Source organism: Oreochromis niloticus, linkage group LG12, assembly GCF_001858045.2.
Source record: "Oreochromis niloticus isolate F11D_XX linkage group LG12, O_niloticus_UMD_NMBU, whole genome shotgun sequence".
NCBI lineage: Eukaryota > Metazoa > Chordata > Actinopteri > Cichliformes > Cichlidae > Oreochromis > Oreochromis niloticus.
In genome coordinates this window covers 24,968,311-26,121,743 of record NC_031977.2, presented here as the reverse complement: position 1 = coordinate 26,121,743, position 1,153,433 = coordinate 24,968,311, and the positions used below count along the sequence as shown (strand labels likewise).

The 1,153,433-nt window shown below is 39.6% G+C and overlaps 54 protein-coding genes, 12 long non-coding RNA genes and 1 other non-coding gene across 151 annotated transcripts; 28 read left to right on the top strand and 39 right to left on the bottom strand.

The window, feature by feature from the left end:
- Positions 1–12,057: 12,057 nt before the first annotated feature.
- On the bottom strand, positions 12,058–41,054 carry pi4kab (phosphatidylinositol 4-kinase, catalytic, alpha b). 2 transcript variants are annotated; one of them, XM_005473534.4, is made up of 55 exons: positions 40,835–41,054; positions 39,134–39,250; positions 38,463–38,556; positions 38,066–38,154; positions 37,892–37,964; positions 37,544–37,806; positions 37,315–37,381; positions 36,418–36,566; positions 36,234–36,299; positions 36,022–36,118; positions 35,697–35,888; positions 35,489–35,589; positions 35,241–35,370; positions 34,398–34,527; positions 34,198–34,293; positions 33,890–34,073; positions 32,251–32,354; positions 31,860–32,028; positions 31,717–31,767; positions 27,988–28,096; positions 26,984–27,120; positions 26,758–26,891; positions 26,567–26,649; positions 26,409–26,479; positions 26,193–26,317; positions 26,023–26,104; positions 25,704–25,787; positions 25,354–25,443; positions 25,068–25,187; positions 24,182–24,196; positions 23,943–24,035; positions 23,691–23,847; positions 23,451–23,578; positions 23,205–23,363; positions 22,737–22,888; positions 22,181–22,288; positions 21,959–22,086; positions 21,639–21,797; positions 21,469–21,548; positions 20,656–20,855; positions 19,887–19,977; positions 19,112–19,279; positions 17,801–17,854; positions 17,590–17,710; positions 16,768–16,897; positions 15,817–15,960; positions 15,639–15,709; positions 14,724–14,830; positions 14,513–14,617; positions 14,294–14,419; positions 14,071–14,191; positions 13,621–13,780; positions 13,454–13,543; positions 13,266–13,349; positions 12,058–13,150 (listed from the first exon to the last, which is right to left on the bottom strand). In XM_005473534.4, exons 1-55 carry the CDS (start codon positions 41,030–41,032, stop codon positions 13,099–13,101), a joined length of 6,408 nt encoding a protein of 2,135 aa, XP_005473591.1. In that variant the 5' UTR covers positions 41,033–41,054; the 3' UTR covers positions 12,058–13,098. The 2 variants fall into 2 exon arrangements, with proteins under 2 accessions (XP_005473591.1, XP_005473592.1); XM_005473535.4 differs by lacking the exon at positions 24,182–24,196.
- Positions 28,372–31,287, top strand: serpind1 (serpin peptidase inhibitor, clade D (heparin cofactor), member 1). Its single transcript, XM_003451025.4, has 7 exons — positions 28,372–28,530; positions 28,696–28,963; positions 29,224–29,867; positions 29,952–30,100; positions 30,225–30,349; positions 30,489–30,633; positions 30,765–31,287. Exons 2-7 carry the CDS (start codon positions 28,704–28,706, stop codon positions 30,954–30,956), a joined length of 1,515 nt encoding a protein of 504 aa, XP_003451073.1. The 5' UTR covers positions 28,372–28,530; positions 28,696–28,703; the 3' UTR covers positions 30,957–31,287.
- A 115-nt stretch (positions 41,055–41,169) lies between the features above and the next one.
- snap29 (synaptosome associated protein 29) lies at positions 41,170–45,223 on the top strand. Of its 2 annotated transcripts, none has more exons than XM_003451026.4 (6): positions 41,170–41,308; positions 42,878–43,114; positions 43,254–43,447; positions 43,778–43,863; positions 43,948–44,052; positions 44,147–45,223. In XM_003451026.4, exons 2-6 carry the CDS (start codon positions 42,878–42,880, stop codon positions 44,302–44,304), a joined length of 780 nt encoding a protein of 259 aa, XP_003451074.1. In that variant the 5' UTR covers positions 41,170–41,308; the 3' UTR covers positions 44,305–45,223. The 2 variants fall into 2 exon arrangements, with proteins under 2 accessions (XP_003451074.1, XP_025767841.1); XM_025912056.1 differs by lacking the exon at positions 41,170–41,308 and adding an exon at positions 41,390–41,551.
- Positions 45,224–47,764: 2,541 nt separating this feature from the next.
- si:dkey-178e17.3 (somatomedin-B and thrombospondin type-1 domain-containing protein) lies at positions 47,765–62,162 on the bottom strand. 2 transcript variants are annotated; one of them, XM_005473533.4, is made up of 5 exons: positions 61,648–62,162; positions 53,307–53,489; positions 52,773–52,863; positions 49,643–49,801; positions 47,765–49,080 (listed from the first exon to the last, which is right to left on the bottom strand). In XM_005473533.4, exons 1-5 carry the CDS (start codon positions 61,895–61,897, stop codon positions 48,975–48,977), a joined length of 789 nt encoding a protein of 262 aa, XP_005473590.1. In that variant the 5' UTR covers positions 61,898–62,162; the 3' UTR covers positions 47,765–48,974. The 2 variants fall into 2 exon arrangements, with proteins under 2 accessions (XP_005473590.1, XP_005473589.1); XM_005473532.4 differs by having other exon boundaries at positions 53,307–53,492; positions 61,648–62,161.
- A 4,464-nt stretch (positions 62,163–66,626) lies between these two features.
- Positions 66,627–88,827, bottom strand: si:dkey-178e17.1 (tricarboxylate transport protein, mitochondrial). The gene is made up of 9 exons (XM_003451027.5): positions 87,964–88,827; positions 78,199–78,306; positions 76,348–76,447; positions 71,640–71,778; positions 70,548–70,632; positions 69,966–70,070; positions 69,549–69,664; positions 69,354–69,427; positions 66,627–68,990 (listed from the first exon to the last, which is right to left on the bottom strand). Exons 1-9 carry the CDS (start codon positions 88,073–88,075, stop codon positions 68,876–68,878), a joined length of 954 nt encoding a protein of 317 aa, XP_003451075.1. The 5' UTR covers positions 88,076–88,827; the 3' UTR covers positions 66,627–68,875.
- A 420-nt stretch (positions 88,828–89,247) lies between these two features.
- On the bottom strand, positions 89,248–119,182 carry cltcl1 (clathrin, heavy chain-like 1). Of its 6 annotated transcripts, none has more exons than XM_005473528.4 (33): positions 118,771–119,182; positions 110,935–111,142; positions 110,364–110,366; positions 109,068–109,336; positions 107,212–107,373; positions 106,855–106,968; positions 106,592–106,765; positions 106,190–106,387; positions 105,662–105,862; positions 105,399–105,551; positions 105,149–105,271; positions 104,497–104,634; positions 104,229–104,393; positions 103,890–104,070; positions 103,629–103,792; positions 103,417–103,542; positions 103,166–103,308; positions 102,199–102,433; positions 101,993–102,115; positions 101,749–101,894; positions 101,494–101,677; positions 100,722–100,914; positions 100,477–100,634; positions 100,175–100,339; positions 98,467–98,742; positions 97,692–97,841; positions 97,451–97,582; positions 95,771–95,881; positions 95,090–95,260; positions 94,638–94,859; positions 93,963–93,989; positions 91,334–91,409; positions 89,248–90,918 (listed from the first exon to the last, which is right to left on the bottom strand). In XM_005473528.4, the coding sequence occupies exons 1-33, from the start codon at positions 118,810–118,812 to the stop codon at positions 90,791–90,793; spliced, it is 5,061 nt and encodes a 1,686-aa protein (XP_005473585.1). In that variant the 5' UTR covers positions 118,813–119,182; the 3' UTR covers positions 89,248–90,790. The 6 variants fall into 6 exon arrangements, with proteins under 6 accessions (XP_005473585.1, XP_025752680.1, XP_005473586.1 ...); XM_025896895.1 differs by having other exon boundaries at positions 93,969–93,989; XM_005473529.4 differs by lacking the exon at positions 110,364–110,366.
- A 1,661-nt stretch (positions 119,183–120,843) lies between these two features.
- si:dkeyp-117b11.1 (B-cell linker protein) lies at positions 120,844–133,561 on the bottom strand. Of its 2 annotated transcripts, none has more exons than XM_019366186.2 (19): positions 133,376–133,561; positions 129,893–129,918; positions 129,747–129,820; positions 129,623–129,660; positions 129,154–129,244; positions 128,993–129,060; positions 128,879–128,894; positions 128,681–128,752; positions 127,701–127,729; positions 126,667–126,706; positions 126,483–126,558; positions 126,248–126,278; positions 126,032–126,068; positions 125,842–125,944; positions 125,413–125,450; positions 125,113–125,156; positions 123,155–123,223; positions 122,667–122,825; positions 120,844–122,525 (listed from the first exon to the last, which is right to left on the bottom strand). In XM_019366186.2, the coding sequence occupies exons 1-19, from the start codon at positions 133,376–133,378 to the stop codon at positions 122,409–122,411; spliced, it is 1,131 nt and encodes a 376-aa protein (XP_019221731.1). In that variant the 5' UTR covers positions 133,379–133,561; the 3' UTR covers positions 120,844–122,408. The 2 variants fall into 2 exon arrangements, with proteins under 2 accessions (XP_019221731.1, XP_003451076.2); XM_003451028.5 differs by having other exon boundaries at positions 129,747–129,781; positions 133,376–133,558.
- Positions 133,562–135,147: 1,586 nt separating this feature from the next.
- plat (plasminogen activator, tissue) lies at positions 135,148–147,706 on the bottom strand. 3 transcript variants are annotated; one of them, XM_005473527.3, is made up of 15 exons: positions 147,560–147,706; positions 142,637–142,724; positions 142,189–142,312; positions 141,845–141,979; positions 140,907–141,017; positions 139,137–139,311; positions 138,849–138,940; positions 138,582–138,756; positions 138,384–138,469; positions 138,224–138,286; positions 137,899–138,103; positions 137,659–137,795; positions 136,798–136,938; positions 136,506–136,654; positions 135,148–136,400 (listed from the first exon to the last, which is right to left on the bottom strand). In XM_005473527.3, exons 2-15 carry the CDS (start codon positions 142,697–142,699, stop codon positions 136,233–136,235), a joined length of 1,824 nt encoding a protein of 607 aa, XP_005473584.2. In that variant the 5' UTR covers positions 142,700–142,724; positions 147,560–147,706; the 3' UTR covers positions 135,148–136,232. The 3 variants fall into 3 exon arrangements, with proteins under 3 accessions (XP_005473584.2, XP_013130350.1, XP_003451077.1); XM_013274896.3 differs by lacking the exon at positions 147,560–147,706 and adding an exon at positions 144,355–144,669; XM_003451029.5 differs by having other exon boundaries at positions 135,150–136,400; positions 142,270–142,312.
- A 4,728-nt stretch (positions 147,707–152,434) lies between these two features.
- ikbkb (inhibitor of nuclear factor kappa B kinase subunit beta) lies at positions 152,435–178,186 on the top strand. The gene is made up of 22 exons (XM_003451030.5): positions 152,435–152,615; positions 154,599–154,720; positions 158,525–158,619; positions 162,256–162,376; positions 165,700–165,769; positions 167,723–167,811; positions 169,153–169,242; positions 169,328–169,452; positions 170,076–170,183; positions 170,271–170,400; positions 170,624–170,818; positions 170,921–171,035; positions 171,181–171,304; positions 171,392–171,543; positions 173,013–173,074; positions 173,163–173,263; positions 173,366–173,415; positions 173,530–173,629; positions 175,148–175,295; positions 176,477–176,565; positions 176,865–176,958; positions 177,045–178,186. The coding sequence occupies exons 2-22, from the start codon at positions 154,616–154,618 to the stop codon at positions 177,102–177,104; spliced, it is 2,223 nt and encodes a 740-aa protein (XP_003451078.1). The 5' UTR covers positions 152,435–152,615; positions 154,599–154,615; the 3' UTR covers positions 177,105–178,186.
- A 1,065-nt stretch (positions 178,187–179,251) lies between these two features.
- Positions 179,252–189,321, bottom strand: vdac3 (voltage-dependent anion channel 3). 4 transcript variants are annotated; one of them, XM_005473525.4, is made up of 11 exons: positions 189,177–189,320; positions 185,836–185,951; positions 184,490–184,561; positions 184,194–184,243; positions 183,705–183,707; positions 183,084–183,236; positions 182,526–182,578; positions 182,208–182,435; positions 181,946–182,096; positions 180,327–180,384; positions 179,252–180,227 (listed from the first exon to the last, which is right to left on the bottom strand). In XM_005473525.4, exons 2-11 carry the CDS (start codon positions 185,945–185,947, stop codon positions 180,136–180,138), a joined length of 972 nt encoding a protein of 323 aa, XP_005473582.1. In that variant the 5' UTR covers positions 185,948–185,951; positions 189,177–189,320; the 3' UTR covers positions 179,252–180,135. The 4 variants fall into 4 exon arrangements, with proteins under 4 accessions (XP_005473582.1, XP_003451079.2, XP_005473583.1 ...); XM_003451031.4 differs by lacking the exon at positions 185,836–185,951 and having other exon boundaries at positions 189,177–189,321; XM_005473526.3 differs by lacking the exon at positions 183,705–183,707 and having other exon boundaries at positions 189,177–189,319.
- A 1,430-nt stretch (positions 189,322–190,751) lies between these two features.
- On the top strand, positions 190,752–194,416 carry enkd1 (enkurin domain containing 1). 5 transcript variants are annotated; one of them, XM_019365821.2, is made up of 9 exons: positions 190,752–191,083; positions 191,402–191,486; positions 192,200–192,424; positions 192,583–192,758; positions 192,846–193,001; positions 193,078–193,220; positions 193,350–193,486; positions 193,779–193,928; positions 194,009–194,150. In XM_019365821.2, exons 2-8 carry the CDS (start codon positions 191,402–191,404, stop codon positions 193,916–193,918), a joined length of 1,062 nt encoding a protein of 353 aa, XP_019221366.1. In that variant the 5' UTR covers positions 190,752–191,083; the 3' UTR covers positions 193,919–193,928; positions 194,009–194,150. The 5 variants fall into 5 exon arrangements, with proteins under 5 accessions (XP_019221366.1, XP_005473581.1, XP_019221367.1 ...); XM_005473524.4 differs by lacking the exon at positions 193,779–193,928 and having other exon boundaries at positions 190,757–190,995; positions 192,200–192,355; positions 194,009–194,416; XM_019365822.2 differs by lacking the exon at positions 193,779–193,928 and having other exon boundaries at positions 190,757–191,083; positions 192,200–192,355; positions 194,009–194,416.
- Positions 194,417–194,649: 233 nt separating this feature from the next.
- On the top strand, positions 194,650–200,310 carry polb (polymerase (DNA directed), beta). The gene is made up of 14 exons (XM_003451032.5): positions 194,650–194,883; positions 195,205–195,262; positions 196,293–196,359; positions 196,743–196,817; positions 196,940–196,998; positions 197,127–197,176; positions 197,472–197,523; positions 197,827–197,881; positions 197,972–198,044; positions 198,127–198,197; positions 198,282–198,368; positions 198,512–198,579; positions 198,894–199,033; positions 199,223–200,310. The coding sequence occupies exons 1-14, from the start codon at positions 194,823–194,825 to the stop codon at positions 199,315–199,317; spliced, it is 1,011 nt and encodes a 336-aa protein (XP_003451080.1). The 5' UTR covers positions 194,650–194,822; the 3' UTR covers positions 199,318–200,310.
- An 805-nt stretch (positions 200,311–201,115) lies between these two features.
- On the top strand, positions 201,116–203,439 carry dynll1 (dynein, light chain, LC8-type 1). 2 transcript variants are annotated; one of them, XM_003451033.5, is made up of 3 exons: positions 201,116–201,263; positions 202,017–202,155; positions 203,026–203,439. In XM_003451033.5, the coding sequence occupies exons 2-3, from the start codon at positions 202,024–202,026 to the stop codon at positions 203,161–203,163; spliced, it is 270 nt and encodes an 89-aa protein (XP_003451081.1). In that variant the 5' UTR covers positions 201,116–201,263; positions 202,017–202,023; the 3' UTR covers positions 203,164–203,439. The 2 variants fall into 2 exon arrangements, with proteins under 2 accessions (XP_003451081.1, XP_005473576.1); XM_005473519.4 differs by having other exon boundaries at positions 201,116–201,267.
- Positions 203,440–205,501: 2,062 nt separating this feature from the next.
- rpl6 (ribosomal protein L6) lies at positions 205,502–212,141 on the bottom strand. The gene is made up of 7 exons (XM_013274885.2): positions 212,127–212,141; positions 208,107–208,253; positions 207,906–208,004; positions 207,519–207,662; positions 206,097–206,145; positions 205,779–205,963; positions 205,502–205,684 (listed from the first exon to the last, which is right to left on the bottom strand). The coding sequence occupies exons 2-7, from the start codon at positions 208,251–208,253 to the stop codon at positions 205,532–205,534; spliced, it is 777 nt and encodes a 258-aa protein (XP_013130339.1). The 5' UTR covers positions 212,127–212,141; the 3' UTR covers positions 205,502–205,531.
- Positions 212,142–217,214: 5,073 nt separating this feature from the next.
- On the top strand, positions 217,215–217,878 carry LOC112841792 (uncharacterized). Its single transcript, XR_003213162.1, has 2 exons — positions 217,215–217,539; positions 217,735–217,878. It is a non-coding gene; the product is annotated as an uncharacterized LOC112841792 (long non-coding RNA).
- A 1,017-nt stretch (positions 217,879–218,895) lies between these two features.
- Positions 218,896–226,039, bottom strand: acaa2 (acetyl-CoA acyltransferase 2). The gene is made up of 10 exons (XM_003451035.5): positions 225,875–226,039; positions 222,768–222,934; positions 222,544–222,672; positions 221,498–221,614; positions 221,257–221,404; positions 220,973–221,148; positions 220,568–220,697; positions 220,403–220,473; positions 219,558–219,712; positions 218,896–219,459 (listed from the first exon to the last, which is right to left on the bottom strand). The coding sequence occupies exons 1-10, from the start codon at positions 225,888–225,890 to the stop codon at positions 219,378–219,380; spliced, it is 1,191 nt and encodes a 396-aa protein (XP_003451083.1). The 5' UTR covers positions 225,891–226,039; the 3' UTR covers positions 218,896–219,377.
- A 161-nt stretch (positions 226,040–226,200) lies between these two features.
- On the top strand, positions 226,201–229,639 carry mrpl40 (mitochondrial ribosomal protein L40). The gene is made up of 5 exons (XM_003451036.5): positions 226,201–226,406; positions 227,407–227,490; positions 227,684–227,839; positions 229,028–229,109; positions 229,226–229,639. Exons 1-5 carry the CDS (start codon positions 226,345–226,347, stop codon positions 229,451–229,453), a joined length of 612 nt encoding a protein of 203 aa, XP_003451084.1. The 5' UTR covers positions 226,201–226,344; the 3' UTR covers positions 229,454–229,639.
- lg12h22orf39 (linkage group 12 C22orf39 homolog) lies at positions 229,616–232,086 on the bottom strand. Of its 2 annotated transcripts, none has more exons than XM_003451037.4 (3): positions 231,932–232,086; positions 230,446–230,613; positions 229,616–230,356 (listed from the first exon to the last, which is right to left on the bottom strand). In XM_003451037.4, exons 1-3 carry the CDS (start codon positions 231,962–231,964, stop codon positions 230,225–230,227), a joined length of 333 nt encoding a protein of 110 aa, XP_003451085.1. In that variant the 5' UTR covers positions 231,965–232,086; the 3' UTR covers positions 229,616–230,224. The 2 variants fall into 2 exon arrangements, with proteins under 2 accessions (XP_003451085.1, XP_013130340.1); XM_013274886.3 differs by lacking the exon at positions 231,932–232,086 and adding an exon at positions 231,312–231,875.
- Positions 232,087–232,547: 461 nt separating this feature from the next.
- Positions 232,548–237,141, bottom strand: ufd1l (ubiquitin recognition factor in ER associated degradation 1). Its single transcript, XM_003451038.4, has 12 exons — positions 236,990–237,141; positions 236,663–236,795; positions 235,629–235,661; positions 235,422–235,543; positions 234,871–235,001; positions 234,703–234,775; positions 234,386–234,454; positions 234,236–234,304; positions 234,112–234,162; positions 233,943–234,031; positions 233,117–233,201; positions 232,548–233,020 (listed from the first exon to the last, which is right to left on the bottom strand). The coding sequence occupies exons 1-12, from the start codon at positions 236,990–236,992 to the stop codon at positions 232,946–232,948; spliced, it is 933 nt and encodes a 310-aa protein (XP_003451086.1). The 5' UTR covers positions 236,993–237,141; the 3' UTR covers positions 232,548–232,945.
- Positions 237,142–240,119: 2,978 nt separating this feature from the next.
- Positions 240,120–249,917, bottom strand: dhx37 (DEAH (Asp-Glu-Ala-His) box polypeptide 37). 2 transcript variants are annotated; one of them, XM_005473515.4, is made up of 27 exons: positions 249,710–249,917; positions 249,415–249,530; positions 249,154–249,323; positions 248,551–248,663; positions 248,082–248,442; positions 247,839–247,987; positions 247,647–247,739; positions 247,437–247,533; positions 246,977–247,090; positions 246,680–246,896; positions 246,274–246,372; positions 246,120–246,190; positions 245,899–246,034; positions 245,733–245,809; positions 244,655–244,887; positions 244,429–244,540; positions 244,234–244,340; positions 243,399–243,587; positions 243,100–243,224; positions 242,689–242,805; positions 242,433–242,605; positions 242,224–242,338; positions 241,749–241,886; positions 241,575–241,669; positions 240,879–240,952; positions 240,654–240,751; positions 240,120–240,568 (listed from the first exon to the last, which is right to left on the bottom strand). In XM_005473515.4, exons 2-27 carry the CDS (start codon positions 249,515–249,517, stop codon positions 240,492–240,494), a joined length of 3,453 nt encoding a protein of 1,150 aa, XP_005473572.1. In that variant the 5' UTR covers positions 249,518–249,530; positions 249,710–249,917; the 3' UTR covers positions 240,120–240,491. The 2 variants fall into 2 exon arrangements, with proteins under 2 accessions (XP_005473572.1, XP_005473574.1); XM_005473517.2 differs by having other exon boundaries at positions 249,777–249,904.
- Positions 249,918–250,732: 815 nt separating this feature from the next.
- On the bottom strand, positions 250,733–253,979 carry gp1bb (glycoprotein Ib platelet subunit beta). Its single transcript, XM_013274893.3, has 2 exons — positions 253,548–253,979; positions 250,733–252,080 (listed from the first exon to the last, which is right to left on the bottom strand). Exon 2 carries the CDS (start codon positions 252,066–252,068, stop codon positions 251,454–251,456), a length of 615 nt encoding a protein of 204 aa, XP_013130347.1. The 5' UTR covers positions 252,069–252,080; positions 253,548–253,979; the 3' UTR covers positions 250,733–251,453.
- A 1,704-nt stretch (positions 253,980–255,683) lies between these two features.
- Positions 255,684–280,673, bottom strand: septin5a (septin 5a). Of its 2 annotated transcripts, XM_013274892.3 has the most exons (12): positions 280,520–280,673; positions 280,360–280,373; positions 262,740–262,830; positions 262,303–262,389; positions 260,777–260,900; positions 260,530–260,664; positions 260,243–260,360; positions 259,985–260,086; positions 257,620–257,716; positions 257,365–257,500; positions 257,159–257,261; positions 255,684–256,809 (listed from the first exon to the last, which is right to left on the bottom strand). In XM_013274892.3, exons 1-12 carry the CDS (start codon positions 280,563–280,565, stop codon positions 256,747–256,749), a joined length of 1,116 nt encoding a protein of 371 aa, XP_013130346.1. In that variant the 5' UTR covers positions 280,566–280,673; the 3' UTR covers positions 255,684–256,746. The 2 variants fall into 2 exon arrangements, with proteins under 2 accessions (XP_013130346.1, XP_003451139.1); XM_003451091.5 differs by lacking the exons at positions 280,360–280,373; positions 280,520–280,673 and adding an exon at positions 265,358–265,684.
- Positions 280,674–282,083: 1,410 nt separating this feature from the next.
- On the bottom strand, positions 282,084–307,177 carry zgc:63587 (septin-2). The gene is made up of 12 exons (XM_003451040.5): positions 307,022–307,177; positions 299,996–300,051; positions 299,450–299,549; positions 299,272–299,358; positions 298,848–298,971; positions 297,481–297,615; positions 297,027–297,144; positions 286,639–286,740; positions 286,282–286,427; positions 286,042–286,125; positions 285,894–285,951; positions 282,084–282,902 (listed from the first exon to the last, which is right to left on the bottom strand). The coding sequence occupies exons 2-12, from the start codon at positions 300,020–300,022 to the stop codon at positions 282,837–282,839; spliced, it is 1,047 nt and encodes a 348-aa protein (XP_003451088.1). The 5' UTR covers positions 300,023–300,051; positions 307,022–307,177; the 3' UTR covers positions 282,084–282,836.
- A 1,683-nt stretch (positions 307,178–308,860) lies between these two features.
- Positions 308,861–310,664, top strand: cldn5a (claudin 5a). The gene has a single exon (XM_005473513.4). It carries the CDS (start codon positions 309,136–309,138, stop codon positions 309,784–309,786), a length of 651 nt encoding a protein of 216 aa, XP_005473570.1. The 5' UTR covers positions 308,861–309,135; the 3' UTR covers positions 309,787–310,664.
- Positions 310,665–324,479: 13,815 nt separating this feature from the next.
- On the bottom strand, positions 324,480–332,929 carry cdc45 (CDC45 cell division cycle 45 homolog (S. cerevisiae)). The gene is made up of 18 exons (XM_003451041.5): positions 332,688–332,929; positions 332,517–332,576; positions 332,034–332,126; positions 331,644–331,781; positions 330,461–330,607; positions 330,306–330,364; positions 330,172–330,220; positions 330,015–330,076; positions 329,870–329,920; positions 328,197–328,316; positions 327,953–328,084; positions 327,760–327,858; positions 327,518–327,679; positions 327,279–327,417; positions 327,114–327,197; positions 326,884–327,002; positions 326,295–326,371; positions 324,480–324,824 (listed from the first exon to the last, which is right to left on the bottom strand). The coding sequence occupies exons 1-18, from the start codon at positions 332,736–332,738 to the stop codon at positions 324,760–324,762; spliced, it is 1,707 nt and encodes a 568-aa protein (XP_003451089.1). The 5' UTR covers positions 332,739–332,929; the 3' UTR covers positions 324,480–324,759.
- A 1,042-nt stretch (positions 332,930–333,971) lies between these two features.
- On the bottom strand, positions 333,972–344,183 carry plpp5 (phospholipid phosphatase 5). The gene is made up of 8 exons (XM_003451043.4): positions 344,004–344,183; positions 342,025–342,165; positions 341,821–341,929; positions 340,514–340,604; positions 340,336–340,399; positions 340,125–340,249; positions 339,494–339,664; positions 333,972–338,092 (listed from the first exon to the last, which is right to left on the bottom strand). The coding sequence occupies exons 2-8, from the start codon at positions 342,093–342,095 to the stop codon at positions 337,923–337,925; spliced, it is 801 nt and encodes a 266-aa protein (XP_003451091.1). The 5' UTR covers positions 342,096–342,165; positions 344,004–344,183; the 3' UTR covers positions 333,972–337,922.
- Positions 344,184–345,995: 1,812 nt separating this feature from the next.
- On the bottom strand, positions 345,996–374,838 carry nsd3 (nuclear receptor binding SET domain protein 3). Of its 4 annotated transcripts, none has more exons than XM_013274878.3 (25): positions 374,160–374,838; positions 371,352–372,208; positions 368,267–368,515; positions 367,996–368,158; positions 367,740–367,894; positions 366,106–366,735; positions 365,866–366,031; positions 365,649–365,749; positions 365,141–365,186; positions 364,902–365,032; positions 364,016–364,141; positions 363,779–363,905; positions 363,486–363,686; positions 361,103–361,282; positions 360,295–360,441; positions 357,444–357,600; positions 354,882–355,084; positions 354,675–354,787; positions 354,432–354,578; positions 354,218–354,340; positions 353,558–353,674; positions 352,813–352,954; positions 352,594–352,700; positions 352,281–352,485; positions 345,996–351,365 (listed from the first exon to the last, which is right to left on the bottom strand). In XM_013274878.3, the coding sequence occupies exons 2-25, from the start codon at positions 372,162–372,164 to the stop codon at positions 351,100–351,102; spliced, it is 4,815 nt and encodes a 1,604-aa protein (XP_013130332.1). In that variant the 5' UTR covers positions 372,165–372,208; positions 374,160–374,838; the 3' UTR covers positions 345,996–351,099. The 4 variants fall into 4 exon arrangements, with proteins under 4 accessions (XP_013130332.1, XP_019221341.1, XP_013130333.1 ...); XM_019365796.2 differs by having other exon boundaries at positions 360,295–360,318; XM_013274879.3 differs by having other exon boundaries at positions 365,866–366,028.
- LOC112841788 (uncharacterized) lies at positions 373,076–375,731 on the top strand. The gene is made up of 2 exons (XR_003213153.1): positions 373,076–374,078; positions 374,826–375,731. It is a non-coding gene; the product is annotated as an uncharacterized LOC112841788 (long non-coding RNA).
- A 2,576-nt stretch (positions 375,732–378,307) lies between these two features.
- letm2 (leucine zipper-EF-hand containing transmembrane protein 2) lies at positions 378,308–390,074 on the top strand. Its single transcript, XM_003451094.5, has 11 exons — positions 378,308–378,595; positions 379,045–379,113; positions 381,682–382,240; positions 383,777–383,920; positions 384,905–385,042; positions 385,157–385,360; positions 385,807–385,926; positions 386,475–386,594; positions 386,920–387,018; positions 387,361–387,429; positions 388,806–390,074. The coding sequence occupies exons 2-11, from the start codon at positions 379,067–379,069 to the stop codon at positions 388,860–388,862; spliced, it is 1,557 nt and encodes a 518-aa protein (XP_003451142.1). The 5' UTR covers positions 378,308–378,595; positions 379,045–379,066; the 3' UTR covers positions 388,863–390,074.
- A 1,219-nt stretch (positions 390,075–391,293) lies between these two features.
- Positions 391,294–394,370, top strand: LOC100701750 (uncharacterized). Its single transcript, XM_005473512.4, has 2 exons — positions 391,294–391,625; positions 392,406–394,370. The coding sequence occupies exon 2, from the start codon at positions 392,416–392,418 to the stop codon at positions 393,721–393,723; it is 1,308 nt and encodes a 435-aa protein (XP_005473569.1). The 5' UTR covers positions 391,294–391,625; positions 392,406–392,415; the 3' UTR covers positions 393,724–394,370.
- Positions 394,371–395,371: 1,001 nt separating this feature from the next.
- LOC102081988 (uncharacterized) lies at positions 395,372–401,829 on the top strand. Of its 2 annotated transcripts, none has more exons than XM_013274866.3 (2): positions 395,372–396,758; positions 400,317–401,829. In XM_013274866.3, the coding sequence occupies exon 2, from the start codon at positions 400,324–400,326 to the stop codon at positions 401,458–401,460; it is 1,137 nt and encodes a 378-aa protein (XP_013130320.1). In that variant the 5' UTR covers positions 395,372–396,758; positions 400,317–400,323; the 3' UTR covers positions 401,461–401,829. The 2 variants fall into 2 exon arrangements, with proteins under 2 accessions (XP_013130320.1, XP_005473568.1); XM_005473511.4 differs by having other exon boundaries at positions 395,372–396,766.
- Positions 401,830–403,516: 1,687 nt separating this feature from the next.
- LOC109194497 (uncharacterized) lies at positions 403,517–407,251 on the bottom strand. Its single transcript, XR_002064060.2, has 2 exons — positions 406,998–407,251; positions 403,517–404,741 (listed from the first exon to the last, which is right to left on the bottom strand). It is a non-coding gene; the product is annotated as an uncharacterized LOC109194497 (long non-coding RNA).
- Positions 407,252–407,390: 139 nt separating this feature from the next.
- Positions 407,391–424,531, bottom strand: rassf2b (Ras association domain family member 2b). Its single transcript, XM_019365724.2, has 11 exons — positions 424,121–424,531; positions 419,116–419,267; positions 416,759–416,832; positions 413,893–413,968; positions 413,478–413,629; positions 412,303–412,415; positions 410,667–410,809; positions 410,300–410,453; positions 409,484–409,605; positions 409,215–409,312; positions 407,391–408,988 (listed from the first exon to the last, which is right to left on the bottom strand). Exons 3-11 carry the CDS (start codon positions 416,809–416,811, stop codon positions 408,919–408,921), a joined length of 981 nt encoding a protein of 326 aa, XP_019221269.1. The 5' UTR covers positions 416,812–416,832; positions 419,116–419,267; positions 424,121–424,531; the 3' UTR covers positions 407,391–408,918.
- Positions 424,532–426,709: 2,178 nt separating this feature from the next.
- Positions 426,710–464,946, bottom strand: slc23a2 (solute carrier family 23 member 2). 8 transcript variants are annotated; one of them, XM_005473503.4, is made up of 16 exons: positions 464,649–464,946; positions 448,670–448,718; positions 445,673–445,887; positions 443,030–443,128; positions 441,566–441,682; positions 440,753–440,910; positions 435,630–435,718; positions 435,425–435,492; positions 434,363–434,544; positions 433,305–433,425; positions 432,462–432,618; positions 432,168–432,315; positions 431,943–432,048; positions 431,556–431,823; positions 431,240–431,335; positions 426,710–430,788 (listed from the first exon to the last, which is right to left on the bottom strand). In XM_005473503.4, the coding sequence occupies exons 2-16, from the start codon at positions 448,716–448,718 to the stop codon at positions 430,523–430,525; spliced, it is 2,139 nt and encodes a 712-aa protein (XP_005473560.1). In that variant the 5' UTR covers positions 464,649–464,946; the 3' UTR covers positions 426,710–430,522. The 8 variants fall into 8 exon arrangements, with proteins under 8 accessions (XP_005473560.1, XP_005473562.1, XP_005473561.1 ...); XM_005473505.4 differs by having other exon boundaries at positions 445,673–445,884; XM_005473504.4 differs by having other exon boundaries at positions 464,653–464,946.
- Positions 464,947–466,951: 2,005 nt separating this feature from the next.
- On the bottom strand, positions 466,952–529,337 carry kcnip3b (Kv channel interacting protein 3b, calsenilin). 7 transcript variants are annotated; one of them, XM_019366100.2, is made up of 9 exons: positions 529,199–529,337; positions 507,176–507,350; positions 495,840–495,842; positions 474,985–475,109; positions 474,792–474,861; positions 472,844–473,022; positions 472,141–472,245; positions 471,673–471,735; positions 466,952–467,994 (listed from the first exon to the last, which is right to left on the bottom strand). In XM_019366100.2, exons 1-9 carry the CDS (start codon positions 529,202–529,204, stop codon positions 467,947–467,949), a joined length of 774 nt encoding a protein of 257 aa, XP_019221645.1. In that variant the 5' UTR covers positions 529,205–529,337; the 3' UTR covers positions 466,952–467,946. The 7 variants fall into 7 exon arrangements, with proteins under 7 accessions (XP_019221645.1, XP_005473553.3, XP_019221647.1 ...); XM_005473496.4 differs by lacking the exon at positions 495,840–495,842; XM_019366102.2 differs by lacking the exons at positions 495,840–495,842; positions 507,176–507,350; positions 529,199–529,337 and adding exons at positions 481,841–481,843; positions 492,037–493,491.
- On the top strand, positions 480,488–485,774 carry LOC112841841 (uncharacterized). Its single transcript, XM_025897070.1, has 2 exons — positions 480,488–481,648; positions 482,489–485,774. The coding sequence occupies exons 1-2, from the start codon at positions 480,739–480,741 to the stop codon at positions 485,203–485,205; spliced, it is 3,627 nt and encodes a 1,208-aa protein (XP_025752855.1). The 5' UTR covers positions 480,488–480,738; the 3' UTR covers positions 485,206–485,774.
- LOC112841843 (uncharacterized) lies at positions 485,404–490,306 on the bottom strand. The gene is made up of 2 exons (XR_003213236.1): positions 485,634–490,306; positions 485,404–485,500 (listed from the first exon to the last, which is right to left on the bottom strand). It is a non-coding gene; the product is annotated as an uncharacterized LOC112841843 (long non-coding RNA).
- Positions 508,250–509,584, top strand: LOC106098661 (uncharacterized). Its single transcript, XR_001224941.2, has 3 exons — positions 508,250–508,353; positions 509,185–509,232; positions 509,496–509,584. It is a non-coding gene; the product is annotated as an uncharacterized LOC106098661 (long non-coding RNA).
- On the top strand, positions 517,424–520,034 carry LOC112841842 (uncharacterized). Its single transcript, XR_003213234.1, has 2 exons — positions 517,424–518,613; positions 519,485–520,034. It is a non-coding gene; the product is annotated as an uncharacterized LOC112841842 (long non-coding RNA).
- Positions 529,338–538,958: 9,621 nt separating the features above from the next.
- On the bottom strand, positions 538,959–546,145 carry LOC102080856 (uncharacterized). 3 transcript variants are annotated; one of them, XR_001224932.3, is made up of 5 exons: positions 545,934–546,145; positions 543,644–543,699; positions 542,795–542,866; positions 540,964–541,637; positions 538,959–540,868 (listed from the first exon to the last, which is right to left on the bottom strand). It is a non-coding gene; the product is annotated as an uncharacterized LOC102080856 (long non-coding RNA). The 3 variants fall into 3 exon arrangements; XR_269679.4 differs by having other exon boundaries at positions 538,959–541,637; XR_003213235.1 differs by lacking the exon at positions 542,795–542,866 and having other exon boundaries at positions 538,959–541,637.
- A 2,722-nt stretch (positions 546,146–548,867) lies between these two features.
- Positions 548,868–552,082, bottom strand: pcna (proliferating cell nuclear antigen). The gene is made up of 6 exons (XM_003451046.4): positions 551,690–552,082; positions 550,667–550,764; positions 550,510–550,577; positions 550,227–550,421; positions 549,528–549,651; positions 548,868–549,431 (listed from the first exon to the last, which is right to left on the bottom strand). Exons 1-6 carry the CDS (start codon positions 551,908–551,910, stop codon positions 549,355–549,357), a joined length of 783 nt encoding a protein of 260 aa, XP_003451094.1. The 5' UTR covers positions 551,911–552,082; the 3' UTR covers positions 548,868–549,354.
- A 946-nt stretch (positions 552,083–553,028) lies between these two features.
- zgc:152830 (putative aminopeptidase W07G4.4) lies at positions 553,029–563,590 on the bottom strand. The gene is made up of 16 exons (XM_013274876.3): positions 563,432–563,590; positions 562,582–562,623; positions 562,405–562,495; positions 560,000–560,148; positions 559,788–559,896; positions 559,374–559,501; positions 559,207–559,306; positions 558,945–559,020; positions 558,773–558,858; positions 557,980–558,084; positions 557,669–557,744; positions 557,474–557,592; positions 557,305–557,388; positions 555,857–555,914; positions 553,618–553,799; positions 553,029–553,524 (listed from the first exon to the last, which is right to left on the bottom strand). Exons 1-16 carry the CDS (start codon positions 563,440–563,442, stop codon positions 553,390–553,392), a joined length of 1,551 nt encoding a protein of 516 aa, XP_013130330.1. The 5' UTR covers positions 563,443–563,590; the 3' UTR covers positions 553,029–553,389.
- A 287-nt stretch (positions 563,591–563,877) lies between these two features.
- fahd2a (fumarylacetoacetate hydrolase domain containing 2A) lies at positions 563,878–572,557 on the top strand. 3 transcript variants are annotated; one of them, XM_005473495.4, is made up of 8 exons: positions 563,878–564,007; positions 565,049–565,314; positions 565,565–565,781; positions 566,833–566,892; positions 566,982–567,144; positions 569,170–569,278; positions 569,768–569,855; positions 572,089–572,557. In XM_005473495.4, the coding sequence occupies exons 2-8, from the start codon at positions 565,049–565,051 to the stop codon at positions 572,149–572,151; spliced, it is 966 nt and encodes a 321-aa protein (XP_005473552.1). In that variant the 5' UTR covers positions 563,878–564,007; the 3' UTR covers positions 572,152–572,557. The 3 variants fall into 3 exon arrangements, with proteins under 3 accessions (XP_005473552.1, XP_003451095.1, XP_005473551.1); XM_003451047.5 differs by having other exon boundaries at positions 563,946–564,070; XM_005473494.4 differs by lacking the exon at positions 563,878–564,007 and adding an exon at positions 564,460–564,590.
- On the bottom strand, positions 572,294–755,670 carry gpat2 (glycerol-3-phosphate acyltransferase 2, mitochondrial). 12 transcript variants are annotated; one of them, XM_013274873.3, is made up of 25 exons: positions 755,558–755,665; positions 752,737–752,812; positions 746,274–746,339; positions 615,423–615,529; positions 612,038–612,148; positions 611,734–611,804; positions 611,529–611,639; positions 610,970–611,092; positions 607,574–607,673; positions 604,392–604,525; positions 604,112–604,211; positions 601,066–601,251; positions 599,663–599,761; positions 598,882–598,964; positions 592,606–592,736; positions 592,435–592,505; positions 592,013–592,173; positions 591,803–591,906; positions 587,734–587,915; positions 587,101–587,178; positions 586,292–586,417; positions 578,966–579,086; positions 577,517–577,585; positions 577,081–577,136; positions 572,294–574,672 (listed from the first exon to the last, which is right to left on the bottom strand). In XM_013274873.3, the coding sequence occupies exons 4-25, from the start codon at positions 615,495–615,497 to the stop codon at positions 574,556–574,558; spliced, it is 2,409 nt and encodes an 802-aa protein (XP_013130327.1). In that variant the 5' UTR covers positions 615,498–615,529; positions 746,274–746,339; positions 752,737–752,812; positions 755,558–755,665; the 3' UTR covers positions 572,294–574,555. The 12 variants fall into 12 exon arrangements, with proteins under 12 accessions (XP_013130327.1, XP_013130328.1, XP_025767748.1 ...); XM_013274874.3 differs by lacking the exon at positions 755,558–755,665 and adding an exon at positions 755,409–755,474; XM_025911963.1 differs by lacking the exon at positions 752,737–752,812 and having other exon boundaries at positions 755,650–755,670.
- trnas-uga (transfer RNA serine (anticodon UGA)) lies at positions 662,432–662,513 on the top strand. The gene has a single exon. It is a non-coding gene; the product is annotated as a tRNA-Ser (tRNA).
- On the top strand, positions 685,575–688,739 carry LOC112848310 (general transcription factor II-I repeat domain-containing protein 2-like). Its single transcript, XM_025911965.1, has 2 exons — positions 685,575–688,544; positions 688,729–688,739. Exon 1 carries the CDS (start codon positions 687,409–687,411, stop codon positions 688,333–688,335), a length of 927 nt encoding a protein of 308 aa, XP_025767750.1. The 5' UTR covers positions 685,575–687,408; the 3' UTR covers positions 688,336–688,544; positions 688,729–688,739.
- Positions 755,451–769,691, top strand: LOC109204563 (uncharacterized). Of its 2 annotated transcripts, XR_002064057.2 has the most exons (4): positions 755,451–755,513; positions 759,269–759,313; positions 769,291–769,434; positions 769,536–769,691. It is a non-coding gene; the product is annotated as an uncharacterized LOC109204563 (long non-coding RNA). The 2 variants fall into 2 exon arrangements; XR_003222367.1 differs by lacking the exons at positions 755,451–755,513; positions 759,269–759,313 and adding an exon at positions 764,350–764,433.
- Positions 769,692–772,261: 2,570 nt separating this feature from the next.
- adra2b (adrenoceptor alpha 2B) lies at positions 772,262–778,042 on the bottom strand. The gene is made up of 2 exons (XM_005473479.4): positions 777,063–778,042; positions 772,262–776,886 (listed from the first exon to the last, which is right to left on the bottom strand). Exon 2 carries the CDS (start codon positions 776,861–776,863, stop codon positions 775,286–775,288), a length of 1,578 nt encoding a protein of 525 aa, XP_005473536.1. The 5' UTR covers positions 776,864–776,886; positions 777,063–778,042; the 3' UTR covers positions 772,262–775,285.
- Positions 778,043–783,281: 5,239 nt separating this feature from the next.
- dusp2 (dual specificity phosphatase 2) lies at positions 783,282–786,156 on the bottom strand. Its single transcript, XM_003451100.5, has 4 exons — positions 785,560–786,156; positions 785,177–785,295; positions 784,804–785,023; positions 783,282–784,246 (listed from the first exon to the last, which is right to left on the bottom strand). The coding sequence occupies exons 1-4, from the start codon at positions 785,945–785,947 to the stop codon at positions 784,029–784,031; spliced, it is 945 nt and encodes a 314-aa protein (XP_003451148.1). The 5' UTR covers positions 785,948–786,156; the 3' UTR covers positions 783,282–784,028.
- Positions 786,157–789,274: 3,118 nt separating this feature from the next.
- Positions 789,275–799,411, bottom strand: izumo1 (izumo sperm-oocyte fusion 1). Of its 10 annotated transcripts, none has more exons than XM_019365830.2 (13): positions 799,234–799,411; positions 799,074–799,143; positions 795,958–796,182; positions 795,710–795,784; positions 795,468–795,551; positions 795,325–795,345; positions 793,989–794,078; positions 793,612–793,739; positions 793,248–793,398; positions 792,283–792,451; positions 791,774–791,851; positions 791,335–791,687; positions 789,275–791,038 (listed from the first exon to the last, which is right to left on the bottom strand). In XM_019365830.2, exons 1-12 carry the CDS (start codon positions 799,378–799,380, stop codon positions 791,630–791,632), a joined length of 1,296 nt encoding a protein of 431 aa, XP_019221375.1. In that variant the 5' UTR covers positions 799,381–799,411; the 3' UTR covers positions 789,275–791,038; positions 791,335–791,629. The 10 variants fall into 10 exon arrangements, with proteins under 10 accessions (XP_019221375.1, XP_019221376.1, XP_005473531.1 ...); XM_019365831.2 differs by having other exon boundaries at positions 791,517–791,687; XM_025896971.1 differs by having other exon boundaries at positions 791,005–791,038; positions 791,162–791,687; positions 795,958–796,116.
- A 75-nt stretch (positions 799,412–799,486) lies between these two features.
- On the top strand, positions 799,487–832,599 carry LOC100695152 (myogenesis-regulating glycosidase). Of its 3 annotated transcripts, XM_025896968.1 has the most exons (8): positions 799,682–799,843; positions 800,654–800,859; positions 801,621–801,674; positions 801,829–802,107; positions 820,616–821,147; positions 822,771–823,575; positions 823,668–823,777; positions 829,165–832,599. In XM_025896968.1, exons 1-8 carry the CDS (start codon positions 799,730–799,732, stop codon positions 829,510–829,512), a joined length of 2,448 nt encoding a protein of 815 aa, XP_025752753.1. In that variant the 5' UTR covers positions 799,682–799,729; the 3' UTR covers positions 829,513–832,599. The 3 variants fall into 3 exon arrangements, with proteins under 3 accessions (XP_013130341.1, XP_019221374.1, XP_025752753.1); XM_013274887.3 differs by lacking the exons at positions 799,682–799,843; positions 800,654–800,859 and adding an exon at positions 799,487–799,638; XM_019365829.2 differs by lacking the exons at positions 799,682–799,843; positions 800,654–800,859 and adding an exon at positions 799,490–799,643.
- LOC109204577 (zinc finger BED domain-containing protein 1) lies at positions 825,980–827,166 on the bottom strand. The gene is made up of 2 exons (XM_019365838.2): positions 826,683–827,166; positions 825,980–826,593 (listed from the first exon to the last, which is right to left on the bottom strand). Exons 1-2 carry the CDS (start codon positions 827,130–827,132, stop codon positions 826,201–826,203), a joined length of 843 nt encoding a protein of 280 aa, XP_019221383.1. The 5' UTR covers positions 827,133–827,166; the 3' UTR covers positions 825,980–826,200.
- A 7,439-nt stretch (positions 832,600–840,038) lies between the features above and the next one.
- On the bottom strand, positions 840,039–841,556 carry LOC106098657 (ly-6/neurotoxin-like protein 1). Its single transcript, XM_013274865.3, has 3 exons — positions 841,398–841,556; positions 840,433–840,540; positions 840,039–840,333 (listed from the first exon to the last, which is right to left on the bottom strand). The coding sequence occupies exons 1-3, from the start codon at positions 841,441–841,443 to the stop codon at positions 840,185–840,187; spliced, it is 303 nt and encodes a 100-aa protein (XP_013130319.1). The 5' UTR covers positions 841,444–841,556; the 3' UTR covers positions 840,039–840,184.
- Positions 841,557–847,398: 5,842 nt separating this feature from the next.
- On the bottom strand, positions 847,399–858,506 carry LOC106098658 (retrovirus-related Pol polyprotein from transposon 412). The gene is made up of 4 exons (XR_001224931.3): positions 858,213–858,506; positions 850,502–857,738; positions 847,828–850,027; positions 847,399–847,724 (listed from the first exon to the last, which is right to left on the bottom strand). It is a non-coding gene; the product is annotated as a retrovirus-related Pol polyprotein from transposon 412 (long non-coding RNA).
- A 4,787-nt stretch (positions 858,507–863,293) lies between these two features.
- Positions 863,294–864,523, bottom strand: LOC102078513 (lymphocyte antigen 6G-like). The gene is made up of 3 exons (XM_005473472.4): positions 864,366–864,523; positions 863,641–863,748; positions 863,294–863,537 (listed from the first exon to the last, which is right to left on the bottom strand). Exons 1-3 carry the CDS (start codon positions 864,409–864,411, stop codon positions 863,389–863,391), a joined length of 303 nt encoding a protein of 100 aa, XP_005473529.1. The 5' UTR covers positions 864,412–864,523; the 3' UTR covers positions 863,294–863,388.
- Positions 864,524–887,954: 23,431 nt separating this feature from the next.
- LOC100703360 (uncharacterized) lies at positions 887,955–913,034 on the top strand. Of its 10 annotated transcripts, none has more exons than XR_003213246.1 (7): positions 891,092–891,402; positions 891,484–891,663; positions 895,857–896,559; positions 896,643–896,843; positions 896,938–897,049; positions 897,353–898,019; positions 910,819–910,955. XR_003213246.1 is itself a non-coding variant. In XM_025897078.1 (4 exons), the coding sequence occupies exons 1-4, from the start codon at positions 891,123–891,125 to the stop codon at positions 896,896–896,898; spliced, it is 1,419 nt and encodes a 472-aa protein (XP_025752863.1). In that variant the 5' UTR covers positions 891,092–891,122; the 3' UTR covers positions 896,899–901,886. The 10 variants fall into 10 exon arrangements, 1 of the variants encoding a protein (XP_025752863.1); XR_003213244.1 differs by having other exon boundaries at positions 896,643–897,049; positions 897,353–897,418; positions 897,809–898,019; XR_003213240.1 differs by lacking the exon at positions 910,819–910,955 and adding exons at positions 911,989–912,096; positions 912,223–913,034 and having other exon boundaries at positions 896,643–898,019.
- Positions 913,035–916,231: 3,197 nt separating this feature from the next.
- Positions 916,232–920,416, bottom strand: LOC109204635 (uncharacterized). 2 transcript variants are annotated; one of them, XR_002064158.2, is made up of 4 exons: positions 920,205–920,416; positions 918,397–918,507; positions 916,810–917,086; positions 916,232–916,289 (listed from the first exon to the last, which is right to left on the bottom strand). It is a non-coding gene; the product is annotated as an uncharacterized LOC109204635 (long non-coding RNA). The 2 variants fall into 2 exon arrangements; XR_003213248.1 differs by having other exon boundaries at positions 916,245–916,289; positions 916,804–917,086.
- A 15,478-nt stretch (positions 920,417–935,894) lies between these two features.
- LOC109204513 (uncharacterized) lies at positions 935,895–937,641 on the top strand. The gene is made up of 3 exons (XR_002064008.2): positions 935,895–936,490; positions 936,908–937,015; positions 937,142–937,641. It is a non-coding gene; the product is annotated as an uncharacterized LOC109204513 (long non-coding RNA).
- A 1,293-nt stretch (positions 937,642–938,934) lies between these two features.
- Positions 938,935–948,393, top strand: LOC109204602 (DNA mismatch repair protein Msh3). Of its 4 annotated transcripts, XR_002064106.2 has the most exons (10): positions 938,935–939,212; positions 939,295–939,412; positions 939,898–940,181; positions 940,273–940,482; positions 940,660–940,776; positions 940,874–940,991; positions 941,089–941,228; positions 941,546–941,712; positions 947,133–947,325; positions 947,710–948,393. XR_002064106.2 is itself a non-coding variant. In XM_019365956.2 (9 exons), the coding sequence occupies exons 1-9, from the start codon at positions 939,066–939,068 to the stop codon at positions 945,814–945,816; spliced, it is 1,395 nt and encodes a 464-aa protein (XP_019221501.1). In that variant the 5' UTR covers positions 938,935–939,065; the 3' UTR covers positions 945,817–945,908. The 4 variants fall into 4 exon arrangements, 3 of the variants coding, with proteins under 3 accessions (XP_019221501.1, XP_019221500.1, XP_019221499.1); XM_019365956.2 differs by lacking the exons at positions 947,133–947,325; positions 947,710–948,393 and adding an exon at positions 945,723–945,908; XM_019365955.2 differs by lacking the exons at positions 947,133–947,325; positions 947,710–948,393 and adding an exon at positions 941,843–942,220 and having other exon boundaries at positions 939,298–939,412.
- Positions 948,394–952,727: 4,334 nt separating this feature from the next.
- On the top strand, positions 952,728–954,082 carry LOC109204601 (lymphocyte antigen 6G-like). The gene is made up of 3 exons (XM_019365953.2): positions 952,728–953,087; positions 953,495–953,602; positions 953,728–954,082. Exons 1-3 carry the CDS (start codon positions 953,039–953,041, stop codon positions 953,877–953,879), a joined length of 309 nt encoding a protein of 102 aa, XP_019221498.1. The 5' UTR covers positions 952,728–953,038; the 3' UTR covers positions 953,880–954,082.
- An 11,753-nt stretch (positions 954,083–965,835) lies between these two features.
- Positions 965,836–967,375, bottom strand: LOC109204418 (uncharacterized). The gene is made up of 2 exons (XM_019365262.2): positions 966,926–967,375; positions 965,836–966,401 (listed from the first exon to the last, which is right to left on the bottom strand). The coding sequence occupies exons 1-2, from the start codon at positions 966,984–966,986 to the stop codon at positions 965,836–965,838; spliced, it is 627 nt and encodes a 208-aa protein (XP_019220807.1). The 5' UTR covers positions 966,987–967,375.
- Positions 967,376–984,237: 16,862 nt separating this feature from the next.
- msh3 (mutS homolog 3 (E. coli)) lies at positions 984,238–1,045,161 on the top strand. Of its 3 annotated transcripts, none has more exons than XM_005473467.4 (24): positions 984,241–984,552; positions 984,638–984,752; positions 985,238–985,521; positions 985,613–985,822; positions 986,000–986,116; positions 986,214–986,331; positions 986,429–986,568; positions 986,934–987,100; positions 992,739–992,848; positions 993,023–993,137; positions 993,741–993,825; positions 995,923–996,032; positions 999,120–999,252; positions 1,002,422–1,002,609; positions 1,004,184–1,004,352; positions 1,004,574–1,004,638; positions 1,010,946–1,011,062; positions 1,011,289–1,011,396; positions 1,013,767–1,013,881; positions 1,014,338–1,014,495; positions 1,027,135–1,027,321; positions 1,042,717–1,042,849; positions 1,043,007–1,043,175; positions 1,044,794–1,045,161. In XM_005473467.4, exons 1-24 carry the CDS (start codon positions 984,406–984,408, stop codon positions 1,044,873–1,044,875), a joined length of 3,342 nt encoding a protein of 1,113 aa, XP_005473524.2. In that variant the 5' UTR covers positions 984,241–984,405; the 3' UTR covers positions 1,044,876–1,045,161. The 3 variants fall into 3 exon arrangements, 2 of the variants coding, with proteins under 2 accessions (XP_005473524.2, XP_003451150.2); XM_003451102.5 differs by having other exon boundaries at positions 984,242–984,552; positions 984,635–984,752; XR_003213134.1 differs by lacking the exons at positions 1,042,717–1,042,849; positions 1,043,007–1,043,175; positions 1,044,794–1,045,161 and adding an exon at positions 1,023,788–1,023,884 and having other exon boundaries at positions 984,238–984,552; positions 984,635–984,752; positions 1,027,135–1,027,267.
- LOC112841780 (uncharacterized) lies at positions 1,000,567–1,010,989 on the bottom strand. The gene is made up of 3 exons (XR_003213135.1): positions 1,009,936–1,010,989; positions 1,008,966–1,009,016; positions 1,000,567–1,001,193 (listed from the first exon to the last, which is right to left on the bottom strand). It is a non-coding gene; the product is annotated as an uncharacterized LOC112841780 (long non-coding RNA).
- Positions 1,045,162–1,046,369: 1,208 nt separating the features above from the next.
- On the top strand, positions 1,046,370–1,089,251 carry rasgrf2b (Ras protein-specific guanine nucleotide-releasing factor 2b). Of its 2 annotated transcripts, XM_013274899.3 has the most exons (29): positions 1,046,370–1,047,049; positions 1,061,219–1,061,325; positions 1,062,718–1,062,865; positions 1,066,009–1,066,098; positions 1,066,201–1,066,337; positions 1,067,633–1,067,749; positions 1,067,921–1,068,000; positions 1,069,854–1,070,047; positions 1,070,152–1,070,261; positions 1,070,344–1,070,462; positions 1,071,972–1,072,132; positions 1,072,257–1,072,323; positions 1,072,791–1,072,927; positions 1,073,418–1,073,500; positions 1,073,827–1,074,075; positions 1,075,762–1,075,860; positions 1,077,723–1,078,207; positions 1,079,934–1,080,056; positions 1,080,804–1,080,893; positions 1,081,309–1,081,415; positions 1,083,135–1,083,247; positions 1,083,424–1,083,484; positions 1,084,551–1,084,654; positions 1,084,933–1,085,017; positions 1,085,130–1,085,327; positions 1,085,687–1,085,766; positions 1,086,182–1,086,299; positions 1,086,392–1,086,460; positions 1,087,047–1,089,251. In XM_013274899.3, the coding sequence occupies exons 1-29, from the start codon at positions 1,046,774–1,046,776 to the stop codon at positions 1,087,137–1,087,139; spliced, it is 3,900 nt and encodes a 1,299-aa protein (XP_013130353.1). In that variant the 5' UTR covers positions 1,046,370–1,046,773; the 3' UTR covers positions 1,087,140–1,089,251. The 2 variants fall into 2 exon arrangements, with proteins under 2 accessions (XP_013130353.1, XP_005473522.1); XM_005473465.4 differs by lacking the exon at positions 1,075,762–1,075,860 and having other exon boundaries at positions 1,046,371–1,047,049.
- Positions 1,089,252–1,093,928: 4,677 nt separating this feature from the next.
- LOC100703906 (creatine kinase U-type, mitochondrial) lies at positions 1,093,929–1,100,899 on the top strand. 3 transcript variants are annotated; one of them, XM_003451051.4, is made up of 10 exons: positions 1,093,929–1,094,045; positions 1,095,877–1,096,039; positions 1,096,341–1,096,539; positions 1,096,629–1,096,724; positions 1,096,829–1,097,050; positions 1,097,163–1,097,248; positions 1,098,791–1,098,914; positions 1,099,166–1,099,300; positions 1,099,420–1,099,545; positions 1,100,623–1,100,899. In XM_003451051.4, the coding sequence occupies exons 2-10, from the start codon at positions 1,095,900–1,095,902 to the stop codon at positions 1,100,737–1,100,739; spliced, it is 1,245 nt and encodes a 414-aa protein (XP_003451099.1). In that variant the 5' UTR covers positions 1,093,929–1,094,045; positions 1,095,877–1,095,899; the 3' UTR covers positions 1,100,740–1,100,899. The 3 variants fall into 3 exon arrangements, with proteins under 3 accessions (XP_003451099.1, XP_005473521.1, XP_019221777.1); XM_005473464.3 differs by lacking the exon at positions 1,093,929–1,094,045 and adding an exon at positions 1,095,277–1,095,502; XM_019366232.2 differs by lacking the exon at positions 1,093,929–1,094,045 and adding an exon at positions 1,095,638–1,095,716.
- A 13,667-nt stretch (positions 1,100,900–1,114,566) lies between these two features.
- LOC100704176 (corticotropin-releasing factor-binding protein) lies at positions 1,114,567–1,121,788 on the bottom strand. Its single transcript, XM_003451052.4, has 7 exons — positions 1,121,649–1,121,788; positions 1,121,400–1,121,487; positions 1,120,431–1,120,588; positions 1,119,251–1,119,461; positions 1,117,895–1,118,049; positions 1,115,383–1,115,503; positions 1,114,567–1,115,082 (listed from the first exon to the last, which is right to left on the bottom strand). Exons 1-7 carry the CDS (start codon positions 1,121,727–1,121,729, stop codon positions 1,114,928–1,114,930), a joined length of 969 nt encoding a protein of 322 aa, XP_003451100.1. The 5' UTR covers positions 1,121,730–1,121,788; the 3' UTR covers positions 1,114,567–1,114,927.
- A 12,660-nt stretch (positions 1,121,789–1,134,448) lies between these two features.
- Positions 1,134,449–1,139,038, bottom strand: LOC100704442 (homeobox protein orthopedia B). The gene is given in 4 exon segments (XM_003451053.5): positions 1,134,449–1,135,429; positions 1,135,432–1,135,810; positions 1,138,125–1,138,519; positions 1,138,850–1,139,038. Coding segments are annotated over 4 exon segments (933 nt in total). The 5' UTR covers positions 1,138,887–1,139,038; the 3' UTR covers positions 1,134,449–1,135,307.
- Between the last annotated feature and the right edge of the window lie 14,395 nt (positions 1,139,039–1,153,433).

Below are 1,153,433 nucleotides of genomic sequence, written 5' to 3'. Positions count from 1 at the left end.
GTGACTTACAGATACTGTTCATCTGTGTTTTGCTAGTAACAAAGTGTCAGGAAATACAATTTCAAATTAGTTCTTTGTTAAGTTGTTTGTTATGTGTGGACACATCACTGGTTCATCCCCTTTTTATGCTTGAATGACTCATAGCCAGTGTTAAGTGTCTTAACAAACAAAAGAAACACATTCTTCTATAAATGGTCAGTCACTGTGAGTGGACTGAAAATAAGTGAAAAAGCAGACAAAGACATTTTTTTCAAAGACCTTGAGAAAGCATGGTGAACTATTGCACGAGACCACATGAAATCACAACTGTCTGAATGTCACAGTAACCTCATTAAAATATCTTGTTCAGAAGCATGACGATGTTATACATGTTCTTCTCATGAATCTGAAATTAAATCACACCTACTGGGTTTGTTTCCTCGCATTTTTCTTTATCCCTGATGACTTAAATGTTCAAAATAATCCTTTTTTGAAAATATACCCAACTGTCCAGCCAGGCGACAATCCTAGAATCGCAACAACTACTGTATATGCCAGTAAAGTCACGTTACACAGATTCAGCAACCATTTTCTTAGATATGTCAGTTCAGTTGCTTATTAAGGCAAATATCCAATCAGCCAATCATATATCAGCCACTCAAAGCATTAAGGCATGTAGACTTGGTCAAGATAGCCTGCATCAGAATGGGAAGAAAGGGGTTTGAATGTGTAGTTATTGTTGATAACAGAGGGAGTAGTCAGAGTATTTCAGCACCTGCTGATCGCTGGGATTTTCCCACACAACCATCTCTCGAGTTTACAGAGAATGGTCCGAAGAAAAGAAACTATCCAGTGAGCGACTTTTCTCTGTGTGAAAATACGTTGTTGATGTCAGAGGTCAGAGGCTGAATCATCAGATTGCTTCAAGCTGATAGGAAGACAACAGTAACTAAAATAACCACCTGTTACAACCAAGGTAGAAAAGCAGAAGAGCCTCTCTGAACACATAAGCATCAAACTTTGATGCAGAGGGGCTGCTGTAGCCCACAGCAGCAGAAGACCACACTACCTCCCACGGACGGACGGATGGACGGATGGATGGATGGACGGATGGATGGATGGATAGATAGATAGATAAATATCTGATATTATAGGGCTGGTCACACTTGCTGATGATCAGTTATGCAAGTGCATTTGATTACTTACCCTCTTAATTCCTAAGGAAGCAGTAATGAAGTACTTTTCGCAGGACTCTATGCACTCCTGTGATGAACCTTCTCTCTCACGTGATTGTATGTTAAAGCATGTGTCATGTGTCTTTCTTGTTTGTGCATAGTGTGTTCGCATGTTTGATGTGAAAGAGAGAGATAAAGAACTATTGCCTGCTCCATGACCCCTCTCATGTAAACACGGACACACTCCAAAGAGGTGCTGAATGGCAGTGATTATGAGAGAGAGCTTTATGTCACACACACACACACACACACACACACACACACACACACACACACACACACACACACACACACACTGGGAGCTCTGCCAAGGAGGGAAGACCTGCAGAGTGGCTTCCCCTGGCTGGCTGCCAAAACTCCATTAACAGGCAGGGGAGGAATGGAGTGTCGAAGTGGGCTAAGGAGGAGCTGAATAGCAAGGAAGAACGGAAGAAGAGTTAGCAGAGGTGAGGCCAAGTGAGAGGGAAAAATTATTTACTGGAAAAATAAAGTATAGAATAAACTTCTGTGTGTTTGTGTATGTCTGGGCTTATAGGATTAGAAGGATAATGGGGCTAATTACTTTAATCTGATTAGTTTAAAATCAGTTCCTGGTTTCCATTTATCATAATTTATCACAACATATAATTAACTTTTATCATTTCAATCTTGTATAAATTTTATTTGAAAGCCTGCCAGAGGGAGAAAATCTGAAAACTCACATCTTTTATGAACTAAACTTTTCTTTCGGTCATGTTGACTAAAAGTGGATAAACAAAACAAACGTATTCATGTGTGACCAGGCACCATTGTTAGTGTGGACATGTCAGTTAAATGGAGCTGAATAGCTGAAAGTGTATCTCTGGCTATAAAACCTTGAGAGAACTACAACACAACTAAGAGGAGTTGAGCATGACACACTTTGAAACTGAGTTTTTGAGAGACTATACAGGACAAACAAGAATAACTGAAGAAGGATCTTTGTCAGGATCACGTGTTGTTTGCCCGGTCACGCTTCTCCTTGTCCTTTGCCCGTCTGGTCTCTTATCAGAGAGCGGCTCAGCTTGTCAGCTGGCTACAGATGACCATGTGATGACCCCTAAAACCTCCAATCAAATCATGTATGGCTGTATTTGCCCCAGGACCACAGTCAGCTGGGCAAGCTCATCTTCCATTTATGAATCCCCTTAAAACAGCTGAGCTCAAGTGAATCGAATGGCTATCACCAGGACACCTCAGGTTATGGTCTTACCAACAGATCATAGATAACTTTTAAAAAAAAACAGAACAATATTGTCTTTTATACTCGGGTCTATCATTTTTCGGCCACTTATACATATAGCTGTAAAGGAAAGCACTCAAGGTATGTCCCTCACTAAACAGCATATTCAGTCTGGAGTCCTCTTATGTCAAGGTGACATGAACATGACAGTTTTATTTATAGAAAAGATCCTTTTAGCAAAAATGTGATGGTGAGATGTTTGATTTGGAGTCCTTCCAAAGGGTTCAGTTAGAATATGTTCAGTAGGATCAAAACATCAGCTCAATTCACGCCAGTTATATCCTCTTGACAAATATGTTCTGCCAAGAACTACTCATGTTTATGTTTACCAATGTGGTGAATGTAGCCACCATAACATCAGGATTCATGTCAAACAAAACAATCATAGCCCTAACTATAAGCCTTATTAAACCCAAACAGGCGATTTACACAGGTTTCTTGCACAACATCATGCACACATTGTTTGAGAGTTGTCTGCCATAGTGGTTGTGATGCACCACTAATTGTAAGAGAAAAATGTGTATTCCTCAGCTCCTGGGTGAGTGGTTCTTGGGGGTTGCTTAGGAAATGCTGGGTGACATCAGTCACAAAGAAGATAAGGAGATGAAAAAGCTACTTACAGCATCATTTTCAGCCTCATTCAATAGGTTTTCAATAGAGTTTTTAACCTGATTCCCTTCCTGATGCAACACCAAAGGGACACACACACACACCTCGTCATTGCTTTAGTTGTTTGCAGATTGCTGCGTACACCTGTAGTTCCCATGAAAACGCTTACTTGTCTGTGAATTCTCACTACTAGCTGTGCGGTAGTAAAATTTGTAAAACTTTACAACTGCTTTAGGAGAAGCTGGCAAGTGTTTGCAGACAAGTCAGTGTTTTCCATGCAAAGTTCTGGCAATGAGCAATCAAAAGGAGATTCTCACCAGCTAGCGACTAGTGGATGTCATTGTCATTGGGACCCAGCCTCTAGGCCTCTGTGACTGAGGTCTCATTGACCTAACCCAAGTTAGCATCATGTGGTTAGTGGTCATGCAATTGCAAAACCTCAATCAGGAAAACTTTGACTTTCTTACAGCTGACACTAGGACCCTATGAGGACTGACTCCATTGTGGCCATTAGAGGAACTGCAACCGTGGGACTTGATTTTCACAGGAAATACACAGCTGACTATGGGAATGGTTTTTTTTTTTTTGTCCTTTTTGTTTTTTTCTTTAAATGCCTGTTCAGTGATTCGGTCATGGAGCAGGCACTGGTGCACAGAATTTTTTATAGATTTACTTAATTAAAGCCTCAGTGTTGGGCAATTGTTTTGCAGATGCAATAATCTACCTTGGGTAACAGTAATGTAATAAAATGAAATATAATATCTAACTGTGTGTTTAAACCAATGACTGTAGAAAACTTTTTCTACAGTCATTGGTTTAAACAATTACAAGTGAACTGAAACTAGTACAGCAAACAGTCTGCAGGACAAGCAGATTCTGCAGGGGTAACAGAGGCTGACTAAATCAGACTAAATTACCCTTTTAAAACCACAAGACCAATGAAGGAAACAGATAATAAGCTCAACTAACAATTACAAGACAACACACAACAAATCACAGCTATGTCTGGATCCACAATCAAACTTTTCAAAGAAAAATGCCACATTTTAAATAAAGTTTAACCGTCTTCAGACCAGATGTGGAGGACACCACCAATTATTCCTCACAATGTCATAATCCATTGTTTACTGGTAGCTATCAGAGTAGCTTCCTTTGAACGAGGACTGGAGCACAATAGCTTTATTGCAAGGTGTCCCATTCTGTTAAGTGAGAAAAGGATGACCAGATGCTCTTGGAAAAGCAGATGTCTGACAGGTATCTCCTCACTACCAGAATGAGCCCTTTCATTTGACAGCTTGTGCATTTTGTTGTTTTTTTCCCCACTTATCTGATGCCATAACCAGAGCCATCAGTGGTATTTGGGTGCCTCTCCTCGACTCACACAACAGGAAAATATTGCCTCTCTTATAGGAAACAGCTCTTGAGGATGCTAATCAATATAAATGGTATAACTGGAAGAAGAATAAGGAAACATATGTTCCAGCTGTCACCCCAGATACAGTATATGCTTATTACAGTGCTATGCAGCAAAATACAAGCTCTTTGGAGATGTTTAACCTGCACGCTGTTCTTCCACCATCCCTATAAACCCGGGTGTCACTGAGCTTGCCTTGCAGGTTCCCAAGGGTATTTATATTTTATCAGCCGTTTAAGTATAATGTCTTAGTCATAAACTGTAGCCGTGCTTTTATCAACTCCATACCTCATGGGATTTAGGTGATGTTGACTATAAATAAAAATGAGGCTCACCCATTTCCCCACTTCTTTTAAAGAAGAAAAAAAAAAGACAAACAGGACAGGAAGTGCTTTTCTTTCATTGGTCCCCTGAACAGTACACATGCAATACAAGCCTTAACCACTCTTTCTCTGTGGTTGTGTTTGTAGGTGAATGGATTTGAAACTCGGGTTTATTTGATGCTGTTAATCTGCACTGACAGAGTGCAAAACAGAATTTGACCCATGTAATGTCCTTTTTAATCAGAGTTAATTGACATAGATAGCCCTTCATCACATCTGCATATGCCCTTGTCAACCAAACATGAAGCTTGCAGTTTGAGTCCTGTGTGCTTCCATGTTTGCCTCCAATTGCACCTCCACTGTGAAAAAGTTATAAAGAAAGAAATGTTTCAATTGGGAATAACATGGGTAAAACGAGCCTTGTAACTATTATAGAAATCCCACAGAACTGCTCTCTAAACATCTTCTGTTGCATATTAAACTGTGTACTGTTGTCTTCAAGCTCCTTTTTTGGTTAGGCCTGCACAGTTATGTGAGAACTTTGTGCCACTGGATGGTTCAATTAATATACAGTAACCAGTTTCTCCTTTTACCCTCCAATCTCCTCCCTCCCCTGCTGAGGGGAAAAATGTGTCTCATTCCAATTTAATGCATGGCCAATTCCCACCTCGACAGTGCAGTAATTAAAATCTGAACGCAAAGCCCCATTCATCAGTGGAGATGACAGAGAGACGAGAGGTGGGGGACCGAGGGCTCTGTGCTGTACCCTTGAATTTAGGAGTCCAAACTAGCTCGGGAAGAGTAGAGAAGTGAGCAGGAAGGAGCTGAGGCCGATTTCTCCACACATGTGATTCATGTTGTTTTCAGTTCTGTACTCATTCCTGAAGCGACCACATGCCCAAAGCGTGTTTGTGCGTGAAAATGAATTTGTGCATGCACATAAACATGTTATATTCCTCTGTGTAATTGGAGCTGTGCTTATGCTTCATCCTCCAGTACCTGCAGTGTTGTCGTCTCATTAGCGTAGCACCCAGGAGTTTAAAGCCCCGCCCATCATTTCAGTAATTTCTCCCCTTCCTTATTATGGATCCCCCACCTTTTGCACCCCATGGCAGATTTTCTGTTTTGACAGAAGCCCTGCTGTGCCTGCTTTACACACACACACGCAGACACATACAAACACTCAGAGCACAAACACTGCATGACCGTGACCCTCAGGGAGACCTGTGCATATCCACAATGTCCTACAGGGGTGTGGGGACACCAGTGTGTGTGTGTCATTGTTTGCTGTCTGTGATTGCGCGTGTCGCCACCCAGCAGCTGTTTGCATGTTTTATCCTGCTGTCTATCTGCTCAAGGTTGGGGCCAGCTCTGGCGCCTTGGTGACATCACAAATCTTTAAAAAAAAAAAAGAAACTGCACAACAAAAATCTCCTGTAGTAGATTTTTCCATCATTTTTAATAAGACATGAAAAATCAAAGAGGACTTTATTCAACAGGAATTAAATTATGGGGAAGAATGTGCACTGCAGCTTTTTAAACCGCACAAAAGTTTCCAAAAGAAAGATTTTAGATGCAGCCATGCAGTGTCTTCAGTCCCAGTGGTGGTGGCATATGTCCAAGGCTTTTACGCCACCCTTTCTCCCCCCTTCTCTCTGTCTGCTCCTTTTCTCTCTATCCTGCAGTGGACTGCACTTGAGCTTGAATGGTCAGAGCGGGATAGGCAGCTGCCTGGTCCCTGTGCACCAGAGAGAGAAGGACAGGAGGGGAGAAGGGGGTGCACAGATTTTAATGAGATGCACAGTGTCAATGGCCACTCTCTCTGAAGAGGGCAAGAAGAAAAGGGTGCTCTCTTTTTCTCTCCACTCCCCTCTCCTCTGTGCCCCTTCCTTCCCTCTCTCTGTATCTCCTGCCCTCCTCCCCAGCTGGCGAGGGGCTTTGTTAGGCGCCAGATGATACCCCAGATGCCCCAGCTCAGCCGCCCCTTTTTAGCTACATTCACCAGCCTCCCCTCAGGTCAGAGGTCACCACCGGGCATCTGAATGGGTCTCCGTGGCAACAGTGGCCATGGTGGTTGAGAGAGTGGCAGAGGGTTTTTGTTGTTGACTGGTTATGGACAGTGCTGAATTAATCTGATCCAGGCTCTATGGGGAAAACTGAAATATGATTTGGGGCAAGAAAAACAAACAAACAAAAAGTCATTGTTTTGCTGCAAAAACATCTTTATTCTTATTTAATGTGGAAATTCGTTTAGGTCGTAGCAGTTAAGCGGAAAAGGAGAGTAAGGTGACAGAGACAGAGTGTTTTGGAGAAGCCTTGCATATTTCATACCCAGCACCTAGCTTGTTGGGATGTACTAGAGTTTATATGCCGATGTTCCTATACACTGATCCTGCTCTAGCCCTCTGCTGGGTAAATATATCCAACGCATGATGCAGCTGCCCCAAGGCAACTAATAAAATGCAAAATGGGTCAATTAAAACCTAATTTTAATGACTGAAGAAATGCGGATTAATTCTGTTTTTACAGCCATGAAAGGTTTTTTTTATTGCAGGGATCTGAACAAAAAGATGGACAACAGGTTATTAAAAATGGTGCAATTTTAACAAAAGTATTTTTAAAAACACATGATAACTACAAGTAACTACATGAAAAGCAAGACTTCTTGCTGGGACTGGAAATTCTTACAGATACTTGTTTGTGTGACTGTTTTGTTTTGTTTTTTAACAAAACTTATATGAAAGCACAAAGGCAAACTTTGATTTGTTAGTCATGGTTTGATATTTTGATATCAATACAGACCTCAAAAAGAAGACAAACCTTTACGTATCACAGATTTTTTTAACCCTCTTAAAGAAATGATTTAATCTGATTTAAAACTTTTACAGATAAAATGTGCCAGCTTCCCTCTGCTGTGACTCAAGTAGTCGTGCCGCAGTTCTTCTCCTACCCTCTGTCGGTCACGCTGTCCAAACAGATCAAAGGTCACATGATAAGGAATGGGTGAACACTGGTTTCCATTCAGCAGCCCAACAAATAGCGTTTAACACGTGGGCATCGAGAGAGAAAAAGAAGCTTTGGCTCCAGTGTGTGTCCTGACAGGCGTCTAGGTAGAGGAACTTTTTCAGCCACTGATTTGTTATGCAAATACAGTATTTTCTACTAAATACAGTGGAATATACCATTGTGATGGATTTAGTCTGACTGTGCGTGCTGGCTGTGTGTGCATACACATGTATGTTTGTGTAAATGTTTGTTACCCACAGGGAAACAGTGACTCTGTGCTTTTCTTTAGTCATCACAACCTTAGATAACAAAACTGATCAGCGTCAGCAGCGCAGAAGAGAGGCTGCCCCTGCAAAATCCAGCCTCATACAAAAATGTGACCAATTACAAGGAGTTGATTTTTTTCCTTCTGATAGTTTACTTAGCTGACAGTTTTATTAGAAAGCTTAAGCACAAAAGTCTTTGCAATGAATGTTACCTTCAGGAAGGCTTTATAAATAAGTTCAGTTTTTTAAGAATGGCATTAGACAAACTGTAATTGTAGTTTGTAGTGTTTTTAGGGAGCTGTTGACTATTTTCCAAATATTCAGTTCTTGTATACTGCTGTACATGCAAGTGTAGGCCTGTGCAATCCAAAGATGGATTGGGAGGTTTGATAATAGCTTATTCATTGTAAACGGCAAAATTAGTGACTTAATATATATGCAAATTACAACATGTGCTATTAATAGACCAGCTATCCATCATTGGGGAAATTTAAACGGAAGACCTGCTTGCTGTCCTTTTAAACACCTATAATCTGAGCTAAGTCACGCAAACATCAGGGTGCAATGCATTTTGAAGTTGCACACAGAGATAATTATGAATGCAGTTTTTCTCACCCCAGATAGATGGGAATAATATTGAAGTTTCTGACTAAACTCAATGGCTTTCATCTGTTTCTATTTCTTCTATTTCTTCAGTAATAATTTGGTCTCATGGTCTGTGAAGTTGGTAATATGATCCAGTAATCCATTCGAAGCTACAATGAAGGGCAGATACTATAGTATTTATTGGAAATTTCAAGGATAAAAAAAAAAGTAATAATAAAAATTTAAAGAAATGTGACTTTAGTGTGGCACTGGTCCCACTCTCCCATGAAAAAAAATGAATCAGCACTGCTATTCACCACCCTGCAGCCACTATTCCTGATTAGCTCCAGCTTCTCATTAAAAGGCCTAACTGTCTGCTCTGGGCATTTGGACAAATAGCCCTTTCTACTCAACTCCACTCCTCACATCTGTGATGGCTGGAACAATTCAGAGAAGAGTTAAATACTGCAGAGCACATGGCGGGCATGCAGGGTCGCTGACGTTCAGGAGGCATGAATGTGTCACAAGGAAGCCTTCAGAGAGATACAGAGCCACATCATCTGTCTGTTTACAGACAGACAAAAGAAAAGAAAATAAGATTTCTCTGTTAACACATCACAGGGTTTTCACCAGTTAGAGGGTCATCCAGAAAACCACAATGTGTGGACAATTTCTAACATGTGCTGACATTCTTATACCAATCACTCCATCACAAGTAGCACCTAATGGCATTTAGCATCCACAGACTAACACATTAACTCAACTGCACTTCATACTGTCAGCATCAAAATACATCCAGTGTGAAATCCGTATCTAATGCTCAAAGCATCATTCTCTTTTTGTGATTTTCCCCATTTGCACACATAAAACAAACAAAAACAATATTTGAATGAAAGACAGGTTGTGAGAAACAGACGTGTACCAGTCTGGTGTCATTTATACCCATGCACTGAGTAATAGATGGATATCATGATGGCTCTTGGGTGCAAAATGCAACAATATAACACCAAATAAAACACAAAACAAAAAGCTAAAGACAACTTTTCACTAACTTTTCTAAAGGGTCATTGAACATTTTGAAATCTTGTCTATTCTGATTTGCATTTTGCATTTGTTGTTGCTTTTTCTTTCTTGTTGTGTTTTCTATAATAATGTGTTTGGGCCAATAAATAAATGAAAATAAATGAATGAACTCATAGACCCCTTAATGTTGCATCTATATATATATATATATATACATACAAAGATCCTAAATTTGAATGTCTTGTGTCAAATCACTACACCTGTATGGCCAAGATGTGTTGCAGTGATGCAGCAACATCAAAATGACATCAGTGTGTTCCCTCCTGTGAGTCAGTACACAATCAAATTTTAACCAAACAGAGTGTGAAGAGTACACCGACATGTAACCATCAGCACCTTTTTCCCCACATTGAAATATGTAGACGTTTGATGAAAATCACTGCAAAAAAAGAAGCAGAAAAAACTAAGCAAGTGTGCTATCATGGGATCTTTGCTACACTCACTCACTCCATCTGACTGGTTGGCCTCCAGCGTGTGCTGACCCTGGGCTGGTTCGGCTCTATCACTCCCATCTGGTGATGCAACCAGCAGCCCACTCCAAATGCACTCTAAGCTGCAGTATATAAAGGCTGCCTGTTAAAAGTTGAATAAATGAATAAGTCACATAAGCAGACTTGGCTGAAACTTCATTTCTAAACAGAAAATTTTGATTTTTTTTCCAACTTCATCTTTTATTAGCTGTTGAACTATTGTTTTTGACGTATGTGTTTGATTATTCACCTAATTTTTTTTTTAATCCAAGTGCTGCTGTATGAATCTGAAGTAAAACCTTTGAGTTTGAAATACCTTTTGGGCTTGTCTGTGTTTATTATACTCTTATTCCAGCATCAGTCTGTTTAATGTAACATGTTTGGCTAGAGTATTTCATACACTTCATACAACAGAAACAGGAGTGTACAAGTTCACCTCCATTTAAAGTCAAACTGCTGTCAGAGGGCACCATGTTCTCCAAAAGCTGAGTCTGTCAGCGCATCTCTAAATGCTTGAAGGCACACTTGAGGTCATTTTTATCAGAGGGAAAAGATTTGGTAGCATTCTTGTTATGTCTTGTGCCATGACAGCCATCCTCACAACACAAGGATGAATATTACAGTTACTGATAAGGTGTCACAGAAATCAGCAGTATCTTTTTGAGCAGCTCAAGAACTTGGACACAGATTAAATGATGCCAGTATGTGCTGCCCTCTGGTGGATGTACAATCAACTGTTAAATCAGGGATCTTTAACAGAAACAAATCACAGATTGTCTCATGATCACAATACCATTCATTGGCCACAAAAGTGATGGTTTCATGATAAAGTGATTATCCAATACTCGGTATATAGCACGACTGTCAACTATGATATATTCACTGCATTGTGGTTAGTGTGTATCTGTGATCAGTATTACTAGATTGTGGTCTGGACTTTGGACATTGCGAAACCTTGATTGTTTTCTTTTTCAGCCACTGTGTTTCTGGATATTTTATATGAGGTGTTTGTGCTCATATGCTGTTTGGCTTTCACCAGGTGATGTGCTGTGCAAATGGCCAAATGTCTCAACTTTGTTCTCATCTGTCCTACAAGAGGAGGATTTCTCAGATGTAACTTTGCAAATCTATGCTGTTCATTTTTAGAGATACATTTTCTCCTAGGAACCAAATAAGCTGTACTTATTCGATCTTTTCGTAATTGTACTTTAATGAACGAATAAAAGGCTGATCGAGGCTTTTTAAGTCTGAGATGCAGCTCTTGGGGTTTATGCAGTTTCTTTACTGACCTTGGGACGAATTTGCTGGGACATCCACTCCTGGGAAGACTGTGGCATTGTGTTAGTACACCTCAATGCTCCAGACCAGCAAATTGCCAAAACATGTGGTTTTATAGAGGTGGTCACACTTACTTGTGATCAGTTAATTAAGTGCATTTTACCAGGAGCACCTAGCTGCTACTTACTCTCTTAATTCCCATGGAAGCAGTCAGTTTTTAACAGGACTGAATAGAGTTGTTTTCACATGACTGTATCACTCTGACTCACTTCCCCTGCTGTTGGCTTTGTCCGAATTATTTCTTCAGTGCAAGTTAATTAACTTCTGTCCACTTGATCCTCTCTCGCTTGATAAGTTCTACCTAAAGAAGTCATACTGTAGCAAGTCTGAGCAGTCAAACTGCATGATAACTCAATTTAAATATAAATATTGGCATTTTGCACCAATATGATCATATACTGCTCAATATTTTGTTTCAACTTTACAGTACCACCAAGTGTAACGCCTTCTGTTCTGGTCAATAAGAAGTTTAACAAGGTATCAAGAAATACTGTGTCTTCAGTGATAATTCTTTATTTGATTTCATATCTTATGCATTCTCATTCAAAAGGCATGAAGATAGAAAAGGAGACAGAAAATGGGTCATGGCTATAAATATATAAAGAGGCAAAATCTTTACAACCAGTAACAATACATGAAGGCTTAAGCTGACCGTACAGAAATGGGGCACAGCACTGTGGATTACTAAAATATTTTTGAACAAAAGCCACATTGGACACAAGCTACATGGTAGTTAACATTTAACTTCATGCAACTGCCCAACAATTAAGCTGTGCCTTACCTTCACAGACAAACAATAGAAAAGACTGATTTATAGCCATTTATTACCCCTCCCCATTTGACAATGCTAAATATACAAATCTCAGCCCCAGTGTTTCCCAGAACATGTGAGCATCATTTCTTCTGTTGAAAGTGGAAATATGAAAAATACATACAGTGTAACTCAAGTCTATACAGTCAAGTCTCACTGTAAATACAAGTACCATGCCACAGATCAAAGTACTCTGACTGGTCCATTAAAAAGAGAAGCACAGTAGTACAGTCAAGTACGAGATGACAGAATAGGCCACAATGGTCAGAACTGAAACTGGTCTACTTTAGCTACTTTAAGTATCCAATTACATTTCAAACCCCACCTAAAAATCAACAGAAAGCACATTCACGGACATTATAAATTATTTAAATTTGGCACAAACGCTGATAAAGTATTTTACTTAACGTGCAGATTAACAAGCTTTTTTTTTCTAAGTACACAGAAGTCAAGATGCCAGTGCAATAGAATAATTATTAAGAATATAATTGATTTTCATTTGACATAATAAATAAGAGAAAACACAACTAATGTAAAGCAAAAATGTTTTCATAATTAAACAAGACGCTAAAACAAACACAAGGGACAGCAGCCAACAATCAGCAAAAACAGTGAGCCACAATCTTCATTGGTGAACATCATCAAAGGCACACACGCAAACTCACGCACGCACACACTATGTACCAGCCAGTATATGCACATGCTTAGGCACGAATGTTTAATATGGGATCTGGTTTTGGTAATACTGGATCATGTCGTAGGTCCTACTCCTGTTTAACACAAAGGAAAAAAGAAGAAGGATGCAATCAGAAATCTATATATACATATTTTATTTGTTTTATTTTTACATATATACATATACATAGAAAAAAAAAATCTACCAACCTGTTGCTGAGGAAGCAATTCTGGATGACTTTGATGATGAAAGATGCTGCATCTTTTTCACTCAAACCTGGGTTGAATCGCTGCCTAGATGTGGGGAAACAAGATTTTTAACAACAACAGCAACTAGCATTGAAGGTTCTAATCAGCTTATTCATAGCAGCACAAAACGCAAAAACATTCTCACTCACTTGAGCAATTTGATGGTCTGTCCTCTGAAGCAGGGAAGACCAGTGTCCAGCATGAGCGTGACCAAGGAGACGACTGCATCCATGTAGGGCCTGATTCACCACAGAAACTTGTCTTAATGTTACATGTTACCAGTCAAAGATCAGTTATTATTTTCTTCAGCACTCACCTGACAGCCAGGTATCCCCTCACGCACATCTCCATGAACCACTTGAAGGGTGTCGCCTCCATCTTTCCACCCATGATCATCACCATTTCATCGGTTAGCTTGATATCTGGCTCCCAGCCGAGGTTTCCACCGGGAGAACTTTCAAACATGAACCCAAAGTCTGGAAACAAATAAACACACCGATGCACTTTCAATAAATTTATATGACTTTGTTAAAAGAGGAGTTTGGTGGGGAAAAGATAATGTCATGTAACATGCACATGCACATGTATGAACCTGGCCATGGAGTAAGATCATAGAAATACATTTCTTCGCGTTACAAGTAACGCGTTACTGCCCATCTCTGTTAGTGAGACACAGTTCATGGGGAAAAACTGGCAATTTTACTTGAAAATCAAAAGAAGCAACCGAAATGACAGTTTCAATAAGAGAACCACACTGAATACACACCAATGTGAATAAGGTGGCCCTGGCTGTCCAGCATGATGTTGCCATTGTGTCTGTCTTTTATTTGCAGCAGGAAGAGCAGCAAGCTGTAAGCTGCCATACTGCGAATAAAGTTGTACCGTGCCTGAAAGGACAAGCGTTGGAGGGAATATGAAAAAATCTGTCAATAAGAAATATGGTCTTTTAACTTTCAGATGACTAGAAAAACCTAAGATTCAGTATTTACCTTCTGGAAGGCCAGAGTGGATTCATCTCCATACTGGTTCCTGAAATAGTCGTACATCCCAAAGTCTGTCTGTCGGCCCAGTTGGTCACGAGACTTGCAGTCAGGGATGCACTCAATCACTCCACACTGTGGCACAACATCAGAAAGAGGAGGAATAAGAGGAAGTATAGATTTGCACATTCAGTAGTTCATGTAAGGAAGGAGTTGGTGTGAACTTACTCCTGGAGCAGTGGCCACCACCCTGTACGGAAACACATAGAGATCGAGGCCCACCATCTGGAAGATGTTCTTAAAGAGGCTGATGATCTGAAGGGCCAGCATGTCCTGTGAACACAAATCAGCAAATAGTAGAGAAAATTAAATCTGGCTAAAATAGAGATAGCAATGATAGTTGGGGAGAGGTTAATTATCAGAAGTGTGAAAGTGAGACCTGTCTGCAATCATCTCCAACTTTGAAGATGGCTGCCTGCCAGCAGATCCTCTTTGCCTCCTCTTCACTCTTCCTCTCATCCACCGAATCTGAGCGACACAGCAGACCTGAGGGAGAGACGTTATGGCGCACTTTTAATCTGAGCGTAACTTTAATAAATATTTGTACAGCAGTTTTAAGGCACATTAAAGATAAGCGTACATATCTAACAAACAAACACACAGTCAGACACATGATTGTACACTCATCCTTCAAACAGATTCACACACACTCGCATTAGAAGAACAAGAGGCAAAAAATAATGGGCAAAAGATTAATGAAGAGCTAATCCTTAGAGATTAGTTTTCAGCAGTCATTTAAAACAAAGCACAAATTTAGCCGAATCTATTAGATTTAACAAATATTACAGTTATGTATAAAGAAAAGAGATATGGACCAAGGATTAAGCCCTGGGTGACTCCACATACTAGTGGTGCTGATGACGACATACAGATGTTAATATGAATTCTGATGTGTCTGTTGGATAAGTGTGACGAGAACCATGTGACCAGTTTCAGAAGTATTAAAACTACTCTGTATCCCCCGTTCACTCAGAAATTGTATTTTGGTCCTTACTGCGCTTGAGCTTCATCATACAGAATAATGCATGTTTAAAGTTTGAGTCTAAGATTTGCACCAATAACACAAATTATCTGAAAGCCAATCCTGGTCCGATTGATCTAACTAAAGCAAAATTAAAACCCTGCATTACACCCTGAAGAGAGACATTAAGTGATGCAGGACTAATCTTGTAACCAGTAAACACTTTATGATTGGAGGAACTTCAGTTAATTTCTAACTAGTTAATTGAAACACACATTGTTGTGCACACCAGGGCAGCACATGTTTGAAGGAGCCCTTTAACATAACCAGTACCTTCTTTTTCCAGCTCAATGACTCCACACCTCTTAACTTTGAACTTGGCCAGGTAGGGAGCCTTGGCAGCACTAAACAAAAACACAAAGAGTAGAAAAGCATATTTTTACACTTTAACATTTCACTGTGTTTTATTTTAATTCTTAAAAATTTTAAAAATGTTGGTTGTTAGGCCCACCTCTGCATAGGAGTACCAGATTTGTAATCTATATCCAAAACTATGGCCTCTGGGTTACTGGGCAGATAACAGCCAGGCTGGACTTTGATCTGTGACATGGCTTCCAGACAGGCCCTCTTCCTCTCCTCTCCTTTGGGAAAGGGTCTGACAAGGACAAACAAAACAACTTAAACACACAGAGTTACAACACTTCTAGGTTTATTACCTCTGTTACTTAGAAAAGCATGCATGGGTATCTCCATGAATGACTCCAGATCATATGTGACAGCCAGGCTCTGCTGTCAACCACAGAGGGGAGCCGCCAGGGTAGAGTCTTGAAGTCAGGGGACAGAGGCTTCTCCCCTGGCTTGTTGCAATTAGTGCTGTAATAAGGGCAGAGGGGAATTTCCCAACCTCTAGTGGGCTGACAAAACACTCTCTGTATCAAGGTTGTCAGAAAACAGCTCATCAGCTGCAGAGTGTACACACTGGTGGACAGGCGGTCAGGGGCTGGGGAAACACAGCATAGGCTGTTTTCCAAAATTAAGTATGATGGGAGTGACAGCGAAGCAACAAATAGACAAATAAATGAACAACAAAGGGATTTAAAGAGCAAAACACTGGAGTCAGGGGAAGGAACAAAGCTTCTTGGCTCATGGGAATAAGTGTTATCACTTCATGAACACTTTGCAGATTACCAAGAGGGAATGGATCTTTTTAAACAGAAAGGCTCAACTCCAGCAGTTACTTTGAAATCTCTGAAAAAAGTCAGAACATTAACTTGATATTTTTTCATCTTTTGTCTCAGATGTTCATGAGTTTTGAGATTGAGGAACATAGTTAAGGAAAAAAGAAAAAAATAATAATTTAAGGAAGCAACACTGTAGCAAAAGTTCACTTTGGAAACGCCCTAAAACGTAAACCATTTAAAATTCATAAAAGCACAGTGAAATAAATAGAGTGTTTTCATACTTAATAATGGCTGACACATTGGTTATTTCATTGAAGAAGTCAAACTCCCTCTGGTAGAAGTCTTTGGCCGGGCCAGACAGTGAATTGATGATCTCCTCAACCATCTGTTCCAACAGTTCTCCTATGTCCGCTGCAGGAGGACAGAAGATCTTGAGTTTTTGCAACTGTAGCAACATATTGCAATATTTACACTGAACATTTCACATCTGGTAGTTGCAGCAACCAACTGGTCACCCAGAGGTTGAACATGCAATACTTTCAATGGCAGATTGCCTGCTGAAGGTTGCCCAACCTCCAGACAAACCGGTGAAGGTTTGCAATTAACTTCAATGGAAAATGCAGATAGATTGCCAAACCTTGCAATCAATCTGAGTCAGTCTGCACCCATAACCACCTGACCAGTTGCCAACTGGTTGTATTCTGGTTATAATCCTATATAAAAGAAAGGCTATGCATTTATGTCATTTTGCAGTTAAATCATCATCCTGCAGAAATCTGTGAGGTTCTGTAGTTTATACGATAGCAAAACATTTGTAGTTTTTGAAGATGTAACACAGGTAACCACTGTATTCTCATAAAGAGATTTTATGTGATTTCCAAGTTGACCCAAACTGACAGAAGACTGTCTTTACTAACGTTTTATCGCCATCTTGAGGCACCAAGATGCTTTGGAGAAAACACCAGACTGTGAGTGGTCACAGACGTGGTCTGGTCCATTTCAAAAGGCAACAAGATTATTGGTCATTGCACATGGTCTAGACCCCCTGCTTTTTTTATTCTGAGTGTAGCATAGTGAAGAAATAGTGAAGGTGAGCATCTCACGGTCTTTTTGGTTTCCTTCCTCATCCAGGTATATGTTGGTCTTCATGTTCCAGATGAACTGGTGAGCCAGCAGCTGAGACTTCTGAGCAGCCCACAGGATGTACTCTCTCACATAACCCATCTGCACCAGGATGCAAACAGGGAAAGTCGATCATTTATTCATGTTAAGAGGGCTCTGAATAAGAAAAGACTCAGAAAATATGATAATTACCTTGTCATAACGAAGAGCTTGGACAATTTGAGGAATGTAAAACAAAATGGCATCCTAAAAAGAGAATAAAAACAAAAAAGTAATTAACACAACAATTTAGCTTATTACAGTAAACTTCACTCAAATGTCATTTCTAATCATGTTTAAATTGTAAAGGAAATTTGTCAGGGGAAACGAAGGTACTTTCCCAACCCTTTTTCAACTGATAACCTAAAAACCGTCTATCATGCACATAAATCTTCTTTAATATCAATATTAGAAATAAAATAAAACTATAAATTTTCTGTAAACTGCATCTGGACAACCATTAGCCCACCACTACTCAATTGTAACTGTAGCTACTGTATTTAAACTGTTATTATTTATTTTTTTTAAACTGATAACATAATTTGTCGATCTATAGCAGCCATTACCAAAGTCGGGCCGTGGCCCACTTAAATCCAGAAAACCGCATGGGGCCCACCCAATCTTCAATCTACACTCTTATCAACATACAACATAAAGTGATGTGTTTCCTTAAAAAGGAACACAGGCGGTTGGCTATAAATTGCTAATGCTACCGAGTTATATGCAAAGTTTTAAAGCTAATGTGTGACCCACCTGCCACAGGGAGGTGGATCACACATTTCACAAACCTCAATGAAAGAGCAGTAAATTTAGATCAGAGTAATATCACAAACTACCTCCTATTACCAAAAAAACATTTTTATTCACTTTTTATATAAATAAATGAATAAATGTTTATAAATCTACATACTTGTAATTTCTCTTATTAATCGTCCCACCAGGAGACCTCACCCCACAGTTTGGGAATCATTGATTCATACAGTTAACTTACATGATCAACTAGCTACACATTTGTTCATCCTCCATTTAAATGTACTGTTTTCCACTGGAAGTTCAACTTCTACCACCATGTTTGCAGATGTGGAATTGATATTTGAAGGCCCTGTCTCTCTCCTATAATTTCTATGGTTAACCTACACGGTTATCCAACACTTTAATAACTTATTTTAACTGTTTATCTGACCTTATTAACTGTTTTCAAGTTTAATTGTTTGCCTACAGTATCAGATGTTATTTTCAACTGTTAGCCATAAATCTCAGGGGGCTGGTTTAACTATCCACTCACTTTTTAACCATCTAGTAAACAGCTATGAATTTCCTGTCGCTGCCCATTTGAATACTTTATCAATTTGTGTTAGTCAAATCTTAACTTTTCTTGAATTAACTGTAACAGCTGGGTTCATCTTCACACCCATGTGAAAAAAATGAAAATAATTGAAAAAGAAAATGAAAATAATAACATACGGGAGGAAAGGAGCGGAGCACTTTGACCCCATACTGGGCTGTGAGGGGATGAGGAGGGTACATGGACGAGAAGTAGGATAGTCCAGTTGGCGGGTCTGCTGGAGCCCAGCACAGGATATGACTCAGCTCTGGAGAGTCAGCATCAATTGTGTGCCATGTCACCAGAAACTGTAGAAAAACATCAAAAAGTGTTAAAATTGAATCCACATTTGCAACATTACCATGATAGGTCCCATATAATGTAACACAGGATCAGCCCTGATTGTGTGCCAACTATCTACCAGAGGAAACTGTGTTTATTAGTTACTAAATTAACTGGAATAAACAAAGAGCATTATCTGCAAAATTACAGTGGTCTTTGGGGAAAGCTGTGTTTTGCTTCCCCTGCTCCTTCTTTAAACAGGTACAAGGCTCATTAAGAGTTCAATCACGCAAAACTAAACACAAAGGACTGGAGAGGGCTGGAGGGAAAACGATTACTCAATAACACAACAATTTCTCATGTGACACTATAGCCACTTAAAAAAAAAACCTAAGTGACAAACAAAAACTTTTTAGTTTGTTCATAAAATGTGTTAGTTTCATGATGCCAGTTACTGTGTCAATGGTCATTTGTGATTTGTTCTGGATGTTTAAGCCTTTACTGAAAACCAGCTGACTTACAGCACACATGATATTTGCTCGACACTTTAAAATAAAAGCATCATGAATGAAACCAAACAGACAATTGTCACAATCCACCTGGTGGTTTGTGAAGACAGGTGGTAGACCTCACCTTGACCGCCTCAGGAACGTCACACACAGCAGCTGGATCCATTCGCACTAAACGAGTCACCTCAGAGACAATAGCCTCTGTGTTTTTGAATCTGAAACACAATAAATAAATAAAATTAAATAAATGGCTAATGTCTTTCCATAAATGACACTTACTTTATTTCAACAACAAAATTATTTGAGCTAAACAAACAAAGTCAGCCATCTGTTGTTGTTTCATGTTATTTTAAAGCAGTTTCGTGGCCAGTGAGTTTTTTCCCCTTGTTGTTTTATTGATATTTTGATATTTGTTTACCAATAACTAGATTTTTAATTTAGCAATGGTGAAGACGAGTGTCAGAGGTGACTTGCGACAGCAAGAAGTGCAAGAATGAAAGGGAAGAACTGCCATCATGTATGGTTTGGAAACGATGGCACTGACAAAAATACAGAAAGCCAAGGTGAACATGTGATGTTAACATTTTTAGTGGGACCCCAAGATGGACAAGACTACAAATGAGCCTATCAGAGGGACAGCTCAGTTTAAGCATTTTAGAGACAAGGTTAGAGAGGCGATGTTGAGGTTTGGACATGTGCAGATGGTGGATACACGGCACAAAGGATGCTGTAGCATTATTTTGTTATTTCGGAATTTAAAATAAGATTTTTTTATTTATGCTTTTTACTTTAACTGTTTTCTGTTGAATACAAGCATTCAAGTTTTTCAAATTAGACGAAATGTATTACATTTATGAAACATAGGATGCAAGGCATTTTGATTTTCTGTGTACCTGGCAGGCAGCTGGAGGGCAAGGTAGGGTGCTATGCTCCACGCTAGATTGACGTTGTCCTTCCACTGTTTCTCCGTCAGACTGATGTATTTGGATCTCCAGTTAGCAATACTCGTCTCCACTGACTGTTCTGTAGTAATGGCAAGCTCTTGAGTGGATAATGGATTGTACCATATTGTCAGCCGCTCAATCTCACTGGCCTGGAAAGAAACATACAAGTTTAGATCAGTTGGATTTCACGTAATTTGCATTATGAAGTTTGTGAAACATAAAGTAGCTTTTTGGTCACATCAAGCCCAAATTAAAAAGGTGACCTATTATGCTTATTTACATTTGTTATTATTGAACTCCACTTGAATGATTTCCAGTTCAATTTAACCCTTATTTATGTCATTCAAGTTTATTGTCTGCCTGAAACAAGTTCCTCAATCTTCAAGCCACCCTCCCTGCAAGTCAACTTCTTCTTACTGGCTGCCCAGTCAGAGAGTTTGAAGAGCAGACAAGTGGAACTGCTGTGCCACAACTGACCATATTAAGGCTACCCGCTGTCAGTGACATCATGCAGAGCCAAGAGTAGAAAAAAATGTCTAAAACCTGAGCTTATGGCTCATAGAGAATACTTGTATATACTCTGACTTCAGGATTTTTACATTTTATTCATGTTTAATATAATCATGCAGCACTGTAACAGAAAATTCTGAAAAGCATAATAGGTCCACTTTCAACTATCTATTCATAAAAAGAAAAATACACTAAAGCATGCGCTTCACTTTATTACCACATATTTGTGAATAATAATACTTGTTGAAATACCAGTAAAGCCAGAAGAAGAGTCCTGCGTTTCATGTAATACTTGTGCAGCTGGGTGCCTCTATTGCTTTTTTTAGACAGTCCTGAAATGTATAAAGAAAGAGTGGTGAATAAGAAGCAGAGTCACTGTAACCAACTTCGCATGTATAATTTTAACACACTGTGTGTTTTACCTGATTTCTTGGATATGGTGGACATCCCTGATGACAGAGGGTATGTGTTGATCCATCCCTGAGCAACCTGCTGCCTCTGACCCACTGCTACATCGAGACTGCTTCGGCTGTCTGTCACTGCCACGACAGACAGGCTGTTCACAGACATGTCTTGGGGATCTGTGTAACAATAAATACCAAACATAAACTTTAAGAAAATAATACTGATAGATTAAAATCCTGTGACTGTTTTTTTCTGTTCAAAGCATCAGTATAACATCACAGAGTGATGACAATAGCTGTACAAAACAGTAATTAATTAATAATTACTGAAGATATACCTGGAGGAACCAGCTGGTTGGCAGTCAGATATTTCTTGTCAGACTGCAAGCTGGCATAAAACTTGATCATTATACTGATGTCTTCTCTCAGCCTTTTATCTGTTTGAGTGGGAAATCTGGGAGCAACGCTACACAGAAACAAACATAACAAATAAGTCATTAAACAGCTTTAAAGACACTAAACAGAGTTTTCTTCATCGCAAAGAAAACTAGTTTTATTACCTGAAGTAGTCAAAAGCTGTGGAATAGATTTTCTCTCGCAGTACGTTCCTGATGGTAGCATTTGTCACCACATCAGCATGCAGAAGATTCAAACCAAGAGTCAACAGTCTGAAATAAAACAAAGGGATGATACAAGAGTTTAGGATTATGCATTTGTCATTGCTGCTGATAGAATAGAATAGAATAGAATAGAATTCAGCTTCATTGTCATTGCACATGTTACAAGTACAAGGCAACGAAATGCAGTTTGCATCCATCCAGAAAGTGCTTTAACAATAATATAGATTTATTACAGAATATGGATCTATTATAGGTATATTACAATTTACACAGTATGAAGGTATGTTATGAATATACTATAGCTATAAGTATGTACAGGCTATAGCTGTAGTGAGTGTACAAGCTATGTACAGGCTATGAACAGGTTATACATGTGGTTAAAAATATGAAAACTATACAGATTGTAGATATACAATTGCGAGTTTAAATAAACAGTTGTAAATAGTTGTATTTGTAAACAAATACTGTGATTGCCACAGTATTTCAAAGTAAACACCTGAATCTTGGTCCAATGGCAGCAACATGTTTGTTAATGCTGCTTTTTGATCCTCCTACATTCAGAGACAGAGATCTCTGTAAAATGGCGGTGAAAATCTCCACTTGGTCAGCACTGGAGTACTTGGCTATCTCGAACCTCTGCACCAGAAACTTGAAGAAGGAAAGAAAAAGAAAATGTTTATGTTCCCAACCTTTACCAGTTTGTAGAAACAAATAAGCTTTGTAGGTGATGAGATCCAAAATTCTTGGGCTGATATAAAAATAGATTTAAAAACTGATCAGTATTGACCTACAATATGCTGGACTCACTCAGCACTGTCTTTAATGAGATATCTATCCACTAAAAGTCAGGACAAGTGATGAAAAACATTCAGCAAAGAAACAGTTCAAAAGCAGCTAGATGGCAGCATTACTTAAAAATAAACCTTAAACAGCAAACAACACAAGTTTATTCTGTATAACTGACCTCTATCCAGAGGAAGTGAGGGACGACATCAGGAGCACAGGGTGTAGGTTGACTCTCCTCGGAGACAGCCAGAGGGCCAGCCTCGACCTTAGCCTCCGAGAATAAACCCATCTTCAGCTCTACTGTCATCTGCCAAGCTCCTGCCATTTCACGCATGAACTAAGAAGAAACATTAAAGATAATCAACTTAAACTAAACATGCATTCATGTAATTATTTAAACGATTTTAAGAGAAGTGACACATACAGGCACTTCCACCCCATTGTGCGCAGCCAGTAGCCATTCCCAGCAGGCAATGGCAGTTTCCATGCCATGTTCTGTAAACATCTTCAGAGGAGACCAACAAAGATGGTGCAAGAGCAGTGGATCGCAGTCTGAAAGCCAGACATGAAAACAAGAAAATTATTAATGAAAAGTGAACTTTATATAATAATTAAATGCATAAATAAATAACAGGCTTGATTTAAGTGAAGCAGAGCTGCTCACTTTTGGTAGTTATAAGGAGGGCAGCCATCTTGAACATGGCCTGGGTGAAGGCCTCGGGGTCTTTTTTATCCAGAGCACTGGTCATCTGATGGATCATCAACTTGTTGAGATCCGACTGGCTGTGAGTCGCCTCTGAGAACTGGATCATACCAGCCACCTAGACAGTACATAAAAAAGACAGGAGATAGCATCAGAGAGCAGGAGAGGCTGTGCTGTGTAGCTGTGCTTTTAAATATTCCCAATATAGTTTACCTCTCCCGTGTACCGGTTTCGCAGATTGAGTGACGCCATGAAGTTGGAGTAGTCTTTTTTCACACATGCTGGTCTCTCTGTCAGCTGGGTGGTCTGAAGGGGGGAAAAAACACAATGTAACTGTCGAACAACTGCGTCGAAACTATGGAAGCATGAGCGACAGCTTTAATGTCACACTTGGATATACTGAGGGTGTCATGCCTGAGGCCTTTTTCTCTGTATTTAGTGATCAGACCAACCTGAGGGAAAGCAGCCTATGGTTGGGCACATGGTGGAAGACAGTACCAGCATAACCAGTAAGCCAAATGGGCAACCAGCCAGCCAGCCAACCCACCCACCAGTCCATTGCAGGTAAGTAACCAGGTAACCAGCAAATCCGTACACAGGCCAAGCAACCAGGTAGGTAGTTCGGTGCAGTTTAATAAAGACAAAATACAACAAATGAAGCAAATGAAAAGACAGATATAGCAGAATGCAGGCCCAAAGAACATATAAGAAATGCCTAGCAAGCAAAATAATGTCACACAGACTAGTAAGCATGCACACGTGAACATAGACTTCTACAAATTTTTTAAAGAGCTACAAAATAAAACACACAAGCTATATGTGCACAACAAAAAAAACAACACGAAACTTTTTCTGAATACAAACAAAAAGCCAACGTCTTTGGCAAAGCTGCTAAATTGCACATGGCATGTTAAAAAGCACTTTATGTTGGACAGTTGTTAATGAGCATTCAATCAACAAACCTGGGAGGCCATTTGGAATTAAACATTCTTAGTTTGCAGTTTGTTCCAAGTACAGTATGTTACCAAAATGCTCTTGCTCTTGTCATCTACTGCCCTCTAAGTATTCTGACTACATACATCTTTGGTAAAACCGTATCTTTGCACTAATTTGCATCTAAACTATATATAAAAAAATACCGTATTGGTTTAGTGAACGTTATCTTTCTGCAGAATTGCTAAAATGCAGTAGATTCTATCTCACCATCAGTTTGGCTCATTTTGTCTAAATTTATCTTGACATTTAATCGGGGGTTAAATCCAATATTTACAGTATGATAACTGCGGTGATCGGAAGGATTTGTGTGAAGCCATGGATGGAAGTGTATCTGTGACTCACGCCTAGTGTAGTACTCTGTCTGTTGTAGCCTGCAAAGTGAAGTATGCTCTCTGTGGCCATTGCAAGGCCAGTGTGCTGTGACAGTCCTGACACCCAGATCTGATGCTTGTTCAGATACTCCTGCAAGAAAAATCCAAATAACAGATATGACAAGAATCATTTACAGTCACTTATGCCTTGTTTACTCAAAGTAAACACTCCTTTTCAAAACAGGTAAAAGTTAATTGCTTGCTTAAAATAAATTAATAGAGGCCATCTATTAAATAAAAACGTAAAAGAAACGAACCTGTAGGTGAGACTTTGTGACCGAAGGAGCCCATTTCATTGCTTCTTTCAGGATCTCACCACAGCGAGCAGCAAAGTCTTTTACTATGCTCTAAAAGGAGTTGGGAAATAAAGACATAGTGCTACTTTACTAAGAACAAGAGTGGCGGACAATCACTGAGTAAAATAAATTGTAGCACAAACTAAATGCCATTTGTTTATTTAATTCCTACAGTTTTTTCAAGAGCCCAAACCTCAGTCCACCATTATAATACAGTTTACACTTAAAAAAGAACTCTCTCCCTACTATTGTTGAAGCCCATGCTATGCTGCCCTCTAGTGGTCAGAAGTGTAATAACAGGCCAAACTCACCTCTCTGGCTTCATATGTGTCAGGAACAGTGATCCTGTATGGGGTGTCGGGAATGTCATAGTATGGCTGGTCCTTGTGAATGTCCTAAAGTAAAGGAGAATACATTTTGTTCACATGAAGTCTATATTTGCATCTATTTAAACACTTCTATGAGATCTCATCAGTTTCCACAAAAACAACTTAAAACCTCTTTTATTCGACCACAGCACAGCGACTTGCTGACTCTGCATTATGTTATCGGTACAGGGACCGAGAACCAGGCACTCAAACAAAGAACCTGGCACTTTGTCTATCACATCAAGCCTCTCCTCATACTCACAGCACTTAGTGACAGAGAGAGTGTCTGCAGAATATCCAACATGGTCTTCAACACACGACCGCTCCAGAGTAGATGAGGGAATCTGGTTCAGATAGAAGGACATAAAAACGCTTAGAAAAAATGATAAGCGAGGAAAAAGCAGACAAGGTAACTAAATGATTTCTACTCACGTCTCAGCCAAACCAGAGAGGTATTTGTCTGCTACTCTGCGGATCCTCTTGTGGGTATGATTGAAGTTCACCAACAAGAATTGGGCATGACGCTCTAATTCCTCTTCGTGTTCTTTGGTCTTTGCCTGAAAGCATAAGAAACAAAATGATTTTTTAAAATCTGAACTAATTAAATTTTGCAAGCTCCACATATTTTACTATTTAAATGCCCCCTACCTTCTCAGCCATCATCTGAAGGAAAACATCAAATACCTTGTCGCCAACACAAATGATGCACTGCATCATGCCTGCAAAAAAGGAAAACTGAGAAAATGGGCTCCATATATTAAAAAGACAACAGGATGATTAAATTGATTCGGGCACAAAGCTCTCACCAGATTTGTCTTTCTGGATTGCTTTGTCTTCAAAGTATCGAAACATGACCTGGAACCTATCAGGATCATTGGACCGCAGCATCCTGAGAGAGATAACAGGAGGAAATTACATTTTTGCACATTTTGACCTCACTTAAGCAATCAAAGGTGAGAAAAGACAAGGAAATTAAGCTCATGCCAATAGAGCTGACCTCATGTATTCTAATCGGTAGACGGAGAGCAGGTATGTGGACATGGCAAAGTCTAGCTTGTTAATGAGGGCAGACCCTTCAGGAGGTGGGTCAAGGAGATTGCTGATGGTTGACCGCAGTTCACTTAACTCTGCCTGGAGGAAAAAAAGATTTGAACACCTAAATATTAATTCTGGTATTCCTTTAATTAAAAAAAAACAAATCAAAACTATTTTGAACACTGTACCGGGGTGACGGTGTCGTTTTTCAGAGCTGAGTTGTACTGTAGCTCAGACCGCAGAGGTTCTCCACTGGGGAAGGTGAGAAGAGGAGACTTGGTAGCAATCTCACACACACCTTCATACCACTCCTCTGGCCAAAGCCCTAAAAAGACAAAAGATATTTCAAGAAATATCCACATATCAACACAGCCATGGCAGATGTACCAGGAAAAAAAAAAACAACCTTTCTTCAAAATAAGCTGAATCCATTTTGAACAGAATTTGGAACGTTTCTTTTATTTTTAGATATTACTTAATTTAACATCTATTACTGATCAATTTCGCTGATTTATCCTCAAAGTTTGTGCAACAACTTTGTTTTCAGAATACTTTATTAATCTCTAAGGAAATTATATACAATCATGTTTAATAATTTCACTGTAAGCCAACAATTTCATTCTAAATTATAACTGTTAATGTATTTCTTTTAATAACTTCTGACTACTATGTACTACTGACTATGCATCTATTACCTTTCCCTTCTAGATCTTGTTAAATTCTACTCAGTTCTTCACTCCTTGCAAAGTTAATTGAGCTAACCACTCCACATACCCCTGGCTACTGCAGAAGCACCTCCTAGTACTTCTGGTTAGACACTGACACAGACCTATGAATCTTATGTTTATGGTGAATCTTAAAATTAAATTAGGTTTGTGACAATTGATCTATCTTTATATTTTTGGTGTAAAATCTTCATGATTATTATATTTCTTGTAATTCTGCTCGTACAAGTCTAAGCAAACAACTACATGATCTATGTTTTACAAATGAAAGCCACAGATGCCTTGAGATTCCAAAACATCAGTGCTGAACACGGCAAGGAGCCTCATCATGGGAGGAGCTTAACCCCATAAATGCCAACTCATGGCACGAAGCTTTGAATATCACTTCACATTCATGTGATAGGATATGGTGCTCAACCATTCTTCTGTATGCAAAGCATATGAAAATTACTTAATTCTTTGCTTACCTGATCCTTCCACAGCGAAACCCATGACCACTGAGTACAACCAGAAGTCCCTAAACAGCTTCTGGAGGCGGGGCTTGGCCTCTTTGATTGGTGGAAGCCTCCTGGTCAACTATGAGTCAAAAAAAGTCAGACAAGACAGATAATTGCTCTAAATCAATAACTGTTATTGCTTAAATCAATAATTTTATGCAAAAAGTGAATATAAAAAACAAAATACTGGTACTCCCTTTGAGTACAAAAGGTTATTACACACTGGATATTATGCATACTAACAAAATGTAAGGCTTACAAATAAATTAAAAGCTGCAAACAATGTGTTACTGAACTACAGGACATTTAACTGTTAGTAAAATATATTCTTAACAAGTGAGCAGAATGGTGAAGAGTTAAAGGTTGGAGTCAGTCACAGGACGTTTTGGTCTGTTTGATCTGGTTTATTTGTTCAAGAGAAGCCCACATCAAAGTTCAGTGGTGTATTCAATTCTTTGCTCTTAGTCCTACAAACAGAAGCAACAGAAGGCTTTACACCACGACCCAGTAAAGGTAAGACATTACCGTTATTACAGACAAACTGCTGTTTTCTTTTAAAAACTAGGTTAAATTTTTCAACAGCAAGGAAATTATTTCATATCTACAGATTTTTAAGCATCTAATTGAATCAGATCTATTTAAAGTGGTCGTGCTAAATATGCATTTCCTCTGCCTCAGCCATTAGGATGTGGGTCATCACTCTCATCTCAGCAGTCTGTCTGCTGGCTAGTCCATCTCTGGCTGGAATCAAAGATCTCAGCTCTCACTTCAGTGACCCCAAACCGGACCCCAGAGGCTTCGAAGCAGATGGCACAGTGGACATAGAGTCCCTACCCTTGGAGTACCACAAGGAAAACACTGTCACTAATGACCTATTTGATGGCTTTGAGGATGAAGATTATATTGACTTTGATAAGATCCTAGCAGCAGGCAGTGATGACTACATGTGAGTATTAGTGAATTTTTTTACTGGGGTGGATTGTTTAAATATGTTTTTGTAAAAATACGTAAAGTGTATATTAACTAAAGTTCGTTTACAACATAAACACTTGTACGCTTGTGATATTTTTCTTGGTAGTGTTGATGATGTAACTGTGTATATGTGTATACACATCAACTATGGGACACATGTACAAACCACAATAAACAGTTACTTATTACTCTACTTTTAAATGGTTAGATGATGAATCTAAACATGTCTTTCAGTGAAGGGGATGAGGTCGATGAGATTGCCACACCAGCCCCCGACATTGACATCTTTGCCGAACCCTCTGACCCAAAGATTCGCCGTGCCAGACTTCTGCGACTGTTCCACGGTCGTTCTCGCCTTCAGCGCCTCAACATGGTGAATGGCCGTTTTGGCTTTAACCTCTATCGAAGTCTTCGAAACAACGTCAACCAAACTGACAACATCCTGCTAGCACCCGCTGGGATCTCCATTGCCATGGGGATGATGTCTTTAGGTGCGAGATCTGAAACCCATGATCAGATCTACAAAGTTCTGGGATTCGCTGAGTTTGTCAACGCCAGTCATCACTATGACAACACAACAGTGCACAAGCTTTTCAGGAAGCTGACACACAGGCTCTTCAGGAGGAAGTTTGGCTACACATTGCGCTCTGTAAATGATGTCTACGTCAAGAACAGCATCTCTGTGAAAGACACTTTCCGGGCAGAGACAAAGAATTACTATTTTGCAGAGCCTCAGTCAGTGGACTTCAGAGACCCTGCCTTTCTGGCTAAGGCAAACCAGCGCATACAAAAGCTCACTAAAGGGCTGATTCGGGAACCGCTGAAGAGTGTGGATCCAAATATGGTGCTGATGCTGCTTAACTACCTGTACTTCAAAGGTGAGAGAAAAAAATATGACATGCTTTCAAAAGACCCCTATGATTTCAACATGGCTGTTTGACTTTATTTGTTTGACTAAACAGGAACTTGGGAGCAAAAATTCCCTAAAGAAATGACTCACTATCGCAACTTCAGAGTTAATGAAAAAACAAATGTACGTGTGCCAATGATGACAAACAAGGGGAACTATCTAGCTGCTGCCGATCATGAATTAGACTGTGATGTCCTACAGGTGGGTGGCCACATACTGATTCAATGCTGAGTGCCAATCTTCAACAAAAATGTTCTCACAAACAGGGACGCGTAAACAGTTTAACCTAACAGCACCACAAAAAGATCAAATTTCCTTTTTTCAGCTCCCATACACAGGAAACATCAGCATGCTCATCGCCTTGCCAAGGAAGCTCACTGGCATGAGGTCCTTGGAGCAGGAGATCTCTCCCACTGTCGTCAATAAGTGGCTCAAAAACATGACAAACAGGTCAGCAGCTGAGTCACTAAAGTTTTTCAGTAGAGGATCTTTTAAAGCTACTGGTTTATGGGGAAAAGTGGAAAAAAAGTTTGGATATTGTTGCGATTTAAAATGATTCAACTATGACAAACTTCTATGTCCCCTTCAGGACACGTGAGATTGTGCTACCTCGGTTTAAACTGGAGCAAAACTATGACTTGATTGAAAACCTGAAGAAGATGGGCCTCACTGGCGTGTTTGAGGAGACTGCAGATTTCTCTGGCATGACCTCTGAAAGAGTTTCCATGAACTGGGTGAGTAATAGCAAATCGCTGACAAATGATCATGATCTGTGATCCATTCAGTCACCTGGACATCTTATTAACAGCATACAATACTTCCTGCTGTTTCAAAGTAATGTACAGATTCTGATTTCTCTCTGTAGCTGAAGCACCAAGGAATCATCACTGTGAATGAAGAGGGAACAGAAGCTGCTGCTCTGACTCAGGTGGGCTTCATGCCGCTCTCCTCTCAAATTCGCTTCGTCGTCGATCACCCCTTCCTCTTCCTGATCTACGAGCACCGCACGGACTGCCTCGTGTTCATGGGCCGGGTGGCCAATCCCTCCCAGAGCTAAACAAAAAGTTGTGTTGCACAGCTAAACTATTCATGACAAGCCTGCTTAGAATGACCGACTAGATTTGGCTGATTTTAGAAGTTGACATCAAGTAAAGAATATTTCATGCGAGTATAGCCTCCAACTGAACATTTAAAGTTCTCCCTTACATAACTCAAAGCACAGAGTGTCTCTGAATAACTCAATAAATGCTTATCTGTCTGTTAATGTTTTATCTTCTGCAATGACACTAATGTAGAAGCGTGCTCAGAAAACAGAATTTTGAAAATGTTCTTACTCTAAGGCTGAAGTGAAACAGTCACTTCTGTGAATAAAGCTTAATCTTGTAAAAAAATTTTTTTTTTTTCAACAAAGGGGGTGCTCTAAAAAAGAAAATTTCAACTTTACTATTTAAATATTTAATGTGTTAAGACCTAAAACTATTACTATTAATGGAAAGTACTAACTAGCACACAAGTGGAGGACTATATATACACTAAAAAAATATAAACTGAATGGATTGTATTATAATATTACTGTAGGCGCATAATGTTTGGGGGGGCTTAAAGCAGTAGCATTCAGCATTGAACTATAACACCGATGTCTGTACTGCAACTGACTTGGTAAATATTTGTTCATACAGTTAAAACCTAACTAACACTTTGTATTCCCTTGCAAGAACTCAAACATTGATGTAGCTACCTCAGCTAACCTATGTACGGGTATTTTAACACTTACAAAAAAAGCCATTAAAGGGAAACCCCCTTTAACGGCTACTCACCACAGCAATCACTGGAATGAGAACTCCAAGATTTCCAGCACTACTTGATGCCTAGGGCGATAGAGAGAGCTATTAGCATGCCATCAATGTGGCTGTTACCAATTTCCTCTTGTGTTTGGATGTTTATGTGAGGAACCATGTACCTTTAGTGCGGGGCCCTTGTCAGAGGCCCTCTCGCTGGCTCTCTTTCCTTCAAGGCCCAGTTGAACAAACAGTTCTAAAAGGTTCACCAACAGTTCGTCCACAAGCTGCTCCCCCTGCAGGTTGGCTGCAATGTTGGCAAGAGCATTTATCACTGCCAGAGAGCAGTGCCTTGATGGGGAAACAACAGCACAGATGGAGGAAAAAGTTAAACACAGCTGCAGTACATATAGCCATAAATGTAACCAAGTTAAACATGCCTGTAATAACTAATCAGGCAGAAGTATAACATAGAAGTCTTCTGTTCATAACTGATGGCAGTGAGTAACTGTAACTTTAAACACTCTTGCAGCTGCTGGTCACTCGTTGAAAAATGTGAGAGCAGATGCTGACCTGTAGCCATGATCTCTGTAGTCTTTGGTGGCTGAGTAGACCACTGAACTTGCTTTCACACTGATCTGCTGGAACAGATTCCACACCTCCTGGTAGATGTATTGCTACAAACAAAGAGACACATAAGGACATGTTTAAAAGCTGAAATGTAAGAACCAGTGGGAGAATGTCAAGATAACACGGTGCTGCTTACAAAAGTTACAATTTTCTCAACAATAAACATTAGTGGTGATAAAACGCAAAAGATCTATATCAGTTGGGCGTTTTGGTGAGATCTATTTTCAGTACTTTTTTTTTTAAGATGTTGTTTGTCAGAATGAGGGTGGGCTTTTTGTCCAGAGCACCCGATTACACTCCAGTGGAGTGTCATTAGGAGTCTTGGACTCCTTTCTTAATGTTTAAGTGCACTGAAGAAATAAACACCAGCTGACAAGTTTACAATAATTACGATGTGTCAGCATCTTTAGCAAAAGGAACTCGAATTAACGCCTCTGTATTCCTCTACCACCAAATCAAGATGCAGTTTACATCAGGGTAAACTCAATCGCCACTTCATTAGGTATACTTGTTCAACTTCTTGATAACATAAATATCTAATCAGTCAATCACATGTCAGGAATTCAGTTAATTTAAGCATGTAGACACTGTCAAGATGGCCTGTTGACTGAGCATCAGAAATTTGATTTAAGTGATTCGAACATGAAAAGACTGTTAGTGCCAGAGAGGCCGATCTTGTTTCGAAAACTGCTGATGTACTGGGATTTTCCCCACACAGCCACATCTGGGGTTTATAGAGAATGGTTGGGGGAAAAGCAGCAGAGCAGCAGTGATCTGGGTGAAAATGTTTTATTTATGCCTGGGGTCAAAGGAGAATGGCCAGTCTATTTTGAGCTGACAGGAAGGCAACAGTAATTCAAATAACCACTCTTCACCAACCAATGTATGCCGGAGACATTAAACCAGCACATTAAACCTTGAAGTAGATGAGCTGAAAGAGCAGAAGAAGGTGCGGTCAGTCACAAAGAGGACACTGAGGCTATAACTGGTACAGGCTAACTAAAGTTGGATGTCAGAAGACTGGAAAAATGTTTCCTGGTCTAATGAGTCTCAGTTTCTGTTGTGACATTTGGATGATGTGATCAGAATATGGCATAAACATCAGTCAGACTGGTGGTAGTGACGGCTTGTATCATAGATGTGCAGCCAACTAATCTTTTAATGGGTCAAAATCTCTGAGTAATGTTTTTAGCACCTTCTTGTATATTTGCCATAAATAATTAAAAACAGTTTTGAAGGTAAAAGGGGACCAACCCAGTACTAGCAAGGTGAAACTAATGAACTGGCCGATGAGTTTATATGTACCACACATTTTGTAGGCATTTAAGAGGGTGGGACCAAATATTATGTAAACAGCTCAGTAGCCCATCAAATATTAAGTATGGTCAAAATCTCCCTTTCTGTCTGTGGTGTTGAATAATGCCAAGTGTCAAAAGCTGAATATTATAAAGCTGAGATAGATTTTGTTAGGCCAAGCATTTCACCTATGGTGTAATTTGTTAGATAATTATTTACTCCTTTGCCTATATGCCATGAAGACATCTAAAAATTGGGAGCAAGTTTCTCTGCAATGTGTACATACATTTCCTGTAATGACCATACAGCCAAGCTGGTCTATGATGAGCACATCCAGCTGTGAAGGAGGCTGGCAGAACTTTTGCTGGAGGATCTGCAGAATATGCTCCATGACTTTCGGAGTGTCTCTCAGAGCTACTGCAATGTGGCCAAGTGCTCGAATGGTGTGATCTGGAATTAGATGGGCATCCCTGGAAGAAATGAGATTATTCATTTTTAAAGCAGTTCATCAGGGTATCTGTGTCAAGGACTTGGATATCACTTGGGTGATTCTAAAGCCTAAAGTATTTTGTTTTTAGTAGAAACGTTGCTCACTTGTCATTCTCCTGTGAAATGTATAGACGGTTTGAAAGACTAGCCAAGAAAGCCTCGACTATCACGTTGTCCATCGTCAAACCAGCTTTCAGACATCTGACAGAGAAAAGGACAAAAAGGTAAAAACAGAATGTTAAATAAAAACAGTTTAATTTTTTTTTTATCTCAGAGGAGCAGTGCTAGGTGTGTTTGTATCCAACCTGCAGATGTTGTCAATGGAAATATCTCTGAGCTGTTCATACATGGAAGGCTGGTCTTTCCTGTTTGACAGTAAGTTGAAGGTGGACTGAGAGTGCTCATTGGTCACATTTATCCTAATTTCTCCTGTGCCTGAAAGAAGTGTAACAGCAGCACAAACACATAAATATTAGCGCAAACAGAATACAAGTTATAACACTATGTAAAACAAGATGCTACATGTGAATAAAGGAAGAGCCAAGTGTAAAATCTAAAGAGCGCATTTTGTAATTTATAAATTAAATGACTTATCTATAGAAAAACAGCACTCTGTGTTCAGAAAAAGCAAAAATCTATACCCTGAATTACATTTACAACTGTTCTGAGTCTGTAGCCACTCATCAATGAACAGTTTAGATCAATGATGGTTGTGAGCTGGGCGCGACAATGACATTGTTATTGATGCATATTTGTCTTTGTGCTCTTAGCAACATGACTCATGTCCCATTTATCTTTGCACCAACTGTGCTGTTCTTTGGATAAGATAGATGTGCGCTGGATGCTGTTTTCAAAGTGGCAATTGAAATATTAATTTCACTGTACTTTCAGGCAGAACTTGCATGTTTACCACAGCACAGTCATAGGAAACTTAGGTGCTATTAACCCGTTTTCAACTTAGAAAACATCCTTTCTGTGTGAAGACTTAGAAGAGACTATGCTCTTTAAATAAAACTATATTTATTTGCTGTGAAAAATAATCCTAAATATGCTTCATGGTGTTTTTAGAGCAAAATTCTTATGAGGATAGGAGTTTTTAGTCTTAGCTCAGAGGTGGATTTGAAGAAACCAGTTTACACAGCAAGTACCTGTGCTGTACTGGTTGTGGTACTTGTAGAGTTTTATAAGAACAGGAGAAGGAACCACCAGGAAATCCTTGAGAGAGGTTGTGGCAGAGTGAGCAACTACTGGAAACCTTTCACACAGGCGACCCAGGCCCTGAAATGAAGTAGAAGACAGTCAGAAAACCATTAAACCAATGCACAGCACAGAAACAAAATGTCCAGAACCTTCTGTAACACTGTACTTTTCTACATTTGTAATAATATTATTATACCTGTAGGCAACAGATGAGCAGAGGCATATGGGCAATGATGACTTTACTGGAGGTTTTTGACTGCAGTTTCTCTGACAGTTTGGTACACAAATTCTCAGCTCCTGAAGAAAAAAAAAATATGACAGCATCAGCACCAGCAAACACATCCAGATCCCTCTGATTATGACGTCTGAATATACACTGTTCACTTTCTGCTGCAATTCATTACCTTGCTCATCTTTAACGGCCCACACCATAAGGTCCACGCATGCAGCATTGGCTTGGCAACGAAGCTTGAGGGGGCTTTGTTCCCCTGGCAGCCCTCCAGTGTCATGAAGAACCCTCTGCAGCTCCGACTGACTGCTGCTAAACTGTTCCAGTACAAAATCGTGCACTTCCCGCACAAATGTTGGCTGCAGAGCTTTAAAAACATAAAGAGAGAATGAGTATTTGTAAAATAGTGTTCAGCACAAAATTGGCTGGCAAACAGAACAATAGCAACAGCAGGGCTGCCTGCTGTTAATGCATAATAAATACACTCTCTGTTGTTTTACCTTTCATGTAATATAGTGTGTCCCGCAGCATTTTGAACACACACACATAGAGAGGGTCACTGAAGGTTTTGTAATAGAGGTTGATTCCAGGATTAGACTTAACAACAAACAGAGGAGACATTGACAGAACAGATTATTTAACTGATAAGATCCTGTGTCTAACTTTGAATTTACCAATTATAATTTTGCACAGACAGCGGTCATATGCTTACCTCTATGACTTCTGTCACAGTGGCATCCAGAGTTTTCAAAAATGACTCGGACACAAACTTCTTCACCTGCAAGCCAACATTGCACACAACTACTGTAAAGGCTCAAGATACATAAACTGGATGAGAAGCAACGGTAAAAGATTTAAAGAGCTGTAAACGGTGTATGGGTAGTAGGCTACTGCACCATGGCAAGGAGCTGTCGGAGCAGATCCGCAGGCACCTCCACCTCATTTTCTCCTTCCCCCAGGAAGAGTGGAGATACCGAGAAACTGGAGCTGACTGTAGAGAAATAGTAGTCAGGGTCGACTGTGTTGCTGTCTGGAAAATAGGCACCTGAAATCAGTGGGAGCAGAAGAATTATTAACAAAAACAAGTAGGATGAAATATGACCATTAGATCTCAGCGGGTACTATTTCAATAATATAGAAATAGTTCATTTTGTAAAATAGGGGTTTTTTTGTTACACATAATTCTACTGAATTTACATTCCATAGCAACAATTAAACCTTTCTGTGTAACAGATTAGGGCTTGTAATACAGCAGATTATAAGTGCAGAATTACTGAGATAAAACACTTTTTGAGTCTGTCCCAGACAATAAAAAAAAAACAAAAAAAAAACACATTCTCTAAAGGAGTTTGGAATGCTAGCATAGTTAACAGGAAATCTGTGGAAATACAGCAAATGTCACAAAACTCTAAATCTGACCACAAACAACAGCATGAATTGGTATTTCCAATTTTATAGGGTAATAGGGGATTGGAAATACCACTTCGGGCATAAAGCAATTAAAGGCCTTAGTATCAATCTGGCATAACGTAGCAGCTATAAAACTCAGCATGAACCCAAACAAAAAAGTCTAACCACAGTTACAACGTTTTTACTGTCAGGCTTATTACAATGTTACAGTATGGGGGATATTGCAGTTCACCCTAACAAACCTAAAACAAAGTGCCCAGTTGTTACATAATGCTGACAGACAGCTGATAATAACAAGCTGAGCTGAATTACCAGACTATAGAGTCAAACTAAAAACTAAGACACAATTATTTTTAAAGTAACTTCTGTTTCTTCAGTTTTACCTTCCAAGTAATGTGGACTAGGAGTTGTAGGAGAGCAGGGTGAGTGGCCTCCTGGATCTGTACTGATCTGTTTGAAAGCACATTACACAACTTTAATGGGTAACGAAACATACCAACATCATTGAATAATATAAATTAACAAAGCAAATAAAACTATTATTGCTCTGGATTCTCCCCTAATTATCCTGAACAAGCAAAACACGTCTTGAATCCGGCAACATGTACCGACCTGTGCAGATGAATCTAGGTTGGTCCCGGTGCGTCTGCGCAGAGTATCACTCTGGCACACTGTAAGCAGTGAGGACGGTAGAATAGAACGAAAGTCATTGAAGGATCTGCGCCGTACACCCTCTGTTTCCTCTGTAACGCATCGTGCCTGAGGAGAATCTTTGGGGAACAACTTGGATAACAGAGCTTCATCTGTGTGGCTGTAGCGGCCAAATGCCCGAGTCATGCCAAGCAGGCTGGGAACAATATACTTGCACAGGAAGACTGCAGACAAAAAAGAGCAGCGTTAAGGTTCTTTTTTTTGTTTTAAAAGCAAAAGTCAGAATGTTTGTTGCATTTCTATCTATACCTTTGTCATGATTATCCGGTGTTTGGCACATATCCTGTAACGCCTGCATGACCTCCATTATAGTGTTTAAGATCTATAGGGAAAACAGTGCAAAAACAGTGAGTTAGCACTTCAATGCAATGCACCCCAACCCTGAGAATAATATAACGATTTATCACCACTTTTTAAACAGACCTCTTGTCTTGAGTCTGGATCCCTCTGAGCCACATCTGACAGAAGAGTCACTAGACAGAAGCTGAAGTTTTCTGCTACAGGGAGAAATTCTGAGGAGCAGAAAGTTACACAGATACAGTTGAATTGAATGCCTCATAAGGTTGAACAAAAGAAAAGAAATAATGATAAGCAGATTTGCCAAAAATGTAAACATCAGATACAGAGCAACACAGCATTAAGTGGAACAGAAGCAGCAGTTCACAATATGCAATTCAAGTATAAATTAACCCATCTGTCCAGTGTAATACATCTCAATACAGTACAATTAATTAATAAGAATTGCTAGAAATTCTACTGCCACAAGTAAAAGGAGTCTATTGTAAAACTAAAAGCCTCACTATAAGAGGATTCTTCTTACCCTTTCCTTTCTTTCCTGAGCTTTCTTCGATCCATTGGACCCGTGGCAGCCCTCTCAGTAGGCTCAGCAAGTAAGAAACAAGTATGTCTTTGTGCTGCAGGAGTAAAACAAATCATTACACACCACAAACAAGTGGACTCGGCAGCATAAAATCAGCACTTTTGCATGCCTGACAAGCACTGACGGATCAAAACAACGAGGTTATCTCACACAAGCAAATCTGGGTCAAAGAAAGTGTATCACAGCTTTAAAAATAAAAGTAAGGCATCCAGCACTATGCTGTCAGACAGAAAGGAAGCTTTCCCAACTGTGTCTAAGTGTGATGAGGTTAGCGGCTTACACGGCTAACTGCATGTCTAATCGCCAGCTTAATCAGATTATGAGAATAAGCTTATCACAGGGATACATGTAGAGTCCGAGGAGAGCGCAGGAGCAAACGTGGACTAATAGTTCTAATACAATATTACAATTACTATACCTGTGAAACAGAGTTTGATAAGCAGTTAGGAAAATAGAAAATTGGTATTGTGTCAATATGCAATGCCAATACTTCACTATCTAATGACCTAAACTATGAAATCTTAAATCTACTGTATTACCATAACAGCTTGAAGTAAAATGAAAATACTGTATTCAAAACACTCCTCAGCCTTTTACTGACAACCACCCACCTGTAAGCCAGATTCCACCAAAAACACAGCCAGTGCAATAACAGCATCTCTGCGACGCACATCCAGAGTGAACACACCACGGACTTCCACTGGACACATACATTGCAGCTTCTGGACCTAAAAGGCCAAAAAAGAATATTAAAGTAACAGTCCAGGCTGGTAATATTCACACATTAAGCTGATTTATCTCACTTGACAGCCCAGTGTGTTTGTGTCACACAGCATATGAAAACATAACACTACAGCATTAGACAATATGTCAAGTGTTAAAAACTGTTTGTATAGAAGCTTGTTTCTGCTACTGAAAAACAAGCATGTGTTACCATCCATAAGTCAAAATTTGGGGGTTATTTTCTCAAGTATTACCCTTAATAACTTGAAATTTCAAGTCATTTTCTAATAAGTATGAGTTACTAAGTAAAAGTTTTGAGATAATTACCAAAAGTTTTGAATTACAGATAGCAAAATACTTTTTTTCAGTTGTGGAAGCAAACTTCCAGATGTTTCAGAGTGAGTGTATGTTCAAATGAAAGTAATATTTGTTAAGACTTGCACTGTTCAATTAAATTCAACAACACTAATAGAGAGAAATCCCCAACAATCAGACAACCCTCCCTTATGAGCAAGCACTTGGCGAAAGCAGCTAGGAAAAACTCCCTTTTAACAAAAATAAACCTCAAGGAAAACCAGACTCTGGGAAGGGCAGCCATCTGCCAAGACAGCTTGGGGGTGGGGGGTGGGAAACAGGACATAAGACACTGTGGAAGAGAGCCAGGGCTTAATAATAACTAAGGGTTAAAAGTAAAGTGAGATATAAACACAGGGACAGTGAAAAGAAAAAGAAGAAGAAACATGGTGCATCATGAGAAGCCTCCAGCACCTTGCCCTATTACAGCTTAACTAAGGGATGGCTCAGGGTCACCTGATCATCTACCCGATGACATCTGGAATCTGTACACTTTTATGCACACTGTGTAACCCAGCAAGCCAGAGATATTAAGATACATGCATTTATGATATCAGATAAACTGCTAGGCAGTTTCCTCCCTACAGCTCAAACACACAGTAGAACTGGGAATTACATAACATAACCCATAATAGCCCTTAAAGTTACAACACTTGGTGACAGCTTATTGATAATGGCTTCATATGTTCCCCTCTAATACCCTTTACTTTCATTTACAAAATGTACCCATTGTGTTTTGTTTTGTTTTTTTAAAAACCTTTCCTATATTGGCAAGACCCAACTATCAATCTGCAACAGGTTTCCAACTATATAACACATGTAGGCGGATTTTGATAGCAGTAAAGACAAACAGAGCAGCCTGTGAATGAACTCCTGTCTCAAACATTTCTCTGTAAACCTGTTTGACTGCAGTGCCGATCAAGCTTGACCGCTCTGTCCGTCCGATGCAGTAACAGGCACCACACAGCAACGCCACTTTCCTCTGCACTGCCCACTTTTCTGCTTCAGGGTTTTGGACACCACGGCTCGCGTTTTAGAGATTTCTAACCACGGAGTCGCGCACACAAACATACAAACATAACTGTTAAATGTTAGCTTGGTTGTCATGTCGTTGATCAAAATAAGCCACCGCCTGTGCGGAAGCGCAGCTACACCCTGAACAACCCTGCCACTGCTTCTAATTACTAACATGGTTAATTATTGCGTGTTTTTGGAGCTCAAGCTTGTTTTCTCACCTTTTCGACCGGTGCGGGGCGGTGTGCGGCCAATGAGCGGGCCAGCGACAGGACTGTATTAAAATAAAACCCCCTCGTACCACCTCCCATTACGGACATGTTTACCCCTACATTAAACCAGCGCAATTCATCGCTGAGAGGAAACAAGCGAGCGGGGCTGCCTGGGAAAGCCGCAGTACGGCAACTCAGCAGGGACATTTCTAACAGGGGCTCTTCGTTACCGTAGCAACTCACTCACAAAGGGCTTGAAATAGATCAAATTAAGCAAATGTATGGATTGTATTTATATTATTTACATTACAACCTGCGTGGGTTTTTATCAGTAAGTAACCCCAATATCGCCGTGGTGTGCGTTTCCTTTACGCAAGATCAGCTGTCGCGACAGTGTGTGTGCAACGTCATCAAACGCGATAGGAAGAGTTCAGTCAGCTGATAGAGCAACAACAGCGTCTGCCACGGCTCCTGTGGTCAAAGGTTCGTCTGTTAAGTTAATCGTTCTTTTTTGTGTCTTTTTTTTTTTTTTTTTACACTTTCGTTTTAGACAGCATTTGTTCAATAAGAGAAAATTGCCTGTGGTGACGCTTGCGGATGTGGTCGTTTTAGTTGACTGGCAGTTAAGCTAACAGTTGACTAGCAAACCAACACCCCGGCGATACATCAAACATTTCTTGACTTGCAATACTGTTTTATTTTTCTCCTCTTAATATAACACAGCAGGTATTGTTGCAGATGATTAATGTGAAATATGTTGACAAGCCTAACTGTTGCTCGAATTACTTGTTGGACAACGTTGAAGTTAGCCGAAGCTAACACGCTGGAGCTTTCGTAATCGCACGAGTTCAGACAAGTTTCGAAATGAACAATTAACCTTCTTTTATCAACAAAAACTTATTGTTGTAATGAAACTAATTATTATCTAAATAGCAGATGTATTATGTTACGCATCGTTTAATTACCGGTATTCAGCTATCCGATCCCAAAATATAGTACATAACTTTTCTTCCCGACGAGGTGCGATCTATCCATCGATCTATCCATTTTCCTCCGCTTATTCAGTTCATGGAATTCAACATGTTGTGCCAAAGAGTGGACTTAAAACTACTTGGTAATCAAAATATTACCAAAACAATTAGCTTCGAAAGCTGGCTTAAAAAGCAGGAGCAGTGTCCTGTGTGTTAGCTCTGCATTTCTCCCTATGACTCGTGAGATGGGTTCCAGTCTAACGCATGACCCTGAATTGGATAACCAGAAGAAAATGGATGGAATGGCTAGATATGTGTGCAGATGCCTGTGCTTAACTGAGCCTGGTTCTGCCGGAGGTCTCTTCCAGTAAAAGTTGAGGGCAGGGGAGAGGAGGGGATCCCCTCTGCTTACACGGAGGGGATCCCCTCTGCTTACACAGAGGGGATAATTTGGGTTATCTCTCTGCTATTATAGGCTTTACCTTTCAATGTAAAGCACCTTGAGACAACTGTTGCTTTTGCGAAATTAGTTGAAGTCACAATAAACAACACTCAGACTGTTTGAAGGATTTAATCAGTGAATAAGTGAATTTAAAAGATTATCAAGTCTTGGGAGACAACGTTTAAGAGGCGTGGTTGAGATGGTTTGGATATGTGCAGAGGAGGGATATTAGATCCATTGGACAAAGCATGTTAAAGATGAAGCTGACAGGCAAGAGGAAAAACAAGAAGACCACAGAGAAGATTCATGGATATAGCGAAGGAGGACATGCAGAGGGTTTATGTGGCAGAAGAGGATGCCAGGGAGAGGGTCAGATTGTGGCAGATAATCTGTTTAGGGAACCCATAAAGGGAGCAGCTGAAAAAAGCCAAAGATCATCAAGACTGGAACCAAATATCTAATCTTTTATTAACCTGTTTATAGTTTTATTGTGTTCCAAGAAGTTGTTTTAGTTTTAAGCAATCTAAAATCCATTATTTACAGGTAACAAAAACATGTAACTTGATGATCATGTGATACAGTTGAAAGGCTTATAGTCCTTTAGCTAAAATTACCAAAACATTCGTTTTTGCTCCACAGATGGCCTACCCTAAATCCCACAACCCGTTTGCAGATGATGACGAGGAGGAGGATTTCAAGCCTAAAAGTAGGGGGTTTGACGACGAGCCAAGTGACAGCGGGTTGAGTGAAGCAGAGAGGAGGCAGAGATGTCTCCAGCAGGAAGTGATGCGTACAGCGCAGTCTGCTGTGGATAGCAGTTACCGCTCACTTTCCCTCATCTATGAATCAGAGAAGATGGGTGTGGAAACTGCAGAGGTATCTTAAATGAATAAGGTTCACACTACTGTACAAAGAATTGACACTGTCTTTGAAAAGGCGACAATCAACAAAGAGTTATTTTTAAAGGCCCCGTCTTCCCATACCTCATCCTGAATTAGTCCCTTCTTGTCTACAGGAGCTGATGCGACAGGGTGAGGCTATAAAGAGGACAGACAAGATGCTGGATAACATGGATCAAGACCTGAAGACCAGTCAAAGGCACATTAACAGTATTAAGAGTGTGTGGGGCGGCCTTGTCAATTATTTTAAGGGAACGCCAGAGACAAAGCCACCACCTGAGCAGCCAAAGGGCTACAAGGCCAGTGAAAGGTAAGTTTGTTTTTATTCTCTGTGTCAGTGAGGTGTGGTAGCATCATCCAGTTTTAATTTCTGCATGTTTTAACTCCTTAACAAATCAAAGAGTTCTGTGATATAGAGGAGTTTCAATATATTAAAGTTTGATATGCTGTTATGTGTAGGGGCAAGTTATCATATTTTACAACAAAGCATTAAAACAGTTACTCTGAATTTGTGTTAAAGTAATGTTAACTTCTTTTAGAAGTTCAGGTAATTCATTTTTGTTTTTTACTTTCATGCGTACAACTTGTTATTGACCGTCTCTCCCTAAATGTTTGAACAATTCTTATCTGACTTTCTCAGATTACAGACTGCCTTGGCCAGCAGCAGAGAAAATGAAGATAAGTACCAAGCTAGCCACCCCAACCTAAGAAAACTGGATACGGGAGGTAAGTGTTGGAACAAGAACCTCAACATTACGCTATCTTCCCACCACTTACTGGCTCTCACTATTTCTTATTTCATTGTTTTAGGATTTGGAGCTACTGCATCAATAGATGATGGCTCATCTCAACAGAATGGATACCCTAAGAACATATACCTGAAGGAGGCTCACCAGACTCTTGACAAAAATTTAGGTAGGGAAATGCTGCACTTATTTAGTTACATAACATGTTTTTATATAAAGTTTGTCTGCTGTAATTGAACTGATGTCTTTTGTGAATGTCTTAGATGAGATGTGTGTAGGCTTGGGTAGACTGAAGAATCTTGGACTTGGTCTGCAGTCTGAAATTGATGGGCAGGACGACTCCATTGATGCTCTGCTAAATAAAGTGGACAAAATGGATACAAAGATCCACAACACAAACCAACAGATGAAAAAACTGTAATAAACACTTGGATTCAACTCAAGGAAACCAAAACTGACCGCCGATCATCCTCTCACCTGGGCCTCCATTTTTTTTTCTCCACCTCCTTCTTTTAAAGAAAAGACTGTTCACTGTTTGTTTTGGATGTCACTGTCTGTCTCTTTCTGCACTGGAGTTGTTTATTTTCTCTGTTAAGTTCCTCTCAAACTCTGTCTGAATGTATATAGTTGAACTCTTAATTGATTCCATTCTGTTTTTATTGATCACCTTAGGTGTTTAATTGGCTATTGGTTTGCTCATCATTCGTGCTGAACAAACAAATTCTGTTACAAATGAGGAAATTAATTTTAATGATTAAATATTCACTTAAAGGAGAGTAACTGGATCATTTTGTGTGACATTCATATGTCAGTGCTAACTGTGATTCCTAGGCCTGCCACTCCACGATTATAAAAAAAATACAAGCAAGCAGCTAGCCTAGCTCAAGTCACATTTGCCTTATGTGTAATTTGTATGTACGGTAGACTAGCTTTTGAAGCTGTGCCAAGTCCATGTCACCACTGGCACCGCTCACCATGTGAAGCTTCCCTCTGACATTTCTGAAATTTGTTTTTGAAGTTTATTCTTGTTTTTGAAGGATTTGATTAGCCTTATATAAATCCTGTGTATTTATGGTTATTCATTGAATGCTGCATTATTAGACAAATAATGTGAACAAGCTCATGTTAATATAAAAACTGTCAAAGAAGGAATATAGCCCTCATACTAATTATTGTTGTATCTTCCATTTCTGAGTAAAAGAACCACTTTTTTTAAGTAAAACACAAAGCTATACTACTAAGGTGATTAAAAATATGGTTTTATGGTTATGTCTTATTTTTGCCATGTTTATCATTTATTGTAATCAAGTCTGCATAGCCAATAAAGTGTATAGAACAAGTCTGAGATGTCCTGTATATTGTTTGTTACAAGTGAAGCAGGAAGCCCAAAGCACCACAGAGTGGCGCCACATTCCCAGGAATTAATTTCTACAGTTTCATTAGATTTTTGGGTAGTATGTGTCTTACTTTTCCATGGTCTGATAGCAAGAGAGAGATTTGGTTTGTTTTTTTCAGATTAAAGAAAGGATTTTGTTAGGAATATATATAATCTATTTGTTTCCGTTTTCCTAATTTTGTCATTTGAGGATGTGTGGGAGTTTGTTGTATGACTGTGTACCACTTGTGTCATGCTCAGCCGTCTATTCATTATCATTCCTCTGTGTTAGACCAGCTGCTCCTACAGAGGCACCAAGCATTTATTAGGATAACTACTAATTACAGTACATGCATCCTGAAACCACAGGCAGGCTATATACAAAGAAACGGAGGTACCAGCTACCCAAGGGCCCCAAGCTGAAACTCTGCGCACATGTAGTGCACACATACAAACCAGTAAACAAAGCAAATGGAAAGTTAAAGTACTGGGTAACTGTGGCATCATTTGCACAAGACATAGGGAAGAAATCAAGAAAAAAGGCAAGGAAAACACTATGAAACTTGGCAATTAAATGGAATTAATATTTTATGTATGTGCAGGATGAAATGTTGAAACAAAGTTTTATTATCATCAGGGCAATGTCAAATGTGAAGTTAAGATGGTCGTGCAGTAGCAGAAGAAGGGGCCTCAGGCCAAGTCCAGCGATGCCACCAGTAAACGGAAGTCACCTTTGGGTTCCTTCCCTTTACGCCCTGCACTGGGGCCAGGAGGGCTTTGAACAGCTGTCTTGTCAAAAGTAAACAGTGGCCATGCTGTGACAAAAGCCACCAGTGCTGGAATGCCCCCCTTTTGAGTGGCTGTAATCCCAGAACACACTGCTGTCGGAGCCCATCAGGCACCGGGCCAGAGATGGGCCTTCCTGCCCTTTGCAAAGCGGGTTAGCAGCAGTAGCAGAGCAGCACAGGGGATGCACTGGTCAGGCAGACAGCACAGCCGCTGTTGTAGTACGAGAAAATAAAGAGTTGTGCTGACGAAGGGGAGTTTAGTAGTGAGCTAGGGAGAGGAATCAGGGAGGAGAGCAGAGAAAGGGGGGAGGAAGGCTGGAGAGATTGATGGAGGAGGTGAAGTTCAAGTACTTCTGACATGAAGTAGCCATGCACTAGTTTTTTTAAGGAATTGATGTGTTGGATTCTGGTTGTTTCACATCACTGAGAGCCAAACCAGCCTGAGCTTTTGTACATAGAGATTTACTTGTACATATGATGGCACTCATAACATCGATCATATTATGACCATTCACCATTGTAACAGTGCTGCTCCAGAAAAGGTTTGCAACTCGAATAATTCATTCGTCAAGACCCAATATGTGGTTTAAGTGTTCCCTTGATTATATTTTATTTTATCTTCTTTTTTTTTTAAAGCAATACATCTATAGCCATCAATATATTGATCTTCTTATCCATTTATCTAATCCATGCTTACGTGAAGGCTGGAGCCTATCTGAGCTTCTACAGCATAACAGGTCTATCACAGGACTAACACGGAGAGAAACATTCACCCTCACATTCAGACCTACAGGCGATTTAGCATCACTAATTAAACCTAACATGCATGTCTGGGGACTAGGAGGAAGTCAGAGTAACTGGACAAAATCCATGCAAGCAAAGGGAGACCAAGCAAACTCCACACAGAGGGAATGGTTACAAATAAAGTTAGAATTATGGGGAACAAAGAAGCCTCTGATAATGTGGTTTAATTGGTATTATTTATGTGACATGTGGTTGGAAAAAATTTGAAAACTGTCAAGAGTGACAAAAAGCATTCGTTTTATAAACATGAAGAGTTAAGTTAAGATAAGATAAGATAAGATGACCTTTATTAGTCCCACAGGTGGGAAATTTGTTTTGTTGCAGCCTTTCAGAGTGAATCTCAAGGTTCAAACATCCCTTTCTCCATATACACTTAACTAGTCTATATATCACCTAAACGAGAAGGCAAACTGGCTATCAGAATATGCCATCCACAAAACCAAACCAAATACCAATATGAGGATACTTTTACATATGACGTAAGCTGCCACATCTGTCATGTTTCGTCTATGTATATATATATATATATATATATATATATATATACACACACATATCATTCCCAGAATTTACAGCACAAGAACATACCCCAAATTTCTGTAGAGTGTAACAAGAAAACATGATTATACACATTAGTTGTCATTTTGCTTGTCATCATCCCATTTACAGCCCACACAAAAATGCCAAGAATGCCAGAAAATATGTTAATGGACATGTTTGAGTTGAAATGGTGTGAAATGGTGCTTGTAAACTCAGGAATATACTTATCAGTGTCATGCTGATGCTAGTAGTTACTGCACAGGGGAGAAGTCAGATATGTTAAGGGTGTGTAAAGGAAACAGTGGCAAGGTTTTGCAAACTGAATGCAATGATGCAGTGAAATCCACACATTAAAGAAATACAATAGAGGGAGATATGGTGGTATAGTTTTCTTTATTTCACTAATGGACAGTGTACAGGAAATGCTGTGCTGCACTTATAAAATTACCACATGGTTTGTAATAAATAAACACACAAACGCAGACATGGGGGATGTAAAGAGAAAGCAACAGGTTTCCATAACATGACTGCACCTGCCTTCTTCTTAACCCAACAGCAAACGAGATGCAGGAATTTATCCTGTGTCATTTAACTCAAGAAGGTAACACTGTAGTTAGTCTGTATTTTATTTGAGGGAAAACACCAAGTCAACAGAGACAACAAAAACAGAACTGAAAAAAGTAAAGGAACTGTAGGGAGTGCTGGGAGGAGATTTGGTTAGTTAATAATATAGGAGTTGGCTGTTCACGATATTTATCTTGGATCATACTCTTCTGATAAAACTCCCCTGTGAGCAGGGTGAGCAATCATGAAACATTTTTTAAGTCTTGGACACAAGACAGACAGAACCACAGTGAATTCGCTTATATGGCTCTTTTTCCTCTCCAGCAATATTAAGTCTAAACAGATGTGATTGATCTCCGCTATGAGTCATGTTACTGAAAACATCTGTGACTGACCACCAGAAGAGGCAGACATGAAGGAGACTTGAAATCTAAGCACCTGAGAATCAGTACCTGATATTCAACTTTGCCTTTTGGGATAAAAAAGATACAACATCGAAATACTGAGCGAAGGATCCCAGTTTGGATACAACTTTGATGATCAGTTTTAGTATCTCCAAAACCACTGATGACTTAGGACTGTTTGGGGATAAATGACAGATGTCTGTTGTTTACACTGTTGGATACAAATTATTGAAGCTATATAGACACATATACATTACATGAACCAATCATAAGTAGAAAATGTATAAAGCAAAATAATATATTTCTATATTTATACATTATGCATTAGAAAATGCACTTGCATTGATGGAGGTAGATAGCAAAGACTCAGAGGTAAAAAGGCAAATAGATGCTGTGCTTTAAAGGAGAATTACGTGGCTGTAAAATCAGAAGTTGAATGCAAGAATTTATGTGTGCTTTAAGAGTTTATACAGTACAGAATATGAGGTGAGAGAAAAAAGTGGCAGGATGCTGCTAATATCCTTGAGTTACCCATCCAGTAATCTGGATTGGAGGGTCTGGCTTGGCTGGCAGGGCTCTCCTGCACTTGGCAGGATGCTGAGAGTAGCGTGCCGCCTCAAACAAAGAGGAAAGAGTTGTCAGAACACTGGCAGCGCTCAGAAGAAAACTGTCGAATCCAGGAACCGTGACAGCCCGGGACTGAAGCTGCTGACCAGAAGGTCCTAAAGAACAGAGGAGCCCATCAGGCATGTAACAAATTCCTTTTAATTCCATCTTAGCATATTTTATTATATGATAATTTTATTTTGACCACATAAAATAGTCATTTTAATGAATATTCTTTTAAACAATGCCTTAAATTCATACTCAGTAACATGTGGGTAAGTTAGAAGGTCACTTAGATTAGGCAGAATTTTTCTCCCCAGTCAAGAAGTATTAGAGAAACTAATATATGCATTTTAATAGCTCTGCGTATTTATAAATATGTGCTGAATGGTGTTTTTAGTTCTCTGTGTTATCTGTGTGGAAGAACTTCTTCAAACATGACCACCCTATGAAAGTAAGTAACATGGAAATTATAAATGTAAGTGTACAAAGGCAAATGAATGCGCATGTATTTGGTATATCACTGGGGGTTCCATAGGTATGCCTTTACTGAGCTAAACCAAAGTCATCATTAGGTATATTCTTGTCTTTAATCTGAACGCAGAGTCAAACTTAAGCTTGAGTTAGGAATGTAATGGATGAACATATCTTCAGTTATCTTTCAGTTAGCTTGTTTACCTGGTGCCCCTTACACCATCGCCTCCACAGCGATCTGACTTTGCCATGGCATCACTTTGACACTCTACACAGACAGCAGTCTCTCTCATCAGTCGAGCGGTCCACAGTTTGAGTCTACATGCCGCGCTAGCCTGTTTCACTTGCAGATGCACACAGTAACTGCGAGCAAGGGTAGAGAAAGGGAAAGAAGGTGTCAAAGTAGAGGACTCTGTTTACCTGCATTTATTATCAAGTCACAAATATAATGCTCAAAGGCAAATAATATATTTGAGACTCAGAAACACATCAATCATCCAGTCAATCACATCATTCATGCTCACATATGAAACCAGAGCATTTCAAACAGAAAACACAGATGGAAAATGTTCAGATGAAGACACAGGGGCATATGCCAGTTTTAAGCTTTCCAGTTTCTGAAAAACATCCTGCTTTGTTTGAAGTTACACTAATGGTACAAACAAAGTATCTCTTCTTTGAATTAAGAGGTTTTACATATCAATGCATAATAGAAAAATCATCTGGTCCTTAGCTGATCTTAAAATTAATTAAATACAACCTTAGGTGAATAAAATGTGACATATTACACTCTGTCTTTGTTTATTTAACAAAAATAAAAGCCAACATGCGGACGCACTGTGTGATAAACTTATAGCTTTAATGTTTCCATAGGAATTAAGAGGGTAGGTAGAAGCTAGGTCCTGCTAATCAAATGCATTTGATTAACTGATTACCAACAAATGTGACCATCTCTATGAATGCAGAATGTTTGGTTGTTTGCTGGTCTGGAGCATTCAGGGGTGTTGTAGCACAATGATCTTAAAAAGGAGCAATTGTTGCTGCCTATCTGGAAAGGCCATTTTCAAACAATTTGAAGTCCATCATTCTGCATTGATTAAGATTTTTCACAAGTGAAAAACAATCAAGACAGTTGCCAGTCTTTCCAGAAGTGGACATGACAGCAAATTCACCCCAAGATCAGACTGTGCAATGCTTAGAGAAACTGCATCTCAGACTTAAAGTTCTCAGTTAGAATCTTAAATGTTAAAACTCATGACAATACAATCAGAAAAAGACTGAACAAGTATGGATGGTTTGGAATAGTTGCCAGGGAAAAGCCTCTTCTCTCCTAAAGGAATGTGGCAGCATGGCTTAGTTTTGCAGAGTTGAGATGTTTTGCACATCTAAATGCAGCAAATCAGCACAAACGCCTCATACCAACTCTCAAAATATTGCTCCTAAAAATGGTTCCGCAAGCTATTAAATCGTGGGGTGTGCTTATTTTTCACATTTTGCGTCTTCTAGGTGCTTGTTAAATAAATAATGACATGGAGTAATATCTCATGTGTTGCTGTTCATCTGACACTGTATTATTCCCTGATACTTAAAACTTTAAAATTCGAAAAAGTGTACTTTACTTCTATCGTGACTGTATCTGGTGACCCAAGTTTAATACTTTAATTACTTGACAAAGTAAAAATTTGCTGATAAGTAACACAAGTGATCCACTTGTGTCTTGATCGCCTGGATTATCCCATTGTAATCACAGCTCAGTCTGCACACTAAAAGGAACAAATAAAGTCTTGTTTTTCTGATAACTATTTATTTTGCCACTGATTCAGTCAGGTGTGACAAAATATTATCCAAATTTGGGGGACTTGTCAAAGAAAACATGAAGTTTCCTTTTATTCCTTCCTCAGATTTGACAGTAATATTTCAAAATGTTGTAAATATGTATGAAATCCTTACTCTGTTTGCCTGTAAGACATAAAGTATATGTCTGCATGTCTGTAGTGGGATGTCCTTACTTTGTTTCCTTAACTTTTCCACAGTGAAACCTTCTGTTAAATACTTGTTCTTTTAACTAAAATTGCTGTCTTAAAAATTCCAGAGAGATATTTTTTTCTTTTCTTGAGCTTTTACAAGTAAAATCTGCATAACAGCCTTGTGTTACTGCCCATCCTCCCTTATTATATAATTACCTTGTCTTAATGTCCAGTCTCTAATATCCACTAATATCCAGATTTAAATATACATCCAAAGACAACTGATCATCATTCCACTGCTGTCACTGTTAACCCTCACTTCTTTAATTAATTTCAAAGACACCACTATTAATATACCAGATGTCTGTGTGAAATCGCTCTTACTCTGTAAAATTCATGCTGAATCAATGCCATTTATGAGTAATGCACTCCCAGTCCCCTGATGTTTTGTTTCAGTCGAAACAAAAGTATCCAATGTCCATTTTAATTACTGAGAAAAGCTGTAAGCTGTCAGGAAGCCAGCTCGGATTTTTTTTCCAGAGAACATCCTGAGAACATTTGTAATCAGCTCAGCTCAAAGATCAAATTTATACAGCGAAGGTTTTTCTTTTTAAATGGATTACGTCTGACTTATCAGGAAAGGTCAGCTCCTGATGCAAATATTCAATGACATAGTTCATGTTACACAGACAAAGCAATTTTGAGGACGTGCTTGCTATAGCAACCTCAGTCTTTGCCAGTATTCCCTAATCTTTTGGAGCTCAGAGTTGACCTTTAAAATAAGGAAAAACTGAGGAAAAATCTGGTATGAACCTGTTGTGAAATCCACCAGCCTTGGAGCTAGCAAAAGCAAGAAAAATGTTGAATAAGTGCCTTTATTCTTGCCAGAGTGAGATGCATCTGAAAGTTTGCTGGCAAGAAAAGAAAGGTTACTGTTTGTATAATTACAGTGATGGTATGAACTCAAATATGCATATTAAATTTTTTATCAAATGGTCTACAGCGGTGCTGACTGACCTGCCAACTATTTTGTAATTCACTAAAAAAAAAAAAAGATTAAAGAAGTTCCAGCTATAATCAGTGCTGAAAAAAATCTTTCAGATACAACCAAAGCACTTGCAACTAAAATGTAGTTGAAGCTACTGAAAGTAGTAAAATATAAAATCTTTTATGCAATTTTTATGTAATAATTTGCCAGACAAAGCCGTTAACCCTGACTCACAGGCTAAAATAACTCGAGTAAATTACCAGAAATTTAAAAAACATAAACAAAGGGCATCTGTAATCACCTGCCTCTGCACTGACAAATCCTACACTACAGACATGAAACAAAGCTGGTATCTTGCAGTTTGGTATTAAGGCCTTACCTGGCCTTCTCCTCCTTCATCAGCATGTGTGGTCTCCTCCAAGGGTCCTTGAAGTTCCTCTTGAAAGAATTAGGCAAGATTTTTGCGACTTCTGGAAGTCAGGTGTAAGCACGGGCAGATGAAAATTAAAAAGAGGGCAAATACATCTAATAAGCTGTTGCATCCACTAAAGATCGTACATATAAAGGCATCTCATGTTTAATCTGAGCAGCTCAGCTCTAAGGTAAAGTGAGTTCAGCTTTACTTGTAAGTTTTCAAATGGAAAAAATTTGTTTTCCTGTCTTCAGCTTTTGGAAAAGTGCACAGCTGAAGACAGAATAGAAATATCCTTTATTATCCCTCAGTGGGGAAATTCAGGTGTTCCATCAGCAAAATGACAGGTAGATGGGGCATGCAGACTCAAGATCTGCTTCTTATAGCAAAAAAACCTTAACAGTTGTCCCAAATAATACCAAAGCACCTGTTTAATTTGTAACAGTGCTAGCGAACTGCACTCGGTAACATACATAAATGCAGAAAAAGTCAGGCTGTCACCTTTCGCGGTGCTGCATATGGCGTTGTTCCCAAAGCATCCTCGACGTTGTTTGAGATCAGGACAGGGTGTACCTCCATTTCTAGGGGGAACAGATACTTGGCGACTCCTTTCCGTGCTACCGATTCCACATGAAGATGTGCATGATGACCAGGGACCCCATGATCCCACCACACAGTCAATGGCTGCTAGGGAATCAGAAACCCATAGATTAGCTGAAGATTGCAAGAGTTAAATGAATTATACAGATAGATTCTTCATAGATTCTTTAGTGTTACTGGTTGTTTAATAAAGTTAAGGGATTCAAGATGAGATTTACATTTATTTAAAAAGACTGAGGTGTTTCAGAAGAAAATTACCCTTCTCTATGAGTTAGCAAAACAAGAGGTCTAATTATGAAAAAGCATTTATCTGTAGTCCAGAGGGAGCTGCAAACTTTCCCCTAATCTTTGCTGTCATGTAGCATACAGCTTAAAGTGTAGCTGCAACAGATGCCCTGATATAGACTTTGATGCCAGTCCACTGAACATTTACTTAGGTAGGTAGGTGGCGAGTGACTGGGTCACTACCATGTACTTAGTTCAGATCAGCCTAACCCCAGACTCAGGAAGTCTGCAACTGAGGTCAAATGTGGGGGGACCATTTAAGAGGCTAATTTTGCATCCTGTTCTCTCTGGTTTCCCTCTACCCCACGCTTACACACAAACACACACATGGACGCCCGCGAACTCAGCACGCCACATAAACACAGCAGGCTCAGTAATCATACTTCCTGTTCAGTAGGCTGATTTAGTTAATTACATCAAGCAAAGAGGAAGCTGTATCACTTAGATGACTGCCTTGATCAAAGCCCCAAAACTCCAGCAGTAATCAAGAGCTTTTCAGCACAGAGATTAAATAGGAGCAGACATTTTAATAGTCTTGTTTTTACAAGGAAGGGCATACTTCACAAACACATAAACAAATCAGGTAAGTTCAACACAACAGTGAACAGCTGCAAGCATGTATACACCATAATATTTTTAGAAAGCCTGACATTTGTGGTTTAGAGCTTTTTCTGTTTTCATCCTATCCAATAAAAGTTTGAGACAATAAGAGCAGGTGCACCCAGCTTGAAGCTTGTAGACGTTGGTGGTGAAATTACAGGGAATGGGCGGATAAATATACCATAACTGAATCTAATCCTCCCTCCTCATTTAATCTCCCTTACACTGTCATTATAATAGACACTCACCCCACAATACAATGTCGTGAGTGAATAATTATGTGTGTGAACACGAGACAGAGAGAGAGAGAGGGAGAGAGTGCTTTCAAGATGCCGCCTGTTTGGTTCATTCCCATGGTCCTGTTGGGGGTTCGGAGAGGAGGGGGGGCAGCTGCCTCAGTGACACAGCCGATCCACAAAGCCACAGTGGAATCTCTGCATTCCTGCACATTAGTGCTGCCCACCTGACACTCGCCTTTCCCAGATCACCACACACAGCAAACAATTTCTGTTTGATAAGTCATCCACTTAAACTTCTTCTATCCTCTCCCTAAAATATACAGACATGCTCATTTCCCTCTGTAAACGTGATGAGATACATGCACTTTCTTGAAAGATTACTCAGGGTGGGATGGCATTAGACACTACAACCCTATCAGCTTCCTACCCTTGCCTCCTCCACCTCTTCTTATCCTTGCTCCTGTCTTCTTGCCTTTCCTTCCCGCTGCTACATCCTGTGACGTTCACGGGCAGCTTTCATGCCGCTGTTTTCCTTTCTCGTGGTGGGAAAAACACAAGCAAGGGGTCCAGTTGAGGTATTTGCTTCATAGCAGAGCGTGCAGTGAAATCAATAGGGTTGGCTAGTTCCCACACCCGGAGGAGAAACAGCTATTATCCCTGTGATCGACACCGACGTACACATAAGCAGGACTAAGGCCCTGTCTGGGAGTCTCAGCCATTTGGGCTGATTTGCCAGAGGTCAGAAGGCAATTACCAAGCTGTGGTGGTCCCTCAGTCTGCTTCTGGCACAACCAGTGTGACAATTCCACCACCCACATGTCAACCCTGCTGACAGTCTGACAGCCTAACCCACATAGTCACTCTTGTCTCCTGTTTGCATTGTTAATGAGAAAGTCTTCAGTTAGAAAGCATGCCACCACCTCTGACCTCTGACCCCAATACAGGAAACAAATGGCACTTGTTCCCAGCGTGTTCAGCTTTTGTCTTTTGGAAAAGCTGATATTTCAACAGAGTTTCTGAGATAGATTTTAGATGTGTGTTTTCTTATCTTTGGAGTGCAATTTAACTGCATTATTCTGTCCAGGTTAAATCTATTTTTGAAATTTAACTAATGATATTTCTCTATTTTCTGTTCTCATCAAGACTATTTTTACCAGTTTGTCGTGAGTGTCATTAACATGGAAAACAGGGAAGTCGTCTGTTTCAGTGAACCAGCAGCACCAGAATATAAATCTGGTTGCTGTCAAAGTTTAAAGTGAAAGGACTTTGCTTGTCTATGACTAATTTTTCAGGCAGCAGGCAAAGCCTCAGACAGCATTGAACTAAACAGAACCAATGACCAATGATCCAACATAAGCACTTTTATCTCTCAACTTCTGCCAAACTCCAGTCACTCTTGTTTCAGTGAGATAATAGCCTTTTGGGATGGCATTCCTTTGCCTTTCCTTTTATTCTCCTTGAATTCTACCTCCATTTTAGGGTCTCAGACCTGCCTGCCCAATTTGCTTTATCTTCCACTCCTTTTATTACTTTGTCCCCCACGCTCCCTTGTTCTTCCCCCCCATCTGTCTCCTTTTTTTTGGTTCTTAGCTTCACTCACTCACCCACCCCCTCCCTTTCCTTCCAGCCCCATCTCTTCTCTGATGAGACCCAGATGTCCAGCTGCTGTGGAGGACCACTGCACCTCAAAGCCTCCATGGTCACCCTCCCTTCCCTGTCTGGGTCTCGGTCCCATCAGACAAGCCTTATAATCTTCACCAAAACAGGAACCTCAAGCCTGTTAATAGGAGTTGAGAAGACTGGACTGAGCCCTAATAGCAGGTGAATGTTTCCTATATACAAGCAGGAAGGGCGGCCATCTGCTGCAAACGGCTGGGAGTGAGGGGAGAAAGACAGGACAAAGACATGCTGTGGAAGAGAGCCAGAGATTAATAATAACTCATGCTTAAATGCAGGAACTTGTATAAACACATAGTGAGTGAAAAAAAAGGTAACTGAAGAAGAAAAACACAAGAAATATAACAAGAAAGAAAAAGAAGAATTACAGTTAGAGGCTTCACAGATAAGGCGATCTTTGTCTGTCTGTGAAACACGATTAATATTTTCCTTTCAGGAATGGAAGCATTAACAAAGTTGGGTAGATTACTAGTGTAGTTGCTTCAGTTGAGCTTCAGATCTTCGGAACTGGAAGTGCTGACAAAAAATAAATATTATCTTTGTACTTTTCGTCAAACAAAAAGGTTCTCTGTGTGAAAATGCTCACTATTTGTTCACCAACACCATTAGTCTGACAATAACCTTAAAGCTGCAGTGGGAGGAAGTCTAGAAAAAGGGGATAATGTATCGAAATTAACTTGACCTTTACCTGATGATGGGTCGACAGAGTAAAACACAGTAATCAAACTCTACAGACAGCCAAGGCAGGAGTTTCCCTTTTCAAGCCCCCTTGGATTTAGTGACATGAATATGCACCTTCATTTGTGCTTATAGTAAGTTAGTGAAAACTGTTAATGCCCTTCAAGCTCAGCAGTGTTTTCCTGTCAAGAAGAAGCCAGATGCTGGACATCAGATTTGCAAAATGTAGCATGTGAGTGCCAAGAGGTGTCTAAGATATTTGTCCCAAAAGAAAAAATCCAACAGCTGGCCCGTTTCACTCTACATTATGTAAAGACATTCCCTACTAGCAGAACAGAGAACATGTGGGATGCAAGGAAGAAAAAGAGGGAGCGAACTTAGGTGGAAAGAGGCAAACATTGTGGCATGACAACATACTGCACAGTGCCCTAGAGAGAATAAAGAGAAACAGAGAGGAGAGAGAGAGATGAATGATGAGCAAAAGTCTCATGTACCAAATGCAGAGGCTTTAATGTGTTTTCCTGTTAGGGTGAGAACTACCAGAGGCTGCAGTAGGAGACGAGAGAAGTTACCCCTTCTTGCTTCTTACTGCTCAAAATGATCTTTAGAGTCAATGAAGAGGAATGGGAGCTTATCTTAATGGGAACCATAGAGTTAAGCCTGAAAATGATGTATGAAAAGCACTTCTATAACAGGAGACAACATCAAAGTCCTTCTAGAAGCAAGTATTACCGTGCTTCAACCATCCTTTAATGCCTCTGAGACCTTATTTTAGCACTTGTTTTGGGGCATTATCCAGTTTAATTTCATACATGAATGGCATAAACAGAGAAATCTGACAAAACCACCTTAAAAGGTGTGCTGATTTTGACCAAAACAAAGTACGTCTTTAAAAACCCATTTTCTTCTGGTAGTTAAATATCTATCACAATCTTTGCCAATGCAAAAACCTTTCAAAGATTTCAAATAAAGATTTGGCACGTCTCTCTAAAATATAATAAAATATAAGCAGATTTTCTGAGGTGCTAATGCCAGAAGCAAACGCTCATTATTCCTTGGTTCTTACTGTGAGATGTTTTCCTTTCAGATAAACATTAATTAGTGAGAGGTTTAAACTTTTACTTTTGTTTGTGGCTAGAACAAGAAAAATGGTGACCAACAGCTCGACCTGCTAAACCAGCCAAAAGATGCCAACAAGTAGTTTTTGCTGTGAGGTGTAAATTTGGAAATTAATAGCCTGCAACTACTGACGTTATATAAGCCAGACTGATGACCAAAACATGAAGTTCATAAAATAGAAAAATCATGTCAGCTTGCTATATGTTATAATTTCAATCCCAAGAAATACTACACGAAGTTGGAAATCTCATCTAAGCATAAATCCATAACTCATTCTTAGCCTCAAATTTAACCAGAAACTGATTTTTGAGAGTTTCCATCTGCAGAGATTCCTAGAAAACATAATATATTTTAAAGTTTTAAATTTAAAAAACATTTTCTATCATCCTTTCCCTCTACAAAGTGAACTGATAAGGCAATGGTGTGGGGGTTTGCAGTGTCGCCTTGCAGTAAGAAGGCCCTGGGTTTGAATCCAGTCTGGGGCCTTTCTATGTGGGGTTTGCATGTTGTCCATATCTCTGAGTGTGTTCTCTCTGGGTATCCTGGCTTAATCCCACAGTCCAAAGACATGCATGGGTTCAATTACTTAGTGATTCAAAACTGGCTCTAGGTGTGAATGTGAGAATGAATGATTGTCTGTACTTGTATTAGCATTGCAACAGATTGGTGACCAGTCCATAGTACATCCCACCTCTAACCATTACCCACCTGTTAACTGATTAACAGATGGATCCGCTATCTAGTAGTGTAATTTACTTTAACTGTTTAGTCCATCTATAATTATTCTATATTTGGTTTATGTTTAGCTTGTGTGTCAGTTTTATATTAGAGTGCGTTGTGTTCACAACTGTGCTTTTTACAAGCTGCCCAAAAAACCCACAAACTGTGAGGCTGATAAAGTTTCATTCAGCTGAATGAGCCTGAAACCTGGAAACATCTGCAGGGAAATCACAGTGAATGAAACATGGTGCTGGAGGTATTACGTTTATAGATATCTACTGCTCTTTCAGACAAACACAATAGTGCAATCACTATCAATTCTCTTAACAACAATAAAGCCTGTGTTGTGCCCTTGCTCACGGGTTGCTTTTGCTCAATCATTACTTTAACTTGTACAGTGTCCTTCTGTGTTTACACACAGTTCACACTCCTGCCAAATCCTTCATTTTAACAACATCTCTGAGTGTTTATATCCACGTTTCTTCTGTGTCTGCTCTGATGTCACCCACTCAAAGCACTGTGTTGAGCTCCAGCAAACAGGAGGTAATTACAACCTCCAATAGTGTCACACACAAACTGCTTGATGTGTTGCAGAGCTGCGGGATCAGGATCAGCTCTGAGTGTTAAGTGGGTGAGGACATATCAGGGGGCTAGGATGGAGCTGAGCCAAGCCTGAAGATAAATGCTGTTTTTACTGTAAAGATTTTCAGGTTGCATACAAAATGTTTATTGGTCCATGTGGGTTCATTCTTATGTTCAGACTGTGAAATAAAAAAAAAAACACTGCACAGGGCTGATGTGAGCTGTGATAAGAGCTGAGATAAGAGGCTGTTACAATGACGGCTCCACACTAACTTGAGCTGATTTTCTGTTAACATTCAGCTTGTCAGACACATGGATCTGGTTTGTGAATGGCAAAATGATGTTCCTGAATGGCAATCTAGCTGATTGTTAAATTAAAAAGAGATCGGGGTCTGTTCACAAAGTGTTGCTTCCTCTCTTGCTTTCAAAAAGTCTCATCTCTGGTTTTACAAACACTGTAGAGTTTATTTATTTAGTAAAAAAAAAAAACAAACAAACAAAGTCCCATTTTCCACTTTCTAATGTTGCCATAACAATAAAAGCAGCTTGGCACTGAGAGCAAAGCCAAAAGAAAAACTCATGTGTATGTTAATCTTAACTCTTTCATGTGCAATTTAAAGTAATATACTGATGTTTATGAATACTTTAGCTTATCTACCCCCATTTAAATTACAGTCCAACATTTCCACCAATTTGCAGTGAAGGACCACATCACTACAACAGCACTGTAAACAAAATAAAAGCAGACATGGTGCTCAAGTGGATTGCTTCACTTAAGCATATTTCAAGACAAACAAACTCAAGTCTAATTCAGCCTAAATTTACATTAAAGGACTTTAAAATCTGTGTGACTGATTGTTACTGAAACTCGATTGTAATTTAAAGTAAAGAATCCTGAAAATGCAAAAATGGCTTAAACCTAATGATGCAAAAGGATTGAAGATGCAATCAAAAAAGAAGAATTTTAAAAAAGAAGAAGAAAAAACACTCCCAGTGTTTGGAAATAAGCAGTCCTCTCTTTTCTAAGCCCCTCCCACATAACTAGAACCAGCATATGCAGGTGCTTCACACAGGCTTAAAAGGGGAGTTAATGCTGACCTTTGGTTTCGCATTGGATTCAAAATTCTTCTCTCTGCTAGTTTACTAATATGTCTTCATTCCTGAATAATCCTCTTCATGCTTCATGCTACTTTATGCCACCAGCCTGATCTGTTTTAAAGACATTGAGTGAAGTCTCCTGTCATGGCCTAGCTTTCCTAAAGCCCAATAATACAGCAAAGATAAAATGCTGGATCCTTATTCCATTTTAGATCCCTTGTATTACCATATGCTCCTTAACTGAGCTTTAAGCTGTACAAAAACTAGTGTAGCTCTGATAACTGCAGTATTACAGCTAAAATTAATTAGCAGGTGTTTCTGGGCTCTTTATAGTAAACAGTGAGGTCTAATGAAGTGTATTACAACTGCCCTTGTGTTACTTGTGTACATAGTTTTAAGTTAGTGATTCAAGTCCGGATGGGACAGCCTATTCACATCACAGAACAGATAAAACACTCAAACCAGCTTTTATATAATAGTGGGATTGCTCCACAGTTTAAAAGCTCTTTTCCCTTTAGGACTGACCCTGCAAGTGTACTTAAGAGGGTCACGTTCTCAGGGTATTTATGCCAGAGAAATCTCTTTGTGAACTTGAGCAGTGCCAAATACTTCACTATAAGAGTTGCTTTTGTTACAGGTCAGAGTGTTTCCTGTCTGTCACATCTAAGACACAGCTCCACTGTAATTCTGACCATCTTTGGCAGTCTGTTTCCATGGTGTCTGTTCACTCATTTGTCCATATATAGCAAAAGCCTGGTTGATGATGGGGGGCTACGCACAAATAAGTTTTAAGGATTAAGCAAATAAGTGTTTCTAAGTTAAGGTCATTTTTCTTGCTTTAAGACTAAACTAACGTTGTTATGGTCTCTCAGACCACTTAATGTCCAGGCTGTGCAATGTGAAGCTGTGATGTGAAGGTCATGGGTCAAAACTACAAATGTAAAACCACACCAGGCAGACAGTAGTCACCTCTCGCTGGTCACTTAAAACAAAGAGCCATATTGGGCATATTAAAAACAGCTACGTGTAGTATGTCTCACTCCCTATATGTCACCTCAGTGGCAGCCATCCCTCCCCAAAACTAAACAACAATCAACAGCAGCAGTCACTGGATAGGATTCAAAACATATATACACTACATACCCTATTTCTTCCTCGCTCTTTGAGCTTTCAAACTTCAAATAGACAAAACTGCTGTTATCTGATATCAAATGTCAGCGAGCACAACAGAGCAAACAACTCACCAGATATTTGGCACACGCTCTGATAGTCCTCGCAGCAGTCTCTTGTTTTATGACAGTAGGTATCGCAGTAACACACTGTTTTCCTCCTGGAGTACTCAAAACATTCGTTGTTCCGGCCGGTGCAGCAGTTTGGGCTCTCTCTCTCCCTGCAGCCCGCTTCAGCCTGTGGGACAAATTCTCCACAGAAAAATGCCAAAAATCCCCAAACGACAAAGCCAAGACGCGCTGAGCTCCATCCATACGCTCCCATGACGGAAATCTTTCTGGGACCACTTGCGCCACACACGCTGCTGCTGCTCTGTGCTGTTGTTGCTTTTTAAAAATAATTATGAAAAAATAATAATAATCAAATAATGTTATTAAGGTAAAATGTGTGTTTTCTATATAAAATCCAAGTGCAACATGGTCCTGCTTATGCAGAAAACGAGGTGTCTTCTGTGTGGACGCCTGGACGAACAAGTGATGCGTAAAATTTAAGTGGAGTCGTGCGCGCTCACTAACTCCTCTTTTAGTGAGCAGGACACCGCCCCCACGCTACTGTTCGGTACTTACAGACTTACAACACCAACCTCGCTCTCTCTCTCTCTCTCTCTCTTGCTCTCTCTAGCTTGTGTGTCAGGTTTCAGATACATAAATAAATAAATATATGAGTTTCAAAATATTGTGGCCCACTGCTGCTGCCAAGATTACAATGGAAAAGCAAAATAAGCTTCAACGAGGGCCAGTATAAGGTCTGAAGTCAGACACATTTCAATAAAACAGCTACATACACCTGAAATGAAAAATGCATGCTACGTGATTTCTGTTGCAATGAATGTAAATATTGTGTAACAGGTTTTTGTCCATATCAGCTCTTCCAATCACAAAATCAAATTCAGCACCACGGACAGCGGCCTGGTCGTTTTAATATTACGTTAAAAATAAATCAAAGAGAAATCAACATTCAGTCTGCTGCCACTGTGCAATTTGACGAGGTCCTTTTGAGCCGCAGCAACAAAATAATGTCCACTCATGCCGAAGAGCTAAGTGCATCCATCCCGCTGAGAGAAAGACTGAAGAACAATGACATTACTTTCTCTTCACTGGCTCTGGGTGGAGAAAAACAGCCATGGCGGATACTGTAAAAGCACAAATGCAAAGACAATAGCTTTCCTCCACTTTAGTTAAGGTCACAAACGTATAGAAAATGCTGGATCTGGAACTTTTTGTTCTGCTTTTGAATCCAGCGGTAATGTATCTGATGTACAAATCTGTATGAAGTATTCTAAGGAGTTGCGAGTCCTGTTTGGAGCTTTATTAATTATTCAAGCTTCATGTTCTAATATTGCTTGTTTTAATGCATTACTTTATAGTCATGAAAAGATTCAAACGTGTGCTTTGGTGAAATATTTAAGGAAAAAGTTGTGTGTGGGGTTGGGTTTAGGGGGGGCAGTAGAATAACATATAGTAAACATGCGCTAATTCTTTGGAAATGTTTTTTATTAAACAAACTCAGTTCGTTTAACCGCCTTCAAGTTGCAAGTTGGCAACGCAGTCAAGCTACCTTCAAGAAACAATATTTTTTTATTGTTTATTGCTCGTTGCCGAGCAGCAGAAAGGCAGAAAAAGAATAAGATGGTGTTATGATGCCGCTCCTCATAAAGCCCTATTGTGCGCACTCGAAGGGGTTGGGAGGGGAGGAGGGGAGGAGGGGGTGTTCTCATCATTGAAGTGTGTATGCGTGTTTGATAAACAGCACCCCCTAGTGCTTAAAGCAGATGAAATGTCTAGGATACGGCACTTTAGTTCATTTCCTTAGAACTATATTAATGTATAATCACCAACTTGAATATTCTGTTTTTGTGATAAAGGAGCAAAGTTTAGTTTCTTTCAGGATAATGAAAAACAGCATTTGGCTGTCAATGTTTGTTTTAGGGTTTGTTTGTTTGTTTGTTTGTTTGTTTGTTTGTTTGTTTGTTGCCATGAGAAAGAAATCAGATATCCACTGTGATTGAAAATGAGTGTGAATCTGTGTGGAGGCCAGAAATGCATGATGTGTAAGACAAACTTATACAATAATGAGAATGAATTAGGTACAGTAGAAGCAGGAGTAAAAAAAATAAACAAAGTCCGAGAGAAATGTTTTTAAATCCTGAAATTAGGATAGCATTTAAAAGAAAAATTAAAAAGGAAAAAGAAGGGGAAAAACAAAAGAAAAAACATGAGAGACAGAGAATACCACAAGACTGCACAAATGAGAGAGAGTTTGTGCAGTCTTGTGAGAGAGAGACACATGAAACAAAACTAATCTTCAAAGTAACACAGGGAATAAACCAAAGACAAATACTAAACACAGAGATTAGAAGGATCTCAGTAGACGTGAAAGAAACAGGAACAGTCTTTTTTCTTTTCTTTTTTTTTAACCTGTCCCGTTTGGTTCTTTTGCCATCAGAATTATTGTCTAAAGGCGAAGAAAGATGCCCAACGGATTTACTTTACCAAATGGACCATCCCAGCCTTGCCGTAATGGTCTATTTGATTCACCTTTTATTGTTTATTTTATTTTCACTTGCTGAATACGGGACAGACTTGACTGGGGGAAAGAAAGGGGAGAAAGAAAGAGGGAAAGAAAAACAGCTGAGAAGAGGGACGGGGGGAAAGGGCAAAAAACCAAAAACCAACAGAATAAGCAGACAAAAAAATACATATATCGATCACCTGGATCACCTGTTGAGAAAGAAAGAAGAAAGCAAGCAGAAGAAAACGAGAGTAATAAACAACATCACAATGATCTATGGGAATATGACAGTAAATACTAAATATTAAACATTATTGTGCAGCACGTAAGATCGACAGCGCACAGTGTGCTTTGAGGTAAGAGCCAAAAAGGGTGTAGTTTGTGTGTGATCACCTGTGTGTACACCTGTGAGCATGGACGCGCTTGTTTTTTTTAAAAAGGTTCCTTCATGTAATGATCTGCTAGAGGGTGTGGGGGGCCACTGCCCCGTCCTCCAGGGCATGACGCAGGTATGGAGGAGATCAAAACTCCAGACGTCCAGAGGCCCCCAGAACACCAGAGACCAAGGAAGACCAACAGAGGGGCAGCCGCGTCACTATCCCAGAAAGAGCTGAGGAGAGTCCCAGATGAGGGGTCACTCAGCAGCCGCGGAGCAGAAGCCAGGGGGGTTGCAGTGACGTGCCCGTGAGCTCCGCCGGCAGCCAGCTGTGCCTGAGTGACCGAGCCCCGGGCCGAGAGGCCGAGGGCACCCCGCCTCCGAAGTGGCCCGAGCGAGCCCCAGGCTCCAGGCCCCGATAAGCAGCCGCCAAGGAGTGAGCCGGTGTGTACCTGGGCGCCCACCCCCGTGTACCTGGGCGCCCACCCCCGAACAGGATAGGATAGCATTTAAAAGAAAAATTAAAAAGGAAAAAGAAGGGCAAAAACAAAAGAAAAAACATGAGAGACAGAGAATACCACAAGACTGCTCAAATGAGAGAGAGTTGGTGCAGTCTTGTGAGCGAGAGACACATGAAACAAAACTAATCTTCAAAGTAACACAGGGAATAAACCAAAGACAAATACTAAACACAGAGATTAGAAGGATCTCAGTAGACGTGAAAGAAACAGGAACAGTCATTAACAAGACATGAGAGAGAGAGAAAAAAAATGATCAGTAGACTAGTCATAAGGTAAAACCAGGAATCACAGACTCAAAAGCACATAAACTAACACTCACTCACTCACAAAATACTGGAATAATAAAATAATCAAATAGAAATATTAAGGTTTGAGAAACAAACAACTTAAAATTCTAACATAATAAGAGAACTGAAACAAAAACCTAAAGTGAAGTTATTCACAAAGTATTCAAATCCCAGAAACGCAAAACCCCAGGACCATGACAGCGAGGTCAGAATTGGATTGTACGTCACATTTATTTAAAGTCAGCGTTTCACACGTGCTTGTCTAGTAACGTAAAATAGTGAGTGTATCGGAATATCCTCAAGATGTTTGCACACAGCTTGCATTCCTTCCACCTACTGATACTGAACAACATCTCTGGAGACGCCGTTATCACACTCCAAGGAGACCTTCAGTGTTTGTGCACACTAGTTCCTCGGCCTTTCTGATGTCACCCACTAAAAGCTCTTTGTTGAGCTTCAGCTAAGAGGAGTTAATTACAGAGTATGAGAGAACATGGACAAACACCTTGATGTGCTGAAGGACTGCAGGATCTGGATCAAGTGATGTCCGGGAGTAAAGCGTGTGAGAAAATGTCAGGGTGCTTCGATGGAACTGAGCCAAGCCACAACAATGTTTATACTGTAAAGATGTTGAGGTTGCACAAGTAGGAAGTCAAGGAATTATTATGTTACAAACACAACAACATGACACAATTAATGGATTTATTACAGTACTGCATTAGAGCTTCAAGTTTAGCTGGACTCTCAACTCTGCAAAAGAATTCCCCACAGTGAGTACTTTTGTTACTTTGTTGCTTGAGTTATACTTATGAGTCCTTCTACTTCCTCATTCAAACTAAAATTTAAGTCATCTTCTGCAGAGAGCTGTGCATTCCTGAGGCACCAGTGTTTTGAATAATGCGTGAGAAAGAGAGTAATGAAATGAGAGAGAGAGAGGGGGGGGGGGGGGGGGGATAGTTACAGTTCACTGTACAGGCACAATAGCCAAAACTAGAACAATGAGTTCCTTGTTCGATTGCTCCCCTACCTGCCCCCCCATGGTTTGTCCCGATGTTATCTGCAGTAAGGAAAAGGGCAGAATAACAGTCGAACGAGTGAGGGAGGGCAACAAAAACAACCAGACTGCATGCTTTCAAGGTTTCAGATGTTTATTTTAATTAGTTTTAAAATCCCCCTACGACAAACAACTTTACATTAAAGCACAGACATTAAGGAAGGGACATTTATTGCACAAGCTTCATCAACATGACCCCCCCCCCCACACACACACACACACACACACTTCCATATACACAGCCTTGGAATACACTGATTTATTATCACAGTATAATGTTCTCTCGGTTGTCTGGCAGTGGTGAACACGAGTACTTTGTCTGGTTGCGCAGAAAATACATAAATAATAATAATAATAATAATAATAATAATAATAATAATAATAATAATAATAATATTTTCATAAATACTAAATAATGTATTTATGAATACATTATAATTATATGTTTTCACCAATAAACACATCCGCAAAAGGCACATGGAGTTAAACTTTGAATGAAACATGGCACTGAAACAGAATGACGCTGGAAACTGATTTCCAACAATCATCCAACAATTTGTAGAAGAAACAAATACTGCCCAGAAAAAAAAGTCACCACCTGGAATGAAGCAAATAGTTAGGAGCTTTCCATTGGACAGATAGTGAAGTTTCAGATGGCAACAGGTTGAACCCTAATTGACGCAGTGAGTAATTTCTCTTTCTTAAAGAATCGTGTGATATCCTGTGGTCGTGAACTTGATTTAATGCCACTTCAGGGGGATAAAGATTGGACTCTGGAGCATTGTAAAAAATAAATAAATAAAGTCATGTTGTCCGATGAGGTCCCCGTTCCAGAGTGATTGGTGCACTGGGGTAAGAAAAGAGGCGGATGAAGTGATGCATACATCATGGCGAATGCCTCGCACGGGGGCAGTGTTATGATCTGAGCAGGCCGAGTTTCAGCAGCATTACTTGCCCAAATAATGAGGTCAGCACATGACCTGAACATCCTCCAGGTTTTTCCAGTAATGTTTGTTTCTTTCCTGATAGCACGGACAGATTCCAAGATGACAATGCCAGGATTTGTCAGTCTCATATTGTGAAAGAGCAGGTCAGGGAACACAAATCATCGTTTTCACACATGAATTGGCTGCAGACTCATTGAATATCTTTGTGATGTTCACAGTGGCCTGAAACTGCTATCATCAATACGAGATCCTGGCAAAAAAAAAATTAAACCAACCCTAGATAGAAATAGATGCTGTGATAAGCTTATCAAAACCATGCACTGATGATTGCATGCTGTTATCAAAGCTAAAGGCGGTTCAATAAAATATTAGAGTTTGTAATTTTTTTTTTTTTTTTTTGGGCCAAGCAGTGCATTTAGCAGAAATATTTTTGTTTAAGTAAAACTGTATCTAATGTAAACAGAACAAAAATCCGCACTTGGTGGAGTCAGGTTGGTAAAATATGACCCAATGAGAGGTGTTGTTTCCACTAAAAGCAAAAGAGAGGCCTGATGTTACTTACTCTAAATGACTCATTGTGTCTTTTAGACTCACAGTGATATACAAAGCAATTAAATAATTTTCTAAAATCTTAAAAAAAAAAAAAAATTATACACCCAATTAAGAAAAAAAAAACAACATAGTGGCACAGATTAACAGCAAATATTCTCTTAATTCTCTATTTAATATTTCACTTTCAAAAATTATGTATCTCACAATACATACTCATATTTACTCTTTTCTTAAAATAATTAGGTTACTTTGCTTTACCCTGAACAGAATTTCATAACATAATAGGTTTGACATTTGGCACAGGAATTAAAATATATAACATTCTTTAAGTTATTAATAAACTAAGTTGAATCTACACTGTATAAAAATACATGGCAGGTTATAAACCAATTTTATTTAAGGCCTAACTATGGAAGTTGCTGCAGCTTGTGTGACTGCAAACTGCAACCAGTTGCTCTGTGGCTCCTCTGGACTTTTAGAAGAGACCGAGAGCAACGCAAACTCAAGAAAATCCAGCATGACACCTGCATATTTGCAGTAAAACAGCTGTGAATGACTACAAATAATGCTCTTCCCTGACAGAGGCTTACAGAGGAAGTAAACCAGATAACTTAAAATAAAGGTGCTGTTGCCGCTGGCCATGCCATAGTATTTTTATATACATTTATAAACTGGTGATGCATCTTTAGGATAAAGCTTCTTTTTTTATTATTATTTAATTATAATTTATCTTTCTTTTTCTTCAATCTTGTCGGGGAATGTTGATGCTGAGCATCACTTACACCAGGTGTAGGTGACGCCAGGCCCCCTTTTTCTTCTTTTGTCTCCGAGTATATTGACTTCCTGCTCTGCATACAACACTAATCTAAGTTCAGCTCTCTTTTTCACCCCTTCTGCTGTTGGTTTCATGACACAAAAGAGGCCTGCTGAAGTCAGATCTATGTCTGATGCTTGTGAAGGAGGAAGTTGCCACCTTCTTCATATGTCCAACCACCTATTCTGTCTTCCAGACCATATTCAGAACCTTTACGACCTCCTCATAGATGATGAAAACTATGGCCACATCAAGACATACACGGCCAAGCCGGGGAACTGTTCCTTTATAGAACCTGTAGAGGGATAAAGAAAGAGGGAGGGGCATGTAAGACATTAATTGTTTAAGGGGGGAGCCATATTTATCTGCGGTTAGGGTTACATTTTCCAGTATTTTTTTTAGGCTTTTTTTTAAAAAACCATTTGGCATATTTCTAAGAAAAACCTCATTTGTTTTGTGTTTAAGTTTAGAATTTTTCATTCAAGTTCTTCAGAGTAATAAACTAAAGCCAAAAAGCATTTCTTATACAGTGTTGACAGTATAATTTGTGAACTAAAGAAAAACACGTTGTTTTTTTAAAGCTGTGCTGTTTTCAATCAGCTGTGAAACCAACACTACAAGCCAAACCAAACGAAATAAAACATGGAGGTGTACTTACGCTGCCAACCCTTCATATCTCAAGATCTTCATGGCACAGTCCAGCGTGCTTTTATATTTATGTGCTTCTAGACCCTTTAGAAAAAGCACAAGAGCATTAGTACATCTGTCCACGGGTTGCAAGTTTGTATAAAAAAAAAAAACACAAGCAAGTAAGAAAAAGCTTGCAATTTGTAGGATCTGTTGCATTATGTACCTGCATCCTTGTCTTGATGACATCTAGTGGAGTGTTTCCAAATACACTGGCTGCTCCTGCTATGGCTCCAAAGAGTCCAGTCACCAGTGGATTTATTGCTTTGTTGGGGTTATCACCTTATGAATGTGACAGAGCAGTATGAATGGTGGGGTTAGCTCTAAATCAGAGTTAGTTCTAAACTCATTAACATGAAGAATACTAATGTGCTAATTAACTTCACATCATAAATATTAAAAGCAATACTCTATATATCAATCTCCACACACTATTATCACTATGCAAAACAGGCTTTGGAAACCCAACTGGGGTTCAAAGAACTGCACAAAGACCATTTACAGAGTTGGTCTCCTTTTATTAAATATTGTTTATAGTAATAACAAAGAAATGAACAAACTAGCTGTACTCATGTACACGCACCTTTGTACCAGTTCTTGAGAGAAGTCATCACGAAAAATCGAATAGCCTGGTTGGAGCCTTGCTTCAAGACTGTTGCAGTTAGACCCTGATATGTCCCTCTTAATCCTGTTCAAACAGGAAGCCAGAGGGCAAGTTAATAAAGCCTTCTTCAATTAAATTTGACCGCACATTGAATTGAAAAGAATCTGAATACCACAGCCCAATCCCAATTTCCAACTTAAGGGCTAAGAACTAAAAGCCTCACCATCTTAACTGACATCACATCTGAGTGTTTGAGTATGAGAGGCTGTAAATGTGGGGGACAGCACTTCAACACATATCACATATTACCCTAACCCAGCCTATCTGAACATCTTTTCAGAGTCTTTAGACACTGGACTTGTTTGTTTACATGTTTACATTTTTAATGCTGCAAGACTTTTCCTGGCGACCCTCTGACATACGTATATGTCTGATGATGCAGACAATGATATGAGAGTGAATATTGTTGTTGATCCTTGACCAGGGTCAGTGTTTCCCACTGCATTACTCTAACCAACCAGCAGATGTCAGGTGAATGTCATGCATGAAGCCCACGTTTACCTTGAGCCCTGACTATCTCTCTGACTCCGTGGAAGAATCCCTTGTATTTGGGGTTGGCTGAAGTCTGGTCATGAATGAATTTAACCTTGGGAGATTAAAGACACAAAAATACAGATGATACATTTTACAGATGTGGGAGTGAAAACTGAAGAGGTTTAGTGTAGTTCTCTTTCAAAGAATATTTCTCTAAAAGATTGGCGACGACATGGCCGCGCTTTCAGATAACTTTAACCTTCAGTCAGTGGTTTTCAGCTAGTTTTACTTCATAGGCCACAGACACAATATGACAAAAATCATGATGAGAATAATTTATAATGCATTTTTAACAATTATTCACAGACTTTGATAAAATTGTGGCTATATCAAACTCATCTTTTTAATTAGGGAAGTTTTCTTGATCTTTAGTAATAATGAATCCAAACCCCCTCAAAAAAAAAAAAAAAAAAAAAAGTGTGAGGTGAGGTAATCCTGCCACAGCCTGCACAGAATGTGGCACATTAACTATTTTATCTCAGTAATCTTTTAATAATCGCTGGAAGCCAAAATTGCATCTGAAATAACCTCAGTCTCTCACAGGGCTGAAACAGTGAAGCAGAACACCACACACTCTCACATCCACACAACCAAACCTGTCTTTGAGCTGTGAGAGGAAATCCTCACAGACACAGAGACAACATGCACACTCCCCACAGAAAGGCCCCAGCAGACAAAGATTACAACCAGAAACCTTATTGAGGTTTCTCAGGTGATGTGAGCTCTAACCGCTGCACCATCATGCTGCCCACTTTCTGAAAACGGTCACATTTAACAAACGGTCCATTTAGACAACAGATGATGAACATGCTGAGATGTCCATCTTTGCAACACTGAAATCCCTTTAACATGAAGTGATTTTAAAATGCACAAATATCTCTTATCCCATTTAGTAAAATTTCATTATTTGCACTTTATAATTTATAGATTAGAATTCACAGTGGACTAAAGGCACCAAACTGTTGCACTTTATCTTAAAGTTTTCATACATTTCCGTACATTGACACTGTTGCTCTCTCTATATTTGAGGGTCAGCTCAGATGAGCTTCAGTAACACACCTTGACTGTTTCCATTGGGCAGACCACCAGAACAGCCTCCATGACCCCAGCTCCAAGCCCACACAGCAGGCTTTTGGTGCTGTCCAGTCGACCGGACTCATCCTTGGCGTGGTTACTGAGGAACTCAAACACCCCAAACCTAACAAGTAGAAAAAAAGCCAGCAAAGAATTATGGGAAAGGTAGACATAGGAGTGTCTGAAGAAAACTGACTGAATAACAAAGTTAATCTCACTTAATAACTAGATGTGGGCAATCTTTGTGATTACACTGGAAACTGTGAAATAATTTCTTTTACAAATACTCAGATTATTTCAGTCTTTAACGTGGCAACATTGCAAGTTCAAAGTTGATTTAAGAAATTAAACTACCCACTGCAGTCAGATTAAATCATGATCCAACGTTTGTGTTTACTGAAATTAAGTAAATGTCAAAAGATTTTATTAAGTACATGACAGTACATGACAGTAAACTAAATAAATTCAAATAGATGGTAATACTGCAGGCAAAGGTAAGGGTTTTCATGTCTCAGTGAGCACAGATGAAAGTAAAAAGCTTCTTCCAACTCAGATTTTTGGAGAAAGCAAACTGCTGAAACAGCCTAATGTGTTCAGGCCTTTTATTTTATCGTCCTGCATCCTCATTAAAGATGAACCAATAAACTGCAGAGTCTCAGTAACCAATGTGTGACCAGCAACAGCTGCCATGGAAGCCAGCCCAGCTACAGAGAGGTGTGGTTTGTGTTTCTCTGCAAATGTTGTGCCAGCAAGTCCTTTGCAAGAAAGGTTATTTATAGATGGAATTGAATTGTGGCGGCGGGAGGACACTGCCTGGTACATTTAGCAAAGAGGAGGGGGAGCACAGACATTAGGTCTTGATGAATGCTTTGTTTTCCTCTCTTTTCTCAGTCTGCTTGAACCATTTACCTGCTGTTGTAACAGGTCTAAAAAAAAAAAAAAAAAAAAAAAAAAAAAAAAAAAAAATTTAAAAATTAGACTCGCTTCATCGGATTTTAGTTTTCTTCTCCATCTGCCTTTCTAACCAAGACTTACTTCTGCTCATTAACTCTCCACATCTGTTCCTGTCTCACTACTCGCACTGATTCAGATTGCTTTGAAAGACAGGCTCCCCACTATAAACTGAATCCTTAGCAGCACCTAACAGTACATAAACATAAATTCCTCTGTCTTTTCTCACACAATTTGCTGACTACAAACACCGTTTTAGCTTAGGGCGAATTAGAATATAAAGCTCTTCCACACAGCATGCTAGAATGATGGCAGAGCACTTAATAACTAACCTTGTGAAACAAATGCTATTCATTAAAGTCTGCCGAGGAGAAATATGCTACTGTCAGGCTCTCTCCTTTGCCAATTTACTCTATAGCCTCTCCCCGACTCATTTAACAAGTGGACTAAACTTTACAGTCAGAATGTGACACATCGTTTGGCTGACATCCACAGTCACAGATGAGTCATCCTAGATAGTGGACTGCTGCCCAGTCTTCGTTAGGGGGTCGTTTTTATAGGGTCACTTTTTTCTGTCGAGAAGACGAACGAAAGGAAAGGAAAGGAAAGGAAACAGAGAAGAAAGAATGCTTATGCTGATATGGATGAAGAGCTAAGGAGAGATAAAGGTCAAAAGCTCTCTTGCATGTCCCTCTCTTACCTCCCTGACAACCTTCCAGCATACTCCATGGCACATGATGATGCACAGGCAATCAGTTAATGGAATGAGCGGGCTGGAAGAAAAGGAGTGATGGAAAAGGGAAGGGGAAAGAAGATGGAGGAAGTAAGAAAAAAAAAAAGGTGGGGGGTAGAAAAACTAGGCAGACCAAGCAGTGCTTAATAGAAAAGTGTCAAGGTATTCTCCATTAATCAAAACGAGCTTTCCAAATCTCAGCAGCTTTTAATTTCTCATATTCATTTTTCATTTTTTTTTTTAAACTCAAGTATTTATTTTCTTCAGTATTTTGAAGTCACTGGTTTTCCCTCTGATCCTTTTAAATATACCGATTTTCCTTTTGGTCTTAATGGTTGCAGATTTAATAATCACTATAATAATCATTATTATTAGACATTTAAAGGCGTAAGAAGCTTAAATGAAAAAGACCAAAAGACATGTAGACAATGCCCGACAAAAGGCATTTCATACACATTTCTATATAAAATGTGAACACTTGTATCCAGTTTTAATTTTCAAAGTAGGCTGATCACAAGAGCAGAAACAGAAGATGACCTTACCCATCATAAAAATCCAAAATATCATTATCAGTTTGTTTAGTCTCTTCTATTTCAGTATCAAGTAGAAAAAGCATTTTTGCAGTACCATTTATGTGTTTCAAATCTGTCTTTAATTTTGGCCTTTTTGTGATTTTTTTAAGCATTTTTAATATTTTTTCTTTAAGGCTGACAAAGTATAAAAAAAGTTAAACAGCTGATAATAGTCAACAGCTAAATGGGTCACAAGCTTAAAAGACTCCTGGCCTAAATGTGTATACACCACAGAGAGCATGTTATATGAATGCTAATATGCAATGTGGCCATTTATAAAGATTTGTAAACTTCACTGCACAGTAGACAGAGGGTCTGTCCAAAATCCATATACAAATAACATCATACTCCTTTATAACATTTTTATGGCAATGAACGGCTTTTCTCCACCCTGCCATATTCCCTCAGAGAAAATTCTCCTTTGAGCTGAAACAAAACCATCCAGACTCGCTTTTAAAATGACGCTAAAGGCTGATTGACACACACATACACAAACATATACACTGTGCATCAGCATAAACACACCCAAGTCTCCCTCTTTGTAACCCTATTGAGACCCTGTTGGAGTTTGAGTGGCATCTTTGCTCCGCCTGGCTGGGCCTGTCTCTCTATTGTACAGACACACGTTACCCTCCAGCATAACTAACACACACACACACACACACACACGCATGCACGCGCGCGCGCACGCACGCACGCACACGCCAGACAATTTTGTTGTTAGTTTTTTGTTCTTCATTTTAATCTTTTTGCCTCCTATCCCCTCTCTCTTTTCTTTATTTTGTGTGTGTATACGTAGGTATGTACAACCATCTTTATGAGGATCAGTTTGAGTTTTAGACCACTGGAGTGAGGACACAATGAGGAAGTGAAGATTTTTCATTTTCCCACACCCCTTCAAAGGGCTGTTTGAGGGTTAATACTTTCATGATAAAAGGTAAGAGTTAGGTTTCCATTAGGTAAGGCACTAGGGAGTGTAAAATGTCCACAAATGTCCTCACAAAGATAGCTACACAAATGTGTGTGTGTGTGTGTGTGTGTGTGTGTGTGTGTGTGTGTGTGTGTGTGTGTGTGTGTGTGTGTGTGTGTGTGTGTGTGTGTGTGTGTGTGTGTGTGTGTGCACACACTTGTCTGAAGATAAATGTCACTGCTACAAAAGAATAACATAATTATACTGAAGGCTAGTGTGGCATTTATGCCTTGCCTTGTGGGTAATGGACTAGAATAATTGGAGTGTGTGAGTTAGTGGTTTCAGGTAGAAGATCACAGCGGCCTAAGCTAAAAGGCTTCCTTTCATTCCACGTTCCTTCAGTGCATGTATATTTGTACATATGTACTCTCTACCAGTTTGTGATTATTAGAATATAAGCATGAGATCTAAGATTTTAATCAACAAAAAGTTAAAAGCAAAAACTTTTTTAGAAAGTTTTGAGTTCAATTGTCATTTCTGTCTGATATCAAGACAAATGTCAATGAGAAGAAAGAGGAAAAAAAGCTCTTTAAAAAAATGAGACATGGGTTAAATTAAAATGATTCTTATTTTACGTTCTTATTATTCTTTATAGAATGATGCAAGCGATCTGAGGAAGGGGTGTATCCCATACATAGCATAAAAGCTTGGTGTAGCTTCTAGGTCTAAAAAAAAATGAAGCCATTGAGCAAGTAACTTAAACCTCCATTCTATCTAATAGCCAGCGGGGGTGATTCCTCATGTTGCAGGTTACTGTTGTATAGAAGTCTATGGGAAAACAGCCCTCAGCTCGGTTGCTCTCTAACCTCAGTAAACCCTTTCCTGATGAATTTATGAGCTCCGTCTTTAGTTTCAGAAAGGAAGGATAGTCCAGGATACGCTCATTGTCTTACTATGCTGTCAATCCACCCTTTGCTTGTCAGGTGCTTTCAAAACACCATGACGAAAACGCTCGGCTCTAGGCTTCAAAACAGGACCTTCATAACAAATGGTCACAATGGCTACCTCTGCCTTTAATACTGTGTACAGTGTACACATGCTCAGTTAATTAACAAAGTGAAGGTGTCTAAAATGTGTCCTCTAAAACAATTCCTTCACACTAACTGCTGTATCATGTGAAAATAGATCTGCCGACCACACATCCTCCTAAAGACAATCAATTTTTTTTTAAAACAAACAAAAAACTGTGGTTTTATACAATGATGAGGAGGAAAGGAGAACTAAGAGGTGCAGGAGGAGGAGTATATACAGCATCACTGCGATTCCATTTTTGATTCCATTTTCTTACACCGTAATAAAGTAGAAGTGCAGAAAATCTGCAAGCAGCATTTACTGTGTTGTGACTGTGGGCATTGCTCTTCACGTCAGCCATATTTTAACTTAATAAACTGAGAATATTGCATCACAAATTATGCTCAAGTAAATGTATTTGCCTTGCACATGATAGACCTCTGCTTTATAACGTACCTGACAGCAGATTTGGGTATGGATCCATACAGCAGAGAGCTGAGCCCTCTGTACAGTCCTTTGATACCGTGACTCTGTACTGTCTGTTTCACACAGTCACCTAAGGCAGATACACAAGCACATGCAGCAAATATTACAGAATGAACATGATATGCATATTTGCATACAATACAGTTTGCTTTCTAATTTTTCAAATATAAAAATTCTACAATTTCTTTGTTTTTCAGGCTGAGTGCATTAACCCTTTAGAGAATACACCAAATACACTTGTCCTTTACACCTCAATCCACAACATCACAAAAGAGCATTTAGCAACAGTAATTAACTATAATATATACATGTGCCACATAAGCTGAACCACAGGCTGATATTTTCACAAAATCTGGTGTTTTACTTTAAGTTTGTTCCTGGCTCTTGGCTGCATCAGTCCAGCAATCAAAGTTCTCCAATGAACCAACTGAACAAGAAAAGCAACAGCTGTCTTGAGTGCTCATTAGCACGGTCTCCAATCCTCAAAGCCTCAAATGATATCCACAGATCCTGGGTGTGTTTGTGTACACTCGTATGCACGGATGGCGAGTGTGCATTGGTCTGATCTAAGTCATATAAACAAGCACAGTGACAGCCTGCCAGAATCACTAATGTACCTGGGGATGATGGGTAATTAGATAATGAGCTCCCAAGAGTGTTGCTTTTATTGGATTATTGTATGTTTATGCTCTCCTGCTGCAGAAATACTGTTTATTTTATTAGGTTTTGCTGAAAATTTGAATAATAATAATAAAGAATATTGTTTTTGAGCCTGTAGTAGATGTCTGCCACCAGATTAAATCCTGCACTCCCTGGTCACTTCATTAGGTACACCATGCTAGTGTTTTGACTAGCTCAAATGCCACGAATAGAGTTATGCTACCAATTTTATAAATATTAACAAAAGCTTAACAGACTCAATAATAAACATAATGTCTGTAAGTACATATCATTGGTGTAAAGCAGTCCATTGATGGGTTGATGAAATGTGTTGCATGTAAAAAACAAACTTTCAAATGATAACGCAACCAAAAAGAACCAAACAGGATGACATGGGCCATGCATGCACTGTGGTCATAAAAGGACGGACATGGTCAGACTGTTTTATGTGAAGTGTCCCATCATCTTTTGTCAACTACCCTAGATTAATCCCAGAAAGTTGATTTTGTACATCTGGACGTTGAAACTGAAGAAGCCACTTGGATGACTGACGAAGAGTAACAGAATCAACTTTCTGGGATTTCCTTACCTGGATGATTGAGCATGCATCAAGACATTTTACTCCAGATTAAATTCATATTGTAATTTGGGAGTCTGTTTTCCCCCAATTGAGTTATTGCTGTCACTTCCTGTTTTATTCTGATCGTTACTCTTTTTCAGTGTGTAGTGTTTAGTTGTCCTTCTCCTCCTTATTTTCACCTGCCTCTCATTACCCTGCTGTGTCCACGTATGCCAGTTACCTTCATATTTCTGTTACTGTTCCTGTGTGTCTCTAACAGTTTTTGAAGTGCTTTAAGTTTCGAGTTTCTCATCATTTAATGACTTTGTAATCAGCCTAAATAAACGTTTGCCTTGTGCTTACATCTACCTGCTGATGAGTCTGTATTTATGTCCTCTTCTCTCATAATTCATGTCATTCTCATGTTTGGTTTGAACTTCAGGAGGTTGACCATATTTACATGCTCAAATGCACTGAGCTGCTGCTATGTGATTAGCCGGTTAGATGTTCACATTAATGTGTGACTGAACAAGCATATCCAATGAAGTGGCTGGTGAGTGCATTCCACTCATTTTACACTATTCCACTCACTGCATACAAACCTATTCCTCTATATTTTGGTGGATTAGCTTTCTCATCCAGCTGTAACTGGGTCTTGACATACTCTGTGGGAAAGGTGATGCAGATCTCTATGCCACCTGCGATTCCACCTGGAAACACAAAAGAAATCAGACCCAATCATCATTCATTCAGAGAACATGAAAGAACAGCCACAGACGAAAGTGGCACCAATTAAAAAGTGAACACTGAAGAAAGAAAACCAGCTGCTGTGTCTGTTTGGGTGCAGCTTTACTGAGCCTTACTCAGGCCGCCGCTCCCCTTAAGAATTACAAGGTACGCCATTACATCATGGATCATTACAGTGACTCCACAAATGGCTTTCCCTCCATAAACATTAAAAGCACTGCTGTAGAACGAAGAAGAGTAACGAGCTGGGCAAAAATGAATCAACTGTTCCTGTCTCAATGAAGAATGAATAAACCAGAAGGAGGTTGTGCAAGAAAATTCAGCTCCCACTTACATGTTTGACTATTTTCTTTACCTAAAGCATTAAGTGAGTGTTTGGAGAAAGAAAAATAGGCAGAGAGAAAGCAAGAAAAGGGTGATTCTTAAGTGATTCTTGCAGGGTTTGGCCTGAAACCAGCCAAAGACAGTGAGTTACTGCAAGTAGATGAGGACAAGTGTTCAAAGCCAAAGAATAACACAGATGAGTCACAAGGAAAGGAGGAGGGATGGAGAGACGGTTGACATTAATTAAATTATCCACTCGGCCTACAGGGAGGGGTTCCATTACCGAGGCCAAGACCCTCCATTAACTCAATGACACAGATGAACACACATGAACAGCGTGCACGAGAGGCACAAGCAAGTCACGGGTTTGCACGGACACTTACAGAAATTAGTGCTTGAAAAAAAAAAAAATCTAATCAGAAATGAGAAACCTCTTACAGTAACACATCTAAATTTGAGCAAAGACCAAAACTATTTCCCCAAAGACCACAGGAATCCAACAGAGTGAAAATCAAATCATCTCACTCAAAGTGAAGTACTGACGTCATACAAAGTGCAGGAAATGGACATTTTAAATCAGTATTGGGTGTGACGACCATTTGCCTTTAAAACAGCATCAATTTTTAGCATTAGTTGATTCACTCGTGTTGGGACACTAGGCAAATCAGCATATCATACTAGCATATCAAAAATAGTGGTGAAAATACAACAAAATACATTATAAGAACCCAGAATCATGACATTTCATATTGATATATTGACCATAACAATGAGTAACATGAGGGTCCCCGTATTCAGATTCTGTAAATATGGGAGAAATTTTTAGTAAGGAAACCTTCCTGGTTTCCAGTCTAGTTTCTAGCCTTTAGTTCAAGTACTATTCACCATTTATGTGCATGCTGTTGACCTTTGAGCTTCAAGTGGGTGCCTCTTATAGAAAAAGTTAGCAGCACATGTACTTTTTTCACAAACTTTGTGGTGTTTAGGTTTTATTGAATCTGCTCTTATATCCACATTTGTCTGGTGCATGTCACTGAACCTCAAAACATAAAAGTAGACTGCAAGGTATCATCAACGTGTGCAGCAACATTGCACATGAGCCTAGGACTTCCAAGAAGGACCAGTCAGTCGTGGCTAATCTTGGCCCTTTTTCTGAGGAGCTCACGTTGCTTCTGTTTGACTGCAGACACAGTATACCAGCACAAATGACAAAGACTAAACCTTATCTGCCTCGGCTGCCACTGGGCTTTTAAATAACACACTAACTTTATAATATTGCTACTTTATTCTGGAATTCTACATTTTTAGTGTGTTTTCATGTTTCATTTATTGTTTATTTAAGACTGTGTACTTGAAACCTTCTGTGTGACTTCCTCTGACTGTACAACAAATTGCCCATTAAGGTTGATAAAGACATGTTTGGTCCTTGAATGTTTAATCCACCAACTATGATTTAAACTTTTTATTAGCTTTAATATTTTATGTGCTTTTATAAACAATGAGCTGGAAAACAAACGGGAACCTAATACTGGCTGAACCAGAAGCCATGAAAAACTGACAGATGGGTTGCCACACTGAGGACAGGGTTATCTTATAGTTATATATGAAACAGGCGATTGTTAATTAACTTTTCAGCAATTTTAGCAATTTTCCATTTAGCTGCCCTTGTTTCTCAGGAGTCTGCTAAGCTGAATGCCAATGCAGCTGCCCATCCTGAACCAAATTCTAACCTCATCTCTAAAATCAAGCATGACAAACTGTCCTCAGATCTGAAAGCCAAACACAAGACTGCCACACACAGATAGACATACATTTTAATCAGGAGGCTCGTGAGCTCTACTGCTGCTAATCCTGCTGGAGTAGTAAGTAATCGTACGCCAGCTGAGGTGTAACAGAAATCACATGAGCTTTACAATACTCCATTCATCTCCATTTAGCGACATCCATCCTGATCCAGGATCAGTGGGCCAGTGTGTCTTGGGCAGAAGACTAAACAATCAACATTATTCTTCTGCTTTGTGCCAAGACATCGCTGCATGTAAAACCAACCAGCACTCACTCAGAACACAGCGACTCAGCAGCAGAGACAAACACAAGATCAATCCTCATCAGGCACAGCGCCTGCGGAGGAGAAGCTGCCTGTTTGTCTTCTAGTCCAGTTTGCAGCATATACCCAGTACTGAGACACACGCGTGCCTACACACACATTTACAGATGACACCCTAAACAACTCCTGTGAGCTGCCAAAACTGGGTTACATGAGAAAAATGGCCATTAATCTTTATCTTCCCAGGCTCGCTCTCCCTCTCCTGCTCTTAATTTTTCTCTCGGCAGCACCTTCCTTCCTCTCTCCTCATCCCCCCCGACTACTCTTCTTCACTCTGTGTCATAAAATCGATGCATCGATATGGATCTCTGACACTTAATATTACAAGAAAAGAAAATGAAAAGAGTAAGCTGAACCCAGAAGAGGGTAAAAAAAAAAAAATGGAGTGCCTGATACAAATATGCTTCTACAGACTGTTAAAAACTTAGACTAAACAGCAGTTTAATAAATCAGACACAGATGTGCCATTTCAAGGTAACACTGTCACTCTCTGGGCAGAGAAGGTAAATTTATAACTTAATCAACACCTCTCCAATTTCACAGATGGGCCCTGCACAGTTGAATGCCTGCATAGCCAAAAATGCGTGGGACAAAAATCTGAAAATTATATGCATATGAGGCAAGAATACACTCTTGTAACACTTCTGAGGAGGATTTCCCTGAAAATTTGGATCGTGGTTGCAGGAATTTCCATCCATTCAGCTACACCGGTGCTGTGACTAGGCTCAATCAGCCATCTGGTTTCAAATTCATTCCAAATTAATTAATTCACACCAAATTAGAACTAGACCACAAACCAGACCCGACAGCCACCTGGTGCTGAAACATTTGCACATTTATTATTATCACAGTAATCCACCCAGACATTGTTAGCTATACAGTTACCTTTGCCCATCACTACTATACATATAGTATTACAGGTTCTGCCCGCAAACGTCAATGAACTGATCCAACTTTGCAAAGAAGAGCAGTGGGAAACTTCTCAACAGCAATTCCTCAACCTCAATGACTGCTAAAGCCAGTGAATCATGGGCTGTAATTAGTTTTGCCATGTACTGTAAGCTTCTTGCATTTTAGTTTTCCTGGTGTTAAAAGAATTATAATACAGTGTATTATGTTGCGTGTTTTGCTCATCTGAGGTTGCATTTAAATGAATTTAGAACCTGAGATGTACCAGATTATTTTTTATGTCCTGATATTTAAAATCTTAGAATTGAAAGGGAGTTTTCTTATTTCGCATGACTGTGTATAAAAATCCTTAATTGATATCAAAAAGCCTCAGGAGCCCCAAAACAGAGTCTGTTCACAATTATAGACGATAAAGAAAAGGGTTGTATCCATGGGAATAAGAAGATGGAATAGTTAAGGTAGGTTTCTTTTATAGAAGAAATGCTGGCACTCCCAAAGAGGTTTTGTGCATTTTCCCCAGAGGGAAATCACCAAGATTGTAGTACAATTTTTTTTTTCAGACATTTTGACAAGTGAACATCATTTCACTTGCAGAAATAATAAGATTTCTGTTAATTAAGGTAGCATAGGCTTGCTGTCTTCATTATATGTGGTACAATAGTGCACAGTCACCTCCAAAGGCCCATTTAAGCCAGGAAAAAACCCTTCAGGTGCTTATTGACTTATCGTTTAAATGACCCACCATTTCAACTCCACCTACTTTTGAACTCATTGTTTATGTACGCATTGACAAACTAATATTCACGAATGAAAAATGCACACATACACAAATTGACGTCCATTGTTTGTAGCACAGAGAGGCACAGAGGAAGCCAGGTGAGAAGACAGCCAGAGCCAGCTGACAGGGAAGAGCAGCTTCTGAAATCCTGTCCTGTCTGCCACAGTGACTAATGAGCACCCAGCACATCTGGTCCACTAAAAAAAAAAAACAAAAAAAAAAAACCTTCCTTTCTAGTTAGGAAGGCTTGGCAATCTGGCATGTGGCATGTTTTACGTATATGGGAAGTACCGTTTCCTTCAGTATTTATATTTTTTCACTAGCAGTATAGGGTTAGCTCTTCAGCCTGCTGCACTAAATCACTGATGCAGTAAAAGCTAAAGACAATAAAACACACCCAAAATAATCTGTGTCGGTCTGTGTGTTTTGCAGCAAAATGTATTATTAATTCGGATGTTCTTTATCAGGATGGTTATCGGTTACTTCCAATTCTCTGGTGGGGAGAAAACATGGGAAAGAGTCTGAGGGAAAGCTGTTTTTACGGTCAAATCTCCAGTCAACATGGAGAACGTAGCCAGAGGACTGATGCACTTCAAACAGGAGGTGTCATATTAATAGTGCTGCGATATTTCTGTTTGACTTGCGCAAAAGATGAAAAGAATAATTCATCTGACGTCTGGCCTTTTAGGCTTCCTCTGTCCTGGATAACACTCTGTAATTCTCCACTGATGCTTAATTATATGAGGGGGATGTTGATTAATTATACATAGGAGTCGATTCAACTGCCTAGAACCCTGCAGCATGAAGGCTGTACGCTTCTTTACATGAGCAGAGCAACTACGCACAGGTTGTTGTGACACCCTGTACATCTGGAGACAAGGCTGAATTTGTATTAGTTATGTATTTATGTTGAATGACAACCAACTTTCAGCATCAGTTAAAGTAACGTTTGCAACAGTGTCAAAAAGGCATTAGGTGGTTGATGATGAAACCCAACTTCTCAACCAATCTTTGACCTCAGGAAACAGCTTCCTGATGAGTTTATGGTCTTACTTGTTTAAAGTCTTGTTTGATACAACACAATGCACGGCCCCAAATAGAGACAGAAAGGGGGATAGAAGGGGACGATCTTGGCTATCTTTACATAGCCTGCTAATTTGCTACTGTATAAATGTTCTGTACTCTCTGATTTCTCAGTGATCCCCAGCCTTCATCTGTGATCCCTGGCTCCAATGTGGCTTTGATGTTGAACTAATGGCTTTAAAATGGAACGCAGTGTCAGAACAGCTTTGTCACTCTTTCATACAGAGTCTATGTTTACAACCCATTTAGATTGTGTGTGTTTTGGCATCTTTACACTCATTGTTTTGTTTTATTGCTCTCTTTAGTGTGCCTTCCACACGCAGGCAGCTATTTTTAAAAGCCCTCTACACAGCAAAGGACCAAGAGCAGACAAAAGTTATAGGTATCGCCACATACTGGAAAATTTTGCTGCTAAAGAGCCGGATATTTCCCTCAGGACCCGTCTGAGAAAATAGGATATGAAGGCCTTTAAATTATTGTTTTGAGCTAGCCATTTTTCATCAGGGTATTTTTGAACCCAACACATTAGTTGTAAATTAATTACCCTGCTATAATTAATATAGCATATTTAACTTTGACACAAATTTATAGCAGCTGCATGTTGATGCTGAGTGATTTCCTCAGAGAGTTTTCAAGAATCTAAAGGTTCATTTCTACACGAATGAAAATGTGTGGCTGATGGGTCGATGAAATCTATGTAAGACCTTTAGTGTGTGTGATCTGTAATTCTTTTTTTTTTTAACAATGTGGTACTAAATCAGATCTGCAAAACAATCAGAAACACAACAGCAAAAACAAAACATGTAATGTTAAGCTGACCATTAAACTGGGGCTCTGTATTTGAAATTATTGCAGTTTTTTTCTGTGATGTTTATTCGCGTGAGCGGGAGTGCAAGCTGTTACAGTGGGGGTGGCTGGGGGCTGAACAGACGAGTGCACTGTGATTTATTGTCTCGCCTCCTGGTACTCAGGGTCTGCAAGCAGCAACCACAATGGATGGGAGGGGACACTGTGTGTCGCCTGTGACGCGAGGAAACGGGGAGTAAGCCACAGTTTGATGAGCCCTCTGAGCCTGAGAGCAGACAGCCACTCAGAAACCTTAACTGGCTGCCCTGAGGCTGGAGCGAGAGTGATGGAGGAGAGGAAAAGAAGGGGGGAAAGGAGGAAATGTGATATTAAAACTATCAGAGAAATACCCAATCCATCAGGAAAGCAAGAAAAAAAAAACGTCCTCATTCCTACTGCGGGTCAGAGTCTGCTTCTTCAGAGCAAAAAGGTTATTAATAAAAGCTACAACAGCGCATGAAATCACAACAGCCTGTAAATCAGGACCAGAGAGGCATTTAGACCGCGCTCTCCCTCAGGCTTCACACAGATAAAATTCTCCCTCCTGTCGTGTCTCAACTTCAGTCATCACCAGTGGCTGTGGAGAGAAGAGCTGAACAAACCAATGGGAGCAGAAAAGAGCTCAAAGAAAAAAAAAAATACCCCGCTTCTCTCAACCAGTCTATGCGGGCTCTCTAAGCCATTAAGCTTTGACCTTCTGCTTCTTGCTTTGTCTACTTTTGAGCCTTTGGCCATTTATGTGAGTGACTTTCTCTGTGTACACAGACATACTGTTAACCAAGAAGGATACAAAGTAGCATTAGCATGACAGAAAACCAAAAGAAAACCTATTTAGAGCTGTTTAAACTATTATCTTTCCTTTTTGGTATCTCAGGTCAGAATCACACATTTTATATCTACTGCTGAGTCATCCCTGTGACGCTCTGTTGCACCTTCATTTCTAAACTGTAGACACAGAGTGGTAAGCCGCTGGTTTCTACACAGGATGCACAAAGTTGAGACAGAATGCAACTGTGCGGCTGTTGCAAAACTAGACAGACAGGCCTGACTTGAGCTAAACAGCTAAGGGAGCAGGGTACAACACTGGGCCATATCCAGTCAATCAGGCTGCACAGGAGTGACGGGGGAAGGCAAAGATCTCACCACGACCTCTTTTCCATTTCTATGCAGCTGACAGGACATCATGAGATTTTTTTCCTCCTCCTCTGACTCCACCTCCCACCCTACCACAAAATCTTAAACTATTTGGCTGTTTTTGAATTGACAGCTTCATTAGTCAAACTAGTGACACGATTCAAACTGATATAAATTAGCTTTAAAGTGCACAGGAAAAAAAATACCTAAATAGCCTTAAATGTGAATCAGAGGTTCCCAGTTCCAAAATAGTTGGGAAGCTGTGTAATATACAAATAAAAACCGAATGCAATGGTTTGCAAATCTCATTACCATATTAAACCCATAGTTTATTCACGGTAGAAAAGGAAAAAAGAAGAAATTAAGGTCATTTTGAATTTGATGGCAGCAACACATCTCCACAAAAGTTGAGACAGTGCCAAATGCTCCAAAAGTCCTAAACTGATAAAAGGTCTGGACTGCAAGAGTGCCTGCAGTTCAGCACCCAGGCTCTTCTACTATGAAGCCATGCTACTGTAATAGATCCAGTACAAGGTTTAGCATTGTCTTGATGAAATTTGTATGTATGACACATCCACATACCATGAAATTTTGATTCCTCTGATCAGAGAACAGTTTTCCACTTCGTCTCAGTCTATTTTAAATTAATTTTGGCCCAGAGAAGCCATAGGGTTTGTGGACCATGATCACATATAGCTTCTTCTTCTGCATGAAAAACCTTTAAGCTCTATTTGTGTTCATAGATAATGATTTCTAGAAGTGTTCCTGAGCTCATGAAGATCACAGGCACCCCTCAGATTTTCACCCTTGTCCCTTGCACACAGATTTCCCCAGATTCCCAGGATCTTCTAATAATAAGTACTGTAGATGACGAGATATTCAAATTCTTCACAGTTTTACATTATTCTGAAATTGTTACACAATTTCTAAGATACTCTTTTTTTTTAATCCAGTCTTTTACTGACCTGTTGTTAATTACTGCAAAATGTTTCTCCAGCTATTTCTTTGTATTGTCACTTAATTTACCAGCCTTTTGTGTAGCCAGTCACAACTTTTCGGAGGTGTGTTGCTTACATCAAGTTTAAAACGAGCTAATATTTTCCACAACATTGTAAGATGTCTCACATTAAAGCTTTAACATGTTTTCTATGTTATATCTGGCTTTATGACATTAACATTGCATTCTGTTCTTATTTACACAACATCCCAACATTTTTGGAACTGAGGTTGTAACTTATCACATTTACATTTATTTAAAGTCTTTCAAAAACAGCAGCTGGTGTTTTTAAATCTACAATCATAGTTCTGAAGGAATTCTTTTTAAAACATTCAGTATGCGACAACTGCAGCAGCTCAGGGTTGAAAAATCAGTGTGAGTGCTGCCAAATATCAGCATGTAGCCTTAATACAGGAGCACCTCAGAGAGGCTTTTCATCAGCCGGAGCTGCTGCAGCCTGATCATCATCACACAGGGAGGTCGAGGGGTTTGGGGGGAGGCAAAAGGAGACAACTCGGTACAACTCAAGTCTTGTTGAATTGTAAGTTCACCAGATGATCTAGGTATCAGTTGTGTGGAGGTAATCAACCATTATTGACCTTTTTTTTTTATTAGATGTTAAACCATAACTCCCAAAAAACTCAATATTGATTGATAAACCATTCAAATAAATTGTCAGTTGCAAGTACTGAGTAAAAACAAAATGACAGAATACATACAAAAGTAAGACTAGTGGTGTACTTTAATGAAGAACATACAGCCTGAAGGCATCTCTTGTGCTCTGATGGCCCACTGCACAAACTCGAGACTCTAAATGGCTCCAGTGTGCGTGTCAGGACGACTGCCCACTGCCCCAACAGCAGCATTATGTTAAGTGCAGTGAAGGTGATCTTTAGATAAGTAGGATAAAAATCAAGTCACTGCAGTGGGTCAAACTGACCAGAGCATGACAGCACAGATGGATTTGATAGCACAGAAACACCGAAGAATAAAAGCCTCCTTTTGTAGAAGATTCAAGCGCCATCAGATTAGAGTGGCTTTAAGGACATACAGGCTATAACTTTGTTAAAAGATCGTTTCCTTCAATCTTACGCTCTACTGCCTAAACTGAGACACATTAGTGCAACTCCACGTCCATGCAAGCAAACGTGTGACGTGTCATTTAAAGGAAAGCTTTTATCGGAAATACAAACCAGTGTGGTAATCCTTTGGCTCATAATAACTTATTCTATTCCCCAACATAGTGACATTTCTGCAAACTGTAGCGCGTCTTTGCTCGCTGACTTTTTTAAACCTCCCTGGCTTCTGACTCGACAAAGTTTTGCTTCATACCACAGCCAAGTAGAAAGAAAGAGGCGTGAATGCTTTCTTGAACTGTGACTCACACCAGAGTGGCATTGTGTCCATGTGCGACTTTTCCGTGTGGATTGTGATGCGCTTACCTGCCAGAATCGCTTTTCCCGGGTGAGTTAATTTCGCTTTCCCAGCCGGCGCCGCTGCCGCCAGACACCGCGGTCTGTGAAAGGGGCTGATAAAAGTGCCTTTTCCCTGCATAGTTTAAACGCAGTAAAATTCTAAAAACAAAGCTTCAAGTCTAGTGTGGCTCGCAGTTTTTTGTTTATTTTTGTTTTGGGTTTTTTTCGTGTCCAAGTAGAGTGTAGTAGCGCAACACCTGGACGCCTTCAGTCTGAGGAGCTTTCCTGGATTCAGGTGGAGACTCCGGCGGATCTCTGTGTTGACAGTGGGCGGATACTGGAACTGTCAAGGAAGTTGGGCTCTTCTATATCCAATAAATGTTATTTGTAACCATGGAAACCCCGTATCACGACGGTAGTACGTAAGAGAGCAAAGCAAGCCGGAAGCACAGAAAGGGGCGGATAAAGACTTGTGTCCGTGTACCCAGCTGAACTTTATAATGTCCAATTAAAGCGAATGAACTTCAACATCCACCGAGCGGTCAGTGAACGTTACACCGGGTGTGCAGCTGTAGCTGTAAGAGCGCAAAGCGAGAGACTGGCCACTTTTCCCCCACACAACAGAGGAAAAAGGGCGGGGCACAGCCTCTCCTCACTGTTTTCCTCCAAACAGATGATTACAGCTGAGCGAGGAAAACAGAAATAGGCTAAATGAGTCCTTTGTTATTGTCTGCTGTGAAAATGGTGCGCATTTTTAACATCGCCGGCCAGTTACAGGTCCAGATAGTCCAACCACACCCTCTCCAAACAAAGAGGCTCGGAGGCACAGACAGAAACCATCAGTCAGATAAATGACAGCTCGGTTACCAAAATGTCAGAGTCCAGCGGAGGATGGAAATACCCTCTTTGGCAAAACAACACAACAGGGAGGGGAAGAACCCTCCAGAGCAGTTAGGTTTTCTTTTTTTTTTCCTCCATTTTTAAATCAGTTTAGTGTAAGTTACCTTTCAGAGTAGGTTCGTCCATTTTAGTATTTTTTTAAAGCTTATGTTTTGTGTTAAGTCACATCCAAAAAGGAGAAACTAAGCAGTTCAGAATAAACACTTTGAAGGTATTCACAGTGAATAATCACGCGCACCAGTGCCTCTGCGAGCGTGCTGTGTTGATGAGAAGCAAACACATTTCCACTCATGCATTTTAATTCTATCCGTCCACTTTGTTTTCATAGTCTAGCTCTTAATTTTTGTTTGATTCAACTAAAATGTTTCACACCTAGTGTCTCCTGATGTAAAATAACAATGCACGAACACACACAGTGTGTAAACTTTATTCCTCTTTCTGTATGCATGAATTGTGCAGATAAAATAAGCACCTGGTTTGCATCTTAGATTATTTGCATTTTATCTTTGACAAATCCAGTGCCGGGACCACACGGGCCAGAGCTCTGTTCATCACACGGGGACGGTCACATGAAATAAACTCAATAACTCATCTTTTGTTACCTTGAGCAGCCTTACCTCAAGATTTTGGCGTTTATTCATCTGCTGTTTTTGCATTTTGTCATTTTCTTACAAAAATCATTATGCTTTTTAAGACTACAACAACACACTATAGACAATACATATTCCATAATACTTTGATTAGTTAGGTATTTCAATATATTTAAATTATACACTGTTTTCAGTACAATAATGACACTTGAACCAGCCGGCACCAGGACGTGAGCTAACATTCCCCTGTTTTCATCTCGAGCGTGATGGAGCTTCACCACACTTTTGTTTTTTTCATTAGTTGGATGAGAAAGTTTCATCATAAGTAACTGGTTTTTTTTACTCAACATTAGTAATACTTCATATACTTTAGTGTAACATGAAAATTGTGCTCCTGGTTGCAGCATTATAGTTTGGCAGCACATGCACAGTCTACATTTCGCCTTTCCGTTTTCACTTTCTTTCTTTCTTTCAGCCTTTTTGCCACAACCGTTACCGAAACTCCAAAAAGTCGACTGATGAGATCAACCGCTCTGACCCAGCAAAAGGTTTGCAGCCGCAAGGGAGTGGAGATATCATTGAGTGTGTCTTGGTTTTGGTGACGAATCCCACAAAGGCTTTAGAGGCTACACGCATACTCCCACACATACATACGCACACAGAGACTGTAACCTCATAAAACAAGTGTTCTTAGTCCATAATACAGCAAACAATTTGTACCTGTTGTGAAAGGACAAATAAAACTATTGCACAGTAACTGTCTTTCTAATCAGAGCATGAGACAGTTGCAAAATTAAACATGAACAAATGAGCCCGTTTTGTCGCCTCATCAGAATGTGTAAGGCTATGACAGTGCTTTAGGAGTAAGGTGCCCCTGAACTCTGCAGTAAAGTCTCTTCTTCAGTGCTAAAATTAAAAATTAAAAAGAAAGAAAGAAAAAAAACAGAAAAGAAAAAAGCTGCTCTATGGTTAATAAAGTCTACATGGAACAGCAACAGGACAGAGTGGTTTGGCGCAACTAATGTTATCTTCAGTATGCTAATACCTCTAGGAGCTGAGAGGTGACTTCATGCCGTGTAGATCAGTGATGCAGTTATAATGTCTGAGTGGAAAAGACAACGGGGAGGGTCCGACAGACTTGATGCCACCCTTCTAAACTGGGTGTGGAAAAACTAGAGACAAAGTTTCTATTGCAGTTTCTGTGAATTCACGTGGAGCCTCACTGGGAAATGAAGGCCCAGTGAAATTTCAGGAGGCTGTACGCCGCCAGTCAGCCGGTTGAAACCCAGAGCAGCAGTGTGGTTCAGGGTGGTTGGATGTGTGTAGGGAAGAGGGGTGGAGGAGAAGGACGAGTTGGGGGGGATCTACATGCTGAAGCCGTAAGCAGGCTGAGCGGGGTAGCCTGCGGCAGCGGCGGGAGGGTAGCCGTAGCCAGGGTACGCTGGCTGGGGAGCCACTGGAGAAGGAGAGGCAGTCAACATCAGCTGCTGACCTGATCACATAAACAAAAACAAACACAGACAAAATTAAATTTTCCCTCTGTCTTTATAAGACAGTACACATGACTGGACTGTTTAGTTGAACTGACAAAGTTGTTTGTTCTATATCAAACAAAATTATGGGGCTTTTTTTTTTCCTCCACTCAGGTTTTCTTTATGTGCTGCTCAGTGAGCCTGTAATTCTTTTGGTGGTGTAAAGCTAAGACTAGAGCTAATTACACAGCAACAGCTGCTGCTGGTTTCAGATAATAACAGAAAACGCAAGCGTGTCCACTTATTATGGGTAAACTAATCAGCTAGATTATATCATTGTAAAGTATAGCCCAGGCTTCATTTGGGGAAATCATTTACTTTATCCAGGAACAACAATGTTCATCCCTCAGTGAGCTGTTCTGCCTGTAAACCTACCGAACACCATCGTCTGAGGCTCTGTCACTTCCTCTTCAGTTTTTCTTTGGCTTTCTGCCTCCTCCAGTTTGTCCACCTGAGGGCAACAAAGAAGAGAGGACGGATTAGACATCACTCACACGCTTACTGTTGAAAGAAAGTCTCAGTTTATGGATTCTAGGTATCGTGCTCAATCGGTTTTTCATATTTCATAGATTTTTGGCAAAAACTTTGCAAATTCCAACATAAACTCTAATACCTGAGCTTTAAAAAAAAAAAAAAAAAAACAACAACACACACTAAGGCTTTTATCCCACATCAAATTAATAAACACTGACAAACACAAGCAGTTAAAGAAGATATATGATCTTCATCTGTGAAAGACAAAACTACAATCACCACTTCACAGTGCAGCTAAAGGTGAGAGAAGATGCCATGCAGGTTTGGTGAGAATTTCTAATGAAGCTTGCAGTAAAAATGTTAAATGAAAATTTAAGGGTCAGTTTACCCAAATCACATTAAATAAAACAAGTTAACCTTTTATCACATCTAGTAGCATCAAATGACTTGTGACACTCCTGCTATCACCCCAATCCAACAGGTTCTGCTCTGAGCTTTAGTATACCATCTTTCATTCAAATACCATCTGTGATTCAAAGCTGTTGTTTTTTTATATTCAGCAGTAAATAATTTGCCTTTCAATAAGTCTTAACATGGTCTGCATATTATGAATTCCAGATAACAATGAACAATGACAAATTTGGAAAGGTGCTAATTTTCTAAAAGCTCAGTGCTTTATGCACCAGGAAGAAAGGTAGATTAACATCAATTCAACAAAGCAGCAACAAATCCAAAATTGCATCACAGCTCGACAATTTTGATATTTTATTTTAGTGATTTGTGTAAAACTGACCCTTTAAAAAGAAGAATTAAAGTAAGGTTTAAGGTTAAAGAAATATTTTAATACAAGGAGAACAAAAGCTAAACAGTACGTTCCTAAATTCCAATTTTGTGCCATTAAAAGTGCTACAAGATTAAGTGGCAGTCACAACTTCAGCGTGCACCTGATTCACGGCTGCAAGCAGACCCTCCTAACTGAGTGTTTGTCACTGCTGGCCTAAAAATCAAGCTAGAAGCTCGCAGGTCAAGCTCATCCTTGTCAGGCGTACAGTAATTGTGAATTGTTTGTAGCACTAATCCTAATCCCTAAGTGCAAAGAAGTAATCAGGCACTGTGCTTTAACTGTGGAGAAGGCTGAATACTGAAGGTTTATAATGGAAGCTCGGTCAGCGCAGATTCATGTTGAGTCAGAATTTCAAGAAATAAACATTTCTTAAAAAGTTGGGACAAAGGTGTAGAGAAAAGAACATGATATTTACATATACAATGGTATCACTGGGGTAAGCTGCCTGTTTGACATGCATGTACTGAACTACTTCATGTGAGGCGGGGTTGGGATTTCTCTACCTGATTAGCTGCTCAAACTGGCTGTTAGATTCTATCCCAACCTGTTTGACCAGTACCAAAGGTTTACCTACAACAAACCTAAACTGAAAAACTAAAACTAACTGAAAAGACTTTCACAAACTGAGGAAAGGGCACTACATAACCTTTGAGGTTATTGTTTGCAGCCCTGCACTAATTTCAACAATAAAAACTAAAACAAAGTGACCTTTAGTTAGAAACATGGGGGTGCATCGAGCAAGTCTAAAGCTAAAGCAGCTTTTTCTCTGTGATTGTCTTCTTTTCTGGGCTTTCAAAAAGCCTCCGTCAGATGGAAAGATCACAGTGTTTCAAGGCTTTAAAAATGCCACTTGACACAAGATGCAGCCCCAAGAGAGAGAAAAGTTAGAGGTAAGAGGTATCTGTTAGGCCAGGACAGGCTAATCCTGGTCCTGGAGAAGAAAAAAAAATAAATAAATAATAGTGCACAGGCTTTGGCTCCAGAGTTTTTGCTTTAGACTACATTTACCTTCTTGCACTTGACAGCTAGAAAACACTTTCTAATCTACCAAACGTTCCTTTACTGCTGTATATTTACCCCAAATTAAGATGCAGACTATTTACTCAATTATAATACAGTCACTCTTCACTTTAACCAGTAAACATTATCCATTAAAAATTGTTATGTTTCATCTCTGTTGCGTCAGATTTGTGTCAATGTCACCAAGTCATTATTATTTAGGCTCTAAAGTACACTTTGGAATAAAAGGAGGTTAAAAATGTAATCATAAAAATGTTCATTTCACCTGGTCTGGTGGTGAGAGGCTATTTGTTTTAGCTTCTGATTATACTAACTCATATACTACTGCCACATTTAGCCAGATGTTTTTTTAATGTCTACACTGAAAAGTAGTTCTTTATTTCTCATGAACTTGTATCAAATGGCTAAAAAACAAGAGAAATAAATAACTAAGATTAGGGCTCACTGGAAGAAAATTTTAAACCTGCTTAATCTGAACATGTACTGGCACAAGTGGAGCAAAAGCCTGCACACTATTACAGTTCTCCAGGACCAGACCTAGTTAGGCCAAACTCAATCTACAGTCCATGCTAGGTTCCTACATCGGAAACCTAAGAGATAAGTTACAGCAAAAACAGACAGACAGAACACAGAAGAGAATTTTTTTTAATAAAAAGGGCCAGAGACCGTCACCTTCGCTGCAAACTCATCAACCTGGAAAAGAACCCAAAGACATGACCTCACATATCTGCAGGTAGCACTGGTAAATACACTTTAAGGTCAATATGAAAATTTACATGTTTCGCTCTGGCTTGTAGTGACTTTTTAAAAAATCCATCTAGATTGTTTTGATGGAATTTGCATGGTTTGGGAAATACAAGCTGTGGTGACATCGTCGCTTGAAGGCTTGAATGTAACAGAACTAAATGACACTTTTAGTGTCTTGTGGTTCTTAAAGTGCCAAAAAAATTCATGCGACAAACTCGACATTAACACCTTTTCCCAGAAGTGTTGACCTAGTTGCACAAAATAATTGCACAAATCTTGTTGTGAGCACTTTCATATAGGAAATATCTTCTGCTGAGCAAACTACACCGGCTAATATAGATGGACAAACAGCACTGCAGGCCAGAGGGAAAAAAAATGGGCTGAACTGTCCCTTTAAATATTATTACTTAAGAAGGCCTTAGTCTCTGCCTTCTTGTCTCACCATATATGTTTGACCTGTTTCTCAGAAATCGCAGACATATTAGATTACATCAACAACACCACATATTCTTCTTAAAATTACACAATAGTGAAATCTATTTTAGTGGTAAAGTTGACATCAAACATCTCCTGGTATTGATTGTCAGCACCAACCTTTGTGAGGTACTCTCTCATGACTTGGATAAAGTACGGCATGGCAAAGTCCATTATGTTGTGCCTCCAGGCCAGCTCCAGCACCACGTCAGGGTGCAGGAGATCATAGGAGGCAAACAGGCAGGCAGCAAAGCACTCCTTCCTGCCCTCCTCTAGGAACCACTGGAGCAATGTCTCTGCCAGCTCAGCATCCTTAGACTCCGCTGCATACAGCATGGCATCCTAGAAGAGACAAAAATGTAAAGTATCTGATTCACATGGCTGACCGAGTAAAAGATAAAATCCTTTATCTTCAAGTGTGAGAAATTAGCCAAAAGAATCATTCCTGTGAACAGACGCTATTTGCATGTGAAGTAAGCAAACACTGCCATCTATAGGTACATTGAGGAAATGGAACCTTTTAAAAGTCTCCTGTATTTTTAAGAGCTTTTCTATTTCTTGTTTTTCATTACCTTGTATAGTTTGTCCTTCTTGCAAAGCTCCACGCTCTGTCTCCAGCGGTTGTTGCCCTTATACAGATAAGCAGCAATACGCCTGAACTCAATCAGTTCATGCTTTTCTAACCTCTGAGCCAGCCCGATGGTGTCAAAGTTGTCATAAGCATCAATGGAGGCTCTCAGTCCCTGTGGATTACACACGGATAGAAATGCATTGCATTTGAGATCCAGAGGTAACAGCGTCCTGGGCACTGCTTCCTGTACCCATTTACACCAGTATGGGGTCTATCCTCAATCCATAACTGGCTCTGTGGATTTCAACATAAAGAGACTGGTGCTGGTGTGAAAAAGCAGGCGTCATCACAGCGAAACAAAATTGCTAGGTCTAAAATTGGAACCGCTGATATCAGCGAGAGGGGCTAGAAAATAACCTGTGATTTACAGCCAGGCAATAGATTGTGTCTTTATGATTTTCTTTACACAGATATTACTCTTTCTTTAGCTTTGTAGCATTTAATTGTCATACTTGTTTGAATGTTTAAAAAAAATATATCCATAATGCTGGATAGATGCTTAAAACACAGTAAATAATACACAAGCGACAAAAAATGGCAACAAATAGGTCACATATTTGAGCTCTTTGTGTTTTACATCATGTGTTGTGATCAGTATAAGTCACAGAGCGGGCTGGCAAACCTGGTAGTCTTCCTCCTCTGTCAGCAGGTTGTTAAGAGCTTCATTGACAGACTTGTTATTGTGATTCTGCACAGACCTCAAGTAAGGCTTGACCAACTTCAGCTGGTTCATCTAAGAGAGAAAAAGCAACCCATGTCACACCATATCAGCGATGGGTCCAGTTTATTTAGAAAAACACATTTTATTTAATTTATGTTTTAAAAAGTGAGGCTGGCCATGCTGGTTGTTACTAGAGATGGACCGATCCGATATTACGTATCGGTATCGGTCCGATACTGACGTAAATTACTGGATCGGATATCGGAGAGAAATAAAAAATGTAATCCGATCCATTAAATCTCAAAAAAAGCACCTTACAAAACTTGCGACAGGGCGTAACTCGGCTCATAACCGTAGCACGTGGGAGCAGTGTGCTCACGTGATAGAGCGGCTGTGTGTATTTGTAGCCTCGCTACCAAACCAGCATTTCATCTCCGAGGAAGTTATCCCAGAGAGAAGTAAAGCAAGTGTGTAAGTTCATCTCTGAATGTTTATAAAGCATTCCCGTGTTAAGCTTAACAACCGATATATGGAGCGACTGCCTCTTCTCCCTCTCTCTCTCTCTCCTGCTGCTACTTCAATCATGAAACTGATCAATGATCAGCTGATCGGCTTTTCTGTCGAGAGTCCGTCTCTCTTCTTTGTTTTTGGCCCACTTTGCACCAGAAAGAGGAAACCAGCGGCTGAACAACAGCAGCACGTTTAACCTTGATAAGCTGTTGTTAGAATTTATTTAATATTACTTTCTACACCAGGATCCTTTTCTACGTAGCTGACGGCTGGTAACTGTGCAGGGGCGGATCTAGCAAAGTTTAGCCAGGGGGGCCGATAGGGCATTAAAAGGGAAAAGGGGGCACAAAGACATACTGTTCTTCCTTATTCTCATTTAAAATATCTAGCTTTTAATAAATAATTATCTGAATCTTACACCCAAAGTTTTAATCTGATGTAAAATGTATAGAAGTCCATTACTGTATATAGTAACTGTTAAGTCTAATATACCCTAGTAAGCTATAGTACTTTTTCCTTTGGGAAGATGCCATCTGTGCAGTCTGCAATTCTGTTGAAGAAAGATGTTGAATCTATTTAATTATTCTTGAAAAATAATTTATTTCTGTGCATTTTTTTTTTTCTCTTCACACTGCATCAAATTAAAGTTGATTATGTCAATTAAGCATCATGAGGTGGAGGGTGGGGGGTGGTTCCCTATTTTTTTTTTTTTTTGCTGGGAGTTTGCAACCCTATTAGTTAGCAGAAATATTAAGCAACCTAAGTACTCTTTAAAATACCAGAATAGGGAGGATGGAGTAGGTTTAAGTTTATTAGATTGATCAGTGTTGCTGAACTATGAAATATTTTGGGTGCAGTGTATTTTTTTTTTTTTTTTTTTTTTTTTTTAAAAACATACAGGTATAACAGAATAGCTTTAGTGTTGTTTATTTAAACTTGAGTATGAACGTATACAAAATGCAGCAAGATATTAAAAAAAAGTTTTATTGATTAAAAAAAAACAAAACAAAACAAAAAAAAAAAACACCACACTATATCGGATTAATATCGGTATCGGCAGATATCCAAATTTATGATATCGGTATCGTATCGGACATAAAAAAGTGGTATCGTGCCATCTCCAGCTGTTACCTTGCTAAAAAAGATGACAGCCCGGCTGTGGTCCAACCGAGGAGACAAAATGGTCAGCAGATCATTCAGTAGGAGGGGTTTGTAATCCAGATAGAAGGAAAGAGCCTTATAGTAGAGCTCCACGTTGGCAACCTAAAGGATAAAAGAAAAAAAAGAAAGAAAAAAAAAACACAATAAATGATCAAATGATCATTTAAGCAGTTTGTGAAAATGATAAACATTTAAAAATAGCCGTGTTTACCTTTGCAATAATATCTTTGAAAAGCCCTTCTTTCCATGCGTCAGTCGGATGAGTCATCATAGTGATGACAGCGTTATCATATTCCTCGTATTTATCGTAAAGGAAAACCAACTCTGCCCATAAATGAGACTGCTCTGCAGCACGAAGAACCTGGTAGACACAGAAAACATTTATTACTGTCAGAGATTTGTTTGTCTGGTCTAATAGATTTGATATATTTGAAGTAAAATGTCTTGAAGCTTTGAAAGGCTGACATCAAATAGATGATTTATTTTTTATGTAACCTACTCTTTTTGAGAAGCAGGAAGAAAAAAACAAAAAAAAACACATCACCAGACTGAGCCAAGAAAATCATTCATATCAAAACATAATTATTTTTTTAACCATTTATATAGATGCATTAATATGCATCTTTTGAAATAAGCAAAATATTAAAATAAAATAGTACTTTCATGCTTTTAAACATTTTAAAAACTCATTTTTTTCACCTTCCTGACAAAAGATATTTAAAGTTTTTAAAGGGTTATTTGAGGGCAAGATGACAAACAGTTGCATAAAGCTGGTAAATGAAAGAACTAGCTGTAAAAGACAGAAAAAACAAGTCAATTAATTTTCTGTCTGCTTCTCTTTTCATGGCGCTGATGAGAAGCAGAAATGTTCACTGAGTAATGAATCAAAAGATTTCATGGCACACAAGCAACCTCTTTGATCTGACAAAAGAAAGAACAGTTTTGAAACGGGCAAACGCGCACACATAGTAACAGAAACACTCTACCTTTGGGATGTTGACTCTGGACCAGAAGAGCTCCAGGTGCTCCCTCATCTTCTGAGGTTTGAACTTTGAGTAGAGGATGGCGAGCTCGGTGAACATACCCATATGGGCCCGCTCCAGACCCAAAGCAGCCTCAAGCAGAGCAATGAGTTCCTCAAAGTACCCGCGGTCCTGGTAGTAGCTGATAAGGTCCTCCAGCTCGTCAGCATGGATCACAATGTGAAGGCCGCAGATTTGTGCCAGACGAAACTCCTCGCCGTCCACGCATGCAAAACATACCTGAAAATAAATTAATGCATGAAACTGGAGACAGCCAACGATAAACGCACTTCTATCATTCATATCATCATGTTTTGCTACCTTTTCGTGTAATCCTCTAATCATCAAGAATCTGTCATTTTTTACATGAAGTGACTATATTAGAAACACTGAGGTGACCTGAATTAAAAGCTGTAATAATAACAAAAACTGCAGCAAGAAAATCACTCAATTTCAATTTTATATGCACAGAAACAAAACAAAAATAATAATAAAATAAAAAGTCATAAAGCTGTTAAATCAGCCCCTTAAGTAGTTTTACAAATCTCGTTTATGATGCCTAGGCTCAGACTGCTGGGTGGTCATAACGCCTTTCTCTCCCTCACTGCTTTCTGTTTTTTTCCCCATGCATTTATAAGCGCTATTTATATTTATATCCACTATTGCATGTCACTGACATTATGTTTTGTCCTGTTTTTGTTTACCATCTGTCTATCTTGTTTGTAAGGAACCGTTTGATCATTGGGGCTTCTGTCTGTAATGTCATAAAAATAAAGTTCCTTGAAATGACTACTCTTGAAATTGGGCACTATATCGATTCAGTTATGCTCAGTATAGCATTATGGCGTTGTTTCGTGTCTTTAGCCCCAGGTCTTTTAAATTAATCAGACAAAGTGGAGACCTGTAATTACACCGGATATTCCAAAGTGGTGCAACACGTTTGGACAAGCTGTGATGCACCTCAGACAAGGAACAAACCAAGGCAGTAATCACTTTTAATCTTTTTTCTTTTTTTTGGGTTTGTCTCTCTCTGCATTTTGTCCTTTTTTAAATGCGTGTTTTCTGCCTTAAGACACTGTAAACTTAGAAATGTTTTTGTCTTCTTTGTTGAGCATACTGAGTTTGCATGTAATGAAATGTTCTATACAAGTAAAATTGCTATATTGACACCTGATTATTGCATATTTCTATGTTTCTCTTTTTTTAATTCCCTGGTTTGGGGTACAGATGCAAATTAGCCATTTTCATCAAATCTGGCACTGATACACTGATATTCATTATCCTGCATGCTCCTTATTAAATAAAATAAATAAATAATTAATGAGCATAAACTATAGATTATAGCAGCCATGTGCAATCCGTGGCTGTTCACGAATCCATACATTATTATTATTTTGCTGAGAGACAAATCAGACGAATCAGACACTCCAGAAATAATTATGATGTAGATCCTGACGTGAAGGGCACTTACAAGTTAAACACACCTACTATATTATCTCCTGCACAGCAGCAGACTGCCACCGTGATGTGCAATCTGTTTTAATAGTGTGTGCACAAAATTTAAATTACTTTTAAGCCCAGTTAAAGGTGGTAATTTACCCTAGAGTATGATAATAGATTAAGAGAGTCAGACTATTTCATAGTCAAATTCTTGGTGCGCAGAGGCGCTTACCTCCTTCCATGTCCGTGTGCTGTTGGCTTTCCTGGCGCTGTCCACAGCTGCCTGGTACTCTCCCAGGTGGACTAATGTGGATGCAAGTCGAGCAAAGTTGGACACATTGTTATACAAAAGTTTGGCTGCTTCGTACATACCCTCCTCATAACATCTATCGCCCACCTGGAGAGGTAGAGATCAGATGATGAATATGCAGTTAACAATCATTTTCTGGCAAAAAACAAAAAGCACATTCTGCAACAGCTACACAACCCTTTAACACTACAGCTGGAACTTTTGTTGTTGTTTTTTTTTTTTACCTGCTGTATGTGAGCATTGTTGGGCCCGCTGACAAATTCTTCCAGCTCAGCCAGACGGTTAGTTTTAGCTAAAGCAAAGATCAGCTCCGTCTCCACGTAAGACTCTCTGGCTTTCTTCCGAGCCATCTGTAGAAACTTCACCAAATCCTCCCAGTTATCTAGAAACAGCAACACACTACAGATCAGCTCAGACCCAAGACTGATAAACATCATTAGCATGTTTTACCTGTAAATCAAAAACGTACTGTTCTTGCTGGCTGCGTTGACCACCTCCATGTACGCTGACGGGTCAACGGCTTTAATATATGAATCAATAGCTTCCTTGACCAGGTCTCTGTGCAGCTGGGCTCTTGCTAACTGACTCCACACTGCAGGCTCATTACAGCGCTCAGCAAACTCATAGGCACGGTCTAAGTTCCCTATGTGCTCTATCAGTACCTAGAGGGATACAAAATTCAAAAAAAAAAAAAATATAAGAGATGGTTATAATCTGTGAGCCAACATGAGAAAATAATAGAAAACAGTGGGACTAGCATTTTTAAGGCTCATTTGTTTTCACTATTACGTAGAGGTGCTAAATTCACAGTGATTAAGAGACACTGATGAAACCTGCTATCATTGGCAAATGACTTTGTTAGTTTAGTTAACGGGCTTACCCACAAGAACTTTTAATGGCCCAGATTTAGGAAAGGTAACTATCAATTCATTCATTAATCCACTGATTTTCTTAAATGTTTTTCTAACTTTGGTAGGAGAGCCCAGGAGATTATCCCAGTTCTTACAGGTCGAGAGATGAGGTATACCCTGACACATGAAATATAAACATCCCCAACTAAAAATGTTGCAACAAATTATTTTACAAAAAGAAATGGAAATTTTTACTTAATCGAGTAAAATAAATGCACATATTAATGTAAATTTTTATAGAGAAAAAGTTCTGTGATTAGAAACTTTAGCTTACTGTAACTTCGACCTCCAGCATTAGTGCAGTTTTAGCAGGATTATGTTTGTTTTTACCTGAATGGCTGAGGTGTTCACATCAAACTTCTTGAAAATAGCAAACGCCTCTTCAAAGAGCTCGTTGCTGATAGCAATGTTTGCAATATCTGGAGCATCGTAGTTGTCTAGCCTGTTAATGTACTCCATCACACGAGTGCGATCTGCCTTGATGGCTGTTAAAATAAGCAAGTTCTGCAGGTTTCTGCAAAAAATAAAAAAGTTAGAAAAATGGTAAATGATCACCATGCAGAATAAGCTGTGAGCCTGATGTACCTGTGTTCACTGAAGACTGAATTATCAAGTACGATTTTCTCCAGAAGTTCAATCAGCTCATTGGGCAGGTCTGCGGTCATGAAGGCCTTCACTGTGACCGACACCTCCTCTGGGTCTTGGGTTTCTGACAGAGCTGTCTGCACCACCTGAAAGGAGGAAAATCGAAAATAAATGTTGAGAAAAAAACCCACACAATTCATGTTTGTGTACTTTACTTTAAAAGAAGAGTTGCAGGATCCCTTACCTGGTCGATGAGCTGTCTTCTAAAAGGATTGTTTTCTTCTAACACATTCGCCCAAAGCTCTGGATCTTTCCGCCGTACCAGATATCGAGCCTCACTCTTAAATAATGAATTCTCATTGCACACCTGACATGAACAAATAGTTTAAATAATTATAATGAATGCGTTTTAAACTATGACACTAAAGCCATACATTGTGATCTACATACTTTGATGAGCTCCAGATCACACTGCCCTCTCTCATAAGCCACACAGGCCAGGTGGGGGTCTCTCTTCTCACAGTAGCGTCCAACCACGGCGCTGTCATAGAACGGGTTCTCCTTTAGGAAGCGCTCAGGTGTGTTGTTGCTGTCAATGTAGATCTTGGCCAGGGCGTTATGGGTAGCTGGCTCCTCGCATCCTTCATGGATACGAGACTCCAGCCATGGCAACAGAAGTTTCAACCTGATAACAGAAACTGTACGTTAATATAAAGCTTCATTACATAATACCTAGGAGAAGCTTTTAAAATTCATTTCATGGCAAGGACTGGTAAAAGCACACATTATATTTCTAAGATGATGCTACACTGTAGCTTTTTCCTGTGATGTAATGCACAGCCAGAAGACTAGATGGCAGCATTGTCCACTCAGCAGGCCAATTGATTCATGTTTTAGGGTTTCTCACTTTCACATTTGTTCATACAGACTACATAGCTTCATTAAATGAGAAAAAGTTATTCTGATGGTTGACACTGAGGTATCGATGAAACATAATGACAACCTGAGAGAATCCACACTAGAAATCACCTTTGGTGTTAAAATTAATATTTTAATTTCAACTTCATGAATGCATTAAACTAACAAGTATGCACTGAGCAAACACAAAGATAAATGTCTGTATATTTATATTCATGTATTCCACTCCTGTATCTGAATGCTTGACGATTTATAGGCATCAGCTAAAGAGATCATGATTCTTTACTATTGTTTATTGGAAAAGAAACAATTTTCAAGTTAGTATTTGTTCTTTTCCTTCAATGACTGGAGGGGAAAAACACACATAACTAAGTGGTTCAGGCAAACCGCAAACATGTCTTGCAATCTGATCTATCATTTAATCTCATTCCTACAGAAGTTAGATTTAACAGCTTTTATGTACCAGCATGATACTTGCGCATTTACCCTTTAGTCTTACCTGTTCCTTTTCTCTACCTCGTCCACCAGCTCATCAGTGGAAAACTGCCCTCTGACCACCATGATCAGGTTCTTAATAACATCCTCAGAACAATCCACATCCAATAAACCACCAATCACCACTGGTAAACGACTGGGGTTCACCTGAAAGCAAAACAGAGAAAGCAAAATAGAGAAGCATCATACAGCTCAATAACGATAACTAGATAATAATGAGATTATGTATAAAGTCACCCGAGCTGTAGATCTTACCTTCTGTACATAGATTTCGATGTATTTCTGCAGACTGTTGCGGTAAAGGTAGAGAACCAGGTCGTGGACAAAGTCAAAGCGATCGCACACAATGATAAGAGGAAGCTGGTCTGTTAGCTTTGCTTCCTAGAAGCAGAAGAAACATGAGGTTTATTATGAATTAACTGTGGGAGATGCTAATATCAGAAAAATATGCTAGGGGATCTTTATACCTTGAGGAAGTTTTTAACCCTGTCTGGGTCGTAACAGTTGCTTTCTCTACAGATTCTCTCCACTTCTTTGATCTGGCCGGTCTTACAGGCAGCCTGGATGTATTTAAAGTGAACATCGGGCTCTTGGCTGAAATTCACAATCGACCCAAGGAAGTAAAACAAGCCTTGTAGAGAGATGAGAGGGGAGAAACAACACGGTGGTTGAGTTAATCTACTGTGAATTAAAACCTGCAGAAAATGGGGAAAAACAATTGCACCTACCTTCATAACTCTTGAAGGATTCAAAAAGCTCCACTAACGCTTGAGTTCCCAGCTGTTCGTGGTATTTAGATGCTACCTGGACACACAGCTGCAGGTTCTGCCTGATATTAGCCGACAGCATGGCCCTTAAACACTCTAAAGAGTCTTCAACTGACAAGGAGCCAAAAAAGTTCACCAGCCACTAAAAAGAAAAAAGAAAATGGGGTGAAAGTGAGGCAACATGTTGAGCACAGAGGAAAATGGAGTCATTTCAGGAAGCATTTTCACACATTAAATAGTAAAATGAAGCCGCTCCCAAGAGAGCAAAATACAAGCATCATTGCCCTTCTACAGCCATACCTCAGGGTTGAGCAGATGTGTGTGAACCACGGCTCGTTTGATATCGTACAGGTCAGTGTAGTGTTCAAGAGCTCTCTGTAGCAGTCCTGCCTTCTCACACAGCTGAGCAACATGGGCACGGTCATAGTGCGTGAACATCTGGTTCCCAAGGATTGCATCTGCTACCTAAAACAGTGCATACGCACACATGAGCAAACACACTGTATTTAACATTATTAAAGCCAAGGTTGCTCTTTGTAAGCAGGAGAGTCTGAACATTAACATTCACCTGGGGGGCGTGTATTAGGTTCATCTCAAGAAGACGTGTCTGTAAGTGACCTTCTGCTGGGCGGTTGTTCTTTAAAGCATCCAATAGGAAGGAGGTGCACTGCTGGATCAGACTACCCTCCATAAACACATCAACAATCTACCAAAGAGCATGAGAGAAAAGAGCAGTCAAAACACAAATAGCTAGACAAAGTTCTCCCTTTTTTTTTTTTCTTTTTTTTTTTTTTATTTCAGACCATCTGTGAACAATGATTTGAGTTAGCATGCAAAGGTTTGAGTTGCAAACTATTAAACACCACAGGCCCGGTAGCCAGATGTTTCTGTTTTGCAGATGTCCTTAAACATGAAAAGTTCACATCTGAAAAGCAAAGGTCACCTTAACACCATCACTTTTCATAAAGTCATCATATTCCCTGTTTGAGATTAGGACAGAGCGGAGTGATGATGTGGCTTTAAAGGGGGGAGCGGGTGACTGACTCAGTGAATTCCTGGCATTGCTGCCACATCTGGAATAACACATATGCAGGCTCCCACACTGGGCACTTTGTGCGTTTGCGTGCATGTATAAGGGTAAACAGGCACATGCATTTTAAAGGGAGCACACAAGCAGGATGTCTCCAGTGAGAGAGGCGTTCACGTTTGTGCATGTTTACCTGGTTGATGTTGGCCAGTGGTTCCTCATCCTGGACCAGCATCTGAGCAAACTGCAGACCCTGGTCTGGATTCACACGCATCACATTCCTCAGCAGAAACACCCAGTCTGGGGTATATCCCACCTACACGAATGCAGAAGGATAAAAATGCACTTTCAAGCATCAATGCAATGCTATAAACATACTGCATGCCTGCTATTTGTGCAATGCTCAAAATTTAAATGGAAATACAATAAGCCTTCTTGATTACCTTTTTAGCATACAACACTATCTTCTGGAATTGGCCAGTCTCTGCAAAGCACTGGATGACCTTGTTGGGGACATTTGCTCTGAGGTACACACTAAGAGCGAGAGTGGGGTCAGAGGCCTTCACCAGGTCTCCCAGCTCCTCTGAGCACTCCAGCTACAACACAACAGGAGGAAAGCTACTTCACTTACACTGGTCACTGTAAAATAAACAAAATAAATGTATATCTACAAATCTGCCTCATTTCTTTAATTCTCCAATTATACCTTGTCCTCTTTCAGCCATTTCTCCAGTAGTTGCTTGCGGCCCTGTTGCAAGACGGGCCTGCACAGCTCCAGAGACTCAAACTTGTTGAGCTGGCCCTGGTCCAGAAGAATACCAAAATACTGCAGCAGTGGAGAGGCTTGACCCGGCTGGGCCGGGACACTCTGAAACTTGCGGATGGTTTCTGCTGTTCGCAGGATACCCTGAGGCGAGGAAAGACATCAAAGAATGAAGGAATTATTAGTCGTAGAGTAAAAAACAAAACAAAAGCAGATTCCATGGAATGTTTTAAAGGAGAACTTAATGTTTATTGCCGTGTTTTCACATGAACATATATGGGATTCTTTTTGTGTTTCGTTTTTCAGTGCTGAATCACAGTGTGTGTAACCGTCATAGTTTTAAGCACCAACAGAAAAATATTTGACAATTTGATTCTGTGCAAATGCAAGACTCCTTATGCAGTTCTCACCCACACGTGGTTCATATTAGCATAGGCAAGAATGACAAAACAGCAGCAGAGACAGGCGTACCTTGGGTGCTGATGCAGCAACCTTCGCAGCCTCTGAGTAACTTCCCTGGGCAAACAGAGTGTTGAACTTCCTGGCAAAAAGCTCCTCTGCCCCAGCAAGGTTTGACCTGACAGCTATCCTCAGGGCAAGATCGGGGTTCTGCAGCACGTTGGTGGCATAGTTTACAATGTTCTCCTCTTCCACACATACTGACAAAACCTATAATAAAAAAGGAACAGATAATAATTAAGAACTGCACAGTAAAAATAACTAAACTTAAGAAATGTGTCCAGTTAACAGTACAGTTTAAGAATGTCTGCCAAGCATAGCTAGCCAAAAAATTACAGTCAAATTATCCACTATGAATAAAAATTTCACTTGACAATTTGTTCTGCACGCACTCACGGTCCGTTTGCTTCTCACCTGTCCCTTCTTATTGACACCAATGATTCCCGAGGTGGCTTCGTGAGGAGCAGTTACAAAGATGGTCTCAGCACTGATTCGGTTCATGTAAATACACACTCCAGACTCCAGGTCGTACAGGTGAATGTAACCATACTTGGTGATCAAGTATATTACGCCATGCTTACTACCAATCTGAGGAGAATAATTAGAAAGAGAAACATTCAGGAGTGACCCATAATGTGGTGAGCAGAGTACAGTAGAAGAAATCTCATTTTCTTTACCTGCATAGCAACAGGAAAGTCTGTCTGGGCCTCTGGTGGGAAAAACACATCCACAGCTTTCTTAGCAAATGGCTGGTTTCCTGCAGCTGGCTGACCAACTTCGATGATGTGTAACTGGTAGAAGTAAACCAAGACAACAGTAAAGCAAATGAGACCAAAAAGAACATCAGAGTTGAGGATTTGTACATTAATAAACTTTCCTGATGTTACCATATAGGAACTTCAATTTGAACCAAAAGCCATGAAGCATAAAAGTTATTTCATATGATTCTAACATAAACATTACTCTTTCAAAGCAGTTTGCTTAGCAGCTAAAAACACAGATAGCATTCATGGGTACATTCGAATGGCCTTCACCTTTCCCCCAGCCTGTGAGCGCACAGCAAAACAGAAGAGAGTGGAAGGTTTGGCATTTCCCTCCACTTTGAACTCCCCGAAGGCAGCAGCATGGCCCTCGATGGGCTGGGACACTTTCCTGTCAACGGAGTACAGCTGCATTGCTCCGACCACACGGTTTTGCTGGAGGACAAGGAAAAAGAAAAAAAGGGTAGGGGAAAAAAAATTGATGTGTTCAAGTCATTAAGGATCAAAGATACAGGTTTAAATTTCAGGCAGTGTGTTTGTATGTGTATGTGAACAAATGGTAGGTATTATCTGTGCATTTGGTTAGATATGGGTAAACAAACTGTTTGCTTAATTGATTTACATATACATATAAAACAAGTTTACTTTGAAATATGTATGCATGTTGTCATACTTTGACATAGTCCTCTAGATCCAGACTCCTTTAGAAAAACAGAAAAAGAGTGGTATATTGATTTTCTTATTGAGATTCAGCAAGTCAGCAATAAAGACATGTGTCCATCCATTTTTCTTTCACCTATTCAGGGCCAGGTCACAGGGTGCAGCAACCTAAGCAGAGAAGCCCAGACCTCCCTCTCCCCAACCGCCTCCTCCATCTCATTCAGGCAAGCAAAGAGATGTCATCTTTTCAGTGTGTCCTACTCTTTGACCTCCTCCCACTATGACATGTCCAGAACACCTTGCCCAGCAGACACACAGGAGGTATCCCAGTCTGATACCTAAGCTTGATCCTTCAGACAAAACCTATTTCTTGTGCTCTTCAGTTATTACCAAAAGCTTGTGACCATAGCTGAGGGTAGGGGCGTAGATCAACTGGTAAATGCTTCACTTTTACACTCAGCTCTGTTTACCACAACGGACCGGTATAACATCCTCATCACTGCGGATGTGGCATCAATCCATCTGTCAGTCTCCCGCTCCCCTCACTTGTGAATAAGAGATACTTAAACTCCTTCACTTGGGACAGCAACTCTGACCTGGAATAGGCACTCTACCCTTTTCCAGCTGCAAACCATGGCCTCAGAGCTGGAGGTGCTAATTATCATCAATGCCGCTTCCCACTCGGCTGTGAACCACTCAAATGCAATCTGTAGGCCACCACCTGATGAAGCCAACAGAACCACAAGATCCACAAAAGGCAGAGACACGATCATGAGGCTAACAAAGTGGAAGCCTCGGCTACTCCTAGAAATTCTGTTCATAAAAATCATGAACAGAATCTGTGACAAAGCGCCCACCGGGAACGAGTCCGGCTTACAGCCAAAAAAACCCAAAAAACATCCAACTCTTTGTGTAAGAGAAGGATAAAATGCTGCGAGGCTGGTTACAGCAGAAATTTCTGGGAAGCTTAATTGTTAGAATTTCATGCCACTGTTCTCAGAATGTGTGTCTTTTATGTGTTCGTGGACACTAAATTGTGTTTTTTTTTATGACATTATACACCCTTATTGGCATAATACAATGGCATAACAGCTTGATCTCTTTATCCTCCCCTTCAGTCAGCAAACAATAAATCTGGGAAGTGATGAGGTTCCAAGTTTATTGGTTCCTGTAGACAGTAGATGATCCAGTCATTGGTTAGGAATGCAGAATTTTTTTTTTTTTAAGCTAATTCACTGTTGCACAATAGTTAAAGGTTTCAAAACTTAGTATGGTAAAAACAATTTTTTTTTGCTTTCCAGTGTTTACCTGCGTACAGCCAAAACCTTCCAGCCCAGTGAAGAGAACAAAGGTTGACCTCAGATAAAGTGTTTTTTGTGTGATCTTTTGTCCAATAAGGCAATAAACAGGGATTGGAGAGATAAATATTCCTTTCGCAGAAAATGTTTATATCATCTGTGTTTTCATACCTGTGCAGAAATCCCTATCAGCAGTAACCACTTCTGTTGTTCGTCAGTTCTGTAGTTAATGATCTGACATCCCGCCAGACTGGCGTGCCGATCGAATACTTTGGTCGGTTGGGAATCCCCCTCCATGCTCCAGTGATAGACGGCAGTATCTGTCACCAAGGCCACGGTGTTTACAGAGATCCACTTCCAGAACATGACCTCCTCTGACATGGTGTGAGCCTTCATCTTACTCTTCATCTCAATGTTGAAGATCTGCAGCGTCTTGGCAGCTGAGGGTCGGTAAAGAAACAGAGAGACGTGAGACGAAACAGGCAAGAAAGAAGTAGTCAAATAACTCCAAACAACAAATTAAATAGCTGTTCTAAGTAACACACAGACCCGCAGATGAACACGTCTGCCTCGAAATAGTTAGAAAATAAATAGTTCCAATTAAAAGTAGCTCTATTTATTCAGAGAGGAAAAGTTTTAATAGCTTGTTCTTTTGAGTGGCGAAGACCTAGTTTCTGCCAAGACTTGATGATTTTCTTTAATGTAACTACCGTTCCATGCTGTGAGCACCACTGTAATGGGGAACTGAGGGAGTTTTCTGACACAAGTATTCAAAACTCGTGTCAGAAATAAAGAGCAAATAAAAATTATATCTGAACTGCTCGATATTGTTCGTAAGCCAGGGAAGCACCACTCTTTACTGAGTGACCTGACCCGCAGCTACAGAAAGCAGACGGCAGCTTTTGAAGATGTCACAATTGACTAAACACAGATACAACCTCCATTTACCCAAAAAACTTAATGAAAAACAAACAGGTGATGTAATGCATGACTCATGTAAATACTAGAGCTGCTGTACAAACTTGCAAACTGCCATCAGCACGCACACAGCCTTTACGATACATGAATGGCATCCCTTATGTGCAGGAAGGAAAGATCTGAACATCGATTACGGCTGCTGGCACACGCTCACACAAGCGAGCAAAGGTGCACAAAGAGTGCCCCAGCTCCTCTCACTGTATAACATCTGATGATGCATACCACACATACACTCTACCAGCATACAAGTCATGCTAACACATAATTCTCATAAAAGTAGGGCATTTGCCAGAAGATTAGGCTGGGGTGTGGGTGTGCGTGTGATATTGAGGTGACTTTCTTGTAGCCGTCTGTGTTTTGATTGATCAGTGGTCGAAATAGATGTGCATAGTTAAAAGGGATACAGGGGATAGCTTTTATGAGAGAGACATGGCCAGTGTATCATCACAACAGTGTGCCAGACGGGTAGACAGATAGAAAGCAACTCACCATCTGAGAAATGACAGAAAGCAAAGGAGAAAAAGCAAAGTGTCAATCAGGTAAGAATGAGAAGACAAAGATAGACCATAAGGAAAGGGGCAAACAGGGAATACTGTCCTTAAAAGGAGGAGGGAGGCAGGGGGAGGAGGGAGAGAGAGAAGCATTATAAGCAAATCATCCTGATCAGCGCTTGTGTTTGTGCTCTAAGGGTTAGTTTCAGTGACAGGTGATCAATTTTCACAACCAATTTACTACACTCGGGTAATAGACGTGAGTGCACTCAGCATATTTACAACATTGACAGGCATTAATCTTTGCTGCAGCTTTCCCACAGCCTTTCTAGTGAATGGCTAAATCTGTTAAAACTAAAAGCAAATAAACAGTGCAGAGGCCATGCAGACTTCATTCTGGGACTTTAAACAATAATACAATACTTTGCGCTTAATATAGGGCCACCAGTAATAAAAGCCAACAGTTTTGACTCTTTCTTTTGTCTCTCAACAATACAGTATTTCTCATCTATTGGCTACTGCTGCCTAAATGTGTTGTGTCATTTCTATATGCGTCATCATCATCATACCTTTGAGGGCGATCACTTTGCTGGCGGGGTTCATGATGGCACTGTCGGCAGAGATTGGTCTCCTGATTGGGTTGGTGGGATCGGACATGTCCACAATCACCACCTGGTTCTGCTCGCCCACCTTCTCACGGATGCAGATGAACTTGTCCGACTCCATCGTCAGATAGCTGAACCCAATGTTGGCTGGGTTTACGCCCAGGTTCTGCAGCTAAAAAACAGTTTTGAGTAAGCTAGTCAGTAGCTGCAAACAGATACAAGTACATTTTCAAGTGGCTAAACAGTTTATAAAAAATGATAATAGATGCAATTACATTTAAAGAAAGAGCTTTCTTTAGGGGTACGACCACAGGCATGTCTTAACAAAAACACAGAAAACAAAACGGGTAGGAGCTAATGATATATCATAAGTATACCAGGTGACAGAGCTGTAGCTAGTGATATATATGACATGATTGTTTGCTACCAGTTTCATCTAGAGGAGCAGGAACCTGTCCCCCGCACTAAAACACAGGTTTGTAACACAGAGTTAGCTTAGAAGAGCAATTACAGTCTCGTTTTTGTGATAAACATGAAGCTAAATTCAAAAGGCGATTAGCTTAGCTTAGCATAAAGAAAGGAAATTGAGGGAAAACAGCTAGCCAGGCTCTGTAAAAAAAAAAAAAAAAAGTGTAACAAGATGCATACACAAGCCCTAAAAGCTCCTAGATTCATTTACATACATAATATGAACCATGTCTTTGTGTTGACAGTTCACTGTCGATCTTTCTTTAAGTATTTATATGTTAGCTAAAGTACATATAATAAACAAACACTGAAAACACCGCTTTTTAGTAAGCACTGTTAATTAACTGGAAATTGTAGTTTATAGTAATTTGAGTGGTTGGTAAGACTACAAAAGGTCTATATAAATGCAAATACACTGTAGTACATTAATTATTATAGACTGTATTATAGCTGATAAGAGACATTGCATTCTGTTGGCAGACACACATTTTGTATGTATATTTAGTATACACAGTATAGTGCATTTTGTAATAAAAGTAATTAAAAATTAATTATTGGTCAGTGAGCCCATCCTCATTCGCAGGCGAACAGCTGCTGCCAGTTTGTGAGAAATATGCATAAGGTGACACAAAGCTATAAAACAGAATTACATTTCATTCTCTTTATTTTCATTTTTACACAGCATCCCAACTTTTACAGAATTGGGGCTGTGAAAGCAAAACTCAGCCACAAGCACAATATTCCTGCTTTAATACTATGCTTTTGTTGCAACAACTTAAAATGTGGTGAGAAAATATATGTGGGAGCAGCTGCCATTTGCTTTTTAGGGGAAGAAAAAGTAGTGATTGATGGATCAAAACAGGGACTTGATTAAAATAGCAGCAGGTCTGCTCAAGTTTTCCAGGGATACTCTTAAAGGTCGTTTTCCCATACAGGAGGTCTGGTCGGTGGTACATGGAGCCAGGGGACAAGCGTGGGCACACAGCTGGATATTAACTAAACAGAGCTTTATTTTAGATTTATTTTACACACGCTGGCAATAATTTCCAGAATTTCCTGAAGGCGTTAGAGAGTTTTTTTGGGGGGGGGGGGGGTTATAAATAGTAATGCTGTCATTGTACTTATCATCACATCTCACATATCTACTACTTAATTTTATTAAAGGTCGACTGGACCTTGACAGTGTATTTAATCATCCTTTTAAGCAGCTAGCTGTAAATAAAGTTTCATTACCACTAAAAAAAATTTTTTTTTTTTTTTAAACCCAAGAGATTCACTAAAACCAAGTACACATAAGAATATTTTAATAAAGCACCATCAGCAAATTCAATTCATTAGCGCATTTATTTTCCTAATGAGAAGAAGTCAGAAAACACAACAACACAAAAATTTGCACTGCCTCAAAACTAACAAACATGAAAAAGTCCAGTTTGGTTGAATAGAGGAATTACTGCACACAATGTCAAACTAACTGAACTGAGAGGACAGACAGAAATATGCACTCTCCCTCTGATGACTGAACTGACTGCATTATGCAGTCTGAGGCAAGCGGAAAGGAATCCTTACGCTCATCACAAGGACTGTACTATCTCGCAGTTGGCTGATAGAGCAGGAAAACAAATCATGACCGCTGAGCCATTTAAATCATGTCATCTCCAAAACAGGAAGGATGCAGCAGTCTTCAGCCTGGGGTGATCAGAGGGGCTGCTTCCAAGAAAATAGAATTTTCCTTAATTAATTACATCCAAAATATTTTTAGATTTTCACTTATACCAGGTGATAACTTTAGGATAGGCTACACATGAAAATACTGATAAGTGTACAGTGGTTTTTTAGGGGGGGAAATGCATGCAGTTATCACCAAACACAGTTATTAGTTTTTTGGCCTCTTTTTTAGATTTTTGTTGTTTTTTTCAAGACCTACAGTCCTGTGACCAATCAAAAGACAGAACTGATGCAGACCACGAAATTCAGTTTCTTCCCTTAAAATGCTCTGCCACAGCAGCCACCTTCAGTTGCTTCTTCTTTGTGGATCTTTCTACCTTCAGTTTTGTATTTAACAACTGAAAATCTGCTCTGCTGAGTTGAGATCAGGCGACTGACTTGGTCACTGAAGAAGAATTTCATATTTCTTTGCCTTGAGAAACTCTTGGGTTGCTTTTGCAATATGCTTCAGGTCATTATCCATCTGCACCATAAAGTATCATCCAATCAGTTTTGCTGCATTTGGCTGAATGTGAGCAGAGAGTATATCCCTATACACTTCACAATTCCTCCTGCTGTTTCTATCAGCAGACCCATCATCTAGTAACCCAGTTCCACTGGTAACCATACATGCCCATGCCATAACAATGCCTCCATCCTCGTGTTTGATAGAAAATGAGGTATGACTCCTCATTCTCCATACTTTTCTCTTCCCATCATTCTGGTACAAGTTCATCTTGGTTTCATTTTCCTTTTCTCAAGCGTAACCAGTGTTTTGCACCCTTTTGTAAACCCTGTATTTCCATTCATGAAGACACTTTTGATTGTAAATCTTAACAATGATACGTCTATCTCCTAGAAAGTTCTCATGACTTTGTTAGATGTTGTGAAATTCTTGAGCTGGTCAGTGCATTCATTCTTTTTAAGAATGTACCAGATTGTTGATTTGTCCTGAAGTTTAAAACTTTGTGCAGCAAATCGTGTTGCTGCACTCGAATTTGCATAAAGCAGGCAGCCTCACTTCATCCAAGGCCAGGGGCCGTAACAGTTTCTGATAGGCTCATTTTGGTTTTATCAACATCTCTTTGGACTTCATATTAAAAGTTCCAGTGAAAAGCAACTAAATGAAAGTTCAACACTTGTCTGCCTAACTTGTCATCTAATAATGAGGAAACTGACCTCACTTAATCAGGCACAAATTGAGCCTCTGAAAACTGGGCACTATGTATGAAAATGGCTTTAATTCTTAAACAGTTAATGCAACGCATTTGTTGAAAATGCTTTTCTATTAGCCACAAACCATATCAAAAAACAAAAACCACAGCCAGATACATTCTGTTTGGGACAGCCAATCATAAGAAAGCTGCTTTAAAGGTAGAGAAACGGAGTTAAAGCAGCTTGGTTCATGCAAAGGATCACCTTTGGGGTTGTGCCAATGTCCAAGGAAAGTCCAAGAATAAAAATATGGAGCTAATTCCCCTTTCACAACATTACAGAATCAACTTTTAACTGAAGCATGTTGCAGTTTATGATAAAGAGACAAATATTTCACTAAAGAGCAATATTCAAGTGCTGCTTAACCGTGGAACAATTTCTTTTAGCCAAAGAATTAATGAATTAATGAATTATGCAGTTGGCATTTTTAATGTTTATTGTCCCAATGATTAAATAATAAAGGATGAGAATAATAATATTTTCATTGTTTACGGCATCTTGTAAAGGCCACAGAAAAACCCTGGGGGAGGAATGGAGCCATATGCTGCATCTCTTCAAGACTGCCAAAACCATCTCTGGAAGCAGAGGGGAGGGAAGTTACGATAAAGTTAACGGAGGAAAAGATAAGGTTGGGAGTGAAAGGAGGAGCTCAAGACACTGACCAATATCCTGTTGGCAACGAAGAGAGGGCGCGAACCATTGTAAATAAGAGAAGTCAGAGTGATGTATGTGCCTCTTACGAGAAATGAAGAACAATGGCCAAGAGGTAGGAAGGTATGTTGATTCTAGTTCCAGTAACACAGGCCTCTGGCATTTTACAGTACGATTTAGGGTGGAGAGACTGGCTCGCTGTAAGAACACTCCCCCAGCTGATTCTTAGTCGAATATGCCAGACTAAAATCCCACTTCAGCTTCAACCTGCTGTCTCCAGTGATCCATTTAAATACTAACCAGTGATACACTGCAGACTCCTCTAAGCAATCTTCGCTGCACACATGAGACGATAAAAACAACGCATTAATACGTTAATACCGCAGTAACAAAAGGCAGGAGATCTTCACTGATGAAGCAGCATTGACGGTATTTGGTGAGTCATAGGCTGGGTGGACATCTTGCTGAGGCTCTGACACGTTGAATCAGCAGCTGATGGTTTTGGGCTCATGAAGAGATTACACAAGCAGTTTTTTTTTTTTGTTTTTTTTTAAACAAATCGAAGAATGCAGGGGGGGGGGGGGGAGCGGAATTTGCTTGCAAAGCGCGTAGCCTTTATTTTAAGAAATCAGAGTTTGTGTTTTGTCTTGGTCTCTCCATCTTTCTCTCCTCTTGTCCCCCCCCAAAACCAGTCGCACCCTTCTTAACCCATGGTCTACCGCGGGGTTTCTTCCTGTTATCAGGGAGTTCTTCCTTCCTGCAGTCGCCAAGTGCTTGCTCATGTGGGATCATCAGATTGTTGGGATTTTCTCTCAATTTTCTCAAGTGCCTTGAGAAAAGTGTTAGTGTGAATTGTCCCTATATAAATAAACCTAAAGTATATAGCTATGGTGATCATGAACACCTTAAAGTAGCAATGGATTCTATTAATATTCTAACTTCCAAGTCAGAATAAACACACAGATATTTATCTCCGATTCTAGTATGGTTTGTAGAACAATCCGCACTTGTAGTTAATCCAAATTTCAAAGTTCACAACCCATTTGAAATTACAGAAAGACACAATGTGAGTGTTGTATGTGTTGGATGACTGCTCTTTCAATGCATTCATGATTGAATTCCGGTGACTGAACACAGACGCTCAGCCTTGTCCCTGCCAGCCACTGCTGCGGTCACAGATGTGTCCTGTTAGACTCGCTTAGACTGTTCTGTCATCCTGCTTCCCATCCTGATGCAATTTGCCAGGCTTAAACGGGCCCTGCTTACCTCAGTTGTCTATCAAACACATCCGGTGGTTTGACATGGTGGCGTCATTTCATTAGTACAAATACAGCAGGTTCACTACTCCCGACTCAGCTAGACAGGACAATTTTCAGGCATTTCAGAGCTGCAGGAAATCTTTGCACTTACACAAGCTGCTACAGTACGTAGGCTGCTGCACCGACAGCCAGCAGCAGAGCCACAAAAGCTGTAAATGACTCTCGCCTTCATAATTCACCAGACCATTCTCAGTCCCTCATTTTTGTCTCCATCATAATCCACAGAACCCAACTCTGATCCACCAATTACTGCTTTGATTTAACGACAGATTCTGCCATGCTCATGCACAGTATGGTTCTAGAATCATAAAGCAGAGTAAAGAGAATTTACCCCACAGCTTCGTGACAGTGTGAGGCAGGTAATCTATAGCTGGCATTAACACTACAGAAACCCCAGTCCTTCATCTTATATGTCTGCACTAAACAGAGGAACATTAAAGTGATTTTTTTAATGCTCATTTATCTCAACAGTCATCTGGTTGAAGGTTTGAACAGTAGGTGGGTGGAGCTGCACATTCGCAGACCTCTTTTGAAACTTGTGCCATGTTATCAGCATTTAAATAGTATATGCATGACAGAAGATGAGAAAAAGCATAATCCGGCCCATTTAAACAACAGTTTTAAGTGGAATAGTCAGGATATTATGGCATTTGCTGTACTCTGTATATTATGCAAGTGCTAGCTCAACAAGCTGGTACCTCATCACAAATCTAAATCCATGTTACACTCATGAACCTCGGCCCAGACTGCAGACACTGAGCTGTAAATACCAGGCCAAGGAAAAGAAAAAAAAAGCTAAACAACTTGAGGCCCAAAGTCCTGGGTTTGCAAATTCCAAGCATTTTTCACTCTGCTGGAGCCACCTAGACTCACAGGGAGATACGACTGTAGCAGAGCTGGGATTTCACGGTAGAGGTGAAACATAAAGCTGCGGGCTGCTTATCGCCGTCTCAAGGCCTGATTTTCTTAAGACATGTATAAAGGGAAAGGTCTGTGCTGTTGTGAGCAATCTGGACTAATAACCAGACATTGCCAGGTACTGCACTGTGCTCCATCAGTGAGCAGCAGTGTACCGCTCCTGTCAGTGAGGAGAGGAGCCTGCTAGGCTGCAGGCTCTTTTGGCTGGCAGTTTTTTGGTGGATAAAGGATCTTTGGCTGAGAAAGTGGGGCTACTGGCCAGAGGAAGGGAGCAGAGGGAGAGAGAAGGGGGGTTGGGACTCTGAGCTTTTAATTTTTTCTAGTGAAAGGCCATTTCACTGCCTGCTGTTACCATAACAACAGGCTACAGACCAGGGGAGGTGGAGGGGTGCGTCACAAAGTTTCTCTTCTGGCTGCAAGACACCAAGCACTGGGGCTGCTACGGGACAGCGATTAAAAGTCCATAGCAGTGGAAAAAAAGGGGGCCATAGTGCAAATTGTTCCCTCGCAGACGACTAAATCACTGGCTGCTTGTTTTCTTTTCTTGTCACAGATTGTAAAAGGGCATTTGTGTTGTGTGCGCGCGTGTGTTTTCTCCACCATGATCAGGGTCTATTGAGCTTGAGTTCCTCTGATATATTGATGCAGATTGCTTTGAAGCTGTACAGATGCTCCCTAAGATGCAAAAAATACAATAAAATAAATAATCACCAGCTTGAGTTTGGAGACACATTAAATCAATATGATATTGACGCTGCAATATGGAACTAGATGTCATATTGCGTTTTGGTCATATCGATCGAATGATGCGTTTCTGGTCTTACAGGCTTCATTACAACTGATTGAGCCAGTTTCCAGAACTTATTCAACTGCCGAGTGAATCCAAACATAACTGCTCTTTACGTTCCCCTGTACACCTACATCCAACGAACAAGATCTAAATAAAGCGCACAGTTTCATGTTGTTACATGAAACACATTACGGTGATTTTTATCAGTTACGCCCAGCTGTGTGCAAAAGCTGGGCATTTTGACAGACACTGGTTGGGATTTTTGCTCCTGAAACTGGGAGTATTTGGCTGCAGGACATGACAACAACATGGCAGCAACAAAGATTGAGAACAAGTGCCATTCATTTCTCAGATACAACGTAGCCACGAACAGCTGAGCTCAGTTGTCACAAAGTGTCAAAACACCGCAGTCAAAATGACAGCGGCGTTTATAACTTAAACGGGAAAAACTGCGGCGTATCCCCCAATACACACACACACACAAACACGCACAAGCACACGTACCGGTCCGCATTGGGGCTGTATACGATCTGACTGTTCAATTTTTACAAGTCATCATCTGCCCGGCAGGAGAGAACTAGGCCTGTAGCTATATTGAGCACCACCCCGCAGCCCTTTTTCAGATTCCATTTAAATGCGACATGTGCTGTGTGTGTGCGGACCCACAAGGGCGAGGAGTGGCGCAAAAAGAAAGGAGCTGGAATGAAATTTGGGGCTTTTTGTATGTCTGCTTACCTGCAGATGCTCCTGAAATCGTATCGGCAGTATCTGAGCCATTTCTGGAGGGTTTCTCTGCCCGAAGAGTCCGTGAGGAAGGAAAGGGGAAGGGGACAACAAGAGGATAAAGGTGGTGTTCTTCTTTGTGTGCCCTAAACGCCCCAAAAGTCAAACTGATGGGCAGTAGTAGGTAGTCTGGGTGGCTTGCGTTGGTATCACACGAATCCAGTGACTGCTCCCATTCAGTAGCCCCCCTTACACCAGTCCTGAATCAAAAACTCCGCACCTCCGCTAAGAAAACTAGTCCACTTCAACTACTACTGAGTCAAACCATCTCCTCCCTGAGCCTTGTAAGGATATGGGCAGTCTTAAAAGCCCGAGCTTACTTATTGAAACGGATTACTTCACATGTGACGCCCCACCCTTGGATTTTTTTTTTTATTATTGTTTTCTCTGAGCTGTCAATGAATTCAGTTGAACGCGCATTTTGTACCCCTCCGCCGCAGCCCCTTCCCCCTTCCTTTCCACCAACTTCGAAATCAGGGCTCGTGACATGCGCCCCACCTTTGCATAATTACCACACAATCACACACATGCAGTCATCTTTCTATAAAATGTGCTTCTGAATGGATGATCAGAGGACTGCCGACCTTTCAAATCGTGCTTTTTCCAAGCAGCTTTTTACGTCAGTGACCCTCTCACATCATCACCGTGGTGCATGGAGTGCAGCAAGATGTGCACAACTAAAAAGTACATTTCAGTATTATGTTAACGTCAACAACCTTTCTGGCGTGTCATTAATGAGAATGAGTCTCTGAGGGTGAGGAATGGAAAATGTGGTTTCTGCTTTATTTAAAAGTCAAAACCATTTACACCATAATATCTGGGTTTGTGGTTTCTTTGAAACATAGTTCCTTTGAAAAACAGCAAAGCCTCATTTACATTTCAGACCAGACATGAATCAGTATAACGTGCAGTAATATGAATATCATTTAAAATCCCAAAATACCTGTTCCAGAAGGTTAGTCTTGCTCCATGTAGTATTTACTAGTGAAATATTAAAACTTAAAATGAGTAGCATTGAAAAATATGAAAATAATAATAATACGTGTTTTAAATGCAGATACCACATGTAAAACTTATCTGATTTTAGTCCAGTCCATGTATGAAAGTCTATGACATCCTAAAACTAAATGCAAAAATGACTGGGGGAAATTTTAATAGAAGTTATTGTTAGCTACTTTTCAGTGGCTGAAATGATATATTAGACCATTTCTCATACCAGCAGTCACCCTGTAGCAGAGCTTAAAGATTAAAATTACACTCACTGGTTCCAGGAAGTTATTTAGCAGATTTTACTTATTTATGCAAATATTTCTATTTGCAGTCCCACAAACATCTGTGTTTTTAGCCACTGCTGTGACATTACTAGACAACATAAAGCATTTTAATTCCCTTAAAAACATTAGTCAGTCGGTCAAAATTAAAGAGCGCAGAAACATGATGATGCCTGGACTGTTAAGCTAGGATATGAGTGTCATATGTAACTGCACCACGTATAGGCGCATTACATACATAGGCTAAAACGTTGCATTGCCTCTAATCCATGCAATGCAGGTAATTTCAGTGTTTCATCTATAATGTAAATTGACACTTTTGTTGATAAATCACATACTAATGATTCTTCTTTGTCTTCTTCTTTTGGCTGCTCCCTTTAGGGGTCGCCCCAGCGAATCATCTGCCTCAATCTAATTCTATCCCGAGAATGCTCCTCTGTCAACCCTCTGCATGTCCTCCTTCACATCCATGAACTTTCTCTGAGGTTTTCCCTCTTTTCCTCCTGCCTGGTGCTTCATATTCCGCATCCTTTATCCAACATATCCACCATACCTCCTCTCCACACATCCAAACCATCTCAGCCTAGTCTCTCTAACTTTGTCTCCAAACTACTGTCACGCTGATGTATTCATACCTAATCTTGTCCATTCTGCTCACACCCAATGAAAAACTTCTCCAAGTCTGCCACGTCCAGCTTGGCCTTCTGTCTTTTTATCAGTGCCACCATCTCCAAACAATACATAACACATCATAGCAGGTCTCACCACCATATTTTATTCTTTTATCTACAATATTAGAAAGAAACACGAATTAGACAAAAATCTGTGAGCAAGCACCTGGTGAGTGTAGGAAGGAAAAACACCGTAAAAGCAGGAAGAACCTTCAGTCCAAAACCAGACTCAAGGAGGTTCTACACACAGTTGGAGACAGAGTTTAATCACTGATAATGGTTAAATGCAATAGTGGTGTATAAGCACATTGAAAAAGAAAAGCTGCAAGTGAAGAAGAAAGTCTCAGTGCAACATGAAAAGACCCCCCTCCACACACACACACACACACACACACACACACACACACACACACACACACACACACACAGCAGGTCGAGTCTATTGCAGCACAACTAAGACATGGTTCAGGGTCACCTGATCCAGCCCCAAATAAAAGCTTTATTAAAAAGAAAGTTTATTATAGCTTTAAAAGTAGAGCTGTCTCACATATGCAAACTGGGAGCTGGGAGACTCCTGACTTCTTTATACAGTATCACACTAATTATTCTACCAGGTGGTTTTAGGTTTGGTTTTATGATTAACCCTCACAGGAAGCATGTGAAACCACCAGTGTGTGGTCGGCAGCTGCATGCAGCTCTCATCCACCCACAGAAACCAGGATATACCACAAGCAAAGATTTTAAACATTCAGGTTTCTGAGTTTACTTAAAGGACTTCAAGTAACATCAGTCATTTGCAATGTACTTAACTCTCTGAAATAATAACAGAAATCACAGAAACTCCAAATAAAGACTTATTTTCAGTTATGGGATCTAGGGCAAATCATGGTTATTAAAGACGAATAGTAAACATAGATAAGTGTATGAGGAAGTTAAGAAAATGATCAAATGTAAAGTTTTTGTCTGTTTTGCACAAATTTCTACAACAATACACTGAAAAGGCAGAGTACAGCATAATATAATAGGTCAAAGTCATTAAAATAACCAAATGGAAAGATACACACTTAAATTAAAACTCGTAGTGCATACAGATATTTATCTCAGTGGTGCATCACACATAAGTATTATGATATGAATGAGCAGGAAAGATATATATATATATATAAATATATATAGATAGATATATTAGCTGCATTCTGTGAAGCTCTTGAGACATTTTAATGCTTCATAACAGCAGAACTTTGCAGTTTGTATTTTTTAAAATGATGACAGTAAGGCTAAACATCCTCACAGCACGACTGGTACAGAAACTGAGTGGCACAGTTTCCTTTTTTAAGAGCCTACCATCAACAGTTAACTATTCATTACGATGACAATATGGTGCAAACAGGCACCGAAGTTGATGAGCTCTGAACTTCATGCTATCTTGAGGCAGCTGTGTGTCACTGAGGATTTTCGACACCTCTGTGCGCTGAAAGTTACCCTGTCTCCTTTCACTTATTTAAAACGAAAAAAAAAGTACTTTTGCTGTGTTATAGATTCCATAAAGATGAAACTGCATTTCTGGGATTGACACCCAGTAGCCCTGCAGTGAGTGACTGTGCCATTATCCTCATGATTCGTCTGAACAGGTAGTTGCAGTGTAGTTTTAAGTGCGTACAGGGTGGGTTAAATGTGCTGTGTGCTTGGCCTGGCTCTTGCTGTCAATCAGCAGCAGTTGGTTATTCTTGTGGTAAGAAATCATTTCATCCAGGCTGTTGAAAGTCTAAGAGTAAGCAGAAGATAAAGAGAGAAGTGTGATTAAATTATGCCTGAAATTCTTCATAGGCTACAGTAACTCCTGAATTTTTCTATCCTGCTTTGTCTTTTCCTTCCTCCATTTAAAATCAGTCTTATTTGCTTTCACCTCTTCGTTCTTTTTGCCTTCCTTTCCAAGAGCATAGGCTTTAGTTTCCACCAGGAAGCGAATGGGAATGTTGTACACCTTCTCCTGGTAAAGCACAGCAAGGGTGTAGGGCTGGTGCGTGCTCTGGGCAGAGCTGTATCGGATGAGAAAGGCACCGTCCTGCAATGAGGAGAAAGGGAGGAGAGGAGGAAAATCTAATAAATAAAACTAGATGTAAAAGAACATCTTAGGAAACTTTGATAGATATGAAAGAATGCAGGCTATAACAAAAACTGATAAATGGATGAATCTTGGAATGAATTGGGGGAATGTAAAAAGACTCGACATGCATCAGGGAGAGTAAGTGGAGGAAATGGAAAATAAATCACTGCCATGGAGCCCTGAAGCTGTCTGACTCAGGTTTAGCTTTTGTTTGAGTTTTATGTTTGAGTTTCAGCGAGACATACCATCATTATCTTTTTATATCACTTTAAAACTACCAGGTTTACCTTGTTGATTCTCTGTAAGAGATCCTCTGCTGTCTTTCTGTTGCAGTCACCAGCAAACCATTCTCTATCCTGAGATATAAACATACAGCAGATATATCGATAAGAGAATCAAACCCACTTCAATGGAAGATTGTTTATATACAGGGAGTGCAGAATTATTAGGCAAATGAGTATTTTGTCCACATCATCCTCTTCATGCATGTTGTCTTACTCCAAGCTGTATAGGCTCGAAAGCCTACTACCAATTAAGCATATTAGGTGATGTGCATCTCTGTAATGAGAAGGGGTGTGGTCTAATGACATCAACACCCTATATCAGGTGTGCATAATTATTAGGCAACTTCCTTTCCTTTGGCAAAATGGGTCAAAAGAAGGACTTGCCAGGCTCAGAAAAGTCAAAAATAGTGAGATATCTTGCAGAGGGATGCAGCAGTCTTAAAATTGCAAAGCTTCTGAAGCGTGATCATCAAACAATCAAGCGTTTCATTCAAAATAGTCAACAGAGTTGCAAGAAGCGTGTGGAAAAACAAGGCGCAAAATAACTGCCCATGAACTGAGAAAAGTCAAGTGTGCAGCTGCCAAGATGCCACTTGCCACCAGTTTGGCCATATTTCAGAGCTGCAACATCACTGGAGTGCCCAAAAGCACAAGGTGTGCAATACTCAGAGACATGGCCAAGGTAAGAAAGGCTGAAAGACGACCACCACTGAACAAGACACACAAGCTGAAACGTCAAGACTGGGCCAAGAAATATCTCAAGACTGATTTTTCTAAGGTTTTATGGACTGATGAAATGAGAGTGAGTCTTGATGGTCCAGATGGATGGGCCCGTGGCTGGATTGGTAAAGGGCAGAGAGCTCCAGTCCGACTCAGACGCCAGCAAGGTGGAGGTGGAGTACTGGTTTGGGCTGGTATCATCAAAGATGAGCTTGTGGGGCCTTTTTGGGTTGAGGATGGAGTCAAGCTCAACTCCCAGTCCTACTGCCAGTTTCTGGAAGACACCTTCTTCAAGCAGTGGTACAGGAAGAAGTCTGCATCCTTCAAGAAAAACATGATTTTCATGCAGGACAATGCTCCATCACACGCGTCCAAGTACTCCACAGCGTGGCTGGCAAGAAAGGGTATAAAAGAAGAAAAACTAATGACATGGCCTCCTTGTTCACCTGATCTGAACCCCATTGAGAACCTGTGGTCCATCATCAAATGTGAGATTTACAAGGAGGGAGAACAGTACACCTCTCTGAACAGTGTCTGGGAGGCTGTGGTTGCTGCTGCACGCAATGTTGATGGTGAACAGATCAAAACACTGACAGAATCCATGGATGGCAGGCTTTTGAGTGTCCTTGCAAAGAAAGGTGGCTATATTGGTCGCTGATTTGTTTTTGTTTTGTTTTTGAATGTCAGAAATGTATATTTGTGAATGTGGAGATGTTATATTGGTTTCACTGGTAAAAATAAATAATTGAAATGGGTATATATTTGTTTTTTGTTAAGTTGCCTAATAATTCTGCACAGTAATAGTCACCTGCACACACAGATATCCCCCTAAAATAGCTAAAACTAAAAACAAACTAAAAACTACTTCCAAAAACATTCAGCTTTGATATTAATGAGTTTTTTGGGTTCATTGAGAACATGGTTGTTGTTCAATAATAAAATTATTCCTCAAAAATACAACTTGCCTAATAATTCTGCCCTACCTGTACATGACCGCCCATTCCTGAAACAAACCTACAGGGTCTGTGTCTCCTTCGACAAGTGAATGTGTAAACCACTACACTAAGAATGATATACGTGTATAGAGAGAGATTTTTTTCCTTAATAAGAGACTAATTGTTTTGTTTTGTTTTTTGTTTTGGGGTTTTTTTTTGGGGGGGGGGGGTTCTTTCGAATTCAGGATTTTTGGTTTTCACATCATTGTATAAGTATTTTTAGCTAAGTAACAGTTCACCTCTTACCTCTAGGCTGTTTTGTCTGGTCACCCTCATACCACCATGGGAGGCTTAAAACACATAAAGATAAGTTACTTGTCAAGCACAAGTTCATGGGAAATCTGTATTTGGCAACAGTCAGATGTTTTGCTGGTTGGTTTTTTTTTTTGTTGTTGCTTTTTTTGTTTTCTTTTTTCTTTTTCTTTTTTTAAGTATGATGAAAACTGTGTTTGGATTACATCAAAGTGCAAATATAAATATACTCAAAATGATCATCAGTTGTCCCTTTGGATTTAATAGAGACTTAAAAAAGAAAACTGAGCTTACCCACAGGCTTAGTGTCTGGTATTGGAGGATTTGGAGGGCTGGAAAATAGAAAAGAAGGCTAACATTAGACACTAACTGAGATGCACACACTTGCAGGTCTTGTGGATGGGGGTCAGCTCTAGTGGTAACCTCAGGATCAGGTGCTGTGCCAAAATGTGATAATCCACCCCAAAAATCATTGCCTGTATTTAAACTGTTGTAAATTACTTGTTGGCTTACAATCTGTGAAATACACATCAAGTATATCTATCATGAATGACAGAAGTCCTGTCACAGTTTTTGGCATATATATATATATATATATATATATATATATATATATATATATACATATACATATATATATATATAGGTGTTCCCAGAATGTTTTAGTCACAAATTGTACAGTATATATAGATTCACAAATTCTTTGTATTTGTCAGCTCTTGCCTGGCTTTAGGTTCCTTCATGTTTGGTGGCAGATGCGGCTTAGCACCAGGAATTGGTGGAGGTGGTTTTGCAAAAGTGGGACGTCTCTCTTCTGCCGAAGGACCTATAGAAGCAATGTATGTACTCCTTATATCTTTTGAGCGTGATCTGTCTGGATTTATTTAATTAGCAAGGAAGATGTGGTTCTGACCTCTTTTTCTGTCCTCTAACGGAGGCAAAACAAAATTCTGAAAAAAGGGAATAAATGTTACTGCTGTGTCATACCTGTAAGTTTAATTTCAGACACTGGAAATGGGAATATGGAATTTAAAACTCAGCTTGTATCATGACAGCTTACTTTAAATCAGGACCCAGCTTAGCATAAGATAATTAAAGATGAAGCACAGAGATTAATATACACACTCACAGACTTATCTCTGGGGATTGAAGGCTTCTTTCTGCAGACAGTGAGAGGGCTAATGTTTATTGCATATTTACTAACCAGGACTTTAAAACATAATGTCCCTATTATAAATACCATATTTGCATTAAAAAAACACGCACATCATTGTCTAGAATGCAAAGCTATAAAGACATATTGTATCATAGCTTGCCTGCAAATAGGATGAAAGCTGCTTTGAAACAGAGTGAGATGAACTTACAAGGGTATATGAGCAGGTGCCGGTGTCCTGGGAGACGGAGGCATCTTCATGGGCCCACGCGGGGGAGGAGAGCAAGCTGGAGAGAGGGGGGAAAGTAAAAGTAACTTCTGGTTTTCAAACACTTTCATACAAACTTGTAATCAATGCCTCAGAACTAGTGCCTATGTAGTGTGTTTGAACTTACCTGCTTCTGGTTCTAAATAAAGGTCATCATCATCATCCTCCTGTAATGCAAACCAACAAATATGATATGCAAAGGGGCATTAACCTCCTCCATACAGAAGAAAACATCAAATTACATTCATGCAGCTGTGCAGTGAGCATTTGGCTTTTGGTATTAGTGACTTATCTAAGATTTAATGTTCATGTAAATGTTTATCTAGGCATGGTTAGCTCTGTTGCTTCACACTAAGACAGTCCGGGGTTTGACTCCACCATCTGTGTGGACTTTGCATGTTCTCCCCATGTTTGTGTGGGTTCTTTCTGGCTACTACAGACAAACATGCAGTCAGTGGGTTTAGGTTATGTGGTGATTCTAAATTGCCCATGGGTGTGAATGTGCGTGCAAATTGCCGTGTCCCGTGACACACTGACAACCCGTTCAGGGTGTACCCTGCCTCTTCCCCTATGATAGCTGGGATAGGCTCCAGCCCAGAATACCCATCCATCCAGAAGAAGATGCATGGGTATTGGTAAATTTATGTGTTCTTGTTAGTGTAGCAAAAGACAACCGACTGCTCATAAAAGGCCCTTATGAAACAACAGCCCCCTCTGAGTGCAGACATGTCGTGGGTGACTCCTTGCACCTCCTACACAAACACTCAGACTGAGATGGAAACTCTTTTGTGTGTATATTATTACACACAAAAGAGTTTATATCTTCTATATTGTGTTTAGTATTAGTATATGCAGGCATACACTATTAAAACATCCCTCGTTTAAAGTGAGCCCTGTAGGAAGAGAAAAAAAAAGGTGCCCTCATTCTTTGGACTTTCCGGTAATCCAGGTGTGACTGATCCAGCTGGCCTAACATTCAGCTTCATGGCCTGCTCAGCTGTCCAGCCAGCATCAAATGCAAGTGTGACTAGTTCCACTAGTATTACAAATATAATGAGACTTAGGCTTCTAATCAACCAATCTGTTAACATCACTAATTCTATACATGACACCTGTCACCCACTTGCCATGCAAAAGAAAACATAATAATGTTAAAGTCACCGCTTCTTCAGTCGGATCCAGGTACACATCTGAAATGCAGAAAAAAAAAACTACTAGTGATCTGTGTTGCCATATCACAAATATACAGTGGTGATGCTTACCAGCATGTGCACACAGAATGAAGCACCCATTCAGTAAGTTAATAGAATAATCCTTAAGTTAGTCGTCTGTTTACGACACAGCACCAGCGATGAAAGTGACTACCACAAATCTATTTACCTATGAACATACTTAAAATACACAATATTCAAATGAAAAATAGGCCTGTTTAAATTTTCAGATTTTTTTTCTACTTCACTAAATATTAGCATCAACATGCTGGTCGTTTTCCTGTTTTACACAGCAATCTATGTCAGCTGAAGCTCTTTATTTCCATAAGAGATGCATCAATACAAACTGGGGTGAGAAATGGAAAAACTCCTTCTGCTTAAAAGCATTTTCCTAACCCAAAATTATTAAAAGAAAACACCGTATGTAATATGATTAATATAATACTGAAAAATATCCACAATTTTAAGTATCTAAACCTATTTGAGTGAATGTATGTGAGTGTAGATTGAAAGGGGAAAAAAAGAGATATTCATAATTTTGAAATGCGGAAGGTTGTTCTGAGCCCTGCAGTTTTTGGTTTCTTGCATGTTATTTTGTAGTGTTTAAGGTGCAGCTCAGTGGCACTACAGCAGGTGGCACTCTCCTCTTTGTTTTGGTCTCAGGTGCAAATTATGTTGCTGCTGGAAACATCAGGCACAGGCTACAAGTGTTTAGCAACCTGAGTTTATCAAGCAGCTTCTGGAAATACCACATGGCTAATAAACTCATAAACATATTATAGTCTTCATTAATATTATTATTATTATAAGTAGTAGTAGTAGAAGCACCCATATCACTCCTTAAAGAATCTTCCTCTCAGTCAGTTTTCACTCAGTTACACTCTGGTGCACTCTTCCTTTAAAATAATACTTTGTGTTGGTACTGATTACCTTCCTCTACAGGGACTGTCTGAAGCGGCATCTTCTTCCTCCCTGGCTTATCACTTCTAATGACCTCAGGTGCTGGAGAGAGATAAATGTATTTATGTGATTCATTAAAGTACACAAATGAAAGCATAAAAATGCAGGAAATGAAAAAAGGACTGATGAGATTTTTAAAAAATCATCAAACAGAGGTGAGTTACTTACGTTTGCTGATGGCATCCTTCCGTTGCAAAGGTTTCCGAATGAAAAAAACAGTTACAACATGGTAAAACATCTAGGTTGACAGGCACAAAGAAATAGACGCTGAGCTTGTATTACCGAGAATTTGCTTGGTCTGGGTGGAGGTGCAACCTGCCTCGGTGTTACACCGGATTTGGATGTCCTCTCTGCAAAAAGTAGAAAGAATTTCAGGGGAAAAGACAGTTTTTCACTGTCTGTGGTATCTGTGCTGAAGTTTGCCATAAAGACTCAGATGTTACCCAGATAAACGTTCTCCTCCACTTCTCTCGGTGGCACTTTGACAGCCGGTCGCTCACAGGGAGGAGCTTCATACATGTCATTGTCATCATCCTGCCGTGAGAAAATGTTGTTACTCTTAACAATCTTAACAATTATTTCCAAACAAACTATAGAACTTTCAATATTTTAGCAGTATGGCTGCCATGAGATAGACTGCTGTTCTGTTCAGTGTGTACCCTGCTCTAATATTGTAAAGCTATTTAGTTTTATCATGATAAAGCATTGCTACGTATTGTTATTATTGAGACCGGGATGTCTGCTTGATTGTGAGTCAGCTGCCTTCACAATACATATTGCTTTTGGCCTACTCAGTATTTAAATCCTGCCCCTAAAAAATACCCAAGACTTGAATGAAAAAGTACAAAAATATAACAAACCTATTATAAACCACACACACGCAATTTAAGAACTTGTTCTCTTCCTACTTACAAATTCATCCTCCGGCCACCCATATGCTGCATTGTTATCTGTAGGACACAAACATATATGAATAAACATAAGAGATGTACAAAAGGCATCAAAGCAGCTTTAATAAAGTGGAACCAAATCCCACCCGTCCTCCTAGGAGGAGCTGGAGGTCCAGTGTGTCTGAAAGGAAGAAGGGAGAAAAGGCATGGACAGTGCATACTTTAATACAATAAGCTTGTATCAGGAAAGAATGAGAATGAATGAGATTTCTGTCTTGGTCATTATACTCACAGGTTCTTCAGTTTTCCAAAGAAACTCTGAAAAACACCAGAAACCACAGAAATTAATAAACAAATACCCAGATTTCATGAGACGAGTAGATGCAGAGAGACAGAAACACAGATATTTAGCTGTCTCTATGTGACACAGCCCATTATTCTTAAACTGCATGCCTGGCTAATACTGATTTACTTTTAGTTACTTATCAGCTTCATCTGTCTGTCTGAGTCAGTTTCCCTCTTTGGGGAAGGTCACATAACAATGGAGCTTTATTTGTTGCAGAAAAGGAGACAAAAACACAGTAGCACCTGAAGTATCACTGTATCATTTTAAACAGGATGTAAATGCTTCAAAATGTTTGTAGCGTATGTTTTTGTGGTGTAATTTACTCTCAGAGATATATTAATCTTTTATCTGCCAATATAATATATGAAAGTATAATGAAAGCATACACTATAAGACATTTCCTGTTTTTTTCTGTACACATTAGATAATTATTATATGACATCATTTGCTTGATAACCTAAAGCTGGTTTTTCTTCTTTCCTGAAACATGCCGCCTTTATTGTCCATAAAGCCCATGATTACAGAACACCGGGCTGTATTCACAGTTTCCACCACCCTAAACATAAAGTCACATAAAAAGAAAGTTTTTACAGGGCAAGTATGAGCACCTCTGTAAAAGCAGAAGTTCTGGCAGTTTGTTTCTTCACAGTTTTCAGGTTTGTGTTAACACAATGCCACGATCTTCCCAGACATGAATGTCCCAGCAAATTCACTCCAAGGTCTGACTGTGCAAAGCTCAGAGAAATGGCCAAATCCCAGGAGCTACATCTGTGACTCAGCAGGTGTCAGTTTTCATGATAAATGTCAAAGTTCATAACAGTACAAATTTAAAAAAAAAAAAAAAAAACTGAACACACACGGCTCATTTGGAGGAGTTGCCAGGGAAAAAACCTTTCTTTCTTCTTTCTTCCAAAGGATATTGTGAAATAATGGACCAACAAGACCAAAGTGGCGATCCTATAATGCACAGTGCCACATTTGGGAAACCAAACACAGCACATCAGCTCAAACAACTAACTACTGGAAGTGTGATGGTTTGGGTTTGAAGTGAGTTTCAAATTGCCGTGAACAGAGAGAGTGCTGACGAAAAAACAAAACGTTGCTGCAAAATCAAAAATGTCAAATTCAACTGACATTTGCCGCTCCCCACATGGACAAGCAAACTAAGTTTTACGGTCACATGAGACAAAGATTTAGCAATTTGGCCACAATATTAGGAAGGACATTTGGAGGATGAATGTGAGGCTTTCAAAACTAAGGACACTGTACCACCTGTCAAACACTTTGTGCTCTGGGGCCATTTTGCGGACAGTGGTTGGAATAATAAAGAATGAATTCTTCAACTTCACTCCAAATCAAACAGCAGACAGTTGAAACTTGGTTAAGCTGGGTGTTCCAGCAGGACAATGATCCTCAAAACACAACAAAACTGGTTTTGGACTGGATAAAGCGGGCTAACATTGACCTTCTGATCGCAACCCAACTGAAAATTTGTGGGCAACACTTAAAAGCCAGGTCTGTGCCAGGAAGCCAGCTAGTTTAGACGGACTCCACTAACTCTGCCGAGAGGAGTGGTCAGCCTTCCAAACAGAATATGCTTGGTAATGGTTAACAAAAGTATCTGGTTGGCGTCCAGCTTGCTTTGGAACATTTAACCAAATACCAGTGGGGTCTATCAATATTTCTATACTTTTGACCCTGTGTGCATTAGAATAAATTGGACTTTTGCACCCAATTCTTCTTTTTTAAAGTCATTAAATGTGTATGTTATACAATCATTCCCACCTGAAAAAAAGAGCAGTTTAAAAAAAATCATTAAAAGGCCAAAATTACCATGACATTCATGCCCATGATGAGGGTATGTCAACTTTTCCCAACTGTACCCTCATGAATGATCTGTCTGGCTTTTGATTGCTGCTACATCTTTTTAAAAATAAGCTTTGAAACAAAGGTGTACTAAAAATATTTGTGAAATTCAAGTTTATGTGTAGCTGTTTACAGCTGAGGTTACAGAAGACGGTGGAATTCACTACAAAAGTAATATCAGGAAGTTGAGTTTGTCCTAGTGTGTGAGGCAGCTGTAGAGGAAGTGTTGATGTAATGTAAATGATGATAAACAGGCAGGGAGAGATCGCTTTCTGTCTGTGCACACAACACCTCAGAAAACAGGTGTTTCAGTCCTGATAAATGAGGAGCAGGGGAAAGGTGATAAAAAAGGAGAAGTACATCACTAGTCAGCTATTCACGGCATTCTCTCTAATCCCAAGCATGTCTACATTTTAAGGCTGAGTTCGGTTACAGTAACAATGCTAAGATTTGTCTTAAAATAAGAGCAGTGTTAAAACGCTACCCATAGATGAGAGATTTTTAAAAAGCGGAGCACTTGAAAAAAGTGGTATCAGAGTCCGTGGGAGTAAACAGGAGGAAAGAGGAAAAAGTTGCGCAGCTGTGGAGCGAAATCTGATGCAAACAAGGACTAGACACGCATTATTCAAATAATACACTATTCATCTGTTATCACGAGCAATTATATTTGATAGGAATTAAAAAGTAGTTTTCATCTCAGAAACTATCTTCACAAACAGGTGCCATGAAATTTAACATTTGTTTAAGGGGGAAAGATTATGTTCTGCCTTTTCTGCACTAGTTATATTGCAGTCACACATCAACAGCTTGTTTGTGTTTAATGTTTGTTAACGTACGGAAGAATGTACCTGCAAGAACTGTTTGCTAAAAGCAAGAGGAACTTGAACCCTGTTGAATCACATATGCAAAGAGACTTTTTGTGTTGCCAAAATACTTCTGCAGCTCCATATCATTTATACAGTGTGAGCAGATAATATGTTGAGACATAAAAGAGTTAAACGTGCAAAGATTTCAGTTCAAACGTTAGCCGGTGTCTCTACAAGAACCTCCGAGAGAGTTGGCAACATATCCACTAAACTGTATAAAAGATCACAACAACAGTCGTTTAATTTTTCTCAAACCAGGAAGTAAAACTGAAGCGCAAATTAAAAATAGCACCAAACCCAACTGTGACTCAGTGTTTGATCCAACAAAATCTAATAACTTCAGGAAACCATCAAGCGACGCACAAACTTGTTTGATTTGCCAGGGGACATTTATTTGGTCGTTACAGATGCCTGCAGATAAAAATTTACCTTCAGCTTGTCTCTAAACGTTAGTTTTCTGGGATATTTTCATTGTTTACCCTTTAAACTCTCGTACAATCACATCTTTAAAATGATCTCTGCCGTCGTATCTTTCCCACGCGCCGAACTCCAAAGAAGAAATAAAGGTGAGATAAAAATAACTACATGGAAGTTTTACAGTGGGCCTCGACAACACCTGCTCACTTACTTCTCACTCCACCTAAAGTTATCAGACCATAAACCAAAATATGACAAATTTAATTAAACCGTACTTTACCATTTTCACGACTTGGGGACGCGTCTCACAGCTCAAGTCATGAGGATATGTCTTTGTTTCGGTCCTTGGATGCAAATGGCTTTATAGATTAAAAGCGTGCGAGCCAGAGACAGTGTGAATCAGCTCTAGCTGGTCTCATTTGCATTTCCTACCTGTAACAGTAAGAGAGACAGCCTCACCTGCTGCTCAAATGTCTCCCTTTAACTGACCTGCTGCACAGCTCGAACATGGCTCCAAATTTCCCTACCTAACAGTCTTATAACCAACTGAAATAGCTGATTTGTTGCAGGCAGCAAAGGACATTCTCTTTGTATGCTGTAAAAATAAAATATTAACACGGTATATATGCATTTAATGAAGCTATTACGCCTAACTAAATGGTAGGACCTCTCTTAGCATGTGATGTTAGAGATACTTTTATTTACTTTATTGAACCTCCAGGAGACAAAATGCTGGCATCATAACTTTAATGAAGGTATCATTTCTTCTGTATTCTGTATTTTTTTAACTAGGAAAGTGAAGGTTTAAATAATGCTTCAGTATGTTTGATGAATCATCACTCACATTTGGTGTGTAGTAATACACTGGATTATTAAAATACAAATACCTTTACATTGGTAAAAGTAAAATATAGCTTGTAAGAGTAAAAAATTACATTTGCTTCTGTAACATAATGAAATCAAATCACATAATAAATTCAGTTCTTGTGTCATGGATTCAACAAGGTGCTGGAAATGTTCCTTAGAGATTTTGGTCCATGTTTACAAGACAGAATCACACAGTTGCTGCAGATTTGTCGGTTGCACATCCATGATGTGAAGCTTCCATTCGAAAGCATCCCAAAGGTGTTCTGGTGGATTGAGATCTGGTTACTGTGGAGGGCATTCAAGTACAGTGAGCTCATGGTCATGCTCAAGAACCCAGTTTGAAAGTCTGAGCTTCATGACATGGTGTGTATCCTGATAAATGCAGCAACCAGCTGGGATTGGTAAACTATGGTCATAAGGGGATGGACATGGTTGACAATGATACTCAGGTGGGCTGTGGTGTTTAAAAAATTCTCAATTGGTACTAAAGAACATAAAGTGTGCCAAAAAAAAAAAAAAAAAACAGCAGCAGCCTGAAACATTGATACAATGCAGGCTGGATCCATGCTGTCATGTTGTTTGTGCCAAATTCTGACCCAGGTATCTGAAAGCAGTTTAAACTCAGCAGATCAGCCACATTTTTCCAGGCTTCTACTGTCCCAGTTTAATGAGCCTGTTTCCAGTTCCTAGTTGACAGGAGTGGCATCCAGTCCTGCTGTAACATTCCTGCTTTAAGGCTCCACGTTATACTTTCAGAGATGCTCTTCTGCATACTTTGGTTGTAACAAGTGTTTTTTGAGTTATTTCTGACTTCCAGGTTGAAGCAGTTTAGCCTCTGATCTCTGTTAACAAGGCGTTAATGTTTGGAGGACTGCCGCTCACTGAATTTCTCCTTTGTGGACCATTCTCTCAGCAGTTTATGAAATACTCAGACCAGCTGGTCACAACTATGTCAAGTTCAAAGTGTCTTAAATCACCCATCCCAGTGCTTGTTTAGAAGTTCAGCTAATAGTTTTTATCAGGTCTACATGCCTAAATGTACTGAGTTGCTGTCCTGTGATTGGCCAAAGAGATATTTGTAGCCGTTGAACAGGTGTACCTATTAGGTTGGCTGTCGTTATCTATAAATGAGATTGAACATACGTATTTTCCCCCAACAGAAAGAAAAAGATGAGCTTAAAATGATCTATTTCAAATCTTATTTATTGACAATGGTATTACTGAATATGGTAATACCATATTCAGTAACAATTGAATATGGTAGAAAGACAATAACAATTATCAAGCAACAATAAATTATCATGTGGCAATACAGGGATAAGTAACATATTTAGATTTCTACAAAACAATGTAAAACAAACACGAACATTAATTTAATACAAAACTTCTAAAATCCAGATTCTCACAAAAGACATGCGTTTCTTACAGATTTGAGTTTTGGAGTCAATAAGCAGTATACACTATATAATATACATACAAGATGGGCTCAGCCCAGGTGCAGCTGAAGGAGGACTCTTCCTAAGACACAGGTTTCCTGAATGAGGGATTATCTCCTGTTACCTTCTCCCACAAGTTCAAATCTACAGCGCAACGCAGCAGAGTGCCAAACTATTAAAATATGCAAAAACAAGCAGAATCTGAACCAGCAGATTGTGGTTTGGATGAAGGCCCTCTTGTGAGCAAATGCAGAACCTAATTAAGTAAATGTAGCTCTCAGCTATAAGATAAGTCTCCTGACAAATAACTTTAAAAATGCCCTGTGGAGAAGGAGAAATATCCCCGTGTGTTTTACTGTACTCTGCAAAGTAAATGTCTCCTTTGAGGGAGGATTAAAAGTGCTTTTGATTTTAAGCGTGCCACTGTGTCATCTTTGTATAAACCAGCATAAAGTCAACCACAAAAAGCAGAGGGATATCCATATTTTTTTCCTATTTATCTAGATAGGTTAACTGCCAGTGCTCGGGGGGGGGAAATCAGCTTTAAAATGTCCCAGAAAGAAGGTAAAAAATGTGTTTTCAGTTCATGTTTTCACTTTCACACTGAAGACTGTAACGAACATAAAACCCGGGAGCACAAAAACTCCTGATTGAGGTCTTTTGTGTGTGTCTCTGTAGAAATGGCCATTATCACTTAAAGCTTTCTGTCTGGTGGGATCTAGAGCCAGCCCTCAACAGTCCAGTGGGTGTCTCAGTCTATCAACTTAATGATAAACATATCTGTTCCACCCTCTGCGTTTAGTCTCCAGCATCTCATTTGCATCTTCTTTTGATTTAAACCGGGTTTGCTTTAACTATGTTGTTAATCCAGTCGATGTAATTGGTGACACGGGTGTAGACTCCAGGTTTATCTCTCTGCCCACACCCATCGCCCCAGCTGATCACACCCATCAGAGTCATCCTGTCTTTGTATCTGCAGACAAGCGGGCCACCAGAGTCTCCCTGTAATTGAATCCAAGAAGCAAATTTAAGGGAAAGTGTAAAGAAAAAAGAGTTATAATGTTATGAGCATGATTTAACTGTGAGGATAAGTGTGGGTGTTCTCACCTTGCAGGCGTCGTCCAGGCCTCGGGTGTCACCTGCACACAGCATGTTGGAGGTAACTGTGCGTCCAGACAGCACCCCTGGGACACAGCGCTCTTTGGGCCACAGGCGAACATAACCTCTCTTAACACGCTCAGAATACTCTGGAGAAACTGTGAAGAGAGTGTTGCAATACTTTAGATTGCCTATACTGCCCTCTGCTGCTCAGATACTTAAAATGACACCAACTTGTCTGTGCGATAAGTACAGTAGTAGCCAAAAAAAGTGAAAAAAGGCTATGATTTAGTTTTCTTACATTCTGCGTCTTTTCCGTAGCCTGAGATCTCACACTCAGTCCAGTCGGGCAGCACCAGCCCACGTTCGGGCAGACACGCCGGAAGAACCTCTGGAGAGTTTACAGCACAGATGCCAACGTCCGTCTTAAGCTTCAAAATAGCTGCAAATGGAAAGTGACCAAAGGAAAGTCAAGGCTGGGAAAATGTGGGATGGAGACTGAGAGCTGAGTTAAAGTTTTAACAAGCCTCTGCTGCCCACTTAAGCTTCCATATCATTACTGCTGAAGGAAAACAAGTTCACAAAAGCGTCTCATTCTGTTTTCATTATTAACATTGAAGTATGACTAAAGTAGCTTCAACTCTCCACACAAACAGTTTGACTAAGAGCTCTTTTTTTAGTCTGGCAATGATTGTGGGCTTTTAAAGAGGACCTTGATGCATCTTTTCAGGTCACACTCTTAAAATTAGACATTTTTGGCCCCTTTCCCCCTACCTTCTTGCAGAAAGCTTGAAATACAGGTGGGAGGGGCTGCTGTGGCTAAGACCAAATCATGCAAAGCCAAAACCTCAAAAAACTGACCAAAACTGAGCAGTTAAAGAGGTTTGAAGGAGTATTTGTGCATACACTGAGATTACTGGCAGTTCAATTGTATATTTGTGTCTCTGGATTAAGGTTCAACACAAAGCGATACCTTTCTTTGCACCGACTATGAAATTAATCTTAAATTTATGCACTGAATTGAAAACCTAATTTGGGCTCGGGGTTTATGCTGCTGTGTGTAAAAGTTTATTTTTAAACTTTTATATTAATAAATGAAAAGTGAGAAATAAAGTTAAAACGATTGGATTATTGTTTCTGTTACAATGAAATGTTCACTCACCAATGTCATTGTCGTATGTTTCCTTGTCATATTTCTCGTGGATCCAGAGTTTCTCGACGCTGAAAATCTGCTCGCTGCTGGAGTTCTGTTTCCGAAACGTTCTCCCCAAAATTACTTGCAGTTTATTGACATCATTTCTGAAAAGACAGAGAGCACACGTTTGTTTGCTATATGGCAAACACGTTCAACTAGTGTTTAGTGTATGTGCGTGCATGTGTGAAAGCTGGAAGTCAGTGCTACCTTTCTTCAAAGCAGTGTGCAGCAGACAGGAGCCAGCAGGAGTCAATGAGGATTCCTCCGCATAGATGAAAGTGCTTTTTGTGACGGGGTTGGTAAAAGTTAATGGCTGCCTGCCACGGCTGCTCCGTGATTTCACTCGCTCTTCCTCCAAACATGCGGAACGATGGTTGGGATAAAGTGTTGTCTAAACGCTTGCCACATGTTCCTACAGAAGAGACACGTTGGAGAATGATGGTTGAACAGCAGTAGGATTAATCAACACCCAGAAGGAAGGGGACTTTTGGTTATGTCTGAGCTGTTTTCACTGGCTGTGAAGATGTCCTACCTCTGTTATTGTTATTAGTGGTGGGAGCACGCGGGTCAAGAGTGGGCATAGGTGGACGTCTCGCTAAAGAAAAGAAAACTATGGTTATCCTCAGTCTTAATATTTAACTTCTATCTTTATTATCGCTGCCAAATGAACTCATTGATGTAAGAGAACTCACAGCATTTTGGTACGTCGCACAGCTCCCAGGTCAGAATCATATTTTTGTAGGTGTGACACCATGGACCTGCATCATTGTCTGGATTCCTGTTGAATAAAAAGAGAGAATTTTTTTTATTTAAAAGGAGAAAATATAAATAAAAATCTAATGTACTGTGGTTATAAGGGAGTTTTAACAAATAGGTGCTGGCCTGTGTACCTGCAGAAACTGTGGCTGCCCAGTCCCAGCTCCAATGCGTCCGATCTCCAAGCATTGTACATCTTGCGCTTGACAGCGGGAGAGTCCCACGGGAGGCAGCGAGAGCCACTCTTGGTGACAGATGCTGTGCCTCGGTATTGCTGGCCAGAGCCCAGCGCACATTCTCTGTGCTTATCTGCTCCAAAGAGTACATACGGACAGATGTATGTAAGCCCACATTTAATGGTACTTGATCTTTCTACATGTTAGGATCTTGTAAATTTATACCTTCTGAACATTTGGGCAAAGAACAGAAGTCCCATTCAATCTGTGTGCCTTTATAGATGTAACACCAGGGAGAGCTGTCACCGTCAGGGTTCCTGACATAAGGAGAAACACAAAGACAATAAGGGAACATCTTCATAGCTTCCGTAAAAGACTCGGATATTATGTTTACAAGTCTACTCCAGTACTTGTTAACACCAGGCCACCATCTTTCAAGACAAACACTCCCAGTCTTGTTATTTTTTACAGGTAGCAAATGAAATATTCACACAGACGCTCCAGCACAGGTACCTGCAGAAGTTGTGATTGCCCAGTCCAAGGCTGATGGCGTCTGTTTTTCGAGCTGTGAACCTCCTTCCTCGCAAAGACGTTGAGTTCCAGTTGATGCACTCTGCTCCTGATTGGCTGACACTCGCGGTGCCGCGGTACCCTTCAGCCTGCCCCACAACACATTTCTCATTGGTGTCTGTTGGAGAGAGAAACAGACAGTGGTAGTCATTAATTTATATATGAGACTGATATTAATGTAATAACTGGTCTGAGTAATTTGTTCCGACATAATATGTCTTGTTTTGGGAGTTTTTTCAGTTGTTTTTTTTTAGATTTGGAAAAGCTTTAGACTATTAAAAAGCTTTTGGATAAATTATGAAAACATTGTTATTTCTTACATAAGGCTTTAAATTTGTGCCCTAATAGCATTTATATTGCAGTTTTCCAATTAGTGGTTTTAAAACAGTGACCAAACATAACCTATGATGATTGTAAATGCATCAGATTTATAGCCTGGCCATATTAACTCTTAGTTTTTTCACTAAAATCATTTGCCTGTGACCGCTGAAGTTCAGATAATTATTCCACTGAGAGGGTGGAGTGTCCTTCAAGTGATTAAAAGTGGGCCACAGAAACAAAAACATTCATATCCCAGAATGTCTTTCCATCCTTTATGATCCTTATGTCTTCCCTCCAAACCACAGGCCCATGACACCAGTCGCATGAGTCACACAGTCAGACTGTGATCTTATCAAGAGTCACTAACAAGCTTTAATCAGGCCACCAGTTTATGGACACACCCGAAGTCACTGCTGCTTTAAAAGCACAGTTCAAATCAATCATATCTGTTTTCCTTCAGCCTGTAGTGCTATCTGTCTATTTTAGGTTGTTTAGGTGTGACCTGTCCAGTATTGGAGACTCTGGTTATTGAAATGTTCCCTTGTCCTAAATGTAAGTGACACTCGCCTTATAGGCCTCATAGCTGTAAACAAAAAATTCAAAAAGTCAATGTCTCTTTCCAGAAATCGTGACTTTGTTGCTCATGAACATCTACAAATTTCATGTAAGAACACATTACACCTACAGGAGCTGCTGGGCCATGGAAACCCATGCCATGAAGCTCCTGGTGCACAGTTTTTATACTGATGTTAATACTAGAGGAGGTTTGGAGCTCTTGAATTCAGTAATTTCTTTAGAAAGAATTTTTTTTCGCAAATGTTTATAAAGAGTCTGCATGGCTTGCTGTTTGATTTCATCCACCTGTGTCTATGAGACCGAAAACACCTGAATTTAAAGCCAACCTATAAACACCGATCATATAAACCATCGGTAGTGTCCCATGATAAAAGGTCTACTCTTGTGACAGAATAGTAATAAGGAAGGAAATACTTAGTGCAACCACCCTTGGTTGAGCTGTGTTGCAGCTTCTTTGGTTTGGCAACAAAATTCAGTAGAACAAAAAGTTTTCACAAAAAAGTTTGTGGATTTCTTTCCGTTTTTTTATTTACCTATCACCGAGGCCACCAAAAAAGTATTACTGGTGAGTTTTACGTTGAAAACTTGGAGTGAACTATTCTTTTACAGCTTTTTCATTGTTGCTTTTTTCTGTTCTGTAATTGCAAACTGAATATTTGTGGTTTTGGATTGTTAATTAGAAAGAATAAGATTTTTGGCACTTTTGAAATTTAAATGAAAACATAATGAAATGATATTAATTGTTATTTTTATATCTCTGGTCGTTCGCTAGCTGAAAAACCATGGCATAGATTTAGGTGTTCCTTGAATACTCACTGATCTCACACTGAGCCCCAGTGAAGCCTTGGGGACACTGGCAGATGTAGTCTGAAGTGTACACGGCTTCCTTGCAGGTTCCTCCATTATAACACTGAGACACGTAGCAGTCTGGAAGAGGCAGACAGAGAGCCGTTTAGTCATCCACGCGTCATCCACTAACAGTTTAAATAGTTGGTATATGATGGATGGGGAATGACCACTGTACAGATTGGGTTTGAGGCTTGTGTGTCATATACTACAGTCAAACACTGAGGATTATGCAAAAGTCTTTGTGCATAGTTCACCCGGACTTTCTTGTTACTTGTAGTAAATATCATCATAGTTTCTTTTTGAAAGTTTTTATGTCAGGTCAAGGATTTCTCTGTAGAGCAGAAGTGGTTTCATGCCATCTGCAGTCCTCGTTTTCATTTATTATTTCAACATTTCCTAAAGGCCGACGCTTAGAATAACAGCTCTGCTGTCACTCCCAGTGGTATGAGCTCACAGATGTTGCAGTTTGGCAGACTGAAAATGTGGTTGTAATTTGACCGAGGGAGGGGTAATCAGCCTTCATAGAATTCGTCAGTGGGGGTGAAAGTACGCACGAGGGCATGTCTGGAGAATCTAGTTCAAATAATCTCAGACTAAACTACGCCCACTCAAAAACACAGAAAACCCAGCAGCTCTTCGTTTGGATGCACTGAAATAACAGGGATTTGGACACATAACCGAGGCAAGCCAACAAAAAATAATCATTTGAGGTTATAACAGCCCGTTAGAGGTGAACTGAAGTTATAATAGAAGGCAGAGGGCAGTGAGGGCAGGAAAGAAGACTGACAGACAGATGAACAAACAGTAAATTTAAATTCTGCTCAATGGAAACAAAAAACTAATTAGAAAAGTCAGTCAGACAGTCTCCTTGTGTTTGTGTGTATGCGCATCCATGTCACACTCACTGATTACAGGCACAATATGGCAACGCGCTCGTCCTCCTAAATCGCAACGGCAATACTCCACACGCTGTCCCTTCCATTGTAGCCATGTGTCCCCAAAACTACGCACAGCAGACGTCTCAGTATCCATGCAAAGTACTGAAAACACACACACAAACATAAGCATACAGCCAATAAAATGATACAAAACACACAGAAAAACATAACTGTCATATTGTTAGAAACATAAAAACACAGGAGGGAGGAACACAAACACGTGGCTGACAGCAGAAAATGAAAAGACTGATGATTATGAAGAAGATATTGGTGTTATTAGAGGAGATGAACAAAAGTGCAATGAGGCTCACAGGAGGTGTCAGTGGAAGGTGAAGACTTCTGGACATGAATAATCAAAAGCGTCCCTCTGGCTGGCTGCCTGTAAGGCTCACCTCTGTAAAAACGAGTCCCTCTCTTAGTGCGGAGAAGCTCCACCTGCAATAGAAAGGACCAGTAAAACATGGAGCAGACATGCATGGGAACTGGATGAACGGCTTCAGCCTCCAGCTCAAGCAACAGTCAGTGTATGAACTTTAAATTAGACAATTTAAAAAAAAAATGCTGATGAATGCTGTCGCTTGTCAGTGGCACACTGTCATACAGCAAAAACACAAATTCAAAAACATTAAACGGGCTAAATGTTTGCTCAAGTGGATAATAAACCACAGGAATTGGAATGTATTGAAATAAGCCCTTGTAAAGTATGCAGGATTTTCAGTAGGTTGAAGACAGCTTATGGTACGTTCCTGCAGTACTTACATTGTCCGCTAGGCAGCAGCAGAGAGAAGAGAGGAGCACTATTAGTTCCAGTAACCTGGTCATGGTTTTTCCAGAGGTCTTCTGTTTGCTGGAGTCAGAAAACACACGCACATATTAGAAGCAGTTTAATATGGACATATGGATGGATCAGGCAATAAACCACAGACAAAGAATAGCATACATTAGCAGCTACGTGACTGTGTTTACAGTGGTTTATGAGAAATATAAAAATTATGAATATTTATTTCCTAAAGCTGTGAAATAGGTCACAAGTAAAGACAAAACCGACTCCTTCTTTTTCCACTTTCTCTCAAAGTTATTGTGTTCTTTGCATATCGAGACATTAACCATCGCTGTCACTGTCACTACGTACACACAGTGAAAACACTTGCAGCTGTGAAAAACGGAACAATTCAGATCACTTCAAATATTCGACATTCAGTCAGGTGACTGACTTGAAAGTGAGGTCATGCTAATCTAAGCTTTTCTCCTTAATTTGTCACCAATACTAAGCCAACAATCACAGGAAAATGATGAACACTGGTCATCTTCTCCCAGCTGTACTGTAGTTCCTTCCTCCATCCCTAAGCCTGTTTCTAAGAGGAAAGGGTGGGGGGAGGTGGGGTAGCTGTGGGAACCTGGGGGTCATTCCTTGTTTCTTGAAGTCGAGCTGACTTCTTGACTCAGAGAGGAAGTTTTAGCAGCATTTGCAGAGCTGTCTCATAGGAAAGTGAATGAACTCAGTGCTGACCTATATTCAGTTCACTTATTTTTACCTTCCTATGAGGCCATATCATCCTATTTATTTAAAAATTTACATACCACAAAAGACTCTATTATCACTATCTATCATTTAATCTACTTCTTTCCCATTGGGAATAAACAGGACACAGATAAATTCTCTAAAAAAAACCTAAAAGATGAAAGCATGATCGCCACATCAAATAACACAGTCCAGACAGCCCTTGAGTGATGAAACGCAGCACACTAGAAAAACAGTTTCTGAACCATCCTGAGAGCTTTCCTGCTCTACCAGAGCAAAGCAGCAGTTGTGTGAGGACAAAGTGACTCAGAACTTCAAAGGGAAGTTGAAGGAAAAAACAAAAGACCAAGAAAAAGTAACTACATTTATATGTCCTTTTTTTTTTTTGATATCCCACTCGCTCCATTTCTGTTATAGAAGAGTCTAATTATGCAGAAAAGTGGTAGAGAGGAGCATCTGTAGCTCCTCAATCAAGTGTGAGTAAACATGAGTCACAGAAGAAGGAGGGGTGAGTAGAAGCAGGAGTAGAAAGAAAGAAAAAAGGACAACACTGGACACAATTTCCTGAAAAGTTAAAAAATATCCATATAAAGAATTTCCAAGTGATTTTAAAATAGTCCAAAAAATCTCTGACACGAACAAGCAAGCAAAGACCCAGACACATCTGCATACATTTTTGCCCTCTCTTGTCTTTTGGCTTGTTCTTCACTGAATCACCTTCTGCGGTTGGCTGAGCTAATAGAAAACTGCATTGTGTTTTCATATATCAGTATATATGAAACGCCCACACACACACACACACACACACACACACATACACGCACAAAGTGCTCAGGAACGTGGAGCTAATCAACACTCCCACACACAAAGATTTAGTGTTCATTCTGCTCATTGTCCTTTGAACAAAGACTCCCTCTCGGAGTTTGACTCTGAAAACACAAATTCACACACTCACCATTAAGAGCTCAGGTCTCCTGGAGGCTGTTCTTGACTCTGACAAATAAAAGCCCCGTTGTCCTGTGCTGTAACCCCCCAGTGGAACCTCACTGGCAGGGTGACAACAAAACACTACTTTCTTTTTTGTTTCCTTTGTGCAGCTGTTCAGCTCAGTGCAGTCGCCCCTCTTTCTCTCTCTGGCCCTGTCAGCTTAAAACATATGTTTCCTGCTATAACACAACCAGCACAAGCCCTATGTATTTAGGAAACGGGCGTACATATCAACACACGCAAGCACGAAAACACTTGCCGACAAACACTCATCGGATGTTAACATATGTGTATCCACCCTTTCTAGTATATCTTTCATGCGGAGGCCCAATTGGGGGCCATAAAAAAACAACATTCCTTTGGTAATCTTACAATACAATTATATGTTTTTATATGGTCAGTTTTACAACTTTTAATGCATCTATGTGGATAATAATGCAGAAGCATGGACAGCCCAGACATTTATCTGTCTGGGCTATTTTAATGTGTTTTTAACTGAAAAATGGCTATTTTAAAAGGAAAATATCTGATATGACTTGTGTTTGATAATTTTTCGTTAAAAGTTAAATGTTGTAATAATAAAAGTGCAAAATATGGCATCTTAATACAGTAATGCAACTAATTACAGATATCTATGTATTCTTTGGTCCACTTTGCAGTAGCAATGATCTTATAACAGTTTATAACCCTAGCTGATCTAAAACAGTATCCTAAGCAATAAATAGCAGTAAACTCTAAATGAGACACAATACTTTCTGGCACTGAGAGGCTTAACACACTGGTCTGATACACCCAGACTTTTAGTAGCTGAAACATGTACAACCAAGTATGCACTCTGTGGAGAGTGTGGTTCCCCTAGTTAGTAGGTCAGTTATGAATGGAAGAAATGAAAGCATTTTCAGAGTAGCAACAGTCAGACTGTGAGTCATAAGAGCTGCAATGAGTTGCAGCATGTGAAAACAGCAAACATATGCAGCAGATGATAAGATGCACACAGACACAAACACGCACATAGAGCAGTTATGTTCGGTGTTTTTAAGGAATCGGTCTTAAGTGCTGGCCACGGTCTTTGACATCAGATTTTCAGCAAAAATGAGTAGGAACTGAGTTTGAAAAGGGTCATGCATGCTTGTCTACTAGAGACAAAGCTGAAATGTTAAAGTTAGAGAGTGTGAAGGAACACAGTTTACACCACTGTGCGAAATTCAAATTTACTGAGTACTTTGGAGCATGACTGTGGTCACTCTTTCCGTCTCTCATCTACACAAATATCATACTTGATACTTAATAAAGTAGTGAAGAGTGGGAGGACTGCTCACACTGGTGCACCTGGGAGAATTAGCAGAGGAAACACCTTTACAGCGTAAACATTTACAGTTGTATTTCTCTGGTATTTCTCAGAAAAGGTTCTGGAACTTTAAAGCGTTGAACAGGTCTGACCTGATGGTATTGCTGAACCTTTACCATACTTTCAGTAGGTATTATTCTTTTGAGTAAGAGGTTTGCATGCGTGTAGAGTGACTGTTAGGATCTGTCATGGCATGTGATGTCATGTTGGCAAGTAAGGTGTTTAGAAGGTATTATGCATTCTTTACTTGGGGGATTTCAGTCAAGCTTCAACAAACCAGCTGTGATCTGGCTCCATAAACTCCCACAGAACAGAGAGCAGCATTGTTGCCTTCCCTCTGTGTGCAATATGACACTTTGCAATCTTTATCGGAATGAAACCCAAGCTCCTAAAATGAAAAAATGCAGGTTATGGGAGCAGTTGCTGATGTTAGAAGTGGCGAGACAGTGGAATCTGAGGCAGCTATGCAGGACCGGATGCAAGGATGAAGACCTCAGAAAGAAAACGAAGAAGGGCAAAAAAAACGGGAGGGTGTTCTGGGGAATTAAATCCCAGAGGTCAGCAGAAAGAGAATGACTCCTTCTGAGTCACGCCAGCTCAAGGTCAAATGTAGACATTGATGTATTTTACATCCAGTCTCGAGGCCATTGTGTGAAGTAAACGAAGGTTTGGTCAGAAAGGAAGACTACAGATATATAAGAAGGGTTTTATCCAGAAGCAAAGTATTACATTTTCCAGTTTTTTCTGATTTTCCATCAGAGTCTGACCCCAAACCGTCCTCTGCCTAACCTGCACTCCTACCTTAAAGCTGTAAGACCCCAGGTGCTGATCCTATGACTCACAAACATCAGTGTAAGGCAAAAATCCAGCTGACCACACTGCCAGGAAAGCAGATACTAGTTACAAACTCCACTTTCTCTCAGCACACAGCAGTACAGATTATCAGTGCGATGGACAACATCAGCGCTGACAGATGATAAGGAGGAGAACGATCTCAGAGCGTCAGCTCAGACGCAGATCCAGCTCATTAGCCCCGCTCGGCTTGGCTCAAGCTGGTACACAGAAACACATACTGAGGCATTGTGGAATGCAGCTTGATAATACACACACAGTCCAGCAGCAGAGCATGATATCACCATGAACAGCAATTTGTGTCAGTTTTAATTACGCAAATTGAAAAGTACCGTATGTGATTTTAGACTCCCACCAAACTTAGCAGGTGGAGGAGGAACAGAGAGCTGGTGAGGTCAGGGTGAGAAAAGTATGAGATGTTCCACATAAATGACTTCATAGGCTGCAAGATAGTTTTTTTTTCTCACACAGCTTACCCAAAACTTGTATGAGTGGTGCTGCAACATGCATGACATTAAATAGACAAAGAAAAAAGTCACACCTTAACCGACATCCTGTATTAGCTGAAACACTTGTTAGTAGAGTTTTGGCTGTTTATGCTGTACTATTATTCTAATTATTTTAATCTATGGCATCATATAGTTTGAAAGAGACACCTTAATATATCACTATCACAAGACCACACACACACCCGCTAAAAAATGTTCAATTCCTTTTGATTGCTTTTTACAAAACATGATAATTAAGTCCAATTGACACGTTTAGTTGGAACCGCGCAAAATCCCTGCAACACTATTATCATCGTCATATAAAGCGGATTCAATTAATTGAATAACTTTTAATAATTACTGTTTCATAATAACTAGCGAGAGGGAAATGTAGTAAAACTGAGTTTGTTGCAGGAGAATCCTCTGATGCATGTAAACCTCCACCGCGGTGACATCTTAATACAAAGGAGGAAAAAAGCTCTTACCAGACACGAAATCTTCTGAAAGAATCTCTTCTCGGTGTCTTTGCAGTAACTCTGAATGTTCTTGTATTTGCCGCCCGGACTGAGCTGGTTGTCCCTCAGCTCCAAGTTTATAACGAAGCCCTCCGGTCCGACCGGTGCTTGAAGGTGGGAGGGCTGACGTCAGGGATGTCGGCCCCGGCCCGGATGATGCTTGATGATGCAGCCTGCTGGGCGGGACCGTTCCAAGTTAACAAGTTTTCAAGTTTTATTCCAAGGTATTTGATGAGGAAATCTGCATTCGTCATTTCTCTCAACAGAAATACATGCACGTTTGCATGAAATAGATCAATATAACCGACATGTTATTGTTTTCAAATATATGCCTATTTATTATTTATAGGAGAACCTTAATGTGTTTACATTTCAGGACAACACATAAAAATCGACCCCCACCAGTTTGCCTACAAGGCAAATAGGTCCACAGAGGATGCAATTTCCACTGCTCTCCACTCCGCTCTGCGTCACCTGGAGAATCCTGGGACATCAGTAAGGATGCTCTTCGTTGATTTCAGCTCGGCCTTCAATACTATCATCCCAGACATTCTTATAGACAAGCTGGTAAACTTGGACTTCCCCCCCCTCCACATGTGCATGGATCAAAAACTTCCTCAATTGCAATTATTTTGGTCCCAGTCTGTTTCAATGTTTCCTACACATACACCATGTATATAGTTCCACTCACATATGTATACATATACACTGCTTGTTATTCTATTCTATTCTATTTATTTATTTATTTTTATTTTTTCAGCCTTATTGTATATTGGTTTCTCTTCTTCTTATTTTAGCACCTTTGTGGTCCAGCTACCCAATTTCGCTGTGCAAGAAACTGCACAATGACAATAAAAAGCTCTAAGTCTCTAAGTCTAAGTCTAAGTCTAAAATGCGTGTGTAACAGAAAGAGAGAGACATATGCACGTTATAAATGTTTTTAAACATTTTTAATAGATAGATGACATATTTAAAGGATGTAAAGGATGTATGTTTACATACAGTGAATGCTATGCAAATGTGTTGCTACCGCATTTTTAGTCTATTTGTTGGAGTGCAACCAAACCGAACAAAAACTACTGAAGCTTTTAAGCAGACGTGTTAAGTGACAAAACCACTAGTAAACAGCTCGTTCTTCACACAGTAGGTCACCTCTGGGAGGCTGTGATGGGTTGTGGGTGGTACTATATCACTGTGGCTAACCACCTGGCACCAGGAGCCCTTTGTTACAACCACAGGCCCCCTTTATTCAACCCATCCCTTCCTCAGGAAATCAATCATTTAGCCTGAAAAGTGGTTCCATGTCATTTTCAGAACACTTAAGGTTTTTATTTTCTTGGAATAATTCATGTTCATTGTTTTTATTGGCTGTTAAATCTACATTAAATTGCTGAAAATACAGCAATTTGGGGTGTAATGGCTTAGGGGGGAAGTTAGTTTGGCGTCTGTCCCACTTTGTCTCCATCTGTGTTGGATTACAATTAGCTTTCAAGTCTCGTTAAGGAAAATCACAAACAAAGACACACATTACATATAGAGAACACAATCTACTACAGATGAATCGGTCAGAAGTTACATCAGGTCATGTTACACCACAAGACTCTTATCTCCTTGAAATTCTTATAAATTACTATGAAACTGACCGATTAAGGCATTCTTCCTCTTTCGTGTTAAGTGATGAAAAAAAAATGTTCTTATTTTGTTTGTCCTTATTTACATTGTGCCATAAATGGTAAGGTATTTGTAAACCATGTAGAGTAATTGTAGCATCTGCACAAACCACTGTTTTAAACATTTTAGTTTGCTGTCTTAATGTGTGGGTAGATGTTTTTATAATTCCTGGAGCTCGGATGCTCCAAATCCACAATCAGGGTATCGAGTGTCACATAAAATGAATACGAGAAGGTTTCTCGGTGAAGTGTATGGGACACAGTTCACAGTTACTGATTTTCCCTGGCAGCAAACCTGAGATAGAGTGAAAAAGACGACTGTGCAAAACTTAATTTTATTTGCTTTTTAAAATAATCTGGGGCACTCTGTGCTGAGAGCAACCATCAGTTACAAAATTTTACTTTTAACTGATGGTTACAAATGTTATTACATTTTAGCAAATATTAAAGAATACAAAATATGACTTTGCACACATCAAAACTTACTTGCTATCAACTAGATATTACATTTTTCACTTGCCATGTTTTTTGTAAATATTAACCATGTACCTAAATTTTCTCTGACTTCCAGTGTTAGTAATTCAATAGTCAAGAAGTAATTTTAACAAGCTGAGGATACAGCTGTTTCTAAGCCCAGACAGACTTGCCTTAGTAAATGTAACTCATATAACAACTTGTTATAGCCAAGGTATGGTGAAGAACATCTCTGAACAGACAGCATGTCCATTCTGGAAGCAGATGGGCTACAGACTTTTCTGTCAACAACAACAAAGCATGGATCCATACCACCTTATATAAAGGTTGTATCAAGGGCTAGTGGTTATATATATAGTGTGATGATATTAGTACCACCCAAACATCATTTAAATGCCACACCTTACTGAGTTTTGCTGCTGACCATGCACAGTCCTTTAAGTGTGTACCCAGCTCCTGCTGGGTCTGTCCACAATGATAATATACTATGTCACAAAGGTCAGATGATCTCAAAAGTGACATGACAACAAGCTCTCTGTACTCAAATGGCCTCCACAGGCATCAGATCTCAGTCCAACAGAACACCTTTGGGATGTGGTCGAGATTCTCATCATTGATATGCAGCCAACAAATCTGAAGCAACTGTGTGGTGCTATCATGTCAGTATGGACCAAAATCTCCGAGGAACATTTCCAGCACCTTGTTGAATCCATGAACAATTGAGACAGTTGAGTTCTGACCACAAATTTGTCCAGTAAGTAGCTTAAGTTATTTAGCTTAGCTTGAGGCTAAGCTAGCTAGTGGCAAGCTTGGTTAAACGTTTCAAGAAAAAGTTTCAAGAATGGGATTTAGACAATAAAATATATAAAAGATCAATTCAACCATTTATATTTTTAAACATATATTTGTGTATTTGGTATGACAGTTGGCTTTAAAACACAGAGTACAGCTGAAACCGACTGCTGAAAGAAACAGTAATAATATATTACTGAAATCTACATTCAAGCCACTATCACAGGCTGTGCTTACATGACTAAATGTAGCTAAATAACTCAACAAAATTCTTTCATTACAAGTTCCATTGGTTCATTAAGCCTTTTTGTATTATCCTCACTACAGCAGAGGTAGCAGCATCGTAATATGTTAGTTTAAACAGGAACAATTTTTATAAACACTTCCAATCTGATAAGTGAGCCATACCCACCTAAAGCTCACGTCAGAAAAAAACAGATATATTTTACCAAGTAACTCAAGGGGATGTTTGGTTTCTATATTAAGGGTCGGTTTTCACATTACTCCATGCAAAAACAACAGGTGATTAAACAGAAAAAAAAACATCATTGGTATACTCTGGAAACTCTGAAGTGCATCTTCTCCAAATATAACACCCGTTATATCAACAATGATGTTGCAAAGTCAGAACATCTGAAACACTGAGATGAACACTTTAACAGACGTCAACAAGCTGATTTTAACTGATCTAAAAATATCCAACTTTACGATAGTAGGCCTGCCCCGACTGGAGCAACCCAAAAATACTAAAACCTGTAGTCTTATTGATATTAACTGTTTTTAAATGATCTATATATTCTGTTTTGTTCTGTGATTAAACTGGGCCCTGTATTGCTATTAATTATTTTGTTGTAATTATTCTTAGTTTAGTTTTGTCGCTTTATGTCTGTAAAAGGCGCTTTATGTATAAATATTACTTTTTCTGTAATTTTTTTACTGCACAGAATCTGAGCATCTGGATTTGATTAAAGCTCTACAAGGGCAAGATCCAGACAGAAAAGAAACCAATGAAACTAAAGAGGGGCAGCCAAGAAGGAGACATGCAGTAGGTTAATATGAGCTGTCAGGTCGTGATGCAGATGAGAGGGGAGAGTCAAGCAGTTTGGGAAGTTTGATTCTACAATAATGCTGCTGTACCCTTAGCAGTGATATCATATATACATTCATGCAGTGGTTCAGTGTTTACTGCCTCACAACAAGAATGTCCTGTATTTGAAACCGGGTCGTTCTTCTTGTGTCAGCGTGGGTTTCTCCCACACTCCAAAGACATGCACAGAGTTAAGTTAATCAGCAATTCTAAATAGAGCGCAGGTGTGAATGTGAATGTAATAGCCCTGACAGATCCAGGTGTACTTATTTCTTGAATTATGACAGCTGGGATGGCCTCGCCCACAAGAAAAGATGGCCATTGTTTTTGAAAGCATTTGATCAGCAAGATTATTTTCCAGAAAGATGAGCAAGGTCACATTCTTCCTCGATGACCCCGTATTTCATTTTTCTAGTTAAAGAGAGACACTGAAGTGACCTTTGTGGGTATGACTGTTTGGACGCCACATTGCTACTGTAGAAAGACACAAATGATGCCACATTATTAATGTACATGACGGAATATGATTTAAGAGTTACGATAATTCGTCACTTAAACATTTAAACTAACTTTTAAACTAAAATAATCAATTTTTTAAAAATGTAATAAGTTTTTTTTTCTATTGATGTAGTATTTGTTTCTAAATTGAGTGACTTTCTACAATTATGATATGGGTTTCTTAATTTAATTTGGGGGAATTAAAGAAAATTTCCGTTTAGTCGTGATTAAACTCATAATGTATGGTTTAAAAGTGCATAAACCTACCAGCAGGACATAATCCGAGGACTTTCCCTACAAGTGGGCGGGTCTGTTTCTTCGTCAGGTTAACAGGAAATATCAGTATCAGGAAGTTGAGTGTTTGGAGATTTGTTGTGTCGCCAAATGTGCTGCAGTAGTTTTTATTAAAGTTTTACTCATTGAAAGCTCGGATACACACAGTAAACCTGCCGTTTAAACACAAAAAAGGCGTGAAAACGCGTGAACGCTGCGTGTGGAGTCTAAGGTAGGACTTAGGAGTTGAAATGTTGACGCTTTTCTCCTTGAAAATAAAACCCGAAGACTAGTTCCAGCTCATTTTATATGAACAAAGAAGTACAAAAGAAAAGTACATTTTTGTGTGTCGGTGAATAATATTTTTATAATGAGTAAAAGGTTGGCGGTATATTTACTGTAAGTCAGTCTATGAAGCTTAAAACGAAACCCCTCAAGCATGTAGCGCCCCTGTAGTGTTTAATGGGCCTCTTAATAGTCTGCGACTATATGACAGCTAGTTTTCTTTATATACACGTAGCGGGCTTTTTTTTAATAAGCTGGACTCGCCTATAGGAATGTTTATATGTATGTTTAGTCTCTTTTATTGCAGCTGCTGTAAAACATAAACTCAGTGTTTATGTAGTTTCACAGTTTGGAGAGCTTTTATCTCATCCATCAGACCCCTACAGTCACATTTATAACAATACTGATAATACAATAAATTCCCAATTAGATTTTTTTTTTTCATTTTTTATAATAGGTTAATTAGCTTATGGGAATTCATACAGCTTTTTGTTACTTTTTTTTGCTTTCTAGAAGCCACCAACACTGTTGTTTCTGTTTCTGTATACACGTGTTATCACCTACAGGACAAACACAGCATTTCTTTTCTTACTTTCCCTGACCAATAGGCAAGTTACTCATTTTTACCAAATTAATGTTTTACTCTTGGACATTTTACTCTTACTCTTTGGACATTCGCTGCTTTTTCTCTCATTTTTAGTCTAGTCCTTGTACCTGATCATTTTCAGGGGAATGTTTGGTTTGTTAAGCCACTTAACAGTGGCCTATGAATCATTCAAAAAGGCACCTAACCCAGAAATGAGCCAGTGTTTTGTTTACATATAACATAGCAAAGAACTAACTTAAAATTGTATATTCAGACGCTAAAGGTCTTTTGCAAAAACACATTTGTTCCCATTCCTTTAGATGAATTTACAAACAAAACAAAAACAAGGGCATAAATGTTGGGGATAAAATGTTTATATAATGTTTTTGCATCAACCAAGTGATTCCCAAACACCGATCAGTCAAACGGTTGGCATATTCTGGCATAGTGTGCAGTGTGTTTGAGGAAACTGGACAAGTGGAAGGCAAAAGATGAAGTTGCAAGACTAAAACTCATGTTCTTAGAAATGGGAAATAGTCCAGCAAAGACCTGACACAGAAGCTGCGAGATGCATCCTGACCTTCAGTCGATCCACCTAATGTTCACTGACGCCTCATCAGAAATGGTCTCAGTGGAAGCGTGGCTATTCTTAAGGAAGGGAAATGGGGAGAAAAGGCCAACACGAGAACTGAACTGAAAAGTTAGTGGCAACAGCTCTGACGGAGTGATGAACCAGACCTGAAAATTCTAGTTCCAGTCGTCGTATTGAGTGTCTACAGCCATCTATAAAACACGGTGGAGAGTCAGTCATGGTTCTGGGCTGCATTTAATGGAATTATGAACACAGACAAGTACTGTCAGACTTTGAGCCATCACACTGTACCATCTGGAAAGAATCTAATTGTCTATGGCTTCGTTTCTTTCAGTAATCCCAAACAGTGCTAATGCAGGAAAGACAGACCTGGGTAGAAAAACACAAGATAGGAAGCTTTCAAGATTGTTAGAATCGTAGAAACTGTTATGTTATTTTGTATCTCTATGTGTGTTTGCATGTTTCAATCAATCAATGCACCTATTATCAGTTTTGCTAGCAAAATATAAAAGGTTGACTCAAGACCTTTGCATGTTCCTGTACAAACCAGAAAACACTGTAGGTCTCAGAGCTGAGAAGCTTGAAACAAGGCTTTTTTTAGGCATTCGTTCAAGACGAAGCAGTTAGTTATTTGCTTGAGTACTGGTTGCATGCTCAGACAAATGCATACTCCCATGACATTTTTCAGGACAAACGCAACATTTTAGCCTTAGTAATGGGTCATGACGGATCCACTATTTTTGTTGTTTTAGGTGTAGGTGAGGAGGTCATGAATCGAGTACCCCTGCAGCAGCCGCAGAGCTGCGGGCCCTGGGAGCTGAAGGAGCGGCTCGGCACCGGGGGCTTTGGGAATGTCACAAGATGGCAAAACAAGGTATTCACTCCACATACTTCTAGCATATTGTTACATCTTTGAGAATCTTATATCTTTAGGACATAATAGACAGGAAAGAGGATGTTTGAATAACAAACTATTACACTGACAAGATAATTCAACATGTCCTGCTGGAGTTTCCGGGAAGCCATCGGCTCTTACCACTGCTGATCAAATTTTAAAGTTAAGGTTTTGTTTAGATGCAAATAGTCATTTTAAAATGGAATCAAAAATGAAACTTCACTTGTGTGTTTCCCTCTTTGTGTTTAGTAAAACTTTAAAATGAGGAAAACTTCCTCAACCTGCTGAGGCAAATCTTCCTTGTTCCTCCTACAGCGAAAGCTCATGTAAACAGTATAATGACCGTGGAGGTGGATTAGCTGTAGGGTACAAATTAAACTCATCTTTTAGCTAATGTTTGTTTGTATTTCACTAAGATGACACTCGTGGAATTGTGTGAAAGAATGTATAAACAGCTCTCACTGGATTATTTTGATACTACAGAACTCTTGAGGATAAAAATATTAGGTCCCCTATGAAATTCTAAGTATTTTAGTTTTTAAAAGAGTAAGTAATTTTTAAACTTGCTAGTTTTCTTCAGAAAGCATAATTTATTTCTATTTGAACAAAACAACTATTATTTCATTAAAAAAAACAATTTATCATGGTCCATATTGTTACCACCCTGAAAAACGTTTTAGCAAGCCATAGCACAAACCAGCATTGTGCAGTGTGGTGCTTTAACTTTGTAACTTTGTAATGCTCAATTTACACACAGTATAAAAACTTCAGCGAGGGTTTAAGCTGTCACTTTTGTTTTTGGCATGATGCTTTCCAAAGTAATCAGTTGTCATCATAAAGAATTGGTAATGCTCACAAAGCAGGAGTTAGATACACAAAGTTATCACAGCATTCCCAAGTTTTAATAACTGGAGTTAGAAGTATTATCCCAAAATTTAAAGAGACCAAACAGTTCAGAACAAGCCCGACAGAGGTTGGAAGTAAAAGGTTTCAACAATTCTGGAAAGAAACTGAGTGAGAGATGTCTCCAAAAACCCCAGAACAACGGTGAAGACACTCCCGAATGACTTCCCAACTCAGGAATTGTAGTCGGAAAGAAGATATTCAGTAGAACACAGGAATTGACTGTGAGGCTACCATGTAAAACTCAATTTTTCACCTTCAAGCCAGACTGACATGTGCCAAGGACAAGCTGGAGAAAGATTATGACTAATGGAAGCTCAGAAAGTGTTATTTATAAAATATGGGTCTGATGAAAAGAATGAAGGTCTTTGAACTGAACAAAAGAGCATTTGGGATTTCACCTTTGTTCAGTCCAGGAAGCTCTTCTTTGTGCACAGCCCATGTGAAATAGTGTCTGTTGTAATGATGTCACTCTAAGTCACGGGATGAAAGCATTTGAAAGTTACATCACTGAACAAGAGGGCACTCTGTGAACATGACAACACCCGATTAGTAGGTCTTCCTTTTCCTTTCTTTAAAATTGTGCTTTAGCTGTTCTGTTGTATGACTCTCATTTAATATTGTCGTATTTTTAAAGCTGGCTTTGAGCCAGTAAGTATCGTCATGTGACTAAAATCCACAAAAGAGAGTTAAAAATCATTTCTGTTGTGGTTTCATTATGAAAGATTTCAGCACTTCTCATTCGTTAAATAAAGAGCTGTCCAATTCTCTGTTGGTGGCTGTAATTCAGGCTTTTATAATTGTTTTCCTGAAGCTGCACCTGTATTTTGCAAAATGTGTATTTCATAATATACACTCATTGGCCTCTTTATTAGTTGCACCTTGCTAGCACTGCTTGGACCCAATTTTGCCTTCAGAGATGTTTTAACTCTTCGCGGCATAGATTCAACAAGGTGCTGGAAACATTCCTCCGCCTTTTTAGTCCGTGTTGACATGATGGCATCATGCAGTTCCTGCAGATTTGTTGGCTGCACATCCACAATCCACGTTCCATTCCATCTCATCTGGAAGGTGATGTGGAGGCTGTTAGAGTTCTTGAACTCATTGTTATGTTCAAGAAATCCATCTTAGATTTTCTGAGCTCTATGACAAGCAGCCTTCAGAAGATTGTACACTGTAATCATAAAGGGATGGATCATTAGACTGCTTGTCTTCTGCTGCTGTAGCCCACCTGCTTCAAGGTTTGACTTGTGCTGCTTTTAGAGATGCTCTTCTACATACCTTGTCTATGATGACTAGTTATTTCTGTCTCCTCAACATCACATTAACTAAGAATTTAGACCAGAAAACTGCTGCTCACTGGATATTTTTTTTCTTGTTCTCTGGAAAGTGGGAAAATACAAGTAGATCAGCAGTTCCTGAAATACTCAGACTTGCCCATGACAAATAAGTCACGACAAAGATGATTTACTTCCATTGCTGTTTACATTAATCAGTGAAGCATTCAAGAAAAGAAGTTTAGCATTGTAATCACAGTGCTAATCATCGGTGCCACTGTAAATTGACCTTTAGGAGGGAGAATGATTTAGAGGACTCTCGTGGCAGTGCCGCTGTGATGATTAAACTTCCTCTGCAGGAAAGGTTATGTCTTCCTGCATTGGTGACAATACTGTTGGCTAATAATAGCTCATATGGGAAGTGAAACGCCTCCATGAGAAACAGGTAGGAAGAAGTTGTTTCTCATCATTTTTGGGAAGTGATTTAATATAGTGTATGCTCTGTGGTTTGCAAAGGTGTAATGATAGTTGTGTATTTTTCCATTGTTTTAGTCTAGTCCATCCAAACAGGCTCACAGGCAGGCTAGCCCCAACTGACAGTGGGCATCCATACCTATGGCCAATTTTTGATTCTTTTACCCCTTTTCCCCTCATTTTTTTCTGTTTATCATAAAGTAGAAATGCCTGACCATTGTGTTTTTTGAATACAAACTAGTCATGGTAAAGTATATAATTGACATTGAAGATCGCACAAAGGGTTTTGTTACGTTCATTTCCACTAGAGCAGCTTTGCATGATTCACACTTCAGATGAAGCTTTTTTCTGTCTTTTATTTGTATGTCCACTTTAACTCTGTAATGCCATGTGTATTATATTTGATACATGAGTTTTTGAGGCTCCTACGTCATTATTGTGATTTTTATTTTTTAAACCTAATCCCAACAGCATCATGTTATTATATCAATTCCAAGAAAAGCTGGATGTAGCAAATAATACAAGTTGATATAAATTATATGAATTAAAACTCATGTATCCAACTTGATATTAAATCTATTTTTTTAATTTGTTAGAAGGTTCAATAAACACTCTAGTTTAACTTTAGTTTCAGGTTTAATGGTTCAGACTTTGTAGGTTTAATGTATTATCCTGATGTATTTATAATTTTTTTATTTTGCTCTTACTTCTCTTTTCTCTTTCCTTTTTTTCTGTCCTAACCACTGTTTCTTTCTTTTTTTTCCCCCCTTAAGCTTTTTGTCCCATGACACATGAACTCTGAACATTTCAGGAGAATCAGGTTGAGACATTGTCTGCAGTTGCTGCCTCTGACATGTAGCACAAATTAGGAAACTATCTGAGTCAGCCTCATTGCCAATACTGGAAGTATTTTATTTTTGGCAAGGTTACTGCCAGGTTAGCGAATGTTGAGGCACTGCAGAGATAACATCTCAAATCTCAACATCTCAAATGAATTGAGGACCTCTATTGGATATTGTGTAGAAAAATAAAAGGGTAAAGTTCATGCGCGAAAACGGCTTTTCAGTGTAAATCAGTGTAATGTCCTCTGAAATGATGGAAGTCTGACTTTGTGTCTGTCTGTTTTCAGGACACAGAGGAGCAGATTGCTATAAAGCAATGCCGCCAAGAGCTGAGTGAGAGAAACAAGGAGAGATGGTGTCTGGAGATCCAGATCATGAAAAGGTCAGAAGCTGGGTTTGAGATTATGTTGAGTGGTTATAAGTATTACAACTCCATCCAAGTCCTATACAGAAACTATAACTGATTTAAAATGTGATCAGTCACCTGTTCCCTTGCAACTAGTTTTTTTCCCCACCATTGCTTCTTGGAAGTCCCAGTCTGACTTGCATTTGTGTGCAGAATGAGCAGCAAACTGTCAAGGAATCTTCAAGGAAAAGTCTCTTTTTCCACAGTGATGCATCTCAGTTTGTGACACATCAGTTTTTAAGAAATTGGTGATTTTCCCGTGCAAACTGAAACAGTTTGGCGCGTTGGTTTAAGGCTGTTCTTGGCATGTTAGCCTGGTTCAGTCTGACATGTTGCCGTGACTCACTTTGGTACATTCCATGACAAACTGGGTGCTTATGAGTTTGACATTTGACTTTTATGTACCCATCTGTTTAACAAGTTTCTCAAAATATAAAAACCAATTTTGTGCCCCGAAATAGTAAAAATCACACATTAGATAATTAGAACAGCATGAAAGTGAGTTATTTTGGTGACTTTGGTTATTTCTGACGTCCTAGGTGCCACCTCCTCATTTTGCTCTGCTTTGGCAGGCATTCTCTTTCCACACCAGAAGCCATTCTGTTAATGGCTTCGGTTTTGGTGTCATGTCCCTGGATGCCAGTTTATGCGAGGTTTGATTATGTTTTGAGATGTGAAGTGCATGTGCTTTTTGTCATTTGGTAGTGCAAACACGCGCATAAAACCTTATTTTTTTCCCCCCTTGTCTTGCTTTAACAAGAGTGTTGTTTTCAGACAGACTCGGTCACAACCGCAACCCTTCCGTGCTCCCACGCTCAACTTGGGGAAAAAACCACTGGGTAGGGGACAAGGCAACCTACCATTATATTATTACAGCTACTTAACACAGATTTGCACACGAACATCTACTGAAAAACACATCACTTTGTTTTTGAGTTATAATGTGTTTATAGAGCTGGTATTCTGTTGCTTTTGCAAATGCAGAATGTCTTTTTAAAACCAAGGGAAAAAAAACATTTCCAAAATCTCATGCAGGCTTCATCCCACTCTTCCTCTCATTGTGTATTTTTTTTCCAAACGTTTTCTCAAATAGAATTAAGAACGAAATGCTTTCCAGGTCATATATAGTAATAATAATAATAATACCTTTATTTGTATAGCTTTAAAAAAAATACCCCCCCCTCTCCCAAAAAAAAACAAAAACAAACTGTGCCTTACAGTTTGGATAAAACTATACATTAAACGTAAGTTCACCTGCCCCAACCGACAGACACACAGTCAAACATACGTTCTTACATTCAGTCATACATACACACATACAGACACACAGCAGTCTGTTAAAGATTACAGAAAAGCTGAGCTATAAAATGAGTTTTCAGCATCTGTTTAAAACAAACTGCTGATTCAGGCTGACAGAGGCTGTTACAAAGTTTTGGTACGACAACTTCAAAAGTGTTGACCCCTCTACCTTAGAAGAATGAAGAGGTTGTCTGCTGGAATAAAGTCTCAGGATGTCTGCTATCTGTGCAGGAACTTGGCCATGTGGATTTATGTTATTAATACAATTTTAAAATTAATTCTAATTTTAGCTGGAAGCCATTGAAGACAAGTAAGAGTAGAGGTGATGTGAACACTGGCTTGTTTTTGTTAGCAGCCTAACAAAAGAGAAGAGTCAGTGACAGTAAATAAGTTGGGAGAACGTTAAAGCATGTACTTTTTTCTTAGTTTAAAGAAACAAGACTGGATGAGCTTGGAGATGCTGGTTAAAAATAATACCAAGATTCTTAGATGCTGATTTGATATTGCTGGTGAGGAGGCCAGGATAATGACTGACCACTTAAGAGAAGCTGAACACAAGAACCTCGGTTTTGTCACAGCTGAAGACACCCAGTCTTTAGTGACAGTGAAGCTGAGGTAGGAGAGGCTGCTGAGATTGTTAACCTTGACAGAAAAGTATAGCTGTGTGTCAGAGATGCCTTTGAAGATGTTAAATAGATGGCCTAATGGTAACACATAAATTAAAAGCAGAAATGATCCAAGGATTGAAACTTGAAGGACTTCATATGAATCCTTGTATTCCCAGCAGCAGAAAACATCCTATATTAAAGCAATATAACTATACAGCTGAAGGTATTTAGTTTTGATTATTTATTGCTTTAACTGAACACTTTCATACGTGTGAGGGGGGAAAAAGCAAGTTATGAACTCATAATAACAGTCATTTATTATTTCAGTGATTGCTATCAGTCTTCTGCTATTCAAGTTCCTACAACACGGATTACGTGCAGTACATAAATTTCTTGGTCAATCTGATATCAGTTTGAGTCTGTTATCTTTACACGCTCCTTTGCTTTTTTATCTAATTAATACCGGAGTCAGAGGCAATCTGAAACACATTGTTTCAGTGACACATTATGAAACCACAAAGCTTCAGAAATGGCAGAGGAGGAAATTGAATCAGATCAAAAAGTAAGATTTTTAATGATCCAGAGATTGTGTGATGTAAACAGTTTTGAAGGTTTTGTTATTTTGAATGCAAGCCAAGTTTTAAACATTTTTCTAATAAAGTTTAAATGAAGAACAGCACAACATATGGTAGCGTAGCGAATGTTTTCTATGTAAGACAGGATATGGTAAAAAAGCAGTTCCCAGGCAAAAAAAGGCTGAAACAACAGATTTTATTTTTTATAGATATCACAATGCGTAACTTCCTTAGAAATAGCTGCCATGAACCTGGAAATTAATTAGTGCAGTCAGTCAAAACATTGGAGCGTAATTCAAGATTAATCTCTGTATATTTGCTTGGTTCTTACTGGATATTATTGGTGCAGTGACGCAAGACAGGGAGTTTATTTATGAAGTTAACTGCATGCTTGAATAGGCTGGGCTGAAATGGGTCCCAGCCAATGGCTGTCCAAGTCTGATGGGGAAAAATGTTAGGCTTTGGAAGTGGATGCAAGATAAAGACTGATGTGAACCCAGGTGTTTTTGCGTTGTGCAGGGGAAAAAATGAAAGCAGAAATGAGAGTTTCGTATGAGGAAAGGGAAGGATGTTCCAGAGCTCTCAAATGCACAATTGAAGGCATTTGCTCAGACACTGAACCCGACTTTAACGCACTTAACCAAAACCATAAAAGACTAGATTTATTTCACCGAACATGGAAAAAGAAATGAAAAACTGCAAATGAATTAATTCAACTGAAAGCAAAATGGCAATAGCACTTTGTAGAGAGTTAAATCTTTCAATGTTCGCTGAAACCTTTTTCACAATTGTTTTTGAGATTGTTGATTAAATAGTGATTAAAATGTTGGCATTTTATTATAGCTTAATTCTAATATCCCCTTTTACCACCGACAGTTTATAAAGAGATACAATTAATAATGAGCAGAATTGAGTTTACCTTATTGGTGCCACCCTCCACAGCACTCCCAATTTCTTATGAAACCCCCTTGGGAAGATCAATTGCCCTTCTCTGATTTGTCATTTTCTTTTGTCATCAGATCAATTTCAGGAAAATTTTAGCAAAAGATGATTTCTTGTGGTTAAAATTATAATGAATTATATTGCTATAATACATTGTACAGTTCTTCTAATTAGTTTTTCTCACTTAGGTTGGATCATGTCAATGTGGTTGCTGCCCGAGAGGTTCCTCAAGGAATGCAGAAACTGGTGGCCACCAATGATCTGCCATTGCTGGCCATGGAGTACTGTCAGGGTGGAGATCTGAGAAAGGTAAAAGCCAGTTACGTTTGCGCGTGTATATGCATATACAGTTATGTGTAAAAGGAAGTACAGCCTCTTTCAGGCCTAATGTTTTACACATCAAGATATAATCTGAGTCATCTGGTCCTTAGCGGGTCTTAAAGTTCAGATGAACAACAACACATCTCACACAGTACTGTGCAAAAGGCTGAGCCACCAGTGTAATGTATAGACATACACTGAAATGCAGTAAAAAAGGCAAAAAAAAAAAATAGTTTTTACAACTCTAACAAGCCTGAAAGTCAATATTTGGTGTGACTACATTTATGCTTCAACATATGTGTTTATGCAATAGGCTGCTAGTACTAAGTGCATGCATTTCGAATTTCAAAGTTTTCTATGTGTAGACATAACACAGGCTGACATTGAATGGATTATAGGTCACTGTTAAGATGTCAGGTACAAGTGCTGGACTGATAAGGCATCAAAAAGTTACCTGTGTCCATAGAGAAACTCTGAAAGACTACGAACGCGGACTACTGCTGAAGAACACGTCTAAAAGTATTTTAAAAGTCTGATTCCTTCAAAGCAAAATTTCAAGGGTTGGATCAAGACTGTTGCACAACACCGAATTACATCCTGCCATTATTTAAGCAAAATGTAGAAGCTGTATGTGTAAAGAGAATGTCACAAGAATGGTGATCATTTTAGCTTGTTTTGGTACCGTGGGACCCGAGCACCTTGCAGTCACTGAGTTTACAAGGAAGTCCTCTGTATACCAGATAATTCAACAATCAAATGGGAAGCCATCTTTCTGACAGCAATGATCGAAAGGATAGCAGGTAATCAAGATAATAAAGAATCAAGGTTTGCAAATGGCCCAGTCAAAGTCCAGATCTCAACCTGATTGAAGTGGTGCAACTTTCAGAGAGCTGTGTTTATCAAATGTTTGAAAACCTCAATGTACTAAAGCAAGGCTCGCAAAATTTCAAAATCTCTGGTAGCCCTTCGGGCAGGCACTCTTCAGTTTTTGGTAGCCCAAAATAAATTTAAGTAGCCCGAATAAAAAAGAGAGCAATTTTTTAATGTTTTGTTTCCTTTACAATATTATACATTAAAGTATAATATTGTAACAGAAACAAAAATTAATCAGAAAGTTGTTAAAATACAAATCACAACAACTGTATAAAAATCACAGTCATCAACTCAAATACTTGTTTCTAATTGAACAGAAATTTCTATGAACTTGTAAGAACTGTGTAGAACATGAATCAGTCTGTGTCAGATCCTGAATCTGAAAATTCCACTGAAGTCAAGGGTAAGGGGTGAGTGGAACCAAGATCTAGGCCATTTGCTTTTTGAAGTTTGCAAAGACTGCTAAATTTTGACAATGGTAGTTCACTCTTTGCAACATAGTACGCTTTTGAAAGATTTTTCAGGACTTCTGCTTGTGCTTGGTTTATTTTTAGTATGTTTTTTGCAATTGCTGTTTGTTCTGGGAAAGATATTGCAGACTGAGCAATAATGCATTTCTTGCATTTCTCATGGTCTTTCTTAAAATTACTGGTCCCAGTTACAAAGGCGCTTGTCGACTCAAATGAAATGAAACTCACAACACACCTGGCAGAACATCATGTTATTTAGCTTGTCATATTCCAGCCACATAAATTCTTTTGTCCATGAAACCAAAAAAGCTGAGCTTTCTTTTTGCCTCATAGTCTGATTTGTCAAAACTTTTCCGTTTTGTGGTAGGCTTTTATTTGGCTGCCCCTTCTTCACCCTGACCTGTCTTATTTGGCTCAGCAGAACTAAAATACCGGCGTAAATCCTGCTGCTTTTACACAAGTACTTACATAACGGTCAGCGATTCTCTGCGCAATCAACCTCTCACATGTTTAAGCTTGCTGTGGGAGATTTCACTTGTCACGTTTGAATAGTAGCTAATGAGTGATAAGACGATGTCAGAGGAACTGGTGCGCAATTAATCGTCACTCACCAATCAGTGCCGCCGCTCTCTACACACCGTTCGCGCGATCGCAAAGTGAAAGTGAAAGCAAAAAACAAGCGCAAATTCAAACGCGATTTCAATATGTCACATATTGGCAGAGGCTCATCGATGCCAATGACATAATTACTCAGCTACATTTTCGAAAGAATGCAAAAGCACTGACATATATTTTCCCTTCCTACGATAGCCCGACGGGCAGGGCTGAGATAGATTTTGGTAGCCCGACTGGAAAAATCGCTAGCCCCGGGACGTCGGGCTAGCGATTTTGCGAGCCCTGTAAAGCAAAATCTTTAAGAAAAGCAGGGCAGAATTCCTCCACAACAATCTAAGAGACCAATAAAGTCATACAGAAAACAGTGATTTCAATCATGGGGTGTACTTAGTTTTCCACACACTGGTTCTTCAGTTTAGTGTTTGTTAAATAAATAAAGACTTAGTATAATATGTTATGTGTTGTTCATCTCAGGTTGGATTTACATATTTTTTTAGATAAAACCTTGGAACTCCAATGGGTTGTACTTTCTGTTTCATATGACTTATGACTTGATATGATGTGGTTTAGGTCACTAGATTTTTTAATAAAATTAAATAACTGTGAATGGTTATCTTCGGTTGGTAATATTTTTTCTCATTCTTAATCTGAGGAAATATATGCTTGTCTTTTGAAATCTTTTGAGTCACATGTATGTATCAAGTTTAGAAATAATGCTAGTAGCACAAATTTAAAATGGCAAATGTAACAATTACTGTACATGTATGTTTTGTTTTTGTTTTTTTAATTTCTGTTTTAAGTCTGATTTATTTGGAAAAACAGCTACTCAGCTGTTTGCTCTTCATTCTGTGGGATAAATCTGGTGCAGTTTTTCATTTGAAAACAACTGAGTGTTCACCCCAAGGCCAGCAGAAGAGGAAAATGCCAACCATTGCAAACCGCAGTGTCATAAAAATTTCAAAGCATCCCAGATGGTCGAAAACTAAGCAGATGGAGCGCAAAACTGCGCCATCCTCCTTTGTCAGGCTTGACACAAGTTACCAGCAACAAAGTGCTGTAAAATGTTTTGTTTAAAAGAAAGAAAGAAATCTGCTTTTACTACCAAAATTGTGATTTGTACGTTTGCAAAAGGGCCTGAGAGCCTTTTGAAAAAGATTGGTGCTTATATGTCTGATCTCTCATAAAGATAATGTACTTAATGGACTGAAAGTAGTTTTTTATAGAAGGATAAAGAAGAAAACATTCATGAAAAGGACAGAGTAATGAAATCTTGCCTGTGTAAAGTTGCATTGCTTTCTGCTCCCTGGTTCATGTCACTGAGGTGTCGAGTTTCTGTTTTTGTGCTCTCTGCAGTATCTGAACATTTTGGAAAACTGCTGTGGAATGAGGGAGGGGTCCATTTTGATTCTGTTACGGGATATTTGTAAGTATTTGGTTTCACCGCCATCTCCATCATGACTACGCTAACCTTTTAAATCGTCAGTGTGAAAGACTGATAGATTAGCTGGGAGTGTGATCTGTTCTCTGTAGTAGGGAGGAAATGGTGCTGGTGAGCATCGTGATGTCATTACTGACTGTAAACCGCCATCCTCTTAGTCACCGTGGCCAGAGATCATACTCATAGCAGGGCTTACGTCAACAATCAGACCCCCATGCTCTCCGGTTTAAACATTATACATGAGCACTAACATCAGCATGCACTCTGTGTTTGTCTCTGTATAAACGACTTTGAGCTAAGAAACAAATAATATCGATTAAAGACATCTCGAGTGCATATTTCACTTAAACACGTGCGCATAAGTGGACACAGACATGCAGAAACTCCTTTTCCTGTGACCACTTTGTGGACATTTCCTGATAATGAGTGATCCACTTGTGACCCAGTCATGTATATCCACACCCACAAAGTCACACTCATTCACACGCGCTAACATTTAGATGCCCAAAACTTATATGTTCCACTTCATTCACCTCTCTTTGTTGACACACACGCAGGTTAATCACCCTTTGACTCACAATTAAAAGTGATATTAGAGTTTCAGCTGTGCTGCCTGTTAGGTTTTAATCTTTTACAGCTGATGTTATAGACTTGTTCAGGTGTTTCAAGACTACCTAATTAAATTGTTTATTGAACTATTTCATTGGATAGAACAAAGAACAAAGAATGTTTTTATTGATCTTTGGTGGTTTAACTTCTCACTTTGCTGTAGTAAAGTATGAGTGTGTCCCAGTGTGTGTCACACATTTCAGACCAAATCCACAGCATGTTCCAAACATGCACTGCAGCCGTGAAGGTTATGACATTAACAGATCTGATTGTTTGGCATTTTCTGAAGTTTAAGGCTACAGATTTTTAAGCTTAGCATTTTAGGTGGCTGCCATGTGGTTTTCGGTGTCAGATATGACCTTGTTTGGTAGAAAAACAAGGTTTTTTTTTTTTTAGAGAGCTGCATAAATTGTAAATCTAAAATTCACAGCTCCACATGCCTTCTTTTGGTGCCAAATTGGAGGTTAATGAATTATTAGAATTTGACTAACCAAAAATTCTTGGATGGGCTATACCTCTGAGAATACAAGTTTTATTTGTTGAATAACTCCAATGAAAATCTCCCCAAAAGGCACCAGCTCTCAGTTACCCACAAAGAGCAAGACCACAAAAAAGATTCATAGATGTAGTGAAGGGGTCACCAAACGTTACTCCTTGCTTCACTTTTCAGTCCTGGAGGTTGTTGAGCAGTGAAGAAAACTGCTTATCAGTAAAAATGCAGGGTGTGTGTAGGAATGAAATTCACTAGACCTTTTCAACTAAAGAGGAAAGTAGCTTTTAGGAAGTTTGCATTACGTAAAAATAATGTGGCTCAAACCCAGTCCCAGGGGGTCACAAGCTAGTGTACTCCCAGTGCCGGTCCCAAGCCCAGATAAATGGGAGGACCCTGTCAGGAAGTGGTAGAATCTGTACCAGGTCATATATGGAGATTCATTCACTGTGGAAACCCCTCGGGAAATAAAGGTACTTTGGGCTGCTCCCTTATGTACACAGTTTGGACCTCACCACCTGAGAAACACAGTTTCGTGATTGGAATTATCTGTTATCACTTTTCATATGCACAAGTTTGAATATACACTTTTAATGTGTTTAATATAATAATGTTAATTAATGCAATACCAACTAAAAGCCTCTCAGTTTTCATTATAGTTCTGTCTTCCATACAGCACTGTACTCTTACATATAAAAGTGAACCATGAGCCTCTGATAAACTTACTAACATTCCTCTATATCTTCACATGCTGTGCTTTTTTCCATCAGTTGTAATGCATGCAACTCCAGTTTTACATTCTTACTTAATTGTGACTCTTGCTGCTTTTTGTCCCTCAGCTTCAGCTTTAACCTACCTCCATAAGAAGAGGATCATTCACAGGGATCTGAAACCAGAAAACATTGTGCTGCAGCAGGGAGAGAAGAGAGTGAGTTAAAGACCCAGTGAAGCCCTTTGGTGGGATAAATGCACCCAAACCACATTAAAGACGCTTTTTGCCTCTATGTGGTTTGTATTGAATTAGTACAAAACACTTGCCTCTGTTATTTGCACATTTATCCTTGTACTGAATATTTAATGTGGAAAAGTCCACTTTTAAACTTGAACTTGGAGTTACAAGGAACCTTTGGGATCGTCTTACTGCTTAGCTTCCTCTACGGGCCTCTCTTTTTTTTGTCCATTATGTAATAAATCATTGCTTGTTATCCTCCTCCGCCTCTGCAAAAGGGTACAGGAAAGTCAAGAATGTTATATAACCGAGTTCAGACATATTAAAGATGTTATAGATCCATGTTTATGCAAAGACTATTGTTTATAGAATCCAAGCCAAATTTAAGTTGGCTCGGATTCTGTTAAGTTTATAGATTTGCATGAACACTTGTTTTCCTCATGCATGGTAGAGAAACTGTAAAACCGAAATACAGACTTGGTTTATGGCTTGGAAGTTATTAAGGTACAAGTTGTTGATTTTTCTCACTCATGTAGTCGCTCAGCATTTAAAGGAACATTTCAGCATTTTGGGAAATATGTTTATATTCTTTCTGTCAGAGAGTTAGATGAGGAGTTTAATGCTGTACTCATATCTTTGCATTAAATATGACGCCAGCTGGCTCATAATACTAGAAATGAGGGGAAACGGGAAGCCTAGCTCTGTTGGATACTAAGAAAATCACCACTAATGACCATGTTATACATTGTTGATCCCAAAAGATATGCAGTGTCAACATTAATTTGCAGTTCTGTGAAGGTTGCATGACTATTTCTTGGATTTGAGCACTTATCAGACAGCCCCATATGAATGTGGTAATGATGCACAAAAAAGGCAAATAACTTTAATTAAACTATTCCTTGAGTGGAGCTATTATGCTTTTCCCTTTCGTTTGGCATATATGTACTGCCATTAAACATGGCCAAATGAAATTGTGAAGTCACTGTCTGTAAAAGTAATCCCTGTGATCTGAACACTCCATTTTGCTCTGTAAGACATGAAAGAGAGGGTATACCTTTACTAAGGACCATGTCAGGCCCACCCACCTACATCCTGTTTAAACCTTCTGTTTTTAAGGAAGCAGCGAATGAACAGAAAGTTTGCCTTAAATGTTTCAAACAGTGGATGATCTGTTTACGATAAAGAAGTGTTATTTTGAACTGTGAATCATACAAAGGAACTCTACAAGAGTTCAAGAATAAAAAGTATGTAGGTGTCTGTCTGTAATTATAAGAACAAATGATTCTGACTTTTCTTCTTTCCTCTCTCTCCTAATCTCAGTTGATCCACAAGATTATAGATCTTGGCTATGCTAAAGAGTTGGATCAGAGCAGTCTTTGCACATCATTTGTGGGAACCCTGCAGTACTTAGTAAGTACTAACAGCTAAAACAGTTACAGCACCCTCCTCGTCACATTTAGCTGAACCTTAATGCTTTTTCTTTCACTTCTTTCAGGCTCCAGAGCTCATAGAAAGGCAGAGGTACACGGTCACTGTGGACTACTGGAGCTTTGGGACTTTGGTGTTTGAGTGTATCGCAGGATTTCGGCCTTTCCTGCCAACGTGGCAACCTGTTCCCTGGTATTACCACATTTGAAATACTCCTATATCTGAACCAAGTTGTCATTTGTTCTATATTTGCATCAGTTAAAATAAGAAAGCGTCCAAAAAATGTTCACCATTTCAGCTTAATATATATAATATGACCAATTAATCTCAAATCAAAAGAAAAAGAACTTGGAAACAGTGGAAGGAAATTTTAAAACAACAAACCTGCAGAACCAGGCTTTCACTTCTTTTTAGTCTTTATTTTGGCAATCTGGGTCCATACTCGAGCTTAATAACTTAAACAATGTTGTTATCTAGGGTTAAGCAATGGTAAGCTTTGTTGCAGATAAATATTATTTTTCCGTAACAGGATTTTAACACAGTGAAGATAAAAATAAGTAACAACTGTCAAAGAATTGCAGGATGTCAGTTGTGCCAATACCAGTGCGGCTTGTTTCTCACTCTTGCGATGAATGAATAACACGAAACTCTAGGGAAGTCTGCTAAATAGAGAGGAAAAATACTCTTCCCATTACTGGAAAACCTACGTGTTAGTGTCTGGTTGCAACCAAAGTGAAGATAAAATAGAAAAAGTACTACACTTAAGAGAATAAAATATTAAACCAAATTGTATACAATTGATTTTATGTTTTTAGGCACAACAAACTCAGGCAGAAGCAGGACAATATTATTATCGTCTACGAGGACCTCACTGGGGATGTCCGCTTTTCCGAACACATCCCTCAGCCCAACAACCTGAACAGGTATGTTCATATAGGGCAGACACACACACATGAAAATGCTGAATTTAAACTCATATATCTCAGTCTAATGCAATAACTGTTTGGCAGTCTGTTATTAAAGAAGATGGAGAGGTGGCTGAAGCTGATGTTAAAGTGGTCTCCTCAGGAGAGAGGCAAAGACCCCAGTGCTACCCCCAGCGACTGCTTCTCCCAGCTGGAGCTCTTATTGCAAATCAAGGTTAACAGAGAAATTCATTGATTTATTTGACTGATTTATACAACAATGTGCCTGCATTAAATAAATAACCTCAGGGACTCATAATAGTGCTATAATTAAAGGAAACTTCTGCTCAAATTCTACAGGATGTGAATCTTTAAAAATAATAATAATAATTTATTATTTATTTATTTAACATTCACTTGTTTAGTCTTATGCTTTTGGATCTCCTCTGTTCCCTCAGCTGGTTCATGTCTTGAACATGTCGTCTGCAAAGATCCTCACTTACTCAGTATCCGACGATGAGACGGTGGCCAACCTGCAGCTAAGAATAGAAAAGGATAGCAACATCCCTGCAGCCAATCAGGAGCTGCTGCTTGAGGCGGGGTTGGCCTTGGAGCCTCATGCGTTGGCCACACAGTGCGCCGTAGATTACACTGTAATGTCTTAACAAAATAAAAACACTATCCTTTCACAGAATATTCTACATGTGATTGTGATAATGTATTGATTTGTTGCTTTTGTTAATGTTTGTCTTTAGGAGATAGATGGAAGAAGAACAGACTTTCCTCTGGTTTTCCTCTTTGATCGTTCCTCTTGTGTTTATGAACCTCAGTTTGCTCCTCGAACTCTCCCTGAAAATATCCGCTTTGTCCGTAAGTCCAAAGATAAAACATATTTTATCTTATGATATGATTATGATTGTGTCATTTCTGTTGCTTTCACTTTGTTTAAATGTTACAAACACTCATATGTGAGTCTATCCTTCTGTCTCTCTTTTTTGCCGCTCTTTTTTCCTAGAAACCGACCCTAACTACGTTCTGGCTTACAGCCCTCTGAGGAGGACTTGTGGCCAAGCTTGGCACACCATCCGCTCTCTCAAGGAAGATTGGCAAAGACTGCAGCAGGGGCAGAAAGCTGCCATGTAAGATGTACACCAGCGCACATGCAAACCTCCTCATAAACATGCTTCTATTTAGTAAAAACAAACATCTTATCCTTTTTCTTTCAGCATGAGTCTGCTGAGACACAACTCTTCACTGTCCAAACAGAAGAATGAGATGGTGTCCATGTACCAGAGACTCATTGCCAAACTGGATTTTTTTACCACCAGCCTTCACATAGACATGGATAAATACCAGGAGCAGACAGCCACAGGGATTGGTACTGTTACAACATTATGTTGGTAGATAGTAACAACTTTACACTGCCACTACCAGGACTGCATTAATCTATCCTTAAAGAGGCAGCTTTTTTTTTTAACTCTCTTTATGAGCAGTCAGATTTAAGATAAGGAATGTATTATAATTACTAGCAGAAATGCTGTAGTTAGTATTGGTCAATAATACATTGGCAGTATCTTTTTATTTATTTTACAGTTATTTATAATTGACACTTTGAGACAGCTAATAAATATAAGTATCTGATAATGTGGATTTATAGTAAGAATGGACCGTAGAGCACAATTGTCAGATGAATCATCCTTACATGTTCTTTCACTTAAGCTATTCAGGATAAGCATATCCCAGCTGTCATGGGACAAAAGGCGGGGTACACCCAGTCTACTGCAGGCCTGCAGACTGTGCCATTGCACAGATAGAAACAACCACGGGGTGCACCACCATGCTCTTCTAGGTTAAAGTGACTTGATGTTAGTGCTGTTTGACTGATTAGCACTTCTTCGAAGGGGGGGTTTCCCAAAAACCTGAAATTGTCCATTTATACTTGAGACAAATTTTTACAATCTACATAAAGGTTTTGTTATCCAGTTAATTTCTGTCAAATACAGGTAGTGGAAATAAGCTTCATGCATACAGGGCTTGCCCTTAGGGAGCTCGGTCATTCAAGAGGGGCTTAGAGTAAAGCTAATACTCCTCCACATGGCAAGGAGGTTGGGGGTGAGGTGTTTCAGGCGTGTCTGGGAGAAGTCCTGGGACACAGCTGGATTGGAAACAACTCAATGTCCCCAGGTAGTGATACACGGTTTAGCGGCAGAAAATGAATGGAAAGATAAAATTGACCAGTCAACAACTAATGAGAGCATAAACACTTCTTAGTTTCAATTAAGGCCAAATTCCAGAAGTTTAGTTTCAGTTATTTGACTTCAACAGGAAATTAAATTAATATTTTGGACAACAGTGGTTAATTGTTGTAACACAGCAGAATTTTTTTACTTGTGATTTCAGGATTTTGTTGGGAACATGATGATCATATTAGAATGTTGTGGGGGATGTGTCCCCTTCAGTGTGTGTATTCATTGCATGTATTGAAGCTGGAGCTTGGTGGTGTCTATAAATGTCTCGCTGTCTCCAAAGAGATATTATCAGTGAGATATTATGCAGACACGTTACACTTGTAATGAAAGATGAGTTTGAGGATCAGTATACTCTGACCCATGAGTACTCTATACTTAAGTAATCATGCAATAATGTAGTACAGAGTATTCAGGGCTGGGAATGTCAGTATTCTGGCAGCGTCACAGCGGGTGTGAGATAGTCTGCAGTTATTTATGGCTTAATTTGGTTGTCTGTGGCTTTTACCTCAGGGGGAAACATTTATCCAAACTTGTCTGTCTAGAACAATGCAGTTTGCCACTAACTAATGACTAATGTCTTCTTACATTTTTTTTTTAGCATCAGACAAACTGCTGGGTGTGTGGAGAGAGATGGAGCAAACTGCTGTCAGCTGTGGTCAGGTAGATTTGATTTTTTCTCTCTGTGCATGTGTGCATAAAGAGTATTTATGTGCGTTTCAATAAGACTGAAACGTGTGGCTGTTTCTAGGTTAAGGTGAGTGAGTTGGAGGAGGAGATGATGCAGCTGCAGCCAGACATAGTGGATGTGCAGCGGCAGCCATGGAGGAGTGGAGAGGCCTTGGATACACTGTAAGTCTGAACCAAGCTTTACTGTAAAAAAATATATAAAAATAACAAAAGCAACTTCTCTGTGATCTTGGATCCTGCTCGCTTCCCCTCTTTGATCCTCAGTGAAGGAAAAGCCATGGAGCTGTTCCGAAAACTCAGAGAGAAGCCCAGAGGTTTGGACTATTCATGCTTCAGTTCACTTTTTATTTAACAGCGGTCACAGCATCTCCTTGTGAAAATAAACCTCCTTTGACATTGTTTCAGTTTGCTTCCTTTTCCTTCCACAGACCAGAGGTGTGCAGGAGACAGTCAGGAGGTGGTGCGTCTGGTGGTTCAGGCTGTGCAGTTCTATGAGAAGAAGCTCAGAGATTTCTACACACACCTCAGGTAGTCAAACACATTTTTTAAATCATTAAACAATATGCACTGGTGAGCTTTCATTTGGGAACTTTTGCTGTTAAACTCATGATCCATTATTTGGTGTTGAAGAGCAAAGTTGGTATCAGTTTTCAAGGATACTTATCATATATATATATGATTTATTATTATTATACTGAGTATTAAGAACAACTTTGCCTCCATGTGGTCCCTGTTATTTACATTAAGGGTACCTTTTGAATACAGTGTGTCCAAAAATATCCATTTTCTTCTGCCTATCCGGGGCCTGGTCACAGGGGCAGCAGCCTAAGCAGAGAGGCTGGGAGAACACAAAGGCATTCCCAAGCCAGCTGAGCAATATAATCTCTCCAGGGTGTTGTGGGTTTGGCCCGGGTTCTCCTCCTCGTGGGACATGCCCAGAACACCTCACCCAGGAGGCATCCTTGTCAGATGCCCGAAACACCACAACTGGCTCCTTCTGATGTGGAGGAGTGGCGGCTCTACTCTGAGCACCTTCCGGATGGCAGAACTCGTCACCCTATCCCTAAGGGAGAGGCCAGGCACTCTTCAGAGAAAGCTCATTTCCACCCGTTGTATCTGCAATCTGGTTCTTTCGGTTACTTTTGGTTACCTAGAGTTCACGACCATAGGTGAGGGTAGGGATGTAGGTTGACCGGAAAATCGAAAAGGCTTTGCTTTTACACTTAGCTCTTACTTCACCACGGCAAACCAGTAGTGTCCATATCACTCCAGCCAAAGCACTGATCTCCCCCTCCTTTTTTTTTTTCCAAAAATATTCTGCATGACTTTATGTAGCCAGCCATTGGTGGCTGTCAAACTGGACCCATGCAAAGGTAAAGATGAAATAATGTTTAATGATGAATCAGTTCTGTGAAGCCTTCTGGTGCTATGGCAGTCACTATGTTTCCATGAAGCCCAACACTACTACCAGAATTCTAGCAGAATTAAAATGCTCCACAAACTCAGCTCAATGAGAAAAAATGATCTCAAACTGATCAAAATTTACAGTTTATGAAAACTGGTTTCAAACCTTAAACCTTTTTATAAACCAATCAGAAGAATAGCTGTTTCATGTGAGGACAACCTGATTACACTCAAGCTGTTTTGCTTGTGCACATAAATGGGGATGTGTGGCAAGCGTGGCAGCTTCACAGTTTAGTTTGAATACAAACTCTCGTGTAATTAAAGAATCAACAGGAGCTCAGTAGTGACACCTACTGTGCTGAACAGCTGATACACATAAATATTTGGGGTATTAATCAAGCAAAAAGACAAATACACTACATATTCGTCATTTTTATGCATGCCCTATGTTCCAGTTATATGTGTCAGCACGTTAGCTACACGGGTGCTTCACCTGCTTTAATGTGCAGAAGTACCTGCATTAAAATTGTATTTTAAGAGCATAAGCAGAGTGTAAGATGACAGATTTACAACACCTAATTGTGGACATACTGATATTTTTAACAAATAAACTTCAAAATTCTGTTTTTATGTGTTATGCAGTAAGACTGCACTGTGCCGCCAGCGTGTGATGGAATTACTGCCGAAGGTGGAGGGCGTGGTCCAGAAAATGGCGGAAAGCGAACAAGTGCTGATGAGTCTGCAGGAGAGACGACAGAGGGAGCTGTGGAACCTGCTCAAAGTCGCCTGTGTGAGCAAAAATGACCTGTTCACAAACACAGAGACACTTCCAGTTCTGATCATATACACTCACCAGCCACTTCATTAGGTGCACTTTGCTAAAACTGACTTAGAATTACATTTTCAGAAACACTGGAGATTTTGGTCCATGTTGACATGAAAGCATCGCACACAGAGTTAATGCAGATTTGTCAGCTCCTCATGATCCATGATGTGAATCTGCAATTCTGAGATTTTATTGTGTTCAGTAAATACATTTGACATGATGTGAGCTTTGTGATATGATGCATATCCTGCCTGAAACAACATACTCAGGTAGACTGTGGCATTTAAACTATGCTCTGCTGATGCTATGGCAAGATAATATCCCCCACACCATTACGCCAACAACAGCCTAAACAATTCACACAAGGCACGACAGATCCATGCTTTGTTGTTTATGTCAAATTATGACCCCACTACAGTCACAGCAGAAATCAAGACTCAGACCAGGCAGCATTTCTACAATCTTCTGTTTAATTTTGGTGAACCCGTGCAAATTGCAGTCTCAGTTTCCTGCTCTTAGCTGACAGGACTGGCATCCAGTATATTTTTCTGCTGCTCAGTGTGTTGTACTTTGAGAGACGTTCTTCTGCATACCTTAGTTGCAACAGGTGGTTATTTGAGTCACTGTTACCTTCTTATCAGCTGGAGAAGTCTGTCATTCTCCTCTGTCCTCTGGCATCAGCAAGGCATTTTCAACCAGAGAACTGCCGCTCACTGGATATTTTGTTGATCAGACCATCCTCTGTAACCATAATCGTTGTCTAACTGTAAAGTTTTGTGGGAAAATCCGGGTGGATCAGCATTTTCTGAAATACTCAGACCATCTGGTCTAGCTCCAGCAAGCCTGACACGTTCAAAGTTCCTTAAATCACCTTTCTTATTCATTCTCATGCCCAGTTTAAACTTCAGTAGGTTGTCTTAAACATGTCTAAATGCAATGAGTCGCTGCCATGTGATTGGCTGCGACTTATTTATGTTAACGTCAGATGAATAGTTGTACTTAACAAAGTAACCACACTAAATTCAATTTGCTTACAGCCTCGAGTGGGCAGTATATGTGTAATTTCTGTCTACCGTGATTATCAAGAGTGTTAAATTTGCTTATCAGCTAACATTGACTAAAGTCCATCATCTTGTCTTACACAGAGTAAAGTTCGCAGTCCAGTGAGTGGGAGTCCTGATGGATTACGTACCCCGTCGTCAGTACTGACTCCCAGACACAGCTTACAACAACTGTGAGTGCACTCACACACACACATACACGTGAGCACTGGGATGTGAGGGTAGGCATCCATTCAGACCCTAAAATTAATGATTGTAATATTGTTGGGGGGGTGTAGGCTTACTTTGAGTTTACATTTATTTTTACATGCCTATACATGATAACTAACCAAAAGAATTTTAAACTAATTACATATTGTGGGATTTTGTTTAAAGACAACTTTTCAGAACATCTGAGATAGCACAGACACATTACAGGAATCCTAATAAAGTCATCAGAGGCATGCATGAATAACTTTGGGTGTGTTTGCAGTGATGAGTCTCTTGTGGAGGAGAACAGGACATTTGAGAGCCGCCTTCAGAGTTTGCTGCATGACACCATCCAGGAATCTGAGAGCAGTATGGAGGTGTGCAAACAGACGCATAGCAGCTGCATGGAAGTTTTTGTGATTTCTTTATTGTTTAAAACAATCGCCTTTTGTTTTCGTCCTAGATGCTGAGGGAGTGGACGTGGCTGCGTGGAGGCCAGGATTTCTCCAGTGACCTCTCATAAACTGAGTTTCTTTGTGGATATGTAGTACTCTGCTGCCTCTGTGTGGATGGGCTGTCAAATTACATGTGGGATGTATGACGACAGTCTGAAGTGGACATGTAGCAGTTTAAAAAAAAAAAACAGTGAGATTGCTAACACCTTATTGGCTTTGTGAAAAAGAATAATTAAATCTATGTTCAGGATTAATGTCAGAGAGATTAATTGGAGTGGGATCTTCCATCTTAAACAGAACATTCTGGCTGTAATTCCAGGAAAGATTAAAATCTTAATCTCATATTACATATTCATACATTCCTATAGGCTTACGGTTTATGAAGCACCTTGCACAGTTCTGACCTTATATCTGCATACAACATAATTATTGTAAATAATCTTTTGCTGGATTTGTAAGAAGATCTCTTTCTTAGTTTCAGAACTAATTTTGTTTCATCGTGATTGTTGGTCTTTGGAAAACACAGATGTTATTCTTAACAAATGTGTGCCTTGAACTGCGTGTTCATATCTGGAACACTACTTTTTATATCAGGTTTTATTTGGTTTAAGGATGTGATTTAGAATTGTAAAGAGGTCTGTTTTAACCGTTTGCTCAGTAACTGTATGAATGTGTTTTTATACCCACTTGCATGGGAATGCATGGGAAGATGAGGAATATCTTCAATAAGAGGAACACGTGTCAAATAAAGCACAGTCCAGTATGCCAAGAATAACTGCAAGTGTTTTGTTTATACTGTTGAATTGTTTTGACATGCTGGGTATATTGCAGTATGGCAATATTTTATATATTTTTTTAATCATTACCTTGAAAAAATGAAAAATAAGTCAAATGTGTGAATTTTACCAAAACTGTGAATTACCACAAAACCAACATATTACTCTGGTCTGGTACTTTGGCCTCACCACAATTGTTTTCACATTTTTCTTCCCGTTTCCATCGTAAGCCTAACAATTAAAGGTAGTACTGTAAAGATCACACAAGGTGATGCTTATTATAAAGTATCTCAGAATTCTTTTGTGTACAGACTTTATGCTGTTAAGATTGTAAAAATGTCAAACAAAATTAAATCTTGACTCTGGTAAGCAGTTTTAATGTGATCTGGTGTTTTCTTTGTTTCATTTCCAAATAATTTGTTTGGACAGGAGGGCACTGATGGCCTTCACCGTTTTATTGTGATTAAGAAAAGTAATATACAGTCATGTGGATTAGTGCTTGTCTGCAGTCCTGTGGAAACAAATTGGTACATCCCATGATTCATTACTTGTAGAACTTTTAGCAGCAATAATTTGTAACCTCTAATGCGGGTATTCCATCTTACTTCCTTTAGTAATCTTTTTCTATACAATTGTCAGTCGCTCACATTCTGGAGGAACTGAGTATGCAAACATTTGTTTTTGCACAGCTCTCTGTGCATAGATCTCAACTTTGATTCTTTGGATCAGTGCATGACTGGATTTCAGCCAAGCTTTGGCTCGCAGAGGTCCTCACGTGTTACTCTAGAATACTTTGTTATACACAGATTTATTCAACTTGATGACTGCAAGCTTCCCAGGTCCTGTGGCTCCATCACAAGCCCAATTCATCACCCTCCTATCACTGTGCTTGACAGTTATGAGGCGTTTGTGCTGAAATGCTCAGTTTCGTTTTCCCCAAATGTGGTCCTGTGTGTTGTGGCCAAACATCTCCACTTTGGTCTCACTGGTCCAAAGAATACTGTTCCAGGAGTCTTGTGGTCTGTTTAGAAGTCACTTTGCAAACTTATGTGCCACCAAGAGAAGAGGATTTGTCCTGGCAAGTCATCTATGGAAACCATACTTGTTCAGTCTTTTGCCAATTGTACTCCAACGTTGACATTTAACATAATAACCGTCCTGCAGAGTCTGAGATGCAGTTTGTGGATTTGTTGCAATTTCTGTGAACATTGCAAGGTCCAACCTGCAAATGCCAAAACATTTACAGGGGTGGTCAAACTTGCTGATGATCAGTTAATTATGTTTATTTAATTACCAGCACTTGGCCAATACTTACCCCTCCTACTTCCTATGGAAGTAGTACGGGGGTACAGGACTGCAGAGTCCTGTGAAAACAATTTTTCACATGACTAACATCAGTGGAGAGAAAAAAAAACAAACAAACCACAAGACACTAAAAATCTGTTTTAAAGTCTTTATTTCATTCATTCAATAAAGTCAGTTTGAGGTCCTAAATGATGGCTAACTTCCTATACAAAGCACAGCACAGGTAAAGTAAAATGTAGTGCTCAAGGTTTAACAGTTACAGGACACAAAACATGACAAGACAAAGAGGTCATACAGACATCCTAATTTTTTGACCAAACAAAACCTGAAAAATAAACTTATAGGCAACCGAGGGCTCACAGTGTTTTACTGTTTTATTTAGGTCTAATGGTGGAAACAAAGGCAGTCCACTCAGTCAGACACATGACCCGTTTTTTTCCTGCTTATTTCTCTCTAGCCTCTATTGCATCAGTTGTCAATATGACAATGAAAAGTCAAAAAAAAAGGAAAAAAACCTTATTAGCATTTAAAGCGTGCAACAAAACTACAATATACCTTAACAAGCACCCTCTAACAATCTCACTAATGTCTAAATCCCAGAGTATCTGAACAAAACCTTCATGAATAACACAGAATGACAGGGTGCTTCAGACACAATACAAAGGTTTGACACATGCTATTAAAAGTGCACTTTGTCTGGCCAAAGCAGCCGAGATGTAGCACAGTATTTAGAGAATGGGGTATTTGAATAAACTGGCTGCAAGACTATTGTATGCGGTACTCTGGTAATATATGCTCAAAACTGATGTGTGGGTCATGTCAATAACACTGTGAAATACTTGATTGCTTTAGAATTACAGTACTAGAGGTCTTGGAGGCTGTTTGGAGTTTCAGGGTTAAGGCCAAAGTGTGTGTGTCTCAGAGGGAAGATGTGTTGATGCGTTGCTGAGTGGGGCCATAGTGGTGTATTCTTCTCCTGCGTTTGCTTTCCTCTCCTCTTGCCAGTCCTGTTCAATCCTTACGCCTCCAGCTCGAAACCGAGGCCGATTTTGTGTCCACCGGCGTTCACGTTCTTCCCGTCGATCAGAGCAGAGAGGGTGAGCTTCACTCCTGCGGGAAAGAGCATCACATCATGTAACCATACAGATGCTCTTTAGGCTGTTATCACAGAAAACATGTTTTTTCTTTTAAAGAAGTCAACCAGCTAACCTGGCCTGAGTGTTTGTGTGTATCCAACTCCAACGAGGCAGGCGTTGTTAACCTTGGCCTGTGAGGAGAAACAGATCATCAGGTGAAATAGTCAAACACTGCATTAGGAGAGTAGATAGAGTAGGTTACATAATATGGAGTTTATCATAAATATGAATATCAATCAGCCTCAGGCAACTGCTGCAGAGGAGTAAGATAATGATGTTCGAGAAGCACGCAGCTGTAGGGATGACTCAGTAGGTAGCTTGTTCTAGATTCAAATATTTGAACAACTATTGGATGGATGCTCATTTTAAAAAAAAACAAAAAAAACAAAAAACAACAACAACAACAACAACAGAATGGTATCCAGTGACTTCCTCCGTATGCATTTTAGAGTTGTTGTAAAAATCTCTTGATGATTCTGGGAGGGGTTAAAACCTGTTTATCCTTTTTGTCATTGAATTTGTTTTATTAAGAAATAAGTATGGACTGTAATTCTTTTTTTAAATGTAACTTATTAATTCAATTCAATTCAATTTTATTTATATAGCGCCAAATCACAACAAAATATTAACAACAATATAAACATTTTTTGTGAGCCTGGTGTGATCAATCAACAGATGAAGACTTTCAGTGGCACCCCTTTACTCACAAAAAAAAAGCAAGGATGCAATAAATAAATAAATTAATGCATTTAGGTAAATTCATGAGTGAATTAATGAATTAATGCTAATAAAAATCTGTTCAGTGGTCTTTGGTCGATATGTGATTATCAGAATATCTGAAGTCCCTAGCAGGAGGTATCTTTAGAGCATTCACATTTTGCTTAATCATATCCTTTATTTTATTGTCAAATATCATTCATTTCAACTCAGCTTACTGAGTTTGCTTCTTAACTCATTATTTACACAGTCCACACACAATGGTTAAATAATAAATAAATAAATACAATTTTATTTGTATAGCACCTTTCAAGATAAAAGTCACAAAGAGCTTCACAGACCACTGAGTCCACAGATCTCAAGCTCAGAGTTCCAGAGTCTGGGCGCCACAGTTACAGAAGCTCTGTCACTTTTCATTTTCAGCCTCACGTTCTTATTGCTTACTACCCAATATTATTGTGCCGAAACAGTAACTACCATAGCGGGCATACTGAAACACATCCATTCATCAATCAATTTTCTTAGCTGCTGGAGCATATCACAGCTGTCACTGAGCACATGGCAGAGTACAACCTGGACAGGTCACCAGTCCACAGGGCCAACTCAGAAACAGACAACCACTCAAACCTTCAGCCAATTTAGCAACACCAACTAAACTAACATGCATGTCTTTGGACTGTGACCGGAAGCTGGAATACCCAGAGACAACGCGTGCACGGACATAAACAACATGGAAACTCAACACAGAAAAACCCCAGCCAGACAGCAGATTTGAACCCACAACCTTTTTGTTATGCAGTAACAGATCTAACCACTGCAGCACTGTGCCACCCCTGAATACTGCTGTACATTTAACTCAAACCTCCAGCAGAGTCCCACAAAAATTATAGCGTGATTAGCTAGCAGTGAAAATGTATTATTTATTTATGTATTTTAGCATGTTAGACGTGTGCAGGATGTTTTGTCAGTTCTCACAGAGAGGGATGCATCCTTATCCAGCTGGTATTTGGCTCCAAGTCCAAAGCGTGTGTTATTGCTGCCTGCTGTCCAGGCCAGGTTGACGGCTGTTTCCAGGTTGCTGTTCACCTTTTGGTAAATGGAGCCACCGAACTCTGTGCCATCATTACTGAAATACAAACACCAAACACAATTTAAGAACTGAGGAGAAAAAAAAACAAAAAACTAAACTTAAAAAACAAGGTTTCCTGCTTCTTTGTGGTATGCTGTAGTGACTCACACGCTGGTATGAAGTTGGAAATCACCAGCCTTGTATCCAAGGGCAAAGTTGTTCTTGATGAGTTTAGATTTGGCAGTGTCGAAAGCCATCTGGTAACCAGCCAGCCAGCCCTCGAAGCCAAGCACGGCCGCTGTGTGGACAGTGGGGCCAGCCATGTCGAAGTCCAGGTCACAGCCCACATTCACAAAGTCCCGCTTGTAGCTGGTCTTCAGTTTGGCGCTCTTCTTGCTAAAGATCGTAATTATTAGCATGCTTATTAGACACATGTACTATTGAGAACATTTATTAAAAACCCTGAGAACAGAGGGTTACTCTTACCCAGTGTTCGGCACAAATGATGTGTCCAGACCGAGCTTCAGGCCGTTAGCCAGCTACACATAGAAACAAGGCTTTAATACATTAAGTACTGAAGTATAAGCCACCACATATTATTAAACCTTCTCCTTATTTTCTGTCATACGTATATGTTTTAAAGAGGTAGGTACTCATCACCATTATCCAAACACTCAAAACTTTGTTTTTTTCTACTCTTTGATGTCTCTAATATTGTCATCACAGACACAAAGCTTTAGCCATGAGACACACACTTGCCATCCAAATTTCTTGTCATGAGGAGCAACCAATCAATAATAATATTTTTTTTTTTTTTAATTAAAACAAAAACACATTACTGGCAGCTCAGCCTCCTAGTAGATCCACCTATGGTATGAATTTCAAAACCCTACGTTTCCCCTAGTTATCAAGATCTCACATTCACAATATTTTCAGAAAACATGACCTCTGACCTCTAACCTTGAGGCAGAGGTCACTCAGATTTAAACACATCTGAGATTTGTAGTAGATACACCTATGTTATTTTGACACAACCCCCTTCACCTGGTCCTCCAACGTGATTTCTGTTGTTAGAGTGTTGTCAGTGTTCCACTTCTGGTTGAAGGTGAGGCCCAGATCTTTCATTTTGTACTTGGTCTCCAGGTGGCCTCCTGACCTCCCTGTATCTGTGTTGTTGGAGCCAGAAGTGGTGAACTCCTGTAGGAGACACGGATCAAGTAATGAGGGGGAAAATGGAAGATGAGGTGGAAGGGAAAGTAGAAAGAGACATCAGAGCACAGCTAAAGACACTAGAGGCCGGGGGAAAACGGAGACAGGGATAACAAGCATTACGTTTTTGGCTTTTCCTCTGCCAAACAATCCCTCACAGGGTTGCATGACTGGTTATTCAAAAAAAATTTAAAAAATAAATCTACGGCTTTAAGATGCAGAAGTGCGTTGGGAAGGTAAACTGAGGACTGTGAGGGAGAGGCTGGTCATGAGTGTTTGACGATCAGTGCTATTACAGCTGCGGTTGGGATAATGCTGTCACTTAGGTGAGCCATTACTGCAAAGAAATAGTTGGCAGAAAGCCTGCACACAAACAACTGCTATCACTCTTGCACCCTGCAGTGCACCTGCGTTTAATGATTACATATGCACACACACTCACTCTTCCACTCTTACCATCTGACAGGAGCATCCAAAGAAGAAGCAGAGAAAAGAGAAAACAGAGGAAGTTGGGAAAACCACAGTCTACATGTGACAGTTTAACTGCTTGCTGGGAAAATGAAAACCAGAGCTACAAAAAGTAAAAGTGGATGTCTTTTTGATGCTGTCTGAGTGAGGCTTAAAGCTGGATCAGATTTGGAAAACTGTATGCAAGTGCTCATTTGTGGTTTTACTATGGTAGCCGGTTTATGGCAACACAGATACATGGCACATCTTGGTGAAACTCTTTCCCTTCGTGATAGAACAAGCTGCTTCAGAGGAAAGAGTACGGAATAAACTTGTTCAATGGAGTGTTTCTCTGCTGACTGTATGTAGAGGCACATCAGGCACTCTGACATGAAGACCTCCAAAGCCTTGAGTCAGACGTTTGATCTACATCTAGGTGCTTAGAAAGACGTTTGAAACTAAATTTAAAACACATCCAGTGACAACAGTAATACTTACAACTCCACTTTGAGACTTGGTCTTAACATCTAGTTTCAGTATTCCATAGCCTGTGGAAAAGAAATTAGGATATTTTAAAAAAAAATAAATAAATACATATATATTACTAAGAAGGGCTGTAAAAATAATCTCTCTTTGCACTGGCCAGAAAAACAATAGACACCTGCAGCACAGAGCACACGAAGCATTCTCGGAAAATCAGTCCTGCACTATAGTTTCTGCCCAAACAGCTTCAGTATGATAGCAACAGAAGAGCAGCAGTTAAATATGCATGTTAAATAGATTTCTTCACTTACCAAAGCCTTTACTGAAGATATCTTTGGCAGATTTCCCCAGATCCGAGTATCCAGGAGGGACGGCCATTGTGCCTGAGGAAAGAAATGTACAAATAGTTTAATCACAGCAGTGACACACACACACACACCCACACATATGTGCACTTTTCATGTAAAGAGATACTCCAGCAATTTAGAAATATACTTTTACAATACTGGGGAAATTGCAAGATTTAAAAGTCTGTCCAGCAGAGCACTAAATATCCAGATTTCTAGCTTTCCAGTTTGGGTTAAAGTACAGATCTGTTGGATCACATATTTGCCTTTCATACCTCAACCTGTGAAACATTTGTGCCATGTAGAATAGTACAATATGAGCTTTCAAGCGTTACTGAAGCACATATTGTGTAGTTTTTCAACAAAGATTAAATGGATACAGAAACAACAGCGGAGTGTCCCTTTAAATCAAGATGCTAAAACAAAATGAATTTTAGAGCTCTGTACTTTCATGGAAGCCGTGCAGTGCAACGCAAATAGCACTTCTGAGGCCATACACACATGCTGACAGCACCGCCAACAGCATTTTCGATCAACCATCTACTCACCAACAATCATTACACATCAATACAAGCCAGTAGGGGGGCTGTCTGGGTGCTGGTTATATCCAGCTCCTCTCCTCCCCCTCTATCTTCCACAGAAACCCTATTGATTGCCTAGCAGCAGTACATGAGCAAGCAGCAGAGGTTGTTAAACTAATGAAACTGTTTCCCTAGTTTAGGAGGTCAGTAAATATACAAGTCTTTTTTCTTTTTTTTTTTGCAACAGCTGTTGCAGAATGAACAAATACAGCATCATTACTGTGAACAAATATCAACATAGCATATTTTTTGCAGACTGCGGCCAGGTCACTGCAGCAGAGCCAGCACAAGCAGCGGCTGGTTTGGTTACTCAGCAACTACCACTCCTGCACACCACTGCACTGTACTGTAGTGTTTCAGAGGCATCAGTGTCCCCTGGGTCTGTGAAGAAGACATTTTTAACAAGGTGACAGCCTTGGCATTGACTTGTATCCTATAAGTGTTTAATATTTTACTACAAGCACACCTTTTTGTGGTTCCTGCTCATGCACCCCTCACCTAACTGGTCTCTTCTACAGAAGATAGCTGCATTTCCTAACACATGCAAGACTGGGCCACTGCAGACAGATCAAATGCTGTCACTTGGGGGAAAAAAAGATAACGGAAAGCAGATGAAAACTGCTTAGACCCAAAGAGCCCTTCTCTCCCTGAAATGAAGCCAACATGCCATCCAGGGACCCTGATGATAATCCATCTGTGTTTTTACATGTAACCCCCCACCCCACTCACCATGTCCCTTTGGTGCGTGGCTCTGACACGTCACACAGTGGTCTTTGTTTTCTGCATGTTTGCCTTTTCCTGGCATGTCCTGCTGCAGTACAATCCCAACATTCTGTGCCATGACTCTTCAGATGAGAAGTAAAAGGAGCGACAATGGGAAACTTTTGGCAAGAAGTCCTTCACCACTTTAATTAACAGCATCATCGCACAATACAAACTCTTGTTTGAAAGTGGCTCACAGCATGTTACAGCTACTGTAGCCATACTTAACTGATGTAAACCAGTGCACTCTGTGCACTGCATGCAAACCAGGCCTGTGTGTAGATGTGAAAAGATCTTTTGAAATGGTTTTTCCTCCATCCCCCACACAAAAGTACAAAAAACAGAACACGTCACGAAAGTAAATCACACAGGTAAATATGCACTTTAATGCCAGGTTCCTTAAAGTCTGGCGCATCACCTGCAGAGATCTATATTTACAATAACCCCTCTCCAAATGCACCATTTATACACAAAGATTTTAACTCAGAAAAAAAACGGCTTTCAGTTCAAAGTATTTCATTTATAATATTTAATATTCATGACTAAAGAAGCGATAGTGAGACTTAAATTGGGCCTACTACCTTTACAGGGGTAACCAAGGTTTTAAATAAAGAGGTCAGTATCTGTAAAAATTAACTCCTGTGAGCCAAAAGTTCTGGTTTTAGACTGTTCTAAGCACTTTGTTCTGTATGACATGGGAGAGGGGATAACTGATTTGCTATTTAAATCTTACTGTGTTCAAGAGGGAGCCAATCAGGAGAAAGCTGGCTTAAATGGGGAAAAGATGCTAAAACATATGAACTCAATGTGTGCACCAAAGCCCAGTTGAAGAAAGTGTGAATCATGCAAAGCTATTTAACAGAGTTCAGGGGGGAATAGCAAATGTAGTAGACACCAACTTTTAGGCTGATATGGCCAACTTTGGGATAAATCCAATAGTAAGTGTCTTTTTTTTTTTTTTTGGTGATATGTCACAAATGAATGTTCAATATTCACTCACCCTCCTCTAGCTTTCTAATATTTTCTATCAACCCCTGAGTTAAAACGCTGACTCTTAAGCTAAAAAAACTCTCCAACTTTTGGGATAAATAAAGCTTGCGTTATCTTCCTTCATTTTCACATAATACAAATGTTGAAATATCCAGTCCATCACCGGTGGTCTCAATATTCATTTCCGAGACACTCAGCAACTACGTGGCAGACCACATGCAATTCCCAATCTGTCTTTGTCATTCCACCCGACAGACAATCCTTCTCCACTCTCTATCCCCTCACCCCCTTCTCCGCATAGTCCATTTTCCCCCCCTTAGTTTCCTCACCAAGTCTCAGCTCTAAATTTAGCCCATGTGAACATGACACTGAATTACATGTGACTTGGCTTTCAACATGTGTTCTCCTCCAGGTTCAGCCTATTAAGACCCCTATATACATTTTTTTAACAAGTATTGCACTTTTATTGTACCTGCAAAAACATCCACCACTCATCGTAATACTTACAATGTGCATACGTTATTATACGCAAGCTGTAGCCAGGTGATAGAGTGGAGTGAGCGCAAAGGTCAAGATGACTCCACATAAATGACATGGGAGTATTTGAACACAAACAAAATGTTAAATGACTTAAAAATCCATAGAACTGTCCAACGCAACATGCTTTGAGTTCATACTGCTCAATTTGTGAGCAGCACAAATTCCCAGTATTTATGTTGCACTCTTTCAGCTGACTAATTTGAGTGTTGTTTCTTCTCTTAAATACACTGTGAAATATAAAAACATCTAAATATCTAATCTGAATCCAGATTAACTGTGGAGAAGACCAACTTATATATATTACAGATTTTTAACCTCTTAAGTTGAACTGACATCGTCTGCAGGATTAAATGAAAGGAATAATTCTGACATTCCCATCCAATAAAAAGCCATAAAAAGGTGCAAAATATGCAATTAGGCAGTTGCACAACTCTAGCATAGCGTACAGATAACCAAACCAAGATAACTGTGTGTGTCTGTTTGTGTACCATAATGTAGGGAATGTGTGTGAGAGATAAGGTGAAGTGCAGTCAAGTTATAGCTTAAACGTAAAGTGAAACATGCAGTTCTGTTCTGCATCAGAGTCACTTTTAATGGGTTTTAATGTGTACAGTGACAACAAAAAGACTTCTGCTGTGTGTAAGCAAGTGTTTACAAGTAGCTTTAGTTTGTACAATGCTTGCATCATCCAATAGTGGCATTAATATACCTTTTAACAGTGACACAATAAGGCATTTAAAGGCCATCAAAAGGCCCGTGGACAGTAACTCTCTTTCAAAGAAGAGCTCGGGCAATGGTGAAATTCTGAAACTGAAAATGATCTTCTTTATAGTTTCCAGCAGTGCTTTTCACTATCTAGTTAACGACTTAATTTAAATACAGCACTAGACTTTGCACCAGCTCCTGCTACATGTGCTGCAGAAAGTGCTGAGATAGGTGTGAACCACGTTTACTGAACTACTCTGCTAAACACACCATGTGAGGACACCACTTCTAAATTAACCCAGGCATCTTTTTTTTTTTATTTCTGCATAACACACACCGATGCCAATAACAATGAACAGCAATGATTATCCAAATATCGGCTGATAGCACTTTTCACTGATTGCTTTATCCAAATAACCTAATAAAACTCTGTCTCACCAGGCCATTGGCAAGGATAAGATTCTATAATTAAACAGGAAGGAAAGCCTGAACAACAGGTTACAATCAATGACAAAAGATAGCGGTGCTAGTTGTTAATGTTCTTTTGTGTTTCTTAACAAACACACAGATAAGACTTTTAAAGTAGATTTATGGTCTCACGTCCCCCTGTCCTTAGCGAACATGCTCATGACCAGATGCGTCCACCGTTTCATATACATCTCCTTTATTTAAAAGCACAATCTCTATTTTAAGTTGTGTATTTCAAATGTTGCAGCACAACAGTGCAATAAATCCCACTTATTATCGCTCATAAAAATTTGTTTTGTTGTTTTCGCTGCATGCCGTCAACACTCGTGGTAAGTTTTGAGAAGAGGGCTAAACTTCAGTTTTTCGAGGATGTTTTATGATAGTTAATTTTGGCTAACTATGGGAACACACAGGCCTGAACTGGCATTAAAACCTTGGCATAGCCGTCTGCGGCGGCTACTCCCACCCTTGTGTGACTCATATCTCACTAAAAATCATGCGGTTGTTGACAACAACTACCATTGCAGGAAAAAAAATCGCAAAACAGTACCTTAAAAAAATTTAAAAATAAAATAAGGGACTTGCAAAAGACTCTTAGAACTCACCTTTATTTTTGTAGCGGAGTGTTGCAGAGTTTAAAAGGACTGCTCGCTGCAGCGGAGCACAGTGAAGAAAGCAGAGGAAACCAGACTGAGCAGGCGCAGGTCAGACCTCCAGCAGAGGGCGGGGCCGTTGTGCAAGTGACATTGGGCACTAAATCTCTCTTTTATTATAAAATGTTTGCAATATGCACATTGTGTCCATGACGCACACATCCCTACTCATTCATTAGAGAATAAATTAATGCCCAGCAGCTGTTCTATTTGAAATAGAGAAAAATATGTTGATATGAAGCCGAAAAATGTAACAGAGAGGTCTAAGAGGTTAGTAATTCCAGTGTATATAAGAGTACACTGGAATTACTAAATATTAAAACACGGCCATCTTCATACATTAAGAGAAAATGGAGGGGAGAAAGGATATATAATTATAATGCCTGAGGGAGAATAGACAATAATTTAGAGATTTCAGTGTAAATGTACCAGCTAACAGAAATAGAGGGAGTTTGGTTGGAAGAATCTGATCAGATTTAATGCTTTATTACACACACCCCACCCACCCTTTCTGCTGAAAACCAAAATCCAAAACCCAATGTACAAACTGCTACCATGTTTTGGGTTTTTTTTCCTTTTATTAAAGACTATTGGACACATGGTGATCTGTGTGATCTTTAATTGTGAAATTCCCTGAGAAAGTAAGATTATATGTTTTTGGGTTTATACCTTCAGAATGGAGATCTGGGTGCTAAAAATACTCTTACTGGGAAATGGATATTATTACAGGAGAGCCCAGTGTACATGGACGGAACCCACAAAGGGCATGTATAAAATGGAGATCATAACAAAATTTTTCATTTATCCATCCAAATATTTGTTTTATCCTGGGGAAAATTGATCTGTTCTTGGCAATTATTATTATAACAATAATAATAATGATAACATCTGAAAAAGAAATAGGGAAGAAAATCACTGTCATATTTGGTGAAAACTGCATCTGGCTTTATTATAGTACTCTGTTTATATAAGTGTATACTATATTAAAAAAATAGGGTTGCTACACTGAATAATTGTTTCTATAATTCCACAAACACTAATCTTTCATATTTTTTGTTATAGTTCATTTACTCCAGTAACAAAGAAATGTGGTAAACATACTCTCAGTCCAAGCACCTTAGTGAAAAGTTTTATTCATATTGTTAAAGCCTCTGTAGTGCTGAAAAGAGGGAGAATAATAACTGTAAAACTGCTATATTTACTAGAAGTGCACTCTGGAGTCAATGACAATGACCTCTAGCTAATGTCCCCTTCGAATGATTGGGTTTGTAACCCTGAGTTAGGCATATCAGGCAAACTGGGTACCTCCTGTGTACTTACGCTGCATGCTCTGACAGATATTTGGTCATATTTATATTTATTTTTGCATTAGCTAAGATTAGGGGGATTGTTAAGATTTGAGTGTAGCTCGATAATTAATTAGAAGAGAGTACTGCTGATCCTGAAAGACAACACGCAGGGTCACTATACCTCCTTTACACAGAGCGACAGGATTAAGGGTTTAAAACTGCAGGAACCGTTGGATTTAGAGGTTTTAGTTATGATTACAGTTATTATTGTGTTTTAAGAAGCCCTGCGCTTTGTCTTTGTCTTATTCTTTCAGGAATTTGATCGCTATATACGCTTTTCGATGAATAATATTTGCCCGGCTGCTCTATTTCTGTGTGCGCCTGCTCCGTTGCCATGGTGAGGAGTACTGCAACAAGTGCCGAGACCTCGGCGTCATCAGCGTGCGTGAAAACACTCAACTGATAAACAACAGGGGACGGAGGTAAATAGATTACCGTCTCTTCTTTAGCCTAAATGCAGCTGGTTGCAGCGACGTTAAGATTACCTGCAAGTTATTCGTGACTAAACAGGTGCGTGTTTTGTATCTTATACTGAATACGTCGAAAGAAAATGTGTTGAGGGGATAACTTTACAACGAGGTAATTAACAATAGCAATAGTTAGCCTTTAGCAAGCCCTGAAACAGAGGAAGAACATGTATTTCCACTACTATATTCTGAAGAATCACTATATTCCGATCAGCTGAATTAGGTACAGAAGCTGCTCTTCTGTATAGTCTATATGAGTTGGGTTAATTACTTTTTATTAGAAAGGTGCAGGCCAAATTAAATCAGCAGTCTTACGTGTTTTTAAGTAACACTAGCAAATAATTCACAAAGTCTTTTTCAGATGTGTGAGGGACCTTCGTCTATATCTGGGCCAATTCCCCCGGATCCTTCTCTGTTTCCCCAGTACTACAAGCGACCAGCTTCAGGTGGGGTGCAGCCACGTGGCTGTGGTGTAATAATTAATTTAGAGTAATAATTTTTTTTTTTTTTTTTTTTACACAATCCTTTATTTACATATTGCAGCATTGAGATATGGGTTGGGGGGGTTGTGATGGAAGGATAGCAACTAAAGTGAAAAGGAAAGTTTATAAGATAGTAATGAGACCTGCTATGATTTATACTTTGAAGATGGTGGCACTAACAAAAAGACAGGAGCCAAAGTTTGAGGGTGCACAGCTGAAGATGTTTGTTTATTATAAATGAGTCCATCAGAGGGTCAGCTTAGGCTGAATGGTTTGGAGACAAAGTTAAAGAGCCATAGGGTGAGTTGGTCTGGATAAACCAATATTTTTGGTAAACTCAAATAACCATGAAAATTGGACTTAAGAAAAGAAAACTAAAAAAACTATAATTATGATCAAAATTAAATACACTGTGGATTTTTGGTGTTTGGTGTTTTGTTTGGTGTTTTCTAGGACAGGAATGACACTGAAACTAATAAAAACTAAACTGAAATGACCAGGCCCACTTTGGATATTAAAATTTCAGTAATTTCAAATAAACTAAAATGGAAAACTAAATATTTATAATAAATCACAATAAAGGCTTTAAAGCCACCCAAAATACTTAAAAACTGCAACAAATACAAAACTCTAATAATTCTAGCTCAAGTTTATTTTATTTTTCTCTTCTCCTCCAGCTCGGGGTCGTTTAGAGGGAAACCATGATGGAACTTTGGCCCTGCTTTCAGGGCCCCTTGCTCCAGATCCTGTGTTGTACCCAGGTTGCTACAGTGCTCGTACCCCAGCACAACACCCCCGCATCAGCCCCAATGCTACCCATATCCTGGAACGAGGTCGGAAAGGGATTGTAGGGGAATTACTAAAAATAGACAGTGTTTCTATCTCTCCTGTTCCAAAACAGAGTAAGTGGGGGTTTTTTTAACTACTAGTTATTAATATTGAACACTGACGTACTAGCTTTTGGCATTTTTTAGCATGTTATTATGGAAAGCATGAAAATAATGAATTTGAATGATTGCATGTGTTAAAAGGAAATTAAGACAGTCTTTCTTACCCTCAGAACAGCGAGTGATGCATGATTTTGGTAAAGAGAATGTCCGTCGACTGCGAGAGATCCAGAAACGCTGCAAAGAGCAGGAGGCTGGGAGGGCACAATCACGCGCTGTTCCAGTTAAAGCTCTTTGGACCACCTCAAAATACCAGAATGTCCCATCCAAGGTGATGGCTCAGCTGCAGGCAAGAAGCACATCTGTGAAAGATGCCCATCCGTGAGCACTTTATTTTTCCTCATCAGGTTTTGACCAATCTGTTTCTTTTATGAAGGTTTCCAGTCCAAGTGTTAAGCCACAGTGTCAAAACTTTCTGAAGGCGCATTCCTGTGGTGGGTCTGCTTCCCCACAGAGGCCACAGTCCAAAACTTCACGTGTAGCTGAGCAGCGTCGGGCCTCCTGCAACTCTACACAGGACCTGGACTTGCAAGTGAGATTTGCTAAAGTTTTATTAGAAGTTCACATCTACATTTTAAACATGTTTCTACAGATTGTTTAAATTGCAGTTACAGGTTCAAGGTCAGACAATAGACTTCATAAAACATAATGCCCGGACTGCAGGAAAAACTGTGCTTCGGAGGTCCCAGTCACTGACAAACCTCAGAGATAAGCCTGTACCCAGTGCAGTCAAGGGCCAGGTTCCTCAATAGTGAGTGTTATTGAAACCTTCAGTGTCAGTGTGCTTAATGCTCATGATATTTCACCACTAGATACTTTTGACCTTTTTGACACCCTTGTTTTTTTTCCTCTCTGCCCTTTGACATTGACACTAATATAGCCTTCAGGAAAGGAAGGAGCAGTGGCGTAAAGAGAAAGAAGAAAGGAGGAGGAATGCTCCTGATCCTACGATCCCAGCTGGACACACGTTGATGCCTGAGAATAAGAGACAGGAGACTCTGAAGTCCTTAAAAGAAAGTATGATTCCTCCCTTACATTCATACATGTAGATAACTGCCACGGGAATGCCCAACACTGAGATACTACACAGTGTTTTTAACTGGTAGATTAAGATTTAGCTGGTAGATTAGTCTTAAATCTAGTGATGGGATGTGCTGGCCCAGTCTTTGGACTGTGTGTTGAGAAATCCAGGAAGTCTTTTATGAAGCACGTATCAAGGCTTAGTTGTGGTTGGATCACCACCTTTAAGTTGAAGAGACAAATTATTTTTTTCTAGTAAAATTCTTTTCTTGGTTTGATTTTTCATCAGTTTGGCCAAACAATCTGGACTATAAATATGGCAAACTAATCCACTGCTGTAGGAAAAAAAGGGGGAAAAAAGACTGGGCTGTCAGTCTGTTGAAAAGCCTATTATTTCTTCCTCCAGTGCTCAGCCATCCGTCACAATAACAGCAGCTTAGTAAGTACAGTAAATAGTACAGAATGAACATCAGTAGTTGCCTCACTAATTATGTGTTTCTGACATTTTTTTTTCTTCAGCCCACCGCTCCCTGGTGACGGAGCTGCTCTCCCTGCCTCTCAAAGCTGACAATCTGAGTATTCGCTCACGCCGGGCCCAACTTGACTGTAGGCTTTCTGAAATTGAAGAAGCCATAAAAATTTTCTCCAGGGACAGAGTTTTTGTAAAAATAGATTCTTAACACACGAGGAAAAGGAGGGAAGGAAGTGGCTAAGTAAATGTATTGCTTTATTGAGATTAACTTTCATTTTTTAGTTGCATTAGATAACATTACGCTGTTTGTTGTGAAATTATTTTTAAAATGTGAATAAATCATTTTGTAAGCTTATTACAAAATACAAAAGAGCATCTTTAGGCATCATTTGCTGAGATGTGATTTCTTTGGTATGGATGTGCTAATGATTTATAATAAAGAACATTTTTGTGAAGTTACTGTGTACGTACTTACATAATTTTTGTAACTTGGAATGTTAAAACCTACCAAACAATGCACTACAGCTTTTTTTAGTTAATTTCATTGCATGAATAAATATAGAAATACACTAGAACTCAGTAATTTTCGATTGTTCCGATTCATTTTGTGTCATATTTATTTATTATTTATTATACTATAATTATACTAGTTGAAGCAGATGTGAATGTTGTGGCTAACGATGACGTTTTACGCACGCCCCGCCCCCTCTACGTTATCGTTCATTGTTTGGCGTGAGAGCTAGCCTAAGCTAACGTGCTAGTAGGAGGCTAGCTGGAAATAAAAAGAGCTTCAGGCTCTCGTGCCTACATAAACGCCCATATATCTCTCCAGTGTTTATTTGAGAGACTGTCAGATTCAAAATGAGCAAGAGGAAAGCGCCGCAGGAGTCCCTAAATGAGGGAATAACAGACTTTCTCGTCGGTACGTTAAGAGATTGTTGAACTCAGCTAACCGTTGCTAGCATGGAAGTTGGGTTCTGTTATTAAATATAAATACCAACCGTGCTGGTAAACTAACCCTGCACGAGTAGCGGGTATCAAAATATTCTAAATATAGAGTTGTAGTTGTTGCATCTAGTTATCTGGATTGCTTACACGTGTGATTTGGTTCGCTCGCTATCTGCCTTGTCATTTAAATGCCTTCTACCTTCAGCTGAGTTGGCAGAAGATTAAGTAGCAGGAATAAAGTAGCATGAGGGAAATGTGAAGTCTTGCCTTGTCCTAACACTGCCTCTGTTTCCAGAATTGGCCAACTACGAGAAAAATGTCAACAGAGCAATACACAAATACAATGCATACAGGTAAGCTCATAATTATGTGAAAACCTGTCCCAGTCACTGGTCTTCATAAAACAAGCGTTTCAAGTGTATTACGTCCACTCGGCCATAAATGATGGTGTTAGTACAACGCCCCCATATAAGTCTATTCTTATATGACTAAGTATAGACTCATGTTAAAAGAAACATTCTATTGAATTAGAATGTCTTTAAAACACTTTCAGTTAAGAGAAATAACTCTTTTTTTTGTTGCTTAAAAACTACATTATTAGAGTGAACCCCACATGATCGGATAAGCAGCACTTCACAGGAAGAACTCCCTTTTAACAGGGGGACCTCCAAAAAGACCTCCAGTAGAACTAGGTTCAGGGAGGACTGACTGTCTGTAGTGACCTGTTTACAACAACAGGAACTTGTAGGTAGTAAAAAAGGAATCATTACATCCATTAGTGCTATATAACACATAAAGTGATAAAAGAGGTTAACTGAATCATGGGAAGCCCCAGAGCAGCCTGAGCCTGCATCAGCGTGACTAAGAAGTGGCTCAAAACTGATACCTGATCCGGCCTTGTCGTTATCAAAAAGGAAGTTTTAAGTGGAGAGGATGACTGTCTCTTCAGGAAAAAACTGGAAGCTGATTCCACTGGAAAGGGGCTGATGGCTGAAATCTTTACAACTTTGTTACTTAGGATCCAGTAAGCCAAGTAAGCCTCCAGTCCGAGAGTGAAGGACTCTGCTGACGTAATAGGATGGAGCCCAGTCATTCATTTAAAATCAAAGGATTTTAAATTTGATTTTGTATTTAGCAGGGAGGCAATTGAGATAAGCTATAATAGGAGAAGTATGATCTAGTGTTCTAGTCCACCAGAAAAGCATAGAGTACAAGATAAACTTCCTGGATTTATGATTAGGTTTTTGCTGTATGCTGTATCATAGCATTGTCATGTTTACACTTACGATCTAAAAGAAATTAACCTAAAGAAAAAGTGGCCTAATTCAATTTTACATATGTTTTTTGCTATGACTTACACGGTCCCTTGTTTTCTGTGCTTAGGAAAGCAGCATCTACGATTTCTAAGTACCCTCACAAAATCAAAAGTGGAGAAGAGGCCAAGAAACTGGTATGTATGTGTATGTATGTATAAGTTGTCATAGGCAGACTGATAGATAAAAAATATAAATGAAAGAAATATCTTCTTTCTTAACAAAAGAATTGGCATATAGAACTGGAGATTTCTCTTTGCATGTTATCAAATCAGAGGTCATCTGTCATCCTCTCCATGTGCTTTAAAATGTGTGACTTTCACTGTCACAATGACATTGTTAAACCTGGCAGCGCCCCCATCATTATTTATCTGGCCTACCACTAATGTGCTCATGCTGCTGTTTATGTGATGGCCTCTGTTGTAGCCTGTTTGTCAACAGCTTCTCTGCACATCTTACATAATCACTGCAGATCACACTGCTGAGCAGCACCCTCATGATTGTTGTCACATTTCAATAGGATGGTGTTGGAGCTAAAATAGCAGAAAAGATTGATGAGTTTCTGCAAACTGGCAAACTTAGGAAACTGGAAAAGGTGAGTCTAAGAGATCACTTTACTGATGTCACACTGTAAAAATAATTTTTTAATAGTTATTTTTATGTCTATGTACTGAGTTATTACACAGACTGATGCGCTACATTTATATCTTCCAACAGATCCGAAACGATGACACTAGCTCTTCCATCAATTTCCTCACCAGAGTTACTGGAATTGGGTATGTTGTTTGGTTGTTCACTCTGCACGTATGATAAAAAATTATATGTTCATATTCAGAATTAGAATATAGCAAGTGTATTATTGACTTTCTGTTGTAATATTGTATGTGCTTTATTTTCACTTCAGACCTGCTGCTGCCAGGAAGTTTGTTGAAGAAGGGGTGAAGACTTTAGAAGGTTTGTGTAGCATTTGCCTCAAATTAAAATTGATACATATTTTGTATGGTTAGTATAATTTTTTTTAGCTCAGTGCCGTGAGCAGGCAGCCACACGCCACATGGCTAGAACGCAGCAGGCAAGGTTCAAGCTGACCTGTGGCCCTTTGCTGCATTTATTTCCCTCTCTTTCTCTCCAATTTCCTGTCCTCTCTACTTACCATCCAGAAAAAAAGGCAGAAACCAAAAAATAAGTAAATATAGAATAAATTCCAATGAGAAGGATTCTTGATTTTGTTTTTTTGTTTGTTTTTTAGATTTGAAAAAGATCGAGCACAAGCTAAACCATCATCAACAGATTGGCCTGAAGTAAGTGTGACTAAATGTTCTCCAGATGTTGTCTTGTAGGTTCTTGGTCATCCAGATCATGGTTGTCTTACGGTTTTTCAGTTCTAAAATATCTGAGTGAGAGTCGCATGGTATTACATAATACCTGTGACTTTCCATCAAATATTTCAGAACTGAAGAAGACTCTTGGATCCAAAACGTCTTCACAAACCTGAAGAAGTCCAGTTGCCTTCTTTTCAGGAACCCAAGATCTCTAAATGTTTTATGTATTTTAATATATTGAAAAAATGTTTCAGATATTAAAGGTTTTTTTGCTGTCTTTAGGTACTTTGAAGAGTTTGAGAAAAGGATTCCAAGAGCTGAAATGGAAAAGATGGAGGTGATCAAGCATTTTTATATTTCTGATATCTTCAAATTATTTTTTTTCATACAGACTGCCCTTACACTGTGATTTCTTGTATTTACCCAGACTCTTATTCTTGGAGAGTTGGAGAAAGTTGATCAAGAATATATTGGAACAATCTGTGGAAGCTACAGGAGAGGTACTCTTATAAAGTTACTGGTCCATAGGTTGTAGGTTGCAATACCACTTCAACCTTTTTTAATACTGTTCATAACCTCCAGGTGCTGCATCGAGTGGTGATATTGATATTTTGCTGACCCATCCAAACTACACCTCTCAGACTGAGAAGCAGGTAAGACTTAACTCCATCACTCAGGTTAATTACAGGGTGACGTGTCTTTTTAATCTTACTTTTTCTTCTGTTTCTTTTTTGCAGCCAAAGCTCCTTCATGCCGTGGTTGATCATTTGGAGTCCATCGGGTTTGTGACTGACACACTGTCCAAAGGAGACACCAAGTTCATGGTGAGGCCTCTTGTTTATTTTCTGTCTTATTGAAGGAGGTATGAGTTTGATGTACTGATTTGTAATGTCGTTAGTACTGTAACTACACCCAGTCGCTGTAGCGCATGACTGTGGTCATGATGTTCTGGATCTTGTTTTTCTAGGGAGTCTGCCAGCTGCAGCAGAATGATGAGGATGAGGAGGAATACCTTCACAGACGTATTGATATTAGGTGCCCTTCTTTAAATTGGTCATTTACATTTGAAACATTTATATAGGCTCATGGGATTCATTTTGTTGCTTCAGGATTCTTTGTCAAGATTATGTGTAATCATAATTAAGCACTATGCTCTTATGTGTAATTTTGTGTATTTATGGGATCTATTTGTGATCCTGTAATTAAAACATTGCCTGTACTGTTTTTCAAGTACCAGGCATTCCCAGTTATTCAGCACAGACAGTAAAGAGGCAACCCTATTTTTGTATTTGATATTTTAACATGTAGTTTGTTCCTGCTGACTGACAGTCTTTTATTTATTCTCAAAGGTTAATTCCCAAGGATCAGTACTACTGTGGAGTTTTGTATTTTACTGGCAGTGACATCTTCAATAAAAATATGAGGACCCACGCACTGGAGAAGGGCTTCACTCTCAATGAGTACACTATACGACCACTGGGGGTCACTGGTGAGTGTTAGGCCCCAAAAAAGAAAAAAAACAAAACAAAACACAACAACGACTAAAACCACAGAAAAAAAACTGAATTCCCTGAACTCTTCTCCAGCTCTGAGCAAAATGTATATCATTCGTCACCAACGAGTGATTCATACTATAAGCTTTTAACATGAGCTGTTTTCCTTTGTGTTTCTGTTGTAGGTATGGCAGGGGAGCCTCTGTTGGTGGATAGTGAGAAAGACATCTTTGATTACATCCAGTACAAATACAGGGAGCCGAAGGAACGCAGCGAGTGAAGCAATACAGTTAGACCTGGAATTAAAGCCACAGTTCTCCTAAAAGAAAAGAACTAAAAAAAAATAAATGTTTCCTGGTGTGTTACTCTTTTCCCTGCTTAGCCATGACATTTATAGAAAATGATGTGAAACCATTTTAATTAGTGTTTGTTTTAATTTTTTCTTCCCCAGTCATGATATTGTGATATAAATATGACAATGCTTTGAAAGAAAAAAATTACCTGAGGTTTAATTCTTCACAGTCAGGCATTCGCATCAGTTTTTAAACAGATTTTTAAAATCATGTTCAGTAGTAATTTATTATGTCTTATTTTACCTCATATGTACCTTTAATTTTTGACAAGCCCAAAAAAAAGGATAATGACCTGCAAGAAGTAATTACTGTTGACTGGCTCCTGTTACATTTGTTCAACATCACAAACGATGAAGACTGTGGTCATCAGAGCGTTCTCCTCGACAATGGTGCTCTTTAACACTTTGCTTTAGTTTTGCAAGGTTTTTAAATTATAGTTTTTTACATGTTACTGTATTTTTGTCTTCTACTTTGGGCAGACCAATTGGAAATTATAAGGAAACATGCAAGGAATGTATGATTCACACGCTAGGCTGGTTATTTACAAATACAACTGGTTTGGGACAAAATTGGCATTGAAATCTTCTGACAAATTAGTTGTTTTGGTGGGGTTTTTGTTTGTTTGTTTGTTTGTTTTGCTCCATTGCTGTGTGACTGCACTGGTAGAGTTAAGTAATCTAGATTGTGTGAAACAAATCTATGTAGTGAAGGTTACCATAATCATATCTTCAACGCTTTTGTTTTTGAAAGGGGATAGACTAAAGATGCATAACTTGAATATTTGAATTAGGATAAAACTTAACAACTTAATATTTTTTTACATGTTTATACAAACGTGTAAGAAAAAAAGGATCTGTGAGGTTAATGCAAATTGTTCATTTTCTGTATGTATGAGTGAAGTAAATGGAATACAAAAACCATATTTGTATTTTATATTTATTATAACATTTAAAATCTGTAATGTAAATCACTAGGTAATACTTCATATACCATATTCATATAACCCTTGGGATATAAGCTGAAAGTCATATTTTCAACAATTATGGTTTGTTTACTGCTGGGACATTTTTCTGGGTAGGTTGCATTTACCAAAAACTGTTTTTTATGGGCTATTTTTGTTCATTTGTTTTTTCCCCTTCTATACAACAGGGTTTTTTGTTTTTGTTTTTATTTCTTAGGTTTTAAGTTAAATTATGTTAGGTTAATGTAAATATGAGTGAATAATTTTGAGACATATTATTTTTCTTATTTCTTATATATATATGAATATAAACTTATATTTATAATATAATTAATATAAATAATATAATAATATATATAAATATATATTTATATTTGTTATATTTCTCTATGGCATTAAAAAAAATTATGTCGTAACGACGATAAGACGACTAGAAAGACGTTTAAAGTACTCTGGCATTACGGTTTTTGGTTTGTTTTTTTTTATTTCTCTTACAAAACAATTAATTTAAATGACAGAAAAATACAACTTTCTACACATGATTGTGATTTTTTTTTTTTATTGTTTTTTTGTGTGTTTTGTTTGTTTTTGTAAAAAAAAAAAAAAAGGTAAATTAATTGGTCGTAAATCCTAATGGTGGTACAAGTTATTTACAGCGATTGCCATGGCAACGGCAGCAGCCGCAAGGCATGATGGGTTGAAATAAAATGCAAGCAGAAATACCAGCAAGATAGGCCCAAGTCAGCCAATGATGGCGCTTTGTGCATTAATATCAGCCAATCGGAACACGTCGAGCCAGCAGTCTCTTACCGCTACACACCCACATTACTTTTGTGTCAACCACTTCGCGGGAGTTGTCACTTCAGGAGCGGTCGTCTCTTTAAAACTAGACAAACAGTATACGAGAGACTAGTAGGTAAATCAAGCAATTCGCATGCAGAAATTTGTTTTTAATTAATTCTCTTGCAAATGAAGCCGTGATGTTTGCGTGTAAGGTTAACTGATGTTTGTTCCTTTTTTCTTCTTTTTCGGGATGAATGATCAGCTAGTTATGGTGCTTTAGCTAATTAACGCATCATCATCGTTTGTGCATGTGGCCATGTGTGTGCTAGGAAACCACTCTTCTGTTGACACCTTACTTCAGATTAAGTACTATTTTTGACAAACGTTACGTTTTAACGGGAGCTGTGGATGTATTATTTTGATAACTTATGCCCCGAAGCGGATAGCGAGAGGCGTCCGTTCTCGCTGCTTTCTAACGTAGGGCAGTTGAAGCAATGTGGTTTAATTTGTGCAGTCTGATTTCACAGGCTTGTGGCTGAAATCTCGGAAAATGTGAGACTATATAATCGCAATGTTCTGCGTATCCATAGAAACTACGCAGAGCGCGCGTCCAGCGAGCCTGCAGCTGATTGAAGTTATGCAACACTTGTAGAAAAAGCTAGTTCAAATATTATGTATCAGGTATTATGTAATACCGGCGTCGTCTCTAAAATAGGCGTTTTTCCCCTTCTTATTCTGTCGCTACAATCTTAAAGCAGTTGAAAGGGAGTCAGACGATGATGAGGACTCTTAGGATGCTCAGGCTCTTCAGTCAGCGGTATTGTGTGCGTGCCAGTGTGCCTGTGAGGATGATGAATTCACCGCTGTGTTTTGGTTTCCCAGGGCAACCATGTCTGACAGAAAGGCAGTGATCAAAAATGCCGACATGTCGGAGGACATGCAGCAGGACGCCGTGGAGTGTGCCACTCAGGCCCTGGAGAAGTACAACATCGAGAAAGACATCGCTGCATATATTAAAAAGGTAAAGCTAAACAGAAAACATTTTTAAAAAGCACAAACTAGGCTGTACTTAAGCATGCAGGCAAAATCTAGAAGAGTGAGGCTATTTTTGCACCCATCCTGTGCATCATTGCAAGTTACACACCCTGCCTGGTATTTGCAATTGTTTCCTCTCTTCCTGAGGAAACCTGTTCCTCTCCAACTGTCTGTCCTTCAGAAGCCTCATGCCCACATTCTTTAGCTCTGTGGTGTAGGGAAAGAAACCAATATCATGAGGAATTTGGGTTCAGTGATTTCTTGCAGCTCTTTCTGTATATGTTTATATCTGACCAGATATTTTACCTTGAATGGGTGGAAAATGTGACTTAGCCTACTGTGACAGCTAAGTTTAGATGACTGTACATTTCATACATATCTCCGTACAATTTTCCAATTTTTCCATACATATTCTGTACATTGTTACCTGTATATACAAACTTCAGTTGCTTATGTTCATAGGACATCCTTGTGTCTTCCTTTTATAATTTATTTTCCCTTGCTGTAAGAGCTCTGTAACACTGAAATTTCTCATCTGTGGGATAACAAAGGTTTATTCTATTCTATTCTATTTCTCCAGATTCAGTGCTTTCAGTTACCCCTGCCCAATGATAGAGGGAAAAAATTAAATTTCTTAATATTTTTGAAAATAATCTGAAAATATGGTTCATGATATGGTCAGGTAATTTTCACTACAATCTAATGAGTGCAAGAAATCTTCACCTGTTTAAAAAAACAAAAAAAAACATACTTTTGGCCATCATCTTGTCTTATATAGGATTTGCAGGAAGTGTCTGCACCACTTAACATTTGTGCACTTTAAAAAAAAAAAAAAAATTTTTTTTCTTCCACCCAGGAGTTCGACAAGAAGTATAACCCAACCTGGCACTGCATTGTTGGGAGGAACTTTGGCAGCTACGTGACTCATGAGACGAAGCATTTCATTTACTTCTACTTGGGTCAGGTGGCCATTCTGCTGTTTAAGTCTGGCTGAGAGAGGAGGGGAAAGCGTTTTCCCGACACCAGCTGACCATATACAATACGGACTGACTCCACAAAAGGCACTTATCATTCCTTGGCAAGGGGCCGCTGCCTTTTTCTGTGCTGCTTTCTACTTTGTTGTTTTTGAAGATTTAAAACAAAAAAACAAACTAAAAACTAAAACGTGGCCATGTTAAAGAGATGAAACACTTGTATTTATTTTTGTCTTGTTACATTAGACATGTCATTTTTTTAATTAAAGTGTAGCTGTTAAGCTGTTTGGGTCCAATGCCTGCTGTGGTCATTTCACTCCATTTCCGCTTTCAGATTGGAAGCCACATCTATAACCCCTGCCATCAACAAGATGATCATGACTTGTGCAACTCCCGGTCTCTTTCCAGGATGGTGTAATGGGGTTACATTTGTACAGGATAAGCGTTTTCCAATCTGTGCTTCCTCAGGTCTTGACGTGACAAAGCGTCTTTTAGTTCATTAAATCCATTAGAAAGAAATGCAGGATTAAGTGGTGTGGTACAAAAAGTCTGACATATCTGAAATCTCTGGGCTTGTCCTGCTAGACTTCAGTGCAGAATTTGTTAGCATTGATCACAATAACAGAGACTAGAACACAAACTGCGCTACAGTGGTTTGAATTGCATCTAACTGACAGACATTGAATTTGGACATGTAAATGATGAGTCACAGAATTCAACAGGGATCTGTTCCAATGCATTATCCTTGGATAATACTGGTAAACATTGCATACAGATCCATTACTATTCAGGTGCCACCTAGCTTTAATCATAAAGCCAGATGTTACAAATCAACTGAAGTACATGTTTTTAGGGTTTTATTCTATATTGACACAAAAGTGAGGCTAATGTACTCAGTCCTTAAGTCTTAGAAACATGTCTATATTTACTCTAAATGACATTATCTTGGCCGCCTTGACCGCACCCAGGACTTTGATCATTATGTCCTCAAATGTGCATATGTAGGATTGCTTTTTAACATTTGTCCAATATTAATAAAAGGGTGGAAACATCCTGTCTCAGGTAGGTTCTCATCGAGACTATAAAGACGGCACATTTCTCCCATGCTGGCTTCTCTTCATTGGCACCCCATCAAATTTAGAATCAAATTTGAATTCCTTCTTACATACAAGGTCTTGAATAATCAACCCCCATGCTTAGCTTAAAGACCTCCTAATAACTTATTATCCTAACAATAGTTCATCCCAACAGATGACTCCTGCCTTACTTGTATTTTTAAAAGTAGAATGGGACCCTTTAGCTGTCAGGTCCCTCTGCTGTGGAAGCAGCTCAGAGTTTGGAATTAGAAAGACACCATCTTTACTTTTTAGTTTAGGCTTAAAATTTACCTTCTTCATAAAGCTCTTAGTTTGGCTGAATCAGTTGACCCTGAATCCTCCCTTTTCATTGACCTCTTTGGCCTTCCACTCACCTGGTAGCTCACAGGTGTCAAACTCCAGGCCTCGAGGGCCGGTGTCCTGCAGGTTTTAAATGTGTCCTTGATCCAACATAGCTGATTTAAACGGCTAAATCGCCTCCTCAACATGTCTCGAAGTTCTTCAGAGGCCTGGTAATGAACTAATCATTTGATTCAGGTGTTCTGACCCAGAGTGAGATCTAAAACCTGCAAGACACCGGCCGTTGAGACCTGGAGTTTGACACCCCTGTTGCTTCAAATTCTGGTGAATTGCGGTTAAAGATTTTCTCCTGGTCGAGAGAGCGACCAGGAGAAGATTGAAGTAGGGGTGTATCATACAAAAAAAGAGGTGGTGAATAGTTTGGAGAACATTACGGGCAAGACTGAAATGCCAGGAGGGAGAGAATATATTGTTAAATTGATGCTAACCATGAGACCATGGAGGATGAAAAGAGGACACGCAAAACACACACACACACAAAAAAAACAAAACAATAGGCGATATGGAGAGATGATCCACTGTAGTGACCCCTTAAGAGTACAGCTAGAACACTTCTCTCCACATCCATATCATCTTGATCTCACCTTATGGCCAATTAACATTAGTCGTCCATAAGCTGAACTCACTCCTAATCCTATTCATCAACCCTATCCCCTGGCTTCAGTGTTTGTGTCAGTCTCCAAACCACAAACATAGCTGGCCTCAAGCTCCTTGGTAAACATTCATTTTTATTGTTGCTACTACGTTTTTAAATCACACCACTTCTGATACTTCTCCACCCTTTATTGCTTTGGATAGTTGACCCATGTAGATGAACATGTATATTACAATGTGCTACTGAATTGGCCATTATTAAGGACCATATGCAAAGAATTTAAGTAAAAACCAGAGGAGACATGGCATGAGGCGGTCACTGTTTATTTCAACACATTTAGAAAACCAGCTTGTGTGGGTAGACGCCATTAGACAGGAAGAAGGAAGAGCGCAGGTACCCTTGCAGCTGAGGTACTTTCTTGATGAGGGGCAACAGCTGAGAATCAACGGCTTTCTGGTCCTCCTTCCTCTGCTCTGTCAGCTGGAATTTCTGTACGTGAAGAAAACCAACGAGTCAGACGTCTTTAATCCAAAAGCTCATTTCAGTACAGTAAAAATTCATTTTAACAGAATATATACATTACCTCTTTTTCTGTATCAAAGATTTCTCCCTCCTGGTGACGGGGCCTCCTCAGCTTCTTCTTCTTGAAGTAGGCATCGTTGACGGTTTTGGGGATCTTCATACCAGAGATGTCAATTTTGGTGTTTGTGGCAATCACAAACTTCTGGTGGGCCCTGCGCAGGGGGACTCTGTTCAGGGCAAGAGGGCCTGTGCAAAGGAAAAAGATTACAACAGTTTAAAAGATATTCAACATCTTTCTTGTAATTTATTAAAGGTTCTACTGCGATGTGCATAACTGAAGTAATGACAGTATTTAAAGAATAACAAAACCCATCCTTACCGGTGACGAGCAGGAGACCACTGGAGAGCTGCTTCAGGAAGACCACACGCTGAAATAAAAAGTGTAACTTGAGCATTAAAGAATTAAGAATTAACATTACTGCATCCATTGCTCCATATATCCTGTGTCACCATGAATAAGACCGTTTTAACATTTTAACTAAGGTAGTGGGTAGACCAGTTTAATAAGCCCAGTAGGCTTTAATGGCAAGTTATTAAGACTGGAGAAAAGAAATCTATTTGACGTGCTCTCCTAATTTTAATGAAGGGCCTCTCTGCCTCTCAGTTCCACAGCTGAAGTATTATTTAGGTCAGCCGCAGTTTGAAGTGTGTGGGAACGCTCGCTTCCATAACTCGCCCATGCAGCATTCAAGAGTAGGAGGGACAATGTCTGTGGTAGTGAGGGTGTGATTATGGTGATGTACCCAGTGTGTTTGATAAACAACCTTCAGCAGGTTTATTTTCAGGGAAAATTTATCTGATACGATGCGTTTTGCATCTATTCACTTTTTTAAAAAAAAATTTAAAGTTCTATCATAATTCATGGCAGAAAATAATGTGCAACAGATCATTAGCAAACTATGCTGAAATATGCCTCAGCTCGGGTTCTTTTGGCAAAGTCCATTAACTGTGGACTGAGTGCATCACTGGCGTGTTCATGCAGTGATGCAGTTCACGTTCAATGTAGTTTATATTTAACATCAACTGCCTGCTGACCTATAAAACTGTAAATCATCATTAATATTACTATGACAATTCTTCTATATTGACCTAAACTATGAATTAGACTTTTGGTGATGCAAACAAAACATGACCAACACCAAAGCTCTCACTGCTATGGATCCTTCATACGGCATGAAGGCAGTTTTCAACTGTGGAGGATTTGTTTTTGCTCTTCTAGAGTAACAAAGCCAACAGATTTACATGATATCACATTTTTCATGGCTCAGAATGGGCCTTAGAGGGAACCACAAATAGGTACTAATCTAACTTCCAGTGATATTTCTGTCCATTTGAAAAACAAAAGTGTCCATTATGGTTCAGTATACGAGACCCACATTAACAAAACTCATGACTATGCCCTTTGGTGTTGACTAAATCCTCTATGGGTGCCAGTTTTTGTTTTTGATTACATAATACCTAAATAAATAAATAAAACACCTTGTGATTCTAGCAAGTTTAACTTATGGCAAGCAGAGCTGATTTGGTCCTAAAGCAAGATCCTTGCTCTTATGACACCCAGAGTGGACTTTCCATTAAAGAAAAACCAGGTGACATGAAAACAACTGAATATTCATCTGTAATGTGACATCATCAACTGATGCTACAGCCTGAAAAGGTCAGCCTGTGCAAAGCTGAAAGTGCTCCTGCTAATTGATGAGACTGACTCATTATTGAGGCATATGGCAGAAACTGTTGTCACCTTTCCACGGTGGCGTCCAGTGAGCAGAATGAGGACAGTTCCTGGTGTGATGGAGGCACGCAGGTTCCTCTTGTGCTGGGAGAAAGGCTTGATCCCATGGCTCTTCAGTTTACGGGCCACGTCCTCTGTGGGGTAGTAGCGGGGCTGTCGGAGTAGAAAATAAAACTTCAGATTCGTGTTGTATGTTGTTGTCAATATATAAACTTTATGGACAAATGTTTGCCTCAAAAAAACCACAACATGACCACAAGGCAATAAACGTCACGCACGATTAAAAACACTGTATGCGTTAACTGTGTCTGTGTTTGAACAGACAGAATTCCAAATTTTACCTACCTACATAAAACAAATCTTAATAGCAAGGACAAGTGTATATGCATTACTCACCATCTTGCGCAGTTTGACAACACGAGTGCCTCCATTCTTGTCTCCTCCAACGGTTTTGACGACAGTGGCCTTGGGTCTAGTCTTAATCTTCTTTTCCACCTGAAGGAGAACAAATTACCATCAAAACAAGTGGCAAAGAAAAAGTGGCATGCCTTTGACCATTATTAAACGATTTGTGTGGTGTCAAAGGTCTGCCCTTACCTTGGTCTCAGTGGTCTTGGTCTTCCTCTTGTACATGGCCCTACGAGCATACATAGCGGACCGGGAGTAGCGACCGATGCCCCGGGCCAGAACCGGGTTCCGGCTCCCGTGCTTCTTCTTCTTGGCAGCTTTGTCTCCCTCTGCCATCTGACACAAAGCAAAAAGAAGGTAGATGTTTGTTAGTGTCTCAGATGAGCAATGATTTATGATACCACAGTGATGTTATGGGAATATGTTCCTAGGTCTATTGCACTAACAACAGCAGAACAGCAATGTATTAAGACCTTAAACTCTAAGCTGTTGTGCTGCTAGCATTTCTGCACAAACTATTAATAAGCACCAGTAAACACTGGGAAACTATAAAATACTATGAAACTGATTTGGCTGGTTACTACCAAAGAGCCATCATAAATGCAGAAGCATGACAAGTAACGCTGGCTAGCCGTTAGCAACTTAATACAACTTTCTGGGCTAACCAGCCGTTTCTCGTCTTCATTTTCAAGAAGACAAAATTGATTTCTTAACATTTCCAGGTTTTAATGAAATACCCAAACATCGACAGCGAATTAGTGGAATGAATAAAACCGAGGACTGAAGAAAGACGACACGTTTCTACCACCAGCCTTGCTAACGTTACAGGCTGTACGGAGGCTAGCCGGCGGCCTAAACCCGCACATCTAAACATATCTAAAGTAACACGAAGAATAAATCATGGCAATAATGATGTCTACCGTATAGTCTAAACATAATGAATCGTCTCATGATAGTTGGAGAGAATATTTTTTATTCTCTAACACGGATGAAAGCAGATTTCTTTCCCACAGTAACACGAAGGCAAGGCTGTCTTACCTTTGCTATGAAAAAAAGACCGACATCCGGGCATGTGACGTATATAAGGACGCTGGGCAATGGCGTTGACGTAATTACGTTGTTTACATGATGTGATGGTACTTGTAGTCCACATAATGATTTTTTGTTGCTATAGCCCCATTTCCACAAATACCTCGGATCGACTCGGCACGGTTCGCCACGGTTTTCAGGGTTTTCCATTAGGTCATAGCACCTGGTACCAGGTATTTTTTAGTACCTGTTCTGCCAAAGTTCCAAGCCATCCGAGCGGGTGATAAATTGTGACATTGTCAGACTGCATGCCACTGATTGGCTGGGTCACAGGCGTTACTCAATGATTAATAAGATCGTTTCGTTCACGAATATCAACACCGCCATTTTTGAAATCCAGCAACGAGGGAAATAGCTACAAAAAACCAATCCCGTGTTCCCCGAGTCTGACGAAAAGACACAGAGCAGCAGGTATATTCTTGACTGGACGTCCACCTTTGTTGTAGCATTCATCTCGCATATTAATTACGTCTGGAGACCATGCACATTTCGAGGTACTACACTGTAATGGAAAATCATTTGATCCAAGTCTAGTGGCGAGTCGGCCCAAATAGGTTCTAATGGAAAAGGAGCTTATGTAGCATAGGCGAGTTTAAACCCTTCTCCATCAGAGCACCACAAAAAAATAACTATATTAAAACTAGTTATAATTGCATATTTTAATATTCTTTTCTGACTCTGTATTCAAATGTTATATTTTCCTAACTTGTCTGCTGGCAACAGTACAGGACAGACATAAACCTGAAGACAGGTTTTATGTCCAGTATTGTTGATGTCATGATGTTACAGTGTGCTTACAGAGGCATTGCTACTTCAACAGTGTGGCTTGTCATTAATATCCTTATAAGACTGCACCAGAAAGAAGAGTGTCACCAGAGTCACCTGCAGTGGACTCCACTCCGAATCAGTTGGTCCCTCTCCGCTGCCTGCCGCAGACACCTCGAGACCTGCCGCGGATTCCATGCCTCCACCTGCCGCGGACACCAGCATGGAATCCCCCTGCCAATCCTCCAAAGGGTGCCAGCCACCAACCAATCCACACTGCAGCAGAAAACCTGCCAATCCACCCCGCCGCCGGCCGCCTGCTAATTGCCACAATCCAAGCCACTTGAAAGGTCCCGCCTTCGCCCCGTCGTTGGCCTCTGGTCCTGTCGTCCATGGGTCTTCTCTGTAATGGTCGACCCCTAGACCCGCTGTGCCTTCTTTGTTGGGTTCCAGATCACAGTTGTGTCTGCCGGTGGACTCGTGACCAACCTCCTGAACAGTTGTCTCTTCCAACACTCTTGTGGTCAGTGGTGTTTGGTCTACCATTAATTTTCTTCTTTTTCACCTGAAGCAGAACAAATTATCATCAAACCAAGTGGCGAAGAAAAAGTGGCATGTCTTTGATCAATATTAAGTCATTTGTGTGGTAACACAGGTCTGCCCTCATCTTGGTCTCAACTATTGTAACCTGCGAGTATTAAGACCGCAAACCCTAAGCTGTACTGCTGCTAGCCTTTCTGAACGAATTATTAATAAGCACCAGTAAATACTAAGAAACTATAAAATACTATGAAACTGATTTGGCTGGTTGCTACCAAAGAGCCATCACAAATGCAGAAGCATGAACACTGTTGCCAACTCCTCAATAAGGAAAATTGCTATTGGCTGTCCTAAAAATCCCTAGAAGTTGCTAAATGATGTCATCGCCTAATTTGCATAATTGGTCATGCTTATGTAATTGTAACGAACACTGTAGGCCAGAGAAATAACATTGTGGAAGAGACATAAAGTGAGTAAAAAAACACACTAAACGCATTTAGAATATATTTAAACTACAAATTAAATTTCTTTTAGCATTTTTTTTTTTTTTTATGTCACAATTCCAACCCTCCTCCTTTAACTGGGCTTGGGACCTGCAAAAGTGACCCGAAATAGGCACTCTGGCGGAGTTACTTTTAGTGTGTGTGTTTGTGTTTTTAAGTAGTTTTAAACCTTGTGTTCCACAAAAAGTAACTGTAAAAGAAGAACTGACAGCGTTTCAGTTAGGGCGGGAGCAGCGGCTTCGCCCATGCGCTATTGCAGTTTGGACGCGTAGGCATACTTGCCAACCTTGATACCTCAGAATTAGGGAGAAATTCAAAAGGGCTGTTGTGTGGGGGGTATACATATACATATATATACAACAAACTTGAATTTTAAAATGTTTATTTATCGGATAAAATAAGTTAAATGTCACCGTTGTTATTGTCCGGCCGGAAACAGCGGGGGTGTCCAAATTCAGAGCCTTGTCCAATCAGGGGACGCTCTCTGTTGAGGAGAAAAGCATGAATTTGTTTGTATACGGATTATCCATTGTTTAAATGTCCCAGGCAGTCGAAAAGAAGGCAGAGCTGTTGAGAAATGCTAGGAGCTAACTGGGTGCTAACCGTGTCATTCAAATACATTAACTGTCGCAATGTTGGCAAAGAGAGGAAGTGACGTAAGATTTGCACATGCGTGGTACCGATTGTGTTTCCGGGTAGCAACAGTGCCCACGGCAGCACCCACTGCTTGTTGAGAGTAAGAGCGATGCATGCTTTCATGTCAAAAAGTCATCATAAGTCTCCAATAACACCAGCAAAAGTCGCCAGATTTGTTGCTAGTCGCTCTTTAGAAAAAAAAGTCGCTAAGGGGGTCTGAAAACTCGCTAAAGTTGACAACCCTGACCATGACAAGTATCGCTAGCTAGCCATTAGCAACTTAATACAACTTTCCCGGCCAACCAGACATTTCTCCTCTTCATTTTCATTAAGACGAAATTAATTTCTTAAAATTTCCATGGTTTAATGAAGTACCCAAACACTGACAGCGAATTAAAAAAGTAAATAACAAAGAGGACTGAAGGAATACAACACGTTTCTACCACCAGCCTAGCTAACGTTACAGGCTGTACGGAGGCTAGCTGGCGGCCTAAACCTGCACATCTAAACATATCTACAGTAACATGACGAATAAATCGTGGCAATAATGATGTTTACCGTATAGCCTAAACATAAAGAATCGTCTCATGATAGTTGGAGAGAATATTTTTTATTCTCTAACACGGATGAAAGCAGATTGTTTTCCTACAGTAACACGAAGGCACGGCTGTCTTACCTTTGCTATGAAAAAAAGACCGACATCCGGGCATGTGACGTATATAAGGACGCTGGCCAAGGGTGTTGCCCAACGTCGTTACGTTAAGTTTACGTTAAGGTGTGATGGTACTTGTAGTCCAAATAATGATTTTCTGTTGCTATAGCCCCTTTTCTATAAATACCTCCTCGGATCAACTCGGTTCGGTTTGCCTCAGTTTTCAGGGTTTTCCATTTGGTCAGAGTACCTGGTACCAGATACTTTTTTAGTACCTCCTCGGCCACAGTTCCAAGCAATCTGAGAAGGTCCTAAATTGTGATACTCATGAGTGTATTCATGAGAGCATTTTGTTCATGAATATCAACACCGCCATTTCTGAAACCCGGCAAAGGGGGAAATGGCTACGAAAAACAATGCCGTGTTCCCCGATTCTGACGAAAAGGCACAGACAGAGCAACAAGTATATTCTTGCCTCGACGTCCACCTTTGTTGTCGCGTTCATGTTGCATGTTAATTGCATTGTGGGATGCTCAGATGCCACACCGCCCTCTGCTTCTTGGACCAAGCCTGTTGGTCTCTCTCTGCCGCATGCTACAGACTACATGCCAGTACTTGCCATGGACTCCACGCCGCTGCCTGCCACGACACCAGAGTGGATTCCACCTGCCAAGGGTCTCCCGAGGGTCTCCATCTCAATTGCTGCCAGCCACCAATGAATCCACGCCTCAGCAGGCCACCTGCCAATCACCGCAAGCCACCAACCAAGCCACCTGAAGGGTTCTGACGTTTCCGGTGCTGTCACCCATTGGTCTTCGCTGTAATGGTTGACCCCTAGACCTGCTTTGCCTGCTTCGTCGTCTTCCAGATCACCATCGTGTCCACTGCTGGCCACGCGACTGGCCTCCCGAACTGTTGTCTCCTCCAACAGTCTTGATGACATTAGCCTTCGGTCTAGCCTTACTCTTATTCTCCACTTGGAGCAAAACAAATTATCATCTAAAAAAGTGGCAAAGAAAAAGTGGCATGTGTTTGATCCATATTAAAAAAATTGTATGGCACCACAGGTCTGCCTCTTGGTCTTAGCGGTCTTGATCTTCTTCTTATATATAGCCCTGCGAGCAGACCAGCAGTAGCGACCGATGCCCCGGGCCAGAACCGGGTTCTGGCTCCCTCGCTTCTTCTTCTTGGCAGCTTGGTCTCCCTCTGCCATCTGACACAAAGTAAAAAGAAGGTAGATGTTTGTTAGAGTCTCAGATGAGAAATGGTTTATTGTACCACAGTGATGTTATGGCATTACGTTCCTAGGTTTATTATTCTTCTAACACTGGTTTTTAGCAGCAGGACTCCAGCACCAACTACAGCAGAATAGCAGTGTTTCAAGATCTCAAACTCTAAGCTGTAGTGCTGCTAGTCTTTCTGAACAAACTATTAATAAGCACCAGTAAATTCCAAGAAACTATAACATACTATGATCTAGCATTTTCTAGTTTATGGAGTTTGTTACTTAATATTTAAAACTTTCTGTTCTTTCAAGTTTCATGATAATTTTTAAGTCTTTTATTAAGTATGTTTGAATTAGTCTTCAGTTCCTTGTGATTTTTAAGTTTCTCTCTCTCAGTGTCTCGTCTCCTCCTGTGGTTAGTCAGTCTTATTTTCACGTTTGTTTGTTTTTTTCATCTCAATGATTGGTGGTCCTTTTGTGTCTGTTTAGTGTCAGTCACGTCCCCATGTCTGTTTCTCGCCTGGCCCCAGTGTCAAGCCAGTGTGTCTTAGTCTACATCTCAGTTTGTTTCCTGTTTTATTTTAACAGTGTCTCGTCCTGTGTTCTGCATGTTCAGTTTTGCTTCCCCTGTCTTATTACAGGGAGTGCAGAATTATTAGGCAAGTTGTATTTTTGAGGAATAATTTTATTATTGAACAACAACCATGTTCTCAATGAACCCAAAAAACCCATTAATATCAAAGCTGAATGTTTTTGGAAGTAGTTTTTAGTTTTAGCTATTTTAGGGGGATATCTGTGTGTGCAGGTGACTATTACTGTGCATAATTATTAGGCAACTTAACAAAAAACAAATATATACCCATTTCAATTATTTATTTTTACCAGTGAAACCAATATAACATCTCCACATTCACAAATATACATTTCTGACATTCAAAAACAAAACAAAAACAAATCAGCGACCAATATAGCCACCTTTCTTTGCAAGGACACTCAAAAGCCTGCCATCCATGGATTCTGTCAGTGTTTTGATCTGTTCACCATCAACATTGCGTGCAGCAGCAACCACAGCCTCCCAGACACTGTTCAGAGAGGTGTACTGTTTTCCCTCCTTGTAAATCTCACATTTGATGATGGACCACAGGTTCTCAATGGGGTTCAGATCAGGTGAACAAGGAGGCCATGTCATTAGTTTTTCTTCTTTTATACCCTTTCTTGCCAGCCACGCTGTGGAGTACTTGGACGTGTGTGATGGAGCATTGTCCTGCATGAAAATCATGTTTTTCTTGAAGGATGGAGACTTCTTCCTGTACCACTGCTTGAAGAAGGTGTCTTCCAGAAACTGGCAGTAGGACTGGGAGTTGAGCTTGACTCCATCCTCAACCCGAAAAGGCCCCACAAGCTCATCTTTGATGATACCAGCCCAAACCAGTACTCCACCTCCACCTTGCTGGCGTCTGAGTCGGACTGGAGCTCTCTGCCCTTTACCAATCCAGCCACGGGCCCATCCATCTGGCCCATCAAGACTCACTCTCATTTCATCAGTCCATAAAACCTTAGAAAAATCAGTCTTGAGATATTTCTTGGCCCAGTCTTGACGTTTCAGCTTGTGTGTCTTGTTCAGTGGTGGTCGTCTTTCAGCCTTTCTTACCTTGGCCATGTCTCTGAGTATTGCACACCTTGTGCTTTTGGGCACTCCAGTGATGTTGCAGCTCTGAAATATGGCCAAACTGGTGGCAAGTGGCATCTTGGCAGCTGCACACTTGACTTTTCTCAGTTCATGGGCAGTTATTTTGCGCCTTGGTTTTTCCACACGCTTCTTGCGACCCTGTTGACTATTTTGAATGAAACGCTTGATTGTTTGATGATCACGCTTCAGAAGCTTTGCAATTTTAACACTGCTGCATCCCTCTGCAAGATATCTCACTATTTTTGACTTTTCTGAGCCTGTCAAGTCCTTCTTTTGACCCATTTTGCCAAAGGAAAGGAAGTTGCCTAATAATTATGCACACCCGATATAGGGTGTTGATGTCATTAGACCACACCCCTTCTCATTACAGAGATGCACATCATCTAATATGCTTAATTGGTAGTGGGCTTTCGAGCCTATACAGCTTGGAGTAAGACAACATGCATGAAGAGGATGATGTGGACAAAATACTCATTTGCCTAATAATTCTGCACTCCCTGTATGTCTGATTTGTTCCTCCTGTGTTCCCACCTGTCACCCATCCTTTCGTTATCCTGTGTGTATTTAAGTCCTCAATCTCCCTCTGCTCATTGCTAATTTTTGTATCATTGCAATAAAGCTGCCTCTTTTGGTTTATTTCTCCCGCCTCTGAGTCCTGTGTTTGGATCCTACCCTTGCCTGCCGCATAGCCTACTATGACAATAAGGAAGTAATGCCGTGGCACAAATCCATGATGCAGATTTAAAACACACTTTAACTCAAATATAGCAAAAGTTCAAACTGTTCTGATAAAGCGGGGACATTGCTGTGACTTATAAAGCGTCCGCTTAATTTGATTTTTTCTCTAAATAGGGTCCAAAACATGCTGTTGTAGCCAGTGATGGGAATAACGGTGTTACTAACGGCGTTACTTTTTCAGTAACGATTAATCTAACTAATTACTATTTCTATCGTTACAACGCCGTTACCGTTACTAACAAGAAAATGCGGTGCAGTCGCAACCGTCAACAAACAGACGGTTGAAGCTGTGTTCAGCTTACCGCACGTAAGTAATCTGGGCGCTACAGCTTTAAGCAGCTGCGCGCGCTCCCGCGGATGGCAATCATGATCACTTTTTGGCGCAACACCTGGAGCTAGGGGGCAAAACAATCGCATGAGTGCTGCTGTTTGACTGAGGAAGAATAAAGTAGTCGTGGTAAGCCAATCACACGACCACTTTAAGATGACAAAGCAACAAGGTGATAGTTTTTAAAAATTGTGCTAATAGGCCACGTAAAACCAGAGTCATGATAATCAATATATACGCGTGTTTTTTTCCTGAATAGTTTCGTCATGTTTACTGTCCCTCTAGGACAGCGCTAGCAAGCACTCTCTGCTTATGACCAAAAAATAAAATAACAAAACAAAGAGAGCGCGAGTTTTGAGATGTGAGAGATTTGTGACGTTTAGCATGTTTAGAGTGTGTAGTTAATGTGTTGTCTTGTGTAGTTAGTGTGTAGTGTTGTGGATAGTTTTGTGCTGTGTGTCAGAACAATGAGGCGACTGCTGTCTCCAGGTAAAAAACAGGATGAGTGATACACCTGCTGCTGTCAGACCTGCAGGTATCAGGCTGTGATGTTCTCCTTTATAGTGGACAGAAATTATTTTTTTGGAGTGGCACAAATTATTTGTGCGGCATCTTATTTAATGCAGAACACCTAATAGTTTGAAGTGGTTATTAAAAAAAGGGTAAAAGGTAAATGGCTACAAATAACTTTGTTGTTTTCAAAACCTGTGCATAGGATTTTAAAATTGACAATTTATATTCGCATTTAAAGTTATGAAATATGATTCATTAAACATGTTTGTGGTTGTTACAGTAAAAAATATAACTTTTTCTAATTGGATTTTGTGTTTTTTGCCTGATTTTAGATCAATTGTGTTAATACAGTATGTCAAAATGAAAACATAACTGTAAATTCAGACATGTGAGGTTGTGCTGAAAAGGATGATACCAAACAAGGCAAAGTAAGTAGTTTTTAAAGGTGAAATTTAGAGGGAAAATCAAAAGTAGTTAAAAATGGCCAATTATACCCTGGACCCCAGAGGGTTAAAAAAATTTTTTAACGTAACGCTATAGTTACTTTTCAAGTAATTAATTACTTTTAAAATCTTGTAACTCAGTTACTAACTCAGTTACTTTTTTGAAGAAGTAACTAGTAACTATAATTAATTACTTTTTCAAAGTAACTTGCCCAACACTGGTTGTAGCTTAAATCACTAGAGTTTATTAGCAAGGACCTGACTTTATTATTTTAGTTTGTTAAAAATTTCTATTCCTCTTGTGGCCGAATTTGGCTTCAGTGTTTGTAAGTCAGTGTCCAGCAGCAGTCTGTATTCAGTTTGAATATTGCTGTAAATTGATATGGATCAGTTTATGCCTTTTATTAACTGTAACATTTAACTTTTGGGTGACAGCACAAGGGAACAGAGAATGAGAGAGCAAGATGAAAACGGCAAAGAGAGAGAGCAAAAATAAACAGGTAAGGGTGGATGTGGTGAAATTCACCAAAAATTATAAAGCTGTCTGTAGCTGCTGTTTTTCTACATTCATTGATGATGATTTTACATAACTAAGTAGTGTGCTGTACTGTTATCAATTATGGATCCCTAACCTGCTCTTATAATAATTATCATAAGATTATATTTTTCTTTTTTTCCTATGAATATAATTCTAGTTGAGTGGGGAGGAAGAAGAGAGAGATGTTGTACAGGAACAGGAAGGAGAGAGCAGATAGTAAAGTTAGGTGAAAAAAAAATATTTTTCACAAACTAATTCTTTGTGTATTTCAAGGATGCTCAGTAGCAAAAAAAAAAAAAAAGTCAGTGGACGTTGTAAACGGAGCATGTTGATATAAACAATAGCATTTTTTCACTCTAAACATGTGTCAGAAAGGATGGCTGCCACTACATTGATATGACGGACTACAAATCTATTCTCCACTAGTGAAATTGGGGTACATGATGCTGTGTTCTGAGACTGCATAATAAAGAGAGTGTTTGTATAAATTCAGAAACTTTAATAAAAAGCAACTCTATTACCAGTTTGCTTCATGTACAGGTCTATGGACTGGTGATTTTCCAGTGTCTGTTCTGAATAATGCTATTCCATGATTCAATAGCTTGCAGAATCTCCTTTAACAGTAATAATTTGAACTAATCTTCTTTTATGTATGACATATTCAGTCTCCCGTGTCAGATACCTGTGGAAAAAATGTTCCCTACCCTTCTTTAATTTATCACTTAACTTCATTGAATGCACAGCCCTATTAATTCAGTCTGGTTGACATATGGACTTTTACTGAACCATTCCAACAACTTGATTTTTTCTGCCAGTCTGTTGTAGTTTGTCCTGTTGCATGAACCAGTTTCAGTGTGAAGGCTTCACATCTGACAGTAGAATACTGAGGCATGCACCTCCTCTAGTTTCTCCAGGGGGACACCAAAGCGTTCCCAGACCAGCTGAGAGATATAATTTCTCCAGCATCTCCTGGGTCTGCCCTCAGGCTTCCTCCCAGTGGTACATGCCCGATAATTCACCCAGGAGGCATCCTTTTCAGATGCCCAAACCACCACAACTGTCTCCCTTTGATGTGGAGAAGCAGCGGCTCTATTCTGTGCCCCTTCCGGATGGCCAAACTCCTTACCCTATCTCTAAGGGAGAGGCTAGCCACCTTTCAGACGAAGCTCATTTCCGCTGTCGTTCTTTTGGTCACTACCTACAGCTCGTGACCATAGGTGAGGGTAGGGACGTAAATCCCTTGACACCAACTAACCCAAAAAATCATATAGAATATTTTATTCAAGCAGCAGTAAAATACTGATCATGAAAACACATCTTTTTTTCTTTCTTTTTTTTAATTTGAGATTCTTTGACACAGAAGTACAAGATCAGTTTTTGCTGGAGCCATCACAGGTAATTTTCTAGCATTAAAACTTAACATGTTCTCAATCTCTCTGCTATTAAGGCAAATTCCAGTTCCATCAAGTCTCATTCTGTCCTACCACAAACTTCACTGTTATTATATGCTACACACTGTACCATCATCAGCACTGAATTTTAGGCACGTGCTTGAAAAGTCTTTTGCACTTTTGTGAAACAGGAACAGGCATGTCAGTGAGCAATTAGCACTCAATCTTTACTGGACTTCCAAGGCAACTCAAGACTGAAACATTTAGTGCACATGTTCTGATGCGAAAATGTGGAAAAATATCTCTTTTACAATGTATCATCTGCATTTTATTTAGGATTTGAGTGGACTGTGTGATTGTGTGTAGGTCATTCTTCTGCAGGAAACCTATCAGCTGGCAGGTTCTTCTCTCAGCATTTTTCAATGATGATGGCGATACCCTGACCACCGCCAATACAGGCAGAACCAATGGCATACTTGCCTCCTCGCCGCCTGTCAGAAAGTAAATAATTATTCAAAGTCACTTCAAATAATGTGCAGAACTCTTCTCATTATATAAGATAGTGTTCACCATTAAATGACTACGCTACCTGAGCTCATGCACCAGGTGAGCAGTGATGCGAGCTCCAGAAGCACCGAGAGGATGTCCGATGGCAATAGCTCCACCGTTAACATTGCTTTTCTCCGGGTCGAGTCCTAGAGCCTTGGAAACAGCCAGATACTGAGGAGCAAAAGCCTCATTGACCTGTGAAAAACAACAAAAACACCTGAGTATTCACTTCACAAACACAATCACAAACATCATAAATCACAACAGGCTGGTTGCTATGTTATATTTTAAAAAAGCATTAAAAGTGATCAAAATTAGACACATGCTTAAGGTTAAACCATTTTATTTCAACTTTCAAGTATTCAAAAACATTAATATTAAAGTATTAAAGTAATATTAGAGTATTAAAAAATAATAATTAGTTTAAATGATGTTAGTTTGTCCAATGACTTTCAAGCCTCTGAAAGTGTGGGATTATGTGGGGTTTTATAGTTCAGTGTCTAATGTCAACATTTAATCACAACTTAATGGTTTGATTTAAAATCCATTGTAGCGATGTACAAAGGCAAAACTACAAAGAATATGTGACTGCCCAAATACATATGGGCCTAACTGTATATATGTAAATTTTACTCATAATAGTGGTTTACAGATAGTGGAGACACGGATCCCTTTGTGGCTGCGGCAGGAAGGACACAAATCAAACATGTGCTGCTGACCTCTTGTCAATAAGGAAGCAGCCAAAAACAGCTGTGTGCACTTTCACCAACATATTAGTTTTAGTTTCCTTAATTAGTTATAATGGAGTATTTTTATGTTGTTGCATTACTGCTTTGTATATGACAAAAAGCATGTAAGTATTTATTTCACTGTATGGGAACAAACCTCCACAAGATCCATGTCTTTGAGAGTCAGACCAGCTTTCTTAAGTGCTTCTGTGATTGCTGGAACAGGACCTAAAATAAATAAAGTAAAAAGAAAGGTTAGGTAATCATTACTTTTAATCCAAAGGTGCCCAGATTACACCTTTCAGAGAGCACTGTTGCTAACCTATTCCCATAATGCTTGGGTCACAGCCTGACACGTGATAGGCCACAATTCTGGCCAGAGGAGTGAGCTTGTGTTCCTTCAGAGCATCCTCACTTGAAATCACCAAAGCAGCAGCACCATCAGATACACCCTGGGGATAGAAATGATAGGTGCAATTAGGAAAGAGGAGGAGGTTGGATAAAATTTATAATGAACTATATTTAAATGTATTTTAAGTGTGAGTGTAAAAAAACATCCTGGAGTGATATCACACACAAAAGAATAGCAATAAGGGACTCTAATGCATCAAAAAACAAACAAACAGTGGTCTGTTTTTCCCAGTGACCACGGACCGTCTGACTTTGCTAAGAAAACCCGATCATGTCAGATTGTTGAGAACAGTCGGCACCTCTAGCATAAACTCACTGAAGCGTTAGCAGCAGTAACGGTTCCTCCCTTCTTAAAGACAGGAGGTAGTTTGGCCATCTGTTCCAGAGTGGTCTGAGGCCGAGGGTGCTCATCATGAGTCATGGGCACTTTGCCTTTCTTAGCTTTCACCTCAATGGGAGCAATTTCTGCTGTGAAGTAACCACCCTCATGAGCTGTAAACAGAAAGCAGTAAAAGCTTAGAGTTTAAAACATTAACTGAGTATGAGGGTGAATTAAAAGGCAGACCGTGAAAATATATCAAAAAACAGGGTCTGCCTTACCTGCCTTCCACCTTTGTTGAGTCTGATGTGCGTAGTTGTCACAGTCCTCTCGGGTGATCTGGTATTTCTCTGCCAGGTTTTCTGCTGTGATGCCCATCGGGGTTTTAATATGCAGGTCAGTCAGCCCCGCCCACAAAGTATCCTCTAGCTGGTAGGCCGATGAAGGCAGGTTTAATACCAAATCATTGTAGTTGTGGTGATGTACATTTATATCAAGTGTTCATAGATTTGATCTACCAACCTTTAGATCGACGCCAAACTTCGTACCAAATCGGATGTTACGGACAGCATAGGGAGCCTGGCTCATACTCTCTGAACCTCCACACAGGACCACCTCTGAATCCCTGAGACAAATCTCCTACAAACACAAAAGGTGACAGGCTTTTTGTTTTTGGAGCGGCAGAAGGGGGGTAAGATACATAATGATCATTTTACTGATGGTTTTTGCACACATTGTCTTAAACATATCACTTCAGTTGCTTTCCACTTATATACATGACAGGAAAAGATCAGAAACTTTTAATCTTCCTTTTTATTTGGGGAGATACAATACAGAACGAAAATACATCAGCGTATAATTCATCCAGTGAATTATAGTTGTCATAGTGCAGCACTGGGTTGTTGTGTTTGGGTCATTTCTGTCTTTCTCTGGTCTTGGATGGGTTGTGGAGGCTGTGCCCTATGGGTGGAGCACGGGTTCCTGCTGCTCACTGAGCACACCAGTGGCTCATTGGTCTCATCAGTGGCTGGTATTTAAGGGGCACCTGAACTGTTTGCCATCATAAAGTAGTAGACAGGCTTGTTTTGGTTATGTCTACTGACTTTTTCCAGTGTTCTCAACTCTGTGTCTCTGTGATTGTGTGCTGAATAAAAGGCTTCCCTAAGTTTGCTCACCTGCCACCTTCAAACAAGCATTCACCACAAGGATTTCTTTCCATCTCGCATTACCTGCCTGTCCACAACCAGGCAGGTAATGCCTCCCACCTTACTTATCTCCACTCCTAGTAAGAAACTTAGAGATTCCTGGAGTTATCATAAAGCTGATGTGAAACCACCTCTTACATTGTCCTGTATCTTACTCACTCTCTCTTCTCCTTACAGAGAAGCTGCAGGGCTTCTTTTTCCCTGCAAAAAGTAGTACTCTCTAAGTGTCACTGTTACTACTTTAAAAAAAATCAATTTTCTTGTTTATATTTTGATAGGAAAACATTCAATACACTGTTTTCTGCTTTGAAAATCCCTCCTTTATGGGTCTTAGAGTACTATTTTCATCAGTTTAGTGCTTACCTGAGCGCCATTAATGATGGACTGGAAACCAGATCCACACAGTCTGTTCACGGTGAGAGCGGGCACTGGGATGGGTACGCCACACCTCAGACCCACATGACGAGCAATGTAGGGTGCATCAGCTGAGCTCTGAACGTAGGGAAGTGGATCAGAAACAAAATGTAAGATACAGTAGTCAGATCATTTATAATTAATCCTTTCAGTGTTGTATGTGTGATCAGTACCTGCATGACATTTCCTATGATGATGCTGTTTACAAGCTCTGGGACCACACCCCCTGCAGCGAGGGCAGCTTTGGCTGCATGTTCAGCCAAGTCTGTTGCACTGTGATCCTTCAGTACTCCACCATAGGTACCAAATGGAGTTCGCTTGGCAGCTACAATAAATACACCTAGGAAAAAACGAGCATTTTAGTTTGGAGTTAACACCACCCACCACTGAGCTACAGCCAGATTGTAGCGGGGGACAGAGAGAGAAGATTTGTGAAGGGATAATTAGCACTAACGCAACATGATTTACAGGGTGTTGAAATAGAGCTGCGTCTGATTTCTTGTTTTCAATTCTTTGTTGATGTTGATGTTGAAGTTAAAGTTCCTGTTTAGGTTTTCTCCTATAGTGTTTCTGTTGTTATTTCCTGACAGTGACTTTGATTTATTCCTTCATCGCTGTGTATGTATGGTTCACTAGTGAGTTTTGTTCTTCGTATTTTCTGATGTTTGGTTTTATGATGAGTACATGTAGCCACGGTCTTCCCTGTGTTTCTATTTGCTGCTTCCCTCTGTCTCATTCTGGTCACTTTTGTTTAATTGTCTTGTTTGGCTTATTAAATGTTAGTATGACCCTCTCTGTTACTTCCTATTTTACTTTAAAGGATTGTTTTCTTTCATGTTGTGAGTCATTTTTTCATCCTGTCTGCAGTCCCCTGATTCCCCCCATTGTTTTCACCTGCTGGTGATTGTGTTCGCCTTTGTTCCGCTCCCGCATGTTTCTCATCAGTGATCTCATTCTGTGTATATATAGCTTTGTCCTTCTTTTCTCCTATCTGTTTGGGTTGCTTTGTACAGAGGCCTGAGGCCTGTATAGCAAAGTAGGAGTTTGTCTTACCTGGTTAATGTCAAGATTACCCTAAGTTTTTTGTGTTATAACGGTGGATCAAGATGTTAGGTTTTGTGCAGGGAACTAAACCTGCTCTGGTGTAGGTTATGTTCCATGATAAAGATCAACAGGTGCTACCTAGTGACAAAATAATTCTCTATAAAAAATACTGTCATCATTCCTGGATCCTGGTCCTTCTGTTTCCATGTTGATCAGTAACTTTATTATTTCTTCCTGTTGGCTGCTGGTAACTTATTCATGCTTGTAGAACATTTGATTTATAGGAATGAATGATTCTAAAACAGTTCACCTATTTGTAGCCTACTCGCTAAGTGTATTTCAAATTTGTATGTAGACAAAGCCTCCATCTGAATTCTGTTTCTTTCATTTTTACTTGCTCTCAGACTAAATGCCTCTGAAGCAGCAGCTGAAAGAAAATCTAAAACTGTCACTAAAACATTAATTCAAGCTAATATTTACTTACTACAGCTGGAGCCCTGGTGAGGTTTTAACAGTCTGAGAGCAAGTAAAGAATAAATTAAAACAGAATTCAAATTTGGAATAAACTGAAACTCGGAATTTAGACCCATCTGCACACAGGGATCTGAGAAATCTTCCAGGAATAGTGATGCCATTTCATTTCATACCTGTCCTCTAATCTGAAGTAGGTTTTCAGGAGCTACTCTGGCAATATACCCTGTAAGAGATTCACCTTGGTGCAGAAAACCTGGGGTTAAACCTGAGGTTCCCTGGCTAAGATGAAATCCTGTTTTGTAGCACGGGCCTCAGCTCCTGTCAGGTTGGTGTATGTTCTTTTTTTTCTCTTTAAATTCACTGTTTCTGCATTTGGGGCCTGATTGATAATCTGCCAAAAATTGATCTGGAAGTCACAGCAACATTTTTGAGAGGAAAAAAAAAAAGGGTTTAAAGTTCACAGTACCTTAATAGGAATGATCTCTATTTTGAAATGCTGCACTGATGGACCTTTTTTAGTTTTAGAGGGACACTGAACTATCGACTAATGTCTGCTACGTGTCAGGAAATGCGGGATGCTTTGACCTAGAATTGAGTTTGCAAATATTATAGTAACACCTGACGCATACAGCTGGAGTCTGTTTAATGTTGAGTAATATGTTCCCTCCACTCTGAATGGGGGCACTGGACCAAACTCAGAGATTTGTGAATTAATAAAAATGTATTTATTTATAAATCCACTATAAAGCTTTTTTGACTAGTCATTTTGTTTACCTTTTTGAAACTGATAGGTTTAAGCAGAAAAGTTAAACATAAAATAATGCAATGAATTTGCAGCAGAAAGTATTAAAGAGGACTGCATAAGTGGTTAATTAGACAACAGTAGTGACAAGCTGTTGAAACTCTTTGGTTATCAATACTTTCGTGGATAATTACTTAGTGTTTAAATGGAATAATAACTCAAAGGAGTGATTGAATGGCTGGGCATGTAAGATGGGGGAAAAAATGTTGGGAGCTGCTGATATGTTGCATATAAAATGGCTCAATGACCAGTAATCCAAAGTCCTTATAGATAATTTCTTTAAACATTTACTCCATATTCATGATGTAATTGCCATATGAGGAAAAACTCAAATGAAATACTGCTACCCAACTTTTTTGATGTTCTATCCTTTTTTTCGATGATATATAAACACATAATATGGAAAAATACGAATAGCAAAATCAGGAAACACAATAATGCAAATTAAGTAATGTATGTGGAACATGCAATGTATATTTGTAATCTATTAAACAGATAATTAAAACAGATTTAAAGCACGGTTTCACCTTCACTTAGGTAAACGCATCACAGCATATGCTACAGCATATACCTTCAGCTGTAATATTCACACACATGAATATTACAGCTGAAAGCTGTAATTTTCTAAACCAAAAAAGTGTGGGCATAACAAAAGCAAACCGGTGTCCTCAAAGTTGTGAAAGGTTTCTGATTAAATGTTCAAATACATGTTTACAGTTTTGAGTTGAGTAGCAGGAAGGAGCAGCTGTTTAAATAATACTGCCACCATCTTGTCACCTTTCGCCTACATTGCAGTGAAACTATGTGGAAACGAGCCTTCTTTGCATATAAAATGAATAAAAAGGTCGATTTTAAAGCACTGTTGCACAGCAGTGTGACCCAGATACTTTCAAACGCCCCACCAGAAAATCCCGTCCCAGAGGTCTTACTGCTGAAATGAACTGAATGGTGTTTGTTTACCTCTGAGAAGTGCCATGATGCAGACTCAACAATCCAGCGATGACCGGATCAAAGTTTTAGGCTGATATCTCGCTGCGTGGAGGATATAAAAGCCTGAGACCACTGTGACCTTTCCCCCAAATACTGCAGCTCGGTAACGTTTTACTCCTCCATGAAGATTCAACAAAATATTTACACATAAATATCTACACAACGCAATGTTACTATTTTTTTTTACTGTTTATCTTATTGTTTTATTAATTAATATATTAGCGGATTATCACATATCCAATATCTGTCTCTGATTTTTTTTTTTCAAGCTTTTTAAATAAGCGAAAGTGCGGACGTTGAAGTGTGCGCCCGCCTGTTTGAAGCGTCATCTTTCAGCGACGTGTGTGTGGGGGGCTGTCACTCCAGGGGACGACATGTGAATGTTTGTTGTCCTGGACCCAAAACTGAGTTAAAGGAGGAAACGGAAACGTAATTAAAACATGTCTTTGGCTCTTTCGCGATGTCTTTGCAGGGTTTTATCGCGGCAGGCCATGCCGTCGAGGTGAGTGATTGATGTACGATGTGAACGAAGTGCGTTAGCTGTGTGGAGCTAATATAGCTAAGGTTATTCAGTGCTTTAATAGAGAAGAAGTGTGCTTGTTCAGTAACAAAGGTGATGAGCAGAGCTGTCGTGACTACAGAGGGATGTAGCTGTTGAGAGTATGGTTTCATGCTGAGAAAGAGTACAGATGCGATCTTTGCTTTGATACTGTTGATGGAGAAGTATAGAGAAGGTCAGAAGAAGTTTCACTGTGCATTTATGAATCTAGATAAACCATATGATGGGGTGCCAAGAGAAGTACCAGGGTGGTGCAGGACATGTATGAGGACAGATAAACAGTGGTGAAGTGTGCGGTAGGAATGACAGATGGGCTCGACCTGGATCAGCATCAGGGAACTGCTCTGTGCCCCTTCTTGTTTGCAATGAAGATGGATAGATTAGGTCAGTCAGGAGTCTCTGTGCACTATAATATTTGCAGACGACATTGTGATCTGTACCAAAAGTAGAGAGCAGGTGAAAGAGAGCTTGGAGAGGTGAATGTCTGCTTTGAAAGATGGGAAATGAAAATCAAAAGCAGGACAGAACACGTGTGTGAGTGAGAGGCAGACAACTGTGCTCATGAGGCTGAAAAGAGCAAAGATTGTGAAGGTGGATGGTTAAATACCTGGGGTTAAACATCCAAAGCAAATGACAGTGCACAAAAGAGATGGAAAAAGAGAGTGCAGGCAGGGTGGAGATGAGCATCAGGGGTGATTTGTGACAGAAGTGAAAGAGAAGGTTTACAAGATGGTAGTTGGAGAGTGGCATCAATAAAAAGACAGGAGACTGAGCCGGAGGCGACAGAGATGAAGATGTTAAAATTTTCACTGGGAGTGGCCAGGATTGAAAATGTTTGTAGACAAGCATCTTATTTGCAGCAAGGATAGTAGCACTCTTAAGACTGTCTTCTTCAAAGAATATACAAACTTAGTAGAGAAATGACCTGTACTCTATTCTGCAGCTCTCTGTTGGGAGAACATCACCATCTTGTACAGAGTCCTTGGTTTGCACCAGTGATGACCCTGAAGACATCTGCTCCACTGAGGTATGATTCAGGCTCAGGCTCACAAACCAAGTCATGACCGAGGTTTACCACAATTGTCATTTCATCAATATTTTAAATTAAAAACTTAATCCACCAATGTTATGATGGTTTGTGATGCTAACAGTACTTCTCAGCAAAGCTCTATCTTGTGGCTGAATATATTAACATAGAGGTGTGATCTGTGTTATTCAAGAGCTGAGCCAAAAAAGAAGAAGAAAGTTGACCCGAGAAGGGAACAGATGTTGAGAGAGCGCCTGAAAAAGAAGCTGAAGAAACTGGAGAAAGTTCCACCTGAGCTTATCCCCATAGAGGACTTCGTCACTCCAACCAAATGCTTGGATGAAACAAGGTGGAGCTCATTTCAGTCTATGTGCATAAATGTCATTTGAGATAATGAGGTCAAATTTGTATTGAAACATTAACTTACAGTGCTCAGTATGATAACACACATTAAATTTCTTCTTGTCAGCAAATGAACTAAAGCTGCTGGGCAGGTATGGATCATCAGAAGCAGGGCATTTTTTGAAGATCATTAGAACGGATAAGCAATGTGATTTTATTCCTAAATAGATCTGCTTGATCAACAGATCAAGCAGCTCTATAAATCCAATGTGTAAAATTAATGTGTCATGGCTCATACCACGGCATCCTTTGAGAACGCTGTGCTCCACAGCCAGTGAAGAAAATCTGAGCTGATGTCAACTCTGATGATTTCCACATCAGTTTAAAAATATTTTAATCTTATGTGTTTAAATCAGCTTTGTTGGATTGCACAAACTAATGAAAAAAAAAAGTCAAAAGCACTTATTGTGTGCTTTTTAAAAAAGTTTTATTATTCATGACATCTCACAGGTCAAGAATGGATTTGGCAATAATGCCCCAAGAGTGTTAACACAAACATTATCTATGTCAAGATAATGTAAATACTACTTTACTACAATTCTACAGGTCTCATTTACCCCATCGGATGCAGTTTTATCTACCCCGAAGCATTTTTCAACATTCATACACACTCCAATAGGTGCATTAGGGGCAATTTGCCAAGAACATTTTGCTGACTGGAGGAATCACAGACTGATCCTTTTGCCTTCTTTGCTAGACGACCAGCTCTACCACCTCAGCCACAGCTCATTTTCACAGAGAAATTGCCTTTGCAAAAGGTGGCTGAAGTTCTGAGACGTGATTGTTAGCTGATGTCTTCATAAGATAAGATAAGATAACCTTTATTAGTCCCACACGTGGGAAATTTGTTTTGTCACAGCAGGAAGTGGACAGTGCAAAAGTTATGAAGCAAAGATTAGAATAAAATAAGAATAAATACAGTACACAACTGTACATAATAGAATAAAATAAAATACTATATACAGTAGAATAAAATATACAATAAGATAAAAAGATAATGGTTTTATCAGTCTTTTTGCATTGAAGCTCTGGGACATTAAAACAGCTTTGAAACTTTTAAATTGCTCATTTGAATACCTTTCTTGGATAGAGCTTTTAAGTCCTTTAAATTGATGTTCATAATTCTCTTTCAAAGGGAACGCACTGCTCCAAGGCTGTCATTTGAAGAAAGTGAAGGTCGAGCCCTGCTGCTGAAGGAGTGGTGTCGATACAAACAGGTTACCACTTACCTATCGCACCTGCGTCACTAAAGCTTTTATGGAAAATGTTACATCTGACCCTGGCTCTCCATTGCATGCACTTAGTGGGTTGTGTCTGTCTGATGTTCTTGCAGAAGCAGCACATGGCTGAAGTGGAGGCTGTTGAACTGGCTTTGGAAGCACAGAGGGAGGCACTGGAGGAGCTGAAGCTGGAGTCTGAGGAGCTGTATCGGGCAGCGCTGAAGCCTGACCCGCTTCTTATTCCCTTTGTTCACGAAGGTCCCACATATACGCCAGCAATACCCAATTATGACGCTCCTGATGGGAAATACAACGATATCACTAAAGTTTACACACAGTGATAGATGAGGAATGGCTGTGTAGTTTAGTGTGTCTGAATGTTATTCACTAAGCAAAAATGCAGCTTCTGCGTCTTTATTCCTTCATTGTCATTCATTGTGTGAGAGTTACAGTGAGTTTGTGTCACATTAATATTTCTGTCTATAATAATGAAAGAAATCGAATAAAAATTTACATCTTTTTATTGATCCAGTTTCCAGAATCTTTTTGAACATGTCATGTTATAAGGCAGAAAACTGCTACACAACTCTGGATTCTGTCATGTCAATTTTTCAGTAAGATTAAACATCCCATAGACCTGACTCCAGCATCAAGAGCTACATAATTAACCTTTCTTAAAGTCAATTCATATGCTTAGCAGCTGACAAATACATATAGGCCTACCAGTACCATGCAAAGACCTGGCTCTTCACCTTTTTCAAAGAGAATGAAGCAGATCACTGATTACATGGATTGATTATATATCCTGTCAAAATAAGGATAATATAGAGCTAATTTTCACAGAGTCTCCGAGTGCAGTCGGTCTTTGTGCTTAAGTTTACACAAGCTTTGCAGAATTAGTACCTATGACACACCAGCCTGCCTGGAAAGAGATCATATTCACTGATAAAACAGAGGCTGAATCCTCATCGCTGACCACTAGCTGCTGTTAGACATACTGTACATATCATTTTACATACAGCAGTTCTCTGAATACAACTCATGACAGCTCGTGATCACAAGAATGTCCAGGCTCTTTAACTGAAACACAGCATGTTGTCAAAACTCGATGTTCAGGAGTCCTGAGGCTTCTCCTGGTTCAGTGGCACGTGCCAGTCTCTAGGAGGCTCCTGCCTGAGCTGCCACACTGGAATGAAGTTTCTTTGCTCTGCCACTCGGATTTTCTCACTTCTCCGCAACGCCTCCTGCAAGACAGATACAGTGAGTGTATTTATACAGCCTGGAGGGGATCACAAAGTCACCCATTTAGGACTTTAATTTCTTGCTGTTCCACCTTAGCCTCGGTGCCTCTATGTTTCTCCCACTCTCTGCAGTTATGGTAGTCCTCTTTCCACTGCTGGCAGGACGGCACGGTACCGTAAGTGTAGTAGTGGTGAAAGCAGTTTTTTAAACTTTTGCAGTGTCTAAACTCACTCCAGTAGTCTTCACATGCCCGCGGTGGCTGTGGCGACAAAGCAAACAAACATGAGAATAAAACTTTAAACTTCTGTTGGGATTCTGGTGACTGACATCAGTCGAGGTCTTCATTGTCTCCCCTCCAAAGGATGAAAGTAATGCAAGAGCAACTGAGGATCAACCTTTGTCCTTCACCTAGGCTAAAAATACAACCTCATTTCATACTGAAAACTCACCACGATGTGACATCTTTTGCGCATGCGGGCCGCTTTGAGCGTTCACACTAGAGCGCGTTTGCTGTCGCATTTTATTTGTAGTGTGAACGAGCAGACAAAAAAATCGGATTTGATCAAAAAATCGGAATTGAGCATTAAGACCTGCAGTGTGAACGTAGCCTTTGTTGGGTACACCTGTCTAACTACTTGTTACTAATAAAATAATCAACCAATCACATGGCAGCAACTGAAAAAGAGGAAATATACAGTGAGGGGCAGTTCTCTAAGCAAAAATACCTTGTCAACGTCAAAGGAGAATAGCCAGACTGATTCGGACTGAGAGGAAATCAACAGGGACTATCAAAAGTACCACCAAGATATGCAGAAGACCATCTCTAAATTCACGGCATGTCAAACCTTGAAGTAACAGAAGACCACACCGAGTGCCGCTCCCCAAGAACAGGAAACTGAGGCTACAGTTTGCACAGGTTCAACTACACTGGGCAAAGGAACACTGGAAAAACGCTGCCTGCTCTGACGAGTTCGAATTTCTGCAGCGACATTTGGCTGGTATGGTGAGAAGTTTATTGATGTTCATCTCACATTTCTGTCAGCAGCAAGTGTGTGATGCTGTCGTGCCAAACTGGAAATCTCTGATGAATGTTTTCAACACCTTCTTGAATCTGTGCCACGAAGAATTAACGCAGTTCTGAAGAGAGTCTAACCCAGTACAAGCATGACGTAATGGCCGGTGAGTGTTTAACCTGAGTCTCTAAAGTGTTCAACATTGAAACAGCGCCCCTCTGCGGTCGTATTAAGAATGGGCTGACCCTCAGTTTGCTCAGTGGCTGATTTGACTTTCCAACTACACACATGCTATTTTTAAATTTGACCAGCAAGCCCAGATATTAGTGCATTTCGTGAATCAAAAAATATACTTCGCCTCCTCGGATCTTCTTTGTCTGACACTGCTAGATGCTACAGAAGAGTAAATTTGCGGTTTAGCATCTAAAGCTAATCACCTTGCGACCTACATCATCAGGATTTGACTTTGATTATTTTCAGTCTTCTCATAAACAATGCAAATCAAATTAACTAAGGAAAAGTTATCAGTAACGAAATTAATAACGTAATATCTGGTTTAATTACCCTCCATGCGATTTCTCCCACAGCCCTGTCCATCGCTAGCTGCGACAGCTTTAGCAACTGTACTCCTTCCGGTTTTAGTTTTCACAACAAAAGCCCTTGCCGCATTTCTGTAGCACTTATTTTGAAAATACACGAGGCCACGAAGCATCAAAACCAAAAATGTGTGCATTGCTGAAGGTCGTCATTGTGAATTTACAGTTTATTTAAAGATATTCTGCTTTTAATGGAACGAAAAGTATAAATTATTTGGAACAATATTTTTTCTGAAACAATTAAAATGTCGGTTTTCTCAAATCTGAATTTGTAGTTACTATTGCTGATTGAGAGCTCAATCATTCATTATTTTACCCATTTATGTAAACTCACCAATTCCAATAGTTTATCCACTAATCATCTTCTTCATATATAAATACTCGACTCAAGTGATGTCACAGAAAGAGCATAATACCTCAAAAAATAGGTCTGAGTGCAATTCATTTCAAAACACCATTTTATTTCTATATAAATAAAGCAAAAGAAAAGATTCCTAAAAGTCAGGAAAAAAAAAACCTTCAAACATAAAATTATTCTCAGTATAATCAAAACCAAAAGCTCCCATTTTATAGTAACACTGGGATTGTGGATAACAGCATATTTAAAGTGGATTGTAAAAATAAAAAAAGAATTATGGAAAAGATGGGTCTGCGCAGAGTCGGAGATCATTCAATCTGATATAAGAACAATAGTTGCTGTCATTTTTTCATGTTCTTGAAGAGACATTTCCTGAAAATCAGTCACTCTGAATTTGTGAATACCAAATTAGAGCTGACATTTTAGGCTGCTCAGATTCTTTTGAGCAAAATATTACTGTCAGACTTTTAATTACATGCTATAATCAACTGCAAAACCTCCATTTCAAAAGGGACAGGGGCAAAACCCAACGCATCTGAAAACCAATACTTTAATACACCTGCTGAAGGTGAAAAGAATAAGATAGGTCTGTGCACATAAGTCAGACTCCCCGTTTGTATCTCTTCAAGGCTTTCGGCCCTTCTTGCGTAGTGACTGCCCTTGTCCAGAGAAGGCGATGAATCTGTTCATGGCATCATCCTGAGAAGATTTAGAAGAAAATGGAAAAATATGGCATGAACACTAAATATAAGACTTTAAAAATTGCCAGGAAAGAAAACTGTTTGCATTACTTACATCATCCACAATTTTCTTGGGCTGAGGCCTGGAGTTTCGAATGAAGGTGATCCTGCCAATTTTGAAGTCATAGTTGGGAATCCCTCTGTGTGACGAAACATTAGACACACAACAGCTTGGGAAACCATTGTCTGCGTGGTGTAGCTGTGTGCTGTCACCAGAGCACAGCTTAAAAACATATGTAGGACAATACCAGTGTATAGTTACATTGGTATATTTTATACTTCTTTGCTGTTCAGTACATCTTAGTAGAGACAAACACTCACCAAAGCTGTGCAACGCCATGTGGACCATTCAGAAAGTTCAATAACCACTCCAGTTTTTGTTTTTGTTTTGTTTTTTTTTAAAGGTAAACAAAGAATTTTCTGACAATTATGGTATGGTTCAGGCTTTAGCATTCAGGGTTAAGACCAGGGTACCTAGTTGCCTTACAGCATAAATCCGGTATTCCTCTCTGTTTTTATGAAGCATAAAAAAAATATACATAAAAATGCTCAGAACTCAGACAATTTAAATATATCTCCTGACAAACTCATGTGCCTCAAGATGTCACATTCTATGTCTCAACTCAGCTCACCAACTTACGCCTGACCAAACCTGCAACACAGGTAGCCCTGTCTGAGATCTCTAACATAGCCTAATAGATATAATGGTTCCTGCTTGGGGCCTTTAATATACTGAACAGCAGCAGTTTGAGCTGACTGTCATTCCTCTCCTAATCCCTTTCACAATATGCTGTTAAATAAAGGTGTAACATTCCCTGTAAAAATAGCTTGTCTTAACAGTTGAGCTAATTTTATGGGAATGTGTAAGACACTCTTTTCACCTTTTAATGTCACTTGGGGCGATGGGAGCAGGGCTGGGTTCAATTCCTTTAGTTTTACCATCCAAACGATTACCAGAACCGGTGAAAGCCTGAAAATAAAGCACAGATTAGAGATTAAATTATGTTCTTTAAGTACTTATAGTAGTAGTACACATTAACTTGAACTCACTCTGAAGCCTGTGTCCATGTCAGCATAACTGCTGGGATCTGTTTCTTCCTCCTGTCAGAAATACAGTTTTATTACATTGTTCAAAGCAGAAAATGTACAGTTACCATGATGGTTTGCTCCTTACTGTTGGTTCATCCTGGTGATTAGGCCGTCGTTCAGGCTCTTTGTAACCCAAAGGAGCATCAAAATCCACCTGAACAACAAAGTAACAGCACATGAGCAAGCAAAGCAACAGAAAAATTCACTGTGACTGTAGTGAAGTCCGGGATCTTACATTCATATCACACTCGATGATGGATACTGCTTTATCTGGTTTGGTCTCCATTACTCGCAGCTCATATATCTGAAACACACAGATTACCTTAGCCTCGAAAACAAACCACACACAAAATCACACGTCACACGTAGGCTGTAACAGAGTATAGAAGCACTTGATCAAAGCCATCCATGACCACATTCATTATAGGCATTTTTTATGTGTTTTCAAACTTTAAAACTGCAGAAGTCTCCTGTTTAATCTTCCAGGAAACTCTCCAAGAACAACCCTTGGTCACATATAATTACAACAATGATTTAAAGAAACTGATTCACCTTTTCGTTGTAGTTAATGGCTATGACGTCACCAGTTGTCAAGCATGCAAAGTTTCTCAGTGCGTTCTCCAGTCTGTAATGAATGTTAACCACTTATGTTAAAACATAAAGTGTCAAAAAAAATAAAAATTTAAAGTTCAAATAAACATTTCAGCCTGTACTCCTTACACTGCTTTGGGGTTTGTAATGTCCAGGAAGTCGGGGCTCTGAGGCTGGAACTTTGAGTAAGTGGCCACCATGAGGTTGACACTTTCCACCTGAACGAGACCGCCTTCCTCTAACAGGAGATTCTGCATCATCTGCAGCGAACAAAATACAGCAAATGTCACTCGAGCCTTCATTTTTTTCTATTTCCATCCATCTATCAAGTCATGGGGGAAAGAGTGCAAGGTGGGAGTACTCGGGGAGAACCTATGCAGATAAAGGAAGAACATCCAAACTCCGCACAGAAGGCCTGCAGCCAGCTGGTATATTTCAACCCTGAATCATTGTGCTGTGAGAAGATAGTGTGAACCACAGCATCGCCAAAGATTTTAATCAGCAAAGAATATTTAGTTCAACATGTTGCAAATACCAACAAATTTGGATTTTTAAACTCATACTTCTACAACATTGTTATCCACTTCCACACAAGAAGAATAAGTAAGTGCTCCTCCACTGCTGACAGGAGACAGTTCAGCCTGTGTGATGGTGACATTAAACTCATTACTGTTTCTCACCCAGTGAGGTAGGTAACAGATTCCCTCGTCTGCCACAAACTCCAGGACACCACAGTGTGTCATTCTGTCTGAGTTCTTGTTGGTCAGCTTGAACAGCATTGGATAGGTAATGTTAAGCCTGCCTGAACAGAGGAAAATAGAGCAATGCTAAAAACAGGATGTAAACAGGACATTTAGTAAGAAGTTTTTGAATAAACGTGCGCTTACTGAGCTGGTCGAGAGCTGAAGGTGGCATTATTACTGAAAAGAAAAGAAAAATAACAGTTACTTTAAGGAAAATATGTGTTTTCATAAAATATGTTGAAATACGATATGCAACTTTCACCTCATACATACCAACATAAACTTGGACATTTTGAGGATATTGTTTTTACAGTTGTCTTTTCTAACAAGTACCACAAAGCAGTAAATAGTTAAATAGTTAACTTCAGATATGTTTGCGGTACCGGATGTATGTTTGGACAAGGGAGCTGGTTACACCATGTGGATGTTGGCACATATTACACCCACAATACAGTGGTGAATGCAGAAAATTAGCTACATGTAAACCTGCCAAACATTACACCATCGCTCATCAAACTCTATGTCCAATTTGACTTCATCAGACATTTGAGTTTTCACAAGTGCTTCAGGAGGAATCCTAGTCAGATGGCTGGACGTCCTAAACTGATGTGAAGAAGTAGAAGGCCTACCCTGAGGTCCTTCCCAATGACTAAGTTCCCCACCTTATCTCTAAATGAGAGCTTAAACACCCCACAAAGGAAACTCATTTCCCCCAGTCTCTTAAATGTACTGGACTGATGATGCACCAATCTTCCAAAACACATTCCCTTTTTGATGTTTTAACATTGATGGTGGAGAGCACTGTCTAACATACTGAACTAAAACAACATGTTCAGAGTGACTTCTGAAGGATGGGAGTTTCATTTTCTTCCATCAGGATTAAAATGTTTAATCACAAGATAAAAGTCAGTCAGAGCAACTCTGTATTGATTTCCAGTGACCTTTCCCTCTAAAAAGCAACTGTGGAACCAAACTATGACATCAAGCAAAACAGAATCACCAGATCCTGTATTTGCAGAGGTCAAAGATTAAGGTCTTTATTTAATTCTTCACCTATACATACTTTAATTTGAACGAGTGGTATGGGAGAAAATACTGTACTTCAATATCTTTTGTTCAGAAACCTTGAATTGGCCGCCTGTCTAAACCAACATGACCATTCTTTGAATGAGACTAACTTTTGCCTCCTTTCTCAACATCGGAGCGGTCGTTGGGTCCAGCCAGCATGGACACCGAATAGCAACGATACTGAGTGGAGAAACGGTTCTGAAAGCCCCGGGCCAGCTGGTGCTCGAACACATGGAAGGAAAACTGTGGAACAAACATCAGGCTTGTCAGTCAAACTCAGGTTACTTCAGAGCAAATAGATAACAAATGAATTGTTCAGGACAGTGGATCTTTATGCTGTGCTGTAGTTCTGTTGCTAGCCGCTAGCTAGCTAAAACTGCAGCAACTACGATTTGTTTTGATACAAAGTTACCGGCGAGAAAAACCACAGTGCTCACCATGTTGACTGTTTCTGTTCCTCGCTGCTAAACGCCCGCTTAATGATGTTTGTTTCAGATTTTGTTTCAGTTTTCTAATTTAATGACAATGCATACTACCCGATCCGTACCGGAAACCCGATCGGTACCCCGCATGCGCGAAAGGTGTCTACTTCCGGTCGAAGCGTTTTACGATAGTTACGGGTCAGAGCAGTAGCGGTTTTTGATACGGGCGACACGGGCGGTTGCCCGGGGCGGCATCGTGGTGGGGGCGGCATCACGGGCATCGGCAAAAAAAATAAATAAATACAAAATTGCTGTACTCATGCTGCCACCGACGTCATGCCAGCGCATTTTGTGAATGGCATAGGCACCGATCAGTTTTCTATCGCCCATTTGCTGGGAGCAAGGGCGCCCTCCGTTTGCTAGGTGCGCCTGCTGCTTGCGGCACAGGGAGGAGAGGGCGGGGCGGCGGGGGATTCTCTGGCTGGCTGGAGCAGCATCTAATAACCAACTTGCAAAATAAAACAAAATAAAAACAAACCAACAAACACGAAAACACCAGAAATTATGATACAGACTTATAATTTGCACCGATGTTTTTTCGAAATTCTATACGCGAAAAGTGAGCGCGAGAGCCCTCGGTGCGCCTGCTTGCTGCTGAAGTCAAAGGAAACTTTATTGTTATCTCCACTACATACAGTCCAGTATGTAGAGAGACGAGACGACGAGGCTCCAGTTACAGCAGAACAAGTAAACAAACAATAAATATAAGAAGAGCAAGAAAATAAATATACACTTTAGGACTCGGGGTAAAGGGATCAATAACAATTTATAATTTACAGTTTTAAGATTTGAAGTCTCTCACACAACCTGTCGAAAGGGGAGGGGGGCGGCTGCTTCCAAATAGAGCACATGTCATTCATCATGTTGTAAATCCAAGCCCATTATGTATTCATGATTTGAATCCTGGGTTGTGCGAAATCCCAGAAATAAACCCTAGACAAAGTGACTCTGTGAACTAAGGTGTAGGTTTATTAGGTTATCTTGTGGTGATCCTCGGGTTGGGGGATGGGTGTTTATACTGGAGTGGAAGATTAAAACCAATGGAAGATGGACAAGAAAAGTTCAAAGCCACCAGGTGCTCAGTTTAGAAAAAAGAGAAAAGAAGAGGAGGAGAAACGAGCAAAAGATACAGATAAACAGATGTGTCATTGGATAATGGCAGGTCACCCTGAAACAATCAGAATCAGAATACTTTATTAATCCCTAAGGAAATGATGTGGGTTACAGTTGCTCCAAGAAGAAATGGTAAAAATAGTAACAGTAGCAGACTAAACTCCAAACAATACATTATGTTACAGATTTTACACATTTAAGAAATAGCACTAATATATACAGATCACTCAATTATAAATATCAAGGATTAATAGAGGTGATTATAAATAAATATTCAGAAGATTGACAAGAATATTACAGAGTAATAAAGAGTGTGTATAAAAAGGGTGCAACTATTGAAGTGGGGGGGCGCCAGAGGGCGTGTTCGCCCAGGGCGCCAAACAGGCTAGGACCGCCACTGGGTCAGAGTATCTGTTAAGATGTTAAGAATAATAAATGTCTCTTAAAATGTTTCCGATAATGAAACATTTAATATAATGTAGACAAAAACAAAAAAATAAAAAGATAGTTACGGATCAGGACTCCCCGATCCGTACCGCGCATGTGCAGGGGTTTTCTTCTTCTTCTGTTCGTTTAATGGCAGTTTACTCCCCAGTGTTCGAGGATACCGCCTCCTGCTGACCGAGCGAACGAACCCTATTGTAAACTGAATTAGCGTGATTTCAAAAGTGTGTTAAATTTCATTTAGTGATAGTCGAGTGTGTTTATGCTTGTCTGTGTGGAGAGGATTGATTGGAATAGTGATGATGATGTCCACTATCACTGTCAATTGTCAGTAAACACATCATCTGGCTGATGAATCTTCATGTGAGACATTACAAAGTCTGTATTATTAACTCTGTAATTTGGCGCCATTCTTCTTATTTTACGGCGCTGTTGTTCAATCGGGGGATGCTCTCTGTTGAGGAGAAAAGCATAAATTTGTTTGTATACGGATTATCCATTGTTTAAATGTCCCGGTGGTCGAAAAGGAGGCACAGCTGTTGAGAAATGCTAGGAGCTAACTGGGCGCTAACCGTATCATTCAAATATATTGAATGTCGCAATGTTGGCAAAGAGAGGAAGTGACGTAAGATTTGCGCATGCGGGGTACTGATCGGGTTTCCGGTACGGAAATGGAAATCAAATGGGATGGCAAAATCACAGCCTTTAAAAAACCACATATGCAGGTGTTACATATGGTTAAAATGACTCAAATGCACTAAGTATATACATATTTCATATAAATATAGTCTATAACTTAATTATTTTCTGTAGCCCACATAGTTGAACATTTCCGTTTCATAAAACGTGAATTTTGATTCTATGTACTTTATAGCCTGTATAATTAATAAATATGTAGCTCGATAAGTGTAAAATCCAGAAAGCAACACACCATGGGGCGGTTCATTTACAAACACAAGTCTAACTTAAGTTTCACACTGTTTTTTGTGTGTAAAATCTGAAATGCCCGTGGTGTTGATTTAAAATGTGCTCTGGCACAATTCTAGGCATCGCTTCCTACTGACAACAAGAAAAAAAGCCGGTCTGCACTTTGGGCTGAACCATTTGTTAATGGTGGGTGGGAGGAGGGTAACACCATGCAATATATTCAGTTTTAGAATTTATATTCAGGGTTAACTGTAGCTAGGCTCAAAGTGTTAATGCTGTCTTATTTTAATAAACAACACTGTCATATACAAGACTAGGATGGCACTTAGGGTGGCAAGGGAACATTTTAGGGTGGCACATGCCACCCCATGCCACCCTTCTAGATCAGCCCCTGGTAGTGCTCTTTTTCAAGTTATTTAACACAGCTTATTCAGAGCTTTCATTCTCAACCACTCCCACCCAGTAAACATCCACTTGCTTTAACAGTTTAATGACTCTGACTCCATCCTAGAGTTAGAGTAGACCAAGTTGACATCAAGTCTTATTTTCCTCATAAGCTGGTAATAATCCTCATGACAAATAAAATGCCATACAGTGCAAAAGTGGTTCAGTTGACCTTTAACCTTCAAGCACACGTATTAATAAGCATGAAATCAAATACAAGCTTTTCTCACAGTCACAGTGTTTATAAGTCTTATGAAGACCAAATCAGACATATATAAACAACAGCAGCACACTGATGACAAGTTAAAAGACATTTCAACTGTGCCTGTATATCTACTTTACAAGTGGTACAGTAAATAAAATATAAAACTAATACTAAGGCAGTGTTGTGATATTGTAAACACCCTTTGATTAACCATAAAAAACAGACACCACAGTCAAAAGATTTAGGCTCTGCCAAAATGTAGCTCCATGTGATGTCTCCGGTCAAGAGTCTGTTGCATTGTCTCGGTTGTTTAGACGCAGGCTTTTATAGAGGAGGCCAACTTTTAGCTACTTCCTGGTGCACAGATTCAGGTAACCACTGGCAGTATGCAGTAAGCAGAACTGGAGGAGGAGAAAAAAACATTGTACAATTAGATGACAAAACAACTAACCAAATCAGAAGCAAAGTAAGAACATTAATGCTTACATTTCTCTTCAGTCTTCCAGACAGAGTGGAGTGCCTCTCTGCAGTCAACTTTCTTTGACACCAGTGGTCCCAGGAAAGCCTCTGTCCTGGGCTGCAACCTAAAAACGGCAAAGACATGACAGTAAAAGAAAAAAACTCCTTGAGATGTGCTTGTTTATGGAGTAAATGAATTAGGAAATGCAGTAAAAAGGGAATAAAAGTGTGTGTGTGAGAGCACCAACTTACTTTGCCCATGTTTTCAGCATGATGGAGGGGTTTGAGAGCAGGTGACTGCTGTGTTTCTTTAGTGCAGGACAAACCTGTTAACCATAGAAAGTACACATTACAGTGAGTGAGATAAATGTTCCTGTCAGGTTTGTTCATTGTGCAGTTCGTGCTAGGTTTCCCGTGTTTTTATTTATTTATTGCTGTTTTTGTCACAAGGATAACTATGGAAACCAAATGGATTTACGTCCCTATCCTCACCTATGATCGCAAACTTTAGGTAGTGACTGAAAGAACGACATTGTGGATACAAGCGGCAGAAATTAGCTTTCTTAGAGGGGTGGCTGGCCTCCCTCTTAGAGATATGCTGAGGAGTTCAGCCATCTGTGAGGGGTTCCGAGTAAAGCTGCAATTCCTCCACATCAAAAGAAGCCAGTTGAGGTGGTTCAGGCATCTGACAAGAATGCTTATTGGGTGAGATGTTCCGGGCATGTCCCACCGGGAGGAGGACCAGGAGAGATTATATCTCTCAGCTAGCCTGGGAATGCCTTGGTGTTCCGCCGGACAAGCTGGAGGAGGTGGCCGGGGAAAAGGCGGTCTGGGCTTCTCTGCTTAGGCTGCTGCCCCCGCGACCCAGCCCCGGGTAAGCGGAAGAAAATGGATGGATGGATGGATGAACTACAGGAAGGGTTGTTCAAGATAAACAAAAAGCAGTACCTGTCCCTCCAGGAGAAACTTGGCAAACAGCCTGTAGCGCTCCAGGCCCTCTGGATACTCCATCTCCACTGCAGGCAACTGCCAACCCACACGGACTACAGGAGAAACACAGCAGTTAAGCAACTGTAGACAGAAAGAGGTTTCAGCTCTAGTGCTCTGCTGTGGAGAACTCACAGAAGGTGCTTGAACGGTGGCATCTGATGGTACCGGTAGAAGAACAGAACCACGGGGACGGCGACTCCAGCGGAGAGCCGAAGTGACAGTACTGCGGGAGAAACTGTGGGACCCACTCTGCTTCTACAGCTGAAACACCTGACAGGAATAAAGGAAAGGCATCAGTCTGCAAATCTTGTTTCAGTAACCCAGCGCCACTTTATTATCCTTTAATTAGGGATTAAAGATATTTAGAAAATAGGTAAAAATGATTAAAAACAAGCATGTAAGCAGCCATACAATCAGGACTGTGCCACAGACTATAAAAGATGGACCTGCAGATTCATGCAGTAACAACCTTTTAATCACAAGGTAGTCCCTTTTATATATTCAACTATAAAAAGTTGTGACACACATGTAGGAATCAGACACATCCTGGCAGTCAGTTCGAATTAAGAGGACACATGTGATTTTATTCCCTTTCAGTCTCATTTACCTCTCATGTACATCTTGCTGGTCTCCATGATCTCCTGGTAGACCACAAACTCTGGCAGCGTTTTGAACAACGCAGAATTTGGATGAATGAACACCGGCTCATCCATAAGAGGTGTCTATGTGTGAAAACGGATAAAGATGAGGATGTGAAGAGACCCATAATACAGTATATACTTCTAATATTCAATTACAGACCTCAAAGGGACTTACCTTGTATGCATTCTTCCATTTTGGGTCCACCAAATCCTCTCCCTGGGCACGCCTCGCAAGATGGTCTCCGAGACCAGCCAGAACAATCTGCCGCAAGCAAACCACCTGGTGCTCCGTCGGTGGAGTCATCTTGGGATCCACAAAGACTCCCACCTCTGGACACACAGCGTTCACTGGGAGGAGGGAAGATAAATAACTTGCAGCTGTGTTTCAGAAGCAGACATGTTGATTATCTGAGTTCGCTGTGTCCATGTACCTGCATTGGTAAGTTGTCCTCTGAGCTTTCTGATCTCCACCATAGCTTTATACCTCAGCCCACTGTTCTCACAAAACCTGGGAGTACAGCCAGCAAATTCACAAGCACCAACAGCACCTGGACACACAGGTATGCAAGTTATTAACATATGTAATATATTCAAAATTTAAAAATTAAGATTTCATGGACCCCAGTTAAATCTGTCTCTGTAAAAATTATTCTAATGAAGAGCCTCCTGCTGTTTCAGTTTCACCTCAAAATTCGGCTTGTTGCTGAAACCTGGAAGAAATGTATGGTTTTGGAGCCATACAACACACTCTTTAAAAGGTAAGCATGCAATCTAACAGACTTCCTAAAACACTGTTGTACAATACTGACCACTAGTGCAACTTGAACAAAGAGTAAGCTCACCCAGCATAATCATGAGGTCTCCCAGCAGGAGCGAGGCTCCTTGCCCAGCCCACAACCTCCTCATTTGGGTCAGCCGAGCTCGACGTTGGTTGAGCTTGGAGCTCTCATCTTCACTACGAGCAGGTCTGAGGAAAAAAAAAAATTATAACTATTAAAAATAAATAAAAAAATCATATATACGGCTCGAAAACAGACTGAGCTTGAAGGGTATTTCAAGATTTCATCCAACATTTAAAGTTAATCTCATCTATATGTGGTGACCTGCTCTTCCAAAGCATCAATTTTTACATTTTTCTCACCTGTCGAGGTCTTCAAAAATTTCCCGAACTGTCATGGCTGCTACCACAGCGATGACGTATGGCAGACAATCCTGCTGCTTCCCGAGCGCTAACATTTTAGCGTAACGCGGCGCCACGGGGAACGACGCCATCGCTCTGCCCAGAGGGGTGATGGGACAGCTCAGCTTCGCTCGCTGCATGTCTTTCAACCTTATAAGAAATAAACAGTTTACAACTTTGCACAAGACTGTTTTAAAAATGATACCTTTTCCCTTTTTCTAAACTGTAGTGAGTGTTTACTCAGTGTGTTCAAGAAAGACTTACAAGTAAAAATATTTGTGTTTTCAGTTCACCGAGCTGATAAAAATCAGACCTCAAGTTTCTTCCTGTTAAAAGAGAGTTTTTCCTTCCCACTGTTTCCAAGTGCTTGCTATAAGGCGGTCGTGTGATTGTTGGGGTTTTCTCTCTGTTATTGCACGGTCTTTTCTTGAGGCGACGGTTGTTGTGATTTGGTTTAAATAAAAAAATTAAATTATTATTGAATTAAACTGAATTTTATACTTTTATTAAAGCAAAAATCCTGATAATGCTCAAGTGTCCATTTAAACAACATTATGACTCACTACAGCTGCTCTAGACGGTGAAGGCTAGTCATCAGCTAGGAGCTAAAATGCATGAAAGTACGTAAACAACAATATCAATACCTCCTGGATTCTGCCCAGTATAGATTTCATTTTAATTTTTTCCATGTCTCCATCTTTGAAGTGAAAACCACCCTTTTAATAAATATGTTTTGTGTTCTAAGAAAAAAAGGGGGCCTCATCAATTACAATTAAATTGAACAGCAAAAAGTTACCTTCCAGTACAGGGAGGCTCTTCCAGAGCTCCCAGCGACACTAATAACTGCTCTGCTGCAACTAGAGCCTCAGTAGAGGGTGGTGTGGGAAAAGGAAAATTGACCACCTGCAGAAAACACAAAATATGACTCTGGTTAAAACCCTGTGATCACAATTTTGTTCCCCTTTAAGACAGCACTTCAGATTTTACTGACTTTTTCTATGTTGAGATCTTTCATCTGTAAAACCAGGTCCTCCACAGGCCTGCGAGTGATCTCCGCCTCTGAGAACAAAGTGAAGTCTCCAAACACTGCAGAGGAGTACAACCTACAGAAACGAGGAGAAACAGCAGTGAAAATCCTTGTCGTGTAAAAAAAACCCCTCAAAAAACAAAACAACCTCTTTTTAGGGTTTAGGGTTACGTAGTTTAACAGCACTGACCGGTAGCAGTGTCCTGGCTCGGTTCGTCCCGCTCTGCCAGCCCTCTGATTGGCTGAAGCCTGTGAGGTCCATGTGACTTTAAAGGACGACACTCCGGTCACTTTGTCGTAGAAACGCTTCTTAACTCGACCGCAGTCCACCACGTACTTGATCCCGGGAATGGTCAAAGACGTCTCTGCCACGTTGGTGGCGATGATGCAAAGACGGGTGCCAGGAGGAGGAGGCCTGAACACCTGCAGCCAACACGAACGCACATACATGATGTCATCATAAAAGCATCATGAGACTCCTCAGCTACTGAAAAAAGTCTGAAAAAAAACTCAAAGGGTGTATAAAGCTACATTTTGTTTAGAAAAGTCAGTAAACTGGAGCTTTTAGATTTCCTAAACCCTTCATCTTGCACATAAACCAAATGAGCAGAATGCACTTTACACACTTTGCATTAATAATAAAATAATAATTAGTGTTTACAATAAAACTGCCCTTCACCGCCACAGCATGGATGATGTGTGCACAGCTTTCAAATCTAGTTTTATGTCACAGCCTGGCAGGAGAGCCAGCTCAAACCCTGGTTTGTGAAGGTAAAGCATGGCTTTATTTACTGTGCCTCAGGTATGGATAACAGGCTCACCAAATGCCCTCAACATGTCCACCTCAGATTTGTGGGAAAATAAGATAAATTAATAAGAATTCTACAAGATTCCAGGTTCATACTGTCATTAGTTTTATCAAAAAGCAGTTTTCTGTAGCAGTTTATCAATTTGAGACAATAAAGTAACCCTTAGTGTAGGGATAAACAGAACTGTAATGGCAATTTGCTAAAAGCAGAAGCTATTAAGTGGCTTCTATTAGAAATTATAGTGGCATGCACTTTAAATCAGGAAGTTTAGAGTTTAAATTTTAAAATCAGTTTCTGCTTGAGAAGTAAAGATTCAAAGTATTGTTTTATGGTGAGTCTGACAGACCAGAAGCAAAACCAAAATGTTTATTTTACTTTATTGCACAAGCACTGGCACTTCTCTTGTCATGTATGAATTTTTTTGTATCAGTTTGTTCTGTGATAAGATATTAATCTCACCTTAGCCTGCTGCTCTGGGGCCAGCAGAGAGTAGAGTGGGAGGACGTAGAGCGGGATGGACCCGTCCGCCTTCTCCTCTACGGAGAGGAAACAGGGCAGAATTTGTAATGTTGCTCATCTGAAACGCATCCACCTGGACTGTAGAGAGTTATTCAGAGTGGCTTACCTGCATCAGCAGGATCATCTCCAAGGTCAAGATCGGAGTCTCCATCCTCCTCGTCTCCGATCCCCGCCTCTCTGTCCTCATCACCTTCATCCACTGGCAGGGCGGAGTAGTTATCCAAGTCGATTCGGGGTAGAGACTGGAGACAACAGTTAAAACACTTCTTTTCAATATCTGTTGAGGACTGAGGTGGACAGAATATATTTTTTAGAAAGTTGACTTACAACAGTCTTCTTCTGTTTGGCCTTTTTGAACTTCCTCATTGCCTCTGAGGTTTCGGCTTCCTCATCTTCAGCTGGATACAAAACTCAAGTAAATACACAGAACCACAGTCCCAGCTCAGATAAACGTCAGAGTGTGAGGAGGCCGACTGCTCACCTGTGGCTGTGTTACCCTTCCTGAAGGGGAAAGCTTTCCTCAGTCTTCTGCAGAGACTGTGAACTTCAGCCTGACCAGTCAGAAACACCAGGATACCACCTGAAATGCAAAACATGTTATAAAAGAAGTGGGGACTGTATCTGTGGAAAGACTGAACTCTAACTGCAGTTTACCCGAATGAGACGCACCACAATTCATTTTTACAGGAAAATATAGATGCCACCTTGTGTAGATTCGAACCCAGGGCTTTGAGATGGCCTTACGCGAGTCGCGTGGTCAGCCCCTTAAAGAGGCGCCCCATCACCCATATATTATATTTTCATCATGTACTCAGTTATACTTTCATCAAAATCCCCTCTTTGTTCACCACTTTTTGTAGTAAATAAACATAAACACTAAAACCTACCTGGAGGCAGCATCCGGTGGATTTTACAGGTCTTGTGAAAAGCCTCTCCAGTGTAATCCTCCAGCGGGGTGCGTTTGTTGAAGTGGATAGTCACGGGGAACTGACGAGCATCCACCTTGATGACGGGCGGAGGCGTCCGAAACAGCCGCTGGTTTTCTGTGAAGTCTTCAACCCGCAGAGTAGCGGACATGATCAGGAGCTTCATGGGCATGCCTTTCTGCAGACAAAGAAAGGGTTGTTTCTGTAACAACTTCTCTGTTTTTTTTCTGTAAATCAGGAACATTAAGATATTCCCACCTTGTTCCTGAGGGGGACGATACGAGACAATAATCCGATGAGGATGTCGGTGTAGACGCTCCTTTCGTGTGCTTCGTCGATGATGATTGCGCTGTATTTCTGGAGCAGAAAATCCTGCAACACAAAATAGTCTGTGACAAAACTGCAGAAAATTAAAGTAACACTAACTCCATGTTCTTTTATCCCTTTACTGGTTCTTCAAAGATGCAATAAGTAACTTTAGAATTAACTGCAAATATTTTTTGACCTTTAATTCAGAAAACAATTCAAAAACTATTTGTTACTACTGGTTAATACAAATAACATGGAACTTTCCTCATTAGAACTGACTTAATTGGTCCAAACTGATGAAATCGTTTGTGAAAAATGAAAAAGGCGGGGTCATCCCCCTGGCTGATCCTCCACCTCCATCCTGTTGTCATATTATTTATTAGATGACCCAGTAGAAAGCAGATGATACCTTCTGAATCTCCTTCAGCAGAACACCATCTGTCATGAACTTTATCTTTGTGTCGCTCGTCACGTTCCCTTCGTATCGAATCTGGTACGACACGACCCTGATCACAGACACACAAACACATAATTAACAACACAAACTTATATTTTTAAACTGCATGGTTTTTTGGGTTTTTTTTTTTTAATTACTGTGAACACAAAATGGTTAATTTACTGTGTGGGCAGGTTCATCTCTTTGGCCACTCTGTGGGACATGCTCACTGCTGCTACTCTCCTCGGCTCTGTGATGCCGATCATCCTCCCGTCACTGCAGGAATCAAGAGTGAGAAGGATGACGCGAACTACACACGCTTTTTTCCTCCAATGAAACATTTACAAAGGCAACACCATAAAGCAGACAAACTACCTGGCATAGCCGGCTTCATACAGAAACTGAGGCACCTGAGTGGTCTTTCCACTCCCCGTCTCTCCACAGATGACGATACTGGGATTTTCTCTCACGGCCTCCATGATGACCTGCTCCTCTGCCAGAACGGGCAGCTTTAGACGAGCCTCCTGCAGCAACATCATAATGCAGAATTGAAGAAAATGCACAAAAACACCTTTCTAAGTTCTAGTTTGCAGGATGCTTTTACGGTCAGGTGCTCACCTGTACTTCTGGTGATCTATCAACAGGAATGAAAATAGCTGGTTCAGATGGCTTCTTCTGAACTTTCTCCTGATCTGAAATCTTCTTCTCTTTCTCTCCATCTTGCTCCACCTTCACTTCACGTTTGGTCTCCTGACAGACAGAGCTGGTTTCCTTACATTCACTCATATCTGTGGTGTTATTAACTTCATCCTCCTGCTCATCTTCATCCTCATCAGATGATGTGTCCACATCACTGCTCTCCTCTGCCTTCTGTTCTTCATCATCATCATCATCATCCTCCCATTTTCTCTTCCTGTTTGCTCCGCTGACGCTGCTGATCTTTGGGCCAGAGTCTTCATCCTTTACTTCATCTGCTGACCTGAATAAAAAAGAAGAAGAAGAAGAAGAAGAAGAGATGCTTTTACTCCACCGAGAAACAATCACACATGTTCTCCATCTTGATTAACACGTTGTGTTGTGCTCTTACCGTTTAGCCTGGTAGAGCTTTTCTCCTGTTCCCAGTTTGGAAGTGGTGTACAGCAGCTTCAGTTCGGATTCTGGAAGCTGCACCTCAGCCAGTTTGGCCAGGATCTCTGCTCTCTGGACAGAAGAAAGAGCAGCATGTAAACGGCATGTGAGCTTGACTGTTAACATTCAGCTCTCAAAGAGCAGGGAGTAATATAAAATATCACTACATCACAAATTAAAGTTAAAAAAGAACAACTGAAAAACAAAATTATTAAACCACAAAAAAACCAGAAAAGAAATGTAAATGACGTTAAATAAAATATTAATGAGAAAAATCTAAGGTACAGTAAAATAATAAGAACCACATCATATTGTGTTCAGTACTCAGCTTCTGTATCTAGAGTCAGAGTACTTATCGGCACATAACACATATCTGCTCCCCTTTACTGAGGAAAATCAAACATTTTCACATCTTCAGGATTGACTTTGACTTCACTTTCATCATTTTATAAACCAAATCACTGTCACTGGATCACTGTCACTATAGTAACCAGTCTGATTATTAATGTCGACATGAAATAGAAAAGCCTCACAGAGAACTAAATGTATGAAGATTCCTTACCTGAGCTTTCTTCTCCTTGCGCTCCAGGACCTTCTGCAGCTCCTTCTTCTGCTTCTTGGTGAGGGGCTTCTTCTTGGAGATCGGTGGCAGCGAGGATTTATTCTTCTTGGATTTGCTGGATGGGAGGACCAAGGCGTTGCTCTCATCTAAACCTTTCAGTATGGACCCATCTGATTCATACAAACAGAAGAGTCAGGGTCACAGAATGCACGACATGGGAAGTGTCAAAGATGTTTTCTCCTCTTCATGTTTCCCACCTACCTTTGAGCTCCACAACAACTTCTGTCTTCTCTTCATCTGCAGATGGCTGAGGGTCACTTTGCTGTCGCCCCTTCCAGTTGTGTTTTTTCCTTAGTTTTCCCATTTTAAACTTAAGTCTGTAGGTCAGTAAATAAAAAGCTATGAACCCAAAGCCACCGGTTATAATGAGAAAGACCAAAAAAGTCTGAAACACTGTCTGCTAAACATCGACAGCTAACAAGCTAACTTTATCGTTAGCCTAAAATTGTTATTAACAGAACCGATTAAAAGTTTATGAACACCTCCAAAGACAAACCTTCTTATCTGAACAGCTGCATTTGACTTTAAACACCTGGATCCAAAAACTGGAGCCCTGCACTAACCTCACGTGTAAACATTTGAGTGTTCATCAACCAAACCGGTCCGTCGCTAAAAATTCGACTCCGTAGAAACGTTCCGCTATAGAAAAAGTTCGACGTCCCGTTGTTTAGTGATCCTAACTGAAGGGAAAATATTGTTTATAACCCAAACAGTATGACCTATAGTATTTTTTTTTCTTTTTACAATAAAATTAGTGAATTTTTATTTAATCAACTCAAAATACTTACATTTAAAGAAAGTATATGGGTCTTTTTTTTTTCTCTTATGGGGTCAGCCACTATCAGAAGACAAAAACGGGTGTTTTAGGCTTATGTTGATGATAATGATTTGGTCCTAGTGATTAAGGTCGCACATGTTTTGGTTGCAATAATCAAATGTAAATTGATGTTTATTTGATGCATGAATGCAAAAATCATCCAAATTGTGATGTGACACATTTGAATTTCTTCTGATGGCACTTTTTAAAATTTTTAAAGCTGTATTTTTGTGGCTCTAGAGGAAACATGGGTGCCAAGAGAGAAATAGGACGTATATGAGGACAGTGTTGAGATCACAGGGTGGAGACTAGTTTCAGGGGTGATTTGTCACAGAAGGATAGCAACAAGAGTGAAAGGGAGGGTTTAAGAGATGGTAGTGAGACCTGCTATGATCTGTGGTTTGGAGACTGTGACACTGGGAAAAACACAGGAGATGGAACAGCTCAGGTCGAGAGGTTTTGAGGCAAGGGTTAGAGAGATAAGGCTGAGATGGTTTGGACATATTTAGAGGGGGGATAGTGGATATACTGGACAAAGGATGCTGAAGATGGAGCTGGCAGGCATGAGGAAAAACAGAAAACCTCAGAGGAGGTTCATGTATGTAAAGACAGAGGACATGGAGAGGGTTGGTACGATAAATAAGGATGCTAAGGAAGCAATGAAATTTGTAATACAATAGTAGTTGTGAAAAAAGTGTATAATGTTTTGAAACAATTAGAAAAATTTTTAATCAAACCATTTGTTTTGTGCTTAAAAGTTACACAAATATGACAAAACATCAATCAGAATAATTTGTTTTGCTTTGTTTTCTTACAAATTACACAATGTATGAACGTAAAATGGCAAAAGACATCATGAGATTTATCCTAAAATAACACTCAAAAGAATAAACAACACGAAATTGCCCTAAACAGATACAAACAACATATCTGCCCTTCATTTGGTCTTCAATTATGCTTAAATCCAGATAATAAGAACACATGGATTATTATTTTATTTAAAAATCATGAAATATGATTTTTAAATAACATTTTGTAGATAAATCAGGTTTCATACATCATTTGATCAGATACGTGCAAAGAGAAAACACAATGATATTATTAACACGTTAGTTTATTTACTCTCAGATAAAATAATCTTTGTTTTTATTTAGTTTATTTTACAGTGGTCTACTGTGGTCTGCAACTGGACATGTGACAAATTAAAGGGAAAAACTATATTCAAGCCTTTCAGATCTAAAATCTTCCTCACAAGTGCTCTCCTGAAATGAAGCTGAAACTTGGTGTGTTTAATATATTTATGTTTCTACATATCTGAATATATTTATTTTCAGGTTACTCCTTCAACTTGTCACCTGAACTTTAAATCACAGTGACAGAGGTTTTATCCCTGGTGTTCAAATGCTAATCAGCCCTTCGCACATCACGGCTTTAAAGGCAGGTACTCGTTCTCCCTCTGACCATCCGCGGGGGTAAAGCTCTCCTCTGTGATTCTCTTTGCTTCTTTAGACACCTTCTCGAACCTCTTGAGGAAGAAGATGAGAGCCACGAGCAGAGCCGCCTGCACGACCACAAATACAAGCAGACACACTTGCGAGGCCAAAGCCAGGTCACAGTACCAGTAGTGGCAGGAGTCCAGCACCTCCTGCTCAGTTAAATACGCCACCAGCCGACCTCTCAGTTTGGGTGGGGAGCTGCAGTTGACCCCCACGTGTGATCTGCTGCCAGCAGGTTGGCGCAGCAGCCAGGCTCGCAGGTAGAGGATGCCGCAGTCACATGCCCAGGGGTTACCGTGAAGAGAGACGGAGCGGAGGGAGGTCAGATCGTCCAGGAGCCCGTTAGGGAGGGTGGTCAGCAGGTTATTGTGGAGACGGAGCTCGGAGGTCCCAGCAGAGAAACTGGAAGGCAGCGAAGAAGCTGTGAGAGATCTGCTGCTGCAGTCCACCTGGCTGCCGTGACAGGAGCAGAGATGGGGACAGGCGGAGGACCTTTGACCTCCAAACAAGAGGAGAAGACACATGAGCAGAAACATCTTCATGGTTCCTAATCACTGCAGAGGAGAGAGGAGGAATCAAGGGTTAATTAGAGTGAGTTGAACTGTAAAACTCCCCTTTGTATGTGTCGTGTGAAACAATCTCTTCGCTGTATATTATTGAAACCATGAAGATCATTAGTGTGTTTATGCAAAACTCATCATGCGGTGACATAGAAAAAAAGTCAAAAATCCACATTGTGCAAAAAGATAAACTCTTCTAACTGAAGGCAGTAAAGCATGCATAAGAGCTGTTCAGATCTAAAGGGCTGGACTGATGATGAATCTTTAGATCTGATGCCCACACCAGTGCCAAAGGAAAAAAATCAGACATACATGAGCTTATGGGTTTTTTCTATATAACATATATGCAATTTGAAGGTTCAAAGAAAAGGATTATCAGCAAAAACAGAGCCAGCAATCAGTACTTAAGGTTTATTTTACTTCAGTCCAAAGGTTATTTAACTGCACAAGGAGACGCACATGAACCGAAAAAACTCTGAGCTGCTGCCCCATGGAGGAGTGCAGTCCTTGTATAATGTGTGCAAACTGAGTTCAATTAAGGGACAAAAGAAAACAGGAGCCAATCGGTGAAGAGAAAATCAGGAAAGGACACAAGGTAAAAGACATGAGGTGTGGATGAGTGCTCAAGGTTTTGGTTTAAATATCTTGAAATTGCGTCTTAATAACTTGATCTTTTGACTTACTCAGAAGGAACTCAACATTTTGAGATAATGACTCAAAAACTAGAGTTACCTCTGGCTGTCATTTTTTGTGTGTGTCACAAACAAGCCTCCACTGCAAACTCATAGATCCATCTCAACGGAAATTATCAGAAGACAGAAAGTCCTGCAGTTTTACTTGTTGAAGAGAAATGATGATCTCTGGTTTGCTGTGAGGCTGCAGTTTGTGTTGTTGTAGCTAAAAATGCATTCATGTGTGCATGTGTTTTAATTTTACTGGTCACAGTATCTGCTTTGTATTTGATCATACATTGTTTGAGCAGTTTGTCCTGATTAATATGACATTAGCAGTAAATTTCATGCAGACTTTATAAAATTAAATATGTAAAACTGCATGTGATGTATTCATGATCTAAAACTAGGTCATAATTTATTTAAACAAATTTAACACATGAACATTACAAAATGACCACATACGTTTAGAATATGGTAATAATGAGGTCATCATGTGTACTCATAAATAACAAATATTGTACGTTTTACAGGATAAATGATTAATTGTGGATAATTTTAGTCAACTGCATTGACATTGACAGGAAACACCTCCCTGCTGATGACAAGCTGCACAACCCGATTGCTGTTTTCACACATTTATACTAAGTACAGTACACGGTACAGTAAATGAAAACAGAACACAGTAATTATATCAAATATCAACTTAAACTTTAAGAGGAATAAATTAAACTGATGATGTTACAGCAGACCTGAAAAGTCTAAACAAGGTCTGAGGAGAGTCTTTTACCTTCAGTGCGTCGCGTCTTCAGCAGATGACTCTGTTTTTTACAGTTGCTCTCAGAGTGTGTGCTACTGCCAGCTGGCTCTCACTGATAAAGGCTGCTGTCAAATTATGAGCTCAGGCACGCACACGCCTGTGCACATGCACGCACAGAACATGCACACCAACATGGAAAACATGTCACCCACTATGTTTTGATGATTTAAATCCTAATAAAGTTCTAAAAAGAGCTGTTTATACTAGTTAAAGATTTTCTTTATTTTTAAAGTTTATGAGTATTTTTACACAGCAATCAATTGTCGGCCTTTTATTGAGGTCACATGAGGCTAGCAAAATTATTTTTCCATCATGACATAAACGGAGAATTTAAAGTGAGGACAATAAAGTTTTTGATGACTTATTTCCACTCCACCCCACGACCCTCTCGAGTCTGCAAACTGCAAACATGTATTAAATATGTGTATTAATTTGAAGTGTACAATTCTTTATAATCTACTTTTATAATTTTATAGTCTATTTTTAGATTGTATTTTTGTGTCATAATGCACACCAGACATGGAATGTATTAAATCTAATATTAAATATTCCAGATGTTGATTCACTGAGTTATTGAGTTTGAGTATTTCTAATTTATGCTCCCACTTCTGAGAGTCATATATTCCTGTCATGTGTACTAATAAATCCACTGAAATCTAATAACTTCAGCTTTCAGTTATTTGTCAACTCGAATCACCTCAAAGGAGCACATAAACTCTGAAAAATAAAAAACACATTTTTTTTCTTCTGTTTTAAACTGACTGACAGCAGTTATGTACAGTCATGTGCAAAAGAAAGATATTCATAGGACTCACTGTTGTTGAGGAATTTGGCCCACTCTTCTTTACAACATAGTTTCAGGTCATAGAGCGTTCGTTTATGAACAGCTTTCTTAGCTCCCACAGCATTTCTGGACTTCACCGCACCTTTACAAAACCTTTATTCTTCTGTCATATGACCCATTTTCAGCCAAGCTTCAGTTTAACTTTAGAGTACTTTTGATATTAGGAGGAGTTCATGACTGACTCAATGAGTGCAAGGTGTCCAGGTCCTGTGGCTGCAAACCAAGCCTAAATCATCACACCTCCATCACCGTGCTTCACAGTTAGTACGAGATGTTTGTGCTGATATGCTGTGTTTACTTTTCTGCAAACACAGCACTGTGGATTATAGCCAAGCATCTCTACTTTGGTATCATCCATCTAATTGACTTTCCTTCAGCGATCTTGTCATTTGTTCAGATGCAGCTTTGCACATCTAAGCTGTGCCATGATCCTTCCTGAGATGAGATGAGATGAGATGAGATGAGATAGCCTTTATTTGTCCGTTGCAGGTCTTTTGCTCCTGGCAGCCCTTCCAACCAAGACTATGCTTGTTCAGTCCTTTTCTAATTGTACTGTCATGAACTTCAACATTGACGTGCTAACTGAGGCGTGTAGAGTCTGAGATGTAGCGCTCGCGCTTGTTGTAGTCTCTCTGAGCAGTGAAACCCCAGTTTGACTTTGGGGTGTTTATATGCTTAAAAACAAATCTGAGGTAGTTGTAGTGATCTTGGATAGTTCTGTTTTATGCTCATACAGCCTTTTGGAGAAGCAAATATTGCAATTTTACTCCAATTAGTTTGCAGATACAAATCAGTAAGACAAAACACAATTAACAAACAAATGATTAGATTGTGAATTCTTTTGAATTATTTTAGGTTAAGAAAAGACATTTCATGCTACTGAGCTGACTAAAGCAGCTAAAATTCACTCTGTCACCACCGCAGCATTCAACATGATCACAATAACGAGTGCTTTTACCTTTATTAAAACACCCTTATTTTCCACTGTGACACTTAATAATAAAACAATAATATAATAACTGAGCTCTTCTGAGATATTTCTGTCCTCCCATATCTGCTTGTGTATTTCTGGCCTGACCAGCAGGAAGAAGATGCTGTGTGCAGTGCAGAGGGAGAATGGCTGCAGGAGATAAATATGAATCAGCAGATCAAGTCCTTGCAGCAGCTCCAGCTCTGAGTCCTGCTGCTCGGACTCTGACGTGAGGAAGTGAATGAGGATGTCGTGCGAGAGTCTCCTAAAAAACAACACTGAAGCAGCGAGGCCAGACTGACGACAAACTGGGGTTTATTTGTCACACCTTTGTAAATGGGACACAGACTGAGCTCACAGCCTTCAGGCAAAAAATATGTACAGCTCATCAGTATCAGAGACTACACACACACACACACACACCTACACACACGCTCTCTCATACTGTGGACACAACTTTGGTGGCATAATTCACTTCCAAGAAGAGATATTTAAACAGAAGCACAAAGTAGTGGCTCCTTGTTACTGATCCTGTAGTGGTAACAAAGCATCCTGTAGGCCACGATCCATCAAATTCAACAACAGGGCATCGGCTAAAAAGCAGTAAAAATAGGCCCACAGCAGCATTTAGCGGATATGAGTAATGACAACATGCTTGCACATGCACCCTGCACTGCACAGACTCTCGTTATCTCAGAGGCTCGCCATTCATTGTAGCCACTGGCAAGAAGTGCATTTTCAGCTCATTCGGCACATTAACAAAATGCTGGAAGAGGAGCAGAAAATTTTCACCGGCTGTATGCAAATAAATGCCAAACAAAGGTATTTTTGAGCAAATGAAGAAGAGCTAAAATCAGATTTTAGTAGACGTAAATTCACTGTGGTACCTTTTAAAGGAGTTTTATGGATGGATACCTGGTAATATTAAAGGTAATATTAAAGAAATGTAATGATCATTCACACACCGAAACACACCATCGCATAATAAAAAACAATATCCATGTTCAAAAATCTAAACATCACCAAGAACCTACGTTTCATTACAAAATATGTCGCAGCAAACACCCTGACATTAAATCCAAAAAGTTTAGCACTGCATTTATAAATTAGATACACTGATTATTAAATTATGTGTTTATATCTTATATGTTAGGACCACAGCGAGGGGCTCAAAGTGGGAGAATGGATAGTTTCAGAGGAAAAAAAAACACCCTCCAGGAAAACAAACTATACAAAAGCACCAAACTGAAGATTAATGTACAGCCAGAGTTGCCACTAACGCTTGATAACCATGTTCAAATTCTGGAGGTCTCACTGTCGTTAGGGAGAGAAGCAGCAGGTGGCGCTGGGGCACATCACTGCTCTTTGTCGTGCATCTGCTGCTGCATCTTGTTCAGCATCTCCTGCATCCTCTTCAGCTGGAGACAGAGAGGAGAGCAGATTAAAAACTGTCTGTCACGCCTTTTATAGAACGTTTAAACATTAAACCAAGATGGCGGCATTCAGATCACATGATACTAAAAAAATAACCTTTTCAAAACAGATTAAAAACAGCTGCGGATTTAAATATTTTGCTGGGGCACTTTGGTTCTTTGTTGGTTGTTTTATACAGCAGACATTTTCACATCCGCAACAGAATCCAACAAAATTGTAACATGTTAAATCCTATTATGGCGCACATATATTCAATTACAAGACATAAGAGCTTGTGTTTAATATCACCTGTAATCATATTTTTTAAAAACAACAACAAAAGTTGCTTGGTACCTCCTCATCTTTCATTTTTATCAGTTTCTCAGTGTCCACATCTGGAGTGGAGAGCGGCAGGATGGGGATCGGGCTCTCCATACGGTTGTCCTGAGCCAGTTTACTGAGAGATGAAGAAAATGGAGAGAACAATCTGTAATCAGCAGCAGCTATTTAAGTTGTTTGCTACACATTCGCACTTGCTCACGCTTTCATTCCTCACCCACCTGGTCATCTCCTGTATGCACTGCGCTCTGTAGTTTTCATAGTGGACGTCGCAGGTTACGTCTTTGAGGTCGTGCATGTGGGAACGAATCAGCATGTTCCTCAGTTTCACAAAGTCACAGTGCGATTGGTTTTCCACTGTGCAAAGAAGTACGCATCATTAACTTTATTAATCCAGTCAAGACATGCAAACTATTTCTAATTTGGAGTCAGGCTGAATAAAGCTGAACAGACATGGAATATATGAGTATGCATACCTTCGACGATCCCCCAGGGGTAAAGTCTTCCCCTCACTCTTTGTCCACGAGCCTCCACCACTGTGTTACTGCCAATCACAGCGAACGGGGTGCACTCCTGCAGAAGGAGACGCGAGGAAAGGTTGTTATTTCAACCCCTCTCTGCTCCGAGAAAGCTGTCTGAGCATGCTGGTTCACACTGACAGAGTTATACACGCTCACGAAAGACCCCTGAGCTGCTCAAGACAACTGTGACTCTATTTGTTGAGACAGGTAAAAGACTGTTAGCTGTTTATTTTCTCTGCACTGACTTTCTCAGCTGATCGGTGAGTTCATGCTCCAAGCCCGCACCTATCTCCCCTGAGCTGCTGCTGCACTTTAATTTAAAAGGAAAGTAAATGTTTAGGAGCCCAAAATTCCACAGAAACACACTTGGGCCTCATTCCATTAAGTCATGCAGGTAAATTTAGGTTAATGAACTTACATTTTAAAGGAGATTAGGTGTGTTTTTCCTTATTTTCATTTAGTATATGTGCAAGTAATCCAAGCTTCAGACTCTTTTAAACACCCTGTTTCAGATGTTTTTTCTACTCTTGGCTGTGTATTATGTCAATAATAGAGGATACTTCAAGCTGCAGGTGTGAGCACAGCATCCCACCACATACTTACTGTTCAAACATGTGCTTGTGAGGGGCAGCCAATCAGAGATAAGCTGTCTTAACGGGAGGATGGTCTTAAAGGTAAGGGAGCTAAAATGAGTTGTTTAAGACTGAACTTTAAACCGTATTACAACATGGTGGAAGAGAGGAGAAGAAAGGCCCCTTTAATCAATCTGTCTCCGAGTTTTATGTATACACCGTATATATCATTCACTTCAGATACTTTCTGCCAGCTGAAGGCTTCTCTGTATCACAGGTTTTGCTCAGCTTTCCAAAACGCACCATCCAACTATCACACCCACTTCAAAGTCTGGCAGCATCTCTAGATCCATCTCCATTTTCTTCACAAAACAGCTTTTATCATTTTCCATCATGCTGTGGAGATCTTTCTGAAATGTGCTCCTGTGTCCTTGTTTGAATCATTTAATACGACCTATTTTAACAGTTACAGTTTATTAAAAACAAAGACACAAAACATTGCTGTGAGCAGCTTTCACAAGCACTTCCAACCTGCCAGCTTAACAAGTGCAGATTATCCAGAGGAGCTGAGATATAAATTCTGATGCAGCTCAGCCTTTTAGCTGCTTTAAGGAGGAAAAACAAAACTCCATTCACTTCCACCGAATGCAATGGAGGTCCAAGATTTAGAGGCAAATACCTTCAAGTCCTGCTACATGTATCTTAAATTTGGTTTGCATGCTTACAAATTTCCAATAGCCACCAGAGTCAGGGACGGTTGCCTGCCGTCACATCTTTTCTTGGTGGTGTTCAACTGGGTCACTAGAACAACTTATGTCAGGTCTGGAGGACCTAGAGTTTGCAGATGTATGTCTAAAAAGTGTTTAAAGAGCGGCAAGAATAGGTTGAGGGACAGGCAGTGAAGGACGTCAATGAATTCATCTGGCTTCAAAGCAAAATCAGCACTTCAGGAAGTACAGAGGTTGACGTCAAAGCCCAGTCTTTCTAGTGCTTCGATAGAATGACAAACGAAGACCTGCGCAAGTGGGCAAACTCTAAGCTTAAGTCCAAGTCATGAGAAGGACATGGTAATAGTCTGGACACACCTCGTGGAAGAAACAGTCAAATGTCACTCGACAATCTCTTGACTGGAACCCAAAAGAGACTAAGAAGAGGGCGCTGCAAGCAAACATTGAGGTGAAGCCTCATGTATGAACTAAAAGCTGGCAGTCACAAATAGAAAATTGCCAAAATAACAGCCAGAGAGGTGAAGACTGTCAAAGCCCGTCCTCCTCAAGGAGTGAAGATTATGCTAAACTAAACTAAGCATGCCTGTAAACCAGAATAGGCAAAGCTGAACAAACTAAACTAAACTACAAGTTATTTTCCCAGAGTTTTTAACTGCAATGAATAATCTTCCAGAGAACAAGAAGTTTGTTTAGTTTTAGAGTAAGTGACATACCAACTGTTAACTGAGCATATTCCATCTATTAAGGAACACTGTGACAGTGTGTTGAAAGATCTGGAAAGACCTCATGTTTGTTTTAAACCATAAAGTTCAAATAGAGGTAATAATTCAATAAAAGGTTACCGTTACACTATTCACTAAAACGACTGTTGGTGGTCTGCTCCACTCTGCATGGATGAAAGCCATATGGTTTGCATTTTTTTCTCCATGCATTTGTTAAATAAGAAGTGCGATGATCTGAATCTGTAACCACAGGTACAGTAAGTCAGTAACTCACAGGTATGTGAGTCCCCAGACTCACCTTCAGCTCTTTGTCCAGCTGTTTAAACTCCTCATCCTCGTCAGAGTCGCATTCAGGGAACTGGTACACTTTGATCCCAAACTTGTCTATTTCCTCTCTTATCTAATCACACACACACACACACACACACACACACACACACACACACACACACACACACACACACACACACACACACACACACAAAGAGAGATCATATTTCATTCAACAGCCTGCGAAGCAAACATCTTGATTTTGCTTCGGAGCTCTTTGACTCACTCTGTCTTTAAGCTTTTTTATCTCGTTGGGCGTGAGGCAGTCGGCTTTTGCGATGAGTGGAATAATGTTCACTTTTTCATGTAGAGCCTTCATAAACTCAACGTCCACCGGACGAAGCCTGCGCAGGGAAAACGAGAGAGCAGGAGACTCAAAATCGTGGTTTTAATCATGACTTCTTTGTGTACGCAGGTGTGTGTGTGTGTGTGTGTGTGTGTGTGTGTGTGTGTGTGTGTGTGTGTGTGTGTGTGTGTGTGTGTGTGTGTGTGTGTGTGCGTGCGTGTTATTACCCATGCCCAAATGGAGGGATGAAGTAGAGGCAGCAGTGTACTCTGTTATCCTGGATGTTCTTTCTGTTCAACCCGCTCTCATCCCTGAAATATTGCTCGAACTGCTGATCTATGTAGTCTGTGATCGGCTTCCAGCTGGGACAAAAAAGACACCATAGACCACGTTAGCTGCTCTTGCGAGGTCCCGGGAATTCAGTCAAGCAGTCTGAATCGGACACAAGCAGATGAGCGAGTGTTTTACGCTCACCATTCATTGTTGTTCACAGCATCTCCAAACCCTGGCGTGTCCACAATTGTCAGCTTAAGCTTCACTCCTTTTTCCTCGATGTCCACGGTGTGTTTGATGATCTCCACAGTTTGATTAATGCGTTCTGCAACGTAACAGCAATGAGGAGGAGAAGACAACTGAAGTAGGAGGTCAGCGAAAGTGTACAAGAGCCCGATCAACAACTCATTAAAATGAGCTAACACTTCTTTTTTTTTAACCTTTCAAAAACCAAGAACTATAAAAAGAAACTAAGCAGTAACTTTGTATTGTTCATTAAAGATATTTATTAGAAACTGTACTTATTTTTATGAATGAAAATATTTATGGCAGAAAAAGAACTACGGCTACGTCTCCAAGTCATGAGCGCTCTCTTCCCTCTGTGTGTTTTAACTACATGTAAACGATAAATAGACTTGTTCTTATATAGCACTTTTTGACTGTACTTTAGCACTTAAAGCACTTTATACAACATGTGTCATTCACACAAGGACATTTTTCTATGTGTAAGTGCTTTCTTACTAACGTTCACACTCCAATGAACACATCCAGAGCGACGTGTGGTTCAGTATTTTGCCCACGGCCGCTTTCAAATCAGACTGAATCAGCCAAAAATGGAACGATGGGCATGAGCACGAGTACCCTTATAATTGGGGTGCTATTAAAACAGCTGGCACTCATTCAGCTGTGCTCCCTTGTGTGCAGTTTGTCCTGCTGCCATCAGATTACGGAGAGGTTACTCATCACTGGGACGCTTGTATATAACTTAGAGTACCCAGAGTTTGTGGTCTGCTGACTGATGGCTGTTAAACCTGAGTAATGTAACTGGCCTGTGTGAGTCCATCTGAGACAGGGAGAGGAAGTAATTGTTGACACATTTAAACACTTTGTTAGACACACTAGTTTTAGGGGTGCTACTCACTACTATAGTTTTATGTTGAAGAGGCAGGCCAGCAAGTTTAGGACTTTATTTCTTTGGCCGCTGTTAAGTAGAACAGCTTGTAGGCTTCATCTAGAGATTGCTTTGTGTTTTATTTATTTCTAAACTACTCCATCTGGTCGGTTAATGCGACCTCACTTTCCACCGTCTGCTGGGGTTGTGTTATGGCCCCTCAGCCTCTATAGCTACTTCCAGGTTTTGGTGGCTGCTTGGATCAGGGAAACAACCTTAGCAATCATTCTCTCTCTTTCAGGCTGTTTGGATTTGTTTGAACTTGTTGTTCTTTAGCTTTTGATTTATTTTTTGATCTATCCACACATATCAGTCATGACATATTTGACGTTGGGAAGCGTGGTCTCTATATTTTCTGACAGATGTGACCAAAAGTTAAGTCTGTCATATTCATATGTTGTTGTTGCACCCAATAAAAAAAACTAAGAATAATTAAAATAAATGAACACACATGGGGAATTAAAGGTGGGGCTTTTAAAGGTTGCATTAAGTATTCAGCAAGCAGTGGATTCATTATGACTGCTGCACAGAGATAATAAAGAGACCAAGGACTCACCCTCAGCGTTCAGTAGCTTCCTGTCTTTGTAGAGATCTGTGAGGAACAGGCTGTTAACAAGAGTGGATTTTCCCATACCGGACTCTCCTGCAGGTCAGACACAAACACACACACACACACACACACACACACACACACACACACACACACACACACACACACACACACACACAGATAGTTATCCTGTGTGTATATTTAATTATGAGATATTAATAAAATGAACTCAGCTGCTAATTTACTAATGTAGTCCTGCAATAAATCCATCCGCCATGATGACTTTATCAATGAGAATAGGCAAAATATTAGAAACAGCTAAATGACTCTAAAAACAACTCAAGCAAAAACTGGTCCATGTGTGCCTAAATTTGTTTTAGCTAAGTGCACCTATTAAATAGGCAGCTGAGTGTAAATTAGGCAAGATTCAGCATGAAACGCACCAGCCACCATCAGCGTGAAGTCGAAGCCTTTCTTCACAGACTTCCTGTGGACCTGGTTAGGCAGAGTTGCAAAGCCCACATACTGTTTCTCCTGGAACACAAAGAAAAGGAGACAGAGGTGTTCAGTGTGTTTATGTTGCACTTTATCTCATCATACGGCAGCTGTCAGGTGTGTTGTGACATCTGCCGGTGTCTGAGCTGTAAGTCTCATCATCAGCCCAGAGATGAAACACAGATGTGTTTCTGCAATATAAGAAAAAATCTTGGCAGAATCATCAATCGTGAAAATAATTATTGTCTTGATAAATTATTTATCTGCTTGGTCACTCAAAAGTATAAAAAACAAATGCTTGTTTAATTTCCCAAAGCCTCTTCAAAATTCCCATTTCGTGTCACCATCAGGATAATCTAAATCCACTAAGCTTAATTTAAGAGGGCAAAGGATCTGCAGTAGAAGGCAACTATTGTTAAATTTAAGTGTGTGTTCTATACTTTTGTACATGTACACAAACAGATATTGTATTTTTCAGTTGTTGTGTTGCCCTTGGGGCTCTGGCACATTCACCCTTGTGTTTTATCATTATTAAACTGCTCTTTTGAGTTTTGTTTTATTAATTATTAGCTAAATTTAGTCTTAATTTTGGTCTTATTTTTTTTAGTTTAGTACCGTTAGTTTACCCACTGTATGGCTGCGATTTCTCCCTGTTTGGTTTGGTTTTGCTCAGGCTCCCATATTTGTGTTCAGTTTTGTAAGCAATTATTTCTTTTTAAGTTTTAATAATTCTTCAAGCTGGTGCAGCTTTGCGTCCATCTTATATGTTGGATTTCCCTCAGCCATGGACTAAACAGTAATATATGAGTTATTTTATCAGTAAAGTGGCTGCTTGGGTTAGTGTGTGTTTTTATAACACACTGTCATGTGTAAGCCAATATGGCTTAAGGGGCTTCATCAGTTACCCAGCAGTAAATACAACATTTAAAATTAGCTCCAGTAAAGCGATGTGCATGATGTGTAGTGATTAACACATTTGCCTTACATGTGAAAGATCCTGGTTCGAGACCAGGCGGACGACACAAACCCAGGTGCAGGGGTCACAAGCTAGTGCCGAACCCAAGCCGAGATAAATGGAAGGGTTGTGTCAGGAAGAGGATCTGGTGAAAAATCTGTGCCAAATCAAATATGGGGATTCATTATGTGTGGCGATCCCTTTGGTAATAACGAAGGAGCCAAAAGTATTGTGAGAAACGGGCGTGAAAACCTTTGAATTCAAGTGTTTTTAGTCCCTTTTTCACAGGTGTATAAGATAGACAGACTGCTTTGACAAACATGGATGTGAAAGAATGGGTCACTCTAAAGACCAAACTGAATTCCAGCATGGCACTATAGGCAGGAGGTCAGTTTGTGACACTTCTTCCCTCATAGACTTTCAGCTGATTGTGGAATTTTAGTGCAAAGTAAAATTGTTTAGGAGCCACAGCAACACGGCCTGCTCTGGCATTAACATCAGCACAGAAACTGTGTACCAGGAGCTTCATGGCCAAGCAGCTCCTGTAGCTGCAATATGTAGGCTGCCCAGAGTTTTACCAGAAATATTTTAGTTGAAAAACAGTTTAAATAATGAACTAATCCAAAAAAATCAACAACTGACTTTCTATTATTTGACTAACCGAATAATTGATCAGTTGTTTCAGGCCTACAATAAAACACCAAAAAGCAAAAGGTCAAAAACAGACAACTGTAAGAGAGCGCTGAGGGAGTGTAATGTGAAGACAAAATGGATCTGGCAGAGGCAATAAAATCGCCACAACAGACGGACGAGGTCTATAATACAGAAAATCTACAACTGCACGGAAAAAACACGTGCAGCTGAGAATAACCAGCGTCTCAGAGTTTCCACTAAATCTCTCAGAGAAACACAAAGAGAGCCACGGGCTACCAGGCTCTTGCTGTAACGCACAGCAGTGACTCCAGTATCCCGCTGCATCTCAACGTCATCTTTACACCACAGTACAACACGCTGACATGTGTGGACATAAATACACACTCGAGGCCCGCGGAGAGCATTCACGCACGGACAGAAGCTGCATTCAAAGGACCTGAAAAGCTCTTTTTTACTCTGCAAACACACGAGCCAAACACACAGTCAGTGTACTCATACGCTGTCATAACTTGTCATAGGCATTTCCGAACCCCCCCCTCGGGTGAGGATCTCATTTATAAAAACACGCACACACACACACACACACACACACACACACACACATAAAAGAAAACCCACAAGCTGCGCAATAAGACAAGACACTTGCCAAAGAGCCAGAGGTGTAAGAATGAGAGAACTGCTGAGAAAGCTGCACATAAATCATTGAGTAATCTCAGCTGCAAACCTGAAGCTATGTAGAAAAATTGCAAATGGAAACTGAACTCAAACAAATCCACAGAAAGCAGCAAAAACAGCAAACAGATGCTGACACAGGGTCTACAGGTGTGGGGGTATTTCTAAACTCATCCCGAGCTATCTGCTGCTATTTTTCACTTAATATCTCTGTAACTTTCTGATTTCTTTTCCCAGTCTTTGGCTTTTCTTCACACATTTCTTACCATAAATCCAACTCTTTACCTTCTGTCTGGCAGTTCTCACTCGTGGGCACAGCAGCCGTTCCACCAGTTTTTCTTGCAGCATGATGGCATCCATCCTAAACCGCTCCGACACTGACGGACCAAAATAGCCGCTGGTCTCAGAAAGTTAAAAAACAGCCCAGCGGGGAGGCGGAAAAGCAAATTTGAACGCTCTAGACCTTGATAGCTCTGTCTGTAACACACTCCTCCTGTTTATGAGCTTTAAATGTGTTCCTCCTGCTCTCCTCTTGACTCCCTTTCTTTTCTTTTCTCCTTTGTTTCTTTATTTCTTTCTCTTCTCTGCCCTACAGCGGTCTTACACTCCCTGCTCAGACAGGTATGGAGGAATTCTCGCTGAGAAAGAGAGAGAGAGAGGGAGCGAGAGAGAAGTGGCAATTTGAGGGAGGAAACAAGGGAGGGATGGAAGGAACGAAGGTCTAAAAGAAACTCATTCATTCGGCCTGTATTCCCTCCCCCAGCTTCAACAGTACAAAAATAAATCCTTACACTGAGAGAAATGACTAACAGCTCACAGGGAGAGAGACAGAGGGGAGAGAAAGTGTACTACATCGTAAGATAAAGAAAAATAAAAGAACTTGTTTGAACTTGGCAGTGACAAAAGTTGCAGTGCAAACAAATGATAGCTGCGAGTTCGGGCCTGCAGAGTAACACAATCAGATGATCGAGCCACTTGTCAGTCAAGTGAAAGCTCTGTATCTGCTGCCTTTGCTATTAGCCGAGGCATCTGTGTTTTACTGCAGGTTTGCAGTGACAGTCGGTGACGGAAGAGGACCAATACAACGAGTAACGGTTTTACATTATGATTAAATATTCTGCATTCAAACTCATACGTAAGTGCAGTGGTTACAGCAAAATTAGATAGATAGATAAATATTAGATAAAAGCACTCCAAAAAACACACTTGTGACTGATATTTCTACATCATTCACTCAGTATTTGAATATTTTACTGGTCTGACGAGTCATGAGGTGAAAGTTTTACTACATAAATGTGCAGTCTACCTTTTTAAAAACAAAAAACTTGTTGAGTTAGGCTAAACTGAACTTTTTATAAGGATTCAAATCCAAATGTTGCCATGAGGGAGTCACTGTGATTTTGATGCCTGGCCTGTCAGACCCTTCATGCGTGTTTTTCCCTGGCTCTCTTTACACATGTTTCTTCTACCTACTCTGAGCCAGCTGAGTAAAGAGTACAGTGAAGCAGCTCTACCGGTAAAATAACAATACAAGAAATGACATTTGATAAGAATCTTGCATATTTTTATATTTTAAATTGTATTTTGCAAGTAGCACAGCAGTAACTTAACTACAAGACTTTAAATTAACAAACAGAAGACCGGTTAAATGCAGTTAGCAGTGGTTATGTGTGTGTTTTCAAGCACTAGAGTAGCATTAGAGAGATTCAAAAACACTGGAAACACTCAGAGAAAATTCATGTTTGGGAAAGTCCAACTCCTGACCTTAAACCTGCTGAATAACCAAAAGGGCAGTGCAATAAGGACCAAGTCTTTTTCTGCAAAGAGGAATTTAAAGGTTTTACTTCAGACCGAAGGACAAACAGCAGCACTGTAATTAAATCATTTTTAACCACTGTGTTCTACAAAAATCACATTTTATAATCAATCAGTGCAGATTCCCTGGTAACTCTGAAGGTTGGTGCAGTTTGAAGTTCATGTGCATCGTGTAAAAGCACATAAAAATATAAAACGCAGACATAACCAGATTCATTATCTGCCTTTATTCTAAGGACAGCAAGCCAGCTTCTCGCAGTGGCTTCACATTTACTGTACACACACACACACACACACACACACATACACACACACACACAAGTGATATCAGAGTTCTGATCTCTTATCAAGAAAGGCCCCCAAACCCCCCAAACTGTCACATGCTGTGTACTTTAAATAATTCAGGTTTATTTTTTAGGTCAGTGAATATGCTGTATACCCACGGTGTGATTTTCAGCAGGAACATGCACATACTTATGGGCTGCTGCTACAAACTGCCGGTCTGGACTGAAATAAGAAGGATGTAAAGAAATCACTGGGCACTGTAGGAGTGTGTCTGTATTTCTGTGTGTGTGTATTTGTGTGTGGAGATAAACGAGGTACATTTCATGGCAGAGGCTGGACTCGATTGATTCCAGATGTGACTGTGGTGTGTGTATGTCAGCGTACGATGGGATGGGTGTGTTCGACTTGTGCATGACGTGGGCAGCAGAGCTAAAATGCTCTTTCAAATAACAGAAGCTAGGCTTTTAAAGACAAATACTGTTTTTTTCCCCTGAAAAGGAATGCCTCGCAGTGACGCCACGTATGGCGTGTGAGCACCTCGCTCCATGCCACAGGAGGGAGACAGAGGACTGAACTGGGATAAAAAGTTAATGGTTTCAGCTTCTTGGTAAGTTTTCTCAGCTGAGAGGAAGCAAATTGAAACGTCACAAATGGCAGATGAAAAGTTTACGGTCATTGTAGACAGAGAGTGTGTGTGTGTGTGTGTGTGTGTGTGTGTGTGTGTGTGTGTGTGTGTGTGTGTGTGTGTGTGTGTGTGTGTGTGTGTATGTGTGTGTGTGTAGGGCAGAGGGAGGCCCAATCAGAATAAAAGAAAGGAACAGATGTCTTGAAATGCTCTTACAATAGCCAGCCCCCCCCACCAGCTAAACCCCCCACCGTCAGTTTTCACAATGGCCAGCTGTCCCTTTCTCTCTCTTTCTGTTTCTCTCTCTCTCTATCTCTCTCTCTCACACACACACACACACACACACGCAGACTCTGCTGATGTCACTTCACAAAATATTCATTTAAACTTCTTGCTTTATTGATTGCTGAGTAAAGTCAAAGGTCTTGTATAATCTTTTCTTTCATGTGCTCATCTTAAGGCTTGCTGCCGCTTGAACTTCATGAGTAAAACCTAATAAACACTTTAACTGAATATTACAAAGAAGATTCACAAGTTAAACGGAGTCCATCCGAAGCCACAGTATTAGCTTTATTTAAAAGGCAAAAAAACCAGAACTTGTATTAAAAATATGACTGAGGTCAAAAATATCAGCGTTTATTTTGAGACGGTATGCTCAGATATTCTCACTAACAAGTCTTGACAACCAGGTAATAAAGAAAAAAATCAAAAAGCATTCACATCTTTAAAAAAAAGACTGTTTTGGACCGAAATAAAGTGTTACGCATAGAGTTATTGCCTAAGATGACTTAGACCTCAGAGAACATCAACATCCGTGTATCCTCCCTATGGAAGCGCAGATGAATATGGTTATATATGATTTTTTTTTTTAAAAGCTTACCCTTGATAATCCAAAGGCAGTGATGATGTCTGTAAATTGAATGTCCTGCTAATTTTTCAGTTTTAGTAGTAAAACTGGGAAACATCTTTTGAATCTTCAGTTTAAAACCACAAATCTGAGAATATTTGGCATTTTTGCTGTTTATGTTTAATTCTTTTTAACTAACAAGAAGAAGAAACTTTTTGGCTGTCAGAATATTATTTCATGGGTCTAAAAAGGTTGTTTCTTTGCCAGTATGGTGGACGATCCAGAAATTAGCCACTCACTCAGCAGGCAGCGCTCAACTTCCTCCTCTCAGTCATACAAAGCTGTCTTTAAAGGAAGTAACTCTCAAAGGCTCACAGCAGTTATCTCCTCTGCCACACAAACACATGAAATCGCATGTCATCACTCTGGATGTGGCTGAAGGAGGGACAACAGTTGATGAGAAAACAGTTTTGCTGATGAAAACTTTAAAAATCTAAATTCATCATGAAAACTTTTTCAGACAGCAGAAACACAGATTTCTACCATCACATTTCAAGCTGCTTGTTTTTACAACATCATGATTATCCAGCATATGTGTGCAAATGAAGGCTGTAGCATCTTCCTACAGTACATACTGTAGGGCCGTTATTTATACCTTGAAGTAACAGATATGCAGCGGTCAAAAACCACTTATAAAAACAAAGCTTTAGAAGGTTTATTATGTTTAATAGGTTTTGAAACTATAAAATCCTTGGGAAAATATTTGCTGAGGTCAGATCATGAGGTGCAGTGGTTGGTTTCCTCACTGACTTCTGTACAACAGACTTCTTTTGAAACAAAAAGCCTCCCTGTTGGTCATGAGAAAAAAATGAAAGATTTAAGCCTCTTCTGGACAGATGTCACTTTTCAGTTATTCCAAACTTTTAAACAGAGAATGTTTAAACAGCAGTCAGTATAAAAGATCGACACACAAACCCACTGGCATGCCTGGAAATTTACCCTTTTTGCAAAATAAGAACTTTTATTTACTTTGACCTGAAAGAAGCGACTGAGTCCATACACTCATAAGGAAACTGTTTACTGAGGTCACAGAGGAAAAGCAGTGAAGGCTATTTTCCCATAAACTTCTACAGAACCAGAAGTCTTTTTGCAAATCACCCTCTGGTGGTCATTTACTAAACTACAGGTTAGAAGCACTTCTGCACTGACGTATCCAAGCTAGCATGGGGCAGGAGGCGAGGGTACACCTTGGACAGATCACCAGCCTCTCACAGGACTAACACACACAGAGAGATAAGTAACTATTCACACTCTTAAATTCAAACCTATGACCAATTAATCAATAAATGCACTGATAAGTGAACTAAAGTAAAATCTTTATGTTTTTCAGTGGAGACTGAAGGTGGAAGGACCAAAGCACTGACCATAAATTATTGTAAAAATGTAGATAACAGATTTCCTAAGTTGTTAGAGAAAAAAGAGAGCGTGTATCCACTTAATTTCCACCCTTCTTGCTCAAAAATCTGACAGCATGCCATGATCTTGTGTAGTGGTAATAACCCGGCTTTAATTCATGTTGTGTGCTTCCAGCTTAAAGTAGCCAGACGGCTTGTGATGGAGCTGTGAAGAGTCGTGACCTTTACTGTTCACTCCTCTCCAGCTCCCAGCCATCCCGCTGACACTTTCAAGCCATTAACACTGAACGCTTCCTCTAGCACACTGCCTGCCGACCGGATGGTAGCCCAGTAAAGTGAGGCAAAGAGGGAGATGAGGAGTAGGAGGGGTGAGGGCGGGTGAGACAAAGGAAGAGGGGTGCAAAAAAACAACATGAAGATGGACCCCCTCCCTCCTTTGTTTTGTCTCCGTGGAGATGCAAAGGCCAGCATGCCCCCGGCTATTTAGCATGCTAATCTGACAGCATGTAAATGCTCAGGCAGTGATAAAAATGTTTCAAGGACATTTGGCCGCGGTTGCCCAGTTTTAGTTTTAGCATCAGCTCATTCAAAGACAAATGAAACTTGGCTATAACCATATTTGGTAAGTAATCATGCTGAGGAATGTTGGAAACTGTGCATTATAATTAAGTAACTTCTGATGCTTCTATAATTTTCTTTTTGTCAAGAGATCCCATGAAAACACAAACCAACAAAGAAAATGTCTTTTTTTTGTACCATAGATGTATACAGATGTTAAAAACACACCAATTAGCCAAACATGTTGCACTGGTCCTCATATACATTTACAGGATTTCACCTGCTGTAAAGAGTCGCCGACAGACCTTTTCCACATGTTTGAGAAAAGCTGGTTAAAGAAATTACACTGTCCCATTAAAGCTATGTAGAACCACCTTTTAAAGGACTGAGTGTGCTGAGAAGGGTGAGAAGAGTCAGATTGTGTTGCTTTTGTTAACGATGAGAAGAAAATGCTGATATACTTGTTTTACGTATTAACTGACTGACTGCATTACAGTATATCCAATTATAGGTTACAGGTGGGATCCAACTTCCGGGGCAGAAATGTCAACGTCAAACTGTCAAAAGTTGCAGTTCGTCCAGTTGCCACTTGAGGCTGGCTCCTAAATTTAGTCAGAAGACTCCCGTGTTAGACTGTCCAACTTTACAGCATTAAACTGAAGTCATGGTTCAGCTGGGTACCGTGCTGTCAGTCCGGGATGGCCCGTCTGCCTGCAGAGGCGCTCTGTTGTCAGATGCAGGCAGTGTACAAAGTAACGACCTATAAAAGCAATGAAGTGTAAACCCTTTAAAAGAAAGTTTACAGCCTGATACAAGAGACAGTTTTGGCCTCAATATAGTTGAGGCAAAAACTTCATAACAACCCCACGAGGATGAGTTTTTTTTAAATATGTCAACGATCTGGATACTGACAGGGCTTCATTTTGGTGAGTGAAATTCCAGTATTTTATTAGTTTGTTTTTTTATTTAGCTTAAGGGTTCTCCTTGCTATGGGAGTGTCCCACTCTTTCATTTAAATAAGGTAACTCCTGGCTTCAATGAACTAGCATAGTTGTGGCCAAAATGAGTCCAAATCAGTGTCTGATGCCTTGGTGGTTACATTTAACTTTTATACACTTGTGGGATAACAAGCACACACTATTGTCCTCTTGGAATATTAGTTTATGCATGCTGTGATATTGATGAATAAAGTTTTCAGAGAAAAGTTTTAAGATTAGACTGGATTTGTTTCAAGCACACAGTCAAGTGCAGATGATTCTCCTCATTAGTTGTAGCCCTGGGAGCTGCAGGTGAAAAAAATCCTGTCAAAAGGCTGCGTTTTGGGGAACTGATTAACTGATGTCACTAAAGTGGAGTTTCAAGGTGAACACAGAGAGGAAGTGTCAAGGTGCTCAGACACATTGGAAAAGCACAAAGAGTCACTAAGATCCTCAAGCAAACTCAGCATGATCATGATCACATGATGTGATGCAAAACCACAAAGATGAATGAGCTGTGACCTTTTTTAATTGTTTCCAGGATAAAAAATAATCTTTCACGTACAGAAAAAAATGGAATTACACCACCACAAAAATAACCTCATACTTTAAATGGAATTAAATCATTTCAATGTTTTCACTAGCGAATAACTCCATTAACCGCATGTGGTTCATGACAGTATAATTAAGATATTTTTGATGTTTCGAGAAAGGTTACAAAATATTCTTACTGCCAAGGTCCTGATCCCCATTACCAAAGAAGTTAATCCCAAACATAACCAGGTCGACCGAATACTTTAAAAGATTTCTCTCAAAGACTCAAAGATATCTGGGTCAGCTTCCACTCACTGAGCTGTCCAAAAAATGAGCTGAGGCTGAGCTGTAGCTAAAACCCAGAGAGGAAAACTGACTGCACACACAAACACACACACATGCACACAGGCTAATGGATCACTGGCAGTACAGGCGTGTTTGCTGCATGAGAAAAATGAAAGTATGTGCATGAGAACTCACTGCAGGGCATAAACTCCTCAAACACCTGAACAACAACAGCGCAGGTAATAACTGTTACAGAGGGAAAATAACTTCCCGGAGCAGAAACACACCCAGGCTGCCTGATCTGTTTTTCAGGATCTAGATTATTCTCAGTTATCAAACATAATGGTTTACACACTCACCGGCCACTTTTTAGATACAGCTAGTACCAGTTTACTTCAGAACTGCCTTATTTCTTCATGCCAGGAGGTGGAAACATTGCTCAGAGATATGACTTGATTGCATCGCGCATCCATGATCTGCATCTGTGGCGATAAATCTAAAAATAATGATCAGTTATTACTAAGGAGCCCAAAGTGTGCCAAGACAATATATCCACCTCCATTACAACATGGTCACCAGCCTGCACTGTTGATACAAGGCAAGATGGATCCATGCTGCCATGTTTTTAACGACAATTTCTGACCGCACCATTTGAAATTCACAGCAAAAATCAAGAACAGGCAATCTTCCCAATCTTCTATTGTCCAGTTTTGGTGAACCTGCATGAATCACAGGCCTGCGAGATGCTCTTCTGTATGCCTTGGTGGTGGCAAGTGGTTTTTTTAGTTAAGTTTCCTCCTTATAGGCCTCAAAAAGGCGTTTTCACCAAGCGAACTGCTGCTTATGCCATCTTTTATATACAGTCTATGGCCATGGGCTACAGGTAGCTTAGTTTAACATGAGACTCTAACTGTAGAAAACATTTAAATTGGCACTGTCTAAAATTAACCTCAGCAGCTCTAAACTGATGCATGTGCACTGTTACATAACATGTGTTTAAGCTGTGTTATCGGCTTGATTATTTATTGGCTGGGAACAGTTCTTTTCTGAGCTGTTTGTAATTTGTCTGAGGCAATACAAAGTTTGGCACCGAACACAAGTAAAACCAGTATAATCGTTTCTATACTTGGCATGCAAAATATTTTAGTGAGCATTAGCGGTCTGGGTTGGTTTCGGTGGCAGTTAGGTTCTGTCAGGGTCAAGGTTACCTTATTTATACCTGTAGGTAAGTTTGCTTTACAGAAAAATGATAGCACACACACACACACACCTATTTAAACCTGACAGACACATATTTGGTAATTAGAGAAGATGAATCAAATAAAACAGTTCTTCTTGAGTTCAGTGATGGCAGCAGGGACAAACCTGTTTTTATAACGCTTGGTTCTGCATCTTGGAGCTAGAAACCTTCATCCCGAGGGAAGGAGCTGAAATTCGCCCCGTAGAGAATAGGAACCATTATTAAGAATTGATAAAGCCATCCGTTGTAACTATTTAGAGGACAGCAAGGCTCTGTGACAGAGGTCTGACTGAACCATGCCACCAGACAAAAAGATAAAACGGACTCAATAAAAGAGATAAGACTCCTCACACCACTGAACCAATCATCAATGACTGGATCGTAGCTAGTTTCACCCTCTTTCAGTAAGCTGACAATAACAGAGTCATCTGTATATTTAATGATGGCCCTGTTTTCATATCTGCTCAGACACATGTTTGTATAGAGTATGAATAATCAGAACGATAAGACACACTGGGTCAGTCAGAGCCCCATTTATTCTGACTCTTTGTGACCTGTCAGTTAAAACATCTAAAATCCAGTCTACCAGGTTTTTCCTGATTTCAAACTGTTCTAAAACTCTTTTGATTAAAATATGGGGCTGTATTGTATTAAAAGCAGAAGAGAAATCGATGAACAGAAGTCTTGCAAAAGTCCCTTTACTCTCTAAATGTTTAAAAATCAGATTAAGTAGAGTCAAAAGCACGTCCTCCACTCCTCTATTGGGCCTATATGCAAATTGCATTGGATCCAGCTCATGTTCAGTTTCTTCCATAATCAATTTCTGATGATTTTTCCAAAGACTTTCATCGCGACTGAGATGAGGGCAAAAGGTCTGAAGTCATTTAGAACTTTTGGACGACTAGATTTAGGGACAGGAGCCACGACAGCTTCTTTTCAAAGAGAGGGCACAGGTTGTATTTGCAAGGATTGATTAAAAATAACCTGAAATATAGGACTCAGTTCTTTAGCACAAAATTTAGTTAGGCGGCCACTAATGTTATCAGGACCCTGGCGTTTATTCACATTAACTGTATGAAAGGCTTTTTGGTCATCGCTGAGCTCAATGATAAAGTGCTGAGTGTCTTTCAGTTTCTGTTTCAGTTCCAAAATATCCTTGCTAAAGTCAGAAGTACTAAAGCATGCAACATATTCCAGGTGTTTGCAGAATCTCTGTTTGAATTAAAACCGTCTAAAATGGTCTGGCTGCTGCTCTGGGGATTTTGAAGCCCTGCTATGGTTTTCACACATGTCCAGACCCCAATTTTTTTGAATCAGATTTGCTTTCAAGAAAGTTTTTGTAACTCTGTTTTGCTTTCAGGATCTCGATTTTCAGGTCTTTGGTAGCTGACGGAAAATCAATCACCAAAGTCTGAAAGGCAGACTTTCAGACTTTCAGTCAGCCACCAAAGACCTGAAAGTCTGCTCGTCACCTGCAGACATTCAGGCCGAGAGAACTCTGGCTGGTGAATGAGGGGAAAAATGTGGTAGGAAAACAACACAATGAAAACCTCTCTGATGCTTTCTGTTTAATGACTGATAAAATCTGTGACGTTTGGGGCACAAAGTTTGTTTCTTTTACCGCTGAAGCTGGTGATTAGGAAAAAGTTTGAGAATCACTGCACTAGCCTTTGACCAAGGGACTATTTCCCTACATGTCAAATGGTTTCTTTTAGGGGAAAATGTTGTGCCCATATGATTAATAGAAGCTCAAGGCTTCATGCATCAGCTGCTCCCTCCTTTTCTTATCTGTTGAAGAGCTGCAGGAGGCTTAAATTTCCACGTTTAACACCCCGCTCGACCCCCCTCTCTGAGCTGCCTGCTCCTGCTCTGCAGCTGGTCCTCAGTGGGAGCAGCGAGGGTCCCATCTGTGGCAGCGAGAGGGTGTATGTTTACAGACAGAGGGAGCAGGTGAGAGAATTAAGTGAGATTGTGCCTGAAGTGAAGTGACACACATGCACACACATCTGACTCAACATCTGTTCACTGCTCACATCTCCTGCTCGGGGGGGGGGGGGGGGGGGGGGGGGGGATCATGTGATCTCTGAGACTTTACTATGAAGAAAGTTCAACATATGCACTCTTTCTCTGTGTGAGCCGCCTCAACAAAACCTAAAACACCAATCAGAGATAACAGCGGTGGTTAGCAATTTTCTCCATTAACCCAGGCTTTCTGCTTCAGTCTTTGAGTGCTCTCACATAAAAGAGGGCAACTGGGTACTTACTCACTCAAACCAGAGGCATTATCAGATGCCTGAGGAAAGCGGGGAGGATCATCAAGGACTCCAGTCACCCCAGCCATAAACTGTTCAGACTACTTCCATCGGGAAGGAGGTTCTGCAGTATCCGGTCCCGAACCAGCAGACTGAGAGACAGCTTTTTCCACCAGGCCATCAGACTGCTGAACACGTCATAGACACCTCACCTTCACTACTTGAACTTCAACATTATGCACTCCACACTGTACATTAATGCCACTGTTTTGCACATGTCCAGCTACCAACCTCTGTATATTTTATATATTTTATTTTATTGTTTACTCTATTTAATTTGTAAAATATGTATACATACACACACACACACACACGTAGAAAAACATATTTAGTATACACATCCAGTAATGCATATACTCTTATATATTGTACATATATTTATTACTTTCAGATTTAGCCATTCTTATATTTTGCTTGTTTAACGTTATTGTATTTTTGCACAACTCTGTTGCTTGTGAAGCTCGCACACAAGAATTTCACTCGCATGTACTGTACCAGTGTACCTGCACATGTGACGTAACAATAAAAGTGATTTGATTTGATTTGATTTGATGGACGGGTGGTAAAGATCTATGACCCAGATATATATAATAGTGCATATATATATATATACACACACACACACTCATATATATATATATATATATATATATATATATCTTTATTGTAGGGGCAGCATGGTGGTTAGCACTGTTGCCTCACAGCAAGAAGGTCCTGAGTCAGGCTGAGGTCTTTCTGTGTGGAGTTTGCATGTTCTCCCCGTGTTTGCGTGGGTTCTCTCCGTGTACTCCGGCTTCCTCCCACATTCCAAAGACAGTGGGGATAGGTTAATTGGTAACTCTAAATTGCCCCTAGGTGTGAATGTGAATGCAAATGGTTGTCTGTCTCTATGTGCTAGCCCTGCGGCAGACTGGCGGCCTGTCCAGGGTGTACCCTGCCTCTCGCCCTAAAAGAGCTGGGATAGGCTCCAGCCCCGCACAACCCTGACAAGGAAAAGCGGAAGAAAATGGATGGATGAATGTTTATTGCACTACTTGGTGCTGCCGTTAGAGTGAAATAAAATGTATTGATTGAACATTCCTTGTGATAAACAGCCGACAAACGGACTGATTGATTTTCTAATCTGTGCTTTAGCAGCTGCAATTCCAGCTGTGCAGCAGATTACACCTCAACAGGCTACAACACACAAAATCTCTGTGTGCAAACTCATCCTGCACAATCAGGAGTTGAGTAATCAAACTTGGCAAACAGGAACATTTTTGGGCCTTGAAGATTCTTATTTACGTCAGGTATCATGACTTCATTGTGCTGCCCCGAGCAACCAGATACAAATGGGCTAAAATTATTTTTTTGTAGCATATATGCACTTACAACACGTTATAAAAGCATAATATGAGTTTAATTTTACGATAAAAACATGCATTTTATATCCACAAAACTTTCGTTATGTATGGTAGATCATCATCATTATCATCGTGTTGCCTAGCAACCACCCAACACCAAATCACAGACCATACAGAATACAGTAGCAGTGGCATGTACCACCCTCCTATTCTCCCCTGCTGCTCCTGAGCCACAGTTACTCTGGGGCTCATCATGCCAGCATGTCTTCACTGATTAACAGCAAACTTCCAGGAACAGAAGCAAAACAGGACAAGCAATCATCAAAACATCAAAATCAGTCTAATGAACAAAACAGTGAACAGCTACTAGTGTGGGTCATGGTGAGACCGATTTACTAACTGATGTTTGAGCTCAAATCGGCGATACATCATCTATGTGTCACTCCATCAGGGTGACATCATCCAGCTGACTGCTGGTCAAACTGGGATTTTTTTTTCTTTTTTAATCTTTGATGAAAAAATGCTCAGTGAATATCCATCCACCTACCCACCCACCCACACACGCACACGCACACAGACTAATCACCACACAGGACTGTGAGTAGGTCAGATGGCGTCGTCCACTCCTTCATATTGGAGGAGTCATGAAAACTGATTTTTTTAAACTGTCTCCTGGCAACACACTATCACAGCCGAGGAAGTGAGCATTCAGGGTGACGTGAGGGGAACGTGGAAAGAGAAACACGAGAGTCGGATGGGAGTTTTCTAAAAATATTGATTTTAAGATTGATTATCAGTTACGGCTGTTTCTGCAGTTATGATCTCAGCATTAAGTCAGTCATACTGAGAAGGATTACTGTGCTTTCCAGCTCTCCCTCCTCTTCCTCCTCCTTCGCAGCATGAATGATCCAGAATAGGAGATATTTTTCTCATCAGGGTCAAAGTCAGCACAGAATGTGGGAGTGGAGAGTGAAGTGACAGCCAAAAGCAGAACTCACAAGGTGTAAAAACAGTGTAGTAATGAATATTTTTATCAAGAGGCTTTTTTTTTTTTTTTTTTTACTGTTTATGCACATAACGTAAACCATCCTCATCCAGGTTTTCCTCATAGTCTGTGTTGGATCTGCAGTACCGATACCATGTGACCATCATGAATTTAACGACTGAACTGGATCCAATTGGGAATTTTTGGGAGAAAGCCACTCCAACCTGTTCAGCATTTTTCTACAGCACTGAGGAGGGTGGAGTGTGAGGAGGGTGGAGTGTGCAAAGGGAGGGGGGCGGGGGGGGGGGGGGGTGTAAAAATGAAGATAGAAACCATCTCTGGTTTTGGTTTCAGGTGGTGGAACATAAACAAGCACATTTACACACATTCTATACTTCAGACGATATGCAGGTGTACTTTTACAAGTATTTTCTGGCCATCCTTGGGAGAATGGCGTGCTCTGTTTTGTTTGGATACCCTCCAATTTGCTATGATCATGCAGACAAGTCGTCATAATTATTACTCCAGAAGCATACCAATTGCACTGGAAAATAGTTTAATGTGAATAAATACACGTTCATGGTCCAATCTAGAAAGTGAAGTCTTTGACATCTGGGTTACTTAAACTGATTTTACATTTGTTACAGGAATTGGCACTGAAATGCAGTGAGACAGCATCAAAACACTCTATAAAAGCAGAGAGATGACAGAAAAACATAACCCTCTGAGAGTTATTGCTGTGCATAACTGTACCCTTAAATATAAGACCTCACTGATTCTTCCAAATCCGGGTCAAAGTATACATAAAAATAAAACTAAAACTAATAGTCTTACTTGAGTATAAATTTTCATTTGTTTCAGGGGGAACTCAGTAATAAGATAAACCCGATCTGCTTTAATGTCACCTGTGTGATGTTATATTACTCGGTTTTACTAAAACTACTAATTCAAGTTGCTGTTCTGAGTGAGGTGTTTCAACTTTGACTAGCAATCTAAACAGTAACACAATTACTGTTAATCAATTCAATCACAGGGACGGAGCCAAGGCTTGGCCTCCCCACATAACCAGTAATAAGAGCCTATTAGGGGGCTCTGAGCACAGTCCACACATACAGACAAAACTGGACTTAGGTAACTACTTTTTAAGCACATCTTTTTTCCTCTGACTGTTGTACCCAAAGAAACACATTTTAACAGTTTAGATCATTCATAATTAGTAATCATTTTATACTTCAAGTTGTTTTTCCAGTTACAAATTAAAACATAAGAGTTCCCCTGATGAAACTATACATGGCACTCATGCCCGAAAGACCAAATAATAATAATAAAAAAAATTAATATTTCACAAATGTTCATTTCTTGCAATGGGATACTTGAATTTTGTATAAGAAATAAATTGGGCTTTTTGCTGCATGTGGTTCCTGCTTTACTCACACACATGTGTAACCACGCAGTTACTCCTGCACTGTCACCTTACACTATCTTCAAAGAGGAAGAAGAGGAGGAGGGTCATCAGAGAGCCGACCTCCCCTGCAGGCTCATGTGGCAGCTGTTTTTAGCTGAACAATGGTCAGTAAAGGTTTACTAAAGGCAGCCAGCAGCGGCGACTGTATCCACGAGTCCTGCTGACGCAACGCTGACAATTAGGTCAGCCCATCGCCCGATTCAGTGACCGAAAAACCAGAATAAATGTGGAGGCAGCAGAGAGTCGTGGAGGAGAGGATGAGGAGGAAGGATGCTGCCTTTTGGGTAACATCACGTTGGCTGCTCGCCTCTTGTGGCGCCGGCCTGCTCCACATATGCGTCTAAAAATGACTCTACCCCCCCTCCTCTCAGTGTCAGTGTGGTGATCAGCTCAGCCTGTGATGGCACGGCTACCCTCAGAGCATCGTGCGATTATTAATCTGACGCGCACATGAGAAAAAAAAGCGAAAACAGGGATCTGAGAAGCAAATACTAGTGATGCTGCTGGAGCCGAGCTCTCCCAGTGCCAGAGCTCTTGCATCGTAAAACATCCTCAACCACAACAAATATCGCAAATAAATACAATAAATGATGATTCCTACCTCGATGCTGTCCTCTGTTAGCCATCATAGGATTGGATGAGAGGGGGTTGCAGGTGCAGGGATGCAGAGCGACGCCCAGAGAGACGGAAACATGGAGACATCACTGCACTGATCACATTTAAACCCAATCCGACGAATAAAAGCGAGAAAGCACGCTCACCTGTCTTTACCGGGATCCGGCTTTTGTACCTTATATTGGACGTCATGTTCACCGTTCTCCTCCCGAATTTCACCGAAGCGACGGCTCACAGACAGCGGACCCTCGCCTCCAAACCCCCGGACAGACAGGAGGAGGGCGGGCCGAGCTGACACGACACATGAAAACCACTCCTTCCTCCTCCTCCTCCTCCTCCTCACAGACTCAACCACTCAGCAGGAGGATGCTATGAGTGTCAAAACCTCAGTAATATCCGTTATTAAGTAACCCTCACTTCTCTGTGAGCCTTAAAGCTATTTTAGGCTACTTACGCTTGAAATCACTGGACCCAACACATGAACACATATTTACCTGATGAACCTACAAAAGTTTGCCTTGTTTTTAGTGTCTTCAATGAAACGATTCATATTTTTGTCTCGTTTAAGTTTTGTAACCTTTGTACCTTTTATTTATGTTTTATTTATTCACCTTGGAAGTCCTCAGTCTGACCTAAGATTTTACCATTTATATCTATCTGCTCCCCTTGTGGTTATGTGTTTGAGGTATGTGCAGATTACACTTTTACATAAAAATTTATTCTAGAAAGAAATAAAATTGATAAATTCACAAAGCTTAATAGGATTTACTTTTCGTACTGCTTGACTTTGTGCCAGCAACTTCATAATGAAACAAACAAAAAAAAAACAATCAAAGAAAATGTCTAAAATGACTACCTCTGAAATTTGTTCCTATGCCTGTTCTCATGGCGAAATGGTTGCCCCACAGTAACAAGGTCCCTAGTTTGAACTTCCTGTTTGTCTGGGACCTGCGTGGGCTTTCTCTAGCTTGTTGGGTTAATTGGTGGTTTCAAGCTGAATGCGTGTATGTGAGAGTCTGTTGCTGTCTCTCTGTGTTATCCCTGCTTTAGACAGGCGACCTATCCAGGGTGTACTGCGCCTCTCACGGTGTTACAGCTAAAATTAGCTCCTGCTCCCTAAACAAACTTAATTTGAATAAGTGGATAAGAAAATGGATGTTATGAGAGTTTCTTGTGCAAGACAGATATGTCACATTTTTTTCTACATGTTACATAGGAAACCAAACTGAAAACACAGACAGTCACACATTTTAGAAACAGTAACACTGCCAAGTCATATCGATCATGAGTCTTAAAGGTACCCCCGGCCCCCAAATGAGCAAATGTCAACTTTTGTTCTCTTAACAAATTTTATTTGAGAGAGGAAATACAAAACATGTCGACATCTAAAAATAAGTCTTAACTGACACATTGATAAGAAATAATGGCACGAGTGACAGCACGATTAAACGGCAGTGCTGGGGAAATGTTAAGGTCTGCTGTTCACAGAGGGCTGGAGGGAGTTTACACACAGCTTAAACTGAAATGAGTGAATACAGTAAGTTGAAAAGCTGCACATGTAGTGTACAAGCCGACCGTTTTACACATGAAATGATGTCACCGACACAAACATGGGAACATTGTAACTTACAGTACTGATTGATTAGTTTTCAGTCTGAAGTTATAGTTTGGCACATTAAAATCAGGTATTACAGATAAATTAAAAAAAAAAAAAACTATGAAATTCTAAAGCCTGGAGGGTTTGCATTAGTTTTAGCTGTTGGTTATACAATAAAGTCTCTAGTCTAACACATTTAGGAAAACCAGATTTAAGAGCTTTCCTCATCATGGTTTACCACACGTATCTATCTCTGTGGTAATATTTATAATTATTGCATTATCAGGCTGAAGCAAACAGGCACTAATGGTTATTCAGAGGTGAAGGTGATGGGTGAGTGATGAGTAACCAACAGAAAAAATGAGAAGCAAACTATTTGTACCTTTAAGTGAATGAGTTCAAACCCGATAGCAGAATAAATGGAAAATAATGCATTGTAAAGTTTTGACCTGTGAGGTGAAACTCACAGTTTGTATATTATGTAAACACGTGTGTGACGGTAAAACTACTCGGTACCACTGTCACTGTCAACGCTGAGGATAACAACTAAGAAGGCTAAATAGCAGATAAATGATAATCATCCAGTATTCAAACATTGACTTGTTTTTTACCCACTCCCACAAGGAGACTAGTTTGAATGTGGAGTCTTGAAGAGACAGAGCCGCCAAACAGCCGATGGATGGAAGAATGGAGGGAAGAAGAAGAGATGGTAGTGTGCACATAGATGTGGTTCTGGAAACTGGCTCCTGGTGGGTCTGCAGAGTGGCAGGGCTGGACAACTAAGTGTATGCATGTGTGTGTATGCTTTATGTGTACGTGTGTGCTGGTGGCTTGGATCACAGTGCTTCCCTTCACCTCCGACCCTTTTAGTCGTCCGACTTCATCTTCATCTGTGCCTGCATCTGCGCGATCATCTCCTGCATGCGTCTCAGCTACAGAAAGAGAAAGAAGATGAAAATAAAACCCCATTGAAGTTTTTTCAAGCAGTGACCACTTTCACATCAGTATGTTTCATTTAGTTTGGTCAGATTTAGGCAACCAAACTATCGATATAAACTTATCAGAAGGTCGTGGTCTGGGGTTAAAATACACACATATCTGCTGATTCAGTCAGCCTTCTTAGAATATTAGCCTGTGGCGAAATGTAATGTGCGACTTCAAGACCTGATGTCTGCTTCAAAGAATACTTCTCCTTTTTTGTACTGGGAGGACTGTAATAGCCATAATGTCACAGCCCAGGAAACAACACACACCCAGAAAATATTCATGTATTAACAGAAAAGAAAAAACAAGCCTTATTTCTCTTTAATAATAAAATATTAAAATTGTTTTTAAGCTTAAGAAATATCACAACAGTATAATTCACTCAGTATTTAACTAGGCTAAAGCAGCCAACTAACTGCCATCTGAAACAGCGCACAGAATAACATTTTGTTTACACAACAAAACAATTATGTGCTTGTTTAGTCACCATTTACTTAAATAGAGAGTATTTATATCAGCTATAATATAAAGAGCTTAAAAATAAATAAAGCAAACCAATAAATGAATAATGGCTACATGGGAAATGTTAAAGAGTAAAAAGCACTAAAACGAAGCCAATATTTAAAACTAACATTGAGGATGCACTACAGAAGGATCACAGGTGTTTTTATTAAACAGCAGCTCTCCTGTTAATATCTCTCGCCCTCTTGTGGCAGAGCACAGAACTTCAAGCAGTTCAAGCCAGATTACTTTTCCTCAGTAGGTGAAATATGGTTGTTTCTACAGAACTAAGAGACTGACATGTCTGCTACTGTACAGTATTATGTTGTCTAAAACAAGGGAAGATGGCATCTTGCTGCAACTGAATTACCCATTTAAAAAGTCTATATTTAAGTCTTCGTGTCTAAGTTTACCTTTGACATTTTGGCTTACAAAGCTTTAGTTTAAGCCTCCTGTGGGATGTTAACTCTACCCTCAGCTCTGACTGTAAGGAAAATAAACCCTGTAGTGTCAGAAAATGTATATTTAACCCTAACCCTAAGAATGTATTGAGCTATCCGCTGAATTTGCCTGAAAACTTAAGAAAGACAAATTTGACATTACTGCACATTGAACTGACCCGCGATGCATTATCCGATCATTGAATGTGACACAACTCAGAACTCCTAATCAGTTCTCAGTTGACGACTATTTCCAAGAACCTCTCAAGTAAATAACAATTACTTATTCATTTACTCTGGGACCTTTTAGGAATCTAGGGAGTATCACAGGTCATTGTGATATTTCCTCCCAGCAAAACCTCTCACGACATCTAAACAAATCAGCCAAACAAACGATCCCTCTGGCTTTGTGGCTTCGGTTCCTAACGTTACTGAGGTTGTTCCCACCATAAAAAACACCCAGGCAGGAAGTGATGGCATATCCTGCTTGGAGACATTGTTTACAAACAGCTCTGATTGCACTCCACCTGCTCACTATGCCTGCCCTGCGGCAGTAACAGAAAAAGGCCAATCAAAGGCAATCAGGAAACAGGTTATGACCTGATGACATGCAGGCTCAGCGGCCCATAAGGTTAACAATGCATATCGAGTGAAAATAAGAATGTTTTTGCGTTCCAACATACAACCAGACAGAAAAACAGGCTGCTTTCCTGGTTTACATTTGCAGCTTCTAAAACTGTGGTCATGACCTTTGAAAGCACGTTATGTTACAGTGCTGCAGGCTCAGTGTGATTCTGCATTTATACCTGAATATACACCGAGTGCCAGAGCTGACTTATTCAGACATCAGATCCTCGTGTGTTGTCTGAACATCATGTCAGCCATTTTTCACCCTGAAATATTCTACTGAACTGTTTTCAAGATGAAACGATCAACTGAGCCTTTCTACATTTACAGATTTATAGCTCACAGACATCATGATTTCACTGGGAAATCAGGCTACTTTATGCTTTTTATTTATGCTTTTCATCTGTGTAGTTCTGTTACTTTAACAAAAAAGAAAAAAGAACAATGATAGAAATCCTTTTTTTTAACCTGGAAACACACACATGAAATTATGTTGTGAGTGCTGAATTGAAAGCCTGGAACATTGATTTAGTTTGGACAAATGTGAAGCACTGTAAACAGCCTTAGCCTTTATTGTATTAATAAAGTTTCATTTACTTATTTTACAAAAAAGACAACGATTATTAACCTCTATGTTTAAAAAAAAATTATAAATCCTAATTCTTTTGATTTTTGTTAGCGCTAAACACACAATGAGGAATTGGAAATAAAGTCCTTAAATATCACAGACCTACAACTTAACAGACAATTCATTCTGGTAAAGATGAAGATGTTTTTGACATGCGTGAACTGTGGGGTGAGTACTGTTACATTTTATGTAAAATTGTATTTTTCATTTTTCATTTTTTGTAGGTGTTGTTAATCATTGCTGTATTATATAAAGAATATATATCTATTTGTATAGATTGAAATTTAAATTTTAACAAATCCAGTAGGGTACAATGTGGATTACAATTGGGGTCTTAAATTATTTACCAAAGAATTCATTACATGCCCCATAAATGTTCCTTTTAAAATTCCAAGTTAAACGAGTACAGTCTTTGGTGATTATAAGCAGCCATAACAACATTACAGTATTCCACATAAACCTCAAACCGAAGGTTTACAGGTCAGATTATTTCTCTTTAAAACTGAACAGGTTTCTATGTCGTTTGCAAAGAAAATGAAAATTTGTAAATATACTTGTTATGATGTAAGACTGAAATGTAAGTATTTGCTAAATTATTCACACGTGTCTGTGCCTTAAATGAGTGAAGTGAAAAAGCGCCACAGACTAATATTATTTAATTCTATTTCAGACTGTTGAGGTCTGTGTGTACTGCTATTCACTTTTATTGCTCAAATACACAAATCTGCTTCGTGTGTTTTTACCTCTGCCTCCTTCTGTAGCAGGATCTGGTCCTTATCCAACACATCCTCATCCACAGCTCTGCAGGACAAATGAAGCAATTAATATTATACTCCTTGAATGAAACAGGAATAGCTAATGTGTGTTTTGCTATATCAAACAGGATCCCACCTGCCCGCTCTCTTCAGCCTCTCTGAGCGGAAGTTCTCATAATGCAGATCCTGAGTTACCTCTTGGAGGTCTTGCATGTGGGTCCTGCAATAGACAGACACCAATCACATCTTCAAACACTAGAGGGCAGCAGAGCTCAGAATTTAACTTCATCTCTGGCAGCGACAAGCTTAACATGGTAAAAGTTCTGGTTAGGTTTTAAAAGACTTTACTTTTCAAATTATAACCAAAGATACTCACACAAGCATGGTGCGCAACTTCAGGAAGTCATTGTGCTCAGGATTCTCCACCTCTACTACACCCCAGGGGTACAGACGACCACGGATCTTCTTCCCCTTCACTTCGATAAGCTGGTTGGAGCCAATGACAGCAAAGGGAATGCTTGCCTGGGAAAGGAAGTTAAATGTTAGTGGACACCCAAAGTCAGAGGAAAGGCTATGGAAAGACATGTGGAAAATAAAGGTATCAGAGAGGAGCAGTTCCAGTGAAGGGAAGCAAAGATGAATGGGAAGAGAATGGTGTATCACTGAAACAGCAGAGAGAAATGGCGGACCTCCTATGGTAACAGCTGGCATTAGCTGAGTGTCCCTCTCTCACCTTCAGGACTCTCGTCTGCTCTTTGAACTCCTCATCCTCGTCAGAGTCGGCATCAGGTAGCTGATAAATTTTTATCCCTTGTTCTGCAATCTCATCCAGGATCTGAGAAGTGGAAACGAGAGAAACTGAGTAAAGAGGCCATGCCGTGGCGTCACTGTGATCCTGAACTCTCCCACTGTGATGGGAATCTCAACTCGAGCCCAACAAATGTGCCACTGCAAATACTACAAGACGGGTCAGCTTGACCTTTACCAACAGGGTACTGCAGCAGTCCAGAAAGCCAGATGTCACCTCATTTGAACCGTAAAATGTTCACATTGTTGCTAGCAATGAGGACCATTTCATTTTTTATTAAAAACTCTAATCATATATCCTAACTAAAGCAAAATAAACTAAAACAACATCAATGCAGCTGATAACTGCAGCTGACCACTTCAGCTCAGCATATAGGTACTTCTGCAGTTCATCCAAACACATTTTCTCTGGAAAGACCAATGTCAACTTGTTTTTCAGGCTGTCTGTCAGCATGATTATGGAAAAAGGAAAGAGAAAAATATTTCAATCTTTATGCGGATGCTCTTTTTAGAGCTGACAGAGGATCTGCTCTTAAAGCACCCGTCTAGTCTTAAAATGGTGCACTGGTTCATAGTGCATTCACAGTAAACTGTGAATTATATGTAGAAAATAACAGCCGCTGTCCCATAAACAGAAAGTAAGGAAGCTCTACTGAGTAATAGGAGGGTGTGAGTGAGCACCTGTTGTTGCAGCAACACATTTAATTAAAGACCCCTGTGGAGGAGAAGGAGTTGAAACAGAAAGGTTAGACAGGTGAAAAAAAAAATAGCCTGTGTGCGCGTCAAACTTCCAAAGAGTCCGAAACAAAGATCTCGCCCTCCTTTATTTCTTCTCTGACCGGTGAAGAAACAAGCTGAAACAAAGGAGCTTTCTTCTCTACTACCGCTGGGACAGATGTCAGTATTTATTATTGTAAACATCAAAGCTGCATTTTGCTTTTGTGTTCCCGAGAGGAGAATTTTGAAAACGACAATGCAATCTTGTGTAATGGTGCCAAAAAATGTCAAGCGCCGTTTTCCTGACTTTTTTGGGGACTTTCAAGTACTATAGTGTATAATAGGACAGTGGTGAGTCAGCCAGCAGCCTGGGAAGTGAGTGCAGCTTTTCCTACAGAGCGCAGCTCCTGTTTAAGTCCTTGTTATGGCTGTCGCTTGTTTTCTCAGTGAGCTCTGCGCGCAGTGTATGTGAGATAGTGTGTGCGCGGCGGAGAGTCGGGTATTGTTGTGGGCCAGATCTAAAAACAAACAGGCTTTGCAGGACCGAGAGGAGAGCGTGACACCAGGCTAGAGCCTCAGTTTCTCCCTCATGTACTCAAACACCAGATTTACAGGGACCTTCTACATGGAGGCTCGATAAACATCACTCTGGTGGGGGAGCGCACAGAGAATTTTGGGAAACTATGCACTCAGCGGGAAAATAAACATGTGTGACACAATGACAGGAAAAAAATGAAACAAACAAATCCTGTAAAACAAGTAGATGAGATTAGACACAAATGCATATGTGATATGTGATAAAATAGAAACAAATCCAACCAAAAAACGTGAACTGAAGAACCGATAAAAACAGAATAACACAGATTTTTTACAAATGCAAAGTACAATTAAATATCTACAAACCTGATCTAGTCATTGCGCAAACACAAGTCTGTTGTCTGCCATCATCTGTTTCCAGACCTTGTTAATCTTAAATGGCTGTTTACCTGAATTATTCTGTTCTGTAACGTGTGCTTAGCACATGCTGAGACCTATAATCAAGACCGCTAATGGATCATGTGATTTCAAAACCACCACTCGCTCCAAATACCTGTTGTCTCCTGCCGATTTACTGTACACAATGTAGGCCTTAATCCCCAACGCTACACCAGCCTCTCCTTCTCGTAATTGAGTATTTTAGTTGGCACGGGGATACTGGCAGTGGGAACCAAGTTAACTTTATGACCATCATGTCAGGCCATAATACGCCACACACACCCACCCCACTGTTATGATTGGCTTTAGTGGTTTGTTCAATGCTGTCAGAGCGGCAGACAAACAATGCAACTCCAGACTCTGCCTGAGCATTAATTAGAAAAGGAAGCCAACAATTTATCATTTTACATCTTTGGCTTACATCACAGAATATGAACTGATGTTTGTAGAAAGACTCCATCATGCTCGGCAGCTCTGAGTCCAGTGTGAGGGTATGATATGATATGGTACTTTTAGGTTTGAAGATAGGTTAGAAATGGGACAAACGGCAGGTGAGTCATGCCAGACGTGTATTTACAGAGAAAAGCTGGTATCACTCAGTTCTTGAAATAGCAGTATGAAATATACTGTAACAGTTATGTACAGCCCAAATATAGCATACCCACAGGTCTATACATAGATATAATTACACAGGGTGTAGTGGTGGGAGATGTGACTAAGCACTTTTTCAACTGCAAAGCAGGTTGAGCCAAGACCTCCAATCATAAAGAAACAAGATGCAAACCCATCATTAGAGGGATTACAGTTTCATCTCTTAACCTGCTGAGGGAAAAATATTTTCAAGATTTGTTCATTCTTCTAAGCTAAGCAAAAAAAGAATATGAATGACTCAAACACCTGCCAAGCTATGAACAAACATCACTGAAAGGAAACAAACACCAGCCAAAGAAAAGAACACAGAAACAAAAAAGGGGATTGTGTAGTTCTGACATTCAACAGGTGACTGCATGCACAAGCAAACACTCCCAACTATTAAAGGTTTTTTCGTGTGATTGCTGAGGATAGAGCTGAGTCTCTTGGTTTGGTCTGATTTGTATCCAATAAAGTCAAACTGTGGCATGGAACAATACTTGGAAGGAGAAACATGGAGCAAAGTATTCTTGGGAACTCAACAATGCAGACATAGAAGGAAAACATTACAGAAAGCCAAAAGGGATTAAAAAAAACAAAACCGCATTTCAATTCCAATCAACCCTGACCAAGTAAGAATCGAAAGACTAAAGACCAGACCAAGAGCACTTCAAATAAGGTTTATGTAACCTTAAAGATGCATGCCAGCTTCTTCAAGGGATCTACGGGAATAAAACAGTGCATCCCTGCCATTAGAAGCAGGACATCCGAGCAGCTTTCAAACCTTCTTTCATACCAGAAACAGCTTAAACCTTATGATGCACTATTCCAATTTCTTCATTGGAGACTGAGAGATTTGTTACGACTGACCCACATGGAGGGTCGCTGCTTGTTATGAGATTAAAGGACAGGGGTCCCTTTTTTTCAAGGCTGAAGACATTATTAAAGGAAAATCCACAGTGTGCCTCTTGTAAGACTCCAGTAGGTCCAACTGTGTGTAAACTACTGCTTGCTCTACACCTTATAAAGCCATGCACTTACTTTAATGTTGAATTTTTACTTTTCTGAAGGAAAGAGCTAATATAGGAGTACTGTAAAGGTCTTCAAAGGTCAACTGGAACTAATACTGGCATTGGTATTTAGCTGTTCATTTTAATAGTAAAAAATGTTAGAATCAAGGTGAAAATTGTCAATGTATTGTTATTTGGCGAGCATCTTTTATTTCACCATCTTTGTGTACTGGTGCCACTATACAAATTTCCTTAATACATTACAACCTTATATAAGAGATGCTTGAAGCAAAGACTTAAAAAAAAAAAAAATTTTAATTAAAAAGGGCATTTATTTTTTATTTCTAACAACAAACACAAATGTAATCAGTAAATGTGGTAAAAGATGAGCTATAGCGGATTTTCACACTGGATAAACAAATATTATGGTCAAAAACATATTTTCTGTTAATGTGTTTCAAGTCACAGTAAATCTCAGCAAAACAGAGTACTGATGGGTCTGATGATGGATTCCTACTTTCTGCATGACAAACACGGAGAAATATGAGGAAGCAGCAATATAGTCTTACAAAAAAATAAAAGGGACAGTACTGTTAAACAACACCATGATAAATAATGGTCAAAAAACTGATGTCTAGAAAGGTATGACCCCCTTCAGACTTTTCCAAACTCATAACAAGACTTCTAATTCTCTCTCACAAAATCAAAGCACATGGCTTTTAATTAAATATGTCAACAAATATTGACACTTGTTACAGAGTACTGAACTCGTTGTATCTTTGTAATTAATATTCCAGAAAACATACCTTCACATATAAACTTCCTTCTATTTAGCTTCCAAATACAACCTCAAGACACATGAAACCGAACACTTTTGTCTTGCCAGGAAACGCCTTTCAGCTAACCGGCTCTCTCCTGCCTGCAGGGAGTCTGAGGGGGTGAGGGAGCCCCAACAATACCTGATCTGAGGGGGTCGGAGGGGGATTTAGATCTCATACCAGCCATCTAACCAAACGCGCGCACACACACACACACACACACACACACGCACACACACACCTAAGTACTAACATACTGTGTTCAACTACTATAATCTGGCGTCAGTAGCAGGAACAGAGCCTGTATGTTACGTGCATGGAGCCTTGTAGCTCAAGGAGGTCAGTGATTCACCAAAGTAAAAGAACAACAACAAGACAGGTTAAAAAAGCCATTCTGACCGGACAATCTACAGACTAAATCCCTCAGAAAGTTCCCTTAAAAGTACAAAACTAATTGTGACACACAGTAGCACCAGTAGAACACCACAACACACACAAACACTTTCTAGAAATATTTTGTTGGTCCAGATTTGAATGTTTTAAAGTGAGGTACTGATGTAAAGTACAAAGGAAGTCCTACAATCATAGTACCAAGAAGGTATCGTATGAGTAATAATGAACACACAAACACACACCCACCCACACTCCTATTGTCTGGGCTAAGCATTAGTACAGTTAAGACCACCCACCTTTCCTTTGATCAAAGAGCATACAGAGAGATACAATTGAGCCATTCACGTAATCTTGTATTTATGTGAGATTTAGAAGAGGACAGGCACAACCACAAACCAAGTTTTGTGACTTTATTTGCTAATCAAAAGGGACTCAACAGCTTCAAGTGACTCATCAGCAGTAAGCCAAAGTCCAGAAATGATCTTTTCAGATTTTTAACGCTACAGTTGACCCACACTTTCTTCACTTGAACGCAATTAATCGTGTGTAACAGAGTTGTGTGTTCCATGAGACAAAAGGCCTATTTATTATTTTAAAATCTTTGGAGATGGGGAACGTGCCCTGGCACAATGACCAAAGGACGGCATAAAAATAAATATATCACCCTGTTTGAAACACTGGAAGGAAAAGGACCAAGCACAAGCTGATCAGGGCCTAACACAAGGAACTTGCAATCACCCCATAACCTCACTGATAAGGTACCAGTCTAAGCCTGCACAATAAGAATTTAAATTGGAGCTCATCAGGAAACTCACATAATTACATATCATTAATCAGGTGTGTATAATTACTTCAAAAATATGTTTTTCTGACTACTAATCATGCTTTGATTTTGCCATTTAACTAAACTTGGTTTAAACGATTAAAATTCGAGAGATAAAGTTTTAACACCAAAAAAAAAAAAAAAAAAAGAGTTGAACAAGTTAAGTATGATCACTGTTTATGAAACATACATTTTTTTTTAACTTTTAATGAAACATACATTTTTGTATTGAATTTATTCAATAATTCTTTTTTTAATGTATTATTTTCTTTCGCCTTTATTTTGGTGACATCTAGTTTTACAGGTGTTGCAAAAAGAATCGGTGTAAAAAGCTGCAGCTTCAGCCTTTTCAGTCAACTATCTGGATTCTTTCAGTTTAGGTCAATTTTTTGTTGTCAATGTTTATTTAATCTGGTTTCTGTGTCTGGTTTCTGTCACTTTAAAAAAATATTAATAGTGATGCAAATAAAAACAGTCATTATTATTACTGACTGTGTCAAAACTGGTAACGTGCACCAGTGGAGAGCTTATTCACAAAGTAGGAGTATGGTGGAAGAGTTGGGGACATGGTAGTAAGTAACAAAATGCTCTGCGAACTGAGACAAGGGCAAACAGAAGGATAAGGAGAAGAAAGAAGAGGAGATGAGGAAGACATGAAAAAGAGGCTGAAGTATTGTTTGCGGTCTACAGGCTTGCGCGAGAACAGAGGAGGAGCTGGGTTCTCTGGCCTTCACTGACCTCTGACTTTAGTCTTCACACAAAAGGAAAGAAAGCTCACACAGTCACAATCAGTTTAACACAACTTTCTTACGCCTTTGCCTATAGCAAAGGCATCCTTATCCACTCTTTTACCTTTTAGTGCAAATTCCTCACACTTTAAATATGCTGATCACTTCCAAAAATCACAGACTGGGATTTTAGATGTTTTCCCTTCGTTCTGGGCAGTGTTTGTTTTAGGCACATTTAATCAAAGGATGAAAACAACACAGAGCGACTCGTAATTTGTTTGTGAGAGGTAATTCATCAGTGCAAGCAGCTGGCCCAGTTTTTAGTTACGTTCACATAAATCTTGGATTTGTATTGGTCTTTTAAGCTTCCTCTCTTTTAGTGGAAATTTTATACAAAAAAGGTGGTTGTTGAAATCAGTCAATTTTAGTGTTGTAGCTACAGAAGGGAAAAAAATAGAAATATGCGCTCTATTTTTTCGATAAGAATAAAGGTCTTTACTCTTTTTTGCTCATCTGGATTCCACTTTATACCAGCTGTGTACCGTCCTCTTCTCTCAAACAGAAAACAACCAGTAAAGTACTTTCAGGCTAAATCCCCACACAGGATATGACTTTAGGGTCCCAGACTGTGAGGATCAGACCCTCAATATACCCTCCTCAGGGCAAGTTATGAGCTAGAGACCACAATGACTCTGGTGAAGGAAATTGGCATTAGAACAAAAGTTAAAAAAAAAAAAAGAAAAGAAAAAGAAAAAAAAGAGGACAAAGATGAAGGGTGAGAAAATAATAGGCTGGTGAAGGAAGCACTGCCAGGAAAGGAAGAAATGGTTAAAAAGCAGGCAAATGACGAGGGGTTTGGTGAACGATGTGACGCTTGTTCAATTTGTTCTTTGAGCCTGAGCTGTGCTACTTGTGTCTTGTCAGTGGAACAGTCTTGACACGTTGCAGGAAATTTATATTGTTCTATACAAGCTGTTTCCCACTAATAATAGGGGAAAGGACTGTACAAGCCTTTGAGGGAGGGGAAACAAATTCTCCAAGCGGTGAGAAACTGCTCTGCAAAAAACAAACTAATAAATTGTGTGGGAGAAACACTGGAGGTTATCAATCATTCTCCAGCATTCAGCTTTCTGGCAGGTTCTTGGCTGATAGTGCTCTGACCTCAAAGGAAGGCCTTGGTGCCGTACTGTACAGGACTGTACAGCAGGAGTCAGGCACGTATACCTAAGAGCCACTTGAACTAATCTGATCAACCCAACAAATACTCACGTCCATTTTCCTGAGAGACACTTAATAGAGATTAATGGGCATTACTATGGCACGTCAAATTTCTAAACATGCAAGAAACCAGATTACTGGGTCAGATATGTGAAATATCCTGAATTCAGTGTAAATTAGTCATCATTTTCATTCCAAGATAATTTCCTATGTAACGAGTGATGAAGAGATCTGCTGCCCAATTTCAATTTGGACAATTTTGGACCATTTTACTGTCCCTTTGACTATTTGAAAAAGAACGTTTGCGATTTCACCAGGACTGCCAAACTTGTACAGAGTAAACATCAAGTCCTGTGTCCATCTGAACTGAATTTGATGGCAATGATCCCAACACCAAGTAGGACTTTCAGGGAAAAACAGGTTGAGCATCTGAAAGCAGATGCGCCGGGAGCTGAAGAGAGGTACAAAAGGAGGCAACGTTGAAGTGCATAGAGCCCACACTGAAATCAGATATGGTTTTTGTTTTTTTTTATGGGCAGAGATGTGGAAATTCTTGATCTCACCCAGTACATGATTCATTTTAATGTAACTCAAAATGCTGGAAAGCAGCAGTAGAGTTTATGTGCTTCCACTTTCTAAAAGGAGTCTCTTGTTCACTGGTTCATCAGTTAAATCAGTACAATTCTGTTCAACTTCAACTGTGTTGTAATATTTAGTAACAAGGATGCACATCCACAGACACTTTGTAAAAAACAGACAAGTAATAACTTATCAAACTATGAGCGACATACAACAAGCACATACAAAACATGTATCTCTTCATTAGGAAATAATGTGCATCTTTAACCCTTTATCTAAGACCAAAGACTGTAATATTGACTCTAAAAAGTGCAGTTTTGCAATCATCAAAGTAGGGCATCCTTGTATATATGAAATACACAAAGCCCACATAGAAGCGCCACAGCAGTTTAGTCATTTATACAAAGATGGAGATAAAAGTTGTACATGCCCAGATTGTGAACAAACAAGAGATAGTACGAATAATATGCCTTCCTAAGAGACACATGGTGCCATTTTTAAATGTAGGGAAGATAGCTCACTAATCCTCTATATTTCCTGTCAATAATAGCTCGTCCAGGGACTCACTATCTTTAGATAGTTATTAAAAATGTACTGAATCCTATGTAACTAAAACAAAAATGATAAACCGTCAATATGTAAAATGGTTTCAGTGCAGTAAAACATGTTTTCTTCATCACTTTAGATGCTATAGATCTTACTGGGTGTGGGTATGCATGAGTTTGACAGTTTTGTTAAACTCTGCAGCTAATTGCTGCTCATTGTACAGTGGGAATTGTCTGTTAAGGGAACACTTAGCAGAGCATGTGAACAAACTGAAAGTTTAGCCGAATGGAGGTCAGATGAGAGTGATACTGTTACAGTATTTCCTTAGAGTCCCTTACTATTTCTCACTTCACTTCTCCTGGCTAAACTTTTATAGTAAATGGAGAAAAATACACACAAAATTAAACAAAAGTTGAGCCAAAACTCTGATAAAGACAGCTGACCTGCTGAAGGCTGGCAGCTGGAGCAAAAAGCCAACAAGCTTGGGGGTTTCCTTCAGCTTGAGGTGGGGGTCAGCAGTGGCAGGAAACATGGTATTTTTAATCTTAAGTGCCAAAGGAACAGACTTGAGGTTTGAGTTGCAGTTAAGTGCAGTTATTGAGTTTTCATGTGCGCCCACTGTTAAATCCTGCTGTCTCAGCAAGTACAAGAAGAAATGTCCTGAATGACCAACTGTAACCTTCTATTTGCTAAGATACTGCATCGGTGATTTCAAGAAATTTAACAGCCCAGGATTTTAACAAAACAGATTGGCTGGTCGGGAGAACAAAGCAGAGCTGGACTCCGGTCAGCCGATCAGCCTGACGCCTGCCAGACCACCGGCTCCGAGACCTGAATGAGAAGCAGGTGGGAGGTCTGGGCATCCGGGGAAGGTGAGGAGACAGGCTGACTTTCAATTAAAGAGGGCTGACAGAAAAAAAAGTTATTAGCAACTGAGGCACAATATGTTTTTTTTAACCAGGCTGCAAAGAGTGGGTCTTTTTCTCACTTAATCATTTCAACTACAAAAAGTGCTAAAGTTCAAAAAGAATTTCTGATGTAACTGATGCAACATTTTTACATTAAAATCATAGAATTAATTACTTAAAAACAGAGAAAAGGCCATATTATCAACCAACTAGTTCCAATTTTCTCTGAATTGAGACAAAAACCACAGAAATAAGGAATACTTAAGCTGTCTCACAGATATAAAAAAGGAAATAAGACGAGGAAATAAGACAAGGAAAGATGAGGAAAATCCTACTAAATCATCTTAAGTGTGAGACATTATCAGCTGAACACACTGCTGTGAAGTGTGTGTGATGAGTGTTACTATGATGTCCTTCCCCTGTGGACAGCAGGAAGCTGAGAAGCGTGCAGGCAGGCAGGCAGACACTTGGGTCAGGTTCAAGAGGAAGTATCTGGGACGTGTTGAAACTGGATGAAATGTGCTTCATCTAAATTATATATGACAAACTTTCCTCAGTCCATCCCTCCTACTGTTTCCTCTCTTGGTTCGTCCCTCCCTTTACTTTGAAACAATCTGAATTGTTATAGTATATCATCAGAAACAAAAAAACTTAAAGCCGTTCATCAGCGCAATTACAGAGAGAAATGCACGCATGCCGTCTCACACAAACGCAAAAAGGTCTGACACGCTAAGCTGCCATTAAAGACAGATAAGCTATATACTGTTTTGTTCCAATCTATGATTATAAGCCACTTTCTAATCTGGGCGTACACATATATCTGCTAATTGGATTATCAGCGTCTTTGGTAAGTGGCATTTGGGCTTTGTGGTAGTATTCAAATAAAGATGATTACATGTGGTATAAATACCATAAAACAGACATTTTAGGATTGAAATTATGTGTCTGTGGGTGTAAAATCAAACTCACCCTCCTCTTCAGGCGATCCCTCTCCCTCAGAGTCAGTGTGTCAGCCTTGGCAATGACTGGGACTATATTGACTTTGCTGTGGATGGCCTTCATAAACTCCACATCCAGTGGCTTTAGACTGGGAAAGAAGCAAGAACAAAGAGGGCAATTAGGACACAGTGAAAAACTGTTTTGAAATGACAAAAATGATAAAAATGGACAAAAAATAACTGCCTTTCACAACATATGACAGTACTGAGAAACAAAGGAGAACTGAAATGTGTAAAAGGAACTCAAGTTAATCAAAAACACTGATGCTAAAGATGTCATAAACAGCAAGAGTTGTGTAGTTTTGAAATACCCAAATTAAGGAAGTTCTGCTTTAGAACCACCAAACATGATTAAAAGTAGTGTGTTAAGTACAACAAGTCAGCTCATTTCTGGTGCCTTTAGTGTTGTGTCGGTGCTTACTTACCCATGTCCAAACGGAGAAATGAAGTAGAAGCAGCAATGCACTCTGTTGTCCACTATGTGTCTGCGATTCAGCCCACTCTCATCATGGAGGTACCGTTCAAATTGATTGTCGATGTACTGGATGATGGTCTTAAAGCTGAAATCAAATACAGAACCCCCCGTCCCAAAAAAACATTTATCTGCACCAATAAGGAATTTGTTGGTTTTAATACATAACTTATTTTCACTCCAAGTTAGATTTTCTCATACACAAAGAGCAGCTTAGAACTGTAAAACACCTGTCATGAGGTTAGAAGGGTCAAAGTGAAGAAATAGTTTCTCAGAATAAGGCCAGGAGATACTTCCACTGAATCGAACACACAGGATGATATAGATCTTCAGAAACCTGCTTTAACTCCCACAAAGACCCTTTAGAGTGTAGTTTTATGTCAGGCAATAGATCACTGATATTATAAATCCTCCCCGTTTATGACTGAATGAATGGATCATTTCCAGTTGAAGGGGTTTATGTCCCTGTAAGAGCTGGAAATTCTATGGAATCAACTTAAAATGAAATGTTTCGTTGCTGTAATTGGCACACCGTCTCAACCTCCCTAACAACAGCAGCGTTACGTTTTAAAAAGGAAAGAAGGAGAGCAGCCATTTTCACACCATCTGTTTCTGACTCATAAGATAAAGAATGTAGCTGACGGCTGCAGTTTTATATCTTCTAGCCAAACAGTCAAATATGAAAATCAACTCGTAGAATGAATATCATTCCTATTTCTGTCAGTGTTAAACAAAGAAACCAAACATATATAATGTTATTATGTTTAAAATCATGTACTTCTATCAGTTTTAACTTTTAGTTCATCTCAGTTCAGTAGTCCAAACTGTTGTCTGATATTTACTGTATGTCTTTAATTTCTAAATAGCTCTTAAAATTTATTTTCATTTATCTACTTTTTAACATTCATAATCTAAATGCTAAAAAAGTGACAGACAAATCTTACAGAAAGAACTTAAAGGTAAGTGAAAAAACTTTTCCTTTTCGATATTAAGTGTGGAGTTGTTATGTAGAGGACCCAAGAATGTAAAACTACAGCTATGCCAGCACAATTAACAGGAAACGTATCCCGGACAGAGAGCCCACGTTGACAGTAGGACGCCCCACATACCGACACATTACAGACGCACACACACGAAGTATAATAGGAGACATGGGGAATGCAGGGGGAGGAGAGGTAGGAAATAAGGAGCCTGAGAGAAAACTTGGGAAAAAAAAAACGCGCATCGGGGACAGGTGGGGAGGATAGGAGATCACGCTGCGCACGTCTCAAGTTGTTCTAACTCCCCCACAACAACAAAAAAAACATAACAAAAACACACCAGTCCTGGCTGTTGATGGCATCGCCGTATCCAGGAGTGTCAACTACAGTGAGACGAAGCTTCACTCCCCTTTCTTCGATTTCCACTGTTGATGCCTCAATCTGCACTGTCCTCTCAATTTTCTCTGTAAAGACAAATCATAAGAAAAATTGCACCAGATTTGCCCCAAACTGTTGGTTTTGCCACATAAGAGAGATATGTGTTTTCTGAACTGTGAGGGCCTGGATAATTGTTGTCAAGCCAGAGCCCAAGTCCTAATCTAAGTCAAGTCATAAGTAGAGCAGGGTCACATTTTGAGACTGCAGCATTCTCAGCATTCCTCTTGAAATAACACTTTGCTGGAGACATTGCAGGAGAGCCTTTTTCTAATATTAAAGTGTGCATGAGTGTGTGTGTGCGCATGTATGGGAGTGTGTGGGCATACCTGCAGCACCAGGGATGTAACGTTCAGGGTAGAGATCAGTGAGAAACAGGCTGTTTATCAATGTGGATTTGCCCAAACCAGACTCCCCTGAAAAACAGAGACTAAACTATAAATCTCTACTTTCAAGAGAAAACATATGGACTACCTCAAACTTTTTCTGGTGCACCCGACCACTCACCTACAACCATGAGGGTAAATTCAAACCCTTTTTTCACTGATTTTCGGTGCACTTGGTTTGGGAGGTTAGCAAACCCTACATAACCTGCAGCATCTGGAAACTGTAGCACAAGAAATACAAATATTCAAATAAGCTGCAAACTAGTCAGAAGTATATGTGATGTTTTGCATTTAGGGTATAGCATAGTATTAGTATGTTACGTGACATTTTTCTGCTTGTTTCTTTCACCCGATAAATCCTCTAAACAACTCCTGCCTCATCATTTTATGAAGTCTAGGTGTAAAGTTGAAGTGTATAAGAGAGAGATTGATGATGATGATGATGATACATATCACTGAGAAACTTTAAACACACAATAAAGTCAAGCCATGAAACAGTTGCATTTAAACAGGATATCCTCTGTGGATGCTTGTGAAGGCGTGTGTGTTTGAGATTACAAGTACCATGGCCTTTAATCACCAGATCCTTATTAGAAAACCACCCACCAAAAATCTGTCATAGTTTAATCTAAACTGTGATGTGAGGAACTTTCTGCCATTTACTCACCTTTCCTTTCTCTCCAGACTGAGACATCGCTACTGTTTATGTGATGTCTGACAAGCCTGCAGGAGGGGGGGGAAAAAAGATAGAGTGGTAAATGACATTACCTAAACTTTCCTCCTGCTACCCATTGTAATGATTCAGATAACGTTTATGCATCATACATAGCTATTCAGTTGAGTGATATATATATGTATATATACACATACAACTTTTACAGAGTGAAAGGTTTTATCAAATTAATAATAACATTTTAATAATAACATTTTTTGTAGCCTAAAAGCTCAACGAGGCCTTTGTTTTTCCTTATGTTTTAAAATGTTATTGCTGTTGTGACTTACACCCTTATGGTTAAATCAGTTGTTCAAGTTAAAGCCTGAAAAAACACTGATATCTGTTAAACCACCATAAAAAAAGTGGCATATTTATACTGGATTTATGCTGCACAGCTGAAAAAATACCCATTTAACTTGAGTCTTCTTCGATTTTCTTATGAAAAACAAAATGTAAAAAAGAAATAAATTCAAATCTGCCAAATCATAAATGTAATCATTTAGTTTAAAATACTGATATAAATTTCAAAACAACTGAAACAACTTTTTGAGTAGAATAATTAATTATGTTTTCGAGGTTTTAGATAATGCACCAACATCCATGGATGGATGGATGGCAGTAATGTTGCCACAAAAATTAACCACCATATCATGAAAAAATATATTATAAAGCTGTGCTGTCACATTGATTTGTAGGATCCTAATAACCTCAGAGAGCTACAAAGAAAGGTGGCAAAAAAAACCTGTAGTAAAAGCAAAAACTTTGATATTTGACCATTTCTTTTTATGCAATTAGAAAAATGCAAAGCTTATACCTTATATCTTTGCAAAAAGACCAAAACATGTAGTCCAAGTTCAGATGCCGATGGCCACACCATTGTTAACACTATCACTCTCACTGCAGAGGTTATAAAATCTGCACAAGTATCTTCCCAGACTCTCATTAAGCTGTTACATTATTGCCTGCTCATTGCTCCTGGCTCTCCCTATGACCCTGAGCAGACGATAGAGCAACAGCCTCATTTGATAAATTCACTACATAATGACTGAGCAGGAAGAACAGGCTCCATTTTATCACCAACACACTGGGTCTTGACAGGTGGAGTGTGATAAGCATTAGAAAGAGGCAGGCTCCCATGTGTTGCTAAACGGAGATGCACTCTGCTTATGTAATCTTTGCCGGTGGAAAGACGTGGCATGGGAACCTGATTTGACCGTGGCATTTGACAAACACATTTGCGGTCACCTGGGGAACCATTTCATACTGTTAAATGTATTAAATGTATTAGTTGGGAGTAGTCTGTATCTAGATCAAAGTGGGCAGCGATCTGTCCTGCTGACAGGGTGGTTTCACAAAGCACACCAGGAGAACAATGGCTGTTTATCCCTTCGGTTCCTGGAGCCTTTCCTATATAGGGCAGCTGGGCTTACAGAGAAGGGGAAACACGTGCCTGAACCCTGAAGACATTTTAAGACCAACCGCATGCAGGACAGTAAGAGGGAGACTCAAACCATTTAGAATGGAGCATTGCTGAATTAAGGTGAAGGGGCAATCCAAGTGATCAGAGACCATATGAGGCCTTGTCCTTAAATTCATCAACTTAAAAGCAATCTCCACGGAAACCTTGAGTCCCTGGATTCATGTGGATGTTAATTGGATGAGTGCCATCCGCATAAAAATTGTCGACAACCAAGCACTCAACAATAGCACTCCCTGATGACAACAGCCTCCTCCCTGCTGTCATACCACTGCTCTGAAATTGCTTGAATTACACTATAAAGAACCAGAAACCTGAATCCAGCCTCCAGTCTCCAGATACCAATCCAACCCATCTATGCAGCCATAAAGAAAGGTAATTCTGTTAAAGCACAAAATGAGATGATAAACCAAAGACTTGTGCTGCCGCCAACCCTCCAACATCCTTATACAGACTTTGTGGGTCTCAAATAGGACCCCAATAAAAACATGACCAATGAATCAAGGCACCAACATTAAAAGACACCATGTGTACTCACACAATGGTGAAATGAATACAGCCTCTAATATAATTGCATCACATAATGCTTTGGAATGAGAAAGGATGACTGGAACAAGCTAAAGATTCAAAGATTCCAACCTACACTTTTGAGCTCCCAAGGATGTACTCTTTCAGACACAGAGGCCAAACCAAAATCTCCCATTGCCTAATCCCTGGTGGATCAGAGCTACTCTGGCTGCCCCGGAGGAATAAATACAAAATTAAACTAGAAAAATTTGCATTTCCTGCGAAAATACTGTGTGGATGCTGTAAATTAAATAAGTGGTTTAACATTTACTATAATGATTTTAGTGTATGTACATATGTCTGCATGTACCCTCTCTCTCCTTCTTAATAGGTTGGCCAATCTGAACATTGTCACACATACAATTATTAACATCTGTATATTTTTTAATAAAGAATTATCCTAAATCCATATTCTTTTGACTTCTGTATTCATCATTCCCTTGTGAATGTAATGATACATTGTTTGCAGAGGTTTCATGTGTCACAGTCAATGAATGTCGCCCATATGTAACGTCCCAATCGCAAATAATCAAATCCATGACAGAATTTTGCTCAAGTCACCACTAAATACAGAGTGAAGGATTTGGAAACAGGCCTGGCAAAAACCACCTGCTTTTTATTATTTTTGCAAGTACTGTTAAAAATGAAAATTTTTTGAATACATTAGGAAGACAGGAAAATTTAATAGACATCCAATCAGCGGCCATACATCCTGAAAGAGTAGCAATACATTCAAGAGTTCTGAAATGTTACCCTCATTGTGGCGCAAAGCATCAAAAGCAGCTTTCTGACCATGACTGGTAGTGTTAGAGTATCAGCGCCTGTTTTTTTCCTAAGGAGGCTAATGAGAGCTAAACACTTTTACTGAGGCTTTAGTCTCAGAAACTGCATGAAAGGCCAGCCAGCACATAAATATTGCTGGCACAGTGCTGCCATGTTTGGAGCATGTACACATCACCCACAGTTTGAGGAAGGTTGAGCAAATCCACAAAGACACTACACACACTAAACACCATTTGTTTAGGCTTCTACCTGCAGGCAGGTGCTTCAGAAGTAGACAGCAAACAGATCGTGACACAACTGAACCTTTTTATGTGCAATATGTTTATTTCAGTCTTTTCATTTTAGAATTTATTTGATCTTATTTTCCAATGCAACATTGGACTCTTTTCCAAATATTGTAAGTTGTGGTTTGAAAAAAAATTAAACTATCGTGGCTGTCAAATGGAGATTGGTCACAACTCATGACCTACAAAATCATTTGTTTCAGGCCTAAAAACACAACAATGGCCATTATTAATGTGTTTTTACTGTTAATGAGTATCTGAGTTAAAGCAGCAGCCCACACAAGTCCACTCAGTTGTGTTGCACACATACACACACTCTAAGTGTTATTCTTCTTCAGGCTCTGTGGGAACCAGCATTAGACCAGCAGCAGATTAATTAAACCGGTCCAATATCTCAGTTGTAATCTCTCAAAGACAACACTACAGGACAGACAGGCGGGAGGCACACTTCAATAATACACTCTTAATAATGGCCATTTAATCGGCCAGGCTGCTGAGCTGCTTACATACACATACACACTGGCATCAGCGGGCCAGACATGGGGGAGATTAAACAGTTAGAGCCAAAAGGGAAAAATGCCACCTTAGAAAGCCAAAGTTGTTGGCATGTAATGCATTTACAGTTGATTTATTGGCTGGAGTGAAACCACGAAGGACCAGCAATGCTAGAAGAACTATTCACCTTCCCTGACAGGCAGTGTCAAAGGTCTGCAGACTCGCTCTTCTTGGATTAAGGCTTCTCTGAACTTATTAAAAAAGATGAAATAATGATTTAACAATGTGGAGACTTTATGAACTCAGTAGCATAAGAACAAAAATGGTAAATTACTGGCAACTGATCAAAGCAACAGGAACCTCAGAGCAGCTGAGCATAATAAAGTGATGTTTGGCAAAAGACCTCCACACGTAGACAATACAACACACAGAGAAGGGGGCTTGACTGTAATTAAGCAGCCCTTGGGGGTCTGAAGGTAGGAATGGTGGGCCAAAGTGGTGTAATAAAGACATGATACAGGCTTTTAAGCTGTGGTTTTGGAAACACTTTAAAAATATGAGCCCACAGAGAGGAAAAAAAGCCACAATTGGCGGAATAAGAAAGCCTTTCGACCACAGGGAAACCACCAGGACTGTTCATAACACACACAGAGCTTAAAGCTTAGGATGATTTATGACAATGAGGACAACATAGGAAATTACTGAAAACAAGTGGGAGCCATTCAGTAAGAAAATATTATCTTTATAATACTCACAGCTGCTGTACACTGGTGCACAGTTAAAGGTGCAGGTAATATAACCTGTTGCTCATTTCCTCCCATTAAATCTCCATAATAATATTTGTAGAAAGCCTTTTATCGAATCACAACACAAATTCCACACTGACTGACTGTAAAGTGCATTAATTTTTAAACTTTATTTCAAAATAAAACTACTTTCTCCAACATCAGAAGGCACTAATCTTCTCTATAGTTGTCTTACAATATATTCAGCCAATATTAGCCAATCAAAGATCTGTCTCTATACATTATATGCATAAAAACATCATGTAGAAAAAGATGTTTGGGTTAATTTAGAACTGCTGTAACATAAAGTCACGAAGTCCTGTTATGAAGCTTTGAGCGTTTTTACTGTCATCATTTTGATGTTTTGAAGCTGGAAGTTAATTGGCTAATAGCTTGAAAATTGCAAGGCTAATCCTTCTTTCTGACACTTAAAATCATCAAAATTAAAATTCTCTCTGTGTTTCCTTAGGCCCATTTTCCCATAGACCACTGTAGGACTGATGTTTATTGGAAGTCTTTTTGACAGCCAACTACAATTAAGGGAAACTAACAGGCCTGCTGGCATTTAGAAATGCTGCAGGTTTAAGGCTTAATTTTTCACACTCAAAAGGTTTGCTTCTATTTCATACAAATGGTGGTGTAAAGTCATGCTGTGTATTAAAGGCAAGTTTCTAACTAGCTGTACATATAAAACAAACTGAAGAAACAGCGTTTATTCTGGGTTTCAGCAACACAAAATAAGGAATATCTTAATAAATCCAAGAATAAAACAAAAACCTCATCCAGATAAGCCTGAGCTTATGGATAACATGGGTAAATTAAACATATGCCCTCAATATTTGAAACTTGAGGCATTCTTAACAATAATTTTTTTTAAAGTCAGGGATGGGGGACTCCAGGCCTCAAGGGCCTGGACACTGGCCCTTGAGGGGTTTTAGATAGCACCCTGAGTCAACACACCTGAATCAAATGATTAGTTCATTACCAGAAAATAAGGAAAGGTATAGGTCACTTTAAAAACTAATACAAACATTTTGTTTATAAATGTGGCAATCCACATTGATATAATTTGCTTATAATTTGTTTTGGTAACAAGACAACATTACTGGGTCAACTTATTATCTTCAAAAATGTGTCTGTTTAACTTTACATCAGTGTGTTTGGCACTGTAGAAACTGTTAAAACTGTGTTCTCCTGTTTATTCAAATTGATCTTTTTAGGACATTTCAAAAAGACATTATTGCAAAAAATTCACATTATGCAAAAAATTCACATTATGTAAAAACAAAAACAAAAATCACATTTTGACACAAGTCCAGCTTAATTGAAAAGTATCCTGCAGTTTCACATCAGCGGTACCTACAGTCCCATTTGGCTCTGCTGGTGTGAATGAAGCTTTGTCTTTCCATTCACACCAGCAGCACAAAACGATCGGAAACATCCCTGTGTAGTTTCAAACAAATGTGATCCCTGTTGGACTGTGTTAGTGAGATAAAGTCGGAGGAAGGGGAAAGGTCAGAGAAAGGTGAAGGTGCTTGATTTGAGCCATGGGGCGTCTTTCATTACGGGAAGATGTTGTTCTTTTAATATCAAATTGATCTCTGTCCAGCTGGCCATGAAGCCTACTTGTTTTCTGTAGTAAGGGGCAGCTGCCGCCTTGAGATTACAGCTTGCAGAGTCTGCCATAGTGCTCACCACTTAACAAGAAAGGAAGTGAAATATGCATGTTTTCCACAGAGTCCAAAACACAACAAAGATGGATGATAATTCTTCAATAGTGGCCCTCAGCCACATCTTAGACAGACACATAATGAAAATGTGTTATCGTTTCCCTCTGTTATTGTTAAAGATGTCTGAAGGCAAAATTTACTTTTCTGGAAATGTGCTTTATAACCAAAGGTCACGGAATAATCGCATGTTAGAAACCAAGTGCAGAGGTCAGGAAGGGTACACAAGAGGAATCTGGAGTAAAGTTCTTTAATGGCGCTGATTTATGAATTGATTAAGCCTGGTGAAGTGTAGCAAGCTTCCCAGCAGTTGGGCCATGGGGTAATAAATGAGGTCAAAGCAGTGTGTAGCGCAGCTGTTCTTCAAAACATGAAGAAGGGGAAGTGTTTATTTGGACAGTTATGTCAAATAATGAAGGAGAATTTAATATAATGCTTTAGTCACTGGCCAGGGGGAGTCTGAAACGTGTGTGAAGGCCTCAGTGTCTGTAACAGTCAGATGTCCACCACACCCAGTCTGTCAGACACTTACTGAGTTTTCCAAACATCTGCTACTGGAACAATGACTTTGCAATTTGCCTGTACCCAGCTTAAGTAAACATAGTAGTTCCTTAAATAGTTTCCTCTTTAAAAACGTGCTCGATAAACCGACGTTGGGTCTAATAAAGCGATGAAACTGTGTTACATGTCAAACTTTAGCATGCAACAGTTGCTACCGCGGCTGGTGTCATATTGCCAGCTAGGCTTCAAACTGATTGTCCGGTTTGTCTCCCTTAGGGTTCCATCGACTAGTCGCTACATTGCTTAAAGTTAAAAATCTATATATCATAATAACAGCAAACAACCGAGCAGTACCTTACCTGTCCGTACCTTTGAAATGCTATTAATCCACCGGAGCGTTTCGCTTCTCTCTGCTGTCCCAGCCCAGGAAGGGAGACCCGGAAACCGCTTCCCTGAGTCCGCCCTCGTCCCAGTGTCTTTTCGTTACCAACGGCTACCGTACAGCGCCACTGACGCCATTTCGGCTCAACGTCTTGAAAGGCGTAAGTAGAAATGTATCATTAGGCAGAACCAATATGGTTACTTCAGCGGGACAGTTTCTTTGGTACTTTACCTTGTAACGGTTTTTCTTTCTTCCGTGGAAAACGTTAAATATACAACTATGCGATAGAAGTTGTAACTATCTTATTAAAAATGTTATAATGTATCCCAAGAATTCGCCGAATTATGTAATCTTATGTTACCGATGAGAGAATATTGTTATTATTAATTTATCTCAAAGTGGGTAAATTCTGCTAAAAAAAAAAAAAAAAAAAAAAAAAAAAGGTAAACAAAGTTACAGGCTAACAAAATTAGTAGTACTCAAAAAATAAAATTCAATACGAGAAAAGAAATATCTCAATAAAGTTAAAAAAAACGAATTTAAAATAAAAGTAAATTAAATACAATAAAGCAAAAATAAGTATATATTCAAATAAATAATTTTTTTAGCATTTACATTTTGAATTAAATTTACATTTTTAATGTTTTATTTTACTTCATTATACAATAAAGTAAAACAGGAAAATAGATGTAAATATGACTTATAAAATGTAGGGAAAGAAAGCACAGCAAATATCAAATGGCATTAAAATTCATTAAAATGAAGTGCGCAGTGCAATAAACTGACATTAAAAGATAAAGAAGTGTGTTTTTTGCTATGTTTGTGAAACTTGTGAAAATACAGTGAAAAATAAAAACCCAAAATTGATCCCACTCTTCATACTTTCAGAAGTCATCCAGTGGGTCCCTGGGCCTACCTACAGTGTTGTAACACATTTACTAATTTTTTTTTTTTTACAAAAATAAAGTACTTCTCTACTTGTTGTATTTGTTATTTAAAATCCCTCAGCCAAGACAATTCTTTCACTGAGAGTTACATTTTGGTAGTACCACCTTAAGCAGATTAAAAGTTCTCCCAAGTTCAAATAAAGCCTGCCACACTGAACATATCCTGGAGTAAAATTCCACTTTGTGCTGGTAGGACTGTATGAATCCTATGTGAGGCTTTTAGAATTTGAAATCTGCCTGCGCCACCAAGGGCACTTGGAAAAGGAAAAGTCAACTCATTGCAGTCACTGGGCGCAAACCCTCCAGTCCAAACACTAAACATATAAAATTAGCTGCCACGTACATAGTTTATGAATTTCAAATAAGCTATTTAAAAGTGCAAGTTGACTGCAACTGATTGATTGAAGGTGAAGGTGAAATTAAGACAAAACAACAGTAATAAAGAAAAGCATTTAAAAAAAAGCTCTTGTTGTGTACTTGTTAGACGTTGTTAGACGTATTTAAAAATCAGATCTGTACTTCTTTTCTGACTAATGGGTTAGACAAATATAATATTCCTATGAGAATAGGTGTGAAATGATAATTATACCCAACAGACAAGTTGCATTATCCTCCATGTCTGAAGAATCAATAACAAGTGCCGTGATTCATCACACCACTACACTTCAGCTGTTCCACAGCGTTAACGCGCACACAGAGGTCTGCCATAAAATCTCTTCACCCCTCTCCCGCCCCCTCTATTCATTGTAAATAACTGTTCAAACGCACAATGCGCTCTGGACCGCTTTATTCAGTCGCTCAACTTCCCTGCGTTTTCATTGGTCCCTTGAGGATGCGGACACTGCGGATTGGAGGAAAGTTTCTCTCCGAGTCCACACACCCCCACCTCGCAGATATTCGTGGTCCGGTGAGACTGTGATTCCAGTTGTTTTCACATCCCCTCGCTAACAAAGAGACTGGAAGCTGCTGCCTTACATCTCTGCGTAAATGTAACGAGTGATGCGAGACTAACGACTCACCCTCCTGTATCGAGTTGAGAAGGAAGAAGACAAAAGCAAAAACCGCACTTTGCTTTCAAGGAGAGAAACAAGCGGAGAGTTTAAGCACCTTCACGCGGACCTGACTGAACATAACAAGAGTGAAAATGGTGTCGGCCGGACTGGAGATTTTGGGACTTTCCATGTGCGTAATTGGCTCGCTCCTGGTGATGGTTGCATGCGGGTTACCTATGTGGAAGGTGACGGCTTTCATCGAAGCCAACATCGTGGTGGCTCAAACGCTCTGGGACGGCTTGTGGATGTCGTGTGTTGTGCAGAGCACGGGGCAGATGCAGTGCAAGGTGCACGACTCCGTCCTCGCTCTCTCCCACGACCTGCAGGCTGCCAGAGCGCTCACCATCATCTCCTCCGTGATGGGCGTGCTGGGTCTTATGGTTGTGATTGCGGGGGCACAGTGCACCAACTGTATCCGCACTGAGTACATCAAAGCTCGGGTGGTGAACGCCGGTGGGGTGATCTACATCCTCAGTGGGCTGTTTGTGCTCGTGCCCCTTTGCTGGATGGCCAACAACATCATATCGGACTTTTACAACCCGCAGGTGCCAGCGTCCAAGAAGAGGGAGATCGGCGCTGCGCTCTACATAGGCTGGGCGGCCACAGCGCTGCTGCTGATCGGAGGAGCGCTGCTGTGCTGCTCCTGTCCTTCCAGCGGGAACTCGGGATATTCAGTAAAATACGCACAGACCAAAAGAGCTGCCACGCAGAACGGGGACTATGACAAGAGGAATTATGTGTAGCTATGTGGCTCACAGCAGGTGACGCGTAATAGTGAGCCTGCCGCTTTTGAAAAAACTGTTTTTTACGGACTTTATCTTTGCACCAGCAGTTTGTTTGTTTTTTCATAAATTTGAACTTTGAAAATCAGTGGAACCACCTCTATTGTTTTTACACTGGCCCTTCAATACGCTCGGACCACAGATTCCCACATCCTTTTTGTGTCTGTCTACAGGAGATTAAACAAAGACTATCAACTACAGGAGGTAGCTCACGACGTAAAAAAAAGAAAAAAAGAAAAAAAAAGAGTATCTTTCTTAGGTACCAGCTTTGTAAATTCTCGAAATTATTAGTATTTTGAATTGTTTACTGCTGTAACTAAATGTTTTTTTCTTTTATTGAGGAACTCTAGCCACCGAAAAATATAGGCTCTTCTTTTGCCTTGATGTGCATTGTCAGCACAACCTTGTACAGTAACTGAGAATGTTTGCACTCCCACGCGTTCAAAGACCAGTTTCCTTTAGGGGGACAATTGACAACAATGTCAAAGTAAAATGTTGTGTCAAAGCCCTCATAAATCTCAGATAAGCTTTTGTTTTGCTCAGAAGTTAATAGGAGGGGGGTGGCTTTGAGGCTTGCTCTTATTTTGGACCTGTAGATTCTGGAGATTTAGCCTATATGTGACATGAAAATGTGCAACAGATGCAGTGTAGGCTACAGTCTCGAGAACCTGCAACTTTTCCCTTCATTGTCCCTGCAGGAAGTCTTTTGTTTTTTCACAATTTCCAGAAATAAACTTTGTTTTCTGTTATTGATGTTTGATGTAATGATTCCATATTCATGTATCTGAAGATGCAATACTGTTTCATTTTATTAAGATTAAACTGAATATATTGTATGTAATCCTCATTTGAAGTGTTTTTTTAGTGCTAACGTCTGAGTTACGATGGTCTGCAGGCAGGAGTGCCCTCCATGGCTGTGTGTAAGGGTTGCCGTTCCCATCATGAATCCATAAACCAACCCCCACGGCGGGAGAAAGTATTTTGGTTAGCCATAGAAATCCAGATGACAATGCCCATTCAGCCAGAGTGGGGCTCTGCTGTTCAACTCACAATACCCCCCACCCCCCTTCAGACCACCTCCCCTCCCCTCCTCATCCGCAGTCAGCGAAAGACGTTCAAATTAAAGCTGTGGAGAAGCTGCTGCAATCGTTGTCCTGCAAGTCATTCCATTCATTCATTCATAAGTCTTCACATCTTCTTCCACCAAGGTGCTAAGATAGGCGGGCTCTATGACAAATTGGTACAGAGCAATTAGTTTACTTACTTCACAGGCGAGGAATTTACTCAAACACTGGGGATTACTTTGGTATATTAAGGTAGTAAAGTTACAGTCCTATTTAAACAGTGGGGACAACAGGGGAAAAATACACAAGATATTCCAATAACAGCTCTCTGATTTAGAACTGTGACTGGATTACAGAAGCTTATGCATACTTGTTTTGCTGGTGACTTAAGAATCTTAGCAGGTCATATGCCCTCTTAAAAGTTCAAAATATGGCCACGCACAGAGACTGCATACAGTCAGGATAGAGGGCGATCAGTGGACCTCTAGTAACACACATAAGAAATACTTCATGGTAAATTAAATTATCATCGGAGACTCAGGGTGCCCACAATTGTAAGTTGAATATGCGGTTAAGAAGACAACAAAGGTTTCACAGGGAGTACAGCAAGTTTCCAGCATTTTCAACCATATCACAAGGTCCTCATCTGTAAGTTTGATAGAATATTTCCATTTCAAGGTCTACTTACTTGCATTTTCTGAAAGATGTGAAAAAAGCACAAGTTCAATAAGAAACTGATAAAAAAAACTGCAACTGTGAACCCCCGCAAAGGCTCTGTCACGTTTAGTTTTTAGTCTTGATCCCAAGTCCAGATCAACACCTGAGAGTCCTGGTGAAGTGCGCAAAAGTGGGTGCTTCATCATGCAGACTCCCAAAGAGAAAAGCCTAAGCTTTGAATTGCATTCTTAAATTAATAGGGAGCTAGTGCAGTGAGATCGGCAGAAGTGTGATGTGAGGAGCTGAAGGATGGAGGAGCTGGTAAGGTGCTTTGCAGCAGCATTTTGTATGAGCGCTAGACAACGCAAGGAGAAGGCAGTGAGCTGCAGTAGTCAAGGCAAGAGGAAATAAAAGTATGAATAACAAATTCCATCTCACATTCAGATATGATAGGACTGCGTTTTGTGACATTAGTCAACTGATAAAAATTAGAATGAACTAGACCCTTAACATCATTCAAATGTTCAGTGAATTCAGTGAAAACTCCCCATAAAACTTCACTCCAAGATCTCTGATAGCTGATTTAAGATAACCAAAATTACTTTTTCCCCAAACGGTAAATTGTACAGCTTTTATTCATTAATGTCAGACTGAATTTCTTTGGAAATTGGACTATGAATCCAACAAAATGACCATGTTTTTTATGGCAACCTAAACTTTTAGTCTAAATAATAAAATGGGAGTAATTTGTAACTTTAGTAACTGTTAATCGTACTTTCATATTTACCCATAATTGTACAGGTTATCATAACCTAATCTACTTGTATTAGTTGGAATGTTGTTGCACAGTAAAACATGTTCTACTAGACAGAGTAACATAATCAGGCTAAGACTGGCTTACAGTAAGTGCTCACACTTTGTGGCCTGCATGGGTTTTCCTACACAAAGACACTCCCGGGAAGCTGCAGTGTGCTCTGCCTCAGTGAGATGGGGGGGGGTTTTTTCAGATTGTTAGTTCCACTCATCTTCACAGAGGGTGACGAAGCACAGTGTGTGTCTGTGTGAGTAACGGGTTAAGTGAGTGTATGTATGTGTGAGTGTTGAAAGAGCTGGAATGGGGGTGCACATTTAAAAAAAGGCCCTCATTTCTCTTAGGAGGGAGGCAAATGGGGCCGGCGACGTCACTCAATGGACGCTCGCCATTGTAACCAGCCAGAACCTGCAGTTGCCTGGCTACGGGAGCCTATAATGTGGTGGTATGGATGAGCCTAATAAAAGGCCTGGCTAGCAGACATTCCAGTAACTATGGACACACACACACACACACGCACACACACACACACACACACACACACACACACACACACACACACAAACATACGCACAGCCTATCCACAGCAGTCTGGAAGATGAAGGAGGGATTTACTTAAAGCCTTTAATGGTCACTGCAAAAATGGCTGAGACAGCAAAAACATATTTTCTTCATTGTGTTTCATCCAAAGAGCAAATGTTGCCATATGTTTTGAAACATGCACACAAACAAACACATGCGAAACGGATGACACAGCACACGGAGAACAACTCAACTTGACCTCCGAGTGAGCGAGAGGCCATACAGTTAAGGTCGTGTCAAAAGGCGGTCAGATTGCTCGCTGATTTCAGATTTGTGTCACGAATGAGCGACGTGTGTTTTTTAAGCGTTGAGTTAAGAAGTTGATTCTCATGGCTTGAACCTTGACCTCTGGAGCTGGTCACGGGTCAGGCGAGCTGCAGATCGCCTCCCTCCACTGATCGGGCATGATCTAATCGAAGCCGAGCCTCAAACTTCGGATCAGGGTCACAACCCTCAGTCTGAGCTCCTCACACCAGCTGATAACGGCTCTTGGAACGACTGGTCACTTTAAAACTTAACATTACAGGACAATGATATCACAAAGCCTCCAAAGCAGCGTAAACGAGTCACGAAGCAAGAGAACTGAGTAATGCTTTTACTGACTGAGTAAGAGTTGCACCAGAGCCAGCAGGTGCATACAATCTACAGACCTCCCAGCTGGACACAGCTTACTCACAGACAGCAAAGCCAAGAGTCTGCAGGTGGTTAAACGTGGAGGACAAATGTGGCTTTGTACATAGAGTTAAAGACCCCATGAGTCATTTGTTTGGGAAACAATGAGAGAGCTAGATGGAGATGGAGATCAGAAAAAAAAAAACCCTCCACGTTCTTTCCTCCAGTGTGTCCACAAAGTTTACAGCTTGACTCACGGCTTTTTGTCAGAGTCCAGTAGCACGACCAGGCTTCCTGTGCAGGGGGACAGCAGAACAGGAAACAGGAACAGGAAGGAACATGGAGGGTGCGGAGAGGAGGAGGAGGAGGAGTAGAAGTGTAATGTGTGTGTGTGTTTGTAGATGGAGCCCTGTGGTTTGGGTAAACTACTCCCTAGGCTTCAGTATTCACACAAACACAGGTACAGATAAATGTATGAGTTTGCATATGTTTTATGCTAGGTTAGTGGTTTCACGCAATCCTAACATATAATTGCTCATCTGTGGGTTGAGAACAGCCATTCCTCAAACATTGAAATATCCATCTGGGTTATGTAAAAGTAAAGATGTTCGATTTGTTTACTTTTTGCGCTTCACAGAACAGCAAAGCCATTATCACATGTAAACAAACATCAGGTCAAATCTGGAAAATAGGGACATGTGATTTGTCTTTTACCGGGAAAAAGACAAATCCCTTTATCTCTTTACCCCTTGAAAGATAACTAGAAGGAACCCTTGAAACGTTTTTCTGAACTAAGTGTTTCAGGCCTGCTTATTGAACAAAAAGACTGGATGTGCATAAGAAGTTAGTGTGGGTGGTCTCTGCCTATGCACCTACCTGGAAACTACTAATGGTGGTCAAGTCACGTCTTTATTGGTAAATACTGAGGTGTCAAACTTCGTCATTAAGGGTACAAGGGAGATTATCAAATGTTGCTTTTATGAGGAGAAGAGTTAAAAATAAATTCACCCATTTTTATATTGTAGGGGCTATGTCCAGCTTTTAAAATGAGCATATTGTATTCATTTCCTGCTTCTCTTTTAGGCGAGCTTAACATAATTCAGAACTCAAAATAATCCTTTTTTTCTTGCAGTGGTCCAGCTCCTGATCTCATCCTCTGCCCGAGACAAACTATTTTAGTTCCTTAATCTTTAAGGCCAGTCTCCCTTTGATCCAGCTTTCTTTTGATTGGCTGCATGTCACAAACAGAAGGTCCTAACAACAGAACTATGTGCTCAGAGCCACAGACAGCATCATATACCTCAAACTGTTTGCAGAAAAAGAACCTGTATGAACATATATACAGACACATGAAAAAGAAAGTTATCACAGGACTCTATGGAGTCAAAGTTATTTTGCTTCATTGAGTTTTGGAAGTATTTGTTTTTGCACAGCTCACTTAAGATGAGCCACAATTTTTCAGTCAGGTAGAAGTCTGGACTTACTTGTATCACCTCGATTCTTTTTATTTTCAGCCATTCTGTTGTGGATTTGCTGCTGTGCTTGGATCGTTCTTCTGTTGCATGACAGTCTGGGCCAAGCATTAGCTGAAAGCTAATGACAGCTGATGAGAGGTGAAATATCTTCAAGGAAACTTAAAGAAGTCCAGACGCTTTTCTTTCCAAGCTCCTTAGACTACGATGATGTGGAGGACTGAGAACCTTCACAGACATCAGACAGACATCATCACATTTGACTTCATGATACTTTAGAATACAGAGGAGTTCATGGTCAGCTCAGTGCTGCCAGGTGCCCAGGGCCAGTGGCTGCAAAACAAGCTCAAATCATCACCCCTTCACCACCATGTTTGACCGTTATTATGAGGTGTTTGTGCTGTTAGGGTTTTCTCCAAATCCGGCACTGTGCATTATGGTCAGACATCTCTACTTGGGTCTCAGCTGTCCAAAGGACACTGTCTTGTGGTTTGTTCAGATGTTATTTTGCAAACCTGAGCTGTGATCTCATACAAGAGACTTTCTCCTGGGAAACGTTTCAAACCATAGCCTGTTCATGGTTCTTCTAATTGCAACGTCATGAACATTTAATGTGCTAACTGAGGTTGCCAGGATATGAGCTGAAGCTCTTGTTTTTTTTGCAGAATCTTTAAGCACTCTGTTTAAGCACTTGTATTGATACAGGTACAATGTTATTTGAAATCCCAAAACTTCTAAAACTTTCAAAATGTATGAAATATCTCAAATATTTGTAAGGAATGATTTTGCGACTTAAATAAAACACTCAAGATTTTTGTATTTTGCTCAATTTACATTTGATAAAGCTCAGATAAGGTTGTGGAAAACAGATTTAACATGTTTTATTTAATAGGTTTTTAAAATGTTTATCTACGATATAATTCAGGGAGAATTTGACCTCCAAATTCCACTGATGCATTTACTTTATTGATAATATATTTTAATCCTTATGTATACATCATGTAAAAACTATGTTGACTGCTGTCCCATTTTAAACAGGAATACTGTGGCATGTTTGAAAAATCAGAAGATGCATTATGTAGGTCCATAACATCAGGTGGTATAATTCAGTGTACATGGATGAAGAAATACCAAATCCTACTGGACAAGAACTTTCAGTAACTATTACCTGCTGGTAAATGTATGATAAAGTGAATTATTCTTTCAAATCTGTATTTGCTTGATGTGTTAACAAGCAACAGGTCGATCATATCAATTAAAAATATATCACAGATTATTCCCACTTACCCCTCGAAAAAGGATCTAAACCTTCAAAACTTTAACCCTTCAAATCTCAATATTTACAAAAAGGCATGCCAAATATTTAATCTCACTTTCCCAAAAATGACACAATATTTAGATTTTCATGTATAATTTAAGACAAGCCAACAACATTTCTACAGCGAGTGTTTTCTTAAAAGTGCGATAAACAGAGAGCACAGGGATGGTTTTATCTCAAAAATATGAGCGAGGAGAAACTCAAACAGGGAGTCTCAACTCCTTCCATGCCAGTCTGAGTGAGATCATGTTTCAGTATATCTTCAGAAGGACATTTTAAATACCTGGACACATAAAAACGTCATCACACACACATACAAGTAGGTAAGACGGATGAGATAAAGTGGTGAATGACAGCCCTCTGCTGAGATGAAGAGGAGTGCTGGCAGCATGAGGAATGTCTGGGTGTGATCAGGAGACATTTCTGATTTGGCATGGTTAGCAAAACGTATGTGATGTCACCACCAGCACTGTTTATTACTCCCATTGCTATAAAGGGCTGCGATACAGGCAGTACTTTAGTTTTGGCTTCTATTTGGACTCCTGTTCAAACATAGGATATGGCAATCAGTGGTTTAGTAAACAAACACACTATCTAAACCACGTACACAAACAGGATCAGGATTTAGATGCACTAAGTGCATTGTTTCTGCACTAATTACATCTTGCAGGAAAACTTGGGACTCTTGGAAAGAAAAAACCTGAACCTGATATGAGGAAAAATTAAAGGTAGAACAAGGAAACTCATGTTAATATGTTTTTTTTTCTTCTTTCTCTTCCTGAGCTCTCTGTCTGTGTTCAGGGGACCATAGGTTATTTTGAAGAATGAAAGTTGTTCTGCTTGTTATCCATTAAAGGGTGTCCTGCATGACTGAGCCACCCACCACAGGGAATGGCAAAAAAAAGACACTCTCATCACACCCGACTGTGTTTGAGCCTGCCCTCCTTCAACTTTCCTTCAGTTTTTCTGCTTGACATCCCAGTGTGCAAACACACAAATGCAACAGGAATGTAGTGCTGATTAGGGTTTCCTACACAATGCTAAAAAAGAACATCCTGTGGAAGCATATTTACACATAAACAGACCTTGTATTAGTGTAGTTATCATGTTTATAGGCTAGATCTGTTACATTATTGTCCACAAGTCCTAAGACATCACTCATTTCTTTATATTTTGCTTGGAAAATGGGTAAAGATGCATACATAGAAATGCAGTATATAAAGCAGATTTTCAATTCTAACGAGCTTAAAAGTCAATATTAAAAGTATGACCAGCAAGTTCTTTAACACAGCCTGCACTGTCTTAGGTAAGCTATCTGCAGGCTTCTTGAAGGATGTTCAAGGCTCTTCTTCTTTGGCAGCTTTTTCATTCTCTGTCAAGTTGATCCCACACTGCTTTAATAATGTTGAGGTCGAGGCTCCGAGGAGGCCAGTCCACAACTGATAGTGCTCCAGTGTGTGTGTTTTTTATCCAGGTGTGCTTTAGCTGCATTGGCAGAGTGTTTGGGAACATTGCCATGCTGAAAAATGAAGTGGTTTCCAATCAGACCCTTTTCAAATAGTACTGCGTGGTAGACAAAAAGCAACCTTTTTTTTTCTGCATTCATAATTCCATCAATTTTGACAAGATCCCAAACACCACTGGCCTCAAACCATGACAGACACTTCACTGTGTTTTACACATGGCTGCAGACACTCATGTTGGGCCTCTCTCGTGACCTCTTCTGTTCATACTGACAGAAATTTGACCAAAAAATTTCAAAATGTCATCACTCTGTAAGCTCTGTTTTCATTGAGCTTCAGTCCAGTTCTTGTGTAATTTGGCATTCCTCGACCTTTTCTCCGGCTCCATCTTCCTTAGTTATTCAGATCATTTCTAATGAGGATTCAATAAACAGTAGACTGATCAACTGAAGGCCCAGAAGCACCTCTCAGGCCCTGCGTCATATCTTTGCTGCTAATCTCTTTTGCTCGAAAGCATTTTAAAACAAAAGAAGAGAAGAGACCAATTCAGGAAATAACACCGCCAACTGTGAGAGGGTTTGAGGAGGTTAAAGGTCGTAGGGGTTAGGGATCATTAAGGGCAGCTGTGGGCTGACATGGTGAGATGAAAGCAGCAGAAGCAGTGCAGGAAATAAAGGTTTCAAGGTGATGATATTTGCACTTTTGTGGAAAATCTTTGAGCTTGTGCAAAAAGTTTGTAAAGGACTGTGGATCACGATCTGCTCACGGCATAACGGAGAGACTCTAAGTCTCTGGCTGTCCGGAGGATTGTCAAAGACAGAGAAGGCACAGGAGTAAAAACAGCTGGTGCTCCTTTTTTATGGATTTTGATTATTTTGTGCAAATTACTGAGAGTTTATTTCAAGAAAGGGCACGAAAAGGTGATTAAAAAGGAACTATTTATGGTATCAACCAGCATGTAAGTAATTAATGAAACAACATTTTGTTTTTATATAGGTTATCATTGTTAGAAAGACAAACTACTCAGCTGATAAAAAGTCTGAATCACCAAAGTAATTAGAATTTACTAGGATCAGGAATGCCTATACATCAAGCGGACCAATAAATAAATGAAGTCCAACACAACCAGAGCCACCGGTATTTGTGTACATGTCAGCAGATAAGAAAGAAGTATGAGTGCAGAAATGTCAAACACACTAAAAATTGTGCCGTCAGTAATGTTTATGTGTGTTACTGATATGTATATGTAACTGGTTACGTGAATTAAAGTTTATTAAAGGATTAGCGAGTTTTGTGGATTTTTTAAATGTAGATCATAACAGTGGATCATAAAAGTCAGAAAATACTGTATCAGCCCCCCCACACCCCACCCCTCTCCCATCGCCCACATCATTACTCCACCAACATCCCACAAAGCCCCACTAAGCAGCTCAGTCCTGTTGAGGCAACAGTACTGTTTGTGTGAAGCCTTGAAAAATTTCTTCTGCACATTTACACATTGACTGTATGGTCCTGCCTTTGGGGAGCTGTTTTCCTCAGTGTGTGTGTGTGTGTGTCTGGTCTGTAACGTGCCACATTCCTCATATGCAGAGCAGCGTAAAGGGCAGTGGCCCCACTTCACCAGAGGTGCAAGAGGGGGGTGGTGGAGAGCAAAGTGATTGATGGCTAAGGGGGAGAAGGCCAAACAGGTGGATGCACCCTGGAACATCCAGTGAGCAGATCTCGTTATTTACTACTTTGTCATGTCTAATATGTGCATCCATCATTGTAACAACATATAAATAACAATATATAAATGTATAACAGACAACAGAGAAAGGTGCTAGCAATTTATAATGCAGCCCATGATGTATTGTGTAATTTCCTGGAAATTACCATGTGATTTATCTGAATTAGGGGGGAGTTTACAGCAGCTTCAAATAGTGATTTACTTGTACAGCAGAACAAGGAGGGTAAAAACGGGACGTTTTAAAAGATAGAAGAAACAAATTATACTGTAAGTATTTCAGTAACTTTGGGGTGTTTTTACTTTACTTTCAGTTGCAACGCTTATATTATTAAGTAACCTAACAAATACAAACATATGTAGAAAATTGAATTTTTAGTGCGAATGAAAATCAGAGCAACTGGAATTATTATTATTAAATTACACATTTTAAATTCAAATATAAGTCATTTTAATTCAATGTCAGGTGGCACCAAACATTTTTAATTACAATGTAAAACTATGATGTCAGGCAACTCAATGATACACCCCATTCCCCTAAAAGTGTAATTACCGTGTAAGATAAGAGGTGTTAGGTTACTCAGTGATATAAATTGTCTTTAGTAATTCTCTGTAATTACAATGTTTGATGGAGGCTACTCGTTAATACAGCCCGCTCCCCAAAACGTACAGTGGAATTACAATATAAACTGGAGATGTTATCCTACTTGAAAATATAACACGGGCTGCAAAAATTTATCTGTAATTACAATGTAATATGGGACGTTAGGCTACTCATAAAGTCTGCATGTTTTTAATAAATCCTGTGTAAATACGATGGAAAATGGAAAAGTTAGGTTACTCTGTAATATAGCCTGCACCCCTAAATTCTTTCTGTAAATACAATGTACAATGGGGAAGTCAGACTACTCTATATTACAATTCATGCCCCTAATAACACGTTGTAATTATTTTTCAAGATGGGGAGGTTAGGCTACGCAGAAATAAAGTCTGCAAACTTACAATCCTGGGTAATTATGATGTAAAACTGGAAGGTTCAATTACTCAGTAATACAGCCTGCAACCCTAAAAATGTGGTATAATTATAGTGTAACACAGAGAAACCTTCTTTCTTCTAAAACACCTCAAAGTTAATAATTACTGGATATACTTATATGTACTTATAATGTGCCCATTTTCCTCAAAAACAATATTACTTCTCAAAATGTAAATTCTGTTCTTGTAATTCAGATTCAGTTATTGTGGTTGAATTGCAATGCAGACACACATCAGGACTGCCTGAAATATGGACATCAAAATAATATAGAATTATAATGTGAGATGGGGAGTTTATGCTTCCCAATATTACTGTAAAAAATGATTTTACAGGCTACTTAAAAATACATCAAAAATAATTTATTTTAAAAATAAACATACAATTGTTCCGCTCTTCTTCTCATCTTCTACTGTACCTAAAGATAATTACTTTTTGGTACAAAAGAATTATAGGTACTCTTACATGGAAACATTTTTGGACATTTTTGTTCTACTAAAACGTACAGCTCTTCTTTAAACTTGTTAAAGAGTTCCACATAATTAAACAGCATAAAAATACAAAATAAAACTAAATAAATAAACTCAAAGACAGCGGTGGAAGCAAAAAGGCCGCTGAAGCAATTTAGGATAATTACATCTCTTAAAATAAACTACTCTGCTTCCTCAGTAACAGTTTGTAACATTATTTCTTCTGGATAACATCACTCTGCTGTGACTGTAAACAGTGTCATTATGGATGTAAGTAATTCTCAACCAGCCCAGGGAAAACAGCATGACTCGCAGATACTGACTTAAACCAAGGTGATGTACACGCCCTCCTGACAATACCACTGTTTGCCTTAACATCCTCCACTGCAGCATGTTTCCGCCCCGCTGCTGCCACTCAGTCCGGAGTTTCCTGCGAAACCACCCAAATTCCCTTCACCCTGAAGTTCATGATCTTATCCTGATCCAGGAGCGATAGGGATCTAAATCACCCCGCTGGGAGCAGCTCAGGCCTTTCCCTTCCAGTGAGTCTCAAAGGCGGCAGCAAGTCACCACCAGGAGGCCTGGCCTACATTCCCAAGTGTGGACCAAGGCTGTGCTCTCACCTTTGCCCCACATGAGCGGGCTGAGCTCAGGAGAAGATGTTAAGTTTAGTGGACCTGGAAATCATAGAAATAAAGTAAGAAGAGTTTTGGTGGAACCACAAGTTGTGCGTCAGCAAAACAAAAAACTGGATTAAGATGAAAAGACTGTTATCAGTTTGGATCCCTTTCTCTGCCCCTTTCACTGACCACTGCCAACAGCAAACACTTTGCCAAGTCTTTGTTTCATGATACAAGACTTATGACTTCCTTATAATGCCTGGATTTTTCAGGACTGGTCCCAGCAGTTTTGCAGCCCCCTGCCTCCTGCCTGCAGCTGGATGGATAACCTTCCACCAGAGGGTTTTAAAAATGTGGTAATTCCTTCTAATATGAGTGAAGTTTAAATAGACTAGGAGTGGAAAAGGGTTCCTTTGGTAAAGCCTCAAGCCATGCACCACAACAAACTCACTAACACTTAATAACAAGCTAGTGTTATGCTGACTGTGTGGTGGCAGATCGTGAAAAACTGACCTTATCTGCTGCTGATGTTTTCAGGACTTCAGCCTGAAACTTTTCATAATCATTCATATCCAAACTTTAGCTTTTCTGCTCTCTAGACAGCAAAGAAATAGCCAGCATACTTGGGCTGTAACCACAAGTACTGCAGGACGAGCTTGTTGATTCTGGTAATCTGTGAGGTTTGTTATATTCCAAGGATTTATTGGGCTTTTGCATAGCAAGTAATCTAAAATCCACTATATCCACCTTGTAATAAAAAAGTTGCAGGTTCTTTTTAATTTGCTCCATCTCCCTCAGAAACCATTTGTATGAAAAGATTTTACTGTAAAAGTGATTAAAGTAATATATATTTTAGATACAAAAAGCAGAAATTTCAAATATGAAAACTTAAATGTATTGATTAACATTTACTTTTAGTTTTTTGTTAAATATAATATTGTCCCTGAAACAATAACCACTGAAGATACGGTTCAACTGTGCTGCAACATATGATACGTGACTTCATCAGATGTTAGACATTAAAAAGTGAGTTGCATACATTCAAAGTCTGCAGCGTTTTTTTCAGTTCATTGCGGTTTGTGGCCCTTTGTTTATGCACAGCTCTCACAGGTCTTACTGCGGTAGTTTGAGGTCTGGACTTTAGCCGAACCATTGCAACCTTCATTCTTTGATTTTCAGACATTCTGTTGTAGTTGCTGCTGTGCTTGGGCTCAATGTCCTGTTTATGACTCAGTTTGTGCCAAGCTTTAGCTGTCACACAGATGACCTCACGTTTGACTTTAGAGTATGTAGGTATACAGATTAGTTCCTGGTTAACTCAGTGCCTGCCAGGTGCCCAGGTCCTGGGATGCACAACAAGCCCAAATCATCACCCCTCCACCACCGTGCTTGACAGTTGGAATGGGATGATTGTGCTGATACATTTGGTTTTCTCCAAACATGGCCCTGTGCATGTTTGCACAAGTCTTGAGGTTGAAACTTTGCAAACCTAAGTCTTCCTGCCATCATCTTTCTAGACAGGAGGCTTTCTCCTGCTCTTCTTTTCAAACAAACCATTCTTGTTCAGTCTTTGTCTAATTGTACTGTGAAGAACTTTAATATTTAACAGTCAGAGTGGCTCTTGGGATTTTTATTTTTTAATTTTCTCTCGACATTGCAGTTTGACCTCGGGATCAAATTGCTGGGATGCCCACTCCTTGAAAAACCGGCAACTGTCTTGACAATTTTCCTCTTGTTAAAGTTGCTCACTTGGCCATATAACCCATCTCAGACTATTGGGCTTCTCATTCTTGATGTCTTACCTGAAGGCTACAGACCATCAAACTAATACAGCTCTGCTTATAAAGATGTACACAGTTAGTTTTTAAAGTGCATTTGATTATGGGCACCTGGCTGCTACGTACCCTCTTAACTCCTATGGAAGCATTAACAGTAATATGTTAAACTTCAACACTGAAAGGTGTTTAAGTTCCACATATGTTTGAGTTAAATAACCACAAAATACTGTAATAGTAGTGTTTTTATCAGTTGGTACATCCTGGGTGGGTTTTTTTTTTTTTAACAATAATTGCTGTATTAAAGTTTTCATTATTTCCAGAGTTTCTAACTGTTAAATATTTGCCTGCCTGTTCTTTATTCTGACACATAAACATTTTGGATTTTTAAAAAAAAAAACCCTGTTTTCTCTCTGTTTATGCACTCCTGTACAGACTCGCCCAGCTGTTGTAATATAACAAAGTTATCTCCATTTATTGATATTAAATAAATAATGCAATGTACTGTCTGTTGACAGTCAAGTCAAAGTAAGTGCTTCTTTCACTGAGAAGTGGGGATAAATAACTCGAGTCCTTGTATGTGTACTTGAACATTAAAGCTGATTCTAAATACCGATATACCCGTCAGTCTCTATAAGACTACAACTACAATATGGCAACTAAGGACACCTTTATGGGTTCTCAGTAAAATTATGCCTTGAGTTATTTAAAAATATGAGACTAAAAACTATTTTGATGTTCAAAGTTGCCATTCTGCAAAATTGAAACAAAAACTTACCTCACGTAATTATTTTGTTTATCTTCTCAGGAAAAAGAAAGCAAAACCGGCTGGGCTTTGAAATAGACAGCTGACTTTTCTCAGGCCGCAGCAAAGCCAAAACATACTGAAAGTTCAACAAATGACACCTGAGGAATGCTGGATTTTCTGTTCATACATTAGATAAGGTAAAAAGAAATTAAATACTGCAAGAGTATGAAAAAAAAGTTAATAACGCCTGATCATATAAAACTGTACATTTTACAGAGGAAAAGCCATAAAAATCAACGCGTCTCCATTATATAAAACGATTTATTAAACATGTTTAAAATGTGAATGACTTGAACTTCTCACATACGGGAATAAAAGACATAAATTTAAAAACAACACATTTACAAAAACGCTGTACAATATACACATAAAAACCACTTAAAACCTTAAAAAACAAAACCAAGGATAAAGTTCTGGTGCTGGTGACATTTTACACGCCTAACAGATGTGACCAGCAGCAGATCTGTTCAAACCGAGAGGGTGGGCTCAATCTGAAAAGTCCCCCTGGGAGAGCTTCGGTTGCTCATGAAAGGAGAGTGATGAGTGCATCCAGAAACTTGCTCCTGTCCTCAGTCTTCAGTTCAATTACTGCAGAAAGAAAAACACAGATAAGGAAGAAAAACATGCCAACAGGACAAATCATCCAGCAGCATTCTGACATCCTGGGAGGAGATTTTCTGCTTGCGATTTTTAAAAAGATGGCGGACTGGATAAATATTCGAAAATATTCTTTCACATATAAGACATGACAGATTAAAGTAAAACTCCTGACTAACAGCATCACAACTGACAGTTTGGGTGGGAATTAGGGGTGGGTTTTGATTATCGATTTATCGATTAAAATCGATTCTAGCTTGGATAACGTAAAATCGATTCATTAAAATCCTGAATCGATTTTTTAATATAAATTTATTTTGCCCGAAATGCCAGAATCTCAGGTTAAACCTCACAAATTTTCAACAACCACCAAACAGCTAAAACAGTAAAAAAGAGCAGGTACACGGATTCTGCACATCCGCCGACGGATCAGAATCAGTGAGATGTCGCCTTTCTCACCCGTGTCCGTGCCGAAAGCCGACAGCTCACTGATTCTGGTGTTTCGGCGGGTCCGCGCTTTGTGTTTACATGCTTTTTGCGTTAGATTCTGAAGCTGCAGGTTTTATCTCTCTCCAAACAATATTGACTGAACCAGCAGCAAAAGAAGATCCAAACAACGCTTCACATAATCATCGTCATGAATTCACTCTGACTTTTGCTGTTTTGCTTCCACCACGATAAAATCACACTTCATTCACAGTGCTCTCTCTCAGTATACTTCAAGAACAGTTTCCCGTCTAAAAATCTGTTTTCTGCATTATTCGCTTGCTTGTTACAAGCAAGTCTACACAAGTTTACCGTTGTTTACAGCGCTGTCGGCCGCTGTTTTTTTCCTTTTACTTACTTCTGAAAAGAAAGCCTCATTTCTGCTGTTCATACTGAACAAATTTATACTTTAAATTATGCAAAATTGCAAAACGCTTAGCTTCGTCTCTAATCAAACCTCTGTAACTTTGCTCTGCTTCACTTCAGCAGCATCAGGTAACGTTCATATGTTGATTAATGGTTTTCTTTCGTTTTTGATCTACTGCAGAATATTTTTATAAAATCCCAGGCCAGGAAAATCACCTTCATGTTTTTCTGTGTTTTATCCTCAGTTACTTTGGCACAAAGGCATCTGCTGTGATGCTTACACCTTTGATAAAGTCTCGCAAGTGTCAGTTTTCTTTTTATAGATATAAAAATATGGAAATGTACTGACGCATGATCTGAATTATAATATTTCTGACTGTCTGAGGCAAAATTTCCCCAATTCGAACCGAATCAAATCGATTCAGGACCTTGTGAATCGGAATGGAATCGATTCTAGAAATCAGTGATGATACCCAGCCCTAGTGGGAATGACAAGACCAACAGATTGCACATTAAACAAAGACAAGGCTGACACCTAGTGGCCACATTGCAGACATGCAAGAGCAAATTCACTGACTGAAAAAAACAGAACACATGACTGTTTCTTACTTGAAGTGTCAAAGTGGTCGTGAAGAGTCCTGGAGCTGGTGCTCTCTGCAGCTTTCTCAAATGCACGACCAAAGAAACTAAAAGGGCAAAAACAAACGCAGAGGAAGAAATGAGGCAATGTTGTTGTATACTGGTAGAAAAATGTGAAAAGGAAATAAGAGCCACTAGTTGTTATTTGAGTCCCACTGTGTCATGCTCTGATTTGGAAAATATTCACGCCTTTATTTAACTGTGTCTGAATTATTATAATTCAGCGTTTGCTGGTCTTAACAGAACCTGGAACGTCTGCAGGTTGTTGAGAACGCTGCTGCAAGGCTTCTAACTTATAACTCTTCTCACATATCACATCCACAGGCTCACCATTAACCTCAGAGACCACTTGAAGATTCTGGTTTTAAGTTTTAGAGCATTGCATGGACAAAAATCAGCTCACATTGGTGAACTTTTACATCCGTACATCCCCAGCAGGCTCTGAGTTGTTGTGATTGGGTCCTGCCGAGATTTGTGGACTCTGATCTCTTTCAAAAAGCAGCTAATTAACCAGAGACGCAGGTTGAGGAGGAGAGAAATCATAAACTGAGAAACTTACTTCTTCTTGTCGGACGTCTCAGACTCTGGTGGGATTCCCACAACAATGACAGTTCCCTTCTCCACATCCTTGGGGGCAGCGATGACGAGGGGGAGCAGTTTGCAGCGTTTATTCCTCGTCTAATTGGCCAAGACACCGTGAGCAAAAGAGCAGAGAGACTTCAATAACTATAATTTCAGTGAGCCTCCTTCTACACTGTGAATCAGTCCCGACAGCGTTCAGACACTCACCGAAAGGACAAAAGCCTTCAGGAGGTACTTGCAGAGCAGCGTTAGCGCCATGGGCTTGGAGAACAGCTTCACGTCAGGTGTTCCCTACAAAGACAGGATGTGAATAGGATATACGGCTAAATAAAATTGAAAGCATGCACGTCTCAGGCATCCAAACACTCGCACCTCCATGAGGTAGCAGTAGAGGAAGGGTCCCTGCGACAGGATGAGATTGGTGCAGATGCAGCTGGCGACCGTTTGCTGGATGGCAATCAGCTTCTTCTTTGCCAGCTCAATGCCCGAATGCAGACGATCGATGTTGCTCCTGCACAAACAAAACGAAAGAAAAAATAAAGGAAGACATTTTTAAAGGAAATGCAAGCAAATTAAGTCTTTGAACAGTGACCTTAGTTTCCTTTGCACACCTGGAAAGGGCATCGAGAGCCTTGATGAAGGTGTCAGTCTCGCTGTCATCTTTCTCAGCGCTCTCCAGCAAGGCAGCAGTAGCGTGCACCATGTCGCTGGCCAGGAAGCGGTTCTTAAAGCCGAAGTGAACGCCGAACGTCTGGATACGGATGTCCTTCATACTGATGAAGAGGAGAAATGAGAGTAGAACAGGGAAAAGCAAACTGGATGAGCAGTCAGTGTTTGCCATTCAAATTCATACCCGTATTTATTGGAGGACTCCTCAATGACGTCCCTCAGGTTTTCTTTGATCGACATATCCATGGAGTTAAATTTCTGACGCACTTGTTTCAGCGGCAATCTGTAACGCAAATTTTATTTAATACAACAAATTCCGGCTCAACAAAAAGAGGAAGTTCGGTAACACACAAAGCATGGATTTGAAAGCACTTTACCCCATGTCTGCTAAAAACTCCTGGAGTTTCTTTTGGCCATTTAAGGTCCAGAGCTTGAAGCTGCAGGAAGTGTAACATGAATTACAAATGCTCTCATACAGAGACCAGTGCTGGTAAAGGGTAAGACGAAGACTGAAGAGACAGTTAAGGCTCTGACTTTCAGGAATTTTCAGCACTTGTGTGGCAGAAATCAGGTGGAACATAAAGATCTGTAAAGGCAACAAGCCAGATGAGTTAAGGATACTCGTATTCAAAGGAGATCCTCATACAGTCGATGGAGAGCGAGTTCTCCTCATCCTCGTTTCGGTGGTTATGTCGGGAAACGTGTCGCTGCATAGTGGCGATGTCGGTCACATACTTCATACTAAAAAAGAAAAAAAGAAGCGAGGCAGACAAAAATAATTCAGCAGAAATATTTTTTTTTAAAGGGATCAGCAGTGATTTTAAAGAACAGTTTACACAAAGTTTCCTTGTATTTATATTTCAGACAGAACCCAAAGTTCAATGATTGGTAAATCTTTGAAATATTATATTTGAACAATAAAGGTTAAAGGTAAAGTGGAAACCTATCCTATGGTCTGAACCATCTCAATTTAAACCTCTTTTTGGAAACTGTGCATGTTGAAGCCTCAGATGCAGGTTCACCAGCACAGAGTCCAACATGAGGGGTGCAACACTGCTCATGATATAGCCAAGTGACATATCTGTGATATCCATTAATCCTGAACAACACATGCTTCAGCTGAGGCAGCGTTTTCAGTAAATTTCAGTAAGTCGGTGCTCAAGCACATTCTGCACGAGCATGGCTCCATCGCTAAAGAGTCCATGTGCTGAACTTGTCTGCTTCCAGTCCAATAATATCTCTAAGGAGGGTTGATCTACCAATTCCTTTTTTTATATATCAAGTAAGACATGGAAACCAGTTCATCTCCTGAGAATCTGCTGATGTTTTTTTTATTATAGTAACTTTAATATATTTAACTCAAACTGAGTCACGGCACTCAAAGAGCACAGCATTGGGTCAAAATTTGGCACCTTATTTCGAGCCCTCATAACATCACAGGCGCAGAACAATGTGAAATTTTCAGGCCTTAAATGCTTAAAAAGAAAAAATCAAATCATTTTTATGTCCACAAAAAAGGGCACAGAAGGAATCTCGTACAGAGACAAAATATGGATAAAAAGGAGATCTTCCCCACGGACGTCAAACTCATTTTACATCACAGGCCACAAACAGCTTACTTTGATTTTAAATGGACCGCACCAGTTAAAATTCCCCTTTGTGTCAGTGTAAAGAAATGTAACTGCATATTGAATCATTGCAATATCTTAATGTAAGAAAAATTGTGCAATTTCAACAGTATGGCTCAGCTTTTTCTACACCCCTGATATAACAAGCCACCTGTCTCACATGGTGACACGATCCTTGTTTAGCCAGGGCACCGTTTTTGAAGTTTTGTCAGTTTGACAGACAAGTTGGTGCAGTTTTGTCATTGGGATTATGTTATATCCCAAAACACCTAAACAGCTTGAAGTTGGTTCTGGACAAAAACGACATTTTGGCTTCAGATTTTTTATAACTGGAGTGGGTGGTGTAAAGGAGCTCAAAAGTCAGTTTTCCCCAGAAAAAAATGAGTTATCAGTGAGCTAGAAAAGAAAAGACCCAAAAAGCATCAACCTTATGTAATTTGCAAGCCGGTAAGTCTCAAAATTTCCGTAGTACAAGATAAAAACTTTGCATGCTTTCATTAAAGTAAAAGAAAAAAATACGCTCAGATTTTGACTGATTTAAGGTTTTAAATGGTTTGACAGCAACTGCTTTCAGCTGTTATTTACATTTTTCAATGTCCTGAGCTTTTGGGAAATTGGTTTATAATTGTTTTGATAATAGTTTTGAAAAACTGAGGGCATCCTTACTTTGTGATTTTATCATGAACCCACTGGTCTGTCAGCCCAATGATGGCCCACCTGCAAAGAAGAAGCAGTGCACATCTAACAGACCGTATAAACTGTATCTCAAGAATGTTTGCCATGAAAGATGACATCTCCTCAGAAAGCTCACCACAGCATGTCCTTGGTATCTTTAGTCAAAACCCACGCAAGCTCAAAAAACATCATCGCAGCCTGACAGGAAAACAAATGAAAATTCAGGAGTTCATTCAGAATTTCAGGTAACATTAATGTTCCTATATTACTCATGTGAGGTTGTCAAAACTCACCGAGGTGCCGTGATATTCATACTGCTCATAGTCAAACAGGATTTCCCTCCTGTGAAATTAATGAAAGGTAAGCTTGCATTCAACAGTTGTGCTGTGCAGAGAAAGAACCAAACAACTAAGTAAAAACACTTCACCTTCGAGCCTCCCACTCCCTCTTCGCTCGCTGCCTTTCAATTCTCCTTTCGACAGCCCCCTGCAAACACAGGACCACAGCCCCAGTGTAACAGCCTTAACAGTTCACTCTACCAGTTCATTCCAGCGGGCAGCACCTACTCGGTTTAATGCGTACCTCATCAAATCTCCTGCGTTTCCCAGACGGCTCTGAGCCTTCATCGCTCTCATTTCCAGAGTCTTCTCCTTCCTCATCTTCATCTCGAAAGATATCGTCATACGACGGCACGCCGAGGTCGTCATCCTGTTTGATGAGCAGCTTAATCTGTTGAGCAGAAGACAGAGAGTTAATGTAACGCTCACTTCCACAAACAAGTGGGAGTATTGTTAATCTTACATGCAATGAACTTCAGGTGCAAATGGATCATTGTTTACAGTGAAATGCATAAAGATAATGAACTATTTGAGGTTTTGTACCAGAATGCAAATACAGTACAGCACAATAACACAAGGGTGCTTCCATCTGTAGTCCTGATGGGCAAAAAGGAGACTTTATCTACATATTTAAAGGCCCCTACGCTAACTTTGCCCGCTGGACATTATCAGTCACAGAAATTAAGAAAAATCTTATACTTAACTAGCTGGGCACTTTACCGAGATGCTGGAGAGAATGTGGAGTAAAAATGGTTGATTTATGTATTTTGGACTTATTTTAACAACAACTATTTCTAAAGTTTTGGACTTTGATGCTTGTAAAGGTTTTACATTTCTTTACCTTGGCTATTCTCCTGTGGACTAAGCAATGGTCACAAACACCTTCTGAAGAGCCTGGCTCTACAGGCAAACTAGTGGTTAATATTGTTAAACACACACATACCAGTGGACAGACTATACACATCGCCAAACAGAATTGGAGGAAATGTGTGTGTTGTTATTTGGCTCCTGAGACAAACTGATGAGACTGATGAGGTGAGAAGCATGTTTTTTTGGGGGGGGTTTTAATTCACATATACAGAATTGTTTTTTCCCCCTTCTGCTTTAAAATAATACATCAACTTGGCCTTTCTTTCATCTTGCACTCCAAACGTCTCCACTACCATGCTCACTATGATGGCCATCATGGTTCGAAAACTTTTTACGTCCCCTTTAGCTGTAGGGTCGAACACTGCATCCACATCCTCATCAAACTTCTGCCACTGAGCTGAGTCCTACAGCCCTGACACCATCTGATCCTTCTCTTCTCATGCCTTGAGTGAATCCCTGTGCCACTCTGAGGCTCTGTGGGGTAGACCCTAGCCCGTGAACTTATGTGAACTTATTAGTGGGGATGTAGCCTGATTTAGCAAACCATTGCACATCACCTGGGTATCATTGTAGACATTGACCACATCTACAGGCCGGTGAGTGTCACAGATGAAGAAGATGGAGTCATCATCTGGCTGCAGCATCTCAAGGAGGTCAACATTTGCTCCGCAGTTGATGAGAACAAAGTATCGAAACTGCAGCACAAAAATCAGCCAACACAATACACAAGGTTCAGTGTTTACTGTCATATATTTATATACAGGCTCAGAGTAGTGTACTACAAAGCTTTCCTCTTCAGGTTCTCAAGCAGAAACACATAAAAAAAGCAAACGTTTCCATGGTGATCTCAAAAAGCTAAAAGAGAGACACCTTCATACTGGCTTAAAATAACGTGTTAACGTCAATCTCGCTTTGCAGCACAGCCTTCTGGTCTTATTTAAGTATACCTGCTCTTTGTGTTCAAGGAAGGCAGTGCCAAGGTCCTGCCAGCCTGTAACTGGCACAAGTGTATACTGGATCTGGTCACAGTGAAACAAGGCCTAGTGAAGACACAAGCAGTCAGTGTTTACATCAGCTTATAATTACTCTGAACACAGTAAAAGTCAAAAAAGCTCCATAAACTGCAACAGGCACTTACTGAAACCTACTGTCAGTACTTTTAAATATTCCCAGTTAACACATGAACAGATGGTAACCTCCCCATTACGACAGTACGGTTGGGTGTCCATAAGTCCATAATAACTAGAAGTATTTAATCAGCGTGCTCTCTGTTTACCCTCTACAATGACCTTAGTTTAAGAGCGCAAATATCCGTCATCATGCATAAAAGCCACTAGAACAAGAGAGGCAAAATAACAGGGAAAAACAATCAAAGACTGTGCACGCAAAGGCTACAGGAGCTGCCGCTTGCTAACATTTTATTGTCTTACCTGCAGTATTTTACAGGCGCAGAGAGCGTCAATGTCTGGTGCCACCAGGAGTACGACTCTCTGTAAGTAGCACGAGAAGGTTTATAATGTAAGCGATTTCAGTTTGCGATGTCAGATGTTAAGTTTCCTAGCTGCTAGGCAATGTTGGCTAATGTTAAGAGTTAGCCTTACCTGGTTGGCGACAACTTCATAAAAATCTTTTCTTATGTCCGCGATGAACATTTTCAGAGAAGTCAGTCGATTAAAACTATTGAAATAAGACGAGCCTAATCTAATCACCCTGAGGTGGCATAAACTGCGGGTTATTTTGGTTTGCTGTCAGGCTCGGAGCTTTGACAATACACACACAGCGATGCCGCTCTGTTCCCTGTTGGAAATGTGGCGCCAAATCTACACGTCACTCCCGACCAATCAGAAAGAAAAGAAAATCAGCAACGTCAAACGCCGGAAGTCACGCCTACCAGGTTGAGAAAACAGAGCAGTGCTGGGACTAAAAAGAGCTGAAATAAAGTTATAGCTTTATTTATATTGATTTGAAATATTTATTAATTTATTTAAAACGATGTCATAACGATGTTTTTATAATATGTGTAAACTCCTTTAGACTTTATTAAGAACACAATATTATTTTAACATTAGCGTTTACATTTATATTACCTCAAGAGTGAATTTATAATATTATAAATAATTATAGATGGTAACCTCTCTCTACTTCTATATTTTGGAGAAAGATATAGATTAAACAATTTAATAAAAAAGCAAAAACCTCACAGAGTTAACTATGATCTCTGTACCATACTGTTTTAAGTCTGTAAAAATTCTAAAACAATGACTTATGCACACACTTCACACATTCACAAAATTGTAGAGTTTCCACTGTGTGGTTACAATAACAGAAAAAAATGTGGATTTATATGAGAGGTTCACTTAACCGAGCATAAATTTATTAATGTAAATCTGGAGCTCAGTAGTGACACACACTTTACAAATATGTACTATTAAAGATGTTGTCATTGGCATAGCTATAGAAGTGGCAGTCATCACACATTTTTACACTTTAATGATAAAAGCTGTTATAGACTGAAATTTTAAGAAGTACTTCATTGATTTAGATTAAAACATATTGGAAAGGATTTTGCCCCACCTCTTTCCACTTAAATATTATATAAATGTATCTCATGAGCTTGTCTGGCAAAAAGCCTTGAAAGAAAACTTCTCCCGCAAACTCACAAAACAAGTCGAACTGAATTCTATTATATATATAAAAAAAAAGGTGTGTTCAATTGTTTTTTTGTGTGTCACTACCTGAATCTGATTTACACACCCTAACGTCTGCTAAACTATCCACCCACCAACTGTCCATTACACTGGGAAGTCATTACTTAAAATACCGTAAAATAATTTCCAAAGAGGAGACTTGTTTCTATATTTTTGGCAACCAGCAGAACTACATGCTTCAGTTTGATTTTAATAGGTGAAAAACTACAAAAAGAGAGGTGGCACGCGTGACAGCTTTGATTAGAGGTTTAAAAATCTGAATTATTACCACACACAATATGTAAATACATACAATATCCAGGACATTATCTCCCAATACATCATCTACAAATACTGGTGTGTCATAATTTGATATGCACATGCGTTTTAAACTCATTTATTAATCATCCATCATCACATACAAACTCAAAACCAGGACTGCTGACTCCAAAGAAAACACACAAAGGACAAGAGATCATTCAGTGTCATGGGGAGATTCATTAAAAGCATCACAACACAAACAGCACATAAGCATAAGCAGAATGAGCTGTACGATCATGGCATGAACAAAGCAAACAGTAAAGTCTCAGCAGAATCCCCCAACATCACTCTGAATGCCCTGAAATTACATAAATTAACAGAATGGATGGAAGCAATGACAAAAATATGTGTGAAACATGCAGGATTTTATGAAAACGCAGCAGCCTAATGAACTTTTTTTGCCTTAAAGGGACAGTTCACCCCAAAAATCTAACTTACAGATTTTTCCTTGTTTATTCATCAAGACAATTCTAGTACGAGTTGGTCAGATTGGTAGAAATCAGCTGTAGAAATCTTTTTGTCTTTATGGTGCTTGACTCTGTAGCTTAGAGATCCCCAAATTACATTTTAAAATTCAGATTTTTTTCTTTGACTATGGACATTTAGCTCCTTTTATTTAAGATTATAGACACCACTACAGGCTGGAGGAAAAATGTGTATGTCCGACTTCAGGGTGAGTCATACCTTCAAAGTTTACCCACAACTTTGCTCCCATTTTCATCCTAACCACTTCTAAAGTTACAAATATTAAAAATTCAAGTAAAATCCTGCATTCCCCCAAAAGTAAACATACTTGTACACCAACCCCAAAACATCTGTCAAAGAAATTCAGATACGATTTCTCTCCTCTTGTCTCATTTTGTAAAAATTTGACATTATCCACACACGTCTTCACTTTTGAGTCCACCAACAATTAATCCACTGAGTAAAAGGAAATGACACGTTTCTTTCTGAGGTTAAAAAAAAAAAAGCAGCATGCCATATTCACTGTGTAGTTTCTTTACAAGTGAATACACTGGAAACAAAAACAAACAAAAAAAAAGGTAGATTAAGGAAAAAAAGTTACATGACAGAGAGCATACACCATAACATGCAGCATATACTTCATTCATAAACTGAGAGGAACGTAGTAAACAAAGGCACAAAATTCATCCGCTTTCTTTATGCCAAGTTTGGTCTGTAACCACTGAGATCCAGCTGCTTTTATGCTCGGGTTAACCGTGCAAAACTTTGGCCGGTTCAACACACAAACAGAAAAAAAAAAAATACATTAAATAAATAAAAACTCAAAATACGCCCGAACCACAAATTGTAGTGTTAAATGTCTGAGATTACGATCGAGGAGTTTACATGCCGGAGAGAAAAACCTGACCAGCAGGAGCACTGGGAGGGTAGCACCATCGCCTGGAGAGGTTAAAACAGTACCTACAGTACCCCATCTACAGTAAGCCTGAGAAGACTCGTTTAACTCGCTTTACAGTTATGGTGACTTGGAATAACGTGATTGGCTGAGCTGTCCTGTTACACCAGAGATGATTTTATCATTTAAAGCAAAGCAGGCACTGGAAAAACTGTGAGAAGCGTAAAGCAGCACTGCTACATCAGGATGTTAATATTGTGGAGAACTTTTTACAGAGAAGTTATTTAAAAAAAAATCAAAAAATGGGAACATTGAACATATATTATAGGAAGACAAAGTTTTAAAGCATTCGATAAAGTAAAAATAAATAAGCGTGATCAATGTGTTTTACGTTAACTTGGCTTTAAATGCAAGAGGAGTGCTTAGTTGTTTGCACTAATGAAAGTTCATTTAACAGAATCACTTGGAGGTGTTATATACTTTTAATCACTAAACCCAATATATGTTCAAAACCAAAACAAATACTGTTTTCCTCTGTGCCACAGAGCTTCACTGCTGTCCAAAAACTACTGGAATGTTATATGTTTATTCATCCGCAGCTGAAAATAGTCCCTATTAATTGCACTTTTGTTTTAACAACAGTGCTCAGCAGTTTAAGAAGGTTTTACCTATAAAGTGGTGACTTTTTTCAAAGTTTTACATCATCAAAGCATCAAAACACCACAGAAAAGATGGGAAAGTCAAAGTAATATTTAACTTCTTGATAGCTATGATTTAATCATGGGACCAGCCAACATCAAGCCAGGCTTAGTTTAAACTGAAAGGCTGCTGCTGCCACTGCACTTTATGGCAGCATAAAGTTAATTTCACATTCTTAATTTGCAGGTATAACAAAGACAATCCTGTGTCTTTACCCAATTCCTTATCAAAAACAACAAAATTCTACCACAAAGTATCTTAGTGTTGTGATATGCTATAACAGGCATCACGACAGATGCAGTTTTACCCAGAAACCCCAAGAGAGACACGGTCTGGTGGTCACTAGCATCTAAGCTCAAAGGTTCCATTACACTGGATCATTTAATCACATCTTACTGTCTGTGTCATCTTGTCATAACATGCTTCTCTGAGGTTTTACTAGGTGTGTTTGTGCTATTTTGATCTGTGAACAGACAGGACAGTCAAGGACTTTGACCCCTAACACACTGATGTTTGCTCCCAGTGTTTGTTTAAGCCTGAGCCAGCTCCAAAACCACAAAGACCGAAACAGATGGTGAAAAATTCTCAGGCATTGAGTTTCGATTCTTCTCACAAGAGGAGGCGTCTATGCACAGAAATGAACCTCAGAGTGCAGTTAGCTTCCCTTTAAGCCTCAACCCTACTTCTTTACAAAGTTGCAAGTTTATAAAACAATCACAAAGTGATTCTCACATGAAAAACTCTTTCACAGCAGCTGAGCCAGAGACTGATGAGTGGTGGACTATTTGTACAGTGGCTGTGTAGATAACCTGCTCAGCTGTTGTGAGTAAAGTATGTGATCTATAGGCACAATACACAGAGTGTGCAGAGCTGGGCCACGTGGAGAACAGCATCATGATAATGAGATATCCCATCTGTACCCAGCAAACATTTCGACACTGAATAACTGTCACGGCAGAATTTTCAGACATCAAGTCACAGTTGGAAAAATACATGAGATTAACTGACATCATTGTTGGACTTTCTAGTAAGAGAAAGCTTGTGTTCAAGATTTTTTTCCTCACTATCTCCTTATTGATGAGAATAAAACAAAGAAGTGTCTCGAGAGGAGGAATCAGGAGAAAAAATAATCATGTCAAGTGTGACCTCTTTCTTTTCCTGAGCTTTCCTGAGTCTATGACACTGACATCGAGGACAGGGAGGGGATAATTGTAAAAGTTCAATGCATAAAGTTCACTGTGCCACAAATGAAATACAGTTTAGATGCAGAAAACTGTAAAAATATAAAGTGTTTTTGCAGTAACCCAATTTATTATTTCTCACTTTGCAAGAGGCTGTCTGACCTTGCCTCTATTCTACGCTGAAACAACACTGACATACATCTGTCTACGGTTTAGTTTTTGTGGTCGTACTGCGACCTCTTTTGACCTGGGAGATATCATCTGGGTTTTGACCATGTTTGCTGGGTAATTACGGGACTAGAAAGACAACTGCTAATGTGCTAGTGTAGCTCTCAAGGGTTTCAGAAACAATGCAGGAGAAAATTTGAACCGGTAATTGATGCAATTTCATTCCAGAAAAGAAACTGTGTATCATGTCTCCCTCTAAAAAAAAAGAAAACCCAGAGAATACATTGACAATGATTAATGATCAACTTAAATACCGATATGCTGCCCAGCCCTAAAGATGTGAAAACCAGTATTACATGGATTACTGTGCAACCCAGTTTAAATGACACCAGCAAAGAGGAAAATGCAGTTACAGCTTTTCTACATGGGCAGGATGTAGGTGGAGTTGGCCAGCTTGCGCTCCTGTGCGGCAGGAACAGTCTCTCTGTGACGCAGAGGTCTGTGGCAGTCTGGGTCCCGAAGAGGAGGGTAGTGCTGCCTGTAGCACAGCCAGGCGAAGGCGAGACCCAGCAGAGACCCCACCAGCACATCTGCATAAAGGAGACACATAACAACACAGATAAGAACTTTTACTAAATTAGTCCCTTATTTACATTATGCACTATTGTACACTATTCATAGGTTGGGTTTTTTTGTTGTGGTTTTTTTAAGGGAAAATGGACATAACTAACACAAGCACCTGGGTTCATCATGCGAATGTGAAAAGTTATCCAAACCTACCTGGAGCTTTGTGAAAAAGTCATTGCCCGTAAACCTAAAGTGCCACATTTCACACCAAGAACTGCAATCAAGCATGTGTGATAACTGACAATGAGTCTGTCACATTGCTGTGAAGGTGATGTGCCCCACTCTTCTTTGCAGAATTGCAATTAAGTCACATTGAAGGGTTTTCAATGATGAGGAGCCCGTTTAAGGTCATGCGACAGACGTGAATCAGATTTAAATCCAGATTCTGAGTAGGTCATTCCAAAACCTTCCTTTTTTCACATTTTCTGGTAGAGAGCAGAATTCATGCTTCCATCAGTCGCAACAAGTTGTGGAGGTCCTGACGCAGCCCCAGACTATCACACTACCACCACCATGTTTAACTGTTGTTATGACGTTCTTTTTACGAAATGCTGTGTTAGTTTTATTCAAGATTTAATGGGACTCAAAAATTTCAAAAAGTTCCTCTTTTGTCTCATCAGTTCACAGAATATTTTCACAAAAATCTTGGGGATCATTGGCAAATGTGAGACGAGACTTTGTGTTCTTTTTGGTCAGCAGTGGTTTTCTCCTTGCCAGAGACATCCTTAGATGTTTTTCTGGGTTCTTTTGAGTCATTGATGCAATCTTGGAGTAATTTTGGTAGGCTGGCCACTCCTGGGAAGGTTCATTACTGTTCACCAAGTTTTCTCCATTAGTGGATAATGGCAAAACACAAAAGCAAATACATGTAACATGTAACAAATTGTAAGGAATAATCTATGATGGATAGGGCATAAACAGGAAGAAAAAGTGTTGACTCTTAGTTACTAAATAGTGGAAAGGGGGTGGGATTAAATAAGCTTATGCTTCTTCCTACTTCTTTTTTAACATGCAAGTTATTTATAAATATTACTGTATTGTTTTCCTTTTGTTTTGTTTTGTTTGTTTGTCTCTTTTTTCTCTGTTGTTGTTAGACTATTTTAACATCATTCAAAATAAAGATACAATACAATACAATGGCTCTCAGCATCATTTGCTGACCAAGCCCATAGATGTCAATGACTTTGTTTCTCAGCTGTGTCTTCACTTTGTCAGACATTTTCTATTTAATAGGTTGTTTTTTTAAAACAACAGGTCTGGCAGTAATCAGGGGTGGGTGTGGTAGTGAACTTGGCCTTCAAAAAATCTGGTCAGTTAATTAATAACTTATTTTGCAGTGTTCAGACCAAGCCCATTTAACCGACCTTGCCAGTGGTGTTTGTAGTCACAGGTTCTGGAGAGAGCGATCACAGCTGCAATGAGTAAAGGAGTGAGGAAGGCACACAGCCGCCACGCTCGGCCTTGGCCTGCTGCAGTGAAGCAGCGCAGCTTTCCTGCAATGTAGAGCGCTGTGAAGCCCAAACCTGCAAAGGCAACTGCAACAAAAGAGAAAGAAACGGAAGGGATGAAAGAGAGCCAGAGGATGTTTTATGCAACAAAATGGGAAATCAGAGCTGAAATTATAGCACTGCGCTGAATCCCCACCAGTTAATGATGTGGTCTGCACTACTCTGCTATTAAGAGGCTAAAAAATCTCATACAGTTCCTTTTCTTGAAACAAAGGGCAGAGAGACTTCAGCTGCTGAATTCTACCTCACTGAGATGTGTAGTTGCATTTCTGATAAGTTTTTATGCTCATAGATTTAAGGCAGTACTATAACTCAAGCATGACTCTAACAATGAAATAAGAGCCTAAAGGCTATTACACACTTGGATACATGTGCATTGAGATATACGCCCCCCTGCCTCACTCTGTGCCTCCATTTACTTTTCTTGTTGCCTGCTGATGAAAATGTACCAGCTCTGCAGCCATAATTGACCATAACAGCCTCTTACAGGAAGAATGCCCGCTGGGAAAGCTCTTTCTGCCTTCCATGATGACATCTGGGTCACCACTGCATCGCAGCTCCAGATTCATCTGACCGTCTGGGAAACAGCGGTAGAAGAAGTCTGGTCGTGGCCTGAGGATGTGACACAGAATGAACATGGAGGACAAATGTGTGCTTCTGGTTAACGTTGAATGTGCTATGTGATGTAACCTGCTTACCTGCCAACTACAAGTTTGATGACATTCGTGAAAACCCCGTTCAGCACTAGAGTCAGAGTCACAGCTGGATGACAGGGGGAAAAAGAACTGAATCATGAAAAAGATAAGTCAACTCAAAAAGCCAGCCCACACATTTAAATGCGACAAACCAAAAAGCTCTTCTGCATGAGTTTCTTACCCAGTGAGGCTTCCTTCAGATCGCCACGCTCCGACTTATTCAGGAAGGTGAAAGCCAGGATTACAATCAGGGGGGTGCAAACCGCCACACTCTGTAACAGATCAACAAAAGAGGAGATCATAACAGTAATAATTGTAAAAACTCTCTATCTGAGACTGGACACACACACACACACACACACACACACAAAACTCTCCACAGACTTCAATATTAAAATGTCTAACGTTACAGCAGTGAAAAGCACATTTACAGCCTCTATGGAAAGTTTACCCCTTTAACAACACCTGCTGTATGATTGGTGATTTACTTATAACTCATAAATATGGTTACTGGTAGAATTTAAAAACATGGGGCTTTTTTTTTGGTAACTAAACTAGATTTCGCCACTGTTTTATTTATTTTTTGCTACTTTTGCTACTATTTTTTGCTTTATTTTTTACGACCTTTTAGATCATTTTCAAAATCATATTATTGGACATATCAAATACTCCATTGTGCAGTACAGCTTTTGTCCTATGCTGCTGATTTAGGACTCCTAAAACTTTCAGGATAATAGACCAACCATTTTTAAGGAAATCAAGATATTTACTCAGACCATAAATTGGAAATTCATAACCAGGATTTACCCAGATTGCAATGGGTCAACATCTTTATGTTGACTATTTATGACAAAAAAACAAGTATGCAGTGGATGTATGCAGTCGTACTCTGGAGCTCTTACCCAGACCTCAGCAGTCATCAAGAGTGGACTGCAGAGGTCTGGGTAAACTTATTTCTTCTCCACACTCCACACCTCTAAAATTTTTGAGGCAGTTTATCAAACTTCTCAAAACTCCCCCTCTGCAGTCACAGAGGGACTTTACGATTTTTTCCACGTGCCGTACTTGTTTAAAATGATTTCCCCTTTTACCCTGTGAGAGCTCAGTCATAATCAGTAAATATTAACTCTACGTCATCAGAACAAACAACTGTAAACAAAAGATTTACATGATCATATATCTACATGTGTTATAGCTACATTCTTGATGTGCGTCAAAACATATCAAAACTAAAAAGACAAGATGTTCATTTAATATGTAAATTAGCCATCATGTGGTTTAATTTTAAAGCTAATAAAAATCCAGAGAGATATGATATATTATGAATATTTTTCTATCACAGAAATATGAACTTATGGGAGTTAAGGTTCTTAAAAGAAACGTTACAATGATCCTAAAAAAACGGCAGAAAGTTAACCTGTTCCAATAAAGTACAAAAATGACCAGAGGGATTTTATTTATTCCAGTTTATCAAACAGCTATACTCACAAACATAAGAGAGGTGGGTACATGGTCCTTCTCCACGCGGTGGAATTTATACAGCCACATCTCCTCTGCCTGGATCTCACGGTAGAAAGGAGGAAGCTGCTCCGTCACACTGAGCAAAGCACAAACGGTGTTAAGGTGGTGTTTGCCCACAACAAAACAAAATGGTTGCATTCAGATGTCGTGCCTGTCCCAGGGATAACTTACAGGAACACCACCAACAGCGCCAGCCGGATGGAAATTTCTGACAGGAAACCACGCAGCAGCCTCCTCTTCATTTTGTTTCTCGGAGTGGACGTCAGTCAACAGCAAACATCTTTACTCCACCATCTTTTAACTTAATTGGGACTAAAGACAATGGAGAGCAGAGTTTTAGTTTATCATACCTTTAATTTAGATGTTGAAAGAAAAACAATGAAACCTAAACGATGAGAAGATTATTGATTTTTTTGGTAGATGGTTAGCAGGTAAATAGTTACAGTGATTTATGCAAAATACTTTAGTTACATGTATGTGCATTACAAACAGCTGAATTTATTCAGCTTTATTCTTTTGAGGTGGTTCAGTTATTTCCTGGGCACCTCCTATGTGAGGTGTTCCAGGAGGAGGCCCCAGATCAAACCTAAGACACCCCTGAGATCTCTGTTTTTGTAAAGATGAGAAACACAAACAAATATTTCTACAGAAAAATAATAATTCTGAACTATGGAAAGACAAAGTTTCTAAGTAGTGAATCCCAGGACTGATATTTCTTCTTATGTGCTTTCTACCTGTGAACTGGTGATACTGGTTAATACATCTTGATGCATGCTCAATCATCCAGGTAAGTAAATCTCCGAAAGTTGATTCTGTTCGTCCAGATGAACAGAATCAACTATACTGGTTAATATTTTGGGCTGTAAGTCTAGTTTTAACCTTAACATCTACAGCCAATCACCTGCCTCCATCTCCCCCTATCCTTACCATCCTCCTCTGTCACACCAAATTTCCTTCACTACAGCCATGAAAATTCCTTTGAAGTATTCCTCTTTTCCTCCTGCATGGCAGCTACATCTTCAACATTCTTTGTCCAGTATATCCACTATTCCTCTTCTGCAAATGCCCAAATCATTTCGGCCTAACCCCCTAACTTTATCTCCAAACACTCAACCTGAGTTGAACCTCTGATGTACTCATTTGTAATCCGTTCCATTACTCCCAATAAAAATCTTAACAACTCTACCACCTCCAGTTCAACCACCCGTCGTTTGAAATTAAGTTAAAAGATAACCCTGTTTACCAAAATGAGTGCATGAAACGTCGCATGAAAGGTAACAATTCCAAGTTTCTCAAAATAATCACCATTAAAGCAAAGCTACTTACATTATTTATACATCCTATATACAGAGAAACAGCAAATATAAACACCGTACTACAGTAAATATATGGAGCCCATTAAGTCCTGTAAGGTGATATTTTTTATCTTATTACTTGTTTGCTTAAGAGAATCACTTGCTCGAAGAGATAAATAACCTGTTTGCACAAGATAAAAACCGTTGTGTAACTTGTGTCCACAATAAAATGCTCTCAAAAGCCAAATAACTTGATTACCACAAGATTAAAAACAACTCTATCTTAAGGGACTCCATAAAAATGGGGTGTATGTAAAATGATCTTGACACTTAACATCTGGTGTTGGTCTAAAGGAGGAGAAAATAATCTTAATAAATACATGAGTGCACCATTCATTTGAAATCACAGGCAAAACGATGTCAAATGCGCCTATTTGAGCTTATCATTTAAACAAAAATCCCAAAAAAATAATTAGATGAATCCCCTTTTTTACACATCGTATGTCCTCATAGATAAACACAGATAAAGATAAAAAGGCAGTTTACATTAGTATTTACACTGACCACGTCTAAAATGTGGCATAAAGGCCAACATGCTGCACCTGTGCCCTCCACTTCCAGATGCTCTAAATATTAAAGAGCTTCCATTTGACCGGATATAACATAAACGCATTAAATTATAATGAGTCCCGTCGGTACAGAGGAAAATGAAATAAAAATGAGCTTTATTTAAGTGATCTGTACAAAGTATACGTTAGCAGACTAAGCTAAGCTAAGCTAGCAACATCTGTCATCATAGACATCTGGCCGATTTCCGCGTTGTCAAGCAAATTAACAAAAATGAACATTACTAACCTTAAACCGGAAGCTGTTCTTTATCTTTTTATCCTCATAGTTTCATCTTCTTGTAACATAAAGCAGGCCTCTAACTCTTCTGTGTCTACCGAAGGTGGAAGTCGCGCATTCTTAGATTTGAGAGAAACAGGGATGTCACGGAGGAGGAGGATGAGGAGGAGCGCTGCGTGAAGCTAACGGACACCGCGCGCGCGTCTGGTGTGAGCTTTCGAAATAAAAGCCTTAAAAATTAAAGTGTTATGTTAAATGCGGCTCAGTCCAGTTGTACTCTAGATAGATAGATAGATAGATAGATAGAGACACAGTATAAAGGTATATTCAAAAAAGCGAGTTGTAGTGAAGAATTGTGATTGTGTAGTTTACTGTGTACATTTTTTTTTAAAGTATATAAAAAAGGTGGCCAGCAATTATAAAACTGAGGTATGGTGACAGTTTATTACTTTTTCCCCTGTGTATTATTTAGTAACATGTGATCTTTAATCAAGGTATAAAAGTGTTAATTCAGTAATTTTCGATGGATATTTCTTTTTTGCTGTTTTTGTTTTTAAAAAAAATATCTTTCGTTTACTTTATTTCGCGAGGGGTGGGGGGGATGTAATGTACTCATGATATAAATGCTTCAAGATGATCACATTGACTCAATGTGATCTATGTTCGTTCCATGTCCGTTCCAAAGGAGAAAAAACATTTGCTTGATGTTTTGTAAACCGGAAGTTATCGCAGATCACTTTTTTCTGCTTGACACGTGGGATGCAAGAAGCCACGTCACGTTACGAATTGCCACCTAGAGGTTTCAGAAGATGTCTGCATGATTCATTGCCTAAATGTTTGTTTCTTAACTGCTGCGTCTTCGTAAAATACTTCACTTTTTGCATAAATTAATAAATTGGTCTTTGTGACTTTGGTTAAATCTTGTTATCAGGCACCAGCCTGATTAGGGTTGATTGAGACTTTATATATGTATATAACTGAGTCTTAAATCTGCCCCTTACGAATACTCCAGTCTGGGTCTTCATATCAGGTACACAGAACCTTAGATGAACAATGAAAAATTTGCCAAAATGCAGAAGCTGTATGTGGACAGACTTAGACACACCATTACTGCTTCCATATTATCTCAATACAGCTGTTCTCTCTCAGACTTTTAGGCTTACTTGTGGTTCCTCAGATATTTAAAAGTAGAATGGGAGACAGAGCCTTCTGCGTTCAGGTTCTTCTTCCATGGAACCAGATCCCAGTTTGGATTCAGGAGACAGACCCCTCTCTACCTTTATGACTAGCCTTAAAACTTTCCCTTTTTGAAAAAAAGCATATAGTTAGGGCTGGATCAGGTGACCCTCAACCCTAGGCCGCTGAGGGGATACATTGTTCTTCGTCACTCACCTCTTTTCACTCTCCATGTATAGGGGTGGCTGTAGCTCAGGTGGTAGAGCAGGTCTCCCACTACTTGGAAGGTTACATAGAAAGCGCATAGGAAAAAATGGGTGAATGAGGCAAGTTGTGTAACACTCTTTAAATGATCAGATAGTGGCAAAAAAGTTATACAAGATCCATTCCTCAGTTAGCATGGTAAAGGTTAAAATTCATAACAGCATGTGCTGCCAGGAGGAAGTTGAAAATGTTGAAACAAGTGGAGATGTCTGAACACAGCAGGACGTTTGGAGAAATCCAAACACCTTATATCAAACATGGTGGTGGAGGGATGATGATTGGTGCTTGTTTAGCAGTCAATGAGTCAACCATAAACCTATGTTTACCAAAGTACTCTAGGGTCTAATGTAAGGTCATAAATAAAGCTTATGACCTTGTGTTGTTGTTCATATGAGTTTTGTTGTGTAAAACCTTCGAACTGAAAGACGGTGTACTTTGCCTTTGCCACGACTGTATAATAACTCCACTGCCGAGTGGTAAGATTTTGCCCCTGGATGCATTTCACTCTGGTTCACTGTGTTCTCACCAAACAATTAAAAAAAAAGAAGCCACAAACAGTGGGAGTGTTTCACTGAGACAGAGTACAGCTTTATTAAAGTCAAACTTCAGGCATGTCTGAACTCTTCAAACTCAACTTTCGAATGAAAAAGGACAGAATCAATATCCTCAAATAAAAAGACAGTCATGTACAAAAAGAGTGTCGTCTCAACAGTCACACACATTTAGAAGCAGAATTTTACAGGCAAAAAGAGCACGCCACAGTAACAAGATCCTATGCAAGTTCAATGCAAACTATTTACAAGTTCTTCAACAATAATGTAGTATGCAGTAACACAGGTTGAACAGTAATTAACATGGTATTTTGTGTTCATCCACTTTTTAATTGAAGCAACACCAAGAGAGATAGATATGACCCCAGTTAGAGTTACTGTAAGCAATTTTACTACAAGTAAAAAGAGATGATGAGTGCTTATGAAGGTGAATTTATTTATTTATTCCAACACTATTTGACAGCATGTTAATTAAAAAGAAAAACAAAAGAAAAACAAAATGACAGTCGGCAACATTGCACAAAACACAAAAGACATCACAGTGAACTGAAACATGCCCTTTGACACAGAAAAAGGGGGGTGGAAAACAAATCAAATCAAATCCTCCTTGGGCGTATTTAAGGGCCACTTAAATGAGAGCAAACATGCTGTCTCTTCAAACCAAAACATACACACCAGACAGTTTCTGAAGTAACTCAGATGGACACTTAAATAATACTGCTGCTGCGTCAGGCAGGAGGGCCGGGAGAGGACAAACTGGCACAAAGAAATGAGCGCGATCATGCGATCTGCAGGTGCAAAGGAAAATAAAGGCCGTTCGGTTTTGCAGAATCTCTGTGCAATACAATAAAAACAAAACAAAAAAAAAACCCAAACAAAAATAAAAAACATTGGCAATAAGTCGTTGTCTGGAAGCATGCAGTTCAGCTAAACAACAGAAAAAAAACAGAAGCTTTAAGACAAGTTTTATCATCACAAATGATCAGACTTTTGTTTAAGCAGCTAACACGAGTCAGGGATGCCTACAGTTCAATAATCACACACGTACGAAACCTGTGCTCAAAAAAACCCAAACCTAAACAAACAAACAGTACATCAATAAATTAAAAAAAAAAGAAAATTCAAGTTTAGACGCACAGACCTTTTGGAGTACACAAATAGGTGCTTTAGTCATGGACCTACTTGATTATCAAGGAATACAGTTGTAAAAATAAAAGAAAAACTAGGAGGAGTGCTTAATTGCATTAAAAAAAAAAAAACAAATACAACTATCCCATTTTTTTTTCTTTTTTTCCCCCACCTTCCAGGAATCCCACCTTTAAAAAAGGCTTCCTGAAAGGCTCAAAACAACAGGAATTATAGGAAAGAAACTGCCGAATGCAGAAAAGTGAGAGACTTTAACTTGAAAGTGGCAAAAAGTTCAAAGTTCAAGCTTTTCTATGCATTTCTGAATGCACATCAGTCAATTAAAACATGAGTCTCACCCCAAAAAGTTTCCCTGTGGTCGAATTAAATCTGACTTTAACGCCCCCGTTTTCACAAATATCTGACGCGCTGCGGTCGGACATTAAAAAGTCAGGTGATTATCACGGCGAGTGAGTAGGCATCATGTGTCCTGCCTCAAACTTTGCCTAAACTAATCAGGTCTTGTGTTGTGTGCCACAAGCGAGAAGCAGTGTCCAGAGTTCGTTCAAGGCCTCACCCTTAAATTGAAATCCTGCAGCGCGCAGAAATCAGACTTTTGCATATTAACATAATTTGTCAGTGACCGGGGAGTATTTTCAAACAACTAAAACACATGTAGTACGTCTTATTTTTCTGCATTCGGAGGCTTTCATTCTTTCTCCCTCATGATTTACAGCCAGCTGCCAGTTTATTAGGAAAAACCAACAACAACCCACATTGCTATCAGGCCTGAAATAAAATGTTAAAGAAAGCTATAACGCTCAGCTTTTGGTTTTAGAGGCATCAAATTTTTTAGAGCAGGGTGTCAAACAGAAGGCCCGGGGGCCAGAACTGGCCTGGCAAAGACTCCAATCTGGCCAGCTTTGGAAATATTGAGGGGATACACTTTTTGGACTTTTAACTGTATTTTTACAGTTACTAAGTATCAAAGTGGGCTCCATGTGGCCTTTGATGTAAAATAAGTTTGACATCCCTGTTTTAGAGGCCGGAGAAGAAAACTGTCCATTTAGAAGCTATAGTGTAACAAGACGCTGGAGACAATCCCAGCTGGTGACTGGGAAAAAGGTGGGGTAGAGATCATCCTTTCAGATATTTACCCCAGATTAATCTAGCACCATCGACATCTGAACGAGTTTACGACGCATGCAATCCCACTAGGACTGCACATGCTCCTCAGCTCAGTAAAGAATGCCTTAAACAACAATATAAAGAACATAATGTCATTTTATCTCACTGACTCAGTTTTTATTAGCAGTTAAAATAAAAACATTCGTCTGCGAAGACAGATCTCTCTTAGTGATGTACCAGTGTGGGTAGACTGAAGTCTCAACAACACTCAGGTAAACAAGAAAAAAACAAGACATGAGTGTCAGCACCTTGAAGCCCTGGATGTTTCATATCATGTCTGAAAAAGGTTCAATTTATTCTGCTGTCATCAATATCAGTGGAAAAATAATGAGCATTATAACCTTCCTCGAAGTTTTATCCCAGTTCTTAAGTCTTATCTAATAAACAGGCAACTGAGTGTTTAAAAAGACCCTAAATCACCTATATTGATTGGAAACATTGGCACCATTTTACCCTGTTGCACTTCTTTTTTTCTTTTTTTTTTTAAAGAGAAAACACATCTTTTAAGGGCACAAAAAAAACAAAACAAACATCAGTGTAACTGAGGAAGAACACAAAGCAAGGCGCGATCACAGAAAAGCTTCCTTCAGTGACAACCACCTGAGTCCGGGCTGCAAAACCTGCTCTGAAACAGAAACCTTACATTCCAATACTGAAGTGCTTCACACTGCTTTTAAACACCAATTACAGTGAGTCACGACACAGGCTGATGAGCAGCGGCTGTTACCGGATGTGGAATCATTACACCAAATGTTTAAAAAAAAACAAACAAAAAAAAAAAAAACAAGAAAAAGAAAGAAAATACAGGTATATTACGTAAAACTCCCCATATGTTTTTTAAGCCTATTTCCTTACAGAGGGAGACAAATTACTGCACTGGTGTTTGAAAAAGAAATTGGTATAAAATGTGGTGCAATAAATACAAAAATTTGAGATTTGACGATGAGCGATTAAAAACACTGTACAGAAGTTTGTACATTATACTGGACTGAACTGTTGTTACACCATTACGTCTCCATATAAAGCCCAGCCTTAAGAGTTTTCTCCAGCTGGAAAATGAAGAAGTGTCTCTGGAGGACACTGAGGACTTTTTTTTTTTTTTTCTTTTTTTTTTTTGTACGAAGCTGGGTTGGCAGTCTTTCCTACTTGTGTGCCAAAGAAAAATTTAAAAGAAAACAAACAATAAAAGAAATTTGAAACCAAAAAAAATAAAATATAAACAGCATTTAGGCCACTTTCCTCAGAAGAAACAAGCCACACCCAGCACTCACCACGTTTCTGACCGAGAGGCAAAAAGTTACAACACAGTTTAACTTCCAATAATACAAGAAGAAGAGGTATCCATTTTGAAACACTTGTCATATGTTCTTTTAATATACATTTCTGTATACGTATGACCTAGCTAAGGTGTGTAGCAATGAGCCGTGTGAAAGTGCTTTTCAGAAAAAGTCTGGCAAGAAAAGAACCCAAAAACCCAGAAAACAAAACAAAAGCCGTCACAGTACGCCGAACCGAAACAACCGAAGTGGACTGCATCTGGGCAGTAGTAACTACAGCTAAAAACCCAAACTTAAGGCTTAATAACAATACTTTAAGACAGCACCAGTGATCACAAGCTGGGCCCCTCCATCTACTTTGCAAATAACTAATTGGAGGAAACATGAAAACATAGTTTTAAAGAAAGAAATGTTTTTTTAAAAAGGATCTGTCTTGGGTTTTTTTTTTTTCAATTATTATTACAAAAAAAACAAACAAACAAACAAAAAAAGCTTTTCCGTCTTCCAAGAACAATCAGAGAGGCGAGGCTCCGCCCCCTCCTGATCTTTTTAGTATTTTACAATATTGTGAGCCAATTATGTACAGAATGGCGAGTGAGACTGGCAATATGAAAATCACAAGAACTTCTGAAATGTCATACCATTTCACTATATACCATTATATTTCACCTTAATAGGACTATTTTCACAAGGAGGTCTGCGTAATGTTCAACACCTAAACAAACATAATACACCACTCACTGAGATGAAGTGAGAGAATCTGTCTGTAAACATTAACAAACATAGATACTGTATATAATTATATTTATCTATACCCATAAGCATATTAAAACCATGTTTAAGGAAGGTTGGAATGTAGTGTGGTCCTGGAAAAAAAATTAAAATTGCACAAAATTGGTCATTTCCCCGCCGCTCCTTTTCTCTAACAGATAAAGAGGATGACAGATCACGAGAAAAGCTGGCTCGTCTCCATCCTAAAGCCACCCTGTGTGTGAGACCACAGCTTACAGCAGGTAAACAAGGAGAGGAGCAGCTTGGTGGTGATGGAGAGCTTCAGCTCCCACATCCTTTTCCTCCTCTCTGCCCCTTCCTCCACCTCACTCAGTGAGTTCTTCAAAGTGCCAGGAACTGGAGACGTGACGACGCTTACACTGCTTTTTAAAAAAAAGAAAAAGAAAGAAAGAAAAGAGAAAAAAATAGTAGTAAAAATTTAAAAACAACATAATGAGGTGGTGGCCTGGGCCCTCCGGTGGGCGCAGGCGAGCTGCAGAGAGTGTAAGTAGTGGTGTTTTATGGCAAGAGAGGAGGGAAAACGGTGCCTGATGATTTCTGGTCACTTCTCCTGCTGCCGCCACAAAACAGCGTCAAGGTGTTCGTCAGCGTGTCTCAGCTCTGAGTTGCGGCCATCGCATGTGTCAAAAAAAAAAAAAAAAAAAAGCACTGTATTCCCTGTTGTAGTGCACTGCTTCGGATCAGAGGTGGATTGGAGCACACTTTGCAGGGAATGAGGTATTAAGGGTTTTATCACTCCGTGGCCGGCTGGCCTGACTCCGGCTCCTCTTTGACTCTGACGGGGCTCTGAGCGGAGCGCCGCTGCTGGGTGGAGCTGGATTTGGCCCCCAGGGGACTGAGTGGGTTGTGGCTGGAACAACAGAGGCGGTCGTCCAGGGAGGAGGTGGTGAGCGCCCCCGCCTCGTGATCCCGGCAGAAGGAGCGAGGGCAGAAGTCACAGAGAGACGAGGCTGGGTTGCTGCAAACGCTGCAGTCATGCCACGGGCATTCCCACCGCCCTGGAGACAAAAAGGGGTTAATTACAGACGCTAGCAGAGCGCCAAACAGGAGTACTTATTTGCATCAAGTCTGTGAACTGAAAATGGAGATTATTTAAAAATATATATCACATATAGACCACCACATCTGCAGTCCACTTGAAATGTCAATTACAACTCTGATCATCACACTTCGTGTTTTCTTTGATTAGGAAAACTGGTGTAAAGCATGCGAGCCAGATTACAAATGAGTATGTGCTGATCTTTGATATAGGCCCAGGACGAGCCTTCCACCAACCTGTTAACTGTGACACTGCTGAGAGATCGTCATCTAGGCACTAATTCAGCACAGAAGTCAAAACAGACGGATGAAGGTAAAAAGCCTCCAATCAGTGTAACATCTACCTCCTCCGAGTAGCTTAATTTTTATATTTTCTATTACATTTCTGATAAAAACAAAAGCTTTAAAAATAAATGGAGTGGATGTCTCTCCCTGCCTCCTTCTGACACTTCTGCATCCTGCATGTGTCCCAGCTACAAATGCCAAATGGAAAGCTCAACTGTGATGTATAGGGAGAGCATACAGGGGTGGGTGGGAGCAGTGACTTAAATGCTGTGCACCTGTGTCGTCTTCCTGCTGTGCTGATTTTTTATGTCATGGAGTGAACTGATTTTTGAGGACAGGTGTTTCCAACCTCAAAAAGAGATCCCAAACAAAAACTTGAGCTGTCAATGAGATGATTTACAGAACAGGAAATTCTTCTAATATCCTGTCCTAATACATCTGCTTTAATTTCCGGTACATTACTGATAACTTAGTATTATAGAGAGGGTTTGAAAGTATGGACAGACAACTGCAAGAAACTGACCTGCAGAAACATTTCAGGAGCAACACAAACTAAACAAAAGCATGTAGAAACTCATGTCTGTCGTTACCGTATGGCGGTTTGGTGAGGTTGAGACACAGCAGGTGATATGCTTTTGGGCAGTCCTTCCTGTCACACATCACCAGCTCGCCTCCTTTTCCGCAGCAGAAGCAAAAGTACTCGTGTGTGTGTTTGCCCTCCGGCCGCAGTTTCCGCTTCTTCTGCTTCATCTTTGCATTCCTGGCCTTTTCCTCTTTCTCCGTCACTGCAGCACTCTGCAGGAAATGTGATAAAACAAGAAAGAGGTATCAAGCACAGGTTCCAAACTTGGCTGCTCCTTCTTAGGTGCTCTGAATTTTAATGGGGATGACAAACGTCCTCACCGATGGCTGGACCCCAAGGAACCCAGAGCAGTTGTCTGATCCACAGTGACACGACGTTCTCCTGTTGCCCACACAGTGCAGATTGTAGTTAAACGTCAGCTCTGTGCCTGCAGGGACACCAGGGAGAAGAGCAACATTAAATAGGAATCGTCTAACTTGCTCTCAGTGCATTTAATATACATGAAGGAAAACGCGTGTCAGTGCTGCAGATTAACTCACCAGCCTCGATGTCACAAAGGGCAAAGATTCCAATACGAACGTCGCCGTTTACCGTCCACTTTTGGGTTTCGCAGTTTGGGCTGCAGCTGTGGTTAATAAACCGAGAGGAGTTTCCTTTTGGGCCAGCGTCGATTACACGATCCTACCAGGAAGAGTATTAAGACACCACAGTTTAGGAAATGTTCTTCTGTAGATGATTTATGTATCAGGGATGTTATGTGAACTGACCCCAAATTGGACAAAGAAATGAATGGATGAACAAATAAATGGGAGGGTCAAGGACTGATAAATTAAATCAACGAGGAAGTGAAAAAAACAAAAACAATTTAAGGTCACCGAAAAGTATGTTGGAGTCTTTTGGGGCGTTTCTAATGGATTATCTGACTAATATTACAGCTTGTTGTATGTTACAGACCATAGTAGATGAGTGACATTATTCTGTTACTTAGCACTAACTCTCTCTCATTTGCCAGGTGTCACGTGAGTGTTAATCAGCAGTGCCATGCATGTAAACCTCACCAAATTAAAAATACAGTGCACACAAAGAGTCATGTGTCACACGTGGAGCGCTCGAGGAACATCGTACAGGTTTAAATTCAGTCTGGGCTTAAGAAGGCTCACGTTAGCTTCTTGAGCTGGGTGCTGCTCACCTCAGCACACTGCGGTCATTACTGTTCAGTCTATGGTTATCTATTGTTGTTAGCATTGTGTATTCTGAGTATTCAGTAAACGTCACAGATGTTACCTTGGTGAGGGTGAGCATGTAGAAGTTGGTCACATGATTTTCATGGGCACGTTTAATTCGCTGCTGGCACTCTTCTGAGTCTATCACCTCTCCCACATACTCGGTCACAAAGTCACCCTGCAGGAAACAACAAACAACACATTTGTATTGTTTTAGGTATCACACAGACACCCTTACTTAAAAATTACTTATTGCTAGGAAGCAGAATGACAACAAATAACAAACACACATATGAGAACCACTGATTTGCTGAACTTTTACACTCTTGTCTGGCAGATGAAACTGATTTCTAAGTTTAAATACATACACCCACGGAAAGATTTATGAATTTACGCGTCTGGAGACTGCTACAGCACTCAGATGTTTTTGTTTGTATGCAGAAGAAGATACTTATACCATAAATGAACATATGTTAACAAATAACACAGACACTAGGGCATTTAAAAGCTTTTCTGCAGGGTAGGCAGCTTGGAAGATTAATAAGAAGAGCTTTTATTGTAATCTATTCAGCTTTTTATTTTTCTGTATTCTTCTGTGTTTAATTTGATTGTTAAAGTAGTTTAAATTGGTTTATTTAACATTTCAGCTTGTAGTAAATACAAATCAGATGTGCTGATGGCTCTTCAGATGAAAGGTCTGCATTTTAAGTGCAGCGCCCACCTTCTTCAGTGCCTGGTTTGTCCTGAGGCCCCAGCCACGCCCTTCCGTCTTTATCACTTCTGTTTCTGCATACAGCCGTTTGGAGAAACACTGATTCTCACAGCTGTCTCCTGCAGGGCACACCTGATCACAGGAGCAGAACCACAGAAAGTTAAAAGTTAGATTGTATTACCTGACTCACAAATGACATAAAAACCCAAAGATGCATGCAGACCTGTGGGTGACACTCGTACTGCAGCATGCGGTTGAGACACTGGGATTCCAGGCTGCAGGGATGCTCGTCTGCTGGCTTGCAGTTGCATCGCTGAATTTCTGACAAGTCGGCCACGTGCACCTGAACTTTCCCCACAGGCTTGTTGGACTGACAGGAAAACACAGCAGCCACAGAATTAGTAACAACCCTGAAGACTTGACGATCAAAACTTATAACCAGCTTTTGGTCTTTCCATCTGCTCACCTTGATGAACTTGTAGGGTGGTGGTTTACGAGAATTGCGGTCCTGTTTTAGAGCCTCCCTGCTCTCCCTCTGTGCCTTAAGCTCCTGAAAGCGCCGGGCTGCTTCTTCCAGAGCTAAAAGATGAATAGTGACTCAGAAAATCATCTTTCCTTTGGCTTGAAGTGAAATCACAACAGATTAGAAGGAAGGATTTTATGAATATTTTACCTTTCTTGAAGGTTTTGTTAATATTGATCTGTCCTGTGACAAAGTTCTTGTCATTCTCCACGTATGGGAAGACGCGGCCTTGGTTGATCCAGTAGTAGTCGTGGGAGCCAAAGAAGAAAACCGGGAAGTCACCAATATCGTGCCGAAGACTCTGAATGTTTGATGGCACCAGACGAGGGTTGCAGATCTCTGCAGGCCACCACCTGGCAGGCAAAGGGACATTATTAGAAAAGCAAGGGCAAAAGTGAACATTAAAACCAGTTATTTAAAAAACAGAAAAAGAGGACACATAATCTAATTTCTTATATTTACATGGCTTCTTATTATTTTGTTATAAAACAAAAGCAAACAGTATACCCTCCCTGCGATCTTATAAACCCTTTCTACAAAGCCTCGACCAGGCGGTGCAGGACATTTTATAGCGGATGGCTGGATCAGTGGTGTGGTGTTCGGTAGTAAGGGGGTATTTAAATTGTTATATTATAATTTTTTAGGCTAAAAAAATGCTAATTTTACCACAAAAATTATTAAAATCTAAAAAATAAAAATACCTATAGGCCACAGAAGCCTGTGATATGAAATTCCACAATCTAAATTTACAGATAAATCCACGATGCAGCGAGTAATCAAATTCAGAGCTGTTTCATCAGCAGATTAATAATTATCTGTGTGCACACCTTTAATCTGCCAGAAGATTCTAAACTGTGAGACAAATATTGAGCCTGACTCGCAGTCAGTGTGAGAGCGAAAAGCACTGCTCAGTGTTTCCTGAATACCTGCATTTATATTATCACATCCTGTTTCCCCATGAGGTGTGAAAACAATGTGCTACACCGAGTTTAAACAGACCAAGACCAACAATCTGCATGCACGCACCCCCCCGACATGTTTGCGGTTCTCAGGCTCATATTAGATTTCTTCCTGCTGAAGATGCAAGTAAAAAACAGATCGCTTAAACCACTGACAGCTCAGCTAAATAAAATAGTCTAGTTACAAGATCCTCTATGATAGGGTGGGATATATTAGGCAGCTGGTTAACAGTCTATTCTTAAAACGTATGTGTTAGAAGCTGAAAAAACAAGGTTGTGTGAGTAAAGAATTAAAGAGACAAACAGCAATGTACGTCTTGTTTTGTGTTGCCTGTACACAGCATTTACCAACAGAGGCCCATGGGAATACAAGCAGGGAACTATATTACTGTCTCTGATTATACTGAAGAATAAAGGCTGTCCTGTGTCGCTGATCTGCCGGATGAGCTACTGTAGCACAAATAAGTGAAAATCTTAATGGTGGCCATGACAGACTGATGAATAAAACAGTCAGCACTCTCAATACACCTTTATCTTTAAATTCCAGCTGCTCTGCAACAATTTTATACTTAATTAAGAGCACTGGTGACTGGTTTCACTATTTTGGGAATAGTTTGAGGGTCAACACAGATGATAACTGTTAGTGATTACTGAGTGGAGCAGCTCTTTAGTTAAAGTATGACAGAAAGGGGGAAAACACACAGAGGGCATCGCAGCGCATGGTCAGAGTGCCCGTGCTGACCCCTGTCCACAGCTTTAAGCACCAGCAGTGGTCATGTGAGCATCAAAAATGGACCATGGTTGTCGGGTCTGATGAATCACGTCTTCTTTACGTCATGTGCACGGCTGGGTGAGTGTGTGTTGTTTACCTGGGGATGAAATGGCAGCAGGATGCACTATGGAAAGAATAACAGCTGGCAGAGACAGTGTGATGCTCCTATCAGTGTTTTTTGTATTCATGTGGTTGTTACGATGACATGGAACAAACACTGTGACCAGATACATAACTTCATTGCAGGCGTTCACTCTGATGGTGTTTTCTAGCAGGAATGGAGAATGATTGATGATGATTTCTTTTGTCTTCTGCTTGGTTTAATTTTAGTGTCTTTTTTTTTTAACCTTTTATAAATAATACTTGTAAAGGACTTTGTAACTCTTGAGAGGAAAAAGTGCTAAATAAACAAATATTGCTTGGGTCTCCAAAGTCTCTAAATCCTCATTCTGACTGAGCAGCAACTTCTGCAACTTGCAGGACTTAAAGGATCTTCTGCTAACGTCATGGTACCCGATACTAAAGGAAACATTCAGTGGATTCTATGAGTTGATGCGTCAGACATGTGTTGGCAGCACTAGGGGGACATAAACGGTATTAGGAAGGTGGTTTTAATATTGTGGCTGATTGTTGGTCTTCATTTTTTTTAAGGCTCTGGACAAAAGATACTTGAACAGTTTCAGCTTCTGTGGCAGATTGAAATTATCAAGACTATAAGGATTATTATAAGAAAGGAAACAGTAGTGCTTGTCATTACTGGGTTTCTGGACAACAGTGGAGGTCTACGACACAGAGACTATACATGCAATCAACTTTGTGTTTTGTTTTGTTTTTTTGTTGTTTTTTGTTTTTTTAAACAGGATTAAAAGGTAGAAACCATGCACTGAAATCTAAACTATCACAATCCTATCCTTTAAATGCATCCATACCAGAAAGTGACAGCTGCATAACCCTCAGCTGTCCACAATCTGTGCTTCCTACCTGTAGTTGCCTAGTTTGACCCAGACAATTTGTTTGTAGTGAGGTTTCTTCCCTGCCCTGCAATCGCTGCAGGACCACGAGCCCTCCGGCATCTCCATCTCCAGACACTCCGGGTGGAAGGAAGCTGGGCATGAGTCGCAGCACAGCAACTTGCCTCCTACATTTGTATGGATGTTTACATGTGTGTGTGTTTGCGTGTGTGTTTGCGTGTGTGTGTTTGGATGTGTGTGTGTTTGCGTGTGTGTGCGTGTGTGTGTGTGTGTGTGTGTGTGTGTGTGTGTGTGTGTGTGTGTGTGTGTGTGCATGCGTTGTGGGGAGGGGGTGGGTATGCAAAGAGAGGAGGAGTGCATGATTAGGTGATGCACCTTAACAGCTGGTCAAACTCTGAATCTCATTTGCAGACAAGCCTATTAACTAAAAGTAAAACTAGTACAAAGTCTATAAATACAGAATACAATTGTGGTTTTCTAGCATCTAATGTGGGTTAAAACAGTGTTCTTTATGAAGACATTCCTACCACGATAACACATGGTTATTAATCTAAATGAAAAACTAAGGCTAGGACCTTCAGGCCTGGTGAAGCCTCCTGTAACAGCCTGACTGCATGAATGAAATGGTTGGAAACCCTGCATGAGTTTCCTGGTTTGGGTATAGCATTTTATTGCAGCGGTTACAGCATGTCTGGCAATCAGATTCAGAGCACTGTACCAAGACCAGTCTTACGGGAAATACATGCGGCAGCACCGGAATAAAAATCAGCCAGCAGGTTAACAATGAATCAGGGTTATACTCAAATAACAAAGTACTGGCAAAAAGCCGGCATGCAGTCCAGCTCATAAAGCAAACTTTTCCCATCACACATACCACATTCTGCACAGACCAGCTTGCATGGAATCAAATCTTTGCAGTATTTCCATTTCCAAAATGTAATTAAAAACAATGCAATAGCAGAATTATAATTTTTTTAAAAGAAGAAAAAACCCTGTAATTTAACCTCCATCACCCGGAAACAATTCTTTGCTTAATTGTACTAAATGATTAGGATTATATTCCATCCAAGGCAGGTCAAAGCTCAAAAACATGAGGGGAGCCAAAATGTCATATTGTTTGAAATTTTCAGTCAAAAACAAACTTAGTTGCAGTTGCCATAAAAAGAGGTGACGCCGGACGAGGTCTTTCAAATCAAAACCAAGCCCAGAGTGCTGAAGCAGAGAAGCAATGCGCCTCCAGCAGCGAGAAGCTCCACAAACCACAGAGAGAACCTGAACCAACCCAGAGCGTCCGTCCCTGCATTGGGACTTCATACAGCGATGCTGCAGGTCTGAGGACCAATTGTATTTTACCAGCAGATAAACTGATTTATTTTCTTTATAACTGACTATTTTAGCGAAGAAGTTTGTATATTGGTTGCTGATGCACAACCAATTTTATGATGGGCCTCATGCAAGAACCACTCATACAAACAAAGCAGATCTACGATAAATAAGAACTTTTCACGTTCAACAGGATGAGTGAACAAAATTCATGAGCTGTTCAGATCAGTTGTGTTATGAAGAGATTTTTCCACATTAGTCTGACTTTTAGCTTTGCACTGACCATCCTTTATTCTGTAATTGACTTAAACTAAGACGAATAACCAAATATCTCTCATCCTGCTGAACAGTATCTGTGTTTGCGACACTGCTTCCTCTGCGTTGCTTCCCATTGTAACTTTGCAGAGAGAATTTGTCACATCATAGATGCCCAAATATTCAGCCAAAGTCATAAAGCTATAAAGAAGCATCTTCAGCATCAAAAAGAAAACATCCTGACACCTCAGAGTCGGTCTTGGAAAGTCTGCAAGGTTTCATTTACTCTGGAAAACACTTCTTTTTGACTCTGAGAACAATCATAATTTACAAAACGACATTCATGTTTTATTCAATATGACCCCAAAGAAGTGAATGAGCCAGTAAAGTCATGAACGCATTTACTTTGGTACAACCAGAAGTGTCTTTGCAAGCATAGGAGCTGCTCTCTGATGACCATTACCACAGAAGACATGTTTGGCTTTACTTTTCAGACCCAGAAGCTACGTCCATCTTTTATAGAGTCTATCGTAATAACATACTTAGGCAGATGAGATGTGTTATTTCAGTTACGTCGCCATCTCTTTTAATTTTGTTGATTAATGAACAAGGACAAAGGCACCTTTTTCATATCTTTAATATGAATACGTAGCCATGAGGCCTAGTTGTACAGCACAGTGACAAAATCCACGGATTGATTGCCTTAAATATTACAAATTTTGCATAAATGAATAAATTCAATCTACATAATTGCACACCAAACTCCAGCGAGTTGGTAATCCCCCACTCCAGGTTCATCAGTTAAAGAATCACCTTTTTTGTCCTATTATTGTATACAAGAGCACAATTTCTGCCTAATCTACTGCGCTATTATTGTGTGGCAATGAGTCAGCAGTACGCAGCTACACAGAATTGGTGTACACTTGTGCCTTTCTAGATGTAATATGTTTCAAAGACCAATTTTACAATAATTTTACTTTTGTGACTCTGGCTTCTCATACGCAACCCTTCCATGAGAGGCTTGGGATGAGAGCACAAGACATAATTCTTGCATGAGGCCCACTGTTGTTTTGTTAATGTGTTAGGGAACTTGGCTGAAGTTACTCTGCGTCACTCTGCGTTAAAATTAACTGCATGTGTAGTCAGTTAATTAACTTTGCACCTCAAGGCTTTGAAATGAAAGATGTGTACAAAAAGGGAGGGAGGGGGGTCAGAATGGGAGCAGGCACAACACAAACACAGACCAGTGGGACAAAGGAGAAAGAGAAAAACTGTTCAGTTACCTTTCCCAACATTCTTTTTGGTAGCTGACGAAGGAGAGGGAATCATAGGTAATTTCAACTCAGCACGATTTGACTCAGTCAGAAGGTAGTGGGACTTATAGGCATATGAACTTAATATGGTGTCAGTAAGGTCTTGCACTAACAGCCCTACACAAGACACACAGGAAGAGACGGGGGTGAGCCGCAGTCAAACTCGAAAATTACCCAAAATTTACAAAAAGAGAAAGAACAAACACGCGTGCACAGCCACACGAACACACATACTCACACACAGTTGTAACACGCACAAAAAACAAAACAAAAAACCAAGTAAAACAAAGTTGGTCTCAACAGAAAGAGGCCAAACAGTGCACTCAACTTGAAGTTAAATGTGAGGCTTAAACAAACTAAAAGTCACAAAGAAAAAAGGATGTTTTCTTTCATCGGCACTCAGGACAGACGTGGTTCTTTTAAGTGGAGTGCAGTGTAACAGCCCGAATCGTTCATAGTATTAGTATCGTGATGGAAAACAGACACAGCACTGCTATCCATGAACAACAAAGCCAAACATGAAACGTGTAATATTAAAGATACCTAAATGAGATGTTACTGCGTCAAAAAGAGGTTAAAAGTGTAGATAAAACAAACAAACAAAAAAAAAGATGACAATATGAGATGATGCAGGCAAGAAGAATCGATCTTGTATTTCGCCACAAGATTCAAATCGTCTGGTGTAATTAAGAACTGCTTGTGTCTGCTGCATGGGGCGAGAGGGAACGTTACTCCTTTGGCTCGGGGGTTGTCAGTGTGTACGGTGGGGAAAGCTTACCTCGGGCACACAGGAAGCACCATCCCACGTTGACGGGGGAGGTGAGGAGGCCGTTCTTCTTGGCGCTCCCATGGTTGCTGCAGATCATGATGTGGTGAGTAAGGATGACACTGCCTGCCGCCACGCAGCTGTCGCTGGTATGATAGGCCAATGGACAGCGGATACAACGAATCAGACGACCTGGAGGGGAAACAGACGAGAGGGAGAGCAGATTTTACCACAATCATGGTATAAATTTGCCTTTATGTCTTTGGCCTTGTGACGTTCTCCAAGAAGGTCAAGGAAAAATGATTAGGTAGGGGGTAATCATTTTGGAGTAGTCAACTGTACTCTAGGGCTGCTAAAAAATAAATACATAAAAAAAAAGAGGTGCACATGGTGTGGGTCTTTATGACTGTTATTGCAAGCACTAATGTCAGTTCCTGCCAGCGTGCAGTCTCCACCAGGGTGCGGACAGAGGCCCTCAAGCCATCCTGAAGACATGCACTGTAGTCACGTGAAGACACTGCTGGAAGTAGACAGGATGAGGGGTCCTTGTAGACCCGAGATGAACTGTTCTGTTTTATGCAGATTACCTTCTTTTCGTGATCATCAAAAAACAAAAATGGAAGTATAATTGCAATCCAATTAATCACTCAGCCTAACAACACATATCTGCTCGCTTCCTTTTACTGCTGAGATTCTATTAAAAACAAATAGGTCATATTCCTTTAATGGGCTCCAGCTGTAATTAAAGGAAAGGAAAAGGAAAAACACAACCGACTACAGAGGCTTCAGCTTTTTTTAAGTTATTGAAATCTATCTTCACAGTACATAAACAACAAACAGAATTTGACAATAAATTTTCAACAGGGCACAAGAGAACCTGGAGATTTGTGCAGTATTTACTCAGGTTAAAAAGGAAAAAAAACTAAGGTAGAGAAAATGGTAAGGTTACTTTTTGAACCTAAACTGTTTTTTGTAAGAAGCCATCTGAGAAGCTCAGAGGGGAAATGTGACTTTTCAACATCTAAAATACAACAAAGTGTTACAAAAACACAAAAGATCACAAGTCAAAAAGATTGAGAGTGACTGCTTTGGGCTGTGTAGACATATACTGAACAAAACAACCACGAGTTTCTCCTGCTGGAACTGGATTTAAAATAAGATCTTCATAAAAAGTTTTCTCCACTGTATTATAAAGACTGATGGCCTGCTGTGCCTAAGAACTATTGATTTTTATGTATTTATTTTAAACAAAAGCTTCAACTATTTGCAAATGTATCTTTTTGGTACAACTGCTCTCATTAACATTTTCACATAAAAAAACTATATAGATATTAAACGTGGATTAAAGAACCAGAGAAACATTATGACTTGAGAAAAATCCAGTAAAGTAACAACCTAAAACGATTTGACTCCTATCAAAGTTGCACAGGTCCTCACATCTGCCCATTCTCCTGCATCCATCTACACTCATATTGATCTTAATTATGTGAAAAGAAATCAGTGTTATTTGATTTTTCTTTGAATCATAAAGTTTTTTCCCACTTGTATACAAAATATAATTCACTGAAAATTATTCTTTCAGTCCTTTTCAAAGCAATTTCATGTAAAACCGGAGCAGTGTCTGGTAGGTGTTAGGTATGATTTTTTTTCCAGCCTGTCCTGTCTTCCTACTTGGATTACTTTCACGTCTGATGGCAAAGGTATAAATCAGTTAATTTTCCTGTGGGGTTCCCTGACATACTGGGATTGTTGTGGAGGGCTGCAACAACACAATTATAAAGAAATAAAATTAAAACGGAACAGAATTGAGTTCCACTTATTGTTACAGTCTTCCACTACAGTCCCAGTTTCTCATGTGGCCCCTTGGGAAAATTAACCACCCACCCCTGGTATAAATCATAGTTGTCGATATCACTTTTAGCACCTCTGCATCGAAGCGCATCTTTTCTCATTTGCAGATATTTCCTGCAGGATACTGTACGATCGCCTAAAGACCTTTCCAGGAGCAAGCCAGTTTACTTTCTCCAGTGCTCGACAGTCTCCAGGTACTTCTCACCAAACAGAGCAATTTAACTTTGAGATGAAGAGGATGTTTATGCCAAGGCTGTCACCAAGTATTCTTCATTAAATCTGGCACAAGTTCTCTCACAGTCTGTTTTCTCTGAAGTAGACACTCCTATTTACTTCTAATGCACTTAACTCTTACATATTTCAACGAAGAATCTCAAGCTTGATTTCAATGTGAGCTTTGTTCTATTAGTCAGTCAGTATCATCACCTAAGGAGTCTAAACTCCATTTTAATCACACTTTTTCTATCTATCACCAGCTCACACCCCTGCAGACTTAACCACGAAATTACTGAAGGCCACGGACAAAAAAGGGAAGCTGTTCTACCTTTACTGGCTCGTTGTGGGTCTCTCTCCAGGCAGCAAGTTGAACAACTGTGCTGAGGGCAGCTGAATCCTCCGCCTGGGCTGCTGGTGGTTCCCGGGAGTTTACGGACACAGTCCTCGTGATAGTAACAACCACATCCAGACACAGAGCAGCGCGTCACCTCCCTGCCCACTGTTTTACAGCTAAAACAAGGATGGTTCCCTAGAAAAGGAATGTCAGAGAACGTGCTGTAGAAAAGAGCGAAACACTGCAGATATGATGGTAAATATGCAGTTGTGTTTGAATTCACTCACCTGTTCTACATTCTGCGCAGGTAAATCTTCCTTCAGGTGGGGACGACAGACCGAGACACTCCATGTGAAACTGCCTGTTGCAGTCACCTTCACATACCATCAAACCATCTCCGTACACCTCGCAGATCTACACAAAAACACAGAGAGTGAGGCAGTTAAAAAATATACCACACAACTAATGCCTGTAAATGTTTAGAAGAAAGAGCAGAACTAAGATGAATCACGAGCAACGCTGACCTGGCACACAGTGTCCCTCTTGCTGGTGCTGCTGTCCTGACGGGACAAGCCAGAGTCCACAGACTGAGTATCTGAAGCGTCTGCATCTGCTGCTGCTGGACTATCAAGACTCTTCCCAAATAAGCCCTGAAGCAGAGATGCACTGAATGTAAACCAGAGTGTTTAACCAATGCATCGGGTGTGCAGACATTTTTTTTTATCTTACACTGGACCTTTGTGCATTGTATCCTCATCAAACCGAGCTGTTTAAGCTCCTCTCCCTTTACCCTACTTTTTCCTGATGGGCTCGTAAACAGAAGGTTTGATTGAGGTGGTGGAGCTTCTGCGCGCACAGCCAGAGCTGTGCACCTGAGACGACCAAATTAGGAATATCCACTCTCAATATATATATCAAAGAGTAGGAAAAAACTGGCAAATGAGCAGCCTCAAGTCTGAGTTTGAGTTTGCAGGGATTACTTGTACGTGGGCCATCATCATAACAATACATATATGACAGGTATGACAAAAAGAGTATCAACTGCTTCAAGTGTCTTCTTTTCTTCAGCAGCAGAGAAGCCAAAGAAAATTATGAAAACATGTAAATAATTAAAAAAAATAATCACCCTTGAGAAGGTGAAAGCTTAAGAAGTGCTCAGTTTTTGTTTTAAAAGGTGCAATGTTGTGGTCTAAACAGGCCTATTGCTTACGGGACTAAAAATAAATTAATGCAAAAAGAGCAAAATGAATCAGAGATGATGAAAACATAACTGAGATCAAATTTTGCACTATGAACAGTAAACATCTCTGCATGCATGGAAATATTGTATGGATATTTAGCGTCTGGACCAATGCAGACAAATATTTTGTGTGCTGAAGAAAAGCCCTCTATCATGCCATTCAAGGCTACCTGCGGGTCGTTGAGGCCTCTGGAGTCTGAATCAGACGTGTCTCTGTACTGAGATGAAGCCATTTCGACATCTGTTGATGCTCTGCTTCGCTTCTTCAGGGGCTTGCACGCATCTGAGATCTCACTAGCTCCTACACGATCACATGGGGGGGAAGAAGAGACAGATTTTGTCTTTCTACAAGTACAAAGAGCTTCCATGACAAATGATTTACAGCGGGCATGAATGAATGATCACTCACCTTTCTGTGAACCTGTCCTCAGCATGGTCTCTGGAGCCATCTCAGCCTGCAAGGAGATTAAAAGTGCAGGTTCAGGTTATCTCAGGTCTTCTTAGTTTGGATTCTAAGCTGTCTCATTCAATTTAATGAAACTATTCCTGCACAAAAATTCAGGAAAGTTTGCAAAACAAATCTGAATCTAGCTCAAAACATGCATACCTGGATTATTTTGGAAGACAGATACACAATTTCACAGTTCACCTGCCAACTCCTGCGGTGTAGGAAAAATACAGCTGCCCAATGCTCTCTCATATTACAAAATCCTTTTAGCAGCGTTTTAGCATCTGATAAGCTTTCAAACTGCTAAAGCTGTTACGTGAACAGAAGTGCTAGGCTCATATTTCAATTTTTACTTTATCATATTTTAGTTTTACTAAAAAAAAAAAAAAAACAGAAAAGAAAAATCTATAAATGGAAAAGACAGGGAGAGAAAGGTATGGCATACTGATTCCCTGTGGAGGACTAATACCTGCTCTTTTTTGGTTTTCTTCTTAGGGACGAGATCGTTGCCTCTCTCTGACTCAGACCTGCTTCTGACACACCGCCGCTGAAGCTTCCTCTCTTGAGAACCTAACAAAACAAAACAAAACAAAATACTAAGCTGCATCTCTTTCTGACTTTGTCAATTTACTCCATAAAATTGAGAACTGGAACAGAAACACTCTGCATGTCTGTGTTTCGCCAACCTTGTGGACTGCTGTGGTGTGATCCCGGAGATGAGGTCTGCTGCAATCCTCCCTCTTCACTCCTCCGACTCGCTGGGGAATCTCTCCTCTCCTCTCCCTCGTCCTCTCCTTCATCCCCATCTTCCTCCTCCTCTGGACTCGGCTCAGGTTTAGCTCTGCTGTCCTGCTGAAATCAACATTTGGATATTAGCTTACAGGATGTTTCTGTTGTGTACATCTTCTTCTGTCAGTTAGACCAACCTCAGGTGAGCAGTATCCCAGGTCGGGCTGCCTGCCTTCTCTCTCCACCCTCTCCTCCTTCTCTTCTTCTTTGTCCTTCTTTGGGGAGGGAGCGGCTTTTTTCTGGATAAGAGGCCAGTCACATTTTGTGATCTCGACATTCAGCCTCTTCATTGTGATAGAAAGAGGCAGCAGCTTCCTGGCAGCTGCCGTTTTCCACGTTTTGACCGGAGGCGGAGAGTCCTGCTGTGCTCGTGCATCACAGCCGGCATTCTGTTTCGGTGAGCTGGTCTTACGTTGGTCCCCCCTCTGGTTCTTATCTTCACTTGAGGGCTGGGAGTTTGCGTTGTCATCTGTGTTTGAAACACTACACTGTCTCCGTGGTAGCTGCCGTCGCGGAGGCTGCTCTCTATCTGGTGACTTCACATCTCGGTCCTCCTTCTTACTGATCGAGCTGCTTGAGCGCCGGCTTCGTTTCTCAGCTCTGATGTTGGGTTTCTTGCTGGGTGGGGCTTCATTAGGGTCTGGGTCCACGTAGATGAAGGTGTAGTTGTCAATTCGCTCCTGTCTTGTCATCAGAAAAGCATCCTCAGCGTGACCGACGCCCACCTCCCATTGAGAACGTTCCCGCTGAGGGATAGGCTTCATTAGCTGATGAGAAAAAAAAAGAAAACTCATGAACTTTGTGGAGAACTATGCATTCATGATTTCGGGTTTTCAGGCTTTTCAGGGAGTTTTTAGAACAATAATGTAAAAAAACAAAACAAACATGACATAAATTATACAAGTTAACTAAATAAGAATGATTCACAATGACTGAAATGTTCCACATACTACATACACGACTAAAAACAAAAGAAGAGGTGTTCGGATCCAATAATTGGTATTGATTCGATATTGGTCAAAGACAGTGGCTAACACATTGAGGAAAATATAATCAGATATCCTCCATTAGCCAAAACTACATGGTAGAACCTCAGTTAACAGCATGCCACAAAGACAGATGTGATAAGTAACTGAGATTTAAAAATATCTGATTGGGTTAAACTGATGTCTTGAGCTCAGACGTGTCTCCATGTAAATTTATTATTGGCTTAGCTGTGCAAGAGGGCAAAAAGACAGCATCAGATTACTAACCATCAGCATGGGAGATGGAAAAGTGGCAGTGAGACATCCCCACTATAAACACTGATGTTACATAAAGCTGTCTTATAATCCCAGTGAGGATGGGATGTCTGATGATGATGTTATGTGAAGAGGACAGCTCAGAATATGCCTTCATTAAGAGGAGGAAAAAATCTTAAAAAATTAGACTTGCTCATTATTCTTTCAAACTAAGTATCCCAATTTTCACCCACTCAACAAAATCAAACATTTTTAAATGTGTGCCAGTGCAGAGGTCTGAAGCCTGAGCTTTTAACTCAAAAGGCATTACTTGCACATACGATGACCTCATTACTTGACATTCTTTAATATGAGCATCCACCATTGTAACAGTGGCTGAAAATAAGGAAAAGCATAGCAGGTCCACTATATGGTTAATTCTGGTTAAAGATTTTTGAAACGATCATTTTAAATGCCGAAAACAACAAAAATTCTGTTTAAACAGTTTGTTTTCTTTCAGTCTTAAAAATAAATCTCCCATCTGTGCATACTTTGTGTCTCTCTACAGGGTTTGTGGTTTTGCGAAGTGTCTCGGCCTGAAGCTCGTCAAACTGTTGCTTCCCCTGGTACATGACTATCCTCTTCTCGTGGATCCACGCTCGCTCTGCAACACTGCCAAAGAACTGGACGTGATATTCCCTGTGACCTGCACGGCAGCAGAGGAAAGAAAACAAGCTGCGGCACTTCTGTCTTTACACATTTACACACTTAAACACTTGAACAACAAAAATGTTTAAGGGATTTTACCTCTGGTGTTGATGCGAGTGTGGACCTTCATCTGTGGGTCTGAGGACACCATGCAGGGCCACCAGGGGTAGGTACCCACCTTGGACCACACCAGATCTCCTATTACAAACTCCTTACAGAAGCCTGTCTCCTGGATCACTGATGGATGATGGACCTTAGGAACCTAAACACAAACAAGTCACTGTTATGTTTTCAAATTGTTTACTACAAACCACAGCGGCTGATCTGCAACGACTTCAAACTGCTTTGGTGAGTGAACATGAGCTCTTGCCTTTGGCGTCTTTGGTTCGGTTTTAATAACGGTCTTCGGAGGCTTTTCTGTCTGCACCGGCGGTGCTTCTTTTGGCAACGGCTGGACGTGGGTGTCCTCTGTCTGGCCTGTGGTACCTGGCTGTGTTTGGCTCGTGTCCAGGCTCTGTTCCTGAGCTTGCAGCAGCAGTCTTGCACTCTTTTTCCTCTTCTCCTTCTTCCTCTCATGTCTGCGCTGCGCCTGAGCGGCCTCGTTCTTCTGAGACTCTTTCTGAAGACGAGGAAATAAACAGAAAGAAGTCAGCGGCGATGAGACGGCAGTTAATTTTGTTGTGTTTTTATAAAAGAAACAACTCAGAATTTCCTCAGATGTCTGCTGCTTTAGGGATTTTGAAGAATAATTAAAAGTAAACTAAGATGTGCATGGTGTAATAATTCCATTAAAAAATAAATGGACTGATAAGATTTCCAATTAATATGCAGAGTTATTTTTCCAAGGTGTCTTGGGATTTAAACAGGACATTTTATGTTCATTTCTATCTCCATAATTTTATTCTTGGACTGCAGCAGAGTAGCTTTATGGTTAAAATAATCCCTATTTATCTAGTACTGAGCCTGAATATACTCAGTTTATTTATCATCTGTCATTTGGGCTCCCTCTAAGTTAACTTTCTTCTGATTGGCTGCCCCTCATAAACAAAAGCGACCTTCACACTGCCTGATAATAACTTAGTGATATCCACTCTTTTCGAGATCATACGGAGTAAAGAGTTAAAAATAAATTTACAAAATAGAGCATTTAGACCAGTCTAAGTGTGAGCTTTTGGCTTACAAGTATTTGTTAACAAACTGACCTCAATGTCTGACAATGTCCATGACAACATGGCAACATGGACATAGGGAAAAAAAATAAGGCATTTTTAAAGGACACAATGTCTCTAAAATGGAAAGAGAATTGTGTTTATGCAAGTTTTTCCTTTACTGAGCAGAAGCACAGGGTGCAGAAAAGCCAAAATGTAATGTAAAGTCCCACGCTGTATGTGGACTGGCCGAGCTTACGTGTTGGGTGACTGTCTAAAAAAGTACTTGCGACAGCATTATTACAGTTTTTAAGTTTTCCACTTGCTTTTTCTTTCTGTTTGGTTTTGAACATTTGTTTTCAATTCGGTACTATCCAAAGTGAGTTTGCCTGTTTCACTTCAGTTTTTCATAGTTTTCGTCTTTTTAACTGTTACAATAGGGGAGGGCATGTTCAAATTAGGCACCAAACTGACAAAGACTAATACCAAGGACATTTCCTGCCATGTGATTTCCAAGTAGACAAGTTTAACTCTGTTCTGTTTTTCTGAGGCCTAGTTTTTAAGCTTTATATAAGTTAACTAGAACTGCTTTTCCACACCCAGTTTTAGTTTAGCTTTAGTTAACTATTAACTGTCATAGTAGAAGACACACAATTAGTTTATGTAATAATTAAAATAATCGTTAATTGAGGTCCCCAGACTGAAGTTCTGAAGCAAATTAGTTTGCAGCACCTCTGAACTATGTTTCACACGTCTTTCTCCGATGTAATTATCTATAAACCAAAGGAATAACAGACACGGGACGCAGCGGTTCAGATTAAAGTTAGCGTGTGCTTTCTTCTCAGGCACAAAGCTTGACCAACAAAGCCTTTAGGTTTACTAGTATGCACATTAATAAAAACATACAAAGTTCAAAGCAAAGTTTTAAAACAAGCACACACAGCGAGAGTTTGTTAGGACAGCCATAAAGATTTGTGAAGAAACGTTTGCTCGTGTTAAAGAGGACTGCCAAACACGAGCAAACGTTAATAAAAAACCTGACAATAAAACAATGTGAAAACATGAGATGCTTGTTATATTTTGATAAAGTTTCTTTATCTGCATTTTTTTATTCGTGTGAGAAAAAACAATTTAAAGATTTTTAATTTAAAACAAAAGGAGCAATAACCAGTTAATTCTGTTCTTTGACAGGCTGAAACCAGCATTAGTTTAATATTTATCCATATAAATTTCCCTAAATAATTAAACTTGTGCTTTTTACTTGATCTTTACTCTTCCTAGAAAGAATGGAAAAAAAGAAAGAATGAAGAACTGTATGCAACACTGAACAAACTGAGCTGAGGGTCACCACAGTTATCTGGTATTCACATTAGCTATGAACAGGATCTCTAATCGTTTTCGTTTTGATCCTCTAATTGATTATGTTGCTAATCATTTCAACTCTAACATCAAGTAAGAAGTTTTTTTTTTTACTTTATATAAATATAAAACATTAGTCCTTCTCTTTTTCAGAGAGACAGTACAGCAGATTGGCCGCAACCTCAACCAGAATCGTTCAAATCTGGTAAATTTTATTAAATCCTCTGGCAGTAGCTGACCAGAGCTAAATGATTATAGTATGTATGGATACATTATATAAAGACTGGAAAATGCACTTTCACCCCGTGACCGCCATTTGAACAGCTCTTGTTATCTTGTTATCCAAACTTTGATTAAATTAAAGGGGCTGATCCTGATAATGTGCAGCCTTTAAGCTTCTGAAGAGTTTTTAAACTCATCAATAACCCACGTGTTGTCATGGATGGCCCATTCCTTCTACACTTAATCAATTCAGATGGTAAGTGTAATTCCAGCTGCACTGTCGTCTCTTGATTTTGCTGCTCATAGGCTTGGCTCTTTATCTTAGTCGAGAACACCCGGGCTGATTTTAGTACTTCAAAGTTTTAGTTTTTGTAGGAATGGCTAACTATAAAGTCTAGTTTGTGGAAAAATTAGCTTAAACGTTATAAATTTTGTAATTATTAATGCAATTTTTTTTAAATACATTAAACTCTGGAGGATCAGAAGTTCTGCAGCTCTGTTCTACCACATGAAAAAAATGTTTGAAGCAATTTTGAAAAGGAGATAGCAGTCAGATCATGCATCTTTTTCATTATATGAAATAATAAGAAAAGAAAAAAAAAAACACTGTGCGCACCTGTGCAGATTTCCACATTTCCACCTAATCTTCTGCACTAAAAAGCATCTTTGGAAGAATAAACAAAAAGGGTAAAAAGAAATGCTGCCTAAAAGGCTGCTGGCAGTTACCTGCAGCTCTTGCAGCAGGTCTCCGCACAGCGCAGACTCGAACAGCTCTTTGCCGTTCTGATACGTCTTTATGATCTTCAGCTTGATCTCCGGGGAGCTGGTTTTCTTCAGGACCCCACCAGAAGCGCTGGATGGGGCGTGCGTGGGTTGAGATGAGGGGGTGTTGTCCACAAGTGAGGGGGGAGGACTGGACGAAGGCAGGTGTAACGGGGGAGGAGGGGGCAGGTTGTGAGTCATGATGTGAGGTGTCTGGTGTAGGTGATGCTGGGTGGGCAGGGGTGGCGGTGGAGGACTCTGTGGGTGCGAGTGGGTTTGTATGTGAGGTGGATTTGAGTGGATGTGGTGTGAATGGTGGTGGTGATGGGGATGATGATGATGGTGGTGGAGGTGTGGGTGATGTGTGGACAGTGGGGGTGAAACAGGAGACAGAGGTCTTTCCTGGAGACCGGGACCTCTCAGGACCGTCCCCTCCACCGACATGAGGCCGTGGTCCCCGTAGCTCCGTATGGCCCCGTAGCCATTAGCAGAGCCGTTGGGGAACTGCGAGTACATGGAGAATTTAGCCTGCGGTTCGTATATGCCCAAACCCGGCGGGTAGCCATTGGGGACCTGCGGCATGTCCTCCGAAGCCGATGGCGGGTACGGAAACTCTGCATCCAGGGCTGCATCGTAGGAGGGACCACCATCCTCACCCGGGTCACTGCCGGTGTCGCAGGTGCCTTCCTGTCTGATGTTGGCGGAGTCAATGAGCTGAGGGGGTTGCTGAATTGTATTTCCCATGATCCCTTGCATGAAAGAGAAGGAGAAATCCATTGTTGGGCTCCTGCATCCTTAACTGTCTTTTTCTTTGACTGGACCTGCCGACAGAGGCACACACAACTGAATGAACCGCAGGAAAGCTCAACAAGCACACAGCCAATCATCACAAAGACCTTAGCTTCTATCCTTCAGGAATTATTAACACAGAGCAACAGATTAACACTGCACACATCTGTGTTTCTGGGTTGGGCCTTTTTTATTTAACTTTCTAGCAGTGTATTAAGCAAACCTGTTTGCAAATTAAAGCTTCACTCTGAAATCCCAAATCGTCACGCACTGACACTTGGTGTCACATCTGAACCCACGGTTACCGTTTTTTTAAGCCTCATTTTTCAGTGTAAAAAGGCATATTTAAACACAAACAATAATCCTTTCTCTAAATCGAACCAAGCAGATTTGGTGTCTGAAACTTATCAAGCTGCAACTGTAAATGAAGAGAAACTAAGAGCAAAGACAGAGTTACATCAGGTTTTTTGGCTCCCACAGTAAACACAAGGACTGTTTATTATTATACGAATAAAATAGCTCGAAAAACATCAGAATAACAGAGTTTATTTTGTCTTTATGACCACTGATCGGGGCTTTGGTAAATCTCTTTCTCGCTGCAGATAAACACACGGGACTGTCATAAGTTCTGGAAAGAAGTCAGCCATCTACCGAATGGGTTTGCCATGTATCAGCTGTTTTCTGGTTAAAATATCTGGAAATTTCTGCTTTAATATAGTGTGAAATTTCTAACTCTGACTTGTAGAAACACACACCTCTCCTCCCTTACAAACTCAGGGTTAGCTGACCATTAACTACACAACTTTAATTATCACTTCAGTGGCAGTTTCACCAGGCTCCTACTCCTTAAATCTAAGTTTTTTCAGAGTTTTAGAGCAGCAGTTTGAATTATGTGGGATTTTTTTTTTTTTTAAACAGATGCACTGAGGAGATCTGCAGAATACTCATTATAATGATTACTGTGATAAACTCACAGGGTGGTCTGAATTGCAGACCCCATAAATCCCCATATTATCATCACAAACTCGGGTCATCTTCGTAGTGTATACTGAGAGGTCGTGCAAGCTTCTGTTCACAAGCTTTAGGTGATTTTTATGTGTTTATTTTCATCAACACAAACACATGGTGGCCTGCTTGCACAAAACAAAACAAAAGAGCAGCTACCAGACGTGGGTTTGACCTCATGCACTGGACACTTTTAACCGCCAGAGCTGATATAATTAATCAGGTTTAAAGTGTTGAGTGGACAATCTTCTCCTCTTGTTGCGGTTTAACTTGTTAGCAGCTTTGCGAAAGGTGAACAACGGTGATGTAAACATCCAAAAGGTGTCATCCGGCGGTCACTAGTCTCCTATAAGGACTTGTAGTATAACTTGGGTGTATATATAGTGTGGCAGAGATAAATAGCTGGCTATAGATGTTTTATTTTATTCCAACATAACAAAAAAGACGAGTGCATGCATGGGCATAACAAGGTTTCACTGACTGATCTTACAGCTTCCTGCGATGTTAGCTTAAAGCTACCTGGCACCAAAGGCATCGAAACGGAAATACAGGAGCCGTTTAAACGGTTAAAAAGCGAGGCACACGACGGGGATGTGGCTGTTTGTCTTTCTGACACACTCGGGGACACATTTCCATTTATTAATGTTTTCTAATCCATCTAAGCGCACATGAAACAAGATGAAAGGAGGTGGAAGGGGAGGAGGGGGGGAGAAAGCTAACGTTGGGTAGGCTAACGCTAACGCTGCCAATATGGCTGCCTGGTACCCCTTTAAATCAAATTGTCTGCCGTGATTATACCTCCATCACTGACGGTTTGTGGGGGGGAAAAAAATGTGCCCGAAAACAAGCTGGCTACGACTGAAAACGAGGAGATGCAGCATGCAGAGGCGGCCAACAGTGAGCAGCAGCACCAGCAGCAGCACGGATTTTGATAGCGAGTCGAAAGATGCAGGAAAATACACAAAAAAATGTCAATACCTTCAGCGTGTCCCATTCTAAACACATACACCAGCCAGCAATGCTTCCTCGTTTAATCTACAGGAGGAGGAGGAGGAGGAGAAGGAGGGGGGGTACAAAAATAATAAAAAAAATAATAATAATCCTGTGATGTTGGTAAAGCTCAGGCCTTTCCCTTTTCGTTTTAACGCAATTCTCCACAGAGAGGAGGAGGAGGAGGACTCTATCTGGTCGCTGCCCAATCCCAACGCGGGGCTCTTCGTCAGTGTGAGGACCCGAAAACCTCAATCTGATCGCAACCCCCTTCCTGTCCTCTTCTTCATAATAATCTCTAGCACCCTCTTCCTCCGGTTTAACAAAAGCGCTCTGCCCTTTTTTTTTTTCCTTTTAAATTCTCGGTGGATCCAGATCCTCAGCTCAGCGCCAAAATCACACTGATGCAGCCTGCAAGCAAGGGTCACCAGAGGCACCCCGGGAGCTGTAGTTTATATCTTACATTTGGTTAAACAGGAGAAAACAGCGTCTGAAATGCACGGAAATAAAGGAGGAAACGCATGTGTGGGGGTTTCAATTATTATTATTTTTTTTAATGGGCTACACAAGAACATTTTTACTGCTCGTATCGTGGATAAACACTGTTAAATATTTGATTTTTTTCTCATTATTCTTATTATATTTTTATCTCAGGGTCCACGGCACGATGGAAATACTGTATCTACGCTTGCAGCAGGCTCTCCGATTGGCTTTTATGCGCCTCCTCGCCTGATCTGCTTCTCAGGAGGGAGGAGGTGGAAAAAAGAAAGAGCTGTCACTCTGCCTCTTGTTTCTTGTTCCTGCATGTTGTTCCTGCAAGTGTTATTAGGAACACTTCTCTTCCTTTCATATGTCAAGGATTTCGTTCAGATGTTGGGCGCAGCAAGAAAGTGCCAGGTTTAAATCCAGGGTGGATGGATGTTCTCCCCAAATACAGGGGAGTCCAAACACATGAATAACACTTTATAATACAGTCCTGTAATTAAATGTAATTTTAATGTATTTTATTTGAAATTACAATGTAATTTATTATTGTTATTATTTACCTACAAACACTTAAATATAGGCAAAAACAATATTTTCCCATCTTACATTGTAAGTACACACTGTACTTTTTGGAGGGAGGGCTCTATATTATAGAGCAGTTTGACTTTTATATGCTTTATACTGTAAGTAATTTTAAGTTCAGCGTAAGCGTAACATCCATCATGCATAATAATGAATATTAAATAATAATGTAAAAAAATAAAGATGTAAAAACACAAGATTTCATGTTTAACACAACAGCTGCTACTAAAATAACTGTTCTTTTTAATTGATTTGTGAATAAGCTGTCAAATCTGTAAAGGCTTTTGCAAAGACAATAAGTGTGAATTGCAGCTTTCTTATCGTTGAACATTACCTTGTGTATTGATCTGGTCACTGTTTGTCTGCCAGATTGTGCTCTGTCTCCAGTTTCTACCATGCAAATGCTTCCTTAGAAAACTTCAGTCTATCCAAACTTTTGTGTATGAGAAATCTCTGTCACTTGGTTCAATTAAAAACCAGTGTGCAACTTAACCAATGTCTGTGTAACTAAAATTTCAACCTGGTCTTTGTCATTTCTTATTAATAATAAACATAAAAGATAAAATAATGGTATGTCAGGTGTGAAGTAGAGCATGGCCACTGAATTAGAAAAACAGTCTGGCTTCTGACCTTCTCTTCCTTTTGATCCGTATTTCCCAGAATCAGCACAATAGTTTAAGAAACAGAGGTTAAAGGATGGTTAGAGGATGTCACTACCTAGAATCACCTGCACTGATATTTAAGTTATTTATTCTCCAGGATATAGTTATATTGTTACTTCGTTAGAGTTATTTGATACTATATTTTGCACTATCCTACCTACTGTATATTACTGTATACTACTATTCTTTATTGTATATATTGTATATCTTATTCATCTGTTCCTCTGTCTCTCTTGCTGCTTTGAGCATGTATATGACAAAAGAATTTCCCTCGGGATAAATAAAGTTATTCTTATCTTATCTTAAACTGTGAGGGAACTGAAGGTGCCCGAAAACTGATCAAGTGCTGCTTTTTTTGTTTCATTTACTGAACCATTTAACACTGACCTGTGAATCATTAAAGCATAAAACAGGCCCCAAATACAAAGGATAAACCAGTGTTGTGTCTAAACATAACAGAAAATTTAACAAAGAACTAATTTTAAAATATATCTTCAAGCCCTTTGTTAGTAGCAGCCTGTTGCAAAAACACATTTCCCCCCCCATTTCTTTAGCTGAATCTATTAAAAATGTAAAATATAACACAGTTTAACAGATATTTTTGAATCAACATGATTTCAAAATAGCTATTACCTAAAAAAATGTAAAAAAAACCCAGAGGAAACTACACGAGTGTAGGACAAAATAAGTAGGCATAACAACAAATCAAACTAACAAAACTATCTACAGCAGATAAGGAGTATCTGAGCGACTTCACACAGCACCTATGGGATGCATCTGATCTATCTTCTGGTCACTGAAGCCTCATCAGAGATGGTCTCAGTGGAAGAGTCGCTGTCATGAAGGCATTCTCAAAGAAGAGAGAGAAAAGGCTGCGGTTTCATGAATTACACAAGAACTGGACTGAAAATCAGTGGCAATAGATTTTATGGACTGATGATTCCAAAGTTGAAATGTGTGATTTAAAACATCATCAGCATGTAGCGAAGAGGTCAGGAGGTACAACAGTGAGTGTAAAACACATGCACTCTATAAAACAGAAAAGTACGGTCTCATTTTGGTCCACCATGTAATTCAATCTGGAAAGCATCTGATTAGCAGTGGCTTTATTTTAGCATGAATCGAATACAAAAGAATTACTCTTTATTATTTTGTTGTACATATACCATGGAATTGTGGATGCTCCATTCGACTACTGTGCAAGAAATATAAATAACCCAATGGATAACAAGCACACACTTTAGTAAAACCCACAATAAAAGGCAAACAGTCAAACAGTCTGACATAAATATCAAGCAATACTGATTAATACTCGACACTGTGGCAACAAGGTGTCTCTGAGCGACCAGTGTAAGCAAAAGAAATGACCGCTGCAACAAAAAGTTGTTTCAGAGTAATCATGTGAGTAGGTCTGTGCATGACTCAATCATGCATTAGTTAACTTTAAAGCTCGAGGGACAGCTTGTTTGGTGGCTTACTGCAGCTTTAAACACTAATATACCAATGAAGGAGAATTCAGAATCAATCCAGAGTTGATTTGATGTGAGAGGGAAAATTGCTATCAGTTGACAAACAAAAGTCGTGTTTTTCTGAATTAACAAGACCTTAAAATTGCAACAAAAAAACCCAAAAATAAAACTAATGTAATGAGCAGTACTGGCTCACTTTCCTAGTTTAATTTTGTTTTATGTAAATTAAAAGATTAAAAGATGGGAAATATTGATGTCTTTGTCTAATGAAGATATGTTTTAAATGTATCCTCTTATATCCTGAAGACATGTCAGTTCAACTAATCCTGGAGATGTTGGATTCTTGACTCTTTTCCACCTTTTGTCCACCTTTGGTCCTTCTTCTCCTTCCTGCTTCATTGTTACACCTGCCTCTTTCTCATTCACACGCATGTATTCTTTCTTGCTTCTACTGACTTTCATTCCTCTTATCTCCAGAGAAAACCTCCACCTATCCAGGCTCTCTTGCACCTACTCTCAGTACAAGTTACACTGTTGTCTGCAAACATTATAGTCTACAGAGACATCACAGCCCCTTCATGGAAACAAGAAGGGGCCCAGGGCAGATCCCTGATGTAATCCCAGCCCCACCTTGAATTCTTCTGTCAGTCTTACTGCGCACCTCACCACTGTCTTGCAGACTAGTTACACTGATTACAACACATTCAATATGAAATCGTTTGACAGTATCAGTATGAAATTAAAGATTGTTTCATTTCATTGATTTATATGTGCTTTTTTAAATGTCATCTAGTATCCATAAATCATAAAAACTTAAAATGAATAAATAGAAGAAGGAAGGTTAACACCCTGTTTCACTGAGCAGAAGCTTTTTTTTTCGCCCACGCAGTCAGCCATCGCTGCTAGCATAGACGATCTTTGGTGCTTCTCACACAGCCTTTACGCATGTCCGGTGTAACCTTTCAGTGCAGATGCCTGTGACGGCTGCACAAACGCACAAACACACAATACACTGTCAGTGAAGAAGCTCAAGTCTGTCGCGTCTGAGGGCGCTTTCGACGGAGAAACCCACCGTAAATGGGTTTATCATCACACCGGCCGTTACTTTCGTCGTTCCCTTCTACATCGATTGAGTGCCGTGAATGGATATTATTGTCGTCCTTCCGAGAAACCTTACAACGCCCTGTCCGCTACGGCAGCCATAGCTCGGTCATCGACGCTGGAGGTTGGTGGGCTGCCATTTGGTTAGCACCGGCCGGCTAAGCTAACGCAGCTAACCGACTATATTAGCCGGTTAGCTCAGTTTAGCTAAGCGGCTAGCCTAGCGTAGGGTTGTGTATCTCTAGTGGAAATTTACCCTGGGAATTTACCCCTCCTGGTTTTGGTATCAAGTTACGTCCTTTTATTACTGGCTTTAAAAAGAGGCGGAGTAAGGTTTGGGTTCATTTCTTAAGGTCTTCTGTTAGGTTAGATTATTTTTTTAGGAAAACAGGTAGAGTTAAGTCTGTGGTACCTCTCAGACGAGTAGTCACGTTAAAGCTGTTGTTACATAATATCGGGCTCATTTGGTGTCCCGTCGTCTTAAAGCTAGTTTTAGCACTACAAGGTAGTTGTCTGTCTCACTTCTGTTCCCATAAGAGTGAACTCTAACCTCGGTGTTTCTCCGTTTAACAGAGTACTGTAATCTGCCCCTACAATGGCAGTCTTTAGTCACCAGGTGCTCCTCGCAGTTACAAGATCAAGGTAAGTCAGCTGGACACGGTTTCTTTGACTTTTGCTACCTAACAGTTTTACTTTTACTCCTGCTCGAATACGTTTGCTTATTGGGAGCAAACTGTGAGTCGGGGCGTGTTGTTGGGCTCTGCTACAGGTAAACAAAAGTGCACGAGCCAGTGCTGGACAAGGATCGATGCTGATACCGAGTTAAAACAACACATTTAAGCCTGGATAATATTTACACTTGCTTGAGAAAACGCTCAAATTAATCAAATTAACTTATAAGGGAGCAAACTCACAAACCTGAGGATAAACTTTAAAAACAGAGTCTAGAGGGGAAAAAGAAGTATGAGGAAAAACAAAAGCGAAAAGTAAGGGAAAGAAACCCCACAACAGAAAAAAACATTACTTAAGGGTCAAAAATACACAAGGATACACACATTTATAAGGAAACATTTTTTTTATATAGTGAAGGAAATATAGGCTTCACGTTTTAAGGTTTAGTGGAAAAGTAAAGAACACAAACATTGTCGAGACACAAACAGGACCATCATTAAAGCAGACAGAAAACTTTAAACTCAGGCTACTCTAAACTAGTTGTCCTCTGTTCTGAATGCTCCCGTGCAAAAAACAACAAAAATGCATATGTGCTGTTTCAGTGTAAACGTCACTCTCATACAGTGGCACCAAAATAACTTCACGTGTCACTGATAGTCATTATCAGTGCTCTGCTGCAGTCTGCTGTGTTGCAGGAGAGTGTAGTCATACAGTTATATAGTTATACAGTGGCTGCTGTATAACTATATAACCCATTCTTGATCCAAGAGCAGAATGGGCAGGTCAGTTTGTTTGTAAACTTTTTTGTGCATCCTGCAGGTACACAGTGTGCATTTAAGAAAAATAAAAAAAAAAAATGTAAGAAGATGGGTTGCCACTGTTTCATGTGCGTACATACCAGAGGGGGGAGAATAACATCCTCTTCTAATATTAGTGTTAGATGAACTGATTTTGTGTCTGGACTGCTAGAACTCTGAATGAGTTTAGGTCTTAGACGAGAGTTTTAAGGGTGCTTAGATAAGTGTGCAGTTGGTTACAGTTCCCATTGTTAACTCAAAAGCACTTGAAGGTGTGTAGTCATCAGGACAGCTTCTCAGAGGGTGGTTACCCTCAGGCAGTGCCTAATGTATATTTAGTAGCAGGCACTGTTTGAGGTTGGGGGAGTGTCCTGGGGCCAAACTGTGACCTCATGTTTGCTCCCCAAACTGTGAAGAGTCCATTCTTAAACTGCATTAATATGTATTTGGTAGCAGAGGCTCTTTGTGGAGGTATATGGAGGTAAACTGTGACCTCAAACAGTGCTTGGCACTTACACAAAAGCTTCCAGAAGTGAGAAAAGGCCTCTGCATTCATGTGTGTATAGTAGCAATGATGGTGTTTGGAGGAGGAAGTGGTGTTTCATTACAGAGGTTCATTGTAATGCCAGGGACTGCAGGAAGATTCAGTATCCCTCTGAAAGCGTTACTAAAACAATAAGTAATTTTCAGAAACAGATGAAGGTTTCCTAGAAGGAGCTGAACGAGTGATGTGGTGATTCATCAAAATATTTTTAGAGGGAATGTGAACGCAGACATGTGTACAATCCTGCGAGCTGGAAGTAGTTTCTGTTCGGCTGTTATTATTATGGGTGTAGCTGCTGTTTAGTGACACCTTTATAGCTGATAAACGATATGTTGTATAAAAGGTAAAATTTGAGATCACTTCCCCTCGTCCCCGTTATTATACAGAATTGGTTAATAGGCTCTTTTATTTTCTTTTTTTATTAAACATTAGCTCTTTTCAAGTTTTTACCGGGGTACCTTGTTGTATTTCGTGACTTCACTATCCTGCTAGTTCATACCAGACATACTAGATTTAGGATAATTAATAATAAAGAGTCTGTCTGACATGGGAGCTGAATGACATCAGAGGTTGCCACAAAATTAGTTTGACCTTACTGGTTAACAACAGTTCCACTTTCAAAATAAGAGTCCAGTCTAAGAGCAGTAAACATGGGTCATTTTGTGGGGGGTGTTTGCACAAATTCCTTATTTATCAGAAATTTATTTATTTATTTTTTCGTCTTTACGAGTAAATGTTCCACTCGGAAAACATCTACATTTAATTCATCACCCACTAACTTAACAAACATCATTTAAATGCCACAGTGGAGCTTTTAGAGGTTTTAAAGCTTCACAGACGGATAATTTTAGATCTAAACTTTATCTCCTGTGTGGTAGTGCAGTCAGTGTCCACACCACAGTGCAAATGAAATGAGCCTCTTATTGAAATTTGAAACATTCTCATATTGTAAAGCTATCCGGTCGGCCCGGTTGGACACTTTGAGTCCACTTCTGGATTGCTGCCTGTATATTTGACTCCCTGTTCTGATTTAAATCCAGAGGAGTTCATTTACAGTAATCTGAACCGGAAGCTATTCTGTGTTTGTATTCAGTAACATAACGTTGTGTTATTGATGGTCTCATCTGTCACTAAAACACACATTTAAGGAGAGTATTGTCTTTCTAAGCAGTTTATTTACTTTTTCTCTGCCAACAGGGGATCATATTTGTTATCCAAGAGGCACAGCTGCTCCTCCCTGTCTTCCAAAGCCTATCTCCACGTAGTCCCTCCTTGCCACGTCTCACCTTCGTTCCCACTCAGGTCTTCCCGTTATGGTCACCATCACTGTTTCCGTGGCCACCCCCTTGGTCGTAGCCACAGCTCTGTCCTCCTCGCCCGCTCCCTACACAGCTCAGGTGTTTGGCTCCAGGACATAAAGCAGGAGGACACTAAGACTTCACCACCACCACCACCTGCTGCTGCTGCTGCTGCTGCTCACGATGCTTCTTCAGGAGATAAAAAGGACTCTCAAGCTGCTGCACCTCAGTCCCAACCTCCATCAGCTGCCCCTCCAGCACCAACCGCCGCCGCAGGCACCGTCGCTCCCGTTAAGGACAAGGCACTCGTGAAGAAGTCTCTGTATCAGAGGTTCGTGGATGAGTTGAAGCATTACTACAACGGTTTCCGGTTACTCGGCATCGACATCAAGATCGCCGGCAGGATGGTGTGGAGGCTGCTGCATGGACAAGTGCTCACACGGAGGGAGAGGAGAAGGGTAAGGGAGCTTAAATGTTGGATTAGTCTGACTAATTTTAGTCTTTGGGGTTTTCAAGATTGTAGCTCGAGTTTAGTTTTTATTTTTTGAAAATGCTTATGTTTAGTTTCCATCTCACAGCTTTGAAGCCGTCTTTCCACAGCTCTGTTCTGCATAATTTGCAGGCTGCTGTGTTTATCCTGCTGTGATGTGCTGTAGTAGACTGCAGTCTGGGTGCAGCAGTAGTTTGTCTGGTTTCTACTCATTTTCAAACACTCAGCTTGAGAGTCATCCAATTCCCTTCCACCACCACCCTTTCTGTCCTGTTATTGAGATTCATTTTACACCCAGCTCACTGGCTTTGTGTCAGAAGGAGCTGAGAATGATAGATGTGAGGTTTTACCGTCTTTGTTCAGTGACTCTGATAATCCCGAATGACGTTAAATATAATCTGTGGTACGAAATCCTGCCGTTAAATGTCCCGCTCTGACTGCCTGACCTGCTGTGTGTTAAGGATTGACTGTTTAAACACTAATCCCCAGTGTAGTTGGTGTTTTGGGATTCAGAGAAATATCACGGTCTGTATTTTATCGAGAACCTGTACACGCCTATTTACTCCTAAAGCTGAAGCCATTTAGTGTGCTAAATAAGTGTATATATATTTTTTCTTTTAATTGATGTTTTCACCTAACAGCAGCACTACAGAGGTGTTATACGCCTGCAGAATGTCTGAATATATACACAACTCGTGTTATTTCACAGCTTGTCATGTTATTAAACCTCTAACCAAGAAGGTTCAATTGTGAGCACATATATTATACAGGATTGATTATAGGAAATAGCCAGTTCGACTGACAGGCTGATGGCCGTTTACGTCCTCACGGTGCCAGCAAGTCTACATTAATATTGAGAGAAACCGTCAGTTAGTTTACTTTACCTGATGAAATGTGTAGCGCTGCAGGTACAGTTATTGTTGGTTAAGCTGTGAAACAGCCATGGTCACACATGTCCTCCATCTTGGACTGCAGCTGGCAGTCCTTATTCTTCGTGCCATAGCAACTTGTGAACTAGTTCTGCTGCATCACCAGCCACAGTTGAGCATGGAAGAGAAAGTAACTGACTAGATGGGACCCATAAATTTGCACCTTATCACAGATGCATGGGCTACGTCCACACTTTTGCAGGTATTTTGTTAAACTTCTGTGCATATTTGCATGAATTTTAAAATTCAGTTTCTGTGTTTACACAGAAACGATGTCAAAGGTGTGTACCTTTATCTCCTTTTACTTTTGATGTCAGACTGTGTGCTGTATTATCATTTGTGGGCTTGGTTAGTGTACGTCTGGACGTACCCTCAGTTGCTGTCAGACAAATATCATATTGGTGCATCCCTGACAGTTAAACTGTATATTGTGATCTGTGCTTTTATAGGACCGCTCGTCCATGGCTGCCCCTCTTCTGCCTCTGCTGTAGGACCCACAGTCAGCAGCACCAGAGCATAAATACTGGCCTGTTCCCACGTTGTCTTACACCCTGCACTGTTTCTGTTTGTTGCAGCTGATGAGGACCTGTGCTGACCTTTTCCGTCTGGTGCCCTTCATGGTGTTTATCATCGTCCCCTTCATGGAGTTTCTTCTTCCTGTCTTCCTCAAACTGTTCCCAGAGATGTTGCCCTCCACCTTTGAGACGGAGTCCAAAAAGGCATGTGCACACACACACACACACACACACACACACACACACACACACACACACACACACATACCCGTACACACACTCTGCTGCCTGAGTGAACTTAGATTAGGGTTCATTGGGATTATATAACCTCTCAGACGGGACTGCAGCAGGCTGCTGACTTGATCTAATGTTGATTGTTTACTCTGAGACACGTGACTGGCATTTATAAGCAGTATGTAAACCCTTAGTAAGTGTTTTGTTTTTTAACATGTTGTCAGCTGACAACCTTTGAACTTTTTAGGTGTTAAGTAGGTGCATCTGTCAACAATTGTAACTATTCCTATGACCTGTTATGATATCAGTCTGTTTCTTTAACTGCATCATCGTTTCTGATGTGTTAAACGCCGTCTTCCCTCACACACTGAAAGTTTCTGTTGTGTGCACTGTGTTTGCTCTGATCCTGCGTGGCTGTTCTGGAGCACAGCTGAATGATTCAGAGATATGTTGTCACGCTGCTGGGCAGCTTGGAGGTGTCTGCTCTCTGAAACTAAAAGTTAACAATATAACGATTAAAGAAAAGAGTAAAACAGCGTTAAAAGCAATGTCGGGGAAAGTCCAAGCCAAACGCAAACTCAACTTACTGTGATATAGATTTTATTATTTGCAGTAAGCAAAATGCTGTCGAAGGGAAAATGTGGGCCTCCTTTTTATTGAGCTGTAAAACTATTATCCTAAACATTCTTCCTGATAGCTATACTGAAGCATAAATTAGTTTAGCATAAAAAGCTCTATGGTTTCCATATAATATATATATAATCGGTTAAACACAGCCACACATAAGCAGTGCAAGACTGTTTTGTTTTGTTTTTCTCCACTTCTCAGATAATCTTCTCGCATCACTCTGATCTCTTCCCCAAAATGTTTTCCTCTCTAAACTTTAAGGACATAGCTGCTTTAGCCTCTTTGCTTGTTGCATTGCATTTTTAAACAATTGTCGTCATCCTGCAGGAGGAGAAGCAGAAAAAAGGTCTGGCTGCGAAGCTGGAGCTGGCTAAGTTTCTGCAGGAGACGATCGCTGAGATGGCTCGAAGGAATAAAGCAAAGTCGGACGATGAGGCGCAGCGCTTCTCCAAATATGTTCAGGAGGTGAATGACAGCAAACTGTTTTGCTCCAACGTTGTTACTGATCCGCTGTCACGTGTTTGAGGCCTGACTGAAGAAGCTTTACTAAAGTAATGAGTCCGTAATTTTCCATTTCAGGTTCGGGGCACAGGAGAGCAACCCCAAACGAAGGACATCGTCCGGTTCTCCAAGCTGTTTGAGGACGAGCTGACGCTGGAGCACCTGGAACGCCCCCAGCTGGTGGCTCTGTGCAAACTGTTGGAGCTGCAGCCTATTGGCACCAACAACTTGCTGCGCTTTCAGCTGATGATGAAACTCAGAGCCATCAAGTCGGACGATGAGGTGAGACTGAGCACCGGCACCCGAAAGCTCGTTACCACAAGTTTACAGCTGTGACTGGGAGAGATACACAAAGGCTGTAAAGCTAAACAACCATTAATCATCTCAGGTGACATCACAGGCTGGGATTAATCATCTGCCAGTTATGATCAGATTATCCTTTTCTCTTCTTTCCTGCTTTACTTAGTCTCTGATGTTAGCTGCTACTGCACATAAAAATAGTACATCTTTAACAAGAAGTAAATCTGTAATAAATGTCTCTGACTTGACTTGTTTGAGATCAGTTTTACTGCAGTGTTTCCTTTTAAGGCAGAAAGTTCTGAAACACCAAATCTATCCTCTTTTTACTGTGCTGCATATGTACACAGCTGCTAGACATAAGTTGATCAACTTAAGGAGTAACTTTTCTCATGCTTCAGTTTTTCACTTCCTCTTTCATCCCTTCACAGATGATTGCGGCCGAGGGTGTGGCGGCCATGAGTGTGTCAGAGTTGCAGGCAGCGTGCCGCAGTCGTGGGATGAGGTCTCTCGGTCTTACTACAGATCAGCTTCGTGAACAGATGCAGCAGGTGAGCAGCCGGTTTTTACAGTGTTTTCTTCAAGCGTTCAGTTGGGAATCGCCCACAGACAATGCTGTTTGAGGTCAGCTGGAGCAGAATGGTTCAGATTTGCTCTTGAAGACAAGTTTATCTTAGAGAAAAATGAGGAGTACTGTAGGACATGATGGTAAGTTATTGGCCCAGTTATTGGATCCCCTTTTCAGCCTGTTGAGGCTAATATTCACAGTTTTCCCAACTTTGCAAAATAAATGATTACAAATACAGACATCCAAGAATATAAATGCACTGAATGGATTTTAATTGGAAAAATAATAAAGGAAAATGAGGAAATAACAGAATAAAATAAATAAAAGAGTTATTGGCGTTTACAACAACACAGATCTAAATTAATGAGACAATCTCACCACCGATTTTTCCATCCAGTTTTTCAAGTCGGGATCAGGTCGACGTGTGATCCAAATATCAGAGCTATTTAGAAAAAAAACCCTTTTAATCAAAAGCAAACCTTTTATATCTTCCCAGTAATCTCTTTTATTAAAGATTTTTCTCTCACCTAGTGGCTGGACCTGCACCTGAATGAGAACGTTCCTCCATCGCTGCTGCTGCTCTCCAGAGCCATGTACCTGACAGACCTCAAACCCAAACCCCACGTCATCCCGCCTGTTCCTAAGATCGAGGTTCGTCCTTTGCAGACAATTTAAAATCCTACAACTTCATTCACTGACCTATCACTCCAGGCCAGAGAAAGCTGCACAACGCTTAACACTCCAGCTGTTTAAAAAAAACAGGATCATCTTTGCTCATCATGATGGATATAAAAACAGTTTTAAATACAACCAAAGGAACAGAGTAGAAAGTAAAAAGCTGGAAATATAAAAACAGGTTTTGAATGTGAAATGGAGCACATCTGAGAAAGGGAACGATAAGCAAATTAAACCAGAGCAGTTTATGATGTTAGACGTGTTCTTCTCACCTCGTATTTGTTTGTTGGTTGGTCTGCAGAAGGTTGCTGCTCCTCCAGAGGAAAACCCAGGAGCAAATACAGTCCCAGTCAGCAGCGACAGGTTGGCAGACCCTGCACTCATCATCAAAGATAGACCGGTCAGTGCACGCCTAACAAAACCAAACACTGAACCACAACAACACACATGAGCACGAGATCAGATGAACTGTATTTATGACACAGGAAATTGGGCCAAAGCTGCAGGTCTGCAGAGATTTCCTCCTCAAGACCAAAACTTAATTTTCATGCTGGAGGAGCTCTGCTGCCCATTCTCAGGCATACTTGAGTGCATGGATATTTTTTGAGATATAACGGACAAAATAAATTACTAATCTTCATTTATACCTCCCAACACATGACATAAAGCCAGTCAGTTGTATCCATTATTATTTTCTAATGATATATTTATCATATTTTTCTTCTCCTCTATTGATTTTTAGGCAGAGGAAGTGAGAGACAAAGCTCCATCCGTGTCAGACAAACCTCTGACTCCTGCTGAAGTCCTTCAGGTGAGTGTCCACAGAAACCTAAATGGTTTCCAGTAATTTCTTCCCACTTTGGTCTCATTCATCTGTCACACTGACCTGAACATGTGGTTGAGGTGCTCTTATGGTGGAAAGAGCTGAAATACACTGGGGACGGAGAGTAGAGCCTGATAAATCTGTTCGGTAATCATTGAAGCAGAATAAAACATCATAGACACAGAACAATAAATTAATCCGTGAGGGTTAAAAATATCTGAAAACGACCTGTGACTGTCACACAGTCACATTTATCTTTTAAAGTCAGTCCTCCCAAGACGTGTAAACACATTTTAAGATTCTTTGTAGGGATTTTTTTTCATCTTATTTTTAGCATCTTTCAAACGTTCATGACGGCCATGAGTCCTGGTCGTTTGATTTCTCCTTTGTTTATTTATGTTTTAAAGACGTGAAATCATTTTTATCCGTCATGATAAATCGGTGAAACATGTTAATGGCGCCTCTCTGCAAACTCTGGGCCTAACTGAGCGCTTTCAGAGCTGATTAGTGGTGAAATATTCACTCCTGGCTGCTGATTCGAGGTGTCCTTTAAGGTCCAGAGAGATTGTACTGTGCTGCAGTTTGTGCAAGGTGTGAGTGATGTCAGGTGATGAGCTTTTTCTCTCACCTTTCAGTTGTGCAGAGCACCGTTTGCTCACCCTGCCCCCAGAGTGAGGCAGTCTAAAAATAGCATGAGTGTGGGAAACCATAAGAACATACCTAAGGGGAGATGGCCAAATTTAAATTTGACCCTAGTGGGTTATCTTGTTTATCAGGCCTCACATTTATTAATTAGCATAGTTGAAGTTTGTGCCTTAGGTTTTAAGTTTTTTATTTTAAAGTTATGACATTTTAGACACTGAAGTTATAGGGATGCACTGTTATTTGGGTGTATTATTATTATTTTTTTTGTGCAGATGTTTTAAAAATATTTTTTCTACATTTGGAAGATCACAGAAATCATGGGATCCTAAATAAATACACAAAGATGGAGACATCTTTTTACCTCTTTCCTGCAAACACCTTCCGTTCTCTATGGATTGTTAATGTGTCACGACTAGTGTGTAAAAGGCCAAGTCAAGCCACAGGTCTAGGTGTATGGGCTTCTTTATCTACCCACAGCTCATGGCCGTAAATTGAAGTCTTCAGAATTACATATTCTTCAACGTGTTTGCCGTGTTTTCTCAGTGTCTGGACACCATACTGCAACTCATTTGACCCAAGCAACAACGTCACTGTGTCCACTGTTTTTCTTGGGTCACTGCAGACTTATTAACAGCATTAAGAAGGAACTTGTTTTGTGTCTTGATACATGTTCAGTAGAAGATGATAATGTTTAAACGCTCTTCCAATATTTTCCACAGGCCAAAGCGGCAATAGAAGGAACCCAGAAGAGCAAGATCAGTGCGAACGGCGTATGAAGATGAGCAGGAGAGCCTGGAGCGAGGGGAGGAATGGACGGGGCTAAAACCCCTTATTCTGTTTTTGAACCAGCATCTCATCCAGGAGTCCTGCCCGCTCCTTCAATCTCCTCACTGCAGGTTCGGCGGCTTCACCTCAGCAGCCTTGACTCTCAGCTTTGTGCACTCCGATCTCTGACACTCTCCTAATGTGCTACCGCCCCGGCAGTCAGCTGATGGCTGCTGATTCTGTGACCTGAAGTCATTTCCTGGTGAACTGTTTGTGACGACGATGGTTTCTCCTTTTGTACATTTGTAAATATGCTCATTTTTGTTTTTGTGTTCTGTAACTGAAGCAGCAGCAGCTTTGTACAGTTTGGTATGCGCATACCAGGTTTTATTCTGTTTTATTTGCAGGCGTTTTTAACTCCTCTGCCGGCTGGGTGAGGAGTCATCCCTTTTTCTTTTCTTTTTTTTTTCCCCCCAGCAGCTGCCCCACCTTTGTTAAATTTCAACTGTAGGCACCAGAAAGATGTTGGTGATGTGCTGCTGTTAAATGAAGAGTGGCCGCTGAAAGGACGAGCTATTTCAAGTGTATTATGTTTTAACACTATGATGCTAAAGAGTCTTTAAACGAAAAATACTTGATGTCTGTATATAAGCCTGAAGCCACACATGAAATGATTATATTTTTTGGTATCGTGGCTGATTTGCCCAAATGTCTAACATCATTATGTCCCCATATTTACTGTCATCAAAGTTGGAAGGTTTCTCCAGTTTTGTGTGTGATGCTTCAAATTCCCTGTAATCATTTAATGGAGAAGCAATCTCTTCATTTTTATTTGTTGTTGTTTTTTTTTTTCTTTTTACCCCACTCGTTGCTGTTTATCCGTAGGCACCTCCTGGAAGTGGATGCCATAACTGAAAGGACATTTTAACTCCAATGATTACTGGTAAAGACTTGTTTCACTGGTTTTACATATGTGCCTAAGGTTAGAGGGTGATATATTGAAATATATTATTTTGGTTTTTCAGTCACCTCTGTGTTTGAAGCGCCCAGTTGCACCATTTTCTCTGTAGCAGAATGTCTCCTGTTTGCCCCCTTTCCCGTTTGATCCAAATGAATCCTCGACTTATAATCAACAGTGTTGTTACTGATGGGAAAAGCAGACACCTTTTCAATCAGCTCTACATCCTGCGCTGAAGGAGATCAATAAAAAGACTCAAAACTTACTTTGTCTCTCTTTTGTGCTTCAGTTTTTAATGGATGTGAACTGCTTTTTGCAACATTGTGTCAGCAGTAATGGATCAGTGCTTTCTAAAGAAGCCTGTAGTCACACCTAACTCTGGGGTCATAGGTCATGATAGGTGTACTGCAATGCCAGTTCAGCATATCCAGGCTATCTTTGTGTTAGCAGCTTTGACAAACTATAAAACCCAGTTAGAGATTAAGGGTATCAACTTTTTCTCTGCCCACTTCAGAGACGTTACAGTCATTAGTCTCATTAATTCATAGCTTTTACTTCTTTCAGTGTGTTGTGAATGAGTGCTAGCTAGTTACACGAGCTCTGAAACTTTGTTTTAATTGATCTAGTTTAAAGGTCACTCCATATTCAGGATTTTGTCCTGTAACCTAATCAAGGAGAAATTAAATCACTTTAGTTTGTGTTTCTGATCAGAGTAAAATTCTACTGATTTAATATTCTTGCTGGTAGATGGCCTGTAAATAGACTTGGTTGCAAATTAGGATCAAACATAAAACCACTTACAGGTGTAGTCAGAAGTTGACATACACTCATCATGGGAGCAGCTGCCCACATGGAGGAGCCAAATACCTCCTGAAGAAGAATTTTATGGTCATACAAGATCAGAGTATTGATTTTTTTTTTTTTTTTTATCACAATGAGAAGAGGTATGTTGGAGGTAAGGTAAGGTAAGGATTTCAATATTTATATAATTTCCTGAAGCCTATCATGAGAGACAATGAACCTGCTGAGACATTTGACAGTTTCATGAAGTTCTGCATGAATAATCGAACAGATCTTGTGCCTGTCAGCAATGAGGACCTGACGCTAAAGTGAACTACACACAGTGACAAGAACAGATCAGATGAAGCTCAGGAAGTGCAGAGAGCTTAATGCGATTGATGTCAAACAGCTCTTAAAGAAAAAGCTGGAGCTTAAAATCAGAAGTAGAGACTATAGAGGTGTCTGCCAAGGCTTGTGTCTATAGTCACCAGCATTACATTGATGCTGCTGGGGAGTAGCATCCAAACAGAGCTGCTCTGAGGCCTTCATCATAGCAGAGAGCGCTACACCAGCATGGTGTATCAGTCATTTGGACCTCACAAACCAAGAGACAGTACTCTTCTCCCCCCGCAACACCCTCACGGCCCACCAGGGGGCAGCATCCCACACTTCTAATCCCTGGTTTAGAAATTTGCAGAACTCGTAGTCAAAGGAAATCTAGATTTATGGTTTTGAGAAACATCCCGATAACTTTTGATTAAATTATAATTAAAAAATCCAAAACCTTTCATCTAATGCCAACATCTGTGGATGGATGACACCAGTGTGAGCTTCATAGCTACGAAGGAGATCAACGACATTTTTAAAAGAGATTGAGAGTGATGACAGAGTGCGTGTGTGAATGTCTGTGGTGTATTTTGGGAGATGGTGAGGGGAAGGGGGTTGAATTTTTTGTCGCCATGGGGACAGGAGGGGCTGACATTTGAAGTTTATCTCATACACACGCAGTGCTGCCGTGGACTCGCTGGAAGCACAGGTCAGTATGTGTTTGTGTGCTTTGGGGTGAATTTGTCTTAACCTAAATGTTTTACACGCTATGGTGTCCTCCCGGCTCTTCTCAAAGAGCAAACAGAGCCAACGTGTTCATGATACGTGCTTGACCTGGTGAGAGACTTCACCTTTACGTGGACATCAGGTGGTAGATAAGTTTTGTGCACTTCTTGGTTTTCCTTTTGGTGGAAGGGAGCGATTCAAGAAAGAGTTTTGAGCTTTAAAAACAGCTAAAAATATGACTGGCTGCTGAAAGACTGCTCTATTTTAAGCCCGCCAGCTTTAACGGACCTACAGCTTCGTATTGATAACAGTGGGGCAAGAATGTGTCGTGTAAAAGCACATGACGGTTGTAATTGATGCAATGCACTGATACAGTTACATGCAGTTGAAATATTTTTTTAGAGGTTTTTCCAACTTCACAGTTAGGGTCATGCATTTCAAATATTTTAAGGTTTCAGTGAGTTAAATGTTTTTAATTTATAATAAATAATCATAAGACAGCACTGCACAAGTACGGATCAGTGCTGTTAAAGGCAGAGCTGTGCACATAAATTTACAATAAACAATCACTAAACTCTAAGCAGTTATGGGGGTTTTAGTCAAAAATAGACTGCACACAAAGAAAAGGAGGAGGACTCCAGGTGTGAAAAATGAAGCCTCGTAGAAGTGCCTTAAACCTGCGGTTTTTAATGGCCTGCAGAGGATAAATAATAATGTTACTCTTGTCTTCCTGTTTGCTTTCTTATCCGACTTCTCTCTGCAGTGGTACAAAGATGAAGCCGACACTTATAGCCGTCTTGTGTCTACCTCTTCTCGTCATTCACATTAACCCTTCACTGGCTGCCAAAAGAGGAAAGTTTCCTCAGATAATGAATGTTTTTAAGAAGCCTTCAAAAACAAAACCTAATCTGGACACTAAGTCTAAGACCCAACAACCCACACAGTTCAACCAAGGAGGGTACCCTCAACAACCGAGCAGACCAGGAGGCTACCCCAACACAGGAGGTTACCCTCAACAACCAAGCAGACCAGGAGGATACCCTTACCAAGGAGGTTACCCTCAACAACCAGGCAGACCAGGAGGATACCCTTACCAAAGTGGGTACCCTAATCAAGGATTCTACCCAGGGTATCCAGGACATCAAGCTGGTGCTTACCCAGCACCGGGCTACCCATACAGGGGCAGTTATGGGGGTTATCCAGGTGGATACATAAACAACAACCCAAACAACAAAATCCTAAGTCCTCACTATGCCGGCAGCTTTGGGTATGGGGGTTATGGTGCTGGTGGCGGCTCTCCCTTCTCAAACTATGCAAAGGCACAGGGCTTTGTTCCCTCTGATAAATCCAAAGGTTTTGGTCGCAGAGCAGCAATGGCAGCAGCTGGAGGCGCTCTGACAGGAATGGCCCTGGGCTACGGGTTAGGACGGTTCCCCCGTCCTCACTTTGACTTCCACAGCCCCCGGGAGGAGTATTACTACAACTACTACATGTACAGGAAGTATGGTATTAGATCTACTGATACAAATGACTTCAGCAGAGATTACGAATACATTCAAGATGACGTAACATTTGATAGTTTCATGAAGTCCTGCATGAATAGGGCAGATCTTCTCCCTGTAAAGAATCGAAAACCAAACCTCAAACCAGCTGCGACTACATCTAAACCCCCCACAGCTGCTACTGTGAACTCCACCACAGCATCAATTACTGCTGCTCTTGGCACTGCCAGCAGCACCACAAGTAACAGCACCGCAACGAAAAACTCCTCAACCGATTCCCCTGCAACTCCTCACCCTCTGAATAAGTCTGAAGTCAATCCTGCACCTGCAGCTTCACAGCTTCTCCAAACTGATGATGATGACACAGTGAGCATTGTGGAGATTGGTTACCCAGCACTGATCACACAGGTTAAACTCAAGAGGTGCATCGAACTTTACATCGTCAATGATGAAAGGAACTTGAAGAAGAAGACCAAACTTAAAAGCAGCAGTGGGGCGCAAAGACTGGAGACAGATGTGCGAGAGCTTTTCTCCATCATCACCAGCATTATAGTGATACTGCAAACACAGCTGCACTAAAGCCTTCTTTACACAGAGAAACCTGTATGATGTGTCGCTCATTTGGTTTTTGATCTGACCAAATGAGTCTGCGATGAAACACTCACTACCCACATGCAACACTTTCACAGCCCACCAGGGGGCAGCATAGCAGACTTTTATGATCCCTGGTTTTTGTATATGTTTGCACACACTAGAAATGCAATCAAACTCTAGATGTTTGGTTTTGAGAAACATCTCAATGAGTTTGGAGTAAATTATAATCAACAAATGTAAAAGTTTTCATCTAATGATTGACTTTGGGTCATAAACTGTGCATGAATGACATCAGCCTGAGCTGAACTAGCTGAGTAGAGTATGCTTTAACTAAGATTGTAAATAAGTTAAAGTTTCTAAGCATGTCAGCATGCTAGAAGCAGGATGAAGCTGAAAACACTAGTGTGAGCTGCAGATGGACTCTCATTGTATTTACTGAAGAAAGCTGATTGGTATCAGCCCTAAAGATGATCCATTCTGATCTATTAATATATGATGGAGTCAAATATGTCAAAGTCAAAAATTTTCCAAAGTCATGCAATGGTCGGATTGGAGTCTTCACTGGACTAATTCTGGCCAAGGGGCCTTATGTTTGACACCACTGCAATAAACAGTAACCTCGTGAGATTGAAGTTGCACCTTTTTCCTCTGTAGTTTCCTCTCCTCTCCTGTTTGATTCAAATGAATCCACAGCCTTTATAATTAATTTTTAAGCTTTCCAGTTACCATGTTACTGTGCCACGTGCGTGAAGCGTGCATCGCTTCTTAGTTTCAATAGCACACTGCAACATTGAGGGATTAATCTAACACACTAAAGATTTTCTTTTTTACAGACTGAGCAGAGAGAAGTTGCTCGCTGTGTGTGCACTGCTGAGACAAAGAAGCTCATTTCAGTTAATTTCTGCTCTGTTTCATGGAGTCCTCCATGTAAAGTGCAGATTACGCACTTGTTTTGATAACATCTCTGCTCGTAAATCCAGGAGATTTTTTACGTCACAAGACGCTTTCAGCTCCTACAGATGTTTGTTAATATGACCCTAAATGTTCCTTCTTCTTTAAAAAGCCAGCTTTCGTAATGAAGGGATATTTGGCGAATTGAGGGGAATTTAAAACTGCTGGCTAAGGGTAAACATCAATATTGAATTCCCCTGCCCAATCGGACATGAGTGTCATGTTTAGCCGGATATTCTCTTTAAATTGCTGTCTGTCTGAGTGGTGTCCAAAAAACAATGTGGGCTTCATAGATAATTGGGAAACTTTCTGGAGGAAACCTGGTTCTGTTAGGAGAGACAGCATCCATCCCACTGAATGGAGCAGCTCTCATTCCTAGAAATCTGGCCAAACATATTAACACCACAAAATGTGACTATCCAGAGTTGGGACCAGGAAGCAGAGTTGCAGTCTTACATACCTCTCTGCAGCTTCTCTCCTTCTGTTATCCCCCCAAAACCCCATCCCCTGACTGTGTCAGCTCCCAAACAGACAAAAACAAACTAAAAACCAGCAGAAACCGACTTAAATATAAAAAATCACAAAGAAAGAACAATACAGCATCCACACCTGAACCAAAGAGTAAAACAGTGAAATGTGGATTATTAAATGTTAGGTTTCTTTCTTCCAAGTCTCTGTTAGTACCTGAGTTAATAATTGATCAACAAATCGATTTACTCTGCCTTAGAGAAACCTGGTTGCAGCAGGATGATTATGTTAGCTTAAATGAATCAACAGCCCTGAGTCATTCTATCAGAAACCTCGAAGCACAGGCTGAAGGGGCAGTGTGGCAGCAATTTTCCACACTAGCCTATTAATCAAACAAAGACCAAGCCCCCCCCGAAAGGAGACACTCCCTGTTTTTGCCACACAAACATGATTCCTCCAGTGACCAGATGAGAGCTTTTTAACCGCAAGTGGTGAAAGTAAACACTGTTTTCTCCATCATATCAGTACGCCTCTTTCTACAGTCTACTTTACAAATAAACACAAGAGATTTTCAGGACACAGATAAGCAAAGATAACTGTTCATATACAAAATAATTTACATATCAAACATTTCTTTAGATCAGGTGGAAATTGGAAAGTGGATCTTTTTAAAATGCCATAAAGACAATTTTTTAATTAGAGTAAACAGAAAAGAAACTGAACAATGTCGGAGCCCTGGTGATGGAGCGCAACTTACTTAATTGTTTCTGGGTCCAGCTGTTTCAGTCCACTCATTTGGTAATTACGACACATGCAGCCAGACTTTTTCACTCATTTCAATCCAGTCCTTATACCTGACCATTTTCAGAGAAATGTTTTTGTTTGTATCACTGCTCTATTAATGATTCAAGCATAAAAAGGCACCCGAGTGCATACTTTCACAAACAACAACGAACCAGTTTAAAATGTTATATTTGGGCACTTTGTTCCTTTTTGACAGGTATAATAGAATAACTGCACTAACAAGCTGGCTCCCAAAGAGCTATTAGCTGCAAAATAGCTTATTCTTAAAAAAAAAAAAATATTAATAATATTAATAGGAAACTGGACAAGCAGAAGGGAGTTATTCCGTCCCACTGTCGCCAAGTGCTTACACTTGGGTCATCTGATTGCTGGAATTTTCTCTGCATTATTGTAGGGCCTCTACCATACAATATTAAGGTCATTGTTGTTGTGATTTGGTACTATATGAATAAAGTTGAACTGAAAATGGAATCATTTATTCTTTCAGTATGAGCCAAATGTACGGTATATGACAAAACGTTCAGTAAAGCAGACACTTAAAAGCTGAACCATAAGTACACGCTGTGGGCCCTTATTTGATTATTTTTCCATTTCAATTTCCCCGGTGGATGCCGAGAATTGACTCCACCCCAGCCCTGCCCCCATCATCTGTTTCTAAGCCACCCACATCTCTCGTGCGGCCATATGTCAGACAAATGAAACTGTTAAAACCATAACCGGAGAGGTACGAGCGCCGCGGACATTATCGAAGACAAACAGGGAGGAAGAAACTCATCTAACTCACGGTCACCACACAAGTGAGGCTGTAAGTAAAGTAGGGCAATTAATGTTTCTACCTGCGACCTGTGATCTGTGCGCGCTTCACGTCACCTTGAGTAAACAGTCTTTATAAGCTTTATAACCGAGTATCAGTCAGTGGTTATTGGTGGGCGTGTTCCGGTGAAGTTTTCCCCTTTTAATATGAATTTTAATATGAATTAAATGCTTTATAATGCAGTTATAAATACATTCTAACAACATGTAACATATGTTTTAATTGTTTCAAGGAACAAACTTGTTATTGCCTCCCATATAGCAGCTGCTCTTTAACAACAAGTTACAGGGGAAGGCTTCACATACAGTTAAAAAAAAAAAAGAAGTTATATTTGTTACAAAGTCAGCTGGCCTCTTGAAGAACAGTGAGCGTTTGACATTATAAAGGTCGCTTTGCCCAAAACCAATTTAATCTTTTAACTTATGGTAGAAATGGCATAAAATAGCTTGAGATCATTCACAACAGATATGCTTGACGTACGTTTCACAGATTAAAGGCAAACAAGTCATTTAAAACCATTTAAATACAATCACATTTTGGCACAACACCAGAATAAATAAGACTTAATTTAATAAATTTAAATAAGGCTTAATTTTAATTGCTGAGTCACAGCAGCCGAAATGTTAAACAAGATCTGACAAGACAATTTAAACAAGAGTTTAAAAAAAAAAAAAAAAGTAGGTATTTGTGTGAGAGGCGGGGAAGATTTTCGGTATCCAAAAATGCTCGAATAAATAGTTAAATAAACCCTCCTTCTCCAGTTTGTCCACAGCCCTTCCTTCCTTCTTCTTTGTTACTTTCACATTTTATATTAGTTTATTTTTTGCCTTCTCTGTGTGGTTTTACAAAAACGATGGCTCATTCCATTATTTCAGATACTGATCAATTAGCATCATGCCTCTCAGGCTGATCCACAGTGGAAATCCATTTTGGGGCGCCACTAAGGCGCCTGTCTAATGGAATTTTCTTTTTCTTAATATTTTTTTAAGCCAGACCTTCTCAGGCTTTGTGGTTTTATCATGTCATGTCTGACAACAGACTGAGTAGTATTCAATTTTGTAGTAACAAATTACAAAAACAACTGGACAGACAGTTAAAATAAAAATTTTTTAGTTGTCATATATTTTATGGTCATTTAAAATGTGAACATGCTAATATAACCCGTTAGCTGATATATAATCGTATATGACTCCTATGAGAAAGTATTTGCCTGCTTCCTGATTTCTTAATTTTCTCGTTTGTTTGTTTGTTTTTGTATATTTGTCACACTTTAATGTTTAAGATTAACAAACAAATTTTTATAGTAGACAAAGACTACCAGCGTAAATATAAAGTATAGTTTTTAAATGATGATTTCATTTAATAAGAGGAAAAAGCTCATCAAACCCCCTTGTTTAATCATAAATCACCTTTGATCAATAGATTTTTTGGAACCTGAGTTCAATTTCATTAGCCACACCCAGGCCTGATTACTGCCCACCTGCTGAATCCAAAAATCACTTACAGTACAATACAAATTTATTTGTATAGCACATTTAAAACCAGAGGTACACCAAAGTACTTCACAAAATCCAGTAAAAGCAGTAGCAAAAAAGACAAATGCAAATAAGCTAGCAGGTGGAAAGCATTGATTAACCAAGCATACAAGATAAGCAGATATCAAAATAAAACCTCAAAAGTAAAATCAATACAAAATGCTGTTCAACAAAACAGAAGAAAAGAGGTTACGTGAGAGTACACTTACAAGAAGTGTACTCTAGATAGCCGGGAAGGCTAAACCAAATAGATAAGTTTTCAATCAAGATTTAAAAGTCTGGATCGAGTCGGACGCGCGAATAGCTTGTGGGAGATTGTTCCAGAGGTTAGGTGCAACTGAAGCGAAAGCACGGTCACCTCTGGTCTTCAGCCGTGACCTAGGTTGCACCAAGAGCAACTGGCCTCATGATCTCAGTGCTCTCCTAGGAATGTACAGGCTGAGAAGATCAGTAAGATAGCTAGGCGCGATATTATTTATGATTTTAAACGTAAGCAATAAGATTTTAAAATCAATGCGATACTTAAATCGATGGTATCTGACAAAATGAAGCAGGTTAAAAGATCTCAAAAAGCAACACACCATGATCTAAAGAAGCGGCTGAGAAACAAAGTCATTGACATCTATGAGTCTGGGAAGGGTTACAATGAACCAGCGTATCAAAATTACTCCAAGAACACATCAAAGACTCATCCAGGAGCTCACAAAAGCAGGGGCATAATTTCCAGGAGGCTTAAGGGGGTTATGACCCCCCCAATAATCAGACCCAACTAATATAACCCCCCCAAAAAATTACGAATTACCTTGCATAACCACATCTAAAGAACTGCAGGCATAAACTAACACAACATTTCACAAAAAGACCATCGTGCCAACAGTCTAGCATGGTGGTGGTAGTGTGATGGTCTGGGGGTGCTTTGCTTCTTGACTTGGATGACTTGCTGTAGTTGATGAAACCTTGAATTCTGCTCTCTACCAGCTCTCTACCAGAAAATCCTGAAGGAGAGTTTCCGCCCATCAGTTCATGCCCTGAAGCTCAAGTTCATTTTCATACTTGTATTTAATTTCGAAGATCAAGGTGATAAATATGTGCTCGTATCAACCTTTTTTAAAAACCAGCTTTCAATTACAGTTCTTTCAATTAAAACAAGCAAAACAGATGAGAAAATAACAACAGTTTGAACTACACCCTGCATCGTTACATGATCACACTCTGCCTCAGCATCACTTCTAGTATCATATTTCTGTGATGTGATTTGCAACTCAATAAACAGCTTGAAACTCAACACTGACATTACACAGCACTGTGGAGATGTCACTAATTACAGTCTCCAAGGTTCAGGTTCTGCATCATAAAGCTATCAGCACTGACATTGGCAGACTCTCAGGAGAATTTTCACTGTTTTTCTTTTGTTACTGAAAGCCTAAAAAATAAAACCCTGTTGTGTTTCCACATGTCTAAGCTGCTCATTTGCTTTCTTGCAAATCTAACATCTCAAAAGTGGCAATTAAGCACCAAAAATACAATCCGGAAACACAGAGATTGATGAAACAATCAGACAAAAATGCACCTCAGAAAGTGAATTTTCTACTGTGCAAAACAAAATCCAGTGCATACATGACTGATTGCAGCTGTCAGCGTCTCTGCTCCAGCCTTCCTAATTTGCTCCAACACAATTACAAATTTAAAAAAAATGCTGAGATAGTTTGCACTCCAAAAAGGAGGAACAGAATAAGACCACAGAGAAGGTTGAATGTGGTGAATTTAGTGAAGGAAGACATGCAGAGGGTTGGTGTGACACAGGACGATGTTAGGGATAGGAGATGGAGGGAGACGATCTTCCCCTAAAGAGAGCAGCCAAAAGAAGAAGACATGTATGATTTTAGGTTTCTGCTGCTAACAGCTCTCTAGCACTACAACTGAAATAATAAAGTGATATTAACACTACATAAGTACAAAATTAAAAGTGATATGCTCTAAATATTATCTCATATTTGTCTCCACAGAGTGAAGATGAAGCTCTATTCATTGTCCATGCTTTGTTTGTCACTTCTCTTGCTTAATACCCCTTTCTCGCTGACCAGGAGAAGGGGAGGGAGAGGAAAAAGTTCGGGCAGCAAAAAAGTCTCTTCGGGCAGCCACAGTGGCACCAATACAGGATACAAACCCAAAACAGACTCCACCCCTCAGGGTGGCCATCCAAAGCAAAACAATCAGGGCAGTCCTGGGCAGCAAGGCAATTATCCCAGACAACCAGGTGCAGCAGGCAACCCTAACCAGTATCCGGGACAAGGTTCTCCGTATGGAGGGTACGGAGGGAGTTATGGAGGGTATGGAGGAGGTTATGGACAGTATGGAGGAGGTTATGGAGGAGGTTATGGACGGTATAGAGAAGGTTATGGACGGGGTTCTCCTTCTGAGAAATCCAGAGGGTTTGCTCGCAGTGCAGTAGTAGCTGCAGCTGGAGGTGCGGTGGCAGGAACGGCCCTGGGCTATGGGGTAGGACAGTTCGCCCGTCCTCACTTTAATGTCCGCAGCCCTCAAGAGGAGTATTATTACAAACACTACATGCACAGGAACCATGGGTCTAAAACCAATACTGATAGAAATGCTAAAAAAAATACTAATACTAATACCAATACTACTGAATACAGCAGCGACAAAGGAGGACATGCCGTATTTACTCAACCCGTTCAGAGTTATGAAGACTACATGGATGCCTGTATGAAGAGGTCTGACATTCTGCCGGTGAAAACTCAAAAGCCCCAAAACAAACCAGGTACAACTGCCACAGCTACGACCAAAACTAACACGTCTACTCCCGTGACATCAGAGAGCAACGACACTGCCACAGAAAACCCCTCGACTCCTACCCCTACAAGTCCAGGTCCTCCAAATCAGCCCGAAGAAGATGACACGGTCAGCATTGTGGAGATTGGCTACCCGGCACTGATCAAGCAGGTGAAAACCAGCAGATGCTTGGAGTTGTACATGGCTTACTCCATGAAGTACATGAGACAGGAAGGGCCCAATTACTGGAGTACAGGAGGGGTAGAAGGATTGGAGATGGGCTTTCAAAGGCTTTTAGCAGTAGTTACAAGTGCTATACTGATGCTACTTAACAGCAATGTACCTGTGCTGCTGCACTGAGATGTTCATTTGACATTATGGAGAATATGTTCATGAATAAGTAAAGATGAAAGATGATAAGATGAAAAATAACTTGGTGGAAAGGAACCTGTAATCCTTTCTTTATTTTGTGCTGATGTCTGCTTTGAGATTTTATACTTTATTTTATACTTTATGCTTCATATAAAGCAAACATTGATGGCACAGATGGCACTGACTTGTGATTACAGGAGGAATTATAATGGTTACAAAGCCTTTTCCTGTAACTGTAAAACAAAATGAGCTACAGAGTTGTTTCTTATGGGAGGATGTGAATGTTTTCATGAATCCTAAAGGCTTGCACTTTTCCCCTGTCATGTAAAATAAATGAAATACCTTTAGTAACTTGTACTTGTGCATATTTCATTGCATCAGAGCTGATACAAGCGGCAAATGAGTTTCCTCCGAAGGGTGCCTGGCCTCTCCCTTAGAGATAGGGTGAGAAGTTCAGCCATCCGGGAGGGGCTCAGAGTAGAGCTGCTGCTCCTCCACATCAAAAGGAGCCAGTTGAGGTGGTTTGGGCATCTGACAAGGATGCCTCCTGGGCGTGGTGTTTCGGGCATGTCCCACTGGGAGGAGGCGCCGGAGCAGACCCAGGACACGCTGGAGAGATTATATCTCTCGGCTGGCCTGGGAACGCCTTGGTGTTGAAGGAGGTGGCTGGGGAGAGGGAGGTCTGGGCTTCTCTGCTTAGGCTGCTGCCCCCACAAACCAGACCCGGATAAGCGGAAGACGATGGATGGATGGCTGGCTGGATGTTGTTGTATCATATGTTGTATTTTTTTAAATGAAATTTTTAATGTTCATATATCTGTTTTTAGGCCAGTATAATGGGTGTGCCTTATTTGGGACAGTTTGTTTTAAATCTACAGTTTGTGCTCTATAATATTGGGGAAATGACTATTTTAATTTTAGCTGTAGACTAAAACAGGTGACAAAGGTGGCTGACTAGTTACTGCACAATATTCCACTTCTTGGCCTTCAAAAACTTGTGGATTGCTTTCCAAGTATGTACAAAGCCCCATCCAGTCACTTTTGTTTTATTTTGTTAAAACTGAGCAACTCAAGCTACATCCTCAATAAACAGGAGTGACTCTGTGTCAGTAAAAGCCGTAAATACCCATCTATCACACTGACTCTATGGGATCATGAGCCAGTCCAGGCCTCCTCCACACCATTATTGTGTTGGGTAATGACATACTAATGACAGGAAAGCACTGCAGAGGGTCATCAACACAGCCCAGAAGATCACTGGCTGCTCTCTGCCCAGCCTGGAGGTCATTGCAAACTCTCGGTACCTCAGCAGAGCTGGCAATATCATCAAGGACTACTCTCACCCCAGCAATCAACTGTTTGAACTATTACCGTCAGGCCGACGGTACAGGTCACATAAAACCAGGACAAACAGATTCAGGGATAGCTTCTTTCCCGAAGCTATCACCATTGCAAATAAGCACAAAAACAATTGAACCTGCTTAGCCATACCATACTGTCACTGTCATTATATTATGCTGCTATTCATACTGTCATACTGTCATTACATTAATGCTGCTATCCTGTAAATATCATACTTACTTTTGTTTGAGTACTTATGTTTGTTTTATTGTACCTTTTATATCTTACTATTTTTTATTTATTATATTTATTATTGCATTTTGCACCAAGGGAGTGGCACTCCAATTTCGTTGTACCCTGTACAATGACAATAAAGGCTATTCTATTCTATTCTATTCTACTTTTCTCTTGGGGAATATTCTACACTAAGCTAGATGTTGTGATGGGTTTTTCTTTCCCATTTAAAGGATCATGTGATCATTCAGCTCTGTCTTACTTTGTAGATTTCCAGACATTCAATGATCCCTAACAAATTTATCAAATTGTGTGATTTGCCACAATCTAAAGAAACTTGACAATCTAAAGAAACTCAAGAACAAATGAGAAACAAAGTCACTGACGTCAGTCTGAAAAGGATTACAAAGGTTCCTAAGGCTTAATGATAACCTAAAATAATCTAAAATGAAGCAGTTAGCATGGAGAATAAATGTCAACATGGAGCTTTATCACACATTTATTTTACATTCATAACAGTATTAAATATTAAAGAACAGCCTTTAATAAAATCTACAAATGATCATAAAACATTTAATTTAATTATGGAAATATGTCAATGAAAGCAATACTTAAAAATATAACCTATATACGATATACAGCATAGACAAAATTATGTAACAATGAAAAAAAATATTTAAATTTGGTAATTACAAAATGACATTAACATCTAATCCTGACATGGTTCCTTGAGGTAGACTTAACTTAAAACAGATCTAATTAATTCCTGCTCTATCTTTACAGACTGTAGTCATCATCATCACTGCCATCAGCAAATGTATAAAAACAGTGGCCACATTAAGAGAAGTCAAAAATGGGACAGGATAGCAACATCACATCAAATCAGATTACATTTCGTGACTTTAATAATGATTTTTGACCGTGTGTTTTCATATTCAGTGTAATGGCGTCACATTAATAAGTCAAACTCGTCTTATTGTCCTCACAGAGGGTCACTGAAGTGTCCACAAAACAAATTGGCAACAGGTTTGTATTTCTGAAAACTCAAATTTCAGTTGAATTGTGACTTTAAAATGTCCCCTTTACAGTAGGATGGGTTATTTTTGAAAGGAGGGTTTTTTCTGGTGTGTTTGTAAATCTCAGCTTCGTCTCCAGTGCTACATGAATGATACCCAGTGGCCCATGAGCAGGGACATTAGGGAGCCAATGACAACAATGATGCTGTTGTAGATTGGGCCACTGGATGCTCCGGTGTAGTACTCCACATCACCAGAGCCCTCTGGCTCATAGCCAGGGCGGGGGCCATAGCCGTAACCACCTCCGTATCGTGGGTATCCATAACCTCCTCCATACCCTCCATATCCCCCATATCCACCGTATCCTCCAAATCCTCCGCCATACCCGTACCCATACCCAGGACGGCTCAAGGCAGATCCGAGCACGGCTCCTCCTATTGCTCCTGCAGCAGCTGCCCCAGCTACTTTCCCGGCACTGGGGCCACTGCTCTGGACAGGCGGTGGTCTGTAAGGCTGACCTCCCCACCCCGGCTGTAGCCTCCTCCTGCTCCTCGGCTGAACACACCACCACCACCACCACGTCCACGTCGGGCCTCGGAGCCGGGTAACAGTGTGGCCAGGAGCAGCACACAGAGGGCCACTGTGGAAAGTTTGTGCATTTCCAACGTGATTTTCATCCTGTCAAAATAAGATTATAGAAACTTTATTAGGAGGACTGAATTGGTTAATGAGGTTAATGAACTTCATTAGTAACCGCTTTTACATTTTTATAGACTTGCTTTTACTTCTATTACATGTTACATCATCTTTCAGTTGTGTTGTTAATTTTTTTGCTCAGCTTTGTTCTGTCATTGGCATTTAAAAAATTATGTATCCATTTTGTTATTATAAACAGGAAAATCTCATTTTTGTTTCTGCTGTTGCTGTTTTAGACTATTCATATTAAATACATTAGCCAACAAGTACCAACCAAGGATTTCTTTTAAATTATTTAAAGAGAAAATATTTATTTGCATTATTACTACTTGAATTACTGGTGAGTACTTAAAGCAATTTTTTAAACTATACTTTATACGTTATATAAAATGGAAAGGTTCTTGAAGTCACACAAACGCAAACACACTGATGAGATGTTCTCAGTGCAGCTTTAGTCCTGCTGTGTGGTATTATTACACTGCTGATAAATTAGGAACAGCACAGATCACTGCTCTTAATCCAGCTTTGAGAAACAAATCTTACACAAGCACTGTGGCATGAGTGCTGAAGCAGACAAGGGCTCAGATCAGACATTAGATATTTTCTAATGCACCTCAGTTAGGATCCTGTAGATGGGCTCTGTTTCTAAATCTATGGATTAGCTCGTTTTTGTTGGGAAGAAATTCATATTTTCTTAATTCTGAAATCTGACTATTTTTGACCTAACCCCAAATTATGGACAGGCTAAGACATAAGATAACCACGTAAAAAGAATTAGAGAAAGATGACACAGGCTATAAAAATAATGTATTAACAAACATCCAGGCTACATTTATATATGAGGTTTAGGTGTAGGTTATGCACCATAAATACAATATTATTGATATATTATTATAAAATATCCAACATTAAAATGATGTAAACTCCAAAAAAAAACCTAGTAAAAGCATCTTGCATTAAGTATGTCACTGCTATAATCAGTACTAACAAAATATTAGTGAAGATTGGACTATATATACAGTGTGGTAGGACAAGTGTATTGTTAAGTACTGTGAAGTCTAAGCAGGTCCTGTGTCTAATAATAATCTCAGTAATGAGGTGAACATGAGGACTAACATTAGAGTTAGTGACTTGTTTGTGCCACTAAAAAGTATCTCAAAATCTTAATAACTCAACTTGAAATATTGAATCATGTTGAAATATTGAGATAAAAGTGGGTGGCAATTTCTGTTTTTCTGTGGCAGAAACACGCGTCAAAACATTTACTCAAATCTGTACACTTTTGATGTATGTATGACTACATGAGTGGGTTTGTTTCACCCTGAAACATTTTAAAAAGAAATATTGTACTTTTTACTTTTATTCACCAGCTTTATTTTAATTATGTCTTCTCTGGATGAGGATTTATATAGATCATTTTAATAAGTATGTTCTAGAATTTTAAGAAATACTCTCCAGTATTTAAAACACCTAAAGCAGTTCCACCTTGACCAACTACGTCACTGAAGGACGGCTCACATATTAGAGCATCGATAACACCAATCCACTAATAAGGATTGCTATCACTGAATCATAACTACCTCTGTTTTTCAAACTTTAAATCCAACTCAAAGCAAAGTTTAATCTGCTCCACTTAAATTCTCTTTTAGCAGTCATTCAGTCTATAAATCCAGGTTGGTTTTATATTATTAAGTATCCATGATTAAAAGAGAACTTAGATTTGACTTTTTATTTTTTACAATCCTTGTTTGTACCTTGAGATGCATTCATATTAATTGTAATTAGTACTACCATGTGTTGCTAGAGAATTATGATTTGACAAATTCCAGTCTTTGTACGCTGTATGCAATTTTTATATTACATTACTTTGTGTAGTACTACTAATTCTTTTACAAAGAAATGAAGTACATCTCCCACCACTGACTATATGACCATGACATCATTAGCTCTGTCAACAGACGGTGTACACTCTCTAATCTGTGTCCTCTTACAAGGTAACTCGAGCTATAATTACACTGGGTCAATTAGTTTGAGAATAATCCAGTGACTCTCAGATTACAGCTACACTTTCTAGAGATAAGCTCTGATCTGTGCAAATATATTTTTTTTCAAATATCCCAGAAATAAGAAAAAAAGGCTTTAACTCACTGAGCCTCATAGAATAAACATCCTACATTTTAATATAAATTAGTAAGATGAAGGAAAAATAGAAAAAAATAGAAATAAAAAAAGTCTTACCTGCTAAATTAATATTTCTTTGTGTGGCAGAGATTTAGATGGTATTCCTCTTCTGGAAGCTGAAGCCAAAAGTGATGTTCACAGCTCAGACTCCTCTTCTTGTCTGTAGGAAAGTATGTTTGAGGGCCAGCCTGTTATCCCTCAGACAATCTCAATCACCTCATTGGCTGACTGTGCAGTAAGCTGCTGGTGCTGCCGACATCACGCATAAATACCCGAGAGCGCGGGCTTAACATTTGCGTTTCTAATTTTATCTGAATTATTTAACTCTGAGTAAACAAACCAGAACGTTCAGCGAGCTCTCCCAAAGCTTCTGCCATCATCTGCCACTGAAAACGAATTCAGCATCGTTAGGTAAGAGTGACCGCAAAAAAAACGGATGAGGGCTACAAATTCATTTTCCCCAGACAAATTTTTTATTAAATAACAATCATTGTACGAAAACTTCCACAAAGTAGTGGCAAGAGTTAACACTTTAAAGGCTAAAATTTCTTCATTACTTTGTAAAAGACACAATACAAAAGCAGGCAAGTCTTAGGAGTCACTAAAAACACAACATGCATGCTCTCACACAATCTTCGGGGCGTCGTCCACGGCGTGTCAGAAATACTGAACTGTCAGGCGGAAGGAGACAAAGTGCTGTACATGTGGAGGCAAACCGCACTGCTTAGAAATGCTCATTCGTACGTTTAAAAACATTCTCCGTTAAATTCACAGTCTTGTGGGATTATCGTTTTGTGCTTCTCGTCTCTGCTGGATGTAGATGTCAAAAAAACTAAAAAAAAAAAGCTAAACCAAAATGAAAACAAAACATGAAGATTTTGTGCAATCTGGTTAATGTCAGGCAAACCTTTAGACTAAGACATGAATGTGTGTAGGAACAAAACAAGTAGCTCAAAAAAAGTGGCATTATTCCAAGGAATAGTCTGTTATTTTGGGGAACTTCTGGATCTAACTTCATGCTGAGAGCTTGGCTTCAATGTGACCAGATCTCATTTAAAGCTCAGTGAGCAGGACAAAGACCGGCGCCACCAAACAGAAACACGGCAGTTGAAGTTTTGGGGGCTTGATATGCAGGAATCACTTCTCCATACTCTTTCACCTGGGCTTTTTATGCATTAAATTTAATGAAATATGTAAGGTTAATTTTTGTCACCTTCAGACCACTCCACATTTACAGGATGGTTGTTCCCTGTGATTCTCAGTCTTACCTGCTGCCTACACGTAAAATGCCAAACACTGCGTGTAACTCCATTATCACAGTCACAGTCTGTAGTGAAATTCTCAGTGGCAATAAAAAGGAGAAAATCAGTTCATTTAACAACTTCTCAAACAGGAAGTGAGTGGCATCAGTTTTTTAAGGTTGTGATCTTTTTGCTTGGGTCCTTGCAGATTTCACATCAATGAAATGAAAAAGGTCCTAAATGTTTACATCAGCTTCAAAGTATCCCACCAACTTTGTGTGTTTTGTGCTTGGAGAAACCTATATAAAAGTCACTATAAGATGACATTTGTGCTTTAAAACGATTTTGAATATTTCCTGCAGAGAAGGCAGAAGACAGGTTACATTTTAGCCTCATCCTGCAGGCTAACAGACTAAAAAAAGGTTAAAAAACCACAAACAGGAGACGTTTGTCCGAGTGCTCTGTTCATGGTAAAGAAAAGCAAAGAAAAAAAAGTGTGAGTGTTGCCATGACTCTCAGTATCACAGAGATGGTCACACTCAACACGTGCACGAAAGAGCAAACTGTGGACTGACTGATTGTGGGATGTGCTGAGGGAGGACTTCAGAGGAGCAGGATAGTTGGTGAAACATGTACATGTTGCTCTTGTCAGCTGATTCTTGGTCATTCTCTTGGTCACGGCTTGGCAGCTGTGGTGACAGTTTGGTGTGGGGTTAGGGGGCCCTACCATGAGCAGATCACATACACTTTGCCCCCTCCGGAAGACACTGGAGCTGCTTCTCGATTATATTCCGAAGATAGTTATACCTGAAGGTATGAAGACAGAGGAGGACCAAATCTGAGGATTTTTTTTAAGAGCCAATAAAAACACATGCACATCCACATTAGACTGGGGGCAGGTGGTGGGCTAAAAATAGTTTAAAAATAGCTTGTAGGCCTCCACTTTTCATATTTATTGCAGCTCATGAAAGTTAAAGATGTTAAGATTATGTTTACTGAATGCCAGGACAGATTAAAAATGTATTTCTTATACCTTCTCCTGAGTTTCTGCACCTCTCTGTCCTCCTCTTCCTTTAGCTTGGTGATGAAACTCTGGAGGACAGGCATCTCAAACTTGATATACTGCGCCACCTTGTGGAAGCAAAGAGAATTTTAAGGCCAAATCTCAAAGATAATTGAATATTGGAAACACAAGTGCAAATACTTGTGCATATACTTTATTCATTTTACAAGGAAAAAGTAACTGTAAAATGATTAATACATGTTCATTTATAGCTATGAAAAAAGAAAATGGTGATTTACATCATATGTGACTTCTTCTCCGAGATCTTCTTCCATGAGGAAAATTTTGCAGACCTGCTCACACGGTCCCTGCATGACTCTCAGCAGCAAAGGATAGTCAGTCCGCTTCAGTTTCACTCGCTCTGAAACACCAGAACATACATGGAGTGATGGATTAATAACTATAACCCATTTTATACACAATGTCCTCACTCACATTGTTTGCCTTTGGGCTACAAGATACATATCCATATTTGTATTCCACATAGTCACGAGTTCATGAATAATTTAGCACTGACATTCAGACTTTACAGCTGGATCTGATGCAGAACTTAATCAAAAACAAACAGCAAGAGCACTCAGTAGTGTGTGGGGTAGTCTGCCATTTGTTACCACAACATAATCTGCAATCTCATCAAACATCTTCATCATCATTTTGAAAGCATCATTACTTTTCAGTTACACTTCTGCTAATTGCTGTTTGATTACTGACTGCAATGTGTTTCTTTCAGCTCAGAAAACCCAGTGAGTGAACAGAAATGGAATAATGACAACACAGATTCTGTGTTGAGTTTCCAAATATCATAGCCTCTAAAAAATTAAAAATAAATTATAAGCTTTATAGAGACCCAAAAAGGTTGATCCTGTTCATCTTGACGTAGCATTTTCAGCTACGAAGCTTTATAGAGAAGCTCTGTGTTGTAGCTTTAGTTCAGATTTGATTGCACCACCAGGAATAATGCAAAAACTTCCAACTTTAAAAGTAGTAAAACTCAAAGTAGACGATAAAATTAGATAAAATAAAATTAGTGGACTAAGGCTGAATTCTTAACCCACCTCCACTAGCATGGACCAGATAGAGTGCAAAATCATCTGGGCTGTTTTCGATTTTGAACTTGTTAAGGAGAACTCGTAGCACCTTCGGCGTGGTCATACAGCTGTTGATGCGAACGTTAGTCACCGACCCGTAAGCAGGCGTAAACACTGCTGTCTGAGGATGGAATGGAAAAACATTTTAAATATTAATTTAGGTTCAGTTAAACTTGTTGAAGCTAAAACCTTTACTCTTTTCACTTTTAAACACATTTTCTCAAGAAAAATGTAACTAAAACCTGTTCCCAAATCATTTGCTTTAAAGCGGCACATAAATGAACTAACCTAATGAACTTTATTTGATTATTCTGCAAGTTTTTAAAAGTTTTACTTTATGGTTGTAGAAGTGTCCGTTGATGGAGAATCGATGGCGTCGGATTTTCCTCTGGTCACTTGGCGACCTTCGCTGGCCTCGCCTTAAGACCCCGGCATCGCTCTTTGTCCTGAGGAGCTGAGCGGAGCTCTCACTGTCCTCTGTCAAGTCAAATGTTGAACCACCTTAAATTACGGATTATTCAGTGTTCTTAACATTTTCATTTAGCCTTAAGCTAAGATCACAAAATAGTGAAAGAAAACCATAGTTTTAGAAATAAACATCACTTATACAGAACTGTAAACAAATTTTCTATCTTTCGCTTTAATGTGCAAATTTTATTTTTAATTCAAAATGTGTTTATAGCTAGATTCATTTCACCTCAATGTGATCCAACTTTTTTTCGCCAAGATGCAGCCAGTTTAAAAACAAAATATTCTTAGTAAATGACTGATGTTTGAAGCTGCTTACTTGATTCTTATTAAAGCCAACAGAGTAATGTCAAATGAGTAAAACCAAAAGAACAGGTAGCAAAAAACTGAGAAACAGCTAAAAAAAAAAATCTATAAATACTGAAACAAGTGTGAGCCCTGGATCTCCTTCATACCTGCTTCAAGCCCTGGGGGGACGGGGCTATGGCTCCCCACACTCCCTAGCAGATCGTTACATGGAGAAACCTTTTGAATAAAAGCATGCTGATCCACACAGGTGTGCACACAGGTGTACACTTGGGTGTTCACAGACACAAACTACACCTTTCTTGGCTGCCACCTCAAAGCACATTGTGCGCTGTCGATCTTGCGTGTTGCACAATAACATGTAATATTTAGTATCTACTGTTATCTACTGTTAGCTAGTTTATTGTGATGGTGTTGTATTTATTATGTTGCTCTTTTTTGTTTGTCTTCTCTTCTGTTTTTTTATCTCTATACAGGTGATCCAGGTGTTTTGTTTGTTTTTCTTTTTTTTCCCTCTTCCCCCCTTTCTCACCATCTCTTCTCCCCTCTATGTTTCTTTCTTTCCCTCTCTTTCTTTCATTCTTTATCCCTGCCCTATCCCCCAGTCATGTCTGTCCCATCTGTAACAACCGAAAATCAAATCAAATAAATACATAATTATAATAAAGGTCAATCAAATGGACCAATATGGCAAGGCCATGATGATACACTTGGTGAATTAAATCCGCTTGGCATCTTTCTTGGCCTTCAGACAACAATTCTGATGGCTAAAGATCCAAACGGGACAGGCAAAAAAACCCAAACAAACAAAAAAAACCCAAGAAAGAAACAAGAAACAAGTGTGAGCAAACACGTTCAAATTAAGATAAATCTAATATATCTGATACTTCCTTTTTAGATAGGAAATAGATCAGATGGAACTAAAAAGATTTTCCTTTAGACTTTGAAATCAAAGTAAAAGTAGAAGCTCTGCCATGGCTCGTGTAATAATCTGAATAACTGTACATATTTCTCATACGTGTACTCACACTTGTACCTGTACTGGCTTTTTTTGTTCTAATTTACACCTTTGGCTTAATATTTTACTCCTACTTTGTTGGTTATATATAACCACATAGATACAGTTTGAATTATTTAAAATCTAAATCAATGAAGTCTGAAAATATAAATGTATAAAACGAAAGACCAGAATTTACCTTCTGCCTCCTCTTCAGTCACACCGTTGTCCTCTGGTTGGCTGTCAGGTGGCGTCACTTCCACTGTGGGTGAGCTCTGCTGAGTCTGTTGACCATCTGTGGTGGTGGGAGAACTTCAAACATGGAACAGGAGAGAGTACATTTATGGGGTGAAGGAGAAGAACTGCAAACTGTCAAAACCGTAAACATACAGCTAAAAATATTTTTTCAGATAAAAACTGCACCTTCAAATGATAACTCCCATCATGCCTTTATGACCATAAACTGCAGTTTCTCAAAAAACTATTATCCTGATATTAATCTTAGTGTGGACTAACAGCCACTAGAATCTTTCATATATAAAGGAAACTGTAAAGCCATTAAGTTTAAGAGCAGTCCAGGTCTGCACAGCTGAACTAAAACTCCCTCCACACCATGTATGAATCTAGAGGGAGATCTCGATTAGTTTGTGAGATTTTCCTTGAGAACACCAGTTTTTCTTTTTTCACTTTGGTATGTATTTGTGATGCCATCGACAGGCTGGTCTGTCCTGACTGTAGTGGCGAGTCTTATTATTAGGTTTCCTGTAGTAGCTGTCATTTTTAACCTGCTGTTTAACATACGTCATATCTGGGTTGGTTAGTTTCAACTTGTGACTGCTGTTCCTCTTTGCCAGTGCAGCTGTTCTTTTATTTATGAGTTGTGACAATGTTTCCTGTCATAATCAAGCAAATTTCAGAAGATTCTCACAGCAATATGGCTTCTTATGAGGGTTTTTTGTTGTTGTTTTCATGTTAACATCCAAATGGCAGCTCTATGCCTGTGAGGCCTGCTATCCTCTGAGCAAGAATAGCTTCTTTTGATAAATGGGATTACAGAGCTGAAAATGGCGCTTAGAGCCTATTGACATGGACTGATTTGCAATAGCTTGCAGTAAGATCCTCAATTAAACCAGAAGTGTGGCTTAAAAGATTCACTTTTGCTTATGGAAAGCTGCCAATTTGTATCTTATTTAGGAATTAAACTCTATTTACATGGATTTAAATCTCAAACCCTAATTACACACTTTTAAACATTAAATACCCGCTTGTCTTTCATTGGACAAACTAGATAAAATCTATATCTGCCCTCACTGACCTCTCTGTATCACCATTTCCGGTCACTGGGGTGTAACTGGATCTGTCTGGAGCTCTTACCCTTGACTGTCCAGATTGCAACCCGAGTGCCAAGACGTGGAGGAGGGGGGCGGCCGGATTCGCTCGTGGTCATCCTGCATCTGTAGCCTGATTGGTCGCCGGAGGCCCCAAAAGATATTCAGCAAGCCCTCAACAAACAGTTCCTCTTCTTCCTGTTGGAAGACACGAAAACCGATCAATGCACACAAACACACACATACAGTAAATACACACAGACTGGACAGTTGTTACTCCTTAGGGATAGAGGGTGTAATGAGTGGGGTATATTAAATTCTAGTGAACTAAGAGCAAAAGTAAAAACAGGGATAAGGCCTCAACACATTAAGGTTCTTCTGTTGAAATTTAAAACAATAAAATAAGATTAAACACATTCACTTACTCACTCACTCACTCACAGAGAGATGCAATTACTCACTTCTCTGTGCCGCAGCTGCAGATTCTGCCCTTCATAATAGAGGTTGTAAGTTTTAAGATGTGACAGGACTGTTGCCCTGAAGACAGAAGTAATTAAAATCATTGGATGGAAACAAAGTTTAAAGGAGATTCCCACTGATTTTATCCCACCTGAGCTGTAATTCTGCATGCACCGTGCACACATTTTTATAACATAGTGTAAAAACATTTTTAACAACACTAGATCAAATTTTAAGGATCTTCATGGATCCCAAAAATGCATAACAACATCACTAATGGAGTGACGCAACTATATCTGAAAGCCAGTTGGTGCTAACATCACTGGATACAGGTCACTGCTCTGACAATATTTCTGGTACTTAATCACCACTTTGGTAATTTTGGATTTCACTTAGTTTCAATGGTGGTGAGTTGAAGGCAGCTGAGCAATAAGCAAACAAAAAGAAAACTATTCTAGGAAGTAATTCAATGCCACTGTGCAGGTTCAGGTTGTAATATAGCCGTGTAATAATATTTCACCTCCTGTGTAATGTTCTCCTCAAGGTTGATTCTCCATTAACATTACTTGATAGCCACTACTACATTTAAGTTCTTTCCCACTATTAACCAGATAAGAACCAGATGAGATCAGGATTACAAGTAAGTCACAAAATTGAGATTTATATGTAATTTTCAGATCCCGTCCTTGGTCTCATTAGCTCTTATTTCTTTTTTAATGTACAGACAGAGGAAGAAAGAAAGTGGGTGTAGCAGTTTCTTGGTGTAGTAAGATAAGAAGCATGTCTGAAGCATTTAATGTCTGTTCTTGGTAAGGCTGAGATTCAGTTTCAATTGATAATTTCTCATCAGCTTAATAAAGCCATCATTAAAAACTTTGGAAAGATATTTATCTTTGGCTGTGTGAATAAAATGTTGATTTGGCTTTCTGTTGAGAGGTTTGGGGTTTCAGTAGATGCAAGTGTGTGATTTCCTGTCTTTGTGTTAACCCTGTGAGTGACTGGTAACATGATCTGTGTAGTGCTGTTTATTATTCAGTCATCTTGGCAGGATATCGTGTCTTGTATGCTTATAGAAGTCAAATGTAATTTGACAACTAACTGACAAGCAGTTTCAGGACCAGGTGAAGTCCTGTTCCCTTAATATTTCAATGTCTCTTCACTGAAACTAGGGATGCAACGATACCAATTTTTTCAAACCGATCCGATACCGATACTTGGATCTGAGTACTTGCCGATACCGAGTACAAAAACCGATACTTCTACCACACACAAGTTAAACTTAACCAGTAGTAAAGAAATGACCCCACACAACTCTTTAACACAAACGAAACGTTTACTGAACGTAAGGGCAGAGACAAATACTGTACAACACATCCCTTTTTTAAACTCAAATGATATTCCAATTCCTTAACCAAATGAAATACACTGTATAAATGAAATAATTCCCTTTGAAATTATATTAAACAACCCAACTTATGTTATCACCTTTTGGTAAGTGACTCACTAATATACACTCCAAAACACGTTATATAAATCCACTAAACATACAATATTCACACATGGGCCCCACACACACTCACATTCACACTTGTTGCAGGCCTGTTTGCTGCTCACGCCGGACGATGGAGAAAAATCCTCTTCTCCCCAGTAAGAGCACAAAAGTCTGACTTACAGTTCAGCTGATCGGTAGGTCGCCGTTCACCAGTCCCACACTAAATCCACTCCCTGCGGACCCGATGCTGTCTCTGCTACAGCACGTTAGCGAGTCACTGTCCAGCTCTCCGACAGTCCATAGCGGCTGCCTCCGAGGCGCAGCCAAGCAGTCCGGGCTAGCCTGTAGCCTCGGCGGTCGTAGCTGGAAACACAGCACGGTGGTGCGACCATTGAAACAAAAAGTCACTTCACCCACACTCTGTTGTGAAGCTCTCACACGGTCAGCTTTCTAGTCACACACTCTTTTGTGCTGGTTAACCTCAGTAAAACTAGCCGAGTCTCTCACTTTGGTTCAGCTAACCTCGTGCATCTCCCCATGCAAGGTCCCGTTTTATGCTACCTTCACAGGCCTCCAGAAAATTAGAACTCTGAAAAATATTTTAACTCCCTTCAGAGTTACATACCATAAAATAATACTTTTATGATTAACGTAACAGTTTGATTGCTCTAATTACCTGTATTTACCTTGCGACATATTACAGGGCAAATTATATTCAGGGTAGAGTTACATCACATAACATCAACTGTGAACACCTTATGTTACCGTGGCGTTTAAGTCCATGGGAATTATGAGTATCGGTTCATGGTATCGGTTAACTTTTACGAGTACGAGTACGCACACATTTTACAGTATCGGCACCGATACCCGATACCAGTATCGGTATCGGTGCATCCCTAACTGAAACCCTAAATAGGAGTCTCACAATACAAGTGAATGTATATGCATGTAGGCTGAGTAACTGTAACTTTATGTTATGGAGAAAAAAGAAATCTTAATAGTTTTCAATGTGCATTATTTATCAGTTTTATTTACTGATTGGTCAGACTTTGGAGAATATTTTTCAAAAGCCAAAAATCACACAGTTTGTGCCCAAACGTTTGGTATTAGGGATACTTGTTGTCATAAAGAAAAACCTAGATTTCAGATAATGAACACTGCAAACAGTTAACAGGCTGAAACCTTTAAAACCACAAACATCCCTATTTCACATCGTCTTTTTTAAATTAATGTTTTTTTAAAACATACCAAAGATGAATAAAGGCTACTCATTTGTTTCCCTGTTGTCACTTACTGTGAGTTTATAATCTGTATAAACATAAAAACTTATGTATATGTCTGTTTATACGAGAAACAGTGCGGGATGGAAGACTTACTTGCTGACGAACTTGTTCTCTCCGATCTGAACCCCGTACTGTGTATCATCCATTCTCAGTGAGCATGAGAGGAGCTGAGACACAAAGAAGCCACACAGAGTTAATGTCTCATGACTCCTCATGACCAGCAGCGAGCACAGAACAGAAGTGACAGAGTGACTGCAGGAAGAGGAGGAGGAGGCAGAGCTGCAGACCGTAAACAATAACAAGACGATGATATCTGCTTTCCTGGCAACTACTTCCCTTAAGATAGTTAAACCACCACCACTGTGTCCCTGTACTAAATCAAAACATATACTATGTGAATGAGGGGAGCAGCTGCTCTCCTCATTCTCTTCTTCGTCTTACAATGTATTTTCTCTTTCCTGTGAGCTCTTTCACATAAACAAACGCTGCACATTTGCACATGCAGCTGTTTAAATGGCACTCTGCCACCACCCTGCAGAGTTTTCCTTCCCTCTTCACTGAGTGACAGAGTGTTTCTGTGTGAGTTTGGCAGGATAGAAACCTCCGGATGAAGAAGGACAGGTGCAGGACACATGGACCACCTGCTGCTGCAAATTATTTCAGCTGCCTAAGCATTAATCTCTGAACATGCTACTGGTGAAACACATTATGTGCCCTTCATCTGTCATATAGCACACTTTTCTTTTCTTTTTCCTCAGAACATAAAGACCAAAAAATAAAGATGCAACTGTTGCAGGGTTTATCCTTAAAATAGGCCTTTGGTGTCAGAGAGACTTACCAAGATTAGTTTGCATGTAGATGAAGCAATGAATCTTTGCTTTGAATCACCTTACGTAATACAAAATTGAGCATTTTGCTGCTGTTTTAGCAATTTCATGAGCAAAAACACATTTTATGGTTAAATGTAAATGTAACCCCACCTAAAAAAAGGTTAACTCTTTGAGGTCTGAAATCACTGATGACATCTGGCCTAGCCCACAAAAGTTATTCCCCAAAGAGAAAGTTCATGATAGTTACTTAACAAGCCTATGCTATAAGAAACAATCTTTTTTAAAGTAATTAAAATAAGAATTCTCTTTGGTTCTCTAACCAAACCCTGTGTTTTTGAGACATGCAAAAGGGATATTTTGGAACAAATTTCAATGAAGAATGATATTTTTGTTAACCTTTGACCTTAATAATAATAATAACAAAAAATACATAATATGATTGCACAGGGTCATCACTGATGCTGACATAGACCTTAAAAACACATTTTCTTCTGGGGATTTTCCTCTATATGTAGGAAGACCTCTGCTTTGTCATGCAATGTGCATGATTTTTTTCTAGAGTGACATATTTCAATAAGTCACAACTGAATTGAAACAACATTTACTGCAGGTCTCAGCTTAGCCTCTGAAGAGAATGAATCCTATTGGTTTAAATGATCACCTGTTTAAGGCAGAGATTGCAAAAAAAAATAAAAAAATTAAAAATTGTTACAGACATTCATGATGACCTGATAATACAGCTTCAATTTCTGTGTGACTTTACACTCACACTGTCATCAGGTCACAATTTAAGTCTTCACTCTTTAAGACACCTACACTGTGTTAGATTTAAGTAACATTTAAGTCCACACTATGCAACAGTGATGACCTACGAAATTACAGCTATACCTACAGCTGCTATTCCTCTCCTGTTTGTTTTGCATCCCTTGCTGTCTCTTGTTTTTCTACCTGTAAGGTGATCAGGTCACTTTTGTGGCAGTCCCCAGAGACTCCTTGACAGTAGTCCTTGTTCTACTGTGGAGTGCCTCTGTGAGCTGGAGGCAGAGAGATGGTTCATGTGGGTGAGCTAACTGAGACTACGAAGCAGAACAAGGACTCCCAGCTACAATACAAGACGGTGGAGTTTGAATCCATCTACTGGGTAAGCAATTCACTGGAGACAGCTTATTACTGCTCCATTGTTATTTGCAACAAACTCTAAATTTGTATGACTCATGTATATCAAGAAAACCTGTGTGTAGCCTCTTTTCATATTCCTTTTAGAGCAACTGTGATCTGAGGTGGTCTGCAGGCTGATTCCAGCCCCAGGTGTGTACTTTACCCATACCTGCCGTAGACTTTTTTGTTTTGTGTTAACACTGAAATCGTTTTACCGCTAATTAGTTACTGTTAACCCCTGTTTACAGCATACTCCCCACAGTAGCGTTAAATACACATGATTTACTGTAAACAGGCCGAAACACCCAAAACCATTTTGGACATTAGTCGAAAGGCCTCGGTTTAAACTACGTTCCTGTTACATAGCCAGTGCCTCTGTAACATAACAGCCAACAAAATATGAAATATTAAGAATAGATATGTATATATATATATGTATTATAAGACAACAATGGATCTTACCGTCGTAAAGACTATGAGCTGTTGTTGAGTCACCAAAGAAGAAGCCGCCTATGAGGAGAGGCAGCCAAAGTTATAGGCAGGCAGATTCTGTTTGTATCCTCAGGTATTAGCAGGTGTCAGTGATCCAAGAGGGTCTTTTCTTCTGAATGTGACTGCGAACAGACAGGGAAGAGTGGGGACGTTAAAAGGAAGTGCTCCCCTTCCGTTAAATCACTTCCTCCTTTACTCAATCAGCCACACAGGAAGCCAACACTGGCCCTGACACAGCTTAAAACTTCCTCAATTCAAGCAGCACAAATGAATTATCCGCTTACACACACACGTGGACGAGCCTCACCCTGTTATCAATCTTTAAACTCTTGGATCAGGCACATACTTCCACAGTTTAGTGTAAACAGAAGCAGCTTGAACACGCAGCGCTGATAAAATAAGCTGAGGCTGTCAATCTCCGAAATAAAAAGCCTCAGTTAATGTGGACAAATTAAATATTTAACGCCAATCAGCTCAGCCCCACGCCAGGCGCTATCAATATTTCATCATCTATATTAGCCCTGTCAAGAGCTCAAAAGCTAAGCACTGACCTACACAATGGAAGACATTAGCCTTTATTATCACGGTCAAAGGCAGCGGTCTGCGACGGACATGTGGCCAGCTGACAACACAAAAACAATGCCATAATTGTCTGAGATCAACGTGAACTTTATGCCAACTAAACTGGCATCTGATAACAAAATTGATCCTTCTTTCATGAGACTTCAAGCTCCAGAGAAAAAGATCGACTCAGACATGTCACTTTTAACGCTGCTGAGAGGGCAACATTAAAAATGTGAGCCATACTCACTGCTCATTCAGGGTGAGACACCCATTTTGTTCTTTTCACTGTTATTTTAGAACAGTGTCGATCATCTAATACGAGGAAACATTATTTAATTCAGGGGTTGCAAATGAAAAACTAGATGAATACAAATGATCTTCTTTTGGCTGCTCTCTTTAGTGGTTGCCAAAGTGGATCAGATGCTTCCATATCACCTTGCCTCAAGCATCCTCCTGTATCACACCAGCCCCTCTACATGTCCTCTTTCACTGCATCCATCTTCTCTGAGGTCTTTTCCTCCTGCCTGGCAGGCTCCATATTCACCATCCTTTGTTCAGTGTATTTGCTGTCCCTCCTCTGCATGTTCAATCCATCTCAGCCTTACCTCTCCAACTTTGTCTCGACCTAAACTGTCCTTCTGAAGTATTCATTTATAATGAATACATTATTAGAAATTAATACAGCATTGGTCAGTCATTGGGAGTGAGAGCATCTTCAACTCTGCCACCTGCCTCCTTTTTTCAGGGTCACTGTCTACAAACTATAATCATAGTACATCTCACTACCATTTTATAAACCCTCCCTTTCACTCTAATCACTCATCTCCACCCACTGCACCCTGGCTACACTCTCTTCTTCACTTCTGTACTGTCGCTTTAGATAATTGACCCCACCTCCACTATGAACAACACTTATTCTTTAGACATTTTATTTTTAGTTTACCTGGCACCTTATTCTTTTCATTTTGCTGAATTATGATAGCGGTGGCTAAACTGATGCAAAAACTAATCTGCAGCTGGGCTTCAAATTCACTTTTACTATAGTAAAATTATTAATTCAATTGAACTCAATTCAATTTTATTAATAAAGCGCCAAATCACAACAACAGTTGCCTCAAGGCGCTGTTGTTAGACTGCTATATTTTTTTAACCTTATTACTACCTTAGTCTACTTTTAATGTGTTTCATTTGCACAAACAAAAAATGTGATTCAAAATTTCAAAAGAGGTCTAAAAATGTTTAACAGACTTTCTTTTTCGCTCCACGTCAAGTTCTTACTCTGGTATTAAAAAAAGTGAACAATATTCATTGTTTTAGTTTTATAACTCTATAAATGTATCAAAACATATTACTGTAATGGGAATGCAAGCTAAAGCACCAAATAATCATAAGCAGCCCACTGCAGAGTACTCACATGTTATTTTTTGTCAAAATAAGGCAGCTCTAGAATAGCAGGCCGTAACATGCTCAGAGACCAGATTTCGGTGCAGTTACTTTTTATTATTAAAGCTTATATAAATATATATAAGCTTTTTATTAAAGCTTATAAATTACCCTATTTAACTGAAACATCTCCAAACCATTGATCGTTTTTGTCTGTTATAACAACAGATTCTTGTGTTAGTATAAATGCTCTGCAGGATACTGTGGCTGCAATAGCAGAGCCAGCAGCAAATGTAGCCAGACTGACCCACAGCTGACCTAGTCCTGTTTCAGATCGGAGTGCTCTTCTGTGTCCAAATGTAGAGCTAATCGACCGTCTGAAATCCCCCGTGCCTCATTACAACCTCAGTCAACCCGCAGCCTCCATCTTCCCCCTCTTTCTATATATATTTATGTCTCATCATCGCATCAGCTTTTTTATACCACAGTAACTCTGCTCTCTGCTGCTTTCTGTTCACAGTTTGCTGCTTCATGTTTCCTTCTGAAAGACTAGAGGCTATCTAACACACTATTACAAACCAGGAACACAACTTCCTCCAGACTTTCTTTCCCCCCCCGGCTTGTTTTCTGCCCTCTTGCCCTGCTCCCTCTGAACCTCCTCCGTCAATGTCTTTGGCTGAAATGCTCGATGAATAGCTCCTGTCCTCTTCCCTTGCCTTCAGCCTCCACGTTACCACTGCTCTGCCTTGCTATTGTCATTATTGTCATAGCAACACCAAAAACATCTGAGCACCCGAAACTAGTTCACAACACTGAGCCAAAAATAGTGTGTGTATGTGTGTGTGTGTGTGTCTGTTGGTCTCTCCTGCTCCTTGTTAGGCTTACTGGGCTTGTCAAAAAAAAAAAAAAAAACCACCACTGTGAAGCATGACTTGAATCCGAATATGGCTCCCAGATTCCAAATAAAGACGGAGCTTTTCTTCCCCTTCAGCAGATGGTAGACCTAAAGTTTATCGGCTGCTGGTTCGTTTCACATAAAATCAATCAAATCTGGAAGAAATTCCCATCTCCCTCAATCAAAGCACACCCACTTTTTTGTGAAATAATGACGCCATGCAAAGTTTAAACATGCTACAAATATTTTCCTAGTTACGGTTCTTCAAAGTACATAGAGCTCGGTATAAATTTGGTGCAATTTTCCAGCACTCTGGTCTTTCGTAACTTCAAAAGTAGAGACAATGAAATTACATTTTCAGAACTGAAACACACACTGACGCTTTGTTCAAAACTTAAACCAAATTGGTTTTATGTCCACTTGATGTGCAGAGCAGTCTCACCAGCTCTGCACGTCAATATCATCGGATATATCAGAGCTTCGACAGCCTCAACTTAATGTCTATTATGCAGTGCGGGGGTATCAAAAAATATAACTTGTGGGCCAAAACCAGCAACCCAAGGGATCTGCTTTGGCCAAGAGGATGGCTCTGGAAAATTTGAAAATTGCAAAGAGGGAAGGCACAAATGTTATAGTTTTACCTGAATTTTTTTTTTTTTTTAGGTTTATGGTTTTCTTACTGACTTTCTATGGACTCTGATCACCACGTTCCTGCGCGGATGCACCTTCACTTCTCTTGCTCTCTGTCACTGATAGTCCCTTTAATTGCTCAGAGGTTCAGAAAGTTAAGGTTTGTCATTGTTGTTCCAAGTGTCTTCAAAAGTGACACCACAATTATCACTGTGTTTTGGTGTAGTTCTGAGTTGTTATGCAACTCCTGATTCCTGAACAAATGTGTGTGCGACACTAGATTTTAATTATATATCAAAACAGGAGACTGCTGCAGGAAAGATTGGATGTTATAAGGAAAATAAATTAGTTTTTTGTTTCAGCCTAGTCTGTTATAGAAGTTTTTTTTTTTTTTAACCACCTACATGTCATAATTTTGGATTACTATTTTAAAATTTGACTTATTAACTCAAATTTCTGAGAAAATAATTTTAAATTTCAAACGATGGCCTATTGTGAGTGTGTGTGGGTATTTATCTAGCTATTGTTCGGGTGAAGACTGGGGCTGTGTTGTCATTGATCACATAAGCATTGACTATTGCAAGGGCCGTAAACACCCGGCTAAAACTTTCCTAAGCTGGTGTCAAAAACAATAAAAGCCTCCAGATGAACTGGCACTCAAAGCACTTGAGATGTCAGAAAGGGCTATGAGAACTTGAAAAGACCATTTTGATATTTGTAATGGTCAAAATTTTAGAGAATAACTCAACACAAATCAATAAGGGAAACCTAAAGTTGACTGGATATCAATCGGGTACTAGCTACCAAAACTAAATATGGTCCAGTATTTGTGAAAACATTTAATTTTAATGTTTACATTGTGATTTAAGCTTATCTAACTTTGTGATCATTTTACGAATCGTTGCTGCCAAACCTCTTCTTTTTCATCTTTAAAATCACCCAAAAGTTGAAATCAAACGTCAACAAAACACTTTAAAAACACCAGAAACCACCATGGTGGATGGATTTATTGCTGGTATATATTAAACTGCAGTTTACAATATACTGGGCAAGTGAGTGCACATTAATATTCACTTTTTTTGGGACTGCCTCCGTCTATCCGGCCCTATTTTCTTGTTATGTAACGCGTTTTAAGGACACATCTTTATGCACACTCTGGTAGAGACTCAATGGAGTAGTCCTATCATTTGCTGTTCAAGATTTAGGCTAGAGCATCATGTTTGGTGCCCTGATGTTTCCTCAAAAATGCCTCATATTCGAGGTTTTTAGTCTGTGTGTGTCCCCTGCGCTTTTAATAAATAAATAAATCTGCAATTCGTCCTGCATTTGATGCTGTCGAAACACTAAGACTTCATTTTTATACAGGCAACCAAAGAATCCATCTGCAACCAGCCCGTATCGCCACATCTACCGCTCAGACACATCATCATGATCAGCCTACTCAGCCACACCGACCCCTCTGTCTGCTTCGTGCCGACTTTTGGAAGTCTTCTCACGGCTCACCTAACACAGGTCTCCTCGGTCCTTTTCTTCCGTCTTTCAGTCGTTTATCCTCAAGTGAACGTTAGCCGTTAAAACTCCTGGGACAAGTCGCTCGTTCTCCTGCCGTTGGACACAATCAGCGGGGCGCGTGCAGCAGTGCATCCAGGAGCTGATAGGAGGAGGAGGAGAGCGCGAGAGGTCCATCTGTTGTGGCGGAGCTCGCGGCACAGCAGCGTCGCGGGGCCCCGGCAGGGAACCAATCAGAGGGCGAGGCTGACGTGTCTTTGTTCACGCTGCGTGAGGAGATGAATGAGAAGTGGACAACAATGGCAGAGCAGAAGGCAAGGACATTATTCAACAAACCCCAATTTAATGGAGCACGACACAAAAGTACAATGTCCCACGTCAAACTCTGTCCACGCATGTGCAACTTCATGCTAGTTTATGGCTAAAAGTCGGGCTCTTATGGAAGATCAGATCTGCCAAAATACAATAAACTTTAAAAAAAAAAAAGTATTTAATTATTTATTACTGTCCAAGTCAAAATTTCGAGTTATGCATCTCAAAATTTCAACTTATAAGTTTGAATTAAAAACTTACATTTTGAAAACAATACCTTCAAATTTATTTTTTTAAATAAATAATTTTGGTGTCAGAAACAAACTTCCATACATAATAGCTCCTTTTTATATGAAGACTAAAAATTTTGTTTTCTTTTCCATTTTTCCTTAATAAAGTACTGTTGTAGACTTGGTGTAACCTCCAGTGTCCTCGATCATCACAACATGGACATAACCCATTTCAACTTCTAGCCATCTTCATGATCTGAAAATCTTGTGGTCCACTGAAACATTTAATCAGAACTTCACTCATCATACAAGCCAAAGAGGAACTACTTCCTGTTTCATGTTTTCACTGATTCCCTTTGACAGGGAAAACAGCCAAAGGGAAGCATCTTCCTTCATGCCTTCACTCTGATGATAAAAATGAGCAATTTTTAAAATCTTATTATTACTGAAACTTTAAAAAAAAAAACTGAATAAACTAGTTACAACCATTTTTCAATAAAAGACAGTCCTCTGTTTTTTGTACATGTATAAAACATAGACATAACCACCTGCTGAACTATAGGAAGCTGCCTGCACTCACATATTTGTATATTGTTTTGTGTTCGTTATTGCTTCCTTTACTGGGCTGTTCTGTGTGTTTTACTGTGGATGTGGCCACTCTTTAAAAGCTGGTTCACTCAGTCTTCGGCCTCTCTCCACACACCCTGCACCATATGGCTGGGTTCAGCCCGATTTTAGTTTTAATGCAACTGTTAAAACTACGAAAAACATGTCAGTTAAGTATTGTTTCCTTTTGGTTACAAAATTGGTACATTTTGGCTAAAGCCATTGTTCCCATTACTTGTCACAATTCATGAATTAGAACATGAGTATTTTTTTCTCCTCATTTAATCTGGAAATTGTTCCTTTGAATGTACAGCAATGAAAATTGAAGGTAATTTTCTTTCTTTCAAAATTGTTTCAGTTCATAGTTGCAGTCTTTCGTAACTGACTTTCCCCCCTTCTACAAATTAAAATGTGACCCAGACAGGAAAAACAGATTCTAGTTGTTTAAAATAATTAAACTCTTTAATTACATTGAGAAGACCTAAAAAAAAATAAGTAAAAATAAAATAGTGCTGACCAAAGCTCTGGTTAGAACTACTCAAATATTCAAACAGGTTACCTCTTCAATAAAATGAATTAAATATTTTTATTTTAGTTTTGATCATCTTTGTGGGTAACACAATTTAAAGAAAATGTCTCAAATCTCAGTACATTTTGATATTTTATGCTTTTTGATGTTAAAGACTGAAAGCTTCGTAGCCCATGGGACATCTCAATCTAGAGATACTCTGTAGTTACATTACTGGCAAATGAGACAAGGGTCTCTCAGTCACCATGTGGATTGTGTCCAGGATCAGATTACTTAAAACCAGATTTTGACAGGCGGTGCCTCTGTTTGGGGGAGGGGGGTTGGTTGCATTTCAGCTTTCACTACACAATGACACTGTTCTTTAATCTTTTAATTTCAAACTTTAGACCGTGCAACGCTTTTCTATTTTTTGTTGTTCATTATCACTTCAGTTTCCCGTTGCTAGCAAACAGGAAGTGCCCCCAATGTGGTCTTTTGCTGCTGTAGCCCATCCTGCTTGAAGGTTTGACATGTTGTGCTTTCAAAAATTCTCTTCTGCATAGCTGTGTTGTATTGACAGGTTGAGTTACTGCTGTCTTCCTATCAGCTCAAAGCAATCTGACCCTTCTCTTGTGACATCAGAAAGACATTTTCACCCAAAAATCTATCACTCTGGATATTTTCTCTGTTTCCGATCAGTCTCTGTAAACCCCAGAGATGATTGTGCAGGAAAATCCAGTAGTTTGAGAAATAATTAGACCAGCCTGTCCGGTATCAACAACCATGCAGCATCGAAAGGCACTTAAAATCACGCTCTGATGCTTAGTTTGAACTTCAGCAGGTGGTCCTGACCATGTCTACAGGCTTAAATGCATTTAGTTGCTGCCGTGTGAGCGAAAAGAAAAGAAAAAAAAAGACAAGACTAAATTCATTCAGTAACATCTTATTAAATAGTTTTAGGAACAAAGAATAAAACATTTTGTTGCTACAATTAGTTTACACAATTTATATTCCAGAATGTTTAGCAAACTTTACTCCATTAAATATACATTTGTGTTTTTACATCTATTTAAAGTTTCTCAGCTTGTTCTTGGATTTATATTGGTAATGTGTTAACATGGACAGAAAGCAATGTTAGAGTAAAAAAATACAATATGAAAAGATCATAAACAGGATTCCACCAAACCACAGATTTGAAATAGGGTTAAAATGTATTTACTTTTAAAATAAAAAGCACAAGAAAATGGTGCGCTTTCCAGCATGATCTAAGATTAAAAGTTATGATTCGTTTCTTACAAATATTTGCTTGCAAAAACATAAAAACTATGTATAAAAAAAAAACATTTAAAAAGATAGAACACTTAATACATAGAAGTATAGTCTCCAGGTAATGACCCCTTCAAAATAACTGAAAGGGATTGATGTCTTTGTGTTACGCACCTTATGGTCACCTTTTTAAGAGCCATGTGAATGTAATTCAAACCAGAAACACAATGTTTTTATTTTGTTTTTTACTGTAACTGGCTGCTTCTGTCACAGCTGTGCGAGAGGTGCATGTGTACTAAATCCTACAATAAGACAGGACTACAGTAATAAAAAACTGGAGGAAGCTGCCATGAGGCACAAAGACATCCCATGTTCATCTTCACATTAAGCGATAAGGCAGGTTTCACTCAGCTGCTTGACAAACAACAGGCTCTTAATAAGGTGACCAGCGGGTGTGTCCTCCTCCTGCATTCAGAAATGGTGACATAAAAAATTCCAGAGGAGAAAAACGAGGTACACCAAACACGAGGACACAGATGCATCTTCACTGCAGGGTCAAGAGTGTGCAAGGAGAGACTGATGTGATGGGAGAAGTGCTGGTTGCATGAACATGATATGACACAGAAAACAAGGTCACGAGTTGTGTGCATGCCAGAAATTTACTACAGCAAGGGCCAACCCCCCCCCCCCCCCCCCCCCCCCCAAAACTACCTCTAAACTACCCTCCATCTCTGTGGAAGCTGCTTAAAAGTCTGACTTTGATCACTGCCAGCTCCCAGAGCTAGGTTACATAGTCACGACACATCAGCTGGAGTGCCAACAACACACTGCTTATTTTACCAACCATCTGGTAACGTCCCTTTGCAAGTCAGCCAATAATTTAAACGAGGGAGATGAGGTTTTAGATTTACAGTTTCTGCACACATCAGTTGTCTCTAACCCTGGGCTCTTTCTACCCTGGATGGTCATTCAGTATTTTGGAAAAATCAGTCTGTGACCTCGTGAGGAGTTTCAGCTGTATAGTCAACGCAAATTATATTACTGTAATTGCATATTTTATTTGACAAACAAATGGAAATCTATAAAAAGGTCCCAACACCTCTAACCCTACCTAAAGGGTGACACCCCTGTAGATATTAAGGGTCACATAATTAATAACTATGGTTTATTTTGGTGTAACAAAGTATGAGACGTCACCAAATCAGAGTAGTACGTCATAAATGGAGCTACAGCTGGACCTGTTGTCATTAGGTCATTAATGTTCACACCTCCTTTAAAATCTTCAAAAGCACTCTAGTACTATTTCAGGGCTCCAGGTTAGTGCGTATGAAGTCATCTGGACCCCAGTCTTCTTGGCACCATTACATGTGCAAACAGTACTTCATAGTAAAAAGGCCCTGATCTGTAAAATCGGAACTATCCAGTTCGACATTTAAAAGTGTTCATCTTTTGCTTTCAAATACAACATGATAGAAATGGAATGAAATAGAAGCAGCTTTTATATTACGTCAGAAACAACCTTTTTAAAGCCTCTCTCGCCAGGTGATCTTCTAAAAGCACCGATTGGAGCTGGGGCGGAGGGCAGGAGTAGCTGTCAATCGTTAACGGTCTTTACAGGGCTTCAACAAGTAAACTAAAACACACTAAACATTCTGAAAGGGATGCATAAACCCGTTAGACTTTCTTTTTTTTAAAACCCCCATAAATAAATAAATAGCTTTAATAAGAGATAAAAATGGGAGAATCTGGAATGAGACTAAACTAATCAGGTCTCTCAGTAGCAACAAATGTCAATGAAAAGTTTTGGTATATGGTAACAGAACAGCAGAAATACAAATAAAGAGCTTTGAGCGTTTTGGTTTTATAAAAATCTCAAGTGGGCTACTCTTTATTTCTATGCATCATTTTTTTATATTGCTGCCAACTCTGTGGTAATTTTTTCAAAAGCTGCTCTTTATACATAGAAGCAGCAGAGGCACACAGTGTGGTCAGAAAAGAGTGGCTCTGTTTTTGGGGTGGGGGGCACGCCTGGGTTAATACCGTACAGACTACAGATGCTTTGAAACTTAGTAGGAGATGAAAGAGAGCGCGTATTGATGACTGAGGGAGAGCAGGAATGTGAGGGGAAAGTCATAACCGCAGTTAAACAAGTAAACATTGATACGTTATGACTGTCTGGGAAAAAAAGAAACCCCCCAAACTGCCACACTGCACATGTGAGCTGATCAAGGGCACAAAAGAAAGAAACTGTTAGATTTATATACTCTATATTCAACAAAATACACTGTCCTTACCTCCCAGTACAATTATATAGCCTTTAGGTAAATCCTACCTTAATATACATCCACAGTGACCTCAAAACTGTGAGAGAAGTCCCACACGGAGCCGTGCGAGAACGCTTATTCTCGTGTCGTCATTCATCAGTTTCATATATACTCACACAAGGTCTCCCTGACAAGGCCACATGTCCGTGTTACTGTGCGCATTAATGCAGCTCTTATAAATGCTCTGCCGTCACCATGACGATAGAGGCATGTCTCATTAGTTAAGAGCCAGCATGTAAAGTAAATAAAGGGTAGCAGATTTAAATTAAAACTTTAACGAGCGTGTTCAGGAAAGGCAGAGTTTTGGTCCTGTTAACAACTGATGAATAATACTGACATAATCTAAAGAAATGTAAACCAGTATGTTGCTGATTTTTTTTCTGCCCAGTAATATGGGAGAGGTCTTCTGAATATTAGCACTCCATTATGAAATAATATGGGATGTGAGCCTCTTTAGCGTGAGTGTGTTTTACTGGAGAATCTGTGAAGTGACATTCTAGTTTTAAACTCAGGAAGGAGGTAGTGCAAAAATAAATCTCACAATCACTTCACATGGCTAAGGGGACCTGACAAACTACTTCCATCATTCTCCATGACCCCCTGTCGTGCAATGAAGCGCTCGTGCTAGATCTACAGTGGCTGCTGGTGTGTGCATGTGTGGTTGCATAACAAATCCAGAGGGGAATGATTCCTAACGTGATCCTCAAGTGCCATATTTCAATCTACTGTGCTTTGAGAAGAATGTATGCAACATAATTTGGGCTATCTCAGTTAGCAGCAATCACGAGTGAGTGAACGATCAGACATTTAACTCCGACTGCCTGACATCCATCTGTCTCCTTCTGGATTACTCCATACACACATGCACACAAACAGACTGATCTCCACATGGTGACATCTTTTATAGCATGCTGTGGCTTGCTATAGCATGCTTAAAATAGCATAGTGGGAAGTGGGAAGAGACTGATACAAGCTATAGAAAATAAACGCATATAGTGACAGGGTGGGAAGGGGGTGGGGTTGGTGCATCACATTTTCTTCCACACAATCCAGTGCCGCTTCTGTCCTCCACTCCCACATTATGTTAATTTAGTGTACCATCCCTTGCTCCCCAAAATTCAACCATTTTAAGGTTTCTCCAGCCTGCTGGTTATACCCGACTCTCTCCCAGTGCTGCGCTGCCCTCCCCTCCCTTTGCCCCATCCCCGTGTCCCATTCTGTTCCTGCAGGCTCCCTGTAGCCGCCCCCAATGGTAGCCTGTGAACGTTGGGCTGATGGGGAAGTTCTTGAAGATTGGGTGTCTGCGGATGAAGTCCATTCCAAACGGCAGGTCGTAGGATCTCATCCCTTCCAGTTCTGCTGCACTGAGACCAGAACCGCGTTTCAGCTTCCTAATACCTCGTTCTTCAGGAGAACCTGAGGACAGAGAGATTAATAATGAGTTCACAATTAAAAGTCCAGGCTAACAAGGAGCAAGGTCCACAAGTCTTCTGCTGCTGCTGTGACTTTCGGATGTTTCTGAAGATGGAAAAAAATTCGTAAGATGCGCCTCCGCCCATTCATCTTCAGTTGATTTTCCGGGTGGCAGCAGGCTACGCCCAGACGACTCTCTCACAGCCATGTCTTCTTCCACCATTCCCAGCATGACCTCAAGGATCAGACATAGGACCACCCCCACATGTAGTGCCTTGTACGATACCTGTACCTGCTTGGCAGTCACAGCCACATGTTATGATCATCTTCCTTAAAAACTTTTTGCACACTCCAACAAACTAACATCACTTTCTCATGCAGCAATGACTTAAAACACTATTAAATGTGAAAACAGATTCATTCTTGTTCAAACTAGTGAAATTAAAAACCTTACCAGGGATGGTATTGTCCAAAATGAAGGCGACAGACCCTCCGACGAACATTGCAGTGGTGAGGAGCACATTTAGCACTTGGTCAATTTCAACAATGCCTGAGAAAGACAGAAGTCGTGAATGTAGTACAATTTGTTTTTAAAATTACAGCCCTGACACAAAGTTAAACTGATCCAATCTCTGGACTGGAGAAGTCACTGAACTTCTGATTGATAAACAACTACTTCCTGACCCACAGCACTCTCCTACTGTTATTGGTGCTCCTTGTAAAAGTGAAAATGAGTGATTGAAAGTTTAATTTCCCTCCCGTGCACTCACCGGTGACCAGTGGGTTCTGTTTGAGGTAGCTCGGCAGCATCAGGCCAAAGAAGATGGAGAAGCCCAAGACGAAGAGGTTCCTGGAGGAGTTGAGGTCGACAAACTGCAGGTTGGACAGTCCCACTGCTGTAATCATACCAAACAAGGTGCAGAACAGCGCTCCCAGGACTGGATCAGGCAGAGAGGCAAAGAGGGCACTGAATTTACCCACGAGCCCCAGCAGCAGCATCATGGCAGCTCCATACTGAATCACACGCCTGCTGCCCACCTGGAGAACCAATTAAGACTTTTAAAACACCTTTTTAAATAAAGAGTAGGTAACATGAATACAGAAAAAGTAAATAAAGAATTAAAAAACAAACAAACAAAAAAAACATAGCGTGTTACCTTTGTGATTCCCAGGACGCCTATATTTGGACTGGAGGAAGTAGAGCCATTTCCTGTCCCGAAAAGACCATCCAGTACACAGGAAATGCCTTCTATAAATATTCCCCTGCAGAGACAAAAAACCATCATAATTATAGTTTGGACCAGAGAGTAAACTGCCTGGGCTGTTTGTGACAAACTACTGAAGTATGAGAGCGAATAAGGAGGTGGAAAAACAAAGGTTACCGGTTGATGGCGTGGATGGGAGGCGGAGGAGCACACGACAGCCGAGCGCAGGCGTAGTAATCTCCAATTGACTCGATGATGCTGGCCACCACGGCGCTCATCATACCAATCACACCTGCAGCCGTCACCGTGGGAATGCCCCACTGGACTGTAGAGGTAAAACATGCTGGTATTTTTATCCATCATCATGCTTAATGCCAACTTTAAAGTTTCATATTATATTTCTATAGTCAGTCCACTGCATATACACAATTTGTAGACCCCCCCCCCCTTCCTCTTCATTAACACACTCACAGGGGTAGGGGATTTTGAACCATGGTGCTACTGAGAGGATCCCTTGACGTGCGTCTGTGCGGGCGTAGAAACCGTACTTGTCCTTGTCTGGTGGGAAAACGTCGGTCACAGTGAAAATGAAACATAACAGCCACGACACGAGAATGGCCATTATGATCTGCATGAAAGAGAAAAGAAAAAGCTTATCAGACTTTTACACAATATCAAAAAACATGAAAAAAAACAACACCCTTTACCCTTTTTTTGTATACGTTTTTATTACTTCTCTCCAGCTATCTGTTTATATGCAGAGTATGTGAAAGAAATCATGACCTTTTGAGGTATATGCATCAGTTTATTGAATTAAATTTGCCTTGGTTATACTTAGACCTGTTTATCATAGAAGCTAATAAACTAATACATCAGGAGGTGAGTGTTTGGATCTTCTTTGGATACAGCTTTGTTCACATCATGCTGTCTGACTTCACATGTGGACTAAACCATTCTACACATTTGGACTAGGAAAAAAAATTATTCATTTAATGATTAGTTTAAAAGGATTGCAGCGTAAGACCTGAGGCCAATAAAAAGGCACAAAAGTAATTTGAGATCGTTTCATGAAAAAGGTATAAATTAAATTAAGAGCAGCAAATAAAGAATTTAATGGTGTTTTTAATGACTTCACCAGCAGGGGGAAGAAAGAGACTGATTTACACAGTGCTCAGACACCACCTGGGGAGAAGGACATTTGCTCTGCTGAATAATTTGTGACTTACAAGACAGAAAAATCTTAACACTTGGAATGAAAGCAAAAAGTCCAGACACCGTTTGTATACAGGCACTTACAGCATGTTGTGTACTTACAGGAAACATTTTGAAGACCTGGAGCCTATAGGATGTCCAGCCCTTCTTGGCTTTGTAGATGGGCAGAGGAAAGTGAACATTTCTGGCATACTGAGAGAAGAGCAGCACCAAGAAGATAGTCCTGCAGACAGAAACAATCCTCCTCAGTTAATTGGTGACATGTTATACCACATATTCTCTGTGTGACAACCAATTCTGCAAACATATTCCTTTAAGTCCTGCCTATGTCTGACAAGGACTCCAGAGGCTTATGAGCCAATCAATTATCCTAACGGCCCAAGAAATTAGTCGTAATTACAGGCACAATACCTCAATCCCTGTGGGCGAGAGAAGAGGCCCTCGAGCTACAGCGTAAACAGCTATGACACAGCAGAAGCTGATGTCACACCACCTGAACATCACATTATGAAGTGTATCATCCTTCATGAGTCAGCCCTCTGTAGCTTCACAGCCCACATGATCCAGGGTAAGGTGCTTTTCTAGATTAAGATTTAACGTAGTCATCTTAGCCACTGAGGTCTGGCTTTAACTTAGAGAAGCCCCACCCACCTGCTGTTTCAACCCTCTGTCTGTGAGGGGCAGCCAATCAGAAGAGAGCTGTCTTAAAGGGAGAGATGCTAGGACAGAGGATGAACTGAAGAGCTGAACCAAAGTTGAGTATGAGCTAAATAAGGATTTTTGTTTTTTTAAACTGTTAATCATGCAAAGCTACTCTAGTAGAGTATAGGAATATAATTTCTATGGAACTGGAAATCACCAAATTACAGCACAGCTGTCAAAAAAAAAAAAAAAAAAAGCTAAATGTACCTCTAAATGTATCATGACAAAATCATTTAAAAGGAAAATTATGTTGTTCCCACAGCTGAAAACAAAGAAATTCAATTTTTAAAAAAAACTGCTAAGTAAGTCAAAATTTTGAATCATCTCAACAAATTCTGAGATACTAACCCGAAATTCTGACTTAACGATGGCATTTCCTTCCCCATAGACAAGCAGACTCTAGATAGTGTCTTTTTAAAGGGACTGTTATTGAGGACACATTGTATGTCCGTACTTACAGCATAGCAATGCCCCAGTGTTTTCCAGCCCTCTCTCCTGCAGCCTGGAAACCAGACAAGCCGATAAGGGCCACGGTGGGGGTGATGGTCAGAGGTCCGATGTATTTCAGGAGCATCCCGGGGAGACCCAACATGCCGATGCACACCTCAACCATGGATGACACAATGATGGCACCTTGGATCTGTCAAATCAAAGTTGTAAAATAACAAGGTCTGTTTAAATTTTCATCATTTTTAATTAGCAACACAAGAATGAATATCTATCCATCCATCTACAGATATCCGTCCATCCATACATACATATATAGAGATAGATATAGATAGAGAGAGATAGAGAGAGATATCTATGTCTCTCTCTATGTCTCTCTCTCTCTCTCTATATATATACAGTTTTATACGTGAGACTGTTGTGAGACTGCTCACTGTCAGTTTGCTTAGCATGTATTAACCAGGTCTGTTTACACTGTACTTACACATATCAGTACTTAACCATTACACAAAAAACCCCTCAAATTTATGAATCAAAAGCAAACACTGTGATTGTATAGCACAAGGTAACAGGATCAGCAGCACTGACAGCGATAATCCTGTTTGCCTGGTCTTTCTGTTCTCCTCTGTCACATTTTATCAAACGCCTGTTCCTTCATTCAACAATCTGATTCAGTCTGATCGAGTTTCGCCCCATTCACGTGTCACATAACAAACAATTACTCAACCGGCTTAAGCAAATGCAAAAGGTTAAAACAAATTAAGAGCATGTGTCACACAAACCCTAACCCTGCTGACATATAGAAAACAGTAATGTCTCTATTTTAGCAGCATATATACGATGTTCAACTTTTCAAACATTAGCTTAACAGACACACTTTCCAAATTTTGTTGTTCATAAATGTGATTATTTTTATTTTATTTTATTTAAACGCAGCTCAGCAACCTACAGTAAAGTCGGTCACCTCTTCCCACAAAGATGTGGTTTGGAAGGATATTTGGGAGTCATCCAACAGTGTGAGTGCGCGTGAGTGCGTGCGTGCGTGTGTGTGAGAGCGTGTTTCTTTGCCTTACCTCTCGTATCCTAGGCTGCCAGATGTGCTCTGTGTGGAGGAGCTCTGTGCCGTTTAATGCTGGAATATCTGCTTGTGGAAAAAGACGAGGAGATGAGAGATCAGAAACCAACGAATCACAGATCATCTTTGCAAAGCTTTCACACTGAAAGCCAGACAGATCTGAACGGTTGTAAAGTAAAGATGGGTGACAGTCCTCTCTTCACCTGTGTTGTTGCACTTCCATTTTTCCAGTGACAGGATGGCTCTGGCTGGTGCGAGGAAGGCGAAAGCACTGGCCTGAAACAAAGGAAGCCTGAAAAACATGAAAAGCTCACTTTAGATACTGAGAATTTTTAGTTTAACACTTAAGCCAACTAAGCCATCTGTTTAAGAAATAAGAACCATTTCTGGTTAGTTTTGATGTACTGAAAACAAACATGACCTTTTTAAAAATGTATTTATTGACAGTTCACAATTTAAAAACACAGAGTAATTCAGCCTCAAATCATAATTTACTTGCAGCCAAATCTGCCTGTCTAGGGTGAGATATCCCATCTGGATGAGGTGCTGTGAAACACTTTAACTAGTTGCACAAAATTTCTTGACAAGGGTCAAAAACAGACTTGAAAAGTCAGTTTCATGTGAGCTAAATTTAATCAAAGCTGGATAAATCATTTAGGAAGTCTGACTGTTTAAAAAAATAGTCACATTGGGGACATTTTTGCCAAAATCCAGGAGGTCACAAGGTATTTTAGTCATATCTGGTTCAATTAAGAACTTCTGATCTGTAGCCATAGCAGCACAATCATTAAAAACTAGACTAGACCAAGTATCATTTTTAGTTTCAGTGAGCCAAAATTAGACCAGTGTTCACAAGTATTCCCACATGCTGCTCCACCTGACCTTGATTTCCATTTTTTTTTTTTTTTTTTTTTTTTTTTTAAATCACTGACAGTATTGCATGAGAATACACCTGGACTGCTGCTGACTAATCTAAGGACAGTTAAAAAGAGGAGAGGGTAATAGGAAGGAAAAAGGACATGCTTCTTAAGAGGAAGTGAGAATTCATAAGAGCTAATTATGAATTGGCAGCACATCTGTTTTTTTCGACTAAAAGTCAGTGTTTTATGTACAGCTGCTTCTTGTCAGTGCAAATATACAAATCAATGAAAAAGAAACTCCAGAAAATTAAATGTGGGCATCAAGATTGATGGTTGGCTCCATAAAACAAAATATTTTGTAACTCAACTTTATCCCAGTGTTTTTACATTTTTCATGTTTATTATAATTGTTATTGCTGTAATGTTTTCCTTGCTTTTCATTTTTAAAATCAGTTTCTTCATGTAGGTTTTTGTGTTTCAATGTGTAACCTTAAAACAAATCACTAAACATTATGTATACAAGTCTCATGTTTGCAGGTAGCAGCTGTGCACACAAGCAGGACACTTTGGGTAAAAAGAGAGACACTTTCACCTTCCTGGAAAAGCATTTTTGCCCTTTTTGATTGACCTCACTTGGCACGATGACTCAGAAACCTTCACTGCATATCACCCCCACCCACTTTCCACCTCTTTACAGCTCTGCACGTGTTCTTTTGCGTCATTCCTCAGTACACATCTTCAAACCTTTTCTTTTTTCCCCCCTCGTCCTGCATTCAGTCTATCACTGTGGATACAATCGAGCCAGTCACTCGATAGCTGAAGAAATCTGAGCAGGGATAAAGAGGTCTGTAACCAGGCTTGTTTAACAGGTTTGAATGTGCAGTTAGAGAAATAATCAGGTGAAGAAATATTTAAATGTTGAGCACCAACACGACAGCTAGTGAGCAGAGAGAGGCCAGAGGACTGATGGTTCTGATGGAAGGTTACTTTAAAACAGCCTTTGTCAAAACTGTTTATATAGATATGTATAAATAATCAGCCTACAATAACAGTTTTTGTCTGATAGGCTTTCCATGCTGATCTGCCTCTTTCTTAATCATTGTTGTTAGGGAGTTATCTGGTACATTATAAACAGCCCAGATGTGATGGGTTATGACTCCTGCAGATACACTGTTGCGGTCTTTCCCCTTTTCCCCCGCTCTCATCCTCTCCCTCCCTTAGTGGTTTCCATTCAGTGGCATTTCTCTGGAGGAACTAATCCACTGAGAGATGGACAGATAAGCACCGTCTGTGACATCGTGGCAGTACTGCCTGAGAGAGAGGAAGCTGCTGGTATGGCAACAATGACGGGCTTAAAAAAGAAAAAAAGAAAAGAAAAAAAAGACCAGACTGTTGGCCTTTTTTGCCCCTTTTTTGCGTTGCGTTCTATTTAGATTTCCCCATCTTTTCTATGAAAAAGCAAAAACTGAGCATATGATTTATATTTTAGATGTTCTGGAGCACTCTACTACACAATCATTAAATATATACACTCTACATATTTAATGATCCTTTTTCTGGCATTTATAGCATCATGTAGTACTGGAGATATAAAGTTTAGATTTTAATTAAAACTCATCAGTTCACTGCAAATTCATTTTTATTTGTACAGAAATTACTATAACAACTAATGAGCAACCGAAAAACAAAAACAAACAAACAAAACAAAACAAAAATCTGTCCATTTCTTCTGATATCAAAAGCTGACAATAACCTCATCTCAGCCCGATGCTGAGACTTTACAGTTTTGTAGTCTCCAGATCCGTTCCAGCACAGAAACATATCAACATTTGAACTGCAATGAGGACTAAACTCAAATGTTAAAATGCAAGTTGTATAGACCGTCTGCAGTAGTTTGCCTCAGTGTCCAACAGGGGGCAGCTTCTTCCCTTTCAGCTTGACCCATTATATGTCCACATGACCTGTCTATAAAATAAGTTGTGGAAAAAAAGACAAGACAATGGGCTAATAAAATTACCAATAAACAAAGCTGTTTGCTCAGCTTGCACAAATCAGTGACAAATTCAGGACTCAATCACTGAAAATATGACAGCCCCAGTTAATTTTTCATGTATTACAGTTAATAGCGGAGGAACTGGCCAAATTTATCAGCTGTAGATGCTATTAATTCATTAGTTGTCAAAAGGGTTTTATCACAGGGTTTAATTTACTTGGAGTTGTGCTGTTGTCCAGTGACTCCATCCCTAAAGACTCATTTTATGAAAGTACAGACCCAGAAGAGGAGGACAACCAAAAAACAAGGATAAAAACTCATCAGAACTGAAAACAGTCAGCATGACTTTCTGCCTAGTCAATACATGGCCAGCCACCGAGTTTCCTAACATACAATCATGGACCGATTTATAATTAGGGAACACTTTCCCAGTTCCAGACTTGCTAAAACTTTCTAAAAGCCTTCTAGAAACATTTCTCAGATTTTAGTTCATGAGGACATGGTAGTATCTTGCAGAGATCACAGATTTGCAGTCAGCACCTTAAGGAAAGTGTCTTGTTTGATCACATCCCAGAAGTGGACTGAGATCCGGTGACTCCGGAGGCTATTTCAGTCAAGAAAACTCACTGTTGTCTTCAAAACAAACAGCCTGAGATCATACGAGCTTCGTGACAAGGTGCATTAGCTGGACAAAAGCAGCCATTAGAAGATGGTTATTGTGGATAGGATAACAATAGGGTCAAATACAACACTGAGGTAAGCTGTGGTGCTAAATGATCTTCAGCTGGACTTGAGAGGCTCAAAGTAAGCTATAAAAAGGGTCCGCACACCATCGCATCACCAGCAGCATCCCTAAATTGTTGACAGCTCATAGGTGAGATCCATGTTTTCATGTTTACGCCAGAGCGGTGAGCTTATGAGAGTGTTGCAGTAGAAATTTACCATCTGAGCAGGCATAATTTTTCCTAATCGTCCTTTGTGTATCACTCCTAGAGCAGCCTTCTACTGCTACAGCACATCAAGGATTGATGTGTTGATGCTCACATGGCCACCTTAGCTCTAACAAGTAACCTGTGACTTTCTCTCAGCTCTATCCCTTCTGGAAATTTTTTTTGTTTTGTGTGTGTGTGCGCGCGCGCATGCGTGTGTGCGTGTGTGTGTGTGTGTGTGTGTGTGTGTGTGTGTGTGTGTGTGTGTGTGTGTGTGTGTGTGTGTAAAACCCCAGTAAATGAGCAGTTTCTGAAATACCCAAGCTTCCACCGAAGTCACACAGCTGGGTTAAATGTCATCAGTTCCTCATTATGTTTGGATGACTAACTGCCTCCCTAATGTGATTGTTTGATTAGAGATTTACAGGTGAATACGTGTAATGTGATGACTGTATATCTTTTTTCCACAAGGTGCTATTTTTTAAAATAAAAGGAGGAGGCAGGACAACTTTTACACACTTTTTTCTTTTCCATCAAAGTATCAATAAAGGTCATTGAGTCAGTGTTAAAATGAACAGCCAGTGTGTGCGTCTGTCTGGGTTTATCTGAGTGAGGTGATTTGGCCGGTGTTCCTGCTGCTGTGCAGCACGATAACGAGATCAACAATCTTCCACAACAGGATTGAAAGATTAGGTTTAATAATAAAAAAAAAAAAAAAGAAAGAAAAGAAAGAAAGAAAACGAGCCAGGGTTCTCTTGCGCAACTGCTCCTTCTTTATGAAAGAAAAACAGCACCTCTTGCCGTCATAACTCAACTTTCAATAAAACACAGACCCCAGAGATGTGATAATATCCATGACAACAGATAACATTTTATACCAGCCATTATTTTCTGGCAAGTGATAGGAGTGATATAACCTTAAGAGTTGAATAAGGGTGAATCAGCGATTACAAAACATACCTCACATTAAGCATGTCTGATTTTATGTTCGTCGTAAATAACAAACAAAAGTAGAAAGTGCAGAAATAGTGCAGAGGGACCGTTACCAAATGAAGAGTTAAATTTTTTGTATTTTCAGAAAAACAAGTATGAAGACATGGAACGCGACACATTCTTGAAAAAGTGGGTCAAAGCGAATCATTCCACACATCTAAACTGGTAAACAGGCCATCCCTCCTGGAAAAGTCACTACTGACCAATACATGCCCGAGTTTAATCAGTTATTGCTTCTGTGTTTTTCACATTGCTTGGCCAGAAGTGATGCAATAGAAGAACCACATGTTGTCTCAATTTCATAAAATATTACAGAAACACACAGAAAACAGAAATTAAAATGCTACTCACCCATATTTTGATAGAAACTACACATAAAAGATAAATGAATCTTGTATGTGGTAGTACTTATCTATGTGGATGCAAATTGGACTAATCAGCAGCTCTAAATTAAAAAGATGTAATGCATTTACTCAGTTCATGTAACGCCTAAACACACTCAGTTACTCAGGGATGAGAGACAGCAGGGGAAGAGGGGTGTGTGTGCATACCTGCAGCCCAGTGTGGTCTGTAGCAGGGTGGTGATCCCCACACAGAAGAAGATGGTCCCTATGAGCTGACTGGTTGCCCACTGATCAAAGCCGACGCACATCGCCTCAGAGAGGAGGAACGGCACCGCGATGGTTCCACTGAAACATGTCAAGTAGTGCTGGAAAGACAAGAAAGTCGTTGCTGTTTTTTTTTTTACACCATCTACTATAGAAATTTAGTCCACCCCCTTCCCAAAAAGCCCCCCAAAACAAAACACAAAACAAACGTTTAGTTTTATAATTTGGATCCTCACCATCACTCCTTTAGGCTCATAAGTGGAAAATGGAATGGAAAATATCATGAGAAGTCTCTGACCCTCAGATGAAACTACCTGCATTGTTTATACGGTTACCATATTCCCAGAACAGATGTTTCTATTTCCCCATTTAAAATCAGGGTACCCGTCATCCAATTCTCTACTACGGGAGTGGACAATCCAGTTCCACTCCCACCTTGCTCCACCTGGAAATTCCCAAATCTAAAGAAAAGCCTGTTTACCTGTGCAAACCACTCAAACAAAGAAGTCTCAGGTGAACTGAACAGTTATTTTCATTTAATCTTTGCATTTATGGATCAGCTAACCATTCTTAACAGGCAGATTGTTAAACTGATTTATATCCTGGGCACAGTTGGACTAAGGGGACAGAAGAAAAAGAAAAAATAGATGTCACTGACATGAAACATAGCTTAAAAACAATCTGCCACACCCTTATCATAGAGTGTGTATTTGACATTCTCAGTCCATATTAAAACAATTTAATGTGTAGGTTTACCTGTAATCCCAAGAGCACACAGAGATACCAGGGTGGGGTGTCTTCAATGGTGTAGATCATATCCGACCTCCTTGCATCAATACTGTCTGTACTGTCCAATGTCTCAGACATTGAGCTCTACACACATAATGAAACACAAACAGTATTATTATCATTTTAATCCACACTTTTCTTTGCATCAGTGCATGTACTTTTCATAGGATGTACAGGAAAATAACTGCCACATGTTGCGTTAGTGCAAGAGACAAACGTGTCAGAGCAGATTTGAGGAGAGCACCGTTAAATGTCTCAGACAGAGCTCAATGAAACACAAAGAAACTGTATCCTTTTAATCTACACTTCTCTTTACATGTATGCTATATGATATGCACAGGAAAATAACTGCTACATGTTACGTCAGTGGAACATGTCTGAGCTGATCTGTGGAATTTTATGAATAGAAAAATACTAGAGGTGGTAACATTCCCTCTTACAGAAAAGTGCAGTGTCATGGTGACATCAAGAGCAGAGAACCGCAGAGGAAGATAAGGAGTCAATCTGATGAGTTGGTCTTTTCTACTAAATAGCTCATCAGCATCTTTCTGTACTACAATTAGGTTAAAGTTTTTGTGTAAACAAAAATAAACCAGGAAAACAGAACAACAAAACTTAATTTTTCTAACTTCTATTTTGGAGATTAGAACTGAAAACAACAGCATGTTTACAGCAGAAGTTTATACTATAAATAGTGAATCACATGAAAGGGTTTTACTTGTAATGATATGGCTTTTGTTTTCAGGGAAAACCCATGAATGGATACTTATCATAATTACAGGTTTTAAGCTTCATGATTGTCACTTACTGTAGAAATGGAGGTCATAGCTCACTTTGGCTTGTTTTTGTAAACAATGTAAGACATGGGTATACATTCCCTGATCTACATCCTGTAGCTACGGCATCAGTGCAAATTCAGCCTTTTATGGGAAGAACATTTTAGAGAAATAAAGACTTCTTTAAGATTTGCATACCCTTTTTAAATAACATTTTAGGTCAGCATTTTTAGAATAGATAAAAACTTTGCTTACTTATTTTTGTTGTCTCAAAACAAAAGGTGAAAAGCATCTATTAAAACTTACTGGATGTGATTATTAATGAAAATAAAGCAAACTTTGCTACACATCACAGAGACATCACTAGGTCTTCAGCCCAGTGCAGCATTGAGGGCTGTTTGCTTCATTATTAAATCAGTCTTTGATAACAATCTCAAGTATGTAGGTGAAAGATGAGTTGGGAAAAAAAAGGGAACCACTGAAATTGTTTTACTGAGTGTGGCTAACAAAAACCAGAGTCAACAAAAGAACTTTATGAGTAAGCTTTTTGAGTCATCATGCCAAAATAGCGACTTGGCTCTTTCAAAACCATCCCTTAAGATGACTACTAAAACTCATGGGGAATTCACTTTGACAGTTTTTACTCTGAAGTTACCTTTTCGCCTCCTTGATTATCTTTAGTGTAGATGGCCATCAGCTCTGTGTTCTCAGTGTCCTGGTCACCACTGGCGCCGCTGACTCCATTTACCACCACCTAAACAAGTACAAAGAGTTTCACGTCAACATTTTATTATCCCAACTTGCCAGAGCATGCAGGAAAAAACAAAAATCACAGTTTCTGAAAAGCAGGTTTGGCACAATGCTCATACCTTTCGCTTTTAATGTAGGTTTTGTCAGCCTGCCAACATGCTAGCTGAAGCAATGTCATTATTTGTGTGTGTGCCAGTCTATATGTTACGCAGTGTGGAAGACCGGATGCACTTAAGTCCCATGGACATGGACATGTGCTTCCTACTGTATGCAAACTTGTAACCATTCAAACAAATTTCAATAATTGAATATGTATTTGAGGTTTATGTACGAGATTGTGGCTTTGCTGCATTTGTTCTTAACCTAAATGCTGTGGCAATCAGCAACGAAGAGGAGAGAAAGCAGTAGTTTGCATAGTCAGGAGAGTATGCAAATGTTTCCACCAAACCCAGAGTTTTTAGTCCACAGTCCTCACATGCAAACATATGGCATGCATAGGCCTCCAGATTAAACTGAGCGGTGGAGTGGATATTGAAGGTTATCAGGGAAACATGCCGGATCACCAGGACAATTAAATGCACACAAAATGTCAGGCTCATGTTTTACTTCCCTTTGTGTTACACTGAATAGCTTCAGTAAATGTCTCCAGAGAAAGTTATTTTAAAAAGGGAACAAAGCTCATCTAAGTTTCTAACAGGAAACCAGCTGGCTCCGTGGTCACCCTCAAAGTTCTATGGGAGGATTTATCGGAGTTTTATACCTTGCTTAACCTGTGTCACCTGATTATTTAAACATTTAAGAGTATTAAGAAGCCACATGAAAATTAATTTCATGTTTTTCCCCCTCTTTTAGGACATGAAAGGATGTTTGCTCGCACTATTTAAATCTTCACCAGTTCCTGAAGGAAATTTCAGGTTCTTTTTTGTGTCTTTTTTTTTTTTTTGTCTTTGTGTGTGTTTTTTTCTTTTGTTTTTTACGTTTTTCATTATATGGAAATATTCTGGAGAAGTGCCAAATTAGAGTTGCTTTAGGGAAAAAAAGATTCTGCAAATACAATTAAAACTTTTTCTAAAATGAAAAAGTACCTTATTCAATGTGAACACTTTTAGACTGTATGGAAACAATATGGATATCGTTAACTGTAAACAGTCATTTTATATTGCATGCAGGACAGGCTGGGGTCATTTTTAACTCATGCTGTATGTGAAACTTAATCTGCAAAGCTGTGTAAATAATGGAGAGTACATGGGGTTTCTTACAAGTTACAAATTATTTTACTTTTATTTATATCTTATGTAATTTTATGATTTAGTTCCAATGTATAGCACTTTGCGTCAGCTGTGGTCATTTTTAAGTGCTTTATAAATAAAGATGATGATAATTACAAATAGTCAGTCCTTCTGTTACCTGGGGCCTTGTTATGGGACCAACATATAGGTAGTCCAAATGTCTCTCTCCTCTCCAGTCTTAAGACGCCTCAAGGGGATCTCGGCCTGTCCCCAGACCTCATGACCTGATCCCTGCACATGTCGGGGATCTACCCTGGTTCAAAACCAGATACATGTGGTAACTCTATAATTAACCTTCCTGTGTGAAGTGGCCATAAGAAAATCATTTGTAATTTTCACTAATAAAGGTTGGCCATATTTAAGATGAAGCATTAATTAACGGTAGGAGTTCTTTTAGTAGTCTTGAAGAAATGGGGGCTAAAAGACAGTGTATGTGCAAGTATTCACCTCAAGGCAAAAGTTCATACTTCATACTATTCTAAATGCTCTGATTTCGACAGTTTCGTTGTTTTGGTTGTGCAGGATTAGCAACTGCAGATATCTGGAACATGGTTATCTCTCTGCACAGACCTGACCGAGAACAACAGTTCACACTCTCCTAATTGCAAGGGGCAGTCAATCAGTTGGCTTAGTGTTAAAGAATCCCAAATGGCTTTTATTAAGGGCTTCAGTAAGATAGAGTATAAAATAAATAAGAATTACTTTAATCTTTGAATCATCCAACGCAATTCTAGTAGACCAAAAATATAAATTTAAAAAGGAGCATAATAACTTCTCCTGTAAGCACAGAACATGACCAAATCTCCTGCAAGAAGTAAAACATGTATGAAAAAGAACCTCTTAAAACACGCTATGTTTTAATTTAATGGGAGCTAAAAGAATTAACAAGCATATTTGTGTGGAGGAAATCAGGTTTGATAAATGTCTCTGTTATGATTTTGCCCACTGACCTACATAAGGCAGCGGCCTGGTGCCAAGAGGACAAACAGAGGAAACGGAAGGAAAAAGTATCGGCAGCAGCATGCACTAAGTGGCCATGAAGTAAGAGGTTCGTGTGTGACTGTCTGCTCCAACACATTCCAGACAAAAAGCAATGCCAAATATGATTGCGTGAGTCAGAAAAGAGTGATGTGAGGAGATGTAGGACGATCGGAACTATGAGGTTACGTGCAAACCCCTGTCTTTGTCTTCATTATACAAGCTTGCTTTAGGTGTGGCTGTGGTCTCTGTGGGAACATTTTATTTATTGTTGTATGTACCGGAATAGGGTAGAAATTTGCCCCATGTTTGCACTCCTCTTCATATTTTCCTCCTTCACTGCTGCTGTCCATTGATTTGGAGGTGGTGTTCTTCCCCACGCCCATGCTTGTGTCTTTGTCTTGCTTCTCGCTCTCTGTTCCTCCTTGGTCTTGCTGTGGTGTGGTTTCAGATGAATCTTTCAGGGTGATTACATCGTTTAGGAGTGCCTCTTCTGCTTAGAAAACGAGACAGATAAGGAGGGATTAATATTTGATTTATTTAAAAGGGCAACATTCCTGTGATAAAATCAGGGCACTGCAGGGGCTGATGGGTCAAAATGTCTGGTGGCATATCAAATTCGCAGACTTTATTTTCTTTTTTCTTAGTCTGATTCACAATAATAGTGCTTTTACTATCTGTTTGGGAACAGCAAAGACACAATTAAAAATCTTGTGTTGATTCTAATGGATTCCTTCCTTTTTAGGTTTCAGAGAACATCTAAATGCCTTTTTTGTCTCCTGTTGCTTTCTTGTTTGCCAAACAGATAGTGAAAGCACTTTGAAAACTCAAGTAAATTAAACTGTTCACTAAGGGATCATGAGCTTTTGTTCAAGACATATTTAACTAGCTAGGATATTGCTTTTTCACTTCAAGATCTGCATTATCAATACCTGTTGTCCTTTGAAGAACCAAGACAAAGTTAAGAAGTTTTGTAAAAGCACAAGAAATAATGATGACATGGGGCTAATTAAGTAAGATCCTCTTATCAGAGCTTTATAATCTGTTTACATCCTGATAAGAGAGTTCACAGATGATTTGGGAAGTGAAAACTATCCAGAGGTCTGGAAATCAGCGTGTGCTGCAACACTCAGTGCTGTAACTGTTCACATGTAACTTTATGCCACTCCTACATTTAGGGATTTTAAAAGTAATTCCAGTTCCAAAGCTACTTTTAAAAATCCAGAAGACACAAATATTACCCTTTTTGAACTTTGTGGATCTAACAGAAAGTTTATCAGTGTGATTGGTTTTCTGTCTAGTTGACAGAATATTTTTTTCCTGCAATTCACTTTGTTTTTTTTTTTTTACTTGCTTTTACATTCATATGTGAAAAGTTAACCAAGTCTTGTTCTAATATAATACCTTATTGTTTCGTTAGTCAAACAAAAACAACCCAAGACTGCTCTGGCCATTATACTGATAATTTTTCACTATATTAAGAAAATGATCAGCTTAACCTGCCTTAATCAAAACAGCCTGCACTGACTGTCAGTAACCAGATAACTTGTGAACTAACAAGGGATACATGTCAAACAGTAATCCATGCTGCAAACAGGTCTTGGACAAACAAAAAGAGGCAAAAAGAGGAGAGCCCTTTAAAAGAAAAATAGTATTTGATAACAACAGGAACAAAAATCAATGAGCGATGATGCAGGAGGCAGAAAGAGAAGGAGTTTTAGCAGGCATGGTGCACAATACGTACTAATTTTTGAAATCAATGTCATTTCAGTTTCGATCCCTTTTTGTTTATGCCTAAACTGGTTTACAAATTTAAACGGTGCATTTTGTGGTCAACTGACACACCCCTTAAGGCATTGAAATGCATTAGAGGATAAAATCCTGCGAGCATTTTACATGTGATCTATCAGCCAAAAGCCAGGTGTTCATGTATTCACATGTCCCTGCATATGGTGCTCTGGCCTGTGTAGAATTTTAATTAATATGCATGAACTGTCTTGTTGTGACAATAACGTACGTAAACATATATAAATTACATAAGTGTCACAGATGTACACAGATGTAAGCATAGGTTTCTGTTGTGATAAACTAGAAACAAACTCCAGATGCATATTTACACGTCTTCATAACTGAACAAAAATAATAATAGTGACGTTCATTAGGACAGCTGTATTAATGAGCACACGGACAAATTCTCACTGAGTGAAAACTGCTGTATACATCAAGTCTGATAAATGAGTGCCAATGCAGGAAATGAAGATCTCCACACAGGAAACAAAATATACCCACCAGCACTTTTTGTAAGTGTGGTTTATGTTGCCAGTTGTCATTTTTGTAGTTTGTTACAGCTTTTTAAACTTTAGTGAAGTGATATTGCATGACTGCAGCTGTATGTGTCACTGTTAAGGAGGATAGACACGCTATAATTACTAGAAACCAAAGTTTTTTTATGGCTTGGTTGATCCTCTAACTGCACTTTTAAAGAAACCAGTCCTCGCTGCCATCTGTAACAAGCTAAGGTAGATGTGTGGCTTTATCAGGAATGTTTGACTAGACCTTTGATCCTTTCCACTGCCTTTATCCCCACTTTTTACACAAAATATGTGTAATAGACTTTGCAGTACCACCTTGGTCTAAAGAATTATGGTTGAAAAGCAAATTTTCATTGAACTTGTACTTTTTCATCTCATCACTCACTAGAAGACAGTACTATTGGCATGAGCATCCTGGTGACTGCATTTTGTATATTTCTAAATCGCTACATCGGGAAAAGAAACCCTCAAATTAGTATTTTGCATATATTAAGATTTTCAAAGACATTCTAATATCAAGTAACACCTTATTTTTTTATGATAAATCATTTCTGATCACTAGATCTTGACTGGAGTATGAACTAAAACAATTATTTTGATGCATTTCCTGTTTGCTCGTTACCTGAATGATCTGAAATTTTAACAGGATTTAACAGCTCTACAGGAGTATCGTGCAGACACTCATATTGTGATACTGGTCTCAGTTTAATACTGTAGCTAGATATAGTTTTCCAACCATTTGCTCTATGAAAAACTACATGCTGACATTTTTAATCAAACTGTTATCAAATGTCAGCAGCTGTCCACGTTGCTTGTGAATCCCGTTTTTTGTTGCGGCTCATCTTCTGTTTTGGATTTTGTTGCATTTTTCAGTTTGACATTTTCAACCTAAAGCCCTCCCAAATATCCTCTCCCACCCAGCCATATTCCTGCTTGCAGTGTAAGATGTTGGGATAGTTGTAATACCTAGATGACACATCCCATCACTCCTGCCAAGCTGGGCGGTTGGGAGCATCTGTGTGGAAGGAGCAAGAGAGGGGGAAAGGAGGAGGCAGTAGAAGAGAGGATGTGAGGGGAGGAAAAAAAAAAAAAGAAGAGGGGGAGGAAGCACAGAGAGAGACACAAAAGGGTCAAGGATAAGGAGGAGGAGGGAGGTGAGACATAAGTTAATTTGACAGATAGCATTTAATCACAAGCAAGAGTTATTAGTGTGACTGATGTGCCGATTGTAATTCAGACTCTCAGCTGAAACATGGCTTCAGGAAGGCGGCAAGAGCTGAAGAGTATTGCAAGCCTTCTGGCTTTTCAAAAAGTGCACGTCTTAAGCACCTTAAATTGGTCTTATGAGAAAAGTGAGGGCCCAGCTGAAGTTTAAAGACACTTTAAGCACACTCATATAAATGTATGTAAAAGCTATCTCAAACTAGTCAGACAAGTTTTAAAGAGTTAGGACCAGATTGTAATTTAAATTGTAGAACAAAAATCTCCATCGCCTCTGCTTAATGACTCAAAAACATCTAAGTCGTACAGAGACAATAAGGCAAGTAATTCTGTCCAGCACACTTCATTGTGTAAGGATAACTTTATGAAAACCTGAATCTTAATGTCCTGGCTGTTATTCTTATAGGTAATAACTCAAAGAAAATATCACCAAATGTGGCAGCACTCCTCATTCTTCTTGGCATGTTGATTTTCATTTCAGAGTCATAAATTTTTAAGCAGGGGCTTAGATTTCATTACCTTGAGGTTAATGGTGGGACATTTGTTATTGTGGAGGCCTTCTACTTAAACACTTGAAATTATGAATGGATAACAATTTGTTTCTGATACTGAGGCCATTATTAACTCTGCTTATAAGTCTAATTATCTATTAATTATCTTATTCCTGTGAAAACAAAAAGGTTTCCATTGTGAATGAAACTGTTTTATAAGAGTCTGACCACAGAATAGAAACAATACAGGGGAAAAATAAAAATAAATAAATCTTACATGTGAGTCAAGTGTTCCCATCAGGAGCTTGAAGTAATCGTTCTGCATCATACAACCATATGTCACCATTATCAGTTCCTTTTATCACTGCCAATCTTTGAGGCATATGATGATGGATTAGATAATTTGCTTCTTAATCTTTACCTCTACTTGAGGCTGTGACTTAACACGATGACAGGAAGGCTCAACAATAATCTTCACAAAAGCAATTCATTCAGCTCCTTCAACACTCTTTACCTGCAGCTCTGCCTTTATTTTTTCTCTTGCCGATTATTACCAAGTTTAAATCTTCACTAGACTCTTCACACTCAATTATCAACATTTTGTTAGGTACACCTGTTCAACTGTTCGTTATCAAATATGTAATCCACCAATCACATTATATCAACTCATTGCATTTAGGCATGTACACATGGTCAAGACGACCCGCTGAAGTTTAAAATGAACATCACAATGGTGAGTTGCATAAGTGGTTTTGGATGTTGCACGCTTGTTCGTGCCAGACAGGCTGATCTTAATATTTCAGAAACTGACGATCTAATGGGATTTTCCCCACATAATCATACCTAAGGTTTACAGATATTTAAAAAAAAAAAAAAAAAAAAAAAAAATACACAATGAGCAGACGTTCTCTGGGCCAAAGTGACTCGTTGATGACGTCTAATAAAGAGTGTTTTTCCTGGATCAGCATCAGCCTTCCAAGGGGAGACTACTCAAGAAAGCATAATCAATAAGGCAGTGATTCTCATATCTGTGCATTTTCCTGACATTTGATAAACAAAGTGTTCCATTAAATCATTTTACTAAAAGCTACTAGTGATTTTCCTTTGGCTCTGTTTAAAATCTGTGGGCACTACAAATTTCCTCTATGCAAAATATTAGCTCAGTGTTATCACAGAAATCACTGCCATAACTACAAAAATAAGAACATCATACTAAACCACTATCCCTTAATATTGTCACATGATGAGTTATTAATCTAAGCAATGAATACTACATACAACACAAGAAATGACGGCACTTGATTAAGCTCAGTGCTGCCCAGCCTATGACTCTCTCAGTGCTGTGAATCATCTCTGAGATGTGGAATAGAATAGAAAGTATCCCAGCAGCCTGTCTGCCGGTGATGATCGGGAGTCTGTCGTTCCCTCATCTCACCCCCACCACAAAAACAAGAGAGACATGGGGAACTGGAGTGAGAGAGGAGAGAACCGAAACTGAGTATATGCCATTACACAACAAAATCAAAATCTGCAGTTTTAGAATCATGAAATGTCACATTATGTAAAAGCAAACATAACAGGACAAAAACAGGGAAAGTATTCATGTTTGTAAGAGAGACTATGTTAGAGAGATGGGAAAGCAGTGAAGAAAGAGTGAGGCAAGAAGGAACAAAGACAACTGTTGTGGTTATTTTAAATCATCCCAAAATACACAAGCTGCTGGACATTTGAAGGATCTATAACCATGGTAACTCGATCTGCAGATCCACTGCAGGCCTGTGCCATGTTGTTCGTTTCCACACCAGATGTTTGTGTTGGTGCTTTCATCTCCAATTTATGTGACAGCATGCACATGTGTATGAGGACCATCCCCTCCAGATGTTAGTCTGGGGGCTCAAAGTCTAGATGACATTATGCCTGCTGCAGGACAGCCTAGTTCAGTTCAGTCTTTAGTTCAGCAGCAAGCACTAAACTAATTAAAGTTAAACTGCTGCTGTTACAACTACAGTTTAAAGAAGTAGCAACCCCTTATCAAGGATTCAGTTTGAAACATCAGAAACAGCCAGTTATCGCTTTTTTTCTTAAAAATACCAACTGAATAAACTTCAATGAAAAACATCACTTCAGATGTTTAAAACACAAAAAAAAACAAAAACGAAAAAACAGAACAGACTTTAATTAAACTATTACAGACTGGCAAAGGTTTTTTAAATAATTTTCATCTAATTTAAAAAAATGAATACAGATTTCCAACACGGTCCAGTCAATGAGTCAGTCTGTGCTGATGAGTGCAGCTCATTTGCAACGAGCTGATTGTGTACCTGTGTTATTTGGCAGTTAAATTGCAGTCCTGCAACAATTACTATTTAGGGATTTTTATTTATTTTTTTTAAATCTCATTCTGAAAGTAGTTTATATGAACTTGCCTATTGTGAATTTTCCTGCATCCTATTATGCAATATCGGTCAGTCTTTTACTTTTCATTGTCATTTCCTTCCGTGAGCACTGGTGGGTTGAAGGACAACAGTAGCACTGTAGTTCTGTTATTTTTTTTGTGTATTCTAATCCATGAGGTGCTAATGAAAACAAGAGTTTTAATATCTCCTCAAAGCTTCATTGTTTCCTAATGAAACTAAAGAAGCCTTCTTTGAACAACTGTATAAAAAAAAGAAAAGAAAAACAAGCAATGATCGCATATTCCCATCTGCATTTTGTTGTCAGAGTCTTGTTACTTAACATCTTGTAACTGCTTCAGTAGATTTTGTTTTTAAAATGCACTACATAAATCTGGAGGAAGCTATTAGAATCAGAGAAAACAAAACCACAGGAGGTGCACAGTAGCAAAATTTTCCACAACTGTAAGAAAGCCAGCAGACATAATAGGGACTGTAACTGGAAACTACTATTCATTGCCCAATGAACCCCAAAACCAAAACCAAAAACCTGAATAAACGGAATTGATAGAATTAAAAGTCGTATATCTGAGAATGTGGAAGTTAAATTTAAGAAACTCTTTTTTGCTTTAATCTGCAAATATATGATCTGTTAAATGTAAATGCTGTTTGTCTGGTTTTGTAATCTTCCCGCAATGTGAAGCACAAGAACGTCTTTTGTAGTTGTCATGTTATCATGAATCCAAAGTTTCACAATGCAAAAATGTACAGTCATGTATGACGCTGCAAAGCTCCACCGCTTCTCAAGCTTAATAAAGAAAAAAAAAAATTATCATGTCAAACTTAAGCTGCTGTGAAAGTATTTGGTACCAGGAAAAATAAAGCTGCAAAAAATGTAAAAGTGAAGAAAATGAAGTTAAAAGTTAAAAGTCTTTCTGATTTGGTAAACGGACTGGTTCTTGTATAGCCCTTTGCTACGCAAGCACCCAGAGCGCTTTAGTTTTTAGGTCTTTTACACACCTAAAAACTCATCTCTACTCATCAGAACTGGATACTTGCAAGTTCCTTCCATTAAAAAAAAATAAAAAAAAATCTTTTCATGCCTTATTATTTAAAGTTAGTCATGTATATGAAGATAAAGAACAGGGGATTTTCATTTGCATATACAACTGTCCCTCACTTGTCCAACGGATTAAATTTAAAATTAACATAAGTTTATATCTTTTTATAAAACTTACAGTAAAGCAAGTGCGTGTCAACTTGAATAATGCCATCTTAAGTTTACCCGTCTCCTCCATGCTTTGCATATGTATGAGACGCATGGAGCAGAGTGTACAAGAGCAAGTACATGGAGACCGTGACTTGCTACAAATCTAGTTTCCTTATAAACAGGTCTGACAAGCGGAGCTTAAATGTATGATTGTAGAGGCTCCATTGTAGCTTTATTATTTTGTTGAACAGAAAGAGGTTTTATATTGAAGAGGCTATGATGTAGAACCATCTTAGCTACATTTGTGTGGTTTGCCTAAGTTGCTCTGCAATGTTGAAAAGATCATGGCAGATGGTAGTAGTAGGAAAAAGTGTGCAGGAGGAAATAACAATTAAAGTTGGGTGATATGTAAAAATTTTCCAACCGACAATCATCAATCCAATAACCGACGATAGCCGATATATTCGCAAATGCACAGACTTTTTGATGGGCGGAGCAATGTAATCATGCATGGACTGATTTGCGCATTTAGAATACAGAAGAAGTCCAAACAAGAATGAACTAATTGCCAAATTGCACACTGGAGGGGAAGGTGCAGACAGAAATGGACCGTTTCCTCAGCGAGGAGTTCGTAGATGGAGATGATACACTGGCTTGGTGGAAAATGCATGAAAAACGTTTCCCATTCATGTCACACATGGCACGGAAATATGCCATTATACTGGAAAAAAATATAGTGGAAAAAAATAAGACAGTTTCTCTTTGTTTCTCTCCCCACCATTGTGTTTTTTTTTATTTAAATAAAAAGGTTTTTCTTTTTTTCTGAAAATAGGCTACTGCCGTTCTTTCTTTCTGTTATGAGTTTGAGTAAATGAATCATATAATTTCTTATTTTAACCTGAAATTTTATAAAAAGAGATGGATTTAGCTTCCAAGCACTGGAGACCAATGCCTGAACACCCAAATAGCTCCCATTTAAAATTCCATGTATAGTACAAATTCTTTTGCTTGAAACGCCTAACCCTAATTGCTACAGTGCATTTCTAAAGTAAAAATGCTCCACCAAAGGTTTGATTGCTGGTTTTGTTCACCACATGTTCTAGAGCATTCACTACTTACAAAAGATGCATGCATGTTGTCATGAGGCAATGAGGTGGCAGGCAAAACCTTACATGACAGGGTACACGTGAGCATTTCTGATTTCACTATGAGGGAGGGGTGAGGATTGCAAAGAGACTGCAAGGACATGTTTACATTGGTTAACTTGCTGCCAGTGGAGCAGAGGTGAGTAGACACAGGGATCCCTCAACAGTAGAGTAACAGGGACAAAATGGCTGTAAATACTCCAGAACCGGTGTCTCTAAATAAGCAGGTTTGACTGATGATCAGAGTTTGATGAGTCACAAAGATTGAAAAAAACTCAACTGACAACCATAAAAATTAACACATGATGAAAGGTAATTGTTTCAAAGAGGTCATTTCAGGTTTCATTTGAAACCTGGACCCGTTTGCTGGTTCAGGAAACGCAGTGAGCTTACCTGTGTGCTTTTATCTCTTGGTGCGACAGGGGAGCTGGGTATTTCAGGATTTCATGCTACAGTAGCATGGCTCTTCTGCTGTTAACACTCGCCTCATCAGACCTTAAGTTACCCAGAGGCTGCTGGGATACTTCCTGTCATATAGATGACTCACTATTTTTTCCACTCTGTTTGTGTGTTGTATGTAGTTTTTTGGTTTTGTTCTGGTCTAAAATATAATAACCTCTTCTTTTTTCCCCTATACAAGCAGATACTAACCTCATGGAGAACACCACCATTTCAAGTTGCTGTAAAATTTCAGCTGACGTGGAAGTGAGGAAAAAAAAAGAAAAAAAAAGTGTTTCTTATTTCCCTGTTCATGAGAATTATAAGGGAAGTGGCTTAATTTGTATTCAACTGGTTTATCTACAATTAAGCCATCTCAGAATTAATATTCTGGGATGTCTATTGTTCAGGAGACATCCTGTGTCTAACATTAATCTGGAGGTAGGCGCTTTGAGGTTTGGCTCCTCATACTGAACTGTAGTGTTTTATCTGGACATGCAGTTTGCTAATCAAGTTCATTAATTATTCTCAGCTGGCCTTCTAATCCAAATATGGCTACAGAAAGGGCCAAAGCTATCAAAACATCAGTTGCACAACACTGAAAAATACATCTTGAATGACAAAACCACTAAGCAAAAACATCTTTGCTCAGTGGCTTTTTCACATCATTATGCCATCCAACAAGTTCAATCAATGGTTTGAATAGCTACAGGAATTCTAAAATGCTGGAATTTTTGGTTTTACTTAAACGAAGGTCAAAACAAATAAATAAATCTGGGGACAGCTTCTATTCAAACTGATGTCTTTTATTAACTCATTTTTTTGCTTTTGCAGATGCGCTGTAGCAGCTAAAATGTGAAGCTTTTGTGACTTTGGGGAGTTAATGCAAATGTCCACCCTCCTTCTCCCAACTATGATTCAGCAAAATTCATCTAAGTCCAGTCTGTTCCAGACTTTCACCAAAACAAATCACATACAGAGAGTGGAATCTCTCTTTATATACGTGGAACACTAACTGACTTTACTCAGTTTTAGTGGTCATTTGGTTCAAAGACATGGATTTTAAGGAAACAGGGAAAAAACCCCATCATGGCTTTGTAAAAGAAGGGAAACCTAGTAAAAATCCACATTTTCTTTTATACTTCAGTTAAACAGCGGAATGGAATCCCATGTTGTGCTGCACAAACCTGTTTCTCAGTTAAAAACAAACCAACACAGCAGGACAGACGGTAACATTTAGATCAAGAGATGTTCCCCATTTAATTGCATTTCCATCCTGTTCTCAAAGCATCACCTACACCCACACAGCATGCCACCAGCAGCATATGAACAGATTTGTTACTGTAACTGTACACTTTGCTTATAGGTCATTCCACCTCCTACAGCCTCAGGCATTTTTCCCACCAAGCCCTGCAGCGATAAAAACTAAATGCATCCCTTGTTGCTTAAAAGGTGATGCAATCCTTTAAGTCTACTTGATCCAGAGTCTTGCTGGACCTCACAGTAGGACAACCAGTTTCACCTGCTCATAACAGTGGAGACCAATTACCGTCGTTTGGCCAACTGTACGGTTTCATAATCAGCTTTGAAAAAATAAATTAAAAAACATGCATGACCTGGATTTTTACAGAAAGTTATCCAATTTCATTAAAAGTGGGTCATCGCAAAGAAAACGTAACTGAACTTCATTACAACACTTTACAACAACAAAAAAGGAGTAAAAAACTGGCTGTGGCCTGACACATTTAAAAATGTGCAAATCTGGGTTATGAATTAGCAGGTGGGTGCAGTCTGCATAGGTTGGATAATGATACTAATTTAGTAGAGGTCAAACTCATTTTCATTGTCTGCAAAATATATAAATATTGGAGAAAAAAAAATTCAACTGTATGTACAGACACAGCACCAAACCCAAAGAACATTTACAATCATTCTGTAATCAAATATAAACAAACTGTCACAGGACTGCTTTTGTACAACATGAACTTTTTCACAATTCATATAATTCTTGGAGGATGTCAACTCTAGTGATGGGCACAGAGTGCTTTTAATCTTTTGAGATATCTTTTTTTACACTCCATGTTAGAGTAGTACTCTTCCTGCAAAAGGGAACCCTCTGAGTGATGCAAGTGCACAGCCATCTGTATGGTCTACATCTAAGCACACTGTTGACACATAAGCAGCCAGCATATTTTTACATTTCCATGTGAACATCAGCTGTGAAAGTAACGGTTGGAGCTAAAAATAGAACAAAATAAAGAAAAGGAAAAAAAAAAAAAACGACAGTGAAATCCAGGCTTTTTTGAGCCCAAATTCAAAACATTCAACTCAGGAATATGCACCTACAGGAATATGTTCAATGTGCGTAATCTAGATTCTTCAGCAGGGATGCATCACGCTGGCAACAAAGAAAAATTTGCCATAAAAATAGCAAATTTAAACCAATAAGACAACAAGGCAATAAGACAAGAAAAAAAATCAGAGTGTTAGTTAATTGCTCTCAGTCAAAATTTCAACAGTCACAACTTTAAGTTAATGCTTGTTTGTGGATACATTTTTCCTTTGTCTTATTGCCATAAGCAAATGAAACAACTGAAATACAATCATCAGAAAGGCAAAACTCAAACTGTGTGTTGAAATCTGCACCGATGCAACGCTGCTGTTCTGAGCATTTTGGCAGGTGGACAGCTTAAAACTGCAGCTTCCAGACATGAAGCGTTATCACTACATTACTTTCATTCTATTAGACTTTTGTGTGAAATGTTGTCAAAATTCATGCTGCATGTGTTTGTTTGAGTTAAAACTTCTATTTGGTATAGCATTTACAAGAATGATGATAATCTGACCGTAACCTCAGGTCTTCAACAAACTATTTCATTATAGTTTAAACATAATTTATCTACAATTCCACCATTAAGACTAAAACCATCAGAGCTGTAACATGTGACTAAACCTTTTAGTGGTCCCCCCCACTCGTTTCAGAACTCGAGGGGACCGATCTTTCCAAGTCGTTGCACCCAGACTGTGGAATGCACTTCCTCTATTTCTACGGTGTTTGGACTCAGTGGAGACCTTCAAAAAGCAGCTAAATACATTTTTATTTCAAAAAGCTTTTAATTAGACCAGGGTTTTTATTATGTATTTATGACTGTATTGCGTTTTATTAAATTTCTTGTGAAGCACTTTGTGACATATGTCTGTGAAAAGCGCTATATAAATAAACTTTACTTACTTACTAATTATCAGTCCCTCCTAAAAATGACAACAGACTTACAAACGGTTATGCATTTTCTGTCGCACCCCTAACCAGTTCTTAGGAATTACTAATCACTTTGGTAAGTGTAACCTTTTAATATTAACAGGAATTTAAAAACACACCCAGCACTGCAGAGCGCACACACAAACACACAGACACACTTTGCAGAGGAAGTTTTGCATGCCACGTGATGCATGGTGGTGTAACATGGGAGGACACGTAACACATGCGCTCAGAGAGATAAGGAGATGCTTTTTTGGAAGGGAGATATGAAGACCACGAGTCTCCTCGCAGACGGGGATGCTACCAGAGTGTCCCTGTCTGTGAGACGGGGATAAAAGAGCCTTACATTGAGCAATTAAGGTAACCAGAAAAATGCTTAACCAGCTTTCATTGAACAGACTCTTCTAAAAACCAAGTTAATAGGATTCATTAAATTATTTTGATTATTATTTACTTATTTTAGCCAATTTAAGGCAGAACATTGGACATTTAACAACATGCGGGCTTCTATGACATCAAATTAAATATAATATTGGGTCATGACGTGACCTGGTGGAAAGTTTGAACTCAGATGGACCACTTCCATTAAGCAAGCAGACCGTAAATCAGAGGTCCTCTTTAGTATGGCGCTACCAGTCCATTCATCATTTGTCATGCTGCTCATTAAATTTTTATGAAACTTACAGATGACGTGGGTTATCGCTCTGTTCCAATAGTTACAAAACTGGTCAGCCCGAGGAAATGTCACATGATTTAACACAAGTGTGACAAAAAACTGGATGAATGGTGGATAAATCAATTTTTTATCTTGAAATTTATTCAACTATATTTATAATAGCACTTTGTTTTGGAGCTGAGGCTAAAAGTACAATTAGTTATTATTTTGTCAAGCATTACTGTCTGCAGCATAAAAAAAAAAAAAAAAAAATTACTTACGCTCCATAAAATGTCAGAAAACAGTTTGTTATGAATATAAAAGTAATTTGCTTTGCTGGACCTGCACAAAATCCATTATACTAAGAGAAAACAGTCATTTTGTAGATAAACTAGTTGGATGTTGCGTCAGCTGTACTAACAGATAATCATAAAGATTCTGTCCATAAAAATTATGAACAGAGTGGCTGACAGAGGGATGGCAGAAGGCTACCACTTTGGTGTCCTCAGACTCATCTCTTATTGGTTCAGATGATATGGCTAAATTGGCTTTATCAGATGGAGACCTCCAGCTCACACTAGAGTGGTTTGCAGACGATTGTGAAGTAGCAGGAATAAGAATTCCTACCCACCTCCAAGTCTGACGCCATGCTTCTCAGTGGGAAATGGATGAAGTGCCAACCTTGTGTCAAAGACCAGTTGTTTTCCAAATGGAAGACTTTGAGAATCTCAGGGTCTTGTTCATGATAAATGCTGACAGATGAATTGAGGTTGTATCTGCAGTGATGCCACACCGGTGTGTTGTGATAAAGAGAGTTGACCATAAAAGAGAAGCCGTCGAGTTACCAGTCATTCTATGTCCCTAAGTTCATCCATTTTTACGAGCTTTGGGTAAAGAATGAGATCACAGGTACAAGCAGCAAAAGTGAGCTTTCTCCAAAGGGTGATTGGCCTCTCTCTCAGAGATAGGGTGAGGAGTTTAGTCATTCTGGCGAGGCTCAGTAGTGCCGCTACTTCTCCTCCACGTATATGCTGATGCCCCTGAAACCTGGCCCCAGATATGTGATACAAAAAAGGATGGATAATGGGGGACAATGAATTCTGAAAAATGTATCCTCCATATCATGTAGGAACTGAGTGCCTCGATTCATAAGGATATGTGGATCCACAGATATTCTCCTGAGATTTCCAGGATGATGTCTCACAATATGTCCTATTCCAATTTTATGTACATTTGTGAAGATATGAAGCAAATTGCCCAAGTTCTCCACACTAAACAAGAAATACGTACTAACTTTTTCCAGTTCTGATTTGATACCGTACTTTCAGGTAATGGCTGACAAGTATAAGCAAGTACTACCCATTGTCATTGACATTTGATCCAATTTTTTTGAGTCAGGAACAAAGACCCTGCAAAAGATGAATATAGGTATCACACAGTGATGGCCATTAAAAAAAATGCAGGTTATTGGCATTTTTCAGACCTCAAATAGTGTTTTATACTGTCTAGTTAAGGACAGAGACAAATATCAATCCCTATAAAGAATCTTACATGAAGGAAAAACAAAAAAAAATCTTAGAACCAGATTGACTTCAAAGGGTTACTGAAGTTTAGTTTAAATCACTTCCCAGTCTGACCAAGCCCCAACTCTAGTAAAATCTTCATGCAAAGTGGTCTATAACATTGAGTCATCCTGCTAAAAACAGATGAAACCAACTAATTGCATAACCTCGTTTGTGAAGGTAATTTAACACACAAGGGTGTCTTCAAGTGGGGTGCAAGTATTATAAAACTTTTCCAGCATTAGCATCATTTGAAGTACAATGTATGCACAAAAAGGTTGGTTTTAAGGGATCAGTATGGATCTGAGAGGACCTCTACAAAAATAATCTGAAGTTGTGCATCAGGTTTCAAGTTCTAAAATGTTTATGTAAACCATTTTACATAAATTCACACAGATCAGTCATTTCAATACTCAGGATATATTAGAAAGGAATTGGTCTTCACTACACGAACACTAGCAACTAAGGAAAAACAAATTACACAATCACCAATAAATCAATAAATGGCTCCAGTAGGCACTTCCATCCACACATCCCTCCTCCCCCTTAGAGAAAATCTTTGGGGGAGAAAAAAAAAATCCATCTAATCCTCATTTTATTTTACAACTCATTACATCAAGCCAGATGTGACCCAGAAGACAAAGAAAGGTAAAACAGCACAAATAACCATCATCAACAGCTGTAAGGGTAGGCAGACATACACAAACAAATTCGTCTGTGAGGGAAATTTATGGACATTGCAATTTCAAAACAATCCTAAGACAGAACAACAGCTCAGAAACAATGCTCCACTAATGCTAAACATAATAAATTATTCACATAAGAGGTTAATACAGCAGGGTATGTTTTTCAGTATTTGTTACGCAAGATTCATATGGGCTGCCATGCTGGTTTTACCAGTTTAATCCACATCTTATTCAATTATATCAAACAAACAAACGGGAATTTAGACAGCTGCACGTGTAGCTGTCAACTTTATAAAAAAGGTTCTTTTTATTTCTTTTTCTAGCAGAAAATCAGTGTTAAAGCTATAAATAAAACAGAAGTCAACACCACACAAGCAGACACATTTACACAGTACAGCAGGAAGGCGCAGCATGACCCAGCACTACAGTGTAATCTTAGTCACATGCTGCCTACACCAAACAGGGCCAGAATCTGCGACCCAGTTTTCCTTCATGAGTCTTGTCCTGGACCCGACATTCTGTTAGGTGAGCCACTGCTCTTTTCAGTGTGACTAAGATGAAATGGCTTAACGGATTAAAAGGAACAATGTCCAGGATGACTGCAGTTTAGTGTACAACCTTAACTGAACTGCAAATAAACCACATTGAAGTTAGAGAAGTACAGGTGGCAGTACCTTATTTTACAGTAGCATCGAATAAATAGACAGAATGTTTTTTGCATGACTCACAGTTGATATATAAACTAATGGTAGCACCACTGCTGTCCATGAACAACCTGTTCATGGACAGCTAGTTATTATTTTTAAATATAACTGACAGATGAGAGAGGGGTGGCTCTTTCTGGGAACACTGGCAGGAAAATTTCATCACTTCATCCACTGCTCTAAAATAATCTTTTCCATCAATTTCCATCTTTCTTTGTTTTCCTTTTGCTGTTGACAGGACTCGTTCTTAGCCATTTTCCTCCTCCTCAGCACTTTGTAGCATCTTTGTTTTCCTTATTCATCCTTTGTTTCCTTGACGTGATCGTGACCCACCACAATTAACTCTCAACCACTGACCTTTGCTCTTGCCAAACAACCAGAATCACCAGTTTCCTCAGTTTGGCCTATCAGTCAGGCATTCCATCTTTAAGGTTTTTTGAGGATAACGGATGACAGAGCTTCAAAGGGAACACCTGGTCCCAACAGCCTGTCACATATATTTCTATTTCAAGTGCTCCACTTTCATTTGGTCCCCAATATGAATATATATGACTGGCTAAACAGCTTCCAGAAAAATCTGTGGTCACAAATGGCTTTTGATCTGTAGCTCCCCCTTTCTTTCAGACAGTCACTGCTGCACTCACTGAGCTCCCCCCTCTCCATCACAGCACCTATGGGTCAGTGGCTCATACATCTGCCCCAAGGTTTATTAACTGCCATCTGTTACATCTAAAAGATTGAAATCATTATTAGGGCTGGGCCATATCATACTTTACCAATGCATGAGTTAAAATTACCTAGCACGCAAATTAACAAGACAAGCCCAAACACTTAGAGCAAGAGCTGCATGTGAGCTTCCAATAGCCACTTAGTACCTAAAAAGGGAGCTATGTCAATAGTATTGAAGTAGTTTGCCTGTTTACAAGAGGTCAGACCACAAACAAAGCACAATTCTTTGCCTGTTTCACCTCTTGAGGGGGAGAAAAACAAAACAAATCATATAGAAAAACAAAAACACCACAGACAACAAGTACAATCAAGCAATGACGGCATGCGAGGAGATATTAGCAACTGGTGCTGTGTGACCCAAAAGTAAACGAACCAATGGCACATCACTGGAGCACTCGCTAGGTGCACTCAATATGACAGGAACAAACATTGGATGGAAATTACGGATGTAGTTAAATGGTGGAAAAGCCGGGCTTTAAACAGCTAGGTAAAACATCCCAGACTTAAGCTGCATCATCGCATATGATGCTGTTTCACTACAATTGCACTGTAATAATGCTGGTTTTGGCACTCTGATAAAGCCAGACTTCAGTTTAGGTAGTCTGTCATCGATGACTGTAGATCACTGGGAAAGTCGAAAACACCCGTCATCCTGTGTTGCAAACACCAATAAAACTTAGTATTTTTTCTATATTGTCATAAATATCATTATAGTAAATTTCCTTAAAACCCCTATTATCTATGAAGAAAATGGCTGATTTTCCTCTACTAGATAACATTCCTAAGAAAAACCCTTTAAATACTCTTTAGCTCTATTTGCACTTCTCAGTTTTTCATAATTTAAGTCCTACAACTACTTAATTACACTTGTATGGGTTTATTTTGGGATTACATACATGTGTGTTAACACAGGATAAAACTCCTTGTGTATGCATCCTTTTCTTTTCCATGTAGTGGGTCAGACAAATCTTGAGCTCAAAAGCAGGTCACCTCAATTCGATGCATACTACCTGTGAATATTCATCACCAAGAAAAACTGCTACACAAAAAAATAAAAGAAAATCAAAAAACTAAACTAAACACAGCTGAAGAAAAAAAATGTCACAAATCTTGTCCACTCATGTGCTGTGAAAACTACAGGTTAAATGACACAGGATAATACTTTGCATGTAAGGGTGGTGCAGGGTGTGTACTACAAGCACTAACAGACTGCAATAAGAATGTTCAAAAACACAATTTTAGAGGGGGAAATGAGGCTAGAGAAACTGTTTATTTGAGGACAGAACACAAATGTGCTACTGTCCATTTTAGGTAAAAGTATTTATTTAAAGCTTACAGAAAACCAGTTATGTTACACCATGGCATTTATTTGTTAAATAGAAAAAATACACTAAACCCCCTGCTTAAAACAGCAGTTGCATTCTCTGCTTTGTGGAAGAAATTTATATCAAATGAGTCCACAACCCTGTCAATGCTGGCGTTATAACTAATGTCAGCAGTTTGAAAGAATAAAACGGCCAAATCTCAGTCACATTACAGATTAAAATATCTAATGGATTGCATTACTGTGACACTTCTCATGACAATCGTGGCTGATCTGAGGACCCCGATGTTGACAACCACAAGTTGAAAGCATTACGTTCACAACAAAGCCCGGTGTTAGCAGGTGCAATTGTATCAGAAGTCCCTGCTCTGAGAATGGCAGTTTCATTTGAAATGTTAACTGATCAGAGAGGAAGATAAAGCAGTCGAGCTGCTACCTGGAATCTGGGTGTTAATACAAAGTAAATTTCATAATGCAATCCTAAATAGCCATGTCACCTCCAGGCACTGCCCATTTGGCTTTTGGGTTGGGTTTTTTTTGGGGGGGGGGGCACTTATCGGTCATGTGATAGATGCACATGTACTGTGAGCATACACCCACCTGCCTAGCCACGTTTCTAGGACACTGCCATCATAAATTGCCAGTAAATCATAAAAGCCAAATGTGCATTAGTGTAGCAGTTAGTGCTACTTGATTTATTAAGGGTTTTTATGCATGCCTATCTGCATTATGTTTTGTGTGTTCTAAGAGTCACAATAAAGCCCTCATTATCTAGAAACCTTGATACATCTGCCCTCAACCTCATACTGATAAGTAACGGTGTAAAAAAAATACGAGCTAAGGAGGAGAAAGGTGACTAGTACTGGAAACTAAGGGAAGCCTGGCTATCTGGGCCTTTATTTTCACGGTCATACTTCCATACTTCCAGCATCAGCATCGCCACGGTCACGCCGGCCCACGAAGTCCTCTGAGGAGAGGGAGCTCACACGCCTCTAACAGCTAGCTGTTATCTTCTGCCAACTCCAGCCCCCAAACTGAGACGGCGTACAGAGTGGGAAACCAAAGCAGGGGTGCCTAACACTCACAAGGCACTGGAATTAAAAATAAAGTGGCACGTTTTGCACTCACCTACCTGATGAAAGAGAAGACGGAGTCCACTTCCCTCCTCGGCTAACGCTGGCTCGTCCCCGTGGCTTGTGTTGTGGAAGCTGTGCGAGGCGGGAGGCACGCGCAGGCGACAGTTGAAGGCGGAAAGTGGCTCACACGCGCGCAGCGGAGATTGGGAGACTGTCCTTAAGCCCAGTTCCTCCTAGACGACCCGCTTCCCCTCGGTTTCGAAACAGCTGCGCGTGGACAGATTTCGCCTTTCATAAAGCCACGGAATGACGCTGATCAGGACGCATGCCCACATCGCCCGTGACGTCGGGTGCCTATGTAAGCTTTCGCCCCACCTTAACCAATCAGAAGCGACTTAGAACGTGACGCAGCCCAGACTCCCTCCCTTCAAGGACAGGTTCTGTAATTATAACCCCGCTTGTATAACCTGGCTGTAAGTTTTCTGCAGCCTCTTAAACAATTAAAACGAGCTTTTTGGGCTCTGGGCTTGTATTGTGTATTTAGGGTTATGTATCACACCACAACGCCACTTGATAGTTGCATATATAGCTCGTAGCTCGTATTTGGGTCATGCAATCATTGGGGCAGTGCACATGTGGGACAACATTGGGTAACACGGCAGCAGAAAGTGGTGATGGGAAATAAATACGTAGATGAATATTGATATGTTTTCAGATGGAACTGCGTGTTTTACATCGCTAAATTTACTTGAGGGCTAGACTTACTGGTTATTTTTAATAAACTACATAAAACAATTGCATAATTCTACTTCTCTGTATGTTTAAAAGTCTATGATTTGTCGTACATAATGTCTTTTAATTAAGTCTTTTAACATATACAAGGGAAAGATCAGAGGGAAGAAACAGAAAACAAATATAAATTTTTAAAAATTTGTGGAACCAAATTGTATAATACAAACTGCGATAAAGGAAAACCCGAACCCTATGGTGTCTGCAGTGAGGTGGGGCTGGGTGTACACTCCACCTTAGAAAGAATGATCAAAGCAAGTCTATACAAAGCTGAGCGGATGCTGATCAGTAATGTCTGCGCCACCCATAGGGCAAGAAGAGACACTGAACGGTTTGATAACTACAAAAATCACTCTCCAGATCTTAACTCAGTTATCGCACATTTTGGCACCATTTTTTGTCAGACATGATCATCAACAAAACGCAAAATGAGGGGGATATATGATAAAAGAGTGATGCTAAGGGAGACTGACGTTTTTCTGAGGGCACATGTGGCTCCAGATCTCTTCTTTTTTTTTCTTTTTTCTGCACTTTCTTTAAGCAGTTTCTATTCTATTACCAACAAACACAAAGTATTTACAACTACTAATGCACTAAAAGTGCCACCCCAACCCCCCAAAACACAACTATATTAATAGCTATATTAAGGAGCTATTAAAAGCTAGTTAAGCCATGGCTGATTTTGACAATCATTTAACAATAGTCCATCTCCTCAGATCAAAAAATCACCTGTGGACTTATCATGAGATCCTTGCTTTTGCCATTGTGTATGCTTCTGTTACTAATGTATGCGTTTTAATTCAAAAAAGCATAAAATAAGAACAAAATAAAGCAGATCTCAGCTCAGATGTCAGACTGAGATCCCTACTGTTGCACCTGGTATTTCATTTTATGTTTGTGGTCAATCAAATTCCCACAAAGTAACTGTCACAGCATCATCCAGTACCATTTAGACATTCAAACCTTTTCCCTGGGCCACTTGCCTGTTTTGTCAAATTGATAACTCATGCTTACAACTGATAAATATGTCTAATTACTGACTTCAATCCCAGCTTTGGCCCTCAACCATGTCACCCATTACAGTGATGTTGTACAAACTGTTTACCCAAAGCCTTGAATGTTCAATCAATAAATATGCTGCTGAATTAAATACGTTGATGTCTTTTGACATTGTCTTCCCTTTTGTGTCAACTTGAACTACTCTGCACATTAATAAGCACCACTTAAAATAACAATTTTACTGTATTCAATTCTATTGTTTAAGTGGGTGGGTTTGACATCATCAGGTTAGTGGTCACTCTGAGGGATCGTATCAAAGTATGAGTGTGACCCCTTTCAGGCTGAGGAATGCATTATGCATGCAGTAATAGACAGTATGATCAAGAAAGACTGGAGGAATAGCCTTAATTGCATAAACCGGGTCACACAACAGGATGCTCCAAAGCCAGGATGTAACACTAAATACAGAGGAATAGAAATTGTCTTTTTATAATGAAAGTTTTTCTGAATAATCATTCAGATGGTTGAATACAGTGAAGGGATGCATTAAAGAGAAGAAGTCACACCTGTAGACAGCATCTTTAATTTCCTGACATCACAAAGGTCCTACTGTAGTGTACATGACACTGTGGCACTGTGGAGTCAGCATGCTCACAGATACTGAAGAAAAAGTCTTAGTTTGATGTGTCTTTCTTCACGGTTCTGCAAAGACTAATTTTTGCAATCTGACCAGCTAAACATAATCTTCCAAAACAAAAATAAAAAAAGGAGAGAAACATTTAAATATCCCAAATTCCAACGACGCTTACTGACCATTTTTTTTAAGTGATTAACACTGAAATTTCTTTAACAAATATTGAGCACTGGTCCTATTCCATCACTTGGTGGAGCACAGATTAGACAAACACAATGCATTAGATATAATTATTAACTTTACATGTATATACATACACACTGGTTTTCATCAGTGGTATATCAGGTGCAGGTATCTACAGTGCCTTTATTTCAGGCACATATAATACATAGTCATAAAACTGTAGTGCAAGCTAATTCCACATGACATATCTGATGACAAACATGCTTTAGTTCATGTCTTTTTTTGTACATCACTGTGATTTTTTTATCCATCCAGTGCTATAAAAACTCTGAGGAAACAACAGGTTTTTCCATATGTGAGTGTATATACTGTATGTTATTGTTAAAGCTTGTATCCATGTAGTTTGTCCATTTCTGTGAGCCTCTTCGTTCCTTGTGGTTTTTGTCCGCTGATCAAAGCACAATCAGCATGTCTGTTGAGCCACCGAGGACAAAAAAGTCATCCAAGAATGTCTCCTTTGACATGAGGCAGTTTTTGTAATCCCGAAACAGTCACAAGATACCATTAAAAGAGTGTGGCGAGAAATAGAAAAACTCTAGTCCCAGCATCTTCACAGGAGCTACATTATGTATCAGGGTGTCTTACGTTATTGTGGAGTCTGCGGCATTGGGTGGGGTGCATGACTTTGCTCTGTTTGTATGTGAGTTGTGCTAATGAAGGAAAACAACTGAGGACGTCCAGATTCTTATATCACATTTTCAAACAGCTGCATGGAGTTCATGATGTTCTCGTCCTGCAAAACAAACGATAAAGAAAAAACATCTGTCAGCAAATTCAAAAGAAAACAAATGTTCAGGCTGATTAGGTCAAAGTTTAAGATATAACAAATGGCCACGGTGGCACTGTTTATAGCCAAAAGCACTGAGTCATTATCAGCAACTGTGGATATAAATCTTCCACCATGTCATGTTTCTTTATAGGGGCACAGATTAGAGACTGAGCTTGTTTTTACAAATATCTACTAGACAACTAATTTCAGTTTTTTGATGTCCTTGATAGAGAAGAAGACTGAACTCAATCAACTGAGGCAATGCTGTAAAGAAGAGTGATGTGAGACACTGATAAAGTCATGCAGAAAATACAGAAAATGAAATCTAGGGTGTACTTAGTTTTTCACAGGACTGCTTAGAGCCCTAGAAAAACTTTCTTTTTCACCAAACGTTATATTCAATGACACTTTGAACTGGTGTTTGAGATCACTAACTAAGGAAAAAGATTTACTGAGGTCATCGATCAAGTCATCCCCTGGTGGTAACTGGCATTCTCATTGCTTTTTTCAACCTAGATGCTAAATCCATCTATTACACTCAGCCTGTAGGGGAAAAGCAGCAGCATTCAGTCTATTGCTTGTGTTAATTCAAAGTCCTCAGATTGTAATTCTTTTGCACCTTAGTGTTATCGGTATTTTTTAAAAATTTGTGTGTAAATAAAGCATGCTACAGTACATCTACAGTTTGAGTAAAATAACTGGAAAGCTCTCTGCTCGTTACGTAAATGCACTGGCTTGAATTTTCCATTTTTATCTCTGTTGATTGAAGCATGTTAAAACAGCTGCAGAGCTGCATCAGAGGCTCTGACCAATATTTGAGTTTGGGGTAAACAGCACACACAGATGGTCTCAAAATAAATAATGACTAATAATCTAAAAACCCAGTGTTTTACAGCAACCAAAACACAAGATAAGTCAGTGTACATACTTTGACCTCAAATACTTGTGAAGTCAGTAAGAAAACTGACATCCATGAAACTGTGCATACAATCTAAAGCAAATTTTGTGGTAAAACAGTTAAGAAACAGGGTCAAAAGTCAAATAATTCCCTCATTACATGTTTTAGTTTACTTGCTGGTAGTGTGTGCCAACGCTCAATACTACCCTTTATCAGGAGATAATGGCTTCCACTGTTGCCCAGTTAACATTTTACAGCTTTTGGAGGTGTGTTTTAAAATGTCCTTCTTTTTCAGTACAGAGATATGTCTTCCTGGCAAAGCCCACTGACTTTACTGTAATTTGATATTTTCAATCTAAGAAAAAAACCCAAACTGTGTTTATATCATAGTTGTCTAGCACACATAAAAAAAATCTGAAAATGTAGTCTGCCCAAATAAGTAGACGATGAGTAAACACTGTTTTAAAAGTATTTAGCAGGGGAGCGTTTGTTAACATTGTGTAGATACTGACTGTGACAAATTAAACACCAGGAGCAAAATATAGCAAAATACAGAGGAAGTGCTTTCCTTCAGAGAATGTTCATGATTAAGGATATTAGTTTATAAACATTTTTCAACCAAAATAGTGTACTGATATGAGGAACATCTGTTTCTGGTTATCAACTGCAGAGATATCTTTGAGGATGTGATGCTGGGTTTTTATCACTGACTTTTCTAAGTTCATGATTAGGTATTAAAAAAGGAAATTAGGTGTAATCAGGTCTCTTTTCCTTACAGTATTTACTGTGAGAAAGAAGTGGAGACACATATAGAAGAACACAGGATTAAAGGTGATTCAAAAATAAACACGCTATAATTAGTAAAGGGAAAGTCCGCATATAAATTTCACCCAGGTTAGGAGGGAACTGAGGAGGATTAATGGCAAGAAGGCAGCGGGCCCAGATGGCATCAGCTCGAGGGTTGTCAGGCCCTGCGCGGACCAACTGTGTGGGGTGATGGAGCACCTCTTCAACCTGAGCCTGAGGCTGGGGAGAGTCCCACAGCTCTGGAAAACCTCCTGTGTTGTACCAGTGACAAAGACTTCACGCCCCAAGGACCTCAACAGCTACACCTGATGAAGACCCTGGAGCGGTTGGTCCTGGCTCAGCTTCAGCGCCTGGTGAGCTCATCACTGGACCCACTTCAGTTTGCCTACCAGCCTGGCATTGGAGCGGATGATGCCGTCATTCACCTCCTACATCGTTCCCTCGCTCACCTGGAGACCGCTGGGAGCACTGTGAGAATCATGTTCTTTGATTTCTCCAGTGCCTTCAACACTATTCTTCCCACGGTCCTGAAGGACAAGCTGGAGAACTCTGGAGTGGACCATCACCTCACTACCTGGATTTTGGACTACCTCACCGACCGACCACAGTATGTGAGGACTCAGGGCTGTGTGCCGGACAGGGTCGTCTGCAGTACGGGGGCCCCACAGGGAACGGTTCTGGCTCCGTTCCTCTTCACCATCTACACTGCAGACTTCTCCCACAACTCCACCCAGTGCTTCCTGCAGAAGTTCTCTGATGACTCTGCAATAGTCGGCCTCATCACTGATGGGGACGACAAGGAGTACAGAGGACTGACTCAAGACTTTGTGGACTGGTGCCAGCTGAACTACCTCCAGATCAATGCCAGTAAAACCAAGGAGCTGGTGGTAGACTTCCGCAGGCACAAACATCCTCCACTGCAACCACTGAACATCCAAGGTATGGACATCGAGGCTGTGGACAGCTACAGGTACCTTGGTGTTCATCTGAACAACAAACTGGACTGGACTCATAACTCAGACGCCCTCTACAGGAAAGGGCAGAGCAGGCTGTACCTGCTGCGGAGACTCAGGTCGTTTGGAGTGGAGGGCCCACTCCTGAAGACCTTCTATGACTCTGTGGTGGCCTCAGCCATCTTTTACGGTGTGGTCTGCTGGGGTGGCAGCATCTCTGCTGGGGACAGGAAGAGACTGAACAGGCTGATCCAAAGGGCCAGCTCTGTTCTAGGATGCCCTCTGGACCCAGTGGAGGTGGTGAGTGACAGGAGAGTGGTGGCTAAGCTGTCATCCCTGTTGGACAACATCTCCCACCCCATGCAGGAGACTCTGACAGCACTGAGCAACTCCTTCAGTGGCAGGCTGCGGCACCACGGTGTGGGACGGAGAGATTTCGCAGGTCTTTCCTCCCCACTGCTGTCAGACTCCACAACAAAGACTTTGGCAGCTGATCAATAAGACTGCTATATGTGTAATTCTTTCTCTGACAAAGTTGTACTTTTGTATTTTCTTACTCAGTTGTATATAGTATTTGTATTCTGTTTTATTCTATTGTATATATTATTCTATTTTTATTCTATTGCATACAGTATTTTATTTTATTTTATTGCATTCCAGTGTTTTCTAATTTCTGCTATATAACTTTGCACTTTTACTGTAACAAAACAAATTTCCCACCTGTGGGACTAATTAAGGTCATCTTTATCTTTATCTTTAAATACAGAATATGATAATAAAGACTAGAAAGTGTGATATTCCTCGAAAAAACAACATGTCAGGGTTTACAATATGTGTGAAGGCAGATAATACTAGTCAGTGTGAGTGACGTCATGCTGTTGCTGACATTGAACCAAGAACCTTGATCTACTGCAATACTGTTTGTGTTCATGACTAATTGTGATTTACACTGACTGGTGTGTGGGACAAAAAAGTGTGCGTCACCTTCTGACAGGTCTCAATGAACTCTTCAATAGTCACTACACCATCTCTGTTCCTGTCCATTTTCTGAAAAAACAGAAAAAATAAGAAGAGAAAGCGGATATTAGTGGGACAATATTTAGGATATTTAACTCTTAAGAGGCCAAAATGAGTGAGTAGGGTCATTTCTAACCCAATTATATTTTACAAAGTAACACTTTTCATAAATGGCTCTATTTGTGTTTTTCATACCTAGACGTTTTTCTTTATCTATGACAGATATTCTAAGATGCTCTAATGTAGTTATGTATGGCTTACAATAGCTTTTATGGAAAAGGGAGTCAACCTGAGTCATCACCAGTCTTTTCATCATCACTTTGGGCATTAGTCATCTGCCTCAAGGCTAAATCTTACTACCCCTGAGTCTGTTATCCATGGCTCACTGAGAAAACTACAATCTAGAAATTATATTTAATTGTGTGGATTCAGAACCTGAAAGAACTTGTCGACATGTTCAGAGGGTGCTTCATCCCGCACGCAAGGGTAGGTGTACCTCCCCATCATGTCATAGATGGACTTCATAATTGCCAGCATTTCCTGAAGAGAAGCAGAGAAGGAAAGGGAGTGAATATAATTCACACTTAAAACAGCCAACTGTTTCAGTGTTTTGTTTACCTACTATGGATTTTAAAAACTCTGTACTATATGATTAAAACAGAAATTTAATTTAGTTGTCCCGTCCTGGCTGTGTTTAATAAAAACAAAAAAAAAGCCAATCTCTAAAAAAGATGAGATTGTATCAGGGTGGATAGAGACAGACAGCCCTTGAGGCTAAAACTAATTCATACCTGCAAGCAGGTAACAGCAGTCAACTATTAACATAAATACATGTCTTTGCACTGCATGAGGAAACTCACAAGAAATAATTCTTCAGAAAAGAAAGAAAGAAAGGAAGAAAGGAAGTCCATGTTAACCAGCACTTTAAAATGGAACAAACATTGGCTTTCACTGAGCAAACAGTGTGTGCTATTTGTTGATTACCACATATGTCTGTTTACTTTGAAACTGCCAAAGGCACAATCATCATTCAGGTCACCTAAACAGTCTTTGTATGTAACAAAGGTGACAAAATATGAGATTTGTCTTTGTCTTGTTGTCAAAAAATTATATATCTTACACATACGCGCACACACACCTCTTTGGTGATGTAACCATCCTTATTAATGTCGTAAAGGTTAAAAGCCCAGTTGAGCTTCTCGGTGACCGAACCTCTGAGCAACACCGACAGGCCGATGACGAAGTCCTCAAAACGGATTGAACCGTTTCTGTCCATGTCAAAGGCGTTGAACAGGAAGTGAGCGTAGGTGGTTGCATCTGTAGATGAAAGAAGACGTGGATTTAATGTAGTGCTTTTAACAAAGCACCCAAAAACAGCAAAGGAGAGGGAGTCATTATCTTAGGGAAGAGGCTTGAACCTCATGTTGGACTCTTCAGCACTATAATTATTTGCTTTAGACCCTTTACTTATTATAGATAATATAATGCTTCTGTAAGCCCATTCTTGCAACTGTCTGCTTCAGTCCTCTTTCCCTCTGTCCAGTTTCAATTTGAATTCTGCATAACAAACACTGTCTGTTTAGATTATTTTATGCTTTAACTAGAGCCTAAATTTTTATTTTTCTACTTGAAATTTGACTGCTTTTACCAGCAAAAATGTTCCATCTTGGTCAACTCTCTGTTTTCTTGGGCATAAGAAAAAAAATCTTCTGCAGTGATATCTTTCATACTAGTTTTTAGACAGGCACATAACTAAAAACAAGTTGAATTTTTTATTACTTTTGCCCACTTTAGTTAACAAAAGACAATTAGAATTACCCAGATATGGCCCAAAAGATTTATATAGATGTTCTGTTTTGATTTTTTTAATTACTCTAATAAATTGTGAGTTGCATATCTTGTGATATTATTATAGTTGTGGTCAGAAGTTTACAAGCACCATTAGTATGAAAGTAATGATAATTTTGGGCTTTTAATGATTTCTTTGAACTGTTCTTGTCCAAAGTGGAAAGAGCGTTTAATTTATTTTGGATTTAATGCACAAAGGGTCACATATTTGGTAGAGTTCATTTAAATTGTTTGGTTTCCTGGCGCAGACCCAGCTTTCAAACATTGTTAACAAATTTTCATGATTGAAGTTGGGACTTTGGAAAGGCTGTTCCAGAACCTTGATGTTAGCCTGCGTTTTCAATTCTAAAACTAGTTTTCCTGTTGCAACACTGTTGGTGCAGTGTTCTTAGGTTGTAAAGCTTCGCCTTCAATTCAATTCAGTTTTATTTATATAACGCCAAATCACAACAATAATCACCTCAAGGCACTTAGTACTGTAAGATGAAGAACCTACAATACAGAGAAACCCCCAACAACCAGACGACCCCCATGACCAAATATTTTGGCGACAGTGGGAACGAAAACCTCCTTTTTAACAGGAAGTAACCTCCAACAGGGGTAAGGGGAGGGAGACAAAACACTCTTCCAAAAATACCTCATGTCATTGTGCCCAAATAGATCAATTTTTGTGTCACTTCTCTCCAGAAGGCTTTGGCTTGTCTGTGTAGTCAACACCCTTTTACATCCCTTTGGCAATGTAAAATGTATTTAGGCAATGAAGCTGGTGTTTCACTGGTTTCCAGTTCATAGCAGGCTTGAGCACTGATGGCTCCTGGGTTGCTCCTGAGCATCCAAAGCAGCTTCCTCTCATCTGAAGGTGGCAGTCTGGGTATTCTTCCAGACTTTGGTTTCAGATTAATTCTGACACACTGTGTATTTAATACTATTAAATTATTTTAATAGGGCAGCATTAAAGCATGATAAATTGAACTTTCAATTGGATCATTAGCAGCATGTGGCTCTTGTAGCTAAGTGCTTTTAACTCATTTCCCCTTTGACGCCTACTGGGGTAACCCTTGTTTCTCTTTTCTGAATGGAGGCATATTTCAGGCCTGCTTTCAGAACAAAATAATTGGGTGTGCATCTTGTTTAAATCTTATTTAAAGTTATGAAATATAAATCAGGTGTGGAAAAATATGACCCTCGGTCCCTCACTAAAAAGGACAGAAAAAGAGGAGATTGTTTTAATGTCTAACCTCCTTGGGGAAAGAACTGAGAATAGATGGACTTGAATGTCTCCTCATCAACCAGTCCGCTGGGACACTCCTGCTCAAGAGAGGAGGAATAAGGAGATATACATGTTAGAATAATAATTCAGCTCTATATAAAGCATAGTAATAATAGCAAAGCAATTAGGCTGGTCTCAGCAGAAGCAGCAGCTAGACGCACGTTCTTGAAGCCTCGATACAGAGACTGAAGCTCCTTCCTGGTGAACTTAGTCTGAGCCTGCAGCTGGTCCAGCCCCTCTGGCTGGTGACGCACGGTCGACAGCTCCAAATCACTGTCGCTGCTGTCTGTGGGAGGAAGAGAGACAGAGAGAAAGGGATGGATAGACAGACAGAAAGGAGGAAAAGTAAAGAAGGGGAGAAGGAGAGAGAAGTGATGAAGGGAGGGAAGGATGGAGAGAAAAAAGAGGGAGGATGGGGCAGACATTGAGTGAGAGGATGCAGGTCAACATTCGGAGATGGGGTGTGGGCGGGTTCACACATTCAACAGGAGGAGGCATAAGAGGAAAATGTTCGAGGTTCAAAAGAGAGAATTATCAGAAAACTGTGGAGGAGGAAAAGGCAGGCGAACAAGGGAGTAAAATAAGAGGAGGAGGTACTTTCTTTATGGTGGACATGTCACCAAACTTGAAGGGTCATTTTATGAGAATTCAATCACTGCATCCCACGTGACCCCATCAGAATCAGATGATATTGTTGGTCAATAATGTATGAGTAGTTGAGCTACAGGCCCTTGAAATACATAAAAGGAAGGTTGAAATTTATCACTTTTTATTTTGCCTTGTTTAAACATAGTTAAAAACTACAACCAAATCAGTTTAAATCTGGTTCAAGCATTTAAAAATGAAAGGCCATTAAAAAGCACTGAATTCCAGCCAATCCCTATGTACTTCCAGGGCCTGTAACTTGGAAAATATATTTATAGTATAAAGGCAAAAGTTTGCATGCCTTCAGTAAACATAAAAAAGTTATTGTAGAACAAAAATCAGCCTATCCTGAGGGTGGAGGTGTGGGAAATGTTTCAAATCTGGCTGGAGCGACTTTCAAAACAAAAGCCACCACAGAAAACCTAAGTTTGATCATTTAGATCAAAGACACTTTCTCACTCAAATTAAGTGTCGCGGCATTGGTTACCATTGCACACTAAGAGAAAGCACTGCACTGCTGGGCAAAAAGAAAACACTTTTAAAAAAGGAGGGAAGTTTTCTCCGTTTGGTTGGACTAGTGTTGTTACATACTCACCATCTTTAGACAGAGAGAACAGAGGTGGAGGAGGTGGACGGGTGTCGACACCGAGATGGAGTGAAAGAGCGTAAATGGAGAACAGTGGGAGAGCGACAGTAAGAGGAAGAAAAAAAAACAAACAAAAAGAAAACACGTCAAGTCAGATCGGACGCTGTGAGGTTTACACGATGGGTCCAAAGGAGAGGACTCGCATAATATTCGGATAAAACACCCAGCAGAGCGGGGAAATATGATACACTGTGAAACATAAACCCAAACCACAGAGAAGGGGATTAAAGCTGGGAGGTGATTGGCTCTTCAACATTTCTTTACAGTTCATTTATTCTTGCACAATGTGAGAAGAAGATGGTTTCTGACCTTGTCTGTATGGGTAAAGTATCTAAAACATGGGATGATGGTAAGTATTTCTACAGAAAGTACAGGTCTGCATATCAACCTTTTCGTTGTAACAAAAAGGCTTTTTTTACTGTACCTACAATCCTAAATTGAAACAGTGGCATCTGATTGGCGGAGGCATCTGTTACCATGGAAATGTTAAACCCAGGGCTCAAAACCTCAGAAACTTCAGAAACTTCAGACACATAACACAATCTACAAAATACACTGAAAACTATTATAATACATTAAGAATGAAAATGACAGAATTCAATTTGCTGGGATTTGCAATGCATTATGTAATAATGTAAAGTGTTAGGCATAATTTTAGAAAACTATCTTAATCATTGATTTACTTTTGGATAAAAGTAAATCAGTTTTTCTTCTTTATTTTACTCCTCATTTATTTTTTTTAGAGAGGTTTTATGCAGTCAAAAAACCTGTGCCCAAAATGCTTACTTTTAGCTCTAATTTAATTACATGGAAATGTTCCATGTATAATTTGTTACATAAATAAAAGATAAAATGTCAAATTTAATGGAATCTGAATTTACTTGATAGGTAAAGATTCATGTATAAGTACATTTTCCTTCATGATTTATTATCTGAATAAATAAACCTTTGAATTATATATATCAGCTGCATTTAACTCAAAATTATTGATTCATTGAGGGTGAAGAATCATGTTTTTGAGGGTGCTTAAACATGTTAATGTCCACTAAAGTCTTTAACTGGCCTAAGTAATTGCTGAGCCAATCTTTCACGTACTCCCATGGCTAGAGAAGTACCCTGGGGGTACTTGTACTGGTACTGGGGAATCATTGCTCTAACAGAAGTGATTTGTGTAGCTACTGTACTATACACACTCTGAGGTACTGGGAAAGTAGTTTTTTTAAAACATGTGTCAATTTTAATGTCACTAACTGTCACTAAAACATGAGCCAAACTGCTGCACTGGTATTACCATGACTGTTAATTCTCCCTTTACTGCCCCAGTGCTGCAAATACTCACCAGACCACCAAATATGTATTCATGCCAAACGGAAATTAAACTATTTACTCCTGTTTGAAATTAGTATTTCAGGAATCAGTAATACACTGTGTATATCTATAACTGCCATTTTAAAAGATTTACATATTTCAAGCTTTGGGTTAAAAGAACATACATGTGAGCAATTATTACCAGAGGTTGACAGGGACTGACTGTCAGCTTACATCAGTTATTCCGTTTACAGCCTTTAAAATGATGCCTGTGTAAAACCAAGCCAAAAAAAGAAGTCTTTATTGTTAACACCATCTGTGGTTGTCTCATGCCTCTTACAGCTATGTCTTCTTCTACACGTATCCAGATTGGGTCAAACACATTCATAACATTCGCAAATTGCTCCGTGTCTTTCCTCCTCCTCACTTCCCCTCTCCTGTGGTATCTCACCGGTCTCAGTGATGTCGATCAGGCCCAGCAGGTGCATCAGTTTGAGGAACATGATCACCAGGCAGACGATGCCAACTGTCTGGAGTCCCTCCGTCTCCCACCTTACACTCATCTTCCCCTCTTCTTCTATCTTGTCTTCTCTTGTTCTTTTCCTCGCTTATTACCCCTCTATTTCTACATCACTGGACTCTCTATAGACACCTGTTTTAATCCATCTGCCTCTCACAGTCTCACTCTCCTCCACTGCCTTTTCCTGTCTTTGAAACAGTGTCAGTCACTCATCACTCTTTTTTTGTCACATTTTTTTCCTGATGATTCTTTATTTAGCTCTCCCCCTCTGCCTTTTTAATTGACTGCTTCTTCTTTTTTTTTCTTTTTTTACCCCGGTGATCTGTCGTGCTCCAATGAATGTTACAGGATTTTTTCCACAATTAAAAGCAGGGTGTGATGGTCCAACTCCCTCATGAACGTCAAATGCTTCAGATGAGAGTAAAAAATCCCTCCCAAAAAATCTGGATCACCACGTTAATCCACAGGAAATCCAATCACACGAAGAGGAAGCTCAAATATTCTCACACCACATAGATTAGGTTTTTGGCAAAAAGCTGAAGCTGGCTTGGGATTTCTCCAGTAAATATTATTCCTGTCGTCAGTGATAATAATAATAAAAAAAATATCCAAAATTCACAAGGAGGTGCATCAGGAAAATCCACCACAGAACAAATGACTGATGCTGTGCAGCTTCCTCCTCTATAGCGTCTCTCCATATCACACTTTATTCTCTGCTAATTAACCTCTGAACTCCTGAGGAAGCAGAGAAAGTTGCATTTCTCCCATTTCCATCAAAACAACCTCAACACGAGACCGGAAACACATCAAATCACTGCAGGACGGCTTTAAATAGGCATGGCTGACAAAGATTAGAATGATTTCTGCTAAATGTGACAAGCAGAAAAATAATTTGCCTTTAAGGACACAGAGAGGGTGGTGACAAAGGTCAACAGGTGTCCTGAATCTCATTTTCCCAGTCAGCTACGTGATCCACTTTCTAATCGTTCCCCTGTCTCTCTTGGGATCTGCAGCACAGATTTAATGCCTCAGTGGAGTCCTATCACACACTCGTTCTCATGTAATAAAGAAAAACAGTGAGAGAAGGCTCCCTCAGGCCCTGTGACACTTGTTCAAGGCTCATTTTACTGTCTGCCTCCCTCTAGTGGAGACTAAAGAGACAACATGCACAGAGTCCATGATGTAATATGAGGATGTAACTCCATCACAGACTAAGAAATAGCTTTTCTCTCCATTCAAAGTTATGTCCATGCAGACCTTCTATAATTTCCTTCTCATTCAATTTGAAACTTTAACAATAAAAGCCAGTGATAAAGAGTCTACCATTAGTGGATTTTATTAACTCCTCACATCATAAGATGCTGCTTCTAAAGCATATTGCTCTAAATAAACAGCATTAACTGAAAGTGACACTCATCTGACATCATTTGGTTCTCAGAGCCTGGAGGATGCAGCCATTAAAATAAGAAAATAATAATTAAAAATGACAGCTCTTACATTAAGCACATACCGGGCTGATTGATGATGCCGGAGGTGACCAGGATGGACAAGATTAGAAAAAAGTACCTCAGAGGAACAGCTCAGGTTGAGCAGTTTGGACATGTGCAGAGGAGGCAGAGTGAATATACAGGAGAAAGGATGTTAAAGATGGAGCTGCTAGGGAGGAGGAGAAGTTGAAGACCACAGAGAATATGATGGAGGATCCGCAAAGGGCTGATATGACAGAGGAGGATGCTAGAGATAGGATGGAATTAGAGGATCTGTTGCGGTCTGATAGTTCCCTCAACTCATTCGCACTTTTATAATATTGCTGCTCAAATTCACGGCAGGCTAAAATGACCTTTAGGCCACCGGGAAATGTTTTGGTGCTTCCACTTGCCACTTGTAAGGAAGAGGACTTCCTTACTAAATGTATTTGTATTATATTATCTGTATAGCACTTTAGAGCACACCTTTCACTTTATTAAAAGCACCTTATCAAGCACTTTATTTAGCATTGCACTTTAAGCATGGATTTGCACAGTAAAACATTTGCACACAAGAAGTTTAAATATTTATTGATTATTTATTGGGAATTTTAAAATCAGTTGGTAGCCTTGATTCAGATCCTGCACAGCTGCTCCTCATCAAGGAATGTGGTGGTTGTCTGTTAGGAGAGAAGAATGGTGATTGAGATGATGATTAAGGTTTACCAGTAAGGAAAACTAATGCAAATGTGTGTGTGAAATCTAGGAATAAAAGTGGTGCAAATAAGTGTTGTTAAGATAATGATTACTCACCTTTCTTGCCTGTGTCCTCTTCAGGGTGTTTGGGCAAATGTTTCCCCGGGGGTCCAGACACCATTTAAAGGTTCCGGGAGAGACCATTGGTAAAGAGAGTGTGGTGAATCTTTTTGTGCTTGGGTTTCTGGGTTTTTATAATATTGGGTTTGGTGTAACATTAAAGTGTGAAATATTTATTAATATAAAAATGTGAAATGTATTTATGTATTTATTTATTATAGTTGATATATTGTATACTGTGGTGGAAGGTTGGGATGTAAGAATTTACCTAAGAGTGGAATAATGGTTTAGTCTGTGACAGCTGAACATATTTAAGGCTGCTGGTTGTCATTAGAGGAGGATATTTTGTGCTGTGAAGAAGCTCGAAGTGAATTGTTGTAAGGAGAGCTGTATGGCAAATAAATGCTTTGTTCCACTGCACTTGCCTTAGTCCGTCTCACTGTGTTTCCAGCCGCTAAGGGCTGCCCTATTACAAGTGGTGTCAGAAGTGTGTCACTCATGCCACAGTGAGAAGATGATGACAAGAGGTGGAAGAAAGCCAGGCCAAGAGGAGCAGCCTGATGAAGGAGTTGGAGCTTCATCTGAGCTAGAGGCCATGGCAGCAATAAGCCCTGAGGACAAATTGGAGGAGTTGACAGGGTTGGTGAAATCTCTTATGCGGTCTCAAGCAGCCAGAGACCAAAAGTGGGAGAAGGATTTGTCACGTCAGGAGCAAAGGTGGAAAGGCATGCAGCATCAATTTCAGCAAATCCAGCTACAAGTTAATGCTGTAATTGATAAGCCTGATCCACCAGAGGCGCCAGCGCCCCCTACAACATCTGACGAACAAGAACATGGATTCAATGGTGAAGACATTCCAGTGGCCAGTGGGTCCAGGTCTTTAATTGAACCAAAACTTTTTCCTCTGTCACCAGAAGATGACATTGAACATTTTCTGACTACATTTGAAAGAATGGCAAATGTGTGTCGATGGCCTAGAGATGAGTGGGCTATTCGTCTGGTTCCCCTGTTGACAGGTAAAGCCCGCACAGCCTACATTCTTATGGATGTAACAGACTCTGAGAACTATGATAAAGTGAAAGAAGCAATTCTGGCAAAATATGAGATTACTGCTGACACCTACAGACGCCGCTTCAGATCTATGAAAGTTGAACCAGGTGAGACGCCACGTGAACTTTATGTAAGATTGAAAGACCTGTTTTCAAGATGGATTAAACCTGAGAAATCAACTGTTGAAGAAATATCGGAGCAGATAATTCTGGAGCAGTTTTTAAGAATGGTTAACCCAGAGCTGGAAATCTGGATACGTGAGCATGATCCGAAGACGGCAAAGGAAGCAGCTAGCCTCGCAGAGGTTTTCACTTCAGCCAGAAAAGGAAGCAAGAGCACCTACTTCAGCCGGGAGACCCACTACGCCCAACCAAGTAAGTCCATTGGGGGTGAACAGGGTTCTGGTCAAGTTCAGGCTAGAAATCTTTCTAGTTCTAGACAGTTCCCTTCCCATAGACCTCACAATGTGAAGAAATCCTTTAAGTCTTCAGTTCAGGATATTAAATGTTATCACTGTCATAACTTTGGCCATACACAACAATTTTGCCCTGCCCTTAAGTCAAAACCATCTCTTTTGTGTGCAGTTCCAAGACCAGCCACAGAGCCAGTAGGAAAGAAAGCTTGTACTGTCCCTGTTTTAATTAATGGGCGCAAAGAGGAAGCTTTGCTTGACTCTGGGTGCTTCCAAACTCTTGTACACTCTAGCATAATTTCAGGAGAAAAGCTAAGTGGGGTTGGGGCTACAATAAGTTGTGTGCATGGAGATGAACACAGGTACCCTACTGCTGAGGTTTACCTGACAGTGGGAGGTCAAACCTACTTGTTAGTGGTAGCTGTGGTTCCCAATTTGCCATATTCAGTGATACTTGGTAATGACATCCCCACTCTGTTTGATCTAATACATCAGTCAGATTATGACCCTCAAGTGAGTGCTGAGAAAGACATTCAAGGCTTAACTGATGAATCTGGAGGCTCACTTCCTCTAGATATGACAGTTGAACCATTTAGACCCTGTCATGTAGTCACAAGAGCACAAAGTGCAAAGGAAATGATGCAAGAGCTACCCTTTTTTGAGGAGTCTCTCGAAACAGAGCCAGGGAAGATTAGAAAGTCTAGGGCTCAGAAAAGAAGAGAAAAGTTCAAAGGCTCAGGGGAAAAAGGTACAGCATTGTTTCCTAAGCCGAATAACCAGCTTGAGTTTGACGTTCCCTCAGATTTAGGTGCACTCCAAAGAAGCGACCCTACTCTAAAACCCTGGTTTGAGAAGGTAACAGAGGTAGAGGGGGCTAGTCAAGGTCAGGTGAGCTGTCTTGCAGACACTGTTTACTTGATTAAAGGAGGCATCTTGTACCAGAGAAAGGGGATATGCGAAGCTGTAGCACTCCCACAACAGTTCAGAAACAAAGTTATGGATTTGGGTCATTCAATTCCATGGGCAGGTCATATGGCTTTTCACAAAACACTGAATAGGATCAGCAGCCGTTTTGTTTGGCCAGGAATGTATGTCCAGGTTTCTGAGTTTTGCCGTTCCTGTGAAAAATGTCAGTTGACCTCAGGCAAAGGAGTAGTACGAGCCCAGTTGCAACCACTGCCAATTATTGAAACACCGTTTGAGAGGCTAGGCATGGATATTGTGGGCCCTTTAGAGAGGAGCTCCACAGGTCATCGCTACATATTAGTCATATGTGACTATGCAACACGGTTTCCTGAGGCCTTCCCACTCAGATCAATTAAAGCCCGTCACATTGCTAATTGTCTGCTTCAGCTTTTCTCTAGGGTAGGCATACCAAGAGAAATTCTGACGGATTGTGGAACGAACTTTCTATCCAAGTTGTTGCAGCAGGTTTATAAGCTGTTAGGGATAAAGGGACTTAAGACCACCCCTTATCACCCCCAAACGGACGGGCTAGTGGAGAGATACAACCAGACTCTCAAAAGTATGCTGCGCAAGTTTGTTTCTGACACAGGTGCTGACTGGGATCAATGGCTGCCATACCTTCTGTTCGCCTACCGGGAGGTCCCGCAGGTTTCCACTGGTTTCTCGCCTTTTGAACTTTTGTACGGCCGCCAAGTGAGAGGCCCCCTGGATCTGCTTAAGGACTGCTGGGAGGACCCCAAAGCAGAGGGCGAAAACATCGCAGCCTACGTCATCACCATGAGAGAGAGGTTGGAGAAAATGGCATCATTGGTGCAAGACAATATGAAAGCTGCACAAAAACATCAAAAGACATGGTATGATCAGAAGGCCAGGGATAGGGTCTTCCTTCCAGGTCAGAAAGTACTGTTATTGCTTCCCACCAGCGATAACAAGCTGCTGACAAAATGGCATGGACCATATGAGATCGTCAGACAAGTGAGTAAAGTCACTTATGAACTGAATATGCCAGAAAGAGTTAAAAAATATCAGACATTTCACGTGAACTTGTTGAAGGAATTCCACAGCCGACAAGAGCCGGTCCATCAGTTACTGGTGCGTTCAGTTAAGGATGAGGAGGTGACTGAGAAGTTCTTTCCAACTAACATTCAAGTTTGTGCTTCAGTTGACCTTTCTCATTTGTCTCATACTGAGCAGGCTGATATTAAACCACTCGTGGACCAACAGCTCTTTCGAGAAACACCAGGCTTCACATCACTGGTTCAGCACAAGATACGGGTGAAGGAGGATGCACCCGTTCGACAAAAGAGCTACAGAATTCCAGAACGGTTGGTGCCAGTGCTGCAGAAAGAAATAAAACTGATGTTGGATCTGGGAATCATTGAGGTGTCAAGTAGTGAGTGGTGCAGCCCGATTGTTTTGGTACCAAAGAAAGATGACACCCTGAGATTCTGTATTGATTTCAGATATTTGAATGCAGTATCCAAGTTTGATCCCTACCCAATGCCCAGGGTGGATGACCTGCTAGAGAGAGTTGGATCAGCAAGGTACATTACGACACTCGATCTGTGTAAAGGATACTGGCAAGTGGCTTTGGCACCAGAAGCGAAAGAGCTGACAGCCTTCAAAACTCCTTTTGGTATGTACCAATTTAAAGTCATGCCATTTGGGCTTCAAGGTGCACCAGCGACATTCCAACGATTAATGGACCATGTACTGAGAGATGTGTCAGCATTCTCTGCAGCATATCTGGATGACGTGGTGGTGTACAGCCAGTCCTGGGAAGAGCATGTCATTCACCTACAGAAGGTGCTACACTCCATCAGAATGGCTGGACTGACTATTAACCCCAAGAAGTGTTCCATAGCCAAGAGAGAAGTGGAGTACTTGGGCTTTGTGGTTGGCTCTGGGAAGATAAAGCCGCAGGTTGGAAAGATTGAAGCAATTCAGTCCTTCCCAGTTCCGACAACAAAAAGGAAGGTGAGAGGTTTTCTGGGTCTAGTAGGCTGGTACAGGAAATTCATACCTTCTTTTGCAGAGCGATCCACTGCACTGAATGATCTCACAAAAGGCTCAGCCCCCAACAAAGTGCGTTGGACAGAAGACTGTGAGCAAGCATTCAGAGACCTCAAGGAAGCAGTTTGCACACATCCAGTTCTACACAGCCCAGACTTCAACAAGCCATTCATCTTGCAAACTGATGCTTCGGGAGTTGGCCTTGGGGCTGTCCTTCAGCAAGAGGTGGATGGTGAAAGAAGGCCTGTGGTGTTTCTGAGTCGGAAACTACTCGACAGGGAGACGAGGTATTCGACGGTGGAGAAAGAGTGCTTGGCCATGAAATGGGCTATCGAGGCCTTGAGGTATTATCTTCTGGGACGTCACTTCACTCTAGAGACGGATCATCGTGCCCTCCAGTGGTTGAACCGCATGAGGGATGCGAATGCCCGCATTGCAGGATGGTATCTGTCTCTGCAGCCTTATGACTTTACGGTCCAGTATAGGCCAGGGAAGTCAAATGTGGTTGCTGACTGTTTATCTAGGATGACAGAGGACTAAAGCACTTCGCGCTTAGGAGAGGGAGGAGGAAATGTAAGGAAGAGGACTTCCTTACTAAATGTATTTGTATTATATTATCTGTATAGCACTTTAGAGCACACCTTTCACTTTATTAAAAGCACCTTATCAAGCACTTTATTTAGCATTGCACTTTAAGCATGGATTTGCACAGTAAAACATTTGCACACAAGAAGTTTAAATATTTATTGATTATTTATTGGGAATTTTAAAATCAGTTGGTAGCCTTGATTCAGATCCTGCACAGCTGCTCCTCATCAAGGAATGTGGTGGTTGTCTGTTAGGAGAGAAGAATGGTGATTGAGATGATGATTAAGGTTTACCAGTAAGGAAAACTAATGCAAATGTGTGTGTGAAATCTAGGAATAAAAGTGGTGCAAATAAGTGTTGTTAAGATAATGATTACTCACCTTTCTTGCCTGTGTCCTCTTCAGGGTGTTTGGGCAAATGTTTCCCCGGGGGTCCAGACACCATTTAAAGGTTCCGGGAGAGACCATTGGTAAAGAGAGTGTGGTGAATCTTTTTGTGCTTGGGTTTCTGGGTTTTTATAATATTGGGTTTGGTGTAACATTAAAGTGTGAAATATTTATTAATATAAAAATGTGAAATGTATTTATGTATTTATTTATTATAGTTGATATATTGTATACTGTGGTGGAAGGTTGGGATTTAAGAATTTACCTAAGAGTGGAATAATGGTTTAGTCTGTGACAGCTGAACATATTTAAGGCTGCTGGTTGTCATTAGAGGAGGATATTTTGTGCTGTGAAGAAGCTCGAAGTGAATTGTTGTAAGGAGAGCTGTATGGCAAATAAATGCTTTGTTCCACTGCACTTGCCTTAGTCCGTCTCACTGTGTTTCCAGCCGCTAAGGGCTGCCCTATTACACCACTACTGCCCGCTTTAAAGAGGACCTGCTATTTCGATTTTATTGATTCACAGTTCAAAGAAATCTTTTTATCTTTTACCGTGCCTTAGTGTAGCCCCTCAGCTCATCAGTGATCTGAAACAAACAGCATTAAAGCTCCTCTCACTTTTAGTTGATTGCCTTCTGATTGGCTGCCCCTTGCAAACAGAAGGCAGGCTGATATTATAGAGTTCCAAGAGTAGAAAAAAGTGTCTAAGCTAAAGTCTAAATCCTGAGCTTTCCTTTCAGAGGAATTAATTGCACATACGCTGAACTCATTTGAAACTTTGGCCATATTAGATAAAACAAGAAGAAGCACAGTAGGTCCTGTTTAACTGAAAGCATTTACTAAATGTACCAGCTTTGGGAAATTGATGATATGAATCATAAATTCTGAGTAATTTATTAAATTGATCTAAAGAGCTTCTAAGAAACATGAAAATGAGCAAAGAAACCAGAGATGAACAAAGTGAATACTCACTTCCTCCTTATCTTTTCTTACCGTACACTGACGCCACTTGCCACTTAAAATATCCAACACAAACCGCCAGTAAAACACCAGATACTGGTATCAGAAAGCCCCGAAATAGGGCTCATACATCTCTAAAGCCAAGGCTACCTCTGGCATCGATTTCATCCCAAAATAGGTCCAACCTGGACTGATCCCAAAAATCGACATCAGAGAGCACCGGCCTGAAAGGTCAGTGGTTTGGTTTTAGATCACATCACTTAACTGGACTATAAGCATACACACATGTACACAAACACACACAACAAGTGCCAATGAGTGAATATTTTTCGTAGGGTGAAATCAAAGGAGCTTTTGTTGAGTGCTGATGATATAAATAATTCATCAAATAGGCCACGGCATCTTCTGATTAATAAGCGACCACTAATGTATTGCTGATGCTAAATGTGGGATGTTTAGCACATACACGGTACCAAAATGGATTCTGAGATAGCCTCCTGATGTGGTTTAAAACATACTTTAATAGATATTTGCCTGTCTGGTTCCCCCATGAGATTATAATCAACTCTGTTGTGAAAACACTGAATAAATTAGTATTTAAAAAGCCTGTTGTACTGTATTCTCATCAGAGCCAACTACACAAGTTTTCCAGATCAAACAAAGTGTCTTTTATAAATTCAACTTAAACTCAAAACGTTGAGGCAGAAAAATGTGAAAATAACATTAATATCTTAAACTGCAAACACAAAGACAGAAAAGAAATGAGGCGACATAGAGATCGATTAATTCCAACAAAACCTCTTGGGTTACATCTAAGGAAGACCAGTTCAAGGACCAGTCCTGCTTGTCATCCAGATGTGTAGGGATTGCACCAGTTGTGACTGAAAAGAGGTGCAATTCCAGACAATTTACTCTCAATTAATATTAAACTAGTTGTTAAAACATCCATAGTACTTGTCTTTGTTGCTGCTGTTTGAATCAACACACTCTTGGACCTAGAAAATCTTTACCACCTCATACCACAATACCTGTATTCACTTTAGATTTAACCTTCTTTTGACTGCATTTAACTGGATTTGAGAGGACAGTACGTCTCTGAACACCTCAGAATTCATTAGGTTGCTTCTGTCCTGTGTCACATCATCAATAAACACTAGTGTCCCAGTACCACTGGGAGCCATGCACGCCCAGGCAATCACACTGAATCCGCCGTGTTTTACAGATGATGTAGTATGCTTTGGATCATGATCTGTTCCACACCTTGCCATCATTCTTGTAGAGGTGATCTTGGTTTCATCTGTCCAAAGAATATTTTTCCTAGAACTATACCGAGATTTTTAGATGTTTTTTTTTTAACAAAGTACAATCGAGCCTCTCTATTCTTGAGTTTTATCAGTGGTTTGCATCTTGCAGTGAGCCCTCTATATTTACTTTCATGGAGTCTTCTCTTCATGGTAGACTTGGATATTGCTATGCCTAACTCCTGGAGAGCGTTGCTCATTTGGTTGGCTGTTTTTAAGGGGTTTGTCTTCACCATGGAAATGATTCTGCGATCATCCACCACTGCTGTCTTACATGGACATCCAGGTCTTTTTGTGTTGTTCAAGTCACCAGTGCTTTTTTTCTTTCTCAGGATGTACCAAAGTGTAGATTTTGCCACTCCTACTATTGCAGAAATTTATCTAATTGGTTTTTTTTTTCTGTTTTTGCAGGTTAAGATTGGCTAGTTTCACCTGCATGGAACGCTTATTTGACTGTACCACGTCTTTTCACAGCAAAATCTTCCACATGTAAGCACCACACCTTAAATCAACTCCAGGCCTTTTATCTGCTTAATTGATAATGACATAATGAAGCAATTGCCCCCACCTGCCCATGAACTAGCCTTTAAATCAACTGTTCAAATAGCGTTAAAAAGATGGTGGCACATGTTAAGCTGAAACTCCTAAACCCTTCATCCAGTTCAAATGTGGATACCTTCAAATAAAAGCTTAGAGTCTACACATTATCTCCATCATATAACTTAAATTGGAGTATGTTTCAGTAAACGGGTAAAAAAACAAAAAAAACAAACAAACAACAACTTGTGTCAGTGTCCAAATATATATGGACCTAATGACCTAATGTAGAAAAAAACTTAAAATCCATCCAACTACAATAGCAGATATATTAGCAGATATCCACTTTCTGTATCGGTGATGATGCAAACATTCCAGTGACAAGTACTTAAAGATGATTAAGGCAATTAGAAGATGATCCAGGAGTGGGATAATGACACTGCAGTTGGGAAAGTCTTAGTGGGAGATGTTGAAGTAGGTAGTTAAATGCACGAAGGCACATGATGGGAATTTTGGAGGCTACTCAGGGATGGCCAGTGTCCTTCAGGGTCCTGGAGGAGTACTCGGGGCTCCATATTTAGGCAGTCTCAGAGAAAGCTTGTTCGATACTTTATGTATAATTGATGTGAAGTAATGCTAAACCTGGGTGTAGGCCCTAGTATTGGAGGAGGAAGAGGCAGGGGTGGTGTTGGAGGAACTGAAGACAGTAGAGATTGAGAGGAGTGATAAATTATGAAAGAACATTACTAGCGTTTTTGTTGAATTTATTACTTATGATGCCGAGCCATATGAGAGGCACTAATGTGCCGACTGGAGCCTTCCGGCTGTAATTGTCTTGGCACAGTGACTGTAGGGCACTCTGACTCTCTGGCCTTCAGCCCAAAACTCTAGTCAAAGGGAAAAAATGCATCATTCAAAGAGCAGTGTCTGATGTTTCTTTTGCTGTCCTAAAGGTACAGCAAAACTGTTTTCACTGTTAGCCCTTCAAGGCTTCATGAAATATCAGGCATAATAAAAGCTCATTAAACTTTTCAACTCTGAATATAACATTAGAAAGATATGTTAAAAGCCCCCAAATATTACAGCATCTACAGAATTTTGGAAAAAAAAGCAAACAAACATTAGAAGTACTTTAATGGGATTTTTCTACTTCACAGACAAAATGTGAACAAAGACTCAACAGAGACGATGTAGTCGTGACCTTTTTTCCACTCTTCATTCAGGCTTTTTTCAAAGACCCTTGTACATGGAGTGTGGTAAATAAGGCTGCTGAAGTCTGTCAACATGATGTCAATTTCTGATTAAAACATAAAAACTAGGACGTTAATGCTTTTGAACATTGAAGTGAAAAAGGTCATGCACGTTTATCTTATTTGAAAAAAGCACACAACATCTAAGAGTTCAATATGTTCTGTCGAATGGGCTAAAGTTCCTCCTAGCTGATGTGTCTGACTCATACACGGTATAAAACTTCGATGTAGCTTCCAGATCGGAAAAATAAAGCCAAGGCAAAGTGTCTAAAAGCTGTATTCAAGCTGAAAATTACCAGAGGGAGATGGCTGTGGTTTCAAAAAGATATCTGGCAGTATGGAAGTCTATTTCTGTCTTGTCCTCTGTAACCTCCCTCACCTGTTTCCTGCTCAGTCACTCATTCTGAGTCATATTAAACCTTAAAGCAAAGGTTCCTATGCTTTTGTCACTTGAAGGTAATAACTAAAAAGAGTAATGTATAAAGCTTAATATTGTATGGTGGTTATTTACACTGCTCTTCTACAAATACTACCCTGGGTAAATGTGTTTTTTTGTTAAGAGCACATTAGCTGTGCCACCTAGTCATAAAGAACTTGAAAAAAAAACTGAACTGCAATAAATATGAATTAAACATTTTGATAAGTTAATTTTCAGTATCTTAAATTACTCCTGTACACATGTTTCATAATTTGTGAACACATGTGCTTTTACCTGTGTGTCTGCTCTTCATCTGTGTCTTAAAAAAACAGACTTTTATCTCATTCACCCTGTTTGAATAAAGGATTCAATAATATTTCTGTTTTCCTTACCATAAACATTTGATGATGCTTATGGTACAGCAAAGACTCCGATCAGTGAATGATTAGAGTCATATATATATATATATATATATATATATATATATATATATATATACACATACATATATATATATATATATACATACATACATTCTCCTACCGCTAAGGAGAACCTGTTTATTGTTATTGTAAGAACATTTATTTATTATTTCTTACAATTCAAGCTCATACAGTCAGGCTTGTAGAAAAAGTGAGACATATTGTTGAAATTGCACTCCTTATATTAAAATATTAACGTGTAGTTGAAACATCTTTACACTCATAGAAAGAGGACTTTCATTGGTCTGGACACCTTAAGCTCATACTCGCCCATGATGTAAAATGAATTTGACATCTCTGATCTGAAGGGCTCATCAGCTACTAAACACCACAATTATTTTGTCTTTGCATCTATGTTTCATGACTTGCGTTTGTACTTTTCTGTGATGTAATCTAGACATTATAATATAAACCAAAATGAACTTATCTTAGTTTGTTATAAGAGGCAGTGTGAACATCACTATTTGATCACTCTCCAAATGATTCACATCCACAAAGAAAGACTACAAATACTAGAGTTTAATTTAAATCCTTTAGATATGCTTAAAAACCAGCACAATGGGTCCTCTCGGTTATATTTGTCCATATATTATTTTCATATATTGTCTATAAACTTATTAATACTTAATAAATATTACTAATCAATTAACATGTAAGCAACAAGTTGTAACTGTTGACGAAATTTCAACTACTAGATAAGGCCCTGTGGTGACAAAATTCAAATGCAGAAAACTGTTGATTGGCTGATGCGTACAGTTAGTTAAAGATACAGTGATTAATACTGGAGTATTATTTCCTGTGTTAAAAATAAGTAATCAGAAGTCTTGGATAAGTCCAGCTGTGTTTACTAGGAAGCAGAGATTAATCACAGAGAAATCTGATCGTGCGGTGGCGGCCTTTAAAAGTCCAAAAGTTCTTAAATGTCAGTTTTTCATGAGTTCATCCTGATAACTTTTTCTTTTTTTGGACAGCCCTTTTACAAAGTTTGTTTTGCTAAACTCTCACGGGAGCAGTCTATCTTTATTTTCATAACCAAATTTGGAAACAAGCAATATTATGTAAAGATTTTTGTAGAAGCGTTTCCATAATGGCATGCAAGACCAGAGTTTATTACATAAACCTTCGCATTAAAGCCTCATAACTTAGAATTTATACGCAGTATACAAACATTTAATAAATGATTTATAGCACACTATAATGTAAGCAGGTACAAGTGTTTATACATGCCCACGTAAACAGTAATAACTCAATGAGTGGAGGCTGAGGTCTTATAAGTTCAAACGGCACCATGATACAACTCAGCGGTCTTAATGTAAGGTTATAATTGTTGATTGATTATTATTAAACACTTTTGATATTATCATATAACTAACCTACAGTGCAATGCACTCAGGCAGTGCTTAAAGGTGTATAAAAGTGTACCCAGCAGAGGCTGCAGGTGGGCCGTTACCTTCAAATGAGGACATCGGCTCCAGGATCCCAAACTGCTTGAGAACTGCCATGAAAAGGATGATGACCACGCCAATGGCGAAAAGCTCCATGCCCTGGATCCCCATGACTTCAGAACAGGCAGGAGCCCACTCGGGGCCAACCAAGCCCCCGGGGATAGGTGAAAGAAAACTCGGGTTGATGCGAGTTAGCGGTCTATTCAACAACAACAGGGATGAGCCAAGAGGCAACAGGAACCGGCCTGGTTAGTGGGTGACTGCATGAAGCTGTCTCCAGGCCCAGGACGCAGCATGAGAACCAGCTGGATGAAGGCTCCTCTAATGTCAACACTGATGCTGAAGTGGAAAATATGTGGAGGCTGACATATATGGAAAATCTTCCTCTCTGGACCCATGAGAAAAACTGGGAGCTGTGTCACAAGCCATTTATTAGATCAGGTTAAAGGAGACTTTTAGAGCTCACAGTGGAAAAGACACACGTTACTACTCAGCCTCTTAATCTGGCTACTATCAGTCTTCGCTGCGTAGCGTGGACTAATAAATCACATCTTGGTTTTAGATTAAAATGTCATTTAGAAAAAGCAAAACAATGCGGTAGACTTCGGTGTCCATTTTCATGAGTTTGCACTCATTTACTAGGAGAAAGTCAGACTGAATAGGACAGGCTTATTGAACAGAACATCCGAGAAGAGAACGTGAAAAACCCAAGTCTTCTCATCTTCCATGCCATAAAACGGCAAAACAGCATTAGAGATCATAAATAAATCACTCCATTACAATTGCTAAACCGCATGAGCAATCTCTAAAACCTCAGCTCTGGAAACAAAAAAACAATGCAAATGTTTTATCTGCAAGCTGAGAACTATCTGACTCTCTAACCTCAGTGGTATCCACTTTAAACGGACCGTCCAGTCAAGACGGAAAAAACTGAACTTTGCTCAAAATAAAAAAATCTGGATGAAACAACAATCTGCCCCGAAACCATTTAAACAACCAAACAAACTGATGGGGCTTACGTGATGTTTAAAATCATTTAAACAACCACTTTTTGCTGCTCTCGTACTCTTACAGTAGGAAGTAATCCTCACGTCCACCATTCAAGCTTAAATTGAGCGTTCACAGTTCAGTTTAAACTTGGCATTGCAGTCCACTCTTCATTGTTTGGCCAAATCCAAGTCCAGATATGGAAGAGTATGACCCCTGAGAGAACATACCCAGAGCAGCAGCAGCAGCAGCAGCAGTGTCCGGGAAGGGAAATCCTGAGAAACTGAGAGTAGCTGTGAGGAATGAAACCTCCCCCCTCAGTGTCTGCCTCACTCGCATGCACTTTCCCACCCCTCTCCTCTTTCTCTGCAGCTTCCTGAATTAATCTGTTGCTGTTTCTTGCTGCAACTTTTCACCCCTCAGCTCAGTTGCTCCACCTTAAACCTTGTGCACATCCTGTCCTTCTACTTTTTTTGACTCCTCTGGGTTCCTCCTTTTCTTCCCTCTGTCTATACGTGCTATGGAGCTTTCAGCCTCCTCCTCCTTCCCTCTCTGTCTCATTCGTTGTTCCATAACTATGGCCAACAGCAGACTTTCTCCCCCCTCTATTGGGATCTTTTTATCCATTCTGCATTCACCTTTTCAGATCCAGGAAGGCTTAAAACATTTTGGGGAGCAAATTGCAGTAATGCTCATCTTGAAGAGCCCTCGATAAATGGCCTCTGATAAAGAGCTTTATACTGTCAATAAATAGCTGCTATCCGCATGTCTCTTTGCGGCTGTTTTGCATCTCTTCCCTGGTTGTTTTTCTTCCTTTTCTGGCTACTTTGCGTTTCTTTGTGACAATTTTGCACCTTTTTAATAAATATTTTGCTTGTTTTTGCAGATATGCTGTATTCCTTTTGAACATTCACCGTCTTTGTTGGAGTTTTTTGTAGTCTTTAATTGTTTTGCATTTTTTTGTGGCTACTTTGCATCACAGTGTTTTAATTTCTTGCATTTTTCAAGATGTTTTCCCTTTTTTGTGGTCACATTTTGGTCTATTTGGCATCTGCTGTAGGTGTTTTATTTTTCTTTGTATTCATTTTGTGTGTGTATTACTTTTCTTTGTGATGTGTCTGTACCTCTTTCCAGTAATACTACATGTTTTTTGTGGTTATATTTCTGTGTATTTTTGCAATTTTTCATAATTTTTTTGGGTCAGACTGTTTTTGTGTTCATTTTGCATCTTTTTACAAAATGTAATGTTTATGTATCTTCTTGTCATTTTCAAATGTTTATGCACATATCTTTTTATAATAGTTTGTTGTGTCTTTATGGCAACTTTGTGAGATGTTTTTATTATTTTTCTCATTCTGGTACATGTTTTAAGTTATTTTGCACCTTCATTTCACATCTTATAGCTTTTGCTATATTATTTCACCAATCCACATATGATACACAGTACACCCTCAGCTGATCCTGTTTGTAGATGAGGCCTGGAGTCAAAAACTACAGGTTGAGCAAACACAGAGATCAAATAGGAACATCAGCCTCTCTGCACGTGTAACTTCTTGATCTTTCCACTTATCTGTTTTACTCTGAATCAGACATATAATAAGTCCTAATTATGCATTGCTAAACCATTTTAATGATTACTGGAACATGGTCCACAGTTTGCCAAGGATAACATGGAAAAATATAATTGAGTGAGTGAGTATGAGCGTGCATAAGTATGGTTGTGTGAGTGTGTGTTTAGCAGGTCAAAAGAGGATAACTGATGACTCTGCATTTGCTAATGCATCAAGATAAGATGTGTGTGTATGTGTGTTTGTGCGCGTTATTGTATTGACTTGGATGGAGAAAGGAGATGCAGATGGGACGCTGGAGCGGGAGAGATCAATATCTCTGTGGTGAGGTGGTGGAGATCCCCTCTGTTTTTCCTGCATCTTGTGAATTTAACCAGAAAAACCGAGGTCACCTATCACTGACAGAATCACATCACTGGTTACTCTGTGGTAGGATTTATAATGAGGGTCAAACTTACATTTTTCACACAGCTTTGAAGGAGAGTTTGACAGGAGACAAGCAATCATGAGCTAAAATTAAACACACACACACACACAGCATGCATGTATCTGGGCTTGTGTGTATACTTATGAATAACTGTGTATGGGTCTATTCTGAGAAAATATCAATGCTGGCAGATGTCCGTGTGTGTGTGTGTGTGTGTGTGTGTGTGTGTGTGTGTGTGTGCCAGACCATTAGGACACTAACAGGGTTTAAAAGGTAGGCTTGTTGCTGATGCTGACACAACAGTCGGTAAATAGGGAGAGAGGACCCAGACTGTTTCCTCTGAGTCAGACATATCAGCAAAGATCGACTGAGATTGGAAGACACACTTAAATAACACTTAAGCCACTTCAGTACAATAGCTCTAAATCACAAGAAATGACTCCTTGCTTCACAAGTTTTAATATTTACATAAGAAGTTTGACCAGCAACTAAAATTAGAACTTCAAGCTACAGATTAGAACACAGATCTTACTGCCTGTGAGCTGACGTTGCTTACCAGTGCACCACCGTGCTGCCCTCAAATATGGAAGCAATACCTTTTCATAGATTATAAAGAGAAAGAAACATAATTTACATGTAGAAATCACTGGTTATTTCATTTCTTACACCTGTTCCAATCATAACCCATGCATTAAGCTATGTAGAAATGATTAACATGAGCTGTTGAAGTTCAAACTGAGCATGAGAATGGGAAAGAAAAGTGATTTAGGTGACTTTTTATAAAGATGTTTGTTCTATACTTTTCGAATGTTTCATAATTTTGTACCATCTCTGTTCAGAAAAAAAGAGACGGTCCGAAAAAGAGTGTGAAAATGGGTGAAAGTGCTTTGTTGGTGCTAGAATAACTGCTCGTTACAACCTGGTATACAGAAGACTCACAACACGTCGAACCTTGTAGATGATGGGCTACAGCAGAGAGAGACCACACTGGGTGTCACTCCTTTTAGTTAAAAGTAAGAAAACTAGAAGCAACTTCACTAACAGACTGATTCAATTTCTAAAAATACACGATATCTGTCTGGCAAATAATCATATTATCATTACTATTTGTCATTTCAACTGCTGTAATAATAATACTGTAAGTAAGTAATAATGTGACATCGTCTGTCCCTACCTGAGCGGTGGTACCTGGCTGCACTGTGGCCACAGTGAGAGAGGCAACTGGGCCGAGAGAGGCGCCTCCTGGCCTCCACAGAGAGCGCGGCCATCACAGCTCCCATTATCAGCTGAACTGTCACAATAGCAAGAGGTCTAACAGGAGAAGATCCAGATTTTAAAGGACTAAATGTAAATGCTCGGTCGTGGAGATCAATGCTAACAAAATGCTTTCAAATGTCTGAGCCGCCCGCCAAATTTGACTCCGGGCACTGAAAGTCTCAGCTCAGCCTGAGAGGAGGCAAACGAGCAAATCTCACCTACTAACAAAGGCAACTGGAAAAAGCGACAGGTGAGAGAGACTTCTGTGTGTGTGTGTGCATGTGTGTGTGAGGCCACATTTGAAAATCTGTTTGAGTTTGTGACACCACGTCACAGCGAGAGAGGGAGATAAAAAAGAGAAAAGGATCAAACAGCACAGCAGAGCTTCTGACCTTTCACATCACACATGTAGCAGACGCCCCGACATTTCTTTTTTTCTGCCTGTCTCACTCCCTTCCTGTCTTCAGATCGTTCCCCTCACAGAAACATGACTTCGACTCCTACTGTCTCACAAATTTCTGTGGCTCTGGAAAGTCAAACAACTCCCCAATATCTGTAGTACCTCCAAGAGCATAAGGGAAAGTTTTATGCTTGTTTCTTTTGTGTAAAGAAACCATAATGTCATGCTGTTCTGCAATTGTGTGCATGACCAGACTCATGCACACAGATGCTCAGACAGTAGCTGTACCCCTGAATTTAACAGACTGCAAACAAATCTGGTTGCTGTAGAGTTTTTCCAAGTAAAACAGCAATTTTTCTCCATTTTCTCCAGCGATATTAACTCTGTTTTAAACATACCTGCAGATTTCCTAAACACACGTGTTAATGGATAAAATAACGATTTTGTAGTTATCCAGGAATGCCATAAAACTGCTCATGTATATCTAAAAATGTAATCATAAAGGAATATAAAGACAGGTGCAGATGTTCAGCTGTTCAGATAGAAACGAATGAAGCAAGTACGGAGTAAAAATCTGAGCTACAAGGGAACAATAAAAGCAAACACACAGTCCCGCTGCATGTAAAAAAAATATGACACGTTTTACAGGTCCACTAACTCTTTGCCCTTAGTTTGCTCTTACAGTATGCTTTGAGTTATTATCCATTTCCATCCCATCATTAATAAACACTGCTGGCACATTTCCACTGGCAGATGTTATGGCATGTGCCACACATGTCCATGCCATAACATTACCTGAGTCATGCTTTGTTTCATAAGCTGCTTCTTTCCTCTTCCATACTTTCTCTTCCCATCATTCTGGTACAAGTTAATCTTGGTTTCATCTGTTCGAATGATTTTTTTTTACAAACTACGCAGACGGAGTCTAATCTGACCTTCTTGTTCTTGAGTGTAGCCAGTGGTTTGCACCTCCATGTAAGTCTGTATTTACATTCATGAAGGTGAACTGAGACTTTGGCAATGACACGCCAACCTCTTCGTATTATCGAGATGGTTAGATGTAGAAGCTGTTTTTCTTTAACCAGTTCTGTCATTGTGCACTTTAGATTTCTTCTGAAGTCTTTGAGCTGAGCACGTATAATCTTTTAAAGAAAATACCAGATTGTTGAGATTTTGAGATAAGTTTGTGTTTTCAGCCTCCCTCCCTCACTTACATCAACATTTCTTTGGACATCACGTTGACATACCGAATGCAAGTTTAACATTTTTAACAAACTCCTGATTTTGCTTAGTTTAGCTAATTAAAGTCGAAAGTCTGCACTTGATAAATATATATATTTTGTTTTTGTTTTTTTAACTTCTACAAATACGGAGAATTAAATAGGCTAATAGCTGATTTTCTTTAGACAGAGCTAGTCAAGCTGTTTACCACCTTATTTTTTATTTGACTCTTCAGAACAGAGCTGATAGGAGTAAATTCCAAAATGTAATCTCATTTTTGTCTTGACTGCATTATAATGAAATACTCTGGCTTTTATAGGAGAGTATCTGCTTGGTTTATCTCTCCTAAATAGAAATTATCTAATTATTAGCAAATGGAAAATTAAATAATCTAATTTATTAAAATTTGTCATTTCACAGTTTTCCCACCAAAGACAAGGTCTCTATCAGTAAATTTAAGAAGCAAAGTTATAAAATTATAATTTTTTGCCCATAAAAAGCTCTTTTTCTGACTGTTGTCATAAAACTAAATTTGAACTGAGGAATGTATTTGCCATGTTATATCCACTCTGTCCACCAGAGGGCGTCAGACACCAAACAGCAGAGAAGAGCCACTCGTGTTCTTTCACTGACACAAGAAGAAACTGGAGATATTAGATCAAATTTTGATTAGATCAAATTTGTATTTGATCTGATTACTGCCAGATCATAGACAAGCTTACTAAGCCATAAATGAAAAGGAAGACACTGTGTGGTTTGTCACACACAATAAGGAATAAAACAATGCAAGAAATCGAATTTGTAAAGCCTGCATCTCTGAATCCACCCTGCTATTCACTGTACGTTCATGAACATGAGTGGAAATCTGCGAATGCAAGAAAATCTTTAAAGGCTGTGCACAGATTTTAAACACCCTGCTGCTCAGTCAGAAGAGAGCTGACTAAATCATCCAAGTATCTTTAATGCTCGTTTCTTCCCAAACAACCTACCCCAGGGACATAAGACGAAAACTTTACTGCACATTGCACCGAGTTTTGACAAGAACTGCCCTCTACACTCTCAGTAAACAGCACCCCAGACATTTAAACTTGCTCTACGGCCTCTCCAACTCCAAGAGCTGCAAAAAACATATAGTGGCCATTGGGGAAAAAGATGGCATCTCTTTCACGCTTTTTACACTCCTGCTGTCTCTGCCTCACTACTTCAACTTTTTTAATGTTCCAATTAAAACTAAATCCAGTCTTATATCCATATGAGATAATCTCCTTTTCATAAAACCACCTCAGCCTGGCAGGTTCAAAGCCAGGCCTGGATGTGTGATTAAAACAGGGTCTTAGTTTTCCGCTCCCCTCGCTCTGCTAAGGTTGTTTTATTTTTAAATTCCTCTAGTTTCTCTTTATCCACCACCAAAATATCCTCTCATATTCCCTTTCCTACCGCTGGCTAGTGGATCACTGGAGACCTGAGCAGAATTTGGTTAGAAATATTTAAACAGGGAACAGCAGCGAGTTTAAACTGAGGAGGAGGCAAAAGAAGTTTTTCATCCATCATCCAGAGTAGTGTCTTGTCACTGTTCTGATATCCTGAGGTGTCCTCACCTGTTTGCACAGAGTTTAGGAACAGAAAGGGAAACAGCAAACATAATGAGTCTGAACAATTTAACAAAGAAGGTGATACAAAGAGAATTGATAAAGAGGAAACAGCGGGCTGGAAAAGCGAGGCACACCAGGTGCTGATTCAGCTGGTGGTGGCTTGATGACGTTTGCTGGACGAAAGGACAGAAGAGGAGGACAGCAGATAGACTTACATCTAATCAATGCTGATGGAAGGACATAGAGACACATTCACAAAGGACAGATCAATAAAAAGGAGAACAGAAGAGTAATAAAAATCAAATTTTGGAGGTGCCAATGTATGCTTAACACAAGAAAAAAGAGCACTTCTTGATTCTTAAGTCACTGCATATTTTCATCCTTTAAGTACTTGTGGCAACATTTTTAAAACAAGACAGACACATGCACATATTCAGCCTGTTCATAAAGTCAAACAACCAACACAATCATACCGTTGATGAAGTACTGTACATCAAATATCTATCCATTTATCTCTGCTTATCCACTTCAGGGTCCTGCTGAAGCTGGGTCGGGGTCAGACTGTTCACACTCACATTCAAGCCTACAGCCAACTTTAAAGCCCAAATGACCTGACCCTTTTGCCTGTTTTTGGACTGTGGGAAGAAGCTAGAATACCCGGAGATAACCCACAGAGACAACCCCAGCTGGGGGATTTAAACCCAGGGTCTACTTGCTGCGAGGTAACAGTGTTAATCACTACACCACCATGCCAGCTTCCTTTAAAGAGGAACTTTCAACTTTTGTTGCATAAATTAAAGACTTCAGCCTCTGTGGTTACAATCATAGCCTGCTCTTTTTAATTATTATCTACATTTAACTAGCAGCATTTGTAACTTTACATTAAAGTTAGGCAGTTTATCTCAGTGGTCCTAAACTAGGGATCAGGTCTCAGGATAAGTCAGTGAGATCATTATTAAGAGAGAAGAAGAAGAGGAGGAAAAAGACAGCCTGCTGCACCAATTCTGTAAAAATAATCTCTTATTTGATATCTTTGGATCCTGAACTATCATCAAAACATCTGAGAGATTTTAGAGTTTCTGTAGAACTTCTAGAAAAAAAGGTTTTACTGAATTAACCTAAATTTAAAACGTCTCTATGTCCATCAGATAAATGTGAAGGAGTACAAGTATAGACAAACATATAATAAAACTACTCAAATTAAAGCTGAAAACTGGACTTTAATACTTGTATTACAATAATGAAAAGCATGCATGTAGATTTTTTTAAACTGTAAATAAATAAACAGAGTAAATGAGGACAGAAAACAAATCAGCTTTTGTTAATAATCTGCTGAATGGAAAATGCACGACCGAACAAAAAAGAAAATACCTTGAACTAGCGTCCCGGTGATGAAGCCAAAGAAGCAGCGCAGCAGCTTGGTGACTTCCTTTTCACAGTGTGCCCTGCATGCATTCATCATCCAAACTTTGGCCAAATGGACCACACAGTGTAAAAAAGAAATGCTGATCTTGCAGGAAAAACCAGGAATGTGATAAGACACAGAGAAGTCTTTTGATATAAAGGTTGTTTCATTTGTCCCACTTTGCTTACAGGTGATCTTCACGCCCTCCTCCTCCTCTCTCCACTACCCTTGGTGTCTGAGATGAGGTGACTCGAATCACATGATGCAACTGGGTTTCTGTACCTGAAACCACCATCGCTTTCCTTGAACACGACCCAGTCTGACAAACCACAAAACCTCCAAAACCTCCTGTTTCAGCCGTCATCAGGCCACATCGTGGTCACCGGGACCACCGTGTCAACGTGTACAGTCACGGAGAAAGAAATCCCAATATTCTACTTAGCTCCCGCCCTCATTTTCCTCGTTTCCATATCTAATCCGACTCATATTACACTTTTCGTGTTACAGTCACTGATATCTCTTTGTCTTTCAGTTTCACTGATACAGCCTTCTTATCTCACTCTTCTTCCCTGGTGTGAGAGTAACTTAAAGTACAGATTAAACTTTATGCTGACTGAAATTAAAGAAGTCATGCACGCTAAAACAGAGTGGAGCTGTACAGTATAGCCCACTTTATTTATAGGAACTGTTTATTCATGTTTTTCCTGTTTTATATCACTTTAAATTCAATATCTTTAGGCTACTTTAACCAAAACAAGCAGCATGAAAACATCACAGCACACTTTAAGTTTGTTTAGCAGCTGAAATGTTAATTTTCTTTTTTTACGGACAGGATATTATGAGTTTATGACTTCATAAATCACGAGAGGCAGGAGTATTCCCAGAAGAAAATGTTCTACAAATCAGCCTCTGAATAATATATGAACAAACCTCTACGCTCAGAATACAAACGGGATTAAAACCGGAAAGTCTGGTTTGTGCAGCCTTGAGCGGAGTGCAGATTTCCATTGATTTTTATACATTTTCATTAGAAACTGCTATTTTACATTAAAAAATGTAAGCAACGATAACACAATGGAACTTACAGTTTATTATATTTATTTTTGTATTCAAAGTTTTCTGAAATTTGCTGTTTGGATGTTCAAATATATAAAACAAGCATTAAATGTCTAGTGTGCAGGTTCTTTACACATGATGAAGAAGACATGTTATGGAAGCTAAATAAAAAAATCTGAAATGTTCCAATGAAAAAAAATCTCATCTTAACATCATTCATTCATTGCAGATATCTGCCTCCCACCAAGTGTAAGCACTTAGCTTATTATTAGTCTGATTAATCTCAGGAATAATCGTAGAACACAACACATTTGTGAAAAAGCCTTTGTTATCTGGCTTTAATCCTTTCTTAACCTTAAAAAGTCCAGTCAAACTTAATCAAGCTTGAACACATGGTTCATAAAACTAAACATACTTCATTTGATTTATTCACAACTTCACCCATTGAGTGATATGTAATCCTGAGCTAATCTAGCTATAACAGGAGATATCTGGAGTGATTAAAAACTAACTTCATGACTCACTATTGCAACAGAAACATATGCTCAAACATTTTAGCATCCCCTTGGAATACAGTGGATGGATAAGGATACTGTGCAACCTACACATTACACTTATAGGAGCTAATGGAAACGTAGGGCCATGGAAACGTATTCCATGAAGCTCCTGGTGCAGTTTTTGTGCTGATGTTAATGCCAGAGGAGGTTTGGACTGTAGCCAGAGCATTGGCGACTTTTACATACCTACATTTGTGACTGAGTTGCTGTGGTTGCTGTGCTGTGAACAGGTGAATATCTAGGCAGACTGCATGGCTAGGTGCTTGATTTTACACACCTGAATTTAAAGATTAAGAGGTGTCGCTCAGTAATTTTGTCCACATTGTGTACTGTTGTCTGAGTGCTTTGTAATGTCTCTGTATTTACTTGATTATTATTATTTTTAAGTGCTTTGCTGTCAGTTTTGTGAAGATATCTTTTGTAATTTGCGTTCTTTATCAAGCTGCAGTGCACTAAGCTCTCAGAGCCACCACATAATTTGGATGATGTGTACTAAGAATTACCTCTTCAAATTCTGAGGTAACACTATTAAATAAAATTTTAAATGTAGTTATACACACAAGGAGCAGATTGATCTTAAATATATTTAAATGTCACATAAACAATGCCATCTACGCATAAAAGTTGAACACGAGTGATGTCAGCCACTCGTGTGTAAAGTCCCATTTTAAAAGCTTGAGTTGAGAACATTAGTCGTAACTCTCTTGGTCTGTTTTAAAATCAACCCTCAAGAAGACGGGAGGATGTGATTGAGAAACCAAGGAACACTGAACAATTATTCCTGAGAGACTTACAAACCAAAACCTACAGTGTTTTATTGATTATTTTACTCTTAATAGGAAAAAGATTCACATAATGTGTTATGTACTGTATTGAATAAGACTTTTAACTAGCACTTGAGGCCATAAACGCAGTAGGAAAATAATTACTGAGATAACAAATTGAGTGAAAAGTAGGGCCATTTTCCTATAGATTGCTACGCAGTCAGACATCTTTTTACAACCAGGAGTCGCCACCTGCTGGTCATTAGCAAGAATGCACGTTTTAAGACAAGCAATTTTCTTCACTTTTCATACACATAAAAATATGTCCTACAAAGCTCACCTGAGTTAATATCTGCATAAAACATGCTACAACCAAGAACAACGAGCAGGAAATTCAAAGCCAATCGCTAAAAAGTTTCTCTTTGAAGTTTCAGCTTTACCAATTTAAAACTAATACTGAATACATACATCAAGACTAAACATCAGTGATTGAAACATTACTACATTACCAACTTATATGAAGTGGAGACTATTTAGACAACATCTAGTGCCAAAGCCGTTTAATGAGGATTCCTGGAAGAACAAATCTGCTGGACAGCAAATGTACTGCATCGTGCAGACAACAATTTTCTGTTATTATAGGTTGAAATTAACCCAAATCGTCCGATTCTAAAACCAAGCCCACAGCCTAATAGTAAAGGGTTTGAAGGCCTGATGGTTGTGAAATTCATTAACCTCTAAATGCTGCTTCTTCCCATACACTGAGAGCAATAAAGACTCCAAATAAAAGTATGAAAGAGTATCCAATATCTGAAAGAAACACATTTATGTACACTGAAATGATCAGTGTTATTCTTAAAAACACAATGTACCTGAAAATAGAAATTATTAAACCCACTGTCTGTAGTCCTTCGTGTCCAGCAGTGTATAAACTGCAGTTATCCTGCTCAGACCCTGCACACTGTCTCTAACTCTCCACACCTAAACTACACCCACACCACTGATTCACATCTCCGTCTCTGCGCTGCTATTTTTAGCTGCTGGCCATTATCGAGGTAAGGGCTTGCCCACTTCCACTGCTGATCTCTCTCTCTTTTCCCTCGACACCGCTAAGATGAAATAGATCCCATCACAGCCCCACTTTTCTTTCTCTCTCTGTGATTGTTAGTCCTGTTCTTTTTTACTCACTGCGCTCCTGTTTCATGCACACAAAGAGCTTTTTCACTGATCTCACAGCCAGAGGCAAAGAGGCAAAGACCTGAAGGATTACTTGAATCTGTTAAAGATTGATGAAGTGCATTAGTGCACATGAAGGCATGTAAAACAAACAAACAACCTCAGAACTAATAGATGTAATTTGGTTGCACAGGGGCTTGGGTGGAAACCTTCAAGGTATAAATATCTGTGCTAAATCACTGGAAGTCCCTCTGCGCACAGTGGTGGACATTATTTTTATTCTCTGCTGGAAACAACCAAATATTAGATTTATAGTTAACTTTCTATTTTCATTTAAGCAAGCATGATTTAAAAGCAGAAATACCACAAGTACGAGTTCTTCAAATGTGTCCATGTGGATAAAATTGTCCTGCAAAAGGTTTTAGAGAAAATGTACAAAACAGATCTATGACTGTGTGTGTAGCTCCCCTAATGAGCTTCACCACTGATTGCATGGGCTGGCCAGAGGAGGCATAATTGGGCATAATTAACGATGGCTATGACCTGAACCTGTCTCTATAAGCCAAAAATATATATATATATATATCCTGGAACAATGATGCAAAAAAACCCAAAAAAACCCCATATTTTTCAGCATCTCCACTTCCAGGCAATATAAGTTTTATCCACTCAGTGATGAAAAGTGTTTTCAAATATTAGAAATCGTTTTGTCAAAAGCTTTGATTACATTTTTTAAAAAGTGAAGAACTGCTGCCACAGCCAAGAGAGGAAGGGAGGAGGAAACACCTACTTGATGGAGAGGGTGGTGTGTGTGTGTGCATGAGTCAATGTCCTCCTAGTGTACCATTACATTACATTACAGCGTGAACTGAGCTCAGACAGGTCACAGCCACACACTCTGCCTCATTGTGTTATTTAAATTTAAACTTTAAACGGCTTTAAATTTAAACTGATTGGACACAGAAATGCATGCCTCCAATCATAAAAACAAACAAACAAACAAAAAAAACAAATGAAAATAAAGTTTAGAAGCAGAATACAGTTGGGGACAAATCAGGTGTTATGAGGCAGGGATGAGGAAGGAGAAGGAATAGAGACAGAAGTGAAGTAAGGAGAAGGATGGACAAGGAGGAAGCCAGGGGTAGGACAGACAGGTGATGAAGGAAAAGTGAAGGAATGAAAAAAAGGAGGGAGGAAACCAGGAGTAAACAAATAAGAGAACAATAGAAGGCAAGTAAGTCAAAAAGGAAGTAGAAGAGGCAGCAAGGAAGGAATAAAGTGCATAAGGAAGAAAGATGATGGTGATTAAGAAGTGACAGGGAAGGACAAGAAGAGGAAAGGAGGTCATGAAGTGCTGAAGAATTGGCAAAGAAAGGAAGACCCAGAGGAGGCAAAGCCCTGATGAGAGCACACTGAGCTGATTTGGGTTTCTTCTTCTTTTATAATAAATATCCAGAACTAAACTATGGATTTTATTTGCACCGTGGAACATTTTTTCTTACATTAGAGCTATTTTAAAACCAACAAACATCAGATAATATTTTCTGCCATCCACAAGCAGGCTTTAGTAAAACACATGCATATGTGTATAAAGATTAAAATTAAAAGCTGGAAAATCTTTCCGTCTCTTTTCCTCCCTGCGGGGAAAAGATTAACTGTGTACAATAACAGCTGGACCACTGGGTGGAGCAATGAGACTTATGAACAAACCAAGACTGGAGGCCTGTACAGCCAGAGGAAGGAACAAGAATTTATAACACAGGGCAATATGCTCAGAAGTCAAACATAGTTCTCAAATGCAGCTTTGAATGGCTTAAGTAACCATTTTCTCTGCTACACTGCAAAGCTAAAAAACTTCCAGTATTGCAAGTATTACAAGGGCTACAAGGGAAAGTGGAAACAGTTGGACAAAACACACCAGTGCATACAATCAAGGTAGGGAGACAAGAAAATGTAAAACAAGATACGAGAGACAGCAGAGTATCAAAATAAAACAGGAAGTAGCAAATAGGAGGCAGAGACAAGAAAAGTCTGGAGAGGCGACACTACACCGAAACACAAAGAAGAAGACTGTTTTTATATTTTTTAAAAACAAAACAGTGAGGACAAGTATCGTTAAAACATCTGGAACAATACTAGTGAAGGTGCTCTAAGGTTTGATGCTCCAAAGTTGAGCGTAGCATGAAACAAAAAACGTTTTTTTTTTTTATTTTGACTGCCCGTTTCAGTAGTTTAGCTTGTCAATATGTTGCTTATTTTATCGATTATAATTTTAGGGTCTCATTTTACTTGTTTACCCCCTTTTTTTGCTAAGAAATCTGCATTTTTTAAACTCCTAATTACTGTATTTTGTTAATGGGTTTTAATTCACTTAAAGGTGCTTACCTGTGCTTTTTATTGTTATTGTTATCTATACAGTTTTGTGGTTGCAACCTCTGTGCACCTGTTTTCCTTTCAAAGTCAATAGACAGATAAAAAGCAGTGCACAGGAGGCGACGGAGAGGGCATTCAGGTTTGTGGACAATATTAATGGTGACGGAGGGTGTAGACGTTTTTGATAAATGAGCTTATGACTTTAAATGATCTCTTGGTACTTGACCCTGAGGTCAACTGACCAGCTCAGTCTGCAGGGACTTTGGGATTCATCTGTTAAAGCCATTGATCAATTCAAAGTCTTTGTGCTTTCACCCCACATGTCACACTCAGCCTGAGATCCTCATGTCACTCCTCTCACCTTTGTCCTGTGGCTGCGTGCTGGCGATGATCCATTTCACCAGGCAGCACTTCATCAGAGCTTTCCGAGAGAACCGCGGCTTCTGCCACTTCCCAGAATCCTTCACTCTGCTCGGTGCAGGCTCGACGCCGTTGGCATCTCCCAGCAGGCTGCCATCGACCACCTTGCCATCCGCCTGGAGAGAGGGGAAGGGAGGGGATGAGGGAGGAAGAGGAGGAAGCGGGAGAGAATTCCGCACAAAATTAAAATTAAACAAATCCGACTGAAATGTTTAAACGGAGCCAGAGATTATGAATAAGTGTGTGTGTGTGTGTGTGTGTGTGTGTGTGTGTGTGTGTGTGTGTGTGTGTGTGTGCCTAGAGAATCTGATTAATCTCTGAACTCCAAGTGTTTCAGGAACTCTTTAAAGAGGTTCAGAAAGAGTTCAGTTCTGGATCTCTTTAGTGTTTTATGAGGTTTTATAAGCACATCAGAGCTTTTCCACTGCCACCAACTGTCTGCTGACATGACGTAACAGTGAACCACGACAGTAAAACAGAGAGCTGAACGATGCTAATGATGTTAATACCAGTTGCTGTTTCCCTCTGTGAAGTTGCTATTCCCTTTCTTTAACATTGTTTGCAGCCGCTGTTAATGAGAAATATTGATTAGAGCTGCTAGACTATTCCCACCTACTGAAATTACTCATATAAACATCTCTCAAATGACATTTAAGAGTGTTTCCACTGTCCCAGGAGTGGAAAGGTCCATCCTTTCATTAAGGAGACTGGAGTTTAGCTCTCATTGGGGACTATTTTTAAATTTCTTTTGCACCCACAAATTGATTTAGGCATTACAAGTTCTTTGATATAGTAGGTTTGGAAAAAGATGGAATTTGGGGTTTAAAAAGACCCTTTCTGAATATTTAATGCATGTTGGAAAGCTTCGTTTTCTAGGTTCCACAGATGCGGTGTCCCAGCCCATCTGAAAGTGATGGCCAAATCCTGCTTTACAGCATTAAAGAGCATGTTTACTGCCTACAACAAAAAAATCATAACCACTGAATATTTTATAACTCATCCATTTGGACAGAGCTGACCGTTGGGCCTCACCTGCCAATTCAACGTTCTGACTTGGACCCCTTCACCGTGTCTGTGTAGTTGGAGCCGTTTGCTACATTTTAATGGATTATCTGTGAGGTATCCAAGGATGTTAGGCTTCAGTTTTCCTCAGTAAAAGTCTTTATCTAATTAGTCCTATATTAATTTAGTCCTGCTTCATTTCAGTAGATACTTCATCTTATGGTGCTATAGAGGAACAAGAGTTTAGCACAGATTATCTTGTGACAAAAACAGAACATTACTAATATTAATAACCTGAATTAATTATGATGAATAAAATAGTATGCTGGTAGGTTATTTTTCTCCATATAACACCTCTAGTGCTCACACATATGTGTGCCTGTGTGTTGTACCAGTACTGTTTGCCAGTTTGCTACTGTTTGCTAAAGCTAGCTAGCTTTCAAATTAAGCTAGCTAGCATTATTAATCCACCCTCTCAGCCACTCCTGGCACTAAAAAACAAAATGGAAGTGGCCAGTGATAATATAGAGAAACTAATAGTACTACTGAAGGTAGCTACAGCCATCATTTATATACATTTTGTGGTGAAGACAACGATGCATTTATTCAAACAGGAAGTTTCAAGTTTAAGAGGTAGATCAAAATAACAGTTACAACGGCACAAACGACCAGTGGAGGAGGACAGACAGTATAAGATGCAATTAAAGGCCAATAAACACATAGAATCATCCAGCACTGATTTAAGTGACTGAGATATCAGTACTCAATACTATATTGACTATACTACATTTATTTTACACAAGCTTCTGTATGGTCCATAAGTCAAAACTTTGACTTACTTGGACGTTGTGAGTTTGTACGTCGAAATTCTGACGTACTAATCTAAAATTTTGCCTTTTTTTTCCTTGACAAGTCTGCCTGATACTTTTTTCTTTTCTTTTTTTCCAGTGGCAGACAAACCTTCTTACTAAGAGCCAGACAACAATAACACAACTGGTGAGACACAAACAGTGTATCAGTCACAAAACAGTCTTGAAATTTAAGTAAGGATGGTTTCATATTTCTGGCTGCAAATAAAATAGCACACAACATATCTCTGACACCGATTAGATCCAAAAGAAAGAATAAGAGCAAGCCATGTTTAAAGAGATTATTTCCACTTCATCTACAAATATCACGCTCTCACATCTTTAAATAGCTGCAATAAGTTTAATTTGAGATTAGTTAAAAGCCTGATTCTGTTCATTTTCATATTTCAGCTCCCTGTAATGCTTACCATGCAAGCCCCATCCCCACCATCTCATTCATATTCAGCATTTATCCGCTTTCATCAGAGGAGATAAAGTTTTTGGCTCTAATATATTTTTCAATTTCTTTCCTTCACATCTTGGCATCCTTTCAGTTTTTTTTATCCAGCAAACATTGATTTGATCCGATGCGATCTCTGATTTACTGAGAATGTCTTTTCTTAAGTTCTCAATAAGCTCTATTAAGCTGCTCCTGCTGGGTGCATGCAAAATAGTCACATACACACACATGTGCAGGAAGGAAGATGAAAGAGGTGAACAGTGAACAAACAGACACCCCGTTATGCTATTGGCAAGAGAGGGAAGAAAGGGATGACAGAGGGAGAGGAGGGGGGGGGAAATGAAGATGCAGGGTGCACAAACAAACACACAGAGGATTTTTAACGGCTATTTGATTCTGTGGGAGTCTGACCATGCAAATCCTTTACTTTAAGGCAGAAAGGAAAACAGAGAGAGCGAGAGAAAAAAAAAAGAAAAAGATGTGAGGAGAACAAGGTCTGCTCATGTTCCTGGAAGAACCGAAGTCAATTACCATAATGAATCGTGGCCTATCTGAGGACGGCCAGAGGACAGAGGGATGGAGGATGGGAAGATAGGAGGTGAAGATATGAAAGCACTTTGCTGGGGAATACATTTTCAAGGTTATTTCTGTGCATCTTCCACATGAACAGATTGGTAAAAACAGCAAAAGATGAGTGAAAAAGTGGCTGAGAGGGACGACTGCGAGGAAAGAGACGGATGAAGACGGCTTGTATCGTAATGACAACATACAATATCTGTTTAATCGCATGTCAACAGTGACATATATGCTGCGAATGTGCTCAGCTGTGACTCGCCTCTTTGGAGAAGTACATTATTGGAAAGTGTTGTTTTCAGCGTGGCTTTTAAGAGAAAGTCCCAAACTCCAAAGAGAAGGCCGTAAGACAAACAGATGCAGACAGGCACAGTGCAAACAACAGAAAATGCAGCCCTACATTATTTGTTTATTCATGGGCTGCTGGACATGTAGGCATACTCACAGTCACTCACTCACACACGTTTGCAGCTAGTATCTTCTGTTCCTTAACGCTTCAGCTGGCTTTGTCCCGGGGCGGCACTTCCCATTCGTAATGTCTGTACAACATCCTCTATAACACTCACGCACATCCTATAAGGGACCCATAATGCTCAGAGCAAACAGAGGAGCCAAGCCGTACGCATCGCTATGCTCTGCCATCAATTATTAAATATAAGTCGCTGGGTTCAGCGGAGGTTGGCTAATGTGAAGCATAAACTCTGGCCTTATTACATTACAGAGCGAATCAGGATCAGCCTAAAATGAAACACAGTCAAAGAAAAACAAAGTTAAAGAGGACTGATGGTGTTTACGTACTCAAAAATGTACAGTTAAGTCCACAATTTGTTGGACAATTGAACACTTTTTGTAGTTTTGCCTCTGTCACCACCACAGTAGACTTTAAATGAAACAATAAGCATCTTTAAAATGATTTCTGACGATGTCTAATCTGACCTTCTTGTTCTTGAGCGTAATCAGTGGTTTGCACTTTCTTGTAGATTTATGAAGCAGTTTCTTGATTGGGACTTTGACAATGATACGTCTACCTCCTTAAGCATGTTCTTGACTTGGTTACATATTGTAAAGTTGTTGTTTTTAACTATAAAAATAATTCTCTGATCATGTACTTTAGTTGTCTTCTGTCTTCTTTTAGGCCTTTAGGGGTTGCTGAGCTGGTCAGCGCATTCCTCGTCTCTAATCATGTACCAGATATTGATGTGGCCACTGTTGAAGTTTCTGCTTTATCTCTGATTGGTTTAATTGGTTTGTCATCCTAATGATGGCTTCCCTCACTTGCACTGACATCTCTTGGGCCTTTGGGCACAGCACTTTGAATTATATTGAGATATTAGGCTCCATTTGTCATGAAATAATGAAAGAGACCTCACTTGGCCATGAAACTGGCTGTAATTCTAAAACAGTTCATGTAACGCAGTTTTGTAAAACCCAGTGAATAAAAGCTGGAAGTCTGCATTTCACTCACACATTGTTTAATTTGAAATCCACTGAGGTGGTGTACAGAACCAAAACTACAATAATTCTGTTTTTGTCCAACAAATTATGTGTTCAGCTTTTGACTGTTATAATTTCTGCATGCTTATATTGCTATACATAGCTAGTGTTTCAAATAACATCAGATTAAGTTATTACGTGTGAGCCAGTTCACAATTCAGGCAGCTTTAACCACTCGGTTTCAGGCAGTTTATTTCTACTCTTGGTCCTTTCAGGCACACAGTTCTGGCTGTGAGACAGTAACTGACCCACCTGCTGTTCAAACCTTGTTTAAAAGGAGCTTTTCAGAACAAAGTTGGGTTAAAGCTGTGAGTCGCAAAATACAGAGAAGGCTAAAATGATGGCGCGTAGACTTCTGAGACAGAGACTGTCTCAGAGGAGCCACAATGAGGGGCCACAATGAGGCCCAGTGTGAGTCAGTTAAGAATTGAACTTAAATTCAAATCATGTAATGCACCACTACATGATACCATAATTAGCATAATAATCAATTCCTATAAACCTCTGCACATCTAGAAAGACAGTCGCTAGAAAACTTCAGCTTGGTCACAGAGATTGGTGGACAAAGACAAACATGGCAACCCAAAGACAACAGACTTTCACAAACAAGAAGAAGAACAGATGGACCTGCACTTCCTTCTGGTACAACGACAGAAATATCTCATTCCAAAGTGAAATGAAACTCAAATACCAGGAGTTCAACACTTTCTCAGACCAGAACAAAATTCAATATTTACTGTAGGAAAACAGTGCCAGGACCTGACAGAAAACTAACACAACTGAGCTTCTCTCTTTAATTCATCTTCATCCTTTCCCCTCTTGTCTTATGGTTATAATTAAGTTGAACTCCTCTCATCAGATACATTTTTTATTTACTACTTCTTGAGCAGTATTAGTAGAGTTTTGGTCACTTGGAACAGCCATGCAGGCTGTAAACACAACACTGTGTAACTGTTATGGAGAACGAATCAGGGAGCTGTGTCAGCAAGCAATGTTTACACCGTCAGCAAACACGGATCAGCATTAGCATTAATTTGGGGTTTTATTTCTGGCCACCTGTCGAATCTAAGTCCAATATGTTTACCTTGTTTTAGCACAGCTTCATTTCCTCTATTTTCTTTGCTTATTTATCTTAACTGACAAACTAATGAGGAAATTATCAGGCTGTTAGGCTTATAAGTGCTTTGCTTTCCTCAACAGGTAGTTGCTATGCTATTTTAGTTAAATGGTTATGGCTGCATGGTACTGTAGCTTTTAATGCACAACATGTGTGATTTAGAATTTGTTTAAATGGTGACAAATTGGAAATGTGAAACTACTAAACATCTCATGTTTCTCTACAGTCCACTCCAAGAGTTAGTGTTGCAGTATAAGTACTTAGGAATAATAATTGATGGCTCGCTGCCTTTTACACCTAACATTTAGTAACTGCTGTCAAAAACTGAAACTGAAACTGTCCTTTCTGTCCAGTTAGGAAAGAAATAGACTTTCTGCTTCTACTTGTATGTCAATGCTCATTTATAGGGATGTTATTTATATGCATGTATCTTCACAATGCATAGATACTCTGGCTACCGTCTCCACTGGGACTTATTCCAAACTCCACTGAACGTATGCTGGGGTTGGTTGGTCTGCTTTATTCTTGTCATAGACTAAACCACTGCTACATTATTATTTAGAAGGGATTTCTTGCCTTGCTCCTTTCTTAATCACTTAGATTAATGAAAAAATTGTGGGGCGTCACTGCCCAAGATTCATTCCTGCTGTCTGTCCTGAAAGTTTGCACTGAACTTTAACAAAAGAGCCTTTAAATTACCAGCTTGCTTTCAGAATTTGCAACAAAATCAGCTCACTAAATGAATTTATGGGGATTTGAAATAACCTAGAGGCAGTTACTCTGGGCTGAAAATGTTTTTCCTGAATACTGCTACCTCCTCTAGGCCAACACAATGACCTTTACTGTTCTTTTAGTCATAATTGGCACTGAAAGTCAAAAAGGTTGGTTATTTTTGTTGTATTTTACTTTTTATATTCACTGTTTTCCACTGTGTATATGTGTTTTTTATACAACTACCATTAATACTATTGGTGTCTGTCTTGGCAAGAACAATGTGGATGTGGATTTTTAATTTTATCCGTCATATTATTAAATAGAGGACTGTGACATAACCTTTATCTCTTGGATGTTTTGTTTATTTGAAATCTCTTTTGATTCCCGATTTATTTATATTCCTGAGTGTCAAGTTCACATGTCTTAGTCCCGGCCTCAGTGATTACTTCCTGTTTTATTTTGATAGGCCCTTGTCTTGTGTATTGTGCTTAGTTTTACTTCCCCTTGTCTCGATAGTCAGATTCCCTTCAGTGTATTCCCCGGTGTTTCCAGGTAATGGTTTGTATATATTGTCTGAGTCTCCTTTTGTTCCTGTTGTGTTGTCCCTCATGGTTGTGTCCTACCTTAAGGTATGTTTAGATTTGTTTTTTCCACCTTGTATTATTTTTGTATCCAGTTTAGGTTAAATAAAAGCGCTTTTAGTTTACTCCTCATTTTTTCAAGTCTTGCATTTGCATCCTACTCCTGCCTGCTACACAGTCAGCTTGCCTGACAGTGCCTGAGTGTCTGCATTTGGGTCTTCATCTTCACAACAAATATGACAGGTTAAGTAAAAAAATTTAAAAATGCTTATGGCAAGCAGAGCAAAACTGAATCACAAAGGAAAATTACGGGTAGAAGAAATCAGTTCAGTGATGCTAAAAGAGCTGCAGGCTTTAGTAATGAATCCCTGTGAGATTGTCACAGTAAGTGAGAGCAGCTTTAATTTATTTGTAGTAGATATTTGCGAACCACTTTCCCTTCTTTTTTCACACATTTTAACCAAATCATTTCTTCCCTACTTTTGTTAAAAAGACTAAAAGCCCGAAAGCGTTTTATTCTTGGATTCTTAGTGTGAAAATAGTGCACAACACACAATGATTCAACAATTACGAGCCCCTACAGACAACAGAAAAGGTGAGAAAACATGCACACTCTCACTGCGAATTAAGGCACTGTTGCTGACGTTATTTGTGTTTTATTGGTTTCTGAAAATGGCTTAAACTATGTGTAGAAAAGATGAATAAGTGGGGCTGATGCAATTCAAGATACAGCAGAAGTATTTTCATGCAGGAAGTCTTAAGGAGTTAAATGTTGTACAGTCGTGTTATAAATTATGTTAGAATACCCGAGAAGGACATTTGAGAGTGAAGTCATTCTGGGAGAATGGCTTAAAGAAGCTCATGACTCTGTGAAAACACATAGCAATATGAACAAGATGAAAGTAAAAGTGATGGAAAGAGGTCTGAGACAGAGAGAGAGGTGTATCCTTGCAATGTTATAACAGCGGATGGGAGTTTCCATTAATAATTTATGAGTGATTAACGAGGCCACAGCAGATTTACTTTCTCTCTGACTTTTTGTCTCAGTGTGACTCAAACTTAGCCAGCAGAGTTCATCTGTACTCCTCTGCCGCTTCTTCAAGGTCAGCATGTATTTAAACATGCCATTTTTTCTAATGGCCAACAGGGGATAACTCCTGTGGTTGCAAAATGAAGTCAGATTGTAAAGAAGCTTACAGAGAAAATGTACTTTTAAGTCTTACTGAATACAGTATGATGTTCATTTTACAAATTAAAGTCCCGCTTAGAGGCAAATAGTTGAGAAAGCAGGGTGTGCGTTGGGTTGAACTAGCCTGGGCATGCAGAGCCACCCAGGCTCTGCCAGATCGGATCTGACAGGGGTGGAGAAGATGGTGACACCTAAAACACAGATAAAACATCACAATGGGACCTGACAATGTTTTTTTTTTGTTTTTTTTTGCATATTTGTCAAATGTAAATGTTTCAGAATATTTTATCCAGTTTATAAAAATTCAATTTATTAAGGAAATAAAAAGCTATCCAAGTCTACCTCCCCCTGTGTGAAAAGGTAAGGTTTCTTGCACCACTTTTTAAATCCTGAACCCAATTTTTTTGGAAAGCTAAGATCAGTTTCACTGGTCACACTCAGGCCTGATTACTGCAAGATCTGCTAGGTCAAGAAACCTGTTAAACAAAACCTATGTGACACAGTAAAGTGGGTTAAAAGATCACAAAAACAGCACATCATGCCACGATCTAAAAAACAGTTGGGAAACAAAGTCACTGACATTTATCAGGCTAGAAAGGGTTACAAAGCAGTTTCTAAGGCTTTGGGACTCCAGTGAACTCCAGGGAGAGGCGTTATCCTCAAAGCGAGAAAACCAGTAACAGTGGTGAATCATCCCAAGTGTGACCAAAATTAGAGCGCATCAACGACTCATCCAGGTCTCACCAGAACCCAGAAGATCTAAAGAACTGCAGGCATCACTTGCTTCAGTTAAGGTCAGAGTTCAACAATAAGAAAGAGACTTAGCAAAATGACGTCCATGGATGAACCACGCCTGATGAAAAAAACCCCACAAAGGCTCGTCTCACATTTGCCAAAAAACATCTTGATGATCTCCAAGACTTTTGGGTTAGCTTTCTTCATGTAAAACTGCATTTCTTTAAATTTGCTCAGGTTCTCTTTGCTTTATATTAAAAATTATTTCATGATCTGAAACATTTGAGTGTGGCAAACATGGAAAAAATAAGAAATCAGGAAGGGGACAATTACTTTTTGTACTGAGACAACTGACATGCATTCAAAGCACATCTACAGAAGAAGATATAGAGAGTGCGCAGACTATAAATAGACCAAGACCACAATGTCCATACTGTGTTTGTGTGACTTCGGTGGACACTACATTGACTCACACCGATTTCAGCGAGACTGCTGCTACTGCTATTACTGATGTTGTGTCAGTTTCTTATAATGGCTTACACTGTTTTTAGAAAAGAAGTATAAATGAGGATGAACCCATTCAAGATACAGCAAAAATATTTTCATATTGTCATTCTTAAAGAGTTAAATGTTGTCCAGTTGTGTTGTGGTGTTTAACCATAACCCTAAAATCTCTGTTCGCCTGAAAAAAATCAATGATTTATGTTGCTTTCCGTGCCCATAGGCAAGACACAATCGCACCATGTGACTGTGTAAACGTCCCCACAGGGAGAGTTAAACCAGCACACACCTCCACATTTAACTGTCACACCTACAGAATAACAACCAGCCATGCTGCAGCTCAGCGATACTGCACTTTCAGAGTTCCCTAAAACCCTGCACCTGCACAGTAACAATCATAGATTAACCAGATACAGCTGGTGAGCGAGGTTTTGTTCTGAGGATAATCTGAAAGTGATTTAGGAGTGATACCTTCAGTATAAAGAGTTTGGAGGACTGTCATTTTCTGCCATTTTAAACACACAAGAGTAGAAGCCAGTGTGTGTATGTGTGCGTGTACTCTTATATAAGCTACAAACATTAGCATGTATGAATAGTGATAGCAGCTCTCCCCTTTTAGTGGGGACTGTTTCATAATAAGCATGTATAGGGTTACTCTACGGTAGAATTAAATAGCTCTTTATCAGTTTTTCTTATCTTGCACACACAAGTTTACAAGTAAAAGAAAGCTTTAATATTTTTTCAGGTTATTAAATCTGAAGTAAGGAAGTAATCTGAAAAAAATATTAATCAACAGTGTGTTAAGGAGCCACATTGTTTCACTAAGCAATATTGGATCTACATTGCAGACAGCATTAGTAAACAGGGAGCACCACATAGTGTAAATAATGTATGCTATAACCAGCGATATCTGCTCATCGCACAGTTGCAACTTAGCACAAAAGCTTCAGTTTGCACGTTGATTTAATTGGGGATTTTAAATTGGCTGCAAGTGTTTGTCTCTGTGGTTCAGCCTTGCAACAGACTGCCAGCCTGTCCAGGCTCTATGCCACCTTTAGTTTTACTTCCTCTGCCACCTTTTCCCTTATGATAGCTATTTCATTGTCCTGTGGTTTTGATCCCAAGGTTTGGGTTTGTTGAGACTTTCTGCTTAAGTATTAAATATTCTGTTTGATTATGGTTTTCTGGTTTTTGTTGCTTGGAGCTCTTATACTCCAGGTTTTCTTTACTTTTGTAAGTGCCAGCTTCATAGTCTCATTCAGGTTTTAGTTTTCCTTTGTTTTGACTTCTGTTTGTTATTTCTTGTGTTAATTTCTAGTTATTTCCTGTTGATTTGTATTCCAGGGTTTTTTCATTCCTTGGTATCTGTACCTTCATTTTGGATCAGGTTTATTGTCACTGTTTAGTCTTCAGTTCTTGTTAGAGTTAGAATCACTTGGTTTAGCTTCATTGCTTTAGTTGATCACTTAACGACTCCTTGTTAAGGCTTCATTTCTGTGTCATGTTACTTCCTGTTTTATTTGTCTCTTACGCTATGTTGTAGTTTTAGTTTCCTATGTCTCGTTGTCTCTGATTTAATTCAGCTGTGTCTAGTTTCCTAGGCGTCTCCACTCTCCCCCCAAGATTTACTGTCTCCCAGCATAGTCTCAAGAGCATGGAGGAGATTCCAGGAGATAGTTACTCTAGGACAGCTGAAGGTTATTACCCATCAGCAGAGTCAGTATCTGCTCCTTTCTATAAGGAGGAAACGCCAACAAAATGACCTCCCGCAGCCCACTGCTGGGAAAGTCTCTGACCAAACAATCAGAGACAGATTTCATGAGGGTGGCCTGAGGACTAGCAGAAGTGCCCTGTGCTTTTCACACATAAACAAGTTCACTCTGAGCACATGTATCTAAAGTTAAAGGGTCTGGAGAAGCTGTGAAGAATGTTATGCTCCCTGTAACATTGTTCTGCACAACCGGTTTGGTTGTGGGTCAGTGATGGTCTGGAGAGGCATATCCTTGGATGGACACACAGACCCCTACAAGCTAGGCAACGACGCTCTGACTGCCATTAGGTGCTGGGATGAAATCTTTGGCCCTATTGTGAGATTCGAAGTTAATGCAGTGAGTCCTGAGTTCCTCCTGTGCTCAACAATGCCCAGCCTCATGTGATGAGAGTATGTAAGTAGTTCCTGTAGAATGAAGGCACAGATACCACTGACTGGCCTCCATGGTCGCCTGATCTAAATCCAGCAGAAAACCTCTGGGAGATTATGCTTTAATTAGTGCTGTCAGCGTTAATCTCGTTAAAATTACGTTAACGCCATAACTGCATTAATGTGGCAAATCTCTGTTAGCGAGTTAGTGCAGATCGCCCCAGGGTTATGGCGTTAACGTCATTTTAACAAGATTAACGCTGACAGCACTAGTTTTAATCCATCTGATGCCAACAGGTTGTACCTCAGCATGTAAAGCAGCTCAGTGATGCCCTGGTCCAGATCTGGGAGGAGATTCCCAAGACACTCTCTGTCGTATCATTAGGAGCATGCCCTGACATTGTCAAGGATGCATACAAACGTGTAGGTCCATACAAACTGCTGAATACCATTTTGAGTTCCATGAAAATGGAAAGCAAATGGACAGCAAAATGGACAAACCAGCCACATCACTTTTTCACTTTGATATATTTGGGGCATCTTTGTAGGCTGATAATTTTCATTTGCATCAAACGATGTAGCATCCTTTCATTCCTAACACATTACTCAATCCATATCAGTATATATATCCAGAATGATTCTTTTTCACATTGAGATCTGATGTGTTTTTAAAGTGTTCCTTTAATTTTTTGAGAAGTTTATATGACGTTCCTGACCTATTGCCTGTGCTCTCGGCCTGTTTATTTTCCCTATTTGCTATGCCTTGTGCGCCTTTTTTTGTTGTTGTTGTTGTTTTTAAGACCTTTGGATTCTGCAGTTGAATTTCTGTTCTAGATTTTCATGTACTTCATACTCCAGCTGAATAATTTCTCTCTCTTTTCTTTTGTTTTATCAAGGTTTGTGTCTGGGGTCTGCATTAGGGACTTTTTATGCACCACCTGACAAGCCGGGACATACACCAGCCCCCATGACCCTGAACTGGATAAGCAGAAGAAAATGGCTGGATGGACCGTTATTGTTTGTGAACAAGGTTACATGATTCAGTCCTCTCCTGTTCCTTTCTTTCTCTACTTACAGCAAAGCTGGATAATGCCACAGAGTAACCACTATGGTGGTTGGTAATTGGACCATTAAGCAAGTGCAACATTAATTCCTTCAAATCCTGCTCCCTCTGTTAACTGAATGTCATTTAAATTGTATTTAATCAGCTACTGTTGTTGTAAAATACACATCTGTCGTGCAAGTTTGGAAACACCAGCTTAGTGTGCAGTCATTTCAGCTTAATCTCTAGAAACAGTTGCATGGAAACAGTCCCTGTGGACAGCAAAGTTTTAAAAGGTATCCACTGGCTAACCTGGGAACCACAAAGCACTGGTTGAGAAGTTCCCCGACTGGTTCTACAGGAACCAGGGGAAAAAAGGGAGAAAATAAAAATTATTATTGTTATTTCTTCTGTTTTCATCCTAACTACTACAACACAAACCTTTATTGTCTCCCAAGCTATATTTCTCTTTCCTATTTATTGTTAAGCATTCCTTTGTAGAACTCTGAGGAGATCTAATTGATCCACAGGGCTGCATCTCAAAGCCTTAACCTGATTTCATACAGAATGAAACTGAGCATATGCACACATACACCAACACATCCACAATGGGAAAACAACAGTCATTTCATTAGCCCCTCATTTTAATATTTATTGTGTCTCCTCTCCCTGGATGTCTGCACAAATCTGTTCTCAATCGCTCCATCTCGTCACCTCTTCATTCCTTCCAATTTATTTCACAGTCAATCACTCCTTCTCCATCTCTCTCCCACCTGCAGGGGCACCTCCCCGTCCTCCCCCTCACACACATAATGTCACCTGTCACCATGCTCCTCTCCAGGTGAAGCAGAGATACCAGCTGGGATCTAAACAGAAGGGAAGGCAGACTCAGCCTCTGCATGCCCATGTGTGCTTGCATATGCAGGGAGATAAGACGAGCAGGCAGGAGGAGGAGCGTGGTGACAAGGACTGACAGCACAAAGGGAGAAGTACAGTGAATACTTGTTAAACCCTCGCACATAACCCATCCAGGCTTCCAGCAGAGTGAGATGCTCTTAAATCTCTGCCTTGCATTTGTGAAGCAGCATGAGAACAACACAGATTCACGGGGAGTTGGTTCATTTTGTTGGCACAGTGTGTTGACAAATAACATGGCACAGACTGGCTCTAAAATAGGAAACACCTGGAGTTATGACATCACTGGCAGCAGAAAAATGAAAAGATTGTGCTTGTCCTTTAAAAAGAAATGAAATAAAGGAAAATTCTTCTTATTTAAAACATCTAAATGACAAGGAGAAAACTCTTGGATAACACCCTCTGTGTTCAGCACGGCAAAACTAACACTGCCATGAGGATCAGGAGCCAGCAGATCCTTACAAACAAGAGAATGTGGAGTTTAAAAGACACGAGGGATTGGTCTAATGAAAAGAAAAAATTAAGCTGCCTTATGAGCAAAGTAGGAGCTAAACATCTGATCCATACCAAATATGTCTCTTGAGAGTCCTCCATCTTTATGGAGACGAACTTCTGAGTGTTTTTTGTCTGACTGGAAGCATCTGGGGCAAATACACCCCACATGTCATCGGCTTGTTGGGTTTTCCTTTGTTTTTAATGGCAAGTGTGTTATAATCTCTTGTTTGGTTTTAACCAACTTAATATAGCTCCTCAGCTGCTAAATGCTTCATCAAGTCCACCAGCTTTTATGATACTAAGCAGGAAGTGTACAGATGGGTTTTTTTGTAAAAAGCATCTTGGAGTAGCTGGAAACTATGTTACTGGTGAGATTTGACCAAAATTGCAAAACTGCATCTGTAACACAAAAATAGCAAGCTGAAATTATGCTAAGGAGCTCCACAGAGATGAAGGAACATCATGCAGAGCCTGGTAGTGATTCCTTATGGTTTTGTTGCTAAGAGCCCATAGTACATATGTCATTTAATCATGTTAATGTACATTCATGCAGCTTTACATCCTTAAATGACTACAAACTGCACACTCCTTGTCTTTATTTCCTCTCTCTGTTTTACCACCAAAAGAAAAAACAGGGCATTGTTCCCATGTCACTAACATTTTTCCATTTAACTGGCAAAGATGTCAAATTTCAGTTTTTAGTCACGTGGCTGCTGCAGTGCCACTGTGCCGAAATTATGCTCATAACAACGCAGTCAAACAACACATCAGGACACCATTCATAATAACACAGACAGATGGACGCATCAGGACACCATGCTGAAATCACAGCCAAATGGGAGGAAGCACAGCGAGACGACCAAAGTAAAGCCGCAATGATACAGGTGCGTTTTGTCAGCTCAGAACTCCACGTGGACAATCAGCCAAAATAGCAGCCTCAGGAGGTCAGCGTGACTTCAAAAAGAGTGTGATGTGGACACTCTGATGGACAGACCTCTATTCTTTTTCTCCAGCTAACAGGAGTAGCCTTACTTATCTCATACTGGGATTTTGAGCAGTCTGAAATATGCTTTTTTTATTTAGCTCCTCCCCCTTTAAGCCAACCCTCAGCTTAAACCAAGTCTCTTCTGACTGGCTGAGCCTACCAAACAGAGCAGGAGGTTTGACGGGCTGCTATACCCATAGGGACAGTGTATGCCTGAAATTATCATATTGATATCCTCTCTCTGACATTAATATCCAAAATTAAAAGTGATGTTTATGCAAGGTGAACTATTAATTACTTTTACCATTTTCAATATGAGCTTCCACCATTAATTATTTAAAAAATGTCTTCATTTTTGATTAGGTCTAAACCTAATGAATGAACAGTTATAATGGTGGAAATGCACTGCACAGTTATGTAACAGTCAAATATTGATACAGCTAATGTATTGATTTTGTAAAGCACAGACAGCAATTGTGCTGCCAGCAGCGAAAAGAGATCAGAAAACGCTGATACGTGTCATCACAGAGGATGATAATGACTGGTGCATTTATATTAGTTCATCTTTTTCATGACTGGTTTGTTTCCTTTTAGTTTCTGTCTCTTTGTTCGATGAGATCCTGTCAACTATGTATGCAATACCGCTCCTTCTCTTTGTAAAGTCATTTGCCAGATAAATTAAATCACACACTCAACTGCATATACAGCATCAGAATCAAATAAATAAGTGATAAAGTGACAAAGCTTTGACAATGAGCCCAATTCTGTTCTCAGATTTCTGCAGAAGGTAGCAAGCAGAGCTGTAACCTTTACTGTAAGCAGACAGAAAATATCTGCATTACTGTATATGTTGTTGCGATGTGGCACAGTGTGGCTCTATATGTGAAGTCAGCAGCATGATGAAGAAAATATGAAATATGAAAGCAGGCTGATGGTCGACAGCTGATACTATTTGTGTCCTAAACGCTTCAGCCTCTCAGTATGGCTGTCAGTGCGAATCATTGTGTCTGTGGGAGGATAGCACATCCATATGGACTGCATGCTGTGTGTGTTTGCGTGCGTGCGCACGTGTGTGTGTGTGTCAGAGAAGAGCAAGAGTGAGTCTTATATTGATGTGTGAGCCTGCATGTGGTGAAAGAATTAATACTCTGGGGAGGCTCAGAGCTACAGAAGAGACATGTTTCAATTATCAGCCCCTCCTCCTTCACACACACACACACACACGCACACACACACACACACGCACACACACACACACACACACACACTTCAGTCAGTCCCAAACATATCACATTGCTTCATTCTTCTCCGGACAGGTCAATAAAAATACTGGCAGATAATAACGACACATACTGATCAATGATTGATATTCTTCAGCAGCATCTTTGCACCTCACTGCATTTTTACCCTTTTAGGTTAATAATACTCCGTTTTGCTTGGTAATATGAAGTTGGCTCTGTGTGTGTGTGTGTGTGTGTGTGTGTGTGTGTGTGTGTGTGTGTGTGTGTGTGTGTGTGTGTTTAGCTTCCTGGTAATATAAGCTATGGTAATCATAAGATAAATGGAAGACTTTGGAAAAACAAAACAACTTGACCTTGGTGAGCTGAAAGTTTTCTGTTGTTTTTCTGAAGCTCTCTTTTGTTTGCTGATGAAGTTTGATCAGAACTCTGCGGTGCCCATCCCTGTTCCCACTTCAGCGGATACAGTTACCAGACCTGGTAAATTATTTAATGACTCTAAAACTTCCAATCACCCCACCTATTGAGCAGGTGGGTCCCGAAGACACAGTATCAGGTGCAGCATGAGGGTGAGGGTGGGTGTGTTGCCGTCAGCCTGTCTACCACAGATTCACTCATCTTGCAGGCTTATGTGTGTAATAGCTATGATGGGTACACTCCCCTAAAGGAAAATTCCACTATAAAATACTTGTTTTGTGGTCTTTATTTGCAGTACAGTAGTAGAAAGATTTAAATAAAAGTACATATAACAGGAAGAAGTATGACTGTGGGCTGTTTTCCATCCCAGACCTATGGAAGTTAGACTGACTAACAGAAAAAAGTATTTTCAGTGGCAGGAAACAAGCCTCCATACATACAATACAATATGGCATACATCTCTATCTATTTCTATCTGTGATGGGTCTCTAGCCACACACACCAAAGGTGGAGAAGAAGAGAGGTTGTAGGCATTCGCATAGCGTGTATGGACATTTAAATTTGTGCCTGCACCCTCAGACTCAAGATATGAAGGTTCACGTGTACATTTTATCGTCAGAGAGCCAGCTAATGTTAGTCTTGAGTGTCCTGAAAATCCTATTTTTAATTTAAATCATCACATCTGAGTGTTTATTCACTAAACATCAGATTCCAGCAGTGTTACAGGCACTTAAAAGAGCTTTTCACTATTGCCATCAACTGCAGCCAACAGAGGCTAACAGCAACAAAAACAGCAGCACTACCAACAGGTCAGCATATCCTGAACAACTCACCTCAGTATGACTCTCATTGTTCAGAAGTGAATGTGTCTAACCCGTATTGGACTCCTTCCACAAAGTTTGACATGTTCGTCCACAGTAACTAAAGGTGGACAATTTTAACCTGGCACTGACAGCTGAGGTAAACAGCAGACTTACAACCTTCTACAGACAGGGAAAGAACTCTGGGCCGGCTCCAGATCCAGTCCTAACGGTATTAGAAACATGTTGGTTGGCAACATTTTTTATCTCTTTTGCTGACTAAAATATGTTTGTCCTATAGCAGCCACGGTGGCTAGGATTATACACTTGAATTAGGAGTGAAAAATAAACGTAATTGAAAATTGAACTCAGTTCATGGCTTAAAGTTTTTACACATTACTTTAAGAGCTAAAAAGGTAATGAGGGGATATTAGTGATTAAGGAGTAGGGATGGGTATTGATAAGATTTTCACGATTCCGATTCCATTTTCGATTCTGTTTAACGACTCGTCTTTATTGATTCTCTTATCGATTCTTTTTAAAAAGAGAACACACAGGTCGATTAGCTTAGAACTTTGTTTTATATCTTCTCTTTGAACAAGATAGAAATTTAGGAGTAACATGGCCTTACAAACCCAGCAGTGAGATCTTAAGAGATCCACAGCCTACAGCTCTTCAATGGGGTGTCACAGGGTCCCCAGGAAAAAAAAATGTAAATGTAAAATAATAAAATAAATATTCTTCTGTAGCAATAACAAAGTATAACATAAATTATTCTGTAGCAATTACACAAGAATATCCAGTAATGTCCCTGCCTACAATTAAACACATTCACTTACCGAAAATCGGGGGCATCTGCTGTGTCAAATGGGTGCAAGCCTTTGACCACAAACTTAGTCACTGCTCGGTGACATTCGTCTATCCTGGCCTGAAAGGAGACGCTAACGGTAGACTGCAGCGAGAACTGCCAGCATCTGAGCCAGCCAGACTCTGTCTGTCTCTCTCATCATGGTCACCTAGATGCAGCGCACAGTAATGGCAGGTTTTGTAATAAGGCACATCGCGCTAACATAATATGCACTGTTAGTTGATTATTTACCTGCCGCATTAACGGGAGAGGACGTGCAAACGTTACCGCTGCTGCTGGGTTGAGATTCACGAGTCCGGAGCGGAATTAAAAACATGACATTCATTTAAGGTTATCGCGTGTTTTGTGAGCAAATGCTTTTGCATATTCGTAGTGTTTCCTCCCTTAAATGAAATATCTACTTTGCAAGTATTGCAAGTTGCCCTGTTGTCATCTGTTCTCGTAAAGTATAACCAAACTTTTGAGCGTTTGAGCTGCTTAGGCGCCGTGTTTCCTGCCAGGTAAATGACGCTCAGCAACGTGGTGACGTCATTCGGGGCGACTGGAATCGATAAGGGAATCGTTTACAAAAATGGCAAACGATTCCAAGGAATTGAAACAGTGGGAACCGGTTCTCAACAAGAACTGGGTTTCGATACCCATCCCTGTTAAGGAGGATGTTGGGGAAGCTAACAGGGTCAACAAAACATAGGGAGCTTTGGCAGGAATGTGCAGACATGAGGTTCCAGTCCACTCCTCAATACTTGTTTCACGTACTATTTGTAGTTGGCTACAAATATTCTGTTATGCACATTTTGAATATTTTGTTTTCAAAAAGCAGTCACCTCTTCTTGCATCACATCTTTATTAAAAAAAAAATCAAGAGTTTGGAAATTGAGGAGACCAAAATTTGGAGTTTGAAAAGTCAAACGTTTTCCCACTTTTGTTTGATGTGAGATTTTAGCTGTTTAATAGTTCAGGGCCTCCTTTGTCACGTTTTTTTTTTTTTTTGTTTGCTTGTTTCATTATACATCAGAAGGATTGCTGCTACAGCTCACCTGGTTGAACTGGTGTCTGATGTACCAAAGGCTGAAGTCCTCATTGCTTGGGCCTGGTTTGAGTCTACCCCAGACTATTTCCTGCGTGTCATTCTCCCCCCTCGCTCCCCACTTTCCTGTTCACTGTCTGCCCTGTCCTGTCAAATGAAGACTAAAATTCCAAAAGTAAAAATTAAAAAGAATAAACAAACACCAAATGTTTTCACTGGATGACAGGTCTGAATTGTAGCTTAGTTTGAAATACCAAAGAAGAGAAAGTCTGGATGGCAGCATATTTTGCTCTAAAATGTGCATCACCCAGCTTTAATGGCGCCTTCAAAGATCCTCAATTGCCAGTGTGATGTGCACTAATACACAGACTCTGGCTTTTAAACTGTACGCTAATGACAATCCAGATGGTTGCTCTCCTCTTTAGACTGCAGGGCTCAGTGTCTATGTTTTTCATAAACAGTCGATTCTGGAAAAATTTGCTGTTGGTCACACAGCTTTCGGGACAGTTCTCCACTTTTTTCAGTCCATCTTACATGAACTCAGGGCCAGAAATGAGGGCCTATCTGTGTCTGTTTTTCCTTTTGGTTGAATTTTAATTTGCATCAGTAGTTGAAACAACGAGCTGCACTGACAACGCTTTTCAGAGGAGTCTCTGAGCCTGTGCAGTAATTTCCGCCACAGAATCATGTCTGTTTTAAATGCAGCGCTATCTTAGATCACGGCCATGCTATTTTGGTTTTCAGCCTTGTCGCTGTACCGCTGATAACAATATCCTCAAAGTCTCTTAAAATTGAAAACGTGATTCGGTAATGACTAAACCATTTGCCCGTGCATCCTGTCCCACAGAGGTTAAAGACTCAGCCTCTCTAGGATATTCTCATAGAGCCAGTCATTTTACTAATTAACTGCATTAATTACAAAGTGTTCCACCAGGTGACTTTTTTAACAGCTTTCACAGTTTTGGGAACATTTAGTGGTGGAATCACATTCAAACTGAGCATATACATTTTTCAAACAGCCAGTGTTTCTTAGTTTCAGTAATTTCTTTATACCGTTTTTAGTTAAACTTAAGTTTTAAACTACGTCACTGCGTTCAGTTTTTTACTGACATTTTAAACACAGAGATAATTTACTAAAACACCAGACCATGGAAGTTTTAAGTAAACATTGCTTAGGTATTAAACAAGCATTAAACCAGACGAAACAACAACAGGAGAGAGTAAAAGCACTGAGTAAATTCACATTTATCATTATCCAAATGAATATTTTTCAAACTGAGGAGGAGTGTGGCATAAAATATAAAAATGTCAGGTTCACTCTTTCAACAGGCACTCTGATATTGCTGAAAATGACTCAGAATGAGAAAACAACTACCAACAATATTGATCACGCAGTCATTCTACAGCAAATAATAAACTGAAGTGAGTCACCCACTGAAACAGCAGGTGTCCAGCTCCCTCACAGCATGATTTAATTCAAACACCTGCATGTCAATAGCCAGAGAGAAAGAAGAGATCAAAATGATGAGGTAGAGGTGCTGCAACAGTCGACCTACAGGAGGTACCAAACTGGAGCAAATAACAGCTGCTAAATGCAGAAAAGAAAAAATGCCAAGCATTGCTTTGTCCATGAAATGTCAGGATTTGCTTCTTTTTTGTACTTTGTGTCCCTGCATTAGGTATTTTTCATCTTAAACATCATAAATACATACAGCATGGTGACCGAAAGAACCACGAGTGTACACGCATACATCCATGCACACAAACCTCAGCTCTCCATCCAATGTTCATGTGATTTATTGACCAATTTACTGACTGACTTATTGACCCAGCGAGTGACCGATGATGAGTATCATCAATCTCAAAGCGACTCTGCACTGGCCTCAAGCTTGTACTCCAACCAATCAAAATCTCACCACTGAGAGCTCGATGCACTTGTGAGTTGTTTGCATGTGACCACCAGCTCCTGTCTGAGATGATCAGAATTTTATGTTGAAACAGTTACACACATGTTGCAGCCTCACGTCTCCTGCTGAATGATGTGCGTCTTTCCTGTCTTAAATTATATTTTGCACAGGGTTGCCCTTGTTTTCCAGCCCGCTATATAAAAAAAACAGTCATAAAGGGAGAAACTTGTTCTTTCTGGGAGAATTAATGAGCACTGCCTTGCAAGGTGGTAGAAGTCACTTTGGGGAGGCTGGGCTTTCACTTTACAGTCTATTACCTCGGATTTAGACTCAGAGGCTGCTTGTTGTTGAGGTCTGAGCTCCTAAATTGATTCATCAGCACGGAGGAAAACACACACAGCGGCTGAATTACTAACACAATCCCACTCTTTCGTTAGAATCGAGGATTATTTACAGATTTGAAGTCACGAGTGAATCACATGAGGTCTATTTCACGCGCAATCATTAATAATGACATAAATAAACCACACGTTAAAAAGAATTTGATGACAGGGAGCAAAAGTCGCGGTGAGAGACGTGATGCCAAGTGACACTTGCTGTCTGCAGGATTTCTGCTGCGCGCTAAAAGCGAAGCGTCTCCTCCACAGGCAGCTTCCACAGCTGCAATTACATAACTTCACTCCGAAACTCAGCTTTCGGCAAAAGTGAGAGGAAATGAGCCAATGAGGTCCGCGAAGAAAGGAAAAAAAATGTTGGTTAAAAATATAAATCAAGCCAACAAGTAGAGGAGATGCCGCGCGTTAACTCAACTTAAGACGCGTTTTTGCTTTTGCAACCTGCAGAAAAGCCTCCTTTCAGCGCGCCGCCTTTTATAAATGCCCGATAACAGAAAATAATCATTCGATGTTGATCTTACCTGCATGCTTTCCTGTGTTGTAACGGCGACAATGATGGCTGATTTCTGCAGAGTGTGTCCTCTCTGCGCGGACTCTCAACCTCCGACTGCCGCTCCTCTGGATGCAAAGGAATGCACACACACACACACACACACACACACACACACACACAAATCCACGGAAGGGGCGGGGGTGGAGTAAGGGGTGCAGCTGGAGGAAACAAGTGGACTTGCAGCCTGATGATGTGAAGTCAACAGGCTGGCCGTGGATGTTGATGTTGTCTGAAATAGCATATGCAGAATATTTAAGACACATTCTGTGATGCACTTCTTCATGCTTTTTCCTTTTGAGCTGATAGTATCGCTGCAGCAATACTGATTTTACGCTGTAACTAATGGTTTCTTTACATTTCATGTTTTTTAGAAGGCATTAATTAACTTTTTTGGTTGCCAGGTCCCTCCAGAGGACTGAATATTACACTTCAGTCAGTGTGCTACAATGTTATACTCAGTTCAGTCTAGTTTAATTATATAGCGTCAAATCACATCTGCATTGTCTCAATGCACTTTTACTGTAATACAAAGAACCTACAATAATACAATAATAAAAAATCAGCCCCTTCGAGCAAACACTTGGCGACTGTGGAAAGAAAAATCTCATTTTAACAGGACGAAACGTCTGGAAGAACCAGGCTTGGATTGGGGGGGGCATCTACCGCAATGTACAGTGCTGCTTTCAGCGGATTAATAATGGGTTAATAATAATGGTTGAGAGGCCAGGGAAAGCCTAATAAATTAACAGCTGAAACAATATTTATAGCTGCAGTGCTTATTATTGTAAGAGCACTTAATTAAGAATTTATTGGAATTGTATCTGCAGATTCTTAAGCAAATGTTATGCTGATTTGCCAGTTCTTCTAAAAAAAAAAAAAAAACATCATAAAAGAGCAGTTTTGTCCATTAAAACAAATTATTTACTAGCCGTTTTTAGCTGAGTGCCTTATGAAGAATTGGTGCCAAGTTCTCTCTTGCTCTCTAATAACATAATGGATGGCACTGAGAGTTACAACAGTGCATGAATACAGCAAAAAGACACATCTGTTTCTGTCGTTTCGTTCGTCTCTTTTCTGTCCTATCATCAACGCTGCAGCCAATTTATGCGTACCAAGTTAAGAGAAGGGGCTCGTTTCGTGTGTATGTGTGTGTGTGTGTAAAGTACGTGATTGTCATGAGAGTTATTGGTACAGAAATGCAATTAAAGCCCTGGTGGAGAATCAGTGTGTGCTCAGTGAGGAACTGAATCAATTCTGGCGACCTTGGTTCTCTGAAGCTGCCCGAAGCAGAGAGAGAGAGCGCGAGAGAGCGAGGGAGATGGAGACTGTAACGAGATGCTAAATAGCAATCAAGCCAGGTCAAGCATCCTCACACATCACGCTGATTGCATAATGAACAGCCAAGAAATGTAAATAGCCCGAGGGATGAATGAGGAAAGGCCATCTGTGTAATAAAAGTGCCACCAAAGCTAAAGACACGATTCCACGTGCTGGCAGAGGATCACGGCAGCACGAGAAACCTTCCTGTGCAAACACACATTCACATTGAGTTTAGTTCTCATTTTGCTCACTGCCTATTGAATTGAGGCTTGCACAAATGTTATAGCTGGTGTACAAAAGGTTTAGTTCCCTCTGCTCAGTTATTTCTTAGACATCTTTTTCCTCAAAAACAGAAATACATACTTGTGACCACTTTACTGGGTACACCTGATCTTATCAGCCAATCACGTGGCAGCGAATTAATACATCACTCTCTAAGGTTTAAAGAGAATGATTTGAAAATATCCAGTGAGCTGCAGTTCTCTCAGTAAAAGTGCTGCAGTGATGCCAGAGGTCAGAGGAAAATGGCTGGATTTATTTGAGCTGATAGGCAACCAGCTCAAAGGTATGCAGAAGATCATCTCTTTTGCATACTGTGGTCTTTTAATACCACCCGAGAGTTGTTTAAATGGCACAGCCTGCCTGAGGATTGTTGCTGACCATGTCCATCCCTTTACAACAAGAGAGCAACCATCTTTAGATGGCTGCTTCCAGCAGGATGGCGCACTATGTTACAGCTCAGATCTTAAACTTGTTTCTTGAACATGACAATGAGCTCTCTGTACTCAAACGTCCTCCACAGCCATCAGATTGCAATCCAGTAGAGCACCTTTGTGATGTGGTCAAACAGGAGATTTGCACCAGTGCAGTGCAGCCAATAAAGCAGCAACTGTGTGACGGTATCATGTCAATATGGACCAAAATTTCTGAGAAATGTTTCCAGCACCTTGTTGAATCTATGCCATGAAGAATTAAGGCAGATCTGAAGGTAAACAAGGGCCCAACATGGTACAAGAAAGATGACCTCTGAAACGTCTGGTGAGTGTTGAATTTTATAAACTAGAGCCAGTCAAAATGTGGGCCATTTGATCAATATGTGGGCCAGTGGGATGAGGGATAAAAATGATGTGCAGTCCCACATAAACTGGGACACTTGGACACTTACCTGATGATGGCACTCATTGAACTTTCAAACTTCTCTCAAGTGTCTACGATACTTACAGACCAAGATTGCTCATTTCACCGAGTGCTGCACAGCTGTTACTGCCTCAAGTTTGGGGATTTGTTTTTCAGGTGAGAAGAACAAACAGGCGATGGTTTGACATTTTATATCAATAAAACATTAAAGGAAAATACTTTGGCAAACACTCTCTTGAACACAGCAAGGGAAGCAGTGTAGCCTCCAATTAAACCAACACAAGCCTGAATCTGCATCATTTTTGGAGCGATGTGAGCCCCGGGTGTTATCTCAGCATGGAAAACTAAACTGGCATGGACACAATTTAATAGTAAATCCAAGTCTCGTTTATTTCTATTAAAATCCTTGTGTAAAGTATCCTGCATCCCATCACATAGAGTTTAACTTAACAGGAGGATTAAACAGCCCAGGAGGTTTAAACAAAGTTTTGAACAAAGTGCTTTTAAAGTTGGGAATGTCTCTGATAAACAACTGATATGACCAGATAAGGCAGACAAAAATGACCTTGCCTCAAGCGCAGCTCAGAAGCTCTCAGTCATATCAAAGGATCGTTTTTTTCAGCAGGTGAAACATTTTCCATTTTGTCAAGTTTAAAGCAGATTTACCCAAGAAATGAACCCAGAGGAGGGGTTTCTGGCACAACTTTACCTACACCAAGTTGGAGAAGAAAGTGTGAAGAGGTTAAAGCAAGAATGCGAATTTATTTTACATCGTGGGTCATATACAGCCCGGTTTCATTGTAAGTGAGCCAAACCAAAGAAACTCCCTTTTCTTTTCACTGTAAAGAATTTTACATTTAATCTCTGAGATATCTTAAAGTGGTATTTCAAAAGTATATCATTTTTTGTTCATGACAAAGAAATAGTAATGGTAAAATGACTCAAAGCATTTTATACAAAAGAACTAAAGCATCAGCCACACTCGCTGTATATAGAACAGCAACCATTGTTTGGCAAGCTGAAACAATAATAAAGTTATGCTATATACATCCAGTGTTGGTGGAGGTTTACCTTTCTCAGGTAAGCTGTAAATTAGTTTATTTCAGTATTTAATGCTGCTTTGTATGTGCTGTTTGTGGTTTGTTATTAAGGATATAACTTAAAATTCTCCAGTTAAAAAATTACATTGACTTTGTAAGATGATGTTTACTTGTAATGGGCACGATGGTTGGAAGTGATGGTTGGATGGTCATGAAATGTTGAGAGGGCTGTTGTAATCCCTCATGAGTCATGAAAAGAGTAACAAATGATGAAGCAATTTTCAATGAATGAGTGGTTACTTGTTGAAGATTTTCAGAGTTAATTATGAAGAAAGTAAAAGTGTTTTACAAATATTTATGCATTAATCATTACGATGCATTAGCATCTCGAAGACTGATGTCTAATAACTCACCATTATCTACCATACAGTCCTCATTTCAGTTTTTTAGAAACTCCTGCTCACTGACACTTCATCGCTATGTGTTTGTTTCTTTTATGTCACATCCTGTTTTATTTTGTAATCTTGGGTTTTCATGCATGCCGCTGAGTTTTACTTCCACCTATTGCTGTTTTTCCTGCCAGTTTTTCTGCACCACCTGTTTCCAACCAGTTATTCACTCTCCCAAATATATATACTGTGCCATTTCTCTCTGTCGCTTGCCAGATTGTCTTTGTACTCCAAGTAGGCAAGCTTTCCAGGGATTTCCTTATGATTTGTTTACAAGATGATATGTACCGTGTCTTTCAGAGATTTTTTTTCCCCTATTGTATTTTGGCTCCATGTTTCTCATTATTCTCTTTGTATGACTTTCGCCTGTTTGTTGGAATTCGGCTTTTCGTTTATTTAAAGAGCAGGATTTTATCTTCAAACAGATTACTTTCTTTTTACATCCTTTCTCTGGCAGGGAAGCAATTTTACACTGTATAGAGATGAAAATTAGTGAATGTCACAGTAATGCAATATCTATGTTTTGATGGATGTGTCACGTGCACAGGCAAAACATCAATGCTTGTGGTGAACAAGCATCCCAACATCATATTTTTGTCTTGTCATGGCTAAAGATTTTTGCACGTTTTGCTGCAAAAGAAAAAAGAAATCCTGATTGTAAATACTTTTAGTGCTTTTTCATTAGTGCCTACTCGGCTTAACTTGACCTTTTTATAAAAACCAGTTAGGGTTTTAAATTAGGTGATAGTACCTGGTACCAGGTACTCTTTTAGTACCAACTCGACAAGGTTTCCAAGCGATCTGAGTGGATCTGAAAATGTGACATCAGCAGACGATTGGCCAGTCAGTGGCTCGTCATGAGTCAGTCATGAGAGGGAAACGGCAGCAAAAACACCAACACCGTTTTTCTCGAGTCTGACAAAAAGTCATATACTGAGCAGCACATATACCATATCCTCAATGTCCTCCATTGTTGTGTTGTGTTTGTGTTGCACACAAATGACATCACGGACTTTCACTATCACGCCATTACTTTTGGTATCACAACCCCACGCACATTGAGGTGGTACTCAAATGTAATGGAAAAGCGAGCAAAACCAAATAGAGTAGAGTAGAATCGAGCAGATACTTGTGGAAAAGAGGCTTTTGCAAATATTCTGGAGTGGAAAGGTAAGAGGGTCAGCAGAAAGGTATAACTCTGGTAGTTATACTGTTATTTCTAAATTAGTTTTGACAAAGCGCATCTTTTCTTGTCAGCTCACGTTATCTCAGTTATTTCTTCTCCATATTCCCTTTGCCTCACTAGCTTTGCATAACACAGAGACACAACTGCATACTGTGTTCACAGCAGGTGACCCACAAATAACCTCCTGTTCTATAACTGGGCGAGCATCATTTAGAGGCCAGTGAAGGAAAACAGCAGATTAATGTTTTAGTGACAGAGTGAGGGAACACTTCTGCTTTGTTTTACTCAATCGTCCAAGTTCAAGATCTTATTCTCTAAAATACACTTTCAGCATTTGGTTTGGCTTCCCTTCAAGGAAGGAAAAATGGCAGTTATGGGAGAAAATGGCTCAGTCAGACAAACAATCAGTGAAAAAAGGTCAGCTACAGCTGAACTCCAGCAGCTCACACCGTATAAGCGTGATGGAAACCACTCTTGCTGAAGATCGACAGCTGCTCCCTGATCCCTGTGGGGGGGGGTGGGGTGGGCTATCTGATGGTTCAGTCAAGCTGTTTCAATCTGTTGCTGGTCGCCCCCCAAGGACACCCATAGTCTTTGCTGAAAAGAGGAAAATGTATCAAACACAGAGAGATCAACTCCTGTGAGAGGAGTGCACAGATGTGGAGGCAAAGCTGGGAATTCTTGCAGGAGAGATGAGATATGAGGCCACAGACTGCATGAAAGCAAGACATAGCTTCCAGGTCTAAAAAGGGAAGCCTATGTACATGTGCCTTTGACCTGCAGCCTTTCTAACGGCCAGCAGGGGGCAAATTTTGAGGTTGTGAAAGGAGTCTCAAGAAAATTACCCTACTTCTCACTTGATTTATGTCCTCATTAAACATTTTCACAATACGTTCTCAGTCACTCCTAATTAATAGTACATTCAACATACTGTTAATTACCTCTCACTCATCTAGTCCAGTTTCAAAAGACCAAGATGGAAACAACCAAAGCACTCAAGGCTGCAGTGGTCCTATCCATCTTTTATATACAGTCTATGTCACAAGCATCCATCATGGAGTAATTTTCTTCCTTAGGTTGTTTTGTTTTTGCAGAAGCATTCATAGAAATCTGTTTTATATAACAATAGTGCGGACTTGTGTACTTTAAGCATATATTCCTCATTCTTTTCTATGCTATCATCCAGTGACTGCTTCTGGGAGTCCTGACCAAAAAGCACCAGAAACAGTTTGTTTTTAAGGCTTGGATATCTGTGTCTGCAATAGGATATATAAAAGAATATCTGAATTCTGACTTTGAGAGTTTTTTCCCAGATTAAAATTAAATGTTGAATATGCTAAAAGGAATTCAGAAAACTAGAGCCTCGATTAGAACATAAACGAAGACTAATATGGAGGCACATCAAGCCCTTCGGTTCTTGTGGTCATGGCAGTGTGCAGAAAAATTCCATTTGGATAGTTAGAATAACAAACCTAAATAGAATAAACTGATTGCTTACACATTTATGCATTTCACTATGACAAAAACCAAAAACAATTCTGCACACCTCAGTGAACACCAGAAACATCAGAAACAGCATCGCTGTTCCCAAACTCTTAAAAAATAACATTTCAGTGTCACGTGACAAGTTGCTTCAATGATTCACGTCATGTCTCCGCTCATTATTCAGTGACTCATTATAACCCGTGGGCTCCCTTTGAACCACCTTTAAACTCATTTAAATCTTTTGCAGTGGCCAATTATTATTATTTTTTTTAAAACAAAATCCACTGAGACCAGCTCAGCATGTTTACAGCTCACAGAGGACATTAATTGCTTAATTGCATCATGCGGTACAACGGCATTAAAGCAACAGCGTGTATTTTTATGTGGTTTAATTAGATTGTCCCTTTAATTTTTTAATTTATGTGTCATTGAGGGTGTAGAAGAATTTCCTAAAGGGGAACATAGTCTTTGGTCAGTTAGACTGTTTATTTTGAGTTTAGGTCATTTCAGTTTTCTGGCATTTCTCACTACTATATTTAAAAGAAGGCTTATGTTTTCATTTTTAGTCATTTAAATTTGGCTGCATAGCTCTGTGCAGGGACCGTCCCTACTTTTCATAAATGCAAGGCAGCAACATCAGCAGCAAGTCTACAGCAAGACAGAACAAAACAGGCATCAGTGACAACAGATAAGACACTGATTGACTCAAAAATTGCATGCATAGCATGAATATGGGTGAATATGGGAGTGGAGGTGGGTTACAAAGCAGCTTGCAAGGGATAAATGTGCTTATAGTGAACATCAACCAGGTGAAAATGATACTACCTCGTTATTTTATAAGCTCAAGGCTTCCTCACAGAGAGAACGCACTGGGAAACAGCTTTTATAAGCGCAGTTAAATGCTAACATTTTTACAGAGGTTATTTGGCTTTTGAGCATTTTTGCTCGAATGAGATAAAATTAGATCCCTGACATTTTTCAGACATCAACGAGACAATTTCTTTCCACAGCAGATTATCTGCAGAGTCTCCCCCTCCGCCACCTTCTGCTACTGTAAACTAATGTGCATGAATGCACGCCGTGCCTGTCGGCTTAAAGCCCGTCAATGTGAAGGCAGGAAAAGGTGGTGGATGGGGGTTGATGATCAAAGCACTGTAAATCCTGCCTGCTGCTGTGGAGTGGGAGAGCGGAGATTCCCCAAGAAAGAGCCTCACAGCTGGAATCATACAGCTGGTAATTTTCCTTCACCTTTGAAAGAAGCTGAAGAAAAACACGCACACACACACGCGCACACACAACAGCAGCAGCCCGAGAATAATTTGCCCCTCAGAAGGATTTCATGTTTCTATGGAGAAGAATGTCTATTTTTAGGAGTGATATAAATAGATCTTTCTGTAGCTCCAATGCTTGGATCCTTGTGTGAATATCCCCCCAAGCCTTTACTGTATATAATTTTTCTTATCCATGTGTCTCTGTGGACATGTTTTTTGCAATATAACACAGCCATAGATTTATCTGCCTTCCTCCTGAGCGTGTGTGTGTGTGTGTGTGTGTGTGTGTGTGTGTGTGTGTGTGAGAATGACAGTCAGAAACATGAACGGTTAGCGGGGAAGTGCAGACAATGAAGTGTAATTTGTCTCAGTGACATTAGTGCTGAGCTGTATGGTCTCAGTGCCTGAGTGCAATAGGCATCAGGTTGTCACATTCAATGAGATATACTTTCCGAAGCCCTCCTAGGACAAGTAAAACCACCAAAAGCTGAGAGGTAACATGCTTCCTCACAGAGGAACACCACTGCAAGCTGATAAAACTAAAAGGCAGTCTTCACTGATGTCCCGGGTACAACATTCGCTTCATCGCCAGGCTTTGGGAAGTGGACACAGAGAAGCAGAGGGACTACAACGACTTTGGGTGGAGGCGAGATGGGGGTGAAACAAGGAGCAACTTTGTAGCCGTGGAAACAGTTGCTAAGGAGCGAACCGAGGCTTTCCCAGACAGAGAAGAAACAGAGATGTGATTGTGATGGGAAACAAGGTGCAGTAAGGCACTTTCCTATATTACTAAATTGTACAAGGTACAAATCTCCAACAGAGCAGTGCCTAAATATTAATTTCACTGTTCTATGGATTTATCTTTTTTTAAAATAAATCATGACAACCATGAAGCCTAAGTTAATGCTTGATACATTTTTTATTGTACTGAAAAAGACAACAAAAGGAGCAGAACTCAGAGAAGCTCAGAGATTTTCTACTCAAATATTAGCTCAACATGATTTGAACAGATGCTGATCCATCATAAAAGGTCATTGAGGTACCTGCCTCTTGTCCTGGTGACATAGGACAAGAGGCAGGGTATAGTCTGGATAAACACCTAGTGTGGAAGGACAAACTCCCCTAAAACACGAAGAAACCTCCAGCAGAACCAGGCTCAGACATCTGATGTGACTGGTTGGGGCAAGAGATAAAAGGAGAGCACGTGCAAGGATAAAGACAAAACAAACTAGACAGAAGGTAATGACATGCAGCAGTGGCCTATAAACATATGCTGAGTGAAAAGAGGGGAGCAGAGAGAAATATTTAGTGCATGATGGGGATTCGCACAGCAGCCTCACCCTATAGCAGCAATAAATAAGGGATTCTTCATGGTTAGCTAGTCCAACCCTATGATTTAATAGTGACTATCAGCAACCTTTTGCAGTTGAAGGATACACATTTTTCCTTTTGTACTGGCTTTAAAAACACTTACTTTTTAGAAGAAGGATTAAAGGATTTAACAGTCGGTCTATGAGAGATAGCAGACCTGAATATAAAGTCCTGATGTCATTTGAAGAAATTTCTGGAGAGAATGATATTCCTGGCAATCAGTTTCTTAAATACTAAATCAGAACACAAACTAATTAATCACCTTATGACCATTACAGAAGTTTTTTTTTTTTTTTCTGAGGACTGACTAATTAATAACTTTATTAGTCTCAAATATTGAAATTTATTCAGTGTTTTCCAAGGATTAAGATGCACTTTTTAGCCGTGTCTGTAAATCACATAGAAGCCATCAGATTAGGCGAGCAATGTGTCATCATAAACCTGAAAACAGGGCTGCTTTTTTAGATAAAGGATAATAATCGTCTTCAGTGCACTCTGATATGTGCAAATGAAGAGGAAATATGCACCAGAGCCTGCATGCTAGTTCAGTCAGGCAGCTTGAGCTGCACTGCATCATAGACATGCAACATCACACCTCTTCTCACATCACATATCAAACAGTTCAATTCAATTTTAATTCAGAAGCGTTATTTCAAGGTGCTTTGTACTGTGCAGCAGGCACCCTACAATATTAAAGAGAGAGATCCAATGATTAGAGGATCCCCTATGAGACAGCACTTGATGATAGTGGGGAGGAAGAACTTGCTTTTAACAAGAGACCTCAAGGAGAACCAGGCTCACAAGCTACTCTATTCATTCATTTATTTATTTATTTATTTTATTTATAGCTTACACTACTGCCACTATTATACATAGGTTTGATTTTTTTATGCACTATATTTTCAAAAGTATTTATTCATTGGTCTTCAGATGCATATGAATTTCAGTAACATCCCATTCTTACTTCATAGGGTTTAATATGATGTTGCCCCACCTTTTGCAGCTAACAGCTTCAACTTTTCTGGGCAGGCTTTTCACAAGGTTTGTTTATTGGAATTTTGACCATTCTTCCTGTATTGCATTTGTGAAGTCAGACACTTATAATGGACAAGGTCTGGTTCCACCCTAACCCATCCCAATGGTGTTCATCTGGTTGAGATCAGGGCTCTGTGCAGGCCAGTCAAGTTCTTGCACACCAAACTTCCTCATCCGTGTCTTTATGGACCTTGCTTTGTGCACTGGTGTGCAGTTATGCTGGAACAGGAAAGGGCCGTCCCCAAACTGTACTCACAAAGTTCGGAGCATGAAATTGTCCAAAATGTCTTAGTGTGCTGCAGCATTAAGAGTTCATTTCACTGGAACTAAGGGGCTGAGTCCTCCTGAAAAGTAATCCCAAACAATAATCCCCCCTCCACCAAACTTTACACTTGGCACAGTGCAGTCAGAGAAGTACCGCTGTGCTAGCAACCAACAAACCCAAACTCATCCATCAGACTGCCAGAGAGGACCACTGCTCTAGAGTCCAGTGGCAGTGAGCTTTACACACCTGCATCCAACGCTTTGCACTGCACTTGGTGATGTGAGGCTTGGCCATGGAAACCTGTTCATTAAACTGTCTACACACTGTTCTTGAGCCAATCTGAAGGCCACGTGACGTTTGGAGGGAAAGTTGCTGACCTCTGCACATTATGCTTCCACTTAGTTATAGTACCACTAAGAGTTGATTGTGAAATATTTAGTAGCGAGGAAATTTCACGACTGGACATGTTGCACAGGTGGCATGCTGTGACAGATCTCCTGCGAGCGACCTATTCTTTCACAAATGTTTGTATAAGCAGTCTGCATGCCTAGATATTTGATTTCATACACCTGTGGTCATGGAAGTGAACACCTAAATTCAATGATTTGGATGAGTGAATGAATACTTTTGGTATTCACTTAGTTCTTCTTTTACACTAAGGGGGAAACAGTGTTTCAGTTCTCCTGTATGCTCTGTACATGTAGCAAACTAACATTAGAAAATCTTTGAATCTTTGAATCTTGAAATCACAAGGACAGGTAGTTGGTGTGTGAGGGGAAAGATTTGCATAAAGATATCACAAAAACAAACAGGAACACACCCTTTCAATATGAAGGGCTATTTAGCTGCAAAGCTTCACATCTCTCTGGTGCTCTTTGAACCTCTCCGCCATGCCAGCATCCACCTGTAGGCTCTGTTGGTATATTTATTCATCACTTTATCCACCGAGTGTTGGGATTCCAGCTGACTCCAGCTCACCTCCCTCTCTCTTTGCTCTCAGGTGGAGTTGGCCACAGGTCTGGTTTTGCTCCTGCCGCCTTCTTTCAGTCAGCACACCAGTCTCTCATCTACTCATTACCCTGGGATTCAAAAGGCCAGCTGAAACCTCCACTCTCTGTCAGTTTGTTGTCACCTTTGTGGTGGTTATCAGACTCACTCCCTCTGAGTAACTTACCTCCCAAGTGATCTGACTTTGCAGTTCTCGTTCACCTTCCAGTGCTGAGCTAAGGCTGGATCAAGATTGGAGCTTTCAAACCAAGAAAACTGAGCACTTTCTTACAAGGATTTATCAAAAAAAAAAAACTAAGCAGTCCAGGAAAATTCAATCCCCTGCTCAGTCTCTGTGCAGCAATGCTTATTAGAGTGAAACTTACCGGAATCCTGATTTAATTCTTGCTTATGTAGTTATGTACTTTAATCATTTGGGTCCATACATTTGTACAAATAACCCAAAACCTGATGACTTGTCTGAAAATGTATAAACACGGCAGTTATTTAAAAATTCACTAAGTAAAAGGTTATTTTGAGTAAAATTTGGAGGTCACATGAACACACGTGCTGGGCTCGTCTTGTGATTTCTCATTTCTATTCAGTTCTGTTCTCACTTTGTGTCCAAACAGGAGTGTGAATGTGTGTTTTCTTTCTGTGTTTTCTTTTCTATATTTAAAATGAGGAAATAAACTAAGCTTAGAAACACATAACTGTCATGGTGAACACAGTAAGAGCAAACAACCGCATTAATTATTTGTTCCACCTGAACTTCTTACACCCAGATGTGGCTCCTGAGCCTCTGCGGGCATCTTCCTCCCCATCCGCATCGCCTCTTCTTCTACCTCGCTGCTGTGAAATCTGAGTGACAGAAAACAGGGACAAAGAGGACATCCCATTAATATGCTAATCCATGCGGGGATGACTTCAACACGCCGAGCATAGTCAGAAATACACATATGTCAGCTATGAGGCATACTGTGCAAAATCAGGGCTCAGAGAAGAGGAAGAGGAGGTGGATACGCATATACTGTGGATGGGGTGCATAAAAAGCTAAATTGGCCGGTTTGTGGGAATCCCCACATCCACACAGCAGCACATTTATCCCACTGAATAACATCTGAAATACCGAAGAGAGGAGTTTGAAGCAAGGCAGACTGTGGATTGTGTGTGACTGGCATGTCTCTGCCATGTGCGGCCTTGTTTGCTCTTTGCTGGCATCAATAATCCATGCGACCTGCTCTTATGCACAGACAGATGAGCACTGGGGGCTTATATAAGAGTCAGGTCTAAGAGTCGGGATTGACCCTCCGGGACCTGACTGGCTGACAAGAGAAGTGCAAACCACGACAACATAAATCTGTTTACTGGACAGCCTTTCATCTGTTCTGCAGCATTCGCACTTTATACCGCGCATCCACATCGGCTCTAAACAGGCGATATTTTCAGGGAGAATCCACTGTATGGCTTGACACTTTAAATCCACCAGCGGTTTGTTTCGTTGCTGCTGATAAGGCCGATAGTGGCGTGAAATGGGTTTGAAAGATGCTGCCGGCATCTCCTGACCGAGAACAACCTGCTCTCTTCTCTGTCTCAGTAAATGTACCGCGTCACTGTCAGTAGACTCCCCCTGCCTCGCAGAAGAAGACAGAGATAGACAGCCAGGGAGAGTCTTTCATCCCATTCCCCTTATCTTCCTGGCCAAAATCCCCTGCCTCCAGAAAGCAATTTAAAGGCCAGACAGAAACAGAGGAGAGGGAGCGAGTCAGAGCGATGCAGGAACCCAGCCTCATGATAAACCAGCAGGCATCTGGTTCACTTGAATACAACAGTCCACATCCTGGACAAGCGAAAGCCTACTACAGTAAAAATGCATAAAAGTATTCAACAGTGAAATACAACTACATCTACATCTGAGCACCATCTATCAACAAATATAGAGATGTTATAAACAATATAAACATTTGATTATGGTTTTTACTGTATTTCTGGTAATAACGACGTGTTTCTGAACTTACATGATAATATTAAGACCAAGGTCTAATATCAACAGGCTGACCGGGAGCAGGTCCAAAGGTTCAGCCACAGACCTGTGTGAGATATGATTCCTCAAACTTTTCCTTGTGAAGAGCAACACTGATTAATCTCTGACAGTGGCCCTGCAGGAGCCTGTGCTCCGTCAAGCCACCTTTATGGGTTGACATTTGGGGGAGGTGCTTATTTGCTGATGATCAATACCTGACTCATGTCCATACAGTAAATATGAAGCAGCACAGAGAGGGTTAGCTTAGCACAAAGACCGGAAATGGAGAAATCAGCTAGCTTGGCTTAATCCCAAAAGATAATCTTCTACAGGCAGAGTTGGCAAGTAGAAATACAAATACTACCATTAAAAATACTTTAGTAAAAGTTGAAGTACTGATTCAACTTCTTAACTCAAGTAAAACACAGGCTCTGAAATTTACTCAAAGTAAGAAAGTACAAAGTAGTTCTTTGGAGGACGTTTCTATTTTTATGCAAAGATAACTGAACCTTGTGCTGTATTAACATAGTAATAAAATAATATCAGTAGATGGGAATAAAACTTCAGTCTAACCCTTTTTTATTCTAATTATACTCAGCTTGAATCTGACAATCAAACCACAGCTACTGTGCACCAGTTACACACTGTTCTTTACTTTAAACCCATCACAGTACAGCAAACTAACCTCTTTATCCTGCACTAACATGCAGCCTTTAAATAACACAGTTAGTCTATCTCAGTTTGCTATGCAGCATGTTTCACAATATGAAAAAACACAGTGTCCCATGTACAGACACAACATCTGATTTAAAAACATGAGGACTTACATGTGAGCTTTCCTTACCTTTAAATCTAACCTCTCTTCTCCATCTCCATCTCTGAGTTTCTATGCTCCATCCTCTGGTGAGTAATAAACAAACAAGACTATCATCACTCACTCCGTCTGCACTTGTTTTAGTTTCAGGTGACTTCTCTGATACTTTTTTATCATGTTGCTTTGAAAACTCCAGGCTCTGCTGCTAATTTGCATACAGTTAGTTAGTGATGGGGGTGGCATGTAATTAATTAATCAAATTTGATTACTAAAACAATAAATGAGATCACTGTTGTCAGACATTCTGTTTTTAATAACACTCTCACTTTGCCTTTTAGGCCTTTTAGTATGCTCTTCTGCATACCTTATTGTAGCAGTTGGTTATTTGAGTTACTGTCTTCATAGGAAACAGTAACTCAAATGACCCTGGTGCGAGTTGTGTGGGAAATTCCCAGGAGGAGTTTCTGAAATAACCAGCACAACTACAACCACACCACGTCTGCTTAAATCACATTTCTCCCCCTTCAGCTCCTCAGTTGAAGTTCAGCAGGTCATCCAAACCACATCTGGATGACTAAATTCATTCAGTTGCTGTGATGTGGTAGGCTGATTAGATACTTGTGTTAACAAGCAGTTGAACAGCTGTACCTAACAAAGTGGCTGCCGAGTGCGTATAAATAATCCCAGTGTTTATATGAAATGTTCCTCTGAGTTGTGCTGCCTCGAGCTGTTTAAATAAGAAGATTTTAAAAAGTATTGCCTCAGATAATAAGCGGTTCACTGTGCTTGTTAAGACAAATAATCAGTGCTGAAGACTGGATGGTAATTATCACCTTCTGGATTACATCTGTTAAGAACACAATCTACGGTAACTGTAATCTAATTAGACACACGAAAACAAAAACGATTTCCAACAATATCAAGTCAGCACGACACAAAAGTCACACACTGGCTGTGGAGCTCTGAGTCATAGACAGATTATCTGAGTGGCCTGATTTTGTCAAAGTCTGCTCCGTCCATTAAGCAGAACTCAGACACACAGCTCTGACATTATTATAAAGCAGGGCTGATAACGCAGTTTAAAATTGTGGCCAATTCAGGCGTGGAAACCCCAATCAGGCTGAACCCTCCTCGCTCTCTTCCAGGACGTGATTAATCTTAACCTGGATGGCAGTGCTTAATTAAATATTGAGGCAGCTTAAATGGCTGCGCTGTCGCTTTGTTTTATCGGTCACTTCCTAAGATGACAGTCCCATCTTTTCCCTCGCCCCTCTGCATCTGGAGACAACACACTTCTGCTCTTATCTGAAGCACTGGCTCTATCAGGTAGACACAATGTACTTTAGGAAGTAAAATAATGCGAGCACAGCTGCACGCACGGCTCTGTGGAACATTTCATTAGAGGGTAAAAAGCTGCTGAGAGGTGGAATGAATTTAGACATTCAGGTACTAGGAGTTATGAAACACATCTCATCAGATCTATCTGACATGAATGAAGGCATTAAAAAAAATCCTCTTTTCGTGGCGCTGGGTGAAAGCTCAGCCCTTTCAGAAGGAAAAATTCAGATGGAGTGTGGGATTACAAAAGCAGGCAATCTACTGCGAGGTTATAATCTGCGCTGTCTCTACCCTGCTGTCCCCTATCTCTGGCTGCCTTTATCCTTTATTCAACTGGGACAGGTAAAAGCAAAGTCAGATTGCTCACTGACAGCCTGAAGATGAGAAAACTCCTCCTCAAAACATGGGGAAATGTTCTCAAAGGAAAAAGTCTGGGAAATGTTTACTTTGTTGCTGTGTGGTAACAATGAGAAGACTGATACTAGGTAAAAAGCATACCACCAAGTTTGGACACACACACACAGCCAGACTAGGTCCTGAAAGAGCAAAATCCTTCTCCCAACACTTCTAAAGCTAACCAATTAACCCGTGGTATACTGTTTAATCCTTACATAAACAAACAATTTGTCACTGAGCATTAACAACCTCTCTCGGTCTCCTGGCAACTGCTAAGCAGGAGTTATCCTTCGGTTTTCTGTATGGATTAAAGATACATGGGGCACTGTTCATTTTCCATAGAGCACACATGAAGGTTCATGCTGTTTTTAAACTGTCCAAGATGTTAGGCTAAACTAAGGCCAGGAACAATCTATCTGCAGACAAGAAAACAAAGCAGGTGGTTATAGAGCAGGAGCAGCCATCTACAGCTAGCTCCAAGCCCCAGCATTGTATAAAGTTATGCTAACCCTCCTGTTAAGGACATGTTTTTATCCTTTAAATTAAACGAGGTACATATCATGTGGTATTGCGGGTAGATACCTACCTACTTGCGATGACCTTAATTTTATCCAGTCTGTATGCAAAGCTCAGTGTAGCCTTAAACTTGCTGGCTTAAACTAAAGCCTTAAAGTGGCTGTTAAACTGTGGGGCGCTCCCCAGCGGAGCCACTAGGGGTGGGCCTTGGAGTGTGACTGGAAAAATAAAGGGACCACTTGTGAAGGAGACCCATTGCAGAAGCCTGGGTTCAAATCTGCTACGCACCATTTGCTGTCTTCTTTTTTTCCTCTTGAAATTATTTTATTGCACCAGAAAAGGTTTAAGAACGATTACCAAGTTAAGACAAGTGTCTAGTCTGTAAGCTAGCTAAGCTAACTACAGCCTTTTTTTTTACCCAGTCTGAATTTCTACAAATCTTAAACCTTAACTTTGCTGTGGCTATGCTAAATCATGTATTTTTACAAGGACTAAGCTAATTAGCATAGAATTTATGTTAGGCCTTTCGAAAAGCAAATCTTTGACTCGGCCGAGTTTTTTCATGAGGCTTTATTTCAATTAACTTTACTAGCAAAAACATGACCTACACTGGTCTTTGGCAGGCCTGTGGTGCTCTTTCAGAGTTTTTGTTTGGAGCTCATAATGTTGCATTCGCAGGGACGATGATGAAATTAACATAAAATATACAAAAATAAAAAAATGTGGGATTTATAATAAAGTTGAAAAAAAGAAGCTAAGTTTACGCATGTTTTCAGGTGTCTCCATGACATAAAAGCTGCATGTATAAAATCACCAGTGAAACCTGGAAGCCTGTTTCTAACACCCTCTTTGCTGTTGTTGAAATCTCCCATATATTTTATTTCAGGCCTCTTTGAGTCTCTCAATTATAACGTGTCTGGGTAGACTAATCAAAAAACCTTCTGTCGTTTTGTAAGCCTCTGCTATTGCTATTAATCAAATTTTAGTTTCCAACAAAAACATTAAAAACAAGTAAATCAAGACTAAAGCAATTATTGTGCCAATTCTGGGTTAAAACAATGTTTCTGTTCTGCCTTTTGTTCCCTGTTTTTATAAAATTGCTTTGTGAAATTGAAGTAAAAAAATCTGCTACCTTAATTTTTCCATTGTCTTAGCTTCATATTTACCCATTTACTAACACTACCAGCTAGTTTGTAGTTATGTCATGTGGCAGACTGCTTTGTGTAACGAAACACAGGCTAGTGCCAGATGCGTTTGCCAGTCAGATTAAAGCTTTATGAGGATTAAACGGACTCTACAGTGCCTGCTGCCCTCCAACACAGACAACACAACCAGCTGCAGCCACACACTCTTGTTTCTCTGATGCATTTCTTGCTGCATGTTAAGTGAGTTCTCTGAATATGCACAAGTTTGTTCAGTTTGGCCATCAACCTGCAGGAGCACAGATCTGAAGCTCCAGAGGACCCTGACTCAAACAGCTTAACTATGATGTTTGCAATTCTGGGAAAATCCATTAAAATCCCCTTTGTCTGGTTGAATAACTGAAATGCAGTGAGGTCACAGTTACACATTTGAAAACAGATTATGAAAGAGGATGCTGGGTAGCTGATAGATTTAAGTGCAAAATAAACTGAAATGCTGTTTGAAAACTGCAAAATTGTGTTTTGGATAATGAAGATCTTTTGTGTCTTTCCTGCAGAGGAAAATTCCCTAATGAGGGAGAAAACCACCAGGATTGCAATAAAGAAAACAATTTTTAATCAGTTTTTATCTTTGCAGGTCAAAGTAATTTGTTTCACCCCCACAATAAAATCAGATGTAGCAGAAGAGCATCACCTAGTGGCCATTTATCATTACTGCGTCATGTTGACTCAATGATGATTGAATCAATAAGATTTGGGGAGATTTTTAGGAAAAATAAACAAGCAAGAGTTTGCTGATAAAGTTTTATAACCTTAAATGCAAACTTGGGTCTTTTTTTACGACTGATAAAAAGTCTGCAGTGACAGACCTGATTTACATTTCTTAGCTAGTGAATGTGAGAAAAACACAGGACATTATTTACTTTTTTCTAAATGTTTCTATGATGATGAACAGGCCAGATGGATCACTTTCATTTTAATGAACTCTTTATTTAAAAACAGGGTTTCGCTGAGAACATGACCTGTTTCTCAAAAAACCCATCTATAACAAGTCACCATTGGGTGGTCAACAGACAGGAGCGACAATACTTTTCTTAGAGAGGATTTTTGTTTATTTGTTTCCAAATCACAAAAACTGTCAGATTTTTTTTAGATTCCTTTCTTGAGCTGTACTTTCTTGTTGCTGTAGTTTGCAGAGGGTGCAAAAAAGAAACATTTCATTTTACAGCTAGTGTCAGTGTTAGATCCTACATTTGATTACACCTAAACTCAATGTGCTCAACATAAAGATAAAAACTTTAACTTTAAAAAGCTGTGTGGGTCTGTACCTTGGGGCAAATGTAATGTGTTGCAAACTCTGTTTGCAGAGCTACAAATATTAAACATGTAGCCTAAAATAACAGCATTGATCGACTTGGTTGTTCCTTCAAGTTTTGTGTGGGGACAAAGGAGAAAGCCTAATCACGCGCTTATGAAAGCAAGGAGTAAACCACTGTAACAGGAGGGGGGGCGGAGTTATTGTTCTCCATTTTAATTTAGATATAAATTATTAGATTGCACTATTACTTTTATAGGTTCATATGAACAAGTAATATTTTTCAGTCAACTGAAGCATTTTATCCGACTTAGTATTAGTTCACCTTGTTGGAGACGGGAGCAATGTGTGCATTTTATTTATTACATTAATGTAAAAGAAGCAGTATTAATGTGTTTTTGTCTGTGTGCACAATAATCACTTTAAATATTACTTGATTTGGTCCTTAACTGCCTTCAACTAACCTCTCACCTCAGTTTCAGAAAAGCTAAACATTTATTAGTGTACAGAAAGAATATTCAGACATGTCCACAAAAACAAGACAAAATTACTTTTAAACAACCTGAATTATTTATTTTTAGGGAATGAATCCATGAATACAAAAACATTGCGGTTGACTGACAGTGCTGAACCACAGGAAGTATTTACAAATGCGTTATCTACAAAAGAAAACAAAAAGGGGAAAGAAAAGAAAAGAAATATGACATGGGATATTTTTAATCTGCTTTCCCAAAAACGGGCAAAAATAGAGAGCGACTCTAATTTAGATCGAGCAAGTGCTGACATTTACACTGGGGATGTCTGGACCAGAGCCAGGTGCTCTGAGGCTTCACTGCATCACACAGATGGCACCATTCATACAGCTGACAGCTGGCTGCTTATAAAAGGCCGACCTTCCACCGCGAAAAGCAGATCAGAAACCTCGGGCAGAGTGATCGACCATCATGAGATCACTTCAGTGCTTCAATCACTCGGGACAAGTCGCAGTCGTCTCGCTTTTCTCTATTCTCCCTTTTTGGTCTGTTAGAAACATCTTAAGAAGCCTCCTCATCGATCTTCGGTGCCAGGTAGTATTTGATGTGCCCCATGTCAGCAATCTTGTACTCCACCACTGTAGGGAGAAAAACAAAACAAACAGTAAGTCTGGGCCACGACACACCAAACGAAGAATCCTGCAGTCATTTAAGGGAAGAGCAGATGCACGTACCCAGGGGGATATCAGCGGACATGCTGAGGGTGACGGTCTTGGAGAGCGGCGTGGCCTTGGTGAAGAAGTTCAGGTAGTTGAGGGCAAAGATCAGCTGGACGGGTTCATTCATCTCAATCGTAACCTAAACACAGGAAGGAAGAGCCAAGAACTTAACAGGTGCTGCCACAACAGCAAGTCTGCCACGCTCACTCAGATCACCAGCTCATACAGTAAATAAGGAGCTCTAAAGTAAAGGCCTTAATTGCTGTCTCAGCACTAAGATGTCAACAAATATTTAAGAATACTCGATTTATTAAAAAAAAAGAAAAGAAAAAAAGAAGTTTGTCTTAAAACTGCTGGTAACTAATTAATGCCTTTGAAAAAACAGTCATTAGTTAATGACACTGAAACATCTGCAGCTTTCAGCCTCCACCTGTACTCCGTACAAACAGCCAAAGTCACTTCTTGGTATCTATCAGAAACCTGAACTGATCCGGTCATAAGTCAGTATTTCTTTTTTATTGCATTTTTGCTGGCAAACAGCTTGTGAGTGCATTACTGCCACCTTCTGGCAGTAATAGCACATTACATCAGGTGCCAGTTAAAACGGAGTACAAAACACATATTCAAACTATCAGATTTTAATTATTGCACATGTAAATTTTATGCAATCGTCTTGATCATGTCTGCCAACACATGCCGAGCTCTCATACTCACAGCCTCGTCCTCTTTGTCCACATTGCTGGTCTGGGACAGCTTGATGTTTCCTGTGCCCAGCTCGCCTGAGGCGGAGAACTTGACTCCATCCTTGGCGCAGGAGATCATGACGGCGTCGCCGATCTGTGAAAGGTCACGGCAGATGCGAGCGAACTCCCCGGAGGGCATCTTCACCACACAGCTGTACTCCTGCTCCTGGAGGGACAGACAGACATGGAAAGGTTAGTAAGCGTGTGAGGAAAACCCTGCCGTACAAAAATGGAGGACGTAACAGCTGACTTACCGGAATACCAAGCTGCTCCACATCCAGGTCCATCAGCTTCATCTCATAATCTGACACCTTCTCCTGGTCTGCAAGATTGAAGAGAAGCAGTAAATACACCACTGTGACACCGCCAGTCAGGCTGATGTTACTGAATAAACATAGAATTCAAACTTACTGAGAGTCTCAAAGACGAGAGCGAGCGTGTCTGCATTGTCTTCTGCTCTGAGGGTGATGATGTCTTCATTTCCGGCACACTTCAAGATTTTTGACATACTGGATAAGAGAGGTAAAACATAAGTCAGAAAACTTTATTCTCACATTATAAAATACAACAAAACTAAATTAATAAATAACTAATAAAAACACGTAATTCACACAATAAATCAAATCCTTTCTGCAAAAGATAGTTAAAAATTTCAACAAGTAGTCAGTAGTTAAAAATATTATTCAGTCTGTTCTCGTTTTAAAAGGACCTGCAGCGACAACAGGCTAAACAATAAGACCGTTTAAAATAAATATTATTAACACTCTAATTTGCTGATTTAAAAAGAAGCGTTGTAAACAGCTAAACATCCATCACAAATGACTCAAGCTAAACAGGCAGTGACGTAGGAACGGAAGTGGTATTTCCCGGGTTCAACAATGATTCCCGCCAACCCTCCCGGCTCACAGTTTGGCGCTAAAACGCTGTCACCGCGCAATCACAAATCAGCGGAACTCTCTCAAACCGCTCCAAACGTAATTTAAACTTTAAACGGTGAATGTGAAGCCGAACTACTTTCTTTGCCCCATTAAACACATCTAATATACAAAGCGCGCCGTTTCAGAGCGGTCACTAAAGAGTTAACTAAGTTCAGGAGGCAGACATGCCCGGGCAACTCCGCCAAGATGGCCTTGTTCTTTGTCAGCATCAGAAGCTGCATGAAGATGTAATAAAGCGCGCTTAAAAGAGGCTAAAAGCGATCGTAAGACTCAAAAATAGTAACCGCGTCACAAACCAAGCAGCCATTTTTTTCGTGTTATTACACTCGATAAACTTTGACAACTCAACCTGTCAACCTGGGGACATTAGTCAGCAGAAACTCCTCTTAGCTAAGCCCCATCAAGAACCAGCAACGGGCTGGCATCAAACGGTGTTAAGACAGTATTTTCTACCTATAAACAATTTTTTTTTAAATGTTTGGTATGTGTACTCCACCTGCTCAGGTTGACTCCCATGGCGAGGTTCCTATCGCAGCGGTACGAGTCGAAGCCATCGTGCCGCAGGGTGAGCTGCACCAGGGAGACGTGAGAGGAGTCCATGCTCTGCAGGGAGATGCCGGACGAGCTGACGTCCCAGCAGGCTTCTGTGATCAGATCCTTCAGAGCCTCCAGCACCTTCTTCAGGATGGAGCCCTGGACCAGGCGAGCCTCGAACATGGTTGCTGTGGAGTTTTATGTCTGCGCAGATGAAAAGATGAGAAAGGCTTCTCTGAGAGCTCAGGTTTTTCTGTTGCTGGCGAGCACAGACACGGCACGTGAATACCACTCTCACGGCACGGCGGAGTTTAAGCTGAAAGCGCGCGCTAACCGCTGGTTTTAATGATTCGGGGGCACGATTGCGTCATTTCCGTTTCCTTGTCGACGCCACAACCGCTTAAAAGACTAGACGATTATTTCAGCCATGTTGGAGAGGACAATTTTGTAAGCTGGACAAATCATACAGAATATTGTACAACACTGTACAGCAGGGGTGTCAAACATAGGGCACGGGGGACCAGAATCGGCCGAGCAAAAACTCAAATTTGGCCCATTGGACAATTTTGGAAAATGTGGGCATCACGTTTTGTAATTTTTTTCAGAAGTTTTACAGGCTTTTACTACTGATAAAGACCTTTCCCATAGCCATTCACACAACACCAAAGTAATTAAGAAATACATAAATAAATGTCATAAAAGTTCTTGTTCAACTAAAGAAAAAGCAAACAAAATAACTTTGTTTTATATATACAGGACAATCTGGGCAATGAGCTACACATTTATTTCCTAAAATCTAAGTCCAAAGTGTAGCAGTTATTTTACTACAAAACAAAACTGAGACACACTGTTGTGATTTAACTTCTTTTTCTTATATTATAGTATCAGACAGATTAAATCTGTAATTGGACTTCTTTCCAGTGACAAAGTATTGAATTTAAATCAAAGTGGGAGTTAATCTTCACATCCTTAAAGTACTTGCTCTGTAAACCACAAAATGTATTTGTCATATAAAATGACCACTGTAATATGAATGTTTTGCATGCTAAATGTTTAAATTAACTGTAGCTATCACCTAAATATTCAAAATTTTACAAAGCTTAATAGTTGGGTAAATGTATTTAGTCTTTTTAAAAATATATTTACTACAAGTGCAACAATTTTGAACATTAGTTAGGATTTTCCTGTTAAAAAAAAAAAAAATCAGTCACTTTCTTTTTTATTTTAAACTTGGTCCAAAGGCAATAAAAATGGGGCTTCCTCCTTGTAAGAAAACAAGTTATGTGGAGAGAACACAAAGACCTCAAAAACCTTTTTATTAATGAAGTACTTGGTTTGACAAGCACATGGTGTCACAAATTACACAAATCACGTCCCAAGTCTGTTGCACACATACAGGCACACATAGAAAAGGATGTTACGTTTGCACGGCCATTTAACCCCTGAGAATGTACTGGTTCAGGCCACTTGACAGGCTGGTTTGACACTCGATTCAGATATGAAGCAGCGAACAGTCTTACAGAAAAGCAGTCTGAGGTATTCATTCATGTCAAACAGGACAGATTATTTTTAATTTTTTAAGTGCTGTAGCAGGTGTTTCTTTTGTAATTGGATGGAAAGAAATTTGTGCAGGGTTTAAGTGCAGAGACTAAATTTCTCCGTTTAGAGATCAGAGAGTATGTAGTTGGTTGCCATGGTGATGATTGGGGCTCCTGTTGGTACACCTGGGAAAGGACCGCTGGACCCGGCGATGTCAACGTGGGAGTACGGCAGAGGGGCTTCAGAATCCACACCGTGCTGCGGTGGGCACACATAAGGTAACAACACAGGTTATTCCACACGAGTGCACACATTTCACATGAATAGCAGATGAATAAAATGTGCGAGCACCTTGTCGAGTCCTGAAGCCATGATGAGGAAAGCTGCAGGTGTCTGATGTCCTCTAGGTGTAGCAGAGGACGGCAGGTTGTTGCACTGCAGGATGTCCTCATACTCAGACTGGCCCTTGTGGAACTCATAGTCCTCGCGCCTGATAGTAGACACCTCAAACAAATCGCCCAGCACCTCTCCGGCTGAAAGGGAGAGGGCCACGTATTAGTGTAAATCAAAGGCAGAGTTCTGCCAACTGAAGGCAACATTGTGTTAGTGTAGGAGAAGGTAGGGTCATTTCACAGGATGAAAGTCACAGCGAACAGAATCAGTGGCATCTTGCAGAAACCCCTCAGCTAACATCAGTGGTTCCAGCTATGAGATCAGCAGTTTTATAGTGGTGTGGGCTGAATGCATGAAACAGGAACAAGATAGGACCCTGCACTGGTGGAAAGAGGTTTATGAAGCAATGTGCTTTTACTTCTTTTCAAGTATTTGCAATTCTTACAATAGCAGCATCTGCTGGGAAAACTGTAGTACTGCAATTTTATGAAAGCCTAAACTACAAAACTGTGCTAGGCCAACAGGAGTGGTCTCACTGATTATGTCATTATAATTTGCTCCAATAATAGTTACACCAAAAAAAACCTGTTAAAAGCTGTTGAAAACATAGACTGTAAAGAGGTCACATGATTCAATTCATATATAAATATGCTTTGAAAGGCTGCCCTGTTTTAGACAGTCTGTGTAAAGATCTGGGGAGATTTTTCTAATGATTAGACCCTAAATCAGGTCCTATAAAGTCTACAGTCTGCACTAAAGTTATGTCTTAACAGAGTTTGATGCGAACATAATTCATTTTTTTTTAAAACATATTAAAATCAAATTAATCAAAGTATCTGAGTAAATGTGCAGCAATCAAGCAGTCCATTCATCAAATAATGGTTTTAGCTGCAATTTAAATTAACAGAACAGAGTACTTCATAGCATCATCTGTACAGTTAAAATAACTAAAGGACTGGTTATTCGGCGTTAGTGATGGTAAATTTGATTCTTTTTACTGAATCGAGTTTTAATGAGTCACTCACCAAAGTGAATCAGGTTTTTTGAGTCATTTGAGTCACTGAGTCAGTTGACCAGAGTGCAAAAAATGTACATTTTCACTCAAACTTAATTTGTTTCTCTTTTAATGTAAATCCTACTGCTAAGATGAGTGATTCTTAAAGAAAACAACTATTTTATATAGCAAAAAAGAGCAAAAGAATTTCTAAAGGGAACATTTATTTTGTTTATTTTTATTTTATTAGTATTTTCCTTACATGTGTCAAATATATATTTTCTCATCTAAATGTCCACTGAGCTGTGAGCCAGGGGGCGGTAGTGCGCCTTAACATTGGTTGCCAACCAAGAAGAAGAAGAAGTAGCTGCGAGCCAGGAGGGAGGGGGTGAGTGAGTGAGTGAGTGAGTGATTCGTTCGCTCTATGATTCAGCACAGGAGGGAGGGGGTTAGCGAGTCATGAGTGATTCGCTCGCTCTATGATTCAGCACAGGAGGGAGGGGGTGAGCGAGTCATGAGTGATTCGCGCGCTTTATGATTCAGCACAGGAGGGAGGGGGTGAGCGAGTCATGAGTGATTCGTGCGCTTTATGATTCAGCACAGGAGGGAGGGGGTTAGTGAGTCCTGAGTGATTTGCTTACACTACGATTCAGCACAGGAGGGAGGGGGTTAGTGAGTCCTGAGTGATTTGCTTCCCCTACGATTCAGCGCAGGAAGGGAGGGGGTGAGTAGCTCAAATGTGCTGTTAGCATGTTAGCAGAGCGATACTACTGTGAACCGAGGAGCTATTGTCTTGATGTGAGCTTCTACTCAGGGTTTTTTCTTCCAGTTCAGAGCAGAAATGTTTTTGTTAAGATACTGGATGTTGTGTTTTTCTTCACAATTTGATTTATAAGCTAGATATATTTCTACTAATGAAATTAGTTTGCTAACAGCAACAGGGATGAGTCAGTGAGTCAGTTGCGCTTGTGAATCATGATTCACGAGTCAGTAAAGTGATTCTCGAGTATTGAACGATTCGTTCATGATTCGCGCATCACTATTCGGCGTTTCCTCTGTCAGTGAAGTTGTCTTGGCTGTTTTGGTTTGTACACCTGGCAAAACAGGTGAACTAACTCAACTGTGAATAAAAGGATTCAGCTCCAGCTGAAAGAGCTGCAGAGGCCTTAGGTAAGGAGATCTATAATTGTAAATATTTCTCACCTTTCTGCCACTGAGCAGCGTTCCCGCTGCGATGGGCCGGCCCGTTATCCATGATGATCTACAACAAGAAGTTCCAAACTTAACTTAGTACAATAATACAACAATGATGATTAAAACACTGGAATGTCTGGACACTCAAAGTAGTCCTACTGTGCTCTTATTTTTTTTCCTATCATAAAGGAGGGGTCACAGATTCTTTGTTTCATTTAGTTCAGAATTCAGACTGTTACCCTTTATGTACCACAACAACAAATTCAGGTCAGATTTCTAAATGCCAAATTGATTACAAAGAGATTATGAGTAAAATCCATGCTTTTGTCAATATGCATCACCTGACTAGTTTAGAAAATCTTAAAAACAAACTGGGAAACTGATTTGGGAGAATCTACTCCAGACTCAACTGGGCAAACTGTAGTCCAGTTTAAACTTGTACATAGTGGTCATTGGTCTGCTGATCATCGTGTGACCGATGCAGAGGATCCTGACCACTGTTGTATGTTTTGGTTTGTTTTCTAAAATATGTGGACAAACAGCACATCCATCTCCATTAATTTCACTGTTTGGGTTGGCTCCATTAGATATCTCTCTAAGGGAACATGACTGCCTTCTTATTTCTCTTGGCTTAGAGGGCTCATTCTCTCTCCATGGAAGGATTTTCTGTCCCCATCATTTAGCCAACTGTTGTCAAGTGCTTCCTCACAGAGGGTTGTTTTTCTTCTCTCTTATTTACCTCATAATATAAAGCATGTTGAGGCGACTGCTTTTGTGATTTGGCACTGTATAAATAAACCTGAATTGAATTAAATTAGATCAGATACAACACTAGAGGAATTTTATGTTACCTGGCAACCATTAATATAATTTGTTAAAAGCAGCTGTCATTACTAACACAGAACAGTATTGGTGTACTGAATGCATGTGACAGAATGACAAGATATTTTTATACATGACTGAGTAAATATGTTAATAATGTCTGACTATATTCATATCCTTGATCTGGTTTTCTAGGGGTAGGGTGGGTTAGGTTTGAGAAATGTGTTCAGACTGTTTTTTGTTTTGTATTGATAAAAAAATTGAGTTACAATAGTGCATGCTCATTTTAAACATTGCCAAAGTGGCTAGTGTATGTATAAGAAACCCTGTAAGCCAAAAGCTCCATCTTCAGATTACTCGAAACAATCTGTTTTATTATTTATTTATTTATTTTTTAACTTTAGGCTACAAGTCAGTGAGAGCAGATGTCCTCCGTATGTTCAGCTGTTCTGGCCGTGAGCACAGAAGTCCCATTAGCCTGCTGTTCAAACCTTCTGTTTGCAAGGAGCACTCAATCAAAAGAAATTTGGTTTAAAGGGAGAGCAGCTAGAACTGCTTGAGGCTTTACATAAATGTTTCATTTCAACTGTTAAACATGCTCTTGAAGATATTGTCTGAGCTTCAGCAGTACTCACAGAGTAGTTGGGTCCCATGGCTCTGATGGCGTGACCAGTCAGAGTGGCGATAGTAAACAGCTGAGGAGAAACTTCATTTACTGCCTGTGTGGAGAGCAGAGGTAAGGTCACGCTGGGAAGGAATGCAACTGAAAACTAACTGCTAAAGACGTCTCCCAAGCTTTCCGACCTTCTCCTTCATCTCGCAGAGCAGGTCGACCATCACCATACGACCCTCGGCATCAGTGTTTCCCACTCTCACTCTACGACCCGCACGGGAAACCACCAGCTCATCCGCCACGTAGCAATCTGAGTAAAATCAAAAAATGTCAGCTGACGAGACTTCACAGAAATATTGTGGAAAAACAAATGGAAGCCCACTGACCTGCACCCACGCTGTTCCTCACCATGGCCATCACACCAACAACCTTCAGGTGCTGTGGCTTCAGCTGGGCTACGATCTGAAGTGCAAGAGGAGTTTCAAAAGTTTCACCGCCCCATTTAAAATGTATAAAATTCCATGTATGGCAGCCCTCTGAAGACTGCAGGGAGGCGAAATATTCACCTCTGTGCATCTAATAAGCTTTTTATTAATGGTGACTCAGCAGCGTGCAGAGCTGATTTATAGCCGAGTCACAAGTGATGAATATTTATTCCAAGTATTTATTGTTCAGGTGCAAAGAGGCGATTATTCACCTGGAAGAAGCCAGCGACAGCAGCAGCTCCACACTTGTCCCTGTGCATCCCGGCCATGACGCCACCAGCCTTGATGTCTGCTCCACCGGTGTCGTAGGTGATACCCTGGAAACGCCACATCAGAGGCACATTTGCTGACTGAGTACACACTAATACCTGCCACTTCTTTCTGATTTCCTACCTGACACCTTCCTGCATGCTGCTATTCTTCCTGTTAACTCCCATAATAATCAAACACTGTTACAAATCACTAATATATGCATCTGCGCCTCTATGGTGTTTACCAGATTATATATGTAATGTAGTAAACATACACAATCTACACCCCACATACAGTTTTAGCTCATCTGTCAACACAACCTGGCAACTCACAGCCAATTTAAGCATTTAAGTGTTCAACAAATCTGTTTAACACTGAAGAAATGAGCTCTCCGTTTTAGCTGGTGCATCATGATTTTAGCTCTCTAAAGATGCAGTAAGAGAGATATTTTAATCTGGATAAATACACTTGTGATTACAAGTTTACATATGCTCATCGTGGGCATGAAGTCAGTCAATGCCATGGACTCTGAGGTTACATGGTGTAACATGGTGAAATGTATTCATGTTTTATGTGACTATATGATATTTGAGGGGGTTTTCATTTTGGGTTTAATATCATCTTGTAGGGTCTCAACTTCATAATATGAAGTACATTGGGCTGACTATTGTAATGATCTAGTGTTATATGAATAATATTTAAATAAAGCAATTTAATTGGTTCAAGGGTAGACATGTAAGAGTGTAGTCTCACCTTTCCCACCAACATGAGCGTCTTTTCGATCGGCCCCTCTCCGCAGTACTGGAGTTTGATGACTCGGGCCTGGTGACGGGGTACACCTGCAAAAGAAGAAAACATAAAATGAGTTTGCTAACTTCTTTAAAAAAAAACATCTTAACACCTTTGTGGGTCAGTGCCGTCTTACTGTTGGCACAGCGGTTGACCGCAGCCAGACACGGGTACTCTTTCTCCAGAGTCCTCAGGTCGCTCACCACTTCAACCTGACGGTGAACAAACACAGAGGTTTGAGGTGAGAAAACGTGAATTAAACTGTCACAGAAGAACCAAAGATCAATAAAAAAAAAAAAAAAGTTGTAGACTGAAAATAAATCAACAAAAATTCAGAATTCTGATTTATTCTTAAAAAAACAAAAGCAGAATATAGATGTAATAATACTCGTTCTTACGTTCACAGGGCTGTCTTTAAAGAGTTCCTGGACGTAATCAGCCACACGAGGAGCAGCCATACGTTCAGGGTCTGATCCCCCGATGTCACGGTACGCCAGTCTGAGGGGGCCAAATGTGGTCAGCTTAGGAAATGTGTGCAGACAATGAGGTCAAGTATCTGACTCACCTCCCACTCTCCAGAGCATTAGCGAGCTCCACCAGCTTTGTTCCCCGAGCCTCTTCCGCTGCCCACAGTCCCAGAACACACACCTTGTGGTCATTTTTTTTCACGTTGCTCTCTCTCACTTCAAGAGGCTTTTGGGCACAAAGAGAATGAATGAGTGTCCTCTTTGCACACAGATACATTTTTCTTGTTTTTAATTCATGGCTCCATACAGAGAAACTATCTGAATACCATTTCTAAACTTGGCCACAGCATCATGATTGCAGACAGCTTCTCTAGAGTGACTGTGTGTAGTGTCTGCAGCTGCTTGTGTCCACCTCACACACCTTTCAATTTCCATACATGGATGATAGCGCTCATACACTAAACCTGTCATTACTGGCAAACGGTAAACCATCAATCAAGATGTTTTCTCACCATGTAGAGTGCATGAAGGGCTCCGAGTGCAGCCACCAAGGTGTTGTTCTTGTAGTCTGCGTGTGGAGGGCACACCAGCAGGGGGCGCTGCATGCCAGCTTTTAAGGCACTGAAAGGGCAAACAGATACCACATGAGGTAAGAAACATGGAAGTAAACCAGCAATTCAAGTCGAAGAAGGAGAAGAAAAAAAGTCAGCTGCCTTCAACTTACCGCTGGATCCCGTTGACTGCTGCATCACTGAAGCGCCTGATGTCATCGTAGTCGCGGTTTACAGGGCCAGTGGAGGCAAACACCAAGCGGTTACCAGGAAGGCCAGGGACCTTGATGACCACCACCTCCTCCCCCAGACCGCTGTCCACCTAGAATCACCACAAAGAAGCACCACAAAGCAAAACGCATCAGTAGAGGGTAGTAGTAGCACCACGACTGCAGTACATCACCGTCACACTGAGGTTTAGAGGGCAGGCAATTTCAGGTCCTTCAATGCAGCTGCTCACATCCATCACACTTCTTTAACTTCTTACTGTCACAGTAACATAACAGACTGACTGTGTGATGCTTTTTAACACTAGCGTAGAAGGAATGAGTACTGACAACAAGATATAATGACGAATATCTGTTAAAACTGTGCTGATTTAATAAAGTGATTGTTTAAATCTAATATAATGTAGCTACATTTGAAATGTAGGAGTGAGAGCATCATGGAAAGCCTTAACACATATCATCAACCCAAAACAGATGAAATTATTCAGTTTTTCATACAAAAAAAGGTAAAACAAAATCTTCCAAAACATATTTTTTTCAAATCATACTTTTGTTCCAAATATGTCATCAGCACCAAATCTCTGTGAGATTATTGTTTCGTTTGTGGATTTTATGATCACCAATCACTTGGTTCAATTTAACATGATTTTTGTATTTTGCAACCCACTGAATATGTCTGTATACATCTATAGATATCAAATCTAAAGTCCCTTAAACCTGCATTCTTTTTCATGGCCACTAGAGGGCGATATCTGTGGTTGCAGAAGTCAACAGTGCGCATTCTTTACCTCTGTTAACACTTTACTGATGATTTTAAAGCTTTTAGTCCTTCACTGTTGAGGGAAATGCTCATCTAAAGGTGTGAAAACGGGACTTCACAAACAAATGAGTGATGTCATTGTAGCTGAGCCCACAATTTATGCAGTCTCTGAAACAAGCACTAAACTTCTGCATTCTTTTTTAAAGTGAAAAATGATCTTTTATTAAATTCAATTCAGTTTTATTTATATAGCACCAATTCACAACAACAGTCAGCTGAAAGCGCTTCATATCATAAGGTAATAATATAAGAAATAATCATGCAACCCTCAATAAGCAAGCACTTGGTAACAGTGGGAAGGAAAAAAACTCCCTTTTAACAGGAAGAAACCTCCACCAGAACCGGGCTCAGGGAGAGGCAGACATCTGCCACAACCGGTTGGGGGTTGAAGCAAGGGAGACAAGACAAAAGACACACTGTGGAGGAGAGCCAGAAATGATTAATGACTAATAATTAAATGCAGAGTGGTGTAAAAACAATAATGAGTGAAGAAGAAACACTCATGGGAAGCCCAAAGCAGATTAGGCATATTACAGGGTAACTAAGAGAGGGTTCAGGGTCACCTGATCAAGCCCCAACTATATGCTTTATCAAAAAGGAAAGTTTTAAGGTTAATCTTAAAAGCAGAGGGTGTCTGTCTCCCGAATCCAAACTGGGAGCTGGTTTTACAGAAGAGAGGCCTGAAAGCTGAAGGCTCTCCCTCCCATTCTGTTAGCTTGATAAGGTACTATTAGATCTTTAAGATATAAAGGTGTCTGATTATTACAGATGTTGTATGTGAGGAGAAGGATTTTAAAGCTTTTAAGCTTTGATGGTCTCTCTTTTTGGTCGCAGTCAGTACTCTCATTTTTGCATTGTGGATATTTTCACACCATAGGATCCTACTTGACTAATTTAAAACAAGGATTAGATATGACATGCACACTTGTAGAAATATACAAATGTTACAATTCTGAATGAATCAGTAATCCTAAAATTTACTGTTCTATTTTCTCTAAGCCCAACTTTCCAACATAAACAAATTCATTATTTCCAACCTGGAGAAATGTGGGCTAGTGCCAAAAGCCTCCACTGAGATAAGAATGCAGCAGATCGTCTTCAAACTGGTTTTAACAGCTCACATCACATCGTCCTGATGTGTTTTCACTAGCTTGATGTTTTAGAGAACGTTTAACTTTCACTTTTAAAGCACATCAGCTATCTGCCTTGATTTCCATAGCCCTTATAGAAAGTTTAAGACAAGGTTTAAATGTGAAAGTGTTTTTCCATCAGATATGGATTGCCCTGCCCGATGAGATCAGCCAGCCATGACTTGCTTTCTTTTTCCTTAAGTTTGTGACAATCTCCAAGGACATAAAACATGAAAATATACTGACATGTGCATTTTTTCTCATTGTTTTAACTTCTCCTCAAGTTTATTTTAACTTGGTCTCGTTTTGTTTAACCTTATTGTTTTAATCCAGCTTCTACGTCCATCTTTTGCACAACTGCAAGCAAATATATAGTGGAAAGAAGAGAGTCGGACTCTTACAGCACTGTAGTCCTGCAGCGGGGCTTTCAGGGACTCGAGTTCAGAGGGCAGGGATTCATGGCTCTGGGTCACTAAGACGATGCCATCAAAACTAGAAAAAAGTAAAAAACTGTCTGTTAAGAAAATTAAAAGCATAAAAACTGACAGTCAAAGAGGAAGTGGGGCCCTGATACTTACTTCTGGTTCCTGAGGTCGCTCGTCCATTGGATGGGCTGGACGCTGGAGAGAGAAACTGCAATGTCAGCAGAGCCTAACACGGTATCTCAGAAGACAGAGTTGCACAATCAGAGTCTTTTATAATGCAGGATACTGATAACAAAGTGGGCCAAGGTTCTGTGTTGTCTGCAGCTGCTAAACAGTGTCACAGAATACATTTCCTGTGGCGGTAAACACGTTTAGACTTTTCTTCTCCATGCACCTTGAAGCCAGAAATCTCTTTACTTGAGGTGAAATTACCGTCTCCAGACTTTGCAACTAACCTGCGCTTTACAGGGAATAAAATGCTCACGAGACTGACTCATTTCACATGAGTCAGATACTTCTGGCATCATATGACGCTTAGAAGAAGGGAAGTGACAGAAAGTGAAAACTAGACATGAATAAATATCTGCAAACAGGATGGGAGGTTCGGATTTAACCACATTTTAACTAAATAAATAACACGTAAAACAACCAATTCAAGCTCATGCAGCTGTGTGCAAAGCCAGTTAAACACTTGCTTAATTAAAACAAGTAATCAGACTCACAACAATATCATTACTACTACTTACGACTACTTAAAACTAGGCGTTTATGTGAGACACAGTGGATTAATATGGCGTCCTTTTTTTTTTGCTATATTACCACTCTGACTTATTGCATTAAGTTTATATTAGAGTAAAACATATCTTATTTTCACAGTCTGTTATTTGTGGGTTAAAATACAAAATATGTGAAATCGTATCAGGTTCTACGCATGCGGCAGAAAGCTGCACGTCAGAAAACCGTTCAATTAGCCGTTTTGAATTTTAAACAAAACAAACACTACCTGGTGCACATTTTCCGTCGTCTTCCTCCGCTACCTTCAGAATGAAAAGCCTAAAATGATCCTTCCTACACCGGTCAGGAATTGGTCACATGATCCACTCACGCTGCCTTCATGGACTTCCGTAGCTGCACGATAAAGACAAGCTCATCGTAAAGTGCTTTTTGGGTCGGCTAATAAAGTCAGCTTTGACACTAAGCAGCTGGTTTCAGTGTCTGATTAAGCAGCAAAATTATGTGCTGTGAATTTATTTCGTGTTTTGTTGTAGAAAATGTCTAAATTTAAGTTAGCTAGGCCGGCAAATTTCCTACTGTACGTCAAGACACAATAAGGACAAAGCAGGGATTTGTAGTTTCTACTTCCGATTCATTAAAAAGCCAAAAGCTCAATTTAGATGATTACATCACATACATATATAAATTACAGCTAGCAATGATATAAATGATAATCGTGGCTGCACTCCGTCGCTGGCTGAGTGATTTATCTCGCTTTGGACGAGACTGAGCTGATAGACTACAAACGCTAACCGGAAGTAGCTAAAAGTAGTGTTTTCTGTGCAGAGCTGCAAAAACTGGGGAGGTGAGTATTGACTGGAGGCAGTGCAAAGGTCGAAGTGGAAGCAGTAGATGTCACGGTTGTTCTGTAAGTGTTTAGTATACAATAAGTGTTAAAAATGATTTTTTTTAGAAATCCAGATCATCCCAGGCTGCAGGTACCGTTTCTAGGGACAGAAGCTGCACAGAGAAGCTGCTTTTTCCACCGTGGTTACAACTTGCAGCTCTATTATAATGCGACAGCAGGAGATAATTACGTGTTATTATTTTGTGCAGATTAACGAACTTAATTTGCACTTGTTCCATTATGGCAGCCGGTTCTCAGAAAAGTTTGGGTTCACGCAAGTTTTAAGAGTTTAAGGAGTTTAGACTGAGGCATTAAAAGTCAGAATCTGGAAAATATTAGAAAAGAAGTGCATGACAGAACTGTTGCACTGCATTATAAACGCTGTACGCATATGCCTTTAAATACTCAAAGGCCATTTTGTTAGGTACACCTGCGCACCTGTGCAACTGCGCCTTAATGCAGAAATCTTATTGACCAGTCACAGCAACTGGATGCATTTTGGCATGTAGACATGGTCAAGACGACCAAGCATCAGAATGAGGTAAAGAAATGCGATTTAAGTGACTTTGAACGTGGCGTGACTGTTGGTTCCAAACGAGCTGGTCTGAGTATTTCAGAAACTGATGATATACTAGGATTTCCCACACAGCTAGCTCTACAGTTTACATAGAATGGTCAGAAATAAAGGGGAAACAATCCAGTCATTAGTCAGGTCTCTGGGGGAAAGTGCGTTATTTGCTTTGAATCAAATATCCAGTCATTGTTCGCCTGGGTTCAAGGTTACAGTTGGGTCGGAGCCTATCCCACACTACACCATGGACAGGTCACCAATCTACCACAGGGCTAACACAGAGAGACAAACGATTGTTCATGCTCATTCACACAAAATTTACAAAACCAGTTAAACTACCATGCATGTCTTTAGACTGTGCATTTGTTGAAGGATCAGATATGACCTCTACTATGCGTTTCCACTTCCTCTTCTTCTCACACGAACAGATGAGACTTCCTCTTCGCTCCTTTTGCATCTTCAGGAGTGTAATCGCTCGGGGGCAAGCCGCGGCCGTGCAGAGCCGAGGACTGAGCGGTGCAGCGATGCGTCTGGTGCAGTTTCGACATCGTGGTGAAGGAGCAAGCGTCAGGGTGGGAGTGGAGCAAGGTGAGGGGCACAGTGTGGTGGATCTGAAGGCATTTGACCCCTCGATGCCGTCAACAATGAGAGAGCTTCTGGAGCTGGGAGACAAGGGCCTGGAGTGCGCACAGAGGTGTCAACAACTCTCTTGCATTAAGCCACTAATTAATACAGCCATACTATTGCCTTATGCTTCTTCTATTCAAATGACACAATCATCAGCTTATTTGATTACACTCATCTTCCTCGTCTCAAATCATCATCATTTTAGTATTTTCGGTTAACACAATCTTCTTTCTCACATACGTCAACAAGCTTGGTCATCTGTTCAACTTCTGTTTTCCACATCATCTAAAACCACTCTTCCTCCTCATCATCCTCAGAGCTTTGGCGTCCGGTAAGTGTGTGGTAGACCGAGCAGACATCCAGCTGCTGTCTCCAGTGACTGGTCCAGAGAAGGTGGTATGTGTGGGTATGAACTACCGCGACCACTGCCTGGAACAAAATGCTCCAATCCCCAAAGAACCAATCATCTTCAACAAGTTTCCCAGCGCCATTACAGGGCCGTACGGTGACATCATACTGCCCTCTGAGAGCCAGGTGAGTGCAAGAAAGTTCACTTGACTGACAGAGGCCTTAATAGGAAGAACAGTGCTAACTCAAAAGAAGTAAAAGTTATATCTAGAAAAAGACAAAAATAAATAAAATTCTTGTAAGATGATTGTTGAAGATCTCTTAGCAAAAACCACCACAAGAGCTATCACCTTTAGCTTTTATCAGCCTTGACTTCAAACAAGCCTGAAATCTCTGCTCTTATTATCCAGGATTACTCCTGAAGGACACAACACATCTAATGTAGCCTTGGAGACGACACAGACCAACATTGTCTGTGTTAAAGGCAGTGTGGTCTGCAGATAATAAAGGTCATCTCTGTCATACTTTTCAAATGGGTTGTGTTGTTCCTTAGTTCAAACACCAGAACTAATGAAGAGACTTTGCACTGAGCTGATAATGTAAGTTATCAAAGAGTCAGTGCATCCTCAGCTGTGTCTGTTTGGCACAAGTCTGCACAGCTCACGCACTTTGACCACCGCAGACAGACTGAAGTCAACTGCACGTGACCTTTTCTGCTGACCAGCAGCCTACCTACGTACTGATCTCAGAGTATGCGAATTGGATAGGATTGCATACAAATGCATCTCTGTAGCTTTGAACTTCAAATACCTTGAAAGTTGTCACATTAACATGTACTTTTAATGGAAAAATACTTTTACATGAGTGGTTAAAGGTTGAGTAGGTCACTGTTTAAAGTAGGAATCTGGTCTGGACAAGCCAGACTAGAGTGTTGAAGTTATTTTGAGAAATTACCAAAGTATTATAGAAAAGATTTTGGGGACTCCTTACGTTTGCGATTAAAAGTAGGCCCTGCAACATATTTCACATTTAGTGCCTGATTAAAATTTAACCAATCAAATGAATTCTTTTGTTTTCTTTGATAGATGTGAGCAGGACAATAATTTACCAGCACAACAGTTGCATAAAAAACCAAACAAGCTGTTTTTAGTATACTTTAATTTATTAATGCTAAAAAATACACGTGATGCTTCTTGACGCTGTTTTTACATCATCTTGGCCTTTTGTGCGATTGAAGGAGGTGGACTGGGAGGTGGAGTTGGCCTTTGTGATAGGACGAAGAGGAAAACACATCAAGGTCAGCATCACAGCATCAATGAAGGCCGCGGTGCTTTCACGCTCCAGCGAAGCAGCTGTTCTGACTATTTCCACTCCTCTTTCTATTAGGAGGAAGACGCTCTGTCCTACGTGGCCGGGTTCACCGTGGCCAATGACGTCAGCGCTCGTGACTGGCAGATGAAGCGTAACGGGAAGCAGTGGCTTCTAGGAAAGACATTTGACAGCTTTTGTCCTCTCGGCCCGGCTTTAGTAACCACTGACACCGTGACAGGTGAGAGAACGAGAATCCGCAGCAGGAAGCGTGAGGCTGAAAGGGGGAATTAAAGACAATCTGGTAACTCATGCAATCATCTGTGATTTCGTACGCCAGCAGCTTCACCGAGTTAACAAGCTGCAATTCGGTGAGGAAATGTTGTTTTTGTAGCTGATGGGAGCAGCATGAAAGCCCCAACCAGATGATAATGGTAACCATTAGGATTTCTAAAGGCTGAAAACATTCTTGTCAAATGTGGGCCATCATGTTTACGATTCAGCACGGTTTAATTTCTGCTACCAACGGTTTAATAAAAAAAAAAAACATTTCTTACTTCTGCGTGCAGACTAGAATCTTCCCGCATCACATCATAATATCCATTTTCAAAGATGAGATGTTCACATAAAAATGTCCCACGATGATGTACTTTATGCTTGACAGGCGATCATCGCTGATACATGCGTTTAGGTTACGGCCATTATTTGAGCTGATAAGTAAAAAACTCGCGTGAGATACTATAAATGGTTATTGTTACATGCAGTTGTGAAAAATTGAGTACACTCCATTATAAAAGTTTATAATTATATCGTAAAAACCACCTTTACCTGCAATGGATCATCGCCGTCGTGTTCTGTATGATTTTTTTTATCAGCGCTACATTGTTGCTTCAGTTCATTCAGGCTTTCATTTGTGAACGTTACACACAGCTGGTGGATAAAGACTAAATTTATTAAACTCAACAGTAAAGATGATGTATGTAAATCCACATCAGTGCTGTAAAGCAGTGTGTATATGTCAGAATCGCAGCTAAAATGATCACGCAAACAAAAGCACTCAGCGAGCACGAGAGCTAAACTTTAATGTTGAAGTTTTTACTGATTTTTCACATTTGGTGTGATCAAAATTCACCAAAATTAAATCAGCTCGAGCTCTCATTGGCGCTGCCATCACAGATAATTTTTTGAGAACTGTGGATGCTAGACTGCCAACAAACAGACAAACAAACAATCAGAACTGATGACATTCTCCTTTTTTTCGGGGGGAGAACAAAATAACCAAATGTTGTGATGTGGTGTGGAGATGGTGCAGGAGCAGAGCAGGGTAGCAGCGTGCCCACGTCTACCGAAGGTGAGATTTAAATAGCATCCGGATGCACCACAGGCCCAGATCATCAGCCCTCCATCACCGTGGTTTACAGCATGCTGATGTGCTGTGTATTACAGCCAGATGTCTCCACTTTCGTCTCATCTGGACATTGTTTCAGAAGTTTTTTGTTTATTGTTCAGATGCAACTTTGAACCGTGCTGACATGTCCTCTTCAGAGAGACGAGGCTTTTCTTTTAAACAACACACTTGAAAAATTATTCAACACAGTCGCTGTCAAAGACCACGTCAGTCTAAGTTTAGTTAGAATGAAAATCGCTCTTTAAAGGTCGAGTGTGCTTGTCTGCCTGTTTGAAAACGATAATTACATAATTTTTATTATTAGTAATTACCCTCCTACAAGTGTCGCTGTCCTCTTACTTTGGTTAATTGCGTGCAGGTAAACCAGAGGCAGCTGAGCAATTAAAACCCTCTACGGATGGATGACAATTTAAAGGAAAAACCTAGATGCTTGACCCACTACAGGGAGAGGATGTGGTGGCTGTGTTATGCTGTCGGGGGCGTTTTGAATGCTTTTGGTCTGTGTAAACATCACTGCACATCAGCAGAAAGTTCTGAGTGATCACCTTCATCCTATAGGGCACTGTTGAAAAGACAGTGCCCCTGTCTACAGGCCAGAAAGAGTTGAAATGATATTTAAATGCTAAAACATAAAAACTGTTGTTATCCACGATGCAGATGTACTCTTGAAAAAAAATAATAGTACCGGTAATAGTAGTGTTTTCATGACAGGTGGGTTAATAAATTAGTTATGCGCTGTATGTTGAGGCTACTTTCCACCAGCTTCTTTAAAAGAATCAAAGGATTTCCCTTCAGATTTGTCCCCTGTGGTCTAAAGTCACAAACAGGAAACTACTTCACGTGTCATTTCTCCTTCAGATCCTCATAACTTGAGCATCCGCTGTCTGGTTAATGGAGACACGGTCCAGAACAGCAACACGGATCAGATCATCTTCAAGACAGCAGCGCTTGTCGCTTGGGTCTCAAAGTAAGTTCCATGAATGTTGAGAAGTTCAGATTCTGTGTGTTTATGTACTCATTTACATAACAAACTACTCTTTTCTGCTTGAGTAACTCAAGCTGAGAGTTCAGATTCCAGGAAGTTAAGAAATGAATCCACAAAAGTTGCTTACTCTGAGCTAAAATTACACGCTTCATTTAAGACTTATCCACCCTGACCAGCTGGAGCGTTCTCTGATCTGATTTGAGATTTTAAGACGACAACGCCTCCCCCAATCTCGCTCAACTTACTGGTGATAATGCCTGTGTTATTCTCTTAATAATGGCAGCCCACAGCACCTTTCACAGGATCGGTGCAGACAGCGGAATAATCTGTGGGAGATATTGTTTCGCATGCTCCGGCTTAATCTAAATTAATACTGAAATTATACTGCACGACCACGAGAAAGAAAATCCTAATTCGCTGAAGTGATGGTAATTCTGATATTCCACTCTGTGCTTTTTCCCCTCCTGATAGGTTTGTGACATTGATTCCAGGCGATGTGTTTCTGACAGGAACTCCTCCAGGCGTGGGTGCATTTAGAAAGCCGCCCATCTTTCTCAAGGTGATTTTATAGCCTGACAAAAGTGAATTCGCAGCATGTACAGCTGGCATGTTTTTTGCCTGCAGCTCCATCTTTACTTTTACTTTATCCAAAGAAACTTAAGGTCACAGAGTTAAATTCTGTGTTTCCTTCATTTCTATCCGTTGTTACCAATGTGGTTTAAGCCTCTATCAAACATGGTAAAAGTATTGAATAATGAGGTCAGTGTTTGCACAGGTAATATCTATCAGACTGCTTTTTCCCTTCTATTCTTGACTCTGTATGGTATCAAAGAAAGCTCCTTAACCCTCAGAAGTCTCACCCAAGGGAGTGGCAGCAATATTGAAACCAGAGATTGTAGAAAGTTGGTGACATTCAAGAACTTTTGAGCCCAGTTGCCCAGTTCATGAAATCATGAAACGATCACCAGTAAGTACAGGATACAGATGATTGACAGGGTACTAAATTAGAGCACAGGTGTCAAACTCCAGTTCTCAAGGGCCAGTGTCCTAAAACTTTTCTCTCCCTGCTGCAACACACCTGAATAAATTTAGTAAATCATTAGCAAGACTCTTGAACTTGATTGCATGCTGAGGTGGCATTTCAGCCATTTGATTCATGTTACAGCAGCTCTTGCATGAATGAACATGGTGCAATAAAAGCACTTTTTGAAGTACATTTTTCCAAACACTTACATATATACAAATTTACTTGAGTAGGGTTAGGGGTTGCCACCTCAGCATGAGGTCAAGTCTATAGAGTCTTGCTAGTGACCTACTCATTTTATTCAGGTGTGTTGCAGCAGGGACAGAAAAGTTTTAGGACACTGGCCCTCGAGGACTGGAGTTCAACACCCTGCATTAGAGGGTTAACAAGGCAACCAGAACCAGGAAGGTCGCTCACAACCAACCGTCAGCAACAAAGTAACGTGCAGGGCTCAAGTAATCAGAGGTGATAACTCGACCTTATCTCTAGGTTTTGGAAACAAAAGTTGATGTCAGACCAAATGTGAAAATCTGTAAAGAAAATTGTGTTACCCACAATTTTTTATGAATCGTCTTCAAACTTCACAACAATATACTAGACCCTGGGGGTCATGAGTACCTAGGTTGAATGAGAATATGACCATGAAAACATTTTTCAAGAAATCATATGAGTAACATATCCCGTGAAAGGGCAAGGAGGGAGCTGTATAACACACTTTTTATTTTTTCAGTAACATCCTACAATGTCACAATGATAACATAACAGGCTGACATCATCATTTGGTAATAAAAACATAATAAAACATCAAAGTCGTAGTATAGCATTTGCCCTTTGGGGGGGGGAGTTGTGCTCTCTGAGTGCTTTTGTTTTATTTATTCCCTTATTGCCAAGATTTGGGAGAATAATTTAATGAAACACTACAATATCAATTTCAAACTCCTACGTCGCCTCGTTCTCGAGTCATCGCATTCACAAACGTGTGTCCATGACACATGCTCATCCTGTGGGGCGATGGTAATACAGCATGAGCCATACAGCTGAGGGGGTGAAGAAAGAAAAAATGACTCTCTCAAAGTACCTAAGTTGAGAATTTGGCTTAAGGTTCAATTTGAGGGTTGAAACTGATGATGACTTAGACCTCAGAGGGTTAATGTGGTCATCTCAGGCGCTTACAGTCACGTGGAAAAGAAAGTCTCCTGTGAAGACTTTCTTTTCCATGTGACTGTGGCTGTGAGCACAGCATCTCCACTCATCTCCTGTTCAAACCTTCTGTTTACAAAGGCCAGCCAATCAGAATAAAGCCTTAGGTCGCGTCCACATAAATAAATTGATTGTTCCACTTTGTAGACGACAGTTGGTCACTAATGGTCATTCCAGTCCCTGGTTGCCTAGGTAACCCTCATATGAGAAGCAGTGGTTTTGGATGTGAGGCCAGCAAAGCTGAGCCAGCTCGGGACCTGCCTACTTTGCATTGCTAATACTTATTTTTTCTGTCGTTGCTGCAAGTCGCTTAATTTCATTGACATTTTGTGGCTGTTATATTGCTGCAAGTCTCTTCCTGGAGAAAGAAGCTAAAACGGAAAACAAAAATTAAACTGTGAAACAATGCAAAGCCACTTTAGTAGAGGCAAAGAATTTAAAAAATGTAGCTGGAAAGAGGCATTAAAGGGCTCTATTGTCCTTTCCCCCATTAATTACTAACAGATAATAAGGCAGTGATTTGAAATGTGTTTTTTTAATTAAGTGTTAAAACATTTTTTTCTTCCAGAAAGGGGACGTGGTGGAGTGCCAGATAGAACAATTAGGTTCTATAATCAACAAAGTGGTGTAAACCCTGAGAAGAGAATCCATGAATGAACATCAGCCGCTGAACTGCACCTTCTGATCAGTCGCTCCTCACAGTGAATTACTATTCAAATAGTTTTTTTCCCCCTTTTACATAATGTGAAAAACCATCAGGAGATATGTAAAACTGCCTGATGAATGTTTTATTCATGATACTTCAGTAATTGTGAGGAGAGAAAATGTGTTATTTTCTTTTACTACACAAAACAGAGTAATTATGTGACTCAACCTCAGAGTCATCACGGGCTGTAAAAAATACCCTCCGTCAGCAGCCGCCCACTCGTGCTGTGCAGAAGAAACCGTGAACCTACTGATTTTTCTTTTTACGTAAAAATAAAAAAATATTTTGACATTGACGTAAAAAGTATTTCTAATTATGATTAATTTCAGGATCAAAGACTGTGTATAAAACTTCAGTCAGAAGTGAAAGAACATCATCTTTCCCATAAAAGAAAGAAAACAGATTACTACATGTGAGGAAATTAATTAAATTAAAAAATGCTGCTTTCCAACTGTTTTGTTTTGTTTTTACTGCCCGGGAGAAAAATCTCTGTAATTACTTCGATCTGTGTTTCGACTCATGTAGCAGCTTTTAAATACAAATGTCTGACAGAGAGCTTCAAGGATGGATTCAGTGTGCTTGTTTGCAATTTGCAGCAGTGTGACATGTCGACATCCTCAAACTGGCAGCTACATTTCGACCACTGTATCCCTTATAATTTGTAAACTGCTCCAGTTTAAGATCAGTTAACTTTTTGTTGAACATATATGGTCAAAGTGGAGTGCTTTGCAGCTCAGTGTCTCGCTAACCTTAAAATACCCCAACAAAAAACCTCAGGCAATCTTCACGAGTCACAGAGGAGATTTTTACCTCATCCAAGGATGTTACGTGATTAGTTTGGTTTGTCTGTTTGCCAAGAGAATTACTAAACAAGTTATGAAAAGATCTGCATGAAAGTGTTCACCGAAGGCGGGGATTGGCCCAAGATAAACTTTCGGAGTTAATCTGGATCCAAATCTGGATTCACGAGTTTCTGGAAGGACCCTTTACAGTTGTGAAATCAGGGAAAACTGGACGTAAGGAAGATTTGGAGACACTGTTTGAAGTTCTTGAGAAAACAAACTAACCCAGATCCATCTATTATTCTGGATCCACAGCCTCGCTTCATGCGCAGTGCAGAGGGAATCTTCAGCCCTCTTGTTTTTAATTGTGAAGACTAAAGGAATGCCTCGAATATGAAATCAGACTTACATATTCACAGAAATTAATGGAAAAAATGCTAAATTAGTTCACCCCCCACTGGCAACTGTATAATAATTATAACAACTTGGGAAAAAAAAGTATTTTGCATCATCTGAATTGCGACTTTAAAATGCCACAGCCAATCAATCCCTAGCCTGTTTTTTGTTTGTTTTTAAAGGTGTTCATGATTTTATTTTTTCCACGTGAGAGCAGCTCACATTTCTTATTATGCAAATCCTCTGTTTTAAGTCTCGGTAGCTGCTCTTAAACAGATACTCAAATGCAAACCTTCTAATTTAATTTCTGTTCTGAGTGGGCTATGGCTAGAGGCCAGTTCCACAACTATTGAGGACTCAGTATCCTCAGCTCAACACTGGATGGCAGTAGATTCTCACGGCCGATGGCAGCTGCAGCTGTGGTCTGTGCTCGCTGAAGGAGTGAAAACAGCTGCACTGGCATGTGACTGTACAAACAGTCAGCTGTAAACGCCAAAATACAGAGGCCTCCAAGTCCCCATTAAAGCAAGCCATCGATTTGTCTCTGCATCTTGATGTCAAAAGGTCTACGTGAGACATACAGACTCTCCAGAGGTCTGACTCAGCACTGAATGATCTACATCCAGGAAGAGCAGCTCAGAACCATGACTGTGTGCAAGAGATTATAACTAATAAACTACTTTAAAGGGCTGTAGTTGGTTTAGTTTGTACACAGTGAACTTTTTGCGCTTTTGTTCAAGTCACGATGAGACAGGAACTTTTATTTGAGCATAAAGAACCAAACAAACATTTTCTCATGAAACACACAAAACTTGATGCATCCTTCGTTACAACATAAACATGCGTGGATGCGCAAACTGTACCAACCAGCATCATCCTACAGCGAGTCCTCACAACTGATTACAGGGACTTAATAATCCTCCTCTCCTGCAGCTTTATGCAAATGCTATTACTAAAGATAAACTTAAAATCAATGTCTCATCACAGAAAAATCAAAATGCAATTAACCTAAAGACACCAGCGTCCCGGCTCAGCATGCATCCGTTTTAACTGAACACAGGCTTCCTTGATACAAACAGAGGATGAGGTCAGACTCGGCAAGAAAACAAAGCCGCGTTGAAGCCTTGAGTCATGCTGCTCAGTTAAATGTATTAATTGTAGAGGTACTGAGAGATGAAGCGGTGCAGTTTCTGCCTGTTTTCTGACAACTGGAACAAAGGACTAACAGCCAGGAAGACGCCTTCCTTCTGCCACTCCTCCAAGAGGACCTGAATTGAAAATAACGAGCAGAAACACAGATACGTTAGTAGCATCGCAACCACAGTGCTTATTATTTAGTAACCTTTATTTGAACAAAGTGAGTGCGCAGCTTTTTTTCTTATCTTCGTCAGAGCGCTTCCTGCACAAGGCCGAATAAAAAACAATGAGGTAATAAGACAGATAAAAACAAAAGCTCCCAAAGCAACAACGCTTCAAAAATGAAAGAGAAAAACAAAGCTACAGATTTCACATAAACAACATCACCTAATTTACTTAGCAAGGTCTGAAATAATGAGGCCAAATGAAAGAGGCAAACTTAAGATTGTGTTGTCCTTCCTTTTTCTTTTAAAGTTTCCTAAAAACTAGACGCACATTTCCTGTTTGCTTCAACTTGTAGATCTTAGAATTCCCCCTGCCTTTCCAACGGAGGCTTAAGATGAAGATAAGGACCATTTCTGACTGATAACCTCAATAATAAACTTAATAATTGCCTCTTGAGATGTTTGCAGATAAATGGGTCAATGATGCTCTATTTTTAAAAAGACAGCGATTCCCAACCCGCAGACTGAAAGAGAAGACTGATGGGAGCAGACACTTTGCCTACTGAGTTGAAAGGCTGGTGAAGTGGTAGAGTAGGGATAAAAATGTTGCTTCGTTGCTCTTTCTTCTGAAAATCATACCTCCTACAACAATAGGTAAACGTAAGTAAAATTCATTTATATGGTGCTTTTTACTCCTTTACATGAATAAAACCAGCACTAAACAAAAGCTACACAGTAAATCATTCTGGAAAATCCTGTGTTTCTGTTCAGATTACAGAGTTTAAGTTGGTGCCCTTCTCTCTCTTCAATATTCCCTGCTGCTGTTTGCAGAATCAGAGCAGATGGAGATAACAGAGGCTCATATTCTTCTGCAAGACAAACCATTTGCTGCGTTCCTACTTTCATTTTATGGAAAAAAAAGAAAAAAAAAAACATCCACAGACTTGAAAGCTGCAGCGGCATGATAATCTATCACAATATACATGAGGCCTTTATCCAGTCTCATCAAAGTTTCTGTTTAATCCAGAGTTCACTGTGCCCTGGTGGAGTGCTTTCATATCAGGTCATCTCACACCCAACGGGAAGAAAGAGAAATGTGCCACAGAGGATTCCTCTAAAAAAACAAGTTTTGTTGCCTCGTACACTCCAGCAAAATATGCAGCATAATATCCTTCAGTGAAATCAGCAATGCTTCATTGTTAAAATAATTCCTATTCCACGTATAACTCCTGCACTCCACAACACGTGGCTCTTCCAAGGTTACGTTCTTATTACTGAAAGGAGTCAAGTAGTTTTAAATTCTGCTGGGTAGAAAAACCCATAATCACAAATCACATTTTGTAAGGGGATCATATATTTAGTGTGTAAAGTCTCAAGGAACTGCAGCTGTGAAATGAATGCAGCGAAGTAAAAATTACAATATTTGAAGTTTTGAGATGGAAAGATTAGAGTGATGCATCATTGATCCCAACCAACCAACATTTAGAGGAGTCTTTTCCACATAGAAGCTGAACCGCAGCACATCTACACAGATCGAAAGATGTTTTAATCTTTAGTCCAAACTTAGAATAGGAGAAAATGTAAAAATAGAAATGGACTGTGATAATAGCATTACAGGTTCATTTAAAAACAGTGATTTTATAATGAGACACTATTATTGATTGTTCTATCGATCATTTTACTTCCAACTGTGAATTAGAGAGTTAATTAGAGCCTTATAAATATGTGACTGTAAACACTGATCTTATGTGTAAATGCTGCTTTAAAACTTCTCAATGCAACCCTACCAAATTTGATGAAACATCAATGGAGCTCAACACAAATCATTTCGCTCATACAGTGAAGTACTAGCTGGCCTCATGCTTGGCAACCTTTGAAAAATGGCACCGGCACAGGGACCTCTGGGGTGGGAAAGGTTAAAGACCTGAATGTCAAATGTAAACCACTTTGTCACAGCCAAGAGACCTCAACCTGTCTGCGCTACTTTTTTCCATTTTCTAATTTTAAATAACTCGTGTCTTTGGACCAGTGAATTCTCTTTATGAACTGACATTTCTGCCTCCTACATGATTGGATTTGGTTGGCTCCAGCCAGGCAGAGAGTCTTCCTATTGCATCAAAAATCAAGTTTCTGTTCACAGCTACTGAAAAATGCCACCAGTTTGATTGATTAATAGTGATTTTGAGATTTGGGCTGGATTCCAGGATTCACATTAGAAGTCAACTTTTTGAGAGTTGGATTGCACTTCAACTTTGAGTCCTGAGTGGAGCTATAATTCCCGGCAGACAGGCAGATTTGGACACACACACACACACACACACACACACACACACACACACACACACACACACACACACACAGAGGCTGTCACTCACCCCCAGGTCTATTAGTGTTCTGACTGCAGTGTGCGCCGCCTCCTCTGAGCAGCTCTCTGTGAGATACAGCAAAAAGACACACATGAAACAAAAGAACAGACAGATATCCAATATAGAAAAAGCAGGTTGGGATAGGAGAACAAAGCCATACCAGTGGGACTGTAATTTTTTTTCAGAGTGTATTATTGAAGGGTGTCATTTGGGTACTTTCTGGTTATCTTTTATGGTGTTTTTTTAAAACAAGGGGGATAGCATGTGATGGGAGTGAAAGGAGCTGTTTTTCTTCTCTGGTCTACGTACCTTTGTTACAACACACACTGAATCAGTTTTAAAAAAAAGGCAAGGTGACAAGCTTTTAAAGTTTTGACACAAAAATGGAAGATCTTTGTGAGTTTTTTTCCCTTTTTTTCCCAGGGGGATGTCAAGCTGAACTCACCATAGTGCTGTTTCTTCTTATTTGCTGTGTCACAAAGATGTGAGTGTATTTGAGCCACAAACTCAGCTTCTGCAGCAGAAAAGACATGAAAATGGAGGCAATTATTCAAGCGAAACAAAGTGAGAACAATCTGCTAAGATAAAGCTGTATCTTATTATACAAGCTGCTGGATAAAAGCTCTTTGATTCTTCCCATAAAAGCAAAAACCATATCTGATTTAAATTTTGCTTGTATCCCCTTCGAGGTCCTCTCCTTGGTCACCTTTGCACTGGATGTCGCACTTCTATGAGGATTGGTGCATCATCTCCATTCTGCCAAAGAGGTGACGCTTTAATTTGAATTTGAGTTTGTGGGAAAGGAAGATGTCGCTAGAAGCTAAATCTGGCGAATGGGGGCGGTGAGTGTAAGTGGCCAAAAGCACATCCTGCAGCTCGGGTCATTTGTGCTTAATGCTCACTGTCAGATGTTGAGAGTGAGCATTAAGAGAGTGAGAGACCCTATGTCACAGGGTGATATAGTAGAACTCTGCACTCACAATATGAACATGGGGGATAACTTAATAAGTTAATGTGGAAAAAAAAATGATGTGCATGCTTCACATTCTGTTTGCGACCTGATGATCTTTTTTGGGCCTGGAAAATCCAACTCCTCCAATAAAGACTGCTGTAGGTCTTTGGGTTGTGGCTGGAGACCCAGCTCTGATCACCAGTGATTATTTTCAACACAGAAGAGAGTTTAGTTTGTCGCAGAAGTTCATATTTGTGCTCTGGTTTTAGGTCCCTGGAACATTTTTAAATGTACATGGGAAAATGGTCAGAATGGGATTTCCAGTTCAAGCAGTGAGTGCTTCACTGTGAGAAGACACTGCAGTGCAGAGGTTCCCACATATTAAAACAGCACTTTGTTTTCATTGATTAATTTTTGCTCTTTTGGGAGTTCACTTGATGCGGATTCGACAGCCAAAGGTTTTGTTTATGCACCATGGCATTTCTACACCATCTCTAAGCAAGAGAAATGAAAAACTGTTGAGATAAATAACCATTTAAAATAAAAAAAAATACTTAATGCATAATTAGTTTGAAATGCTTTTATTGCATATTAACAATTAAGAGTTTTTATAATTTTAGTGACTTTTTGCAGCTGACCTGCAGTACCTTCATGGCCACTAGGGGGCTGCAGACCACACCTTGGAAATTGCTGTTGCAGGTGAGTTTAAATCTGTATAGTTTTGGTTTTCAAAAACCTGATAAATATCAAACATGAAGACTGTCACCAGCATTTACTGCATGCATCAATACTAGAGTAGGCCTGACTGAAAAGTCATTCTAATACCAGATCACGAGATTGCCAGATTACTCGTAACCACAAAAGGAATTTATGACCTATCCAATGTTTACCACCCCACACTGAACACAGGTGACCAGTTTCCCTTAAACAGTGTCCACATACCAGCCAGAGGCATCTCAAAGAGATCCAGCCCCATAGTTGTCCAGCATAGTGCCCTGAGATGTCCAGCTAGCATTCTGCAGAGGAAGAAGAGCATCTCTGGACAGTGACTTGGCTGTCGTATCTAGAAAAAGTCGACACAGACCACGAATGAGGCAGTGAAGAACTGAAAGATTATTTTCTACTACAATACTACATACTTAAAACTCACTGTTAGGAGAACCATGCACAGCTCTGGGATGTGATATTACTCAAAATAAACTGTTGACTCGCTGAGGCTTGAATACTTGAAGGCAACATATTTTTATGTGAGTGCTGCTGATGTACTGTTTGTAGAAGAAAATCGCAGTGGATAATAAATACATCCAAGACTATTAACAGTACGACAGAAGGCGCCCAATTACTTCTGCCAAGTAAGCCGTGCGATTGGTTTGGTTCGTTTGTCTGTTTTTAGCAGGATTACTCAAAAAGTTCTGGACAGATCTGCATGAAAACTTCACAAAAGTGGGGCTTGGCCCAACTTAGAAATGATTAACTTTTGGAGTCGATACCAATATGGATCCGAATTCAAGGATTTTTTTGGAAGGATTCGCTGCTATTGCGAGACGGGAGTAAATTGGACATTTTGTGTCACATTCTAACAAACACACAATTTTAATATCACAGTTAAATCTGAGAAATCTCTTAATGTCTTTAAGAAGATACAAAAAAAAAAACTAATCCAGATACACAACTCATGAATGGTGCAGAGGTAATATTAAGCCTTGACACAGGTATGCAGCCTCAAGTGGCCTTTTTTAAGTGCATTACATTCAAGTGAAAGACCAGCAAAGAAAACAAACACCAATGAAAGAGTAAAGCCTTTTCAATAACTTCAAACAACAGATTAATCTGCAGTGCCTACCAAAAGTTTAGAAGTACTCTGCTTCTTGGTCAAATAGGTGTTAGAAATAAATGATTGCCCCACTAACCATAAACCAGATGGGATGCTGTGTCACTGCAGGATGTTGTATAGATCTCTTCAATTGTGGATAAATCTGCAACAGTATTACGAGCAGTCTCCATGCTTCACGGCAGGAATGACATCCTTTCACCTTCTCTGTGCCGCAGAGTGGGCTGAACCAAAAATCTAAACCCAAAAACTTCGACTCAGATCAAAGCTCAGAAACCGATTCCTTGTGTTTCTTTGTAGTGATGGTTATTGATAACGGTTTGATTGATACAAATCCCTTAATCCCTCCTGATCTGTGTACAAAGAAGAACAAAAAATTAAGACTATACAGATTTTTTCCCCCCCAGCTTTAGAATCACGTATTTCACCTGCGTAAAAGCTCAACTCCTGTGAATTTGACATCATGGTTTTGCAACTACCAGGGGAAAAATGGATTGGACAATGTAAAGACCAGTTCTCGATTCCCATCCCTTTTTCCTGGCCTAAGCAGTTCTTTTCTTCTTATCGGTTTCCCTCAGGAGAGGTTTCTTTGCAGCAATTCGACCATGAAGGCCTGATTCACAGCCTCCCTTCAACAGTCGATATTGAGATGTGTCTGCTGTTTGAACTCTGGGAAGCACTGATGTGGGCTCTAATCTGAGCTGCCGTTAATTGTTCATCTCTGAGTCTCTAAGAAGTTATCCTCTGCGGCAAAGGGAAGTCTCGGCCTTCCTCTCCTGAAGCAGACAACACAATAGCCATTTTTATTTGATAGTTTTTACGACTACACTTTCTAAACTGACCGACCTTCGTGTCTGAAAGTAAAGATAGAGTGTCTTTTCTGTTTACTTAGTGGAGCGGTCCTTGCCATAACATGAATTACTGCAGTAGCTCAAGGTCACTTCTGGCATATGAACACTACTGCAGTCCAAAATAACTGAATCTGAAGTTGGTTAAAATTTTATCAACAGTGTTTAAAACTGTTAAACCAAACTTTTAGAAAACTAAGATTCACCAAGTCAAATTCCTCAACAGCAGACTAAGAAAAGCATTTCTTTAAGGACTTGGATTTAACCACAGCAGTCGTGATGAAAAGTGACAGCTGCCCAAAAAACTGGAAGCAAACTGTTCTCTAAAACATCCATAAATGCTTTAAAATTGAATCTTTCATTACCTGACATTAAGGTCCTTGGCTGTGTACTCAAACTTTGGATAAACTGTGTATTTACTCTATAAAATTCTCTTTATTTGTCTCAGAAACTGGAAATAAACTTTGCTATAAAGACTCCGTTAATGAGTACATCAGATAATGAGAGGGGCCATGAAGCTGGTGGGTCATTAAACTACTTTATAAAGTGTGTGGGGACATTATAATCGTGTAATATGAAAATATGAGTGCTCAGTTTATATTATGGAGTTCAGCTGCTCCTGTAAAATGTTCCATTTTCTTTGGACATTACACAACAGCAAAGAGTCATTAATGTTTAGTCTCTCAAGAGATGGATGCTTATAGCGCTACAGCGCACCGAACAGCTTGCAGCTCATATTTGGTTGATTCTGCTCTCCTCATCTAAACTTTAAGTTTTGTGGAAAGAGAACTGAGGTTTCTGCCACAATTTCAAAGTGCATGGAGAAGAACAAGGGTCCTAAGAGGTCTAAGATAATTCAGGGTGATGCCCTGATGAAGGCCACAGACCAAAATGTCTGATCCAGTAATAAAATTGTTCCTTATACCTCAAATGTTGCTGGAGCTTACATTAGTATATCAAAGTCTGAGCCATCCCTTATTTCGTTATATTTTGCTAGGAATATGTTAAGGTGCAGTGATTTATTCAAACGTGGAAACGAACACGGAAATATAGTACGTAAGGCAAAGTTTGTGTCTTGAAAGTTAATATTTGATATCTTTATTCTTCAACACAGTCTGAACTCTTGGACAAGCTTCATTGTCATTTCTTTAAGAACTTTTCAGGATTAGTTCTCCAGACTTCTTGAAGGAGATTCAAAGCTTTTCTTTGGACACTGGCTGCATTTTGTTCCGTTCTCCGTCAAGATGATCTCACACTGCTTCAATAATGTTGAGGTCTGGGCTCCGGGGAGACGATTCCATGACTGATAGTGTTCCACTGTGTTTTTTTTCTTATCAGTTATGCTTTTACTGCACTGGAAGTGTTTTTATGATCAACGTTATGCTGAAAAATGATGCTGTTTCCAGTCAGATGCTTTCTGATGGTACCTGGTATGAATTTTGACAAGATCCCCAATACCACTTGCTGAAATGGAGCCTTAAACCATGACAGACCACCATGTTTTACAGATGGCTGTAGACATGTTGAACAAAAATGTCAAATTTGGATTCATCACTCCATCAAGACCTATTGTCACAGATTTTCAGTCAAGTTCTTGTATAATTTGGCACACCTCAGCCTCTTCTCCTGGTTTGCCTTCCCTAAGAATGGCTTCTTGACAGCAACCCTACCACCATTTCAGAGGAGTGGATGGATGAGTTGAAGGGCCGGATACATTTCTCAGGTTCTGTGTCAGGTCGATTTTTTCTCTCTAAAGGAGATGATTTTCAGATACTGTTCATATGTTGTAGATAATTTTTTTAGGCCTTTTTTTTTCCTTCTGTCCTCTACCTATCCAGTTAAGGACACACTGCACCCAAGATACACCAAGTTTTCAGCTAATAACTCTGTGAAATCAGCTTATTGGTTAAAAAATACCAGTTTATGCCTTTCAAACTGTGTAGATCCATAGATTCGACTACAAAAAAATAAGAACAAATGTTTCGGAGACAGGCTGCTAGAAATAAGGCGCCTAAAATAAAATTGTTTCTTCACTAAGTTGTCTGCTATGTTTAGAAACAACTCTTTGTTCATCCCTTGTGTTTCGTGCCTAATTACCTATGTATTGATTCACAGATCAGTGTTAAGTGGTTGAAGAAACAATAAAAAAAACATTCCTCTGGGTGGAAAAAGCAGTTAATGTCCAAAGAAAAACTGAAAGACCTTCAGAACCTTGAACATTATTTCTCAAGACCACTTTAAAACATTACAAGAAAGCCTGGCTTCTTTAGATACACAAAATATAAAGAAATGAGGCTTTTTGCACAGCACCTTATATCTGCATACAATCCTTTTTTTCTAAAAAAATGCATTAATTAAGCTTTTATAACAACTTTTTATATTTTTGCTAATGAGCTCGTGCCACTTAGTCAACTGGGCTAATTCAATTAGCGTTTAAACAATCATTATATAAAAAGGTGAAGCACTTAAATACACAGAAAAAGTCGGAAACAAAAATGACAGGATGAAAACGGAGCCGTCAGAGTAACGATCACGCGTTGAGTTGTACGAGCAGTAAAAACACATCACAACAAAAAGGTCAGCACTGCAGCTGTTGTATAAACAAGTCCAGAGAGACTGCGTAGCAAAGACATTACACAAAGATTGAATGTTTGCAAAGTGCAACAAAAAAAATGCATTTTCAGCACAATATTTACACAGGTAATATAAGAAGATTGTGTGTAGAAATAAAATTGGATCCAAAAGGAAAATGGTAGAATCCAATAACACCAAAATGTCGATCATATTGATTTATTTATATTGCATTTTGCTGTTTGTTTCACATAACTGAGAGGCAACATGAATAAATAACCTAATACGCACAAACAAAAAAATATATACATACATTTGGGAAAACAAAACAGCAAAGTTTTCTTGCTTTTTCTTGCCTGGTTGCTTTGCAAAACAAAAGTGAATCTACCTAGGCAAACTGAGGTTAGGGAATACTTTTTGCTGTCTGGTATGTAGGTGTATGCAGTCTTGCTTCAGCACCTGAACTGAGGATAGCAGTGCAGAGGCGGCAGGATAAGAAAAATGAGTGCACTGGATGGAGAGAGTTAAAAGATGGAGTTTGAAAGAGTGGAGCTTTGTAAACTGTGGTGCGGCACTTCCTTGGTGGACAAAGCTGAAAACAAGTTATGCCAGCGTGGGTGGCACTGTACTACGCAGTCAACCAGCGAGCTACATGTGGCAAAGCCAGTCATAAGAATGTTCTTTCTGTTGTGTGGTGATGCTAGTAAAATCTTTAAATTATAAAAAAACATCAGGGCCTTTATTTCCAGAGTTAGGCATATGAATACTAGAGAATTGCGAAGGACAAAAGAAGAGTAGTCTCCACACTGAAGAGTGCAATTCTTCAATATTCAGAGGTGTCACTTGGCAATCATTCATATGAAAAGCAGGTCATACACAGAAAGACAGCTCTACCTACTATTATGACATCATGTGACATGTAGCTCAGAAGGTAGAGGGTCATCTGGCTGGTTGGTGGTTTGTGTTTGATCTCAGATACTTCCTGCCCACATGTTGAAGTCTACTTGCTTAAGACCCCAATTACCCTCCCTGCCCCTAATGGTCAGGTAGTATCTTCGTGGCACCTTGCTGCCAATAGTTTCTGTGTGCATACTTGTATGGCTCATGTTGTGGGTGTATAAATCTGCGCAATCAGTCTTGCTCTGACCACCTGACTCCTGTTTGGGAAGAAAAAAAGTTCTAATTTAAGTTTTTCTGTGAAAACTTAGTTTAAGGTAAAATCAGGTTCAGAAAAGTGGCAGTTTTAGTCTAAGTTTGTAGGAAATGATTGTGAGGTAATGGAAACACAAGTGTGTGTGTGTAAATGGGCGTGTGGGAGGCAAATTGTAAAGCACTTTGATAAAAGCCCTATATAACGGCAGTCCATTTATCAGTCCATATCCTAAAATGATCTAATAGGAACAAAAAAATGCCCTGAAGCTAAAATGTAACATCATTAGATGTTTTTTTTTTCCAGAGTTTGAAGTATGTGTCCCAGCTTTTTTTTTCATTTGTAAGTGTAGGTGTAGGCTTCCACTATTTACTGGAGAATTACAAAGTACAGTTTTGTTTGCCTGTATGACTTTTCTCATGTGATGCTTGAAATAAATCCCAGGAAGCACACACAAAGCACCACTGAGCCCGCAACACTCCTTTTACAGAACCTGGGATACGCAACCTTTAACAAATATGAACGAATTAACATTAACAACTAAATTACAACTAAATACTATTAGAAAGAAGGAGGCAAGGAGGTGGAGGGTGATGCGTTTTTGGAAGCAATGAAGCAATGATGATGCAGAGCTCAGTGGCAGACTTGAACAAGCACCAAATCTATATATGGCTTGCCTTTTGTAAACAGACAGGTGGTGGGCACACATAACTGAATGCCCTACATATTATAACCAACACATCTATAAAGACTTAATACATTGAAGTCTTTGAAAACGCTCTCTAACGCAAAACACAATGTAAAGTGCTGGTATCACCTTTTTTTTTCTTTTTAAACTCCTCATAGTGTCGACTATTCACAGCGTTAGCAACTGTTCATTGTTCCAAGATTTAAACAGGAAAAGCCATTTTAAGATGCCAGCACCCACGGCCATTATAGTTCTTTAATGTGCAATAAGCAAATATGCAGTTTCTTACCTTTTCCATCATCCAGCAGACAAAATGCTTCCAAGCATGTGGATGCTACAACTTCAAATAAAAATATCCTCATCTTTACTGGATTCTATGATGCTGAAGCTTGCATTTAAAACGCTTCATTGGTTAATGCTACTGCTCTCTCCATAGCTGTCAGCAGAGCTGTTAAATAATACCTGCTCACATCAGTGTGATAAAACTGCTGCTCTTTCTCAGTGCAGTTTTACATTTGTACAGTCACGACTCCCGAGACCATCACCTCAAAGTTGCTCTGCAGTGATTAAGAATAACATGCCTGCACCTTTGACAGCTGGTGATTTGGACACCTTGGAAGTCAGATATCACGTCCAACAGTCATGACTGTTGGGCTTCTTTTAAATCTAAGATCTTACCGCTAATTGGCATTCAGGATGTGGGCTCTATCCATGCAGGTGCTTTTATAATGGAGATTCAGTTGCTTTAAAGTTGTATTTCATGTGGTGGTTCTGGTATTTTTGTGCATGTCCTGTAGGCAGTTTGGGCCAGCGCACAGCCAGTCCCACAACGGTGCCTTTTGAGAACAAACTACCATAATAAACATATCGGAGAGCTGAATGTTAAGTAGTGCTACTTAGAGAACGATGAGTTAATATCCGTGGGAAGAAAATCACGGCCAACCAGATCTTAAGGCTTCATCACAGATGTGGGCCTTAAATTTCAACTGTCACTTCAGTGTCTATGAAGCCTACTCACTTCAAACGTTGAAATGAGTCATTTCAACTTTTTTATGTAACTTTTCTATCCAGTCTTTTTCTTTCTCTCAGTGGAAAGATGTGGAACCAGCTCTATACTGGACACAACAGAAGAGAGATGAAGGAGCTACAGAGGCTCAGGAAAGCCAGTGGTCTTCTGTACCTTATAGGAGCAAAGGTCCGGCTCCTCGCAGTCAGAATCGCTGTGATAAGGATCGTCAGAAGTGGTCCAGGTCAGAGGACCGTCCTCTTTCTTCCAGAAATCACAGATGGGAACATCCCTGGGAATCTCCAGAGGATAGTGGGCAGACCAGACAGAAGCAAGCTCTGGTTAATATAATATGCAAAATATAATTGAGACCACAGCCCTAGGATAAAAGGATGACATTGTGTCTTTAACTCTTTCCCCCATAAAGACGACATTTAACCACGAGTTTTGATATCTCAGTATCTATAAATAAAGATGTGGTTTGACCACCACTGGAGTAGTGTTTTCCAAGGGAAACTTTATAGACACAGCCTTCTGGTAAAAACCCAGACACCTGAAATATGTTCAGAAAAAAGCTTCAAGAATTACTCCTAGTGGGCTTTAAAGGGGTAAAGAGTTAAATTAACCTGATTTCTACTGAAGTCTAAAAGCAATGCAATATAACGCTGTCCAGTACAACACCATCCTGAACTGTGGCCTCGTTAGGTGTGCTGGACTGCATTAGATTGTGGAGGTGTATGATATAAAGCCTCCAATGAGTACAGAGTAACTTAAATAGTTATATAATCAAATTCAAACAAAGAAAACACACTGAAGAGTTGAAGGTAACATTAAAATTGCATCTTTGGGTAAAACACACACCAGATCTATTACATATTTAATTCATTAAACTACCTTTAGGACAAGATTTCAGTACAGTTTTGTTTGTTAAATTATGCAGTTTTATGAGGCCCAACTTTTAAAACTATTAAAATTTTTCTTACTTCTTCCTGGATCAGGATGCCACAGCGAACCAGACTGTCAATGGCATCCAGCGCGAAACTCTGGGAAGACTGACAAGGCTATGGAGAAAACGTGAGAGGGCAAATGATTCAATGGTGAGGCAAGGTTACAAACAGCTTCAGCCAATCACATATCTAAGAAATGCAGAGGGAGACGGCTGACAGGGAACATAAGGTGTGTAGTAGAGACGTAGGAATGATCTTAGAACGAGAATAAGGGGTGCCCGGGAGGGGAATCAGAGCAGGAGAGATATTTTTCTGTGAGGAATGGGGAGAGAAATGTAGCTGCAAGCAGCAGAGACAAGAAAGAGCAGCTGCCGAAATGAAAGGTGGGCAAACAAAAAGGAATAGTATTTCTGGCTCAGATTCGGAGCCCTTGAAGTCAGTTTGATGGAGCATGTACACACGCACGCACGCACGCGCACGCACACACACACACACACACACACACACACACAGTGCACGCATACAATCCAAAACCTCTCTCTGGCTGAGACAGAGGCAGCAGAGCAGGATGAATGGCTGTTCAGCTCCATTAAACATCCATTGAATGAGACACGTTGGCTATGTGAGTGTGTGTGTGTGTGTGTGAGTGAGATATGAATTCAAACTCACTGGCATGAAGCCCGGAGGCAGGAGATGGCAGAGCTGCAAGGCTCTTGCAGTGAGCTCAGATTGGCAGAGCACCACATCAAACTCCGTGTCACCTTTGACCTCCTCTCCTTCCACGTCACTCCGCACGCTGCTGCTGACGCCACTGTGAGCCACCTCGCACAGCATGGCTGACACCGCACACGCTACAAACACAAACATTTTATTGTTCGCCTCCTCAAGACCAAATGTGCAGCACAGGTGTCGTGTGGCAAAGCAGGTGTTTGTATATAACAGCTAAGTAGGTTACAATTTGGCTGAAATCTGTTAGCCATTAGACATGCTCTTTGGAAAATAGATCAACTGATGAGATTTTGCTGATAAGCGTGAGCTAGGATTTCCGTCATTTACACAAGTGTTATTAAGTCTTTGTTTACATTCTCAATCCCACTTATCCTGCTTTTTCATGTCCTGGTGGGAAAGTCTTGACATCCAGACTGTTCATGTTCCTAAACTGTGCAGCTGTCACACAACAGCAGTCCCCTCCATACTGTAAAGTAAAGAACCTACAATATCCTATATATATTAACCAAGACCAAAATTTAATAAACCGACTTGAGATATTCCTGTTAACTAGTTTGCTAGTCATTAACTGATCAACTAGTCTAAAAATAAGAACACACAGATGTGAGACTGATTAACAGAGTGCTGTTAATTTTAGCTGTGCTGTGCTAAGTTATCATCCACAGTACACTGCCTGCACTCTCTGGTACGTATCGCTCCAGCCTGACGGTTATATGTCAGTTTACTCTGACACTCCCGACATAAAGCCATTTATTTTCTGCATCAAATTACTGCAGACCTGCGCGCATTCATGGAGCTTTTCACCTGGCTTCTTTACAACTTCCCATCGCATTAAGAGGGTCAGCGAGTGTCATTGTAACCTCTTGATGACAGGGCACTCCAAGTGTATATTAATAAAATTAAAGATGACTTTTATTTTACTACTTGTTTAACTGACTAGTATTTCTGGTCCCAACTAGTGAGCAGCAACACCTCAAGGGCACATGACTACTATGTACATGAGACAAAAGCTCAGGCTTCACACAGTTTTTTCCCTACTCTTGGGTCCGGATGAGATTAATGAAAGTGGGCGTTTCTATTATGGTAATCTCGACCACCCTTTTAAATAATCTGTTTGCAAAGAGGTAAAACTGCTTGTTGCAGGCCAGGGAATAACCTGAGGGACCGCACCATGCCCAGCATAACATAAATCGTTATGAATCAAGAAAAGCTAATCTAGTAGAGTCCAAGAATAAAACTGTGAAGCAGGAAATGAGCATAACACAGCCACTTTAAACAAAAACCATTATGGAGGCGGGGGAGATTTGACTATTGCTAACCCTAAATGTGTGTTTATCACATCGCTCTTTCGATTTGCTACAACATCACAACAACATACTGTATACAGGACCTGATGCAACTTATTTTTACCACTTGAGGTTAGCACCCATGTATGAATATACAACACAGAGGCTTTCAGCAGTACAAAGCCCCCTGCCCACCAGATTCACTTCCTATACAACCAAAAGAGGTCATGCAGGAACAGTGAATCATGCTGGAGAAGTAGCTTCCTGTACTTCAAACCATTATTTTTACCTCCACCAGGAATCCTAAAATGGGGCTACAGTTTCTATGGCTTCATTCCTGTCTGCCTGTCAGCATGAAAATAAGATTTCAGCAGATAGCTCTGGGCTTGAGGATCTGGTAAAGTATAGATTTAGGCTTTATGATTTCTGCCATTAGACGATTACCATATATTACTGTCATGTATTATCGCTCTGTTCCCAACCACACCACCAAAGAAAAACACAGACATTGAATGATTCTGTAAATTAAAACACCAGATATTCAGTGCCAATAGTCTTTAGATTATTGCTTTCAGCAATGTCTGTGGTACAGGTGTAGTTTGTTTAAAAAAATGTTGGGGAAAAAATACAGCTGCGGATATTAAAACACAAAAATAAAGTGCACGTCTATGACAGAAGGCAAACGATGTCTTTTAAATGAAATGAATGACTTGGACGCCCATCCATAATCAAACCTCCACACTTCTATTTCCTCCTGCTCACATCCAGGCCATCTATTTCCTGAATGAATAATGGCAATGGAAATAAAATGTAAAGAGCGCAATCAGCATGTGTGAACGCCACATGCTGGTTATGATACACTTTCAGTATGTGCCCATTATTATAATTTTACACAGGGGATAACACAATCAAATTTAAACCAGGGATTTCCGGTCCATATCCAAAAGAGGAGGTTTTTAATGGTACCACGTGTTATACAGTTTGATTCAATTACATGCATTCCATACAAATGTGACCCTAATGCACATCTTGCATTTGTAGTCTGATTTGCTGTCCATGTCTTGCTCATGGATGGTCACTGAAGCAACTGCCAACTGTCTACAAGACAGCTGATGTACAGTTTAGCTCACAGAGCTTTATTTGTAGTGACTGAAGTCGAAATGGAGCCAAGGAAACATCTAAATAAAACATGTAAGAGTTATCTGACAGGCTTCAGCCAACAAAAACTAAAGTACTGCAACTCAAGTACTTGTTGTTTTAAATTTGACATATACTATATACTACTAATTTGATATACTATCACTGGCCAGTCACATGAAAGCTCGATACATTTAGACACGCAGACATGATCGAGACAATCTGCTGAAGTTCAAACTGCATCAGAATGTGGAAGAAAGGTGATTTAAGTGGCTGTGTACATGGTACAGTTGGTGATGCAAGACAGACTGATAATTTCAGAAACTGCTGACCTACTGGAATTTTCCCACTCAACCATCTCTAGACTTTACAGAGAATGGTTAGAAAAAGAGAAAATATCCAGTGAGCTGCAATTCTCTGGGTAAAAATGCTTTGCTGATGTCAGAGGAGGATGGCCAGACTGACAGGAAGGCAACGATAACTTAAATAACAGGGCAAGCAGAAGAGCATCTCTGAATGTACAACGTGTCACCCCTTTGTCACCACATGTACTCACCTTCTGATGGCTCGTTCCAGCAGGATAATGAGCCATGTCTAAAAACTTGAATCCTCTCAAACAGGTTTCCTGAATATGACAATGAGTACTCAAATGGGCTCCACAGTCATCAGATCTGATGCTCTGTCAAGGTTATTATAGTTAACTAAAACTAAACTAAAAACTAAAACTAGATGTAATAAAAATCTTAGTTACCTAAATTTAAAAAATACTTGACTTTTGAAAAAACAAACCAAAAAAACAAACAATTTTGTGAACTTTTAAAACTAACTAAACTAGAGGAAATATCCTTTGATTAAGTGCTTGTTATTTTGGTAACACATTTTTATCAAAACTTGTCTGATGAGGCTTCGATGGACATATTTATTGAATCATTTGGACATCTACAAGCCCGTGAGCCAGTGCTTTAAAAAGCTCTTTGATTTCAACAAAACAACTAAAATGAGCCTACTTGCTCTGGAAAGTAACTGAAACTAAACTGAACTAAAAGCAAAATGTCAAAACAAAATAAAAATTAAACACTAATTACAACTTAAAAACTATACTACCTCTGTGCTTTATCATCCAAATAGAGCAACTTTAGGATGTGGTGAAACAGCAAATTCACATCATAAATATGCAGCCGATATACCTGCAGCAACTATTCGCAGCGCACCCCCACTATACGTTTAGGTTCGAGTTCAAGCATTATATACAAATCCACATACTCCTAAAACTTAAAACGAAACAGTTTAATTCCACTGCTGACACTTGCTAGTTTAAAAAAAAAACTCTCCTTCTGTGTGCACACTCCCTGACACTGCTAAAAACTTGCTACCCCCTAAATGTCATGCATAATAAGTTCTTAAAAATTAAAATGTTTTCTGTAGAACTGATTTTCCAAGCTGACATGCCAACAGTCAGAGTAACTGCCAAGGCCTCCTACGAAAAATAAGGTGCCTGCCAGAACACATGGTCAGGATGATAGATAAATAAACGTCCACGAAAATTATGTTACCTATATAAAACGCATGCCTTCAAAGTCACTCACCCCCAACAGCCTCCAATATAAAGGCGTGTGTGACCGTCTTTGCCATGTAGCAGAGGTGAAGCGTGGCAGCAAGAGAAGGACTGGGCACAATCAATGGGTCTTTCCTAGAATTGCAGAGGTGTGTACCAAAAGGAAAAACAATAAAAGGTAGAATCTATTATTGATGAGCAACAGCTCATCAGCATTTTTCTTTTATGACAGGAAACTGACTTGGATGGTGCAGCAGCTATGATGAGGTGAGGGGCGAGCAGAGACAGGGAGTAGTGGACAACCTCTGTCAAACTTCCCCCAAAGCCGACGTCTTTGTTCCTGAACAAAAGTTCCTCTGTGAGCCAAGCCACATCACGACACAGAACAGATGTACTTACACCCTGTGGAGGAGAGAAGAAGGGAGAGAAATCTAATTCCAAAATCAGACATGAACATTAACCATCTGCTGACATTAGTTAGAGACTGGTGGGTATGACTCAGAAAATCACTGTCACACTCTACTACACTTGCACGAAAAAAACAATTCGGTTTATGAGCCGCTTGGAGTGTTGATGGATCCTTAGAGGGGTGGCAGCAGATTTTAACGCTCACAGCAGCAAGGGGAAACTTGTTTGCATCTACACAGGGGCTGACACACCAACCTTGCGGTGTTTGTACAGCAGAAGGCTGGACATAAGACTGGTGGGCATCACAGCCATGCAGGAAGTTGCAGCTAGATGCACACAAACACACACACAGATTATGCAGCACAATTTGCATACCATTATGAAGACTCATTTACTATTCAGCAAGGAAGATAATCCTGTACTTACAGAAGATGAGGTGGAGGATGATGGCAATGCTGAGGTTTCTCTCCGACCGACTTGGCTCCTCGAGTTCAGATGCATAATAAGAAGACGGCAGGAGCCACGACATTCTCCTCTGCCCGAACGCTCTGCCAGCGCTTCAAAGAAAAAAAGCGGGAATGAAAAGAGAAGAATACCAGCATAAATTTAGATTTTCATTTATTTTAGGGCGCCTCCACTAACTTATAGAAGAGATGATGTCATAGAAAGACAGAGAGAAGGATATGACGCTCAAAGTGTGCTATGTAAAGAGAGCTGGTCTCTTGTCCCCGATGGCAAAGAGACAAATAACAACTGAAATGGGAAACTTATGAGCAAAACAACTTGTTGTGCTGACACAGTAGACGTTCACACCAGTTTGGTGGTACATCATACTTTAGTTTTCCATTCAGTATCTTTAACTGAATTAATAAGGATGTTTTTGTAACTTTGCACAATCGTAGCAGAAGTATAACCTGCACAGAAAAAGAAGAGAAACTTTGGAAACACATGTAAATGTACATGCTGACCACTGAAATTAATGCTAAGGATCCCAATTCACATATTTATTTCATCAGAATAACTGTAGTTTTATCTCTGATAACAGCCTAACCCAGCAGTTGGAGACTGTTGGGTCTGTTCCCACAAACCCCGCTAATTCTAGAGACTTATTCATCATGAATGAAAACAAGACAGTCAGCGATCGATCGATTACTTGCGCAAGGGAGGCCTCGTCTATGTCCAGCATGGAAGTGACCCCGATGAGGGCCTCCTCTCGCTGGCTTTTATTGACAAACTTCAAACAATAGTTTACAAAACACCTCCCCTCGCAACCCCCTTTGGTTACAAAGACAAGGCACTGTATGTATATGCATGCAGGTGTGTGTGTGTGTGTGTGTCCTCCTGCTGACCAAAGGGTCGTAAACGCAGGAAGCTTACATCAAAGGAAGTAGATCTTCCAGATAGGATGTATCTGCTATAAAACCTCCCCCAACACAAAGTGGTTAGAGGTGCTCAGGATCAAAGGAATAGCTTTGATAATACTGCTTGAACTAAGACTGTACAAATTTAAGAAACACAATGGCAACATTCAACAATTAGACCTAACAGAGACCATCATCAAAAAAGTCAGTTTTAAGAAATTCAAGGTGAAGGTCACTAAAATTCAAACTTGTCCGAGATTTCTAGTAGATGTACCTATGGTATGAATTTCAAAATCCTACTTTGCCTCGTTCTTCAGTTCACATTCACAAACTTGGATATACACGGTGCTCGCCCACCCACCCAGCAGGGCGATGACAATACCAGTCTCTTGCATGGCTGAGGGGTAACAAAACTAGTACTAATAGTAACAGTAAAAATGAGTCCAGAGAATCCATGGATGACAGGGCAGTCTCATATTAAACAATGGCATCATATCCTTTTTCCAGGCCAGATCTGCAAGCCTCAACCTCATCCGATGAGAGAGACACTCAGGTAGTTACATGGGTCCCAGGTGTGGTAGAATAGGAAAGGCTTATCTTTTAAAACTGCAGAAAAGGCTTCAAATGGAATCATACTTGACTTGCAGTCACTGATCAGGAGTTTTATTATTGATCCACAAGCTCAATATCCCAGCAGGCAAGTCCTTGCAGCAAGATGTAGAGCATGCTTAAAAATTACTTTATACTACTGGACATGGGGGGCACCTCCACAAACAATGAAAATAAGATCTTACAGAAGATTGACATTTAGCATAATACTTGGACAAGGCTGGATTCCCTCAGGAATAACGTACAGCCTGTTTAAAATCTTGAATTGCCTCTCCCAAGCAGAGTTAAAGACCAGGACACTGGAGAGCTGCACAGGACATAGAGGCCCCTCCAGGCCTCCGGCTCTATAGTAACCAGGTCAGATTCCAATCTGCCTTTTACTTTGTCAGCATTATCTACATGGAGGCTCAAGAGGATCTTATAAAGCCTGTTGATAAAATATTTAAGTTGTATATTATATGGGAGAAATGGTGAGACCTCCAGTGAAATTTATAATGCCTACTTATCAAAGGTACTTTAACTGGCTGTAACAAAGCCTTTTTCAGCTTTGGGGAAAATAAAGTACAGCTTTACTTTTCTTAGTTTAATGAAGATTAGGCAGCCTAGTAAGTATAAATGAGCTCACTGACATTACTAAAGGTCTAGGTATATAAATATTTACCACATGTGACTGCAGTGGGGTATTTATAATTATCTAGTACTTTAACATTTCTTTTTCTTTAACATTTTTTAGAGGTATTACATTATAGAACTGGAAACATTATTTATTTAATTTATAGCTAACAAAATGAAACAATTGTAAAGTGAAGAAAAAATAATCTCTTAGATTAGGCCTACTTTGAAACAGAGTAGCTATAAAGCTTTCAGATGCTTTGAAACCCTAACCCTACCTGTGTTTGTACAAAGATCAATCATATTTTAAGAAATCTGCATTGACTGCATTGAAAAAAAAATATAACAGAATAATGGCTTAAAAAATAAAATAGTAAAAGTAAAACAAATTGAACACTTTCAGTTTAATTTTGACTCAAATCTAGCTGCAGATCAAATGTACTGGTAAGCCAGGAGGGTTGGTGGTGAACGTAAACAAATCTGCCCATGAACTGTTACATGTTTTATGAGACATCTACGTGTGTACAGCCATGCAAACCACCGCTCTCGAGAGGACAAATCGCTCTGTCATTTTTTTTTGTCAAAGCCACATGGAGTCACTGGGGACAAGCAAAAGTGCTGCATGCTGTTCTGCAGCAGTCATTCACGATTCGCTCTTTGTATTCCATATAAGAGCCTTCTCACATTAAAACATGGGGTTGCTTTTATTGTGAAGCAGGCTCTGCACTTAGCATGCGATAGTTTATCTAGCGTACAAAATGAGATGATGACCATTTCTGGCCTTTTTTCTAGCCATCCATCCATCGTTATTTGTTGCTTATCCAATTCAGGGTCGCAGGGGGGCTGGAGCCTATCCCAGCTGACATTGGTCCAGAGTCAGGGGTAGCCCCTGAGGTATGGGTGTGTCCAGAGGTGGCCTAACAGTTGTGTAAAGACCTTTTAAAAGCAGGCTAGCTGAGCACTGGGAGGAGAGAGGCCCCAGATATGAGGAGAAATGTGTGAAGGCCAGGTGAAAAGAGGGACCCGCTGCCTGATCGTGGGGGTGCGATCAGCCCCTATTTGTTATTTTACAGGGTGCTGACGCGAGGGGAGCCGTGGTGGCATCGCATGACGGACTCCGGTGCAGGACGCGAGCTGGGCTGGGATGTGATGGACCCAGTGAAGGGACAAAAGGAGGATAGGAGGCTTGTCCTTGTCTGCCGGAGATGAGGCTGGCGTGGACTCCGCTCTAGAGAAGGAATTCCTGGCCTGCTGGTGGACCCATAACAAACATATGGCATAATTGCATCAGGGGATTTTAGTGAACATAGAAAATTGTATTTTTACTAGTTTTAGAATTGGGTTTGTTTATTCCTGGGGGATTTTAGTTATTGATAACACTTTATTACGTACATTTTTTTAAGAGTTTTTTTTTTAAATTTGTGCTCCCTGGCCTGGGAATAAACTGTTTCCAATCAGACCTGTTTCATCTTTGTGCCCTTGGCATCTGACTGGCTTGCTCCCCCTTGTATTTAAAAGAATCATTCTCTTTAGCATGACATTCTAGCCCGACCGCTTTAGTGTCTGCGTTACATATACCCAGCTAGATTCAAACCCAGGATCCTCTTGCTGTGAGATGACAGTGCTAACCACTCCACAACAACCAACTTTGTTAATTACTGTAATTTATAATTAATCTACTTAATGTTGTAAATGGACAAATATTGAGAGACGCCATAAACAGCACTAGCTGTTCCTTTCTATTTGTGCTCAATGTGTCTTTGGAGGTGTATTAAACCACAACTGCAATTATCACAGCAAACAAGGCACTCATTAAACAAGGAATGAAACTGAAATGATTATAACTTTAAAGAATAATAACATAGTCTCTAAACTGAAAAGATCCTGTATTGGCCTTCAGCGATTTGAATGTGTTGAAGTGAAGTGGATTCATTGTCCGGGGAGTTGCGTAAGAAATCATGTGAATCAGTGTTGATATTATTTGCTCCAGCTGAAAAAAAAAATTCAACAGCCTTATCTAATTATATTGAATAATTTTATTACATAATTATATTATATAATAATCATTTCACTGACCCAAAAAATAGATAAATAAATGCATCACAATTTCAAGTTAACTCTAAAAGTGTTCAGTAAGTTCAGTGGATCACTTCACACTACATTTTTTCCTATAATGAGCAATAATGTTTTTCAGTTTATCTGATGCTGTGTTAAAAGTGGTGTAGCATTCTGGTTCTATATTAGTTTTTAAGAGAAGATATCAAAACATTTTAGACAGAAATTGTTCAGTTCAACTAAGAAAAGTTAAAAAGTGTGTGCACTTTTGTAAACAGTGTCAATCATACAGTCACTTATCCATCTCACTATCAGTTATAAATCACAGGTTACTGTAATGTGTGAAATATAGAAAGAAAGTTCTAAATTTTATTGTCATTGGTTGGCTGTAGCGCCCAAAATAATGAGAATTAAAATCCACTGAGAAGTCAATGAGGCAAACAGTCACAATTACTTATTTTCAGTAGACTGGATATGCGATCTCACCTGTATCCAGACAGCTTACACCAAGCTTCTAAACAACAACAACAACAACTACTGCTGTTTAGAAGCTAACAAGCTAATGTTAGGCTCGGCATTCCCTCTGATAAACAGTTTGATTAAATTCTCACATCATATGAAAGCTTATTCACTAAGCGTCTGAATCCAACAATGTTACATCTACTTCAGTGAAAGGTTTCTCTAATGCCAGCTAGCAGCAGCTAACAGAGGCTAACACCAACTAACAGCAGCAAAAACAACACAGTTTACTAACAGAAAAGTTCAGAATATCCTGACCAACTCACCTCACTATCATTGTCATTGGACAGGAGTGAGCTTCACTGACTAATTTACTTGTTTCAGGCTCCTTTCACAAAGTTTTACCGCCTCCTCCAGAGTAAATCTACGTGGACACCTGGCTGATGTAAACAGTGGACTGACAGCCTATACTCACTACAGATGAACTGCGGAGTGGTCTGTTCTTTACGAGCCACTGTAGCTAAGATTACGCCCCTGAATTCAGAGGGGTAAGAAAATAGAATTCAGTTCATTCACTGACATCTAGTGATGAAATTTTAAACACTGTATCTTTAAACCTTATTATGAGCTACATGGAAAAACTGAAAAAAAAAAAGAGAATCTCCAAAGGTTTATCATGCTGCACAGAATCTGTTGATGATAGAATCCCTATACAAGTACATATGGCATATCTGTGAAGGCACCCTTAATGCTTGATGATATACTGCAAACCATTAAAAAAATGAAGTACACTGTCAAACCAAAACTGCTGATCTTGCACAAGATCAGGAAAACATTTTGTTTGTTTTAGAGCTGTCTGTCTCTTCAGCTCTTACATATTGTAGTTAAAAGGTGAGGCAATGCTCCTTCCTAAATGTGGTTGCATTCAAATCAAAACATGCAAATATAAAAGGGAAAAAAAACACACTATAATGTCTAAGTTTCAGTATCTGATACAGTGTGTTTGTAGCATTCTGAATTAAATATATGTAATGGTTAAATGATATGTAAATGCTCTAAAGCTGAAACCTCAGCAGCTAGGGAAAAACAGAGTGCAGCAGAGGCACTGAGCAGTGCCCAAGCATGTTTATGATGTAGGCGCAGAGAGTTGAAGTTGCTCACATGCAGATGACAATCCAATCTAACTACCCATCTCTTCTCCTCTCTTCTTCTATCGCTTGCCATCTCTTTGACTCCGGCTATTTCTTCCTCCATCCCTCTCAGAAGAATTAAATGTATGATGGGAGAAGCCACTCTGCTCATCAGAAGCCAAGCAGAGATTGAGCGGGGATGTTATTTTCTTTCCGTTATCTTTTTTTCACTGGCAGACTGTGTAATGTTGATGGTAATTGGACCGAGGCTAAGAGGATGAAAACTCTCATCAGTGCTTGCATCATATCCGTGCCAGATTTAAGGTTTAGAGAAAAGTTCTTCAAAGTTTAGGAGAAAACAACTTTTCAATTTCACAGATGCAGATAAAACACAATGCAGTTCCACTGTGGTTTGTTCATATGCAGCATTAATGTTCACTCATGCATACAGGTATGTATGCAGAAGCTTTGATTACCGGTTGTTGAGGATAACAGGAAGCAACAGGTCCTGTAGAGGGAGCCATTCATCTACTCTGCACCTGCCTGATTCGCACATCTCCTATACACAAACACACAGGATCGTTTACACACGCATGCACATGCAAAGAGCTTTAAATTTGCATCTTTAAATTACTTAAAACTAATGTTCTTGTTAACTGGGTTCATAAAACTGCACAAAGTCTCCATTAGTAATTCCATTTCCAGTTTATTAGGTATATCTAGCTAAAACTAATATATAGTGATACAGTGTGTCCTGAAACTTTCCTACTTTCTGAAAGGCTATAATGCCAATCAAAGAGGCATTTAACTTATTATCTTTCTTGTGGTGTGCTGAATTATACTCATTCTCTCTAGTCTCAACGTGCAGATAAGAGAGGGTATAAATGTAGAAATTGATTTATTATTTACTTAATATAATATGCTATAAATGAGATTTTACAGCTCAAAAGAAATTTTAAGTAAGACTAATTTAAAATGAAATAATTTCAAAACTCATTTGTGAAGCTAATTTAATTATTACAATGTGAAAAGTGTGTTTATGACAAAGCTTTCTGTTTACTGGCACAAGAGTGTATAAATAAATGATCCCACAAGGCGTCACGAGACAATGGTCTCAGCTCTTTTTGACAAAAACACGTCTGCATTTCTTTTTTTTTTTCCACTAGGACAACATGACTGTTTGTTTAACCACTGTTCAAAGTAAAGACCAGTACGGTTGAATGGGGTCTTTAATGACATGGTCTTCCTGCTGCGTACCTTGACAGAAAAAGGCTGGCCGAGGTGAATCCTCACACTTCCTTCTGGCCTCCCACAGAAAAGGCACCACAACCACTGGAAGATAGATCTCAACCCAACCTATGAAGATATGCAAAATACACACAGACACACACACACAAACATATCTTGACATATTTACATTTAGGAGGACATGTGAACAGCAATACCACTAATGAGCAGGATCTATAACGAGCACTAAGATAAACAGCCGCCCTCATAGTGTGCTTAGGAGTACAAGAACTGTGTGTACAGCACTGTATGTGCACAGTGTCTGAATGACAGAGCAGAAATGATGGGGCAAGGACCTTATTATTGCAATTAACCAAAAGCAACACCCACTCTCCGGTATCATCTCAAAGTGCAGATAACAGAGGGCGTTATTAATGGAGACTAATAATCATCACAGCTGCCTTGAAAAAAATGAAATGCAAACCTCAACTCATCGACCAAAGCTGCCCAGTGAGAAATTAGAGAGCTAAGTTGTGAAAGCGCCTTGAGGCAACTGTTGTTGTGATTGCTGTTCTGATTTGGCACTATATAAATAAAACTGAACTGAAAAGCTCTCGAAGTTGGAGAGTCATCACTGACAACTTTGTTTTTTTTTCTCGAGAAGTTTCATTCGGTGAGCACCTCTTTAGACAAAAATCTGAGAAACCTCAAGACACAACACAAATATCTTGATCCACACTGTAACTAAAAAATCTTATTTTTAATGGACTCAATATTCTTCGTCTTTCTTCTGTTTGGGGGGACAATTCTCTTGTCCTATCTTTTTTTAACTACTGCTCATCTGGGGGTTCTTAAACAGAAGGTTTTAGGCTGTATTTGCTTACATTTGAGTGAACTCGCCCGTGTCTGCTTATTATCTATTAGTAGTTCCTGTTTTCAAAGTAAACACACATACAGCTATGCTTGAATGTAACTGTGTTAACTGAAGCAAGTTAACACTTAAATTCTACAGCCATAACATTATTAAAGCATTACTTTTTTCTGCGATGTAGTGACACTGTATCTATAACTGTGTGTGAAAGGTCGTTGTGTTCACATTCACTCAGTTGTATCTTAAGAAGTGTTTGCACGTTGATTGCCTCCATGAGCTGTATGTCAAAGTAACTGCTGTTGCTCCAACTGTTGGTCGTGCTGATAAGTGAGTCAAATGAATGGCACAGACAGCAATAACTAATTTCCTGTTGTTTTTACAACACTGGCAAGCACCTGTTCCTTTCACCATATGCAGTATTTCTGCCTCATGTTCTTTCTCCTTTTTGCAGTTTGAAAACACAGCACTAAAGCAAACCTGTTCACTTGCTCCTGAGGACAGAACAGTTACAGATGGATCCTATTAAGTATGTGTGTGCGCTAGCAAGTGTTTGTTTACACACATCCACCTGAATGTAGGTCTTGGGTACACAATCGTACGAGATGCCCACGGGGACCAGACTGACGTCGGGGACAGATCCCTCTTTGATGAGCTGCCTGATGCGAGCCAGCCACTGGCCACCCAGGCCAGACCTCTCTGACACACCAATACTTATTGCCTGGCCCTCATGTAGCAGCTCACGTACCAGCTGAGGAGAGAAAGATGGCAAAGACAGAGGTGTGAAAAGTCCTGGCAGTCAGAGAACAATTAACATAAACGCCTGCTATGCATTTTGAAAAGACACATAAGCAACAATGTAAACCAGAAGATGGAGGAAACATAAAAACAGTCCAGAGGCAGAATGTGGAGGAAAGTCAAGTCAAAATGCAGGAAGCAGGCAGGATAAAGAGCAGAGATAAAGCGGGACTGTGGGGGACACTTAATGACATTCAGAGATACTTCCCTCACCCCAAATCCTGTTTCCCCCTTACAGACAAGAGAAATTCAATTACCATTGAACAGCAGCTAAACAGGCCTACACTCAATAAACAATAAAGGTCTATTAACACTGAAATACAAGCAATAAACAAGCCTGCCTTCTCACGCAAAGCAAATATGCTTTCTCACTTGAAGCGCAACTGAAAACAAACAAAGAAATAAAACATCTCAGAGCATCAATTCATAAACAGGCTGTTTAGGTTTCACTTTAGCTATAGTCTCTGTATGCCGACGTCAGACTGAGCCGTTTTATTGAACTGTATAACACAATACTGATCTTAGTAAAGACAGTAGCTCATTTAAATTAAATGTGGCTTTAGGTAAACTGATACAGATCACAAAGTGGCTGCCTCCTTAGATATAAACAGAAGATATTAAGAATAAATAGATGCTGATGATTACTGGTAAAATAAAAAAATAACTGAGGCACTTAGGCAGGCACTTGAGGAAACTATAAAAGATGCAAGATGTGGGAGAAAACAATACACACCATGAATATCTCCCGGATAAGGGGAAGACGTGCAAGCCAGCATCCAAAACTGGAACAACCTGCTCAGACCTGTCAAGCTCCTGATTTAAACTAACCACCGCTCTTCCTATTTCCCCACCCTCGTTCGCATGGCTTTGTCACTCTAGCCAACTTCCAGAGCTGCAATGTCTTTAGCAAAGACTGAAGCTACTTTGTAATTCTGAGAATGAATAGAAAGTAGGTTGAGATGGTAGGGTGGCAGGTTGCATTCTGATTGGGGAGCTGACTGTGATAACAATCCGCCATGTAGTGCAATGAAAAGTCCCTGCGTGTCTGTGAGTATGAATTGAAATGAATGCACATACACTAGGCAGCAAAATTACAAGGATAGGAATTTTTGTTTACCCTCTAATTTTATATAATTACCTGCTGTCTAAGATTTATGTTTCATCAAAATGCATTAGCAACATGATTTCTAATTCAGGGCCCAGTGTGTCATTTTAACTTTCACATACAGCGCTAATGAGGAACTTGTACCAGGAGAACTTTTTATGACTTGTGGCACAGAAAAATGAGTGCCTCTAACCTCAATTAGTAGTTGCCCATAAAATTGGACATTTGCATATTGTGGCAAGTGGTAAACTGTCCTGATGCTTGTGTGCTGCAGAAGTCACCTAAAGAGAATCTATTTAAATTCACACTGACTGGTCACTTTATTAGGTATAACTATTCAACTGCTTGTTAATGCAGTTATCTATATCAACCAGTCGCATGACAGCAAATCAAAGCAATTAGGCATGTAGACATGGCCAAGATGATCTGCTTAAGTTCAAACCGATCATCAGAATGCAGAAGAAAGGTGATTCAAGTGATATTTGAACATGCTTCAGTCTGACAAGAAGTCAGTCAAAAGATCACTTGATACAATGGAGGATTACTGAAAGCACAACACGTCAAAGCTCCAAGCAGATGTGCTACAGAAGACTTCTGTCAGCTAAGAACAGGACTCATTCTCATCCAAAATTGGGCAATAGAAGATTGGAAAAACGTTGCCTGATCTGATGAGTTCTGATTTCTGCTGCGGTCGGGTCAGAATTTGGTGTAAAGAGCGCAAAAGAATGGATCCATCCTCCCTGCTATCAACAGTTCAGGATGGTGGTGATGGTGTAATGACGTGGGGGATATTGTTAACACACTTTGTGTCCTTTAGGACCAATTTGTCATTGTGTAAATGCCACAGCCTAACTCATTATTCTTGCTGACCATGTCAATCCCTTTAAGACCACAGGGTACCCAACATCTGATCTTTTGAAGTGGCCACTGAGTGAATATGCTGTTACACTGATGGACGCTCGTATCAAACATGAACAAAGTTTCAAATAATGTGATCAGTGTGTGCAGAAGTAATCTCTGTGAGCCAATATCTCAGACTTCAGAGTGCTCTAAATGCTCAGATTCAGACAGTTCATACCATTCTTGGATCTGTATGACAACAAAGAGAGGGAAAATTCTTAATATAGCGACACAGAAGACAGCTGAGTTAAAGGTTGAAGGGAGGACAACTTGTTTCAATCACCAGACGAGATGTATCAATACCCATCATACGATAAATAAGACTCAGCTGTAAATCATACAAATCTTCTCCAGTTGAGTCTAAGAATAAAACATATGGAGCTGAAAAAGAGCAAAATAGGCCCCCTTTAATTACCCTGGGTTAGACTACAAACAGGCAATATTTGGCAGAGTTAAAAAAAAATGGGTAGAAAATTAAAAATCTCAGCAGCTATTTCATGGTCTGCTATGACATTTAGGGAACACAAATGTCAGTATCTCCCTTTTTTATGTGCTAGAATGAGGTTTGCATCTGTTTACTTTAACACTATGCCAGCTCATGTGTGGCACAGCTTGTGCCTGTTAATGTCCTGATGTTTCCATTTAACTTAAATAAAGCCTCTCAGAGCCACTGCAATTGCTTGTTAAAGCAGTCAACCGGAAGTTTGATGTCTGAGATGAGGACCAATTTCTTTTCCTTAAAAGTAAAGTATGAAAATCACCAGACCTAGGAACTCTTATATACTACCCCTTCTTATTTCTAACTTACAGCAGTCATGACAGATTGGTACAGTGTGTCCATCTCAGCATCCTCCTCAGTACGTGCAGAGGGTGGCAGGAGGACAACACCTACTTTCTGCAGGATTGATCTGCAGGATAAACAAAGCACAGCATAACTCAAACACTAGTTTAATCAAAGAAAATGTGCATAAAGTCATTTATGTACATTTGAAATAAAACTGCCCAGCTTAAAAATAGTAGCATGAATAAAGTGATAAACACAGCACCTTATTTAGTTTGTGTGTGTGTTTATGTGTGTATGAATGTACCTTAGGGAGGCGTTCTTAATTTGGAGAGGACAAACAGTGTACGGGACTCTGAGGCTGTGACAGAAGAGCACGAGAGGGATGAGAGCGCAGTCCACGGCGCTCTGACGCACGTACACATAAACCAGCAGAGATCCCTGAATTAGAGAACAGAAGCAGCTTCTGATAAACAAAATTCCTCACATTGTCATTCATTATATCAAACAAACACGGATTGTGCAGAGGTGACGCACAGATTAAGGAGCGAATCCATGACCTTAGATTAAATCAGCTTTTGATCAAGCCACACAAAGGAAACAGGAGGCAATGAAGAAAAAATAATTTTTAGATTTTAAAACTAGCAAACACTCAGTGAAAAATGTGTGAGGTCAACATTCAAGTATTTAAAGATGCAGACACAGTTTAAGTATAGGTGGTGAGTATGCCTGAATGGCTGGATTGATTGTAGAAGTTGACAGCACAACTTGTATGTTTTTTTCCCAGTGTCAACAACAGCTCTATTATTTGCTTTGTGGTCCCTTATCTTTCGAGTAGCATTAGTGATTTTTTCCATTATGGACATGGAAATGAAGAGCTACTATCGCAAACTCAATTATATATCGAGTGAAGTCAAAGCAGAGAGATAAAACACGATGGCACTTCTGTGCATGCGATATTGTCGCTACAGCAAAAAGCGCTTGGCAATAAAAGCGCTGCAGAATTAAAACACATAAACAGCCTGAGCATTGGTAGTTTTCATAAACTCATGATAAAAGATATATTTATTACTTTTTTATTTGTTTTTTTTAATATAGTGAAAGACACAATAACTGGGTTAACACCTGAAATTATTTTATATGAATTTGGTTATAACTACAGCCAGTATGCAGTGATTCAAACAGTTCAGTGAGGTCACGCTGTAACCTAACTTGCCTCAATAATGCAGAAAATGAAAGATTTTCAGGTTTGTCATGAAACAATTTATGGATGAATAAATTGGTAAAGATTTAGACAATGGGACTACTCATTTGAAAAATCAAGATTTAAATTGATTTTGTACACAATCCCTGCAGAAATAACCCTGAATATATCCTGACGATTACACTGCTCAAAAGTATTAAAGAAACACTTGATCATCACTGTTTAATACAAAGTCATAAACACACATCTGAATCCATTTCATCTGCACTGGAGAGGCAGTGACAAGGCAACCCTCAGAAAGGGAGTGAGGCCTCATCTTATCGCTCCTGACTAATTTTTCTCTAGTTTTGCTTTTCACTGGTCTCCTTGTCACTACTACTACCTGCAAACCAATTAGGTGTCACAGGTAGTTGAGCTCCTCAGTAATGGCACATCCAAGGTGGTTTACTGTGTCTCCCAACATCAGTCTGTAGAGTGTGAAGGAGACACCAGGACACAGGCACAAGAAAAATATCACTGCAGCCCTGAAAAAAGTAATCTTCAGTGGGTTACTCATGAGCATGTTTCTGACCAAACTGTCAGAAACAGACTGCACAAGGGCGGCATGAGGGCCTGACATCATTCAGCAGGACCTGTGCTCACAGTCCAATGTGAAGCTCAGTTTACCAAAAAACACCAGATGTGAAAGAGTCTAAAGACAGTGTTAAGCTGCCTGCAATATATCATTCAGCAAGGTTTGGCAATGGGTCAGTGATGGTCTGGGATGGTATTATCTTTGGAGGGTCACACAAACCTCCAGGTGTCAGCAAATGGTACCAAGATGAAACTATGAAAATCTCAGAGCCACTGCCAGACCTCATGCTCGTGCAGCTCCTCCTGCTGCAACACAATGCTCTTGGACAAATGGTGTAGTTAGTTCTTGAATGACAAAAGCACTGATACTACTGAGTGGTTCTAAGGCTCCTCATACCTGAATCCAGTTGAGAAGCCCTGGCACAGAAATAGCACCACAGGCTATTCAGATCCAGATCTGGGAAGAAATCCCCAGAACATCTGCTGTCTTATCAGGAGGAGTCCAGATGTTGTTGGATGTAAATGGACTGATTCTTATATAGCACTTTTCTGCTCTCCCGGAGCACTAAAAGCACTTTATACAACACGCCTCATTCACTCATTAACACCTATTCATACACGCACTTCTTTTTTCTATGATTAAATGCTTCCTATCTAACATTCACACACATTCATACTTTGATGGATGCATCAGCGAGGGACTTGGTGTTAGTATCTTGCCTAAGAATATTTGGCATGCAGGCTGGAGCAGCTAGGGATCGAACCACCAACCTTAGTCCTGAGCTACAGTCACCCCAATGTGCATACAGTCACATGGGTGTCAAAAATATAACCGAGCCACCTAAAGATGCAAGTCACATCAGCGTGTGATTTAAATTGTGAACTTTTATTTTTGTTGAATCTGTCGTCACTGGATTGATGATTTTTGTTTTCCACTGACTGCTGTTATGTCTCAATGAATTATACATTATATTTCAGAAACACTTTCCAACTTGGGTATTTAATTCATCAGGATTGGATGTGTGACTTTTACTTTTAAAAGTCACGTTTACTTAATTTTTCACAGCAGAGTATTTGAAAACTATTAGAAATCATAAGAATAACATTTGAGGTTTTCCGTTAGCTGAAGCTGTTTTCACATGCACTGCCACGTGCAACATGTGAGAAAGCACAACTTCACACAACGTCCTGGATGTACTGACGTTTTCCAGAGTTTATCTGTGAAAACAACTTTAGTAGCACACAACATTTCAGCGATAACAAAGCTGAAGACCTCGCTCACTGAAATCATTCATGCCCATTTTAAGCTTGATTCAGACTTATTTACCTCTGTTTATTTAGTCAACCATGTAATTAGAGTGTGCAGTTTGTTAGAAAAAAAGAAAATAATTACACATAAAAAGGCAAGCAGGAGAAACCTCAACTTTCAAGACTCCAGACAATTAGATCTGTTTACTTCACCTTACCGAATATATTCTCACATTTCTGTTTACCTTGAAATCTTTTGGAGTAGATGTGTTTACAAATGGGGCGGCAGCTTGTTTACCATCTCAATAGATGTCAGAGCACAGCCTAATGTGAAGCCAAAACCTCACAGTATCAACACTGTGCAAACACACAGTGTACTTTCCATTTTTTGCAGCAAGAGACACCCTTCAGGATAGCAGATATTTAATCTACAAAGGTGTGTGTGCATTTATAGACATTTGTACCTCTTGTGAGGCTCTGTGTAAAGCCGACAGATGGTTGAGGTTAACTTGAATACTGCCGAACACAGAAGCAAACATCTTCAGCATCGCCCAGCCCACGAATCTAGTCAAAAGAGGATAGTGGGTGGAGGGATGTATAGAAAGAAGAGATGATAAAGTTAATGACAAGAGATGCACACAAGGCCGTAATGGACAAATGAAGCTAAGAGAAATATTCACCAATAATATAATTTAGGAAACAGTTTGGCACAAAACTGGAGGAAAGGACAGTGTTAAATGTGATGTTATGTAAATGAGACAGGTGGGAGCAAGAGTGGGGGAAAAATGGATGAAGATAAGAAAATGATGACATAGGAAAGAAGTTAAACAGTAAGCAATAAAGCAGCAGTTGTGAGAGGATGACAGCTGTAGATAGAGACAAAGTCTATAAATGAGGGAGATTGAGGAGGCGAGGAGAAATTGGATTTTGAAGAGATTTCTTAAACTTCAAGACAGTCAAAAAGTTTCTTCAGAAAAAAATATATAAAGTTTCTACTTCATTTCACTAGATATTTGAATAATTTCTGACACTATCTGAGGCTACAGAAACATGCTCCCAAGAGATGACAGAGTCACAACATCCAATTTCAATTTAAATACTACTTAGAGCAGAGATCGAAAACATGCTGTCCACTAGCCGTGGACAAGTTTGTGCCTCAACAGCTGCCACTCATCTTGAAGAGCATGATGATTGACGGCTAGAAAGGCATTCATCTGTAAGCAGTCACACAAGAAGCTTTGAGCTGTCTTACAGTAGCACATAAGCATTTCTGTTTGTCTCTTCAACACAATTTGGGTTTTGGAAAGCTTATTGTTCTTTCCCTGAGTGACCAAAAAGAAGTAGGAATTTGTGATATCTACATATCTCCACTGACAGCTGACTATTCCAATATTTTCCAGTAAAAAATTCTTAAAACAATCCTGTAAGACAGAAATTCGAAAACCTGAGCCTGAAATTCTGATTTTTCTGCTGGTTTAAAAAAATACATAAAATAAACATAATTATTGAAATCAGTTCCTTTTCAGATTGTTTTTCATTTTTTAATGAATCTGGCAATTATCTTGGGCTATTTTGTTGCTAATTCATATTCATAAGAGCTATGTTTCCCCCCCTGTGATTGGCCTGTTCTCCACAGCAACCACAGCTGTGGTTTTTTTGGGTATCGCCAACTAATACTGCAAAAACACTAAAGCCAACAATGTGTTAGTTAAGCTCTTAACATTTTTCACTTATTCAGTCCATCTATGTAATGAAAGATGTAAAAATGACTCATGAATGGCCACGTCACTTTAAAAGAGGCTTTTTAATTAATTTCTCCATGGTTGTTGGGGACTATTCTTCAACACTGATCCAGTAAACGTTCAAAGCACAAGGACGGTCTAAGTTCAATTGATGCAACATTGTTAATGTTCATTGTAATTAAAAAGCATTCAGCAAATGGCTCATTAATGTGTTTTTAATAGTTTTTGGACAGAATAGACCCTCAATGAAAATGAGAAAAAGCTTTAAAGACCTTGAGTGCACAAATGATACTTATTGGCAGGATCAGTTGATGGGTGGCTTTTGTGTTGTCGAGGCTTTAAAGGGACAGTTGACCTGATATTTTTTAGATAGCTCTTTTTTTTAGTTATTTTATTTTGGAGTGCCCAGTTTTGGAGATATTGGCTGTGGACATGTCTGCCTTCCATCAAAGTCCTTCTAGAGGCAAGTCTTGTCACTTGCCAGTCATCTTAGTAATACAATTATTTGGTCAGTTATTTTGACAAATGAATCTAGGGCTAGTCACCAGCCTAGAAACCAGTTGGGGACTGCTCAGCAACCACCAGTCACACTTGACTATTTCTCGACTAATGGCGAGTGGTTGCTGTCAGTTTTAGTAAGTCAGTGACACTCTTGATCACTTTTAGAGATTGGTTTTAGAGAAAGAATCATTCAGGATTTCCTGAATGATTGTGGAGTTTTTGCTGAAACTGGTTGCAATGAGGAATACACACTGCCCTGAAAACCTCCTTATGATTGTTTTGGTCACGGCATTTGCTCGCAGCTTATCTGGATGATACCAACTGGTCTGCAAGCAGGTTTAACTTTCACGATAATGTCATTTTTTAAAAAGTTAAAAAAAAAAAAAATCCAGATCTTATAGATTTACTGCAAAGTAACGTTTAAAAAGATATTTCCCAGAAGGTTATTGACCACAGAATGGGTCAAAAACAAGTGCGTATACAGCACAACCACAAACTGTGGTGTACTTTTACTCTGTGTGGGCAGAAATTCAGAAACAGCAATAACTCATGTTTCCTGGCACAGCTCTTGGCTGGCTCTTCGAGGGCAGGAACAAAAAAACATAATTCCTGCCACTACAGAATTCTCCAAAGCCCAACAAATCCTAGGTTTCCATTCAGGATTTGTTGAAATGCAGTCTCTCTCTTATAATGCTTCTTTTGATTACAATGGGAATAAATCTCATTTAATCTATTTTGTTACTTGGTAAAACATTTGAAAACTCAGCATCAATATCAAGTTCATGAAAGTAGAGAAAGTTTCATGCAGGAACTATTTTCTTTATACCGAATTACGCCTGTTTACTGTATCACTGCGCAGAAGAAAATGAGCATCTACCCATGATCAGAGGGTTGTGACAAAAAGTCAGTAATGATCGTGTCCTCCAACTAAAAGACGCCGCATGCATCTTTTAGTTGGCAGATGGAGAGAGGATAAAAGAAAAAATTCTGCCATGAAACTGCACAATTTTGCATTTTATTTTTTGTAACCTGGCCATGACATTTGAAAAAACAGCTGTCACTGCTGAGTTTTTTTTTTTTTATGTATTTTTTGACACTTTGAGCACCACAAAAAAGGTGCCACCTGGTTCTGTTATATTCAAGAGAAGGCAATATCTCTAAAACTGAGCAACTCGCATCACAACAATGCATATGGGTAAGCAGTAGTATAGACCTAAATTAGATTTTAGAAAAGCAATGTTGCTTTAATGTTGACAATATATAAAATTAACTCCTTAGCCATTGTGGAGTAGCAGCAAGTGAATGAGAATAAAATAGGAATTTCTCATAAATTAAGATGTGAAAATCTTTTAGAATCGTTGTATCATCAAAAGGCTCATCTTTTCTGCATCAAAAGATTAAAAAAATCATTAAAAGAAATCGCTGCAGACTGCAACTCTATTTTTGCTTCAGGCACACCGATATGATACATCTCACTCGTTATTTCTAAATGAAAGGTCTCACAGCGAAGCTCTGAATCAATATGCAAATGTAATGTATTAGTAAATACACACAAACAACCATCTTTGAACCTAGCTTTCCCCCCCCCCCAATCAACTCATGCACACATAAACAAACCTTAAGACGCCAGAGGAGATGCAGGTGTTAATGAGGGGGAGGAATGGTGAGAGACAATCTAGCTGCCCGTGGCCGTCTCCCCCCTCAGGTGCTTTGTGCTCTGCTGTGAGCGCCTTCTTCACCCTGAAACACATGGTCACAGGACAGCAGGGTTAATACGGAACAAAGCTTCATTTGTGCTACACTTAGACAAACACCAGCCTTCCAGTAAGACAACAACACCATCCCTGAGTGTGGAGGTTACATAAAGGTTAAACTCAATTACACAGGAGGAGGGAGAACAACAGCTACAAACCGAGGAACAGTGACAGAGATAGGAGAAGTGTGAAACCTCTCCTCAAGTTATCCCATGTTTCTTCGTTCACTCTTTACAGACTCTGAGATAGCCTTACTTTTCTGTTTTTTGCGTGTCTTTGTCTTATCTCCTCTAGTCCTTTCTCATTCTCTCGCTGCAGAACTGCAGGAACCCGTTTCATTTTCTGTATCTCTGCCTATCATTTATTTACTCTCCTCCAGCATCTCTACTCCTGCCATCCTCCCTCTCTTTCTCCTCAGGTACCTGTTACTCTGACAGACTCGCTGGATCCTGCCGCTAACAGGACTGCTGTAAACCTTGCACCCACTCACAAACAGGGCGCAGCACACCCTCCGCACCAGCCAGCCTCGATACCTGCATACAATTCAAAGAAATGAGCATGAGTGAGAGCGCAGGGACCAAATAAATTTGTGTGGCTTCGCCCGAATGCGGTGGATTCTATTACTACCTGGTTTGTGTCTCATTGACACTCAGTAGGTTGTGGAAACCAAGGGAATAGTTTTGTCCAAGTTTCTTGCTCTAAGCAATGACAAAAACAGATAAAGATAGATGACCTGCATGTCAACGTCAACCACGAATGGGCTGTGTGGGGCACAATCCAATTTACTGTATAAAAGAAGGCTATAGCTGAAGGATACTATGTGAATGGGGATAGCTACAAGAGGATCTTTATACTCACAACCTTTGCATGCCATATAAAGTCAGCATTTTTCACTCAGTGAATGAGATCCATAATTACTCTGCACACTCACCAGACTGTCTGGGGTGCACTGGTGGCAGCACTGGCCCACAACTGGCCTGAACTTCCCCAAACAAGGAGGCACAGTCTTCATCATTTTCCTGATCTTTAATCCACATGACAGCTGGGAAGAAACACAAAAAAACACAACACAAACAGGATGTCACATGCAGAAAAACCACAACCACATCCACTTTTTGAAATAACACTCAACAGCCATATTATTGCGTACATAAAGCTAAAACTAATGTTTCTTATCTTATTTGACTTTAATTTGTTTCGCCCTGATGTCTTTTGAGCTTGTTAAAATTTTTCTGTCTCTTTGATTGGTTTAACTCTGAATTCAGTCGGCACGCCATTACTAGCAGTGCAGTAAATATTAATACAGTTCCCATGTGAGCCCCTGTATCAGACGCTCCCTGTGCAAATCAAACAAACAGCTCATGCGCTCAACAAGCCAGTCTGTGTACTGTATACTAATCAACCACACTTCAGGACTCCCCGAGCAAGCTGACTGCTGGTCAGGTGTTCAAATATTTGCAGTACAGTACGATAAAACATGCCAACTGACTGATTATCATGCTCGATGTGTTGTGTTGATCAGGATTCAGAGTGTTTGCCTGGCTTTGGAAAAAAAGACCTAATCAATCTCCTAAAATCAATGACACTTTCTCCAAGTTGAATGATGATGGATTCCAGAAAAGAGAGCAGCTGACTGGCAGAAAAGGTCAATTTAAAGACAAAACCTTACGATCATGAAAGTTTGGATCGAACTATCAATAATTTAAAGGGCCATACTCGTTCAGGGGAAAAGTACAAAGAAAAGAGGTAGACCCAAAAAATGAGAGGCATGCGGATTATCAAGCTAAACCTGTATGTAAATAAGCTGGCCCAGCTCGATGACCAGAGTTACGCACTTATGTCTGCTCATTCCAAGGAGAAGGTAGAAATGCTTTGATCTGAATCTGATGCCCATGATATGTCATTAATTTTCTGGATTATTATTTTGTAGTTCTGTTCTTCTGCTAAGAGTGCTGTACATAACAAGAGATGAATGAAAGAAAAAAGAAAACCCTGGATCCAGACAGGAAGGGGATTTTACATTGTGCTGGCATGGTTTGGGGTTTGAGGGGCTATGTGATCACCACTTTCCTGGTGAGGAATTTTGTTTTTTAATGTATGTTAGTGTATCTTATTGGGCATGACATCATCAAGTTTTAGCTCATTTCAGTTTTGCTGAAAGTTTCAGGGCCTTGAAACTTGCTCAACATAGTAAAAGCTACATAAAAGGAACACGTGTGCCTTGAATTTTATTAGAGTCACTTAATTTAGGAGTTTTAAAATCATGGGGTGATCTATGAATCCCTCCTGGTGGTGCATTCAGATGCTGCTGTGAAGTCTGATCACAGAGCTATTCAGCTGCCACAAAGCTTTGCATTCATAAGCTGTGGTGTTTGGAAACTCGACAGGGAATAGAAATAATTAAAGTAGTGATGCTTTCAAAACAAAATCTTTCAATGTACCATCAGTTAGAGTCATGCAATAAGGAGGGCAAAAAAAAAAAGTTTATTCGGCTTCTACATATCAGGGGGGATTTTCTCTATTTGTGCATTATTATGTCCTAAAAACTCAAAGAAAAATCAACTTACAAAAATGAAAACATTAGACTGTTGTTTACCTATTTAAAGAAGTTATACAAGGATATTTATGAGGCAAAAAGTGTGTGAAACAGCTCAGCATTTTCTGTCACCCCACTGTGTAACAAAAACTGCAGCTACATTTTTCCAGTGACTTTGGATTAGATCTGCATGCTAACTTGAAAGAATTTCTGCTCTTCCACAACATTTTTTTTAGATTAAGGTACTGATTTAAGTACTGATTTGGTCATCCCAAAACGTTTTCTTTACTTTTTCAGGGGCTCTTAGGGAATAAAATCATGCCAGAAAAAGCATCCAAGACCAGAACAGAGTCTAACCCTCGCGGGCTGATGTTTGACACTACTGATTTAGAGCCATAGAGATATTTCAGCGCCAAGAGCCCGACTCGCCTTTGCTGTTCACTTTGGTAGCTCATTACTTGTTATCAAAATGTTTAAATATTAAAAGATCTGTAAGACTTAAGGAGAGTTTTCTACGACTAAACTCATGATTTGTTTGAGCTGAGCAACAATCATGCTTGCTTACTTCGTCTTTAGCAGAAAACCCCAAACTCTTACTATGCAACATGAAATCTGAGTTGGCCCGCCAAGTCCACCTACACAGCTAGGAGTTGGCACACAGGTACATCGTAGGCCCCTGAAGGGTTATATCTATATCAGATAGTTTGACGTCATTGTGTTGCCTGGCAACCACCAACCAATGTGCTAAAATGACCCATTTGTAGCATTTGTGCGCCCAGAATCCTATAAACACCTTATAAAAGATATTATAACAGTATTGTTTTCATTTCAATAGCAACATTCATATCCACAAAGTCGAAGGATGCATGACAGAGCACTGTGAAAAACTCTTGACTTTCTGAGATAATATTACATTTCACCCTGCAACTCTAGCCAATCAGATTGGCAACAGCTTTTCTTTCCAATATGACAACGATCCCAAACAAAATGCCAATGCAGTGAAAGCATACCTAGATAGAAAAACATAAACTATCAGTCATGGATTGGCCTCTCCAAGGCCCAGATCTCAACATTATTAAAGAAATGTGTGATAATCTTTACACAGGCAGCCAGCATCCAAAAAAGAGCTTTGGATGTTCTTCAAGAAGCCCGGAGAATTATTCCTGAAGACTACTTGAAAAAAATTACAAGAGAGCTTGCCTAAGAAAGTTCAGGCTTTGTTGAAGAGTAAATATGGTCATACCAAATATAGATTATATAAGATATATATTTTGTGTGACTTAAAAACATTCAAAATCTATAGGGAACACATTAGTAACAAATACTGCGACTAAATGTATCCTTTTCAAACTACTGCTTTTAATTTCTTTGTACAGGTAATACATACTATGAGGTTTAAATCCTTTTTGAATGCTTGTTAATGATTTCCTCTTCCTCTAAGTCTTTATGCTGATCTACGCTAATCGCCTCCAGCTGAATACCTAACACACAAAGTCAGATATGAAAATGGTACAGTACAGACCTCCTCATTTCAGTGCAATGAAACACATAAGCATATTTGATATAATGTCAGTATTCCTTTAAAAATTATATTCATTTGTTGATGGGCATGTATGACTCACTGATGCATCACATCCAGTGATTTGGCACATCAAACAGAATTAAACACAAGGGGCCACGCATGTTCTCTCGTGATTGTGAAGAACAAAGCGTTTGAGATTAGTGCCCGTGGAGTAAGTGGGAGATGACAGTGGGAGAGAGACATGCAGGCAGTTCTTACAGCGGGTCTATTCTGCTGAATTGGAAGTGGAAGGACTGTGTCTTTGTTTATCCCATCATTCTTCTCCTGCTCCATGGTGAGGCCCCTGCTGATTTACAACCACAACCCTAAAAAAAAGAGAGAGATTGGGTAGGAAAAGAGTATGAGGAGTCATGTCAAAAATGCTGCATTCTGACATTATGTTGGATTATACTGTAATGGCATGCTTGTGATCACATGTTAATGTTTTTAGTGTTTTTTGGAATAATTTGAAGGCACTTCATAGGGCTCAGAGAAAGACTTCCACCTTGCGATTTAAGGAAAAACACTCATCCACACACAATCTCAGCTTCCTTCTTGATAGCATCTCCCAATGCCCTTAGCTACAATTTCACCCACCTAACAAACCCTTTTCTTGCCCTGCACCATCACAAATTCTCTCAAATTCTTCAACACTCCTTTCATTCTTTTCAAATTAAGGGATATCAGCCTCTTGCTGCCAGTATCACTGAATTGGTTTCCTATTGTTTCCTCTTATTGGACTTCTAGTGGCAAACTTCACTTTAAAAGTTTTCTGCTTTATTCTATATGCAGGTAGGAATCAAACAAGGACAAAACTGCCATTAAGAGGTTAGAGATGTTGAAGAACTTGAGGCTGTCCTTGCTCAGCAACACACAGGTGGAGCAGCACAAATGCTCACTAGTAGGTTATAAATCATTAAAAGCAGGGAACATAGCCATCAGCTGAAAAACAGCTCTTATGTAACTGATGCTGGTCCCTTGCCCACTCTGAACCGTAGTAATGAGTGTTGGCAACATAGGTCACAGTGTAATACAATCTAGCTTAAACAGGTTATCTAATTGATAGCACTGGCTGTGGTGGAGCTCAAGTGAGTAATCATCTGAAATTAAGGTAGATTTAATTCAGATTAATTCAAGTCCACACTCTCCAAAGGGAGAGCTAAGCAAGCATAAAAGCCACCATCCTGAGAGAGATTACCTTTGGTTTGTATAAGGCTTTTGATTCTACTACAAAAGGATGAAGACGTGTGCTGCTGCCTTCAAATAAACCTTTTTTTTGGCTACATCCACCCGATTCAGGAGTCTCATTAGGCACAATGAAAGACTCTTCCTTTGCATCTCTGTCTTTCGCTGTGTTGATCCCATTCTGCCCTATTAACTTTGCTAATTAAAACTTAAGCCCTCCCCATGGGAAGACGCTCCATTTCAACTGGCTCAAGTTCCCACATTCATTACCAACTCCTGTGGGAAACGGCAGACATTGATAAGAGGTTCCCAGGGCTCTGTAGTGTTTCACAGGTGCGGCAGGTGATGAAAGAGACAAGGCAGCAAAATGGGAGTAAAGAGTGTAAAACTGTAAATTACACAGGCAGAGAAACAGCAAAGTCTCTAATGGGGTTATATAATCCACTCAAGGGAATACAAGACCACATGGAAACAGCTAGAGACAGCAGCATGCCAAGGCCAGGTCAACGTAACACTGCAAACAAGATTTTAATTTTCTATGTGCCATCTTACCAGTCAACATACAGTACAGAAATTAATGCAGTCGTGTAAAAACATTCAGTTCAACATTGACATCTGGGCCGCAGGTACCTCCTTAGAGCACTTATATTTATTCTTGCTTGACTCTTCCACTCGTTAAAACTTAATTGATCAATTATAGTATTTAATTAATATGCTGTAGTTTGCCAACGTGACAGCTCAGACCTAAGTGGGCCCATGATGAGAAAGAATTAAAAATTAATAAGATTAAAAATCAGAAGCCATTAAAAGATGCCAGGACAGATTAGAGTGAAGATCATTTTAGAGCAGCAGTCAAAGGGATGTCAGCTGGTGCATTCATGTCTAGGGTAGGGTTAACCAGGAGTTATTAGCAGAGACTTTAAAGGGGGTGTTATTGCTTTTTTCCTGCTAAATATTTTTTTTATTTTTGGAGTATTAGAGTAGCTTTACATGATTTTAAGTTACAAATTAGAGTTGCACTCATTGGAATCAGTCAATAACATTGCAAAGTACTGATTTTTGCAGCTTCCAATTTTCTTTCCAAGATTTATAAATGACACCAAAATCAACTTTTATTCAATGCTAATTATTATTTTCATAATTATAATGAAATGAAATTAATTAATAAACTTTACAATTTCCTCCAAACCGCAGTAAGTTACAGGTTTCTCCTCTTACATAAACAACTGAATATACTATATTTTGCTGCTGGAGGGAGAAACAAATAATTCTCTGAAAACAAGTTGCCCACCTTTACCTGACATTTTCTATCTTACTAAACAAAAGAAGGTGGAACAGATTTAAATAACAAAACAAATGTCAGTCATTTTGATTATTTTATTTATGTTTGTGACGAGACAATAGGACACCAACCCTTTACTCATTTTTCATTCATCTCCCTAATTTTCCTCATAAATGCTTTTGATCCTTTGCTCATACCGAGGCTGCTGGCTCTAGCTTAAGCCACTTAACCTTTATTTGTTTCTATAAAAAATTCAGGTTCAGCTGAGTGAGGGTGATTTAACTTTCTGATTAGATTTGCTGTTATAAACATTTTCATGGTGGTCCCCTCAGTGTTTACTTTGTCTCTTCACTCACAGCGAAGAGCTTCCCTGCTGACAACATGTTAGTGTGTAGCTGTGAATATGTGCAACTATTTGTCTGCGCCACTGTGGGGCATGCATCACAGATGCATGAAATGGACTGGTGCATAATCAGACATACACAAAACTGACCAGACCGAGAACATTGAACATTGATTAGTCGTTGGCCCATCTGTATTAAAAATAAATACATAAAAATCTGCATTTGTTTTATATGTACTGTTCCTTGGTGCAAGCCCTCAAATGTTTTCTGGCACGTCCTATTTTACAAACTTAAAAAGAAGTCCCCTACACCCCAGGTCGGTACAGGCTGTGCACTGCTAGAGCTACAAAACGAACCTTCAGCAGGCCACTGTTGTGAATGTGTTTGACCAAACAATCAAAAATAAACTTCTTGAGGTTGGCCTGAGGGACCAACTCTGTGCTTGCTGTCTGGCACTGTGAATCCCGACTGGAATTTGCTGTAGAATTCCAGAATACCACAACATGTGACAGACGTGAAAATGTCTGGAGAACATTATAATGCGTGTAACATCACTCAGCATGACCAGTTTGATGGCGGATCAATGATGGTTTGGGGAGGCAAATCCATGGAGGGATGCACAAACTCTACAGGCTGGGAATTGGAACCCAGGTCATTAGGTATCAGGTAGAAAATCCCATATCCCATCTGTTGTCTGATTAGGAGCAGGCCCCGACACTGTCAGGCACTCATTCAAACACAGGGACCACACAAACTACTGAGTACCATTTTAAGTTCCTGCAATGAAATTCTGGCAGAAGTCTTTTTTTTCCTCTCTTTGATTTTCCGGTTGTCTATCAATTTATTTCTTTCATCAAAGAATATGTTATCCTAGTTTGTAACACCTCACTCAGTCCATATCAAGATGGATACTGAGCCTGACTTTTTCTTCACATTGAGATCTTGATGATTTCAAAGTGTTCCTTTAATTTTTTAAGCAGCCTACATACATATGCTACAATAATTACAGTAATAACAGCTCATCTATCTGAAAAGGAGCTGCACACAGAGAAGATAACAGAATACATTTGTTTAAAATTCATCCTCCACACCTCCTAGAACAATTCAACTCTGAAATGAAACTCTTCAGATAGGGTTAAGATAGGCAGCACCAACAAATCATTTTAGATGATGGGAGAAACTGTAACTCCAGGGAAAAACCCAAGAAAGTGTGCTCTAGATAGGTAAAAACCCATGGCCCTACTGTTGTGAATCAGAAATCAATGAGCTACACTGCTGTCCATGAGGGACGCAGGAAGAGTTTCTCCTTAAATCTCCATGCAGGTATCATTTTGATTTTCTGCAAAAGCTTGGAAAGATAAACTGTAAATTTTTCTATTAAACCACGGCAATGTCAAAGCAGCAGAGGAATCACACAGAAATGAACTGCATGTTTCTGCCAGAAGAGCTTAAAGAAGTTAAACTGAAATACACAAGGACAACATTAACACTCTTAATCTGACAAATGGAAAGGTTACTCTGAATGCTGTCAGAGCGCATTACGTATACTGAATTTAGCTGAACACTACACTGATGGCAAAAAAGGATTGTATTTCACTGATAGCTAAATAATCAACAAGATTATAGTAGCTAACAATAACCTTAAAAAGTAACAATTACAGCATCACCTCAAACACAGAATTTGTAAAACTCACCTCCTGCAAGTAGAAACTTGTTTACCTTGTTTGTTTTGAATGCTGCCACAGCTGAAATCCACACGGCATACAAATTAGCTTTACAAGCCCCTCTACCCTGCAACAGTCCTTGTAATGCTGAACACTAACGTCAGCAAGACGCACTTTTGCAGCTGTAACCGGCACTGGTAGCTAATTAGCCTAATAACCTGTCTATCAAATATCAAAGGTAACGCCCAGAAAATAGCAGTATTTCACATTCGGATATTTTTCTGTCAGTGGTATTCTTTAGAGCCATGATTTCCTTCTACAAACAAAAATAACTATGTTCTAAACACACCATGTGAACAATTCAGACAGCAACGAATTACTGTAAACTTGCGTCAAAATGGCAACATGTACGTGGAAGTGGTGTCATTTGAATTACACTGAACAGGCAGCTGATCTACTGGGATTTTCCTGTACAACCATCTCTAGGGTTTATAGAGAATGGTCTGAAAAAGAGAAAATATCCAGTGAGCAGCAGATCTCTGGGCAATGCCAGAGGTCAGAAGAGAATAATCAGACTGCCTGGAAGTGGATGGAAAGGAGGAAGACAAAAACACAAACAACAACCCGTTATAATGAAGCTATGCAGAAGAGCATCTCTGAATCTACAACAGGTCGAACTTTGAGCCAAGTGAGCTAGAGCAGCAGAAGACCACACTGGGTACCACTCCAGTCAGCTAAGAACAGGAAATTGACGCAGCTGTTCATTCTGGTTGGGCTAATGTTGTCTGATCTGATGAGTCTTCTGCTGCACCATTTGGATGATAGGGTCAGAGTTTGGTGTAAACATGAAAACATGGGTCCAACCTGCCTTCTATCAACAGCTCAGGCTGTCGGTGGTAGTGTAGTGATGTGGGGGCTCCATGGTACCTACTCAGCGTAGTTTAAACCCCACTGCTTACCTGAGTATTGTTGTTGATCATGTCCATCCCTTTATGACCACAGGGTACCCATCTTCTGATAGCGGCTTCAAGCAGGATAACGAGCCATATCTCAAAACTCAAATCCTTCCAAACTAGTTTCAAGAACATTACAATGACTTCACTGTACCCAAATTGCCCCCACAGTCATCAGATATCAGTCCAATAAAGCACCCTTGGGATGTGATAGAATGTTAGATTCACATTATGGATGTGCAGCTAACAAATGTGCACTGTGTGACGCTGTCATGTCAACATGGACTAAAATCTGTGAATGCCTTGTTGACATTATCAGTGTGACCACTATCACACTGGGGATTCACTGTTGAAAATGAGATGTTACAGAGTGCTGATGTAATAAAACAGCATCAATATGAGCCAAAATGACTGTGGGCATGAATAGTTATTAAATTATGTTGTCATTGTGACTCCTTTACATGAAACCACTCATATGGGCTACAGTCCTCACAAACCAAAAAAACTGAGAAGCCTGTTGTGTATTTGTCCAGAGTCGTTCAACAAATCAGGCTGAAATGATCAAAACAAAGACCAAAATGTCCATTTGTGAAATCTGACTGGGCTTCAAACAACTAAGTATGAAAAAAAAACATACCCACTGACAACATGAAGCAAGTGGATCTCAGGATAAATGTTTCTCAATTTCGAGGGAGCGATTGAGGCGGCTACCAATTAAAGAACAGGATACAGGTAATTGTTATACAACAGATGAGTAAATACATTAGAGTTACCTAGGCAACCAGAGCCTAAAATGTCCACTAGTGACCAAAGCGATGCACAACAAACTAATCACTTCCTGTGTGGATACAGCTTCAGGCTCTGAAGTCCATGCAAATTTGTTACATATAAAACCGGAGAGTGATAAACAAATATCTCTTCTCAGCCTCCAGGTGGATGCAGGTGGTGGAGAGCAGCACTGACGTGTCAGAGGCAGAGATGAGAAAGTCTGCAGGTTAAATAGACTGCCAAATTGGGAGGGTGTGTTTGATAAATGACATGAGCAAAGTGAGCCATGAGAGTATTTATGATGCATCAAGACTGGGATTTTTGTCAGTGAGTAGAACTACTCTCAGCTGATCCCTTATTCACAAGGGGTCACCACAGCAGGTAGCCTCACATGTTTGATTTGGGAATTTAACACCAGACGCCCTTCTTGTTGCAACCTGCAAGGGATTTGCGTCTCCTCCTAGAATTCAACCAGGGATCTTTTGCTTGTTCGGCAAATGTGTGGAACTACTACACGATGAAGCCAGAAGAAAATATTAAGGATTTTCATCAGTAAGCATCACTGAACACTGTAGCAGAGCTGCAGATTAATAACTGAAAATTGGGGTTATCACAGAGAACTTCCAGAAACAAATGCCTGACAGCTTATTTCCAGGTCCCTGGTCATTGAGGATAGTAGGATATCATGTCAGCAACAATGCTGTGACGGATGAAACTGTCATTAATACCCCAGAAGCCACACCTTTTTCTAAAAGGTAACAGTATAAGCATCTACTTTCATACAGCTTGCAACTTTAAAAGATTTGCTTGATGTTAAGTCAGCTAAGGCCCCTGTGTCACACAGGAGTTGCCAACTACCCATTCCTATGGAAAATGTGTATTCCCTATCCTGTTGGTGAGTGACTGCTAGCAATTGCTGTGAAACTGATTGGTAAAGAAACCGTCAACAAGCTTAGATACCGGCCAACGACCCTTTGGCAGCCACCAGTAACTAGGGAAAAATGCATATTCCCTGACTGCTTGAGTGTAGCAATTTGTTAAAAACCAGAGCAATCACAAGTTTATCTTGCGTCACCAAAAATTATTTTGCCCGCAGTTGCTTGAAATCACCAAATGTGAATCACTTTCTATGACGTTCTCGTGTGGACACAGCTTAAGATGAACCTTTTCTGATACTAGCAATGGTGAAGATAGACAAAATATTATTTGGACAATAAACCAAACAGTGCATATCACAACAAAAATACATTGCATGTCTCAAAAATAGTGCTAGAAATTTCTTTGATATGCAGAACCTAAGACATGGAAAAAATATGGATATGCTATGTAAAATATACACGCAAATATCTGTACAATTTATACATATCTTAAATTTTTTATTTATTTAAACAAATACAAGTATGGCTTCAGTGTGGATTGAATATCCCCATCTCAATACTGTGGAATTGTCTGGAAACAAATTTATTTGTCATACTTTCTTTTATCCATAACAATCCCGACCTGGAAAAGTCTCATAAAATTCCACAATCCTTCGTACTAAAACCCCATAAACTGCTGCAGAGTTTCATTGTTATGCTGTCTTGCATGGGATGGAAAATCACCAGCACTGCCTTAAACAGAAGAGCTGTAAATCAGCATGGGTCCACTCATATACTGACTGACCCTTTTTTTTTTCTTCTTCCAATAATGACTATTTACTTAGTTACAATATTTGGTGTGAAATAATCTATAGCCAATATGTGACTATAATAACTGTGACAAATGTTTGCACCACAGACAGACAATAAGCCCTCCTATTATAAAGAAAATTAAATTCGAGCAAGGTTTTATTAAAGAAAGCACAAATTTAAAAACCCAGTGCTGCATAATGTACTTGGTGATAACATTACTGCCGTGTCTTTGACATGTATGAGCCTTCTTCAAAAAACCACCAGGGAGCCAGGATTCTGCTGAGCAGGCAGATAGATTACGAAGCTGGGACATCATTGTGATGGCCTTGTATTTACAGTCTACAAGAAACCCAGGCTGTCCAAAAAAGAATGCTAATATGGTAAATATACACATCTATTCAATCGAAGGTGTGAGCTGTCTCACTGCTTCACACGCACACACACACGGAAAATCAATCTGTGAATCAGTAGCTCTGCGTCACGGAGCCAGAGAGCATCATCGATTTCCCAGAACAAAAGGAATTCTATAACTTTACACTCTGCTCTCTTTCCACCTACAGCCACACTGTTTTCACTTTAATGATATAGCACATGTAGATAATCCTTATAGAAACATTCTGACAGCTATCAATCAAATAAAACAGTTTAAAGAGAGTTGTGTATCTGTAACTAATAGCACTACAGCTGGATTAGTTATGACCTTTTTCCATATTTGTTCATCAAGTCAGAATTCTGACGTGGTATAATTTATAATATATTAGTGCAAGAATTACTCTTAAAATTAATTTAGAAAACCACATAATCCTCTTTTTATGGGCAGATTAGCTCCTCCACAGCCTTATCATATACAAAGACAGCTCCTAAATGCATGACAAAGGCTTTAAATCTGCTGTATCGAACAGTAGCTTTTCAAAAATTCCACACAATTATTTGCTATCTTGTACTTATCACTCAATTACCTGTCTTTTGCCAGCATGTAAATGTTTTCTTCTTCTATGATTTACTGAGCGCTTTAGCTGAGCTGGTTTTTAAAAATTTGTGTTTAAAAAAATAGTATATTAGTAACTTCTGCATTTTCCAAATAAAAGCACCAAACTTTACAACAATCAGTGCAGCTGATTGGAAATTCTGCACTGCAAAAATAAGTCGAAAATTACAATTGGCCACTGTTTTCATAATGACACCGCAAACACTAAGTGATTATTTTTGTTTAGCAGTGTGACTTCTACACATCCTCAAATCAACCCGATAGGTGTTTTCATTTAAAAAATCCAGTTGTCAGCTGATAATCACATCATGTAGCATGTAGTAGGATATGCTGCAGCAGACATCAACATTTTAATTTTAAATCCTTCAGAATGTAACATTTGGGGAACTTTCAATTATAAATTGTATGAAACATGATCTCAGATACACTGACCACAACATTAATGTGATGCATCAGATAAATCTCTTTTTATAGGAAGACTAGCTCCTCCACAGCCTTATCATAGAGAAAGACAGCACCTAAATGCATGACAAAGGCTTTAATTCTGCTGTAACTAGCAAAAGCTACAGTTTTGTTAGTTACTGGCTAATAACAGTCAACAAGGTCAATATGGGCAGGTAAAGGTGCTGATAATTTGGTGCATCTACTGGTGCCTGTTACTCACATTTTATTTTCTTGCAGCACAAAGCTACTAATTCATAAGCAGCAGGTGGCATTTAGTCTGGAAAACATATGTGGGCACTTTTACTGAGTATTATGCTATTCATGTTTTGAAACAAAGCCACTCCTCCATATGAAGTCTGGTATCATTTGATTATCAATTCAACTTTCCACAACATCACCATGAGGTATAATTAATCACAACAACTTATGTTGTTGCTTTGGAACATCCTGCCAACTGGGAATTTGCACATACTAACATTAAGGAAGATAAATTAGTTAAACTGCTGTGCTAGGCATATGAGGCGTAGATAAAATGAACTACACGATCCAAGGCCACTAAAAAGACTAATGACTAGTATATAAAGTAATACTACCTCGAAGATTCTATTCTTCTTCGGCTGCTCCATTTAGGCATCACTACACCAGATTATCTGCCCACATCTCACTCCAGCATCCTCCTCTATCACACCAAGCGTCTGCATGTGCTCCTTCACCTTCTCTAAGGTCTTCCCTCTTTTGCTTGGCAGCTCAATATTAAAAATCCTTTGAACAATATATAATAATATATTATATTATATATAATAATATATTCACCATCCTCTGCATGTGTCTAAAACACTTAAGCCTTGCCTCTCTCTAACTTTGTCTCCATACTACTCAGTTCAGCTGTCCTCTAATATGATTTTCCAATCATGTCCATGCTGGTCACTCCTAATGACAATCTTAACATCTTCAGCTCTGGCTTCTCTTTTGGGAGTGTTTCCAAACGATACCTAACAGCAGCTCTCACTGCTATCTCGTATACCATCCCCTGTCACTCTTGCTGCTATCCTCCTGTGAAAAATCATTCCTGTCACTCCTCTCGACCCACTCCACCCTGCCCACACTCTCTTCTTTACCTCTCTTTTGCCCTGTTTGTTGTTTTGGATGGTTGACTCTAGGTATTTAACTCATCCACCTTCACTACCTCTGCTCCTTGCACGCTTTCCACCCATCTCCCTCTGTATTCTATCGTGCTTCTACTGACCTTCATTTGTTTGCTCTCCGGAGCATACCTCCACCTCACCAGGCTCTCTTCCAGCTGCTCCCTACTCTCACTACAGACTGTGAACATCATAGTCCACAGAGACACATGCCTGACTTCATCTGTTAACCTGTCCATCACCACTGCAAACAAGAAGGGGCTCAGCGGATCCCTGATATAATCCTCTCTCAGATTACCTCTCTCCTCTCTTGGCACCTTACCATATGCTTTCTCTAGATCCACAAGTGATCAAATTTACCTCATTATAGCTAAGCAAAAATTAAACCTTGATAGACTGCTTTAATGAAGACATTCTGATGTGTTACTGTTTGACAAGTATGTATGTAATAATAACATATATAGGACTGGTACGAGTGTAAATAATAAAATAAAAGACATCCATAAAAGCTTGACATTACACTGTCACTGTTTGAACTGAACAAAGCCATATGTACCTGTGTTCTTGCTACAGATGGACAGAGAAAATGTCTATTGTGAAAAAGGCCCATCGCCACTGACACGTGAGCTGATAATTTGGGTACAGTTTCAAAGACAATTTAATCACCGGAATATCTCCGATGGTGAAATAATATTTTTCTTGCCTTTGAATGACCCCACTCGACAGGCCCAGGCAGAATGATAAAAAGATGTGTGAGAGGCGGAATAAGAACAAATTGCTGTGACTTTTGATGTTCTTTCATAAAAACAACATTAAAGCATGCACAAAACTGTACAAGATATGACTGAGGGAAAACAGGAGGGGGGAGGAAGATAGGCTTGGAAAAACAGAGATCAGATTGTTTTCGACTAAAAGGATTTGATGATAATTACACTGATCAACGTGTTTTTGACTAATAGGATCTGATGATAATTATACGGATCACTGAGCTGTTTCTATCAGATACTGTCAGATAAAAAGGTTTCCACTTCGCAGTGGATTCACAAAAAAGGAGTACTAATTACACGTCAGATACCCGTCATCTCTCTCTGTTCACACCTTCACATTTTCCCCTATATCTTACGTTTAAATGGATTTTCATTGCTCCCTGACAGCCATGCAGTTTAATTAACTACAGTGGAGTATGAGACACCTGAGCAGACGTGCAAGGTGGGAAAAGACTGAGGCAGACTAAGAGGCCAGATACCTGCAAGCATTCCTCCTCCTATTCTTAAAACATGCAGATTCAAGTCTGGGGCCATATTAACCCCTCTGCTCTCAAAAACTTTCAAAATTTGTGTAAATAAAAAAAAGAAAAACTTCAAAAACAGAGATTAGGAGAGATCTTTAAACATCATACTGCAACCTGATTTCTTATGCAACTGGCCTGCCTGGTAATCGACTCATGAACCAAATACTTGACAGCTTTGATGCAATAACTGAGAATTAACTGTGTAAAATGTGTTGATGCAAAGTCAAACATGAGAAGTCTTTAGTGGCTGCACTGATAATGAACAATGTAAGCTTGTTTGATCAACACCAACTGCCTGATAACACCCACTTCATATTAAGTTTACATTAACTTCAAACAAACACCCAGAGTTGTCCTGCTTCTATGGCAACAACAAAATAAGAAAATAAGAAAGGAAGAACATACTGATCATATTGAAAGCCAAACAGTGTGTATGCCTATGAACCCTATGGTACTGTGAGTACAAATCCCTCAGCAGCTATAAATATCTCACAAGAGGCAGTCACTGAGGCAGGAACACTGAGTGACCATGTTACTTCCACACAGAAACAGAAAGCAGAGGACAGATTAATAATGAGAGGGAGCCACTGAAGTCAGATTTTTAACTTCTCCAACATAAGGAATTTTCTTGAGCGATTTTGCTGCTTGACCTTCTGCATTACAGAGAGACACACAGCATGGTGGATTAAAATAGTGACAAGTGGCGCATTTCTTTGAACTCTTTTAAAACTCATCACAGCTGTGAATAATTTGAGTTTAAGGGCAGCTAAGATAGCAGTGAGGTCCACCACATTTTAGCATGGAGCAGTAACTCAGTGACAACTAAATATTGAAAACAAACCTTGTTTTTGTATATTGCAGTAAAACAAAACCCAAACAAATATTATAATTATCCTTAATACTAGACTGAGAAAGCACAGTTAAAAATAAAACCACGTTTTCCTTTTTTTTCTTCCGAATTTTTTTAAATTCTATTGTTCTACCAGTATTTCAGACCTCTGTGTAAAACCGCCAACTTTATCAAACGTATATTGAATGAATGAATTTGACAGCACTAGCTCAAATCAATGATTTTTCCATTTGAGCTTACTTAGACTGCAACCACTCTCAGACACATTAGCAAAGGTGTGCAAATAATTTATACATTTATAAAGACTGACAACACATTGCAATCAATAGGTGTCAGTCTGTGCCGATGAGTGCAACTGGTGGGAAACATGTCACTTTGCAATATGGGACTGTAGTTGGCAATTGGTTGCCAACTGGCTGTATTCTGGTTATTATCCTATGTAAAACCAACACTGCAATGTCCTTATTATCATTTTGCAGTTAAACTGCTGTCCCGCAGCAACTTCATCACTAGTTGTGGAGGAATATTAGTTTCAAATCTATGAAACTATCTTTGGCTGGACTCTGCATGTAAATAGTTAATATACATTTCCGTTTAACATGAATTTCTGTGTATGTAGGGAACAACAAATTTTCCATAGATGACAGCAGATTTGGAATTTTTTCTTACAAATCACAGTTAATCACTGTATTATCACATACAAATTACAAGTAATTACCAACACTGCCAACTAGAATTTGCCAGCGGACTGATTCTATTCGCCATTTTATCAGCGTCACGCACAAAAGTCCTTTTGAAGGTAGCAGTTAAAAAAGACATTTTAAAAGGCAACAAGATAACAAGTTAATTCCACATAGTTGCAGTTAATTTGGCAGTACAGCAGTCTCCAACCACTGTTTCCATAAATGTTGATGATTAACACCACAGAGCAAAGCAAATGCAAACAATGTCCATCACATCTGGAAAGGCCTAAGCAAATTTCTCCTGTTTCCAAAAAACTCATTTTGTAACACAAGTTTTGAAAAGGATGCAGGGGAGTCTGTGAGGTAGTCATTTCCTGGTACAATCTTTTCTCAGTTTAGTGGACATTTAGTCTGTTGATGACGTGTATAATTCAATAACCGAGTCATTAGTCAAACATGCAGCCGGGTAAACACTTGACCTGGATGGTATGAGTGTGTTCAATTGTCGTGCACAACTAAAACATCCATAATCCTTCTGTAGGCTTAAAAGCATCGATCACACGCACACACATACACACACACTTTCAGAGTTTTAGCGCTCAAGTAGATGTGACAGATGTGGTAGATGTAGCAGAGTGATAACACTATGATGTACAATTAAATGAATCGATGCTTTAAGAATCAGAGTTCAGCAGATGTGCAGGGACATCTGTGAGAGAGAGTGTGCACACACACACACACACACACACACACACACACACACACACACACACACACACACACATTGTGTTCTTCAGTGATGTCTGACCTACAGCTGAAAAATGTCAGAGAAGAGAGGTGTGTAATTATCTATATTTGTATTCATGGTCACAGCAGCTGTACTGAAGGTGTACAAAAAAAAGGTTGACAGCAATGTTAAATTAGAAAAGAAACAGTACAATATGGACCTGCACAAAGCTCAAACACATTGCATACAAGCTATTTCACTTGGTGAAACAGTAATTAGTTTTAAGAGTGAATAATTGAGTACACTGAAGTGAAATGATAAGGCACTGAAGGCAGAGATCACAGCAGGGTGACTGAATTTCACCAAAACACTATAACATATGGCACGTGAACTGAAGTGTAAAGCGCTCATGTGCCAACCCAAGAAAAAGTGGGTTGTAATCATTTCAACTTGTCTGATTTTCTTGTGTTAAACTCTGTGGTTAACCCTCATGTCTTAAACTACTGAAGAAAAACCGTTATATAACCAGCATGCACAGCCATGTTTTTTTGGTTGGGTTTTTTTTTTCAGCTGTACTGAATAAATGCCATAGTAACTATATACATACACATTAAAGTTAACGTATGTGTATCGCACTTTTCATACAGTGCTTGCAGCTCAGGGTGCAATAAAAGCAGCACATAGTAAAACAGCAGCAAGAGCAAAACAAAATCCATAATAAAAGGAAAGTTGACATTATAAGTTAAAAATTAAAGTGTAGCTATAGGTTTTGTGAGAGTAGTTATCTGAAGACCACTTTGTAAAATGTATGTTGTTACTTTGGCTTTTAAAAAGTGCTTACAATGCAATAAACACTGGGGCTGAGTCCTTGGCATTTTTATGAGTCTGCCAGTGAGAGAAGCACTGAACTATCAGAGGCCACAGGCTAGGATATCTGCTTGGGTGGGCTTTACTAGGTCTACAGAGCAGGTTAAGGCTAAGCGGTGTAATGTTTTGCAAACCCTTAACTCTAATAGCAATTGGGGACCTGTGCAGAAAAAGGTAAAATTCACGTAAACTTCTCAGACCTTCTTATAGCTAGGAGACTGTGGCTAAATAAGGTTTGGTTTAGTGCAATGCTTTGGAAACTGCCCCACTCCCCATATTTTTATAAGGATCTAGCAGACATTTTAGTCAAAAGTCAATATCCATATATCCTCTTCAACTTATACAATTCAAGATCATGGTGGGCGCTGGAGCCTATCCCAGCTGTCACTGGGTTAGAGGTGGAGAACAGCCTGAACAGGATGCCAGTTTATTGAAGGACTAACATGTAGAGACAGACAACCATTTACAAGTACGCCCAATTAAATGTCACCAGTTAACCTAACATGCATGTTTTTCATCTGCTGGAGAAAGCTGGAGTGCCAAAAAACCAGCCCCAGCTGACTGATGGAGTCGAACCCTCTTTGTATTCTTGTTGTGAGCCAACAACATTAACTATCTGGCCAGTTCACAACAATCCACCATCTCAGATGCCTGTCCAGTCAAGATCCCCTCAATTCAGAGCGATTTGGCACTATATAAATTAAATAAATACTGTGCACAGCAGCTCAGAACTAGGCTTAATTTCATGTCTAGGAAAGTAGCCATCTTTAACCTCCTAGGACCTGCCGTCCACATATGTGGACATCACATTTTTGGTTATTTTGACCAAAATACTCAATTTTGCTCTACATGGGCCCGATATCCACTTACGAGGACATTATACTGCTACTGTTCTATCAAAATTTTAAATGAATCTCCTCATTTGTGGCTCTTATTTTTCTTAAAAACAAAAATAAGGTAAAAAAAAAACAAACCTGGAAATTCTTTGTTTTTACATTCATCGGGCCCCAATATGCCCAAATATCAAAGAGAAATTAAAAATTCATGTTGTGGAAGAGTTCGGGTCTTAGGAGGTTAAATGATATTTTTAACTTTTGGTTTTAGTTTTGTTTATGATCCTAGTGTAAAATGCTAAACGTCAGTTTGACATTGATATCATCTGGCTGATGTGTGCATTATTTCTATCTTTAAGCTCTAGGTGCCCTCTATTGATAACAGATTCAGGACAACTGTGAATTATGTGGGCTGGGCCTATTTAAGTGGCCTCCTTCGCAGCTCGCCCTCTTGGCCTCTTGATCTCTCGCCCTCCTCATCAATCACACAGGACCTTTATTTTCTTAATAAATGGTGGTAATTAGAATCTAAACCTGTGTTGCATCCCTCCTTGTGTTGTGCCCTTTCAAGCCAGCTTTAACAAAAGTCTATGGAGCAAGCACAAAAATACAGGGAGATTCACTAACGCACTAACCTTTTTTTGGTTCACGGGCCTGGTAGGAAGTACATCCAGAAATCAGAACCCTTGGGCTCACAATTACATAAATTGCATTTTAACAGCAAAGTCTGGCCCCCAAGAGGCACACTGACTTAAAAAAAAAGGTAAGGGAAGAGCCAGCCACTGGATAACTGATGTGAAAATCGTTACAGGTTACAATGTAACTGACATTAAAAAAAATCTAAATTAGCCCACACTGTGCCAGCTGTCTAAATGTCGAGGAGAATGACTCATTGTAGTCATTCACCTGGAGATTCTTTTGCCTAATGATGCCCCTTTTTGACTTTTTGAGTTTTGTTCTATTTTCATTTTAGGACACTGTACCCGAGTGGACCGAAATGATTCCGGGGACAAATTGTGCACATGTGTGCTCTAGAAAAGCTCTCTTCAGTGAGAAAGAAGACAAAATTTACCTGTTTTTACAGGGTGATCTATTACTTATCACACAGTCTCTTTAAATGCAAACTGCATTATGAAGAAAAATATAATAAATATTTAACCATATTCAGCATTAAGTAAATTCCCCGATTAGGGAATTCTGACATAAAACTAATGATGATTTACTGAAGACGAAACAGGATAACAGAGTCTTTGCAACTGCTCTGAATGACAATCTAGCTTTTTATTTTTGTGTTTCCAGTCATCTATTTGAGATTTAAAGAAGCTTTCTTGGCCTGAAGGCCTTTCTACATACATAACACATTATGTCCTTAATACCCATCATATTGAAGTTAAAATTACTTACATAAGCCGTTACCACAAAACATTTTTGCCCCAGGGCACACATTCTGTACAGAATATGACTTCTTTCCCTTCTTTCTTTAGGTGTTTGCAACATTAAACGTTGCCTCTTTTGTGTGTATGTACTACCACCAAAAGGGTAATGTGAATGTGTATGCAATCCTGCCACATGGCTTGGAAGACTTCTGAGAAAAAAAGATAGAAGGCAATTTATTAAGGTCTCATGATTGCATCTCTAACAGTGGGTAAACTAATACAATAAGTGCCGAGGGCTTTGTGGTTATATGTCATAGTGAGAGAAGGAGACATGTGAGGGTCATTAGGTGGGCTCAACTGCAGCCCAAAAGCGTGAATTTTCTATGTTAATCTTGCCCTCTTTCTCTTTTTCATCCTCACTGTGGAAGATTGGTTTCAGTAAAACACTGGTGTTACTGTTTGCCTTCTTGCCAGCCTTTATCACGTCTTTGCAAAGTGAAAAATACCAAACCTTCCTGTAAGGCTTGATCTTAAAACAACGTACAAGTTATTTGACTCTTACAAAACAACACCCAAGAAAAAATTTTTCACTCCAGAGGCAAGTGAACAGAGAGGCAAAGTGAGAAGATGTGAGGTAGGAGGAAGCTAACACTCTTCTTTTTTGTTAGCAAAGATAAAAAAATTGATTTTAGTTTTTAGAGAAGCTTGATAACACTGCCTGCTACTATGAGTTTTAAGATGTCTGGGTTCCTGTCCAACATCAAAATGTTTTCTCTGTAAAACATTGGTAGTTTTGCTTTTAGCATAATATGTGGAACACACAAAAACAAAGACAGAAACTTATTTAAAACCATGCCAGATTAAAGCAAGGACACAAAACAAGCTGCTTTTGTTGTTGCTGCAGAAAGGTTAATATAGCCCATCTGCCCCCAAGGTTTCATTGAGCATTTATAGTAGACGTTTCCTGCATGAACGAAATGTCATGAGGAACTGTAACATTTTCATGAAATACAATATCAGGCTTATTAAGCTGCGGGGAAAACAAGCACTGGCGCTACGCCACACAGCAGGCCACTTATTTAATAAGTGAAGCCATTGTTTAAATTGTCATCTAGTAACTACACTGATAACAACATGTGTTAGGATGAGTCTGATTAAACTCAGCAGGTAATTGACCAATTGATGACATTGTACCCAATAATTAGCCAGAGTAGTACATCTAGTTTGTTTTATCAAAAAGTTGATAAAACATTTAGATGTATATCATTCTCCTTCAAGCCATCCACATAAATCCCTCAAAGAAATACCTGAAATCTGAAACAGACTTGTGTCATTTCTAACTGACCTTAATTATCCACAGTTAATGAACCTAACATTTTACTGAATTCTTATTTTAAATACATTGCTGTAAAAAATTTATTATCCTTCTCATCTAAAAGCACATGAAGTTCTAAAATATTACAACTCTAATATTTTGCTTTCTATCCATAAACAGCTGCAGCTATTCACAGGATCAGAAAGTACAGTACTGAGTGGAAGCCAATAAATTAACCGACATAAACATAATTTAGCTAGCCTAATTGATTTTCACAACCAATAACATCTTCTAAATGAGCTGTGGTTTGCTGATTGAATGCTCTTAGACACTGAACTACCAGCTTTTACCCCAGAGTTTTTAAGATTTTTTAACTACCTAATACAGATTTACGAGGATAACAAGCTCACAATATTGATTCCATGAATAAAAAGGTGAACTGAAACTGTACTGACACCACATGACAACTGATCCAAGGTACAATTTGGTTACAAAGCAAGATTACAGAGTAGGGTGTATGTCGCTGTTAAATAACTTTTTGTAAAGAGTTGGCGTCTTAAAGAAAGCATATTCATCAAAATCAAGACATTTTCTTTTGCTTGGATGTAAATATAGACACTGTGGTGTAGAACTCAACACCCTCTCCTTGCACGTGAAAGGTTCCCAGTTGGAAACCAACAGGAGACCCAAACCCAGCCTCGGGTGGTCGCTAGTGGATAAAAGATTAAAATAAACACAATTCTACTTCAAGCCATCGATCTAAATCCATCAATTAAAGCAACATCTAAAATTGTTTAAGTGTGTTTGCAGCCTTCAGAAAATGTGTAATTATTTTCTGAATCGGCACAAAATGTGCCAAATTTCTTTCAAAAGGCAACATCAACAACTGTCAACACATAGAAAGTAACAGCAGCTGTAACTCAGTGCTAACTGGCCTTAATTCTCCTCATTTACTGAAACTGAGTTTTCAGTGATTTTAACTACTGGGTTAAGATCACTGTGGTTTACAAGCTAATAATATTGACTTCATGAATAAAAGGGTGAACTAAAACACTTTGAGTTAACACCAGCTGACAATTGATCTAAGTCACCATTCAACAAAGTTGAATAATAAGGTGCATGTCAGTGTCAATATTTTTTCATAAAAACTCAGTCTCTTGGACAAACACTTAACCAAAACATGTTTCTGTGATGCTGTAATGTAAATAAAGGTTCCATAGTGTATAGATTTCTTTCACAGACTTCTTTCACAGCAGAGATTCCCAGTTTCAGACAGATAAGAGAGACAAACCCAGCCTCGGGGTCCCAAACTAGTGTACTCCCGGTGCGGTTCCAAACCCCGGATAAATAGAAGGATTGCATCAGGACGGACATCCAGTATAAAATCTGTGCCAAATCAAACATGTGGATCTGCCGTGGCAGCCCTTTGGGAATTATTGAGTAAAAACAACTTTTATTTACAATGGAAAATAAAGAGAAGAACAGTGAAGCAAATGCTGAGCAGTGCAACAAGCTGAACTTTATCTGGCAGGCAGAAAAGTACCATTTATGCCTAAAAACCCCAGAGGCTCCAACCGGAAACAGGGACATTTAGTCTTGTATTCATTTAGTTTAGCACTAGTCATAATCATGTGGCACAAACCAAACATCTGAGTTTGCTGGGCTAGGTGCTACTGCGGAGTTCATTTCACAGTTTCACGGTTAATGTTCACATACAGCAAAAAAAATTATTTGTTCTAACATAACTTGCAATTACAGTCTTCTTAAACTCAACAAAAATAGCATTGTAGTAAAGTAGTGCTGTTATACCATTCTTTGTTCCTTTTGTTAAACTTCGTAATAGTTTCGTTTTTTCTGTTTATACATTTGTAAAACCACGATCACGGCATCAGTTCACTAGTAACGAATAATAATAATAATAATAACCGAAAGAACAGCTGACAACCACAGGTCATTGGGGAAAATGTGTATTCCAGACAGATTGGCAAGAAGTTTCTGGATATTTTGGCTATAAAATATAATAGGGATGGAGGCATACAATGCTGCAAAGAAAGAAAAAACACATGTTAGATATTTGGTTACAGATTTCTGTGGTCGCCATTACAAATCTGTTGTTTGCAGCAGTAAAACCTTTGTACAAGGGATGTGTAAATTCATGTGAATATTTCGTGCTTTAAAAGTATTTTTCAGACTCACCTATCCTTAATCCAGCCATTCACACCAAATGCATGATTACGATGGATGAACTTGCAGCAGTTATTTTGTGGTTTTGAGTTTGATTTTTCCGATATTTCGGATGTGTATAAACATATCTCGGCAATCACACAGCAAAACACGAATAGTAAAATAATCCTATTTTACCTCAGATGCACAGCTGGATGCTTCTCCGTGTAGGTTAACTCTCTAAAACTATTTCTCTGCCTCCTTAGATATGGTCCCAACTCTGCCAGCACAAGCTCAAACATGACACTGACATCCTGAAATATATGTATGAAAGTGTCCGTAATACAGCTTCACCTCCTTGATCAAACCATTACATTTTCCCTGCAGCTGCCTTCTTTTTAGAATAAACCTAGAATCTTCGTTTCCTCCTTTTTTGGTTTAGTAAAATCAGAACCAGCTCAGTTTGTTTTTTGTGGACGGCAAAGTTTGCATCTCAAAATTCTGAATTTCATGTTGTTTTTACGCGAGGTGTTTCGCATTTAACAGCCTTAAGGGACAACTTTTACTCTGAAGGTGATCATTCTGTAGTTGGCAAATATTCGTAGACAAGTTAGTGCCTCAGAGTCAACCTACGGGCAACTGAGGTAATATGCCAGCAGCCAAAGCAGTCACAAAGAAGACCAATTTTTCCTTGGAAAAGCCAGCAAAAACTCAATGATTGTTTGGGGAATGCACGTTTTCCTAGCAACTGGAGATTGACTGGGGGGGTTGCCAACTAGTTTCTCAGCCTGTATGACTGTGACCTTAATATTCGCAGCTTTTGTTAACATCTTTAAAACCTCTATATTCATTTTAAAATTTCCAATACTTGAGTCTGAGGGGGTTAACTAAAACCAAATGGGCCACTGGGCTTTTAAAGCACTGATGGCTTGGTTCTACAAAAGCAGACGTGGCTCTTGTGTAAATAACAGTTCAAGAAACCCAATGAGTTAACAACACTCACAGTCAGAGTGAAAAGTTGGTCAAGAAACTGAGGATATTACTGGATATTGCTTTAACTTTTAATGAAAGTCTCTCCAGGAAGAAATTTTGAAGTGTTGCACTCTGTTGTTCATATTTGCTGCAAATAACTGAGAAGAATGGGGGGGGGGCAACTGCAGGACAAAGTACAATGCCTGGCTCCTAATTCACTCTTCACAGCTGGCCAAACATAGCGTGAAGTGGGTGAGAATGTGAAATCACAGAAATCGGACACTGACAGGCCTTTATCTGACACTGGAAAGGTGTGGAAATTTCTGAAGCTATCTGACCACATGACAAGCAGTTTGAAATGAGTGCAAAGCTTGCTCAATGCCCTAAGGATACTCTAAAATGGACAGCAGTGCAGATTCACACAGTAACTTGGATGTTAGGGTTTTTGGGGGTTTTTTTTTAGGGGCATACACTGATAAATTTGGCTGTCGAATGCTCCAGGATATTTGCAGCTGTAAAAGAAATTATGTCACACAGGATTCATGAACAGACTATAAACTTATCTCTTGGGTTACCAGCACTGAATGAATAAGACTCTAACATAGTTGTGATTTTCAACATCCCATCTCATTCATGAAAAAAAATGAAGAGGGCACTTTTATTTAAAGTACTGAAGGCACTTACATTTCAAGTCCTCACATTTCAATTTCAGTGACAAATGTTTTTTTTTGTTTAAACAGGAAACAAATTAAACAGGCAGCAGCCTAGTCAGACCGTGTTCTGTTTGCGACGCTGCTGCCCCCATTGATGTCACCTGGGGAGGACTACAAATTGGTTTTCACCTGAACAGTACGCTTGGGTCCATTTGATGTGTTAACCTTCATTTGTACCAGGAAATGTAATTGGAAAACAAATTTGAAAATGCAACTGTGAATAATTTACACTAAAACTGGCAAAGCAAAGTGTTTCAACTTGGGCTGCTGAGACACACAACCAAAAGAAAAGTTTCATATTAAGAGCCATAAACTGGGTAGAAAAATAACTCACCACTTACTACGCTGACGTCAAGCAGCGCCACATTAGGTGACAAATGAATCACATGATTTATAACTATAATATGTTTCTTTGGATGTGCTTAAGAAGTCAGTAGATACACCTGTAGTTGATATATAAATAATTTAGCCTCACTGAACCTTGTTAGTTGTCTCAAAGGCTTCTGTTTGGCATTCAACTGTGCATCACCTGCTTTTACGTCACTGATGATGTGAGTCCATCTGCCTCAGTATCTTTCATGTCTTGTAAACATGGTTTGGCCGACCTCTTGAGTGTAAAAGTTGTGTTTGATGGTTTAAACCTGTTTGTGTCTATGGTTTTCTCTCGCTGTAGCACAGCTTAACATGTATCCCAGGGTGCTCAACCTAAAAGGAGATTTTTCTTACTCAAATCTAACCTGAAGGTCCTCCAGTACTTGGTGAATTTGTGATCCTGTCAGGTATAAACTCAGCTGATGCAAGGTAAAAACAACCCATTCAGAAGGGCTTTGTGAAGACATAGGCAATCAATATCCTTCTTACATGGGATTATTTGGTAGAGTTCATAATCTTAGTTGCGAAAACAGCCTAGTAAATAACCAACATAGAAATGTTGCACACAAAGCTATATGGCATCTTGTGCATGTGATGGCCTTATACACCAAGAATTAATCAGATTTTGACAGAAAGACAGAAAAAAAATGGGGGGGGGGGGGGGGGGGGGTGTTATGAAAGGCACTGCACTTATTTTGGATAATATTGCAATCTGAACTATTTAACAACATTAGTCATTAACTTAAATATCAGTTATTTAACTTTAACAAATGTGTTTTTACATAAGATTGTCTTCAACATATATTTCGAGCAAAAAGCTAATGTGAAAACCATGACTAAAACACAATGACAATTAAAAATCCACTGTGAAGTCATGGAGGCTTGCAGACAGTCATATAAAAAAATGAACTGTTTTTACTAAAATATATCTACTGCTCTTGAAGGAGCTGCAATTCTTGTGCTCATAAAATGACAATGATCACCTTGATCTTGAGCACAGTTTGGGTGGATCAATAAATACTGACCAATACTGGAGGAGGATCAGGGATCCTCGTGAACTGTGAACAGACAATCACGTAACTTTTTGGCCCCTGTATAACGGCAGAGATATTAGATTGGGTCTTGGCATTGACCGTCTACTGGTGGGGTGAAATTTTATTATTTTCAGAGATATTTTCTCAGTCAAAGTTTAATTTTAGCATGGACGATATCAAACATGCTCTATATGTATTCCATTGTCTTCAGTAGTCTTTAAAGCCCATTCAGTGATGCTTTTTGCCCTGTGGATTATAGAAATCCATAGGACTAGAAATATTTCCTGAAAGGTGATCACTTATAACAACTTGGTTTTGATTTGCAGTGACCCATCCCTTTAGGCTGACAAGTGGACCAAAACAGTGTTAGCAATATACCCCTAACAACATTAACTGAGTTATTGGATCCCTTAACGCTAAAGCAGTCAAGTCTGTACTGTTCATTTAGTCTGCATCACACATGCACTCGCCCACTTGTCAAGAATATAGTGAAGGATGACTCATCTTTGCAGACCTCTATGGTTTTTGCATCACTGACTTTTCAGATGTAATGAAGGATTTGTGCACTGTAACACAAATGTAATGTTCTTCTTTATGTAACTGTCAGGGGATTGTTCTCACAGACGCATTCGGGTCCCTATTTGGGGGGAATCTCAGTCACCTGAGGAATAATTGGACTTCTGTCTTTTCAAATACATGAGCATCACTGTCAAATGTGCACTGCTCATAATTTTCTTTCCAGTAGATCAGATGTGTGCAGATGTGTCACTCTAGTCATTGTTACTATTCAGACACTAGCCAACTGAGCAGACTATGTGACCAAAGCTTCTGCCGCCCTTGCACTGAACATGAACCCTCTTTCAAAGTCACTTTGATCTCTTCTTTTCGGCATTTTGAAAAAAAACTAATCACTTGGGCCCGCTCATCACTTTCATACATGTCTCAGAACATGTCTTAAGTTTTCCATGCAGAGCGCGTGGCTTGGATCACCTGTAACTGTTGTGTTTCTTTACTTATTTGTCACATATCACTTTTTTAAATGAATATCCATTTGATCAGTTAGAAGTCTACAGCACAGCACACATCCTTAGAAATCATTCCTCACAAGTTTCAAAGAAATTGAAAAAGAAAGCAAAAGGTAGCTAAAGGTGTCTCACATCTACTGAAGGTTTTTGCCCAAATTCAACAGATTTAAACCACACCCACAGCAGTATTTAATGAGTATTCCTCATTTCAAATATGTTAGTTACAAGAAGATATTTTTTTCAATTAGTGTTGCATTTGAAATGACGATAACAGATAATAGTACAACTTTACTTAATATAAAATAATATTTGTTTTCATAATTAAAAGTGTTTTGGGGATCATTAGAAGCTATGGAGCTTGGAAGTTAGTCAGGAGATTAGATAATTTAAAGAATTTATAGTATTAATAACCCGCATTGTAATAAAGGATTTCATTGGTGTTAAAGCTGTATTTGGGATGCCTGACAGCGATATAATTAGTTATAAAACTTAGAGACCCAAGTGTGCATTTAAATGAATGAATTACCTCCTCTGCCCACATCGACTATGTGGTCTTTTTGTCAGCTGCCTTTATTTTCTTCGTCTGTTCGGTGTAGTGGAGGCGTGTAATAGTAGGTGTGAGCCGTCCACCAACATTTGGTGTACAGCAGAGAGAGCACAGGCAAGGACAACAATATCACTCTTCACCTCAAAGATATTTTTCCAACAAAACCGACCACACAAGAATTCTTTTCAGTGAGGGCATTTTCAAATCTTAAATTGCTAGAAAACTAGTAAACTAGAGAAAATGTAAACTCTGTATCAATGCCTGCAATACTGTGTGCAGGCATGACACTACACCGGCTATAAAATTTTAAACAGCAGATATTTATTTTATATCATTTCTGTTTTTGTGTAGTGGGCCCTAATTTGTAGTTTGGGCTTGTCTTCTAGTGTGCAGTGAGCCTTGTACTCTGAGCTATATAACCTTTAGGTATTAGGCACCCAACTCATGAACAGTTCACATTTTCTAACAAAACAAATTAACAGTCTTGTCAGGGCAAAGTGACCTTTGCTTCTATACTGTATACAGTTTCCATTTCTCTCCTGCAGCAAAAGAAAGGAAAAATAAAAGGTAAAGGGAATGCTGAGACGAGAAATAAAGCTGTGATTTTTGTGACTTCAGTTTCTCCGTGCAGAATACTCCTCATCTGAACAACTTGACACTTTATCACACCCTTCTGCTGGTCTTTCTAGCTCATCGCAAATAAAGATCATTTCTTTGTTCACTCTCACTGAAAAATGTGCGGTGTGGTTCTGGCAGCCTCTGATGGATAAGTCTTTGAAAACACTGACTTCTTTTTTGTCTTATAGCCAGCAAATTCAAAGTCAACTCACTTCTGAGGAGCATAAGGCAGTTCTCCAATTAAAAGGCCTCAATTTTTGTTATGCACATCAAACACACATCAAGAAAGTAAAGAAAAAGTTTAAAGATGTTTAACAACGAGACTTGTAGAGACTATCCCAATTGCCCTAAGGGTTCTGAAGTTATACTATTGTATTGTATTGTATTGTATTGTCTGTAACAATTAAATGGGATGAAAAAGCAATTACATGCAAGGAAGGTACAAAGAAGCTCTTTAGTAAGCTATAATTTCTGATTTATCATTTCCCAAGTGACCCAGCGATGCTCAGTTATTTTCTTTACCTTATTGTGCAGCTCTCAAAGCCCAACAGTGTAGCTAATAGGGTCGCATACAGTTAAACGCACATACAGTAGATCTTAGAATGCACAAGTGATGAGAAGCTGAGCTACTCCACAGGTGTGCACCTATTTTTCTTCAAAAACACAACACACTCCCAGCGCTTCCCTCCTCAGTTTCCAACTTGCACATTTAGTCTTTTTTCTCCCCTGCCCCTTTCCTCTCTCAACCAGCTGTGCAGATAAACAACCAAGCGCTCAAGTGGAGAAAAGAAACATCCCCAATGACAGCTCGGGGTAAGAGCTCTTCTAATTACACTACAAAACACTGCCTAAGCATCTTCTGTCTTACTGTCATCCTTCTCTCTGTTCTGCTCCTCCTAACTCTGCTTCTTTGGCACTCAAGTCTCCTCTTCTTGCTTCTCTTGAATTTTAACCAGCACGACAAAGAACTAAAGAAACATTTTTCCTCATTTGCTTTGCATTTGCTAATGTGAAACACAGACTGAAACTGGTCTATACTGAGTCTCTTCTCCCATTACCATCTGTCTTCTCCTTTTCTAAAATTCTGCCTTTTCTTTTTTTTCTTATCATCTGCTGCCTTTCCTCTTATTACATTTTTTCCCCTGTTTGCTATCACTCGCTTATCTGCACCATCTTCTTCTGCCTGGTAATAACAGTCGTCCTCTTTTCCACCGCCTCAGATTTTCTACCCATATCACAAAAACTAGGCAAGGAGGTTGATACAATATTTAGCATCATTTCAAATAGGGTGCTTGATTGAGGCTTTTAGTGCCAATGCATATCAACATTTCCATGTCATGGATGAATTCATCCAATATCTGATTGTTTTTTTCCACACATTTTTCCAGAAAGCTAACAACAGAAATTTGTAAAAGCAACAACTTTAAAAACAGCACCGACTTAACTTGTAATGACAAATGGGGCCTTTCCAGCTCCGTATTTTTATCCTTAGACTCTATTAAAGTATTTGCATAATTGGTTCAACCACTGTCTGAAATGAGCTGTTTCAGTACTCTTCCCTATTCCCTAAAACCAGCGTTCTTCCAATTGACTGCCAATTGTCAAAAGTAGAAAAGAAAAAAAACCCTCTACAGTCTCCAAACCTGCTTTTAGAGCAGTCTGAAGCCTAAGCTTTAGGCTTATAGGAATTACTTGTACATATGCTGATGTGTGAAACTTTGGCCAGGTTTAATAGGAACATCCACCACTGTAACAAAAATGGGCAAAAGCACATGTTATATGTGCTTTTGCCCATCACCAAAATACCAAACCTCTTATTTACAGTTAACTTTCCCAACTAGCCTCTCATTCAGTCTTTTCACATGAACCACCAGGAAAAACAGAACGTCTTATTTCTTATCATGCCTCTCTTGTAATCAGTTTGTTAGGCCTAGACTCTGCTCAACGACCCCTTGGTTACTTCCTGGCAAGGGGTTGCTGGTTGTTGCCATATGAGATTGATAGCAAAGAGGGTTCTGCATCAAATACCTTGATGCATACCTGCATTATGGTTCGCATGCAAGATGCTGAATTATCTGCAAACACTTGCCAACTACGTGCAAACCAAACATTCATCTTCGAAGCAAAAGTTGAGCCGGTCGAAATGTCAATAGAGTGACAACTTCTGAGGAATAGCTATATTAATGCTATTTTTAATGTCACAAAACACAAGAATGCAGTGGGGTCAAGTGCAAACTACAAGTAGGCCAAAAATAACTATCTATTGCCACTAATAGGACATCAACTTTTTCCAAGCATCTTTAAAGAAAACATGCACACCTAGCTGTGTAGAACCCAGAGTGATCTTAAAGCTGAGTAGTTCCTAGAGCAAGAAAAATACTATTGGAGAGCGTGCTTTTTCTTTTCGTGCCCCATTTTTGTGGAACAACCTCCCTCAAGATATTAGGCAGGCATGCCCTGTGGAGGTTTTTAAAACTAAGTTGAAGACCCACTTGTTCGCCCTATCCTACATGTCTTAATTCTTCGCATTCTATGCCTAGTTTTTAAATTCTTATCGTTTTTAACTTGTGTTGTGTTTTCAACTTGTTTTGTTTTTAACTTGTATTGCTATGTATCGCTTTTATTTATTTATCTTTTTATTTTCAAATAGCTGTACAGCACTTTATTTATAAAGCTCTTTCAAACAAAGTTATTATTATTATCATTATTATAGATGCCGACCCTAGCCAAAACAAACAGTTATATCTATAACTTCTGCTCCCTGAAGGAAGTATGGGATATCACGCCCCCACGGGTCCTGGCTAAAGAAACCTCTATTTATGCCTTACAGGTAGATGAACTGTGATGAGATGCACACGGCCCTGCCTGCACATATACCCCTGTTATCACAGTCATCCCTCAGTTTGATAGCCACTCTTCACCAAGCCAAGCTAATTCGTCATTCGGCTTTTGTCAGACTAAAGTAACTGTTAAAACTGTTTGAAAAGCTAAGCTATACAACAAGGAGAGATTGAGAATTTCCTTCTAGTTCTCAGTTTATTTGATATTGACAAAAGTTAGTCAATTTTGTCTGTTCTTCTGTAAAACAAACTAAGATTTATTTTTAGAATTAATATTTTGTTTCTAAGTGGAATTGACAATTTAGTGGTCCATTTTGTTTGTTCTATTTTGAAACTTAAACGCTTTAGCGGCTGCGTTTTGTGTAGTTTGCAATATTTGCCTTTATTTATCTGAAACTGAAGTCTCATGTTCCTTAAGTACATCTGCCCTGTTGAACTTATGGGAAATAAATATTTTAATTAAAACAAGCTGGTGATTATTTCACATTTTACTTGTGAGCAACGGCACATTTAAATCTTACAAATATAGTTATTTGGCTTATATCGTGATAGATATCGTTATCGCCTGAAATGAAAAAAAACATATCGTGATATGAAAAAATCTTATATCGCTCAGCTCTACTATAGTATATTGATTTTTTTCCCTCCACCTCTAGCATTGGTCCCCTCAACTTAAAAATATCGGTCCCTTCTGCTCAAAAGGTAGACAGTAGAGTCTGTGTTGATCTAGACTGGGGAACTGAGGTGTGGAGACCTAGTAGCGATGATGTACTAATACTAACATGAAAACAGTGCTTGTTCCATCTTTTGAATCATTTTTGTTTTTTTATTTAGTCATTGTTTATTGAATATAATCTAATCAAGTAACTTATAGTGAATCACAGCTGGTACATTTCGCTGTTGACTGATGCATCCAAACTTTAAATGCTCACACCAGTATAAAAAAAAAGTAATACTAGATATCATTTTGAAGGACTGAGACCATTTAAATCTCAATTTCCAAATGAGACCCTGTCCAGTTTAAACGGTTAGCAAAGGCTCGTGCTAAACTCAGATTTCTAAATGCTAACACAGGCCGGGAGCTTAGTCTCTGTCAGCAGAGATTAGCTTTAGCTGCTAACGCTGCTGACGTTTAGAAAGAGCAGGACTCTGATTACACATGCTTCCAACAACATTACAACTAAACTGATATATTAAAACATTTTAGAGATGGCAGTAAATCATGACAGATTTCTATATTAAAGTTTCTCTCACTATATTTGTGGGCATCTGTTACAGATGAACATCTGTAGCCAGCAGCTCATTAACTAAAGAATCAATACAACATGTAGATCAGGTATGATGATTATTTTATACAAACCTAAAATAACTAAATATTTCTAAAGTTACAGGTTATATACTATGGAAGACTGCAGGTTAGTTACTGTATTTAATACTTTAGAAATTGCTGGGAGATTTAAAGATCAGTTATGAATGTACATTTTTGCCATTTAATTTTTAATTTTTGTGGCCTTCTGTTCTTCAAATTCCCAACAGTACATGTCAGGGATGAAAAACTGTTTTATTTTAGCATATAGGATAGTGGATAAGGAGCTGCCAGGAAAAATGACATGAGCAAGAGAGCACATGAGGTTTATGAATGTAGTGAGCGAGGACATGCAGTCGGTTGAAGTGACAGAAGATGCAAGGGACAGGGTGAGATGGAGGAAGAAAATCTGCTATGACAATCCCTAAACAAAGGAAGAAGAAATAGTAAAATCCATCCATCTTCTTCTGCTTATCCAAGTCAGGATCATGGGGGTGCTGGAGCCTATACTCGTTGCCATAGGGTGAGAAGAAGATCACCAGTCTTTCACAGGGCTAACACAGAGAGACAGATAACCATTCACACTCACATTCACATCTATGGGCAATTTAGAACCAATGAACCTAACCCCGCTAATGGCATGTCTTTGTACGCTGGAGTACACAAAGAGATCTTACACAGACAGTGTAAGATCTCCACACAGAAAGGTTCAGGTGGTGGACTTGAACCCAGTACCTTCTTGCCGTGAGGCAACAGTGCTAGTAGTAAGTTTAAAATTTGCATTCCTAACTCTGAGTATCAGTAGCGGACTCAGTGACTGAAACTGAACAGACTGAACAGCCTCTTGTTTGTCTTCAACTTGCCATAAATTAGTGATATAGTTTAATAAATTGGGACTGATGGCTATGTGTGTTAAGTCTTTGCATAAAGTCTTTGCATAAAGCTGTCGAACCAACCTACCTCTACCCACTACCTCTGTAGTGTTGAGTACTTACTAAAGTGCACAATGATGAGCGGCTGCAGTAAAAGACAAAAAGAAAAAACAAAAAAACAAAACCTAATCCAACACATCTTGTCTTCTGCCAAGGTTTCCATCAGTGAAACGAATGAGTTACAGCAGGAGACACACAGCAGTTTGTATCAGTATTAGAGAGACTCTGGTCCTGGTAGTGCTGATAGTGCTTTATTCAGCAAAGCATTCACTTTATTTGCTCTGGCAGTCCTTCTATAATTCTCATCTTGGCACTCCTCATTCCCTACAAAAGCTCACTCTTTCACCTTCAAGAAAAAAAGACAGCCTTTGTGCGGACATTTGTTGTTTTTTTTCTTCAGTTAAAATCACTTTTAAGCCCATAGAAGAGAGAAAGCCCATTTCCTCTGCTCTTTCCCTCTCAGCTCCTCTCTCCTGACAAATTAGTCATCTCTTCCCATTTGTTTGTTCAATTATTTTGTTCATTCTTTCATATCACCTGATTCTCTCGTTATTGCTTTTTATCTCTTTCTGCTGCTCACTTTACCCAACTCTCCTTGTGCCTGACGCTGGTTATTTCTCCTCTAGGACCCAATCTAGCTGTGATTGATCCACTCATCTCTTCTGCATTAGAGTGCCAGGGGAACAAACCATAGTATTAACAACAGCAATAAAACTGATGACGGTAATAAAAGAACCACACCAACATTATCTGCGCCGTTGATATAAGTAATGGTGAGCAAGTTATCTTGAATGGATCTCACTTTCTGACTCTCCCACTCCACACACACATATAACTCAAGCATGCACACTGCCAAGAAAGTAAAATCTATTTAACGGGCAATTTATGTGATAATCAGGCCATAACTTTCTAATTTATGAACTTTCCTTCTGGAGACTACCAATCAAATCATCTTCAATCATCGCAAGATTCCCAGGATTGCTCTGTTCCTTACCAAGAGCTCACAAAAAGAATTGGATACAAGAACTGCTATTGAAATGTGGTCTAATTCTCTTGTTTCAGCACATTTAACTCATCCTGCCTTAATCAATAAAGTCCAAGCGGCAGTCGGGGTTAGCTCATCATCAATTTGTCTGACTGACAAATTAATCCAACAACTATCGACAGTAACAACAAAGGTCTTAAAACAAGTTACTGCAAACTGTAGATTTATGGTAATGCTTTCATATAAGAGCTAAGACAGACAATATGTAAGCAATACCCAGATACTTTCAAGTTATATTGTAAAAAATTGTCCCCCCAAAAATTGTCATTTTTAATACAATAAAAATGAATTAAATTGCAAAATGCAGTAAGTATAAAAATACAAAAACTACTTTGAGATAATAAAAAAAAAACCCAGGTGGATCAACTGGTTTAAAGACAGTAGTCCTGAATAGTTTACATATCATAACAAATTATTGAAATTTGGTAATATGGTGAAAAAAGAAAAAAAAAAAACAAGAAGAAAATAACAGAAATAGCAATATATTAACCCTCTGGGGTCCAGAGTATAATTGGCCATTTTTGACTACTTTTGATTTTACCTCTATATTTCACCTTCAAAAACCATTTATCTTGGCGTGTTTCATATCATTCTTTTCAACACAACCTAACATGTCTGAATTTACAGTTATTTTTTCATCTTGACATATTGTATTAACACAATTGTTCTAAATTCAGACAAACCCCCCCCATAAAATCGGAGTAGAAAAAATGTATATTTTTTACTGTAACAACCACAAACATGCTTAACGAATCATTTTCATAACTTGAAATGCAAATAGTAAATTAAAAAAAATTATGTACACGTTTTGCAAACAGCTATTTACCTAAAAATTCAGCCAATGCCTCAGGTGTTTTTTATATAATCATTTAAAACTATTTACAGAACAATCAGATGTTCTGCATCAAATAGGAAGTGAGATAAAGGAGCTCACAGTGTGATAAAGGAGAACACCACAGGCCTAAACCCTGCAGGTCTGACAGCAGGTGGTGTATCACTCCTGTCTTCCACCTGGAGACAACATTTACACTGCAATCTGCCTTTGGTGGCTTTTTTGCAGCAGCTGTGACATTCACTCGTATAACTGACACAAAACAAAACGACGACTACAATACACACTAACTACACAAGACAACACACTAACTATAGACTCCGCTAAACGTCACAAATCTCTCACGTCTCAAAACTCGCTGTCCCTCTTTCTTTCGCTCGCCGGCGCTGTCACTCCTAAAACTTCCCCCTCAAACTAAACAACAAAATGCCAGATGTTGCCATATAATTTTTTGATTGGTCAACATGGTACATTTTTCCACCAATAGGGAAGGGGTATTTTTTCTTCAGAGATGCACCACAATAACTTTTGACCAAGAGAAAAAGCTGGGTTTCCTACTTTTTTCACTTTTAAAAATTAAGATTTGCTTTCCTTCAGTCTGGCCCCAGTGTTTGTGTGCTGAATCCTCCTCCACACAGTAACGACAATCAGGTCAAAGATAACACTGAGCCGTTAACACGTCTTTTTTGTGATGACAGAACAACGTGTGCCACAAAGTTTGCAATCAAATTCAGCTGGATTCTGGTGCAAGCTTATCAACTCTGAATGTTTACTGCATTTGTCATATTTTGGAAGTTTTTATTTTTAGTCTTTATTATAATTCAAGACTGAATAATCACAGTTATATTTACATATTTAGAAACTTTTCTAATGTGACTGTAATGATATAGAGAGACTTACAGAATATTTTTTTCAAACATGTTGTAATTTATCCATAAAGAAGAAACGCATTACTTTTTTGCTGAAAATGCAGAAACCATAACTGAATTTTCTACTTCATGTGTTCCTGTAAATAGAACATAGCACAATCACCAGACAAGGAGGCATGCTTCAGCTAGGTAAAGAGAAAAAAAAAACACCTACAGAAAATAATCAGATAAGACATAAGTGCTGCACAATTTAATGAAACACAACAGCAGCCCTGGACCTTGTATCACCTTAAGATGTTCAGCTTTTATTAAGACTGGTAGCAGAACTGTGCTGACTCAGGTCTATGATAATTTGTGATGCTGCACTTCCTAATACTGTCGAGAAGGACTGCCTTATACCGAATGGAGGTAGGCTGTCCAATGTAACTTTGAGGTTTCATATACAATAATATACTAATTGCACATTTACAAGTTAAGGTAATCCAGTGCAACACTACGACAGAAAATTGCATCTTCAAAAAAGTTTTTTTCAAAAGTTTCAAATTATGAATGTATTGAATACTTTTTTTATAACTTTTCATTTGCTGTACAATAACAATAAAGCACACTTTGTTGTCGACAAATCAACAACACACTAAAGAACATTTTTAAGTACAACCCTACTACAGCAACTGACAAGAGACCTTACAAGGTAAAAGCCAGTACAGTTTCAGTCTGTGTATGTGTGTACGTCTGTCTGTTTCTAGGAGAAGGATATAATAAAACTCCTACTCCTGCCCTGCAGGTTGACAGCGCTAGCCTTCAGATTGATTTGACCAATAATTCCGGCAAAAGCTCATTCACATGAGACCAGATTCTGTGCTTCCCATCTGTCGCCCACTTCCTCACATTCAGTCTTGCTATTTCAGATTCCAACAAAACCTTATTTGTTTGCAACCCTGGAAAGCTATCCAAAATTTTAAAACTGTATAAATCAATACACAAAAAATCTAGAATGAATCATGGCAAATTGATAATGATGAATTTGATGAGAAAAGAAGTGGGTGTACTAGAAATGTGGTGGAAGATGACAATACTACCCAGAATTTGAGGTTGTTGTTATTCCCATGGATACTTCATGCAAACACATGCAATATGAATGCAGACGCTAATGCATTTTTAATGAATGTCATCAGAAGGCTAAATGTGGGACAGAGTGTTGTTTTAATTGAAGGGGAATAATTCAAGTACCAGCATTCCATCTGCTATATCACCAACTCAAAAAGGATGAGATTGTGTTATTTAACACCCAGTGTCACTTAATATTTGAATAAAAAAAATAGTTTTAAGCTTTTGTGTTACCACTTAGTTCAGAAAATTGATTTTGCATTCATGAGTCTCATTTGGGAGTTCGCAAAAAGAAAATGTAGCTCAATTCGGAGTTCATAGTCTAGGTGGATCGTGAAGTGCTCTCTGCATCTCCAAGATTTCCCTTAACGGGGAATAATGATATCAGTGAGTAACTGGCTTTGTGAGCTTCAACACATATCCAAAAACACTGTCACATTGCAAAGGTTCTTACTTTTTTCCTCAAACTACTGCTTTTGATTAAATATTGCTAATTTAGCCACTAGTGGTTTTGGGCTACAGGAACAAGAAGACTGCTCAGTGAAACAGGAGATATAACATCAAACACCAGGCTCTGGTGTGCAGAGCAAGTCTGCAACGCTCTGATTTATTAATTATGAGTTTCCTCTAAAGGCCAAAGTCCGGTCGTGTCGATATGAACAGATACATTACTGCTGAAAAGTTTGGAGTCACCCAAAAAAACTTTTATGTTCTGTGATTTTTTTTTATTAACGTCGTTGAATAAGACATATAGATAGGACATCCCTTAATCTGTCTTCTTTCACTTATCCTAAATCAGGTCACAAGGGCTAGGCAGGGTATTCCATAGTCTTTCTCCCAAACAAAATGTTCCAGGTCCTCCAGGGAAAGCCCAAGATGCTCCTGGTCCAGAGAAGATATATATTCCTACTGGCAAGTTCTGGGTCTTCTGTGCAGTTTCCTCCCAGCTGGGCAAGCCTGGAAAGCCTCCAAAGGAAGGAGCCAAGGAGGAATTCTGCTTACATGTTCATATCAACTCAGCTGGTATTTAGACTTTTGAATTCTTGTTCATTTACTATTCCGAGTTTAAGATTGTAGTTTCAGGCTTTGGTTCTTATTATAGTTGTGCTTAGTCCTTGATTTTGGATATCAGTTCCATTTCCTCTGTTCAGTATTTGTATTCTTACGTCTAGGTTTGAGTTTGTTTGTATTCTGTTTCTTGTCTCTGTTATCATGCCTCAAGTCTCGTCTCCATGTTGTCTTGTTTTGTCTCCATGTTTGTTCGACTTTCCGTCTTTGTGTCAAGTCTGTGTTTCTGTTCCTGTGTTTTGTTTCTCCCCATTTCATTTTTGTGGCCTCTGTCTCTCTAGTTCTACTTCTCCTGTCTCGCCACCTGTAATTAATGTCACCTGTTGCTCCATCATCATCCTCATGGCTGTCTGTTTCCTTGCTATTTGGTTTTTTCAATATGAGAATTAGTTTAGATTTCCTGGTTATTGATCTGCTTTTAAGTTATTTCTCGTTTCTTGAGCCCTGAATTTGGTGTCCTCCTGCATGCAACAAGACTTTTACATAGTACACAGTAGATCCACTGGTAACTGGTAACCGTGCTGCTATGGCTACACTGATTTGCTTATCTGTATAATTTTTCACTCGTGAACAAGATCCCACAATACTTAACCTCCTTTTGACTGGGTTAAAAGCTTTCCCCTCAAATTTAATACAATTTCTGGGAGTGAACTGTGGCGTCAGTCATAGAGGTATTAGACGGGATCAGAGACCAAGCCTTGTTTTGCTCATTTGTCTCACTCATTTGTCTCATCAAAGAATTGCCCATAATAATCATTATCTTTTATTGGATAACCTTTATTGAATCCCAGAATCTAGGACTTCATCTATTGCTGATGTTGTAAAGTTGAAGGGTGATGAATGTTTCTCATAATGTTCAGGGCTTTTTTTGTTCTTTTTGGTCATCCCATTTCCCACAGTAAGTATGCAACATTCATTATTTAAAAAAACAAAACAAACTTCTTTAATCAACACATTTCATCTTTGTTTACATGACTGGAAAATGCTTTTTCTAATGATTAATCCACTTCATAGCAAATTATTCTATTAGATAATAAAAAGTACTGTCGAAGATGGATGATAGATGATGGATCAAACCTAGAACACTTCCTGCCTTGTAGCCACAGTCTTAACCACTGTTCCACTGTGCCCACAAATTTATGTTACCACATAAAAGTTCAGAAAAGTTCAAGCTGCAGCTGATAACAAATACCTACTAGCTATGAAACTTTGACAGGAACATAGTTTGGAAACCATTTCCTACATTGTGGTAAATCCCTTTTGTGGAGAGAGCATACTTCATATGCTTGCCAGGGCACTGCCAGATCTGATTGACTGCCAGCTTAGCAAAGGTCCTAGCCTTGATGAGGGGCACTTTAGCAAAGGTCCTGTCCCTCATCAAGGCTAGGTGCAGCTGAGAAGGGTTGAGAACATGAGGTGTTAAGGTTTAAACCACTCGAGAATGTGCCTCTAACTATAAAAAGTCATTTTTGCCTGCACTGGAACAAGTTTTGTTTAAAGTCTGGCCTCTGTCTTCTATGTGTGACCCTGCCCAAATGTCAGTTTAACATGGCAACAGCGTTTGATTAAGCAGGAATATACTGAATGTTCTAATTCATTCAGGACCTGTCTGCTATCTTCAATCAGAGAGTAACAAAACAATGAGTTCGCAAAGTTTATTTAACAAACAAATTAACTGTTGGCAAGCCATTAATTTTTTTTTAATGACCTACACCATAGCACTGCAGCCTGATATAAAATTCAATTGTACAATATAGAAAATAAGCTTGCCTGATGTTGTATTCTCTAGCTCTGTGTTCCCTCAAAGGTCAACACTGTCTATATGGGTTTGCTATTTGTCAGTGATGCAGATTTATGTGTCAGAGTTTACCAAGTTGGACTCGCAGGAGCCCCATGAGCTGAGTGCTGCTCAAAATTTTTTAAGGCATGGGAGTAGTAGAGAAGCCTGCACACATCCACCACTTCAGAAACTGCATAAGAGCGTTTGTGTGTGAGAGAGAGAGAGAGAGTGGGAAGCACAATTGTCATTGCTTCAACACGCACAGCAAAATTTAGGCAATGCTTAATCATGAAACCTCACTGTTTTATAATGATCCTTGACTTTAAACGGGTTAAACATCTCAAATCTGCATCGCTAAATTGTCATTCGTGTGGGTATTATGTTCTTAAAACTGGCAATAAAGGAAGAAAACTTTTTATTGTTTTTTAGTTGTAGCGAGGGAACGCAAAGGTTAATTGTTGAGAGACTTGGTCTAATTAAAAGCAAATTTCTTTGTGAAGAAATCTGGGAAATTGCCTTGTGGGCTTTACAGTTGTACGAGCTATAGCTTGTATCAGGAGCAACAATCAGCTGTTTTTCTGCTCTGCTGGTGTATTGAATTAGCTCCTTTACAGCATATGGCTTTGACTACATTTTACCCATGGGTTGCCACTTTGTGCAGTGAAATGCACTCTCATCTGAAAACCTTTTGTTTAATGCCTTTTATATTTAATTCAGCATAGAGGCTTGCATTTAAGCGCCTAGAAACTTTTAATAATGCAGTGGTATAAGGAAATCATAGACATATTAGTAACAGGCTGTACATGCAGCACTCAAATACATTTGCCATAAATGGTTCCCTTAAAGCGTTTTTGTAGATATACAGAGGTAATCCTGTCGTCTAATATTTTAGCTTTCAAAGGCCAAGATTTGCGTACTATTCACAATAATGTTTGCTTAAATTAATTCCATTTTTAGTGATATTCAGTTACATTTTTCTTTGGGATGATTAACTGACACTTTCATATTTCTTAAGACTTCTCAGTATATACAGATTCTTATTAATGACCAGTCTTAAATTAGTACACGTCATGGGAACTATTTGGCTGTTTTGACTTATGTTTACTTACATACACTTACTCTGGACAGACTGAAATGCTAAAGTGGTCACCTGAAACACCTGAAACACCACAGCCAAACTTATGTGAACAACTGCATGTAATTGTAGATCAGCTGTAAAAGTACAACTACAATACGTCATTCCCAAGAAACTCCAGTTCACAGATCAACACACTAATTCCAATCCACTGAATACGTTTAAATTAAATTAAACAACTCTACAGTAATTATCTTTACAAAGTTACGCTGCCAGCAAATCAAAACACATTCATGTCAAAAAGCTGCAGCAACAGCTAAAGTTAATTCTTTATATCAACATTAATTAAATCTCTGTACTGAAATGTATGACATTTTCCACGGTTTACTTGCCTCTGACCATATATACTAGTGTTTGCACAGCCACTTGTTTTCTTGTTTGTCATACAGACTAATTCTTTTTTTTTTTGTTCCTATAAACTCCAAACTCTTTAGTTACTTGAGCCACAGTAATTAACAATATTCATGATCTGACATTATTTTAGAACAAGAATCACTTTTATTTTATTTTGGAAATAATTAATTGTGTGTTGTAAATGTCACTGCAATGGAAACACTTTGGAAAGATACAGCTTTTCTGGCTTCTTTCTCAGACACTATTAAGTTTCTTCAGTCAGACTTGCTACTGCTTTTTGCCATAGCAATGCAAGCTCGGACATCTTTGAGGAAAACTGTGACATTGTGTTAACACTACAGCTGGGTATCGATTTTGATTTCTATAATCGATTCGATTCCGATTCAGAAGGTCCCGATTGGACTCGAATCTGACTCAGACAGTCAGAAATATTATAATTCAGATCATTTATCAGTACATATCCATATTTTTATATCTATGTATAAAACCAAAGCTGACACTTGTGAGACTTCATCAGAGGTGTAAGCATCACAGCAGCTGCCTTTGTGTCAAAGTGACTGAGGATAAAACACAGAAAAACATGGAGATTTTCCTGGCCTGGCTTTTTATAGCAGATAACCGCCTTAAAAAAACTTTTTTAGTAGATAAAAAACTGAAGAAAATCATGAATCAGCATATGAACATTATCTGATGCTGCTGAAGTGAAGCAGAGCAAAGTTACCGAGGTTTTATTAGAGACACAGTCGGGCTTTTTTCAATTTAAAAAGTTTAAATTTCTTCGGTAATGAACAGCAGAAATTTGGCTTTCTTAGCTGAGGTTGTTTAAAAAAAAACAAAAGACAAAATAGCGTCCGACAGCACTGTACACAATGGTAGACTGGTGCATAATAAGCAAGAGAATAATGCAGAAAACAGATTTGAGATAGGAAACTGGTCTTTAAGTAGACAGAAAGAGAGGGCTGTGCAGGAAGTGTGATTTTATCTTGGTGGAAGCAAAACAGCCAAAGCAAGCGGGAATTCATGACAATGTTTTTCAAACATGACGCATAGTTCTGATCTTCTTTTGCTGCTGGTTCAGTGAATTTTGGACAGAGAGTGACAAATCCTGCAGGTTCAGAATCTGTGAGATGTCGGCTTTCAGCACCCGACAGCGTGTCCGTGTCCGTGCAGTGAAATCCGTTTACCTGCTTTTTAATCGTGTTTTAAGTGTTCTAACTCTAAGTGTTTTAACTCTTTGGCAGTTTTTGAAATAGTTTTGTGACCTTTAACCTGAGATTCTGGTGTTTCTGGCAAAATACATTTATATTTAAAAATAAATTCAGGATTTAATTAATCGGTATCGCATTATTCAAACTAAAATTGATATGAATCGGGAAATCGATTTTTTTAAACCCACCCCTAGTTGACACACACCTGAAGGGCCCAGACAAATTACATGGATAAAGGGCATATTAAGCACTGTTGCACTAAGTCTTGCATTTTTACCCCTTTAAACTGAAAAAGCCTAAAAGGGCTCTCCGACAGTGTATCCACTGGGGAGGACCCATTTTACAAGTTTAAAGTACACTATAATTTAAATGGGTTTTTTTGCCCAGCTCCACTGTCCCAGGTTTTAAGGATTTTGGCCTGGTAATTTCAGCATAATCCCATCACACAGTAACATTCAAATGCCCAAAATACAGCACAGATAAAGCAACTCCACCTCATCTTCCCCCGTAGGAGATAAAATAAAATAACTGAGTGGGAGTAAAGGTATCAATACTGGTACTAACAAAATTCTAACAAAACCCATCAATATCAGATTCTTGTTCTCTTGAAAATGCTAAAATGGCCTTTGTACTGAAAGGCATACATCACTCTTTTATAAGAAGCCTCCAGGGATTGTGGACCAACTTGGCTTTAAAGTCAAAGACAGTAAGAGGACACAAAGGAAGGAAACAACTGCTGATGAAAGACCGAGGGATAAAGGATTACAAAGGTCCTTTGACAGACTCACCTTGGATCTAATAGACATGACATCGTAGTAATGTCCTAGGACAATGGCTTTTTTATAACTAGGGACAACCTTAAATTCACCAACTTAATCATGTCGAGTTCTTTTTCACACAGTTCAAACTTTCTAAAGGGCTCTCACAGAAAGAATTTCTCTACTTTCTTTAGCTTCTTTTAAATACCATCATTACGCTGTGGAGACTGATCCATTATTCATTTAACAGGTAGGACTCTTAGTGAAAAAATAAAAAAGACTTCACCATTTCTCTCACTGTGAAAAAAAAGAAAGCTCCAGCCTGCACATTTTTGGACAGTCTTAGCAATTAGTGTATGATCATATCTTAAATGTATCCTCACGAGTTATTTTGTATTTCTAAGGATCAATTTTTTTATGCATGGAAGGACAGGTGAAAAAAAGAAAATGCTGCAAAAAATACAGTGATTCAGCAAAGTGAAGAGAAATAGCACAAGATCAAACATTTTATACACACACACACACACACACACACACACACACACAGAATGAGTTTTATCCCACTTTGTCCCGAGAATATAGAAAAGTCTTTATTTCTCTTCCTAAAAAAAAAAATTATTGAATGTCTGGAGCTACTATCACCTTGGAAACGCTCGCCTCCAGCTTGGCTTGTGTTTGTGCCCTTTTGGTCTCAAGGCGCATACTTATAGTATATAAATAATACATTTTTAAAAAACAATTATAAATATTAAACTCATAAAAGATTCCGATGCCTTTTATTTTCTACCCTTAGGGGCTTATTACCATGCAGATAATCACTTGCCTGCAACATTGACACTGTGATCATTGTATAAAAAATTCCCCAAACAGCTGAAAACAACCACACAAAAGGACCTTTTACCAGTCTTAGATCCGAATGATCAATAGCAGCTGTTCTTAAAGATGCTATTAGTCACTTTATGACAGCATCAACTGAGATACACACACACACACACACACACACACATACACATTATATATATATATATATATATATATATATATATATATATATATACACATATATATATATACACACATGCATATATACATACATACATTTTATATATATACAGGGTGGGCCATTTATATGGATACACCGTAATAAAATGGGAATGGTTGGTGATATTAAAGTCCTGTTTGTGGCACATTAGTATATGTGAGGGGGCAAACTCCTCAAGATGGGTGGTGACCATGGTGGCCATTTAGAAGTCGGCCATCTTGGATACAACTTTTGTTTTTTCAATAGGAAGAGGGCCATGTGACACATCAAACCTATTGGTAATGTCACAAGAAAAACAATGGTGTGCTTGGTTTCAACGTAACTTTATCCTTTCACGAGTTATTTACAAGTTTCTCTTTGTTCACAGCCATTGACATGTTGAAGAGGTTAACACGTGAGGAGCGGATCGAAATTGTGTTGATATCTGGTGAACGCAGTAACCGGGTCACTGTAGCAGATTTCAATGCAAGACACCCTACGAGACCACCCATCTCCCATGCTACAGTTAGCAAACTGCTTGCTAAGTTTCGTGAAACTGGTTCAGTGTTGGATTTGCCAAAATGTCAATGCAAGAAAACTGTCACTAATGAAGAAACATCAGTGGCTGTCCTAGCTTCATTCAGCAAGGTCCCACAGCGTAGCACTCACCGCATGTCACTGGAGAGTGGCATTAGTCGAACATCCCTTCGGCGGATATTAGCTACTCACAAATGGCACCCTTACAAACTCCAGCTACTGCAGCATCTCAACGAGGATGACCCAGATCGGTGCACAGAATTTGCAGAATGGGCAAAACAAAAATTGGAACAGGACCCTCAGTTCACGCAGAAGATTTTGTTCAGTGATGAGGCAAACTTTTATGTGGATGGTGAAGTTAACAAACAAAACCACCGCTATTGGTCTGACACTGACCCACATTGGATGGATCCCTCCAAGACTGTTGGAACCACAAAAGTGATGGTTTGGTGTGGTATATGGGGTACAACGATAGTGGGTCCATTGTTCATCAATGGAAACCTCAAGGCCACTGGATATTTGAAATTGCTACATGATGATGTGTTTCCCTCTTTATGCACTGAAGCTGGCAGTGCATAAATCTTGCTGAGTTTTTCCAGCAAGATGGTGCACCACCACATTATGGGTGCCAGGTCCGAGCATTCCTAGATGAACAGTTTCCTGGAAAGTGGATTGGTCGTCGTGGGCCAGTTGAATGGCCCCCAAGGTCTCCCGATCTGACCCCCTTAGACTTTTTCTTTGGGGTCATCTGAAGGCAGTTGTCTATGATGTGAAGATACGAGATGTGCAGCACCTGAAACTACGGATACTGGATGCCTGTGCTGGCATTTCTCCTGCGGTGTTGCTATCAGTGTGTGAAGAGTGGGAGAAGAGGGTTGCATTGACAATCCAATACAATGGGCAGCACATTGAACACATTTTATAAGTGGTCAGAAACTTGTAAATAACTCATGAAAGAATAAAGTTACGTTGAAACCAAGCACACCATTGTTTTTCTTGTGACATTACCAATAAGTTTGATGTGTCACATGGCCCTCTTCCTATTGAAAAAACAAAAGTTGTATCCAAGATGGCCGACTTCTAAATGGCCACCATGGTCACCACCCATCTTGAGGAGTTTGCCCCCTCACATATACTAATGTGCCACAAACAGGACTTTAATATCACCAACCATTCCCATTTTATTACGGTGTATCCATATAAATGGCCCACCCTGTATATATATATATACATACATATACACACATATACACACATACGTATGTCTGGAAAAGACAAAAATATTTCTTAAGCCTATTTCTTATTTAAATGATTTCTTGACAGGTCTGGCAGTAATCAGGGTTGGGTGTAAAAAACATAACTCAGCTTCTCCATAAATGTGGTTAATCAAAGTTAATATAGGATTTAACAAAGGGGGCAATTACTTTCTCACATAGGGGCAGGTACGTTTGGATAGAGCTTTTCCCTTAACAAATGATATCATCTTCTAAAAACTGCATTTTGTATTTATGGATGATATTTATGGATAAATGAGTAATCTTTGAGTAATTTCGAAAATAGTTTGGTGATCTGAAACATTCAAGTTTGAAAAATATGCAAGAAACTCAAAAATCAGAAAGATGGCAAATATGTACAAATACAAAAACGTATCAATGACTTGAGACCATTTCTTTGATGAAAGAGCCTAATTTAAACTAACAAATACTTTGTCTGCTAACCTTGGATTAACAGAGCGGGTGTGAGAGGAGCCACAGCCTGCATGGACAAACACAGCCCCCCCACCAAGTAACATCCTGCTAAGAGACGATGCCTTTCAAGCAGCAGCCTTACACGCTGCAGGAGACAGAACTCATGGGCTCAGCCTGAAAAATGGTTATCAATGTCAAGTATATTAGTGTAGCTTTCATGAGCCACCTAAGTGTTAATGGAAAGTGATACTTGCTCTTGTTAACAGACACATCATCTTTTGTTTAGGCACATGGGGATGAGCACTTAATCCAACACCCCAGTGATAATCATAAAGCATTTTTCTTAACACTTCTGAGTTAGAAAGCTCTGAAACTCAGTCTAAAGACAAATTATTTCTTACCTCTACCATTATCTGCTTTATGACATACTCTAAAGTAGTCTCAAAAGTTTTTGACAAATGCTGTGCATTTTTTACATTCTTCTTTGTGTATTTCTTAGTTTGTATGTTTGTTTTTATCAGGTTCATTTGCAATTAGGAGTTATGGTCTGTTATCCTACAGTTAGGGAAATATTTGATCCACTGCTAAATTTGTAAGTTTGCTCACAAAGAAATGGACAGTCTTTATGGTAATTTCATTTTAATGGAGAAAGACATAACATCATCCAAAAATCCAGGAAAAAAAGACATTACATAAAAGTTACAAAGTGATTTGCATGTCACTGAGAGAAATAAAGGGGACCTTTGGGCGGTGCAAGATTTCAATCCATTATGGCATGTGTTACCAATGGTGTTCTTGGTGACTGTGGTCCCAACTACCTTTGGATCATTAGCAAGTTCTTCCCATGTAGTTTTGGGCTGACCCACCACTTTTCCCCATGATCATCCGCACTCTATGAGGCAAAATCTTGGATGGAGCTCACAATTTAGGGTGACTGATGACCATTTTATATTTCTTCCATTTCCAAGTAATTTCACTACTTGTCACCTTCTCACCAAGCTTCTTACTGATGGTCTTGTAGCCCGTTCAAGCCTTGTGCAAGTGTACAATGTTGTCTCTGAAGTGAGCTTTGACAGCTCTATGGTCTTGCCCATGGTGATGGAGAGGAATGGAAGAAATTGATTCTGTGGACGGAATCAATTTCTTCAGATACTCCTCAAATCACTGAGATCAGGAGTATCTGTAACTAACTGAATGACTGACTGACTGACTGACTGACTGAAATCTGCATGCCCATGTGGGAGACAGATTACAATCTGTGCTATGCACAATTCTGGCTAGCTTGTAGGGAATCAAATGATTATTTCAGTGACATACAAATCAATGTGTAACTTTTATGTAATCTGTTTTTTCAGGATTTTCTTTTTTTTGATATTCTGTGTCTCTTGATTAAAATGAAAGTATCAGAAAATTCGAAACTGTTCATCCCTTTGTAAGAAAACAAACTTAAAATTCAGCAGAGGATCAAATAATTGTTTCTCCGCACCATATAAAAGTAATGTGAAAATCAGTTTTCACAATTACATTCTTACTACTTCCGGGAATTAAGAGGATAAATAACATCCGGGTGCTGATATTAAAATGTGCTTGATTAACTGATCATCAACATGTTTGGCAAGTTACAAGTTACATCTGAATAGATCACAAGATTTGTGGAACAATGTCCTTTGGGCACACTGCACAAAATAGAAATGTCTGGCCATAATGCATAGTGATACATGACCCCATTCCTAATGTCAAGCACAGTGATAGAGGGGTAATGATTTGGGCTCGTTTTGCAGCCACAGGATCTGGGCATCTTGAAGTCATTGAGTAAACCATAAACTCCTCTGTACACTAAGGCTGGGCGATATATAAAATTTTTCGAGCCGACAAACGTCAGTCCAGTAAATGACAACAGGCGATATATTTGCGCAGGTGACTTTTTGATCACGCACAGACTGACTGGCACACTGAGAATTTATATGGTTTTTTTTTGGGAGGAAATATTTTACTTTCTTTTCTTGTTTGTTTCAGTATTAATATAGCTACTTTTTGGATTATTCATTCATTTATTTATTTGAGATAAGCCAAATCGCACAAAAGACTTAACATTATGTCAGAGATTTTATTCTACGTTTGCTGGACTAGACATTTTGATTTTTAACTTACCTTTTGGTTAATTTTGTATTTGTTGTTTGGTCAAGTGTGTAAGACAAATAAACACTGGAACGGCCTGTAAACACGGTTATAGTGGCAAAGAGAAGCCAGTTTGTGTTTGTTTCCCTCCCCACCGTTGTGGGGTTTTTTAAAAATGTAAATAAGATGTTTTTGTTTTTTTCTGAACATAAAAAAAAGTAAGACAGTAGCCTATGAGTTTGAGTAAATGAATCGCTGCATTTGGGCGCACTCTGAGGAGGGTGCATTTGTTCGCAGCAGGAAGACGGTGCTGTTAAAACAGCGCTATTATTTTTTCCGTTGACTGCTTCTCTTAGCTTCAACCAACATTATTAGCAAACTTACTCATGGGTAAACAAACAAACAAACAAATAAATAAATAAATAAAACGCCCTTGTAAAAACGATCAGTGAAAGGCTCAGCCTATCGTCAATAGTCGATATATTCGTCCAATCACCCAACCTTACTGTACACCAACGTATTCTAGGGTTAAATTTAAGGTCATCTGTCTGAAAGCTAATATTTAGTCCAACGGCAAATGGATATTCCTGTCTCCATCAAAGACTAACCTTTTAATGCATTTACCCCCCTCATATGTCAGCCAGTGGTGTCCTTCACACCCACTGGTATTCTCAGGAATTCACCAAAAGGTTATTTCATCTGTTGTTACTACAAGTCGCTAAATTTCATTTCATAGATTCCATCATATATTTTGATATTATTTGATTTCTAACTCTGCTTCAAGTAAGTTGAAATTTAGCGCCTGCTGCGATGGCCGAGAGGTTAAGGCGTTGGACTTGAAATCCAATGGGGTCTCCCCGCGCAGGTTCGAACCCTGCTCGCAGCGACTTTTAAGACACTTAAATATGTGGATTGCACATTACATTTCTTTCATTACCATTTATTACTCGTACAGCTGCCCTTATTGTTCTATTTCTCTTCATATATTCTATATATTTTCTATATTGTTTATTTTGTGTATTGTGTATTTTGTTGTACAGTTATTTTATTTTTAACTTTAATTTTTATATTTTATTTTATTCTTTCCTAATTAAATTTACCCTTCATTTTAATTTTCATATTTATTTCATATCCTATTCATAGTCTTTTATTTTAGGTCACGAGCAGTTGTCTAAGCATTTCACTGCATATCGTACTGTGTATGACTGTGTATGTGACAAATAAAATTTAAAATTTGAAATTTGTTAACCAGGAACCAGAACACAATGACTTATACTTCTGTTAAACTAGCAAGCTTTATCAGATTATAACCCAACTGCAGAAGGATTTCTGAATTTGTAAACTTGCCTGCTCAACAAGGAACAAGCACAACAGGAGAAAGGCACAGAAAGACTGACTGCAGCCTAGAGGGAGTAGGGAACAGGATATTTAGGTTGTGCCTGGACAGGGAGTGCACGAACTAAATGAAAATGACCTCATTATGATCAGCCAACAATCACAGCAGATGAAAGTCACCTGAAGAGCTAGAACAGGAAGCAAATGAGAGCAAAGACCCCAAAGTTGGAAGATTAGACGAAAGGAAATGCAGTGGATGTCCAACAGTCTGGTCATTATTAATATGGATGGTGATGATCCCACCAAGGCCAAGGATCAAATGGGAGCCTTTTAAGTTGAAAGACAAATTTTGTGACTAGAAAATATTATGCAAACCAAAACCCATCAGCGCTGCCAGAAAAAAGAAATCCCAAAACACTGTGAACAGCTGTTAGGAACTGGAGCCAATCACAGAAACCAAGTAATATTTAAATAATATATCTTTTTCAATTTTTTAATACGTTTTGTGATATAAACAATATTTCAGCATATTTGCACTCAGATAACTGAATTTCTCAAGCACTGGCTCCAACTTTTCTCTCAGCTAAAATGCTTGTAGGTAGGTTTAGCCTTGAAAGCTGAGCAAATGCTGTGTAAATTTTCTTGAAATTGTTCAATATGTTTCCCCACACTTTACACGCTGTATGGTTCATGGTCAGAACATGCCTCTGCTCACTTGGAACATACCTAAGAACCAAGGGCTCATTGATTTTGCCAAGTCTCTACAGCTAGATTTACCTCCTTGTGGTTTAATGCCTTCAAGCACCTATCAAGCTGCATATCTCTCAAGATTCATGCGGAGTGAAGACTATGAAGGAATTTAGTAAAAAGGTATCCCAAGTATTTATACTGGCTGAAAAAGAGAGTAAGGACAAAGTTGCAGCTATGACTTCAGACTATGCTTAGGAGTAAAAAGGACATTGTTAAAAGGAAACTACAAGTTCTAAACATGATTAATGCACCCACAGCTTCAACCGAGGAGCACAGAGGACCTTTAAAATTACTTGTGTATCATTTGGCATTTGTGTAGAATTTTGTTTTATTGTATGACTTTTTAAGGACACAGCTCTCGTACTCTTCCTAATAATGTTTATTAAAGAAAGAGTGGTATCAGAACTATGCACAGTAAAGTCAGGCAGCCAAAACCAAAGGTATCCATATTAATGCTGGGAATAAAAAAAAAGGCTGGATTAGTGACGTGTTGGTCGAGAACAGCTTTAAACAGCTTAAATGTACTCTACAATTCTCTACTAGAATCTTCTTGATTCCTTGAATAAATGGTTAATCACAAGATAGTGATGATGACTCAAAACATATTAGTTAACCTTTTTCTAAGGGAAAAAATTGACCCAAATTTGCCAGAAAAATCCCTGGCACATTGTAACAGCGCTACTGGATCATTTCTGTACAACCAACTGATGACTGATGAAACCCATGGGTTTCAGGCAATTGATCAGAGTATGTATTAAATCCTTTTATGTGAAACTACCTGTATATGCGCTGAATAATTCATGAACCCATATCAAGACTGACGTTTTTTCCCCAAAAGATACAAATAATTCCGTATTTCTGGACAAATACACAGTGTAGTTTTGTCCCAGTATTCCACCATGGAGGATTTAAAAATGAAACCATCGATATGTATTTGAAGAACAGACTATTGATTCTATATAGGTTATTTTTAATGAATAATCACACATGATATTTGGCCAGTTCTGAACACATGAACTTCTACGCTCACACTGCAGGCTAGCCAAATGTGTCACTCACACTGAATGCATACATGAAGACCAAGGCCCTCCAATTACCATTTTCAAAAATAATAACCACCTCACAGTCATCAAATTGCAGTCTACATCCATATCTGTCGAAATCCTTACTTAGCTCAGACTCTGAAGGAAATGTAGTAAACTGTGTGTCGAAATGTTTAAAGGGGATCACTCAGAACAACTTTGTACTAGCTTGCACTGAAGGAGGTCCAGTTAGAGAAAATGTCTTCAAACAAAGATCCAGAATATTACAAGGTTCCACATTTACTATAGTTCAACTAAAGTAGCCTAACAGTTGCATAGGTGTCTGTATATAGACCACAACTAGCTGTAAAGTAAAAGAAAAATTGTACAATTACATAGTACTTTAATGTTTATTATTAATTTTCACAATGACCTGGAGGGTACTCTAAAAGTAAAATGTTCTTTTCTCCTTTCAAGTAAAATAAGGTTTGCATTCTGAACTTTAAAAAAAGCTTTTGAAAAAGCTGACTTTAGAAAAAAAAAAAAGGTGACTGTAGCCAGTGGCACCCCTCGGCCTCCTAGTAGATTCACCTATGGTATCAATTTGAAAATCCTACGTCACCTTGTTCTCAAGTTATTCAATTCACAAGATTTTCTGAAAACTTGACCTCTGACCTTGAGGTTGCTTAGTTCTCAATTTATCCCATTCACAAACTTGGGTGTTCATGTTGCCTGCCCACCTGGCGGGTTGACGACAAAACCCCATTAGGCTTTTACGTGTGAGGGGTAAAAGGTTTAGTGTAAGTTTCCCTTTATCTTGTATTTCTCTAACCATCTAGGCATTAACCCCCCCTTTTTCCTCATAAAGTGAGGAAAGGGATGACTGGACAGATGACCTTACATTTAACCCTAGAGATGAGTTCTGCATCTCATCTCCTCGCAGAGTTTTTTGCTTTCATACACGCTCTGAATAAATGATTTGATTTGCTGAGTAGCATCCCATCCCAGACAAAAGAAAACGCTAAACAGATTAAAGCCCCTTTGTAAATTCAAGTAAGGTTAAAAAGGTCAGTCAAAGTCTAGTAATAGGTCTGGGTGAGTAAAAAACAGCATCTGGGTCTGGATCTGGACTGGGGTCTCCCTATTGCTGATCTTAGGAAAAAAGGTGCGCCAAACCATGCCCAAAACAAAACCGAACCATCAGATCCTCTCCATTAGTGTACAAACGTTCAGTAATTTCCTTCAATTTGTCACACATTTTTACATTCTTAGAGGTGCAGTGTGCAGAATTTATCCTCAATGTTTCTATGAGAAGCTGTATGTACAGGCATTTATCTGGACACCCCCCAAGATTCATTAGGAAAAGCCTGGAAACCAAGAATTGTAAATGAGAATAAACAAAATAAAAAATGGTAGATAGAAAATGATGAAGGATGAAGACTGAAGTCCTGTTTGTGAGTTTCACCAGTAAGATCAAATAACTGTGCTAACAATACACACCCATTCGCTTGTTAAAATGTTTCACGACTACAGAACCTGCTCGACTCTGCAGATAATTGACTTATTTAGGTAGCATTATGTGTTGAATATGCGTTTTATTTCCATACCAAAGATTTCTCTTCTTCACTGAGGTGAGAAGTACATGATTAGACTGAGATGGTGGGCTGCCTCTGCATCATCATCATCATCATACAGTAAATTGCTCTGAACCAATGCCATTTTGATGCAGTTTATATAAAAGCTAAAATGGTTACTACAATATTCTACCCAAGCATATAAAAAGAGCTCCAGCTTATTACCCGGTCCTAGTTATGAGTCACATTTCCCCTAAAGTACATATGCAATTCCAGCTCATTAGGGTAATGTTCAGACTCTAATGCTGCTAATTCTTCAGCACTTGCTTTCATCCACTGTTCAATATTCAGCCATGCTGACAAACTCACACAAACCTAACATCCAGCCCCACAGCTTTAGCACTTTTCTGACTCCTAATGCTCCTATAGATCCGATTACCAATGGAGTAGTTGGTAGTGTGTACCTCACATGTATTCAGTTCATTCTGTGCTCTAATAGAGATTGACCGGGCTCACAATTTATATAAAATGATGACATACACAGTTACCACAGGGAACCAAGTTAGTATGCCCCCCAAGCTATATTGACTCACTTTTTACAGATCATGTACAAGGTATTGGGTCTCACTCTTGCTCTCTCCTTCCTTCTTTCTTTCTTATATGCACACAAACCATCTATCTGTCTCACTCTCTCTCTCTCTTAGACTTCTCATACAGTGTGCTTTCCTTTGACAGCGGTGTTTCACTCCAGACATTCACCGGCTGGTGATGTCAGAGTTCCAGAAATTGTTTTAATTGTCATGCTGTGACATATTTGAGAATTATCAACTATTTAGATGCTCTTTTATAAGCATCTGCATAAGCAATCTGCTGCCTGAAGACAGCGGTAATGTCCTCTACCACGCATAAATTAAATTTATGGGAAGTGGTTGTTTACAAGGCAACATTAGATTTTGTTGCTTCTTGTTTGGCAGCAATGACGCTGGATACATGGCGACTCAAAAGTTCAGCACAATATATTATGCTCTACATTTGTCTATAGACAAATACAGTGGTTTAATTTATGAGTCACAGCTGCTATTAAAGGCATAGCACATTTGTAGGAATCCAGAAGCACGAATACAGAGATGAAAAGTGACACTGATATAAACATTAAACACATCTAAGAGGCTCCAAATTTCCTTAATGTTAATTTAGCAAAAGTTATCTCTATGCAAGAGAAGCCCAGGCAATACATCCATATTACTTATACTAGAGCTGGGCGATATGACCCAAAATTCATATCTCGATATTTTTTAGCTAGATGGCGATATAAGATATATATCTCGATATTTTTTTAAAGCCATAAAGTAAGAACAAAAAGAGAGTTCTTAGTCAAAGCTGTGTCACACAGGCACTTTTATTAACATACAGCATCGATGTACATGAAAAAAACTACTCAAAAATAAATTATGAGCATTTATTAAATAATGATGCTCTATAAATAAAAGAAAACTATGTCGTTTTGTGCATAATAAAGAGCTCACAATTGTGCAGTCAAAATGTAAACTAACAGACGCTGAGCATAATAACAAAGACAGATTTCACAGCTGCTCTGTTCCCAACTTCTACTGCGTGACTGACAGCCTGGAGTTTGAAATCCGCTTCGTAACCATGTCTCTGAACAGGTGCCATTTATGGTCCTTATACACACACAATACGGTAATATTACGTTGACGCACAGTACGTATCACTCCGCGAGGGCGAGGCTCCTCGGTAGCCGTAATGCTCTGGCAATCCATCAAGCGGTGCAGCTCCGTAGCTTACCAAAGTCGAACTAAAACATTTTTTGACAGATTGCTGAGCGCTGTGTATCACATAAAATCGGTTCGCGGTCATCAAGCACAACCAGAATTCATACAAAAGGCGCGCAGTCAACTTTTGAGAAAATGAAAGGATTTCAGGCCGTGCATGGCGTTAGCGTGGCTAGCTCGTTAGCGTGGCTAGCTTGTTAGCGTGGTTAGCTCGTTAACACGTTGACACCGTCCAGCCCCAAGCACGGGGTGATGCGCAGTAACTCATTAACGGAGATTTGCCGTGTCCATCTTGTCGCTGCCTGCAGGTGAAGCGATGGGGGAGGAGGGGGAGTTGTGTTCAGTGAAGGAGAGGCGAGGTCGAGTAACGTTGCATAGAGACAAAAGTGGACGAAAGAGGGGCAAACTTGCGGCTCCGCAACTATAATTATAACGTAACATAGACTATATCCATATAAAGGATATTGTCACATCTTATATCTCGTATAAAAATATATCGATATTTTTTTAAAAATCGATATATCGCCCAGCACTAACTTATACCCTGGTGTTGTCTTGCATGTGGTAAAAATTAATTGAAATTAATCTTAGTGAATTAGCCTCTTCAACAAAAATGAAAGCATATTTTACAAGATCAAATTAGATGTAGTCCTGTAAAATTAAGAACACCCCATGATTCAGTGGCTTGTCTATTCACCTTTAGTAACTCTATCAACTCTAGAGTTACTCATTTTGGCCCACTCAATAAAAAGAGTGGGCCAAAATTCCTGATTCAGGAATTTTGGCCCACTCTTTTTTACAATGTTGCTTCAGCTCACTGAAGTTTGCTGGCACTTCCATTTTGTTTGCAGCTCAGTTTGGGATCACTGTCCTGTTGCATGACCCAGTTTGGGTCAAGCTTGACAAACTTGTGCTTGAAAGTTGGTATAAGGTGATTGTGGTATGTGGTTATGCTGTTTGGTTTTCACTAACGCTGTGCATTATGGCCAAACAACTCCACTTTAATTTCACCTATCCAGAAAACCTTGTTCCGCAAGTCTTGTGGTTTATTCAGATGCAACTTTGCAAACCAAAACTGTGCTGCCATGTTATTTTTTAGAGGGAAGAGGCAACCCTTCCAACACTTAACATCCCAACTGAGGCCTGTAGAGTTTAAGATGTACCTCTTAGATTTTTTTGCAGTTTCTCTGAGTATCTCTGCAGTATCTGACCTTGGGGTGAACTTGCTGGGATGTCTACTCTACTTTCTACTGCAGTGTGTTAACACATACCTGAATACTCCACATCAACAACTTCCCAAAACTCCAGCTTTTATAAAAAGGTGCTCACTGGTGACCAATTAATCAAGTGCCTTTGATTAGCAGCATCTGGCTACTAGGGCTGCAGCTATTGATAATTTTATTAATCTATCGATTGAACAATTAATTAATATTAATTAGGGCTGTTCCATATAACGATATATATCGGATGACCATATAAAAACCTATCGTTTCATTTTACGCTATCGTTTGTTTCGTGGTGTCGCGAAAAAAAACTGTTTATGGCAATATTTTTTCATCGTTTTGATGGTCACTGTAGTGGCTATATAAATTTCTTAAAGTTCTCTCTTTCTCTTATATTTAATATAACCACACTACAGACGGACAAGCGCCTGTTTTTATGCGTTGTCGTTAGCAACAACGACGGTAAAACCACTGCGTGTCCGCTTGTTTATTTTCACATAAACCTTTCACAATAAAGCTCAAGATCCTGTTGAGACTTTTCAAAATAAACTGAATCACGTGAAAGAGTATGCAGTTTTTTTTTTATTATTATTATTAGTCCTTTATTTATCCCGGTAAAAAAATCTCATTGAGATTAGAAATCTCATTTCCAAGATAGACCTGGAGTGTTTACGGATGAGAAGCAAAAAAGAGCCGTCAGGTGCTAAAAAATAAACCTTAGACTCAAACGTTAGAACAGGCTTTTCCCCGCAGCACGCTGTGTAATAAATACTCACAAAGAAAATGGCGGCCGTTACAACTTATGTCTAAAAATGTATCGTTTCATGCATCGGTTAAAACACTCGGCTCCAGGTACACAACACCCAGCTGGAAACACTTCACGCAAGTCGAGCTGCCCGAGATTCACAGAATTTACAGAATATGTTACATTTTTGTGATTTATATCGTTATCGGGATATGAGATTTTGGTCATATCGCACAGCCCTAAAATTAATAATAATTCAGTGTCCAACCTAACCTCAGGCCAGGGCCTTACTGGCACATGTACATTTATATTGTCTTGTGAAAAAAGCTTTTATTAATAAATATTAATGCAATTTAGTTTATACAATATTTTATATTATTTCACTTTTAATCTGAAAAATGGTAGGAAAACCTTGAAATAAATATAGTCTATTACACCCAATGGCCCCCTTTAGACACACCTCTGTTTACTCCATGTATGTTGTTGGGTCTGTTCCCACAAACCCCGCTAGTTCTAGAGACTTATTCATCATGAAAGAAAACAAGACAGTCAGCGATCGATCGATTACTTGCGCAAGGGAGGCCTCATCTGTGTCCAGCACGAAAATGACCCCAACGATGGCCTCCTCCTGCTGCCTTTTATTGAGAGACAGTTCACACAAAACACAGCAAGCAACGCCCACATGGTTCTAAGGCATTGTATGTATTTGTGTGAACCTTTATATGTAAGTAGGAATGTGTGTGTGTGTGTGTGTGTGTGTGTGTGTGTGTGTGTGAGAGACCTCCTGCTGACCAAAGGGTTGTAAAAGCAGGAAGCTTATGACACAAGAAACAGATCTTTCAGATAGGATGTATCTACAATAAAACCTCCCCCAACACAGAGTGGTTAGAGGTGCTCAGGATCAAAGGAATGGCTTTGATAATACTGCTTGAACTAAGACTGTACAAATTTAAGAAACACAATGGCAACATTCAACAATTATATGTAAAATAGGACAGCTGTCATCAGCCTTCAGCAAGCTGCATGATTTAACCAGTCTGGTATCACACTAAGTTAACAGTTCATCTTCATCTTTTAATACAACTTCTGGAGGCTTACTGCAGATGTTTCTGTGTACAAAACAAACAGCAGTGGATGGAACAACTACAAAGTTTGCTTTTCTTCATGTTGGAGTTTGTTGAAAGACTCCCGCTATCTTTTTTCTATTAAAGGTTTTAATGGTGATTACAGGAACAGCGCTGCTGTTTTGAAAGCTAGAAGCACATTTTTTTCACTCTGAGCTTAGCCTCTCGGCTCTGCCTCTTTGCTCTTCACGGTGTGTAAAAAGACTCTGCCTCCACATTAAACTGTGCCAGCGTTATCGTCACTGCTTCTGTTGTGTTATCAGTGTTTTTGTTTAAAACTAGCGGCAGCGCGAGCTTAATGTTGTCAGACTTTTTATTCACATGGTGCTCCTAAATACGTTTGTATCGCAGGTCTGTTTTTAGTCGGAAATGTGGGTTTTTTCACATGACTCTATAGTAATCTGAGCAACTATTTTTTTTAAAAACAAACAAACAAAAAAACCTGACCACAAAAAACTAATTCACAATTATTATAATTACACGATTATTCACAATACAGATAACAAAAGATATACTCTAAAAAAGAAAACCAATAATACACTACTGCAGGAGACTAAATCTAGAGTTAAAAGGCAAATTAATTAAACGGATAACGATGGAAGCTAAATGGTTTGTAATCATGAATTTAAATTGACAGAGCAACCAAAGAATTTATTTTCTGGATGCATTGCAAAGAGTTCCAGGTGGTTGGAGCGAAGAAATTAGAAGCTGGACTTGCAGTGATAGCCAGGCAGGACTAGGGTTGATATGGACCAGAGCGCCATCCTAGCATAGAAGTGGTGGAAAATGGCAGCCTCCCAATTAGAGTCTTAGCGATAAACAGAGACATATGCCTATCATGTATTTTAGACAGAGAAGATCACCCAACTTGGTTTTCTATACATATCAGCAGATAAAAAACAAGTTGAGTAGAGACCATTATTGTAAATTATTAACTTTTTATATACCTTAAAACCTTTCCCCACATAATTAAATATGATTCCATGATACACTGACATCAAAGGGTCATACATACATACAGTGTTGGGAAGGTCACTTTAAAAATGTATTCCACTACAGATGACAGAATACATGCCCCAAAATGTATTTTGTAACGTATTCCGTTACGTTACTCTCATTGAGTAATGTATTCTGAATACTTTGGATTACTTAATATATTATCATGCTTTTTACAACTACATGAACGTACTATTGCTGTGTGGTTTATTACTATTACTGAAGACTACTTGCCATACCAATACCAACTAGATTTTTAAATCTTAATATAAAATGAGTAACAGTAGGGTGGACATTAAACAAGCCTCCACTTTTAGCAGTGATCTTGTGTAGAAAACTATTCCTTGTGCATATAAAACAGGTCCGCAGCTCCGAACCGTAGTAAAGAGACCTCTGGCTAATACGTCGGGTTCCGTGTCGGGCTCGTAGCCGAAAACTAGCTTTACTTTGTTGTCTGGGTCAACTTTGCTAGTGAGAGACAGAGAGAGGCGTTGAAAGGCCGCTCCAACAGAACTTACTGTTTCGGAGGAAAACACGAACACAGTGTACAGTTGAGTCTTAATAGCTTACTTACACAACTGGGCTCATCAGGCACTCTTTTTGGTTGCAGTGGTTATTATTATATTTACATGCTTCCATCGTTTCTGGTCGGTGACAACTCGTACTTTTCAACTCCATTTTTCTCCCTCCCTTGCACTCAGAGACACATAACAGGTATATCTAATACACTGCCCACGAGGCTACATTCTTTAGGGGTATGCCTGTAACACTTTGCCTATTGCCTTCATATCAAATTATTGACATGGGCCACGAGATTGAGACCCAGGCATTAGAGCCTCTTGATGCATGTTTTGTTTGGGTTTCCACCGGCATGGAATTACCGTATTTTCTGCACTATAAGGCACCCTTAAAATCCTTTAATTTTCTCACAAATCGACAGTGCGCCATACAATCCAGTGTGCCTTATGTATGAATTCTGGTTGTGCTTACCCAGATAGCAAGACGACATTGAATCTATGTTGATTTTTCATCCGAACCGTCGTATATGGTCGGGGTTGAAATGCCAATGTTGTAACAACATTGAAATACTGTGGTAAACCGACGGTCTTACTATAGAGACGTTGTAATGATGTTGATTCACCGTTGTTTTTTTGTCATTGATATTTGATCTATTTGTAGTCGACCAGGTGACAACAACAACGTCGAGAAAACGTCTATTTATAGTTGACGATCATTCGGCTCTGGTCACCATCAAAAACCATCGATTTGTAGTTGAGCATTAAATTGCACTGCAACTGATCGGGTATAAAGTACCAGAGAAAGTAGATTTATTGTTCATTTGTTATCAATGACTTGGTCTAGTTCACCAGCTTTAAAAAAATCATGTCTACGTGCAATTTATGTATAGTTGACCGGGAAATTAAAGCAGCGATCACTTGGACTATTCCGCAGCACCCCTCTCACATTGGTACATCCCCCCAGGTATTCATTGTCTTCTACAGTAGAGCGGGACATTTGATTTACTCTCAGCGGAAGTGACCGGAGAAGGCATCAGTTTCATGCACTGGCCTGCACCACGATTAGTATAAGGTAAGAATGAATGATTTTTTTTTCCTACTCGTTATTTCCATGTTTGCATTTGAATAACAGTAAAAAAAACTCGTTAATGTTGTACATTAACAAGTTTTTTACTGTTATTTACGAGCCCGAAATTGTGTCTACTTCTTACAATCCGGCAACAAATAAACTGCACTGCGAACAAAGTATATCAACAAAGAAAACATTTTCGTTTCATAATTTCTTCGTTATATTCCCTTACAAAGCTAGCTTTAACGCTTCGAGTTTTCCTTTGTTCTTGCCGTGGCCTCGGCGCTTGACCCAGACTTTCGCTCTGTAGTTGCTTAGTACTACAAAAAATTCTAAATCTGTGATATATGATTGATAAACGTAAAGTTAACTGTATAAACGTGTTCAGTGACTTTGTTACTTTTGATGATTGGAGAGCACTCGTTTCAATTCGCACACGAAAACTTTAGACTCAGTTTGAATGCCCACGTGACTGTACGTTGCACGCTGACCTAACTTTACGTTGCACGCGTACATGACTTTCCGTTTGTGCCTTGTATAATGAATAAGGCTACGTCCACACGTACCAGCGTATTTTTGAAAACGCTGATTTTTCTATGCGTTTGCACCTTTTGTCCACACGTAATGTATGTCTGGCCGTACATTGTGTTTGTATTTCCAGGCACATTTCACGAAGCAGAACGCAGTCGTCAGAGATATCCACGTGAACGCTGTGATACGTCTGACCTTCAGTCCGAAAAAGAAAACCCGGACCAGTCTTAAAAGAAAGCACAAGTAAAACCCTTTTATTCACAAACATATCTTTGATTGTTAAGAATTTATGATCTTGTCTTTTATACATATCTGTGGTGCTTGCATACTGCAATATCACCACATAATATAGTCCAAAAAGTGGAAGTTTGTAAACTTTTTAAAAATGCAAAGCCGTGTACACTTGTGCACTTCAAAAATTCATTGTATACTGTACCTTCTTGCACGTCTCTGTTTCCTGTGTGTGTTGTCAGAAATCAAACTAACTTTAGGAAACAATATGCCAAAAGCATATTTACAATTACTTAAGACCGATTTTAATTTCTTTTCTTTAGACCAAATCCCCTGTACACATATACGGACTCAGAGGATGAGCAGCCTACAAAAAAACGGTTTCCCCAGGCCCCTCGAGTGAAAATACCAGGTAATATAATACTGTCTAGTGTCTGTGTACATATCTGTGTCTGACACAAGGAAACTTTTTTTGACAAGTTGTCTGTATTCTTAAATACTTAAAAAATTATCTTTTTCTAAACAGCCCTCATCACTCCAGTCTGCCCCCCAGCCCACTGATAGCAACCATCATAATGCCCCACCCAGCTTCCGGCACCTTTCTCCACTCCGGCACAAGCCGACACAGCTTTGCGATCTCGCCAGCATGCAGTCTGATGTCTTCCCTATAGATGGTATGCTTTTAAAAAAGTTTTAAAGCTGCATCACAATGTCATTGTACTCTTATCTAAAAAAAAAAACCTGAATGTCATCTTGTTGTGATTTTTTTTTTTTTTTTTTTTTTTTTCCCCCTGCAGATTCCAGAGACTCTGTGAGGCCACTATTACAAGGCAAGTTTGAAAATCTTGGAATTTCACAGTTTACATGGTATAACAAATATATGTGACAGGCAAAAACTAGTAAACACTTTTAGCAGTTACAAGAACTAACAAATGAATATCCAACAAAAGGGAATAGAAATACATTGTACTGCCAATACTTTGGTTTATTCTTTGTATGACTTGAAAATCAGGCTTTAGGGAAAACTAAATGACATGTTTCTATCATCAATTACATGAAGTAAACACACAAGCACTTGCATACACATTTAAGACATGAGACACGCTAATTCCATCTCATAAAATGTGTCTATAGGTGAGACGCTTTGCGTTGATTGGTGCTGCTGGACTACACTGGAGGTGCGAGTCCGCCGTGTAATGCTTTATGCCATTACAAAGGAGCTGTACTCAACTGGGCAGGGAAAAAAAACCAAGGACCAGACAAAGCAAAAAAGGGCATTTAAAGAGACAGCGCTGTGCAGATGCATATTTGGTAAGTTTTACTGTTTATTGTAGTTTTATGAGCCTAAAGTGAACAATAAAGGGATCAATTGATGTGCTGGGTGCGTTTCACATTTCCTATGTTTTTTTTGTTTTTTTTTGCTATATTACTTTGTCTTTCTTAATAACAAGACTTTCATGTCCGGTTAATCTGGAGATGGAGTCTTTGGTCTTCGGCTTGTTTTGTCCTCGGGTTGTACACTTTGTACAGCCCGAGGACCCCATGTTTTCTTTTTTTTTCACGGCACACCATGCTAAGACATATCACATTTTCAGCTTATAGCTCTTTGGGAATCAAATGCAGCAGTTTGCTGATTTCCGCCTGGTGACTTTCATGTTTATCAGCCTAGGAGTTTACATACTTTCTCCCTGCTGAAGACAATTAACAAGAGCTTATTCATGTGCTCTAATTCCCTTTTTTTTGTCTTTGTTTTTTTTTGTGTGTGTGTGTCTATTTTTGTCCTAGATGGCCTGGCGCAGGGGCGAACTCTATGTCTGAGTTGGTCTTTGCTTAAGCAGTCCAGAAATGGCTCAGATATGCTCCAGATCGTACGGGTGGCGCGCAGGACACACATCATCCATCCCCATCCCGGAGTAAATAATAAAAAGTGACGTGAAACATAGAAATGTAAATAGGAAACTTTGTCTTTTAATAAAGTATTTTGCAAATGATACATGTCTATTTACCTTTTTTGTTTTTTTTCAATAAAAAGCAACTGTGCAAAAGAGGTGGAAAATTAACACCATAGCTCAACAGTGTTTCAATATCAGAATCTGACATTGTTTCAATGTCAACAATATTCGAAAATATAACGTCGAATCAATGTCAGGTTTCAACATCGATTCAACATCAAAACCTGATGTTGTTTCAACGTTAAAAATGGGTGCAAGAGTGATGTTGGGTCAACGTCACACTTCAACGTTGCTTCAATGACGTCGCCTGATATTGACTCAACATTGTTTCAATGTTTCCTTGTTATCTGGGTACTGACCTCGAACCAATTTTATGTTGTACACAGCACTCAAAAACCTGTCAAAAAATGTTTTAGTATGACTTTGGTAAGCTACGAAGCCACACCGCTTGATGGATTGTCGTAGCATTACGGCTACCGTAGTCAGGAGCCTCGCGGAGTAATCTGTGTCCAAAACTCCGTCCCCTTAGGTCGCAAAGTCAAATGAACACTGCGACATTACTGAGAGTCAAAAACTGTTTTCATCTTTAATACAATTATCAGCGTTGCTGTTTTACCAGGTGTAACAATTACGTTTAACATCCAGGCATCCATGAAAACAGAATTTATTAAATTTAACAGAGTTAGAAGTTAGCTCGCTAGTTTCCACCTAAACATGATATAGCATATTCTGACTGAGAGATTTCTGAAAAAACGTACAGTTCTGCTATCACTTCCAACATAAATGTAGACAGGAAAGTAAACGGCAGTGACGTTTGTAGGGTTACTAAAGTTTGGCTAGCAGGTATATAATGATGTGCTACGTGATCGCTAGTGACACAGCTATGTTAGCATAATATAAAAACAGTGAAGCTGGAGGATGAACGCTAACTTTTTTCCACTCGATAAAAGTTAACGTGAGGGTTCCCGATGCTGTAAACAGACCAAACTTCAGTCAGGAGAACAACTGAGATAATCCATCCAGAATACGAGGTTAGTCATTAATATACTGCAACAACACAGGAATGGAGCAGCTGCGGGAGGATTCAACATCAATGAATCTATGGTACGGAAGCCGAGGAAGCAAGAAGAATGAGTTGGGTAAAGTTTGATCTGATTTTGTTTCGCTTAATGCGCCTTATAATCCGCTGCGGCTTATGTATGAAAACAGACCCGTTCATCGACAGTGCGCCTTATAATCCGGTGCGCCTTATGGTCCGAAAAATATGGTACCAAAAATAGAGAGGGCATAGCCTAACATATGAAACAGGAAAAGGCTGCCGTGTAATCCATTTATTTCAACAAAGTAACTGTATTCTGAATATCACCTTTTTCAACAGCAACTGTAACGGAATACAGCTACTCATATTTTGTATTTTAAATACGTAATGCCGGTACACTGTGTATCTATCCATCTATATATATTATATGTCACTGAACATTAATATTTAGTGGACAGCTCCTGGACAGAGGCTCTGTGACAGCACTACTCCACACTTCAGCATCTTGCTCTACAATGCCAAAGAGAATAGGAAGTGAAAGACAATACAATATAAATTCTGCACGAAAACCTAGTTATTCATACCTTACTCTGACTCAAAGGTCTGACACCAGGGTCAGTTTGAGATTGTTTTCCATGCTGACAACTTATAAAAAGTTATGTAAAGTCAACATAGATTCTGTTGCCAAGTACTTGTGAACTCTTCTGAACTCCTAAGAACACAACAAAATGTGCTGCCTTGAAAGCAATTAAAGGTGTTGTGTGGCTACAGAAAACGAGAAGAACATTTCCTTTGAGATATACAGAAACACAGACGTGCACACGTGCACACACAGAGTCCTCTAACAACACATGCTGTGTGTAGCAGAATGGTGCAATTATGGTGCAACCATGAAATCGAGTCAAACAGAGCAGTCATCTTCCTCTATTTAAAGCCACATTTTAAAAAGAAAAATGCATAAATAAATAAACTCAGCTGGTTTACATGCTGTTAAAAAGCACGAATAAGCTTTTACTACACAGAAACATAAAAGAAACGGATGTGTCACTTCACAAGTATCACAGAACGCAGTACCATTAAATATAGCAGTAGTGTAGTCAACCACTCAGGAATGCTGATTTGTATACCAGCTGCACTGTCCTGATTGGTGGATGCTGCATATTAATGCCCATTCTGGTTATCATTCTCCACTGTCTGGGAGCTGGCCGCTCTGGAAGACTTGGCTCCGACAAGATTTCGAGCACGGATGGACTATTTGCTGCAGCAAGAAGGCCCGTGGGTTTTATCTGTAAGAAACACTCGCAGGGAATCAGTCCCTATAACCAACCTATTGAAACCTTTCACGCACAGCGACTTGCAAACTGATCCAGACACCAAAACAAACACTGAAAGACGTAACCGTGTAAAGCTGCCACCTTTCCTGATCCTCTTTTGAAAGCTGTGGCAAAGCCTGATATTTATTCATCTATTTAACCCTCAAGTGACCAAACTTCTTTAGAAACTTAGTGGCATAAGTTATGGCCCTATTTATACAGGAAAATGTTCCTTTTGGCTTCTTTAACTACAACAACTCCTCTATTGTAATTAATTATGGTTTTCAGCCATTTTTAAGCAAAAAGAAGTCCTGGCATCACAGTTTCACCAGAGCTTTGCACTTGGCTTGTTTAAAGGAATGATTTTCCAGAAACTGCACCTGCCTTTAAAAGCTATTAACTGTTCACCCACACAGAGATCAGTACCAGGATATAGTACTGGTAACCAGGCTACAACCACTGTTCAAATATCTGTGAAAGCATGCACTTCAGGATGTCTGAATCTTGTTCTAGGTCTGCTACACATATTTTATTTCAAAACATGGCACGATGGAAGTGAAAAATTCTAATAAAATGAAAGCCTGTAACTTAAAAAAATTTATTTCCAGGGCAAAGTCTGAAAAATCCGATCCGAAGCAGATTCATAGTGGGAAACATTTTTATGATTAAACACATCACAACAGCTTAAACATATATACAGTTCTGTCACCTGAAGGTTAGAAAAACACAACAGGAAGCAGTCAACATCTGCAATATTACAGAAGCTATGCTTTATTATTGATCTGTCAAGCTGACTTCAACAAAGCTGCCTTTGACCTTGGCAGCCCTGACATTGTCCAGCACATACAGTGTGACCACACAAGCCAGATAAGGTTATCAACACTTCTGGAGACCGTCTCCAGCCACATTAAATATGTTGTATTGTAATCTTTACACTTGTCAATCAGGCAGACTGACAAAGATAAATGATTCCTTTTTATAACATTGCCGATAACAGCTATACAAGCATTTAAACAGCTAAGAATATTCATGAACTACATAAGTTACAAACACAGCACCCATATTATTCAGGTGAACTCATTTCTAAGTGGCCCTTTTTTACAGTTTTCAGTCAAAAGTAACGCCACAAATTTTTCTCACAATTTTTGATGGATAAAAGCCTTGTGTCTAATAGTGTGTAAGAGATTATCCTATATATTGTTGCGTTTTCAGTTTCACCCCAGTTCTTTTTATTCCTCAGGCCTCCAGAGACGACACAGGAACTCAGTAGTTATTTCACAAAACCTTTATTCATCTTCAGTCACTCATGCACCTTCTAGAAGGGGAGATATACAGGGCCCGGCAATTCATCTGCAGATCTCAACTTCTTTCTCTGTTACAACCAGTTTTATAGAAGCGACTCCCCATCGTAAAACCCACATGGTGTGTTATAAACCCAAAACACTGTGTCTGTGTATGTATGCGCGAGCACGTGAGTGCCTGCGTGTGCGCATACCTGTGAGTATGCGACGTAAGTGAGTGTGTGTGTGTCGTAACAGTTACAGCACTGGGTGTGTGTCTCTGTATATGTGACTTCCTGCCGGTCATAAAAGTCCATCTCCCCTCACCCAAGCTACGCCAAACTCCTCTACAAAACATGGTTATCAGGTCACAAGCACTGAGACCCCCACTCAGGTATCCCTTGGGGAATGTTCACTAAGCTGTTGGCTTCTTGTTTGTCTTACTCTTACAGCTAAGCATGTGGAGGGTCTCCTGCAAACCTACTTCTAAGTTGTGACAGTTATGAGCCTTTATTCCATTCAGGGACAAGGGTAACAGACTTCTCCTCTCTTTCCTATCTGCTCCATACAGTCCTAGCATCCCCCAACTGTGGCTTCCTATTTCCTTTTATGACAGGCAGACCCCCAGTGTCAATAAATTCCTCGCTCTCTCTGCTCAATTACACACACACACTCAGGCCTATAGCTAATCCTTTCCTATTCCTCTGATCTACAGCTGGACCCCATCATCCAAGCAAACTCAAGCACATTGTGTTCTAATCATTGTTTTCTTGTACTCACAATATCTATATCTATAGACACAGAGAAACAGAGAGAGGGGCAATTTTGTCCAAACTACAGTTCCCGTAATCCGGAGACGCATTTCATGTAATTTCAACATCCGCATTTCATTTCCAAGAAAACACATTTGCAGCTTTGTCACTTTCTCCTTTCTTCTAGGGCTGGGTGTTCCTTACCATCACCACTGAACTGATATACTTTAACTGTTCTGTTCTTATTTGTGTATTTCACAGAGTTTGTGTTTCACTGTTCATTACTATCTGGCAGGGCACAGCAGTGGCAAACCAAATGAGTTTAATTTCTGTCAAATGTGTAACATAAAATCCTTATTTCTACCATTTAATTTTCATTTAGAGCTAGAAAGATTAATTTCTAATTTAATAGGAGCTTCAGAGTCTGAAAATCTGATATTACAAACATCTGTGCTGTGGTCAATAGTAAGTCTGACAATCTGTGATTCTGGTCTTCCTTGATTTCAATGGTACCTGAGATGCTGAACACTGAGTTGTTCTTGCTTTGAATGGCTGATGTTGAGCCAGATTGAACTTTTCGGTCAGATGATCCCATGTTGTTTTCTTTGTGTTCTTCCTGTGCATCTTTTCTCACTTGCATGAACTCCATCAAATATGTTGGTAGATATTTCTCATTCATAAAATCACCATTTGGGATTGCACTGCATTGTTTCTTCCAGTCAAAAGGGAAATCACTGCTCATGCCGTGATTGTTGGGGATTCTTTTGAATATTGTACAGTCTTTACATCACAAAGTGCCTTGAGGTGACTATTGTTGTGAACTGGCACTATATAAATAAACCATGTTGAATTGAATTGTTTTGTTTTCACATATTGCTAATTCTGTTCACTCTAACATGGCAGACAAGGCGGTGTCTGTCATGTTAGACTTTCCTTTTTGCTTTTTTTTCCCCGTCGGCATAAGCTTGTCATATAATCTTGTCATTTATTGGGAAAAAACAGGAACACTCAAGAGTCAAAGGGATCTGCCGGTAACGACAACACAATCAGTGTCACATGAAAATTAAATTGCAATGAATCAAAACGGTGAAGTCCTGAGAATAAGCCCTGACAGGAAACCCTGTCGATCTCGCTAATGAACTCAAAACAAACAGCACACAGAAGAGCCTGTTTTGACAGATTATCATGGTGACAAATCCTTTCACAGCAACACTCACAATATATTTTAAAGACAGCAATTTCAAAACGTGTTCTATCAAACTGAGACAAAACACAAAATGTTTTTAGACACAGAATTAAAAAAGCAGAGTGGGTGGACAATCGCTTAACCCAAGGTGTGGGCATCCTTGCCAGCCTCCTCTTCTGTTAGACCCCTCCCAGCACTTTGTCTTCGCTAAATGGAATTTCCCATGCATTTGTGCCCTCAAATGCTTGACCCCAGTCCACCGTTTTATCTTCGTCCAGCTAATGTATTAAAGGGCAAACATATACAATTTAGTCTTGATGAAAAATACAAGCTGTCAGAGCAATGGATGCCAATACGACTGCAGGGGTGGAGTGGATTTTACAAACAACTCCATTTAACTTGAACAAGCATCTGTGTCTCTGAACTTCCAATCCATTTATTCAAAGACCTCCTCTGACCCTGACTGTGGTGATAAAAAGACAAAATTAAAGCCAATGATCTACCTGTTGTTTACATTTCCTACAAACAAAACATTTTGTTACACAATAGTTTAATGGGAAGGGCTTATCCTGCAAAAAGCATCTGGGTTGAAAATGAACCCCCCCACTCAACTCTGAATGTTAGTGTTGAAAGTATTTAAACACAGCCCCATATATTGCAACAATTATAAAATTATAGGTCGATTTAAATATCAGAAAGCTTTAAAATGTTTTTTTTTGTTGTTATTTATTTTCTCTAACCCTGTGAAATATAACTTGCTCTACAAAATGGGAACCTCTGGGGCTGACAAGTTAAGCCAACATGAAAGCGATAAAATGCCTTCACAGCATTAGTAATCAGGGACACAAACTGTTTTGGTCTCTACCGATAATTTCTCCCTTCTTAATAACTCAATATTACACAACTCCTTCATTTGGATACTGCTAAGCTACTGTTAGTTTTAAAACGCTATTTAACAACCAGCTTCAGCTTCAGTGACGTGTACTGGTTGTACACGTCACTGAAGTGGACTATGTGACTGTGTTTAATGGAGTTACTTGACAAATAATGTGAGTTGCAATGAGGTCTGGACCATTCAAGAAGTCTTTGCTTCAGTCATGTGTTTGTGTGTTTCATCTGTGCACTTTATAGACGCAGCTTACTAAACAAGCATGCAAGCCTTAGCTGCTACCTTAGCACTCGACGATCTTGTCCAAATATGGCAACTTACGGCTTCAAAAACTAAAAAGTTGAGGCCTCAAAATGTTGAGCCTAAACCTACTAGCTGATATCACGGTGACCTTAATATCAAATATGCCAAAGTCAGTCAACATGGTAGATATCAGATTAGATATTAGATTATCAGCTGATATATGCACTCACTGGCCACTTGATTACTTACACCTTGCTAGTAACAGTTGGGATCCCCTTTTTACCTTCAGATCTGCTTTAATTCCTGTGGCATAAATTTCAATTAGGTGCTGAAAATATTCTTCAGAGTTTGATCCATGTTGACATGACAGCATCACACATTTGCTGAAGATTTGTCAGCCGCACACAAGGTGGGTGTACTGTGGTTTTAAAGGGAAATATATGGTCAGCACCCATGCTCAAGCAAAGTGTGGCACTTAAACAATGATCAGTTGGAACTAAGGGGACCAAAGTGTGCCAAGAAAAGATCCCCAAAACCATTACACTATCAACAGTCTGATGTGTTGATACAAGGCAAGATAGATCCTTGCTTTTATATTGTTTCCCTACCATCAACATTGTAGCAGGTAATGACTCATCAGACCAAGGAACGTTTTTACAGTCTTCTACTGTCCAATTCTGGTGAGCCCGTGTAAAACTGTATCCTCAACGTCCTGTTCTCAGCTGACAGGAGTTGCACCTGGTATGGTCTATCTGCTTCAAGGTTCAGACATTCTCTTCTGCATGCCTTGGTTGTAACAAGTGGTTAACTGAGATACTGTTACCTTTCTATATCAGCTTTACCATTGTCCTCTGACCTCTAACATCAACAAGGCATTTTCACTCAGAAAACAGCAGCTTACTGGATATTTTCTCTTTTTTGAAACATTCTTTGTAAACCCTACATACTGTACAACCCGAGCTAGTCGTGTGGGAAAATGCAAGTAGATCAGCAGTTTAGAATTACTTTTAGAATTACTTATACAAGCCCATCAGACAACAACCATGCCTTATTAAAAGGCCTTTAAATCATCATCACCATTCAAATGCTCAGTTTGAACTTCAGGAGGTTGTCCTGACTCTGTCTACATGTCTAAATTCAGTGAGTTGCTGCCACATGATTAGCTGATTAGATATTTGTGTTGAAGAGTAGTTGAACAAGTATACAAATAAAGTTTCCTGAAAAATTTGCCAATCATTATAAGCTGAAATATAGGTGTATCCATCTTCTCTAACAGCTTCCAGTTTTTCCCCTTCAATTAACCATTTTGTTTAGGTTTTACTGTTTTTTTTTCTTAAGACAAATCAGGAATATATTTGAAGAATAACACTTGTAAGGAAGATTCTAATACACTTAGAGTAAGATAAGATAAGATAAGATAAGATAAGATAAGATAACCTTTATTAGTCCCACATGTGGGAAATTTGTTTTGTCACAGCAGGAAGTGGACAGTGCAAAAGTTATATAGCAAAAATTTGAATACAATAAGAATAAAATACTGTACACAACTGTACAGAATAGAATAAAATAAAAATAAAATATACAATAGGATAAAAATAGAATACAAATGCTTTATACAACTGAGTAAAAATACAACTTTGTCAGAAAAAGAGTATTGCACATGTGTTATTGCACATGTGTGGATGTGTGTGTTTGATCAGTTGGAGTCTTTGTTGTGGAGTCTGACAGCAGTGGGGAGGAAAGACCTGCGAACTCTCCGTCTCACACCGTGGGTGCCGCAGCCTGCCACTGAAGGAGCTGCTCAGTGCTGTTAGAGTTTCCTGCACGGGGTGGGAGGGATGAAAGCTTAGCCACCATTCTCCTGTCACTCACCACCTCCACTGGGTCCAGAGGGCATCCTAGAACAGAGCTGGCCCTTCTGATCAGCCTGTTCAGTCTCTTCCTGTCCCCGGCAGAGATGTTGCCACCCCAGCAGACCACACCGTAAAAGATAGCTGAGGCCACCACAGAGTCATAGAAGGTCTTCAGAAGTGGGCCCTCTACTCCAAACGACCTGAGTCTCCGCAGCAGGTACAGCCTGCTCTGCCCTTTCCTGATAAAGTTGCCTTCAGCTTGTATAACAAATACTTGTCTTACTTTAGAGGCACAATTGGACTGACAACATTTTATGTTTGTGTTATAAGCCTTCTATGTTTTAACTCTATTCTGAATGGATTTAAAATTTTAAAATTTCATAGCATTAATTTTTTTTACATTTTATTCATAGGAGCCAACCTGTTTCCACTAACACAATTCCATAGTAGTTTCATTTTTTAAATGTATTGTTCAAATAATAAACAAACATTACTTTGTTTACTACTTTGATTTAAATTTAGCCTCACTGATTTTGCGCAGCAGCTGAAAATACATGATAAATAAGCCAAAATGTGTGTAATGCTTTGGGTTGTTTACTCAAAGAAACCCACCATATAATTCAGTGTAATAAGTGGGAGCTGCCAGAAACTGTTTTAGCCGTGTCAGCTTATGTCTTTTATTAAGCTGTCATTTTGTTGTTTGGCTGCAACATCTGAGCAAATTCTACCAAGTCGACACTATTTTAAGACCTGGTGTTGTAAGCCTGGTATCTTATTGGCTGGATATCTCTGTATCCCAAAGCATTTTAACATTTGTCAACATTGGCACACTTTGAAATTTTGATAGGCAAAAAAAGAAAAAAAGAACAGAAAAAAACAAAACAGTGTCATTCAGTTTTATAGATCATTTTAGGGATAGCCATCAGGCCTCAGAAGCAGGTGTTGCACTGAATTACCAAAAAGCAACATCTTTTTTTTTTTTAAAAAAGTCAGATATATCAAAACTAATTTTGTGGTAATTTCTTTTCCTTTTGGATTTTTTCAAGGTAATTCATGCTTTAACGTTAAAAAATCCTTGGTTGCTATGCCGAACGTCAGTTTTGTAAAGCTTGGAGTGTTACATGTCATTCCTCTGGAACACCTATGAAAAGCAATGATATTTGCCAGAATGACACAATGCCTTTAAGATTCAACATCCGTCATATTTTCAAATTTGTTAGTCCTTGGTTTTGTCATCTAACTAGCAAGGACGTTAGGAGTACCAGCTTCTGGAAACACTGGCTATAATGGCCATTAAAGTAAAAAATTATTACTAAGTCTAATAAGAAGCTGTACCTGTCTATACTTATCTGGATTTGCTTTCTGCTGGTTGTTCATATTCTAGAGCAGTGGTCCCCAAACTACGGCCCACCTCCACATTTGACCCGGCCCCCTGAACAATATTAGAGATGCATTATTATTTTTTCAGTCTGGCCACGCGATCGACACTAATGCACCCATAGAACACTGGGGTGTAGTGGGCCTGCCCGACTGAATCTCAGGAAATGTTTCCTCATGTCAATAAAGCTCATTTGATTTGAATTGTGAAACACCCTAAAAAAATTTTTTGCTACTACGACCTCACTTTGCCCAGAACGTGAACGTGACCCCCCCCCCCGAACGGAATAATGGCAAAAAGGTTAGGTAAGAGAAAAATTGATTCAGAATGCAGGGTATTTAACCTACAGTGGACACACGATTATTTTTTTTGTTCAATGCAAAGAAAAGGCTGTTTGTCTCATCTGTCAAGAGACGGTGGCGGTATTCAAAGAATACAATCTGCACCGACATTATGAATGCCGTCACAAAGACAAGTATGATAGCTTGCAAGGCCAAATGCGAACAGACAAAATCTCAAAGCTAAAAAGTGGACTGTTAGCTCAGGAGACTGCATTTGTACGCCAAACTCAGCTGAACCAGTCATCAGCTCGGGCCAGCTTTCGTGTTGCTCAACTGATAGCAAGCTACGGTAAACCTTTCACTGAGGGAGAGTTTGTCAAGAAATGTTTGAATGTTGTCATGGAGGAGGTGTGTCCCGATAAGAAAGATGTCTTTAATGCTGTCAGTCTATCGGCGAGCACAATCACCAGACGCGTGGAAGAAATAGGGGGTAATGTATATGCCCAGCTGCAGCAAAAGACGAAAGAATTTGACTTTTTTTCATTAGCACTGGATGAGAGCACGGACGTACAGGACACAGGGCAGCTTCTTATTTTTATTCGTGGAGTTAGCGCAAACTTTGAGATGTGCGAGGAGCTGGCAGCCCTCCAAAGTCTGAAAGGCACTACGACGGGGAGGATATTTTCGACAAAGTATGTCAAACAATGGAAGAGTTGGATCTGGACTGGGCAAAGCTTGCTAGCATCACGACTGACGGGGCTCCTTGTATGGTGGGCGCATCTCGGGGCCTAATAGGACGCATGAACCGCGAGATGGAAGAACGGGGTCTCACTGCCCCTCTACAAGTCCACTGCATAATTCACCAGCAAGCGCTTTGCTGCAAAGTGTTGAAGTGGGAGTCTGTCATGAAGGCTGTGGTATCATGCATAAACTTCATCAGAGCAAATGGACTTAAACACAGGCAGTTCCAACAATTCCTGTCTGAACTGGAATCTGCGTACGGAGATGTGCTGTACTACACAGAGGTCCGATGGTTGAGCCGCGGCAGAGTTTTGAGGCGTTTTTACGAGCTCCTACCCGAAATTAACGCATTTCTTCATTCAAAAGGCAAAACGGTCCCAGAGCTGATCGACCAGGAATGGAAGTGGCACCTCGCATTTTTAACAGACGTGACGGAAATGCTGAACGGCCTTAACTTGCAGCTACAAGGCCAGAGGAAACTCATTTGTGACATGTATTCCCACATAAAAGCATTGGAGTTGAAACTAACGCTGCTTTTGGAACAAGTGAAAAAGCACAACTTCACCCATCTCCCTGCTACCCAAAACCTTTCTGCAGAGAACCCAGCGGTCCTGTTCCCAGCTGAAAAGTGTGTGGAAGCACTGGAAATGCTGAAGGCGGAATTGAGTGTGCGATTCCGTCAACTACATGCTCATGCAAAAGAAATCCGTCTTTTCCAAAACCCCTTTGTTGCCGACATCGATGAAGCCCAGTCTTTTTATCAGTTTGAACTGGCCGAGTTACAGAACTGTGATGTTCTGAAAGACGCATTCAAGCCCAACAGTCTCGTTGACTTCTATGCCGCCCTCCCAAATGACACGTACCCTAACATAAAAAAAAACACGCAATGAAGATGTCCACACTTTTTGGCAGCACGTATATGTGCGAGCAAACCTTTTCACGCATGAAACTCATGAAATCTCCAATGAGATCAAGATTGACAGATGAACATCTGCATCAGTGTTTGAGAGTGGCTGTGACTAGAATGGAACCGGACATTCAACTTCTCACCGGCCAAATGCAGGCCCACAGTTCACACTGATGAACATACAGTACATAGGTAAGCTCACTTTTGTGACTTGAATGAGTTATTCTGAGCATAAACAAATATAATCATTATAAAATCTACTGGGATAAAATCCATCTCCACAACCATTGAAAAAAGCTTGTGAAAATGTTTTGTGCTGTGTAGGTGCTGTATCACTTAGTTGGGTTTCTCAGCCTGCTTGCTTTGTGGTTTTCAGAGGGAAGTTGATGAGAGAGAGCAAACAGTGGTGTCTACTAGGCTACCCTACTGGAACCTACAAAACTGGATTATAAGGAAAGAACACAAGAACTTTGAGAGACTGCTCATATGTGTCATTTAAGAGATTCTGCTCTGACAACTGAAGCGTAAGATTGTGCACGGCACAACAGAAACTTTCTTTCTGTGAAGAACCCAGAGAGGGTTATTTGGTTATTATTGATTTCAGAAATACTGTTATTATATATTTCCTGACTTTTTTTCTGTGAAGAACCCAAAGAGGGTTATTTGATTATTTATTGATGTCATAAATAGTGTTATTAAGTATTTCCTACGTTAATTTTTTCTGTGAAGAACCCAGAGAGGGTTATTTGATCTCGGAAAGGGTTATTAATATTTGGTTATGTGTGGCTTTCTGGAAAACAATAAATGTTTACATTTCGGCAAACCTGCTATCGTCACACTTTTTCTGTTACAAACTGACCCTGGCCCCCCATCAGAGAAGGAAAAAGTTATGTGGCCCTCACTGGAAAAAGTTTGGGGACCCCTGTTCTAGAGTCTCCCTATAAATCACACAGGCCTAGAGACCAGTCGGTTACCCTTTGGCAACCTCCAGTAGATTAGGAAGAATGCGAATTCAGCTGGTTGCTGGAAGATGATGGCTGGTGTTGAGTGAAATCAGTTGCAAAGACAGCCCTGCACTAAACACCTGTTTTAATTTTTTTTTTTTACATTTACAACAAAATTCCAGAGGTTGACCCTGATTTAACATGAAAAAGGCCGACTCATCAGAAAACACTACTCTCTGAACTGTAGTAAAATTTAAAGGTGCTACTGGAAAGAACACTTGAAAGTAAAAACTGCCTGTTGCAAAGAGCACGTTTCAAATGGTGAAACTTTTACTGTAAAGGCAAATGGTTTCTATTTCTAGTTTGCACTTTTCAGTGTCTCACTTGGCAAGCAGCTGACAAGTGTTTGCAAAACAGCCGTGTCTTCAATGCAATCTTCAGGCAACTATAACAACCTGGTAGCAACCAAAGCAGTATATGCCGCCACTTAATACCAATTTCACGCAAGCAACCTGTAGAACCCAATCCCACAAAATTGAGTTTTCCCAATCAACTGGTGATTGTTTGGTGGGTTTATTAGTCGGTCAGGGAACGCCCATTTTCCCCTAATGACAAGCATCTGACAGATGGTCACTAACTAGTGTCTAGGGCTGTTACTGAGCCCTACATTGATAAGATAATTAGAAAATCTGTCAAAAAAAATTTCTATGATATAGGCCTATCTGTTCAATATTTTCAGCAATCTAGACAGATGTTTCCCAATTTTATATAATCAAAAAACTTCTCTGTAGTGATCATTTTTATTGATTTGGCAAAACAATAAAGTAAAATATACTTTCTTCTGCTTGAAGTTGTTTACAGCAGCAGATAAATTATGTGTTTGATTATGTGCGTGGACATGTTCCAAAATATTTTCCATAGTAAAGGTTACACGATATAATAATAATAATAATAATAATAATAATAATAATAATAATAATAATAATAATATTATTATTATTATTATTATATGATCATCTATTAGGACCTTTTATTATCGTTGTTGTTTTCTATTGTTATGATGTGTGTTATTTATCCCCTTTCCCACTCATCAGCCTACTTTCTTGCCAATTTTTTTTTTTATTAGTCTGCCAGCAAAGTTTAGACCAAATATTAAAGAAAAATGTTTGACAATTTATAACCACTGCTGCTCTGTTTATTCCCAGCATCAGAACAATCCTGTTACTAGCAACGATTTAGGACCAACTAAGAAGATTGATTGAGAGAATGTGCTTTCCTCTTCTCTTCACTGTTGTATAATGCTATATTTTATACCACATTTATTTATTTTGTTGCTTAACTTTATTAGAAGACTTTACAATGTTGCATGATGTACTGTACTGCGTATTATCTGGGAAATTGTGTCATTTCACAGCGACGATGACTTGATGCTGAAATAACTGTTGTTCATCTGCCATGAAATAGACTATTATTTGACACATGATTATTATGCAATCTTTCTTATTGGACATCAATTTTTTCCATTTATTTGTATTTGTTCCAAGACGAGGCATGCTCTAGAAAGTAAAGCCCCACTGTAATAGTTTTTCTCGAGGTACATCTGGAGGGAAAGGTTAAAACCTAGGTAGGTATTTAAATATATTATTTGCCTTGTTTTATTTTTGACACTTTGGCCATCACAAGGCAAGCAAAAGCAAGTTCCGGTATATTCAGGAGAAGGCGTTCCTCAGCCAGTAGCTCTGATTGTGGGCAACTAAGACCAGTGTTGGGCAAGTTACTTTGAAAAAGTAATTAATTATAGTTACTAGTTACTTCTTCAAAAAAGTAACTGAGTTAGTAACTGAGTTACAAGATTCTAAAATTAATTAATTACTTGAAAAGTAACTTTTGCGTTACTTAAAAAAAAAATGTTTAACCCTCTGGGGTCCAGAGTATAATTGGCCATTTTTGATTTTACCTCTACATTTGACCTTTAAAAACTATTTACTTTGCCTATTTGACTATTTACTATTTACTTTACTTTGTTTGGTATCACTCTTTTCAGCACAACCTCACGTGTCGGAATTTACAGTTATGTTTTTATTTTGACATACTGTATTAACAAAATTGATCTAAAATCAGACAAAAAACAAAATCTGCATAGAAAGTTACATTTTTTACTGTAACAACCACAAACATGTTTATTGAATCATATTTCATAACTTTAAATGCAAATATAAATTGTCAATTTTAAAATCCTATGCACAGGTTTTGCAAACAACAAAGTTATTTGCAGGTATTTACCTTTTACCCTCTTTTTTTAATAACCATTTCAAACTATTTACATAACAATCAGGTGTTCTGCATTAAATAAGATGCCGCATAAATTATTTGTACCACTCCAAAAAAATAATTTCTGTCCACTATAAAGGAGAACATCACAGCCTGATACCTGGAGACAGCAGTCACCTCATTGTTCTGACACACAACACAAAACTATCCACAACACTACACACTAACTACACAAGACAACACATTAACTACACACTCCAAACATGCTAAATGTCACAAATCTCTCACATCTCAAAACTCGCGCTCTCTTTCTTTTTCTGCTTTCTTTCCCTCTCTCTCTCTCTCTCGCCGTCACTCCTAAAACTTCCCCCTCTTCCCAAACAACCAAATGTCATGTTGCCATATCATTTTTGATTGGTCGACATGGTGCATTTTTCCACCAACACCAACAGGCTGTTTTTTTGTTTTGTTTTTTTATTTTTTGGTCATAAGCAGAGAGTGCTTGCTAGCGCTGTCCTTAGACAGTAAACGTGACGAAACCATTCAGGAATAAACACGCCTATATATTGATGATCATGACTCTGGTTTTACGTGGCCCATCAACACAACTGGTATATATCACCTTGTTGCTTTGTCATCTTAAAGTGGTCGTGTGATTGGCTTACCACGACTACTTTATTCTTCCTCAGTCAAACAGCAGCACTCATGCGATTGTTTTGCCCCCTAGCTCCAGGTGTTGCGCCAAAAAGTGATCATGATTGCCGTCCGCGGGAGCGCGCGCAGCTGCTTAAAGCTGTAGCGCCCAGATTACTTACGTGCAGTAAGCTGAACACAGCTTCAACCGTCTGTTTGTTGAAAAATAGTAACGCGACCGCACCGCATTTCCTTGTTAGTAAGGGTAACGGCGTTGTAACGATAGAAATAGTAATTAGTTAGATTACTCGTTACTGAACAAAGTAACTCTGTTAGTAACGCCGTTACTTGTAACGTCGTTATCCCCATCACTGACTAAGACCAAAGTAAACAAAATGAATAAATGGTGCAGCCAATTGAAGATGCTGCCTTGTCCTCAAACACAGAGACAGACGCAGTGTTTGAGAAAATGCGTCTTAGCTGTTCCGATACTCATGACACACAAGGGATCACACTAAGGGTTTTTGCTTAGGTAGCAGTTGTCCTTCTTCTCTCCTGGATCGCCTGGAGCATTCTTTAGGTGCCTTCCAAGCTTTGACAAATGTCTAAATAACCACATTTACTCTGCCACATCCAGCTGAGACTGAAGAAGTCACTTGGATGAGTGATGAGACGTTCTCCCAAAAACGCTACGTCCAGATGAACAGAATCAACTATTTGGGAATACTCTCCAAAGGTTGTGCAGGGAAAGGCAACCAAACAAATTGAAGTTTTTTTGTGAAACACCCCTCTTTACAATTGATGTCACACAGAGATTACCAGCAACCACTCACTGCACAGTTGGGGAATATACATCCCCCCCCCAATCAGGGGTCGGTCTCTAGGCCTACTAAGGCTGAAGCCTTAGTAGTTTTTTTTATAAAGTATATTTTGTTTTAATATTATGTCTGTTTTAAGATATTCTGATTAATTAGAAAACTTTAACACTGTTTATAAAACAAAATATTATCACTAACCAATTTTTGGGGGGACAGCCACATATTGTGACTGATCTTTCTTCTTGATGTCATACATCCAAATCAAAATCTCACTATACATGAATATTTATGTTATTCCATCAATTTCAGCCTGAGCTACTCTGTTTAAAAAGATAAAAGACTACAATGCGACTAGGCTATAACATTTCATTTGACCACAGAATCATAAATATTGGAGCAGATATCTAGAACCTATTGAACATGAATAAAATCTTAATACAAAGATGTTGCCAGTAACACATAATAACATGCTATGAGGATTATTTTCATTGCTGGTTTTAATGGTCTAATTTTCTCCCTGTCACAAATCATCAGAGTCACTAAATAAAAGGCTAACCTTGTTTCTCTGTCCATGAATTCTAAATTACACAGAGATTTGGCCAGCGGAGAAAAAAAAAAGTGATCTGCTGAGTAATGAAAACTTAGATTATAAAGACTATTGTGTAATAACGTCTACTGAACTCTCAGTGACCTCACAGCAACTGACAAAGTGTTGAGGGGCACCTCAAATAAAGGACTTTACTCCTCAGAACCACCACCTGAAAGGGCAGTCACATCTGTCAAAAACCATAAATTAATATCGGACTGAACAGAAACATTAACTTTTTGGCACATCTACAAAAGGCAAATAAATATGAGAAACAGATGCTGACACAGGAGTGCTTAATTTGGAGCAGAGCTGTCTGATTTGCTGCCAAGCAGTCAGCGAGACGTTTTGAAAAAAAAGGGAAAAATGAGAAACTGTTGTGCCGCCTTGTAACATCGTCAGTGATGGAGGTAAAAGCTCAATCATAATTCTAGGCAAGGTAATTATCTGAAGAGGATTCTGAAGTTTTCAGACTCAAGTTTTCCACATTTAGTTTTGACTTATCCTAAAATGCACAGTGAGTTTATTGTTTTCTCGTCAGTCTTAATATTCCACAATGACAGAGGAAAAACAGGCTTTTGTAGTGTTAAATAATTACTGACAATAAAACACTGGCTTGTCTTATTTAACCCTTACATACTGTTCATATTCGATCCCGTCATTTAGTATGGTTCAGGTTCATTTTAAACTGGGCCAAGAATTCCGTCATAATAAGTGTCTACAACAAATTTTAAAATACTAATTTATTATGTATAAACAACCTATTAATCTTTCATTAATATTTAAAAGAGCAGGTGGAGTGTATTCTTTTAGGTTTTAAAAAACTCATTTTTGGAGAAAAACATCTAACATCACACAAAAAAACCCCAACTATATTTGTGCTTATTTTTCTTCATGCTGAACTCTGCTCATTGCTCTCTTTTATGTTCAGGTCCAACCAAACACGTAGTTTCATCTCAATCAGGCTACACACTGTTGGTTGTTTTGGAGGAATCATGGCTATATTAGTTGCACAGTCCACATCCTTTACTCTGCATAGGCAAACAAACACAAAATAGGTACCATGAACTCTGCTTTATATGCTTTGTTAGCTCTGGTGCATCCTTATACCATGGTTCCCTAAAACACTCTACAACTTCAAGTGCACTTATAAACAAGCACTTATACAAGGTCTCATAGATATCGTTGCAAGTCAAAATCAGGCCATGAGCTTGACAACTGTCCTCAGATGGTAGACCCCAGATTTATCCAGGCATAGATTTTAGAAAGAACAAAAGAAATTTTATGCAACATCAAAAAGGCCTAAGTGCACAAGAGATTCACTCATTGCTAAAAATGAAGAAATCTAGAACCAAAAATCTTACTCTTCTGGCCATTCAGTCAAATTGCGTAATCAAGGACACAGAGTCTTGGTCAGAAATGTAACCAAGACGTCAATGGTCACTATAAATTAAACCCTTTGTTCATATTGGACAAAAACTGACTGAAGCAGAAGAAGTATTTTATAGAATACCAGGGCATAGTAAGCAAAGTTGTGGTTGTCTCTAATTTACAAAATTAGCTGCATGTTACAGTCAACAAAAATAAACAAAACAAGCAACGGGAAAGTGCTTCCTGAGGTCACAAATCAAGTATTAACCATGTGGTTGTTGCACCATAGGCTTCTGCACAGTTAGCGTTCTTTAGCCAACCAGAGGAGCCGCCAACTGCTGGTTATTAAAAAGAATACAGATTTAAAATACTTCCGAACTGGCCTCGTCTTTCAGACCCAGAAACTTTGTTCTTTTATTTACAGTCCAGTGGCCACACAGAGGCCACAGCATCATGCTGTGATAGTTATTTTCTGCAATAGGGACTGGATGAAGGGTAAGACAGATAGAGAAAAATAATCTCAGTGAAAACCTTTTCCAGTCCTCTCAAGACTTAAGATTTAACATTACAATATTCATAATTACTTTTTTGTTGTACTTTGTTAGGAACAGTTTATTACACAAAACAAACTAAACAAAATATCTCCCATCTGCTTGTGGTGATTAGCTCATATTTTCTACATTAATAATTATAACAAATGAAAACTGCTCTCATATAAGTTTGTAAAGCTGGATCACTATGGTCATGGAAAACAATTTTCATACTGATCAGGCAGGCAGCTGAAAAAGTGGAGAAAAGAAAATTAGGAGATGGATAAAGAAGAGAAAGAGCGCCACTAGTGCCAGATAGTCCAGATGGGAAACAAGGTAATTAGTAGCACAGGGAAGGCCAGGAACGTACGTGCGCGCGCGTGTGTGTGTGTGTGTGTGTTGTGTGTGGGGTAGCTCTCACTCTGCCCAGGAGTCACGGTGCACGGCAACGGACGGGATCCAACAGAGAACAAGGGAAAGTCACACACATCAAACAAACTGTCAAGCTCGAGACAAGAGTTTGAGGGGAAATTTTCACAGTGCAATTAATTAGGACAGGAGGGAAATGGTAATAGCCTGGCATCAATGCATTCATTTAAACGAATCAGCTTCCATTGTTTCAAGGTGGATGGTTGAGTCAGTTCATGTATGCTCCTACAAAATGCACTTTTTCATATCTTGACACTTAAAAGTATCATAAGATTGATAAAAATTGCTACACAGTATTTAATAAGTAATCTGATACTGTCAAAACAATTTTGTCATATTTGCACATGTACAACAACTTTAAGTACGACTGTACCTCCACTAAGTACTTGTTACCACCTGTAAGAATAAAGTGTTTACTTTGCATTAGACTTCATTACATTAGTACCAAAAATATAAATGATATGAAATACAAATAGTATGTGATATCTTAAGAGGCATTTGTTTTTATTACTAATCATAACAAGAGCATCACACAAAGTAACGCAATCAAGTATGCACTCACTCCAGCCCCTCAACAGCTCTCAACACAAACTGACCATTAAAAGCTTTGCAAAGGTGATATTTACATATTGCACTGAACTATGTGACACAGAAATTCACACAGCATTATACAGTCTAATGCAGTGAATATGTTTATTTGATTACAGAGGCCCACGCTAGTTAATTCAAACAGCTTTTTGAATTCTTCTGGGGCATGGGAACAACACGGCCCATTTTAATTACTCAATCAGACAAGTGATTTGCTTAATTATGAACTCCGAGTTTAGGGAGTTGTTTAATTGCTATGAGAGCACAGGTTAACAGTAGTGCTTTTCAGCTTTTAGAGGAGAGCAGGGAGGACAAAGGGTGATCAAAGCTCCACATGGTGGACAAATAAAGACTTTTCAGAAAGATGAACACAAAGTATCATAATGACCTCTTCCACACTGCACTACAGCCCACTAGTCATGCTTTCATCACCCTGATCCTCTTTCTCTCCCACTAATGCTTAAATGTGCCTGGAGAAAACTGATAAATCTGCTGATGCCTGTGCCTCTACTCATCTCAATGATGATGACACTACTCCCATTGCCACTGCAAAGTGCTACAAAGTAAATATGAAGAGGAAGTTCAGCTGATGTGTGACAAAGCAGCACTTTTTGAACTGGAGAGGGACAGGAAGGGAGGGAAATAAGAGACAGAAAAAAAATGCATTTGGTGAGTAAGGGAAAATTGTTTTCGGATAAGCAATTTGGAGTAATATGATAGTGAGAGAGAGAGTAAAGCAGATCACAACAACAGCACTGCCGTCTCTTTTCTATCAGAACAGCCACACGAAGAAATGTCTGACCTCTGGACCAACTACGGCGCAACTTCACATAGCTCCTTGATGTTTTCCACTACTCCAGTGCTTCACTTTCAACTTTGAATAGAAAATCTGCACCTTATTGTCTTAGCCTGACTGTGCCAACTATGGCACAAAACAGCTTTTCCACTTGAATTCAACACCTTAACTACAGAGGATCCGAAAGTGTGACAGAGGCAAAATTCTGGGTATTACTTTCTGGCCTTACTTTATTGCCTCACAGTCAATTTCAACTGCTGGAATTGCATTTCCAACCATCTACAACAGAGGAGTAAAGTGCAAAGCTAGCCTGGCAGCATATTTAGAAAGTCAGCAATTATGAAAAAAAACAGTGCCAAGGTCGAATAGTTTTCCTTCAGAAGGAAAAATAAAATGAAATAGACAGACATACACTTGGGTGTTTCCCCAGTTGAAAATCTAAAATGAATACGGTATATTACCAAAAGTATCCACTCATCCATCCAAATTACTGAATTCAGATGTTCAAGTCACTCCAATGTTAGTGTTCATCTGGATGTTGAAAACTCAATGGCCAAATGAACAGAATCAGCAGAATTCAGAATTCTGGGATTCCCTTACCTGGATGATTGGGTATGCATCAAGACATAAGAATCACCAGTTAACCTAAAATTCATGTCTTTGGACCTTCTGTCTGTGAGGTAACAGTGCTAACCACTGCACCACTGTGCTCCCTAAAATGATAAAAATTTAAAATCAAAATGAAGTGTACATATCCTAGCTTGCAGTACATACACAAACACAAGCAAACATTTGTACATTCATGCAAAACATTCAAACCATGAGCAAAATTAAAGGGCACCTGTCAATAAAAGTAAAAAGTCGCCTTTTCTTTTAGCAAAATGCCACAAAAATTTTTCTAAACATTTACAACAAATCAAATATTCAGCTGACATGATGGAATGAGCTTGAATGTTTGGCTAACGTCTTAACCTCGAAAGGATTATGGTCTAATTAGCTAGGTTTTAACACAATAATCATTTTATAAATAACTGTTGTAATTAGAGTCAAAAAGGGGGATAAAAGAGGATGTGCTTAGGGTGGGCCTAACTTGTGATTGACAGGTCTCTACCTTATCAGCTTGCAGTGAATTCTCACTCAAGTGAAGGTTTAATAACACGTCAGCACAATCACATCCGTCTATGTCCATCTTTTACATACAGCCTATGTATCAAATAAGTTAAAGTTCTGTTCTGTAATTTCCACTCTAGTTACATATTAAATGGTTACTCAAAGGTAAAGTTAGAATTAACATAATACATCTTACTTTTGTCTCTCACACAGTGTGCAGACTCATTCTGGATGCTGCTGTTTGCTGTTCTCCCACTTGTTGAACATAGAAAACAAAGACATTGAATTCCTTGGAGCAATGCTGCCCATAGATTTTCATGGTAGGTGGTTTTCAGGTGGAAAAAAGTAGCTTAAGGCATATGCAAAAAAGAAATCACTAAATGTAGTGACAGAGATGTCTGGCACCCGAGCTGAGATGGTCTACATTTCCACATTAAAAATAAATACAATAAAACACCAACTACCCATTTCTTAACGAGCTTCTTCTTATGAAAGTATTACCCTGGAGAGAGAGACACACTGAGTCAATCAATCGACATTTTGTACTAATCACAATAATTACTATTTAGTGTGTTACAGGATTCACTGTTTTTGAAGTGCTTACTAAGCTTATTTATAGGTTATGTTTTAGGGAGTGCGCTAATCATGCACATTGCCGGATCACCTGCTTTCATGCTCCATTTTAGCTCCTCTCTCTCTTAAGGTTCTCCTCTTAAAAAGCCCAGTGTAGCTACTGGCTAAAAACACAGGAGCTACGTAAACCTAGAAAAGGAGAGATTCATGAGAAGTCACTACAATACACATGCACAAATAATTAGCATTCAATTATCCATCATAGGTCTAAACTGTCGGCATTCAGTCAGAGCTAATACTAATGTTAACCACTTTAGGCATACTGTTAATATGTCCTGTTTCTTCTAAGTGTCCTTCAATTATCATATTACACGTATACATTAGGTTTGGTCATATCATCCTATCGCCTGCTGTAGCATCACCATAACCATGAAAATGATATTAATTTAATAACTCAATAGGGAAATTAGCTAAAAATCACCCTGTCTGACAAGCCTTCGCCAATCAGTTTGACCATTGTCAATTTCTAATGTCATCATCTATTAGCATGACCCTAGCAACAAGCGTTAATGGCGACTGTGGCTGTCGCACATGTGGCAGCACGAAGAAGACAAGATGGTAGTGTTAGCTATATTAGCTTTGTTTTGCACAGAGACTAAACAGACAGGTATTCACCTATTGTGGGCTCTTCATTTTCTCAAATCCTGCAAGTGCATCAACACATATTTAATCTTGTAACAGTTGGAGGATTTGGCATGGTCGCTGAGACACAGTTGAGATATTTTAGAGTTTAGAACAAGAAATAATAGTTGGCTGTGATACAGATGGTTTCATCTGAAGTAACTTTTGTTTGACACCTAGACACTTGGCAGTGTGTTATATAGTGAGGTATAGAACTCAGGAAAGAAAAGCCTCGATACAAATGAAGCATTTCAGGTGGCTGAAACAGCAGGGTTTTATTGGTGGACACATTAAATCCTTTTTTCGGTGGACTTTGCAAACTTTTATATGCAAATAAAGCAAAAATCTAAAAAGCATAATGTGTGTAAATTATGTGTTTTGAAAGGGAAAGCACAGGATGAGTCTTTGCAGTGACATTTTGATTTTTGGGGGGTCCCGGGAGGAATAAGGGTGTACAGGATAAACAGTCGTGGCAGGTTAAAGGTGAGAAAATATATGAGGAAAATAAAGGAGAGGTGGATGAAGAGCAAAGCAGGAAAATACAGAGTCTTGCTGTGTCACAGAGAGATAAATAGAGGGATAAAGGTCTTCATCTGCCCAGTAGGGGAAGAGAGGGGGAGCTGTGAAATCAGCAAGGTTTCTGTCGATTAAAAAAAAAGAAAAAATCAGAAGAGGACATTTCCACCACTCTGAATGTGGACCCCACAGGCAAGGTCTTTCAACTCTGCAGAGCAGCTCACAGAAAGGGACCAAATCTGAACAGCCCCCCCCCCCCCCCCCCCAAAAAAAAAAATTCGACAGCATCAACTCTTTTGGTGCACTACAATCATAATACATCAACTAAAAGATACTTTAAACTGCCAGGGAAGTGAAATAAGAATGGGCGAATAGCCGATTGAGATAACATTTTGATTGCCTGGGACAGATTTTCTAGTTTCCTGGAATATATACACTTCTTCAAGCCTAGTAGAAAATCCTGACATATGGACAGGTACATTAATCTCAAATAACTACAGGGCAAGGCAAGTTGTTCAAAGTAGGAGAAATGGAGGAAGATAAATGATACACAGGAGATGGAACAACATTAAACAGGCAGAAGAAGACACAGAAAAGCACACAGGGAAGATGTGAAGAGTGAGGGGATGAAGATAAATGCGATAGGGTGGTGGGAGGAAACCCAAGTGAGGGAGAAAGAGCTGTTTCCAGTTCAAACAAACTGATACATTGCGAGATGTGAGAAGGCCGCTGTGTTTACTCTAAAAAGGAAAGTGAGATGAACAAATGCAAAGAGGAGAGGTAAGAAGTAAAGGGGTAAAGGGAAGCAAAAATAGCCAGAAAAGGAGGAAAGGCTAAAGCTGACACCTTGGCTAGCTGTGGAAGATTGAGGAGGAGTGATTTGAGGAAAGAACGGAAATAAAGAAAGAATGAGGAGTTGAGATAGTGGGAAAGAAAGGCATGTTATGTTGGAGATGGAGAGAGAAAATGACAGGCAGGAAGACACAGTGGGTAATATGAATTCATGTAGGCAGCTGATGGACAGTTGAATGTCAGGTTGGCAGTCATTTTTGTAAACAGCGACACTGAGTGTCCTCATCTCATCACACTGCTATGGCTGGAAGGAAAAAAACAAGCAAACGATGGGAAGAGAGATGAAAGAGGCGCATAGTGTGTGCCTGACTGAATCAAAGACAGACAAGGAGTGACTGACTCAGTCACATTTGAGGTCACACAGATTATAAACGCTAGAGATCAGAAACAGCAGAATCTCAAAGGCCAACAGACCAGAGTATAAATGAATTTGAGACGCCAGGAAAGGCGCTGTGTCAATATTCAGTTCTCTTAATGTTGTTAACACCTAAGCCCATGAGGCTCACTGGCAGAAACAAAGAACACATTTACATGAAATCTAATATCATAAAGCTTGTTATGAACTTGGAACAGGCCTGTTTCCTAGTGATTCTGTTTATATGCTTCAAATTTTCAGAATTAGGTTCTATATTTCAAGCACGTACGATGAACATGTGTCACAATGTATCGTGTCTTGTGGAGCAGCAGATGCCTGCCCCTCCCTGACCCTGGTTCTGCCATAGGTTTCTTCCTGTTGAAAGTGAGTTTTTCTTTTCCACTGTCGCAAAGTGCTTGCTTTTATGGGATTGTCTGAATGTTGGGGTTTTCTCTGTTGTTGTAAGGTCTTTACCATTCAATATAAAGCATCATCATCGTAAAACTAAGAAACATATAAAGTTCAATTTGAGGACTGTGTAATGGACAATGTCAAAAACAGTTTAAACAAGGGCATTTAAAACAACTAATGACATTCTTTAAAAATGAATCATAATTTAAATGCTGCTCAACTGTTTGGTGCCTCATATCGTGCACTGTGAATACCTGCCATTATACTCTCCCCAGCCACCTCCTTTAGCTCATTCAGGGGAACACAGAGGTATTCCCAGGCTAGCCAAGAGATGGTATCTCTCCAGTGTATCGTGGATCTATCCCAGGATCTCCTTCTGGTAGGACATATCCAGAACACCTCACCCAGGGACGAACAACTCAACTGGCTCCTTTTGACGTAGCGGAGAAGCAGCTCTACTCTGCCTCTCCCAAATAACTGAACTCGTCCCCCTTTCGGAGAAAGCTTATTTCGGGACTTACGTCTGCGAACTAATTCTTTCACCTTCAAAATAACATACAATAATAGACTTAACAAAAAAGATTAACGTTTTTTGGCACTTTTCAATAACTGTGTCGGGACTGCAGCTCCATCTAGTAGCAGATGGCTGCATATCATTTAGGACACAACGATTTACCAGCATTCGGTATCTGTTATGTTAACAATTAGAATATTTGCTGGCTAGCCGCACACATTCGAAGACTTGGTGCTATACAAACAAAATGCAATTTAATTTAAATTTAATTATCAGTACTTGCACAGAGAACGTGATGAAGAGAAGAACCTGTGAGCTGTGTTCAGGGCTATTTTGATCAATAATTATATTGTAAATCTTGATTATTTAACACAATTATTCATTAACTTAGCAAACAAGGATGTACTGAACTCTTGAACTTTAAATTTTATTCAAATGATAAACTCTGCAGACCTTTTTTTTTTTTTTTTTTTTTTTTGAAAAAGCTCATCTTGTAAGGGGAGCCGCTGGTCCCTGACAGGTTGCAGCCACCTCCAGCGTGGGAGTCACCAAGATACACAGGCGGCAGCTGACTCGGGCTCCTCAGGAGACTTGCACATTAGCCCCGGGCAAGACAGAGTTAGCGCGACAACCAACTGTCGTGTGCTGACGAATGCATACCAGGTGACAGACCCTGATCTCATACCTAGTGATCTGTAGGCAAAGGGAGCTGCAGGCAACCATTAATAATCCTTTCACAGGTTCACCTTTGAAAACCTTGGGAGTTTTACTTACTCTGGATAAATCTTGTTGGCCAAAGGTTCGCTTTTAGTCATCTTGGCTTGAACTGCATTATGCTTTTGGAGGGGTGAAAGCACACTGTCATAGAGCAAAGGGATGTGCCTGATCTATAACACAAGAAACAAAACAACTGTCCCAGCTCTAATTAACAGGCTAATGTCATAATCTTGGCAGTAATCAGAGTTTTTCAAATATAGGACTTGTGTTTTTTTACTAGCATGCATTGTTTAAAAACATGGGGTGCTATAAACCTTAGGAATAGTCAATTGTTGAACTATTTGGTTATTAATTTGTTGGGAATTCTGGCATTCACTTTTCACACTGAAGTTCACCTAATTGTTGCCAACTTAGCAACTGCCACTAGATTTACAAGACTTTTAGTGAATCTTAAGTGTCTTTTTTCCATTAAAAAGCATCTTGATGAAAATCTATGAACAGAACTGCTTTGCAATAAAGTCTTGCTTTCCTGCAGCAGTTTGTCTGTCTCACTGCTGTGTGCGAGCAGTGAGACAGAGAGAGCAGCAGCATGTGACAGAGAGTAGTGGTGCACTGAAAGAGGAAAAAAACAGTAAGACTTTCTACTGCTTCTAACTTTGTCTTTGAGTCATCATTTCACATCCAAATGCAGCCAAAATCCCTGCACATATGTCTGAAAGTCTTGTGTATGGGCATTTTGTCATGCTTATAAAACCAGACTCTTGTTGGTTCACCAAACTGAGAGCTAAGGCGGAAATACCCAGTGTCAGTCTTAAGCTTGAGAGGGTGCATTTAAAAGCCTAAAACTGTAGTGTAAAGACAGATCAAGGCTATATTTGTCCAGGAATGTATTCAGCCTGAGGTCATAAAACGGCAGCCTGCTGGGTTCACCCTTTTCCTCCTTGCTGCCAAGCTCTGCAGCAGAGTGGGAGAAATCTGTGGGAGTGACCTTTGGTAAAGCAAAGCACTTCACTCCCTGTCTGAGTGTGTAAAGGTTTTATGTTAAGGTCAAGTGTTTGAGACTCATATCAGTTGGGCCCCACTGGCACGAGGTGGGAGGACTATACCCTTAGAAAAAAGATCCAAAAAGGAGGACAAATAGATTTTCATGTGTAATTTTTTTTCTGAGATTATGTTTTGTTTACTATTTTTTTCTTGCGAGACAAAACCGAAACAAATATCAGAGCTGCATAAGTGTAACTCTGTCCAAACAGAGAGAGGAAGTTCATCTCTTCACTTTCAGCATGAAGTGAAAGTATCATAGGCTTCATCATCAGGACATAACGGTATCACAGTTAATCGTGTTAACATGGATGGACGTAATATGGTGGTAAAATGGCAAAAGTCACAACATTTGATTTTTTTTTTTTTTCCCCCCCCTTTTCTTTTTAAAAATGTATATAGTTATGCTAATTTTTAGGGCACTCTTTTAAATGTGTAAAAGGCTAATAATAAAAGAGAGCTAATAATATACATTAGAAAGATGAAGGGTCCATTTTGTGCCACTTAACAGTGAACGGTCAAGGGACCCCATTTCTTGTTACATGCCTAATGATGGACAGATGTATGGATGGAAGGATCTAGAGCTTGTAACATGTATCCTAAGTCTTATGTTACCATCATTATCAAATTCCCTAATGCTTACACGTGGCGGGTCACTTGTATAAACTGTATTTATTACAAAAGCAGCCAAACAATAATGCAATCAAGAACAACCCAATTCTCCAACATTTCTGATGTTTGTTATTTTAACTTGACTTCAATAGCTCTCAAAGCTATCCATTTACACCATGCATGTGTGTGGACTGTGGCAGAAGTCCGGAAAACATGTGAGAATACATTCAGACACGGAGAGAACAATCTACACAAATAAAGGTCCCTGCTGTGAGGTGACAGAACAATCCACCACACTGCTTGTCTCTCAAAACTATGTCTGTATCATTACTGAACCACAAAGGGGAGGCAGTTTGACATTTTCAAGTTAAAAATTCATAGAAACAAGTCAAAGACAGATAAATATATCTGTTTTTTGTATGTTAATCTACAAGTTTTGAGATTTTAAGTAACGGGATAAGGATTAAATTGAAATTAAAATGAAAAATGTAGGATTTTTTTAAATGCTGAAAACACGAGCTTTACTTGCTGCAACAGTTTGCCTACTTTTCCTTTTTGTTAATTAAAAGATTTATTTAACTAGTTTTCTGTCTGGACTTTGAAGACCAGTGCTCAGATTCCCGCATTGTCAGGTTAAAACACCAACAATAGTCTCATTGAAAAGGTGAATGTCTCCAATATAAAGGGATTTGAATAACAGCTCAAAATATGGCAGTCTCCTCCAAAGGGAAATCCCCAGGGAAGATTATACAGAGTATTTCATTTTACAATCCATCTATATGCACACCAAGCTCAAGCTGAATAACCTATTAAGGTGTGACACAGCACCTTTAAAGGCAACAGTACAGTCCTGTTCCCCATTACCTGCTCCTGAATCAAAAAGCACACTGTGCCATTCTTCAAAGCTTTAAAGTCTTCAAAGAGAGAGGACGAACAATGGAAACTGGAGTGCAAAAAGAAAGAACATGACTGAGAAGGGAGAGGAAAGACAAGTGGAAGACGAAGGACTAAAATCTCGTCTTTTAAAGGATAGTCTTCTGAAACAGCTGTGACATTTCAAAAGGCCAGACTTCCTGAGAGGCACTGACTTTTCCTCTATTAGAGTAGGACACTCCATGATTACACATATCAATAACATCTGAACACAGGCCCTGTCCTTTGTATAAGACAAGTTCCACAACCAAAAGATCATATCAGTTGTTTGTCCCCAGCATCTAAAATGACCCATGAAAGTATTCGTCAAACAATATGAGGGATTGTCCCTCTTTTAAAGTGGAACCAAAGTCTCCAGCCCTGACTAGTACTGAACAAGTGTTCAGTTGCAACAAATGACGACAACAACAACAACAACAACAACAAAAGGAAAAAGATCATGGGTTAAAACATTCACAATGTAAAAACATGTTACAAAACTCTATTTTCTAGGATAACATGGTGACATGGACATAAGGAGCAATGATTTATGGGGTTGCTTTCTAGTGGAGAACAATATTATGTAATATAAGGTATGTACCGAATATGTTCATGTAGATCTTTCTCTGTCCGTGTGTGAGTGTAAAAAAACAAACCCAAAGAAAACAATGCTCTGTCTCCAGTCTTTCTGCAGCCCTCTTTAAAGGATCTGCTGGTCAGTCAATTGACATAACCAGATTACAAGGAACAAACAGGATGTCTCTTTGCAGGCATTTAACTGAAATTTTAGCAATAACTGATACGCACATGTTTGCATGTTTGTGAGTTCAAGTTTCAAGTATTAGCAAACTAGCAGCCAACCAAACATAATACAGACAGAAAAATAAACTTGCTTGAAAGCTTTTCATTGAACAGTGTAAACTGTTTTTTAGTGGATTTCTTCCTGTTTTTATTTTTTAGAATTTGTTTCGGGGCAGCGGGGGTGGGGGTAATTGTTGGTTTTTAAAGTAAGACGATATTTTTTTTTACAACCTCATACACATTTATGGTGGGAATTTTATTGAAAGTAAATGAATTAAACTGTAATGTATCCTAAGAGCTGTTTAATTAGGATGCAGAGATAACATAAAGGCATGTTCATATATCAAACCCAATAACTCAAATGCAGAAACTGTAACAGTTTTAGTTTCTTACTAAAAGCTTTTTTTTAAGTCAAATTCAAGCACCTTGTTATTTACGTTTAAAGAAATTTAAAATTCATTTCTAAAGAAACAGACTTCAAACCAGCTGTTAAATCTGTCTACCAATCATCTGGTCATTTTAACTGGACTAAATATATACTGTTATTTAATGCTGTTTAAGGAGACATTGTAGAGACATTGGATGGAATTGTGATGCGGGGTTTAGCATTGTGGCCTCACAGCAAAAAGGTTCCTGGGTGGGGACTTTCTGTGTCAAGTGTACAAGTTCTTCATGCCTCTGTGGGTTTCCCCCAGGTACTTTGACTTCCTCCCAAAGTCTAAAGACACACGTTAGGTTAACCGGTGATTTAAAATTAGCCAGGGATGATGTCGATGAAGTGTATAAGCATGAAGCAACTGTATGATGTACGATATAGTTAAATATGACTCGTAGTTAAGGCACTTTGAGTGCTCAATAACACTTTCTAGTCTTCTAGCAATAAAGATAACCATGTACTCTCTGAATTACAAATAAAATAAAGGGTTTTTTTGAGTGATAAATGAAGAATGATGCAGTGGCAAACAATATACAGTTTTACCGAACATGATAGTGTGAATGAGTTTAACTTCAATTTTTCAGAGAGCTCTACTTCAACCTCAAAAGAGGATACAAGTACCATTGCAGCCTCACTAAAATGCCATAAATTGTGCAGCATGAGGTCAAAAGTATTTTTGGCAAAAGTGGCTTTTCGCCGGATATTCTAAGACAGAGAAAGAAACAAAAAATGTCATTTATAGACTGTTTGTTTGGTAACACGTAAAATAGAAAACAAACAGGCCGCCCTGGGAGAGGGGCTGTGTATTTCTCCAACATATGTCTGACTCTCTCTTTCTCCCTCTGACTCCATCTATGTGTCATTGAGTAATCACACTTTAACCTGTCCAGTTAACCTGATTTGGCCTTCATGTGCCAATTGGCATGGCATGAAGGAACTGAGCACCTCTTCTTGCTGCACATCATGCTGCGTCAGTGACTGGGCATGTCCTGAGTCAATTAACCTTCCCTTTGAACAGGTGTGCAAATCATTTCTACAGGAAATCTCTCCTGTTTGCTCACAGCGAGTTCACAACACACCCAACAATGCCATACTGTAAGCAACATTAGGGAGTGCTCACACTTAGCAACTGATATCATGTCTGAGCACCTCTGACCCCCAAAATCCACACAAAATTACTGCGTACCATGGCCTGGCCTCTTGAAGAGGTAGGCTTGGTTCAGTTGGATTCACGATCAGTAAACATGTTACAGCTACCAATAGTCAAGCACTGAACTACAGTGCTTTTTCAACAACAGCTCTCTCTGCTAACCAAAAAAAAAAGAAAAAAATCACTGGGTTAATTAACAGATAGATAAGAGGACACTGTGTTATTATTTCCAAAAATTGCACACAAAACACTTTAAATCATGAATACTCTGCATGGCAGAGAGAAGAGATGCTGAGCCAAACTGAAGCACTCAGATCTTTAAATACAATGTGTGCAGGCCAGTGGGCGAGAGGGAAAGGGGAACAATCGTTCTCAGCAAAGGTACAAGGCAATTATGCCTAATCTGATAATACCCTTAAATACCATCCACACATAAAGCGATTTGCTCATTGCATATCACTTTTTAGCTGATGCTTTTTTGATCACAGATATCCCAGTCTTGAGTTGCATAGATATCCCTGTCCAGTGAAAGAGTACAATTCACAGTCCTGTGGAAATTTAAGTATATCTTTATTGCTTGCACAAGAATACATCATCAGAAATTGTGACCACCTCTATAAAAGCAGAAGTTTTGGCAGTTTGCTGTTCTGGCACATTCAGGTGTGTGTTAACAGAATGCCATAATCTTCCCAAGAGAACACACCTCGGTAAATTCACCCCATACTCAGAGAAACTGAGCATTGTGCAGAAACTGCACAGACAAGTCCAAAATGAAGAATTCTGGCCATAATGTACAATGCCACAGTTAGTGAAAAACAAACAGGAGATCAGTACAAACATCTCACACCAACTGTCAAGCACAGTGGTGGATGGGTGATGATTTGGGCATGTTATACAGCCACAGTGTGAAATTAGGTCATGTAGCAGGACAGTGACATCAAGCACAGCACAAATCTACCACCGAGTCACTGACAAAAGAATCAAAGACCAGACGTCAACCTGATTGAAAGAAGAGTAAACTAAAATTCCTCCACAACAATGCGGAGAATGTGAGAGACTGAAAGGTGATTCTACAAGCTATTGCATCATGGCTTGTACTCTGTTTCCACAGGGCTGTATGTCACCTGTCATTGGTGCAAGTAGCTGAATTTCACTAGCATCCCTCAGTCCCTGGTCACTCACTGGTAGTCTATTCCTGTATGAATGCCCTTTCAGAGTCCGACTGCAATGTTTCCATCCTATTCTGATTTAGTCTATGTTGGCAATTTAGATTTTAGCCCACTGCAAATTTAATTAAGACTATAATTAACAGCTTACGTGGTTAATTTTGTACATTTTCTCTTACAGAGTATAAGATTTCAATGCACATTCATAAAACACTTGACACTTTTTCCAGATCTGCACCAAGTCGTAGGTCCTTTCATCATTTCCAAAACAACAAATGTCACATTGAAGGATAAATAGGAATCATTTTATAAAATATTTCCATCCTCTTGCCAAAAGGGGTCTACAGGTGGGGAACTCTGCATGTTTTATTTGGCAGCGGTCCTGACACAACCCCAAAGGGAATTTGTGTTTCCAACTGGAATTGAACCAGTGAACTTTCACATGCCAAGCAAATGTGTAAACTGCTACAGTATGGAGCCCCCATCTAAATGTCTCTGTAAATACTTCTTCAAAATGCCAGATGGCACCAGGGTATTAAAGAAAAAGAGAAAGACTTCCCATATGGACTTGGGCTCTCAAAACTAGAAAATGGCAGACTCTACACTTGTTGGTTGCCAGCTACTGCATTATTGTTAACACTTTCATTATTAGCAAGCCAGTCACAATTGCAGCCCAACCCATTTCAATTTTGCTTCACAGAAGAAATATCCTTATGCCAATCAATATGTCGCGCATATTGTTACCAAATGGAACAATCACAATTGTCGTGGTCTGTATTGCTACATTGTGCAATGACATTACTAGAGAGGTGAACGTCAGCCTGCTCTGGATGAGCACAAAACTCAGACATATCTGAGGTTGCATCTCTAGTTATTACGTTCTCTGTTGTGAGAAGTTTTTTGAAAAAAGTTATCCAAGGACTGTTGGGAACATTACAGACAATGATGGAGGAAAAACTGGGGCTTGGAGACAACACAGCAAGCTGAATGACAAAAAGACAGACCGGGAGAATGAAGGAGCACAACTGGGCATATTTAAAAACAAAACAAACAAAAAAAAACCCTAAAAGAAAGCCAAACAAACAACAACAACAACAACAAAAATGAGCAGAAGGAAATGTTCTTTCAGAATAGAATTTCTGGAATCAGATCGCTGTTGATTTAATTTAGACCGGAGATAGTTTTTTCAGTCTCTCTCAAAATGCAACTAATAACACTGCATTCTGCATATTTTTTTTTTTTTTAAAAAAAGAAAATACTTTAATTAAATTTTGTGAACATTAATGTGCAAAAAAAAGGTACACATAACTAAAAATTCAACTCTTCCTAATCATTTCTGTTCAGTTGATAGCTGTTGCAGCTTTATACTGTGACTGCTACAGGCAAATCCTACCAGTGATGTAGATAATTAGCCTAAGCGTTTCTGTTTAACTCTATTAAACAGGGCAAGACTGCCAAGGCTGACTCACATGGCTGGGATGTGATACTGGTGCCCTAATGGGAAACATGCTGCTGCCACACAGTCTTTAATTACAAAGTCCTCTGACAGGCCTTTGCTTGACCTGGCTAATTCTCTACGGCAGGCACACGCATACCGAATGAAGGCTACACTCTGGTAAAATACTTGACTGACGTACAAAATCAATGTAATTAGACTACATGATAGAGGCTCTGTAGCAAGACAATCTGTATTAATGACGGAAAAATCTATCAAGCTCTCTCTGTACCTTTCAGTCCTCAATCATGTGCTTGTTCTCTCCCTTCTTTCAAGTCTAATTTATGTTTCAAAGGAAACCATTAGCACAGAGCCACAAAGAGACTGGCACTGTCACAGAGGTTGCAGATAAGCAGAGCTGTGCGCAGCCTCAGGATGGGGATACACAGCAGGTGCTGCAGACGACACACAGGCCCGAGTAGCTGACAGAGTTAGAGAATGTGACCTGATAACTACACCGCAATGTCCCACATAAATAAAGACACTAACTCTGGCATGACATTCCTATTGTACGTGCCAGTGTAATGCTACATACTCTTAAGCAAAAGGTCTCTAATCTAGGAGATATTTACCAACTTTAAGCTTTATTGGAAATTAAGACCGACAAAATTCTCAAATTATTGCTAAACATCAAGCATAAAAGTTCTTCTCTCTTTCTAAAGCATCCTTTTTTTCCATGCAATATTCAGACTTCTTTCACATCCTTTGTGAGGAGGAAAAGGCTAAAGACCTATCACTTATGATCTGTTTAAATGGCTTAACAAATCAAACAACACTTAAGTGAGAGATCCAAGGAACAGTATCCATATTAAGCACAATGAACTACCTCAGATAACTAGGCATTGCACTAACACCCTGGTTTGACCCATGGTTTTAAAAGCAGATCCAGCAAAAGAACAAAAGTCCTTTACATACAGTATCTACAATGAAACACAATAAATCCAAAAAAGAAAAGAAGACTCAGATTAAAGTGTGTTATACAGTACTTTTCAACAGTTTTGAGCCACTCCTAATTTCATTATACTTTGCTTTTAAGCTGCCAGACTTTCTTGTATTTTATAATTGCTCTTGAGCAATAGTTCTCCAGGCTTTCTGAGGCTTTTTCAGAGATTTTCTTTGGACAATGGATCCATTTTCACTCATTTTCAATCCAGTCCTTGTACCTGACCTTTATCAGAAGAAGGTTTCAGTGTTTGTTAAGCAACACAAATAAAGCATCTAACTCAAGGGATGAATTGGTGATGTGTCTATACATAATAGGCAACATTTTGGAAAGCACCAATTTTAAACTGTATCTTTAGGCACATTGTTTTTAGTAAAATGTAAACATCACTGGTTCATATTTCTTTAGCTGAATCTATGAAAAATGCCAAAGACGACATAGTTTGACAGGCAAAAAAATATATATTTTTGCATCGACAAGGTGATTTACTAAATCTTATCTCAGTATAGTACGCAGGGTGTCCTTAAAAAACAAATGTGAGGAAAGTGGACAATTGCAGGTCAAAAGAAGTGGCGGGCCTAAACAACTAGCTATGAACAATACCTGAAAGTGTTTGTCAAAAAGTCACTCTTACGGAAGAGAAACAGCAAGAAAAGGCTGAGGTATGCCAAATTACAAAACAACTCATGGAACGGCAAACCCAAATTTGACTTTTTTTGTATAAACCGTCCTCAGTATGTATGGAGAAGGTCAGAAGAGAATATCAGTGTGCGTCTACAGCCATCTGTATAGAACAGTGGAGGCTCTGTCATGGCTTAGAGCTGCATTTCAGCCAGTGGTGTTGGGAATCTTGTCAAAATTGTCAGAATTATTAACGCAGAAAGGTACAGTCAGATTTTAATTATGCAGTACTATTTGGAAAGCATCTAACTGGCAACAGTTTATTTTTTCAGCATCACAATGACCCCAAACACACCAGCAATGCAGTAAAAGCATAGCTTGGTACAAACACACACTGGGGAACACTATCAGTCATGGATTGGGCTCCCCAGAGACAGGAACTCAATATTACAGAAGCAATGTGGTATCATCTTGACAGATAATGAAATATCATTTAAGAAGCCTGGAGAACTATTCCTAAAACTTAAACAAAGCTTGTTTAAGAGAGTTCAGACTATGTTAAATAATAAAGGTGGTCATACCAAATATATTCATTCAAGCTCATCCGAAATATATCACAAACTGTTTTTGCTTTATATACTGTATTTGTATATAAATTTGTAAACGCTGCAACAATTTCAAATTTCCCTAGCACAATATAAAGAAGAGAGTGATGGCTCAAGACTTTTGCACAGTACTGTATCTGTGGTGGACAGTATAGCCTTGAACATCCAATTGCTTTTACTTCTGTAAAGGTGAGGACTGGAGGACCAGTGAGTGGATGCAGAGAGAATAAACATAAATGAGAGGCTCATGGTTGCACTTTTTAAGATATTATATTTTCAAATGAGACAACACCATTTATGTCAATATACATCAATAACATCTAACACAGAATAGCCCCTCCTCCACTATCCATATACAATTTAAAGCTTGCTCTCAAATTTCACATGCAGTATAGAGACAGACATAGCATAATATTTCGTAGTGGAAAGGAAACTATCCTATGAAAAATATGATGCTTATTACCTATAATAACATAGAACATGTAAACGTTCTACGTTTTGCAAGGTAAAATTACTGTTTTTGGCAACGGACTCCAGCGGCTTTGAAGAGAGTGTAATGGCTACAGTCTGATGAAAAGGCTCTGCTGGCACTTGAAACACTGAAAATTAATATAAAGGACTCTTAAATTGCTTTTAATTTGTTTTAGGTGGCTATAATGTGTTTTGCTGTTGATCAAACCTAAAACATTGTGCCAGCTGGCACTCCTGTTTGGTGGTGTGCCGCAATCTAGTGTAATTAATACACCAAGCATTTAAGTATCTCATGCAACCTCACTTCAAAGAAACTAAAATACCCCATACTGAGTAAAAACATTTTTCCCCAGCAAAACTGCTATTATATTAAACATTATAATGAAATATGCAATACGATTTTCCAACGTTTCCTGAAAACTGCAGCGGCTCCTGACTGAGAAAGTGACTGCTTTGAAATACAGGCTACGAAAAAAATTCATATTTTTTATTTTAAATTGTTTGAATAAAAGTGGTTGTGATAGCACACATGCAGAAAATATTGAGATATATAACACATATCACCACTCAGTCTAAAAGTACAGGGACATAAAGCACTGTGCAAAAGTCCTGAACCATCTATTTCTTTACATTTTGCTTGGAAAATAGGAAATAGGTGCAGCATAGGTGTAGAAATACAGTATGTAAAAAGCAAAAACAATTCTTAGTTTCCAGTGTTCTTACAAGCATGAAAGTCAATATTTGGTTTAATTTTTTTAAGTAGTCTTCAGTGAATAGTTCCCCAGGCTTTGTCAAGGACATTCAAAGCTCTTCTTAAGATGTTGGCTGCCTTTTGTTCCATTTTGTCAAGTTGATCCCACACTGCTTCAATAATGTTGAGGTCTGGGTTCTTGGGGAAGCCAATCCATGACTGATAGAAAAACATATAATGGAACACTATAATGGTACTGCATCATCTGATGGTACTTCTCTGTGCCCATAAATCCATCACTTTTAACAAGATCCCAAACACCTCTGGATGAAACACAGCCCCAAACCATGACAGAGCGTCTATTGTGTTTACAGATGGCTCTAGATGCTCACTGCTAGGGCTGCAAGTATTGATCATATTAGTAACTGAGTAATATATTAAATACTCCATCGATTAGCTGAGTAATCAGATAATGAATATTTTTTTTTATAATAATGACCAATAATAAATACTCAAAAGAGAAATGAACTGTTCACATTATTCCATTTAAGAAATTGCAATGTTTTAATATTACAAATGCACATAACATCTGTCAAAAAAATTAATATTGTATTTACATGCCACATTAAAATTGATTTGTTTTATTACAAAAATAAATGATCTGAAGTACAGTAATGTCAAATAAAATAAGGGACACATGCAACCTAAACTAAGGCATAAAATAAAAGTCCCCATACTCTGTCTTGTTGGAAGGCCTCTGACATTATTTGGAGGAAAAAAAAAGACTTCTGACAGTGTTTTATATCTCCTGAATGACATGGATTTGGTGTCTATTCATATATATGTGTTTTTGTGCATGTGTGTTTTCATGTTTAAGTGTGCAAGTGAATGAGCACGTTTGCGTATCTATAAGCCATTAAAAAAAGTATGCGGTGGCTGCAATGAAGAAAAGCGAGGATATCAGGATTCTGAAGTTCGCATCCTGTGCTTTGATGCTAAATTTTATGCTGCTGAAAACAGACGTTATAATGTAAATAATTAATGTTAGTAAAACCTCAGTGTCTAACCTAAGAGTTTGGCTGGTCCATGTACATTTTTATTGGTCTGTGGAGGAAAAAAAAAAACTCGAGTGTGTGTGTGCGTTTAAACACAATTTTATTAACAAACTTAAAATATTTCACTTTGAATCTGAAAAATAATGATTTTTATTTATTTTATTTTTTTTTTTTAAACCCAATATGGTCTAGTACACTCCATGCCCCCCCTTCACACACACACCTGGTTTCTTGCAGGTGTCACAGCTCACTGTGATAGAAAGTGGGACGGCTGCTCGCAAGATGGCACCTGTGTTTGGCTGTGCCTCTGGCTTTATCTGTGTGTTTGTCTAGCACGATCTGATATCGTCGTGTTGGTGTTGTTCCCAGATCATCATACTAAATGTTGTTCCAGGATCAACATTGCAAGTGATCAATCAGAATGCTGTGACGTCATAGTTTTGCGACTTCGGGAAAAACCGCCGTAAAACAAAAAACTGTACTTAAGCTGCGAGAAACCGCCTCTGTCCGCCGATCAACGGACCCTGACCCTAATCCTAACCCTAAGCAGAATTGATATTGTCCTTGCAACATTTGAATTTCATAAATGCACAAATGGCTTGGCGTGCAAAAGAATAACATCCCAACATTCTAATTGGTCACTTGCAATGTTGATCCTGGAACAACATTTTCATGATGATCTGGGAACAACACCAACACGACGATATCAGATCATCCGTTTGTTTACGTTACATGTTGCGCAAGTGTTTTTGCTACAGTTCTGTCCGGTGTCGTCTTCCTTCTGATATATGATCGCCATGCGTTATTGGCGATCAAATGTACTATGGATAATTTCCAGAGTCATCGAAACGAGGTTCTTTTCCCAGTGTCGCTTGAGCGTGGTGCACCCAGTTTACCTCCATTCTTGCCATTCAGCTCGTTTTTGCTTCAGAGGCCTCATCGGAGGAAGCGCGGGAAGAGAGTCGGTTTTCTTGTGCTGCTTCGTCGCCTTCGGAGAGAAGTGGATCTTCTGGAGTTTCATTACTGGACTGCTGCCGGTAAGATACGCCTGAGGCTTGTCAGAGCTGGATTAATCCCCACAACCCCCTGTGTTTACCACCTGGGCTGTCATCTGAAAGCGTGGAAAGCCACAGCTCATCGCAGCAGGAACCCTGATTTGCTGTGCAGCTTACCCCATAGCGCGGACTCTGTTCCAGGCCACTCTACACCTGTCCCGGTGGGTCGCAACGTTAAAATGATGATAATTAATGCCCGCTCAATTGCCAACAAGTCTTACATCTGAAATAACTTATTCTATGCAGAGAAGATTGATTTTATGTTTATCTCTGAGACATGGCAGCGTGAGAATGAAGTCACACATCTTCTAGAGCTATGTCCCACAGACTGTTCATTTCTCTGTGCACCTCGGATATCTGGACAAGGAGGTGGAACAGCTTTAATTTTTAAAAAGACATTTTTATGCCAAATGATCTCTTTGAGCTGTTACACCTCTTTTGAGATGATTATGATAAAAATTGGAAGAGATAAGCCCATATACAGCATTTTAATTTATCGTCCCCCTGGGTCTGCTACATCTTTTCTGTCACACTTGCAAGAATTTTTAACTTCCACCATTAAACTGGGCAAGGTCATCATTGTTGGTGACTTTATGCAGAGGACTCATCAAATAGTACCACTAAGGAGTTCCTGAGCATCATGGACTCTCTTAATTTTGTTCAGCATGTATCAGGGCCTACTCATACTGCTGGGTATACTCTGGACTTGGTCTTCACTTATGGTGTTTCCCTCGACCACTTGAACTTAAATGACGTTGTTTTTAGCGATCATAAGTCAGTCTCCATCAATGTATTTGTCAACTCAAAGTCTCTTCCCCAAGGCTTTATTAGGCGCAGGCGCTTTATTGACGACTCCATCATTTCTAAGTTTTCTTCTCTTTTTAATTTTAAAACGTCTTCTGACGATGTTGAGCTCTTTATCAACTCTTAATGAACACTGTCTTGCCATTCTCAATCAGGGTGTGCCTTTCAAAACTAGGCATCGCTCTGTTAGATCCCAAACACCCTGGTTAAATAATCAAACGTGGTCTTTGACATTCCTGTCAAAAAGCACAACGTCTGTGGAAGTCCACTGGTCTGATTGTCCATCGTGAAGACTTCAAAGAACTTCTTCACCTATAAAATGAGTCAGTGAAAGAGGCTAGATCCTCTTATTTCAATAATCTTATAAATCGTCATAAGAATAATCCAAGACTTCTATTTGAGACCATCAACAGCATTGTTTCTCCTCCATCTCAGAAAGCTGTGTTGCTTTCTGATGAAGACTGTAATACTTTTCTCAATGACTTTGTAACTAAGGTGATGGACTTGAGATCCAAAATCTCCTCAAGTGCCTCCCCTTATGAAGCTGGCTCTTGGTGTCCTGGGTCATTTACTTCTTTTTCTCCAATTACATTTAATGACTTAATTCCAGTAATAGGTCAAATGAAATCCGAATCATGCTCTTTAGAAATATTGCCTCCCTCTGTCCTGTCTGGGACTCTCACCAGCATTGGTCCCACATTGCTATCTATCATCAACATTTCACTGAGGCAAGGTTGTGTTCCATCCTATTTTAAACATACCGAGGTAACTCCTCTATTGAAGAAACAGAATCTAGATCCTAGCTCTACTACAAATTTTTGGCCTATTTCAAAATTGCCATTTATAAGAAAATCGCTAGAAAAAAATTTAGAAGGTCTTTAACTATGCAGATTACAGATTTTTGACCCTTTTCAGTCCGGCTTTCAAAAGGAGCACTCTACTGAAACCGCTCTCTTAAGAGTCTATAATGATCTATTAATGGCTTCTGATGCAGGGAATTGTTCTGTGATCATTTTGCTTGATCTCAGCCTTCGATACCATTGAGCACAAAATCCTACATAACAGACTGAAGGATTTTGCGGGTGTATCTGGCTCCGCATTAGACTGGTTTTCTTCCTTCTTATCAGATAGGACGTCTTGATGCATCCTCAATCATCCAGGTAAGTAAATCCCCAAAAGTTTATTCTTTTCATCTGGACGTAGCGTTTTCAGCGGCAGAAACGTTTCATCACTCATCCAAATGACTTCTTCAGTCTCAGCTGACTGCAGGTTTTTCCCCAATCTTATAAACAATACATTTGCATAATGACTGAAACCAGCACCACTGAACGAACATTGGGCTGGGAGGTCAGTTCCTTGATCATTAGTGCTGAGCTTTGATCAGTGGTTGTTGATTAATGGTAATGACAATTTGCATATTAATGACACCACAACTATTTGGTTGACTCTGTGGAATCCTTTAAAAAGCAGTTAAAAACTTTTCTGTTTAAACAGGCCTTCTGTTGAGCAACTTTTTTTTTTAAATTTTACATTTTTATCTACATGTAACCTTGTCTATATTGTCGATTTTGTTACCTAACGTTCTGTTTATTTTAACCTTTATGTTTAGCACTTTGTGACTGCCTGTCTATGAAAAGCGCTCAATAAATAAACTGCACTTACTTACTGCCATCAGCCTTCAGCAAGTGGCCCGATTTAAACATCACAGACTAAGTTGACAGTTATCCTTCCATAAGAATGGCTCCTTGACAGCCTCATCCTCCTGATGAGGTTTTGGTAAACAGTATATTAGATCAACTGAAGATGCATGTCTCAAGTCCTGTGTCAGGCCTTAGTTGGATATTTTGTTGGATATTTTCAAAACGAGTGAAAAAGCAGCCAATGTCCAAAGAAAAACTGAAAGATCTTCAGAAAGCCTGGAAGCTATTGCTCAAGACTGCTTTCAAAATGTACAAGAAAGTCAAAAATAAAGAAATGATAAGTAGCTCAAGACCTTTCCACTGTATTTTTAGTCCTTATTACTTAGTGCTAACAAAGGCCACACAAAAAACACCAAAGAATGCAAACATGAAGTCCAGCAAACCCCCTAGGTTTTTGGGAAGGTATTCACAATAACCCAAGAACGTACAAGGAAAAAATGTTAAAACATAAGCAACACCTCTTTCTAAACTCAGGATGAACAGGCCATAACTTAATTTTAATCAGAGCAAGATTTCCTGTTAGAGATCAGTGTTATTTGTTCAGCTATGTGCAGCCAACTCTAAGAAATGAGCACAGGGAATATCTACAAATTCCAAAACCAATAAAAAATAAATCAATTAATTAATTAATGAAAATTAAATTAATTAATTAAATTAAACATCTGCATGTTTACATAAAATTATCTGGTTTTGGCAGGAGTGTATTGGTAAGTAAACCAATAAAATATACAGCCTTGTTGATATTTTGTCGCAATCCCAATGTTAAATAATACACATATTGATTAGCTATAAGGCAAATTCGGTGAGTGTTTGTCAGAATTTTATTGTAATTCATCAGGAATCCTGATTTTAGCCTCTATATCATACACACACTGACAACGACATTAATATGAACGTAATCTACATTCATATTAATGTATCAGAGGCTAAAGTATCACAGGCTTCTTGCCTGATCTTTTAATGTCAGTTAACATGGTGCTTTAGAGTGACATGATAACTTTAAATGTGACACTTAATTACACTCACTCAGTTGTTAAATTATCCGTGTCAGCAGGCCACAGAAGATTAAATGTGTATCTTGATGGCTAAGGAAGCCACAGTGTTCCAAGTGAAATTACAGGAAATGGGATGAAAAGCCTTGTTACTTTACCATTGCTTTGTTCGATATGAATATAAATAAGGCAGGAGTAATCTCAATTTCCAGCTCTCATATCAGCCGGATATGGGTAACACCTGTTTTATTAGAAAACCCACAAAGAGGGAAAACCTCTGGGATTTTCAGATACATTTGAAGACTTTGTCCTTCCTTCCAGGTTCTGGCACTGCTCACCTAACTCACAATTTTCTCTCAAGCAGCAGCAGAAAAAAAAAGAGAAAAACTTCTCTGCCTCAAACGAATCAGTGTAGAAGTGCTGCAGTGACGAGAGTAAGTATGACATTGGTATTCTGTGGAGGGAGAGAGAGAGAGTGTGAGCTGTTATCTCAACGATCGCAGGGCTAAAGCTTCTCAGAGGGTTGGAAATGGATCGCAGGACCAATTCCATTGAATTTCTGGCAGTAATTTGTGGAGACAAAATGTATCTTTAGTTATTGACTGACACGTTGTAAAACTGTATGTGTATTTTTTAACCCTAGTAAAACATGATAAGTTCGATTTTGACTTAGATTTTGACTTCGTTTTTGACTTAGAAAAAAGTCTCTAAATGTATACATCAAAAGTATAATTGTTCTTGCTTTAGGGAAGCACAATGGCATTACCGTTTCTATTAAGTTATTTGTATTGTAATCATTCCTTTTTCACATTTGTACCATTAGGGAATGCTAAAAAACTATAAACCATGAAATCTAACATGAAAAACAAATCAGTCCACTCTTTAATTTGACACAAATAAACTAGGTTTCTACAATCTGTGACCGTCCCTCAACATAAATTCTGTCAGATCCATCTGACCATGCAGGGTCAGCCGTGTCTCAGAATCACAGGGATATTCTTGTGTTTGCGTCCTTCAGCAAACAAGAGTACATGTGACATGCTCTGTTTGTGGCCAGCACATTTTGGACAGGGATGCTTTGAAATATCAGCAAGACATCACTATCTTCCTATAATCATAGTTTATATCAGTGGCGGCTGGCCCATAGGGGGCGCTCGGGCTCCGCCCCCCCAAATGTGGAGGAGTAAAAATATATATTTTTAAAAAATTCATCAATGATAGTTTTACTATGTGTGTGCCCATATACAGCCAGGCGTATTTTAACATTTTCACCAGCTGACTCATTAAAGTTCAACCAACAAACGGTGTTTTTCTTCTTCTGGGGCGCTCGTCAAAGCGCCCTTGATATGCAGCGAAATAGCCTATCATTAAATGGTTGCCAGGGGAAAATAATAAATATTTGACCTATCAGCGTCGCTGAATTAAATGGTTTGGGGGCGCTTAAAATTGCGCCCCTGCAGAAAACGCGCAAAGATTTGCTGTTCTAGAATTTTACCTCAGTCAGTAGCCTAAGTGAGCTATAAGGTCAGAGAGAGACGATGGCAGCGGTATTGTTAACGGTTGAGGCACAGCCTCCCCCAAATTCGGTTAGATCGCTTCTAACCTACCCTTTTGCCAGAAGGACAATGGCAGAAAAACTGCAAGTTAAAGAGTTGGGACCTGACAAGCCCGAAATTCAACTAACCCAGGCAACGAAGGAGAAGTCAAAAGCATACAACAGGACTTTTTGTCGGAGTTGGTTCCAGCGCAAGTCGTGGCTGACAGGCTGTGGAACAGCTAATGCACTTTTTTGTTTCCCGTGCATACTGTTCAAAAGTGACAAGTGTGATTTGACGTGGACACAATCTGGACAAACCGACTTAAAGCACCTCTCCGAACGAATCAAGAAACATGAAAGCTCACGAGTTCATATGGACAACAGTGTAAAGCTAGCTGTGCTAGGGAAAACTAGCATAGCGGCGCAGCTAGATGATGGACATCGGATTGCTTTAAGAAGGCACAACGAAGAGGTAGATAAAAACCGTCATATTTTATCTAAAATCATCGATTGTATTAAGTTTTGTGGTGCTTTTGAGCTAGCAATGCGGGGACATGATGAAAGTGATTCCTCAGACAATCCAGGGATTTTTAGAGGTTTAGTCGACTTGATGGCATCAATTGATCACGACTTGAGGCAACACCTTGAAAATGCTACTGTATTTAAAGGCACCTCGAAAACAGTCCAGAACGAGATCCTGGATTGCATGTTGGCAGTTCTGAGAGAAAGGATCGTGGAAGAAGTAAAGGCAGCGAAGTTTTTAGCCATTCAAGCTGATGAAACCACTGACATTTCTACACACTGTCAGTTAGTCATGGTGCTAAGATACATTGACCAACGAAACCGTATTCAAGAGCGTTTTTTTGAATTCATCAAGCTACCCAATGCTTGTGCAGATGCAATAGCCAGTGCCTTATCGGAGAGGCTGCGCTTCATCCTCCCCCAGGGACAAGAGAGAAAGTTGATCGCCCAGGCCTACGATGGGGCCGCTGTAATGAGGGGTACCACTGGAGGAGTGCAGCGTAAGATACAGGACATTTATGCCAACGCTCACTACGTACATTGTTATGCCCATCAGTTAAACCTGGTAATGCAACAAGCAACCTCCCACATCCCTCAAATCAGTCACTTTTTTTCCGACATAGCAGGATTCGCTTCTTTTTTTACTAAATCGAGCAAGAGGACTGCAGTGCTTGACGAGGTGGTGGCGCACCGACTTCCAAGTGCATCGGCAACCCGTTGGAACTTCAACAGTCGTGCTGTGAATACAGTGTATGAACATAAAGACGATCTGGTGAGGTGTTTTCAGACCATCCGTAACAGTGAAGGATTTGATGCCCCTACAAAGAGAGATGCCGGTGGTTTCGTGAGAATGCTGGAAGACGAAGCTTTCTGTTTTTTCCTGGCCTTGTTTCACAAGATAATGCCACATGTAGACATGCTGTATAACCACCTACAGAAGAGAAACATCGATTCTGTCACCATCGCAGGGATCACCCAGACATTCATCAGCCGCATGCAGGCTATCAGGTAGGCATAAAAGCATAAATATGTAACCTAGAATAAATGTTAATTATCTATGCATAGATTCTATCAAATTCTCTGCATATATTCTGTGTTCTGTGACTTAAATGTTTAATGGAATTCAGATAATTTTGATTTATATCAGCCTTTGAAGTAATTTTATGAAAAATATTTGATTAAGTATATTTGATGAAGTATATTCCCAGTAATGATTTGATGTAGCCTATACCATAGGCTATTTCCTGAAATTATGGCCAGGGCCTTTATTTACTTGCACTGGTTTTCCCCCAGCCATTAAACCAGGTCCGGTTATTAATTAAATCCGGTAATTCCCGGTAATTAGAACACAACCTTTGTTTGGTTTGTGTTTGGTTAATATATCCCTATTCAGTTTTCAGAAGCCATTAATGAAACTTATGTATTGGATCAGGGAGGCACTTCCTAATCTGGTTGTGGATGAGGAGTACAGGGGACCTGTTCAAGACCCACCCACAAAGAGACGGAGAACATTGGGGGAAGACAGGCAACACCATTTGGCACTGGAGGTAAGCACTAGCTGCTTGGTCTGATTTAAATCGGATCATCAGATAAAATCTAATGACGATGCTGTCAGATGTCATTTGATATAGTGGTCATGACTGTTTTGTTTTGTTATGGACAGATTTTTTTTTTCAGAATAATGATTAACATGAGACATGTGCCAAAGTCTTACCACTGAATCTAACTCTTACCAATTATATATTATTGGATAGGTGTGCGACACCATTATGAGCCATGCCAAGGAGAGGTTTTCTTTCACCAAGCACCTTGTCAGCGCCACTCTGTTGCAAGGAGACTTGTTCCAACAACACAGCAAAAATTTTCCAGATGCAACACTACAAACCACAGTGGAAGCCTATCCCTCATTGGACAAAGCCAGACTTAAAACAGAACTGTCCCTGATCTACGACAACGAGGAGTTTCAGAGTTGTAGTGGTGCGCTGGCGCTCTATCAGGTTCTGATGGAAAACAACCTTCAAGACACATTCACCGAAACTGTAAGTCTTCTTAACATCCTCATCACCACACCAATGACAACATCAGAATCGGAGAGGTGTTTCTCTACTTTAAAGAGGATAAAAACTTTCCTGAGAAACAATATGGCTCAGGATCGGCTCAACGCTCTGGCTATGCTGTCCATAGAGAAAAAACTCACACAAGAACTTCCTGATTTCAACACCAGGGTCATCGAGAAATTTGCCACTCAGAAAGACAGACGAGCAAAGTTCTTGTACAAATAAGAACCCTTAACCATATTTACTCTCTTTCTCCATCCCTCTCTCTTTCTCTCTTTAGCCCACCCCCCCAATCAGTTTACAGTTGTTGTTTTCAATAGTTATTTTCATTCATTCAAAAAAAAAAAAAAATCTGTTCATGTTCATTTTACAAATCTATACAAATGGCCAGAATATGGTTGTTCATTTTAAATTTAAATTAAAATTGTGTTGTTTGATGTACTCATTAAATGGGTCATTTTAGTCGATATCATAAAAATTGCCCCCCCTGAGATTTTTTTCAGGAGCCGCCACTGGTTTATATACATATGTAAATTTATGCAACCATGCATTCTCTGAAACATCTGTGTATAAATTAAAGCTGCAAGCTGTGATGAAAGGGCCCTCACACCCCAGCGCATCGAGCCCCGCTGAACACCTCATATGCCCACTAGGTGGCGATGGAGAATACCATCTGCCACAATGTCACAGTGCCGTATGTCATGTGTGGAACCACCAGTTAAAATTTCATCTAAATCGAATGATAATTATAACCTACTGTGCATTTCCACATTTCCTCTTCCCACTAAGCAGCGCTCTAAAAAAAACTGTAAACTTAAAAAAACGTCTGAAAATAGCAAAAATTGCAGCCGAAATTAAACATTAAATTCAAAATGGCTGACTTCCTTTTTTTGTAGGGATGGGTATCGTTTAGGTTTTATCCGATACCAGTACCAAACCGGTACTTTTGAAACGGTGCCGGTGCTTAAACGGTGCTCGAACCGGTGCTTAAAGAACGAAGAACACACACTTTGTCCAAAAACCTCTCATGTTCAGCTGTTTTTTTGTAAAAAGATAACAATGTTAGCCTTTTCTGCAGCTATAGGGGATTTATGGTAAAACTCTTGGCTGGAAGCAGTGCTTAAACAATGGAAAAAACACAAACTTTGTCCAAAAACCTCTCATGTTTAGCCGTTTCCCACTTTTTCTTTGGTCATTTTAGCCTTTTTGGCCAGGGTGAAGGGAGTATCTGCCATCAAACAAGAAGACAGCCGCATGTAACTACGACGGTGTTTGCTAGTTCACCTTACATGCATTAATGTAATAATGTGGTTAGCCTACTCAACGTTAATTACACACGAACAACATTAAGCTACTCACTCAGAGGAGAACGGCTGCTGCTGCCATCATCATCCGTCATCATTTCTGCTACGCTGGCAGGGCTAGGGGCCAGGACTCTACTCTTCGGGTTTTTGGGGGATGTTGCTAACTCCGGGTCCGATAACAGGCACCACACCCGCAGTAGATGTGCACGGTGTGAGGTCTCGCAGCAAGCTATCAAATACGGTGCATTTCTCGGTTTTTAAAAATATGCTATGCGTCGCCAGGTGTTTCATCAGATTCGAGGAGTTACCTCTGACAGTATCACAGTATAAGCTTAAAGCACTTGTTGCAGGCTGCTGAGTTTGCATCTTTTGCTGTGAAGCACAGCCGGACTTTGACCGCTTCGCCTTGGGCATTTTTAATCTGTAGCTCTGCTCTAAAAGAACGTACGTACCTGGGCCCGCCTACCACGCTTGCAAAGGTAAAATGATTGGCTAGAATCCAAAGTGTATGACATCTCAGTAAGAAAAAGCACCGAAATAAAGCACCGAAATGTGCGCTGCTTTTCGGTCTGGTTACTACCGTTTATGTCAGAACAGGTGCCATATACCGGTACCCATCCCTATTTTTTTGTTTTGTTTTTTTAAATTGTAGGGGGTGCTGAAGAATCATCAGGGTCTGATGTCTATACTCAACATTTTCGAGGTGGATGGCGTCAACCTGGGAGGAGCAGTACCCAGTTTTTCAGCGTAACCTAAGACCAACTTCTTAAGGCTTTCCTTGACAAATTTGAGCTTGCTGGGGTCAACCGCCTTGAAGCTGTACCAGTGTAAAACATGACATTTTTAATTTAAAATGGCAGACTACCTCTTGGATTTGCATCATTGGGTCCCATGGACTTTTTTGTCAGTCTTGGCTTGTTACATGTGTGTACTAAATTTGGTTTGATTCAAATTAAACATTTAAGTAACACACAGCAGTACGATGTTCAGGGAATAAACATGCCCTGAGAAATCCATTGTGTAACCCTAACTGATCCCAATTACTGGAAGATAACGATGACTGGAAAACAAAAAGGTAAATAAGAGTCCAGTAAAAGCAAGATTATCTCACCAGTTTAAGAGAACTAGAAAAGATCGGGCAATGGGTTACACCGACAGCAATACTAAAGATGCACACAAAAGTTTGTGACTAAGATTTCTGTATTTCTACAACAACAACAAAAAGACGATTTTAGCATGACGGAAAAGTAGATAAAAACAACCCAGTTAAACAAACAGAATGATATCAGTCTTTGTCATTAAGTGATTGAGAAAAATTAGCCCATATGTCATCTCCATAAAGCACTGATACAGATACAGAACGAAACAAAGACCACTGGACTGATGGAGAAGTCAAGAGGTTAATTAGACTAAGGAAATATAACATGACTATTTCTGCCAGCCTCTTGTTTTCTTCCAGGATGGTTGAAAGTTTATGCAGCTTTTTCTTAAAGCATATATTTTCGCTTTTTTTTTTTTTTTTTTTTTACCAGCATCTACAAGAACATAATCTGCAACAACCACTGTTAAAAACAACAAACTTAGAAAACATTCTAAGTAAAAGACATTGTGTAAAAGATGTGTGGTGCTGTGAGAATATATAGTACTCCACAAACAGGAGAAACTTGCAAACACAACAAACGACTGCAATTCTGTGTGATACATGCTCAACATAACAAAAACGGGGTCTGCAGGGTCACAATTCTGTTTCAGGTACTGTAGGTGAAGTCATTTCAGAGTTGTTCAAGTGGGGTGAGCTCCTTGAAGGATTGTACCCAGAAACTAAGAAAATCAAGTCGTATGGTTACTTGTAATTCACATCCTGCGATCCATCACATCACTTCACTTTACTTGTTATTGCATAGTGTGACTGCAAACACAGAAAAAGAAGATAGTTTGTTTTTGAAGGAGCTCCCCAGTGGTTAGTTCCCCTCAGGGAGCTCACAGGACAGTTTGGAGATTGCTTAACGCAAAGAATATCCATGCTAAACTGCTAAATTGCTAAAATATGAGATTTAAACTTTTACAGTTGATTGGTTTTGTTGGAATTCTAATTGTGTCAGAATATTTTATGGCACTTTATACAAAATTTGTTGAGACATTTAAGTTTGAAACCACAGAGGTCATAACTAAGAAACCAACTGCTGAAAATGTTTGTGTTTAGTCATGTACTCAAAGGAATGAAACCTCCCACACACTCTGTCACTTTTATTGACTTTGGAAACTAAGTTATAAGCGGTAAACTTCATGGAGATAAACAGCATCAGATTTGCATCTATTGAAATAAAAACACTGAGAAAAGAGCCACATTTAATGAGCAATCATTAACTCTCAATGTAGGCCTGCTGAACTCAGGAAATTGATAAACCTAATATCCATTCATACCCCTAATTAAGTATCCCTTCAGGCTGCTTTTGGGCCACACTCGCCCCACTGCACACTTTGAAATGAATGTCTGTGTTGGAAGAAGCTGGAGAGATTGGTTCCCCCTCCCCCCAAAAAAAAGGAGAAGAAAAGAAAACAGAAAACAAACATCTTCATTCTGCCTGCTGGTTTAATTTTAAATCAAGACCTAATATAATCATAAGTTGGAAAAGATGCTAGACTCATCAGACCAGACCACTTTTATCCAACTTTGGCGTCCAATTTCAGTTTCCTGTTCTCAGCTGACAAGAGTGGCACCTGGCATAGTCTTTTGCTGCTGTGGCCAATCTGCTTCAACAAGTCTGCATACAGAGATGCTCATCTGGATAACTTGCTTGTAATAAGTGGTTATGTATGTTTCTGTTGCCTTTCTGTCAGCTCAAAAGCAGTCTGCCCATTCTCCTCTGACCTTTGACACAAAAAGGTGCCCAATAAACTGCCACTCTATATTTTCTCTGTAAAACCTAGAGATGTCTTAAGGGCTTAAAGAAGAGCCAACTGAACTTCTATTATCCAAGAGACTTCTTCAGTTCTTTTAATTTTTTTTTTAAAGAGATTTCCTCGTGGTGCCGATCATGTGAGTCACCACATGAGCAAAAGTGTGAAAAAATAAGGCATGGGACATTATCATAACCCAAGTAAATGGTGAGACCACTCTGAGAACTTGCCCCACCCTATCATGTCACCTATTGAGGTCAATTGAGACAAGGTCGCTCAAGCCCAGCTTTTTTTTTTTTTTGTAAGCTTTCTAGACTACCATGGCCGGGCAGACTGAGAATCTACAGAAATCAAACGTACAAATTGTTGTGCAGGAAAATCCCAGTAGATCAGCAGTTTCTGGGGGGGGGGGGAACAAAAACAAAAAAAAAAAACCAACCACGTCTGGAATCAACAACCACACCTTGAAAGTAGGGCTGCACGATTAATCGTTAGAAAATCGCGATCTCGATTCATACTTATGTGCGATCTCATTTCCAAATGACAACGATTTTTAAAAAAAAAAAGAAAGAAAGAAAAAAAAAAAAAAAAAAAAGATGACGATTGTACCGCATTTTGATCCGGGACATAATCTGCATGAAAACAAGCGCTCACGCTTCCTGCTCAACAAATGACAAGGGCGGAGCCTTATACCACGTGATACAGAAGCCATCTTGCAGGGAAAAAACAACGGAGAGCACGTGAGAGAAACTGCCTGAGGGGAGAAAACACAATGAGCGCAGAGGAAACGTTTCCTGATGGCGGTGAGAATGACAACCCCACTGTAAAATTACTTCCAAGAAAAGGTTCTCATTCCTCCGTGTGGAAGTTTTTTGGCTTCAAAGAAGACGATGAGAGTCAAAAAAATATCATTTGCAAGCTGTGTTTTGCCATAGTAGCAGCACCGCAAGGTAACACTACAAATCTGTATAACCACCTCAAACGTCACCATAAAGTGCAATATGACGAAACTGTAAAGGCCAAGAAAGTGACAGGAGAAAATCCGTCTCCGTCAACCACCCAAACATTAATAACGGGAACCTTATACAGCGCTTCCCCATACCCGTCGACCTCCCGCAGGCACAAAGAAATTACGGAGGCCATCACTTATCACCTGGCTAAAGATATGGCTCCCATCAACACTGTGCAAAACGAGGGATTTAGGAAAATGATCAACGCCCTAGACAAATGCTACACAGTGCCATCCCGCAACTATTTTTCAAATGTTGCACTACCTGCTCTATACAGGCAGGGTCAAGCAACAGTGGAGACGGAATTACAAGCTGTACAACATTTTGCGGCAACGACAGACTTATGGTCCAGTCGAACTATGGAGCCATACATGAGCCTGACAGTCCATTATGTTACCAGGGACTTCACCATGAAAAGTCGGTGCTTACAAACTGCCTTTTTCCCCGAGGATCACACAGGCGAGACTCTAGCACATGGATTAAAGGAGGGTCTTATCTCTTGGAGTTTGGAGGAGGAAAAAATGGTGTGCATAACAACAGACAGTGGAGCCAACATTGTGAAAGCAGCATCCCTTAACAACTGGACAAGGCTTCAGTGTTTTGGCCACAGACTACATCTTGCTATAGGTAAGCTCTTGTAAGTTGATAATTTTATTTTGTTTAAAAAAACAATAGCTATATGCTAGTATGATGTATATTATAAACAACAATAGCAGCATTAATAATACGACAAAAATAGTTCATATTAATACAGCTGTATGTTTTAAACAACAATAATAATAAGGCAATAATGATATTGATAATGATACTGTAAGATTTTAAATGTAATAATAAATTAGTTAATGACAAGAACTGATTCAAATTTTCTTCTATTTTTTCTTGTTAGAGAATGCAATGAAAGATCCAAGAATTGATCGTGCTGTAGGTCTCTGCAAAAAGCTTGTGGGCTGCTTCAGTTACAGTTGGAGACGAAAGAGGGAACTTGCTGAGGCCCAAAAGGAGCTTAAGCTACCAGAACACAAGCTTAAAATTGAGTGTCCAACAAGATGGGGTTCCAGACAAGCTATGGTCCAGAGGGTACTTGAACAGCTACCTGCTATTTCACATGTTCTCTCCTCTGATCGGAAGGCTAGACACCTGGTTCCAACATGGCAGGATGTTGAAGTTCTCGAGGCCCTCAACAAAACACTCAGCCCACTGACAGACTTCACTGATGCCCTGTCAGGAGAGCAATATGTGATTATCTCCTCAGTGAAACCGGTTCTCCACCTCTTTGAAACATCAGTTGTGGCTGTGCAGGAAGATGACTTGGATCTCACACGATCAATTAAGTCCAAAGTCCTGGGGTACCTTCAGGAAAAGTACAGTGATCCAAACACACAGGAGCTGTGAGACATTGCCACATCTCTGGATCCAAGATTCAAGATGGACTACATCCATGAGGACAAAAAAACTACCATCAAAGCCAGACTGACACATGAGATGACTGGCATAACTTCAGTTGTGGTAATTATGTTTACATCAGATCATATCAGACTCATAATGATATTCACACATTTTAAATTATTAGAAAAAATTAGATACTGTACTTTATTGTTTTAAAGGTATTACTGTGGTGTGAAATAGAATGTTAAGATGAGCTTTATCAATTATATTCTCTCTTTTAAAGCAAAGTTCCACCTCAACTGCATCCCCGGCCGCCCCCATGAAGAAGAGCCGAAAGACCTTAGGCAGCTTCCTTAAAGCAGCAAAAGGCAATGAGGCACCATCCCAGCCTGAGCAAGATGTTGTCTCAGAACTACAGTCATATTTGCTCTTAAGCAACATTGATAGTGAAGCGGACCCCTTAGTCTGGTGGAGGGAACAAGAGGGAGAATTTCCAAGACTGTCTATACTGGCCAAAAAATACCTCTGTATTCCTGCCACAAGTTCCCCTTCTGAAAGGGTGTTCAGCACAGGGGGGAACATTGTAACGTGTCTCCATTCCTCACTGAAGCCTCAAAATGTTGACCGACTTGTGTTCTTGGCAAAAAACCTTCAAGCAGCAGGCTGCATAAAAAAAGAAGGACTATGTTCTCTGTTGTGGTCCTGCCATGGTCAACTATCATATTGTCATGTCAAGCGTTATATTTTGTTAATATTTGTGGTTTACATTTTAAGAAACATACCTATTACCTACCTCTCTCAAGTATTGTTAAAGTCAGTAAAGTATTTTAAGGTTTTGTACGTAAGAGTTGACAAGTGAGACATTTATTGTTTTTATGTTCAGTCTCAACTGTTACGAAGTTGATGTGCAGTTAATAAGTGCAATAAATATTTATATTGGAAAAAAAATCGTGAGAGAATCATGATCTCAATTCTAAGCAAAAAAATCGTGATTCTCCTTTTATGCAAAATTGTGCAGCCCTACTTGAAAGTCAAATTTCTTTAAATTCTGACCCTCATTCTGAACTTCAGCAGGTCCTGTTGACCACATCTACATGACTAAATCACCGAGTTGCTTCGATCTGTAGCAACTGAACAGGTGTACCAAAAAATGTGGCCTCTTCCTATAATGCATTCATGTGTGTCTGGACTTATGAAAAAAAACCCAAAAATATATTACCATGGCTTCAGTTATGAAAACTATCATTTAGCATACTTACAGCTACAGCTTTACAGCCTATATATCAAAAACTACATGTGCCCTATAAGACGGCCAAGGAAGCAATATGTAAGAGAAATTCATTTTATTTATTTTTTTTAAATTGCACTACTTTATAACCATGCTGTGCTTTGCTGGCTGTATAGCTTAACAAACATGCCTCCTCGAAGCAATATTTCAAAAATATGAACCCATTTCTCAAATCTTCTATATTTTAAATCAGGTAAATTATGTAATAAATCCCATCAGTGGTGCCCATGCAGGAAAAATAAAACCCTTTTTCAGCAGCCCCTAAAATGTAGTATTGGTTGCTGGCAAAAAAAAACGAAAGAAAAAATAAATATGTAGATCCTGAAAAGGATTGGCATGGCAGTGAAAATGATACATGACCGCTGTGTCTGAATGAATATAACAGAAGCAACTGGCCAAACTGTTGGCAACTTAATACATTTTCTAGAAGTGAAATTATATCGTATAAAAAAAAACAAACTCACAAAATCTTTGTGCCAAGTCTCACATCAACTTTATTTCTGCCATATGACCTTATATTGTCAATATTCTTAAAATCATGTGCCTGTAAGCTTCCAAATCTCCACCTTACTATTATTTTTCCTCTCATACACCCTCCCCATCCCTCTTCTCCCTGCTTCTTTCTTCTCCCGCATCACAGCATAAGGCTACTTAACAGCATCTTAACTCCAGTGATAAACAACAGACTAGTCATTCCCCTATCAATCAACATCCCTCCTACTCTGAGCCTCAGAGGCTTTGCAATTTCTCAGTCCTCTTGAGGTCAGATTTACTCCCTTCCTCACTGTCTGCGCTGGCTTATTCTCTCCTCGCAGCTTTCTCCCCTCACTAAGTCTGTGCTGTGTCAGCTTCTCTCTCCCTTAATCTGAAAAACACTTCCGTTTTAGCTCCTCAGCCACCATCCCACATAAATAACCCTCTTTTGCACCCGTTTCTCTGCAGGAGAAAAAGGAACTCTCTTAAAATTTTAGTTAAATTAAACTACTCCTCCAACTGAGAATTGTTCAAGCATATTAAATACCACCTTAACTATCAATACAATGGAAATCCAATAAAAAGGGGAATTAAGCAACACAAATAATATCCTGTGCATATTATGAATAAACATTTGCCCTCAGAAGGCTGCATAATAACTACTAAATGCAAAAACAAAAATATTTTAACAACAACAACAACAACAACAACAACGTAGCATAAACAATGCCATTAAAGTCCAATCTGCTACCTTGCGCTGTTCATACTGCACCATGTCACATCCATTATATGTTTTTAAAAAAAATCATTGGGATGAAAAATGCCAAAAACAATCATCAATTTACTATTTGAAAGAAAGTGGATTTAGCCTACAGCCTCTGTTTCAAAAGAATTGAATTAACTAAAACTTCTGATATTACATTTCTAAGCCAATTTAATCACTGCTGCACAAGGGGAAGAGAGAGCGAGAAAGGAAAGACAACAGCAAGTAATTGGAAAAACCTATATCTTTCTGGAGGATTTTCTACAGCAAGCACAGCTTTTCTGCCTCTTCAGCGCGCTTTGTGTAGGACAACACAACAATCCTGTCTAAAACCTTGCTCTGTTTATCACCCTCACTGAGGCTACTGCTCAAGTTTATTTCCAGGGGTTGTAGAAAGAGAGAGAACCAATGAAGTTTAACAACAGCCCAATTTCTGTAAAAATCTGTGTTCAATGCAACAATGGCATGCAGAGCAGGAAGGTAAAAGTACATCTAAATTGTGTTTTTAGGTCTTTTTCAAGCACACTAACACGCTGGCTTGCAAAAGTCAATGTAAGCTTGTTAAATAACCTTGCTGCATTAAAGACTTTTTTCTTTTCTGGTTTTACTTCACGTTTATTTGAACTAGTAATATTTCTTTTTTTAAATAACACGCTGAAAAAGCTCATTTAAAATTTACCTTAACATCAGATAATGACAAGCTTAATGAGAGTTAGATTCCTGTCTTCCAAGCTTCCAGGCAAGAAATGACGTAAAATGAGGCATAGCTAGTGATTGAATCGGTTATGAACATCGGTGTTAATACAATAAAAATCACTTTAATTTACTTTGATTCCAATAATGCTTTGCAATTCAGAACTACGTCAGTGACTTTATTTAATTCGGATGCTTTAGTACCACATTAATCAACACAACCTTGTGTTGGTTATAAAGGTGATATTGTAGTTGCTACAAAATGTGTGACAAGAGAGTCATTTTGTGACTGATTCCTGTGCTCCTTAGACAGCAGAATTAGACTGTAAGGAATAATTCTCAATGACATAGCTGCATGGGGGTGGACAATCCTACATGGAACATCTTAAAATATAATACAATACAGAAATATTACCTCTCCTACAGTTTTAATATCTGTCTTTTATTCCTTTTAAGGGTCCCATGGCTTTATTCGTGCTTTCTTGTCTTTTATGACTTATTCGATTCAAATTACTCGTCTGCGTGACACTGAGAAGGCCACAGCATACAATTAACGTCATTTTCACAATCACCAAATTACTTAGTGCGCTCGTGCCCACAGAACCAACTGCATTTGTTATGTCTGTCCTCTCATTAAGATGTTTTTTCTTTAATTTATCTCCTGCCTGTTTCTGAATTCACTTCAAGACTTTGCCTATATTTTGATGTAAACAGCAGGAAAAGTCACTCCAAAGAACTGCTACAAAACGTAATTATGGTGCACAAAAGCACAAAGATAAGCAAACCATTTACTGGCTTTGTTTGTTCTTTTTCTTTCTGTTGTGCTTCCTCATCTAAAAAAGGCAATGATAAGCATTCTTAACCTGCCAGCACAGGCTTTGGAACAAAATAACTGCGCTATCCATCTATCAGTCCACCCACCTATTCATTTTCTCCTGCTTATCCAGGTCCTGGCCATGGGAGCTGCAGGTCCTTCTGCCCAGCCTCTACCTGCAGCTTTTGTTTTGAGCTCAGGGCAGAAATGATACACAATCTCTCCAGCATAATCCCACAGTGGGGCATCCAAGAAGCAAGTCGATTCAGTACCTAAACTGTGGCTGCTTTAAATGTTTACTACTCACCTGATCCATAAAGGTGAGCAGTGGCATCCTGCAGAAGTAGTTTGACTGCTTATACCCAAAAGCATAAGGATAATCTACTCCTGCATTCCATATACAAATAGTCATAACTGATGTCAAATGTGAACAATGTTTTACATGTTAATGGAAAAGAGAGTTCAAATAACGTAGACAATGTTTAAAAATCATCACGTGGAGTCTTTGTCTAAAAATCAAAGTACACAGTCACCAATCCATTAAAAAAATTAAAAAGTCATAAAATAAAAGATAAATGGCAAAATGTATTTAGAGTAACAATTTCTACATGGACAGCTACATTTCATATCACCCACAGTGATCTGAATAAGGTCTAAGGAAAACTAGCCTTTCACTCTGCTGCAGCTTGATTAGAGGAAAGCAAGCCCTACGCTGAAAAAACAGTCACATAAAAAAAAAAAAGAAGAAAAACAGCCACTGGGGTTGGACATGACACACAGCACTATGCCATTAGCGCACTTAAACAAGTATCCACTAAAGCATGCACACATGCTAACAAAAAGTTGAGAGCCCTGTAGAGCAGCTGATTAATGTCATGGGAATGCAGCAAAAATGTCCACAAAAGGATAACATGTCAATGTGAGGGCAGCAAATAATGCTAATTGTCAGTGAAAGAATGTAAACAACAGTAACTGGGCCACATTACATGCAGAATGAAAAATTAGGTGGTTTTGTAATAATCCAGCTTCTGCGGGCTAGACGAGTGCTGCTCTTTTATCCAGCTACAAATGAGGGCCAGTGTATGTTAGAGTATGTTTTATCTCAGGTATAAATTAAGGTTAAAAACTGTTAGAGAAACACATCTTTACATTGAACTACCCTGTAAGAAAATGTGGCGACCAAGATTATAAGATATTCAAGTCAATGCTACTATCACCAATTCTGGGTATTCATCTGTGAAAAATACATCTGTGTCCCTTACCACGCTGGATGGGCTCAGACACCTAGATAATATCAGGGGCCAGATTCCCCTGCTAGGACCTTCCAAGGTAACTTGAGCCTAAATGAGGGGCTTGACACACACTAGACATCCGTGATGTGCCAAAGCATATCTGATCCCTTAAGTCCAGTGTGTTTGATTTTTATACCCTGGCCCGCTTTAAGGGTCGGGCTCAGGCAGAATTCAGCTGGACTGTGTCAGCTGCCTCCATGCAGCCCACTGAAAACAGAGAAATCATGACCATGTTTGTGCTATGCAGGATGGTGGCCACAATTTAACACAGTAGAAAGACAAACAGTCACGTTGTGATGAAGAGTTGCTGTGTGTGTCCAATCCAGCCTATACACCCACCATGACAAGTGTAATTGCACGTGGAGTCATACTGTAGCTGCTAATTGAATTCACAATGAGAGGGAATTTACTTGTATGACCTTTTGGACACCTCCACCTTTCTCCGAAGAACAACAGAAACTTTGGTATCTAAAGAGATGCACAATACTATCAAATAGAACAATTAAGATGTCGATAGCATGCTCAAAATGTAGTCTGTTTTAATTTTATTGTTATTTACAAAATCCTACTGTCTGTCTTCATTCTAAAAATCCTAAAGATTAAAAACACTCTTCAATGATTAGGCCCCATTTAGGATTTAGGGAAGCATTGTAATTGAACATTTAACACTGGCATGGTTCAATTCTTTATGTTCTTCTGAAAGGATAATCAGTTTTAACCCACTAATATCTGCACGTGTGTGGAGCTGACTCGAACAGAAAACAGGTGTTGTACCTTCACTGTGTGTGTGTGTTTGTTTTGTAAACCTGGCTGATGCAGACTTTGGGTTGGAGGGCCACTTCTGCTTATGGCTAGTTTGTTTGGAACAGAGCTTAATTTGGAGGCAACTCCACGAGAGCACGCAAACAGAGTTACAGTGTGCAGGGGCTGGACTGGAAGTGGGCCAGACAGCGAGCGAGAGAGAGAGAGAGACAGAGAGAGAGAGACTTAGAAAGCCCCTTTCTGTGGAATAAAACAGGGAAAGCAAAAAAGACAAACTGAAGCCTGGTGTGCTAATCATTATGTCAGTCCAGGCCAATGGACTCTTGGGGAGGAAGGACAAATGTTTTCTGGTGCGATACACAGAAACGCGTCTAGAGCGAGTACGGGTGTAACTCCAAAGACAACTTCTATAACGTCACAAAATCCAGTTACCTCACCAAGGATGGAAATATCACCCGGTGAACAGGAAAAACTATGTGGAGCCATCTTTGTGTGGGTCCACCATCTACAGAGACCATCATCTTCTGTGGACTAAATTGTTCCACTGGGGGACTTGAGGATGTGATTATGAATAATTGCCTGGCTGATCTGATCCTGAGAGATGGTCAGTTATTGAACATCTATGCTAATAACAGTTTTTCCATATCGCTGCCCTGCCACATCAATAGAAGGCAAGTTCAGTGCGTTGTCTTCTGCTCTGCTCTGTTCTGCTTCTTTGACAGTTTCCAGGTAAGGTGTTTAAGGGATGGAGGCAACAGGAGCAGAGCCATGATCTGAGGAGATCACAGCTCTTGGCTGGCTTAGAAATGCCTCAGTATCCCCCCCAGAAGAGCTGGAGGCAGTGATGAGGAAAAAATAAGATCTGGGCAGCTCTATACCCACAGTCCAGATGCAGTTAACCAGTATAAAATGGATAGGCATATCAGTGCAAATTCACTCTAAGGCTACGTTCACACTGCAGGTCTTAATGCTCAATTCAGATTTTTTGATCAAATCCGATTCTTTTGTCTGCTTGTTCACACTACAAATAAAATGCGACAGCAAACGCGCTCTAGTGTGAACGCTCAAAGCGGCCCGCATGTGCAAAAGAAGACATCATACACAACGCACTCTGATTAGACCCAGAGCAAACAATATTGTTTGACTGATGGCCCTTAATATAAAGACGTCAGACTTTACGTTTCCCAATTTTTGCTTTAAGTTATTTTGTTATTTACATAATAATGTAAATAACCTAATAATTATCCTTATTGCTGTTTTAGAGAGGAGCGGTGCTTCAAAGGATAGTTGCAGATTTCTATCAGAATCTGCAGATTATACAGTACAAATAAAATGTTCACGTTTCTCCAACGTTGTCTTCCCAACAGTTTCACTAACATCTACGCTGGATGGCCAGGAAGCGTTCGCGATGTCTTATCGGGCGCTTCTCCGGCGCTGATAATTGGCGTCTGTCTTGTGTCAGTGACGTAAAAGACGGATTTAATGCGACATGACCATTCAAACAGCAGTCGCTTTCTAAAACATCGGATATGTATCGGATTCAGTACCAGATACGAAAGTGACCCAGATCGGATTTGAAAATATCGGATTTGTGCCGTTCACACTGTCATAACATGATCGGATATGGGTCGCATAGGGTCAAAAAAATCGGATTTGATGCACTTTCGCCTGCAGTGTGAACATAGCCTAATATACAGCCTTAAAGAATAATCTCAATTAGTCAGGGAACCCTAATGCAGGGGCAGAATGAAGATAGTTATGAGAAAGAGCATAGAAACTACAACACAAAAAACTCTAGACAGAGTTTGGATACCGTGCATACTTTCGTGAACACTGAATGAAAAACCAACCCACAGGAATTCTTCTTAATTACATAAAAATAATAACAAATTTGCTTCCCCAAACACCAAATCCGATAAACCATTCTTAATGACAGGCCTGTTCTCTCAGATCAAGCCAAACAGTTTATCACTGATAAGGGTAAACATCCAAACAAATGCACCCCAACTCCCAGGTGACTGGCATAGTGACAGAAGGGGGAGAGGTTGAGAAGAGTTTCACAGAAAAGGGGAGTGAGAGAGAAGAAAAACAACAAATTGATAAATGGAAAAAAAAAAGTGGTGTTAAAGGAGGACAGTGAAATTGAAATACAAACAGGAATGAGACATTACAAAAACATCACAAGAGTGTTAATTTGGTAGAGGTATGAAGCTGCTCATGCACTATTAAAAAGCAGACTCCTGCAGGGATATTGAAACAAATAAACACTCCACAAGCCTCTCCACATCATGCAGATGTGATGGTCCTGCAGGCACTACAATGTGAAGTGGCATAAACAATGCACAAACAAAGCTCCACAAAGGACTTTGGTACACAGAGGCCAACGGTATGGAAATGAATTTACGTCAGCAAGTCCTTGATGCACAACTGATTTTGCTCGTATCAAATGCACTCCGAGACAGCTTCTGAGAGCCAGCTAAGAGTCTAAAAACAAATGTACTTCAAACGTAAGCAACTCTACTACACATAAAAAGAAATGTCTTACATATCACTTGATACTTTTGTAAAAGTAATGCATTACCTTAATTACTCCCAGGGAAAAGTAATTTGCTATACTTGTGTTTGAATTACTTTCACATTACTTAATAACATGCCCTGAAATGCACTGTCACGTAATTACCACTTAACAATATTAAACTTAGGCTACAGTCCCACACACTGGTACGAATTCCTATCCTAACAAGGGCACACATTGAATCTTTCAATGTCCAAGTATAGCAACCAAGACAACAACAAAGTTGAAACCAGCTCAAAAAGATCTTCACTGTGAATACTGGCTATTCTACTGGAGAATCATGTATGGGTAGAAATGAATTCTATGATGCTACAAGACGGTACCCGCTCATCACTGCTTTTTTTACTACCAAAGATCAGGCTCTGACTGCCCAACTGGTTAGCATACACTCAGCTTGACATCACTCTGACTTCATGCTAGCTGTGTGTAGCACAAGAACAAAAGGGACATTTTTCATTTCTACTTGCCCGTCAGACAGATAACTGAAGAAACGTATTAAACTAAAGTAACACAAGTGCAACTGTAATGTGATTACTGAATTTAGTACAGTTACATTACCATGTTGCAGAAAAATGTAATGTGACTGTAGAAAGCATTCAATTTAGGCTGTAGATGTCTGTGTTATTGTGTAAATACTTATGCTATTGTGTACTTCACACACATGGAGAGATGCCAAACTGCCTTTCATTGTTTTTGTAACACTGACAATAAAGAGCTATTCTATTCTATTCTATTTATGTCCATCAATGTCAACTGCAAGCAAGGCAGGAGTCATGGAGAAAATAAAAAAAATTACAATGTCCTTGCTAAATCTACCGAAACACTGTCTTCTTTATAAAGCAAATTTATTTATTTTATTTAATTCACACTGTAACAGTGACCTTTTTAAACAACTTGTTTAGGCTCATGCTGCAAAACTGACGTTGCTATGTGCCTGTGGTTTCCCTTTGTTCTTTTCTGTTTTTTTCCTCTACATACTTTTTATGAATCAGTAAACCTCACAGTTATGCTAACTACATTATTTATAGGCTCCAACAAAATGCAACACAGTTCAAGGCACTGGCAGAACAATCAAAATGTGTTCTAGTTTACCTAGAACCTTTACTGGCTTTGATCATCATTTGTAGAAAAAAAAAAGTGAAACAAAACACAAACAAAAAATGGATATGGATATAAATGAATAAACCGCTATCTCCCCCCTAGTTCAATGCTTGTAGGTCGCAGTTTTCCATCCACCTTTAGGTTGAGGATCAGGACCTGATAGTCATTTGCACTTATGCACCAAACATTCAGCATTCAAGGTACCCAACTTTCTTTGAGCCATCTGGGGACTCTCAAAGCTCGAGGAACAGCTGAGCCGAGCTGAAACCAAGTGGTGGCTTCCGTGATTGTCATAAATTGCTCATACCTGATAATACTTTCAAACATAAAGGTGCAAGTTCACTTGGCACCTGAAGACCTCAAGCCTCGGGTTCATCACTGACCCTGTAATTATGATCATCTGATGTGTAGATCACTACCTTTGGGTGAGCTAGAAAAGGCATTGGGGGAGGTTGCTGGAAAGGTCTGGCTGGACTACATGCACTGTGTGGGTGTATTGGGAGCATCTGGCAGTAGCTCAGTCTAGGAGATAATCAACTTCCAGCGCACTGCTGAAGTGGCTATAGAGAGTTATGGATATAAGCTTGATGTCCATCACTGTAGCAACTCCTGAACCAAATTGTGGACACCAGAGATGAAGATAGCTGTTGAGCAGAAGATGGAGTCCTATTGAACTTGCTTAGTTTGTGGAACTTGGGAGGCAGCAAAGTTCAGAGGTCTCAACACTTCTTTTTGCAGATGATGTGGCTCTATTGATTAAGCAGAGTGTGGAGCTGCTAGTATCAGAATTACCCTCTCTGGGTCTTAAAGTGTGGCTCTAAGCCAGAAAAGGAGAAGTCCCAACTCTTGGTCATTTTATGTTCCTAACCTCACCTATGGCCCGGAGCTGTGGGTAGTGATCCAAAGAATGAGATTCAGGATACAAACAGCAGTAATGGACTTTCTCTGAACTGTGTCTGTTCTGAGTCTTTGAGATAGGGTGAAGTAAAGCTGCTACTCCTCGGTGGTGAGATGTTTCTCGTTATGTCCAACTAGGAAGAGGCTCTCTCAAGTACCATCACTGCTAATGAGAGTCTGGTCCCTGGCTATGACCAAACAGCAAACTTCAATGTTAAGTTCTCTTTTGCCTACAAAAGATATTTAGGATATTTGTGTGTGTGAAAGAATTACATATTATTTATTACCATCAAGACTGACCGACGCATTTTTTCCTTTTGAATAATATGCTCAATCTAGAATACTCTCAGTAACTGTTTTTGTAATTTGGGTTTTTTCCCCCCCTCCATCCTAATCCCCACACATGACCTAGTAAAGTAAGAAACTGAAGCAAAAGTTTTCTGTTCTTTTTTTTTTATTATTTAAAAGAGCCCTTTATACCACAAGCATGAGTTCAGATGAAAAGTTGTTTACAAGTTTGGCCAGAACGAGGGATGGCTGATGGCACGTGGTGGAAGTGGTGGTTTGGGTGTTAAGATAAAAAGATACTTATAGATACATTTACACCCACAAGGCTGTAGATGCCCACCCTCTGTCTCCTGGCAAGCAAAAGTGTGACACGATGCGCAGTTAAGGGAGAGAATACCAGCTTTGTGTGGAGCATATGCTTCAGGAGAGCACAAAACACGGACAAAAGTAAAAAGAGATCAACCTTATTAAGAGCCTCCCTCAAGCCTGTTCCTGTGGCTCAGAAGTCAGTGACATCTCAGGAGAAATAAGAGAGGGAGAGTATAAGGGTAGTTTGTCAGTTGACTGGAGACAAAAATGGACAGAGGTACAATAAGCTCCCTAAGAATATTTAGATTAAACGTTAGAGACTGAAGAGCCAGGGACTTGAGATTTAATAACAATTTTTAAGAAAAGAAAAGTTGAGACATGAGTAGTACTTCGAGGGCTGTTATTAATTTCCAATAATTATTTGTCTGCTGTAGATATGATTACTACTAATGACATCCTTTAAAATATGAAAATGTAAAAATAAGAAATATTTTTAGAATAATTTAATTTTCCATTTTACAAACTTGTGCACAACTTTATCCTCCCATCATTGTTTCTTTCCTCAGACGTACTATTATTATTAGAAGAATGAGACTGATATTAACATTTCCAAAGTATATAAGAATTCAGCTACGTGGTCTAATCCATCAATTGGCTTTCGTTTTTATTCTGTGATGCCTAAAACACAGCAGTACTGTGTAACAGTCTGTGCTACATAGGGGAAGCTGTCAAGGAGTACCACTGTTTGTATTGACTGATTTGTTAAAACTGTTGTTTTATAAAAGCTTTGTTTTGTTTTATTTTGTTAGTTTGCATTTTTAATTTTTAAATATTTGTTTTAATCTGTTTAATTTCAGTAGTTTGATTAGTATTCAGTGTAAAAGTATCAATACACATCCCCTTCATGCTTACTGTGTTGACCAAATTGACAAAAGACCAAAACTAAGTTAAAACTTAGTTTTACAAAGACATAATATGGTTTACTTTTTATTTTAGTAACCAAAAATCTGATATAACTTCAGTTTTAGTAACTATGAAAATCCTGCTCTGATATGTGTAAGGAGGTCAGGCTTACCCTTGTGCAAACATACAGATGTAAGCTATGATGAAACACTACTCTTCTAATATAATCCCCAGAGGTTGTTTGCTTGTTTCTGTTTAGTTTTGGTACGTTTGAACCTTCGTTCTTATTTTTATAATAAAAGCTAGTCAGACAATCTTTATTTATCATCATATTCAAACTGTTTTCCCACTTTTTTCAGCTATCTATGGTTGCCTTTTTTAAAACTACAGTACCGTGTAAAAGTCTTGAACCACCCTTCACTGCTTTATATTTCACAACGAAAATGTGAAATGCATGCAACAATTTATTAAAACATTATTATATATTATATTATATTAAAACATCTCCATACATACAGTTAAATACAGCAAAGGAGGTAAAAATAGAGTTTTGTACAATTCTAGTGTGTTTGAAAGTCAATATTAGTAATTAGTAGTAATATTATTAGTAATATTTAATAATAATATTAGTAATATTTCTTTAAGTAGTCTTCACAAATACAGTGGTTTCTCCAGGCTTCTTCAAAAAGATTGAAAACTCTTCTTTGAATGTTGTTTACTTTCTGTTATATTGTCTGTCTAGATGAGCTCACTGCTTCAATAATGTTCTGGTGAAGCCAATCCACATCTGAAAGTGACAGACTGTTAGAGGTATGCTTTTAGTGCACTGGAAGCATCTTTGAGAACATTGTCATGCATGAAGCCAATGCCAGTCAGCCTTCTTGACGGCCCTTGAGGCCATTTCTGATGAGGCTTCAGTAAACAGTAGATTGATCAAATGAAGGGTCAGATGCATCTCTTAGGTCTATTGTCAGGTGTGTATTTTTTTCCTACTAGTTCCTACAGATTTTGTTCATCTCCTGCAGATATTTTTAGGCCCAGTGCTTCTTCTGTCCTCCACTAGTCCAGATTATTTTAAAGACACACTGCACACCATGTCGAAATATGCCAAATCGTTGGCTAATAAGTCTTCAGGAAATACCATTTTATGCCTATCATACTGTGTTATCTCTGGTATTTTTCATAGACTTGACTAAAGAAATGGGAACAAATTATTTGCTTTTGCAACAGGCTGCTGGTAACAAAGTGCCTAAAGATATCATTTACTTGGCTAAGTTGAAAAAGTTTTTATTTTTTAAGTCTGGCTTTTAATTTAATGTAGCTTACTATCACCAGTGTGTGAATGTGTGTGTGAATGGGTGGATGACTGGATATGTAAAGTGATTTGGGGTCCTTAGGGACTAGTAAAGCGCTATATAAATACAGGCCATTTACCATTTATTTCAATTACCTGAAATGTTTTCATATGCTTATAGTAACATTAGCTCTGAAATGTTACATTTCCATGACAGCCAACCGTCATGTGCTACCAAAAGTGAACCAGACCCGAGGAATCTGAAGACAAAGGCAGCTCTAGGCAACAGTTATTCCTTCCACAGGTTCAACTACTATAGAGGTTTACTTCTTCTAGATGGAGGGTGTTGATCTAAAGCTCTCTTCTCCTTATCTGGGCTCGAGCTGTAAAAAGGAAGTGAGTCTGTGCTTTTCAGAAAGATGGTTTGAAAACACAGTAGTAATTGATTATACACGACTCCTGAAGCATAATAGAAGAGGTGGTGGGATGACTCTGCATTATTAACCCCTTTTCTCACTAAAAGCATTTAGCACACCTCTAATAGAAATGTGTGAGCCCAGGATGCTTTTTAATGTGTGTTTTCATAATATTTAGACACAATGACTTTGATCTTAAGTCCTAAATCAAATCTGACTTGTCTTGTGCTTTGTTTTGAGCAACTTTTTAAGGCAAATCTCCAGATTGTTGACCTTCAACTTTGTGCTGTCAGACATATATGTATATAAATACTATATCTCTGGGGTCAGTCGTATTTGTGCAGCTAAAAACTAAGAAAAAGCCAAAGAAGTTAGACATAAGACAGGAATCAATGACATTAAAACTACAAACTAAGTCTTAAGAGTTACTATAAAACTTTGAATTAGCTTTTAGATGGAAAAAGAGGAAGGCTGAGTCTGAACACAAAAAGTCAAAATAAGTTTTCTACATATGCTGGCTGGACTTAACCTTAGATACAGGATAAGGAGTTTACAGATTCAGAGGGCGCTCAGAGAACAATCACTGCTCCTTCATATTCAAAGGGTCAGCTGAGTTTGTATGGGCATGTAATCAGGATGGCTCTTAGGCACATACATCACAGGCCTCTCAGGTCCCCGCCCAAATGGTAAGAGGCCCTGGGGCAGAAACACTAGAGATTAGATATTTTTGTTGTCCGAGAGAGCATTTAAGGATCCTGCAGCAGGAGTTGGAAAACAATCACGAGAGAGACATCTGCACTAACTCGCTTAACTGCACTGCTACTACGACATGCTGTGAAAAAGCAGAGAAGAATGGAGAGATGGATCGAGTTTCACAACACTTCTAAAACTCAAATGCAAATCAAATAGGCTATATTCTCGCCCAGGTCCAGAATGGTGATTTGTCTTTGTATCGCTCCAGTGCCAGTGACTCTGAGCAGACGCACAAATATTTAACAAGTCTGTTTCCAACACCTTCCCCATGTTTATTATTCCCATCATTTATTTTTCTTACTCTTGACATCTTTTTTTTGTCCTTGTGTTACAAATGATTGATCTCAGACTGAACAGAATTTAGCACACTCACTAACCACACTTCCAAAAATAAAGCATTAAAAAAAAAAAATCTATCCATCCATCTTCTTAACTGCCTTTTCAGTTCAGGGTCACAGGAGGGCTGTAGTCTATCCTAAAGGCAAGGTACAACCTGGACTGTTAAAACAGAAAGACAGACAACCATTCACACCCACAGGCAAGTTTAATCACCAATTAATCTAACATGTATGTGTTTGGACTATGGGAGGAAGCCAGAGTACCAAGAAAGAACCCACACAGGCACAGGGAGAACATGCAAGCTCTACAGACAAAGACTCCAGCCAGCTTGTGGATTAGACACCAAGACGTTCTTGCTGTGAGGAGACAGAGATAACTGCTGCACCTCTGTAGTGCTGTGCAGAGCAACACATAAACATGAGATACAACTTGTTAAATGAAAAAAAAAAAAATCCTAAGACTTGAGCCATATTCATGCTCTTTTGTAGCACTACTGCATTTAAAATAGGAGTAGACATGCAGAGGCTTTGAGATGCAAAGATAAATTTTGAATGTATCATAGTGTTCACCGAGTATGGCTGGCCAATTTTGTTTTGCTATAAAATATGCATGAGGGGTGTCAAAAAGTCACAAAACTTTCTTTTTTTACAAAGACATCTTTTCTATACGATAACAATTTACTTTTGATCAGAGAACTTTCATTTATTTTAAATTCCTCTCAAAACACCACATCCAAAGTTCAAAGAACATTTCTTTTTGCCACTGTTAACAAAAATACTCCTTGTAATAGTGACGACAACTTCCTGTTGCTATGGTCCCTTTTAACATGGCAACTAAGTTACCTATTCAGAACAGTTTCAGATCACTGACCAAGACCTTAACATCTCAAAGACAGCTTGAGATGTCCAGAGCATCTACTGGAAGTGACTTAAAACAATGGACTCAAATGTGCCAACATATTCATAAAACTATGTTGGCAAAGCCAGAATCTGTCCTACCTTAAGCTGAAGCAGCAACAGGGTTTTTCAGGTGAAGACCACTGGAGAATGGATGCTCAGCACCGTCTTGACAGAATCAAAAAACTTGTTAGGACCATTAAGTAAGATGAGATCAAATTTGAAAAATATTAACAAATACGACACAAAGTCTTGGTACTGTCAAATTATCACTACAAAATATGTTTCTTAGCGACATGAGCCAGAAGGAAAAGCTTTAACTTTACCCATAATTAAGTGACACCAAGACTGAGTTAGTGAAGAGATGGGGTTAAAATGAACTTTCTAGATAGCACAGCAACTCATAAACTCTAGATAGCACAGCAACTCATTCATAAATTCTTCCATAGAATAGCTGTGCACTGCTGACCAAGACCTTGAGATCAACCCCAAAGGCACCCCCAAGGCTACCTACAGAACTGTCCTTGGGTGCATAAAGAAATCCTTTAACATTACATTTTAAACAACACATGCATGCGCATGGGCGTCTGTGTGTAGGCAGGTGTGCAAAGAAGGTCATGCCACGCACAGGCTTCTTTTATGGCTGTGCAAACTGAATGTGGCACATCTCCCCTTCTAGCAAGGAACAGTTGTCACCCCAACGATGAAATGAGAGCAAAGGAGAAAGCCTTCAAGGAATGAAAGCGTGGCATCTTCACTGTGATTAGGTATTCACAAACAGACAAGTCAAATCAGTGGTAATAGGAAGACATCAACGCAGCGAGTGAAGACAAATGAGACAGGAGAGGGATAAGATGTGAGAGGAAGAGAAATCCTCTGACTAAGAGCTCAATTGATTGCAGTGAACGAACACTATATTCTTTTTACCATGATAAATGCACACTGTATACAGATGGACATTACTGTTTTAATGAAGGTAATCCAATTCATTACCAACTATCACTGCACAGCCCTGTACACATGCAGCCACTTGAAATGTGGATCAGCTCATGTAAGATGAAACAAATATAGTCTTCCCTCACGTAGTCCCAGTCAGAGGGTGAAAACTGTCTCACTTTATTTTTTTCATTTTTCCTTTACCCTAATGTGCATAGCAAGAAGGCTGCAAGTAGTATTCTTCTAAAATCAATAAAGGTTTTTGTTTGTCTGGATATTTGTGCAGAAATCACTTGTGTTTCCATTTCAAAATGACTAAATTTATTCTTAAATGCTCATAATAAGCCAGACAGCTGCAGATCCATCTGCCAGTTTATTTAATAATGTAAAATTATTAAAGATGGTATGTCAAAAAGCACTGCCGAGTCTGCCGAAGTAATCCATATTCTATCTAAATGCGCATTTTATAGTTTGAGATAGAATATGACATCAAATCTGTGACCAAATCTAACTTTGATCACAGCATCGTTTATCACTTTTAAAAATTCCCATGAAGTCACCTTTTCAGAAAAATTCATTTACAGTTTATCAGCATAAGCCAAGCTGTACTGTGATATAGTTTAGTTTGTCAATCAGTAGAGAAACGTGCAATCTGATGCAGACAGCATAAAAATCAAACTCTTATTATAAAATACTTTGAAAAACTACTTAAAGTTACGGGGCCTCTTCAGATATTAATCTTCACTGCAGAGTAAAATTGAAGTTCTGCAACAGAAAGGAGTATATTGTTGCACTGATGTCAGATTTTTATTGAACGAGTCTCTAAGAGTACAAATGTTATTTATCTACTATCCTCCAATAGGTATTTTTCTTCTTGTCAGATAGTGGGTACAACAATAATAAGAATATTAATGGTAATAAGTTCAGGTGGAACATCACATCAATTGATTGCTATTGGCATGCTAATATAGTGCTGAGACTACAGTTACGATATCAATACGTCTGCCTGTTTGCGCTCATCCCACACAATCTTATTTAAAACCATACAGAAATATGATGAATGGTTAGAAATCCTTCCTCTAAGTATTTTATTTCTGAGGCTAATATTTTGTTCAATCACTGTACCCTGTCATGTGTCAGCATTTTTGAAAAACAATCTCCTTAAAAAAAGCAGCTGCACAGGCCATCAGGGAGGAAGCTTATCACAGGGATTTATGCTCCCAGTAATTCTGCAAGTAAATGTATATCTACAGATTTATGGGACAGAGTCCTGCAGGAGTCTCCAGCCAGAGAGTGGGACTATCTTTCCACTAAACAAATCCAAAAAGAAAATCCATGCAAGAATAAACTGCAATTATATGTGCTATAAATATAATAATTTCACATAACATTAAATCATAATGAGAATAATTTTCACTATCATTTGGGGTTAGCAGTAACCACATAATAAAGGGACACTGTGTTTCTAGAGCAGACGTTTTTGGTTTTGTTTTTTTTTTATTTCAGCATTTTCAAAGCTCTGTACACCCACATACATGCAGGTGTGCTCAGTTACTTTGATCAACCTCAGCTGGATCTCAAAGGCAAGTAATGCTCTGACTGCACAGATACCTGACCTGGACAGACGAGGCTGTGATAGCTCTCTGTATAATGATGCTGAATTTAGTCGACTTTATAGTAATTAAGCTGTTCTAGAAGCAAACCTAATGTCCACTGTTTATCAGCTGATTGGTGCTCTGATAATTAAACTCTTACTTAAAGAGACGCCTTAAGGTTTAAGCTTGGCTCTGTATTTGTGTGTCCTTTTTACTGAATTTGATCGTTTTTGTGTGCAAGTTTAACTAACTCTAAAGTTTGAATCTGCACTGCATATTCATTGTGTGTCGGAGTGGGTGTGTAGCAGCAGTAGATTAGGGAATGTGTCAACATATCCTCTTAATTGAGATAAAATTATCATATTTAAAACTTAAGAAATAATTGATTGTAAGACTTATTTGAACAGTCTTGTAGGAACAGGGTTTGGTAGACACGCTGAATCTGCACTGGAGGAAGAATTAATGAAGTTAGTATAGAAAAACTGACTGGAGAGAAAGAGTCTTAAATAATATCAGCAGTTACTGAAGTTGCTCTAATTAATCATAAGTTGGTGGGATAGCTGTCAATTATTTTGATTTGATTATTGTTATTTAAAATATATTCTTATTTCTTTGCTTTATTTGTTTATCTGACAGCTTTATTTGTGGGTTGGCAGTTTGCGGTTACAATATTATTTGTAAATAAGTGTATTAAGTAATGTCTTAAAGTAGACATAGTAAAAACTTGCCACACGTTTGGCTACAAAACTGCTTCCTTCCTTCCTCACTTTCCTCAGTAGCAGTCACCATAAAGGTATCAGGCTCCTCCTTTAGTCCCAGTGGCTTAACCAAACACTGTTTCTTTGTCAGCCCAGTTGCAGTGCTGAAAAGACACTGGGGGTTGTTCCCAGTGACATGTCCTAGCTTTTTTTTTTATGGAGCAGCAAAATTTCCTTTCCCATTCCATTTTCTCTCCAGCTTATGCTTCAAGGTGTACGTTTATGAGTTATACTAGGAAGCCAAACCTATATGATTTGTTTCTTTTTCAGAGAAGCCACAAGCCAGCATGATACACAAAGAGGAGCTAACACAAGATAATGAACCTCTATGGGAGTTTCAGTAGCTGCTCTCCATTGTGTTGGCACACGGCAGAACATAACAAAGGAATAAATTAAATGTTGTTCCAATTTCAGAAAGACACATCTTGTCTACTGTACACCATGACAGAATTCTTTCCATGGTTAAGAGAAAAAAAAAAATCATAATATCTTACCATCTCAATGACACTCTCAAGGAGGTCAGGGTCTACAATCAAGAGATAACTTCATAAATGTAAATACAGAGAGTTTACAAAAAGGTGCAAACTGCTGGTCACACTCAAGAACAGGGAGGCCTTTACCTTGGACACTTTCCAAATGAAATAATTCACACAGACAAATATCTTTTGAAGGACCTACTGCCAATGCGTAAAGAAGCGAGCAAAAAGCCATCACTGAGTGCTGACTCCAGAGCAACCGACCCACGAACACCTTGTTCAGACACACTGTTAAAAATCTACAAGCTTAGGAACAGCTGACATATGCAATAACACTTCAAAAAGAGGTGGGAGAGAAAAGGTGGGAGAAATGGCTGTTATTTAGCCCATAAAACAAACATAAGCTAATCGTACGAGGTGGAAGAAGTCGTTTTTCTTTTATGGACAATTTTGTTTTATTGTGAATCTCACCCCATGACCTTATGTACTATTATTGTTGTTTGTGTTGTGTTCTAGTTTGCTTTGTGTTTGTGTGTCTATGTATGTATGTACGTATGTGTGTGTGTGTGTGTGCGTGCGCAGTGTTTGTTTGTTATTTGTAGAAAATCTCCATAAAAGGAAAAAAACAACAACAAAAAAAGAACGCGATGTCCAGACAACATTAAAAAAAATCTGCACAGAAAAAATATAAATAAAAATGTTATAGCATGGGCATATATGGCTACCAGTGTTATTGTTTGTTTCGTGGTGTCGCAAAATACACTGTTTACTGCAATATTTTTTCATTGTTTGGATGGTCACCACGTGGATGCTGACACAGAGAGTACCAGCATGGCCAGTGAAGATGAGGCAGAACCAGGTGGCTCCAAATAGAAGGACCTCTGTAGCATGGACATGGTTTGGTTATGGTAAGTCTGACACAGACCAGAAAACTGTACTTATGCCGCAAACTGGTCCCCACCACAAACTCAAACACAACAAACCTCTTCTACCACCAACGCAGGAATCACGTGAAAGAGTATGGAGAGAGTTTACGGATGAGAAGCAAAAAAGAACTGTCAGGTGCTCAAAATAAACCTTAGACTCAAACGTTAGAACAGGCTTTTCCCCGCAACACACAATGTATTAAATACTAACAAAGAAAATGGCGGCCATTACACTTGTATCTAAAAATATATAGTTTCGTGCAAAATCACTGCAAAACACTCAACTCCAGGTACACAACACCCAGCTGAACACACTTCACACAAGTCGAGTTGCCCGAGATTCACAGAATTTACAGAAAATGCACTATTGTGTGATATATATTGTTATCAGGATGATATGTCTTATATCGGGATATGAGATTTTGGTCATATCGCACAGCGCTAACCCAAGTGATTCTTGGGCAATGGGGTGCTCTTCAGTATGGCCAACTCAGACACCTGAGCTCAAACCAATATAGCAGCTTCTCAGTTATGAAATACAAAACTAAAAGCAAAAGGACTTGCAAAGAAGAACCAACTGAAAGCAGCTGCATTTAAAAAAAAATCCCTTGAGTTAAAGCTGAACGTCTGCATCTCAATCTCATATTGACTGATTTAAAATCCACTGAGGTCGTGTACAGCAGCAAAATTACAGAAATTGTGTCGTTTAACAAAATATGGACATACTGTAACTGCCGATGTTGTTGTGGTCATGGGTGTCTGTAACGCACTTATTGTTTTTCAGTCCTTATATTTACCGGTTTTAATTTTTACCTTCTTCTCTCCTATCTTCAGTTACTTAATGTTTTCTTTGAAGGTTAGTGTTCTGTTGCATCCAGAATTAATGTTATTTCCTGCTTTGCTGCACCCTCAATACTTTTACCGTGTGTCTAACTCTTTGCACCTGTATGTCTTTCAAGCCTAAGTCCAATCACCTGTCACCCCGAATGGTGTATATATAGCCCCATCTTCCTCTTTGCTTTTAAGTAAATGGTCTGTATTTATATAGCGCTTTTGTAGTCCCTAAGGACCCCAAAGCGCTTTACATATCCAGTCATTCACCCATTCACACACACATTCACACACTGGTGATGGCAAGCTACGTTGTAGCCACAGCCACCCTGGGGCGCACTGACAGAGGCGCTCCACGTGTCTTTTCTGCTCTTTTTGTGGATTCCTGTTTTTGTTTACTTGCCCATTGAAACTCAGTGCTCCATTGTTTTGGCATCAGCAATGAACATTGCATGAACCAACAGCCTTTGAGTCCTGTACTTGGGCACTCTCTCCAACATTATCCCAACAGACTTGTTAAACCGATCATAAAGAACCTTTCTGAATATCTACTTTTTGCTGGCTTGTCAAACTCGTCTTCACATGATTATTGACAAAGATTTTTAGTGGAGCTTTGTGATGTGGTTGAAATTTTTGGAATGAATAAAACAGACAGCTTTATGGAGACAAAATATATTTGTCACTGCTAGTTCTTAAATTCTGCATCACTTCCATCATATCACTACTACTAACATGCACTTTGTTTGCTTCAACACTGAGATTATGTCACTACTTGAGAGTTAGTGCAGATCATTGGGGTCATTTTCAAAATCATTATGTTAAAATAATTACTGAAATTTCATGTAATGATGGGGCTAAAATATAGAAAACTAAGCGTATGATTTCATAACATTTTTTAGGTGGTTCCAATTTATGAATTTGCCATCACAAAAAAATCATTTACACAGAATCTAAATTAGGGCTTAAACCTAAGAATATTTTAATTATTGATTAGTCAGTGGTTTTGGTTCAATTTAACGTGATAGCCAGTGTGGTTTCCTCACCTCTTCTGCAGGGCTGCAGCGCTAAACTCACAGTCTGTGTCTATTTTGACATAAACATGGCACATCTGTAAAAACCCTGAAGGCAGTGAATTACAGCAGATAAGTTGCACAACATCTGTGGAAAATCCAGGGTTATCAGATTTATTTATTTTTTAAATCACCGCCGTGTAGGGATGGGTATCGAAACCCGGTTCTTGTTGAGAACCAGTTCCCACTGTTTCAATTAACTGGAATTGTTTGCCATTTTTGTAAACGATTCCCTTATCGATTCCAGTCGCCCCAAATGACGTCACCACGTTGCGGAGCGTCATTTACCTCGCAGGAAACATGGCGCCTAAGCGGCTCAAACGCTCAAAAGTTTGGTTATACTTTACGAGAACGGATGACAACAGGGCAACTTGCAATACTTGCAAAGTAGATATTTCATTTAAAGGAGGAAACACTACGAATATGCAAAAGCATTTGCTCACAAAACACGCGATAAACTTAAATGAATGTCGTGTTTTTAATTCCGCTCCGGACTCGTGAATTTCAACCCAGCAGCAGCGGTAACGTTTGCACGTCCTCTCCCGTTAATGCGGCAGGTAAATAATCAACTAACAGTGCATATTATGTTAGCGCGATGTGCCTTATTACAAAACCTGCCATTACTGTGCGCTGCATTTAGGTGACCATGATGAGAGAGACAGACAGAGTCTGGCTGGCTCAGATGCTGGCAGTTCTCGCTGCAGTCTACCGTTAGCGTCTCCTTTCAGGCCAGGATAGACGAATGTCACCGAGCAGTGACTAAGTTTGTGGTCAAAGGCTTGCACCCATTTGCCACAGCAGATGCCCCCGATTTTCGGTAAGTGAATGTGTTTAATTGTAGGCAGGGACATTACTGGATATTCTTGTGTAATTGCGACAGAATAATTTATGTTATACTTTGTTATTGCTACAGAAGAATATTTAGTTTACATTTACAATTTTTTTTCCTGGGGACCCTGTGACACCCCATTGAAGAGCCGTAGGCTGTGGATCTCTTAAGATCTCACTGTTGGGTTTGTAAGGCCATGTTACTCCTAAATTTCTATCTTGTTCTAAGCTAATCGACCTTAGTGTTCTCTTTTTTAAAAAATAAGAATCGATAAGAGAATCGATAAAGAATTGAATCGTTAAACAGAATCGAAAATGGAATCGGAATCGTGAAAATCTTATCAATATCCATCCCTACCATTGTGTGAAGAAATGTGCAGTTTTTTTCTCTGCAAATCAAGGCATGAAAATGTTATCATTATCATCTGTGCCGACTGTGTCAACTTGTTTAATATTTCAGAGCCTCCTTTACGTGTAGGCTCTCACTAAAGCACAATGTTGTTTTTTTTGTTTATGATTAAACTACAGCCACATCATAGCCAAGGCAGAATGTCAGAAAAAAAGTGCATAGGCCTTTTCTTAAATGTGGTAATAATAACAATAATGACTTTCACAGAATTTACAAATTGCAGCATTAAAAAAAAATGCCTAAATACATCAAATGAAAGAAGAAATGAATGCAAAACACACATAATTTTTATAAATATCTCTATCTATGTGGCGCCCATCTGAATGTGCCTCACCCTGTCCATAGCACCCGCCTCTGTATGCCCTCCATCACGACATTCGTGAACCTCCTCTGAGATCTTCCCATTTTCCCCCTGCCTGGTAGCTCCATATTCAACATCCTTTGTCAAGTATATCCACTATCCTTCCTCTACTCATGTCCAAACCATCTCAACCTCGTCTCTCTAACGTTGTCTCCAAACTCCTCGATCTGAGGTGTCCCTCTGATGTACTCACTTCTAATCCTGTCATGTTAGTCACTCCCGGTGAAAATCTTAGCATCTTCACCTCTGCCACATCCAGCACTGCCTCCTGTCTTTTTGTCAGCATCACTATCTCCAAACCATATAACTTGCTGTAGTCTCTATTTCAGTATTTTTATGAGTGCCCAGTTAATTAACCTAATCCAAACATTTGATGTACTGCAATATAATCTGTTTACATGGCTGCAAAATGCTGACATTTAAAATATTTGAATTAAAAAAACAAACTTTGTTTTCCTACTGCTTAGACACCAACAGAAAAAAAAAAAGCATTTACAGTTGTGAATTCAACTGTATTTTAGATATTTATTTGGCCTTATAGGCTTTTGTCATTTCTACTTAAAATGTTGCATATACCAAAAAATTAAAAATAAAAATCTTACTAGAGGGTGAAAAAGATGTGATTATTATTTAAACATTAACCAGCACTGTCACCACAAATAAAAAAAAATGGGCACAATCATTTATCCCAGCATAACAACACCTGTAAACACTGCAAAGCACTTGAGATAACTACTTCTTCTAAGAAAGTCTTTTGGCTACCCAGGGCAATTAACATTAATCAAAACGCTATCCCTAGATTTACAGCAGACTGAGCAGGCCTATTAGCTGTTAGCTAACTTGGCCTTACCGACTGAGCAGATAAAGATGCCTGGGCTCGTGATTCACCATATGCCCCCCGTTTCTGATATTTACTATCCCAAAACAAACACAGCAGCCCATGGAGTGTTTTATCTTTACAGCAGCAGAGCAAAACAGTGCCAATTAAATAAGCTTTGGGCAAATATCAAAAGTCCTGTGGGTCAACTTGTGCTCACATCTGCTCACCTGCCTCATGAAGCGCTCCACAGCACCTGTGCACAGATAGCTCAGAAGCTAGCAGCCCCGCGTGCGCAATCAATGAACATCACAGCATCTGTTTTTTTTTCTGAGGTAAGCGTTTAAAATCCACAACAGTGTGCTTAAAAATAACTCACCGGAGTTTTTAACACGTTTCCTGTATCCACAAAGACCCTACTCCCCTCCAAAAATACAGCAAAAACGCTTTTAAGAAAAGTCCAGTACTCACGTTCAAAGATGTCTACCGGAAATGGAATAGTATAGTCTCCTTGTTGTTTGTCAAAATGTTATGTACCTGCAATATAATAATATTGGAATAGATTCAACAAGGTGTTGGAAACGATCCTTTATACATTATCTGTATAATGTATAATAAGAGGTAGTTTTATTGTCACGTACACATATACACAAACACAGGTGGTTTATACTATGCAATAAAGTTCTTATTTCTAATAGAATAAAATTAGTTTTTTAAAATTATATAAAATTCTGTCATTCAACAAGATAAAATTAAATACATAAATAAAATAAGTATCCCAAAAATTGGGGGAGAAAGTATAAAGTAATAAATGTGCAAAAAATGAAAAGAATTAAAGAGACCTGGGGCTTTTATTCAATAGTTAATTTTTTATGTTGTATTTATACTTTTTCATTGTGCAGCTTTATTTTGAACATGTTAAAATAATACAATTTTAAAAAAACACAAACAATCAAGCAAAACGTAAGAAAAACAAAATATTCATAATTAATAACCGTTTTCAAAGCAGAGCTATACAGATGAGAGTGACAGCAGATAATAATAATAATAATAATAATAATAATAATAATAATAATAATAAGGAAGGGAACAGAAAAAGGAAGAAAGGTGATTTAGGTGACTATCAATGTGAAACAATTGTTGGTGCCAGAGGGGTTTTCTAAGTTTTTCAGAAACTGCTGATGTATTGCAGGAATGTCAAACATGAGGCTCAGGGCCCCAGCAAAGACTTTTCAGAAAATGTGAACATTTAGACTTTTAACTGTATTTTAATGTGTTTTTACAGATTTTCCTGCTCCTATGGCCATTCATATTATACCATAATTGAATGTTAGATAAACAATTTAATGACAGAACAGTCCCTGTAACTCCTGTTAGCCTCCAGTTACCTACCAGAACACTGTCTAGTAGAAAGAAGACTTTTACTGGTCTACACCACTTAAGATCAAAGTCTAGGGTTTACTAAGTGCCTGGAAAAAGAGAAAGTATCCAGTGAACAGCTGATGCCAGAGGTCAATTACTGCCTCAACATCTAGATGTTAGTGTAAACAACATGAAAGCATTTGATCCATCCTGTCTATCAACACTTCAGGCTGCTGCCTGTGGTGTAATGGTAAGGAGGATATTTTCCTGGCATACTTTGGGCCCCTTTAAACATGCTTGGTTTAAATGCCACCATCTACTGTCTACACGAGTATTGTTGCTGATCATGTCTATTCCTTTATGACCACAGTCTACACATCTTCTGATGGCTGCTTCCAGCAGGATAACACACCATGTCACAAAAACTGTAGTCAACCAGCCTACACAATCACCAGATCCCATACCCAACAGATCACCTATGGGATGTGGGTGAACAAAAAATTCACATTAGGAATGTGCAGCCAATAAATCTACAGCAACTGTATGATGTTGTCTTGTCAATATTGACCAAAATCTCTCTCCAGAGATTCCAGAGTTTCCAGCACCTTTTCGAATCTGTGCCATGAAAGCAAAAGGGGATCCAACCCTTTACTACTATGGTGTAAAATGGCTGGCTAGTGTATATACCTGTGTGCATGTGAAAGACACTGAGTGTGCTGTCCTATTATTCATTATTATTATTATTGTTATTCCCGTTAACCACTGTCACTTTTAATTCTCAACAAATATTAGTCCAACTACACCTGATTTGTGTTTAAACCTAATGCAGGTCAGAGTCTTTTTCAAGTTCTGCAACCTCTGTGATCTGGCTGCTTCAAAAAAGCAGGTTATCATGGCAACGCAGATAAACTGTACACCATATACGGGAGAGGTCAAAAAAAGGAAAGGTCAAATCAGATAAAAAAAATGTCAGTGTTCACGTATCTCAAGTATTGCCAAAACTAAGGAGCCAAGCCAACATAAAAATAAAGAACTGCCAATATGAAATGCAATAGATTTTATCTTGGCTGAATGGTAATCATTGAGACTCTCTGTGAGTGCTGTAGTGTTTTACTGAGCCAGTTTTAACAGATGGGGAAATGAAGAGCTGCACACTTGATTGTGCATGTAACACCAAGCACTCAGTGCATCTCAAACCTCTTTTTGATCCATCTTTTGAGGAAATACTTATTTTCTAGACATCTGGGGGAAAAATTTTTCTCCATTGTAGCTATGCACAGAAGTATTGATGCAGGACTGATGGATTTGCTATTCTTCCAAGGTAATTTCACTGATTAGTTCACCTCTCCAGGTGAAGCCATGTTAATCAGTGAAATCACCTGGAGTGAGCCCCAAAGGTCCAAAGTCATGCCTATTTTGTATGTGACATGAAAACCAATGCTGGTAATAAAAGAAAAAATGCTGGGTAGGAGCTTCTCCTGAAGAGTCTTTCAGATGAGGCACAGGTGTTTCCTAGTTCGGAAGCTTCTCCAGCTTCGAATTGTAAAGCCACAATGGGACAGTACACAACATACCACAGCCCTCACAAACATAATTAAAGAAACGCCAGCTGAATGGATGCATCAGAGCATAATAAATCACAATATGTGGGATGACTTTCCTTTTTTTCCTCCTTAAAGTTTGTTGTTTGGTTCCTTTTTTAAGCAGCCTTAATTAATTTTATGTTCTCTTGAGGGCAGCAGAATAACATATGGCACGCTGTTATCTTCTGTTATCTATGTAGTTAGGTGAAATGTAAGTTTATTCATCTAACAGATGCACAGCAACATTAGCATTTATTTGGAGCCGTCTTCTCTTGTTGTTTGATGAATAAAGCTCAATACTCACTCATCATTGTACTTTTTCATTCTGTTTATTAGCGCAGTGCAAGCTGTGTAAAACAGATCCAGAGCTTTGTTTAAACCACCTGCTCACTGCTACTAGAAACAAAGTTGGTGTAAAGAGACAAGAAAAACAAAACTCTGAGCTAAAAAAGGGGAAAAGCTCCAAGGACAGGAGGTACAATGCAGTGTTGGTTTGTAAATCTCCCTTAGATTTGTCACTACAGCTGAGACCTTTCACATTAAAGAGGCTTTTGACCCATTATTATATATGCTAAACTGCCACTTTATTAGGCATACTTTGTGAGCAGCAGGTCGTCGCCATTTTTGACTTTACAACTGCTTTAAGTCTTCATAGCACAGATTCCCAGAGAAGCATTTCTTGTTTTTGATCAACAACTGTAAACAACTGTGAAGTGATTCACATCAGTTTTACATTACATTTACTGAGCCCTTATGCTTTGTGGAACGGGGCATTTGTCTTCCTGGAAGCAAAGACAGATCAGGACAGAAATGTTTGATCATGGGATAAAGACGATCACTCAGAACAACTCTGTATTGATTTCTAGTCACCCTTCTCTTGAAAAACACCAGTAGACCCAAACTGCCTCCGGATCCCCTCTTTGGATTAGTCAGAAATGTATGGTTTTGTTGTGACTCTCCTTTCTTACCTGTGTATACAGTACAGGTGAGGTTAATGTAGGTCAGGAAAATTGGTTTAACAAAAATGTTTAAGCATAGATAATTTGCTAAATATTCTACAGTATCATCAAATAAATAAATTAAGGCCAACATTTATTCATTTTATTTTGCATCGATCCATTTTTTCCCCCATTTATCCATTTCAGGGTTGCAGGGGACTGGAGCCAATCACAGCTGTGACAGGATAAAAGGTTATTTTGTTTTATTTCCTCCTCTTCTTTTTTTCAATGCTCCATCAAGCATCGTCACAGTGCATCATCTGCTTCTGTCTCACTCCATCACCAGGACCCTAACCCTCTGCATGTCCTCCTTCACTACATCTATGAGTTTTCTCTGAGGTCTTCCACTTTTCCTCCTTTCTGGCAGCTTTCTCCAATCCTTTCTCGCTTTTCCTCCATGTCCAAACCATCTCAACTATCTCCAAATTCCTTGACCCGAGCTATCCCTCTGATATACTCATTTATAATCCATTCTCGTCACTGCCAATGAAAGTCTTAACATCTTTAGCTCTGCCACCTGCCTTTTAGTCAGCGCCACCCTCTCCAAACCACACATCGTCTCACTGCCATCTTGTAAATGTCCCCTTTCACTCTTGCTGCTATTCTTCTGTGATAAATCACTCCTGAAACTTGTCTCCACCCACTCCACCCTGCCTGTACTCTCTTCTTCACCTCTCTTGTCTTCACTGCCCATTGCTTTGGATGATATGATACATATTTATACTCATCTACCTTCACTACCTCTGCTCCCCGAGGCTTTACTGTTACACCTGTCTCCCTCTCATTCACACACATGTATTCTGTCTTGCTTCTACTGACTTTCATCCCTCTTCTCTCCAGTGGACACCTCCACGTCTCTAGACTCTCTTCCACCTGCTCCCTACTCTCAGTACCTCATCTGTCAGCCTGTCCATCACCACTACAAACAAGAAGGGCCTCAGAGCTGCTCTCTGATGTAATCCCAGCCCCACTTTGAAGTGACTCCTACCGCGCACTTCACCACTATTTTGCTGTCCTCATCGTGTCCTTCACCACCCACATACTGCTCCACTACTGACTTCCTCATCCAGTACCACAGTTCCTCTCTTGGCACTCTATCATATGCTTTCTCTAGATCCACAAACACACAGTGCAACTCCTTCTGACCTTCTCTATGCTTCTCCATAAACACTCTCAAAGCAAACATCACATCTGTAGTGCTCTTTATTGGCATGAAGCCATACTCCTCACTGCTTCAGCAACTCTTTCCCATATAAACCCAATGCATGGTTCATCGGCTTTCTCCCTCAATAGTTACCACAGCTCTGCAAATCACCCTTGTAATTGAAAAATGGTGCAGTACATTTCTTCTCCTTTCCTCAGGCCTCCTCTCACTCTCTGTGTTAAACAATCTGGTCAAAAACTCCACTGCCCCCTCTCCTAGACATCTCCATTACCTCCACATTAGGTCATTGGACCAACTCCCTTTCTTGTATCCATCATTTTCATAGCTGCCCTCACTTCCTTCTTATTAATTGTCTGCACTTGCCGAGTCAATGATTTTCCTCCATCTGACCCCTGTACCTCCTCTCTCATGCTCTCCCTCTCTTTCATTTTCTTCATTCATCAGTTCCTCAAAGTACTCTTTCCTTCTTCTCAGCACACTCACTTCACTCGTTAGTACATTTCCATCTCTGTCCTTAACCACCCCAAACTGCTGCACGTAATATTCAAGCACAGTTTCTCTTAGAAGCCAGTCGAAATAAATATTTTTCTCTCCCTCATTGTCCTGCATCACCTTTTACTTTGCCTTTGTGACCGCTCCCTTATGCCTCTCTCTTATACCTAGTACTCCTTTCTTTATCTACCTGTCTATCCCACTTTTTCTTTGCCAACCTCTTCCTTCATATAATTTCCTGTACTTCATTACACCACCAACTCTTCTTGTCTTCTTTACTCTGTCTAGAGCATACACCAAATACCTTCTTGGCATTTTCCCCTCACCACTTGCGCTGCACTTCTGTTCCCTACCACTCAGAGCTTGTCTCAACTCCTTCCCGAACTATGTGCAACACTCTTCTTTCTTCTTCCTTATTTTATTTTATTTTATTTTATTTTATTTTATTTTATTTTATTTTATTTTATTTTGTTGCTACAATTCAGTATTCAGATCTTGCAGCATTCGGAGTAATACTTTATTTTATGGTGTATTAAACATGTATGCCAATGACCTCCACCTACCTTTCTCTTTTTTCCGCACTATTTCCTTCTTCTTGTCTTTAATTTATGGAAGTAGCAGTGGTGAAAAGTTACCGCTATTATTGAAACTGTCTTTAAGGTACATCTTGTGAAGTCTAACGCCCATAACATCTATACACAGGAGTTAAAAAACAACCATATGTTTTTGGGTGATTATAGTCCCAATAACATATTTATCACAGGTGTATAAATCTCACAAGTTTTTCAAGCCAAGTGTTGTGTCTCTCAACTATCTCCACATTAGAGGCACTTCACCAACTGACTCTGACTCACCATAACTGCTTTGAATATTTTTAATGTATATCTGCCGGGTGTGGGTGTTCATCTGCATCCTAAACATAGTGTCAATGAAGTATTTAGTGTACTTTCTGCCAGGCAGAATATTGAGATGATTAGGCATCCACCCACATATGGATCCTATTCAGAAGGCAGACTTGTACTATAGCCAGACTGGAATGTGAGGGGACGTTCCGAGACATCTCAGGATATAGCACTGTGATAATTACTTCTGCACAATGGTGTCTCCGTAACTCATACAAGACTCACATGTGTGCCCAAATTTACCTTGATGACACATTATACGACTCGGGGTTATCTCTAGCTACGTCAAGAACTCAATTGTGCGCTTTGTATTCACCAAAGCTCAGCTGATTTTGATCACTGCATGCAGCCTAAGGCTCACTGTGAGCTGCTGCTTCTGGAAGAGAAGTTGCACAGTTATTTTAGCCACAAAAGGAAAAAGACTGAACATTTATAATGTGACTGTGATGTGTTTGTGTCCACGTATGACTATAGCAGGCACAAACAGTCGAAGGTAGATCGTGGGTGTAGGAGATGCTCATAGTGACCAGATTTTAATCACCAGTGGATGCCAATTTATGTTAGGTTGGTGTCATGATTCATTATCGTTCATTCCAACACTCACTGGTCACCATCCTTCATAAGCAATTTAGGGAATTTCGCTGCTGTCAATCAATAAAACCAATGCCAATCAAATTACCCTCTTTTCTCCCAGGTCCCCTCCAGTCTCTGATCACACAGTCAATTGCTTTTGTGATTTGGCACACAGTGACATCCACAGGGGGAGATCTGCCTCTAACAATCATTCACTGCAAAATCTCCATCCACCCCTCCCACCCTGGAATAAGAGTGGGAAATGTCTTCAAGGGGATTGTACATAAAAGCATGAGCACACACATGCACACTTTTGAATTTAAGTGCCAAGTTGAGTATTTGGTTTGGGTTTTGAATCTCTAAAACTTTCAGCTATGCAGTCTGGTGTTATTGTCCTCAAATGATAGAGAAGTGTAAATAGGAATGGTTTACTTTTTCATTTTTACTTGGGCCCCTTGCTGAATGTTAAGTTGCTCTTTAAATATATGTCTAAAAGCACGAGTTTAAAAAATATTAGAAATTCTGATTTTTTTAATGTTTATATGAGTATACTTAACTTTTTTTTTTTTTTCACAGACCCAGAAAATCAATTATTCTGTTCCACCACAAGCTGGGTTTCAAGCAATCTCTAATAACACTGTTACTCACTTATGCATTAACTATGAAAAGGCATGTGGTGTTGCTGGCTTGGTCCAGCCCCCCAAAAGAAAGTTACTGTAAAGACCATCTGGTGGTTAAAAAATGTCATTCAGGCCCTGAAGAGGATGAATTAGTCACTGAATATCAGTAATTGTTCCTTTTATAAGATCATGCCAAGTGGTACCAGCTCTGCCTTTGCAGTGCTTAAACTTTAGGGCTTTTCACAGAGCATAAAGATGTGCCTCTTGGATGAATAATGTGTGTCTGACAGAAATTTTCCATAAAACATTGGAATGCTTGGTTGCATTAGCTCTAAAAATGACACGACGGCTCCCTGGGCTGATTGAGAAATTCAAAATCTCTGTAAATAGAAAGATTTTTCATCTTGAAATGTTACCATACCTCTCTTTACCCTCAGGTACAATGCAGACTTCAAGTTTCTCGATTAGGTTGCTTTGGGGATCAGGACTGAACTCCAGACTAATCCCAAACTAGCTTTTCCCACTTTCATGAGGTGAATTTGAAAACCAGGCTTCTAACGGCAAACTGAACATATTTCATTTTATATTGTGGAAATCAAACATCTAAGAGAAGTGACAATATCCAAAACAATTTGCACTTAACACATGCATAAGGACGATACAAATATACAGTAATGCTAAATCTATTAAAGTAGACATTTTTAGCTACAGGAAAAATCACCTCAGTGCTTTGCAGATTGGCTTTTTTGTTTATTTGACATTCAGCATTATCAAATGACTGGCATGGGAACATTGCATGTGTATTTTAACATCCAGCGTGTTATCTTCTTGGAACAGTGACGCTTACAGGAAATATTTATCTTAAACATCTCAAATGACTTGTCTCAAGACCATCTGCCGACGATAGAAGGCAAACATTTGCTTTCTCTCTCTTCCTCTCTTTACCTAAATATTGTCGACTAACAGATATCAGGAACATATATATATTTATATACATATGCCATAAAATGCTGCTACTGATGCCTAAACAGTGCAGCTACTTTACCGCCTCTACATGCCCTAACCTTTTATGTATAGTAATTAGGAAGTCTGACAACATAATATTCAGTGCTGTGAGCATGAAACTACCCACACAAAAATAGGTGATGTATGCACAGTTTGAGAGCTTAATGAGTAATGGGACCTCTGAATATCATCAAAAAAGCAGCAAAGCAAAGAAGTATGCTGTATTAACAGACCACAGAGTTCTTACTGTCTTTGTCTGCTGGCCTCATTCTTGGTTTTCAGAAGTGGACTAAAACATATCGCTAAAAAAACGCATACAAAACCTCTGAAACCAAAAGAGAGTATTGATACAAAGACCTAAACAAGGACTGAATGTTGAGTTTGTGATAAGAAATAAATGCCTCTTTCTCTTTGCTATGCTGGATACTCTCCTCCTGTTAGTCACATGGAGCTCTTAAACCACACTAATGATGAAAGGCCAACCACTGAAATCAGTCTCCGTATTGGGCTTCAAAGCAGAGGGAAGAAACTGTGGGATGAAGCCAGGAACCTAAGGTCAGCAGCCTCATTTAAAAAAATGGTGTTATGGATAAATTTCTCTTTTCTGTGTAATTATGTGCAACACAATTGCACCCCCCAACCCCCCGACGAATTCATGAATTTATTTCGTAGTAGGGCAAATAATTAATTAAAGACAAGCAGAATTAATGATATAACCCAGTTACTTTGTCTTCAAATTAATGATTTGACACTCTGAGAAACATGCTTATTTTCTTTTGTGCAGAGTTAGAAAAAAAGCTCAGTTTCATTCTCATAACTATGCAAAAATATCAAAGTACTAGCTATTAGCTGACCTGATGATTGATATAAATTGTAGGGTTGGGGGTGTGAAGGTTTTTTTTGGCTTTTGAAGAGGGCATAGTATCGCTTTCATGCTCTCCCTTTGTTCACCTGCATCGTGCAATGGCTCCTTAGACCCATGGGTTAAAATAGGATTGAGCAGGTGGGGGAACACTAAGATCAGGGGCAGCGGTGCAGGGTAGGGAAAAGAATCACTTACAAATAACTCATATGATGATTTGTTTTGTGAGCTCAGTAGATTTTTCTCTGTGTACAGACTGTGATCAGCTGACTTCTCCGATATTCACTGCTCTTTGTGGATTTAGCCAACTGGATTCAACAAGATATAGGACTCATTTCCAACCCCTACCGCTATAAAGCTAGTATAAAAGGTAGAATTCAGTGAGTGACTCTAATCAGCATAATCACCTCTAATATAAATTGTTGTTTGCTACCCTTAACCTATAACCAAGTAGTCAGTTGGAGTCCAACATCATGCCTAACTGTAAACTTTATCAAAATACTAAACTGTCTGTTGTTGTTTTTTCAGGCAATATTTGAATAACACAAAATTAATACATTTCAATTTATTTTGCAAGATGTTTCACAAAAATATAATTCAGCAAAAACATCATTTATGGATTCAATATCTCATTTAACAACTCTGAATTAAATAAGGACATTACTCCACTTTAACCCCTGCTTGGCGTGGCCTCTTGGCTTCAGCTGCCATAATTTTCGTGCATCATCTCATTACTGATATATATTTAAGGATCAGAGGTCCTCTCTCCTAGCCTCTCTCCAGTGTGTGGTGATCCTTAAAATCTTACCAAGGACAGGTATCGGTAAGATCTCCATGTCTTCTAGTTCCGAAATATAACCAACATCTGGAAATTCTTCAGACTGATTCCCTGAAAACATTCCCTAAATGCTTGAAGACACATTCCCTGTTTGAGTATTCCTCTCAATGGCTCCTCTGTCTGTAAAAACAAGATAAAACATTTTAATTAGTGCTCGCAGAATCATTCTTTGAAGTTCTTTCTTTTCCACAAAGCTGCTAAAATCTGTGGCTGTTTCTTTGTACATATGTACCAGGATGTATATAAAAGTATGACTGTATACAAAAGATGGAGAAAGCAACATAACGTCACCAGTTGGTTTGTGATGTGAGTTCTGAGCGTTGCCATCTGGATATGAGCGAGGGTTGAATGTTGCTGGGAAACTAAAAGACATTGCAATTGGTAGTGACATGTCAGTCACAAGCAGACACACATGGTCTACTCGAACCTCCATTTTTACTCTTCTGGGAACAATAATTTACAAAATAAACACCATGCTGTATGCAGTAAGACTCGAAACTTGTGATCGAGAGGATGAATTCATCAGGAAAGTGTTTAATGAGGTCACAGATTAAGAGTGCTTAAGGGTCATTTTCCCATGGCCTTCAACATACTGCAGCTCTGTTTGTAACCTCAGGAGTTACTCCCTGGTCTCTGGAAAGAATGCAAGACTAAAAACACAGCTAGCCTGGCTCAGTCCAGTGGTGACAAAATATGTCTGCTGATACCTCTAACTTCACACTTTTGCTTGTGTGCAACAATTAGGGACTTTATCTGGGCTTGATGGGCAGTCACTGATTGAGGAAGTAACCAAACCTTGGTGAAAGAGACCAGTTATTAACAATCATTAAAAACAAAACAAAACAAAACAAAAAAAACAAGATGTAAAATTTTAATTAGTGAGCACTGGAGTTGAGCCTGAGCTAGAACCATTTTAGTTGTTTCTCTGTTCCGGGTCCCATCCCTAATGACGAACTAAGCCTCATCTGAGGGCTGCAATCATCTCACTGAATGACAAAGTGGCGACTTTAAGCAAGAAAGTGAAGGATATGTTGAACTTTTTCTTTAAGAAAGAATAAATTGCACCATAAAACATAGAAAGTTATGTTGAAATAATAAAGATTTGTTTACTACACCTCATAAAGCATTCTTATGAAGTGAGCCAGAGTGCTAAATTGTACTTGAACACTGAGTCCCAGACTACAGGCATCAGCAAAAGATGATGCAACATGATGCTAAGCTATGTAGAAGCCGTAAACAACTCAGCTCCACCAAGCTGTCCTAATTATTGCCATAGGTTTTTAATGGAAGTATAACATACACTCCTCAGGCTACTGTACTACTGTATATAGATTAGAAAGGACATGACACTTTCACATCCAAACAGAACATCCTGTCCTCCTTCCTGTGCCAAAACTGACACACACAGACACACATGTGGATCCATGCTGTGTCAACAAACATCCTGCCTGTTAAATTCTAAACTTTCTTTCTCTTCTGTTGTTCTTTTAATCAACCGCAAACTCAGAAAGCGCACGGCCAGGCCATTCTGAAAATACCTAAGTGGAAAGTTCAAGGCAAGATTGATATTCCACTGATTACTGTGGATCAATAATGAATGAATGAATTATACAGCAGAGCACAGCTAAAAATGACAGGCCGTCCAAGAAAATTGATCAGTTTGAATATATCTGGAAACTTGTGTTTTTACTGTGTGTGTGTGTGTGTGTGCGTCCAGTATCTGTGCGTACAGTTAAGTGTTAGTCATCTGTTTCTCTATTTTAGGCTTGCCTTTGTTTCTACTTTGGTATGATGTGTGTGCGCGGGTTTGTGGTTGCTGAAACGTGTGTGTGCATGTGTACGGGTATGTATCTGTGTTTCAAAATGAACTTTGTGACCTTTCCACAATGGCCCGGCTAAATAAAGATACAGCCTTCTTTCTCCACTCTGCATATCTGGCAACCTTGTGTGGAAGTCTCACAAAACCTGCACAAGTCATCTCTTTTATGGAGGTGTGGACTTTAAGATCATTTCATGAGTTTGTTCTTGTATGTTTCAATTAAATGATTCAGTTCTGTTTCAGATTCTCATTAGAGTTTTGTCAAGGCTTCAAATTTCTTTCAAAGAAACAGTCGGGATAGAATTATTACAGCGGAGTCTGATGCTGCACATAGTAATAATGTGAAGCCTTTGCCTTGCAACTCTTTTTTTCCCCTCTTTACCAACACCAGAAGGCACAAATAATATGTCAGGGACTGCAACCATGAAAAACATGAAAAAACTGTGTTTACAGAAAAAGTCTTTCTTCTTCTTCTTCTTCTTCTTCTTTTTTTTTTTTTTTTGCAATTCGATACATCTGGACACTGCACTGCACTTTTTGTTGTTTTATTTTCACATGCTTTTGAATATCTATAAGGAAACACCATAGGGGAAATTTGAATTATTCAAACTTGCACAGATGTTTGTTCACAGCATACATCATCTAATATCTAAACATCAAACTAGCTCAACCAAAGACCACTGAATTAAAGATAGTGTTTATTTTTTGCTACCAAAATCTGCCAAGCTTTATCTGCAGAAGCAATATATGTTTGTGATATGTTTCAATATGTTGAGTTATTAGATTTAATGCTTTGTCTTTCATATGAAGGTATTTATTCAGATATTGAAACTCTGAAGGACTGCAGTATACTGTACTACTGTATGTATACTAAAAAATCTGTAGAGGCATATATCATATTATTATCCTAGATACATTATAAATAAATGATATATTATACACGTACTAATTATACTAATTAACTAATTATACTAATTAACTAATTATAATACAATGACAACAACAACAATACTACTACTGCTACTAATAAATAAATCTGTAATTTCTTGATTTGGGGGTGTTATTCAGTCTGTTGGTCTGTGCATTAATGGAAGTATCTTCAGTAATACAGAAACAGCAAAACAGAATAGAATTTAATCAAATTAGCTTTAACCTTATTCACACTTTGTTAGGTTCCAGTACAGGTTTGATTCTGTTTCAGATGAGTCCATGCTTTTTGATTCCTTTGGCTCGCCTTGAACTCTGCTTTGGTATTAAGGGCAAAGCTATTCACCGCCTCAGTTCTTATCTCAAGGATAAGACTTTCTGTGTGTCTGTTTTTCTCATCCCCTGCCCCTGTTTTTTGATCCTTCAGAGTTATCTGGTTCCACTTGGTAATATTAGTAGGAGATATAACACCTTCCATTTCTACGCTGATGATTTACAGCTATATCTTTTACTAAAATCTCAGGATTCCCTCCAGCTTCTGCTGTAATGTCTTAAAAATACTAAAGGTCAGATGACTAATAACTTCCTCAAGTCAAACAGTGGCAAAATAATTTCTTTGGTCATCTTTGATTCTTCCAAATCTCAGTTACGGTCCTGGCAGGGTATTCCTTTCCCCTTTTTTTCTTTCTGTATCTCTCCTTCTCGAGCCCTTTCTCTTTGCACCACAGGTGGAGGTGCTGGGCTGGCTCTACCTTGCCAGCCTGCCTCTGGGTAAAATCTTCTTGCTCCAGCTTTTCTTTTCACACCTGTTCCATTTTTGTAATCAAGCTCCTGTTTTTTAATGGCTAGATGGTGCAACTGTTCTCCGCTAAATTGTCCTTGTCATTATGGTGGCAATCAGGCCACCCTTGCTACCTGCTAGTTTTTGCCTTTTGTGATTTAACCGTGTATCCATCTCCATCCTAGTTCTCTGCTTGGAGCCCAACCACAAAATGCTTCAGTCTGTTTCTCCTATTTCCAGTCAAGAAAAGTGCTTACCTGTTCTCCATGAACAGGAAATCCCACCTGCCAGCTGAGTACCTTCTTGTAGACTGTTCCGGAAACAAACGAGTGAGCCAGTGGAACCACATGTTGCATGCTGCATTCTCCATCAGCAATATTCTGTCAAACTCACCACGGCAATTGCTAACATCCTGTCTTTTCTCTGGCAGTGTTTTCAGTCGCTGGCCTGTGAAATATCCAGCCTCTTCCACCACTCACCAGTCGGTTACAAAGGCCAGGATACAAGTCTCTCAATAAACCTTCCAAAACTCCTGACTGTTGTTTGAGTCTGCTCTTTGAGTCCACATTGAGCTAAAACATGAGCATCTCACCCTGTCTTTAAAATCTCATCCAAAAGGCCTGGGTGTTATTTTTGGCTTGAAGCTTTGATTTGATTTCTTGTCAAAAAATAGCTACAAGCGCGATCTGGAAAGAGTCCATGGCTTTATTACTTCACGTATGTGTTACTGCAGGTTCGTCTATTTTGGTCTCTCCATGTCTCTCACCTAAGATTCTCATCAAGTTACTGAAGCTAACTATTAACCATAAGTTTTGAAAATTTTGGTCACTTTTTCAACAAGAGTAAAGAGTGTTGTTTCCATCCAATTATATATTGGTTAAAAGCAGATCCAGTTTGAATCATGTGCTTACTTTAACTTCAGCCATGATGCAGCCGTTCTCACTGTTAGTTTTTTGTACTGTTAAGACTTCTTTGCTTTAGTAGTTAAATAAGAACAAAAAATGAAAACAGTGGTGTAGCTCTAACTCACGCCACTTTGTGTGTTAAAACAAAGAATGACAAACTGGCTTGTTTTTGCATCGACCACCAAAGAAAAAAAACAAACTGTTAAGCTGTTACCATAACTGCTCAGGCTTATGGTTAAGTTTACTATTTGGATTGCTTTCTTTGAGTTCAGTGCAGCAGCAACATGTCGATTATCAGTTAGTTGGTTTCGTTTTTTTCTTCTCGTGATGAAAACTGTTGATGCCAAGTTCACGGGTAACAATCTAAATGTGACGAATCATGTGGTCTCTGATTAGTTCCTTCTTGTTTTATCTTGAGTTCTTGGTTTCCTCTGGCTCTGTGTCACTTTCTTTTTTTGTTAGTTAAACAGTCAAACCGTTACACGTCTTGTCATATGCAGCTCCTGTGCAGCACTTCCCATTAACCAGACTGTATTTTTTAATCAAAATTTCTATTTTCTGTTTCAACAATATTTCATTAGTTTTTCTTCAGCCTTCCCCTCTCTTGCACACTCTCATGCATTGCTTGATTTTTCATATTAGGACCTAATTTTTTTTGCCGTGTTAACTGCCTACTAGGGTACGTCCACTTTGTGCTTTGAATTTCCATCCAAACGCACAACACATCAAAACAAGGCTGGAAATGCCTGTTCTACATCCCGGCTCTTTGCTTTAACAAAATCTTTGTAAAACGAAATGTTATGAGATGCGTAAGGGCGCACACTCACACACTCACACACTCACACATACCCCCATCAAGTAGCACTCTGTTAAACAGTCACAGACTCCTTGAGCGATTTTAATCATAATTGCCCATGCCCCCTAAAAGTGACATTTTTTATCACAGCCTTCACCGAGCGAGAGGTGCATTTTAATATCTCCACCTTCGATGGGTAGAGAGCTTGCCTCTGTTCTGTCTCTCATTTTTCATTCTGCCTCTTGGGTGTTTTCAACAGCCAAATTACAGGGGGAAGAAATTTATCTGGCATTATATCGCGGATGAGATTGGAAAAGGAAAATGCTCGGCGCTAGAACGCCCTCTAAACACATACATATTCATACAGAGCAATACTAAATCCATCATAAATCTCTAAATGAAACTTGATGTGCATCTGTGTTTCAGTATGCGTCCGAGTGTGTCCTTGCATGTCTCAGCTTCGCTTGTTTAGGAGTTTGTCCACTGTCTTTTGAGAGTAAGAAGCTAATGTGTTGAGTGTCGTGGTAGTTGGACTCTTTCCATTTTTGCCCTGGAGAGTCCACCGCCCCAATCAGGCCTGCTTTATATTCTAGCTGAGGCCAGAGAATAAGGGGCTTAGGGACACTGTGTTTGTGTGAATATACAACATTGTAAACATACAGCTCACTGCTCCCATTGCTTGGCTATGATAAGTTATCTGTTCACACACAGCGCTGAATATGGAAATGAAACAGTGTGGAGGAAAAGATGGGCATCATTTTGGTCTTCTTTGAGTGTGTGTGTGTGTGTGTGTGTGTGTGTGTGTGTGTGTGTGTGTGTGTGTGTGTGTGTGTGTGTGTGTGAAGGTAAAGCAGGACAGAGAGGCTCGATTCAGTGCAGAGAAATGGCCAAACAGCACATCAGCATAAATCAATTACAATTCACCATAGGCCTGATGACCTCAAATATAACAAGCTGTCACAACAAGTGTGTGTGTGTCTGAATCTGAGTGTGGACTGAACATGATTTTCATGACTTGAATAGAATATGAGACAGTCAGTGCGGGAAGTGTGTGTATGTGTGTGTGTATGTGATATTTGGAAACATGCTCTAATTCCTTACAGACTTCCTCTGTGTTCGCTGGCAGTAGGTGACATTATGCTGTTTCTGCTACGGCCTACTTCTCATGTCCCACTGTGATAGGAGATTTTGCAGTGACATCTTGAACAGCCATCAAGCCACAGTGTTATGGACTATTTCCCCAAGTTGTGTTGCCATTTAAGGCTATTTCATAATGGCTGCAAATTGCTTTGCATTGCGCTTTGGTTTGACATGTATGCCAGGAAAACATCACAGATTTGTGGAACAACTTACTGCTAATTCTCTGTCTGGAAATGATTTTTATTATCATTATTATTATTATTATTATTGTATCATGTGAAGATGTATAAAACAAACGAACCGGGGAATGACTTGTGCTTTTTCAAGCAGCTTTATTTCCAAACTGGAAGGAGATGATGACAGATGGGAGATAGAAGATTGCAAAGCTCAGACCAGGCAGTCTGGTCCAAACACAGTTGGGGAAAAGACAATTCAGGCGGTTTCCGGGAAAAGGATGGTGATCAACAGGCAGAATACTGCATCTGTCACCTTTAAGCTATAATTCTTACTTTTTAAAAAACAAACAAACAAAGCAGCAGTCTCACCACATAAAGCCATGGATGGTAAGTTTGAGCAGCATTGCAACTCATATTTATTGGAAGCAGCCATGAATCCATGACCTCTGTGGCTATTTTTGTCATAATTGAGTTGCTATAGCTGTTTGTATTACTGGAGAGAAAATAATCATTTTAAATGAGGACAGGGAACAGTTGTATAAGTGCACAGAGCTCTTGCTTGCAACCATTTGGTTTCATCAGTTATTTAAATCTCCCAGCAGCTCTGCGTGATATGGATTGGAGCCTTAATGCACTGCAAATCATCCAAATGAAACTGGCTATGGTTGCTATTGACATTTTCATGTTTCATTACTTTTTCAGGAGACATCTGACAGCAGTAGCACTGGTGAGGAGACATTTTTCTGTTGCGATATAGATTGTACATCAATGCGTGTGCTTGTATCTCTGATTGAACATTTCACTGTACTATAACTAGATGAAACAATGATGAATAAATGTTGCATTGTATGCACATAACTCAAAGTTCATGTTCCTTCAGTTCAACACAAATGCGCCCCCCACCCCAACCCGAGCTTAAATATAGCTCAGTCTCACAAAGCAAGAGCTTGACGGCAGAAGTCAATGTTGCTCTTGTTCAAGATATCAAAACTCTGTACAGTCTTTTCAGTCTCTGATCGCTTCCAATTCGATTGATTTTTCAGAATAAAAGCACAGTAACTGAACAATAAATAGGTAACAGAAAACACAAACTGGTTTGAAATAAATAATACAGTGTTTTCAATCTTTGCCTCCCGTCACATACACCAAATATAAACTGATATTTCATTACAGAAACACAGGGCCAGATTTCACTGAGTCAGGCTGGTGTCCTGTGAGGCTCTTTGGTCCCTTGAGGGTGATCTTTAAAAAGCCATGTACTCGATGTCACAGAAAATACACTCACTTTTAGATCATTAAGACTGTCCCAGTGTAGCGACATACTACCGATCTTTCCTCCAAATTCATCATAAACATTACAGACAACCACGTGATGCAGGAAATCTGTCAGTACAGTAGATCTGTAGTACATAGCAGCCAGAGGAGGCACTGACACTTTTTAAGGAAAAACAAAAGAGTCAACACGCATGCACGCTCGCACACTCGCCCACATACATGCACACGTTCACACAAGTCAGCAGAATTAGACAGTTACTAAATTGATGTGTTGCTGCTGACAGCCCTTGTCCCATTGAGTCAATAAACATGTGCTGTTCACAGTTACAGACACATTTTCTTTTCTTTTTTTTCCTTCTTTTTTTTCTTGTCCAGGAAACTCACAAAGCTTTAGTGTCTTGGTGAGAAAAATAAAAGTACCATTCATCCTCTTGCCTCTCAGCAACGAGTCGAATGTGCCATGTAGAGGTCCACTGCAGAAGATGATGTGCCAGAGGCATCGGTAAGGAGTGACTCAGACAAACAGTTCTCAGTATAACCCCTGTAGGCGTAATTAGGGGGAACATCACACGTCCATAATTGCATTGTTCATCTCGGTGTTATAGTCAATGTGAAATGTTTACCTGGTAAATAATGTTGCACAAAGTAGGATTTGTTTTGTGAACGTTAATGCTTGCCAGTAGAATGATAAGAATCTGGTGGTTTTTATTTTTAGGAGATGCACCTCCCATCTGATACTGTGAAAAACCACTGAAAGGGTTTGAAGATGCTCTAAGCAGCTTTGAATGTTGCTCGAATGTCCAAATACTGAGGCAGTTCATTGGAAAAGAAGCTCAGGCAAGTCGATTAGGGTGATTCTACAGGTTAAGCTAAAAGAAAGAAAACTGTAAACTAAGAGTATGAGATGCAGTCTCATCACCTTGCATCTACTTCTTAGCATAATACATGGGATTTCATTTCAGGTCCAAAGTTAATTTTTATTGAGTATTTCATGAAAGGTGAAAGCCAAGAGTGTCATTATAAACAACCTGAGTGTCCATTATGACCAGTGAAGCCAAAAGCAAGGTGGCAGGGCTTCACATGAAGGCTTTCTGCACAAAAATCTACGAGTTAAGTCTGAAAGGGTGCCCTTGTTTGTGCTATCACATTTGAGATCGTCAGCAACCTTCTCTTGTTGTTGCATTTTTAGATAAAAATCAAGGAACACATGTTTGCCCTGCAGCTTTGCAATTGAGACTACAGACGCAGTTGAGACTGCAGACGTAGGAAATCATCACTAATCTTGTGTGCTCCTTGTGTTGTCTATTGATAAGTAAAGGGCCTTAGGCTCACAGGAATCTAAGGCCACTTGTCCTTACTTTTACCTGTCTTCTTTAGTCCCAAAGTTTTTCATAACTACAAAACATGTATAAAAAATATGCTGTATTAATTCACAGAGTTAATTCCCACTTGTTTTCTGTTTTCTTAGAGGCCTTCTATACGTTTTATAGAATGTATTTACATTTCTTCTATCATGCTGCGCCCCTCTGTCTCCCAGCATTATCTATTATTCCTTGTCATCTGAAGATAAAACTTTGGATTCAAAATCTTATCAGAAATACTAAAGTACTAAGCAGTTTAATAGTGTCTCGCTCAGTTGCTTTTTCATTTTCTGTTTCTTCGTTCCACTCTGTAAAAATCTGTCAACCAGCTGCAAGCTGAGATTTCACAGTCCGGGTTTTGTGTTTACACGCTGTGGCTGTAAAAGTGGCTCTCAGTTTTTACATTTGATGTATTTTTTTAAACAGCCCTTTAAGTGTTCTGGAACATGATTGTTTTTTTTTTTTGTTTTTTTTTGTTTTTTTTTTTGCCTCGGAAATGTCAATTTTCTATACAGCAATTGTATGTGCTAAAAGAAAGTACCCTTGGTGCTTCTGCACAGTATCTTTTTGAAGGCCTTTCTAAAGTCTTTGTTAAAGATGGTGTATATGACTGGGTTGAGTGAGGAGTTGCAGTAACCAATCCAGAAGAAAAATGTAAAGAGTGGACCTGGGATGGTGCAAGTCTCTGGGCACACTGCCTGGAGAGAGTAGGAGAAGAAGAAGGGGAACCAGCACACCATAAAGACACCAATGACCACTGCCAGGACAAAGGTGAAACGTTTCTCTCTGTTGACCATGGCTTTACGCCTCGCTGCTCCAGGGTTGTTATCTGTTTTTGACTTTCTCCCTGGCACCAGACGAGCCCCCTTTGAAGTGGCAATCATGTCGCGGTAGCGCTTGACTGAGGCTGGGGAGTGGATCCCCCCTCCAGCAGGAGACCCTGGCATGCTGGTGCTGCCACGTCCCCCTCCATGGCTGTGCTCCATATCGCTCTCTGTGCTTGAGCTGTCAGCATTGTTATTGTCAGCCTTTTTCTTTTCCAGACGCTTGCCCTTCTTCCCCTCCGCTTTAGTCTTGGTGGCAGACGCAGGCACAGAGGAGGGGGTTGAGGGGACTTGTGAAGAGGTATCAACCTCTGTGGCCGTGGGCACGGCTGGAGAAGGCGATGGAGGCTGCAGGAGATTATTGGGTGTGGGATTTGGGGAGGTTTGAGACTCCGCTGGGGCTGGAGAAGGTGTGATAGCGAGGGTGGGGGGTCTGGCATTTGAGGTTTTGTTGGATGAAGGAGGTGTGCTTTCTTCTTCATCCTTCCCATTAGCTTGCACATGCCGAGGAGGCTGACTTGGTGTTGCACAGCCAACCCCATCCTTCCTGGGCTCTCCTGGCGGGCAGCGTGTTCTCTGCTTGGCTATTTGGTAAATTCTTATGTAGACCAGGATCATGATGAGACATGGAGCGAAGAAGGAGCCAATGGTGGAGTAAAGGATGTACCAGCGCTCATCATTCAGCTGGCACTGAGGTCCTCTCTCAGTCCCCCGGTCGCCTCCCTCACTCTTGTTCAAAGAGAGCAGGGGAGGGAAGGAGATAATGGCAGAGATGAGCCACACCACCACAATTGCGGCTTTGATGCGCTTGGGTGTCCGCTGACGTCCGTAAGTGACCCTGGAGATTGACAGGTAGCGATCCAATGAGATGGCGCACAGGTGCACGATGGAGGAGGTGCAGAACAGCACGTCCAGCGCCAGGTAGATCTCACACCACAGAGACTTGAAGTACCAGTAGCCAAGCAGTTCGTTGGCTAAAGAAAAGGGGATGATGAGTGTAGCCACTAAAATGTCCGCAGCAGCTAATGACACCAAGAACAGATTCTGCGGACCTCGGAGTGATCGGCTGGTCAGGACAGCGATGATGACCATGATGTTCCCGACGATAGTGAAGATGACCATTAAGGTTATGGCGGTGGCAAAGGCCGCCGTTGCTTCCGGGGAGTAGGGGGCAGGCTTTAGGACACTCTGGTTGCATGGCACGGATGATCCGGAGCCGCTCACGCTGCTGTTCCAGCCACTCAGCTCCATGGAGCAGCCGCTGTCCTGAACCGAGGCCATGCTGGGATTATTTTTCCAGGAGGCTTTAAATTTAAAACAAGCAAAGAAAAACACAAACAAACAAATAAACATGCAAAATCTTTTAAAAATGTATAAAGTGTTAAACAATTGTAGATTATCATTTTTTGTCCTTAATAAAACAGTATATTTACATTAAAATACATTTTGTAATAAATTGATAATTATTTGGCATATTTACCTCAGCCGTTCTAGTTTTGTCACTGTGTTGTTCGCAAACGATCACTCCCTTGCACCCTCCACGGCAGGTCTTCCAAATCCATTTTATGCGCAACAGACAGTCCTGGGGAACGCGTCAAGACGCAGATCTTTTCAAGCAAAACGCATTGCCACTTTTCAAAACCGTTTCTTCTCCACAAAAAAGGAAACAGCAAAAGAAAAAAAAATCACTGCTGGGCGTTCGCCCTCGCAGAGTTACAACGCACAGAACTAAAACTTGATTTTTTTTACACAGACTGATCCTTTTTCAGTTAATGTCATGAAAATGGAAAGATTTAATTTGAAACAATCTAATTTGGGGTCATTTACGGCGAGGCGTTTTTGGATATCAGAGATCAGATTAGAGTAAATTGGTCTGATTTCCGTGCGTCCTCGTTTGGAGACGCGCGTATACCTGACAATCTCATCCGAATAGCGAAAAGTAAAACAGTGATTTTAGATTACGCGAAATAAAACCAATGCGGTGGGATATTTACACTGATTGTCTGTTGAAAGATTATGATGTTTCACGGGAATGCCAGCCTTTCCAATCAAGAAAGAACACAAAGAACAACCTCAAGCTCTCCAGCTCTCCTGCGCACGATGCCAGCTCTGCTTATAAAAAGCGTTGTTGTTTCAGTAGTAAAAAGATCCTCGCGGAGAAGATCAAGTCTGTGCGTCTCAGGAGTTGTTTTCTGGTCCCTGGCGCTTCAGAAGTTTACCGGGATGCCATGATTCAGCCGCTCCGCTGATGCACCTCGCAGATTTCCTCGCAGAGGGGCAGCAGCATCTTCACTTGTGAACAGGACCTTACGACGAAACCTAATAAGTGGGGTGCCTCCCATCTCCCTCTTCTTTTAGACCCGGTGATGTCACTGTGAAGCCAAGCGTCATGGGATGTTTGCTTCCTCCATCCTTGTACAGCCCCTCACCTCCCAAATTATATCTATACCCAAGCGTCTCAGCCAACGCAGTTATATTAGAAATGGCTTGTTGGGTGGCACTGCTCCGGTCAATTAACTCCACAGGACGCTGTGATGTCCAGCTGGGAGTGCAGAGACGATGCCATCTGCTTTACTGAAAACATTTGTTTCATTCCAGGGACTCCAGAGTAAACAGCACAGTCATCATTACCATCATCATTTTTCCTCAAGATGTGGCAACTTCACATTTATGCTTTTCAAGCAAAAAGCCTGTGTGACCTTATATCATTCTTTGGTTTTTAAACGATTTTTTCACTTAGTCCTCAATAACTCCTTCAGTGCTGGAGGTCCATATAAAGGCGCAGTGTAATACTAAAGGGAAATGCCATCCACGTTTTAGCTGCCCAGTCTGGTTAAAAGCTTTTTCTCAGATTTTTAATGAGATTAGGTAAGGTAAGCACAGTGCCTAAGATTGTACAAGCTGAAAAACACCTCAGTGTTTGAGGCAGGGTTTATGTGCACAGTTCAATGTGTATTGTGAGCGTCCAAATCGATACAGATTGCCAGCTCATAATCACAAAGGCAGGCTCAATTTTACGTGCGAGAAAGTAGTCACACCTTTATAATGCAGTAAAACCACAAATGTCCAAGAATTCTAATAAAACAAATCCTTCATTTTGAAAGATGAACCCCTTCGGAGATTTAAATTATTGATGCATTAGGCACTGAGTCGTCCACCCTCTGGATTGAGGATCTAAAGCAATAAATCATACATTTTATGTAGTTACAGATTTTGCATATAAAATCCAGTCCATGGGTAATGACAACCATCAATTAAATGGTGCAGTAAAAGTGAATTATGTCCTTATGAAATCTGAAATCTCCTCATGCTCATCTACCTCTCCACTCCCTGGATAAACGCACCGTGTTACCTTCCACCTCTGCTCACTGTGTGAGGCGCAGGGCGAGGGAATAAGGCACTCATTGTAATGTTCTGTGCTCATGCATTTACATCATCACTTGACTTCTATTTGAATCCCTCTGCAGTTATGCATCATGCAACACTTCCTATCCCTAGAAGAAGAGATATCTATCATCCCTCTGATTTGTTGCCTACCTGAGATCAAGGGCCTGAACGTTCAATTATCCATTGAAGCCTACGTCATACTGGCTGTTTAACTTGGCCATAAAACAAACAGCAGCAGAGTTTATCCTGTGCTGTTTGAAAGTAGGTAGGTGGCCTCTGTGTAATAAACGCACACAAACAAACAACACACACATTTACTGGTCATACACACACGATCTTATGAATGGTGTGTGGGTAGAGGTTCTGTTTGTTTGTTTTTGTTGTGCGTCCCCCACACATTGCTGTTCTAATGAGGAAGAAGCCCAGCTAGCCACCCATGGAATTACAATTGGGTGGCCTGCTCTCTGATTCTGTGACCAGAAGCAGCAGTCAATAATGGTTGTACATTTTTCGCTCCACGCTACAGAATCTAAATATAAAGGGAGAGAGAATAAAGCTTTTAGCAGGAGAGTGCACTCCAATCAAGTGTCTCTGTTTCCGTGGGTGAACCATGCTTTGTAACACGCTGAAAATGCATTCTGGGGGTGAGGGGTATGTCAGTGATGCCGAGGTTATAGAGAGTGAGCAGCACATAGTGTTCAGTGCACAGTACACTGCTTTTGAAGTGCCTGTTGTGTAAGAGCATGTGATATACAAGCATGCACGCACTCACACATACAGTTCACAAGCCTGGAGGGTACTCTGCTGCCATGGATCACCCACAGTGGATAAGCAATTTTTCTTTGATATCCACACTGGAAAAGTTTGTACTTGGTCTGGAAAGGACTCTCACTCTTAAAAAAAACAAAAAAACAAACTTCCTCTTGAACAGTTTCATTGTGTTCAAAATAACTTCAAATTTCTTTTTTATTCCTTAAGTTTTTAACAGGGCCTTGAAAATAAGATTACTGCAGGTCAGAATAATGTAGGGCTGTGGTCTGGTGGGAGTCTGTGGACATTATGGTTCTGGTCCAAATCAATTATAGCACAATACCTGCCCTTTGGAAGCTTTCAATTTAGACCTTTTGGAATTACTGGCTTAAAACGGTTTCCTGTTTTCCATGTGTGGGTGTGTACACTCAGGTACTATTATGTGTACCAGTGTGCGATTTATAAACCTTGAGAGAGATGGTGTGTGGAGATCAAGGAAAATTTTAGCCAGAATAGGTACGCCTTGTCTTTCAAGTTAAGCTTTGTATTAGGGTCAGTGAGTTTTGTCCCAGTTTGACGACAGAGTGAGGTTCTCTCCTTTTTCTCCTGTTTATTTGAAGGTTTCCAGAGGCCTCAGTAGGTAAACCAGTCCTGTAATGTTCTACAGCACACAGTTTGGAGAAAATATCCATACATAGCAAAATATGTTATTCTCTCTCTAACATACCCATGACTGCACTGAGGAACGTGTTATCCATTAGCCATGAAGGTACAAATATGTTTGTGTGTGTGTGCAAACTGCAAACAATTACAGGGAGTGCTCCCAAATGACCATGCAGTCATTTTCCCAAATAACTACACCTCTGTGCATGTGTGTGTGTGTGTGTGCATGCAGGTCTGTGCGTGCGTGCGTGTTACATGAATGCATTGTAATTCTCCAGCTTACAGTATCGTGTTGCTCATCCTCATCATGTGGTTTTCTCCAAATGGGATTTCTTGTTTTGAGTGACACAGTCTTCAGCCGTAGATAACAAACACTGTGTAATGCCATGTCCAAAGGAAGTGCGATCCCCTCTGCTAATCCCTAATCTCTTATATGCTTCCTTTTGTACATACTGTACACTACACATGTACATCATTACGTGTTGCCAGAGCCTCGTGTAATATGATTGGCCTAGTTTTATCTGGACACAGATGGGACCTACAGTTTGAGTTTTATTAATGAGGCAGACTGACTGAGTCGTAACTGACTGATGAGAGCCGCATTCAAGTAGAGGGGAGGTAATACAGCCTGTTTCCTGTACTGGTATTTGAGGACAAATTAAATGACACCAGCAGTGATTTAATGTCTAAAATGCACACTGGAAGTGTGTGTGTGCGAAAGATCTGTACTGCTTGGTTTTCTGCGCTATCTTCCGAATACAAAGGTGGCCTTAGTTAATAAACAGTCTGCTGGCATCATCTGCTGGATACGTTTGAATCATTATTAATTTCTTTTCATTCCGAAAGTTGTCACTAGAGAGCACTGTTTCACTACAAACGTATCCAGCACGGACTGTTTTGAAGACAACGCAGGGAACAATCTGTGTTGTCTCCATTTCTTTTGAAATCACCTGCGGCAGTGAAAAAAGTACCAGTATAGTTGCTTAACCAGTAACAGTGCCAAAATACCAATAATACAAATCAAAGTCTTGTGTAAATGTCTGCTTAGTGCACAAGTATTATCATCATATGACTTGAAGTAGGCTATTAATAAACTGCACTGAAGGGAAAAGGTTTTGTGACTGATATGTTATATATGTATATTATATTATTTGTTTATCAGTTCTGATACATCAACGTGTATCTAGCATTTTGGAGCTGTATGTTATATATGTGTATAATACTACTTTTTAAAAAGTATTAATCTTGCTGTACAAACCTAAATCTGGTTACAGAAACCAAATACAACATTTTATTCTAGATTTCCATATCTCTTGTGTTTTTATGATTACATTTTTTTTTTTTAAAGTTTATTTAAACCATTTGACGTGTTCTCTTAGGCAGAGCTAACACTGGTTTAATCATTAACAGCGAGTTCTAATTTCATCTTTAAACACAGGTCTCTTAAATGTAAAATCTTAACTGGTGACCACAGCAGTAGTAGTCGAGCAAAAAGCACACTATTAAATAAATAGAATAAAATGACCAGATATAATAAAACCTCCAAATTGGTGATGAGTATATGTACTTAGTTACTAATGTTTGTTTAGTTTTGATCTGCTCCAAAATCAAATATTTGTTTATCTTTCTTTCTTTTTTCCTGTTTTTGTTGAACTCATTCATCTAAAATGATTTACAAAGAAGCCGATGGAAAAACAGATCACCCTCTGATGGTTTCAGAAGAGTGGAAAGTGTTTATTTTGGCCTAAAATATAAAGATCAACATTGAATAGATTAGAAAATAAGGATGTTTATTTTTTTTTTCTTAAATTAAATCTGAGGCCCAACCCCCTCAGCAAAAGCAAGAAATAAAGTTTTAAGAAATGTATCTGATGGAAGACTAAGAAAAATGATGAAAACATACATAAAAAAATAAGTTTGAGCTCATATTTGTGTGCTTTTGATGAGTACGTTTAAATGGACTCACACTTTAGGGGCTTTATTCAATGTGATCGCTCAGTTTCAAGTCCAACCTGAAAACCACTGGGCATTTCTTTGCCCTCTGCATGGAAAACTGTGGCTAATGGAAGAAAGAAGTCAAGCAGAACAGCTATGCTTGCTTACGTGTTGGGTAATGGATATTTGTGCATGAGAGGAAGTGGACTACTTTAGCTATGGCCAAAACAGAAGTGTGGGTGGCTTAATTAGCATCAGGAAATGAAGCAGTGGTGATATTGGTAGGTGGTCTTTTCGCAAGTGTTGGTACTAGTTCTTTGTTATTTCAGTCCAACCAGTCGAATATAGAGCTGACTGGTTATTAATACTGTGTCGAAACAGCCATGAGCTTTGACAATACTGATAAAAGTAAATGAAATTTGAAAATAAAGAAAAAAAGTGCAGTAATTTATATTATTACCTGTTTAAAATGGTTTTAGTCAAATTAAAATGCTATAAACACAAATCGGTGTTTTGGACTTTCCAAACTTCCTGATTAGAAATAACTTTAATGACTTTGCCTCTTAAATGTTTTTTTTGCCAGACTTCCTGTCATGTGCCTAAAGCGATTCATGTTAGTTGAATAAGTGGATGTGAAATTCCCATTGCTGGCTGTTGAGGTCAAAAGGGACTTCAGACTGTAAAACCCACTTGCCACAGGATAATCCATGAAAACGCTCAGCAGCACAATGTTTTTTAATGCCTTCTGATTCAGCAAGAGCAACCGAGTGCAGCAAGGTCCGCGTGTGAAATTATGCATTTGTAATGCGCTCTGAAAACACTGAAATGCACCTGGGACTCGATGGCCTCATTGTTTTGTCTGTGCGGTGAACAATGACTGGATCAGTGTGTATAAGTAGTACAAGTAGTGAGGTGTGGTGGACAGTAGTGTGCAAAACAGTTTTTTCCACTCACACGGTTTTGATATGTTCCAGCATGTTTTATTTCAGTGGAAAAACAGCAGGAAGCCAAAGGTATAAAGTGCAGTAAGAATTATTGATGTCAGTAACACTGTCATAAGAAATACTGAAATAAATAACAAAACATATTTACACAATTAAAAAAAAACAAAAACAACTTTTTCCAGTTTGAGTGTACCAATCTGTCTCAGGATATAGAATGATACCAGCTGTGGTAAGTGCATTTCTAACTTTCTAAACGTGAGAATAATGAACTATTGCTATAAGAAGATAACACAGTGTTTCCTTACAAAAGACATGTCATGTCACAGTGGTTAAAAGTGTATGAAAATAAGTCAGCCCTTCCAAACAATCAGGCACAGAAGTCAAACAAAATAACACACCTGCACGCACACACACACACACACACACACACACACAAACCAAACAGGCAGGCACAACTCCACTCAAGTATAACGTCAGGGAAATTACCTCATAGCTGTTCCAGCTAGCTGGCTCAGAATCACAGTTGTTCATAATGTTTCCATGACACTGTGGTTTACATTGCTAAAATATGGCATTTTCAAAATATGACTGCAACCATGTGATGCCAGCAACACATTTAGCTTTCTTCTAAACGTACAAAGTAAACTTTTCAACAGTACCAACAACACATTTATGCATGTGGTTTGAGTCCCGGTAGTGCAGCGAGTCCAACGCAATATGCCAAGAGGCAGGAGAGTCAGTTAAATTTCACAGATGGATTTGTGCCTTCATCCCTGACACAGAACATCAGTCTCAAACTGCAGCAGCTGTCCCATGAAAGCCAGGTTTGGCGAGATGACGTGACGCCGCTGCTTGACGAAGTCGAACGCCTCGTCCAGCCGGACACGCTGAGTGTGCATGAGGTAGGCCAGACAGATGGTGGCTGAACGGGATATACCTGCCTGACAGTGCACCAGCACCCTTCCACCGCTCTGCTTCACCGAGTCTATATGTGGAAACGGAAGAGAAAAAGACAAAAACAGGAAGAGCAATCAGCATACTGTGCTTCATTTCACATCGGCGGTAATGTTTTACGAACAGAAAGCACAGAAAGTTGGGCTAAACGAGCTGTCACCCCGGAAATGAGCGTTCAGTCACCAGTCACTGCTATAATGGAAGTTCCTTTAAATCAAATTCCACCTTCCCCTGAACTCAACTCTACAAGGAAAGCTGGTCAAAACAAGCTCATGAAAACCATCAGGTGTTAATAAACTCTTTCCTCAAGCTTAAGCTGCATAATCCAGTTGTTTTGTAACCAGATCATTAATGATTACACTGTTGGTCCCCAAGTGTAGGACTGAAAATGGATTATGGAGTTTAAGGTGCTTAAAATGTTATAGGCTTTTATTAAAAATACAACTGGGCAGCTTATTTAACATGAATTTAATTTTCTTACTGGGCCTTCTGTCTTTGCTGGACTTTGGACTGACATTTCTGTGAGCAAACACTGGACTGGACTCTCATTTCAGAGGTTACACATCAACACAGTTTGCAAATACTCACCAATGAAAGCGATGGAGGCGGAAAAGCAGGCTCTGATGTCTGCAGCCAGTGTGTCCTCCACAGTGAGTCGCAGGTACTGAAACTCCCCTTCATAGAAGTTGGGACAGGTGGAGGACACGTTGAGCACAGCTGTGATGCCGGCTGCAGCCAGAGTCTCTCTGCGGGACGAGTGGATGGCACTGCCCAAAAACAAGAAGGGTAGCAGCTCCACGGGACCATCCTGCAATTTGACAACAAAAACAATCACTAAACTGTTTCGTCTCGTCTTGTCTGTGGCTTTTCATCACACAAAAAACAAAACAAAACAGACAAACAAAAACATTTTAATTGTAATATTCTGTTTTTAAATCTTGTATTATAAATTTTAGCTCACCTGATCATACGCGGGTGTCCTCCGGCCTGTCACTTTTGGCTCTGGCTCCACTGCGCAGTGATTGATGGTTGAAGTGTAGCAAAGCTCCGGGTAGGCCGCAGAAAATGCCCCAAATCCACCTAAACAGAGGTCACATTAGTATGAGGTTAGCCGTAAGCTTTCAACATGTCCTCTTTAAATGTAAGGTCTGTGCCAAATAACAACAATGCTGTTATAAACATGAACTATATTTAAAAAAAAATGTTTTAAAGGTTCCTTTATCGTTTTGGTAGTATCGAAACACTTTTCGATCATTACAAAAACGTCAACAACAATTTTATTAATCTATTTAAAAATAAATATAGGTGCTTTTAAATGGATTTAAACCGTCTGGAGTTTTTTACCTTGCAGAAAGCAGATCTGCGTGTGAACTTCGTTTTGCAGGGCGGTGAGCAGCATCTGGGCCACGCTCTCCGCCTTCAGCTCGGCCATGGAGTTGCTTCTCTCATCCACCACCACCACCGGGGAGAACTCCCCACTCTGGAGCCGGGCCCTGAGCGCCTTGTCCGGAATTAGCCACTCCAGAGCCACCACTGAACTCTTGGATCTACGACGCAGCATGGCGTTCCAGTTCACGTTTCGGGACTCGCAGATGTGCGCCAAGGAAAAGTCGAGAAATGGTCTGCAGTCCAGCACCACGCACCCTGCAGATGTGTACTGATCCCGGGGGGTCCTGAGTATGTGAACCAACTCGTTGCCAGTTATTTCCAAAGGTTCGTTGATTGAATTCATGGTTGAAAAGTAGTTGAAGTTAAGTTAAAAATAATAAATTGTAAAAAATAGTCAGTTTAGACAGGTAAAAAGATTTTAAAATCCTTTAAAATATAATGTATAAGTTGTATCAATTTTAGATGCAAAAAATGTCAAAGTAAAGACTTAATATTGTGAGTTCTTGTTGAACTGTCCTGCGGGCCGGTTACAATCGGCTCTAGGTTCATAGTTTCACTTGTTCATTGATAACGGCTGCGCGGTAGGCGGGGTCTGCGCCACCCCGCCTATTTTCCACAGTAGGAACAACGTCAGAGGCGGAACGACCATATTTGGTCTGGCCGGCACTCCTCATATGGACACTGACGTCAAGCCTTATTTTCCTACCGCGCACGTGGTCGGAGTTTGGGGTTATCCCGTGTTTTTATGTTGAATGACGTTATACTGAGAGCTAAAACCCTCCCTACCCGGTCGAAACGCCTGCCTTCAGCGGAAAGACTGAAGGCTGAGTGTTTTTTTTCGGCTTAGATTAATCCCGCACCACCGTGTTTTTCTGTTGTAGGCCCATGCTGCAAACATAAAATGTCAGCACTGACAATGTTTTTATTCTGCTGCTCTGTGGAGTATTTAAAAAAAGCAAAACTAAATTCTCTGCTGCACTGCATACACGAAAAGCACAGACATGTTATTATTTAATTATGATTCAGGCGTGTGGTACTTATGGATTACCGTGTATGGATTTCTTTTTTGCAAAGGGGCATTGTGAAAAGCAGGTTATTAAACACAGACCTGTCCACTTCTGATGTCCAGTGTGTTTTACTTCAAGTATGAAACAAGAAGTAAATATTTATGAGAAATTCACAACTGCATTTTAAAAGGTCAGGTAGTTTCCTCAAACTGCATTTATTTTAGCTGCGTCTGTGGTGTGCTATGAGAAACATGTGGGATTAACTCTGAATAAGCACTAACCATATTCATCACAAAATAGCACAGCCCTAAATTTTTAATAGCTGAATGGCGGTGGATGGAATGACGCAAAGGAAAAGACATGATGCACTTCAGTTACGAGAAATTTTTACTCAGAAAATACAGGACTATCCAGAAGTTTCAAGTCAGCCCTCATTTTATAAAACCACTTTGCTCCCAAGGAGTTAGAATTTCTTGCAGCAATGTAATAAGTTCTTGTAATAATGCAATAATGCTTTAAAGTGGTGTAGTGGGCTGGTTCGGCAGACTTTCTGAAGGCCTTTCAAAGTTTTCCTTTGAACATTGGCTGCTTTTTCACTTCTTTTTTCAGTCCTTATACCTGAACAGCTTGACATTGACCTATGAATCATTCAAGCACAAAAGGCACCTGACTCAAAGGATATGTAGACCCGTATTGTGTCTACACATAACAGGAAACTCAGCATAAAAACAACTTTAGGTCGTGCCTTTAGGCACTTTGGTACCAACAATTGTAAAAAGCACATAATTTGCTACAATTTCTTCAATCGAATCTATGAAAAATGCTCAAGATAATACTTTGACAGACATAAAACAGGATTTTTTGCACCAACAAGGTGATTGAGTCCTTAAGAAATAGGGGAAAGGAATCCAGCAAAGACCTGATACAGGACCTGAGAGGTGCATCTGTTGAGCTAATCCATCTACTGTTCACTAAAACATCCTCAGAAATGATCTCAGTGAAGGGTGGCTGTCAAAAAGCCACTCTTGAGGTGCACCAAATTACACGAGAACTTGAGATAGAAAATAAGTAGCAGCAAGTCTATTCCAGATTTTAAATCTTTGGTTCAAATTGTCGTCAATATGTACGGTGGAGAGAGGTACATGAGCAAATATCTGTCATGTGTAACATGGTAGAGAAAACAGTCTTCAAGAAGCCCGGATAAGTATTCCTGAACACTACTCAAAGAAATTACAAGAGAACCTGCGTGAAGGAGTACAGGCTTTGTTGAAAAAACAAGCTGTGCATACCAAATATTAACTTATACACTGAATATTGAAAACACAAGACATAAATTTGTGGTGTAAATTACACCTGTCCTCTGAGAAAAAGTCAACACAGCCTTTGAAAAATCCAAAAGTTGTGTTGGGGGGGATTTTGTTGATACATCTCATTGTTAAACCAATTTATTTAAACTCAGCATATTTTCAAGAACAACAATTATGCACTCCAACTGTGCCCACAAACATGTGTACAACCCTGTTACCAAAACCTATATAGTCTGGTGCAGGAAGATACAAAACAATGACTGAAATGGCAAAGAGGAAGTGACATTATTACATCATGTGCTAACGTCATGGGCAGATCAAAGTTCAGCTCTCTTTAACTTATTTTGTTCTGACCAGACTGAATGTGTCACCGTTACCAGTGCAACCCTTTTTACTCATGTTTACTCATGTTGAACAATGGGTTTGAGGTCAGTTCCTTCATCATTAATACTCAAATTGTCATGACCATTGATCAACAACCATTGATCAAAGCCCACTGATCAATGGCCATGAGTACCATTCACAGAGAGTTGGGGAATGGCTGCAATCACAGCATTGTAAGATGGTGAAAGATGTACCCTTAAGCCCCCTCCTCGATTCAGAGACGGTCTTTCCCTTTTCACGTAAATGGCCTCCTTGACTCCGCGCTCAAACCAGCGTTCCTCCCTGTCCAGGATGTGTACATCCTGATCATTGAAAGAGTGTCCACTGGCCTGTAGGTGTAAATAGACTGTGGAGTCCTGGCCTGACGAGTTAGCTCTTCTGTGTTGTGCCATCCGCTTCACCAGAGGTTGTTTGGTTTCCCTGATGTATAAATCATGGCAATCCTCCTGGCACTTAAGAGCGTACACTATATTACTCTGTTTGTGTTGGGGGACCCAATCGTTGGGATGGACCATTTTTTGGCACAGCTTATTTTGGGGTCAACAATTTATTAAACAATATTTTTCAGGTTCCAAAGTATTGGTAACAGGTTCATGTCAAGCATAGCAGACAGCAACTACAGTATGTCATGAAGTGTATCTTTGATGCATGAGCTGGAAAAAAATATATTTTTTTGAAGATTTATTATTTTCTTTCCATAAATAAATAACAGAAATGTATAAGATAAAGGATATAGATTTTACCATTTTTAAGCCAAAATTTTCCTCCTTGTGTCCTGGCGGTTAGAGGGGGTTCTCTACCAGCCGGAGGGTCGGGGGATTGATCTCAGACTCCTCCAGTCCACATGATGAAGTATGAGTGTGAATGTGTGAATGTTAGAAAGCGCTTAGGTATAGATAAAATGCTGTATGAGTGTGTGTGTGTGAATGGATGAATGAAAGGCACTACATAAAAAACAGTCCATTTATTTGATTTATGTTTGCACGTTTCAATAACCCATTCCTAATTTTTCTAACAAATCATGAAGAGATGAGAGATAATTCATGACTTTTGCACAGTACTGTATCTTTAAAAAATGACATATTGTCAGACTTACAGTAACTTAAAAGCATTGTGATCAACAAGAGAAGTCATAAATTAGATGGAAGTCTTAGCAGAAGCCTTTCAGGCTAATATAGAAAAAAAAAGTGCCACCTCTCAATTTTAAATATAAAACAATTTATTTCCCTTTTAAAATTAAATTTCAAATATCACACAGTACAAACTCTTTGTTTGGGGGACTGAGCAGCAGACCGATGGTATTCATGGTTAATGGTTACAGTTAAGTTACCATGTTGGTGACTTTTTGGTGACTTCAAAGCCTCCTCCACATTGAGTGTTGGGGGGGGGGACCTAAATGAACTCTGGATTTTGTGTTAGTGATCTCTGTATTTGTCATTATCTCAGCAGTCTGAAGTACATGAGCATAATTCTGTTAATATCTACACGTAAATATGATGACAAGTGAATGTGTTAGCCACTTTTGGTCAGATCTGATCACACTATGCAAACACATTAACCTCATAACAAACAATAGCTAGTAATTACTCATAGGATTTTAAATATTCAGTTGTGAATATTTAACTACTGATAAACACCTGAGCACTAAAGCCAAGTTTTAGGTGCTTTAATGGATCTCAGGAGTATTTTCTGATGCTTTTATTGAATTATTTTTCAATAAAAGTTGTTATGGCAGTGAAGACAGCAATCTTGAGGTCATTCCACCACTATAGGTCACTCATGTGAAAGTATACTCTATGTGTAGTGTGGGACGGTTTTTATCACGAGGCGTAATCTGACGTCTTTGTCCTCGTTTCCTCATAACCCACATTAAAAATCAGACTGCCTTCCCACAGATCTCTCCCACTCAAACCTCTGACTCCACTTTCTTCTTGTTCCCACTTCCCTCTTCGCCCTCCCCTGTGGCTGCCTGCTGCTCCTCCAGCAGTGCTCACACTTTGTCATTCCCTCTCCCTGCTGAGGCTGCAATTTCAGTCCACAGCAGTATGTGCACACAAACACTCAAACTGCACACTTCATCATGGCTGTCAGTGAAGTCGCTGAGCATGCATTTACAGTAGCCTCAGCCTGCATATTAGTTTAAAACACACACACATATAAACCCACGTAGTTGTAAGATTGTGACGCCACTATCTCTGTGTGAGGGTGTCTTAAAGATTTTTTTTCGGCTTTCGCCCCCATGTCAGTGAGCCAGACAGGAAACAGCACCACACATACATCCTGTCACTATCCAGACAGACCACAGCCTCTCTCTTTTTCAGCCTCTGCGCACACACCCCCTCACACTGTTGCGACCTTTGTTTCATTTGCCTTTGCTCATAACCCAAGCCGGCTTTCAGTGATTAAAATACTCTCATCAGGAATTACCCTGAAAACCTGAGCAATAATTCACCGGTGACTTCCAAGTGGCAGTGACTCATCCAATATCAACTGATTGCTTTCATTTTTAAACCTTTCATTTGCTTTTCTTTGTTACCAATCATGACCTCATGTGACACAATGGCAAAAGACAGGTGTGAATTTGCTGCTGTTGTTGATGATTCCTTAGCGCCTTTTCACAGGAAATTTGGTTTCACACCAACATCCCCTCAGATGCGCACAACAAGACAAGAAGGCAGAAGCAGCTAAATGATACGTGACGGACGTCGAGGACTGGCGTTGAGATCATGACAGAGCCTGTGTAAAGAGTAAACAGACTATATTTGAAACCAAAGCAGCTGATATCATCAAGTGTGGCAAAAAAAACAGAATGACTAAAACATGAGTAATAATGCAAATGCTAAAAAAGGGGCTTTTGACCTTATTGTGTACTTTTGAATGAACAGATGAGTAACTAAACATTAGATGAATCTTTGATGAAAACGTCTGCTCCTTGCTTTAGCCCCCTCCTTCCCCACAAGGGGATTATCCAGGATTAATTGGATGGCTGAGGTTAGTAATCTCTGAAAAACACTGTAATCCAGGAGATTTACCTCATCCCTGATTCCTCTCATAAACGCCCACGTGATAACAACATCGCTTCATTCAGGGGGAACGTGTCTTTTGCCAGAGAAAGATAACTGTCTTCCAGTGAGCTGTTGCTTAATGTCGAGGGGTTTCTGGGGAATTTCTGCGTTTCTGAGTTCAGCTGTGTTGTATAGTCTGGTTTTCTTACTCCGCAAACTTGTTTCATGGCTGACATCACTTCGCTTGATTCATTTTTCACGTCTTTCAAACATGACACCCATGTCATGTTTTGCCTCATTTGCATGTCGCCAAAATCTATTCTCACTTCCACGTGATTTCTAGAAATGACATGGCACTTTCTGCTGGGGAATTCATTTCACTGCAAAACAAAACGCCAAACCTGAAGTGAAGAAAAACCTTCCTGTTATTAAAGTGTGTTTTTACTGTACTGAGTTTAGTTATCACGTCATGTTTTCTGTCCCGTTTTCCTCCTTCCTCCTTCTTCTCAGTTCTGTTGCTGTTCTCTGCTGATTCATCATCACTCTACAAAAAAGGATCACACGCGAAGCGATTTAGTTTCTTTTTTAATTGCTTTTTTGCTTTTAAATTGTAAACACAGAATTACCCATTACCACGCAGAACTTGAGGTGGAAATCTAAGTTAACACCTGCGGCTAAGGTGCTGTCATCACTTCCTGGAAGAAGTGACGACACTTTCAGTGAAAACAACTTATCGCCGCAATTCCCTTCAAATGTAAACAATGACCTTATTTATGTAGACTGATATCGCACATGGGATTGCTTAACAAATTATAATTCAGTCCTCAAACTGCACGCGAGCACGGCCAGTCCCTTTTGTCTTGCATTATTCAGTTTGTCGTGTTCTGACTGTTCTGTGCTACCTTTTTCACCTCCACCCTTCCTGCAAACCTCTTGTCCCCTCTTTCTCCCCTCCACCCACTTGCTATGTCTCACCTCAGGACAACTGCGAGTCCTACGCTTGCTGTCAGAGTCAAAGCCGTAACCACAGTGATGAGTGGCACGAGCAAGGCCCCCGTAGGCTGAAAAGGTGAGTAGCTGTCTCCATGAGGCAGGGAGGGCAGAGTGACTAAAGGCCAGTGAGTCTGGTGAGGAGACGGTATGACTGCGAAGAAGGAGGAGAAGATGAAATTTCCCTGTGAAATTACAGTAAAGGCGGCTGGATTTGCCAGCTTTTGTCTGTTAATTTATGTACCTACTATAATTTAGCAATTTTACATTTTCTTACTTTGTTCTTTTAGTGTACTTAAACATTTACATTGCCAAGTGTCATTACACCACTGTATTATAGTATTAAAAAGGGCATCATCAGTTAATTCAGGTGCATTGACAAATAACACTACATGACTGTACCAAACTGTACCCGAATTTTCACGAAAAAACTGCTGTGGTATAAGAATGAAAGTGTTTCGCAATTCTGTGGAAGTCCATAAAGAAAAAAAGGAAACAAGAATGCAGTAAACAAAATATGAGGAAATCCCAAGATTAAAGAGAAAAATATTACAGAAACAACAAACAAGTGTAATTAAAAGAAGCCCCAAATTACAGATAGTTTTAGCACTTTTCTAAACATGCAGTAAATTTGTTTCTTTTATAATTTACTTCTTTATTTGTTGTGTCTTAAATGACCTTTAAACTTATTTTTAGCAGCCCTCAGACCAGAATACTAAAATCTGTGACATTTACTGAGGCAGACAACAGCCAACAACATTCTGTGTAAATTATTAGAAGTATTATTAGTATATTAATTCAAGTTTAGCAACTCAGAATGTAGTTAATGGTCAGTCCTATTTAATACAGCATATCTAAATGCTGGGACAGGCTCCAGCACCTGGCGAGCCCCTAAACTGGAAAAGCAGAATAAAATGGTTGACTTAATGGATGGTTGGATGTATGTGTACCAGTGAGTGGGAAAGTGGCTTGATAGAAGATGGTTCCATTTTGGGCTTGCAGGGAGCAGCGGTATGTTCCTTCTTCATCCAAACGCAGTTGATTCAAGACAATAGACGAGTCTTCTGTCACTATCAAGACACTGAAGTCACTTTCATTCATCTGTGTTTACAAATTAGGAAAGGATAGTTTCAAGTTAGGGGTGTAAAACCGTCAGACAGTAAATATGTATGATACTGTGGAGCTGAATATGGAAAGAAACCTTATATAAAGCCTACAGAGGCATGCAGATACTTCAATATGTATCTATATAGAAGTATTTAGGTCTCTCTTAATGTTTGTGCCTTCATTTGTCATCAGTGATGGAAATGAGACCTTATCAATATCTGATGCTCCTGGCACCCAGGAGTAGTGGTACTCTGGTCTACCCAATAGAAGACGGTGCCATGGAAGAAAACAATTCAACAAAGCCTGGCCTCCTTCCTCAGCCTGCACTGGATACTCTGGACAAAGGTTGAGAGGAGGGAGAAAGTGGGATCCTCCATTTGTCTGAATCAGGATTACTTGAATAATCTTTTTCATTAGCCTCTCACATGGACAGGCAGCAGCAGTCACTCACTTAAGCACACATTTATACACTTGTGACATCATATATCCATGCACTCTAAAGAACGGTGCAGTCCCAACACATAGGAATAACTCCTCCTAATCCACTCATGGATTCACACGAGAACAAATAAATTAAAATATACCACCACAGTCCTGTTGGCCAGTCGGAGAGGGACAGATGTATACTTTGTAGCGGCAAGAGACGCAATCCATTACTCTTCTAATTAGAAGCCCTGATAATGACACACAAACATGCACACACACCCTCTAAAATAAATACTACATGGATATAAAACGATGTACAGCAACACAGAGAAAAAAAATCATGCATGATGAAAGTAATATATATTGCACTTATGTAAAAGAGGTTTTAGAAACTGCTTTACAGCAAACACATAATACACATTACAGAATAGACACATAGGCAAAACAATTAAATAAAACTACAGTACGGATGACCTAAAACAGCAGATAACAACAAGTATCAGATATAAAAAGGATATTTTAAAAGTTTAAAGGGTGGAAGACTGAAGGTTAACATCAGGAAAAAAAAGGCAGGGAAATCTGATAAAAATAAAAATAAAGCCAGCAGGAAAACAGAAATTAAAACACTTAAAACACTTTCCATTACAAAAAAAAATGTTTTAAATCAGTTCAAAATACTTTTTTTGTAATGGAAAGTGCGTGCGTGTGTGTGGGGTGGGTGGGTGGGGGTGGGGGTGGGCATAACTAGAGACCTAACAGGCCCCCAGAGATGGAAATAGTGAGCAGGCTGTTCACTGGCAGTTTTTAAACCACACACACACACACACACACACACACACACACACACACACACACACACACACACACTTTACTTACTTTTCAGTGCCATTAATAAACAATGGTGATTGTATGCCATAGCATTAGTCCAGACTGTGGGAGCGGAACAGATGATCTTGAAAGGACCAATAAATGATTTGTATGAGTTTGATTTTAGGAAGTTTGCTGATATTTGCTTGTGTATTTTTTTTTTTTTTTGTAAATCTGTAAGACTGCAGACATTTGTAGTTGAGGTGGTGTTTACTGAGAAATAAATCTACGCTGTGTTGGCAAAGCAGCAATTTTCTGTTGTTGCAGTATTAGAATCCATCCATCCATCCATCCATCCATCCATCCATCCAACCACACAGAAAGTCCCAAACTGGCTGATGGGCTAAAACTTTCAGGCGATGGTGCTAACCCTTCTAGCCTACATATACTGAACATTAAATTAGTCCTGGTACTGATCCCTATGAGACCACACATTTTTCTGGAAAATAAGCAAATCAAACACCAAAATAAATAAATAAATGAAAAGACATTGGTTCGTCAGATGACAGCAAAAAGCGTTTTACAGTTGTCTCACGTCTCTCGATCAAAATGTTACGGTCCACTGTCACTGGAACAATCTGTATGAGTCACTCTTAAAAGATCATTTGTCACAGTCTCAGTACTTACCACATATGTTGGGGCATAATTCTGAGGGAAAGAAAAAAAAAGATAATAAATGATCTGAAACTAATGCATGTTTTTCACAGCGACGACTTACAAAAAGTTTATTGCCTCATACTGTGCAGAACCCCTACGGTTATGCAAATTACCACTGGGGATGAAGGCATCCAGATGTTTCTCTAAAATCTTCCTGCCTTTCTCCATGATCTGAATAGCTTCAAATGTTACAGATCCTTAAAAGACAGATTTAACATGTTAATACTTTCAGTGATGATATAACGGAAAAGTAATAATGGCCTCCTACTTGTTGGAGTGTTTGGGTGCGTTTACAGCTACTGTTTATTTCTGTGTGGAAAGAATAAGAGTGATAGATTGTTTTTTTGTTTCTCACCAGTGAGCTTGGTTTTCAAGAAGCGATCAAATTCACTCTGGTATTCAGTTTTAGCTCTGTATAGAGTAGTGGGATCTGAGCAAAAAAACAGTTCTATTTGGTTTATTTTGATCATTTTAACTGTCTCACACTCATATTTTTGTCCAAAAGCTACAACAGTAAAGTTTCCAAATTGTAAGAAAGAAACGTTTTTTGGCCTGACATTATCGGAAGAGAAGAACTACGAGATAACAGTTTCTTGCTCTCACCAATGAGCCCCTTTCGTTCCTGACTGGTCTCTATGTAGGTCACATAGGCTTGGTCACGAATACTTTGCAAGTTGAGCTGGTCTTGCAGAGTGGGAGCAGACAAGATGAAGTCCTCGTGCATCATTCGGATGCTGCGGTCGCACTGCAGACAGGCCCTGGCTGCAGTGACACAGCAGAGCAGGGACACCAGCATCAACAGCATCTCCCCTCTGCAGCTGAGTTTTCCTGCAGCAGAATGAGTCACTTTGGCTCCAGTGAAAGCTTCTAAAACACAGCTGCCAAATATCGTTGTCCCTGTCATCACCATTTCATCTGTTGCTCCTATTGAAATGGTACTTTTACAATTACTGCTGCTGTCATACTATTACTCCTATCACGTTTTCTGCTCTTTCCCTTAAACTATGATTTGGCAAAGTGTTTGTACCATTCTGGCTCTTTCTTTAAAATAAAAATAAATTGATGAATATGTACTTAATAATATGAGGCCAGAAAATTAAAATAATTTTCATTGTTGATCGCCTGGCCTATTATTCATTAGATTAATCAGTTTAACACAAAATAAAACTATGAAAAGCACCTTCAAGCTTCACTAAAACGCTGACTAGCAATCAAAGCCAAAGAGATTTAGCATAGTAAGATAAAGAATATCAGCATCATCACACATACAGTCATATGAAAAAGAACGATTTCACGTGAAACTATCCAGTCCTGTGGGAAACTAAGTATACCCCATGAGTCAATAGCTTGTAGAACCACCACAGCAATAACTTGAAGTATTTGTTTTCTGTATGACTTTTTCTGGCTCTCACATCATTGTGGAGGAATTTTTGTCCCACGCTTTTTTACAACAGTGCTTTCATTGAGGTTTGTGGGCATTTGTTAGCTCTTTTAAGGTCCTGCCACAGCATTTCAGTCTGGACTTTGCATGCCATTGCAACACCTTGCAGTAGTCTATATCTTTTTTTGTCCCTATGTTATAAATGCTGGATCCTAGACTGAACGGAGCTGAGCGCGATCACCACACACAAATAAGTGGAACTGTGATAAGGTACCAACTTGGAATCCATGTCTTGTCCTAGTTTTTTTTTTTTTTTTTTTTTAAATAAAGGACAAAAAATGAAAATCTTGATTCTTTTTCAGCCATTCTGTTGGAGATTTGCTGCTGTGCTTGGGTTCATTGTCCTTTTGCCTGACCCAGTTTTTGGGCAAGCTTTAGCTATCCGACAAATGGCCTCACATTTGACTCTAGAATACTTTGGTTTACAGAGGAGTTCATACTTGACTAAATTACTTTAAGGTGCCCAGGGCAAAACAACCATACATCATCACCCCTCCTTCGCCATTCTTGGTAGCTAGTACGAGGTACTTGTGCTGATATGCCGTGTTTTGGTTTTCATTAAACATGGTGTTGTGCATTAAAGTCAAACATCTCCGTTTTGGTGTTATCTGTCCAAAGGATATTGTTCCACAAGCTGTGTGCTGCCATATTCTTTTTAGAGATTAGGCTTTCCCCTGCTTCTACAGAAGTCACCTTGTTCAGTCTTCTTTTAATTGTGCTGCCATGAACTTTAACATTTAACATGCTAGAGTCTGACATTTAGCTCTTGAGCTCTTTGTAGTTTCTCTGAGTTTCTCTTGCTTCGATGTTCAATCCTAGGAAGGTTGAAGCATTGTGTTAACACGCGTCTGAATGCTCCAAACTGCTAAACATTCTGCTTCCTTAGAGGTGCTCCCACTTCCTGCTGATCAATTAATCAACTTAACCTCTTAATTCCTAAGGAAGCAGTAATGTGCACTTCGTTTTTCCACAGGAATGTCTACAATTCTTTTCTTTTCACATGACTGTGAAAAGAAATATCCATTAAAGAAAGAATAAACTGATTTATTTTGCACCTTAATTCAAATTGTTTCAGGTTAACCACAGCATTACTAAGGTGTACATTACATTAAGAGTCACCATTAAAGTCACTTGACTGCTAACCACGTAATAGACAAGCTCCATTTTCATTCTGTGGGCTGTTTTGAAGGTCATGCACTGGGCTGGATCCTTCTGACTGGGTCTGGGGGAGCTGCATTTTCTTTCTTAAATAGAAAAATTCAAGTGCCGTCTTGTCTGACCTTGCCCTGCTGTGCTAAACTACGTCCCTAGATGGTGAATTGTCTTGCCAGTGCAGATGACTCACAGGAGATGCATATATTTTTAAGCCTCTGCCTAGTACCTTCTCTATTTTTATTATTAATATCATTTGATTTTCTGCAGGGAATATGCAGGAAATAAGGAATCAATGACGGAATACTTAAAGTTCACAATACTTAAAGTTCACAGTACTTCAAGTTCACAATTCTCTGTTGGGTTTTTTGTCATGGTGTCACTTTCAACTGGCTTTTTTGCTTTTTTGTCTTTTGTGTGTATAAAATTTAGTCTTGCTTAGAGTTTACTGTCTATGACCTCTGCCTGGAAATAAAGTCTAGGATTGTTTTGAGTTTGATCTTCGTCTCCTCCCTTAAAGCGACCATTCCTTTGTGCCTGCTACTCTGTGTCTCCTAATCGTTTAGATTTAAGAGACAGGTCAGCACGTTGGCTTAAATAAATCAGACTTAAATTTTACCTCTGCTACTTCTTTACAAATATTTTACTTTACGCTAGCCTACTAGTCAAATAGTAATCAAGTAGATTTCCACGCTGGTGGTACAGAAGTCAGGCTATACAATATTATTATCATTCCTACTGCACTTTATATACATATAAAAAAGGAAAATGTTTTTTTATTTTACCATATATAATATTTTAGCTTTTTTTGGAGACTATTTTTCTTATTTATGTTTTTCTATTTGTCTTATTTTTTTCCTGTCCCTTGCGCTGCTGTAACGAGTGAATTCCGCCAGTGTGGCATTAAATAAAATATATGTCTACATCTCTAGTTCTCAGTTTATAGTAAACTTAAAAACATTTAGAACATCAAAGAACCGAAGGATATAAAAATAAGAAGAGTCGACTACTTCGCCATGGTCGTGTCGTTCAGCTGCCCTGCTATTCATAGCTTGTTGCTGTCACCCAGCGGTAGAAAACCTCTTACAGCCACAATAACATTATTGTTTGCTCTCGATGATCTCACCTCTGTGGTCTGTTCGGGAAGTTAGGCAGTGCACTCCAGTTGTTGTTGTCACAAGGTCGAAGACGGTAACCTGTGGTTATGAACAACCATCGTGAAAAAAATAAAAATAAATAATAATAATAATGATAATAATTTTTTTTAAAAACCACTCCATACACACATTCACTACAAGTTGAATGAAACGTTTGACCTCTGCGAACTTGATATTTGAATTGTTTCCACGGACAACGCTAGCACCAACGATTTGGTAAGGAAAATAAAATAATCTAAAAGTAACGTTAAGGATAGTCAACATGAATCCCTCCATTTTGCCTTTCTCTTGTGCGTTTCACATTGTTAGTAGCTAGCAATAAACAAATTTGAAGCTGTTTTTTGGCTCTGTAACGACATTGTTATCACACTACATTTCCCAGAATCCATCCGCGCTAACTCGTACAAGAATGACAGATCGATGGACGAATCAGCTTCGCATTCGCTCCGTTTGGGTGGGACTAACGCCTCTGTCGCTGCACGGCAGGCTTCCGCGCGCACAGACGTTGACCCAGAAGTGTGGTCAGATGCGGAGGTAAGGTGAATGTGTTTTTGTGGGCACAGCTTTGTTAAGAGCAGTTTAATGTTTTGTACGTGACACAACGTTTTTTTTGCGTGTTACTGTCATGGCGAGTATAGCTTTTAATTGTGAGCACGGTTCTGAAACACAGTTTGTGAATACTGGTAGAGCGAGTTACTGTTACGGCAATATCCCGACTCGGCGTCAACGGCCGAGTCGAGTGAGTGTTTGTTGGGGATCGATCAGATATTGGAAGTGTTTGATTAGTTGGGAACACGCCAGCTTGACACGGGCGTGGATATATATCATAACAATACACGTCGTTAGACGGCGTTTATGTCCACTCGGATCCTTTCAGAAAGTCAGATGTCGACGTTTTTAATGTTTGTTGTAATTTAGGTATTTGCCTTGAACAGTTCGTAGTCACGGTGTAGTTGATGTGCATGTTTTTAGAAACCCCTGCATAATCTGCAGTATGGAGCCTGTTGTACTGTCGGGCCCTGTGGATCAATTTAAAATGTTATACATTTCATTCCGAAAGCCATTAAAGATTAATATGATTTCAGCCCACAGTTTGGAGACTAATTGCTGAGGGTTTGTGGCAAATGGTTGTGGTTTGTCCCAAGTTGAGCTTTCAGAAAGCTCAACTTAATTCTACATTTGAGCAATAGTGCAGTTTTGTCAGTAATTACATACCAATGAGGAACAGGATCTTCACTGGAGGAAAATGTTTCCCTGTGTCTGCAAGATTTTTGCAAGATTTCGGTTCCTCCTTGCGCCACTGGCATTAAATAGCATCACAATAAAAGAAGGATGTGGAGCTGAAGGATAATGTTTACCTGTGGGGAAGTTAAGTATGGTTCTGCTGGTGATGACTGCATTCTTATCAATCTGAAAACGGTGGGCTTGCTGCACCTACTTTGAGGGCTATTATTTACTCATCCCGAAGGTGCTCTTACCTGAGGTGAATGTAATTGAATCCTGCTGACATGGTGTCTGCGCTTCCTCTGATCACAGCCTGTTTTTACAGTTTTGCTGGCTCTCTCACCATGAGTGCCTGTGCAGAGCCTGGATACCTGCCATTTACCAGATTAAAAGCCCTGTGCTCTCTCTCGCTCTCTCTCTCTGCTGGATGCTGCTGAACTATGCTATAATAATAAAAGCAAGTGTACAGACAGTACAGGGCCAGTACAGCAATGCTAAACAAAAACAGTGTTCAGTGACAGACAATTCAAGGTAAAACAGTAACCCCTTATCCTCAAAATTGTCATCTTTAGCCTGTAACTGTGCTGCTGATTGGTTGTGACTGCATGCAGATGTGATTTCTAAAACCCTGAAAGACAGCTATTGTGCTTTTGAATTCTTTATTGCACATATTTCTAAATGTTGTTGTTCTTTGGGAGGTATTATTTTGATGGCATGTTTTTTGTGTACTCGTCTCTGTGAGGGAAGTGTTATTGCATCTAAATTTAAATCCTGATTGCAGTGAGTTCTTCCATAATGATATTGCCCCATCCATGAGGCAAAATCAGGTCACTAAGACGGTTTGATTGGTGTGAAAATTATGCCTTTGCAGCCATCAGATTTCATCCCACCTGAGGACCTGACATGTTAGACATCATTAGTATACCGCATGAAGTAATATTTTTAATGCATCACTAAGACAGTTTTTTCCTATAATTTGTCACCTGTTTGTAAATTATCATGTGTAAATTTAAAAAATGATGAAATGCTGTCTGCAGCTCTTTTAAGCTAGCATCAGCGATGATAATTGGATAGATAGATAGCCAGTGTGATGAAGTCTACGGTAGACTGGTCAATATTTATGTCCTGTACTCATTTACTTGGTATTCTTTTAGCACTTTAACTTGCTTTAGCTTCCATTCATTATTTGATGTGATGATGATATTAATGGTGTTTTATTTCTATTGTTTTTTTTTGTTTTGTTTTTTACACTTGTTGTGCTTTAAACTAATATCTGTCTGTCTGTCTCACAGGAGCAGATATACCAGCCCTTTTTCAGAAATGGAGACATTCCTAAAGATTGGCAGGTAGACATCAGTTTTCCTTTCACTCCCACAGCTGCCAGTGCACAGATTTATATTTCTGTTTCAAAAGCTCTGACAGCAAGTTAAGTACAGCTGTCCATTCCTGCCACTCTTCTTCCAACCCTACCTCCCTACACACCTCTCTGCACGCCTTCAGCATGTATCAGATTGTGCCGGTGGCTCCTGGGGAGCAGCAGATGGCTGGGGGACCCGGAGGCTCTCCACTTAAGAAGAAACTTTCTCATGAAGGTCGGCCACTGGTGATGGCAAGTATGTTGGGCTGTGTGCTGGTGCTAGCTGCTGTGGTCGCCTGGTGCTATTACTCAGTGTCGCTTCGTAAAGCCCAGTTGTTCAAGACAGCGTTGTTAGACCTGAACAAGGATGGTTTTATTATTCACAACCAAGCTGGGGCTGTTGTCTTCACTATGACATTCAGGTGGGTTCATATTATTGATTATTTTTAAATTAATAATTGGTAATTTGCTGATTTTTGTCTTGGTTGGACTTGTTGTCTATGCTTTTAATGCTTAGGAAACTGTACAGAGAATCATCTGCATTTTTGTTTCCTTTAACAAGATACATTTTGATTAATAATTTAATTATTTTAATTGCCTGATTGCTTACTAGTGATGGTTATTTTAATGAACTAAAACTAAACCAAAACCTAAAACTGACTTAGTTAAATAAAATAGAAATAAATACTACACGTTTAAAAAAACTGAAATGATTTTATGAACTTGGAAAACTAACTAAAAGTTAAAATATTGAGACATTAGTTTTGATATTTTAGTTTGCTAAAATTTGTTATTATGCCTTTACAGATTTTCCTAATTTGTGCCCTTGGCATATGCCCTCCATTCAGTGACTATTTAAAAGACTAAAACTAACACTGAAATTAATAAAAACTAAAGGTAAGCATTTTTAAAGAATAAAAGATGAACTAGAAAGGGAAAATTTCAGAAGAAATTTTATGTGTGCCTATGCCGCTGGTAATCAGTGTAGTTTGCCATTCATACAGCTACAGAGAGCAAAATTCAGCAGAGCAGCCATTCTCCACCATGAACTATGGTAAAAACAAACACCGCTCGCGCCTCACAGATGACAGCTTACAGTTTTGGGTAAAGATGAAGTGACTTCGTACAGCGCCGATTTGCAGACGCTGTGCACACAGGTTCATGAGCAGAAGTCCCATTGTACCACGGCAGATCCGACAATGTTTGCATGAACACGCTTTGAAGCATTACGTTATGGACCACTTTTCACACATGGTTGGTGTACCCAAACAGCCGGCTGTAGCTTTTCAACTCACAGCCCGACACACACCCAAAAAACAGCCGAGAGAGCACAGACTACGCCCGAGAGGCATGATTGCAGGTGCCGCTCAGGTGGGTCCACCTCCCCTGCAGCGGCACTGCAGACCACGCCCCGACACACACATGAAACACGTAAAATAAATATTTATGCACTTTTGCATTCACTTTTTGTTTTTTGTTATTTTTACACAGTGTTCTGAATGATGAACAATGGTCTACAGCCAATCTTGTGTATTATTATACAAACTTTGGTTGTAAGATTCAGATAACTATTTAATAAAAGCTAAATATTTTATATGAGAGTAAGAAAGAAAAGTATATCTTTGTGTCCACCTTTCTCTGTTAATGCCCTACCTGGCCCCCCTGGCAAAAGCTTTGCTAGATCTGCCCCTGCACAGTTACCAGCTGTCAGCTACACAAAAAAAGGAGCTTGGTGTATATTTGTCTCTCAGAAACAGTTCATAACTTCCCTTCAACTCATTCATGTCACCTAAGGGTAAACCTGTTTCTCCATCACCTGTTCAGCTCTGATGATTCAGTAAGGACATCTGGTTTGGAACAGCCGTTTTTACAGCTGTGGCTGCAGCAAACATCAGCTGATACTAGAAATTAAAAGCAAATGAATTCTAACAACAGCTGATCAAGCTTAAACATGCTGCTGTTGTTTAGCGCGATAAACAAACAAGAGAGAAAAGCCGATCATTGATCAGTTTCATGACTGAAGTTTCAACAGGCGAGAGAATGACAGGGGAGGCTGTCATAAAGTTCAACATCGGTAACATCGGTAACTTAGCGCGCACACAGCTGTATACAAACTCCCTCGTGCTAGCTAGCACGCAGTACGAGTTATTGTAAGTGATTGAAAAAGTCAGCACAACGAAAATAAACTACACCTAAACTCGGTTTATATCTGACCCAAATAGAGTGCAGGTCATAACTTCTTACCTGAAATTCAGTTCACCTCACGCTCCTGCCTTCGCTTTCCCTGATCCACGATTGACCTCCGCGTTAGCAAACACCGGTCGATCGGCGGTAGCCTCACCGCCTTTTATGTCTCGTTCGCGGCATGTCCTTTCTGTCACACACCGGTGGATAGCTGCCCTCTGTTGTAGCTCCACCACCAAACAACTCAGTTATTTTTTCCACATCGACATCAGCTGATACTAGAAATTAGAAGCAAATGAATTCTAACAACAGCTGATCAAGCTTAAACGTGCAGCTGTTGTTTAGGCGATAAACAAACAAGAGCGAAAAGCCGATCATTGATCAGTTTCATGATTGAAGTTGCAACAGGCAGAGAATGACAGGGGAGGCTTCGTAACAACAGAATAAATCGTAATATTTTCTCTGAATGTGGCACGATTCCGTTTGTACGGCAACTCTACGAACGAACCCTTATGAATAAAATAAAGTCCAACGTCAGTAACTTAGCGCGCACACAGCTGTATACAAACTCCCGTCGTGCTAGCTAGCACGCAGTACGATTGTAAAAAGTCAGCACAATGAAAACAAACTACACCTAAACTCGGTTTATATCTGACCCAAATAGAGTGCAGGTCATAACTTCTTACCTGAAATTCAGTTCACCTCACGCTCCTGCCTTCGCTTTCCCTGATCCACGATTGACCTCCGCGTTAGCAAACACCGGTCGCGGCATGTCCTTTCTGTCATACACCGGTGGATAGCTGCCCACTGTTGTAGCTCCGCATTATAGCACCACCAAACAACTCAGTTATTTTTTCCACATCCAGCTGTAACTCCGATTCTGTGCGAGCATTTGCGAGAGACCGGGGAGGTGAAAGGAGAGAGAGAGTCCCCTCGCTGTCCATTTGCAGCCAAGTGCGGCAGCTAGCTAGGTAGCCGGCTAGCTGTCAGGCAGGACCGAGGTCGTCAGAGCATTGTCGCTAATATGGGATGTCTTGATAAAACAAGCAGATATTTGAAGTTTACACACCTACATTCTCGCCTGAAAATATCTTAAAAGTTTATTTTGTGACCTAGAAACACTAATAAAAGACATATAAAACGAAGTGGTGGCCGCCATTGTTTAACTCGGCAGAGGTGTGCTATGAATTGTGGGATATGGAGTTTTCCACCAAGCATAGACGCCATTGTGTTTACCGTAACTATTCAATGGTTCGCGCAACCTTAAAACCTCCAATGGTTCCTGAAAGCAGCGAGGCTGTGCGCGCCATTGATATTGTCGTCATTACGGTATCCAAATAAGGGTAGACAGGCTGTACCACTCCCGGCATACCACTAGAGAGAGCCAACACACCACAAATGAAGATTGAAATTTGTTTCAATGGGACCAAAAGATGGCGCCAACACACCACAAATGAAGTCTGTTTATTTGGCGCCAAAAGATGAATTGGCCTAAATTTGCACTAAAATAGTAATATTTAAAAAACTATAAAAGTCATAAACACCAAAAGTCATGACATAATAGTCCAGCTCCAGCCGCACAAAATGATCTAACATATGTAACCCTAATGTCAAAACTGTTTGGCAGAGGAGCGCGGGAAAATTTTCACTAAAATATTAATATTTAAAAAACTATAATATTCATAAACACCAAAAGTCATAGCACACCATTCCAGATCCAGCCGCACAAAATGAGGTAACATATATGAAGCTTGTCTCAAAACTGCGGGTCGAGATACACTGCAAAATTTCAGGCGGAAAAAGGAAAATAATAATAACTAGAAAGCGAAAATTTCAGAAGAAATTTTATGTGTGCCTATGCCGCTGCTAATCACTGTAGTTTGCCATTCATACGGCTACAGAGAGCAAAACTCAGAAGAGCAGCCATTCTCCACCATGAACTATGGTAAAAACAAACACCGCTCACGCTTCACAGATGACAGCTTACAGCAGGGGTCCCCAATCTCAGTCCACGAGGGCCGGTGTCCCTGCAGGTTTTAGATGTGTCCTTGATCCATCACAGCTGATTTAAATGGATAAATGACCTCCTCAACATGTCTTGAAGTTCTCCAGAGGCCTGGTAATGAGCTAATCATGTGATTCAGGTGTGTTGACCCAGGGTGAGATCTAAAACCTGCAGGGACACCGGCCCTCGTGGACTGAGATTGGGGACCCCTGGCTTACAGTTTTGTGTAAAGATGAAGTTACTTTGTACAGCGCCGATTTGCAGACGCTGTGCACACAGGTTCATGAGCAGAAGTCCCATTGTACCACGGCAGACCCGACAATGTTTGCATGAACACACTTTGAAGCATTACATTATAGACCACTTTTCACACATGCATTCACTTTTTGTTTTTTGTTATTTTTACACAGTGTTCTGAATTATGAACAATGGTCTACAGCAGGGGTGGGCAATTCCAGGCCCCGAGGGCCGGTGTCCTGCAGGTTTTAGATCTCACCTTGGGTCAACACACCTGAATCACATGATTAGTTCGTTATCAGGCCTTTGGAGAACAGGACATGTTGAGGAGCTAATTTAGCCATTTAAATCAGCTGTGTTGGTTCAAGGACACATCTAAAACCTGCAGGGACACCGGCCCTCGGGCCTGGAATTGCCCACCCCTGGTCTACAGCCAATCCTGTGTATTATTATACAAACTTTGGTTGTGAGATTCAGATAACTATTTAATAAAAGCTAAATATTTTATATGAGAGTAAGAAAGAAAAGTATATCTTTGTGTCCACCTTTCTCTGTTAATGCCCCCCCTAAAAGCTTTGCTAGATCCGCCCCTGCACAGTTACCAGCTGTCAGCTACACAAAAAAGGAGCTTGGTCTTTGTCTCTCAGAAACAACTCATAACTTCCCTTCAACTCATTCATGTCACCTAAAGTGTAAACCTGTTTCTCCATCACCAGTTCAGCTCTGATGATTCAGTAAGGACATCTCCTGATTTCATCTTCATGCTCCAGCAAACATCAGCTGATACTAGAAATTAAAATCAAAAGAATTCTAACAACAGCTGATCAAGCTTAAACGTGCTGCTGTTGTTTAGCGCGATAAATAAGAGCGAACAGCCGATCATTGATCAGTTTCATGATTGACGTTTCAACACGCGAGAGAATGACAGGGGAGGCTTCGTAACGACAGAATAAATCATAATGTTTTCTCTGAATGTGGGACGATTCCGTTTGTACAGCACGGCAACTCTATGAACTAACCCTAATGAATAAAATAAAGTCCAACGTCAGTAACTTAGTGCGCACACAGCTGTATATAAACTCCCGTGGCATTACGATTGTAAAAGGTCAACGAAAATAAATTACACCTAAACTCGGTTTATATCTGACCCAAATAGAGAGCGACCGGGTGCTGACACGAGTTTCACCCGCCTCAATATAAGCCAAGCCTGGGTGCTTTTTCACGAAGGGTTGCTAGCGGCGCGAGCTAACTATGCTAGCGGCGCTAGCTAGCTAGCCGGCTATCAGCAACACATAAGAGAACTGCTGCTAAATAAACTACACCTAAACTCGGTTTATATCTGACCCAAATAGAGAGCGACCGGGTGCTGACACGAGTTTCACCCGCCTCAATATAAGCCAAGCCTGGGTGCTTTTTCACCAAGGGTTGCTAGCGGCGCTAGCTAACTATGCTAGCGGCGCTAGCTAGCTAGCCGGCTATCAGCAACACATAAGAGAACTGCTGCTAAATAAACTACACCTAAACTCGGTTTATATCTGACCCAAATAGAGTGCAGGTCATAACTTCTTACCTGAAATTCAGTTCACCTCACGCTCCTGCCTTCGCTTTCCCTGATCCACGATTGACCTCCGCGTTAGCAAACACCGGTCGATCGGCGGTAGCCTCACCGCCTTTTATGTCTCGTTCGCGGCATGTCCTTTCTGTCACACACCGGTGGATAGCTGCCCTCTGTTGTAGCTCCACCACCAAACAACTCAGTTATTTTTTCCACATCGACATCAGCTGATACTAGAAATTAGAAGCAAATGAATTCTAACAACAGCTGATCAAGCTTAAACGTGCAGCTGTTGTTTAGGCGATAAACAAACAAGAGCGAAAAGCCGATCATTGATCAGTTTCATGATTGAAGTTGCAACAGGCAGAGAATGACAGGGGAGGCTTCGTAATGACAGAATAAATCGTAATATTTTCTGTGAATGTGGCACGATTCCGTTTGTACGGCAACTCTACGAACTAACCATTATGAATAAAATAAAGTCCAACGTCAGTAACTTAGCGCGCACACAGCTGTATATAAACTCCCGTCGTGCTAGCTAGCGAGAGAGAGAGAGTCCCTCGCTATCCATTTGCAGCCAAGTGCGGCAGCTAGCTAGGTAGCCGGCTAGCTGTCAGGCAGGACCGACGTCGTCAGAGCACTGTCGCTAATTATGGGATGTCTTGATAAAACAAGCAGATATTTGAAGTTTACACACCTACATTCTCGCCTGAAAATATCTTAAAAGTTTATTTTGTGACCTAGAAACACGAATAAAAGACATATAAAACGAAGTGGTGGCCGCCATTGTTCACTCTGTAGAGGCGTGCTATGAATTGTGGGATATTGAGTTTTCCACCAAGCATTACCGTAACTTTTGAATGATTTGCGCAACCTTAAAAATTCCAATGGCTCCTGAAAGCAGCGACGCTGTGCGCACCGTTGAAATTGTCATCATTACGGTAATCCAAATAAGGGTAGACAGGCTGTACCACTCCCGGCATACCACTAGAGAGAGCCAACACACCACAAATGAAGTCTGTTTATTTGGCGCCAAAAGATGAATTGGCCCAAATTTGCACTAAAATCTAAATATTTCAAAAACTATAAAAGTTATAAACACCAAAAGTCAGACCATACTAGTCCAGCTTCAGCCGCACAAAATGATGTAACATATGTAACCCTATTGTCAAAGCTGTTTGGCAGAGGAGCGCGGGAAAATTTCACTAAAATATTAATATTTAAAAAACTATAAAATTCATAAACACCAAAAGTCATAGCACACCATTCCAGATCCAGCCGCACAAAATGAGGTAACATATATGAAGCTTGTCTCAAAACTGCGGGTCGAGATACACTGCAAAATTTCAGGCGGAAAAAGGAAAATAATAACTAGAAAGCGAAAATTTCAGAAGAAATTTTATGTGTGCCTATGCCGCTGCTAATCACTGTAGTTTCCCATTCATACGGCTACAGAGAGCAAAACTCAGAAGAGCAGCCATTCTCCACCATGAACTATGGTAAAAACAAACACCGCTCACGCTTCACAGATGACAGCTTACAGTTTTGTGTAAAGATGAAGTTACTTTGTACAGCGCCGATTTGCAGACGCTGTGCACACAGGTTCATGAGCAGAAGTCCCATTGTACCACGGCAGACCTGACAATGTTTGCATGAACACGCTTTGAAGCATTACGTTATGGACCACTTTTCACACATGGTTGGTGTACCCAAACAGCCGGCTGTAGCTTTTCAACTCACAGCCCGACACACACCCAAAAACAGCCGAGAGAGCACAGACTACGCCTGAGAGGCGTGATTGCAGGTGCCGCTCAGGTGGGTCCACCTCCCCTGCAGCGGCACTGCAGACCACGCCCCGCCACACACATCAAACACGTAAAATAAATATTTATGCACTTTTGCATTCACTTTTTGTTTTTTGTTATTTTTACACAGTGTTCTGAATGATGAACAATGGTCTACAGCCAATCTTGTGTATTATTATACAAACTTTGGTTGTAAGATTCAGATAACTATTTAATAAAAGCTAAATATTTTATATGAGAGTAAGAAAGAAAAGTATATCTTTATGTCCACCTTTCTCTGTTAATGCCCTACCTGGCCCCTGGCAAAAGCTTTGCTAGATCCGCCCCTGCACAGTTACCAGCTGTCAGCTACACAAAAAAAGGAGCTTGGTGTATATTTGTCTGTCAGAAACAGTTCATAACTTCCCTTCAACTCATTCATGTCACCTAAGGGTAAACCTGTTTCTCCATCACCAGTTCAGCTCTGATGATTCAGTAAGGACATCTCCTGATTTCATCTTCATGCTCCAGCAAACATCAGCTGATACTAGAAATTAAAATCAAAAGAATTCTAACAACAGCTGATCAAGCTTAAACGTGCTGCTGTTGTTTAGCGCGATAAACAAACAAGAGAGAAAAGCCGATCATTGATCAGTTTCATGACTGAAGTTTCAACAGGCGAGAGAATGACAGGGGAGGCTGTCATAAAGTTCAACATTGGTAACATCGGTAACTTAGCGCGCACACAGCTGTATACAAACTCCGTAGTGCTAGCTAGCACGCAGTACGAGTTATTGTAAGTGATTGAAAAAGTCAGCACAACGAAAATAAACTACACCTAAACTCGGTTTATATCTGACCCAAATAGAGTGCAGGTCATAACTTCTTACCTGAAATTCAGTTCACCTCACGCTCCTGCCTTCGCTTTCCCTGATCCACGATTGACCTCCGCGTTAGCAAACACCGGTGGATCGGCGGTACCCTCACCGCCTTGTATGTCTCGTTCGCGGCATGTCCTTTCTGTCACACACCGGTGGATAGCTGCCCTCTGTTGTAGCTCCACCACCAAACAACTCAGTTATTTTTTCCACATCGACCAGCATCATCGGCCCATATAAACGAAAAATAAGTCCAGCTAAGACACAGACCCTTGCCGAGCGATCGGGCGATTAAACAAATTTTAGCCACCTCACTATCAGCCAAGCCTGGGTGGTTTTTCACGAAGGGTCGCTAGCCGCGCTAGCTAGCTAAGCTAGCGGCGCTAGCTAGCTAGCCAGCCGGCTATCAGCAACACGTAAGAGAACTGTTGCTAAATAAACTACACCTAAACTCGGTTTATATCTGACCCAAATAGAGTGCAGGTCATAACTTCTTACCTGAAATTCAGTTCACCTCATGCTCCTGCCTTCGCTTTCCCTGATCCACGATTGACCTCCGCGTTAGCAAACACCGGACGATCGGCGATAGCCTCACCGCCTTGTATGTCTCGTTCGCGGCATGTCCTTTCTGTCACACACCGGTGGATAGCTGCCCTCTGTTGTAGCTCCACCACCAAACAACTCAGTTATTTTTTCCACATCGACCAGCATCATCGGCCCATATAAACGAAAAATAAGTCCAGCTAAGACACAGACCCTTGCCGAGCGATCGGGCGATTAAACAAATTTTAGCCACCTCACTATCAGCCAAGCCTGGGTGGTTTTTCACGAAGGATCGCTAGCGGCGCTAGCTAGCTAGCCAGCCGGCTATCAGCAACACGTAAGAGAACTGTTGCTAAATAAACTACACCTAAACTCGGTTTATATCTGACCCAAATAGAGTGCAGGTCATAACTTCTTACCTGAAATTCAGTTCACCTCACGCTCCTGCCTTCGCTTTCCCTGATCCACGATTGACCTCCGCGTTAGCAAACACCGGACGATCGGCAGTAGCCTCACCGCCTTGTATGTCTCGTTCGCGGCATGTCCTTTCTGTCACACACCGGTGGATAGCTGCCCTCTGTTGTAGCTCCACCACCAAACAACTCAGTTATTTTTCCACATCGACCAGCATCATCGGCCCATATAAACGAAAAATAAGTCCAGCTAAGACACAGACCCTTGCCGAGCGATCAGGCGATTAAACAAATTTTATCCACCTCACTATCAGCCAAGCCTGGGTGGTTTTTCAGGAAGGGGCGCTAGCTAGCTAAGCTAGCGGCGCTAGCTAGCTAGCCGGCTATCAGCAACACTTAAGAGAATTGTCGCTAATATGGGATGTCTTGATAAAACGAGCAGATATTTGAAGTTTACACACCTACATTCTCGCCTGAAAATATCTTAAAAGTGTATTTTGTGACCTAGAAACACGAATAAAAGACATATAAAACGAAGTGGTGTCCGCCATTGTTTAACTCGGCAGAGGGGTGCTATGAATTATGGGATATGGAGTTTTGTAACAAGCATACAGATTTTCAGCCGTACTACTCCCGGTATACCACTAGAGAGAGCCAACCCACCACAAATAAAGTCTGTTTCTATGGAAATTGGCCTAAATTTGCACTAAAATCTAAATATTTCAAAAACTATAAAAGTCATAAACACCAAAAGTGTATACCATACTAGTCCAGCTCCAGCCGCACAAAATGATCTAACATATGTAACCCTATTGTCAAAACTGTTTGGCAGAGAAGCGCGGGAAAATTTTCACTAAAATATTAATATTTAAAAAACTATAATAGTTATAAACACCAAAAGTCATAGCACACCATTCCTGATCCAGCCGCACAAAATGAGGTAACATATATGAAGCTTGTCTCAAAACTGCGGGGCGAGTTTCGCTGCAAAATTTCAGGCGGAAACTGAAGAATAATAATAATAATAATAAATCCGACGAATAGTAATATGTGTGCCTCTTGTCATAGGCACACATAATAATAATAAGAATAATAAATCCGAGGAATAGTAATATGTGTGCCTCTTGGCATAGGCACACATAACTAGAAAAATTTGCATTTCCTGCGAAAATGCTGTGTGGATGCCTTAACGCTGAAGCTGTCTGCTGAAAAGCTGAAAAAGATGAAAAGTTGCAAAAAGTTGTATGGTGGTGAAAAAAAAATTTCACCCTGAGCAGGATTCGAAACTGGCCCTCCTGGACTGAAGGTAGTTAGTCATCTCACTGAGCTAAACTCATTCTCTCAAAAAAGAGGAGGAGAGACCGACAATTCTGCTAAAATGAGCAGAAGCTGCTCATTTTTTGTGCTGAGAAGAGGCGAAAAGGCTGAAAATTTTGCAGAAGAGAGATAAATCAGCAGAATTTCTGCGGAAAAGAGGTTGAACAAAAGAACAAAAGAGAAAACTGAAAAAAGGTTTTGCCATGACCGGGATTTGAACCTGGCCCTTCTGGTCTGAAGGCAGCTGCTCATCTCACTGAGCTAAACTCACTCTGACCAAGAAGAGGTGGAGAGACGGACAACTCTGCTGAAATGAGCAGAAGCTGCTGAGAATTGTGCTGATAAGAGGAGAAAAGGCTGAAAATTTTGCAGAAAAGAGGTGAATCAGCAGAATTTCTGCAGAAAAGAGGTAAAGAAGCAACAAGTTGCGCTGAAAAGAGATGAATCAGCAGAATTTCTGCTCAAAAGAGTTTTTTTCTGAAAGCTGCTGAGATTTATGCTGATAAGAGGTGAAAAGGCTGAAAATTTTGCAGAAGAGGTGAATAAGCAGAATTTGGGCTGAAAAGAGGTGAAAATTCTGAAATTTCTGCTGAAAAGAGTTCAATCAGCAGAATTTCTGCTGAAAAGAGTTCTGCAGAACTCTTTTCAGAATTCTGCTGAAAAGAGGTTTTTTGCTGAAAACAGCTGAAAAAGCTGGGATTTGTGCTGAAAAGTGGTGAAAAACCTGAAAATTTTGCTGAAAAGGGGTGGAAAAGCTGAAATTTGTGTTGAAAAGAGTTAAAAAAGTTTAACTGTTAACTGAAAGAAATGTTGCCATAAGCGGGATTTGAACCCGGGCCTCCCAGTCTGAGAACGGCTGCTCATCTCACTGAGCTAAAACACGGCTCAACCGGGCAAGGAAAACTAGTGACCCCACTGATAATGTGCAAAAATGGGCAAAAAATATTGCAAAAAAAATTCAATATCTCAAAAAGTATAGAAGTTATGAGCACCAAAAGTCATAGCACACATTAGCAGAAAGAGCAGAATTTTTTAAAGTTTGAACTGAGAAAATCGGCTGAAAACTGAGGCAGTAGTTAAGCGGCAAAAAGTGTACGGAAACCCCAAGAATAATAAAGAATAAAGAGAAACAGGAAAACAATTGTGTGGAAGCCCTTTAGGGCATCCACACAATAATAATAAGAATAATAAATCCGACGAATAGTAATATGTGTGCCTCTTGGCATAGGCACACATAATTACAAAATTAGAAATTAGAATGAGAAAATACAAAACTAAATTAAAGCTGCAAGCAGCGATATGAGGGCCCTCGCACCCCCGGCGCGTCGAGCCAAGCCCAACACCTAAAACCAGCGCTTCCGATCTGATGTCACATTGATGGAATTCATGCATTTAACCACCAGCTAAAATTTCATCTCATTCAACCATTATTATAGTCGTCCCACTAGGTGGCGCTCTAACCATTACTGACAAATGGCATAACAAACATTTCCGAGCTCGAGTCTCATCACGCCTGCGACCTTTGGGAGAGATTGGACATTGTGTTTTTGAGCGACAGCAGGTTACTGCTTTTTGGCGAGGGATTGAAACTCCACGTGCCGCCATGACCACCCCGTTTCCCTGAACGTAAAAAGCTTCGCAATTTAACATCACAAAGGTCTTTAGATTCCACACACAGGAGATCGCGTAAATCTAATGAAATCCCTTGGAGGAGTTCGTCAAAGTATGAGGCCTGAAAAGAGGGGAAAATGTCGCCAAATTTACACATTAATTTTAAAATGGCTGACTTCCTGTTGGATTTGGGATATTGCTCCAAGAGACTTTTTTGTACATCTTGATATCTCCAATAAGCTTGCCAGGTTTCAAACTCATACATAAAACACAGAGCAGGGGCTGTTGTTTTGAAATTTTGTAGGGGGCGCTGTGGAGCCATTTTGCGCTCTTCAAGGAAAATGAACATATAAAAAGAAATCCCTCATCACATTAGAGGTGTGCGCCAAATTTCAAGACTTTTTAAACTTTTCAAGCCCCTCAAAAGCCACTTCATCTTTCATGGTGAACTGCGTTGCCACCAGGGTGCGCCGTTCAGTTTATAGTCACAATTTTTTCACTGAAGCATCAAGAGGGACTGATGGTGATATTCACCGCTTTTGAGGTGGCCACGATGAACCTGTGAAAATCAGTACAACAAAATGAAAGACATGACATTTCCTGGTGCCACTAGGTGGCGCTCTACGTATTCCTGACAATGGGCATATCAATCTGTTCAGGGCGGGTCTGACATCATCCCTGTAAAATCTGGTACTGATCAGATTGGATTTCATTGAGTTACACTAATTTGTTTCTTCATGGCGAGACCTCAATGTTCGCCATGCTGCTGGGGTCACACCCTTCAGCGAAAACTCACAGTTTTCTCTGTAACCCAAGACCAACTCCTTAAGGCTTTCCTGGAGAAATTTGAGGCTGCAGATGTCACCCATTACAATACTGTACCCCAAAGTGTAAAACATGACATTTCCTGTTCCCACTAGGTGGCGCTGTCCCTGATGTCAAATATGGCAGTTGAAATATGTTCAGGGTGGAGCCTTATCATATGTGTCCACGTTGGTCAAGGTCGGACAATGTATGACAGAACGAGAGGCAATAAGATTTTCATGGCGAGTCATCGAAATTCGCCGTGGCGCCACGGCCTCACCGTATCCCGAAAACTCAAAAGCTCCGCAATTTAACATGGCCCAGGTGTGTAGTTGACACTGACCAAATATGAAGCTTGTCCGATGAAATTCCAATGAGGAGTTCGCAAAAGTTCGAGGCGTGGAAATGGCAAAATTAGAGCCAAAATGTCACCTTCACTTCCAAATGGCGGACTTCCTGTTGGGTTTGCGTCAATGGTCCCACTGACTTTTTTGTTCGTCTTGGCATGATACACATCTGTGCCAAATTTCATACATGTAGCTAAAACGATGTGTTCGTAGGGCTGCATTTAACAAGGCATAGGTGGCGCTACAGAGCCATTTCCCAGTGCTCATATGTAAAACCATTAAAATACAAAATTTTTCACCAGACCTGGCATGTGTGCAAAATTCCAAGAGTTTTCGAGCATGTTAAAGCCCTCAAAAAGGCCCTTCTTTTGCCTGAATAATAATAATAATTAAAGCTGCAAGCAGCGATATGAGCGCCCTCGCACCCCCGGCGCGTCGAGCCAAGCCCAACACCTAAAACCAGCGCTTCCGATCTGATGTCACATTGATGGAATTCATGCATTTAACCACCAGCTAAAATTTCATCTCATTCAACCATTATTATAGTCGTCCCACTAGGTGGTGCTCTAACCATTACTGACAAATGGCATAACAAACATTTCCGAGCTCGAGTCTCATCACGCCTGCGACCTTTGGGAGAGATTGGACATTGTGTTTTTGAGCGACAGCAGGTTACTGCTTTTTGGCGAGTGATTGAAACTCCACGTGCCGCCATGACCACCCCGTTTCCCTGAACGTAAAAAGCTTCGCAATTTAACATCACAAAGGTCTTTAGATTCCACACACAGGAGATCGCGTAAATCTAATGAAATCCCTTGGAGGAGTTCGTCAAAGTATGAGGCCTGAAAAGAGGGGAAAATGTCGCCAAATTTACACCTTAATTTTAAAATGGCTGACTTCCTGTTGGATTTGGGATATTGCTCCAAGAGACTTTTTTGTACATCTTGATATCTCCAATAAGCTTGCCAGGTTTCAAACTCATACATAAAACACAGAGCAGGGGCTGTTGTTTTGAAATTTTGTAGGGGGCGCTGTGGAGCCATTTTGCGCTGTTCAAGGAAAATGAACATATAAAAAGAAATCCCTCATCACATTAGAGGTGTGCGCCAAATTTCAAGAGTTTTTAAACTTTTCAAGCCCCTCAAAAGCCACTTCATCTTTCATGGTGAACTGCGTTGCCACCAGGGTGCGCCGTTCAGTTTATAGTCACAATTTTCTCACTGAAGCATCAAGAGGGACTGATGGTGATATTCACCGCTTTTGAGGTGGCCACGATGAACCTCTGAAAATCAGTACAACAAAATGAAAGACATGACATTTCCTGGTGCCACTAGGTGGCGCTCTACGTATTCCTGACAATGGGCATATCAATCTGTTCAGGGCGGGTCTGACATCATCCCTGTAAAATCTGGTACTGATCACATTGGATTTCATTGAGTTACACTGATTTGTTTCTTCATGGCGAGACCTCAATGTTCGCCATGCTGCTGGGGTCACACCCTTCAGCGAAAACTCACAGTTTTCTCTGTAACCCAAGACCAACTCCTTAAGGCTTTCCTGGAGAAATTTGAGGCTGCAGATGTCACCCATTACAATACTGTACCCCAAAGTGTAAAACATGACATTTCCTGTTCCCACTAGGTGGCGCTGTCCCTGATGTCAAATATGGCAGTTGAAATATGTTCAGGGGTGGAGCCTTATCATATGTGTCCACTTTGGTCAAGGTCGGACAATGTATGACAGAACGAGAGGCAATAAGATTTTCATGGCGAGTCATCGAAATTCGCCGTGGCGCCACGGGCTCACCGTATCCCGAAAACTCAAAAGCTCCACAATTTAACATGGCCCAGGTGTGTAGTTGACACTGACCAAATATGAAGCTTGTACGATGAAATTCCAATGAGGAGTTCGCAAAAGTTCGAGGCATGGAAATGGCAAAATTAGAGCCAAAATGTCACCTTCACTTCCAAATGGTGGACTTCCTGTTGGGTTTGCGTCAATGGTCGAAAGACTTTTTTGTTCGTCTTGGCATGATACACATGTGTGCCAAATTTCATACATGTAGCTAAAACGATGTGTTCGTAGGGCTGCATTTAACAAGGCATAGGTGGCGCTACAGAGCCATTTCCCAGTGCTCATATGTAAAACCATTAAAATACAAAATTTTTCACCAGACCTGGCATGTGTGCAAAATTCCAAGAGTTTTCGAGCATGTTAAAGCCCTCAAAAAGGCCCTTGTTTTGCCTGAATAATAATAATAATAATTAAAGCTGCAAGCAGCGTTATGAGGGCCCTCGCACCCCGGCACGTCGGGCCACGCCCAACACCTACAACCAGCACGTCCGATTTGATGTCACATTGATGGAATTCATGCCTAGAACCACCAGCTAACGATTCATCTCATTCAATCATTATTATAGTCGTCCCACTAGGTGGCGCTCTAACCATTACTGACAAATGGGATAACAAACATTTCCGACCTTGAGTCTCATCACGCCTGCGAACTTTGGGAGAGATTGGACATTGTGTTTTTGAGTGACAGCAGATTACTGCTCTTTGGCGAGTGATTGAAACTCCATGTGCCGCCATGGCCACCCCGTTTCCCTGAACGTAAAAAGCTTCGCAATTTAACATCACAAAGGTCTTTAGATTCCACACACAGGAGATCGGGTTAATCTGATGAAATCCCTTGGAGGAGTTCGTCAAAGTATGAGGCCTGAAAAGAGGCGAAAAAGTGGCTAAAATTACACCTTAATTTCAAAATGGCTGACTTCCTGTTGGATTTGGGATATTGCTCCAAGAGACTTTTTTGTACATCTTGATATCCTCCATAAGCTTACCAGGTTTCAGACTTATAAATAAAACACAGAGCAGGGGCTGATGTTTTGAAATTTTGTAGGGGGCGCTGTGGAGCCATTTTGCGCTATTCAAGGAAAGTGATCACATAACAAGAAAACCTTCATCACATTGGAGGTATGCGCCAAATTTCAAGACATTTTAAACTTTCCAAGCCCCTCAAAAGCCACTTCAATGGTCATGGTGAACAGCGTTACCACCAGGGTGCGCCGTTGAGTTTAAAGTCACAATTTTCTCACTGAAGCATCATGAGGGACTGATGGTGATATTCACCGCTTTTCAGGTGGCCACGATGAACCTGTGAAAATCAGTACAACAAAATGAAAGACATGACATTTCCTGCTGCCACTAGGTGGCGCTCGTCGTATTCCTGACAATGGGCACATCAATCTGTTCAGGGCGGGTCTGACATCATGCCTGTAAAGTCTGGTTCTGATCAGACTGGATTTCATTGAGTTACACTCATTTGTTTCTTCATGGCGAGACATCAATGTTCGCCATGCTGCTGGGGTCACACCCTTTTGCGAAAACTCACAGTTTTCACTGTAACCCAAGACCAACTCCTTAAGGCTTTCCTGGAGAAATTTGAGGCTGCAGATGTCACCCATCACAATACTGTACACCAAAGTGTAAAACATGACATTTCCTGTTGCCACTAGGTGGCGCTGTCCCTGGTGTCAAATATGGCAGTTGAAATATGTTCAGGGGTGGAGCCTTATCATATGTGTGCTCTTTGGTCCAGGTCGGAACATGTATGAGGGAATGAGAGACAATAACATTTTCATGGCGAGTCATCGAAATTCGCCGTGGCGCCACGGCCTCATAGTATCGCGAAAACTCAAAAGCTCCGCAATTTAACATGGCCCAGGTGTGTAGTTGAAACTGACCAAAGATGAAGCTTATACGACCAAATCCCAATGAGGAGTTCGAAAAAGTTTGAGGCATGGAAATGGCAAAATTAGAGCCAAAATGTGACCTTCAATCCAAAATGGCGGACTTCCTGTTGGGTTTGTGACAATGGTCCCACTGACTTTTTTGTTCGTCTTGGCATGATACACATGTGTGCCAGATTTCATACATGTAGCTCAAACGATGTGTTCGTAGGGCTGCATTTAACAAGGCATAGGTGGCGCTCTAGAGCCATTTCCCAGTGCTCATATTTAAAACCATTAAAATACAAAATTTTTCACCAGACCTGGCATGTGTGCAAAATTTCAAGAGTTTTTGAGCATGTTTAGGCCCTCAAAAAGGCCCTTGTTTTGCCTGAATAATAATAATAATAATAATAATAATAATAAGAAACGGAGCAGATACAATAGGGCCTTCGCACTCTCGGTGCTCGGGCCCTAATAATAAGAAACGGAGCAGATACAATAGGGCCTTCGCACTTTTGTGCTCGGGCCCTAATAATAATAATAATAATAATAAGAAACAGAGCAGATACAATAGGGCCTTCGCACTTTTGTGCTCGGGCCCTAAATAACTCTGCTACTTGGTATGCATAAGAGTAGAGTGTTTACATAATAGTTAACTAAACTTAATACTTGACAATAGCTAACTAGGTTCATAGTTGATAAGAAAAACGTGAATGATAATTAAAAAATGTTACTTATCATTTGATAATTTGTAAACCAGCTGTAAATACTATCTTTATTATTATTGTCAAGATATAATAATTGTAAATAGTTATAAATATCACGTTGCACAACTTACGTGGATGGTCATTATTGATGAAAACTGATGTTTTCATCAACTTTGACTGACTGACTATTATAAATTTGTAACAGACAGGAACCAAAAGTTATGTCATTATACAAGCAAAATGAGTACAATTAAATTTGCAGTATCAGTCAGGGGTAGCAGAACACGGCAGTGCTGAAGATACAATAACATACAATACCAAATAAGATAAAATGACAAAAATTTAGGAAAGGGCAAAATGCAATGCAGTATCACACAATAACTATCTGTCACTCTTGAAGATTCAATCCAAATCAAGACACTCCACAAACACCTCTCTTATGAAACTAAGTCCCAGCAAATCTTGGACTCTTTGCCTTTGTAACTTCTTTTGGTCTTGACAGAGTTGTTCTTCTTTGTATCTGCTTTAAGTCTGCCTGTCTGCAGTGTTTGGATGGATGATGGAAAATCAGACGAGACAGACACATGATTACACCCTTAGGGAAGACTGTTATAGATGTGTCCTTTGCCAGCAGAGTTCATACCGACAGAAATAGCTATAGAACAATCCCTCCACAGACAACTAGAACAACGGAATAGAGCTTACAACATTTTCTTTGTTGTCGCACTAGTACTAATTTGTTATAAAACACAAATAATATCAACTGTGTTTAACTGGCCCCTTTGTTTTCTTTCTTTTAAACACCTAATCCTAGGTCTGGCACTCTGGATCTGGACTCTTGCTCAAAGGAGGGAGATATTCTGAGCTGCACTCAGTCAGATTCTGGCAAGCTCAACTTTTTTATCCAAACAGTTCGTCCAAAGGACACGGTGATCTGTTATCGTGTTCGCTGGGAGGAGCTGCAGAATAAGCACTTGGTAGAGCATGTCATGGCCTATAATGACTCTCATTGGTATGGAGGGGCAGAGACGGCAACACAGTACTGGCCTATCAGATTTCAGGGAGAAGAGGAACCACGACCTTTCATCACAAGTGACGTCTACTCCAATCGAAATGCTTTTGGAGGAATTCTAGAGCGGTACTGGCTGTCATCAAATGCAACTGCCATTAAGATTAATGACTCAGTACCGTTTCATTTGGGCTGGTCAGAGAAGAACAGGACACTGAGGTTCCAGGCCCGGTACCAGGACTCTCCCTTCAGACCACTAGAAGGACAGCAGACCTTTCCTGAACTCAGTTATAGAGTCTGTGTGGGGTCAGATGTCACCTCTATTCACAAGTACATGGTGAGTGTAGTTATGCTGGATATTTGACAAATATTTAATAATGTTAAAAGCTGCCAATTTAAAGTGTAGTGGATATATACTCAGATGTATAACAAATGACTGCACTAGGAACACTTGTCCCATCCTGCATATGCATTTTTAATTTAACACTTCTGCCAAAAATCGTTTGTTCCCCTGCAGAGTAGTTTTAATCTTTAACATTCCAGAAAATATACTTAGGTTGGGGAAATGACTCTTTGATTCACTGTTGAATTTAAGTGTCTGTTCACATCCAAAGAAATGAAAATCGTCTAATTTTTATTGTAGTTAATTTTTAATAGAGAGAGACAGAATATCAATCAAAACCCCAGAAAAAAGCACATTACATAAAATTTACAGATTAAATTGATTTGCTTGTCATTGAGTGAAAAAGGTATTTGATCTCCTACAACCCAGCCTGAAGTCTGGCTCCCACAGTCAGTCAGTCAGTTACAGATACTCCTGATCTCAGCTCACTATGTGTATAAAGCACACCTGTCCACAGAATCATTTTCTTCTCTTCCAACCTGTCCACCACCATGGGCAAGACCAAAGAGTTCTCAAAGGCTTTCAAAGATTGTTGACCTACAAAAGGCTGGTATAAGTTACAGTAGAAAGCTTGGGGAGAAGGTCACCCTGGTCAAGAACGCAAATGTACAGGATCATCTCAAGTTTTGTAAGTGAACATCTAAATGATTGAGAGAAGGCCTGGGCGAATGCACAGGCGTCAGATGAAACTAAAATCAAGCTCTCTGGCATCAACTTCACATGTCTGGGTTTGGAGGAAGAGATATACTGGGTATGACCCAAAGAGTAGCTAGGATACTTCTTATGGGTTGTGGATGGGTCTTCCAACACAGCATCTAGATAAAGATAGTGTGGCGAAAGAAGTACAAAACGTCAAGATTCGGCCTAGCCAGTCTTAGACTTTAATTCTATTAAATAATCTGTGGAGGGAGCTGAAGCTTCGAGTTGCCAAGTGGAGGCCAAGAAACCTAAAGTATTTGATGTGTTTCTGTAAAGATGAGTGGGCCAAAATCCCTCCTGAGATGTGTGCAAACCTGGTGAATGACGACATGACAGTGATTTGGAGGGTTTCTCCTCCAAATACTAAGTCATATTTTGCTTGGGTATCAAGTACTTATTTCACTCGGTAACCTGCAAATCAATTTATAACTTTTATGCAGTGATTTTTTTTTTTTCAGGATTTTTTCTTTGTAAGAGAGCAAACTTATGAATTAATAATGATTTCCTCAATTGTAAATGCTTTCTTAATGAGGATATCAACTGTATAATCTTATAGTGTGTTTGTAAAATCTTTAGGAAAAGTCTAAAAATTGGCTTATGTAGTGGGTTATTTCTTGACACGGAAAGCTGAAATTCTCAAGCTGTAAGGGACCAAGCAAGCCCTAAGCTAATTTGTCTGGTTATTGTAAGGAAGCCAGTAGGCATATTTCCTTACACTTGTTTAATCAAGCACAAAGCCTGTGCAGACTTGAATGAAAGACAATAAGCACACATTTAAAAACATCTCTAATCACGTACTTCATGTTCTGTTCTTTTCTTTTTTTTTTTTCTTTCTCCTCATTCATGTTCTTTTCTCAGGTGCGCCGGTATTTCACAAAGCCTATCAAAGTCCCATCTGCTGATTTGTTCAAAAAACCAGTGTGGTCCACATGGGCTATCCACAAGACAGCTGTAACTCAGGAGAAGCTGCTGCGCTATGCTGCTGACATCACTAGGCATGGCTTCAACTGCTCCCATCTAGAGCTGGATGACCGCTACACAGCAGATTACGGAGAGTTTGACTTTGACCCGCAGAAGTTCCCCAATGCAAGCGGCATGTTTGACAAACTAAGAGAGGGCGGCTTTCAAGTTACACTCTGGACGCACCCTTTTATCAACTATGACTCCATTAATTTTGGTGCAGCTGTGGAGAAAGGGCTATTTGTCCGTGAGCCAGGCGGTGAGCTGCCCGCTCTGGTTCGCTGGTGGAACGGGATTGGAGGAATCTTGGACTTCACAAACCCAGACGCTCGTGAATGGTATTCCTCAAACTTAAACATGCTCAAAAGTCGCTATGGGGTGACCTCCTTCAAGTTTGATGCAGGAGAGACGAGCTACCTGCCCCGTCAGTTTAGTACCCTGGGCCCACTGTCAAACCCTTCCACCTTCACCCGCCGCTACACAGAGATGGCCATACCATTTATGGAGCATGCTGAGCTAAGGGTGGGTTACCAGAGTCAGAACATCTCCTGCTTCTTCAGGATCATTGACAGAGACTCGGTGTGGGGTTATGAGCTCGGCCTCAAGTCCATCATCCCTACTGTTCTGACTATAGGCATTCTGGGTTACCAGTTTGTCTTACCTGATATGATAGGAGGAAATGCATACCCGAACCATACTGCAGGTATGGCATGCATTTTAAGAGCGTTAGCTCTGTTAAAAAAACAGATTTTCTTTGATCTGGTTTTATCTGACAGTCTTTCATCTGTGTTTAAGGTGGGTTAAATGGTCTGCCAGACAGAGAACTGTACATCAGATGGTTGGAGCTGTCTGCCTTTATGCCTGCCATGCAGTTCTCCATACCTCCATGGGCTTATGACAATGAGGTAAGCCAAATAAAGCAAGTGATGAATTTTAGATGTAGAAAAGTATTTTACAGTGTGTAGCCTCTGAGCTTTTCCTGCATTTAAATTTACTAAATTGTGTGTGTGTGTGTATGTGTGTACACACATCACACATACACACTTTTGCAACATTTGTAACAGGGTTTGTAACAATTTTGCAACGCATTTTACAGTTGGTGTAAAAATTGTCTTTCTTGCTCTATCAGTACTATAGTGCAAAATACTAATTACAGATTAAATAATGGACGGGAAGCTTAAACTTAACCTTTATTGTGGAGTGCCTGTTTGTTTGCTTGTAGACAAATGTTCAAATTGTTGCTTCAAATTCTTTTTGTTGTGTTTGTAAAACTACCACAGGAGGGCGCCAAAGTTTAAACCATAAAGATCTATACAGACCAGTTATGGGGGATTTAAGGGTATGCATACCAGTTAAATGAAATCTGTTTACAGACAGCACTTAAATTTATTAGACCACTTGTTATTAAAAAAGAAAACAAGAATATTTTAGAAATGTGTCAAAAAAACTTGTTTAAAACTAAAAATTATATATTTTTTATATATATATATGTATATGTTGAAAGAGCTAAATAGTCCTTAATCACACATAAAATTTTATAGAATTTTGTCGATTTGGCCAGTGCATCAGATTCCCTTTTCTTGGTCAAATAGTCTCTGTCTTGCCTTTTCTTGTCATTAAATGAACCCATGGCAATCAGTTTTAGTCCAAAAGTGATTCCATGATGCTCCAAGCTGTTTTGTTAGACCTTTCTATTCATGATACTGGTGCTTTGCACTAATTTCCCCATGCTATTTGCAGAAATGAAAACTCACACCATAACTAGTCTCGCATCAAAATGTTATTCAGCTTTTCTGCTGAAGTAAAGAGTTTAAACTTGGACTCTTATGTTTACGACTGGATAAGTACCTTCATCCAGTCATCTTTAGTCCAGTGTTTGTGCTTGGTGGCAAATCTGAGACGCTTCTGTTTGCAGCGCTCAGTAATGGCTTCTTAGAAGCTATTTTTCCTTTTAAGCTGTATTTGTTCAGTGGTCAGTTTATGGTCATTCTGGAAACCTTCTCATACTCTGATCTAAAAGCATTTATCTCTGCCTGAAGATCAGCAGTGGTCTGCTTTTTGTCCATAGCACTTAAAATCTTGAGGTGCCTTACATCTACTTCAGTCAGCTTTTCTTTTCTGCCTCTTCCTTGACACGTTTTCTAAGTACCAGTCTGTGCAGTCGACTGCATTGCATACTTGACCACACTGTGAGTCCCGACCTGTTTGTTTTAGGCCATCCAGCATCATGAAGTGCTTTAATGTTTACTTCTCTCATGATCATCGTCACTCCTTGAGGCAAGATCTTTCATAGAATGGATGGTCTTGTAATTCTTCTAGCGTGTAGTGTACCATGATAGAAATGTAAAAAAAAAATTGAAAAATGCAGCAGCAAAAACAGTTAATAGTTAGTTTTTAATTTCAAGTCCTCCTACTGGACACCAAAAACCTCTCCCTCAGGATGACAGAGAAGAATACCCAGATAAGATTTATACTTCTAACAGTAGTTTTGCACTTCAGAGATCCAAACATGGTCACAGAAATATGCAAATACTCTTTTTTATAGTTTCAGAAAGATTAATTTCTAAAAAGCTTCCCAGATCATGCCCTCTGACTGTCCAGCTATAAGACCACGTGGGCTCCTAGTTAGGGCTGAACGATTATGGAAAATAATCTAATTGCGATTTTTTGCCCCAATATTGCGATTGCGATGCGATATGCGATTATTTTTTAAGGTCTTTGTCTTCTGTATTATTAAACAAAGACAAGCAATACATCATATAGTATGGCCAATACTATATTACATTAATTTTAAACTGTTCTTTCCTGGAAGACAGACCTCTGTTATGATGACATGAGGTGATGCATGAATTGATGACTGACATTTTTATTTAACTTCTTCAATCACAACAGTATATTTGAACATGCACAATAGTTTATTTTTAGCTTACAAACATCTGAGCATAAAGTGCTGACAAGGAACCCTGGTGTAAACATTAAAATGAAAGTCAGTACAATGTGCAGATTGCAGAAATATACATAAAAAAATCAGTGGCTTTACCACACTCAGTTTTTCGACATCTGTGAACTACTAGACAGTCATTAAATTAAAAATAATATTAAATAAATAAAACTAATAAATAAAAAATACACACATCTTACTGATCTCTGCAGTCAGTAACATTACACATAAAGTGCAAACATAATAGCAATTGTATAAACACACACACAAACACGCCTTTAAATTAAAACTGGCTGAACATCTTGATTATCTGCAGTAAGTAACAGCAACACAGCACAAACTAAAGTGCACAATGAGTATGGCTCAGCTAGCCATAATCATCCTAGCTCACAGGTTTTTTGCTAGGAAGACCAGCATATCTACTTTTGCTGGCTTTAAGGATGAGCGAGTGCAGGTCACTATATTCCCTCCAGTGCTGAACAGACGCTCTGAGGGGGCACTTGTGGCTGGCACACACAGATATTTGCGGGCCATCTTGCACAGTCGTGGAAAGTGAATGTTGTGCACCTTCCACCAGGCTAAGGGATCATCCTCTCCGTCAATGACAGGGGTCAACAGGTAACTATTCAACTCTGCCTCCACGACATCTTCAAGTGGCAGAGGCAAAGCTGAAGAGGCCGCACTGGTTTTAAAAAGACTACCAAGAGTCTTCTTTGCCTTTCCCCCAGAGGCCTGTGCACTTGGAGAATTTTGAGCAGTTTCAGTGCGAGACCTCTTCTCCTGCCAGATGGGAAGAGAGACATTAGTTTTGCAGTTAGCTTATATATAAATATTATGTGTTTGTGGAAATATAATTTTCAAGGATTTACCTGATTATGTGTACGTCTAGCCGATTCCACCATTTCTGTCTTCAGTCGGGCCTTAATGGCAGGAAGGTTGTCTGCGCTGATGTATTGCGTTTTGAACCTAGGGTCCATGAACGACGCAACATCCAAAAGCTCCTGGGTGTTGAGGTCACTATACTTGTCGTTGAGGTATGCCAGGACCTTGGTTTTAATTGATCTAGTCAGATCAGTGTCCTCAGCATCTTCAGCCAAGACTGATGTTGCCAGAAGATGGAGAACTGGCTTGAGGTAGGAGATGCTCACATACTCTTCTCCAGAAAGAGCATCAGTAAATTCGGAGAGAGGATGCAGTGCCTTATGAATGGACTCCAACACTTCAGCATCCTGCCAGGTTGGGATGAGGGAGCGTGCATGTCGGTCACCTGTCAATACCTGCGATATGGCTTTCATCTGTTCCAGCACTCTGGCAATCATTTTCTCTTTGGACCCCCATCTTGTAGGGCACTCAGTAATGAGAGAGTGCTCAGGAAGCTTAAGCTCCTTCTGTGCCTCAGTGAGTGCTGCCTTTTTCTTCCAACTGTGCGAGAAGTGCCCCACCAACTTCTTGCACAGCCCAATTGCTCTTGATACTCTACCATCTTTGACTGCATTTTCTGGAGGGAAAAAAAAAAAAAGTAAAAAGTAAAATTAGTGTTAGACATACAATTGCAGTTATGATGCAAGGTTTCACCATTTCTCTCTCTCTCTCAAAATCAAAGTTGCTTTATTAGCATGACTATGGGAACATTGTTGCCAAAGCTATTGTTACATACATCATGACATACAAGAACATAAGACCATAAGACAAAAACAAAAAAGAAAATACATAAGAAGAGGTGGGTACATCAGTGTGGGGTTGACATAACATATCTAGAATTAACAGCAGTAAAGAACAAGATAAATAATAGTGTGGTGTGTTTGTGGGAGAGAGTGATACACAGGCTCGCGCATACATGCATGCACATGCACGCACACACACTCTCTCTCTCTCTCTCTCACGGCAGTAACTTACCAATAGCAAGATGTAATCTGTGTCCGAAACACTGGAGCCTGGTCCATTCGTTCAGCTGTGCTGCTTTCACCATATTTGACGCGTTGTCCGTCGTTATGCAGACAAGGTTGTCTTCAGGGAGATCCCAACACGCAAGCCCCTCTCTCAGGCCAGCAGCAATGTTTTCCCCTGTGTGGTCTTCGGGGAAGTAGGCCGTTTGTAGGCTGCGAGCTTCGAGGTGGAGGTCTTCGGTAATGTAATGCACCGTCAGACTTTGATAGGGCTCTGCTGTACGGCTTGACCACATGTCTGTTGTCGCCGCAAAAAACTCAACAGCCTTTAACTCCACTGCAACCCTCCGCCTACATTGCATATGTAGCTCGGGTATTGCAGTCTGACTGAAATACGTGCGGGAGGGCATTCTGTACCTCTTATCCAGTGTAGTTACCAAATTATTGAACCCAGGCTTGGTCACCGTATTGACGGGCATCATGTCTTTCGCGATGCAGTGGGTTACTGCTTTGGTGATTTCCACGTGCCGTTTTGAAGTGCGTTCATATGGCGTAACACCTTCAAACAGTTCGGTCAGTGATCCTTGCCGAGTAACGTTACTAGGTTTATTCTGCACACTACTAGATTTTTTAGCCATACATCTATCATACTCTGTTTTGTGCTGAGTCTTAAGGTGCTGGTACAAATTCGTAGTGTTTCCCCGAGATGTAGAAACTCTACCAAGACAGGTTTTACACAGTACCTGACTCTGTGCGACATCATCTCTTTTAAACCCAAAATATTCCCACACGGCTGATGTGCAGTTCCTCTTTGGTACTAGCATCCCCGCAGGCTCTGGTTCTGTTGAACCTGAGGCCATTGTGTAGGCTACAGCTTTGCTTGCTAGTTCACTCTCGGTAGACTGTTTCAAAACTTTGCTCCCCGTGTCACGTGACCAGAGTGCAGCCTCTGTGGTTAGACAATCTCGTTTGATCATATCACATGTTTTACTCGCGCATGTCACGTAAACAGAGTATAATCGCAGCCTTTGCGGTTAGAAAATTGCACTTGATCATGTCGCGATATTATCGCAAATGCGATATATCGTTCAGCCCTACTCCTAGTTGATTTTAATATAAAAATACTCATTCAAGTCAACTTACCCTTTACAGAAGGTTTTGAAGCTTTAAACCTTTTCTTATGCCTCTCAGCCTTAGTGAATGTTGCCCTACCTTCTTCTGACCTCCGTACACTATAAAGCGTCCCCCCCCAAAAAAGAATAAATAAAATGCCATTTTCATCAACAAATATTTCTCCTAGAAAATATACAAGTACTGATCACAAGCCAAAAACAGTAAGTCAGTTCTTTTTCTATGTGGTTTGATGGATAAATTGAAGCAGGAAGTGTGGATGGTTTTAAATTACTCTGCTGTCTGTTAGGTGGCATTTGTTCCATGCTAACCCAGTGTCTTTGTACATCTGCAGGTGGTAAAGATAGCGCAGAAGTTCACAGGGCTCCATGAAACTCTGGTGGCACCAAAAGTTCTTGAATTGGCACACGTGGTTCTTGATACAGGAGACCCAATCATAAGGCCCCTCTGGTGGATTGCCAATGATGATGAGGCTGCCTATAAGATCGATTCCCAGTTCCTGATTGGGGATGACCTCATGGTGGCTCCAGTGTTGGAGCCAGGAAAGCAAGAGAGGGATATCTACTTGCCTGCAGGACGATGGAAAAGCTACAAGGGGGAACATTATGATAAAGGTCCCATGTACCTCACTGATTACCCTGTGGACCTGGATGAGATCGCTTTCTTTACAAGGGTTCTTTGAAGGCATTAAAGAATTGAAAACCGGACACACACACACGCACGCGCCCGCACACACGCACACATTCTTTTGAGCACACATGCCAAGTAAAAGCAGGGAGGCACCACCAGAAGCTTGAGTTGAGAGTAGAGTGACATTTTAATGAAAATTAACCTCATGTCTCTTCCATCCTGCTCTTTGTCAGGACTTGTGCCTGCAGATTAAAACCCTCCGCCCAAAGAATTAGAATTACCTTCTAATTCTCATTTTGCATCCTTAAGCTAATCCTCATCCTTGTGTGCCTTTCACAGCCAATAGAAGATCCGATCTGTGATTGTATCATCACCATTCTTAGCCTTAGTGGCCATCTAATACTGCGTTTTTTTTCTCAAAGCCCAAAGCTCTACAGCAAGCATGGTGGTGGTTTTGGGTTAATATTCTTTCCATTAGCTTATTATTAGAAGTAACTGTACCATTTAGGGGGTCTTTTTGGGGGTGACTGGGTTGGGCAATAAAAAAATGCACTCTAGCCATACTTAACCCTGTGTTTTTAACTTTTTAAGCTAACATGCATTAATTTGCATTGCACTTACATCTACATTTTACAGTCTTTTGATTAATTGCTCTTTATATTTATTAATTTTTATTTGTGGATACTGTTGGATGTTTTAAAATATGCATGATTCTGGGGATGAATAAGGGGTGAACAATAAGCTGCAAATACTTTTATGTCAGTGAGTCCCATAACCTATAGTGCCATTATATTATTTTAGTGCCAAAATCTACTGCTTTATGCTTTTTAATAAAAAAGTCTGCACAAGTCAACTTAACTGCTCAGGGTACATTTAAAAGATATTTATTATTGATCCACAGTAATATATTTGTTATACATTACTGTGCAAAAGTCTTGCGCCGCTTCTCATTTTCTTATTTTAATTCGAAGGAGCCAAACTTTCTTGCAATTTTTAAGTGTTTTTTGGGCAATAGTTGTCCAGGCTTGTCTGAAGGTCTTTCAGATTTTTTTTTCTATGGATTTTGGCTTTTACTTGTTTTCAGTCCAAGTCATGTAGCTGACTATTTTTAGATGAGTGTTTATTGTTTGCGAAGCCACTTAACACTGACCTATGAATAACTAGAGCTTAAAGGAAGACACCTAACACAAGGGATGAACTACTGTTGTGTTTATCACAGACAACTTTGTAAGGAACCAATTTTAAATTGTATCTTAGGAACTGTTTTGCTACCAGCCGGTCTCAAAAACATATAATTGTCTCCTTTTTTTTTTTTTTTTAGCCGAATCAACAAAAATGTCAAGGTTTACACAGTTTGACAGGCATAAAATTGTATTTTTGCACCACCAAGGTTATACGAGAAAACTTGGTATATGGTGTTCGGTGTGTCCTTAAAAACATTGAGGAAACTGGACAATCGGACAAAAGAAATTACAGACATAAATAGCTGTTGGCAGCGGATGAACAATCTCTGTTTCTTAAATTGTGTCCTTAAGAAATTTGTGCTTCATTTCATCTACTGTTCACTGAGGCCTTATCAGAAATGGTCTCAGTAAAAGAGTGGCTGTCAAGAAGCCATTCTTAAGCAAGAGAAATGGGGAGAAAAGGCTGAGGTGTGTCTAATTACAAAAGAATTGGACTGAAAATCAGTGGCAGTCTGATGGAGTGATGAATCCAAATTTTTTGGGGGGGATCAAATCATCAACGGTACAATGGCGAGTGTCTACAGCACAGTCAAGTCACTGTCAGGGTTTGGGGCTACATTTTGGCCAGTAGTGTTGGGGATCAGCAGACTACTTAAAGAAATGACACACAAACTTACCTAAGAGAGTTCAGGCAGTGTTAAAGAATAAAGGTGGTCATACCAAATACTGACTTTCAAACTCAGTAGAATTGTACAAACTCTGTTTTTGCCTCATTTGTTGTTTTTTCTCTGTATGTTTGCATATTTCAATAAATTGCTGTCCTATTTCCCAGTCATATCTTTAAAATAAAGAGAAATGAGGGGTGGCTCAAGACTTTTGCACAGTACTCTATTATTATAACTGATTTGCCTTGTAAAACAGTTATTATTCTCAAAGATGCCATATATTAGTGTGCCATCTATGTCTGCCTTGTGGCTTCATTTGCCTTATTAGCTAATCTATGGTATGCCAACCTTAGCACAGAGAACCAGAGGGATAAAACACATTTCTACATACATTGATGTTTTTGATGCAGTGTTTCAAAGCAGTGACATTGCAAAGCGCATGAAGAGTTTAAATGTTTGTCTGCTCTTTCATAGTGATTGCCAGCATGAGAGTAAAGCACACCAAGTAATTTGAATGCCTTGCTTGAAAATAATGAAAACAGCAGTGTTACTATATATGAATTTGTCTTGGAATTACAGCAACTTACAAATGATAAATCCTATAAATTGGCCGTGTTTATGGGTTTTTTTTCTTGCATTCTTGATCCTACCACAAGAAATGTTAAAATTTTACATAGAGTGGTTTTTACTGACACAGTACACAGCAGCATTTCTTCAAATGAATGAATGAATGAAGTAAATGGATGCATACATAATTTCGTACTTCTTTTTAGTAACCTTACTTTGTCATCTTTGTTGTGAAACCAGGAAAGCTTGTGTGAGAATCTAACCTATGATAAATAGGTTAGATCGCAAAATGTAAAATATAGCATATGTATGAAGGTTTTTAAAAGGACATTTACTTAAAATAAGTGGTACTGTTTGACGTTTGGGGTGTGATGGTGAAATCCTCAGTGTGACACAACAGAGATGTGACTGTTAAAGGGAAAGTTTTCTGTGTTAAAATTGTTGTTTTTGTTGCTTCCCCCCCCCCCCGTGTGATTGAGTGCTTGGCACAATTAGAAGGTAGACTGCCAAAGAACAAATATTTAATTTTCTTTATGTATGTGGTATATGTTTGCTTTTCATGTGCCATCTAGAGAAGTACTGTATGTATTGTCATGAATGACTTGTGTATTTACCTGTAATCAGACTAGGTGAAAGTCACCTACTTGACTTTTGCATCACTGTTGATTTTTTCAGGTTATTCATGTTTAAAGACCCGTTTTTCACAGTTGCAAACACTGTATATGCCTGATGCGTCTCTTATGAAAGAGTCATCTCAGTCACAGAGTGAGCACATCAAATGGGTGGGAAAAGTTATTTCTGAACTTGTGGAAATAACTGTAAAAAGCAATTAAAGAAGCCTTTATCAGACAGCTAAAAAAATAAATTATTGATCTGCTCACAATAACTTCTATTTTTCTGTCCTGTTTTGTTTGTCTTTCTGTTCTAGCTTAGAAAAAATGTTTTTGCTGTAGTGATGTGAATTGCAGAATCCTAGGAATTAAACAATTCAGTGGTCGAAAGGGGAGGGGGCGTGCTGCTTCCAAATAGTGCACATTTCATTCATAATATTGTTAATCCAAGCCCATTATGTATTAATTATTTTTCCCGGGTTTTGTGAAATTCCAGAGAAAAAACCCCCTATACAAACCGAATCTGTGCGCTAAGGTGTAGGTCTATTAGCTCATGTTGTAGGGTTGGGTGTTGATACTGGAGTGCAAAATTACTGATGGAAGATGGACAAGAAAAGGTCAAAGCCATCAGATCCTCAGTTTAGAAAAAAAGAGAAAAGAAGAGTAGAAACGAGCAAAAGATACAGGTAAGCAGATGTGTCTATGGATAATGCCAGGTATTATGTATCCTGAAACAGGATAACATTCATTAGTAGGGATTGGGAAAACCTCTGTTTACCTTTGTTAGGTACTTGGCTATGATAGTAAACAGTAGACAGACAGTAGACACTGATGCGGATTATTGGATCAGTGGGAGACGGAGTGTTCGCCCAGGGCGCTTAACAGGCTAGGACCGCCCCTGGACGCAACATTACTCTAAATTTTGCACAAATCTCTGCTTGCAGTTGTGTAATATGTTCACAACACAAGTTAATGCTACCACATGATCACTGGTTTTAAGATGCACATGGAGGGATTTCCAGTACTGCAAAAGGCAGCAATCATAAACTTCATTAAGAATAGCTTACTAGTACTCGGTTGGACCTCATTTTACCACCAGAAGTGCATTAAAAAGATTTAGATTTAAATTTAATATTTAGATTTAACATTTAGATTTAACATTTAAAATTGTGTTTTAAATATGAAAAGTTACAAATATTTTACTAAATGTTGTAAAAAAATGACTAAAAAAACAACAACACGTTTTTTGAGCTAAATGTGGAAAAATGTTGCCGTTAATTTCAGCATGTTTCACTTTACAAACGGCGCCCCGTAGTTCCGCGTCCTGATTGGCTGTAGACCATTGTCAATCAATCTCGGCCGTGTCTCCTGTACAGTACAGAATGCGTTCAGCTTGTCAAATTTACATAAATCTTTGATCGCTAGCAGTGTGACTCTGAAGTGCTGTACTTTATGTTTGCAAGTTTTCTCCCCAACAAACACAACAATGTCGACAAAACGTTTTGCAGCGTCAAAGGCAACCGCGGGTGCCTTTGGTTTCATTCTATAATACTGGACTTATTTTTCTACGAAGGTTTGAACTTTTAGAGTTTTTAAAAGTGTGAAAATGTTCATGCCTGTCTGAGATAAGTGTATAGTGTAGTGAGGGGTTTTACAGCCTTAAAACATCTATAATAATTGTAAAAAAAATTAAGCTGGCTACTTTTGCGGATTTCACCCATCACGGGTTATTTTTGGAATGCAACTCCCGCAATAAACGAGGCACCACTCTGTTCCTCATGATGAACGAATGCTTGACACAATGTGAAGATAGGCAATCTTTAAACATATATGTTTTTTTTTGTGAAAAGCTCTGTGACACCCAAAGAAGTACACATATAGTAGGAACTGTTTTTTATATGTAGTGAGTAAAAACCACCGAATAACCTCTAAGGTCCTCTATACTACTCGTGCAAACTTTCAGGCTCAAAGCTGTTGCAGGTAGGAGCCCAGAATAAACAGGACAAGAGGGTCAATATCAGCCAGGATACATTAAAGTTTATTATTTTAAACACAAAGGGTTTGCAATAGGCTTAAAACATCACAATAAAAAGGTCACTAACGACCACAATATACTCTTATTGGTGCAACCTGCCAGCAATGTAACTAAGGGCTTGCTCTCCCCCCGGCGGCCCCAGATGCTCGTTGCTTTAAAAGAAACAAGTCCACCCCAAATAAATACGAGCCCAACAGAACACTTATCGCATGCACTAAGTGTTTTAGTTCAGGCAATAATTGGTAGCACTACAATCACTCTTAATGAAACTTAATCACAGCAAATCCACTCGGAGCACCTCTACGAGACCTAATCTCCCTAAGGTAAGAGCCCAGCTCAGGGATTTCACATTGCCCAACTAATATTGCACCAGCCCAGTAGAGATAAAAACAGACCCAGAATAAAAAAAAAAAAATCAGTTTTAAAAGGTGACCCTACTCTAAAACCAACTTGGGAGAAAAACACAACGAAAAAGAGGAGGAAAAAACAGTGACAAATTCACATGTGCAGCCTGTCCTGCAGGAGGCAATACAATATAAATTAGATTGCAGTGCATAAATATGTTTATTTTTTTTAAATGTAAATGCAAATGAGAGAAGAAGAGCACCTGCTGTTTCTTCCTCTTTAGGACCCCTCCCCTGGGTCCTAAAGCCTTCCCCATTACATATAAAAACAGTATTAACTGTTTGGAAATGACACAGTCTTCCCTTTTCAGAGGCTTAAATTAGTTGGACAAACTAGCATAATTTTTAATACTTGAAATAGCAGGATTGTTAACTTGAGTTGTAACTGCGCTGACTTACTGCCAGTGTGGATGTTTAAGACTTTCATTGTCAGACTTTAAGACTTTAATTGTATTTATAACATAAAAGCACATCAGTATAGCATTCAGCTGAGGGGGTAGAGAATAGGGCTGGGCCATATCCTACTGTTCATGGTAATGCTGGGCTTACACTGTGCGATTTTTGGCCCATTTTGAGCCGATTTTTCAGTCGTGCGACCGTTTTGGTGATCGGCCCGAGTTTGGCCTTCTTCGTGCGTCGTGCATCGTGTAGTATACATGGGGTAACGAGAAGCGATTAACACCTCACGACCAGCTCCCGATCATCAATCGCTTGGTCGGGAGGGCGTCACCTCAGCCGCTCACACTGCGCACGCGCAAACACATAAATGTCGGTGAAAAAGACGGAGTAGCGCAGCAGTGCAGCGATGGAGGCACTTGTAGAACTTTGGAAAGCTCATCTGAGTCTTTTCGATGTGGCCTCACAAAATTATCACGACCACAACAACCGTGAAAATAGTTGGATCTACACCGCTGCTCAATCACAGCTGCCTGATCAGTGTTTTTCATTAGCAATTTAGCAAAGTTGATGGTGGTGGTGTGCGTGTCTGTGTGAGTGAAAGACAGAGAGGGAGAGCGAGCGGCATTATTCAGCTTCAGCTCAAACTGTACGATTGACTCGCAGGGGTTAGAAGTTCATAGGTCACGATGCAGGGTCTCACACTATACGGCCCGATGCTCTGATGCGACCTGAGTGCTCAAACTGTGCATTCATAAAATGAAGGTTATAACAGAAATTCTGTCGCTCGCTCTCCCTCTCTGTCTTTCACTCACACAGACACGGACACCACCACCATCAACTTTATGAAAAACATTGATCAGGCAGCTGTGATTGAGCAGCGGTGTAGATCCAACTATTTTCACGGTTGTTGTGGTCGTGATAATTTTGTGAGGCCACATCGAAAAGGCTTGGGTGAGCTTTCCAAAGTTCTACAAGTTGTGCCTCCATCGCTTGTGTCCAGATCACACGCTGCACTGCTGTGCTACTCCGTCTTTTTTGCTGACATTTGTGTTTGCGCGTGCGCAGTGTGAGAAGCTGCGGTGACACCCTCACGACGGTCGCGAGGAATCCTCCCGACCAAGCGATTGATGATCGGGAGCTGGTCGTGAGGTGTTAATCGCTTCTCGTTACCCCACGTACACTACACGATGCACGACGCATGATGAAGGACAAACTCGGGCCGATCGCCAAAATGGTCGCACGACTCAAAAATCGGCTCAAAATGGGCCAAAAATCGCACAGTGTAAGCCCGGCATAACACGACTGAAAAAATCGCACAGTGTATGCCCAGCTTAATACCGGTATAATGTTAGGCAATGATAAGAAAATGAAATATCACGATAGAATATGCGCAGTGCCTTTGTTTTCATACGCACATGGGGGAAAAAGCATGGCGGCGACGGAGAATGAGAAGGGCGAAAGCGGATCGTTGAATGAAACAGATGAACCAGAATTAGTTTGAAAAAAATGCTGCAACTTCAGTGCTGTGGAAATGGTTTGGCTTTCGTCTGTCAGATACACACCAAAGCACGTTTTTTGGTAAAGCATCGTTATTACCGAAACGATTTTATGTGGTACACGGCGCTCAAAAATATGTCAAAAATGTTTTGGTACGACTTTGCTAAGCTACAAAGCCGCACCGCTTGATGGATTGTGGGAGCATTACGGCTACCGTAGGCAGGAGCCTCGCGGAGTGATACATACTGTGTTTAGCATAATATTACCGTATTGTGTGTGTATAACCTCTTTTTAAGTTTTGTGGATATTATACATGGTTATGCTGAGGATATGTCGGCCAATTTCCACTGGAAATGCCTTTTGGTTAAACTGTCAGCAAGGAATTTGCATTTGCACTGTTACATTTTTATATAGCTTTAATGCACATAAAAACAGCTGCTTGTTTAAGTGAAAATACATTGATGGGGTTTTTTTCACTAATAAGCAGTGTTGGGTAAGTTACTTTAAATTAGTAACTTAGTTACATTACTAGTTACTTCTATGAAAAGTAACTCAGTTACTTCAAGTTACTCGTTACTTTCAGAGTAACTAGTTACTAGGGAAAGTAACTTTGGTTTTAATCAGAATTCTCTTGTTAATGTGTTGCTTCCGTAACTGGATACCCAGCAGGATTGCCAGTCTTCTAGCTTGCTTACTTGCCACAAGTGCACTGTGCCACCTACCAATAGAAAGGAAAAAATAATGTGCACATTTCCACGAGAGAAATCCCACGTCTGGACCGTCGTTGACCGCCGCATGATTCTATCCTGCTTTTTACATCCAACACAAAAACTGCAGTCGGGGTGCTTTCGATTGTACTCAGAACTCGGAAATTCTGCCTTCTGAATTGGAAGATGTAGGTAACACCAGACTGCAGATGAGCTGCATACAGAGCTGGACTGGGACAAAAAAATCGTTCCGGGCATTTTGACTAGAGACCGGCCCGCCATTATAGGAAAAATCATAAAGCCTTTGAATGAAAACAAACACTGTTGTGACAGTGATGTACACTGTTCTGATGGTATGTATCAATCTATCAAGCATTTGTTGTAAGACTCAGATAATTATTTTTTAACAGCTAGACATTTTAAATGAGAATAAGAAAGAAAGCTATTTCCTTGTGCCCCCCTCTCCCTGTTAATGCCCCACATGGACCCCTGGCAACACTTTGCTAGACCCGCCCCTGCACAGTTACCAGCTGTGAGCTACACAGAAAAGGATCCTGGTGTTATTTGTCTCTCAGAAACAGTTCATAACTTCCCTTGAACTCATTCATGTCACCTAAAAGGTAAACCTGTTTCTCCATCACCTGTTCAGCTCTGATGATTCAGTAAGGACATCCTCTGGTCTCATCTTCATGTTTCCCTCTCACCAGATATCCAAACTGATATCATGACCAGCAGCTTTTACAGCTGTGGCTCCAGCAAACATCAGCTGATACTAGAAATTAATATTAAATAAATTCTAACAACAGCTGATCAAGCTTAAACGTGCTGCTGTTTAGCGCGACATCCGCTGGTTTTTTCTTTCTGGCGCAAAGAGAGAAAAGCCGATCAGCTGATCGTTGATCAGTTTCATAATTAAAGTAGAAACAGGAGAGGGAGAGAATGAGAGAAGAAGAGGCAGCTGTGCAGCTTCTTTGTGTCTTTTTCATTGTAGCTGAAGTCCGGGACAAACTGTGTTCCTTTTCACTTCAATACGAAACGCGTAATATTTTCTCTGAATACCAGACGATTCCGTTTTTTAGGGCACGGTTGGAAACTCTAATAATTAACCTTATGAACAAAATAAAGTTTAACATCAGTAACATAGCACCCACCCAGCTGTATAGAAACTCCATGCTAGCTAGTACGCAGTAAGAAAAAGTCAGCATAACGAAAATAAACTCCACCTAAACTTGGTTTATATCTGACTGATAGACTGCAGGTCATAACTTCTTACCTGAAGTTCAGTTCACCTGATACTCGGACCGGCAGCCGCTTAGGGTCTCTCCTCTTGCCTCCCTTTTCCTTCATCCATCTGCTGGCTTCCACCACTTGCTAATGTTACTGAATCTGTGGAAGCTCCGCGATAGCCACCACACGAAGTAACGAATAACGAGCCTATTTAAATCCCAGTAACGAGTAACGCGTTCCTGGTTTTCAATCAATCAATCAATCAATCAATCAAAGCTTTATTCGTCACATGCAGGTTGCCCTGCAGTGAAATGGGACCCCCCCCCCCCGACCGTACATATACAACACAGACATTACATGGGGATACAGGTCGGAGATTGGTAGCATTAGAGAAAAAAACATTGAAATGTACATTACAATGGGAAAGTACAAGAGGAAAAAAAGAGACCCCTACTCATGCTGTGCTTCCATGGTAGGACAGCATGAGAACAGGAAACAAAAAAACTCCTCTGCACAAAAAAGCACATGAATGTCCACAGCACAACATTATGAAGGACATGACAAGCCATGGGGTTGGGTGGGGGGTGAGGAGTAATCGAAGGGAACACAGCAGCCGCCCTGCACAGCGCTATCATTCCAGCGCGGCACATAGACCCGCCGTGTTCCTCCGCAGGAAACAAGCATCGAAGGCGTTTGGAAAGGGAGGGGGATGAGTGTGTGCTTATCAGTGTAAGTGTATGTGTGTGCGTGTCCATAGTTCAGCGGAGACAGTGTCCTTTGCCAGGCTAAGTAAACAGTCTACCAGCCAACCCAGGTGGCCTTGCACGGGATGGGAAGGAACAGTCTCAACATAGTCGTTATCAGGGATTGTTTTGATCGGCTCCAGCCTTGAGCCCGCAGCTGGCGCCGGAGGGGTAGCCGCATTATAATGGCGATTTTCTTCCAACAACTCATGAGAATTTCGAGCTGTTTCTTTTTTGGCATAATAACTAGTTACCGTGCTCGTTACCACAATAATAACGTAGTTACTGTAACGCGTTACTTAATAACGCGTTAGTCCCAACACTGCTAATAAGGTTGTGGAGTTGTAAAGTATTTTGTCTCGCGTCAGTATATAGTTATCGCAAATTTTCCATCCTTATCAACCAGCCACATAAATTATATGAAATGCTCATATTCTGTCCTGTTTTGTTTGTTTAATTTACAGCTGATAACGTTAGGATAACAAATCTGTTTTTGATTTAGTGATACAAAATGCAGAACACAAGTAATTAAACAATTCAGCGATCAAAGCATTATTCTGATTTTATTGAATATATATCCAACTAATATCTTTTACATTGTTAAAAAATTGTTAATTATTCCTGGATTGTAGATTTTGGTTAAGAAGAAAGTAAAACATGAATAAGATGTAGTTGTTCCAGAGCTTCAGAGGAAGATGGTGATTATGGCTGAAGACACCAGCAGAAACATAATACTGGGACCAGTTGGGATAGCACTGTTGCACAAGTTCCCTTCACAGCAGCTCATAGGACTGACACACAAGCTAGTGAACTGGCAGCCCTTAGTGATGGTACCTGTAAGACATGATGGGAAAACCTCAGTTTAAGTAATGCTATGCTCATAAAATGATTTACATCTTTAAACAATTCTTAATACACTGCAGAACAACTTACCGCTGATAGTGGTGCTGAAACATCGGTCCATACCACCAGGACAAGTTAAGACATTAGTGCAGGAGTGAGGGTCAGAGAATGCACATGCGTAGCATTGTAATCCACATGCTGCAGAGAAAGAAAGACAGCTGTCATACATGGATGAAGATTCTTCAAATACAAAGCATCATCCATTGGACAGCAGATGTCTTAATGAGATGAAGAAAAGCTTTTTTTTTTTTCATTCAGAGAAAAGGCTTCTTATAAAGTTTGTGGTACCACAGTTCAGAGAATGCACCGGAAAATAAACCTTAATTGTGCAGTGCAACCAATTGAAATGAATGTGTTTCAGAGCACAGCGCTGCGTGTTGGGTGCTGTGAAAAAAGGCCTTCAGGATCTGCCATTTCTATTACAAAATACAGTGAGCTCCATAATTTGATTTATAAAGGCAACTTTTAAAATAGTTTTGCATGTGTACATGACTATAGTGCATTTTAATCTTTTATTGTTTCAGCTCTTCAGTTTCAATTTCTCAGAAAGTGAGTAGGATGGTACTGAACACCCCGCCTTGTTTAGGAGGTAATTTAACTGTGTGTCGATGCAACATTGTGCAATATGTTTACAAAAGAAGTTAATGCTACCAAATGATCACTAGTTTTAAGATGCACATGGATGATTTCCTTTACTGCAAAAGGCAGCAATCATAAACTTCATTAATAATAGCTTGCTGTACATGACTATAGTGTATTTTAAATCAAACTTTTAATGGAAAAAAAATCTCATATATTCACCTACTTTTTAAGAGTTATGATTTTTTCCCATCACAGAAGAATTTTGGTTCAGATGTGCTTTTCAAGGTGATCTGAACCTCTCTTCAGTTTCATGTCTCTTACAGTTTGGTTTAAAAATGGAAAAGCTGAAAGGACCAGTGATTATCTGATTATCTGGTAAAGAACAAGACAAGTGAATCATGAGCTGCTCTTACCTGCAGACAAACTCAAAACCAGGATCAGAGCTCCAAGAAGTTTCATGGTGAGAAGTAAGAAAGAAGTACACGATGTGTGAGGAGGACAGGAAGTCAAATAGGCTTTGTTTAGCTCTTCAGTTTCAATTCCTCAGAAAGTGAGTAGGGAGGTACTGAACACCCCACCCCCCCTTGAGAAAGTGAATTCACCTTATGTCGATGCAACATTACTCTCATTTGTGTGCACATCTGCGCTTGCTCTTGCGCCACATGTTCTCCAAAAGAAGTTAATGCTACCAGATGATCACCGCTGTTAAGATACACAGGATGGATTTGCAGTACTGCAAAAGGCAGCAATCATAAACTTCATTAAGAATAGCTTACTAGTACTCGGTTTGACCTCATTTTACCACCAGAAGTGCTTTAAACATATATGTTCTTCTTTTATTTGAAAAGCTCTTTGACACACAAAGAAGTGTTGTATGTAGTATAACTGGTAAGAATGTTAGACGTTATTAAATGGAAGCTGTTAACATTAATGGTGTTTTTTTCCAGCTTACTCATCCACACAGACATTTTTGCACAGTGCCATATATATTCCTGATACTGTCTTTTACAAAAGACAAAATAACATTGTTGGTAAGTTCAGTCCAACTTCATGTCTGAGTCTCAGAATGAGCTCATGAAATTATTTGTGAATGAGTAGGTTTGAAGTGGTGGGAAAATAGACAGCTGCACCTGTGTAGTTCCAGTTTGGTACAGTTTGTTGGATAAAAGCAGTTTTTGTGGTGTATAGTGTATTTTAAATGCACAGCTATATGCATTTGAAGTGCATACGTTCAGCTTTAATTTAAGGGCTTTTACAAAAACAGTACTAACTGTTTGGAGATTACACAGACTCGCCTTTTCAGAGGCTTAAATTAACTGGACAAACTAGCATAATTTTAATACTTGAAATAGCAGGATTATTAACTTGAGTTGTAACTGCGCTGACTTATTGCCAGTGTGGATATTTAAGACTTTCATTGTCAGACTTTAAAATGTAATTGTATTTATAACATAAAAGTTGGGGGGGTAGAGAGGCATTTTTGGACAGGTCTGGATTTGCAAGGCCTGTTTATCAGCAAAGCTGACTCACTAACGCTTACATGGAGCCATGCCAGTTTAAGACTCCTTTGAATCGTTTCCTAGATAGCTGATTTGATGTGTTTTTGCATAGAAAAACCCCTTGAGAGCGCTCAAGGACAGAACTGAGAAGAACATGATTAAATGAAACTCAAGACAACATAGGAGAGAGACTGTAGACAATCTTTCAGAGAAATCTGCAAGAGTTTACAACCCATATTTTAGAGGTGAAATGTGACAAATGTAGATGCATTGACTGCCCACATAAGTACCTCGTGGCATTCTAACATTTCTGCCTGGTGGAGAGACCTTCCTGTTTAAAGACTTTGGTGAAGTACAGTGCACATATTCAGAGAAAGCTGGATGCCTGCACTTCAGTCACATATTGACTGATTTAAAATCAGCTGTGAGGAAAACTCTGGTAAACTATAAAAAATTGCATCTTTGTCCAAAGCATTATGGAGTTTGAAAATCTCAAAGGGAGCTTTGTCCATCCTTATCAACGAGTTGTTAAATATTCCTGGATTGTAGATTTTGGTTAAGAACAAAGTAAAACATGATTAAGATGCAGTTGTTCCAGAGCTTCAGAGGAAGATGGTGATTATGGCTGAAGACACCAGCAGGAGCATAACACTGGGACCAGTTGGGATAGCATTGTTGCACAAGTTCCCTTCACAGCAGCTCATAGGACTGACACATAAGACACTGTTTATGCAGCTCTTAGTGACGGTACCTGTTAGACATGATGGGAAAACCTCAGTTTAACTAACGCTATGCTCATAAAATGTATGATTTACAGCTTTAAACACTTGTTAATACACTGCAGAACAACTTACCGCTTGTAGTAAGGCTGAAACATCGGTCCATACCAGCAGGACAAGTTAAGACATCAGTGCAGGAGTGAGGGTCAGAGAGTGCACATACGTAGCACTGTAATCCACATGCTGCAGAGAAAGAAAGACAGCTGTCATACATGGATGAAGATTCTTCAAATACAAAGCATCATCCATTAGACTGCAGATGTCTTAATGAGATGAAGAAAAGCTTTTTTTTCATTCAGAGAAAAGGCTTCTTATAAAGTTTGTGGTACCACAGTTCAGAGAATGCACCAGAAAAAGAAAAAAAAGAAAAGAAAAGGCAAAGGACCAGGACTTATATTAATAAAGAAACAAATCAACAAAAACCAGATTAGATAAAATAATAACCTGCAGATCTATAGAGTATATGAAGGTAAATAGCTTTTTTGTTAAGATTCAATTTCAAGTTCAACAAAAAGCAAAGCGAAACCTTATTGCGAGGTGCAAGCAATTGAAATTAATTTGTTTCAGAGTGCAGTGCTGCACGTACCGCGGGCTGTGGGCCTTCAGGATCTGCCATTTCTATTGCAAAATACTGTGAGCTCCATAATTTGATATATTTATTTATAAAGGCAATTAAAAATAGTTTTGCATCTGTACATGACTATAGTGTATTTTAAATCAAACTGTCAATGGAAAAAAAATCTTACATATTCACCTATTTTTTAAGAGTTATGCTTTTTTTTCCATCACAGAATAATTGTGGTTCAGATGTGCTTTTCAAGGTGATCATGTCTCTTACAGTTTGGTTTAAAAATGGAAGAGCTGAAAGGACCAGTGATTATCTGATTATCTGGTAAAGAACAAGACAAATGAATCATAAGCCCATAAGTGGACAAAAACCAGGATCAGAGCTCCAAAAGGTTTCATGGTGAGAAGTAAGAAAGAAGTACACGATGTGTGAGGAGGACAGAAAGTGAAATAGGCTTTGTTCAGCTCTTCAGTTTCAATTCCTGAGAAAGTGAGTAGGACGGTACTGAACACCCCGCCCTCTTGAGGGGTAATTTAACTTTGTGTTGATGCAACATTGCGCAATATGTTTAGAAAAGAAGTTAATGCTACCAAATGATCACTGGTTTTAAGATGCACATGGATGGATTTCCTTTTCTGCAAAAGGCAGCAATCATAAACTTCATTAAGAATAGCTTGTTCCTACTTGGTTGGACCTCATTTTACCATCAGAAATGCCTTAATTCTATGATGGCATCAATTCAACAAAGTGCTTGAAACATTCCTCAGAGATTGTGATCCATGTTGACATGATAGCCTCACACAGCTGTTGTACATCCATGAGACAAATGCTCCATTCCACCACATCCCAAAGGTCGGCTACTCTGTTGAACTACAATCTGGTGACCGTTTATGTTGCATTTAAGAAAACAGTCTGAGAAAATTTGAACTTTGTGAGATTGTGTGTCATTGGAACATGAGTACACTGTGGTCATAAAGGGATGGACATGGTCAGCAACAACAATCAGCTAGGCTGCTTTAACTTACAAGGGCTAAATGTTTAATTCCCCGTCGGTCTGTCAGGAAAGGTGACCTGATGAAACCAAAGGTTTTATTATGATAAAATGTGGTAATTCTATTTGCATTTTATCATAATAATAAAATAACTGTTATGAAAACAACAACAACAACAAAACCCCCTGGACAAAATCAATCTGCAAAAATATTATACATTTATATATAATTATGAAAGAAGGAACATTTTATCTCGAGTTACTGTTCTTTTTCTTTTTACACAGAAAATTTTATTTAAAATTGTGAATAAATTAATTGGACAATAGTGTACTGTTGGCTGTTGGTGAAATCTTTTCAAGTGTGACACAACACAACTGTGACCACTAAAGTGAAAGTTTCCTGTATACATCTATGATGAACAAATTCTTAGTACAATGTGAAGGTAGGCAATCTTTAAACATATATGTTCTTCTTTGTTTTGAAAAGCCTTGTGACACCCAAAGAAGTACTGTATTTGTACATGTACAAATACAGTAGGAGCTGTTTTTTTTATTTTTATTTTTATTTTTTAACAAAAACAGTTTGGAACTGTCACAGTCTCGCCTTTTCAGAGGCTTAAATTAATTGGACAAACTATCATAAATTTTAATACTTGAAATAGCAGAATAATTAACTTGATTTGTAACTGCACTGACTTATTGCTAGTGTGGATGTTTAAGACATTTATTGTCAGACTTTAGGAATTAATTGTATTTATAACGCAAAAGCACATCAGTATATAGCATTCAATTGAGGGGGTAGAGAGGCATTTTTGGACGGGTCTGGATTTGCAAGGGGTGCCTTTATCAGCGAAGCTGACTCACTAATGCTGTCATGGAGCCATGCCAGTTTAAGACTCCATTGAATGGTTTCCTTGATAGCTGATTTGATGTGTTGTTGCAGAGAAAAACCCCTTGATAGTGCTAAAGGACAGAACTGAGAAGAACATGATTAAATGAAACCCAAGACAATATAGGAGAGAGACTGCAAACAGTCTTTCAGAGAAGAGTTTAAATGTGACAAATGTAGATGCATTGACTGCCCACATAAGTACCTTGAGGAATTCTAAGTTTCTGCCTGGTGAAGAGACCTTCCTGTTTAAAGACTTTGGTGAAGCACAGTGCACATATTCCACATGTAATACTTTTCAAAATTAACTGGACGAACTGGCATAACTTTTAATACTTGGATGAAGCAAGTGTCACAGTTTGCCAAAGCAGACTGTATACATTTGTGAAGAGTGGACCCAAAATGCAGACACAAAGGAACGTGGAACTAAAACCCGAGTATTAACAAAAAGTGAGCCGTTTAATGTGGCTGATGAAGAAATACAAAGTAATGCATAAGGCAAACAAAGACGAGAATAAACAATAACCTAAACTGGGGAAACTAAAGATAAACATTAAAAACCCAATACATGAACCACTGCATAGATACAACGATACCAGGAACATGGAACCATAACACAAAAGACAACAGACAACCCGATACTAAACAAAGGAGGACAGAGGACTTAAATACACAGAGAGATAATGAGGGGATGGGGAACAGGTGGGAACAAAGCTCGGACAAATCAGACCTAACGAGATGAGGGGAAGCAAAACTAGGCACACTGCACACAGGACAGGGACTTTCACAATAAAACAGGAAACAGCATGGAACGCAGAGATGACAACATGAACTTGATAACATAAGACACGCAAACATGAAACACATGAAAGGTGAGGGAAACTTGAACACAGGGGTAGAAGACACAAGGGGAATCTGAAAAACTATAAACTATAACTGCAACTTAGGTATAATAGAAATGAACTTAGATAACCTCAAGGACTTAAAATATAAATAAAAAATATCAAAATAAACTAAAACTCAAAAAGCTGACATGAACTTGCCTGAATCTGAGTGCAGCACTGCACACTTCAGAATTCATCCTGCTGCTTCTTTTAGCAATCACACCATGAATAAGAATTGGTGACCTGGATCCACTGGTAGCCATAAAAGCTGTAATATTTCCTCCACCATGTTTGACAGATGTTATGTTTTACATTATGAAACATTTATCTTCTCCAAACTTCTCTCTTCTCATCATTCTGGTATGAGTTCACTTTGGTTTCATCTGCGTAAAATTTTTTCAGACTGTGCAGACTCCTTTAGATGCTTTTTGGCAAAGTCTAATTCGACCCTCATTTTCTTAAGTGTAACTAGCTGTTTGCACTTTGTTGTAAATTCTCAGTATATATACTGCATTCATGAAAATGTCTCTTGACTATCAGGTACCTCGACTTTGACAATGATAGTCCTACCCCCTTCATAGAAAGCTGGATGCCTGCACTTCAGTCACATATTCACTGATTTAAAATCAACTGTGAGTAAAACTGTGGTAAACTATAAAAATTGCATCTTTGTCCAAAACATTATGAAGTTTGAAAACCTTTGAACTTTGTCCATCCTTATCAACCAGGCACATAAATTATATGAAATGCTCATATTTTATCTGTCCTGTTTTGTTTGTTTGTTTAATTTACAGCAACAACAAATCTGTTTTTGATTTAATTAAACAATTCAAAGCATTATTCTGATTATATTGAAAATATATCCAACAGTACAGTAACTAACATCTTTTACATTGTGAATTTTTAAAAAAAATATTCCTGATTGTAATTTTTGGTTAAGAACAAAGTAAAACATGATTAAGATGTAGTTGTTCCAAAGCTTCAGAGGAAGACAGTGATTATGGCTGAAGACACCAGCAGAAACATAACACTGGGACCAGTTGGTATAGAACTGTTGCACAAGTTCCCTTCACAGCAGCTCACAGGACTGACACATAAGTCAGGGAATTGGCAGCCCTTAGTGACGGTACCTGTTAGACATGATGGGAAAACCTCAGTTTAAGTAACACTATGCTCATAAAATGTATGATTTACATCTTTAAACACTTCTTAATACACTGCAGAACATCTTACCATTTGTAGTAAGGCTGAAACATCGGTCCATACCAGTAGGACAAGTTAAGATCTCAGTGCAGGAGTGAGAGTCAGAGAATACACATATGTAGCACTGTAATCCACATGCTGCAGAGAAAGAAAGAAAGCTGTCATTCATGGATGAAGATTCTTTAAATACAAAGCATCATCCATTAGACTGCAGATGTCTTAATGAGATCAAGAAAAGCTTTTTTTCATTCAGAGAAAAGGCTTCTTACAAAGTTTGCAGTACCACAGCTCAGAGAATTAATACCCCGCTCTCTTGAGAAGTTCAGGTCACTTTGAGTGGACTCAATATTACTTTCATTTATGTGCACATTTGCACTTGTGCAATATGTTCACAAAAGAAGCCAATGCCATCAAATAATCACTGTTGCTAAGATACACAGGAGTGATACTGTAAAACGCAGCAATCATAAACTTCATTAACAATAGCTTACAAGTAGTGGGTTGAATTCATCCTGCTACTTCTATCAGCAGCACACCATGAATAAACATTTATGTAACATTTCCTCCACCTCGACTTTGACAATGATAGTCCTACCTCCTTCATAGAAAGCTGGATGCCTGCACTTCAGTCACATATTCACTGATTTAAAATCAACTGTGAGGAAAACTGTGGTAAACTCCAAAAATTGCATCTTTGTCCAAAGTATTATGGAGTTTAAAAATCTTTGAACTTTGTCCATCCTTATCAACCAGGCACATAATCTGTATGAAATGCAGATATTTTCTTCTGTCCTGTTTTGTTTGTTTAATTTACAGCTCATAACAAAGCTGTTTTTGATTTAATGATACAAAATGCAGAACACAAGTAACCAAACAATTTAGCAATCAAAGCATTATTCTGATTTTATTGAAAATATATTCAACAGTACACTAACTGATATCTTTTACATTGTAAATTTGTTTTTAAAATTAATCCTGTATTGTAATTATTGGTAAAGAACAAAGTAAAACATCATTAAGATGTAGTTGTTCCACAGCTTCAGTGGAAGACAGTGATTATGGCTGAAGACACAGCTTTAAACACTTCTTAATACACTGCAGAACAACTTGTAGTAAGGCTGAAACATCAGTCCATAGCGGTAGGGCAAGTTCGGATCTCAGTGCTTTTTGGCTGTCTTCCTGCGATAACAAGGATGTGGTCTAAAGAAGCCATCAGAAAATGTAGCAAAAGAAAAAAAGAAAAGAAAAGAAAAGGCAAAGGACCAGGACTTGTCCTGGGTCTCAGACTGGAGAACCTGGAGGAGGTGTCTGAGAGGAGAATGCTAAAAAAACTTCTTTGTATCATGGACAACCCCTCCCACCCCATGCACGCCTCCATGATGGACCATCAGAGCACACGCAGCAAAAGACTCATCGCCCCGAAATGCAGAACTGACTGCCACAGGAAATCCTTCGAAACGGTGGCAATAAGACTGTACAACTCTTCCTTGCACTGCATGTGATTTTCCTGAGGATTAATAACAAACTTATTCTGTTCCCATTCAGACTGTGCAATTTAACCCAACAGTTTTTCATCGAATGTTTGTTTCATCTCCCCATCATATGCTGCTACTCTCTTTTATTCATATGCACAATACTATGCCACTTTTAGAATCACCTGCACTGATAGCTAAGCTATTTATTTTTCAGGATATTACTTATAGTTATATTGTTACTTCGTTAGAGTTATTTGATGTTATATTTGCACTATCCTACTGTATATTACTGTATGCTAGTATTCTTATTCCATATGTAACACACGATACTTTACCACTACTGAATGTAGAGAAAGTTAGGATCTTGGGCTTATGTTCTCTAGGAATCGACTAAGGAGCGAATGACACACAGCTAAAAGAACAGTCAACATTTATTCAAAACAAAAACAAAAACAGTCATTCAACAGTTCACAACAGTTCCAATAGTCCATATTTGTCAGTCCGTGTATTCAGTTTAGAGTTCAGAGTTCAGAGTTCAGAGTTCTTTTCAGTCTTTTCAGTTCAGGTGTGTGAGTGTGTGTAGTGTTAATGTTAGTAGTACTACCCGGGTAGTGTATTGTTCTGAGATCTCATAAGCTTATCTGTCAAGAAGTAACGCAGTTGTCACTTCTAAGTAGGCTGGAAACCTTTCCTGCATTGCAGCTGGGGATCCGGAATCCTGGCTCGCAACTTTAGACTCCAACAAAAAAACCAACCTGCACAGGGCAGTGAACATATTTTACATGAATATCATATAACAACTTAATCAACACTAGTGACCAAATGCCTCTCACTCTTTGTATATAACGACTTAATGCAATCAATAATAAAAATTAATCAAAGAACCTTAAAACAATTTCCACATCATACAAATTATGGGATTTGAGTTAAATTTGTATGAACAGCAGTCACATCAATACAATGAATTGAGAGAATGTACACTACTGATGCACGAGGAAAGTGCAAAACGTGGTCGCAGTACTATTTAGCCAAAGACTGCTCATATTTATCATCTCATAACAATAAATAAAACTTACCTACTAGCTTTCAAAGAAATATTTCCGATTGGTTTAAAACATTCACAAGTGAAGAAATAAAAAGATAAGACAGCACTTAAAAGGAACACATGAAATTTACATTACACTTAGCTAACGATTAGCTTGCTATGCTAGCGTAGTTAGTCAACTCACCGGAAATGAACAAAAACCACAAAAACAGAGGTACATCGGCATCAACAAAAAGTGTCCGCGTTTCCCAACAAGCGGAAGAGTGAAATCCAATTTGTGTCTTCACACATAACCTTTTTCTTGAACAAGGATTAAAGAACTCTCGGTGAGTAGCTCCGACCAACATACGTAGCCTTAGCGCTATTCTCCTTCTCTGTATCAACTCAAGTTCACAAGCACTAAACAATCTCATAGTGCCACCTACTGACATTCTTTGGGAACAGCAGTTCATTTTCATGAGGCAAATTTCAGGTGGGTTACATCCCTCCCCCCCTAAATGGGCATGCATCCCTGCATGACAGCAATCACTTTAAATGGTTTTTACTCTACCAACACATGGGGAAGGGTTTGAGTCAAGGGCATGTGAAAAAACCTGATCAAGACTGTTTAAAAGAGAATGCATCACTAATGTTAAGGGATTTCCCAAGGTGTTGTAGGTTAGTCTGCTAGGTTCAGTCCTGTTCCTAGTTGACCGCTTGATTTCTCTTGTTTCTGGGGGGTTTTCATCTTTAGCAACCTCTGCCTCCAATCCATCTCCATCACTCTCCTCTTTTCCATCCGACAACCCGGTTGGTTCAGTTTGGTACTGCTCCCGAGTTACGTCAATAACCTCTCTCAGAGGTTCAACATCATTTTCTGTGGCTGGATCTATATCAGCACATGAATCGTGAACAGATGAATATTCCTCATTAACAATAACACCTGTTTCTTTCATTGGAGCGTCATTTCCAATGTCATTTCCACTAGAACCGTGAAGTGAACCATCACCCTCATCCAGCTCCACGGGTGCAGAATGAAACTCCTCTACTGCAGGGTTTAGATCAGACTCGTCTCGGTCCACACTTTGTTCTGACACAGACTCAGTTGCTTTGGGGATTTCACTGATAGTAGTGAAAGCCGGGTAATTGACTTCTTCGTAAACTACTGGAAAGTCATAAGCCACAATGTCATTATCACCCAGATAATGATAGTCTCCTTCAACTTCAGAAAATGGATTCTCTTTAGAGATGTCACCTTTGGGTGTCTCTTTCTCTGGACTTCCATGACTGGGTTCGTTTGGCACTGAGCATGACAGAAACCCACATGGTAACAGTAAGTCTCTATGCAGTGTCCTCTCAGGCCCATCTGACATGAGTGGAGCAACAACATATACAGGAGAGTCATTGATCTGTTTTACAACTTTGTAGACTGTCTGACTCCATCTGTCAGCTAGTTTGTGTTTCCCTCGTATTCCAACATTCTTGACAAGAACACGATCTCCAACCTCCAAGGTGGATTCTCTCACTTTTAGATCGTATCTTGACTTATTGCGTAGGGCAGTTTTCTCGCTATGTTCCACAGCAAGTTTGTAACTTTCCTGTAGGCTTTCCCTGAGCTTCTTCACATATTCACTGTGAGTTACACTGTCCTGCCTACTCACATTAAGTCCAAAAGCCACATCAATTGGAAGATTTGGCTGTCTCCCAAACATGAGCTGATAGGGTGAATACCCAGTTGTGTCATTTTTTGTGCAATTGTAGGCGTGAGCCAATGGCTGCACATGATCACGCCATTTTAGTTTGTCGTCTTCTTGGAGTGTTCCAAGCATCCCTAGCAGTGTACGGTTAAACCGTTCTACTGGATTACCACGGGGATGATAGGGGGTTGTTCTTGTTTTCTTGATGCCTAACATTTGGCATAAGTTTTTGATGACTGCCGATTCAAAATTACGGCCCTGATCACTATGCAACCGCTCTGGTATGCCATAGTGAATGATGAATTTTTCCCACAGGGCCTTGGCAACGGTCCTTTCCTTCTGGTCTGGAGTTGGCACTGCAACAGCAAACTTCGTAAAGTGATCCGTTATCACCAGAATATTCTTTGTTCCTCGGCTATCAGGTTCTAGAGACAAATAGTCCATGCACACCAACTCAAGTGGTCGACTGGTTTTAATATTTACCAGTGGAGCAGATTTCTCAGCTCTAGCCTTGCGGCGGATGCACCTTTCACATGTTCTGATTTTCATTTCAACATCTAGGAACATTCGGGGCCAAAAGAAACGTGTTCTCACAAGGTCAACAGTTCTTTCAAATCCCATGTGACCTACTGCATCATGAAGACTTTCAAGAGCTACTTCTCTGTACTCCTTCGGAAGCACTAGTTGAAAAAGAGTCTGGCCCTGGCTCACTCGCTTCCGGTACAAAACATTATTTATTAGAGACAACTGATCCTGTACTCTTAACATTAGTTGGACTTCCCTTTCCTCCTTTTGCCTAAGACGATAGGAAAGGCGTTTTCCTGTATAGACAAGGTCTATGACTCTGCTTATTATAGGGTCACGCCTTTGTTCTGCAGCCCAATCTTGTTGGGAGAGTTGAGGAAGAGTGCTAGTACCAGTCAGCATGTCGGCTTGAACAAACTCGTCAGGTATCGCACTTGCATCCACTGCCAAACACTCCACCGCAGCAGGTAAGTAGTGGCAGTAGTGGTAAGTAGTGTCAGGAGATATGTATACTTGGTGCTTCTCGCATACAGCTTTTAGAGCATCCTTTGGAAATGTTGCACTGTTTCCCTCTTCTGTAAACTTTGCAATGAATTGCTTTACTCTCTCATCCTCAGCAGTTGTACTGTCATCAGTTTCAACAGAAACATGTGGCCGTCTTGATAATCCATCCGCATCCTGATTTCTTTTACCGGCTCTGTACTGTATGTTGAAATTGAAATTTGACAAAGCAGCAAGCCATCGATGTCCAGTTGCATCAAGTTTAGCAGACGTTAACACGTAGGTCAGTGGGTTATTGTCAGTCATGACAGTGAAGTCAGCTCCATACAAATAATCAGCAAACTTGTCTGTAATTGCCCACTTCAACGCAAGAAATTCAAGTTTGTGAGTGGGGTACCTTCTTTCACAGTTAGACAGCCCTCTGCTAGCATAGGCGATGACTCTTAACCGACCATCATCTTCCTGGTATAGAGCTGCACCAAGTCCATGTGAACTAGCATCGGTGTGTAAAACATAGGCTTTTCTGGGGTCAGCAAACCCAAGCACTGGTGCAGATGTCAACTTCTCAATGAGGGTCTTGAAAGCTTCCTCACATGAGGGAGTCCATTTCTCATTAAAAGGACGGTTCAGGTCGCTGTTTGATGATGATTTGTGGTGTTTCAGCTTCTTGGCAGGGACATAACCAGCTGTCAAATCATTCAATGGCCTAGCAATTTTAGAATAGTCTTTGACAAACCTGCGATAATAGCCGGTGAAGCCTAAAAATGACTTCAGTTCTGACAGGTTTGTGGGTCTGGGCCATGTGGTGAGTGCAGAGATTTTATCAGGATCGGTCTCCACTCCCTGTTCTGAGACAATGTGTCCTAAATACCTCACTGACTTTTGGAAAAAGTGACATTTCTCAGGTGAAAGTTTGAGACCAAATTCTTTCAATCTGTTCAGAACTCGCAGGAGCCTTTCTTCATGTTCCTCCAAAGTATTGGAGAACACTATAAGATCATCAATAAAGACCAGTACTTCCTTGAGGTTCATGGAGCCCATGCATTTCTCCATAACTCTTTGAAAAGTGCTTGGAGCATTAGTGACTCCTTGGGGCATCCTGTTGAATTCCCAAAACCCCATGGGTGTGACAAAAGCCGTCTTGTGTTTATCCTCTTCTTCCACCTCTACCTGGTAATATCCAGACTTTAAATCCATAACGGAAAACCATTTGGATCCTGACAGAGCTGTAAATGCCTCTTCTATATTGGGCAAGGCATAAGCGTCTTTGATCGTCTGGTTGTTCAACTTTCTGTAATCCACACATAGGCGGATCTGCCCATTTTTCTTTTTCACAACTACAATTGGTGAAGCAAATGGGCTCTCGGACTCTCTAATAATGTTGCTGTCGCACAGCTGCTCCAAATGAAGGCGGACAGCTTCATAATCAGAGGGATGAATGGGCCTTGGCCTCTGTTTAAAAGGCGTTGGATCAGAGAGCCGAATCTTATGTCTCACCACTGTGGTGTGACCATAATCAAGTTCACCCCTAGCAAAAACATCAGACACGGAATTCAGCTTCTCAGCAATCCTATCTTTCCACTCGTTTGACAGGGGTGAGTCACCAAAATCAAACTGGATTTTGTCACTTGATTTTACTTTGTGGGTGGTGTAACACTGAGCATGTTTCTGCTCTGAACTTCCAGTTCGATTCATACATTCAGACCTCGCAGGAGAAACTGAAAGTGGGACAGATATCTCTGCCAAAGGACGGTGAGCTGGCAGAATAATATCATGCGTTGTCTCGTTTTTTAGGAGAATGGGAACTTTGAAGGATGTCTGTCGTGGCCTTGACATTACATAGCTGGAAAATATCAAGCCACCTGGTAGGCTGGACTGGCTGTGGGGCTCGACTAGAAGAGTGGATCCAGGGCCTGCACAGACATTTCTGACACGTCCATTTAAGGCTATTTTCTGACCAGCTGGAATTACTATGTTGGTTTTACATTGTGACTTGACTGTCCCCACAAAACTATCAGTTTTTGTTTTACTCCTGTAGATAGCATACAGATGTCTAAGGAGAGGGGCATAAGTACAATGCTCAGGAATGGTCATTTGCTCATTGAAGTCCTCATACAAGACGTCGAGGGCATTTGTACCAATGAGGACTGGAATTTCTGAATTTGCTCTGTGATCTGGGACAATTAAAGCTAGAATAGTTACAACTCTGTCCTTCCCTGTGAAACTCTGTGGGAAGGTGATGTCAACTTCAATGTACCCAAGATAAGGGACAATTTGGCCTGCAGCACCTTCAATTTCTAACAAATCATTTAATGGCAAAAGAGGATGAGAAGGTAAGTGGGTCAACTGAAATGATTTTGAAATTGTGGTAACCTGAGACCCTGAATCAATGAGGCAACTATGTGATAGTTCCCCAATCTTAACCTCTGCAAGAGACCTCGATCCGACTAATCTATTTGGAAGGTGATTCGGAATGCATTCAGCGTGTTGTTGTTTACTTTGACATCTCTGTTCTGACTTGGGACTCTTGTGAATGTTCTTGGTTCCCGTATGTCCCATTACCGGAACCTGCTCCAGTTTAAAGCTTGACCCTGCTGCTGGGCTTTCCATTCTTCCTGTCTGGCTTTTAGTTCTTTGTACTTTTGATCAACCACAGCCTTGTTTATAGCATTTTCGCAGTTCCTGGCTATGTGACCGTCTTCACCGCACCTAAAACAGAACCAAGCCTTGGGCTCAGCTCTCACTTGGGTTCGTGGTGGAATTTGGTGTACCAGAGTTTCAATTACAGGTGCGGGTGGCTCTTGTGTTTTTTCCATTGCTTTAACTTGTCGCTTTCTTGGCTTTTTAGATGGCTTTGTCATCAGTTGCAATTGCAGTTCTGCAACCTGCTTCTTTAGACTCTCAGTTTCAGAGATATAGGCCTGCAATACACTTGCACTTGGGTCAGTGTGATGTGGGAAGTCAGGGACAGAATGCATGTGCGCAATTGGCTTTGTCTTGGTAGGCCCAAATTGACGTTGCATCCGGTCCAGTTTAGAAGCCCTTCTGTCCTCTTCGGTCCTCAGCTCTAGCAGAAGCTCTGCAAACTCAGGTGTGGTCTCTTTCTTTAGTTCTAGTTGCAGGACCAAGTTATGGTCCCAACAACCCCGTTTGAACTGCTTTAGCAAATGTCGGCTTGCATCTGCTGGAATCACACCATTCCTGCTTACAGCAGTGTTAAGGAGAGCTTGCAGCCTCTGTAGATAATCAGAAGCTTTCTCACCTGGATTTTGATTTGTGTTCAGGAACCTTGCAAATATCTCCTCACCATCCTCAACAAGACCATATGCAGAATCTAACAGCCTGACATATTCTCGTGGATGTGCTGAATAACCAAGTTGCTTCACAACATCTGATGCTGGGGGAAGAAGACTCTCTAGTATTTTCCTTCGCTGAATGTCAACTGGAGTGCCATCACTGAACATTAGTTCAACATGTAAACACCATGTTTCAAAATCCACTTCTCCGGGGGGTTTTGGCACACGGCCTGAGAATGAGCGTAACCATTTGGACTGGCTATGTGTAGCGACAGAGTCATTTCTGATTACATGTTCCACTACTATACGCTGTATCTCTGGTGGGTTAGTTACTTCATCTGTCACCACTGGAAGTTTGGTTGGAGTAGTCTTTGGTTTAACAACTCTACAAGTCTGAGATTTGGCTGAATGGGTGACTGGCTGGGATGTAAGGGGCCGTCGGTGGTCGTACTTTAGCTTTGCTGTCTTTATCAAGGGTGTAGTACTGTGGTCAGAATAACTGTCAACATTTTCATCACTTGAGTCAGACAAAACAGGATCTGGCTCTGGAGTTTGATGGAGTGCTGGCATTCCAATGCGACTAGCCTGCCATTTTACATTCTTGTTGGTCACATTTTCAATCTCAAGGGGAAAATCTGACTCGTTATCCCCCATTGTAATCTCTGACTCAAACTCAGCAATAACAGTTTCCCCACACTCTGGTTGTGCATTTGGGACCCTCAGAATCCTTGTTACCACCCCATACTTCTCCAAGGAAGCAATGATATCAGCATCAGAATCTAGACTAGTAACTCCAGTAATACTGATGGACCGTTTAAAATCCACCCCGTAGTTCTGTGCTAAATCCATCACTTTTCAATGTTGTCTTAATTGAAAGCTTATCACAATAAATCACAATTTCACAATTAACAATACTATTGCAGAATGCTGTAATTTCAATATTAGCTGTGTCTTAATCGCTCCTGGCTGGCTCGCCACAAAAGGATACTATGTAACACACGATACTTTACCACTACTGAATGTAGAGAAAGTTAGGATCTTGGGCTTATGTTCTCTAGGAATCGACTAAGGAGCGAATGACACACAGCTAAAAGAACAGTCAACATTTATTCAAAACAAAAACAAAAACAGTCATTCAACAGTTCACAACAGTTCCAATAGTCCATATTTGTCAGTCCGTGTATTCAGTTTAGAGTTCAGAGTTCAGAGTTCTTTTCAGTCTTTTCAGTTCAGGTGTGTGAGTGTGTGTAGTGTTAATGTTAGTAGTACTACCCGGGTAGTGTATTGTTCTGAGATCTCATAAGCTTATCTGTCAAGAAGTAACGCAGTTGTCACTTCTAAGTAGGCTGGAAACCTTTCCTGCATTGCAGCTGGGGATCCGGAATCCTGGCTCGCAACTTTAGACTCCAACAAAAAAACCAACCTGCACAGGGCAGTGAACATATTTTACATGAATATCATATAACAACTTAATCAACACTAGTGACCAAATGCCTCTCACTCTTTGTATATAACGACTTAATGCAATCAATAATAAAAATTAATCAAAGAACCTTAAAACAATTTCCACATCATACAAATTATGGGATTTGAGTTAAATTTGTATGAACAGCAGTCACATCAATACAATGAATTGAGAGAATGTACACTACTGATGCACGAGGAAAGTGCAAAACGTGGTCGCAGTACTATTTAGCCAAAGACTGCTCATATTTATCATCTCATAACAATAAATAAAACTTACCTACTAGCTTTCAAAGAAATATTTCCGATTGGTTTAAAACATTCACAAGTGAAGAAATAAAAAGATAAGACAGCACTTAAAAGGAACACATGAAATTTACATTACACTTAGCTAACGATTAGCTTGCTATGCTAGCGTAGTTAGTCAACTCACCGGAAATGAACAAAAACCACAAAAACAGAGGTACATCGGCATCAACAAAAAGTGTCCGCGTTTCCCAACAAGCGGAAGAGTGAAATCCAATTTGTGTCTTCACACATAACCTTTTTCTTGAACAAGGATTAAAGAACTCTCGGTGAGTAGCTCCGACCAACATACGTAGCCTTAGCGCTATTCTCCTTCTCTGTATCAACTCAAGTTCACAAGCACTAAACAATCTCATAGTGCCACCTACTGACATTCTTTGGGAACAGCAGTTCATTTTCATGAGGCAAATTTCAGGTGGGTTACACATATATTGTATATCTTATTCCTCTGTTCCTCTGTCTCTCTTGCTGCATTGAGCATGTGTATGACAAAAGAATTTCCCTTGGGATAAATAAAGCTCTTCTTATGTTCTTATATTAATAAAAAACAAAACAACGACCCTTTTAATTAATGTTCCGATTACGATGATCAGATGCCAACAAAATAAATGTCTATCCCAAAAATCTCCACAAAAAAAACACACACTAACTATGCAGGTTAAATGTTTGACATTTAGACCGTGCATTTCTGAAGTCAACCTTCTTTGTAAGTTAGCAATAACCATATAAGTTACAGTCGATTCATCCCGTGGAGTATGTGTGTGGGCGAATTAGCCAGCACTTGTATTGTGTAAAAAGAGTACCTCATGTTACTTTTTTATAGATAACACGATAATTGTTGAATTTATCGTCCGTTATTGTCACGGCTGTGGTGGCAAATGTGTAGAGTGGCGAACGAAGGAGCCAAATGCAGGCACTGGCTTTGATGAGAGTGAGCTTTATTTTCAAAATGGTGACAAAATAGACTGAGCAGAGATGGGAATGACAGAAACTGAGATAAACCTAAACTGGGAAAAACTAACTAAACAAAACTGAAACCATGACTCGCAGGATAACACACAGGGTGAAACACAGGATGACACGTGGAGGTAACACAGACGGACCAGTGACAAGCAAGGGAAAACACACATTATATAAGCACAAAGGGGAATGTGGAAACTGCATACAGGAGTGAGACACAGCTGAACCTATTAACCATGACGAGACAGGGAGAATGCAAACTGAATAGACTGACATAAGACACAGACCTTCAAAGTAAAACAGGAAACTCAACACACATGCAGAGACATACTTAGAGACACGGGCTTTGCACAGAGAATAGAGGGAACACACGGGCAGGGATGACTAGACACTTTACAGAGGAAGCACAGAAGCAAAACCTAACAACTAGCAAATCTTAAGAGAATACATAACCAGAATAAACAAGAACATAAGAAAATATTAATAAACACAAAACCCTGAGTCAACAGACTCAGGACCATGACAGTTATGGTATCACTACATGGTTTGGCAATATTTCTGTCAAGTTTAGATCAAATCAAAATTTGATTAAAAGGACTGTAAAGATGGGCGAGAAGTGGGAGTGGGAGAACAGATAAAAAGTTGCAGCTATAATTCACACAAGCTCACCGGGTACGTAAATATAGCAACTTAGCAGTCTCAAAGTAAACTGGCCTTGAATCAGATCTGTAGAAGGAAGACTGGAGTGACCTTTGTTTTTAAACCTTTTTAAACCTTTAGACCAGGGGTGTCCAAAGTCCGGCTCGCGGGCCAACTGCGAGCCGAGAATAGAAAATGGCCCGCACTTCAACTTTTGCTTGAGTGTATTGCACTTCTTAGTTTTAACACCAGGGGGAGCTGCTGTTGATCAAGGCAGTTGCTCTACCAAAAAGGACAATCACAGAAGAAATTTACCCCCAAGTTACCAAATATGGCAGAACCAAAGAAGCGAAAGGTAGAAAGTGAGTGCAGAAAATTTCAGACACAGTGGGAGAGTGAATATTTCTTCAAAGAATTAAAGGGGAAGTGTGTCTGTTTGATCTGCACTGAAACTGTGGCAGTTATGAAAGAGTATAATGTACGACGTCATTATGAAACCAAACATCAGGCCTATGCATCCTACACTGGTGCTGAGCGAGAGCAGAAATTAAAGCAAAGGGTAGCTGTCCTGCGGGGTCAGCAACAGTATTTTTTTCGTGCTCAAATTGTCCAGGAAAAGGCTACAATAGCAGCTATGAGGTCGCCCAACTCATCGCAAGACATGGCAAGCCTTTTTCAGATGGAGACCTCATAAAACGCTGCTTCCTTAAAGTCACCGAAATAATGTGCCCGAAAAAAGTGCAGGACTTCAACAACGTCAGCATGTCCAGAAATACAGTTGTGCCACGCACTGAAGACTGTCAGCCAACATTAAACTGCAACTGTCTGATAAAGCTGTGCTTTTGATTTTTACTCCATCGCATGCGATCCGAGCACTGGTGCCACAGACACCGCACAGCTGCTAATTTTTTTTTTGCGGGGAGTGGACGAGAGCACGAGCACTTTAGGTGAGTAAAAAATATCTTCCACAGTACCCGTGTGTTAATGTGCAGGTACACATGCTTCAAATATCAATAATGCGCATCAATTCTGTCACTACTTTTGCGCACCACTTTCTTATATGCGTTTTTCTTGTTAACACACAGAGTACACACCGCTGTGCACAGCGCACGCACACGCAAAGTCAGCTGATCTCATCTGATGCAGATCTGCTCCTTGATCAAGTGACATTTGTCCGGATTTTTGGCACGAGTGGCGTACGATGAGCACCGCGGCTGGATGGCCCGATTTACATACCCAGCGCAGCTGATACTCACCAGAATAATTTACTAAAATTATATGGACTCATGTTATTAAGTCCAGTTCAGTCTGTTAATGTTTATAACCGTTTCAAACGAACGTTAACAGGTGTGTTGCTAAGCCTAAGAACTTAAATAACAAACTTGAAATGTACCATGTCCCATTTTCCCCTTTATTGTTTTTTCTCTGTGTTGTAAATCTTCTGCTGTTCTGAGAATGAGCTACCAAAGCTTTCTCTGAATAAATCAATAAAGATCCATTTATGGAAAGCTGTGATGAAGGCAGTTTTGTCTTTAATTATATTCAACAATATAACACATTTGACCACTTTTAAATGATTTTTCTAACTTTAATACGCTACAGTTAAGGTTATATACCTAATTTCTAGTAAGTGGCCCAGCCCCTCCTATATTTTTATGTATGTGGCCCTCAGTGAAAAAAGTTTGGACACCCCTGCTTTAGACCAACACTTTAGACAGGTAAAATATTAAGACATTAATCTGCATTATCCTTGTTATCGCAGGAAGAAAGCCATAAAGGATTTTTATTTTGTTTTGTTTTTCAGTAGAGCTATCTGGAAGAAAGCATTTCTTTTGTGTGATAATGTATCACAACTTGAGTACTATATCTTTAATGTTCACTTCACATTTTCATTTTTAGAATGAAGCAACTTTATTTTTAATTCCCAGAAAACATTCAGCAAGAAAAAAAAGGAGAAAGAGAAAGTTTGATAAATTGTTCTTTTTTCCCCATCACTTACAATCATGCTTCAGTTGTGCTTTTCAAGGTGGTCTTCACCCTGCTATCCTTCGATTACCTTCGTGTCATTTACAGTTTTGGTAAAAGAAAATAAATTAATTCAGATAATAATTTAAAAAAGAACCTTGCCAGACAAGACAAATGAAATCTGTTCTTAGAGAGCCAAAAACAGGATCAGAGCTCCGAACAGTTTCTTTTTAGAAGAAGAAAGAAACAGCCGAAGCTTGAAGCTTGGCTTTTTTTCTCAGTTTCTCAGAAACTCAAAGGTTTTATCAGGCTCATAAACCTCACACCTGGAAGACAGTGAAGGGTTTTCTAGCCAAATAACATGATAAACTGCTATAAACTTTTACAAGTACGCAAAGTGTGCATTTACAATGATACTGGAAGAGGTGATGCATTCACCAGCTACTTCAGTAAGTATATCTGAGCAGTACTGGGTTAGGCACCCTTTCAGAATTGCCTTGATTCTTTATGGCATAAATTCAACAAGGTTCCTCAAACATTCCTTTGAGATTTCCGTCTATGTTAGCATTACACAGCTGTGGAAGATTTGTCAGATTCACATTATGCTGCAAAGCTGACAGACCCTGTGTGCTCTTGTGCTGCTGTAGCCCATCTGCTTTGTGCATTGAGAGATGCCCTTCTGCATACATTGGTTGTAACAGGTGGTTTTTGAGTTGCTGTTGTTCCTATCAGTCTAAATCAGTCAGTCTGGCTATTCTCCTTTGACCTCAACAAGGCATTTAAAGTACCTTAAATAATCTTTTTTTTCTCCATTTTGATGCTGGATTTGAGCTTCAGCAGGTGGTCTTGACCATGTTTACACACCTAAATGTATTTAGGTGCTGCCATGTGATTTTAAGGAGCAGCTGAAGAGGTGTGCCTAATGATTTGGTTTATTAAAAATGTTAATAAACTAAACACAATTAAAGTATTTTACAGAATACACAAGACATTTAAGCAGTCTCCTCTAAATCATGTCCAGAACTGGAATTTATTGTTAGCCCCATAAATGTGTGGTGCACTTACCGAAGTGCAAACAGGTTCATAATCTCTCTTCTCATCATTCTGGTATGAGTTCACTTTGGTTTCATCTGCATAAGATTTTTTCAGACTGTGCAGACTCCTTTAGATGTTTTTTGGCAAAGTCTAATTCAACCCTCCTTTTCTTAAGTGTAACTAGCTGTTTGCACTTTGTTGTAAATTCTCAGTATATATACTGTATTCATGAAGCCGTCTCTTGACTATCAGGTACCTCGACTTTGACAATGATAGTCCTACCTCCTTCAAAGAAAGCTGGATGCCTGCACTTCAGTCACATATTGACTGATTTAAAATCAACTGTGGGTAAAACTGTGGTAAAACTACAAAAATTGCATCTTTGTCCAAAGCATTATGGAGTTTGAAAACCTTAAAGTGAACTTTGTCCATCTTTATCAACCAGCCACATAATTTATATGAAATGCTCATAATTTATCTGTCCTTTTTTTTTTTTTTAATTTACAGCAACAACAAATCTGTTTTATTTTTATTTTTATTTAATTAAACAATTCAAAGCATTATTCTGATTATATTGAAAATATATCCAACAGTACAGTAACTAACATCATTTACATTGTTAGTTTTAAAAAAAATATTCCTGGATTGTAATTTTTGGTTAAGAACAAAGTAAAACATGATTAAGGTGTAGTTGTTCCAGAGCTTCAGAGGAAGACGGTGATTATGGCTGAAGACACCAGCAGGAGCATAGCACTGGGACCAGTTGGTATAGCACTGTTGCACAAGTTCCCTTCACAGCAGCTCATAGGACTGACACATAAGGCACTGTTTATGCAGCCCTTAGTGACGGTACCTGTTAGACATGATGGGAAAACCTCAGTTTAATTAATGCTATGCTCATAAAATGTATGATTTACATCTTTAAACACTTCTTAATACACTGCAGAACAACTTACCGCTTACAGTGAGCCTGAAACATTGGTCCATACCAGTAGGACAAGTATAGACATCAGTGCAGGAGTGAGGGTCAGAGAGTCCACATAGGTAGCATTGTAATCCACATGCTGCAGAGAAAGAAAGAAAGCTGGTATTCATGAATGAAGATTTGCCAAATGCAAAGCATCATCCATTAGACTGCAGATGTCTTAATGAGATCAAGAAAAGCTTTTTTTTTCATTCAGAGAAAAGGCTTCTTATAAAGTCTGTGGTACCACAGCTCAGAGAATGCACCGGGAAATTAAAACAATAAAAGAGAGAAAGAAAATAGAAAAGGAAAAGGACCAGGAGTTTTATTAATAAAAAAAGAGCGCAGCGGTGGGCGTCATATGTAAAAGGGCCTTCAGGATCTGCCGTTTCTATTACAAAATACAGTGAGGTCCTTAATTTAATTTATAAAGGCATTTTTAAAATAGTTTTGCATCTGTACATGACTATAGTGTATTTTAAATCAAACTGTTAATAGTGAAAAAGTTACAAAGTTGCCCATTTTAAAAAATGTATTCTTTCTTTTTTTCCATCACAGAAGAATTTTTGGTTCAGATGTGCTTTTCAAGGTGATGTGAACCTCTCTTCAGTTTCATGTCTGTTACAGTTTTGTTCAAAAGTAGAAGACCTGAAAGGACCAGTGATTATCTGATTATGTGGTAAGGAACAAGAAAAACCAATGATAAGCTGCTCTTACCTGTGGACAAACTCAAAACCAGGATCAGAGCTCCAAGACGTTTCATGGTGAGAAGTAAGAAAGAAGTACACGATGTGTGAGGAGGACAGGTTAAATAGGCTTTGTTCAGCTCTTCAGTTTCAGTTTCTCAGAAAGCGAGTAGGATGGTACTGAAGCCCCTGCCCTCTTGAGAAGTTCAGGTCACTTTGAGAGGACTCAATGTTACTCTCATTTATGTGCACTTCTGCACTTGCGCAAAATGTTCTTAGCACTTGCGCAATATGGTCACAAAAGAAGCCAATGCTACTAAATAATCACTGTTGCTAAGATACACAGGAATGATACTGCAAAATGCAGGAATCATAAACTTCATTAACAATAGCTCACTAGTACTGGATTGGGTCCCACTTGCCTGAATCTGAGTGCAGCACTGCACACAGAATTCATCCTGCTACTTCTATCAGCAGCCACACCATGAATGAAAAATAGTGACCCTGATCCACTGTTAGCCATTAAAGCTGTAACATTTCCTCCACCTCGACTTTGACAATGATAGCCTACCTCTTTCAGAAGAAAGCTGGATGCCTGCACTTCAGTCACATATTGACTGATTTAAAATCAACTGCGATGAAAACTCTGGTAAAGCTACAAACATTGCATCTTTGTCCAAAGCATTATCGAGTTTAAAAACCTTAAAGTGAACTTTGTCCATCCTTATCAACCAACCACATAATTTATATGAAATGTTCATATTTGCTCTGTCCTGTTTTTTTTTTTTAAATTTACAGCTCATTACAAAACTCTTTTTATTTAATGATACAAAATGCAGAACACAAGTAGTTAAACAATTCAGCAATCAAAGCATTATTCTGATTTTATTGAATAAATTGTCACGGTTAGCGCTTGTCAACCGGGATGTGAGGAAAGAGGACCCAAATGCTGGACTCTTTAATGAAGGCAGTCCTTTTTTTTTTTTACAGTGAAGTAAATAACAAAAACACAATAAAAATAAATCCCCGTTAGCTCCCTAGACTCCCGTGTCGTGTCTTCACTCAAACGTTTCCGCACTCTCTCAGGAAGAAAACCATAAAGGTTTTTCTTTTTGTTTTATTTTTTAGTAGCGCTATCTGGAAGAAAGCATTTTTTTGTATGATAATTTATAACAACTTGAGTGCTATATCTATAATGTTAACTTCACATTTTAATTTCTAGAATGAAGCAACTTTATTTTTAATTCCCAGAAAACGTTCTCTTTTTTGTGATGCTCTTATTTTTCACATCACTTAACACACATGGTTCAGTTGTGTTTTTCAAGGTGGTCTTCGCTCTGCTATCCTTCGATTACCTGGGGCGATCGTGGCTCAAGAGTTGGCAGTTCGTCTTGTAATCAGAAGGTTGCCGATTCGAGCCCCGGCTCGGACAGTCCCAGTCGTTGTGTCTGTGGGCAAGGCACTTCACCCGTTGCCTACTGGTGGTGGTCAGAGGGCCCGGTGGCGCCAGTGTCCGGCAGTCTCGTCTCCGTCAGTGCGCCCCAGGGCAGCTGTGGCTACAATGTAGCTTGCCATCACCAGTGTGTGTGAATGACTGAATGTAGTGTAAAGCACTTTGGGGTCCATAGGGACTAAGTAAAGCGCTATACAAATACAGGCCATTTACCTTTGTGTCATTTACAGCTTTACTAAATGGAAACAAAATAATTCATATAATAATTTTAACATAGAGCCTTGTTAGATAAGACAAATGAAATCTGTTCTTACAGAGTCAAAAACAGGACCAGAGTTCCGAACAGTTTCATTTTGGAAGAAGAAAGAAACACACGATGTAAGACGGTGACTGCACACAGAAGCTTGGCTTTATTTCTCAGTTTCTCAGAAAAGTTTTTTATTAGGAAAAGGTTTCATTTCCTCATACACCTCACACCTGGAAGATGGTGAAGGGTTTTATGGCCAAATAAGATTATGAAACTGCTATAAACTTTTACTAGTACGTAATGTATGGATCTACAATGATACTGGAAGAGGTGATTCATTCACCAGCTACTTCAGTAAGTATATCTGAGCAGTACTGGGTCAGGCATTTAAATCTTTTTTCTCCATTCTGATGCTGGATTTGAGCTTCAGCAGGTGGTCTTGACCATGTTTACACGCCTAAATGTATTTAGGTGCCGCCATGTGATTTTAAGGAGCAGCTGAAGAGGTGTGCCTAATGATGTGGTTCATTAAAAATTTTTAATAACTCAACACAATTAAACTATTTTACAGAACACACAAGACATTTAAGAATAATCAGTCTCCTCTAAATCATGTCCAGAACTGGTATTTATTATAGCGCCATAAATCTGCATGCTGCACTTAGCTGTAGCCAGAAATACCAAAGTGCAAACAGGTTCAGAATCAGCACAGTTCAATTTGCTTTTAATGTTTTGATTGAATGGCTGCTTTTTCACTCCAAAGTGTGACCTGAACCAGAATCAGCAAGGTAAATATGAGTGTTACTTATCTGCTGAGCTTCAGTGGTGGGCTAATATCCACAATCATGCTTTACCTTTATCACTGTGGATATAATAATATATACTATTAACAGAATTATTAGCTTGAGCCTGGTTGTAACTGCGCTGACTTATTGTCACTGTGGGTGTTTAAGACTTTCATTGTCAAACTTAATTTGGCAATGAAATTGATGATGAAAAAAAATGATGCAATGATTTAATTGTATTTATAACATAAAAGCACATCAGTATAGCATTCAGCTGAGGAGGCAGAGAGGCATTTTTGGACGGGCTTGGACTCGCAAGGCCTGCCCTCAACAGCAAAGCTGGCTCACTAACATTGACATGAAGCCATGCCAGTTTAAGACTCCTTTGAATGTTTCCTTGATAGCCGATGTGTTGTGTTGTTTCAGAGAGAGACCGCCTGAGGGCGCTAAAGGACAACCTGAGAAGAACATGATTAAATGAAGCCCAAGACAAAATAAGAGAGAAACTGCAGACAGTCTTTCAGAGAAATCTGAAAGGGTTTAAAATCCTTATTTTAGGAGTGAAATGTGACAAATTTAGATGCACTGACTGCCCACATAAGTACCTCGAGGCAAAGTGTGTGCCTAGTGAAGAGACCTTCCTCTATAAAGACTTTGGTGAAGCACAGTGCACATATTCCACATGTATTACTTTTTTTTTTTTTGCAAATGTAGTGTTTGGCAGTAGGTGTAAATAGCCCAACCAGAGGTTAAATCACCCGGGACTCTCCATCAGCTTTTAGAACAGAAAAAGCCTCTTGAATGAGAGGTAAGAGGTCATTTTAAGCACCTATGTCATTTTGTGTTTTGTCATTTTCTTTAAGACAAAAATTCAGGATCTAAATGTGAAAGTCTTATCTCCGAACTTTGTTTTTGTGATGATTAGTAAAACAACCTCAAACATTTGTTTGATAGGTAGTCAGCTAATTAAGAAGCTTATAAAAATGACCACTGTGTTCAGTTTTTTTTTTTTTTTTTTTTTGCTGTTTTTGAAATATAGGCTTTATAAAAATCTTATTTTACATTTCACAGGAAAAATGAGATAGGTGGAAGAGTTGAGTTTGCCTTCTGAATTTAATATAAACCATGATCATTTCCTAAAACTGACCAAACAGCAACCGGGAAGACAATGAACATCTAAAAATATCAGTAGGGATCAAACTCTTTCTTCCTTCTGAGCAGTCATGAGATAATGATACAATACTGATGTACTATGTTGAAACGGGTTTCTCCTTCCTTTAGATTTGTCTCATCAGCATCTTTCAGCTGCTTATTGAAAAACAACAAAAAACAAAACAAAACTGTATTTCAGTAAACAGACTTTTCTTATGAAAATTCTTTTTTCTTTTTTAACTATGAAAATAAGAACATTTGAACTCAAGTTTTACATAGATTTAAAAAACAAAGTGATGATTAGTCAGGAGTAGTCCTATTGGCTGTAGCGCCCTAGTTCTCGCCTTTATTTCCAAAAATGGTAAGTCTGGCAGTGAGGTCACTTAAGGGGCCACTGTTATTCAGGTCACTTCTTAGAAAGCTTTGTGAAGAAATGCAAATTCTCAGATTGTCAGAACAAAACAGTGGAAGTTTCGCTAAGAAAGAAAGGCTTAGCCACAGCGTTTCCCCCCTGTAAGACTGATTATCAAACTGAGTTCATGATGCAGCTTTATCGAGCTCTGATCCTGTGTGTGACTCTGTCTGCAGGTAAGAGAATATTTCATGTTGGTCCAGTGTGCTTTGACAGATAAACAAATGTATCGATTGATAAAGGTGGTCTTAAAGTCTGTAAGGAAAGTGAAAGTTAAAAAACTCAATGACCAGATTGTGAGGAAACAGAAACAGACACTTTATATATCTTCTTAAAAATATCTAAAGACTTTAGTTATTATAGAATTTAGTTATTAAGTTTAAAAACAATTGTTTACAGTTTAATTAGTATTTACTTTATCCAAGACTTTAAAGATTTCCTGTTTGATTTTGTTTCACTTCTCATTTTCTGCCAGCTCTCATCAAGCAGTATAAAATGGAAATATAAACCCCAAATAATTACAAGGAAATGTGAAAGTGTGTTGTTTCTTTCTATAGTATGTGGATTACGATGCTACACATGCACAGCCGCTGATCCTAAGTCCTGCATAGACAGCAAATCTTGCACCGTCATCTTCAACCGTTGTTTCTCTCTCAGAGTAGACGGTGAGTCGTTTTCTCATATCACACTTGATAACTGAGAAGTCCAAGCATGCACAGTGATGCTGCACAGCATGCTTTGTGAAGTGGTTTCTGAGAGTTTTCTCCTCATGTCTTGCAGGTTATAACTTGGTTACAAAGGGCTGCCAAACCAGTGCATTATGCATTGGGTCTATGGCTTGCTGTGAAGGGGACCTGTGTAACAGCACTATTCCAACTGGTCCCAGTGCTTTTCTGCTGTTGGTATCTTCAGCCATCCTCAAGTTTCTTTTCTGAGGCTGTGGAATGATGTTGTTTCTATTTTTTTTTAAATGCTGCTTTCTGATTTTATTTTGTACAACTGAAGAATAAATAACTTTTGTGTACCATCATATGAAACAAAATTGTCCTTGACATTTTGATCTCAGTCAAAGTAATTCAGGGTCCTATTCAAATACTGTATTGCTTCAGTGTTAAGTTTTCCTAAAGCAAATAAAAAGGCAACCAGAAAATACCTTTGCATATTTTTGATTGATTAGTTTTAACTGCAGCTGGGAAGAAGGCAGATTTCTTTTCTCTTTCAGAATTCTCTGACTAAGACACAAACGGGGAAAGGGAGTGAGAGACACACAGGAAGCGCGAGAGTCAATACGCCTACACACGGGGAAGTGAGATGTAAAAACAGATGACATGACAGACTCACATAGGCAAAACAGGGTTGAGACAAACACACAAGAGGAACCTCACAGAGAATAAACTATAAATAAACTATAAACTTAAATCATTAGAATACAAAAGTCAGAAAAATTCAATAAGCTCGTACAGAATGTACAGTAGCTCTCATTTGGTTGGTTTGCTGTTGTGTTGCTGCAGCTGTTGCAGACGGATTCAGTACAGAAATATGAACCAATGAAGAAGTGAAAATGAAGACGGTATAATTAGAAAGCAAACTTTTATCTATGAATGATGCGTCCGGTCTTCTGTTTATTTGATTTCCTTCCTGTCTCGTTGGTCTATCCTTCCAGCTCACTGCACCTAGTGCTCCGATTACCACTGGAACCACTGTTACCACAACTGTCTGCATCTTCTCCAGCTCTTCTCTAAGCCCAGCTTCTTGTGTTCCTTCTTCCTGACGTTGCTGTCATTCGGTATCGCTAAATCTATCACTATGGCCGTCTTCCTCCACTTGTCCACCACTACTATGTCTGGCAGGTTAGCTATCACCATTTTTTGCATCTGGAAGTCCCACAGGATCTTAGCAAAGTAATTCTCGACCACCCTCTATTTTGACCTTGGGACTTCCAGCTATACTCAGCAAAGATGTTTCTATACAATGCTGACCACTTGGTTATGGCGTTCCATGTATGCCCTTCCTGCTAGCATCTTACTGCTGTTATGTGCTGGATTGCCTCAGGGGCATCTTTACACAGCCTGCACTTGTGGTCTTGCCTGGTGTGATAGACCCCAGCCTCTCTGGATCTGGTGCTCAGAGCTTGTTCCTGTGCTGCCAAGATTAGTGCCTCTGTGCTGTCTTTTATTCCAGCTTTGTCCAGCCACTGGTAGGATTTCTGGATTTCAGCCACTTCCTCCATCTGCCAAGGTACATACTGTAGAGGTGCTTGTCCTTCCATGATGGTTCCTCCTCTTGTTCCTCTTCCTTATTCCTCTTCTATCTTTCCAATCTATAAATGTAAAAACATAATAGAGAACAACTTAAATTTCCAGATTTCAGTTTTTCACAACATAAAGCTTTTTTAATCGATATGTTACGTAGTTCTATCAGAAGGGAAACCCTTCTAAAACAGGAAGAGCAGTGGGGGAGTCAAGACAGTAGAAAAATAAAACTATGTTTCTAAAATATAATTTTTTTTTCTCCATAAAACTTCATCAGTTGATGGCCTCCAACTCACATTGGAATGGTTCGCAGCCACAGTCGATCTATGTCCCCATCCTGAGCTATGGTCATGAGCTGTAAGTAGTGACTGAAAGAACGAGATCACGGAAACAAGCGGCAGAAATGGGCTTCCTCCGAAGGGTGGCTGGCCTCTCCCTTAGAAATAGGGTGAGGAGTTCAGCCATCCGGGAGGGGCTCAGAGTAGAACCGCTGCTCCTCCACATCGAAAGAAACCAGTTGAAGTGGTTTGGGCATCTGATAAGGATGCCTCCTGGGCACCTCCTGGAAAAGGTGCTCTGGGTATGTCCCACTGGGAGGAGACCTCGGGGCAGACCCAGGACACACTGGAGCGATTATATCTCTCGGCTGGCCTGGGAACGCCTTGGTGTTCTCCCGGACAAGGTGGAGGAGGTGGCTGGGGAGAGGGAGGTCTGGGCTTCTCTGCTAAGGCTGCTGCCACTGTGACCTGGTCCCGGATGAGCAGAAGAAGATGGATGGATGAATGGAAAAACAAGCAATAAAACAACCCTGGCCAGGGACAACAAGAATTTAAATATATAAAAACAATCAAATGAAAGAGTTACAACAGCGACAGCCGATCAGTTAAAACCACTAAAAGTCCATTAAAATTCAAAAGCCGGCAGCATTCTCACACGTCCACTTCACTTCGTTGTCAACTGAAGAAAAAGAGAGGACAGCGTCAGTCACTTTCTTTTATTTACCCGGAGCTGCTTCATAAAATGACAGGGTCGAACTTACCTGAAATGGGCAAATATAACTCTGTGTTAACTCTTCTCTGTGCGTCATTGGGTAGGCCTTTTTTTCATTATGTGCCACGCTCCATGGCAGTCACCACCCCATGACTCTCTGCTCATACATCCTGACAGGCCCTCTTATTGGCCTTTGGTGGCCAAAAGGCTAACCCTGATTGATCAATCTCACAGTCCTTCCTGGGCATAAACTCACAGGTGCGTCAATTAGTTATAAGGAGGCAAAGAGTCTCTCAGAAAGAAGTCAACAAATGTCAGAATAACAGCATGCAATAAAACTGTAAGAATAAAATGCTTAACATTATTAGAAGATTAAAAATGATAAAACACAGCAACACATGCAAAATAATTAAAAACTCCCCAAGTTAAAACATGCCAACCACAACATGCACATTCTGCCTTATGACACATACCTACAGTAAATAACATAAATCTATGAACAGTGCAAACCATTTCCAGCAACAAGATATGCTGTATACTTTGTATTCACTTTAACTCCAAATGGCACGGCCCCCTCAGCAGAAAAAAACATTAGAACAAGGCAACTTCAACATATGTACATACAAGAAGGCTCACTTTACCATAGATTGTATGGGTGTGCATCTATCCGTGCATATTTGGTAAAAATGTTTCTTTACTCAGTAAAGTGATGGTTAAGCTTCAGCAACAGCTGTCTTTCAAGGTTCTGTGACGCAGTGACCATTCATCAGTGCACAGGAGTCCTGCCTGACTAAAAAGTCTTTATCAGGCTGCAGATGCAGGAAGAGCTGTATTGACTTTGATTGACAGCTTCTTGATGCGAGAAAAGCTATGTAATAGATCCGTACCTCCAGTGGATGGACATGAAAGGTACCTCTCCAGCTCCCTTGCTTCTGGCTTTCCTGACTCATGGTTCATCGGAAAGGCTGCTGTTTGCATTGGCCTTATCCAACTCTGTGTCTGGGTGATGTCTGATGAAGTTGAGACCCGTGGAAAGATACGTGGCTTTCAAAAGAATTAGGTCTGGGCATTATTGTGCTGTATAGACTGCCAAGCTCCTGATTTTTGGCATGAAAAATTTAACATACTGGAGATGTTTTTTTTCTAACTCTTGTCACCCTCTGGGTTTCTAACTAAAACTATAATCCTAAATCACACTAACAATAAATGTCAATATGAGTAAGTGTCTAATGGCTCACAATTTAATGCGTAACAAGTATATTTATTAGCATTTAAGATGCTCTCCTCTGTGGTCCAAGATGTTCTGAATCTTGGCAGAAGTATTGCATCTGCAATCAGCTCAGGGTCTTTCATTACTTCTCTGAAACGTTTCTGGATCCCGTCCCACAGGGCATCAACAGGAGGTCCACACCTCCTCCAGCCTCCTCAGCTTCTCCAGCAACTGGTTAAGTGTTGGCAGCAAGAAGGCCATGTGCATGGATTAATCCACCTGGAGGATGGCAACGGGCTTCATCACAGCAGTGTACCCAGCCAAAAATCCCATTTCAGTGGAACTGAACCTCAAAAAGGTGTAAAAATAAATAAATCACAGCCATTTTGACAACAATGTAATCACTGCACATTGTCTGTGTGAAATTTGCAAAATAAGACAGTAAAACTATTTTAACCAATATCCCCATTTGTCAGTCTCGCAAAGTTACTTAATGGTGGATTCACCCATTAGTTACACATTAATATTTAAAAAAAAAAGTTCTGTCAACTTACATCTTTATCTTTGATGTCATGCAAACTTTGCGGATTGATTTCTCTCCGTGCTCTTATGAATGCGCACAACTCTGCACAGCAAAGAACGGGGAGCTCCAACAAGTCTGAATGGGTCAGAGAAACTGCAACTTGGATTCACGTTCCACCGTTTCATAAGCCATGACTGACCTGCTGATTTTATTCCACAAAGCATGACATTTTGCAGAACCAGATATAGACGGAAGCTGCCAATGTCTGTATCACTGGCAGCTTCTGTAGCAGTGGCATCAACTGTTGATATAAGATTTAGTAAATGACATGCATCCTTTTGGTGCCTTGGAAGCTGATACTCAAGACCTGTGTTGCCATTTATAATGGCACACACATATTCAGACTCCACCTCTAACTCGCCCTCTTCTGCTGCATCATCAAGGATAAAACCCTCCATCCTCCTGTCCATTGGTGGCTTCTTCCTCTTTCTCTTTCTTCCTCACTTCCACTTTCCATATAATCGAAAGGCCTTCAAGAAGTTTGTTGTCGTCCTGGTCAGTTTTTCTCTGATGTGATACTCTGAATGTATTTTTTTTAATGCTGCAGCAAGAACATCAAATGTGTTTGAACCTTTAAGGAGCTCTACAAGGTTCAAGGTTCAAGGTTCTTTATATGTCACATGCATAGTTATACAAGTATAACACACAGTGAAATGTATCCTGACACGCTCCTCGACATGTGCAAAAACATGGGGGGGGGGTAGAGAGATAACATTATAAATATATATATAGTATATACATTGGGTCAAGTCAGTGCAGCAGAATGCTTTTCTAAAGAGATGCCATCTGTCCAGTGACAAGTGACTCCTAAGTAGCTATTTTGTCTGGCAGACAAAACCTGTTGAGGTAGCAACATAGTTCACAGTGCTCAGTGTTTTTTTATTATTATGCACTTCATGTTCTTTGTATCTTCTTGTACTTCTGAGCATAATGTTTTCCTTGTCATTACTGTACACTGAGGTTCCAGGGTTTCCATTATAGTCTTGAAGGAGGATGTCTCAGCTATAAAAAATGGTTGGTTAAACATAAACAGAAGCTTGTCAAAAATTGCTTATGTTACTCCCCTAGAGCCGCGACATGCTTCCTCAGGTTAGATGTTAAGTTTTTGTACGCTGAAATGTCAGTTTGCCTTTGCTCACACATAGACACTTCATTATATTCTTGTTCTTTTGTACTGCTTTTAAGCAATACATGCTTTGTATATGAGGCTAAGGGTGTTCCTCCGCCTCAGTTTTAGCATCAGAGACAGTTGCCTCAGCCATTTTTTCATGCTTTTTTCTGTGTCTGCTAGTTTGAAAGGCTTAGGCTGCTCTAGCTGCCACAGTTTATCTCTGGTCATGTGACTGCATGGCTATGTCTGATTCGTGAAAGAGTTGGGGTAGATCCAGTGGAGGCATGATCTATTATTAGAATAATTATTTAATGTGTGAAATATATTATTTTTTATCAAGAAACAAGTTGAATATTGCCAAATATAGCGACGCAAAAGTAGCGTTTCTTCTTTACTCAAGTATAAGGAAAAAGTATGGAGCAATAAAAATACTTTTACAAGTACATTTTTCTTTTCATAAATGTACTCAGGTAAGTGTAACTCATTACTACTGACCTTTGCAGGATTTCTTAATGACATACTGATCACTATGAGTTCCTGGACTTCTTCTCAGCTAATGTGGACTCCACCAACAGCCCCACCTCCCTCACTTTTAAAGACTCAAAATACCAATCAAAGGATTTGTTACAAGAAGTCTGATTACTGACATAATACTGATCATCCTCTTTTTAAGGAAGACTTCCTACCTGCTGTGTTCTGGTCTTGATGGATCTCCTCCTTCTCTCCACTGGATGCTCTTCAACTTACTGGGCTGGTCATCAAAGCTAAGTCTTCCATCTGCCCTCTGGACCCAGAGCCAAAAACCATAGTCAAGTCTTGCCTAACCACCCTGTGGCACATCATAGTTGACATCAACAGTAGCTCCATAGAAAGAGAGTTTCTGTTAAATAAAATAGCTGCTGTCTCCCCATTCTCAAAACACCTGGTTTGGACCCTGAAGACCACAGTAACTACTGCCCAATTTGAAACCTTCCATTCATCACTAAAATCCTGGAAAAAAGCAGTCATTGCCCAACTCCAGCAAGGTGTGCCTCTTCATGAACCTTTTGAACGGCACAAAAACTTCTCTCATCAAGATTAAAAATTAGTCAGACCACATCAACATCCTCATTTTTCTGGCACTTTCAGCAGCTTTTGAAACATTCTCCCATTTTATCTTCTTTGACCACCAAGCTAACTATGCTGGCCTCACTGATGTAGGGCACTCCTAATTTCAACCTGGACTCCACCCTGTCAGTCTCATCACATATCAAATCCATCTCTAAATCTGCCTTCTACAACTCAAAGAACTTCAGATTCCAGCCATTACTCTCAGACTCTGCAGCTGAAACCCCCATTCAGGCCTTCATCACGACCTGCAGTGATGTACTGTTTATTCTGCCTAATAAAACCCTGGAAAAGCGACAGCAGGTTCAGAACTTAGCTGCCAGAGTTTGGCAACACCCCCACCCTTGACAAAAAAAGATACTTTAGCCTAGCTGATAATAAAACAATCCCAACAGACTGAAAAACAACTTTTCATTCCAAAGCATAATGAACAAAAATCTGATCTGATCAAATTAAACTGTGTTTGTATAAATGTATGTAAATTAAACACACTTTGAGGAAAAAAGCGATGAAATTTAAATTTAATTTAAAAAAAACTTGTGACGTCACATTTCCTTTTCTTTGCAATTTCTTTTTACAAGTTTCCCATGATATTTTATTCAGTAACCTTCTATAGCATTGTCTTACATCATGTCTTCATTATGAAAAACAGTGAGTGTGTGCAGTGATTTCAAGTACAGGGGCATGGTTAGGTTACTTGGTAAGAAGCTTTTTGAATAGATGCAAATGCTCAGGTACTGACAACTAAACAGGAAACTGAGCTAAGAAAGAAAGGGAGCACTATATTTTTCTTTCACAAGACTGATCATCAATCTGAGTTCACGATTCAGCTTTATGGAGCTCTGATCCTGTGTGACTCTGTCTGTCGATAAGAAAATATTTCATGATGGTCTTGTGTGCTTTGACAGATAAAGAAATGTAGTGGGGTTTAAAGATAATCTTAAAACCTGGAAGGAAACTAATACGTTAAATAAACATAAACAAAGTTAGCAGGTCAATAATGAGTTATAATACTAGCTTAAGGGAACAGCAAACAACAACTATTTATAGTTTTACGGGTGTTACATTGATCCCAGATTTTAAAGTGAAAAAAAGGAAATTAAATCAAAACAAAGCAAATCAAAATGAAAACGAAAGAAACATATTTCCATTTATTATAAGTGTGTGAAATTGTCTGACACTGCGTTCTGCTTCATTCTACAGCATGTGGATTAATGTGCTATAGGTGCACAGTTGCGGACCCTAAATCCTGCACAAACACCACATCTTGTTCTGTCGTCTCCAACCGTTGTTACTCTCTCAGAGTTGGCAGTGAGTGGTTCACTTGTTTTGGAAGCTCTGTCTAAAACTGAGTACAAATGCTGAATCTCTGCTGCCTGTTAGTCACAACATATTTTTAAAGTAGTCTGAGAGTTTTCCCATCATGTCTTGCAGGTGCTAACATAGTCACCAAGGGCTGCGTAAGCAGTGCATTATGTTTTGGCCTTGTGACTTGCTGTAAAGACGACCTGTGTAACAGCGCTATTCCAACTGGTCCCAGTGCCATCCTGGTGCTGGTATCCTCAGGCATCATCAAATTCCTTTTCTGAGGCTTTTGGAATGATCTGTCCATGCTGCACTTTTTTCTGATTTTATTTTGCAGAACTAAGGATGAAACAAATAGCTTGAACTGATTTAAAATGAAACAAAAACTGTCACTGGTATTTTCACCTGTCATTTAGAGAAGTTCAGAGTTTGAGCAATTCAAATTATGTATTGCTTGAACGAATGTTTTCCCTAAAGCAAATAAAAATGCAAACAGAAAATATATTTGCATGTCTTTTGAATAGTTTGAACTGGAATTTAGAAGAAGGCAGGATTTCTTTTGTTTATTTCATTTTACCAAAGCAAAGAAGGAATCAAAGTAGGAGTGGAGAAAATGAGAAAAGGAGAAAAGGGTGAATTTTAGGTCAGTAAGAGGAACTCAACATGAGAAAGTCACCACTTAAATATTTGCTAAACACGAAGGTTCAAATAACAGTTTTTAGCTTTCATTTTCACATAAAGTTGATCTGATTCAAGTTGAAGTTTCAAGTGTCTTGTTTCCAGCTTTATTTATGTATTTGAAGCTTAAAAAGTGAACTCTACCTCTACTTCAGTTAACACAGTGCAGCGAAAGCTCCTGCAAATGTAAAAGAAATGCATTTAAATAGAAACATGTAACAAAAATTGTAACTTTAGAGTTGATAGCTTCTCATAAGATTTATGGTGTAGTTTTCCAACACTTACCATGCAATTCTTCTGAGTTAAGGGGACATAAGTTCTTTGGGGATTAATGTATTCTGATTCTGATTATCAGTACCTAACAATGCTTAACAGTTCCTTATAATACTTAAAATGTAAATGCAGTTAATCAAGAGTTTAACAACTGCAGTTTTAAGGGAAAAGAGAAACAAAACTTCAGTGTTAATATAAAAGTCTTGAGTGTTAGTATTTGTTCATTACTGAATAGCTTCAACTATTTTACAGGAAAGAAAGGATGTATAAATTCCATTGGAAGTATATTTGAGGTATTAGTCACCTTCAGGTCTTTTCCAGGAAATGAAACATTAAAGTCAGCTCCACATAAAAGTGTAGCCGTCGATTTACTGGTCAATCTACATCCTTAGTCTCACGTACGTTCATGAGCTGCAGGTAGTGACTGAAACAATGAGACACAAGTGATTGAACATAAGCTTCATCTAAGGGTGGCTGGGCTCTCCCTTAGAGACTGGGTTCTTCGAGAAGCACTCTCAGTAGAGCCACTGCTTCTGCACATCGAAAGGAGCCAGTTGAGGTAGTTTGGGCATCTGATTAGGATGCATCCTGAATGGGTCTGGGTGAGCTGTTGTGGACATGTCCTACTGGGAGGAGGGGAGGGCCCATTACAAACCCAGGACTCTAGGAGAGATTAAATCTCTCGGCTGGCTTGGAAGAAAAGCCATCCACGTGTCCCCACGGACAAACAGGAAAAGGTGGCTAGAGTGAGGGATGTCTAGGCTTTATTAATTTTTTTTTAACGTGGACACATAAATGTCCCAAATTCAAATTTGTCTAATTTTAATATTAGACAAAAATAACTCGAGTAAATGCAAAATGCAGTATTTAAATGATGATTTTTATCTATTAAGGGAACCAAGCTATCCAAAACTACCTGGGCCAGTGTGAAAAAGTAATTACCACCGAATTCTAATAACTGTTTGTGCCACTCTTCACAGCAAGAACTGCAATACTCTGCAATCCAGTGTTTGAAATATCTGGCATTTATTTTTTCATATCACTGTGGATGAATTTGAGCCCACCCCTGTTTGCAGAATCATTCGAATCAAAGAGTTTCTGAACACAAGTGACCTCTGTAAGGTCATGCCAAAGCATCACAATCTGATTTAAGTCCGGACTTTGACCAGGCTTCATTTTGATTTTTGAGCCATTCAGAGGTGCACTTGCTGGTGTGTTTTGGATCACTGCCCTGCTGTGTAACCTACTGTGCTCATCACCGGACATTCTCCTTCCAGGTTTTCTGATAGAGAGCAGAATTCAGGATTCCTTTGCAGACCGATAGACCTCTGTGACTTTGTTTCTGATGTGTTCTTGAGTTTCTTTAGATCTTGGCTTGATGTATTTTGAGATTATTTAGCTAATTTCACCAGAAATCCCTTTGGTAACTCTTGTCCTCCAGTTGTTGACCTGCCTTTCTCTTTTTCTCTCTTATCCACATGGTGAACATGGTATATGGATATATAGAATTCAATTAAGCTACTTGACAATTAGACTCTGATGGCCGATCACAGCAGAATGGAATCCCAGGGTGATAGGAATTAGGCCAGGATGTTTTCTAGATGTTGATGATGGAGATGGGGAGGAGGTAGGTTGCACAAAGGTGTGTGCAAGGAAGAATGACAGATTAGCAGTGAGAGTTAAAATACCAAGAGTGAAGGCTAATTGGCCAAAAGAAGCCAGGCAGAAAGATGATTAGACTAGACCAGTGATGTCAGCAATGAGCTTGACAGCATGGGAAAGGGGAAGTAATGTAAAGCAATTATTAGCCACCAAAAACCAAGGAAGCACATATGTGTCATTACAGATCTTCCTTATTGAACATACTTATTGACCTTATAAAACATAAAGAACCATAAAAAATCTGATAAAATTATACTTGAGGCAATTTTATGCACCAATCAAACAGACCTTCAGAAAGAAGCATGATAAAAATTTATGTCTTATTATGACTACAACATAACTTTTCACCTAAAGTTTTGTTATCAATTTATTTTCACACAATTTATTTAATGTGATATAGTTTATTTAGCAAGAATCTAATGCATAACCTTAGTTCTTGTCTTCCTTTCCATAAATGGATAGTCTGACAGTGCTGACATTTAACAGGGTGTGGTTATTTGGGCACTTGCTAGGAGGCTTTTTGAAGAGATGCAAATGCTCAGGTTCTGAAAGCGGATTAGGAAGATGAGCTAAGAAAGAAAGGCTCAGCACTCGGAAGTATAGGAATCGAGAATCTGTTCTTGTGGAGAATGCATAAACTTCACACTTATGCTACTGTCCTGTTTTAAAGCTTCCATTAATTGGTTTTTAAATGTAAAACAATTCTGGGTTCCCTTGAAAAGCACTATATAAATTTAAGTTATTATTTATTGTTATTAAATTATATGAAGAAGCTCTTCTGTCCTTTGGCTATGACTTATAATGACTGGCAGGGTTGTCACTTCAGGGGTGTGGTTATATTGATCACTTGGTAAGAGGCTCCTTGAAGAGATACAAAAGCTCAGGTTCTGAAAGCAAACAAGAAAGTTGAGCTGAGAAAGAAAAGATTAGCAGCAGCTTTTGCTCTCACGAGACTGATCAGCAATTTGAATTCATGATGCAGCTTTATGCAGCTCTGATCCTGAGTGTGACTCTGTCTGCAGGTAAGAAAACATGTACTGATGTTTAAGGGTAACTAGTTAAAGAAATGTTTCAACAACCTAAAAACATACAAACATATTTACTTATTTTGTGGTCATTAGAGGAAATATTTTCCACAAAGAGAAGACTTCTCATGATTTCACTTCTTACATATGACCCAGTTTCTGACGACTCTATCTCAAAGGGCATAAAAAACTCCCAGTAATTGGTAATGTATGTAAAATTGTGTTCTTTTTATTTCTATAGCATGCGGATTAAGATGCTACACATGCTCTGCAACTGCCAATCCTAAATCCTGCACAGACACCACATCTTGTGCTTCTGTCTTCAACCGTTGTTTCTCTGTCAGACTAGATGGTGAGTTATTATCTCATATCTGAAGCTTTAACTGAGCACAAATGCTGAATGTCTGCTGGCTCTTGTCATCATGTTTTGTGAAGTTCTTTCTGAGAATTTTCCCCTCATGTCTTACAGCTATTAATTTAGTTTCAAAGGGCTGCCAAAACAGTTTAGCATGTCTTCCGCCTATGTCATGCTGTGCAGGGGACCTGTGTAACAGCGCTATTCCAACTGGTCCCAGTGCCATCCTGTTGCTGGTATCTTCAGCCATCCTCAAATGTCTTTTCTGACGCTGTGAAAGGATGCTGTTTCCCTGCTGCACTTTTTTTCTGATTCTATTTTGTATCAGTAGGGAAGAAATAAACAACTTTGAAGTGCCTGATATGAAATAAAACTGTTAATGCTATTTTCATCTATCATTCAGGGAAGTTGTGGGTTTGACCTATCCAAATACTGTATTGTGTGAATGTAATGTTTTCCAAAGCAAATAAAAATACAAACAGAAAATGTATTTTCACATTTTTTGAATACTTTAAACTGTGTTTGGGAATATGCCAGAATCCTTTTGTTTATTTAATTTTACTACAGCCAGTGAGGGCTCAGAGCACAGGCAGTTGTCTCTGTAATGTAACCAGCTGTTGTTTTTTTTTGCTTTTTTTAAAGGTAAAAACTTTATGCCAATTTACAGTGTTTCTTTCTATACTTTAAGAGGAATTTAACGCAAGGAAGTACTGACTTCCTAAACACCGAAGATTCAGATTTTTTGCTGTGTTTATGATATCTCAGTTGATTTATTTTAAAATAACACACATTAAGTAGATCTGCTACAAGTTAAAGATTCTTGGTTTCCTTGTTTACAATTTTATTTTCAATCATTCGAAACTCATAAGCTAAATCATTACTCTGTTTAAAAATTTCAACTTGCCATATAATTCTTCTGATTTTAGGTTGTAATCAGACAGTCAGCGTCTCATTCAGCTCTCTTTTTATTTTTTTAATATAAAACTCGTTTTTGCAGCTAGGGGCTATACAAAAGTGACCCCTTAGACTGCTGAGGGGCTTTTAAAGTTAGCAGAAAATAACTTTATGTTATAAAATAACATAAATGCTAAATGTCCGCTGACTCTTGGTCACATCTTGTTTTGTGAAGTTTTCTGAGCATCTTCTCCTTATGTCTTACACGTTTTAACGTAGTTTCAAAGCCTAATCAGTGTAGCAGGTGTGTTATCTTTAAGATCAGATCAGAGCAGCAGTCCTGAGTTTGACTCCACCATTTGGCCGGGGCTTTGTGTGTGGAGTTTGCTTGTTGGACTTCCCTGTCTCTGGCCTAACAACAGCTGGGATAGGCTTACAGAAAAGGAAATGTTGTCCTTTTTCTTACATTATAATAAAACAGTGTGATCCACACAATAGTTTTAGGGTGATGGGCTGTATTAGAAAGACACTTGATTGTAAGGGATACAGTGCTCTTTGGAGTATTTGGGTCCTTCCTGATTTGTTGTTCTTGTTTTGGTTTTTTGCACCTTTTTAAACTTTGATTTTTCAGATCATAACATTTTTTTTAAAAAAATTCTGAAATTTTGTAAAATTTTAGATAAAAGGGAAATTTTAGGAAATGGGAATTTAGGAGTCCTTACAGACTATCAGGTTTGGGTGTAGCTACAGAGAAACTGAACTTATCTTTCAAAAAATCTGGTTGATCACTATCAATTTATTATTTAACAAGGGGGAAATTACTTTTTCACATAAGGCCAGGTAGGTTTGGATAACTGCATTAAAAACTGCATTTTGTATTTACTAGTATTATCTTTTTCTAATAATAAATGTGTTTATTTTTGTTTTGAAACATGGAAGAGTGATGCATGCAGCAACAAAATAAAAAATAGCCAGTAAGGAAGGAAATACTTGTTCACAGCACTGTATGCTTCATCCAGGAAACTGGTGGATTGTAGTAACCTGGGTAGAAATGCAGCACATCTGAACAGGTTGAGCTCAGACTGACTGACTGTCATTTAGCTGGTGTCTCGGCCCTTGTCTGTAATGTGGCCTATGCAGCCATGAGTAGCAACGTCCATTTACTTTATATTTATACTAAGGCTGCAAAAATTTATTTAAGCAGATCAGATACCTTGATATTTTTTAAAAATTATGGGAGCATTAAGCCCAAACAGGCCCCAGTTTTTAAACAAAATGACTGATAACAGTAGCATAGAAGATGATGCCGTCATTGTTTAACATGGAACCAGACTCTGTCTGCACACACTCGGTGAAGAGCAAACCTTTTATTGCATCCAAAACAGCAATAAAAACATTTCTTGTAATTACCATTAAAACTTCAACTAGGAAAAAGCTAGCAGGCTAACTCCTTCATCAAAGCGCCTGATAAACAAACTCAGAAGAAAAGCAAACTTTGTTGCTGCTTCATCCACTGCTGTTTGTTATACACGGTGAAAAATCAGCTTTGGTTAGATTATTTTTCTTTTTAAAGTGAAATAATATGAAATATTGTTCATTAAATTATTTTAGCCATGGACCAGTAAAACTCTGAGCCACTGATCTGGGGCTGCTGGAGACTGAAGTATTATAAAGATGAAGGGGTTTAGTCCCTGTGTCTTGATACAACCCTGATTTTGTTCTGCCTTGCTGCTTAATTAAAAAACTAGTTTAAGGTGTCCTGCACATGTGATATATATTTTTTTCTTATATGAAGTTATTCTTTTTTGAACCAAACTCAAAACACAGCCTAATAAATCTTTCAGTCATTACTGTATAAAATGTCTGGCTCCGCCTCTGTTCAACAGCAAAAAAAAAAAAAAAAAGTTTTTATGTTTTTGTCCCTAAAGTGTATGTAAATATCTGGTTTCAACTATGAATATACTGCTGTGTATTGAAATTCCTCTTGTTTTGTATAGAAATATATTGAACAACATACAAAGCATAATATATAAAATAACAGTTATCTGAGTTTTTTCTTTGAAAGAAGCCCCTTATGTCCATTGTTGTGTAAATCAGTACATAACTGAAACCGATTTAGAGTGCTTTACTTAGCCGTGGAGGGTAACAACTGAAAATATGAAATAAACACACATGTAAGCTAAGACTCTCTAAAAAGAAAACAGTATTGTTCGGCTTTTCATTTCGCCATTGGTTGATTCACTCGAAGAGCAAGTAAGGTAATATGGGTCAAGTGATAATATTTACATTATTTGTACAGTACGAATGATTTGCTTTGGTACCTGGTCAAACTTAAGCTCTTCTCTGTCTGCACCTTTCCTACAGCAAACTCGCAGGCAGCAGCTTTTCCCCCCTCGCTCACATGCGTAAGTGCTGTGCTCAGTCGCCTAGTGCCTGAGCTCGGATCATACCAAAATTAGGGGGATTTTACGACGGTGCGCTATGTGCATCGAATATCGTATGTAGTTTTTGTTTTATACAGTTGTCAGTCAGGCATCTAACTATGAAACAAATTACACTCCAAAAGACCCCGGGCTTCTGAAACAACAACCCAGGCCACCCCGCTCCACCGAAATGCAAATTCTCAGATTGTCAGAACAAAAAGTGGAAGTTTCGCTAACAAAAAAGGCTTAGTGTAACCATGTAAAAGAATTAACATGGTTTTGTTGTGGTTAAATTCCTGTTAAACTTGGGATCGCAACCATGGGTTTATTTTGAAAGATTTGATTCCGAAACTTTTATTTTGAAAATCTGCAGCGAAAGTCTGCTACTGGTAAACTGGTTTTCCCTAACAGTGTTGCCAACTTAGCGACTTAGTCGCTATATTTAGCGAGTTTTCAGACCCCTTAGCGACTTTTTTTTCTAAAAAGCGACTAGGGACAAATCTGGCGACTTTTTCTGGTATTATTGGAGACTTATTTATGACGACTTTTTGACGTGAAAACGCGTATCGCTCTTACTCTCAACAAGAAGCGGTGCTGCCATGGGCACCTCACCCGTGCCAAAGCACTAACAGGCGGAGGATAGTCCTCCCCCAGCTGCTATCAGGACAGGAGATGTTCACAGCTATGCGTCCAAACGGCAAATGAATCGCGCATGAGCGCATAGACTGTAACGCAGTCAGTTCTTCTTTTACTGTTATGCTGTTTTGTGGATCACAAGGTTTAAAACTACTTATAAACACACACTCACACACACAAAGTAACTCCACCAGAGTGCCAATTTCGGGTCACTTTTGCCGGTCCAAACCCGGATAAAGGAGCAGGGTTGGAATTGTGACATTATCATCACAGAACGCAAGTATGGCGAAGCTCGCGGCTCTCTCCAACGGGAGATTGAGAGACCAGTGTTGGACTGTAGAACTGCTTTGAAATTCATATGAGCTGTTCGCACTAAAGTAAAAAGCACCATCACTTCATGCGGATACCCTCTCGGCGCCAGCTGCGGTCGCAAGGCTGGAGCCGAACAAAAAACACCCTGATAACTACCGTGTTTAGACTGTTCCTTCCCATTCCATGCAAGGCCACCTGGGTTGGCTGGAGGACTGTTTACTTAGCCTGGCAGGGCGAAGGACACTGTCTCAGCTGAACTCTGGACACGCACACACATACATATACACTGATATGCACACACTCATCCCCCCTCCCTTTCCAAAGGCCTTCGACGCTTATTCCCTTAGACAGATGAATCGGTGAAAACAGTAGAACATGACTAAGCAACACTGTAAACAATATAATTCAGATGTTAATGTTAAGCTCAAAAAAGTATAATCTCATTTTCTGTTTATTTCTGTTTGAACTTTGGCTATTCACATTTTTTTTTTTAAACCGAGGTTACATAAATGTCCCAAATTCAAATTTATCTAATTTTAATATTAGACAAAAATAACTAGAGTAAATACAAAATGCAGTTTTTACATTATGATTTCATTTTTTTAGGGAAACAAGCTGAAACTACCTGGGCCCCATGTGAGAAAGTAATTACCATCGAAGTTTAATAACTGTTTGTGCCACTCTTCACAGCAAGAACTGCAATCCTCTGCAATCCAGTGTTTGAACTATCTGGTAGTTATTTTTTCATATCACTGTGGAAGAATTCCCTGTTTGCAGAATCATTTGAATCAACCATATTCCAAAGTTTCAGAACACAAATGACCTCTGTAAGGTCATGCCAAAGCATCTCAATCTGATTTAAGTTCAGAATTTCACCAGGCTTCGTTTTGATTTTTGAGCCATTCAGAGGTGCACTCGGTGGTGTGTTTTGGATCACTGCCCTGCTGCATAACCTACTGTGCTCATCACCGGACATTTTCCTTCCAGGTTTTCTGATAGAGAGCAGAATTCAGGATTCTTTTGCAGACTGACTTTGTTTCTCATGTGTTCTTGAGTTTCTTGGGATCTTGGCATGATGTGTTCTGAGATCTTTTAGCTAACTTCACCAGATATCACTTTGTTAAGGTGCCTCTTGTCCTCCAGTTGTTGACCTGCCTTTCTCTTTTTCTCTCTTATCCACATGGTGAACATGGTATATTGATATATAGAATTCAATAAACCTACTTGGCAATTAGACTCCGATGGCCAATCACAGCAGAATGGAATCCCAAGGTAATAGGAATTAGGCCAGGATGTTGTCTAGACATTGATGATGGAGATGGGGAGGAGGTAGGTTGGATAAAGGTGTGTGCAAGGAAAATAAAATACCCAGAGTGGAGGCTAATTAAGGCAGGCAGAAAGATGATTAAACTAGACCAGTTATGTCAGCAATGAGTTTGACAGCATGGGAAAGGGGAGGTGATGTAAAGCATAGATTAGCCACCAAACACCCAGGAAGCACATATGTGTCATTACAGATCTTCCCTATTGAACATACTTATTGACTTTATGAAACATAAAGGACCATAAAAAATCTGATAAAATTATACTTGAGACAATTTTATGCACCAATCAAACAGACCTTCAGAAAGAAACATGATAAAAATGTAAGTCTTATTATGACTACAACATAACTTTTCACCTAAAGTTTTGTTATCAATTAATTTTTTTTTTTACATATTTTTTTGTATAATATGATATAGTTTATTTGGCAAGAATCTAATGCATAACCTTAGTTCTTCTCTTCCTTTCCATAAATGGATAGTCTGACAGTGCTGACATTTAACAGGGTGTGGTTATTTGGGCACTTGCTAGGAGGCTTTTTGAAGAGATGCAAATGCTCAGGTTCTGAAAGCGGATTAGGAAGATGAGCTAAGAAAGAAAGGCTCAGCACTCGGAAGTATAGGAATCGAGAATCTGTTCTTGTGGAGAATGCATAAACTTCACACTTATGCTACTGTCCTCTTTTAAAGCTTCCATTAATCGGTTTTTAAATGTAAAACAATTTTGGGTTCCCTTGAAAAGTGCTATATAAATTTAAGTTATTATTTATTGTTATTAAATTATATGACGAACCGCTCCCGTCCTTTGGCCACGACTCACAGTGACTGACAGTGAGGGGGCGTGGTTATATGGATCACTTGGTAGGAGGCTCTTTGAAGAAATACAAACGCTCAGGTTCTGAAAGCAAAGAGAAAGTTGAGCTGAGAAAGAAAAGATTAGCAGCAGCGTTTTCTCTCACGTGACTGATCAGCAATTGAGTTCATGATGCAGCTCTGATCCTGAGTGTGACTCTGTCTGCCGGTAAGAAAAAATGTACTGATGTTTAAAGGTAACTAGTTAAAGAAATGGTTTAACAGTTCAATAATGAGTTATATAACCAGCTGGTGAGGAAACTGAAATGAACACTTTATATATTTTTTGTTTAATAATTGAAACTTTAGGTCAAAAAAACAACTGTTTGTAGTTTTAAAGATATGTAGAATACAGCAGGCTTTAAAGGAGTCATTTCCTGGTTAATTTTGAGGCATAGAAAACAGACAACTCTCCCAAAGGGCATAAAACCGCCCCAGTAATTTCTAATGTGTTTGAAACTGTGTTCTTTTTTATTTCTATATCATGTGGATTAAGATGCTACACATGCTTAGCTGCCGATCCTAAATCCTGCACAGACACCACAGCTTGTGCTGACAGTGTTGTCACTTCAGGGGGCGTGGTTATATGGATCACTTGGTAGGAGGCTCTCTGAAGAAATACAAAAGCTCAGGTTCTGAAATCAAACTAGAAAGTTGAGCTGAGATAGTAAGGATTAACAGGAGCTTTTCATGATGCAGCTTTATGCAGCTCTGATCCTGAGTGTGACTCTGTCTGCAGGTAAGAAAAATGTATTGATGCTTAAAGGTAAAAATTAAATAGTTTAACAATTTAATAAAGTTATATAAACAGCCTGTGATGAAACAGAAATGAACACTTTATATATTTGTTATTTAATCATTGAGACTTTAATTTTAAAAATAAGTGTTTGTGGTTTTAAAGATATGTAGAATACATCAGACTTTAAAGGAGTCATTTCCTGTTTAAGAAAAACATACAAACATATTTACTTATTTTGTGGTCAGTAGGGGAAATATTTTCCAGACTGAGAAGACTTCTTAAGATTTCACTTCTTATATATGACCCAATTTCTGACAACTCTCTCAAAGGGCATAAAAAACTCCCAATAATTTCTAATGTGTGTGAAATTGTGTTCTTTTTATTTCTGTAGCATGTGGATTAAGATGCTACACATGCAGAGCAGCCGATCCTAAATCCTGCATAGACACCACATCTTGTCTTCCTGGCTTCGAGCGTTGTTACTCTCTCAAAGTAGTAGGTGAGATGTTATCTCATATCAGAAGCTCTGTCTAAAACTAAACACAAATGCTGAATGTCTGCTGGCTCTTGTTCACATCATGTTTTGTGAAGTTCTTTCTGAGAGTTTCCCCTCATGTCTTACAGGTCTTAATGCAGTTACAAAGGGCTGCCTGAACAGTGCAGCATGTGTTTGGCCTATGTCTTGCTGTGAAGGGAACCTGTGTAACAGCGCTATTCCAACTGGTCCCAGTGCCATCCTGCTGCTGGTATCTTCAGCCATCCTCAAATTTCTTTTCTGAGGCTGAGGAATGATGTTGTTTCCCTGCTGCACTGTTTTCTGATTCTATTTTGTATCAGTAGGGAAGAAATAAACAACTTTGAAGTGCCTGAAATAAAACTGTTATTGCTATTTTCATCTGTCATTCAGGAAAGTTCAGGGTTTGACCTATCAAAATACTGTATTGCATGAATTTAATGTTTTCCAAAGCAAATAAAAATGCAAACAGACATTTGCATATTTTGAATACTTTGAACTGTGTTTGGGAATATGCCAGAGTCTTTATTTAATTTTACTACAGCTAATGAAGCTCAGAGCACAGGTAGGCTGCTGTGTGATGTATTTGTTTTTAACCAAAATAAAAGGGAACCAACTTAATGTCACTTAAAAGTCAAGTAGCCTATTTCTTTGTGTACTTCAACAGGAACTCAACATTAAGGAAGTCACATCATAATTATGTCCTAAATCCAAAAGTCGTTTAACAGTTTTTAGTTAGCTGTGTTATCTCTAAGATCAGATCACAGCAGCACACTGGTTGTTAGCACTGTTTTGCCTCACAGTAAGGATGTCCTGTGTTTGACTCCACCATTTGGCCGGGGCTTTGGGTTTGGAGTTTGCATGTTGGGCATCCCTGTCTCCCTGCTTGGAGAGACACTTTGGAGATTTTAAAGGATACAGTGCTCTTTGGATTATTTGGGTCCTTCCTGATTTCTTTTTCTTGTTTTTTTGGTTTGTTTGTTTTTTGTACCTTTTCAAACCTTAATGTTTCAGATCATCAAATTATTTTAGAAAATCCTGCAATTTTGTAAAATTTTTGGGAAAAGGGAAATTTTAGGAAAAAGGAATTTAGGAATCCTTGGAGATTATCAGGTTTGGGTGTGTCTATAGTGAAACTGAACTTATCTTTAAAAAAAATCTGGTTAATCACTATCAATGTATTATTTAATAAGGGGGAAGTTACTTTTTCACATAAGGCCAGGTAGGTTTGGATAAATGCATTAAAAACTGTAATTGGTATTTGCTGACGTTAACTTTTTCTAATATAAAAATTTGTTTATTTTTGTGTTGAAACATTTAGGAGTGATGCATGCAACAACAAAATAAAAAATAGTCAGTAAGGGAGGAAATACTTGTTCATAGCACTGTATACTTAATCCAGGAAACTGGTGGATTCAAGTAACCTGGGTAGAAATGCAGTGCACCGGCGCTGGTGTCTTCGGCCCTTGACTGTAATGTTGTCTGTGACGTGGCCTATGCAACCATGAGTAGCAACGTCCATTTACAGTATTGGTAATGTTATGTGTACCCACCAGGGGAGGCAGTGTGGAGCCATAAATTTAAAGCCTAGCTAACTTTATATGCTAAGGCTGCAAAAAGTTATTAAATTGATCAGGTAACTTGATGATATTTTTATTTATGCTGCTGCATTTCTTCTGTAGCGTCATCACCACATAAACACGACATTTGCGACTAAAAATAGACCTGTGGTAGGAACTTATCTAGGAGCATGCGTGTGAATAAAAATTATGGCAGCATTAAGCTCAGGCAGGCCCCAGTTTTTAAACAAAATGAGTGATGACAGTAGCATTGAAGATGATGCTGTCATTGTTTAACATAGAACTGGGCTCTCTCTGCTTGATTTCTTATGATGTATTAGAGTAATTGTCAGGGTCTGACGGTCCCCTACCGGTCAACCTGCCTGTGTTGTGTGTGTATGTTTTTCCTGTCTCTTTCACATTGAACAATTGAACATTGAACAATTGAACATTGAACAATTGTAGCCTTTATCACTGTAAATAAACGGACTGTTGTTCATTCAGAGCTCCGTGCCAGGGTCCACTCATTCACGTCCCGTGACAGAATACTCCAGCAGGCCTTGGACCCAGCGAACTCATCCCCCGTCCAGCGTGAACTCTTGGTTCACGGAGAGGTTTTGGAATGCCACAAGAAAATGATGAGACACTTCGTTAAGGAAAAGATGGCATTACGTAAGGTGGTATCGGACCTACAAGGTATGTTGCTCACTACATTAGGCACCCCTGCTAACGCTCCTCCACCTAATTCATTACTAAATGCTGCTGCTGCCTGTCCTCTACCACCTTCGCTGCCACCACCCCAGCAGGAACACATTATGCCTGTCCCGGAAAAATTCGATGGAGGCCTGGCTAAGAGCAGGGTTTTTTGACACAATGTTCTTTAATCTTCAGGCAGGCGACACAAGCTTATGGCTCTGATTGTTCAAAAATTACTCCAATGGTGGAATTAATGATGGGTCGGGCGTTGCAGTGGGCACAAGCAGTTTTGAATGTTCAACATAACATCTCTTATCAGGATTTCTTGAGCAAATTCCATTGTGTTTTTGACAAGGGGTCAAACCCGGACTGTGCGGCTAATCGTTTTTTTACCCTGAAGCAGGGACGGAGGAGTGTGGTGGATCTCTCTGTGGATTTCTGGATCCTGGCCGAGGAGGCGGCATGGGCGGAGATTGGGCTTCGGGGAGGCTTCCTGAACTGTCTGAATGAAAAAATTAAACGTGAGTTGGCAAAAAAAGAGCTACCCAAAACTTTAAATGCATTGGTCAATATGTGTATTCAGCTTGATGACCATATGACAGAGTTTGGGAGACGATCTGGAGAGGGACGGCGGGTGGCAGGGGGCGCTAGCGCTCTGATGGGATTACCTTCTGCTGAGTGGAGAGAAGAAGATGATAAAGAGCCAGTGGAGGAGGAGGAGCAGCCGATGCAACTTGGATGGGCACGGTTCAGTGCCGCTAGCTGGAGAAGACTGTGCACGGGTGAGTGTTTTGTGTGTGGGAAAAGGGGACACTTTGCTGATACGTGCCCGAAGCGGGTAAAAGAGTCCGCCCGTCAGTAGCGGTGGGAATACTGACAAGTGTCTCCGCTAACATTACTCCCCACCTCAGATGCTCGGCCAAATTGATTTTCCTGTTCCTCATTCAACCGTGCAGCGCACTAATCGATTTTGGGGCTGAGCAGAGTTTTTTTTTAATGAATTGCTAGCCTACAAATTGGGTCTACCTATTGTCGCCCTTTCTGAAACTCTCCAAGTCTAATGGAAGCCCCCTGACTACAGTTACTCATTGCACTGAAAATTACTCTGTCCCTACAGTAACCAAACTGAGCAGATCTGTCTCTTTCTCTTTAAATAGCCGGATGCTACTCTAGTGTTAGGCTATCCCTGGCTCCAACAACATAACCCACAGATCGACTGGGCTAGCCGGAGCATCACCGGGTGGGGCACTAATTGCCATGAACAGTTTCTGCGCTCCGCCAGTCCGAGTGCGATTGTCACCAGCTCCGCGGAGCCAGTCGCCCTCTCTGACCTGTCGGCAGTTCCACCGGAGTATCATGATTTGGCCCAAGTGTTTAGCAAGGAGAAAGCTTCCTCTCTGCCGCCCCACCAGCCGTACGACTGTGGGATTGATTTAATCGCCGGCGCCCCGTTACCTACCAGTTGGCTTTACAGCATTTCCAAACCTGAGTGGGAGGTTATGGAACGTTGCACCATAGATTCTCTGGTGGCCTGCATAATCCGGCCCTCCACGTCACCCATGGGCAGTGTTGGGCAAGTTACTTTGAAAAAGTAATTAATTATAGTTACTAGTTACTTCTTCAAAAAAGTAACTGAGTTAGTAACTGAGTTACAAGATTCTAAAAGTAATTAATTATTTGAAAAGTAACTATAAAAAACTTTTAAAAACTTAAAAATGTTTAACACTCTGGGGGCCAGGTTATAATTGGCCATTTTTAACTACTTTTGATTTTCCCTCTACATTTCACCTTTAAAAACTACTTACTTTGCCTTGTTTGGTATCATCCTTTTCAGCACAACCTCACATGTCTGAACTTACAGTTATGTTTTCATTTTGACATACTGTATTAACACAATTGATTTAAAATCAGACAAAAAACATAAAACCTGAGTAGAAAAAGTTATATTTTTTACTGTAACAACCACAAACATGTTTATTGAATCATATTTTATAACTTTAAATGCAAATATAAATGGTCAATTTTAAAATCCTATGCACAAGTTTTGCAAACAACAAAATTATTTGCAGCCATTTAACTTTTATCTTTTTTTAAATAACCATTTCAAACTATTTACATAACAATCAGGTGTTCTGCATTAAATAAGATGCCACACAAATTATTTGTGCCACTCCAAAAAAATAATTTCTGTCCACTATAAAGGAGAACAGTGGCGGTCCTAGCCTGTTTGGCGCCCTGGGCGAACACCCCCTCTGACGCCCCCCCCCCCCCCCCCCCCCCACACACACACACACATGAAGAGAGAGAGACTATGCATTGTATGCAAACGGCTACTAAACAGACATAATTCGTCATACAATGAGAACAGGACAAATCAACAATTGACACTGACTAATTAATATTATATTATTGTATATATTGTTTGGAGTTTAGTCTGTTACTGTTACTATTTTTACCATTTCTTCTTGGAGGAACTGTAACCCACATAATTTCCTTAGGGATTAAGAAAGTATTCTGATTCTTAATGTTTTAGGATACATGACCTGCCATTATCCAATGACACATCTGCTTACCTGTATCTTTTGCTCGTTTCTCCTTGTAGGAGCCACAATTAAATGTATTGAATTTTAATGATCACTGGGTTTTCATTTGTTTGGTTGCTATGGTGATGTGTAACGGGAGTCACGTGGGCGGTAGCGGTGACATTAAGAGGGCGTTGTCAGTCTGTCATTCACTGGTTTGATTTTGACAGAGAGGAGGGCTGGGTAGCTGTAGTTTTTGTTGACCGCAGCACAACGAGTTTCCCCTTGTTGCTTTAGAGCCTGTGATGTTTTAAGAGTTTGAATTGCGAGCCGATCACATTGCTCTGTAAACTTTTCAAGCACTTTAACCCTGGAGAACCCATGGGGTCAGAGCCGACCCCATTGGTTTTCTAGGGAAACATTTGACCCCATGGGTTCTCCAGGGTTTTAATAAACAAGCAAGCAATTCCACCTCTCGCATTATTGCGTAAAGTTGACAGCGCGTCAGGCAAATAGGCTCAGTCCCCAGCCTCTAGCGACTGTGGAAGTCGCTACACTCCTCCTCTTCTTTTCTCTTTTTTTAAAACTTTAAAAACGGGTTGTGTGTGAGACTTTAAATCAACAAAATATAAAATATACATTTTAAACTGTTATTGATCCCTTTACCCCGAGTCCTAAAGTGTATATTTATTTTCTTACTCTTCTTATATTTATTGTTCGTTTACTTGCACTGCTGTAACTGGAGCCTCGTCGTCTCGTCTCTCTATATACTGTACTGTATGTAGCGGAGATGACAAAGTTTACTTTGACTTCAGCAGCGAGCAGGCGCACCGAGGGCTCTCGCGCTCGCTTTGCGCGTATAGAATTTTGAAAAAACATCGGTGCAAATTATAAGTCTGTATCATTATGTCTGGTGTTTTCGTGTTTGTTGGTTTGTTTTTATTTTGTTTTATTTTGCGAGTTGGTCATTTTTTCTGCTCCAGCCAGCCAGAGAATCCCCCGCCGCCCCGCCCTCTCCTCCCTGTGCCGCAAGCAGCAGGCGCACCTCGCAAACGGAGGGCGCCCTTACTCCCAGCAAATGGGCGATAGAAAACCGATCGGTGCCTATGACATTCCCAATATGCGCTGGCATGATGTCGGGGCAGCATGAGTACGAGCAATTTTTTTTTTTTTTTGCCGATGCCCGTGATGCCGCCCCCCACCACGATGCCGCCCCGGACAACCGCCCGTGTCGCCCGTATCTAAAACCGCTACTGAAGGAGAACATCACAGCCTGATACCTGCAGGTCTGACAGCAGCAGGTGTATCACTCCTCTTGTTTTCTACCTGGAGACAGCAGTTGCCTCATTGTTCTGACACACAACACAAAACTATCTACAACACTACACACTAACTACACAAGACAACACATTAACTACACACTCCAAACACGCTAAACGTCACAAATCTCTCACATCTCAAAACTTGCTCTCTCTCTTTTTCTGCTGTCTTTCTCTCTCTCTCTCTTTCTCTCTCCCCGTCACTCCTAAAACTTCCCCCTCTTCCTAAACAAACAAATGTCATGTTGCCATATCATTTTTTGATTGGTCGACATTTTTCCACCAACACAAACGGGCTGTTTTTTGTTTTGTTTTTTAATTTTTTGGTCATAAGCAGAGAGTGCTTGCTAGCGATGTCCTTAGACGTTAAACGTGACGAAAGTATTCAGGAAAAAACACCGCGTATATATTGTTTATCATGACTCTGGTTTTACATGGCCTAGCAGCACAATTTAAAAACTGGTATATATCACCTTGTTGCTTTGTCACCTTAAAGTGGTCATGTGATTGGCTTACCACGACTACTTTATTCTTCCTCAGTCAAACAGCAGCACTCATGCGATTGTTTTGCCCCCTAGCTCCAGGTGTTGTGCCAAAAAGTGATTGTCGGGCTTCAACCGTCTGTTTGTTGAAAAATAGTAAAGCACCGCACCACATTTTCTTGTTAGTAACGGCGTTGTAACGATAGAAATAGTAATTAGTTAGATTACTCGTTACTGAAAAAAGTAACGCCGTTAGTAACGCCGTTACTTATAATGCCGTTATTCCCATCACTGCCCTTGGGCTTGGGATTTTTCTTCATCGAGAAAAAGGATAAACTGCTTCGGCCTTGCATAGATTTCTGGGGCCTGAACAAGATCACGGTAAAGAACAAATACCCTTTGTCTTTGCTTGCCTCTGCCTTTGAGTTCCTCCAGGGTGCCACCGTCTTCTCCAAGCTTGACCTCAGTATCGTCTACCACCTGGTACAGATCCGCGACGGTGAGGAATGGAAGACGGCGTTTAACACTTATCTCGGGCACTTTGAATATCTGGTCATGCCATTTGGACTCACCAGCACTCCTGACGTTTTCCAAGCCTTGATTAATGATGTGTTGCGGGACTTCATTAACCATTGTGGTTTTGTTTACCTAGCTCACATCCTCATCTTCTCCTGGAACCAGGCGGAGCATGTGAAGCATGTGAGGCTCCTGCTGCAGCGCCTGTTGGAGAATCGCTTGTTCGTTAAGGTGGAAAAATGTGAGTTCCATGTACCTACTGTCTCATTCCTAGGATTCATTGTCAAGCAAGGGCAGCTGCGTGGAGACCCGGCTAAGGTTAGAGCAGTAGTCGAGTGGCCGGAACCCAAGACCCGCAAGAAGTTGCAGAAGTTCCTTGGGTTTGCTAACTTCTACTGGCGTTTCATTCGCAGTTTCAGCAAAGTTGTTTTGCTTTTGACTGACCTCACTTCTCCCAAGCAGCCTTTTCAGTGGTCTCCGAGCGCCCAGCAGGCCTTTGACCGGCTTAAGCACCTGTTTTCGTCAGCCTCGGTATTGGTGCAGGCTGACCTCAACCGTCCCTACTTTGTGGAAGTAGACGCTTCAGATTCGGGCGTTGCGGCCGTCCTCTCGCAACAGGTGGAAGGTAAAATGCATCCATGTGTCTCTTTCTCCCAGCGTTTGTCTTCCGCAGAATGGAATTATGATGTTGGGGACCGGGAGTTGCTCGCCATCAAGCTGGCCCTGGAGGAGTGGCAGCATTGGCTTGAGGCGGGCGAGAACCCTGTGGTGGTGTGGACAGATCACAAGAACTTGGCGTATCTCCAAGCAGCGAAGCATCTCAATGCTCGGCAAGCCAGGTCTGTTTTTTACCTGTTTCAATCTCATTATTACATACATGCCTGGGTCCCACAACACCAAAGCAGACGCACTGTCACGCCAGTTCGCACCGGATTCCGATGATGAGGGAATCAGCCCGTCCTCCCGCCTTCGTGTTTTGTTGGAGCTTTAATGTGGGAGATAAAGAAGCTCATAAGGGAGCAGGAACCCGACCCAGGAACAGGCCCAGAGGGCAAGCTGTTTGTCCCTGCATCAGAGTAGGGTGCTCCAGTGGGCCCACACCGCACATTTCGCCTGTCATCTGGTTAGGAACCTCACCATCACTTTCCTTCAGCAATCCTTCTGGTGGCCTACTCTGATGCAGGGAGTATGTCGTTGACTGTCCTGTGTGTACTCAGAATAAGGCACCGAATTCGCCTCCTGCTGGCCTCCTGCAACCACTCCCCATGCCCAAGTGACCCTGGTCGCACATTGCACTGGACTTTGTCACCGGACTGCCCCCGTCATCAGGTAACACTTTTTCAATTCTCACCATCATTGACTGGTTTTCTAAGGCTGTCCACTTTGTTGCCCTGCCGAAGCTTCCATCTGCCCTGGAGACTGCTTGGCTTCTTACCTAGCACGTGTTCAGTCTCCACGGTATTCCTCGTGACATCGTCTCTGGCCCAGGTCCGCAGTTCACATTCCAGGTCTAAGAAACTTGCTCCTCGGTTTATTGAACCCTTTCCTGTGCAAGTGGTTTTGAATCCAGTGACTGTCCAGTTGGCCCTGCCACGTAACATGAGAATTCATTATGTCTTTCATGTCTCCCAGGTGAGACCAGTCCGGACCAGCCCGTTGTGCCTGCCCCCTGGGTCCCCACCATCTCTGACAAGTTTGGTAGGTCGCCGGGAGGCTCCCGTTAGAAGGGGGGGTACTGTCAGGGTCTGACGGTCCCCTACCTGTGTGTGTGTGTGTGTGTGTGTGTGTGTTCCAGTCTCTTTCCTTTGTCTCTGTCTCGGGGGCGATTGTTTACGGAGGTCGCCTGGCAACGAGTGACACTTGACCCGGAAGTACCGCTGCTCTAGAAGCCGCCACACCTGGGACTGATTCGGCATCCACCTGCCTTTAATTATCCACCATCTTAGGCAGAGCTATTTAATGGGTGGCCTACGACAGTCACTGCTGGAGTATTGCACTAAGCCGCTAGTGTTCTCGGACCGTTTGTGTGGAGAAGTATTGCCTGCCAGAAAAGAGACTTACCGTTAGCTGTCCTTTGTGTGTGATTAGGAACAAAGAAGGAGAAGGATTATGAGCATGGGGAAAGAGGGAGGGAGGAACGGAGATTCACTGTCACGCACCACTTGAGCACGGGGAAGAGGACACCAATGCTCACTTGCACATTGAACAATTGTAACCTTTATCACTGTAAATAAACGCACTGTTGTTCATTCAGAGCTCCGTGCCAGGGTCCACTCATTCACCCCCGGTGACAGCAATGGTAAGTTCTAGTGTTATTATTAGTAGGTTTTGTTTAGTTAAAGTTTCATCAATGATCCCTTGTTTATGTGTCGTTTTCTGTTTCCTGTGTAAGTCTCTTGTCCTCTATGTATGATTTTTAGTTATGTGTGTGCCTTGTTCCCCTTATCTGTTTCCATGTTTCTCTCCTTGTGTATCATTCAGTCTCCCCAGTCTGTTATGTGTTTCATGTCTGCGTTTTCCATGTCATATTGTCAAGCTTGAGCTGTCAAGCTAGTGTTTTCACATTCTTTGGGTGATTATGTTTCCTGTTTTATTTTGACAGTCTTGTGTTTCCATGTTCAATGTGTTTAGTTTTGCTTCCCATGTGGCGTCATGTTCATTTGTGTCAGCTGTGTTCCCCGTGTGTTTCCACTTCCCTCGTTACCCTTCTGTGTATTTAAGTCCTCTGTCTTCCTTTGCTCAGTGTCAGGTGATCTGTTGTCTTTTGAGCCATGTCTCTATGTTCTAGTTATGTATTTATCCACACCAAGTTTCACATTTAGGGTTTTTCATGTTTATTTTTAGTTTTCCCAGTTTAGGTTACTGTTTATTTTTGTCTCAGTTCACCTTGTGCATTGCTTTGTATTTCTCCATTTGCCATAAAAAACGGCTCGCTTTAATATTAAGTTTGTTTCCACACTTTATTTGCTATCGCCTCTGTCAGTGCGCCCCAGGGTGGCTGTGGCTACAATGTAGCTTGCCATCACCAGTGTGTGAATGTGTGTGTGAATGGGTGGATGACTGGATGTGTAAAGCGCTTTGGGGTCCTTAGGGACTAGTAAAGCGCTATACAAATACAGGCCATTTATTGGGTCCTCTATTCTCTACTCCACACAGTCTGCATCTGCTGACTGTGACAAGGATGACAGGAGCTCATTGATTTTACCCATCGTGAAATGTCTCTTGTATGGCAAATTAGTACTGAAACATCTTTTTATAGGCCACCAGTTGGGACTGAACCAACTGACATTAACTGCACTAAATGGCATGATTGCTTTCGAATTACTACTTGATTTCAGTATTTGTCATGACTTTCCATGCCTTTTTATGCCTACCTCCCTTTCATTTATTCAATACTTTTCCCTGCGTCATTTCTCGTTACTGTACAAAATCTAACTTACAGACATCTAGGGTTTGATTAATTTGGGTGTGTGGATTGGATGGGTTGTTACTGACATCTGGTGAGAATGTCTTGTCAATAGCACCTTTAGAAATACATTTACTTTCTACGTGCTCTAGAAGACAGAAAGTGACGCTTGACATGTGTTTCTGAACATGAAAGCGCGAAATGATTATTTAACCACACTGAATTTCCTTGCACAAAAAGTAAAATCAAAATTTAAACATGAATTAACTAATTGCTGGGTCCTATCAGAGAAAGGTAGATTTTACATGCAATACAAATGGCGAAGTCAAGAAGAGAGCACTCCAACTGCACAACCATTAGGCAAGTACCTGTGTATTCTGCTCACAAGAAATGGCCAAAAATATGTGGTTGTCTGTTCGAAACATTTTTGGTGTGGGGAACACGAACTTGATAACATAAGACACGCAGCATAAAACACATAAAGGGTGAGGGAAACTTAAATACAGGGGAAGAAAACACAAGAGGAATCTAATATACAAATGAACTTAGCTAACCTAATGAACTTAAACATAAACATCAAAAAAACAAAAATTAAAAAACTGGGTCAACAGATCCAGGAACATGACAGTTTTAAGAAAGGAACCTAAAGTTCTGGCACTGTGCTTAAAGCTATTGTTAATCATTGTTATTTACATGCTGGCTTGCCAAATAAATTAACAGTCAAAGTGCCCATCATGCATGATTATTTTTGTCAATAATCCATGGATGGCACCTGTGAGTCATATTAATACTGTTTCAAATGTTTTGCACTGTTAAAGGAACACTCTAAATTCAATATCAGACATCATCCCAGCCCAGCACTGAACAGCTGCTTTCATTCAGATCACCAAAATTACAAGGGTACCCAGATTTTTGCACAGCCTTTTTTTTCACATTTCATTTCATTTCCTACAACTAAATACTGCTTCACTAAAAATCTGTGTTCAGAAAACAACCCAGTACTGTTCACTGTTATCTTTTTCATTGCCAGCTGGCAGTTCAAAGTAACTGCATCTGTACACAGCAGATGACACTAAATTGTGTACAGACATGCTGTGCTGCCATCTTCAAATGTTGTTTCTCGTAGTTGTGTCAAACTTCTGACAAATTCCAAACATAGACAATAATTTTGCATGCCCCGTCATGATTTGTACAGTGGTTTTTGAGAATTTTCATCTCATGCCTTCATGGTTATAATGTGGTAAAAAAAACGAAGGTGGAAACTACATGTGAAAAACCATTTAGTTTAATATTAAAATATAAGGTCAACAAGTCTGCCATTTTTTTTAAGTTGTTGCTGAATTTTATATTGATAAAAGTCTCAGATTACAGATCATTAGTTCAAGCCAGATCATGTGATGGTAATGCAATCTTAAATCCCCAAATTAAAACCCTTATACATGTCGGCCATAATATTTACAATAGATAGCTGCTGAATGGTTGCTGAAGCTTCTAGTTTTTCCAGTTTAAGTGTTATGGTAGTTATGGCTTTGAAGCATTCTACTTTTGTATTTGTGCACCTAACAATAATGCCCTGATTAAAAAGAAAAGGTAACTCCTTATCCTGAGAAAGATTAATAGAATAGAATAGAATAGAATAGAATGCCTTTATTGTCACTATACAGTTGTACAATGAGATACAGAGCATCTCCTACTCTGTGCAAACATGTAGAGGAGGAATTGGAACAGTATTAATAGAAAAAATATATAAAATGTACAAAGATACAATCTGGTGTAAAATAAAGTAAATATGTAAATAAATTCTGTTTTTGTATATACGTATATGTTCAGGTTATTGCACATAGAATTTAGTATTGTACAGTGGTGATTTATAAACGAAATGTTAAAATGGGGGCTGGGGGAGATGGGACTGTGTTTATCAGTGCATGTGTGAGTTAAGGGTGGTTGTGGCCTTTGGGAAGAAACTGTCTTTGATAATGTTTGTTGCTCTGCTGAGGCAGCGGGAGGAATAAATGTCCATCAGGGAGGGGAGAGGGCAGCCGATGATGTGCAGAGCTCTGTCATCTGACCTGAAGGCGGCGGCGCGGGCTTTGAGGAGTGAGCGGACCTGGCTGGTCATCCAGGGTTTTTGGTTTGGAAAAACCCGAATGCTTTTATGCTAATATGTTAGATTTAGGAACCCAATGAAGAGGAATACTGTTCCATAATTATGACTTTGTCCCAGGTTCAGGCTGCTAAATTCTGGAACAGGCATGGCAAGATGGCACATGCCTCTGTGAGAAGGCCTGTGCTTCTGTTGTTCACATTACACAACAGAAACGAAACCAAATGCTAAAGAAATGTATTTGTATAAACAGCTTTTACATGTATTCTAACATAAATTTTCCATCAAATGTTAATGTAACTACAGTATACTTTTACTTACAGAACTTATCAAGTACATATTGATAGATGTGAATATTAAAAGAGTTTAACAAAACGCTCACAATTTTTGTAATAATGCCGTAATACAACATTTGATCACGCGGACTGGGAAATGTTTCACGTGGCTGCTAAAGACATTGATGAGTACACAGACTCAGTCTGTGGATTTATCAGGAAATGCGTGGAAGATGTCGTCCCATCCAGAACAGTTAAATCCTTCCCAAATCAAAAACCCTGGATTAACGGAGATGTTCGCACGGCGCTGGCGGCACGGAGCACCGCTTTTGCCTCCGCGAACACATCGGACTACAAACACGCACATTACCAACTCCGGAAGACGATCAAAGCAGCCAAACGTGAGTACAGGGACAGGGTAGAGCAACAGTTTGACAACCCTCGGAGTATGTGGCAGGGACTAAACACAATCACAGACTTTAGAGGGAAAACCAGCACACCGCAGACCACAGCCTCTCTGTGTGAGGATCTAAACGTATTCTACGCTAGATTCGACACAGCGAACACCATGAGACCGGACAGCGTGCGCACCGCGGATGACGTCAGCGCGCACACTGTGTCTGAGGAGGATGTGCGGAAGTACTTCAGGAGAGTGAACCCACGCAAAGCTACTGGTCCGGACGGGATTCCCGGCCGCGTCCTCAAGTCATGCGCGGCTCAGCTGGCTGGAGTGTTTACACACATCTTCAACCTTTCCCTCTCTCTGTCTGTAGTCCCAGCCTGCTTCAAAATGGCCACCATCGTCCCTGTACCCAAATCCTCCACCATCTCCTCATTGAACGACTGGCGACCTGTAGCCCTGACCCCTATCGTGAGCAAATGCTTCGAGAAGCTGGTCAGGGACTTCATCTGCTCCGCACTACCCGACTCACTGGACCCTCTACAGTTCGCATACCGCCACAACAGGTCCACTGATGATGCCATAGCCCTGACACTCCATGCTGCCCTGTCACACCTGGAGAAGAGAGACACGTATGTGAGAATGCTGTTTGTAGATTACAGCTCAGCATTCAATACCATCGTTCCCTCAAAGCTGGACAGGAAACTGCAGGATCTAGGACTGAGCAGCTCCCTCTGCAGCTGGATCCTTAACTTCCTGTCTGACAGATGCCAAGTGGTCAGACTGGGCAGCACCACCTCATCCCCCATCACACTGAACACTGGTGCTCCACAGGGGTGTGTACTGAGCCCTCTCCTGTACTCACTCTACACCAGGGGTCCCCAATCCTAGTCCGCGAGGGCCGGTGTCCCTGCAGGTTTTAGATCTCACCCTGGGTTAACACACCTGAATCACATGATTAGCTCATTACCAGGCCTCTGGAGAACTTCAAGACATGTTGAGAAGGTAATTTATCCATTTAAATCAGCTGTGATGGATCAAGGACACATCTAAAACCTGCAGGGACACCGGCCCTCGTGGACTGAGATTGGGGACCCCTGCTCTACACCTACGACTGCACGGCCACTAACAACTCCAACATCATTGTGAAGTTTGCGGACGACACTACAGTGGTGGGTCTTATCACCAACGGTGATGAGACGGCCTACAGGGAGGAGGTCAGCGCCCTGACCCACTGGTGTCAAGACAACCATCTCACCCTCAACGTCGCAAAGACAAAGGAGTTGATAGTGGACTTCCGGAGGTGCAGAGGAGTACACACCCCCATCACCATCAACGGCGCCGCTGTGGAGAGAGTGAGCAGCTTCCGCTTCCTTGGTGTACATCTGGCTGAGGATCTTACGTGGTCAGTACACATAAACAAGACAGTGAAGAAGGCGCAGCAGCGCCTCTTCTTTCTCAGGAGACTGAAAAGATTCGGCATGAGCCCCTGCATCCTCAGGACCTTCTATCGCTGTGCCATTGAGAGCATCCTCACCGGATGCATCACCACCTGGTATGGCAACAGCACCGCTTACAACCGCAAAGCTCTCCAGAGAGTAGTGCGGTGTGCTGAACGGATAATTGGAGGTGAGCTTCCCTCCCTCCAAGACATCTACAGGAAGCGGTGCCTGAGGAAAGCGGGGAGGATCATCAAGGACTCCAGTCACCCCAGCCATAAACTCTTCAGACTACTTCCATCAGGAAGGAGGTTCTGCAGCATCCGGTCCCGAACCAGCAGACTGAGAGACAGCTTTTTCCACCAGGCCATCAGACTGCTGAACACGTCATAGACACCTCACCCTCACTACTGGAACTTCAACATTATGCACTCCATACTGTACATTAATGCCACTGTTTTGCACATACCAACCTCTGTATATTTTATATTTTATATATCTTATTTTATTGTTTACTCTATTTCATTTGTAAAACATGTATATACACACTCTCACACACACACACACACGTAGGAAAACATATTTAGTACACACATTCAGTAATGTATATACCTTTATATATGGTACATATATTTATTACTTTTTAGATTAACCATTTTTATATTTTGCTTGTTGCACGTTATTGTATTTTGCACAACTCTGTTGCTTGTGAAGCTTGAACACAAGAATTTCACTCGCATGTACTGTACCAGTGTACCTGCACATGTGACGTGACAATAAAGGTGATTTGATTTGATTTGATAATACACTTCACTTTGCTATATTTGTCCTTAAACCATTTTAAAGTAAAAATAAATCTGCTGCTCTAAGACCACTTTATATACACTTTTATATCATTTTTCATTTAAAACTACCCTGTGGTTGAACTACATAAAGTAGAGCATGATGGGAGTTTGTTTTACAATGAGAACTCTCTAAGACACACTTACGTCCTGTGCCTGTGCACAAATAGACCACAACAGAAAAGTTCTAACAATTTGTTTAAAAAACAAACAGTTCAATTCAATTCAATTCAAGTTTATTTATATAGCGCCAAATCACAACAACAGTCGTCTCAAGGCACTTTATATTGCACAGTAGATCGTACAATAATAGATACAGAGAAAAACCCAACAATCATATGACCCCCTATGAGCAACCACTTTGGCGACAGTGGGAAGGGAAAACTCCCTTTTAACAGGAAGAAACCTCCGGCAGAACCAGGCTGAGTGAGGGGCGGCCATCTGCTGCGACCGGTTGGGGTGAGAGAAGGAAGACCGGATAAAGACATGCTGTAGAAGGGAGACAGAGATTAATAACAGGTATGATTCGATGCAGAGAGGTCTATTAACACATAGTGAGTGAGAAAGGTGACTGGAAAGGAAAAACTCAATGCATCATGGGAATCCCCGGCAGTCTACGTCTATATCAGCATAACTAAGGGAGGATTCAGGGTCACCTGGTCCAGCCGGGCTGAGGGCCACAGGGCACTTTTGTTTGTGCTCTGTTCAAATGGGCTATAACGAGACATAAAGAAAACACAGAATTCAAATTAAAAACAGCTAGCCAAGCTTAAACCAAAGGTACCTTAAATTTATAGTCACACTGATTATGGCAAGTTTCCCTCATGCTGCAGACACCTAAAGATGTGTGAACACATGTAGAGAGGAAAGTTATTTTTCATTTGATATGATAGTTTATTCAGTAACCCTACAGCATAGTTTTAGTTCTTTCTTTCATTTCCAAAAATGGTGTCTGGCAGTGATGTCATGGAGCGGGCACGGTTATTCAGGAAACTGTGTAGGAGGCTTTTTTTTTTAAGACATACACACCCTCGGGTTCTCAGAACAAGCAGATTGAGCTTGAAAAGAAAGACTTAGCAGCAGCTTTCTCCCTCACAAGACTGATCAGCAATTTGAGTTCATGATGCAGCTTTATGGAGCTCTGATCCTGTGTGTGACTCTGTCTGCAGGTAAGAAGTTGGTCCTTTCTCTTTGATGTGTGTGTGTATATATATATATATATATATATATATGTATATTTATATATATATATGTGTGTGTATGTATGTATGTGTGTGTGTGTGTGTGTGTGTGTGGAGTGGTGGGAAGGTTACTTTTAAAATGTATTCCACTACAGATTACAGAATACATGCCCTAAAATGTATTTTGTAATGTATTCCGTTACGTTACTCCATGAGAGTAACGTATTCTGAATACTTTGGATTACTTAATATATTATCATGTTTTTTACAACTACATGAATGTGCTATTGCTGTGTGATTTATTACTATTGATAAAGGTTACTCGCCATACCAATACCAACTAGATTTTTAAATCTTAATATAAAATGAGTAACAGTAGGGTGGACATTAGGTAAGGCTTCACTTTTTGCAGCGATCTCCTATAGAAAACTATTCCACGCGTATATAAAACAGGTCAGAGTTTTTTAAATGGACTAATAATGATGTAGAGTGTTGCTGCGAGTAACACAACAGCACAAAGTTGCAAAAGCGAGTGAGAATTAAAGAATTTGAGGAAAGCTATCTGGAGCATGTACAAACTGATTTTAATCTTTAATAGGGCTGTCAAAATTGAGAGCAAACAAAACAACTGCTGTATAATGCCCTCCGCTATCTTTGTTTAATTGGTCACATGAGTGCATCACATGACTAAAATTTGTCATTGTTTTAGAATAGGCTCTGGGTTCGCTGTCCACACTAAGACGAGAAAACAGCTTTTTCAAATGAATCTGCTTTGGAGAGCGTTTTCAAAACGCTGCGTTTTCCTTGACTGAAAACGCTGTCTCGGTGTGGATGGAAGGCCAAAACGGAGAGAAAACGATGCGTTTTCAAACGAAAACGTATTAGTGTGGACATGGCCTTTGCTAGCGAGAGACAGAGAGAGGCGTTGAAAGGCTGCTCCAACGGAACTTATTGTTTTGGAGGAAAACACGAACACAGTGTACAGTCGAGTCTTAATAGTTTACAACTGGGCTACACTGCCCATGAGGCTACATTCTTTAGGACTATGCCTGTAACACTCTGCCTATTGCCTTCAGATTAAATATTTTTTGAACAATAATTTAAAAAAATATTTCGTCACGTCATTATGCGGGCCGCAAGTAGAATAACATAGGCCGTGAGATTGAGACCCAGGCATTAGAGCCTCTTAATGCGTGTTTTTGTTTGGGTTTGCAATTACCAAAAATAGAGAGGGGACAGCCTAACATATGAAACGGGAAAAGACCACCGTGTAATCCCTTTATTTCAACAAAGTAACTGTATTCTGAATACCACCTTTTTAAAAGGTAACTGTAACAGAATACAGTTACTCATATTTTGTATTTTAAATACGTAATGCCAGTACATGTGTTCCGTTACTCCCCAGCACTATGTGTGTGTGTATATATGTATGTGTATATATGTATATGTTTTATATAGACAACCATTCGCACTCACATTCACACCTATGGGCAATTTGGATTAATCAATTAACCTATCCCCACAAACTGCATGTCTCTGGACGGTGAATATATAGTGTTTAATGACAGCGATACTGTCATAAGGTCGTTGCTTTGGGAATCTCTTAAAGCGTATGTGCGTGGGCAAATCATTTCTTTCTCTGCTTATTTCACTAAAGACTGCAAAGCCAAACTTCAAACTTTCACTACACAAATTTGTGACATAGACAGACAGGCTGTAGCTAATCCCACTCCTGATTTGCATAAAAGACGACTTGATTTGCAGACCGAATTTGATTTGCTTTCTACGGCAGATGCTGAGGGCCTTTTACTTCGTGCACACATGACTTATTATGAACATGGTGATAAGCCGACAAGGCTTTTGGCCCATCAGTTAAAATGTCAGGTGTCTTCTCGATTAATTTCTCAAATTAAAGATGCAGCAGGCAACTTGGTTTCTGATTCAAAAGAAGTGAATAAGGTGTTTAAGAAGTATTATTCCTCTATATATGAATCTGAATCCACTGCCTCTGAGGTCGATTCTTTTTTGAATGATCTTACAATGCCCACTGTTGATCCTGTTGTAGCTGAACAATTAGATACCCCTCTTAGGTTGGATGAAATTGTCCATGCAATCAAGACCATGCGCAATAGTAAGGTACTAGAACCTGATGGGTTTTCGGTTGAATTTTTTAAAACATTTATTGACAAGTTAGCCCCATTACTTCTTTCAGTGTTTAATGAATCTTTTGAATGCGGTCTACTGCCCCCTACATTGTCTCAAGCACTAATTACTGTTCTCCTAAAGAAGGGCAAAGATCCAATGTCTTGCACCTCGTATAGGCCTATTTCACTTCTGGATGTTGATGTTAAAGTCCTGGGTAAAATTTTAGCAATTCGCCTTGAAAAAGTTCTTCCTACTATTATTTCCAATAAATAGAATGGTTTTATTTAAGGCCGCCAGCTGTTCTTTAATGTTCGCACGCTTTTGAATGTAATTCTTTCCCAGCACTCGACCACTAATCCAGAAGTAGTTATTTCACTTGATGCTGAGAGAGCTTGGAGCTTGGCTTCGCGTGGAGTGGAGCTTTCTCTTTGCGGTCTTACAAAAATTTGGTTTCAAGGACCGATTCATTTCATGGATTTGATTGTTGTACAAGTCACCCCAAGCCATGGTGTTTCCTCTGGCTACTCTGCATTGTCGCACGGCACGAGGCAGGGCTGCCCCCTGTCCCCCCCTTTTTTTGCTATTGTAATTGAACCCCTATCTATAGCTTTGAAGTCCCTCCCTCATTTTCATGGTATTTCCCGGTCAGGTCTTGACTTAAAATTGTCTTTATATGCAATTCTTCAGGGAGAGTCTCAGATAGCCGAAGGGGTTGGTGCACTGAAGTATCGGGGCGTGTTGTAAGACTGCTTTCTTCCATTTGCGCAACATCTCTAAAATTAGAAATATCCTGTCTCAGAGTGATGCTGAAAAACTAGTTCATGCATTTATTACTTCCAGGCTGGACTACTGTAATTCACTATTATCAGGAAGTCCTAAAAACTCGCTGAGAAGCCTTCAGCTAATCCAAAATGCTGCAGCAAGAGTACTGACAGGGACTAGAAAGAGAGAGCATATTTCTCCTGTTTTGGCTTCCCTTCATTGGCTTCCTGTTAAATCCAGAATTGATTTCAAAATCCTACTCCTCACATACAAGGTCTTAAATAATCAGGCCCCATCTTATCTTAATGACCTTGTAGTACCATATCACCCTATTAGAGCACTTCGCTCTTGCACTGCAGGCCTACTTGTTGTTCCTAGAGTATTTAAAAGTAGAATGGGAGGCAGAGCCTTCAGTTTTCAGGCCCCTCTTCTGTGGAACCAACTTCCAGTTTGGATTCGGGAGACGGACACTATCTCTACTTTCAAGATTAGGCTTAAAACTTTCCTTTTTGCTAAAGCATATAGTTAGGGCTGGACCAGGTGACCCTGAATCCTCCCTTAGTTATGCTGCAATAGACGTAGGCTGCCGGGGATTCCCATGATGCATTGAGTTTTTCCTTTCCAGTCACCTTTCTCACTCACTATGTGCTAATAGACCTCTCTGCATCGAATCATATCTGTTATTAATCTCTGTCTCTCTTCCACAGCATGTCTTTCATCCTGTTTTCCTTCTTTCACCCCAACCGGTCGCAGCAGATGGCCGCCCCTCCCTGAGCCTGGTTCTGCCGGAGGTTTCTTCCTGTTAAAAGGGAGTTTTTCCTTCCCACTGTCGCCAAAGTGCTTGCTCATAGGGGGTCATATGATTGTTGGGTTTTTCTCTGTATTTATTATTGTGCTATCTACTGTACAATATAAAGCGCCTTGAGGCGACTTTTGTTGTGATTTGGCGCTATATAAATAAAATTGAATTGAATTGAATTGAATAGATGACCTGCTCCTATATGTTTCTGATCCCTTATCTAGTATAACATCGATTGTGTCTCTATTAAACAAGTTCGGCTCTTTGTCAGGTTATAAAATATAGCTTTATAAAATAAATCTTCTTAAGAGTGAATGTTTCCCTGTAACGTCTTATACTTAAACAATCTGACATTCCTTTTAGACTTAGCCCCGCTAGCTTTAAATGTTTGGGAGTTAATGTGACTCGTACTTTGTCTTTTTTATGTTCTTCCAATTTCTCCCCTTTGATCACTCAAATTCAATCAGATTTCCAGAGATGGAATTCGTTACCTTTGTCCTTAATTAGTCGGATTAATGCAGTAAAGATTAACATTTTGCCTCGATTGTTATTTTTGTTTCAGTGTATTCCTGTATTTTTGCCTAAAGCTTTTTTCAAAAAGTTAGATCATCTAGTTCTATCATTTATCTGGAGAGGGAAATATCCCAGGGTGAGGAAATCACTGTCACAGAGACTGACATTTGATGGTGGTCTTGCCTTACCCTAACTTTTTATTTTACTATTGGTCTGCTCATATTTCACAAATTGACCCACTGGTTTGAATCTCAAGAACTGCTGTGGCGTAAACTGGAGCGCCTGTCGTGCACTTCCTCCTCCTTTGAAGCTTTAGTGTCTTTTCTAATCTTTTCAGATCAACAATGGGAGAAAGCAGTATCCAATGTCGGTTATATTACGTCGTGTGCTAGGCTACAACTTATTTAGTTCATGGTATTGTACAGGGTTTACTATTCGAAGTCTCGTCTTTCCGAGATTTACCCATAAGCGGTGGATCAGTGTGAGAGATGTCATGCCACCCCATGTGACCCGAGTCACATATTATTTCTGTGCCCAAGACTCCATGGCTTCTGGAGCCAGTATTCAGTTATTCTTTCCAAGGCTCTTGGGACCCAGGTCTGCATGGACCCTTTTTTAGCTGTTTTCGGGCTTCCAGTTAATACTGTTCTTACTAAGCCTACGCACTTCAAAATATTAGCCTTTACATCACTTTTGGCTAGATGTTGTATTTTACTCTTTTGGAAATCTTCAAAGCCACCTTCAGTTTCTTTTTGGGATGTCATTTCTTAAACTGCAAAAGGTAGGCGTAGCGGCAAAGGCCAAATATGGAGAGTTTTATTGTATCTGGGGCCCCTTTGTAAACTTTTTTTTTTTTTTTTATAATTATTATTTTTCAAATGCCAGACAGTCATAAAGCACATAGATACACATAAAAATGATAGTCTCTTCTTTTTCTTTTTTTATAACATTCAATAAACATAAATAACATAGATGGCATGAATACCCCCACTCCCTCCCAATAATTTAAAGGTGAATATGTTACAGAAAGATGGATTAACCCCTACACACACACACACACACACACACACACACACACACACAAAACAAAAACAAACAAAAAAGGAGAACCCCCCCCCCCCCCCAAAAAAAAAACACCCTTATGTGGCATATCAGGCGGCAAACGAACGCCACCAGGCTCGATCTTGTGCCCGGGCTTCAGCTTCTTCCAACGATATGTTCGATGTCTTTAGGTCTTGATGGAATGACCTTCGCCAGGTGTTGCGGGGACGTCCTCGTGGTCTTTTAACGCCCAGGGGTTGCCAGCGCATCACTGTTCTTGGAATCCATGCAGAGGACATGGCCGGCCAGTCGGAGTCTTTGGTGTGTGACGATGTTGTGAAGTTTGGCCGCGCCACTCCTTCGCAGGACCTCGTTGGTGATGTGGTCGGTGTAGCGGATCTTCAAAATCCGGCGAAGACATCGCTGCTGAAAGATGTCGAGCTTGGTGTTGATGCAGGCCGACACCTTCCAAGTCTCGCTGGCACAAATGGCGGTTGGGATCACGATCGAATTAAGCAAGCAGAGTTTGATTTTGAGGGAGATGGTCGGGGAGGACCAGATCTTGTTCATCCTCCGAAATATCGCAGCCGCCTTTCCAGTGCGGCATTTAACATCCACCTCCGCATCGCCGTCATGGGAAATCACGCTACCGAGGTAGGTGAATTTCTCCACTTCTTCTAGCTCCTGTGTCCCGATGTAGATCCCCCGTCGTGGGTCCTTGGAGCTGACGTGCATGATCTTCGACTTTTCAGAGCTGATCCTCAGGCCAATCTTGCCGGCTCCTCTTCTTAGATCGTCTTGTAAACTATTTCAAGTCATTAAACATTTTACCAGCTGATTAACATTATCAGCCCCCCCCCCCTCTTTTTTTTGGTGTTTCATTTTTAATTTTATGTAAGCGTGTGTGAGTGTGTGTACTATTGTATCTGTTCGTGTCAGAAAAAAACCCAAACAAATATGTGAGGGGAACAGATTGTATTGTAATTGTAACGACTAATGTATATTTCTCTCTCTCAATAAAAATATATTTTTTAAAAAAGACCTCTGCCAAGATCTGTGGCTGCAAATTGTGTGAGGCGGAGAGAGGACCGAACGTGGAAGACGCTAAGGACAAAATATAAAGTAGAGTGTAAGAAGTCAGAAGGAGAACACTAAAGAAAGAAACACTGAAACAAAACTAACGGAACATTAAGCACAAAAAAAGGCTTAACAACATACAAACATATTAACTTTGTATTGGGTAGGGGAACTATTCTCCAGACTAAGAAGACTTATTATTATTTCACTTCCTATGGAGCATGAAACAAAAACTCCCAATAATTTCTAATGTGTATAAAATTGTGTTTTCTTTATTTGTATAGCATGTGGATTAAAATGCTACACATGTGCAGCTGCAGATCCTAAATCCTGCACAGACACCACATCTTGTGCATTCATCTTCAACCGTTGTTTCTCTGGCAGAGTAGATGGTGAGTTGTTATCTCATATCACAAGCTCTATCCAAAAGTAAACACAAATGCTGAAGGTCTGCTGGATCTTAGTCACATCATATTTTGTAAAGTTCTTTCTGAGAGTTTTCCCCTCATGTCTTACAGGTCTTAATGTAGTTACAAAGGGCTGCCTAAACAGTGTAGCATGTGTTTGGCCTATGTCTTGCTGTGAAGGGGACCTGTGTAACAGCACTATTCCAACTGGTCCCAGTGCCATCCTGCTGCTGGTATCTTCAGCCATCCTCAAATTTCTTTTCTGAGCCTGTAGAATGATGTTGTTTCCATACTGCATTTTTTCGTATTCTATTTTGTACAACTAGAGAAGAAAATAAAGAAAATAAAAAACATAAAAATGTCATGATATGAAATAAAAATGTCATTGCTATTTTGATCTGTCATTTAAAGTAATCCTGTCACAGCCCTGGATCGGTGACCCAGTGTTTTATGTATTATTGTTATTTTATGATTTCTTCGTGGTTTGATTTCCAGTATTTAGTATGGGTTTAGTTCTGTGCCAGTCTGTTTCCTGTTTTACTTTGAAAGTTCGTGTCTCATGTTAGTGTGTCTGGTTTTGCTCCCTTGTCTCATTAGGTCTGATTTGTCTCAGCTGTGTTTACTTCCTGTCTCCCTGATTGCTCCCTCTGTGTATTTATGTCCTGTGTTTCTCTTTGTCAGTGTTGCGTTGTACCCTCATACTAGCCTGTGTTCTGGTTTTCATGCACAGTTTTTGGCTATCCCAGTTTAGGTTTTGTTTTGTCTTTTGCCAACAATAAAGTTGTTTAAGTTCACTTCCTGTTTTGGAGTCTGCGTTTGGGTCCTTTTCCTGCCTGCCTGCCCACAGAGCCATGACAAATCCACAGTCTGCCGTATTCACATACTTTATTGCTTGAATGTAAACTTTTCCTAAATCAATTATAAAGAGCACTTTGAAGATTTTTTTGAGAAATATTTTGGTTTATAAACTTTTCAGACCACTTTATATATACTTTTATATAATTTTTCACTTAAAACTACCCTGTGGTTGAACTACATAAAGTAAAGCATGATGGGAGTTTGTTTTACAATGACAACTCTCTAAGCCACACTTACTTCCTGTGTCTGTACACAAATAGAGCACAACAGAAAAGTTCTAACAATTTGTTGTAAAAAAAAACCAAAAAACAACAAAATAAAAATAAAAAATGCTCTGTTCAAATGGTCTCTCATGAGACATAAAGAAAACACAGAATTCAAATTAAAAACAACTAGCACTTACACCAAGGGTACCTTAAATTTATAGTCACACTGAACATGGCAAGTTTCCCTGTGTGAACACATGTAGAGAGCAAAGTTATTTTTCATTCGATATGATAGTTTATTCAGTAACACTACAGCATAATTTTAGTTTTCTTTCATTTCCAAAAATGGTGTCTGGCAGTAATGTCACCGAGGGGGCATGGTTATTCAGGAAACTGTGTAGGAGGCTTTTGAAGAGATGCAAACCTTCAGGTTCTCAGAACTAATTTCACTTCCTATGGAGCATGAAACAAAATCACCCAATAATTTCCAATGTGTGTAAAATTGTGTTTTCTTTATTTCTATAGCATGTTGATTAAAATACTACACATGTGAAGCTGCAGCCTAAATCTGCAAGGAGACATTGATGACCAAAGTGTCAGATGGCAGCAGGAATAGCATGTGTGGAAACAGTAATTAACACTTGATATCTTGGTTTCTTTTTTTTTAATCATTCAAATATGATGTGTAAAAACAACTGTTGGTGCATGAGTGTTTAATGTTTACCAGACTTTAAAAGAGTTTTTTCTTTGTTGTTTTACAACAGAACATAGAAGCTTAGAAAGCATAAAAGCATATTTCCTAACTTTATAAGTACCAGTCCATTTATCATAGTGCTATTAAAAGGGAAAAAGCAAAATCTTTCACCTGCACAGTTCTGCTTACTGCTGCAATTGTCATTGGCCCATTGGGGCAACATGTAACACATGTCATCTTGACTTGTTTTCTTGAAACAATGGCAATCTAAAAACTTATGATTTGCCTGCAGTCAAAAATATATCAACCAAGTTTAAAACCTTAAAATTTTATCTAGTGGCTGAGATTCTGTAGAAAAAATTGCTGTTATCTTTGATGGAAATGATGGCATTTTTCAAAATAATGTCTGCAGAGACAAACATGCATTTTGGTGCTTTTATAGAGTTTGAAATATGGAAGAAATATAGTATCATCAGAATCCAACTATTTTTAGACATTGAATTTATAACACTGAATTTTTATCCTCCAAATTTCCCTGCAAAAATATTCACCTGCAAAAATTCACCTGCAAAAAATTCAACTGCAAAAATTCACCTGCAAAAATTCACCTGCAAAAAATTCACCATCAAATATTCACCTGAAAAAAATTCACCTGCAAAAATTCACCTGCAAAAAATTCACCGTCAAATATTCACCTGAAAAAAATTCACCTGCAAAAAATTCACCGTCAAATATTCACCAGCAAAAAATTCACCTGCAAAAATTCGCCTGCAAAAATTCAACTGCAAAAGTGATGAACTTAAATGACCCAAGCCAGAGCAATCAGCACTAGATCGAGTCGAGCGGCTCTCAGCCAATTAAATTACGCTGTTTGATCACATGACATCGTTAGCCAGCAGTGTGTCTCCTAGAAGATAGCTGTTTAGAGGTGAGGGATTAAGGCTGTATCCCAATTCAGGGTCTGCAGCCTTAAAGTACGCAGCCTCAACGGTCTTCAAGGGCCGCGTACTCAAAGACCGCTAAGGCCGGAAGTGCGAGGCTCGTGAAAAGGGACGGTCTAGCCTCCGTCGCGCTTCCCAGGTTGCCTAGCAACCATAACACCAACCGCTGGAAACGTTTCATACAGCTTTGTTTGACAGAAATGAAGGAGAACATATTTTGTTCGTGTGTTTGTTTCTACACCAGCTTTGTGTGATTTAATAAGTATCTGAGGCTGAGACCACAGGACTGTAAAACATGATTGTTGGCCTTCATATCTGTACTGAACAGTCATTTAAGATTAGCTAGTAAACAACAATTAGCCAATGTTGTTCATGAGACTAAAGTCAGTGTAAATATGATATGGCCAATATTATAGTTATTATATTAATCATTATAAGTTATTACAGCAGTGAGTTTGAACTCTCAAATCAAATAACTTCTATTGTCACATCACATGTGCAGGTACAGCACATGTGAGTGAAATTCATGTGAGTGAACTCTGTGTCAAATACTGAGCTTCAGTAAAGATTCAAGTTGCAGTTATTTATAAGTCCTATCACCTTAAATCTTCACTCAAAGACAAATATCTTTGACAGTGCATATATAGGTGTATTATATATAAGAGACAAATGTTGTTCATTTAATATGTTGGCATTACTAAATTTGGCTCAATGCTTACATATATGTGTAAAAAGAAAATGTACGAGCTGTGAAAACTGTTTCTAATAAACAAAGAGTAGACTGATATATTAAATATTCCTTTATTGGGTGAGAAAATCAGACCATGTCATAACTGCTTTAAGTCACACAGAATAGATATCAGAGCCTTAAACAGGCCGACTTCTGCTAAATGGGTCAAACTGGGCAGAAAGTATACAAACACATGACATCCTTATAGAATATGATGTAACACTATAGATCAACTTACCTCAGAATATATAAAGCATACAAACAATTACAACAATATGATGCAACAAACTACTAATCCAAAATACTCAAAGCTTCATAGAACTGAAACAAACATTTATCTTTAGCTCCGTTCTGCTGCTGATACATACTTTAGGTTTCTGAATATTAAACTTGTTGCTGCCTTTCATAGTGTGTAACTTGAAGGCCCTGAGTACTTTCTCCCACACTGAAAACACTGGGATGATAACATTATTTGAACATTACCTAATAAGACTGATTCAGGACAGACAATTAGTTATTTTAAATGTTTCTAGCAGTCCTTCACAAACAGGGAACAGTCTGTCTATTCTCTCCATCTGTCAGCTGCTGCTGGCTCTTCCTCCTCCTCTTCCTCACACACTGCTGAGTTTGTCCTGGTGGATCATCAGGGGTGCAAAGCCTCACAGATGATGTGCAGCAGTGGGTCCCTCAGTCTGTCCTCACTCTGGACACTTGCAGTTGTCACACATGGAAATCAAATGTGTGATAAGCTGCAGGATTCAAACACAAGTGTAACTTGTAAATACATGTTCATACTTTTATTCCACAATCAGAGAGAAAGAAACAGAGAGAGAGTGCAGGACAGACAGACAGGTGACAGTCTCAGGTGTACACACTGCTACAAAACAGCACAAGAGAAGTAGGATTTAGTGTTTGTGTTATTACGAGTGCTAAACAAGAAGAGTTCCCAGATGGTCCAGTGGACACATGTGTGACTCCTGTGATTAAAGCATCTTTCTTTCAGCTTAACGAGTGAACCGTCAGCTCGTTCAAACACACGTTAAAGTCCGTTTGGCTCCACACCACCGAACAGAGGCAGCAATATAACATAGCGAACATTAACAGTGCAGTGAATCCTGCTTGTGCCGTCATATTCAGGACTGCAAACCGAGCAGCATCACTGACTTTCAGCTTGTTGTGTTTGTGGATTTATGACTGACTTTAATTATCCATAAAATCATCACATTCTCTGTAAGAGAATCAATGAGTACTAAAAATGTGCACCTTTACCTGTGTGTTTTCTGGAACAGGAACAGGGTGATATCTGTGACACAACTCCCACAGCTGGTTGGGACTCGTGTTGTTTTCTGTTCGCAGTGGATGGTTGTCCCATCCACTGCAAAATGTATTAAAATCATCCTCCAGTCGAGGAAGAAAGATGTAATGGCAGCAAAAGAGGTGTGCAGCATTTGAAATGTCAAGAAGGCCTTCTTCCTCAAGGTTGTGAAGAACATCGTAGTAAATGCATGCAACGGCCACCCAGAGGTCTCTCCACAGTCGCTCTATTCTGAAATAATATATATAAAAAAAAAAATATTTAAATTAGGTATGGCCTTTCTTTGGTGTGTATGAGAAATTCCCTGCTTGTTTCTAACCCTACATGAAATGTGTGCATGACAACAGTAATAATATATTATCAGGGCATGTAGGAAGGACCCAGGCATATCACTTAAAAGGTGCCAAAAGGGTTGTAATGATCAGTGGCAATACATGAGATGACAACCAGACCATTAACACAGAATGAACATTCAGGGAAGGAAGTAACAGACTGGAAAAGGTGTGTGAATAACTAAAAATAGGGCAGAGTCCTGAAGGCTCTTTGGGGTTTGTAGGACCTGTCCAATATTTTCTTCCTTGAGGGGTAAATGATGGAAATTGAAAGAAACAACAACAACAACAACAACACCTGACACATATGAGACAATATATCCTGCTGGATAGGGCACTGTTCTCTAAAGACATTTTACTATAAAACTTTTTTCATAAAACTATTGTTACGTTCTTTGTCTAGGCGAGTATCGAACGCAACAAGAAGTTGGCCCACCCACACACCACCCAAATAAGTACACAAACCACAATATCTTCTAAAAGTGCTAAGCAGCCATTTATTTTGCTTCAGCTGTGAGCAGTGCCAAAAATAACAAACAAAACTCCCTACTGGTCCCTATGCTGTCCTACACAAAATAAAAACCAACCAAAAGACAATCCACTTACCTAACTTTCTAACAAAAACAGGAGAAAACTTAAACAAAAATGGCTTCTCACGCCTACTAGGCTGCTGCAGTGAAGGATATATACACAAGGTGAACAAAATGTACGATCGCTACTTGACAAAACTATTTACAAAACTAAGACACTAACACCAAACACACGAGTGGAACATGGTGGATACACAGACGGACCAGCCAGCACAAAGACAGAAGACGCGACTTAAATACACACAGAGAAACACAGGGAGATTACACACAGGTGGGGAACACAGCTGGGAATAATCAACCAGACGAGACAGAGGTAAAACTGAACACACTCACATGAGACGCAGACCTTCACAATAAAACAGGAAATGAGAACACTACACCAAGACGAAGACCTGACACAGAGACAGAATGACACATGGACCCTGAACTAAACTAAACGTAAGATACAACCGAGAACAAAATCCTTAAACATGACATAAAACAAAACACTGACAACATTAAATCATAACATTATATCCTTTAAATGTTTATGTATTTTTAAATAATGGAAATAAAGCTGCAACACCTTCCATCTTATGTCAGAAACATTTGAGGTTGACAGTATTTTATGAGAACAAACCTCTGATTGTGCACACTCATTCCTGAAATGAAACTGCCTCTTCCTGTGCCACGAACAGTAAACATCAGCCATGCAACCTCCACATTTTCCCATCCGTGGTTGCAACGAATCCTGAAAACAAAGAAAAGTACCTCAAAACATTCGAAGCTTTAAACAAACTTAGATCTGATAATAAAGAACAACTTATGCCTTAATCAGAGTGTTTTTAAAAAATGTAAAAGAATCCTTAAAATCTTTGATTGCTACTGCTCTAGAAGGCATAAAAAAAAAAATTGTGTCATGAATGCACTTTCCAGCATGTGTCAGTATGAAGTTTAATTTAACACAGCTGTTAAAACATTTCTCAGGATTTACCGGGTTGGTAACAATTATTTAGATTTATTGAATTTATAGGAAATTACACAAGTGCCATCTTGTATCATTATGATCTGTGTAAAGAGACAAGTTTAAGAATATTTTTGCAAAAATACGTTAAAGTTGGAAGTAATTGGCCGATGTTCCAATCTTGAAGATCAGCTGTGCCCATTTGTTGCACATTGTGGGAATGGAAAAGTTGAGGCCCTTGCAGGCTACCCACAATTTTCCCCAAACTGAGCGACCCAGCTAATTCAACACCTTTACCAAGCAGTGCTGTTATGTAATTGGATACAAGGGGTGAGACAGTAATATTTTCCCTCCTTGGTTGTAGCTCCCTGACATTACAAGGGTAATCATTTTATGATGTCGGGTTCAGTGTTACACCAGGATTTCAAATACAATATCATCATCAATAAGAATTAGTATTATCATTTCAGAATTGTAGGTAACCACTTTTAAATGCCATAGACTACTTATTTGTTTAATTTGATGTATTCTCTCTAGGAGAAAGCAGAGGGAATATCCCGTTTAACTTATGCTATCTGTTTAAGTTTAGATTTGTAAAGATATTGACCATATCCTTTTCTGAAAGTGTGGATATAATGGATGGGGTAAGGTACTGTCATGCCACAACTTTATAGTTGTTAAATTCTGGGTACAAGTATACATGCCCATCTTGTACATGTTTTTTAATATTATTATCATCATCATCATCATCATCACCATCCTACCCAATTACATGTTTCTTTTACTCAGGTTATGCTGTTTTAATGACTTTACAGTATAATTTACATTGTGTTCCTTCAATTTTCCCTAATTGTATGTTATATTAATCCCATATTTCCGTTTTAATATTTCTAATGTTTGCCTTGTTTTCTTGCCTTGCATTTACACCTAAATTTCCCCAACAAATGATGTTTTAATTCACAACTACTCCAGTGAAACACGAGTCTCCCATCTTCCTGATACCGGTCTCGAGTTTTTGGTCACTAAAGCACACCAACTTCATACTGACGGACATATCACTGCCCTATTCCCGCCTTGTCTGACCGTGTTTTGTGGCTTTGGTTCACTTTACCTCACTCTTCCCCATTCTTGTCATTAAATCAGGCCGTTCTGCAACCATGGCAGCCATTCACTCTATGGCTTTATTCATGGTGTATTTTACCCCTTCACCAAATGCCGTTCTCGTTTCCCACATTATATTTGCAGTGTTCGTCTATCTATCAACATCTGTGGAGTATGGTTTTGTAGCGAGTATCCTATTTTGTAGAGCACAGCATGTAAAGGTTAGCTCGGTTAGCAGGATGGTAGCATGTAGCGCTTAGTGAGACACGCATCAGACGAGTTGAGCAAAGACCCCGTCTGTGTACTTTTATACGTGACCAACGGATTTAAATAAAATTAACGTTTCAAAAGACAAACTTGAAGATAAAACATAATATACTTACCGGAGAACCGCCAGGGTTTGCCGCTGCCATCTTGCCGCTCCTGAATTCAAAACTGCCTCTGCAGACAGGCAGGGGAGGCGCGGAAATTTTCTTTGAGTTAGTCAAACGTTTTCCTCAGTTCGAGTAGATGATAAAATAAAAGAAAAATGAATGGGATTTTAAGTAGGACTAGGCGTCCTGTAATGATCTCTATTTAGGAGAAAAACTTAATCCCTCACCTCTAAACAGCTATCTTCTAGGAGACACACTGCTGGCTAACGATGTCATGTGATCAAACAGCGTAATTTAATTGGCTGAGAGCCGCTCGACTCGATCTAGTGCTGATTGCTCTGGCTTGGGTCATTTAAGTTCATCACTTTTGCAGTTGAATTTTTGCAGGCGAATTTTTGCAGGTGAATTTTTTGCTGGTGAATATTTGACGGTGAATTTTTTGCAGGTGAATTTTTTTCAGGTGAATATTTGACGGTGAATTTTTTGCAGGTGAATTTTTGCAGGTGAATTTTTGCAGGTGAATTTTTTTCAGGTGAATATTTGATGGTGAATTTTTTGCAGGTGAATTTTTGCAGTTGAATTTTTTGCAGGTGAATTTTTGCAGGTGAATATTTTTGCAGGGAAATTTGGAGGATAAAAATTCAGTGTTATAAATTCAATGTCTAAAAATAGTTGGATTCTGATGATACTATATTTCTTCCATATTGAAAGATTGTTTCAGACATCTGCTGCACTAAAACACAAGACTGCCCCCTGGTGCTGCCTCCTTTCTCCTGTGCCCTTCACTCTTCCAGAGTGGATGGAAGAGCCTGAGTATAAATGCAGCACACCTGAGCAGGCTGGGCTTAGTGAACTATAAAGCAGCCCTGCCAGAGCTCCCTCCTCTCCTCCTAATCCTTTGTTTTTCTTTGTTTCATGCATACAATCACTCATTTCTTTGCCACTCATTTAGACAATGCACACACATTGCTGACTGCTGACAGTCACATCATTTATATATTCTTAAATTAAAGATTGTGATCAAATCAAAATAATAAATGCAGTCTATAATATATATGTTGCAGAAGAGTCCAAGTGACGAAGGAAACGAGCAAAGCTTTCTCCAAAGGACCAGCTCCTCCACCTTGGAGAAGCTGAAAGGCTTCACCTGCGGGGCTGAGCCCAGTGTCGTCAGCATCATCATCCGGGAAGAAACAAAGACAGACGATGCTGGTCAGGAAAATGGTGATTGGCCTCATGGTGCTACAGATCAACCCACTCATCTGAAATGATGCACTTGCGCTTTGGGATCTTTTAAACATCATTAGGCGCGTTGCTGCGCACCGTCAGTCTGTGACCGAGCGCAGAACAAGCGCTCACAAAGCAGCAGTTCGGGGATGACTTCAAACACATGGGTCCTCTGTCGGACTATAGGAAAACCCGGACATTTTCATCAATCTCAAAAATCCCCCCGGACAGAACGTGAAAAGTGGACATGTCCGGAGAAAAGAGGACGGTTGGTCACCCTAAGTTACTGTCCCTCCATTTAGAAAGTATCATCTGCAGTATTTAAACACAGCACTTCTTGTTTTTCCTTCCAGATTCATTCCTGTAGTGTCAGGTGGTTGTTTTAGGATGAAGCCAGCTCCATGTCCATCAGCAAGCTCTACCCATGGAGTACTGGTACACGAGAGCACTGATTAGACCTTCGAGTCAACATGAACAGAGATTTTACAAGCTTGAGACTAATTAACCTGGGAGACCAGCAGAGTCTGATTTGCATGTCTGGCTGAACACCTTTGTAAATCTGCCTGACTACCTGATACAACGACTTGAGTTCATGATCTGCGGATCCTTGCAGATTAATCTTGTGGAAGAATGAATAAATATTTTTGAGTTTATTTTGCATCATTCTGATTTGTTCTGTTTACAATCTTGTCATTAAAATCTGTGAACTTGTTGGACCATCTGCTTTGAGTCTTTTGGTAACAAAACATAACAAAATAATGTGAAATTGAACTCAGCTTTCCAAAAGTCTGGTTATTGACAGTTAATTTATCATTTAAAAAGGGGGCTAGTTACTTCTTCACACAGGGCCAGGCAGATTTGAATATCTTGTTACTCTTAACTAATTTTAAAACTGCATTTTGCATTTATTGAGGTTCTCTTTCTCTAATATTAGAATTTGTTTGATTTGAAACATGAGTGACACACGAGAAGAATAAAACACTATATATTTGTTTATATTTGTTCACAGCACTGTATATTTAATGTGCAGTATTGTCATGACCTCTTGTGTCTCGTCTTCTTGGTTTTGCCTTTCTATCTCTTAATGGAAACTGGTGAATTGAGGTGACCTGGGAAGGAATGCAGCAGAGCTGAACAGGTTGAGGTCAGGCTGGCTGTTCTTAAGCTATTTATTGTTTTTTTTCTACATGCATACACTTGATGTAGACTTGTCACTCATTTAGAAACTTCATACTGAGGTGCTATGAGTCAGATTATTGTTCAGTTTCTTCTCTTTGGTTAAAATACTGACATCTAAAGACAACGTGTGGTCTCTTTCTGTTTCACATGCTTGTTTAAAAACAACTGCCTGTGGTTTTCTTGAGTGTTTGGGTAGACTGAGTCATTTCCTGGCTGGTTTCGTACCAGTCTCTTTGCTCCCTTTTTCCGTCAACTGGGGATATAAAATGTATCAAACTTTAACAAAAAAGCCCAACAAATAATTACAAATGTGTATGAATATGTGTTCTGCTTCTTCTATAGCATGTGATTAAGATGCTACACATGTGCAGCATCTAAACCTAAATCGTGTTGCAACCTTCAACTGTTGGTTGCTCAGAATCATATTGACACTTCGAGGATGCACAATAACTTTGCATGCAACAACAGTTTTGGTAAAGTGGCTTTTAAAAATGTTTCCTGTTGTCTCTTGATGGTTATATTGTGGTAAAACTAAAAGGCTAAAAGAAAAGTAAAAATTATTTGGTCTGCCGAATAATTATTTTAGTTGTTGCTGAACTTTTACATAGCTAAAATTCAGAGTACTCTGATTTCAAGCTAGAACAAATGATGATTTTATAATCCTAATTTCCTAAATGAAAACTTAATACATGTCTCTAATAATATGGACAATAAATAAAGAATGTTTGATGAAGCTTCTAGTTTTCCTACTTTAAGATTTATGGTGGGCTGCTGCTCTTTGTGATACAAAGCATAGCAGTGATTACAAAAATGATGTATTTAATAACAAAATAGAGAGAAAGAAAAGAAGTAAGAACAAGGCAGCAGGACTCAGCGGGGTTTCTCTGGTGAAGTGACCAAAAGTTACAGAGAAAAAGACAAAATGTTCCAGGCCAGTACAAACCACATGTACCATACATGTCCTGTGTAGGCAATATTAGAAATTCAGTGATCACTGAATTTAGATAAACAGATAGATAGATCGATAGATTAATAGATATAGATATATATGACACAACAGTTTGTATAATTTTAACAATTATATGATTATCATTGATACGTCATTTAAAGTAATTCAGGATGTGTCCTATTTAAATACTGTATTGCTCAAGTATTAACTTTTCCTAAAAGCAAATATAAAATATCAACAGAAAATATGTAAATGCTTTATTTAAAAATAATTTTAACCTGGGGTATCAGGATTTTTTTTGTTTATTTCTTTTCATGATAGTGAAAGAAGGATCAGAGCATATGTAGAGCGTGTGGGGCGACGTTTGGAAGTAGTTGGAGTTGAAGTGTATCTTCGGTTTGATTAACTATAGAAAGTGGACTTGATTTGGATAACAGATATTCAGATATTGTATTTGATAAATCATGTAGTAGGTAGGATAAGAGGAGTGGTGGTGCAGGTTTCAGCTGAAGCCCATACATGCCCGGTAAGACAGAAACTTCCTTTTCGGCTCTTGTATCATCCAAGAGCTTCGTTGAAGCATTGAGAAACTGCAAACAAGAAGCCCGCATTGACCGCATCAAGCTGGTTAATAACAAAATTCTGGTTACATGAGAAGAAACTTATTATGTGATGAGACAACAGGGTTATGCTGTATGTTGTGTGCAGTGTTGGTCAAGTTACTTGAAAAAAGTAATCAGTTACTAATTACTGATTACTTCCCCCAAAAAGTAATCCCGTTACTTTACTCATTAATTATTTTCAAAAGTAATTAATTACTTAGTTACTTAGTTACTTTTTAAAAACACGATTTACAACCTGAATAGGTGATAAAGCGATAGATCTTTCAGCCCAATTCTACTTTTTCTGCATAATTCATCATACAAAATGTAATCAAATGGAAAAGTCTCTTTTTAAAACTTGTTTTATTAGTTTTAATCTTTTAACTTTATGCATCAAGCAAAAATTAAATTATATGCAACATTCTCTGACTGGAAGAAATTTGTTTAACATTTAAACCTATTTTCTGCACATTCCAGCACATAAAATAAAATATTTTTTTGTGTTTACACTCACTCTTTCAAATAGATGCAAGTAAAACACAACAGAAAATAAATAAAATCAAAGACTAGCAGTCCTGTTGCTCTATTTTCACCTGTAAAGCAGGACTGGGGTAGGCGGAGGTTTACCCTGGTGCAGGTGTGCTGCAGCGGTCAGTGGAAGAATCCGCGAGTTTCTCTGTGAATTTCACTCGGTGCTTGCTTGGAAGTTAAGGGGTTTTTTCACTGTAAAAAGAAGTTTTCTTCCCACGCACAACGGACACTAATGTTTTTGTCGCTTTTTATGGAATCAAACTCAAAATAAGGTCAGTACTTCCACGCTTTAAACGCTGCATGCTACACTCTGTCCCGCACTCGATATATTATGATCTGCACACAGCTGTTGTCATGAACGTTGCACTGGCTTATGTCACTGTCATGAGACGTTCTCGCAAAAAATCACGGTTTTAGTAACGCAGTAACGCAGCGTTCCTACGTGAAAGTAACTGTAATCTAATTACCGTTTTTGCAATAGTAATCCCTTACATTACTCGTTACTTGAAAAAAGTAATCAGATTACAGTAACGCGCCCATCTCTGGTTGTGTGTGGCTGATTGGATGAATGTTTGAGATTAAACTGGCTGATGATTTGTATTTTGTTACTAAGTTGAGCCCCCCCCCCCAAGATGAAGAACATGTGATTTAACAAGGCCTTTCCTTTCTTTTCTTTCGTTTCTTTTTTTCTTTTTATTTTGGTACTTTCATAATGCACTGAAAGTTTTGTTTGATAATCCCTATGGTTTGAGCAGATCTGCACGATTAGAACGAAAGCGCTATACGGCATGTCGTTGGGAAAACTGTTGCAAGTGAGCTTTTCCACATTAAAATGGGTTCTGGAGGAAGCCACTTATTCCTGTCTAAAAGGATTCAGCGAGGTAATCCAGTCTAAATTCTTTTTCTTTTTAATGTCGTCATTTTGCTGAGGGTGGAAACGAAATGCGACGATAAATTCCACTATCAGCAAAGAAAGAATGAATGAATGAATAATGAGTGAAAATAAAAAAAATGGGGAACTGACTGACTGGTTAAAGCCGACAAAAGCTGACAAGACTTGACTGACTTAACACCACTATGCGAAGTTAAACCCCACGTCGACGTGACAAAGGTGTGGATGTATCTCTGTGTGTGCCTCTTGTTGCAAGAGCAGGAGGAGACCGCAGGAGGAAACTTGGGTCACATGACTATGTCAACTATGTTTTTTGAATTTACCAAGGGTGTTATTCACCACCTTGTGTTGCTCACAGAGGTCACTGTGAGAAAGTGTGTATACACCTGCGCAGCGCTAACATTTCCATTACTTTTCTACAGCAGAGCGTTAATCATGTGATTTGATTATGTGGTTTACAGCAGGACACAACTTAATGTTTTTCTACCACATGGTTACTGAGTTTTTTGTGAAGAAAACTGTGGTTACAGGCCATATGTTGGTGATGAAATTACACTGTGTTGTTGAGAAAATGTTGAATATTACAGGGGAAAAAGTGAATACAGTGTGATACATACTGTGTTAAAACCAGTGTTATTTCTTTTTACAGCAGAGTGTTAACTTTATAGTCTTTTTACAGCACCTCTGGAATCTGGATGACCTAGGCCTGACCTAGGATATTACTGCAAATGTTTCTCTTTAAGAGTGCTTGTAAAGGATTCAGCACAGACAGACAAGTGACAATTGAACAGATGTGCAGTGGTTACTGAATAGTTGAATGGGTCTCATTATCTGACCACTATTGAGCTCATGGTGAGTGACAAACTTAAGGAAAGTCACTGATTACAATGTGGAATGACGTTGAGATGTTCAATGATTTTGGAGCAAATTATGGAAAAAAGTAGAGGTTTAATGAGTTTAGAATAAACCTGCAATGATACTTGTCTCTGTGATGCTGAATACTTTATTACTCTTATGAGCTGCAGTTGGTTGCAAATGTGAATTTGTTTTAACTTAAAGACTTTGTTTTCTAGGATACAGACTCCAGGTGGAGCTGGGAGTTAAACAAATCTTAACATTTAACTGCTGACTAATGTTTTGACACAGGGTTACAGGTTTGGAGTGGAGCTGCTCCAAGAGGGAAACCCTGGAGGTTTTTTTTTTTTTTTAGGGAGAATGCGCAACATTCTTGTGCATGTCTCATTGTGTGGGAGTTGACACATGGCGAGAGCTGTGTGGCGAGAGGAGTGTCAATTTTTAGTTTTGCAGGTGTCGTGAGGTGCCATGACAAGAAGGAGTGACTGAGGGGATCGTCCACAAGATGGAAGCTGAGGCCAGGAGAGAGTCTTCAGGAGGATCAGAGATCATCTTCAGCACATCAGACATGGAACATGCGAAACTGAAGGATGAAGGGAGCGTGCCAAGCTCCAAAAGTGACAGCGCAGAGGGGGACCAGCGATGGAATTGTGGTTCTGCGTGGAGCACAGATGCTAGGAGACTGGGAAATAGCTGACACCACTTTTCCCAAGGATGAAGATCACCTAAAGTGTGTCACTTTGCCATGCAGATTTGATGCTCTGCAGAGAAGCCCCTCTGCGAGGGGTATGAGGGGCCGTACAAGCCAAAATTCATTCTTTCACTCTCACACACATACATTCTTCTTTCACACACCTATACTTTCACTCTCACATACATATACTTTCACTCTCACATACATATATTCTTCTGTCAGACACACGTATTGTCACTCTCACATACATATATTCTTCTTTCACATACATATACTTTCACTCTCACATAGTTTTATTTTAATTTTTATATTTAGATATTTTTATTCTCATGTTTACACATATTTAACACACACATTGCAATATTGTGCTCTCTTATACATGTATTTTAATGTACATATTTACAAATTCTCACTCTAACATGCATTTTCATTTATGCATTCCTACATTTTGCTCTCATTTACATGCATTCAATATGCATTTAATCTCACAAATAATATATGTATATAAGAAGAGAATGCATACATGTCAGAAGAAAATATATGTATGCAAGAGAATAATGTATGTGAATGAAAGAGTATAGTGGAAACGGAAGGAGTTTAATGGAAACGGAAAGCTGGGTGTCTGTACCGTTGTGATTGGCTGAGAAGCACGCGCGGGTCACTTTCAAGTGTCTGACAGCATTGAGGGGGGAGAAGAAACTCGAGTTCTTCAGCAAGCTATCGGGGTGTTAAGAAATATTTTATCATCTCCTGAAACGGTCACATCGTTGTCCTCGTCACTTGATCGAGATGGGACGGGCTCAACTGCACCCAGTGTTACCCACAGCACGGTGGAAAGTGACATGAGGGAACTTTTTAGACCAGCTAACACCCAGGTAGCTTCAACGAGCCAAGTAGCTACACGGAGTTCGACTGGAGTGGGGCAGTCTTTTATGGCGTTATTTTTGTGCCACTCACTCATAAAATGTGTCCGTCATAATAATGTTACAGGCTATGCTAGGCTTTGGCCCACATCAGTCTAAAATTGTATGTAACCATGAATAACGTGTTTTGGAAACTAACTGCACAACAGGCAGCACTATTAGTTATCTCAGTCTCCCAGAGTAGCATTTCTAATTTTGATTGAAACTGTCAGAGAAAACGGCAGCCTCGAGCAAGCCAGGATATTAGTTTACAGAGGCTGTTAAAATTATATGTCTAACATTAAAATGTTGGTGACACAATAATTTCATCCTAATGGCACTGACATATTCATAGGGTTAATTTTTGAGACAAAATATCATGAGGTAGTCATGATTTTGCAAATATTCCACCTTGTAGCGCAGTTTGCACAAATTGTTTTAAAAATGCACTCACCCTACAAACATTACTGATGAGTCAAGATCTGCACAAATTGAGAGAAACACTGAAGCAGCTACACATTTCATTCTTATTGTCATGTATGTGCTATTTGTCAGGTGACAGAAGAACCAACACAAAGCTCATAGAGTAATGGTGATACAAGATCACAGGTGAAATTGGATGATGACTTGGTGGTTCATTACTGTATTTGAAGCTATTTTTATTTTTGTATGATACCTGATTCATATGGAATATGGCTGAAGTAAACTAAAGTCTAAAATACTTAGTCATTTGTTTAATAGTAATTTTATATTATATAATTCACATATAAAACTATGAATTGTAATTTTAAATGGTTTAAAAGCATGTAGAATAGCATATTAAGTATTAATAGCAAGTATATTTCTCCTTTTTTTTTTTATCAAGAAGCAAAGACAAAAAGGAAAAAAAAAAAGAAACGGGACAGGGTTTGGTGGTTGAATCATCCGTCCCCACCAATGCCAAAACCAAATCTACGCCCTTGTTAGTATGGCTGCCATGCAGATACTTCAGGGTCACAACGTCTAAGCGTGACATTGGCCACTCCCCAGTTGGTCTTTGTAACAAAGAACCAGACCAACAGACAGTTTCAGCACATGAATGTTTTTATTTGTGCAAACCAGCTCCACCCCCTCCCCTGTGGTTGACTTTTCTAAAAAAAAAAATGTTAAAAGAACTGTTTGTGGTTTTATGGATGTTTAAAATATGACAGACCTTAAAAGAGTAATTTCCAGATTACCGGACACAAATAAGAGGCTTAAAAACATTAACTGAATATTTATTCACATTATGTCAGTAGGGAAAGATTTTTTTCCAGATTGAGAAGTGTCACAGCAGGGTACGACGGTGTGTTTAAGAAACAGTCCCAAAACGCAGACACGGGAGAAATGAACTAAGGGTTAACAAAAGGCGAGCTCATTACAGGGAGTGCAGAATTATTAGGCAAGTTGTATTTTTGAGGAATAATTTTATTATTGAACAACAACCATGTTCTCAATGAACCCAAAAAACACATTAATATCAAAGCTGAATGTTTTTGGAAGTAGTTTTTAGTTTGTTTTTAGTTTTAGCTATTTTAGGGGGATATCTGTGTGTGCAGGTGACTATTACTGTGCATAATTATTAGGCAACTTAACAAAAAACAAATATATACCCATTTCAATTATTTATTTTTACCAGTGAAACCAATATAACATCTCCACATTCACAAATATACATTTCTGATATTCAAAAACAAAACAAAAACAAATCAGCGACCAATATAGCCACCTTTCTTTGCAAGGACACTCAAAAGCCTGCCATCCATGGATCCTGTCAGTGTTTTGATCTGTTCACCATCAACATTGCGTGCAGCAGCAACCACAGCCTCCCAGACACTGTTCAGAGAGGTGTACTGTTCTCCCTCCTTGTAAATCTCACATTTGATGATGGACCACAGGTTCTCAATGGGGTTCAGATCAGGTGAACAAGGAGGCCATGTCATTAGTTTTTCTTCTTTTATACCCTTTCTTGCCAGCCACGCTGTGGAGTACTTGGACGCGTGTGATGGAGCATTGTCCTGCATGAAAATCATGTTTTTCTTGAAGGATGCAGACTTCTTCCTGTACCACCGCTTGAAGAAGGTGTCTTCCAGAAACTGGCAGTAGGACTGGGAGTTGAGCTTGACTCCATCCTCAACCCGAAAAGGCCCCACAAGCTCATCTTTGATGATACCAGCCCAAACCAGTACTCCACCTCCACCTTGCTGGCGTCTGAGTGGGACTGGAGCTCTCTGCCCTTTACCAATCCAGCCACGGGCCCATCCATCTGGCCCATCAAGACTCACTCTCATTTCATCAGTCCATAAAACCTTAGAAAAATCAGTCTTGAGATATTTCTTGGCCCAGTCTTGACGTTTCAGCTTGTGTGTCTTGTTCAGTGGTGGTCGTCTTTCAGCCTTTCTTACCTCGGCCATGTCTCTGAGTATTGCACACCTGGTGCTTTTGGGCACTCCAGTGATGTTGCAGCTCTGAAATATGGCCAAACTGGTGGCAAGTGGCATCTTGGCAGCTGCACACTCGACTTTTCTCAGTTCATGGGCAGTTATTTTGCGCCTTGGTTTTTCCACACGCTTCTTGCGACCCTGTTGACTATTTTGAATGAAACGCTTGATTGTTCGATGATCACGCTTCAGAAGCTTTGCAATTTTAAGACTGCTGCATCCCTCTGCAAGATATCTCACTATTTTTGACTTTTCTGAGCCTGTCAAGTCCTTCTTTTGACCCATTTTGCCAAAGGAAAGGAAGTTGCCTAATAATTATGCACACCTGATATAGGGTGTTGATGTCATTAGACCACACCCCTTCTCATTACAGAGATGCACATCACCTAATATGCTTAATTGGTAGTAGGCTTTCGAGCCTATACAGCTTGGAGTAAGACAACATGCATGAAGAGGATGATGTGGACAAAATACTCATTTGCCTAATAATTCTGCACTCCCTGTATAATGGCTGATTAAACATGAATACAAAATAAAGAAAAAGCAAACAAACTAAACTAAAACCTAAACTGGGAAAACTAGACTGTGATAACTATGACAAAGGACACATAAACATGATTATGAGCAGGAGCAAAAGAGAAGCTACTAAACAAAAAACATGAACATGCCCTGAACAGAATCATGAAAAACACTTGAAATGTGACATGGAGGAAGGAAACAGATGACCTGACAAAGACTGAATGAAAACACACAGACTAAATACACACAGGAGGTGATCAGGGGAAGTGGAAATACATGGAGAAACAGCTGACTGGAATGAATATAATGACGCCACAGGGGAAGTAAAACAAAACACATTGAACATGGAAACATCTGACTCTTCAAAATAAAAAAGAATCATTGAGAGATATGACAACACAAGGTTGACAATAAGGAACACACAGACATAAAACACATGACAGATTGGGAAAACACGGAACACAAGGAGAGACACATGAGAACAGATAAGGGAGATGAGAGCACGAGCATAACCAAAAATAAAAAACTGAGGACAAGACAGACTACATAGAGGACAAGAAAAGACTTACAAAACAAGAGTTATAGAAGAAACAAAAACTAGAATGAAACTCAACTAAATCCTAACTAATAATAAGAACAACACAAGAACTAAGATATTTCAAATATAATATAACAAATTAAAAATACAAAATGAACTCAAAATTGCTGGGTCACAGACCTAGCCCCTGACAGAGAAGATTCTTTTTACTTCAGTACGTGTGCCCCCATTTTCTGTAAACTCATAGAAATTGTCATGTGAAATTGTGTTCTGTTTCTGCATGTGGGTTAAGGTGCTATTCATGCACTGCACTCAATGGAAAATCCTGACACCTTAAACCGTTGTTACACTAGCTGCTAGTGTAACAACGGTTTAAGGTGTCAGGATTTCAACCAGTTGCTATGGTATGCGCTACATAACACTAGTTGATCTGAAACCCTACGGTGGCCCTGAAGTGCAAACCACAAAAACAAATCACAAAACGCACAACAAATTGAAAAGCGCAACAACAAATCACTTAACGCAAAAACAAATTGAAAAGCGCAAAAACAAATTGAAAAGCGCAAAAACAAATTGAAAAGCGCAAAAACAAATTCACTTAACGCAAAAACAAATTGAAAAGCGCAAAAACAAATCACAAAACGCACAACAAATTGAAAAGCGCAACAACAAATCACTTAACGCAAAAACAAATTGAAAAGCGCAAAAACAAATTGAAAAGCGCAAAAACAAATTGAAAAGCGCAAAAACAAATTCACTTAACGCAAAAACAAATTGAAAAGCGCAAAAACAAATCACAAAACGCACAACAAATTGAAAAGCGCAACAACAAATCACTTAACGCAAAAACAAATTGAAAAGCGCAAAAACAAATTCACTTAACGCAAAAACAAATTGAAAAGCGCAAAAACAAATCACAAAACGCACAACAAATTGAAAAGCGCAAAAACAAATTGAAAAGCGCAAAAACAAATTGAAAAGCGCAAAAACAAATTCACTTAACGCAAAAACAAATTCACTTAACGCAAAAACAAATTGAAAAGCGCAAAAACAAAAACCAAACCGGAAGAGGTAGGTACCAATGCTGCAACAACAGGCATCACTGATTGGATGATGGATCCGGTAGCCTTTTGAACCGGAAGTTGTTCTGTTCGGAAGTTTGGTGACTGCTCTACCAACTTTTTTCCACAACTTGGACAAAACTTGTTGGCTGTATCCCAATTCAGGGTCTGCAGCCTTAAAGGCTGCATTTTAAGGCCGATTACGTCACAGCGGCGCGCCGAAGGCTGTCCCAATTCAAAGGCTGCTCGAAATGCGGCCCTCAAATTCGGCCTTCATTTCCCTGAATTTAAGGCTGTGGCGGTGTAGACTTCGTGGCCCAACATATCCCACAAATTATAGCGCGGCAGTCACTGTGGATAATTTTGCTGCAGACGGCAGAAGCGTAGCGGCCGAAGAGTAAACTGTTAAACGTAAGTACTGAATATGATGTCACTTTTTTATGTGCAAATGTTTAATAATGAGGAACATTAAAACATTACTGTTGGCCACATGTCGGCAAAGTTATTTGCCATTAGCGATGTTTGTACTTTCAGCGTTTACTTTGTTTTAAAGCATTTAAAATATAATAATACAATAGTTGACCTTAATCTTACAGAGAATGTGATGATTTTATGGATAATTAAAGTCAGTCATATATCTACAAACACAACAAGCTGAAAGTCAGTGATGCTGCTCGGTTTGCAGTCCTGAATATCACGGCACAAGCAGGATTCACTGCACTGTTAATGTTAGCTATGTTATATTGCTAGCTATGTTATATTGCTGCCTCTGTTCGGTGGTGTCGAGCCAAACGGACTTTAACGTGTGTTTGAACGAGCTGACGGTTCACTCGTTAAGCTGAAAGAAAGATGCTTTAATCACAGGAGTCACACATGTGTCCACTGCACCATCTGGGAACTCTTCTTGTTTAGCACTTGTAATAACACAAACACTAAATCCTCCTTCTCTTGTGCTGTTTTGTAGCAGTGTATACACCTGAGACTGTCACCTGTCTGTCTGTCCTGCACTCTCTCTCTGTTTCTTTCTCTCTGATTGTGGAATAAAAGTATGAACATGTATTTATAAGTTACACTTGTGTTTGAATCCTGCAGCTTATCACACATTTGATTTCCATGTGTGACGACTGCAAGTGTCCAGAGTGAGGACAGACTGAGGGACCCACTGCTGCACATCATCTGTGAGGCTTTGCACCCCTGATGATCCACCAGGACAAACTCAGCAGTGTGTGAGGAAGAGGAGGAGGAAGAGCCAGCAGCAGCTGACAGATGTGGAGAATAGACATACTGTTCCTGTTTGTGAAGGACTGCTAGAAACATTTAAAATAACTAATTATCTGTCCTGAATCATTATTAGGTAATGTTCAGATAATTTGATCATTCCAGTGTTTTCAGTGTGGGAGAAAGTACTCAGGGCCTTCAAGTTACACACTATGAAAGGCAGCACCAAGTTTAATATTCAGAAACCTAAAGTATGTATCAGCAGCAGAATGGAGCTAAAAATAAATGTTTGTTTCAGTTCTATGAAGCTTTGAGTATTTTGGATTAGTAGTACTGCTGTGTTTGTTGCATCATATTGCTGTAATTGTTTATATGCTTTATATATTCTGAGGTAAGTTGATCTATAGTGTTACATCATATTCTATAAGGATGTTATGTGTTTGTATACTTTCTGCCCAGTTTGACCCATTTAGCAGAAGTCAGCCTGTTTAAGGCTCTGATATCTATTCTGTATGACTTAAAGCAGTTATGACATGGTCTGATTTTCTCACCCAATAAAGGGATATTTAATGTATCAGTCTACTCTTCATTCTATCAGACACAGTTATCACAGCTCGTACATTTTCTATTTACACATATATGTAAGCATTGAGCCAAATTTAGTAATGCCAACATATTACACGGACAATATTTGTCTCTTATATATAATACATCTACATATACACTGTCAAAGATACTTGAGTGTCTTTGAGTGAAGATTTAAGGTGATAGGACATATAAATAACTGCAACTTGAATCTTTACTGAAGCTCAGTATTAGACACAGAGTTCACTCACATGAATTTCACTCACATGTGCTGTACCAGTGTACCTGCACATGTGATGTGACAATAGAAGTGATTTGATTTGAGAGTTCAAACTCACTGCTGTAATAACTTATGATTAATATAATAACTATAATATTGGCCATATCATATTTACACTGACTTTAGTCTCATGAACAACATTAGCTAATTGTTATTTACTAGCTAATCTTAAATGACTGTTCAGTACAGATATGAAGGCCAGCAATCATGTTTTACAGTCCTGTGGTCTCAGCCTCAGATACGTATTAAATCACACAAAGCTCGTGTAGAAACAAACACACGAACAAAATATGTTCTCCTTCATTTCCGTCAAAGCTGTATGAAACGTTTCCAGCGGTTGGTGTTATGGTTGCTAGGCAACCTGGGCAGCGCGACGGAGGCTAGACCGTCCCATTTCACAAGCCTCGCACTTCCGGCCTTAGCGGTCTTTGAGTACGCGGCCCTTGAGGATCGTTGAGGCTGCGTACTTAAAGGCTGCAGACCCTGAATTGGGATACAGCCGTTGACTGCTCTTTCTCATAACCACGTTCGGCAGAACAACTTCCGGTTCAAAAGGCTACCGGATCCATCATCCAATCAGTGATGCCTGTTGTTGCAGCATTGGTACCTACCTCTTCCGGTTTGGTTTTTGTTGTTGCGCTTTTCAATTTGTTTTTGCGCTTTTCAATTTGTTTTTGCGTTAAGTGATTTGTTGTTGCGCTTTTCAATTTGTTTTTGCGTTAAGTGATTTGTTTTTGCGCTTTTCAATTTGTTTTTGCGTTAAGTGAATGTTTTTGCGTTAAGTGAATTTGTTTTTGCGCTTTTCAATTTGTTTTTGTGCTTTTCAATTTGTTGTGCGTTTTGTGATTTGTTTTTGCGCTTTTCAATTTGTTTTTGCGTTAAGTGAATTTGTTTTTGCGCTTTTCAATTTGTTTTTGCGCTTTTCAATTTGTTTTTGCGTTAAGTGATTTGTTGTTGCGCTTTTCAATTTGTTGTGCGTTTTGTGATTTGTTTTTGCGCTTTTCAATTTGTTTTTGCGTTAAGTGAATTTGTTTTTGCGCTTTTCAATTTGTTTTTGCGCTTTTCAATTTGTTTTTGCGTTAAGTGAATTTGTTTTTGCGCTTTTCAATTTGTTTTTGCGCTTTTCAATTTGTTGTGCGTTTTGTGATTTGTTTTTGTGGTTTGCACTTCAGGGCCACCGTAGTAACCCCCCTGACTCAGCAGTTACACTTATACCTTCACACCCCCACCTCCTGTCACCCGACTCTCAACCTTCATGGAAAAGTACTGAAATCCTCCCAGGGCCAGGCCACCCCGCTGGACACGCCACAGCACTAGCAGCATAGACTATGAGTTTTTTCTCATGTCAGAAGCTCTGCCTCAAACTGAGTACAAATGCTGAATGTCAACCAGCTGTTAGTAACATGTCTTGTAACGTGATTTCTGAAAATTTTCCCCGCATGTCTTGCAGGTGCTAACATAATTTCAAAGGGCTGCCTAAACCAGTGCATTATGTGCTGGGCTTGCACATAATGGTCTTGCTGTGAAGGGAACCTGTGTAACAGCGCTACTCCAACAGGTCCCAGTTCTGGTCTTTCGATTTTCAAAAATGTGTGAGGCCGACAGTGTTGTCACTTTAGGGGGCGTGGTCATAACCACCAGGTAGGAGGCTCTTTGAAGAAATACAAAAGCTCAGGTTCTGAAAGCAAATTAGAAAGTTGAGCCGAGATTAGCAGCAGCTTTTTCTCTCAAGAAACTGATCAGCAATTTGAGTTCATGATGCAGCTTTATGGAGCTCTGATCCTGTGTGTGACTCTGTCTGCAGGTAAGAAAATGTGTAATTATGTTTAAGGGTAAAAAGTTAAAGAAATAGTTTAACAATTCAATAGTGAGTTGGTGAGGCGTGTAAGAAAAAAGAAATGAACACTTTATCTATTTTATGTTTAAGCATTGAAACGTTAAGTCTAAGAAACAAATGTTTGTAGTTTTAAAAATATGTAGAATACACCAGACTTTAAAGGAGTCATTTCCTGTTAATTTTGGGGGCAAAAAACAGACTTAAAAAGATACAAACATATTTAGTTTTCTTGTGGTCAGTAGGGGAAATATTTTCCAGACTGAGAAGACTTCTTAAGATTTCACTTCGTATTTATGATCCAATTTCTGACAACTCTATCTCAAAGGGCATAAAAAAAACTCCCAGTAATTACTAATGTGTGTGAAATTCTTTTTATTTCTATAGCATGTGGATTAAGATGCTACACATGCACAGTTGCCGATCCTAAATCCTGCACAGACACCACTGTTTGTGATTTCAGCTTCAACCGTTGTTCCACTTTTAGAGTAGACGGTGAGTTGTTATCTCAAATCACAAGCTCTAGCTAAAAGTAAACACAAAAGCTGAATGTCTGGTGGCTCTTGGTCACATCGTGTTTTGTAAAGTGTCTGTCTGAGAATTTTCCCTCATGTCTTACAGGTCTTACTGTAGTTTTAAAGGGCTGCCAAAACAGTGAAGCATGTGTTGGGCCTATGTCCTGCTGTGAAGGAGACCTGTGTAACAGCGCTATTCCAACTGGTCCCAGTGCCATCCTGCTGGTATCTTCAGCCATCCTCAAATTTCTTTTCTGAGGTTGTGAAATGAAGTTGTTTCCCTGCTGCACTTCAGATTCTATTTTGTATCAGTAGGGAAGAAATAAACAACTTTGAAGTGCCTGATATGAAATAAAACTGTCAATGCTATTTTAATTTGTCATTTAGAGAAGTTCAGGGTTTGACATCGCCAAATACTGCATTGCAAGTTTTTGCTTCTATGCTGCACTTTTTTCTAATTCTATGATTGGTGCAATGATATGACATAAATTTTTCACCGACATTCTGATAAGTCATTTCAAGTAAATCAGGGTCTGTCCTGTTCAAATATTTTATTTCTTGAATATTCACTTTTCCTAAAGCAAATAAAAGTCCAAACAGAAAATATATTTACACGTGTGTATTTTTTTGTGTGTGTTAATGTGTTTCTTATTTCTTAATTGGGAGTTTTCTTTTTACATGTTTAAAAAAAAAATATTCCTTTATGTATTTTAAAAGGAAAGTAAGCATTGGGAAATCATCAGTTAAATACCAAATTCAAGTAACAGTTTTTAGCTGTGTCATCTCAGTTTAAACATTTTGGCAGGTTAAGATGATCTGATGCTCACAAGTTGAAGAGTTCTGTTTTCTTTGTTTAGAATTTTATTTATTAGTTTAAAGCCTATTGTGGAGGTAAACACAGACGACACGAGAGCTCTCGATTAACACTCCTGGTTTATTACTCATCACCACACAACTGAATACTTTTCCGTCCAAAACACAGCAACAACACTTCCTGAGAACTGGGTGTGAGTGGAGCCCTCCAGTGGTCCACCACACTATATGCTAAATAACTATTCTATTCGACAATTACTAGACTACTAGATTACCAGACTTTAAAGGAGCCATTTCCTTGTTGTTTTTAGAGAGAAAATAAAGGCATGTTTTCGCACAGCTTCACTTATGAATCTCTATCTTTTTTTTCTTTTTTTTTTTTTACAGAGAAGCTCTAAACAAGTTTTTAAGTTATGTTTATGACTTACTTGCAGTCAAAAGTATGCAGATCAAGATTTTATACATTACTTTGACAGGCAGTGTTAGGCAATGTTTGCTGAGGGACAAACATGCCTTTTTTGGGCTTGTATAAAGTTTGAAAAATTGTTTCAGTTATGTGCTGCACTTAAACACAAGACTGCCCACTGGTGCCGCCTTCTTTCTGCTTTGGCCTGTCTGTTTCTTCCCGAATGGAAGGAGATAACCTGAGTATAAATGCTGCACACCTGAGCAGGCTGAGCTTAGTGAACTACAAATCAGCCCTGCCAGATCTGCTTCCTCTCCTCCTAATCCTTTGTTTTTGTTTGTTTCACATGCATATTATATTCACATTCACTCGTTTACCACTCATTCAGACAATGAACACACATTGATCTGCTGACAGACACTTCATTGTTCATATTCTTTACGTGAAATCCGGCCCATGAGAAAAATGAAAAATGTTCAAAAATACGACTAGTTTTGCAAAAACAACCGTTTACAATTCAGTCTTTTACTTTTTCGAAGAGTGTATAATTTTAAGATTTCACAGAGCAGAATGCATTGATTAGAATATCTGGTGAACCAGGAGGAGGCAGCAACGCTCCTGAGAGCCGCCAATCTCTGCTAACCAAAGAGGAAGAAGAAGGCGCGCGTCATTTACGCGTCTGTGACCTCATCGGATGTGCTGCTATATTTTGACAAGCTGGACAGCGGCTGTCAAAGCTCTGCACTTTATTGTATACGCAAATTTTTGTGCGATTTGTTATTATGGATTAAATGTAAGCGAACATTAAAGCATGCCAAAGTCTCTGAAAAAGTCCTGCACTACTCAGACCTCTATTAGCAGGTACTTTGGAGGACTGAGCAGCAGCAGCAGCTTTGCCTCCAACAAGCAGCGCGGGATTAACCAAAAGCCTGCAGAGCAGCAGCTTTCAAGAGGCAACGTGAGTTGTGCTTCACACGCAAATATCAGAAATGTTTCACTCAATGCTAATTACTGAAGTGCAGTTCATTTTTATCCTCCAGCAGAAGCTTTCATCTGATGATGACTTGGAATTGCCAAGAAAACGAGCTAAGCCTTCTCCAAAGGACCAACAGGCGGAGGATGTGGAGTGTGAGCCTGCGTCCTGTCAGGGCATTAAAGGTGAGTGTTGACTTCAGACAGAAAAATATGTCATGATCTTCTAGACCCTCATTAAAGTCACTTATATCTGTCCAGTACCCAGCAGCATCACAGTTCTCCAAACAACATGTGCACTGGTTTGATTGTGATGAGATAACCCTGCCCATAATGCGTTTTGGTTACTTTTTAAAAATACTGTCGGGCTCCAGTGCTACCCATCGCTGCACTAGTAGATGCGCTTACGGTAAAATTTTGAAAATCCTAGGTCACTTCCTTCTTAAGTTATTGCATTCACAATATTTTCAGAAAGATTGAGGTAACCGAGATTTGAACTTGTCCAACGTTTTTAGTAGAAGCACCTGTGTTATAAATATCAGAATCCTACCTCGCCTCATACTTGTGTTATTGCATTCACAAATTCTTCCACAAATCCAGCCTCTTACAGCTGAGAGGTAAAAAGTGAAGTTGTCGTTGATGTGACTGTAGTACTTGTCTTCTCTCTTCAGACACAAAGCTGACGCTGAGCCGAAAAGCAGGCAGCCTGTGCTCCTCCACATTGGAGAAGCTGAAAGGCTTCACCTGCGGGGCTGAGCCCAGTGTCGTCAGCAGCATCACCCGGGAAGAAACAGAGACAGCTGATGCAGGTCAGGAAAGCAGTGATTGGCCTCCTCGTTGTGCTACAGGTCAACCTGAAACTACACACAGACTGCAGCATGCAGAAAGGGAGCATGAGGATGAAGAGGAGGATGATAAAGAAAAGGCAGATCTGGGGTTGGCTGCAGCAAAACAGGTATGCAAAAAGAAAAGTAACTGATAACACTGAAAAAAGCAACTGTGACTTTTCACATCGTAACAGATTTGATGTATTTTTATTTCTGCAGGGAGTTCACTTCTCTCAGTTTGCCAAGACAGGAGGAGGAAAGTGTGCAGAGCTGGGTCCTCTGTTGGGGTCTAGCACCTCCTCCAGGCGTTCAAAGAGCATTTTCACCCCCCTTGAGCAGCAGGTGATCCAGCTGAAACAGCAGCATAAGGATGCTTTGTTGGCTGTGGAGTGTGGTTACAAGTACAGGTTCTTTGGAGAGGACGCAGAGGTGAGAACTAAAAAGCAGATGTGTTAGTGATGCATTTAGAAGGAGTTTAAATTGAAACTATATAAAATATAAAAGACATATCTTATGTTTTAGATGATTCTCTTCTTTCGACACAGTGGCTCTCTGCACTTGATTTGTGTTTCACTGATCGCTGAAGAACGTTTTGTTTGTGAACAGATTGCTGCAAAGGAGCTGAACATCGTCTGTCATCTGGATCATAACTTCATGACGTGCAGCATCCCCACACACCGCCTGTTTGTTCATGTCAGACGGCTGGTGTCTCACGGACACAAGGTTTCTGGTTTATCTTTGACTTTATATGATTACCGTTTTCAAGCCGTTTAGGCTCATGCTCTGCTGGCTTTTTTTATTTGTTTGTTTTAATTTATAGGTTGGAGTGGTTAAACAGACAGAAACATTTGCGATCAAAGCGTCAGGGGCCAACAGAAATGCTCTGTTCACTCGTCAGCTCAGTGCCCTGTACACCAAGTCCACTTTGGTGGGAGAGGGTATCCTTATAGATGATGAATGTGTGCACGTGTTCTTAAACAACTTTTTATTGTCACTCTTTGTTTGAAACAGTTTCCTTGACAGTTTTTTTTAAAGATGTAAATCCGGTCTGCAGACTCGGGGATGTGGAGGAGGGGGGCTGCGATGATGTTGTGTCGGACCCTCCCGACAGTTTCCTGATTTGTATTAGTGAGAATTGGGACAAAGTGAAGAAGCGGCTCACTGCAGGGCTTGTGGTGAGTTTCATAAGTCAATCCATAAATAACCTTACTTTTAATTTAAAAGTAAGGTTACCCCTTGGCTTTTGGTTCAACACATATTAGGGGACTGTTATGTATTATTTTAAAATAATTTACTGTTCACTGTTCAGTTTCTTTGCATGTTAATGGTGTAATAACACCACACACTCATTTGTAGTGAAGAAATTGTAAAGAAATTAAATCTTGATTAATAGCTTACTTCAGACAAAAAGTTAATTTATTAAAATTTGAACATGCTTTGCCATTTTTCAGTTTATACAGCATATAACTACAGCATGTGTTTGTGTCTGCAGGCAGTTCAGCCCAGCACAGGCGACGTGCTTCTGGACTGTTTTCCTGACGGTCCCTCTCGCTCTGAGCTGGAATGCCGTGTGCTTAAAATCAACCCTGTTGAAATCCTGGTGCCCTCTGACCTCTCAGAGCAAACCGAGAGACTCCTGCACAGCATCACTAATGCAAGGTAATATGCTGGGAAGCCATTAGAGGGCAATATATACCAATTTATTACTAAAACGTACTGAAGCACTGAGCTTATATATGTGTTTACAAAGCTGTATCTGTTTGTGAGTTTGGCGTATTTCATTTTGCAGAATTCGGTTTAGGTTTCCCCGGGCAGGCAGACAGTTGTTTTATTGGAAACTCCTCAGGTTCGGTCTGGATGAGGAAATCAATGTGGGCTTGGTTCTCAGCACTCTGGATTTCACTGCAGGGCTAAACAGGATCCAGCCAAGCCTTCTGTATTTTAAAAGATCATAGACTGGCTGTCCCAATAAATGGTCATTTTATATCACTAGATTTATTTAAAGAAAAAGTTACAGCAATTGCAGAAACAGACACACCTGCCTACACATATTTAAAATTCTTCCTCCAGTTCAGTCGTTTAAAAGATCAAGTTTCATAATGTTCTTTCTTAATGTTTTGTGTGTGTAAAGCTAACATGAGGCTTTGGTGGTTGTAATCAGTTTAAACAAGTGATTTACAGTTTTCCCTTTTCTCATTGGTAGGCTGGCTTCTTGTGAGATCAACACAATTACTTTGTTTTGGACTTTTCATCCACCAGAATTTAGTAGAAAAATACTTTTATAGACACATAAAGACCATATTTTTTATTGGAAAACAGAAATATATTCTGTTATTTATGCAACTCGAAACAGATGAAGACGCAAGGTAGCTTCAGAAAAGCTAACAGCATCAGGTTCGATTATTCCAGCGATTAGCTCATAAGGAGCATCAGAATGTCTTGAAGGTCTTGAGCTTCACTTGAAAGCCTTAATTTAATGACTGCAGGCTCTTGTATGAATCACGAGAACAAAAAAAGGAAAACTGAGTACATTTGTCCTTTTATTAATTGGCAGACCAACAGCACGAGCAGCAACGGTAATCCTATTTAAATTCTTCTTTTCCTTTTTTTGATGATGTCATATTGCTGTTAGTGGATACAGTAGCGGTTTTAGATACGGGCGGTTGCCCGGGGCGGCATCGTGATGGGGGGCGGCATCACGGGCATCGGCAAAAAAAAAATTAAAAAAAATGCTCGTACTCATGCTGCCCCGACGGCAGCCAGCGCATATTGGGAATGTCATAGGCACCGATCGGTTTTCTATCGCCCATTTGCTGGGAGTAAGGGCGCCCTCCGTTTGCAGGGTGCGCCTGCTGCTTGCGGCACAGGGAGGAGAGGGCGGGGCGGCGGGGGATTCTCTGGCTGGCTGGAGCAGCATCTAATAACCAACTCGCAAAATAAAACAAAATAAAAACAAACCAACAAACACGAAAACACCAGACATTATGATACAGACTTATAATTTGCACTGATGTTTTTTCGAAATTCTATACACTAAAAGTGAGCGCGAGAGCCCTCGGTGCGCCTGCTCGCTGCTGAAGTCAAAGTAAACTTTATTGTCATCTCCGCTACATACAGTACAGTATATAGAGAGACGAGACGACGAGGCCCAGTTACAGCAGTGCAAGTAAACGAACAATAAATATAGTAGAGTAAGAAAATAAATATACGCTTTAGGACTCGGGGTAAAGGGATCAATAACAATTTAAAATTTATAATTTACAGTTTGATGATTTAAAGTCTCACACATAACCCGTCGAAAGGGGAGGGAGACCTGCTGCTTCCAAATAGAGCACATTTCATTTATAATGTTGTAAATCCAAGCCCATTATGTATTCATGATTTGAATCCTGGGTTGTGTGAAATCTCAGAAATACACCCTAGACAAAGTTAATCTGTGAACTAAGGTGTAGGTCTGTTAGGTTATGTTGTGGTGATCCTCTGGTTGAGGGATGGGTGTTCATACTGGAGTGCAAAATTAAAACCAACGGAAGATGGACAAGAAAAGTTCAAAGTCATCAGGTCCTCAGTTTAGAAAAAAGAGAAAAGAAGAGGAGGAGAAACGAACAAAAGATGCAGGTAAGCAGATGTGTCATTGGATAATGGCAGGTCATCCTGAAACAATCAGAATCAGAATACTTTATTAATCCCTAAGGAAATAATGTGGGTTACAGTTGCTCCAAGAAGAAATGGTAAAAATAGTAACAGTAGCAGACTAAACTCCAAACAATACAATATGTTACAGATTTTAATATTAATTAGTCATTGTCAATTGTTGATTTGTCCTGTTCTCATTGTATGACGAATTATGATGGCTGTTTGGTAGCTGTTTGCATACTATGCATACTCTCTCTTCATATGTGTGTGTGGACAACAGTTTTATGTTAATGTACAATCCTTAACATGTTTTGTGTGGGGGGGGGCGCCAGAGGGAGTGTTCGCCCAGGGCGCCAAACAGGCTAGGACCGCCACTGAGTGGATACTTCAATACATTGTGCGCGTTTCAGGGCTCGCAAAATCGCTAGCCCGAGTCCGACGTCCCGGGGCTAGCGATTTTTCCAGTCGGGCTACCAAAATCTATCTCAGCCCTGCCCGTCGGGCTATCATAGGAAGGAAAAATATATGTCAATGCTTTTGCATTCTTTCGAAAATGTAGCTGGGTAATTATGTCATTGGCATCGATGAGCCACTGCCATTATGTGACATATTTAAATCGCGTTTGAATTTGTGCTTGTTTTTTGCTTTCACTTTCACTTTGCGATCGCGCGAACGGTGTGTAGAGAGCGGCAGCACTGATTGGTGAGTGACGATTAATTGCGCACCAATTCCTCTGACATCGTCTTATCACTCATTAGCTACTATTCAAACGTGACAAGTGAAATCTCCCACAGCAAGCTTAAACATGAGAGGTTGATTGTGCAGAGAATCGCTGACCGTTATGTGAGTGCGTGTGTAAAAACAGCAGGATTTACGCCTGTATTTTAGTTCTGCTGAGCCAAATAAGACAGGTCAGGGTGAAGAAGGGGCAGCCAAATAAAAGCCTACCACAAAATGGAAAAGTTATGACAAATCAGACTATGAGGCAAAAAGAAAGCTCAGCTTTTTTGGTTTCATGGACAAAAGAATTTATGTGGCTGGAATATGACGAGCTAAATAACATGATGTTCTGTCAGGTGTGTTGTGAGTTTCATTTCATTTGAGTCGACAAGCGCCTTTGTAACTGGGACCAGTAATTTTAAGAAAGACCCCATTAGAACCCATGAGAAATGCAAGAAATACATTATTGCTCAGTCTGCAATATCTTTCCCAGAACAAACAACAATTGCAAAAAACATACTAAAAATAAACCAAGCACAAGCAGAAGTCCTGAAAAATCTTTCAAAAGCGTACTATGTTGCAAAGAGTTAACTACCATTGTCAAAATTTAGCAGTCTTTGCAAACTTCAAAAAGCAAATGGCCTAGATCTTGGTTCCACTTACCCCTTACCCTTGACTTCAGTGGAAATTTCAGATTCAGGATCTGACACAGACTGATTCATGTTCTACACAGTTCTTACAAGTTCATAGAAATTTCTGTTCAATTAGAACCAAGTATTTGAGTTGATGATTGTAATTTTTATACAGTTGTTGTGATTTGTATTTTAACAACTTTCTGATTAATTTTTGTTTCCGTTACAATATTATACTTTAATGTATAATATTGTAAAGGAAACAAAACATTAAAAAATTGCTCTCTTTTTTATTCGGGCTACTTAAATTTATTTTGGGCTACCAAAAACTGAAGAGTGCCTGCCCGAAGGGCTACCAGAGATTTTGAAATTTTGCGAACCTTGCGTTTCCACTATCAGCAATAACAGGTATGAACACATGTGACTGGACTGTGACGGACTGATGATGTGGACTGAAGTTTTGACTGACTTGTAATTGAGATTAAAGACTGCACCTGTTTTAGGATCACTCACTTCTAAGCCTAATTCACCCTTAGCAGTTAAAAGGGTGGATGTCCCCTATGGGTTAATGACAGAGCGACAGTTTCCAGGTCCTAGTGCAGGAATCAAAGAATTGAATGATAGAAATCAAAAGAAAACAACTCCTGCACAACTCAATGAATATAAAGCTCTTGTCTTAAGTTTTATCAAACAAGGAGAAAGAACAAGGCTCGCAGAGGGAAGCACGCAGCCAGAGGCTCGGTGGGTCCATCTCAAGGTGCTGAAAAAGAAGTGATCGGAGCCGAGGTGGACAGGGCCCTTCGAGGTACTGGAGAGAACGTCTCACGTGGTCCAGCTGAAAGGAAGAGGAGACGTGGTACCATTGCACCCAGTGCACAGCAGCTGAGGAGCCTGGAAGAAGCATTGCAGAGATCCAGAAGGACCTGACCAGGCAGGACCCAGGCCCGGACTCAGCTAAGTCAGAAAAATCCCAGAACTCAACCGCAGGGGCAGAATAATCCCCTGGTCTGTGGAACAACGGATCTCAGGGTAGTCTAACCCTGAGATTGAAGTAAGAAGAGGAGGAAGAACGCAAAGAATCACCCAACATGGGTTGGCGTGACTTAAAGAAGGTCAGAAGCTCCTCAAACAGAGGTTCTAGTTTCAGAACAGAGAAAAAGAGACTCCAGTGCAGATGGTTTTGTGGGAGAGCAAAAATGCTTAGCTTGCTTAGGCTGGATTAATGTGGTTATGTTGGGACTGACACTTGTAGAGCATATTATAATGGAATAGAGGTGAACTTCCAAGACCCACCAGTAACAGCTGCAGCAAATGTTACTAACACTTCAGTCTAACACCGCTGCCTAAGCCCAGAAAGACTGGTGTGCTGATCGCAGATTACTTGCAATAACAGCTATTAGAGGTGATAGAGAAAGCCACAGGTTATAAAGATAGCAATCTCTGGGTAGACTGGATTATCCAGAATTCCAGAGAACAAGAGGTGGGAGACTGCATAGCTTGTGCTACAGCCAGCCCCCATCTTTTCACTGAACCAGCTCTACTCTATCCTAATGACACCTGGGGATTCAATTGCATGCTGCAAATTACTCAAGCTGCAACACCAGCAAATTCTATAATCCTAGCTAGCTCGTTCCGGCCAATCGCTAACACCACTAAACACCACTAAATGGCCAAATGGGACTCTCGGCCATTTGGCCATTTGACCTTAGAACTGAAGAAGCTTCTCGGATGAGAGGTGAAACGTCTTCAAGCAACTTAAAGAAGTCCAGACGCTTTTCTTTGCAAACTCCTTTGACTACTCTTGCTGCAGCATTTTGGATTAACTGAAGACTTTTCAGGGAGTTTTTAGGACATCCTGATAATATTGAATTACAGTAGTCCAGTTTGTAAGTGGACTTACCTTTGTAAGTCCACTTACAAAGGTATTTTTTGTTGTAGTTAATAAGTAATTTATCATAACATAATTGTTGAGGTTTACTCCTTCTTGTTGTAGGTTACAAATAAGTCTTATATTGATTTTAATTGAATTCTTTGCGCTATGCTACTTTGTTTACTGTGGCTTTGCGGGCTAATGTTTGTTTTGTTTTGTAGGCAAACCAGCCTACAAAATGTTGGAATGAGATCCAGACTGGGCACCCTCTATCAACCTGGGTCATACCGAGTTTTAAGCTGCTACCATGGTGAGATTTGATCGGTTAAAGAGGGAGAGCAAGATGAAAACAGCCACGAAAAGTCCCACATTCCTCTGGGCCAGAGACGGATAATCCAGGCGAGATCTATGCAGGTAAAATTGTTATTTTACATAAAAATATTCTACTTTTCCCACTGTGTTTACCTGTGTTTAGCTTAACTATTTTGCTCTTTCGCTGTGGATTCACTTCAAAGTTACAAGTCACTTACTGTTTTTGCTGTCTATGTTGTACTTAGATTTTTCATCATTTGTTTTAAAAGTAATTATTTTAAAATTGTATGGGTCACAGGGCCAAGTCAAGTTTTAAATGCCCAAATAGAAATGTGCTTGTTTGATTACTTTGTTTAAAAGTCAAATTCTGTAAATCAAATGTTATTTAACGAGTGTGTTGTGCCAAGTCTGGTGGTGTTGTAGTACTTCGTCTTGATTTTGCACCTAAAATAAACGTCTTTTTGTGTATGTATGTCTGTTTTTCAGCACCAGTCACTACTGAAACTGCAGCAGAGACCCAACCACAGCACAAGCATGAAGATCAGCAGGAGTGTAAAATCTGTTTGGTGTATTTGCAGGAACAAAACCAAAAATTGAAACAAGAACTGTCCAAAAAGAAATTAGACAAGGACTTCCTGAAAGACAAGAACTCTAAAGAGAAGTTCTACACAGGGCTGCCATCTTTTGCTTTACTAATGGGGGTGCTACAACAAATTAGCCCCAGCCTACCAGATACCGACGGAAAAATTTTCAGATGCTCTTAGATTAGAGAGATTAGATAAAACTTTATTAATCCCTCGGGTGGGTTCCTTGTTGACTCTCATGCGTTTAAGACTAAACACACCACTTGAACATGTTGCACACCTCTTTGATATTAGCTGGACAACTACATCCACTTTGTTTAACATTACTGTAAATGTACTGTACGCTCACCTCAGCCCATTGGTGTACTGGCCTAAAAGACATTGCATACAGGCCAGTATGCCACACCAGTATGTTGAGATGTTTGGTGACCGTGTGACAGTTATTATTGACTGTTTCAAACTTTTCATAGAGAGAGCACAAAATTTACGCGCTAAGGCAGAGACATATTCCACATACAAAAGTAGGCACACAATGAAATATCTCATAGGCATCACACCCCAAGGGACTATCTCTTTCATTTCTAAAGGATGGGGAGGGCGTACCGGTGACAAACATATAGCTGAAACATCTGGCTTTCTACAGAAGCTGTCACCTGGGGACAGAGTGCTTGCAGACCAGGGTTTTGATATTAAGGAAAGTGTTGCCTTAATGGGTTCCACTTTAAAAATCCCAGCATTTACCCGGGGTCGTAGTCAGCTACAATCAAAAGATGTGGAAGAGACACGAAAACTTGCTCACATCAGGATCCATGTTGAACGAGTTATAGGCTGTCTACGCTCAAAGTACACCATACTGAATGACACGTCTAGGTTTAGTGGTGCCGTGTGAGGGTGAAAGCATGACTGTGCCGGATAAGATAGTCGCTGTTTCATGTGCTCTCACAAATATGTTCCCAAATGTTGTGTTGAAGCAATTAAGTGATGAATAACTGTTTTCCAGTATGTTGTTGTTTTGAAATGCTTTGTTTTTTTTGTTTTGCACTGTTGATTTGTTTTTTCCCAAAGCAGCTAATAAAGCACAATGGAACACAATTTTGCCTCTTTCTTGTAAGATACTGTAATAAAATCAAACAATAATGCCAGGTATAAATAAAGACAATAAATTGAATAAATTATGAAACACTTATTTTATTTGTATTGGATCTGAAAATGTTGTGCAATACTACAACCTGAAAAGACAAATAGATTGTGTTGGCCTGTACAGGAGATACAGAAAAAATTTTAATGACAGCTGTAAAATGAAATAGTCCAAATCAGAGAATAGATACAGCAATACATAGACCAAAGTAAACTGGACCTGGGCTTGTTGCAGGGATCTGAAGTTACTAAACACTTTGTGAGAGTATGCACTCACACTTAGGACCATATAATTATAAATATCAGCGTGATGCAAGTTGGGCAGCACGCTAATGTGTTTAGTCCACTCTGTATGGTCGTGTGGGTCTAACCCTTTCACTCCTTTGACTTTTGACTTGTACCTTTTTTCTTGCCTTTTCGTCAATTCTGTCTTTGTATGGACCTGCCGTGTTCTCCTTCGTTTTGTACATAACTGTTTTGGGGGCAAATAAAATGTAAGTAGGGATGAAAACCGCAGAATTAAAAGTTACCGGTGCTGGAAATGCAAGCACTTGATGCAGTGTTTTGATTTTGCTGCCACTCATACCTACAATGCAACGCGCGCAAAATGGTAAATGGCCTGTATTTGTATAGCGCTTTTCTAGTCCCTAAGGACCCCAAAGCGCTTTACATATCCAGTCATCCACCCACACATTCATACACTGGTGATGGCAAGCTACATTGTAGTCACAGCCACCCTGGGGCACACTGACAGAGGCGAGGCTGCCGGACACTGGCGCCACCAGGCCCTCTGACCACCACCAGTAGGCAACGGGTGAAGTGTCTTGCCCAAGGACACAACGACCAAGACTGTCCAAGCCGGGGCTCGAACCGGCAACCTTCCGATTACAAGGCGAACTCCCAACTCTTGAGCCACGATCGCCCCAAGTCACATGGTTTGTTGATCTCTATTACTACTGTGGGGGGAAATAGGCTTTTCCTTCATATCCCAGCCATAGAACAAAAGGGGGTGATGATGCCTTTGCTTGCAGTGGACCAAGACGTTCACACTGCAGGTCTTAATGCTCAATTCCGATTTTTTGATCAAATCCGATTTTTTTGTCTGCTTGTTAACACTACAAATAAAATGCGACAGCAAACGCGCTCTAGTGTGAACACTCAAAGGTGCCTGCATGTGCAAAAGAAGACGTCACACACAACGCGCTCTGTTTAGACCCAGAGCAAACAATATTGTTTGACTGATGGCCCTTAATATAAAGACGTCGGACTTTACGTTTCCCAATTTTTGCTTTAAGTCATTTTGTTATTTACAAATAATGTAAATAACCTACTAATTATCCTTATTGCTGTTTTATAGAGGAGCGGTGCTTCAAAGGATAGTTGCAGATTTCTGTCAGAATCTGCAGATTATACAGTATAAATAAAATGTTCACATTTCTCCAACGTTGTCTTCCCAACAGTTTCGCTAACATCTAGACTGGATGGCCAGGAAGCGTTCGCGATGACTTCTCGGGTGCTTCTCCGAGCTGATAATTGGCGTCTGTCTTGTGTCAGTGACGTAAAAGACAGATTTAATGCGACCTGACCATTCAAACAGCAGTCACTTTCTAAAACATCGGATATGTATCGGATTCAGTACCACATACGAAAGTGACCCAGATCGGATTTGAAAATATCGGATTTGTGCCGTTCACACTGTCATAACATGATCGGATATGGGTCGCATAGGTCGCATAGGGTCAAAAAAATCGGATTTGATGCGCTTTCGCCTGCAGTGTGAACGTAGCCTAAGTGTCCCGTTATTTCTACAACTCTGATTTTCCTCTGATAGAGTGATTGGAACAGATCTGCCAAGAATTAGAAGCTGCTGGAACGCAGGTGTCGTTGTCCACAGTCAAACGTGTTTTGCATCTCAATGGACTGAGAGGCTGCCATGCAAGAAGGAAGCCCTTGCTGCCAAAGCGACACCTTAAGGCTCGACTGAAGTTTGCTGCTTAACACATGGACAAAGATAAGACCTTCTGGAGGAAAGTTCTGAGGTCAGACAAGACAAAAATCAAGCTTTTTGGCCACAATGCCCAGCAATATGTTTGGAGGAAAAAAGGTGAGGCCTTTAACCCCAAGAACACCATGCCTACCATCAAGCATGGTTGTGGGAGTACTATGCTGTGGGGCTGTTTTGCTGCCAGTGGAACTGCTGCTTTACAGAGAGTAAATGGGATAATAAAGGAGGAGGATTACCTTCAAATTCTTCAACATAACTTAAAATCATCAGCCCGAAGGCTGGGTCTTGGGCACAGTTGGGTGTTCCAACAGGACAATGACCCCAAACACACATCAAAAGTGGTAAAGGAATTGCTAAATCAGGCTAGAATAAGGGTTTTAGATTGGCTTCCCAAAGTCTTGACTTAAACCCCATTGGAAACATGTGGACAATGCTGAAGAAACAAGTCCATGTCAGAAAGCCATCAAATTTAACTGAACTGCAACAATTCTGTCAAGAGGAGTGGTCAAAGATTCAACCAGAAGCTTGTGGATGGCTACCAAAAGTGCCTAATTGACATGAAAATGGCTAAGGGACATGTAGGAATATTTTGACCCAGCAGATGTGATCGCTTTTTTCTGTTATCCCAATAATAAAGTCATCAAAGAACCAAACCTGATGAATGTTTTTTGTGACAAAGAAGTGTCTGTTCCAATCACTCTATCAGAGGAAAATCAGAGTTGCAGAAATAACGGGACACTCAATAGAGCCATTATATTGTGTTCTTTACAAGTGTATGTAAACTTTTGACCACAACTGTACTAGTCTGGTGGAGGCCAAATCTCCCAGACTGAACAATAGAATTAGTGGAAAAGAACTGAAGAGGGGTGACACAGGGCAGCCCCCCCACTTACTATATATGGGTATGTGTATGAGGAACGATCCTCAGATCCACTTGGTGCTTGCTGTGGCTGCATGTAGTGTGATCTCCCAATGCCAATTGGTAATAAAGCTTTGATGAAAAATACTCCAGCCTCATCTGACCCTTCTTCTCCAGCTGGGATATCAAAAGGATTGGTGAGGTCAAGAAGAAGTAAACCTCAACATGTGTTTTGAGATATAGGTTGCACAAAGGTGTGTGCAAGGAAGAATGACAGATTAGCAGTTTAAAATACCCAGAGTGAAGGCTAATTGGCCAAAAGAAGGCAGGCAGAAAGATGTTTGACTAGACCAGTGATGTCAGCAATGAGCTTGACATCAGGGGAAAGGGGAAGTAATATAAAGCATAGATTAGCTACCAAACACCCAGGAAGCACAGATGTGTCATTACAAACCTTCTTTATTGAACAACTTATGAAACATAAAGGACCATAAAAAATCAGATAAAATTATATTTGAGGCAATGTTATACTCCAATCAAACAGACTTTCAGAAAGAAGCATGATAAAAAAAAAAATGTCTTATTATGAATACAACATAACTTCTCATCTAAAGTTTTGTTATCAGTTTATTTGCACACATCTTTTTTTACTTCATATGATATAGTTTATTTGGCAAGAATCTAATGCATAACCTTAGTTCTTGTCTTCCTTTCCAAAAATGGATAGTCTGACAGTGCTGACATTTAACAGGGTGTGGTTATTTGGGCACTTGCTAGGAAGCTTTTTGAAGAGATGCAAATGCTCAGGTTCTGAAAGAAGATTAAGAAGTTGAGCTAAGAAAGAAAGGCTCAGCACGTATAGGAATCAAGAATTGGTTCTTGTGGAAAATGCAAACTTCACACTTATGCTACTGTCCAGTTTTAAAGCATCCATGAATCAGTTTTTAAATGTATAACAATTTTTGGTTCCCTTGAAAAGTGCTATATAAATTTAAGTTATTATTTATTGTTATTACATTATATGAGGAACTCTTCTGTCCTTTGGCTATGACTTATAATGACTGACCATATTGTCACTTCAGGGGGCGTGGTTATATGGATCACTTGGTAAGAGGCTCTTTGAAGAGATACAAAAGCTCAGGTTCTGAAAGCAAACGAGAAAGTTGAGCTGAGAAAGAAAAGATTAGCAGCAGCTTTTTCTCTCACAAGACTGATCAGCAATTTGAGTTCATGATGCAGCTTTATGCAGCTCTGATCCTGAGTGTGACTCTGTCTGCAGGTAAGAAAAAATGTATTGATGTTTAAAGGTAAAAAGTTAAATAGTTTAGCAATTCAATACTGAGTTACATAAACAGCCTGTGATGAAACAGAAATGAACACTTTAAATATTTTTTATTTAATCATTAAGACTTTAATTTTAAAAATAAGCGTTTGTGGTTTTAAAGATATGTAGAATACATCAGACTTTAAAGGAGTCATTTTACTGGTTAAGAAAACAGGCTTAAAAAAATACAAACATATTTAATTATTTTGTGGTCAGTAGAGGAAATATTTTCCAGACTGAGAAGACTTCTTAAGATTTCACTTCTTATATATGACCCAATTTCTGTCAACTCTCTCAAAGGGCATAAAAAGCTCAAAATAATTTCTAATGTGTGTAAAATTGTGTTCATTTTATTTCTATAGCATGTGGATTAAGATGCTACACATGCTACCTGTCAGATCCTAAATCCTGCATAGACACCACAACTTGTACTTTTGGCCGCAACCGTTGTGGCACTCTTACAATAAACGGTGAGTTGTTATCTCATATCAGAAGCTCTATCTAAAAATAAACACAAATGCTGAATGTCTGCTGGCTCTTGGTCACATCATGTTTTGTGAAGTTATTTTTGAGAATTTCCCCTCATCTCTTACAGCTCTTAATGTAAGTAAGGGCTGCCTGCTCAGTCAATACTGTGCTGACCCTATCGCTTGCTGTGAAGGGGACCTGTGTAACAGCGCTATTCCAACTGGTCCCAGAGCCATCGTTCTGCTGGTATCTTCAGCCATCCTCAAATTTATTTTCTGAGGTTGTGAAATGATGTTGTTTCCCTGCTGCACTTCAGATTCTATTTTGTATCAGTAGGGAAGAATTAAACAACTTTGAAGTGCCTGAAATAAAACTGTCATTGTGTTTTTTCATCTGTCATTCAGGGAAGTTGTGGGTTTGACCTATCAAAATACTGTATTGGTGAATGTAATGTTTTCCTAAAGCAAATAAAAATACAGAAATATATTTGCATATTTTTTGAATACTCTGAACTGAGTTTGGGAATATGCCAAATCTTTTTGTTTATTTAATTTTACTACAGCCAATGAGATCTAAGAGCACAGGTAGTTTGCTCTGTAAGGTAACCAGCTGTTTTTTTGTGTGTTTCTTTTAAAGGTAAAAACTTTATGCCAATTTACAGAGTACTACTTTTTTTAGGTTCAGATTTTTTGCTGTATTTATGTTATCTCTGATATATTTTTGAATAGTACACATTAAATAGATCTGTAACAAATTGAAGATTCTTGGTTTCCTTGTTTACAATTTTATTTTCAATAATTTGAAACTTATAAGCTGAATCATCACTCTATTTGATAATTACAACTCGCCATATAATTCTTCTAATATTACGGTGTAATCAGACAGTTAGTGTCTCATTCAAGCTCTCTTTTTATTTTGTTTTTTGATATAAAACTTATTGTTGCAGCCAGGAGCTATACAAACGTGCCCCAGTTAGACTGCTTTTAAGCCCCCCCCCACACTTTTTTTCTCCACTGAGATATCTCTTCTGTCACTAGTTAGCTAACATAAACTACTGTAAGTCTATCAGCAGCAACACAAAAGAGTAGTTCCCTTACATCAGTTAATGAGTTAATGAGACTCAGATCAGAGCTTTCACATTCAACTCTAAGCAGTTTTCTTATTTGTATATGAGAACTGATACTGATATTAAACATATTTAGAAAAAAATATGTTGAAAAATGATATTTTTATTGTGAAAATAACTTTATGTTATAAAATAACATAAATCCTGAATGTCAGCATATTTTTTTATAATACTTAGAACTGTGTTTGGGAATATGGCAGAATCTTTTGGTTTAATTAATTTTACTACAGTGGGGGCTCAGAGCACAGGTAGGCTGCTGTGTGATGCATTTGTTTTTAAACAAAATAAAAGGAAACAAACTTAAAGTACTTCGTTGTATACTTAAACAGGAACTCAACATTAGGGTAATCACCTCATAAATATGTCCTAAATGCAAGAGTCGGATAACAGTTTTTAGTTGTAGGTGTTTTATCTCTAAGACATGTCAGAGTGATGCATGCAAACACAAAATAAAAAAATAGTAAGGGAGGAAATACTTGTTCACAGCACTGTATGCTTCATCCAGGAAATTAGTGGATTGAAGTAACCTGGGTAGAAATGCAGCGCACCTGAACAGGTTGAGCTCAGACTGGCTGCCTGTCATTTAGCTGGGGTCTTCAGCCCTTGACTGTAAATGTTGTCTGTGATGTGGCCTATGCAACCATGAGTAGCAACGTCCATTTAAAGCACTGATAATGTCATGTGTATCTACCAGGGAAGCAGTGTGGAGCCCATTAATTTAAAGCCTTGCTAACTTTATAATTATACTAAGGCTGCAAAAATGTATTAAGTAGATCAGGTAACATGATGATTTTATTTTTTATTTTTTGCTGCAGTTCTGCTGTAGCACTCTGTCATCACCACATAAACACAACATTTGCGACTAAAAATAGACCTGTGGTAGAAACTAGGAGCATGCATGTGAATAAAAATTAAGGCAGCATTAAGCTCAGGCAGGCCCCAATTTTTAAACAAAATGACTGATGACAGTAGTGTAAAGTGGTCTGAGGGGTTAAATAAAAACTAATAAAAAAATGACAACACCACCTAGGGGAATTTCACCCCCAGGAAATATATATTAAAAAAAGAGATAGAAACAAATAAAGAGGGCTCGCACAAGTTCAAGGATGCACACTGTCGGCTCAATATTAATACAATTGTATTTATTGTCAGGAGGATAAACAAGGAATAAAAAACAATATAAAACACTAAATGTAGCATTGTCTTTGACAGTGTTCTGAAATACAACAAAACAATCATGGAGCTGGGACTTGCCAGCAGCCGTGGACCAAACGAAAATCACACGGGAAAATCACCACAGCCTATACACCCAACGCTGTACAAATAAAAGAAGTGTGTGGAAATGACTCACCACCTACGGTCCCAGGGACACTGGCACATCCTCCATTCACTAAAAAAAATAAAAGCACAGGACCAGTGTTGGTCAAGTTACTTGAAAAAAGTAATTAGTAATTGATTACTGATTACTTCTCCAAAAAAGTAATCTCGTTACTTTACTGATTACTTATTTTTAAAAGTAATTAGTTACTTAGTTACTTTTTAAAAACATGATACACAACATGAATAGGTAATAAAGCTATAGACCTTTAGCCCAATTCTATTTTTTATGCATAATCCATCATATAAAATGTAATCAAATGAAAAAGTCTTTTTTCAATATTTGTTTTATTAGTTTTAATATTTTAACCTTATGCACATTGCATCAAGCAAAAATTCCAATCCAATCCAACTTTATTTATATAGCACTTTAAAAACAACAAAGTTGACCAAAGTGCTTTCCAATAATAAAACAGAGATAACATTTAAAAACCATACATTAAACAGACAAATAATAAATGTAAATAATAATCAAATAAATACATAAGTGAAAAAGAAGATAAAAATAAATCAGTATATATATTAAATATTAAGACATGAGTAAAATAGAAAATAAAATATACAATGAATAAAATTAACAAAATAAAAAGATTAAGAGTGACCAACAGCTGACTAAAACTGACTACAACTCTGGTACTACACCTAAAAAGCCTGTGACAAAAAGTGTGTTGGTCAGCCTAATATTGAGGGGCAGTTTATTCCACATCTGGGGGCCACAAAAGCGAAAGCTCGGTAGTAGTAATATACCTGTACTTTTTTGCCCCCCCCCACTTCCCCTTTTCCCCTCACCCCCTCCCCTTTCCCCCTGCACGTTCATGTGATTGCACGTACGCGTGAACAGACTTTGCTCGTGCATGTGAGTTCGGGGGTCATGTGAGTACACATCTGTTTAATAGTGTTTTATTTAATGAAACCATTATGCGTTTTAATTAAACTGTTTTTAAAGGATTGTATAGGTCTTAGAGCTGTGTTATTTAGACATAGATGATTTAATTTAGCTAGTTTAGGAGTATTTTACTTTTCTTTAGCGCTCTGAAAGACACAGAGGCTAATAGTTTTCAAAGAAAGCACCACAAACAACATGTATTCCTTTAGAAATAAACTGTGATACTTCTAAAAACACATATCCCCACACAGTGTTTAATTTACCTAGTTAGGAGTATTTTGCTTTTTCTTTAGGGCTCTGAAAGACACACAGGGGCTAATAGTTTCAAACAGAATACCACAAATAACATGTATTCTTTTAGAAATAAACTGTTATACTTCTAAAAACTGTGTATTCCCACATAGCCACACGAGCACTGTATCAACCCCACAATGTTCCTTTAATGCAACTAGGCCTATAATTATCTACTAGTCACAAACACACATAGATGATTTAAATGTTTTAGGAGCATTTTACTTTTCTTTAGCGCTCTGAAAGACACAGAGGCTAATAGTTTTTTAAACAGAATACCACAAACAGCAGGTATTCCTTTAGAAATAAACAGGGATACTTCTAAAACTACATATTCTTAACTCTGCAACAGTTAGACAGAGGGGCTTACAGTTAGACCCCCAACAGTCAGCAGAAGAAGTCATAAAAAAGAACCATCCTTATCAAGAGCATCCCAACTGTAGTTCCATAGTTTTTCAACCTTTTTCATTACAAACAGTTTCCTTTATCTTATCTTATCATGTCAGAGGTCAACTGAAACCATGGCCAACCCCGGGGGGTAATGACACCTCCTAGCGGTCTGGTCTAACCCTTATACATATAAAGTATCTTTCATCATTTGGAACATCAGCAGAGTGACCTAAGGAACACAGACACCTCTAACTAAGGAGTGCAGGATGATGTCGGCATCAACCATGACGAACAGCCAGAACATCGTCCAAGCCACAGCCGCTCTAGGTACGTCTACAGGTGTATGTACCCGATGCCCTCATCGTAAAAAGCAACGCTGCGAAAACGCTGTAGATGGGTCTAAATTTAAGTTAGAATAGCTAGGCAATAATAGGTATGTGTATACTGTTAAATATAACAGCCGAGCAGTTATACTTCGTGTAGATTGTGGTGAGGGAGTGTTTTGGGGGAGTCAAAAGTCATGTTTGCGCTGTCTTGGACAATGTAGACATCCCAGAGATGCTGTATGTTTCCCAGTGGAACAGTCCAACAGGCCCTGAGCTTTACAGGGCAAGGCTGATCGTTTTAACCGTAGACCCGATGACTTTATTTTTCTCAGTGTATGTGATGACAGGGAAAGTCTTGTTGGTGCCAGAGGGGTTGAAAACTGGAGGTTAAATCCTTACCCTCTGAGCATAGAAGAGCGCACTACATGGTTTAAGGATATGGTTTTTTTTTATACAGTGGCATAAATATGTGTGTGTGTATCTATGCAACAAAATATAACATCTTTTTATCGTTCCCATTTTCAGAGCGAGACATGCAAGCGTGGGACCTCTCAGACTTGCCAGACTTCCCACCTCCACCAGCGTTGCTAATCCAGACTCCACCACCTCCTCCCCCTTCTCCACAGATGCTGCAGGATCCTACAGGATCAGGTCTGTGTGAGGAAACCGTTATCGACATCAAGCTTGCAACCCATCACTTGGTGATGTTGGCATTAAACGCCTTTCTACAGGAAACATGCTACGGATGTCGAACAGCGCATCCCAGTCAGGTGCAACACAGCTGTTTGCTCGAACTGCCCGAGTATTACTTTGACATCTACTACAACGATGTGATGCTGAGGCTCAAGACATTCCGATTCATCCCCGCCATACGCCTGTTTGTACGCGCATACACAAACGATGGGACTAAAACACAATTCAGCAGGATTGCAGAACACACCATGACTGAACTGAGATCATCACAACATATAGTATGTGCAATTAACGACAATATTGCACAGCTGCTAGAAGCAAGTCGTTATGCCCGTCGTGTTAAACCAGCCATGCTTCGCATGATTGGTAACTACTGGGTTGGGAGACACCTGGTTTAATGTATGCTGTTGAGTATTCATTGTCTGTGTGAATGAAATAAAAAGGCATGTTAACACCAACATCTTAGTCATTTGTGGTCGACTTTGCTTATACAATAGAGAAAAGCAACAATACAGCGTGTTTCTCTGCTCCAAGACATCGGTGGGCCTTTCACACGGTAAGCATGTCTGTTATACCCTGTGCATAAATGTCTGTATGGCAGTGCTGATTGTTTAAAATGTGACACATATGTTGTCCGAAAACAAATCCTCTAAATTTGCAAAGTTACTAATTTAAATATATGTTTTCGAATTTTTAGTTGCATGACAAACATACGAGAGACTCTTGAGCATATTTATATAGCTACATTCACAATGGTATAAACGTGCTAAATAAAAGAGGCCCAGCACCAATGCACTCTAATGCATGCCTCTGAACTGTATGTTGATAAGTGCATGAACTGTACCTCTACCTCTACAGCTGAAAACAGTTTGTATCCAAACTTTGAGGATCTGCTTAATTGTTTTAATGCCACATTTTGACGAACTGCAGATGATGAATTCCTCTTTATTGGAGAAACAGGCCCTAAGCTATTGTTGCTCATACTTACTGAGTTCCCTAGCTACTTCCTTACTATGTCAGTAAACTTTTTGAACAATAAAAGGTATGGTAGATTTAAAGAAGCATCCTAATTGAAGCAAAGGCAAAAAATTGGAATTAATTTTATGTGACTGTTCATATTAAAGCCAACAACAAGTGAAAATCCCAAACCGGCTCCAATCCTTTGTATTAATGATCTCTGTCTCTGTCTGTCTCCCCCACCCCCCCACCCCCCCCACCCCCCACCCCTCTGAGTGTGTGTGTGTGTGTGTGTGTGTGTGCGTGTCCTCACAGAAGGAAGGTCACAGCAGGAGCTTTTCTCAAACGCATTTCCAATCAGTTTATTTTTTACAAGAAGTGTAGCTCATACAGTGGTATAAATGTATTATTTGCGATACTTTATAAAGATGAAACTCTAAAGATTTGAGTTCATGCACATTGTGAAACAAGAATCTAAATATTTGTGTCACAATGATTTCTATAAAGCATGTTGTTTATGTGGTTAATGTGACAAATCTTTTGTGGGCCCTGTTAATTTAAGAGGAAGCTTGAACCCTGGCTCTGGACATTTTCATGACAAGTGACAGTGCAGACATCTGCTAACGAGAGAACATGTTTTATCATCATAAAGACTGTGATATGAAGCATTGTTAAAGTGTCACTTCAGTAATGTTGACTCATGTTTTAATAATTATAATAACTTTATTTATAAAGCGCTTTCAAACAAAGTGCTGTACAACTATTTAAAACTAAAAAGATAAGTAAAATAAAAGCGATACATAGCAATACAGGTAAAAGACACAATACAAGTTAAAAACAGTAAAAATTTAAAAACTAAAAGCAATAGAATTAAGACATGTAAGATAGGGTGAACAAATGTGTCTTCAGCTTAGTTTTAAAAACCTCCACAGAGCATGCCTGCCGAATATCTTGAGGGAGGTTGTTCCACAGAAACGGGGCACGAAAAGAAAAAGCACGCTCTCCAATTGTCTTTTTTCTGGCTCTAGGAACTTTTAGAAGGCCAGAGTCCTGAGATCGGAGAGCACGGGATGGAACATAAAGATGTAAAAGGTCGGAGAGGTATGTAGGTGCCAATCCATTTAAAGCCTTGTAGGTGAACAGCAGGACCTTAAAATCTGCTCGAGCCTGACAAGGTAGCCAATGCAGAGAGTTCAGTACAGGGCTAATGTGCTCAAATTTCCCAGTCCTTGTTAAAATGCGAGCAGCTGCATTTTGCACCATCTGTAGACCTCTAAAACTTTTCTTTGGTAGCCCAGAAAGAAGAGCGTTACAATAATCAATACGTGAAGACACAAATGCATGGATAAGAACCTCTGCAGTGTCGCTTGACAAAACTTGTCTGATTCTGGCTATGTTCCTCAAATGATAAAAGGCGGTCTTTGTTATCTCTTTTACATGAGACTCGAAAGAGAGCACCATGTCGAACCACACGCCCAAGTTTTTTACCTTGTCCCTGCAATTTATGACACTGTCTTCAATTCTCAAGATGGAATTTTGGGACAAGTGCTGAAATTTGTGTGGCCCAATGACCATCAACTCTGTTTTATCAGTATTTAGGAGCAAGAAATTATCCGATAACCAGCCCTTAATTGCAGATAGACAAGATTCTAGTTTAGAAACTTCAGCACAATTTCCAATGGTTAAAGGAACATAAAGCTGCAGGTCATCAGCGTAACAATGAAAGGTTACATTAAAAGAACGTAAAAGAACACCAAGAGGCAGCAGGTACATAGAAAACAGCAACGGTCCAAGTACAGAGCCTTGAGGGACCCCGTGCCTCACTGCACAGGTCTCGGAGAGATCGTTTTTAAAACTAACTGTCTGAGACCTCCCAGACAGGTAAGATCTCAGCCATGACAAAACATTTCCTGTAATTCCAATAAAATGTTCAAGCCTATCCAATAAAATGCAGTGATCCACAGTGTCAAACGCAGCACTTAGATCCAGCAGTAATAAAACTGAAGTGCGATCATTGTCTGCATTTACCAGCAGATCATTTACCACTTTTACTAAAGCTGTTTCTGTGGAGTGATTTGGTCTAAAAGCAGACTGAAATGGTTCAAACAGATTGCTTGTTGACAAATGCTCAGTGAGCTGCTTAAAAACCACTTTTTCAAAGACTTTAGATAAAAAAGACAGATGTGAGATGGGTCTATAGTTTGCGACCATGTCAACATCCAGTCCGGGCTTTTTCAAGATCGGCACTACCACAGCTGATTTAAAACATTCAGGGAAGACTCCAGTCGTCAATGAAGTATTTAAAAGAAACAGAATGTAGGGTCCTAATGCTGACCACAGTTCCTTTATAGCCCAGGCTGGTAGAGGATCCAAAGAACAGGTTGTACATCGAGCTGCTTTTACAACCTTAGTTAATCCAGACAGAGAAATAACCTTGAAGTCAGAGAACAGTTTATCAGCACCAGCAGGCAAAGCAGCCGAGTAGTCTAATGAACAGCTTGAGGAGGGAGTAATCTGATTCCTAGGTGTTTCAGCCCTGTCTCTGAAAAACGTAAGAAAGTCATGGGCTATCAAATTAGAACAGCAGAGAGTTGACTTACTCTCTGTAAGTTGCGACACTGTGTTGAATAAGAGTTTTGAGTTATGTTTATGACTCATGATGAGATTTGAGAAATAATTTGCCTTCGCTGTCAACATTGCTGATTGAAGAGAAGATAATGAGTCCTTCCAAGCCTGGAGAAATACTTCTAGTCTGGAAGATCTCCAGTGACGCTCTGCTTTCCTACAAAATCTTCTCAAGTTCAAGAGCTCCTCATTTAACCAAGGCATAGGGTTCCTTTTTTGACATTTTAACTTCTTTACGGGAGCAACAGAGTCCAGTAATTCAAGAAGTGTATTATTAAGGTTCGCAGTCAAGGTGTCCACACATAACTCCTTGGTAAAAATATATATAATAAAAATGTTAGAAATATAAGCCGTTCATAACAACCTAAAAGGTTGGGAGTTTAAAATGCAAACCAGTGGAAGCAGAAGTAGAAGACTATAATGTTACAGAGTACGCGGTGTCTATTATTGTGTAGACATGTATAAATAAGAGCTTAATAAAGATGCTTAATTTCTTAAGAAATAAACAGGTGAAGTGATCTTTATCAAAAGTGGAAGTTGCATCTGTGGCCAAACCACTGTACCCCCAAAAAACTTTAAAAATCTACTGTGTGTGAGGCTGTGTAAGTAAAGCTTGCCCTTCACACCCTCGTGTAACAAACGATTTGTTGGGGGTTGTGGATTTGACACCTCAGCATTGTGAAAGTGGGGAAACATGCTTCTGACTGAGCATAAGATTTCTGCTTACAACTTAGAATCTCAGTTCTAAATGAAATTCAGATGTTTTTTTTTTAAGTATTGCTAATGTATTATTTGACTTCTAAGGCATACACACACACACACACACACACACACACACACACACACACACACACACACACACACACACACACACACAAGAACAACAACAACAACAACACAGAGAAGAATAAGAATAAGAACAACTTTATTTATCCTGAGGGAAATTCTTTTGTCATGTACATGCTCAAAGCAGCAGGAGAGACAGAGGAATAGATGAACTAGATATAAGATATACAATATATACAATAAGAATAGTGTACAGTAATATACAGTAGGATAGTGCAAGACATAGTATCGGATAACTCTAACAAAGTAATATACATAACTATATCCTGGTGAATAAATAACTTAACTATCAGTGCAGGCGGTTCTAGAAAGTGACAAAGTATTGTGCAATAGAATAAAGGGAGTAGCAGTATATGATGGGGGGATGAAAACAAATATTCAATAAGTACTCTTGGGTAATATTGCACGGTCTAGGAGGGAACAGAATAACATAGGTAATAGTCTCAGGAGAATCACCTACAGAGTGAGGAAGAGTTATACAGTCTTATTGCCACCGGTACAAAAGATTTCCTGTGGCGGTCAGTTCTGCATTTCGGGGCGATGAGTCTTTTGCTGCGTTTGCTCCCATGGTCCATCATGGGGGCGCGCATGGGGTGGGAGGGGTTGTCCATGATAGAAAGAAGCTTTTTTAGCATTCTCCTCTCAGACACCTCCTCCAGGTTCTCAAGTCTGACACCCTGGACAGAACCAGCCTTTCTAATCAGTTTGTTCAGCCTGTTGGCATCAGCTGTCTTCACCCCACTTCCCCAGCACACAGCTGCAAAGAACACGACGCTCTCCCACACCAAGTGATAGAACATGGTCAGCATTTTCCTACCAACATTGAAGGACCTGAGCCGCCTCAGTGAGAAAAGCCGACTCTGCCCTTTTTTGAAGATAGCATTGGTGTTCTTGGTCCAGTCCAGTTTACAGTCTAAGTGTACCCCCAGGTACCGGTAGTCCTCAACGATCTCCACATCAGCCCCTCTGATGGTGACAGGGGTAGGAGGAGGAGCCTGCTTCCTAAAGTCCATAATCAGTTCCTTTGTCTTTGTGATGTTAAGTTGTAGGTGGTTTAGCTCACACCACTCGACAAAGCTGTCCACCACACTCCTGTACTCCTCCTCCTGTCCATCCCTGATACAGCCCACGATGGCAGAGTCATCAGAGAATTTCTGCAGATGGCATAACTGAGACTTGTACCTGAAGTCAGATGTGTAGAGAGTGAAGAGGAAGGGTGATAGGACCGTCCCCTGCGGCGCCCCCGTGCTGCTCAGGATGTTATCTGAGCGGCAGCTCTTCAGTCGGACATGCTGTGGTCGACTTGTTAAATAGTCCGTAATCCAACCTACCAGTGGGGCGTCCACCTGCATTTCCGTGAGCTTATTCCCCAGCAGTGATGGTCTGATCGTGTTAAAAGCACTAGAGAAGTCAAAGAACATGACCCTCACAGTGCTCCCAACAATGTCCAGATGAGAATAAGCCTGGTCCAGCAGGTAGATGAGGGCATCCTCCACGCCGATACGAGGTTGATAAGCAAACTGCAGGGGGTCCAGCCAAGGCTCCACCAGCAGACGCAGATGTTTCAGGATGAGTCTCTCCAGCGTCTTCATGACATGTGAGGTCAGAGCCAGAGAAGAAGAAGAGGGGGTAGTTTTACTATGCATCATAAAAACGCAATCATTCATCTTCCTTTCTGTTCGGGCTTTAGAATCATAGGTTTTTTACTGAGCCGTACTTTGGGAGTCATACTGTTGTGATACTGGGGAGAAAAGGATAAGGTTTGATAGACACACCCATTACACACAAAACTTGAAAAACCTAAGGAGTGTGCGAGACTGCTAACTGTGTTGTTCAGCGATAAACTTATCTAAAAATGTGTTAGTAAAGAAACTGCAAACTATAAAAGGAATCTGGATTTAAATACAGGGGGGGAGAGACAGAGACAGAGATCATTAATACAAAGGATTGGAGCTGGTTTGGGATTTTCACTTGTTGTTGGCTTTAATATGAACAGTCACCTAAAATTAATTCCAATTTTTTGCCTTTGCTTCAATTAGGATGCTTCTTTAAATCTACCATACCTTTTATTGTTCAAAAAGTTTACTGACATAGTAAGGAAGTAGCTAGGGAACTCAGTAAGTATGAGCAACAATAGCTTAGGGCCAGTTTCTCCAATAAAGAGGAATTCATCATCTGCAGTTCGTCAAAATGTGGCATTAAAACAATTAAGCAGATCCTCAAAGTTTGGATACAAACTGTTTTCAGCTGTAGAGGTAGAGGTACAGTTCATGCACTTATCAACATACAGTTCAGAGGCATGCATTAGAGTGCATTGGTGCTGGGCCTCTTTTATTTAGCACGTTTATACCATTGTGAATGTAGCTATATAAATATGCTCAAGAGTCTCTCGTATGTTTGTCATGCAACTAAAAATTCAAAAATATATTTTTAAATCAGTAACTTTGCAAATTTAGAGGATTTGTTTTCGGACAACATATGTGTCACATTTTAAACAGGGTTTGTACAATCAGCAGTGACATACAGACATTTATGCGCTGGGTATAACAGACATGCTTACCGTGTGAAAGGCCCACCGATGTCTTGGAGCAGAGAAACACGCTGTATTGTTGCTTTTCTCTATTGTATAAGCAAAGTCGACCACAAATGACTAAGATGTTGGTGTTAACATGTCTTTTTATTTCATTCACACAGACAATGAATACTCAACAGCATACATTAAACCAGGTGTCTCCCAACCCAGTAGTTACCAATCATGCGAAGCATGGCTGGTTTAACACGACGGGCATAACGACTTGCTTCTAGCAGCTGTGCAATATTGTCGTTAATTGCACATACTATATGTTGTGATGATCTCAGTTCAGTCATGATGTGTTCTGCAATCCTGCTGAATTGTGTTTTAGTCCCATCGTTTGTGTATGCGCGTACAAACAGGCGTATGGCGGGGATGAATCGGAATGTCTTGAGCCTCAGCATCACATCGTTGTAGTAGATGTCAAAGTAATACTCGGGCAGTTCGAGCAAACAGCTGTGTTGCACCTGACTGGGATGCGCTGTTCGACATCCGTAGCATGTTTCCTGTAGAAAGGCGTTTAATGCCAACATCACCAAGTGATGGGTTGCAAGCTTGATGTCGATAACGGTTTCCTCACACAGACCTGATCCTGTAGGATCCTGCAGCATCTGTGGAGAAGGGGGAGGAGGTGGTGGAGTCTGGATTAGCAACGCTGGTGGAGGTGGGAAGTCTGGCGAGTCTGAGAGGTCCCACGCTTGCATGTCTCGCTCTGAAAATGGGAACAATAAAAAGATGTTATATTTTGTTGCATAGATACACACACACATATTTATGCCACTGTATAAAAAAAACCCATATCCTTAAACCATGTAGTGCGCTCTTCTATGCTCAGAGGGTAAGGATTTAACCTCCAGTTTTCAACCCCTCTGGCACCAACAAGACTTTCCCTGTCATCACATACACTGAGAAAAATAAAGTCATCGGGTCTACGGTTAAAACGATCAGCCTTGCCCTGTAAAGCTCAGGGCCTGTTGGACTGTTCCACTGGGAAACATACAGCATCTCTGGGATGTCTACATTGTCCAAGACAGCGCAAACATGACTTTTGACTCCCCCAAAACACTCCCTCACCACAATCTACACGAAGTATAACTGCTCGGCTGTTATATTTAACAGTATACACATACCTATTACTGCCTAGCTATTCTAACTTAAATTTAGACCCATCTACAGCGTTTTCGCAGCGTTGCTTTTTACGATGAGGGCATCGGGTACATACACCTGTAGACGTACCTAGAGCGGCTGTGGCTTGGACGATGTTCTGGCTGTTCGTCATGGTTGATGCCGACGTCATCCTGCACTCCTTAGTTAGAGGTGTCTGTGTTCCTTAGGTCACTCTGCTGATGTTCCAAATGATGAAAGATACTTTATATGTATAAGGGTTAGACCAGACCGCTAGGAGGTGTCATTACCCCCCGGGGTTGGCCATGGTTTCAGTTGACCTCTGACATGATAAGATAAGATAAAGGAAACTGTTTGTAATGAAAAAGGTTGAAAAACTATGGAACTACAGTTGGGATGCTCTTGATAAGGATGGTTCTTTTTTATGACTTCTTCTGCTGACTGTTGGGGGTCTAACTGTAAGCCCCTCTGTCTAACTGTTGCAGAGTTAAGAATATGTAGTTTTAGAAGTATCCCTGTTTATTTCTAAAGGAATACCTGCTGTTTGTGGTATTCTGTTTAAAAAACTATTAGCCTCTGTGTCTTTCAGAGCGCTAAAGAAAAGTAAAATGCTCCTAAAACAGTTAAATCATCTATGTGTGTTTGTGACTAGTAGATAATTATAGGTCTAGTTGCATTAAAGGAACATTGTGGGGTTGATACAGTGCTCGTGTGGCTATGTGTGAATACACAGTTTTTAGAAGTATAACAGTTTATTTCTAAAAGAATACATGTTATTTGTGGTATTCTGTTTAAAAACTATTTGCTCCTGTGACTGTTCGAAGCACTAAAGAAAAGTAAAATGCTCCTAAACTAGCTAAATTAAATCATCTATGTCTAAATAACAGAGCTCTAAGACCTATACAATCCGTTAAAAACAGTTTAATTAAAACACATAATGGTTTCATTAAATAAAACACTATTAAACAGATGTGTACTCACATGACCCCCGAACTCACATGCACGAGCAAAGTCCGTTCACGCGTACGTGCAATCACATGAACGCGCAGGGGGAAAGGGGAGGGGTGAGGGGAAAAGGGGAAGTGGGGTGTGTGGGGGAAAAGGGAAAGTTGGGGGGGGGGGGGGGGGGGGCAAAAAACAGTACAGGTATATTACCACTCTTGGTCCCCCCCCCCACTGTTTCAGTCTCGACATGGGGACAGCAAAGAGTGACTGGTCAGTTGATCTGAGAGACCTTTGTTGAGTGTATCGGTGTAGAAGGTCTGACAGGTAAGAAGGAGCCAGGCCATTTAAAACTTTAAAAGCAAAAAATAAAATTTTTAAATGAATTCTAAAATGGACAGGCAACCAGTGTGAAGAGGCAAGAACAGGAGTAATGTGCTCACGTTTGCGTGTCCCTGTCAGCACGCGAGCAGCAGCATTCTGGACCATTTGCAAGGGTGATAGTGAAGCCTGATCAATACCAAAAGTCCAGTACAATAATCAAGGCGAGTGGGTCACAAATGCATGTAAAACTCTCTCCAAGTCACAAAATGAAATAAAAGGTTTTACTTTAGAGAGCTGCCTCAGCTGAAAAAAGCTATTTCTCACCACTGTATTTATCTGTAAAATTAAATTATACACAACTGTCTTTGATTTGAAAAAACCTATTTTCTGCATATTCTAGCATATAAAATAAAACACGTTTTGTGTTTATACTATTTCAAATAGATGCAAGTAAAACACAGCAGAAAATAAATAAAATCAAAGACTCAGCGGCAATAAGTCTTGTTGTTCTTAAATCTAGTTTCACCTGTTTAGCAGGAGTGGGGCAGGTGGAGGTTTGCCCTGGTGCAGGTGTGCTGCAGCGGTCATGTCAGTGTCCAGGATTAGGGGGTTTTGAATTTGTGTGAAATTAAATTAAACATTAAATAGATCTGTAACAAATTGAAGATTCTTGGTTTCCTTGTTTACAATTTTATTTTCAATAATTTGAAACTTATAAGCTGAATCATCACTCTATTTGATAATTACAACTTGCCATATAATTCTTCTAATTTTACGGTGTAATCAGACAGTCAGTGACTCATTCAAGCTCTCTTTTTATTTTGTTTTTTAATATAAAACTTATTGTTGCAGCCAGGAGCTATAAAAAAGTGCCCCCTTTAAACTGCTTTTAAGCCCCCCACCCCCTTTTCTCCACTGAGATATCTCTTCTGTCACTAGATAGCTAACGTAAACTACTGTAAGTCTATCAGCAGCAACACAAAAGAGTAGTTCCCTTACATAAGTTAATGAGTTAATGAGACTCAGATCAGAGCCTTCACATTCAACTCTAGGAAGTTTTCTTATTTGTATATGAGAACTTTTACTGATATTAAACATATTTTTTTAATACAATAAAATTCTATTTTATTGTAAAAATAACTGTTATAAAATAACATAAATGCTGAATGTCTGCTGGCTCTTGGTCACATCATGTTTTGCAACGTTTTCTGAGCGTTTTCTCCTCATGTCTTACACATTTTGACGCAGCTTCACTGCCAAAACAGTGCAACATGTGTTGGCTCTATATCTTGCAGTGAAGGGGACCTGTGTAACAGCACTATTTCAACTGGTCCCAGTGCCATCCTGGGGCTGGTATCTTCCGCATCCTGAAATTTATTTTCTGAGGCTGAGGAATGATGTTGTTTCCCTGCTGCACTATTTTCTGATTCTATTTTGTATCAATAAGGAAGAAATAAACTTTGAAGTACCTGAAATAAAACTGTCATTGCTTTTTTCATCTGTCATTGAGGGAAGTTGTGGGTTTGACCTATCTAAATACTGTATTGCGTGAATACAGTATTGCTTTGTTTTCCAAAGCAAATAAACATGCAAACAGGAAATATTTGCTAATTATATTTTCTTCCTGTATTTTTTGAATACTCTGAACTGTGTTTGGGAATATGGCAGAATCTTTTTGTCACGGTTCTGGGTCCGTTGGACCCAGTATTTTGAGTTATGGTTTGGTTTAATTTTGAATGATGGATTGTTTTTGTATTCTCTTGTGATGGTGATGATTATTAGTTTCTTGTTTCTGTGTTTAAGGATTTGTGGTTTCATGTATTGTTTGAGTTCCATGTGTTTTCTGTCTCTCAGTGTCGAGTCTGCGCTCTTGTTTAGTAATTTATGTTCCTGTTTTATTGTGAAAGTCTTTGTCTTATGTTAGTGTGTGCAGCATGGTTCCCCCGTCTCGTTAGCCCTGATCTCTCCCAGCTGTGTCTCCCTCCTGTTGTCCATTCCCTCATTACTACCCTGTGTATATAAGCCCTGTGTTTTCCCGTGCTCGGTGTCGTGTTGTACCATCAGATCATGCCTGTGTGTTCCTGGTTCTCTATGTTCATGTTCTGTTCATGTTTTGTTCATGTTTTGTGCTTTGCCAGCAATAAAGCTGAGGTTTTGAGTTTCAAGTTAGTGTTTGAGTCCTGCACTTGGATCCACATCTCCACCTGCCCGCACACAGACCCCTGACACTTTTGGTTTATTTAATTTTACTACAGTCAATGAGGGCTCAGAGCACAGGTAGGCTGCTGTGTGATGCATTTGTTTTTAAACAAAATAAAAGGAAACAAACTTAAAGTACTTTTTGTATACTTAAACAGGCTTAAAGAGGCAGAAATAAACAACCTTGAAGTGCCTGATATGAAATAAAACTGTCACTGATATTTTCATGTATCATTTAAAAAAGTTCAGGGTTTGAAATACTGTATTGCGTGAATGCAATGTTTTCCAAAGCAAATAAACATGCAAACAGAAAATATATTTGCATATTTTTTGAATACTCTGAACTGTGTTTGGGAATATGGCAGAATCTTTTGGTTTAATTAATTTTACTACAGTCAATGGGGGCTTAGAGCACAGGTAGGCTGCTGGGTGATGCATTTGTTTTTAAACAAAATAAAAGGAAACAAACTTAAAGTACTTCGTTGTATACTTAAACAGGAACTCAACATTAGGGAAATCACCTCATAAATATGTCCTAAATGCAAGAGTCGGATAACAGTTTTTAGTTGTAGGTGTTTTATCTCTAAGACATGTCAGAGTGATGCATGCAAACACAAAATAAATAAGTAGTAAGGGAGGAAATACTTGTTCACAGCCCTGTATGCTTCATCCAGGAAATTAGTGGATTCAAGTAACCTGGGTAGAAATGCAGCGCACCTGAACAGGTTGAGCTCAGACTGGCTGCCTGTCATTTAGCTGGGGTCTTCGGCCCTTGACTGTAACATTGTCTGTGATGTGGCCTATGCAACCATGAGTAGCAACGTCCATTTACAGCACTGATAATGTCATGTGTATCTACCAGGGAAGCAGTGTGGAGCCCATTAATTTAAAGCCTCACTAACTTTATAATTATACTAAGGCTGCAAAAATGTATTAAGTACACTGTAGCATCCGTCCTCCTGACTTTCTGGACTTTCCAAAACAAGAATAGGTAAGAAATCTCACTGTACATTACTGTAGCACGGTATTGCCTGTGTACTGTTCTGTAGACTATGAAAATACTGTAAAGTATGTTTCACGTATTTGGAAAATGTATTAGTACTTTGTATTCCTACATAGTAGGCCTATTCACAGTATTTTACAGTATACTATTTGTATTGCAGAGGTGAAAGCTTATCAACATGAGGTGGTCGGGAATGTCAATGCCCAACATGAGTTGTACAGTGGTTTTTGAGAATTTTCACCTCATACCTTAGAATGTATAAAACTAGGTAGGAAGGTGGAAATTACATGTGGAAACACCCTTTTGTTTAATATTAAAATATAAAGTCAACAAGTCTGCCATTTATTTTAAAGTGTTTCCTGAATTTTATATTGATAAAAGTCTCAGAGTACTCTGAGTTCAATCTAGAATCGTGATGGTAATGCAATCTTAAATTCCAAAATTAAAACCTTTATACATGTCGGTCATAATATCTGCTGAATGGTTCAGCAACCATTCAGCAGGTTATATTATTGAGACATTAAAAATATATATTGTGGTTGTATTTCTGAAACATACTTTTGTATTTGTGCACCTAACAATCATGCCCTGATTAAAAAGAAAAGGTAACTCTGTAACCTGAGAAAGATTAATATGTTAGATTTAGGAAACCCAATTATGTGTTTGTCCCAGGTTCAGGCTGCTAAATTCTGGAACAGGCATGGCAAGATGGCACATGCCTCTGTGAGAAGGCCTGTGCTTCTGTTGTTCACATTACACAACAGAAACGAAACCAAATGCTGAAGAAATGTATTTTGTATAAACAGCTTTTACATGTATTCTAACATAAATTTTCCATCAAATGTTAATGTAACTACAGTATACTTTTACTTACAGAACTTATCAAGCACATACTGATGGATGTGAATATTAAAAGAGTTTAACAAAACTTAGTTTGTGTAAGTGTGCTCTAATACAACATTAATACACTTCACTTTGCTATATTTGTCCTTAAATCATTTTACAGTAACAAATAAATCTGCTGCTCTAAGACCACTTTATAAATACTTTTATATAATCTTTCACTTAAGTGAAACTGAGTTTGTTTTACAATGACAACACTCTAAGTCACACTTACTTCCTGTGCCTGTACACAAATAGACCACAACAGAAAAGTTCTAACAATTTGTTGTGAAAAAACAAAGGTGCTATGTTAAAAAAAAAATGCTTTAATGAGCCATAAAGAAAACATAGAACTCAAATTAAAAACAGCTAGCACTTACATCAAGGGTACCTTAAATTTATAGTCACACTGAACATGGCAAGTTTCCCTCATGCTGCAGACACCTAAAGATGTTTCAACACATGTAGAGAGCAAAGTTATTTTTCATTTGATATGATAGTTTATTCAGTAACACTATAGCACAGTTTTAGTTCTTTATTTAATTTCCAAAAATGGTGTCTGGCAGTGATGTCACAGAGGGGGCGTGGTTATTCATGAAACTGTGTAGGAGGCTTTTGAAGAGATGCAAACCCTGAGGTTCTCAGAACTGATTTTCCTTCCTATGGAACATGAAACAAATGATTTCTAATGTTTGTAAAATTGTGTTTTCTTTATTTCTATAGCATGCCGATTAAAATGCAACACATGTGCAGCTGCAGCCTAAATCTGCATGGAGACATTGATGACCAAAGTGTCAGATGGCAGCAGGAATAGCTTGTATGGAAACAGTAATTAACACTTGATATCTTGGTTTCTTTTTTTTAAATCATTCAAATATGATGTGTAAAAACAACTGTTGGTGCATGAGTGTTTAATATTTACCAGACTTTAAAAGAGTTTTTTCCTTGTTGTTTTACAACAGAACATAGAAGCTTAGAAAATATAAAAGCATATTTCTTAACTTTATAAGTACCAGTTTATTTATCATAGTGCTATTAAAAGGGAAAAAGCAAAATCTTTCACCTGCACAGTTCTGCTTACTGCTGCAATTGTCATTGGCCCATTGGGGCAACATGTAACACATGTCATCTTGACATGTGTTGTTTTCTTGAAACAATGACAATCTAAAAACTTATGATTTGCCTGCAATCAAAAATATATGAACCAAGTTTAAAACCTTGAAATCTTATCTAGAAGCCGACATTCTGTAGGAAAAAAAACTGCTGCTGGAAATGATGGCATTTTTCAAAATAATGTCTGCAGAGACAAAACTGCAGTTTGGCGCTTGTATAGAGTTTGAAAGATCATGTCAGATATCTGCTGCACTAAAACACAAGACTGTCACCGTAAGACTGCCCCCTGGTGCTGCCTCCTTTCTCCTGTGCCCTTCACTCTAAGTTCACACTTAGTGAACTATAAAGCAGCCCTGCCAGAGCTCCCTCCTCTCCTCCTAATCCTTTGTTTTTCTTTGTTTCATGCATACAATCACTCATTTCTTTGATACTCATTTAGACAATGCACACACATTGCTGACTGCTGACAGTCACATCATTGTATATATTCTTAAATTAAAAGATTGTGATAAAATCAATATGATAAATGCAGTCTATAATATATATGTTGCAGAAGAGTCCAAGTGACAAAGGAAACAAGCTAAGCATTCTCTAAAGGACCAGCTTCTCCACCTTGGAGAAACTGAAAGGCTTCACCTGCGGGGCTGAGCCCAGTGTCGTCATCAGCAGCATCCGGGAAGAAACAAAGGCAGATGATGCAATTCAGGGAAGCAGTGATTGGCCTCCTTGTGGTGCTAGAGATCAACCTCAAACTACAGACAGACTGTAGTCTGTATTGAGACTCAGAAAAGAAGCATGAGGATGAAGGATGATAAAGAAAAGTCAGATCTGGGATTGACTGCTGCAAAACAGGTATGCAAAAAGAAAAGTAACTGACGAGTAACTGACAACACGGGGGGGGGGGGGGGGGGGGGGGTGTGAATTTTCACATCATAATAGTTTTATGTATTTTTGCTTCTGCAGGGAGTTCACTTCTCTCAGTTTCCCAAGACAAGAGGAGGAGGAGGAGGAGGAGGAGGAAAGTGTGCAGAGCTGGGTCCTCCATTGGACTCTAGCGCCTCCTCCAGGTGTTCAAAGAGCATATACACCCCCCTTGAGCAGCAGGTGATCCAGCTGAAAGAGCAGCATAAGGATGCTTTGTTGGCTGTGGAGTGTGTTTACAAATAAAGGTTCTTTGGAGAGGAGACAGAAGTGAGAACTAAAAAGCAGATGTGTTAGTGATGCATCTAGGAGAAGTTTAAATTTTACCTATAATGAATGTTACAGCCTGAAAGACATATCTTATATGTTTTAGATGATTCTCTTCTTTGAAAGCAGTAAATGTCTGCACTTGGTCGTGAATGAATTTTATTACTGAATACGTGTTTGACTGCAAAAAACAAAAATACAAACAAACTCAGCCGGAAAACGGTGGAGTGCCCACTCGGGGTCGGGGATGAGTTCCTGCCCCAAGTGGAGGAGTTCAAGTATCTCGGGGTCTTGTTCGCGAGTGATGTGAGAAGGGAGCCGGAGATCGACAGACGGATTGGTGCTGCGGCTGCAGTGATGCAGACGCTGCACCGGTCCGTCGTGGTGAAGAGGGAGCTGAGTGTAAAAGCGAAGCTCTCAATTTACCGGTCAATCTACGTCCCTACCCTCACCTATGGCCACGAGCTGTGGGTAGTGACCGAAAGAACGAGATCGCGGGTACAAGCGGCAGAAATGAGCTTCCTCCGAAGGGTGGCTGGCCTCTCCCTTAGAGATAGGGTGAGAAGTTCGGCCATCCGGGAGGGGCTCAGAGTAGAGCCGCTGCTCCTCCACATCGAAAGGAGCCAGTTGAGGTGGTTCGGGCATCTGACAAGGATGCCTCCTGGGCGCCTCCTGGGTGAGGTGTTCAGGGCATGTCCCACCGGGAGGAGGCCCCGGGGCAGACCCAGGACACGCTGGAGAGATTATATCTCTCGGCTGGCCTGGGAACGCCTTGGTGTTCCCCCGGATAAGCTGGAGGAGGTGGCTGGGGAGAGGGAGGTCTGGGCTTCTCTGCTTGGGCTGCTGCCCCCGCGACCCGACCTCGGATAAAGCGGATGAAGATGGATGGATGGACAAACAAACTAATGACGTGAGTGTGTGAACGGATTTTACCCTCATGTTGCTGAGGCCATCATAGGGTGATATGGCACTATGAGGTCATTAAGATAAGATGGGGACTGATTATTTTGAACTTTGTATGTGATGAGAAGGATTTTTAATTTGTTTCTGGATTTAACAGGGAGCCAATGAAGAGAAGCCAATATAGGAGAAATATGTGCTGTCTTTCACGTCCCTGTCAGTGCACTGGGTGCAGCATTTTGGATCAACTGAAGGCTTTTCAGGGAGTTTTTAGGACATCCTGATAACAATAAATTACAGTAGTCCAGCCTAAGTAATAATGTCACGGGCTGCGACGGCAGACCGTGGAGTTGCAGTGAAAGTAGGGCCCAAACGCGAGACTCTTAGTGAAGGACAGTGGATTTATTTATGGTGAGTGGACAGAAACAACAACTATATACAATTCCAGCACTGTGACTCCTGTGGTGATTCCTCTATGAATCCCACACAGTGCACGTGTCCATAACAGTGAAAAGGTGACAACTCCAAAAACCCGATTCCACTCCGTGATTTCCCCTCGTGACGACGTTCCTGACTCCCGACTCAGGTTCGACTTAGTATAATCCCGCGCCGACTGGAGCTTCGCCACCTTCTTAAATAAGACTCCTCATGAGGCTATCAGCTGCAGCTGGTGAGGGCTAATGAGCGGCAGGTGCGCCAGTCCCCATTGCGGGAACACTTCCGGGTCGCCGTCCCCTCAGCTACCCCAAAACATCCGGGAGCACACAGGGAGAAAGAGGACAAAAAAGGAGAGAAAACCACCAAAAACATAACATGCGGAAAAACATATACAGGAATTACATGAGCTCTGAGTCATCAGACCCAGACCATGACAAATAAATGCATGAACTAGTTTTTCAGCAAAGTTTTAAAGCTTCCATTAATCAGTTTTTAAATGTAAAGCAATCTTGGGTTCCCTTGAAAGTCACCATATAAATCCAAGTTGTTATTTATTTTTATGAAAACATCTGAAGCTCTCTCATCATCTTTGAGGTACTTTATTAAGAAACACTTTCGCGTTGCTGCTATAACTAAAAGGAGTTAACTGCCCAACTCAACATCAAACTGTCATGAAAGATGACTTTATAAATGTGAGAAAATAAGATTTTTTTCTATTTGAGGATTTATATTGAAATTGAACACATTTAGAAAAAAATATAATAGATTTATAATTTGTTATGAAAATAACTTTTGACCTCGAGTTTTCTTTTCTTTGCTTCTCATTTTCACACAATTTTTTTTCCTTTTTGATAGGATAGTTTATTCAGTAACACTATAGTATCTAAATTCTGGTCCTCATTTTCTAAAGTGGTGAGTATGACAGGGTGTGTGGTTATTACGATCATTTGGTCGGAGGCTTGTAGGAGTCTCAGAGTAGACGGTGAGTTGCTCTCTCATATCACAAGCTCGATCTAAAAGTAAATATAGATGCTGAATGTCTGCTGGCTCTTGGTTACATCATGTTTTGTAAAGTTCTTTCTGAAAGTTTTCCCCCTCATGTCTTACATCTCTTAATTCCGTTTCAAAGGGCTGCCAAACCAGTGCATTATGTGTTTGTCCTATATCTTGCTGTGAAGGGTACCTGTGTAAGAGCGTTACTCCAACTGGTCCCAGTGCCATCCTGCTGCTGGTATCCTCAGCTATACTCAAATTTGTTTTCTGAGGCTGTGAAATGATTTTGTTTCCCTACTGTACTTTTTTCTTATTCTATTTGGTACCAGTAGGGAAGAAATAAAAACTTTGAAGTGCCTGATATGCAATAAAACTGTTTTCATGTGTCATTTAGAGAAGTTCAGGGTTTGACCTATCAAAACTTTTTTCTTCTTGTCACACTTGTTAATGTTTAAATTCATTTTAGGACCTTCTGAAATCCTGAATTTTTTTTCTACATTTCGGGGGAAAGGGACATTTTAGGAAAAAGAGACAGGAGATCAGCTTTTACAGTTGAACATTCCTCAGGTCTCCTTTGGATGGTTTCCTAGATTTTGTTGCGGTGAAAGACCACCTGAGGGCGCTCAAGGAAATTGTATTGTTAGACTGTTGAAACACTGAAGCCAAGGAAAGATTAAGTGAAATTTAGGATTCAAACTGGATGGCAGAGTGCAGACCCGGATGCAAGACTGAGCTCTGAACAGCTTTATTACTCCAGCTTGGGGAATGAAACACAAGGAGTCAAGAGTTTACTGGTTACAAAACAGAGGGAGATTTGTTTTGTTGTTGTTATTTTTGTTGTTGTTATTTTATTTAGCCATTCAGCTGTTGACTTGCTCTTGAGGTTTGGATCATTGCCCTGCTCGATAATCTGAGGTTAATTCATTGTTCATTTTGAGATCGATACATGTCACTGATTTTGTTTCTCATGCTTTCTTCACTTTGGTTTTGTTTTTTTCTTCTTTTTTAATATAGTGTAACTTCACCAGAAATCATTTTAAGGTCCTTGTCCTCCAGTTCCTGACCTGCTTTTGTCTTTGTCTCTCTTATCCACGTCTATCTACCATTCCTGTGTAAGTGGAATCAATCTTTTATCACCCTCATCTGCAGTATTTAAACACAGCACTTCTTGTTTTTCCTTCCAGATTCATTCCTGTAGTGTCAGGTGGTTGTTTTGGGATGAAGCCAGCTCCATGTCCATCAGCAAGCTCTACCCATGGAGTACTGGAGTCTGATTTGCATGTCTGGCTGAACAACTTTGTAAATCTGCCTGACTACCTGATACAATGACTTGAGTTCATGATTTGTGGATCCTTGCAGATTAATCATGTTTATAATCTTGTCATTCAAATCTGTGAACTTGTTGGACCATCTGCTTTGAGTCTTTTGGTAACAAAACATAACAAAATAATTTAAAATTGAACTCAGCTTTCCAAAAGTCTGATTATTGACAGTTAATTTATCATTTAAAAAGGGGGCTAGTTACTTTTTCACACAGGGCCAGGTAGATTTGAATATCTTGTTTATCTTAACTAATTTTAAAACTGCATTTTGCATTTTTTGAGGTTATCTTTCTCTAATATTAGAATTTGTTTGATTTGAAATATGAGTGACACATGCAAAGATTAAAACAAAAGTAAAATAATAATCAGAAATTGAGGAAATATTTGTTCACAGCACCATATATTTAATGTGCAGTATTCTCTTGACCTCTTGTGACTCGTCCTCTTGGTTTTTTCTCTTCATGGAAACTTGTGAATTGAGGTGAACTGGGAAGGAATGCAGCACAGCTGAACAGGTTGAGGTCAGGCTGGCTGTTCTTAAGCTATTTACTCTTTTTTCCCACATGCATACACTTGATGTAGATTTGTCACTCATTTAGACACTGCATACATACTGAGGTGCTGTGAGTCAGATTATTGTTCTCTTTGCTTAAACTACTGACATCTAAAGATGATGTGTGGTGTCTTTCTGTTTAACACGCTTGTTTAAAAACAACTGCCTGTGGTTTTCTTGAGTGTTTGGGTAGACTCTGAGTAAATCATTTCCTGGCTGGTTTCATGCTTTCAATACCTGTCTCTTTGCTCCCCTTTTCTGTCTAGATTAGACAGAACTAGGGCTATGAAATGTATCAAAAAACAACAAAAAAAGCCCAACAAATAATTACAATTATGTATGAATATGTGTTCTGCTTCTTCTATAGCATGTGATTAAGATGCTACACATGTGCAGCATCTAAACCTAAATCGTGTTGCAACCTTCAACTGCTGGTTCTCAGAATCATATCAACACTTCAAGGATGCACAATAACTTTACATGCAACAACAGTTTTGGTAAAGTGGCTTTTAAAAATGTTCCCTGTCGTCTCTTGATGGTTATATTGTGGTAAAACTAAAGGGTAAAAATAATTTGGTCTGCCAAATAATTATTTTAGTTGTTGCTCAACTTTTACATAGGTAAAATTCAGAGTACTCTGATTTCAAGATAGGATTATAAAATCATCATTTGTTCTAATTTCCCAGATGAAAACTTAAAACTTGTCTGTAATAACATGGAAAATAGATAAAGAATAGTTGATGAAGCTTCTTGTTTTCCTACTTTAAGAGTAATGGTGGGCTGCTGCTCTTTGTGATACACAGCATAGCAGTGGTTACAAAAATGATGTATTTATTAACAAAAAAGAAAGAAAGAAAAGAGGTAAGAACAAGGCAGCAGAAATCTAAGGTTTCCCTGTTGAAGTGATCAAAAGTTAGAGAGAAAAAGACTAAACGTTCCAGCCCAATATGTCCTGTGTCCAGTGTAGGCAATATTAGAAATTCAGTGATCACTGAATTTAGAATTTTTCTAAGATAATATTAATACATTTTTAACATTTAACTCCCCCACCAGAGTAGACATCTGTGTGCTTATCACTATGCCCAGCATATATATATATGTGTGTGTGTGTGTGTCCACTCTGGTTCTCCAATTACCACTGGGACCACTGTTACCTTCACCCTCCACATTTTCTTGAGCTCTTCTCTGAGTCCTTGGTATTTCTCAAGCTTCTCGTGCTCCTTCTTTCTGATCTTGCTACATCTATCACTACAGCCGTCTTCTTCTGTTTGTCTGCCACCACTATGTCCGATTGGTTAGCCACCACCATTTTGTCCGTCTGTATCTGAAAGTCCTACAGGATCTTAGCTCGGTCATTCTCCTCCACCCTAGGGGGCGTCTCCCATTTTGACCTCCGGACTTCCAGGCCATACTCGGCACAGATGTTTCTGTATATTATGCCGGCCACTTGGTTATGGCGTTCCATGTATGCCCTGCCTGCTAACATCTTACAGACATCTGACAGCCTCAACATGGCATTTGATCTGTTATTAGACTCAATTGGCTTCTCTCAAAATGTAAAAGAACCCACCCACCACTTTAATCACACTCTAGATCTTGTTTTAACATATGGAATAGAAACTGAACATTTAACAGTGTTTCCTGAAAACCCTCTCCTGTCTGATCATTTCCTGATAACATTCACATTTACAATAATTGATTACACAGCAGTGGAGAGTAGACTTCATCACAGTAGATGTCTTTCAGAAAGTGCTGTAACTAAGTTTAAGAATATAATCCACCCACTGTTATCATCTTCAATGCCCTGCACCAACATAGAGCAGAGCAGCTATCTGAACGCTACTTCAACAGAGGTCGATCATCTTGTTAATAATTTTACCTCCTCACTACGTACGACTCTGGATACTGTAGCTCCTGTGAAAAATAAGACCTCAAATCAGAAGTACCTGACTCCGTGGTATAATTCTCAAACACGTAGCCTAAAGCAGATAACTCGTAAGCTGGAGAGGAAATGGCGTGTCACAAATTTAGAGGATCGTCATTTAGCCTGGAGAAATAGTTTGCTGCTTTATAAGAAAGCCCTCCGCAAAGCCAGAACATCTTACTATTCGTCACTGACTGAAGAAAATAAGAACAACCCCAGGTTTCTCTTCAGCACTGTAGCCAGGCTGACAAAAAGTCAGAGCTCTTTTGAGCCAACAATCCCTTTAACGCTAACTAGTAATGACTTCATGAACTTCTTCACAAATAAAATTTTAATCATTAGAGAAAAAATTACCCATAATCATCTCACAGATGTAACATTATCTACAGCTACTTTTAGTACCATTGATATTCATTTGGACTCTTTGTCTCCAGTTGATCTTTCTGAGTTAACAAATAGACCAAAACAAGGCACCACCAGACACAAGAAAACACTAGAAATAACAAGACAACAGCAGGGTAGGCCTGTAACAAGAGAGAAACAGTTATAAAAGTCAGTCACTCTTATGTATTTTTATTTATTTCTTCATCTGAACACAATTGCACACTTTGGTTTGCAGTAAATTGATTGATTGGTTTAGCTACATTAGTTCTATTTGTAAGTGTGCACATTTAATTTACTTATATATTTATACCATTTCATTTCTTATTTTTGGTTTTATTTTGACTAATCTTTGTTTCGAGGTTTAGAGGCCAAGGTTTAAAACACTTAAGTACACAGAGGGGATGATTGGACCACACCACCATCACTTCCTGCTGAAAGGGGGGATGTGCATTTTCTTTATCTGTTTCTCAATCTGTGTTCTGCTTCTTTCTATAACATGTGGGTTAAGGTGTTATTCGTGCATTGCACTTGATGCAAAATCCTGACACCTTATACTGTTGTTACACTAGCAGCACAGATCATGTGTTTTTCTCTCATGTCAGAAGCTCCATCTAAAACTGAGTACAAATGCTGAATGTCAACCAGCTGCTAGTAACAATATGTCTTGCAGGTGTTAACATAATTTCAAAGGGCTGCCAAACCAGTGCATTATGTGCTGGGCTTATGTTTTGCTGTGCAGGTAACCTGTGTAATAGCGCTATTCCAACTAGTCCCAGCAATTTGAATTCATGATGCAGCTTTATGCAGCTCTGATCTTGAGTGTGACTCTGTCTGCAGGTAAGAAAAAATGTATTGATGTTTAAAGGTAAAAGGTTAAAGAAATAGTTTAACAATTCAATAATGAGTTAGTGAGGCTTGTGTGGAAACAGATATGATTTTATATATTTTTTGTTTAATAATTGAAACTTTAGGTCTAAAAAATGTACACCAGACTACATAGGATTCATTTCCTGGTTAATTTTGGGCACAAGAAACAGGCTTAAAAGGTTACAGGGATAGCTCAGTAGGTAGAGTGGTGGCCTGATGATCAGAAGGTCGGGGTTTCAAATCCACTGAATGGCTACCCTGAGGTACCCCTGAGCAAGGCACTGTCCCTACACACTGCTCTCTGGGTGCTAGATTGCTGGCTGCCCACTGCTTCACTGAGTGAATAGATTAAATGCAGAGAGGAATTTCCCCACAGTGATCAATAAAGGTATATATTATAGATACATTATTATTATAATAACAAACATATTTACTTATTTTGTGGTGAGTAGGGGAAGTATTTTCCAGACTAAGAAGACTTCTTAAGATTTCACCCCTTATACATGACCCATTTTCTGACAACACTGTATTGAGAATAAAAAAATACTCCCTGTAATTTCTAATGTGTATGAAATTGTGTTCTTTTTACTTCTATAGCATGTGGATTCAATTGCTACACATGCTTGAATACCAATCCTAATTCCTGCACAGAGACCGAATCTTGTGTTTATGGCTTTGACCGTTGTTACACCATCAGAGTACTGGGTGAGTTGTTATCTCATATCTGAAGCTCTGTCTAAAACTAAACACAAATGCTGAATGTCTGCTGGTTCTTGGTCACATCATGTTTTGTAAAGTTCTTTCTGAGAATTTTCCCCTCATGTCTTACAGCTCTTAATGCAGTTACTAAGGGCTGCCTGCGCAGTGCATTATGTGTTTGGCCTATGACTTGCTGTGAAGGGGACCTGTGTAACAGCGCTATTCCAACTGGTCCCAGTGCCATCCTGCTGCTGGTATCTTCAGGCATCGTCAAATTTCTTTTCTGAGGCTGAGGAATGATGTTGTTTCCAAACTGCACATTTTGTACCAGCAGGGAAGAAATAAACAACTTTGAAGTGCTTAATATGAAATAAAACTATCAATGCTACTTTCATCGGCTATTTTTGAAGAAGTTCTGGGTGTGACCTATCCAAATACTGTATTGCTTAAATGTAATGTTTTCACTTCCGTGCTGCACTTTTTTCCGACTCTATAATCGGTGCAATGATGTGACATAAAATTGTCACTGACATTTTGATATGTCATTCCAATTTAATCAGGGTCTGTCCTGTTCAAATATTTTATTTCTGGAATATTCACTTTTCCTAAAGCAAATAAAAATCCAAACAGAAAATATATTTAGACGTGTGTATTTTGTGTGTTTGTGTGCGCATGTGTTTCTTATTTCTTTATTGGGAGGTTTTTTGTTGTTGTTGTTGTTAATAATTCTTTATGTATTTTAAAAGGAATTTAGCACCAGTCAATCATCAGGCAGGTTAAGATGAGCTGATGCTCACAAGTTGAAGTGTTCTGGTTTCCTTGTTTAGAATTTTATTTATTTTTTTATCTTTAGTTTAAAGCCTATAAGCTAAATAAGTATTCTATTCGACAATTACTAGACTACTAGATTACCAGACTTTAAAGAAGCTATTTCCTTGTTGTTTTTAGAGAGAAAATGAAGGCATCTTTTTTTTCCACAGCTTTAGTTATGAATCTGTATCTTTCTCTCTCTCTTTTTTTTTTTTAACAGAGAAGCTCTAAACAAGTTTTTCGGTTATAATTATGACCTACTTGCAGTCAAAAATATGCAAACACGATTAAAACCTCTGAAAGTTTATACAGTGCCTGACACGCCGTGGCAAAACAGCTGTTACCTCGGATGGAAATTATGGCATTTTTTACAGTAATGTTTGCAGAGGGACAAACATGCATTTGGGCTTGTATGAAGTTTGAAAGATTGTTTCAGTTATCTGCTGCTCTAAAACACAAGACAAATCAGTCCGTCCAGATCTGCTCCCTCTCCTCCTAATCCTTTGTTTTTGTTTGTTTCACATGCATACAATCATTCACTCGTTTAGTCCTCATTCAGACAATGCACTGCTGACATTGTCATTGTTATTCATTGTTCATCGTCATTGTTCATATTCGTTACTTGAAATCCGGCCAATCAGAAAAATGAAAAATGTTCAAAAAATTCGACGTTTTGCAAAAACAACCATTTACAATTTAGTCTTTATCTTTTTCAGGATGAAATGAACTTGAAATTAACTACAATATACACGTTACAGAGGAGTTCCGCTGACGACGAGTGTATAATTTTAAGATTTCACAGAGCAGAATGCATTGATTAGAATACCTGGTGAAACCAGGAGGAGGCAGCAACGCTCCTGGGAGCCGCCAACCTCTGCTAACCAAAGAGGAAGAAGAAGGCGCGCGTAATTTACGCGTCTGTGACCTCATCGGATGCGCTGCTATATTTTGAAAAGCTGGACAGCGGCTGTCAAAGCTCTGCACTTTATTGTATACGCAAATTTCTATGCGACTTGTTATTATGGATCACATGTAAGCGAACATTAAAGCATGCCAAAGTCTCTGAAAAAGTCCTGCACTACTCAGACCTCTATTAGCAGGTACTTTGGAGGACTGAGCAGCAGCAGCAGCTTTGCCTCCAACAAGCAGCGCGGGATTAACCAAAGTCCTACAGAGCAGCAGCTTTCAAGAGGCAACGTGAGTTGAGCTTCACACGCACATATCAGACATGCTTCACTCAATGCTAATTACTGAAGTGCAGTTCATTTTTGTCCTCCAGCAGAAGCTTTCATCTGATGATGACTTGGAATTGCCAAGAAAACGAGCTAAGCCTTCTCCAAAGGACCAACAGGCGGAGGATGTGGAGTGTGAGCCTGCGTCCTGTCAGGGCATTAAAGGTGAGTGTTGACTTCAGACAGAAAAATATGTCATGATCTTCTAAACCCTCATTAAAGTCACTTATATCTGTCCAGTGCCCAGCGTCATCATAGTTCTCCAAACAACATGTGCACTGGTTTGATTGTGATGAGATAACCCTGCCCACAATGCGTTTTGGTTGCTTTTTAAAAATACTGTCGGGCTCCAGTGCTACCCATCGCTGCACTAGTAGATGCTCTTATGGTAAAATTTTGAAAATCCTAGGTGACTTCCTTCTTAAGTTACTGCATTCACAATATTTTCAGAAAGATTGAGGTAACCGAGATTTGAACTTGTCCAACGTTTTTAGTAGAAGCACCTGTGTTATAAATATCAGAATCCTACCTCGCCTCATACTCGTGTTATTGCATTCACAAATTCATCCACAAATCCAGCCTCTTACAGCTGAGAGGTAAAAAGTGAAGTTGTCGTTGATGTGACTGTAGTACTTGTCTTCTCTCTTCAGACACAAAGCTGACGCTGAGCCGAAAAGCAGGCAGCCTGTGCTCCTCCACATTGGAGAAGCTGAAAGGCTTCACCTGCGGGGCTGAGCCCAGTGTCGTCAGCAGCATCACCCGGGAAGAAACAGAGACAGCTGATGCAGGTCAGGAAAGCAGTGATTGGCCTCCTCGTTGTGCTACAGGTCAACCTGAAACTACACACAGACTGCAGCATGCAGAAAGGGAGCATGAGGATGAAGAGGAGGATGATAAAGAAAAGGCAGATCTGGGGTTGGCTGCAGCAAAACAGGTATGCAAAAAGAAAAGTAACTGATAACACTGAAAAAAGCAACTGTGACTTTTCACATCGTAACAGATTTGATGTATTTTTATTTCTGCAGGGAGTTCACTTCTCTCAGTTTGCCAAGACAGGAGGAGGAAAGTGTGCAGAGCTGGGTCCTCTGTTGGGGTCTAGCACCTCCTCCAGGCGTTCAAAGAGCATTTTCACCCCCCTTGAGCAGCAGGTGATCCAGCTGAAACAGCAGCATAAGGATGCTTTGTTGGCTGTGGAGTGTGGTTACAAGTACAGGTTCTTTGGAGAGGACGCAGAGGTGAGAACTAAAAAGCAGATGTGTTAGTGATGCATTTAGAAGGAGTTTAAATTGAAACTATATAAAATATAAAAGACATATCTTATGTTTTAGATGATTCTCTTCTTTCAACACAGTGGCTCTCTGCACTTGATTTGTGTTTCACTGATCGCTGAAGAACGTTTTGTTTGTGAACAGATTGCTGCAAAGGAGCTGAACATCGTCTGTCATCTGGATCATAACTTCATGACGTGCAGCATCCCCACACACCGCCTGTTTGTTCATGTCAGACGGCTGGTGTCTCACGGACACAAGGTTTCTGGTTTATCTTTGACTTTATATGATTACCGTTTTCAAGCCGTTTAGGCTCATGCTCTGCTGGCTTTTTTTATTTGTTTGTTTTAATTTATAGGTTGGAGTGGTTAAACAGACAGAAACATCTGCGATCAAAGCGTCAGGGGCCAACAGAAATGCTCTGTTTACTCGTCAGCTCAGTGCCCTGTACACCAAGTCCACTTTGGTGGGAGAGGGTATCCTTATAGATGATGAATGTGTGCACGTGTTCTTAAACAACTTTTTATTGTCACTCTTTGTTTGAAGCAGTTTCCTTGACAGTTTTCTTTAAAGATGTAAATCCGGTCTGCAGACTCGGGGATGTGGAGGAGGGGGGCTGCGATGATGTTGTGTCGGACCCTCCCGACAGTTTCCTGCTTTGTATTAGTGAGAATTGGGACAAACTGAAGAAGCGGCTCACTGTAGGGCTTGTGGTGAGTTTCATAAGTCAATCCATAAATAACCTTACTTTTAATTTAAAAGTAAGGTTACCCCTTGGCTTTTGGTTCAACACATATTATGGGACTGTTATGTATTATTTTAAAATAATTTACTGTTCACTGTTCAGTTTCTTTGCATGTTAATAGTGTAATAACAACACACACTCATTTGTAGTGAAGAAGAAATTGTAAAGAAATTAAATCTTGATTAATAGGTTACTTAAGACAAAAAGTTACTTTATTTAAATTTGAACATGCTTTGCCATTTTTCAGTTTATACAGTGTATAACTGTCAACTTGGAGCTCTAGCTGCACATCTTTGACATCATCTGATTTACAGCATGTGTTTGTGTCTGCAGGCAGTTCAGCCCAGCACAGGCGACGTGCTTCTGGACTGTTTTCCTGACGGTCCCTCTCGCTCTGAGCTGGAATGCCGTGTGCTTAAAATCAACCCTGTTGAAATCCTGGTGCCCTCTGACCTCTCAGAGCAAACCGAGAGACTCCTGCACAGCATCACTAATGCAAGGTAATATGCTGGGAAGGCACTAGAGGGCAATATATACCAATTTATTACTAAAACGTACTGAAGCGCTGAGCTTATATATGTGTTTACAAAGCTGTATCTGTTTGTGAGTTTGGCGTATTTCATTTTGCAGAATTAGGTTTAGGTTTCCCCGGGCAGGCAGGCAGTTGTTTTATTGGAAACTCCTCAGGCTCAGTCTGGATGAGGAAATCAATGTGGGCTTGGTTCTCAGCACTCTGGATTTCACTGCAGGGCTAAACAGGATCCAGCCAAGCCTTCTGTACTTTAAAAGATCATAGACTGGCTGTCCCAATAAATGGTCATTTTATATCACTAGATTTATTTAAAGAAAAAGTTACAGCAGTTACAGAAACAGACACACCTGCCTACACATATTTAAAATTCTTCCTCCAGTTCAGTCGTTTAAAAGATCAAGTTTCATAATATTCTTTCTTAATGTTTTGTGTGTGTGTGTGTGTAAAGCTAACATGAGGCTTTGGTGGTTGTAATCAGTTTAAACAAGTGCTTTATAGTTTTCCTTTTCTCATTGGTAGGCTGGCTTCTTGTGAGATCAACACAATTTGGACTTTTCATCCACCAGAATTTAGTAGAAAAATACTCTTATAGACACATAAAGACCATATTTTCATTGGAAAACAGAAATATATTCTGTTATTTATGCAACTTGAAACAGATGAAGACGCAAGTTAGCTTCAGAAAAGTTAACAGCATCAGGTTTGATTATTCCAGCGATTAGCTCATAAGGAGCATCAGAATGTCTTGAAGGTCTTGAGCTTCACTTGAAAGCCTTAATTTAATGTCTGCAGGCTCTTGTATGAATCACGAGAACAAAAAAAGGAAAACTGAGTACATTTGTCCTTTTATTAATTGGCAGACCAACAGCACGAGCAGCAACGGTGACGCTGAGCTGAATGTAATCCATAAACCTGTTGCCTCCCATTGCGCTGCCATTCGACTCCTCTTTGCTGACAGTCTGGAGCCAGCATGTTCACACCAGTGGGGAGGAGATCCTCTGGAGGGAGCTTGTGATTGCATTATGCTGTGAAAATGAAACGAGATAGTGGGAGGGAGTGGAGTGGATTAGATTAGCAGAGGATGATTGGATAAATGGGAGAAATTTCTGCTACTTTCTTTTGTCTGACTCCTTGGCTGGGCAGATTTCTCATTACCCACCTTTTTATAATGCTGGAGGCAATTTTCCTTCCTTTTTCTCCACCCTCAGCTTGAATTTAATTCTAGACAATTTAGTTAATCTGGATTAATTTCTCTCTATTTTTTCTTGGCTTCCTTTTTTTTCAGATGTCCATGTTGAGTGATTATAGTGAGACGGGCCTGTAAAGGCCAATTCAATTATTGTGTTTGAACAGCTCTGCTGTCTGGCAGTGTGTTTATCAGAGACAAGGCTCTTCTCACTTTTCAACTTATGCCATAAAAATAGAGTGCAGCTTTGTCTGTTAAGACAGATTTATTTCATTTAATGCATTTTTCTTCAGAGACAATACTTCCCAGCCTATCGCAGCTTTGCTACTGACAAGTTCTCCAGTATATTCTTCTTTGCAGTTCATTTTCTCAGTTGAAGTTCATTAGACCAGAATAATTATACATAGATGCATAATTGATATTTTGATTATATCATGTTGCGGTTACAGTAAATACAGAAAAAAGGCCCACACCGGTGAACAATTTTAACTGGGTTTTCTTGGTGACAGTGTGTCTCTGGGGTGGGCTGATGAGATGGAACCCCTGGCAACAGGATTTGTGTCTATAGAGCGGCTGATAATGAGTCCCTTTGAGGTCGGTTGTAGCTAGGTGAAGTATTAGTTGCTTTATTTACGCAGAGCCTGAAGTCATGAGTCTGGATTAGAGCAGTGACGCTGATTGAAGCGACTAAAATGCTCAGTGTCAGATGAGCATAAATCTTCTCACTATTTCAAAGATTTTAAGTCCTTGGCTCCTGGTAAGATCACGGTCATGTTTTAGAAGATGTCCACACAAGCAGACGTACACTGTGCATTTTAAAAGTGTGTATCTACATTTCAGTGGCTGCTCTCAGAGCTTTGGATTCACTTTGCGGTAATACTAACCTGATAACTTTAATCTGGATCCTATGCATGTTAACCTCTGATCTCTTGGTTTTAACCTTTAGCTTTTCTGATTTTCATTGATTTTTCACCATCACGGCAAACTTGGCATTAACATGAGGCACATTTTACCAGTTCTTTGTTGTGGTGTCAGGATGGTTTTGATGACTTTGTCAGGTTTTCCTCTGTAATGTCAGAGTTGGGATTTCAAACCCTAACTCTTTTTGTCCGCATGAAGTGTCTTTGGGACAGATGCTAAACCCCAGGCTTAAGAAGTGTCCGTTTACCATCTGCTGCTATTCTATGCTGCTTGCACAATACAGTGCAAGTTGTAGTCCCAGTATCAAAAGTAGCATTTTTTCTTGTACAGTGCATAAACAGGGTTTTCTGTGAGCTGATGGTACCTACAGTATAATTTGTCCATACTAGTGACTCTACAAATGGCAGTGTAATTTTGCCCAAACCTAAAATGTTTCAGAATTATTGGATAGATTATGATTAAACCTTAATATAAATCTCCCACACCTCAGGAGATCAACCCTAAAGACTCCGATGATCTGTTAAATTAACTGTTAACTTTTTAGCCAGGAGCCCATTACCTTGATTTTTGGTGATTTTGAGTTAAATTCTTCAACAACTGTGTATTGCTAATAGACCAGTAGACTAAATTTAAACAATGGGCAAAGTTACAAGGTCTAAAGAGTGAAGCCAATGTGGAAGGCTTTACAACTCAATTCTAATGGCCAGCAGGGAGTGTCTATTCCACCTGTATAGCTAACAATGTTGTTTCTTGTGCCCTATGTTGACACTTTCCCGACGTGTTTTAGCTTTGATATCAATCAGTAGCTTAAAATCTTACTGAACACAACATGTTAACTTGTAAATTGCAGCCACCAAATTGATGACAGCAAATAAAAGCTTAGTAATAAGTTTCACAACAGGGTTTGTTGCTAGCCAGTTGCTTATGTGTCAGTTGTTATGCCTGTCTTTTATATACAGTCTCTGTATGACACATAGACATTCATAGTCCCCAGATAATGAATCATAACCACTTCGATGATCCTCTGACCTTTTCTTTTTGTGCTATAACCACATCAAAATGTTAACTAGTTTAGTAAATGAGTTTTTCACTTTGTTGACCTGGTTTAAAAATACTAGAATGTTGACATTTTTCCAACTAGATATCAACCTCAGATTGTTATTGTTTACATTTTTGGCATAGGGGTATCAAGCCTATTTTAGTTCATGTACCGCATCCAAGGGATACATTATGAAAATGGTCATATTTATGGATTCATCCACACATATATGTTAACAGCCTAACATGTTTTAAGAAAAAAAGTGCAGTTTCGGTAATATGTCATTGTTTTCCATATTCACTCAGACTTTTATTGTTACAAAGAAACGTTGCTGTTGTAAAAGAAAGAAACTGCTCTGTCTGTATGACTTCTTAGCCTTAACACTCCTGTTCCCATGTGGTAACACACATAGTTAATGACTTTGCCCGTAAGAACTGGCAATAATGCTTATGAAATTACAAGTTTGGACAACCACTCTTTAGCAAATTTATTCTTTACAACTTGGGACACAAAACTTATAAATACAGCCATCTTTCTCTGCCGTTTTCACACATTTTCATTTCAGCCCATGCAGCAGACTCTACTGGCACCTTCAGGCTGTATATTTGACATCCTTTGTTTAGTTTAAAAGGATAAGAGCTGCTGCTCTGACTGCAGACTCTTTCTATTGTTTAAATGAAATGAAAACCGATCCAATCAAAGCTATCTGTAATTTAGATATCAGCTGAGTCGAGATGAGTTATGAAGAAGTCAAACCCCCGGTTGTTTGTTTCTAACAACCTTCACCAGTACCCAGCTTAACAGTTTCTTACAACCCATCTTCACCTGGTTGGGACCTGTTAGGGATTCTGCAGAGATGCTAGACTGCACTCTCATCCGAATCGATACTTGCAGTTGTCGCTTTTCTTATAAATCTCAAAATATTTTTAGATTTAAAAAAAAAAAAGGTTAATTCTGTGAGTTGCACATTATGCCGTCTATTGATCATTTTACATAATCCTTACTCCCAGTCCAACCAGTAGCTGCAGTGAAATATGATGAAGTAAGTGTGTGTGTGTATGTGTGGGCATTAGTCCAGAGCCACGTGTTTGCCTAGGTTGCCCTGGCAACAACTGTGCAGACAAAGTAACAGAGTCCTTGAAAGCAGCAGTGCCGAAAGAGTGAATATAGCAAAACGGAGATCCGTCGGAGCATCGAGGAGATGCAGTGAAAATGTGTTCAGGTGTGTGTGACTGAGGTTTGCATTTCTGTGTATAGAGTCTAGTTAAACAAAAGGATGGCTGGAACATGCAGTCCAGCTATGTGAATGTTTTTCTCTCAGAGGAAGATGTTCAGATACAATGCTGTACAAAAGTCTTGAGCCTCCTTGTATTTCTTTATACTTTTCCAAGGAGCCAGACTTTCTTGTAATTTTTTAAAGTGGTCTTGAGCCATAGTTCTCCAGCCTTTCTGAAGGGCTTTCAAAGTTTTTCTTTGGACATTGACTGACTTTTCTCTCATTTTCAATTTAGTTCTTGAAGTTGACCATTTTCAGGGAATGTTTTTCTTGATTGTTCAGCCACTTAACACCAACCAATGACTCAAAAGCAAAAATTAAAGTCACCAAACTCGATGGATGAAACAGTTGTGCCTACACATAACAATATACTGAAGAACCCTTTTGACCCTTCAGCTGATCCATCTACCATTCACTGGAATGGTCATCATAAATGGGCTCAATGGCTGTTAAGGAGCCATTCTTAAGGAATGGAATTAGGGAGAAAAGGCTGAGCTGTGCCAAATTATAGAAGGACTGGACTGAGTACTACTGCAACAGGTCTTATGAACCCAAATCTTCATCGATATGCACGGAGATGCCAAAGAGAGAGACTGCAGCAAACTGTAAAACACGGTGGAGGTGTGGTTTAGGGATGCATTTCAACCAGTGGTGCTGGGAATCTTGTCAAAATTGTTGACGTATATGGACAGAAAAAAACACAATTGAACACTGTCAGTCAGGGATTGGCCTCCCCAGAGTTCTACTTCATTAGTAAACAGTAAGTGATTATCTCAAAATAGAGCAAAACAAAGGGCAGCTAGCATCCACAGAAAAGCTTTGAATCTCCTTTGAGAAGCCTGGAGAACGATTCCTGAAGACTGCTTAAAGAAATTACACACAAGCTTGCCTTAGAAAGTTCAGGCTATGTTGAAGAATAAAGGGGGTTCATACCAAATATTGAATTTCAACCTCATAATTGTTTAGACTTTGTGTACTGTTTCCTTTTATGTTTGTACCTGTATCAATAAATCACTGCCCCCGTTCCTCATTTCTTAAGAGAAATGTACAGAAATAATAGTAGTTCAAGACTGTTGCACACAGTACTGTATATATTCTTTATCTCTGCATCTGTACAGTCACTAATCTCTGATATTAATGCTGTTGTGTTGTTTTAAATAAAGTTTGTTATTGTTTTCCTTCAGCGCTCAGGCTGACGACAGAGTCAGAGTGGAGAGGAGGGACAGCGCGGAGTTTGAGTTTGCCTCGGCAATGAACACACTCACCTCGTTCTACTGTCACACCCAGGCGAAAGGTGTGTGGTTGTGTCACTGCAACGCTTTTATTTTTCCTGTTACACTACGATCGCCTCAGTTACTCACATCCTGTCATTGAGAGCACAGTAGATGTGTCTGAGGAGTGGGCTCATGACTCATGGCTGTGTGTTGATGTTGAAAATGTTGCATGTTTTTATGCGTGTGTCCTCCAGGCTCTCGCTCTCTGTCGAGCGTAGCGTCCCTGGAGAGCCCAGTGATCAGCTGTCTGGGGCCGCTCATCCAGTACCTTCAAGAATTCAACTTGGAGCGAGTTCTTAGAAGTGAAAGGTACATGAAAACAAACGTTCACAACATTCAGCAACACAGCCTGCGACTGTAATCATCCATTGTTTCCACTGAGCGGACACAAATATAATTTTCAGGTGTTAAAATTCTATTTTGTAGTTTTCTTAAACTAACATTCATTGTTTCTATTTTGCCAGCTTTGCTTCTTTTCTTCGACTTCTGACCAATCAAAACAAGATATTTGGATGTGTCACTGTAGAATCTGGGAACGTGTTGTGGATGTTTTTTTTGGTTCTGTTCTTTGACATTTCAGATACACATTGAAGGATCAATTGATACATCAATCTATACTGAAAATGATTGTTATTTCCTTCCTTGGTTCTGGCATTTCCAAGGGATTAACAGGTTACATGTAACAAAATAATGGCAGTATTGTTTTATTTTAAATCTTATTTTACATTTGATGTGAACACCAGTGTTTATACGCCAGGAAAGGGAAAATAATATCTTGGAATACTTTAATCCCTGTAATAGAAACAAAATGCCATCATTCTAGTCATCAGATCTTGCAACATGTTTCCAGATGATGTGATCGATCGTTTAATCCCACAGCTATATTTTTATATGAGTTTATACTTCCTGCAGCTCCTTCCGCCGCCTGACCTGCGAGTCGGAGATTATGACTCTAAGCGCCAGCACTCTCCGAAATCTAGAAATACTCAACAATCAGGTAAATATTCACATCTGAGCTGGAAGTCTTGACCACTGATTAAACATAACAAAGGGTGATGGCTGTCTCTATGATAAATGGTTTGCACTGCACCGTACAGTATAGTCCTCTGGTGTATAGTAATTGGTAAACGGAAACATCTGCACCAGATTTTCGTCTGGCAGGTTCAGCTATTTTGTTCGCATTGGCCTGGCCATCAGCATTACACAGCGTTTAAACATTTCCCTTTCAAAGCAATGTTGTTGGTAGTATATTTTAAAATGTTTTGATCAAACCTTTACATTGTTAGCTTAGTAATCGCATTGCAATTGGCTATGCAAGGTCTTACTGCTGTCACGCTCATTACACCAGGCAGAATTTCACCAAGTCAAAATTTGAAACTTGTGTGTCTTTTGCTTTGACATTCCATTTAAATCAATCTGTAGTTGTTATGTCTGCTGTGCAAGTTTGACTCACAACCAAGCCTCAACACCACTGCTATAGCTATTGAATAACAATACACTGCTCAAAAAGGAGCTGTAGGAACTGCCAGCATAGTCTCAGCACATGAGGCAGGGCGTTGTAATGCTCTAGGATTAACCCAGGACCTACTGCACCAACATAAAGTCTGACAATGGGGCCAAGGATTTCATACTGAAACTTAATGGCTGTTAGGATGCCATTGCCTAACCTGTAGAAGTCTGTGTCCCTCCATGGACATGACCATGGAGGTCACCGGTCATCCTGAGCGATGTTATAACATTTACCACACCTTCTCCATACCCTGGAGAAGCCGTGTCACATCTTCTTAGGGTGAGCCTGCTGTCATTTATGGAAAACCCAGGGTGCCAGCAGTGCCAGTGGTGCCAATTGGTGCCTGCCAATTCTTGTGTTGTTGTATTGGCAAGTGCCAATCGGGTTCCATGGTGCCGGGCAGTGAGTCACTCCCCCATTCTCTTGATACTGTGCTGGGAGACACAGTATTGATGTCCCATCCGAGGGCTACCTCTGTGGGGTCCAGGTATCGCTTTTATTACTACCAGTAATAACATGGAGCCGAACCAAATTCAAAACTAGTGAGAAAACAGAAGTTCAATTGAAATTTAATTGACTTGATGCTACACACTTAAAAAGTGTTCCTTTACTTTTTTTTATACTTTTCTTAAACAACAAGATGTGATGAACATTTCCTGGATTTGGCTCATTAAGCAAAAACTATACCTGATTTAAATTTGATCAATCATTGTCCCTTTCAGTATTTTCTTCTCATGTCTGTCTGACTGGAACTACTGGTCTTTTTAGATTGGTCCTTACAAATCCTGTTTTGCCACCTTGCTTTTACCTCTGGTGGATCATCCAGTGTCAAAACTGATTTCCATTTAAGAGAAATTGAGATGAGGTCTAGATTGTGGTGATTGGTTAAAAAAAAAAAAAAAAAAAAATCTCCTGTGTGAGGGTACATGATGGCTCTCCAAAGGAATAGAATTCACTGAATCCTATTGCTCACCACATGGCACAATATTGACAGTCTAACCAATGAATGTGGGGGTTGTAGGAGAAAGCTTAGCAAGTTTGGAGGATGCTCTGTCTGTGCTTGAAAACTTTTTGATCGAAAACTTCTAAAAACTGTCAGTTGAGACTGAAGAAGTCACTTGGATAACTGATTTGCTTTACTTCAATAAACCTTTTTGTTACTCTGAGCTTTAATCACAGCTGCATATGGTCATCTGGCAGGTGTGTTGACGCCTCCCAGATTTAACTACTGAAAAATCTTTTTGAAATTAAAGATCTACAGTCAGTTATAATTACACAAACTGTAAAAAGATTAACGGATAGTTAAGTTAAACTGACATTTCAGCCATAACAAAAAGTCTCTTTCGGTTTACTTGTGTGTGGGTGACGACTCAAAGGTTCAGCATGACTCTGCTGCCACAGCATATGCGTCACGTGTCACATATGGAGTTCAAGATCAGTTCAAGCCTCCTACCATGTCTGCTAGTGGCTTACACCATTTGTTCACCTCATATTTCCTTCTCCTTACTATTTTTTTCTTTCTTAGAATATGTTGGCACCCATTAATGTACATTTAAGCTTTTTTATGTGCTCTTTCCATCACAGACAGATGGTAGTGTGAAAGGAAGTCTGTTGTGGGTGTTGGACCACACTCGCACTCCGTTTGGAAGGAGACTAATGAGGAAGTGGGTGAGCCAGCCCCTTACAGACCTGCAGTGAGTATAGAATACCCTCTGACACGTGATGGAGCATGATTGTCAATACTGATTTAGCTTCAGTGTCCGTTCTTATCATTTAGTTTTTCAGTGCTCCACACTTTATTTCCATGCAGCTTGGTCTGCGTTGTGAGGCTCTCTGGATCACAGAACCACATTGAAGGACTCTGAGGCAGCACTAATGCCACTTTCATGTCACATGTGATAACTGGCTCATATTAGAAAGATGCCTGTGATAATCATTTTCAGGCACTGTGGCTCAGTGGTTAATACTGTTGCCACACACCAAGAGGGGTCACAGGCTTCACATTTCTCCAATTGTTATGTGTGTTTCCTCCAGGAGCTCCAGTTTATCCTGCCATCAGACACATGCTGGGTTAATTTTTCTGTCTCTGTGCCCCTGGCCAGGACACAGGCTTACAGCTAGAATCGGTCCCTGGGCATTGCACACTGGCTGCCCACTGTTTCACTTATTAGGATGGGTTAAATGCTGGCAGTAAATTTCCTTATTGGATTTAACAAAGGATAATAGGTTTTAATTACCTGACATGAGATAGATGTGAGATTTTCAGGCACATTTGCGTCCCCCCCCAAAAAAAAAATATATGATTTTCCTCTTGAGGATAACATGGCATGTGACCAACAGGTAATAAAATCTTTACTCTTTGTCTACTTCATCAAATATGAGACAGCTTTCTAGTGTAGAAAGTAAAACCCATTAGAAACTGTTTGGTTATAATGGCATCCCTGACCAGACTGTCTCCTGAACTCTTTCCCCCATAAATGCTACCCTGACATTTAACAACCTCCCCTGTACCCTTGATGAAGAGTTTTGACACCTCATTGTATATCAATAAAGATGTGGTTTGACAGCTATTAGAGTAGTTTCCAGGTTATTCCAAGAGTCGCTGTACAGGCGGAGACCACCCTCAAACTTAATGCATATCCACTTATTTTGTTTTATAAACAGGCTTGAAATATTTTAAAATATCCATCCATCTATTCGCTTCCGCTTATCCTTTTCAGGGTCGCGGGGGGTGCTGGAGCCTATCCCAGCTGTCATAGGGCGATAGGCGGGGTATAACCTGGACAGGTCGCCAGTCTGTCGCAGGGCTTGCACACAGAGACAACCATTCGCGCTCAGATTCACTCCCACATTCACACAATTTAGATTAATCAATTAACCTATCCCTACAAACTGCATGTCTTTGGACGGTGGGAGGAAGCCAGAGTACCCGAAGGGAACCCACGCAAACATGCTGCCCTATTTTTAAAATAGTTTAGAAAAAAGTGCCAAGGGTTATTCCCAGTAGGTTTTTAAGCTGGTAATAGAGTTAAAAGAGTTAATATATTGCACTTACTAGGAAATGTCCCCCAGACTCATACGTAAGGGACAGCTGTTGGAGCCCCTCAGTGCCACCGGTGTTTGTCAGGAGCATCTGCTCTCACCTTTTGCTGTATTGTTCATTCTGGTGATATACTGGAGAACGTCTATGCAAGGAAAATGGAATGGCATTTATGGACATTGTGGGCACAACTGGATGATCTCGACTTGGGTGATGACTTGGCCAGATGTAGGCGATAAATGCACATCTGGCATCAACATCAGCAGGAATAGGTCTCACAGGATAGCTCCTAGAAAGGTCAATTCCTTTACCTAGCTAGGGTGCATAGTGAACACACAGGGTGCAATGGATGTGTGAGGCAGGCCTTTGTTAATAATATTAATGTTTGCTTGGTGGCCTGCATCCCGGTCCAGGACTCACGACTGTGATGAAAATTATAACCAGCTCCACGTTTTCTGTCTTTTCTTTTTTTGAATATAAAAAAGCTGATCTCACATATAAATATGTAAGTGTTGTTTGGGAGGATATATGGCAGAGCAGCTGTTCCTTTTTTTTAGAGAGACTGTGGTGTGAAAATACATACAAATATGTTTTGGAGGTGACTTCCTTAAATAAAAGCACTGCTGAGGACACACAGCAGTACCTCTGTACGTTCTCTGTAGTGTTTTTAAGTGTGTGTGAACATTTTCTCTGTGTGTGGCCCTCCCTCTGCCACTGGGCAGGGATTATTGCAGTGGATAGAGCACTGCTTTCAGATTATACAGATAGCTCCTCTAGAGACGTTCAACATGAATAAAACCCAGATTACTCCCAGGTACATTAATTCCAAGATACAGAGCACAGCAGTGCAGAGAACAGACACTTGTGGGCATGTGCACATACACACTCGCACAATAGTATGATCTGTGATGTCCGATTTATTACGTCACTAAGCTTCTTTTGATCTGCTTTTTCAGTCCATTTTTTTCTGGATGCTTACGCTTACAGAAAGGACTTACTGTGGACTAAAAAGCATTTCATAGAGGACTTTAATATGAGGCTTTTTCTGCATTTTGTAAACAAAGCTGTCTGAGCGATTTTGATCATTTCCCTAAATTCATAGCCTTAGTAGTTCACCTGGCCCAAATGCAGAATTTTTCATTTTCCAAATGTTTAAATTTAATAAGCATATCTTAATCTTCTTAGCGTCAACCACATCTACAGAGGTCAAAGGTCCTGTAAGGTCACTGGGGAAATGAAGCTACAAGCAGCTGTACCTTCATGAATGCTGGTTTGTGCAGTCGAGGGATTTTATTTAGACCAGTTATTTAAAGTGACTTTACACGTTAAAGAACAGTGACTGCAGTTGGTGCAGTAGTACAGGGGGCAGTTCCAGTTTTAAGTTGGTGATTTGGGTATTGGATTAACGTTTTCCAAGAATACTTTCATCTTTTAGAATTTGGTCACCTTTGTTTGCTTTGAATGTTCTTAAAAATGACACATTTTTAGACATACGGCGCAAGTGTGAATCTACATAGAAACTAATCAGTGACACTTTGGTGCTTGTTTGTTTCATGTGTAAATCACCTTTAAGGAAACCCATTTATCTCAATCAGGGCTGATTCAGCTTTCCAAATGACACATTTCTTTTGGTGATGATGACACTGATTTACATTTCTTTCAACTCTTTGTTATCCTTGCTATCTTCTTAATTTCTGCAAGTCTTTCCTTTCTTCTTACCTTTTCTTTCATGAACCTGCAGGTCTATATCCGAGAGGCAGGATGCGGTGCAGGAAATCCTGGAATCGGACTCGCTGACTCTAAATTCCATTCGATCCCTGCTGTCACGTCTGCCAGACCTGGAGCGAGGCATCTGCAGCATATATCACAAAAAGGTAAAAGAACACAAATAAATAACTTGGATTAGTGCTGGGCGATATGACGATATATATCGTGTGGACGATAGAAAAGTTTCTATCGTGCCATTTGTCTTCTATCGTTTCTAACCCTAATTTCATAAATTATTACATAAAATATATCATTAACCCTTTACAACCGGTCGGAGCAGGCACACTCCGTTCTGCCTAACTATTTTTAAATCCCTGTAGAACTGTAACCACGTAAGGTAGCGCAATAATTTTTTTTGCATATGAAACCGTAGGAGTTGTACTTACATCTTATTTCATTAGCTTGTCCTAAGTCACAGTTTCCTTCCACATATAGCTTTGCAAAAATTGCATAAAAAGCACTTCCAGCAACAAAAACATAATATTCCAGACTTGCAGCAACAAAAACAATATTCCAGAAACACGCTTTTCCGATCCGATCAGCTGTTCATAAGTCAGCGCGAACTATCGCATGTCTGCCATTACCTGGCCGAAACCGGAAGTGATGTCATTTTCGCGGAAAATGTAGTTTTTTACTTTCAAAGCCTATGTTGGTGTTTTTAAAAGTCATGTTTGACTTTATGCTTTTCTGTATCGTTTCTGGGATGCTTAGAAGTCAAATTACACTGTTGGAAATAGTTTATTTTGATGCACATGCTGTTTTTTTGCAAATTTGCATTTATTTATTTTCATTTTTCCTGCAGTATATAAAAATTAGTGTATCTCAAAAATAAAACTATAAAGACACTCAAAATAAATTTCTCGTGGTTGGAAACTATTTTGTGCAACTTTCTTGTATTTACAGTTTTGAGGGATAAACCTCTTAAATTTCTCTAACTAGAAATATATGTAAAAAAACAAAACATAAACGATTTTCAATTTTTTTGTAGTTTATTGCACTTTTTTGCAATTTATGTAGTTACTATGGACTTAATGCATACATATTATTCAAATTTGGGCTATAACGGTTGTATTGATGTATAGCAACTTGAAATGCTCCCACAAATGGCACTACAGCATGTAAAATGTAAAGATAAGCTCTGGCGGACTTGGTTCTATGGTAGGTCTTAAAGGGTTAAATAGCCTGTGGCAAATATATTAGTGTTGTCTTCTCACTATACATACTCTTAACTTTATGCAAGAGAAAATAAAGTATAAAAAAATGATATTTTTTGCAAAGAAACTCCGTCTTGTGGTTTTGCGACATTGTGCTGCTTTACGTGCACCCGGATTTGCGACATGCTTTACGGTAACTCAAAACAAAGACTGCACCCTCTCCACTCGCTGTTTACAGATTGCATACTTTCCAGATGACCACAGGTCAGGTGGTATATCGTGATATATATCGTTATCGTGATATAAAATAATTCATATCGTGATAAATATTTTTTCCATATCGCCCAGCACTAACTTGGATAATGTTTATTATATTTTATCACAATTTTTGTGATATTGTTTTTGAATCCTGTAGGATACGAGAACAGGCGGATTTAATAAAAAAGATGATAGTTTAAAAATTAGCATTGTTAAATAATCATCTTTATATTGAACAAGACAACTCGGATCATAATTTTTGCAATAATCCTCCAGCCCTAACAGCAGGGGAACATCATTTGTGAAATAATTCCTCTCGTTGGTTTGCATAGAAATGAAAGGCAAGAAGATTTTCTTCTTCTTTCTTTCACTGACATTTTCTCTGTTTCTCTCTCTCTTTTTATGGCACACTTGATTAACAGCAGGGAGCAGTCTCCTCTGTGGCGCTTACCTGATTGTTTGACACAGTCTCATTTCCCATCTGACCCATTTTTTGAAATGTCAGAAGGTTTCATCTTCTGTGTGTGTGTGTGTGTGTGTGTGTGTGTGTGTGTGTTTCCAATGATGAAAAAGACACTTTGTTTCTGAGCTTGATGTCTTGTTTCATGTTCAGCTTTTGGATTCCTTCATCTGTTGCTGAAAGAAAATGATAAAATGTCATTTAACGCACACATAAACTCAAACACCCACACATACACGCATGCAGTAGACACTCAGAGGGGCCTTAATTGTCATTTTGCCCATCTGTAGATAAATGGGCCTGTGTGTAATGGCTTGTGTCTCCACGGTTCCACTGACATAATGGGAGAGAGGGCATGCCTGTGGCCTCTAGTCGCTGCCTGTTTGGGGCCATAAAAGAGCAACACGGGGGCAGGAGCATTAAAACTGCAGCATGTGATTAACACCATAAACCACTGTCACTGTGACCTCTCATTAACCCGAGGGTCAAGACTTGGTACTATACAGTAACATTGCTAATGGCAATAGAAGGTCAGTATAATCTACATTATCACTGATTGATTACTCATTAATTTTATTCAGTCTGAAATGATTGGCACTTTTATTTTAAAAGACACAACACTGATCTTGAAGAAATATGAGAAGTTATTGATTATGGGCTGCTTTGCTTTCTGTACTGTGGATTATCAGTGATTCCCAAGACAGCTGCCGTTTACAGATAGTAAAATGTATCATTTGCGTCTTAATAGATGCTAAATAGCACCAGCCAAGTCCTGTATCTACATTTCTATTTTTTTATTGTGCAATACAGCAAATATAGTATGATGCATATTGAAGGGTAGTGTTTTATTTTCTTGATGCTTTGTTGTGAAGACGTGCAGTCGGTGCTGCTGGTAGTGAGTGGTGTTTTCTCACAGCCTTTGGATGTAATATATGGCTATTCTTTAAGCTCGGCTGCTGGCCAGCGCGGATAAGATTTAATGATGTAATCTCCCTGGCTTACAGAGTACCCTGATAATACAACACACTTACAAACATGAACATACAGTACTGTGCAAAAGTCTTGAGTCACGAGTGGTTTCTTTATATTTGCTTCCAAAGAGCCAGGCTGTTTTTTTTGCTAGTGGTCGTGAGTAATAGTTCCCCAGAGTCTTTTCAAATTTTACTTTGGCCATTGGCTGCTTTTTCACTCTTTTTGATTCAAATCCTTAAACCTGACCATTTTATGAAGAATGTTTATTTGTTTAGCACTTAACACTGACCTATGAGTTATTCAAAGATAAACCAATATTGCATCTACGCATACAAGACAACTTGGCAAAGGACCAATTTTAAATAGTTTTTTTAGGCACTTTGGTATATATTTAGTAATGTTTCTGCTTGGTTTTTTTGCACATCTTTTCAGTCTTCTACTCAGGAATTTTACGTCATTAGTAGCAGTCTTTCTCGCCTGGGGCTGGAACTGCAGACTTTGCTACCAGCCATGCGTTCCCAGATCAGCTCAGTGCTACTTCGAAGCCTTCTGTTGGACACTCCAGACCAGCTGATTCCAGCCCAAAGCTTCCTAAAGGTGCTCAATGAAAAGGCAGCCAAGTAAGTATGCAGCAGCACAGGTGTGGAACTGACAGAAGAAGCATAATTTTGATTGCTTTGATGTGTGTTGGGTTATAATATTTTACTTAAATGCAAACAATATATGTCTGTTAAATAGGGCTACCACAAACGATTATTTTGATAGTCGACTAGTCACCGATTATTTTTGCGATTAGTCGACTAATCGGATCATGCATCCACTGGATGTAAAACGTACAGCTTATTGCGCCAGCAGCATCTGCTCTTATATAACTATCATTAGCTTACAGCTTTAAGTGTTTAAGGTCTGTGCTAACTAAAAATAAAGACAAGATGATAGTTTATTAAATTTTAATGAAATTTGCAGATTGTTTCGGTGGAGTTTAATAAACTCAGCCGTCTGCTCCTTGCTATCTAAAATATAACAGGACACCGGAGTAAATTCTCGACCATCTCACACTTCTGATAATCAGTTGTCTGCTTGACGTTTATTCAGCTGTGTAAAAACTATAACTTTCATCTCAGCCAAACCGATTTACTCAGGAACAAATAAAATACTAAAAAAAAGCCAAACAATAACATTCTGAAGTTATCTAAGTGACTTATGTATGTTTAATCTGAGTAGCGAAAGACGGCGGTGGGTTTGAAAACGATTTGCCGGGAGTCCGGTGTTCTCACGGGCTCTAGTGAGACTTGCCCCCGGCTCGCTATCGAGCTGGTGGGTAACAGACGTCTCCGAAAACGTCGGAGCGCTTTTGAAAATATGCGGTGTCTTGATAAACTGAGCAGATATTTGAAGTTTACACAGCTACATTCTCGCCTGAAAATATGTTAAACGTTTATTTTGTGACCCAGAAAGAATAATAAGAGTAATATTAAAACTAACTAGCTGCCGCCATTGTTGGAAACTGAGCTGGGCTGCGCTATGAATTCTGGGACAGAGCTACTTCTTCTTCTTCGGGGTTTAACGGCAGCTGGCATCCTTGTACATGCAGTGCTGCCATCTTCTGTTTCAGTCCGTTATTACACTCTTAAATCCTACTACTTATTCCTGCGTCTTTTGTGATCTTACAAAGCTTCAAATGACGCGTCGACTATTAAATCAGTCGTCGACGATTTTGATAGTCGACGTAATCGTGACTAGTCGACTAATCGTGGCAGCCCTACTGTTAAAGAGAAAAGGAATTCTTTTGGATTTGTTTTTTAATTTTGTAGTGATACATAGATGGATAGTTAAACACGTGCATAGTGAAAGGTGCAGTAATAAATAAATAAATCTAACCAGCTGACAGCAGTCTACCCTAAACAATTAATTGACTCAACGGTGCAATCAGAAAAACAACACAGCATCATAAAACTGGGCTGACAAATGTAAGATATGGCACAGTGGGAGATGCCTGCTGTCACTCCATAAATGTATGACCAATAGTTGGCATACAGTATGAGAGAGGAAAAGGCCTCCTAGTGTCACACGGATAATTCTTTTCCTCAGTGTTCATTATTGAAAGGTCAAGCTGACCACAGGCTCATCTCTTAGAAAATCCGCTGAGATATATTACCAGTAACAGTCACATTTGGACTGTGTATTTGTGCAGGTCAGGGAACAAGACGGAGCTATTCTCAGATCTGTCTGGATTCCCAGTGCTGCAGGAAAGAAGGGAGCAAATCCAAACTGTCCTCCGTGAGATTCAAGACCACCGCAAAGACATCCGTCTGATACTAAAGGCCCCCGCGCTCGAATATACAACTGTTTCTGGACAAGAGGTGTGTGTGTGTGTGTGTGTGTGTGTGTGTGTGTTGCTGGAAGTGAAAGAAAGGTGGGAGGATTGATGGCCATTTGGGTGGAAGACTCAGCAACAGTGATGGTCTGATGTCTGTGTTTTTGTGTCTGTGGCTGCCAGTTTTAATCAAGAGTGACACATTATTTTCCCTGTCTTCTCTGGTCTTATTTATCAGCTCTCCTCCTTTTTCTCCTCTGCCTTCAGTTTCTGATTGAGGTGAAGAACTCAGTGTCATCCATTGTTCCACCTGACTGGGTCAAAATCAGCAGGTCAGCTCACTCACCTCTGCATTACAAACAACACTTACATGTACTATTTGTTTTTAGCATAGATTTTCCTTTATAATAATCATTGTGTGATGTCAAATATCACATCTGACTTATCTAACTTGGATTACACAACAGAAATACTGTTGGGCAATCTTTCTAAAATGAATGATGTATAACAATTCCTATACCACATTTAAAACTAAAGCGTATTGGACAAAAATGAAACAGAATAAACAGATAACTAAAAAGTGATCAGGAATGATTGTGAAGCAGACCTAAATGATGTTGAGGGAGTATTTGAATACTGTCGAAGACATATGAAGGTGTGAGACCATCTAAGGCTTTAAACACAAACAGTGACACTATTTACCGGATCCTCTGACGCACAGCGAACCAGTGGAAGTCTGCTAACAATGGAGTCATCTGAGCCAACTGCTGCACAAGTCTAAATGCGGAAGAGATGATTGACTAACTCCAGTACACAGTGTATTAAAATAGTCCAGTTTAGATGTAACATAGGCAGAAGGTTTTAGTCTGGAGATTGCTCTGAACTGGAAGAAACTTACTTAGTATACAAAACTGTATTGGTCATATAATGTTGAATGAACAATATCAACATCACATGAAATAAATTTGGCCTTGTATCCTTACTGGTATATACATTTTTATAAGAACAATCTCCCAAAACACAAGCAGATGAAAGTAGAGCTGGGCGATATAAGAATTTTTCATATCACGATATGTTTTTTTAATTTCAGGCGATAACGATATACATCACGATATAAGCCAAATAACTATATTTGAAATAATCAGCAGCTTGTTTTGATTTAAATATTTATTTCCCATAATAAGTTCAACAGGGCAGATGTACTTAAGGAACATGAGACTTTTTCAGATAAATAAAGGCAAATATTGCAAACTACACAAAGGGCAGCCACTAAAGCGTTTAAGTTTCAAAATAGAACAAACAAAACAGACTACTAAATTGTCAGTTCCACTTAGAAACAAAATATTAATTCTAAAAATAAATCTTAGTTTGTTTTACAGAAGAACAGACAAAATTGACTAACTTTTGTCAATATCAAATAAACTGAGAACTAAAAGGAAATTCTCAATCTCTCCTTGTTGTATAGCTTAGCTTTTCAAACAGTTTTAACAGTTACTTTAGTCTGACAAAAGCCGAATGACGAATTAGCGCTTTCAGTCAGAGATTGAGCATGCACCGCTTTATTGCATTTCCAGACTTGCTTTCGGCACAATTTACAGTGCGCGCTAGTCTGTTTTTTGTCAGACTTGAAATAGCTGAAATACCTTCACACTACGAAACTTCTATGGCCCTTCCGTTCGACAATCTCTCCGGCATTGGAACCATCATCTGTTTTCTCTTCGATAACCTTCGGTCACGCTCTCGGTTGATTTTTCTCTAGTCGGCACACTCATTTCCTTCATTACCCGGGCGGCACGGCGGCTGGGTGCTTCCCAAAGAAATACACACGTGCGGATTGGCACTTGTGCTGTACATAACAAGTCACGTGACGTGACGCTGCGGCTGTGATTGGTTCGGCTCTGCGCTACTTAATTTGGATTGGCTGTTCTTTTTTTTTTTTTTTTAAGAGCGCAAGAGAGATGAGGCCTATCGCAATAGTTTAATTTTTCTATCGAGAAAAAGTTATTTCGCAATACATATCGTTATCGTTTTATCGCCCAGCTCTAGATGAAAGGTTAAAAAGAGATTCTTTGTAGTAACAAACTCGCACAAAGACGTACCAAGTTTCCATTAGTTCTGTTGAGGAGTTAGCATATTTGAGCTTACTTTTTTTTAACTTTAGCACTGCTGATTAGAGCCACACTGATGTATTGATGGGCTCATATTATCTATTATTATTAGCTGATTTCCAATCTATCAGTATTAGCATTTATAATGGCCAGTAAATGAAAATCTGAAAAGTAAAGAAGAGACGGAAAGCACACTTCAACCATGCTATGAGCGTTGTCGTTGCAAATACCTGCAGCTTCCCTGTTGGCAGTACCCTTTCAAATGCCACAAACAACAATCAGCTGATTCGAGCAGGGTATAAACACAAAATTAAATAATTAAGTTTAACAGATCAGAGCATTCTGTTTATTTTTTGTGTCTCTGTGAGAAGAAAAAAAGTAAATGTAAAAAATATCAGAAAATATATCTGAATGCCTGATTTTTAAATGACCAAATATTAGCATTAGTCTTAAAAATCCTGGTTCCTCATCAAGATCTGTTTGAGTTAAACTCTGCTACAATTTTTTCTTGTTTGTTTGTTTTTCGAGCAGCATATGAATTTAAAAAAACTGTTGCACCGACTTGCAAAAAGCCTAAATTTAACTAAAAGTAGTGAAAAAATGTGAAATGTTTTGTTTTTTGAAAAATTATGCTTAATTTAACACACTTGTGAAACATTCAGCCTCTCTGGGATGCTCTTTGTAACTTACCATTTGCAAATTAACTAAATTAATTTTGAGTTGGTTCACTGGGTGTGTTTGTTTTATTTTGCTCATTAAATAAATTTTCTAGTTTTCATTTGTGACCTTCCCCCAAATCTTTCAAAAATATTTTGCCGGTGTCACATTCAAAATGAGCATTTATTACTAAATACAAATCAAATTTCTGAGTTTAAACATCTGATATGTTGTATTTTCAGTATGTATTGGGTAATTCAATTATGAAGACTGCTTTTCAGCATGAACATGGCACGGGAAGCCCTGAATCCCTGACCCTTGCCCCCAGAGGCTGAAATATTATGTGGTAGCCAAGGATTCCTAGATTGTCATATTATAAACCTTTGTCATATTGTAGGTAAGTGGTTGACAAAGGCCTCTGGTCCTTCAACGGGTTGCAAGATAAATCTGAGGATTTTCAAGGATCCTGCAGCTGAATGGATTCTTTAGGCTCTGAACAGACAGATGGGATTGGCAAAAATGAAATTTTTGCTGGAATAATAAAGGTCCTTGGTGTTCAAGAAAGGTAGATTGGTGGACAGATCAATATTATCAATAGTAAACCTATGAATCCCAGCCATCTGCAGGATGCCAATAACGATCAGCAAAGAGCACCTGCAAGGAGCTTAATGATTATGTTAATGTCATAGTCCTTTACAGAAAGACTCTGAGGGTCCCTTGAAATTCATCAGAGGTGACTGGAAGCTTTTGTAAAGGGGAGAGCTGTATGGGCTCAAAATGTGGTCATAAATATTTTGTACTTGTAAATCAGGATTTGTATGTGTAAAAAGAATTTGTGTGTGCGTAAAAAAGATTTGTGTGTGGACTTAGCCAGAAAAACACCTGCAAGTTACAAGTACGAATTTTGACCCTATTTTTCTTCCTTCCATCTGATTGGTCAATGTCATGTCAATCACAAATGTAACAATCCAATCGGAGAACAGATGGGTTTGGCTGTCGGAGGGGCGCTTTTTGTGTGTGTGTGTTTTAAAAAAAAAAAAAAAAGTTCAAAAAAAGCGCCCCTCCGACAGCCAAACCCATCTGTTCTCCGATTGGATTGTTACATTTGTGATTGACATGACATTGACCAATCAGATGGAAGGAAGAAAAATAGGGTCAAAATTCGTACTTGTAACTTGCAGGTGTTTTTTTGGCTAAGTCCACACACAAATCTTTTTTACGCACACACAAATTCTTTTTACACATACAAATCCTGATTTACAAGTACAAAACTGATTTACAAGTACAAAATATTCATGACCACATTTTGAGCCCATAGAGCTGCACTACTGTGAAATCCCAGACTCTAAAGTCACTGGGGCAGAGATGATAACCAGCGAAGAACAGCAAAAATTGGTTAATAGAGGGTGCTGGATGGAGTGGTATCCAATCAAAGAACAGGCCAGGGAATCTATCCAAGGCGCCAATAAGATAAGCAGATCAGCACTAGGGCTTCACAATTCAGTGATCAAAAGCTGAGACGTTAACTGAAGTTACCTCTTACTTTTGGGAAAATTTTCCGTGGACTTACAAGACAGAAGAATACATTTTTGAAAGTTTGTTGCCCTTATATATCTTGTGTTAAAACTAACACAGCATTTTTTAAAACAACGTTAAACCTGAAGGAGAATATCCAGCCACCAGTTTGTTCCCTGATGGGACCCACTTGAGTTATGGACAGAAAGAACACTGATCTGAAACACACAAGCAAGGCCACCTCTGAATGGCTAAATTTAAAAAAAAGGAAAAAAAAAAGATTTTGGAGTAGCTTTTCAAAGTCCAGATTTTAAGACTAAGATGCTTTGGCATTTTAATTTATTTATTTAAAAGGGACAGCGTATATTAATAAACATACCACTGTAAATATTCCAGAATTAGCCAGAGGCCTGCTTTTCTCCTGTAGCCCCTTGCAAGTCAAAAAACAAACAAAAACACTCCATCAGACAAGAAAACATAAAATTACAACAATAAAATCCAATAAAAGATTGTAAATTCTCTTATTACAGCTGGTATATTATTCCAAATCTCACTACCTTTAACTGTTAACACCTGATTGCTACATATTATATGTCTAAGAGGCCTGTAATGGAGGCTCTGGTTACTCTTAATATTGATATTAAGAGTTAAGAATTCTAATATTCAATTTTAACATTAATGAACTCACCCAATGAGGGTAGAGCAAGTCCATGTTGGTTCTTATAAATAGGACAAGCAAATGTATTTATTTATTTTATTTTGTATTTATTTTTTAAATTTCAAACTTAAGCTATTGTATTTTTGAAGTATGAGACAATAATGGGTGGGGAAAAGCTTTAAGATGTTTCTGCTGGTTCTAAAGTAGTAGTACTTGCCATGGACCAATTAATGAAACAGTATTCTACAGGTCCTTCTCAAAAAATTAGCATATTGTGATAAAGTTCATTATTTCCTCTAATGTACTGATAAACATTAGACTTTCATATATTTTAGATTCATTACACACAACTGAAGTAGTTCAAGCCTTTCATTGTTTTAATATTGATGATTTTGGCATACATAACTCATGAAAGCCCAAAACTCAACCGTTCTCCTTTGTCACCAGTACGTGAGCCTCAGCAAAGAAGACAAAAGTGGAAGTAGTTCAGCAGCGTATTGTGCTGTAAAATCAACTTACTTCCAGACACATACACACACATAGACATTTGCGCGCTAATTTGTCACGAAGTATTTTATGGCTACCTCTAAAACCAGTCTAAACACAGTTCCTTTTGGCGAACTTAAACCTATTTTATCACGTTTCTTTAAACCTTTGCGGCCGTTTTATATACCAAAATAGTGTTTCTCACCCTCAGACGTCTCAGTGGTGGTTCGGATCGTCTGACTGAATCCCACCGCCGTGGACCAGACTAAGAACACCGGTCCGGACCCGAATTCTTAAAAGGGCTGTGCACAGACTTCGGTGCTGGCTTCCCACGGCGTCAGGACTCAGTCCGCCAGATCCTGGAACAGAGTCACAGATAACAGTTCTGATGTTTCCGTTCCGGCTGCGAAGGACCAAAACAAATGTCAAGAGATGTATTCTAAAACACTTCTTCAGTTGAGAATCAGAGAGGAGAAACACAGATTTACTTGCAGCAAGGGCAGCACAGAGCACCCGCAGTGAGAGTGAGGGCTCTGTGACACGCACTCTGAGACTGCCCTGGTCTTTATTTATACATCAGTGGGTGTTTGTTCCTTACATTGGAATGTAGATGTTTAGGTGTGTGTGTGTGTGTGTCCGAGTGTGACCCCATAAACGACTTCCCTAAACCTGCTGGTCTGGAAAATCCAACAGTTCATCTATATGTAAAAAAGGCACTTAGACTAAAACTGACATAGCTACGTTTATCCTACTGTAAAACAATAAAAGAAGGTACAACCTTTCCCATGCTCCTAGGATGTGGGGGGTGAATGCCAGAACACTCTGGAATGCACACAAACCTCGTATGATGAGACATTCTTTCAATATGCCATCAACTACTTACTTCTAAACACAAATGATTACATACAGCATTCTACCATAAGTAAACTTATATTATTAAAAGATTATACTGACTACCAAGTAATAATTTTATATTGACACTGGTCATAACCCAAGTAGATATGCAACAAGTTGTCTCTTTGTTTTAAGGGGGCACAGAAAACATACCTGGTGTCCAGAAGTTATCAGCACTTGTGTAATAGTGGTTTTAAATTAATTTCTTTTTAGTATGCTACACTCCTCTTATATGCTAAAATACAGTAGTTTAATTCTTCACTTCAGTCCATTCTTTGCCTTGCCTTCTGTACTTCACGTTTACCCCCGTCTCCTCTGCAGCACCAAGGCAGTCAGCAGGTATCACTCTCCTTTCCTGGTGGACCGCTACAAGAAGCTGCAGCAGCTCCGAGAGCAGCTGATGCTGGACTGCCAGAGGGAGTGGACCAATTTTCTGGAGTATGACAGACACATGCGCGCATATACACACACACACATATGCATACGCACACACAAGCCTAACTATAAACTCAGCTGGAAAAAAATCTGAAAACATGCCAGTCTGTGGTTCAGAGGTATGCCTCCACAGCTCTCAGCCTGCCAGAATTAGTCTGTTTTAGTCAAGTACACCGTCAGTGCTGTCTACTCAGAACACTTCAAAATCTCTTTTTCTCTCTCTCTACAGTCAGTTTGGGGAGCACTACCACACCATGAAAAGGGCTATTAGTCACCTAGCAACCATGGACTGTCTCTTTTCATTGGCTGAGGTGGCTAAACAAGGGGACTATTGCAGGTGATGTCCTCTCACGATGACCATAAATATTGATGTATGTGTTTGAGTATGTAAATTGGTTGTGTGCATGTGTTTTTAGGTGTGGGATACACTGTATATGTATGTGGTTCGGGGTCGTGTCGTGTCCTATAGTCTCAGACAGGTTGTGTGTGGGTGTGTGCACCCCGCTCAGCAGTGTGCTCTGCCAGAACTCCAACATCTCTCCCACTCACTCACTCTTTGCCTCTCTCTCTCACACACACACACACACACACACACACAGTCTCACATACACCTTTATGCTGTGCTACAAATTTCTGTGTTTCAGGGTTGCTTCTTCTCATATACTGCTACCTCTGGCCCTCTTTCCATTGTATTTTTATGTCCTACTTGTCATTAGTTTCTTTGACTGGAAATGTTACGTTTTGTGTGTTAAAGTGGATATTGTTGGCTTTTTTAATCCATTCAACCAAGAAATACTCTAATCCAACTTGAAAGAGACTCTATTAACCAAGAAAATGAGAAATAAATTAAGAAAGCACATCAGACACACGGGAAAAACTAGTGCACTCCCAAATTTGTCTGCAGCCTCACATCCGTCAGTTTGACAGGAATCTCTGCCATGTGTGGTTTGTTATTCTCTTTCCATGTGGGACGTAAGGCTCCAACTTGTGACAGCCTCCCATCTTATGCATGTACCCATCAGAGACCCATCTTTTGTAGCACTGCTAGCTTAGTCCTCATCAATATTTTATTTGGTCTGAACATCTTCCTCTTCTGTCAGATTATGGCGTCCATCTGAGGGCAATCTGTGTTATCCTTTCAGAACCTGTAATAGCAATTCTTTGTTTTTATTCTATGGGTGATGTTGATACAGGCAGTTCTACTCTACTTTTCCATGTGTGAGCATTTGTTTGGAAGGAACATGTCGCATATGTGACATCCATTTTGGAACAACTTGATTGCTCGGATGTCATTCTTGGTAATGCGCCAGATTCAGACCGTATAGGAGGATGCACTTCACATTGCTGTTGTAGAGTCTTATACTGTGTCTTCTGTTTGAAATCGTTGGATTTCTAGATGGAGCAGTGCACTGCTTGCACCCTGTGCCTTATTGTGCTATTAACGTTTGTTGTGTGAACATGCCAAGGTCTAAAAAGGTCTTTAAGGTGATTTAGAGTAAAGAATGTGGTTGTCAATGAGTCTGGCAAGCGATTTTCTGTGGAACTGGCTGCCCCAGCAAATTGAGCCAAAGAGCAGACTGTTTGATACAAAAAGAACCCCAAAACGTAATCAGCGGAAATTAACTCTTGCAGCTGGTTGGTGTCAAAGTGCATGTGTAAGAGAGGGACTGCACAAGCTGGACAAATGCAATGTGCACGGGAGATCTGCCAGGAAAAAGTATTTGCTGTCCAGAAATAACATTAGAGAAAAACTGCAATTAGACGATCAACATATAAGCAAAGCAACAGGACTTGTGGAATAAAGTGCTCTGAACTAATGAATGGAAGATGAAGAAAACAAGAAAGATAAAGGGTCGTTGTAACATGAGATATGTTTGGCACAGACCTAATAACGTTTCAGGAAAATGGTCCCATACCAACTGTGATGCACTGTGGATTGAATGTTATGTTTTGGTTTTGCTTCACTGTCTCAGACTCTGCAGCTTGCAGTCATTGATTCAGCTATGAATTATGCATAATTTCCAAGTGCTTTGAGATAATGAGAGGCCATCTGTCCAAGAGCTGAAGTTGAACAGGAAGTGAACATATCAGTGTTGTAATAACCCTAAGAACACTAATCTACCTCTAGAAGGGAAAAAATGGCTTGATCCACATTGAAGTGTTTTGGGAGGATTTGTCGATGCAAGAAAATCCCGGCAAGGAAATGCAAACATCTTACAGCTGAGGTCAATGAGTGGTGCACAATTATGCAAAGTGCCAGCAAGAAGTTATTTGTGCTGAAGGAAAAATTCTAGTTTTTGAGCTCAAAATGCACTCAGTCTTTCAACATAAGAATATCCACATATCACGGATATGTGGATATTTTCTATTGAATAAATGATGAAAAGAAGCAGTTTTACTCTTGGTAAAGCAGAACTTCCCAAGTTCCCAAATGATGATCATTTTTGTTTTGTTTATAGTTTTTAAAATAAATAATACAGTGAACATAATTAAGTGTTGTATTGATTTCCACTGCAATCCTAGATAGTAGAATATATTTACAAAGTAACAATATTCTACTTTTTTAATTTTATTTTTAATTATACAGATTTGCCTAAACAAAATCTTTGTCAGTACAGCTTAACATTTACTCTGTACATATTTATCTTCACACTCTGTGTGGGTGTGGGTGTGTGTTCACACGCCTAACTGACTGTTCTGTTTTTAGGCCAGAGGTGTGTGACAATAAGCACCAGATTACGATCAGGGATGGCAGGCATCCTGCTATTGATTTACTGATGGGAGAGCACAACCAGTATGTGCCCAACCACACTGAACTACAGGTAAACACACACTCTCACTCACTCACACACACACACACACACACACACACACACATACACACTCTCATACACAGGCTCATTCAGAGAACTTTGAAGAAAAAAAAAAGCCAAGCCAAAACATACACAGACATTTGCCTGCTCGCTAACACACTGAGACCGTGCTGAAACAAAACTGCAAAGGCACACAGACTTTGTCTTACACATGAATACGCACATAGACTTACACGAAACCACACAGATACATGCATACACACATGCTTCCTAGCTCAGCGCTGGAGTGGGTGTAGGTTAATCTTGTAACAGAAGCACAAGCCAATAGGAAGAGAAGCCAAGCTTTCAGTCCACCCACAGCTTCAGCTGTGCAGGACAGCATGCATATATCTTTTTCTGTCTCTCTTCTCATTTGCCTTCTGTCTATGTCACAGCTATTATCCTCTTCTCTCTCCCTCCCTTTAGGGTGATGGCAGGAGAACAATGATAATCACTGGGCCTAATATGGGGGGTAAGAGCTCCTACATTCGCCAGGTAGCTCTTATCTGTGTAATGGCTCAGATGGGCTCATACGTCCCAGCCTCAGCGGCCTGTGTGGGCATACTGGATGGCATTTACACCAGGTACGAGTACAAGCAAAAACTTGTCTGTGGACATATTTTGTCAACCATGCATCACAGTCATATAAGACACAGTCACTTTGCAGGTGTGTAGTTGGGATCCAAAGGTGAGCCAATTTAAAGATGGCTGCAATCTGGCAACTTAGTACTAAGTAAAGGGAGCTGAAAGTAAAAGTCTTAGTTTTTTCCACATTTTGTGAGTCTGACGTTACAGACAAGAGTATAATATCTAAACTACTGTAGAACTAAAGGAAAACATTAATATGTTACTTTGTGTTTTGAAAAGATTGTCAAGAAATAGGAATACTTATTAACTTCTTTAGAGAAATGCTGTTATTACAACATTGGGAACATGTCTTAGGGCTGTTCGATATAACGATATATATCGGATGACGATATAAAAATGTCTATCGTTTCATTTTACGCTGTCGTTTGTTTCGTGGTGTCGCAAAATAAACTGTTTACGGCAATATTTTTTCATTATTTTGATGGTCACTGTAGTGGCTATATTAATTTCCTAAAGTTCTCTCTTTCTCTTATATTTAATATAACCACACTACAGACGGACAAGCGCTTGTTTTTATGCGTTGTCGTTAGCAACAATGACGGTAAAACCACCTCGTGTCCGCTTGTTTATTTTCCACATAAACCTTTCACAATAAAGCTCAAGATCCTGTTGAGACTTTTCAAAATAAACTGAATCACGTGAAAGATGCAGAGTATTTACGGATGAGAAGCAAAAAAGAGCCGTCAGGTGCTAAAAAATAAACCTTAGACTCAAACGTTAGAACAGGCTTTTCCCCGCAGCACGCTGTGTAATAAATACAAAGAAAACGGCGGCCGTTACAACTTATGTCTAAAATGTATCGTTTCATGCATCAGTTAAAACACTCGACTCCAGGTACGCGACGCCCAGCTGGAAACACTTCACGCAAGTCGAGCTGCCCGACATTCACAGAATTTACAGAAAATGTTACATTTTTGTGATTTATATCGTTATCGGACGATAGATGTCTTAATATCGGGATATGAGATTTTGGTCATATCGCACAGCCCTATGTCTTTGTTTTATTGAGAGAGTTTAAATTGGCACTTTTCACACACTTTTTCACACTCTGCAAATCATCTAATGAGCCTGACTAGAGTCTATGGCAGACAGGCAAATAATATTTCTGAAAATAATTTTCTAACTTTTCAACTTTGTCACAGTCTGATTTTATTGTCTTACTAAAAGAACAAAATAAAAAAGCAGGAGATGAAGAAAAGCAATCATTTGATTCAGTTTAGAAGGAAAATGGACACAGCTTGATTTTTTTTTTTTTAAGCAGTATCTCAGTGACATCAGTGCATAGACGTTTGTTTTCCTCCTAAACGTGTTAAAGATGGAAAAACCATATAGACTGGCACATTAAAGCGGGTTAGTAAATATACATGTGTAATACCAAGTCTGCCATATAAAATCGCACAACAAGACAATTACGGGGCGGTGTTTCTTTGAGTGGGTTGTTCTTGCTTTGCCTCTGTTGACAGTGAGATTAGGACAATGATCCTGAAAGCTCTGACTGAGCACAGTTTCACTTCTGAATGCTTTGTTAGTACAATTAAACAAAACAAGTAGAGGTTACCGTGGAGACGAGTTGACAAAAAAAAAAAAAGTAATCGAACTGTTACCCTAAAAGCACGTGAGCTACTGTGTGTCACCTTCACTGTCTGTGAAACAGTCAAGTTTATTCATAGGCCAGACAATCACACTTATCCCTTCTAATCCTATTTTTTTCCTCACTGCACAGGAGGAAGTGTGTAAGGGGGAAAAGATGAACTACAGTTGTATGACAATGCTGGGTCTATTGTTCCATCAGTGGTGTATAGTAGAAACCCTCGGCAATAAGGTTTTGTTGGAGACCTTTTTTTGTGCTGGTGATTATTCTCATTATGAGGAGAGTAGCAGTAAGCTCTGCGTTTAATATTTAGTCCTGACTACATGTTTAAATGAAATAGAGGCCAACACACAGTCTCCATGTTCTGCCTGTGCTGCGCTATGTGATTAGACCTAATGGCTTGCAGATGTGTGTAATTGTCTTTTTTGTGGCTTTAAGCATGTTCTTAAGTATTAACCCAGTGGGAGCCAGAGACAGCAAGTGTGCATGTGTCTGTGTGTCTGTGCATGTGCACTCTTAATTATATCCTTGGGAAAAACAGTCTGGGGTTTTTAGGTTTCACATTAGCCTAACAAGGTGATTTTGACTGGTCATTACATCTGTAAGTGGACAGTTTTGTTGTCATTTCCTGGGTTTACAGTTATCACAGTGATGGATTTGGTGAATGGACAAAAGGACCTGAACTGATACACCTGGTGGTTTATGTACAGGTTGCCATTCCATGAACTAAAGACAAAAAACAAAAAGATGGCCGTTTGATTAATGCCCTTTGATAACCCTTTACGTGGCTTTCAAGAACACCAGTTTTATTTTTGTTTTTTAGATACCTTGTGCACCATAGATTTTATTAGCCCTCAGCTGTAAAACGCTGAAGGCAAGCGCACAACATGGACAGCAAAGTTTGTGAATGCAATAACTCTAGAACAAAGCGACAAAGGGCTTTCAAATTGTTGTCATAGGTGTATCGACTAAAAATCTTGGACGAGTTCAAATCTTAACGACCTCAACCTCAGGGCAGGGCTCTAGACTAACTTTTTGACATGGGTGCACCGGTACGCCTAAAGTTAGGCGTACCGGCACAAAAGTTAGGCGCACTCAAATTTTTCAACCGCATCGCTTAACACCGCAGTTTTACATGTGCACTTTCTTTGGGGGGAAGTCCATGCAGACAATATTCATTTCTAAATGATTAACTAACAAACTTGTACTTAAATTGCTTTGTCAATATTGTAGAAAATGTTAAACTTAATCATCGTCTTGGCCTCCTCTGATGACCTGTTTGCTGTTGCCTGCTGCTGAAAGGCAGTGGGGACAGGGGACACTTGGGCAGTGCATTTATTGCAGCATATAATGTGTTTTCTGGATACACTGCTGTTTTTTCAGCATTCAAAGATTGATGGCACCGTGTCAGAGCTGGCTGTGAATTTCAGACGGATCAGTCCTTAACTTAACACAAAAGTTATCAATAGTTCTTTTCATCTTTTCTTATTACCCACAGCTACATCCACTTCTGTCAGGCCTAGGCTACTCACTAGGGCTGGGTATCATCACTGATTTCTATAATCCATTCGATTCCGGTTCTCAAAGTCCTGATTCAATTCAATTTAGCCTCAGACAGTCAGAAATATTATAATTCTGATCATTTGTCAGTACTGATACACATGAGACTTCATCAGAATTGTGAACATCACAGCAGATGCCTTTGTGTCAAAGTAACTGAGAAAAAAAACCACAGAAAAACATGAAGGAGATTTTCCTGGTCTGGCGTTTTATAGCAGATAACCTTAAAAATATTCTGCAATTTTGCATAATTTTAAGAAGTTTAAATTTCTTCAGTATTGAACAGCAGAAATTAGGCTTTCTTGTCTGAGGTCATTTAAGTGAAAAAAGAAAAAGAAAAGAAAAAGACAGCGGCCGACAGCGCTGTAAACAACGGTAGACTGGTGGGTAATAAGCGAATGAATAATGCAGAAAACAGAGATTTGAGACGGGAAACTGTTCTTGAAGTACACACACACACAGAGAGAGAGAGAGAGCTGTGCATGAAGTGTGATTTTTATCGTGGTGGAAGCAAAACAGCAAAAGTAAGAGTGAATTCATGACAACATTGATCAAATGTGAAGCGTAGTTTGCTGCTTCTTTTGCTGCTGGCTCGGCGAATTTTAGTTGGAGAGACAAAACCTGCAGCTCAAAATCTAGCGCAAAAAAGACAGAAACACAGCGTGGACCCGACGCATCAGAATCGCTGAGCTCCGACAGCGTGTCCGTGTGCGGGCCGTGGGGTGAGAAAGCCGAGAAAGACAAAGCTGATTCTGATGCGTCGGGTCCGCTCTGTGTTTACGTCTTTGTGTGGAATCCATTAATGAATCGATATCGCTTTATTCAAGCTACTCACCTCTCTCTTCCAACTGCATTTTCAACTGGACCACGGCCAATCAGAGAGGTCCCGCCCCTGACTATCTCTGATTGGTTTAGTCCACGATAGGGGCATAATGTGTGTCTGTTGTTGACCACACGGAGAGTTGCAGAGATTTTTTATTTTTTTTTGTTACCCAAAAATATTTGGTCGCACTGGTGCGACCAAATATTTTTTTTAGTCGCACCACTGAAAAAATTGGTCGCACTCTAGAGCCCTGCAGGGTCAGGTGAGGTGAAATTTTCTGAAAATCTTGCGAATGTGATGACTCAAGAACAAAGTGACATAGGAGTTTCAAATTGATACAATACTTGTATTTACTAGGAGGCCGAGGGGTACCAAAGGACACCTCCAGTATATTTTATGTTCTGTGGCAATATTCTGTGATCAACTTAGACTTTGTAACAATTCTATTTTTTTCTGTGCGAGCAGCTCTTTGAACGAACTTGCATGCATAACATGGTCTCTGCACCTTTACAGCAGTAATCATGCTACAGATTTTTTTAATCATTACAGTTAATTTTTTAAAACTAGTTACTGGCTTGCATTTTACTTGCAAAAAACAAATGAACAAAACCAATAAAAGGCAATTTTTAAGAGTTTGAAATAATTGTCCTGTCTCGTATACTGGGCCTTTGTGACAAATGTCAGCTCAGTTTCAGGTAAGGAAGCTGCTCTAAAAGTATTTAGATCAGTCTCAGGTCTTACTGGTGCATGGAGCACAACTGGTATAAGATTCTTAAGACCAGTACAATACAAAAAATTGGCCAGTACTTTTTTTTCTTTTAGACCACATAAACAGATTTTCCTAACATTTGTTCATTTGTCTATTTATGAGTCATTATAAAGATAATAAGACGGTGCACTTATTTCACTTACTACTCTTATTACACTCTGCTTTACTGTAAAGTTATTTGTGGCATTTCAAACATTGTTGCCAACTGTGAAGCGCCCTCTGGTGGACAAACTCTGTAACAGCAGCACTCATAACATGCTTGAAGGGTGTTTCTGCCAGCTTGTCTTTACTCTTTAAAATGTAGAATTTATCGGTTGTTAAAAACCTGCCAAAATCTTGGCAAACGGCTTATATCTGTTGATATATTCGGTGTGTCGTTGTATCAGTCAAGCTGATGCTATGTTTAATATGAGAATCTACCTCTATAATACATTATAATGTATATGACAAAAAAATAAGGAAAAGTATAATGGGCCCATTTCAAAGGCACAACAAATATTTTTAGGGCTGAAATGGAAAACCCTAGTTTTGGATTACAGATGATGCTTGTTTATGGATAAGACTTTTAAACAAAGGTCAGTTAGCGTCAGCTTTAGAGGAGTGAGCTATACACCAGCCAGTGAAGGTCTATATATAATAAATTAGTACAGAGCTGTGCATGTGTTTGACCGTGTGTGCCTCTGGTGTTTAGTGAGGTATTTGATCAGGGTTGGGGGTTAATATACTCCCCCTGATTCAAACAATACAACTAAGAGCTAATTAAGGTCCACAGGGAAAGCACACCCTCATTGTATAATCCATCCTCTCCTCACCTCCTATGTAACCGCTGTCGTCCTATCAGTTTCTAATTGGACTACTCGGCCTCTCTGTCAGAGAGTCTAAGTTGCTGAGGAGAATCTGTCTTATGATAAACGCTCAATCAATTCCCACTCCTGTGTCAAGCATAATAGGTGCAGCACTGGGAATTGCTTCATCTTTTGTGTGTGTGAGAGATATTATGCATTTATGAGTGTGAAAGCGAGCCAGGCAAGAGCGAGAGCTTGAAAGTTTTACTTGAGTGACATAAGCAGACTTGTGGGTTGGGGATAATGAGATGGTGCGTAGGTGTCTAATGGGATATCCTGTCTGAACTGATCGAGGTGATTGATTATCAATGAGGAGAAGGAGAATAATCTGGATTCTGCTTTAAAGCTGTGTGCTGCCTCACAAGAGTCTTGTTTGAATTTTTCTGCCCACTCCACTAAATCTGTGTGTGTTTTTGTTCTTTTGCAGACTTTGGTAGAGTGACTTTAGCAGCCTGGAGTGTGTGTCTGTGTGTGTGTGTGTGTGTGTGTGTGTGTGTGTGTGTGTGTGTGTGTGTGTGTGTGTGTGTGTGTGTGTGTGTGTGTGTGCGCGCATTTGTTTCCAAGTGGCTGGCAGATGCATGTGTGTGTATTCGTAGGTGCAGCTGCTGTGTGTTTTCTTGTTGGTTTTTAGTCCTGAAGGTTATAGAGCACATTCATCCATCCCTTCATGGTTGTTATGGAAACAGCAAGAGGAAGCTGAATGTAAAACTGTATTTTGAAAAGACCTTTAATCGACCATGGACTCCTAGCAGTGATTATACCGTATTTTACACAAATCTTTCTCACGCTCCCCTCCCTTCTGAAAGCGCAGCTTTTCTGCATTTTTCTTTTTTGGGTCCAGAAATGTGGATATCATCTTCACAAGGCCTCACAAATGGCACCGAGTGTTTTGCTGCCAACCGGTCTCTGTGCAACATCAGCACCTTTGTGGGTGTACACATGTTGATCCGTTGGAAAGATGCTGTATCCTGCATCGACTCATTTGTTCCTATGAGTTTTTAATAGTGCTGCAGTGTCAGAGAGCCTGTGCCATCTTGTAGGCGGTATACAGAGCTGGTTAGGCCTTTTGTTTTCTATAAGACCTGGAAGGTTTAAATCACACAGGATTAAATTCTGCAGAAATCCATGTAGCAGAATAGTAAGGCGAACCCTGAGAATAACCTGAAATAATTTACAAAATATTAAGCGTTAACATACTTGTATCAGGGTTTTTTTTATATTTATAAAAACATGTATTGTTATATATCTTTTTCCGTGCGGGGATCCCATTGGCTTACACAGGGTGGTTGTGTCTTCTGAAGTCCACATATGCAGTTAGTTCTTCAACAATGACACATTTGTCCTTGTAGTTTTGCCCCTGTACACCATCACAGTGGATTTTCAATCAGACAAACAAGGAATGATTGAAGTGCAGGTCTTTAGGTTTAATTCAAGGAGATTTTAAAAAAAGAAAAGGAAAAAAAGTGCATCAACTGTTTCAGCCACAAACTGAATTTCAGCCATTTTTATACACAGTCCATCTTTTTCAGAGGCTCAAAAGCAATTTAATGATTGATTGACAAGCATTTTGATGGGCACCTGAGGTTTATTCCTTCATTATTCCATGAAAAAAAAGCAGATAAAAAATATTTATTGGATTCCAAGTGTTGAATTTACATTTTGCAGCTTTTCAGTGGACTCCTCAATAATTGATGAGCTGATGTTTATTCAAGTGAGGAAGGCAATTCTTTGGGTGAAACAATGCAAAAACTTTAAGATTTGCCAAACCTTCTGTCTGGTAGATTCTAATGAAAAAGGAGGCACACACTGGCCTGAAAGACCACAGAAGATAACTAAAGTGCACGATGACAGACTTACTTCCACGGATTAAAAAAAAAAAAAAAAAACGGCAGCTAACCAAGTGAAGAAGTTGTCAGGTTGGGGTACAATCAAGAGATGCATTCAGGTAATGTAAATACTTGGCAGGAAAGTGCAAACCACTGGTTCACCTCAAAAACAAGAAGACCAGAATAGACTAGAAAACATCAAATCTTTGATCAAATCAAACTGCAATAAACTTATTTCTGAATTATGAGAAAAGCATAAAAAACAGAAATGCATCATGATCCAAAACCGTATCACATCATCTGTCAGGCATGATGGAGTTAATGTTATGGCATGGGCATGTCTGGCTGACAGTAGGTCTGTGTCACTAGTGTTTATATATGATGTGACTGCTGATAAGAAGTAGAAGGATGATTTCTAAAATGCACAGGGCTGTACTTTCTGCTCAGATTCAGTCAAATGCTCCAAAATTGTTGGGGCAAAGCTTCCCAGTGCAAATGATAATGACCCAAAGCATACTGAAAAAGTAATCCAAGAATTTCTCCGGGTAAAAATATGTCAGTGAGGAGTTATCGTCATTAAATTGTTATGTCAGACACACACTTCTGACTGTGAGAAACCTCTTTCACCCACTATTCAAATCCTCTGTTTTCAAGGGGCAGCCAATCATCATGCAGTGACAGAAAGATAATGATGTTGTTGCAAAGTGAATCCTAATAATTTGCATTTAAAATTTAGATGTTTGTCATTTTCAGTGGCAGGGAGGCAGCTCCATGGATCTCTTTTGTGGGTGCAGTCTGTTCCTATCTGTTTTTTGATCAGTCATAGGAAAGGAAGGCTCAAACAAATATGTGAGTCATTTCATTGGTGCTGCTGCTAGAATTCAATCACAAATCCATGTTCTTGATTTGTGTTTGTCAGGAAGTATTCAGATATTCTGATAATTTTTTAAAATAATATAAAAAAATCAACTACTTCATGCATTGCTACGATTACTGCTGGAATTACTAATACTCAAGAAGACTCAAAACTCAAGAAGAAGTTTATTGTCATTTCGTATGGTGTTACCCAGCCTGAAACGAAATACTGTTTCTCACCAGCCTCTACAGTGCAATAAGCAATACAGGTTAAAAAGAATAAATACAGTTTAAAAAAACGAGTTTTAAAAAAGAGCAGCAAAAAAGGCATAAATAGCATAAAATCTAAGTTCTAAAACAAACTCCAGTCACATTCGTTCGGGTACTACTCCAACTTGAGAAACATTGCTATAAGGAAACAAAAAAAGAATGGCAGCGAAATTCTCCCCACAGACAGAACAGTCACCCAGCTTTGTTAAGAAGAAATCGACTAAAATCCTTTCCTGAAATACTGAGTCTGTATAAAAAAAAAATGGGGCTAAAGATGATTTAACTTTAAATTGAAATGAAGAATATAACACCCTAAACACCTTTAACATCAACTGTTTAACTATTTAAGGATATTATCTGACATGGAAAAGGCTTAGACCATTGTCAGTTACTTTGCTAAAAGGGAAAAAAATACATAAATTTTCAAAGTTTTTTTAATTAAAGTTGAATAATAGAAGATTGTAATAGTCATGCAAAATATACTTGGGCTTTTATTTTCTTCTTAGAAAACTACACATACTCATAATGCTTCACTGCTTCTTTTAAAATATGGGATGATTTTATTTTTTATTTTTTTTAAAGCAATCTTAATTAAAGACAGATCCACAAGTGTCAGAAAAACACTTGAATCCAGCTCAACATGTTTACTTGAAATGTGTGAGTTGAAAATAAATGGAGTCTATTTTCAGGATCAGTGTGTTTGGCTAGAAAGGAGGACTCAATCAGACCAGCAGGACACCCAGCTGGTGGAGAGTTGCTGTGTTTCTGTGTTCATCTGTGGACAGAGTGAGTGTGTAAACTGCTTTGCCCTACGCATTATACATCTGGTGTAATTTCCTCTGAGTTTTAATCATGCATGCAGATACAACCTTTATTTCAGACCCTATCTGTTAGTGGATTTTTGGGGGGAAAATTAGGATTTTGATGTTCTGCCAATTTTTGTTTTAACATAGTTGTGATCAAAAAGTTGTGGCACTCTGCCTATAAAGATAAAAAAAAATACCTGAATTAAATTAGGTCAGACCTTCAAGGTTTTCTTCTCTTGCTACTTATTAACTTCTCCAACTTCTACTTCCCACTTCTCACAGATTCACTATTGCTTGGTGAATCGTTTGCAGATAAATTTGTGTCTTCCATGCAAACTACAACTGACCGCAGTAACTTCCTGTGACGTTATCGGTTATCGGTACAGCACCATGTGTCTCTGAGCAACCAGTCTTGCAATACAGACTGCACCTCCAGCAATTTAGTTATATGGTTATAAGTCATATGGCTTTCGTTTGTGTTTCTAGTTGACTATTTTGTTACTGAACACTAATTAGTTGGTGTATTTATCTGTGTCTGTACCAGGCTTGGTAGTGTTGGCAGATAAATTAGCAGTCCACTCTTTCATCTAAATATGATCATGTGTGGCTTCCTATGTCAGTAGCCAAAACACTCATATTTAGGCTTTCACCTTTTATATAGAGTATTTGTGTATTTCAATAAAACTAATTACCAGCTAAGCTTAATAGTAATTAATAGTGTTTGTCATAGTATTTTGCTCATCTATGATGCTGCTCTGCTACATGTGCTTCAGACCATAGTGGGAATATTGCAAGTAACATAGTCACAGTCTGAACAAACTTTTCTATAACTAACATCCGATATACCTCAAGCATCTTTTTAATTCATTATATCCCTTTAAAAAAGGGTTTTCATAATGCTGTACGTGGGAAAACATATGTGCCAGTATCGAGCTCGCTGTGATAATAATGGACGTTTAATTCATCACTTGGGATCTAATAACCTGGCTAATAAAATGCAGCAACATGTCTGCCACACCTCTCATCCACAGGGCATGCGGTGTAACCATGGCAACACAGGTGTTAGATGCTTTTGTTGGAGGTTCATTCATAGACACAGAGCAGAACAGGAAGAGACAGATTTAGTGGTGAGAAACACCGACTGCCAGAGAGATGTGGCATCTGTGATCCAGCTGGAGTCGAGTTTCTATCAGATGAGTCAATGATCTGTCTGTCAGTCTGTGTGAAAGCAAGAGCTCTCAAATTGGCCTTGTAGCTTGTGAAGAATTCAACACGTTGTCATAGCATTTCCAATCAGTACATTTCTATTATTGTGGAAATATAGGTGGTCTTGTTGCATGCTGAGTTCGCGTCACTGATGTATTCTTCAGTCTTTTCTAATAAATTATTGTAATATAACAATAACATTTTGGTATTGTGATTTCAAATGTTTGTACTTTTTTCTGTCAGGCTTGCTGAAACGACTGGTTTTTGTTTCTAAGTCGTCATACTGGTCATACTGGTCATACTGGTCATCTCTTCTCAGGCTGATGGATGCAACCTTTTTCCCATCTTCAGAAAACAGGAGAAATGACTATCACAGAGATATTAAAAAGTGTGTTATTATAGTCTTTAATCTTTTATAGGTGCAGCAACCCGTCCACTAAATGCTTTGAACAATGCTAAGAGTTGATTATGGCTCATTTAAATGTGAGTAATGTTGAAGCAAACCTTAGAGTTAGTTTTAATATCTGTGTGGCCATTAATGTGTGAATGAATGAGATTAAAGAATTCATTTAAATCCTTTACACCATCAGCCACGTCTTAAAATGAGTTGATTTCTTTAACTTCTGTTCAATTTCAGAAAATGAACCCCCCACTGTTGCTCTCCCTCATTATTCACACCCATCATTTCAATCTCTTGTTCTTTTTTTCAGTGCAGAAATGTTTCTCCTAGAATAAGACTGTGTAGGAGCAGGTTCACTGTGAGAAAAATGGCAGATTCTTTGTTTGTTTGTGGGTGTTTGTGGGATTTCTGGAAGAACAACAGCAGTTTGCAATCCATAATTGTGGATTGCATTAGTGGCATGAGTAGTTTTTTGGGGTTTTTTTTATTGCAACTTCAGTGTGAGTCGTTTGTTTTCTTTTTTAAACACATCTGTCTTTTAGTATTTAATGCTTTCTTCCATGACCTCAACATATGGTTAAGTCCATAGCTTACCTGAAAAAGACGTGTTTTTACTAATTATTTGTTAGCAGGCTGACTCAATAATTTTTTAAAAATCATTAACATTTGGAGGCTCGCAGTGCTTACTTGGGCATTTCACATCATAAGGTAGTGTACTCCCAGTGCTGGTCCCAAGCCTGGATAAATGGAAGCACTGCATCAGGAAGGGGAAAAGTCAGTGCCAGATCAAACATGTGCAGCCGTCCACTGTGGTGACCCAATGGGAAATGAGGAAACGTCCAGAAGTTTGAAAAAAAGAAAGGTTCACAGTACTCCGTGCAGTCCTATGAAAAACTAAGAACATCCCACCTTTAGCTTAAACAGGTAATAACTTTCTGTATGGCTTTATCAGTGTCTTACATCATCGTGGAGTAATTTGGTCCACTCTTTTTTTTATTAACAATGTTGCTTCACTTCATTGAGATCATTCGTTTACGCTTAGTGGTTTTAAGGTCCCGCTACAGCATTTCCATTGAACTGAAGTCTGGATTTTGACTGGACCATTGTGGCACCTTTATTCTTTTCTTTTTTGGCCACAATGGTTACAAATTTGCTGCTCTGCTTTGAATTGTTTGTGTCTGTTTTGATGTGTGGTGTTTGGTTTTTGCTAAATATGGCGTCATGCAAAAACTGCCAAAACTTGTGCTTTCACAGAGGTGGTCAGTGATGATTACTTCAAGTACTTTTGATTAGCAGCACAGTGCTGTTAATTACCCTCTTAACTCCTATGGAAACAGTAAAGGTGTACTTAGTTTTCATATGACTCTCAAACTGTCCGTCACTATAATGCAGTGCTATCACCACAAAGTTTCCACAAGTAAACATGTAATTTTTTATTTGGTTTTGGTTGGCAGGGAGTCCCTGGCATTTAACCAGTAATTTATTGTTTAGTCTGCGACGTTGTACCACAAAAATGTTTGACTTCCTGATTGAAACTGAAATGGCTCAAAAGACAAAAATATTATGTTTCACTTTATGGTTGACTTATTTTCTCTGACTTTTTTTCCCTTTTCTGATTGATCAGGATGGGAGCCTCAGACAACATCTACAAAGGCCGCAGTACATTCATGGAAGAGCTGACAGAGGCCTCAGACATAATTTCCCGTGCGACCAAACAGTCATTGGTCATCCTTGATGAATTGGGACGGGGCACAAGCACCCATGATGGAATTGCCATCGCCTATGCCACCCTGGAATATTTCATCAAAGATGTAAGTGTGTGCAATGTAAGCTCTACAGTGATGGCATTTAAATAAAACAATTAAATTAATGAATGTGGAAATGAAAATTAGAAGAGCAATCAGTAAAAAAGCATAGGCAGGCTACCTGGGCTTGGTTACCATAGAGATATCTTTAAACATGTGCCAATTAATCCTTTTCATAAATCCTCAAACATTGTGGGATCTTGATACCAGCCTTAATCATAAAGGTAATTGCCTTTGGTAAAGAGGTGTGAGAGTGTGTGTGTGTGTGTGTGTGTGTGTGTGTGTGTGTGTGTGTGTCTCAATTTGTTTGCATACAATTATTTGATTGCATGTGCTTGATGGTGCTGCAGACATCCTTGAGTGTTTGTTTTAGAGTGAAATAATGCAGCAGAAAGGACAAAGACTGCTGCCATACCAAGTTCAATGTATTGACAGGAAACGGTTATTTGCAAATAATTTAAGTGTAAATTCTACAGACACACTTTATTTATTTATTTATTATAAATACACGGATCAAAAATTTGTTGGAGCATGTCTCTAAAATGATAAACCTTATCTAAAATCCTTTTGGACCCTCTTCAGGGTCATCTTATTGGCCAGCTTTGAGCTTTTATTTTTAGATCACTCCCTTGCGCTGTGCCCTCTGCAATTTCACTACAGACCTCAAATTTGGGCAACGAACAAACATCAACTTCTGTTTCAAACTCACCCAAATGTTGTTAGAAGAGTCACTGCTGATGATGACAGCAGGGTCTCCAGATACCACTGAGCAGTTTTCAAAAGGAACAGCATGGGACATCTACTCAGTGACCTAAAAATGACACTTAGACTGAAAATGATCCAGAGAGGCACCAGAAGGTGATCTCGAACAGGAGACGAACACAAAGATTGCCTAACTTGACTGTGTACAAAAAAAAAAAAAAAAGAGTTTCCTAAGCTGTTTTCCCTTTCTCATACGTACCACAGTCTTATGTCAGACCTGTTCTGACTGCTGGAAATATTCTTTTTGGTTTATTTAGGGGCGCTGCTTGGGCAGAGCGAGTAGGAGTCAGACACATTATGCCCACTTGTTGCTGTAAATTCACCAGTGCTACTCCCATGTGTATCACACAGGCTTAAAAACCATAAAAGGCCTGATGTCATCGGACATTAGGGTTGCACCTCCATTAGGTAATGTCTAAAGAATCTGGAGAAATCTCAGTATGCAAGAGACAAGGCTGAAAATGTGGTGTCTAAATAATTAGTAAGTCATTACGTTATGTTTTTATTTACATATTGCGCAGCATGCCAGGATGTTTTGGACTTGCTGCTGCTATCCTAATAGACAGGAAGACATAATGGAAAAAGAAATGAGAGGAGGCACATGGAGGACTGCTTCATTACTTATGTTGCAGTGCAGCATCCTAAAATGCTGACATAATTAAAGCTGATGATACGCTGTCCATTGTCCACCGTTGTGCTTGGACATAATTGTGACCAAATCCGCTCTCACCTCCTGTCAGCGTTCATTAAACTGGCGTGGACAGAAGTTAGAAAAGTCTAATTTTAGCCAAAGGCAGGAGAAGAGTGGCTCACACGCAAAGGTTCGCTAAAGAGGGTAGACAGAGCAGCAGATATGTGCTGTTTCACCTCTGAATACCTGGAATGAGTGCTTGGATGAGAGACTGCCCGTGCGCATGTGTGTGTGCTCTGCTGGGAATATGTGAACTGGCGCAGTCAGGAGCCCTCGGGATGTTGCACAGTGTTGCGTATCTTTATTTTGGCAGGACAGATGAGCGGCACTTTGAGGGGGATGGGGGTCGTGTTATTGTTAACTGAAATTGCCAAGTCAAATAAAGTCACAGTATCTGTAATTTTCAAGTTTTTGCTGAATTAATGGATCGTTACTGTCAGCACAGAAAACTCATTATGACTGCTTGACACAGGCTGAGTGCTTGAGGTTGTGGCATCAGTTTGGACACAGCTGTTTGTCTTCTCAGCTGTTTACGCTCGCAGTATTTTCCATCGTATAACAGACTAAAGAAAAAAATCAGGCTTCCTTTGTTCTTACTCCATGTTTTCTGATTTCATTTTAGTTTGGAATTACTCCTCTGATGCTGGATCTTTTGTCAAATGGGTCAACTGAGTTGGCCAAATTGTTTCAGGTCATGTGAAAGATGTTGCTGTAGAACAACCCGGCACTGATATTATTCGATGCTGCAGCTCCCTGGGGCTTCTTAGTCTGTTTTAAATTTTAGTTTTGGTTTTTGGGCTGGCACGCTCCTCTCTTATGAAACCTTTTTCTAGCAGAAACAGCAAGCGCTCTCTGCTGATCTTTCGGCAAGCAAAAACTGTTTTTTCTGACACATTGACCAGGCTCTACCTGCAAAGAACCGAACAGCACAGTGACCAAGTTAATTATCTCGTGGGTAAAAAAGAATAAAACATTTTCTATAGCAACAAAAACAAATAGTTATCTGAAAACCACGTTATCCCCTTTTTAGAATGCCATTCATGCCAAATTTGGGTATGCATCAAACAAAAGTAGTCTTGTTATCCCATATGGAAAAGATATATATAAATCTTATAAAGTTTGTATCTGTCTTGTGTGAAATTTGTATGAAAAGCATACAAGAGTGAAAACAGATATAAGATCCCTTGAAAAATTGTATAAATGAAACTTGTATGTTTTAGATACTTACTAAAACAACATATGAAAGTAATGAGAAAGTGGCCACTTTCATGAGTAAATCATATAAGCCTTATATGATTCGCTATATGAAGTAGGCCACATCTTATGCAAGTCTTTTATAAGTTTTTACTATTTCTTTTCCATATGGGATAGCAGTAATATAAGACAGTGAGTATGTCACCTTTCTTACCATTTATGTTGTATTTCTAAATGTTTGATAAACAAATGTCTCTCATGCCTGATTAAACACAAAAATCAAAACTGGTTGAAAAATAATTTTATTACAATGCTGTTGATAAGAAAATGCCCAAAGTCACTGAAGCTGATACACAGGCAATTCTGTAGTTTGCAGAAAACACACAAAAAAGACAAAAACTACAAGAAGCTAACAGACTTAACATACACACTGCAGAGGTTTGTGTTTTTAACAGTTGGTTGTGCGTATTAGTGCCCTCCAGGCTCCAGCTTCTCTGGAGAGAAAGGATTTATCAACTCAGATGGCCTACGTTGACCTTAGGGAGCATGCATTTAATCTCACACTTGAGGCACATTGTTTTTCAGGCTGTTGTGGATAACCACAACACCAGATGTTAAGCTGACAGTCAATGGACTACGCAAGCCACAGATTCTGAATTTGGGTCTCTTCAAGTCCCAGGGTGCAGCTCCCACTTTATTCCACTGTGACAGATATTATCAATGGGTTTCTGGAGTTCTGCTTAGTGCTAATCAAAGCTTACAAACTGTAAGCAGTCACTGAGAGCTGGAGTTTTGATACTGATTTATTTCTGTTTTCCCAAAATTCTAGTCCAAATGCTCCAAATTGGATCGAGTTAACCTTGTTCAAATATGGATGAATAAACATTTATCTTTGAAAAACTCTATCCGGGTTTCATTTTTTGCCAGTTCCACATCAATCTTTGGACAGAGTCTTGGGGTTATGTAATTCTGCTGGAAAACGTAGAATGAAAATGTTTAAGTAGCACCTAATGCAGCAGGGAGATGCTGTTGGCACAAGGAAGGGAGCTCTCTGACTACCTGTTGTATAACAGCATTGATTTGTTAGAAAAGCCTTGCTATTAAAGGAAAGGCAAACAAAAGGGCACAAAAGAAGTTAAGCTTTTGCAGCAAACGGCCTCTTTAGCAGAGGCAGACATGCAGAGCCTTTCATACCGACTCCTCTACCTCCTACTCATCCTCCTCTGCTCCGTCCCCCTCCTCAACAGACTCAGCTGTTCACGTCAAAAGTCAGACTACTCCTCCTTTGACTTGGTTGTTATAGTAACACACCTTTTCCTGTCCCCAACATTCACCTGAGAGCTAGTTAAGAATGTAGATGGGTTTCATAACTTCACTCAATAACAGAGACAGCCTTGATGCAGAAAGAGAAAAATAAACTGGAAAGCTGAAGGGAAAAGACTTCTAAAACTAGAGGTTGCTTCTGGGTTTCACGTTGATGTCCATCCTCTTCTTAAGCCGTTGTTGACTCTTAATCACAATAACAGCATGTCCTGTTTTTGGCTCTACACAAAGTTTAACACTGCACACTGCTCCTTACTCGGTTTGCATGTGACTGCACTTGTGTTGTAATTTTACACTATAATAGCAGAGAGAAGCAAGTCCAGCTTTGTGGAGAAGTAGAACTCGCAACAGCTCACTTTTGGCTGCACACTAATGAGTAAATTTTCAGTGCAACGTACTGTATCACTCATGTGGGCGTAAAATAGTCTGATGTGCTCATGCTGATGCACAGAGCTCCTACAAAGACCCAAATGTGCTCCACAGTACTCTGCCCTGCGCTATGCTTGCACTTCACTCATACACATGAATAAAATTCTGTTCTTTTGTCTCTCAGTACACAGTAATTCCATTACTTTCTCAAAATTTCAAGTTGTGACTTATTTGACTGCAAGACTTGTATTCAGAGTGTCACTCTGTTGTTTATATTTTATAGAAACATGCTTCCCAGCATGTGGGTCAGGACCCAAGAACAATATCTCAGGATAAAAACCAAAAGAGATGAGAAACAAACTGTGATATTCAAAGTATATATAATTACTGTTTACTCTTCTGAATAAAATACTAAATCGTTTTACTTCTTGGGACGTCTGAAAATGTTCCAGATTAAAAAAATTAATTTAGTTAAACCACCCGCAACATGCATACACACTACTGGCATTAATGAGGGATCACAAGTCGTTGTCAGCATTGTGAACCACTACCTTAGAGCAAAGATCTGTCCTGACTGAAGACAATCTGCTAAAAGTTTCTTCCTCTTAAAAGGAAGTTTTTCCTTCCCACTATTGCCAAGTGCTCATATAGGTTGTCTGATTGTTGTTTTTCCTGTATTAAGGTCCTTATGGTATGTAAGGTCCTTGCCTTACAAAAAAAAGTGCCTCGTTGTGATTTGGAGCTCAGTTTAGATGAAAACTCTGCCATGCAAGAAGTGTTATTACGCTAGTGTCCTTAGATTCAAGACTCAAGTTTAGACTTTGAGGTCTATTAAGAACATATATTTAGCATTTACTTATTTACTTCACTTGTTATGGTGACTTTAAAGTGATCATAAAGTCATCTGAAAATGAAACACTGGAAAACTAAGTACATCCCATGATTTAGTAGCTTGTAGAACCACCATTAGCTGAAATAACTTGAATCAATCTTTTTATCATTGTGCCAGACGTTTTTGATCTTCTTTACAACATCAGTTCATTGAGCTTTGTTCGTTTATGCGCCGTGCCCTTAAGGTCCTACTGGGGTATTTCAATCGTGCTGAGGTCTGGACTAGGGCAGGGCGATATGGCCAAAAATATATATCACGATATATATTTGAAAATTTGCAATAACGATATAACTGACGATATAATTTCTGCAAAACAAAATACAACTCCACAACTTTACTAGCGGAAAAAAAAAAACCCATCCATTTATTTTACTTAAACAAGCAGCTATTTTTTTATGTGCATTAAAGCTATATAAACATTTAACAGTGCAAATGCAAATTCCTTGCTGAAAGTTTAACCAAAAGGCATTTCCAGTAGAAATGGGCTGACATATCCTGAGCATAACCATGTATAATATCCACTGAAGTTAAAAAGAGGTGCTTTGCAACATGAAACTGCAGTGTGCCAAATAAAAAAGTCAAATATGTATTTTTCGGACCATAAGGTGCACGGGATTATAAGGCACATTAAGCGAAACAAAGCAGTCAGATAAATCAAACTTTATTCAACTCATTCTTCTTGCTTCCTCCACTTCTGTGCCATTGATTCATTAATGCCTTATTCTATCACAGCTGCTCTATTCCCATGTTGTTGCAGTATATTAATGACTAACCTCGTATTGTGGATGGATTATCTCAGTTGTTCTCCTGACTGAAGTTTGGTCCGTTTACAGCATCCTGCCATGCGATTGCATTTGTCTCTAACCATCAGGAACCTTCACGTTAACTTTTATCGAGTGGAAAAGTGTTAGCCTTCATCCTCCAGCTTCACTGTTTATGTTATGCTAACCCAGCTGTGTTGCTAGCGATCATGTAGCACATCATTATATACCACCTAGCCCAACTTCAGTAACCCTACAAACGTCACTGCTGTTTAGTTTCCTGTCTTCATTTATGTTGGAAGTGATAGCAGAGCTGTACGTTTGAATATTTTCAGAAATCTCTCAGTCAGAACATGCTATATCATGGTTAGGTAACTAGTGAAACTAGCGAGCTAACTTCCTGCTAACTTCTAACTCCGTTAAATGTAATGAATTCTGTTTTCATGGATGCCTGGATGTTAAACATCATAGTTACACCTGGTAAAGCAGCAATGCTGATCGTTTTATTAAGGATGAAAGAATTTAGACAGTTTTTAACTCTCAGTGATGTTCGTTTGACTTCGGGACCTTAAAAGACGGAGTTTAGGACCCAGGTTACTCCCAGATTTACGAGACCCTTAGTCCGACAAATACGGCAATAACGACGGCCCGCTTGCATGTTCTACAAAAAAAATCTGCTTTGTTGTGTATCTGACAGACAAACACCAAACAAGTTAAGTTGAACCATTTTTACAAACCAATTCTGGTTCATCCGTTTCACTCAACAATCTGCTTTCCCCATTCTCATTCTCCGTTACCGCCGTGCTTTTTCGGCACTGCGCATGCGCGTTTTACCCATATTCTATCACGATATTTCATTTTCTTATCGTTGCCTAGCATTGTACCGGTATTACCCTGAACAGTATAATATGGCCCAGCCCTAGTCTGGACTTTGCCTGGGCCACTGCAACACCTTGATTCATTTCTTTGTAGCCATATGGTGTTTATTCACTGGTATGCTTGGGATCATTGTCCTGTTTCATGACCCAATTTGGCCTGAGCTTTAGCAGTTGGCCAGATGGCCTCACATCTGAATCTAGAATACTTTGATATACAGAAAAATTCATGGCTGGCTCAAAGCCTGTAAGGTGCTCGGATCCTCTGGCTGTAAAACAAGCCCAACTCATCTATCTTCAAACACAGTTCTTGACAGTTGGTATGAGGTGTTTGTGCTGATAAGCTGTATTTGGTTATCGCTAGATGTGGCTCTATGCATTATGGGCAAACATTTCCACTTTGTCCTCATCTGAGTCATATTAAACAGATTAGGCTATTATTTTCTCTAGAGACACGTGGAAATGACTGTACACCGATGTTCCCACCCAGCCTGGTTAAACTTGAATTATTCTGCCAAGAAGAATGGCAGAAACCGTGTAAAAAGGTGTGTCAACCTTGAAAGATCTTGCCCAAGAAAATCTGAGGCGGTCATCGCTGTAAAAGGTGCTTTGAGTATTAAGTAAACGATGTGAATGCCAAGTAGGATATTTCAGACCTTTTTCCTGACTGTATAAAATTCTCCACCAAAATGTTCTTTGCTTTGTCATTGTGCAGTAGTGTGTATAGATTGATGTGGGAAAAAAATAATGAATCCTTTTCAGGCTGAGATATGTCTAAAACCTAAATGAGTCTGCACTGTATGTTCTGTCTGTAAAATGTGAGTAGCAGTAAGTAAAAGTTCTACCAATAAGTTTTTTTGTTTACTGTATTGTACCTGAATACAATTTGAATATTCACATCTCCTTACCCTTAGTATCGAAGGGAAGGTGTTACCAAAAAAGTGTGAGCGCTGTGTAGGCCGTGTTTCCTTTTCCTTCTGCTTTAATAACGACTTGCAATAAGAAGAGGAGGACACCCTGTTCTTTGTAAATGGGTGAAGATGAATTGGCATTATACGCCCAACTAAATTTCAGGTGTGCCAAATATGGTCATGTCAAGTCATGGAAATGGTATCTCCCAATCTTGTTCATGAGTAAGAGAAGAGTAGAACAAGCTCACCAAATGTTCAAAGCGGTTTTTATCAGTGGTGACTGTACAGACAATTTTGATGTCCTGTTGAAAATGTTGAAGCTTGCTTTCCATTCATTTGGATGTTTTGAATTACCTTCAAATTAACTACCTCCTGTAAAGATGTTGCAAATTGGCAAGAGCTGGTTGTAGGGGGACTTTAACTTTATGCTACTCTTTTTCACTGCTGCAGTCCTTACCTCTAATAAAGCTCTTGACTACTAAAAAGCGGTCTTTGTTTAAACAAAAGACGTCAAATTACACACCAGCGGTATATTTTCACAAAATCTTCCACTCTCTCACACTCAAGCACCTCACCGAGAGCCTTGTTACCTGTGTGAGCCGAGAATACAAAGGGTGTTGAGTTTGAACTGCATTTGAGTCTAATTGGATAGAGGGAAGTAGCAAGACAAAGAGACGGGAGTAGTAGTATTGACACCTCTAGCCTTTTTCCAGCCGATCATATTACTGGCTGGAAGCACATTTTAGAGCATGCATATGTTCTTGTTTTGCACAAGATATCAATATAAAACAGTTCTAATAAGTCTTTCAAGGTGCAGAAGCAGAGACCTGGACCTGAGACAAATTTGGAGCTTTAAACCAGATTTAGAAACATACTGGAGGAAACAAGGTGACTCAATACCAGGCAATCATCATCTTCAGGAAAGGGCAGATTATTAGTCTGTTTGTCTGTCTCTGTGGCGGTCTGTATAGAATCTCCTGGTTCTGTAAACAAACAGCTGTATGCTAAAAGCATGGAATATGGAAACACGACAGATGACAAGTACGCTTTAATTGGTGATGTTACATCAGGCTATGTTTTCAGCTCATTTTACAGAAAAGACTGGTAAACAAAATATCTTTTTTCTTTTTTTTTAATTAGTTTTTTAAGGTTTAAAACATTTGCATTCTAGAAAAATGGGCAGAGATAGTGAGAAATGTTAAGTGTCTGTTTTCTCAACCTCAAGGAGTATTTGTTTTTTTAACTGCTTGCAGGTAATAGTTTGGATTTTCACTCTTTAAAAATATGATATCTCGCCCAATGGTAGCAGGAATAAACTCTCACAACCCCATCCTGACCCCGGTAAGGATAAGCAGAAGAGAATGGAAAAATTCTTAATGATTTAGCTTTATCAATGACTAATTAATTAGTTAACTAATTGTTTCAGCTCTGATTTTCTTCAGCTCTCAGTGCACCCCGGGGTGGTCTGGTAATTACCAACCATTAGCACTTAATCAAATCATTTTCCAAACTGCAACCTCCTCCTGTCATGCTCAGTTTTTTTTGTCCAGTGTCATTAAACAGGTGTAAATAAAAAATTGCAGACTGCAATGATTTTTGGAATTTGTAATAATGCATTTAATATAAAATAGTACAACATAAACAACAGGGCACCATACCAAATATTACAACTTAGACATTTTCATTGATATAGAAAAAAAATGATAATTTTGAATTTGTTTTATTAACACTTTCAAAGACTACATACTCTGAATAATGCCATGACTGGATATGAAAAAGAGCATCTCAGAAACGGTGGGGAAGCATTCACAACATGTTTACCACTGTGTTGCATCACTTCTTCTTTAAACAGCACTCTGTAGGTGTTTAGGCACTGAGGAGAACAACTCCTGAACTTTTGCAAGCGAAATTATCTCCTAAAGCATATTAAATCTGCACAGAATTTGTGGTGTATATTTTTGCATTTTTTTGTTTTTTGATGAACCAGATGTTTTCAGCAGGTGACAGGTCTGACTGCAGGCAGGATAGTTTATGACTGTTGCTTTTACTGCAAAGCCAAGCTGTTGAAGCATGAGCAGAATGTGGTTTGGCACTAAAATAGGGAAGACCTTGACTTCCAAAGACACTTTGTGAATACTGGCATATGTTGCTACCCAATATATAGATATATATTTATGTATATATCATTTGTCTTTATAGGTGTGCAGATTGCTTATGCCATATGCACTAATGCACCCTTATAACATCGCAGATGCTGGCTTTTCAACTGTGTGGCACATGGTCTCTCTCTCATCTTTAGCTCAAAGGATGTAGCTTCCATCCACAGAACAGTTTTCTACTTTGCATCAGTCTCTGTGGGGTTTTTACATTTATTATTAATAATATTAGTATTATTGTGCTATTAGAAGTTTTAACTTGGATTTGAGGATGGAGTGGCACTGACAGCAGTTTTCAGAAATGTTGCTGAACCCATGCAGTGATTTCTTTTCATTACATTACATGCCTGAGGGCCTAAACATCATGGCTACTCAGTATTAGTTTATGTCCTGGCCCCTTAATTACAGAGATTTCACAGATTCTTTAATATTATGCAACACAGAAAAATGATGACATTATGCTATTCTTATTTTGTTTTTAAACTATTTGCCCACATTATCTTTCACAGACTGAAAGCGCCCAGTTTTAATTCTGGAAAACTCCGAGATGCCCTTAGTCTTGTTACTGCTTTGTTGCCAATTAACCTAATTAGTTGTGAGAGGGTGTTTCTTTTTTTTTCTTTTTCTTTTTTTTTTTTTAACATTACACAACTTTATTTTTTCATCTGTCCCACCTCTTTCGAAATGCAATTCTAGCATGAAATCTAAAACAGTAACACATTTCAGCATACAAGCCTTCATCAGGGAGAAAACATTCATGAACAAGTCTATGAACACATTGAATCTTTTCCAGTGGTGTTGCATCAATAAGGCCCTTCGACATATGGGCTTCCACCAATAGCAAGCTTCCACTTAGGTCGAGAGTGAAAATGCCACCTATAGGACGAGTCATCAGAATAACCTGAGATACAAGACGCCAAAAAGATACCAACACACATTCAATCAATTCAATCCAAAGCTGCATCCGCCACAGATAACCATAAATGCATCGTCAAAGGCAAATAACGGTTCTAACAATACAGTTCAGTTTATAAAATAAGAAGTAAAATCACTTAGTAGCCTGTAGTTTAGAAATCCCCAAAGCTTCCGTTTGGTTAAGACTCCTTTGTCTGTTACCTCTTTGTATTGAAAGAGGAATGTGGTCAATTCCATCGGCTTGCAGTGTAGAAGGGCTGCTATTATGAAAATCCAGGTGGTGCTTGGCCATGGGGTAATTAAATTTGCTCGTCCGCTAACCTATCCTGCAACCTTGTTTTTGTTCTACCAATGTGAAAAACTTTGCAGCTGGAATACTCTCGCCTACAAGGATATATTTCTCAAAACACAATCAAATTTCATGGATTTGGCATTTTAGATTTCGTCTTTTTCAAATGTTTAATTGATTTACACATCATTTCATTGCACTGTACTCCACCTGTTTTGAAAACGAGACTGTACTGCGTGTGGTGTTTGAGGAGTGTGGGAGTGACCCTGCACATCTCTTTTAGACAGATGTATTACTACTGACATGTGACCTTTCTTAGAGCGAGCGGTTAGTGGGCTGATCCTGGAGCCCGCTTGGACTCCCGCAACAGCCTGTCTACTGTGATGATGTGAAATTTAGGCCTGCTCCACCACGAGAGATCGTACATAAATTCTTGTCATAACTGTCGTCACTGGGCTCGGTGGTTAATTATAGCAGTTTTGGGATTTTTTTCTATCAGTCATTAATGTATTTTCAGTTTTCAAATCAGTTTATAGCAAGTGGGAGAAAAGGTTTTCACAGTACTTCTGCACTCACTTCTCCATTTACGTGATTGGGTTGTTAAAGTAATCAGGAAAAGGAAATGCATTTATTTTCGTTAACAGCTTTCAGCGGGTGTCTTGAGAGAGCAGCGCTAAGAGGTAAAATGTTTGTGCATGCATTTGACAGAGGCTGGGTGAGTGAGTGCATGCACCACTCGCTTTTTGTGATTTTCATGTCTTAACCTTAATGCCACAGTTCAGTCGTGTAGCCTTCAGATAGCTCCCAGGATTGACGGAGATTAAAGAATCACAGGATGAAGTGACGTGCCTTCACTTTGCTGAATATCTCTCCGGAGCCTAAAACACTAAATTTGGTATTTACAGTGAAAGGCAGGAAAAAAAACTGAAGTGACTGAAAATGGAAATCCTTAAGACAAAGGGAAAAAAAGTAAACCGACTAAGAGAGGGTGGTGGTGGTGGGGGTTTACACAATAGTTTGTATTGATTCAGCATACTGCAGGGTACAGAGGCAGTTAAGTAATGCCAAGCCAAAGAACAGTTGATATTGATGCTCGGTTCTTTGTTTTTCAGCTACTGCTTTGGCTTAGTTGCAGTAACACAGTGTTACATAATTTAACATTTGTTGTAATACCTACCATTTGGTGCACAGTATGTATTACTTAATCTCTTTTCTTTTTCTTTTTGTCTTTCTATTATTTTTTCCTCTTTTTTTTTTTAGAAATTAAAAAAGTAAGTAAATGGATAAATATACTATTAAGTCAAAAGACAAAGATAAACTTGATAGAACAAAATGCAGATATTGGTAAATTAGTGCTGTTGTTGAAGTGGTTAAAAGTGTCAGCACACAGACTGGTGAGTATGCCAGAAAAGAATTGCAGAGGCCTTAAAGGTCATCAAAAGTTCCAGTTCTTAAATTTCCTCTGGTCTTATTGGCAGTTCCAAGTTTCCATTTTCTCCTCTAATATTTTGTCTTAGGTCACAGTGGTTGTCAGCCTAAACTGTGATCCATATGCGCATGTGATCTCATTTTTGTTATTCATTGTTTCCCATCAAAGTAATTTTCTGGTGACCCCTTATACTCATTTCATGACCCACTGGGAGCCTCGGCGTAAACACAGCTGATCGAATACATGGATTACCACAAATTCTGTAGACATTTAGGATTCCTACTGACTTAAGTGATCCCCTGACTAAGCTTCATTACCACATTTGTGATTTAACAATTCTGATGAAATTGAATACAAATCTTCACATCATGCTCGGAATAAATGCATCCTAATTTCTCCATCCAGGGAAAATACTTTGAGTCATGTCCAGAAATTGCAAAATTAATGATATTCTCAGCAGCCTTGGGTATACTTTGTTTCTCTCAGTTAGCAATATTAGCATGTTAAAAATGTAAGCTCAAATATATTTGGCACCATTAAACCAGTGAGAGAGGTTAAAATCAAGACTGACACTCTAGGCAAGTGAATTTAAAACACTAGAAATTCCGCATGGAGTGTATTTGATGGTTTGTGGCTTTTCTTGAGTCACTAATTTTTGAACCCATTTTTATTTCACCAATATTTCAACTCCCTATCTATTAAAATGGACGGATGCGTGAGGCTCTTACATCTGCTGGAAAATTATATGGCATTGATGGAGGCAAGTTTAAGTGACTGTGTTTAGCCTTAGAATCAGGCGCATTGCTGGAAATGGACAGCTTTTTAACTTTTGCATGTTGCATTTTTTCATCTTTTCAGAGAGAGAGGAAGGCTGCTTTCAAACAAAATATTTGTTTTCTAAGAAGCCAAGTGCAACATTATTCTTGCACAGTGATTAGTTGATTAGCTGTTTTTTGCTTAGTCCTATAATGTAATAAACATATAGAGTCTAGTAATAGTGGGATATCAAATTTCCTCTAAGGTTATAATCTTCTGTATGCTTTGTAAGAGGCAGAGTTTTTGAGTGATAATATTTAAAGTCAGCCCTAGTGGGGGGAAAAAAGAAAAGCTTCATAGGCTTTGTAGTCTAGAAGTCTAGATGTTTGCAAATAGAGCTGACTTATTAATCAGAGCTTTCCTCTGGACACCCGTTTCACAAGCCTTCACTTTCCTTTCAATATCTGCAGCCCATCTTAAAGTAATCGAATGGGTACCTTACAAGTGCATTAGTCTTTAGGAGGCCCATTTTCATCACAGTGGGTATGAAAAAGCTTATCTCTCTAGACTGACGATCAAGCATTAATTAACCAGTGAATACCATACTTAATGGTCTCTGTGCAAAAATGACTATTTTACCGTTGTTTAATGGTTGGAGCACATAAGATAAATTCCATAAACTGGAAACTGAACTCATATTTGAAACATGTTGATAAAGATTTCAAGATTCCTTTTGACCGTTTAAGTTCAATTTTCCTCCTTTGTTATGGTCATTTAATGTATCCAAGCTTCAATCAGAAAAAATGAAGCCGAGTCAGTCAGAGTTCCAGTGTGCTCCCAAGCTTAAGGATAATGGTATGATGTGGCACTTTTACAGTCCTGCCACAGTGATGAACGTGTGTGAAAGGAGTGAAGAAGTGGGTGGTCTCCTTCTTAAGCAAAGGGTAATCTCTGTCCAACTCTCAGGAAATAACGGTCCATAATGAATATAACATAACACGATTTCTCTAAATGTTACCATAACATAAAAATGATTGAATGAATGAATCATTCTTGTTTTTTTCTGTACAGCCATTCTCCAGGTCAGGGCTGTTGTGATGGCTTTACCATACACACTGCTTTTCTGATTGCTTGCCTCTTTGTCTCCACATGTGCTGGGCTTGGATCATTATTGGTGCTGGGAATAATGAACCAAACCTAGGCGATGGTTTGGGTTTAGGAAATATTATTATTGGCAGCAGAGGAAGCCATCACATCATCCTAATCAGAACTCTTCATGTGGTCTGCAGGTGTGACAGAGATCTTTTTAGCTGTTGCAATATCAGAGTTGGAGGTTAACTTTTGCACTATTGAAGCTTCAGTAGATACTAGTCATGAGTGGGCTGTCCCAGCAACAACACCTTGAATTGTTGGAGAATTTGTTCTATTGATGTCATCAGGTAGCTGTGGTTTTACTGAGCTCAGCGCAGCATGCAATTTCCACAACACACAGAAAGCTTTTGCACCTTTATTTTATAGAGTTCATGCATACATTCTGTGCACAGCGCAGTCAGATGGGCTTTTTGTAATATATAGGCATTATGCAGAGCTTCTGAGTAGGTGTGAATGTGGTAGTTGCATTGTCAGTAAACAGTAACGTGCCAGACATGGCAGCTGGAGGCTCATTTAATGTTATCACTGGATCACTTGTGCTCACTCTTTTTTGCAGATTTGCAGATTCGCTGTTGTTTGGTTCCTAGGAAGGATTTATTCTTGTCTTGTCTGGGTCAAGGCTGGCCAATCACTTATTACCTGTTGCCCAGAAGCTGCAATTGGAACTGAACTGGTGGTTTACTCTCAACCAGGCTGCTGTGTCCTACAAACATAAAGTCCATCTAAATCTGTGCTCACTCTTTTTTGTTGTAGTTTACCTAGATGAAGAACATTTTCTGCAACAAAAGTGACAACCCTGTTTGTGCTTTTGTCCTGATCCTTAACATTTTAAAGAAGAAGTGTAGAAGACTGAAGAAGTTTCCAGAGGTGCCATGTACTCAATGTTTCTGGATGTTATCGCTTATACATCTCACTCTCTCTCTTAGGTGAAAGCCCTAACCCTGTTTGTAACCCATTATCCTCCTCTGTGTGAGCTGGAGCGGGTGTATCCTGAACATGTGTCTAACTACCACATGGCTTTCTTGCTCAATGAACCTGATATCTCTGCTGACACTGATGGTTTGTACACACTGTTTTCAGTGTTTTCATTCATTTTTGGTTTTCCTGTTGCTTCGAGTGTAAATTTGGAATGATTTTAACTTTGACATTTTCAAATGATGACTGCTTGACACTTTAAGACTGTAATATATTACGTGTATATGATGTGCACTAACAGATGGAGAAGTTCAGCCAGAGTTCATTACCTTCCTATACCAGTTAACTGAAGGAGCTGCAGGGCGGAGCTATGGTCTGAATGTTGCCCGACTGGCTGACATCCCAGATCCTATACTGCACACTGCTGCTCACAAAGCCAGAGAGCTGGAGAAAATGGTCGAGGCTAGAAGGTACGCGTTCACATTTAACCATTTCATAAAGGGATGATTCCACTTAAATTACACATTGAGATCAGTTTAATAGTATGAGGATCAATGTATGTTGTAGTTCTGGAGTAGATTTTAAAATTCGAAGGATCCAAGTTTATTTTAGCGGGAAACCTACTTTAGAAACTAGCGTGGAGAGTCAGAATGGACGCATCCCATCTTTAAAACAATGCAGTAGACTGAATTTGTTCGCCTATCAGTGGGGTGATGAAATCCAAGAGGTACAATTCATGTAACAGATATGTGTGTGAAGGTTTACAAGAGGCCAAAAACTGTATTGACTTTTCTAATACTAACATGAACTGTGGAAATAAGCCTTTTGTTCCCCAGATGATGTACACTCGTGGCACTATTTGTGCCTGCTTTGATTTTTTTTCGAATGATTGGCACCCCTGTAGAGTTGCTGAACAACTGGGCTTTTTTCCCATGCAGGGGGAAAGTGAGACTGCCAAGCTGAATTATGGGAATTTTAGAAACCAGTGTTTTTGGAGTGTCAGCTATGTTAAGAACTAAAAGGCAGAAAACCTGAGCCTCTGCTGCTATTTTTTTTTTAAGTAATGTTTTTTTTATGTCCTCTAACTTTGTGTGAGTGTGATACTGTTTTGTTTGAGTATCCTGTAAGTCTTCCAATAAATTACAAAATGCCCCAGTCCTGTGTTTTGGAGAGTTTTATGAAAAAATAGAGCCTGGAAGCTGAAAACTAGGGTTGAAATGTGTGCCATGAAATAATAAAACTCAAGGGAGTTCAACTGACATAAAACTACTTCAGCTTCAACACTCAAATGAGCTAGATTTTATACTCGGGCTGCCACATCTGAATCAGAAAATGTACCAATATTCTTGGAAAATCAGTGCAGACTTTGTCCCCTTCATCAGGACAGGGAAACCTACAAGCAAGTCCATGGCAGAATATATGCAGCCAGTGCATAAATTTGAAGAAACTGGAAAAAATAAAGCCTTAGTCACAGTTTGTCATATGTTCAATCCTATTTTCCACTGGATAATTTTATTGGACACTTTCAGAAAGGAAGTGAAAATACTGCGTTCCTTAATGCTTATGCAGAAAAAACTTTGTTTTAGGATAAAACTCAGAAAGATTCAGCCTACAATCAAGTTAAAAAGTAGAAATGTGACCAATTCCAAGTTTTTTTGTTTTTGTTTTTTGTTTTTTGCAAGCAAATTATCAGCATATTGCACATTTTTCCAAAAGCAGTCTTCTGTCTCTGTAAATTTGTAAAACGCCACTATCCTCGCTGTGTAACAGACAGCCTGCTGGGAGCTGAGTGTTGCTTAGCTTCCTCCAAAGTAATTCTCACATTATGAAATATCACTCACACAACGCCTGTCAGAGTAATCCTCCCTATATGAAATGTTTGAGCGAAGCCAAGCAATGCACAATAATCATGCACAGAGGAGTTTGAGGTGCTGCTTGCAGGTTAGGAATATGCATTTTATTGTACACAGCTATGTGTGAGAGAACATGTGTTTAGACTTTAAGCATATTGGACAGTGTGAAGACAGGCAATGTTGTACGTGCAGTACTGTGTGTAACATTTAAGTCTCCTTGTCTCTTTCTCTTTAGAAAGAATAAGAAACTTCTCTTAGATCTTTGGAGGATCTCCGACAGATCGTCCCTCATGAAATGGCTGCAGTCAAACTCTTGACATCACCGGAACATTATTCACACCATTGTATGAAGAAAAAAATCCCACTACCAGTGAACGGGAATACTTTGAGAAGAACAAAAGTACAAATATGCTGACGTGATGGAGTACGTGATGCTGCCCCTTTTCTGGTGTGTACGTGTATTTGTGAAAAAAAAAAAAGGATTTTAACCATCTCAGGTTCTGACAGTCATCATATTTTCCACTGTAACTGTCATAACATCAATAATGCCAACTGATCAAGATTGTGGTTATTTAATAATTATTAAAAAAAAATTCAAACCTGCCTTACTTGCTGCTCTTTGACTCCCTGCTGATTTAGTATTTTTTTTAATTCCATTCAGTTCCTGTCCATATATGGCATCCACAAAACCAACTGTGCAACTTCGCTTATGATAGCAGGTTTAGTTTAGTTATGTTTATTCACAAATCAATCAAAGTTCAACTTCAAACCTGATTAATATTTTAAATAATAAGTATAAAATAATTTGTGAAATGTGTCTCCTTAAAAGTTATCCGCAGTCTATCAAAGAGCTTATCAAACTTCAGCTAATATACACCAAATACATATATATCCTATCCTAACATACATTATGATATGAACCTACAGTGTATCACAGTGACACATAACAATAATAGCTATGCTTTCAATTTCCCACAAGGGAAATTATTGTCTTACAGCAGCAGGATAAAGAATAAAAATAGTACCGTCTACAATAAAAAAAACATAGTTAAACTCAAAGTATTCAAGGTGCATAGCAAGGGACTCAGTGATTTAAAAAAGAAACGGAAAATAAAAATGAAATTAAGAATAAAAGGTAAGAGTGACATTGCAAAAGATTAGTGCAAATTGCATTAATACATAATATGTATGCTATGAATCTAAGAAACAGCTGCAAGAAGGTATAATATATATATATAATATATAAGTTTTGAAGGATCCTTGCCATATAGGATTCAAAGTCAAACATTTTATTAGCAACTGTCGTATTAAAGTCCGTTTGAAGACAGACAGATTGCTTTGAAGCTCATTCCAAATTTGTGGACCTCTAGAAGAACCCCAAGTTACTCAGAGATTCTGGGGAGCTGTGTTAGCAGTGTCTACTGTAGCCTAAAGCCTTCATCATCCCTCATTAAAAGACAAGAAGCAAACTGCAGAACATTTTTTTTCTCCACTTCAAACTTGAGCTGACTCCGATTACATCACTGAACGCAGTTTATCACGCCCAGCAGCTCCCCCTGGAGCATCGAAAGGTTTTATCTATTTAAAATAAAACATGCATGGGAATAACCCGAAACATCTGTAAACTTAACTTGGATATAAAATTAATTCCCAAAACTACAAAACATTTGTTGTTGAAAAAAAAGTACAGAAAGAATTCACAACATTTGCCACACTGTAGGCTACATCTGTAAAGACTTCACTCACTCTCAAACACGACCAACTCACTGTCGCTCCGCCTTTAATTCCGTCAACTCCAAGATCAGCGCGCATCACCAGAGAGAGAGAGAGACCTAGTGCAGTGAGTGTGCGATAGAGAGAGAGTAAACCACTGTCAAAGCCGATTACAGTGTATCGGGACTGCGACTCTGTGTCCACTTAAGAGGGTTCTTCCCTCTGTGAACGGCACGCCTCTCGCTTTCTGTCGCTTTTCATTTGTTTGTTTCTAAAAGCGAAGGATGGATTTATTTGAGTGAATGTGGGACTCCGGTATCTTTACTATGAGTTCCTCTGCAGAAGCGCTTCCGTCAGCGGGGCAACTTTTCTATGCGCCACGGCGCCGCTGAGCCGCGCGTCGCTCTGTGGCAAAGTTTCCACGCAAGCCCCGGGGAACATGGGCTCGCGGTGAACGCACCGGTTGTCGCACTTTCTTTTGTCTACACAACAGTACGACAACATGCAGAAGAGCGTCCGCTACAACGAAGGGCATGCGCTATTTTTGTCGGCGATCGCGCGTAAAGAGGGGACTAAGCGCGGCTACCTGAGCAAGAAGACGGCGGAGAATAGCCGATGGCACGAGAAGTTCTTCGCCCTTCACCAGAATGTACTGTTCTACTTTGAGAACGAGCAAAGCGCGCGCCCTGCTGGGATTTACCTGTTGGAAGGATGCACCTGCGAGCGCGCGCCGGCTCCCAAGATGTCCACCACTGGGAAGGAAGCGCTAGAGAAGCAGGTGAGATTGAATGCCAACAGGGGAAGTCAAATCACCGAACCTTGCTGTGAATGACAGCGTTCAAACGTCTAATGTCACCTGCCACAACTTTTCAAAACGCTGCCTATCCCAATCCCACTGACGCCACTAACATCATAAACTGAGCCAGGCACTCAGTGTATAGTAGTGTGACAAAAGCGAGGAAGATAACCGAAACCAGTCGTGGTTTTTCAAAGATATTTTGTATTGACTTACTTGTGTCGAGTGTTACACATTCTTATATTAATGAGAATTACAAGATCAAATCTTTTCCTCGCTTTATTACTGACGACAGTATATAAAGAGCGAAGAGATCATGCAGCCTCAGACTAAGGTGGCTGCAGCAGCTCATCCTCTCTGCTCGCTTCAAAAAACCCTGCAGTGAGAAGAGCTCGGAGTGCATCCTCCCAGAGCAGGTGACCATTCCCTGATGTGCGATACATTGCAGACTGGGGGGGGGGCACAAAGCTTTCACACCTCAAATCTTTGTCCACAAGTTTAAAAGTCAAGTACTTCTCGCTGTCTTTGACACTATAGCTGAAACAGCTTTCGGTCTCCGTGAGGTCATAAGCTGCCAGTTGCAAAGACAAAAACTGAGTGAATCAAGTAATCCCATCAGTTTAAAGGATTTATTCCAACACGTGGATTATTTTTGTTTCCAAATATGAATTATGAAAACCACAAGACTGAAAGATGTATGTAGCTTCAACTCAAATTCATGTCAGCAACAAAACAGTGCAGCAACAGGTTCTTTGTTTAAACAAGTTCATTTTTATTCTGTGCTTTATTTTGTTCCACAGCATCTCAATAAACCTGTGTAATCTTAAGGGTTAATAAACATTCGTAACTGTGATGTAAATGGACAACAGTGAAGCTGTCATTAGCTTCGCTGTTGTTTGGTTCCTAGGAAGGATTTATTCTTGTCTTGTCTGGGTCAAGGCTGGCCAATCACTTATTACCTGTTGCCCAGAAGCTGCAATTGGAACTGAACTGGTGGTTTACTCTCAACCAGGCTGCTGTGTCCTACAAACATAAAGTCCATCTAAATGTGCAACTGAATTGCTGATCATTTGACCAAATGTGTATTTAATCCCTGCACAACTGTTAGCCTATTGGAAACTTTGAATAGCTTTACTGTATTTTTGACAACTTATTGAAACTCTTTCATATATATATACATATACATATACATATATATGTCATATATATTAATGTTTTAAGAATAATAATAATAATAATAATCAAGTCATTACAAGCAGCAGGAACACAAGTGACCTAATTATTCAGCTGAACTGATAAATTGTAGCCCTATGAGTATGTGGTGGGCGTACCCCACCTCTTGCCTTATGAAAGATGGGATAGACTACAGCCCACTCCACCTTCTGCGAATTGGTTAAAAAGATGGACAGATGATGATTAATTGGAAAATATAGACATGTTGGGTCCATATTTTGGCTGCAAAAGAGGTAAAATGAACATCTACATTTAAGACTTTATGTTTGGAATGCAGCTGCAAATTCCAGATGATCTGGATCTGTTTCAAAATGCAGCTAAATGACAGAGCAACAGCCCTCCTGTGACTGGAACTACAATTTCAAATAAACCTCTGCAAGTTCAAGTCAATTATTTCTATGCAACTTTAATTTGCAATACAGGACTCACTGCTGAATCCTTCAAGGCTAAAAAGGGTTAAGGTTTAATACATTTACAGCAGTGATATGCAGGGAAATATTTTAGGGGGAATCTGTTGTGACAGAGCTCTTGGAAGTTGCCTCAGCATTGTTGCTCCGAGAGTTAGCACATCTTGTTGCTAGGAAACATTTGAATTAACATTTGAAAATGCACTTCATTGATAAAAATAAATAAATAAATAAATAAAAATTGCCTGTTTTTTGTCATACACAGATTAATCTTAGGGCCATATCAATCAGTGAGTCAGTCTTATGGTGAAAAAGTTATAAAGAAAAAGACAGACTTACATTGGCTTTATGGAAGAAAAGGGAAGCAGAATAATTCCTGCTCCTGATTCCAGTTTTTAGCAAACCTCGGGTACTGTGTGCCAGCGTCATAGCCATAAAAATGGAGGGGGAGGGATACACTGGAGAGTGCTGACTTTTTACTCTGTGAGGAAGTATTAAATAGACAGTGAGTGGATGCAAATTTAATTATGTAAGAGGTAAGGAGAGGTCAAAAAAAGCCAACCAATAATAATCACTCAACGATATCCATCTCCACCTACTAATACAGTTGATTTGAATATACAGTGTGAAGAAAATTAATTCCAGATGTGTAGGAATAGAAGGAGAGTAGGTCCAGCACTGCCGCTTTGAGTCTTTCTGCATGTTAATATGTTGTTACTATTGATGATTAAATGAGAATAAGTCTTGCTTTTGAAAGGGCAAAATTACATGTTGTTCCAGCCGCTAATATTGGCATTGATGTAGGCATAAAACCTGTCTCTTTTGATGTTAGAGAGCTCGGCAACTATTATGTCGTATTTAATTCTTTTTTTTTAACATTCCCACTGACTGTCTCACTCTCTCCCCATCTGTCTCACTTTCATACTACAGCTGTGATGTTTAATTAGGGTTATTTTCAACCTGCCCTCAGCTGAAACCTCGACTGCTGCTAGTGTGTGACTGTTTAACTACATAGCTATACACACAGGAGGAACCACATAACTCTGACATTTTGTCTGGCTCATGAGGCCATGTGTGGGCTTTTGTGTTTCAGATGATCAACACTTCAGTAAAGGAGGATTTCCATGTTCAGTTTGATCCCGAGTTTTATCCCTTATGCAAGTGTTTGGTTCAGAAAGAGAGAGAAAAGCCTTCCATATTGCCATTAGTTGCTCTTTCTCCTCACTGTTAGTCTGTGCAGTGTAGTGAGTCTGCCAGCAACCTGCAGTATGACACCCCCACAGTGAGCCACAATACAACCGCACAAATAACACACAGCCTCTCTCCCTTCTTTTCTCCCTGTTGTACTCCGATAGACACAAACCCTTCAAATAATTTGGAGAGCATTTACACCAGTCTGAATGGTTTCCACAGCGACTGTGAACCCGCTTTGCTTATGTGAATATGCATGCATGTGTGTAAAAGGCTGGTACAATCAGCTGTGTATAATTGCCAAACTCTCCCTCCCCCCTTCATCAAGCGGCCAGTTGTTTATTGATTTTAAAGTGAAGCACAATTCATTAGAGGCCATGAACCAGAACCAGATGACCATTAGTCATTGGTGGAGTCTCTCTTCAGCTTGTCACCCATATGTCAAACTTTGCTGAGCAGCTCATGGTGTTTGGTTCTGTAAAGGCCATTGTAAAAGCAAATAAGCTATAACCTTTGTGTTTGCACCAGGGTCTAATAAAACAAAATAGAGAACACAAATGGTGATCAGGTGCAGGGAGCGAAAGTTGTTAGAAGCTTTGAGAAGTTTCTTCATAAAATTTGCCATAGTGGGAAAGTGAGACAGTCAGTGGCAATGTTTAAAAAAAGATTATGCTGAATAAAAGTTTATAACAGAACATTTCTGGCAGTGTTTTTTGGGGTTTTTTTTATTTATCATCCCACATGTTTGTTCATCCGTGATTTTACTAAAATTGGTATTAGATTGGCAGCAGTGGCAGCGTGGAGGTTAGCACTGAGTTTGAGTGCACGATCTGGCTGGGCTTTTCTGTGCAGAGTTTGCGTGTTCTCCCCATGTTTGCGTGGATTCTCTCTGATTCTTTCTCCTCCAGCTTCCTCTCGCAATCCAAAGTCATACTACACTCAAACTACAATTTTTCCTACAGTTAGCCACTATTGGCTGGATTTGCCAGCATGAGACAGTAAGTGCCTGCTGTAATTTACAACATTACTTTACATAACACTAAGTAAACCTAATGAAGCCATTTAAGTTTATGTGGCTTGATAGCTGTATTGTAAGAAACGTGTGTGTTTGTGTGTTGTAGTCATTGTTTTATTCTTGCTGAAATGTTAGCTGTCACAATGTAACCTGTGCTGGAGCACTGTTACAATGCAAAGTTGCAAACTGTACTTTTATCATAAACTCTAGGTAGAATAAGTTGTTCCATTAGTAAACCAAACTGTCATTGTTTAAATTACTACAGTACTGTGCTGCAAGTATAAAAAGTACAGTCACAACCCACTTCATTAGGTATACCATGTTAATCCAGACTTGGACCTCTTTTACCTTCAAACCGCCCTTAATTCTTTGTGGCATAGATTCAGCAAGGTTTGAGAAGCACTGGTTGAGATTGTGGTTGTGACTGACTGAGTGGATTGAGATCTGGCGACTGTGGAGAACATTTGTGCCATGTTCAGGAAACCAGTTTGAGATCATCTGAGATTTTTGGCATGGTGTTATCCTGCTAGAGGCAGCCATCAGAAGATGAGTACACTGTGCTCATAAATGAATTGACATGATCAGCACTCAGATAGGCTGTGGCATTAACAATGCTCAGTTGGTTCTAAAGGGCCTAAAGTACGTGAAGAAAATTCTTAAACATTGACATTCTCGTGTTTAACTGTACATAAACTGGGAAATCATGTTTACTGCTTGCTACATTTACACATTCTTTTAAATATCTTTAAGTCGATCACAGGGAAGGTCCCATGAAATGGCACAGCGCTGAGTGAGAGTCAAACCGGATTTAAATGAAAAGGTTTTTAAAATTCCATAAAATTGTACAAATAACATGGTTATTTGTACAATTTGTGTTTGCAGCGCAGTTTGTTTGCTTTGAAGTAGACAGACTAATTGGACTACATTGGGATTGAATATTTCATTAGAATGGATGCGATGCATGGGAAAGTTACAATCATTTAACTGAGTGCTGTTTGAGTTTAATACAGTGTGTATGTGTAGCTACAGTATATTCACAGACGGGTTTCCTTTTACAAAAGTGAAAAGGTGGGGCGACACACTAGAGCCGAAGTGTCAGTGCTGACTTCTTCATGTTCACGCGCGCGTGTGTGTGTGTGTGTGTGTGTGTGTGTGTGTGTGTGTGTGTGTGTGTGTGTGTGATTACTTCTCATTGGAAAGCTCCTCTAGCTCTAAGTCCCCCTCTCTGGGTCTTGTGTTTTCACTATTGCGCGCACTAATTGGAACCGATTCGTCCCGTACACCCTGAGTCTGATTTGCTTTTCTCTGCAGGCTGATTTTCATTTTGCTGTTAAGTTTTTTGCCAAGTGTTAGAGCCATTATGAACCTCATTAGTTTCAGAATTTAAAGCTGGCATCTAGCTTAAAATCTGTCTGTTGTGTTTGAAATATGAAATTATTCAAAGTATTGGTAACAATGGGAGCAGATCTTATGTACAATAAAACACTTCCTCTACAAGTACCTGTGAACAGTATGGTAAATGGCCTGTATTTATATAGCGCTTTACTAGTCCCTAAGGACCCCAAAGCGCTTTACATATCCAGTCATCCACCCATTCACACACACATTCACACACACTGGTGGTGGTAAGCTACATTGTAACCACAGCCACCCTGGGGCACACTGACAGAGGCGAGGCTGCCGAACACTGGCGCCACCAGGCCCTCTGACCGCCACCAGTAGGCAACGGGTGAAGTGTCTTGCCCAAGGACACAACGACCGAGACTGTCCAAGCCAGGGCTCGAACCGGCAACCTTCCAATTACAAGGTGAACGCCCAACTCTTGAGCCATGATCACCTGTGAACAGTATCTGCTTTTAGCTAGTACTCTTACTTCTGTGGAAAATGTCTGAGTATGTCAAAAACTGCAGATCTACAACCATCTGTAGGCTTTACAGGAAAAAAGAGAAAATATCCAATGAATGGCAGTTCTTGGGGAAAAATTGTTTGTTGATGTTAAGGGTCAGAGGAGAATGGCCAGACTGCTTTGAGCTGAACGGCAGGTAACAGGTAACTTGTTACAATCGCTGTAGAGAATCTCTGAAAGCACAACACATGGAACCTTGAAGCAGATGAGATATAGTAGCAGAAGGCTACACTGGGTACAATTCACACATAGGCTCTCCAAAATTAGACAGTAGAAGCTTGGAAAAGCAATAACTGGTCTGACGAGTCTTAATTTCTGCTCTAACATTTAGATGGTAGTCTCAGAATTTGGTGTAAACGCAAAGAAAGGGTATACTAGAGTTTCAGGCTGTTGTTGGAGGCTGTTGTTGGTGTAATGGTCAGGAGGATATTTTTTGGCATACTTTGTGCCACTTAGTACCAGTTGATCACCTTTTAAACACAGCAGTAAACCTGAATATTGTTTCTCCCAGTGTCGGTCCCTTTATGAAAACAGTGTGCCCATCTTCTGTGCCATGCCACAAACATCAGACTATTCCAAACTAGTTTCTTGAACATGACCATGGCCTCCACAGTCACCAGATCTCAATCCAATAGAGCACCTCTGCAAATGTGATGGAAAGGGAGATTTAGATCATGGATGTGCAGGCGACAAATCTGCAGCAGCTGTGCGAGCCATCATGTCAAAATGGACCCAAACCTCAGAGAGATGTATAGTTTAACTTAGTTTTATTTTTATACAACATTGTTTCAGTCAATTTTTGTTGTTTTTTCAAACTTAGTTTGAGTTCTAACTGTAGTAAACCATCTTACGAACAGCCTAGTTTCACCCACCTGGTAAATATTGCATTAAAATTTAATGTTTTTCTCCAAAATGAGATCATTAAAGGAAACAGGTGAGTAAAAATATTAACACTCTGCTGTTTCTTACACTATACTGAGTACCTTTAATTTTAGAGGACTAATCCTGTTTATAAAATTTGTCAGGCACCATGCTGCTACATGTTTGGCAGGGTACATGTGAGAATAATGTAAATTGTATTTGTCAACCAATGTTCGTCATTCTCCTCAGATGGGCTTAGGATGTTTGTGGTTACTCCCTAGGTGGTTGAAGCTCTTGGCATTGGGCCTCTGTATTCACAAGTGGTGTTATATCTGGAGCTGCTGCCATCTATTATACATGATCCTTCTAGCTACAGGTATAGATGTAGGAGATGTGTCTGTAACAAACTGTAGCATGAAGGAATACAACTGCCTGGTGCCTTCATATATGTTGTCTTTGCTTATGAGGACTGGATTTTACAAGATCCTGTTAGTTTTCTCAAGAAAAAAGTCAAACTGATTCACTGTCTGCTTAGAAGCCTCTGATGTTGCTCTCTGGGTATTACAGGAATCTCCAATTCAGTATCTCCTGCATTAAGGCAATAAAGTCACACAGTCACTATAACGCAACAAATGTGTAAGATAAGGCCAAAAGCCTGTTGATGCCTTCATATGAGGGATTTGCTTTTGCGTGTTTAATTTGTGTGTATTTAACTAGTAGAGTAGGAGGATAGGAGTGAAAATAAACTGCGGAGGAGGGGAGCAATTTGATTAATCCCTTTTAAAAAAATCTCAGATAGACAGGTAATCCCCAATCAGAGTTTTCTGGGTCAACAGTTATTAGTATATTAGTATATATACAGTGGGTAGATATGTGTGAGAACAGTCTGGATATTTTATTTGTGTATGTGAGAGAGGAAAAGACTGCCCCAGACTTTATTATACAAACTTCTTTGAAGGAAGTGAACAGCATGGAGGGCAATGGAAAAACAGCGGGATGTGGGATGTTGATTCAGTGATTGTCACATTAGCTGGTAGCCTACATCATTAGCTGAATTCGGTGGTTACATAAAGTACCGCTGCTGCCGCTGCTGCTGTCAGATTAATGTTTTGTGTCACTTTGCAATGACAAGTCTCCAGGAAGTATATTTTTTAAAAAAAACAGTTCATGCATTATATAGTAAATTAAAGCTTTTTGAAATTACAGAGTGGGGCTTACAAAAATATCGAAAGAAAGCCATTTCCACTCAAGTGAGAAAATGAAACATGTCAAAACTGGCATTTTTTTTGTCATGTTGAGAGACATACTGTTTACTTTGGTTCTGAAAGAAACGGAGAAAGAACTGAAAGGTTAAGTTTGACGGTTGAAGAGAAACATCTTCTTCTTCTCAGGCGTTAGGATGATGTAAACATAAGGAAGCTAGGATCTTAGAGGAAACTGATAAGTTAGCGCTGCCCAAAATGACAAAATACGGACTTACAGGTAAATAGATGAATATTTATATAGTGCTTTTCTGTTCTAATTGAGCACTGAAAGTGCACAAAACTCATTAACCCATTCACACAGTTATACAAGCATTTTTATCTACACCTAAGTACTTTTTCTAAACATTCACACACACTCACTCCAATGAATGCATAGGGTTAGGGTTAGATGAAAACAAGCTCCGACCCAACCAAGCAGCTTTCTGAAGTTCACTAATCTACTTGTTATGTTTGTTTAGCCTCTAAAAATTGTCTGTGCCAATAGCTTAATGATCCCAGGCAGAAGATGTACTTTGGATCTACTGATGAATAACAATAGAAATGTATTAAAAAGTTTTCATTTTTAGAGGGATGGCTGTGCATGTAAACAACTTTACTTTATAAGGTAAAGCAAATCTGAATTATTGAGTGTAGAAGGTTTCCATGACAATAGTAGTTTTTTTCTCTTGTCCTTGGAGCATTTTATGAGCAGAAAACATTAATGGCCTGTGGCAGCACAACAGGAGAGAAATGAGAGGAATATAAAGAAGTGATATGAGTCTGATACAGAAGATTAGTGGGAAAAAAAGAAGCTATACTCCTTTTTTTTTCCTTCCAAAACTACTTCTCACAAATTATTTTTTATTGTTTAAGTAGCTGATTTGAATCCTGTAATAGTAAAATATATTTGGGCTGATGAAAAGTATGAATGAATGCTGATCATGTGATCAATGATATTCTGATAGACGATACCAGCAATGAAATATTACTTACCTTTAATTACTGTTGTTATGTGTTGTTTAAATTATTAAAAGGTTTTCAACATAACCTTTTAATTCACACACAGCCAATCACTTCTTGCTGCTGTGTTTGAGGGATTGTTTCCACCACGAGACCTGCCAACAACAGGTGGTATGAGATTATGTCTGCTTTGATAATTGCTCACAATCACAGCATGTGCTTTTTTGTCCTTTAGTTTTCTTTTCTTCTGATCTTTGAAGATTGTACATATACACCCTCAAAAGCATACTAGAAAAACCGATTATAGATTACAAGAGTTTTGCCTACACAACTCTGGTCTGCGTTCTGTGACTCCTGCTTTGTACTGTTTTTCCCCTGTGATGGTAATTACCATGCAGTAGGACTCAAAGGAGACAGATTATACTCTGTGCTGAAATTGCTTGTTAATAATTTTGCCTTTCTGCCATGTAATCAGTGTGTCTATAGAATGACAGACAAACACCTGCTTGTATTTTCAGATGTATCAGATAAGTAGCACTTTTCAGCCAACCTTTGTTAGCGTTTTCCTTGAAAACTGTTCTCTCTCATTATCTACGTGTCAGTCCCTTCTCTTTATTTCTCTCACGTCACAGACTCAGCTACCTTTTCCTTTTTCTGTTGAATGCTTGTTCTGTTGCATCTGCGCTTGTAGCATTTTTGACTCAATGGTGGCACTGTTTTCTTTTTTTTAGTATTTGTTTCCATACACCTAAAGTTTAAAGTTAAGTCCAGCATTGTGGTTTGCTTTCGATAGTCCTGTGACACACAACTCCACACACTGTGTGAGGCCGTTATTTTTGTGAATTGTGCACCTGTGTGCTAGCTGCGCTGTCTCATTTGCATTAGATTTGTGATTAAGAAGTGAAAGCAGTAGTGCTGATATTTATAAACATTTTTCAGCTGCTTACTCATCACAGTTAACCTTTTACAAACCATATTCAATCTTTTTAGGAATTTGAATGTTCTGTACCTTTTCTGTTGAGCTACTGGATTAGGTTAATCCAACATAAGAATAAAGTCATGAGGTAATGAAGTGTTGATTTTAAAAAAAGAAAGTTTGGTCATGGGAGGACTCCACCAAGTCCTGTAAAAAAAACAAAAACAAACAACAACAAAAAAAGCACATTACAGTTTGGTTTGGATGCGGTCCGAATTTTGACCGCACAATTGAAACACCTTTTTTTCTTTTTCTTTCTGCTGTAGTTTTGCTGCTATGCTTGGGATCATTGTCCTGTTGCATGATGCAGTTTCAGCCAAACTTTAGCTTTTGGACAGATAGACAATAGACACCAACTGACAGTTGCTATTAGCTGTTTGTGCTGATATAATGTGTTTGGTTTGCTCCAAAAGTAGTGCTGTGCATTATAGACAAGTGCCTCTACCTAGGTCTGGTCTGTCCAAAGGAAATTCCAAAAATATAAAACGTGTTCAGTCTTTTTCTAACAGCTAACTGAGGCCTGAAGCATCTGAGATGCAGCTCAGTTTTTATAGAGGTTTAAAGTGATGATCATAACTTTAATTCATTTTTTTTAATGCTTAAAAACTTTGGTGACTTTTCCACCTAATAAGGTTCGACTCAAGTTGCACTTCTGCTGTACATATACCACTGAACAAGTGCTGTGCTAATTCATGGTTATGTATACAGTTAAACTAGAAAAACAGCAAGCAGACCTACGTACAGCTTCACTATTCTAGCAGCTGGAACTGTCACAAACACCTGTTGTGTGCTTTTGTGCAAAAACACAACTGGCTCATACCCTAGTCATGAAAGTATATTGGGTTTTTGATAGCAAGGCTGGGAAAACTGCCTTTCTTTCATGATAAAAAAAATGTCTCTTTGGGCTTCGTGTTTGAGACATGAAGTCCAAACTACCCTACAAGTTATATACTACAGCATGTATGACTGTGGAGTTTCTGTGCTGAGATCATACTAATTTAACTCTAGAGAAGCTAAAACTTCTAATAGTTTGGGTTTTAATGTCTCTTTGAAGCACAGAACACTGATGCAGAAAATAGCTTTGAAATACTGATATTCAGAATGAAGTTAAAAAATAAGGTCCATTTGTAGTAATGCAAAATGCAGTTTTTGCTCTCATCACTGCAGATCCCAAAGCAGACGGTAGTGTTGCATCATTATTGGCTATTTCAGTCCCCAATCACAGTGATTCTGCCATCTCTGCTTTTAAATATTTATTAAAAAAGATGAGTATTTCTGGGTCCCCCAGCCATTTTTGGCTAATAAATCTATTAACACAAATTTCTGTTTCAGCTTTCATAAATCTTTAATAATGAGAAAAAGCTTTTCATCATCTGCACTATTATTAACCTGTACATGTGTGGCAGGCATTCATTTCCCAACATTTAGGCTGTGCTGGAATGTGAAAGTAGTCATTTTTTTGTTCGAAGAGCTTCTCACCTGTTTTCACAGCAGGTAGTTTTAAAGATTGAAGTGAAATTGGTTCTGCATAATAACATTTTTGCCTTACATTGTTCCTAAGCTTTGCTTGGTGATAGTAAAATAGACTTTATGTCATGCTGTCACGGCCCGATTTCTGCTGTTTCTCACATCAGGATTTAAAGAGTGTATCAGGTGACTGTTAAATTGGTTGCAAGTGAAATAAAGAGTGAAAGAGCACAAAAGAAGCTCAGTGTCTTTTTTTTCCTTTTGTTTCCTCGCTGTCTTTATTTGTCTAAATGAAATTTCTTACAGTACAACGAAGGCCCTCAGGGATGAAGGGTACGCTTGAACCGATTTGAAGGGAGACTGAGCCAGGAGTCCAGATCTGTACTGTAAAGTTGGGAAGCTCTGTGGTCATAGCTCAGAGACAGTCAGAGTACCATTCAAGAGATGTGCAGAGCTCTCGCTTTTTTTTATAGTTTTCGTAGAAGCAGCCAAGTCCTCAAAAAAATAAAAAATAAAAAAATCTCTCCAACTAATGAGGACACAGTACAATGTTACAGAGCAATGCACTGGAATGCTTTAGGGGTCCAGCGTGATGCAGAATCTTCTGTTAAGGATGCGATAACATTAAACTTTAATGATTGCCTGGTGACAATTGGGTCACAGTTGCAGCAAAAACTTGGCAGAATGGTAGAATAGAAATGTTAAGGCAGGATACAAAAATATATATCAAGCATACATACCATCTTTAAGATCTGTTAAGTAGCAGGTATAAATCAAAAGGTAGTTAATCACATTCAAAGAGAAATTTAGTGCAAATAAGTGCAATGTTTGTATTGCATAATAAGTTACATGCCTGAAAGGGAAAAAAGATTATATGTAATATAAACTGCACTGAGCATGAAAATTTATACTTTGCTTAAAGGTGCCCTGACAAGTTTTTTTTAAACAATAAAAGTTATGTTTACCTTCAGTTTTTCTCACCAAATCACTCTATAAAGCCCTGAAGTCTAAGAAACTGGGGTATTGTGTTTCCTTCCACATAAACATTCACAAACCTTATTCTTTTTAATATTTTAAATTGTGCTGTAACTTGCATATTACAAGCGCACTGTGCCGCTATCCATCCAATTACGTTTGTGCATCCGCATTCATGTTTCATGAACAATACAAGAAAAATGGGAAAACAGTTGGTCTGTGGTGCTACGACTGGTCCAAAAGTCAATAGAGTACTACACAACTTTAAGTTTGTTTACTAGTAGATTGTTACTTATATGTATCTTATAGACTTTTATATTTAACTACTATATGCTGAAAATATAATTATTGAATTAACATTTTTAATGCAAGACTCTTGATTACTAAAGCAAGCGTGTCAAAAGCACATTGATTTGTTCTATGTGAAAATAACAACACAGACATCTGTGTGATCAAAGGATCTTGAATCAACATGATGTGGAAATATTTGCATGCATGCAAATATAGATTAATTGTCATCTGACTCATATAGTGCCACGGTTGGTCAAATACATAACACCTATTATGTTAGATGTGCAAAAGGTTATCCATCCAGAGATTTAAGTTCAATGTTTCACTTCCTGTTGAAGACTATTTCCTTTTATGCCTGAAATTGCATGATGGATAAATAAAAGCCTTAAATTAATAGAGGCAGCACTCATAAGGAGAAAATGGAAGTGCAAAACAAGGCAGCAGCGGCAGATATTTTGTTGCCATGGAAATGTTATCTTGTTGGGTTGTGACACAATTTAGAAATATGTACTCAGTTAAGAAATGTTATGTAACACCTCCCTCTCCTGTCTCTCTCTTCCTCTCTCCTCCCATCCTTCTCCCTGTCAAAGGCTGTTAGAGCAGAGATTATTGTTGATATAATAAAATACAGCCAGGCAGTGAATCGAAATGACAGATACATAAAAAGCTGAGATAGGGGGATAGAAATGGAGGAGGGTCTATGAGTGTGTGTGTGTTCACATATCCTGTCCTCAGTCCCCAGCTCATCCCCACTGCAGGGGCCAAAGCCCATCCATCCTCCTGCAGGGCAAACGTCTCTCCTCTGGACTCTATCTGGTTCACTGAATCCTTACTGAGAGACACAAAGAGATGAAAGTACGAAGGGATGTGGAGGAGGAGGAGTGGGATTAGAAAACAAGAAAAGTAAGGATGCTGGTTGAGCGGGGCAGAGGAGGTGGAGTGGGATGATAGGTGAAGTGCAAAGAGAGAGGGAGGAGGAAAGAGGTGGTGGGATAAAGAGGAGAGAAGAGGAGGAGAGAGAAAGCCAATGCAGAGCTCAGTCGTCTCTGTTTTCCTTGACTAAGAATAGCAGCTCTTCTGGTAACCCAGTGCCCCAGGACATGACCATTTGAATAAAAGCTTCTATCACTTCACATAATTCCTAGTGTGTGTGCTCTACTGTAGGTGTGTGCCTCTGCACTTGCATGTATTGGCATGTGTCTGTGTGTAAGTGTGGGGAAGTGTTTTGAAGGCAGTTACATAGAGAAATTCATCAGAGTAATAAGAGAGGGAGGCAGAAAACGAGAGAAGGGAAAGAGGGAGGCAACGAGCGAGCTAATTGGCAAAAGGCTGGTGGAGAAGGGAGCAACAGATGAGAACTGTGTGCTAAGCGTGCTGAGCCACCCATCCTCCCCCGTACTGTGTCCCTTTTTCTCCATGCTATGGGATAGATATAGCTGCTTAGTGTAAAATGTGTAGAACTCTACGTGGGAATAATCTGTGCAATTAAAAGATAGAAAGCAAATAAAAAGAAATATTTTAAAGTTGGTATTATTAGTAAAGGTACAACAAAAACACTTCTGTCCAGTTTGAGAGTCACACAATAATGTAAAAATCTTTTTTTCCCTTCTTTATCTCTCTGTCAGCACTACTTCCTCATCATGTTTGGTCATGATGGACAGAAACCACTGGAGCTACGGACAGAGGAAGAGTGTGAGTGCGATGAATGGGTGGAGGCCATCCAGCAGGCCAGGTATGCACAGTGCATTACTATATAAAAAGTATTTCTAAAAGTATATTGGCATTTTTTTAATTCACTTTCACCTCTTGTGAATATTGTACAAAAGTCATCCTTTATGTATCAGCTTTATATAGTAAACAGCCAAAGTAAAAAAGACACTAAAATGTGAAAACATTAAATCTGACAAACACACTATAACTAACTGACATTATATTGACCATTTTACAGTTTGCATTTGCAGGATTCGTAAATGGCTCATAAATAAGAGCTGTAAAACTTACAATATTCAGAAATTTGGGGGAATTATAAGTTACAGAATATTTAATAGCTTTAAAGCATCTTGGACATTGCTTCTAATTTATGGTTGGTGCTTTATAATTGCACCAGTGCTCTATGTATCATTATGATTATGAGCTTCAGTTTTAAAGGGAAATTATATTATTATATTATATCTACTGTAAAATTTTTAGCATGTATAGTAAACACTTTTATAGTTAATAGGACAAATAAACCTGATGAAATCAACATCAGGGTGCTCTTGTAAAGAAAACACACTTTTGGTTACGCAGTGGCATATATTTCTGTCATAAATGGATTTTTGTTATTCTTTGAAGCAGTAATCAATGGGATAAATTATTATTTGATCTCCTGCTGAAATTGTAAGTTTGCTGACTTACAAAGAAATTAACAGCCTCTAATTTTATGGTAGATTCATTTTAAAGGAAAGAGAGAGAATATCAACTACAAATCGAGACAAAAGAAGACAAAAAAATTGTAAATTGATTTCACTGAGTGAAATAATTAATGAACCAAACAACACCATCCCCACAAGCAAATATTTTCAGGCTTTGGGGCTGTTTTTCTTCTAAGGGCTGAGGGAGAACCCTCTTACCTCAGCAAGAACCCTAAAGCACCAAAACATATCACCAAGGTAACAAATGAGTGGCTAAAGAAGAAGTACATGAAGGTCATGGAGTGGCTCAGCCAGTCTCCAGGTCCTTAGTCCTGTAGAAAATCTGAAATTTGAGTTACTTGAGCTACTTGAGTTGCCACACAGTAGCCAAGAAACATGAAACAAGTCATGTTTTGTTTGAGTATCAAGTACTTATTTCACTTAATGCAAATCCATTTATAAATTTTATGTAATGTGTTTTTTTCTTAGGATTTTTGGTTGATATTCTGTTTCTCCATTAAAATGAAACTACCATAAAAATTAGAGACTGTTCAATTCTTTTCTTTCAAATAATTATTTCCCCCACTATAGAAACTATAACAGCAAGCAGTGAGAGCTACTGTGTTTTATGCATGCAACTTGTTATTCATTTTTTATTTTTTTATACATTCTGTTTTCAGTATATTATTTAGCTGTTTATATTGACATTTTATCCTCTGTGAACTTTTCAGTTACTCTGACATTATCATCGAACGAGAGGTGCTGATGCAGAAATACATCCACCTTGTACAGATCGTGGAGACTGAGAAGGTCGCTGCCAATCAGCTGCGCACTCAGCTAGAAGATCAGGACACTGAAATTGAGAGGCTTAAAGCAGAGGTACATTATGCATGTGTGAAAACGCACGACACAAATGCACATAGACCTTAAAAGGTGGAATCGTTAACATTTTATTCATACCACATACAATTCGTATTGTTTGTGGAATTTTGTTGTAAATGTTTTTTTCTTTTTTAGATTGTAAAATTCTTCCTCTAGGATACAGTTCAGCAAGTACATCTGAAAGAATTCAGAAGATAGCATCTGGTTCTCTGCATTTAACTGTTCTCTTTATTAAAAGAACCCCTGTCGTTCTGGACTAGCTGTCTTCATAGTAAAAAGCACACAGTACTCTGTACTTCTGACATTTAAAATCATGCATGCTTTTTCAAAAGAACTGTAAGCAAGGATTTTTAGGATTTTTAAGCAAACATACACATTTATGCAGCAACTGAGCAAAACAGCCAGTGCAGTTTCATATGATATGTAGAGTTAGCTAGTCACCACAAATTATATTTGATTTGATGAATTTGGATACCCTTCAGAATGAGTCATACATTTTTGAAGTTGTACAGGAGTCTTATGTCTTATGACTTGGAAAATGTATTAACTTTTTTCACTATGTCCACCAAGTTGATTTTAAGAAAAGGTTAAGAAACTTTAATTCTGCGATTACCCTCCCAGCCTAAATCACACGACAAGTCACTCAATCAAGAAAGATATGTAGAGGGCGTACATAGACCATTCTGGTATTCACTATGTGTGTCTTTTCTCAGGAAAGGGGTGAGTGGGAATGGTTCTCACTTACCTTTGAGCGTAGGAAGAGAAGCCCACTGTTCAATAAAGACAGTCCATCAGTTTTATTGCAAACAGCTGCCAACCCCACATGCGATAAATCACATGCCCATGCTCACATACAAAACAAAAGTGACCTCTGCAACATTGTTAATAAGAAAGAATTACAGGAGCTAGAAAACTCCAACAAAGTGAGGTGCAGCAAGACCCCAGCACAGATTAGACAGCACATAGATTAGATTGGATAAAACATTTTTTAAATCCCTCGGGTGGGTTCCTCCGGCCAATTCAGTACATATGACACTGATTAACGTTGTCCCCAACATTTGACGACCTCCCCAGTATCCATAATGATGATTTTTGACACCTCAATTTTTGACAACCATTAAAATAGATTCCTGATTTTTCCAAGGTTGGCTGCACAGGGATGGGGTGTTACTAACTTCTGATGCACACTCAGTCATTTTATTCTAGAAGCAGTCCTGAAATATGACAGAAACCACTCAGTTCAAAAAAGGAAACAAGAGGGAAAGAGTTAAAAGCATAAAAGAAGTAGCGGGGGTAAAGGTGGGTTGCAAAGCCACTTGCAGATGCACGGCAACAGTAGGCATACTAAAGCAGTTTAAATGGTGTAAAAGGGTAACAGCTGAACGTTTAGCTGACATTGTGGCTAAACTCTTATCTGTGGCCTTCATGAATTAAGCTATGCTTGCTTTCATTAGGTTTATTCACTGGTAGTGTATCAGGCGATACAAAATCTATAGTTATTTTATTCTGAAAATATCAGCCTGTAAAAATAAAGAGAAAGTAATTGCATTGTTTTCCTTTTTAAACAATGTAAGTTATCATGATTCTTCTATCAAAGAAGAAATGAATGCTATGTATGGAGCACTGTTCTCGTATGCTATGTTCTGCTGTTTGGCACAGGAATTACCAGAAGGAACTGTAAAGTTATTCTGATTGTGCAGCTGCTCGACTCAAATTGAATTCTTGTCTGTGCAGCAGTTGTCCCCAGGCGATGTTATTTGCTTATTTGGGGCGGCTGCAAACATTTCCACAAATCAAAGCTCTGCTGTCATTGTCACTTGACAGCGCTCTGCTCATTTGCGTCAATAGCCGCTTGCAGAAACATTTGACTTGCATATGGTATTTCTGTCTTTGGGACAGCAGCAGCGCTCTGTTTAGCGAATTAGCACGTAATGATGATTTTATTTGAAATTCTCCCTCGAAGCAACAAGTGTGGCAGATACTTCTCCCTACTACAACTGGCGTTATTTGTCATTGGCGGGATACACGGAGTCTGGCTGATAATGAAAACATGAAAGAAAGTAATTTTATGTTAAGAAACATCTGCCAGTGCAATGGGACTGCTCGTGGAAAAAGAGAAAGCCAGTGTGCAGTTGGTGATCCATCTCATTAAAGCTTACTCGTGTTTGTTTGTTTGTGTGTGTGTGTGTTGCTCCGTGTTTATGAATAATTAAACCAACTAGCCACTGTAACTGTCAACAGTTGGCAGACATGCTCCTCTCTGCTGCCATTTGCATGATCACGCTAGTGAATAAGAAAATGAAGATGAAGCACTGTGGCTGAAAATGTTTTGGGTTTCATCTTTCATGCTTTACTCACTATGTAATAAACTTATATTGTCAGACGCCTGTCAGAAGCCTAAAGGTATGAACAAATAGTTGAGGCTAAACCAGTATTACACCTCTGCTGGGTTTATTTCTGCACAGATGGTAGTGTTGGTAAGAAACATCCTTTACTGGCTATGTTTGAAGTTGGTCATCTCTGGTATTTAAAACTGCTCCTCTGTATTGTAGTGAAATTTGATTTTCTGTTTTTCCACTAAGAGATCTGGCATCTGTCCAGCTCATTCCCTTTCCTCCATTTTCAGAGCTAATGAAGATGGCATTAACTTTGTGGTTGTCTTTTCTCGCCTGCAGCGAGTAAATGTCACAGGCTTATCTGTCACTGTTGTCTGAGCTGAGTATTTCACGGCTGTAAAATCAGACAAAAAAAAAAGACTAGTATGCTTTATATCGATTAGTTTAGAATAGGAGAAGATTGCACTTTCTGTGCACTTCAGGTGATAAGGCGCATGATGTAATCCTTAATTTGTTTACCATCACCAGCTGAGAGCCTCCCTCTTCTCTCATTTTCTCTTCGTGAATGAAGGCAGCAGATTGTCAAAGATGAGGAAGTCTAATGCTTATCTGGTGAAAACACACCAACAATGATTATCGCACACACAAAAGATCAATGGTGATTCCTACAGGAATATAACGTCCTTCTAGAAAAAGCAGAAAGTTTATATTAAGTCTTATGGGTATTTTTGTTACCTAACATTTAAATCTTTTTGTCAAGCCATCTACATTGTGCTCATATTTGTGTCTGAATTTCTCCAATAGATTATAGCTCTGAACAAAACGAAGGAGCGCATGCGGCCTTACCATGTCTTCCATGAAAACGACGACCCAGATATCAAAAAGATCAAAAAGGTGAATGAATAAATATAATGCAGTCACAAAAACAAAAATAACCCAACTTGTCTAAGCTTTTTCATTTGTGTCTGTTGTACTACTACGTCTTTATATCTATAGGTTCAGAGTTTCATGCGGGGCTGGCTTTGTCGGAGGAAGTGGAAGATCATTGTTCAGGACTACATCTGCTCTCCTCACGCTGAGAGCATGAGGAAGAGGAACCAGATCGTCTTCAATATGGTGGAGGCAGAGACCGAGTATGCAAATGCATTACGCCTCGAGTCACACATGCTGCACAAAAGTTGTCACTGTTGTCAAGCCTTACAGCACATGATGTTATCTCACTTGTTGTGTCGACTATAGCTCAGGAAACAATGACTGTCATAATCTTTTCTACTGTAAGCACTGTGATGTAGGGTATATATATCATATATACAATATATACTCTACCGATAAATACAGAGTACTTTTTTTAATGTTTTTTTTTTTTTTTAGATTTAACAAATCTAAAGTGAATCACAGTCATATTTACACACTCTGATTGACAAAGAAAAATAACCAGGTTTTCTCTGGATTCTTGATTTTAGCCAAAGTCTTGGACAGATTATGTTGACCACACGTCCTAAAAAACAAATAAACCAGCTGACCTGTTCATCCGAAGAGTAAAGACTGTTTGTTTGCTTCTTAAGCAGAGAATACATAAAGTACATGGTCCTATCATTTTCTTTTATACATGCCATCTACAGCACAATATTAAATATTAGGTCAAACACACATTTTAATGTAAATAAAACTGCGTTAAAATGCCCCACCTTTCTCGAGGGATTCTTTGCAGAAATGAAAGTCCAGCTTTCAAATTTAGTGGTTATAAGTGACAGCGATTGGCTGTTCAGGTATCTTTGTATTCTTCTAGGGTCAGTTTTTTTTCTGCTTGGCAGGTGCTGCCAGGGAGCATTAAACAGACTTAACTGCATAAGTTGTGAAAATGATGAATGCAGTCCGCAATAAAGTGGACTGCACTTTTTTGTCAGTGGATTTTATCAGTTCCTCTGTTCCCAGTGTGACAGTGCTATCACTCGATGCTCATTGCTTCAGGCCTCTTGGGAACGTGTGCTAGCATAATTTGCATCAATGTCCTACGCAAAAGGCAGGACTCTATAGCAGTGGAACAGCTGCTAACAGTTTACGCTCTACCGACCTGCTGATGTGCTTTTCTTCCATAGTCTGGTCTTTGCTCGCTACATGTTGACTGTTGATTGACAGCTGACATTTGACCAGTAGCCTGCGTCATTGTGCAGGGGTGGTGGGGGTGCTGCATACTAATATACAATGTAAAAAAATATAAAATACAATTACAAATCTAAAAAATGAATTAATAAAACTAAGTATACCAGAGTAAAACTTTCTGCTAAAAACAAAATAAAAATCTTGAGGAAATTGTATCATCTGACTACAAAGTTGGCACCCTATTAATACTATTTTAATGAGACATTATCATTAAAATATAGGTTAATTTGAATGTTTGACAATGTTTCTGTGTGTGGAATAACAGGTACGTCCACCAGCTCTATATCCTGGTCAACTGTTTCCTCAGACCTTTGAGGATGGCTGCCAGCTCCAAGAAACCCCCCATCAGCCATGACGACGTCAGCAGCATCTTCCTCAACAGGTGTGTATGTGTGCGATTAACAAACATGTTTTGTCCATCTGTGAGTGCAAATTAATCTCTGGAGTGTTAATTACGCATGGTGCACAAGCAGAGACAGAGACTGAAGATAAATAAATAGATGAAACCTCTTTTCCTTTCTGTTTTCACAACGCATTCGCGACGTGTCTTCAGTGAGACCATCATGTTCCTTCATGAGATTTTTCATCAAGGCCTGAAGGCGAGGATAGCCAACTGGCCAACTCTGGTGCTGGGTAAGCTGTTACTTGTCCTCCCATAAAGCGCAAATCGCACAAACACACTCTCACTGCAACCATTCAGTTACATCAAGGTCAGGCTTTCAGTGGTTCCCTGCAACCAGTTTGTCTCATTCGGACGTCACACTTGACGTCTTACTGCTCTGTTCGCTCATACATACGCACATTTCCCTATCTCAGTAGGCAACAAGGGTAGTTATTGTGTTGACAGACAATGACCACCCAGAAGGCATCCCATCATTTCACCTCCTAAAACAACCCCCCACCCCCATCAGATAAGCATCACCTAGGAGACGGACTGTTGAAAGATGTGGCAGCAAATTACTTGTGACAAATTCAAAAAGAACAGGATCTGCTGATTAAACATTCAGGCCTTATCTCACCCTTTCCTGCTGACTGATTCAGTGCAGTCCTTTGAGCTATAATATGTTTTATATCAACAAATTCTGCAGTATTTTAGATCAGTATTTATGACTCTTCAATTTTCTATGAATACTATTCAAATGCTTACGATTCCAACTGAAAAATGTGTGTTTAACCTACATCGGTTCTGCAGAGACAGCTCTAGAAATGCATTTCTTTCTGTTTCATTTGGCAGTTTATTTTCATCCGAAGTCATGATTTCGCTTTTTCTTTATTCTTTCTTTTTCTTTCACTATTTTGTGGGCATTTTGAGGGCGGCCAACATCTTTGCCGTTTTGAGATTCGCCCATAAATTTCTATGTAAAGATTCATGGCTCTATCCTCTGTACAGTCATCAATAATTAGAGCAAATTTAATTTTGAAAAACATATGCCTCAGCATGACATTGTGAAAACTGACGTCAAGAGTGTGCTGAAGCAACAGGTGGTGATATAAACATAACTCAACAGAAATATTGGCCAATTTGAAGCTTTCAAAGGATAACTCAATACACGGTCTGAACAAAAGGACCTTTCCAAGACTTTAATTTCCTCTTGTCTGCATGAAAACCCAGAAACGGTACTTCTGAAACTCTTCACAGTGGAAGTACGTTTTGAAAAGTTCAATTGTCAGTGACCTAAAATGACATTTACGTGCGGATAAAAGGCCACAAAACACACAAAAAACTATGTTTAAATGTGGACAGGTGCCTAATCTGTGCCTAAAAGGATTAAAAGTAGGAAAAATAAAATAACTTTAATTCCAGACAAAAAGAGTAACATTGGCAAAATCATTCAACCAGAGGAAGAAACAAAACTCAAGAGACTCACTGAATGTGGACTGGAAATAAATTAGGTTGGTAAATAAAAACAGAGGGCAGATGAGCTGACAAAAGGCAAGACAGGACTGTATATACACATAGGGTTGATTGAACAGTGAAGCACAGATGGGAGCAGTAAATTACAAAAGAGGGAAGACAAAGGCAGGAAATAAAAGAACAAGAAATACACAAGGAAAAGCAAGTGTCAAAATAAAATTGTAAGGGGAAAGCAGAGAGAGAAGAGAACTAATACGAAGACAAAAGAGAAGGAGACATAAACAGTGGAGAAAAATACAAACATATGAATTACTACCCATAAAAATCGAATAGACCAAAACAAGAATATATTACAAGCCTGTACACAGAAAGTACAGATAAATAAAAGAAGAAGGAATAAAAATCCTTAAAATCACAGTTAGGACCAACTCTGCTAATTTTTCAAAATCACAAATAATCATGAAAAAACCTCAAGCTAATACTCCAACTGCAGTGGAGATGGAAGATACTTGTGAACATCAGCTACTGTTACTGTACTGCTGTTAGCACTACAAATGATAAGTTAAAAAGTGCTTGTCATAAATACTTTTACCTTCATGTGGCTTACATTCTGTGTGTGTTCTTGTTCTAGCTGACCTATTTGACATCCTGCTGCCAATGCTAAACATCTACCAGGAGTTTGTGCGTAACCATCAGTACAGCCTGCAGGTTTTGGCCAACTGTAAGCAGAACAGAGACTTTGACAAGCTGCTAAAGCAGTACGAGTCCAATGCTGCCTGTGAGGGGAGGATGCTCGAGACCTTTCTCACATACCCCATGTTCCAGGTAGATAACGAGCACCAGCATCCTCTTGTATTCACATGACTCCAACATGTGTGTTTTTCTCAATTCTTGTCTCCATGTGCTATTGTGCTCTTTCCTTCAACAAGATTCCTCGTTACATCATCACCTTGCATGAATTATTGGCTCACACCCCTCATGAGCATGTGGAGCGCAAGAGTCTTGAATTTGCCAAGTCCAAATTAGAGGAATTGTCCAGGTATGTGTCAGAGTTGTCTACTTCTATTAAAATTCTTGTTATTGAATCCTGAACAAACTTGTGTGTTTGTGTGTGTGGCCAGAGTAATGCACGATGAGGTGAGCGACACAGAAAACATCCGGAAGAACCTGGCTATAGAACGGATGATAGTGGAAGGTTGTGACATCCTGCTGGACACCAGCCAGACATTCGTCAGACAGGGTGAGTCTTCATCAGTGCAGAGCAAACCTCAACAACAGCAAATCTTTGAAGGTTTCCTGGATAGTAAGAAATTCCTTTCCTGTCAACTTGTTATCAGTAACTCGGTGAAGTTGGAACTCTTTCTTTGTATCATGGCCTTGGCTACGTGGCAAGGTTTTTCTCTCTGTCAGCTTTTCCAGTTAAAATGTAGATGTGGTACTGAATGGTATATATTTTTCTGAGCATTAGAAAGTAACAAGGCTGTCTGGACCAAGGGTGGGAAATTAATTTTCCCAAGGGGCTAAGCAAGAACAGACTGTGACTGGTTGGACGGCTGCACCAAGAAGGCCCCTTGGGATAATTAATTGGCCACCCCTGGTCTAGACTGTTTGACTGCTAAAGAAGCCTTAATGGATTATTAACTAAGTGTTATACTGTGTACGACTCCTATAAGTCACATCTCACCTACACGATGCACTTAGATCATGACCACAGTTTTCCTCACTGCGGAGACAAATAGATTGGTCGATATCACCTGTGTAGGCTACAGTCATGAGAAAAAGAAAGGTTTCACAGGACTCTATGTACAGTCCTGTGAAAAATGTAGTACAGCTTTACTGCTTCCGTGGGAATTAAGAGGGTCAGTAAGAGCCAAATGCTACCTCTGTAACTGCAGAAAATTTGCCAGTTTGCTGGTCTGGAGCATTCAGGTTTGTGTAAACATATTACCACAGTCTTCCCAGGAGTGGACCTCCCTGCAAATTCGTCCCAAGGTCAGACTGTGCAATTCTCAGAGTAGTTGCGGAAAACCAAACACAGCATATCAACACCAAGACCTCATACCAACCATCACCATTGTGGTGAGGGGGTGATGATTTGGGTTTGTTTTGCAGCCACAGGACCCGGGTGTTTGACAGACATTAAGGTGTCCATTAACTCTTCTGTATACCAAAGTATTCTAGAGTAAGAAATAAGAGTTTAATGGAAATCTTAATACTGTTGAAGTGACATATCCGCATTCATCTATGGATATGAGAACTATTACTGTGGGCAAAGACTTAACGTGTAATCTTGCTTCTGTTTCAGTGAAATCCTTTTAATCAAAATTATGCAGATAAAGTTGGATGTAATTTTCCACTTAAATTGTGCATTACTGGGCCATAATACCTGCTAGTACAGGAGGTGGAAGACAAATGTCAAGTTTCCTTACAAAAGCGCTGTAGAGAAGACAGAGATTTTTCTCCTGTAGCTGAATCACACATCACAAAATGAAGCCCTGACGCCAGTTTTGACAGTGCACTTGACTGATCCATGGTTCCTGTCTGCTTTTAATCCACAGAGACTAACTTTTGCCTCTAAACCTGCCTGTTTCAAAAATCTACTCCTTTTTTTAATCTCATTCACTGTCATGTTGAGACGCTTAACATCACTTTTTCATGTCTATGTTTGTGGCATTGCAAATGCTACACATCCCTCAGCTTACTGTCGGTTTCGTCAAATGTAACATCCTGCGTGCCTCCCGCTCCACAGGGTCTCTGATCCAGCTGCCATCGGTGGAGCGAGGGAAACTAAGCAAAGTCCGCCTGGGGTCCCTCTCTCTGAAGAAGGAAGGGGAAAGGCAGTGTTTTCTCTTTACCAAACACTTCCTTGTTTGCACACGCAGCTCTGGGGGAAAACTTCACCTTCTCAAGGTGAGAACAGGGTTACCCTCGCAGTGTATCTATACCTCAGCAAAGACATTTCTTTTGTAAATCATTAATTTTCATCCAAATTACCAATAAATAGTTGTGCATATTTTTTCTTAAACTATTGCAGCAAGGTGGAGTTTTGTCCCTTATTGACTGCACACTTATTGAGGAACCAGACGCTAATGATGAAGAGTGTAAGTATATCGCATCTATCAAGTACTATGTCCATCCTATCAATACATGCACAGCTCATGGCTCATTTAGTTCCCTTACCACTCACTGAGGTTAATTAGGTGTCAGATGATAACTGCCTGTGACTTCACTTTAATTATCAAACGCTCACCCCTTTAAATGTCAGGTTTAGATCTTTTAACATTACAGATCCATTATTTTTTTTTATTTTTTCATTTTGCAATTAGGGAGTCTGATGAAACATCTACACAAAAAAGTGTTGAGACAAACACGTACATGTGTACACTTCAATTTTACACCCAAGCCACAGGGGGGTGTAGAGGGAATATAGCAGGTCTGCCTAATTAACCCTCTGTGTGTATGTGTGCGTAAAATATGACCGTGTATGTACAAGCATTTTATTTTTACAGTAATTATGAATAACTGATCGTTGTAGTTTAAAAAGCTCATTCTTCTTCATCTATCACAGCAAAAGCTGGTGGTCAGGTGTTTGGTCAGCTGGACTTTAAGCTTGTCGTAGAGCCGTCAGACTCGTCTTCTTTTACTGTGGTGTTGCTGGCGCCGTCACGACAGGAGAAAGCTGCCTGGACTAGTGATATTAGCCAGGTACTACATAAATCATGCAAATATACACCCCAGACAAAGACAAAAAACAAGGACCTTCAAATAACGAGGGCATGTCTCCGCTGGGCATTGAGATGGCTTAGTAAACACAGACTGTGGTGCAGTTCCCCAGGGCCGAATTCAGCTCAGTGCCTCAGTACTTCACAAACAGGGTAACACCAAACAAGCATGTCACTCTGCATTAATTCTAGTCGGGCACAAAAAAAAAATACACTGACAGTTTTAAATAACTTCCTTTTTTTAGTGCCTTATCAACAAGACTTGTGAAACAGTGTCAGAGAGTGTGCTGTATTTACTGTTAATAAAAAGTAAGAAAACCGATGTCCAGTACGAGATTATTTTAGAATAAATCTGGAACACTTATCTGCTCTAAATGATGTAGTTTAAAAAATACATGATACTAATTATATATGTAATTCTCTTTCCTTTTTCATTTGCTCATCTCACTACTCTCGTCTCTCTGTCTCTGTAGTGCATAGATAATATTCGCTGTAATGGCTTGATGACCAGTGTGTTTGAGGAAAACTCGAAAGTCACAGTGCCTCATATGATCAAGTAAGTATTTTTGTGTGTGTGAAGAGAAAGCTATCTCTTCATGCCACGCACGTGTCGCAGAACATAAGCTGTGATGGCACATCTGGTTAAAAATATGGTTTTTTATGCTTGTTTCCTTTTAATTTATGCTGTTGCTGAAATCTGCTTGACGGTATTCCCTTATTTGCGTCCTTTCTTTGAAATATGTGGGTTTTATATTAATTTTTTTTATCTTCCTTGGCTGTTTTTGCTCAGCTACTTTCACAACCTTTGCCTAGCTTAGCAACCCAGCAGTCACCCATGCTTGGTTATGTGTTTGTGTGTGTGTGTACGTGTGTATCCATCAGATCCGATGTGCGTCTCCATAAAGATGATGTTGACATTTGCTTCAGCAAGACGCTCAACTCCTGCAAGGTCCCCCAGATCCGTTATGCCAGCGTGGAGCGGCTGCTGGAGAGGCTGACCGACCTTCGCTTCCTCTCCATAGACTTCCTCAACACCTTCCTGCACACATACAGGATCTTCACCACAGCAACCGTGGTCATGGACAAGCTGGCTGACATCTACAAGAAGCCCTTCTCCTCCATACCAATCAGGTCTTACCATTCACACATGCAAATATCCATTCACAAACAGAAATTGAAAGCAGATTCTGTACATGCTCATTGCTACCGTGCAGATTGAAGCACCTCATAAATCCTCAGGGAAATACTCTTTACTGGTTTGAGCTCCATTAAATTTTTATGAACATGGGCACATTTATTCCGGCCAGTATTTGTGCCCTTGCAAACACAAACACACACAATCATGTATATTGCCATTAACTGGGTGTTCTGAGAGGGTTTTATTAGCTTCCTTTTACTTGTTTTTTTTGTAATATGTGAATGATGTAGTCAGATGTGGGTCAGTGTTTTGGAAGAAGCAAGCAGCTTTCACCTCTGTCCACAAGGTTAAACACATACTAACTGAACTATAAACTGGCCTGTTTTTGGAGACCAACTGAACAGATGCTTCAAAACTGTTTTTGGCATAGTTGTAGGAATAATCAGTGTGTCAGATGAGACGTTTCTCTGTCTCTCTACTTTTCTGAAGCTCTCTGTCTCTCTCTCTCACTCATGGCTACATCAAAATTGTCTGTTTATATTCCTTTCACAGCTTTACTTAACTTAGCTTTTCAACTGGAAAAGCTTTGCCTTTTCCTCCACCCAAGGGCTGGTTTTGAAATGTAATACCTAACTCACCGTGGCCTGTGGCCTTCCTTCATGGGAAGAGAAAAGGAGAGAGGTATCCAGGCACCAGAGTGGTGCGGGAAGATGAACCACCCTGTGTGAAGCGATACCACTTCTTTACTAAAGCTTTTTTTTTTTCCTCTCCTTTGTTCTCCAGAAAAAAAACCTTTACAATAGGAGGTTTATAAGGGGAATTTTTTATTATACTGGTGCTTTTTAGCCATGCTAGTAAAAGGGTTTACCTCTATGTTCTAGACAGAAATATTATGTTAATGAGTGGATGGATTTACTATGAAACAGTGAAATTCTGCAGTGATTCACAGGCAGAGAATTTATTGCAACACAACTTTTCCTTTAACTTCTTGTCTGATTCTATCATTGGGTTAAATTCTGTCCATTATTTTGATTTATGTCCAGCCCACCATGAAAACATCCAACTGTTTGTTGACCTGTATTTAAGCCTCAGTTTTAGCTTTGCATATTTGGATGAGTGTGGAGTGCAGTCATCAGCTAACTCTATTAATGCTGGTAAAGGTGAATTTACACTCTGTGTTGGTTTAGTGTTGGAACAAGACTCAAATGGCTGATAGACGAAGTCTGTTTTTGGAACTTTATTTTTCAGGTGCTGAATTGTCTGAAATATAAATAAATGTAAAAAAAAATAAAATCCATAGGCTCTGGTTCTTAACATTATTACAAAACATATTAAACACATTCTAGGTCAGTCAGACCTCTTTTTTATTAGTTTTTCTAGATTAAAGAAGACGATGCCAACTCTCTGAGCACATACACTGCATAAAACAAAATGTACAAAAACCCAGCTCTGTGTTTTTGCGCTGGCGTTTTCTCCCATGTGGTCATGTGCTGACATCTGGGACACTGAACATGTGCTGCTGTTGTCTGACTCACACACTTTCTGTCCCCTTTCTCAAACACACCTTTACTCTTCTGAGACATTTGTTTATCATCCCTCCATATTCTTCCCTTAAACCATCCTCTATCTCGTTACATTTTGTGTCATCCATGTCCCTTGTCTCTTCATATCCCCTCCAGCTACAGGATGCAGTACCACTCATTTGACCGTCTGTCCATCTCACCCATTTGTCCTGACTACAGTCTGAAGATCAAGAAGATTGCCATGGATCAGTCCAAGTAACCGACGCTCTTCTTTCTGTCTCCCTTCTTGCTATCTCTGTCCTACTTTCCTGCTTGTTCTTCTTTTCTTCTGCTATGATACTTAACTGATGCATGACTTTCCCCTGTACTTTGCTAGTACAGCTCTTTATATGAACTCACAGGGGTTGTGATTCCACCAGTTTTAAATTGACAATATGAAGATAGGAATGGGAGAAATTATGAAATAATTTTCTTAAATGTTCAGCTGATCTGTGGCATGTTTTATCACAGAAGTATCACTTCCTTCAGGCTTTTCTGTCTCTCTTAACCACATTCATCCCTTTTACTATTCTCCTCCAGTCCCTCATCTTCTGCTGCTTGCGTCCTCTTTTTCTGCTCCCTGCTTCAAAGTACTTTGGTATTCGTTGTCTCTGCTTTTCCTGTATCTTTTCTTCCCTTATGCTGCTTTCATTTCTCTCCCTCCTCTTTCTTTCCGGATTGCAATTTCTTCTCTTGTTTCCTGCTGAATAACAGATTTGTGTGAATAAATGATGACTGTGAGTGTGTTTATCTACGCATGATTACTTCTTTCTCGATGTAGCTCTGTACACACAAGTCTTTTAGAAGGGTAATAAGATTGACAATCCAAATGCTTGTTGATTAAAGCTTTTACACGCTTTCATTGCCTGCTAAATAAAGCATGTCAAATGTTGCAAATCTGCATTAAAAGATGATTTTTGTTTTTTTTCTGCTGAACACATTTTTGTTGATTGTGATTTTGCCATGTAAAGCACACAACTACTAAAGTCCTAGTCTTTCCAGTTTGTTGACATGTTTGATATTCACATTACAGTATTAGCCCAGTATGATCTAGCAGTTTTAGGACAGGGGACATGAACAATCATCACAACAGCTATAGATAATGTAGATACTAAATTTTTCAAATGCACGAGTCAGTCACCTTACCTTAGGTGTACTAATCAAGTACAGCAAGTAGTTCTCTAAACCACTGCCACGACACTTTAAGCTGGCTCTATAAATGAAAGCTTTTAAATTTTGTTCAACAGCTAACCTCTAACTACCTTCTTCATTTAAACCATCAGTGATGGCAGCAGTGAGACTAAACCCAAGCAGTTCCAGCTCATAAAAAGAAAGCAGTTACTAGATAAATACCATAAAGTTTCACAGTGCTAAGGAGGACTGCACAGTTTGATGACGAGTCTCTCTGGGTTCAGCTTAATTAGAGCAGCACTGAGTTAGTTTAACTCGTCTAACCTCCGCCCGTTCTTTGAAATTAGGAAGTCATGCGTGCAAAGGTATGCGATTCCCACACTGTTAATCTAATATGTGTATAAATATCTGACTATTAAAGCTGACGGTCGCCATGGTAACCTCAAAGATGTTGTTTTATTTCTAGTTATTTCTCAGCGTAGTAGAGATGACTGTATCACAATGAAAATTGTGTCACTGTTTTAATAATTTCTTACTGCACTGTATGTGCCCACTTATTATCATTCACTCTGGATAACCGCAGTAGCTGAATGTCTTACATTTAGTACTCTGTACCTCAAGCTTACCCAGTGCACTGTAAAATTTCTGATTCTTTCCCGAGCCACACTTTTCTCCTTTTTGACTTATGAAAACACACGGGGTTATTGGATTCTGCCTCTAAACCAAACACTTATCTCCAATACAGGAAAACAAAACAACAAAACTAACAAAACCCTTTCGCTAATGAAAGTTTTACAGAGACCAGCAATTTTGTTTTGAGGTGATGCAGCTCCAGATTTCTTTTTCCTTTCTCCTTTTTTCTTAAATACTTCTTCATTGTTTTGTTTTTTTGTTTTGTTTGTTTTTAACAATTCCATTATTTTGCTAATACATATGTTCCTTTTTAGGTCTTTGGAGCTGTTTTTTGCCACCAATCAAAATAACAGAGGCGTTGACCACATGAATGACAAATCTCCTCGTCTCTGCCGCAAGTTCTCCTCTCCGCCTCCTCTGTCCATCCCATCCCGGACCACCTCCCCCGTCCGAACTCGAAAGCTGTCCCTCCACTCCCCTATCACCGCCAGAGTCGGGGGCCTTGATCTGACCAGTCCTCTGTCCAATTCCAGTGTCAACAACAACACTTCCCAGTCTGCTGGCAGTAGCCCCACATCTGCCCAGACACCGACACCTCAGACCCCAACCCCAACTACTTCCTCTCCTCCCCCTCCTCCCTCTTCCACCTCTCCTCCACCCAACAATTCCAAGCCAACACAAGACCAAGTTCCTCCTATTCCCTCCTCACCTGACCAGAGTCCCTGCTCAACTGCAGAGGGAGAGGATGTCCCCAGAATTGACCCCTTCTGTGGAAAAATGCGACGGAGTATACGCAGAGGTATTTCATAGTTTCCCCTGTTACACTTTTCAGAACATTAGGACTGAATATTGTTGAAATGTATCTATTATTCTATGCTTTTCATTGCTGTATTATAAGAAAAACTGGGAAATAATCATTGTCAACTTTTAGTACTTGAAAAATAATACAGATTATGTAAATAATCAAATAGGCACATAAATATATAAATGTTTCTCTTGTTTGTTAGCTTTAGGTTATTAGGTCAGACCGCAAAAATACGTACATTAGGCTGAAAGCTTTCTGCTGCTACTAATATTGACATGAGGTTAAGCGTATGGGGTCCGAAGTGTGCTTTGCTGCATTTGTAACAGTAGTAATGAGTGATAAGTGATGTTGCAGTGCACTCGCATTACCTGAAGTTCAGCAAGGGAAGATATTAAACCACTGGGGGTCAGAAAAACCTTTCACGGGTTAAAATTAATAATAAGCCACATTACAAATCTATAAATGTAACCTTTCAGTACCTCACAATACATATATTGAAGATGTATATTCTTCTTCTGATAAGAAGACACATCAGTAGATTTTTTTAAATTCTGCCTGCAGGTCAAAAAAATGTCCCATAACCTTTTCTGCTTCTTTATAACAAATAGGATCAGGCCACATGCTGTTAGAGACTATGTGCTGGACTATGTTTGTTGTTTAGGTATATTTTCAGTGTATGTATTGCAACTAAATTTACACATTTAAAGAGTTGTTGGTGTACTAAAGGGTTTATGAAGGATTGAAGGTCACTAATCAAATGACAGAGTGAAGTGTTTCCCTGTAAGAGCAGAACAAGTGCCTGATGGGACATCATTATCTCCTGGCATTTGTGTGCCAAAGTCAGCTAAGCCGCCTTCCCACCACACACGCTCAGATCTTGTAATGGCAGTGTTAAACAGCCCTCTCAGGCTGGAGAGGTATAGCGTCAGGGCATCTCAGGCAACACGGTTTCAATTAGACACTCATCAATATTTGCACATGTGTATGGAGTGTGTGTGTGTGTATGTGAATGAGAGGTTCATGTGCTTCTAACCGCTTACAAGGAGACAAAGACCCATTAGCACTGTTACCAGAGAGCCACTTTCACGTCTTCTCTATACTGTCTCAGCTTCTTGGGCTCTCAATCAGTCAGTACATGTTGTGCTTATGTGTACCTGCAGCTAATGTGCATCTGCGTATATGTTTGTGACTATTTCTCTTGGCCTGTGATGTGTGTGCATATGCACGCTGGCAAATTACAAGTGTGACATTCAGAGCACAAGTTAAAAGTGATTATGCGAAAAATCTTACTGTTTTAGTGAGTATTGAACTCTAAATGAAAATTGTCAGCATAAAACAACATATTTGCTAACAAAGCAGACCACATGAATATATATATATACATATATATATACATAACACATAGTACTATAACAGTTAGCCACCCTTCCTAGATATTCCACAATCTACTATAGCTTTTATATCACAAAATGAAAAGAAATGTTTAAGAATTAGAGTAATTCAGCCGCAAAGTGGGCCTGCCAAATGCTGAGGCTCATAGTTCAGGACATTCACCAAACTAACAGTAATGCCAGGCGTGACCTCTATACTGAGTAATCTCTGTTAATTTAAGTATAATGGGTCTCTTGTCCAGTAAAACAGAAGATAATGGGCACCATTGAAACCATTAGCATCATGGTCACCACTGTTAATCTTCAACTTTGCTTTTCCTTCTTTCTAGCTGTACTGGAGTCAGTGTCACTAGAGAAAATCATCCCAGAGTCTCCACAGAGCAGTGAAGCAGGAGATATGTCTCCGTGCCGCTCTCCTTCCACACCTCGACACCTTCGCTACAGACAGCCTGGTAAGAAGCCACCTATGTGTGCAGGCTACTTTACAGAGCCACAGAGTTAGGCAGATATCCTTGACCGTAGAAACTGACATCATAGTAAAATACAAAACCCACACATCACACAGCAATATAAATGTGTTTGTTAAAGTATTTGTGTTTAGCTGTGTCAGCATGATTTTTCTTGCAGTGGATTAACTGACTGGCAGAATAACACTGAAGAAAGTCTATGTTGCAAGCAGAACATTTGATATTTTTATTGCATCTTTATTTCATCTTTATTTTTGTTTATTTTATCAATTCAAAAGTCACAAGCCATATAATAAATTCAAGTGTTGATAGCTGATGTTAAGCACATGCGACAGTATGTACGCCTCACAAGTATCTATGGCCATTTCAGAGCCTTCAAATTTGGTATGCTCCCTAAAAACACATAATCTGCTATTTACAGATTAGTTTTTGAATGTTTTACATGAATACTTTTTTTGCCTTATACAAACAAGGCTTTTGCAGGAAAATTAACAAAAGGATTCCTTTTATGAAAAGAATAATTTTATTTATGAAGAAAACAGTGATTATATTCAGGCAAAGCAATAAGACATAAAAGAAAAATGATTTCAGTCAATAGACACTGGAATCATATTTCATTATGTTAGATTGAAAGGAAAGTTAATTTTTATGTTGGCGCTGTCCCTCCGCTGGATGCAAAAATATAATAGTATTGTTGCCTTTGATGATAATTATATGATTGTGGGCCTGCAGCCCAGCCAGGGGAGAACTCACGCTGCTCAGTCTCTCCAGCTTCAGCCTTCGCTATTGCCACAGCAGCAGCAGGACACGGTACCCCGCCAGGTACACACACACACACACACACACACACACACACACACACACACACACACACACAGTAAAAATGATTCTGATTGCAAAAGCTGCCAGACAGGTCAGGATTGAAAAAAAGAAAAAGGAAATATAAAGAAAAAACAATGTAAAAGTGAATAATCACTAAAGTGTAAAAACCAGAAGTATAATAACCCCATAGTGGGCATAAACTAAACATGTTATACACTTAATTTTGTTTCTATTTTTTAGTTATATATAGGTTTAATATTTTTAAAGCAGTAACATCTCTTGGGGGACAGGGTCAGTGGATAATCCGTAACTCAGTTTCCATAATCATGAACCTTTAAAAAATAGCTCATGTGATGCTTTAATATTCAAAACGTTGAAATGCCTACTTTTTGTTTGTTTTTGATTTTCCATCCAGTGTTTACTAACTCTGAACGAACCTGTGATAAAGAGTTCATCATTCGCCGAGCTGCAACTAATAGAGTTCTCAATGTTCTGCGCCACTGGGTCTCCAAACATTCACAGGTCTGTCTGTACCCACCACTCTCTGTGCATGTTGTGTGTGTGTGTGTGTGTGTGTGGGTTCAGTGTTTTGCTGGGGTGATCAAGTCTGCGGTCTCATTAAAACAGGTGATTGATGCGTTCTCGCTCTGCTCCGCTGCTCCCAGTTGATCATGTAAACAGCAAACTGTGCACAAACACACACCAAATATTGTTTTAACTGGTCAGCTGGCTCAGCCTGCCTACTCTTGTGCTAAACAGCCAACCTCTAATGAATTGAACATCAAGGTAATTGCCTGCCTCCCTGCAGAGATCTTTACACTCTAACTGCATCGATATGTTTTATGTATTTTTCTTCGATAATACAAAATGCTGTGATGACAGTCCAGCTTTAGTCAGCTTATTAACACACAGGCCCGCACAAAGACATACACACATATAGACACCCACTTATTTTTTAGAGGCCAGAGAACAGAAAGAGCTTGTTAAAACTGACCTTTAAACAGGAGTTAAATTGAGGTAGGAGTAAAGCAGAAAATTGGAGGAGAGGAAAGTGAAAAGACTGTAAGAAATGAAAGAGGAACGGAGATTTGGAAGAAGCATCATGCTGCAGTGACTGATGATTGATCCGGTGGTGCTTTTATTGTGTGGAGACTTGAGAGTGATATTAATTACAAGAGTAGAATCACCTGTAGTTCAGAGAGTATGTGAAATTATAATATTCCTCAGGTGGTTAACAATATATCTACTGAGATTAATAATCAGCTATTTTGCCATTCTGTGCAGTGGTAGCTGTTTCTTTGGTATTTTAAAATACTTTACACATCAGCTGAACAACAGACTTCATGAAATGTAATTCTCTTATTATGCAAGTTCTCTAAATTAAAAATCTGAGTAAAAAAGCAAATGTATCTAGTGCTAAAAACCAGGTATCAAAAAAGCAGCAGTATTTAGAAGAATGAAATATAACTGGCTATAAATGGTTAAATGTAATAAATATAAAAATAAACTTTATTTATAAAGCACACTTAAAAACCTAGGGTATACCAAGGTGCTTAACAAGTAAACATATAGAATAAAAGAAAGGTAAAAAGAAATAGGACCAAAGTAAGTACTAGGTATGCAAGCAGATCACTGTCACGGATACATAGGAGAAGCAGCAGATACATATCAAACAAAGAATTAAAATAAGCATAAAATGTACTAGATACATAGCTGAAACATGTAGGTTCTGAGTAAAACAAATGAGTTTACCAAACCAACCTAAATCCTCCACAAGAAACACAATAAAGAGCCTAAAGACACAGCCTTCAAATTCTTCTCATCCCAGTCTGGTCAAGCATTTGAAGGATGCACCGAAACGAGACCGATCCACAGAGCCTAAAACCACAAGAACCAGAACAACAGCATCTTGGTGCCACAGGACAGAGGTGCCAATGACATGCCCAGATGGATCAGAGCTATTCTGGTGGAGGATGTGACAAACTGCTTTGTATATTACTAATAACAAATGAGTACTCTATATTATATCACCAACTAAAATGAAACATACCATGATAGAGGACATTTTTCCCACTTAGACTTTTCATTTAATTCAGTTGTGTTGTTTGTTTGTTTACTTTTTATTAATCTTCACTTCTCTGGTTAATATTTTAGTTTGAATCAAAATCAGGCTTGTGTTACTGTTACCATTCATTACTATGAAAGTCCGTATACTGTAAACATGTATTTGTTTGTGTTTAGGACTTTGAGATGAATGGGGACCTCAAGATGTCAGTGATCTGTCTCCTGGAGGAGGTGCTTAGAGATCCAGACCTTCTGCCTCAGGAGAGGAAAGCTACAGCAAACATATTAAAGTACAGCGAAACTCAAATATACACAAAAACATGCTCTCGTACAAACAAGCAGCATGTACACGAAGCACATTGGCACCTTTGAATGTCAAAAATATGTCATCAAATAGTGTTGTTTTTAATTTTTAACACTCTCTTGTTCTAATACTTTTACTGTTCTCCTCTATTCTGTCTGATAGTGCGCTTTCTCAAGATGATCAGGAAGATGCCCAACTGAGAATAGAAGACATCTTACAGATGGTGAGAAAATGAAGCTTTTCCCTATTTTCTGTCATATATACAAACTTTTTCATCATGGGTACTGATATTAATAATTCCTTTGAGCCAAAATTCAGCTGCCCTAAACCCTCAGTATCTGTTCTTGGATCTATATCAAAGTGAGGAGCGGAGATGTCATCGATATGTTTATCCCAGGCAAACAGCTCTGGCTGTAGGCGCAGAAGCGCTACCCACATGCTGTTCAAACTTTCTCATTGCAAGGGGCAGCCTCAGAAGAAAGGTGATTTAAGGGGAGGGTGAAGAAAGCTAAATCAGATTGTTTTAGGCAGTGGATCAACAGAGCCTCTGCATGATTGCCCACTATAAGTTAAAAAAAATGATTATTTTGAAATCTCAAAGTATTTTATTCAGTTAGCTATTAGTAGTGACTCTATAATATAGTGGGTTTTAAATTTGCCTAAGATGCAAAAGATCCTTATTCAAGACCAGGAGGAGACACCAATCATTTTGGGGTTGTGTCAGAAAGGGCTACCTGCTCTGACAACCCAATAAGGGAGGAGCCTATTTAGCAAGCTTTAATCTATCTACTCTATCTCCAGTATAAAAAGAGAAAAAGTAATTTTCTGCATATCTAAAACATCTTGTTTTTGCAGATTCAACGATACCTAATTTTATGGCCACAGCTTCCTTTATGTAGTTGCAAAGTATTACAAATTCCTGGAAAATACTTTCACAGTTATCACCACCTGTTGCACATGATGACAAAAAAAAAAATCACAAGCACTGACAATTTCCTAGATTGGATCAGTTATCTGTGTAAATCACAAACAAATAGACATATTGGGTTTGTAAATTGTGAAAGGCGTCTGTCATTCAGTGTTCTGAGCTCTGGGCTGAAGGGGTAAGTAGACTCTGTGCTGACAGTGATGCTACCCAGGGAACAGTCAAATGTCATAAACCATATTTATCACAGCCTGTCTCTTTATTAGATATTTATATCTCACTATCTCACTTCTGTTTGGGGTCATTTGTTTTTTATGTCTTTGTCTCTGAATGTGTGTGTGTGTGTGTGTGTGTGTGTGTGTAGGCGGACTGCCCGAAGGCAGAGTGTTTTGAATCTCTCTCAGCGATGGAGCTGGCTGAACAGATCACTCTGCTGGATCACATCGTCTTCAGGAGCATCCCTTATGAGTCAGTCCTCTCATGAAACCCAGTCAGTCTTCTCATGTGTGATCTGCATCAGGTCAAATAGACTTAAATCCCCTTTATGGGCACTGGGCATGCTTTTAGAAGGACATAAAAGAAAACTAATGGCATTTTATTTCAACTTTACAGCTCCAAACATCAGAGAATAGATTTGCACATGCTTACCATCTGACTTCAGAGGCATTAGAAAATGAAACTTATACTCTGCTATAGTTGAGTGTGTGTGATCTCATTTGGGTATATCTCTATCTTCCCTCTCGAAGAGAGTTCCTGGGCCAGGGATGGATGAAGGTCGATAAGACAGAGAGGACACCTTACATCATGAAAACGAGTCAGCACTTCAATGATGTAACTTCTTCCAATGTGTTTAAGCACCATTTTTTTCCAGACTCTTCTGTAAAGATTCAGTACCTATAGCTCTACATTAATACCACACTACTCTTTTCTTTTTCTTTTGAAGATGAGTAACCTGGTGGCATCACAGATCATGACCCATACTGATGTGGGCTCAAGGGCCAACTCCATTGAGAAGTGGGTTGCTGTGGCAGACATATGTCGCTGTCTGAACAACTACAACGGAGTATTGGAGATCACATCCGCACTCAATCGAAGTGCTATCTACCGTTTGAAGAAGACCTGGGCTAAAGTCAGCAAACAGGTGGGGTAATTCCTGAACAACCCTCTCTATATGCAAAACCTGAAATCCTTGTTTAAAAATCCAAAGTGTATATACACTTAATCTCATCATGAAGCACTAGAAAAAAACATCTTTTGTCCAAATGTTTACAAATGGGAATTCTCTCATTGGCACTTATACTGTACCATTAGAGGGTTCAGAGAAGAGACGAGTGCTCAATCGCACTTAATGTTAATAGCGGTAAGGTTTATTGTCTGCTCTTTACTTAATCCTGATAACGTTCAGCAGACAGGCTGCCTGCAATGCTATTCATGGCTGGAGAAAGTTTAAAATCTTGCCATTTTAGATCATTATAAATGCCTGTTTGTGATCTTTTCCAGACTAAAGCCCTGATGGACAAACTGCAGAAGATTGTGTCCTCAGAAGGACGATTTAAAAATCTGAGGGAGACGCTGAAAAAGTGAGACTTTGCATTTGTTTTTAAAATACCATCATATGTAAGAAAAAGGGCAGCACAATGGTGCAGTGGTTAGCACTGTTGGCTCACAGCAAGAAGGCCCCGTCATCTGGCCAAGGCCCTTCTGTGGCTTCGGCTTCATTCATTAGTGAGTTAGATTATATGGTGATTTCAAATGTCCCATAGGTGTGAATGTGGGAGCGAATGGTTGCCTGTCTCTCTGTGTTAGCCCTGCATCACACTGGCGACCTGTCTCAGGTATACCCTGCCTCTTTCTGTATGATAGCTGAGATTGACTCCAGCAACCCTGATAGGGATAAGCAGAAGAGAATGGATGGACGGACAAATCAAAAAATGAGTTTTTATGGACTTGGAAGCAAGTTGATTTGTATGCTATTCTTTAACTCTCTCATTCCAGTTGCAACCCTCCTTGTGTGCCATATTTGGGAATGTATCTAACAGACTTGGCCTTTATAGAAGAGGGAACACCAAATTTTACAGAGGAGGGTCTTGTTAACTTCTCCAAAATGAGGATGGTAAGCATGTGTAAATAAATGCACTGGAAGCAGACCATCTTGAGGTGCACGCTGTTCAGTCAGTATTAAGGTAAATTCCATATTTTATTCAGATATCTCACATCATCAGAGAGATCCGACAGTTCCAGCAGACGCCGTACAGAATAGAGCATCAGCCCAAGGTACTTTTAATTTTTTTATTTGTACTATTTTTTTGTATCTAAAGGACAAAAACATCACAGGCCATTATTTCATTTAGATGACATGCAATTATTATTATTTAAACAATATAATCAAAGGGCAGGATAACATTTAAACTGTCAAAAAATTCTAAAATAATAAGAGAAAACTAGTCTGAAGAAGTGAGGTTTGAGAGTGGTTTTAAGGAATTAGTTTTACTTGGTTTGACAGCACAGATTACTCTTGGATGTGCTTGTCTTGGCTCTTGTTCTGAGAGGATTACTGAAAATCCCTTATATGGGTTGTCTTTAAAAAAAAATGCATGGAACAACAGAAGCCATCCCAAATTACCCAGTCTCCTGTTTTTGCTCTAACATACTCATCTTTCAAACAGGTATTAGTTGGACCAACCAGAAAACAGATTACTTTAATGACCAGCTTATTTGCAAAATCATGTTGGTGTATTTCCTGCGAGATCATCTTATAGTCAAAATCACCTCAATCTTTAATTGAAAATAATTAATTGAAGCTGTAGCTGTAAAGATATTTTAATCATCATGCCTGTCATCCATATTTGATTATACCCAGGTGACCCAATACCTTATGGATAAGACTCTGATCATGGATGAGGATACGCTCTACGATCTCTCACTGAAGATAGAGCCCAGGCTTCCCGCCTGAGTTAGAGCTGTTGGTGGCCTGTGGGAGCCTGCTGAACCTGGACCCCCAAAAGGGCAAAACGCCCACGTGATCTCATCAATCAAGAGAAAGTTGGAAGAAGAATTTTTCAGAGCAACTTGGAAATAGAATGAGACTTGGTCTGAGGAGACAGATATCGATGCATGCGGTCAGTTGAACATGTTTGAGAGCTTTACAAGAGAAAGGGGAATATAAGAATGAGAAACGCACCTGTAAGGTTGTAAGACTGCTCGTCTTCGAGGGGAAAGAGAGGTTGCATTGTATGAAGGTTTTGAGGAAATTGCATGTCATTGTCTGGTGCACATGGCATCACACCTCCCGAGGCAGCCTGAGAGTGCAGGACAGGGTGAGAGAGAGGAGTTAATGGATGTAACAGAGATGTAGCATATACAGATAGTGTGACAGAGAGGTGTTTGAGCTTACGTCTCTGTACTATTGTCTGTGTTCTTTTGCCTGTGCATTTTCCGTGCCATGTCCTGGAGCAAGACCCCTAAAATGCTTTCTGTCATGAAGGTCACTGCATAAAACTTGCATGAATTCAGCTTGGGATGTAACTGTCTAAATTGCCTTCATTCTGACCCCTGATCCTCTGCTTAGCATGCACCGCTTTTGCCAGGGTGACTTCTTAAGCCACTATGCATCCTCAGTGGGCTGAATGCGTCAAAACGCCTTTAAGCCTTCACATATAATGCAGAAAGATGGAAACGAAACACAAAACATGATATATTTTAACGAATTTAGATTTTTCCCTTGATAAGCAATTAATTCTATATTTATTTGCGATTGCTTAATTTGGTTAACTTTTTTAAAAGAACATATGAATTATTAAAATTAAAACATTTATTCAGTGCCTTCCACTAGTGTAGGTCAATCTCCCACATTCCCAAATTGAAAATTTGCAAGCACAAAGTTTTATATAAATCCAAATTTAAAATATAAAAATTTTATTAAAGATAAAGACTGTAATTTTACTCATTAATTTCCTTTTTTTTAAGATTGGACGTGTCATGTAGACTAAACAGTAGCATGTCAGTGTAATGTAGTAAAGCCATTGCAGCATCCAATGAGCATATATCTCCCTCTACTGTTTAAATATTATTATAACCTCTGCTAACACAAAGCTTTGCAGCATGTGTGTGCAATTTATTTGTTTTTTGGCATTTATTGACTGTCAGCTGGGCTAGTGGGTGTCATCGGGCCTCTATGTGTAACTGGGGCGACTACAGTCTAAACTGGGACAGTACACAGTGCACTCCCTGAGATGTAGCTTTGCTTGATTGAAAGGGTGATCATTATTTTCCATGCTATTTATTTCAGATGCTGTATTTATATTATTTTTGTATATAGTGACTTTACACATATTGTATGATTGAAGAAGAAATACTTGGAATTGTTATGCTGTGAAAACTGATTTTATTGTTGTTGTTGGGTTTTTTTCTTTGTCTCTCTGGTTTTCATGTTGAATTTTAATTTTGCATCGGAGGCTCTTGTATAGAAAAAAAAGCTGTTCAACTTTATTCTAAAAAAATGCCTTTTGAAGGTTAAAAAATGTAGCACTTCAATAATCTGACATTGTTTTCTGTATTAATGATATGATAAGTATAGTTGTCCTGCATGCACACAACAGCTGCATGTTGTGCATGTCTGACTGGACGCTTCCTTTACCTTCTTCCTCTGCTTCTCTATAATAATATTGTCTCTGTAGCTGTCAGGAAAAAAAAGAAAGGTATAAAAACAATACTTTGTCCATCGAATCAGGCACGTTTGTCTCTTAGTGTACCTCACAAAGTCAAGCCTCTTGGCCGTGTCTTCTGCAAAACAAGCTGTTGTTATGCAGTAGCAGTGTTGGAACTTTTCTCACAGAACAATAACCTTATTCAAAATCAATTAGAGGAAATGTTTCAGACTTTGCTCTTGGGAAAACTTGCCCTTTTGCACTGCGTCTGTAATTCTGAGTGTCTGTTTTACATTAAAAGTGTGGGAATACAGTGTGCTATGTTTGTATTGTAATATTATTTTTCTGTACTTTTTTGTGTTTACTTGTTTGCATTTTCATGTGTGGGTGCAGGGGAAATAAATTCAACATGCCTTATACGTTTGCATATTTCTTTGGCGACCTTGGTAAGAATTTCAGTAATATTACTTACTATTTGTTACCCCCCTAATGTTGAGTCCATTTCAGCTTCTTTCAATCAATGCATCAATAAATATCACTAAAATATTGTGGCCAAACGTTGTAAAACCAGACACCAGAACTAGATTTTAATTCCAAAAAAAGTTGGGACACTGAGTAAAATGTAAGTAAAAATAGAATGCAGTGGTTTGCAAATTTCAAACTCATTGTTATGCACAGGAAAAAAATGTAAACAAAAATTTCATGAAAAATATTAGCTCATGTTGAATTTGATGGTAGCATCACATCTCAAAAACATTTGGATGGGGCAGCAAAAGTCTGGAAAAGTAAGTGATTCTAAAAAGAAACAGCTGAAAGGACATTGCTGTTAACTAGGTTAACTGGCAACAGGCCATTAACATCGAAAGAGCATCTTAGAGAGGCAGAGCTTCTCAGAAGTCAAGATGGGCAGAAGTTTTCCAACCTGCAAAATGCTGCATCTAAAAAACTGTACATGTAACATATTATGTAACATAATTTTTCTGCCGTTGATCCAGGTTCAGGTCACCAGTCCTCCCTTACTTTAGCCACCTCCTCCAGCTGGTCCAGGTGGACACTAAAGCATTCCCAATTTAGCTGACAGACATAATCTCTCCAGCTCCCTTTCTTCTGTCTTGGGGCTTCTTCCTGGTAGCTGAACCACCTCAAGTCGCTCCTTTCATTGTGCAGGAGTAGTGGCTTTACTGTGAGCACCTCCTGACTGACAGAGGTCCTCATTCTATACTTACACCAGAGTCCAGTCACCCTTTGAATATTATTCTATAATGTTGAGTCTGGCTATAGAATAATGTTCTTCAATGAAAAAAACACTCTGGGAATCTTCAAAAATCTCTGTGCACAAGGAACAAGGCTGAAAATCAATATTGGATCCCTGTGATACACAGGATTACAAACAGGCATGAGTCTGTCATGGCAATCACTGCATGCCTCAGGAGCACTTCAAGAAGTTAATGTCTGTGAACACAGTTCCCTTGTGCCATCCACAAATAAAGGTTAAAGCTTTATCATGCAAAGAGAAGGCTGTGTGTGAACAAGATCCAGAAATGGTACCATCATTTCTGGGCCAAAGCTCATTGGAAATGAACTGAAGCAATACGGAAAACTGGTTTGTGGTCAGATGGATTGAAATTTTAAATTATGTTTTGAAAAAAGGTTTACTGTCCTTGAGACTCATATTTCAGCAAAAACAATGCTAAACCTCATACTGCATCTGTTATAACAGCATGACTTCGTAGTAGAAGAGTCTAAGTGCTGAATTGGCCCAACTGCAGTTCAGACCCTTCACCAAATGAAAACATTTGGTACATAATGAATCAAAAATATGACAAAGCATACCAGGACTGTTGAGCAGCTGGAATCCAACAAGAAGGGAACAACATTCCTCTCCCCCCAAAGCCCAGCAACTGGTCTCCTCAGTTCCCAGACGTTTACAAGAATATGGGATGCTACATAAAAGTAAACATGTCCTGACTTTTTTTTTTCAGCTGTGTTGTGGCCATCAAATTCAAAATGATCTATTTTTTTTCTTAAAATGGGACATTTTTTTTCTATTGTGAATAAAATATGAATTTATGAGATTTGCAAATCATTGCATTATGTTTTTATTTACATTTTACACAGCATCCCAACTCTTTTGAAATTGGGGTTGTACATATTGAATGTGATAGTGCTCTTCAAATAATGAATAATTAAGTAATTTAAAATGATGCAGATTCACATTTGAAGCATTGCAATAACAATCACCACAATATTTGAAAGTCTAAATCTCTGTCCTTGTTATCTGGAGATATTTCATGCAGATACTGAACTTGGGATATTTGCAGAGTGAGGACCTCGACTTTTATGAAGATGCCCCTCTGTATAATTAATTTGCTCCAAGCCACTTTTTATTTTGATTGTTAGGGATACACGAATGTGCAAAGCATGCTATGAAATAAGAATTTCTATCCGGATATGCTTCAGGCTGCATTGCTGCTTCTGATGAAGAGTGCTCTATCTTGGGACTAGTGCTGAAAACAACAAGTACAGTTCATGCATACAGTATTCTACATTGGCCTATAAAACCTACTTACATGTGCGTAGTCCTTTGTGAAACAGTAACCAGGCAGCTCCGAGGCAAACATACTCAGTGCACTGCGTGGAGGACGGTATTTTAAGAGCATAAAGCTTTTTTCCAACTGTTATTTTCTGTCACTTTTTCACAAAATTACAAAGTACTACTGACTGTTTTGCACTGATGTTCAGAGTGGTGCACAAATGAAACAATCTCATCCACTGCAACACAACATTATATTTTAGGAAAAAAGTATACTTCTTAGTGCCACCTAAAAGCAAAGTGCTACAAGGTCTATGTCAGTGAAGCAACTGTAATCACTATATCTGCCTCATAAATGACAGGTTCTGAATGATGACCCATGACTGTGGTCGTCCTGCCACCATGTGGTCACAACTGATTTTGCGTCTTTATCCAACAGTACGCATCAGCCAAAGCTCTGGACACTCAAGCATGGGCTCAACGAGACCATCAAAGGTACATGATGTACTATCTGCCCCTTGTAGTACACTTATAAATCTTAAATGATAAACTCTTTTTAATATCTATTATTGTTGATTTAGTCTAAAATATGGATCTTATGGTGATCTGTGATTCTACACTGGTTGTGGAGATGAGGAAGATGAAGTGAACAGAACAATGCAATGAATGAATAAATGACTGGTTAAATATGTATGTTAGTCTAAAGTGCTTTGAGTGGTCTGCAAGAATAGAATAAGTGCTCTATAAATACCAGTCCATTACATTCAGTTTAATTGTGGGTGACATATTTAATTATATGTAGTGATTGTATGCTTCATGGATGAGTATTATGTTGTGGTTAATAATTGTCTTAGATATGCTGAAATTAACAAGTATCAAACTAGAGAGCATTAAAGCGGTGGCTGTAGCTCAGGAGATCAGGGCATCTACTAATTGGAAGGTTTTGGTCTGATTCCTGACCGCTCCAGTCTGCATGCCAAATATCCTTGGAGAACACACTAACCCCATACTTGTGTGTGAATATTAGATAGAAAGCTGTTAACCCTTTCATACATGAATTATGACAACCACAATCAGGATACTTTTCTTAAGTATTGTTATTCGCCATTAGGCATGAAAAGATGAATTAAAATACTTAAGAAAAAAAACCCTGATTGAGGTTGTCGTAATTCATGCATGACAGGGTTAAATAACAATAATTACAATGAAAAACGTCATACATCTGTAGTAACATTAAACAACCAGTGGGTGGCAGTGTAGGGAGCGACACATCAGTGTCCAATGTAGTGGTTATCAACACTGAAACAAATACAAGAAAACAGCCTTTGAATAGCAGTCCACTGTAGTGACCACTATGCGTGAAAGAGTTAAACACAGAAAAAAAAGTCAGTGGGTGAATGAGGAATGTTGTGAGTGCTCAGGTAGAGTAGTAAAAGGGCAGTGAGCACCTAATGTCTACATTTGAAGAATTAACAGACATAGAGAGGAAATGCTAATCAATCAGTGATTGTTTTTGTTTTACCCAGGAAGTTAACATATCAAAGTGTAATTTAAATATGAAAAGGAAATACTTTTCAATTGTTAGAGGAGAAAAATCTAGCAGTGTTGAAAAGGAGCAGAAACAGAGCGATTCGGGCCTGAAAAAAACAGAGTGGACAGGAAAAATGGCATGCTGTGTATCTCAGACAAGTTGAGCTAGTGATAAAGTCATCATTCAAACTGTTGTTGAGGGGATGTGACAAGTTGTTAGTGTGGGATCTACTGTCAGTTTTTAGTGCGGATAAACAGACTAAGGGAGGGCGGCAGCTTTAGGTTGTAAGCATTTGTCTCTCAGCAGGGATTTTATAGCAGATCAACCAATACAACTCCTGTTTTTGAGGGACAGATGGATGACAGTTGAAGTTTATGACAACACTGTGACAATTTGTAACACCGAAAGAGAGGGTAACTGAATTTGGAGAGACAATCGCTATGTAATGATGAATATGTAGTCTAAAAGGTTTAATAGAAATGGGTCTTTGACCGTATATTTGACTAAGCCATCCAAGTACTTTTATTGTACAATGGCAAACATTTGCTTTTGCCACACCTAAAATAACAACAACAACAAAGCTGGACTTTAAACTAAGTAATGCAAAACGCCAGTGAGCATCACCAGGAAATGCTGGAGCATTTTGAGGACGTGCAGGTATTCCAACCACACAGGTGACATGTCCGTGTCCCAGTTTTCAATCAGTCCTATAGGCTAAATATTCCTTTTGTACTTTGTCTTACAAGTGGCAAACATGCCTTTCAGTTCCAGAATAAACACATTTATAACAACAATAGTAAATGTGATTTTAAGAAAAACTCCAAACCAAATTATTTTGATTGTATATTAAATGTATACAGCAACATGACAGCTATATTTCAGCAGAAGCAGACTACAGCTGACTTTTTATGTATACATGAAAGCACCCATGGCCGTGAGTGCAGGTGTAAAGAGGCAGGCAGACATGATGACTGACAGCAGAAAGAGGATTTCCAGTCTGTTACCCAGTGAGAGGCTAATCCTGAGCCAGTGGCCCCATCTTCCTCTGATCCCATCCCTGTTCTTCCGTCTGCTCTCACTCTGCAGGTTGAGCTTCGTTGGACTGAGCTGCAGGACCTTCTGCTACCTCCACTCTTCAGCTATCCAAAGGTAAGTAATTGATTCTGCCTCCAGAATTCACATTATTATTATTTTTTTTCAGCTCCTTTCCTCATTTATGTTTCCTGCCTACTCATGCACCTCTCTTGGAAAAGTGCAGTAGCTCTCACATTCATTAACAGACCGTTTCATGGATCACATGATTTTTTTCAGTTCAGTTTGATACAGTTTTGATGTATTTTTATTATTCTATAATAGAAATACTTTGCTTATCTTTGTTTGATAGCAAAAAATTTAAATCCTTTTTCCTTAAATTAATATTTACACCACACAGTATAGTCTACACATAGCCACTTGCATTAAGACCACTTAAGCTGCCCTCTATTCCCAGCCATCTGTTAACTACTATTCCCCTTAAATGTTATTCTTTGTCAAACAGCCAGCCATGCCTCCTGCACCTACATTTACTTTATATTTCTTTATTATTATTTTTTTTTTTAAATCTACAAATAAGTCAGTTAAACCATTTGTAGACATAGCAGTATGTCTTTATCAAGGGTCAAAAGGTGCAGGTGCCTCCCACTCTACTTACTATGCACTCCCTGAGAGAAATCCCTTTAATCCAACTTTTCTCCTTGACTTTAACATGCCCTTAAAGACCTTTACTCCACTTCTTGGTCTTTCTTCTTTCTTGGGTTCTTGAAGAATGTCTGGTTTCTTTCTATATGTTTTCTTCTGTTTGTCCTGTGTAAGCTTGGCCTGTTTAAGCCTCTTCACAATGTCAGAAAGAATCATGTGTTTTCCACGAATGATCCGAACTCTAAGCTGGCAATTTAGCTTAACTTCACTAACTTACTATCAGTCTGTGTGTGTGAGAGAGAAAATGGTATGATTTGTGACTCCTAATTTCAGACAAGGAAAGAAATTCACTTTTGTAATATAGGTAATCTGCAACAATACAGTAATATCTCATCTAGTTCTCTTATATCATGCTAATGTATGCTGTATATATAATGCTATAAATAATTTTTAGCCCATCATATTTTTAATTTAAAGTATCTTAAAAAAATACATAAAAATAAAATAAACTGTGCTTCTTTGTAAGCTCTGATTAATAGACTGAGGAGTCTTGCAAGCAACTAAGAAAAACATTAATAGGCAATTATTAATACGGTCAAGGCACCCAATCACAAATCACCCGATCACCTGAGCCGGTGACTCTCTCCGGGTGACCAATCAGAAGGCCGCTGTATGCTTCACCAGTAATCCCATCGCACAGACTGCAGGCGTATCTGTTACTTAAGCAGTTCATAGCCTAAGGCTATTAGTGGTTTTGTCTAAGTATGTACTCACGAAGAGAGAATGTGTGCTGACGCGTCGTAATTTAATATGTAAGCTTTAAGGGATTGTTGAACTTTATGACAGCATGCAGAAAAATACGACGAGCTTCAGTCTGCAGCACAGACTTGTACAAATTATTAAAGCAAATATTCTGCTCAGCTTTGAAGGTAACTAATTTTTCTGCTCTCCTCTCGGTGCTGTCTGGTTTAACAATCTGATTCCCAATTATCCGCTTTCCCTGAATGCCACCTGTGACCTTCAGGAAGGATCCCTGTAAAGTTCAGCTTTCGTTAAACGAGAAACTCAGCGTGCTGTACGGTAGTGCATGAAAGACATGGCCTGAAACACTCCAATGAGAGTGTAACCATTACATTACATTCAGTATGGATTTTAATACTCAACTGCAGTACATTCCTACACAAACACAACTTCACGTTTCTTAAACCGCCAGACTGAATATTGAAATTTTATTATCCAGGGCCAATAAATTACAATTTAGAAGTTCTCGAAGAGTAACCTTTGTCATCTGCACTTTTACCAGATAACAACTGAGGCCTCACAAGCATGGCAAGCTCTTTCACCCGTGTGATTTCTGGCCGTAACACGGCAGTGATGTTGGCCATGGGAGCAGGCACGCTGACATCCGGATACCTCCTCAGTGACAACATGGAAGCTGCTGAGAGGAGAAGGCTCTATCCACCCAGGTACTTAAAAATGAGTGTATATGTGTGTGTTGGTGCCATAAAGTGAAGGGAGATCAAACCGAGAGTTGTCTAGCTAACTGGTCAATCAAATTATTGCATGAATCCAGGCCTACATTGCAGGACCGCTTGGCAAAACTCTCTTTGAATTATAGCGGATAGCAGAAAGACTGTCTTTCCCCAATACAACCAAAGCACCACGGCAAGTAATTTATTTCAAACAATATTTAGATGGTTACAAGCCTGGCTATGAAAATTATTTATTTGTATAAACATTGATTTTAATCTTGCAAACTTTTTACAGTGCTGATTTCCCTGACCTGAGGAAGCACAACAACTGCATGGCCTCGGCCTTGACCCCAGGCATCTATGCACGTCTAAGGGATAAGACAACACCCAACAACTGGACCCTGGACCAGTGCATCCAGACTGGAGTGGACAATCCTGGACACCCCTTTATTAAGACTGTGGGAATGGTGGCTGGGGATGAGGAGACCTATGAGGTATGCGTTCAGATTTGCACGATGTTGATGTGGCTTCCATCCGAATAAAATGGGAAATTATATGTTTGATTCATTTTTATTTTAATCAGGTGTTTGCTGAGCTTTTTGACCCTGTTATCAAGGATAGACACAATGGCTATGACCCTCGTACAATGAAGCACCCGACTGACCTGGACGCTTCCAAGGTTATACTTTCTTTTGTTTTCTGCATCACATCATCTTGAGCATCCATGAGTCCGTGTATCAACTCATACATGCCTAAGGTAACCTAAAGCTTTGTCGTCCTCAGATCACCTCAGGATTTTTTGATGAGCGCTACGTGTTGTCATCTCGTGTTCGTACCGGTCGCAGCATCCGTGGACTGAGTCTCCCCCCCGCATGCACGCGCTCCGAGCGCCGTGAAGTGGAGCGTGTGGTTGTGACGGCTCTGGCTGGCCTGAAGGGAGACTTGACTGGTCGATACTACAGCCTGGGAGATATGAGTGAAAGAGAGCAGCAACAGCTTATTGATGTTAGTGAAGATTTACACATTTTAAGAAGCAAGGTTTATTTTTCTTTTTATCTTGATTTCTTTTGCTATCTAATGTCCCCGTGATTCCTGTGTCCCCATACTGGCCAATCAGGAGCACTTCCTGTTTGATAAGCCTGTGTCACCTCTGCTCACGGCAGCTGGGATGGCCAGAGATTGGCCTGATGCTCGTGGGATCTGGTAAGACTAGGAGTACAGTCAGCCTAGAAGGAATATAGTAGTTTTGTAGCTCAGTGACCTAGAAATCTAGTTTTTGGAAATATTTGAGTTAGAGATTTACTGAAGAATAGTATCCACTTGTTGGACACGTCCAGCTTCCAGGGTGCAGTCTCCATTAACGATAACTCAGTTTGCTTCCTGCAGCTTCTCGGTGTCTGTGTGCTCTTCAAGAGGACAAGTTGATTAGAGAATGCACAACAGGTGTCCCAGTTACTCAAACTAAACTATTCCCACAGCACTCTACGCCACATCCCACCTGGAGCTGAGCTAAAATCTCAACCAACCACACATGCATTGCAATTCTAAATTCTTTGCATCATTGATTTCATGATGTTATTTGCTGACGTACCACTTTGTTAGTTATAACAGATTGGTTTGGTTATACTGTCTAACATCAGGCACCATTAGGTATTAGCTGTCACTTTAAGAAAATTGCCAAATTCTGACAAAAGCATATAGTTTACTTACAAGGGATGATAATATGAGGAAAGGAAAGCATTTTAAGTAATATTATGTAATTTTCCAGAAATAATACAATATAAAATGTCAGTGATTATAATATTATTTATGCATTCTGGGAGTGAACCAGTGAGAGAGAGGCTCCACCAGTACACTATGATCAAACACTGGATACGTGATGTTATCCTGTCATATGTCTTTTAGTAAATAATGTTTTAGTTCAATTTCAACATATATAAAACACTTAACATTTATTGCAGAAAATCAATGAGAAGCAAGTAATCCATCGAAGAAAATAAGAGAAAACTAAAGAAGATATATCTAAGAGAAAGAATTAGCTAAAAGAGAAAAATAGTGGTAAGCGAGACAGTGTAATATTTTGATAAATCGAAGAATAAAAATGATAAAAATAGTAAAAGGCACCACTTTAGTTTTAAGGAAATAAGAGAGTTACTTAAAAAAAACAACACAGACAATGAATTTGTATTTATTTATTAAGTCAGTTATGAACAAATGATTAAAATGAGTGAGTCTGTGTCATCTATTTTAACTATTCAATTAACTATAGTTTGGCTCCAGTGACTGAAATGTCAGCCTTCTGGTAGCATAAGTTCTAGTATTGGCTGATTTTTTTTTATGTGTAAATTTTCCGTCTTGCCACCTTATTTCTGCTACTCTTTTTCCAGGATTTTTTTCATTCATAAATATAAAGTTCATAATACATATTTGTTAGTATTCTTAGACCTGTACTTGTAGCTCCAATAAAATCAAAATCAGTCACTTAAAGTCAAGACTTAATACCATATTATGCTTCTTTTTTTTTTTTTTTTACTCAAAGCATCTTTACTTGCATCTTTCCTCGTCCTTTACAAACCTTAACACCATTTCCTTTTTTAAGAATGTCATTTTTCTCCCTCACATATGCTTTATTGATTGTTCTTATGTTGAATGTGACTGAAACTTATTAATATGTCCTGGTGTCTTAACAAGAATACCAAAATATAGTTTTGAACTGGAGTTTAATCCTTTCTTCTTGACACTCAGGCACAACAATGAGAAGAACTTCTTGATCTGGATCAATGAAGAGGATCACACAAGGGTCATATCCATGGAGAAGGGAGGAAACATGAAGAGAGTGTTTGAAAGATTCTGCAGAGGGCTGAAGCAGGTATGCACATCTCTTTATCTTTGAATTATCATTGGTCCAGTGTGAATTTTTCAAGTGAAATGTTTATCCATCAATTCAATTTATCACAGTCTTTTTGTCATTTCTGCCTACAAGACTGTGAGTCTATAAACTAATCTATAGTAGAGTGACCAAAAATCAAGAAACAAAGACTCAGATTAATTCAGATCTCCGAACTAAGATTTTAGTTCAGAGATCTGAACTAAGATCTGAGTATTTATTTTAACTTCTAGGTTGAGCGTCTAATTCAGGAGAGAGGATGGGAGTTCATGTGGAATGAGCGTCTGGGCTATATCCTCACCTGCCCCTCAAATCTTGGCACGGGACTCAGGGCTGGGGTGCATATTCGTCTGCCCCTCCTCAGTAAGGTAATTCATGAATCATAATGACAGTTCATCTCATGTTAACTGCAAACACATGCACATGATGTCACGTATTCTTCTTGTATCTGACAGTAACTTGAATTTGTTTGGTGTTTATGATCTAGGATGCTCGCTTCAAAAAGATCCTGGATAATCTGAGACTACAGAAGAGAGGCACGGGAGGTGTTGACACAGCCGCTACCGGAGATACGTTTGACATCTCTAACCTTGACCGTCTGGGCAAGTCAGAGGTAAATCCTCAGGGAATGAAGACAACAGCTAAAGAAAGTAAAGCTCAAAAGTGAACAGCAGGCAGAGAGAAACCGAGTCAGACGGAGGAGAGCAGACATTTGTAGCACAGCAGGTGTAAGCTTTGAATAACTGTACCCCATGCTGTTCTTTAATCTGTAATCCAGGCAGGGGTGTGCCAGTGAAGGTTAAATGGCTGCTGCTTCCTGAGCAGAACTTCTTTGCAGGCTTTGGCAAATGCTGTGAAAGGACCTTAGTGTGTAAGGTCAGGGCTATAGTGGGGTGCTGTGGTTACTTCCATTTGGGCCAAACAGGGCAAAGTTTGTAAATGGCCTCAGGGGAAGCCCCTGCCTGACGAGGGTAATCTCAGGAGGCACAAGTGTAAAGGTTTAAGTTAAATTTGCCAGAGCGTCACATGAGCCTTTGCAGAACTGTTAATGCTAACCAGGTGTGTACTGGTGTTGGAGGGGTTAATAGCAAAGAATGGCAAAACAAACTGGATCTTAGCTGAACTTCAAGAAAAAGTTCAAGAAAAAGCTAAGATCCAGTTTATTTTGTTTGTTTGTTGTTAACGCCATTACAGACTTTGTTTGTTTGATCCAGCTGAACTTAATATTGCAATGCTTTTATTTCTTATTTTCTATGCAGTGATTACAAAGTCTGTAATGGCGTTAATATCAAACACTTAATAAGTTAGAACTAGTTTAAAGGTCAACAAACAAATACTGTGATTGTGTTTGTATCTCCAGACTCTCGCCATATGTTATATGGAATCAGTTAAAAAGGACTGATTTAAAAAATAAATTCTTTATTCTTTTGTGCAACCAAATAACAAAAAACTATTTCATTTATTTCACGTCTTTCAACTTGTGAAAAGAGCAACTCTTTGATATCAGTACTTGTAACATTCAATTATATCCAATAGAGTTGAATTTCAGGATCAGATACATGTAGCGATGAACCACTGAGTTACACCATCATCAGGTTGAAAGCTAAACTTTTTTAAAGGCAACCTTTGTAATAACTTTGTACATGCTCATAATAAAATATTGTTGACACTGGCTACGTTGCATTCACAGGTTGAGCTGGTGCAGTTAGTGATTGATGGTGTTAACTACCTTATTGAATGTGAGAAGAGGCTGGAGAGGGGGCAGGACATCAAGATCCCGTCCCCGGTTCCTCAGTTCAGGAAGTAAGAATCACCTCGACTGGGAATCCTGAGCGGTGGGCGTCCTCCGATCACTGATCATTTAACTAATGTTTATTGCATGTATAACACTGTACTAACTTACATGCAAAATAAATTAATTACATGTACATGACTTCTAAAACTAATAAACTCCAATGATGAATTAAGCTTTGTGTTACTGGTTGGTGTTTTTACAATTTTGGTGGTATTAACAGCCTTTTAGACGGTAACTACAAAAAAGGTAACTTGTGAACAAAGGTGGAAAATAATTTACTCAGCATTGTTTATACTTTGACTCCATTCAGTTTCAAAGATCTTAATTTACTTCTTTTGCCCCTTTCTTCTGATTTCCTATCCCATAACAATTATTATAATTAAAGCTGCAAGCAGCGTTATGAGGGCCCTCGCACCCCGGCACGTCGGGCCACGCCCAACACCTACAACCAGCACGTCCGATCTGATGTCACATTGATGGAATTCAAGCCTAGAACCACAAGCTAACGATTCATCTCATTCAATCATTATTATAGTCGTCCCACTAGGTGGCGCTCTAACCATTACTGACAAATGGCATAACAAACATTTCCGAGCTCGAGTCTCATCACGCCTGCGACCTTTGGGAGAGATTGGACATTGTGTTTTTGAGCGACAGCAGGTTACTGCTTTTTGGCGAGTGATTGAAACTCTACGTGCCGCCATGACCACCCCGTTTCCCTGAACGTAAAAAGCTTCGCAATTTAACATCACAAAGGTCTTTAGATTCCACACACAGGAGATCGCGTAAATCTAATGAAATCCCTTGGAGGAGTTCGTCAAAGTATGAGGCCTGAAAAGAAGGGGAAAATGTCGCCAAATTTACACATTAATTTTAAAATGGCTGACTTCCTGTTGGATTTGGGATATTGCTCCAAGAGACTTTTTTGTACATCTTGATATCTCCAATAAGCTTACCAGGTTTCAAACTCATACATAAAACACAGAGCAGGGGCTGTTGTTTTGAAATTTTGTAGGGGGCGCTGTGGAGCCATTTTGCGCTGTTCAAGGAAAATGAACATATAAAAAGAAATCCCTCATCACATTAGAGCTGTGCGCCAAATTTCAAGACTTTTTAAACTTTTCAAGCCCTTCAAAAGCCACTTCATCTTTCATGGTGAACTGCGTTGCCACCAGGGTGCACCGTTCAGTTTATAGTCACAATTTTCTCACTGAAGCATCAAGAGGGACTGATGGTGATATTCACCGCTTTTGAGGTGGCCACGATGAACCTGTGAAAATCAGTACAACAAAATGAAAGACATGACATTTCCTGGTGCCACTAGGTGGCGCTCTACGTATTCCTGACAATGGGCATATCAATCTGTTCAGGGCGGGTCTGACATCATCCCTGTAAAATCTGCTACTGATCACATTGGATTTCATTGAGTTACACTAATTTGTTTCTTCATGGCGAGACCTCAATGTTCGCCATGCTGCTGGGGTCACACCCTTCAGCGAAAACTCACAGTTTTCTCTGTAACCCAAGACCAACTCCTTAAGGCTTTCCTGGAGAAATTTGAGGCTGCAGATGTCACCCATTACAATACTGTACCCCAAAGTGTAAAACATGACATTTCCTGTTCCCACTAGGTGGCGCTGTCCCTGGTGTCAAATATGGCAGTTGAAATATGTTCAGGGGTGGAGCCTTATCATATGTGTCCACTTTGGTCAAGGTCGGACAATGTATGACAGAACGAGAGGCAATAAGATTTTCATGGCGAGTCATCGAAATTCGCCGTGGCGCCACGGCCTCACAGTAACCCGAAAACTCAAAAGCTCCGCAATTTAACATGGCCCAGGTGTGTAGTTGACACTGACCAAATATGAAGCTTGTACGATGAAATTCCAATGAGGAGTTCGCAAAAGTTCGAGGCATGGAAATGGCAAAATTAGAGCCAAAATGTCACCTTCACTTCCAAATGGCGGACTTCCTGTTGGGTTTAGGACATGGCCATAATAGACTTTTATGTGCGTCTCCGAACGTTAGATATGTGTTCCGAGTTTTATACATGTAGGTCATACCCATCTCGGGGGCTCGCGTTTCTCATTTTTCTAGGTGGCGCTACTGAGCCAATTTTCCCTGGACATGTCTACGGACATTAAAATACGTAAATTTTCACCAGACCTGACGCGTCTGCAAAATTTCATGAGTTTTTGAGCATGTTTAGGCCCTCAAAAGGCCGATTCATTTGCCGAAATAATAATAATAATAATAATAATTAAAGCTGCAAGCAGCGATATGAGGGCCCTCGCACCCCCGGCGCGTCGAGCCAAGCCCAACACCTAAAACCAGCGCTTCCGATCTGATGTCACATTGATGGAATTCATGCATTTAACCACCAGCTAAAATTTCATCTCATTCAACCATTATTATAGTCGTCCCACTAGGTGGCGCTCTAACCATTACTGACAAATGGCATAACAAACATTTCCGAGCTCGAGTCTCATCACGCCTGCGACCTTTGGGAGAGATTGGACATTGTGTTTTTGAGCGACAGCAGGTTACTGCTTTTTGGCGAGTGATTGAAACTCCACGTGCCGCCATGACCACCCCGTTTCCCTGAACGTAAAAAGCTTCGCAATTTAACATCACAAAGGTCTTTAGATTCCACACACAGGAGATCGCGTAAATCTAATGAAATCCCTTGGAGGAGTTCGTCAAAGTATGAGGCCTGAAAAGAGGGGAAAATGTCGACAAATTTACACATTAATTTTAAAATGGCTAACTTCCTGTTGGATTTGGGATATTGCTCCAAGAGACTTTTTTGTACATCTTGATATCTCCAATAAGCTTGCCAGGTTTCAAACTCATACATAAAACACAGAGCAGGGGCTGTTGTTTTGAAATTTTGTAGGGGGCGCTGTGGAGCCATTTTGCGCTGTTCAAGGAAAATGAACATATAAAAAGAAATCCCTCATCACATTAGAGCTGTGCGCCAAATTTCAAGACTTTTTAAACTTTTCAAGCCCCTCAAAAGCCACTTCATCTTTCATGGTGAACTGCGTTGCCACCAGGGTGCGCCGTTCAGTTTATAGTCACAATTTCTCACTGAAGCATCAAGAGGGACTGATGGTGATATTCACCGCTTTTGAGGTGGCCACGATGAACCTGTGAAAATCAGTACAACAAAATGAAAGACATGACATTTCCTGGTGCCACTAGGTGGCGCTCTACGTATTCCTGACAATGGGCATATCAATCTGTTCAGGGCGGGTCTGACATCATCCCTGTAAAATCTGGTACTGATCAGATTGGATTTCATTGAGTTACACTAATTTGTTTCTTCATGGCGAGACCTCAATGTTCGCCATGCTGCTGGGGTCACACCCTTCAGCGAAAACTCACAGTTTTCTCTGTAACCCAAGACCAACTCCTTAAGGCTTTCCTGGAGAAATTTGAGGCTGCAGATGTCACCCATTACAATACTGTACCCCAAAGTGTAAAACATGACATTTCCTGTTCCCACTAGGTGGCGCTGTCCCTGATGTCAAATATGGCAGTTGAAATATGTTCAGGGGTGGAGCCTTATCATATGTGTCCACTTTGGTCAAGGTCGGACAATGTATGACAGAACGAGAGGCAATAAGATTTTCATGGCGAGTCATCGAAATTCGCCGTGGCGCCACGGCCTCACTGTATACCGAAAACTCAAAAGCTCCGCAATTTAACATGGCCCAGGTGTGTAGTTGACACTGACCAAATATGAAGCTTGTACGATGAAATTCCAATGAGGAGTTCGCAAAAGTTCGAGGCATGGAAATGGCAAAATTAGAGCCAAAATGTCACCTTCACTTCCAAATGGCGGACTTCCTGTTGGGTTTAGGACATGGCCATAATAGACTTTTTTGTGCGTCTCCAAACGTTAGATATGTGTTCCGAGTTTTATACATGTAGGTCATACCCATCTCGGGGGCTCGCGTTTCTCATTTTTCTAGGTGGCGCTACTGAGCCAATTTTCCCTGGACATGTCTACGGACATTAAAATACGTAAATTTTCACCAGACCTGACGCGTGTGCAAAATTTCATGAGTTTTCGAGCATGTTTAGGCCCTCAAAAGGCCGATTCATTTGCCGAAATAATAATAATAATAATAATAATAATAATAATAATAATAATAATAATGATAATAATAAGAAACAGAGCAGATACAATAGGGCCTTCGCACTCTCGGTGCTCGGGCCCTAATAAGAAACAGAGCAGATACAATAGGGCCTTCGCACTTTTGTGCTCGGGCCCTAATAATAATAAGAAACAGAGCAGATACAATAGGGCCTTCGCACTCTCGGTGCTCGGGCCCTAATAATAATAAACAGAGCAGATACAATAGGGCCTTCGCACTCTCGGTGCTCGGGCCCTAATAATAATAATAATAATAATAATGATAATAATAATAATAAACGGAGCAGATACAATAGGGCCTTCGCACTCTCAGTGCTCGGGCCCTAATAATAATAATAATAATTAAAGCTGCAAGCAGCGATATGAGGGCCCTCGCACCCCCGGCGCGTCGAGCCAAGCCCAACACCTAAAACCAGCGCTTCCGATCTGATGTCACATTGATGGAATTCATGCATTTAACCACCAGCTAAAATTTCATCTCATTCAACCATTATTATAGTCGTCCCACTAGGTGGCGCTCTAACCATTACTGACAAATGGCATAACAAACATTTCCAAGCTCGAGTCTCATCACGCCTGCGACCTTTGGGAGAGATTGGACATTGTGTTTTTGAGCGACAGCAGGTTACTGCTTTTTGGCAAGTGATTGAAACTCCACGTGCCGCCATGACCACCCCGTTTCCCTGAACGTAAAAAGCTTCGCAATTTAACATCACAAAGGTCTTTAGATTCCACACACAGGAGATCGCGTAAATCTAATGAAATCCCTTGGAGGAGTTCGTCAAAGTATGAGGCCTGAAAAGAGGGGAAAATGTCGCCAAATTTACACATTAATTTTAAAATGGCTGACTTCCTGTTGGATTTGGGATATTGCTCCAAGAGACTTTTTTGTACATCTTGATATCTCCAATAAGCTTGCCAGGTTTCAAACTCATACATAAAACACAGAGCAGGGGCTGTTGTTTTGAAATTTTGTAGGGGGCGCTGTGGAGCCATTTTGCGCTGTTCAAGGAAAATGAACATATAAAAAGAAATCCCTCATCACATTAGAGGTGTGCGCCAAATTTTAAGACTTTTTAAACTTTTCAAGCCCCTCAAAAGCCACTTCATCTTTCATGGTGAACTGCGTTGCCACCAGGGTGCGCCGTTCAGTTTATAGTCACAATTTTCTCACTGAAGCATCAAGAGGGACTGATGGTGATATTCACCGCTTTTCAGGTGGCCACGATGAACCTGTGAAAATCAGTACAACAAAATGAAAGACATGACATTTCCTGGTGCCACTAGGTGGCGCTCTACGTATTCCTGACAATGGGCATATCAATCTGTTCAGGGCGGGTCTGACATCATCCCTGTAAAATCTGCTACTGATCACATTGGATTTCATTGAGTTACACTAATTTGTTTCTTCATGGCGAGACCTCAATGTTCGCCATGCTGCTGGGGTCACACCCTTCAGCGAAAACTCACAGTTTTCTCTGTAACCCAAGTCCAACTCCTTAAGGCTTTCCTGGAGAAATTTGAGGCTGCAGATGTCACCCATTACAATACTGTACCCCAAAGTGTAAAACATGACATTTCCTGTTCCCACTAGGTGGCGCTGTACCTGATGTCAAATATGGCAGTTGAAATATGTTCAGGGGTGGAGCCTTATCATATGTGTCCACTTTGGTCAAGGTCGGACAATGTATGACAGAATGAGAGGCAATAAGATTTTCATGGCGAGTCATCGAAATTCGCCGTGGCGCCACGGCCTCACAGTAACCCGAAAACTCAAAAGCTCCGCAATTTAACATGGCCCAGGTGTGTAGTTGACACTGACCAAATATGAAGCTTGTACGATGAAATTCCAATGAGGAGTTCGCAAAAGTTCGAGGCATGGAAATGGCAAAATTAGAGCCAAAATGTCACCTTCACTTCCAAATGGCGGACTTCCTGTTGGGTTTAGGACATGGCCATAATAGACTTTTTTGTGCGTCTCCAAACGTTAGATATGTGTTCCGAGTTTTATACATGTAGGTCATACCCATCTCGGGGGCTCGCGTTTCTCATTTTTCTAGGTGGCGCTACTGAGCCAATTTTCCCTGGACATGTCTACGGACATTAAAATCCGTAAATTTTCACCAGACCTGACGCGTGTGCAAAATTTCATGAGTTTTCGAGCATGTTTAGGCCCTCAAAAGGCCGATTCATTTGCCGAAATAATAATAATAATAATAATAATAATAATAATAATAATAAGAAACAGAGCAGATACAATAGGGCCTTCGCACTCTCGGTGCTCGGGCCCTAATTATCTCAAACTAAACTAAAATTACGTGTGTAAAAACTCATTTTGATGAATTAAAATACAAAGACCAGACTCTTGAGAAATAAAGACTAACTGTAATGATTTCTGAACTTGGAATACTAACTAAACTAAAATAAAGAATATCGAGGAAGTTTTAGTATTTGTTATTTTAGTAAAATATTACCACATCTCGCCCGATGAAGCTTTGATGGACGTCTTTATTGCGTGTCTACAACACTGTGAGTCAACAGCTTTCAAAAAGGTATGTCCTTATTGTAATGCCTGTACGGACTTTCTGAGAGCTTGCCTTTGTAATATGCACTCCACAGCAATTAAAAAGTCTAACACCAAAACTGATGCTAATAAAAACTATATTAAAAGTAAACATTTACAAACAATAAAAACTTAACTGAAACAAACAAACCTGCTCTGAAAACAGCAATAAAATAGCACTTTTTATACATTAATTCAATACTTTTATTGTTATATGTGAAGATTATTGGTGTTTGTTAATCACATCTTGTTAATATCACATATATGTATCTATAATGTAATTAGACATGCTCCTAGTTTCTTAACTATAAAGCTATCATGACACAAATACAAAAAAAAAGAGAGAGAGAGAAACAAGAGAGTTACAATGATTAAAGTATAACTCACAGGACTATAAAATATTGTTAATGCTCACACTTGACCGCCCAGCGTTCTGCTAGTTCCTCCTCTTTTCCAGACACAAGGGGAAGAGGAGCATTGTCTGTCGTGGCTGGCTGACTCAATAAGAACGAGCTATATTGGGCAATAATGTCATGACCTTTACAGCTCTATAATTAAGTGCTGAACCCTACTTGTCTACATGTCTGGAATAAAACAAACAGAATGAATGAGAATAAAAAGGAATGACATGCTGAAGTTAGCGTGACATTCTAACCTCAACCTCTCAAATGCCTCCTACACAAGGCCTTTAATCCAGGGGTAAAAGGCCAAGCTCATTAGTGATTGCTGGACAGAGCAGACAGGCCAAACAGAGGTGAGCTGATTTATGCCATATATTGACAGTTTCAACTTTTTGGACTCTTTTGGCGTGATGAAGGAGTGATTATATGTTATAATTAAAGGCATACTGCCATAGTGATTGACTGAATTTTTTGGGTGAGTTGTCTCTTTAAATTGTGATGCTCTGAGAGACTCCTCCTTTTCTGGGAGCAGATTAATGACGTAGATCTATTAATGCTATTATAGACCAACAAGCTCAGACCTTGTGTGTGTGTGTGTGTGTGTGTGTGTGTGACTGTTGTGTTAGAAGAGAACTGTTGGTGCCATTGTTACAGTTTGAATTAAGCTAGAATTTATTTGATGGATGCTAAAGCTGGTCTCTCTTGGAGGGAGTGCTGATTGCTACACAGGCTGGCAGGTATCATGAGTGCACCTGTGTTGTATCTAACCTACAGTGCTATTAACGTCATTGCAGACTTTTTAAATTTTCTGTTTCAACACTAATTCGTTAGAAATTAAAGTGTTTGGGTGTGGCAGCTTCAATCACTTCACTTAAGTGTTTTGGTATGTACTGCACAAACACGGGACAAATGTATGGTTTCACTCAGGATAATTAAATTCTTATCAGCACTGGAATTCCTGGAAAATGGGTTGATGATGAATTGGTGGAACTGTAGAGAGCAATCAACATTTACAATAAAGACCAACATTAAAGAAAGACTGGTAGACACTCCCCACGTGTCAAGTACCCAGACATAAAAAGTTGCTGGTACAAAGCCAAAGTAATGAAATGATGCATTTAGAAACGATATAATGTGCAAAGCAGTGGAGAAGTTTCATTTGACACCAAAGGTCTGAAAGGTTTCCAGTTCTCTGTGCTTGCCCATTTGATCAAAGACCCACAATGAGGCTGTTTGTGTCTGTTTCTTCCCTCTGTATGATACTGGCACCAGGTAAAAGCATTTACGACCAGCATCCATTTATTTATTCTTTTCCCCCCCCCTTTTTTTTTCAGTCTTTGTAAACTATTTTTGTTTGCCTTCAGTATATGGGTTACAGTGTTACACCTGCTGGGGTGCAAATCCTGGCAGCTGTACTCGAATATGGACTTGTCCTCAGGGTTACGACTACTGCTCCACCACCCTAGGTAGGCTTCAGTTAACACCATGAGGGGCCCTAATGTCTGCATTTTCTAACAGCATACTTTAAACTTTACCTGAACAAATTGCCAGGTCATGTTTGTTGTCTTTGTTTTCTTTTATTTATATTAAAACAACAAACACTTTATCTTCTTCAGACTTTTTATTGTATAAAAATGTAATGTATCTAAATCTAAAGTGATGGATAGAAAAAACAAATAAAACATTCATCAAGAAAATTGCAGCTAGTTTATTCAGACAACATATTCTCCATCTGGTACATAGCATGCCTCATTGTCTGTGTAGTAATAGAAACCATGCAGCAGAGGGCAGTGTAGGAGAAATCAAAAGGTGGCTCTCTTGAGATTCCTGAGATTGTCAGAGTTATTGGAGTCATAGAAACTATATAACTATGATCAAATCTATTGTGTGTGTGAATCAGCGTTTACATGCAAACTATGATGACAGTCATTTGGCTTCATGTATTTGGCATTTTGTTATATAAATATGTTCTGCCATTAATTTAAAGAGCTGTTCATTGCATTGATTCTCAGCATTATTTTTGTGCTGCATTTCTCCTGATGAAATGTGATGATAATCCACTGTAGTTAAAAAAAGTAGCACTTATAAAAATACATAATGTTACCTTCAAAATGTGCACGCTAGTGATGTCCAGTATATGTGGAGCCAGTAAATGACCAGTTCTGCAGTTCTGAAAGAGAAGGGAAAGTTCACACCAAGCAGGGTATCACTTACAAAAACATTATTACATAATGACTGTATTGATGAAAAAACGTTCAGTGCTTTTCTCAGTCTTGAGCCAATACAGAGTGAAAAGGAAAGAAACTGGAATTTGGCCTTGCATGCACCTAAGATGCTGAATGTTACTCTTCCTCTTATAGTTATGTGGAAAATCTAATCTTCATCACTCAAGAAAATCATTCTTTGATTTTGGTTAAAATTTGGAAAAATATTCACAAGTAGAAAAATACTCTTATATATTTAAGTTTATAAATCTCTTTAGATCAGAGAACAGTTCAAAGATAACTAAACCAAAGGTTGTCTATAAAACCAGTATCCACTGGTTTCTGGGACAAGAAATAATCGTATTTAGACAAGAGGACTGAGCAGTAAGATATCAGCTCTAAAACACTAAGCAAGCTGTGTCTATAAACCATGTGGGTGTAATGCAGGGCAACTAATTGGTAAGTAAGATACTATAATTAGACTCACCAAAACTGGACTACAGACTTCTAAAAAGATCTGTACCACGCTGTAAGACATTATATTTGTCAGATAATTTGAGTCCAAATTAGTGACTCCAATTAGATGAGGCTACCGCTCCCTGTGTCCACACACCTATAGATCAAAGCAGCAACACCCCTACTTTTAACCTTGCACATACATTAACAGAAAAGTTCATGGACAAACATACAAGCCAATGCAGACCTGTCAAAAATTGCAGTTCCTTCCTTTAACTGGAACTTGAGTCTGGTTCCCAACAGCAATCAGTCCCCCTCAATACTCCAATGTTAAAATGTCAAAATTCACACCATTAGAAAGCATATTTGAAACCTGGTAAAACACATAGTTTTTAGGCTCTATAAACTCATAACAGTCCTGTAGGGGGGAATTTTATAATAACTCATCCACCTGGACACCTGAGATAGGTGCACGACTAAGCAGCTGGAGCCAGTCAAAGTCTGGTAGGACTCAACCACTACTTCAAATAATTAAAGTGGACATCTTCACTGTGCGTAAGTGTGTCTGCATGTGCGTGTCCGTGTGCCCGTGTGCGTGTGTGTGTGTATTTGTGTGTGTGTGCTGTTCATGCCTTTTGGGGCATTTGAATAGATTATCTGACTACTATCATGGCTTCCTATGTGGTTAAACCATGCAAAAAAATTGTGCTTCATTTTTGGTGATTAAAATGCTAAAATTTTATTTGTCCGATACCATAATTTTTCTGTATATTGTACCTGTATAGCTCAACTAAGATTGCTAGTGATAACTGATAAATTAGCAGGCCACCTTTTCATCAATGTAAGGTAACTTCTGGCTCCCAAAAACCAACATGGCAGCATACAAAATAAGTTTGCTGAAGTTTCAGAATGCTAAGTCCAAAACCAATGAGTAATATGAGTGGTTCAAACCATCTATTTCTTTTTTCTAGTTTTGCTTATCAGTTAAGTTTTACATTTTAACATGGGAGTTAATGGGACTGACTTTTTTAAATCGTCCACTTCATGAACTGCAGTTTTGTTTTAATGGCTACTGTTTGATGTAGCACAAATAAAAATATCTTCCATGAGCTGTATCCAGGCAATGCACTGAAATAAAATGAAGAGGCATGAAATCTTGTTTATCGTAACTTTTACTAACCATGTTATCAGTTAGCTGATTAATACCAAAATATTCACCACTGTAAGTCCTCGTAACTGCTTAAATTCTCAAGTGAATGGAAAGCTATATGGCAGTAGAAACCGCATAATTATGTCTTTTAAGAATAATACCAGATGTAGCTTTAAGAGTCAACTGATACAGTGGGTGAAAACTTTACTGCATGTATTGGATATGTTTGCTCTGCAGGTCAGCTGCTCTTGTTAATTTCTGAAGTAGACTGATTTGCATTAGACATGTGAGAGTAAGTGTGTGTATTCAGTCATAAAAGCTACAATATCAGTTATATATATATCACCTTTAATTGTCTTGAAGGGAAATGAAGTTGATTCACAGTCCTTCCATCAGTCTCATAAAATATATATAAAAGGGGTTTATTTGCTGCCAATCCATCCAACTTTCAGCATGAGACAAAACGTTTGATTAAAACCAGCTTTGCTAATTGAGATCATGTTAATTTTTTCTCTGCTGGATTACATCAAAGGGACAATTAGATGTGATCTCTTGTATGTTTTAAAATTGTATAGATGTAAATTAATATATGAACCTTCTTTTTAATTGTTCAAATAATTAGTGATATGAGAGCTCTCCATTAACGTGCAGTAAATTATTAGCAAAACAATAAGTGATGAACACAAAACATAATTTTGCTGAATGACCTCCAGAGTAACACTCATCACAGATAGAGGACACTGTTCACTGTTTACCAACCTGCCTGGTGTTTTATTATCATAGCCATCAAGCCAGTGGCCAGAACTGTAAAATATGATCTAAGTACAAAAAGACTGAATTTCTGGTTTTCAAAGCTGCTTCTGCTGCTGCCACTGAAAACACATGTAAAATACGGGAATGTTTATATATATTCTCTTACAGGATTAAATAGGAGTTCATTAAAAGTTGATTTCTCTTCCCACAGATACAAGCTACACAAATAAAGTCCCCAGCATTACACTTCAAGGTCTGTGTGTACATTTTTGAGGGTCTTTATAATAGGAAAAGACCAAAAAATCAAATTATATGCTACTTATCACATACTGTTGAGAGCATCTCTTTGGGAACAGATTGAGACAGGGACAGAAAGGAGGAGGATACTGAACAGAAGTGACCGATTTTTCTGTCTGATGTGTATTCATTAACCAGTCCAGTGTAAATAATATCTTAAATAAACATTACTCTCTCATTTTCTTACATCAATGTTAATAATAATATAAGCATGCCTCATTCTGTAAAGGGTCGCACATCATCCACAAGGACTTGTGACGCATTTTAGCCTGACAAACTCATTTCTAGTCCACCATGATAGGCCACTAAAATTACATTGCGGAGTATTTGATGCTGATGTGCATAAAGCTAGAAAGAAAACAAAAAATCTCACTATTTTCCTTTCAATGGCATCCAAAGTGCATTTCATTCTCTAATGAAGGCTGAAAATTGCAACAGATCGAGCGAAAAAAGACATCCGCTGGTTAATTGAATCATCACGGCTGAGCAGGTTTGAGATTAATTCCACGTAAGGAGAAGATCAAAAGAGAGCCACTCAGAAGGATGTCGAGAGGAATAAGAATGCTGAGGCTTGTGGGATAATCCCATTAAGAGCTGCACATTCATTCAGACTTACAATCCACAGTTGTAGGCCTATAGTATGTGAGAGATTAGGGTTAAACAGTCAGTGACGGAGAGGGGTCACAGTTTTAGAAAAATGTGGTGTTATAATTTTGTGCTGTCTGTATTAATCCCATTTAATTATGAGCATTGATGAACCACTACGAAAGCTATTTTGGAGTTTGCATCTGGAGCAAATTGGATTATAAAAAATAGAAGAAGTGCATGCGTCATTGCTTAATACTGATTGCCAGGAACATAATCTTAATACTGAAATGCTCATACGTGTTCAAATTGCTGTCATTTAAAGGTATATCAAGGTCATCTCTGATCTAGACTTCTTTTTTTTTAGTTTTGGTATAAGGTGGTGTATCTGTGTGTGCAGCAATATCAACATTTTACTTTAATAATGCACATTAGCGTATGCTAAAGAAATACATTTGTCACTTGCAAGGATCAGTGCCATCCATCTATGTTTATCTTCCATTCAGTTCAGGGCCAGATACGAGCCTCTCCCAGCTGTCATAGTGTGAGATTAGGGGTATATCCTCAACAGGCCACCCGTCCATCACAGGGCTAACACAGAAAAACAGGCAATCAGTCATACTCACATTCACACCTATGGCCAACTTATATGTCTTTCAACTGTGGGAGGAAGTTGTGACATCTGGAGAAAACCCACGCAGGAACAGAGGGAGCTTGCAAACTCCACCCAGAAAGACCCAGGCTTGCCGCTACACCAGTTAGTGTGGTCGCAGGAGATGGCTGCCCTTCTGTGAACCTAGTCTGGTTTTGCTGGAAGTTTCTTCTTGCTAAAAAGGAGTTTTTCCTCTCCACTGTCACCAAGTATGTGCTTACTTGTTGGTGTTTTCTCACTAATACTGTAGGGTCTTTACCTTGCAGTAGAAAGTGCCTTAAGGGAACTTCTCAACTGCTGTCACAATTCGGTGCTACAATAAATTAACTTGAATTTAATTGAATTAAATTTAATGAAATGCAATTCGAGTTCACTTCACTTATATTCAATCTCACAGAAACTCATAAAAATGCAGTAGCTCATAATCACTCTATGTATTAAGAGCCTGGCCAGATTAAAGCATTTCTCTCTTCAGCTCTAAAGAAAGTAGCATTAATGTGGTTATCAGTCAAATGGGTGGATGCCACAAAACATACCAGTAAAGCAAGCCCTGAGGGAATATGCAGTTATAGACCTGGAAAAGGAGAGCTGCTCACAAACAACAGTGAAAATGTGCTTCATCATGCAGTTCATATTTATTTCTTAAATTGTCGAGGCAATATAAAGAAAAGAGGCAGCAGGGATGTCAAACTAACTAAAAACCACAAACAACAAATTTTAATGACAAATAATTAAAAAGGAAAAAAAATCCACTATCATCCATAATTTTAAGGAGAATATTCTTTTTAAATAAATAGGCTATGATCAAAGCTAACATAATAGCTTTCTAAAATATTTGGCAAATACAATACAAAATACTTACTAATACAATTAGTTAAATGTGACACTTTCATTAAAGTGGTATTTTTTAACAGAGAGATGCATGACTGTGTGTGCTTACAAGTGTACATATGTGTATGTGTGTATGTTGTGACATCTTATTCCACAGTGCAGAAGTTTTCCAAACTGTTCTCTCGGGCCTTGGGAAGCTCATTGTGTTCCAGTAGTCGGTACTGGAAGGAAACGCGGTTGATATAGTTCCCACTGGAAACGAGCCTCACCACTGAGTTATCACAACCAATCTTCATCTGGGCTGAAGGGCCACAAGGAGAGGAAAACACATACTTTACACTCTACCATCCAAGAATTCTTGTTCTGTAGCCAGCCCCACTTATTCTGTTTACACTGGCAGCAAAAACATTTACTTTGTATCTGTATTGCAGTATTTTTACAAGTAAAAACAGCAAAGGTGTATAATATATGCAAACATAAAATTTGAATTGCATTGGATATTTCACTATGTGGGATGTTTTTATTTTGTAGGACTCTTTTACAGCACATCATAATTACTAGTAAAAGTGTTTCTTGGACACAGTGATGGGCACAAACTCACCGAGGCCACTGAGGGAGAAACAGAGGTCGGCCACAGGGAACATCTTAGAGGTATCCACCCCATTCCCTCCCAGCAGCTCCACATAGTCACCTGACCCTGAGCAGCCAGACCACGCCAGTCTCTGTAAAATAAATGATCAAGAAAATATTTTGATGGTGAAGTCCAGATAAAGAGTTTACTTTGTTACATAGAAAACTGCCATTAAAACTTCCTGTGGAGCTCTTTGGACCAATAGAAGTACTATATGTAGTATGTAGCACAGTAAGAACTGGTTTTGTTTGTACACTGTATCTATTTGTATATGAGGCAGCAGAGGTGCAGGAATGCATGTGGGTTTGGTGTGGTTAGTAAGACTACATTAAAGCCACAAAACCTGGAAAAAGCCAACCAAGTGGAGATGGGATCCGGGGGTTTCATGGTTCTCTATTGAGCAGGTGCTTGTAATACAATGAAAAAGTAATACTGCAAAGGATTCAAATGAAATGACTTCATTTGACTGAAAAATGTTTATACAAATGATTTTTGTAATATTTGAATTTGGAATACATACAGTTTTCCTTAGAATTTAAACAGAAAGAGTTGACAGGATGTTGTTTTTCAGATAATTCAAAATGAATATTTTACTTTATTAATTTATTATTTATTTTATTACACCTTTATGAGCATGCTATGTGCCACTTTTCTCCTTCCCTTATTCATAGAGAGTTGCATTTCATGTAATAGCGTTTATGACTACTGATTACTAACTATTAATTAATTAATTAATAAGTACTACTGATTTATGTTTTTTTTCATTAACACATTTTCCATCACACACTTCAGCTTTTGTTAACGTTAGTTAACCTCACTTATCTAATAGTGGATGAAATTGTCATAATAGTAGAAATTGTAGTAATCTGAGAGCCTCTGCTTAATGTTCTGGTGATTGCCTGGTTCTACCAGGCACACCAGAGAAGCTTCTCTGCATTGTTGTATTTATATGTAATGTATTTATATATTTGTTTGTTTATTTAACAGAGGCTCTGTCAAGCTGCACAGAGTAGATGAGGAGGGCAGGACATCGGGCACAGGAATGTCACAGAAAATCTGGTGAGTTTTCAAAATAAAAGAACCCTTGGAAACTATACCCTCTGCCCTTGATTTGAAGCACAAAACTGTGTCTGAGATGAAATGTCAAAGACATGGTGTAATTCAGAGGTAAGACTTATATGTGCTCTGCTCTGTTCATCTGCTAGCTTTTTTCTAAAATTCATAAACTGTTACTAAAAATGTTTATTAGACTTATGGTTATTATTTCATTATTTTTGACTCCATTTGTCATTACTATTCCTTATTTAACATTACAAACTGACGATCAGCTTCAAAAATTTAGTATGAGGGTTTAACATTATAATCTACACACAATGAATAACATTTAGTTTAGCTAAAGTGGTTTGCTGAAACTCTTCCAGCTATTAACCACAGTGATGTTTTCATTTAGTCTCATTAGACCATTTGCCGTTGAGGATTTATTTCCTTTTTTCTTTTTTTCACCCATTGGAGCGGGACTTATGAACGCAGAGTAATTTACAGTGGCAGTGTGGCTCAGCAGCCAATTTGCCAAACATAACACTGCTTTTGGATGACTCTCCAAAATCCTGGATTACTTTCAATGACAATATTTTCAGTTGACTGTGTTATAATATCAGCATGTGGTGAATGCAACAGAAAATTGGAAACTATCCTAATAGATTCTGGTATGAGTAGAATGGTCATCCATCTATAATAGGACTAACAAAGTGAGACGGTGGACCATTCACATCATTCATGATATAAAATCACCAATTAACCCAGTTGTTCTCAAACTTTTTCTGGTATACCCAACTTTACATCCCTTTCCCTTAGTCTTCCATGCTCCAGCTGCAGTGGCTCTGTTCTGAACCCGCCACACAGTTGGAGGACCACTGGATTAACCTAACCTACCATAACGTACTTTTGGAGTGTGGCGGGAGCCTGAATACCTGAAGAAAGTCCTCTCTGGCACAATGAGAACATGAAATTCTACACTGAAAGGCTTCATTCAAGCTCCAGGCTTCACTTTAGTTTCAGTCTCATAACTGTTTTTCATTTCCTGTGTTCATCAGCTTCCCTCTAGATGTAGGAAGCTGACATCCTAGTGCTAATTACGCCTACTGAGCTCTGATCGATCATTTAAAGTGATTTCCCCGTTACAGTTAGGAAAATGAAATTAATAAATTTCTATAGTTAAACAAAACTTTACTGAATTAAAATAACAATTTGCCAGGTACTAATAAAATTTGTGTGATGATATAGACAAACATGCAAATATTATTAATAGCTTTAATAAAAAAAATATATCACACTCTGAATGCCTTTAAAATGTCCAACTGAAGCTAAAGGTCTATTGAAAGTGTCAGAATTTGGCCTCAGTAAGATATTTATTTCACAGAGAAAAGAAGATCTGTGTGTGAGTGTGGGCACATGCATGTGTGTATGCATGTGTGTGATCTACCTGTGGACTTAGCTCATTGCTTTTGGCCTGCCCCAGGCTGAGTTCTGTCAGTCGGATCTCCACGGGGTAGATGATGGAGAAGCTGCAGTTCTTGCGCTGATGTGGCATCACCATGGTGAAGCTTCCCTCTGGACTCTGAGACATGATGTTACAGGCTTTCCACACGAACAAATTGACACATGCACAGACAGGAGAAGAGATTTCAAATTTCCAGTTCTCCATAACCTGAGAAACTCATTACTGACACTTCACATCACAAAGAGGACAGAATCAGAGGGTGGCAGCTGGAAAGGAAATCCAATTCTAGTTCTGATCACAGAACTGAAAGAAAGAAAGAAAACTGAATTGATAAAAGCATTACGGAAAAGGGAGTCTGAAAATGTTGCCACTTTGGGCATAATGTTCCCTTTACATTTTTGTGGTAAAGAAACCGAGCTAATCAAATGTGAAGATAGACGTTTGAAGCTTAGATTAATGAGATTACTTCATCAATTAAACAATTAAATGTTGAATGTGTATTTTTTACATCCAATTTTTGGTAAGAGCCACTATCACAGTCACTATCTAGCCTACCATTGGTAAATATTACCCAGCAGTAACGGTTACCTTACCATTTCGATCATTCGTTCATCATTTGTTACTTTTGCTTTTCCTCCATCAAACATTTATACTTCTCTTTCAGTTTATCCACTGTGTTTAGCAAGCTTTAGACTGTGGTGCTAGTTAACAATTTCAGTTGTTTATCCATACTTTTATATAGCTGTTAGCTCCATTCTGTTTGCCACCCAAACTTTTAGATTTAAGGAATGTTCTAGAAACACTCTGACTTTTATTATGTATTAAATGAGTAACACTGTTATGTTGCATGTAAAAATATGCGAGGTAGCTTTATTGTCACTTTGATTAGATCATATATAAGGCCTGGACTGCAGACGGTTGCACTTAATGGTGAACAAGAGGATAAACCACTGTTAACCTATAAATAATTCATTGAAATTGGTGTTTTTTTGTGTGTCTGCAGCCTTTATTTCCTTGTCTTTGTCTTACAGCCAGACAGTGACAGTTATGTTTCTTGACACAATGTTAACGCTGTGTTTGTCAAACAGCTGGAAAACAGGTGCATCCTTCTCACTCAATTCGTTACGCTCGCTCTTGGCCTTGATTAAAGCTCGACCAAGCACAAATGTCCAGGAAGTACACTCATCCATGCACACAAATGTACCCCTCATTTCACAAGACATAAAAACCCCCCAAAAAACAACACAAATCTTTTACACGAAGACTTGAAAGTGTTTTATGTTTGGTTCTAGATGTTTTGACCACAAACTGATCTTAGTGATGCATAACAAGACTCACGGAAAGGGTTGTGTAGCTTCTTGACAGCGAGGGTGAAGCCACTGTCAGGGCTGTGAATGCGAAAGAAGATCATGGCAACATTCTGAGAAGAGCGGCTGGTGGCTCCTGGTGCTGTGGAGGAACAGTAGTCTGTGTAGCGCTCGTAGAGGGGTAAAGGATGGTCCTGATTGCTGGGGAACTTCTCTCCCTTCAAAACCCAGCCATCAAATATCTTGAAGAGGAACATATGATATGGAATAAATACAAAAGTAATGCCTTTACTTACTTGATTTCAGCACTTATTCTGCACCTTCACATACAAAACATGAAGCAGTGTCTGAAAATAAAAGGCATTATTTTAAAAATGTGGAAGAAGCCATGGACAGCTAGCATGTCCAAATTAAACTGTCAATTATATGACTAAGAGAGAACTCATCAGCTTTATGTAAGAAACCAATTCGGTTTTACAAAAAGAAACAAGCAATCTAATTGCCAATATTTTTCCCCCATATGTTTCTTTCTTGCACGCTGAGAGCAGTAGGTGAACTGAAGTCACATTCCTGGTTTGTGTGCACAGACTTGGTCAAATAAAAATGATTCTGATCCAGTGGGTTGGTGAAAACAAATCTTTGTGTTTTCAATTAAACTTAAGACATGAATCATCATGTTTTATCGAGTAATCCGACATGACATACAGCACATTCTACACTGCTGTGCTGTGAATAATATTTAATTACAGGCATAATCCAACATGAATTTCATTCTAAAAATATTCTGTAAATCTCATCTCTTAAAATGAGGTGTGCCGTTTTGTTTTATTGAGCACATTAATCCTACTAATATTTACACAAATCTGCTCTTGGTTTCTAGATCACATGCATGTAAACCTAGGTGTTATGAAATTCTAATGTCCCTCTTTCCCTATGCCATGAACTGAAATCTGCACTGGCAGGCTTGGCTTCAGAACTAAAGCCTTCTCTTCCCACTCTTGCTCTGGGTAATGTGACCAATGCAGAAAGCATCCAGTGTGGTGTTTGGCCCTTAAACGCCGCCTTAACCCTGTTTGGCCTAATTTCAATCGCACAGGAAGAAGATGAAATAGAATTCAGGGCTTAAACCGAAAAAAGCCTCGGAGTTCCTGCCTTTCACTTGAAAGAGGGGTTGGATATGTGTGGGGGCTATTTTTAGTGAGTGTGCAAACCTTTATGAAGTCTCCAGCGCTGCAGTCGATGCTGACGTCAGACAGCTCCAGACTGATGACTTCACTGGGCTCAGCTATGATGAAAGCTGCACATGCCAGCTGTGGCTTTGATGCCACAAAGGTGAAGAGGCCATCAGTGGCCAGCATGTCCAAGCATCCTACAAACCACACACACAGTCAGTTTTCCATTTCAGGGAAAAAATACATATAAATATTCTAGAGGCTGGTACTTAGATAGAGCTTTTCTTCCCCAGCTGAGCACCCAAAGCACTTTTTATTACAAGTCCCATTCACCCAAACTCTTTTTTTTTTTTTTTGGTCAGCTCAGGGTTCAGCATCACGCCCCAGGATACTTCAACGTGTAGAATGGAAGAGTTGGGAATCAAACCACTGCCCTTCCAAGTGCTGGACAGCCCATGCTAACTCCTGAGCCACAGCTGGTCCCTGAGCCCAACCATAACAACTTTTTGCCTAACTCTTAAACTTCAAGTTACCTTAACTAACCTTTGCCCAGTCCCAAACCTACCCTGACCACACCAAATAACCAAAGTAGAATTAAGGACTTACATAGAGAGACTAGATTTTTGTATCCAAACTGGATTGGTCCCCATAAGTGACTATTACATATATACATCCCCGGAGTACAGGTGAGGCAAACACACATATGAACACACACACAGCCAGATACAAAATGCATTACACATTGGGTTCAGAAAACATACTGGATTTGAGTTTAGTCTTAATAACTGCTCATGAGGTCAAAGTATTACTCAGAGCACAGCATCTGTTTTCATTCAAAAATGTTTGCCTGGATTAATGCATTAATTATTTAACGTGTTTAGTAGCCTATGTTCTAATTAACCGACTGAATGGGCACTGGTGCATAAATGAACATTCACCCAATTACTGTTTCAAATCCAGCAATTGTTATAATTCGGTGATTTAAAGCTATTTTTAAGCAGTTCTTACTGAGCGGTCGGCGGAAAATAAAATCCTCTGATTCTCTTTTCTGGGCCAAACTCAGCAAAGAATATAATCCATCTGAGGCTTCGTTGTCCTGAAAAGAAGAAGGAAAACAAACAAGTAAATAAAAACAAACAGAAAACCTAAGATTTCACCTCTGGGCTGCTCATAAAAACTTGACAGGCATGAGTTCAGACTGCCTTACTTGATCAAAAATTCCACTTTGCTTGAGTTTAACTACAAACGCGACCTTACCTCGATGTAGCGAGCGAGCCCCATCCTTAATGAAACGGAGATCAGAAAGAGAAACAGCTGTGTGCGCAGAGCCACCGACATGCTGAAGTGCGTCTCTCGAGGAGTGTGTCCTGAAGCTGAGGGGAGAATAACGGAGCTGCCTGTGAGATCGCAGCTTTTATAGCAGCCCAGACAGGCAGGCAGGCCGACACCAGAGGGTTAGTGACAAACAAGTAGCCGTGCGGACTTACAATGACTTTGATAATGAGTGAATAAAAACGGTCATTCAAGGCTATTTTAGGGAATTTAGATGTGTAGAAACTAATAATTACTGCGTATGAATTCACTGGAGGAAATGCAATACTGGAAACATGTCAGTGTTTATTAAAATTGCTATACACAGCTTAACATTGGGTAGACAGGCTAATATAGCGCTTTGTGGTCAATTTGGTGACTCTTCATTGAAAAATATTATCTCGTGGGACATATTTGAATTGCCAAATACTGTTGGCATTGATCCTTTAAGTCTCAGGAACACTGTTAAGAGGGATGAACCTTAATTTTTTCCAAAAGATATTCCCTCATTTGCTGTTTTGATGGCCATGGTGGTGCTGGAAATACGTTTGTCCAAAAACTCTCATTGTTTTCAGTAAGGTTGAAATCTGTTAACTGCTCCAGCAAAACGGAATAATTTGCGTTATTTACATTTTAAATAAGTCCTGCTGTTACATCTTTTGCCCCGTGCATAGAGGTGTTGTCACCCTGGATGGGACCACTCCCATAAGGATAAAAATGATTCACTATAACTGCATAAATGGGTAGGTAGGATTACTAGGATCACTCCGAACAACTTTATTTTGATTTGCAGTGATCCTTAACTCTAAGGAGACAAATGCACTCAAACAATGATAGCAAAATACTCCTGAGCTATTACAGAGATTATGGATCCCCCTTACAGTGGAGGTCAAGCATTCATGCCTGTACCAGTCTCTTTCTGTGCGTCACATTTGCCCAACTGTGATGAACGATGACTCATCTGATACCACTTCTCCCACATGTGTCTCTAGACCAGTGCCTCTGGTTTTTGCACCACTGAACTCTTCAGTGTGCATTCATCTCTGTAATAAGGATCAAATTGAATCTTAATACAATACGACTCTATTTTTTGATGGACTCTTCTTACTGATACAGTCAGGAGGAAGAACTCCTGCTTTATTTTTACTTGCTTATCACACTAATGCAGGAGCATCACAATCATCAAATAGGGAATGTCAGACCAAATATTCTGTGTTTGTGTAAAATTTCCATAGATCTAAATGCTGATGTCACTTCACCATTCCTATGAAAACACCTGTTAATGGAATAGGCTATTTGACTGAAGCACCTGCCATCTGTGCCCCAACAATAAGCCCTCTTATAAAGTCCCTTCGATCTTTTCCTCTTGCCATCTTGATACAAAAGCAGAACTGAATGGGCCAGCTCTGAATTTTTATAGATGACTGGATGTTAACTGCTTAATTGTATGGTGCAGTGGTCCAGGGTGGAAGCATCTGCACTCTCCACTTTTTCCTGCAGTTTGTCACACAAATGAATATATTGAGACTTTGGCGGAGAGAAAAATGAACCTCATGCGCTCTTTTATATATACACTTTCGGACATGAATGCTCAGATTGCAAAAGTCATGAATTCTCAGATGTCCTTTGAGATACTGAATGAGTCAGAGTTTATGCAGTGCCAGTCATGAGTCAACCTTCAGCTAAAGAACCACTTTCAATTTGGTTTCAGTCTATTACTTTTGCCTGACATTTGGGCATCGGGGGGCACAGAATTGCAGTGGTTAGTGCTGCTACCTCACGGTGAAATTGCCATGAATCTTCCAGCTTGGTTTAGAGTTTTTCTGAGCATGTATGTTCTCTCTGTCTACATCTCTGTCTGCATCGACAACCTCTCACAGTCCAGTGAAAAGCATGTTAAAGTGTTTGCTAATCCTAAATTGAGTTTTTTATTTGAATTATGAGCTAAAATGTACTCTGACAAGTGGGATAGGCTGGAGTTACTGCCTATTTTGTGTTTTATCTCCACCTCCAAAATGCTGGACTTAAGTAATTTGATTGCATGTAAATTTTCCATGCCATTGTGTTGCATACGTTCAATGCAAAACGTTGATAGAATCCGGTCGAAAGAAATTTACTTGATTGGTAAACACTCAGTTTATACCAAGCATATTTTCCTTAATGAAAAATTATTTGAATGAATACATCTTTGATTCTATATATTTGATTCTATATATTTCTTCATGTTTAGTAGAGCAAAGAATCTTTTTTGTTCCTGCTTCTGCTTTCTGATCAGCAACTTGTGGACTGATGGGACAACTGTGACAACTATCTTTTTAAGGATGTGTTTTAGCTCCCTGTCCCTAATAGAGGAATTGTGAGGAAATGAGGTGTTTCTCTGCAAGAGTGTGAAATCTATGAAACACTACTGAAGTCTGACTTACTGACTGAGGTCATTAGATTAGAGAGGATAATTAAAGAGAGGATTCTACAATGATTTTTTATATTTCACATAGCAGTTTGATAAAAGTTTGATAAAAGGTGCTTTGTGTTCCACTGTTTCAGATGCTGCAATTATACCTCTATTAGACTGAGTAGAATACCATCAAGTGTGGCCTCAGATTGGTGCTTGTGCTATAGCCTGCTTGCTTCTGTGTCTAGAGAGATATAACCCCTTTGCTTAGATTTTTATTTATTTAGTTTACTTGTTTTTGCTTGCCAATTTGACAGCCAGGAAATCAAAATGGACAGCTGTAGTCTAAATAACATCTTTGGACAAAGTGAGAACAAAATGAGCAGTGAGTCATACCACATACTGCACACAAAAAAGGAAAAAAGACCGGAATATGCGTCCGAAAGGAGAAAGTGAGAAAGAGCCAACAAGGGAGAGCGAGAGGCTGCGATGTAGTTCAATTTGTTTTGACATAGGAAAGTCATTTAGAGTAGACCACTTTTAGCTGCCTGTGCTGCCACTGTGAAAGGTCAAACTCAGATGTAGCTGAGTGTAAGAGATGATGATCAGCCTGTCAGCGCTCATACACACATCTGATAAAATAGCCCTCTCTTTCTGTCATTCATCTGAAATGAAGATGAGAGACTGTGCGTAATTGTGCCTTGAGCTAATTATAGCTGACATTTTTTTCATCGTTATTAAGGTCTGTGATGCCACACAGAACAACAAACCACCAAAAATAATGAACATAATGAATAACATTTACTATAACAGCCTGTCAGCCTGTTGACTTTTAATGCTGATGACCTATTCGAGGTGTGTTACTTTCATCTAAAAGCCAGTAGTCAGTGTTAATAATTAGTTGCCTCACAGAGTCATTGTGTTGTGAAGATGCCTCAACCTATTAGCCAGAGTCTCACTGTTTAAAGTGTGTTTTGCTAATCTGAATGACACCACAGGAAAGGGAAAATGCTCGCAAAATGCTACGTGGTGTATGTGTTTCCTGGTGTTAAATGCTCGTCCCTTAGCAATTTCACACAAATGTTGTGCGTGTGTGTGATGTGGAGCTGTGATACATACTGTAATTGTTAAAATCCAATTTATTAAATGAATTGATAGATTTTAATGAACACGTAACCCCAGAGTCTGATTATACTGCTCTAAATGATGAACAGATACGGCAATTCCCTCAGTGCTGGTCTATTTGAAGAGTTCATTTTCTAATCTAATAATCATATTTAACAACCACTCTCCCTCTATTACCACCCCAAGTGTATCACCCTGACTGAATGAAGGGTGAGAAAGAATGAATGAATTGCCATCCTGTGCTACCCATGGATGAACTTTCTCTGTAAATGTGTTATTCTTGGGGAACCATAAAAATACAGTACTATCTGTACAGTACTAAAATGTACTGTACAGATAGTACTAGTACTAAAATATAGTACTAGCATGACTAAACCAACAGCACACAAAAATCTCCCAGTAATTGTGATATGAAAACACTGACAGAAAAAAACTCAGTATATTTGAATATTAAAATCAGAACATGAAATTCAGACATGTTTAAAATGTATTAAATTTAGATACCATAAATATCATCACTAAAAACAAACAAGCGCAAGTGGAGGAGCCAGCTGCTTCTGTCTTCACGAGACAAAAGGCTACAACACCATCTGGTGGCAAATGCAGAAACAGGTCTATTTTTGCTTCAAGAAATGCACGAATAAGTGGTAACTTCTCAATGATGCTCCAAGTGGCAATGACAAATCCTTCCCACAGTTTTCTCAAAAAGGCAACTGATTTGGTTTATCAGGATTTTCCTGAAGATAGAAGCAGTTTAAAAAAAACCTTAAAGGAGTGTGATTTGCTGTATCTGGGATGATTGCCCCAGCTGGCAAGATGTGACAGTCACCCCTCCATGTGGTTAAAGTTAAATCACGGTGATTGTTGACTACAGACATTAGTGTCTTAACCCTGTCTTGCTGCCCAGCATGCAACCTCCTTTTGAACACCTGCTCCCTGGCAAACGTAGCACATGTAGCTAAGTATTTTTGATTTTTTTGTTCATTGTGTGTTGCCTCCTTTACACACACAGGAACACACATTTCTTGTGCGGATCTGTCTGTCAACACAGCGGTCCAGCCCGGCTCTCCCCACTGCCTGACTGACCCATTCATCTCCTGTGGGGGCTGTAATGAGCTGACCCTCCCCATTTGGACCAACCTGACAGAGAGAGATTACTTTAAAGTCTGCATGGATTTTCTCCTTTGTCCCCTCCTCCCCATTCCTCTCCCTTGAAAGTGGCTAATTCAAAGTGCATTAATGAGGAGCGATGGATAACACACTCTTCTTTTAATTACCTTCCAACCAAGTTCTTCAGGGGAGGTCTGGTGACTCCCATCTGACACTGGCCTGTTTATTTGGTTTGGTTTTTACCAGTTAGACTTTTATGTGATGCATTATGTAGTCACAAGAGATCATGCTGAAGCATTTATGGGTCATAGGGACAACACATTAAAAAGAAAAAGAATAAATGCAAAAAATACATTTACATAAAAACAGTTTTTTCTTAACATACATCTTTTAAAAAAAATCTTTAGTCTATTTTTGGCGAGGCTATTGAATAATTAGAATTATGCTAATACTAAGAATAAAATACTGAGGTATTGTACACACTGAAATGAACCACTGGAACATGTCGTGAAGAGCTTTTTGTTGTCTGTTTCCTGGTAAGCACATTCACAAATTATACAGGGATGATTGATGGTGCATGCACACGATGAGAATAATTCTACATAATAGTATAATTACAAAGTGTGATGCAAAATAATTGTTCTGGAGCCGACAGGGACCACTTTCCCCAATGAAACACAATTAGGGAAACTGATAGAAACAGAGAGCAGGCTTTAACATAAAAGCTTAGGGAGTAAGATAATCACTTAAAACAAATCAACTCCAGTTTTTTTGGGGGTGATGAAATTGATTGCTCAAACTGAAAAATAAAATAAAACTCACTATTTCATGTGTATACTTCTATTATACTAGTTTCTTTATACACTTTGTTTTGTTTTTTTGTGTAATAAAGCATAGTCTTACATAAAGTGTAGTAACTAACTCAAGCATGAGCCTCAATATCAGTGATCACCAAACCTGTTATGGTAAAATAACACATACCAAAGTTTAAGCTACTGCTTAAACTTTCTTTAAACAAATAAGGCAAAAATCACCCTTAGTCGTAGGGATTTGGTGGCTTGATGTTGTTTTTGCAAAAGCAAATACATTTACCTGCTGGGTTAATGATTTAGGACCACTTTTTATTGTTATGGAACACACTTTGATTCTGCAGGCCATGCTCCTATTTGTACAAAGTCTCTGGAGGCTCCTGTATGTCAGACAGTGGCCTTTCAGCTCATATCTTGGAAATCATTTTTTCAATTTCAAGCAGTGACTGTGGGGGAAAAAAAGCAGACGCTTGTCTGATGTTTTTATTTATGTGAGTCAGTGGCTAACTTGAGAGAGCCTGAGAGTACCTTGCACCAAGACAGTTGCCATTGCCATTTGTTAGGCAGGCAGGAACAGTGCAGAAGACAAGTGTATCGCTGAAGGTCTTTAATTGGCTGTTAAAACCTTCAAAAAATGATTTTAGGTCAGCTCCAAATACTTTTGGCTAAGTCCTGGGAACATTATTTATCTCTTAGCTCTGTGGAGGGGGGAACTTTTCTTCCTTTATATATTGACAGACTTTCCCTGAATGCCAGCATAATGAAAATCTTTTTATTAAGCTCATACTAATCTTGTGCATCAGTTTAAAAAAATATAAAATAAACATTTTCTTCCACCTGCTTAGAGTTTCCTCACACTCTGAAACTTCTCTGCTCAAGGCAGGTGGGTGGGCCTTTAAATGTGTTCCTTCATCATTCAGGCTCACTGTGGTCTGGGCAGTCTTATCCAGCCTAATACACATTGATTAGTCTACATAATCAATGCATTCAATGACAATGATTCAGTACACTGCATAAATTTATCGACTGCAATCAGCTATAAACAGCAGCCCTTTTTTTCATCCACTTTCTGTTTTATTAACTAGGTTTTGATGGAAAAATAATTCTCTGCAGAGTTAACAGGCATATTTCATTAAGTGATTAAGTGATACCGAGGTGAAATAAAATCTATTGACCATCTGTCTAGATTTTCTTGAAAAAAATTAAAAAAAAATAAAAAATGGCATGAACGATTAAAAAACAGCACTGCGAGCTACCAAACAGCTACCAGAAGGTGGCACTGTTTAGCTGCTGTTGGCGTTACCGGGAGCTCTTTGTTACTTGTTCAACCTGAAGAGTTTCACATTGAATTATCTTTCTGTCTTAACAAGGGTGAACCAACTTAGCAAAACAACAAATACGAGTAAAAATCAGATTCACCCATGATTAAAATTAAGTTATAATCTCAGGGTTCAGAAAATCAAATCAGAAGATTAGGCATCACAACAGTTGGATGATTTAGTCACATACCTGTTTTATGCTGTAATACTAAACCAGTTTACCCAGCTGTATTCTGCTTTAACCTTTGAAAATAAATCTACCCTTTCAGTGTAGGTGAGAAAAGTTTTCGGGGAATACCAGAACACACTTGTCTGCTCTTACAATTTCAAAACCCCGTCTAAAATGAAACAGAATGCCAAGTGATATATCATTTTTCACTAGACAGTTGAATAAAAAGAAAAAGTGCAGTAGGAAAACCCCAACATGAGGCATGTAACTTTGCTACTCCTAGTTTCCGTGGCCATGCATGACCAGGTCATGTAATGAATGTTGATAAAGTAGAAAAGCCGCTTTAATCAGGACGGATCACTGTGCAGAGGTGGAGAATGTCAGAGAGAGCAGGCACAGCTGCTTAGTGAGAAATCCAATATTGACTGTCGGGATAAATGTCCTGCATATTCTCTCATCTGTCCCAGGGGCCGTGGTATTATGCCTCTCACGTTAGCACTCCTAATTGGATTAAAAATGGCTTGTTATTGGGAGAAAAATGACTGAAAAAACTATCATGATTATTGCCTCTCAACAGCGTTGGCTCCCAGAGCTGAAGAGGTGACTGTCAAAAAAAAGCAGTTTGTTTGGAAACAAACTTGCTTTGATTGATTGTGTTTTAAGCTCAGACTAATGTGGACAGTGCCTTCACATTCAATGCCATTTTCTAGTACTATACAGCAGTCGCAGTGTGGTATTTCTGGAATTTATCAGCTTTTTTTACACGTCAAATTACCACTTCATTTATTTTCAGGTTGCCAAAAATAAATAAATAATAGTCAAATAAAATGTGTGCGTGTGTGTGTAGGTGTGTGTGTGTGTGTTTAAAGGTGGTTATGTAGTGTATGCATGCACGCCTGCCTGTGAATGCATGCGTGAACAGAAATGAAACAGACAAATCCATCAGACGTCCACTGGGTTTTGGTTTGTGTACCACCAGGAGCACCCATTAACAGAAAATAAATGCTTGACGTCATAAACCTGACAGAGTCTCATTCATACTGACATTCGGGCTAAATTACACATAAAAGCAGTGATAACATCATCATTAAATATTGATTTCTAAGGCTGGTTTAAACAAAAGCATGTCTACACATAATCAGCAGATGACGAGATTTGGACAGAGCACAGGGAGGAGAGTTATATAAAAAGGGGCCTCTTTTCATAAACATCTTATGAACGGGAGCAAAAGAAGAGCTGCTGAGTGTAAGAAAGGGGAAGAGAGGGTGGATAAAAGAGAGGGGTAAAGGGCTGGGGGAGTAGAAAGAGATTTAAGGCTGAGGCTCAGAGCAGATGTTAGTGTTGATGATGATGGATGTAGGTTGTTGAGATGCAGAGTTGTTATCATGAGAGGCACTCGCAGACTCCTCACAGCACACTTTCCCCCAGATGTCACTGTGTGTGCGTGCGTGCGTGCGTGTGTTTGTGTGTGTTTGTGGGTGTGTGTGTGTGTGTGTGTGCGCGCGCATGTGTTACACAGCAACAGAGAGGAACATGGTGAAATGAGCAAGGTACGTGCTCAAATTAGACACTAAATCTACTTTATCGATGCTGTTTTTTTTATGAAATTGTGGATTCAGTCTTCTTTAATGAAATGAAATTTCCCCTTTACATCAACTACAAGTAATAATAACAATGAAGAGAAGCAATGAGATACAACAAAGGAGAGTTTAGAGACTGATTGGCACAGATGAGGCTAATGAACAACCATCTTTTGCACTCTTGGGTGCAGACATGGTGAAAAGCAACTTCCTCTAAAGGCCTAAATTGGATTAATTTGAAGATTTTTTTCACCTTTATGAGAGAGGTTACATTCTCTTCCGGAAAACCGTGTGTCCCAGGGCTACAACGTACACCCCTGCAATAATCCAAATCAACCAGAAACTACACACACGCACACACACACACATACAGGCAGCAGGTGGTCTGTGTGTGCGTGTGTGTGTGTGTCTGTGTGAATGGGACATGTTGAGTGGTGGTAACCTGCTCTACACTCTAACCACATAAAAGGTGCAGGACAGAAACATGTCGGTAATTGATTGCTAATTAGTTCTTTTGTTGTTGTCCATTGTGTGGTGACAGAGCTTTGCCCTGGGCTGTCTATTCACACGCAGGCTCTGTGGCCTCACAGCAAGGCAAAAAGCATAGTCACACCATAATGAGAAAGTCATACATAACTGCAGCAGATGACAGAAGCTGCACTACAAACCCTCTGCAAAGGAACTCTTGACATAACAGAGGAAATGGTGACCTTTTTTATGAATTCAAGTCATATGTAACAAATATTTTTATGTTAATGCAAATAGAAGAACACCTATGTGAGTATGGTGATGAAACCCCCTCGCCGAGCTGTATGTTGCTTTACAGTATACGTTACAGCAAACTATGTGTCATTTCTACTAACTTGGTATACCCACATCTCTCTCTCTCTCCCTCTCTCATCAGTGCATGAGAAATTACCTAATGAGGAATGGGTCGCACATTTCCACAAACTCATTAACCCGCGAGCGAGTGAGACTAATTGCAGCGTTTGGGTAATGTGATTTCACATCTGTTACTGCAGCCCAGGACACAGTAGTCAGCACAGGGCCGGATCTGGTGGGCTGAGCTATGCATAGAACTAGATTTAGCAGAAACACAACATACACTCAGGCTGACACCACTACAGCTCCAGTCTGAATGGGTGGAGCAGTAGTCATTTTGGCTGTGGCTGTTATCGTTTTTGATCAACTGCCACGCCGTATCTGGTAATTGCAAGTCTCTGGAGAGTGGGTGGGTCTCCTGGATTCATTGATTGACTCCCACTAGGATGTAAATACTGTTTACAAGACAGATAAGCAATGGCCTCAAGTTATAATGTAAACAGTCAATCAGTTAAAAAACAACAGCAACAACTTGGTAATTAGTAAGTTTTAAATTTCTGTTTTACAAAAGATGACATTTACTTTGAAATGCACCGTGAAATCAAAAAGGTTGGTCGAGTGGGTTAAACATCTGCTTCATATCTCAAGTTGACACTGGTGCTTTATTGCAGTGCTTACCTGCAATATGCGTTTTCCATTTCCATTTCCATCCATTGTGATTTCCATTGCTTTCAGTTGTTTTTAGGTTTTCCTTCCTCTGTATAATGCTGGTGTGTTATACACTATACAATGTAACAATCACTGCATTTGTTAATGTAGCCACTTGTGATCCTGCTGGGAACATATGACATATCCTAAAATCCCTTAAGTCAAAAAAGTTTTTATTGCTTGGTGGAAAACTTTGTTTTAGGCCGTCTCATTCAAGTTAATTTCTCCAAGCAGAAGCATAGGCTTTTATTCTCTGGCTCTCTCGTATATACACACAGAATGGAATAAATGAATTTTTCAGGGTCTTGACTTGAGTTGGTATTTCCAATAATTCCATAAATGACTGCAAACAAATTTATGCTAATAGAAAAGGTGGGAGCCAACTGTTTAATATGGGGAAAGTAATATACTTTTGTTAATTATGATTAATCCTTTGTTTAACCTCGCAGCATTGTTACAGAAACTCCAATTATAAGTTTACAGGCAGTGGGACTGCTTATGGTAATGCCATATCTCATCAATTACCATCCCGTGACCATAAATTGGCCTCAGCACCGGCAGCGAGATGAGGTTAACACGCTGATTAATTTGAGCTACTGTGATTTCAGGCTAAGCTGACACTTACACTCTTTGACACAGACAGTGAGGTCTGCTAACTTTCATAATGGAAAAATTTTATTTACCACATTCAGGGCTGCTTCTGAGGCTATAGACATCACACATCACATCAGGATAATTTAAAATCAAAGCAACATAAACAAGGTGAGAGGTTTTCCTATTACAGAACTGATTGGCAAGTAATGAGGAATTTTAGATAAATGTCAAATGATCAAAAGGTACAAAAGCGAACTGCCTCATACAGTTGATTTGTATTTTTTGTCATGATATGCATGTAATGTTATAAACGTTATAGAGCTAATCATAAATCGGATGTAATGAATAATATTATTCATTACATCTGAAAACATGTCAGTTTACCAGATTTGGGGTAATGATTAGTTTTGATTCATAAATGCCTCACTGGATTGCATTTTTAAATATATAACTAACATTCTATTATCTGTTTCAGCTTGGTTTTACCAGCTTAATCGCTCTTTACACGCTAACTGTGAATCTACTATGTAGGTTAAGTTAAGCACATGGATCAATTTTCTCCTGTGGGAAGTGACAAAATGTATTATGTATATATAACTTATATATAACTTTTCTTATGTGTAACATGTAGAAAATGGTAAGAAAGCTTCCCAAAGCAACATCTAAAATATAATTTGATTTAATTAATATGGTGTTGTTATGGTGCTGACTGACAGGCACACAAATAGTGATTTGCCCAAGAACATGTTATTGCTAATGCATTGTGGAACAGACTGAAGTGCACAATATTGAGCTCCACGCTTAATGTTTACATAACACCCCTAATAAATTTGCCAAGACCTTATTGTTGTATTTTAATCATAGTTTTAATATTTTTATATATATATTGTTAGTATGCGTTTGGATCCTTGTGTTTTCTAGCTTACTGACAATCCCTCTTTTCACAGGTATGCTGTTTACATTGGTATGATCCAACATCCTGGCCTAAAGATTACTAGCTATAACCATTTGAGTTCAAATTTCATGATGGAAAAATCATAAACTGATCCATATGTTATAAACTGTAAGTAATTAAACGGAGGTATCTGAGGTTTTGATATAATAACAATATGATTAACAAACATCCACCAACTAAGAGCAAATGACAGCAATTTACTACATCCTCTCTGGCAACGTATTAGAATAAACTTTACATTTAATTATTGATCAAATAAAGTGGTTGCTGCTTTCCACTGTTCTGGTTTTGTTCCATTCATAGAGTAATATGTGGATATTTTCATGTCGTCTAGCACTCCTATAATAACCTCTTTGGATATTATAATGAACCGCAGCAAAAATTTCTGGCACAACTTCACCTGCTTCCAAGGTGCATGGAGAGGATGAAAGAATTCAAAAAGCAGGAACTCCAGCAACACTTGAGGGAAGAAGAACAACTTTAATAATTGACCAACGCGTTTCGGCTTGTGGTCAATTATTAAAGTTGTTCTTCTTCCCTCAAGTGTTGCTGGAGTTCCTGCTTTTTGGATATTATAATGAAGCAATTTTTAACTTCCTTTTTAGCGTGCTAGGATCATAGCACCAACCTTTACCTAAGCATATAAGTTATACAGTATAGGCTGGTGTATTCCTTTGAGTCGTAGCCTTGCGATCCCTCCTTTTAGTTTCAGTCCATCCAGTGTGTTCAGTGGGATGACCGTCATGGATAAAATCAATGACCGTCACATCACAGCGCTGACATCTCAGCCTGGTATCTTTACCGCTGCTGTCTGCCACCATAAGACCAGTCACCCTTCATAAACCCTTTAACCCTGTCTTCTCATAAACCCTGCAAAAACACATCTTTAGGTCACTGAGCAATAACCACAAAAAATATAATTTGTGCAACACAATTATGTCATATAGCAGTCAGACGCGTACTGATAACGTGTAACTGTGGATAATCCAAGGCAATGGATAGTTCAAGTCGCCTAAACTAAACAAACCTACGGTATTTTCTTTAAAGTCACACTAAAGCTACATTTGCGCCCTAATAAATATCGTAGCAAACGCTTCATAGTCCTTGGAAATGTATTAAAAAAAAAATCCTTATGCGTTTAAATTTAATGGAGACATACATCATTCTTGTTTTGACATTCTTGAAAATTATTTTTATTTGTTTGCTCATTTTAAATTGGTACAAACCCGTCAATGTGGTGCATTTCGATGTAAGATCAAACATTTAAGAAATGTGTCAAGTAATATCACATACAATAAGTTAAAACATGTCACAAAAAAGACCAGCGGGTACATAGCAAGAATGTTTTATCTACACAAAACATCCTAAAACAGAGTAGGCCTACTGAAAGATCGCCCGTGTGTGTGCGTGATCCCGTCCCATGCAGACGAGACTGAGGTCACCAAACAAAAGCACCTGTTCAGTCTGAGTGGGCACCGTTTTCTCCTTTAATTATTAAATCCACATGCACAGTGCATGCCCGAGACCCAGTTCAGTAGGCTCACTGTCAGTTTGGTGCGTGTGTGGCAGGCTGCTATCAAAATACCCAATCTTATAAATAACCGTTTGACATAACACAACCTCACCTGAACACAATAACGTGCGTAAAGACACGCTCAATGACAACGTAAATACGACGATTGTTTGGCTCTCGGTAATTAGGGCCTATAGTCTAAAGATCATTACAATAGTATTTATCAACAATAGCTGGTAAGAAAAAAATCCGTTTGAATTAACGAGATAAATAACCCCATTTTTTTTCTTCCGTTTGTCAATAAATGTTGTCCTTTTGTTATTATCATTATTTGGTCTTTATGAGGTGGCATTTACCTCTTTTTTTCGCTCACATTTCAGGCCTGATTACTTTATTCGTTCTCTCATTTTGATCTAAATAGCTGGATTAAAAACAGGAAAAAAGAAGGAGCCAGGCGGGGCTGGGAGAGGGATGTTTGGTGGAATAGGGTGCGGTGTGGTCAAAAGTCACTAAGTGAAACTCATGGACACTGTGTGCTCCAGCGCTTTGCGCCTCAGAGACGCGATGCTCGTTCCTCTCCACATGTCACTGTCCGGGGAGCTACACAGCTGTGGGGAGCCCGATACGTTCGTGGGCCGGAGAGGGAGGCCGACATTCCTGGAAAAGGCGTCTGGTAGAGGTGGGACTGCAGACCGGAGCCGTTGGAGGACAGGCCGTTAGAGAGACCCATGGAGTTTGGTGGCGGGCCTGGACCAAGGCTGCACTGTGACAGTGACTGCGCCATGCCTGGCTGGCGACCCAGAGCGGGGGGGAGCTGCAGCTGGGAGACCCCTGGCATCCCCGTAGCCCAGCGAGAGTCGTTGGCGTGGAAGGAGCACAGGCTATTCTCCATGGCGGCAGCGGCAGAAAACTGTGGCAGGCCCGGTGTTGGGAGCAGCGTACCCGGTGCACGGAAAACATTAGTGGTCTTCTTCCTTTTCTTCCACTTAGCGCGTCTATTCTGGAACCAAACCTGAAATCAGAGACACAAATCCACATTTAGAGGTACTGAGAAACATACGGGACATATTTCTTGGGCACTGTGTGTTTATTTTAACCAGGAAAGATGTCACGTTCTCATCCATATGAAGCCATATTGCAATGGACACAATAATATCATAATTCACCACAATAATCTTATTTTGAGGTGGAACAAACTAAATTTAATGGAATTATTATTAGACTTCTTCTCTTGGCCCAGAACTTTTCTACAGCCAACCACTTTGAATAATTGTTGTCCAACAGTCAGAAAATTTTAATAACATACTTATAACCCCAAAACTCAAAATAAGCTTTTGGGAGTATTAAAAGTCCCGATTCTCTAAAGATGAACCGAAATATTTCGAAAGAAAGTGTAAAAAAATGTTCCTGTAAATAAAACACAACAAAGGTAAGAGAATATTTATATTCTGTAGGAGACAAAAATAGCTCTGGTGTAAAAATGTGCGCGTCAGAAGGTTTGTTACGCGTGTTCTGCAGCAATGAGTCGAGGAATTTATCTTTCTAACATCTTATTTACAAGCAGATTAACTGAAAATTGCCCTAAATATTGCGCGGGCTTAAATACAAATGGCCCGCATCGCTGTACAGCATCTATGCGAAAATAAAAAATGCCCGTCTGTTGGCTATACGCGAGAAAACCCACAAACACACCGAGCCACACAGCTGAAAACGCACGCGCGACACCGCTGGGCTTTATAAAGATTTCATCTTCGGGTGTGATTAATGCGCGCGCGAGGCCGTGAGTCGATGCCTCCGTATTAAAAGTGAAATCTCGCTCTCATTCCGCTCAGCCAGCCGTGAAACGTCGCCCAAACCCATTACACTCGGGGGGAAAGAAAATGCAATTTCTCATTCCATTAAAAAAGTACAATATATTCTTGAGTCCTATTAAGACGTCGCTGATGGAGCATTTTAAAGGAGAGAGGCTGTGTGGAGGCACGCGCTCGGGCCAACACGCCCACTGAAGGCTGCACCTGCACGGCCTGCACTAATGTTTACCAACACCGACTTGGAGCCGGCATGGACTGAGCGGTTAGGATCCTGCACTGGTTGGAATAAAGAATGGATTATTACGGTGACTAATGATTATACTGGTTTTATTGCTTTCAGTGGGATAATTTGCATGAATTTCACATCACGGTTTAATAACCCGTTCACTGTTATAAATAAGACTGAAATTGGCTGGTAATGTGTTTTGTTTATTAGAGCCTAGCGTGTTCCTTCTCTCTTTAGTTTTCTCAAAACTGTCAAATAATCACGTGCGATTAATAAGAGAGAATTTTTTACAAACGTCCATATTTTGTGACTGAAATTGTCATAAATGCAGTCGGGGGAAAATATTTGGAAGGAAATCTTCAAGTATTTGAAGATTTATTTTATTAGATGGTTAAATAAATAAATAGAAAATCAGAGATAATGATCAAAGCCGTAATTCTACCCGTGTAATTGTTGGAAGTACAAAATTGCACAGAGGCAAAAGCAAAATAAAACAAAGAAACAAACAAAAAGACAAAAAGTCTCCATAAGTGGCGTTACGAGGTATTTTTCTGAAATTTGTAAAAAGCCGGATGACCATCGAATTCCTCATCCTCAGATGAGAAACGTTTCAGTACCTTGGACAGAGCCCTTTGTGGACTGGATGCTCTCACAATCAAATATTAGTCAAGTATCAGGTTAAAGTTGATTATGTTATGGGATACTTAAGACATACAACTCAATTTAATCAGAGACTTTTTTCCTAAACATTTACTACCGGAAAATCTGAACACGGCGAAGCTATGCTATCGTTTTTATGCACAGTGATACTGGGGAGAGATATTTCACACACTGTACCTGAAAAAGCAAAATGTACTCCTTCACTTGAAGTATATTGTATAGATTCTCATTTAAGTCTTGGCTTACTGTAACTCAGACTGTGCAAATGGCGCCATTTCATTGGTTAGCTTTGAAATTCCAAGCAGTTCATCCAAACTTCAAATGTCCACAAAATATCTTGGTGAAAATTGAAGGGTGAAAATTAACTAGAAATTAATTAGGGTAAAATGACAAATTATTACAAATAAAAATGTCTTTTAATAACACACAGAGGCACATAGCTTCCTCTTGTGACACAACTCATCCTGTTCACTATCTCCCAGGCAGATTGAAATGGTAATTATTATGATGATGATTTTATTTAATTTTTTGTATTTATGTATTTATTTTGGATGTTTACAAATCGTACAAAACTGTTCCCAGAGCCCCACCCTGAATTGTTATGCGAGTCTCTGCATCATTGTATTTACCTGAACTCTGGACTCGGTGAGGCCGATCCTTAGCGCCAGTTCCTCCCTCATGAAGATATCAGGGTAGTGGGTTTTGGCGAAGCTTCGCTCCAGCTCATTGAGCTGCGCCGGTGTGAAACGCGTCCTGTGCCGCTTCTGCTTCTGCTGACTTGTGGGCTGGCCGGAGTTCTGCTGCGGCTGTTGCTGCTGCTTCTCCTGCTCCTTCCCGTTCACCGGCATGCCCGCAGAGTTGGATCCTACAGTGGCGATGTCTTCACCCGGCAGGAGAGTGGTTCCTTCAACAGAGTCTGAACCAGGAGGCATGTCTCCCGGATGCCCCTGGTCTGGAACTCCACCTCCCAGCCGGCATTTGAGAGCTTCTCGGTGTCCGAGTAAGTCTGCAGCATCCTTCATCCCTGAGAGGATGAGTAGGAGAGGGGATTTGAGTAAATATGCCGAGTACCGCAGCGTCTTATAAACAAAGTTATATGAAATGCTTTGAGTCTTTAAAATATAACAGGCAGCACAGATGACATTAAAAACATAATATACAAAATTCACATTGGTATTTTATGGTATGATTTTTCTGTGCTGATAAATTACTGATACATTGCTTCGACCAACGATAAACCACTTAGTTGTTAACACAATTAACCACACAGTCTATTTATCACTTCACAACGTTAAACAAAAAGTTGATATCTTACACTGGAGTTTAGGGCCGGAGTTTAGTGATGATAACTCACCGAGCCGAGCATCCAGGAGGTCGGCATGAGAGAGCATCGCGTACCGCTCCAGGGCGAAATGCGCTCCAAAAAAATCCTACAACTTTGGGTCAATTTAAAAAGTATATATGGTCTAAATGAACGAAAATTCGGTTTGTGGTTAAAAAGGAGGTCCCTTGCATTATAATGTCCTTTAGAGCGATGGGGAGGCGCTTATTAGTTGAAAGAACCCGTGAGCTTCCTCAAATAAGAGCCAATCAGAGCAGGAGCTTGGAAATGTCAGCGACGTGACTCCCCCTTCTTTTTTTTAACACAGGCGCGCACGTAAGCGCGCACGCGCAGACCCAAACGCGCACGAAATACTACAATTCAATCCTCTGCCATTCCGTCCTCTGATTTATTAGCTTTTCATGCTCAAATTATCCCACGTTAAACATCTTAATGTGTTTGTTTAATCTCATATAGTCCATGCCGTGACAGGACTTCCGTTAGTACATAGAAACACATGTAAAATACGGGAGGAGAGCGCATGCAGAGGCTTGTTTTACTTCGTTAAAGGAGCTAACAGTTATTTGAAAGGGAAACCGTATTGTCACTCTAATTGAACACATCAAAATCTTAATTTTTAAATCGCTTGACTGAATAATTCAGACTGTTCACACAGTAAAGCCAGGATTCATTTAGCAAATGAAGGGACAGAAATCTACGGTTACAATTTTAAAGCTGGTTGCTGTTTATTTATTAAGGGGAGCAAATTGAGTCTCTTTTGTACTTATCAGTTTGGACATTGGTCATAAAAAACACAAAGGCAATAAGAACAAGAAACGTTATCACACCAGACCTCCTTCTAACCCCTCAGAGCCCCTATTCCCTCCCGTCCTTGGCTCACAAACAAAACAAATATAGCTCCCATTCCCTCATGGCAGGTGATTTGTGGAGACAAATCGTGGAAATAAATAAATAAACGAGTACAGATGGATTTAAACACCGTCGGTGATCGGCCGCTTTAACTCCCATCGACTTTTCATCAACACGGGCCCAATTAAAGGTATTTAGGCCTGCTTGGTTCAAACAAAATCAGACGTGGTGGACCCTAAACGATTGTGCCCCTTTAGCAGAAGTCCATAAGTAGGTCTATTATACAATTAACAGGACAGCGCATTGATCTGCGCTCCACTCTTACTTCTCCAGACAGTGCTGGTTAGAGAGGGCTTTTGGCAGATGTCAGGGTGAGCCTGGTGAATAGACCACCGCCTGGGACTAAATAGGTTTCTTTTCAGCCACACAAAGGAGGCGTCCGAGCGAGGACTCCTCTCTCTCTCTCCCCTCCTGCACCACATGGAGGCAGCTCATCTTTTATGCTCCTCAACAGCAATCTGCCGGGACGCGGGGAAGTAGCCTATATGTGGCACAGCGTGAAAACTTAAGGAAATGGACTGGTGCATGGTCCACTGAGATGAGGAAAGCTGTGACCATCTCCCGAAGGTTCAGGAGAAGCAATCAACAGCAGCAGCAGCAGCAGAGGCTCGATTCGCTTGATTCAGACGTGTAGACCAGGAGAGAGGAGAGGGACTCACTTTATTGGGAGTTGTAGGGCCAACACTGCGTTTGTGAAGGGCCCGAGCCACGAGATGGTCTGTATGCTGTGGAAAGTGTTTGTGAAAGTATATCTATATATATAGAGAGAGAGAGAGAGACAGAGAGGAAGCATGTGTGCATTAACAAACACGTGAATAGGGAATACAGGCTAATATATATATATATATATATATATATATATGTATATATATATATATATATATATATATATATATATATATAAATATATATATATACAGGCTAATATATATGTGGTTATATGATATATGTATATACATATAGATAGATAGATAGATAGATAGATAGATAGATAGATAGATAGATAGATAGATAGATAGATAGATAGATAGATAGATATGCATGTTATTATTATTATTATTATTATTATTATTATTATTATTATTATTATTATTGGGCAAACTGCACTGTTATATAAGTTGTCCTTTTACCACCAATCAACAACAACAAAAAATGCAATCAAAATATAATAATAATAATAATAATAATAATAATAATAATAATAATAATAATAATAATTTTTCAAAACATATATTATTTAAAATCCGATATTCTAATGGAAAACACCATATTTTAGTTTCTCTATATGGACATAAAATGAGACGTGTTACAATCGATCGTAGCCTACTTCATGTTTTAAGTTACTCATCTGAAGACCTACATGATATTGTAACGGCCTGGATGACAGATATCCCCTCAGCTGTCCGATCCACAGACTGTAACTTATTGCTGTAATAAGAAGGACCCACTTGAAATGGGTCTATGTCTCACTCAGCACTCAGCCTCGCTAACTGGACCACATCAATCTTCCCCAGTAAAAACACACTCACATAGGCCTACAATCCTCCCGGGTTAATGCGGCGCATCTGAGTGCGGAACGGCTGTTTACACGCGAGGAGACACTTTTAATGGAAGCGCACCAAAAACAAATGCAATTTTGTAGAGCAATTTCAAAGACCAAGAATTCCGTGTCCACCCTCTCCGCGGTTTTTTAGCAATCAAACTGCGTTAAATCCATTGCTCATACGAGCCTTTGCAGAACAGGTTACAATAACACAAAGCAACAAAAGGCAGATGCAGGGATAAGAGCCTTTACACCACAACTGAACTGTAACCTGAGCCAGTAGGCAAACTGGTTGTTTCTTATGTTAAGGCCTATTACATCGCCTTACAGGCATCTGCATTCACTCAGTTATAGAAATCTAAAAGGAAAATCGATTTTCCATCTGCAGAAACGGTTCTCTAACAAATCACGCTGTAGTTCTGTGCAGGTGATTTGACAGTCAGAGGAATAAGAAGCAGACCAATAAGTGCGTTGCATCAGAGCCCGAGAGAGGAGAGAGCGAAGAGCCGAAGACAGGCGAACCCATTAGAGGCTTTCCTCTCCGGCCACCCATCCTGGCTGCACCACCCTGTGCATCTCATGCTCCAATTAGGCCCGTTGCCCTCCGCCTGGTGTCCGTTACTGCTTGATGCGGTGCACAGAGCGGTAATCACGGCATCAAATAAAATAATCAGCAAAGAAGAGCGATTTCCTTAATGAGAAAGAAGAGGCGTATGTCACGGAGAAGGTGGTGTGGTGTTCTTGAGTGCATGTGTTTGCGTGTTTGCATGCGTGCGCGCACATGTGTGTGTGTATTTGAGAGGTTATTAAAATAGCAATGAAAGTCACAATAGGTGTCATTTACATATTGGTGTTCAAAGTCTCAGCAGCTTTCAAAACGTCTCATTATATGTGGTGTTAAAAGGCGACCCCATGCTCAGGTGCTCTCTGTGTGGGATGCTCCGATTTTCATTCATTTGTTATTAAGAGAAACAATGTGAACAACCTCATGCTGCTGATGATATATGGCTCATGTCCTCAATGTGACTCATGGTAGTCAAAGTTACCCATAAATATGGAATTTTTCAACATGGTTGTTGGTTTAGTAAGTATAAAGAAAAGCATGGCTCACGCATACATGCAGCACCTACCCAGCCAAGTTTCAGTAGATTTCTACAGCTTGTTGATATATTGTAATGCTCCACAATAATTTCACCATCAAATTGTACAGTTATTGGTCAAAAGTAACATTTAAAAAATCCTTCTTCTTACACTTTATATCCCATTAATTTTTTCTTGACATATTCAAATTCTGTCTTCAGTACAAATGTTTCAAACCTCTCTGAATGTGGAAAAGAATATTTATTATTATATAGTATTAAATAAATAAAATATCCTCCACAGACCACTGTTATCATCTGCTATATGCTGCTAAATTTCTCTGAGCTTACCAAAGTAGTCACCAAAATGACTCAAAGGTCATTTAAAGTCCAGGGGGACTGCAGATGTTCTTGGATTGGTACAGTCTAAGTCAGGTTAATAATAAAAACGCAGATGAATGTGCATTTAACAAATATCATCCACTGAAGCTGAATGTAGCTGCAGATATACCAACATACACAGCCATGTCTTGGCATTAAATTAAAATGTAATTTTAAAAAGTTTTACACTGAATTTTTTTTATTGAGAATACAGAGGAAAATTCTTCAATTCTGACCACCAAGGTCAAATCTAGTCCAATGGATTATTTTGTAAAGGATTAGAACAATAATTATTTCAGTTAGTTAAATGAACAGCAATACCCAACGAAGTCATGCCAGTATTACCTCTACTCTTACACATACACATTTCCAGGTATGTTTCAGGAGATTCTTGTGGCTTGTGTGATGTGTGATGCTCGACTGTAAGTTCACTATCAAATTACACATTTGGTCAAAAATGAGACAGTTGAAACGTATTTTTATATCTAAACAAGTTATTCAGATCATAGACTAAAGCTCGCTAGTTGTTTAATTCCAAAATCTCTTCATGTGCTTTTGAACGTCTGTTGCTCTGCTGTGGTCTGTGAGAACACTTGTTAAAAGAGATTTTGTCTAAATTACACCAGTTTTAATTTTTCTCCATTCAATTCAATTTTATTTCTATGGTGCCAACTCACAACAACAGTTGCCTCAAGTCATTTTATACTGTAAGATGAAGGGTCAGCTGTTCAAGAAAAGGTGGTTTGCTAAATGTGAATTTCTTTTCTCTTTCACAATATCTATCTATCTATCTATCTATCTATCTATCTATCTATCTATCTATCTATCTATCTATCTATCTATCTATCTATCTATCTATCTATCTATCTATCCTCTTTTTTCTGTTGCTGAGAGAATCTCCTGAGGAGAAAAAACTTGATTCTTCTTTATTTTGAAGCTTGCGTGTTTTCATTACCTCTTACTACTGTCAACAAAAACCATACTTCAAGCAAACTTAATTACAATATAAATTATTCAAATAAGTCTTCACAACTGTTTAGCACAGTCTGTTGATCTACTGTGTTTACACTCAGTCACTTAAGCTTCTCCAGTTGTCTGCAGATCTAATCCCTTTTTCCTCCCTGACACCTTGACTTTCCCTCCAGTTCTGCTCCAGCTATTAGAATATGTTCTTTCTTAAGTCTGGTCATTAGTTAGGTCTATTACTGTGGCTCCATCATTAGGAAGCTGTAATGCATCATTGAAGGTAATGAGTGCCTTACATTACAGGTGCCAGGGAGCCTTGGACACAGTTAACGAGACCCTTTTCTACACTGTAGCCTGAAAACAATGCCAGTTTAAGTCATTTCAACCACAAAGGTGTTAGGTTGATGTCACAGTGTTTTAGCAAAGGCTATGCCGAGTCACATTTATTAATGTGTTATGTATGATTTTATTGATGAAAATATCAATAGTATGCTACTCTGGTAAAATTGAGAAAATAAGCATCAAATTATAGTATAAGAATTGTATAAAGTGTGAACAATTTAGTAATATTATCCTGATTTTAAAAAAAAATACAAAGAAAATATTTATGTCAACACATATACTTTCTACACACAATTGTGCTCTTAAAACACCAGATAAATGGGAGGACTTGGGTCAGTAGTGTCTCTGAGTAGCTTGAAATTAGAAACATGTGCTGGTAATTATGAAACTGCAGCAAAGCCACATCATGCAATTTAATGCCTCAGCAAATTAAAGAATAAATGGGATCGGTCTCTTTGACCTTGCTCAGTCTGATTTGCCGAACTTGAGCTACCTGATACTTCAAGTGTGTGGCTCACTCACTCTGAGACATATATTGGCACACATACCAAGAAGGTTAGGCAGAGTGTGACAGCAACGCAGCAACCCCTCTAAAAATAATGCTAGAAAGAACACACACACACACACACACACACACACACACACACACACACTCATTGTTGTATTTCTGTGTTGTTGTCGCCTTGCAGCTTCCTTGTGTTTTCAGTGCGTTACTCACCAGCCAGTTCAGCTCCTCTCTCACTCTCTCACAAATCCCACGCTTTCCCCATCCATCCATTCTCTTTATCGTCCTCTCCTCGTCTCCTCCCTCTCTCTCCTCCCTCCTCTCCGCCACATTTCTGCCGCTCCTCTTCTAAACACGGCGCACTACCCCTCCCAAGATTAATTGATCATCAATTTAGCTCTAATTTGGACCAAGTCAGCTGGTAAATGGGGCAGTTTTCCCTGATTGTTAGTGAAATGTGTGCAAGTACATTGATAAATTTTGATTATTTATCAATTACAACCAAATGAACTAAATCTATTGAATAAATTCTAGCCTGATTGCCATAATAGAGTTTGAAAATATGGCTATTGATAATGATTCCGGCTAATAGTCTTTTCCGGCCGTGGTTGCTGGCTTGTCGGAATGACAACACAAAACTCATTTTTCACAGAATCAGCTGAGTGAGTGCGAGGCCGATCTTTCATTAATCAGTCACATTACGGAGCTGATACGCCATAATACGCGACGCTTTCCTCAGAAAGACTCTAACACTTTGTCATATTTTATGTCAATTACCAGTCATTTCGTTGTGTTCCATCAAGACATCTTGTAATAGTTAACATATGCTAAGGTAAAGCTCCCCTGTCCCGCCCTCCGGGAGCTCTGCCGGAGGATGCTGTCTCTGCGTTTGGGGTAGACAGGGGCTGATGATGAAATGGGCCCTGCTCTTAATTTCTTATTTTCCGGAGCTGAGACGCTTATGGGAAGGGTGGGGCACGGGCTTTTTAAATGGACCTGCCACCGTGTTTTCCCAAAGTTAATGGAAAAGCAGCTTGCTGGAAAATAGGAGAGGGAAAAATGGAATTAGGTTCAGAGGTTTTCACACACAATAACAAGAGATAAGTATGAGCTACGGGCCTATTTCCCCACAGACATACAAATTAGAGTTGTCATTTCCTCACAGCCTGACGCTATTAACTAAAAATGCTGTTTTAGTTTTATATTTAGAAATGTATGGTAAAGGTGACTGACGCGATTGCGCGGTCTGAAATCGGATTAAAAAATAAACTAAAATGGCAAAATCCCATTAAGCGTGGACCATGTAGAAACGGCAGCATGAAATGTTGCTGCGCGCTGTTCAGCGAACAGAACTGATTTACATTCGCCCTCTTCAGCCTGACCGCTGAGGGAGAAAAGGAAGGAGCTGAAATAACTGCGATATCAGCCTTCCTTTTTAATCAATGATATGAGCCCCTCTGCACCAATCATGGCTGCTGGAAGCAACTTAATGATCAGCATTTAGAGTGGGCAGGTAAACCAGCGCGCTATGGAGCCAACACAGGGGCCAACTGCAGGTGAATTAACCCAGTCCAGATCTAATATGCTGGTGTCAGCTCTGGTTAGTGCATGGCTAACTGTAGCCTGTATTGGCAGTGGCATAGCATCCAACATTGTCTCCCTCATATGCCAGCAGGTAGCTATCTATAATCAATGGCCACTTTTAATTGGACAGGCTGTCTGTTAGTGGACACCGCAGGTTGTGCAGTGGTTGAGCAAAGCTGTGTTTACCACGTGCTTATTGGAGATTTGGTCGGAGTTCTTCGCTTTAAAATGCATTTCAGTGCTTCTGCTGTTGCATGACGATCAGTTATATTTCACATTTCAAACAGTCATAAATTTCCATGAAAGAAAAGACACTAAAATAGCACTGTTTTTATTGGTCGATGGAAGTGCAACAAGCAGTTCTTAAAAAAGAAACAAAGAAACAAAAACAAAAAAAACTGCACCGTGTTTTTCTTTCAAACACTTCACATAGTCCGCGTTTCTCTGCATAGCGTCGCTGCTCACAGCAAAATATAATCCCTGACAAACTAGGGCCAGTTAAATTACATTAACTCGGAAACAACCCATGGTTTTCTTAGAAAATGAGGAAACTACCATTATGCAAATGAAATTTAAGCCTAATTGAACGGAGTGGGTCTGTTATACCCAAACACGACTTATTCCACTCCTCTAAAAATATAGGTAGATTGGTGTTTAAGACGTGGACGCAATAAGGTTAGACAGAACTATATCCGATAATGTAACCAGTAAATGAAATCAGCCACTATTAGCCTCATTTCTACCGAGCCAAAGAGGTCAGAGACGAGGAAAAATGGGAATTAATTTCCTCTAAGCCGAAGCGACCTACTGACGGTGTGCTGAAAGGCTTTTCGCTCTGTCCACACACTGTTCATTTCTGCAGCGAACTCCGCAGAGGTAGGCTACACTGCCTTGACTAATAGGCCTAAGTGACTTTTCCTTAATTTTGCCTCTGGATCTGAGCCTCTGGATTAAGCGAGTCTTGGCACGATAAGAAAAGTCTTTCAGATCTGTGACTGCATAAGTTTAAATTTGGTCAACAAGTTTCTTACAGTCGCAGAGCTACTATTTGGTGAATGCTGTCTTAACTGCGATTCCCTTTATTCCACGTCTTTATCCTACCCTTTTCCCCCTTTACTGTTCTCTTTGTTAATCCTGGTATTATTATTATTTATTTATTCTTAGGCAGCGGAGTGCCAGCGCTGTTAGGAGGCTGAAATCAAGAGACGGGGGGCCACCGGTGGACTTGCTGCTTTTGGCGCAGCCTCTAATTGATATTGAGCGAGCTGCTGGTGAGGAGTGCGCAGGGCCACTGCTGGCTAATCTATGCTTTAATCAGCGTGTGTAATGAGAGTGGCGGCACGCTCGGAGAGAAAAGAGACTTACAAGCGACGTCTGTCAGAGTCTGGGGAAAAATATTGGGTCTAATTGTCGTGATTAAAGAAAGCTAGAAGAAGGAAATGGCTTTTTTTTTTAAAGGAGGAGGCGAAGGTGTAACGGTCTTTTCCTTCAAGTCAGAAACACCTGAACGAAGCAATGAGGCGCTGTCCAAAGTGCTGAACTTGTATAACTAAAGCTCACGTACTTTGTGCCCTGATGACCTCGGGCCACACGAGATAATAACAACAATAATAATCCTTGGTATCTTATTCTTAATCCCGCAGTTATTTGTGTTACATCTCGCGCCAGAGTCTGATCACAATTCTGGTGAGGTAAGCTAATTAGCGCTTGAGACTCCTGCTGCTGTTGTAACAGAACAATCCGTGCCAGAGAGAGAGAGAGAGAGAGAGCGAAGAGGAGAGGCAGGAGGAAGGCAGGCCACAGACTGAATAGCAAGCGGAACATTAGCAGAGGTGTGTGTAGGAACACTGTCAGGCAATTAACAGGGCATTAAAGATGATGCGCACACATGCACACTCTCACACTCACGTGTAGCTAACCGTGCACATGCTCTTCACATGACATAGCCCGTCCTTTCCCAAAACCACATAATCAAAGCTTCGGTTGTTGCGCGCACACTTGCACGACTGTTTAAAAAACCGGGAACCCGCGTGCAATGTAAAAAAAATCCCACTTGTGTGAAACCTGCTTTCTTGTTCTTGACATTGTGTTAATTGGTGTTTGTAACGGTTTCGATACGTCGTGGGATTTCTTTTTTTATTAAAAAAAAAACATGTTAAAAAAATTACGTATGGAAAAATGAATGTAACCAAACACTAGAATGGAATGGTGCTTTAAACATTGGCCTGAAATTTGGTTTTGGGTTAAGACTGCTTTTAGTTGGCTGTTTGGTTTGCATGCCGTGGTATGTGTATCTTATTTTTCTGGTCAAGATTTGTCTATCAAAAGTAAAGGGCGTTTAGAAAAAAAGATCAGTGCGTGGCAGTCGTGCGCCATTTTACACACTGAACCTCAGCAAAGCTGTCTGACAGCCTGCCTGCGGCTGAGATTAGCCTCATCTATCCGATGTCAGTGACGGTCGTGTCCAGAAAATCACAGCATAAACGGGGCTGACTGAGGTGTGAATGTTTGTGCGTGTGTGTGTGTGTGTGTGTGTGTGTGTGTGTGTGTGTGTGTGTGTGTGAGAGAGAGAGAGAGAGTGAGAGAGAGCGAGGAAGAGAGAGAAAGAGGGAGAGGTCAACTGATTACTCATACAAACAGACTAAAATAGACTGCGGTGTTGTGGGAATGCGCAGGGAGGGGAGGGATGAATTGGGTTTCCATGTGACAGAAACGCCTCACCTCAGTCTTCCCCGGCAGGGTCCGCTTCCTGTCTCTGGTGCTAACACTTTGTCCTTTCATCAATCACACCAGCATGACCTTAGAGTGTATGAACCGCACACACACACACACACACACACACACACACACACACACACACACACACACACACACACACAAATATTCTCCTATTCTTTTTTGTATAGACATGTGCAAATAGATCCTGTATTTCAAACAGGTAATTTTTATTATGAGGACGGATTTCCCGTAACAAAATGAGATGTCCACCACTCCACAAAAGTGACAACTTCCCTAACAAAATGATTGATGGCACAAACTGGAAAAATATCATGGCACTTTTAAAGGTTAGGAAGCAATGGAATCACTGACTGACAAAATGATTACATTTTTAAAACGTGGCTCCTGTAATTTTAGGATTTATGGCTGACAACGCTTTCTGTTAAAAGTTTTTTTTAAAAACATATAGGTCATTTTAATGAAAATATATTTATTTAATTTAAAATTAATTGCACAGTGGGAGGATCTGGGGTTACAAAGTAAAATCACATATTTAAATTTAATCGAATAAATATTTCTCCGGCAGTTTTTTTTCATAATTAAGCCAATATTTTCCTAAACAATTCTGAATGCTATCAATAAAGTTCAAAATGCAGGGTATTAGAAACAGGTTAAATATTTATAATATGCAAATGATTTACATACATATTTATTCTGACGTCTCTACAAATTATTTTTAGACCTGTCCTGGTTGTACTCTGCGTTTCTCCCTAAGTCAGCTGGGATAGGCTCCAGCCTCCCCGTCGTGACCCTAAGATTGATAAGGGGTTAAGAAAATGGATGGATAAATAATTTTAAAAACAAACACTGGAGTATTTGCTCTCTGTATCTGTGCTCCCCATTTATACAATGTCCGGCGGGGCGGAGAAATGGAGATATCAGAAGCGGTCGTATTTATGAGGCTTTCTGACAAATAGGCGCAGTTACGCTCCGCGGGCGCACTGCCTGTTTACATAGACCGGCTCCATTTCAGTTCCAGGCGTTTATGGACCGTGTACGTGTGTCGACGTGGATGAGTGTGTAGCCTGTTTGTGTGTATCGCGCACAGATACAGGGGGTCACCTGCGAGGACTCGATAAACCCCAGGTAGCCAGAAGACAAACCAGAGGCTCCCGGATGCAGAAACTCCAGTAAAAATTGCTGAAGTTTTGAAGGTGACTGCGTGATTTACCCTCACACGTCTGGAAATGACAACGTCCTACATGCACCCTGCCTCTCCTTAGTGCTCCTGCGCTCTAACTGTCTCTTATTACTCATAGTGGAACGACCTGGAGTTATTTCCTATACAAATAAAGTGCCTTTGAAAGAGATTAGAGAAATATGTATGAATTTCAGTTTAATTTATTTGATCATTCCACATTACCAAGCTGCGTAGTGCTCAAATGTGATAACAAGTTTTCAGTTCCTTTCATTATGTAAGAGAAATTAGACCTCAATAGGATTTCACAGGGGCGCGGTGTTTCCTCGGGTGAAATGTAATTTGTGGGGAGAATTTGTTGTATCTGTCACAAATATTCCCAATTAGCCGCGTAATTATTTGAGGGTTTCTGCAATTACGGCTTAAACCGGTAAATTTGAAGCTGTGGCTGCCCCTAATTGGTCTAGATTTGATATTTTGCATATTTGCATAATGAGGAAATTGGGAGGAAATTGTGTTCATCCATTTGTGAAAAATTCTATGAATTTTATGAATCTGAAAGCCATCCCCTTGCGGTCGGTGACTTTGCCTCAGTTCCCAGAGGAAGCTGGGTGGGGGTGCGCAGGGCACGGTCACGTCTCCTTGTGCGCTCCAGAAGCACTCGGGGTTTGAGGTGGTTGCATGAGCTTTACGGTTCTCTGTAGGGGAAATTTTGAAGCATTCTTTATTTTGTAAAATATATATATATATATATAGTATTTAAATATTATAAAAAATGTTTTGGTTTGATATCTAATCCAACATAAATGCGCTGTAATAGAGCAATAGGGTGCATAAGATTATGTATTTGTGGTCTGTGGAGGAATTTGCTTTATGCCTCTGCACTGATTTATTAAGCATTAGATCGGCCACAGTTATCTTTTCCAGTTTCCATCAGTTAACAAACAATATGGCTTCAAGGGTTTTATTAAGAAGCCTTTGATTTTGTCATTAGGTTTATATTAGATAATTCATCCAGATTGGTCTGCGAGACTTAATTATGCATTATCACAGTGTGCTGATTGATATTGAGAAAGCTAAGTGTTCTATGTAATTGGTAATAAAGAAGGTAATTTTAGAAATTTGTCCAATCAGTAATGATTATGAGGCTGTGAGCAGGTAATGATGTTAACCCTAGTTGCCTCTTACACAGTCCACCTCGAGCATATCAAATATTAAATATAATAATCACTACAAAAAGAGGAAATACCCTTTTCACACACATTAACATAATTATAAACATTGCTTTTATAAGTGACTGAAAATGTAAATACAAAAAAATAGAAGTTAGTCAGTGGGACTCTCCAACACTGTGGTGTACTTTAGATTGAATATTACATGAAGGATCCACCTGGCTGGTAATAGTGCTGGTGGAGTGTGTGTCCTCATGTAAGGGCTTTAGCCCACTGAGAGCCGTATATCAGAAAGCAGTAAAGAGGGACGCTAAGAGCACTGATGAATGTCTGAGAGATAGATGTGTTAAGTGACCTTGGTACATTACGTTCTCCTTCAAAGCTGCAGCAAAGAAGATTGCCCCTTATCTTGCAATGTAAAGTATGCTTTTGTGCATATCTGCATGCTTGTGTTTATGTGCAGCGTCCATTCTCACAGTCCAGACTTTGTTACAAGAATAATGGCAGGTTAATGCGTGCAGGTACTGTTGTTGCCAGCCACTTACCCCCCCTTTTTCCTTCTGCGCACATGTTTGCAAATGATTGTAGACGTGAATTGTTTTTTGTTTTTGATGAAGGGCTGCGACTATAGATTGTATTTATTTTCCATTAACCTTCCAATACGTTTTTGTAATTAATTGTTTGGTCCATGAAATGTAAAAGAAAAAAGAAGAAGAAGAAAGCAAGCTCATTAACATTTCTCAGTGAAGTGCTGTCTTTTAATGTTTGAACTATGATGCTTTGGGATAAATGGCTTAAAAAAGATAGTTGTGGATACAATTTGTTGCTGAACTTTACATTTCCACAAGTATTATTTTGTTTTTTAATCTTCCCAAAAGGGTAAACAATGGTTGTTGTTTTTTAGCTCTTAAAGAGTTTACACGTTGAGGTTGTTGGCCAACATCCGCTTATTCAAAGAAAGAAATATTTTGATTGAGTTTGAAGAGCAAAGGCCCCGAATTACTGCAACTGTTATTTTACTAAGAGGGAGACGAACGCAGGCCAAAAACAAACCCAATCACAATGATTTATGTGAGGGATAGCACACAAAATATCCTTCTTTAATATTCACAGGCAGCTCATAAAATAGGCTGCATAATAATTTCACCATTTCATGGGATATTAGACCATAATGACCACAGTCCACCCCTCTACACCCCACAGTACTACAGGCTATGCACACATACAGATATACACCTCAACCCCTGGGCAGACCAGTGTCGTTGCTAATTTATAGGTGAAAATGAAAGGCAAGCTTAATGTAATGGCTTCTCGGCGCCATGATATTATTCGCCCCATCACTCCATGGGTGCAGAAAGAGGAAGGTTTTGAAACAAGAAAGAATGTGGATAATAGGAGGGAGACAGTCAAGTGAGGGAAAGACAGGGAGATAGAGACTAAACACATCAACTCAGGGATTGGAGGGCTCACAGCACACATTCTGTTTTGTTTTGTTTTTTTCTTCTTTTTTTCCCAGGGAAAAAACAACAGCAGCCATGAATGTGTTCCCAATGAATCTACAACTACAAGCCTGAACAAATAGAATCACACACACACAAACAGCAGCAACAACAGCAGCAGCAGCTGAAACTGGCGTATTCTACTCTTTGAGTTAATGGGAATAAAATACCTCAGTGGATGAGTGCAGATGTGTTTGATACAAATAGTCATTTTCCTATTTGCTGCCTCATTGGGCATGATGAATGATGGAAGTCAGGGAGGCGGTGTGATAAATGGCAGCACCTTGGCTCTACTGCATGGCCTATTGATTCTCCTTCTTTATTACCCCTCCAACCCAGCTGGCTGCTCTGCCCCATACGAGCACACTCGCACACGCACACACATATATGAGCATGCACAAACACACACACAACACACACACCCATGCATGCAGTGCTCCCAGAGAAACAAATAAACACGTGCATGCAGCCATGTGCTCAGTGACTACACACACACACACACACACACACACACACACACACACACACACACACACACACACACACACACACAACACGTGCAACACATGCACATTTGGAGATCCACAGAGCAAAGGAAGGTAATGAGAGGCAGCAAGAAAAAGATGCAAAGTAAAACAAATTTGGAGGCATAGCAGAGTTTTATTCATTTTAACAAAGTTGTGATATGTTTAGATTAAAA

Bases quoted from the DNA above. Each gene is read 5' to 3' on its own strand.
- serpind1 (XM_003451025.4), top strand. From the start codon at position 28,704: ATGTGGGTCATCACTCTCATCTCAGCAGTCTGTCTGCTGGCTAGTCCA. The intron at 30,350-30,488 runs GTCAGCAGCTGA...TGTCCCCTTCAG, and splicing joins CTCAAAAACATGACAAACAG to GACACGTGAGATTGTGCTAC. The intron at 30,634-30,764 runs GTGAGTAATAGC...TTCTCTCTGTAG, and splicing joins AAAGAGTTTCCATGAACTGG to CTGAAGCACCAAGGAATCAT.
- pi4kab (XM_005473534.4), bottom strand. From the start codon at position 41,032: ATGTCCCTGCTGAGTTGCCGTACTGCGGCTTTCCCAGGCAGCCCCGCT. The intron at 32,029-32,250 runs GTCAGCATCTGC...TTCCCCATCAAG, and splicing joins TACAGAGATCATGGCTACAG to GCACTGCTCTCTGGCAGTGA. The intron at 13,151-13,265 runs GTTGGTAGATTT...TGTGTTAAACAG, and splicing joins AATTGCTTCCTCAGCAACAG to GAGTAGGACCTACGACATGA.
- snap29 (XM_003451026.4), top strand. From the start codon at position 42,878: ATGGCCTACCCTAAATCCCACAACCCGTTTGCAGATGATGACGAGGAG. The intron at 43,448-43,777 runs GTAAGTTTGTTT...TGACTTTCTCAG, and splicing joins GGCTACAAGGCCAGTGAAAG to ATTACAGACTGCCTTGGCCA. The intron at 44,053-44,146 runs GTAGGGAAATGC...TGAATGTCTTAG, and splicing joins GACTCTTGACAAAAATTTAG to ATGAGATGTGTGTAGGCTTG.
- si:dkey-178e17.3 (XM_005473532.4), bottom strand. From the start codon at position 61,897: ATGGGAGCGTATGGATGGAGCTCAGCGCGTCTTGGCTTTGTCGTTTGG. The intron at 53,493-61,647 runs GTGAGTTGTTTG...CTGATTCCCTAG, and splicing joins GAGCGTGTGCCAAATATCTG to CAGCCATTGACTGTGTGGTG. The intron at 52,864-53,306 runs GTGACAGCCTGA...CCTGACTTCCAG, and splicing joins CATATGCAGCACCGCGAAAG to AAGTCGCAAAAATCTTGCCT.
- si:dkey-178e17.1 (XM_003451027.5), bottom strand. From the start codon at position 88,075: ATGCAGGGAAAAGGCACTTTTATCAGCCCCTTTCACAGACCGCGGTGT. The intron at 78,307-87,963 runs GTAAGCGCATCA...TTGTGTTTCCAG, and splicing joins GGGAAAAGCGATTCTGGCAG to GTGGAATCGCAGGTGGCATA. The intron at 71,779-76,347 runs GTACGTTATAAA...TCTACTTGTTAG, and splicing joins ATACCCAAATCTGCTGTCAG to GTTTGGGGTGTTTGAGTTCC.
- cltcl1 (XM_005473528.4), bottom strand. From the start codon at position 118,812: ATGGCTCAGATACTGCCGATACGATTTCAGGAGCATCTGCAG. The intron at 106,388-106,591 runs GTGAGAAGCAAA...TTTTTATTATAG, and splicing joins GTGTCAATAAGAAGGGACAG to GTTTTGTCAGTATGTGTGGA. The intron at 90,919-91,333 runs GTAGGTTTACAG...TTATGTGATCAG, and splicing joins GCCTCAGACGATGGTGTTCG to GTCAGCAGCTGATGTTGACT.
- si:dkeyp-117b11.1 (XM_019366186.2), bottom strand. The intron at 125,945-126,031 runs GTCAGAACCACA...TTGCTTCTATAG, and splicing joins GTTAGAGGACAGAAAAAGAG to GTCCTTCGGCAGAAGAGAGA. The intron at 125,157-125,412 runs GTAAGCTCAGTT...ATGTGTTTTAAG, and splicing joins ACCAGACACTAAGCCTGTGG to CCTCCCATGGTGGTATGAGG.
- plat (XM_005473527.3), bottom strand. From the start codon at position 142,699: ATGACCAGGTTACTGGAACTAATAGTGCTCCTCTCTTCTCTCTGCTGC. The intron at 141,018-141,844 runs GTGAGTGTGACA...TGCCTCTTCCAG, and splicing joins CCATATTGTGCCTGTAATCA to ACTGCTACGTGTCTCAGTGT. The intron at 138,104-138,223 runs GTAGGACATCTT...TCTCTTCTGTAG, and splicing joins CACTAATAACAATAACAGAG to GAACATGTGGCAAGCGTTTA.
- ikbkb (XM_003451030.5), top strand. From the start codon at position 154,616: ATGAATCGAGTACCCCTGCAGCAGCCGCAGAGCTGCGGGCCCTGGGAG. The intron at 173,416-173,529 runs GTTTGGACTATT...TTCCTTCCACAG, and splicing joins ACTCAGAGAGAAGCCCAGAG to ACCAGAGGTGTGCAGGAGAC. The intron at 173,630-175,147 runs GTAGTCAAACAC...TGTGTTATGCAG, and splicing joins GATTTCTACACACACCTCAG to TAAGACTGCACTGTGCCGCC.
- vdac3 (XM_005473525.4), bottom strand. From the start codon at position 185,947: ATGGCACAGAATGTTGGGATTGTACTGCAGCAGGACATGCCAGGAAAA. The intron at 184,244-184,489 runs GTAAGTGAAGAA...TCTTTTCCACAG, and splicing joins TATCTTCAGTAAAGGCTTTG to GCTATGGAATACTGAAACTA. The intron at 182,097-182,207 runs GTGAGTCACTAC...TTTGTATTTCAG, and splicing joins TTCCAACTTCATACCAGCGT to TAATGATGGCACAGAGTTCG.
- enkd1 (XM_005473521.4), top strand. From the start codon at position 191,402: ATGTGTGAGGGACCTTCGTCTATATCTGGGCCAATTCCCCCGGATCCT. The intron at 191,487-192,199 runs GTGGGGTGCAGC...CTTCTCCTCCAG, and splicing joins CTACAAGCGACCAGCTTCAG to CTCGGGGTCGTTTAGAGGGA. The intron at 192,425-192,582 runs GTAAGTGGGGGT...TCTTACCCTCAG, and splicing joins CTCTCCTGTTCCAAAACAGA to AACAGCGAGTGATGCATGAT.
- polb (XM_003451032.5), top strand. From the start codon at position 194,823: ATGAGCAAGAGGAAAGCGCCGCAGGAGTCCCTAAATGAGGGAATAACA. The intron at 194,884-195,204 runs GTACGTTAAGAG...CTCTGTTTCCAG, and splicing joins AATAACAGACTTTCTCGTCG to AATTGGCCAACTACGAGAAA. The intron at 198,580-198,893 runs GTGCCCTTCTTT...TTATTCTCAAAG, and splicing joins CACAGACGTATTGATATTAG to GTTAATTCCCAAGGATCAGT.
- dynll1 (XM_003451033.5), top strand. From the start codon at position 202,024: ATGTCTGACAGAAAGGCAGTGATCAAAAATGCCGACATGTCGGAGGAC. The intron at 202,156-203,025 runs GTAAAGCTAAAC...TCTTCCACCCAG, and splicing joins TCGCTGCATATATTAAAAAG to GAGTTCGACAAGAAGTATAA.
- rpl6 (XM_013274885.2), bottom strand. From the start codon at position 208,253: ATGGCAGAGGGAGACAAAGCTGCCAAGAAGAAGAAGCACGGGAGCCGG. The intron at 206,146-207,518 runs GTGACAACAGTT...TTTTTATTTCAG, and splicing joins CTGGACGCCACCGTGGAAAG to CGTGTGGTCTTCCTGAAGCA. The intron at 205,964-206,096 runs GTAAGGATGGGT...TCCTTTGCACAG, and splicing joins TGGTCTCCTGCTCGTCACCG to GCCCTCTTGCCCTGAACAGA.
- acaa2 (XM_003451035.5), bottom strand. The intron at 221,149-221,256 runs GTAAGGCAGACC...TTCTGTTTACAG, and splicing joins TCAACAAAGGTGGAAGGCAG to CTCATGAGGGTGGTTACTTC. The intron at 220,698-220,972 runs GTGAGTTTATGC...TTCTATCCCCAG, and splicing joins TTACTGCTGCTAACGCTTCA to GGTGTATCTGATGGTGCTGC.
- mrpl40 (XM_003451036.5), top strand. From the start codon at position 226,345: ATGTCTTTGGCTCTTTCGCGATGTCTTTGCAGGGTTTTATCGCGGCAG. The intron at 227,491-227,683 runs GTATGATTCAGG...GTGTTATTCAAG, and splicing joins AAGACATCTGCTCCACTGAG to AGCTGAGCCAAAAAAGAAGA. The intron at 229,110-229,225 runs GTTACCACTTAC...ATGTTCTTGCAG, and splicing joins AGTGGTGTCGATACAAACAG to AAGCAGCACATGGCTGAAGT.
- lg12h22orf39 (XM_013274886.3), bottom strand. From the start codon at position 231,380: ATGAACATCAATAAACTTCTCACCATACCAGCCAAATGTCGCTGCAGA. The intron at 230,614-231,311 runs GCAGCGTTTTTC...TTGTCGCCACAG, and splicing joins ATTCGAACTCGTCAGAGCAG to CCACCGCGGGCATGTGAAGA. The intron at 230,357-230,445 runs GTGGAACAGCAA...TCTGTCTTGCAG, and splicing joins ATAGAGGCACCGAGGCTAAG to GAGGCGTTGCGGAGAAGTGA.
- ufd1l (XM_003451038.4), bottom strand. The intron at 235,002-235,421 runs GTGAGAAACAGT...TGTTCGCTGCAG, and splicing joins TCTGTTACCTACCTCACTGG to ATGATGCAGAATCTCCTGTT. The intron at 233,202-233,942 runs GTGAAAAGAGTG...TTCGTCACACAG, and splicing joins GCCCCAAGTGACATTAAAAG to AGGGATTCCCAACTATGACT.
- dhx37 (XM_005473515.4), bottom strand. From the start codon at position 249,517: ATGGGAAAACTAAGGAAAAAACACAACTGGAAGGGGCGACAGCAAAGT. The intron at 247,988-248,081 runs GTGAGCACCTGA...ATGTTGCTGCAG, and splicing joins ATAGATCACCAGAAGTACAG to GAGGCTCGTCTAAAGCTGCC. The intron at 246,373-246,679 runs GTAGGTTTTAGT...TTTGCATTTCAG, and splicing joins CCACCGGATGCTGCCTCCAG to GTGGTATCCTGGTGTTTCTG.
- gp1bb (XM_013274893.3), bottom strand. From the start codon at position 252,068: ATGAAGATGTTTCTGCTCATGTGTCTTCTCCTCTTGTTTGGAGGTCAA.
- septin5a (XM_003451091.5), bottom strand. From the start codon at position 265,432: ATGGATGCCATCATGCTGCAAGAAAAACTGGTGGAACGGCTGCTGTGC. The intron at 260,087-260,242 runs GTGAGTCAAAGA...GTGTGTGATTAG, and splicing joins TAAAAAAGCTTAAAGACAGA to ATAAGAGAGGAAATAGACAA. The intron at 256,810-257,158 runs GTACCAAGCAAC...CTCTGTCTCCAG, and splicing joins TAAAAATGAAAGATGAGGAG to CTGAAGAGGATGCAGGAGAT.
- zgc:63587 (XM_003451040.5), bottom strand. From the start codon at position 300,022: ATGTCTCAGTCTGGAGAGAAAGGAAAG. The intron at 297,616-298,847 runs GTGTGTTTTTGT...ATTTGATTTCAG, and splicing joins GCCATCAACAGCCAGGACTG to CTTTAAGACCATCATCCAGT. The intron at 282,903-285,893 runs GTAAAAACACAC...CTCTTTCTGTAG, and splicing joins TGCTACAGAAGGAGGCAGAG to CTGAGACGCATGCAGGAGAT.
- cldn5a (XM_005473513.4), top strand. From the start codon at position 309,136: ATGGTGTCGGCCGGACTGGAGATTTTGGGACTTTCCATGTGCGTAATT.
- cdc45 (XM_003451041.5), bottom strand. From the start codon at position 332,738: ATGTTCATCGCGGACATAAGAAAAGATTTTTATGAAGTTGTCGCCAAC. The intron at 328,317-329,869 runs GTAAGGATGCCC...TTTCTTTTTTAG, and splicing joins GTTCATGATAAAATCACAAA to TATGAAGTATGTGACCGACA. The intron at 327,198-327,278 runs GTGCGAGTGTTT...CTGTCTTTGTAG, and splicing joins TCTACTGCTACCTCATGGAG to GGAACACCTGACGTGAAGCT.
- plpp5 (XM_003451043.4), bottom strand. From the start codon at position 342,095: ATGAAGAGGAGGCTGCTGCGTGGTTTCCTGTCAGAAATTTCCATCCGG. The intron at 340,400-340,513 runs GTAAGAAACTCA...CCTGTCATCCAG, and splicing joins TCTGAAGGAAGCCTCACTGG to CTGTGACTCTGACTCTAGTG. The intron at 339,665-340,124 runs GTAAGAGGCTGT...CTTTTGTTGCAG, and splicing joins TCCCAGCGGGCATTCTTCCT to TTGCCTTTGCAGGTTTGGGC.
- nsd3 (XM_013274878.3), bottom strand. From the start codon at position 372,164: ATGGATTTCTCCTTCTCTTTCATGCAAGGGATCATGGGAAATACAATT. The intron at 357,601-360,294 runs GTAACTGAACAG...ATACAAATGTAG, and splicing joins CAAAAAGAATGTTGGGAAAG to GAGGCAAGTTGCTGTGCTGC. The intron at 351,366-352,280 runs GTAACGACAGAC...TTTTGTCTCCAG, and splicing joins CCTCACCAAACCGCCATACG to GGCGGTGGGAATGCCCGTGG.
- letm2 (XM_003451094.5), top strand. From the start codon at position 379,067: ATGGCAGTCTTTAGTCACCAGGTGCTCCTCGCAGTTACAAGATCAAG. The intron at 382,241-383,776 runs GTAAGGGAGCTT...TGTTTGTTGCAG, and splicing joins CACGGAGGGAGAGGAGAAGG to CTGATGAGGACCTGTGCTGA. The intron at 383,921-384,904 runs GCATGTGCACAC...GTCATCCTGCAG, and splicing joins TTGAGACGGAGTCCAAAAAG to GAGGAGAAGCAGAAAAAAGG.
- LOC100701750 (XM_005473512.4), top strand. From the start codon at position 392,416: ATGAAGCCGACACTTATAGCCGTCTTGTGTCTACCTCTTCTCGTCATT.
- LOC102081988 (XM_013274866.3), top strand. From the start codon at position 400,324: ATGAAGCTCTATTCATTGTCCATGCTTTGTTTGTCACTTCTCTTGCTT.
- rassf2b (XM_019365724.2), bottom strand. From the start codon at position 416,811: ATGGATGATACACAGTACGGGGTTCAGATCGGAGAGAACAAGTTCGTC. The intron at 410,810-412,302 runs GTAAATTCTGGT...TTGACTTGACAG, and splicing joins GACTGAAGAGGAGGCAGAAG to AGGACAGTGAGAGCTCCGCT. The intron at 410,454-410,666 runs GTAAAACTTTTA...TTCCATCCTCAG, and splicing joins GACACTTCTACAACCATAAA to ACAGCAGTGTTTACGCCTGC.
- slc23a2 (XM_005473503.4), bottom strand. From the start codon at position 448,718: ATGCTCCCAACCGCCCAGCTTGGCAGGAGTGATGGGATGTGTCATCTA. The intron at 432,619-433,304 runs GTAAGTACACAA...TCTTTCATGCAG, and splicing joins AGGTCTTCAAAATGTTTCCT to ATCATAATGGCCATTCTCGT. The intron at 432,316-432,461 runs GTGAGTGTGTTA...TTACCTCTACAG, and splicing joins GTTCAAAATCCCCTACCCCT to TCCAGTGGGGCATTCCCACG.
- LOC112841841 (XM_025897070.1), top strand. From the start codon at position 480,739: ATGATGACAAGAGGTGGAAGAAAGCCAGGCCAAGAGGAGCAGCCTGAT. The intron at 481,649-482,488 runs GTAAGTCCATTG...ACGTTCCCTCAG, and splicing joins GACCCACTACGCCCAACCAA to ATTTAGGTGCACTCCAAAGA.
- kcnip3b (XM_019366100.2), bottom strand. The intron at 474,862-474,984 runs GTGCGTCTAGCT...TCTCTTGAGCAG, and splicing joins TGTATCGAGGCTTCAAGAAC to GAGTGTCCCAGCGGACTGGT. The intron at 473,023-474,791 runs GTTAGACATTAA...TTTCATCTACAG, and splicing joins TCAGTTCTTTCCCCAAGGAG to ATGCAACCACCTACGCTCAC.
- pcna (XM_003451046.4), bottom strand. From the start codon at position 551,910: ATGTTCGAGGCTCGCCTGGTCCAGGGCTCCATCCTGAAGAAGGTGCTG. The intron at 550,578-550,666 runs GTAAGTTTGAAT...TCAATCTTGCAG, and splicing joins TCTCGTCTTTGAGACTCTCA to ACCAGGAGAAGGTGTCAGAT. The intron at 550,422-550,509 runs GTAAGTCAGCTG...CTGTCCCTCCAG, and splicing joins TGGAGCAGCTTGGTATTCCG to GAGCAGGAGTACAGCTGTGT.
- zgc:152830 (XM_013274876.3), bottom strand. The intron at 562,496-562,581 runs GTAAGTATCAGG...ACTTTTTTCTAG, and splicing joins AGCGACCTCAGGAACCAGAA to TTTTGATGGCATCGTCTTAG. The intron at 560,149-562,404 runs GTAAGAGTCCGA...TGGTGATTCTAG, and splicing joins CGCTGCAGGACTACAGTGCT to GTGGACAGCGGTCTGGGGGA.
- fahd2a (XM_005473494.4), top strand. From the start codon at position 564,561: ATGGTCAAGACGACCAAGCATCAGAATGAG. The intron at 564,591-565,048 runs GTAAAGAAATGC...TCACACGAACAG, and splicing joins CGACCAAGCATCAGAATGAG to ATGAGACTTCCTCTTCGCTC. The intron at 565,782-566,832 runs GTGAGTGCAAGA...GTGCGATTGAAG, and splicing joins TACTGCCCTCTGAGAGCCAG to GAGGTGGACTGGGAGGTGGA.
- gpat2 (XM_025911963.1), bottom strand. From the start codon at position 615,497: ATGGAGCAGGAGAAGAATGATGGGATAAACAAAGACACAGTCCTTCCA. The intron at 611,805-612,037 runs GTGAGTGTGCAG...GTCATTGCTTAG, and splicing joins AGTGCACCCCAGACAGTCTG to AGCAAGAAACTTGGACAAAA. The intron at 587,179-587,733 runs GTGAGTTTGAAT...TTTTCTCCATAG, and splicing joins TGCCTCCGGGCTTCATGCCA to CCTTGTCAGTCTTCCCAGAG.
- LOC112848310 (XM_025911965.1), top strand. From the start codon at position 687,409: ATGGAAGAGTTGGATCTGGACTGGGCAAAGCTTGCTAGCATCACGACT.
- adra2b (XM_005473479.4), bottom strand. From the start codon at position 776,863: ATGGCCTCGGTTCAGGACAGCGGCTGCTCCATGGAGCTGAGTGGCTGG.
- dusp2 (XM_003451100.5), bottom strand. From the start codon at position 785,947: ATGAATTCAATCAACGAACCTTTGGAAATAACTGGCAACGAGTTGGTT. The intron at 785,296-785,559 runs GTAAAAAACTCC...ACCTCTGTTTAG, and splicing joins GCAGATCTGCTTTCTGCAAG to GTGGATTTGGGGCATTTTCT. The intron at 785,024-785,176 runs GTGAGCTAAAAT...GTCAAATTGCAG, and splicing joins GGACACCCGCGTATGATCAG to GATGGTCCCGTGGAGCTGCT.
- izumo1 (XM_019365830.2), bottom strand. From the start codon at position 799,380: ATGGAGGGATTCATGTTGACTATCCTTAACGTTACTTTTAGATTATTT. The intron at 795,552-795,709 runs GTGAGAAACAAA...CTGTCTTTTAAG, and splicing joins CTTGAAAACCAAGCTCACTG to GATCTGTAACATTTGAAGCT. The intron at 794,079-795,324 runs GTAAGTACTGAG...TGTCATTATCAG, and splicing joins ATTATGCCCCAACATATGTG to GGCTTCTAATTAGAAGAGTA.
- LOC100695152 (XM_025896968.1), top strand. From the start codon at position 799,730: ATGGCGAGTATAGCTTTTAATTGTGAGCACGGTTCTGAAACACAGTTT. The intron at 799,844-800,653 runs GTGAGTGTTTGT...CTGTTTTTACAG, and splicing joins GGCGTCAACGGCCGAGTCGA to TTTTGCTGGCTCTCTCACCA. The intron at 823,576-823,667 runs GTATGGCATGCA...TCTGTGTTTAAG, and splicing joins ATACCCGAACCATACTGCAG to GTGGGTTAAATGGTCTGCCA.
- LOC109204577 (XM_019365838.2), bottom strand. From the start codon at position 827,132: ATGATTGCCAGAGTGCTGGAACAGATGAAAGCCATATCGCAGGTATTG. The intron at 826,594-826,682 runs GTAAATCCTTGA...CCCATCTGGCAG, and splicing joins CTAGACGTACACATAATCAG to GAGAAGAGGTCTCGCACTGA.
- LOC106098657 (XM_013274865.3), bottom strand. From the start codon at position 841,443: ATGAAACTTCTTGGAGCTCTGATCCTGGTTTTGAGTTTGTCTGCAG. The intron at 840,541-841,397 runs GTAAGAGCAGCT...CTTTCTCTGCAG, and splicing joins GGTTTTGAGTTTGTCTGCAG to CATGTGGATTACAATGCTAC. The intron at 840,334-840,432 runs GTAAGTTGTTCT...CATGTCTTACAG, and splicing joins TTTCAGCACCACTATCAGCG to GTACCATCACTAAGGGCTGC.
- LOC102078513 (XM_005473472.4), bottom strand. From the start codon at position 864,411: ATGAAACGTCTTGGAGCTCTGATCCTGGTTTTGAGTTTGTCCACAG. The intron at 863,749-864,365 runs GTAAGAGCAGCT...CTTTCTCTGCAG, and splicing joins GGTTTTGAGTTTGTCCACAG to CATGTGGATTACAATGCTAC. The intron at 863,538-863,640 runs GTAAGTTGTTCT...CATGTCTAACAG, and splicing joins TTTCAGGCTCACTGTAAGCG to GTACCGTCACTAAGGGCTGC.
- LOC100703360 (XM_025897078.1), top strand. From the start codon at position 891,123: ATGGTGGAATTAATGATGGGTCGGGCGTTGCAGTGGGCACAAGCAGTT. The intron at 891,664-895,856 runs GTGAGTGTTTTG...TTGTTTACCTAG, and splicing joins CTGGAGAAGACTGTGCACGG to CTCACATCCTCATCTTCTCC. The intron at 896,560-896,642 runs GTCTGTTTTTTA...CTGTCACGCCAG, and splicing joins CTCAATGCTCGGCAAGCCAG to TTCGCACCGGATTCCGATGA.
- LOC109204602 (XM_019365954.2), top strand. From the start codon at position 939,066: ATGCCAAAGTCTCTGAAAAAGTCCTGCACTACTCAGACCTCTATTAGC. The intron at 939,213-939,294 runs GTGAGTTGTGCT...TTTATCCTCCAG, and splicing joins AGCAGCTTTCAAGAGGCAAC to CAGAAGCTTTCATCTGATGA. The intron at 940,182-940,272 runs GTATGCAAAAAG...TTATTTCTGCAG, and splicing joins GGTTGGCTGCAGCAAAACAG to GGAGTTCACTTCTCTCAGTT.
- LOC109204601 (XM_019365953.2), top strand. From the start codon at position 953,039: ATGATGCAGCTTTATGCAGCTCTGATCCTGAGTGTGACTCTGTCTGCA. The intron at 953,088-953,494 runs GTAAGAAAAAAT...TTATTTCTATAG, and splicing joins GAGTGTGACTCTGTCTGCAG to CATGTGGATTAAGATGCTAC. The intron at 953,603-953,727 runs GTGAGTTGTTAT...CATCTCTTACAG, and splicing joins TGGCACTCTTACAATAAACG to CTCTTAATGTAAGTAAGGGC.
- LOC109204418 (XM_019365262.2), bottom strand. From the start codon at position 966,986: ATGACGTCGGCATCAACCATGACGAACAGCCAGAACATCGTCCAAGCC. The intron at 966,402-966,925 runs GTACGTCTACAG...TCCCATTTTCAG, and splicing joins CCAAGCCACAGCCGCTCTAG to AGCGAGACATGCAAGCGTGG.
- msh3 (XM_003451102.5), top strand. From the start codon at position 984,406: ATGCCAAAGTCTCTGAAAAAGTCCTGCACTACTCAGACCTCTATTAGC. The intron at 993,826-995,922 runs GTAAATATTCAC...TTTCCATCACAG, and splicing joins TAGAAATACTCAACAATCAG to ACAGATGGTAGTGTGAAAGG. The intron at 996,033-999,119 runs GTGAGTATAGAA...ATGAACCTGCAG, and splicing joins CAGCCCCTTACAGACCTGCA to GTCTATATCCGAGAGGCAGG.
- rasgrf2b (XM_013274899.3), top strand. From the start codon at position 1,046,774: ATGCAGAAGAGCGTCCGCTACAACGAAGGGCATGCGCTATTTTTGTCG. The intron at 1,072,133-1,072,256 runs GTGAGAACAGGG...AAACTATTGCAG, and splicing joins GAAAACTTCACCTTCTCAAG to CAAGGTGGAGTTTTGTCCCT. The intron at 1,078,208-1,079,933 runs GTATTTCATAGT...CCTTCTTTCTAG, and splicing joins GCGACGGAGTATACGCAGAG to CTGTACTGGAGTCAGTGTCA.
- LOC100703906 (XM_003451051.4), top strand. From the start codon at position 1,095,900: ATGGCAAGCTCTTTCACCCGTGTGATTTCTGGCCGTAACACGGCAGTG. The intron at 1,096,540-1,096,628 runs GTATGCGTTCAG...TATTTTAATCAG, and splicing joins GGGATGAGGAGACCTATGAG to GTGTTTGCTGAGCTTTTTGA. The intron at 1,099,301-1,099,419 runs GTAATTCATGAA...TTTATGATCTAG, and splicing joins GTCTGCCCCTCCTCAGTAAG to GATGCTCGCTTCAAAAAGAT.
- LOC100704176 (XM_003451052.4), bottom strand. From the start codon at position 1,121,729: ATGTCGGTGGCTCTGCGCACACAGCTGTTTCTCTTTCTGATCTCCGTT. The intron at 1,121,488-1,121,648 runs GTAAGGTCGCGT...TCTTCTTTTCAG, and splicing joins GGCTCGCTCGCTACATCGAG to GACAACGAAGCCTCAGATGG. The intron at 1,118,050-1,119,250 runs GTGAGTCTTGTT...TCGTGTGGAAAG, and splicing joins GAAGCTACACAACCCTTTCC to CCTGTAACATCATGTCTCAG.